Source organism: Trachypithecus francoisi, unplaced genomic scaffold, assembly GCF_009764315.1.
Source record: "Trachypithecus francoisi isolate TF-2019V2 unplaced genomic scaffold, Tfra_2.0 Lachesis_group2, whole genome shotgun sequence".
Lineage (NCBI taxonomy): Eukaryota > Metazoa > Chordata > Mammalia > Primates > Cercopithecidae > Trachypithecus > Trachypithecus francoisi.
In genome coordinates this window covers 51,721,959-52,875,391 of record NW_022681465.1, presented here as the reverse complement: position 1 = coordinate 52,875,391, position 1,153,433 = coordinate 51,721,959, and the positions used below count along the sequence as shown (strand labels likewise).

General features: G+C 36.6%; 4 protein-coding genes, 4 long non-coding RNA genes, 1 other non-coding gene and 3 pseudogenes across 14 annotated transcripts; 9 read left to right on the top strand and 3 right to left on the bottom strand.

Moving 5' to 3' along the window:
• The first annotated feature begins 54,943 nt into the window (after nt 1–54,943).
• VCAN (versican) lies at nt 54,944–167,463 on the top strand. Of its 3 annotated transcripts, XM_033179206.1 has the most exons (15): nt 54,944–55,502; nt 67,906–67,981; nt 74,370–74,744; nt 77,867–78,041; nt 78,126–78,253; nt 96,438–96,731; nt 104,075–107,035; nt 121,698–126,962; nt 130,239–130,352; nt 132,665–132,778; nt 138,099–138,257; nt 139,617–139,699; nt 157,580–157,724; nt 165,161–165,343; nt 165,489–167,463. In XM_033179206.1, exons 2-15 carry the CDS (start codon nt 67,912–67,914, stop codon nt 165,614–165,616), a joined length of 10,194 nt encoding a protein of 3,397 aa, XP_033035097.1. In that variant the 5' UTR covers nt 54,944–55,502; nt 67,906–67,911; the 3' UTR covers nt 165,617–167,463. The 3 variants fall into 3 exon arrangements, with proteins under 3 accessions (XP_033035097.1, XP_033035098.1, XP_033035099.1); XM_033179207.1 differs by lacking the exon at nt 104,075–107,035; XM_033179208.1 differs by lacking the exons at nt 104,075–107,035; nt 121,698–126,962.
• On the top strand, nt 126,977–130,232 carry LOC117064953 (annotated as a pseudogene). The gene has a single exon (XR_004429762.1). The product of XR_004429762.1 is annotated as an uncharacterized LOC117064953 (transcript).
• A 55,180-nt stretch (nt 167,464–222,643) lies between the features above and the next one.
• Nucleotides 222,644–307,995, bottom strand: HAPLN1 (hyaluronan and proteoglycan link protein 1). Its single transcript, XM_033179205.1, has 5 exons — nt 307,597–307,995; nt 260,651–260,776; nt 237,321–237,692; nt 228,878–229,180; nt 222,644–226,235 (listed from the first exon to the last, which is right to left on the bottom strand). The coding sequence occupies exons 2-5, from the start codon at nt 260,748–260,750 to the stop codon at nt 225,946–225,948; spliced, it is 1,065 nt and encodes a 354-aa protein (XP_033035096.1). The 5' UTR covers nt 260,751–260,776; nt 307,597–307,995; the 3' UTR covers nt 222,644–225,945.
• On the top strand, nt 289,829–289,924 carry LOC117066196 (annotated as a pseudogene).
• Nucleotides 296,882–297,939, top strand: LOC117064951. Its single transcript, XR_004429761.1, has 2 exons — nt 296,882–297,097; nt 297,882–297,939. It is a non-coding gene; the product is annotated as an uncharacterized LOC117064951 (long non-coding RNA).
• An 81,352-nt stretch (nt 307,996–389,347) lies between the features above and the next one.
• Nucleotides 389,348–389,479, top strand: LOC117066325 (annotated as a pseudogene).
• Nucleotides 389,480–429,839: 40,360 nt separating this feature from the next.
• LOC117064441 (methyltransferase-like protein 5) lies at nt 429,840–430,618 on the bottom strand. The gene has a single exon (XM_033178587.1). The coding sequence runs from the start codon at nt 430,537–430,539 to the stop codon at nt 429,910–429,912; it is 630 nt and encodes a 209-aa protein (XP_033034478.1). The 5' UTR covers nt 430,540–430,618; the 3' UTR covers nt 429,840–429,909.
• Nucleotides 430,619–538,317: 107,699 nt separating this feature from the next.
• Nucleotides 538,318–997,941, bottom strand: EDIL3 (EGF like repeats and discoidin domains 3). Of its 2 annotated transcripts, XM_033179202.1 has the most exons (11): nt 997,370–997,941; nt 854,994–855,122; nt 831,144–831,173; nt 784,733–784,861; nt 740,394–740,507; nt 703,856–704,037; nt 665,273–665,428; nt 663,486–663,630; nt 659,055–659,239; nt 561,413–561,568; nt 538,318–541,303 (listed from the first exon to the last, which is right to left on the bottom strand). In XM_033179202.1, exons 1-11 carry the CDS (start codon nt 997,434–997,436, stop codon nt 541,154–541,156), a joined length of 1,443 nt encoding a protein of 480 aa, XP_033035093.1. In that variant the 5' UTR covers nt 997,437–997,941; the 3' UTR covers nt 538,318–541,153. The 2 variants fall into 2 exon arrangements, with proteins under 2 accessions (XP_033035093.1, XP_033035095.1); XM_033179204.1 differs by lacking the exon at nt 831,144–831,173 and having other exon boundaries at nt 997,370–997,928.
• LOC117064947 lies at nt 765,045–786,177 on the top strand. Of its 2 annotated transcripts, XR_004429758.1 has the most exons (4): nt 765,045–765,139; nt 765,321–765,417; nt 780,124–780,220; nt 786,086–786,177. It is a non-coding gene; the product is annotated as an uncharacterized LOC117064947 (long non-coding RNA). The 2 variants fall into 2 exon arrangements; XR_004429757.1 differs by lacking the exon at nt 786,086–786,177 and having other exon boundaries at nt 780,124–780,315.
• On the top strand, nt 802,253–802,359 carry LOC117066219. Its single transcript, XR_004430204.1, has one exon. It is a non-coding gene; the product is annotated as a U6 spliceosomal RNA (small nuclear RNA).
• LOC117064948 lies at nt 997,576–1,010,870 on the top strand. The gene is made up of 3 exons (XR_004429759.1): nt 997,576–997,660; nt 1,001,830–1,001,883; nt 1,010,826–1,010,870. It is a non-coding gene; the product is annotated as an uncharacterized LOC117064948 (long non-coding RNA).
• A 96-nt stretch (nt 1,010,871–1,010,966) lies between these two features.
• On the top strand, nt 1,010,967–1,080,514 carry LOC117064949. Its single transcript, XR_004429760.1, has 3 exons — nt 1,010,967–1,011,099; nt 1,013,304–1,013,374; nt 1,080,189–1,080,514. It is a non-coding gene; the product is annotated as an uncharacterized LOC117064949 (long non-coding RNA).
• Nucleotides 1,080,515–1,153,433: the final 72,919 nt, after the last annotated feature.

The window sequence follows — 1,153,433 nt, the reverse complement described above, 5'->3', positions numbered from 1 at the left end:
CATGCACAAGGCTGAGCTGTCCCTGAAAGAATTCCATACCTGACAGGATGCTGGCCACACCTTTCTTGGCTCAGAAACAAAGCAAGGAAATTGTGGAAGGTAAGTAATTGAAGAAATCATTTTCTTCCTCTTCATGTATGTTTCTTTTCTTGGATCTGGGATTATTGGTGGGTGTATTTTTTGTCTCTTTCCATCTTTGACACTTTCTTTTTACTTAGGAGATGCCAAATGAGAGACACATAAATTATGAGGATTTTTTTTTAAACCCTGCAATTGACCATTCCGTTGGTGCATGCTTTGTCACTTGCAAGATTCACAAATAACACAATTTCTGGTGTTGGGGGGCACCCCAAAAAGGACAATTTCTTTTCAGAATAATAAATCACAGTATTTAAAGGGAAGAGACCTTGTGAAAAAGCTATGAGTCAAAGAGTCCAAGCCTGGCTTCCATCTGTGTTTGGGGAACAGTTAACAGCAATGTGTGGGAAGTCAAACAAAAATGGAGAGCTGAGATTTTCTTTGCTTTTTAAAACAAGGATGTTTGTTTAAGGAAAGTATGTGTGGGGGAAGGAAGGGGAAGCGCTGTGGCTCCTGTGAGAGAAAGGGGACGTGGGGAGACACATGCCAGCAGTTCAAAGAATTTTTGTGCATGCAGGATAGTAAATAAATTGAAGAGTCAATTTTTATAAAAAATATTTACCCAGCCAAAGAGGGAAGTCGCTGAAATTGTAAGGTTGCTGCTGAGTAGTTAAATCCTCAGGTAGGGCGTGGCTTGTCACCGTTACTCCTATCCATCTCAGTTGGCTTCTCTGGGCCTTTCCATCTTTTCTCTGAGAAGTTCCATGTTTCCTTTCAGCTTCTGGAATTGACCTGTATCACTGAGAAACGTGATTAAGCTGCTTTAAAAAGCCTCTAATTTCCATCTTGCAAAAGAAAAATATAAATGCAAAGATGGTGCCATAGCTACTAGCTCAGTTTCAAGGCATCTGGGTGTCAGACATCAGAATATAAATCAGGGAAGGCGTTTTACCAGATAGTGTGTATTGTGATGAAGAAAACACAGAGGAAATGGGGACTTCATAAAAATAAGAAGTACAAATATCCAGTCATGAAAGGTACGTATTTGTTAAAGATTATGTCTGTTGAAATGATGTGTTGGAAGAATCATTTTATATGACTTTACTGGCTCACGAACATAAACGACTTTATTGGCTCATGAATATAAACAATTTAAAATATGACAAATATATTCTTTAAAAGGAGTCAGCTATCTCTTTAGGTTTTCACTATCTTTCAAAGAGAAACAAATTTAAGAATCTTAGCTTTTCACCAACGAAATTACAGTCTATCTTATCCTCTATGAAGTTATGAAAAAGGTAAAGAAACTTTAAAAGATCTTATCTCCACATATGCAAACCTTTCTTATTTGTGCAAATTCAAGTTAATATATGGATGTAAAAGCATAGTTCATATTTGTAGTGAAATTGAACTTATTTCGAAGAAAATATCTCCACATATAGAGTATCAATCAATTTCAGAAAATAAAAAGTCTTCAAGCTTTACATATTGCAAGCTTGAGATATTGTGGGATCATATTTAATCACTGATGGGTTAATGTTCTAAGCAAACTGTAATTAAAAATAAATAGGTCTCTAAGCTACCTAATCCTCAAGTGTGCCAAATGAGGCAAACATTTCAATTCTGTAAAAACAAACTTCTAATTCTAATCTAAAGCATTAGTTGAGGCTCCCATCAAGGAATTTTGTGATGTTTGTTCATTTATCTAAGATACTTTTTTCAGACTTATGAATAGTTATGAACCACAGGGTTTAATCCAGTATTATAAGAAGTAAGAGGTAGTGTCTTCTAGACATAAAGGATGCTTATAATTCTACTGCGTCTCCAGATACTCACTGGCATCTTGTCACGCTTGAATGAGCCATTCAAAATAAAGCTGCCATCTAATCAAAGTACCTGAAGTGTAAAAATGTGAGAAGAATTTAATGAAGCATGAATTGTCATTTAGTTGAAGATACAGACCCCTTTACTGTAGCACAGTTAAATAAAACATAATGGAGGCTTCTATTCATCAATCCCAATCGCCTTCTGTTTTGCAGACAGGAAAACTACAAGATCAATTAATGTCTTTATTGTGGACTGTGGTGCATGACGAGTAAATGTATTCTCTCCCTCTCTCTTTTCCTCATCCCTCCCCCAACCAGGCACACATTTTGTGTGTGTTTATAATTAAGAATTTGTCGGCCGGGCGCGGTGGCTCAAGCCTGTAATCCCAGCACTTTGGGAGGCCGAGACGGGGGATCACGAGGTCAGGAGATCAAGACCATCCTGGCTAACACGGTGAAACCCCGTCTCTACTAAAAATACAAAAAAAACTAGCCAGGCGAGGTGGCAGGTGCCTGTAGTCCCAGCTACTCGGGAGGCTGAGGCAGGAGGGAGGCGGAGCTTGCAGTGAGCTGAGATCTGGCCACTGCACTCCAGTCCGGGCGACAGAGCGAGACTCCGCCTCAAAAAAAAAAAAAAAAAAAAAAAAAGAATTTGTCATGTATAAGACACTGTGTTCAATGCTAGTGGGAAATCTAAGATTAATCAAAATGGCCCCACTATCTACAGAAAGCAGTAGCCTTTATCAAATACCAACAGGCTTTTTTTTTTTTTTTTTTTTCCAGCAAAAACTTTACTATGCAGCTCTCTAGGCTAAGACTGTGAAAGGCCCAGGTGTTGAAATTTGGAGCAGATATAGTAGTTCAATGGAAAAAACAAAAAACAAAAAACATCAAGCTATTTTACGGATAATGAACTTTCTCCTGATTGTGAACTATGTTGAATTTCTCAGGCGTATGGGTGAGTCTATGGGGTAGCTATGGGCCTGAAAGTGAGTGGTTTAATAACTGAGGGTAGAGGAAGCAGAGGGCTGTGGGAAGATTAGCAAGAGTCAAGTATACCCACTCTCCACTTATAATTCTGCAGGAACCAAGAAGTTTAGGAAATGCGAATGACAACTGGCTGAGAGAACATCAAGGTCCAGGAATGGAAATGGCAGCTGGCTGAGAGATCAATCAGGTTCAGAAAATGAGATTAGCTACTAAGAGATCTAAAACTCTACCAATAGCACACTAAACTATTTACTCATGCATTCGTTATTTTAGAAAATATTTTTTGAGCACCTATGTATGTAAAGTGCTTTGCAGGCCAGTTGCTAGGTATATAACAGTGAACACAGTTTATACATTTTGTGCCTTTTTGTAGTTTATGATCTAGTGGTGAATGGTTGGATGTTTATGCCATGAGGCTATGTCACCTACCAGTTTTCCACATTGTACCCTACGGGATCCAATTCAGCATCACTCATTACATTTAGTTGTTATGTCTCTTTAGACTTATTTAATCTAGAACAGCTCTTCATTCTTCCTTTTATTTTCTTGACCTCAATTGACTCTTTGAAAAATATAGACCAGTTATTTCATAGAATATCTCTCGTTTTGGGTTTTTTTGATGTTTCCTTTTGATTAGAATCAAGTAATGCTTTTCAGAGGAGAAATATCATAGAAGTGAAGCTATGGCCTTCTCGGGGCATCATGACAGAGGGAGACTACATTGCATTTTGGATTAATAGAAGCCTGGCCATAGTTTGTTTTTATTTCTTCTTGTTACTCTATGCTTTTTTCCCCCAACTTCTTCTATCTCCATACTTTAGATATTTATCTTGCTAATATTTACCTAGTCTGAATGTTTGCTCTAAACTCCAGTCCTACAAATATAATTGCTTGCTTGACACTGCACTTAGATTGTGCAAAGGCACTTCCTACTCAAAATATCCAAAATCAAAGTCATGATCTTCCACTAAGGACTCATCCTGATAGAGTGTTTCCCATCTCAGCAAATGGCATCACTAATCAATTATGCAAGCTGAAATTCTAAAAGGAATTCTTGATGTTTCCTTCTTCCTCATGCCCTCTTAAATCAAATTTGTAATTAAGTTCTGTCAATTATACTTTTGAAATATTTCAAATGATAATTTCTCTCATTCTTCACTTACAACATTTTGGTACAAGACACTATTACCTGCGAACAAGCCTACCTGGAAAAATCTAGTTGGTCTTCCTGCATCCACTCTCACCCCTTCCAAACTTCTCCCATATTGCAAATAGGGTAGATTTTTTAGATGTTATTTTGATCAAGTCACCATGCAACCCCACCCCAAATTCACTCTATCAAATCCCATTGCTCTGAGAATGAAGATCAGAATCACTTAGCTCACATAAAGCTATACAGTCAGAATTTTTCAGGTCTCCACACCATCTCAAACCACTAGCCGGCTCCCTCTCCCTCTGCCTTCCAACTGCATTAGCCTTTTAAAGTTCCTAAAGCAACTCCTGGCCCATTCAGCCTTTGTATATGCTGTTCATGTCATCTGGACCAAACCTCTTCCACTAACTTAGTTAAACCCTGATATGGTTTCCCTGCATCCCCACCTAAATCTCATCTTGAACTGTGGCTCCTATAATTCCCACGTGGTGTGGGAGGGATCTAGTGGGAGATAATTGAATCATGAGGGCAATTTCCCCCATACTGTCCTTGTGGTAGTGAATAAGTCTTACGAGATCTGATGGTTTTACAAGGGGAAACCCCCTTCACTTGGTTCACATTCTCTCTTGTCTGCCACCATGTAAGATGTGCCTTTTGCTTTCTGCCATAATCGTGAGGCCTCCTCAGCCATGTGGAACTGTTAGTTCATTAAACATCTTTTTCTTTATAAATTACCCAGTCTCAGATATGTCTTTATCAGCAGCATGATAACAGACTAATACAAACCCCATTCATTTTTCAGATCTCAGATTCAGGGAACCCTTTCCTGACTACCTCAGAGTAGGTCAGGTTGTTCTGTTATATGCCTTTTTAAGCTGATATGGTTTAGATTTGTGTTGCTGACCAAATTTCATGTCAAATTGCAATCCCCAATGTTGGAGGAAGGTCCTGCTGGGAGGTGATTGGATCATGGGGGCGGATTTCCCCCTAGCTGTTCTTGTGATAATGAGTGAGTGTTCATGAGATCTGGTTTTTTAAAAGTGCATAACACCTTCCCCTTCACTTTCTTCCTCCTGTTTTAGCAATGTAGGATTCGCCTGCTTCTCCTTTGCCTTCCGCCATGATTGTAAGTTTCCTGAGGCCTCCACAGCCATGCTTCCTGAACAGCCTGCAAAACTGTAAGCCAATTAAACTTCTAGTCTTTAAAATTTACCCAGTCTCAGATAGTTTTTTTATAGCAATTCAGGAATAGACTAATACATAGGCAGAACACTTATCTCTATGTGTAATTTTAAATTATTTATTGTGATTATTAGAATAATATCTATTTTCCCCAGAAGAGTGTAACACCACAAGGGCAAGGACTGTTTGATTTTGCTCACTTGCCTGTCCCAGCAGTACAGCACCTAGCACAGCACCTAACATGTAGTAGGTAGTCTGTAAATATTTGTTGAATAATTGAGTAACATAGCTGTAAAGGTGTGCTGTACAGTTCAGTGGAATAAACACTGGAATGGACATGAGCTAAGACAATCCATTAGGGCTAAACTTCTGCCTTAAGAAAAGCAATGTGCCTTTAGAACTTTTGGGTCTCCAAACCTGAAATACTTATTAGGGCATCCCATCATAAACCAAAAACCATTGCTTTTAATCATGAGTATTGAGTGGTTTTAATCATTCTTGGAAATATTTCCTGAACTGTGCTGAGCATATTATTGATTTGAATTTCTCAGGTGGAAAAATCATTTTTTCTTGGTATTGACATAAATTTATAAACCCAATTTTTAAAAGATTAACAATGATGAATGAAGCAAGGATGATATTTCTATACCTATAATTTTTCTAAATAAGTCAATGGCTCTCTATTCCCTCAGTCTCAGTCCTGACCATCTCTGCATAAGCAAAACAGCCTGCTGACATTAACTTCCACAGATTCTCTCAACACAACATCCATCAAGCATATGACTAAATTCAATTACCAACTACTTTCAGCGAACCTATATTTTTTCTTTGATTTGTGCAGATCTTCAGTCAAAATGTAGCTAAGGTTATTTTGCTATAATAAAGCTTAGTTATCAAAAGATTAGGCTAGGATCAAGACATGCTGACAAGAGAGGAAAGTTATTGCAAGCTATTTAAAAATTTTCAGGACACTTGATTTTATTTGGAGACACTATTTATCCTAATAACATGTAGAAATGAATAACTTTAATGCACCTCAAGAAGCATATACAGAGGTGTTAAAATCTGTCTTGGTGAATCAGATTATTTTTTAAGTTTACAAACTGTGTTTGCTATTTTGAATAATACTACAGTAAACTTTTTTTTCGTTTTTTTTTTATTATACTTTAAGTTCTAGGGTACATGTGCACAACGTGCAGGTTTGTTACATATGTATACTTGTGCCATGTTGGTGTGCTGCACCCATCAACTCGTCAGCACCCATCAATTCATCATTTATATCAGGTATAACTCCCAATGCAATCCCTCCCCACTTCCCCCTCCACATGATAGGCCCCATGTGTGATGTTCCCCTTCCCGAGTCCAAGTGATTTCATTGTTCAATTCCCACCTATGAGTGAGAACATGCGGTGTTTGGTTTTCTGTTCTTGTGATAGTTTGCTAAGAATGATGGTTTCCAGCTGCATCCATGTCCCTACAAAGGATGCAAACTCATCGTTTTTTATGGCTGCATAGTATTCCATGGTGTATATGTGCCACATTTTCTTAATCCAGTCTGTCACAGATGGACATTTGGGTTGATTCCAACTCTTTGCTATTGTGAATAGTGCTGCAATAAACATACGTGTGCATGTGTCTTTATAGCAGCATGATTTATAATCCTTTGGGTATATACCCAGTAGTGGAATGGCTGGGTCATATGGTACATCTAGTTCTAGATCCTTGAGGAATTGCCATACTGTTTTCCATAATGGTTGAACTAGTTTACAATCCCACCAACAGTGTAAAAGTGTTCCTATTTCTCCACATCCTCTCCAACACCTGTTGTTTCCTGACTTTCTAGTGATTACCATTCTAACTGGTGTGAGATGGTATCTCATTGTGGTTTTGATTTGCATTTCTCTGATGGCCAGTGATGATGAGCATTTTTTCATGTGTCTGTTGGCTGCATAAATGTCTTCTTTTGAGAAGTGACTGTTCATATGCTTCGCCCACTTTTTGATGGGGTTGTTTGTTTTTTCCTCGGAAATTTGTTTGAGTTCTTTGTAGATTCTGGATATTAGCCCTTTGTCAGATGAGTAGATTGCAAACATTTTCTCTCATTCTGTAGGTTGCTTGTTCACTGTCATGGTAGTTTCTTTTGCTGTGCAGAAGCTCTTTAGTTTAATTACATCCCATTTGTCAATTTTGGCTTTTGCTGCTGTTGCTTTTGGTGTTTTAGACATGAAGTCCTTGCCTATGCCTATGTCCTGAATGGTATTACCTAGGTTTTCCTCTAGGGTTTTTATGGTATTAGGTCTAACATTTAAGTCTCTAATCCATCTTGAATTAATCTTCGTATAAGGAGTAAGGAAAGGATCCAGTTTCAGCTTTCTACTTATGGCTAGCCAATTTTCCCAGCACCATTTATTAAATAGGGAATCCTTTCCCCATTTCTTGTTTCTCCCAGGTTTGTCAAAGATCAGATGGCTGTAGATGTGTGGTATTATTTCTGAGGACTCTGTTCTGTTCCATTGGTCTATATCTCTGTTTTGGTACCAGTACCATGCTGTTTTGGTTACTGTAGCCTTGTAGTATAGTTTGAAGTTAGGTAGCATGACGCCTCCAGCTTTGTCCTTTTGACTTAGGATTGTCTTGGCAATGTGGGCTCTTTTTTGGTTCCATATGAACTTTAAAGCAGTTTTTTCCAATTCTGTGAAGAAACTCATTGGTAGCTTGATGGGGATGGCATTGAATCTATAAATAACTTTGGGCAGTATGACCATTTTCACGATATTGATTCTTCCTATCCATGAGCATGGTATGTTCTTCCATTTGTTTGTGTCCTCTTTTATTTCACTGAGAGCAGTGGTTTGTAGTTCTCCTTGAAGAGGTCCTTTACATCCCTTGTAAGTTGGATTCCTAGGTATTTCATTATCTTTGAAGCAATTGTGAATGGAAGTTCATTCATGATTTGGCTCTCTGTTTGTCTGTTACTGGTGTATAAGAATGCTTGTGATTTTTGCACATTGATTTTGTACCCTGAGACTTTGCTGAAGTTGTTTATCAGCTTAAGGAGATTTTGGGCTGAGACAATGGGGTTTTCTAAATATACAATCATGTCATCTGCAAACAGGGACAATTTGACTTCTTTTCCTAACTGAATACCCTTGATTTATTTCTCTTGCCTGATTGCCCTAGCCAGAACTTCCAAGACTATGTTGAATAGGAGTGGTGAGAGAGGGCATCCCTGTCTTGTGCCAGTTTTCAAAGGGAATGCTTCCAGTTTTTGCCCATTTAGTATGATATTGGCTGTGGGTTTGTCATAAATAGCTCTTATTATTTTGAGGTACGTTCCATCAATACCGAATTTATTGAGCGTTTTTAGCATGAAGGGCTGTTGAATTTTGTCAAAAGCTTTTTCTGCATCTATTGAGATAATCATGTGGTTCTTGTCTTTGGTTCTGTTTATATGCTGGATTACGTTTATTGATTTGCGAATGTTGAACCAGCCTTGCATCCCAGGGATGAAGCCCACTTGATCATGGTGGATAAGCTTTTTGATGTGCTGCTGAATCCGGTTTGCCAGTATTTTATTGAGGATTTTTGCATCGATGTTCATCAGGGATATTGGTCTAAAATTCTCTTTTTTTGTTGTGTCTCTGCCAGGCTTTGGTATCAGGATGATGTTGGCCTCATAAAAAGAGTTAGGGAGGATTCCCTCTTTTTCTATTGATTGGAATAGTTTCAGAAGGAATGGTACCAGCTCCTCCTTGTACCTCTGGTAGAATTCAGCTGTGAATCCATCTGGTCCTGGACTTTCTTTGGTTGGTAGGCTATTAATTATTGCCTCAATTTCAGAGCCTGCTATTGGTCTATTCAGGGATTCAACTTCTTCCTGGTTTAGTCTTGGAGAGTGTAAGTGTCCAGGAAATTATCCATTTCTTCTAGATTTTCTAGTTGATTTGCGTAGAGGTGTTTATAGTATTCTCTGATGGTAGTTTGTATTTCTGTGGGGTCCATGGTGATATCTCCTTTATAATTTTTTATTGCGTCTATTTGATTCCTCTCTCTTTTCTTCTTCATTAGTCTTGCTAGTGGTCTGTCAATTTTGTTGATCTTTTCAAAAAACCAACTCCTGGATTCATTGATTTTTTGGAGGATTTTTTGTGTCTCTATCTCCTTCATTTCTGCTCTGATCTTAGTTATTTCTTGCCTTCTGCTAGCTTTTGAATGTGTTTGCTCTTGCCTCTCTAGTTCTTTTAATTGTGATGTTAGAGTGTCCATTTTAGATCTTTCCTGCTTTCTCTTGTGGGCATTTAGTGCTATAAACTTCCCTCTACACACTGCTTTAAATATGTCCCAGAGATTCTGGTATGTTGTATCTTTGTTCTCATCAGTATCGAAGAACATCTTTATTTCTGCCTTCATTTCATTATGTACCCAGTAGTCATTCAGGAGCAGGTTGTTCAGTTTCCATGTAGTTGAGTGGTTTTGATTTTCTTAGTCCCGAGTTCTAGTTTGATTGCACTGTGGTCTGAGAGACAGTTTGTTATAATTTCTGTTCTTTTGCATTTGCTGAGGAGTGCTTTACTTCCAATTATGTGGTCAATTTTGGAATAAGTGTGATGTGGTACTGAGAAGAATGTATATTCTGTTGATTTGGGGTGGAGAGTTCTATAGATGTTTATTAGGCCCACTTGGTGCAGAGATGAGTTCAATTCCTGGATATCCTTGTTAACTTTCTGTCTCGTTGATCTGTCTAATGTTGACAGTGGAGTGTTGAAGTCTCCCATTATTATTGTATGGGAGTCTATCTCTTTGTAAGTCTCTAAGGACTTGCTTTATGAATTTGGGTGCTCCTGTATTGGGTGCATATATATTTAGGATAGTTAGCTCTTCCTGTTGAATTGATCCCTTTACCATTATGTAATGGCCTTCTTTGTCTCTTTTGATCTTTGATGGTTTAAAGTCTGTTTTATCAGAGACTAGGATTGCAACCCCTGCTTTTTTTTTGTTCTCCATTTGCTTGGTAGATCTTCCTCCATCCCTTTATTTTGAGCCTATGTATGTCTCCGCATGTGAGATGGGTCTCCTGAATACAGCAGACTGATGGGTCTTGCTTGACTCTTTATTCAGTTTGCCAGTCTGTGTCTTTTAATTGGACCATTTAGTCCATTTACATTTAAAGTTAATATTGTTATGTGTGACCTTGATCCAGCCATTACGATATTAACTGGTTATTTTGCTCGTTAGTTGATGCAGTTTCTTCCTAGCCTCGATGGTCTTTACATTTTTGCATGTTTTTGCGATGGCTGGTACCAGTTGTTCCTTTCCATGTGTAATGCTTCCTTCAGGGTCTCTTGTAAGGCAGGCCTGGTGGTGACAAAATCTCTAAGCATTTGCTTATCTGTAAAGGATTTTATTTCTCTTTCACTTATGAAAGTTAGTTTGGCTGGATATGAAATTCTGGGTTTAAAATTCCTTTCTTTAAGAATGTTGAATATTGGCCCCCACTCTCTTCTGGCTTGTAGAGTTTCTGCCGAGAGATCTGCTGTTAGTCTAATGGGCTTCCGTTTGTGGGTAACCCGACCTTTCTCTCTGGCTGCCCTTAAGATTCTTTCCTTCATTTCAACTTTGGTGAATCTGGCAATTATGTGTCTTGGAGTTGCTCTTCTCGAGGAGTATCTTTGTGGCATTCTCTGTATTTCCTGAATTTGAATGTTGGCCTGCCCTACTAGGTTGGGGAAGTTCTCCTGGATGATATCCTGAAGAGTGTTTTTCAACTTGGTTCCATTTTCCCCCTCACTTTCAGGCACCCCAATCAGACGTAGATTTGGTCTTTTTACATAATCCCATACTTCTTGAAGGCTTTGTTCATTTCTTGTTCTTCTTTTTTCTTTTGGTTTCTCTTCTCGCTTCATTTCATTCATTTGATCCTCAATTGCTGATACTCTTTCTTCCAGTTGATCGAGTCAGTTACTGAAGCTTGTGCTTTTGTCACGTATTTCTCGTGTCATGTTTTTCATCTCTGTCATTTTGTTTATGACCTTCTCTGCATTAATTATTCTAGCTGTCAATTCTTCCACTCTTTTTTCAAGATTTTTATTTCTTTGTGCTGGGTATGTAAATTCCTCCTTTAGCTCTGAGAAGTTTGATGGACTGAAGCCTTCTTCTCTCATCTCGTCAAAGTCATTCTCTCACCAGCTTCGATCCATTGCTGGCGATGGGCTGCGCTCCTTTGCAGGGGGAGATGCGCTCTTATTTTTTGAATTTCCAGCTTTTCTGCCCTGCTTTTCCCCCATCTTTGTGGTTTTATCTGCCTCTGGTCTTTGATGATGGTGACGTACTGATGGGGTGTTGGTATAGGTGTCCTTCCTGTTTGATAGTTTTCCTTCTGACAGTCAGGACCCTCAGCTGTAGGTCTGTTGGAGATTGCTTGAGGTCCACTCCAGACCCTGTTTGCCTGGGTATCAGCAGCAGAGCTTGCAGAAGATAGAATATTGCTGAACAGCGAGTGTACCTGTCTGATTCTTCCTTTGGAAGCTTCCTCTCAGGGGTGTACTCCACCCTGTGAGGTGTGGGGTGTTAGACTGCCCCTAGTGGGGGATGTCTCCCAGTTAGGCTACTCAGGGGTCAGGGACCCACTTGAGCAGGCAGTCTGTCTCTTCTCAGATCTCAACCTCCGTGTTGGGAGATCCACTGCTCTCTCTAAAGCTGTCAGACAGAGTCGTTTGCGTCTCCAAAGGTTTCTGCTGCTTTTGTTGTTGTTGTTATTAACTGTGCCCTGTCCCCAGAGGTGGAGTCTACAGAGACAGGCAGGTTTCCTTGAGCTGCTGTGAGCTCCACCCAGTTCGAGCTTCCCAGCAGCTTTGTTTACCCACTTAAGCCTTAGCAATGGCGGGTGCCCCTCCCCCAGCCTCCCTGCTGCCTTGCAGTTAGATCGCAGACTGCTGTGTTAGCAATGAGGGAGGCTCCGTGGGCGTGGGACCCTCCCGGCCAGGTGTGGGATATATTTTCCTGATGTGCCCATTTGCTTAAAGTGCAGTATTGGGGTGGGAGTTACCCGATTTTCCAGGTGTTGTGTGTCTCAGTTCCCGTGGCTAGGAAAAGGGATTCCCTTCCCTCTTGCGCTTCCCAGGTGAGGCGATGCGTAGCCCTGCTTCAGCTCTTGCTGGTCGGGCTGCAGCAACTGACCAGCACCGATTGTCCGGCACTCCCTAGTGAGATGACCCCAGTACCTCAGTTGAAAATGCATAAATCACCCATCTTCTGTGTCGCTCGCGCTGGGAGTTGGAGACTGGAGCTGTTCCTATTCGGTCATCTTACTCCGCCCCTCCTCTTTTTCTTTAATGTACAGTAAACTTTTACAAGTGATATGCCTGGAGGGTGGAGTTAGGAGGAACTTTCTGGCTGGTTGTGGTGGCTCATGCCTGTTATCTCAGCACTCTGGAAGGCCGAGGCAGGCAGATCACTTGAGGTCAAAAGTTCAAGAGCAGCCTGGGCAAAACCCCATCTCTCCAAAAAAAAAAAAAAAAAAGAAAAACTCTCAATATCTATGTATCTGAGATTTTTGTAATTTTGTTTAGTTTGATTTTTAATAATAAACATGTAATACTTTTGAATTTAGCAAAGAGTAATACAAATTTTTTAAAAGAACCCATTTGGTGAATTATTTCTCAAAACTCAAAGTTTAACTTCTGCTTCCACTTACAATTTTGTAAATCATGAGTTTGACCCTCCTAATGAACAATGAGAACAGTCCAGTTAAGCAACAAACTTTGGTATTAAAACTAATCAGAGTACCACAAGATATTAAAATAAAAGGAAGTAAAATTAAATCCAGAAAATGATTAGCCATTCCCAAGAAAGAAAATATTCGCAGCTACTTTCATCTCTGATGGAACAGTGAAAGGAGAAGTTGCCATAGAAGGGAGTGACATAAAACCAGCCAAACTCAAAAAACTGTAGCAGTTGCCTGTGAGCTTACATGATGGATTAAAATCCCAAGGAGTTCCAGACTCAGAAAAAGTCTCCACCTATCCACTAACTCTTTACCAAGGGGTTCACCTCTTGTTGGGGAATAGAATGCTGAAGGCTGTAGTCAGGGCGGGGGAATGGAGACAAGTCCTGAGGATCTCCAGGCCTTCTTTGAAAGAAGTGTAGCATCTGCTGAAGGCTGGGAATAGGGCAGGAGACTAAAATCTCTTCCAGGCTCTCAAGGCCCTCATTGAATGCATTATCTAAGACCTCCAAAGATGGGCCAGAAATTTGCTGGGATAAAAAGGTCAATAATTGCACTAGAAAGCAAAGAGGTTTTCCCAGAAATTAAAAAAGCTGGTAGTCACAGGCTGTAAAGGTGTCTCCCACATTCAGAAAGCTGGTCGCCTGGCTATAGAGCACAAAGAGATCTTTGTAGTTTTATGAATGCTCAGATCTCAAGTCCTGCTGGAGGAAAGGTCCTGATTCCAACATCAAATTACTTGAATCCAGTGGTGAACTAAATAACTAAAGCTTTAATGAAGCCCAGACACAGCTAATGTATAGATTAGATTGACTTAGGCCCTCATATTAGTGGCATGACAGAAGTAGGATGTGCCTTATTCTGGGGGTAAATATTACTTAGGCTTCACTATTGGCTTACACACAATGTTGAGTACACAATACAAAAATTTAAGTCATGCCAAGTGGTAAGAAAATTTGACTCACAGTCAAGAGGAAAACTGGTCAACAGAATTAGATACGGAGAGGGTCAAGAATAAAATATATCAGATCAGGACTTTAATAGTGCTGTGATAAACACACTAAAGAGTCTAGTGGAAAAGACAGAAAACAATGTTTTATTTAGTTTTGGCTATTTTTTCCTATTGTATCATATAAATAATGAGCAATACAAGACTCGCTACTTTTGCTTAATGTCATTGTTCTGTGATGTATTCACGTTGCTGCACACAACTATAATTTGTTTTTCAGTGATGTATAGCATACCATTGTATGACTACACCATAATTAATTTAACCATTCAATTGTCAGCATACATTTGGGTTTCTAAATTTTTACTCTTACAAAGACTTCATGATGCACAATCTTGTGTAAGTCTCCAGTATGCATACTCAAGTGTTTCTCTATACACTATACCTACAAGTGGAATTTTAGTAGATGGTACATTTTTTTCCCTATAGTAGTTGTATAAGCGGGGCATGAGTTCCTATGCCTTTATATCCTCACCAACACCAGATGTCAAACTTTTTTATTTTTGTCAAGTGATGGATATTAGTTGGGATCTCATAGTGGTTTTAAGCATCAGTTCTCTAATTTCTCATGACATTGAGAATCTTTTCATATACTCATGGTCTATTTGTGTTTTCTGCGAGAAACTTAACTTTTTTCTTATGAATTCATAGTAATTATTCATTTATTCTGCAAACAAATCATCTGTCAGTTATATATGTTGCAAATCTGTTCTATTTCTTCATATATTACCGAATCCACAATACATTGCTGTTATTTTACTATAAATATTTGTTTTTTTAAATGTTAAAAATGAGTAAATGTCTTGTATATTCACTGTTTCTGACAGTCCTCATTCCTTTATGTAGATCCAAATTTTAATTTAATACCATTTTCTTTCTGTCTGAAGAACTTCCTTTAACATATTTGATGGTGTATATTTACTGATAATAAATTGCCTGCCAACACTAATTTGTCTGAAAAAAGTCTTTTTCTAACCTTCCCTTTTGAAATTTATTTTCACTGGGTAAAAATTCTATGTTGATAGTTGTTGCCTTCACAAATTTAGTGTTATACCTGCATTGTTTACTGGCTTGCATAATTCCTGACATGAAATCTGCCGTTATTCTTATTTTGTACCTCTATTGGTAACGATTTCTTTTCCCCAGCACTTTAGAAATGTACCAGGATCTTCTTGATTCTGTGGCTTCTCGTGATAAATCTGTGGTCATTTGAATTATTTTTCCTCTGTATATAAAGTATCATTTAAGAATATTTTTCTATTCCCTCTTCTCTCTTCCTTCTGGGATTATAATTCCATGTAGATTAGACCTATGGATCCTGTCCTACAGCTCAGTAGACCCTATTATTTTTATTCTCTCCCCACCCCTGACAGTCTGTCCTATCTGGTATTTTGTATCATGAATTCTAACTTCCTAGGCTTCCTGAAACTCTGATCTCTACCTCCTCAACTCAGTGAAACTTACATGTTTTGTAAGTCTCCCCCCTCCCCAATGGCCTGTAAACTGCCTCCAGGAATAAGTTCACTCTTTTGTGAACTCTGTGATTATTTTGACCAATGTCTTGACATCATTGTTTTAGATATTTTGGGACATTTTCTAATTGTTTCGGATGAAAAAAGATGTATCTGGTTCTTGTTACTCCACCAGAGCCAGAATCAAAAGTCTACTATCATCTTCTTACAAGGAAAACTAAAGCATTGAACTTCTGGGGAGTGAGTAGTTGCTAAATGCAGAGAATGATTATAGTTTCTGGTCTTCAGCAGTGCTTGGATGGAACCTGGTGCTTGCTCCGAATCCGTCACTCAGTCCATGCCCCAACTTCACCACCAATTCTATGATCAAATCACCCCAAGGGCTCCATCATTCCAACACCATGCAGCAGCCACCTCTTCTCGGTTACCTGATATGGTGATCTTTTTGCAGGTGCCCCAAAACTACCATCAGGACTACAGGGACTACAGAACCAAAAAGGTGGCGGAACTTTCCACAGGATATTATCAAAGCTAATCCTCGTGGGGTGGGGGAGGGGGAGGGATAGCATTAGGAGATATACTGAATGTAAATGACGAGTTAATGGGTGCAGCACACCAACATGGCACATGTATACATATGCAACAAACCTGTGCGTTGTGCACATGTACCCTAGAACTTAAAATATAATAATAAATAAATAAATAAGCTGATCTTGATAGTGGGAGAGCAAGCTGATTGTAGTAATGGAATCTGTATAATACCTAGAAAATGTATAAATCTTGTTCTTATTGGACTGTAAAAACTAGCCACTGACAAAACTGACTCCCATAATTTTTACTTCCTTGAGACACATTACCTAAATAAGCAGGTAAAATACATTTTAAAAATAGATGCTCATGTAGTAAACTTGTGCAAGAGAGGGGTTCTATAATCTGGCATTGGAGTTTCTTTGACAAGCACACCTGGGAGACAGTGACAATGAGAGTGAAGCCTCAGGTTGGTTTCCCCATAGCCATGAGGATAGCTTCCCATGCTGAAGGATGACGTACTTTCATATCTGTGTGATCTTCATACTTTCCACAGGGGTGTACCAAAATATCCACCTCTGCTTTCTTCCTACATACGCACTGTTCCAATCAATGAATTAATTTGGTACCAAAAATAAAAGATACTAACTTATCTAGTAAAAATGTTAAACAGGCCAGGCATGGTGTCTCACGCCTATAATCCCAGTACTTTGGGAGGCTGAGGTGGGTGGATCACCTGAGGTCAGGAGTTGGAGACCAGCCTGACCAATATGGTGAAACCCCATCTCTACTAAAAATACAAAATTAGTCAGGTGTGGTGGCGCATGCCTGTAATCCCAGCTACCTGAAAGGCTGAGGCAGGAGAATTGCTTGAACTTGGAAGGCGGGGGTTGCAGTGAGCCGAGATCACGCCATTGCACTCCAGCTTGGGCAATGAAGTGAGACTCTGTCTCAAATAGATAAATAAATAAAGTTAAACAAATTAGTAGTGGAGGTTAGCAACTTTTACATAGTAGTTGGCTATTGAGAGAGGAATATTTGATCTATGTATTTTGACTTTCAGCCTGAGTTTTTTCTTTTAACTCAGTAAGAGTTTCATGACAGTAAAATACTTGAGATGTCAGTTTTAAGGCTAGGTTTTCTCTTTAGTATTTTAAATACATATAAAATTATTAGTTATGTGTTAATGTTTCAGACTTTCTAAAATACAATTTTTTTTTTTTTTTTTTTTTTTTTTTGAGGCAGAGTCTTGCCCTGTCACCCAGACTGGAGTACAATGGCACTATCTCGGCTCATTGCAACCTCTGCCTCCCAGGTTCAAACAATTCTCCTGCCTCAGCCTCCTGAGTAGCTGGGATTACAGGCACCTGCCACCACGCCCAGCTAATTTTTGTATTTTCAGTAGAGACAGGGGTTTCAACCATGTTGACCAGGCTGGTCTTGAACTCCTGACCTCGTGATCTGCCTGCCTTGGCCTCCCAAAATGCTGGGATTACAGGTGTGAGCCATTGTGCCTGGCCCAGTACAAATGATTTTTATTGAGTACAGCTTCTTTGCTTTTCTTATTTAATTTTTCCAGGCTTAAATTGGTTATCATGAATGTTTAATCTTCCAAATACACTTGCACAATGATAATCTTGCTTTCTAAGGATTATTAGATGAGCATAAAGCTTTTGAGCCAAATAATAGTTCATTTTTAGAAATAGGAAGCAAAACGTTGCCAAGATTAAAACAAGCCCAAGCACCGAGGTTCAAGGTCAGTTTGAAACAGAAACCACAAATTTTGATTGGATCTCAACTTGACAGCCTAAGACTCACATGAATTGTTTTTAGTATTGTATAGCAGAGATATGCATACACAGTCTAACAAAAGGAGACACGGAGACCAGTTCAAAATAGCAGAACGTTCAGAAAAGAATTGAACACTCAGGTCTGTTTTAGTGAACATGGGTCTGGAGCCCCTGAGTTTGTGTCCTGTCACTAACATACCTGGAGAAAGTTAGCAGGAGGACAAACGCTGTCAGAGAAGTCAACTAAATGTTCTGAGGTAAATGAACGGCACACACACATGTATGACAAGTACACATTCTTCCTCAGACAGATAGTCCAAAACTAAATTATGAAAGCTCGAAAGATAGAGTTTAAACATGAAAAGAAGTCAATTTTGAAATTCTCATTTTCTTACTTTATATGATGTCATTAACTAGGCCAAAATCCCCTTCCCTGAGTATCAGAAGTCTAGAAAAGGCAAAAAGATATTTATAAAATGCTTATAAGTCACTAAAAAGGCAGTGTTAACGTACGCTAAAACATTTTATTTTTATTTTATTTATTTATTTATTTTGAGACGGAGTCTTGCTCTATCGCCCAGGCTGGAGTGCAGTGGCGCGTTCTCTGCTCACTGCAAACTCCACCTCCGAGGTTCAGGCCATTCTCCTGCCTCAGCCTCCCAAATAGCTGGGACTACAGGTGCCTGCAACCACGCCTGGCTAATTTTTTGTATTTTTAGTAGAGACGGGGTTTCACCATGTTAGCCAGGACGGTCTCGATCTCCTGACCTCGTGATCCGCCCTCCTCGGCCTCCCAAAGTGCTGGGATTACAGGTGTGAGCCACTGTGCCTGGCCAACATTTTACTTTTAAAGTGCTACTATAAAATGTTACTATTCTATAGTTGAAAACTGGTTTCTCATTGTCAGTGGATCTCACGGAATACCACTATTGAGTTTGCTAGCACTTCACTGTGTTTCTTTTCTTTTCCTTTTTCTTTTCTTTTCTTTCTTGTTTTTGGAGACGGGGTCTCTGTCTGTCACTCACATGGAAGTGCAGTTGTGCAAACACTGCTCGCTACAGCCTCCACCTCACAGGCTCAAGTGATCCCCCCACTTCAGCCTCTTCAGTAGCTGGAACCACAGATGTGAGCCACCATGCCAGGCTAATTTTTGTAGCTTTTGTAGACAGGGTCCTACTATATTGCCCAGGCTAATCTCGAACTCCTGGGCTCAAGCAATCCTCCCACTTTGGCCTCACAAAGTGCTGGGATTACAGGTGTCAGACATCATGCCTAGCCTACTGTGTTTCTAGGAGAGCCTCGCAAATTCAAAAACACAGACCATAACATTTTTAAAACTCTTTAAAAGACTCTGAAACATAATACACATGAAAGAAGTATAAAACATGGACAGTAAATTATCATGAAACAAAATACCATGGAACGATAACATGGATGAAGAAATAGAATAATGTCAGCAACCCACAAACCCTTCCCAAGGTTCATGACATATTGAGTTGTTCATGAAAAATAGCTCATAATGGTTTTGAAGAATAAAAAGAACATTTTAAATCATATCTTCAAAAATTAGTATCCCATATAAGTAGCATATACCAGACTCATTGGAACAGTCTTGGTAAATTAAAACCCACAATAAGCCAAGATTTCTATTTCATTTGAGACAACATTTCCAGATATGAGCTAGAGATCATGAAAATCGTCAGCATCTGACTCAACGTGGCCCTAGTCATGCCTTGCTTCATGATGATATTACACTGCTACACTCTGAGACCTACCTAGGGGGCTTTGCTTTGTGGTCTGAAAAGCCAGTTCCCTGTCTGAGAAAACAGGCAAATATTCCGGTCTGGAAGCAAAATTTGTGAACTCATCTCCTCTCCCAAACATTCATTCGGCCTTGTTTCACCTTCCTCAGAGCCTGCCTCTCCCTCCTCACAGGATACATTCTGCCCTGGGCACCAGGAAGACATCATCACGGTCATTATTTAATGCACTATCTGTTTTGTTATTGCCTGTTAGCTTTTTTTTTTTCTCCAATTATACTTGGAGGGTTGATTCTAGACAGGTTCTATTTCTGCATTCCCAGTAAGCAGCTTTGTGCCTAGAACTCACTGTGCATATAATGCACATTTATGGATGAAAGCTTTTACCGTGGATCAGGATGGCTCAGGTGACATGGAGTCTGGTCTGCCTGTAGGAAATTGATCCTTGTTCTATCATCACCCAGTAAGTACTACAATCTTAGGCAAGTGATAAGTTATGCCTAGTTCTCAGTATTTTAATCTATGAAACAGGGATGACCGGTGAGGTGATCTCTAAGAGGACCATTCAGCTCCAAAATTCTTTTATACTGATAAATGCTCAGAATTCTTGAATATGAAATCTTCCAAAACGATGGCACCCAATTTTCACACTGAAAGGAAAATCTTGATTGTCCTCACCACTATTCAAAACTGTGATTTTCAGATAAAAACAATTTTAAAACAAATGTATTTACCTTTCTCAAGACCACCCAAAACGCTTAGCAGATTGGTTTTTGAACAACAGGACAAATTCTGTCCTGTCCTGGAGATGAAACGCCACCTAGTGGATACATTCCTAGGCAGTGCGTTCGCCACCGGAACAAGAGGGCGCTTTGTTCTCTGTGGCTGATGGCTTCTACTCAGTTTCTCCTTTCTCCACCTGACACGCCTATCTCAACTTTGTCATTGCTTTTGCTTTCTAAAAATTATGGGAATACTTATCTTGGTAAGAGAAAATGTGTGTATTTGAACCATGTTTGATTTAATTTTTACCTATTTGCTTTGCATTGCCAGCGTAGTTGGCGTTTTAAGAAAAAAGATAAAGTCCAGCATACTCAGCCTAAGTCTTTTTAGTCTCTTATCAATTTGGTTTGAAAACAATCCTTGAGCATTCGGAGACGCCTTGGCTAGACAGACAGAGAAAGGATGGTAGAGTTCACATGTCTCCTAAGCAGAACAGACTATAGCGCCCAAGCGTTTTTCCAGTTCCTCACCAAAGGATCTGCATTTTACAATTTTCCTTGTTTTAAAGAGAAACCATTATAGACGACTAATCTAGAACTTTGGAGGAGTAAAGTTACTACAGTGTGAAGTGGAATGTTTGCCTGGATAATGTTTTCACTGAGCTTAAGGAAATTTAAGCGACAGCTACTTAAAATGAACAGAAGGACAGGATTATACTAGTTATTTTTTTCTCTACCTAGCAGAAAAATATCCATAAGTTCTGCCTGTTGAGGTTCAAAGAAACTTAGAAAAAGGTGGTCTTGGTTAATTAATGAAACATCAAGAGGATTGCTACAAGCCTCTAGCCCAGCTTCTGATGCCTCTAAGGTACATTATCATTTTTGCAGCAGAAACTTACTCATTTAACCAGAGCTAATGATTCCTTCCAGCAGTCCCACGGCAGCCAGCTCTTCATATTGTAATTGCATCACTGAGGCTCTATATGTCTCCAGCCTTTCCTGAAAAACCTTTTTTTTTTCTTTTCATTAGTTTTTTTTTTTTTTTTTTTTTTTTTGCTAAGTACCTCCAGCCAGCTCAGGGTATTTTAATTTATATTTCCTACAACCATCAACCTAGTGTAAAATTTCTTCACTTCTCTACAGACATGTTGTTTCTCTTTTTCTCTGACATCTCTTACTGTATCTCAAAAAAATGTGGAAGTTTTCTGAACCTAGAAATAATTATTTTATTAATCCTAATATATATTCAAATTGAAGTTGTCTCCCTGGCCCCATCTTCCTTTCTTCTTTCTTTCCATAAATAAATAAACACTTTCAAAAACAGTTCTAAGGTATTAATACAATCTCCCTGAGTTCCAGTGACATATTTCCCGGTGGCAATTCTGTGAAGCCTCAGTCCTAATGAAACCACTCAAAAGATTATGTCAAGATTTCTAAGTAATAGTCTTGTCTTTCTGCTCATGAACAGGTTTTATAGACTTGCTCTTCTTGCTCATACCATCTAGAAGAGGGTATATAGCTCAATTCAAACAGCCAAAAAGAAAAAAACAGAGGAAACACGGAGAAATTACAACCCTATAGTTAGCTTTATTTATGCTTCTACCCACTCCCACTGAGGGAATATATACTGTCATTCAAAAGCCACTCCTGTTCCTCCAATACATTTCATACTCAGAGTTCCTACAGAGATCATAGGCAAACATGAATTTCAAAGTCAATGTGCCAATAAATAAGCATGCAATAAATGTCTATTCATATGTATTAGTTGTCTTAGGTGTTGAGTAGAAAATGGAAATAAAGATAAGGCACAATTCTTGGATTCTGAGAGATTACAATATAATTTGGCAAGATGAACATGTAAACATTCATGGGAAACAGATAAGTAGGCATATCATAAGTCAAATACAATTTTCCTATAGATATAATGGTAGAATTGAAGTTTGTTTTGTTGACCAGGGACTTGATGCTAAACCTTGTATAGAATTAATCATAAGTACAGTATAAATAGTATACCCACATTGTATAAATGTTTCTAACAGATATATCAAGAAGTTAAATAAAGAATCATGGTGTAGTTGGTTGGATGGTGCCCACCCTTCAAAAAAAAATATGCCCATGTGTTAATGCCCAGAACCTGGGAATATGACCTTCTTTGGAAAAAAAAAGTATCTTTGCAAATCTAATTGAGGATCTTAAGATGAGATCATCCTAGATTACCTAGGTGGACCCTAAATCCTATGATGTGTCCTTATAAGAGACAGAAAAGAAGACAAGGCACAGAGAAGGCCATGTGAAAACAGAAGCAGAGATTCGAATTACGCAGCCACAAACCAAAAAGCCCCTGGAGCCACCTGAAGCTGGAAGAGCTTCTCTTAGAGCTTTTGGAGGGGGAGCAGCCCTACCAACACCTTGATTTCAGGCCTCTAGTTCATATCCACGAGAGAATAAATTTTGTTGTTTAAACTACCAAGTTTGTAGTAGTTTGTTATGGCAGCCACAGGATACTAATATACATGGTATCTTAGTCTGTCCCTGCTGCTGTAACAAAATGCCACAGACTAAGTAATTAGGTAATTTTGAAAGCAAGAAATGTATTTCTCACAAATCTGGAGGCTGAAAGTCCAAGATGAAAGCACCTGTAGGTTCAGTGTTTGATCAGGGCTTGTTTCCGCTTCTAAGATGGCACCTCGTTGCTATATCCACCGGTGGGGACGAACAGTGTCTTCGCATGATGGAAAGGCAGAAGGACCTAACTAGTTCCCTTTAGCCCTTTTATAGGGTTGCTAATACTATTCATGAGGACAGAGCTCTCATGGCCTAATCACCTCCCAAGCACCCTACCTCTTAACCTTCAGGCTTAAGTTCCAACAAATAAATTTTAGAGGGACACATACATTCACATCAATTGGTAGCCAATTATATAAAACGCTGTTGATGGTCTTCTTTTATTTACTGTAATTCTTGCCTTACCTTTATCGTAATGAATCAGAAATTAGAAGCACAGCCATATGGGATTAATAAAATTCAGTAGAGTTCCTATGGGGATTGTAATAACATTTTTGAAGAGATGCCTAGGGATGATGATAAAATTTAGAGACACATTCCCATGTTTATCCTTAAGTTCTGGGTAACAAGTAAAGGCATTAAAGGGTAAACTTTGAGACTGGGCGTGGTGGCTCACACCTGTAATCCCAGCACTTTGGCAGGTGGAGGCAGGTGGAACACCTGAGGTCGGGAGTTCGAGACCAGCCTGACCAACATGGAGAAACCCCATCTCTACTAAAAATACAAAACTAGCTGGGCGTGGTGGTGCACGCCTGTCATCCCAGCAATTTGGAGTCTGAGGCAGGAGAATCGCTTGAACCCAGGAGGCGGAGGTTGCAATGAGCCAAAATCACGCCATTGCGCCCCAGCCTGGGCCACAAGAGTGAAACTCTGTTTCAAAAAAAAAAAAGAATAAACTTTGAGTCATCTGTTTCCTTCAAACCAAGGTCTGTCTGGCTTCTTAAGCAAAATATAATGTTAAAATTGTATTGTTTTTCTTATATGTAACACAATTGAGAAAACAAGACCTCAAATCTTTAAGATATCTAAATCAATTGTTTTGAGCACTTTGATCTACTACAATGTTACTTCATCATTTTGGAATTCTTAAAACTATGCTTGGATTTGATAACCACAGCCAAAGTCATACATTGTTAAATTTGATCCTGAATGAGCCTAATTAAAGGCATGTGTATTTTAGTCATAAGACTTACTCTTTATCAAATATCAATTGTTTGAAGTCATTATTTTTCCCTTTAATAGTCGTATTAGGGGAAAATTTGAGATGCAATTCTAAAATAATGAGATTAATTCCCAAACAATGCGAGGTGCAGAGTAGGCATGCAATATATAAAGATGTCTTCAATGAATTAATTTATTCATCTAAGAGTTTGACTTTTCCATTTTTTCAAATAGAGTTTCACTCTTGTTGCCCAGGCTGAAGTACAATGGTGCGATCTTGGCTCACTGCAGCCTCCGCCTCATGGGTTCAAGCAGTTCTCCTGCCTCAGCCTCCTGAGTAGCTGGGATTACAGGTGCCCGCCACCACACCCGACTAATTTTTTGTATTTTTAGTAGAGACAGGGTTTCACCGTGTTAGCCAGGATGGTCTCGATCTCCTGACCTCGTGATCCACCCACCTCGGCCTACCAAAGTGCTGAGATTACAGGCTTGAGCCACCACACTCAGCTGAGTTTGACTTTTAGGCAACCTGTGATTAAGATGTACATACTTAAAATTTACCTGCTAGAGTCAAAGATCTCTATAGAAAGTCAGAGATGGCTATAAAATAAAGCCCATCTTACTTCCTTATGCAGAAGAAACAGCTGCAAGTTCCTGAAGGGGCTGGAAGAGTGAAGCTAACCTGAAATTAATTAAGAGAGAGGGCTAGGACCGGGGTACACTAGAAGGCACACACTCTGTCTTAAGAGAGTGGCTACTGCTGAGCTGTAGCCAATGGGTGCCATGCCGAAATTTGAGCCTAATGTTGCCACTTTTCTCATATTTTCAAGAAAAGCCAGAAATATAGACGAGAACATTTGCCATTTTAAAAGTTGGCAATGAGTTCACTGAAAAAGAAAACACTCTGTGTTGGCCAAATAAAACACATCTGCTGGCCAGATAGGCCTAGAGCCCTCCAGTCTGGGTCTCTATTTCTTACCATCTTCCACTTCTCTTTACTTCCCTTGGATATCTTTCTATTTCCTCTTTCTTTCTCTCCTTCCTTTCAATTTCTTGAACCGTTAATTGATTAGAAACCAGAATCTGGAAAAGAAGTTGTACAGAGCAGCAGGACTAGAGCACTGGATGGGTTCTGAATGCCAGAACAACGCTTCCCTGGAACAAGGCGGAAAGCAGCCCTGGGAAGCAAGAAAAAGGGCTGTGGATATCATGAATGCTGAAGTTTTGTCCATCATTTAATGATTATATCTAATCACTGGAATGTTACTTAACCCCTTTGGTTCTTAGTTTCTCCATCTATAAAATGGGGATAATTGTGTCAATATCCCTTATACAGCTATTATAAAACCAAATGAAACAATAGTTTTAAATGAACCTTATCAATATAAAGGGCCGTATGATTAGTAATCAATATCAACATTATTAATAATGAAAGAATTATTTACATGCTGATGCTTGTTATTATTGTTTATAATTCATAAGAAATGTGCATAACCAGAAGCTAAATACTCATAAATTAAACATGCCGTGGTGGATTATACAAGGCAGTATATTTAGTGTAACTTATGTGATAGAGACTAAAAGTGCTATAAAATTTCATAGGAAAAGAAGATTAATGACAACTAGAATAATAAAGGAAAAAGTCTTAGAGTGAGACAGACTTGGAAGGCTACAGAGGATATTCTTAATTTTATTGGGTGGTTGAAGGTATCAAAAAAAAATTCACTTTGGAATTACATTTTCATGAATATATTCTATGTGGAGCACCAAATGTATTTAGTTGTGGGTTTCACAACCTTCATTCATTCACTCGTTCATTCATTGATTCATTCAACTGATATTTAGTGACCACTTATATGTGCCAGGTATTTTGATAGCTGCTATGTATACGCTGTCCATGCCCTCAAAGAGTTTACTATCAAGAAGTTAAGTCTGGACAATCCTAGTTTAAACAAAATAAAACATTCTTGGGTAGAATTATTGTATACATGTATGTGTGTTCAACTGAGAGACTCTCTGGTCTTTTAGTCTCCTTGAGTCTGGAAATATAAAGAAAATGGCATGTTATAGTTCTTTTAGATTAGTGATTGTACCCATTGTTTAAACTTAGAGATGTTGCACTGTTGTCTAGAGGTTGAAGAAAAACTATTGAGCATATCATTTGAAAACAGAAACATGAGACTGCTTAAAAATAAATATGTACACATAAAACCACTGTGACTAAATATAAATCCTTTTAAAATTGTTGAGTCATGTTGTTATTACATACTTTATTAATTGATAGAATGTCTATCATGAAGTTGTCCTTGATTTTTTTGATTATTATCAAAAGTTTCCATAAGATTGCTGGTAATGTGATACCAAGGATTCTCCTGTCTCATCCTCCTGAGGAACTGGGACTACAGGCGCCCACCACCATGCCCACCTAATTTTTGTAATTTTAGTAGAGACAGGGTTTCACCATGTTGGCCTGGCTGGTCTCGAACTCTTGACCTCAAGTGATCTGCCCTCATCAGCCTCCCAAAGTGCTGGGATTACAGGTGTGAGCCACCACACTCAGCCCTGAAGAAAAGATTTTAAATTGAAGGACAATAGAAAGTGTAAACAGAGTATTCTCTTTAAATTTCTTTGAGATACTATTATGTGTTTGAAAGCAGAGGGCACAAATACGGTCATTTTTGTCTTTGGTTCTTTCTTATAACTGTAAGTTCTTTACTCTAACTATCTCCGTATCAGTGATCCACATTTCTAGTAATGTAACTAGCAGGTTTCTATTCCCACTTAACAGATGCTGGTAGTAACAGTGATAATGGACAATACATGCATAAACACATAAAAACAGATCAACAAACCAAACCCAAACAATAACATGTAACAAATAAAGTTCTTTCCAGCTGAGCCTGACGAGAGTAGAAGACTAGTAATCAAAGAAATGCTTATTAAAAGGAGAACAAACATTTATCACTTGACTGATATAGACTAACAATTATACTCTGTGTAATATTTCAGAGGGCACAGTTAGGTGGTTGACCTAATCAGTAAACTTCTGCAGGGAAATGTAAAATATACATACTTTGCCAGCTTGCTATGGAGATGTTCCTCACAGCTTTGGTTTTGGTGGATCTCACTGGAACTACCTAAGCAATCAATAGCACAGGACTGGATAAGTAAGTCATCGTACATCCAAACTGAAGCTTAATAAAAATTTTTAAACGTTTTCTGTGAAACTTGTGCTTTACACACACACACACACACACACACATACACACAGATCTTTTCTAATTTTTCTAATTGAGTCTTTAAGATGCTAATGTATATTGAGTTTACAAAACATAATTCATATTTAATGTTTATTGGATCAGAAAATTCTTTGTCCGGCCGGGCGCGGTGGCTCAAGCCTGTAATCCCAGCACTTTGGGAGGCCGAGACGGGCGGATCACAAGGTCAGGAGATCGAGACCATCCTGGCGAACACAGTGAAACCCTGTCTCTACTAAAAATACAAAAAACTAGCTGGGCGAGGTGGCGGGCGCCTGTAGTCCCAGCTACTTGGGAGGCTGAGGCAGGAGAATGGCGGGAACCCGGGACGGGGAGCTTGCAGTGAGCTGAGATCCGGCCACTGCACTCCAGCCTGGGCGACAGAGCGAGACTCCGCCTCAAAAAAAAAAAAAAAAAAGAAAGAAAATTCTTTGTCCAAGACATAGTTGATAGAATTACTGCTGTAAAAACTACTTTGGATTCTCTGCTTTCTACTGTATTTATTCCCTTTTTAATTCTATGTACCTCTGTTATGACTTTTACAAAGCTATAGTACCTTTAAGCTAAAAATGGGTCACACAATATTATATATGATGTAGTTTTTTGTTATTTTATGCACTTTTATATGCATAAAGCATATAATTTATTTACATATTTTCATATATAAATTGATATTTATATTTACATATTTTCATATATGTATTACATATATACTTTTATATACACAGTATATATAAAAGTATATATGTAATACATATATGAAAATATGTAAATTTATATATACACAGTATATATAAAAGTATATATGTAATATACATATATATGAAAATATGTAAGTAACAATTTCTAGGAAGCCAGGCATCAAATAATTTGTCACTGAAGAGTGACATCATTGATAATGTGTCTTTTCATTATTATATTATTTTCTTTTTGAAAAGTGTATGTACTGAAATGAGCTTCTCATTTATACTGTTTTTTAAATGATAGTTTTCAAAAGATTAGACATATAAAGATTAGAAAGTTGGAAGGTATGGGATTCCACCTAGGATATAGAGCAGGGCATCAGAGGAGAGCTATGAAAAACAAGGCAGCATTTAGGCAATTGCGGGACAATAGGAAATCAAGCATTTTTAGATGAAGGTTTTGGACAGGGAAGCCATATCACCTGCAGAAAATTTATACGTGATTCAAGTGGTTCAGTTGTATTCACTGATGAGCTGGACTCAGCTTGTACTATCAGTATAGAGTAAATTGTGTACATCTCTTCCCAAATATGCATTCAGTGACATCACATTGGTAACTTGAAATTGGCCTGTTGGTAGTATTTAAACCACGGTAATTGGCAAACACTCAAAATAGTCCCCCTTTATTCTTAAGGGATACGTTCCAAGACTCCTGGTAGATGCCCGAAACTGTGGATAGTTCCTAACCCTATATGTAGCTTGTTTTTTTGCTCTGATAACTAAGATGGCTACTAAGTGACTAACAGGCAGGTAGTATATGCAGTGTGCGTATTCTGGGCAAAGGGATGATTCATGTCCCAGGTGGGCCAGCAAGAGATTTCATCATGCAACTCAGAATGACTGCAGCTTGAAACTTACAAATTGTTTCTTTCTGGCATTTCCCATTTAATACTTTCAGACTACAGCTGACCACAAGAAACTGAAACCACAGAAAGTGAAAATGTGGATAGTGGGGACTACAATAAATCAGGGATCCTTCACCTCCAATCTGGAGAGCAAATTGCTAAACAGTGTCATAGCACTGTTTATATCCAACTTGTTAATTCACCCCAAAGTATTTCTTAATGTTATCCACCACATGCTTATCCCTCATGGCAATTCACATCTGCTTACACTCTTTACGAACTTTAGGGGGAAAGCGATTAGGTTATTTTAATTTCAACTTGACAAAACAATCTTCAGAAGCAAAGTTTGGGGAAGCCCATCTGCTGTATGTAGAGGAGATACGTTTTCTCCATCTTGACTCCAGCCACCCAGCCAGCCAGCATTATAAATTGAGAAGAGTGAGAGATGGTAATCACCTTGCATTATTTCAACCTCAAGTGCCTAAGTGAGCTAGTAAGGTGTTTTCATTCACTTGGCTTTAGTTCCTGTTCTATGAATTGACTTTTATTTTAAGATGCAAGTTATTTCTGTGGCCAGAGATACTTTTGTGTTAAAATTGATTTTTCAATAATGTATGACATAGCACTGATCTTGTATTTTTAAAAGACTTTGGCCTTTAACACTTGGGCTTTCTCTTCTTTCTCTCTCTTCACTTTTTACTATTGCTTTTGTTTTGCCTCACTTTAGAGCCTTTGGCATTGAGAAAGTTATATTTAAAGCTTTTAAAAAGTGGGTGCATTTATTTATAGGCCTTTTATGCACAGTAAGGGTATTTCACTTCCTCAATCCCATCCCCAGTCTGAATCTGCATGAGAGGGATTTATTATAAATGAACACCTTGGACTGAAGGCCTCCTCTTTGCCTCCAGCCACTCACCACCTGGGACGGGCTCCCCCAGAGATTGCGCAACCTCTGGGAACCATTTCACTTCCCAAGAAGGTTGGCCACTTTCCATCCCCATACCTCAGATGTATGCATGTCAATTGCTTCACCCAAAGGCTATAATTTTCTCATTTGAATTGGCTTTTGTTTGAAGCAATATAAAGATGGAAGGATAACCCCAGGAAAATGGATACTAAAATGTACATTCATTTTTTATTATTTAAAAAAATTTTTTTAGAGGTATGGTCTCCCTCTGTCCCCTGGACTGGAGTGCTGTGGTGTGATCATGGTTCATTGCCACCTCGAACTTCTGAACTCAAGAGATCTTCCCACCTCAACCTCCCAAGTAGCTGAGACTGCAGGTGCATGCCAACATGCATAGCTAATTTTTAATTTTTTAAAGCTATTTGTCAAGACAGGGTCTCTCTTTGTTGCTCAGGCTCGTTTCAAACTCCTGGGATCAAGTGATATTCCCACCTCTGCCTCCCAAAGTACTATGATACAGGCATGAGTTGCTGTGCCAGACCAAATATACATTAATTATAACACTCATAGCCACAAGCCCATTAGCTCTCCTCTGACTTCCTAGAAAATGACAGCCAACGGCTCAGATCAGAGTGTCTCAGGAGATGACTTTTTTGAGGGAGTTTTTGGAGGGCTACACGAGCTTGCAGTAATTCCCAAAGCCAGGAAATACACTCTTAACCAGATAAAGTGCTCTGTTGACACCAGATAAGCTGCAAAGCATAACAGGGTATCTGTTAATGATCCACCAGGGTGCTTAGGGCAAGCAGGTCCTTTACAGACCCTTTTTAATGAGATAGTTTCTTGACAAACCATATGAGACACAAAGTAAAATAAAATGAAAATTCCTTACAAGAATCTCTTGCAGCTCAGCTGATATGTAACTGGGTTTCTAATAATGTACCTAAACTGAATCAACAACAACTTTCATGGATTATGTTCTTACAGTTTACTGAATTTAGCACTGAACAACTCTATATTCCACTGTCATTTCTGTTGCTAATGCAAATAATATAAAATCAACTAACTGGCCAGGGAAGAGTGATATATCCTCTTTCTTCTCTTTTACCCAAATTAGTAGATGAGAAATTGCATTTGCTTAAGTTCAACTTACTTCATAATAAAGATTCAATACCCAAATGCAACACAAAATAAATTGTAGACTATTTGGTGCCAACTGTAAACTGAAATATAAGGTCGCATGATGTATGACTGAAAAGATGATCACACCTTTCTTGGTGTGCATAAAAAATTAAACTATTCACACCATAAGAATGAGGACATAATTCTGATCAAGATGAAATAAAAGGGCTTGGATCTGTCTTCCTGCCAGAAACAACCAAAATATTGGACAAAATATGTTAAACAATGGCTTTCACATAACTGGATGTCAAGTAAGAAATGTCACTGGATGATAGTGAGAGGTAGGAAATAAACAAGGTGATCTTTATCATTGTCACAGTTTACTGCCTAGAGAGAGTTTACAGGCCATGGTGCCAACTGTCTAGGTTGTGGAGGAACCAACTTTCATGCTCTGCTGTTAGTTCTGTAAAGAGCACAATGACTTTGGAAAAGTTTACCAGTTTCTTAAACATATACCTACCATAAGACCTGGTTATTGCACTCCTACTTATTTACTCAAGAGAATGAAAGCATATGTCCATAGAAAGACATACACAAATGTTCATAGCATCTTTATTTACAATGGCCAAAAAAACTGGAAATAACCCAAATGTCCATGAATAAGTGAGTGGATAAACACACTGTGATATCATCTATGCAATGGAATACTACACCAATAAAAAGGAATGATCTGTTGATGCAATAGCAGGGATAGATCTTAGAGAAAGCAGCAAAACAGTACAGACTGATTGCATTTATATAAAATTCTAGAAAATGTACACTAATCTAAAGTGACAGAAGATCACTGGGTGCCTGAAGGTGGGGGTAGAGGTGCTGGGAGGGAGTGATTACAAAGGGACACAATGAATAGATAGATATGTTTATTATTTTTACTGTGGTTATGGTGTCATTAGTATATACGTATGTCAATAGTTGTCAAAAATATATACTTTTAATATGTGAAGTTTATTCTATGTCACTTAAAAATATTTTTTAGCTGGCAGTGGTGGCTCACACATGTAATCCCAGCAATTTGGGAGGCCGAGGTGGGTGGATCACCTGAGGTTGGGAGTTTGAGACCAGCCTGGCAACATGGCAAAACCTCATCTCTACTACAAATACAAAAATTACCCAGGCATGGTGGTGCATGCCTGTAATCCCAGCTACTCAGAGGTTGAGGCAAGAGAATTGCTTGAACCCAGAAGGCAGAAGTTGCAGTGAGCCAAGATCACACCACTGTGCTCCAGCCTGGGTGACAAAAGTGAAATTCTCTCTCAAAAATAAATAAATAAATAAAGAAAGAAATATTTAAATTGTGGTAAAATATACATATCATAAAATTACCATTTTAACCCTTTTTGAGGGTACAGTTGAGTGGCATTAAGTACACTCACATTGTTGTGCAACCATTACCACCATCAATCTCCAGAAAACTCTGAATCCCTATTTATCATGATTAAAAATTATAATATAGTAATCATAATTATTGATATATTAATACTTATATCTCAATAAAGCTTTTTTTTAAGCCACAGAGAATTTTTTTTTCTGTTTTTAAAAATGAAAACAGATCAGTAGACACTAACCTGATCATTGGTTATTTATGAGAGCAGTTAGTTACCCTGTGCTGGGCCTTGGGCAAAGGCCTGTGTCTATGTTATATCCATCAATTCTCACAACAACTCTATGACGTAAGTAGTGTTACAATCCCTATTCGACAAATGAGTAGACTGAGGACTTCTTTTTTGAGAAAAGGTGAAATTAAGTAGCTTTTCCAAGTGTATTCAGCTACTAAAATGGTAAAGCCATGTTTTGAACCTGGGCAGCCTTCTGCTATTTCAACTCTTATCCATCCAGGAATAATTTTTCAATGAGGAGAAGATAGGTGCACTAACAATTTTAACCTCATTTTCAGGGCTGAGAGGGAATCAAAGTATCTCTGAAATAGAAACCATATGTGTTCTTTCTCACTATTCATTTTTTCACCAAATTTTCAGGATATTTGTGTGTCAAGCACTGCTCCAGAAACTTGGGATACAAGTACTACAACAAAAGAAAACAAATTCCTCCTGGCCCTTGCTTTTGAAGTCTCGTGTATTCTGTAAATTTTAGCCTACTGGGATAAATGTAATAATGGAAGTACATACAAATTACAGTAACTAATTCTTCTGGAAGCCTTCAGAAAAATGTCATTGAGTAGTACAAACTTAATCCAAGGCTTGAAATTTTGGCCAGCTTTTTTTCTAGACAGACAAAGGTAGGAAGCAGAGAAAGAAGTTTTACAGGTCTTAGAAGCAACATACACAGATGGTCCCAAGAAGCAAAATGTTTTCAAAGACAGAGAGAAACCACTGAATATGTACTTTTTAGGCCAAAGTGTTATAAGAAGAATCATCAGTGATTGAGTTGGAAATTTCTGGAAAGTGAAAAGGGTTATATGGGAGTTCATTAGGCTATTACAATTTCCAGAAATATTTGAACATAAAATTCATTGTGCTTTGTGGCCATGAGATAACAAAAGTAGATGAACTTGAGAAGTTTAGCTGCAATACACACTCCAGGTCACAATGTGTGACCTAGGACTCTAAGTGCCTGGTATCTCTAAGTGATGTATTGGTACAATGAAAATAATTTGGATCTGGACTAAACTTTTGTGGCAAGCTAAATTTTACATGATAACAAGACCCCCTCAAAACTATTTTAATAAATGCTTATGAAACATGCTTTACACACTTCATACTTGTATGAAAATGTCATAAAGCTACTTTTCTATATCCCCTTCTCTTAAAGAAAATGGAGCATTTGAAATATGAAAACTTTTAATGCTCATTTTTTCCCATAAGGAATCCTATTCTTGTAAAAATCACTGTGTTACTTTTGTTGGTAAATGTTAGGTCTATACTTTTTAGTAACAAATAAACTGAGGTCTCTTAGTTATCTTCTTAGGCAATCCCTGGTTTTACTTTTATAGATTATTGACTCAATTTGTAAACATTGCATTAACTTTGTAGAAACCTCCAAAGATAGTTTTCTTTTTTGTAAAGGCTAGAATTTCCTGAAGATTTTGGAGTTTCAGTTCATGTTTATTATGACTACCTCAGGGACTGATAGGAGTCTGGAAACATGGGTGAAGTTATTACAAAAAGTTCTACTGAGCTTGTTTCAAGAACATTTCTATCTGTGAGGACTAATACCAAGGCTGAAGCTGTCGTGTTGTATTACTTTAAAGTGTGGTGGAGAAAAAGGAAAAAAAAAATGGTGAAAAGAAGCATTTAATTGAGGAAGAGCAATGGAACAAAAACATCAATTGATTTTTCCATGTTCTTGCGTAACACTGAATGATGTAGCAGCCAAATTATCAAAATCAAAATACTATGTCCCCAGAACAGTTTATCAGAATGTCCGGGATGGGAAGGACTTACAGAGCACTCAACTAAGTTTGAAGCCACTTAAATGTGATAAGTAATTTTGTCACACACTCCCCCTCCTCTTTTGAAAGAGGGGTGGGAGCAGAGCCTCTGTGTTCTGTTCAACTTCAGTTTAGCAAAGAAGAAAAAATAAATACGTGACACCCTATAGAAACAGTAACAATTCTCTGGGAAAGTTACAATATACTGGCTCTTTGGGAATTCAGTTGCAACTTTTTCACAGAGTAAGTAATACTTGAACCAGAGGGCATCTCAGGTCTGAGAAGAACAAAATATATCACAATAAATCCACATTATTATGCTTTCACAAGATATATATAAGCTGGCTTGTTATAATCTCACTCCTGCTCTCCCTGCTCCCCAACTTCTTTCTTTTATCTCCTCCAAAAATCATGGAAATGTATGACTATATGGATGTATATGGTATTTGCTACATGGGAATAGCAGGAATCAATCCTGTCTTAGCTGCTTGAGACAGTTTCCATCTTCTCTGAGCTTAAGTTTCTCTTCTATAAAGCTAAAATAATATCTATTTTTTTTCAATATTATGAAGATTGTGCTTGGCCTGTAATAGGTGCTCAACGATTGGTGGCCATTAGTATAATTATTTTTATTATTGTCATTATTGTTTTAATTACTATCATAATCATACTGGAGAGTGAATGGGAGACATTTAAACAGCTCATGTGAGAATTTAGCATCTTTTGTATCTTTTGATCAAACACTTCCCTGTAAATAAAGTATCTTGGTTTTGATAATAGGGAAATAATGTGACAATTAGATGTGTCACTAGAATAGAAGGCAGATATTAATGCCAACCTTGTGTATTTACACCACTAGAACATCTTTTTAAAAACCTAATGATAGTTACCTTATTTGAAATTTGAAAACTGCAACTAGAAACTTTTAAATGTAACCATACCCAGCATTTTTTGGTAAAAATCATTCTAAAATCATTATTTTAAGATGGCTAAAGGTACAACCCCATGCCAGCCACTAGCAGCCAAGTGAGCCTAGCCCCATATCGCCTTAGGGTACAAGTCTTCCTGCTTCCCTTCCAGCCCTAGGAATAACTAGAGACCATCTCAGCCTTCAAATACAAAGCTGATGTTCAAGCAATAGTAGTTGAAAACACCTCTACTAATCATGACATATGATATAGTAATACAGTAGGGTTCTGTTTGCAGTAATACAGCATTAAATATGGGTAAGAAAATTGAACCAATGAAGAATGCATGTTTTATAACTATTCTATTTCCTGTGGAACTTCGCTCACAAAGGGAAAAGAATTTGACTTTTCAAGGTAGGAAACAACTTCTGTAAATTAAACTATGAATCCCACTGTGCTTTTAGAAAAGTATTGCTTAGGTCTGCGGAGGCAAAATCTGATTTCACCATTGCTAGTATTATGTGCACGTGTTTTAGAGCAGCTGGCAGATAAATTCAGGACTTTGTTATAATTCTTTAAATATAAAATTTTGGTGCTATTTTTTTCTTAAGGCTGCAGGGTTCATATGATATATCCTACTGATAAAAACTATACTTTGTACTTGCGTATTTAAGCTACAAATTAATTATTTCAGTACTCAACTGCATCTCCCAATTAAAGTCTAATTTTAAGGGCAGAAAATAAAAATCGACCTTTCAAATAAATGGATCTCCAAATATCAAGTGATTTAAGTAAACTAAATTTGAATCCTTTAGTTAATCTTTCTTCATAAAAAAAGTCTTCAGTCATTTCTGTCAAAATTGGACCTCCCAAATGGAGTTACTATGTATCTATTTCCATCCTGAAACCACACATTTGGTTCACAAATCAAGTAATTAGGAGTACAAAGGGATCTTGGGAAGTGCAATCACTTTACTGGCACATGCAAGTAAAATATGGATGCTCAATTTCCATCTTAATGCATGCAAATGATAGACCCACACATAAGGGCCTTATAACCATCCCTGTGCACAGCCTTTTGCTTTGGCTATTAGGTTGAAGGCAATATCCTGTTACTCTGAGCATGTTGAACAATGTTTTGCATGAGAAGTGCCTCCAATTCTATTTTTGTTCAAATTTCTAACTTCATTTCTAATCAAGATTGATTGTCATACTTGAGGCATTCTTTTGCCTAAGAAGGCTGAGATGTTATTGTATTTCATTTTATAATGAAACCAGCGTATTTTTCTTTTTGGGTTCTATAATCCTTGTAGGACCTTGGATCCAGTGTTTACTACATGTGTGGTCTGATCTTCTTGGGACCTCCTGTCCTCATCTGAGAAATGAGACTGTATGCGGGGTTGCAATGTACAAAGCACAGAGGTTGTGTGCTCTGTGAAAACTGCACAGTGATAACTCTATGTTTAACTCTTTAAGGAATTTCTAGGTTGTTTTCCAAAGTGGCTCCATCATTTTATATTGCTACCAAAAGAGCGTCAAGATTCTGATTTCCCCACATTCTCACCAACACTTGTTATCACCTGACTTTTGAGTTTTAGCCATCCTAGTGGCTGTGAAGTTGTGCCTCATTATGGTTTTGAACTGCATTTCCCCGATAGCTAGTGATATTGGGCAACTTTTCATGTGCTTAGTAGTCATTTGTATATCTTTTTGGGAAAATGCCTCTTCAAATTTTTTGCCCATTTAAAAATGTGATAATTTGTCTTTTCATTATTCAATTGTAGATTTCCTTATATATTCTGGATACAAGTGTTTTATCGATAGGTAATTTTCAAAATTGTTCTTCCATTCTATGGATTGTCTTTCCACTTTCTTGAAGATGTCCTTTGAAGCACAAAAGTTTTTTATTTTGTCGAGGTTCAAATTATTTATTTTTTTATTTTGTTGCTTATGATTTAGTATCATAGTTACGAAATCCATGTCATGTGTTATGGTGGCACAATGACATATTTTGAGAAACGCTGGTCTAGTTGTCAGATGGTCCTTGAGTTGTGCAGTTCATTCTTTTGGAATCTGATCTGGATTTATTAGAAGCTACCATCTATAGAAAGATTAGCCTAAGCAAGATCCTGGCAATGAGACATTGTATTCCACGTATTCATCCATTGAGTGACTACTGGAGCACTGCAGGCATTATGGAAATTAGAAAGAGATGCCAACTGTGGCAGATAGTGTCCCTTGGGTGCAAGTTTTGGTGGGTTTGTGTAACAGGCGGGCCCATCCTCTGGTTCGCTGTAACCCTGTGCTGGGCCAATGACCTTAACTAGCAGAACTTGAGTGGGTTTTCAGGCTCATCTCCTTGGCCGGGCACATTTGTGTAGTACTCATACTACGCACACATATGTGCCCACACATGCTGGTCCTGGCCACTTTATTGGGTACTTTATTTTGTCATCTCATCTAATACTGACATTAACCCTGTGGTGTAGATACCATTTTGTCAATGAAGAAACTCAGTTCAATTGGTTTTCTTTAGTTGAAAATGAGTAAATCACAGAGCGGAGATTCATACCCTCTATGTCTTCAGTTCTAATATTCTTTCCATTATGCCTCTCTCTCACATTCTAAGGGCACTCAAGTTTTGACACCTTAAAGCCTATTAAATTCCTTCAACTGAAACCACATTAGGAACTGCCTGACATGTCAGGAACCTATTTACCATGCTGAAGTCTGCACTCAGTGTCCTACTCCCTTTGTGTTGCTTCCCTGTATCACACACCTGGCTTTTCCATTCATGACTACCAAGTATTAGGCAGTGTTTCTCTTCATCTATTGCCGAATTGTAGCAAGGTCTCTTTTACATCTGTGAAGTTGCCAAAATACTATGAGTTGTAGGAAATCCTGAATTTGTGTAGGGGATTGCCTTATCACCAGAATGCCTGGAAGTTTTTATTCAAATGTGAATGTGATGGTTAATGTTAGGTGTCATTGTGACTAGACTGAGGGATGTCTAGATGGCTGGTGAAGCATTGTTTCTGGGTGTGTCTGTGAGGGTGTTTACAGAGGAGATTGGCATGTGAGTCAGCAGACTGGGAGCAGGCACTATCCAATCGGGCCAGTGAGCTAGAACAAAGCAGGTAAAAGAAGGGGGATATTCAGCTTGCTTAGCTTCCTTTTCCACTATCTATTCCGGAGTGAGATGTCTTTTCTCCTCCTGCCTCTGGACATCAGACTCCAGGATCTTTGGCCTTTGGATTCTGGGACTTGCCCCAGTCACCTCCTGGGGGATCTCAGACTTTTGACCTCAGATTAGGGGCTGCACTGTCAGCTTCTCTGGTTTTGAGGCTTTCAAACTTGGACAGAGCTACACTATGTTTTTTTTTTTTTCCTCATCCCCCAGCTTGCAGACAGCCTATTGTGAGGCTTCATCATTATAATCAGGTGAGCCAGTTCTCCCTGATAAACTCAGACACACACACACACACACACACACACACACACCTCTCTCTTTCTCTCTGTCTCTCTCTCTGTATGTGTGTGTGTGTGTGTGTGTGTGTGTGTGTGTGTGTATGTGTGTATCTGAGTTTGGTTCTGTCCCTCTGGAGAGCCCTGATTAATACAGATTTGAAGCACAGGCACACAAATACACAAGGGCATAGATAGAAACTCAAGGGGCTATGGCAGAAGAGACTAGAGGAGAGGATTTTATAATTTCTTTCTTTGTAGGGAAATCTTTTTTTTTGCTAAAGAGACACATGTTGCTACATTTTGGAAAACATGCTTTTTTTTTCCTTGCCAATATATTTTGCACTGCCTTCTACCATATTTTATTCTTCTTTTGTGGAGGAGCCTGCCTCTTTTCTCTCTTTTCCTGATGGGAGAAGTGAAGAAGAGGCTCCAAGAGAGTATTTCATAGATGATAAAGATGTATGTAAGAAGTGGAGCTCAGCATATCTCCTCAGGAAATGAATTTGTCAATCGTCCTTGCACCTATCTGAAAAGAAGCAAAAGTATCTGAAGAGAAGTAACTGGAAGGACAGCATGGGTAGCCTGTGCTCCCCCTGTTTGGTCAGACAAGTATTAGGATTGGTGTTTTTCATTTTATGGGCTAAGTGACAGAGCCTGCTCATTCCCCTGGCCAGATACATTTGCGTAGTACTCGGACTGACAGAAACTAGACTAAAATGGCCTTGCTCTTGTCCCAAGGGTGGCCTATTAGAGGAGGGGACCACAGCAGCAGGGGATATGAAGCATGTCAGCTGGGGTAGAGTTAAGGAAGAAAAAGGAAGAAGAAGCATGGTTGCATTTCCTAGGGCAGAAAATTGTATAGCAGGGATATGTCTTATGTGTTTCAGGAAAGTGCACATATGTGTCCTCCAGGTGACCAATACTGGGACATCTGCCACACTAACAGCATTGGCTGTGAGCACTGTTATCCAGGGAAGAATCTATAATTCCAAAGTGGATTACAGCAGCTGCCAGGTAAGTAAGAGGGTCCTGTCCCTTTCATTTATCCCCACTTTGCTACTTCGTAACAGAGAAGTTGAAGCCTAGGAGACTGATATCAGCAAGATAGGAGAGAAGGAGATGCCAGCTTTTATCCCTCCACAGAAAAACAAGTAGACAACTATTCACAATCAAAAATATCCTTGAAAGGGATCCAGGTTTCAATTACAAACCAGCAGCAACACAGTGGAGCAAAAACTGGAGAATAACTGCACAGAAGGGATAGCTGGAGAGACTGGCATACTTGAGACATCTGGAGATGGCTAGGTTCAAAGAAGAAGAATGGGGGCTATCAGTATCAGTCATGTAATGGATGCTACCCTTGTCCCCTGTAACCTGCTTGTCAGAGGACACCAGTAGCTTTCACGATGAAAGTAACCTCCAGATAGGGAGATGCTGCTGAGCTTGCTACACTCCCCAAGAAGGAGTCACTGTTGTGCCTATATGCTGCCTTTCTCAATCCTGTGTGTACTAAAGATCCTTAAGCTGTGGCCACTCCATGCATATCCGCACTCCAGATCCTTGCTCTGTGGTCACACCACATGTTCCTTTGCCCCAGACACTGGAGCCACTACTGCTGCAAACTTGCCCATCCCTTGACCTCATAGCTGAGGCCACTCTGTGTGCATCTGTGCTCTGGACCCTGGTTCTGCCACCTGAGAGGGTCTATACCTCAGACATGGAAGCCACCACCCACACCTTGGATCCCATAGTCAATGTCACTCTGCACACAACTGTCCTAGACCCTGCTTCTGTGGCTGCTGCAAGAGTACTGGCACTCTAGATACCAGAGCCATCACTACAGCAGGTCTATCTGTGTCCTGATCCCTGGAGCAGCAGTAGACCTACACATGACCATGCTGCAAACCCCAATCTCCACTGTCACTCCACATGTACACAAGCTCCAGCCCCTGACACTGTGGCTACTCTATAAAAGTGCACATCAGACACCCGTGCCACCCTCAGCATGAGCATATGTGCAAGCCAGACTTGGTACCATGAAGGATCCCCTTGGCCATGAATTCCCCCGTGGGACAAATAGAGATCAAAAGAATCTCAGTAGCCTTTTTCATCAAAAATTCCAACTGCCCTCACCACCACTGTGGATATCCTCAGTTGTGATCACCAAGGACCCCCACAATTTCTGCTGATGCCAGCTCACCTGATGGAATCACATGAAGGCTATGCCTCTGCACCCTCACTGGAGCCAGAACTGTTGCACCCTATCCATCTAGCACCTTCACACCAACCTAGAGGTGAAGGTGTTTTCCCACTGAAACTAGCCCATAAAGTCTGAAAGAGGAGCAAACTCCATTAAATTCATAGATACCTATGTAAAGCAAGAATAACCATGAAAAACCAAGGAAATATGTAACTACCAAAGGAACAATAATTTTCTAGTAACCAACCCCAAAGAAATGCATACCTACAAATTGCCTGACAAACAATTCAAAAATATTTGTTTTACGGAAGCTTAGTGAGCTACAAGAAAACACTAATAGGCAACTTAATGACATTAGGAAAATAATACATGAACAGATGGGAATGATATTAGGAAAACAATACATAAACAGAAGGAGAAGTTCAATGGAGAGAAATACAGACTTGAATGTAATGTATGTGTGCATGAATGAATGAATGTGTAGTCTTAGTGATAGGGATACATTCTGAGAAATGTGTCATTAGATGATTTGGTCATTGTGCAAACATCATAGAATATACTTACACAAACCTAGGTAGTATAGCCCACTAAACACCTAGGTTATATGGTATAGCCTATTGCTACTAAGCTACTAAATACTGTAGTCATCTGTAACACAATGGTAAGAAATCATGTGTCTAAACATAGAAAAGATACAGTAAAAATATGATTTAAAATATTTAAAATGGTACACTAGTATAGGGCAACTCCATTATAATCTTATGAGGCCACCATTTTATTTTATTTTATTTTATTTTATTTTTTTGAGACGGAGTCTCGCTTTGTTGCCCAGGCTGGAGTGCGGTGGCGCGATCTCGGCTCACTGCAAGCTCCGCCTCCCAGGTTCACGCCATTCTTCTGCCTCAGCCTCCCAGTAGCTGGGACTACAGGCGCCTGCCACCACGCCAGGCTGATTTTTTGTATTTTTAGTAGAGATGGGGTTTCACCATGTTAGCCAGGATGGTCTTGATCTCCTGACCTCGTGATCCGCCTGCCTCGGCCTCCCAAAGTGCTGGGATTACAGGCGTGAGCCACCATGCCTGGCCAAGACCACCATTTTATAAACAATTCATCACTGAAATGTTGGTATGTGGCATATGACTGTAATAAAAAAGAACCAAACATAATTCTGAAGTTGAAAAATATGATGATTGAAATGAAAAATATAATAGAGAATATAAACAGAGGAAAGAATCTGTGAACTCAATGACAGGGCATTTAAAAATAGCCAGTCAGAAAAGAAAAAAAAGAATGAAAAGGAATAAAGAAATTCTTTACAGGACACCATAAAAAGTGCTAACATTCACAGTATAGAATTTTCAGAACTAGGAGAGGAGAGAAATGTACAGAAAGTTTATTTCAAGAAATAACGGCTGAAAACTTTTCAAATCTGAGGAAAGATATATATATGAAACTCACAAGTCTCCCATCAGGTTTAACCCAGAGAAGACTTCAGAAAGACATACTATAATCAAACTGTCAAAAATCAGAGACAGAGAATCTTGAAGGCAGCAAGAGAAGTTCTCACATGCAAGTGTACCATTATGAGGCTATCAGTGTACTTCTCAGCAAAACCCTTGCAGGCCAGGAGAGAGTGAGATATTATTTTCAATGCACTGAAAGAAAAAAAAAACTGCCAGCCAAGAATACTTTATGTGGCAAAATTTTCTTTATAAATAAAGGATAAAGACTTGCCCAGACAAACAAAAGCTCAGTGAGCTCATTATCCCTAGACCTTCCTTACAAGAAGTACTAAAGGGAGTCCCTCAAGCTGAAATGAAATGACGCAAATCATTAACATAAAACCATATGAAAGCACAAAACTCACTAATAAATGTAAGTATGTAGACAAATTCAGAATATTCTAATACTGTAATGGTGATGTATAAATCACTTACATTTGTAGTCTAAAGGTTAAAAGACAAAACTATTAAAATAACTATAACTACAATAATTTTAATAGATACACAGTGTGAAAAGATGTAAATTGTGACATCAAAAACAAAATGGAGGAGGGAATTAAAAGCATAATTTTTATAGGCTATCAAAATTAAGTTGTTATCAACTTAAAACAGACTGTTATAACTATCAGATGTCACATACACATCTCATAGTAATCACAAGGCAAAAACCGATAATAGATACACAAAAGGTAAAGAAATCAAAACACGTCACTACAAAAAATCATCAAATCACAAAGGAAGACAACCAAGAAAAGAACAAAGAAACAAAGAATCTGCAAAATAGTCAGAAAATAATTAACAAAATGGCAATAATAAGTCCTTCTAAATTAATAATGATCAGGAATGTAAATTGGTTAAATTCTCCAATCAAAAGACATAGAATGGCTGAATGAATAATGAAATTTTTTTTAAGAAGAAGAACACCCGCCTATATGCTGCCTAAAATAGGCTCATTTAGCTTTAAGGACACACACAGATTGAAAGTAAAAGGATGTAAAAAATATTCCATGCAAATGGAAACCCAAAAAGAGCAGGAGTAGCTAGACTCAGGCAAAATAGACTTTCATCAAAAACTGCAAAGAGAGACAAAGAAAGTCATATGTAATGATAAAAGAGTCAATTCATTAAAATAATATATAATTATAAACATATATGCACCCAACAATAGAGTGCCTAATATATAATGCAAATATTAATAGATATAAAGGGAGAACTTGACAGCAAAACAATGATAATAGAGGACTTTAGTACCTCACTTTCAGCAAGATTGATCACCCAGACCAAAATCAATATGAAAACATTGGACTTAAACTACACTTTCCTTATTGATTTATTCTATATAAATGCTGTAAATTCTAGCCAGAGCAGTTAGACAAGGCAAAACAATAAAATATACCCAAATTTGGCAGGAAGTAAAAAATTGTCTGTTTGTAGATGATATGTTCTTATACAAAGAAAACTGTAAAGACTACACCAAAGAAACTATTAGGACTAATAAGCAAATTCAGTTTCAGTATACAAAATCAACACACAAAAACCAGTTGGGGCTGGACGTAGTGGCTCACATCTGTAATCCCAGAACTTTGGGAGGCTGAGGTGGGTGGATAACCTGAGGTCAGGAGTTTGAGCCCAGCCTGACCAACATGGTGAAACTTTTCTCTACTAAAAATACAAAAATTAGCCAGGCATGGTGGTACACACCTGTAGTCCCAGCTACTTGGGAGGCTGGGAAAGGAGAACTGCTTGAACCTGGGTGGTGGAGGTTACAGCGAGTTGAGATTGCACCACTGCACTCCAGCCTAGGTGACAGAGTGAGATGCAATAAAAAAAAAAAAAAAAATCAGCTGAATTTCTATACATTAACAACAAACTATCCAAGAAAAAAAAAGGCCAACTTTATTTGTAATTGCATCAAAAAGGATAAAATACTCAGGGGTAAAATAAGACAAGGAGATAAAAGATCTGTATAATAAAAACACTAAGACATTGAAAAAAGAAACGGAAGAAGAGAAAAAACCATATAGAAAGATATCCTGTGTTTGTGGATTGAAAGAATCAATATTGTTAAGATCCTCATACCACCTAAGATGATTTATAGATTCAGTACAATTCCTATCAAAATTCCAGTGGTATTTTTCACATAAACAAAAAAAGCAATTCTAAAATTCATGTGGAACTACAAAAAACCCCTAATAGTAAAAGCATTTTGAGCAAAAAGAACAAAGCTGGGGCATCAAATTTCCTGATTTTAAGTTATATTTCAAAGCTATATTAAGCAAAACAGTATGGAACTGACATAAGAATGGACACATAGACAAATGAAACAGCATAGAAAGTCCAGAAATAAAATAACTAATTCAAATATGGAAACAATCTGTTTCCATTGAGAGATGAATGGATAAAGAAATTACGGTGTGTGTATATATAATATGTATATTATATATACACACACACACATACACACACACACATATGTGTGTGTGTAGTAGTAGCAGTAGTGGTAGAATATTATTCAGCCTTGAAAATGAAGGAAATCCTGCCAGTTGTGATAAGATGGAGGAACCTGGACAACATTATGCTAAGTTAAATAAGCCAGACACAGAAAGACAAATACTGAAGGATCTCACTTATATGTGGACTCTAAAACAGTTGAACTCATAGAAGCAGAGAATAGAAGGGTGGTTGCCAGGAGTCAGGGAGTGGGAAAATAGGGAGATGCTGATCACAGAGTACAAAATTACAGTTATAAGATGACTAGATTTTGGAGACCTAGGTACAGCATGGTGACTGTAATTATTATTTTTTCTTTTTTTAACTTGACCATAGTTATTAATATTGTACTGTATACTTGACATGTGCTAAGAGAGTAGATCTTAAGTATATCGATATGTTAATTAGCTGACTGCAGCAATCATTTCACAATATATATGTATAGCAAAACATCACATTGTACACCTTAAAATATATACAACTTTTACATGTCAATTATACCTAATTAAGCTGGAGACAAAAGAAAGAAGTAGAAGCCTAGAAAAAGCAAGAGCAGAGGTCCCAGAGCGGACTGCCAAGGCCCCAGTCCCACTCCAGTGTTGGGGAGGGAAAAAGCAGACTTCTCTGCCCAGTTCTTCTCCTCTGAGCCACAGGCATAGAAGCTTTGCTGGAGGGAAAGCCTTAATTAGTACACGAGATTAGCATTTTACACTGTAAAAACAGGCATTTATTAATTAAAAGTGTTCAGATAGTTATGGAATCTATCCAAGATTCAAGAACCTTAATCTCAACAGAGGAGATATTTGACATACCAGTTTAGGCAGTGATTAGAAAGAAAGGAAATTCCCAGGTTTTAATTATTAAAACTCCTTGAGTGGGATCTACAAAATAACCTGGTTTTCAGCAATCTAATTTTTTACTCAGCTCTGCTGTTTCCTACTCCTTCTCCCACGGCTTGCCAAATATCACCCATGCATCTGTTCCCAACATTGTCTTCTTCTCTGTTTTTCCATTTGCCATAGAAACTTTCAGTCTTGATTAGGTATCTCTGGGTTATCTGAGGAAACGATTTCCAGCTGTAATCAAATTTTTAGCTCATTCCTCAGGTTCGTACATTCTTGAAACCTCCTTCCTGACTTCTCTCCACCTCCTTCCAAAAACGCAACTGTCTATGCCACAGTGTATAGGTATTTTCTATTTCATTTACAGCCTAATGTGCCTATCCTTATGAACAGTGGTAAATTGATCTTTTAGACCTGAGAATACGTTGTCTCAAGATATCAAATCACGTGAAGTCTATTGGTTAAGAATGTGCATGAGGACTACAGAATTAACAGTATTATTTTATAAGACACTCTCAGGAAAATGTAACCACAGTTACCACTTGGGTTGCTAGAGCTTTACCTCCCTCAGCTGCAAGGGGAAAAGAGACTTTCTTGGTCCCTGGAACAGGGGCTGAAGAGGAGCCTGGGCTGCTGGTGGCACATGGTAAGTACCAAGAAAGGGAGCTAGGTAGGGCTAGGGTATCCTGCCTACCTTCTACACTTTGGTTTCAGCGTTCCTCGTTTCTTCAGAAATACTGGTGTATTGGTCCCTTTCTTCTTCCTTGAACTTTCTCCGTCATTGCTTTTTCCCCTTCTTCTTCTTCTTCTTTTTTTTTTTTCAGACGGTGTCTTGCACTGTTGCCCAGGCTGGAGTGCAGTGGCCAGATCTCAGCTCACTGCAAGCTCCACCTCCCAGGTTTACGCCATTCTCCTGCCTCAGCCTCCCGAGTAGCTGGGACTACAGGCGCCGCCACCTCGCCCGGCTAGTTTTTTTTTTTTGTATTTTTTAGTAGAGACGGGGTTTCACCGTGTTAGCCAGGATGGTCTCGATCTCCTGACCTCGTGATCCGCCCGTCTCGGCCTCCCAAAGTGCTGGGATTACAGGCTTGAGCCACCGCGCCCGGCCGCTTTTTCCCCTTCTTAAGCCACTGCAGAACACACTGCCTCTTAGGAATTCATAAGGGTGTGGCCGGGCGTGGTGGCTCAAGCCTGTAATCCCAGCCCTTTGGGAGGCCAAGACGGGCGGATCACGAGGTCAGGAGATCGAGACCATCCTGGCTAACAGGGTGAAACCCCGTCTCTACTAAAAATACAAAAAACTAGCCGGGCGAGGTGGCGGGCGCCTGTAGTCCCAGCTACTCCGGAGGCTGAGGCAGGAGAATGGCGTAAAACCCGGGAGGCGGAGCTTGCAGTGAGCTGAGATCCGGCCACTGCACTCCAGCCCGGGCGAAAGAGCAAGACTCCGTCTCAAAAAAAAAAAAAAAAAAAGGAATTCATAAGGGTGTTTACTGATAAGAAATGAAAAGAAGAAGAAGAAAAGGAGAGAGTGGATAAAGAGAACAAAATGAGTACCATTTCTGCTCCCTTCCTATCCTTCTTGCCTTTGATCATTTAAACTTTTAAACGTTACAATTGGCATCCCTTGGGTGGGAATCAGCCCAGAGACTAGTTTTGTCTGGCCTATTTAACATTTTAAAAGCTGGAAATACTGGACCAACAGCCCCACATTACAATTGGCTGGAACTAAGCAGTAATGAGTCTTTAGATGAAGAGACTCTTCTCTATTCTCTATTGCTTACTTCTCTACTTCACTCTTGTATGATATCCTCTTGGCCTCAGTAAGTTATTTGAGTTTGTAGTGTTTCTCAAAGCAGAGAGTATGTTGTATTCCTGTTTTCATCTCTACTCTCTAATGAAATTCTCAGGTGTAGAGTACTCTTAAATGATGTAGTCATTTTACATTTTATCTCTCTCTCTCTATACACACACACACACACACGCACACACACACACACACATATCTGAAGTAAGAAGACTTTGGACTAGGGTAATTTATAGCCCTTCTGGACCTTAACTATCATCAGTTGAAGGTTCATTTATGATTCCTGGGACAATAGTTTTCAGGCCTTATCTGGATAATTCTTCCCAGGAATTGAGATGAAAGGGAATCAAACTAGGTCTCTGGGAGGGAGAAGAAGCACTGAGACTCAGGCTGGGGATTTAGCTATGAGGCAGCCCTGGGTGTATGAAGGTAGCAGTAGGGATGATCCTGGTGGAGGAAAGGAGCTGAGAGAGGAAGGAGTTGATGGAAGAATTCACACTTATCTCCAATATCCTAAGACTTGTCACCTTATCCTGCTCCAACCAAGGTAGCAAAGCCTGTAACCCTAACCAGGCTTGGTAGTGATGAGAATATTGAGAGTTATAGCAGATGTAATTGGTACCCCACCCATAGTCCCTCACCTGTATCATTTCTGGGCATGCTAGCCCAAGTTCTAATTGCAGCCCCTACCTGCATCTTTTAGCTTATTGCTTTCAGTGGTCCTTTGTCCTTTGTGGAAATAAATCAGAGCTCAGTCTGCCTGTGCACAGGACAGAAATTGGACAGGATAAACACTCCCTGGAGAAGCCCTCCACAAGCAAGTGTATAAATACTTCAGCTCCCGGCCGGCGCAGTGGCTCAAGCCTGTAATCCCAGCACTTTGGGAGGCCGAGACGGCGGATCACGAGGTCAGGAGATCAAGACCATCCTGGCTAACATGGTGAAACCCCGTCTCTACTAAAAAATACAAAAAACTAGCCGGGCGAGGTGGCGGGCGCCTGTAGTCCCAGCTACTCGGGAGGCTGAGGCAGGAGAATGGCGTGAACCCGGGAGGCAGAGCTTGCAGTGAGCTGAGATCTGGCCACTGCACTCCAGCCTGGGCGACAGAGCGAGACTCCGTCTCAAAAAAAATAAATAAATAAAAAATAAAAAAAAATAAATACTTCAGCTCCCTCACCTCTTAGATGGGATGCTTCTGAGGTGCATGTCTGTTCTGTACTGTTCCTGAGCATTTCTAATGGGAATAAGCTCCACTTACCCAGAGTGCAACCTGCTGGAAATGCACCTTTTGCCATCCTCCTTCCCTTCTCTGCTTCATTTCCCACTTCCTTATAGATGGTTGTTGATCTCACCTCTCAAATAAACTATTTGCATTTGAATCCTTCTCACAGGGTTTGTTGCTGTGGGAATCCAAACTAAGTTAGTTACCTTGTGAGATGATATGGGAGGGAGGAGGCAAGAAAAGACAGCTGCCACAAGACCAAAGATGAAACAAAAAGTTACCAAATGAGTTGTAGAAATGGGGATAGGAAAGGTCATTACACATTCTCAAGCTTTTTTTGTGAGGGAAGCCTATAGACTGCATATTATATTTTAAGTCATATTATTTTAATTTTTTGATAGAAGGAGAATTTTCAGCACATTGTTCTTTTCTCTTGTTTTCTTTCTTTCTTTTTTTTTTTTTTGAGACGGAATCTCGCTCTGTCGCCCGGGCTGGAGTGCAGTGGCCTGATCTCAGCTCACTGCAAGCTCCGCCTCCCGGGTTCATGCCATTCTCCTGCCTCAGCCTCCCGAGTAGCTGGGACTACAGGCACCTGCCACCTCGCCCGGCTAGTTTTTTGTATTTTTTTTTTTTTTTTTAGTAGAGATGGGGTTTCACCATGTTAGCCAGGATGGTCTTGATCTCCTGACCTCGTGATCCGCCCGTCTCGGCCTCCCAAAGTGCTGGGATTACAGGCTTGAGCCACCGCGCCCTTTTCTCTTGTTTTCTAGTGACTACATTTGACACTGGTGCCCAGTAGTCAGAGACCCTAGTACCCTTAGAGTGTTCAATTTCCCTTAGCTTCTTTTCTTATTAGGATGACAATCAATGTTTTTCTTTATCGTTCTCCTTTTTTTCACATAGTACAAATGTTTGACTATGTGTAAAATGTTGTTGTTTTACTAACTATATTGCATACACCAATGTATATAGTTGTATATAGTTGGTAAATATATATACCAACAACATGTTAGTAAAATAACATGTTGTTATTTTACCAACTATATTATAAGAAAATAAGAAAGATGACTTTGTCCACGTGCAATGAAGTTAGTGTGTGGGATTCAGTGTTAATAGCATATGTGCATTAAAAAGATTTTCCAGTAAGGGAGATAGATTTGCTGAACTATCATCCTTCCTTCATCCATTTGTAGTCAGTGGGATGTTTTTTTAAATGATGTCTAGCTGAATCAGCCAGTGGAGACAAAAATATTTATGTATAATTTTCCTCTAAGTTCACTAGTCATTTTGTAGATCAGTTGTAACTTTGGCTACTCCAATGAGTTAATTTCTTTCTAGAGAGATTATAAACTCCTTAAGGATGGAAAATAATTGTTACTTTTTTGAATAATGTCTACTATCTAAAACAATGCACATAAAAGGTGCTCAATAAACTTTTGTTGAATTGAAAAGAGAAAATATAAAAAATTGAAAGCAGTCTGTTTGTAATAAGTATTTGCTGAGTCTTACAGATCTTCTCTTTTTGGGGGAGAATTATTACAACAAATATTTGACCTTTGATTTGTAGGGTTAAAATGTGATTTCTCATGTTTTAATGGGAGCAAGCATTAGTCCTGCAATTCTTTTTGTCAATAGAATAAAAATGGAATGTACGCTTGCTACTTCTTTTTTTTTTTTTTTTTTTTGAGACAGAGTCTTGCTCTGTTGCCCGGGCTGGAGTGCAGTGGCCGGATCTCAGCTCACTGCAAGCTCCGCCTCCCGGGTTTACGCCATTCTCCTGCCTCAGCCTCCCGAGTAGCTGGGACTACAGGCGCCTGCCAACTCGCCCGGCTAGTTTTTTGTATTTTTTAGTAGAGACGGGGTTTCACCGTGTTAGCCAGGATGGTCTTGATCTCCTGACCTCGTGATCCGCCGTCTCGGCCTCCCAAAGTGCTGGGATTACAGGCTGGAGCCACCGCGCCCGGCCCGCTTGCTACTTCTATGTGCTGGTTGATACCCATGCTGAACACTTCTCTCACAACATAGAGGTTTCCTTGTTTTCTGTCTTGCATTCTACCTTTGCTCACCACAGAGACATTAATGATGGCATGTGTCTTTTTGCACCATCAGTGCAGCAGCTTTCCTTATGCTCCTTGTCTTGGTCCCACTGTAGTCTAATTAAATACATGGAAACTGGTAGTCACTGAAAATAAACAGCAACTGCAAAAGTTTTGCCTCTTAAGAAACCTTCTGCATTGTATTCCACCCTGCCTCATCGATTCTAAGATCTCTACCGCTTCCTTGTGTTCAGAAACCCGACTCTTCAGTTTGTCTTGCTCCAGTCAGACAAATGCTTTATAAAAATGACCTATATTTTTCAGACTGTGGGGAGGGAAGAAAAAGACTTTGAGAAAGTGACTAAGGAGGGAGTAAGAGTAATACAATCTTTGATTCAATTTAGTTGGACTGCGTTCTTTATGCCTTCATCTTTTTCTTTATAAAAAAGATAGCGTTTTTGATGCTCTGCTCCAGGCAGCCTCCCAGGGTGAGTGCAGATGTGCTGAGCCATTTGGCTGCCTTGAGGACCGACTCAGAGAGCCTCTCTTCTCACTAATGAAGTCATCTCCTCTCGGCAGCCCGGCCTCTCCCATCACTCCATGTTGGAACTTGGCTTTGGCTTGCATAGTTCTGTCGTGATGTAGATGGTCTTTCAGTTAAGTTCTAGAGAAATCTGCTCAACCATGAAGAGGACATTTACAGCATAGGAGAAAAAAAATTTATTAAAACAAACATTTTACTGTAACATTTTGATTTGGGGGTTGGAGAGCAAAAATTCAATATCTGATTTCTGGGAAAAATCTAATGTTTTATGGCTTTCTGAGGAAATTTGTCTGTGTTTAATTTATCAGACCAATTTTATACTTCAGGTTAAAGCACAATGAGATTGCCACCTTCACCTTGCCTTTTGCAAGATTTCTTTTTTAAGAATAAAAAGAAGGCAACAAAGACCTTATATTTCTGTATTTCCTAGAAAGCCAAAGAGAATTCAAAGTGCTGGATAAAATGTCTGTCCCTAATCTGTAGTGTTTTATTTTATTTTATTTTTAAATTATGACACAATCTTAGAGGATGGACTTCCTGTTCTTAGGGTCTTTGAAAGTTAATAAAAGTACGTTTTTTAATCTGTAGCATTATTGCATCATCCAGAGAGGATAATTTGCTTCATCGTGCCTAGGACCAGTCAGATCAAGGAGTTGAAACTAAGCTCTTTGTTTTCTGAATTTGAATAGGACTGGAATCTTGTCATCCCTAGAGCAGCAATAGATGATGCCATGTCTAAGAGCAGTTCACCTGATCAATAAAAAAGGAGAAGTCTGAAATGTGATCCTAAAGAACCTCAGAAGGAGGTTTAGATGAAGATAATAAAATTCCCTGGAGACACATCAGCCATCTACACCTTTCCTCTCCAAGTCATTGGCTTGCTGCCCCTGAGCTCAGCCAAGATCCCAAAGACAAGATCAAAGCAAGGAAGCAAGGCATATAGCTTCTGGCTTATGGTTTCTTTTAGACACAAGCATTGTGAATGAAGATCTTGCTTTATTTATACCTGGGATCTTGGAGTTTTCGTAAAGAATATCCCCAGTACAAGGACATGATTTAAAGGGGGACTCACAGAATAAGATTTTAATTACTGTTTGATTCATACTTGAGTGTAATGGACAAATAAATACAATTTTAGTTATAAAACCTGAAAAAATATATTTTCCCATTCAAAAACTTCTGATAGTTTTGTCAGGCATTGGAGAATCAGAAATAAATACTCTCTCGTTTTCTTTCTCTTGATGAAAGAAAGTCATTAAAAACAGTTACATAGAAATAATAATACAATCATAGACTCTATTCTTAATATACCCGGTATGTTTTCCTTTTTCTTTTTTATCCATTCTCGATTTTAGACAGCTAGAGGGGAAAGTCTGCCCTAGAGACAGAAAGAAGATCTCCATGGGATATAATTTCATTTTAGTTATCTGATAACCTGAAGAAGTATTTAATTTTCTGAATAATAATGTTACAAGTCAAAGAAGAGAGAAGACAGGCAGTATAAAGCTTTTCAACATTGTGCATATTCTAATTCCTTAAGTCAGCTCTGAGAAAGTGCCTTTGTCCTGTAGAACTATTCGGTCAAGGGTTGTGATATCTCTTGGCATTAAAAGAAACTATAAATTTTGGAGGACTAGAGAATCAAATTTGGCAACATAAATGAAAACATCTCAGAATGTAAAAGGTATCTAACCTATCACTTTCAACCATGTTCCATTATGTACGGATGGCATTATTTATAGAGAATTTTAACTATTAACATTTCCCTAAAAGTGGGCATTAATCTGCTATTACTTGCTTGTTTCTGCTCTAGTTCTCCTTTGTTGAAAGGTTTTACTTAACTGTATCACAAAGGGACAAAAGGGTAATAGATAATAAGCTTTTCAGACTGGCAGATCTGTCACTTACAAAATGGCCTTGGGCAGGTTACTTGAACTCTTTGAAACTCAACTAGATTTACTCAAATTTAAGAAAGAGAATAAAAATCTGTATCTTGGAGTGTTTCACAGAAAGTTCTACCTTAATGTCTGCAGTATATATTTCCATGAAGATTCATTTTATTTTATTTCTCCCCCTTCCTGAATCAAGCAATCTTGAATCTAAAGTTGCTATGAGAAGCACTGAAAAGACCACTGGACTATTAATGGTGTGACCTTGGGACAGTCACTTTCTGCACCTTAGTTTGCTTACATGTTATACATGAAGGTTGAAGTCTGATTCTGCTCTGTGACTACCATTCTAAATATTTGATGAAATCACATTTCAATGTTTGCAATGGTAGTACAATAAATTTACTAAGAATAAATAATTCAATGCAAAAACAAATCGATTTCCAAATGATGTAACTGATAGTTATGTTACTCACTGCAGTGAGCTGATAAATAACAAAAGAAATGAAAGATGCACATTGTGAGACTTGAAATCATTCTGACAAGTCTTCTACCTGTTTTTCACTTAAAATAATGACCACGCTGAATGCCTACAAATTACAAAATATAAAAGAAATCTTATAAATGTGCATGCATAAGAGTCTAGGTTACTAAGAGTTTTAACGTGTAAGTTTAAACCAAACTAATCAAAGGAGTTGAGAGGAAAAATTGGCTTTCATCTTTAATCACTACTGTTCTGAGGTCCTATGTTTAATATAATTTTCTAAGTAGAGGCTTCAGAGAGAAGAGTTGTGAGGATACTTTCATATTTGTGTAGAAGGAAAAGTTTGCCACCCATTCTAGTATCCCTAGTATGTGCACCTTGGATTTATTTTGTTCCTATTGTATAAACTCATACTTGACTTCAAAGAAAAGGAAAATCCAAAGTCCCTCTTTTCTAAGGGGACAGAAATCCTTTGTGTCAACTGTTTGACCCTTTGCTCTATAAGGTCCTATTGGAAATCTTTTGTAACACAATGCACGGGACTCTTCCATGTGTTGATGCCGTTTACACAGTGGGATGGGCCTCACTGAAGAAAAAAATCGCATAAACGCATGAAAGATTATGGTCTTATTTCCTGACAGCATGAAAGGTGATTGATACTTCCAAGAAGTCCCTGTTACTCAGGAAAATTATCAAATATTGTACTCAGAGATACTTGGAAAGACTGAAGGAAAGGAATAACGAAGAAAGCAGAATCTAGACTTATGTGGGGAGAGATTTGTGGCAGAGGAAAAGTATTCTCTTTGAATTCGACAAGGGATTTGCCTGGGGGAATTTCCTGTCCAGTCCTTTATTACCAGGGTCTTTTGACGTCGGCCTCCCCATTGGGCAGTTCCCTGGGAGTGCAGTGGGGAATTCTTACACTTTCCCTCTAGGTCTCCGAAGGATCTCGTTTTCTTAGTGTCTCTTTCAGGTTGGCAGGAGTCTTGAGCCTGACACTTCCCTTTGATGGGACAGGCAAGCTCTGTGGGCGCGTAAACACGCTGTAACCAAGTTCTTTGCTGATTTTACAGTTTTGTATGCTCCCGAGAAGAAGTGATCGTACTCAATTGTCTATTGCTGGCCTGCCCGCTAAGAGCCTGGGGGCTCCTTTCCCCTAACCCAGAACTAGCTGCACAGGGGGCGGGGAAGTGGGGGTGGGGAAGGAGTGGGAGGGCAATGGTTTCCGCGAGCAGAGCGATGTTACTGAGTGAGTCCCTCAATGGGGAGTGCTGCTGTCCCCAAGCCGATTGGTACTTCTTGTCAGGAAGAAACGCCAAGAGGTGGGAGTGCCTGGGGAGGGAGGCAGGCGGTCCCTACCGCAGGCGCGGGGAGCTGCCTTTCCGCCCCTCCGCCTGCTTTCCAAGCCTGGGCTCTTAGGAGTGGCTGAAGCTGTGGAGCGCTTTTGGAGCCTGTGAATGAACCCTCCTCCTCTCCCTCCTCCTTCTTCTCTCTGAGTCTCCTCCTCGGCTCTGACGGTACAGTGATATAATGATGATGGGTGTCACAACCCGCATTTGAACTTGCAGGCGAGCTGCCCCGAGCCTTTCTGGGGAAGAACTCCAGGCGTGCGGACGCAACAACCGAGAACATTAGGTGTTGTGGACAGGAGCTGGGACCAAGATCTTCGGCCAGCCCCGCATCCTCCCGCATCTTTCAGCACCGTCCCGCACCCTCCGCACCCTTCCCTGGGCCACCACGCTTCCTATGTGACCCGCCTGGGCAACGCCGAACCCAGTCGCGCAGCGCTGCAGTGAATTTTCCCCCCAAACTGCAATAAGCCGCCTTCGAAGGTAATCACGTTTCTTTTGTTCCCCCCTTAAAAAACAAAAACAAAAAAACTTATAGAAAACCCCCCCCGATCTTAGAAAAAAGAAGTACATTGCAATTGGTAGAAGGCTTTAATTAAGGCAAGGAGCTGTAAGGCGAAGTTAAGAAAATGTAGGCACTTAAAAAATGCAGGTAACTTTCAAAAGGGCTTTTGGGGAGAGGGATACAGAGGGACCTTGGTGTTGAAAAAGATTCAGACAAAAGAAACGCAGGGTGGAGTGGGGGTAAAATGACTAACGGAATTGGGGGAAGGGAGGGAATAAATTGTAGAGAAATAATAAAAAGTGGTGGGTTCTTGAGCTGGAGAGAAGAGAGGGACCTTTGGCACTTTGATTTTTTTTGTTGTTGTTGTTCTTAACACGCTCGAGGCAAAAGTTTGAATGGGGACTACCAAGACTTGCCACAGACAAGTCCCCGAAGCCGCCTTGGTGCAGGCCACCTGGTTTCCCAGCCCCTGGTGTGTGGTCAGTGCCTGGTGTTCTTGGAAAGCCACTCCCGGGCAGCTCCTGACAGTGCGACCCGGCGCCCAAGCAGCCTGGGACCTGCGCGGACCTGACCCCTTCAGACCGCAAGCAGTCTGGGAGGAGGTCTGGCCGGGGGAGGTGCAGGATCCCCGCCGTGTCTCTTTGACGACTTGGGGACTGTCACGGTTCTCTCCCGGCGCCCCTGGGTTCTTTTGTCCTGCGCGCGGTGCGAAGGGGCCAGCAGGCAAGGAGCAGAGGATGGGGGGTGGGGTTGTTGGAGCCCCGCGGAGGTCTGGGAGGCCCCTGGGCGGGAAAAGCCTGTTCTGAACCGGCAGGGGTGTGCAGTAATTTTTCTCATCCTGAAGAGCGAAATGGGGTCTGTCGCTCCCATCTCAACAAGCAAACCGGCACCCAGAGCGCACTGCAGACAAAGGTGGCGCGGGGACCCGCATCGGGGCCTCTGGGTCCAGTACTCTCGCCCAGACTACAGGAGTCCTCCGTTTCCTTACATATCCGCCACCCCCTCCTAGTTCTCCGCTCTAGTTGAGCAACTTTACTGGCAGGTCTAGCGGCAGCGGCGCGCGCGTGTGCCGGGAGCCCCGGGGGACGTCCTTGGCTGGAGCGCCCCACTGTCCTGCAGAGGCGTGGGCGCTGTAGGGCGACATCCCTGGTGTGTGCGGACCGAGGGCATCCGGGTTGTCCTGGCTCGTGGTCTGTGTCACTGGGCGTGGAGCGGTCTGGGTGTTAGGCAACGGAGAGCGGGGTACAAAAATAGTGTCATAGCCTAAACTATTTGCTCTCCAATCCACTGCGTCTCGGCAAGTCCTGCATCTTCCTGGGAGATGCTGCCGGAAGGAGGAGAAATCTACACGGTGCCTGGAGAGTTGTCCTGCCGCGCGCACACCCGCGGCAGAGTCTCTCTCGGTCGCGTTTCTCATCTTTGTGTCTCCCTCTGTCTCCATCTTCTCTGCCTCCCTTCCCCTCTCCCAGCCTCTGTTCTGTCTCTCTAGCTTCTGCGTCCCCTCCCCCACAGCTGACAAATGAATGGCTAGTGTGAAATCCCTGCCTTCCCCGTCCTCCAAGGCAGCAGGGAGGGAGGAGCGAGGGAGGCGGTGCGCTCCTTCGGATCTGCCCCCAGTTCAGCGCACAGGACTTGCAGAACCTAGATGTCTAGGAATTGGGAGTTTTGCGGCGGGTGTGGGCGCCCCCTAATGGAGAAGTCCCGCACTGGTTGAGAAAAACGAGCCCCCCAGACCTAGCGAGCAGTTTTCACAACCTTGTGTTCAAGGATGGAAGGCCCTAGTTTCCTCTTAAGTCATTCATTTTGCACTCCACAATCTGCGGCGTACATCTAGGGGTTTGGAGGACCCTGAAAAAAGGTCTTGGTATGTGCAAAGTGCAGAGACGCCTTCTCGGGAGTCGGCTGGAACGCACGCGGCGCCCTGAGTCGAGTTCGCCGCTTAGTGGACTAACGCACATGGCCTGGGTGGGGCCAGGTTTCAGAGGTCTCGACGCGCCACCCTGTGCGTCTTTAAGAAAGATAATACAAATGCCGTGCTCTCAAAACCCATGACCACTTGAACCCAAGGCTAGGGCCCCGCCCCAGGATGTTGCAAAAGAAGTGCTTCTAATCCAAAACTTAAACTTCCTCAACTTAAGGGCGCGCGTCGGACGCGAAAGTTGAGAGAAGGCGGGCGGCGGGAGGAAAAAAGAAAGGGAAGGAAGGGAAGTGGAAGGAAAAAGGACCGTGGAGGGGAGGGAAACAAGAAAGGAACGGAGATGGGGCAGATGGCATTCAAACAGCCAGGAACGGACCGAAAGGGTTCGTTTCGGAGTTTGGGTCTGAATTTCGAGACTCGTTTTAGGATACTCTTTTTCCTTTCCCAGCGGCAACAAATGTGACTGCAGAGGCGTGCCTGGATGGAAGGGTGGGAAAGAACCAGACGAGCGGAGGTGGGCCAGTCCCGCCCAAAGGGGCTGGGTCTGGGAGCCGCCCCCACTCGCTAAGCCCGCGCCAAGGGAGGACCCGCAACGGGCGCTACCCGCAGCGGCTGGGTTCGCCAGCCGCCACGTGGGTTGAAGCTTCGGCTCCCAGCCCGAGACGGGTGTGACTTCCTGGGCTCGGAGACTGCAGTACAGCCGCACAGGCGGTCGGCGCAGCCGAGGCCAATGGGGGCGGGGCGGGGAAGGCGGGGCCCGGCTTAGCCGAGAGAGCCGAGTGGCCTTGCCCGGAGGGCTCCGGGCCGGCTGCGTCTGGAACTCACCTGAGTCGCATCCAGACCGCGCTAAACACTCTTATTAAAAGGCTATTTAAGGGTTTTTTTTTTTTAGTTTTTTTTTTTTTTAGTTTTTTTGCTTCCTTCTTGGGAGTGGTAGGAGGGGCATAGTGCTTTTGTTTTGAGGCAGGGGAGAGGTTAAAATTTACTCCAAGCAAACTTTTTATCAGAAAAATGAGACGACTTTATACTGTGTTCCATTTGTTGACTTTTTAAATACATTCAGGTCAGTCTAAAGATCATTTTTAGTCAATTAACAGATTAATTTCGTTCCAGACTATCATAAAGAATTCGCCTGGAATGGCAAATATTGCCATTCGACAAGACTAATAGAATTTCATGGGGACAAACATGGAAGGGCTGCGAGTGTCACTGAGGTTCCTGTACGTCAATGAGGCGCCTTAGCGGGGACCTGGCGGGGACTGGAAGCTCAGCATCTATTTAGGGAGTGGCTGAGCTGGAGACCTGGACAAGCTTGGCGCAGACGAGACGGTGCTACTTAGAGCTGCATTTTAAGTCCTCCCTTTTGCTGTATATTGAAAGAGCTGGGTTTTAAAGATCTCTTCTATCACCTCAGATTCTGTAGCTAACATCCACGTCTTTTTCTTTTTGTCTGCTGAAAGCTGTGATCTAATTGTTTTAAGTACTTCTTGACAATTTTGCCAAACCCATCCTGAAAATACATAAAGTCCTGAAATAGGATGTTGTGAGTGTGATATAAAAATAGGAAGGTACCAATGGAAGCAACAATTCGTGTTCTGAGATAGAAGCGGTTCCCAGTTTGTAACTTGGAAATGTTAAGAGCAAGTACATCAGGGAGAAGGTCTCCAAGAGTCTGACTTCTTGTTCTGAACTCTGAGTAGAGAAAGAAGTATGTTAGAATTGTATTGTCTGCCCGCACTCATATTGCAAAGGGTTCCAATGGATTCCAATGTGATTGAGCAATTACTTCCTCCAGCACCAAGTCCACAGTCCTTAATCTTCTTGTGAGAAGCTTAGGTAGGAAGCAGGATGAGATTCAAGACAATCATTTAGGATTTATGTCAGAACTCAAAGTTTTGTTTCTTTTGGTAGATAAAAACAGAGTTGGTTTTAAATTGTATTTCCTGCTTTCAAAAAAACGAGGTTTGAAAGGAAACCCCCTAGATTTACATAGGTTTACAGATGTAAGTTTCTTCTTTTTCCCTGTGTTTGCAAACTGGAGGGAGATGCCTTTGATATTCCAGAATACCTGTATCTATACACTTGTAAATTCTGGTTGGAAAGGACCGAAACAGCTAAACCAAAGGTGACTATGATTAATGTTAAAGATACTATCCATTGTTCTCTCTTTTGTTGCATTATTAGGCTTAAATACTTTGGAGTTAATGATTGGTCACTTAATTGAGTAACAGAACCTTTGAGAGCACAAAGATCAACTAACTCTGTCTCCCAAAGTCTGGCAACTTACCCCTCCTTTCCTGGTGAGATTTAAACACTTTTGTTGACGTCATTCATGGACAAACATCGGTAAACACTGTATTTAAAATGGGATATTGCCCTGTGATGGAGCAGAGCTTCTCAAGACACACGGTTCTTTTGAGGGAAAGAATTAATGACTGTATGTAGTAAGGTGTTTTTTCACCACCCACCTAGAGACACCAGTTAGGACTGACAAATACTCATTGTTGGGAGTTACTTGCTTTGGTCTGAGAAAATATACTGATTGTTACATAGGTCTGTATTTTACCAGAAAACACAAAGCATGTACTCTCCCTGATTTGGAATCAGAAAAAGGGGGATTAGAGATGAATGTCTTGGCCGAGCTCCATTTCAATTAGCGAATTTTTGCCAGTTTCCTCTTGTAGCCTAGACTTGGTAAATTACATATATATATATAAAGTCTCTCTCTCACTCTTTCTGTGTGTGTGTGTGTGTGTGTGTGTTTGTGCGCGCGCGTGTGTGTGTGTACAGGGTTTTTAAACACTGCTAAGTTCTTACCATTGAATGTGTTAGAGGTGGTTGTATTTCAGAGGTCAGTACAAAGAATCTTTGTTTAATGTGTCAGTTCTGTTTCCTGAAACACACCTCTGGGTAGATTTACCATCTATAAAAGGATACAAATGTATATACTTTCCACATATATATACATCCTACCTCATTCTTCTAAGGATTTTAAGAGGTGTTTATGTCTGTAAAATGAGATTACATATTTTGCAATAAACACATATATTGATATAATATTTTTATTATTAAATTATTGATTTGATATTACTTGAGGTATAGTGGAATGAGCACTGGACTTGGAATCAGAAAGTTTGAGTTGAACTCACTAGCTGAGAAAACAATGCAAAGACTACTTTTGGACATTTAATGTCATAATCTATTAAATGAATATGCAATTATAAAGATCACAAGAGTAAGTACTTTGAAAAACTATACAACAAAGGGATGATAATATATTATGTCTGTGGGATTCATATTGATCTAATTCTATAATTTTAATAATAACTGCGTTACCCAAGCCATGTAGTTTCTACTAAATCTATAAAATAAATCAGAGAGGGGCATATTGTTTTTAAAATTGTTCAGTTTCATTAATCAGAAGACAGATTCCAGAAATTGACTCAAATGAAGCTGGACATTCAGTATAAAAGAAGAATTATTCAATAAATGGTTTCAGGACAATTGATGGGTCCACGCAAAATAATCAGTCTGTATGCAAAATAAGAATCAGTCTCTACCTGATTTCTCATCGTAAAAGAAATATAAGATGAATCAAATATGAAATGTAGGGAATAACTTTTTTAAAATGATAAAAGAAAATCATGGGATTAAAAAAATAAGTTAGGAATAGAGAAACCTGTTCTAAGCAAAACATGAAACCCAGTGCCATTCTAGGAAATACTGATAGGTCTAAGTAAAAATTACACAAAAGCAAATAACACATTTGGAAAACATCTATGACATATGAGAGACAAAGAACTAATAACTCTCGATAGTCCATGGACTTTTATAAATAACTTTGAAAAGTTCACATCTATCAAAATATGAGCAAAAAATTATGTACAGGTAGTGGCAGAAAGAGACAGAGTTTTAAAATTATATAAAAAATCGCTCAGCCTCATCTGTAATTAAATAAATAGTAATTAAAACACCAATGATATGCTACACCATTTTTTCACCAGAGGAGTCACAAAAAAAATAATTTTTTTTCTTTTTTTTTTTGAGATGGAGTCTCGCTCTGTTACTCAGGCTGGAGTGCAGTGGCACGATCTCAGCTCACTGCAACCTCCACTTTCCAGGTTGAAGCCATTCTCCTGTGTCGGCCTCGCTAGTAGCTGGGATTACAGGCACCTACCACCATGCTTGCCTAATTTTCGTGTTTTTAGTAGAGTGGGGTTTCACCATGTTGGCCATGGCGATTGATCTCGAACTCCTGACCTCAAGTGATTCACCCACCTTGGCTTCCTAAAGTGCTGGGATTACAGGCGTGAGCCACTGTGCCTGGCAAAAAGAAAATAAAAAAGTTTGATGCAAGTTTGTGTTGGTCAGGTTGTGGAGAAACTGGGTCTCTCATATACTATTGTATAAATGTAAATAGGTTCCTCTACTTTAAAAAATAATTTGGCAATCACATGTTTTTGATTCTTTATCAAATTTTTTTAAAAGATGTAGATACTCTTTGATCCAGCAACTCCACTTCTCAACATTATTACATGGATGGATATTGGTACCAATGTCACCCAAGACAAATGGACAAGGATGTTCTTTGCAGCATTTATTCTAAGAGCAAATATCTGGGAAGAGTGTAAAGGCTCATCATAGGGAACTGTTTAAATAAAAGTTACTGTATTCCACCTAATGGAAAACTATGCAGCTGTCAAAAATAACATGGAAAAATTGTATTTGCTGATTTGGAACATTCTCCAAAATATAATGTATTTTAAGTGAAAAAAATGATAGACGAAACTGTGTATATAGTATACATCTAATTATGTAAAATGGGTGTATATTCATTCTTTTAACAAATATTTACTGAGTGTTCTAGGCATTGTGGATACAGGAGTGAACAAAACATCAAAGGCTGCCCTGTTGGAACTTTTATGATGGTAGGTAGAGAAAGGCAATTCCCAATCACATATGCAAAATGGTGGTATGTGCTAGGTTGAAAAGAGAGCATGGGAAAGGGAATAGAGTACAGTATGTCTTAGGTACAGTAATGAGAAAGGAGTTCACCAGACAGAGAACAGAGGAGTGCTAAGAGGCGACAATGTGAAAAAGCTTAGCCAAGTCCAGGTTCAGGAATCCAGTTTCAGTTTAGTAATAAATTCACATGATGCTATGACTTGTATGAAGTAAATTCAAGAAATTTCACACCTAAATCATGTGATTTCTCTCTGCATTACAATGATTCTTTCTGTGAGAAAGAACCGAGGAGCAATATGATACGTTGATACTCATTACATCCACTTTGTAGCTGAGGTATCCTAGAAAGTTGGTTGTCTGGGGTAACTAGTTAGCAGAATGGTGGACAAAACCACCGTGTCTGTGTCCTTAAGTCACCCCTTGCAGCTGAGCTTCCCCCAAATCAAGGGAGAATACTAAATATCTATTTAATAGAATCTTGGCTTTCTCTCTGAGGCTGCCCATCCCTGGTATGTCCCTTATCCTCCCTGCAGACATTTCTCATGGATAGGAGTTCTATTGACCTTGTCTTTTATGTCTCCCAGGCAATTAAACAGTCTCAGTACCCTGTACCTGGATTGTTCAATGACTTTCTTCCCTTCTCAATGACTTCACTGGAGTAGAAGACTAAATATAGGCATTCACTCTCATATCTCTCAGGTCTTTCCATGCAGACAGACTTGTTATCACTAGTAGACGGTGCTTATAAGAGAGACATGGAAAAGTGGAAGAATGGACATAGGGATTTGGAGTGGTGCTAAAAACAAAGAAAGAGGCTTCTGAAAGCTTTTCATTTAATAAGATCAAACATAGAAGACACAAGATGTAACTTAATGACCAAGGATAGGGGCATAGCCTTGAGAAAATTAGAGAAGTGGAATGAATGCCTTGGACTCCAAGGAAGAGGGAATGGAAATGTAGTTCTGAGGCAGCTAACATCAATAAAGCCCTCTGATATATTTACTATAGAAATAAATGATCATCTTTTAATGCAAGGGTTGCAAACTTAGGTGACTGCAGGGGTGAGGCATGGAGTGGAAATGGATAAGAGACTAAGTCGGGGGCAGTAATGGCCATGAGCACACAGACTCAAGGGGAGAGACTGCTGCTTGGTTAATGCTCATGATCAGCCAGCTGAAATATAGACTTAGTGTTGCTAGACCTTCTGATTTTTTGAAAGAAGTTAGAGATCTGATATTTAGTGTAAACAGTCTAATTTTTAAATTGAGTAACTCATTCAAACATATTTATGCAACTTATTTAAATGTATTTAGAGCATGTCTGATCTCTTCTTTGTATTCTTACCTAGTCTTAGGGGTAATCTTAGGGAAAGTGATGTGTATACTTGTTATACCTATATAGATGGAGGACCATTCTCCTCTCCCCAACAAAAGACACTTTTATAAGGATTGAGTGTGGCACAAAGAGTTTGTTTTTAGTATTTAAATTGAGTAGGAAACTCAAATGCAGAAGATCCTTTCCTGGGTCACACCTTTGGTTTTTTATTTTTTACTTTTATTTTTTATTTTTTTTTTTGAGACGGAGTCTCGCTCTGTCGCCCAGGCTGGAGTGCAGTGGCCGGATCTCAGCTCACTGCAAGCTCTGCCTCCCGGGTTTTACACCATTCTCCTGCCTCAGCCTCCCGAGCAGCTGGGACTACAGGCGCCTGCCACCTCGCCCGGCTAGTTTTTTTTTGTATTTTTTAGTAGAGACGGGGTTTCACCGTGTTAGCCAGGATGGTCTCGATCTCCTGACCTCGTGATCCGCCCGTCTCGGCCTCCCAAAGTGCTGGGATTACAGGCTTGAGCCACCGCGCCCGGTTTTTTAAATGAGATTTGACTCTCTAAATATTGACAAACATCATATTATTGGGTCATGGTAAATCTTCAAAGGGACTGATTCAAAAGCATTCAAAAGTATTTCAGGTGTTAAGGAATTGTTGGCACTGAGTTTCAAAGGTGTTTCTGCATAAGAAATAGAGGCACTGATCATGTATTTGATTTACAAACATTCCTCAAGGATCTACTCTGAACCTGACACTGAAGAAATATTGTGGGAATTATTAAGTTAAATGAAGTACTAGCTCTGCCTTCCAGAAGCCTACTGTTCTACAGAGGAGATTAGACATATTTACAGATAACAATTTGAAGTACATAGCGATAAGTTACAGGATGATTTATTCCAAGCATAAAGTGTATATTGCTACTATAGTGGTAACCTAGGTTATAATTTTCAAATGTAAAAGCCCCAAATACTATTCTTTTTACTCTTAGTGATATGAAACTATGTTAGAACATCTGGCCAGGCGCGGTGGCTCAAGCCTGTAATCCCAGCACTTTGGGAGGCCGAGATGGGTGGATCACAAGGTCAGGAGATCAAGACCATCCTGGCTAACATGGTGAAACCCCGTCTCTACTAAAAAATACAAAAACTAGCCGGGCGAGGTAGCGGGCGCCTGTAGTCCCAGCTACTCCGGGAGGCTGAGGCAGGAGAATGGCGTGAACCCGGGAGGCGGAGCTTGCAGTGAGCTGAGATCCGGCCACTGCACTCCAGCTTGGGCAACAGAGCGAGACTCCGTCTCAAAAAAAAAAAAAAAAAAAAAAAAGAACATCTGCAGAAAGTCTGAATTAGTAATTTTAATAATAAATATTGCATACTGATATATTGTATATCACTGAGATTTATTTTACATACATTATTACATCAACTGTGACCACTTCAATAAGTACTAATTTTCACAACTAAGTAGCTACAGAAAATGAGGTTTAGAAAGATATAGTATTTTACCTAAAGTCACACAATATAAGTGGAGAATGCAGAACTTGCATTCTGGGCTATTTGACAGTGGATCCCAAACTTTTAAAATTAGGCTTATAAAGATTTCCTGGAAAAAAAGAAAAATAAAAAATAGAGAACAAATTTTCCTGAAGGAAAGTAGGACATTATTATTTATAAGTATAATTTTTTTTTTTTTTTTTGAGACAGAGTCTTGCTCTGTCGCCCAGGCTGGAGTGCAGTGGCCGGATCTCAGCTCACTGCAAGCTCCGCCTCCTGGGTTCACGCCATTCTCCTGCCTCAGCCTCCCAAGTAGCTGGGACCACAGGTGCCCGCCACCACGCCCGGCTAATTTTTTTTGTATTTTTTAGTAGAGACGGGGTTTCACCGGGTTAGCCAGGATGGTCTCGATCTCCTGACCTCGTGATCCGCCCATCTCGGCCTCCCAAAATGCTGGGATTACAGGCTTGAGCCACCGCGCCCGGCCTATAAGTATAATTAAAGAAAGCGTTCTTATTTGGATTCAGCTAATACTCATGGAATGCATTTTCTTTACCACCTTTTTATGATAAAATACAATCTTTTACCTTGGCTGTGCAATTGATACCTTTATTTTTCCTTGAAATATTGTAATAGCATAGAGATGTGGTGTACACTTCCTGCTTGCTGTGCTGTCTTATAAGAAATCCAGAAACGTAGAAGCATTATGGCATTTCCCAGTTAGTGTTTAACAAAATCTATTAACAGATCCTAGTGATTATATGATAAATAACAAACGTAATTAGCAGGGTTAATTTAAGATTATCAACCATATGTTTTTCATTGTGAATTATCAGTTGGTCTATAGATGGAAAATATAGGATGTATAATGTATTAGCTTAAAAAAAGCTCTTCAGGAAATATCTAGAATTATATAAGTTTAAAATTTTGTTTTGAAAAGGTCTAATTTTCATTTCAAAATATATGAAGAAATCAAATGCAGAAAAATATTAAGAAAAAAGGTCTTAATTAATTAAATACTGTACAAATCCAAGCCCAATTTATGTTCAAGTGTTCAAGATCAGTTTTGTAATTTATGACTAATTCAGCATTTGCTTGTTTTCAATCTAGGTTTGCTAAATAATATAGAATTTATTTTCCAAGGAAGTTATTCAGGGTCCCAACTAAAAAAATATATATCAGTTAGGATGCTTTCAGCTGTAAGGAACAAAAAGTCATGATTTTATTGGGTTTAAACAATAATGACATTTATAATCTCATATAAAATGAAGTTCAAAGGCATGGTCCACTCTAGGTCTAATCCATAAGGACTTACGCCTCGCCTTTGCTGATTCTTTCTCAGCTTCATTTCCAGAGGTATCTCACTTACTTATGGATGCAAAATCCCTGCAACAGTTCCAGCAGAAATATTCCAGCATGATAATGTCCAGGGAAGAAAACTGACCACCTCTTCCTTTGTTCTCTTCTCAGGATGAATCTATCTTTCCCAGGGGCCCTTCCCTAGAGGAAGAGATCCCCTCACATCTCACTGGCCAAAACTGTATTATATACTGTTCCAAATCCAATCATTGGAAAAGGGAATGGGACCTCTGTAATTGACTTAGGATATCAGGATCATCCCTTGGGCTGGGGTTTGACCCAGGTCCTCCAAAGTATATAGCTGAGGGTAGACACTAGAATGGAACCAGAGTTGTGTTAGAAAGGAGAAACACATGGCTATTATAGAATAGTTCTAAATGCTACCAAGGAGGGCACAACTGTGGAGACCAAATAATCTTTTGCCATTCTTCTGAAGTTGGCACTTTGATTTCTAGATGGTTCCCCAACACTGGTACTTACCCTCTTTCATAATTACAGCTGCCTTGAAATTTGAGCTGGAAGGGAACACTCTGAGACCCAGATTGTTAAACGTCTTTTCCAAAGTCATGCAATAAATTAAATGGCAAAGCCAGGGCAGTTTCTTGACTCAGTACAGGGTATTTTCTTTCATTCTTTACTCTTGAGACTTTAGAACCGTTGGTACCGCTTTAAAATTCATGGCAAGAACTGGTCACTTTTGTAATTAACACCTCCTTATAGTACATTTATTTTGTTTGTTTAGCCAGCTAGAAACTACATGGAGTCTGTGCTTTAAAAAGTCTGTGCTGAAGTCCTTATTCTCTGTTTTGGTGTTATGTGCATGAACCACCAATTGTTTTCTTCTCACCTTATACTTGGTGAAGATGTCTTTCGTTCAACATCTCTCTCTATTGCTCCCCATCTTCTCTTGCTCCATTTATGATCAGCTTTCTGTTTCTAAATAGACTTTGTGATCACCCATTTCTTTTTGTGCCAGTTCCTAGCCACTAGTTACTTGAGCTGTGGTCTCTGTTGTTCTTCCTACAGCCTACCCACTTGTGGTTGTCACACACATCCACATTGTTATATGTTCCCAAACTGTATTCTGGAATGATTTTGGCAATGGCTGCATTGGATGAGATTCGTATTAATAAAGCATTGAGATAACTTCTGCTATTACAAGTTTCCTCCTGTTTTTATAGTCCAAGAGGAGCTACTTCTTCTACTCTTATTACTTAATACTTAATACTACCCTTATTACATACAATGCACAAAAAGTGTGTGATTTATGACCTGCTCTAAACCTGAATGCTTGTGATTTACTTTGTGTTTTTCTTAATTTCTAGGCCAAGATGTTGATAAATATAAACAGCATCTTATGGATGTATTCAACCTTAATAGCAACCCATGCGCTACATAAAGGTGAGTGTGCTAACAACTTCTTTGGTGTTAATTGAAATCAAAATGTAAGTGCTGGAGGATGAAATGGCAATGTGGAATCACTGGAATAAAAGATTGATTTTTAAAATCTATTAAGTGCTGAAAACTATTAGTTAAAATATTATTGGACTAAAAACATTAGTTTTAAATAAATAAGTCAAAACAAAATAATAAGTAGGATGCTAAAGATGCAAGTGAGCTTTTAGTAACTTCCCTGATTACTTTTAGGCTTTGCAAAAACCCTCATATATGGTATCGGGCATATTTTAAAATTCTAACACTATTTATCAAAAACTTTCCTATGCAAAAAAAGAAACACTATTAAACACCCAGTGGGCTAGAATTTGAAAAGAATTGAGAAGATAACGAGAAAGCTGACAGCCATGTTTTTGCCCTTACTTCCCTTTCTTTTCCTTTTTAAAAAAGCAGTTGGATATGCTTATGCCCTAGTTTTTTAATTTGAAATTTTATATTCTTCCAATGAGCGTTCTACAATTCCAAGTTTATTATTTAATATATTCAAGGTGATATATCAAGGAATTTGAAGAAAGATACTATCCAAGAGTTTCACTCATCTGCTTCTATCTGTCTAATGTACCTCTCCAGACTCAGATTCCATTTCCTCCTCACACTTATATTATGTGTCAGACTCACCTTTTATGGTTCTCCAGATGAATTCCTTTTGCAAAAGTTTAAGTATCACTCTATCTATCATCCATCTATTTATTTACCCATCCATCCATCCATCATCTATGTATTCATCCATCCATACCTCCAGCCATCCATTCATCTGTCCAAAGTCTTTCCATCTGTTCGCTTATCAACATCTATCCATCCATCCATCCATCCATCCATCCATCCATCCTTCCATTCATCCATCCATCCATTTCTCCCACTCACCCATTCATTTGTTCACCCATTGATGATATTTTTTGAATACCTTCTTTGTGCCAGATATTATTCTGGGCGTCCAGGAATATACCCATGGAGGACTCAAAATTGACCTATCTTTCATTAAACTTACTTCTCTAGTTATAGGAGACCAGCAATAAACTAGTAAACAAATAATCCAGGTACTTTCAAATTGATGAACATAAAACAGAGTGACATCATAGAGAGTGGCCTGAGTTGGAGGAAGTTGATAAGACCTCCTTGAGAAAGTGACATTTAAAGTGAGATGAGAATGATGACGAGGAACCAGCCTGTCAAGACCTGTCTGTAAATTAGGAAGAAACACAGTGTGTTTGAATAGCAGAAATGTCACTATAGTTGAAGAGCAGTGATCAAGGGGAAAGTAGGAGATATGAACAGAGAGATTAGCAGAAAACAGCTCATCTAAATAATAATAACACCCAACACTTGAATAGAACTCCCTATGATCCAGGAACTGTTTTAAGTGCTTAGCATTAACTCACTGAAACATCCACACCCATGTATTCTATTGAGGAAACTGTGGTACCAAGAGAGACTAAGCAGCTTGCTCGAAGGCCCATACCCAGTAAGAAGCAAATCTTGGAGATGAACCAGTTCATGGGAGTGTGTGCTCTTTACCACCATGTTATACTTCTTATCTATATGGAACATTGTAGACTTTAAAAAAGTCTAGATTTTCTACTCAGGAGGCTGAAGCAGGAGAATCGTTTGAACCCGGGAGGCAGAGGTTGTGGTGAGCCGAGATCGCATCATTTCTCTCTAGCCTGAGCAACAAGAGCTAAACTCCTTGTCAAAAAAAAAAAAAAAAAAAGTGTAGATTTTATTCCAAGTGCAGTAGGAAGCATTGAAGGGTTTCAGCAAAGAAAGACGTGAGATGATGAATGTTTTACAAATTTAATTTTTGATAATCTATGCAGATTTGATTGTAGGAGAGCAAGAGTAGCAGCAGAGATATCATTTAGGAGGTTATTGTGGTAGCCTGTACATGACATGGGGGGAGGGGGGTAGTTTAGATCATGTAGCAGTAGAGATGAAGAGAAGTGAATTGGATATGTGGAGATGGAGGAGTCAGACCCACTGATGGATTGGATGAGGAGTGTAGGGAGGGCATGAGAGGAGTCAAGGATAAATTGACTCCTGGGATGGCTCTCTTTCTCCTTTTCGCCTCCGGATTCCCCTTTCTAGCCAATTTAAAAGCTCCCCCTTGGCTGGGTGCAGTGGATCATGCCTATAATCCCAGCACTGTGGGAGGCCACAGTCGGAAGAAAGATTGAGCCCAGGAGTTCAAGAGCAGTCTGGGCAACATAGTGAGATCCCATCTCTACAAAAATTTAAAAAAATTAGCCGAGCGTGATGGCTTGGACCTGTAATTCCAGCTACTGGGAAGGCTGAGGCAGAAGAATTGTTGATCACAGGAGGTCGAGGCTCCTGTGAGCCCTGATCGCACCACTGCACTCCAGTCTGGGCGTCAAACCAAGACCCTATTTCAATAACTAGTAAATAAATAAATAAATAAATTCCTCCTCCATGTTCCCCTCGTCTCCTGTGCTGTTACAGATATAATAACATCTACCATGCTGTTGGGATAAGTAATTGCTTTTCTTCCCAAGTAGACTACCGTAAGCTGCAAAAAGGCCTTTCATCTTCTAACAGAGTGCCTGACACACTGACAGCACTTAGTCATTTTGTGTGTTGACAAAATGAGTGAATAAATAAATAAATGCCACAGTGGATCACCCGGATGGTGTTTAGAGTCTAGGCTCCACCAATTGGATCACGAAGACACACTAATCAGATGGTGAAGCCTAAGAGTTGTCTTCCTCAAAGTTTTTGGGAGGTGAAGGTGAAGGTCACAGAGAGGAAAGGACAACAGCAACCAGTGAAGATAGAGAAAAGGATATGAAAAGGAGAGTGGCATTTGGATGGGCAATATTGGAAGGGAATTTACAGGGAAAGTAGTAGGTGACCATCCCTCGTCTGAAATTTAGACTTTCCACTTAAAGAAAGAACTCACGCAACAAAAAACAACTTGGGGTGTAGCTCCTTTACAGTGTTTACAAAAATAATTTTGATAGCCAACAACATTGAGTAATTTCTGCATGTCTGTACCTATTCTTTGTAAATCCATGATCACTGTTATTAGATGTAATTAGTTTGGGACTAATTTCAGGAGAATTATTTTATATGAGAGGTGAAAGTTGCAAATATACGATCCATGTAAAACAGATATTCTGGATTTATAGTGGAAAACACAGTAGTAACTGGTTGTTGAGTCAAGACAAGTACTTTCATCTTAAGGTTTTTTCTGTTTATTCCCAGTCACTGACGAGGTCAATGACTAACATAAATGAACACCTTGTCTATTATGGGCTTTATTTTAACCCGGGAAGAACTATTTCCTTTAACAATACACATTATATTATCTTATAAACTGTCCTAATCGTTGATTATCTACCATTGGCCTAGTTATTTTGATGTTCCCCTTATAGTAGGAAACAGTCATGCACAGTCATGAATAAGTGAATGAATTAGATAGTGATATTTGTCACTTGAAAGGGTGATAAATTCCCATATTCTCAATCTGACATTTATTTGGCCAGGATCTGTGGGTGTGTGTTTGCTCAAACTGTGCAGATGGAATTTACATCATCTTTACTTTAAGGAATCTACTGACAGAGAATGAGGAGTAGTTGGTTATTCATTATTTAGTGATTTCTCCCTTACTGTACTCATTTGGACCACAAACCATCGGTAACAGCCAACGTTTTGTTAGGATTCATTTTTATTACTTGAATTGTCAGCGTTTCAGACAAATTCCTGCAGGTAGCAGATTTCTTTTAAACATGCATACTCTGTAAACGTTATACTCTGAACTACTGAATTTCTTTCTTAAAATATTTAGATTTAGTGAATTTCATTTTTGTGACCCAGTGCATTAAGACCGGAGATTTAATACACAAAAGATTTGACCACACAGCTTTTTGTTAATCTTGTTAAGATTGTATTCACATGAGTATATTATTTATATCCAACCAAAGCTTTTAATTTTCTTATGTATATAAACATCTAGAACAATAAACAGCCCTTGGGAAATTGCTTTTTAACACTATTTTGTTCCAACATACCTTTTCTTTACAGCACAGCTGTTTAGCAATGCTCTATGTTTCAGAAACCTCCCTATTGGATAGATTGGGTTGAATCTTATGTCTGCCCCTGTATACTTAAAATTGTGAAGATAAATATAATTTGGTAAGAAATATTGAAGAATTGGAAGACATTTATTTTAAACTAATTTTAAAGGACACGATAAAGAGTTTCAAAATTCATACCATAATTGAAGTTGATGATAAAGCTGTTTATTTTTCCATTTAAAAATAGTACTTTATTTGTGGCAAAGTTAGTCATGTAAATAATTCTTCAGGAAGGAATATGAGATTTTCTAGAACATATGGTGAATATAAATTTGGAGATTTTTAGATCACAAAATTCTCACCCTTTCTCTTCTCAGAACCATATCTTTGTGTTATCATCATCTCCCTAATTAGGTCCAAATTAAAGGAATATGAAATAGGTAGAAGGTACTTTCAGAGAGTCCTCTGTGAACCTTATGGATTTATTAAAAAGATCATGAAATTACTAAAAGATTTCAGTTCAGATAGTAATTAAATACTTATAGAAATAAGAAGCATCTGGACTTTGAAAAGGAACTGAAATGAACACTTCTTTTGCTTAATTTAGGGGCAGAGGAAGCACACCAGAGCTAAAAGATTCCTTAATTAGGTGTCAGGAGACATGTGTTCTGACTCAGGTCTCTCAGCAGCCATCTGGGAGCTTATCCTTCCTCTCAGTGGAGCATCCTTAGTAAGGAATTGGACCAGTTTTACTTTACAGTTGAGCTAAGTTAGAAAATTTACTTTGTAAGCCAAGGAGGCCATTAAAAGTGGAATTATTCCCTTGTAATTATAGTCCAAAATGCTAATAGTTTTAGCAATATTTCAAATGATAATTTACTACAGCTAATAGCACACTTCACTTTGTTTTTATTTAATTTCATTAAGTGCCTTAAGTCTGCTTTGGATAAGCTATATGTAGATTAATAAAATAATAAATACATGATAACAATGGTTATTATACATTTGAAATAAATTAATGATTTATATTGTAAGTACATTAAATATGATACTGTATTAATTATTTTGGATTCATTTGCATCACATGAAATATTTTATAGGCCAATCTTCTTTTAGGTTAAAATTTTAATCTTTAGCAACAGAATTTTTTTTTCTTAAAGGGTATAATATCTCCATAGTATCTTCTTGCAATTTTCAAAATGCTTTTCTCCAACTGTGTTTACATTGAGAATCCACAGTGTTTACATTGAGAGTGATATCATTTCCAATGCATGCCCATGTTGAGATGTGTGTTTCCGATATGTTTGACCACTAGCAGAGTGTTAGATATACATCATTTCGTTGGTTAAAAATAATTATTTCATTTCATCTAGAGGCTACTATTAACTTGTTGACCATATTTTCATGAAGTGAGCATTGTTTGTGCATTATCAACAACTTCCATTATTACTAACATATTGTCTAGCTTAATTAATAGAGGCTGGAAGATAGAGAGGAGAGTGGGAGAGAAAGGGATGGATTCTTCTAAGAGTGAAAGAACATTTATTTTGCATGTAATGGTGTTAAACTGTAGTCAATATATTCTTTATCATTAAAAGTTTAAGAGTTTAAGCAGAAGGACATTCTGCAGATAAATATTTTAGGAGGGTTAGGTGAACAGAAACCAACCTTTCCCCACTGTATAATTGAAGGTAATGTCTCACTGCAAAGTGATGGTAGCTGGATTTGTTATAATTATGAAAGCCTTTGGTTCCAACACAGGACCCAAGAGCATCCTTCAAATGTTAGACTTTCCCTGGTTCCAGTCCTATGAAGCATTTTTTATTTTGACTTCATCTTTGAATTTTGTTTTCATTTTCTCTAAGGTAATGTGGCAGTTATCATAACAAACATTTTTTGTCTTTTGACCTGTAGACATAATTTTCATCTTTCAGCTGCTCTTCTTAATGTTGGTCCAGTCCTTTAAACCTGCCCTACGGATTCTAGTCTGCCCTTCATTGCCCTTAATTGCTTGACCTCTTATGCTTGCCTTATTTTATCGCTTATTTTGTTCATGTTAAACACTAAGTTAAAAATATTTTAAAATGAATGATGCGACGTACATAGAAATGAGCATTATTAATCCCTGTTGTTGTAAGACATCATTGAAATTGTATGCTATTCTCTTTATATAAAGCCATTCTAATTATTTCACATGTTGAAGATGTAACCAAACTATTATAAGGGCTGCTTATTCATTCACATATTGAATAGATTCAGTTTGGGTTTTTTAAGATTGTTAATTTGGTATTTTCTCTTTCCTCTAGTCAAAATGGGAAAAAGCCCACCTGTGAGGGGCTCCCTCTCTGGAAAAGTCAGCCTACCTTGCCATTTTTCAACCCTGCCTACTTTGCCACCCAGTTACAACACCAGTGAATTTCTCCGCATCAAATGGTCTAAGATTGAAGTGGACAAAAATGGAAAAGATTTGAAAGAGACTACTGTCCTTGTGGCCCAAAATGGAAATATCAAGATTGGTCAGGACTACAAAGGGAGAGTGTCTGTGCCCACACATCCCGAGGCCGTGGGCGATGCCTCCCTCACCGTGGTCAAGCTGCTGGCAAGTGATGCGGGCCTCTACCGCTGTGACGTCATGTACGGGATTGATGACACGCAAGACACAGTGTCACTGGCTGTGGATGGTAAGGCTTTTAGTATCTGCAAGAAGGTAGTATAACATGACACCTGGTTCAGAAGCATTGTGAAATAGCACTCAGAAGTAACTGTTGTTTGGGGTTTGAACGAGTGGAAAAACACCCATCAATTCAATAGTCCATGTCTTTCACCAAAAATGAACTGGTATTCATTCAAAGGTCAAGGCAGGTCCATTTTTGGCAACCGCTTCATTGATTCCATGAAGGAAAGTATTGTTTACTGAAAATAACGAATACTTCAAGGCATGACACATAATTTAATAATCATTACTTCAGCGTTGAGTCTTATCAGTGATTCTTTTTCAAGACTCTAAAGGCAAATCTACATTTTAAAAATTATTACCTATGTGTGTATGCACATGTACATACATATACACATATACACATACGTACATATATGTACATACATATACATATATACATGAAAACCCTTTCCCCCTTTTTTCTCTCTTAATATGATTATTAAACTATTTGAGTTTGCTTTTAAGAAATTCTATCTTAACTTACATTGAAGAAATAAGGTATTTAATAAAAACCATGGTACATATCAGAGTCTTAAAAAGGCCAAGACTTACTAAATATTTGAATTTGATCAAACAGAAATTTAGTATATTTTTTAAGATTAATATCCTAGTTGTTATCCATTAAGTATTGCAGTGAGACATTTTAGTTTCACCCTCTTTTCAGGGGTGGTTTATATGTCATTTGAATTTAAGTTGGGAGACAAAGCAAAGAAAAATTGCTTTAATTGGGTACACACATAATGCTGTAGCTCTTGGAAGCGTAATATTTTGGCAAGTTATTAAGCAAAATTCTAATACCCAGACATGATGGAACAGATTTTCTTCCAATCCTCCATTTCCCTATAAAATATTTACCTTTCAGAAATATATACAAAGGGTTTTATTAAAAGTCTTTCTTGTGTAGCCAAAAGGAAATACTTTGAATTTCAGATGCAACACATTAACTTCCTGAATACTCTTTTATATTCAAATTCTATTGCTTCCTTCTATAAATCTATTTTTACGTTGTCTAGGCATCCACTAAGTATCCTGGGTTCTTCTAACCTTTTTATCATTTATTTCCATTAGCCTCACTACTGTGATTTCTCTCTCTCGCGCTCTTCTGTTTACATATCACTTTTTAAAATCCCCAAAGGAGTTTAACAACTTCTTACAATTTTTCATCATTAAAGAATTAGCAGTGGATTTGCCCCTTGCCCCTCTGAAACAATGAAAATCCTCCACTTAATCTCCTTAGCTCCATGGGGTCTTCAAATTATTCCAGCAACTGCAGATACTTATACAGATTGAAGTTCCCTGCCTTGGTCGAGGAGGCCTCTTTGTGCCCCTTTACTGCCAATCTTCAGTGCACATGGAAGATTTTTAATTACCAAGAAGACTATTTGAAGCTTTGATCAACATTAAACTAATCTAAATCTATTCAAATTCTTGCTTAAGCCTTAGAGATCATTTTAAGCTATCTCTTATATTCACCAGATAGCACCATATGTATTTCCTGGCAATTTTAGAGAGGTTCTATGAAGGTACAAATTGCCATTTGATTATTTATTTAATTATTTATTTATTTATTGGGAAAATCTCCTTTTTGAGTCATAAAATATCAGAAATGAGAAAATGAATGCTAGTTGTCATTGCATCTAGTTATTGCCTGTGCAGATCTTTTTGTGTTGGCACTGATCTGAGGTACTTATCTATGAGATGGGTAGTCTTTTCCCCTGTAGTTATATTACTGTAGTAATATAACTTGGAAGACAGAGACGATCTGATGACAGAAGGATGAACACGTGGGAGACAGTCTTATAGCTAGAAGTCAGGCTGCAGAAGATAAACTGTTGTCAATCCCAGGAAATTACTAGGGATAAGAAGAGTGGCATGTATCTTGGAAACCACAGTTTATTCCAAATAACAACAACAAAAAGTGTTCTTAAGTGGGATGACTCTTAATAAAATCTCATTCATAAGACCTGGTTGCCTCAGTTTCTATTTTTCAGTGACTTCTCTGGCACATTAGTTCAATCCACTTTGATGTCTTGCAGAAATGAGTCATCATATTTACTCCAGCTAAAAATGGAGAGACTCTTGTTGACATGGGAAGAGAGGATCCAGAGCTCCACCCCCTTGCTTGCTCTATCCTCATCCCTTTGAAAATTTCTTGAGCCCTGGAGCACAATTCAGAACCACTAGTTTATACAACCCCTAAAATACAACAAAGTGGAATTTGAGGCAAGTATCAGGAGCTTCTACTAGGAAGAATTTGATAATTTATTTCAGGCTTTCTTTGGATAAAAAATATATGTGTTATCTGTCATAGCAGAGACCCTACATTATGCTGGTCAGGTAAAGAATATGATAAACATTTGAATGATACATGGTGGTCTACTCAACATTTGAAAATCCTTTACCTAATTTGACCTTCACACCAATCAAGTAACATACATATTTTTAGTTCCATCTTATGGGACAGGAAATTAAAGCTCAGAGAAACTGACTTGTATAAAAGTAAGGAGCAAATTAGGGATTGGAACAAGTCTTCTCACTCATAAATAGTCCAGTGCCTTTCCCACTCTGGTACATCGTCTCTGAAGGTAAATATCTCAGTGTTTTATATTTGGAGGAAGTGGTGATAGTGAATATTTTTATGAGACAGGTGAGTGTTTCATGCATAAACATTGGGTTGACCCTGGATAAAGTCCTGAAGTAGAAGTTGATCTTGTGGTCCCCTTAGGTCTTTGTATCTTCTGCAGAATCTACTCCCTTTAGGTATCTGGTGTTCCCATGATAGACTGAATACTGCCTGCAATCAGGACAACTATTGGGATTCAGTGACTTAAATCTCTTTCTTGGATCTAGGAGATCTGCTAGGAAATGTTCTGATGCAGCAGAATGGGATGTCTAGATGAATGGCATTTTTGGAGTCCCTCAAATCAACATGATTTTGCATAATGCTGCATAAAGTAAAAGTAAATGATTATTATGATATTATTACTGTGTATCCAACTAAGTTGATACATTGCTCCAATGAGAAATTTTGCACAGTGCAGTGGGAGATTTGAACAGGCTGGCAATTGTTTGCTGTTGTCTTTGCAGGGGTTGTGTTTCACTACAGGGCGTCAACCAGCAGGTACACACTGAATTTTGAGGCTGCTCAGAAGGCTTGTTTGGATGTTGGGGCGGTCATAGCAACTCCAGAGCAGCTCTTTGCCGCCTATGAAGATGGATTTGAGCAGTGTGACGCAGGCTGGCTGGCTGATCAGACTGTCAGGTAAGACGTCTGGGGGCCACAGGCCTTCATTATTAACTTGAGAGTGAGAAGAAAGTGCCACTAACTAGTCATTTATTTCCCCAGATATCCCATCCGGGCTCCCCGAGTAGGCTGTTATGGAGATATGATGGGAAAGGCAGGAGTTAGGACCTATGGATTCCGTTCTCCCCAGGAAACTTACGATGTGTATTGCTATGTGGATCATCTGGATGGTAAGATGTTTGAGTTTCTGTATCTTTGTATGAACTGAGAAAACTGAGGGAAGACCAGAAGTGCATTGGAATAGAGCAATTCTTTGTGCTTGTTTGGATTCCAAACGGTGGCATTTTGTTTATACGACTGTATGATTTTGTGGTAAAATAAGCCGAAATTAAAGTGGAAAGGGAAGGAGGAGTATGTAAATGGTTATGCAGGTTAGAAATGTCTTCAGTTAATGGCAGGTTTTCTTACAGTCATGCTGCTCTTGGACTGTTTCCAATACACTTTTAGAGCATTGAGAATAGAAAGCTGTAAGGGTGGTACCTATTCTGGTGAGAGCATAAGATAAAAATCGTGTGAAGACAATCCACGGTGAATCCAAGTACTGATAAACACCCCAGAGCTAACTAAATAACTCTGTAAACTAGCCCAGCAGGAATTTTCAAGTTTCACTTCCTGTTTATTTTGTTACACTAATATTCAGAGCAATCCTTCCTTCATTCAACCAATCAATACATTAAACCAGTTAACACATAAAAAATCACTTACTGTGATTTTTATAGGTACTCTGCTAGTTGTTAGAGATATGGAGTCAGTTAAGATATAGCCCTTCCTTTTAAGTTGCTTACAGTCTGATTTTGGCACTGTCTTTTCTCCGTTGCCTGAGTTAGATTCTTAGAGACAAATTTGAGTTCAATAGTACTGACATTATCTAAAGAGCATGGTGCAGCTTTATGATAAAGGCGCAGGGCGGCGGGCATAGTGGCTCACGCCTGTAATCCCAGCACTTTGGGAGGGCTAGGTGGGAAGACAGCTTGAGTTCAGGAGTTTGAGACCAGCCTGGGTAACATGGTGAAACCATGTCTCTACAAAATACCAAAACTTAGCTAGGTGTGGTGGCATGTGCCTGTAGTCACAGTTACTCAGGGAGTGGAAGAAGTGGGTGGGGGACAGGAGGGCTGAGGTAGGAGGCTTACTCGAGCCAGGAGGTGGAGGCTGTAGAGAGCTGAGATTGTGCCACTGCACTCCAGCCTGGGTGACAGAGTGAGACCTTGTCTCAACAAATACGTAAATAAATAAAGGCACATGGAATAGAAGTTTCTACAACTTTTTATTTTCATTTGTATTTACAGCTATTATTAGAATCCTAAAGGTATAGATAATAGTGTTAAATTAAATTATACTTTTAATTTTGACTAGGTGCACATAAAAAGAATGATCTGAATTTTCTTATGTTTAAAATGAGGAGGCTGGACTAGATAATTTCTGTGGTCTCTTTCAACCTTAAATTTCTGTGATTCCCTGATTCTGTGAATTGAATAAGCAACCTGAGAGCCTGAAAGCTAGAATATAAGCAGCCGATATTTTCCTAATGTCTTGACTAAATTTGCATCAGAAGGCCTGCTTTCAAAAAGGGTGCTTAGGTATAGTTCTGTAGTATCTTAGCATTCTTATTTTCACTATCACTGAAGATTGCCAGATGTATTTTCTAAACCAAAAGTGCAGATGTGAGCAAATTTTATTTTTGTATATAAGAAAACATAACATCCAAGCTATGGTTGAAATATATAAAACTACAGCTTTTCTCTTGCCTTTATTTTAATTGACTTAAAAAATATAATAGAAGATAGTTGGTAGGAGAATCTGATTAAATAATCTAGGAAATAAATTGGGCTGCTGCTATTTTGGTAAGGTGGGAATTTGTACCACTATTGTCTTAACTTAGTGTAGTATCTGCAAGGGTGATAGTTATAAACAATATCTGAAATGCTAGTAATACTAGAAATGATCCAGAGGTAGATTTTGCAAAAGTATATGTAAGATCTAATTAGCCTAAAAGATCTTTACCAAATATTATTTAAATGGTGGGCTTTCATGGCCTGATTCCAATATGAATAAGCATCCCAAGCCAGATCCCTTGGTGGGAAGACAGGCTTATGTACCCATGAAGCCACCAGCCAGAGAGCTCTAGAGAACTCCCGTGTGTATGTTTTTCAGGTTACTCTGATAGAGGTACTATCGGCTCTTAGCTCTCTAAGGCTATAGACTGCCCCAATTCAAAATGATTTTTTCAAGCCCAGAGAGGGATTTTATAGAAGTCCCAGAAATTTCAGGGCCTCTGCAAGTACTGTTTGAAGAACTTTTGACAAGTCTTGATGGTGGGAGTCCTTCCAGGGATTTCCTAGTCACACTGTCTTCATTGAATGATGGCTCCCCACAATCTGCTCATAGTATCATAACCAGTGTTCAGGAACTGGACTCTGTCAGAAGAGGAGCTCTGAGGATGAATGTATATCTCCCATGACGAAGGACTTACTAGTCTTATAGACATCCTCTCCCAGTTCCATAAACACAGTCACTTCTAAGGAAGCCGGTTTATGTCCCAATGTAACCAAACTGTATTTTATAAAGTTATTTTGGATAAATCTACATATTTGGTAACTGAAAACTTATAATGTGGAATATAGCATAACTTTATTTAGGGTCTTATCAACAGAATTTTAATCTTTTTGTTTTAATATGTAAAAATTGGAAGAGAAATAGAAGAGAGTCAGTTCAAATATTAATTCAAGCACTGGCTGAAATTTGTGTCAGCAAAGTAACAAGGCATTTATTTGTTTCATAGAAGAAACTTGACAGATCTGGAGGATATTCAGCATGTTTACAATAACATTGTTCCTGACATTTTTTTCCTCCTTGTTTATTGACTCTTGGACTAAGTATCAAATCTTTGGACACTGCTCTTTTCTTTCTTGGCTTGAAAGTGAGCAGGAATGGGGGTAAAAGGTAACTTTTATGGCTGATGAGGTAAGAGGAAGATCACAAAATCGTTCTTGTAAGGCTTCTTTCATTTCTTAACTGAAGTATATGTCTTCCCTTTTGAAGTAAAGACCATTGGCTAATCTGTGAATTAATACAAAATTCTTGTGGAAAGTTGACGACATAAAATTACATTTGGTACTTCAATTACCATGTTGATAAAAGATTATTTGAAGGTGAGTCAAGATTCCTTGTAAGAGGCATTGCTAAATTCATGAGTCAAATAATTCCCACCTATATTTTATTGTATTTGCGGGAGCCAAGTGTGTGTGTATGAGAAATGGTGGGACAGTAAAAGATTTGATGTATTCAGAATGCATGTGATGGAACACACACACACAGGAGTTATGAACCAAGGTGCAATTAATTTAGATCAGAAGCCGTATATCCCAGATGGTCTGATGAAAAAGCCAATTAAGTATAAAATGAAACCTTGCTCAAAAAGGCAATTAATTTTCTGTTTTAATTTAATTATTTATGGTGAAAGATATATAGTTGACAGAATGTTGACCTGTTTTTTCTCTTTCTTGTTTTATAATGTCATATTTTCCTGACATATGTGTTTCTCTATAAAATTTAAATAATTGCACTAAATTAAATCCTGCCAGTTTTGGGAGAAAAATCTAGTAGAGTCCTTTTCCTAAGGTGGTGATTATAACAGTTATGCATATTCAATGAATACTTAATTCTGCTTTTCAAAATAACATATTACATGTTAAAGAGTAATTACATTAGCTATATTCACTAGTAAACATTTAAATATCAGCTTGTGTTCTTAGAAATGGTCTGGAAATTATGAAGGCTTATTAGACATGATTCAATCAGTAATAGAATGCTGTTACTAAGAAATTAATGGAATTAAAATTTTTAAATGGGAATCTAGAAATTAAGATCCACAAAATAATCCTTATTAGGAATTTTAATCTTTGTTTCCCAGTAAGACAGATTTGGAAAACATTGGGAGGGTTTTAAGGTAGAGTTGAGATGATTAAATGGCTCGGAATTATTTTAAAAAGGATCAGAATTATTTAAGAATGAAATTAATAGACTGACTATTTATTTGGTTTCCTGATGGTAGCAGGTACTTTAAAAAATAAGTTTCTTTTTTAGGCATTTAATTTACCCCGCAGATAAATTGGAGGATTGCAGATGAGGTCCTACTACCTTCTTTCATTGTTGACCCAATTAGTTTCCTTGCAAATGAGTCAATACTTCCAGTCTTGTCCCCAGACCTGACAAATGATTGGTTCAGGATCTTCTTTCCCTCATGACATAGGCCTATCCTCTTATGGCCTGCATTTTCTATATAGCCCTGCCTTTTGGTATTTACTTCGCCTGGGTTAACTACTACCCTACTATTCCAATTCCCTGGTTTTTTACACAAACTTCCCAGCACTTTGACAGGCCTATACTGTGGGCACTCTCTTTCATCTCATATTCCCTCCTGAAGACCTGGTTGATTCTTGTCATCTTTATCATCTCTGAACCTTGAATGTATGACTATAATTACCCTCTTGCAAATATTTGCTTATACTTCTTTCTCTCCTACTAAACTGTGGATTTGGGGAAAGAAGGAAACATACGAGTTCATTTTTGTATGCCCAATATTTCCTTAGCATATAGTAGGTGCTCCACAGGTAGAGCTGAATAAATGAGTGAATTAATGAATTAACTTCTAAACCATTAATGCCTCCCTACTCACCTTACTTTACAATTGCTTTCTGGATAGTTTCACACTTCTCCAGGCTCCATCAGTATCCTACCAGCTTCCTGATTTTTTTATTGCTTTAATTTTCTTATTAGTTTGTTTAATTTCATTTTTGTTCTCTTATGCATAAATTGTAAGCCAAAAGTCTTGTGGGACATATGGGGCATGAAAGAATACCAAAAGAACTAATAAGTGAACAATGAAGATGTTAATTTCTAGTTTTGCATGTTTAGCCACCGAATTCTCTTCTGAATTTCATACCCATATTTCTAGTTTGTGAATCACTTTTGAGTTTCATTTTTGGTTTTGGTTGTCACATATAGTCCCCATCACTTTAAGAGTACTTCGGGGGATCTGTTTTACTACCATCAAAACACTTAAACATCATTGCCATGTAATTCTCCTAGTTAACGTTGTGCGTTGGTTTTGTTGGCTTCATCCACAAGCATATACTCTGCCTGGTCTTCAAAGCCTAGACCTGCTCTACTGCAATCTATTCACCCTTGGTTCCCACACTCTTTAGTGTGATCCCACACATGTGCATCTTGCCCTTCACAGACTCTTTGCTTGCTCCTGCTTGCAAGTCTGCTCTGTTCCTCTCAGGGAACACACACCCGTCATCCCTTCAACATTGTGATTTCGCCTGTGCTTGAAGACTTCCTGCTTCCAGGATCCCCCTTTTGGCTATTGCAGCTCACACTGATTTCTTGACTCTGAACTTCTACTTTACTTAGAGTTAGTTCCATGTGATTTATTGCTTAATTGCTTTCTGGTTTCTTTGTGTTCATAAAATATAAAATGTTATATGTTTGTTTTATTTCAGCAAAATTATTGTAAGCTCTAGTAGAGATAAGACCGTAAACTTCTTTATCTTTCCCAACTGCAATCAAGAGCCTGTTCCAATCACAGACACATAATAGTTATCCAACAAATAGTTGGTGGATTGCAGTATTTTTCCAATCTTTGTCTCTTCTGGAAACTGCCTTCCACCACCACCTTGCCATTTATCTATAACACTTGAAAAAATGCTTTGCTTTATTTACCAAATTCAGAAAGATCTACTTTTTACCATTATTTAATCACCATGATACTATTTTTTCCTCTTCGTATTTCTCCTCTCACTCTTTTCTTTGATGTCTCTTAGAAATTACTCCTTCCCAGAGACACTCTTTTCTGGCCTCTCATGATAATTTATTTTCCTTGCCTTCCATTCCTTCCCAGCAAATTGTCCTCTCTGGGATTGCTTTTCTTGTATTAATACCTATTCATCAATTATAGGTTATTATTTTTACTGTTTCCTGATGTCAAAGTCCAGGATGGCTTTATCACCTCTGTGACTTACCTAATGCCTCCATATCATTCTTGTGACTCACCTAGAACCAAAAACAACTTTTGCATTTTCGTTACTTTATGAGCTCCTTTAGATATGAAAATCTAAGCATTTAGATAAACATCATCAAGTAGGTCTTAGAGCAGGGTTAGTTCTAGCTTTTTAGAGGTTTTGGATGAACCAAAATCAGATATCAAATCTGAAAATTGTGTAATTTCTTTCCTATAGATTCTCAGATTGCCTGTTAATTTTAATGAGATTTACAGTATGTAATCCACAGAATACTTCACTGATGGAGGTTATTTAAGAATTAGTGATTTGTGTCCTTACTGGGTTTATTCAGTTAAAAAGCCGCATATCAGCTTGAAGATCCTCTTGCACACTATGATTCAGCTGATGGTTAAAATAGTGATTCTTTATTTCAGAATCTCTTCACATTTGTTGCAGTTGGGCCTAGAAGATGCTGAAAACTTTTTATGCTCTGTAGCTTCCTATATAGACTTTGGAGATTAACACACCTTCCTTGGAGTTGCTTCTGTGTACAGTGTTTGAACAGTCTACCTAAGAGCCAAAGAGGAAAGCAATTAAGCACAGCATGGGGGGAGCACCTCTGGAAGATGATGTCCTTATTCAGTATAGTGACTTCAGTAAGATTGACTGTGAGGTAGCTTCATGAGTAGAATGAGGAAGGAAAACATCTACTGTATGGTTGGAGTATTCTTTAACTTAAATCTTATGAACTCTTTGTCAGGAACTTTTTAAAAGAAATCTCACCTTTGCCTGTAAGGAAACTGAGGCACAGACAGGTTAAGTGATTGGATATGCCTTTTTTTCTTCTTCTACTGCCATAAACTCACAGGACCACCAAAGATTCCCCAGTAGAGCAGCAGACAGTTTTGCAAGCCAAGAAGATAAAAAGTACCCTCAAAGCTCCCCCAAATCTCTGATATCTCATCAGAAAAAATCATAATTCTTATTTGAGCAATGATTGCATTACAGATAGGATTACAATGATTGGGATTGCTGGGTCAAATGGTAACTCTACTATTAACTTTTTGAGGAAATTCTAGGCTGTTTTTCAATGTGGCTGTACCGTTTTACATTCTCATCAGCAGTATATTAGGGTCCTGATTCCTCCACAGTCTTGTCAACACTTGCTATTATTTGACCTTTTGTGTAGCCATCCTAATGAGTGTAAAGTAGTATCTCTGTGGTTTTAAATTGTATTTCTCTGATGGCTAATGAGCTCCAACATCTTTTTATGTGCTTGCTAGTTATTTATCAATCTTCTTGGTAGAAATGTCTACTCTGAAACTTTGCCCACTTATAATTGTGTTTTTTTTTATTATTAAATTGTGAGTGCTCTTTGTATATTCTAGATTTGCATGTCTTCTCATGCACATGATTTACAAATAGTTTTTCTGATTCAGTGAGTTGTCTTTTTACTTTCTTCATAAGGCCCTTTGAAGCACAAAAGTGTTTAATTTAGATGAAAAGTCCAATTTGTCTATTTTGAAAATTTCTGTGCTTTTGGTGTCATATCTAAGAAAACATTCCCAAATCTCCAGTCATGAAGATTTATCTCTGTGTTTTATTCTAAGAGATTTATACGTTTTAACTCTTTTGCTTTTATTTTGATCCATTTGGAGTTAGCTTTTGTATATGGTGTGAGGTTGGAGTCCAAATTCATTCTTTTGGATGTGGTCGCAGCACCATTTGTTGAAAAGATAATTATTTCTCCATTTAATGACTTTGGCACCCGGTTGAAAATCAATTGACCATAGGTAGATGGATTTATTTCTAGATTTTCAATTATATTCCATTATCTATGTCTATCTTTATGCCAGTACCACAATGTCTTTATCACAATTGCTTTGTAGTAAATTTTGAAATTGGAAAGTGTGAGGCCTCCAACTGTGTTCTTCTTTTTCAAAATTGTTTTAGTATTCTGGATTTCTTGAGTTCCTACATGAATTTTAAAATTGGCTTGTCAATTTCTGCAAAGAAGCCAGCTAGGATTCTGATATAGATTGCAATGCATCTCTAGATCAACTTGGGGTATATTGCCCTCTTAGCAATATTATGGCTTCTGATCTGTGAACCTCAGATATCTTTCGCTTTTTTAAAGATAGTCTTTCATTTTATTCAACAATATTTTGTTCTTTGCAGAGTATAAGTTTTGCGGTTCTTTTGTTAAATTTACTTGTACATATTTTACTATTTTGATGCAAATGCAAATGTAATTTTCTTAATTTTGTTTTTTGATTGTTTATTACAAGTGTATAGAAATGCAATTGATTTTTATATATTGGTTTTGTATCTTGCAACCTTGCTGAACTTGCCTCTTAGTTCTAGTTGTTTTTTAGTGGATTCCTTAGGATTTTCTTTATACACTCTCTTTCATTTTATAATCTTACTTTACATAAGTAGAACGGTCTTAACATAAACTCCTGGAAGCATGTGACAGTCATTTGCTTTAAGGTTTTGATGTCAGGGTCTCCTGGAGTTCTGAATCAAAAGAACTTCTTTGGAAATACAGTCGCCATTTACCTCCCAGCTGTGAAAAGCCAAAAAAACCCAAACTAGGCTGATCCTCCTGTGTTGACCTGAGGTCATTCTGTGCCTGTCAAACCAAATAACACGTTCAATCTTTTGTATATTTTGAAGACTCAGAAACCCAGAAATTTTTAGAACCTCTTTCTCACTCTAATTAAAACCTACTGCTCTGTCAATGGGAAAGAATGAGCCCAGACATTCTGAAAACCGTACAAATGTGTTTACATTTTAGTGGGGGCTTCCTGCATCTTTAACTTCTTCAAATTGACATAGGTAAGATCTTGTGTAATAGCACATTTGCAAATATGCAGATTCATTTTCAAATGAATACAATCTGATTTAGAGAATATTAACTGACTATCATAGTAGACTATGGATAATACTCTAATAATTAATTACAGGTTAACATTTTTAAAACTCAAAGACTATGCTTTAAGCCACATTATGCTCTACTTTAGCCTAATACAAGGGAGAAATTTGGAGGGGGCCCTCCTACCTTTCTAGTCTCATTACTCCCAAATTAGAAACATTACCAGCCTAACACTAACTGTGGGGTCTAAAATGAAGTTATTTTGGCAGCCCTAGAGTTTTCTTGTCTCAGTTAACAGAAGATTGGCCTTTGTGCAGGTTAAATAATCAAATCTTAGAGGAAATTGACTTGCTTTTAAATGATCTACAAATGTTAGCCCTTAAAAGACTATATAGCAGTATATATTAGCTGTTAACCAATCCATGTGAAGCTGATGGACTTTGTGATTCAGTGGATAATAAGCATTAGTTTTTGCTGCTTTGATCTTATGTTTATCAATACAGACCAAAATACGACAGAGAGAGAGATAGACAGAGAGATAGAGAGAGAGAGACACAGAGAAGAAAAAGAAAGTGTTGAAAAAGCTTAAAAGTCCAACACTTCAAAGCTAATCATTTTGTTGAATTGTTCATATTACCTTGATACTTGATATATTCTGTTAGCGATTTTATCATATGGGTATTTAGAAGCTCATTTCATGTAACTACTTCCCGCTTACTCATCCCATTTACTTTTACATCCATTTATTACTTATATACCATTTTGACCCAGATAGCAAGGAAATGTGAAAACATTTACAAATCTTGAACTTTTATAGTAAAACAACAACAACAACAACAACAAACCAAAAAACCAGGGAGTTCTGGTCCCAAATTTCCAAAAGGAAATTATAAATTAGTCTATAAGAACTGATTTTCAGACCAAATAGTACAGTATAGTAGAGCTATAAGCACCAATGAACAGAAGAAACATAATCATGTATCACATCACTCAGCAAATATACTCTACTAGACAACTGGTGAGATCTCAGCTTTGACTACCACAGAGAGCAGCCCATCTGCTGCAGTCCAGTAAAGAACTGTGTAATTATCTGTGATTAAGTCCTCCTTTCACCTTGGTGATTGCAAGAATTGTCAGTGGGGGAGAAAGATCCTATCCCAGTTTTACTCTAGACTCTGACTCTTTAATCATATTGTCGAGTGACTCCTGAGTATAAACTAGCTTTTGAACACTTTGGGTCATTTTTAATGTTTTGATTTGTTTTCATCATTGCTTGCCATTTCAGTATGTGTCATGTTTGAGTCAGTCAAGAAGCAGCTTTTCCACTTAGCAAACAGAATTGTGAAAAAAATATACATGGTCCACTTTCTAGGAAGTCTTGTAGCAGCTATTGGTCAAATTAGAGTATTTTTTCTCTTAATTTCTGACGTTAATTCCCACAATTAAGATAACTTTAGTTTGTGGAATGTCATCAGATATTAAAGTCTTACAACATGTCTCCCAGTTTCTTCTAGGGCATCCCTGGAAAGTTGAAATAACAGGAATATGTCAAAGCTATATGTATTTAATTTGAAATTTTGGAAAACTATGGCTTAAGGTACTGCATATGCTTTCCATATGAATATGCAAATTATCCTATGCATGAAAGGCTCTGTTATATATCATATTTTATATGTACGCTAATCTGAATATATATGTATATACCTTGATGAATTTTTTTTTTTTTTTGAGATAGAGTCTCTATCTGTTGCCCAGGCTATAGTTCAGTGGCACAATCTCAGCTCACTGCAACCTCTGCCTCCTGGGTTCGAGCAATCTTCCTGCCTCAGCCCCCCAGTAGCTAGGATTACAGGCATGCACCACAATGCCTGGCTAATTTTTGTATTTTTAGTAGAGACAGGGTTTCACAGTGCTGGCCAGTCTGGCCTCGAACTCCTGACCTCAGATTATCCACCCACCTTGTCCTCCCAAAGTGCTAGGATTACAGGCATGAGCCACTGTGCTCGGCCTGATGAATTCTTATAACAATTTAACTTACTTTAAACCTGACATCTTAGGTAATGCATCACTTTGTTTATATAAAATATATTTGGTATATTTCCTGATGTATTAGTCCATTTTCATGCTGCTGATAAAGACATACCCAAGACTGGGAAGAAAAAGAGGTTTAATTGGACTTACAGTTCCACATGGCTGGGGAGGACTCAGAATCATGGTGGGAGGTGAAAGACACTTCTTACATGGTGGCAGCAAGAAAAAATAAGGAAGAAGTAAAAGCAGAAACCCCTGATAAACCCATTAGATCTCGTGAGACTTATTAACTATTACAAGAATAGCATGGGGAAGACTGACCCCCATGATTCCATAACCTCCCCTGGGTCCCTCCCACAACACGTGGGAATTCTGTGAGACACAATTCAAGTTGAGATTTGGGTGGGGATACAGCCAAACCATATCGTTCCACGCCTGGCCCCTCCAAATCTCATGTCCTCACATTTCAAAACCAATCATGCCTTCCCAGCAGTTCCCCAAAGTCTTAACTCATTTCAGCATTAACCCAAAAGTCCACAGTCCAAAGTTTCATTTGAGACAAGGCAAGCCCCTTCTGCCTATGAGTCTGTAAAATCAAAAGCAAACTAGTTATGTCCTAGATACAATGGGCGTACAGGTATTGGGTAAATACAACCATTTCAAATGGGAGAAATTGGCCAAAACAAAGCAGTTACAGGGCCCATGCAAGTCCAAAATCCAGTCTGGCAGTCACATTTTAAAACTCCAAAATGATCTCCTTTGACTGCAGGTCTCACATCCAGGTCACGCTGATGCAAGAGGTGAGTTCTTATGGTCTCAGGCAGCTCTGCCCCTGTGGCTTTGCAGGGTACAGCCTCCCTCCTGGCTACTTTCATGGGCTAGCATTGAGTGTCTGCGACTTTTCCAGGCACACAGTGGAAGCTGTCAGTGGGTCTGCCATTCTGGGTTCTGGAAGATGGTGGCCCTCTTCTCACAGTTCCACTAGGGAGTGCCCCTTTAGGGACTATATCTGGGGGCTCCAACCCCACATTTCCCCTCTGCACTGCCCTAGCAGAGGTTCTCCTTGGGGGCCCCACCCCTGCAGCAAACTTCTGCCCGGGTATCTAGGCATTTCCATACATCTTATGAAATCTAGGCGGAGGTTCCACAACCTCAATTCTTGACTTCTGTGCACCCACAGGCTCAACGCCATGTGGAAGCTGCCAAGGTTTGGGGCTTTCACCCTCTGAAGCCACAGCCTGAGCTGTACACTGGCCCCATTCAGCCATGGTTTGAGTGGCTAGGGCACAGGGCACCAATTCCCCAATCTGCATACAGTATGGGGACCCTGGGCCTGGCCCATGAAACCACTTTTTCCTCATGATGGGAGGGGCTGCTGTGAAGGTCTCTGACATGGCCTGAAGACATTTTATCCATGGTCTTGGGGATTAACGTTAGGCTCCTTGCTACTTATGCAAATTTCTGCAGCTGGCTTGAATTTCTCCCCAGAAAATGGGTTTTTCTTTTCTATCGCATAGTCAGGCTGCAATTTTTCAAAACTTTTTTGCTCTGCTTCCCTAATAAAACTGAATGCCTTTAACAGAACCCAAGTCACGTCGTGAGTGCTTTGGTGCTCAGAAATTTCTTCCGCCACATACCCTAAATCATCTTTTTCAAGTTCAAAGTTCCACAAATCTCTAGGGCAGGGGCAAAATGCTACCAGTCTCTTTGCTAAAACATAACAAGAGTTACCTTTCCTCTAGTCCCCAAGTCCCTCATCTTCATCTGAGACCAACTCAGCCTGGACCTTATTGTCAATATCACTATCAGCATTTTGGGCAAAGCCATTCAACAAGCCTCTAGGAAGTTCCAAACTCTCCCACATTTTTCTGTCTTCTTCTGAGCCCTTCAAACTGTTCTAATCTATGCCTGTTACCCAGTTCCAAAATTGCTTCCACATTTTCAGGTATCTTTTTAGCAACACCCCACTCTACTGGTACCAATTTACTGTATTAGTTCATTTTTACACTACTGATAAAGACATACCAGAAACTGAGAAGAAAAAGAGGTTTAATTAGACTTATAGTTCCACATGGCTGGGGAGGCCTCTGAATCTTGGCGGTAGGTGAAAGGCACTTCTTACATGGCAGTGGCAAGAGAAAATGAGGAAGAAGCAAAAGCAGAAACCCCCTGACATGAGGAAAAAGTGATTTCATGGGCCAGGCCCAGGGTCCCCATGCTGTATGCAGATTGGGGAATTGGTGCCCTGTGCCCTAGCCACTCAAACCATGGCTGAATGGGGCCAGTGTACATCAGATCTTTTGAGACTTATTAACTATCATGAGAATAGCACAGGAAAGACTGGCTTCCATTATTCAATTACCTTCCCCTGGGTCCCTTCTACAACATGTGGGAATTCTGGGAGATACAATTCAAGTTGAGATTTGGGTGGGGACACAGCCAAATCATATCACTTGACATTTTATTTACTGTTTTCAATTAGAGAAAAATAAAACATTCTCTCATAGACAGGCAACATTTAGAAACATGTTCCAAATCTGTGCTGTAATTACAACTTTGATAATTGTCCTATCAATTTAGTTGCTTTGATGAGGCTATCCCTGGAACTTATTAATAGGCTTCTTGTCAAACTACAAAAAAGATGCTTGTTTTCCAGGAGAGCAACTATCTGGTAAATCGAAAAGTACATTAAATTCTTCAGGTACAAGTATCCAGGAGCAGAGAGAGAACACAACCTAGTTCTATGCTAATAAAATAGGCATTTTCTCTCACTGAATGCTATGCATTCCCCGTCTGACTCTAAAGGTTGTACTGTGATTAAAAACTCAGGAAGAACTTTTATTATTCTCATCAGAGGTAAAAAGGTAGCTTTATGATACCCTCTGGGTAGGAGCTTACACAGCCGGGCCAATTAAATCATGTTGAGAAACAGCAACTAAGCAAACTTGCCTATTTGATTTGCCTGATTTCCCATGTTTGCTGTGATCAGTGGCTTTCTCTTTTGTCCATTCCTTGGGTTCCTGATTTGACTTTCCCTCTAGGCATTAGATTTTATCTTTGGAGGCATCCTTCTATGACCATTCATTTTTGGACCAAGCCTGGATTTACAATTCTGTTACTGGCCCAGACTTCATTTCTATCCAGTTTCATTCCACTGTGCTATAGTTTACAACATATAATTTGACTTATAAATAATTCCTGACTATGGATTTAAAGACTGAAAATAGATCAATAGAAACTTTGAAAATGTTAACATCTTCATTTCTTTTCTCAGTGTGGAAATAGACAATGTTTAGTTTAAAAATCTGCATTTTTTTTGTGAGATATGGGGTTGAAAGACTTATTCCTGGAATTTATTGTTGAGGAGAAAGCCTGTTGTTATCTGCCATACCTTGGTTTACTTTGTACAAAATGAGCTTCTTTTTAAGTAATGAGCTTTTTCTATGTTCAGCTTAAATTGCTGTCTTAGAGTCTTCATCAGAGTTCCCCGCTCTGCCTCATTCCCCTTTTTGCTCACGTGCAGTTTTTCACATAACCCTGGGAGGCAATTGGCATCATATATACTTTGCTTTGTTGTCTCCTGCTTCACTTCTGACTGGGTACCCAGTCTGCTCACTTTGCTTCTATCTTAAACAGGTTGAGACATACCAGAAACTTAGTATCAAGTTATGTATGTTGTAAGTTAATTGAGATTCCTCTTCTTGATTAAAATACATGTCTTTAGAGCAGTGTTTTCCAGAATATTCCATAAAACAGATTTGTGTACAGATGTCCCTGCTTAATAATAGAGGGTTGATACATGGAAAGGACAGAGTTTGGACATTTAACTTACCACATTTGGTATAGATTGGGTGTTAATTATAAGAGATTAAAGGCATACTCAATTCTATAGTGTAAATGCTTCGCTGTATCATTAGGTTTTTGAGGTGAGCAAGGTAATGTTTGCATTAAACAATTATTATTTAGGAAAGCTTAGATAGTTATTTTTTAGAACATAATTTAAGTATTTTTTTCCTTTTCTCATTCTGTAATAAAACAATAATTCTTGCTGAATAAAATAACTGACCACACATTATCTTAACAGATTAATTCTTTTAATCCTCACCTTAAAGTAACTCAATTGATTCTGGTTAAATCCTCCTTTTTTCATCGGAATTACAAAAATCCCAGTGGTAATGTTTCTTGCAATATGTTTTATAAAAATTTTATTTGGAAAGTTTGAAAAATTTCTACACATAATTGAAAAGATAAGTTGGGCACAGTGGTGCCTACCTGTAGTCCCAGCTACTCAGGAATCTGAGGCAAGAAGGATTGCCAGAGGCTAGGAAGTTGAGGACAGAGTGTGCTATGATCATGCCTGGGAAGAGCCACTGCACTCCTGCCTGGACAACTTAGCAAGACTCCATCTTTTTTGAAAAGAAAGAAAGAAGGAAAAAGAAATGGCATTGGGGATAACAATTTAATCAGAGTAGTAAAATGATCATTCTATGGGTATCAAACAAATAAATGAAAATCATATACTTCAAACAAGTGAATTAAATAATTGATATTCTGATATAAAGTCAGATTTAACAAGAGTTTCTACACGAAAAGTTCTGTAAGTAGGTCAGAACTGATTTACTACTAATAAGAGAATTCTCTTTGTAACAGGCCAGCACCTACTGAAGCCTTTCTTTCTTTTAATACCACAAACATGTTTGCTGTTTAAAACCAGGAAACCAGCTACCCATGAAATCATGCTGCCATTTTTTCCTCATTAGCCCGTTGGTCTGGTCTTTCTTGGAGAAGTTGATGTTCCCCAATAGATAGACTAACAGTGCAGTTGGAGAAGCAGAGTTTTACTCAATTAATTATATTTATTTGCCCTGCTGTGGTTGGCCAATCACACTTCTTACTTAAGAGGAATGGTAGTTTTGCCTCAAGGTAGGAGTATCTCAGGAAATGCAGGAAACTAAGGCAACACAACTAATATTCCGGCTGTAATAACAAGTCCAAGGGTTCTACCTCTCAGGGAAAACTATTGGCACACTGCCTTCTTTACACTTGCAGCCCTTTCAGGCCTCAGGCAAGTGTTATTCTGAGGTGAAGGAGGCTGTTCAGGGTGATGTAATTTCTCTGCCTTTCTCCATGTTGCTTTGAGCCAAGTCTACGGTGGGATAAAATGCCTGTTTCAGGCAGCAGCCATCTCTCCAAAGCTTTGTAGCAGAGTTAGCTTTATTTAATGTGCTGTTAGGAAGGATGGGGGATAAAAGAGACCTAGCTTCTTAATAAGAACTTGAAGTGCCATTCCTTTAACAAATCTTATTGAATACATACTATGTAACTGGCACTGTGACCCTTATGCTTTTAAAATTTATTTGGAAGGGAGACACTGTGAGAGCAGGGAGGGGGAAATTTTTCTTTGAGTGTATTGTTGTATTTGAGATTATTGTCCTTTGCCAGACTAGATAATTAAGAATAAAAAGCTATGTTCACCTCTACCACGTCTTTCAGTCAGGTGAAAGTAATTTCTCTCTCCCTTCTTCAAATAGCTCTCACTGAAATTTGGCCTAGTTTCCTCAATAGCAGTTTTAGATATATAGTGAGAAAAGCTGATATGTGTGCTTTGGCCATTTTCCCCATGACTAATTTTTCTTGTTTTATAGTGCTATCGCCCACTCAGAGAAAGTAATAGCACTATTCATTTTAAACAATTGCTTGTTACATCTGGATTTAGTCAGATGAAGATCCAAATCATGACAGCTCTTTGGATCCCAGTTGTCTAATATATCACAGAATCAGAGGTCAGCCTCAGTGAGATGGAAATAGGACTCTCAGCTATAATAGTGGGCTATCAACATTTTAACTTTCTATTTCAGTTTTCATTTCTCCTCCTGCCTGCAATATGGGCTTAGGTATTCTCTAATTCTGCCTCTGTCTTTGGTTACTTTTGCTCACATGTGAAGAACATAATTTAATTTGTGTTGAATTTATTTCAGCAAATTGTTATGTTAGTTAGCTAAGTAAAAGTCCAATTTAACAAACTCTAAAATTTCCAGAATCTTTCATTGTAACATGTTAAATGATAATGAATATACCCTCTGTTAATTAGACTTGATAATAAAAAAAAAGCAACTGTCTAGCCTTTTCTTGTTAATCAATCAGCAAATTAAAAAATCTGTTTAACCAATCTCACCACTTTGGGAGGCCGAGGCGGGTGAATCAGGAGTTCAGGGGTTCGAGACCAGCCTGGCCAACATGGCAAAACCCCGTCTCTACTAAAAATACAAAAATTAGATGGGCATGGTGGCAGGCGCTTGTAATCCCAGCCACTTGGGAGGCTGAGGCAGGATAATCTCTTAAACCCGGGAGGTGTAGGTTGCAATGAGCCCAGACCGTGCCACTGCACTCCAACCTGGGCGACAAGGTGAGACTCCATCTGGGGCCCGAGCAGGTGACGGAGCAGGGTAGTCTTTTCTCTCTCTCTCTCTCTTTTTTTTTTTTTTTTGATACGGAGTCGCGCTTTGTCGCCCAGGCTGCATGCAATGGTGCGATCTCAGCTCACTGCAGCCTCTGCCTCCCGGGTTCAAACGATTCTCCTAAAAAAAAAAAAAAAAGTATCTTGACCTAGTTGAAGCCCCTGCTAGCACTTGGGGTGTCTTTGTAAGAATTAGCAAAAAGTGCTCCCTCTGCACAGAGCAAGTGAAACAAAGGCTTTCTCCAAAGAGGCTGGAGTTTCTCTGGCTGGCTGAGAGGGAGGCGACCTAGGCCCTCCCTACACACTGGGCCCGGTGCTCCTGTGCAGGCCACAACCTTCCTGACCATCATGGCAGCCCTGTACCTGGTACCGGAAGGCAGCAAGTAGAATTCCGTACCGCTCTGAGCCCTTCACATCTTCACATTTCTGGAGGTTTTCTTATTTTTATTTATTTATTTGATTTAATGGCGTTAATTCTTTTTGTTGGTAGTTATAAATGAGAAGGAAAGCCGGATAATTACTATTTGATTTTAGGATAAACAAAGTGGAATAACCCTGGTGGCAGTTCAATGCAGGGTTTCCCCTCCAACATGCAATGTTAGGAAGCACATAGCAGGCTTTCTCCTTAAAAAACAAACAAACAAAAATTCCTGGATAGTCATCTAAAGAATCACTCAGAAGGATTTCTTTATTTTTAAGAATGTATTATAAAATGTTATTATCAAATGACTGATTCTATGGCCAATGTACACACACACACACGTACAGAATAAAACTTCTCTGGTATGTGTTATTTATGATTATATATTCATAATTATAACGAAGCTAAATCACCATTATGTTTTCTGCTTTAAAGTATCAGAAGCTGCTACCTTGCCATGAAAAAGTATTACATGCTCCTCCAATTGCTCCCCCACTATATTTATCCAACAGGAAAGGAATGAATAATAAAACTTTGGGCTTTTTTTCCCCTCTTCTTTTTCCAGGTGATGTGTTCCACCTTACTGCCCCTAGTAAATTCACCTTCGAGGAGGCTGCAAAAGAGTGTGAAAACCAGGACGCCAGGCTGGCAACAGTGGGGGAACTCCAGGCGGCGTGGAGGAACGGCTTTGACCAGTGCGATTACGGGTGGCTGTCGGATGCCAGCGTGCGCCACCCTGTGACTGTGGCCAGGGCCCAGTGTGGAGGTGGTCTACTTGGGGTGAGAACCCTGTATCGTTTTGAGAACCAGACAGGCTTCCCTCCCCCTGATAGCAGATTTGATGCCTACTGCTTTAAACGTAAGTGTTTGATACCTTTTAAAAAATTACAGATTTAAAAAAATGCTTCGAAGCATGCATTGATGTTCAACTAGCCGTTGGAATGGATTCCATGTCTTGCAGTTTGTGCACGGAATGGAAACAGTTCAGTGATTTTCAAAAGCAAGCAAACTGAACAGCAGTGAGATGGTTAAAACCACAGGAATTTTGACAAATGGATTTTTAGAGGGGTGAGGAAATATCAGGTTAAGCTTTAACTGTGCTCTGTTCTGTCCAGAGCCACAGAGCATATTTCTGAGTATTTTATATTAATTGCAGTCCCTAAATTTTGCAATTTGCTTATTGGTGCTACAGTCCTGAGGCCAAGTGAAGCTGAGTTAAATCCTTAAGATTGTTTATTTTGTCTTTGGTATTACTCTCTTTCTTTGAGATGGCAGAGAATTTAAATTTCAGTAACTACAGGTGAGTACTTGAAGCTGACATGGATACTCAAAAAGTCATAACTAAAAACGAACTATACTATCAATAAAAATCTCCATTTATTTCAAGTAATGGAAATTCATACCTTCTAATCATTCTGTAATATCATATTGAAGTACAGTATGTGTTCTTTGCAGCCTATAACAGAGTATGTTTAGTTAGGTTTACTAATTAACATTTTTTTTTTAAATAATGTTTCTTAACATTCATAATTATTTTAATTTTCCAGATGTCCTCAAATAATGATAGCAATAGTCACATGATAAAGTATCATAATTGTAGTATGCAAATTAGAGCAAGTAATCTAGCATCTCATTGGAATATTTACTGAACCATCTGTACTGTGCTAGCTAAACAAAGATCTCCCAGAATTTTGGTGACCTTGGGTATGTCCAAGACAAAGTCAGGTTATGTTGAAACAAATTTGTAAACAATTTTGACTAAATTTCCAATGTATCTTGTTATAGCAATATGTCACTAAAATGAGTACAAAATGTACTAGCTTATTATATAATTGATTTCTAGAGTGAAATACAAAGGCATTTTTAAGCAACCAAAAAGACACAGACTGTGATGTTGTTAAGTGGTCAGTAGAATGGATGTTCATGCAACCCAAAGGTTTGTTTTCACACTTTTATCGCCTAGCTAAGAAGCCTCTGCTTGGATCTCCTCCCTTAGACTCAACTTTCTGACTGTTAAAGCCATGTATTGTGTATTACCTTGATACAAGCTGGTCAATCCATAAAGGCTGTAGAAATGCTAGCTTTTGTTCTCAGGCCCTGAAACAACAGAATTCTTCCTTAATCATTTTCAGGAAAACAACAATAACATAAACCTTATCTCTAAAAGTAGACAGATGTACATTCCTTTAAGCCACATTGTCACAACAATGATTTTTCAAGTACTTCAGGCTCTAAAATCAATTTTACATTACGTGACTGACATAATTAAGGTGCAAAATCAGATTGGTATGCTGTGGGGAAGGTGTTGGAGAGGTTAAATTAGGGAAGGAGTAGAATTATCCAGCCTGACTTCCTTATTTGATATTTTCTTGTGCTTTATTAATAAAACTGGCACTGGAAAACTTTTAAACAACGTTTTTCGTCTCTCTGTGGGTAAAATTTAAATCAAAGCCTGTCTATAGTATCCTGATGTGTTTTAAATTATTTATTTAATTGAAAAATACACGTGAAATAACAAGGTACTTATGTTTAAATAGAGTAACCACCTACTAAAAATCTGCACAAAATTCAAAAAATGTTTAAAAGTTTATATTCATTTTTATCTCTCTAATTCATTTCATGTATATAACTTGTAAATATAATGGATTCATATTTTGCTTTTTTTCCCACCTAAGCATGTGGCTAGATTCTTATTTATTTCCTACTTAAGATGTTATTATATTCAGAATTCATTCAGCACATAGAAGGTTAAAAGAGTTTAGCCATATAGAAGCCTTTCTTTTTTTTTTTGAGACAGAATCTGGCTCTGTTGCCCAGGCTGGAATGCAGGCTCCGCCTCCCGGGTTCACGCCATTCTCCTGCCTCAGCCTCCCAAGTAGCTGGGACTACAGGCGCCCACCACCACACCCGGCTAATTTTTTTGTCTTTTTTAGTAGAGACAGGGTTTCACTGTGTTAGCCAGGATGGTCTCGATCTCCTGACCTCGTGATCCGCCCACTTCGGCCTCCCAAAGTGCTAGGATTACAGGCTTGAGCCATCACGCCCTTCCTAGAAGCCTTTCTTAAACCACACATAATGCCAATAGTTTTCCCAATTTTCTAATTTATTTTTCAAACTTTTTTTAGTGTGTGTGTATATATATATACACACACATATATACACACACATACACACATATGTGTATATATGTATATATGCACACACATACACATATACGTGTATGTGTGTGTATATATACGTATATATACACACATACACATATACACACATATGTGTGTATATGTATATATATACACACATATACACACATATGTGTATATATGTATATATACACACATATACACACATATGTGTGTGTGTATACATATATACACACACACACATTTTTTTTTTTGAGATGGAGTTTTGCTCTTGTTGCCTAGGCTGGAGTGCAATGGTGCGATCTCAGCTCACTGCAACCTCCACCTCCGGGGTTCAAGTGATTCTCCTGCCTCAGCTTCCCAAGTAGTTGGGATTACAGGCATGTAGCACCATGGCCGGCTAATTTTGTGTTTTTAGCAGAGATGGGGTTTCACCATGTTGATCAAGTTGGTCTCGAACTCCTGACCGCAGATGATCCACCCATTTCGGCCTCCCAAAATGCTGGGATCACAGGAGTGAGCCACTGCTCCTGGCCTAGTATATATTTTTAAATAATTTGAAAAATATTTTCGAAACGACTTAATTGATGTCCACCTTTCCCACATAGTCAAGTAGTGACTAAAGGGTAAAATTCGTAAGAGTCATGGCCTCAGCTACAGTTCCAAAAGTGATTTCAGAGATATACAGCTGGCTGGTTATGTAGAGGAATTTAGAAATATAACCATATTTTTCTTGTTTGCTTCCACCAAATGTAGAAAGTGTTTTTTAAGTCACTTGATGAATGAACAATGCCAAATCTTACTTTGCTTTAATTCCCTTTACCTCACAAAGTCACTGACTAAAACATTCACAACAACAGATAGAAAATACAAAATTAGGCTTTATTTTTTTCAAATAAATTTGAAAAGTAGGCAAAGTAATGTCTTTGTAAGATAAAGTTTTCCTGTATATCTTCTCCTAATGATTAAACAATTTAGCATATTTATTTTTTTGACTTCAGAATTTAGTAAGTTCTGTGAAAGTTGGAGAGTTATACAAGGCTTTGAAAGATCGTTTCATACATTCCCAAACTTAAGTGAATCAAAACCATTCAAGACTCATGATAATCTCTCACAGAATGTTATTATCTCCAGAGAGGGAGATGGAACATGTTTCCTAGAAAACTCATTCTGATATTCCATGACCTTCACTCTCAGATAATTTTTCTAGTTAAGTACTTTGCATTTGAATTTGAACCCATGTTTTCATTTTTGAGTTGGAGACCAAAATCTGAATAACAGCCCTTTCTATTGTTGATCACAATTGTTTATTTTTCACTCAGCATCTTCTCCAACTGAAACAATTTTCTTGTTTTACAGTTTCAATCTCCAAATTTCTAATCATTGATAGGTTCTTGCTTTGAAGTTTCATCATTGTTTTTCACATTCCTCTATTTATGATTAAGCTTGGAAATCAAAATGGTGGTCTAGAGAAGGCTACATTAATTGCCACCACTTTCTATCCTATCCTATATACTCATTCACTGTCAAAATTGGCCTGTCCTTCTAACCTGTGGTTAGTTCATTTTCTTTTTTGTGTGTGCCCTAGTTCATAATCTGACCACGTGTCAAAACTAACCTTTCCCCAATTGGTATATTACAAATGTTTCCTGTTTATTGAATTTGAATTTGTTAGCATTCCGTCTCTCATATAAATTTAAAAAGATAGTTTGAATTGTAATTCCACTGCTCCAATCTTTACAGTTTTCTAACCATGTTTACATTTAGTTGTGTATAACAAATTTAATATAGAAGAACCAAGTTAAAATTAGTCATTTCTCAATAATGTAGATAGCATGGGAATGAGTTAAATTGACTATCATGGTGCTAATAGGGGTTTTAAGTTTTATTAGGAAAATCTGTCTCATGTCTCACAGCAGAAGCAGAGAAGATGGCCCATAGGACAAAAATGCCATAAGTACAGTGATGTGAAACATCTGTGGGCAGACAGCTGCAAAGGTTGGAAAGGAACTTTTGTGGGAAAAGAATTGTGTTGATTTATGTTGGCTTCCTCAATAATAAAGTTGAAGGAATACTGGTAGTTTTCCAGAACCAAAACTTCTCCATGTGAATGCACCTATTGGAAGGACACTGTTAGAATAATCTGGAATTGTTTTTACCTTTACAATAGTCATCATGAATACAGTGGTATTTATTCTTAAAATATGTCTTTGTAGATTTGTGCTTTATAAAATTATTTCCTTTTCTGGAATGGCTGAAACAAATGGCACAGATCCTCAGATACACTGACTTGTGATCAAAATCAGCTGTTAAGTTGATGAAAAAACCACCCAAACTGAAAAGGAAGTCTGAGGTTTTCCATTCCAAGTAGTAGAATTAATTAACTTAATTAAAAGCAGACCTTTTCTTTTTTTAACTAGGGCTCTAAAATTATTGAAAACCCTTGTTTTTGAAAACAAAGTCACATAAATACTGGCTTTCTAGAACAGATTCTCTAGGACATATTGCTACCACTTTATTACACAGCAGGACTAGAGGAAGGAATGCAACAGCAGACTCCATAGTAATAATTGACAATGAAATCCAGTTATTTAGTTTTAAAAATATGAGTCAATTTTTAAAACACTATAAACATATTTTCATAGCATTGTAGAAAGTTGCTAGCAGAGAGCTTGGATTGGAACATAGGAAGCCTGGATTCATAGCCCCTTATGCAGTTGTACCTGTTTCTAAGTTAATTTCATCAGCCAAGGAACTACTCAGAGGGAAAAAGTAAATTTAGCTTTTTTTGTTGTTATTAATAATAGTATGATTAAATTTTCTCTAATATGCTGTTTGCTAAGTATTTATATTATGTTTCCATGGGAACTTTTTCTGTATGTATCTTTTTACTATTTCCCCAAAGAATGCAGTTATAAGACAAACATGAAATTTGGCAGTTAAATGAAGTAATGGTTATGGAATTTCAGAGGATAGAGAATTGAATTAAAATAGTCATCTACATTTTGGGTTTTTAAGTTGTTCATGTCAATCAAAATAGAACAACGCTTCTTCCAAGAAATGAATGTGGAAAAAGCTTTTCTTTGAAAAGGGGAAGGAAAGGTTATTTAATGTTTTTAAACTCCAATTCTTTTTTGGTTTAGTTTTGTTTTAATATTAGAAAGATAAATAATGGCAGACTTTAAAGAATATTTAAATGTCTCATAATGTAAATAACCATCAAATGTTCATGATAAAATCAATGAAGCTGAGCTTTAAAATGGTCTGGGGAATGACCACAACTAATAACAGCTTGTGCCAGACAAAAAATAAGGAACCTGTTACAGCCCTAGTCTGATTTACAATAAAATCATATCCTTTTATTATTAAGTTTTTACAGAGCAAATGGAGCTAAAAGGTAGCCTGTTTTGTTTTTTTGAGGGCTCCTGTTCTGGAATTATGAAGAGTCAAAAAGAAGATACTATAGATACTATGGCTATTACCCCTCTTTTCAGGGCAAACAAGCATTTACTCACAAAACTAGCTTTAAGTCCTATAGGATATAGCAAAACAATAACTGCAGGTTTCTTCAGAACAGTTCTTTCGAGTTCAGTGGCAACTATTAATAGGTTTTTATTTTTTAAAATACTGATTTTTTTTATTAAAAAATAAAACAATCATTATATACTAGGCTGCTGCCTTTTCCCTGTGTTGAGAAAGAATCTTGTTTACAAACTGTTGCTTTTATATACAATTTAAATTTCTTTAAACAGGCCAGGCCATTCTCTGTAAATCTGGAGACATTATAATGCAGCATTTTATGATGACATGTTACTTTATATTGCCTGAGCCTGTTCTTACTGATGCTCAGGGTTGTTCTCGGTGATTTGTAATTACAGACCTAAAATACATTATGTGGGTACTTTACTTCCTGTTCTACATTTGTGTTTCAGGCTAAAGTAAGCCTGGAAACAAGATCCTTAGGAGATACAAACAGAGTGTGTAGAACATAGAACAAAATGTAGAACTACAATAAATGCCAATAGCCTCTGCCAGGCACATTTTATAATTTATTAGAAGCAAATCTACACCATGAAGTTGAAAGAAAGATGAAGACACATGTCCAACACCTGGGATCAAGTGAAGAGTGGTATTAAAAAGTTTTAATATCCTGTTTTTATGAAAGTCTCCACATTATGGACAATGTAATGTTTTATATGTAACTTGGATACATTTGATGTGGCTTTTTTGTTGTTTTGCAATCTGAGACACACCCTCTCCCCTGAGATAATGCGCAGCAACTTGAAAAGAAGGGAGTATGTGGAGAAAGCTAGAGGCAGGGTTCAGAAGCCTCCAGAAGAATAGTACTCAATTCTCCTGTGAGGCTTCAAATTGACACTGTAGTTTCTGGTAAATAAACAATCTACTGTATCCAAAATCTGCATTTATATTTTTGGGAGCTTTTCCTTATCTTAAAACTATATAATAGGCCGGGCGCGGTGGCTCAAGCCTGTAATCCCAGCACTTTGGGAGGCCGAGGCGGGCGGATCACAAGGTCAGGAGATCGAGACCATCCTGGCTAACACGGTGAAACCCCGTCTCTATTAAAAAATACAAAAAACTAGCCGGGCGAGGTGGCGGGCGCCTATAGTCCCAGCTACTCGGGAGGCTGAGGCAGGAGAATGGCGTGAATCCAGGAGGCGGAGCTTGCAGTGAGCTGAGATCTGGCCAGTGCACTCCAGCTTGGGTGACAGAGCGAGACTCCGTCTCAAAAAAAAAAAAAAAACAAAAAAACTATATAATATTAATTTTCCTTAAGTGATAACAGTCATGCATACTTTTAGGTAAAAGCAGTGATAACCCTTATAACGTAAAACAACTGATCAATTTATGATATTAAGTGTTCAATTATCTGTCCCTGGGTCAATTCAAGTATAGTTTTAAGACTCCTCTCCATCACAGAACATTTCTGGGTCACCCCAAAATACTCCCTGCAAAATACTCAGGAGCACTTAACAAACACTGGGCATACAACTTTTTATTAGTGACTTATCTAATCAACTCTTTGAAATTATTTTTCTAGCTAAAGAGGCTACAACCATCGATTTGAGTATCCTCGCAGAAACTGCATCACCCAGTTTATCCAAAGAACCACAAATGGTTTCTGATAGAACTACACCAATCATCCCTTTAGTTGATGAATTACCTGTCATTCCAACAGAGTTCCCTCCTGTGGGAAATATTGTCGATTTTGAACAGAAAGCCACAGTCCAACCTCAGGCTGTCACAGATAGTTTAGCCACCAAATTACCCACACCTACTGGCAGTAGCAAGAAGCCTTGGGATATAGATGACTACTCACCTTCTGCTTCAGGACCTCTTGGAAAGCCAGACATATCAGAATTTAAGGACGAAGTACTCCAAAGTACAACTGTCGTCTCTCATTATGCCACTGATTCATGGGATGGTGTCGTGGAAGATACACAAACACAAGAATCGGTTACACAGATTGAACAAATAGAAGTGGGTCCTTTGGTAACATCTATGGAAATTTTAAAGCACATTCCTTCCAAGGAATTCCCTGTAACTGAAACACCATTGGTAACTGGAAGAATGACCCTGGAATCCAAAACTGAAAAGAAAACGGTAAGCACTGTTTCTGAATTGGTAACCATAGGTCACTATGGATTCACCTTGGGAGAAGAGGATGATGAAGACAGAACACTTACAGCTGGATCTGATGAGAGCACCTTGATCTTTGACCAAACACCTGAAGCCATTACAGTGTCAAAGACTTCAGAAGACACCACTGACACTCAGTTAGAGGACTTGGAGACAGTCTCAGCATCCACAACTGTTTCACCTTTAATTATGCCCGACAATAATGGATCATCCATGGATGACTGGGAAGAGAGACAAACTAATGGTAGGATAATGGAAGATTTTTTTGGTAAATATCTGTCTACCACACCTTTTCCATCACAGCATCATACAAAAATAGAATTGTTTCCTTATTCTGGTGATAAAATATTCGTAGAAGGAATTTCCACAGTTATTTATCCTTCTCCACAAACAGAAATGACACATAGGAGAGAAAGAACAGAAACATTAATACCAGAGATGAGAACAGATACTTATATAGATGAAATACAAGAAGAGATCACTAAAAGCCCATTTATGGGAAAAACAGAAGAAGAAGACTTCTCTGGGATGAAACTCTCTACATCTCCCTCAGAGCCAATTCATGTTACAGAGTCTTCTGTGGAAATGACCAAGTCTTTTGATTTCCCAACATTGACAACAAAGTTAGGTGCAGAGCCAACAGAAGTAAGAGATATGGAGGAAGAATTTACAGCAACTCCAGGTACTATAAAATATGATGGAAATACTACAATAGTACATTTGACCCATAGTACTTTAAGTGTTGAAGCAGCCACCATATCAAAATGGTCATGGGATGAAGATAATATAACATCTAAGCCTTTAGAATCTACAGAACCTTCAGCCTCTTCAAAATTGCCCCCTGCCTTACTCACAACTGTGGGGATGAATGGAAAGGATAAAGAAATCCCAAGTTTCACTGAAGATGGAGCAGATGAATTTACTCTTATTCCAGATAGTACTCAAAAGCAGTTAGAGGAGATTACTGATGAAGACATAGCAGTCCATGGAAAATTCACAATTAGATTTCAGCCAACTACATCAATTGGTATTGCAGAAAAGTCAACTTCGAGAGATTCTATAACTGAAGAAAAAGTTCCATCTATCACAAGCACTGAAGGCCGAGTTTATGCAACCACAGAAGGAAGTGCTTTGGGTGAAGTAGAAGATGTGGACCTCTCTAAGTCAGTATCTACTGTTCCCCAATTTGCACACACTTCAGAGGTGGAAGGATTAGCATTTGTTAGTTATAGTAGCACCCAAGAGCCTACTACTTATGTAGACTCTTCCCATACCATTCCTCTTTCTGTAATTCCCAAGACAGACTGGGGAGTGTTAGTACCTTCTGTTCCATCAGAAGATGAAGTTCTAGGCGAACCCTCTCAAGACATACGTGTCATTGATCAGATTCACCTTGAAGCGACTATTTCTCCGGAAACTATGAGAACAACAAAACTCACAGAGGGAACAACTCAGGAAGAATTCCCTTGGAAAGAACAGACTGCAGAGAAACCAGTTCCTGCTCTCAGTTCTACAGCTTGGACTCCCAAGGAGGCAGTAACACCACTGGATGAACAAGAGGGTGATGGATCAGCATATACAGTCTCTGAAGATGAATTGTTGACAGGTTCTGAGAGGGTCCCAGTTTTAGAAACAACTCCAGTTGGAAAAATTGATCACAGTGTGTCTTATCCACCAGGTGCTATAACTGAGCACAAAGTGAAAACGGTTGAAGTGGTAACACTAACACCAAGCATTGGGCCAAAAGTATCTTTAAGTCCAGGTCCTGAACAAAAATATGAAACAGAAGGTAGTAGTACAACAGGATTTACGTCATCTTTGAGTCCTTTTAGTACCCACGTTACCCAGCTTATGGAAGAAACCACTACTGAGAAAATATCCCTAGAGGATATTGATTTAGGCTCAGGATTATTTGAAAAGCCCAGAGCTACAGAACTCATAGAATTTTCAACAATCAAAGTCACAGTTCCAAGTGATATTACCACTGCCTTCAGTTCAGTAGACAGACTTCACACAACTTCAGCACTCAAGCCAACTTCCGCGATTACTAAGAAACCACCTCTCATCGACAGGGAACCTGGTGAAGAAACAACCAGTGACATGGTAATCATTGGAGAATCAACATCTCATATTCCTCCCACTACCCTTGAAGATATTGTAGCTAAAGAAACAGAAACCGATATTGATAGAGAGTATTTCACGACTTCAAGTCCTCCCGCTACACAGCCAACAAGACCACCCACTGTGGAAGACAAAGAGGCCTTTGGACCTCAGGCATTTTCTACACCACAGCCCCCAGCAAGGACAAAATTCCACCCTGACATTAATGTTTATATTATTGAGGTCAGAGAAAACAAGACAGGTAAGTCTTTGCTTTCTAGACTGCCATTGAAGGCAATCCACATTTTATCTTGAAAGTTACTTTTGGGAAAAAAAATCAACATACCAAATGCTGCCATTAGAAGATAACTGGAGTGTGAAAAATAAATGTTTTAGCTTCATATATTTGTACAAGAATTGGAAGAATATGTTAAGCAATATGGAAGAATGTTAGATACAATTTTATGTTAAAAGTCATAAGAAGCCCTGCTTTGTCATCTAATATAACCAAATCATCACTGTTACATCACTTCAGAACATGCAGAACAAAATGTTTTAATTTCAGTGTCTTTTCATACATTACTACTCAAGTGTAGCACTAGACTGTGTTAACATTCCATTGGTCTTTAACTATTAACCTTCAGTACTTACAACGTGGATGGCTAAAATGGTTTTGCATATCCCTAAGGTTAACAGAAAGATATTTAAAGATTTGCTTTGGTTTTTCTTTTCCAGGATTTTACAGGTTTATTATATGACTTGTGTGGTGGGTAATAGGTCTCTAATGTAAGTGTTATTTTAATGTAAATGCAACATATTCTTATGCTGTTGTTTTGGGGTATTATACTGTGGTTTTATCTATTTAGAGCAAATACAACCTAGCTTAGTTGTAGGGAGTATTATAGTTTATTGTATTAAATGTAATTTCAGAAGGTGGCTATGTATGCATTATCCTTGCTTCCTAAAAACCAGGCTGTAACGTTGTTTATTTTATGATTTAATTATTTTACCGCTAGGAATATTTGTGATGCCTTCTATTCCACTCAAGTATTTTAGCTCTCTGACAGAACCCTTAAAAGCTGTTTGTTTACATTGATTAATACTTGCAGTTGTCATGATCAAATATGATTTATTGCTGTCTAAAGGTGAGACCCCACCATCTTTTACATTTGATAAGCTGAGTTGAGAATATATAGCAAATGCAGTTCAATAAATCAATTCAGGTTTGTCTCTTTCTAATTTAGAAATTAAGATCATGGATTTTTGTTAATTTGCTGTATTCTCATTTTCGTATAGAATTAAATGAATAAATATTCATGTTTTTCTTGACCTGGCTCTGAGAAGACAGAATAGAAGTTTTTTTTTTTTTTTTTTTTTTAAGCAGGGTTTCTCTCTTACTGTTGGAATATTCCCTTTCAAGTATCATTTTTCTGAAGACTTATGCTATCCTCATTAGAGTGCTCAGGAGTGCACCTATTGGAAACAAACAAGTAGCGTTATTGTGAAGTGTGTTTGCATGTTGTGCTGTTGGTGGAAACTTCATGGCTTCTATAGGTTTCTACTCTCCAGAATTTTCTGTATGAAAACTTTCTTGTCAGTGAATAGTAGAGAAGAGAAGACACCCACAGAATGTTAAAATTAATCTCCACTTCCCAATATAGTTTAAAAAGGTTCGGATTTGATCATGATTTTCTTGCTAATGATATTGTTTCTTGGAAACCATAACATATTTCCTCTTTTCTACATCCTTTTCCATCTCTCGGAACCGGTGTAGGAAAGAGAAACTGAATTGCCAAGACATCGGAATAAGGATTGCGTTAGTAAGGCTGGAAAAGAGACAGGAATATAACTATGAAAGGAAAAAAAAAAAAAGTAAACAGAAGCAAAAAGTAAATGACTACTAACACTTAGTTTCATAATTCAAACAAATACTGGAATGGATATGCAGATTATTTTTCAATTGATATTATCCTGTTAGTGTAGATAATAAGTTGAGTTGAATAATATAAAATCCTGTAAAAATGTTCTGCATTTAAAAACTCTTCTAAGTGGGAAACTGCCAGTTAAAGTTAGGATAGTCAAATTACAAAATGGAAAAAGTGAAACTTGATCTCTCTGAAAGAATTGGCAGTCATCAGAAAAAAAGAACTAAGTTATAAATGGTTACTGGAAATGGAGGGTCTGAGTAAGCTAAACCTGAAACAATTTATTACAAAGGTGTATATTTATAAGCGAATTGTGGACTTGATTCAGCTAGACCTGGGAGACATATATAGGTGTTTCTTCTCCTTACTTCTGCTTCTAAAATGTGGGACTATAATCCACCTTCAAATTAATTTTGTTTTGTATAATAATAATGGGTCAGAAAACTGTGCAATACTTGGTTACTTCCGTCAGGCAGAATTCTAATGTGAGAGTGTGTGTCTATGTGTACAGGGGAGGGGATGTATCTGTGGAATAATTATGTATCTACCTACCTACCTACCTACCTACCTACCTACGTACCTACCTGTCATCATCTGTATTTTTATGTGTTCTGTATATGCTGTTCTTCTTAACTAAAAGCATTGTTTATTGTCTTCATAAGACAATGAAGTTTACTCACCTCTAACTGCTCACCTATACTAATATTATTTATTTTCTATGAGAAATTTTATCCTCCAACATTTTGAGCTTTGGCAAGGGAAAATCCTAAAGCAGATGTTCAATTAATGAGTTTCAAGGCAGGTGTATACCTTAATAAGGAAAAGTGCATATGTGCCTGGAGAACTAACCTTTTTATGTATCAAGGCACCGTTTTCCAGACTGGAAAGTCCTTGGTGCGTGTGTGAACTTGTATAAATCTATTCACAGGAATAGAATATACCTTTATATATACTATATATCCAAGTAAGCAAAAATACCACCCATGCTATTCTAAACCCAGGCATTCAATAATTTTTTGCTGCACTCAGCGAGTCATATAAATCTTTTTTTTTTTTTTTTTAACTACTATGAAACAAAACATGCTACTCAGGACACACTTATGTTATACTTGCTCAAATGGATCTTAATAGCAACTTACGGTGCTGTTGCTAGAGGGCAACTGTAGTTAGCAGTTAAAAAAATCTGAAGGAACTTTTCAGCTCATAAAAGTTTTATGAGCTGAAAAATGCTATGGGGTGTGTTTAACAGTGTTTCAGGGGATACTGAAAACTTTACTCCTGTCTATTTCAGAAGTAATTTGCACACCTGCATTTTGAAAAATTATTGAAAGGCTTTCTTTGTGAACATGCATGAAGGCCAGAATTTGAAGGTGTAGGAAGAGTTTCTTTAACTCTAGACTTTCTTTTTTAAAGAGCACTCCTCTAAATCATCTAAAATGTCACAAGGTAGTGGAACAGAACTGCGAATGTTTTTAAAAACTGACAAACAGGTATTTTTAAATCAAAGAATAATTTAGAAATGTATGGATATTAAATACCAACGTTATTATGCAAATGCTCATAGTTATAACCTTAAAATAGGCAGCTTATTACCTTTTTTAACAAACAAATTCATATATGCTACTTACTATGTGTCAGGCCAGGTTGATGCTGTCTTGTTAGGTGTTCTTTTTCCTACTGGTTTTATAACTTATATCTTCCTAAATGTATGTGTGCAGATGCAAAGCAATATTAAATTAAATGATGGAAAGATTAAGATGTTGGTAAAATTATTAGTGTAATGCTATTAAAGACTACTTAGATTTTGAGAAATATACAAAAAGCTAAAGACATTGTCTAAATATGGTGTTATGGAGAGGATAAAGAACAAGGAACATTGGCTCTGAGGGCAGGAGACATCTGGGCAGATACCAATATTTACATCATTGATTGCAGAGTCATCACTTTTTTTTTTTTTTTTTTTTGAGATGGAGTCTTGCTCTGTCACCCAGGCTGGAGTACAGTGGGGTGATCTTGGCTCACTGCAATCTCTGCCTCCTGGGTTCAAGCGATTCTCCTGCCTCAGCCTCCCAAGTAGCTGGGATTACAGGTGACCACCACCATGCCTGGTGAATTTTTGTATTTTTAGTAGAGACAGGGTTTCACCATCTTGGCCTGGCTGGTCTTGAACTCCTGACCTCGTGATCCACCTGCCTCAGCCTCCCAAAGTGTTGGGATTACAGGCGTGAGCCACTGCACCTAGCCAAGTCATCACTTTTTAAAAGGTAATGTTTATTTAAGATAGTCTCATATAATTTTTTTAAATCACGTATTTCCTATTTTTATAGAATTTTATGGAAAGTTTTAATTATAGACAAATTATTTTCTGATTTGTTATTATAAGATCCAGGTCCTTTCTTCAAACAAAATGTTATCGAGAGCCCCTGTATCTTGAACAGACAAAAGAGTAGCTGTGTTGGTTAATGTTTTAGGGGGACATCGGGAGCCTCACTTCCTTGGGACCTCCTCCTCATCTCCTGTGGTGGTTTCTAAAATAACATGTACCTCAGAACACAGCTAGAAAAAGAATGATATCTAGACAATTCAAAATAAAGCAAAAACAGTGACTCATTCCTGAGAGAATTAAGTTATTAAAAGTAAAAATGTTTCAAAAATTGGTCTGATTATCTATATCTTTATCTCATTATAATGATACACATTTAACATTTACCTTTGAATAGCACTATGCATGGTGCTGAATAAAACACACTAAACAAATATTGTTTCAAGCTTATTGATGCCTATATGTCATCAAGATAATATATAATGGTATGTCAGAGTCTCACATGTATGTGCAAAACTAAGTCATCGTCAAATTCACACTTCGGGTTTAATACTTTCAGACGACTTTTTCTGTATATTATCATGTCTAAACCTCAAAGATAATTTGTGAGACAACTAGGGAAAGCAGATAGGCAAACGAAGGTACACTGAGTCTGACATTCTTGGCATTGGGTCTAGCAGCCCTGGCCCTCTTTGGAGCATTGTTGCTATAAAGTGATTCTCTCCCCTGATGAGCTCTGAGAAAACAACCACCCCCTGCCCAATCGCTTAGGTACTGCCTTGTCTATCAATTCCTGAAAGAGCAAACTCTGGGAAGACTGGTTTCTCATTGGCATTCTAGTGGTTTGTTAAGAGTATATAATATAGATTTGGTTGCTGCTAATATGGGGCACTATGCATGCTATTCAGATACCTGACATAGCAAGGAAAGCGCGTGCTGAAATTGGTAGTATGTTATTCTGCAGTTCTGGGCAGCTTCTTTCCTGTAGAATTTTGGAGCACATCTCTGAAAGTGGATCGGTCTGGTGCCTGCACACTTCCATGGTTCCTTTTCCTGAGCTCCAACTGTGGCTTTCTGCCAGAGAAGCACATTTTTTCTGTAGAGAATTAGGAAGGTTTCCCCCATCTCTCACGGACTGTCCCTTGTCTAGAAAAGAATCGAGTTCCTCTTCTATTAGTCAAATAAAAGGGAAGAGAATGTTTGTCTTCCTTTCCTTTCTGTAGTGTTAAGAAAATAAAATGACCGTAATGATTCTAAATTATCAGTGAGCTTAACACTGTACTATAGACCAAAGAGTACCTTTTAAAAAAGTCCTTTGAGGTGAAATATTTTGTATATATAACAAATAGATGCACATATAAACACACACATATAGAATCTCAATATTTTAACACTTCTTTGAGTAGTTTTACTAACCCACTAACCTTGAGAAAAAAGTTAAGTAATTGAAAGCGTTTTCTTCAAAGGTTAAGGTTTAACAATAAAAGGTGTTACTTTGATAACCAAAAGGAACTTTATCTTCTTCCTAAAATGAAACAATGCCTATTCTGAAAGTGGCACTTACAGTTACAATTTGCCATTATCAAAGCTACCACTGAGGTAGGGACATTATCTAAAACAAATACCACTTAGCATTTATTGGCAGTTACCTTGAGAGAGACCCATGCACCATCTTCTAGCAGAGCACAGTCAATCAAATCACCTTCAGGTAAAGCTATAGCATGTCTAGTCCTTCGACAGATATTAAAGGTGGTCATAAAAGAAACATAAACCATAGACTGTGCTCCTAAGGCCTTTAAGTGCGTATTGGCCAGTTAACAGTAACACAGTCAAATACAATTGTCATACTAAAACATATAGTTACACAGTAGGTAGTATGGTATGACCGATTGTGAATGATAGGTGAGGTCAGAAAAGGAAGGAATCAATAATGGCAGGAAGTTACAGATTATTTCATGAGAAGGAGGAGACTTATGCCAGTCTCTGTTGGAGGGATAGATTACAATCCAATTATGAGAGGCCAGTTATTAGCCAATTGCTTCCCAACTTAGGCTCACCAGTGGGGTTAAGGAGCCCCAAGTATAAACAGCTGTTTTTCTAAATAGAGCTTCTAAACAGCTTCTGAAGGAGGCCATGTCATCCCAGCACTATTTGACATGGCCTGCTTCAAAAGCTGAGTACCTTCATAGGCTTCACGCAGAAACTAGTACAGTTTCTGGAAACCAGAGGTATTCTCCCAGCTTCTTGAGGAAGGAGTGTTCTCACACTTTTCTGAGCTTCAGTGATTCATACATTTTGATACGACAGCATGTTCTGTGGGTTAAGTACATTTACCTTTTCAGAATATATTCCCATGAAGTATCATGGTTCAGAATTACACACTTACAAAGTTAAATGGCATAAAACTACTTTGTAAAAAGTGCTTACACTCTCTAAAAGGTGATTTAAAGGTTTATAACATCTCAATTCAAGTGAATACTGAATCAGTAGGATTATAGAGCAGGTGCTCTAAGTTAGGGAATCTGGAGTCAGTCTCTCCTTTGCTTACGTGCAATGTGGACCCAGGGATTTCTCAGTTTTTCTGTCAGAATTTTTAACATGGTAAAACGGCTATTACTATATGGAATGATATTTCCTAAACTTTGACATATACTCTTTCTCCAAATCACAGGGTTTATGAAACAAAGACACACACACACACACACACACACACACACATACAGATAATATACAGATACATTTTTTCTAATTTATTTAACAGTCAAATAATGGCAATATACTAACTACAGTAAAACTGGATTTTTTTGAAGTAGATTCTAGTTAATATTCTGAACCAACATGGAGATGTAGTTAGTTTGTTTTGTAGGATACATGGAAGAGGCAGTTAATGTGGTAGAAAGAGCCTTTGGAAAGAGACCTGGGTTCACTGTCAACATTGGTACAGGAGCCACTCTGTATCCACAATTCTGCATCCTCTGATTTGACCAAACATGGATAGAGAATATTTGAAAAAAAAAAAAAAGCCACCACAATAACAAAGAACAATACAACAATAAAAAATAACACAAATCAAACCCCAACACACTATAATAACTATACAGCATTTACATTGTATTAGGTATTATAAGTAATTTAGAGACAATTTAAAGTGTATGTATATGAATGTATGTGTAGGATTCCTGCAAATACCGTGTCATTCTATAGAAAGGACTTGAATACCATAGATTTTGGTATCCTTGGGGGTCCTAGAACCAATCCCCCTTGGCTATTGAAAGATAACTCTATTTACAGTCTGTTTGGTCTTGTATAAATTACTTAACCTGCACAGGCCTCAGTGGTTACATAATTAAAAATTTATAATAATACTACAACCTCACCACATTGCTTAAAGAAGGGGATCTCAGAGTGATTGCCACATGCAAGTCGCTGTGACAGGTATTTCACACATTTAATACTCCTTCAGTGACTAGAAAGCACCAAGCACAATGCCTGATACATAGTAATGACTTAGTACAAATTAATCCCCTATGGGCTTTAAAAATTATTTCATTTCCAACTTCTAAGTACAGGAAAATATAGGCTGTTTTGTACTAAATAGATAAAAGCCAAATGATCTTAAAATTCAAGATCATTTATGCCACAAGGAGCCAAGTATAATTGTACTTTAGTGTCTGCTTGACTGAAATAACTTCTTAAAATTTGAACCCGACATAGGTTGTGTTTTTTTGAGTGGTGCCATTTTGGGTGCAAATCAGAAGCAGCTGCAGCCCTTATTTAAAATTTAAATGTAGTATTGGCTCTATAGGACCTAAGAGTAGAATTTAGTAGCTTTTTGCTTTTTTTCAGGTGTGAAAGTTGGGCTTATGATTTTGATAACTACCAATTTAACTTTTTTCTCATAAAAATCATTTTACAAATTCTCGATACATTTCCCCAGGTATTGGGCCTAGCTTCTTGCATATTTATAGAATGGATGGACATTCCCTGCTGTCTTTTTGTTGTTGTCAAGGAAACCCCCAGTTCTCTACACAGGGATTACATTCTTCTTTCTTAATAGCTCTTAGATCGTTCATTTGTGCAATGAATAAAAAATGTATTCACAGGTCCAGACAGTGTTCAGAACTTTTTTGGTGGGTGAGGGGCGTAGCTAAGGGGAGAGACGTGCCTGGTGAGAGGAGCAATAGGAATAAAAGAAAAGGAAAAAGAAATGCTTGCTGAGGTTCCATTTTAATGAGGTAAAGCTGAAAAATTTATGCTTTAAAAAAGACATTTCCTGTTTTTGTCAGTTTAGAAACTGTATAACATTACTTTTCATTGAGGCCAGTGTTTCATATACAAGAATGTTAGTTATTAAGTGGCTTCGTTAAGAGAATGGTTCCAAGAATGGGGCCTAGGTTGGTGGGAGTGGGATGGACGAGGGAGTAGTGATATGTTTTAGTAGAAACTATTTTCTCATTTCTATTGAAGTATTTTGAATTTTTTACAACCTAATTGAGGTGATATAAAATATGAAAATATTCCTTCATCCTGGGGCATCATGTGGACATCTGAGAAATCATTGATTACATTAAAAATGGTATTCCTTAGAGAGAGAGTGCCAGTATTTAGACCTTTTGAGTATGAATCAGGAGGGAAACACACATCCATTGACAAGAAGATGGATATAATTATTTTTTAAGAGTGATTTGATCCTTTGGAGGAAACTAAATTCTGGTGGACCTTCTAAGTAACTGCTAGAATGATTGGGTAATGTATCCAGCTTTTGATTCTCCATAAATAATGTAAGTCTTAACAAGGAGATTTTAAACTAGAAAAAAGGAATCTCTGGAGTGAGAGGAAAAGTTTGATTGTATTTCAGTATCTATGTCTATGAAATACACGGCGTCACTGTGTTATACCCAAACTTGCTTATACACATGTATAACCAGTACACAGTAAGTACCATGACTGGCTTTTAGTGATTTTATCTTTTTACCCTGTAGTACAGTCTCCCTGGTGTCTCACAAGGGTAGTTTACTAACTTTGGCCATGTGCTTCCTATAGTAGGTTTCTGGAGGTTTTGTTTTTTCGAAGATGGGAAAGGGAAAAGGTAATGTATTTTTCTGGAGAGTATATTGGAATATAGTATAATCATCATTTTCACTATGCTGCACTTCGGGATGGTTGTCTATTGTATTTTTTAAATAAGAAAACAACATCTTTTTGTTACACATTAAAATAAAATTCATTTTAATAAAGAAATGTGATCCTAATATATCTCTGCTGAGTAGATTGGTATACATTTACATTTAATTAAAAACTCTTAAACTTAAATTGTAAAATTCCCCAAAGAGAATGTGAACTTTAACCAGCTGCCTATGCATCTTAGCAACTATGTTTTGTGTCTGGTAACAGTATGACTGGAAGACTTGTGCTCTGTCTACAAAACTTTCTTATGAAGTACTTAAAAATACTTGGTGAATAATTTGAGGTCAGCTAGCAATAAAGCTTTGTGTGAAATGTCATTAAAAAAGCCTATTAACCATGGTACTGGTATATTCAAGTCAAGCTGTTAAAATACATTCATATAAACATAGAAAAGATTATGCATACACTCTGTAGAGTTCTGTGGTTTGACTCTTGAAATCCAAATAAAAGTTATATTGCTTTTTGAGTAAAATTCTAGAATAGAGCAGTCTTTTATAAGACTAAGAGCTTCATCTAAGAGCTTGGAATGTCAATTACACCATTGGCTTGCTCTGTTCCTGCAAAATAGAGCAGATCACCATTTCGGAATGAGATACCTTCTCTCACAATAGCACAGGTGTACCCTCCACCCCCTTACTATACACCACAAAGAAACGTTTCTGGTTTACAATAATCTCTGTTGAGATTCTCTAATAACGTGTGTGGTGGGTGGAGGTGGTGACAGGAAATGGGGATGAAGAGGTAATTTCAGAGGAAGAATAAACTAAGGGGGCAAGTAGGATTTGGTAAGATGCAAGGGGTTAGTGACAGACATTTGGGTGACAGGGCAGGGAAAAATTTATCTGCATATATTAATAGTAGATAGGTTCTATACCCCACCTCTCTCTGCTATGAGATGTTAAAAGTATGGGAAGAAATAAACTATACTGACAGAATAAAATTTAGATTGTATGTATAAGAAATGTCAGCAGAAAATTTTAACTTTAAAGCCCTAGGTAATTAACATTTCTCTCTCCTTCAAACTGATATTAAGAAATCCAGCCAGGTGCAGTGGTACACACCTGTAATCCCAGCACTTTGGGAGGCTGAGGCAGGAGGATTGCTCAAACACAAGAGTTTGAGGCTGTCTGTAATGGTACTCCTGCACTCCAGCCTGGGCGACAGATCAACACCGTGTCTAAAAGAAAAATTCAATAAAACCATTTGCAAGTTGTCACGACTTATTTAAAGAATAATAATAGTTGCTTAATTGTGAGACTATTACTTTCAGAAAAAGGAAAAAAAAAATTTCAACGCCCATTTTGCATATTTTTTGAAATTAAAGAATTCCCATTTAGTAGACAATTTTTTTTCTAGGGATCTAATATACGACATTAAGACTGTAGTTAATAAAATTGTATTGTATGAGGGATTTTGTTAAATAAGTAAATTTCAGTTGCTCTTCTCACAAAAAGATGGTATATATGTTAATCTGCTTCCTTTTATCATCTATATATCCCATAACATCATATTGTAAACCTCAAATACACAATAGAGTTTATTTTAGAAAAAGAAAATTTCTATCATACTTATTAAATGAGCATATTATTTATTTATATGTAGATTTTCTTCTTAATTACTTAATTTATTTTGATGTGCTGCCAGCTTCCTGATGAGAAACGTAAGATGAAACTGCATAATACATTTCTGTTTTCTACCATTTCGAAGGCAAATCAGACCAAATAGTTGCGAGGTGGGTGGAGAAAGGAATCCTAATCTAAATTCAATGATTGGTACATTTGCAATAAGTACATTCAGAAAGTTTCCCATTAAAATAGGGGAAAAGAGTGTAGTAAGGCCAGTTCTCTAACTTACTGGCGGGAACGTTTGTTTCAGAGAGAGAGAGAGAAGAAGGGGGCAAGGAGAGACTTGGAAAGTACACTTGGGTCTCTCTGAAGTTGACAAGAGAGAGTTTGCCCTAGGGTCTCATATATAACAGGCACTTAGTAGATTCTGAGAAATCAATTAGCACCTGAAGAGATATACATTCAGGTCATGCATGGTTGTGGTTGTAGTGAATTTCATTTTGTATGCAAAAACCAATATGAAGCAATGCTGTGTTTGTGCAATGTATGCAAAGATTCTGTCTCTGATATGCTTGTACTGCTGTGATTGAAACATTATCATATTTATTTAGATTGGAAAATGGGATTTACTACATCAGACAGTTGGGTTTTTGGCGCGAAATTCTGGTATGATAGTCTAAAATGGCAAGGAAGTCCTTATAGATCTATGAGCAATTGGAAGTGTTAGAGTTCTTGCTCTGAGTAGAATATGAACTGAAAGAATACTATACTTTGTTAATTGGAGCTAAAAATCAGAAACTGTAAAGTGAATGCCATAGTCTTTAGTAGAATTAAGTATTCTTAATATGAGTTGATGGTTAGCTAAATTATTGTATAGTTCTGATTTACAATTAGAGTTCTTCTTTATTTTCTTTCCTGGAAAAACAAAACAAACAAACAAATAAAACATTTCAGTGAGCATTATGACCATCCATCAGTTTCTTACCATACTGACATGTGACATGTTGGCATACTTTTGTGTCTTCTCTCTCTGCTTTTCTCCACCCCACTTTTTTTTAGAGCCACAAACATACTTGACAGAACTTCCATCTGTAATTACCCAATAAGAAGATCATGAGATATGTTTGTATCAGTCTTATTTTTTTAAAGTAAAGAATTTACTTAGAAACTCAAGTAAATCTATAATAGGAATGAGGGTTTTTACTCTATTCTTGGCCTAGGAGTTTGTAAATATACAATACTGATCAGATATTTCCTTATTTATCCTTGTGTTTGGCTGGAGAAACCTGGCTGAATGGCTCCTTTTAACTTCATTATTTACAAAAGGGTATAAAATATGATAGAGGTTCTTTATATGCTTGACACTGACCCATATTTCTTACTTAAAATCTTTTTTCTGTATTTAAATGAAAGTTTTGGTGTCACCAAACAGGGTAAGTAAGAATTTAGTGTATCTGTGTCTAATATTTCTTAATCATGAATTCTAGTTTTATTTAAGTCTAATGAAGCAAAATAAAAGGGTTGTTTGTATGTGAAATGATAGTATGAGCAGTTTAAGATATGCACATTTTTAAACTCCAGTTAAATCCCATGAAATCGTACTGAATAGTTTAACTGAGTCTGGCTTAATTCAACTATATTCAAATAGTTTTAGCAATGAGAGACTCCTGGCTTAGATAAAAATTATCGATGTGAATATTTCAAGAGATTCTTTAGTACAGAAGGCATTTTAAATACTGCCTCTCATATAGTTTAAACATTTTCTTCACATTCTTTTTTCATAGCATAAAGTTTACCTTCAATGCAAACTGTATTAAGAGGATGTTATCATCTCAATATTTTATGGTGTCCTATTTTAAAACATATACACCATGGATACTATATATAAGATCAGAGTAACAACTTTAGTGACCTAATATTGAAGAAACCTAGTCTTTTTAATTATATTTTTTTAAAATGACAAGGCATTTAATCATTTCCCTGCGCTTGGCAATTGCTAATAATTGCAACATCTGTGTCAGAAGTAATCTGTATTCATTTTATGTTTTTATAATATACTAGAGTTATATATTTATCTCACTTCTCTTTGTGGCAGAAATATTTTCTCATTCATTTGAATATCCATGTGCTGTAGCTTGTGTAGTTAAAAAGCTGAATGTATAGAATGGAATGGAATAGAGAGATAAGAAATGAACTGTAGTGTGTAAAAGTTCAATAGGAAGGGTGTTTAGTTAGGGTAGGAATAACCCAGTCCTACACAGAAGTATTTTAGTGAAATAATTTAGTGAAGATGTGGTGGGATACAAAAGAGAGTTTTCTTTCTTGTTTCTATTAGAATAAAAGGGATAAATGTATATGTCTTCTGATTACATAAAAGTCTTATTGTCTGGGTTTTTAATTTAAAAAAAAATTCACGGAACTTCTGTGGAATTTGTCTTAGTAGTTCCTACACTTCTATATTTGTCTTGATTCATAAAATAGATTAGCATATAAGCAACACTGATTCCTCTTCAGTAGGGTTTTCTTTTCTCTGATGGAACAGCAAATGCTAGATATTGTTGCTTCTATACATAGAAGGAAATAGCTTTTTGCAACAGGAGCAATTCAGGAGAAAACAGTTGTTTTCTCCCCTTTAGATGATAGGGTGGGAAGCAGGGTTGGCTCTGTCATAATGGATTCTCCTCAACACTTCTCAGGTTCAGCCTATGCATGTGTGTTATGGATTGGGGATAGTTTGAAAATGAATTCTGCAGTATTATTCCTGTGGGCAAGGTGGTGAGCAGTGTGGAATTCTTTGTCTTCTTTATGGATCAGTACATCCACAGGCACATTTTCATACTGCCTTGTCACTAAAAGTAAGGCAGCTGCAGTGACAGGACCCTGTCCTGGGACAGTTGAATGCCTCGATCATGAGGCCTCAGAATTTCCTCTTTCCTAATGCCCAAGACAAGGAGCTTTGCTGATGTATTTCTGATAGCAGAAAAGGCCATTGAGCTTAGTGGTTGGTACCATATGGCAATTTACAATCTAGGAAATATTCTGATGACATGTGCTTTTCGAAGAATGCTAGGTGGAATATTTAGATAGGAGTCCTGAACTTTCTTCAGAGAAGATGTTTAAAAAAAAGAACTAAAATTGACCTAATCTGGGTCACATCCCATGAAGGATAAAGGTCTACAGGTGTGGAAGGCTCTTTCTGGTCCTTTCAGTGAGCTATTTCCAACAGAGCCCTCCTGTTCAGAGCTTCCCACTCTTGTGCATGGGATGTGGTTAAGCTCTTGTCTCAGTGCCACAGTGGGTAGAGGATGCCATTGCAATATGAAAGGGCTATAAATAATGCTCTCTTGTTTTTCTATAAAACAATGTGCTCTAGAACAGATTATAAAGGGGCCAGAAGGAATCTCTTCTCATTTTCTTATTGAATAGAGAGTGTATAAATATTCCCTTACATAAAGGACAATTACTTTTTCTATATAGATCGTATATAGAAATAGATCTATAGAAAAAGTAATTACTTCTATATGATATGGCCTTGATTTTTAATTTTTAAATTGTTTTTATATGAAATAGTCTTAATTTTACTCTTTTTGCAGTTCACACAAAGATGAATTCCTGCACTTCAAGATTGCATTGTATATGTGATTCCTTGCTTCATTTTAAGGACTATGTCATTTTCTTAAATGTGTTGATGAGTCTTTATAACCTGTTTTAATAATGTTAAATTGAATTCATTTTTCTTATTGTTAATACAAAAACAGCAAATTTGAAGACTGAGAACCATATAAGAGGGTGATTGCACTTAATTATGAAAAGATTTGAATCCTTCTTTGTGTGTGTGAGTGTGACCAGCCTTGCTATCAATTTCTTCTGTCATATACTGCCAAATTTTCTATTTAAGTATTGTGAAAACTCTGTTTTTTTCAGGTCGAATGAGTGATTTGAGTGTAATTGGTCATCCAATAGATTCAGAATCTAAAGAAGATGAACCTTGTAGTGAAGAAACAGATCCAGTGCATGATCTAATGGCTGAAATTTTACCTGAATTCCCTGACATAATTGAAATAGACCTATACCACAGTGAAGAAAATGAAGAAGAAGAAGAAGAGTGTGCAAATGCTACTGATGTGACAACCACGCCATCTGTGCAGTACATAAATGGGAAGCATCTAGTTACCACTGTGCCCAAGGACCCAGAAGCTGCAGAAGCTAGGCGTGGCCAGTTTGAAAGTGTTGCACCTTCTCAAAATTTCTCGGACAGCTCTGAAAGTGATACTCGTCCATTTGTAATAGCCGAAACGGAATTGTCTACTGCTGTGCAACCTAATGGATCTACAGAAACAACTGAATCTCTTGAAATTACATGGAAGCCTGAGACTTACCCTGAAACATCAGAACATTTTTCAGGTGGTGAGCCTGATGTTTTCCCCACAGTCCCATTCCATGAGGAATTTGAAAGTGGAACAGCCATAAAGGGGACAGAATCAGTCACAGAGAGAGATACTGAAGTTGGTCATCAGGCACATGAACATATTGAACCCATATCTCTGTTTCCTGAAGAGTCTTCAGGAGAGATTGCCATTGACCAAGAATCTCAGAAAATAACCTTTGCAAGGCCTACAGAAGTAACATTTGGTGAAGAGGTAGAAAAAAGTAATTCTGTCACATACACTCCTACTGTAGTTCCAAGCTCTGTATCAGCATATGTTTCAGAGGAAAAAGCAGTTACCCTAATAGGAAATCCTTGGCCAGATGATCTGTTGTCTACCAAAGAAAGCTGGGTAGAAGCAACTCCTAGACAAGTTGTAGAGCTCTCAGGGAGTTCTTCAATTCCAATTACAGAAGGCTCTGGAGAAGCAGAAGAAGATGAAAATACAATGTTCACCATGGTAACTGATCTATCACAGAGAAATACTACTGATACACTCATTACTTTAGACACTAGCAGGATAATCACAGAAAGCTTTTTTGAAGTTCCTGCAACCACCATTTATTCAGTTTCTGAGCATCCTTCTGCAAAAGTGGTGCCTACCAAGTTTGTAAGTGAAACAGACGCTTCTGAGTGGATTTCTAGTACCTCTGTTGAGGAAGAGAAAAGGAAGGAGGAGGAGGGAACTACAGGTACGGCTTCCACAGTTGAGGTATATTCACCTACACAGAGATCGGATCAATTAATTTTACCCTCTGAATTAGAAAGTTCAAATATAGTTGCATCTAGTGATTCAAGTACCAGGAAAAGTTTTATGTCCTTGACAACACCAACACAGTCTGAAAGGGAAATGACAGATTCTACTCTTGTCTTTACAGAAACAAATACATTAGAAAATTTGGAGGCACAGACCACTGAGCACAGCAGTATCCATCAACCTGGCATTCAGGAAGGGGTGACCACTCTCCCAGGTAGTCCTGCCTCTTTCTTTATGGAGCAGGGCTCTGGAGAAGCTGCTGCTGACCCAGAAACCACCACTGTTTCTTCATTTTCATTAAATTTAGAGTATGAAATTCAAGCCAAAAAGGAAGCAGCTGGCACTTTGTCTCCGCATGTGGAAACTACATTCTCCACTGAGCCAACAGGACTGGTTATGAGTACAGTAATGGACAGAGAAGTTGCTGAAAATATAAGCCAAACATCCAGGGAAATATTGATTTCAGAGCGATTAGGAGAACCAAATCATGGGGCAGAAATAAGGGGCTTTTCTACAGGTTTTCCTTTGGAGGAGGATTTCAGTGGTGACTTTAAAGAATACTCAACAATGTCTCATCCCATAGCAAAAGAAGAAACAGTAATGATGGAAGGTTCTGGAGATGCAGCATTTAGGGATACCCAGATGTCACCATCTACAGTACCTACTTCAGTTCACATCAGTCACATATCTGACTCAGAAGGACCCAGTAGCACCATGGTCAGCACTTCAGCCTTCCCCTGGGAAGAGTTTACATCCTCAGCTGAGGGCTCAGGTGAGCAACTGGCCACAGTCAGCAGCTCTGTTGATCCAGTGCTTCCCAGTGCTGTGGGAAAGTTTTCTGGTACAGCTTCCTCCATTATTGACGAAGGATTGGGAGAAGTGGATACTGTCAATGAAATTGATAGAAGAACCACCATTTTACCAACAGCAGAAGTGGAAGGTACGAAAGCTCCAGTAGAAAAGGAGGAAGTAAAGGTCAGTGGCACAATTTCAACAAACTTTCCCCAAACTATGGAGCCAGCCAAATTATGGTCTAGGCAAGAAGCCAACCCTGAAAGACAAGAAATTGAAAGTGAAACAACATCAGAGGAACAAATTCAAGAAGAAAAGTCTTTTGAATCCCCCCAAAACTCTCCTGCAACAGAACAAACAATCTTTGATTCACAGACATTTACTGAAACTGAACTCAAAGCCACAGGTTATTCTGTACTAACAACAAAGAAAACTTACAGCGATGATAAAGAAATGGAGGAGGAAGGCACTTCTTTAGCTAACATGTCTACTCCAGATCCAGTTGCAAATGGCATGGAATCTTATACAACTCTCCCTGAAGCTACTGAAAAGTCACATTTTTTCTTAGTTACTGCCTTAGTGACTGAATCTATACCAGCTGAACATGTAGTCACAGATTCACCAATCAAAGAGGAAGAAAGTACAAAACATTTTCCCAAAGGCATGAGACCAACAATTCAAGAGTCAGATACTGAGCTCTTATTCTCTGGACTGGGATCAGGAGAAGAAGTTTTAACTACTCTACCAACAAAGTCAGTGAATTTTACTGAAGTGGAACAGATCAGGAACACATTCTATCCCCACAGTTCTCAAGTGGAAAGTACCTCAAGTGACAAAACTGAAGACTCTAACAGAATGGAAAATGTGGTAAAAGAAGTTGGACCACTCGTGTCTCAAACAGACACCTTTGAAGGTAATGAGTCAGTAACCAGCACAACCTTAATAGAAACTTTAAGTGACACTGGAGCAGAAGGACCCACGGTGGCACCTCTCCCTTTCTCCATGAACATCGGACATCCACAAAATCAGACTCTCAGATGGGCAGAAGAAATCCAGACTAGTAGACTGCAAACCATAACTGAACAAGACTCTAACAAGAATTCTTCAACAGCAGAAATTAACGAAACAACAACCTCATCCACTGATTTTCTGGCTAGAGCTTATGGGTTTGAAATGGCCAAAGAATTTGTTACATCAGCACCAAAACCATCTGATATGTTTTATGAACCTTCTGCAGAAGGATCTGGAGAAGTGGATATTGTTGATTCATTTCACACTTCTGCAACTACTCAGGCAACCAGACAAGAAAGCAGCACCACGTTTGTTTCTGATGGGTCCCTGGAAAAACATCCTGAGGTGCCAAGCACTAAAGCTGTTACTGCTGATGGATTCCCAACAGTTTCAGTGATGCTGCCTCTTCATTCAGAGCAGAACAAAAGCTCCCCTGATCCAACTAGCACACTGTCAAATACAGTGTCATATGAGAGGTCCACAGACGGTAGTTTCCAAGACCATTTCAGGGAATTCGAGGATTCCACCTTAAAACCTAACAGAAAAAAACCCACCGAAAATATTATTATAGACCTGGACAAAGAGGACAAGGATTTAATATTGACAATTACAGAGAGTACCATCCTTGAAATTCTACCTGAGCTGACATCAGATAAAAATACTATCATAGATATTGATCATACTAAACCTGTATATGAAGATATTCTTGGAATGCAAACAGATATAGATCCAGAGGTACCATCAGAACCACATGACAGTAATGATGAAAGTAATGATGACAGCACTCAAGTTCAAGAGACTTATGAGGCAGCTGTCAACCTTTCTTTAACGGAGGAAACATTTGAAGGCTCTGGTGATGTTCTTCTGGCTAGCTACACTCAGGCAACACATGATGAATCAATGACTTATGAAGATAGAAGCCAACTAGATCACATGGACTTTAACTTCACAACTGGGATCCCTGCTCCTAGCACAGAAACAGAACTAGACATTTTACTTCCCACGGCAACATCTCTGCAAATTCCTCGTAAGTCTGCCACAGTTATTCCAGAGACTGAAGAAATAAAAGCTGAAGCAAAAGCCCTGGATGACATGTTTGAATCAAGTACCTTGTCTGATGGTCAAGCTATTGCAGACCAAAGTGAAATAATACCAACATTGGGCCAATTTGAAAGGACCCAGGAGGAGTATGAAGATAAAAAACATGCAGGTCCTTCTTTTCAGCCAGAATTCTCTTCAGGAGTCGAGGAGGCATTAGTAGATCATACTCCCTATCTAAGTATTGCTACTACCCACCTTGTGGATGAGAGTTTAACAGAGGTGCCTCATGTGATGGAAGGATCCAATGCCCCATATTACACGGATACAACATTAGCAGTTTCAACATTTGCAAAGTTGTCTTCTCAGACACCTTCATCTCCACTCACTATCTACTCAGGCAGTGAAGCCTCTGGACACACAGAGATCCCCCAGCCCAGTGCTCTGCCAGGAATAGATGTCGGCTCGTCTGTAATGTCTCCAGAGGATTCTTTTAAGGAAATTCATGTAAATATTGAAGCGACTTTCAAACCATCAAGTGAGGAATACCTTCACATAACTGAGCCTCCCTCTTCATCTCCTGACACAAAATTAGAACCTTCAGAAGATCATGGTAAGCCTGAGTTATTAGAAGAAACGGAAGCTTCTCCCACAGAACTTATTGCTGTGGAAGGAACTGAGATTCTCCAAGATTTCCAAAACAAAACCGATGGTCAAGTTTCTGGAGAAGCAATCAAGATGTTTTCCACCATTAAAACACCCGAAGCTGGAACTGTTATTACAACTGCCAATGAAATTAAATTAGAAGGTGCTACACAGTGGCCACACTCTACTTCTGCTTCTGCCACTTATGGGGTCGAGGCAGGTGTGGTGCCTTGGCTGAGTCCACAGACTTCTGAGAGGCCCACGCTTTCTTCTTCTCCAGAAATAAATCCTGAAACTCAAGCAGCTTTAATCAGAGGACAGGATTCCACAGTAGCAGCATCAGAACAGCAAGTGGCAGCGAGAATTGTTGATTCCAATAATCAGGCAACTGTAAGCCCGGTGGAATTTAATACTGAGGTTGCAACACCACCATTTTCCCTTCTGGAAACTTCTAATGAAACAGATTTCCTGATTGGCATTAATGAAGAGTCAGTGGAAGGCACGGCAATCTATTTACCAGGTAAGATCACAACATTGATAAATCTGTTTCCAAACCTGGAAACAGTCCCTTGGTGCTAATATTTATATGTATATAATTTTTATTGTGATATTAAATCAATGGAGAGTTTCATATTATTCACATAACAGCAGGCCAGGCCACAGTATTGAGTTCATAATGAGATGAAATAACAGTAAGTATAGATTAGTTTTGGACGTTAAAGTAGACTTTGTATTTTACTGGATTTTAGAAATAATATACAATTACAACATGGAAAATATGAAATTATTAATGTTATAAAAACTCAATTTGTTTTTACTCACAACTAGAGCATTGCTTTGTCATATGTCTCATAGTTATACATCTTAGGTTTAAAAGTAGATAAAAAGTCCTATTTTTAAACCTCCCCCCATTGATGGATGCTATTGGTGCAGTATCAAAATCTGCCAGGCCTTTAACATTTGAGAGTAGTAAATAGCTCTAATAACTATTTCAGAGTTTGTGCAGTATCAATATCAGCTCATACTTGTATGCCATGTCCTTGTTTAAGACAGTTTACATAATGTATCAAACACAGTGCCTACCAGTAGTGAGTAGTCATTTATTATATAAACATATTGCCTATTGAGAGAAGTTTTCTGTTTATTTACTGAATGTATGGAAAGCATGAATTTGATACTGATTCATATAAACCGTCTCTTCTGATTGTCACAAAAAGGCTGCATAAGACCTATGTGAAAGGGTAAGAGGTGAAGATTCAGAGAGGTTCAGTAACTTGCCCAAGGTGGCACAGCCACCTTGTGGTAAAAGTAAGATTTGAACCCAGCTTAGCTCTACTCTAAAGTCCATAGTCCTTTCACTGCTCTTTGCTGGTTTCAGTATAGTATAAAAATAAACAATTGATATTAAATAATATATGAACCAGGAATCTTGGAATATTTACTTTGTAGAATTTATTTTCGTCTTAATCTAGCCTGAGAATGTTAAGAAATCAGTTCTATTGATGTTTTCCCAGAATGTTATTATTTAAATTAACAATGTCAGTGGAATCCACAAATAGACATCACCAGCTAGCTGCTCCCTGGAAAAAGAGAAAAGAAATCCGTACTTTAATGTCTGTCTTGGTTGAAAATATATGTTTTATTTTAATTAATATGTTTCATGCCATGACTATCATTAAAATTATTCTTCTGATCATATCAATGTTACCTTTTGTGCCACCAATGCTTTATTTTGATGTGCTTCAGAAAGAGTAAAATAGTCAGAAAGTACAATGTTTAATAAATGGCTTGAAATATTTTGAGGAAAATTGATCAAAGGTAGTTGACATTGGGTTTTTGTTATCACTGTGTTTAATCTGTAAATGATAATCTAGTAATTTGGCTAATACTTATCGTTTTTTAATTTAGGTCAATATACTTCAGTTTGTTAAAAATATGCTATAAAACTAACTGGTAATAATTAGGTACATACAGAGTTAAGTAGGTACATACAGAGTTAAGTTTGACGAATGAGAAATATGTACCAATTATCCAGTTTGCAATATTTACCAAGAATTATAGTTTGCGTCTTCATTGCAAAACAAATGGTCTCTTTAGCTTCATTCAGTAAACTCATATGGGATTACCTGGTCTATCTGTTGCAGATTCAGCTTTCAGAGGTTGATATGAACTGTTTAGAGGAGAATAACATTCATAAAAACAGAAGTTTCCTTTTAACTGGAACGACTTCCAGTTCACAGAAAGACTCATTGAGTCCTTGTCTCATAGTCTCAGCATGGTGTCTAGTGTCAGTGGTGGGAATGGTAATAGTACTTCTTCACATTTGTGTGGCACACCACAGTCTGATTAAAGCACTTTCACATAGTGTCATTTGGATTCAGCACAAAGGGCAGCATGTGGCTATGGCGTGTGTTCACTGCAGCCTTGTCGTCCTGGCAGCGTACTTGTACTTTCAGATCCAGAAAGCTAAAAGTGTTAGGGAGATTTCAAACAGTTTTGGAACTACAGGAAAAAGTGTCTTAGAAAATTCGGGGGAGTTTGTGGAGAAGTTGATGTACTCATCTGAATTAACCTAATTTTAATGTGAATCCCAAACATGGGAAAGAGTACCTATCCAGGTTTATATTCATCCAGAATTTACTTAACAGTCAGAATTTGAGTTTGACTTTCTGGTGTGGGGAAGCCTCAATTATCTTTTATAGCAGTACCTTGTTTATCCTAATATTCTTTAAGCTAATGTTTCATAAGAAGTTAGACATCTTTCTTCTTTTATGTGTAATTATTTCAGGGTTTCAGGACTTAAGATTCTTGAAAATATGGGTGTATTCCATAGATAATCTAGTTTATTTCAATTATTTTGTAAAACTTTCAACTCTCATTTGGATCTTTGAACATTTGGAAATGTAAGCAATTCTGAAACAATATACAAAGAATAAGTATAAACTCAATGAAAATACACTTACCCAAGCAATATTGCAGTGTAAAATATATGCTTCAAGTGGTATAAAAGTATTTACACTTAGAAAACATATTTAAACTGTTTGTCCTCATAAATTTATGTCTTCAACCTTCATATTTATCTCCCAGGAGTGTCAGTTTTATTTGTATTTTAATAAGAAAATTATAATAAAAACTTGGTGTTTCATTTTAGGTGAGGTTTTTGTATTTGGGTTTGTTTTTCTACAGTAGAGTTTAATCCATGTGTTGCTTTTCTTCAAGTATAGTTTAAAGGAGTACATTTGGAACGTGTTTTTGGAAAAAGCATATTAATGTAGCAGAAGAGACTTCAGTGCACACTTTCGAAGAAAAACAGTTTCTGAGCATTAAGTGGTAAAAGGCAATAATAATTCAAATGATGATAACAAGCCAACCTGCTAAAAAGAATGCATGTTCTGTGTATCCAGCCATTTCACATGAACTAACCCCATTTAAAAGAATACATTTTCCATTCACTGTGCACATATGTGTAATCATTTTTGACTAAAATCAATTGCCATTATCATGCCAACTAAATCTGCAGTAGAATATATTAGTTGCCAGATGCAATACAAAAAATATCATGTAAGAGTAATCATGATTGAATCCCAGAAATGAATAGATGCAATTTGTAACAATTAGTTATAATGCCAAGAAACACTCCAGAGAGTAAAGTTAATGTTAATTTTTATATGTAGTAACTCTAAATTGCTATGGTAAAGCCTATAATATGGTAGCAATATGGGGCATTTTATGCTAAAATACACTGAAACATTAGAGATGGGCCTAATTGCTTTTCTTACTTTCCTGAATACGGTAGGACCTGATCGTTGCAAAATGAACCCGTGCCTTAACGGAGGCACCTGTTATCCTACTGAAACTTCCTATGTATGCACCTGTGTGCCAGGATACAGTGGAGACCAGTGTGAACTTGGTAAGATGGTACTTGACTGAAAGGGTGCAGTTCTTTCACAGAAGATATATTGGGGGAGAATTTATGTTGTCGAATCAATCAGAGATTTCAGAGAAACCCATGTGTAGATTAATTATATGTTAAATTAAGTTAAAAATCTGAGGGTAATTAACTAGGGCTGGAAAATGGGTACAGATGTTCAGTGAATTCTGTTAACACACCCAAGACTCAGTGAGGCCTGCTGAGTCTTTTTGTGTTTTTTACAGGTAGAATTTACAAATATAAAGATGCATAAATATTAACAAAACTGTACATCTATCCTCCAAATCTGCATATAAATAAAAATCAATTTCAGTATAAAAATCTTTTTAGAAAGCTAGACTTAAAAATTAGGAAAATAATAAAAATTAGAGAGCTTAGTCCTTAGTTTTCGGATAACTTTTTCTTGTCATCTGGAATGGGAAAGACCCTTCCCTGACTCCCAGGAACCAGCCCAACATGCCTCTGCCTCAGGAAGCTGTGCAATTGCTGTTTCCTGCCTCTCTTTTGGTTCCAACGAATATAATTGACCCTTACATATTCTTATTTAGGCATCCTTCTCTTTAAAGAAAAAAAAAGGCACCAGTGTTGATTTGGCTACATATAGACCTCACTTCTGAGAAAAGAATGATGAAATATGTTGTCCAGATGTTCCTTTTAGAGATATCATGAAGGTTTGCTTGATTTGCTTACAATGGTTGAGTAAAGAAAGTTCACCAATAACACTTTAAATTATACATAAATATTGGGATACAATCCCAACATTCATATTAAAAGAGTACTTAAAAAAAAAAAAAGTCACCGAGGCCAGGGCGGTGGTTCAAGCCCATAACCCCAGCAGTTTGGGAGGGCGGGGTGGGCGAATCGCTTGATCCTAGAAGTTCGAGACCAGCCTGAGCAACATGGCAGAACACCACCTCTGAAAAAAAAAAAAAAATTAACCGTGCCTGTAGTCCCAGCTACTTGGGAGGCTGAGGTGGAAAGACAGATTGAGCCCAGAAGGTCGAGGCTGCAGTGAGCCGTGTTTATGCTACTGCACTCCAGGCTGGGTGACAAAGTGTCTGGCACTCAGCAAGCACCATAAACGTGTTTGGTATTATTAGTATATAATAGCATCATTACTAAGACCATTTCTTTGGTAAGAATACATTATATGACTGAAAAATTTAACTTGCTTTGTTTATTCATTTAAAAATATTCTTAAACATTAAACTTTTAGTGTAATTGCAAAATGCTATGGAAATAAAGTCACTCATTTCATCAGGGGAGATCATATGTAGAAAGATTAGAATCTGTGTAGAAAGATTTTATTTGACATAGATTTTAAAGTTGGGAAGATTTGACAGGTGGTGGAGGCAGATATGGACACAACAAACAAAAGCACAGAGGCCAAAAACTACAGAAAGCATTTGAATGACGGCCTGGATCCAGGTATGCCTACTTAGGGGTTTGGGAGAGAGAGACATATTGGGAGACAGTACCAGAAAGCAGGTTGGGTCTAGAAAGCCCTGACGGTCTAAGAAGGTCCTGAGTTCAGGATACCGAATAGTGTTACTTCACACTCTAGTCAAGTGATTCTGAGACCTTAGCATGCATCAGAGGGCTGGTACAACAGATTGTTGTCTCCACCTCAAAGTACATGATTCAGTAGATTTGGGGTAGAATTGGAAATGTGGATTTTTAACATTGTTAGGTAATGCTGATGCTGTGGTCCAGGGAGCTCACCTTGAAGACTGCTGCCCTGGGCAATTGGGATCCATGGAATGTTTGGAAGTAAAGGAATAAAATTATCATGACTGTGTTTAAAAAAGATGACATTTAGCAGAGTGATGGATATATTGGAGAGGAAAGGGCCCAGGGATGGTGAGGCCAGTTAGATATTTTGAGTATTCCATGTGCGAGGTAATCAGAGAATGAGCCATGATTGGAGGTGGGAAGGCTGGGGGTGTTGATTCTTCATTAGTTTTGGGGCTTATCTGATTCATTTAGTAGCAATGGAGACAGTGAGCCTACTCTGAATACCTTCGACATTTTCTTAGGGTTGCTAAATTTAGGAAATAAAAATTCAGGATGGCCACTTATATTTGAGTTTCAAGTAAAAAAGGAATAACTTGATAGTATAGGTTTGCCTTAAATATAGCATGGACATACTTATGCTAAAAAATTGTACTTTTTTAAAACCTGAAATTCAAATTTAACTGGCTGTCTTGTATGTTGTCTTGCAACCTCACACTAAATGGAATTCTTTGATACTTTTTGAAAGTATTTTGTGAGCTTTTACTATTTTGTTTCAGATTTTGATGAGTGTCACTCTAATCCCTGTCGGAATGGAGCCACTTGTGTTGATGGTTTTAACACATTCAGGTGCCTCTGCCTTCCAAGTTATGTTGGTGCACTTTGTGAACAAGGTAAGAGTTATTGCAACATTTGTGTGGTGAACATTATTGATGTGTTTTAGCAATTTTGGCCTCAATGCATATTCTTTCCTGCAGTGGAAATTCACATTTCCTTAGGTTTCCTTATTCATGGATAGCTCAAAACATCTGAGTCATAGTGTTGACTTGATTATGGTTGTTTAGCTGATAGACTGGAATTGCAGGCAGGCACACTGAGCTGAATTTAAAGACATCCAGCCAATAGAAGAAATATTGTCATATGTATTTTTCTTGGGGACAGGCTAAGCACTGACCTTACTGTGGCTCGTGCACGAAGGAGTACTGAATTCAATGCTAGCTGTTTTTATTTTCTCCTTCTAAGCACTTGAGACTCAATGGATTTATTTTTCATAGTCAATCATATCTGGAGAATGAGTTGATATAGTTGTTAGAATACATTTGCCTTGGCACATGCTAAGTAGAAGATATTGTGAATCTGCTCACCAGGAAATTTTCCTACTAAAGAAAGGTTGACTTTTTCTGAATGAAAGAAAGCCCTATGTTCATGATGGCTTGAATCTCAAGATCCCTGTAATTTGCATTTTATGGCCAATCTGAGAGTATATTTTGGGTGGTTAATGGGAGCATTTCTTGGTCCATCAATAAGAAACAGATTGCGTGCTAAGCACACTCAACTTTGGAATGTCGATTTCCTCTACTTAAACTCGTACAGTGGTTTGGCTTTGATAAAAGTGTTCACTGCCAAACTTCCATTCCACCAGACAAACTGAAAATGCATTAGACACTCAGGCACATTGGTCTGGTCCCACATTCTGCTTCATGGTGTTAATCTGGACGTCACTGCAATGAATGCAAATCCAAAAGGAGCATGTATTGAATTGCCATTCCAAGTGGATGGATGATGGCTATATTTTTAGGTGTTGGTTTTTTCTTTTTTTATTGCATAGGGTGAATCTGTTTGTTTTAGGTTTTGAATATAAAGATAGACCAAGCAAGATCCTCTTCTTAAAGTAAAAACATTAGAAAGATGCCATTTGTTGAAGAAAACAAAAGCCTGAGACAGTTGAGACATTGCAATATGTTAAACATGATTCTGGCTTCTGTTAGTTCCAAGTACAAAAAGCAATTCAAAAAATCATTTGTTCAACATGGCACCTACTGTCTTCCAGGCACCGTTCTGGGCATTGGAGATAGAAATACGAACAAAACAAAGTCCCTGATCCTGGTGACTTAGCATAACTCTTGGCAGAGAATAAAATGTAATACTTTACAGACTATCAAATGCATCCTGGAACATTTCATTTGGTTGGCGTGACATTTCTATGCATTAAATGGGCTAGAAATTAAGGCTCAGAGGAAAAAAAGTGATGTGTTTAATGTCACACAGCTAGTAAATCATACAGTGGGAAAAGTGAACCTAAATGGCTTAACTCTATAGCCCAAGTTTCTCTGAATATCTTCACACTTCTACAGTAACTCTCAAAGATAAACCCTTTATTTATATGTTTATCTGATGGATTGAGTAGTAACAGATTTTTGGAAGGGACTTTGGTGCTGTTGACCTTTTTTCTTTCTTTTCAAAAGAATATTGAAAGTAAAAAGTGTTGATTAATTTTGTTTCTGGTGCCACCTAACTTTCAGGTACTTTCTATTTTATTTTCAAGCAAGTTTGATTTTCATGCACATTCTTTGCTGAGAAACATCGATCCCAGTCTGTTTACGCAGTGCAGCTGTGCTCCTGTGATTTATTGCCAGGATACTGAAAGATTTTTTTCTCCTCTTTTCAGGTTGCCTAAGAACAAATGTTTTCTTCATTAACAGCAACTTTGTTGTCTAAACAATTTTCTATCCAAAGTTCAGTGATGACTGTGTCGGTGTTCCTTCAGCTGAGGTTTTCTGTTCTCTGCACTAGTAACTTCCCAAGTCACAGTTACTCTGAAATAGGGGACACATTTTAGTGCAATAATTACAGATACACAATCTAGAAAGGGCTATTGGAACAGTAGAGAGGCAGTTCTGGCTGCACAAACTGCCCTAGCCAAAGTCAGTGATACAGCTTGCCTAGTGAGAAGTATAGAGCATGGGCACTTTCTTAGGACTTGACAGCTATATATCAGAGATGTTGAAAACATTACCTGTACAGCATCGGAAGAATACATTTTTTGGTGAAATTGTCTGTGATACTTTCACCTTCTATGTTCCTGAACAGGAGCTGTGCACACTACAAATCTGGGTTTGTATTGTAATCTATCGAAACAACCTATTTTTTTGTAACCTCTTTAAAACTTATAGGAGTTTTAAAGCATAAGATGTCTTTCCATACATTGAATGATTTTTAGGAAAATGTCATCCACAAGTGTTGCCTTTTAATAAATAAAAAGTGTTTCACATAATTTTTAAGTAAGGTTGAGAAAACAAATAGACTATTTCTATGAATAATATCTCCTATCAGAATAGCATCCTGGGAGATGCAGCTTGACACATTATCCTTCATTACATATTTGTTGAATTCATGAATAATAAAATTTAAGTGGCCAGGCATGGTGGCTCACGTCTGTAATCCCAGCACTTCGGGAGGCCAAGGCGGGTGGATCACCTGAGGTCAGAAGTTCGAGACCAGCCTGGCCAACATGGCAAAACCCCATCTCTACTAAAAGTACAAAAATTAGCCGGGTGTGGTGGCGAGCACCTGTAATCTCAGCTAATCAGGAAGCAGAGGCAGGAGAATAGCTTGAACCTGGGAGGCAGAGGTTGCAGTGAGCAGAGGTCATGCCACCACACTCCAGCCTGGGTGACAAGAAGGAGACTCCATCTCAAAAAAAAAAAAAAAAAAAAAAGTAAGTGAATCAATGTGGATAGTTGGCTTTATTTTTTTTACACAAAAACCACTCTAAGTGGTTTTTGCAGATGTATTTATAATCATTGGGAAGCTATGATTTAGATAGTACAAATAAATACATTCTCCCAGTTTGGTTTTAACAGAAACTCTGCCTCTGTTTATTGGACCTGTGTTCTGATAGGAATGTATGCATCTGCTAACTGAGACTGGCATTGTTAGTAGTGATGTTGTCACTCATTACATTTTGTGATCATCTGGGTTTTCTTGTTTAGGAGGAAAAATACTTAATGATAAACTATTTAGAAGACAAAAAGGGCTGGGTGCAATAGCTCACACCTGTAATCCCAGCACTCTGGGAGGCCAAGGCAGGTGGATCACCTGAGGTCAGGTGTTCAAGACCAGCCTGGACAACATGGTGAAACCCCGTCTCCACCAAAAAATACAAAAATTAGCCAGGCATGGTGGTGCATTCCTATAGTCCCAGCTTCTAGGGAGGCTGAGGCAGGAGACTCGCTTGAACCCGGGAGGCGGAGGTTGCAGTGAGCCAAGATCATGCCACTGCACCCCAGTCTGGGTGACAAAGCGAGACTTCATCACACACACACACACACACACACAAGACAAAAAAGGGGAAACCAAACTAAAACCAATTGGGGTAATAGCAGGTAGGAAAGGGTATGTAGAAAAGTTTTTTCTGATGTATTATTCAAGAGGTTAAGATCCTCCAGAATTGTACATCGTGTATCTTAAGTTAAATGATAATGTCCACGGTTAAGGAAAGTTATATGCCATTACAAATCACATTATTTACTTTGGCATAAGAATGTTCTAAAAAAATGTTTGATTCTCCTCCTCTGTAAACTAATACGCTCATATAGGAAGAGCTGTGTTCTTCCTACCCCTCTCACCTTACCTCTAAATTCTTACAAATGAAATTCCCCAAAGTGGAAACACTACATCCAAGTAGTCAAAATTTGCCTCATTTTGAGGCGCTGAGTGCTACTTTTATATCAAACCATCTAGCTGTGTCTTGAGTCCTTTCCTATGAGACTTGGTGATCTCTAAACAACACTTTAATACACGCAAAACTTCCAGTGCACATTACTCAAAAGAAGTAGTCAGCTGGCTGCAACTAAACAACAGGCCTGATAGACTAAACTGAAATAAATACTGCGCTCAGATAAGCTGCATCTGTTGTGTGAGTATGGTTTTAATCAGTGAAGCCAGGAAAGAAATGAAATCTTTCAGAATTCATACTTTCCCACGGTTATAGAAAGAGGAGTAACAGGAATGAGAGTCAAGAGACAATCTGAGTTTCAATCTGGCCACCAAAACTAACATATAAAGCAAACATTTATTTAATTTAGTACGGTCGTGTTTTCTTCTATTAATCAGCATATTTGGGTGGGGGGAGATACTTATTAGGTCCCCTGGAAGGTTTTCTTAGTGCCTGAAATTCTATAAACTTTGCAGTTTTGTTAGTTTTTATATGCAACAACTTCAATATCATCGTGGGGTGTATTGTGTGAAAATCAAAATTATTTCTACTGATTATGATTTAGTATATAGTGTAACCCCACCTGTGGATGAGTGATTCTGTGGGAAGATTGGCAATGAAGAATACAGTGCTGTGAACAAGGCTACTTTCCTGTGGAATCATGTAAAAATTGGCAACCTAGAAAATGTAGCTGATACTGCCAGTGTAAAATTTAGATATATTTGAAAAATATTTTCGTCTCACTGGAATATCAGTTATAGTGTGCTTATTGTGAAACTACACACACACGCACACACATATGTATATGACCTGGTGGAATGGGGGGGTGAGTTAAATAATTTAGTTTATTTCATTTTTAATAAACTTAAAATCTTGATGCATTTTCATTGGGTGTTACCTATCTTACCTTTCTTTTTAGGAAGAAGGCATACAGCTCTAGTTATATCCCAAAAGGTACCTATTCATAAAGGATTTTTTTCTCTTTGTCAGTTTCATATGACAAGAGCCTGTGACTTCTCAGATATCTCTTTGGGAAGTGGGAGAGGACTACTTCCAGAACCTTTGAAGTTGTTATGCAAATAGGACATTCATAATCCTATTAGCCAGAATTCTTATCTATCACTTGAATGAGTCTCTTAGAAAAGTTGTGTTGGTTAAGGAATTAGCCCCAGTTACTTCACAAGTAAGTCAGCCAACACTATAGCCGCCCAAGAGATTTTGGCTGGCCCCTCTTCCAGTTTTCTCTGGCTTTAATCAAGGAAGTTGCTGTTAGATGCTGCCTTTGCAGTCCAAAGATGTACAGCCATCCATTTCACACGGATCAGTTGGGCTAACTTTATAATAATTTCTTTGTCATCATGACCAATTTTTATGAATCAGTTACTTCAGGGACATTGCACAGATACTGGCCTGGGTATCCTATTAACACTTGGATCAGGGTGCCAAGTTTGAATGATGTATGTGTGTTTAATAAGCTCCTGCCTGTTTCTTCTCAGACACCGAGACATGTGACTATGGCTGGCACAAATTCCAAGGGCAGTGCTACAAATACTTTGCCCATCGACGCACATGGGATGCAGCTGAACGGGAATGCCGTCTGCAGGGTGCCCATCTCACAAGCATCCTGTCTCACGAAGAACAAATGTTTGTTAATCGTATGTACCAAATAGACACGAGTTTCCGGAAACTTCACTCCTTCTCATCACTCTCTTAGTTTGGTCTGTGTGCAAGTGAAAAGAAGTAGCTTTTTCAATCATAATACAACTTATCAAATCCCTCATCTGTGGGTTACTTAAAATCATCTCGCCTATGTTAAGTCCCCCATTTTGGGAAACATTCAACTATAATATAGGTAGGCATTGGTTAGTCGGCCGGCAGTATTGGTTGAAACACTTGCTGTAGGTTGAATCATAAGAAATTGCTATTTGATCATTTTTAAATTTACAAAAACAACCAATTATTATAGCTCAATAGAATTCTTACTGTGGTTATACTTTCATAGTCTCTATTTTGAATATTTATATGCCTGTCTAAAATTACAGTTACTTTCAGTTATTTTTGTCCTGCTAATTAAAATTGAATTGTTAATAATAGTACCCTAATCTTACCTTTTGGGCATATTGATTCTCATTCAAGTTTCTAAAGATTTTAAACTGTGGAAAGTGAGCTACCGTCTAAGAACTTGAATAGGTGGAGATCGAAAGCTAATGAAACTTAATATCAGAGCTGTTTAATAACTCCTTCAACTGCAGCAAGAAGGAGGGCAACTGGTTTTCATGTAGCAATATGTAGACATTTGTTTTAGGAGACAGTGTCTCACGATGTTGTCCAGGCTTGTCTTGAACTACTGGCCTCAAGTAATCCTTCCACCTCTGCTTCCCAAAGTGCTGGGATTATAGGCGTAAGCCACCATTCCCAGCCTCATGAAGCATTGTTTGATGTTCTATTAAATATTTTCTCATGATGCCTACTATCTTTTAGAAGTTTGTTAATTTGTAATCTGGATAGAGGTTCATTTGACTTTACTGCGTGATATCCTTGCCAGTGACTCACCTCATGGTAAAAGTAAATATTTTTGAGGATAAATTTGTAGAACTGTCTAGGTGTTCACTAATTAAAATGCTTTGAAAAGAAACATGTGGCTTCCAAAATGAGGGTAGCATGGATAAGATCTGGCACATTTCACTGGGTCACTGAATTTTTGCCAATGGCGTCACTTCACAACAACAACAGAAAAATAGAACATTTCTATCATGAGTGAGGATGGAAAAAAATTAATTATAGTAAATTGCTAGGGAAATTATTGTCTATGTCATACTTTAATGCTTCACAGTGTTTGCACATTAACTTTTTCATTTAAAGCACATTGGGCAGAAGAACAAAAGATAGACTAGGAGAGATTTTTATGAGCAACTAAATAAACATGATTCATGCTGAAAATAATTATCTTTGATATATTTTTATCCATATATGGAAAAGTAGTACAAATATCTGTGTGGTTTCCTATCCCTTAGGTGTGGGCCATGATTATCAGTGGATAGGCCTCAATGACAAGATGTTTGAGCATGACTTCCGCTGGACTGATGGCAGCACACTGGTAAGATGTCCTTGAAAATGATGTCAAGTTCTACCTTCTGGAAATTTGGTACTGTGCACTGACTGCACATGACAGAGGTTGCATTAGACTGGAGACAAGTGACTCGCTCAAGGTCACTCAGTGAAACTGGGAAGGGTTAGAAGAGTTCCAGGCTAACTGATCCAACATCCAGTTCTCTCTTCAATGTTTGTGGTTCTCTTTAAAAGAGGAGTGTACTAGATTTCCATCAAACCAGAAAACCAGACGATTAGTAGAATTACCTTGGGTCTGTCTTTCAGATGGTTATCTTTGCTTTTTCTAGCTTCAGAGCAAGAAGAGAAGAATAAATGTAGGAGAAAAGTCCTTAAAAAAAATACCATTCCCTCTTAAAAATTGCACTGGAAATCTGCTATAAGGCATGGCACATTTCCAAGCAAAAATATGCATTTATTTTTATCTTAAAGAAGATTGTTGATATGATCTTATGAATCTCTGCTGACTAATTACGTATTTCAACTTGTTTTCTATATTTTGAAGAAAGAAGTGACTTGGAAATGCTGGCCACAACTTTGAGAAGGCTATAATAGGTTCTTAGAACAGGTGAAGCTGTTTTGAGTCACTCCTACTAAACTCAAATAAATCTAATTTTTTAGAAAGAGTTCAAATGTGATTGGCTCTACTAGTGGTACTCAGTGCTGGCTGTTCATTAGAATCAACTGGAATATGTAATTAAAAACTGGTGCTTAGGCCTTATCCCAGGTCCATTACAGCAAAACCTCTAGCCGCTGTATTTTCTCAGTGTTCCACAGGTGAATCTGAAATGCAAAGTTGGGATCCACTGGGCTAGATAGTAAGTGTAAATTAAATTCTAAATTAGAAACAAAGTGTAAAAAATTGAAGATAATTTTAAAGGCCTTTTTGTGTGTGAATTACTTAGGTACTTCAGTTTCATTCATTATCTGCCACTTGTCTGGATTTAATGAGTTTGGCAAAATATAAGGTTCATTCTAAAACAGATGCCAATGTAATCTTTGCTTTTGGAAGTTCTGCTATGTCTTAAGGGAAGCTGCTCCGTCATGGACACATTACTCACTTTATCTATGTGTTAGCCACTGTATTAAGCCCTTGCATATGTTTATTCCCCACAATAACTGTTACGACAGGCATTGGGTTTTCCTTCACCTGTTTGACAGGTGAAGAAAGGGAAGATCAGTTAGGCTGAGCTGTTTGCCTGGAATCACAATGCTGTTAACTGATGAAGCCAGAATTTGAACTTAGACTTGTCTCCAAAGCCACAGTTTCTTCTGACCAGTACCTTCTTGGCTTTAAATAGAGTGTATCCTTTATTAAATTTTTGCTTTGAGCTACCCAAAATAAGACCTGAGTTTCTGTCTCTGTCACCACTGTTTATGTTTAATCAGCACTGTTTCACTGTTTGTCATTGAAGTTCTTAAGTAGGTTCTTTGGCAAGATGTGAGAAAAATAGGGAAAAATAGGTTGTTCTTAAAATATGTTCCCAGTAAGCTATAGGAAACACAACCTTAGAATCAGTAGTCTCAGTTTCTTCTATTAATAATTGTCCTGGCTGGATGTATTGGATGTGTATCTGCAGTTGTTGCCTCTTTATGTTTTCATTTTGCTGTACTTAGGGGGATAACACTGGTCCATTCGATTAATAGCGATTGGTATGGCATGAATCTTTATATTACACTCATTTTAACTGAAGATAATTTTGTTCTTATTAATTTCTAAGTGAACATATGATTAAGAGTTTATATTATAAACTGTTTTTTATAATTTTATTAACATATATCATACAGTATATACATTTAATGAGTTTTCTTTGTTAAATGTGTACTTCATTCTCATGGAATAAATTGGGCTTTAGGGTGCCACTATTATGCCTACCTCCCACAAATTTCCCTTATTTATAGCCCAGTGAAAAGTGCAGGGTTTTGTGAGCCCCCATCATGTATACAGAAGCTGACTTGCCCAGGACTCAGCTGGCCATTTCTATCTAGTTACTGCTTACTTGTGCCTTGCAGATGCAGCCCATAACTTATCCCAAAGTGTACCTGTTGTCTGGGTTCCTGTTGATTCCAGCCCTGAGCCTAGAATAGCTGCATTTGACCAGGTGGAGTCTATGAAAAATCCCATTTTTCTACACATTGACCTGGCTGAACCAAGTCCCATCTATTTCTAATCTGTCATTGGTTACATAGATTTGATGTGTGTGTTTTTATTCTTAGCATGTATGTGTGTTACTAGATGTTTATTCTGGTTTCTTCCTTAGCAGTTCACGTCTTTCAAGAAGTAATTCTTTTCCCTGCTTTTTATTTTTCATGGTGTCTGAGATAAAGTGTTATCCTTTATTCCTGTGTGCTTGGTTAAAGAGACTTCATATTGGCCTATATCTGGCAGCCATGTGGGTTCTGTAGAATATCTTAGGAAATTTATCTTCCCTGCCAAGTGCCACACAGGTGAGCTTGATTCATCATATATCATTATTCCCCTACGCCAAAGCAAGGTGACTCACCTACTTTTTGTCTGTGGCCATTAATTTTTAACGTAGGTACACAAATACTCTGAAAAACATAACAGTTACCATTTCCATAGTCTAGAATGGTCCTAAACGTGGTAAATTGGTGAGCATTGCACCTTGCCAAAAAAGAAATATTGATTTTTCCTCTGAAATTTTCCTCTGAAACTTCCAGAGGAAGATAACATAAGCTAACATAGATAATTATACAACATAAACAAGAACCTTACTCTTAATTAGTTGGCACTTTCACTTGAAATGTAAGGATTATGGAGAATGCACCGAGGGCCTCAGTTTGAAGAAGACACGTGATGAAATGTATTAACAAGCAAAGTTTATCAAAGAAATGACACAAGTAAATCCAGAAAAAAACTCTGACAGACTCTTGGTTTCTTCTTAATTCACTCTTTGTGTAAAATAGAAATGTGTTAAGGAGTGTCCCTTAACTTTGAACATTCTGGAACAGAACAGACCATCTGTCCTAGAGCCTGTCTCCCTCGCATTTGACTGATCTCCTGCCCACTTTCTTGCTTTTGTAACCACCCTTTCCTCTATCCTTTTCCTCTCTGACACAGCCTAGGTGTCCCTTAAACTTCTTTGTAGTTTTTTCTACAGTCACCATCCCCTTAACGGGTTCCATATGTGTGCAGGCCTTTGAATAAAACCCTTCTGCTTTGTTTCGCTGTTTACTCCAAGGTTTTTGCTTTTAAAAATATTGCTAACAGTAAAGTCTTGGTCACAGGGAGCGGTATCTGCTTATACTTAGAATGGTGTTAACTTGACTGTGTGCAATTTTAAGGACTTTGTTTATGTTTTGGAGTGATTTCTCTCCTCTTCCACACCCTCTCTCCCTCCATTTTTTTCTTTGAAAGATTTATTAGAGCTTCTCCGTCTTGGGTGGTAGAACAGTATTAAAACAAAAAGAACCTTTCATATTTACCTGAAAGTATCTTTTGATATTTAGCCTTACAATCCAGTAAGAACAGACAAGTTTATATTAGGTCTCAATTTCAACGATCCTTTTAACTGAAATAATTAAACTTTGCTTTCAATACACTTTCAGTAAAAATGTATCATATTGGCCCAGCGTGGTGGCTCAAGCCTGTAATCCCAGCACTTTGGGAGGCCGAGACGGGCGGATCACGAGGTCAGGAGATCGAGACCATCCTGGCTAACACGGTGAAACCCCGTCTCTACTAAAAAATACAAAAAACTAGCCGGACGAGGTGGCGGGCGCCTGTAGTCCCAGCTACTCGGGAGGCTGAGGCAGGAGAATGGCGTGAACCCGGGAGGCGGAGCTTGCAGTGAGCTGAGATCCGGCCACTGCACTCCAGCCTGGGCGACAGAGCGAGACTCCGTCTCAAAAAAAAAAAAAAAAAAGTATCATATTTAATGTTATTATGCTATACAGCTAGACTAATTCAACTAATATACTAAATTAATGATGTTGTTTGGCTAAATGATCTAAATTGCCCTTATTCTTGAGATTCTGATGGATTCATTCCACATTACTGGCCACTATAGTAGAATGTTGTTATCATTGATAAAATGCCAAATTCTTATTTCTATTATATTTTAAAAATCTATTAATTTTTTTATTTGGGGTGTTTGCCCAATAAATTTCACAAAAGTGAATTCATGAAGAAAATTGTGTCTAGTCTTATCCTTGTGATTTATATTAAGATTATTTTCTTTTAATACATTTCAGTTTTTACTTTGTCACTTGGCTTTCTCCTAACCCAGTTACTCTTTAACTTGACTATTGTAAACTTGACGATTGCTCTCTATAGCAAAATGCGCCTACTGCTTTATTGGAAACCCTAACAAATAACTTCACTAATGAATTGCTTTGCTTGTCACCCAAGTAATATCTTCAAAGACACTCAGTTAAACCATCCAAGTTAAATATACATTAAAGCTGGCAAACTTAAACAAACTTTTCTTATCTAGCTTATATACTATTAGCTGACTTATAAGTTCTTTCTTAAACCAACTGTTAAATGAATGACTAGTCAGAGTGTTTTCCTTCAAATCTGTTTTCCAGTGCTAATGACCTTTCCCTTCCCTGGCTATGAACTCTTCTTGCTCCCTTAAACTTCTTCAGTGTCTGCTCATTGCCTTCAGTATCAACTTTTAATTATTAGTACGGCAGACAAAGCCAATCCATTCCACCTGCCACTTCCTAAGCGATAGCATCTCAAAAATACTCTCAGTTCCTGGAATAAGCCATGGGTTCTCACTCCTGGGGTGCTTTGCCTGTTCTGGCCCTAGCGTTCAGCATATTCTCACATCTTGTCCTAATTTCATCTCACAAACAGTCAAATACCCTGCATGGCCAGGGGTCTCCTTCCAGGAAGGCTTCCTTGCTGGGTATGACTCAGAGCTCCTCTTCTGTGCTCCCACATCTTTTCTGTCCTCTTCCCATCTTAACTCAGGCCTCTGTGAAATTGACTTGCTGACACTGAGCCTTCTGAGATAGGAATTAACTTTCATCTGTTTTTTCAGCACCTAGCAGAGTAGTTGACATAGAATAGATATTTAATAAATATTTGAATGAACAAATGATAATCAGCATACACACATTGCTCAGCCAACTCTACCTTTTGAATCCTGAAATGAACACATTATGTCTTTTGGCTGAATCTCTTTGTGACATTTTTGTTTACCTAAGTTAAAGATTTTATTTAAAGTTGTACCAGTATGAAAAACATCAAAACATAATAGATGGGTTTTATGGTGAAAAGACCAAAAAAAAAAAAAAAAAAGATATTCCTTAAAAATAGAAGTTATAGTTGAACATAGTGCATCTTATAAATGTATCAACCAAAGGAAAACAAGTGTTTTTACTAGAAATGATGACAATTTTGTCCATGGTTGTCCTAGAAACACCTTTGCAATAAACTTTGGGAATTAAAAATGGAAAGTAAACTTTCAAACTTTGCCACCCCTGCAGGTTTGAGTTATATCAGGGCAGGTTTTCCATGAAACTTTAAGAAACCAACAATTACTCAAAACTTTGGAGGAGGATTTTTTTTTCCAGATAGGCACAAATTCCGTAGGTATACTTTCTGAAGAAAAATGAGTTTTAGAAACCTTATTATTTATATCCAAAATGGGGTGAAACAAACAAAAGGAAATATCACTCCCAAATGTTATCAGCTCATTTTACTTTTTATAGATGCTTTGGCTAAGAATGGTTTGGTTGCATAAGATGGGATAGGGCTTCATCTGTAAATCCACTATCTGAGGCTGTTTATTCAAGTGCAGAGGAAGCCAGACAGGCAGGGAACGTTATGGAATCATTTATATTTGTCTGTCAGTATACCTCCTGGCAAAATGATTTCACAACACTGTTTTCAACTAAGGACTATAGTGTCTATGGGACAGCCCAATTAAAGAGCTATTAGAAACGCTTACATGCCTTCATCATACTGTTTTGTCTGATAAACTTCTCCAACAAGTGGTTTAAAATCAAATTGTGGAGCTCAGAGATTTAAAGCTGTCCTATTGCTTCCTTCTCTCTTGGACCGTCTGGAGTAAGATTCTCATGAGGGGATTCTCTGGGCTCCACATGGCTCCTTACTCGCCTTTCTTCAATGATTCCCCCCAGTGCCATCAAAGCTGACCCCTCCCCACTGGACACTGGTGTCTTCAGTGGATCAGATGCACTTACTTCAAAGGGAACCATCACTCTAGATGGCCATGTGTAGAGGCGAGGACTGACTGAAACTGACATTGCCATTCCATTTTTAGAATATTGAGGAGCTTTTGGAAGATTTAGTTTGTTCTGCGGAAAAAGCCCTGACTTTATTCCTAAACATTTTAAAAATCATTTTCTGCATCCCCTTCACTTTTTTTACTTCTGTCATCTCTGTGTTGTCAGGACTCAGATGTCACCCCCCATGAGGCTGCTGGCTTCCCTGCTTCCTGGGAAGTTGTCACAGCTTCCTTCTTCTCACTTTCCATTCTACAGTCGGGAGAAAACAGAGAGACTTTCTCTCTTCTTCATTTGTCCAAATCTGGTCAGGAAGTTCTAGAACAAATTACTAAATCACAGATTCATAAATATCTTATTTTCTAGTTCTACCCAACTCATCTTGCTATGACAGTTATGATATAAAGTAAAAAAAAGCCTAATTGATAGGATAATTAGTACAATTAATTGTACAATTAATCTTCATAACTTAAATTCTTCTTAAAAATATTTCTGGAAGATAACTCAATTTTGCATTTTGTTTTTCATTTTGGTAAGCATAGTTCAGCTTTGGCAACTTAACACCTACAATTTCCAACACCCGCTTGTCCCCCTTCACCAGTTGATTCGAGTTGATGCACAAGAATAGCTAGATGTGTGGATTTGACTCTAAATCCAGAGGCCCCTTCTTCTTCTTTCATAAATAAACACATCAGTCTGTCAAGCAAAGTATTGTGAGAAAAGCCAACTTTGAAAAAGGTGGAAACAATAAAGACATAGCCCTTAACCTAGGAAGAGACACTTAAAAGGGGCAGAAAGAAGGGAGTAACAAATCACAGACCATAAACCATTATTCTTTTCCTGCAGCAATGTATCATTATTACCCTTTCATAAACACAAACGTTCCTATTCCCCTTCCTCTCCCAGATGTCTTGGACATTGTAAAGAGAATACGGAGTATTAACTAATTCCGGTGCTTTCTAAGCTTGTTTGTAGGTTTCTGCTCGTTTGAAAGGATTTCACATGATTTGGCAGAAAAACAATGCAAAACAGAATCTCCACAACAAAAATTTAAGTTTTCCTTTTCCTACCTGAAAATCTTAGAAGACTTTCTATACAGTGTTTGTAGATGGATGTGTGTCAGCTGTGGTGTGACATTAGCTCTAAGTCAAATACCATTTCTCTGTGAACAAGTCACACTGCATATCAACATTAATTTAATTATGTTAAACTTCACAGGCTTTATTGTATTAAGCCAAAAGCCAAGGAAAACATATGCTCATTTCTCATCCTTTAACACATTACTCGTGCGTGGAAGAATTCTCAGATTCCTTTCTGCAAAAGACTACTGAGTTCTTAATGAAAATTTCCACTTGTGTTGTAGTTTAATTTAATTTGGAATCAAGAACTGATTCTTCTGATTCTAAAGATGAGATATTGTGAGTCATAGAGTAGTTCTAGAACACAACCCTACTCTCTGCCTTGTCTTTCAGTTCAGACAATGAGTGGTGGGTTGAACAGCTGGAAGAACCATATTTACTCACTACTGGAAAATCATTTTATAATTGACAAGATTATTATAAAGAATAAGAAAAGGAGATTTAGTGCAGTAGCATCTCATAGATGCTTTTCCAACAGTCTTCTATGCAACCTTAAAATCACGTGCAGATATTTAAATCTAATTGCTAATTAGTTTAAGGCAATGGATAACCATGGAAAAGGCCAAAAAAAAAAAATGTTGAATGAGTTTTGGCAGTCTCTCCTTACATTTGGATCGTTAGCCCTTCATGACTGGAGACCTGTGCAAACAAGCTTGGGGTAAAGGAGCCTACTGGCACCATTCATTCTATGGATTAAATGCAAGTTGCTCTGTGGGCCTCTGCCTGAGGCCCCCTCTCTGACAGTGGTCTCACAGTGCGAGTAACTCACATCCTTCTGAAAATGCGTTGATAATTACTGCTTTGTAGGGCAGTGAGCTCACACTATTACACAAGATTAGTGCTGTTCTCAAGAGCTGGCCAGATTGTCTTTCCCGCACAGAGGTTTGCCAGCTAGGAAAATAATGGGCATATTGCCACTTTAACAACTATCAGGAGACCCCAAGTTAGTTTTTCTTCCCTTCAGCATATTCATGTTTGTAGGATCCAACTCCAGGCTGCCAGCATAGGGTAGTGACACCAAAACAAACGGCTCTTTCTCCTTTAAAACAAAGCTGCTCTTTTCTTTTCAGTTGTCGGTCAGCGAATTACCCTGTTCAACTAAAAGACAGCAGCAAAACCATAACCTCCCTTAAAATATAAATAAATAAGGACCCAGACTAGACTAACCTTAAGCAAGTACAAGGATCAGAAGAAGGTTTATCTTTACCTTGCAGGGAAGTCATTTGCCCCTAACAAACAAGACAAAGTTAAATGCCCACTCCCCTTCCAGACTGCAAACAAATGTCTATTGTGTACACCAGCCATCTAGGGATAAAAAAGTCATTTTAAAGTTACCAAATGTTTTGATTTCTGTAATAAGTAGTCTTCAGAGCCTCTTTTCAGATAACCGTTTGACCTGTGTTCTGAAAGGCTGGTGCTAACCCCAAGTGGTTATTCTGTTTGTTATTTAATGAAAAGATGGTTTCTTATCTGCGTATGTTTAAAACAGGTACCTGTCCTCTTGGTAAAGTGTTTTCTCTTTGGAATTTGCTTTCCTACTTCGGCAGTTATCTGCTTGCCCTTGGCATCCAGTGTGTTTGGATTGAATTTTGTAGCTCTGGGAGTACAGCAGTGGCCCAGGTGATGAAAAGAGTTTGTACACAAAGAAGTCAGCTCTTACTGCAGGTGTCACGGTTTCATAGCTAATCTAGACAAATTGTTACTGAAAAACAAACTAACTGTGATTCACACTGCAGACATTGCATTTGTGTGCTTGGGTGTTTATCTATGATCTGACCTGTCCTAAGGATTTTAGGTGGATGTTACACATTTGGCTTTGGTTCTGATGCAATTTCACCATTGATGTAAATCACTTGATAATTTTAAAAGACAGAGTGGAAAAGAATCAACTGCTGTAGGTGAACATTTTAGTCAGAAAGAAAATCCAGATTATAGATAGAGTGGACTTCAACAGAATAGAATGTAGTCAGGTTGGTAAATACTGGTTCACTGAGGTCTGTCTTCTTGCAAAGTGTTCTCTTTGTGTTTTCACTCACAAAACTGAGAGAACATATCCCAGACAATCTTTTAATTTTTTTTTTTTGCTACATGGAGTACATAATCACGATTTGGGGGGACATATTCTAAGTTCTCTTTTGTTAAGTGGTGTAGCTGTTAATTCATAATATAAGAATAGATACATATCACCACCTAGTGGTCGTATTGTCTTTTGTGTTTGAAACCGCATTTGCAGAACTCCACCCAGATACACACAGGAATAATACTATCTGTAAATCAAGTTCCTGTAGCTTTGAGTAGTTTCTAAATTCTAGTATAAATTGCATGATACTGTGATCCTGAAAGTTAAATGTGAAATGAGAGGATTTTTCAAACGCAGCATGAAACTAACACATGTAGTGCTTAGTAAAATCCTAGCAACTAAGGCATATATTAGGACCTATCTGTCCTGTGTTTTCACTTTATACACAATAGTAGAACCCTCGAGAAAGTTTTCCTTGGCCAGTTTCCTTGGGAGGTGAACCGAGAGGGCTTTTGCGGGGTTTTTATAAATGATTTTTTTTTTTTACTGTGAACTAAATTAGCAATGTTTGGAGGAAAAGAGAGTAAGTGAAGAGCAGTGACTGAACCGTTCAAGAGAAAAACTTCCAAATCATAGTTTGAAGTTCAGTAAGTTCTCCCAACAATTAAAATAATATATTGTGAATGGCTTGACTAGACATATATCAAGAATGGTTTTTCCCAAAGGGGTGTGCTTGGCAAAATCCATAAAATCTCTTTAATTGGCCATTCAAGGTAATCTAAACTATGGCGAATTTTAAAAAACAAAAGGTGACTGCATCTAAGCTGAAAAATTGTAGATAATATATGGATAGATAGAGAGTTGGAAAGTAGGCCCTTGGCGGTTACAGATTCAAGATTTGCAGTTCCAGTTATACACGAGATCCTGAAGGTCTGCAGTATGAAACATTTGTACTTTTTGCTCAGGCACAAATTAGAACTGTACTCAATGACTGGCTAGTGTGTAAAAACTCTCGGTGAGCTCTCAAGTCTGTCTATTGGACAGCTCAGTTTTCCCCTTGCAAGAAGTAGGTTGCTGTCTACTCTCCTGACCATTTTGGTTGTTCTCTACTGTATTTATGGCAGGAAATTATCTGCTACACAGATGTGTGTGAATAGAAGCATTACCAAGTCTTAGGTCTTAGGCACTTCTTTAATGCCAAGAAGTACTGTATGTGTAGGTGTGTGTGTGTGTGTGTGAGAGAGAGAGAGAGAGAGAGTCTCAAATTTATGACTCACAGAAATAAGAACTTTAATTTTGTCTAGTGTCTATGAAAATTCTGTCTCTTTTTATTTATATTGTACGATTTACGAGCCAGTAGAGAGGAAAAGAAACAGAAAGATTCTAAACAAAGTCTCTGACTCTTCCAGAGAACCAGTGTTCATTGATTATTCTTTGTGGTTATTTGACCAAGTTAAGGAGTTGTGAAATCTCAGTGAAAAGAACTTGAAATGGGTTGAGTATTATAAAGAAGCGCTAGTTATTGATTAGGTTGTGATAAGAACAATTGCTCTTAAAACCTCTTAGTCTTTTGCTCATAGATGAATTTGCTTCTCTGTGTGATGTGCAAGGGCAAGCTAGGACTTGACTGTGACAGCAGTGACTGATACTGGATGGTCTGGTTTCCTTTCTTCAACTGAAAGTAGTGCTGAAGATGAACCCAAGAAAACTCATTTTTTAACACAAAGAAGGAGAAAAAAACTCCTGATTTATTTCTAAGTCTTATCTATTTCTGAAAAACTGCTTTTGTTTTGTTTTGTTTTGTTTTGAGATGGTGTCTCACTCTTGTTGCCCAGGCTGGACTGCAATGGTGTCATCTTTGCTCACCACCGCCTCCCGGGTTCAAGTGATTCTCCTTCCTCAGCCTCTCCAGTAGCTGGAATTACAGGTGCCCGCCCTGACGCCTGGCTAATTTTTTGTATTTTTAGTAAGACGGGGTTTCACCATGTTGGCCAGGCTAGTCTCGAACTCCTGACCTCAGGTGATCCACCTGCCTCAGCCTCCCATATCGCTGGGACTATAGTCGTGAGCCACTGCACCTGGCCCTGAAAAACTGATTTTTTAAACTTTGCAAAAAGGCAGTTATCCATCACTGCATAAGGAAAAGGTCTATTAGTGTACATTACATTTGTATCATCAGTTTGTTTTGTTCATGCTTGTGATGCTAGTTATCTGCTGAGATTTTAGGTCATCGATCATGGCCACCTGGTGTGTATTTTAAAAGATAAAAGATATCTCTGAATGACAATTGGGACTTCTTAGACACTATGTAATTAGAAATTCTCCTTGAACAGATATAAACCCCATCTGAATTTGGTAGATTGTTGGTAACTTTCAAAAGCAGAGACCTCTCCCCACCCACCATCATCTTTTTTTCCTCAGTATATTGATTGAATTAAGTTGGAGACTTGCAAAGAACTGGGAAGGAGAGAAATAACTCCAATCATTCTGAGTGAGAAAAATAGTCAAATCACTCTGAGACACGTGGAATTGAGGTCACTCTCTGAGGGTTAAGGATGCTGGCATGCACAGAAGTCATGTGCACTGCAGAAGACCTGCAGGATGAGTCTTCTCTTTTGTGTTATTGTGAGACAGAAATAAATTTTTGACAAGTACAGATTATTTGGAACAAAATAATCGAAACATTTAGCATTCAATAGACTTCGATGAATAGCTTCAGTCTCCTCTGAGTTTTCACCCTCTGTTAGGATTGGTTCACAATGAGTTCTCTAGTTTGTGGAGAGAATCATACTTATTAGCTGTTAGATTTTGTCCAGGGTTTTTTGAATCATTTTATTATTTTGGCAACTGATTTGCTTGAGTTCAATTGGGGGGAAAAGAAAGAAAAACAATAGCTGAAAAGTGACTGATTCCTGCTTAATTGAAATGGTTGCCCTTTTTGGCATGTTATTACAGATCTGGAGAACTAGTTAATTAATTGGACTCTAAAAATAAAGCAATTTTATCATATATTATCCAGCATTAAGCAGTTATATACTAGATATAAAATAATTATCTCTTAATAAAATGCAAGAAAAATGTACATCTGAGATGGCTTTCCTCTACATCAACTATTTGCTTTTTTTTTTTTGTTTGGAGATGGAGTCTTGCCTGATCCTCCAGGCTGGAGTGCAATGGTACGATCTTGGCTCACTGCAACCCCCGCCATCCAGGTTCAAGTGATTCTCCTGCCTCAGCCTCCCAAGTAGCTGGGATTACAGGCACCCGCCACCATGCCCAACTAATTTTTTGTATTTTTAGTAGAGATGGGGTTTCACTATGTTGGCCAGGCTAGTTTCAAACTCCTGACCTCGTGATCCACCCACCTCGGCCTCCCAAAGTGCTGGGATGACAGACATGAGAAGTGCTGGGATTACAGGCATGAGACACTGCACCCAGCAACTCTTTAATTTTTTTTTTTTTTTTTTTTTTTGAGACGGAGTCTCGCTCTGTCTCCCAGGCTGGAGTGCAGTGGCGCGATCTCGGCTCACGGCAAGCTCCGCCTCCCGGGTTTACGCCATTCTCCTGCCTCAGCCTCCCGAGTAGCTGGGACTACAGGTGCCCGCCACCTCGCCCGGCTAGTTTTTTGTATTTTTTTAGTAGAGACTGCACCCAGCAACTCTTTAATTTTTATGTCACAATTTCCTCTGCCATCAGAAGAGAGTGAAAATGCAAAGTAATTTTAGGGTTCTCTTACAGGTATAGTAATGATCTAATTCTTGTCCCTGGGTGGCAACAACAGTTTGAGGTATGTAGCTGAACTTGAGTCCCTGAGGCACAGACAAACATGCAAGGGAATGACCAGCATTTATTTTTACCTAAGGGGTTAAAATGAATATCCCTAACCCATGCTGGCTTCTGGGAATAATTCTTAGTTTGCACATTCAGCCCTAGAAGAGGGTTGATCCAGGATAGATCACTCAGGATGTTTGCTCATAATTCCAAGTGAAGAACAAAGAAATCCAGTTGGGAGGTACTGAGTTTTTCCCTGCTAATTCCAAGAATCTGTATTCCTGTATGTATGAGACACCATATTGTGCGAGAAGATCTGTTACATTCTTATAACCCATAATTGATTCCCTGAGAAGGGATTTCTTCTTAACATTTAACTTTAGTGAAAAGAAAAGTACATTATTGAAGCTAAAGTTGAATTTTTGTTTTATACTCTCTCCCTGTAAGTAATGTTAAATAAGGCTGTAAAGAATTCAGAAGGACACAAAGAAAGTTGTTAAGAAAACTGGAGTTTTCTTTGCTAAGTCAGTTTGGCAATAACATGAGGCAAAAATCAAAGCATCCTAGCCAAGATAAACCTGCACAATGGAATGATCAGATATGAGGTAATAGTGTGACATGCCTGTGGGTATCAGACATTCTTGTAAAAACCACAGAGCTAAAATTTAGTCCTGCACCATTAAAACACAGCTCTGCCAAGCAACAACAGGAACACTCGTTTTAAGTCATTGCTGCAAGCCAAATGTAATTCTCACCCAAAACAATTAAATATTTTACCAGAGGCCTGAATCTGGGCAGTTTGAGCCCTGAGAATCACTTTAGTGGCATAGAATCCGAATCTCATTTCAGTGTGAAAATGAGATAGTTATTGTTCAGATCAGGAGGAAGTGTCAGCTGCAAAATACAGGGCAGTCAAGTGGCTTTAGTAACTTGAAGTGATATTTGTTAAGACTAGATTTAAAAATGGTTAGCTAAGAAATTTGTATTTTTTGTGAGAAATGCACATATCATTTTATAAAGTTCATTTTTAGCAATTGGATAAATAATGCTCACTCTAGAGAACTTGGAAAATATAAAGAGTAAGAATATATAGAATAAAATATCTCAGTCTCATATCATTCAGACATAAACTCTGGAAGATTTTGCTGCATTTGCTTTTGGTCTTTTATACGCACACACACATGCAAACACAAACATGCACACATACATCCACCTATACACACAGCTGTATCTGAGAGCATGAGTAAAATTTGGATCATTATAATATAATAATTTAACACTTCTTTTACTATCCCCCATTTCTTCATTTATTCTTCAAAGAAAATGTTAAATGGTGATATAATATTCTATTTGGCTACATCAATTTATTGAACATATGTTTACTCTACAAATTGTTTTCCCTTTACTGCTAATAAACATAATATTTCATATAAAATGTCATTCACATCTCGGATTATTTTTTAGTACAGAATTTTAGAAGTGGAATTTTGGAGTCCAAAAGCAAAAACTTTTTGAGGCTCCTGATATGCATTGCCAACTGTTTTCCAGAAAGGTTATTTACTTCCACTGGCGATGTCTGTAATTGCCCGTCTCACCTATTTGCTTGCAGCAAGCAGGATCTTTGATTAGGGATTGGTGTGGATTGGGAAGAAAGAAACACCCTCTGTGGTTCATTATTTCTAAGTATCAAAACTATTTATTAAACAACATAAGTATGTGCCAAACATAGTTTCTGGCACTGAGGAGACAGTAATGAGCAAAAGAAACCAAAGCCCTGTCCTCGATGAGTTTACATTCTACTAGGGAGAGAAAAATGCAATCAGTGAGTAAATTATATAGGATGTTAGAATATGATAAATGTTATGAAGAAAAAGAAATTAAGAAAGGGAGATGGGACAGTGTAGGTAGGGACAAAGAATGAGGGAGTAATGCACAGTGTACACATAGTATTAGGATGTTGGAAAATTTTCCACCTTTGAGGACATTACTGGTTTCCTGTAAGAGACTAGTTGGAAAGTAAGCTAGAAAATATTGAGCTCCTAAATCCAAATTTAATATTCGGTGAACTCTGGAATCGTTGACCATAGAGAGTACTAAATATAGATTGTGTTAGTTTTAGTGGATTCCTATTCTTTGGTTTGAAATTTTTATCCTACTTTAACTCATTCATTACAAACAACTTAGTTCTGTATCAGCAACAGGCAGAACATGACATATCTCTGCTTTGTTGATTATCTACTAAAGGAGAGTATCAAAAATGTAAAAAGGAGGCTTGGTGAGTGGAGGCTGAGAGATGATTAGGGAAATGAGCAACAAAAAGGAAAATAGGGAAAGAATTAGAAAGCCAGTTCAGAGCCAATGTGAGTTCCTGGTTGCAGGGAGACCTACCAGTCAAGGAGTACTTCAGTGAGTATGGTCCCCTGAGCATCTTTTCCAGGCCATTTGGAGAGTAACACAGTGGGGCCATTTAGGCTACAAGTTGGATTTAAATTTGCTTCACTTCTGGATTAGGATTTCCCCTGAGAAATAAAACCACCCTTCATGCTGTATTTTGGCAAAAAAAAAAAAAAAAACTTCCTTAAGGGTCTCTTGTTTTTTTGCAAGTTTGTCACTCTTCAAAGACTCTTTTTTTTACATAGCAGTGATCTCTTGTCTCATGTCTTAATTCTGGCAGGATTGAGGAGGACACAATCTAAAAAGACAAAAAGCTAGAAGACTGAAAGAAAAGCAGGTTTTCAAACTTTAGGTCTTTTCACAAATTATTTTATCAAAGATCTAAGTTTTTTTTTTTTTTTTACCATATTTAAAAGTTTTGAAAACCACTTGTTCTAAGAATAAAGATTACAGACATCCTCTAGTATATTAATTATACTGTTTTTGTTTTTAAACTAGAGTGTATTGGTATACAAATCTCAATTTCATAGGTAGGAGGAAAAGATTTAAAACACAAAAGAAACATTTGGTATTGAAAACACTGCAGATAGCTAAGTATAGTACTTTGGTAAATACAGTAAAATGGATCAGACATATTATATATTTTAAAAGACATAAAAATAGTGATGGTGCTGTTAGGAGTAAGTAGGTAGTAAGAGTAGTTGGACCCTTCCTTTTTTTTCATTTTTGCATTCACTGATGCTCTGAATTGAGAACAGTTGCCTTAAATCTTATATACACTTTAATCTCTGACTTTCTCTTTGCCAAACAAAGTCACTTAACTTATTGTCTCAAACCATAAACTTACTTTAAACTTAATTCAAGGAAAGACTAACAGATCTGTAGGCCCAGAAAAGACAGTCATATTAGCCATTGTCACATAAATTTAACTCTGTATTTCTAGCATGTTTTGGAAGTTTGTCACCACTAATGTTGTCATGCTAGACATGATAAAGCATGAGAGTAGGCAAAGCATGGTGAGAAAGTGATGCTCAAATTGACCCAGAAAGGCGCCGAACAAACAAACTTGTCTCATACCACATTCTAGTTAAGAGGACCCAGGACTAGGAAACTGGTCTCTTATTTATAGGCCATTATTATTTTCATCTTATCAAAGTTTGTTATTTTTGAATAGGCACAGCGACTATGTTTTTTTATATAATTATTATTGCCGGGGAGGCAATCTTTTAAGTAACAAAGAAATGAACCTAAACCAGAGAGTCCTGGGTGCGTAACATCTCTAAGGTCCAAATAATTCCCTATTATGCTGGATTGTGGTAAGAGATAATGCATATCAAGTACCTAGAAAAGGGCTTCATCTATTATAGATGCTAAATGAATGACACATATGATGGAAGGCAAAAGATATTTCCAATTGTATATTATTGCTCAGAGTAGGATATATATATATATATACACACACACATATATATAAAGGTAACCAGCAGAGAAATGTCAAACCCATAAAATCCTTTTCAATGATCTCAACATACGTTTCACCAAAAAAAATCTATAGTAAGATCTACTTAAAAAAAAAATCTACTTTTGAAGGCGTATCTTTTTATATCAATATGCATAAATGTCATAAATGTTTCTACTAAAAACATTTCATATTAAATCATCAAGGACAACTCAACTGTATGGTGCAGATAAGAATCACATCTAAAACAAACTAGCTCTGAAAGGTTGTATATAAAATGATTAGCATAGGTATGTCAGATAAATACAAAAAATAAATATTGCAACTATCTCAACTTTTTTAACCAAATAGATGAATTTGGGTGAAAAGCAATTACAATAAATGAGACAAAGGTACTTTATAGTAGTAAAGATAAGAAAAGACAGGCTGAAAATTCGATTGAACTATCATCACAATTATATAAATTTGTATGTGCACATACGAGGTAGAAGAAAACAAAATTAGAATGATGAGATTATTTTTTCTCTAGTTCTACTTCCATTAATTTTATTGAATTAATAATATGATGAAATTTCCTAAATTGAGGGTTGATTATATATTTAGAAATCTAGAATAACTAGACCAAAATTTCTCAATGATATCTCATTGCCAAATTGTAGACATTTGTTGAATTAAAGACTTTGAGACACATATATTTTCTACTCACAGTTTAACAGTCTTTTTTTTACCACCAAAATAATTTCAGCTATATGAAACAACAGAAATTGTTGAGTCTATTCCAATTAGATTGCGATATAATACCGTCGTTGCTCTTATGTTACTATTTGACTAGCAAGTAGTTACCTTCTCCCTCCATTTTGACAGCAATACGAGAATTGGAGGCCCAACCAGCCAGACAGCTTCTTTTCTGCTGGAGAAGACTGTGTTGTAATCATTTGGCATGAGAATGGCCAGTGGAATGATGTTCCCTGCAATTACCATCTCACCTATACGTGCAAGAAAGGAACAGGTAATGATTACTCCGTTCATAATGTGTACTTAATCTTCATTTCAATTATAAAGATAATTCAGGAATTTGTGATTCAAATTCATTGTTTGAGACCCAAACTGGATATGTCCATGTATGTCATCTCTCGTTGCTCTGGAATATTTCACTCTTCCAAAACGATTGAAAAGTTTGTTTTCAGCAATGTTCTCACCTTAGATTTCAGGTCCTTAAAGATAACAATGTGGCATTAATGTAGGAATGCTGCCTGGTAACATCTTTAAGAAGAACAACTGCCAGTCCAAAGGACAATAAGCCTTTTAATTTTTATTTATTTATTATTATTATTCTTATTCTGTCTCTGTCATCAGGCTGGAGATCTTGGCTGGGTGGTGGGATCTTGGCTCACTGCAACCTCTGCCTCCCAGTTCAAGCAATTCTCCTGCTTCCGCCTCCCAAGTAGCTGAGACTATAGGCGTGCACCACCACACCCAGCTAATTTTTGTATTTTTAGTAGAGATAGGGTTTCAGCGTGTTAGCCAGGATGGTCTTGATCTCTTGACCTTGTAATCTGCCAGCCTCGGCCTCCCAAAGTGCTGGGATTACAGGTGTGAGCCACAGCTCCTGACAGACTTCTTTTTTTTATTTTGATGAGTAGAACATTACAAAATAAAATACTTGTCAACAGTTCAACATTAGGCTATATTTTTAAAATCTAGATTTCTAGCTTTTTTAAGAAATAAGAAGACCTGGTACCATGTGGCCCATATTCAAGTTTGTCAGTGGTTTCAAGTACTAGAGCTGAGAACCACTGCCCTCCCTTGGCTGGGGCTGCGATCTCCATTTATTGCAGTCCTCACTGAGTCCTTCCTTTGTTTTATGTGAGTCTGTGCCCCAATCCTGAAAGACACAATCCCAAATGCCATAATCCTAAATGCTGAAATCCCAAAGGATTAAAATCCTGAAAATAGAGTTCTGGAAAAAAACAAATTTCAAAGACATTTATTTTAAGGAGAAAAAAATTTTAAGACATTTATTTACATTTTAAAATGATGATTTATTAGAGAAACATATAAAAACATGACAGTGTGCTTCATAAGCCACTTTAGACAATAAAATAAATAGACAATAAAAACATACATATATTTTCAAGCATAAGCACTCAGGTATACTAATGGCAGTTGGGGAAAAACCAAAATGTATGAACGCATATCACTCTGGTTGTAATTATGTGCACCAGCTTTATAACGGTGGTCATGTGAAATACCATGATGAACAACATAAATCTTTTCACAAGATTGATAAAAAACTGAGATGGGTTACAACCGCATGTTCAGTTGCTCAAAGAGCCGAGATCTTGAGAAATCTTATCTTTCATAAATGGAGATGTACAAAAGAACATCTCTTCATTTATTGAGGAAGTTTCAACCTTTTTATGTTGAGAGCCAAGGAAGCTGAAGCCAGTAGTGTAACTCTCAGTCTGAGACCGAAAGCCTCAAGACCTAGGAGGCCTCTGGTGTGTAAGTCCTGGAATCCAAAGGCCAGTGAGCCTGGAATTCTGATGTCCATGGTGGCAGAAGTCTGTCCCAGCTCTCAGAGAAAGACCAGCTCGCCTTCTGTATCTGTTTTCTCTGGGCACTTGGTTGATTGGATGATGCCCATCAACAATTAGGGCAGATCTTCCCCACCTCATCCACTCACACTGACACATTAATCTTCTCCGGAAACACCCTGAGACATGCCCCAAATAATGCTCTCTTAGGTTTCTAGGTATTCCTTAATCCAGTCATGTTGACACCTAAAATTAAGTCCACAAGTCTACCCCTTGCAGCTTGGCACCCATATGCATCTTGTTAAACCATTATTTAAATTTCCAAATAAAGACAATGACAAGGTAATATAATGATTCCTCCTGACATGATATAACTATCCTGCATACAACCAAAAATGCACTAATCCCTTCCCTAGAATTTGGCTTTCAGGATTTCAACATATTTCAGAATTATGATTTTGGGGACTTTAGATGTTAGGGATTTTAACCTCTAGGGATTTTGGTCTTTAGGAATTTCAAAATTTGGGATTATGACTTTTGAGATTGTGTCTTTTGGGATTATAATTGGCACTGTTTTTGGCCAACTGCCTGGTCTCTGTAGGCATTTGAGTATTTTAATCATTCCCTTAGAAATTTATTTTATGCTTGTAAACACATGCCATCCTTATATCTGTAGTTGAATATTTATAAGATAAAATAAGAACATGTGTAATGTAAATTGTATGAGAATTGTTTAGTTAACATTAAACAGAAAATATTTTAAAAGCTAATTTTTTAAGAGGTGTGTTTATCATTGGCCAATTTCTAAAGCACGCTGTACAGACTTTTTCCCTAAACAAATAGAAATTCTGTAAACTATTTTAACATATTTGCAATTAATAATGGTGTTATCACATGAATATTTAGTCCCTAGACCCAGACTTTTACCCACCTCAAATAAGAGTACAAAGTACAAATGTAAAATATAAACCTATTTGATTTATTTGTCTTTGGATACAAAAATAATAAAACTAAAAATCACACTCTATAAATATTTTAGTAAAGATATAAACCCCAATAATTGAGAAATTCTATTAGAAGAAAGAGAACACTGACATACACAAAGCCCTAGTCTCATGAAGGTCAACTGTTAGCAATGAGTACGTTACTCTGCTATTTTCTCACCCAAGGTAGAACGTATTCTCAATACCTTTTCTACATGAGAAGCTTTCCTGATCATATCCCTTACTTTAACACCTCTCTGATGGGATTCGTAAAAATAGCAAATCAAGTATTTTCTGTTTTTCTTTTTCCAGCATAGAAAACTTTACTAAATTGTTCGTCTCTATCCAAATGTCATGTTTGCCATTTGTCTCCAAATGGTCCCTGGAGTCATACTTTTCATTTTATGATTTATACATTCTTACATTTCCTATTTTATTTTTTCCTATAGCAAGGTTTCTGAACAGCAGAGCTATTGACATTTTTGGTCAGATAATTATTTATTTTAAGAGGCTATCCTGTGCATTAAAGCATGTTTAGCATAATCCCTGCCCTTTGTATACTACACGTCAGTAGCACTTTTACATCCCCTCTGCCTTGTAAAAGGCAAACATGTTTCTAGACATTGCCATATGTCTCTAGAAGAGGTAAACTGCCCCACGTTGAGAACCACTACCCTATACCAAAAAAGATTCACAAAAACACCATGATTGTTTACATTTCCCAATGGAGAACAAATTTTATAAAATACTGATTCTACCTCATTAAAGAAGAAGAAGAAGAAGAAAAAAAACTATTTTTGTATTTTATCTCCCCTACTCACTGATTTTTATATTTGTGCAGTCAATCCTTTGCTAATCAGTACTTTGGGGAAGTTTGTAAATGTTTATAGGCTTTTTAAAAAGATACCCTTTTCTCCTTTTAGATATTTTAAACCTACAGACCTACGTAGTTCTCCTTTGAATTAACTATTAAATACTTGCAAAGAATTATAATATATATACAAAAATCATATTTTTTAAAAGAACACCTCAATGCATACTATCCATACATCTGTGGAGCATCCTGTGGGTTCCTCTCAATCCCATCCATTTACTTCTCAACTCCCACCGAGATAATGACTTATTCCCTTGCTTTTCCCTTTTCTATTATGATATACACTTGTTTCACTAAACAATAAATTATTTAGTTTTTTACATTTTTGAACTTTAAATAAGTGGAATCATACTGTATATATTCTGTGCTTTGCTCTTTTTTTGTTCAGCATTATGTCTGTGAGATTTATTCATGTTGATGCATGTAGTGGCATGTTCTTTGTTTTCGTTTCTGTATTGTATTGCTTGTATGACTATGCAACATTTTACTTATCAATTCTCCTATCAGTGGACACTTGAGTTATATTCAGTGTTTTTGCTTTTATAAACAATGTTTCTATGAGCATTCTTTAACTTGTTCTTGGTCAACTTTTGTGAGTTTCTGTAAGATATATTTCCAGGAGTGAAGTTGCTGAGTCATAAGATATATGTACCATAAAATCTACTTTGAAAAGCCAAATTTTTTTCCAAAGTGGTGGTACCAATTTTCACTCCCACCAACAATCTATGATAGATCCTGTTGCTCTACATCTTCTCCAGCATTTCGCACTATTGGACTTTGAAATTTTTGCCAATCTGGTGGGTATAAAATGTAATCTCTTGTGACTTAATTCACATTTTTTGATACGTCTCTCTGAATATCTTTTCATATATTTATCAATCACTTGAAGCTCTACTTTTGTAAAGTTTCTGTTCATATCTTTTGGTTATTTTTGAAAATTGTTTACTTATAATCTTATACATACTAATTTGTAGGAGTTCTTTTTATATTCTGGTTACTAATCCCTTGACAATTTTATATGTTGCAAATATGTTCTCCCAGTTTGTCACTTGAGTTCACCCTTACCTTATATTTTCTGATGGACAGAATTCTAATTTTATTGATTTTTTTTCCTTTATGATCTAATCTTTTTTGTATTTTAAGAAATCTTTACCTACTGATAACCTACAGGTCACATTGGCAGGCTTCCAAATTAATCCACCTGGGGGAGGTCTTATGATTCATGGCTTACATCCTGTCCCTGAGTAAACAGTTTTATCGTGAGTTCCTCAAATCTTATCATGAATTCCTTAAACTGTTGACATACTGATTAATATGTAGCCTACTGACACTGGAAAAACACTGATTTGTTTGTGAATCATGAAGTTTTACTGATTGTTTTGCACATAGAGCATTTTAGCTTGTATTTTGTAATCTGTAGCCAATGATTATAACCTCTGTATTGTACCCTCCAATGAAAATCACAACTCGGGTCTGAGGAGTTGGCCTCCCTTCTGAACTTCCCCATAAAAGCCTTCCAACCTGTAGCAGATTCTGGAATATGCCCAACTTTGTGGTGTGTCTTCCCAGGTAGATCCTTGCATTTGGCTTCCAATAAACCTTTATCAAATTATTTCTGCCACAACAGCCTTAATTTTGGTTGACACTATCCTGAAGTCATAAAGATATTCTATAGTTTCTAAATGTTTTATAGTTTTACCTTTTGTGTTTATATATTTCAACCATCTAGAATTTATTTTTAATGTATTCTCTGAAGTACAGAACCAAGTTTATTTTTTTCCGTATGAATACACAAGTGTTCAAATGAAAAGACTACTCTGCTCTGCCATGTTGCCTCTTTTAAATATCAAGCATATGTGTATAAATCTGTTTCTGGTCTATTTTCCTGTCCTTGACAATACCACACTCACTGAATTATTTTAGCTTTTTAATAAGTCTTCATATTTAGTTTTAGAAGAAATCTATACAATTATTTCTTCAAAATTATAAAAATGACTTCAAATTTGTTAGCACCAAATCAAGTATATTGAATTATTGAATTGATCATTTTTAACCTTCTCTATCACTTTGGTCTTCCATCTGATACTTGCTATTCCATCTGATACTTGCTATTATCTGGACCCTAGTATAGGCTTTTCATATTACAATAAAAGAAGTGTGCACCATGGAATACGATGCGGCCATAAAAAGGAATGAGATCATGTCCCTTTCAGGAACATGGATGGAGCTGGAGGTCATCATCCTTAGCAAACTAACACAAGAACAGAAAACCAAATGCTGCATGTTTTCACTTACACGTGAGAGCTAAACAATGAGAACATAGGGATGCAAAGAAGGGAAGGACAGACACTGGGGCCTACTTGAGGGTGGAGGGTGTGAGAAGGGAGAAGATTAGAAAAATAACTCTTGGGTATTAGGCTTAGTACCCGGGTGACAAAATAATCTGTAAAACAAACCCCTGTGACATGAGTTTAGCCATATAACAAGCCTGCACATTTACCCCTGAACTTAAAAGTTAAAAAAAAAAAAAAGTGTGCAGGTATCCAGATTGAGGTCAAGCAGAAGTAAATTAGAAGAACCAAACATTTAAATTAAACCAAAATTTGTCATTGCAAAAGAATATGGTTGTAAACAGTCTTCTGAATATGCAAATATATTTAATAACTGAAAACTTTTAATATTAGGATGTTGGCATTCAAATGTTTGGTACCAAGGTTTCTGATAATCATTTTCCCACTGAATATCTGCAATATTTCATGAGAGAATGTGGCATGTTTTTGTAGGCCTATGGTGTCAGAATTCTTAAACAATAGAAATTTCCACTTAGGGAAAATTATATTTAAGTTACATTCATATTGAAGATATATAGGAAAATACAATAATTTAATCAAAGTTGATTTTTAAAAAGTATATCGTTTAAAATAAGTGTGCTAATGTTGAATAAAACTATGTTAACACAAATTCAATTAAATCAATTTTCTAAGCTTTTGAACTTTAAAATGAAGATATTTCTTTTACTTCTACTTCTTTGTTACTTATATTATTGCTGTTTGTTGATATTTATAATTTCTCATTGTAAATTTAAAATGATGGTTAAGAATTCCAAGTTTTACCCTCATTTACCTGTCTCAAGGGTTTAAATTTATATTCATTATGGTATTTATGAAATTCAGGCATGAATATTACGGTCTCTTTTTCTTGTCCCAATACAGAAGACAAAAAACGGCAAATAAACATAAATGGAGCCAAAAGATATTTGTATTTAGGAGTCTTTGTCCATATTTCAAAACTATAATGTTATTGTAGATTGTAAGATTTTTGTTTGTTTGTTTTGCTTTGTTTTGTTTTGTTTTTTGAGATGGAGTCTCACTCTGTCTCCAGGCTGGAGTGCAGTGGCACAATCTCGGCTCAATGCAACCTCTGCCTCCTGGGTTCAAGTGATTCTCCTGCCTCAGCCTCCCAAGTAGCTGGGACTACAGGTGCCCACCACCACTCCTGGCTAATTTTTTGTATTTTTAGTAGAGATGGGGTTTCACCATGTTGGCCAGAATGGTCTTAATCTCTTGACCTTGTGATCCACCCCCCTTGGCCTCCCAAGGTGCTGGGATTACAGGCGTGAGCCACCATGACCGGCCTGTAGATTGTAAGTTTTTATAAGGAGGTAATAGTAATAGTTAAATTCATTATTGTCCCAGTGAAGGTAATTAACAAATAAAAACTTAGGGATGGTGATGAAGACAATATGCTTTTTAATTTGGAATTTTCGTCAGAAAAGTGGCCCTTCCAGAGGGGTAGATGAATGTATGACCATTTAGCCCTATGGTTGTTTAATAAAACAAATTTCAAGATGGCATAATCTGAGATTCAAAGTAGGCCCAGAGCCTCAACATTGAATTTTTTTCTTGAAAAATTTCATATTCTTAATTCTGAAAGATTGCCTTTGATGAAGTTGCTTACTTTGGTACCATAAAGACAGAGAGAAAAATAAGAGACTCAATATTAGCTGAAATACTTAGATTATTTGGAAGTAACCCAATTTGCTTTCCTTTAGTTGCTTGCGGCCAGCCCCCTGTTGTAGAAAATGCCAAGACCTTTGGAAAGATGAAACCTCGTTATGAAATCAACTCCCTGATAAGATACCACTGCAAAGATGGTTTCATTCAACGTCACCTTCCAACCATCCGGTGCCTAGGAAATGGAAGATGGGCTATACCTAAAATTACCTGCATGAACCGTAAGTGGTCCTTTAGAAAGAATGGACTACCGTGCTATAACAACTACTAGACACCTTCATTTTACGGCTGTGGTATCGGCAGTTTAGGGTATGGAGCAAGTAATATTGTTGTGTTTTCTTCTTTTCTTTCTTTCCTTCCATGTAGCATCTGCATACCAAAGGACTTACTCTATGAAATACTTTAAAAATTCCTCATCAGCAAAGGACAATTCAATAAATACATCCAAACATGATCATCGTTGGAGCCGGAGGTGGCAGGAGTCGAGGCGCTGATCCCTAAAATGGCGAACATGTGTTTTCATCATTTCAGCCAAAGTCCTAACTTCCTGTGCCTTTCCTATCACCTCGAGAAGTAATTATCAGTTGGTTTGGAGTTTTGGACCACCGTTCAGTCAAATTGGGTTGCCGTGCTCCCAAAACATTTTAAATGAAAGTATTGGCATTCAAAAAGACAGCAGACAAAATGAAAGAAAATGAGAGCAGAAAGTAACCATTTCCAGCCTATCTAATTTCTTTAGTTTTCTATTTGCCTCCAGTGCAGTCCATTTCTTAATGTAAACCAGCCTACTGTACTATTTAAAATGTTCAATTTCAGCACCGATGGCCATGTAAATAAGATGATTTAATGTTGATTTTAATCCTGTATATAAAATAAAAAGTCACAATGAGTTTGGGCATATTTAATGATGATTATGGAGCCTTAGTGGTCTTTAATCATTGGTTCGGCTGCTTTTATGTAGTTTGGGCTGGAAATGGTTTCACTTGCTCTTTGGCTGTCAGCAAGACTGAAGATGGCTTTTCCTGGACAGCTAGAAAACACAAAATCTTGTAGGTCATTGCACCCATCTCAGCCATAGGTGCAGTTTGCTTCTACATGATGCTAAAGCCTGCAAATGGGATCCTGATGGAACTAGGGACTCCAATGTGGAACTCTTCTTTGCTGCATTCCTTTTTCTTCACTTACAAGAAAGGCCTGAATGGAGGACTTTTCTGTAACCAGGAGCATTTTTTAGGGGTCAAAGTGCTAATAATTAACTCAACCAGGTCTACTTTTTAATGGCTTTCACAACACTAACTCGTAAGGTTACCGATCAACGCATTTCATATGGATATAGACCTAGGGCTCTGGAGGGTGGGGGATTGTTAAAACAACACACATGGAAAAAAAAAAAAAAAGAAATTTTGTATATATAACCATTTTAATCTTTTATAAAGTTTTGAATGTTCATGTATGAATGCTGCAGCTGTGAAGCATACATAAATAAATGAAGTAAGCCATACTGATTTAATTTATTGGATGTTATTTTCCCTAAGACCTGAAAATGAACATAGTATGCTAGTTATTTTTCAGTGTTAGCCTTTTACTTTCCTCACACAATTTGGAATCCTATAATATAGGTACTTTGTCCCTGATTAAATAATGTGATGGATAGAATGCATCAAGTGTTTATTATGAAAAGAGTGGAAAAGTATATAGCTTTTAGCAAATGGTGTTTGCCCATTCTAAGAAAGGAGCGAATATATAGAAATAGTGCGGGCATTTCTTCCTGTTAGGTGGAGTGTATGTGTTGACATTTCTCCCCATCTCTTCCCACTCTGTTTTCTCCCCATTATTTGAATAAAGTGACTGCTGAAGATGACTTTGAATCCTTATCCACTTAATTTAATGTTTAAAGAAAAACCTGTAATGGAAATTAAGACTCTTTCCCTAATTTCAGTTTAGAGCAACTTGAAGAAGAGTAGACAAAAAATAGAAAAAGAGAAAAAGGGCACCCAGGGATTGACCCAATATTGATTCTTTTTCATAAAACCTCTTTGGCTTAGAAGGAATGACGTCTAGCTACAATAATACACAGTATGTTTAAGCAGGTTCCCTTGGTTGTTGCATTAAATGTAATCCACCTTTAGGTATTTTAGAGCACAGAACAACACTGTGTTGATCTATTAGGTTTCTATTTTTCCTTTCTCATTACAATGCACATAATACTTTCCTGTATTTATATCATAACGTGTATAGTGTAAAATGTGAATGACTTTTTTTTGTGAATGAAAATCTAAAATCTTTGTAACTTTTTATATCTGCTTTTGTTTCACCAAAGAAACCTAAAATCCTTCTTTTACTACACTGTGACTGGTCTGGTTATTTACAACTTTAAATCCTAATGTGCACCAACATTTTTACATTCTGGTTCCATCATGGAGAGCAAGCTTCTAGCCTCGATGAAATCAAGCAAAGAAATGATTATATATATATCCGCAAAAGTTACGATAATAATTCTGATAATGTTTTTATCTGAATACTATGTATTAATTTCAAATATGAAAAATATGCGATGGAAAAAGTGATAGCTCACATCACAGAAATCTTCCTAGGAACCAAGGCAAGTGTTTTACATGTAATATATCACAACAAGCTTATGAAACAGGGGTCATCATTACTGATTATCAGGCACAGAGGGCTCATTATTTGTTCAAAGTCATGCAGTTAGTATGTAGCAGAAGCAGGTAATCCCTACAGCCTACACAGCATTTCCAAGAAAAATATAAAATATTATATCCCCGCATTTAAGTGGTTAATTTACTGGTGAGGAAATCATATGTAAATAATGATCAGAAACTGTCAAAAACATAAAGTTATCATCCATTCAGATATCCATCCATTCCTTCAGTTTTCATTCATTCATTATTTAAGTATTTAATGTGTGCCAGGCACTGTAATAGGCTCTGAAGATTCACCAGTGAATGAGGTAGACATGATTTTGCCTACATAAAGTTTTTATACTGGCTGCATCCCATGGAAATTATCATAGAACCATTCTATTCAATAGCTTTATTGATAATCTGGAAGAACCAATCAATACATTTTATGCTCTGAAGTTATAGCAAAGATATAAAGGTCAAAGCTGAGCTGAAAATTATTTTAAGGTTCTTTCTAGAAATGTAAAAAATATACAGGGAGTTTGGCATGAATAAGTGTGGAAGAGAAGAGATTATTTTCCTTTCTGAGCTTGTCCTTTTAGTGTGCACTCTGTCATATCTTTTACATAGAATTTAAATATGATCCAAGGGAATATATAAGAATTTATATTAATTGTGCATATATACCCTTCTTAGATTATTGGTGGATCTGGGTGCAAATAACAGAATCTGTGGGATGTTCAGAATAGTGGGACAGAGTGAGACATTAAGAAAGAGTTACACTAGTCAAAGTCAGGAAGAAGTGGTTCTTTGTCCATTTTTAAAGGTTAAGTGTCATATCAGAGGGAAGAATGTGCCCCTGCGTTGGAGGCTATTTAAGAAGAGGTGGTCTTCCAGGGTAGCTGTATTACTGAAGAGGTAAGAGAGACTGTATAAGGAGGGATGCATCATTTTAATGTGATAGTAAGTAGACCTTTGCTGATCTTAAGTAAAATTTCAATATAGTACCCAGAGTATGAACTGAATTAGCCTTAAGGTATTTGCCCGGAAATCATATATCATGTACAATAAACTCATGGAGTTTGCAAATAAAGAGAAAAAAAATAGAGTAGTTGTAAAAAGGTTCAGGGTTAATTTTGTGCATGACATGTTCATGACTATTTCCCATGAAAAGAATCTATGAGAGAAAATATATTCTAGATAAGGGCAAAAGATGTTATTATGAAGTGGCTAAAGACTCAGCAATGAATACAACATTTGTAAAGTGTTTTCCTTTATGTTTCCTAATATTAGAAATGCAGTGAAGTTGTTTCTGGAAAAAAAAAGGTCAGCAATGTATATTAGCACTGATATTGGTGCATCTTTCTTTTTACTGTATTGCAACTTGCATTTGCTCTAAACAAATCAGAATTCACCCCAATGATTCTTTTCTGAAACAAGTCTAAACAGAACATTTATAAAGGTCCTTGAGTGAGTCATTCAAGATTGTATAATCTTTTCCCATTATTACTCATTTCTGTATGTTTAGATCCCAGCTGGATGAGAAAGAGCAAATGCCAAAATAGAACAAGAATGGTTTTGTTGAGGTGTTTACAGAATAAGCAAAGCCTGGGTTTTAATTGGAATTTAATTCAGAGTTCTGTCTGAGTCTATCAAATGATCCCTGTTGAAGATTAAAAGTTTACTGCCTTAGGCAGTAAGTCTTAAATTATTTTTGATAGTATTTATTCTAAAATGTAAAAAGCTGTGTACCTCTCACATTTTAAGTTGTCAACAAAATTTTTTTTTCATCATAAAGTTAAACAACAATAGAGGATGTAATTTTTGACCTATTTTAAATATTGCCATTCTAAAACAAGCATATAACATCACTTTCAGATATATTCAGTGGAATCTAAATAATCTAAATATCATAGTGGTTTGACCCCCTACATCATTCTTTTAAAAATAGTCTTTATTAACAGTCAAAAATTTTTTATTTTTACTTTCTTAGGATTAATTTTAAAATTTAAGTTCCTCTTATAGAATGTTATCAAAAATTATATATTTATATGCTTAGAAGTCTTCTATTAAGCCATCAAACTTAAGTACATCAAAATTTGTAATTTAAAATTTAAATTTTTTTCCTTGTGAACATAATCCTATAAAAGTTAAAATTTTCCTGGACTGAGTTATTTTTGTAGCTTACTAATATATAATTGATCAAAACAATATAAAGCTATTATAACATTTGAAATACTATACAAATTGTAAAATTTTGTTGGAAATATATCTTAATGAGGTAATTAGGGCTGTTTTTCCCAATTCGCATTTCCGTAGGGAAATATTCCTTAAAACTAGAATGTGGCATAGCTTAGCGTATTTCGCTCTCATTTTGTTTGCTATATTTAAATACCGAGAAAATCTGTTTACGTAAGTGGATGAAAATGATAGTTTTATTGTGCACTGCTACTCATCTTCTAAAGCAATTTCTGAGCTATATGCCAAAAATCACGTGATCTATCAAAAGTTATTTTCAAATTACCTCTCAGCTGACATGTCAAGTCCTCCTTAATTTTTTTTTAATAAACACTTGGTTTGAAAAAGGATTTGTCACACTGGCATCAGAATTATTCAGTGTGAGTTGTCTTTTATTTGTTCTAATTCTTGCATTCCATGGCAATGTATCCTAAGACTCAGAATGGATAAGAGGTATGTTTCATGTAGTGGGTTTTTTATTTATTTATTTTTTATAACGTAGAAAAGGAACAATTGTCTAAAGTATTGGTCCTCAAAGTTTGTTCCCTGGAACGACAGCATTATTTTCATGCAGGAACTTGTGAAAAATGCAAATCCTCAGACCTTACCCTACTGAGTGAGAGATTATGGGAGTGGGGACAGCGGTATGGATTTTTGCAGACACTCCAGTGATTCTCATACATTCTAAAGTGTATGAGAACTGGCATAAAGGGGGATGCAAAAGCAGAAGCAGGAGCCTCCACCACAGACACCTGCCTAGGCAAATGAGTTTTAGAAAAGCATCCAGGTGGTAATTAAAGTTCTGGAAATGACTTCACTTTTATGTATCCCTTGGAAAGTCTTAGGGCACTCGCACAGTAGGAGTACTACCCTGGGAGTATACTAAGTTTTCCCCTGGTTTGGAGAAAGCTGCTTTAAGATACTGAGTCCTTAAAGTGCTTTCTGATTTTTAGTACGTCATCTGTCCATATTTATGACCATGTGTTCTACTAGTCTGGTGGTGATTACTTTCCAACATTTCAATGGGCCTCTGGTTTTAAAGAAAAATGTGAGAAAGGTTTTCTTTACAGGAAAAACTGAATAAAGCAGCATGATTAAAAATACTAATTTCTTAAAGACCTGATACAAAGTTTTAAATGTAGGAATTAAGAGAAATTTAAAAACAGAAATAGAAGCAAAGAAGATATATTGTAATTTCTCTTCAAGAGCCAACCAGGAAAAGGAACCTCAAATTCAATGATGAGCCTTAAAAGAGGCCTAGGTGGGAGAATCCTTTGGAGTGCACTGATCTCTGCATTGCTTCAGTTCCCAGATCACCTCATCCTCTCCTATGTTCATAAGCCAGATTGAACCCATTTTTCATATAATAATACATATTGAGCACTTACCAGGTTCCAGGCAGTACGTTAGGTGCTGGAGATACTGTCATAAACAAGACTAGCTGAGTTTCTGTTTTTAGGGAGCTTACAGTCTGATGAGAAAAATTAGTAATGGCATTAAAGTAGGAAGAGTCTGATTTCTCAAAATGCGAAAGCTCTGTTCTTGACCATCTTTTTTTTCCACGCTCCATCTTTGCCTGATTCCATTCATAACCGTGGCTTAAATCCCTACATAATTACTTCCGTGTCCAGTTGGTTGGATTCTATAGGCACGTGAAGATCTTTATCTTTCAAGTTGAACTATTATCTCTCTCTCTCCCCCAACCATTTTTTATAACTAGTAGTCATTCTGGCTCCTAATTTAATGCCCATATTTAATCAATTGCCAAATTCTATAATTCTACCTCCAAAGCCTTCTCATATCCATTCTCTTCTCTCTATCCCAACTGTCCTCAATATCTCATATAGCCTTACTATCTCTAGACACACTGCTTTCCAAATTACCTTTGAAACTACTCCAGAGTATTCTTTAAAATGTGCACATCAGAGCTTGGCATTCCCCAGCACAGAATTCTTCAGAACTTAATGCCTACAAAATAGAATCTAATTTCATATGCATAGAGTTTACCTACTTGTCCAATCTAATATTCTGCAAAATGCTGTGAACAAAACCCCAAACTATTTGATTTCATGTCTTGATTTAGAAATCGTAAGTGGAAAAACTATCAAATTTAAGTTCTAATGTTTTTATTTAATTGATCACTTTGGTTTCCTGTTCAATGTCTGATCAAATGTCAGACTCTTCTTATAGCAATTGTATGGGAGGCAGAAATGGAAGACTAAAACTGCCATTTGACTCAGTAGGATATAGGTGTGTCTTTCCAGGTACACTCTGCACCCTTCTCCTGCTCTGTGCTCTGAGATACTGACAGTATAGACTGCTCCTATTGGGTTCAGCCATGGAGAGCATTGCAGGAAATCAAAACCAGAGAGGATAACTCTATATCAGTGTGTAGCCCCTTGGCTCCCCCCAGTCCTGTGGGATTGCCATGGGCTGGTGGTACTCTATGATAAAGTTATTAGATCCTCCTGGGCAGCAGTCTCCACAGAGTCCTCTTTGCCTCCTGGTTCCACAGCTGCTCATAAGACCTTTCAGGACTGGCCTAGTAAGAGCTCTCTACTGTTTTTGGCCCCACGGATACTGTATTATGAAGTGTGATTTCCTTAAGCTTCTCACTTTTGTAAATAATCCTTTTATTAAACACTCTGACTAATTTTATTCGTGTCATCTATTTCCTGTTGGATTCCTGGCTGACAGTGTTATTTGATGCATTTCTTCAGGGGAAATGATGGAAGTAACCCCATTCATTTCATTCATAGGATAGGCATGCTGCATTGCAGTCTGGAAGCTTGTTCCCTTGGGTTACTTCTAAGGTGTCTTATTGTGTACTTATATGAGGTTATAGCTTTAATTCCTTTCTGGTAACCATTAAACACAAAGCATGTGACTGTTGTAACTGCCAGCCATTTTTCTGCCTCAGCTATGCATAAACATGGCCACACTGCAGACTTCTTGGTCTGAACGTTGTGTTTTCTGGCTTAAATTTCCAAAATAAAATGTATTATTCCTCAACTTGAGTTCACAATCAAGGTCAGTTTTCAATGCTTGTTTTATAATTAGGAGAAAAAAAGAGGAGGAGTGAAGTAGTAAAGGTGCAAAACAAGTTTCTCTGAGACTAAACTCCAATATTTTTGGAACTTTATGCTTTATGGTTACCCACAGAGAAAGTAGGATGAGAAGGGAGGAAGACATTGCTATTTTAAACCTGCCAACAGATATTGTTTCTTTGGATAGAAGTATGCCTTTATCCTTCAGAGATGAATTTTTCCCTCTAGTTTTAGGAGAAGTCATCCCAGGGGAGGTCTTCAAGTTACACAAATTTAAGATTCAAGTTCATACTTTGGGATGAATTGGTAAAAGGAGAAACTGAGCTGATCTGCATTAAAAAGTAGATGTTGTTCTCTTCTCATACAAAATGTTGTATCTTTTAGATTAAACTTTAATACATATTCTGTTCGTTTTCTCTGGGGTCTTGATTCCAGGGTATGATAAATTCTTGGCCAAGGATTTCTGTGTTGAAGAGGAAAGCTGATTCCAGCAACATGGTGGCAGATGTGCTGAAATCAAGAGAAACCTCTCCTAGAGATCTATGCAGAGGCCTATCAACTCTGGAAGTAGTCCAATAAAGTACACTGTTTTAAGTGTGGCTTGGTTGTGTTACACATGCGTGGTACGCGAAGGCTTGCTGGGGTCAGAGTGATGTGCAGGGCCATTTATGGAACAGGGCAGCGTTCCTTAACAAAATGTGCCAAGAATATTTTGTGAGAGGGGCCTCATAGGATTTTTAAATTTTTGGCAGGTAATGTGTATTTTTGGGAATGCTGTTTTAGCGAGAAAGGGAAGTGCAACTTCTTAAAACTAAATTTGGGAATATCTATATGATTCAGGCTTTCTTATAAGTAGTATCTTCATTGCTTAATATGTGGCAATATTTTGACTTTTAACTTTGAGTATCTTCTCCTTAATCATGAGGTAAATTAATAGATAATTTCATTTTGGATAAGGATATGTCATTCAAAAAAGTGATTAGGAAAATTGTTAATGAACATAATAAGCAAAGAAAATAAAAGTAACCCAGCAAAAGAAGTAGAAGAAAATTAGTTCCAATGGTGGAAAAAAAAAATAGAAAATTAGTAAAATAATTCCAGACGAATGAGAGTAAAACAACAATATCATTGTTTTGGAAAAAGATTGAGGAAAGAAAGAAGACTTTCAGGGATTTTAGAGGCTCTAATAATCTAGATTGAGCCAAAACATACCATTAAAAAGCAGTCTTTGGGATTCAGTGATGCTCTGATTATGAAAGGAGGAAAGATGAAAATGGTAAGTGCAACATTTAGCATACAGAGTTGAGGAAAATAGAAATACTATAAAGCATTCATGTCAACACAGTAGACAGTTTACATGGAACACCAAGAAATACTGGAAGCTCGCTACCAAAAGGACTAATGTTAGTGAAGGGCTTGGGAATTTCAGATTTTATAAGAATGAAACAAATTTAGAATTATTTTTTATTTAAATGAAGGTTTGAAAATACAAAAATAACAGCCCTGCTTATCCACAAAGAAGGAAGTTCAGGATAGAGATTAGAGCAAAGGACAAGAGATGCTGAAACAACTGAGAATGAATGGGCCACTGTGCTAAAGCTGGAAAATATGCATCTAGGCTGAAAATAGCATGGGCAATTAGTACTTATTGGATATTACCTAAATCATAACTCTCCATTGCACACCATGAAAACACTTCAGATATGTGCTAAATTATGTCCTTGCTCTTTTGTTGTTGTTATTGTTAATTTATTAGCTAAGTAACACCTGTTCATTGTAAACTTGTGGGAAAATACAGAAAAGCACAAATAGGAAAGTAAATATTCAAGAGACTGTTTGCTTCAGATCACTACTTTTAACCCACACCGATCCAAAGAGTGCTCAATAACTATGTAGAGGGAACTATTTATTGGGTGCCAGTCACTCTCCTAAGTGTATTGCCATCTGTTTCTTTTCAAAGAAAGTAAACTCCGTGAGCACAAGGCCTCCTCTGTCTTGTTCATCACCATGTTCCTAACACCTGCAGTAGGGCCTGGCATGCAGCAGGCACTCAATAAATATTTATTAAATGAAGGACTAAATCACCTCTTCCAGTGTTCCTATCGATTTTATTGTCATGCCTATTTGCTGATGAGGAAACAGAGGTACAGAGAGATTATGCTGACTTCCCAAAGCTGCTTAGTGATGGGAGGTAGAGCTAGGATGTACACCTAGAAAGTTTGACTCTGGAGCTCATTAACACATTTGGTTATTACTCCGTAGGTAGTGGGGAGTCGGTAGAAAATAAGGGGCCGGGCGCGGTGGCTCAAGCCTGTAATCCCAGCCCTTTGGGAGGCAGGCAGATGACGAGGTCAGGCGATCACGACCATCCTGGCTAACACGGTGAAACCCTGTCTCTATTAAAAATACAAAAAAATTAGCTTGGTGTGGTGTTATGCACCTGTAATCCCAGCTGCTCCGGAGGCTGAGGCAGGAGAATCACTTGAACCTGGGAGGCGGAGGTTGCAGCAAGCCGAGATGGCGCCACTGCACTCCAGCATGGTGATGAAGCGAGACTCTGTCGCAAAAAAATAAACAATAATAATAAAAAATAACATCACACTGAAACTAAAACAGAAACTCTTTACCTCCATAAGACAGGTACTATCAATAACCTATTACATTATTCATCGAGCAGTTTTGTCAACCAGCAGCATCAGAAGCTGAGGACAGAGAAAGAAAACTGTAAAGCCATTTGTCTCTCACTACTCTGCTCCAGAAATATGCCATCCATGGTTGTCTGGCACCTAAATTAGTGGCTGAATGATTTAGCAAATAAGAATCACACAGACTGTTGGGATTTCTAGAAGTTCACATAAATGAATGTTCAGAAAAAATATAGATACAATTTGTGTCTATTTAAGACTGCAGAGTCACAGTGAATGTCAGAGTCATTTCATTCTGAATTTCAGCACATTGTAACTTTTGTTGTTGCCTATTTTACCAAAATAAATATTTGCCACTTATTTGGGGATGCTGGGAACATGCCAGGGCATCAGTGGGAATGTCTAGAACAGAATCGGAAGTTGTTTTCCAGCGAGCTGTGGACAAATCTCCATGCAGCCATTTTGCATGATCCTGGAGATCAAGAAATGCTTGCATGAATTTTCAAATACAGTTTACATTTTAGCATTCATAGGAGTCACTGATATGCCTATGGCATACCCTAGTTCACATAAGCATACAAGTCTGTGAATTTCTGAAGTGAATGGAGATTAAATAAAACAATCCAACTTTTGCTTTCAAAGAAAATGTAGCAGAAAAAAATGACAATGTGTTCTAAGTTTTGACAACCCTTAGGAATGTACTTCAAATTAGGCTATAAATGTAAGAGCACACATTCATTCCTTTGTTCATTTAGTTTTTCATTCATTCACAATGCTTTTTAAGCACAAACTACATTTCAGATATTATTTTATTTCTGAGATTCATTTCAGACTTTATTACATTGTTACTACAATAGGACAAGACTCTTCTGGGTTTTAGTAATTGCTCCTCAAATATGAAACATTCAACCCTCCAGAAACGACCTGACAACATCCAACACTTATACTGGCACACTGAAAAGATATGTTATCTGTATCAGGATTAAAGACATCACAAGGTAAAGCAAGCTTTGTTGGAAACTAGAAATAGCCTGTGAGTTCAGGTTGGAAATAAATGTTTGGAGGCAGGAAGGAAGATTTGTATTCAAGCAACAAGTAGTTGTAATAATAAGTTCGTAATAATTCTGTGCCAAATAGGGACTCTCTATTTGAAACTATTGCCTCAAATATTTCATTCAATGTCATGTCTTATGGCGTCTTGTTAGTTGATTTAAGACGTACTGAGACAATGTCAAAAAAAAAACAATGTTTTAGCTGAATTTTCTTTTCTTGTGTCTTTCAGTTCCTTGTTTAGGAGTTGGAAACTGGTTACTTACACTCAGACAGGAAAGCCCCCTTGAGTATCCTGAATGCCACTGAAAGATCCCGAGTTGACCTGTGGAGGGTGACTGGGGCAAGGCAGGATTGTCAGACCAGAGCCAACAAAGGCAGAGCAGGTGTGGTAGAAAGCAGATGGACCTGAAATCAGAAAATGTAGGATCAGGCTGGCGCAGTGGCTCACACCTGTAATCCCAGCACTTTGGGAGGCCGAGGCAGGTAGATCACTTGAGGTCAGGAGTTCAAGGTCAGCCTGACCAATGTGATGAAACCCCGTCTCTACTAAAAATACAAAAATTAGCCGGGCATGGTGGCAGGCACCTGTAATTCCAGCTACTCGGGAGGCTGAGGCAGGAGAATTGCTTGAACCCAGGAGGCGGAGGTTGCAGTGAGCAGAGATTGCACCACTGCACTGCACCCTGGGCTACAGAATGAGGCCCTGTCTCAGAAAAGAAAATGTAGGATCAGACCCCAGTGTGTCCATCCACTAACTGAGGGACTTTTGACACCCAGCCCCTGAGATTTAGTTTCCTCAGATAATGTGGCTGACTCCCAATTGTACCTCAGCTGGTGGTTAGGATTTGGTGCTGTCTGACAAACTGTGAAGAGGTCATTCTTAGGTATCATTTTTATGAACACAGTTTTTGGGGGGGGTTTGGTTTGGCTGAAAACGAAAGGAAAAGATTTTTCCTTCTTGTTTCCTTGGTGGAAAAGTGAGAGGACAGAGGTCTATCCCATGTATATCTACCACTTAAGGCAGAAGAAGAAGGAACTACTTTTATTAGAGATTGAAACCAAGACTTACGCAGCGCTGTGCTTCACAAAATGAGGGGCAGAATGTGATCTGTAGTCATAGGGCAAGAGGCAAGGGAAATTGTGTGGCTCTGGTACACGAGGGCTTCAGGGAACATGCCAGGGCATCAGTGGGAATGTCTAGACACCCAGACAGAACCAGAGGCTGCTTTGGGAGCTGGGGATGCTGTTAGGTCCTCTGCATAGATGGAATCAAGAGTCAGATGATTAGTTATTTAAGTCATTATGATCCCTTCAAGGCTGTTCTAGTGAAAACGGGGTAAATGAGGCTAAAAGTGTTTCAGACATTTTTATTTAGTAGTAGTAGAGCCCTTTCTACTCACAATGAAAGCGTATTCTGAACATAGATACATAATACAGATAGAAGTAGAGCTCTCTGTGTTGAAATGGTAAGAACCTGGAGCTATCGACTTAGCTCAACCGGCCTCTCTGTTTCTGACAGCTCCCTAAGTGCTTCCAATTTGCAGCCAAGGTGGAGGACCACTGCCTTAGAGAAATGCTTCTCAAACATTAATGTACTTACTAGTCACCTGGGGATCTTGTTAAAATGCAGGTTTCTATTCAGGAGGTCTGGGATGGGGTCTGAGGCTCTGCAAGTCTAACAAGCTCCCAGGTGATTCTGATGTTGCTGGTAGGTAAAACACATTTTGAATAACAAAGTCTTGGAGCACTGGTTCTCTCACTTTTGTGGGCATAAAAATCTCATAGGGTGCTTATTAAAACAAAGATTATTGTGCTTGGCTCTCAGAATGTTGGATTCAGTAGGTCTATGGTAGGGCCTGGTAATTTGCATTTCTAATGTGTTCACAGGTGATCTAGCTCTGGGCATGAGCACATAGGGCAATATTTCCAAAACCTGGCAGAACTTGGCAACCTCATAATGTATACTCATGCTTGGCACCGCCACTCCTCCCCACTCCCCTTGGCCCTCCATCCCTGCCTCTTGCAGAATCTGCTTTAAAGGCTCCTTGGTGATTCCAATCAAACCATTGACATAAGGCCTTGTAGGTCACATGAGGACTTGAGATTCCATTCTAAATACATACTATACATTCATTGTCTCTGCTTTTCAAAATAATTCTTGACTGGATTAAAGATATTTTAAAACAGATCACTGATGAAATCCTAACACCTGAACTATACATTTTCATCTGGTTCCCTATGAATTATGTCATCTGAATATTATCTGATGAATATTATTTCAGCAGATTATTTCATCTGAATAATCCCCATGAGGTAGATACTGCCTCCATTGTCTCTTTTATTACAAGTGAGGGAGACTCAGAAATGTTGTTAGCCAGACAGTTCTTTAATTCCTGTAGAAAAATAGATTAAGAGGTTCAAAATTGGTTAATTTTGGAATCTACTCATGCCAAACTAGCTATATTGTTTTCCTCCCACTTTCTGTTAACTTGGGTCTGTTCCATTATGGGTTATGTGGCAGAAGCTAATTACTGGGAGCCTGTAATTTGAAGTGACAGGTAATTGAAACTTCAGTCTTCTATGAATATCTGTGTAATGCATAATACGTTATTAAGAACTAATTATTTAAAACACAAATGAAGCTGATTGAAGTCAGCTGCAGGAATTGGTGGTTAATATTAAAATTGAAACTACAGATAATTAACTTGGGTCCAAAAAAGCTCATTTCAAGCTAGCTAGCAAAAATTATTTTTTGTCATTTGGTATTAATTATGACATGCTAATAAGCCTAATTTTATTTGGTCCATGTACATTTGCCTCATGTACTCAGGGTAAAAAGCAGAATAGAAGTTCTAAATCCAAGAAAGGAAGAAAATAATCTATCCCACACTTGTATTAATATTTAACTTTTTGTTGAATTAATACTCTGAGGTTGCCAACACAAACCTCAGTGGAAATGGTGATTCTTTTAAAAGAATATTAAATTGGATTTTAGTTTCAAATGGGATGTTATTATTTTATAAAATTTTATCATCCAAATTTTTCTAAATGGAATATCTACTTAGAACAATAGGATGCATATCCCAATAGTTTATGTATATACACTGTAAAAATATATACTATATAAATAATATATGACATGATATATAATAATATATTATATAACATATGATATCTAATAATATATAACCTATTATATATGATACATATCACATATAATACATTATATATCATATTGAGATATAATATATTGTATATTATATAATACATTATATATCATATTATGATAAAATATATATTATATAATACATTATATATTATATCATATATAATATCATATCTAATTTCCTTCTTGGTTTTTGTTTCTGGAATTGTCCACCTGAGGCTTTGTATCCTGCAGCAGCATATGATGATGTATCTTGTATAAACACAGGAAACAAGTGAAGATTTTTTAAAGCATAGTTGAAGTAGTACCTATTGATAAACATATTTCTGTGATTTGTGGAAGAGATCCCAAAAGTGTACATTTCTCCAGTACAAATACGCCATAGTGCTATGAAGATAGCAGCTCTAACTTCCTGTGCCACCTATCTGTAACTTTGGGCATTGGGAGCAAAATTAAAATCCTTGCCCATTAAAATCCTTGTGGGGCTTTAGAGCTATAACCTCTAGTACTTAGTTTTCTTCAAGAGCAACAGTCTCCAAGGCTAGCTACCTTGAGGATTTATAAGTTTAGTATAGATAGAAATGACAGATTTTCCTGCCCCCAGGTCTTCTTGTTGATTATTGAAAAAATATAAATTATTTTCCTCATCAGATATTTAGGGGGAAAAAAGACTGATAAAGATAAGATTTCTTAAAGGTCCCCTGGCCAAGGTGGACACTTTGGCAGTGCTTTTTTGGTAGCATTTGACTCAGTTGATCTTTCACTTAAACTCCTCCTGTAAACATTTTCTTCATTTGACTTCCAGGAATCAAATTCTCCTGGATTTTATTCTATTTCTTAGGCATCTTCCTTGCTGGTTGCTCCACATGTTTTCTATTTATGTTTTCTCTCTTGTTGATATTATCCAGTCTTGTAGTTGTAAATGACATAAATGTGTTTATGACTTGACCTAGACCTCTATATTGAGCTCCAAATATAGCCTACCCTACATCTCCACCTGAATGTTAATAGGGATCTCAACTTAACACACCCAAATACAAACTCCTGATCTCCCTCCTACTTGCTCTGTCCATCACCTTCCCTGTTTCAGCACCACCACTGCTACCACCCTGGTCCAGGCCACCATTATCTCATGCTTGAGTTAAGCACTAATAGCCTACTAGACTATTGGGTCCATCCTTTCTCCACTTTGGTTTAATTTTATCAGGGCAGCTAGAGTGAGCCGATTCAAACTCAAATCAGACTATGTCACTTATTATTGAATGTCTCCAGTGGGTGCCCATCTATCTCAGAGTAAAAGACACAATTGACCCCACTCCTTCTGCTGCTGTTCTCCCTGTGCTCATTCTGCTAGGGCCTCACTGGTCTTCTTGCTGTTCCTGTGCATGCCAGGCCCACTCCCTTAGTGCTTTGCACTGCTTTTTGGTCTGCCTGGATCGGTTGTCTTTCAGATACCTGCTTGGCTTTTTCTTTCACCTCCTACAGAACTTTGCTTTAAAAAAAATGCCACTTTCTCAGAATAAGACTTACTTTTTTTTTTTTTTTTTTATGAGAAGAGTCTCACTCTGTTACCCTGGTTGGAGTACAGTGGCACGATTTCGGCTCATTGCAACCTCTGTCTTCCAGGTTCAAGTGATTCTCATGCCTCAGCCTTCCACGTAGCTGGGATTACAGGCGTGTGCCACTATGCCCAGCTATTTTTTTTTTTTTAATTTTTAGTAGAGACGGGGTTTCACCATGTTGGCCACATTGGTCTCGAACTCCTGACCTAAGTTGATCTGCCTGCCTCAGCCTCCCAAAGTGCTGGGATTTCAGGCATGGGCCACTGTGCCCAGCCAGTAAAACCTTTCTTGAACATCTATTTAAAATTCCAACCCCCTTGTTCAACATTCATCTTCACTGACAGCAAGAACACCTGGCCCTTTGTGGGCACTCAATATTTTTTGAATGAATACATGATTATCTCCCTATACATAATTCTTCTGAACATTTGAGCAATGGGTGACCCATGTTTACAGAACTGTATCTTACCATACTCTTTCTCCATATTTCTCATTGCTTGTTTGGTCTAAAAGCTAGATTTCCATTTTCTATTTGTTTCATTCAATACATAGTTATTGATTGATTTCTACGTGCTGGACCTGTGCTAGGTGCTGAATAGTACAGTAATGAAACAAACATTGTCCCTGTTATCAGAGAAAGACATCGAATAAATAACACAAAGACATGCAATATTATAAATTGTTGTAAGATGTTGTAAAGGCAGAAACAATGTACTGTGAGGAATAGTAACAGTGGAAGGAGGGTATTTACTTTGGTGGGATGGGAAGGCCACGCTAAGGAGGTGACATTGAAGCTGAGGTGAGTTGTGAAGAACCAGAAGAAACCAATAAAACAAAATGTGAAGACTGGGTTGGGTGAGGGAAGTACACATTTCAGGGAAAGAAAACAATGCTATAGGAAAGCTCTGAGAAAATAAAAAACATGGCATATTTGAAAAATCAAAAGGAAGCCAATGTAATTAAGGTGGGGGATTGGCAGTTCCTGTAAGTTCCACACCATTGTATAATGATTAAGGGCTTTGATCCCTAGAGGCTGACTCCCTGGGTCAAATTCAGGATTCACCTCTTAATAGCCTGTCATATTTGACAACTTATTTACTCCGCGCTTTAGTTTTCTCATCTGTAAAAGGAAGACATAGTGCTTATCCCATATGGTAATTGTGTTACCAAGTTAGTGATTGGATACTAAATACTTAGGACATCTTCTGCAATGTAGTGTCTTAGTCTATGTGAGCTGCTATAACATAATATCTTTAATTGGGTGGCTTATAAACAAGAGAAATGTATTTCTCACAGTTCTAGAGGCTGGAAAGGCCAAGGTCGAGGTGCAGGCAAGTTCAGTGTCTGGTGTGGACCTGTTTCCCAGTTGCCTTTTCCTGTGTCCTCACATGGTGGAAGATGTCTCTTTTATAAGGGCACTAATCCCATTCACAGGAGCTCCGCCCTCGTGACCTAATCACTTCCCAAAGACCTTGCATTTGTCACAATCCTCCCTTTCTTTCCTACCCAATGAATAACAAGGGTCTTCCAGAGATTTCTGGTAAATAAGATTTTCACAAGTCAAGTCTTCTAATTGACTCATTAACCAAAATACTTCAACAAAGCTTTTATTTCAAGTTAGCACCTAAAAGCTAAACACTGACATCAGGCCACTAGAGTGAACCCAGTAAAGTGAAACATAATTTTCAATATTCTATTTGCATCTAAAACTCGTTTTGCTAAAATAAAAAAAATTTACTAGTTGATATCACCAATTTGCATTAGCACTGGTTGTTCAGTCTAAATTAGTTTTCTTTTTTGCTTCCAGGGTATCATTATATTTTTCATGCCTTATTTCTATAAATATAAAAAATATATATTAAGAGTATCCATACACAACTTCTTGGCTGCAGACTAGGTCTGAATGCAGAATTGGCAACACATATTAGAACAATTATCAACAAAAAGTCTTTTTCAAAGTTCTTTATGTGTTTCCCTTTCATGACACAAAGGACTAAGCAACACATCATTTTCTATGCTATAATAAAATCATCCATTTTCAGCACTTTAACTGGTGGAGAAAATTATTTTGTTCTAAATGAAAATAGAAATTCTAAGTGCTAGTAGATGAATTCATATCTAATTATCTAACTTCTCTTATGGAAAGACAATACTGGGATATTTAAGTTGAAATATTCTGCCTAGAAATCAATGTACCAGAAGCCTGATTTTCTGTAGAGAATGTTTCTTATTGTTGTAAAACATATTCCAAATTTCCGTGTATAGATTTATTTAATAAATTTTTACATCAATCCAATTTTAGTATTTAAATATATTTTCAGAGGGAAGGGGAGGGCCCTCTCTTTGCAATAAAAACCTTGTGTTGACTCTTAGGATAGTTAAATTCTTGCAGACACTTACGTTGTATGTTCCCTTTTCTAACAGTTAGATTTGTAACAAGCTATCTGGTATAGTGACAAATAAGCAAGAATTGCCCAAATCACCATGGAGGATGAGGGCACATCTTGCACTTTGCGTCCCCCAGAAGCATCTACTCTGCAATCTGCTCTAGTTGTACCATTTTTCTTAAACCAACCAGATCTGAGATAACAAAGATGAGTCCTAGGGAAAGAACAAGGAAATTTTATGTAGATTATTCTAAATTTGCATTTTATATCTTCTATACTACCCATGGCATCCCAAAATAGTACGATACTGACTTAGGGTAATAAGGGCCTGGAATACAAATGGAGAAAAGACACAATACTCTACATGAACTGCCTGTATGTGAAATACTCCATTTGTAAGAAGTCCTTACAAAGAATAAACAACCATTTGTAGTTATAAAAATTATGTACAAGGACTTGGACAGTTCCCACCAGGATAGAATAATAGAGACCAGATTTATCCTTTTAAGCAAGAATTAGAAAAATAAAGTATATAAAATAATGGTTTTCAGATATTGAACATCATGCAGCACAGGACAGTGATCTCTGAAAGAAAAGAAAGCAATGTGGCAACTGAAAAGATGCCTTTCTATTTGCATAGATGAAAAGAATATCATCGAGAGAGAATATACCACTGGAGCAGGGGCCAGAGGGTGAGAAGGATGCGACATGGTAGAGGAGAAAGCAATCCTTAAACTCTGGCATCAGCAAGACCTGCCCTTCAAGCTCAGCTCTTCCATTTACTCAATACACACAGCAGGCATCCCAAAACAGGAGACAATGTTTATCAGATATCACATTTGAGGCAGAAATTATCACGGAGGGAAAGAATAATGAATTCAGAAATAAAGAGTAAAGGTTGTAGAATAGGCCATTTTTTTCCTTAAATATTGTTGCATCTGCCCTATTCTCTCATCCCTTTCCTTCCTATACTCCAATTAAACAGATTTATACCTTTTGATTATGCTTTGCACATCTCTTACTTTATGTTGTTTCTTCTATTTTTGTTTCTCTTTATGCTTCTTTTCTGCATATTATTTTTCTTCTGTTTTCTGGTTTACTGATCCTGTTTTATATTGGGTTCAGTCCATTGTAAAACCCATCCAATGATTTGTTAATTTCAAATACTGTATTTTTCCATTCTAAAGCATCCATTTGACTTTTTTTATATCCCAATTTTCAGCTTAATTCTTAATCTTTTCTACTATTTGACCAAATTTCCCTCTAATGCTTAAATCACTTCTCTCTCTCTCTCTCCCCCCATCTCTCTCTTAGTTTTTAGTAAACCTAATGTATCCTAGGTATTGGCATGCCTCATAGGTTTGGATATTGTGAGTAAAAACAAAGAACTGTAGAAGTTCTTATTGATTTCTCCCAAAGAGAGTTATTTTTAGTTCTGGTGGGCAGATCTTGTTAAGATGTGGTTTTATGCTCTGTTAGGGTTAGGCTATAAAGTTCTGCCTTATTTGATCTTACGTGTTGCACTTAGTTCTTGTGAGTTTTTTCCATTTCTAGTGTCTGCCTCATCTGAGTGTCTAATAAAGTTTTGTGATGTTTACTGATGCCTCTCTACTTTGGTGGAGCTTAACCTCTATAACCTCTGTTTTCTCAATGCTGTATGCTATGGAAATCTGTGATCAGTTTTTTAGCTTCCCAGCTGCTCTGGGTTTTGTAGAGTCTCACTAGACCATGTGCAGCTTATGTACTGACCAATAGCTTGTGGGGATTACATATATCATTATCTCAGCTTCTTTTCTGAGTTTGACTCAATCTCCAGAAATTTGCTCCACAAGCCTGGGCCCTGACCACCAATGTCTGTCTCCTCATCCCTGTAATATTTTCTGCTTGGACGCAATTTTCGCAGGGTTGAATGTGGGAAAAAATGATTTAGAGAAAAAGCGAGGGGAAATGTGGAGCTCACCTTGTATGTTTTGCTTCTCTCAAGGGTTACAGCACCTGTATTGCTTTCTCTCCAGTATCAAGCAGTTGTTTTGTATATGTTATCCAAAGCATATGTTTTGTATGTGTCTCATTAATCAAGGACAAGATTCTCTATCATGGCCAGAACTGACTCCCCTTTACTCTTCAACTTACTATAAATTCCATCCTATTATTCCATTTAAGCTGTTCTTGATAGGGTTGCCAATGACTTTCATGGTGCCAATCCAGTGTGTTCTTTTCAGTGCTTATCCTACTCTATCTCAGTAGCATTTGACACAGTTGACCACTTTCTGTCTTTTTTGGATTTCATGCCATATACCCTCAGATTTCCTTTTATTTCAGTGGCCATTTTTCTCAGTCTCCTGTCCTGACTTAGCACTCCTTTACCCAGCTTTAATGCTGGACTTCCACAGCCCTCTGTTAGGAGTCTTAGGTGCTCTTGTGTCCCACTTTACAATCCTTCCATAGGTGATCCCATTCAAATCCATGATATAAATTTATCTCTTCTCATGATTGCCACAATATGCTGAAACTTTCAAATTTATATTTCCAGCCCAGGCTCCACTTCTAAGCTTCACAACTTAGATCTCATGGTCTACTTGAGATCTCCACTTGGATAACTTACAAGGATTTCCAAACTTAACAGGTCTAAATCTGAACATTTTTGTGCTCTATACTGATCCCTTGCCACACTTGCTTGCCCAGTTCCCCATCTCAGCAAAGGACATCTTTCTTCCCCTTGTGACTCTTGCTCCACATGTGAAATTCACCCTTGATTCTTCTCTCTCATTTGAATGCACCAGATTTCAGTACCTTGTATTTTGGTCAGATTTTCAACTTCATGAGAGTCCCATAACTTTGCTGGCTGATGACCTGACTGTTGTTCTGCCCTGGACCAAGCCCACAGTTCTGGAGTCCTCAGAATCTTTTCTGTTAGGGTACTTGAGGGCATAGGGGCTGTGAACCCTGAAATCTCACTGTATCGTATCATAGCATAGCATAGATACGAAATTTGTAAGCAAGACCAAAGTAATAATAAATATTAATTCATGTCATCTATGCTGTGTTTTAGATGTTTAGAACATTTAGGATTAATTTTTAAATGATTTCTAAGAGTTTTAGAAATGTTGAGAGCTAGAAAGATGGGATAAAGATAGATTCTGTAAGGCTTGTCTTATGGAACATAGTAACCATTTCATGAAATAGCATTTGCAATTTCTGAAACTCTATTAACTGGATGGACCATCAATTTATGTTTTACAGGTTGAAATTTCAGGCTTTTATCACTCATAGATAACTAAAACTTTAGATTTAGCATGCCCTCTAGTCTAGTAAATGTCTTAAAAAATTAAAATGCTTATTAAAAAGAACAGTATATTTTAGCTAAAGAGTTCATAGAGAATGATCTGAATCGGGGGTGTCCAATCTTTTGGATTCCCTTGGCCACACTGGAGGAAGAATTGTCTTGAGTTACACATAAAATACACTAATACTAATGATAGCTGATGAGTTAAAAAAAAATCACAAAAATATCTCATCTTTTAAGAAAGTTTACAAATTTGTATTGGGCTGCATATGGCCTACAGGCCACAGGTTGAACAAGCTTGGTATAAAGAAATCGATATTTTTATTTTTATTTTGTTTTATTTTATTTTTTTGAGTCGGAGTGTCGCTCTGTCGCCCAGGCTGGAGTGCAGTGTCCGGATCTCAGCTCACTGCAAGCTCTGCCTCCCGGGTTCACGCCATTCTCCTGCCTCAACCTCCTGAGTAGCTGGGACTACAGGCGCCCGCCACCACGCCTGGCTAATTTTTTGCATTTTTAGTAGAGACGAGGTTTCACTGTGTTAGCCAGGATGGTCTCAATCTCCTGACCTCGTGATCCGCCTGCCTTGGCTTCCCAGAGTGCTGGGATTATAGGCGTGAGCCACCGTGCCCGGCAATATTTTTATTTTTTGTAAAATTGCTTTAGAACTCGTAGATACAGCTTAGGACCCACTGACCCTGGGTAACCTTGAGCAGGCCACTTACCTCCTCCATCTTCATTTTCCTCATTTATGAAATGGTGAGCGCGATGGCTCTTTATCTGCAACAATAAGTAGCAGTGGATACTTCCCCTGTGCCAGGCACTCTATGAAGTGACCTGCGTCTGATTTCATTCTTACAACTACTCCTCTAGATAGGAGGTAAAAAAAAAATCATCTTCATTTTACCTGAGGCTTGGAGAAGATAACTTGCCAGAAGTCACACAGCTAGTAAGTGTGGCATCCAGACAGTTTGTCTCCAGAGCGCAAAGTTTCTAACCACCACTCTGAGATGATCATGATTATTCTTTCCCAGTGGGAGCTTATGTCTTACTTACAGAGTGATGCTTAATTTTATGTGTCAACTTGACTGGGTTCTGGGATGCCCAGATGCCTGTTTCGTGTTGCTGTAACAGATTACCTGAGACTGCCTAATTTATAAAGAACAGAAATTTATTTCTCACAGTTCCGGAGGCTGAGAAGTCCAATATCAAAGAGCCAGCAGACTTTTGTGTCTGGTAAGGTCCTGGTTTCTATTTCCAAGATGGTGCTTTGAATGTTATGTACTCTGGAGGGGAAGAATAGTGTCCTTCACACAGCAAAACGACAGAAGAGAGAGAGCCCACTCCTGCAAACCCCCTTTATAGTGGTATTAATTTATGCCCTTTCAACCTTCCATTAAGGCCCACCTCCCAACACCATTTCATTAGGGATTAAGTTTCTAACACATGAGCTTTGAAGGGAACAGAAACATTCAAATCATGGTGCCAGATATCTGGTTAAACATTATTCCTGCATATATTTGAAAGAGTGGTTCTGAAAGACATTAACATTTGAATTGGTGAACTGAGTAATGCAGACAGCCTTCCCCTGTGCAGACAACCTTCCCCTGTGCACTCATTGGGTTGAACATCACCAACCCAATGCGTGCCTGAGTAGAAGAAAAAGGCAGAAATAAGTCAAATTCTCTCTCTCTGCCTGACTGCTTGAGCTGAGACTTTGCTCTTCTCCTGTCCTTGGGCTGAGACTTACACCACTGGTTCTCCTGGTTCTCAGGCCTTCCAACCAATATTTAAACCACTGGTTTCCCTGCATCTCCAGGTTGTAGATGGCAGACTGTGGGACTTAGCCTACTTCTCTATCAATGTATCTATCTAAAACTGGTTCTGTTACTCTGGATGACCTTGACTAATAAAGCTTTTGTTGTTGTTGTTGATGGAGTCTCATTCTGTCACCCAGGCTGGAGTGCTGTGGTGTGATCTTGGTTCACTGCAATCTCCACCTCCCAAGTTGAAGCAATTCTCCTGCCTTAGCCTCCTGAGTACCTGGGATTATAGGTGCCCGCCACCACGCGTGGCTAATTTTTGTATTTTTAGTAGAGATGGGGTTTCGTCATGTTGGCCAGGCTAGTCTCAAACTCCTGACCTCAAGCGATCTGCCCCTCTCAGCCTCCCAAAGTGCTGGGATTACAGGCATGAGCCGCTGCGCCTGGCCCTAACAGAGCTTTTAGGCATTGGAAAGCAGCCCAGATTTCAGTCAGGCCTCTGCATTTGAAAACTGTCTGCAGTTTTGTCTATAGTGGTCTTTGAGATTGTCTCCTTATTGGAGTGAGACATCTCTGTTAACTTCTAGCGCAGTTTGGGTCTAGCCTGATTCAGCAGCTCACTATTTGCTTCTAGAGATGAATAATGGGAGCTTAGACTGGCCTTGTTCCTTGATTTTTGGCTCATCTCTGTCATTTCTTTCTTTCTAGGATATATTTGCAATTATGACAAAGAAATCATGCAGACTCTAAGCATTATGTTACCTCTTTAGCATTTTCTCCACTGAATCATGTCCTAGCTTCCCTTGGCAACCGTACAGATTAACCTCTTACCAACCAGGTCTCCCATAGTTTTAGCATTTCATAACTGAATCCTGTTTGTCAATATAATTGCTTGTTATCCAGAATCCAGATTATTCTTGCAGTGGTCTTTAGGGGACAAGATATTTGTCCATTTATCATTTAATACCTTTTCAATCCTGATGGTGAGAAGAACAGACCAGGAAGAAGGGAAGGATGATAAGGTGTCAGGGTAGTGTGTTTTCAGACCAGCAGGCTTTTGTGATATCTATTTAATCACGGTGTTTGGTTGGGGTGGGTGGGGATTTGTCTACTCCTCCACACAGGGCCAGTAGAATCAGTAAATGTTAGTGTTAGAAAGGATCACCCAGCATTCCAGTCACAAAAGAGATGAGGACATAGAGGCGCCTAGGGGCTCATTGCCTTGCTCAAGGTCCAGCAGTCAATATACATTTGACTAGGACCAGCTTCCCTGGCACCAGTGCTCTCAACCGTGTGTGGTGTCACCTCTTCCACCCCCAAACCGCTACAAAACTGAATCTGTGGACTGGGATTCATACCTTTTGTGTTTCTGAAAAAGATACATTCAAGTCCTCACCCCTGGCACTGTGAGTATGACGTTATTTGGAAATAGGTTCTTTCCGATGCAATCCAGCTAAGGTCACATTAAATTAGGATGAACCCAAAATGTACGGACTGGAATGCTTACAAGAAGAGGAGAGGACACGAAGAAACTCACGCAGAAGTCCATATGAAGATGGAGGCAGAGATTGGAGTGATGCGCTCAAGCCAAGGAATGCTCAGGATTGCTGGCCACCACCAGAAGCTAGGAAGAGGCAGGGAGGGAGTCTCCCTGAGAGTCTTTGGAGACAGAAGGTTCTGCCACCACCTTATTTTAAACTTCTAGCTTTCAGTCTATGAGAGAATAAATTTCTGCTGTTTCACGCCACCCAGTTTATGGTTATTTGTCATGGCAGTCATAGGAAACACATACAACGTGGCTATTATGTATCATTTTATTTTTCTGTAATTCAACATGACATTTATTTTTGCCTGAGTTCTTCCAGGTTAAGTAGATACTTAAGCTCGGTCAATTTAGGTTCACTAGGCTGGGCATGGTGGCTCATGTGTGTAATCCCAGCACTTTGGGAGTTCAAGGTGGGTGGATCATGAGGTCAGGAGTTCAAGACCAGCCTGGCCAACATGGTGAAACCCCATCTCTACTAATAATACAAAAATTAGCTGGGCATGGTGGCACGCACCTGTAGTCCCAGCTACTTAGGAGGCTGAGGCAGGAGACTCGTTTGAACCTGGGAGGCAGAGGTTGCAGTGAGCCAAGATTGTGCTACTGCACTCCAGCTTGGGAGATGGAGTGAGACTCCATCTCAAAAACAAAACAAAACAAAAACAATTTAGGTTCACCTGCCCCTTTCTTCTTCCCAAGGTGGTGTCTAAGCTACAAACCTTTCACGCTTGTCCCACCCAGTTGTTGGGAGATACTCCTGTTTGTGTCCCCATGACCTCTACAGTCCGATGGCCCTAGTAGCTTCCAGCATATCACAGGGTACAAGAGTCTCAGACAGGCAGTTCACGCTCCTGTACACCTAGCTGTGGTGCTATAAACATTTTCTCAGTGAGAGTTTTCGTTGTCATGACAGCTCTGCCAGGGACGAAGGCTTTGGGTCTCCTTTCCCAAGACCATTATGTATTTCTCTCATCTTTACCCTACCTCTGCAATCATGAAAAATAATTAGATCCAGTTTTCCCCAACCCCATTTCTTAGCACTCTTCCTATACTCTTTATCTACGTTCTGAATTCTCTTTCTTAGACTTTTAGACCACAAAACCCCAATATTTGACTGCTTTTTCAGTGTTCTGTTTTGTCACATCCCTCCCCTGAGGAAATGACTGCAGAATATTTGCTACAAGGGAGAATAGGAAGGAAAGTGAAAAATACTGATGGAAAACCAAAAAATATTGGTTAATTAGTCAAAAATATTTTCTAAATAAATGTGATATGGGAGAAAAATACAGTCCTGACGCCAAAGAGACATGGAATCAGATACCGATGACGCTACTTTCTAGCTTACTAGGGCAAAGTACATTTTATCTCTGTAGCCTTTGCACTCCCATTTACTCATATGGGGAAATTAAAAGCCCCATCTTCTAGAGTTGTTGTGAGGATGAAATTTAGTGAGATAATACATGCAAAGTCAAAGTGTCTCCCAGGCCGGTGTGGTGGCTCACACTTGTAATCCCAACACTTTGGGAAGCCGAGGAGGTCGGATCACTTGAGCTCAGGAGTTCAAGACCAGCCTGGGCAACATAATGAAAACCCATTTCTACAAAAATACAAAAATTAGCCGTGCATGGTGGCATGTGTCTGTAGTTCCAGCTACTCAAGAGGCTGAAGTGGGAGAATCTCTTGAACTTGGGAGGTGGAGGTTGCAATTGAGCAGAGGTGACAGAGTGAGACACTGTCTCAAAAACAACAACAACAACAAAGTGTCTCCTTTCAGCAAAAGCATAAAAACAAAACAAAACAAAACACCTAGCCAATATTGTTGCAGAAATTATTTAAGACTGAGCTGATTTCCCAGTTCTTCCTAAGTGGTTCTTTAGGAAGACCCATAAAGCCTCCATAAAGACACCAGCTATTGAGTTTGAATATTCATGTTGAATGTGGTTTCCCACCGGTAAACAAGATGCTGCAATGGCAGATGTCTGGCTCTTTAATTTTCTTCCTTTTGTGAAAGGAGAAATAACCTGACGATGAGAGCTAGATTTTCAATTCATTATTATCTTCATTTTTGAGCTTTTGTGCACTTTGACCCTTGTGCTTTCCTGTATCGACAGGAATAAGCTACAGACAGAAAAAATTTTATGTTTTAATCTGCCTGGCTCTTCAATTATAATGCTACTGAACACTCCTCTAAGGAATTAGCTGTGCTCTAGAGCTTTTTCAGGAGCTGGCAAAACCCAGGCAGAGCTAGTGTTGACTTTGTCAGATTTTCCTTCTGTAAGAAGTTGTCATGCAGAGGCTGAGCCACTAGATGTCACAAATGGGGAAGTGTTCTGCCCTGCTCTCTGCGGTTTTCTCCTGCAAGGAGAGGGTGAGACCCTATACTCCTTCTTCAGCTGGAGTGATCACCAGCGTCTTACCAATGACAGGCTGGGAATGTCTGTGGTCCATCTTTGTAGCCAGGAAGACTATACATCTTCTCTATCCATATATATACACCCACACACCTATATATATATTTAATATATGTGCTTATATATTTAATATATGTGCATATATATATATATATATATATATCTCCAAGGTGGAGATAGTTTGAGAAGACTTGACTTGGAATACTGGCTATGCAGGATAAGAGGAAGATAAAATGATATAATTGAGGCAAAGACTACGGAATTACCACCCTAGGGATTTTTTGTATTGTCTTGATAAGTGGTTCCCACAGTGACCTATGACATGTGAGGGACTGTGCTAAGGCCTAGGAAAGAAATGGCAAACAAAACAGTGGGTTGGTGCAGAATGCAGAAAGGTGGACTATAGTGAAATCGGAAACACAAAGACATGTAGTGAGTTTTCCTGTAGCTAAAGATATTTACCTTGAAGAATTGGCCTTTCAAAATTATTTCTGTTTTATGTTAATGTTGAAATCCTTTTATTTTATGAAATGATAATATTAGTAGGAAGATGTTTTTATTTTAATATTCTTATTGGAAAAATTAAAACTTGGCAGCTTTATTATAGTTTTTGTTGTTGTTGTTGTTGTTTAATTCTCTGGTCTTTAAAGTCTTCAAGTCTGGGGGCCCTTGATATCTCTAAATGTCTATACTCAGAACTGAAGATGCCTCCCACTACAGATTACTATCCTCATCACACCTACTTCTCAGCCACTACCACTGGAGAAGCCAACAGAGAAAGTAGAAGGAAACACCCTCCAGATAAATTCAGATAAAGCTGAAAATAAATAGAATTATATATTGGGTAATGAATAGCATTAAAGCTTTCCCTAGGGAAGCAGTTTCACTAAAGTACAAGGTTTTGACAGAAGATTGTTGCTACATATTAAATTTGGATCTCTAAAATTGCTTTATAGAACATACTTTATTTTTTATAGGGTCCCCAGTGGAATTTAACCTATCCAGTATTTTTCTGGCAAACAGTTCCGTGGGGTGGGGTGGTATCAGATTGGATAACTCTCTACCTAAAATAACTGACCCTATCAAATGAACACAAGGTTCTCCTTCCCCGTCATAGTCCATTTGGCTCAGATCATTTAAGAATCTATAGACAAACCTGTTACAAAAAGATGTTTGGCTAATGCCCATGAGAATCAAAAAATGATCTACAAGCCAGGCCTGGTGGCTCATGCCTATAATCCCAGCACTTTGAGAGGACAAGGTGGGCGGATCACCTGAGGTCAGGAGTTCCAGACCAGCTGGCCAACATGGTGAAACCCTGTCTCTACTAAAAACACAAAAATTAGCCGGGCGTCGTGGTGCGTGCCTCTAGTCCCAGCTACTCAGGAGGCTGAGGCAGGAGAATTATTTGAACCTGGAAGGTGGAGGTTGCAATGAGCTGAGATCATGCCACTGCACTCTAACCTGGGCAACAGAGCATGACTCCATCTCAAAAAAAAAAAAAAAAAACAACTATGAATATCCTAAAACTACATGTGACTATATTAGTGTATGTATCAATAGCCCTCAAGTAGAGAACTTGCTTTTATACTGGGAACAAATGTTTAAGAAGTCAAGAATATGCATCAATGAGAGGAAATGGCTCTTTTCTCTAGAATGGTGGGCAGGACAAAAAGTGAAAAGAACTAAACTCTTCAGGACAGCTATGGTATACTCCAGGATAAACTACACTTCATGATAAGCATCTTCTTGGTGCCTACAAACATGAACAACGCTGGACGAAGAGCAGGGCTCTCCTTGACTGGCAAATTCTAAAGGAAGCAGAATTGGCATAGGCTGGCAAGGTGCTGGTGCACAGATTATTCGAGTACCAGGCACAGCACTGTGTACCTGGACAAATGTCCAAAAGAACAGAGTAATTTCCCCAAGACAAGGAAACATATGTGATTGACATGAAATGGCTCTTTAAGGAAGGCTTATTGGAAGTGTTCAGAAAATGGTCTTTAGCTGTCATCCCTTGAGGAAGTGACTGTGCTCCAGGTGTTCACATCTTGCCCAAAGACACATCCTTCCTAGGGCAGCCCACGTCCAAAGACTGACTGCTATATAAAGGCTCAGAGTCATTTCACCACAATGTGGGACTACTCTGAATGGTCATTTGAACTCCAGGACTCCTCAAGGAATCAATTGAAGCTGTGCTAGTCTGAATCTTTTTGTCCCTTCAAAATTTATATTTTGAAAATTAGCCGAGTGTGATGGTGGTCACCTGTAGTCTCAGCCTGTAACTGAGACTACAGGCTGAGGTAGGAGAGCTACAGGGTGAGACTACAGGCTGAGGTAGGAGAATGACATCAACCTGGGAGGCGGAGCTTTCAATGAGCCAAGATTGTGCCACGGCACTCCAGCCTGGGCAACAGATCGAGACTCTGTCTCAAAAAAAAAAAAATTTATATTTTGAAACTTGATTCCCAATGTAATAGTATTAAAAGGTGGAGTCTTTAGAAGGAGATTAGGTCACAAGGACTCCACCCTCATAAATGGAATTAATGCCCTTATAAAAGGGGCCTCAGAGAATTTGTTTGGCCTCTGTTATGTGAGGATACAGCAGGAAGTTGCTATCTATGCAGCAGAGAACCCTCATCAAACATTACATTTGCTGGTACCTTGATCTTTAAATTTCCAGCTTCCGGAACTGTGAGCAACACATTTTTATTGTTTATAAATTACCCAGTCTAAGGTATTTTGTTATAGCAGCCCATAAGGACTAAGAAGAAAAGGGGTAGCAAGAGTGGGGTGCTGATGCAACAAATGCCTAAAAATGTGGAAGCATCTTGGAAACAGGGTAATGGATAGAGGCTGGAAGAATTTGGAGCTGCATGCAACAAAAAACCTGCATTGTTATACATGTAACATTAAGGTGCATTCTGGTGAGGGCTCAGAAGAAGAGGGGAGATGTAAAGAAAGCCTCAATCTTTCTAGAGATTACCTAAAAGATGGCAGGCAGGATGTTGGTGGAATTATGGATGGTAAGAGCCATTTGGATGAGGTCTAAGATGGAAATGAGAAATATTTTATTGGAAACTGGAGGAAAGGTGATCCTTGTTATAAAGTGGCAAAGAAGTTAGCTGAATGGTGGGCATGTCCTAGTGCTTTGTAGAAGGTAGAACTAACTGATGAAAGAAGATATTTGGTGGAACAACTACCTAAGCAAATTGCTGAGGTACAACATGGCTTCTCTTGACTGCTTATTGTAAAATTTGAGAAGATTAAATTTATAGTAAAACATGAAGCAGAACTTATGCCTGGCCATGTTGTAAAGAACAAAAAACATGTTCAGGACAGAATACCAACGGTGTAGTTAACCTAGCCATTGACAGGGAGATTAGATGGAAGGAAGTCACATGCTACTTATCAAGATGATGGAAGAATAACCCTGAATGCATTTCAGAGATCACTGGGCTTGCCACTTTCATCACAGGCTCAGAGTGCCAAGGCCCTGAGGACAGAATTATGTCAAAAAAGGACACTTAGGTGCCCGTGGGGCTTTGTGGCTTACCCTGTGCTGCCTTAAGTCTCTGCTCCTCTCATTGTGGCACAGCACTCCTTAGCTGTACCATGTGGTTCAAGGTGATTTAAGTGTGGCTCAGGCCACCTCTCTAGAGGGCAGAGATGGTAAACCTTAGCTGCATATGTTCAATGCCATCTCCAAAAATGTGAAGAATGCACAAGCTGTGCAGCATTGCTACCTCCCTTTAGATTTCAAAGGATGCCCTGTTGAGTCTTGGGGCTCTGGTGGAGAACTGCACTCAGGAGTGGGGTCACCACAGAAAGCCCCCACTAGGGCAATGACTAGTGAAGCTGTAGAAGCAGGGGCGCTGCAGAGACTCCTTACTAGGGCAATACCTAGTGGAGCTGTGAAAGTGGACTCACCCTCAAGAACCCAGCTCAGTAGAGCTAGCTGGGTGCAACTCCACTCTGGGAGAGATGCAAGCACAAAACTCAACCCAAGAGAGTTGTGGCATTGGCCACACCCATCAAAGCCATGGGAGCAGGGCCACCTAGAGCCTTGAGGTTCCAACCCCTGCCCTTGTGTGTCCAAAAGACAGAATGCCAAGTCAAAGAACATTATTCTCCAGTCTTAAGATTTAATGTTTGCCCTATTGAGTTTTGGACTTGCTCGATACCCATTAACCTTTTCTCTTTTTCTCTAATTTATTCTTTTTGAAATGGGAATATCTATTCTATGCCTGTCCTACCATTGTACTTTGGAAGCACATAATTTGTTTGATTTCCCAGGCTTGCTGATGGAGGGAAATTTACCTCAGGGTTGAATTGTACCTTGAGTCTCACCTATATTTGATTTAGCTGATATTTAGGTGAAATTCTGAACATCAGACTTTTGAGTTCATGCTGGAATGAGTTAAGACTTTGGGGTTGTGGGAATGAATGTATTTTTCATGTGAGAAAGACATGAACTTGGGGGTGCAGGGGTAGAATATTAAGGTCTGAATATGTCCCCTCAAATTCATGTGCTAATATTTAATTCCCAATGTAATAACTAAGAGGTGGGTGTCTTTGAAAAGCACTTAGGTCATGAGGGCTCCACTCTTATAAATGGGATTACTGCCTTTATAAAAGAGGCCCAAGAGAGCTCGTTTGGCCTTATACCTTGTGAAGACACTGCAAGAATCTATGAACAGCATCTATGAAGCGGAGAGCCCTTACTAGATACCAAATCTGCTGGTGCCTTGATTTTGGGATTCTCAATCTACAGAACTGTAAGAGATAATTTTTTGTTGTTTATAAATTACTCAGTCTAAGGTATTTTGTTATAGCAGCCCAAACAGACAAAGACAGGCTGCTTACCAATCTTATATGACAGCTTGCCTTCCTCCTCTGCTGACTGTTTCCTTTTCCTCTCCTACACAGGCACTCCCTAATAAACATTCCACATGCTAACTCTCCCTCAAAGTCAGCTTCATGGAGAAACCAACCTGCACTGGAGTAACATTCAAGGCTTTTCTTGTCATCTTGAAGCAAAACTGGGACACCTTTTAGCTGATGTAGCTGGAGGAAATACTGGTTACAAGTATAAACAAACAGTGTTACTGTACATAAAACAGTAGATTCAAAAAAATGGTAGCAAATAATGTTTTACTATATTCTAATTCCAGATAACTTGGTGAACTCAGTTCTTTTCAAAATCCAGTTTAAATGTCCATGACCCTGTTATTTTCTCTGTAGCTTTCTCAGAAAAAAATCAATCTCTTCTTTTATTTTGCTCATAGATCACTTAATACCAGTGTCATACCAAGGGTATGGGAGATGGAAGGGGTTTGGAGAAGAGCAGTCAGTCCTGGGCAGGTAACAAAGGGGTACATTGTCTGTGGAGAATTTAAAAACTATAATAAAACTGACTAGAAGCCAGCCTGCTTTGTATTATCACTGTGTTTGTACAATTTTAAATGATGTCAGTAAAAAAATACTCCTTCCATCCACGGAAAGTGGTTCCCCCTTTCCACCCTCACAACAATTACACACATATACTCCCTTACACCTTGTTATACTATGACTCAGTGTATGGCATACATCAGCCACCTTGCATTATATTATTAACTCCCAGACTATGAGTTCTTCATGTCAAACTTAAGTACAGCTGATCTTTGCCCCCTCCTTTTCATCTCTGTATGATCCTTATTAAAGTAGCTGACCCGGAGTAGACACCAATAATTTTTAGTTGAACAAATAAAGGACTATAATTCAGTTCTTCATCCACGTGTGAGAGTAGCTAATTAGCACAGAAATAATAAAGTCTTCCATCCCCAAAGCTTAACCAATGTCCCAAATCAATGCCATTATGATTCCCTCAAATGTGTTTCTCTTAGTTTTCCACATAGTTATTAAGTCAAAACTTCACTCTTTCTGGTGATGGGGTTCAGGATACAGTAACCCAAAATATAACTGTAAGAGACCAGAATATTTTTACTAAAATGCCAGGGGTTTAGTTTTGGTCCCATTGCTTGTCCCACAGAAAGCCAATCACCAATGCAACAAGTATTGCCAGGGAAGAAGGCTTTTTATTTGGGGGACGTCAGCTGAAGAAGTGAGAGCCGAACCTCAAATTTGTCTCTTCCACTTGACTAAAATTTGGAGGTTATATGGTAGGGAAGGAATATAGTTATGTTCAGGGAAAACAGGAATCAAGGACAAGTAAGAAAGCAATCAAGATGGATGAGGGGCATGGCTTCTCATTGTCTGGATTTGAGGAGTTGCAGTTTTTGCCTGAGGGTTGGTTTCCTGAGGAAGGAACTAGAGCAAGAAAAATTTAAGTTTCAAGTTTTTAAAACCAGGGAGAGCCAATTTCTGTGTTTATTTAAAAAATCATAAACACTAGTTCCATGGAACAATTGAGCCAGTTTCAATATGCTACCCCAAATAAGTCTCTTTGGCATATGGATTATTTTGAGCTGGCTATTTTGAGAAACTGATGACTAAGGAGTAGTTCTTAAAGGTTATCCTTTGGTTAGAGAAATTTACATCTATACAGGAAATCTCCATGTAGAAGAGTGTCTCCCTTTCTGCACCAGGAAAAGGTAGGATGACTAAGTCACTAGAGATTCTTAATAGATGGAAAAGGCATCAACTTAAATCTGTCCAGAAATCCTTACCAAAGGCAGCTGGTGTAAGGGGGAAGTTGGCCTGAGTATCAGCATGTGCTCAGCCTATCAAGCAGTGTGTCTGGTGTCATAAGGTGATGTTCTATCTCAGGGTGATATATCTGTCTTCTCACAGATGTCCTGCAGGGTTGACTTTTTTGATTCACAATCAAGAGAATGGTGAGAAGTCTGAATGAGAGAAAAGAAGGGAAAGGCCTAGAGGAGCAGATGGCTAGGACTGAGAAAGGAGGCTTTTAGGAGAGTTAGGGTGAGAAAGGACTGAAGCAGCTCTAGGTTGGGAAGGAAAGCCTAGAGGAGAAATGGGATTTTAAGAAGCATTGCTCATATATAGAACCTGAGCTACTTTGAAATTTCTTTTGATTGCTAGGCTATGATTTCTTTGTTTGCCATAGTGTTAGCAAAATCACGTTACATTTCAGACTCTGTGTCTCAATTTAAGTAGTTAAACCATCAGTTAAAGTCTGTAACTGCCTTCCAGGTCAGTGTGTGTCTGGGACAATGAAGGAATCCATTCATCTTTGAATTCACCAACTATTTGACCTTGAGAAAGTCAACACTTTTTGAAACGTCTACTTTTATCATCTGCAAACTAAAGTAATAATGGCACCTCTCCTATGAAATGATTGTGAGAATTAAGCAAAATCATGTATGAACGAAGCCCTCCGCTCAGCCTTTGTCAAAGAAGGAGTGCTAAATAAATGATAATGTCCTGTTATTGTTTATGTTGTTAGAATAGTGAAAATCAAGCAGAATTCTTGGCAGTCTCAAAGAAAAATTATGTGTCCTAGCAAACTAGATGGGGCCAAGAAGAACCCCTGGGACTAACTGAATTACAGTGACTGGAATCAAAACATTCTACTCCTTGCAGTGGCTCCTGTCATCTGCAGATGCAACATATTTTTATTTCTAACTGCAAACATGTCATATTTTCCCTAAATAGTAGTTTCTTATGTTAAGCATTTCATATAATTTTAACATTATTCTGTATCTCATTAGCTTAAATTTTTTTCTTCCATATTCCATCTTGTGTGCTTGCTTCTACTCAATCTTCCTTCTATCAAAATAATACAAAGATTGTAAAACTCCTCCAAATTTGAATTCAGTGATGAAAATGAGCTTAACATCCCACCTCTTTTCTCTCACAGTCATTGCCCTTTCTGTCCTGCTCCTAAGCTTATTCCTTAGACATTTCACCTGAGAATGACTTGTTCCTCAAGATCTCAGCTTTTTCACCTTCAGAAGTAAAAGAGGGAGAGGCCTTTAATCAGTCGAATCTTCTTGTCTCATAAGGAAGCAATAGCAATAACAACAAAACCACACTGCCTTAACAGCTAGTTGTAATTAGAAGCCAGATACAACTTAAAATAAAATTCAAACAAATAAACAAAACACTGGGACAAAAGCTCTTTGAGCCATAGTGGTCCAAGGGGGATGCTATCCGTCCCTTTGTTTCCTTTCACTTTCTTCTACAGCTCACTCCTTGCTTGTTGTATTGCAGAGTTCTGTCCTCTCACACCATTTCCATATGTGCATTGTTCTTAATCAATGGTCTGAGGACAGTAGCACAATTTCTGCCTGGAGTCCATGAATTTCAAAACTTTTAACGATGTGTGTGTGTGTGTGTGTTCATGTGCACAGGCAGATATTTTCTGGGAAAAGGATCGTATCTATCAGCAAAATTCCAGATGCCCCTCCAAAGTAAGTCATACTTTGCAGGACTTAGATGGTTTATCCAACCCTCAATTCCATTTACTTCTGTTTTCTTCCTGCTTTTCTCATTGCACTTATACTATTTTTATACACTAATGGTTCTATGTAAACATTTTAGATTTCAAAGCAGATATATTTCTTGCTTTTTCACTACTGTCTGAGAGGATTTTCTTTTAGTTCAATGCCTATATAGTAGGCATTTCGAGTCAAATGCCATTTTCAAACAGTGCAGATGCCTGGTGATACAAGAGAGAATTAGGCATGACTCCTGCTGTCCAGGAGCTTATAATATAACAGGAAGGCAGATAATGTTAAAGAAAAACAACTACAGTAGCAACAATGAAGAATTAAACATGGAGAGCTATAAGAAGTATAGATGAGGAGGTTCTGAATCTGCCCAGGAAAGTTAGGATAAACCTGTTGAAATAGGTGACATTCAAATGTGTCTGGAAAGGCCTTGGTGAGTTTTATAGGGAAAACAGGTAGGAAAGAACATTCCTGGCAGAAATGGAAACAACAGTGACACAGTTTTGCTCTGTGTCCCCACCCAAATCTCTTCTTGAATTGTAATCCCCGTGTGTTGAGGGAGGGACCTAGCGGGAGGTGACTGGATCATGGGGGTGGTTACCCCGTGCTGTTCTTGTGATAGTGAGTCCTCACGAAATCTAATGGCTTAAAAGTGGCACTGTAAGTTTCCTGAGGCCTCCCCAGCCATATGGAACTGTGAGTCAAATAACCCCTTTCTCTTGTAAATTACCCAGTCTCAGGTATTTCTTTATAGCAGTGTAACAGTGGACTAATACAAGCAGTTAGTTTTGGTATCTCTGAGGCATGAGGTGAATGTAGGTGTGGTGGGACCTGGGACTGGAAGGGAACACTGGAGTCACATGAACGATCCCAGTTGAATGACCTGGGACATCAAGCCAAATCATATATGTGTATATATGGGTGTGTTTGTGTGTATGCATATGTGTGTGTGGTGTGTGTTGCATCCTTACCTATGTGCCTATGCAGAGAAAGTATACTTTAGGTAGAAGTCTGCTAAGTTGCCAAGCAGTTCCAAGGCTGTGGAAGACAGGAAGGCAGAGGTTGAGCAGATACAGACCATTCAGGAACTGAGGAATGCAGCATCTGAGGCCTAGAAATACAGGTCCAAGTTCAAGTTGGAGATAGAGACAATTCCCTGAGGCATGAGAAAGGACCTGAATCTGCCAGAGGGTCAAGAAGCTAAATTTGTTATATACATTATTCGATTATATGAACATTTAAAAAGGCATCATGAATATAGATCCTTAAACATTTCTGTTTGTTATTTAAACTGGGCTCTTTCAGCTTATTTTATCAGGAAGATTCCTGAGTTTTGTGAAGAGCATTGTGCAGAGTGCACATGGATCAGGTTATGCAATTATGTTCTCAATGAAACCCTATTATGCGCTGATAAAGGTCAAATGTGAAATGACTCTTTTTGTAAAGGTGACTTTCACATAATTCTGTTATACTTTAATAAGTATCATGGTAGTAGACACTTTATTCTGAGCACATCGTAAGTGCTTTCGCAAACAGGCCTACGTGTTATTTTCACTGATAAACACAGTACTGATGGCAAAGCCTACAGGCCAATTCTGAGACTAAACATTGTAGTTGTTTGTATGTTGCAGCACTCTGTGAAAGAAGCCTTTGCCCAGGGCTTTTTAGAGGTAGTTTGGCTGTCAAATAAAGTTACTAAATGGACTTTTAATTTACTGTATATATATATATCAGAACCTTAGGATAAGTTTGCAGGTATCTGAAAATTGGCTAATGGAACAAGATAAATGTGTCTGTTATCACTGCTCAAGGGGCTACATCTGAATCATTGTTTTAATTTGCAGAATTGAAGTATTTTTAAGGAGGTGATGATAAAATAAAATTGAATTAAGTTTAGTGGGCAGAGTAACTGTGGAAAGATTTCTGCTCCAAAAATGGGTTTTACCTAAGGCCCTTTTCATGATAAAGATAAAAAATTTTATAGGCTGAAGTTTTACTTGCCATTTAGTTTTTGTTTTTCTTTTTTTTTGCCAAGTAATATCTACTAGTTGTCTTTCATGATGACACATTCTTGTTTCTTCCATTGTTACTTGATGATTTTGTCTGAGCATGTGGCTGGTGCATGGGTTTAAATCAGGAAACCCCAGGGTCTTGCAGGAAGCAGGATGTGTGTTAATGTTTTATAGAATATCACAGAATGTAGGATTTACTAGAAATGTGGGGAGGTTTTCGAGGGAGCCACCATCTGGAAGTAACTTTTCCTACCAAAACCTACAATACACTGTAGAAATTGTGACCAGTAGAGGCACAGAGAGAAAAAGCCTTCCAGAAAGCCCCAGGAAATACATTTGCAGATGAGAATTACCAGAGAGTAAACGTCTTAGAGTCTGGCCTTTGCAGGGCTCTAGATGTATTGGATACAGACTTTTATCAGAAAAATTGAACCGTGTTAATAATGGCTGAAAGATATTTCTCCATCTTTGGTATATTAACCTTAACACAAATATGTAATACATTCAGTGCAGGCCAGTGTAGGACACAGAAGAGGGGAAGCAGACAGTCCAGTCTTTAAGGTCACGGCAGAAGAAAACCTGGGCAGAACCTTTCTCCAAACCTATCTCCTTGAAGGACAGGGATATCTTTAAAGTCCAAGTGTGGGGGACTTGACTAGGTTTAGGCAGATCTTTGTAGATTTTTGCTTGGGTAGTGGGTTGAAGAAATTATTGTAGCCACTGGCAGTGGAATTTCTGTTAAAGAGGAAGGTGTCAGTATTGAGGGAAATAATTTGTGAAATGGCTTGGGGTAAAAGACGAGAGCTTGGAGTCAGTCAACTAAAAAAAAAATGGCGTAGTAGTTGTGCATTAGGAATAAACAGGAGAAGAGATTCAAAATAGAAAAGTAGTGGCGTGGATGAATGACACATAGCAAAGACATTTCAGAATAGACATTCCTAAGGTTCACTTTCAAGTTTTGTTGCCATGCTAGAAAGACATTCAGTCTTTCTAGCTCACAAAGATGGTTAATGGAGTCTGTTGTGTACCCCCAAGCCATTGTGTAATTGCTAAGACGACACTTTATTTTGGTTATTGGAGGTGTATGCAAATGATAAAAGAATAAAAATATATGTAAGTGTTCTGACACTGATAAAGAATGCTTTATCTCTTTAAGTACAGTTTTATGATGTTAAAATGTTAATCAAAGTGTTTATCATATGCAGTCACATTTTAAAAACAGTTAAATAAAAAATTATATATGTAATATCTAGCCTTCATAGGATTAAAGAATTCTATTTAGAGGTTTTCTGCAACTGTGATTTTCTGGTTTTTATTTTCCTTTTTTGGTAATCCATTTGAAATCCTTTCTGGATTAAAAAAATAACTTTACATAGTGGTTCAATGTGTCTTTATCCTACTTTTTATAAAGCAAGTTATGATTGCTATTTAAAAAGCAATTTATTAGTTCAATGTTACACCTTGTCATAACCAATTAACTTTGGATGCTGGTGCTCTCCTTTGATTTCTAAAACTTTATGTATCCCTGACATTGTTAAGTTGTATCCCTTACTTTGTTAGCTAAAAACATTTTGTTCACAAACGTCACCAGTTAGCAGTTTAACTCTCTGCAAAGCTTTCTCTTGTTTAAATATGAAATCATAACTTATGCTTTTATCTAGGGACTACTTATGTAGAAATACAGTTGTTTTAAATTGTGGATAAACCTCATCACATAAAATTATAGGATATTATACATTTCAAAATATTACCATCCTCCCCTAACAAAATTTAGTTATAATCAAAACTACTGCCTTGTAGAAGAACCCTACTAGCTTATTTAGAAATGTTTTTCTCCTAAAGACAAAGACTAGGTCAGTGTTAGTTCAAAAAGATCAGTTAGACAGTTGGTGTGTGGCACTCAATGCTAAACACTTTTTACATAAAGATGGTATAAAGCTAGGCACTGTGGCTCATGCCTGTAATCCAAGCTACTTGGGAGACTGAGGTGGAAGAATCCTTTGAACCTAGGAATTTGAGTTCGAGGCTGCAGTGAGTTATGATTGAGCCACTGCATTTCATTACAGTCTGGGCAACAGAGCGAGACCCTGTCTCTAGAAAAGAGTTTTAAAGGTAAAATCTAATAAATAAAAATTATCCAAGTAGTCACATTTTTAAAAGCAATTAAATCAATGCATCTTGGCACATATCAGGTTTTTAAAAATTGTTTTCTCTTCTTTTTAGCCTAATCTTGAGTTGCTTGAGCAAATTTGTTTTGTATCTATTAGTGTTAACCTTAGAAGCTCATTGTTTTCAGCATTTCACACAGGAGCAGCAGTCCTATATTATCATGATGTTGTTGTCAATACTAAATGTTTATAATGTAATTTGTAATTTCAGGAAGTATTCCTGTTCTCAACACTTTAAAAAATGTATATACATGAAAAAAATTAAGTTTCTCATCAATGTTGATGGAGAAATTATTTACTTAAAACACTTGTTTCTTCAAGGTATTAATAGTTATTCCATGAAGCTGTTTGTGTAAATGCATAGTTTTATATCTTTGTTTGAAGAGAATGCATAAAAAAGAGCTGTTAAAATTTAAGGTATTTTACTATCATGGCTTATGTGTTTCAGAATCTAGAAAAACCAGTCATTTGACCTATAAAAGAAATTATGGGCCCGGCGCGGTGGCTCAAGCCTGTAATCCCAGCACTTTGGGAGGCAGAGACGGGTGGATCACGAGGTCAGGAGATCGAGACCCTCCTGGCTAACACCGTGAAACCCCGTCTCTACTAAAAAATACAAAAAACTAGCCGGGCGAGGTGGCGGGCGCCTGTAGTCCCAGCTACTCGGGAGGCTGAGGCAGGAGAATGGCGTAAACCCGGGAGGCAGAGCTTGCAGTGAGCTGAGATCCGGCCACTGCACTCTAGCTTGGGGGATAGAGCAAGACTCCGTCTCAAAAAAAAAAAAGAAATTATGAAGGTAAATTAACTCTGTAGAAATCACAAAAATCCTCATTCGGGCATTACATTTCTGAACAGTGATGGTGCAGATGTGCTCCTTTGATATTACTACAGTAATTGTATAGTATTCCTTATAACAGGAATGATGATACAGGGCTGGCTGCTTCTGATTATAAATTTATAAACCATAATTTTTAATGTTTGACTCAAGGCATGGTCAGAGGATCAGAATTATCTTAAAATATATTTTTTTATTGCTGATAACCACAGGGCTGTTGTACCTAAAATAAGACCTGGGAGTTGCTGATGATTGAAGAATTTGAATTTATAGATTTACTGGGTCTCTTCTGTGGCTGAGAAGAAGGAAAATGAGATTGGAAGGAAACATTTATATCAGCTTGGGTGATACTGAGTGTCACAAATCCAGTCCCCACAGCACCTCCTCTGCCAGCAGCAGCAGCATCTCCTTTCTTGATGCATGAAGCTGGTCCTGCTTGCCTGGTAATCTGAAACTGAAACAACCTTATCTGAAATGGTTATGCTGCAAAGGCGGTGCTGACTTTTCTCATGGCCTACCCTTGCTATCTCTCATTGCTTCCAAATGATGGGGAACAGGAAGCCCTACCCCTAAATATGGCATTTTGACATACTAAGAATTTTAAGCTGAAGGAAACTGAGAAAATGAAGAAGCAGAAAGGTTTCCCTAACCTTTTCCTACCTCTTCTCTCCTGACAGGTGCCCTGCCCTATACCTAGAGGATAGAAATGTTACATAGAAAGGCAAAGAAGAGTCTGACTAGGGTCTCCCAATTTCTTACCATTAGATCATATCCCCTTTTTGTCTAATCATACTTATACAAGAATGTCTGTTCTTTATCAGACTGACACATAAAAATAATTTTACCTGGGTCTTTGGGTCTTCATTTCTATAGGCTTTCTTGTCACATAAAATTTTGATTAAATAGATTTGTTATGCTATTCTCTTGTTAATCTGTCTTTTGTTATAGGAGTGTCAGCCATGAACCTTGCATTGGACAGGTGAGAAAAGATTCTACTTTTCTCCTCTACACAGCTCTATATCTAGAGTCAGGTTCCAGCAAGACCCAGGAAGACATACAAAATGTGACTTGAGAGGAGAATGATGACAAAAAGACCTGCAAGATTTTGACAATTCATGTAATCAACAAACCAAAAGGTAGATACCACCTCCCACTCATTAGGATGGTTACTATGAAAAAAAAAAAAAGAAAATATCAAGTGTTGATGAAGAAGTAGAGAAATTGGAACCCTTGTGCATGGTTGGTGGGAATGTAAAATGGTATAGCTGCCATGGAAAACAGTATGGCAGGTCCTCAAAAAATTAAAAAATGCAATTGCCTCCCAGCACTTTGGGAGACCAAGGCAGGTAGATCACCTGAGGTGAGGAGTTCAAGACCAGCCTGGCCAACATGGTGAAGCCCCGTCTCTACTAAAAATACAAAAATTAGCTGGGTGTGGTTCTGGGCACCTGTAATCCCAGCTCCTTGGGAGGCTGAGGCAGGAGAATCACTTAAACCCAGGAGGCAGAGGTTACAGTGAGCCAAGATCGCACCATTGCACTCCAGCCTGGGCAACAAGAGCAAAACTCTGTCTCAAAAAAAACAAAAAAAAGGAATTGCCATTCCATTTCAGCTGGATTATTCCAGCCATTCCTCTTCCGAGTATTTACCCAAAAGAATTAAATCAGGGTCTCAAAAAGATATGTGTACACTCATATTCATAGGAACATTAGTCACAATAGCTAAAATGTAGAAGCAAACCAAGTGTTCATCAACAGATGAATGAATAAGCAAAGTGTGGTAGCGCCACACAATAAAATACTATTCAGCCTTAAGAAGAAAGGAAAATCTGACATATACTTTAACAGGGATGAACCTTGAGGATATGCTAAGTGAAAGAAGCCAGTACTATGACTTGAATGTTCATCTCATCCATAACTACTGTGCTTGAAACTTAATCATCAATGCAATAGCATTGGGAGGTAGGGCCTAATAGGCAATGTTTAGGTCATGAGGACTCTGCCTTCATGAATGTATTAATGCCACAACAAAAAGACATTTAGGAGTGAGTTCACCTACTTCTGCTTTTCTGCCATGTGAGGAACAGTGTTCCTCCCCTTCCAAGGACACAATGTTCAAGGTGCCATTTTGGAAACAGAGACTGGGCTCTTACCAGACACCAAGCCTGGTGGTACCTTGACCTTTTTGTCATACTGGCACTGTTGACTTTCATTTGTGGTGAATTGGGATGGATTTTGGTAAAGGAAATGCACTGGTGGGTACAATTTCTAGGTGTTTCAGGTTCAGGGAGAAATTGTAATAATAAGGGCCATGAAAAGAGATGGCTGCTGCTGGGGGCCATTGATGAATTAGAGAAAGACAAACAAAAACTGAAGGTAATTAATCATCAGTCAAAAGTAAATTGTGAAATTCAGGAGATGTCCTCGGAAGCACATAAAGAAACTCTCACTTCTGTTACTGTAAGGCAGAAAAAGCTAAGGATCAGGCTCAGGACTTAATTAGAAGAGTAGCAAAGCTTCAGAGAAGGTATGTTGAAATTCTACCCCCAGCAAGTCTGTGTGTCAAGTCTGGGCCACCACAGGGTAAGTATGGGGTCTTGAGAGTGGAGTTTGATGAAATGATGTACTTTCATCAATTCTGCCTCTGCTAGTGGAAATTGGATCAATTGCTAGAGTTGAGTCACAACATAACCTGGCTAGGAAAGTGCTGAGTGTACTAGGGAAGGAAAGGTTCTGTACCTGGAAGAAGCTATAGGACTTAGCTGACATATACCAGTAGGAGTTGGGACCTGATTAATTGGGCAGGATTTTGAGCATGCTGTATCAGGAGAGTAGAGTGTGAAGTTGGGTAAGAGACAGTTTTTTCAATATGGAAACAGCCTCCTGTGATACAAGATTCAACACCTTGACAATGACCTGGGAGACACTGTCAGCAGTCTCTAACGACAGCTCTTACAAGTTTGGAAAAAATAATGGCCCACACTAAGTATAAGTGTCAGAACTGCTGAGGCAAGTAGTGGAAAAAGATGAGATCCAAGGCTTAAAGTGGGCATGCTCTGTAGATATATTAGGTAAGGACAGAAAACACACCAGCTGGAACTTTCCAGAGGAAACTTCAGGTATGACGGATTTAGGGATGGTGAGTCCTATCACATTACCATTTAACTCATCTGTTTAGCTCATTAAGCTCACAGGTGATTCTGTTAAGTAGCAGTGCATTATCGTAAGCTTAATAAAATAAGTGACTTCAGATGCAGCTGACGTTTCAACTTTCTTCACTGGAATAATCAATAGAACCCTGCACCTGATAAGCACTTATCAAGTAAGCAACATTTCCACTAATTTATTTTAACCTGAGCTTGCCAGAGCAGTTTTCTTTTTTTTTGACTAAGACTGTGCATCTTCATTGTTTTACATCAGGGCTACATCAAATAGTCTGGGTCTGTGTCATATTTCATTCCACAGAGACATTGATCACCTCTCCATAACACAAGGCATCTTCCTAGGACATTATTGACATTCATGGTAAGCCAGAGAGTAACAAACATCCTAGACCCCTTGGTAAGACATTTACATAGCAGAGAGTGAAATATAATCACATAAAACTTCAGATACCTGCCACTGAAATGGAGTTGCAGGATAGTCCAGTGGCCAGGGAATTAAAAGGTAGTCTCTCCAAAGTGAAACATGAGTTCTTATATCTTAGATTCCTTATTATTAAGAAAGGGACACAGCATATGGGAGCAACATATCCCACATTTGGGTGCATTGCTCCAATTCACTTAATGAGAAGTACTTAAAACTATAAAGTTTTGGCCGGGCGTGGTGGCTCAAGCCTATAATCCCAGCACTTTGGGAGGCCAAGACGAGCGGATCACGAGGTCAGGAGATTGAGACCATCTGGCTAACATGGTGAAATCCCTTCTCTACTAAAAATACAAAAGCAAATTAGCCAGGCGTGGTGGTGGGTGCCTGTGGTCCCAGCTACTCGGGAGGCTGAGGCAGGAGAATGGCATGAATCCGGGAGGTGGAGCTTGCAGTGAGCCGAGATTGCGCCACTGCACTCCAGCCTGGGCGACAGAGCAAGACTGTGTCTAAAAACAAAAACAAAAACAAAAAACAAAACAAAAAAACTATAAAGTTTAGAGTCCTGGTAGAGACTGAACTCATAACTAATAAATAGAAAGTATCTATGTTGCCTGAAATACTCTTCATGAACTGCATGTTTCTGATTCAGAAAATGATAGAATTGGATCAAACCATCATCAAATGAAAGGAGTATATAGGAAATTGGGCTTAGACAGGTCTTAAAGGCATGAAGAAGTTATGCAAGTAGATGGCTCAACCACCCAGTGCACCCATTTGTTTGGCATTACTACCCTTGCCTCAGACAACATTTGTGACACGTTTACTAAGGAAGAAAATATTTGTCTGTTTTATAGGTGATTGTACCAGAAATAGACAGAAGTGGACTGTCATGGTGTTATAGTCCCATTCAAGAGTGGCTCCCAAGCAGAGAAGGGAAAAGAAATCCTTTCAGTGGGCAAATGTTCATCCATGTATCTTTCTGGTATTCCTTTTTGCTGGAAGATAATATAAACAGACATATAAACATACACTGCTTTACGGGCAGTGGCTATGAATAGATCAAGATAGTCAGGGGCCAGATAGTCCCTGAATCTTGGAAATCAGTAAATGAATAAACCTCTCAGAAGTAGTTCATGGGAATCTCACCAAAGTAAACTCACTGCAAAGGAGGCTTTTAATAACCAGGTGGATAGGATGGGCCATTCTACTCAGATTATTTGGCTTCTCCCCACTACTATTCTGGTACCTGATCAATGACTTATCAACAAAGAGGTCACTGGTGGCAAGAAAGGAGATTATGCTGGGTTCAACAACCTGGACTTTCACCAATCCTACCCTGGCTATCATCACTGTGAATTTAAGTCTGTCAACAGTGGAGAGAAATACCGAGCGACTAATAAGAAACTATAAGCTGTTAGAACCAACCAGCAACCTGGTTTCATTATGGAGGGGGAAGCAACTCATCCTCACTGGAATAGGTAATTGGGTTGTATCCAGTTTTCATACTTCCTCAGATTTTCTTGGCCCCACTCATCCCACTTGTTTGCTCAATGGAATGCTCCAGTCTGGTCATCACTACCATTGTCTCATCTCAACTCCTGCATGCTTTCCCTTCCTTGAATGAGGGCAAAGGGGAAGCCTACTTTTCCCATCATATTCAAACTAAATTGAAGCAACCTGCTTTGGAGCATGATATCTGGTTCCCCAGTGACTGCCCAGAGGCACTAAGTAGCACAACTTGGAAGTGTGGGGGAGTTAAGGCCTCAAATGGTGAATTTTGACCAGTAAAAGATAGGGAAACAGAAAGAAGTGAGAGCATAATGAGTGCATATTTGTTTGCATGATATTGGTGGGAGCAAGTTGTTGATCCTATTTGTTGTTGTTTAGAAGTTCAAGTATACATAGAAGAGTATATATCTATGTTGAGTAGTCAAAAGGCTTTGGCTCTGGTGGTTTGGCAGTCAGTATTGATTTTAATCACCTGTGTTGCCTTCCTGTGTCTTGAAAACCAGAAAAAAAATTTTTAAAGGTACATTTCCAAGTCTTCCTTGCCATGATGTTTTGCTGTATAATTTAAGTTCCACTGAAAAGATGAAAATATGGAGAAAGTCATTTTTTCTGATTGTTTGACTTTCTGTTGGCAAGGACCATTTGGCAACATTGAGATTTTTATGCACTGCAACAGTTTCTAGTCACTAATTTTCATGAATATTGAGAGCCAGCTGCAATTTGCAGCAGTGGTTTTCTCCCTGTATCACAGCTGTAGCAGTGTCCTTAGCATTTGGCATATAGGAGAAACTCAAAAAGTGCTTACTGAATTGAACTGGATTTCATAGAACTTGTAAAGAAAAACAAAACCAAATTTATGCTGTAGTCCATAAGTGCCAGGGTGGATATCATTTGCATCCAATAACTGTATTCATCACATTTTGAGCCTCCCTTATTTGTGTATTTTGTTGTTTGTTTTTAACTACATATGTATACTGAGAAAGAGTAAAACAGGGGCTGTGTGCTGCCTCACAATTCAGAAGGGGCTTTCCTCCTCTCCTACAAGGCACACAAGTCTCCTCTATTCTGGATAGGTCAGGTAAGGGGCTGGGCAGAGTCTTTTGGTACAAACCATGGTGGATGGTTGATGAACAGGCAGTGGGCTGAATGCTGGCAGTTGGTGCTCCTGACAGGGCATCAAATCTGTGCTGATACAGCACGCAAACCACTCCCTAACACTGATAGGGACTACTTAGAGTCTTTCTATTTCTTTCTCATCCGCTCTTCTGTTCACACGGCAGCCCCCTGTTCTCTTCCCTCTCACTCAGTGCATCATTTTTCTAGTCCTGGAGAGCAGTAAATTCCCTCTGCAAGCATGCATCTAAATCTATTCACCTCCTGTTAGACTGGAAGGCTGCTGAAGAATTGAATATTTTAACTTTCCTTCATAGGCTCTGCATGGGTGACTTGTATCTGCCCTTAAAAACTTGGGAGAGGAAGCCCTCAAGGTGTAAGTGAACAAAATCGGTATTTGTTAGAAAAGACACAAACTGATAATTCAAAATATTATTCTACCACAATGTGAATTGCTGTATTGTTTGTTCTTTGTGAGTTAGCAGAAAATAATTTGAGAACTGCTAAAATATGTAACATCACTTAACTAGACCCATTAGGAAATATTTCTGTCAAAGCTGGTCTGAAGTATTGGTCTGTTTTAAAATCTGCGTGCTTTCGCATGTTCCACTAAAACAAGTTACACTCATTTCCACTTAGCAACCATTTATTTAGAATGCTAGAGACAAGTTGTGGTCCTGGAAATTTATCTTATGATCCCAATTTCTTTCCATATTTACCAAGGCTAACTCATATTAAATCACCCAATAAAACCTGAATAAGCATCAGTAATATTTTCTCCTTACGCAATTTGCTTCCTATTGAAGGCTACATGAAGAGGAGAAGCTCAATTATTTTAAGATAAAAATGTTAGATTAGGTGGAACATAAAAATGTTAGATTAGGCTGGCATATTTGCCAGCCATCTGGTTCAGTCACAAACTCCCCAGGAATCCTGAACATATTTGCAACCGAAAAGAATTTGAACTTGAATGACTGTTAAATCGGGAGGTAAAATGTGGTAATCCAAACTATGCACAGATACTGACAAAGGACCAATTAATAGATTTATTTTGAGCCTTATGCTCTGTGGTATTTTATTTTCTTCAGAGATAACTAAAAGGATGCAAATATTTGTTAGTAATTGAATTAAAAACTCTCCCATCTGTAAAATATATTATAAATTTATCCAAAGAGTTTTCTGCTCCAAGGTAGCCAGAAAGAAGCAAAAACAGAATCCAAAACAAGAATTGCATTGTGTGTAATCTTTCTCGTTTGCCAGTTTGCGGGGAAACAGTAGTTAAGTTCCTTATGCAAAGGAAACTCCTATAAAGGAAACACAAGGTGTTTCATGATTAGTCTGGAGACGACAAAGTAACAAACCTAATTTTTGTCTGTGGAATTATTTTCACTATTACATCAGACACACCTCTTCAGCTATCAAGCTGCAAACTTGAGGGAAGGTATACAGTGAGTAGTGTAAATGAGAGCACATGCTGCTGGAGCTATGAAGGAAATAGAAAACTGTGTACAATATTTCATCTCAAGAAACCTGTGATGTTTCTGTCAGAGGCGTTTGAACTAGAACAACTCCATCTTGAATAGGAGTTGGAGAAAATAAGCCTGAGACCTACTGGGCTGCATTCCCAGACAGTTAGGCATTCTCAGTCACAGGATGAGATAGGAGGTCGGCACAAGATACAGGTCATAAAGACTTGTATCCTTGCTGATAAAACAGGTTGCAGTAAAGAAGCTGGACAAAACCTACCAGAACCAAGATGGCAAAGAGACTGATCTCTGGTGGTCCTCAGGGCTACACTCCCACCAGCGCCATGATAGCATACAAGTGCCATGGCAACATCAGGAAGTTACCCTACATGGTCTAAAAAGGAGAGGCATGAATAATCCACCCCTTGTTTAGCATATCATCAAGAAAAAAACATAAAAATGGGCAACCAGCAGCCCTCAGGGCTGCTCCGCCATGCCTATGGAGTAGCCATTCTTTTATTCCTTTCTCTCTTTTATTCCTTTACTTGCTTTCACTTTACTCTATGGATTCGTCTTGAATTATTTCTTGTGAGAGATCCAAAAACCTTCTTTTGGGGTCTGGATAAGGACCCCTTTCCAGTAACATTTCTGTGCCAGAGATGTCATGTATCAAAATGCAAGTTCTATGCCAGAACACAGCTGACCTTCAGTTTATAGTAGTACGTCTGGCAAACACCAATTTTAGATCTTGTTAAAATCATTGGTAAGAACCTTCCCCCCAACTCATTAATTACCTAAACTGCATTTACCTTCGCTAAGGAACTGCAGACTATACCAACACAGGCCACATGCTGTGTTCCAGGATTATCATTTAAAGATAATTCAAACTTTTCAAGTATGTAATTGAGAGTGAATGATTTTGAGATATTGACTCTAATTTTGAATCCTAGAGGGAAGATCTTAAATCAATGAAAAAAAGCTTCACTTGCTACAAGAGGATTTGCTAAGGTAGGAAGAAAATATTTTCAGTTCAAATGTTACTGGTCTTGTATATTAAAAAACTTTAATCTAGCCAACACAGAAAATTTCCAAAGGAGTATGTGTACCTTGAAATTTACATTACATTTTGTTTTGCGACTCACTAAATGTTTGTGAACTTACCATGGCTCAAACTTTGGCTGTTGAGCAGGAACTATTTAAGTTTTAAGTTGATCACCTTATTGAGGAAGTAATAACTTGCTTTGTGCTGAGCATGATATACTTATTATAAGTTTCCAGGCTTGGGCAAAAATTGCTATGTGGTACACTGTATACAAAATTGCTATCTGATGTCCTGTGATGGCAAAGGCAATCACAAATAATGAAGGTGGTAATGATGAAGAAGAGGATGATGATAATAATTGATGATTGCTGATGAAAATAACATTATCAAACCCTTACTATGTGCCAAGTGCTCTTAGAAGCACTTACACACACTAATGAGTGTAATCAGCAAATAATCTTAACCAATGAGGTAAATGCTGAGATGAGCTAGTTTTTCTCTGAATCTCTGGCACTGGTAAAAGAGCTGCTAATAAATAAGAAATTAGGGTAGCAGAAATACCTAGGCACTTCCTGGAGAAGCTCAACCTTGATGGAGCCCATAGTGGGTGGTTGGCTTAGGAAGGAGCATGCTTATCTGACTCTGGTGACATTAAGGCTGGAGCTTGTTTGTGGCCACCTCATAGCAATGTAATAAAGCTCCACTGGGGTGCAGCATAGCTTCTTTAGTCCCCTTCTATCTGATCATTCACTTTATAACAAAAAACTCAGCCAGTTCTCTAGAACAGTACTATTTACTCTTGGGGATGTAGAGAAACGTGTGTCTTGTGTTTTGAATTGTCACAATGATTGGAATTTGGTTATTACTGGCAATGAGCTACTGGAGGAATGAGGGATGTTAAAGTGTCTTAAAAGCTAAGATAGTCTCAGATGGTAAAGAATCATTTTATCCAAAATGTCCATGGCTCTCCTTTGAGAAACAGTGATGATGGATGATTCAGGCCCTCCTCAAGTGACATCCAGACTGGCTTTTACAGTGGCAGAACTGGAATAGAAAATGGTGTGGAAAGGAAGAAATTACAGAGTCAAATCTGGAATATTTTCCCTCAATTAAAAAAAAAATGGTTAGGCTGCAATGAGAATGTACTAGTATTGCAGTACATTTATTTGTTCAATAATTGTTTTGGAATACATCTTTGCGGTGGAAACTTTAGAAGTAAGAGGGAAATATATTTGATGGATATGTTGAATGAATTTCCTTCCAGGCATATTATTATTATCATCATCACTATTATTATTATTATTTTGAGACAGAGTCTTGCTCTGTCATCCAGGCTGGAGTGCAGTGGCACAGTCTTGGTTCACTGCAACCTCCACCTTCTGGGTTCAAGCATTTCTCATGCCTCAGCCTCCTGAGTAGCTGGGATTATAGGCACACACAACCACACTCGGCTAACATTTTGTATTTTTAGTACAGATGGGGTTTTGCCATGTTGCCTAGGCTTGTCTTGAACTCCTGAGCTCAGGCAACCTGTCCACCTGGCCTCCTGAAGTGCTAGAATTACAGGTGTGAGCCACTGTGCCCGGCCTTCAGGCATATTAATCGATTGTGCATAGTAGACATCATACAGACAGCACGTATTTTATTTATTTGTTTACCTATTTATTTACTTATTTATTATACTTTAAGCTTTGGGATACATGTGCAGAACGTGCAGGATTTGTTACATAGGTATACACGTGTCATGGTGGTTTGCTGCACCCATCAATCCATCATCTACATTAGATATTTCTCCTAATAGTATCCCTCCCATAGCCCTCCACCCCCGACAGGCCCCAGTGTGTGATGTTCCCCTCCATGTGTCCATGTGTTCTCATTGTTCAACTCCCACTTATGAGTAAGAATATGCGGTGTTTGGTTTTCTTTTCTTGTGTTTGTTTGCTGAGAATGATGGTTTCCAGCATCATCCATGTCCCTGCAAAGGACATGAACTCATCCTTTTTATATGTTTCATAGTATTCCATGGGACAAAGCATATTTTAAAATTGCTATTTTGATTATTTGCATTAAAATGGAGTCTTTCAGAGCCTCACATCAACAGTGTATACTTGTAAATTCTGGACTTCTTTAAGACTTCTGTATGTAAAACACCATTAAGTATTTACCTCTCTTTAAATATTTAAAGGAATAAGCTTTAATTGTATTTCCAGTGTTCTATTTATCTTTGCATTATTCCAAACAAAATTGGAGGGCATTTATTTATATTACATGTCAAAACTGTCTTGTGAAGGGATGCTTTAGCTAATATTACAGAAAATGATAAGCCAAAGTATGACTCTTTGGTATGCTAAGTACTTTGAACTAAAGGAGATTAGAAGGCCTCAGAAACAGCCTCAGAAGCAAAGTCTCTCTCTGACCTCCTGCCCTCCTGTCTCCTGTCCCTCTTTCTCACTTGAAGTGAGTAATAGAAACTGGAATTCGTCTTCCTCTTCCCTAAAGCAAACCATAAAACCTCAAAAGGTCACTCTCTGCCTTCTCTTTCAACAGTCTCATTCCAACGGGGTCCTGCCCCATACCCAGAAGGAAGGAAAGCTTCACAGCCAGAAGAATCTGCACAGACAGGTCTTGTGGATTTCTAGCCTCGATCTATTACCATTAGATCGTACTCTCTGACCAATCACATTTCTATACGGTTATCCGTTTTTTATCAAACCTAAGCATATATTAAGTTTCCCTTGGGTCTTTGGGTCTTTATTTCTGAAAGCTCCCATGTCACATAAAACTTTGATGAAATACATTTATAACGTTATGCTAGTCCCTTGTTAACTTGCGTTTTGTTATAGGAGTGTCAGCCGTGATCCTTATGATGGGCAGAGAAGCTATTACACCTTTCTGCCCTTACATTAATACGATGTAGGCATTTCTGTAAACCAGCTGTCGTAGAGATAGCTTTTCTCCATGGACTTTCTACCCCATTAGGCTGCAGTCTCTAGTCACTGTTAGGCTGCTTATCTGCCCAAGAGTTTTCAAGTTTCCAGAGTACATCCTGAACAGTGTTCTCCCACCAAAACATCAAAATGCTGATGTCTGAAATTTATTCTCTGACCCTTAGAATGAAGTCAGCTCTGAATGAATTTGTCATACTTCATCAGTTTTCTATATTTTTTGGTAACAACTAAGTGTTATTATATTTTTAGTGCACCTCTCTAATTAATATTTATCCTTTTTAATTTGGTAAGATACTTGCTTATTACCCTTTTCTTTAGATTAGTCTTCCCAGTGGAAAAGATACAAAATAGGACTTTATTTCTTTTGCAAAGAAGTATGCTTGTCTGAAGCTTCTGTGTCTTTAGCTACATGTCTTTTCTTTGTGTACTCTAAAACTAGAGTAGGAAGAAGGCAGGCCCTAGTCCCCTGGCACAAATGCTGGGCCTTAACTTGTGTCTCTGTGCTCTGCAGGAGAGCCACAGAATTCAGGAATCTAGAGCATGGCTGAAGGAGTTATTAGGCTATCCCTCCTAGTAGGATCATCCAACATTTAAAGAAGTTTATTATTGAATTTTACTGTTCATATCTCTCACCTGTATCAGGGTGAGTTTATAGCAGACTCCAATAGCTATACCATCCCCACAGGTCAGTTTAAACACTCGCTAAATTAATTAATCAATCCCGAAAAATATGAAATGTATAAAACCATGTCTTTAAGAAAACTATAAGTGATATTCCTGAAACTCTGGGTATGATGATCTAATTTTGATTAAGAACTATAATTTATTCACATATATAATGATGAATATGATACTTTAAAACAAAATTTGTGTCATTTTGTCCCCTAGATATTTGGATTATGAATTATAATAAATTTTCATTTTCTTTTTGTGCTTATCTGATTTTTTCAATATTTTTTCTATAAATATGTATTCAGTTACAAGAAAGTACAAATTGTCAAACTACATTGACAGTACTATGCTAGCCCTTGCAGTGAGGTTGAAGGATTATTAAAATAACATTATGTAGTCTATGCTTTTAGAAACTTATAATTTGGTTTATTGACCAAGGATATATGCAAACAAAAATTGAAGTAAATATATATTAAAGATTTAAATAGTATTAAAAAATAAACATATTTTGAGGTAGTATGTAATGATAAGTGACAACAAAGTTTCTATCTTTAAATAATCTTATTTATTTATTAGAAAATAAACCTTATAACGTATTTTGATCCTCTTTGTTAGAATGAGAAAACTGAGGACTGTTTTTCGATCTGACTTGCAAACCTGTATATAGATTGTAACATAATAACAGCTAATATTTACAGAGTGCTTATTATGTGTCAGGAACCGTTCCATGTTTTCCCATGAGGTTAAGTATGATACAATGGTTAAGAGGGCATTTCCTTGAAACTTCTGCTTAAGTCTTCATTTTGCTATTAAGAGAAGCCATGTGAACTTGGGCAAATCATTTATCCTGACTGGGCCTTCATTTCTTCATTTTGAAAACTAAGGCAATAATATCTGTCTTACAGGGTATTAAGTAGATTAAATAAATGGCATACATAAAATAGCACAAATGTGATATTGTGTTAGCTATTACCACAATATATTAACTCATTCAAATTTTATAACAATATCAGGCAAGCATTAATGATATCATTAATATTAATATGTCTACTTTTAGATGGAGAAATCAAGGCCAAGAAATGTTAAATGATTTATCCAGAGATACTAGGTGGCAGGGCTAAATTTGAACTATGGTACTATCACTCTGGTGTGTATGCTTGGAACCACTCTATTGAACTGTGTCTTCCAATTATAAACAGTCCAATATCTTTAACATTATGAATAAGTTGCTAATAAGTAGTGAGTAATGCATGTCTTCATTATGCCATAAAATAAATATGCTTTTGATTATCTACGTAACACATGGTATCAGAGTTTTAATAAGTAAAGAGTTGTCTCTGGTATTTGGTAAGCTAATTTAATCAAATCACATATTCTTACTGAGGAAAAGGGTAGAATTCTCTCTCCTTTCTCCTCCTTCTACCCTCTCTCTCGGTCTTCCTCTCCATTCCACACTCCCACCCATTCTTCTACCTAGCTAGAATTGTGTTGCTTTTGTTTGCCTGAGGGTCAGTGTTGGTAATGGAAACCTCATAGTGAATTCACATCTTTTTCTCTGAGATGTAATTGAAATCTCAGAAGTCATTGACTTCAATGTGGAGTTCAAATTCTTATTCCAAAATATTTTACATGATTATTGCCATACCCTTAACATTTCAGTACTTTAGATGGGAAAGGGTTTGATAATATAAATGGTTTAAAATAGTTTGAATTGAAGGAGTAACAATAATAGGGTAGGCACATAATTTATTTGACACATATTTGCTAATGTAATTGGAATTGTCACTAGAAAAGAAGGCAAATCAAAGCAATTAAATACTTATGCTTGAAGAATATTCTAAGTTCAATAAAATTTAAACCAATTAGAAAGTTTTTAAATTATTTTAAATTGTGAGTCATAAATATCAACCTAATTATATATCTGTGGAATGGCTTTGTTTTGTGACCCTAAAATAGTTAAATCCAGTGGTTTTCACCCCTGGCTGCATGTTAGAATCACATTAGAATGGGGCATGGGGATTAAAAATCCTGATCTCCACTTTACACCATTGACCATAATCTGTGGGGCAGGGACTCAAAACTCATTTTTTGCAGATTCCCAAGTGATTCCAATATGCTGAGTACAATTGCTTTAACAGATTCCTGAATGTTCATGTACACTGAACTGAAAGTTTGGCTATTCAAAGGCGTTCTATTAGCATAGCAGAATTTGCTTCTCAGCCACTTGAAGTTTGGCTCTCATCATAGGAGAAAGCATCTTCCCATAGAGAAAGGATGTTCAATTTGGCAGAACTCTGAGCACAGGAAGAACCATGAAGGACATTATTTATCTTTTCCCTGGGCTTGCGGCAATCATTATACACGAACATGTTTATTTATTAGAATAATAAATGGTTTTGTTTTTAGATTCACATGCAAGAATCTCAGCATCTTCAAAGAAGGACCTTTCATAGTCTCCAAAATCTCAAACTCACTTGTATTTTACCTTTCTTTGCTCTCTGCATATATATGAATTTTGGCAGGCAGAATTTTCATCGATTAAAATCAAAGAAATATTTTTTTCAAATAATGCTTTAAAAGTCCCAGATATTTCCAACAGAAGAAAAGCTGGCAATTGGGTCCTTTGCTTTGAAAGAAAAATACAAGGATACAATATTCTTAGAAGTCTATTTCTTTCCAAGAATCTTACATTTGTTGTTAAAGCCAATAGCTTCATTGTCAGGTAACAGCAAATTGGAGCTTTCTCTCTACCCTGGGGGTACTCTCCTGAATAAATGGAGCTGAGGCTGCTGTCAGACACCAACTAAATTAAAGAGCCATCTTTTAACAGCTGAAGCATGAAGCTATTATCTTCCTGAATATACCACCTACTGAGAAGCACAGACTACAGAACCATCTTAAGACATGCCTCTAAATAATCCTAAATGGAGAGCCCAAGAAGTAAAGATAGGAAAGGAAATATCTTCTTCTTACACTTCTGGTGTCAGTTTCTTCTTAGTTCATTTTCTCCCTCATATTCTCCAATAATCTTGGCTTTTATGACTCCTCTTATACATCTACCATCATAGACAGGGTCCATTTTGCACAAGAGTAGTCTTATTATAATATTAACCTCTGTCACTCTGTAGGAAAGTAAGGACATCATAATAGTTTACTTGTTTTATTTAAACATTATGAAACTCTGTAAGATCCTTCAATATTAGTATCAAGCAAGTTTCATATAAGACCAGGCCATAATATACAAAAATTGCTGGCAAGGTGAAGATATCGTCCATCTGCGTAAGAACTGAAACACTGAAAGTAAATGATTTAATTTCATATTATTCTTGGACCTTTTTCTTCTCCAAGGCAATTAATGTATTGCAAGTAAGTATGGGAAAAATTTTAAGGTCCATTTTTATGTACCTTAAAATTGTCAGTGTCAATGACAAACTCATTTATGTGTGTTTCTGTTCAAGTCATTGCACCAGCAATAGATCCTTGCACTCAATAATTCATTTCTGTATATCAGAAAAATCCAGAAAGTATTTTTTATGTTGAAAATCCAGAGTAGGGATGGAAATATTGCAAAATATATTCCTTGTTATTGGAAGTGTAAAGTGCTAAAGAGAAGAACTTAAGTATGAAAAGAAAAACCTTTCTTTTAATTCAGCACTCATGATTAAGTTACAAAGCATTTAAAATATGTTAATCTAATCAACAACACCATAGATTTCTGGGATTGCTGAACTGGTGGGCAAAATAAATTATGCTTTGAGTCATACACAAAGAGAAAAAAGTCAGTATATTTTGGGATAATACTATAGTTGATTTAGTGACATCATATATATACTCTTTTTTTTTGACTTTGCAAGAGTACTAGGAAATGAAAACTGTACATATTCACAATTTGAAGTCAAGTGTATCAGAACAAGAATGAATTAAATGCCTTTTTTTTTGGAAATAATGTATTTACAGAGTTTGACACAAAGAGAAATAGCTAAGATTCTACAACTCAGAAGAATTAAAAGATACTTCAGTAACACAAAATTGACTTTTAATGTACCAGTTCATTGTATCTTACAGAAATGAAAACATTTTTGTTTTTTTTGGTAATACAGATTGATTCTTCTCCTCAAATTTATACTTGATATCTATGAAATGCCTTTAAATATTGGTTTTCTTTTAATCAGGTGGCTTAATGACTTTTGTATTTTTCATCTCTTTCGTTGTACATCCGTTGCCACTCTGGCAGTAGTGAGCTATGATACAGTTAACTTCTTAACAAAACGATGTCAGTTGTCCACTGATATTTCTTAATGCATTCTATGCTAAAACCTGATAAGTGATTCCCTTTTAATCCTCCCCTCCTTAGTGGTCAGCTACTCCATGAGACCACCATATTCTTTGGAGTACTAAAATCAAGAAACCCAGAATGGCTGCCAGCAACCAAATTGGAATCTCCTTTGAGTCTACTTCTAATTGCCAAAATATAAAGTGACTATATTATTGCATAAAATAACACTTTAACAGGTACCGGCCCCCTTTCCATGAGAGAAAGTTTAAATTTACAAATGCCATATTTGGCTTAAAGTTACTGTGATACAATATGGCAGTACTCATTTAAAGATGGCTTCCAGTGTTAATGTGACCAACTTATTTTCATTCTTACATTGTCTTTTTATTTGAATTGCTTCTTTTTGGTTGGGTTTTCCAATGCAGATGTCTCAGTGAAATGTGCAGATATACTTTGTTCCTTACATGGTCACCAGTGTTAATTATGGACAAATACATTAAAACAAGGGTTCCTAGCCCAACCTCCCATCTAATCTCTTTGATACTCTTGGAATCTAAGTCTGAGGAGTGATTTCTGAATTAGCCAGTGTTGTACCAAACTTTCTGTTAGAAATTGTATTAGAACAACCTTTCTTTTTCAGACATGCTCAGTGAGACATCTTGGGTAATGAAGTAGGAAAATAGACATTTGGTGGAAAAACAGCAAAATGAGAACATTAAAAAGACTAATTCAAGTAGGAGTATAAAGGGCATGGAAATTCTGATCCTTTGAGAAAAATGAGAAAACAAAAATTCTGCTCAGCAGTATTCATTGTGTTAAGATTTTTTGTTTTTCACATGAATGGAAAAATGATGTGTAATTGGTATAGATTTTAATCAGCTAACAGTCACTCCAGAGATTTTGATCAGCACCAATTCCTATACTAGTAAGTATTTAAAAGTTAAGAAATACTACTACATTTAACATTATAAAGGTAGAGTTCTGGACATAACTGAAAATTAGATGCTTGCTTCAATAGAAATTTGTTCCTACTTGTATTTCCAACAAAATTATCAGAACATACATAATAATAGTTTAAGTATGGACTTCTTCCAGTGAGCTAGCCCCCATATTTGAGGTGTTAAAGTTGTTATTTGGGAGTAAGTCCCCTCTTTAAATAATATATCATCTTATCCTAGACCATTTAGGTATCTTCTTTAATTTAGAAGTGTAAGTTCTATTTATACCACCAGTGTTTGAGTTTAAACCTTACAAAATCTTTGGATTTATAGTTTTGTACAGTTTGCATATCCAACCTAACTTAAAAATGTGCACGCATAACACTGTCATCTTTTAATATTAAAGCATCTGAAAATTTTCAGGTATGTTTTTGATGAAAGAAAGGACCTACTTTTATTACAGTATTTTGTCTGAATAATATATGATTATAGTTATGGTTTCATGGACTTCCAATTGTTCTATACCTTCCACACCCATAACTCTATCTTTATAGAGTAAATTTATTAGAATTATTACAGAGCCTTAAATGCAACCACAATCCATTCAGGAAACAGATTTATTTACTCATGTTCATGGGAGGAAAATCTACATAAAAACATTCATGAAAGCATACCAGCTATGTCATACTTGGATTATTATAGTAAATCCCATTTATTAGAATTCATTGTGAAACAATGGGAAACCATGAAATGTAATTTGAATACAAATATTGGTCCCTGTGGGGTCTCAGCAGTCATAAAAATATAGGAAAACAGAGCTTTATTTAAGATTGGAGCTGCTAATGTGGAAAATTGTGTTTTGAAGCTGGACTTAACCATTTATTCAAAACCCTGAAGATTTTAGTGTAAACTCTTTGATGACAGCTTCAGCATTTAATTTAAGCCTAATGATGACCAGCAAGGAAAGTGACATCATTAACCACATTTTCTATTTGGGATAAGGTTTAGAACTACACTGTTGACTTTCCCCCCCAAACACAGGCACTAGTTGGGTTTTCTAGTGTATATACAAATAGGAATAATAAGAATTTTGAAAGTTGGGTCTTTGTTTCTGCATTAGGGATTCCTTTTATAATGTAATTGATTTTCATATAATGTAAATATGGAATATTAAATAAGTTTAAAGTTATTTTATAGGACAATAACATTTCATAGGCTAACAGAAAATCAAGCTGCTAAATTTTACAATTTTTCTGTCCAGCAGTTTATCTATATAACTGCCCTGAGTAGATGCTAAATGCTGCTTAGCAAATGGCCCTTAGAATTTAAATACAACTCAGTAAAGCTACTCAAAAGATAAAACAATTCCTCTCAGACATGTGTAATTTTAATTATAAGAAGGTAGAAGTCTTTCATTGGTTAAATATTATCTGCTTATTTATGTGTCATACTTCATATAAATGGGATTATTAAGGAGTTTTAACTGTGCTTGTTACTATGGATTGGAGTTCATATGATTTTTTTTTTTTTTTTTTGGTCAAAAAGGCAAGATTTTAAAGAGTAAAATATTCTGTCTATTGGAGACTTGAAATATTAACTTTTAGAAAGGTACAGATTGTTCCCTTGTGAAATTGAGTTTTGTATAACCTCTCAGTTTATGTAAAGAAGCCTGTATTTCAAATTTGTTACTGTAATTTGTTTATTGTAGTGCATTTCAAAATTGTACAAATGTGTAAAGTTTGTGCTTGTGAAACCTGCTGCTCTGAGTAGCTTTACTTTCCTTAATTTAATCCTAGCAATTCTCAAGCTATTGCATGCCCCGTTCATGAAAGGATACTTTATTGGGATGATACAGCTTAAAGAGTTTGGCTCTAAGTCTCCTTACGTAGAGCTTCCCTTAAGTTTATATTAATTTATAATATATATTGAATGATAGCTTTACAAAAAACAAATCAATGAATTGATCTTTATGAAAATGACTCTTTACAGTAAGTAAAAAAGGGTTATCACAGTTTTGGTAACTTGCATGAGTTCATATTGAAAAAAAAAAAAACACCTTTCACATGTTCTTTATGACTTTAAAACTGATGTGCTCTAGGGGCACATTCAGTTGTATGCTCTGAAGCAGTAGACACCATACAGCTTATGCTTTTTATCTGGGAAACCCACGAAGCGCACTGCAGCCTCAGTAGGACTGCAGCGCCTTCTTGGCCTAGAGATAGGGTAGCGGACGCTGCCATCCGCCAACCAGCCCGCATCACAGCGGTCATATCCAAGAAGTTTCCAGGCAGCAAATATCTGGCCCACTTTTGCAATCTGAGCACCGTCATTGAGACAAGCTTGCACCGCTTCATCATAGGTCAGTTTGGTGGGGTGGATCAGATAGTAAAAACGGCCTGTAGAAAGAAGGAGACAGAGTAAATGGGCTGGTCTTCAGTTAAGCCACACAGAGATAGAAGGAGCCAAAGACGGAAGTGTTTCTCAATGAAGGGGAATATAGAGCAATGTTTGTAAAGTTTTGGGAACATAGAAATGTCAATTAAATGTAGTGTCCCTAGGTCACTTCCATTAAATTAGTTTTTCCCTTGCCCCTTAATATGTGTCCAGACATGCCCCTTTTATAGCTTTAAAAAGAAAAGGGAAATGGCAGATACAGTTTCTGTTAGCTAATTAGTGACTAAAAGAGCCCTTCTGTGGCACTAGAGAAGACAGAATTCCATGTTAAAAGCAAGGGCTATTTAAATTCTAGCTGTAGCAAGACTGAACCCCAGCACAAGTTTCTGGAGAGGCAAAATTTGAATGTGAAAGGATCAAAACACATTCCTGACATAAAAGTCCATTAAAAAAAAATCAAAAGCCCTCAAGTCCTTTTCATTACAGGTATCAATTAGACATTATTCTCATTCAAAGACTACGTATGAAAATGCATAAAATACAGGAAGTCACTTGCCACAGATAATACGTACTCAGAATGTAAACTTAGTCTGTGTTGGTTCACTAGCAAAGAAGACAAATTTGTTTAGTTTTTTCAACTTCCATTTGTTGAAACCCTGATACCTAACTATTTCTCGATTTCACTAGAAAGACAAATTAGTCTCGATCACTTATTGAATAGTGTTAATTACTGAGATTCCTTCAATATGTATTAAATATGTGTAAAATGTGTAAAATATGACTTCAACTGACTGAACGTGATAAATACATACGGACTGAAGATTTTCTTATGCATCTTAGTTTTTGGTTGAATCTAATCAGACTCTCTTACCTGATTAGACATTGTTATATGATGTTCCCCTGCCCCTCATTAGATATAGGTTACTGAAGTATAAATTAATGCCTGCCTATACTTATTATTATAATAAGTATAATAATACTTATTAATTAATACGTATAAATTAATTAATTAATTAATTTCTAGACTGAGATGATGTGATTTGGAGAAAGGGTAGTGGCCACTGGAACATTAACTAGAGGTTAAGTACAATCACCTATACCAGAGTTCAGCAAACTATAGCTCAGGGGTCAAAAACTGGCCTCCTACCTGGTTTTGTAAATGAAGTTTTATTGGAATACTGCCGTCTCCATCTGAGTTTAGTATTTTGATGGCTGTTTTTGTGCTATAACATACACACTTACAATGAGCCGTTGCAGCAGACACCATATGGCCAGCAAAGCCAAAAATATTTATGATACGGCCCTTTACAGAAAAAGATTGTTGGCTAGACACAGTGGCTCACGTCTGTAATCCTAGCACTTTAGGAGGCTGAGGCTGGCTGATCATGTGAGGTCAGGAGTTGGAGACCAGCCTGGCCAACATAGTGAAACCCCATGTCTCCAAACAAAACAAAACAAAACAAAAAAACAAACCACAAAACCAAAAAAACAAAAATTAGCTAGGCGTGGTGGCATACACCATAGTCCCAGCTACTCAGGAGGCTGAGGAGGGAGAGTCACTTGGGAACCAGGGAGGTGGAGGTTGCAGTGTGTCCAGGTCGTGCCACTGCACTCCAGCCTGCGTGACATACAGGGAAATACCTTGTCTTTAAAAAGAAAAAGAAAAAGATTGTTGACCCCTGACCTATAATCTCTTTCTATTTTTCCCAAAGCATATCACCAGGGACCTAAAATATAAATGATGGCTTCAGGGCTTGCTTCATAGGTGTGTGACCTGTGTCACCACACAGGGCGCCACATGGAGAAGGGCTCTGCATTTAGTTTAATGCTCTGCTGTCACCATCTTAAAATTTTTAACATTTTTGAACAAGGAGATCCACATTTTCTTTCCTTTTTTTTTTCTTTTTATTTATTTATTTTTTCTTTTAGAGATGGGGTCTCACTATGATGCCATGTCTGGTCTCAAACTGCTTGGGCAGTCCCCCTGCCTTGGCCTCCCAAAGTGCTGGGATTACAGGCGTGAGCCACTGCACCCAGCCCACATTTTCATTTTACACTGGGCCGCACACATTATGTGGCTGGTTCTGAACAGAGCAAGAGAAGGGTTGAGAGGAGTATGAATAAAATGAATCAGTCATCAACACTGCTGCAACCTTTCCTTCTACTTTCACCTTGAGAGTTAATTCTACTTTCTTTTTCTTGCTCACTCCCCACTTTGTCCTGAGTTCTGTTGATCATCTATGAATAAGTGTATATGTGATTGTGAGAGGGAGAGCATGGGTAATAATGAAGGCACACTTACTTTGATTGAGAGAACCATATCCTACAGAGGGCACACACCGGCAGCATCATCTTTGACAACAGGTAACACATCTCAAACCACATAACAGTTTCAACTATTTCATATAAAAATGGGATGAAATAAAATGTAGGAGTACTGAGAATATGTACTTGTGCTTGACTTATGTGGATATTTAAAAATTATGATACTCAAGAACTTTTTATATCTTTTAAAACTAGAACAAAACTTCAAAGCTTGTTTTTGTTTGTTTTTCTAAGAAGATAAGATTAAAAGCCAAGTGTAGTGTTATAGTATGGAATAGTCTCTGAGACAAGAAAGAAGGCAGTACAGTTATTATCTTACCATTGAAATTGGATGTAAAACAGAAAACATCATATCTGCTTTTATCTTTATCCCAAAATCCGTAGTTCCTGACTCCAGGCACCGTGTTCTGGCCCCCACAGGGCTCTCTGGGCTTTGTGATGGGATATTGCACAGAGCCGTCACTGAGCCAGCCGGCATTGCACCAGTCCAGCCCGCCCCGCCAGGCGTCGTACAGCTGGTCGAAGGAGGCGATCACAGCATCCTGGTCCAGACACGCCTGCTGAGCCTCGTGAAAATTCAGATTGTAGCGCCCCAGTCGTGGAAAGTAAGGGAATACCACACCTGTGCAAAAGAGAAAGCAAGGAGTCATTAGAAGCTCCAAAACTAACAACTCTGAGCAAATGCCACCCAGCTGGTGAAAAACACAACAGACCCGCCATCAGATGAGACAGTAGTTTTTCGTCAACTAGCAACTGTTTCTCATGATCCCTTTCCCCTTCAAGCAGCCTGTCAGTTCTGAGAATCTCATGATCAGCTTTTTTGTTTGATAACTTCAGTGATTTACTGCTTTGGCTATGAATTCAACTCAAACCTTAAAATTCTCCTTTCTGAAGACATCTGTCCGCAGATTACAGTTTCCAAATAGCCTTCCCTGAGAACTTACCGTTTACTGCCAGTTCCTAGCCCTATAATGGGTTACTACTGAGCTCCGTCACCCAGGGAAAAAGTCAGTATTGAATACTAAGAGTTGGTGGCAGATATAGAAATAGTCAGTGTTGAATACTAAGAGCGGAGGGGACGTAGTGCTCAAAGAGAAGGTATTTATCAAAATTCACAATGTTTTTCTTAGTAACTTTTCCTATATAATTAGTAATTAGTTTTATGTAGTCTTTTAAATGTATAAAGAAGCATATTAACAAATGATTCAAATGTAGATATATAACTCTTTTACATGGTCTTCTAATAACTTGCAGATAAGTAACCTTCACTTAGGGGGGATTCTTATTTGGAGAAACTCAAAAGCAAACTTGTTTAACCCATGGCCCACGAGCCACATGTGGCCCAGGACAGCGTTAAATGCAGCTCAACAAAAATTTATAAGCTCTCTTAAAACATTATGAGGTTTTTTGTGATTTTCTTTTCTTTTTTCTTTCTTTCTTTTTTTTTTTTTTTTTTTTAAGCTTATCAGCTATCATTAGTATTAGTATATTTTATGTGTGGCCCAAGACAGTTCATCTTCTTCCAATGTGGCTGGAAAGCCAAAATATTGGATACCCCTGCTAAAGTGGATTCCTTTGCATATCTAACAAGAACATAATTAAACAATCTTATTTCACATAAGACAGATCTGTACAGTGAGACACACCTCCATAGAAAACTCTTATATGTTTACTTTTAATGTAGCCCTTATTCCTATTTTTTTCTGCCCTTAAATAGCATGACTAAAATAAGGGCTTTAATTTAAAAGTATTTCCATTACTATTTTTCAACTTCCACATGTATATATTGCAAACTGAAAGTAAGGGGTTTGAAACATTTTTTTTTTTTTTGAGACGGAGTCTCGCTCTGTTGCCCAGGCTGGAGTGTAGTGGCCAGATCTCAGCTCACTGCAAGCTCCGTCTCCCGAGTTCACGCCATTCTCCTGCCTCAGCCTCCCGAGTAGCTGGGACTACAGGCGCCCGCCACCTCGCCCGGCTAGTTTTCTGTATTTTTTTTTTTTAGTAGAGACGGGGTTTCACCATGTTAGCCAGGATGGTCTCGATCTCCTGACCTCGTGATCCGCCCATAAACAGGAAAAAATAACTTCTCTAAGCTTGTCGTATAAAAGGTAGGTACAGAATAGACATCCATTGATTGACTAATGCCAAATAATTAAGTTAAATATTTTGAGGACAAAAGTTCCTTGGCAAATGTGAACAGTGTGACTTGGCATTTGATTTTGCCTGGGAAGACGTATAGCTTTCCACAACATTTCTTTTGGTCAAATAATTATGGGAGGTGACTGGGCTGTCTCACAACACTCTGCCCAATTTCTTTAAAGGCTGAGGATTACCAAATAAGGAAGGAAAGTTGCATCACTTGCTGAACTTTGAAAAGGACTACTGTGTCGAAGTATTTCTCCCATGGTTATTAAAAGATAACTAATTTAGAATCATTATTCAAGGGCTTGCCTTGAATTTTTGAATATAATGAGAAATAATTAGTATTTTAGCATGTGGAATGCAAACATTTGTCCCACTGACACAGTAATTTGGTGAGTTACAGCACATGTGCTATTTTACGAGACTGTAGATGCTATTCAAGATGAAGTACAAACTCACTAATAGCATAACCATACACAGGAAATATTTCTTTACTAAATTGTCCTAGAAGACACTACAAGAAGAAATTTCAATGGTCTTAAATCAAGTCACATCCACTGAAGGCCTCCGTAGGACATGTTTGTCCCTGTAGGGCAATCCAGCTGGCACCATCCATGAAAGGCAGAGATCCAAGAAGGCTTCCTGATCTCATTCTGCCTTCTCAGGTTCTTGGCTGAAGGATCTATAAGCTGAATCAGAGCCAAAAGGAAGGAGTAAAAGCCTCTCTTGGTTGCCACTAACTCCTGTGGTGATGGGGAGGGAAGGCCTGGACATGGTTCTATCTAAGGAGGGCTCTGTCCAGGCACTGAGCTGGGAACCCAGTGAGTGCTGGGAAAAAACTATTATGGTGCCCTGGTCCCTCATATCTTTTATCCTCTTTCCTCGGCAACCCTGGGAGTGCTGATGAAAAGGAAAATATTCAATTTATTCAGTAGACATTCCCTTTTTAGCTAGATCTTAAAGTGACAGAAAATCTCAAAGTGTCTGAGCCTGAAGAGAGAAAGAAACCAGTGGGGTTGACTTCCATTTCCAAAATGGCTGAAGATGGTAATATTGGAAAATGCAGAATATTTTAATTTATATTAATTTTAAAGACCTGGAAAATCTTTCAGGTTTAAATTCACTGTAGTGTGTTTTGGTAGACTCTCATAAACATCGGGAATTTTTTTTTTTGTTTGTTTTTGAGACGGAGTCTCGCTCTGTCGCCCAGGCTGGAGTGCAGTGGCCGGATTTCAGCTCACTGCAAGCTCCGCCTCCCGGGTTTACGCCATTCTCCTGCCTCAGCCTCCCGAGTAGCTGGGACTACAGGCGCCCGCCACCTCGCCGGGCAAGTTTTTTTTTTTTTTTTTTTTTGTATTTTTTAGTAGAGACGGGGTTTCACCGTGTTAGCCAGGATGGTCTCGATCTCCTGACCTTGTGATCCGCCGGTCTCGGCCTCCCTAAGTGCTGGGATTACAGGCTTGAGCCACCGCACCCGGCCGGGAAATTTTTTTCTCTAGTAATTTGTCCTTGATTAACCACTGAGCATTACTTAAATATGACTGATTTAGTTCCACATCCAGTGCTATATATTTTTATTTGAGTTGTTTTCAAATTTAACATAATTTCATACAATCATGTTTTAGAGTCAAAGTGAAACTTATGTTAAAATTTTAGTATTTTTCAATTGTAAGAATTGTCAACCAAGTGTTGTATCAGCTCAAAAGATTTACTTAACAAATTTGAATTACTGTTTGATATGCTGGAAATAACGTATTCCAAGTAAATCAAGGTAAAGCTCTATGCTTTACTCAAAGTTTTAAAACTTTCCCTATATTCTACAAATTTCACATACGCATTTCAACAGCAAGATGTCTCTTACCAGCAGCACCGTTTTTGGAACTTCATGATTGTTAATATTTTATTTGTTTACTTGTTGTACTTCTGGCTAGTTAAGATTTTAACATCCAATTGCGGCAACCTTCTTGGCTCTGTAGAAAAAATGTGCAATTCTTACAGCTGAATTATGGAGCGAATGGTTGCTTTTATCCAGTGTTGCAAAAAGAAGAAAAGTTAAACTTTTATGGATGGGAAAGAAGGTGGTATGATTATCCAAGGAATAACTGACTAATTTATCCTTCATACTTATATGTCAAAATATAATCAAAAGGGACATGTAAAAGTTAAAGTAAGTTTTAATAATTACATAAAGTAAATATTTCTAGTAATAAAAAGGCAGAGACCATATAGCATAAATAATATTACCTTCCTTAGTGCCTGTCATAGTGATTATCCGTGCTATGCACATAACTGAAATTGTGTTTCTATTTCTGATAGTTCTCAGACTATAATTTTGTATATTTAGCCCCATTTTCACCAATGGAAGATGAATACAATGGAAGTTTGGAAGCACAAGTGTTGTGTTTTTCATATCATTATTTGTGTATTTATTGTTTGCTGCGCTCAATTGAATTGCTGATTCTGTAGTCCAAGCTTCTCCCTGAATTCCTAGGGACACTCTTTTGTTATATCTGTATAAAGCTTGTTGCTTGTTGGGTGCTATTTCTAGGTAGGTAATTGGCAGCAATCGGAGGGCTCTGCCCTATCCAAGATTCTGTATGAAAATACTGTGTTTCCATATCTAATTCCAACTCACATGGAGGTCAGTCTTTGTTAAGGATTTACAATTTTTTTTTTTTTTTGTCAGTGTGATTATATGGCCAGTTCTTAAACAACAACTGACAGCAAGGCACTGTGCTTGGTACTCTAGGACATAGGTATGGGTGTGGCCTCTTCCTATATTTGACAGGATATATATCTATATATATATATGATTTGAATCCAAGACAGAATAAATACATGTAGTTTGGATATATATATGGTTTGAATCCAAGGCAGAAAAAAAGCTTGTAATACAAATAGGAGCTATATAATTTAGGCATCATGAAGAATAATTTTTTTTCTAATTGGTAAAATTCTTTAGTGTAAATAGCATTTAAGCTGGTATTAAAGGACCAACACAATTAAAGATAATGTGCAATTACAGTTGGAAAAGCAGCTCAATCAAGGCATTTAAAATGAGATGCTTCCCTGGTCCTTTGGTGCATGTTAGAAGACTGACAGGGAGCTTGAGTACCACTGCCTGACTGGTAGATAGTCACATGTAAGAATGTAATTGATCATGAAAAAGGTTAAAAATGAGAATGAGAGCTAATAAACGATAACCAGAAGGTATGCCTTTTGCCATATGTGGTTCAGCACAGATTTCAAACTCTTATGCATATAATCTGCTGCATCTTGAGCGTCTATCCCAGAATACGTGGAGATTGTCCTTAGCTTATGTTAAGTTTTCTCAAATTTTATTTTTATGGCTTTTATTTTATTGTGACTATCTTAATTTGTTATAATTTTACTTTGAAATATCAATCCTCATCTTACTCTGAAGTATATTTAGATAAAATAATATCCCATCTGAGTTTTTCTTGAAAATTATTCTGTGGTAGTGGGAGTAAGAAAGCAAACTAAAATAAGATTGGCTATATCATGATACTTTTTGAAGCTGGATGATGATATATGGATTCATTGTACTATTCCTTTTACTCTTCCAAATGTTTGAAATTAGCGACAATGAAAAGTTAAAAATTTTTATCCCACCCTGTCACCAATCTGAGACTTAATGCAGGCAAGCTGGAATGCTGTTGGTGGTATCTGTTGTTCACATATTTGCTTTGAGGAATTTCTCTCTCTTATGTATGGTGCCATCTCTCCTGCTTTTTCATGCTCTTTAGCTTTTGAAAGGCTTACCTTCATGGTCCAAATCAAGTATCTCTTTCTTTTTTTTTTGAGTCAGAATCTTGCTCTGTCACCCAGGCTGGAGTGCAATGGCGCGATCTCAACTCACTGTAACCTCTGCTTCCTGGATTCAAGTGATTCTCCTGCCTCAGCCTCCAGAGTAGTTGGGATTACAGGCATGCACCACCATGCCAGGCTAGTTTTTGTATTTTTAGTAGAGATGGGGTTTCACCATGTTGACCAGGCTGGTCACAGACTCCTGACTCCAAGAGATCCACCCACCTCAGCTTCCCAAAGTGCTGGGATTACAGGCATAAGCCACTGCGCCCAGCTAAGTGTCTCTTTCTTAAGAATGGTTTCCATGACTCCCACATTGCACGCACACTTTTTGTATTTGAAAGTACATTGCACGCACACTTTTTGTATTTGAAAGTTTAAACACTTTGTTTCAAACATTCTTTTACTTGTAAACTATTTACTGAGCATGAATTTTGTTCTTGGCTCTTGAATGTCCTCAAGTAGATCAAGTTTAACAGACAAATTTACAAATATTTACAAAACAAAATGTGATTAGAACTATAATGGAAGTCTACATAAGGTGCTATGAGAACATCATGGAGGAGGGAAATTTAACAGCTACCACGAGCACAGGACAGGTCCTAGCTTATCGCTCCAATAACTTTGGGTCTTTCAGAATTTTCTGAAGCCTGAAGCTGCCGAATGCTGCTGTTTTTTTTTTTAAAGCCTCTCCTCTACCAACAGAAAATTTCTCCTTCTTGCAAACCCTCAAATCACAGTGGAGGAGAGCATTAGGCTTCATCCAATGCCTTTGGTATCAAATTCCAGCTCTAGCTCTTACTAGAGCTAGCCATGTTATCTTAGAAAAAGCGTTGGTCTTAAGCGTCATCTATAAAGGAGGTTGACTGAACAAGAACAAAATAAGTAAAACATATGATTATAGAAATTTGTGCCCACTTATTTTACTGACTTCTGCCTTATTTCATTAAATTATTTGAGAATCTTTAATGGACTATACGTTTGTTGAATGAAAAGATCAAAGATTGGAATTCTGTCTCATGACACCAAAACAGCACTTGTAAAAATATGTAACAATTAAATTGGTTTCTTGGACCACATTTACTTAGCTCATATGCACGTACGCTATATGGCAGGGAATGTTCCCTAAGCATGGAGAATCTGGAGATTTGCAATGGTGCAGAGCCTAGGAGAAAACAAAATTGTTTGCTTCTTCCCCTTTCAGCATCCCTAATTGTGTCTTGGAGGAGACTTGATTTGACCCTATAATGCATTATGCTGTAAAACAGGCTGAAGCTTCTTTTAAACAATGACCTTATTTTTATTATATTTATTTTTATTATTTCCTTCTATTTCTGGTAAGTTATACTGGTTTCTTTTAACTTAGAGTTTAATTTTGTAAAATAAACACAGAGAGATAGCAAACATTGCATGTGAATTACTTAAGTTTAGGAAATATTTTGCTATATAAAGATAGGGTTTTAGAAGAAAAAGTAACAACAGATAATAGAATTCAAACTCTTTTGAGGATAAGTGACCTGCCCCAGTTACAAAACTGATACCGGCAGAGTTGAGGTGAACCTAAGCCTCTTAATATTACTAGCTCAAGGCTCTCTCCAACCTTTAATGCCCCTCTGATAAATAGTTTTAATTAATATTTGATGACCGATTGTCTTCTCTAAGTCAACTCCTTCCATCCTGAATAATGCCAATGTTCATGGATACTAATGTGAATCAATAAAAACTTAAAGCACAAGGTGGCATGTACTCAGGGCCAAGAACTATCTATGAGAGACAAGGAAAGGTCACAAAAATGTACTTTACAATGTTGTGCAATTTATTAGATGTATAAAGCAAATAAATCTCCATACATGTGATAGGATTGTATGGGATTCAAAAAGTCAAATAGTCAGTGATATGCTAGTGGACTAAACAGATATTTTTCCAAAAGCCACAAATCTGTCCTCGGGGGTAAAAGGAGCTTCTAGCAAGCATACACTTAAGAGTTTTATGTAAACAAGGAAGGAAGGCATTCTATCAATGCTGCCAAAATCCACCCTTCGGTGTAAAATAATGCTGAAATTTATGAAAAATAAGATGTCTTGTGATTCATGAGAAACTAAGGAGAGGAGTGTCTCTAGAGGGTGGACATTGGGCAGAGAGGAGGCAAGGATAGCAAGGACACTTTTTATTGTACGGCTTTGTACACATGTTGGTTATTAAACCTATTGGATGGCTTACAAATTTAAGCAATAGAATTCTCCCACAAAATGCCTTGACCAAATGGCTAAGAGACTCTGAACCCTTACAAAATCACTTCTTTAGAAGAATATTTAAAGCTAGAGGTTACTTTTTTGTTGAATTAAGGTTTTGCAGTCATTTTACAGAATATGATTACATATATTTTAGTTAGCAGATGTCCTTTACAAAACATGCCATTATTTTGAAACTGAGATAATTTTAGAAACATAATACAAAGAAGTACACAATCTGAATTTCTCAATAACAATATAACAGAATTTAAATTTTGAGTAGCATAAGGCAGTATCTGAAAACCGTTAATTCAGTTCCACTGCACGTTTCTCCTTGTTACAAACAGCTTCAATTTTGCACATAAACATTGTGTATACATTTCAAACATGAAAACTGAAATCAAAGGCAGATTATAGAATATAAAAAATAGAAAAAGATGCTGGGCAAGGACTTTTGGTTTTTCACTTTATTACTGTGGTAACCACTAGACATTACTCCTAATGAAAAAACGCAACTGTTAATGATAATTTCTACGTTGAATGTGACTTATAGATACTTACCTTGTAAATCCAGTGCTACCACAGCAGTATCGTCTTCTAATCCTTCAATCACCTCACACTTATATCTCCCATAATCTTCCAGAGTGAGGTCTGTGATGACCAGAGAAGCATCATTATCACTGCCTCCCTTCAGAAACACCCTACCCTGGTAGCCTCCATAGGTTTTTTTGTGGTATCCCATGGAAACAAAAACATCCACTTCCTTGAGGTAATCCGAAGTTAGCTTGGTCCACTTAATTCGGATTTTATGGATTCCTGAGCCAAATGCTGTAGGGTCTCGATAAAATTTACATGGCAGTGTAACATTGCCACCTCTGTGTGAGAACACCTTGGCTTGCTCTGCTTCCACAAGTAGACGGGGGCCATTTTCTGCTATAATTAAAAAGGAAAAAAAAAAAGAAAATAGCTATTAATATACTTTCAGACATTTTCATAAAATGAAATATGTTACATATACAGGATATCTGACAAAGGATAGCTTTGGGTAGTTAGCTTCTCTACATAATCTCTTTTGAACCATATAGAAAGTGACCTCTAATAACTAGAGGGTATCTCTAAAGTAGTCTTGTATTTTAAACCAAAGGGAAAGAAGTTACATTATCGTCAGTCAGAAATATTGGATATAAGACTCCACAGTCATTTGAAGGTCAATGATTTCATAATAAATTCTATTTATTATTGTTTCAATTTTTTTCTTCTACATTTAAATATCAAAAACATAGAAACAAGACCAAGAGAAGTGAGAGAGTTGCATGACGGGTTCATCAATATAAACCCAAACATTTCAAGGTAAGGTAAACCCAGCTGGGCTTTCTAATACAATAAGTTTGTATTGTACTTACAGGCAAAATATGAAGCAACATGATTCACTTTCATTGTACTGTTCTGGCCAAAGAACTTGGAATATCCTCACATTTATGACTTCTAGTCAAATATACACCTGTGTTAGGTTATTTTGAAACCTTTCAGGAAATATGTATTTCGTTTTCACAGAAAGATTAGACAAAGGTAATTTTAGTAAATGCTTTTGACAAATTCCAGAAGATTTTGAAATGTATTCCTCAAAATTTGAATGTTAAAAGTATATCCAAAGTTATACTTCTTTTCCAATTAACCAAATAATTATTTCCTTCTTTACCCCCTTAAATATCCTTCTATTCTCTCTCTTTGCTTCCTACTATGTCTTATTTTGCAGTTATCTTATTACTTCCACCTTTCCTTTCCTTGTCCTTTTGTTTTCCTCCAAGGACTTTATTGCCTTCCAAAGAGCACCACAATATCCTGAGTCTGCCAAGTCAGCAGGTCTGCCGTTTTCTACATACCAGCTGTTATTTTCAGATCTTGGCTTTCTCTGGGGTTTCCCCCTGGCTAGCACATTGTGCTTTTGACCTTGACAATGTCTCTTGAGGATGTGCAAGATTTGAAAATGAGAAAGTGATATAAGCGTTCCTGGATATGGATATCTTTGTGTCCATACACAGCTTTCAAAGCTACCAAAGCTGCCCTTCACATAACTCTGCAGACCTCCTGCCTTGGGCAGATAGGTGTTGAATAATCCTTCGCCATGAATCATTTAAGATGTCCAGGTCACTGGGAAGAGTAGCCATGTTGAGACACACAGTTATTGAATGGCAAATATAGGATTTGGATTTTAAAATAGAAAGTGTCCAAAAAATAGACATAGCATCTCTATTTTTATCATACAGCAATCAGAATTAATATTTTTAATGAGCACATCATTTCATTTATAAATGAGTGCCAAGCCTCAAAAAGCTGAAAAGTTTAGCAAAGCCATCAATGCTCCTCACTTTGAATAGATAACGAAATGCGAGGATGATGGCTTCATTTAGTATTTAGTTAAGAGGAATCACTAATCCAGCTCATTAAGCATTTCCTTTATATTCCATTCTTGAGCTCATTATTTAGGACCATAGAATCTCAAGATATAAAAGATAAATCTGTGTAATTATACCCTACATACAATTTTTCCCAGGCAATATCCACAATGCCTGCAGGCAAGTTCTACTGAAACATCTCTAGTGTCTTCTTTCTAGGAGGAGGAAAAAGTGCTGTCGACTAAGTTTTCTCAGTAATGCCTGAGGTCATAGGGAACATTTCCTCACCAGTATCTTGTGGGGGGTAAGGGTTGGGGGTGGGAACACCCCGGGAGCTGGGCCTTCCCATACTGGAACATAGTTTAGATAAGACACATAGCTACAAGAGGTCTCAGTTTCATTATCCTTTCAAGTTGTGCAACCCCTAAGCCCTAATTTCCTTATATGTGAATTACAGATACTATTACCTACAATATACAATTAACCTAATACATATAAACCCCTAGGACAATGGCTGACCAATACGAAGTTAAAAGTCAAAAATAATGCCCAAGTGCACTGGCATAGAGGATGTTATACAAGTTGCGAACAAGGGCTCTAATGTGACAGCGACCTTGGTCTAACTTCACTTCCTCAATTTACTAGCTCTGTAGCCTTGGGCAAGTTGTGCAACCCCTAAGCCCTAATTTCCTTATATGTGAATTACAGATACTATTACCTACAACATACAATTAACCTAATACATATAAACACTTAGGACAATGGCTGACCAATACGAAGTGTACACTAACTACTAAACTGTTCCTACTGCATAGATTTTACACAGTATTTTCCAACTAAGATACTGCCCAATATAGAGCATAGTTTTGTCATATATTAGTCTTTCATAATTTCACTTATTTAAAAAGTTTTGAATCATGTGGAGTAAAAAGTAAATACACAAAATGCCACCTGTGAGACTTGGAAATGGGAGACTTGGAAAATTGGGAGGTTTAGTGTAATCATAAACGGTTCCAGAATGAACACAAGTTCTAAATGTTTTATAAATTAAAGGGTTAAGGCAAAGATCAAAACTCTTGTATAAGGGACTCAGACTTCTAATTTTTTTCTGTGGTTAACTGTAAACCATCTTGCAGTATTTTAGAAGTGTAGGCTTCTGGTTTTGTTTGTGTTTTACTTCTACTCCAGCACTGTGACTAGAGGATGACTTGTGTGGTATAATGTTGAAAATTAAGCAGACACCAAACATCCACTGACCCTCACCCAAAATAGTTTTTTAACAAGTCTATCAAAATGTATAAAATTCTACCATTCTCATTTGTTTTGGGGTGTGTGTGTGTGTGTGTGTGTGTGTGTGTGTTGAGGTAATAGATGCCAGAAGTCTTTGACTGAAATTCAAAGAACCCTAGCAAAGGTATGTAATATATTTACTGACTAAGGCCATTAAGGTTCCTTAGGCTAAACCTCCAAAAATGGCCCTAAGAATAATGTTTTTGTTTGTTTGTTTGCTTTTAGAAGATCTACACTGCAAACTATATAGCACTGAGCATTGCTGGAGAAGTGGTCTGTTGCAGGCTCTCCCACACCTTAGCTGTTGGACTCTGATAAGTCTACCTCATGAGAATCTTGAGCTTGCAGTTTTTATCAGGTACTATGTCACAGGTTGTCATCACAGAGACCAACCAGGAAACACACTGAATTAGACAGGGAAAGGAAAGGGATGAAGACAGAGGAAAGGAAACCACAGGTGCTGATTATAAACTTTGCACACTCTTGCCTAGAAAGTCTTGAAACTGATAATTGGATTTAAACTCCTGGATCAGTTTGAAATTAATGTTTAAATCAAAACTGTTTGATTGGGGATGGGTGCAGTGGCTCACACCTGTAATCCCAGCACTTTGGGAGGCTGAGGCAGGCAGATCACTTGAGGCCAGGAGTTCGAGATCAGCCTGGTCAACATGGTGAAACCCCGTCTCAACTAAAAGTACAAAAATTAGACAGGCATGGTGGTGCATGCCTGTAGTCCCAGCTACTCAGTAGGCTGAAGCAGGAGAATTGCCTGAACCTGGGAGGCGGAGGTTGCAGTGAGCTGAGATTGCGTCACTGTACCTCAGCCTGGGCAACACAGCAAGACTACGTCTCAAAAAAAAAAAAAAAAAAAAAAGAACTGTTTGATTAGCACAGCAATTGAAATGCAAAAGATAAAAATAAACCTTGATAATTAGAATAAGTATTGCTTGTTTTTTTTTTTAATAAAACTATGTAGCATACAACTGTCCATTTCCCCTTTTCCTTTCAGTATGAAAAGGTGCACATAAACATTTGCATATTGTTGAAGAGCTTAATTTTGTCCATAAATGAGGCTAAATGTTGAAATTGGGGAAACTGCAGATGTCCAGTGGGGGACTGAAATTTTTTAAAGTGCAATTTACAAGTAAATAAATTCCCCATTTCCATTAGTGACAATGACTGGAAAGATCTGATGCCCTTCAAAGCTCAGAGTTGTCTCCGGGGAAACAACAGGGCCTGGTGAGAACACTAATGGGGACTCACTGAACCGCTGGAGCCTCGTTATTATCTTACAAATTCTGCTGTGAAATCCAGAGGACGTCATTTCGTTTCACCAAATAATAAAAGAAATGGCCTGAGCAAACAACTGATCTTTATACTTGCTATGAAATTTAGATGAAGACTTTTAAACAATAGGACAAACACAACTGGAGAAGAAAAACAATTTAAAACTATGACATTGAACCACTGCCTATTTTTCTTAGTTCTAATAAAAGCATAAAAATTTGCTTGGCAGTTCATACCCACAGAAATCTAGGTAACAGGAAAAAGGAAAGGGTGCTTTGGATCAAAGTTTATGTGTGTTTTTGGCTTTTGTTTTCTTTTGAGACAGAGTTTCACTCTTGTTGCCCAAGCTGGAGTGCAATGGCACCATCTTGGATCACTGCAACCTCTGCCTCCCGGATTCAAGCCATTCTCCTGCCTCAGCCTCCCAAGTAGCTGGGATTACAGGTGTGTAACACCATGCCCTGCTAATTTTTTGTACTTTTTAGTAGAGATAGGGTTTCACCATGTTAGCCAGGCTGGTCTAGAACTCCTGACCTCAGGTGATTCACCTGCCTCGGACTCCCAAAGTGTTGGGATTACAGGTGTGAGCCACAAAGTTTATGTTTTTAATCCATACAAAGTCACACCTTAAACTTAGGTCATATGTAGTTATATACTTTATGAATCATCATGGGAAACAATGACGGTACATGAAATTGGGAGCCATCCTGGAGAAGGACAGGGATGATCAGCTGTCAGGGGCTTCCTCACTCCTTTCCAGAAAGCCTTCCCCACTAGAAAGCCGCCTTTTTCATCCCTCCCTTCTCATGGTCCTTACACCACTCATTTTGAAAGTGAAGCCCTTGGGAACCTCCCTGATACAAATCAAAATTTCAATGTTAAAAAATAAGTTTGTCTTTTTAAAATGAATTGAGGATGGTGCAAGATAGCCAGTCTTGATGTTGGTTACTTTCTCCACCGGTGTATGGATGAAGTAGCCTCGAGACTTTTGGATTTCCTAGATCAATAATAATAATAATAATAATAATAATAATAAACCCAACTGGGGAATGTGTTTAAGATGGCTAAATAAGAACATTAAAAATAATCTCTCTGGCTGGGTATAGTGGCTCACGCCTGTAATCTCAGCACTTTGGGAGGCCGAGGAGGGCGGATCACGAGGTCAGGAGATCGAGACCATCCTGGCGAACATGGTGAAACCTCGTTTCTACTAAAAATACAAAAAATTAGCCGGGCATGGTGGCAGGCGCCTGTAGTCCCAGCTACTCGAGAGGCTGAAGCAGGAGAATGGTATGAACCCAGGAGGCGGAGGTTGCAGTGAGCTGAGATCACTCCACTGCACTGCAGCCTGGGCGGCAGAGTCAGACTTTGTCTCAAAAAAAAAAAAAGAAAAAAAATCTCTTCAAGAAAAAACTCTACCACCATCATTTAATTTTGTCTACTGTGGTAAAATATATATTTTAAAAATTGCTATTTTAACCATGTTTACATGTATAATTCAGTGCCATTAATTACTTTCACCTTGTGCAGCACTATCCCTTTCCAAAACTTTTCATCATCCCAAACAGAAAGTTAATTTCTTTCTGACTTTCCAAACTGATAGACATAGACTCAGTTGTCAGCTCCATAATGAGTTATTTGAAAAAAAAAAAATGCACAAGGGTTTAAAAATACTTTATTTTGTGACATTTGTTAACACTTTGGTGAATTTGGATGTGTAATACTAACACTTTGGAAGCTGTTATTTTCCTTAGTGTAGCCAAAGACTGCAGGAGAATGAGCAGCCAGGATGGATTTGTGTCTATCACTGTGCTTACCATAGTCTATTGCAAACAGTCACTCTGCCTTGTTTACGTTGTTTCTCCAGCATCAACATAGTGCCTAATGTAATAAGTGTCTGTGACTGAAATATACTAGTGCTGCATACAGGTTGGGCCTAGCTATGTCAGTAAACATGGATATCTGAGCTTGCTTTACACCATACTATCTCTCTGAAATGAAAACACTTTATAAAAATAGTTACGCACATTAAAGACACCATATTTAAGTAGAATATGCAATTTAAACATTTGTCTCTCATTGTACCTCACACGTTACATTTTTGTAGGACACATAATTTGGAAAATAAAGAGTGCCTTACTTATTAACCTTTAACTTTATAATTATTTTGTTTCCTTCAGACTGGAAGAAATCTAATTTTTCCTGAAACTGCTCACCTGGAGTCAGAAGAACCTATCTTTTGGTCATGATTCTGATGTGTCTAATCAGATCGCATCAGAAACCTTTCCAGGTGCCCACCCCCATCCATGCTGACCCCCTCCCTTCGCATCCAGCCTTTACTGTTCTTTCAAAGAGTTCATTACTTTTATCAGAGACCAAGTTTTAGCTTGCTTCCTAGCTATTCTTGAATGCAGAGGATCTTGAGCCTCTAGAAGGGAAGACAATAAGAAGGGTGGTAGAGGCCGGGCGCGGTGGCTCAAGCCTGTAATCCCAGCACTTTGGGAGGCCGAGACGGGTGGATCACGAGGTCAGGAGATCGAGACCATCCTGGCTAACACGGTGAAACCCCGTCTCTACTAAAAAAAATACAAAAAAATTAGCCGGGCGAGATGGCGGGCGCCTGTAGTCCCAGCTACTCGGGAGGCTGAGGCAGGAGAATGGCGTAAACCCGGGAGGCGGAGCTTGCAGTGAGCCGAGATCGCGCCACTGCACTCCAGCCTGGGTGACAGAGCGAGACTCCATCTCAAAAAAAAAAAAAAAAAAAAAAAAAAAAAGAAGGGTGGTAGAAAAATGATCTCATTCTTGCCTTGTGCCCTCACCTACTTGATTTGAATTTGAAACCTGGAGCTGGGTGCAGTGGCTCACACCTGTAATCCCAGCACTTCGGGAGGCCGAGGCAGGTGGATCACCTGAGGTCAGGTGTTCGAGACTAGCCTGGCCAATATGGTGAAACCCTGTCTCTACTAAAAATACAAAAATTAGCCAGGCGTGATGGTGTGTGCCTGTAATCTCAGACACTTGGGAGGCTGAGGCAGGAGAATCGCTTGAATCTGGGAGGCGGAGTTTGCAGTGAGCCAAGATTGCACCACTGCACTCCAGTCTTGGGTGACAGAGAGAGACTTTGTCTTAAAAAAAAAAAAATCTGGAATTTTTCTCTGGCACATCTTTGCTTTCACCTGGAAGTTTAAACTTTGACCTGAAGATACAGAGGAATATGCGTGCTTCTTACCATTTGTGAGAATTCAAAAGTTTGTGTAGTTTGGCATAAAGTATATCTGAAAGGATTCACATGAAGCTAACAGCCTTGGTAGATTATGAGAAGCTGTGGGGAAAAGTGGGTAGAGGAAGGCTTGGGACATTTTCACATGTACACTTCCATAGTAAAAAAATTTTGAACCATGTGGATGTACTGCCCATGTGCAAACTAAATAAAAATCTTATAAAAATAAGTGTAGAAGTTGAGGGAATTTAATTAACAAATAGACAAACAAAAACCCTTTATCTAGAGTCTCTGGAAATACACACAAGAAGCTGGTAGCCATAATTATATTATATTATTATAATTGAAGGATTATATTTTCTCAGTATACCTATTGCTGTGTTTACTAAAAATGTGATCTTTAAACATGTATTTAAAACATGAAATACATGTTTCATCGCATTTCCCTATTTTTTTAAAGATACTATTGCCAAAGATAGTAACTGTTGTCTAGTTTCGAACCATATAGGAAAAAAACCTAATGCTGAATATAGGATAAGTGGAGATCGCTCTTTGATATAAAGTGATTGGTGCTGTTTTTCATCATCTGTGACCCTGCCTTTTGGTCTCACAGGCTATGAGATCGTACTCCTCCCATCCAGCCCATTTCCCAACCCTGCCAGGGGCTACCTTTTCTGTACCCACTGTACAGTCTTCATGCTCTGCTCTTTCCTATCAATCTGCAGCTAAATTGTGTTTTTATAATTTCTCAAACAGCATGTTTTGCCTTCCTGTTGAGATATGCATTATCACATGTGATATGCTATGAAGCATTCTTGTAGGTATTGACCAAATCCATCATTTTCTCCTTCCTTAGAGCTAAATGGATTATGTGATGAGAAACTGCTCAATAGCAAAGGATATCTAAGACAAACCTTTTCCATGTGATCTTATAAATGTGAGCCTCTCTGCTTGAGATGGGCATCACAAGGCCCCAAGGAGCTCTAGGAGGTCAACTGAACATAGTTTAAAAATCACTGTTCTGAGATGTACACCAGAAACTCTGTTAATATTCTGATAAATATTCTGTTTCCTCTTAATTCTCTTTTCTGAATCTTTTTTTCTAGCAGGAAGAAGTAAAGTGTGAGGAGGAAGTTTAGCTCTGTTCTGTTGATAAAGTTCTTTGTGGCTTCTGCCTTTCCACATTCATTATTTCATTTCTTTTCTCAGCAGTTAGAGTATTAGTTAAGCATATGGACTATACCTTACATTGTGTCACTTAACTTTTCTGTACTTCAGTCTCCTCATCAGTAAATGGAAGTAAGTCATCTTCATCCCTGGGCTCTTATGAGGGTTAAAGGAAGTAATTCACATTGAGAACTTAACTTGGTGCCTGGCCTACAGTGAGTGCCCAGCTCAGGTTGACTCTTACTAGCAAACATTTACGTGTCCAAAGTGTGCCAGGTGTACAAAACAGCTTCTATCTTCTATACTGTCTTCTTTACTGTGCTCTTCCAGAAGGCAGTTCCTAGAAAGTACTAGTACCTGAAGAGTTCACATCTCATCAACTCTTGAGGATTGCCTAATCTAATGGTTCTTAGGAAGACAGGAGTGCATTTCAGGACTACTATTTTAGAAGCCTTTTTAAACAAACTTATCACTATCTTTCCACCTATGTCCATGTCTTTGTTATCTATATCTATGTCATCTATATCTATACCTGTGCCTGTATCTATCCATCTGTATCTACATTTATATCTACCTATATCAATAGCATTCAATTCCTATCTGCCCCTTCCTCTATTTCCTTGGAAGTTTCAGAGAGTTTGTCTTTGGGGTGGGTGTGGAATGTATGTATTTGCAGCTGCCATTCATTCTTTGCTCCTCTTACCCCTGTTAAGAATTACAATGGTGGCCTGTCAGAAAAGTTTCTCTAAAGCCCAAGACCAAACTTTCTTTTTCTTAGTGGTTTTATTTCTTCTGAAACATAGTTATATAAATTGAATGGAATAAAATGGGGACCATTTTTACCTATTGCGTCATGCAAAAGGTGCCATGAAAAGGCTTTGATGTTGCTGTATGTTCATGTATGGGTTTGGAGCACTGCCTGCATTTAATCTCATCCTCACCACCTAACAACCACGTGACCTGGGACAAGCTATATAACCTCTCTCAATGTCAGAGTTTAACCATCTTTTTTTTTTTTTTTTTTTTTTTCGAGACAGAGTTTCGCTGTTGTCGTCTAGGCTGGAGTGCAATGGCATGGTCTCAGCTCACTGCAACCTCTATCTCAGCTCACTGCAACCTCTGCCTCCCGGGTTTAAGCAATTCTCCTGCCTCAGCCTCCCAAGTAACTGGGATTATAGGCACCCACCACCATGTCTGGCTAATTTTTGTATTTTTAGTAAAGATGGGGTTTTTGCCATGTTGGCCAGGCTGGTCTTGAACTCCTGACCTCAGGTGATCTGCCTGCCTTGGCCTCCCAAAGTGCTGGGATTACAGGTGTGAACCACCATGCCCAGCTGGTTAACCATCTTTATACCATCTTGTGGTGAGAACTTAATGAGATGACCCGGGTAATGAACTTTTTATGAGAAATATACACAGTAAGTGATTTTAAATGTTAATATTAATTTATTACTATTGTTATCATTGTTAATTCTGATGGAATTTGTTATAAAAGTAAAAATAATCTTAGTATCTTTGTCAACTTAGAGTTGCCTGCTCTGGTTAATAATTTTCAGAATTTAAATGTATCTGTGTTATCAAAGATTTATGGATAAATAACTAGCATTTAATTTTTATGTTTTAGACCTAGAAAACACAAACCAGGTTATCATAATTATAGAACGATTAAAGAACACAAGAAAATGAAATAAAATTAGAATATTTCACTAATGTGTTGAGTGACATTCTTAATATAAGCATACTCTTCAGGATTTTAACTATATTAGAGGTTTGTTTCAAAGGATCTGGAGAAACCAAAACATTAGCATGAGTCATTCTTCTTCATTAGGCTGTAATTATCTACCACTCCTTAATTACTGGAAATGTGCCTTTATGTGGTAAAGGCGTAGAGCTCAACTCTACTTGTCTCCGCTCAGACCACTTCCACTTTGTGGTGAAGTGTAAGGTTAAGTAATTTGTAATTTGTAGAATGACACTGTTGGTTGTATACACTGATAAGGCTAATATCTTCACTTAGTGAAGAGGTCAAGATAATACCATTACAGGAGTCAATCCCAGAGGCAATAGAGGATAAAAAGGGAACTGTGATTTTTTTTTTTTTAACCTAATAAACATGAATCAGTAGCCTACAGTGGGTCAGGTAATAACTTCAGTGGGTCAGGTAATAAGTTTAGTGCTGAAACAAAACAAAAGGTAAGTCAAACACAAATGCCCAGGTGGGCAAGGCTGAGGGGAGTGAAGTGAGCACCTGGGCATGATGAGGATGATAAAGAGTGGAAAAGGTTGTACCTATTGTGGCAAGCACAGGCCCTGTTCTAAACAGGCAGCAGATACAGGTTCCCAGTGATGCTGTCCTATGAGGACGAAGGCTGAAAAATAGCAGGCCTTAGGATTTTTCAACCGAGGCTAGAAATGCATCTTTAATTTAAAAATCTCCTATATCCGAGTGCTTGCAACTAATTTAAATTTTTTAAAAATCGTATGAGAAAAGTAATTCCACACATCAGTGATCAAGGTTCAGACTCTGGGAAGTGAATATGTGACCTCTGCATTTTCCTTTATCCCACCTGTTGGTGTTGAGGGTCTTCAAAACTCATACCAGGTCTGTCTCCTTCCCTTTGTCTGCATATCTCCCCTCCCCAGGTGATCTCATCTGGTCCCATAGTTATAAATACCACTTATGTGCTGATGATTCCAAAACATTCTTGCATTATACTTCTTCCTTAGCATGAAACTAGTAAACTCATCTTCCTGTTGGTCCTATATTGAATGACAAATAACTAACTTGAGTCCCCTGTCCCTTGCCCAAATTTGTTCTCCCAGTCTTTCTCAATTTAGTTTATGCCTCCATCATCCATTCTTTGGTTCATGCCAAACTCTAGCAGCTGAGCTTGATGTGTCTGTTTCCTTTAATTCTTACATCCAATCTATCAGTAATTGCTGCCATTTCTTCCTTCACTTTTTTTTTTTTTTTCAAATTGGTTCATCTCCATACTTTTCCACTGCTACCATCCTGGTCCCTGCCACCATGATTTCTCACCTGAACTCTCAAGATCCTCCTAAAAGGTAGCCTAGCCTTTACTCTTGGCGCCCCGTAATCCATTATTCACATGGACTTTTATAAATGTAAATCATGTTATATCACCCCTTGCTCAAACCTTTTAAACATTTTCAAATGATTTTGGAATAAAGTCTGAACTCTGTACTCTGGACCACTTATAAAGCACTGTGGTCTGCCTCTTGTCTACTCTCTGAAAGCACAACTTCCACTCTGATGGGCTGCAGTCTCTTGGGCTTCTTTCGATTTGAAAGCCCAAGGCCTGATAGCCTATTCCAATCTCAGAGAATTTGCATTTTCTACTTTTTCTACCTGGAATGCTCTGCCTCTGGTTTTTGATATGACTCTCTCCCACTCATTATTCAAATCTCTGCCTGATGTCCTTGCTTAGAGAGCACCTCCCACACTAGTCCTCAATGGCGAATGAACGCCATTGAGCTCACTGCCCCCTCAGTACTCTTTTACAGTCTTTTTTCCTTTAAAAACACTTTCTTTTTTTTTTTGAGCCCAAGTCTCACTCTATCACCCAGCTGGAGTTCAGTGGCACAATACTGGCTCACTGCAATCTCTGCCTCCTGGGTTCAAGCGATTATCCTGCCTCAGCCTCCCAAGCAGCTGGGGCTACAGGCATGAGACACCAGGTCTGGCTAATTTTTGAATTTTTAGTAGAGACGGGGTTTCACCATGTTGGCCAGGCTGGTCTTGAACTCCTGACTCAAGTGATCTGCTATCCTTGGCCTCCCAAAGTGCTCAGATTATAGATGTGAGCCACTGTGCCTTGCCAAAAAGAACTTTTATATTTATTATTTATATGCACATTTGTTTTCATTTATTTATTCAATTATGTACGTTAGCCAAATAATGAGTTATAAGAAAAAAGGTCGAAGTTCAAGAAGCTTTAGTTTGGAACACACTTTGATTTTAATATATTGTGGGAAGTCTATAAGATGCTGTTACTATATGCATCTTTTAGAATAAGGTATTCTGTTTGTACAGAAACATTTAAATGAAGCATTAACTATCTAATCAGCTTTTCAGTACTTCGATACTTTAAGCTATTAAGACCCTTTGTTAACGACTGTGATAAAAGTCAAAGCAAAATGAGGATATAAAGATAATCATATGCAGATTTTCGCAGATTTAAAGCCTGACAGCATAATTGACAGCATTTTTCAAAATAAAGTAAGAACTAATTGTTCATAACCCATATAATACTGGAGAAGAAAATTTGAAAATTTAAAACTTTATAATTTACCTCTCTGTGCTGAAGAAACCAAAAAAGAAAAAAAAAAGAGAACGAAAAGCCTTGTATAAAAGTGTTCATTATTTTTTGCTAGCAATATTATTAGTTATAGATAATCATGAAATCATTCTGAACAAATATAGTCATCTACAAAGAAAATATATTTGTGTCATATCTTGTAATGTGTAAAGGCTACATTACACATATCTTTGACTTACATGTCTTTCCTTTCACCTGCTCTTTCTCTACCCTTCAGTAACTCTGAGCCAAAAAGACAAACGTAATCTCCAATGCTTTCCAGGAACAAGCTAAAGCAGGGAGGGAAGTAACATTTCAAATAGAATCAGCTAGAAGTGGAAATCTCCTCCCTTCAAGGGTATATTTTCAAAGCGTTTTTAATTTGAACTTTCAATCCCTCTTCAGAAATAAGATAGGACTCTTTGTTCCTACTTTTTTACTGAATCTCCATTCTTGACTGTAGTAAAATGCTTCTTGTTCTAACATACTTCATTCGTTTTATACATGATGGATTACGGCCTTTCTGGGTTTTCCAAATCCAAAATGTCTGTTTTTCTTTCGAGTCGACAGTGTTTGGAAAAGGTAGGCAGAATTCTTATTTAACTTATTTTGTTCAATACACTCCACAGCACAATCCCCAAGCATGTAAAAAATTACTCCACCCACCTTAGATGTGGTGACTAGTCACTGACTAACAGTGAAGTCAAGTAACCAACATGTTGAATTAAACCAAGATTAAAACGGTATCATTTGTACCGACTACTTGATAATCATTCTTGAAGGCAGACAAGTCTAGGGCTAGTGTACTGTGACAACACAAAATACACAAAATATTTTTGAAGTAATTTTATTTTGAATAATTTCCTATGTTTTTAATGTTTTCATTGGAAATAAGAATATTTCTTTTAAAAAGATTTCATTTCTCCCCTAGATACTATTAGTGTGATAACCTCTTGATTGAATATTTTAAATTGTTAGCATTTTGGTGTTTGTATTCGAAGACTCTTCTAAGATGGTAATTTTCCACTTTTCACTTAAAATAAAGAACATAATCAATAAAGAATCTAAAGCTATTATTTATTGATATTTGGTAAAATCAGAGCATCATCATGTTGAAATCACTGTAACACTAAGCCATGAAGCTATAGTTAGTCCTTTAGCTGAGTCAAGGTTCTTGCAGAGCTGCAACCAGAGAGAAAGGCTTCACTATTTAATGGAGTTTTCTTGGTATTTGGGAGAGTTTCCAAATAATCATTGGCTTCACACATACTATGCTGATTACAGCACAAAGGATGACACAGGGAAAGCAATGTCTGTTTAGTATGAATTTGTTGCTACCTGCAAAGATTATTCAATATAAGCTTTTATACCTAGAAATATTATAGAACTATATTGCTTTAATAGTTCACAGAATAACATAGAATTCAGCATTCTAGATTTTTCAATATCAAGTTTAGAAATATTCTTAAGATGTATTTTATGAGTTCAGCTCTATTAAGTGATTAAACATTTAATGGATATGGTTCAAAGTTCTAAATAGTAAGCTCTTTTAGTTTGGTAACTAATTACTCTTTTCTCTACATTTGCACCTTCATTTGACACTTATTTTATTTTTTCTTGCTTGCTTGTTGCCTTGATAATATTGTCAGTAAGCACACTGAAGAGATGGTTTATATTTCTATGGAGAATAACCCAGTGTTTTGCATGGAGATGGCCAATGTTCAGCAAACGGCTGAATTCTGTTTTCTCAAAAGGACACACAAATGCAAAGAAGACTAGGACATGGGCTAGCAATTATGCATACTGACAGAAGCAAAGTTGGTAAGAAAATATGTATTTCTGTTACCATGATTAATATCTCTTTATTCTTAGTAATGACTGTCTCTTTCACTAGACTATAAGCTGTTGAAGGCAGACACTGTATGTTTTGTCGTCATATTCCTAATGCTTCCACATAAGTGCCTAACACATTTGTTGAATAAATAAGTTATCTATGAGTGTATATGCATGGATGCAATATATGAGTATTTTTACATATGTATGTATATTCCTACATATATACTTTTGCTCTTTACTTTTAAGCTTATTTATTATATTAATATGGTGATATTCTAAGTTTGATCAAATGGCAAGCCTATGTTTAATGCAGTAGGTTCTTATTATCATTTTTGGTTTCATGCCCTCTGGTAATTGGTAAGAAATTTTAGATTTAGTTATCTAATATGGATGGTGTGCTAATTTTTATAATTCCATGATGGAATTCTCTGATGTTTTATAGCTATTAGTTTTTAGACAGAATTATTAACTCTCTCTCTCTCTCTCTATATATATATGTATTCACATATTTCCCCCGTGATTTATAAAATATTTGTAGATATTTTTCCTGGTATTTGTAGATTTTGCATTGGTGACTGCAAATAAGATATTCTGCCTCAAAAAGACAAAAATAAATTGAATTAACTTTTCCAAACAGACTCAGAGAGTTCAATAAGTTTTAGGTGGGAGAGAGAAAATTAAGACTAACTAACACGTATCCAGTTCTTCCATTAAACTTTGGCTCTGCAGATGGTTTGTGATCATACATTATTAAATTCACCTCCTCCTTGTGATACGTTCTGTACCACCAAATCCCAACTCTGCAGTTATTACATAAGGAACAGGATAGCACTGCAGTGACCAAACGTAAATCCAATACTCTTCAAAGCTGCATACATGCATGAGGAAGATTGCTGCAACCTGTCTTTGGTGGACTCTCATGGAGTATCAGATGCTGCATGTTATGTGGGAGCCATGCACAAGACCAAACAAAATTTGCTACCCAAATTCATAATTCTCATGTTCATCTGCTGCTTCTCATTCCATGAATTGAAAATATTTCCCTGGGATTTGGAAAGGCTGAACCAAAACTTGATTAGAAAAAATAACTGGATGGATTTTGGTCCTGGATTTATTTAGCAAACATGTATTGATCACCTACTATGTGCCAGTTATTGGGTATGTGACTGGGATACGTCAGACAAAGATTCCTGCCTTCGCGAAGCTGTTCAATATTCTTGTGGTAGAGACAGATGACAAACAATTACATAAAAATAAGTAGAGTATACAGCCATTGCTACAGAGAGAAAGAAAAGAAGGGTGAGAGAGATTAGGATACTAGCGGGGGACAGATTGCAGTAGTCAGGATGACTTCATTAAAAAGGTGAGAAATGAGCCCAGATTTGACGAAAAGGAAGGGGTTAGCCAGATAAATGGACTTTTATCAGCCAGGTAGCCTGGGACAAGCAATGCAAACCTCTGAGTCTTGATTTCTTCATTTGTGAATTGGAAGATTGGTCTAGACCATCTCTACCAAAGTCCTTTTAAGTTCTTAAACTGTGTGAACTATGATTTAGCTGATGCCAACATTACGGAGTGAAAGCAGTCATCTAGCTAATGTTCATTAAGTGAACACAATGTGTCACGTGCTGCTAAATGCCAGTGATGTCACAGCATTCAACAAATGCTTATTATCGTAGTGACAATTTAGAAGTATCTCATTACATTCTTCATTCGTGTGCTCACTCACTTAATCAACAAACATATATTAAGCACCCACTATGTGCCTGGCACTGCTCTATAGTTACAGTTAGTTACAAAGCTGAGAGACAATCTAATGAGGGAGGGAGGCATGTTAGCAGGAAGTCCATGTGAGGACTGAGCCAGATTTGAAGAAGGGAAGGTGGGTTCAGGACACACAGCAGGAGGAGGAACAATGTAAGCTGAGAGAGGAGTGTGCACTTCTGCCAGAGGTTCTGGATAGACATTATTTTTTTTTTTTACTTACAGACACAAACTTGTGGCAATTTCTTCTTTAAGCAAATCTACTTGTTTTATTTGTTGACAAAAGTGACCATTACTTTTACTTATTAAATAGAAGGACACGGTTTTCATTTCTGGGACTTCCTCTTGTTCTTCCTTACAAAAATTTAAAGTAGTGGATCTGTGCTCACATAGTAAGTACATTAAGGGAAAATATTATTTATGTTTGGAAAGCTTTAGTTTCTACCAGGAAAGTAAAAATGGTCAGATAATGTTTAATGTGACTGGGGAGCCTAGGCGCGGTGGCTCACGCCTATAATTCTAACACTTTGAGAGGCTGAAGTGGGCTGATCACCTGAGGTCAGGAGTTACCAGCCTGGTCAACATTGCAAAACCCCGTCACTATTGAAAATACAAAACTTAGCAGGGCTTGGTGGCAGGCAACTGTAATCCCAGCTACTTAGGAGGCTGAGGTATCAGAGTCGCTTGAACCTGCGAGGCGGAGGTTGCAGTGAGCCCAGATTGAGCCATTGTACTCCAGCCTGGGTGAGAGAGCAAGACTCCATCTCAAAAAATTAAAATTAAAATAGAAATAATATGAATGGGGAAATTTTAAATTGTGAAATTAAAGAAGGCAAAGAAAAGAACTTATAAAATGTTTACTTTATTAGAACTAAGGTGATGATATGGTTCTGTTAACAAATGTACTTTGAAAAGCATGAATTTTTTTGACCAGTATTTGTAGTCTGTTTTCTATTTAAAAATCAATTTTCCATAACAGGGAGGAAGAAATAAACGTAATGATAACAACCACCTGGATAAGTATTGGCTCTTGGGAACCAGGCACTGTACTAAACACTTTCCACGTATTTTCGCATTTAATTCTCACAAAGCTCTACAGAATAAGCAGGCATTAGGCCCAATTTTACAGATGGGGTAACTGGGATTTGGAGAGATTAAGTAAATTTTCCAAGGTCTAAGCTAGCTAGTGGCATTACAGGAAAGACTCAAACTTGTCATCAGAAGACATCTGCTTGAACACCAGATGCAGGAAGCACTGACTCTGACCTTGATGAAGTCAAGCAGTTACGTGTTCATCTATTTTGCTTTGTATATTGGTTAATGGGCAAATGGTCATAACATTTCTCTGTTATCTGTAAATGTCTTCTAAAAAGTTGTGTTTTCCCATCAAAAAGTGGGGAAAGGATATGAACAGACATTTCTCAAAAGAAGACATCCATACAGCCAACAGACACATGAAAAAATGCTCATCATCACTCGCCATCAGAGAAATGCAAATCAAAACCACAATGAGATACCATCTCACACCAGTTAGAATGGCAATCATTAAGAAGTCAGGAAACAACAGGTGTTGGAGAGGCTGTGGAGAAATAGGAACACTTTTACACTGTTGGTGGGATTGTAAACTAGTTCAACCATTATGGAAAACAGTATGGCGATTCCTCAAGGATCTAGAACTAAATGTACCATATGACCCAGCCATCCCACTACTGGGTATATACCCAAAGGATTATAAATTACTCTACTACAAAGACACATGCACACGTATGTTTATTGCGGCACTATTCACAATAGCAAAGACTTGGAATCAACCCAAATGTCCATCTGTGACAGACTGGATTAAGAAAATGTGGCACATATACACCATGGAATACTATGCAGCCATCAAAAAGGATGAGTTTGTGTCCTTTGTAGGGACATGGATGCAGCTGGAAACCATCATTCTTAGCAAACTATCACAAGAAGAGAAAACCAAACACCGCATGTTCTCACTCATAGGTGGGAACTGAACAATGAGATCACTTGGACTCGGGAAGGGGAACATCACACACTGGGGCCTATCATGGGGAGGGGGGAGGAGGGAGGGATTGCATTGGGGAGTTATACATGATATAAACGTCATGCACATGTACCCTAGAACTTAAAGTATAATAAAAAAAAAAAAGAAAGTAAAATAAGGAACATGAAGTTACTTAGAAAGTTAAGAGTATAGAATTTGAAGGATGGTGGCATAACATAAGTCTTAAGAAATAAACAAGAGCTAAATAATACAAAGCTAAAATATAAACAAGTAGGTAAACTAAGAGATTGAAACTAAAGTTTGGCAACAATAAAGGTATATTGATTTTACTTTTATATTTTTAAATCAGGAAATGTCATTTAACATTTGCATATTAAGACAATTATTCTTTCTGAATGTTCCTAGAAAGAATTATATGGAGATGGAGGTAGAAAGCTGTGGCAATAATTTTGATGACAGATAATGCTTAAAAATTAAACTTCAGAATTGGAAAGAAGTAAATATTTTGATTATGGATTTTGTATTGGGTAGTGAATGTGAGTGAGAGAAGGAGGAATAAAATATTACAAAGGCTTCAGTTTGGACCAGGGTACTTTTTAAAGGTCTCATCTGCAGGATATCTAAGAGGATATTCAGAGTAGGTGGCTACCATTTTGATTCTATCATATGTCAGAAGAGATGACTGAATGAAGAAGCAGAGAAGAAGCACTGCAACAGAAACCATTTAACTCCAACACCTACCTAGAAATTAATAGGCTAATTAGTCTCTGCTTGTCTTTTAAGTTTTCCTATTATGGCTGGTCTTTTCAGCCACCATTGATGTCTTATTGTTTTCCCTAACTATGTATGCAAGACCTTTGTAGTAATAACAATATCATATTCTAATAATTTCTCATTGTTTCAATTGTGTTTTTTCAGTTGTGATTGATTTTCCATGATTGTCAAAAGGACACATAGAGAAGTCCATCAGTCAACCACATAGTATTGCCAATCTCCAAATTGTGGTGATCTTTAACTTCTTTTCTAATGTCTTTATTTTATACTTAAAATGATTCTGCTTTTTGCAAACTTACTTATACATGTAAAAGGTTTATGAGAGACTAATGCTGGGCTATTTTCTCATTGCACTAACAAAAAATGTTTTCAGCCATGGATTAGATGAGCTGTGTTGCCTAGCAACACTCTTCCACATATACTCTGAGTTGCTTAGCAGCAAACTTTCAATAAAGTGCTATCTTGAATTGGTAAAAAAAAAAAAAAAAAAAAAAAAAAGTTGTGTTTTAAAGAGTGTATTCTTCATCTCTGAAATTTTACTGGTGGTTGAAAGACTACACAAAGTTTTTGGACCTGATACAAATATAAATATTATTCTTTCTGTGTGATTTGATACTCCATATAAAACTCTTCCTAATGGTCTCAAGTTTCAAAGGATTTAAAAGTAAAGTAGCCACATTGTGACATGAGGAACAAAATCCATTAGTTTAGAGTATAGAGAGGGTATTAACAGTGGCCCCTCTTCCTGTAGAAGTATTTGAGAAGATAACTATTGCCTACATTGAGGACAGTATGTTGTATACAAGCTAATATCTTGATTGCATAGTTTTAGTAGACTTTGTGGACAAATGAAGTTTGCTTTCCTGTATGACCAAATCATTTCAATGAAAAATGAAAGGAAATGGATTAGTGCATGTGAACTTTTTGTCTAAAGCTAAATCTTTTTCCATGGGAAGCTGGGAGAGATTTCTTTTTCATTACCAGAGAAATGTTTTTCACTAGAAACACTTTGCATAGGGATTTACACTTGCTATTTTCTTTCCTGGTCATCTGCCTTTTTTTCCCTTCTCTCTCTCTCTCTCTTTTTAATATCCAGATTAAACTTTTTTTGTGTGTCTATATCTCTATAAAACCTCTCCCAACAAAATTATGAGGAGGCCTTCAGAAAAATAATTAACTAACTCATACACATGGAACTTAAAAATGTATCATTAAAATGTTGAGCATCTGTATCAAGGCAGCCAAGAAGAGTTTGAGGATGATTTGCGCTATTTTCCCAATATTGTTCAAACCTTGGGAACTTGGTATCTATAAAATAGAAATTTAATAAAAAATGGGAGAGAGTTAGGCCGGGCGCGGTGGCTCAAGCCTGTAATCCCAGCACTTTGGGAGGCCGAGACGGGCGGATCACGAGGTCAGGAGATCGAGACCATCCTGGCTAATATGGTGAAACCCCGTCTCTACTAAAAAATACAAAAAACTAGCTGGGCGAGGTGGCGGGCACCTGTAGTCCCAGCTACTCGGGAGGCTGAGGCGGGAGAATGGCGTAAACCCGGGAGGCGGAGCTTGCAGTGAGCTGAGATCCGGCCACTGCACTCCAGCCTGGGCGACAGAGCCAGACTCCGTCTCAGAAAAAAAAAAAAAAAAAAAAAAAAAAAAAAAAAAAAAAAAAAAAGGGAGGGAGTAAAGATGTTTTTACACTAACGTGAATTTTCAACTATTTTCTGTCACTAACAGAAGCTCATACTGCTTATCAGTACCATTCAAGAATCTGAGATTGAGATAGCTAATTTAATCATCTGACTAAATTCTTCAAAAAATTTGTGAGGATTTCAGCTCCCTAAAATTCCTTCTGGGCTATGTTTGATAAATAGAAGTTTTAAATATAAGAAAATATGCAGTATTTCAAGTAAGCAACGAAGCAAGTAAGTAATCTGCTTTGTTGATTCTTGTGCTATCTGATTTATTTTTGCATTGTAAAAGACAACTGGAATTATGGAAGGTCACTTGGAAGCAGTTTCTCTGAAGAACTATGGGATTTGAAAATTCAATCTGAATGCTATCACAAAAAATTGTTGGGAAAAAAGTAATGAGAGCAGGTATTTGGTTTATGGGCATAATATCATAATCCTATGACTCAAATCACATTTCAGCATTAAATTTCCACAAGCCAAATAGAATTCTATTACTTGAAAGCTCTTTAGCAACTCTTCGAGGCAAGCCTGCACTTTCTAAGAATGTGAATTTACAATTAAAATGAAGTGGACTATCAAGTCTTTTTAAAAATGTGGACAGTGTATGCAAATAATCTGGATGATCCTGATATTCTGAGTCAGAAATCCCTTTGCACTAAATTTCAACAGAGGAGATGGGAATGGAAAGGCTGGAGTAATGGAAGTTTTCCTGCCTGAGATAACTTGAGTATGACTTATAGGAGTAATTTTTCAAATGTTAGTACATTAAAAAAATACTGGTCTCATACTCTGAGTGCAATTTTGATTAAATGGTTTGTACACAGTTTATAATACACCCTTGGTATCTGTCATCTAATAACATGAAACCTCGGCTTAAGTTTCTATTGCATTGTATATAAAACTGGTATTATTAATAATGACTAAGTATTACTATTTTGACTGAATTGAATTCGTCACTAGAAGGTAAAAGGGTATTATTCCTTATTAGAAATTTATACGTGTAAATATCATATGGTCTTTGGGAAACAGCTCTGATTCTACAGTATATCACAGAAACAACTGAGTCAGCAGCTTGCAGAGTAAAATTTATGATTACAATTTCTTTTCTCAGTTCAACAGAGAAAAAAATAAAGCTGTTGGACGCAAACACAACTAAAAGAGATGTGTCTAAAATAGCTGGACATAGACAAATTCAGAATTCTATTTTGGTAGTCATAATACGTACAGGAAAATACTTCTAGACAGATTTACAGTATTATTTGACCTTCACAAGTCATAATTTTCACAGTGAATGCAGTTTACTGAGGCTACGCTTTTGACCTTGAAGATATAACTTAGAGTTTTATGTCTTTTGGCAAACTTATCATGCCTCTGGTACCCCAATTGAATTTATCTAAAATTGTCATCATCTGCTTAAACTGTTAAGTTCTATAATTCCTTTTTTAATTATTCAGCATCCAAGGGCAAGGAGAGAACTGTTCCTCTTATTGCATAAGTCTCAGCTTTTTTAATGCAGGATGTCCCTCATCTGAAGCTGGGACCGAGGAAATAGCTGCATTGTACTGCAGCCTCAAATCTTGCTACAGCTCTCAGGCTTAGGATTCAGCTGAGCTGAACAGAAATGTGGAGGGGCAATGTATTGGTCTATAGGAGCTAAAGCTTTACTGAAGCAGATTATAAGAGGGTAAAGTACTTTTTCCTGGACAATAGCTTGTCTAATTTTCATTTTATTTATACTGTGTCTCTTAATGATTAAACAGTTACTGTAACAGAATGACCTTATATCTTTTTACTTCCTATTTACTCTCTCTGACTTGCATTTAAATGAACTTTATGCCCTCCATTTTACTTGAAGGTAGCAACTGCACTTGACAGCCTTGAACGATTACACCAACTCACTGCAGCTGGACATCCTTAAGCTACTCAACTTTAATTGTCCCCAATTCTTAACTCTACTGTAATGCAATAGTGCTCAAAAGCCAGGGAACACGTTTGCCAATTGGCAGAAAGGGAAAGAAAAAGCCAATGCAGCAGAACTAAAATTAAGAAACACTAGCCCAGCATCTCAACTCTAAGTAACTTGAAATTAATTAGGCTTTGATAAGAGAAGCTGTGTTTCCTTACCTTGGATGTGAATAACTCTGTCATGATCCAGAGTGTAGTTGTCTGAAAGATGATCAGCCCAGCAGATTGAAATCAGCACCAGAAGAAGTAGACTCTTCATCTTTATAGCCCAAAGAATCTTCTTCACTGCGAGAGCATCACATATAAAGAGGCTTGTGAGATTTGGAGCCTTTTGGAGTGTTGCACTGCACAACTTATTACCGCCTTATCATCATAGAAATGGTCTGTAAAAATATTTAACCCAATCTGTTCAGAAAGTTACTGTAGCTGCCTTTGAGAGCTGAAGACGACAGCTTTGAACAGTTCCAGCTACCATCATACAGCCAGAGTCCAAATAGTGTTTAACTCTATCTTTGCAGAACTGTAAATCTAGAAATTTAAAACACTGTAGTTTTGATACAGAGAATTACAGCAAGTAAGAAAGAGATGTGGCAGAAACATAAACAGACCCTTAAAAAAATTTAAGCCTCTGAATTTGCAACACAAGTTAATAAAACAGCAATGTGTTATGTCTCTATATGAGTATTTATCACTTGGTCTAATTAGAAATTGAATCTGAAGCCAGGGCAGATAATATTTGCATGAAACTTGACATCATCATTCATTTTACATGTGGCTTCCTAAGCAGGTTAGACTTGCTTGTTCCAAATAGAAAAGAGGACAAAAAAAAAGTGCCCGATTAAGCAGAAGCAGCACATTTGTTACAGATTCACTTACCATCTTAAATACTGCTTGGGTCTACGGTGAATAGTTGACAATTATGAACAAACTAGGTTAGAGTTGTGCATGCTACCACTGCAGTCATCCTGATTGATTTTTCATTCATTTCAACCCAAAATGCTGACGCACCAACTTAGAGTGTCAGGTAGGGTCTCTGCAGTCAGCGGAGCCACAGTTGCAGGGAATGTCCCTGCCAGCCTCCCAGGGCAATTAGGCAAATGAAAAGCTGAAACAGACAGGGAGGCACAGCTCTGGTCCTAAGTGAAAGAGGCAGAGCCATCACTCGCCTGTCCTTTATTGAAAGACTGATGTCTTAAAAGGGGACATAACCTCTTCCCTCCCAAAAGTTTGTCATTGGAAGGACCAAAAGTGATTCTAATTGATACGAACCTTATAACCTTTGCAGTATTTGGCCAGGCAAGAATTTCAGTGGAGCTTCTCTGTTTTAATGTGGAAGCCGACACGAAAATTAACAAAGACTTTCTTTTTCTCTCATGCACACAGCAGCCTTAATAATACTGGCTATTTTTAAAACTGAAATTGCACAGTACTGGCTTCTCACACTAATTTGTTTTTTCCAAGAAAGCCTGACTCCCTGGAATACTTATTAAAGAGCTCTGAGTCTGTTCCTGGAGGTCCTTGTAGGAGAGCCTCTACTCCAGAACCTAATTCACTTATTCACAGAAGTTCCCCAAGTCTCTTCTGAGACTGAAACACATCTCTGCATTTTCTCCTGTGAAGATTTGCACTACTGTGAAGCTGATGGCTTTAGTCTTTCACGCTTGCTTTAAATCCTTTCTTTTTCTTCATTATATCACAGAAAGAAGATGGTAGATAAGCAAACAAATTGCGAAATTTTTTTTGTCCAGGAGACCAAGAATGTTACCTTCAAAATTCTACCTGATTTACTAATCTTATTTTCAGAAGTTCACTTTCTTTTTCGTCTAAGAACTTTTTTGAAATGCTTATTTTTGTTGTTGTTGGTGGTGGTTTGTAGTCACTAACTTTTGTCCAAAAAATTACAGTTTAAAATATTACCTATTTTCAGCCCAGGATTGTGCTTTGGGTGAACCAAATATAAAGGTAGCCTTTTGGAATTTGGAATATAATTGAGATAACTGTGAACACAAATATGAAACAATAGACAGTACTAGAGGTGTGAGGTGCTGTCTGCTTGTTTATAGGAATCAGAGAAGGTGGCGCTGTGGAGGAGAGGGTATAAAGAAGGTGTATAATTTAACAATCAGACACAGGAGACATTCTAGATGAAGAGTCAAAATGAGCAAAAGTGGAGAGCTTGCTAAATTAATGTTCACATTAGTGTGGTCATGTATAGTGTAATTTATAGGAAGGTGCATATGATACACACACTAGGTTAGAGTTGTGCATCCTACCACTGCAGCCACCCTGAATTTCATTCATTTAAAAAAAATGACGGCCAGGCGCGGTGGCTCAAGCCTGTAATCCCAGCACTTTGGGAGGCCGAGACGGGTGGATCACGAGGTCAGGAGATCGAGACCATCCTGGCTAACACGGTGAAACCCCGTCTCTACTAAAAATACAAAAACTAGCTGGGCGAGGTGGCGGGCGCCTGTAGTCCCAGCTACTCGGGAGGCTGAGGCAGGAGAATGGCGTAAACCCGGGAGGCGGAGCTTGCAGTGAGCTGAGATCCGGCCACTGCACTCCAGTCCGGGAGACAGAGCGAGACTCCGCCTCAAAAAAAAAAAAAAAAAAAAAAAAAAAAAAAAAAAAAAGACACATCTGTCTGTATATCTCCTTTAATTCCATACCATAGTATTTAAAATTATACTACTAAGGGTTCATTCCAATGCGTTAAAGTACTGACTATCCAACAACCTAATTTAAAGTTACAAACATCTTGAGTGCTTGTGAGGGAGTATGGGGAATAAACAATGATAAAAACACTTTTCAGGCCGGGCGCGGTGGCTCAAGCCTGTAATCCCAGCACTTTGGGAGGCCGAGATGGGCGGATCACGAGGTCAGGAGATCGAGACCATCCTGGCAGACAAGGTGAAACCCCGTCTCTACTAAAAAATACAAAAAAACTAGCCGGGCGAGGTGGCAGGCGCCTGTAGCCCCAGCTACTCGGGAGGCTGAGGCAGGAGAATGGCATGAACCCTGGAGATGGAGCTTGCAGTGAGCCGAGATCGCGCCACTGCACTCCAGCCTGGGCAACAGAGTGAGACTCCATCTCAAAAAAAAAAAAAAAAAAAAAAAAAACACTTTTCATGGAATGTCTACTGCTCGCCAGCACTATGGGCAGCATTTTGTCTGCAATGGCTCATGGATTCCTTAAAACAATAATGTGAGACAAATATTTCCATTTCTTGGGATACAAGCAGTAATCTTGCTAGAAGGTACACATCTAGTAAGTGGCAAAGTCTGTATCTGCCTTCAGGCAAATTTAATTTATTATTTCTTTTGTTGCCTTTTTAAATTCAAGCTTTTAAGCTTACAACTACTATGATCTTAAAACTCTGACTTGTGCTATGTATGAACATAAACATTTTTCCAAGGCTTACATATTGAGAAGGCAGTCAGGTGGTATTTTTCTTAACATGATTTGCCCTGCCTCATTAATTATAACACTCTGGTACCGTGAAAAAGTCTTGGTGGTTCACATGTGTGCACACATATACAGAGATACACAGAAAGATAGATACATACCATCTTTGAAAAATTCAAGTACATTGGACATGTGCAGTAATTTGTGATTAGAGGCCTCTATCAGTGAATACTTTGGAATACCCTGTGCTGGCATCAATGCAATCCAGGGAGGTGAGAATGGAAATTATCTTTGATACCCTGGCAAGCACAACAACCATCTCACCAGTAGGCAGGAAACTAGAGAAGTATACTTTAGGGTCACAGTCTTCAGGTGTCTGAGCCATCAGATATACAAAACAAGGTTCTGCACACCAGACTGAGGTCATTGAGGTCAAGGGCTGTGCCAGAGGCCTGTGTGCTGGTCCCAGTAGAAAAGGACAGCTCAGGCATAGTAGGTGGTCATGTGAGTGAATAAATCCGAGTCCTACTTATTTGCATTTTGTAATCATGCCTCCTCTCAATGTCTAGGTATGTTAGGTAAAAATTTGCAAGTTTTGATATGAGCTAAAATTTAGACAATCTGGGAGACTTTTACACAACCAGCTATTATCAACTCCTGAATGAGTGCTCTAAGTTCACCTGCAATCCACATATTGAAGGTCTCCTTTCACAGCCTTACAAACCTTGATGCTCAAGCAGCCAGCTTCAAGATGAATCCAAACTGAAATGTCTGTGTTCATAGTCAAAGACAGATGATAGGAATGTAATTTTACAGTCCTGCTTTCTTGATAATCAAACCACGATTTGGAAGCAATATACCTTATCCAATGTGAAAGAGTAATAGTTTGATAGAAATGCAGACATACTAATATCAACAGTCTAATACCAAGATGGTCAACTGCTATTTCTTAAGTGTCTACTACATTATCATTATCATGATCATATTAGGTAATGTGGAGATAAAACCAAATGAAAGGCATGTGTGCTACTTCATGTGCCTTGAGAGCTAACACTACATATTTCCTGAACTGCTATTTCTCAGAAAAACTCAATTGAGGTAGGTATGTTGTTAGACACATTTTGCAGTTCTAGAAGTGGAGTCTTAGGGTGGTGAGGTACACAGCATGTACAGCAAGGAGCTGGTAATCTGGGCAGTGTGACCCCAGAGATGCATTCTCAACTACCATTATCATTGTCCCGGGTCCCTTGATGAGTGCTGTCGGCTCTCTCCTAGCCAGTCTTGCAACCCCTTTAATGCTTCTTGCAAGCTTGAATTTTCCTTGTCATATTGCATAGTTCTGTGACAGTTCAAGCTACCAAGTCAGCTTAAAAGCTTTTCTGATGCCATGGACTGGATGTCCAGCCAAGACCTTTTCATTGTGGTGAGCTTTCAGTCTGGACATGGGCAGCCTGTTGTTCCCTTACCCTGGGCACGATCCTTTGGCAACCTGACAAGCTGGGAAAAATCATAGACCAGAAGGAAGAAAAGTGAGCTCTATTCCAGGTCTCACAACCAGTACATCAGGTCTCAATTTCTTCACCTACAAAATAGAAATAATGACACCATCTCTCTGGTTTTAAAGTATTCTTTAACAAGTATACAAATCACAAATACTAAGGTATTGTTATTAAATTGGTAAGGACTGCCTCAAACTTGATTGATTGTTATGGATAAATGTAAGAAAAATAGCAAACAAGGACATCTCCATCTCAGAGACAGATGAAATCTTCCTGTAAATCTGCTATTTGGAGTGAGTTCAGGAGTCACTTCCCAGCAGCAGCAGCAGCACTTGGAAACTGCTAGAGAATGGAAATTCTTGGGCCCCTGATACACTGAATCAGAAACTCTGGGGGATGGTGCCCAGCCATCAGTATTTAGCAGTCTCCTTCCCCCTCAGTGATCCTGATGCATGGTCAAATTTGAGACCCACTGGTCTAAGTTTTTAAGATTACTGAGCGTTCTTCCTCTGGGTGTGGGTTTGAGCTTCTGAGACTTCCCAATTCTTGGAAATAACGCCATGCTTATGTTCATTTTTCCTCTCTCTACTTTTCCTCATTTTTCTTTTTATCTACAGTGTGTGTGTGTGTGTGTGTGTGTGTGTTTTGTAATTAAAAATGTTACTTTAAAACACTGGAAAAGAATGCATATAACATATTAGTCATTTTCTAAAAATAATAGGCAGGTGGCTGAGTGTTTTCCTTTTATTTTACAAACTCTTTATATTGTTGCTACATTTATAAGAATTAAGGTGAAAAATGTATAATCAGAACGATTCTCATCCACAAATGGTTAACAATTTAAACAATACATTTGTCATTATAAAATATTATTTGCCATGGTTTATTTCCTGTAAGGTTAGGATAATGTCATTTTACTGATGGTCTCGGAAATATCTAACACTGGCTGTGGACTTTGGATGACTTCAGCAGGACTGGCAGTGCAGGTCCCTCGAAGCATCACTCGGGGCCCACTGCTCTTCTCTAAAGCCAATACATTGCCCTTATGGACTCAATTATCAAAGGGTGGAAAGTGGGTAGAAATGGAATAGAAAAGCGGAAGAAGATAAAGGAGATTTTAAGAGAGGAGAATTAAGAGGAAGAAAAAGTCACTCAAAAATAAGAGGAAGGGCAATAAAAAAGTAGCAAATGAATAATAAATGGTGAATATTTGGCACACTGCCTCTAAGTTTGAAGAAATGAAATGTCACAACAAAATGAATACTGAACTACAATTCTCAGATCCAAGAACTTCTATGAACAATATTTGTTATGGAGTTTAATGTCAAGTTTTTCTTGCAAAGATTTGGCAGGGTATGGAGAAAAAGATTCAGTGGCAGAAACAGAAATGAGCAAATCAACCATAGACTTCCCAGTTTTTTATGGGAGCAATATATACCACCATATTTGAGTGATATAAGGGCATATATTTCAGTTTAATATTTATTAGGCTTGCCAATGCCTGCAGTTACTGCTAAAGGAATCTCCAAGTATACCTTAGCCACTTGCATAGAAACTGCTTAGATTTAGAGCAAATCACTTAAAATGACTGCTTTTTGGAGTATCACTTAGCTGTGGATGTTTCCACAATTTACTTGTGGTTTCTTTTCTAATTAAAGATCTCAGAAATCTCACTTAATCATGAATTTGTAGCATGCGTATAAAACATGGGAGGCTGAACCTAGGATCCTTATGACTCAGAAACCTGCATTCTTAAATTTACAAATAATTTATATTCCTTTTTCTCCTCCATGTTTTGAAATCAACCTATTTCTATCCTGTTTTTCCCCCAAATTTTCTATTCTCTTTCTAAGCTTTTTCTGTTTTACTTTCTTGCTTTTATTTATCCATTCATCACCTCCGAATCTTTCTCACCCACTCTTACATAATTTATTCTTTTCTCTTTTCCCTATATTTCATATTTATTACATTATTTGATATTTGATGTGGTCATAGGATTATTTATCATCGAACCAGGCACAGAGTAAGTAGGATAACTACTTACAACTACACTAGGAAAACAGTAACATGTAAATTGGAGCTATCCTGGGGAGTTGGGGAAACATGGCAATGGGTACAATGGAGGAAAGGTAAAATTTAGTTTCATTTCTTCATCTACCCCTTTTTAACTGTGTGACCCTTGAATAAGTGATGAAACTGCTTTAGGGTCAAGTATTTTTTATCTGTCAATTAAAAGAGTTGACGCCAAATGTTCAAGCTCCATGTTAGTTGTTATGATTATGATTTAATTTTTTCTTACTGGAGATATCAGATTGTATATTCTACTTATGTTGCATTTTAGGACTATCCTCATCAGCAAATAAATTCATGGATTTTTAAAGGGATAATATCAATAATGCTCGTTTAAGTAGCAATTCAATTTACTTCCTGTTTTTGGCTGTTGCTCTTTGCTAGCTCTCTCTCAGAGAATATTGACAGAGTTTGAGACAAACTCAGCACCCTTTCACCTAATCGAAGTGCATTTGCTCAGGCTGCTCACTGGCCCCTTAGAACCTGCTTTAGATAATCCTTGAGATGGAGTTAGACTTCTCCAAAACCAGCTTTGTAAGTGGATTCTGCAGTTGTTTTGTTTATTTATTGATTTTCTAAAACAAATATAAAAGTCCTATCTGAGCAAAAGCACATGTAGTATTTTGTGTTTATAATGTTCATGTCCACAGCTTTTAATCAAATATTTAGGATATATGGGGAAACTAGTACACATACATATTAATAAATGTAGGGACCACATATTTCTTGCCTCTGAGTAACTAAAAGTCTGGAATACCTATAGATAGTATTTAGCATGTTTCTGTGGGTATTCTCACTATCTACTAAAAAATTTTTCAGTTACATGAGATTTCATATAGGTTTTTATGGGCATGTGTTCCATAATTAATAGCCTGTTTCTGGACCAGATAGTAGAGGAAGTCAATAAATAAATATTAAGCAATACATTTTGATGATGATGGTAACATTAAAAGGAAATAAACCTCTTATCTTCCCCTGTGGTTATCTCTGGAAAACTGATCCTATTTTTTATGCCCTAAAATCATAATTTTGCCAAAGAACGCTAAAAACTAGACAACCAATATGAATATTACGTTGTGAGGCTATTAAAAATGCATCCTTCATAGGCTGCAGAAGAAAACATCTATGTTCTATCATTATACATAAAGATCATCAAAAATAAAATTACCTCATGAACAATTCTTAAAAGACAATTAAATCTGTCAGAATATAAATAAGCAATGTTGCCACTTCTCATGCTAACTCATAATTTCTTTGTGGTTTAATATGCTAAACACTACCATGGTATATTTGCTTTATAATAAATACTCTTTAATGGATATGCTTGTTAGACATATTCATATAGGAAAGATATCATTTTATAGATTCACTCATTCTCTATTCTGTGATCAAAAATCTGATCAATAACAAAGCATTGTATTAAATAATATAAAGTTTGACCTTGAAAATATTTTTCTTAATGTGTAAAATCGAATGACTCATTACTATGATCAGTAATAGTAAATGAATTTTGAACATTGACAAGGAATTGGGCACAAATTAAGAACTTTACAAAGGCATACATGACTTATTCCCTAGTGAATTTGAATTTAAATAGAATGAACCTAAACAGAGGCATTTTAAATTGATCAGAAGGCCCCTTGTAACCAATTATGTATAATTTTGACTAGAGCACTCTAAAGGAATGTTCTGGGAATTATCAACAGCTTAGATTGCTATCTCATTTTTTCTTATCAAGCACAAATAAAAAATGGACAAAAACAAAGCAACTCTCATTTAAAATTATTCTTTTACATCATTTTATTTTAATCAATTAATTAATTATTTGAGACAAGGTCTGTCTCTGTCACCAAGGCTGGAGTGCAATGGTGTGATCACAGCTCACTGCAACCTCGACCTCCTGGGCTCAAGTGATTCTTCCACCTCAGCTCTCCAAATAGCTGGGACCACAGTCACGTGCCACCGCACCAGGATAATTTTTTGACTTTTTGTAGAGAGGAGGTCTCGTTATTTGCCCATGCTATGCATCATTTGAAATATATAGAATAACTCTCCTCTTCATATTATAATGTACAAATAAAATTGAGAATTTTTAGGAAATTTAGAATTGGCCAGGCGCAGTGGAGGAAATTTAGAATTTAGAATTTTTAGGACTGCTTTTAAATGTAGGTTATATAAAAATGAGTTTAGACTCTTGTACTCATATGCACACAACTAAATGAATACAAACCTCCTAGTTACAGGTTTTATAATTTGAAACAAGAGTTTTTAAAATAAGGTTTCTAGCACTAGGGTTTATACAGGTAGGAAATTGATCATTACATCAGTTTCAACTAAATGCATTTGAAAGTGTTTCTAGTTGAGCCAACAAAACAATATTTTAAGACTCAATTTGATTACAATTTTTAATCTCTTTAAAAGTTCAAAATTTCAACAGCTGTCAGTTAAACATTACATTAACATTGGATCTAAAAATACAACTGCAACACATCTACATGACAGCTTTGGTGCCATCACAAATGTGGCAGTAACAAGTTCCCTACATATTGCAAAAACACTAAGCTGACCACTGCATCCCATGTGTCATTCTAAAGTAGTTAATGAACAACAAGAATCAGGCAACTCACAGATATTTTAAATGATGACCAGACTCTGAGAAGGCATAGAAAGATTTTAAAATATGGGTCAATTCTGATTTTTGACTACATACAATGAAAAGTTTTATGATCATTGATTTGCTGTGGTACCTAGTTATACTAATTCATAATAAAAATAAAAATAATATATTAATAGTTTTTAGCAGCAGAAACGTCTATTCTCTCCAATGTACTTCATGCAGTCAGTCCTCATCTCTGTTGGCTGCCTCTTTTCATGTATCTTCCAAAATTCTTAAGAAAGTTTACTATTTGTCCTCATCCTACGTCAAAACATGACCTCATCAGAATTCAGTTCATTGGTTTATAAGTAACAAAGTGTGTTCCAGCCAAAAGGGCTGTGTCTACACAGCTCAAGAAAGGGAAAAAACAATATCTTCCAATTAATTTAGCAAACATTGACAGCTAAGCTCATTAAATTGAGTTTCCAAATTGGTTTTGTGATGCAGGATATAGCTCAATAATTCATCCTAATAGGTTTTTAAATTATAGTGATCTTTGAAGGTGTTTTTTAAGCTTTTAAAACTAAATAATTCTCATTTACAGCTTCTTTGGCTGAGGAATTTGTTCATGCTGAAAACACATGAAATCATTTAACCAACTTTCTTCATAGGCATGGAATCTTAGCTAGAAACCACTACTCGAGACTTCAAAAATATCTACATACTTTGTAGCTTTCTTTTACGAAGAACAATGTCATTTAAAACTTTCATGTAAGTATAAAAGCTTGCCATTGACTCTGAGCTAAATAATCATAGATGAGGAAAATACGTAACAATATGGGCACTATTGTCCTAAGAATGAGGGAAGCTGGGTATAAAAAGTCTCAGGTTTTACATTATTCTAAATATTACAAAATTATCAGCTCCATACCTTTCTCACAGATCCTCCCTTCCAACCTGGGCTCCAAATTCCCATCATTACAGTTACCAATACAAAGTTCCCCAAGGTTGTTTCCATTTCAAACGTGATCATGGTTTTGTGAAGTATTATAGCAGTGCGGGCAGTGTAGAGGTGGCAGGGTTCCTGGGTGAGTACTAACAAAGTTAAGAGGAAATGAGCAGCTACAAAGAACTAAGCTTCTCTCTTCCATAATTTTCATAGAAAGCAATGGTAGTGCCATGAGCAATTACATAAAAGACTCAGATTCTCATCAGTGTTGGACAAATGACAGTTGAGGATAATGTGCCTGCAGTTGAAGATAATGTGACCTTTGAATAATCTCTTATACCTCATTAACTTTAGCAGATACACAGATACATTTAGATTTGGATGATGAAGTGTAATCCTAAAAATACAGAACCTGGAAAGCAAGGGAAGTGGTGACATTACGCACTTCAGAAAGGAACTGCTATTTAAAAATTGTAGATAAACCTCACATACACAGCTGCCAGTCATAACCCTCAGAGGTTAGTAATAACTGCACACCTCAAAATAAGTCTTAGTGAGCACAGTACTGCAAATACTGAGAGAATACTGACCATATAAATATCATGGGAAATATAACGTAGATCTGAGGTGGACTTCTAAAAGCGTGCTTTCTCAGCAGGCAATTGTTTAAAAAACAGGCCCCCCTACTGCCAAGAAGCAAACAGAAAAGAACAGGAACAAAACGAAGAGGGAGAAGCAGACTGCGGGGAGGAGGAGGGGGCAGAAGGAGGAGGAAGATAGCAACTGAAAAGAGGTCAAGGAGTAGAGTTCTTTAGTGGTAATGAACATCTGCGAAGAGACCAGCAGCATGGCCCCTGAGAATAGGAGCAATGACTTGAAGGATAGGCATTACAATAGGGAAAAAAAACCCACCAGATGTGCAAGTAAACGATCTGAGCATATCCAAAGAGAGAAATTCCACCCTTATATATCTCGGGGGTGCCTAAATTATGTGCTGTGCCATATGAAGCTGTCATTCAAACAATTATCCATTGAGAATCCACCTCATACCTGGCAAGTAGAAATAAGGCTCAGCTTCAGATCCCAAAGCAGTTACCCTCAAGAGAGGCTGGGAAGCAATATAAAAGAACAGGGTGGCAAGTACATAGAGGCATAGTCAGGATACTATTGGAAAAAGAGGAAGGGCTCTCCAGCATGCAGTCGGAATGGTGTCCACTAAAACTGTGCAGAGTGGCAGACTCAGCAGGCACCTAACCCAGCCTGGCTGGCAGGGTATATAAACTGTTTCAGAAAGGTGATCGTTCAACTGTACTGAAAGACAAAGAGGAGATAGAGAAGAGGGGAAGGGATATTGCTGCTTAATCAAATGAACTGTGAGGGAGCTTGGCCTGCTTGTGTGACTGCACAGAGTTCGTGTAATTGGAGAGTGGGGTGATCATAGTAGAGTGGCTGGAGGTGAGATTGGACAGGGGCAAGACACAAAAAACCTTGAACATAAAATTAATGAGAACTTTCCCTAGTGCAATCAGGCCTTCTAACCAGTGGGACACCACTGCAGGTTACTTACCTTACCTTTACATACCTCATAAGAAGATATAACTGTGTACAAAGTACACAGTACAAAGAGGGATCTTCTCAATCTGCCATGCATACTCTGTTTACTAGGGAAGATGCATGTGGAACACACTTTTAAAAGACTTCCCATTTTTTATAGAAATAAAACGTAAAGATTTCAAAATACAATGGGTTAGCCTTTAGCTACTAGATTCTCACTTATTTTTTAGTAAGGGCATACTAACATAGCTATTGTTATGAATTCAATGATCAGTGTTATCATTTATACATCTAATACCCATTTTCATAATGGGTTATATCAAAAGATTGTCAAGCCACATACTTTACAATGGTACTGGAAAAATGGTATGGGATTTGATAGCAGAAGCCAGCTCATTGTCTGCATGTATAACTACTAGAATGCAAGCTCCAAGAAGGTAGAAACTATGTTTACCGCTATGTCCTCTGACACACAGTAGAAACTCAGGAATGCTATGTATGCATCTGTGGCTTTGCACTGCACAGTGCAGGATAGATGGCAGTCCACAGAACTATACAGTATACAACCTGCACAACCATATGCTGCAGACTTCTAGATATTGTTCAGTGCACAACCTGTACAACCATATGCTGAAGACGTCTAGATATTAGACATCACACACACACACACACACACACACACACACAAAACTTATTGACTAAATCATCACATTTCATACAAATGTAAAAAAATCATTTGATTCTTAAACTATTAATGAAGCATCAAAAACAGTTTGACCCCATGCTAATGTTACAAAAGTGCAAACTTCCTGAGGACAAGGACCACATTTTATTAGTCTTTATACTCCTGGATTTATTAGTCCTAATCTTGAGTTTTCAGTGAGTGTTCAATGAGTGAATAAGGAGACTGGCATTTCTGTAGTTCTAAATATAGCTGTATATGAGCGTGAACTAGAGGTAACTGGAGTTATCTGAAGTATTTACTAAGGGAATTCAGTTACTCCATTATTGGAGTTGATTGGTGTGACCTTTTCTCTCTTGTCAGTGCCTCAATCTGAACTTGTTAAGGGCAAATCTTCCAAATATGTGCTGCTTATTTGAAGAGAATAATGTACTCCGATAGAAAAGGACGATTTTTGGCCAAGAGCATATGACTATCTATACTTTCTTGCAATTATTTCCACACAAGTTCTTGAAGTCTATTTGTAGGAGAATATAAAGCATATGGGCTTTTGATTTTCACCATCATTTCCTACTCCATTTCTCTACCCTGGCACACTGGAGATTATTTGAAATTGTATTATCACCAATGACAGAGCCAAAACAACAATTAGAGATATAAAATGTAGCAAAAAAAAAAAAAAAAAAGGAAAGGTCAAGACTTGAGGCCAAATTACCAATCTCATTTCCTCCTACGTGCTAATTTAAAATTTGCTCAAGGATTGTCCCCTTTGATCCACTCCTGGCATAATTAGCCTACCTGTCTTAAAAAGAGAAAATTATGACGGGTAAAACAACGAACAGCTGTTGCTAGAGGTGAAAAGGTAGAAGAGGGAACAAGACCAGCCTGTCAAATAGAATCAGTTCTAGTGAGGCTTTCTGAATTCTGCTTGTCCTTTCTTGCCAGCCTTATGGAAACTTCCTTTGTCTTGGCTGAGAGACAAAAATAGTGAAATCCACATATGTTCATTCTTATCTTAGTTGGCAATAGGAATAGCAACAATAAAGTAAGAAGGATCAATATTGCTAGTTTTCAGATAGTACGTTCTAGTGATGAACTAATTCAGAGACAACCATGCCACCTCTTCATTCTGCTAATGCTGACTAAAAATGTTATACATCAAATTCAATGCACACACACACACACACACACACACACACATGCCTCATCCCCTTCACTGTCCAGCCCCCAGCACCTGCCATCCACCTGCCATTTTGGATACAGCAAGTGAATTTAGGGAAGTGCTCTAAATCTGCACTGCTGGGCCAATGGGTGGGAGTAGACAGTACAGCAGGTGGGGTGCAAAGTGACAGAAAACAAAAGAAGATCACTTAAATTTCAGGGAGTTCAAGAGCAGGATGAGGTTTATTTCCTCCACATCTGGAAGGGTGTGTTGTTTTTTCATTCCTGAATTTCATGGGAAGAATTTTCATTCTGTAAAAATGCCATTGCTAAAAATAAACAACAATAACAGCAGTTAATAGGTGGAACTGACTGTTTGAAAGTGAAGGTGACAGGTATTTTGGAATATAGAACAAAATGAAATGACCTAAAAAATTACAAATATGTAAAACAAAACTGGTATAAGGAAGAGCAAGTGGTATTTATAAAGCAAACCCCTCCCCAAAACCCACAGGAAATAAGGAAAAGAAAATGATTCATTTAATTTCAGTGCTGGTGTAGTCAAAATCAATTTTTTAAAACTGCAAAACATGGCAAATTTTCTCTCAGCATGCAGTGAATGGCCTAAGGACACATCTGCCATTCCTCTCATGGAGGAGAGTAAAGTAGTCTTCAGTTAGGAACCTCTTGACCACAATTTGCATTTTCTAGTGATAGTTTAGGAAGGTCTTTTCAAAATCAGCAAGAGAATAAATTTCTGTTTAGGCGTACGCATAAACAATATAAATAGCTACTTGCTGGCATCATATTCAAAACATTCATTCGACAATGTTTTAGGAGCAAGTACATAAAATGCAATCTGTGTCCCCAAATATTTCTCACTATTATAGCATCTAAACAAGGAATACCACTTTAAATCTCAATCTCAGCATTTGGTGTCACACTAATGTGATTAGATACTCAACTTTGCTAATTAGAATGCAACTTACTTGATGAGAGCAATGTCCACATTGTATTATTAATCCTTGTATCTCCAATACATATGCTGAAAAAATTTCTTCATAACTATTTTGCAAGTTATATCTGTTAATTGTAATATTTTGACATATTCTATTCCTTCATTTATATATTGGGGGAAAATGAGAGTATCAGAAAGATGGAATATCCCTTTGATTTTTGCTCTTTGGTGTTAAAATATTTAAATACTAGAAATGCATTTATATAGAACGTTCTGAGTTATTGTTTGTGTACTGAAACATCAAAAGGCTGTTTTTACTCTCTTGGTTTTCTTAAGATACAAGCATTGGATAGACAAGAATTTCTATGACACAAAATAGGCCAACTGTGATGAGGTAAATTTGCTTTCACATCTGCCCATTGCTTCCTTTGTCTCAATCTCTGTCTTTTCTCTTTTTAGAAAACTCTGATATCGAGGACTTTCTAGCTACTCGTGCATACACTTCCAGGATTTCTTGTCAGACCGAAGTGTTAGCTCCTTCCTGACCATCTCCCATTGAAACCATCATTTTCTTTGCCTTTAGTCTTCTGATACTCTCTTGCTTCTCCACTAATACCTTTGACTTAAAGGTTTATTTTCTGTAGTGTACATTTTAGTCATAGGGGAACTATCTTGTCCAAGGAGACATCCCAGTTATCACCAAGACACCATCCACTTTGGCTACCTCTCATGAGGCACCAGGCTCCACATATCCCGATGTAGCAGCAGAGCTCCTGCCATTCTCTATTTAGTTCTCTTCACATGTTAAACTTTTCAATACCCACAATAGATCTGGCATGAGCTGACTGGCACAGTTCCCACTTTAAGAAGTCCTCATTCTCAATCGTAAAATGAAGTTGCTTCAAAACACTAGCGTAATTGCCAAATCAAATTCTTTCCAATAATTAAATGCACATGAAAAGCAAATGGATGTTGACCTCTTTTGTGGGCATTCACAATTTTGGAAAATTTCCTGTGCTAGTATTTGCCAAATGCAGCTTTTGATTCTTTTTTTTTTACTTAGGAGAATGGGTATTTGAGGAAAGCTTATTTAAATGGAAGACATTAATAGAGACTGAAGAGAGAAGACACAATAACTCTAGAAAACGATGCATTCAGGGCAACGGTGGACAGAAAAAGAACTCTTCTATCACCCTCTGCTATGTACAGTGAGAAAGAGCTACTAAAAATTCCTCTAATAAAGCCATAAACAAAGAAAACTAAACTGAAGACCATGTCAATATTCATTTGCCAACAATGCCCATTTGGTCCATATTTGATGAGGCTGAGCAGAACCATAGGAACTTAAATTCAATGCTCGGTGTTGAGTCTTAAGTACAATTTGTAGTACATGCATTGTATTTGCATAGGCAAAATTCCATTTAGAATGAACTTGCCTGGAGGATTCACAAAGCCGACAATAGGCACATGGTCTACCTTATTTAAATTTACTCAGTTCATTGGCCAATCAATCCCAAATATTAAGCTCCTGTTTGTAGGAAATTTCCATTTTTCATAAAATTATTTTGACTATTCTTCCTGTTCGGAATAGTAGGGCGAGGAGGGTTATGGATCAGTGGATTTAGCTAAGACCAAAGTTGAATATGCTGAGCACCTAAATAATGACTGTCCTCTTTGTCAAATGGCTACATACACATAGCTCTTATATTAATGAAAATCAAAGTTATGGGCATTTGCATAAGGAAGATTACTAATATTACTGGCTTGTCCTATGTTTCCCTGGACATATAGGTAGCTACCTAAATGAACATTTTCATTAATAAAAGTCCTTATAATTGAACTACAATTTTTTTTCACTCCCCAGACAAGAAGAATACAAGGGAAAAAGGAGTCTCTGGAAGGGAATTAGAGTGCCCACAAAATCGACTTCAACAACTTTATTGTTTTACCTAAGGCAGGCTGCAGTGGAGTGATAATATCAAGGGCACATGCGGGGTGATTTTAGACTTGAAAGTGAAATCAAATGTGCAGAATAGGTTAAATAATGGCCAACTTTCTCAGAAAGAGAGAGTTAGTTTTTTATTTATTACATATCCCCAGATATTTAAAATTTATTATACAGTTATTTTACTATAGAAGGTTGTGTGTGTGTGTGCATGTAACTATAAAAGTAAACAAATCAGATAGTTTACACACATGACCCAAATTACTGGCTAATTCTAAGCCCGAATATATAAACTTAATTTTTTCATTGGATTTATATAGAATTTTTCCTTCTGAAAGGTCAGAGATAGGAAACTGTATATGAACAAACAAAATATCTAATTGCTATTCATTCTTTCTTAGCTTCAAAGCTAAAGAACTAATGTTATTTTACATTTACAGTATTATTAGTGCACTGCTTTCTTCAAAGAGCTATTTTCTAGAAGACCACCCAGAAGTTACAACTAATTGAGGAGGCAATCTTCAGTTTACTTAAATAGGAAGGCTACGTGGGACACATTCCTGGCATCAGTACTCCTCTGTCATATCTATTTGTGCTGGATATAATGCAAAAGGCAATGTTAAATTCTGAAAACACCCTAGACTGTTTCCCCCCTTCAAACAACCAAAGCAAAAAATAGTTAATTTCAGATACCTTTTTCAGAAAGATTGTTTTATAATCTGGGCTTTGAAAATTCCAGGAAAAACGAGCCACCCAAGGCGATCATAAAAGCCAAAGTTACAGATGTGGAAACAGGTTTTTTAGTAGTGTAATGGACTTCTGAGACTGGGGAAAGTGTAAGACGTTATTTGAAGTGGAGCATTTAAACCACAGAATTAGCTGTTTGGTCATGGGAGAACCATCTGTAAATGGGAACTAAAAGGTTTTATGAACAATTCTTTGAGAAATATGTTGGAATCTAGAATAAGTAAGATTCGGGGTAATTTATATGTGGAGATATGTTAATGCTATTTTCACAGATTTCATTGTAACATGCTATGGTCTATTAAGTGGGTTTTATATATTTTAAAAGTCACATATTTTTCTTTTCAAATAAGGCCTTTCCATTTTTATCTGCTAATTTATGAATCCGCGCACCCCCGATGTTCTCTTCCTTAGGGAAAATAATATCTGATGTAATTTCATTATTGTTAATGACATTGAAAACTATTTATATAACTATTGTATATTCAGGCATATCATTATGATCAATTACCAAATCTAGTCCTTTAATACTATCCTGAGTATTTTATTAAAATAAGTCACATATTTTAATTATTAAGTTTTATATGTATGCATGTATTATTTTAGAGAAACCAGAAAAATGAAGAAAAGTAAAACTATGAAAATAAAACCACCCAGGACTTCTGTTTCTGATCCAGATGAAATAAGAGGCACAGTATTTACCCTTCTTTCTTAAACAACTAAAAAGATAATGGACAAAATACAGGGAAAAAAAAGACACTCAAGATATTAGACATCAGGCAAAGAACAGTAACTTCTGATTAATAATAAAACAAATGAGGTGAGTCATATAATTGTCCCAATTTATTGCCTAAAGAAAGTTTTCATACAGTACAGGAAGAAGGAACCTACCTAGAGCCTGTTCAAAAACTTGAGTTGAGGCGATGAGAGCCAAGAGTTCTGAAAACTGACGGTTCCTAGAGGTTACAAGCCACAATAATAGAGATGAGAGGAAAGGAGAGAGTGATGCAGACTTAACTTGGGATATTTAGAGTTTTCTCCTAGAATATTCAGTTGAGGACTGACCAGTGCATATGTGTGAGAAATCTATCCAAGTCTAAGGAAAAAATGATCCTAAAGGATTAGTCTTCACCCAGCACTGGCAATAGCACCTGTTTCCAACAGGCAGTCTAAAAAGCCCTGTAATTCTTGGAGACGGTTTAAAATCTTAAGAAGAATCTTTACTCAATAGTGGAGGGAAAAGTAATACTAAACTTATGACAGCTCTAGGGCCACCTAACAAAGTTTAAAAGAGTGACCTGAAAGAATCAAACTGTTTCTAAGTACCTTAACCATATCTCTGAACAATGTATAGTAGTATTTGTAGGGATAGGAAGTATCCAGCCTTAAACAAGTAAAATTTAAAACATACGTAATCCAACAGAAAGCTACTGGGCTTGCAAAGAAGCAGGGCATACCAATAATAATAATAATAATAATAATAATATGAAGAAGAAGAAGAAGAAGAAGAAAACTTAGTCAATGGACAGACCCAGAAATCATAAAAATGATAGCAGATACACACAATAGAAATAGTAGATAAGAACATTAAAATGCTATTATATTTATATTTCAAATGTTCAAGAAGCTAGAAGAATTATTGAATATGTTACATAGAGGCATGTAAAAGACATTTACAACCGGCCTATATAAAACATTTAGAGATGAAAATGACATTGTCTAAGATAAAAAAAAATTGAATGGGATTAATAGCAGGTTAAACAATTCAGAATAAAAGAGTGAAGTTGAAGATGTTGTAATAATCAAAACTGTCCAAAATGAAGCAGAGAGAGGAAAAATGACTGAAAAGTAAAAAGGAAAAGAGCATCTCTAAACTGTGGGACAACTTAAGTGGCCAAAATAATATGTAATTGGAGTCTCCAAAAGAGAGAAGGGGCAGAAAAAAATTTGAAGAAGTAATGACTGAAAAATTTTAAATTTGATAAAAACTATAAACTTATAGACCCAAGAAGCTCAGCAAATATTCTAGCACAAGAAACATGAAGAAAATTAAACCAAAACCCTCAATAATGAAATTGCTTAAAACCAGTGGTAAAGAGAAAATCTGAAAGAAAGGAAGAAAAAGACCCGTTACTCACAGAAGAAGAAAGGTAAAGATGAAAGCTGGTTTGCTATCTGAGACAAAGCAAGCAAGAAGACTGTGGAATAACATCTTTAAAGCACTGAAAGAAAATTGTCCACCTAGAATTCTTTATCCTGCAGAAATATCTCTCACAGACAAAGGCAAATAAAGACTTTGTTAGACATACAAATCTAAAATAATTCATCAATAGCCTACATAGCAATAAATATTTAAGAAACTTCTTCATGCAGAAGAAAAATGATAACAGTTGGTAATCTGGATTTATGCAAAGAATGAAGAGCACTGACTACACTAACTATAAGTAAGCATATTTTTCTCATTATGTAAATGTTTTTCAAAGATAATTGGCATGTTAAGGTAAAAATGATATGAATGTGTGGTGGGGTTTTATATTTAGAAGCAAAATGCATGACAAATGCATGACAATACTTGTGCAAAGACCATGTCTAGGGGATATAGAAATATATCATTGTAAGATTCTTATATTAATACTTTATATGAAGTATAGTTGTTCCCCTTATCTTCAAGGGATACATTCTAAGACACCCTGTAGATGTTTGAAACTGTGGATAGTACCAAATCTTACATATAGTATGTTTTTTCCTCTACATACATACCTATGATAAAATTTAATTTATAAATTAGGCACAGTAAGAAATTAACAATAATAAAATAGAGCAATTATAACAATATACTGTAATAAAAGATATATGAGTATGGCCTCTCTCTCTCAAAATATTTTGTTGTACCATACTCACCTCTTTTCTGACTGTCATTGACTGCTGGTAACTGAAGCCAAAGAAAGTAAAATTGCACATATGTGAGCAGGACTACTGCAGTAAAATATCACCTGAAAGTAGACTGTGAAAAGTTAAGGTATATACTATAAAACCTAAAGCAGTCAGTAAAAATTTAAACAATGACTCATAGCTAATAAGCCAACAAAGGAGACAGAATGGAATTTTTGGAAAATATTCAAATTATTTCAAAAGAAGATAGAAAAAAATGAAGGAAGATAATGAAGAACAGAAGAGGCGAATAGAAAAATTAGCAAGATAGTAGATTCAGAGCCAAGCATATCAATATTTTAATTAAGTGTAAACCATCCAAAAACCTCCATTGAAAGGCAGAGATTGTCAGATTGGATTTAAAAGAACCACTATATATTTTTTTAAGATACTCAATCTAAATAAAAAAGACAAGAATATACGACAAGTAAAAGGATGGGAAAATACATAATATGCTAACACTAACCAAAAGGGAGACAGAGACACTATATTAAAATCAGACAAAATAGATTTCAGAATAAGAAATATCAGCAGGGGAAAAGAGAGCAATTTCTTAATGATAAAGCGTCCAATCATCAGGAGAATATTACAACATGAAAAATACGTGCTTCTAATAACAAAGTTTCAAAATACCTGAAGCAAAATGAGATAGAATTGTGAAAGATGAGAACATCCCTTTATCAACAATTGATGAAATAAATAGACAGAAAAATCAGAAAATATATAGAAGACTTGAATACTGTAAACCAACCTCACCTAATTGATATTTGTAGAACATTCTACTCAACAAGAGCAAATACACATTCTTTTCAAATGTATACCAACCACTTACCAAGATAAACTATATTCTGGATCGTAAGACGATTTTCAATAAATGCAAAAGTATTTACATGAGGGAAAATACATTCTCTAAGTATAGAATTAAGGTAGAAATCAATAGCAAAAAGATATGTGGAATACTTCTATCTATTTGGAAACTAAAGCACAAAATTTTAAGTAACTCAAGGGTCAATGAAAAAATCAAAAGGGCTTTTAAAATTATTTTAAACTGAATAAAAATTAAAACATAGCATATCAAAATCTCTGGGATGCAGTGAAGCAGTACTTAGTTTAAAAAGTATCCCCTAAACACATATTAGAGAAGAAAAGTTTCAAATCAATGACTTCAGATTCCACATTAAGAAACTAGAAAAAGAAGAGGATATGAAACCCAGTGTAAACAGAAGAAAAAAATAATATCAGAGTAAAATAAGTGAAAAACAAAAGATGGTTCTTTGAAAAGATCAATATAATTAATAAACCTCTATACAAGCTAATCTGATAAAATAAAAGACATGAATTATCAATATAATGAATGAAAGAGGTAATATCTCTCTCAATTCTATAGAAATAAACAATAAGAAAATATTATGAAACTTAATTTTAATAAATTCAGTGAATTAAATGGAATAGTGAAATTCTTTGAAAGATAAAAATTGCCAACACTCACACAAGAAAAAAATAGCCAGAATGCCCTATATCTATTTTTAAAAAATCAAATTTTTAGTTTAAAAATTCCCATGAATAACAACAAAAATGAACAAACAAATAACCAAAACCAATTCCAGGCCTGAGTGACTTCACCAGGGAATTTCGCCCAACATTTAAAGAAGAAATAATATCAACTTTACACAAACTCTTAGATTAAATTGAAGAGGAGGGAATATTCCCCAATTTATTCTATGAGGTTAGCATTATTTCAATACCAAAATCAGACAAAAACATTTCAAGAAAAGTAAATTATGGATCAATTACCCTTCACAAACATAAAGGTAAAGAATTTTAACAAAATTTTAGCAAATCTAATCCAAAAAGATATAAAATAGATTAATACAAAATGAAATTTATCCCAGAAACTTAAGGTTTTCTTTACATTAGAAAATCAATGTAATTCATTATATATATATTTTTCAGATGGAAACATGAAAAAACTAATGTAATTTCTATGCCATAAAATGCACTCTTTAAGCATACAATGCAGTGGTTTTTAGTACATTCCTCAAGTTGTGCAACCATTACCACTACCTGTTTCCAGAACATTTCCATCACCCCTAAAATAAACTGTTTACCCATGAGCTGTTATTGCCTATTCCCTCCCCCAGCAGGACTCCTGGCAACCAATAGTCTACTTTCTGTCTCTATGGATGCCTATTCTAGATGATTCAATGAATTTAATGATTGAAACAAATTTAATGATTCAATGAATATTCTAGATGATTCAATGAATCTATTCTAGATGATCCAACAAATCATCTAGAATAGGCAAATTCATAGAGACAGATGTATTGATTGATGTAAATTGAATCATATAATTTGTGGTCCTTTTATACCTGGCTTCTTTCACTTAGCATAATGTTTTCAATGTTCATTCTGTAGCAAGTATCAGTACTTCATTCTTTTTATGAGTGAATACTCTTCCATTCCATCTATATAGGTACCACATTTTATTTATCCATTCATCAGTTGACAGACAATCGGGTTATTTCCATTTTTGGGCTTTAATGAATAATGCTGCTATTCATATCCATGCACAAGTTTTTGTATGAACACACTTTTAAATTCTGGGCATTATCTACCTAGCAATGGAATATGGTAACTATATGTTGAACTCTTTGAGAAACTGCCAAACTGTTTTCCAAAGCACTGCACTATTTTATGTTCCTGCAACCCTGCATGAGGGTTCCAACTTCTCCACTCGCCACATCCTCACTGACGCTTATTATTGTCTGCCTTTTTCATTACAGCCATCCCAGTGTGTATGAAGTGATATTTTATTTGAGGTATGATTAGTATTTCCCTAATGACTAATGATGGTGACTGTCTTTTGATGTGGTAATTGGCCATTTGTACATCTCTTTGGGAGAAATATCTATTCTGATCTTTTGTCCATTTTTCAATTGGGCTGTTTATTTTTTAATTGTTGAATTAGAATTTTTAATATATTCTGGGTACATATTAGCATGTGATTTGCAAATACTTTTCTCCCAATCTTTTGGGATGTCTTTTTATTTTCTTGATGTTGTCCTTTGAAGTACTAATGAAGCCTCATTTATTAATATAACTTTGGTTGCTTGGCTTTTGGCATCATATCTAGGAAATCACTGCTTAATCAAAGGTCATTAATATTTACACCTATGTTGTCTTCAAAAGTTTTATTGTTTTAGTTTTTATATTTAGTCTTCAATCTATTTCGAATGAATTTTTGTTTATGATGTGAGGTAGGGTCCAACTTCATTCTATGTCTGTGGCTACCTACTTATCCCAGCATCTCAGGTTTCCACTGAGAAGTCTGCTGCCAGACATACTGGAACTCCATTGTATGTTATTTGTTTCTTTTCTTTTTCTGCTTTGTAAGCAGTATACTTTCCTCACTGAATTTTCTTGGTACTCCTGTCAAAAATTTGCTATTGATTTTTAAAAACTCTTTGCATATTAAAGATACTGCTTCTATTTCTGTGGCATATGTTTAAAAAATTTCCCTTTATTTTGATTTATAGTTTTTATGTCTAGAATTAATGAACATTTATGGAACTAAATCTATCAGTTTTCTTTAATGAATTCTTCTGCCATTATTATTATGTGAAATCCACCTATAGTTCCCCTAGTAGTAGTTTATGAAAATAATTTAAGTAGCTACCCATTGTTCATTACTTTCTATGGTGCTTTACATCTATTATCTTGGTTTTACATATATAGTATCTTGACTACAAACACTATGAGGCAAATATTATCAAAAATTCTATTTTATAATGCATAATAAAACTCAAGGCTTAAGTAATTTGCACAAGGTACAGAACTGATACACAGTAAAAATCTTAGTTAGAATTTAAATTCAGGTCTACTTGACTCCACAGTACAATCTCTAAAATAAGTGAAATGAATTTGAACTTCATCAGCATGGATATAAAAGGTTTCTCCAAAATTTTTCTAATACAATATCTTATACATGATACTCAATTCTATTTAAAGAGCAGCATTTTTCAATTAAGTAGAAATATAATATTTTAAGCAGAGAATATACTATTTTAAATTTTTAAAAAACTTATTAAATATGTTTTAAATTCCCATTTAGTATATAAGATATGAAACATCAGATTCACTGTTGTGTATAAATTATTAACCATTGATGAAAAAAAGTGCTATGGCAGTAAAAAGTGAGCTTTGTCATTCAAAGAGTACATTAAATGAAGAGGCTTTGAGAATGGAAAGAGCCAATCATAAAATATTAAATGCAGTATACTTTGCCATCAAATAACTGTTGAAGGAGACGATTTTTCTCAAATCTGTCCAAAATGTTTGTTAAAACTATACAGTGACTCTACTTTATTAGGGCAATGTACGTAGTGGCTGCTTGCTCTGAATGATGCCTTCCAGCAAAGGTGTCCTTAAGAAAGAAGTGTACAGTTCAGATTGTAAATCACCAAGACCCAGGATGCCACTGTTTTACTTCTAGCAGAAATCCTGGGGGCTAGTTAGAAAACTGCTCTGCTACTGAGAGATCTTTAATCAAAAGGTGTAAATGTTCCCCAGAGCATGAATATAATTATGTTAAGATCTAAACTCCACAGTCAATATACTATAAAGCATTTTATGTATGCTTACATGTTTTTCCAATTGTGTGTCAGAGCCCAGATGATAAAAAATGTTTTACCACCCATTCAAATCTAGCTTTCCTGTCCTCTTCACCAATATGCCAAAAATTCAGATTTGTGATTCATGGGAACATTCTGCTACATAAATGAAATGTGTATACAAAGAAATACCTGATTTCTGATATATCGAATATTAAATCAATCCTGCTCCATAGTTTCTGATAATAAGCTTAACAACCAATTACACTATTGATAATAATAGGAGCATGAAGCAAGCTACACTTCTACTTTAACATTGAGAGCAGAGTACGGAAATGCTTCCTGCTGGTAAACTGAAACAATTGTTTTATTTAAAAACTACACCTTTACACCTGTAATCCCAGCACTGTGGGAGGCCGAGGTGGGCAGATTATGAGGTCAAGAGATCAAGACTATCCTGGCCAACATGGTGAAAACCCGTCTCTATTAAAAATACAAAAATTAACTGGGTATGGTGGCTCATGCCTGTAGTCCCAGCTACTCGGGAGGCTGAGGCAAGATAACTGCTTTAACCCGGGAGGTGGAGGTTGTAGTGAGTCAAGACTGTGCCACTGTACTCCAGCCTGGGTGACAGGGCGAAACTCGGTCTCGGAAAAAAAAAAAAAAAAAACACCTCCACCACAACAAAAATTACACGTATCTACTCTGATACTGCATACAAATAAAGACTTTTTTTTTTTTTAAGAGAAAAGCATGGAATTCCAATCATTGCCAATGTGTCATGCTTGAAGGACCCTTTTCCCACGCATCAGTTTGAGGTGACAATTACTGGTTTATAGCAATATCCATCACCATTCAAAATTTAGAATATTATTATGCAGGAGTCACATACTGTTCACCTCTCATCCTCACCATGGACACTGTCATCCTGGTGCAGGCAAGGAGGAATAGAGAAAGGAGAAAATTTTGCAAAGGAGGAGAAAAATTTGCCAAGAATACATAGTAATATAAATTAAGGTCACATTTTGCTTTATACCAATTACAATAAATTGGTATTTTCCTTTAAATGTTTATGTCTCAAACTCTCCCTTCAAACTATTTTGTTTTACTTTTGGGCAGCTAATGCATTACCATTCATAATGACTACCAGACTAAGCTAGGTTTCAATTTTTGCTGTGATATATCAGTTTAAGGATGCAGATAGTGAATGATGGCACAAAGCTCCTCTCATTTTGCTCTCTGAAAATTAATTTGAAATAGTAACCGTATGAAATGAAATTAGGACACAGTAAAATAGTGCAGGTGATTAATGCCTTCTATTTTCAAAATAAAGTTTTTGAACTCTGCATTAACATTTATTTTCCATTCCTCTCATGCACTAGCTATTAGTTTAATAAAAGGAGACCTTTCCAGTGACAAGGACATTATCTTATTAATTTCTCTAATTCTGTTACACTATCAGTCAAGAGGTTTACTTTCAAGAGATGTTAATATAAGCAAGAGTTTTCCTTTTAGTCTTATAGTTTCAAGGCTCAAAGCCTGTATATTGGTAGTAAAGCTAATGCTAGACTAATTGCAATGTGACTTGAGAGCTAGAATAGAACCATCTGCAAAATTTGGAATGATGTGACCAAAATAACAAAATTTTACAGAAAAATCATAATGCTTTGCATTTAGAAATAAATGGTCCAAATATGGAAAAGCTATTAAACTTACTTCGTGTAGCTTCACAAGGCAAAATTAGACCAAGGGGGTGGAAGTTAAAAAATCAAATTTTGCACAATGTCAGGAAGAATTTCCTAATAAGTCATCTAAAAGTGAAATGAATTGCCCTGTGAAATACACAGTGCTTTCTGCCACCGCAGGTGTTTAGGCAGATCAACAAACATCTGTCTATCGTATTACACAAGGGATTTGAGAGTAGGTAGTTTGGAACACATTTGGTCCTTTGATCTCTATAATTTCAAATCTGACCTTTCAGCTCAGAATTTTGAAGGATGTAAAGATGGATAAAGCAAACCATTAACAAAGACACTATAATAACTAAAAGAAAACTAATAACTAAAAGACATTTCAACAATTGATTATATTCAACACACAAAAAAGTATATGAGGCTGAGCACAGTGGCTCAAGTTTGTAATCCAGGAATTTGGGAGGCCGAGGTGGGAGGACCATCTGAGGTCAGGAGATCAAGACTAGCCTGACCAACATGGTGAAACCCTATCTCTACTAAAAATACAAAAATTAGCCAGATGTTGTGGTCCCAGCTGCTTGGGAGGCTGAGGCAGGAGAATTGCTTGAACCTAGAAGGCGGAGGTTATGGTAAGCCAAGATCACTCCATTGCACTACACCATGGGCGACAGAGCGAGACTTCAACTCAAAACAAACAAACAAACAAAAAACAACTATATGAAGTAAGGGAGGTACACATAAAATATTAAGAGAGAACTGAGAAAGAGGTGATTAATTGCAGCTAGTGGTACAATACAAGGTTTCCTGAAGGAAGTGTTACATGAATGATGACAGCATGAGCCATGTTTCAGGTGGGAGGGATGAAATGATAAGGGATTCCTGCTTGAGAGAAGTTTATGGGCTCAGAATTAGAGCAGTATAACTGCATAAATGTTTGGGAAGAGAAGTTAGATATCCTGAGAGATTTTAACGATATGAATCTTTGTGATAAATTTGGCATTTACTTTGGTTGCCAAGGCCTGCCAAAAATAGCTTAAAAAATAGATGTAACATTGTCAAATATCCTACATAAATTATAAACTTTTCAGTCATCATTTTTCGTTTTATAATTTAAAATAACACTAGATAGTGATAAAGATGGATATGAACATCTCAAACTGCTTCCAGAATTTTGTCTTGTTAGCAATAAGACTGTACAGCATCTGCAAGAAATTGCAGGAACTGAGTCCCCACTAAAATTTATCTCAGCGCAGCATCTTCAGGGAGCGAGGCACACTGATAATCCCTCTAGGCTTGAAGAGTTTGATCTTTCAGAGAAAGCAGGCCACGAAGATAAGGGTTACCAAGAACATAGTCAAGCCAGCCCACTGATTTTTGGCATTTCTTAAAGTGGAAAGAAAAGGAAATTTTCCAACTAGCTAATTTTCTTACTAGTTTGTCTAGTCTTTTGTTTCTGGAAGCTTTTCACATGCCCTCTTTTTTTTCCCCCAGCATTTTTCTTTTGTGTTGAGACAGTCTCACCCTGTCGCCCAGGCTGGAGCCCAGTGGAGTGATTTCAACTCACTGAAGCCTCCGCCTCAGCCTCCCAAATAGCTGGGACTACAGGCATGCGCCACCACACTTGGTTAATTTTTGCATTTTTAGTAGAGATGAAGTTTTCCCATGTTGGCCAGGCTGGTCTTGAACTCTTGACTTCAAGTGATACGCCTGCTTCAGCCTTTCAAAGTGCTGGGATTACAGGTGTGAGCCACCATACCTGGCCTCCAGCAATTTTCTTATGCCATGCCTGGGTGTGGGTGTTTTACGTTTTGGTGTTTACTCTTTTCTTTCTTTTCTTTTCTTTTCTTTTCTTTTTTTTTTTTTTTGAGACGGAGTCTCGCTCTGTCACCCAGGCTGGAGTGCAGTGGCGGGATCTCGGCTCACTGCAAGCTCCGCCTACCGGGTTTACACCATTCTCCTGCCTCAGCCTCCTGTGTAGCTGAGACTACAGGTGCCCGCCATGTTGTCTGACCTTTTTGTATTTTTAGTAGAGACAGGGTTTCACCCTGTTAGCCAGGATGGTCTCGATCTCCTGACCTTGTGATCCTCCCGCCTCGGCCTCCCAAAATGCTGGGATTACAGGCATGAGTCACCGCGCCCGGGCTTTGGTGTTTATTCTGTTGAGGCATTGTAGTGCTTCTTTAATCTGTGACTTGTTGGACAGCCACAGACCTTATTTCTAAAATAGCTTTTCTGCCCCATTTGCGTTTACTCCTTCTGAGGTGCCTATTTCTATATCTCACATGTCTTTTACTACCACTAGTCCCTGCTCCTGGAAGTTTCATTTTTCTCTCCGATTTTAGCCTGGTTATTTTTGTCAGACCTATTTTCCAGTTTACTAATCATCTCCTCGATGTTTCTAAACTTTCCTAAACTCATGTATTGAGTTTTTAATTTTAGTCATTACATTGTTTTTAGTTCTAGAATTTCCATTTGAATGATTTTTTTTTGTAGTTTCCAATTCTTTTTAAAAATTCTCTAGTTTAATATCTAATTTCTGTGCTTGCTTAAGTAGCACACACACACAAATTGGAATGATTAGCATGGCCCCTGCACAAGGATGACATACAAATTAGTAAAGTGATCTGTATTTTTCATAAGTATTATCACATAATAGACCAAGCTGAGGGAAGATTCTCAGAACTTGAACACTGGCTCTCTGAAATAAGACAGTCAGACTTACGAGGACTTACAAAGAAAAAAGAGTGAAGAAGAATGAACAAAACCTCCAAGAAATACGAGATTATGTAAAAAAAACTAAATCTACAAATCATTGGCATTCCTGAAAGGGACGGGAGAAAGCCAACAACTTGGAAAGCAGATTTCAGGATATCATCCTAGAATCTGGCAGGGGGTCTCTGTATTTCCTGAAGTTGACTGTTGGCCTCTCTGGTAAGTTTTGAGAAAGGCTCAGAGAGGCCACAGTTGACTTCAGGAAATACAGAGAACCCCTGCAAGTTTCTACACAAGAAGAACATCCTAAAGACACCTAATCATCAGATTTTCCAAGATTGAAATGAAAAAAAAGAATGTTAAAGGCAACTAGAAAGAAACGGCAGGTCACCTAGAAAAGGGAAGCCCATCATACTAACAGCAGACCTCTCAGCAGAAACCTTGCAAGCCAGAAGAGATTGGGGTGCCTATATTCAACAGTCTCTCAAAAAAAAAAAAAAAAAAAAACAAAAAACAAAAAACACTTCAACCAAGAATTTTATGTCCAGCCAAACTAAGCTTCCTAAGTGAAGAAGAAATAAGATCCTTTTTAGATATGCAAATGTTTAGGGAGTTCATTGCCACCAGATCTGTCTTACAAGAGATCTTGAAAGGAGCACTACATATGGCAAAGGAAGACTGCTACTAGCTAATACAACAGCACACTTAAATATACAGGCAAGTGACGCTATAAAGCAACCACACAAACAAGTCAGGGTAACAACCAGCTAACAACATGACAGGATCAAATCCACATAAATCAATACAAACCTTGAATGTAAATGGGATAAATTTCTCACTTAAAAGGCACAGAGTGGCAAACTAGATTAAAAAGCAAGATCCAATGGTATACTGCCTTCAAGAGAGATACCTCACACGTAAGGACACCCATAGGCTCAAAATAAAGGGATGGAAGAAAATCTACCAAGCAAATGGAAAACAGAAAAAAGCAGGAGTTGCAATCCTAATTTCGGACAAACAGACTTTAAACTAACAAAGATCAGAAACTAACAAAGAAGGGCATTACATAATATAAGGTATTCAATTCATCAAGAAGAGCTGACTATCCTAAATATATATGCACCCAACATAGGAGCACCTAGATTAATAAAGCAAATTCTTAGAGACCTGCAAAGAGACATAAGACTCCAACACAGGAATAGTGGGACAGTTCAACATTCTACTGACAGTATTAAGATAGATCGTCAAGGCAGAAAATTAACAAAGACTTAAGATCTGAACTCAACATTGGACCAAATGGATCTGATAGACCTCTACAGAACTGTCCATCCGAAAACAACAGAATATACATTTTTTTTCTCATCAGCGAATGGCACATTCTAAAACTCAGCCAATAATTAGACATAAAACAATGCTCAGCAAATGCAAAAGAACCAAAATCATACCAAACACACTCTCAGACCATACTGCAATAAATAAAGAAGTCAAAACTAAGAAAATTGCTTGGCCAGGCACAGTGGCTCATGTCTGTAATCCTGGCACTTTGGGAGGCAGAGGCAGGTGGATTACATGAGGTCAGGAGTTCGAGACCAGCCTGGCCAACATGATAAAACTCTGTCTCTACTAAAAATACAAAAATTAGCTGGGCATGGTGGCATGCACCTGTAATCCCAGCTACTCGGGAGGCTGAGGAAGGAGAATCACTTGAACCTGGGAGGCAAAGATTGCAGTGAGCCGAGATTGCACCATTACACTCCAGCCTGGGTGACAAGAGTGAAACTCTGCAAAAAAAAGAAAAAGAAAGAAAGAAAGAAAGTAAATTGCTCAAAACCCATGCAATTACATGGAAATTAAACAACATGCTCCGGAATGACTTTTGGGTAAATAATGCATAAAATCATGAAGTTATTTGAAACTAATGAGAACAAAGACATAACATACCAGAATTTCTGGGACATAGCTAAGGCAGTGTTAAGAGGGAAAGTCATAGTACTAATTGTTCACATCAAAAAGTTAGAAAGTTTTCAAATTAATGACTAACATCACAAATGAAAGAATTAGGGAAGCAAGAATAATTCAACCCCAAAGCTAGCAGAAGACAAAAGCAATCAAAATCAGAGCTAAACTGAAGGAAACTGAAACACAGAAAAACACTCAAAAGATCAACAAATCTAGGAGCTGATTTTTCGAAAAAAATTATACAATAGACTGCTAGCTAGCCTAATAAAAAAGAAAAGAGAGAATATCCAAATAAACATAATTAGAAATGACAAAGAGGATGTTACCACTGACTCCATAGAAATATTAATAAAAACAACCACCAGAAACTACTATGAACACCTCTATGCCCACAACCTAGAAAACTTAGAAAAGATGGGTACATTTCTGGAAACATGCACCCTCCTAGGACTAAACCTGGAAGAAACTGATTCCCTGAAAAGACCAAACACAGGCTCTGAAATTGAATCAGTAATAAACAGCCTACCAACCAAAAAAAAAAAAGCCCAGAGCCAGATGGATTCACAGCGAAATTCCACCAGATGTACAAGAAAGAGCTTGTACCATTCCAAAAAATTGATAAGGAGGGACTCCTCCCCAGTTCATTCTATGAGGCCAGCATCATCCTGATACCAAAACCTGACAGACACAACAACAATGTCAAAAAACTTCAGGCCAATATCCTTGGTGAACATTGATGCAAAAATCCCTAACAAAATACTTGAAAACGGAATCTAGCAGCACATGAAAAGCTAATCCATCATGTTCAAGTAGGCTTTATCCCCACGATTCAAGGTTGGTTCAACATATACAAATCAATAAATATGATTCATCACATAAACAGAACTAAAGACAAAACCCACATGATTATCTCAATGGATGCAGAAAAGCCTTTCAATAAATTTCCACATCACCTCATGTTAAAAACTCTCAATAAACTAGGTATTGAGGGAACATACCTCAAAATAGTAAGAACCATCTATGATAAACCTACAACCAACATTATACTGAATGGGCAAAAGCTGGAAGCATTCCCTTTGAAAACCAGCACAAAACAAGGATGCCCTCTCTCACCACTTTTATTTAACATAGTGTTGGAAGTCCTAGCCACAGCAATCAAGCAAGAGAAAGAAATAAAGGAAATTCAAATAGGAAGAGAGGAAGTCAAATTATTTATGTTTGCAGATGACATTCTATATCTAGAAAACCCTATAGTCCTGGCTCAAAAACTCCTTCAGCTGATAACTTCAGCAAAGTTTCAGCATACAAAATAAACACACAAAAATCACTAGCATTCCTATACACCACCAGAAGCCAAGCCAAGAGCCAAATCAGAAACACAATCCCATTCAAAATTGCCACAAAAAGAATAAAATACCTAGGAATATGGCTAACCAGGGAGGTTAAAGATTTCTACAGTAAGGATTGCAAGACACTGCTCAAAGAAATCAGAGAATACACAAACAAATAGAAAAATATCCCTCCCATGCTTATGGATAGGAATAATCAATATCATTAAAATGACCTAGTGCCCAAAGCAATTTACAGATTCAATGCTATTCCTATCAAACTACCGGTGACGTTCTTCACAGAACTAGAAAAAACTACTTTAAAATTCATATGGAACCAAAAAAGAGCCCAAATAGCCAAGGCAGTCCTAAAGAAAAACAAGAAAGCTGGAAGCATCACATCACCCACCTTCAAACTACACTACAGGGCTACAGTAACCAAAACAGCAAAGTATTGGTACAAAAACAGGCACATAGCCCAGTGGAACAGAATAGAAAATCCCCAAACAAGACCACCCACCTATGACCATCTGATCTTTGACAAAGCTGACAAAAACAAGCAATGGGGAAAAGACTCCCTATACAAGTGGTGCTGGGATAACTGGCTAGTGATATGCAGAAGATTGAAGCTGGATCTCTTCCTTAAGCCATACACAAAAATCAACTCAAGATTAATTAAAGACTTAAATGTAAAACTAAAAACTGTAAAAACCCTGAAAGATAATCAAGGCAATACCATCCTGGAAACAGAAACGGGCAAAGGTATCATGACAAAGACACCAAAAGCAATCACAACAAAAGCAAAATTTGACAAATGGGATCCACTTAAACTTAAGAGCTTCTGCACGGAAAAATAAACTGTCAACAGAGCAAACAATCTACAGAATGGGAGAAAATGTTTGCAAACTATACATCTGTAAGAACTTAAGCAAATTTACAAGAGAAAAACAAACAATCCCATTTAAAAGTGGACAAAGGATGTGAACAGACTTTTCCAAAGAAGGCATACATGTGGCCAACAAACATATGTTAAAAAGCTCAATATCACTGGTCGTTACAGAAATGCAAATCAAAACTACAATGAGATACCATCTCACACAGTCAGAATGGCTATTATTAAGAAGTCAGAAAGTAACACATGCTGATGTGGTTGTGGAGGAAAGGGAACACTTATACACTGCTGGCGGGAGTGTAAGTTAGTTCAAACATTGTGGAAAGCAGTATGATGACTCCTCAGAGAGCTAAAGCAGAACAACCATTCCACCCAGCAAACCCAGTACTGGGTATATACTCAGAGGAATATAAATCATTCTGCCATAAAGATACATGCACACGTATGTTCACTGCAGCTCTATTGACAATAGCAAAGACATGAAATCAACCTAAATGCCCATTAATGACAGATTAAATAAAGAAAATGGGATACGTATACACCATGGAATAAAGATCATGTCTTCTGTGGAAATATGGATGGAGCTGGAGGCCATTATCCTTAGCAAATTAACACAGGAAAAGAAAACCAAATACTATATGTTCTCACTTATAAGTAGGAGCTAAATGATGAGAACTCATGATCTATAAGAAGGAAACATTAGACAATGGGGTCTAGTTGAGGGTGGAGGTTGGGAAGAGGGAAAAGAGCAGAAAAAGTAACAATTAGGTACTAGGATTAATATCTGGATGATGAAATAATCTGTATAACTAACCCCCACGACACGAGTACCTATATCACAAACTTTTACATGTATCCCTGAACCTAAAATAAAAGTTAAAAAAAGTATTCTAAATTAGAATAAATATTCAACTAGTATCTACTAGTTACATAGTAGATATTCTTCCTTCTGTTACATTAAAAATATTTATACTTTGAAACAGCAAGAGGAGTGTGAAAACATTTCTATAAAATACCTAAAATTATCAGTTTCCTTCCTTCCTCCCTCCCTCCCTCCCTCCCTCCTCCCTCCCTCCTTTCTTTCTTTCTTTCTTTTCTTTCTTTCTTTCTTTCTTTCTTTCTTCTTTCTTTCTTTCTTTCTTTCTTTCTTTCTTTCTTTCTTTCTTCCCTTCCTTCTTTCTTTCTTCTTTCTTTCTTTCTTTCTTTTTTTTGACACAGTCTCTGTCACCCAAGCTGGAGTGCAGTGGCATGATCTCAGCTCACTGCAACCTTTGCCTCCCACGTTCAAGCTATTCTCCTGCCTCAGTCTCCCGAGTAGCTGGGACTACAGGCATGTGCCACCATGCCCTATAATTTTTATTTTGTATTTTCAGCAGAGACGGGTTTCATCATGGTGTTCAGGCTGGTCTTGAACCCCAGATCTCCCAAAGTGCTGGGATTACAGGCGTGAGCCACCATGCTCAGTCCAGTTTATCTTCCTAGCCATGTATTTCTCTAAACTCACAGAGATATCTGGAATTCAACTAATTAAATGTGTAAGTAGTGTGCTTGTATTTTTCTGTATTGCCTAACTTATTTTCGTATTGGGCAAATGTTCTTTTTACACAGTAAATAAAAGTCAAAATGATTTCCTAGAAATAATCTAATTTCTTAAACATATTAATCACATAAAACCTATGTCTGAAAAGTCTAATATTTACATCTCCTATTGGTCTATTTCTATTTTCTGTTTTGCTATCTTGGCTTTTTTTGGTCATTGAATCCTGTTAGCTAGTATATTGGGTAATTTTATTTAATTAATTTAATTATTTTACAAAATTTCCATTTTTATTTTAGATTCAGGGAGTGCATGTGCAGGTTTGTTGCAAGGGTATGCTGCATGATGCTGAGGTTTGGGCTTCTACTGATCCCATCGCCCAGACAGTGAACATACTGTATTGGGTAATTTTAGATGAGGCTGCTTTCCAGCTAAGAGCTCAAGCCAGGTCACTAAGAACCTTGCAAATCACTTAAAGTAATTTGGACCTAATTGTCACAGCAATGAAAAGACACTGAAGCACTTTAGGTGGGGAAATATTTTCATATTTACATTTTAGAACAGTGACTCTAGCTAAAGTGTGAGGGAATAAATTAGAAAGTAACAAGATGGGAGACATAGAGACTGATGGGTGAGGTTTGCAGCAATTCAGTAAGAAAGGATAATAATGAAGGGCAGGAGTTATGCTAGTGGAGAGAGATATTTATGAGACAGAATCCATAGGATGACTCCCATGTCCCTGTTTTTGAAAACTGAGTGCCGATAAATTGGTGCTATTTACTAAACTAGACAAAATTGGGGTGGTTCAAATTCAGGAGAAAGAAAAAGAGTTCCTTATGGACTTGTGGAATTTGACACGTTTGTGAGATGTGCTAGTGGAGGTGGTTTAGACACTCAGGAGAAAAGTCTGGATATATCAAAAGATGTGGATGTTGCCAGCACATAGTTGAGTGCAGTGTGATGCATCGGTATAGATGGAAGTGCACAGGGAGAATACGTGGGGTGGGGACAAGCATCTTGGGCAGAAGCCATTGGAATACAATCAGCCAAGAGGCCGGTAGACTTCTCTTTAGAAGCCTGAAATGGAGACTGAGATAGAGTAACCAAAGAAGCCTGAAATCTAGGAAAGAATGACGTCACAAAGCCCAGGGTAGAGATTGTTGTGAAGGGAACATGGTCACCAGTATTAAAATGCCACTAAGAAAGCGCTGAAAAAAGTCATTGTTGACCCCACTGAGGAGCATTTCAATGGAGTAGCTGTGGGAGAAAGCACATCACAGTAAGCTGAGGAGAGGATGGGGGTGAGGAGATAGACAGTGAACACAGGTACTTCAGGGAAAACAAGTGGCTCTCATGAAAAGGAGAAAGATTGATAGAAGGTATGTGACATTAGAAAAGGTTTATATTTTTAAGATAAAGAATATTTGACTATAATGAAATGCCAATAAGAAAAACAGGCTGAGCGTGGTGCCTCACGTCTGTAATCCCAGCGTTTTGGGAAGCAGAGGCGGGTGGATGACCCGAGGTCAGGATTTCGAGACCAGCCTGACCAACATGGCAAAACCCCGTCTCTACGAAAAATAGAGAAATTAGCTGGGTGTGGTGGCAGGCGTCTGTAGTCCCAGTTACTCTGGAGGGGGAGACAGGAAAACTGCTCGAGCCCAGGAGGCAGAGGTTTCAATGAGCCGAGATCACACCATAGCACTCCAGTCTGGGTGACAGAGTGAGATTCCATCTCAAAAAAGAAAAAAAGAAAAATTACCTGAGTGGGAGAGGTTGACAATACAAGAGAGAATAGATCTAATAAATAGAGATTTCTCTAAGAAAAATGGAGGAAATGAGATCCAGAGCTCGGGGGCAACATCCACATTGGGCTCTTTGAGGTAAAGGAGATTTAAAAAAAAATTATTCTAACAGGAAAAAAGAGATAATATTTTGGGGGTACGGATCAGAAGCTAATTTTAGGCAAGACAATGAGAGGGTGGCTTCTGTTTTCACTGTGAATTAGAGAGGTTTGGACATCTGCTACAGGGAGCTCAAGAAACAATGGACATTTAAGAAATATGGTAGAACTGCCATATAGCATGAAAGATCCGGCTGATATCAAATACCATAAAGTTCTAAAGTTGTCCCATTCTGCAGGGTGATATTTACTTTTCTTAGCAGTTCCCAGAAAATTGGAGCAAGTGTGGAGGAAGGGGGCAGTGAGATTCATTATGAAGAAAAGATTCTGTTTGTTGGATCCCTTTGCAAACAACGGAACGGGGACATGGAAAATGCTGGCAAGTATGATGGACAACAAAGAAAGACGTGAAGACGAAAGGGAATGAATAGATAGGAGGAATGAAGAAAATCTGAGATAAAGATTCCAGTTCACTGCCCTGGATCCGTAGTTGAGAACAACAAATTTTCTAGTTTGGGTGATTGCTATTATAAATATTTTAAAATTATACATAAGCGACCAGTTTGCTTGGAACAGTCTTTGCTTATGCCTTTTGTTATCATGATTAGTAAGCCATTCCCTTTGACTCTTAAAAGTGTTCTGGTTTGACTAATACATTTTATTTTCTTTATATATAAAGAGAGATGACACAAACTAGGCTTGGTCAAAGGAAAATAATGAGTTCAATTCTGGAAATGTTAAGTTCATGAAGCTATGGGAAATTCAGATTGAAACGTCAAGTAAACTGAACATACATACAGACACAACTAAATTTACCCATAAAACATAAATTCAGACAGTACTGAATAAATTATAATTTAGTGATTGACTCAAGAATGATATACTAATTTGCAGACAGACTCAGAAAACATTTGCATTACATACTTGAAATTATTTTCTCTGTATTAAATTATACAGCAATTTGGATAACGTGAAAATATTAATCATGTGAGGATGAGGAATCATATTAACATTGGCCAAATGGTCAAGCTGGACTTTTACATTGGGTAATACCTCAAAGTGTCACAAGGTGGCAGCACAACCACAACATAACATGTAATTAACAAGGGTCAATATCCTTTCAGGTATTCTGCAGTTAGAATTTATATCTGTTGTGCATTATATGTATATATTTTTGAGTGTGTAGTCCTTAATTTAAAAATGATTATTTTGTTTTATGGTTATTGTTGCCTTGAAAATGGAGCATATAAAAAGTTTAATTTTCTAATATGTACGTTATTTTAAAAAATTTTAGCTAGAATAAAAAACATGATCATGAATATACATTGATGGCATTCTCAGGATAATTACTAGCACATAGGGTATATAATGTCATAGTTATAAATGCTCTGTAAGTTTGCATCTTGATTAATATATTTTAGTTCAACAATTTTATTTAGATATTTTAAATATGTCTATCTCACTAGTAAAATAAAATCTGTAACTTTTTTCACTGACCTGTAGAAGGAGAGTGTTCAGAAATTTAATGAAAAAATTTTTGTTTGTCATATTCTAGTTATAGTAACTTCAAGTAGGGGATAGTGTTGCCAGGTTTAGTTAAAAAAATACAGAATATCCAGTTAAAATTGAACTTTAGAAAAACAAGAATTTTTTTGGTATAAGTATGTCCCATGAAATATTGGGGACATACTTAAACTAAAGTTATTCAATTATTGAATTATTTTTTGTATTTTATCTAGCATTCCTATTAAGGGGAGGGAGGAGAATTTGGGAAAAAAAAAAAAAAAAAAAGGAAGTTGCCAGGAAGTCCAGAGAAATCCAGGATTATGTACTACAAATTCGACCAACGATTTAGAAGTCTTCAGAATCAAGGAACTAGAAAAAGAATTATAAATAGACTTGAATTAGTCTGCATTCTGTGGTAAACTCATTTATATGGTAAACTAAACAACATGGGCTAAGGTTAATCAAGTACTCTGGTGACTTACCATCTACACCACACATTGATTACTGATTTTTAAACAACAAAATGCAACAACATATATTTAAAGTTAGTTCGGTATTGGACAAAATGCAATAAACAACTGTAATCTAGACATTTTGGGGTCTTACCCAGGGTTATCATTATGAAAATCTGTCATTAGAGCATCAAGGCACGGAAATACCATTTTAATTTCCTTTAATTCAACAAACATGTCTGGCACCTTCTATATGCAGAGGACTGACTAGGACTGTGAGATGTAAGGATTAATGAACATTGCTGTTATCCAACTCAGTGGACATTTATAGTTAATAAAATAAAAAGTTAAATTCATGCATAAATAATGTCAAAACTCATTCTTACTAATTTTTCCCTGGGTTTCAGTTCTTGGCTAACTGCTTCACCCTTAGTATATCCCTGGGATGATCGATCCCTCTTCTCCTCCAGATGATTTTCAACTACCATTTTACTGTCAGAGTCTTCCAAATCTCCATTTCCAGCCATGACTTCTCCCCCGTACTTAAGAAATGTACATTCAACTCCTAAGAGTTTTTGGCTGTCCTGTTGTCACTTATTCCTAAATCAGACTAATCATTTCTCCCAGAAACTTCTAATCTTCCTATATTCCTAATCTTAGTCAATTTCATCCCTCCTCATGTAATCATCCATCCTTAAAACTGTCCCACTATCTCAGACTTCTCATCCACATCCAGTCAATGCAACCTCATTCAATCATGCCTACACTGTTTCAGTGATCTCTAAACGGGTTTCCCACCTCTAGTCTTGCTTTCCTTAAATTTAGAGATTTACTGAAATTAACAATTAATTTTATTTACATGATTAATTTTATACTGTAGTGATTATCATTTACATCTTAAAAGAGTTCATAAATTTAACATTGATGGGTAAGAAAAGACATAAGGAAACAAAAACAGAGGTGGGGAATGGCTTGGGTTTGGAGGTATTCAGGCATCTGAAATACAGGCACTTGGGATAGAAAGTCAGGACACCCCTGAAGCCCCATGCTCAGCACTGTGCTGGACACCAACAGCGGCAACAGGATGTCAGGCATTTGTATCTCCAAGCCAGGTGAATAATGTAGGCTAATGACCCCTCTCCCCTAGGCTGCTGGAAAGACAGGGAAGGAAATCACCTGTGTAAATCAGGGTCATCAGTCCTAGAAATTTAATAAGCTGTAAGCACATCCTTACGTTGTAAGACCAGAACAATATCTTACAACAGCAGCAAACGATGGTAGCATAATCTAATGGGGTAAAAATAAAAAAAAAACTTACATGAATTAATGAAATACTTAATAAAATATGGCTATGAGTATGCTGTATGCTAATTAAATATAAACTTATGTTTATGAGGAGATATTTAAACAAATGACTCTGATTCATGTCACTTTTATAAAGCCAAAGCAGATTTTCACTGTTTTCTTTTTTTTGTAGTTAGTTTTGCAGAAGCTAAGATCAGCATCAATGCTGAAATGTCTCTGAAAACAATTTTACTGTACTTAGGTACCTGAGCAAATATTTTTAAAAGATGTTGGCTTTGACCCGTATTTTCAACATGATGACTGATTCCTTTGCTTCTCCTATGCATATTCCTTTTTCATCTCCACGACTTTGAGGAATTCTTGGACCAAGTATATGGATTCTCACTGCTCCCTCCCATGAAACCTGGATATGTGGGGTGGTATAAGGGCTCGAAACTGTAGAACTTAAGATGTTATGGATGCCCTACCTGTCCAGGGGTCACAGTTGAAGCACTGTCATGAAGGGCTGAGGGGATCTAGAGCAGAGGTTAAGGCAGAGTGAACAGGAATGTTAAAACAGGATGGATGTTGGAAGCCCCTTGGGGCAAAGGGAAGAGGGGAGGTGGAAGAACAGGTTGGTCAGGCTCAGCTAAAAGGAGCCAGTAGTTAACATGGTCCTTCAAATTTCTGGAAACAGGCCTTGAGGGAATCCGTCTGTTCTCACACAAGGAGTGGGAATAACTGAAAGGCTGAAGACCTTGGGAGATTGAATCAGGCTTAATTACATCCTTTGGTGTAAGGATAGAAAGGCTCCCAGATGTTTTAAATTCTTTTTATGGAAAACAAAACATTTACTTTAAAGAAATAAAGGACTTAAAATGTAAATGCATGAGTGAAACTCATTCACACTTAAGTGTAATGCATGAGTGAACTTCATTCACAATTAAGTGTAATCAAGAAATCAATAAACCAGAGAACTATCAGATCCTCTAGGATGCAGGGGTAGAGAGCAGGAGTCTCTTTATGAGACAGAGGGGTTAGAACGCCTGGGTAAACGCAAAGAAAGGGAGCCAGGAAATTAGGAAGGCAAATTTCACCTACTTGGCAAATTTTACTAGTGATTCATGATGTGTATCCATCTGTCTCCTCCACTGGTTTGTGAGCTCCTTGAGCCAATTACTATACAACACCTAGCATGGTGCCTGCCTGGTGCAAATGGTAAGCACTACATCATTCTTGCTTAATCTGAATTTTAGTTTCAAACTGGTGGACAACAATTCTGTGCAAATGCATTTTTGCGTTTCCTGTCCATCCAAGCAGACATATTATTGGAACCCTAGGCCTCCTGGGGTTCTGGAGTGTCAGAGCTGCCTTTCCAGGCCCATCTGTGTCCACACAACCAAGAAACAAAGCTCTTATCCACTCAGCTCAGCGTTCGCACACAAGGGAAAATAATTTTTAAAAATGCATGCTCAAAATTTTCTTAATACCAAAACTATGAGGCGAGAACTTTTTGGTTATTTTTGTTACTCAAAGTACACTTCAGGACCTTGTAACATTTCAGGTTTATGACATCAGTTTTGACTTTCTGATTATTTTAGAATGGACTTTCACAGTGTAAAGTGAGGGGGAGCAGATGGCACTAGCACAGTGCCTGGTAAACAGCCAGTGCTCAATACATTTTTGTTGAATAAACAAACGAACAAATGAATGATCAAATGAGACGATCCCCCAAATTCAAAATAACAGAGTAAAAATGAAAAAAAATTCACAGAGTATGAATGAAGACAAAACCAAGGATTATCCATAAGACTTGGTGAAAGGCTTAGGGAAATCCAGACTTACCATAAACATAATTTGAATAATATTTAATTTAATATTATAGTAATTGGAATTTAGTAAGCAATAGAGTAAATTGTGTTCTTTTTGGATGTTAGATTGGGCAGAAGGGAAAATTTCTGTTGTCTTGAACAGATGGAGAACCAGCCCTTTAACTTTAGTAAGTTTTCCAAGATATTTTCACTCTGAATTTTTCTTTTTGTTTTGTAAATAGTCTCCTGGCCTTATAGCAATACCCTGATCTCAGGTGTCACCCCTGTTAAGCTATAAAACAATCAATGGATTCTCAAAATAGTCAGCAACATTTGATACTTAAATTCTAGCTATCTCTGAGACGCATAGCTAAAAACTCTTAATACCAGCTATCCCCTTCCATGTCACTATCAATGGGAGGAATTATTATGTGGAGCAAGGGCAAAATAACTATAAGCATCAGACCATTTCAGAGAGCTTGGCTGGTTTTCTCTTGTAAAGTTTGTTCTTGTCTAGTATCCTTAAGTCATCCAAAATCATTAAAACTTCTTGTAACATGATAGAAGACTTTAGAAGAAGGCCGGGCATGATGGCTCATGCCTGTAATCCCAGTACTGTGGGAGGCTGAGGCTGGTAGATCACCTGAGGTCAGGAGTTCGAGACCAACCTGGCCAACATGGCGAAACCCTGTCCCTACTAAAAATACAAAAATTAGCCAGGCATGGTGACACATGTTTGTAGTCTCAGATACTCGAGAGGCTGAGAGGCAGGAGAACCGGGGGAGTGGTGGTTGCAGTGAGCCAAGATCACGCCATTGTACTCCCGCCTGGGTAACAGAGTGAGACTTCATCTCAAGGAAAAAAAAAAAAAAGAAAAAACCTAGAAAAGTCCTTGATTAAACTTCTAATTTAAGGACTTTGTTGTTGTTGTTGTTGTTGTTGTTGTTGTTGTTGTTGTTGAGACGGAGTCTCGCTCTGTCGCCCAGGCTGGAGCGCAGTGGCTGGATCTCAGCTCACTGCAAGCTCCGCCTCCCGGGTTCACGCCATTCCCCTGCCTCAGCCTCCTGAGTAGCTGGGACTACAGGCGCCCGCCACCTCGCCCGGCTAGTTTTTTGTATTTTTTAGTAGAGACGGGGTTTCACCATGTTAGCCAGGATGGTCTCCATCTCCTGACCTCGTGATCCGCCCGTCTCGGCCTTCCAAAGTGCTGGGATTACAGGCTTGAGCCACCGCGCCCGGCCTTTTAAGGACTTCTTTTAGGCAGTCTCTCGCTAACTCTCTCACTAGAATGAGTATGCAATTCATTCTAAATCACAAGGATGATCCAATGAAATTATTAACAGAAAGTGGTTTTTTTTTTTTTCCTGATAGATAATGATCTATTGGAAATAAAGCTTAAAATAATCTGCTTTATTTTATATGATTGATGGTGTTAATTCCAAACAGTACCTCCAATCAACACAGGTTATAATTTTGTGATATTAATGAAAAACAACTTAATGGGCAGGTCTCCTTCTTTCACTGTGTGGGTTTTCCTGCCATACAAAAACCAAACGCTTCTAAAGAGGAAACTTCCATTCCACAACAGCAGCCCTAAATTTATTTGTGGATTACACCTGAAAAACTCCCCAAGTAACAAATTCATCATTTTCCTCTACTGAGGCATTTTACCTTCCTATATGAATTTCACAACTTGTCTTAATTAATGCTGATTGTCCTGAGAACTGTTGCAATGGCCACATATCTTGCAAAGAGCTAATTGGAGTAATAATTCATATATCTTTTAAAGAAAAGAGTTTTAAAGCTCCCAGTGCAATACTCAAGTAGATGAATCTTCTATGGTATCCTAATACTTCCTTCAAGTGGTGGTTTTCCAAGTAATAGTTTTTGTCTAGGATTTTTTTTTCTATTAGATCAACTTAATGGAAGCCAGGTTCCTGCTTCAAAACTCCATGGGAACAACAAGTATAGATGAAGTTGTTTTACATGCTAAGTATTAGTGTTTGAGAGCAGTATTTTATAAAATAGACCTCATTACTCAAAAACAACTTGTATTACTATCCTTTTCAATTTAATGAAATAATCAAAGAATATGAAACACAATGTGCAGCTGTGTGGTAACCTTTTAAGTTAGTGGTTGTTTACCCAACTAAAGTCAGTAACACTAAACCTTACAGAAGGAACAGTGATTTAAGATGGTCAAACGCTTTCCATCATTCCTTGAACAATTCCATGATCTGTCTGTCTAAAACAAATCCGATATTAGAAGTGACTTGCAGTTATGAAGCTATATCCTTGTGGAGGCAGAAAGTTAGTGGTAAAGTATCCAATAAAGAGTAAAGTGATCTTAAATACAACCACTAGGGATTTCATAAACTGTTGAGTTGTACCTTAATTTTTAACTTATCTAAACATCACTTGCTTTATTTTCTACCCTGAGCACCTATCCCAATGTCTGGCATGTAGTTATTGTTCAACAAACGTCAACCAGAGGAGTCAAGAGTATTTTAAGAAGCCGGTGAGAAAGCCTTATTTGACTTATCCACTAGGTGGCACACAGGGACCATGCTTCACACAGTTAACCACCACAGACCCTCCCATTCATAGTGTAAATAAAGAGATGCGTTATTAATTTATACCACCTCATCCTCTCTACTCCTAATAATTGTTTAACCAGCTGTTTCCTCTAATCCTTCTTAAACACTATTGATTAAAATCCTAAGTATATTCAGGTTTCCATCCTTTCCTACTTCTCCCAACAGCATTTTGTTACCTTTAAATGACAGGCTGAGTACACTTAAATGACATAGCCTAAGTACTATGGCTACTAATCATGGCTGCAGGATGTCAGAAAATTAATCTGAAGCATTGTCAAAGTTATTTTCAAATTTGCCTTGTATTTTGTCAGAATTTTAACTGGTGAGATACCATTATCTTAAAAATGCACTCTGAAAAATAAAATGTGCATGGGGCAAAAAGAAGTGGAAAAGAAAACTAGTATTTTCTAAGGAAGGGAGTCATTTTCTGAATATAAGTCTTATTCATCTTTACAAAGATGAAGTGCATTGCTACCTTAAGATTCAAAAGACTTCTTCAACTGTTTGGAAAATACCAATATTCCACACCCAAGATGCTAAAAGGTAGGGTTGTTTAGTAGACCGTTTACTCATAAAGTATCTTTCTGCGTACTCTGAATGTATTTATCCTGGATGTGTTACTTGCTCCCAAAGGAAGGAAAAGGAAGTGAAACCACTAGGGATATAATGAATTGATTCTTCTCTGTGAAAGTCTCTTCAGTACTTCTAAATTACAGTGTCAGTCATTCCTCTGAGAGACAGGGCCTTGCTGAAAATAAATGGCTCATTTTATAAATAAGAACATAATGTTTCCCTACTTTCTTGTTTCTCATAGAAAACCCAGGCCCATCAGGCATTCCTGTTGAGAATACTGGCCTCTGGGTACATTCCTCCTGTAGACCCGTGGTCTGTAGAGGTTGTTGGTTATCTCTTGTTCATTTAATTAGCCTTAAGCAAAATTACTTCTTATCTAGTTCTGTTTTTAAGCTGTTTCCAATTTAGTGGAAGAGGTCATCAACAAAAATATAAATTCATTTCTTAGCTGAAACAATTAAATTTTTAAAATGAGCAGTATAAAAGTGACTAAAGACTAAAGCTAATCTCTGAAGAGTCCTTTGGTATACATTATATTTTACTGAATGGAAGGAAAACTTTCATTTTTGTAAGTAAATGGAATTTGGTAACTGATGTAAGAATTATGAATCATATTACATTAAAAATTCTCCAACAATAACTACTATGCTATACTTTTGATAGAACAATATTCCCATTCCATTAAAATACTGAAATGACTGAAATGTGTATAAAATCTCTGCAAATTTAGTACACAGAAATAATCACATAGAAACAGTTACCAGAAACTATATTTATAATGAATAAATATTACATTCATTTAGAAAATTCAGGGCCTTAATTTCTTAAGAACTATTAGCTTCCAAGAAGCCAGCCAGTATGTTTGATTTTATGACATCACACTGGAACATGTACAGGAACACTTTCCACCCTAAAAATTCCCAAATGTACTGACCACTGTGTGTATTTTTCCAGTGATAAATGAAAATAAAGCAACTTATTCTCAAATTAATAAGCCATCTTATTTTGAACACAATAGTCACATTCAGTGGAAGAAAACTACTTAATCGGAGCCCAAACAAGTTTAGGTTTGTTTTGGTGGTGAACAGTCTCAACATATAAATAATTTCTTTAAGCAACTTTTAAAAGTAATCTTAACTATGACTATAAATTCTCTTCAGTGCATTCAAATTATGCATCAACATCATTGTATATATTCTATGATGTTGATTTCATAATTAGCTGGAGAAGCCTGGGCCAAAAACGGCAACATTTCTAAGATTATTAATCTAACAGGTATTACCTATGCCTTAAAGTAACTTTCTTTTTCACATAACCCTATATATTCTCTAACACAAAATTCATAAGCCTGGCTGGACATTCCCATTCCTCACCTTTCCCTTCAGCCTATACTATCCTTTTTTTCAACTCAGGTGCTATAAAAATGGTTGTTAAAATACAGATAGAAAAGTCACCACTTGGACACCATGACCCTACCAGATTTGCAGTAGCACTAGCAGAAGCCAGGATACTAGAGTTAATTCTTTCTCCAATTCTAAACTGAGCCTGTTTATTGTAGTGAAATATTTTATCCGATAATATGAAACTTTTAAAAAAGTTGACGTGTCGTATTAAATTCAAATGAAAACTAAATTCAAAAGAAAAGAATAAAATTTGTATAATGTATATATACATTATGTGTGTATTGCCCTTTGAAATCTTAAAGGTGCAAAGGTATAACCAAAAGAGGGGGAAAAATTTTGCAAGTTTTACCTTGTCCTGAAATCCAGGAGTTCGGATGCTCTCAAGTTCTGCTTAAGTTGGAAGCTGGAGATCAAGTGAAGCTAGCGCTCTTTCTCCTCACCTTAAGTTTGTCTCTGGGCGAGTGTGAGTGTGTGTGTGTGAGAGTGTGTGTGTGCAGAATGTCTCTTTGTGGCGCTGGATGGCAGAGGTCCTGATCCTGGGAAGAAGGAGGCACTTTCTCACCAAGAGCAGAAGAAAAGCAAAGCGTCACCAGGAAAGTTCTCCTCCCAGATCCCCTAATTACAGCCTAACGTGCACTTCATGCAAACTTCAGGGAGGAAGGGAGGGGCAGCTCTGTGCCCAGACCTTGTAAAGCAGCAGCCTCTTAGATGACTTTCCCCTCTGCTCAGATCTCGAGTATCTCGCTCTGGGGTTCAGGAAAGCCGGCCACTACAACCACACAAGCCCCCACCACACCACACCTCCCAAACACTCACCCTCGCCACTCCTAGGTCTGTCCAGAGGGGGTGGGATATGGGGTCTGTGGAATGATCTGCGGGGCAGCGATGTGAGCACACTCCTCAGGACAGTCAGTTTGCGCTTTGTTTTATTAGCCTCTGCTTAAAAGAAAAATCCCAGGGTCGGAGAGGTCCTCACTTTCCCGCCTTCCCCTCCCCAAAGGAGATCAAAGATAACAGACAATGATGATAACGGCACATAAAACTTCCTAAACTGGAGATGGCCTTCCACCCAAATCAGCAGAAGCATATTTTCTGGTTTACTGGACTCAATATTGATGTTGAGTTTAAATTTCTCTTAACAAACAACTGCTATTGTATCCTTGGATGACAGAGCTCAAAGAACCTGGGTGTATTTATAGAATGAGGAATGCGAGGGAGAGACGGGATGGGTGGGGTTGGGTTGTGGATCCATACCCAGGATTAGAACCAGATGGGCACAGGGCGCCCGCGCGCGTGCGCGCGCGCGAACACACACACACACACACACACACACACACACACACACACACACACACACTCCTGAAATAACCACTGGGGAAGATGCTGGGACACGCGGGAAAACGCCTCCTGAACAAATAGACATTTATTTATAACTCCTGGGAGAGTATATAGGTCCATTGATTCCCGCCTTGAGTAACCAAGGGTTTTGGAGAGGAAATGGCTTCATATTTCAATAACAGAGCCACCTTTGATGGAGTCTAGGAAGGGGAAAAAAAGAAACACACCGCAGGAAGCAAACGGCTGTTGGAGCAGCCGGGAGGAGGGAGTGGGGCTGGCCCTGGGACTGAGGACAAGCAAACAAGCCCGAGGGGCCCGCGGCCAGGGTGGAGGCGAGACGCAGGCCATCCCCGAGTTGCAGCGAGCCGGGCCAGGTGGCGCGGGGCGCTGGGGACGTGCGGGGGATTCGCGTCAGTGCTCCCAGCTCCAACCGCCGGTTTGGGCGGCGCGGCGCGAGCGGAACTGCGGGCTTCTCAGGGCCGCAGCCGCCGCTCGGGCTGGGGCGCCGGTGGGGGAGAGGGTCCCGCGGGCCGTAGGGAATGGGGGAGTAGTGAGTGGATGAACTAGTGGGGCAGGAGGATGGGCGGGTCTGGGGCGTCCTGGAGGTGCAGGTGGGACGGGAGGGCCCGCGAGGCAGCCAAGATGCTGGGGAAGCCGCGGGAACAGGGGCTCTGTTCGGCAGTGCAGGTGGCCGGTGGGCAGATGAGCCAGCGCGCAGGGCGCGGCCGCAAGCCAGGATGCTGGATCCGAATCGCGCGGGTGGCGGCGAGCGGCGCTATTGTCTTAAAGATAAAGCCTAGACCTCGGGGACTGCCTCCTCCTGGACTCTGGAGAGAGGCAGGAGAGATTGCAGGGGAAAAAAGGGTTCTTCCCGCGTCTTCTGAGAGATTTCACCAGTTCTTGCCTCCGGGCTCCCCTTGCCACTCTGTCTTTGGTAAATCGACACGTGCCTCTTGGAAAGGTTTCATTTCAAAGACAAACCGAACACACACACACCCTCCCTAAATGAAGACAGTTATATTCAAAATTAATTCTTCATCAGGCAGTTCAACACCTTTCTTGGAATTCCAAAACCGGGGTGAGGGCGCTTCTCTTATTTTTCTGTTTCCCCTCCCGCACAGGCAACAGGCTAAGGGTTTTGCAGTTTTATGTCCCTAATCTAGTGGCGATTGAGGCAACTGTTACGTAGGCCTCTACATTAACTGCCAAAAAAAAATAAGATACATCTCGGCTTTTCAACTATGCAAAGAGTTTTTATGCTATTAATATTTCTTGTAAACTTTCAGGGTGATGTGTATTTTAAAGAACATAAACGAATTAGACTTAAAAACAAATATCCAATTTTTATATTAAAGCACCATAAAGGTGGTGAGGCTGGTGGTGTGTGGCTATGATATCATATAAAGACAGTTTAAATACCTATCTTGTTCCCTCAGCTTAACAACCTAATTTCTGGCGATTGCCTGGAGCGTAAATCAAATCAGCTGGTTCATGACTGGCAATTGTTCCCCTATTTTGTGGTCTGCTCTATACACTTATTCCGGCACAGCATTAAGAGAATTTAATGTATTCTGTTCTGAAATTGTTTATTAACCACGCAAGACAATCTCTGTTGCAACTTAGTCACACCACTGTGAGATACGCTAGCTGTTTTTTCAATTTCAGGTATAGCCCCAACCATTGAGATAGACTTCCAGAGATAATGACAGCTACTTACCTCTGAGTCATCCTGTCCCTACTGGTCCTCCCCTATTTCCAACCTTCCCTTCCCCATTGCCTCCTTACTAGTCCTTGTTAAAGATCCCCAGTCTTTTTAATCACAAGTATTTAACCTGTCAATAGTGTGTGTGTGAAGTGTTATTCAGGCTTTATTTAATTGACGTTATATACATTTTTCCATTCGTTTTGGGGTTCACATGGTTTTCTAGTTATTTAAAATTTACATTGGAATTAGCTTTAAGAGTCTTTAGAAAAGATTTTTATGTTCAGTTAATTAATGTTCAGCCAAATTGTGCTTTATGGAGGCATACACTACTTTGATTAGCCCTTATAATTTTTCATCAGGGCACAGGCATTATAATAAGCCACGGTAAAAAATCAAATCAAGTAAATACAGGAATAAATACAACCCTATTTTCATGACTAAATATTTTACAAAGACTTAAATTGTAAAAATAATTTTTGAAGACCAAAATATCTTCTCAAAGAAAACCATATCAAAAAAGTATTCTGTATTTGAAGATTTCCTGTATTTATTAACATTAGTAATTCATGTAGAAATCCATGTCTTTCATTTAATAAATCAAGTTTAGCCTAAAGTTGCCTCCTTACATATTTTAAGTTTGGCCTAAAGGTTTCTCTGTACATTGTGAACTATAACCTAAATGGAATTGTAAACAGACTGAAGCCTACTCCTGTGCCAACACTGAGTTTTGGCCAATCACGTGTGGTCAACTGTTCAAACCCTGTTCAAATAAGGCAAAGGCGGAGCTATAACCAGTCCGGGGGTTTCTGTACTTCATTTTCCTTTTTCTGCCCATAAACCTTCTACCACATGGCTGTGCTGGAGTTTCTGAGCCTACTCTGCCTCTGGAGACTGCCGGAATGGTTCTTTGCTTAATCAAACTCTTTTAAATTTAATTTTACTAAAGATTTTTTTTCTAATACATAGCATATTGAGGTTTATTTTGTTTTGTTTTGTTTTTTTTAATTTGGAGAAGGCAAAGAATCCATTTTTTTTTTAAGTTTCAAGAAAAGTCAAAGTTTTTTTGATTTTTCAATAATATATTTTGACCTATTTTTCATTCTTATAAAATACTCTTATGTTAAACAATATTTCAAAATATGTTGGCATGTGTATTATATATAATTATATATATCAAAATATTCTATATATAATATATACAGCCTATTTTGAAATGATGTTGTTTAACATAATACAAGAGTATTTTATAAGAATGAAAAACAGGTCAAAATGGTGTTATAAAATGTAACTGCATTCTTTTGCTAATTGTGAGACAATTTGAGTAATTAGATTGAACCAGATAAAATGGAATATTCAACCTTTTTTGACCTACCAAAAAGCAATTTCAGCTGGTTTTACCTTATACAAATTTGAATATGTAGCTAGCATATGTGTAGCAGGAACATTTTCAACACTTAAAAAATATTGATCTGCAATATCATGAATATTTAATATGTAATAAATTCCCAAGCAGAATAGTATCTCTGCTAGCATATTACACTCGTAACAAAACATACATTTATATTCAAAAGGAGATTATCTAAATTCATCTTCTCTTTAAACTCCAAAAGAGGCTGCTCTTATCCACTAAATTCCAGAGAATTGCTTCCCTCTGAGCTCTTGTTTCCTGGAATTTTTGCCTTAGGCTAATATTATACCTGGTTGAACATCTGCTAGGATAAAGGTGCAGCTTTGTGCACTTTGGAGGTACAGGGGGAGGAAAGCCATTTGATCTTTCCTGTCTGAGGGCTCAGAACTTCATTAAAGCACCTCCTGGGATTGTAGGCATCACCATGAGGACATCATTTGTAATTAAGTCCTTCCCACTGGCTATATTCCTGTTGAACTCGATGATTAAAATACAAATTCAATATTTTAAATGGTCACAAAGCATTTGATAAAAGGTTGTTTTGCTTTTAATGCAATGAGGGGGAGGGATGACTTTCCAAGGGCCCACTTTTTGTGCTCACTCTCAGAAAATGTCCAGCAGACAGACTCTTCAAAAGGGCACACTAAATAATTAGGCAATAAATTGTTCAAATGTTAAGAGCAGAGCTCTTCCAGAAGCTACTGAGGCCAAATGAGTATCATACCAAGTGATAAATATCCTTGGCTCCTAAGAAGTAAGCACCTGCTTGTCCCTATGTTTGTCTGTTGAATTGGTTTTGGGTTCACAGCATCATTATCTTTCTTGTAATTTATCGTTCTGTCAGTGTGTTTCTTTTGTCCAGAACAGCTGAACTCTTCATTTCTTCAATACGTTGATGAGTATTTCATTGTTGTCCTGATTTTACTAATTTTGCAATAGGACCCAGATTCAGTCCCATCTCCTTTGTCAACTTTTTGTTTCTGTTTGTACCTTAAATGAATTTTAAAACATAACTTTGTAATACTTTATTTCTTTCAAAATGTCTGACACAAGTATGACAAAATATTAACATTTTTCAAATCTGACGATTGAAAACATTGGTCTCATGGTTTTTTTTTCTATTTCCTGTTTGAGATACAACTAAAAAATATATAAATAAAAAAGATATAATAAAAAAGAAGAAAAAAATAAGTAAGGCTCACCAGAATGTCAGCTCCATAGGTCAGACATCTTTGGTTGGTTTGGTTTTACTGGCCTATAGCAAGCACAGAGAACAGTACCTGGCACTCAGTAGGTACTCCCAGAGATATGATTTGAAGGTTTATGGCACTCATGTCACTATTTAGAAGTTGAGATGCAAGGTCATATAAGTAGGGAGTGAAAAAGCTGGGATCAAACCTAAAGTCTGCAATACTTCCCCTGTCCTGTGCTGCCTAGAAAGGCTAGATCCTTCCGTGTTTGGTTTTTTTTTTTTTTTTTTTGAGACAGAGTCTTGTTGTGTCACCAGGCTGGAGTACAGTGGCATGATCTCGGCTTACCACAACCTCCGCCTCCCGGGTTCAAGCGATTCTCCTGCCTCAGCCTCCCGAGTAGCTGGGACTATTGGCGCGTGCCACCACGCCCAGGTAATTTTTGTATTTTTAGTAGAGACAGAGTTTCACCATATTGGCCAGGATGCTCTTGATGTCTTGACCTCGTGATCCTCCCGCCTCGACCTTCCAAAGTGCTGGGATTACAGGCGTGAGCTACCACGCCCGGCGATTCCTTTGGTGTTTTTAAAACACAGATATATCCATGTTTCTCTGCTCAGAAATGGTAGCGATTTGAAGGTAAAACTTCCTCTGTGTTTACGAACTTCTCAAGGGCCGAACTTTTAATACTTACCTCATTTCTTACTTTTTTTCGTTCTTTCTTCTAAAAATAAAAACAGGATACATGTGCAGAGTGTGCAGGTTTGTCACATAGGTATGCATGTGCCAAGGTGGTTTGCTGCACCTATTGATCCATCCCCTAAGTTCCCTCCCCTCACCCCATCCTCCACCCCAAAACAGGCCCTGGTGTGTGTTGTTCCCCTTTCTGTGTCCATGTGTTCTCAATATTCAACTCCCTACTTACCTCGTTTCTAGTGCCCAGCACAGTTCAGTGTGCAGAGTGAATTGTCCTCGTTTTTGTGACCATCTGTAGTAGAGTGTGTGATTTAGCAAATGATTAACCTTTCTCCTGTGTGCTTGCTGATAATCCAATTCTACTTAACTTAGAGTTTTTAAAGTAGTTCTAGGAACTTGAATCATCACTGGAGATGAATGTCTTTCTTTCACAACATCAAATATTGGTTCCCTTATTGATGACAATCAATCCAAGTAAGTGATCCTTATATGCAGTTCTGTCTGTTTGGGAGTGGATTGATAAGAAACCAAAAGCAATGGCAACAAAAGCCCAAATTGACATATGGGATCTAATTAAACTAAAGAGCTTCTGCACAGCAAAAGAAACTAACTTCAGAGTAAACAGGCAACCTACAGAATGGGAGACAATTTTTGCTGCCTATCTATCTGACAAAGGGCTAATATCCAGAATCGACAAAGAACTTAAACAAATTTACAAGAAAAAATCCCATCAAAATGTGGGTGAAGGGTATGAACAGACACTTCTCTAAAGAAGACATTAGTGGGTCAAGAAACATATGGAATAGAGCTCATCATCACTGGTTCATTAGAGAAATGCAAATCAAAACTGCAATGAGATACCATCTCATGCCAGTTAGAATGGTGATCATTAAAAAGTCAGGAAACAACAGATGCTGGCAAGGCTGTGGAGAAATAAGAATGCTTTTACACTGTTGGTGGGCATGTAAATTAGTTCAACCATTGTGGAAAACAGTATGGCTATTCCTCAAGGATCTAGAACCAGAAATATCATCTGACCCAGCAATCCCATTGCTGGGTATATACCCAAAGGATTATAAATCATTCTACTGTGAAGACACATGCACACTGTTCACAATCGCAAAGACTTGAAACCTACCCAAATGCCTATAAATAATAGATTGGATATAGAAAATGTGGTACATATACACCATGGAATACTATGCAGCCATATAAAAAGGATGAGCTAATGTCCTTTGCAGGGACATGGATGAAGCTGGAAACCATCATTCTCAGCAAACTAACACGGGAACAGAAAACCAAACACCACATGTTCTCACTCATAAGTGGAAGTTAAACAATGAGAACACATGGACACAGGGAGGGAAGCATCACACACCAGGGCCTGTAGGGGTGACGGTGTAGGGGAGGAATAACATTAGGAGAAATGCCTAACGTGGTTGACGGGTTGATGGGCACAGCAAACCACCATGGTATGTGTATACCTATGTAAAAGTCCTGCATGTTCTGCACATGTATCCCGGAACTTAAAGAAGAATAATAACAAAAAAGAAAGAAAGAAAAAAAGAAACCCTTAACAAAATTGGGACTATTATGGGAAGATTTGGGGCAAATGTCTACTCATTAGGGAGGGACTCCAAATTATTTTCAAAGACTTATTCCTGTTACTTTTGGTGTTTCATTCAATAAAATCTGGTGTATCTTATTGACACACCCATACAGATTAATGCATAGGAGCAGCCAGAACAAAAAAATAAGATATGCCAAAAAAGTGCTTAGGATAAACTGTAGTCACTGAATCTGAAGATCTTTCTCAGTGGTGACTGTTCAGACTGGCACGTTTTAAACTTCGATGAAATCTGAAATGTCTTAGGATCTAAATTTTAAAATTCATGCTGTCAATGGGGCAAATTATTTTTGTGCTAGGAAGAATCCTGAGAATTTGGCAACCTCTTTGGTTCTTGCATTTTGAGGATTCAGAATTAGAAATGGCCCACTTTTAGTAAATGTTGAGCATAACTGTCTTCCTTTGGACAGTGTCCTTGTTCTTAGTGATGCCACAGTAAGCTTCAACCTCTTGGTCCTGCTCAGTACTATTTCTATTTTAAGAAATATAAAATTTAACTAAAGGAATTTCTAAAATTTACATAAACATTTTTCCCTCATCACCATATGTATTCACTCCTAAAAACTCATGTAATTTTTTAAAAAAACACGTTTACTTATCTTTCCCCATTCCTGCCCAAGTCTTTATCTTATCTTGTCTTTTTTTTTTTTTTTGAGAAAGAATCTCACTATGGCACCTAGGCTGGAGTGCAGTGGCATAATCTCGGCTCACTGCAACCTCCGCCTCCCGGGTTCAAGCAATTCTCCTGCCTCACCCTCCTGAGTAGCTGGGATTACAGCTGTGCACCACCATGCCCAGCTAATTTTTGTGTTTTTAGTAGAGACAGTGTTTCACCATGTTAGTCAGGCTGGTCTTGAACTCCTGACCTCATGACCCTCCTCCCTTGGCCTCCCAAAGTGCTGGGATTACAGGCGTGAGCCACCATGCCCAGCCTGAGTCTATATCTTGACTCCTCCCTTTGTTGGATTGTGTCACAGAGTCAGTTACTGGCTGATTTAGAAGAGCTAATGGTGACTTTGGTCTATGCATTTTTGTGTTTTGTGAAACGTCTTTCTGTGATTTCTGAACTAATGTTTCGTAAGTTATTTTCCATTCAGCCATTGCTAGTTTGTTGCTCTTCCTGATTACTTTCACCACTATGACATTTGGATAGGAAAGAACCATTGTCTTTAAAAGGATTAAGCAGGTATAAGATTGCCATGAAACCCACTTCATGTTGCAGGAGATTCAAACTTTGAATAAGATTCAACCTTTGAATAAGATAGAATATTAAATATTTGAATCTATATTAATTGTGCATTGCTTTTTAAAGGTTTTTTATTTTAAACGTTGATTTTTTAGTGGATAGAAATTGTAATTATTTATAGTGTACAATATGATGTCTTCACATATGTCTACAATGTAGAAGGGCTAAATTGAGCCAATGAATACACAGGTTGTCTCACAGAAGCATCCTTTTTCTGTGGTGAGAACACTTAAAATCCACTTGCTTACATCATGCTGTCTTTGATTGTCCTAATATTAAGAAACTTCTTGGCTGGGCACGGTGGCTCAAGCCTGTAATCCCAGCACTTTGGGAGGCCAAGGCGGGTGGACCATAAGGTCAGGCATTTGAGAACAGTCTGCCAACACAGTGAAACCCCTTCTCTACTAGAAATAAAAATAAAAATAAATTAGCTGGGCATGGTGGCAGGTGCCTGTAACCCCAGCTACTTGGGAGGCTGAGGTAGGAGAATCGTTTGAACCTGGGAGATGGAGGTTGCAGTGAGCCGAGATCGTGCCACTGCACTCCAGTCCAGGCAATAGTGTGAGACTCTGTCTCAAAAAAAAAAAAAAAAAGAAACTTCTTTCTCCCTCACAATTTCACATTACTATCTAGAACACCATTTGCTACTTTTATACTACCTTGTATTTTTATTTGTATTTTCATGTATTTAGTGATTTTATCGGGTGCACCATAAGGTCTCTAAGGACAGATATTATATCTTTACATCTGCGGTTTGTAGCACGGAACCTTGTGGTTAAAAGCTGATCAAAAAATGTTTATTCCTATCTTTGAAGATGACAATGAGATTCTTTATATTCAGGAAAGAAAAGAAAAATAAATGAAGAAAGCTAGTTATTGAACAAACTAGTTCACAGTGTTTTGCATCTAACAGCCAAGGCATAAATAATAAATCATCAAAAGTTGATTAGTAATTTTATAATTATTATTGATCACATAGAATTAAAAGAAATATAATACATATTTTTCTTCCATGCCTAGCTGATAAATATGATTGTATAAATGTTAATCAACAAAAGTAAAATGTTTATTCTTTTAAAAAGCTAGGTTGAGGTTAGCAACAAAATTGGGTTATTGTCTTAGGATTACAATATCTGTCACTTGAATATTGATTTTTTTCACTTATATTTATAAAGTTCTTCTAAATTTAAACTAGTTCTAACTATCAGTAAATTTAGTCTTTATTGCATTTTCTTTTTGCTCTTTTTTCTTATAACCTTCGCAGAAACGTTTGTCAAGTCTAACTGGGCTACAGTGATTTATATATAGACCTTCTTAGGGTAAAATGGGTGAATTAGCTAATGCATCAAGTTGGCATAGGGCAAGACTGCTCAGAAAGCCTGAAGGGTAGGGCTTTGATTATTTGGAAGTAGTAGAAAATAGTCCAGAGTTGTTAGAAAGACGGAGAAAAAGACAGAAATATATGTATCAGAAGTCTGTGAAGAAGAATTTTGAAAGGGAGACATTAGTAAAGTTCCAAGTTTATGAGCTGTTCTATTAGAATAAAATATTAACATAAATATTAAAAGAACATACCTCTTCGTAAACTTTGGATTAAGTGGTTTGGAATAAATGTCTAGAAGGTTTTGACATTTCACATATAAGTCTGCGCTAAACTTTGTAGGTAATATCTAATTTTTCTGAATATCTCCGTAAATACACAATTCTCTCTTTATATGCAAGTTTTAGGCAGGGGCTAGGTAGTTTTTTTTAAAAAGAATAGCTAAGGTACATATCTACATCTCTATATACATGCATATACATATATCTTTCTTGCATTGAGGTCACCAGAGAGCTCACTTATGGTTTGTTTGTTTTTTTTTTTTTTTTGAGATGGAGTCTCGCTCTCTCGCCCAGGCTGGAGTGCAGTGGCCGGATCTCAGCTCACTGTAAGCTCTGCCTCCCGGGTTCACGTCATTCTCCTGCCTCAACCTCCTGAGTAGCTGGGACTACAGGCACCCGCCACCTCGCCCAGCTAGTTTTTTGCATTTTTTAGTAGAGACGGGGTTTCACCATGTTAGCCAGGATGGTCTCGATCTCCTGACCTCGTGATCCACCCGTCTCGGCTTCCCAAAGTGCTGGGATTACAGGCTTGAGCCACCGCACCCGGCCTTATGGTTTATTTTAAGTACTGACAAAGTAAAAAGACTTTGGAAGAAGCCTTTCAATAGTGGATGTAGAAATAGCCTTACACACATTTATCTTGAACACTTCCTTTCACAGACTTGTCCAGCCAATTGCTTATACTGTAAATTGGAAATCTGTGTGTTTTTCTTTTTCTTTTTTTTCTTTTCTTTTTTTTTTTTTAAGCACGATCTACTTGTTCCAACATATAGCTAAATTAAGGCATGCGGGCTGAACTGGAAGAAAGGCTCTAAGAGCAACAGAAGAAAAGAAGAGGAAGTATTTCTCCATTCGTGCCTAATTACTGCTACCCTCACTGCTGAATACATAGTAATTCTTCCCTAATACTGACCTAAATGTCAGCTAGAGAATGCTTGCTGGTACAAGTACCTGCTGAATCTCTTGTAAGTTTAAAGCAGGTAATTTTGGTACGTGGAAACTACTGAAATGATGCAAAGTTGGAGTAACTGTCTCAGCTCATTCAGGAAAACAGTTGTTGGTGACGTTAGAATCTGTGATCTCTATGAAGTTTTTCCCTGTTGATGTCCTCTACTCTAAGCTCTCCTTATCTCTCCTCATCTCCTTCCCAACAAATAAAAAGAAGGATAATTTTTTTAGAATTAAAAATAAGTTGCCAGACCCAGTGGCTCACGCCCGTAATCCCAGCAATTTGGGAGGCCAAGGTGGGCAGATCACTTCAGGTCAGAAGTTGGAGATCAGCCTGGCCAACATGGTGAAATCTCATCTCTACTAAAATACAAAAATTAGCTGGGTGTGGTGGCAGGAGCCTGTAATCCCAGCTACTTGGGAGGCTGAGGCAGGAGAATCGCTTGAATCTAGGAGGCGGAGGTTGCAGGGAGCTGAGAGTGCCACTGCACTCCAGCCTGGTGACAGAGTGAGACTCTGTCTCAAAAATAAATAAATGAATAAATGCAAATTTAAAAAAAAGTTAAAATGATCTAGGTAAATGCTTCAGTGTTTTGATAAATAGCTATTCTTATGGCAGTGAATAAGTCTCATGAGATCCGATGGTTTTATTTTTTATTTTTTCTTTATTTCTTCTAAAAATAAAAATAGGATACATGTGCAGAATGTGCAGATTTGCTACACAGATATACGTGTGCCATGGTAGTCTGCTGCCCCCACTGACCTGTCCTCTAAGTTCCCTCCCCTCACCCCCTACCCCCAACTGGCCCTGGTGCGTGTTGTTGCCCTCTCTGTGTCCATGTGTTCTCCATGTTCAGCTCCCACTTACGAGTGAGAACATGTGGTGTTTTGTTTTCTGTTCCTATGTCAGTTGGCTGAGGATGATGGCTCCCAGTTTCATCCATGACGCTGCAAAGGATGTGATCTCATTCCTTTTTAAGGGTGTATAGTATTCCACGGTATCTATGTACCACATTTTCTTCATCCAGTCTATCATTGATTGGCATTTGGGTTGGTTCCATGTCTTTGCTATTGTAAATAGTGCTGCAATGAACATATGTGTGCATGTGTCTGTATAGTAGAATGGTTTATATTCCTTTGGGTATATACCTAGTAATGGGATTGCTGGGTCAAATGGTATTTCTGGTTCTAGATGCTTGAGGAATTGCCACACTGTCTTCCACAATGGTTGAACTAATTTACATTCCCACCAACAAGGTAAAAGTGTTCTTATTTCTCCACAGCCTTGTTAGCATCTATTGTTCCCTGACTTTTTAATAACTGCCATTCTGACTGACCTCGCTCTGTGCCCGGAGATGTTACTCAGGGAGGCTGGAGAGCAGCAAAGATGGGTGTCTGCTCCTTCTTCTGGGACCTCTGACCTAGAGGGGCATCAACATGATGCCAGTAGGATTGCTCCTGTATAAGGTGTCTGACAACCCCAGTTGGAGGGTCTCACCCAGTTGGGTGGCACAGGGAGCAGGACCCGTTTAACAAAGCACTTTGTCCCTTGGTGGAGAAGGTGTATTTCACTGGGGGAAACCCACTCGTCCACGCTGCCCAGATTCCTCAGAACTACCAAGAGAGTCTAAGTCTGCTGATCCACAGAGACTGTGGCCACACCTCCCCCTAGGGGCTCAGGCCCAAGGAGATCTGAATTCTGTCCCTGAGCCTCTGCCTGGAGTTATTGGAGATCCTGCAGGGAAGCCCCACCCATTGAGAAAGGATGGGTCGGTGTTGGGCCTGAAGAGGCACTCTGGCCGTAGACTGCCCCAGCCGATGTGTTGGGCTGTGGGGACAAGACTTAGGACCAAGCCATTCAGTCTCCCTGGCTTCAGCAAGGCAAAAGCACAGCCTGGAGCTGTAGACATAGGCACCACCCTTCCCCCTGCCCAGGGAGCTTAGCATGTTAGGTAGCTGCGAGTCCCAGTGCTGGCTGGTGCCCCTCCCACAAGGAGCTCAAAGGGCTTAGACAGCAGCCATCTGCAGCCTGTGCTGGTCGCCCCTCCCCCTGAGAGTTCAGTAGGCTTAACTCTGAACTCTGAGAGGCTTCTGAGATTCCTTCTGAGAGGCTGTAAGTATCTGTGCGTTCTGGGGTTGGGACACTAGGCCCCAATGGTGTAGGTTCGCGAGTGGGATCTTCTGATCAGTGGGTCGCACAGTTCCGTGGAAAAAGCACACTTACCCTGGTTGGGTAGTGTGCTCACTCACCACCTCCCTTGGCTGGCGTAGGGGGTTCCCCTTCCCTGTGTGACTCTCAGGTGGGCCGTTACACGACACTGCTCTTCCTTCTCTCCGTGGATCATGCCAGCCTTCTAGTCAATTTTAATGAGAGAACCTGGATACCTTGGTTGCCAGTGAAGGATTCACATTCACATGCTTATTATGTTTTCTTTAATGGGAGCCTGCTATCACTGCAGCTTCTAGTCAGTCATCTTGACCCTTCCCCCAATCTGATGGGTGTATAAATGGGAGTTCCCCTGCACAAGCTCTCTTGCCTGCCACCATGTAAGATGTGACTTCCCTTCTTATTCTCCTTCTGCCATGATTGTGAGGCCTCTCCAGCCATATGGAACTGTGCGTCAATTAAACCTCTTTCCTTTATAAATTACCAAGTCTCGGGTATGTCTTTATTAGCAGCATGAGAACAGACTAATACAGTAAATTGGTGCCAGCAGAGAGGGACAGTGTTCTAAATATACCTGAAAATGTGGAAGCGACTTTGGAACTGGATAGCAGGCAGATGTTGAAAGAGTTTGGAGGGCTCAGAAGAAGGAAAATGTGGGAAAGTTTGGAACTTCCTAGGGACTTATTGAATGGCTTTGACCAAAATGCTGATAGTGATATGAATGATGAAGTCTAGGCTGAGGTGGTCTCACACAGAGATGAGGAACTTGTTGGAAACTGGAGTAAAGGTCACTCTTGCTATGTAAAGAAACTGGCAGCATTTTGCTCCAGTCTGTGGAACTGAGAGATCTGTGGAACTTTGAACTTGAGAGAGATAATTTAGGGTATCTAGCAGAAAATATTTCTAAGTGGCAAAGCATTGGAGAGGAAGCAGAACATAAAAGTTTGGGAAATTTGCAGCCTGGTGATGCAATAGAAAAGAAAAACCCATTTTCTGGGGAGAAATTCAAGCCCACTGAAGAAATTTGGATGAGTAACAAGGAGCCTAATGTTAATCTCCAAGACAATGGAGAAAATGTCTTCAGGGCATGTCAGAGACCCTCAAGGCAGCCCCTCCTATCACCGGCCTGGGAGGGAAAAAATAGTTTCTTGGGCCAGGTCTAGCCCCCACCTGCTGTGTGCAGCCTAGGGACTTGGTTCCCTGCTTTCCAGCAGCTCCAGCTGTGGCTAAAAGGAGCCAAGGTACAGCTCAGGCTGTGGCTTCAGAGGGTGCAAGCCCCAAGTGTTGGCAGCTACCATGTGGTATTGAGCCTACACGTGCACAGAAGTCAATAATTGAGGTTTGGAAACCTTCACCTAGATTTCAGAGAATGTATGGAAACACCTGGATGTCCAGGTAGAATTTTGCTGCAGGGGTGGGACCCTCATGGAGAACCTCTGCTAGGGCAGTGCAGAAGGGAATTGGAGCACCCCCATAGAGTCCCCACTGGTGCACTGCCTAGTGGAGCTGTGAGAAGATGACTTCTGACCTCCAGATCCCAGAATGGTAGATCTACTGATGGCTTTCACTGTGAACCTAGAAAACCTGCAGACATTCAACATTAGCCCATGAAAGCAGCCAGGACAGAGGCTATACCCTGCAAAGCCACAGGGACAGAGCTGCCCAAGGCCATGGGATCCCACTTCTTGCATCAGTGTGACCTGCATATGGGACTTGGAGTCAAAGGAGATCATTTCAGAGCTTTAAGATTTGGCTGCCCCTCTGGATTTCGGACTTGCATGGGGCCTGTAGCTCCTTCATTTTGGGCAATTTCTCCCATTTGGAATGGGTGTTTTTATGCAATGCCTGTATCCCCGTTGTATCTAGGAAGTAACTAACTTGCTTTTGATTTTACAGGCTCCTAGGTGGAAGGGATTTGCCATGTCTCAGATGAGACTTTGGACTGTGGACTTTTGAGTTAATGCTGAAATGAGTTAAGACTTTGGGGGGCTGTTGGGAAGGCATGATTAGTTTTGAAATGTGAGGACATGAGATTTGAAAGGGGCCAGGGGAGGAATGACATGATTTGGCTGTGTCCCTATCCAAATCTCACCTTGAATTGTAATAATTCCCATGTGTCAAGGGTGGGACAAGGTGGAGATAATTGAATCAAGGGAGTGGTTTCCCCCATACTGTTCTTGCAGTAGTGAATACTTCTCATGAGATCTGATGGTTTTATGAGTGGGAAGTCCCCTGCATATGCTCTCTTACCTGCCACAATGTAAGATGTAACTTTGCTTCTCATTCTCCTTCCACCATGATTGTAAGGCCTCCCCAGCCATGTGGAACTGTGAGTCAATCACAGTTTTTCTTTTATAAATTACCTAGTCTTGGGTATGTCTTTATTAGCAGCATGAGAAAGGATTAATAAAGTAACTGAGTCTAGTGAGATTAAAGAATTGTTCCAAAGTCACTCTGGTATCCTGATAGGTCTGTGAAGTTTCCCAGCCACCCATTTCTTCATGTCAGAAAACTTAAAATGCAGTTTCAGTTGATGTATGTCTTCTAGAATGTAGCTAGGAGTTAATTTTTTCTACCTCAGTGGTCATTATATCTATATTATGGAACTTAGTATAGTTCAATGGATTAGTTCAATTATTTATTGGTCTCTTTCATTATGCTAGGAGCATATTGCTTGTTTATATCTAATTCATTCTTAGATCTTCCAACACTGCTTCCCAACTCACCCCAAGCACAGTGCTTTATTCACGTAGGGGTAGAAACAAATTTGTTGAACTGAATCATGTTAAAACTGTAGAGTATATATGTTAGCATGAAGAAATTGGGAAGTGATTTCAAGTCAGATGTTCAGGTATATCTTCTATAAGAAATCACAATATGTTTTGATTTGGGACTCAACTTGACTCATTTTGTGGTCTTTGGTCCTTCCCTCTTTCCTCTTAATTTCTGCTTTCAGCATCTTCATGCTTCACCATGCAGATACTTACCTATCCTATTACTTAGAAATTGCCATGTCTGAATCCTGTCTCCAGAAGGATATCTGGAATGTTTCTCACACCTGTGTCTTTTTTTTTTTTTTTTTTTCATTTGAAATATCCTGTTATTACTTGAATCTCACTCTTTTGTAGTAGCATCCTGGTTGCCTTCCTTGTCCCTTCCTCCCCTTTGTGGGGGTCTACTTCCACATGCCCATAAGGCTATTTCATTCCATCTTAGGTCTGAATATAGCATTTCCTTTATCAAAAACTTTTTTGACAAGGCTTTCTGGAGAGTTGAGCTCAAAAAACTCGAGATGTGTATTTGATTTTGTGACCTAGATATTAAAACCTACACTGCTTTACTGTATTTGATCTGAGAATGACATTCTTTGCTCTTTGAATTAATTAAGTTGTTTGGAAGCAGGAGAAACTACCTTTAGATCAACTTGATTGAATACAGTTATTCCTCAGGCTCTGGCAACTCCTAAAATACATTTTTTTGATTACCTAAATCACTAGGCATAAAACTTTCTTAAGTAAATAGGCCTCTGCTGAATGGAATTTTGTACTCCAATTTCATAGACAGTCACTCTGCTTCATTCCTGTATATTTAAATTTATAAAATGATAGACAAACATTTGTGGAGTAAAAAATATAATTGAAACTTCTGTATTATGGTTTGATGACTGTGGATCTTCTTGCAGCTATTAGGTTTAGTATTATTTGAGTATTTTCTATCATTTGGATATTATTATCAGTGTGCAGATAATTTAGAAGCTCCTTCCCTCAACTGGTGTATCATATATATATATATATATAATATATATATAATATATATATATGAAACCTAAATATGTACATTGCCTTACTGAGTTTTCACTTTTAATGCCACCGGATAATTTAAGAAGCTAGTAGTAAGCTTCAGTGATACCTCATCCCAAACGAACATTCGTAGTCCTAACAATCACTAAGAAAACACAGAAAAGCACAAATTTTGAGCTTTTAATACATGCTGTTTCATTCAAAATATATTTTAATGTATTCCCTAGCTTCTATATAGCTCAGCAGAAAGAGAGGGTGTAAATACAAGTTTTGAAGTAAAATAATTCAGTGTATTAGGAGTATATTCCTGATCCTTTGATAGACTAAAGCTTTGTTTCTGTTTAATGTTTTGATGAGAAGACTATTTTGGGTAAGGGTTTTGTTGTTTTCATTCCAAAATGAAAGTTAATTTTACCTCAAACCATGAATTGGGTAGCCACCATTAATGGATCAATAAAATAAATAATAATCTCTTAATGTTTTAAGTCAACTTAGCTTATATTCCTGATCAAAATATTCATTAAAAATTATGGGCTTATTTGCTTTATTCATTCTCTGTCATACATTGGAGACAAAGTTAATAATTAAACTTGAAACGTGTGTGTGTGTGTGTGTGTGTGTGTGTGTATGTTTTCTTTTATATATTGGTAAAATCATTCACTATAGAAGTCTTTATATCTTCCTTTTCAATACAACACATGTCCTTTCAAGGAAAATTTTACATCCATGAATCATAGATGCTAGGGAAAGTTACAATGAGGCAGTAATTTTAGAATCCCAATTGCCTTGCCAGATAAATTTTTGTTGATTTTTCTCAGACATCAGTTGATTCCTCCTAAGAAGTGTTTACCAGTACACAGGCAAAAAGAACTGTAATCATTTCTGGTTTTATTTGCACTAAAGAACTAGCTACTCGGGAGGCTGAGGTGAGAGAATGGCGTAAACCCGGGAGGCGGAGCTTGCAGTGAGCTGAGATCCGGCCACTGCACTCCAGCCTGGGCGACAGAGCGAGACTCCGTCTCATCCACTTAACCTGTCAAGATAGTAAAAAACTTTTGCTTATGCTGTCTCTGAATTTCAGTCTCTACAAAATTATATTTTAAACTGAATTAAGCTATTATATTTGTAACATATAAGATCACTACCTACTTCATTCTAGTCATTTTTTTTTATAATTAGGAGTACAGTTAGGGATAAACAAGAACCAGAAAAGATCCTCAATTATCTTTTACTCCGTTATTTTCTTATGGTATCTTTCATATGAGGAATAATACACTGTAGAAACTGTAATAGATTTTGAGGTAATGATAACCAAATTTTTCTTCTTAAGAAATAGAGCTTCAGCTGGGCATGATGGCTCATACCTGTAATCCCAGCACTTTGGGAGGACGAGGTGGGTGGATCATGAGGTCAGGAGTTTGAGACCAGCCTGACCAATATGGTGAAACCTTGTCTCTACTAAAAATACAAAAATTAGCTGGGTGTGGTGGTGGGCACCTGTAGTCCCAGCTACTTGGGAGGCTGAGGCAGAAGAATCACTTGAACCTGGGAGGTGGAGGTTGCAGTGAGCCGAGATCGCACCACTGCACTCCAGCCTGGGCGACAGAGTGAGACTCTGTCTTGGAAAAAAAAAAAAAAAGGAATTAATACAAATACAATGTCAAGAAGTTCAAAATACATAGGGAGTATATGACAGAAAAATTGAAGCTATATTTCTTTCTTTTCTTTTTTGTGAGATGGAGTCTTGCTCTGTTACCCAGGCTGGAGTGCAGTGGCACAATCTTAACTCACTGCAACCTCCGCCTCCCGGGTTCAAGTGATTCTTGTGCCTCAGCTTCCCAGTAGCTGGGATTGCAGGAGTGCACCACTACACCTGGCTAATTTTTGTATTTTTAGTAGAGATGGGGTTTCGTCATGTTGGCAAAGATGGTATAGAACTCCTGGCCTCAAGTGATCTGCCCACCTCAGCTTCCCAAAGTGTTGGGATTACAGACGTGAGTCACTGTGCATGGCCTATTTTTATTGTTGTTTTGATATTTGTCTTCTCTGGTGGAGTTTAAGTTAGTAAATCCATTTTAATTCACTGCTTTGTGTTTGGTGCTTGTGGCATGATAAGTTGACAAATAGTCGGCAATTTTTTAAAAAATAAAGTTTTACTTTAAAAGTACAAAAATAACCTAAAAGGTAAAACCCCATCATTAAAATTGAATTTCTGTCCAGAATATCCTTAATTGAAACTTTGAATGGCTTGAAACTTGAGAAAGAAGAGTTTTCATTTTCTCCACACTTCTCCTCACAAATATTCTTCCAAATCTATTAATAAGAAATTGTATTGAATTAGTTTGCACTGGGATGATCCTACTTATAAACAGAAGAGGAGGCAACATTAGTGTATAATTTGAGGAACTGAGAGAGATCTGCCTATTCAAAAACAGCTCCCACATAGCTACCACAGTATTTTAAATGCCCATCACTGAAGCTGTTTTGTTGTTATTGTTAAATGTGACTTGGGGGTAGGGGAGCATTTTAAGATTACTTATTCTGATAGTTGTAAAAAGAAAATGACTTGCCCTTTATGGGGCTGTACTTGTAATTAGGGGTGACTATATGAAAGATAACCTTTTCATTAGTAAAATAGCATACAATGTGCTATTATTTTGTTGAATAGGCAGAGATTTTTTTTCTTTCTTTTTTTTTTTTTAAGACGGATTCTCATTCTGTGGCCCAGGCTGAAGTGCAGTGGTGCGATCTTGGCTCACTGCAACCTTTGCCTCTTGGGTTCAAGTGATTCTCTTGCCTCAGCCTCCTGAGTAGCTGGGATTACAGGCACCCGCCACCACTCCCGGCTAATTATTTTGTATTTTTAGTAGAGATGGGGTTTCACTGTGTTAGCCAGGATGGTCTATTTGAGAGAGAAAAAACTTATAAACCTGTAAAAAGATTTGTTTAGCTTCAGGTAAGGATTAGGAGGTACTTTTTTAAGGAGAATAGAGGGTAGGAGAATAAACAATATCAGTGATTAGAATATATGTACAACGTTTAAGAAAAAGAAAAAATGAAATATCCCTGAAATACAGAAGATCCCACGGAACATGGAAAATTAATATATTCTATGTTTTTTGATTATAGAATGAATATGATGACAGGGATAGAATTCAATGAGCAGTGATGTGTGGGACAGACGTGGGGTTGGGGAAGGAGAGTTGCTTAGCAACCCAAAGGCCACCAAAGCAATGAGACCTTGTAAGAAGAGATGCTTTGGCTTATGGGATCACCATCTGCTCATTTACCTAAGCCGGGAAGCAAAGGAAAATGGAGCTGGGAGTGGCACAGATTTCACTTGTTTCATAATTTTACTTAAGGCTGATTTTCTTATTTTGAATTCACCTTTTCCATTTTCCGTTTTCTCCTTGACAAAGGTGAAAATGTGTTCTGCAAGTGGCTAGAAGGCACAATCAGGAAAGAAGAAAACAAAATAATAGATTTGAGTTATTCCCATAATAAGTATTCAGGCTCTTGAGTCATTTAGAACTTGAGTCAATTTCTGTTATTTTTATTGATTTACCCCCTTAGCAAATTTTAAGTACTTACAATACAATATTGTTAGCTATAGGCAGTTTGCTCTATTGTAGATCTCCAGAACTGATTTATCCTGTATAACTGAAACTTTGTACCCTTTGACCATCACCATCTGTTTTCTTAACCAAACATTTCCTTCACTGAATGGATGAATGGTGTGCATGTGGAGGAGAATCCAGGGTGAAAAAACTGTGGTGTACAGATTGTGGCTATTTCTATCCAAATCTGGGCACTCCCCATCCCTAGCTGCATCCTCAGGCAGGTTATTGACCCTATCTAAATTGAAATGTAATCCGCTATAAAAATGAAGTCAATAATGGCTCCTGACTGCTAGGTTATATGAGAGTTAAATGAACTAATGCAAGAAGAGAGCATAACCCATACCATGTTGACAAACTGCTTAATAAATGTCAGCTGTTATTCATCAGGGGAACACCCCTTTCCTCCCCATAAGCTTGATCAAGCCAGAATGATCTTAGAGTTAATAATGACCCAGAAATTCTTAAGCTGTCTTTGGAGACACCAGTTTGACATCCTTCTAAGTGTTAAACTATGGGTAATTATACGAAAGCAAAATCCCTGAGGGCTCCCAATTGTAATAAGAGATATCTGTCTCTCTGGCACAAATATGTTATAAAAGGAAACCTTTGATCTATAACAAAAGTGACATTTTATTGAGCCTATTTCTCTCCTAGAAGATTTGAATCATAAGTAGTTTATGTTTCACATGAAGTTAACGTTAAGTTATTAGGGAAATTCTTTGAACTATAACTGTGGAGAATTTTAAGTACTACATGCCAGATAATTTACTTAACAGACAAGCTATTGCTGGGCAGAACTAATTAAATACCCACCGTTTGAACTTCCTTCTTGCACATTAAGACAGACCTCTTTCTTTTTATATGTTTTTTGGCCCAAACTCTGTCACTGTTCCCAGATAATGCTCTAGAATCTTACAGTAGCTTCTTTCATTCAGCAGTACCCTTTTAATGTTCAGCTGCTGCAGCCTGGCTGCTGCCTCATCCACTTTACTGTTCTCATTGGGGATATTAATGGCATCTATAGTGTCAGCTCTAAACCATAGGGTACTCTTCAGTCCATGTTTGTAGCTTTTGGTACCAAGGATCACATTATATATTTTTAAAATTATTTATTCTATTTGCTTTCATGAGGATATTCTCTCCTTGTTATAAATCTCTGACTGCTGTTTCTTTGTCTCTTTTGCAGGTTTTCCCTCTTCTGCCATCCCTTTAATGCTTTCTAAGGTTTGATCCTTGGTCTGTTTCTCTTTCCTTTTTCCATATTCTTTTTGGATGATCTCATGTATCTACCATCTATGTCAATCACTCCTAAAGCTGGATCTCCAGATTTTAGCCTTTTATTTTCAGACATCTATCTGACCGTATGTCCAAGGTCACCCCAAACCACACCCATCACAAATGTGCTCTTCTTTTTTTTCTGCTTTGGCTTATGAAATCACCATCTGCCCATTCACTTCAACCAGAAAGCCTAAGAATCTTTTTCAACTGCTGTTGCATCATCCCCATATCGAAATCCAGTCAAATTTATTTCCTAGTGTTTCTCAGTCTGTGCTGGGTGCCTCAGTCTCTACTGCTGTTGCCTTCATCATGTATTTATTATTTCAAAAGCTTTCTAAATGCTCTCAATTTTCCAGTCTTGCTCTTTCAATGATAATGATGATGACAGCAGACCCTTAAGTAGCATTTCTGTGTGGGCCTCTGTTCTAAGTGCTTTACCTATAAACTCATTTAATCCCCAAGACAACCTCGTAAAGTAGGTGAACTTATTATATGCCTTTTACAGATAAGACATTGTGGTGCAGAGAGGTTAAGTAACTTGTCCAAGATCACAGAGCTAGTAATGAACAGAGGAATGATGTAAACCCAGGCAGCCAGGCTTCAACATCCTTTTTTTTTTTTTTTTTTTTTTTGAGATGGAGTCTCGTTCTGTGGTCCAGACTGGAGTGCAGTGTTACGATCTTGGCTCACTGCAACCTTTGCCTCCCAGGTTCAAGCGATTCTCCTGCCTCAGCCTCCCAAGTAGCTGGGACTACAGGCATGTGCCACCACACCAAGCTAATTTTGTAGTTTTCGTACAGACAGAGTTTCACCATATTGGCCAGGCTGGTCTCAAACTCCTGACCTCATGATCCGTCCCCCTTGGCCTCCCAAAGTGCTGGGATTACAGGTGTGAGCCACTGTGCCTGGTCGATTCTTCTTATCAGAGTAATCTGTGTACAAGGCAATGATCTGTGTTGTTTCTCGGCTGCCCATTGCCAGCAGAATAAAGCTTACTCTCTTTAATAAGGCCTAAAAGTCTGGTCTTTACCTTCCTATGTTCCTTCACTTGTCTTCCACTTCACACTATATTGTAGCCACCTTTTAGAGTTTGTACCGTACTCTAACATTACACATCATGTACTGTACTATAGCAACGATCAGCTCTTCATCTTTGCATATCCATGATGCAGCTTGGCATTCATTTTCTCTGTTCTTGTACTGATAAATTTTTTGAACACACAGTTTACAAATGCTCTAACACTTTAGATAGTTTGTTGAAAGTGTAATGTGCCAGGAAGAATTTTAAGATCGTCACCTCCTCAGATTCCTGGTCCTTGATGTACACACACCTTCTCCTAGTTATTCAAGCAGCCATGAATCTAGGTACTGCCATACATTTCAGTTCCTGCAAATGTACTGGGGTTTGTCTCATGGCCCAAAATTCCTTCCATGCTGTGAAGGAATTTTGCAGATATTATTAACGTTCCAAATCAGTTGACCTTAAAATAGAGAAATTACCTTGTTAGGCCTGACCTAATCACCTGAGCCTTTTTTGAAGCAGAGGGTTTCTCCCAGCATGTTATGGAAGAGGGAAGTCAAGAAATTCAAAGCATGAAAAAGATTTGATGTGCTGTTGTTACCTTGAAAATGGAAGGGACCCCAAGGCAAGGAATGAGGGAGGCCTGTAGAAGGTAAAAACAGCCTCTGGATGAAATCCTGCAAGGAAACAGGAACCTCATTCTACAACTGCCAGGAACTATATTATGCCAACAATAAGAATGAGATTAGCAACTATTCTTTAAATACAAGATTATGCCATCTGCTAGTGGAGATAGTTATAGTTTTTCCTTTCCAATTTGAATGTGTCTTATTTCTTTTTCTTCCATAATTTCCCTGACTAGAACCTCTAGTATAATGTTGAGTAGAGGTGACAAGAGTGGACATACTTGTCTTCTTCCTGAACTTAGGGAGAAAATTCTTAGTCTTTCACCATTAATTCTGAGGTTAGCTTTGGGATATCTGTAGATGCTCTTTATGAGACTGAGAAAGTTCCCTTCTTATTCCTACTTTTTTGAGTGTTTCTTTTATCTTGTTGAGAGTTTCTTTTATATAAAAAGGGAATTGGAATTTGTCAAATGATTTGTTTGAATTGATTGAAGTGATCATATAGTTTCATTGTTTAATCTATTGATACGTTATATTACATTAATTGCTTTTTGGTGTTAAGGCTACCTTTCATTCCTAGGATAAATCCCACTTGGTCACAGTGCAAAATCCCTTTTATACGTTGTTGGATTCAGTTTGCTTGTATTATGTTGAGAATTTTTATGCCTATCTTTATAAGAGACATTTTCCTGTAGTTTCTTTTCTTATGATGCCTTTACGTGGTTTTAGTATGATAATAATGCAGGCCTCATAGAATGAATTGGAAAGTGTTTTCCCCTCTCCTATTTTTTGGAAGAGGATTTCATTTTTATTAATTCTTCTTCACACGTTAGGAGGAATTTGCCAGTGAGGCCATCCAGACTTATGATTTTCTTTGTGGAAAGTGTTAAAATTAGTCATTTAAATTCTTTACTTATAGATTGAGTCTGATCTCCTACTTCTTGAATAAGTTTCAGTACTTTTTGTCTTACCAGGAATTTCTCCACTTAAATTATCTAAGTTGTTGCCATATAATTCAATATTCTTTCAGAATTCCTTTTGTTTCTGTAAGGCTAGTAATTATATTCTCTCTTTCATACTGAATTTAGTCATTTGAATCTTCTTTCTTTTTACACTAGTCATTCTAGTTAAAAGTTTATCAGTTTTGTTGATCTTTTCAAATAATTAGCTTTTGATTATCTAGATTTTCTTTAATGTTTTCTCTCCTTTATTTCATTTATTTTTATCCACTATTATTTTATTTTGTTTAGTTTGGGTTTACAGTTCTTTTTGTAATTTCTTAAGGTGAAAGGCTGGTTATTGATTTTTTTTTTAACACGTGTTCACAGCATTGAATTTCTCTGTAAGCACTGCATTAGCTGAATCACATAAGCTGTGGTGTTTGTGTTTTCTATGCCTCTCCAGTGAAATTTTCCTTGTGATTTCATATGACCCATTGCTTATGTAGTACTACGTTGTTGAATTTTCACATTTTTGAATATCTAAAATTTCATTTTTATTGACTTCTAATTTAATTCTATATGAGCAAAAATATGATTTTAAAATTTTAATTCTAGCAAATTTTCTAGGGTTTGTTTTATGGTCCAGCATACGGTCTCTTCTGGAGAATGTGCACTTGAAAAGAATGTGTTGCATAGGGGAGGGTTTTGTAGATGTCTGTTAGCTTATATTATTGAAGTTTTCTATTTCCTTGTTGACCTTCTGCTAGATGTTCTATGCTTTAAAAGTAATATCCTGAAGTCTTCATCTGTTTTTTTTTTCTTGAATTGTCTTTCCCTTTCTAATTTTGTCAGTTTTGCTTCATTTATTTTGGGACACTGTTTTTAGATGCTTATAAATTTATAATTGTTATGTGTTTCTTATCAATTGACCTTTTGACATTATAAAATGTCCTTCCTGTTCTCTAGTAACAAATTCTGTTTTAAAATCTATTTTGTCTGATGTTGGCATAGCCACACCAGTTCTCTTTTAGTTACCATTTGCATGGTGTATATATATATATATATATATACACATATATATTTACATCCATTCACTTCAATCTATTTGTGTATTAAATATAAAGTGTGCTTCTGTAGATATTTCACATAGCTAGGCCATTTATCTATTCTTCTAATGTCTGCCTTTTGATTGGGGTGTTTAACCTATTTGTGTATAATACAATTACTGATAAAGTAGGATTTATGCTGGCCATTTTGTTGTTTACTTTCTATATGTCTTAGTTTTGTTTCTCTACCCCTTTATTTCTTCCTTCCTTCGTGTTAAATAGATGTTTTCTAGTGTACCATTTTCTTTTCTTGTTGAGTCTTTATGTCATTTTAGTTATTTCTTTAATGTTTGCCTAGAGATTTACAAATTAACACCTTTACTTGAGACAATCTAGTTTAGATTGATATAAATTAATTTGGATGGTATAAAAAAACTTTGCTCCAAGATACACTCACTCTCTCTCTAATCCTTTATGCTATTACTGTTATACGAATTGCATCTTTATGAATTATAAGCTTATCAACATAGCTTTATGATTATTGTTTTATTCAGTTTATCTTTTAACTCATATAGGCGGAAAGAGTTAAAAACAAAAATACATTGATATTATCTTTATATTTACTTATGTAGTTACCTTTACTTAATCTTTTTATTTTTTTATGTGGATTTGAATTTCCATCTGGTATCATGTCATTGTTACCTGAAGGACTCCTCTCCCTTTATTCTTTCTTTCTTTCTTTCTTTCTTTCTTTCTTTCTCTCTTTCTTTCTCTCTTTCTTTCTCTCTCTCTCTCTTTCTTTCTTTCTTTCTTTTTTTTGTTTTGCTACAGAGTCTCTCTCTTGTTGCTCAGTGCAGTGGCATGATTTTGGCTCACTGCAACTTCCACCGCTGCCTCAGCCTCCCAAGTAGCTGGGATTACAGGTGACTGCCACCATGCCCAGCTAATTTTTTTGTATTTTTAGTAGAGTTGGGGTTTCACAATGTTGGCCAGGCTGGTCTCAAACTCCTGACCTCAAGTGATCCACCCACCTCGGCCTCCCAAAGTTCTGGGATTACAGGTGTGAGCCACTGTGTCCAGCATATTATTTCTTAGAGGACATGAATGTTGGTGACAGTTCTCTCAGTTTTGGTTTGTCTAGGAACATCTTAATTTCCCTGTCAGTTTTAAGGGATATGGGATTGTTGGCTGACCGTTTTTTTTTCTACAGCCCTTTGACTATGTCATCTTACTTACTTCTCATCTCTATGGTTCTTGATGATAATTCAGTTGTTAAACTTATTTTAGATCCCTAGTAGGTGACAATTAACTTTCCTCTAGTTGCTCTAAATATTCTCTTATCTTTGGTTTTTTGATAGTTTGGCTATTATCATGGCCATTTTTTAGTTTATCCTATTAGAGTTTATTGAACTTCGTGGAAATTTTGATTAATATTTCTCATCGAATTTGTTTTACAATCTAACATATGACCATAAAATATTTGGCCATTATTTCTTCAAATATTCTTTCTGCCCCTTTCTCTCTCTCCTTTTTTCTTTTGAACTCCCATTCTTAAAAATGTTTATGGTAGATGATGTTTTACAGATATCTGATGCTCTACTCATTTTATTTTCATTTTTTTTTTTCTGTTCCTCTGACTAAATAATCTCAACTGATGTATCTTCAGTTCATAGATTCTTCCTTCTGCCAACTCAAATCTAATGCTAAGCCCCTTTAATGATTTTTTTTTTATTTTAGTTGTTGTATTACTCAACTCTCAAATTTATCTTTGGTTCTTTTTAATAATTACTATCTCTTATTGATATTCTCTGTTTGGTGATACATTGTTTGCAGTTCTTTTTTTTTTTTTTTCAATTCCTTAGATATGGCTTCCTTTAGATTTTATGCATTTTTGTAATAGCTGATTTAAAAGCTTTGTCTAATAAGTCTAACGTCTATGCTTTGTTATGGATAGTTTTTATTGACTGCTTTTTCTCTATTTATAGGCATACTTTCTTCTTTCTTTCTTTCTTTCTTTCTTTCTTTCTTTCTTTCCTTCCTTCCTTCCTTCCTTCCTTCCTTTCCTTCCTTCCTTCCTTCCTCCTTCCTTCCTTCCTTCCTTCCTTCCTTCCTTTCCTTCTTTCCTTCCTTCCTCTTTCTTTCTCTTCTCTCTTTCTCTCTTTCTTTCTTCTTTCTTCTTTCTTCTTTCTTTCTTTCTTCCTTCCTTCCTTCCTTCTTTCCTTCCTTCCTTCCTTCCTTCCTTTCTCTATCACTCTCTCTTTTCCTTCCTTCCTTCCTCCCTCCCTCCCTCCCTTCCTTCCTTCTTTTCTTGACAGGGTCTCACTTTGCCACCCAGGCCAGACTGCAGTGGCATGATCATGACTCTCTGCAGTCTTCAACTCCTATGTTCAAACAATCCTGCTGCTTCCCTCTCAAGTAGCTGAGACTACAGGAGTGTACCACCACACCCAAACTTTCCTGTTTCTTTGTGTGTCCTGTAATTTTTGTTGGAAAAATAAATATTTTAAATAATATACTTTGGTATCTTTGAAAACGAAATCACCAGACACCATTATTGTTGCTGTTGTTGGTCATTTGCTGGATAGTTGTTGCTGTTTCCTATCATTGTTGTTCTTATTTGTTTATTGAATGTCCTTCTTGGACTTACTCTCTATTCTCTATCATAAGCCACTGAAGTCATGGATAAGTTAGCTTAATGATCAGCTAATGATTATATAGTTATTTCCTTAATTATCTTTATCCAATAAGTTTCCACTGTGCTGAGGGGCTATCTGTGTGTTGGACTACATCTTCAGTGCCTTGGCAGTTTGTAACTCTGCCTTAGTCTTCATTTCCTTTTTGTTCAGGATCTCAAGTTCAGCCAGGGGTGAGAGATAAGGGCCTTTCTGTGTTTTTCCTCAATATGTATCAATCCCTGTACATAAACACGACCTTCTAGATTCCCAGGAATATGTTGGAGGTCTTCCAAGATGCTTATGGACATTTAATTACCCAGATACTCCTTTTACATTTTTTTAGTCTGCCGCTTCTTTTCTTCAACTGGTATCACTACTTAAGGCAGTTGCACTGCTAGCAATTGTGGCTAATTATTTTTGGGAAAGATTCTATGAATAGGGATTTTCCTACTGAAGGAATTTTGAGTCAAGTCAAATAGTGAAAAGCCCTGTGAATGGAGATTTTCCAGAGAGCTGGCAGACAGAGAAACTAGAAGCAATTCTCAAAGGATACTGCTTTTTAAGGAGCTCCAAACCTAGTCGACTTTCTCCAGTTGCTGCCAGGCTGATGGTTTGCACAGTTTCCATGGTTATAATGCTGCTGATTTTCATGACTCCTGTAGAATTGGGAAGTAAGGGATGGAAATAGGGCAAGCTAAAACACCACAGAAGCTTGCTGTCCTTACCAAAATTTAGGCATTTTCCTTGAGTAAGCACTCCTTAAATTCTTGCAAGCCTTTAGTTCATTTCCAGGGTTCTGACAGAGTTGATTTTGACAATTTTGTTAATGTTTTAATTACTTTTATGGAGAAGTGAATTTTTGGAGCTCCTTACGCTGTCATTCAAAAAGCCTGCCTTCTAAACAGTCCCTTAATAGTGTCTATTCTTCCCTATTTGGAGCAGGTATGTTATTTTTTAATAACATCTCTGAGCTCTAATTTCCTCATCTGTAAAATGAAAATTGTAATATATGCCTCATGGAGTTGTTATAAATATTAAATGAGAAATTACTGAACACTGTGCCTGGACTACAGTAGGCTGTTCGGAAAGGTTGTTTCTTCACTTACTCTTTTACACTGCTCATTTATTTTATATCATTTAAATCTTTTCAAAATCTAACTTAGAAATCAGCCATGATTATTCATATTTGTTAAAGTCTACTACTCTACTTAGCTTTCAGTTTCTTCCATAATAGACCCCCTGTCTTCCCTACAGATTTGCAGCCATGCTTCGCTTTAGCCAAGCTGTTTCATTCACTTTTCCTTGAATTGCAAGTGATACAGAGTTTTGTTTCTAAGCATTTATTATTTATTTCCTGAATTTGCCTTCCCTTTATTTCTGCTCTCTCACTGGTACTGTGCAAACTATTTTTTATCCTCTAGCCCAAACCAGGGGAGAATCAATGAATCAAGACATTTCTTACTTCGGTGAAATGCAGAAACATTTGGCTCCTGCTAGCAGAGTTATTTCTGGGTTCCTCTACCTATTAACTAAACAGTCTTCAAACTTCTCTGTCCTCAATCTATACACCTTTCAGGACTTCAAGTATCATCTCCTTGTTAAACTGTGCATTTATTCTAGTTTGAAACTCTACTTCTGTATGTAGTTACAGTCCATTTATTTATCTTTTATCTTTTGGTCTTTTTCATTGCTTTATGACCAATGCTTTAGCAGGGCTTGTATATCAGCATATCAGTACAATATTACCTTGAGTTGAATTACAAACATCAGAAGAAAACATGAATTTAAAAGATTTGAGTATAAAAGCAAGCAATATTTCAGAGAAGGATTAATAAAAAGAGTTTTTATGCAGTTTATTCCTGCAAATTTTGCCCAAAGCTCTTAAAATAAAAGTGAAATATTTTTAAAATAGTGCGAGTCAGAAAACTTTAACTCTGAAAAGTATCTATTAAATACTGCTGTAAAAGATTAGGAAGTCAGTGCACATATATTTTCCCACTTCCTATGAACCACCTTTGTACTATTGTTGTTAGTCATATTAATTTTTTTATATTTTTAAGGCTTATAATGTATAAACCTATTATGCATATAAGCACAAATATTTTCTTAACCTAGCCTTTAAAACTGAGCAGTAAATAATTACATCCCTTTAAGATGATAAATATATTTTATAGCATTTGTTTTATGGGTGCATAGTATATTTCATTATATGGTGGTACCATAGTTCATATAACTCATGTCCCATTATGGGACATGTATGATATTTTCCATTTTTCCTGTGTAAGCAATATCTGATGATCATCCTTAACTAAGTTTTTGTTCACATATTTTCATTTTTTTCCTCAGTTTACAAAGGAAAAAAAAAGACAAGCTTAAAAAAATTTAAGTTTGGATAATCATTGGCTCTCATGTTGACCAAGCACAAAGGAATTTCAATTAATGTACACTAAACCTACTGTAGTTCACCCATAAAATTAAAATGCAATGTCTTTTTCCCCAGGGTGTTTAAAGTTACATTTAGATAACATCTGAAAAAGACATGCTATCAAACAGTGCAGTATATTACTAATTTCATTGTTGAGGCAGTTTTATGAAACCACTGCCACCACAGCACAGCTTTTATGGTTTATTACCTTTTGTCGTAAATGACTACTTACAAAAACTGAAAACACTATGAAAATGTCAGAACAGTCCAAGGTTCTCACATTCCTGGCTTTATAGACTGTAGCAGATCTTAAGGTTTCAAAGGATTCTATCATTAGGAATTCTTAACACATATCCTTTTGGAACAATGAATGATAATAACTTTTTCAAAAATTTCTTTATTGACTATTGTATTCTAAATTACAAATATAAAATTTAATATACAAGATTATTGATACCATAATTGCAGTATTATCCCAGTGATTGTAGTGATGGTATTTTGTTTACTTAAGAATAAAATCATCAGAGTTCAGGCAAGATGGCCAAATAGGAACAGCTCTGGTCTGCAGCTCCCAGTGAGACCAATGCGGAGGGCAGATGATTTCTGCATTTCCAACTGAAGTAGCTGGTTCATCTCACTGGGAATGGTTAGACAGTGGGTACAGCCCACAGAGGATGAGGAGAAGCAGGGTGGTGTATTGCTTTACCTGGGAAGTGAAAGGGGTCAGGGAAATCCCTCCCCTAGCCAAGGGAAGCCATGATGGACTGTGCCATGAGGGACGGTGTTATCTGGCCCAGATACTACACTTTTCCCAGTCTTCACAACCTGCAGACCTGGAGATTCCCTTGGGTGCCTACACCCTCAGGGCCCTGGGTTTCGAGCACAAAACTGGGTGGCCATTTGGGCAGACACTGAGCTAGCTGCAGGAGTTTTTCTTTGTACCTCGGTGGCACCTGGAACCCCAGCAAGACAGAACCTCTCCCTCCCCCGGACAGGTAGCTGAAGCCAGGGAACCCAGTGGTCTTGCTCAGCAGATCCCACCCCCAGGGAGCCCAGCAAGCTAAGATCCACTGGCTTGAAATTCTCGCTGCCAGCACAGCGGTCTGAAGTCGACTTGGGACACTTGACCTTGGTCGGGGGAGGGGTGTCCACCATTACTGGAGCTTGAGTAGGTGGTTTTCCTCTCACAGTGTAAACAAAGCTGCTGGGAAGTTCCGATTGGGCAGAGCCCACCATAGTGCAGCAAAGCCACTGTAGCCAGACTGCCTCTCTAGATTCCTCCACTCTGGGCAGGGCATCCCTGAAAGAATGGCAGCAGCCCTAGTCAGGGACTTACAGATAAAACTACCAACTCCCTGGGACAGAGCACCTGGGGGAAGGGGCGGCTCTGGGTGCAGCTTCAGCAGACTTAAACGTTCCTACTTGCTGGCTCAGAAGAGAGCAGCAGATCTCCCAGCACAGTGTTTGAGCTCTGCTGAGGGTCAAACTGACTCCTCAAGTGGGTCCCTGACCCCCATGCATCCTGACAGGGAGACACCTCCCAGCAGGGGTCAGCAGACAGCTCAAACAGGAGAGCTCCAGCTGGCATCTGGCAGGTGCCCCTTTTGGGATGAAAATTCCAGAGGAAGGAGCAGGCAGCCATCTTGGCTGCTCTGCACTGTCCACTGGTGATACCCAAGCAAACAGGATCTGGAATGGACCTCCAGCAAACTCCAGCAGACCTGCAGAAGAGGAGCCTGACTGTTAGAAGGAAAACTAACAAACAGAAGACAATGGCATCAACATCAACAAAAAGGATGACCATGCAAAAACCTTATCCTAAGGTCACCAACATCAAAGACCAAAGGTAGGTAAATCCACAAAGATGAGGAAAAATCAGCACAAAAAGGCTGAAAAATTCCAAAAACCAGGATGCCTCTTCGCCTCCGAAGGATCACGATTCCTTGCCAGCAAGGGAACAAAATTGGACAGAGAATGAGTTTGATGAATTGACAGAAGGAGGATAATAACAAACTTCTCAAAGCTAAACAAGAATGTTCTAAGCCAGAGCAAGGAAGCTAAGAACCTGGATAAAAGGTTACAGGAACTGCTAATTAGAATAACCAGTTTAGAGAAGAACATAAATGACCTGATGGAGCTGAAAGCACAGCACGAGAACTTCATGAAGCAGATACAAGTATTAATAACAGAATTGATCAAGCAGAAGAAAGGATATCAGAGATTGAAGATCAACTTAATGAAATAAACTGTGAAGACAAGATTAGAGAAAAAAGAATAAAAAGGAATGAACAAAGCCTCCAAGAAATATGGGACTATGTGAAAAGACCAAACCTATGTTTGATTGGTGTACCTGAAAGTGACTGGAAGAATGGAACCAAGTTAGAAAACATACTTCAGGATATTATCCAGGAGACCTTCCCCAACTTAGCAAGATAGGCCAACATTCAAATTCAGGAAATACAGAGAACACCACAAAGGTACTCCTTGAGAAGAGCAACCCCAAGACACATAACTGTCAGATTCACCAAAGGAGAAATGAAGGAAAAAATGTTAAGGGAAGCCACAGAGAAAGATTGGGTTACCCACAAAGGGAAGCCCATCAGACAAAGAGCAGATCTCTTTGGAGAAACCTTATAAGCCAGAAGAGAGTGGGGGCTAATTTCAGCATTCCTAAAGAAAAGAATTTTCAAACCAGAATTTCATATCCAGGCAAACTAAGCTTCATAAGTGAAGAAAAAATAAAATCGTTTACAGACAAGCAAATGCTGAGGGATTTTGTCACAATGAGGCCTGCCTTACAAGAGCTCCTGAAGGAAGCACTAAGTATGGAAATGTAAAACTGGTATCAGCCACTGCAAACACATACCAAAATGTAAAGATCATCAACACTATGAAAAAACTGCATCAACTAATCAGCAAAATAGCCAGCTAGCACCATAATGACAGGAGCAAATTCGCACAAAACAATATTAACTTTAAATGTAAATAGGCAAAATGCCCCAATCAAAAGACACAGACTGGCAAATTGGATAAAGAGTCAAGACCCATTGATGTGCTGTATTCAAGAGACTCATCGCATGTGCAAAGACAAAAATAGGCTCAAAATAAAGGGATGGAGGAAGACTTACCAAACAAATGGAAATAAATAAATAAAAAAATAAAAAAGCAGGGGTTTCAATCCTAGTCTCTGACAAAACAGACTTTAAACCAAAAAGACCAAAAAAGACAAAGAAGAGCATTACATAATGGTAAAGGGATCAATGCAACAAGAAGAGTCAACTATCTAACTATCCTAAATATATACGCATCCAATACAGGAGCACCCAGATTCATACACCAACTTCTTAGAGACCTAGAAAGAGACTTAGACTCCCACACAATAATAGTGAGAGAATTTAACAGCCCACTGTCAATAGTAGACAAATCAATGAGACAGAACATTAACAAGGATGTTTAGGACTTGAACGCAGATCTGGGCCAAGTGGACCTAATAGACATCTACAGAACCCTCCACCCCAAATCAGCAGAATATACAGTCTTCTCAGCACCACATTGCACTTATTCTGAAATTGACCACATAATTGGAAGTAGAACACTCCTCAGCAAATGCAAAAGAATGGAAATCATAACAAACCATCTCTCAGACCACAGTGCAATCAAATTAGAACTCAGGATTAAGAAACTCACTGAAAACTGCACAATGACATGGAAACTGAACAACCTGCTCCTGAATGACTACTGGGTAAATAACGAAATTAAGGCAGAAATAAAGAAGTTATTTGAAACCAATGAGAACAAAGCCACAATGTACTAGAATCTTTGGGACACAGCCAAGGCAGTGTTTGGAGGGAAATTTGTAGCATTAGTGGCCACATGAGAAAGTGGGAAAGATCTAAAATCAACACCCTAACATCAATATTAAAAGAACTAAAGAAGCAAAAGCAAACAAATTCAAAAGCTAGCATAAGACAACAAATAACCTAGATTAGAGCAGAACTGAAGGAGATAGAGACATGAAAAACCCTTCAAAAAATCAATGAATCCAGGAAGTGATTTTTCAAAAAGATTAACAAAGTAGGTAGACCACTAGCCCAACTAATAAAGAAGAAAAGAGAGAAGAATCAAAATAGACACAACAAAAAATGATAAAGGGATATCACCACTGATCCCACAGAAATACAAACTACTCTCAGAGAATACTGTAAACACCTCTATGCAAATGAACTAGAAAATCTAGAAGAAATGCATAAATTCCTGAACACATACATCCTCCCAAGACTAAACCAGGAAGAAGTCAAATCCCTGAATAGACCAATAACAAGTTCTGAAATTGAGGCAGTAATTAATAGCCTACCAACCAAAAAAATCCCAAGACTAGATGGATTCAAAGCTGAATTCTACCAGAGGTACAAAAACAAGCTGGTACCATTCCTTCTAAAACTATTCCAAACAATAAAAAAGGAGGGACTCCTCCCTAACTCATTATCTGAGGCCAGCATCATCCTGCTGCCAAAACCTGGCAGAGACACAACAAAAAAAGAAAATTTCAGGCAATATCCCTGATGAACATTGATGTGAAAATCCTCAGTAAAATCCTGGCAAACCAAATCCAGCAGCATACTAAAAAGCTTATCCACCATGATCAAGTTGACTTCATCCCTGGGATGCAAGGCTGGTTCTTATGCAAACATATGCAAATCAATGAATGTAATCCATCACATAAACAGAACCAATGACAAAAACCACATGATTATCTCAATAGATGCAGAAAAGGCCTTCCATAAAATTCCACACTGCTTTCATGCAAAAAACACTACAAAATTCGGTATTGATAGAACGTATCTCAAAATAATAAGAGTTATTTATGTCAAGCCCACAGCAAATATCATATTGAATGTGCAAAGGCTGGAAGCATTCCTTTTGATAACTGGCACAAGACATGGATGCCCTCTCTCACTACTCCCATTCAACATAGTACTGAAGATTCTGGCCAAAGTAATCAGGTGAGAGAAAGAAATAAATGGTATTCAAATAGGAAGAGGAAGTTGGGTGGGGAGGCATGCCCAAGATGGCCGAATAGGAACAGCTCCAGCCTCCAGCTCCCAGCGTGAGTGACACAGAAGATGGGTGATTTCTGCATTTTCAACTGAGGTACCGGGTTCATCTCACTGGGCCGTGTCGGACAGTCAGTGCTGGTCAGTGGGTGCAGCCTAACCAGTGAGAGCTGAAGCAGGGCGAGGCATCGTCTCACCTGGGAAGTGCAAGAGGGAAGGGAATTCCTTTTCATAGCCAAGGGAAACTGAGATACATAATACCTGGAAAATCGGGTAACTTCGTGCTAATACTGCACTTTACCAAGGGTCTTAGCAAATGGCACACCAGGAGATTATGTCTCACACCTGGCCTGGAGGGTCCCACGCCCATGGAGCCTCCTTCATTGCTAGCACAGCAGTCTGAGATCTAACTGCAAGGCTGCAGTGAGGCTGGGGAGGGGCGCCCGCCATTGCTGAGACTTAAGTAGGTAAACAAAGCTGCTGGGAAGCTCGAACTGGGTGGAGCCCACCGCAGCTCAAGGAGGCCTGCCTGCCTCTGTAGACTCCACCTCTGGGGACAGGGCATAGCTAAACAAAAAGCAGCAGAAACCTCGGCAGATGTAAATGTCCCTGTCTGACAGCTTTGAAGAGAGCAGTGGTTCTCCCAGCATGGAGATTGAGATCTGAGAATGGACAGACTGCCTACTCAAGTGGGTCCCTGACCCCTGAGTAACCTAACTGGGAGACAGCCTCCACTAGGTGCAGACTGAGACCTCACACCTCACATAGTGGGGTACACCTCTAAGATGAAGCTTCCAGAGCAAGAATCAGACAGCAACACTCGTTGTTCAGCAATATTCTATCTGCTGCAGCCTCTGCTGCTGATACCCAGGCAAACAGGGTCTGTAGTGGACCTCAGGCAAACTCCAACAGACCTGCAGCTAAGGGTCCTGACTTTTAGAAGGAAAACTAACAAATAGAAAGGACACCCACAGCAAAACCCCATCAGTACGTCACCATCATCAAGACCAAAGGCAGATAAAACCACAAAGATGGGGAAAAAGTGGTGCAGAAAAGCTGGAAATTCAAAAAATCAGAGCGCGTCTCCCCCTGCAAAGGAATGCAGCTCATCGCCAGCAATGGAACAAAGCTGGATGGAGAATGACTTTGACGAGTTGAGAGAAGAAGGCTTCAGTCGATCAAACTTCTCAGAGCTAAAGGAAGAACTACGTACCCAGAGCAAAGAAACTAAAAACCTTGGAAAAAGAATGGAAGAATGGATAACTAGAATCATAAATGCAGAGAAGTCCATAAATGACTTGATAGAGATGAAAACCATGACACAAGAACTATGTGACAAATGCACAAGCTTCAGTAACCAACTCTATCAACTGGAAGAAAGAGTATTAGTGATTGAAGATCAAATAAATGAAATGAAGCAAGAAGAGGAAGTTTAGAGAAAAAAGAGTAAAAAGAAATGAACAAAGCCTCTAAGAAATATAGGATTATGTGAAAAGACCAAATCTACATCTGATTGGTGTTCCTGAAAGTGACAGGGAAAATGGAACCAAGTTGGAAAACACTCTGCAGGATATCATCCAGGAGAACTTCCCCAACCTAGCAAGGCAGGCCAACATTCAAATCCAGGAAATACAGAGAATGCCACAAAGATACTCTCTGAGAAGAGCAACTCCAAGACACATAACTGTTAGATTCACCAAAGTTGAAATGAAGGAAAAAATGCTAAGGACAGCCAGAGAGAAAAGTCAGGTTACCCGCAAAGGGAAGCCCATCAGACTAACAGAAGATTGCTCGGCAGAAACTCTACAAGCCAGAAGAGAGTGGGGGCCAATATTCAACATTCTTAAAGAAAAGAATTTTCAACCCAGAATTTCATGTCCAGCCAACTAAGTTTCATAAGTGAAGGAGAAATAAAATCCTTTACAGACAAGCAAATCCTGAGAGATTTTGTCACCACCAGGCCTGCCCTACAAGAGATCCTGAAGGAAACACTAAACATGGAAAGGAACAACTGGTACCAGCCATTGCAAAAACATACCAAAATGTAAAGATCATCGATGCCAGGAAGAAACTGCATCAACTAACAAGCAAAATAGCCAGCTAATATCATAATGACAGGATCAAGTTCACACATAACAATATTAACCTTAAATGTAAATGGACTAAACGGTCCAATTAAAAGACACAGACTGGCAAATTGGATAAAGAGTCAAGACCCATCAGTTTGCTATATTCAGGAGACCCATCTCACATGCCGAGTCACACTTAGGCTCAGAATAAAGGGATGGAAAAATATCTACTAGGCAAATGGAAAACAAAAAAAGGCAGGGGTTGCAATCCTAGTCTCTGATAAAACAGACTTTAAACCATCAAAGATCAAAAGACACAAAGAAGGCCATTACATAATGGTAAAGGGATCAATTCAACAGGAAGAGCTAACTCTCCTAAATATATATGCACCCAATACAGGAGCACCCAGATTCATAAAGCAAGTCCTTAGAGACTTACAAAGAGACTTAGACTCCCATACAATAATAATGGGAGACTTCAACACCCCACTGTCAACGTTAGACAGATCAATGAGACAGAAAGTTAACAAGGATATCCAGGAATTGAACTCAACTCTGCACCAAGTGGATCTAATAAACATCTACAGAACTCTCCACTCCAAATTAACAGAATATATCTTCTTCTTAGCACCACATCACACTTATTCCAAAATTGACCACATAGTTGGAAGTAAAGCACTCCTCAGCAAATGTAAAAGAACAGAAATTATAACAAACTGTCTCTCAGACCACAATGCAATCAAACTAGAAACTCCAAAAAAATCAACAAATCCAGTAGCTGGTTTTTTGAAAAGATCAACAAAATTGATAGACTGCTAGCAAGATTAATAAAGAAGAAAAGAGAGAAGAATCAAATAGACACAATAAAAAATGATAAAGGGGATATCACCACCGACCCCACAGAAATACAAGCTACCATCAGAGAATACTATAAACAACTCTACGCAAATAAACTAGAAAACCTGGAAGAAATGGATAATTTCCTGGACACTTACACTCTCCAAAGACTAAAGCAGGAAGAAGTTGAATCCTTGAATAGACCAATAGCAGCCTCTGAAATTGAGGCAATAATTAATAGCCTACCAACAAAAAGAAGTCCAGCACCAGACAGATTCACAGCCGAATTCTACCAGACGTACAAGGAGGAGTTGTTACCATTCCTTCTGAAACTATTTCAATCAATAGAAAAAGAGGGAATTCTCCCTAACTCATTTTATAAGGCCAACATCATCCTGAACCAAAGTCTGGCAGAGACACAACAAAAAAGAGAATTTTAGACCAATATCCCCGATGAACATCTATGCAAAAATCCTCAATAAAATAATGGCAAACCAAATCCAGCAGCACATCAAAAAGCTTATCCACCATGATCAAGTGGGCTTCATCCCTGGGATGCAAGCTGGTTCAACATACACAAATCAATAAACGTAATCCAGCATATAAACAGAACCAAAGACAAAAACCACATGATTATCTCAATAGATGCAGAAAAGGCCTTTGACAAAATTCAGCAGCCCTTCATGCTAAAAACTCTCAATAAATTCAGTATTAATGGAATGTATTTCAAAATAATAAGAGCTATTTATGACAAACCCACAGCCAATATCATACTGAATGGGCAAAAACTGGAATCATTCCCTTTGAAAACTGGCACAAAACAGGAATGCCCTCTGTCACCACTCCTATTCAACATAGTGTTGGAAATTCTGGCTAGGGCCATCAGGCAAGAGAAAGAAATAAAGGGTATTCAGTTAGGAAAAGAAAAAGTCAAATTGTCCCTGTTTGCAGATGACATGATTATATATTTAGAAAACCCCATCATCTCAGCCCAAACTCTCCTTAAGCTGATAAGCAACTTCAGCAAAGTCTCAGGATACAAAATCAATACAACTTCAGCCAAAATCACAAGCATTCTTATACACCAGTAACAGACAAATAGAGAGCCAAATCATGAATGAACTCCTATTCACAATAGCTACAAAGAGAATAAAATACCTAGGAATCCAACTTACAAGGGATGTGAAGGACCTCTTCAAGGAGAACTATAAACCACTACTCAGTGAAATAAAAGAGGACACAAACAAATGGAAGAATATTCAATGCTCATGGATAGAAAGAATCAATATCATGAAAATGGCCATACTGCCCGAGGAAATTTATAGATTCAATGCCATCCCATTAAGCTACCAATGACTTTCTTCACAGAATTGGACAAAACTGCTCTAAAGTTCATATGGAACCAAGAAAGACCCCGCATTGCCAAGACAATCCTAAGCCAAAAGAACAAAGCTGGAGGCATCACGCTACCTGACTTCAAACTATACTACAAGGCTACAGTAACCAAAACAGCATGGTACTTGTACCAAAACAGAGATATAGACCAATGGAACAGAACAGAGTCCTTAGAAATAATACCACACATCTACAGCCATCTGATCTTTGACAAACCTGACAAAAACAGGAAATGAGGAAAGGATTCCCTATTTAATAAATGGTACTGGGAAAACTGACTAGCCATAAGTAGAAAGCTGAAACTGGATCCTTTCCTTACTCCTTATATGAAAATTAATTCCAGATGGATTAGAGATTTAAGTGTTAGACCTGAAACCATAAAAACCCTAGAAGAAAACCTAGGTAATACCATTCAGGACATAGGCATGGGCAAGGACTTCATGTCTAAAACACCAAAAGCAATGGCAACAAAAGTCAAAATTGACAAATGGGATCTAGTTAAATGAAAGAACCTCTGTACAGCAAAAGAAACTACCACCAGAGTGAACAGGCAATCTACAGAATGGGAGAAAATTATTGCAATCTACTCATCTGGCAAAGGGCTAATATCCAGAACCTACAAAGAACTCAGACAAATTTACAAGAAAAAAACAAACAACCCCATCAAAAAGTGGGTAAAGGATATGAACAGACATGTCTCAAAAGAAGACATTCATACAGCCAACAGACACATGAAAAAATGCTCATCATCACTCGCCATCAGAGAAACGCAAATCAAAACCACAAAGATACCATCTCACACCAGTTGGAATGGCAATCATTAAAAAGTCAGGAAACAACAGATGCTGGAGAGGATGTGGAGAAACAGGAACACTTTTATACTGTTGGTGGGACTGTAAACTAGTTCAACCATTGTGGAAAATAGTGTGGCAATTCCTGAAGGAACTAGAACTAGAAATACCATTTGACCTAGCCATCCCATTCCTGGGTATATACCCAAAGGATTATAAATCATGCTGCTATAAGGACACATGCACATGTATGTTTATTGTGGCACTATTCACAATAGCAAAGACTTGGAATCAACCCAATGTCCATCCATCAGTGACAGACTGTATTAAGAAAATGTGGCACATATACACCATGGAATACTATGCAGCCATAAAAAAGGATGAGCTCGTGTCCTTTGAAGGGGCATGGATGCAGCCGGAATCCATCATTCTCAGCAAACTCTCGCAAGAAGAGAAAACCAAACACTGCATGTTCTCACTCATAGGTGGGAACTGAACAATGAGATAACTTGGACACAGAAAGTGGAACATCACACACCAGGGTCTATTGTGGGGAGGGGGTTGCGAGGAAGGAAAGCATTTGGAGATATACTTAATGTAAATGATGAGTTAATGGGTGCAGCACACCAACATGGCACAAGTATACATATGTAACAAACCTGCACGTTGTGCACATGTACCCTTGAACTTAAAGTATAGTAAAAAAAAAAAAGGAAGAGAGGAAACAAAATTATCTTTGTTTGCAGCTGACATGATTGTATATTTAGAAAACCCCATCATCTCAGTCCCAAAACTCCTTAAGCTGATAAGAAACTTCAGCAAAGTCTCAGGATACAAAATCAATGTGCAAAAATCACAAGCATTCCTATACACCAATAACGAACAAACAGAGATCCAAATCACAAGTGAACTTCCCATTCGCAATTGCTACTAAGAGAATAAAATACCTAGGAATACAACTTACAAGGGATCTGAAGGACCTCTTCAAGGAGAACTACAAACCACAACTCAAGGAAACCAGAGAGGACACAAATAAATGGAAAAACATTCCATGCTCATTGATAGGAAGAATCAATATCATGAAAATGGCCACACTGCTCAATGTAATTTAAAGGTTCAATGCTATTTCCATCAAGCTATCATTGACTTTCTTCACAGAATTGGGAAAACTACTTTAAATTTCATATGAAACCCAAAAAGAACCCGTATAGCCAAGACACTCCTAAGCAAAAAGAACAAAGCTGGAGGCATCACACTACCTGACTTCAAATTATACTACAGGGCTACAGTAACCAAAAAAGCATGGTACTGGTACCAAAACAGATACATAGACCAATGGAACAAAACAAAAGCCTCAGAAATAACACTGAACATCTACAACAATCTGATCTGTGACAAACCTGACAAAAGCGAGCAATGGAGAAAAGATTCCCTATTTAATAAATGGTGTTGGATAAACTGGCTAGCCATATGCAGAAAACTGAAACTGGACCCCTTCCTTACACCTTATACAAAAAGTAACTCAAGATAGATTAAAGATTTAAACCTATGACCTAAAACCATAAAATCCCTAGAAGAAAACCTAGGCAGTACCATTCAGGACATAGGCATGGGCAAAGACTTAATAACTAAAACACCAAAAGCAATTGCAACAAAAGCTGGAATTGACAATGGGATCTAATTAAACTAAAGAGCTTCTGCACAGCAAAAGAAACTATCATCAGAGTGCACAGGTAACCTACAGAATGGGAGAAAATGTTTGTAATCTATCCATCTGACAAAGGGCTAATATCCAGAACCCACAAGGAACTTAAACAAATTTACAAGGAAAAAACAAACAACCCCATTAAAAAGTGGGCAAAGGATTTGAACAGACACTTCTCAAAAGAAGACATTTATGTGGCCAACAAGCGTATAAGGAAAAGTCCATTATCGCTGGTCGTTAGAGAAAAGCAAATCAAAACCATTCTGAGATTCCATCTCATGCCAGTTAGAATGGTGATCATTAAAAAGTCAGGAAGAAACAGATGCTGGAGAGGATGTGTAGAAATAGGAACACTTTTACACTGTTGGTGGAAGCGTAAATTAATTCAACCATTGTGGAAGACAGTGTGGCAATTCCTCAACGATCTAGAACCAGAAATACCATTTGACCCAGCAATCCCATTGCTGGGTATATACCCAAAGGATTATAAATCATTTTACTATGAAGACACATGCACATGTATGTTTATTGCAGCACTGTTCACAATATCAAAGACTTGGAACCAACCCAAATGCCCATCAGTGATAGACTGTATAAAGAAAATGTGGGCCGGGCGCGGTGGCTCAAGCCTGTAATCCCAGCACTTTGGGAGGCCGAGACGGGCGGATCACGAGGTCAGGAGATCGAGACCATCCTGGTCTACACGGTGAAACCCCGTCTCTACTAAAAAAATACAAAAAACTAGCCGGGCGAGATGGCGGGCGCCTGTAGTCCCAGCTACTCGGGAGGCTGAGGCAGGAGAATGGCGTAAACTCGGGAGGCGGAGCTTGCAGTGAGCCGAGATTGCGCCATTGCACTCCAGCCTGGGCAATAGAGCGAGACTCCGTCTCAAAAAAAAAAAAAAAAAAAAAGAAAATGTGGCACATATACACCATGGAATACTATGCAGCCATAAAAAGGGATGAGTTCATGTCTTTTGTAGGGACATGGATGAAACTGGACATTCTCAGCAAACTAATACAGGAACAGAAAACCAAACACCTCATGTTCTCACTCATAAGTGTGAGTTGAACAATGAGAACACATGGACACATGGAGGGGAACATCACACACTGGGGCCTGTCAGGGGGTGGAGAGCTAGGAGAGGGACAGCATTAGGGGAAATACCTAATGTAGATGACGGGTTAATGGGTGTAGCAAACCACCATGGCACATGTATACCTATGTAACAAACCTGCACGTTCTGCACATGTATCCCAGAACTTAAAGTCTAATAAAAAAAAGAATAGAATTGTCAGAAACTCTGCATGCACATTGTAAATATAAATTTTAGCCAGTTATCTAGTACCTTTCATAATATTGCAAATTAATATGCTGAAACACACATCTTCATAAAATTGAGGTTTGAGGAATTTATATTTAAGAATCTACCTTCTGAATATGTGCTTAGGTTAAAGGAGAGGCAGTCTGCATTAATAATTCAAAATGCTCTGTTTGTCCTTGCCTAATTAAAAAAGGAATCTTCACTGAATCTGTTGAGTGGAATGGTGTGTCCATATGTCACTAAAATCTCTGCACCATTGGCTCTTCTCTTCTCTTTAGAAGTGTTTAATAGAGGAGCAAATGCCTTTGTAAATATGCCATGGCTTTACAAGGGGAGGACAGTTAATCCTACATGTATTAAGATACTACTACATAGCAGGCACTAAGCTAGGTGTTAGGGGCTCAAGATCAATGTGACATAATTTCTGTCTTTAATAAGCTTATACGTTGGAGAGACAAATAGATAAAGAGGTCATCTCAAGATCATAGTTTTACATTAGTATTAGGGCAGAAGCATTCAAGGGTTTTTTTTGGAAAAAAGAGTGCTGACCCAGACTGGTAAGTTAAGGTAATGCCTGAACTGAGTCTTCAAAGATAAAAGTTAGCCAAGCAGGGATAATTCAGGCAGTTAGAAAGACACGAACAATTTCAACCTGGTTCTAGTCCTGCTGTGGCTAGTATGCTGAGCACAGTTGTGCAGGCTGTGCTCTGAAGTCCAGCCCATGCTGCTTTCACTTCTACCTAAGTACCTTTTTGAAATTCATCTGCCCACCTTTCTACAATTTCTCTATTGAGAATTGAAATTTTTTTATATTTGTTTTCTCAGAAGGGGCACTTTTCTGTAGTTTATACAAAAGCACTGTAGTTTTAGTCTGGTGCTGTTGGTCAGAGGGTGAGGATTTATCTTCATATAAACTTTAACTCACAAGTTTTCTAAGCATCAATTAGTTGTTTAGCCCCTTATTCTCTCTTCTTGAAGCTTGTAAGTATCCTGATGTTTCTGCTTCTGGATTGTCAACAGGTTGCTATGAGCTACAGATTGAGAAATAGGTAAACAGAACTAGGTTTCACTCTGGATTGTCCCTCTGCTGTCTAGACCAGAGTCAATACAAACCAATGGTAACATGGACCACTAGCTAACCACTTAAAGGAGTGCTCCTCAAAAGGGAACAAGTGCACACTGAGTTTGCTTCCAGGAAAGTTAGCTTCCAAGGACTTGTGCATTCTCCAGAATCTTCTTTCCATGTAGTGTCTCTCTTTTTATTCCTTCCTCTCAACTGGTTGCCTCTATGTAGACTGTGCCAATTAAAATCTTCCTCTGCCATAAGCCTCCAAATCTCTTCCTCTCTCTCTTTCTCTCTCATGTTTCTGCAGTAGGTGATTCACATCTACATGTTTGTATGCAGATCTGGAAGAGGGAAAATATCCTCAGAGGCACAAATCAAAGAGTTCACTAAGTTCAGAGAAAGTATGTGTATGGGCAAAAACAGATGAAAATGTATAAGTATTATATTACCATATGAAATGGAAATCACTTGCAAAAAAACATTTTGGAAACACCTAGAATAATGATTGGGGCATACAATCACTTAGTTTAACTGGAAGGAGTCATATAAAACAAACTTTTGAAAAATATTGGTCTAGTACTGCTAATGGACAGTGTTCCATTAGGATATCAAACTCAAACAAGCAAGGTGATTACTTTGATTAACCACTGTCTTAGGAGATGTTAGGCAAATATTAACCCCATAGATAATAAAGGATTGAAGATAAGTAATTTAATTTTTTTCTACTCGTTTGGCAAACATGAGGAGGCCGCTAAGTAAATTCAGAAGGTTTTAAATTTCTAGTTTGGTATTTCTGAGGGCTCCAAGGAAAAGGTTGCCAACTGAGAATTATGACTCTGAACAGTTGTGCTTGGGGAAGTCCTAATCCAGCAAAGTTTTGCTTTTACTTAGCAGTCAGACCAAATCTTTGATCCCAGCCAAGAAAACTAGTAGTTTGTTAGCGGCTATCAATTGGCAAGTAAAATACACATTACAGAGAGGAAAGCGTGTTGGGATAGAGTTATCTGGACAAATTAGAGGATGAGTTCATTTGATCGGGGTTACTAGGAGCAGTGGATATTGTGATATGAGCATGACTTAAAGAGATTAAACAAATACTGTTACTTACAGTAGGCAGGAATGTAATTTTTGGCAAGATTTTCAAAAGCCTGCAGACATTCTACCACCACCCTGTACACCACCTTATGACAATGCTTCCAAGGTGTAGGCTGAGGACTGCATGCATCAAAATCACCTGCAGTACTCTAAAATATCAGATTCCTGTAGTCTACTCTGGGTTTACAGCATCAGTATCTTTTAGAGTGAGGCTTGAGAATCTGACTATTTTTAAAATCACTGAAGTATTCTTAGGTCCATTACCATTTGAGAATCATTGACATATAGAATACCATGTACTATATACAGCACTGATTTGCAAACATATAGCAGTTTATGCAAAGAAGCTATAGATATAGATTTCAAGATGTAGAAATTCCATGGTTTGCATATATCTCCTCATGGGAGGAATAGAGAAATATATTTCTACTTCAAAATAAACCTGTGCCTATTAAACCAATATACTTTTCTTTTTTTTTTTTTTTTTTTTTGAGGCAGAGTCTCGCTCTGTCGCCCAGACTGGAGTGCAGTGGCGCAATCTCGGCTCACTGCAAGCTCCGCCTCCCGGGTTCACGCCATTCTCCTGCCTCAGCCTCCCGAGTAGCTGGGACTACAGGCGCCCGCCACCTCGCCCGGCTAGTTTTTTGTATTTTTAGTAGAGACGGGGTTTCACCATGTTAGCCAGGATGGTCTCGATCTCCTGACCTCGTGATCCGCCCGTCTCGGCCTCCCAAAGTGCTGGGATTACAGGCTTGAGCCACCGCGCCCGGCCTCTTTTTTTTTTTGTATTTTTTTTTAGTAGAGAAGGGGTTTCACTGTATTAGCCAGGATGGTCTCGATCTCCTGACCTCGTGATCCGCCCGTCTCGGCCTCCCAAAGTGCTGGGATTACAGGCTTGAGCCACCGCGCCCGGCCTAAACCAATATACTTTTCATTTAGACTTTTCCTCCTATAAAAAATTTTAAAAAATAGTTCTATATAGATGAACTGGAATGAACTGAGACTGAATAGATGAGCAGGAAGTTGGGGGAAAGTCTGGTATTCACATAGCCTGTTTATAATTAAAGCCATAAATGTGGATAAGTAAGTTACATTGAATGGTGTGCTGGTGTTTAACAACTAGCACTTCAGGAAAGAGTCCCGATTTGTAGAATTTGCTGATTTTTATGGTGCGAAACACCTCTAAATTGGTTAATTTAAGCTACTGATATTTTAGCAAATGGCTAGCAGAGTTCCTAATTTTGATAAATCAGTTTAGGTGAGCCAATATCAGTCAGCTCCACTAATTTTATGTATGTACCATTATTTATGCCTAATTTCTCAAAGTTAACTTTGTAACTTATTTATTACATTGAGCAGTAAATAGTGTCCTCTCTCAGCTCCAGTCCACATTCATATGTCCATGTAATTTTTCCCATTTTGTTGTTCTTTTAAAATCATTGTAATTTTGATATGTTAAGACAGCTAGTGAACCGCTTTCTTAGAATTACACTTTCTTAATGTGCTTTGAAAAAGAACAAAGAGATCTTACACTAGTAGTAGAAACTAATGATAACCATAAGATGAAATAACTTAAAGTCATTTTTAGAAAGTATTTCTAAAACAAAACGGCATCAATATAATTAGATACCATTTAATGCATTAAAAAAACTATCTTCTGCAAAATAATTTGGTTCATAGATTTGAAGAATAAGGAGGTATCTGGCTCAATTGCTAAAAAAAAAAAAAACCTAAATAGCTGTACTTGATATTCACTGAAAAGTGGAAGCTGATTGCTCTGGCAGCCAATAGGTCTGACAGGGAAATAGTTGTATAATTTTCCTCTGGAAAGAAAGGAAAGGTATGGAAGAAATTTGAGGGATTTTTTAAATAGTGCCCAAAGATACCCACAAGCAACTTTTCTGAGTAGGAAAGTATCATGTGAGAAAGACACATATATTTTGGGAAAGCTCCCCATGATAATTCTGATTGAATTGTTATATACCATCTCTGGACTGCTTCCCTTGCCTCTGCCCTTATCACTATCCATTGCACTCTCCTTGAGAAACACTTCATTAGAGTATAGGCAGAATACTGGATTTGAGTTTTGATTGATTTGATTCTACTTGAAAATGTTATTTTTAGAGGAATTTAGGAATCAGGAATTTAATTTTTCATTGTGCCATTAAATTGTTCCTCTAGTGAGTAATTCAGCTAAACTAATACTGGCTACTTAGTAGGGAAGGATATTGTGGTGACACTGATTAAAAATGCCAAATAACTGGACTATATATTCTTGTGGACTAAACTGTCTTCCCCCAATTTTATATGTTGAAGCTCCAATATGAATATGTTTGCAGACATGGCATTTAAGGAAGTAATTTAGGTTAAATGTGGCTACAAGGTGTCTCTAAGAGAAGGAGAAGAGACACTACGATGTCTGTCTCTCTCTGCATGTGCACAGAGAAAAGGTCATGTGAGGACATAGTAAGACGGTAACCATTTGCAAACCGGGAAGAAAGCCCTTACCAGAATCCAATCATCTGGCACCTTGATTTTGGACTTCAAGCCTTCAGAACTATGAGAAAATTAATTTCTGTTGTTTAAACCATGCAATCTATGGTATTTTGTTATGACAGCTTGAGAGGACTAATACATATATGTTACAAAATTTTATTTTCATTATTTTCAAAAATATAATTAAAAACAGGCCACATATTCTTTCAATAACCACAGCCATAACAATAATAGCTTATATTGATTGAATTATTTTTATCAGGCATAGTCTCGATTTCTGTGCTAATATTGACCTGTTAAATCTTTCCGAGGCTATTAAGTTGGTACCATTATTGTTTTCCCTCCATGAGCAAATAAGGAAATGGAGATAGAAGACTTTAAGGAATTTGCTCAGTGCCACATACCACAGTAGTGGTGGCATTTGGATTTGAGTCCATAATTCTGACTTATGAGTTCAATAAGTTCTTCCTCACTGTGCTTTAGGAATAATACATGACTGATAAATAATTATTTTATACTTATATAAAGGTTTATTTTCTAAAAGCAAGTTCTTTATCTAAATTGCCTTTCGTCTTCTTCCATCAAGTTACCATTTGTCTCAGTTCATTTTGTGCTGCTATAACAAAATATCTGAGACTGGGTAATTTATGAAAAACAGAAAATTATTTCTCACAGTTCTGGAGGCTGGGAAGTCCAAGATCAAGGAATCAACAGGTTCAGCTCTCCATGAGGGCTTCTCTCTGCTCCCAGGATGTTGCCTTGATGCTGCATCCTCCGAAGGGAAGGAAAGCTGTATCTTCACATGGCAGAGGGCAGAAGGACAAAACAGATGCCAACATCCCTCTGTCAATCCCTTTCATAATGGCATTAATCTATTCATAAGGGTGAGGTCCCATGAATTTTAAGGAAATACATTTGGACCATAGCATTCTGTCCCAGCCCCCAAAATTCATGCCCATTTTCAAGCAAAATTGATTTGTTTCATCCCAATAGCTTCCAAACTCTTAACTGATTCTAACATCAACTCAAAATCTAGAGTCCAGAGTCTCATCTATATCAGATATGGATGAGAATCAAGACATGACTCATTCTGAGGCATATTTCCCTCCAGCTGTGAGTCTGTAAAATAAACAAGTTATTTGCTTCTAAAATAAAGTGATGGGACAGGCATAGAGAGAATAGACATTTTTATTTCAAAAGGGGGAAATAGGTAATAAAGAAGAAGTAACAGGTCCCAAATAAGGTCAAAATTCAACATGGCAAACAACATTAAATACAAAGACTGCAGAATCATCTTCTTTAACACCAAGCCCCACAGCCTGGACATATGGCGTATGGGGTTAGCCTCCAAGGCTCTAAGGGACCCTGTTGCCATCTCTCTCAAGAATTGGAGTCGGGTGCCTGCAGGTCTCTCAGGCTGGTACTGCACACTGGTAGCTCTACAGTTCTGAGGTCTCCTGCCCTCAAGGCTTCATTAAGCACTACCCCAATGGGGGCTGTCTATAGTAGCTATAAGATAGAAGTTTGGTAGGACTGGTTTCACAAGTTACAGGTCACAAACATCCCATTGATAAAACAGGATGCAGTAAAGAGTCTAGCCAAAACACACCAAACTCAAGACGGTGAAGAAAGTGCCCTTTGATTGTGCTCACTGCTCATTATATACTAATTACAATATATTATCATACTAAAGGAAACTCTCACTAATGCCATGACGATTTACAAATTTCATGGCAATGTCCAGAAGTTGCCCTATATGGTCTGAAAAGGGGAGGGACCCTCAGTTCTGTGAATTCCCAACCCCTTTCCTAGAAAACTTACAAATACTGTACCCCTTATTTAGCAAACGATCAAGAAATAACCACAAAAATAGCCTGTATGAAGCCAAGAATCCACGTGGCCTCCTTGGCTGAACCCCAGTTTTGGCATTCTCCCTGTGACGTCTTCTTTGGTGGCCCACAAAAGGACAATGGAGACCTCCTTGAGGAATCCAAATTAAGACTGATTGGTACCATCTGGACCTGATGGGAGGATGAGTCTCCTTTTGTCGAGATTCAACTAGCTACCTTTTTTCCCCCTCAAGTTTGGCTCCTCTGTCCTTTCTTATGTTCTTTTAACTTTGGACAGACTGAGAAGTAGATGTGTGACCCTGGCCATTTCCCATTGTCTGTGTATCCTGGACAGCAGCATGCCTGGTCAGCCACATCCTTTGTAACTCCCCTTATTACTCCATCTCTCGAAACTTTTCTCTTTAATTTCGAATGAATGGCCATTTTACTTTTTTCTTCTTAGCACTGAAATGAATGCTTATGCTCATTTCATTGTCACATTTGTAGTCTTTGCATTGGCTATTTGGGCAATTAAGGTAGGACACTTGGTTATGAGGCGTCCCCTGTTCTACTGACCTTGGGATGCCAGAGCAATGTTGTTCTATGGCCCCAATTGTGTTAGGTCTCACATATACATTTGGTGTTCACTGTTGGCCATCCTTTCAATGCTCTATGTTTTTTGGCATTTGGTGTGAGGAACCTCATTGGCTTTGGTACTGTTGACAAATCCTGGGATGCTCTGGGATTTTCAGCATTTGCATTCCCTCTAGGATTGTGGGCGAGATTCCCCCCCTAGGTGAATTTTGGTCTCACCTTTTCTTGTTTTCTACTCCAAAGTTATTTTCTGTAACAGCATTTTTTTTTTCTTATTTTGCTTTTATTTAATGCTTTGCTACAGGAGGTGGGAATTTGCAGGGGAAAATAATTGGGCATTCTCTAGAGTTAGAAAAGTGTGTCTAGTAAAGATACTTGTTAGACATGGGGACAATGGTGAGCCCTAAAGGACTCACTACTAGGGGACTGGAGCAAATTCAAATTAGCAAACAAAGTTTAGCCATGTGAAGAAATTCCGATTCTGTCTGATAAATAATTTGGATCCAGCTATCTTTTATAAAATAATGAGTTTATGTTCCTGTGTCGTGGCTAGAGTTCCAAGATAAAAGCCATTGGATTTTTGCTTATGTGTGTGTATACATGTCTAGATGTGTTTATGTGTATGTACATTTATTATGGTATGTATTGTGTCTGTGGAGTGCCAAATAGCTTATAAATACAAGAGCATGCATAAATTAAATAAATAAGTCCAAGCATTTTGCAAGTTCACATGACTTTTAAGTTCACTAAATTTATGGTTACTAAAAATTCATATATAATTCCGTATGTAAAATGTGCCAAAGAATATATGCTCTTATTGAAAAAAAATGTTGGCCCATTCAGATGTTATGTAAAGTGGAGTTTAAAACATGGATTTAGGAAAAAAATAGAAATAAGGTGGAAGTAAAACAAAAAACAGTAAGTAGTGGAGAGACATGTGAGGAAAATCATGGATATGAAGATGCATTTTTGGTAACGAAGGTTACAAAGAAAATAAATTTTATGTGACGATTTTACATGGCAAATTCTTGTCCTAAAGTAGAATGATTGATTATTTAGGAAAGAAGGAAATATAGGACAAGTCAGAAAGTCCAAGCATGTTATAGATGGTCTGTGTAAGTTGTAATAAGGTTCATAGAAGGGAATTTATTAAAAATTGTATAAATTTAAATTAGCCATAACTGAAAGGAAATTTATTTGTAATCGTTTATGTAAATTTTGATCTCCTATGTTAAAACAAGTTTGTTTTCTTTTTTTAATGTATTGGTTTGCTTTCAGTAAGATTGCAAGAAATACTGACTTTTGACTTTAAAATCTGTTTCCTTTTAAGGCTTCTCAGATGTATATCTGTTCCTTTTCCCTTGAAAAGGTATATCCATTGTAAGTTCAAAAATGGTTGCTCTAGACACCTCTGGGAAGACCAAATGATTCTCCCCTCATGCTGTAGCTCATCAGCTAAGGCTTTAGCTTTTTATGTTGGTGGCCTGGGTTCAATTCCTAACTTAGGGAATGTGTTCTTTCTGATTTGATACTTGTGGGACTTTTGTTATTTACTTGTTCTTTTTCCCACTATGTACAACTTCTGATTTCCTGACTTGAATTTTCTTTTCTCTGAGCTACTGTAGGGGTGATTCTAGATCTTGTAAAAACCACTTGCCATCTCTTTGGAGACACTTCGTGTGTCTGTGGTGAAGTTATAAGTTTAGCTAATGCTTATGGGTTTTACTTGGGAAAATACTTTTGAGAAAAAAAAAAGGCTTAAAAACCAGAGCTTCAGCAGTTTGTCCTGGCTACCATCCGATCCAGTATTAAGAGATTTAAATATATTTTTAAAAAAGAGCTCTATAGATAAAAACCAGCTTAATTAAAAAGGGACATCCAAGCTGCTATCTATCTATCTATCTATCTTACATAGATTTAAATATATATATTTAAAATATATTTATGCTTTATCTTTTCTTGGATCTTTTGTTTTTGATGTAAAGGAATTTTTTTCCTTCCCAGTTGACTGAATTATTTCTCCAGTCTGTCTTCTTGCCATCCCCAGTGTCCACATGAGAGAATCGAAGGTAATTTCTGGCAGTCTGGGACACCTTGGAAAACACAGTGGAAGTGCCACACACTCCATTTTGGGGAAAACCTCTGTTTTCTTCATGGAATCCCTGGGATTGTGAGTGGATAGATACTTCTCCACATCTAGGGCTTTTCTCTGTTTTGCATTGTGCTAGCTGAGCTTTTTGACTTTTGGGAGCATCAAAAATTACATTTTTTTTTTTTTTTTGAGACGGAGTCTCACTCTAACACCCAGGCTGGAGTGCAGTGGCTGGATCTCAGCTCACTGCAAACTCCGCCTCCCAGGTTTACGCCATTCTCCTGCCTCAGCCTCCCAAGTAGCTGGGACTACAGGTGCTCGCCACCACGCCCGGCTAATTTTTTGTATTTTTTAGTAGAGACGGGGTTTCACTGTGTTAGCCAGGATGGTCTCGATCTTCTGACCTCGTGATCCACCCGTCTCGGCCTCCCAAAGTGCTGGGATTACAGGCTTGAGCCACCGCGCCGGGCCTCAAAAATTACATTTTAAAAAGCTTTTAGCTTTGGTGTATAATAGACAGGAAATACACTTTTGGGGATGGCTAAGGGCAGTTACTGAGGAATGGAATACTTCAGTCTTTGATGTTGCATAAGAAAAGTATGCTTTTGACCTCCTGGAAGGTATGGAAGCATTTTCAACCCCCACTGAGAGGTAAGACTCCCATGGGGGATGGGCTAATTATAGATGGGCTAATTGGCTTTGGGTTACCCACCAGCCTGGGGGGAATGCCCTTGCAATAAAATGCACAGTGAAAGCATTTCACTGTGTTACCCATGGTGTTTGCTACTTTTTTAGGGACCAATAATTCAGTTTAAAAATGAGATTAATTATTTTTGGGAGATCTCCTTTGGCCTTCCAGCTGTGCTCACCAATGAGGCCCTAGAAACTGCATGCTTTCTTGGTCTTGTTCCTTAAAAGGCTCCACACAAAAGCCAATAATCCAATTAAGATTTTTACATGTTTAAGGAAATCTCCAGGTGTAAATGTGTCTACTTTTCTTAACTGTTTTGACTAAACTTTCAACCATGACATTTTCCACTTAAAAATTACCCCTTTAAAATGCAAATTTGGAACTACTTGGCTGACAATTGTTTAGGACAAGGGAACAGATAATCAGGAGACTGATGGTTTAAAATTAAAAAGAGAAACTTTACTACAAATAAAAAACCTTATGAACCTACCAGATCTGCCTCTGTCTGTGAAATTATGTGTGGTATGTGTAGTGTTTCACTAACAAAATATATGAAAGAGCTCTAATTAATTGGCTTTTAGAAAAGTCACTTAGGCCAGGTGCGGTGGCTCACGTATGTAATCCCAGCACTTTGGGAGGCCAAAGCGGGTGGATCACGAGGTCAGGAGATTGAGACTATCTGGGCTAACATGGTGAAATACCATCTCTACTTTAAAAAAAAAAAAAAAACTTAGCCAGGTGTGGTGTTGGGCGCCTGCAGTCCCTGCTACTAGGGAGGTTGCAGTGGGAGAATGGTGTGAACCCTAGAGGTGGAGCTTGCTTGCAGTCAGTGGAGACAGTGCCACTGCACTGCAGCCTGGGTGACAGAGCAAGCCTCAAAAACAAAACAAAACAAAACAAAACAAAAAAAAACACTGAAGTCACCTATTTTGTCAGAAAAATAAAAACTTTAATGCTTTTTAGTTCATGTGACTCTAAACTCTAACAGTATTTTAAAAACAAAGACAGTATAAAGATTACTGGTAAAATAAAATAAAAATGTCTTCAAATTTTAGATATTTGGTCTAAATCATGCTGGTCCTACATTAGATTTACTAAATGCTTTAAGGATATAAACCACTTTTATTACTTTTGATAATTTTTGACTTACCTACTCTAGAGCCATTAGATACTAGATAATGCCTGGGGATATATAGAATTAGCAATGCTTCCTAGCTATGCTGGAAGGAGTCAGATGTTATTTGGAGTTCTGTCTTGTACTCCAGGCTCTGCCCTGGTAATTAATTAAAATTGTTCACATTAAAAATAATACAAATATATGTTCTTTGTAAAAAAAAAAAAAGTATGAGAATGTGATTTTTTAAAAAGAGAGTACTTTTGTCTAATTTAGAGGGTTTGAGAATCATTTTAAGTTAAACTAAAGGTTTAAGTAAGTTGTGGAAAATTTATGAAAAAATTAGCCTTTTAAATAATTCTGTGTATGAGCAAGTTGACTAAAATTAAAAGAGTATTATTTAGTTTTTCCATAAATTGAATACTAAAATAAAAGCATACCAATATAGGTCTACTACTTGGGCCCATATGTCAGAATAAAAGTTTTGGGAAACAATTGATCTGCTCTTTAATTGAAAATTATAAAGGATTATAGAAGGTTTATGAAAATCTTACCTTATGGTAAAATGAATTAAACTTGGATAGATTTGTTTATAAGATTTTATTAAAAATTAGCTTTAGCATTAATGATACATTAATGCAAAGATGAAATTTAGTTTATCTTTTGAATAAGATTATTGTATAATACTGAGAAACAATAAAAGATTTTTGTTTGCCTTTTAAATAAACTACAGGAAAAAAGGGGGTTGGAAACGAAACAAGTTCAGTTGGGCTTGTGCTGTTTTTATTGGATCTTGTTGTTTGAAAACCTGTCTGCTCTCTACCAATCAGTAAATATTTTTGCCTTTTTGAAATCTTTGAGTTATCATTTTGGCTAAATAAATGACTTACAGTGACCTGGGATTCTATTGTGTAATATGAAGTGTTTTAAACCTTTGATATTTGGCAAACTTTCCAAAATCAAATTTTAAATTAAGGTTTTTTTTTTTTTTTACCTGTTTAAGACTTTTGATATTAGATTCCCTAATGTCCAAAAGAGAAATATTTGGCCTATTTGATATATTAAAATCATGCAAGGAGTATTGTCAAATATAAAATATAAATTGTTGTCCACCACAAAGATTACCAGATTTCCACGTTAATTGCATCTTAGGACTGTGGCTGTCATAAGGCTTTTGTTACCCATGGACAATTGTTTTCTTGTTCTAATTCTTTTCAAAAGGCAGTTTATACTTAGCTATTGGAGCCTCACTCTGTTGCCCAGGCTAGAGTGCAGTGGCATGATCTTGTCTCACTGCAACCTCCACCTCCCAGGTTCAAGTGATTCTCCTGTCTCAGTCTCCTGAGTAGCTGGGATTATAGTCACACACTACCACACCCGGCTAATTTTTTATGTTTTTGGTAGAGACGGGGTTCCACCATGTTGGCCAGGCTGGTCTTGAACTCCTGACTTAAAGTAATCTGCCCACCTCGGCCTCCCAAAGGACTGGGATTATAGACCTAAGGCACAGCACCTGGCTGATGGGTACTCTTAAATGCAGGTCTCTGTTAACTTTGAAAATTGTGCCATTCAAATAGAGAAAAAACTTCAAAACCCCAAAGAGCAAAATAAAGGAAAAAAAAACTTCCAAGACTCTTGTAGAAAGTTAATATATTCATAAGGATTGTAGACCCAATATTGGACAAAACAAGAATTGATAGCATGGACTAAATTAATAAAAGACTTAAATAATCTTTTTATGACTTTTTGCTGGAAATGTTGCTGATCCTTTCTGTTTTCTTTTTCAGAGTCAAGGTAATTTTTTTCTTTGAGCTATTTATAGCTTTCAGCAATTGAGCAAAGAATACTACCGTAAGAAAACTTTGGAGCATATGTCTTTCTATCTGCCTGATTTATCTAGAGTTTGGAAACCATTTCTGAGTATTCTTAACTTATGGCAATATAGTTATCTGCGTAAGTGCAATAAGAATCTGTTTTCTTTCATAACAGGATACAATTAGGGACGATGGTTATTTTACTAACACTTTGGAATGGCATGCTTTCAAATATAAACAGACTGCTTTACGATATCAAAGTTGACTTAAAGAGTCAATAAAAGCCCCTTGGGAAAACTGTCTTCATAGTTTGTCTATGCAGTCCCTGTACAGGGTTTCTGACCTGTGGTAAGCAAAGCCAATTTTATTTTATTTTATTTTATTTTTTTTGAGACGGAGTCTCGCTCTGTCGCCCAAGCTGGAGTGCAGTGGCCGGATCTCAGCTCACTGCAAGCTCCGCCTCCCGGGTTTATGCCATTCTCCTGCCTCAGCCTCCTGAGTAGCTGGGACTACAGGCGCCCGCCACCTCGCCCGGCTAGTTTTTTGTATTTTTTAGTAGAGAAGGGGTTTCACCGTGTTCGCCAGGATGGTCTCGATCTCCTGACCTCGTGATCTGCCCATCTCGGTCTCCCAAAGTGCTGGGATTACAGGCTTGAGCCACCGCGCCCGGCCCAAAGCCAATTTTAAAAGGGCTTATCTGCAAATAAATATTTTTGCTTCACTTTATGCAGATTAAACCAATAATAATAATTAACAAGAATAATGAAGAAACTTATTTTGCAAACAATTGAGTCCTACCGTGATTTGTCTTTGGTAAAAAGGAGAGACAGAAGAGAGAAGAATTATGTTTAAAAAAAATTATAGTATACCTGTTGTTAGATTCTACTCTTGCCTATTGTTGTTGAGTTTTTATTATGTTCTGCAATTTGGACTGACTCATAAATTCTGTCCAGGCTACAAGTCCACAAACTAGCATTTTCAAAGTTTTCTTCCATCTTTCTGACTAAACTGAATAGTATTACTAGTACCTTTTTCCTGAGGCCTTGCAAGCTACAGCTTATTCCTTGTGATACAAGCAAGGAAAACAAGAAACAGATTGCCACTGCCTTCCTTCTCTATAAGCTAAGGATGTTTTAAGTCTAACAATCTAACATCTGGATAAATTATGCCCAACATTAATCTTTGTTTGTCTTCTGTTTCCCTAAAAAATCCATTTATTATAAATCTGTTTTGCTTTGTATTTTAGACAACAGGAGAATGATTTTCTAGCCTATTCACTTAGGCTTCAAATGGCACCCTCTTTCTTTTTATAAGCATTGCTAATCTGGGCTTAAGCATTTTATGATCACTAGGTGCTATTTGAGTTTTTTAAAAATAATTGTTTGTTATTTTCAACAGGCTTTCTGACAGCTAAAGTTTATGTTTTGAAGGCTACAACAGTTCCAGACAAAAATGATAATTGGCCCAAGGGTTCCAGCCTTTGCTACTGCACAAAAGATAACATCCCTGTAAGTCATTAGATCCAGTAACAAGAAGTTTCTATGCCTACAGAGCAGGTAGGGACAAGGGCCCTCGTTCAGCATGAAGCAGTTACAGAGGACACACTCTCATCCTTCTATAGCCCCTTAAGATTAAGGAAGAATACGTAGTATGCAGTCTCTGAGATGGGGGAAGTGGAAGAGATAGTTGCTCAGCAGGACTGGTTTCACAGGATAAGGTCACAAAGACCTTGCTCATAAATCGGGATGCAGACAGAAGCCGGCCAAAATCTAAAACCAAGATGGCAATGAACGTGACCTCTGGTCATTTTCACTGCTTGTTATATGCTAATTATAATACATTACCTTGCTAACAGACACTCTCACCAACTCCATGACCATTTACAAATGCCATGGCAATGTCTAGAAGTTACTCTTTGTGGTCTGAAAGGGGGAAGAACCCTCATTTCTGGGAATTCCCTGCCTCTTTCCTGAAAAACTCATGAATAATCAACCTCTTGTTTAGTATAAAATCAAGAATAACCATAAAAATAGGCAAACAGCAGTCCTCAGGGTTGCCTTGCCTATGGAATAGTCACCCTTTTATTTCTTCACTTTCTTAATATACTTGATTTCACTTTACTCTCTTGGGTTGCTCTGGAATTCCTTCCTTTGTAAAGTCAAGAACCTACGAGGTCTCCTAGGCTGAATCCCAACTTTGGGGCTCACCCTATGACAGCTCCACCCCTGTGGCAGTTCTCTGCTTGGGACCAAGGCTGTCTGAGACTCTCAGGGGAGGTAATTATGCCTTCTCAGCTCTTGCACTCTATGCATCTGCAGAATTAGCACCCTGTGGATGCCACCAAGGCTCACTGCTTGCACCCTTTGGAGTGGTGACTCCAGCTGCACCTGGGCCCACTGAGTTATATAGCTTGGGTGGTGAAGGAGTCCTGTGCAGAATGCAGAGAGCAGAGACCCTCAGTGTCCTTGGGAAGTGAGCTCCAAGATCACACAGAGGGCCTGGGTCTCTTTCCAAAAAATGTTCTGCCCCACTGTGGGCCTGGAATGGATATGGCAGCTCATAAATTTTCTGAAGTACCTTCAGGGTCATTTTCCCATTTTCTTGAATGAAGATCACCTGGCTTCCTTCTCTACATACTAAAATGACCAGAGGTCATTTTCATTGCCATGTTGGTTTTGGCAGATTTTGGCTGGCTTCTTTATAGCATCCTGATCTATTGGCAGGGTCTTTGTGACCTGTATCTTGTGAAACCAGTCCTGCTGAATTGCTTCTTATCAAATGGTTGCCTGACCACACCCTTGGCTTTCTCTCCTAAACACACTTTTTTATTCTTTACATGATCAACCTGAGAATTTTCCAATTCTTTACATTCCGCTTCCCGTTTAATTATAAATTCCACCTTTAAATTATTTTGCTCTTCTTGCATTGTACTATAAACAATTAAAATAAGTGACATGGCATCTCGAATACTTAGCTGCTTAAAGATTTCTTCATCAAATATCCTACTTCATCCTTCTTAGTTCTGTCTTCCACAAAGTCCTGGGAACAGGGACATAATTCAGGCAAGTTCTCTGCCGCTTTGTAACAGAGTTGGACTCTCCTCCAGTTTCCAGTATCTCATTCCTCATTTCTGTCTAAGTCCTCATCAGGGTGACTATGGCCTTTACTGTCAATATTTCTACCAGTATTCTGGTCACAATCACTTAAGTAATCTCTAAGAAGAACGAAGTTAACCTATAGCTCTTCTCTTCTTCTGAGTCTTCACCAGAATTGTCCTTAATGCTCCATTCATGTAAATACAGGATTTTTCTAGCATTCACTTCAAAACTGTTCCAGCCTCTACTCATTACCCAGTTCCAAAGTTGTTTACACATGTTTTAGGTATTTATTACAGTGACACCCCATTCCTCTGGTGCTAATTTCTTTTCTAGTCTGTTTTGTGTTCCTATAACAAAATACCTAAGACTGGGTGATCTATAAAAAACAGAAACTTATTTCTCACAGTTCTGGAAGCTGGGAAGTCAAAGATCAAGGCATCTATCTTGATCAAATTCAGCTATCTGGTGAGGGCTTCTCTCTGCTTCCAAGATGGCACCTTGATGCTGTATCCTTTACAGGGGAGAAACACTGTTTCCTCACATGATGGAAGAATGGAAAAGTGAAGAAAAGGAATCTAATTATTCTTGTTAATCCCTTTTTAAATGGCATTAATCTATTCGTGAGGATGAAGCTCTCACGACTTAAGCACCTTCCAAAAGACTCCAAGTCCCAACCCAGATGTATTGGGAATTAAGTTTTCAACACATGAATTTTAGGGAACACATTCAGACCATAGCACCATATATATGCATCATTCTCACAAGAATGGGAGTAAAGCATAATATTAGACTTATACCTATGCTTCTTCAAAATCCATCTTTTCTGACCTCCATTTCAAGTTGAGACAGCAAGCCCCTATTAGTTACTAACAGGGATGTGTTACATATGACAAGAGTGCAGAGGAAGAAAATATTTGAGAGCCACTGGTTAATATCACTAGATTTTTTAAATTAGTCATGAGAGGCCTGAATGAAATTTCAGCCCAGAAGTTCTGCCTAGTTGATGACAAAGGCAGTATAATTCTTAGAAGCATCATTACTTGAACAAGTCAGTATTTTTTAATGTCCAGAATTATTAAGCAGTATGAGTTAATCAGAAAAAGCAAATCAAAATTTGTCTTCTTTGAGTTTCCATCATAGTGAGAAAATTCTAAGAAATCTTGGAGAACAAAAAAATTTCAAAGTAAAGAATTATACTTCAAGGTTGAGATGAAAATAATTTAAGGCAAGTATCTATTGCCCAATTATCTGTATTATTTGATAGTAAATATAAATTTTACTTTTCCATAAAATATTTAAGGTGGATTTTAAAACAAACATATATGTCACTATAAACACATACGTTTCATGTATATTCCTATTTGTGGCAGCATTACAAATAAAAAGTGAAGTCAGAAATGGCAAAGGGAAAGCAGTTGTTCTGCTCACCAGGGATAAGATGGTTTGTAGAAGTACATATTATACTGGTTCTGGGAGTCCTTGGTTTTCAAGGAATGAGTACTCATATAGGTTACATTGGTCTCCTTGTTCATATTATTTACTTTATTACTGTGGAGGAGATTTTATTGTCCAAACTCTGATTATCATTCTACTGTGGAACAAAAATAGTTGATTTCTAAAAAATGAATGATGATAGGTTTATAGGATTTCAGCAATTTACTTCTGTACAATCTTTTCTTGTGGCCTCTCACTTTCCTTACAAGCTATATGGATTGCAGTATCCCACACACTCTGGCTTAGTGAAAAGTAAGAAGTGCTGACTGCTGTGTTTTTTTTACTTATATTATCTAAATCTACATAGAATCAGTTTTATTCTCCCTCCCTCCCTTCCTCTCTTTTCCTCTCTCTCTTTCTCTTTCTTAAACACACACATACACAAACTCTCTCTCTCTCTCTTATGTTTCCTGGCTAAAACAAAGGGTGACCTCAGTAGTCATCAAGATCCTTCCTGTCTTTGCTATATTTGGCTTCTTCCTACTTTATTCCCCCTGGCTCCTCAGGTCCTTCTGACTCCCTGACTTGCCCATTTCCTTGAACTCTGAACGTCCTGTCCTATTATCCCTTTCTGTAGTAGTCGCAGTCTTGTCTCTGACAGTGAAAGGTCTTTGGTGTCTTTGAGGCTTCTACTTTTCTGTCCTTTTTCTTCTTCTTCTTCTTCTTCTTCTTCTTCTTCTTCTTCTTCCTTCTTCCTTCTTCCTTCTTCCTCTTCTTCTTCTCAAAGAAAAAAACTATCCAAAGATTTATTTTTTGCTTCAATAATTAGAATTTAATTAATTAAAGTTATAAGTTCAAAAACCTAGATCTTCCTTAAGAGTAAGTTCTAAATTTTGGCTTGCAAATCTTACTACTGGAATTTATAAGTCCAGCAACTTTTTAACCATCACATTTATTAAGTACTTTTGGAGTAATATTTGGTGCCATTTCACATTTAATTAGCAAAACCTTCACAGATATTTAGCTATATTTATAAATTAAATATATTCAATATAATTCTCAAGCATTCCCATTGTCCAAAAGGGAATTCCCGTTGTCCAAAAGGGAAAAGATACTCTTTTGAATTTCCCAGAGTAAATAATTCCAATTGATATGACAAATGTAAAAATATTTTTTATTTTCCTGCTATTTACATAAAATAGTATAACCTTAACTGAACTCTATCCTCTGACGCCTCATCCCAAGAGACTGTGGGTTTCTTCTTGGGTTGTAGTTGGCTGTCATTATGCTGTTGACTATTTTCCTGAGGGGAAGAAACCATATAAATATGATATTATCCCATGCATTTCTTTCATCAGTTTCTGCCTGTTTCTGTTCTCTCTTCATTGTTTTCAAATAGTTGTCTTTTAATAACATGTCCAAATTTTTCATTGTTTTCTGTGGAAGGGTTAGTCTGATACCAGTCACTTTGTCTTTACCTGAATTGGACCTCTTGAACCAGAGGCTCTTGATTTTTCACCTGTTCAATGATTATAAGGTGAAGGCCGGGAAAATAAAGATGTCCAGATAAATGCACAACAACAAATTATATCTTATTTTATAAGCAAGACTGGAAACTTTACATGTAACATTCATACTTGTGTGTCATATCAGTAATGTAAAATGTTTGAAATTCTGTTTTGTTACCTGCAAAGTTATTAGTCTACTAGTAAGGCAATCTTGGCACCAAGAGAGAAGCTGCTTTTTTTGACTGTGTGAGCAGCAGTTCTCTTGAGTTGGCAGTGGTACACAGTTGGATTTTTGAAACTGTGATCCAGAATAAACGTGAGTCATTCTTCCTCAAGTTGCCTAGATACCTGACAAATAGCAAAGTATTATCCTTTTAGTCTTCAAAAAATAATGGCTATGTCTTTAGTGTGTTGAGACACTTATGCAGACTTTAGTAACTGAATTTTATTGGTTTAAAATTATAGTAAAATTTGTTACTACTCAATTTGAAACTTACATTTTTAAAAAGTGTTTCCTTCGAAGTTGTGAAGTAAAAGTAGCAAGAAACTAGTACAGAGAAGGATTATGGAGGAGATCATTTTCAGTGAAACTTGACACATAAAATGCATCTGAGAATAGGGGAAAAAGGTAGGAAGATGGGATAATAAGCACTTTTGTGACCCAACCTAAGCCAATTTTGCTGGCCAACAACATTAGCCAGCTCAGGTGAATAGATACAGATGGGTTCTCCATGTTCCCTTTTCACCTTCATGCTACCAGTTGATATTTTCTTATAAAAGCAAGTCTTTGACCCAGATTCTGCCTAACGTACATCTACTAGCAGATAGGGGAAAATACAGTCATATGATCTTGCTAACTCTATCCATCTCTGTTCTCTGCTTCTCTGACAAGCATATCATGTGAAAGATTCACCCTGAGGTCAATGCAACAATACTTTGATGGCAGGGTCAGTCAACACTTAGTTGGGCCAATGACAGAGTTGTCCTTGAAGTGAAGAGGTCCAAGGTTTTGGACCTCTGAATCCCAAATGATTTATAATTTGATTTTGTTGAATTTTTCTACCTTCTTCTTTAATGCTCACATCCTTTTTTTCTAGCCAATCATATATCTCAGAAACTATTCATTCCAAAAATGAAAATTTATTGATAAGCTTTCTTACATGAAAAAACTTCTTGTAAAGATTTTGATAAAATGTTTGAAGTGCTTGAGCATACTTCCTGAGTGTGGATTCCTCTTTAATCTATTTCAAATGCTATTAAATGCCTCTGTTGTGAAGATTCAAGTCAAACTATACATGTTGTATTAATCCGTTTTCTGTTGCATAACAGCATACTACAGACTGCGTAATGACAGAACTTTATTTCGTTCATGGTTCTGGAGGCTAGGACGTTCAATAGCAAGGGGCTGGCGCCTGGTGAGTACCTTCAGCTGCGTCATTCCATGGTGGAAGGGCAGAGGGCAAAGGACAGGAGAGTGCATGGAAAAGAGAAAGGCACCAGAGGCCAGACTTGCTATGTAACAACCCGTTTCTGTGATAACTAACATACTTCCTCAATATTGACATTAATCTTTTCCTGAGGACTTTGCCCTCATGACTCAATCACCTCTTATTAAGCCCTACTTCTTAACCCTGTTTCATTGGGGATGAAGTTTCATTGGGGGACATATACAAACCACAACACTTGTATACATTACACTACTTACGATGTTTTTTGTTTTTCCTTTGAGATAGAGTCTTGCTTTGTCGCCCAGGCTGGAGTGCAGTGGTGCGATCTCGGCTCACTGCAACCTCCATCTCCTGGGTTCAAGCGATTCTCATGCTTCAGCCTCCTGAGTAGCTGGGATTGCAGGTGCCTGCCACCACACCCAACTAATTTTTGTATTTTTAGTAGAGACAGGATTTCACTGTGTGTGGTGCCTCATGCCTATAACCCCAGCATTTTAGAAGGCCAAGGCGGGCGGATTGCCTGAGGTCAGGAGTTTGAGACCAGCCTGGCCAACACAGTGAAACCCTGTCTCTACAACAGTTTTAAACAGCAATTTATTATACAGATAATACCCTCAATCACAATAAGATTTGTCTAGAATTTCTTAGCCCAAATGAGTAGATTTGAATTACCACTTGTGCACTAACGGTAGACATTGCAAATGAATAAGTAACTGCTCCTCTGAGTGGAGGAGGAAAAATATCAATTCTTCTAAGTTCTCAACTGAGGCCTCTGTAACAAAAGATCAATTAACAAGAGAAAAACATACACATTTATTTCATATACGTTTTACATGATGCAGGAGCCTTCATAAGAAAGTGAGGACCCAAAGAAGGGTTAAACCTGATTGTTACTATGAGAGGTTTGATGAAGAGTGGAGAGTTGTGAAGAAATAAGACAGGACAAAGGGGAAGTGAATGAGGGCAATTATAAAGTGGGGAGAACTTGAAGGCCTCTTTGTTTACATTCCTCCATGTGTCCCTTTGTCTTTGGCAGTAAGGATGCTCCTTTTCTCCAGGTAAAGGAAGGGTACCTCTCACATGAGGGTCTTATGATGTGTTTCTGGGAATGGTCAGAAAGTCCTTCCGGCACACGACATTTCTGAAATTCCTTTAACTTAAAGTATTCAACATGCTAAGGTGCAATATTTTGAGGTAGCATGTCCTGAACCCTGCCATCTGCTAGGATTAAATATAGATTCATGATCTTTAACAGCAAATGCAGCCACTACCAATCAGAATCTTCAGTTAAGATACAACATGTTATCCTTTCCTTAGTCCTTCCTCAGTTTAATATCAAACATTTATTTTATTTAAACATCTAGGTAATAAGCAACATTCTCCATTTTACATCTATGAAAACAGTTTCAGGGAATATACATTTGACTTTGCAGTCTTTAAAAATTTGTGGGATTTTGTTTTGTTTTGTTTTGTTTTTTTCCTAATGAAGATGAATAAAGTGGGAGGAAGTTCAGTCCTGAGTGTTACAGCTTTAAAAAATGTCAACATTTCAGATGACAGCTTAGAAGCTGTAGCAGCAAAGAGACCACCTATGAGGAAAATAGAGATAATTGCAAACAACAATCACAGCTGTTAACAGCAGCACTCATAACACATTCTCAGCATGAAAAGATTGTAACTAATGCATCAGTTGTTTAGTCATACTCAGTCACTGTGCTGGATCAAGCACAGACAATGTATAGACAAAGCCAACACTGAAAGCGTAAGAGGTCAGAATTATAGTCCATAATTTACATTGCATGAGAAGTTTTTAATCATTTCAGAATTAAGGCCCACAGGCTTAACTTATTTTGAATAAGAAATATATTATCCAAAGGTTACATATCAATCAACTCTGTAAAGTTTCTTACCATACTTTAACATTTCCTATAGATGGCACTTGAATCATTATGCTTATTTCTTCTCAACTGCATAAAGAACCACCCTTCACTGCAGAATATTGTGCTCTGCATTCTGTGGTTCCAAAGCCATTTAGGAAACACTTTATCACTCAAGGACATACAACTTTGAGTAGCCAAGGACTGAATTATGTTGGACTCTTCTCCAGAAAAATAATTATGATTTATTTAAGAATATTATTTTTTCCTGTAAAGTATATTTATTATTGGGATTGTTTTGTAAATGTCTGTTTCCCTCTAATTTCTTTTGCCTTAATTTTTTTTACCAAGCCCACAGGATAACCAGCGACCATGACAAATCAAGTAATATAAAATTAAGCCATTTATCAAAATAATAATTGCATAAGTCCAAGAGATTAATTCAAGTCCTGACAAAATCACATATAATTTAAACAAACATTCTTATGTAACATATAATAAATATTATAATTGATCTGAACACTAGTTCTGAAAGTAGAAAGATATTCTTATTACTAAGAAGACAGTAGCACTAACAACATCTCACATATACAGAGCATCTGATAATATGCAAAGTGTTTTCACATGATTTTCTCATTTCAATTTCAAACAAATTATTAGAGTATCAGGACTATTTGCAGTAGAATAAATATGATTAGTTAATATTCACAAAAGTTGCTCAAGGTCACTTATGACCAAAGAAGTATAAATTAAAATTATTAAAAAATTTTTTCACCTGTCAAATAATTGAGAGAATGATACATTCAATTTTGTCAAAGGCATGTGCGGGCAAAAAAAGGTACGGTTGTAGGCTGCTGGTAAAGTTATAATTTGTTATACTCTTTCTGGATGACATTTTGGCACTAGAAGTTTATTCTGAGGGGAAAACGGAGATATAAACAAAAGTGTACATGTAAATGAATTCATTACAGAGTTATTTATAATGTGGAATATTGGAAATAACATTTATTTGGGCAAATGTAATTTAAGGCTGTCATCTTGGAACACGCGGAGACCTTGGAAAGGGAGGCCCTATTAAAGAAACAAAAGATGGTAGAAGCCTAGGATCAGAGCTGCCTTAATTGTCTGTATTACACGCTCCTACCTTTTATATGAGAACAATAAAATGCTTGTGTAAGGCACTGCGCTATTCTTTTAGGACTCTGTTGCTACAGCAAGATCCATTTCTAACTGGCATATTTGTATTTGTTTGTTTATGTATATGTGAATGCATATATTTAATATTTTAAAAGTTGTGTTTTGGCAAACCTCTCAATGCTTTTATTATAAACATAGAAAGAGTGTTACTAGATAAATTACAGGAATGGGCCAAGGTCGGTGGCTCACACCCTTAATCTCAGCACTTTGGGAGGCTGAGGCGGACAGATCACAAAGTCAAGAGATCGAGAACATCCTGGCCAACACGGTGAAACCCCATCTCTATTAACGATACAAAAATTAGCTGGGCGTGGTGGCGTGCGCCTGTAGTCCCAGCTACTCCAGAGGCTGAGGCAGGAGAATCGCTTGAACCTGGGAGGAGGAGGTTGCAGTGAGCCAAGATTGTGCCACTGCCTTCCAGCCTGGCGAAAGAGTGAGACTCCATCTCAAAAACAAAAACAAAAACAATAAATAAATAAAAATAAAGATTGCAGGGATGAGCCCAAATGCTAACAAAATTACTTGGTAGCTCATTGCAAAGCCGACAGATATTAAAAACCTAAAGTTATATTTAAAAATATTGGAATGTATTTCTCTGATTAAACTAGTTTAGGTAACATTTTTTATTCTGAATCTAAGACTTGATGATCCTGAGATTTATTTTAGCTTTATGAATCTATGATTGATGTAGCAGCCACGTTTATTGTTTGAAGAAAGTGAGAAAGATGGTGTTAAATATTCCTCCGAGAGAAATTGAAGTTTTAATTATTATAGGACATAATATGAGGGAAAGAAACATTGAACAGTTCAATTCCAAGCCTAAGACATTTTCGCTGAATATTTTAAAATAGAATAGTGTGCTTAGTCAATTAGGATGCTCTTGGTGTTGGTTTTCACTGGGCAAAATTTTGGCCACCCAAGTTATTATAATGCTTCCAAATTAATAAAGAGAAAACTTTCTTTTAAATATTGAGTAATGCTCCCTTTTGGCTTCCACTTAAAACTGATGCTACAAAAACCATGTAACATTTTTCACTAGTCTACTATGAATGCATATTTTGTAGTATAAATTAAAGGCCATCCTCACAGTTACTGAAATCTGCAAAGTTAAATTCAACGTATTGGGCTATGGAAAATTCCCAGATTTCTTCTCTTTTTGCCTTATAACAGTGAAGATAGTTGACATTTTAACTATTAACACAGCTTTGCTTAAAGAATAGTGTTTGTCTTCTACTTCAGGTATCCTTTCTGTCTTCTCAGAAGACATTGTTTCTTTTACGATAATCCTCATACTACTTAATCTTCCTATAGCATCTTATATTATTTAATATTATCTCCTTTCTCCCTCCCTTTGTTCCTTCTTTCTTTTTTCTTTTTTTAGTTTTTGACATCAAAGTGTTGGTGCTACTACAGATAAAAACAATGGGAGATTGTGGCTTAATTTGAGCAGCCAATTGGGCATAAAATACTCCCAAGAATCCATTTATCTACCTGGACACTGGCAGAGATGAACCTGCAGGGCAGCCTGTTCCCGTTACGGTTACCACACTGTGGGGAGCAGAAATGGCCTCTTTACCTTAAGAGGACTTGGTGGATCCAAAGGAGAGCTCTTCTCTTCTGAAAACTCTCTCAGCCCTTGGTTTCTGTCTCTGAACATCTTGTCCATCTAGTTTCTTTTTTCATTGCTACCTCCTCTTTCTTTAGCTTGCTATCCTGAGACATGGGCATTCCTGAGGTTCGGTTTTCTTCTTTATACCCTCTCCCTTAGGGGTCATTTTCTTCATTTGCAGTTCACCTATTAACTCTATGAGGGCAGGCACCAGATATATTTCTCCAGCTCCAGATTCTGAGCTCCTCACTGGACATCAGTTCACAAAACTTGTTTTCAAAATTAAATGCATTCTTTTTTCTCTTATAAAAACATCTCTTTGATCTCCACTTTTTTTTTTCTACTGTATCACCACTGCTTTCCAGCCACCCAGACCCAGAAAGTCTGATATCCTCTACTTTAATCAGGCATTCCTTTGCCATGTCTCCTGAATCCATCCCTTCCTTTCCATTCCCATTGATAGATACTGCGCCAGCTCCATCCGCTGTGAGATCAGTCAATTGCACTGAATCTGAAATGGCCACACATAGATTAGCTTATACTCCCTGTGCTTTCAGTTTCTCCTTCTTCCAGTTTACCCTGCATCCATCAATCTTCTTTAAGGTTAATCTCCCTCACGTTAGAGGTTAAATCCCTTTCTTCTGCATTTGAGGGCTCACACAATTTACCTTTTATAAACCTTTTGAGCTAATCTCCTTTTCTCACACAAACCTTTTAATCCAATCCAACTTATCTAATCACTATTCCTTTAATGTTGTTTTCCTCCATGTCTTTGCTCACTTAGTTTTCCCTACCCAGGGGATCTTCAACACATTTCTCTATCAAAATCCTACTCCTTTGTGGCCCAAATTAAATTTTACCACTTTTTGTATGCTTCTCTCAACTTAAAATTCTAAATGTTTCCTTTTAAACCCAACAAAGAGTTTTTATAGCACTTTTTGTTAGTAATCAGTTTTATGTTTTATAGTATTTTTGCTTTTATATCTTTCAATGTCTTGTTTCTAGTTAGATTATAAGCTACTTGAGAAAAAGAGGTTTATTTATATCTTCTTCACCATATGGAATTATCAATGGTTAGCTAGAAATTTTCTTCTGTTATAAAATTTTTCACCTCTCACTTGAGGTCATCTTCTGTTTGGAAACTTTTCACCTTCCTCTGAGGCTATTTTCTATTACATAAATTTTCACATTCCTTTACTCCTTTGCTTCCTTTGCATGTGTGATGAATACTTCTAAATTTTATTATTCATTGTCAGTGCCTAAATAACGGGAATTGAATTTTTCTTGATGTTATATGTACTTAGGTTTTTCCCCACTAGGAGCGCCAATGCCTGTTTCAGTTCATTATTGCTTTTATTTTTCGTTATATTTTTTATTTTACTTTAAATTTTCATATAGTAATTATATGTATTTAAGGGTTACATAGTGATGTTTGGATATTTTTAAGGTATGATGACCAGACTAGGGTAATTAGCATGTCCATCATCTCAAACATTGATCATTTCTTTATGTTGGGAACCTTCAGTATGCTCCTTTTAGTTATTTGAAATTACATAATATATAATTACATATTATATGGTTAATAAGGTAACCATATAACATATAGGATATACTTATCCTATATATAATAAAATATATAGGACTATATAACTATATATAGTTATACCATATATAATATAACTATATCCTATATAATCAACTATAATATATAGTTATGCCTAACTATATATTATATATAGTTACATGTCTATATATCATATACAGTATATATAATATATAACTCTTTCTATATAATATGTAGTTAATTATATAGGATAAGTAACTGTAGGTATCCTATGTGCTATAGAACACTAGAACTTATTCTCTTATTTAACTGTAATTTTACATCCTTTAATAAATCTCTTTATATACCATCCTCCTATTCCACCCTTGAAGGACTCTTAGGCTCTTTAGGGTTCTAAGGCTCTATTTATCTTTGGTAAATAATATTATCATGAGTAAAAATAATCAACCCCAGAAAATCAGCAAAACAAATTTCTTCCTTGTTTAACCACATGCAAAATTCCCAGATTTAAACTATGTCTGCTCCATAAGAAGATTATTCTGTTACAATCTTTAAAACTTTAAAGAAGTTTCCAAGATTAAAAGTAGCACATTGCCAACCCAGGATCCAGCAAAACTAAGAGAAATATTTTTCCCAAAAAGATAGTGTGGTTATCTTGAGTCTGGGAAATGATCTCCACAATGCCCCCCATAAAGTGATGTGTGTGACAAGTAGGCTAATAGCAGATTCCCTTTCAGCTTTGCAAACAATGTTTGGAAGCTGGCAGTAAGAAAACCAGTATAGTAAAAACAGTTGCTTAATTACAGAAGCCACATTGCTTACATTTCAGCATGAAGTCAAAATTTGTTTGAATACATGGAATTCATGTTGTTCTAAAAAACAGCTCAAAAATAAATAAATAAATAAGCAGTTTACATAATTTGCAGTACTTACGCTATTCTTTTGCAAAAGGGCATAGGAGAGCATGACCAGCAAGTGATACAGTTGCCGACAGAGAAAGCCCTGTGTTCTCAAATGTGAAGTAATTTTGACTTTTATATATTGAAAGCAGCATTGAGTGGCAGCCAATTCAGAGTTGTAAAGATCTATAGAATTCTCTTTAAAATAATTTTTATTGATTCATCTGTAAGCAGAAGTATGAGAATCCAATTTTCCATAAACTGCTTTTACCAGATATTTGTGACAATATTCCATCAGAAATGCCTCTCTTCCCTATCTCTTCCCAGATGACTGCAGCATATAGACAATTCAAGCTTAAGTCAATTAAAATGTAACTAACCACACCTTTTCCAGTAGCAGACAAATGTGGATTCAATTCCACTCTTAAATTATAGCACAACCTTCTAGCACATACTCAGTTCTGGTTAATTGATAGACATCATCTCATAAACAGCAAAGAGGGACTCTCTGAAGTAGATGTATCTGAGTTAAAATACTGGATATATGAATCACCCTTACAATTGTGATGGTGACCTAGGAAAAATATCAGTTTCTAATTCTGGGAACTTAAGATATTTGCTTGAAGAGCAATTTTGACATCTAGATTTCATTTTCAGGACTCAACAAGACATTTTTATAATACATCAAATCCAAGTCTGAAATCATTTCTGCAGCTGTTTATGGCTGCTGTCTCAGCCAGTCCAAGTGGAGGTTAAAGGTGATACTTCCATGGAGCTTCCTATTCTGAAGTCAGGCAGTCTTCTGCTCTTTGGCAGTCTGTGATTTGTTAAGGACCTCAGTGTATTGCTTGCAATCTGTATCTTGATTGCTAAGGTTTTCAGACTTTGTTTTTTAAATAACTTTGGATTATTTTATTTGCAAGTACTAGTTTTAATTGATCATGTTCATCATATGTTTAGAAATTAAAGAGACAGTATCTGGTTAGATGCTTGAGATATTGCTGAGCAAAAGGCAAAAATCAAATGTTTAAGTAAATAGGTGAAATGTCTGGATCCTGTAAGCGAGCTTCTTAAACATAATGACTGAGAGGCATTGTGTTAGGTACTTTACTGAAGTTATTATCACATATCTGTCATGATGAGCATAAAATAGGGGTAAGTAGACCATGTCATGGACATCTGGTTCTTTTTGAATTGCCTTCATCTTTTTCTTCCTGAAACTACCCATCCAAATAATTCCAGTGGTATATTCTATAATTGTGTCTTCATCTCCTTTTGACATAAATCAAATTCACCAATCTATATCTAATTCCACCATCCAGAGTTATTGTCTCAAGGGTGAGCAGAACTCAAGAAAAGCCATCAGAGTCCATTTTGGAGATTCGTCTGACTTTTGAGGGAGAGACACAGGGCCTTTTTAACGGAATCGTCTAGTATCATGGGTACATATACCTGGAATGGCAAGGGCCCATCTTTGCTGCTCCATGGGGAGAATCCTTCTGTAAACAAAGCCAACCCAGAGGAGAGTAGAGCCAATAAATTATGTTAATCCACACATTCTTTCTTTTTTTTCGCTTAGAGCCAACTTTATTAGAGTTTCTGGGATTTACAATCAGAATAACTCTAACTAATATTTCTTTCTAATTGTATACACATGAGATCATCTGAGTTGCCCAAATACACACAGCAAGTAGGTGGTAGGCCTAGGATTTGAACACAGGCTTCTTTGATTCCAGAACATTGGTGATATAATGCCCCTGAGGGCAGCATGGGAAGTGTTGGAACTAGTCTGTTACTTAAACATCAGGATAACCTTGGACTATGATTTCAAATTGTGCGAACCATTTTCTTCCCAAGAAGTTTTTGTATGCCCCTGAAATGATAAGGGGAGGATATAGCCTAACAGATTCTAGCACATACCTTTTTTGTTGTTGTTAAGACAATCTTGAAGAATGCTTGCTTATCTTAAACCGAGGCAAGTGAGAATATTTCATGGAAATTATCTTTTTCCTTCTATCGGTGCTGGCTTGTATTTGTTATAAATTCTGATGTTTACAGTTGTACAAAGAGTCAATGTAATTTAATATCAGTTCATGAGAAATGCTGAGAAAATCCCTTGATTTTCATCAACAACCTTTCCTAAATTGGACCTTCCTGACATATACTTTCACAAGCCAAACAGGGACTGTTTTTCCTCTCTGGTCCCTGCTGTGTTTTGATGACCCAGATGGTAAGAGGTCGCTGCTTGGAAGGCACAGATAACTGTAACAAGGGAAAGCCGCTTCTTTGATGTCCCAGACATTTAGTGAGGTCTAATAGTGTGGTAAATATTCGTGGCCCACTACATATATCACCTTTGATAAGAATTCTTTTCAAACCAGGATATTCCAAAATTTGTTCTAATGTGTTGAAAAAGAAGTTACAATGTTGAAACAGAATGTACAGTTTTTAGTTATAAAGATGACCACCTTCATTTCGTACTCAAATTTAAATTTCTTAACAAACGTTTATGAGGATAGGTTTGCAGGTGTCTAATAATTGAAGTGTTTCAGATTTAATGGATACAATGAGAATTTGTGAACAGTAGATGGGTCTCACAGTTGTTCAAGTTTTTGTTTTATTTTTTGGATCTTTTGTTTACTTCAAAGCAGAAAGGAAATCATTACGATACTGATACCAAAAGTTAGGATTCAAATATTCAACACTTACTAGAGCAGGCATTTTATACTCAGTTTGCCTAAGTTCCAGTACAAAGGCTGAGTTTAAAATCCTATCAAAATTACTTTAAAGTGTGTTTGTATTGCCTGCTATCCAATTATATTTAGTTTTTAAATGAAAGACTCTATCTCTTAGAAAATCTAGTGTTTTGGGATTATGAAAAATTAGCAGATATCTCTAGTTTAGTATCATTTTTTAAAGGCTTTTTAGAAGCAATAGTATATTATAAAATGCAAATTGGAAACTTAAACATGGTGAGTTGCCTAGGTGTTAACCTCTGCTGCCTCCTGAAACTAAAATAAAATGACAGTAAAGGTACCTTTTAAGGTTATAAATAAGCAAGGACTAAGAGATTGGAAGAGGTGACATCAGCAATGAAATGCTGGAAACTGAAGAACAAATGGAAGAGTGGTAATTGACTTAGCAGATCCTAGAAAGCCAAGTCCTAATCAGACATGGGAAGCAAAACACTAGTTCTAAGCAAACTGATTTATACCAGGAGACCTCCAAAGGGCTTGAGAATTGCTGACACTAGACACTGCTGGAAGTGGAGATGAAGGTAAACTAAAAACAGAGTGTTTGGTTGAAGTCTTTCAAGAAAGTTAGTCCTCCAGGGCTCTTCTCTACTCTGTGCAGCCCAGCATTGCTCCTGCTCATTGCTGGTGGGTTGTTCCTGAGAAAAGAGAATGTCTCACTTCTAGAACAGAATGCCTCACTGTAGGCGGAATGAAAGTGAAGATTTGTGTGCTCTGTGTTGACTCTCCAATTCCTAGATGTTATGATGTTTTCAAGCAGGAAAGCAAAGAGCAAAGGAACCATCTCTGGAGAATCTCACTGGACCCTGAAGTAAAGATACTGAGTGTCCTTAATGGATTAATGTAGGCAAACAATAAAAGAATACTCATGCAACATCCATCTTCCTCCACCACATGTAAATCTTCTTATCAACAGTTTGTGGCGCACAAACACACACACACACACACTCGAACAGATAGTTAATAACGACCACTTATGGCATAGAATGATGAAGAGGTTATAAAATTACATTTCAATTATTTATGTATTCTTTGAAAAAAGTTTAAAGCTTATTATTACCTTTATTTTTGTTTTTAACTTGGTAACTTTTATGAAAGTTATACATGAACACGTTAGAATAAATAGCTCTTGTTTCAAAAAACAGCATGCCTCTGTCCTCCCATGTGTCATGCTTCCTGGTGTCCAGAAGCAACCTCTTTCAAATCCTTTAACAATCTTTTTATTAATTTCTATTAATTTGAGTAATTTGCTTCAATTGCTTCTTCTTGACCTTTGAGTTTAAAACACTATTGACTTTCACTGTGAGGAGGAGGTTACCATCACATCCATTCATACCTTCTATCTTTCATTTGCTCAGTATAACCAAATCATAGTTTTTATTACATCAACAGTCATTTCTCAGTTGTGGTATACTATGTTATATACTAACATAATTTTTCTTTTCTGCAAATTTGGTTGACACTGTTACCATAACCTTTTTTTTTTTTTCTTTTTTTTGACGGAATTGTCACTCTGTTGATGGGCTGGAGTGCAGTGGCATGATCTCGGCTCACTGCAACCTCTGCCTCCCAGGTTCAAGCCATTCTCCTGCCTCAACCTCCTGCGTACCTGGGACTATGGGCGCCCGCCACCATGCCTCCCAGCTAGTTTTTATATTTTTAGTAGAGATGGAGTTTCACCATGTTGGCCAAGATGGTCTTGATCTTGTGACCTCATGATCTGTCCCCCCTTGGACTCCTAAAGTGCCAACTAATAAACATTTTATTTCTATATTCCCCCGCCTGTTTCTTAAGTCTTCTCTAAATTAACTCAAACATGTCAGGTATTTCAATACATTTTGGCGAAAAAGTTTCTCAGAGAGTAAGGATGTGCTTTAATAAAAGTACTCTTTTGAACTTCTTTCTGGGGATTCTTGTCACTTCTGTCTTATGTTATACATCTTTTCCATTTTGTCAATATGTAAATATAGTAGTCAAAATAATAACTCAATGAACTATTGATTCTCTTTACTAATAAATGTTTATCTAACAGTGCAATCTTCAGATGCATGTTCTAGAGTGTTTTATTCTTCTTAATTTATTTAGAAATTCCAGTGAAAGTTTCAGATAAATCATTTTGGAAAAATTAGATTAAACCAGAATCTTTTTAACAGAGAAAAGAATGTGAATACAGGAAACACACATTGGGGGAAATCTTTACCATTTAACATAACAATAAAATTGTTCAGCACAACTTATACATTGATTCAAGCATTGTCATTGTACATGCTGTAACAGAGCAATGAGCTATAACAAGAGGTTTTAGAAAATCCATGTGTTTTAGATTATAAATAGAAATATCAACTCATCTGAGGAGTACTCACCTCTGTAAGAAATGGTTCATATTAATAACCATATTCAGATTTATTGGCATTTTGTGATTCAGTTTTCAGGCTAAAAATATATTTTCTTTTCTTTGTCAAAACATATGCCTGTGTATTTATACTTAGTCCTGAGCAGAAAAAAAAAAAATATATGGAAAATACCACAATTTAAATATTATAATCTTCTTAAAAGGAAGTTTTATTCTTTGGGAAAAGTTGCGTTTTTATGCATGATACAATGAATTAATCTTTAGCTCCTCTTACTTCTGCGTAAGTGGCTATCTGATTGCTTATATATTCAGAGTAGACATTCCTAATTTAAAATACAGAACCTAATCATTCTATTTTCCTTGCTTTGGAGGCCTTGCTTTACCAACTAACCATTCATCAGAGGACTTTAAATTGCTGTAGGCAAGCAGAAAAGGATTTCCTTCTTTACATTTTCTTAGTATATTTTCACAGAAAAGAAAATTAATAGATGTATAAAAATTCCCTGAGAACTTTTGCGGCCACTGCAATTTAGAGATGTTACTGAATTGGCTTAAAAAGTATGAAATAAGAGAAACAAAAATATTAGGTTAAGAAAGCTGCAGTTTGGTTTTTAAAAAATATTTCTGTGATAAGCAAGAAAAAACTAAAGTTTCGGCTGCCAACCATAAAGCTTCAAAGCATACAGCTAAGCAAAGACTGACATATTCACATATACCATCTCACAAACACAAATGTTAGATGATGGTGGAAAATGCAGCCACCAATCTCGTATTTGTTTTTGTTTTTGTTTTTGTTTCGAGACAGGATCTTGCTCTGTCAACCTGGCTGGAGCGCAGTGGTACAAACACGGCCCACTGCAGCCTCGACCTCCGGGCTCAGGCAATCTTCCCACCTCAGCCTCCTGAGAAGCTGGGACTATAGGCATGCACCACCATGCCTGACTAATACTTGGCTTTTTTTTTTTTTTTTTTTTTAGAGAGACAGGGTTTCACCATGTTGCCCAGACTGGTCTGAAATTCCTGGGCTTAAATTATCCTCCTGCCTCAGCCTCCCAAAGTGTTGGGACTGTAGGTGTGAGCAACTGCGTACTGTCATATCTCATTCTTAATAAAAGACAAGTAAGTTAAAATTGTAATGAAAAACTGTTTACAGTATCAGGCTGGCAAAGATAAAAAGGTTTGATAATATACTGAGAGCAAATGTATGGGAAAAACAGAATTCTCTACTTACACGCTATTGCTGGAAATGTAAATGGCGGAAACTCCATTGAAGGCAACTTGGCAATATTTGCCAAAATTAGAAGTGCTCACACTCTTGGCCTAGAACTATATTTTCAAAACTGTATCCTACAGAAAATATGCATCTAAATGTGCAAGGATATTCATTGTGACTTTTCCTTTTTTTGCAAATAAAATAATTAATAAACCAGGAATACATTAACTGTCTTATCAATAGACTGCTGGTGGAATACTCTGCTAGATAAGTAAACTACGGTAAATTTATAATAGGAAAAAAATTATACCATACACAACAGGTATTAATAAGGGCAGGAACGTGTGTAAAGATGGAGAACTGCCTTTTGAATTTCTTTTTCCCTTGAACTTTTTATTTTAAAGGGTTTACAGAATGCTTCAGAAAGACTATACAAACCTGGTTACACATTTTCTTCTTGGGAAGGGAGGCTTGAGGAGATCTAAGATAATCTGTTTCTATATACCTTTTAATATTGTGGGGAAAAAATGATCATGCCAAGTACAGCATTTTCTACCAGGTTAAAACTTAAAAGAATAAAACAGCAAGCACAGTTTAATGGGTTCACATTCCTACTGACAACTGCAGCTTTAACCTATCACCAATACCCCTAAATGTCCAATGACAGGCTCCATAGCTGAAGGAAAATTGGAAAACAATTGGAATGGAACAAAGATTGTGACATAAGTAATATTAAAAATAATGATATTACCTCATGTTTTGTGAACACTTGCGATGTATCAGGAGTTGGTATACGCATTTTACTTGTATTAACCTTCTTAATCTTCACAACTGTCCTAGAAATTATGTGTTGTCATCATCCTGATTTTATAGACAAGGTAGGCCTGAGAGACAGAGAGGTTGAGGAACCTCTCTAAGATCACAGTTATTCAGTGACTGCTCACAATTTCAATAACTACAAAAACAGCACTAGCAAAGCAGAGAGCTTCCTGTGGCCCCCACTAGCATGCTTCTGTCCTTTCTCACCAACTGTATTCCCCCCAGCACAATAAAATATATTTTTCTCTGTCTGTTCCGTCTCACAAAAGGGAGACCTGTTTGGCTCACTATTTTGATTTGTAGACCTTTTCAAAGACTGTGTGGGTGTTATTAAACCTGTTTACTTCTTCAGAAATTGAAAGGCTAAAAAAACAAAGAAATGAGTGGAAGATATATCAGACAAATGCCAACTGAAAGATACTGGCTTATCCATGTTAAGGTTAGAAAGCACAATACAAAAATGATAATATGAGAGGAAGATGTTTTAAAATGTTGACAAAGATTAAATTTCCACAGTGAAAATATCACAGTCATAACTGTTGAATCATTAAATAAAATCTATGAAATATATGCAACTAAAGATATTAAAAATTCAAGAAGAAATTGACAAAATTACAGTCATAGGAGCAGACTTTAGCACACGTCTGTGAAGCAGGCTCACTGTACACTGGTTACCAGCTTGTCTGAGTCTGGTGAGACAGAACGCCCACAAGTTACGTGATGCAGGTTTATTACTTACATATAGAAAACACGGGTGGTAGAAGCCCGGGATTCATTCTGAGTCTGTCCCCAAAGTCTCAAAAAAGCTGCCCAGGATAGAGGGATTCTCATCTGCATGTACCTCGCTTGCACTGCAGCTGAGGGACCCCAGAAATCAGTCTGACCTAGGGTTTTTTTTTTTTTTTCTTTTTTGAGACAGAGTTTCTTTCTTGTTCCCCAGTGCAATGGCGTGATCTCAGCTCACTGCAATTTCTGCCTCCTTGGTTCAAGCTATTCTCCTGCCTCAGCCTCCCAAGTAGCTGGGATTACAGGCATGTGCCACCATGCCGGGCTAATTTTTGTATTTTTAGTAGAGACAGGGTTTCACCGTGTTGGCCAGGCTGGTCTCAAACTCCTGACCTCAGGTCATTCACCTGCCTCAGCCTCCCAAAGTGCTGGGATTGCGTGAGCCAGCACACCCAGCCTGATGTAGGTTTTATAACCTGAGGGCTAATGACACACTGAATTAAATCAGTGAAGGATATCCTGTTTCTAGGGGTCCTTGGAACACAGCCTGGGCTATTCTGGTCAGTACCCCCCATTTCAGAGTTTTGCATTCTCAGCAAATTCGACATTTATTATTGAGAACTACAAGTGGGGAAGGGAGGACAACTGAGTAAGACCAAGGTCACCTGGAGAACTGTCCTGCAACATCTCCATCTGTCTCTGTTACATCAAATAAATCAATAATGATAACAACAATGACATCAATAATAATAAAGAAATAAAAATGTGTTGGTCTGATTTTTGTTTCTTATAACAGAATACTTAAAACTGCATTGTTTATAAGAAATATTTTTTTTTTTTCTGCTTTGAGTAGGGAATATTTCTGGATTTCTTGTTTGGTTACAATGGTCAAATGGGCAAACTGCTGGTTTTTCAGTGCTTGGCTGTTCACTATGCAGCATCTCACTGGAACAAATAAGATGGTACAGAAAAGTCAGAGCAGTGGAACCAAAGCTGGGGATTTCTTGAGAACCAGTGAAGATACTTAGAGTTTCAACTAAATAGACCTTGGCCATATGTAGGCCAACAACCATGTGTTAAATACATTTCAATTTTTCATGAAATCTCTCGAGTGTCTTTTTTCTTCTATTTTCAAAGACACAAAAAGAAAGAGGCAGTGTCATTAAGCATATATTATCTTAAGCATAAATTATCTCATCTCAGAGATGAGATGATGTAGGTCAAGGTCCAGCACCCTGGAAAGATGGAGTCTAGTGTAGCAATTTTCCTAACTTCCTCCATGTCTTCTAGCTCAGGTAAGCTACTTCCTTCTAGTTCTGATATGTGCTATAAATGTATAGCCTGTGTATATATTTGATAACCTATAGCAAACCTTGTTTTAGAATGGTAGGGAGAGAATACAGTGGGTAAATCTAACCATCCCTTTTTGCGCAAGACCCTCTGTCCATATCTTTACTTCAAGAATCCTTTTAGAGTTGGAAATCAATAGAGTGGAATTCTAGTACTGTCTCTTTTTCAAGAAAACAAAAAATCTTCATGACATCAGAGGCTTTGGAATGTATTTGTGGCCACAGAGGTAATCCTTTTCATGCAATGAATGAACTAGCTAATAATACCCAGCCTTGAGCATATTATCTCTGGCTGAATCCCTCTTTTTGTCTAGTTGTATATCATGGAGTATTCATTATTGAGAAATGCATTTGCTTGTCGAGTGATTCTCTCCTTGTGCAATTGTTTTGTTGTTTGGATTTTGAGGTCTAAGGTTTGGTCTGAAGGAGACTTGGGTTATTACTAAGCTCATTACCAAGATGTGGAGGAAAGATCTCAGTTCAAGTTAAATTGCATATGTTTGCCCACAAATTCACATTTGCATTAGCATCTTAGCCTGCCTTCTAAGAAATGAAATTTATTTCTCACAGTGAAGGCTGGAAACCCATTGTCATGGGGGCACAGTAAGAGCCTTCTTGCTGGTTGGAACTCTACAGAGTCCTTAGGTTGCATACCTCACATGGCAAGGAGAATGGGTATGCTAACATGCTAACTCAGATCCCTCTTCTTTTTATACAACTACCAGTCCCATTACCTGATAACCCACTAATCTGTGAATGGATTAATTCATTCATGATGGTAGAGCCCTCATGACCCAGTGCTTCTTAAATAGTCCACATCTCTCAACACTATCACATTGGGAATTACATTTCAACATGAATTTTGGAGGGAAGAAACATTTAAACCATACAAAATGGAAAAATAAATCAAAATAAAATAAACCTCCTTAGCTTTGCTCAGTGGCAGTATTATGACCAACAAGCTCCATCTGAGGCATGATTACTGATAACCGAAAACTTTTCCCAATACGACTATTGAAGTATAGTTTGGATTGGCATTTTTTGGCCAGTCTGTATGGAAACTAAACTTTGTTAGTAAGAAAATAAAATTAATGATAAATAAAAAACTGCTGACTTAAGTTGATTTATACTTCTGTACCTCATAAAATTGGAATATACATTTATTAAAATTTGTAGCAGGAATTTTGATGCTAAGGTAACAGGTTGGGTTTTCTTCCCTATACACCTTCTTGATGCTAGAATAGGGTAATTTATAAGGTAAGAATAAGATCTGAATATATAATAGAAATTGTTCTTAGATGCAAGCACCAGTAGCACTTTAAGTGAGGCAGATAAAATAGACTGCTAATAAAGTAACTGGAGTTGTGTCATAAGATACTGTCAATCTTAGAATTAGAAAGCTGTGCTTGTCTTATATCTCTTTCACCCTGGTGCTGGACCAGGAAGAGTAGAATTTCTTAAATGTCTTCCTCTTACAAGAAGGGCCTGAGGAAACCATCAAAGGGGACCAAATGACTGGCAGTCCAGGCCAGAGTCCATGCTAAAGCAGTGGTGACATGCAGAGGCAAAGAGGGCCATTGAGAGAAATATCTCATTTATGTATTTATTGATACTAGGGTTTCCTCTGTGAACTATCCAGTGGGATCCTTAGATGCATTTTAAAATTAGTTTTCTTATCTTTTGCCTATTGGCTTGCAAAAGCTCTTCATAAATTAACTATTTTAGGCATTCGAATATTTTTTTTTAATTTCAGGTGTAATGTTTTTTGTAAACAAAAAAGCCTACAATTTTGTTTGTTTGTTTTGAGATGGAGTCTTGCTCTGTTGCCCAGGCTGGAGTGCAGTGGTGTGATCTTGGCTCACTGCAACCTCCGCCTCACTGGTTCAAGCTATTCTTCTGCCTAAGCCTCCCAAAAGATGTTTTTATTTGGTACGGTGAAACATGTTTGTCTCCTTTATGGCTTTTGGGTTCCTGCTAAGCAAAATTTAACAATTTCTAAATGCAACATTTCCTTCAAAATTGGAAATTTAAACTTATATACTAGTAGCTCACCTTACTATTTTTTAGTTGTTTTAATTATTACGTTGATTTCTCTTTAATCTCTTGCGTCTATTTCTCACCTTGACTTTGGAGATAATCCTTCACCAAAAGCTCAGTTTTGGAAATACTCTCAGTGACTCCTCTCTTCTTTGGTACACTACTTGGGTGGTTCTTCATTACTTCCTATTTTCTCTTTAGCTCTCTATGTTTTGCTGCCTGTGACCTGCTCAACACTCATTTCCTAAAACCTGGCCCCAAGGAAGAAATAACCACAATTGCCTTGATCAATAACAAGACACAGAATGTTTTCATTTCTGTGTCAGATTTTGCTTTTCCCAATTACCATTTATAATTTCAAAATATTCACTATCTAAGCAACATAGGAGTAAATACACTTACATTTACATTTCCCTTTATTTCTCTCCTCCTCTGGGACCTTAACATGCCACTAGTCTTCACTGACTCACATCCCTCAGCTGATCTCTTTAAGTGGCACCTGTCACCCCAAGAGGGTAGTGAGGGCTGCCTCTGCTCTTTAGCTCATATTGTACCCCAATGCTCTTTGGAACTGTCTGGCAAGGACTCTGTTCTCTCTCACTTACCTACTAGGTGTGCATTTATTTGTTGGTGACCACTTTGAATCTTCTTGGTACCAGTGGTTTGAGGTGGTCTGGCAGAGTGGATGATAAAGTCTTTTTACCCTTTGTATTACACTCTTTCAATGGAGTTCAAAAGTTGAGTTATTTAGGCCCAATGAGACACTGAGTTCAGTTAGATTAGATTCCTCAAAAGTCAGACTCTGGGGCAAGAATGTGGGAGCAGCTGGTTTATTTGTGAAGTGTTTGCAGGAAGCAAAAGTAAAGGAGTGGAGAGAGAGAGAGGAGGAGGAAGCACCAACAAAGATGTATTAAACATTGTGTGTATGGAGGAACAGTCGTTCCATCCTACCAGGAACTCTCTGAAATATTGGTTAGAATATGACTCAGAACTGTCCTACTGGGTGTCTGGGAAGCTTGGGTATTTATCCACTGACTCTCATATCTCACTTGTTAAAGGATGTCCCTGGGGGTTAAATCTCCAGCATTTTGGGGCTATCCCATAGCACTGAACAAGCTCCCACAATTCTGCAGAAAGCCCCAAGACTGAAAAACAGACATGCAGGCTCTGAAAGGCTGTCGGTCATGAACAGGAATGTCCACAATGGGCTGTCAGCATGCATGGGAATGTCCACCATGGTTGTTGGTGAATGAAGCAGGACACTGACAGCGCCTACCATTGAGAAATTGAAATTTCATTTTGCAATTATAGCCCCCTTGCTGCATTTACGTGAATACATGTTCCATTGTGTTTTCTCTGAGCCAGTGTGAATGCTGGCTGTCTTTTGGGGAACACATTTGCTATCAGCCCACTCCCTACCCTCCTACTCTTCTCCTGGTGATACACTTCTGTCTGGCCTTTCAGTTTTCCAGAACTGTGTATGTCTGAACCTCAGCAATGTAGACAGATTCAGTTATTTCCTCAGGGTCCCATTAGGCTTCCATGCAAATAGATTTCCCAGTAGTTCCCAAGCTATGGCCATGACATATCTTAACTCTCACCAGTGGACACAGCTGTGCTCAAGCTAAGAATCATACTATACAATCTTAAAAATCTGATCTTTTATGTATTTTCTCTTTCCTGACCTCTCCCAACTGGTATTTGACATATTCTATATAAGGTAAAATAAAATGTACTTACAAACAGTTTTTTGCCAGGTTTCCCTAGATACACTTAGCAACCGGCTTCTTAAAACACAGCTTAAGTGCAGACTTAAAGTGACAGCATTTCTTTAAAAAGGACAGACAATTAATTAGTTCTGTCATGTGTAGAATGCCAAATAATTATCTTCTTTTCTTTGCTGCATGCAGTCTCCTCCAATTATTGCCTTACAAAGATTTTAGAAGAAATACCTCAAAGAAGTTTGACTTTGCGCAAGTGACATTCTGTCAGAACCATTCCAAGGACAGAAGAGGATGACTGGGACTCAGTGACTACTGAAGTCTACCCTCTTCCATTGATTGATGTTACAGCTCCAGGCAAAGGGACCAGTTTCTCTGTATTGCATTTCCTTCAGTTTTAATACAGAAATACTAGTATACTAAAGCACTCCAGGGAAGTAAACCCAGAGGGGCAAGAACTGCTCATGGCAGAATAGCAAGAGGAGCCATGTGGTCATGTTTGCAAACTCTTGTTTAAAATTGACATTAGTTGAGGTTAACTTGCATTGAGGATAACTTCCCAATTAGCAGCTCTTCTGAAATTGCCCTTATAGGGCTTAAGAATTTGTTGTTTGGGTTGTATGCATTCTCATATTGTTGCATATGGATTGCAGTCTGATTGATGTCTTTCTTTTCTTTTTTTTTTTTTTTTTTTTTTTGAGAAAGAGTCTCACTCCATTGCCCAGGCTGGAGTGCAGTGGTGTGATCTCGGCTCACTGCAACCTCTTCCTCCTGGGTTCAAGCAATTCTCCTGCCTCAACCTCCCAAGTAGCTGGGATTACTGGTGCATACCACCTCACCCTGCTAATTCTTGTAATTTTTTTTTAGTAAAATGGGGTTTCACCATGTTGGCCAGGCTGGTCTCGAACTCCTGACCTCAAATGACCCACAACCTTGGACTCCCAAAGTTCTGGGATTATAGGCATGAGCCACCATGGCCAGCCTGATTGATGCCTTTCTGGAGAACTTAGTTTAGTGCTTTATCCACGGTGTGCTTAATAAATGCCAAGTGATGTGTTGCATGACTCCTCAGACTCTTATTGATATTTTTCTCCATATTTAGGGAGGCATAGCATAAATTCAGAGAGAAATTCAGAATTTATCCTCTTCTATAACTACAGAATGAGGGAAGACTAAGCTATCAATATCTGTCTGCATCTCTCCGCAGTTCATATCTGTGGGTCTCTGTCTCTGTACCTCTATGTCTGTATCATTCTTTCTCTCTTTTCTACAACCACATACACTTTAGATTCCCTGTTCCCTCCAAAGAGCATTTCCTACAATTAAGATGAATCATGACCAGTCTTGCCTTTTCAAGACTCATGAAAGGGGAAACTAGGTGGAATGTAAAAAGCCTAGGTTCTGGGCTTTGTTGCCCAGAATTCACTGTTGTTGGGCACAGTGGCTCATGCCTATAATACCAACAGTTTAGGAGGTCAGCTGGGAAGATTACTTGAGATTGAGAGTTCAAGACCAGCCTGGGCAATATAGCAAGGCCTCATCTCTTAAAAAAATTAAAATTATTAGCCAGGCATAACAGTGTGTGTATGTAGTCCCAACTATTCAGGAGGCTGAGGCAGGAGGATCACTTGAGCTGGGAGTTCAAGGTTATGATGAACCACGATCACGCCACTGCACTGCAACATGGGTGGCTCTGTTCCATGACCTGCAAGTTACACCAACTTTTTAAAGTCTTAGTTCCATGAGGTTCAATATATTTGCAGGTCCTCATAGTGAGAGAATGACACATCCCTTCCCATACCTGCATGGCTCATGGTACATCTCTCTGAGGGAGGATTAGACATCCCTCCATTATAGTACATTTGGCCATGTAACATTTAGCCAACATAATGTGAACAGAAGCTCTAAGAGCCACCTTATGGCACTAATATTGGTCTTTTCCTTTATTAAAAGATCAGTACTGGTATGTCATAGGTAAGGGTTGTTCCTTCAGCTTTGGTCTCAGTAAACAGGAGAAGATGCTGAGCACAGAAACAGTTGATTCACAATGTAGACCTGTAATGTGAGCAGGAAATAAATATTTCTTGCTGTAAACTTCTAAGATCACATTGTACCTTAGCATAAAGTGATGTATGTATTTTCAGATCTATAAATTGGGAATATATCATTCATTTTTGCCAAGCTAATGTCAAGAAACAGTGAGATAATACACATAAAAGCTCAAAATATGGTAGTCAATGCGAGGCTTGGAAATAGCAGTTTAAAAGCTTTGGGGGCAGTTCAAAAGACATATTTTTGGAGTCCCTACTTCTTTATTATTATTATTACTTTTTTGAGAGAGAGTTTTGCTCTGTCACCAAGGCTGGAGTGCAATGGTGCGATCTCGGCTCACTCCAATCTTCACCTCCTGAGTTCAAGTGATTCTCCTACCTCAGTCTTCCAAGCAGCTGGGACTACAGGTGAGCACCACCACACCTGGCTAAATTTTTGTATTTTTAGTAGAAACGGAGTTTCACCATGTTGGCCAGGCTGGTCTCGAAATCCTGACCTTGTGATCCGCCTACCTCCTAAAGTGCTGAGATTACGGGCCTGAGCCACTTTGTCCAGCCAACTTCATTATTTTCAAGGTTACTTTTGGTCAAGGAAAGGCACTTCTTTCTGAAGTAAGCTTTTGCTTCCGTTTTTAGAAAATATCAACGTACAATTCAAGATACAGTTCTAATTTCACCTCCTCTCTACAACTTTATCAAATCCTCTGTCCCTAGCAAAATCAATTGCCTCTGTATAGCCATAACAACGTTGTGTTATAAATGTTACATGGTGACTTTCCCACTAGTCTATCCAGGCTTGCTGTGGTTTGAATGTATTATTAAAGATCCTGTGTTGAAAACTTAATCCCAAATGCAGTACTGTTGAGAAGTGTGACCTGTAAGAAGTGATAAGGTCTTGAGGGCTCCATCCTCAAAAATGGATTAATGTCATTATTTCAGGAGTGGGTTACTTACTGCGGTAATGGGTTTCTGATAGAAGGATGAGTTCAGCCTTGTTCTCTCACTCTCTCACCCATGTGATGCCTTCCACCGTGTTGTGACACAGTCAGTAGCCCACCACCAAATGTGGTCCCTTGATTTTGGACTTTCCAGCCTCTGGAACCATGAGCCAAATATGTTTGTTTCTAATAAATTACTCAGTCTGTAGTATTCTGTTAAGACAGCATAAAACAGGCAAAGACAAGACCGTTGAGGTGGAAGCTGATTTTTATATTCATCCAAATAGGCAGAAATTGCAGTGAAGCCTCATCATATAAACAATTTTAATATATGCCAACAAACAACAAAATTTTATGATTCTATTATCTTGTGCAATAACAAACACATCTAGTAACATGTATTCAAGTTATTAGTTTTATATTATAATGGAATTTTTTAAACCTTGCATGCCGGAAGAATGTTTCTGAATTCTTCACCCTATCCATCTCTTCATCATTGCGTTTATAAGCTCAGTGGTTTGAATGCCTCAGTATCTGGATGCACACTTTCCATTTGTCCTTTTGTAAATCTACTTTTTTGGTTTCCATAGTTTACTCTGCACAAGAATGTCTGTACTGCATACAAATATATGTATGTTTATTATATAGCATAGGGGCAAGTTAGTGAGTTTTCAAAGATAACTTAAACTTTATCGAAGTAAAATAGATATGCAACATAATGTATATAGTTAAAATATGCAATTTGAAAAGTTTTGATAGATGTATACACCTATGAAACCATCATCACAGTAAAAATAGTGAACATATATCTAACACCTGGATGTCTTCTTGTGCCCCTTGTCATTCTCCTTCATTAACCACTCCCCATTCCCAAACAGCCACTGATCTGCTTTCTGTACTGCAAATTAGTTGTATTTTCTAGGGTTTTATATAAATGGAATTATGTAGTGTGTACTTTTTTGTTTGGCTTCTTTCATTCAGCGTAATTACTTTGAGATGAATGTTTGTGTCATTCCTACTTGTGGGCTACTACAAATATAATGCTTTTTGGAACATTTCTTTACATGTCTTTGTGTGGGCATTTGTTTTTATTTATCTTGGTAAATATCTACGAGTGGAATGGCGAGATCATATTCTAAGTTTATGCTAACTTGTTAAGAAACTGTCAAGTGGTTTTCCAAAGTGGTTGACCATTATACATTCCCACTGGTGCTGGATGAGAATACCAGCTCTTCTACATCTTTGCCAACAGTTGGTTAGTCCTTTAAATTATAGTCATCCTATTAGGTATGCATCTCATTGTAGTTTTAATTTGCTCTTCTCTAACAATTAACACCGTTTAGAATCTTTTCATATATGTATCTGCTATTCACATATCTTCTTTGGAGAAGTGTCTGTTTACATTTATTTAATTTGTTTAATTGAACTATTTGTATTTTTTAAATTGCATTTTGCATGTTCTTTTTATATTTTCAATAAAAGTCTTTTATCAAAATTAGGCTTTGCAAATATTTTTTTTCCAGTCTATGACTTTCTTTTTATTCTTTAAGAATGTCATTTGGAGAGCAGAAGTTTTTAATTTTGCAAAGTCTGCTTTACCAATATCTTTTTCACTGATACATGATTGATATTTAAGAAATTATTGTCTAACTCAAGATCATATAGAGTTTTCCTCATCTTTCTTCTAAAAATTTTGTAGTTTTATGTATTACATTTAGGTCTATGATTTCTCTTGTATTAACTTCATTATGATATAAATTAGGTATCAAAGTTCATGCTTTTGCATATGGGTATTCAGTTGTTCCAGCCACCACTTATTGAAATGACAATCCATTCTCTATTTTTGCATCTTTGTTGAAAATCAGTTGTCTATAGGTGCAGTTCTATTTCTGCAATAACTACTCCATTCCATTGATCTATTTGTGTGCTAGTACCACACTGTATTTATTAACTCAGCTTTACAATAAATCTTGAAATTAGTTAATGTTAGCCCTCTCACTTTGCTCTGCTTCTCAAAGTTGTATTTGGTAATATTAAGTTGTTTGCATTTCCACATGAATTTTAAAGGCAGCCTGTTACTTTTTTTTTTTTTTTTTTTCTGAGACGCAGTCTCGTTCTGTCGCCCAGGCTGGAGTGCAGTGCCCAGGGGAGGGCACTGCACGCTCCGCCTCCCAGGTTCACGTCATTGTCTTGCCTCAGCCTCCAGAGTAGCTGGGACTACAAGCGCCCACCACCATACCCGGCTAATTTTTGTATTTTTAGTAGAGACAGGGGTTTCACCGTGTTAGCCAGGATGGTCTTGATCTCCTGACCTCGTGATCCACCCTCCTCGGCCTCCCAAAGTGCTGGGATTACAGGCGTGAGACACTGCACCTGGTCTGTATTATTATTTTAAAATTATAATATCCAATGCCTATTGCTAATATATAAAACTAAAATTGGTTTTAGCATATTAATCTTATATCTTCCACCTGACTAATCTGTACAATCTGTAGTGTTGTTGTCATTTTTCCAATTTCTGATACTGGTAATTTTGTCTTCTTTTTTCCCGATCTGCCTGACTACAGTTTTATCAGTTTTATTGATTCTCTCAAAGAATCAGCAGTAGTTGCATTTATTTTTGTCTGCAGTTTTTTTTTTTTTTGGTTTTTTATATTTGCTTATTTCCGATCTGATCTTTATTATTATTATTTTTCTTTTTGTTACTTTGGGTGCAGTGGTTAATTTGCCATTAATCTATTTGGTCTATATTTTATATCCCATATTGTAGGTTTTCTATTTGTGTGTTTTTATGTCTTTCATGTCTTTACTTACTTTTTTTACATATGGAATATGGTTATAATAATCATTTCAATGTACTTGTCTCATAATTCTAATATCTGGGTCAGATTCAATTAATTTTTATTTTATTTATGATTTGTATTTTTCTTGTTCCTTGCATGCCTGCTAATTTTTGATTAAGTAACAGGCATTGTGAATTTTGCCTTGTTGGCTCTGGCTAATTTTTTTTTTTTGACGGGGGCTCACTTTGTCACCCAGGCTGGAGTGCAGTGTTGCAAACATGGCTCACTGCAGCCTTGACCTCCCAGGCTCAAGTGATCCTCCCACTTCAGCCATCCAAGTAACTAGGACTACAGGTATGTGCCACCACACCCAGTTAACTTTTGTATTTTTTTTTTGTAGACATCGGGTTTTGCCATGTTGTCCAGGCTGGTCTTGAACTCCTGGGCTGAAGAGATCTGCCTGCCTCAGCCTCCCAAACTACTGGAATTACAGACATGAGCCACAGCACCTGGTCTTTTTTTTTTTTTTTTTTCCATCTTTTTTATTTTTTCAGACCAGAGGTATGTTTAATCTAGAACTAATTATTCCTCACTACTGAATCAAGACCATTCTGAGTGTTCTACCTGAATGTCTTTGCCAATTATGAGGCTCTCTAGTCTGGGTGGTGAGAACAGGACAATCCTCTGTCTTTTTGAGTTTCAAAAACTGTTCCCTGTTATTCTTACAGGTGGTTCTGTCCCATAGACTTGGGTAATTTCCTCACATTTTTGCATTGATATAAACTGCTGAATATTTCAGAGACACTTCTTCAGATATCCAGGGTTCTTTCCCTGTGCAGGTTTCTATTAAGTCCTCTGTCTTGATAAATATACGCTCTTGGTCTCTGTAGAGTCTCAGCTTCCTTATTTTCAACTCAGGGAACCTCAAGTTCCACCTTGCTTCCCCCTGCCCATAGCTTCGTCTGGAAACTCTTGAGACATAAGCTGGGCAATCCTAAGAATCACTTTCTTTAAATCCCATCCTCAGGGATCACTGTTTTTCTTTGCCTGATGTCCAGTGTCCTAAAATCCGTTGTACCAAATATATTGTCTAGATTTGGTTGTCTCTAGCAAGGGGTTAAATCTAGTTCCTGTTACTCCATGTTGGCCAGAAGCAAAAGTTCCTCAAAGCTAACTTTGATTATGTGATTTTTCACCTCATTAAATTAAATTGAGAATAACTAATTGATTTGAAGGATTACGCTGCTAGTAAATAAAGCCAAGTTTGGCAGAGTTAGAGCTAGATAGAACTTATAACCCAGTCTCTATTCCATGTGACAGTCAATCGCTAACAAATTGTAATTTATAAAATTTTGCATGTAGGCATATGTGTATTTCGGCATGTAAGTACAGCTATACCAGTTTTTTGGATGTCTGATAGCTCAGTTTCAATCATTCACACAAATACCAGCAAAAAATAGTAAGTGCAATGATACGGTGGTTTTCACAAAGAAGATATATTCCCAATCTGCATGCTTACTGTTACTGTAGTGTAAATTTACCATTATCTAGTGTGTTATAAAGCTAACAGATCTAATTTTACAGTTTTTCCAACACCAATCATACAAAGCTGTGAACTGACAGCTATATGTTTATTTTGCATCAAGCATATCCTGGAAGGTGAAAACTTATACCCGTATACCATGATTTTTATGCAGAGATAATGCTTAAATTAACACATGGAGAGATTTAATTTCATTTACATATTTTAACATTATGAGAAACTATATCTGCCAGATTTGTTGGTGAAAGATATGTTGTAGATTGATTATTCTAAAAGTAGAGTTGGCTTCTTTCTGTTCATTATTGGCAAATACATATTAATTGCTTCCATCTGGGAAAAATTCTCAGCACTGAATGAAATGTATCATAGAAGAGTTTCTGGCAAGTGAGATATATATATATGTGCATATGTTCAAAAAATTTATTTAATGAATGAATGAATATTTGCATGTTTCTTCAAGCTCCTAACCATAATTTTTATTGAGTCATTTATAAATTTATAAATATTCACGAAGTACCTAGTAAGTACCAGGCACTAAGAAGACACAAAGATGAATAAATTACAGTTGCTACATTTAAGGAGCTGATGGTCTACATATTGCATTAGCCACAGGTACCATCTATGGTTCAAGGTGGTGTTTGTGGGGTTAATGCCATAAAAGAGTACAAAGAAAACTCCACAGGAAGCGATCACTGCAATATCAAGGAGTGTTCACCTACACTTGGGAGGAATTGGGAAAATAGACAAGACATTAGAAATGGATTTAGAAATATAAATAATGTTTTGGTTGGTTAAAACAGGCAACAAAGAAATTCCCTAGCAGAAGAATATCAGGTATAAAACCATGCCTGCTCAGGCAATCGAAATGTTCTAGCAATCTGGTGAACAGGGAAACTGCAGACAGAGTTAAGCGATGAAGTTGGAGTGGTGCGAGGCCTGAAGTAGAGGTTACAGTGTTAGCACCTTTGAAAATGAGCAGGATGGGTTTCTATTTAATGTCATTAGGTAGCTAGAAGACATTCATGTATTTTAGTAGGGATTTTGCACATGACTGAAAGTGTGTGTATGAAGAACTGACACGTGAATGCAGGAAAGAAGTGGGCAGTATTCAGAGATGTGGAAGCCCAGTTGAAGGTGAAACAAAATAATTTTAGGAATTAATCATTGAAGTACAAGATGGGGTCTATCATAAAGATATTTCAGATGTAAAAATCTATGGAATTTGGCAATTGGTTGAATACAGGCTATCAAAGTGAAGGAGAGGGGATCTTGCTGTCAAGAAAGAATTTTACAAATATATAGGCATTCCTCATAGATATTGTGGATTCTAGCCAAGACCACCACAGTAAAGCAAATATCACAGTAAAATTAGTCATACATCTTTTGGTTTCCCAAAGTTATGTTTATACTGTATTGTACTTTATTACATGTGCAATAACATTATGAATAACAATGTGCAAAACTTAATTAAAAATAATTTATTGCTAAATGCTACTGACCATCTTAGCCCTCAGTGAGTCACAATCTTTTTGCTGGTGGAGGGTCTTTCCTCACTGTTGATGGGTGGTGGTTGCTGAAGGTTGGGGTGGCTGTGGCAATTTCTTAACATAAGACAACAATGAAGTTTGTCACATCGATGGACTCTTCAGGAAAGATTTTACCTACCTTTCAAAATTGTAGTCAATCCTTTCAAGCCCTGCTGCTGCGTTATCGGCTAAGTTTATAGAGCATTCTGAATCCTTTGTTGTCCTTTCAACCTTGTTCACAGAATCTTCAACAAGAGTACATTCCATTTCAACAAACCACTTTCTTTGCTCATCCCTAAGATGCAACTCCTCATTCTTTCAAATTATATCATGAGATTGGCAGCAACTCAGTCACGCCTTCAGGCTCCACTTCTAATCCTAGTTCTCTTGCTATTTCTACCACATCTGCTTGACTTCCTCCACTGAAGTTTTGAATCCCTCAAAGTTTGGAATAAACTTTTTCCCAACTCCTGTTAAGATTGAGATTTTGACCTCCTCCCGTGAATCAAGCATATCCTTAATGACATCTAGAGTGGTGAAGTTTCTTTAAAAGGTTTTCAATGGACCTTTTCCAGAAGATTTTCAATGGACCTTTTCCAGAAGGTTTTCAATGGATCCGAAGAGGAATCACTAGCAAAAGCAATTATAACCTTACAAAATGTATTTCTTAAACATTGAGAGTTGAAAGCTGAGATTACTTCTTGATCCATGGGCTACAGAATGGATGTTGTGTTAGTAGGCATTAAAAACATTAATTTTCTTGTACATTTCCATCAGAGCTTTTGAATGACTATGTGCATTGTCAATGGGCAGTAATATCTTGAAAGGAATTCTTTTTTTTTTTGGAGCAGTAGCTCTCAATAATTGGCTGAAAACATTTAGTAAACCATGCTGTAAAAAGATTTGCTGTTACAGAGGTTATGTGTGTGTGTTTTTTTTTAAATTTATAGAGGACAGGCATGATAGATTCAGCATGATTCTTAAGGATCCTAGGAGTTTGGAAATGGCAATGAGCATTGGTTTTAACTTGTAAGTCACCAGCTGCATTATTCTGTAACAAGAGTCAGCCTGTCTTTTGAAACTTTGAAGGACAGGTATTGACTTCTTCCCTGTAACTGTGAAAGTCCTAGATGGGATCTTCTTCTGATAGGAGACTGTTTTGTTTCCACTGAAAATCTGTTGTTTAGTGTAGCCACATTCATCAATGATCTTAGCTAGATCTTCAAGATAACTTGATGTAGCTTCTACATCAGTACTTGCAACTTCCCCTTGCACATAGTTGTGGAGATGGCTTCTTTCCTTAAATCCCATGAACCAACCTCTGCTAGTTTTCAACTTTTCTTCTGAAGCTTCCTCACCTCTTTCAGGCTTCATAGAGCTGGAGACAGTTAGAACCTTGTTCTGAATTTGGTTTTGGCTTAAGGGGATGTTTTGGCTGGTTTAGTCTTCTATCCAGACCATTTAAATTCCGGGTCTCAAGTGATTGCCCGTCCTTGGCCTTTAAAAGTGCTGGGATTACAAGAGTAAACTACCATGACTAGCTCTGAAGTAGCATTTTTAATTTTCTTCTAGAACGTACCCTTTCATTCACAACTTGCTCAACCGGAGCAAGAGGATTAGTTTTCCACCTAACCTGGTATTCGACATGCCTTCCTCACTAAGCTTAATCATTTGTAGCTTTTGATTTAATGTGAGAGATGTGCAAATCTTCTTTTCACTTGAACACTTAGAATCTACTGCAGGTTTGTTAATTGGCTTAATTTCAATATTGTTGTGTCTCAGAGAGTAAGGCAGTGCGAGGGGAAGGAGAAAGATGGGGAAATGGCCAGTTAGTGGAACTGTCAGAATATACACAATATTTATCAATTAAATTTGCCATCTTATATGGGCACTGTTTGTGGCACCCCAAAACAATTACAATAGTAACATCCAAGATCTCTGATCATCCTAACAGACATGATAATAATTAACAGGTTTGAAATATTGTGAGCATTACTAAAATGTGATGTAGAAACACAAAGCAAACACATGCTATTGGGAAAATGGCACAGATAGACTTGATGAATGCAGGGTTGCCACAAACCTTCAATTTGCAAAAAATGAAATCATCATGTGGAAGAGGTATCCACACTTCTGTGTTTAATTGCAGCACTAATCACAATAGCCAAGATATGGAATCAACCTGAGTGTACATCAATGGGGTAAGGACAATGTGATATACCTACATATACATATATATTTTTCATGTATATATATGAAAATAGTATTCAGTCATAAAATAGAATGGAATATTGTCATTTGCAGCAACACAAATAAGTCCAGAGGACATTGTGTTAAGTGAAATAAGCCAGACACAGAAAGACAAATACTGCATGTTTTCACTCATTTGTGGTAGTTAAAAAATGGATCCTATGGAGGTAGAGAGTATAATGGTGGTAGCTAGAGTCTGGGAAGGATAGGGAAGAGTGGGAGATGAAAAGAAGTTGGTTAATGGCCACAAAATTACAGTTAGATAGAAGGAATAAAATTCAGTGTTCAGTAGCACAGTAGGCTGACTATAGTTAACAATCATGTATTGTATATTTTAAAATAGCTAAAAGAGGTTAATTCAAATATTTCCAGTACAAATAAAAGGCAAATATTTAAGATGATGGATATCTCAGTTACTCTGATCGAATCATTACACTTTTTTTTTTTTTTTTTGAGACGGAGTCTCGCTCTATCGCCCAAGCTGGAGTGCAATGGACAGATCTCAGCTCACTGCAAGCTCTGCTTCCCAGGTTCATGCCATTCTCCTGCCTCAGCCTCCTGAGTAGCTGGGACTACAGGTGCCTGCCACCTCGCCCGGCTAGTTTTTTGTATTTTTTTTCAGTAGAGACGGGGTTTCACCGTGTTAGCCAGGGTGGTCTTGATCTCCTGACCTCGTGATCCGCCCGTCTCGGCCTCCCAAAGAATCATTACACATTTTATGCAGCTACCAAAATGTCCCATGTACCCAATACATAAAATAGTTATTATGTATCATTTAAAAAAATGTAATAGCTGCTAGATGTAATAAAGCCAAGCACAACAAGACATGTCTGCCTATACTGAGTTTGTTTTTGGCTAATATTTCCAAAGAAGAAACCACAGAATACTGAATATGATGATGAAGTGTGAGCGAGCACATGGTAATCTGAATATAAGCTGTGTCCTTAGATCTGTACACAGAAATTGAGGCCAGGCAAGTTAAGACAACATAGCAGGGTAAATAAAGCTTTCAAAACTACTCCCTTTAATAGCTGGTTTTTTTTTTTTTTGGTGAATGATTTGGACATTCCAATATTACATGGCTGGTGGAGGAGGCATACTATTTCTGCAAGTTCAAAGATCAAGCTAATAATTGATTACCATCAATCATATCTCTTCTACATCCCCTCCACCCCTAATGGATATTAGACCATCAAAGCAAAACAAAACAAAACAAAATAAGACAAAGAAACACGACATGATTTTCTTCTCCCAAACTAAAATTGTATTCAAGCTTCTAGGTCAAAAGACCCGAAAGGCAGTTGGAAATGTTTATAGCAAAACTAGTATAAAAAACCAGTTAGACATAATACCTTTTTCAAGTTGTTTGTGAATATTCTTTGATATTCTTTGTTTTATATAATTGTTCCTGATTGTAAATAACTCATTCCCTACCCCACCTTCACCATTTTTATGGCTATCAATTATTTTATTATCTTTACTTCTATTTTTAAGAAAATATATACCTCTTCTTGCCAGCACTTACAATATTCCCACTGAATTTTCATAAATCAGAAATGATAGGATGTATGTTGACAAAGCACGACAACAGCAAACACGTTGTAGCCTGGCAATTACCCTGAGAGAACAGATTGAAATGACTGAACACAACTGTAAAGCCCTGTTCTTTGTATGCAGAAAAGAAACAATTTTTGTTCTGCTTGTAAAAATCTGTAGGTTGAGAAGTTTATGAATACAGGAGATTTGTATATTCTGTGCCCTCAGGCCTTCTATTTCCTGAATGCAGATTGAAATGAGTCTTTCTTTTTCTACTGTTCATCCAGGAAGGGGTAAACAAGGACAGCCAGGCTTTTCCTTTTTCCGCTAAGGAAAGCAGCAGGCTCAGTGTGATGAATACTTCATTAATGTTTGGATGGTGCCTGAATTCCCGTATATAAGAAAATAATAAGAAACATTTATGAAAATATTCTTATTGGACTTCTCAGTGAGAAAATGCCTACAACCTACTGGCCTCTCCTGTGACACTATATTCTAAGAGCTCTCAAAGACTTGGGACTTTAGCCAGTCTCTGGTGGGTGCCATTGAGCAGTTGGAGTGGGAACTCTTCTTCTCTCACCAAGCCTGTGCTGGGACAAACGCCTGCTGTCACAACACATTTTCTACTCAGCAAAAGAAGTAGATATCTTAATATTCTCATTTTTATATATTTCTTTTTGTAAACTCCCTTTTCTCCCTGCTCCCCTGCCCCAACACTATGCTTTACTTTTCTTGAAATTGCACTAGTTCCTGATGTGCAAAGGAAGGGAGAGTTTAGAGGGAACTTCTGGGTCTTAGAAGACATTGGTTACAAGCGTAGAAATTAGATGACAACAGCAAAAACAGGCAAATTGTAAGGTTGGAAATTAAACTCAAAATATACAGGAGAAGAATTTGTATGCAGCATGGTGTACTTATCTTTTGTTCTAAGTAGGCAAAATTTTATAAGGTTACTTTTGTATAAAACAATGACAGTTGTATTTTCCAAGTTCAGTTTTATTGAATGAGACTGAAAATGTGATCACATTTCATTTGCCCCATAAATTAAGTAAAAAGTTGAGAAAATGTCTCTTTTATAAGAGCTCAGATCTCTTCATACAGAAAAAGTGGACAATACAGCTACGTAAAAATAAAAATCCATCCAGATAAATACGACTCTATTTACCAGATTATGTATTGCCTATTGACCAAGGATAACATTCTCAAGCTGAAGAGTTATGTGTGGTTGTAACATTGTTTTGTGTTATTATTTGTATTGCTCATACATTTTTACAGTTAAATGACTAGAGCCATATGTTGCAAGATTTATAGAATGCTTTTGATTTCAAACAAGGATTCTCAATAGGGGCTAATTTTGACCTCCATGACTCCCTGCAGGAACAATGTCTAGAGATATTTTTGGTTGTCACAATTGCAGTGTATATTAGTGCTATTGGCTTCTTGAGGGTAAAGGCTAGAGATGCTGCTAAATGTACTACAACGCACAAAACAGCTCCAAAAAAACAAAACAAAACAAAACAAAAAAACAAAACAAAAAACATTATCCATCCTCAAATGTCAGTAAATGCCCTGGTTGAAAAACTCTGATGTAACACATTTTGTTCATTGTTGTTTTGCAAGCTTGTCAGCTGATGCGTTCTGGCATTCCTAATTGGGAATTTAATAAGTGGTATTCAGTAATTTTATTCTACAGCAAGTGCCATTTATATCAGGTCTTGCAGTAAAAGTACTTTTTTTATCGTTTGCATGTAAAATTGGCACCTATTATACCACATAAATGTACTTTTTGCTTTATTTCAACTTTGCATTAACATTTCCATACAGTTTGTGCAGGCTTATTAGGGCAGTTACCCATCGATAACATACTCTAAATCGACAACAAAGTGCTTCTGCAAACATAGATTGGAATAACAAGTTAGTAATTTCATTACAAAGAAGTCTCAAAAATTTAAATAAAGAATTCCAAGCTCTAAAACGTGACTTTCTTTTAATGACATTGAATTTGCTGTGGTTTTCACAACCCTATGGAATAGGCACTAACATTCTTAAACTTGGACTAAAGGTGAACTTTTTTAGCCAGCGGTTGCAGAATGACTGAACATACTGTTCCTCCTTTCCAGCCTCTCCTGCTTCACAAAGGGGCCATTTTGGGTGTGCACATAGCTGGTGGTGGGACTGCAGCTGGACCTATGAGTGGGTGTGAATAATCTTTCTGTGGGTTGAGTTGCACCCAAGAACAAAGTAAGACCTGAGCCTCAGAATGCAGCCTCTGTACTCTCTTTTAGAGAGTTTTATTTATCTTTAGGTTAAATAACATTCTAGAATATGTAAGCAAAGTCCCTGATGTACATGGTATAGTGGTCAGAACAGATTGTACAAAAGCAAAGATTGTATTAGGTATGTTGTGTGCTTAGTGTTCTATGAAATGACCAGGATCTTATGCATTTTCAGAAAAATGTAGGTGTTCAATCTATAAGCCAGTCTGGGTAGGGCATAAATGTGATGAATCTGGAAGTATAAAGGTAAAATCACATCTAACATAGCTGGTGTGTCAAAAGGGCAACGAAATGATTCCTAAGCCCTATCTCCTTGACTTTATGATCAAAGCTCACTGTGCGTTGACATTTTAGAAATGAATGTGACAAAAATGTGTTTCTTTATCCTCTTGAGTTTCTATTCCACAGAGAAAACTAGTTGTCTAAGGTTGCTTTCTTCTGATTCATGATACAACATTTGCAGTACGGTTGTGTGTTCATTTTTTCCCACTTACTCAGTCAATAAGGAGGTTGAATTATATAACCTCAGAAATATCAGGTTCACTATAAAAATTGCTCAATCAAGGTTAAGCCACTTCTTTGTTATTTGTGGAGAAATAGAACCTCAGAAATATCAGGTTCACTGTAAAAATCGCTCAATCAGGGTTAAACCGTTTCATTATTTGTGGAGAAAGAAAGCATATACCACCAAATTTCAAAATACATGTACAAAATTGAAAATATAATGCAGATATTGATTTTCAGTCCTAGGTTATATCACTTTTGGAAACAGTTTAAAACATTTTAAGAGGTTTAACAAAACCAAGGCTGACTTATTTGCTTGAATGCTTCTCATATGTGAGAAACATTCTTATTGGCCTTCTTAAAAGCAGCAGTTTTAAAATCAGACTCATTGTCTTTGTAGGGCAAGAACTACGAGGAAGAAGAAGGTATTGAGGAGATAAGGGAATATGATAATAATGGAATTTCCAACCTTTCTATGGCATAGTATTTGTCCATTTCTTAATGTTGATTTTTACTTTCTTTCGTTTTTCAGCTTTCATTTTAGCAACGGGGGTTACTTGCAGGATTGTCACAGAGGTATACTGTGTGATGTTGAGGTTTGGGGTATAACCGAACCTGTCACCCTGGTACTGAGCATACCCAATAGGTAGTTTTTTTAGCTTTTGCCCCCATCCCTCTCTCTCCCTTCTAGGAGTCTTCAGTGTTCCCATCTTTATGTACATGTGTACTCAACATTTAGCTCCCACTTGTAAATGAAAACATGCAGTATTGGATTTCTGTTTCTGTGTTAGTTCACTTGGGAAAATGGCCTTTAGCTGCCTCCATGCTTCTGCAAAGGATATGATTTAGTTCTTTTTAATGGCTGCTTAATATTACATGGTGTATATGTATTACATTCTCTTTATCCAATTATCCCTTGATGGGCAACCGGGTTGATGTCATATTCTTGCCATTGTGAATAGTGCTGTGATGAGCATACAGGTGAATGTGTCCTTTAGGTAGAACAATTTATATTCCTTTGGATATACACCTAGTAATGGGACTGGCTGGGCCAAATGGTAGTTCAACTCTTAGTTCTTTGAAAAATCTCCAAATTACTCTCCACAGTGGCTGGATTAATGTACATTTCCACAAACAGTGTATAAAAGTGTCCCCTTTCTCCCATAGCCTCACCAATATCTTTTTTTTTTTTTTGACTTTTTAACAAAAGCCATTCTCACTGGCGTGAGATGGCATCTCATTGTGGTTTTGATTTGCACTTCCCTGATGATTACTAAGGGTAAGCACTTTTCCATATGTTTATTGGCTGCTTGTATGTCTTCTTTTGAGAAGTGTCTGTTCATGTCCTTTGCCTACTTTTTAATGGGGTTATTTGTTTTTTGCTCATTGATTTGATTAAGTTCTTTACAAATCTAGATATTAGACCTTGGTCAGATGCATAGTTTGTGAATATTTTCTCCTATTCTGTGGGCTGTCTGTTTACTTCCTTGATAGTTTCTGTTCCTGTGCAGAAGCTCTTTTGTTTAATTAGGTCCTACTTACCAATTTTTGTTTTGTTGCAATTGCTTTTGGGGACTTTGTCATAAATTCTTTGCCAAGACTCATATAGAGAAGGGCATTTATTTGGGTTTCTTCTAGGATTTTTGTACTTTGAGGTCTTACATTCCTTAATCAATCTTGAGTTAATTTTTGTATATTAGGGTCAAGTTTCAATCTTCCACCTATAGATAGCCAGTAATCCCAACACCATTTATTGAATAGAGTATTTGCCCCAATGCTTATTTTTTGTTGAATATTGGGAGGGTATAAATGTGCAGCTTTATTTCTCAGTTCTCTATTCTTTTCCATTGGCCTATGTGTTTTTGTACTGGTACCATGCCGTTTTGGTTACTGTAGCCTTGTATTATAGTTTGAAGTCAGGTAATATGATGCCTCTGGCTTTGTTCTTTTTGTTTAAGATTTCTTTGGCTATTTTGGACTATTTTGTCATTCCATCTGAATTTTAGCATTTTTTTTTTAAATTCTGTGGAGAATGTCATTGGTAGTTTGATAGAAATAGCATTGAATCTGTAAATTACTTTGGACAATATGGCCATTTTAACAATATGGATCCTTCCAATCCATGAGCATGGAATGTTTTTCCACTTATTTGTGTTGTCTCTGATTTCTTTCAGCAGGGTTTTATAGTTCTCCTTGTAGAGATCTTTCATCTCTTTGATTGGATGTATTCCTAGGTAGAATTAGGCTGTGAATCCACCCGGTACAGGACTTTTTTTGATTGATAGGGTTTTCTAAAATTACTGATTTATTAAAAAAAAAAAAAACTTGTTAGTATTTTCAGGTTTTTACTTTCTTCCTGGTTCAATCTTGGGAGGTTGTGTGTTTCTAGGAATTTATCCATTTCCTCTAGAGTTTCTAATTTGTGTGCATGGAGATTTTCACAATAGTATCTGAAGTCTCTGAGGATCTTTTGGATTTCTGTTGGATCAGTTGTAATGTCATCTTTGTCATTTAGGATTGTGTTTATTTGAATTTTCTCTTTTTTTCATTTTCAATATAGCTAGTAGTCTATCAATCTTGCTTATTGTTTCAAAGAACAACTTTTTGTGTCATTGATGTTTTGTATGAATTTTTTTCATCTCAATGTCATTCAATTCTTGTCTGATTTTAGTTATTTTTCTTCCATTAACTTTGAGGTTAATTTGTTCTTTTTTTCTTAGTTTCTGTGGATGCAATGTTACTTTTTTTTTTTTTTTTTGAGACAGAGTTTCACTCTTGTTGCCCAGGCTGGAGTGCAATGGCACAATATCTGCTCACTGCCACCTCTACCTCCCAGGTTCAAGCAATTCTTTTGCCTCAGCCTCCTGAGTAGCTGGGACTACAGGTGAGTGCCACCATGCCTGGCTAATTTTTGTATTTTCAGTAGAGATGAGCTTTCACCATGTTGGCCAGGTTGATCTTGATCTCTTGACCTTGTGATCTACTTATCTCAGCCTCCCAAAGTGCTGGGATTACAGACGTGAGCCCCCATGCCTGGCCAGATTCTTAATTTGAAATCCTCTATCCGTAAACTGTCCTCTTAACACTGCTTTAGCTGTATCCTAAAGTATCAATAGTTTTCATAAGAGCCTCTCCCTTTTTCTTTATTCCTCCTTTGGGTTTACAACTTTCAGGTTTGACTAATTCAAAAACCCATACCTAAAAGATTTCTATGTTTATTACCCTCCTCCTTCCTTGCATGTATTAAAATAGTCAGTGCAAGATACTCTGTTAAGGTCTTGTGGGGATAGAAGATTCTGTGATCCATGGTACTTCTTCCAGAGAGAGCTCAGCACTACTGTAAAATTGGTAGACTAGCAAATAGAGAGGTTCCAAAAAGACAAATCTCCCCTAAAGCTCACCTTCATCAGCACAGTGCCCTCATTTTCCAGCTTGAATTCAAATTTTCACATTGAAAATCACTATTATTTATGGTTGCAAATTTACCTAAGCCCATTTATCTGCTTAGCTAATGTTAGGAATTTTTTTTTTTTTTTTTTTTTTTAGCAAATTTTAGAGCTAGGTGCTGATGTTGTGCTACTATTCCTATGAACCAACAGCTAGATGGTTTGTTACAACAAAAGCACATCTGAGACCAAATTGTGCCAAAGGTGCAAACATTTATTAGTAAACTGTCAAAAGCAAGCACGGATGTGTACAAGTTCTGTTCTTGTAGCTTGGGTGAAACACCACATATACCCTTAAAGCTCCAGATACTAGTACTTGCAGGAACAGTTCAATGTGAACCAGATGCAAGCTTTTCTTTCTTACTTTTTATTGAGATATAATTGCATTACAATCATAAACATTAGTTTTTTGAGTTTTATTAATTTCATATACCCATGTAACCATGTTTAAAATAAGATATAGAATATTTCCTCTTTTTCAGAAAATAACCTGGTTCTCCTTCCCAATCATCTCCCACCCCCGCCACTTCCAACAAGTGTTTGGTTTCCATCATCATAAATTAGTTCATCTGTGTTTAAATTTCATACATGCAATGATGTTCTGAAGCAAGCTTGTAGTTGAATTCGGAGACTGAACCACTGTACACTGCCAGATCAGCTGTGTATTTTTACTCTTCCATTACACCAGAGAAGCGGGGCTGTGAAGACTTTCCAACCAGTTGCATATCTTAAATAGCACTCATTTCATGGATGAAGATTATTTTTATACCCATTATATGAATTAACAAACCCTCTATCATAGATTTCAGGAAGACTATGTGAAGTGGCTGTCTTGAGGAATATATTGAAGTGTTCACACTTTCATTGTATATTCAGAGACAGGGGATCCATAGAGGAAATTGTCTTCTGAAGGTCTTGCTATTGCCTATTCTTTCTCTCCTTTTGAATAAATCCCATTCACTTTTAACTATGTCATTTAAGAGCTGCTTCCCAACTGCCATAACAGAGTTTATTATTTGTTCTGCTCCCCAAGGCTCTTTGTTCAAATCTTGATTAGAGCATTATAAACAGTGAGTTTACCACAAAATACGCCCTTTCTTGGCATGTCAGTTTTTTTCTTCAGAGACTGTATCTTACATGTCTCTGTATTTTCCATGTCCATTGCTGTATCTTCCAGCACAGAATTCTAACTATGGTTACAATGATGAAGAGTTAAAATACACAGTACCCAGGCCTTCTCAAAAATTCGTTTTTCAAAAATTTATGTCATTGTTTAGTTGTTGAGAATGAAATATGTTTTCTTTTACGTTATCAAGCCTTATTAATAGCTCCTTTCTTTTCTTTGATCTTCAGGGTTCTCATCTATAAAGCAGGCTTAAAATGCATGTTATTTCTACAATTGAACAAATCAACAAAAAAGTACATGTATGCAGCCCTCAAAATACTCCCCGAAACCAAACCTTAAAGCAACTGAAAACCAACTGGAATGAAACCTGAAAACCGACTTAGAAAATTAGCTAGATGAAAGAACACCTTTCACTTGTCATTTAACATCATATAGAACTTAAAAAACCAATGTTTGACTGAAGTTCAATTTTTTTTCCCTTTGATGATAAACTGGTTGGTATATAGACACATATAAGCCTTGGCTCATGAAAACACTTGAGTTCCCTGTCGCCTCAAGTCTAACTGCTTTGTCTTTGGCCTTTAAGGTTCTCCATCAAAAGGCCCCACCCTCCCTCTCTACCTAACTTCTCACCATTTCCTGATATTCACCATTAACTTGAGTCAGGCTGGTGTTTTCTCTCTATGTCCTCCTCATGCCTTGCTTATTTGGGAATAGAGTATTTTCACTGGGGGAATTTTTAACCACAAATGCTCTGTGGATGAGTGGGCCAGAATGATGCTACCAGATCTGAAATGCACCTCCCCAAGGCTTTAAAAAAAGATAGATGATGATGCAGTCTACAAAAATAGTTTTCTTTTTCTCCCCTGTAATTATATCTAGGATTTTCATTACTTTCTTACCATGACAGGCTTCCTACTTTCCTCCCTTCATCTTCATATGAGGTGTATTACAAGAGGATATAAAAGGTTAATCCTGTCAATGAATCAGCTAGAATTCTTTGCAAGATTTGTAAGATTTCATCTCTACACTATTGAGATGACTGGCTTAGAATGAAAAGTTCCTAGAAAAGGATGTTTTGGATATCCATGACTACTTCTTAGCCATGACTTTCACCTTCTGGAGTGATAGATAAAGCCTTCCTCTCAGTAGAAGGGCTTATGTTTTGACATATCTTACCAGAAAAAAAACTTCGGTCTAAATTTTATTTGCTTCTTAATGTACCAGAAAACATTAAAATTCTCAATGACTGTTGCAAGTAATCAATTAATTGATTCTAAGTTGGTATAATCAAAATTAATTTTTTCTTAATTTCACATGAAGGACATGTGCACCTCTTTAACTAGAGAGGAAACTTTTTTATTGTCTAATAGATTCTTAGCACTAATTAGGCTTATACAATTATAGTTCAATGAATTAAAGAAGAATGCTACTGAGAAAATTAGCACACTAGTTAGGTTTTTAAATATGAAAAGGAGAATGCCTTTATCTAAAGAACTCTACTCTTTTGTCTCTCCTTCTAACTCAGGAAAACACTCCATTTCTATCTATGTACCCTTTTCCTACCTCACCTTTCAATCTCATGACTTCTTTCTTCTGCCAAGGTCTCCTTTGAGTTATTTCCAACACAGAAACCAAAGTGAATCTAATAAGCTGCAAATCAGATTATGTTACTTCTTTCCTGAGAGCCTTTTTGTGACTTCCCATCTCACTCAGCCCTACAGCCTATCATGATCACTACAACGATGGAGCGATATAGTTATATATAGTGATATAGTGATAGCCTATCACTGTCTTCCTAGGCTGTAAGCAACCCTGACCTTCCTCTGAACATGACACTGTATTTTCTGATGTTCTTCACTAGATAAGTATTTTTTTATTTTATTATTATTATTTTTTAATCTTTCTTTTTTATTATTACACTTTAAGTTCTAGAGTACATGTGCACAACGTGCAGGTTTGTTACATATGTATACATATGCCATGTTGGTGTGCTTCACCCTTTAACTTGTCATTTACATCAAGTATATCTCCTAATGGGATCACTCCCCTCTCCCCCACCCCACAACAGGCTCTGGTGTGTGATGTTCCCCTTCCTGTGTCCAAGTGTTCTCATTGTTCAATTGCCACATATGAGTGAAAACGTGCGATGTTTGGTTTTCTGTTCTTGTGATGGTTTATTGAGAATGATGGTTTCAAGCTGCATCCATGTCCCTACAAAGGACATGAACTCATCCTTTTTATGGCTGCATAGTATTCCATGGTGTATATGTGCCACATTTTCTTAATCCAGTCTGTCATTGATGGACATTTGGGTTGGTTCCAAGTCTTTGCTATTGCGAATAGTGCCACAATAAACATATGTGTGCATGTATCTTATAGCAGCATGATTTATAAACCTTTGGGTATATACCCAGTAATGGGATGGCTGGGTCAAATGGTATTTCTAGTTCTAGATCCTTGAGGAATCACCACACTGTCTTCCACAATGGTTGAACTAGTTTACAGTCCCACCAACAGTGTTGAAGTGTTCCTGTTTCTCCACATCCTCTCCAGCACCTGTTGTTTCCTGATTTTTTAATGATCGCCATTCTATCTGATGTGAGATGGTATCTCATTGTGGTTTTGATTTGCATTTCTCTGCTGGCGAATGATAATGAGCATTTTTTCATGTGTCTGTTGGCTGCATAAATGTCTTCTTTCGAGAAGTGTCTGTTCATATCCTTTGCCCACCTTTTCATGGGGTTGTTTGTTTTTTTCTTGTAAATTTGTTTGAGTTATTTGTAGATTCTGGATATTAGCCCTTTGTCAGATGAGTAGATTGCAATAATTTTTTCCCATTCTGTAGGTTGCCTGTCCACTCTGATGGTAGTTTCTTTCACTGTACAGAAGCTCTTTAGTTTAATTAGATCCCATTTGTCAATTTTGGCTTTTGTTGCCATTGCTTTTAGTGTTTTAGACATGAAGTCCTTGCCCATGCCTGTGTCCTGAATGGTATTGCCTAGGTTTTCTTCCAGGGATTTTATGATTTTAGGTCTAACATTTAAGTCTCTAATCCATCTTGAATTAATTTTCATATAAGGTGTAAGGAAGGGATCCAGTTTCAGCTTTCTACTTATGGTTAGCCAGTTTTCCCAGCACCATTTATTAAATAGGGAATGCTTTCCCTATTTCTTGTTTTTGTCAGGTTTGTCAAAGATCAGATGGTTGTAGATGTGTGGTATTATTTCTGAGGACTCTGTTCTGTTCCATTGATCTGTATCTCTGTTTTGGTACTAGTACCATGCTGTTTTGGTTACTGTAGCCTTGTAGTATAGTTTGAAGTCAGGTAGCGCAATGCCTCCAGCTTTGTTCTTTTGACTTAGGATTGTCTTTGCAATGCGGGCTCTTTTTTGGTTCCACATGAACTTTAAAGTAGTTTTTTCCAATTCTGTGAAGAAAGTCACTGGTAGCTTAATGGGGATGACATTGAATCTATAAATTACCTTGTGCAGCATGGCCATTTTCATAATACTGATTTTTCCTATCCATGAGCATAGAATGTTCTTCCATTTGTTTGTGTCCTCTTTTATTTCATTGAGCAGTGGTTTGTAGTTCTCCTTGAAGAGGTCCTTCACATCCCTTGTAGGTTAGATTCCTAGGTATTTTATTCTATTTGAAGCAATTGTGAATGGGAGCTCACTCATAGTTTGGCTCTCTGTCTGTTATTGGTGTATAAGAATTCTTGGGAGTTTTACACATTGATTTTGTATCCTGAGACTTTGGTGAAGTTGCTGATCAGCTTATGGAGATTTTGGGCTGAGACGATGGGGTTTTCTAGATACTCAGGCATGTCATCTGCAAACAGGGACAATTTAACTTCCTTGTTTCCTAATTGAATATCCTTTATTTCTTTCTCCTGCCTGATTGCCCTGGCCAGAACTTCCAACAGTATGTTGAATAGGAGTGGTGAGAGAGGGCATCCCTGTCTTGTGCCAGTTTTCAAAGTGAATGCTTCCAGTTTTCACCCATTCAGTATAATATTGGCTGTGGGTTTGTCATAAATAGCTCTTATTATTTTGAAATACATTCCATCAATACCGAATTTATTGAGAGTTTTTAGCATGAAGGACTGTTGAATTTTATCAAATGTCTTTTCTGCATCTATTGAGACGATCATGTGGTTTTTGTCTTTGGTTCTGTTTATATGCTGGATTACATTTATTGGTCTGTATATGTTGAACCAGCCTTGCATCCCAAGGATGAAGCCGACTTGATCATGGTGGATAAGCTTTTTGATGTGCTGCTGGATTCAGTCTGCCAGTATTTTATTGAGGATTTTTGCATCGATGTTCATCAGGGATATTGGTCTAAAATTATCTTGCTTTGTTGTGTCTCTGCCAGGCTTTGGTATCAGGATGATGTTGGGCTCATAAAATGAGTTAGGGAGGATTTCCCCTTTTTCTATTGATTGGAATAGTTTCAGAAGGAATGATACCAGCTCCTCCTTGAACCTTTGGTAGAATTCGGCTGTGAATCCGTCTGGTTCTGGACTTTTTTTGATTGGTAGGCTATTAATTATTGCCTCAATTTCAGAACCTGTTATTGATCTATTCAAGGATTCAAATTCTTCCTGGTTTAGTCTTGGGAGAGTGTATGTGTCCAGGAATTTATCCATTTCTTCTAGGTTTTCTAGTTTATTTGTATAGAGGTGTTTATGATATTCTCTGATGGTAGTTTGTATTTCTGTGGGGTCGGCCTTGATATCCCCTTTATCATTTTTTATTGTGTCTATTTGATTCTTCTCTCTTTTCTTCTTTATTAATCTTACTAGCGGTCTATCAATTTTGTTGATCTTTTCAAAAACCAGCTCCTGGATTCATTGAATTTTTGAAGGGTTTTTTGTGTCTCTATCTCCTTCAGTTCTGCTCTGATTTTAGTTATTTCTTTCCTTCTGCTAGCTTTTGAATGTGTTTACTCTTGCTTCTCTAGTTCTTTTAACTGTGATGTTAAGCTGTCAATTTTAGATCTTTCCTGCTTTCTCTTGCGGGCATTTAGTGCTGTAAATTTCCCTCTACACACTGCTTTAAATGTGTCCCAGTGATTCTGGTATGTTGTATCTTTGTTCTCATTGGTTTCAAAGAATATCTTTATTTCTGCCTTCATTTTATTATGTGCCCAGTAGTCAGTCATTCAGGAGCAGGTTGTAGTTGAGCGGTTTTGAGTGGAATCAGGAGCAGATTCCACGTAGTTGAGCGGTTTTGAGTGAGTTTCTTAATCCTGAGTTCTAGTTTGATTTCACTGTGGTCTGAGAGACAGTTTGTTACAATTTCTGTTCTTTTACGCTTGCTGAGGAGTGCTTAATTCCATCCAGAAATACTCTCACAGACACAGCCAGAACTAATGTTTAAGTATCTGGGCACCTCACAGCCCAGTCAAGTTGACACAAAGCTAACCCTCACACTTGCTATAGTCACACAAGTTTCCACAAATTATTCATGGAGACTGATAAGTAAATTATAGTGTTATCAGGATCCAGTGTGCTCAGACTGTTGTGTGCAGGGCCATCTTTACCCACAAAATTTTAGATAATCAATCATGGCAGACAGATGTTTGGTCCTCCTTAGTTTCTCATGTCTGTTGATGTTGATATTAACAAGGTCGCGCTAAAGCAACTGAGAATAATGAATTCAGAACTATAAGGGGACAAGGCAATTATCTTTAAAATATAGGAAGGATGCTATAAAGATTATCTCCAGATGTTTGATTGCCCATGGAGTTGACATGGTGATAGAAATAGTAGCACTGTACACTGAAAAACAAAATATCCTTGGTTCATTTTTATCAGATACCTAAAACATTTGAAAGTTTCTTAGGTAATGGGGCTCAAAACAGGAAAGGGCAGGTCAGAGTGAAACAAAGAAGATTGTCTCTGCAAAACTGGAGCACTGTGGAATGTATATCTAGCTGAATTAGGAAAATAATTGGAAAAAGGAAAGAAAATCACCGGTGTAGTTTATAACTGTGTGGGCTGAACTCAGTCGTCGCTCTCTCTCTATTCACTTTAAGAGATCAAAAAATCTGCTTTCTTTTTAACATCTTTTGTTTTTTTACATGAACAAATAAAAATTTTAAATCTCCAGTATCTGGATTATGGGACTGAATCTTTGTTATTTTCCTTGGACTTATAACTATGGAATATTGTGTCTAAGATTATTTTTTAAATAGTTCTTTTGAGAAAGGTGCAATTCACTATTTGATTTTTATTCATATCCAATAAAGTAGTGCCAAAAAATAAGTCAAAGGGAACAAATTATTTGACCTGTTTAATTTTTAAATAAAGTGTTTGACAGTTAAATTTACACCTTCATATGTACAATGTATTTTTAAAACAACCTCATAAAATGCAGTCATTATCTAGGTTTCTTCCAATAAAAAAAGTTTTCAAAATAGTTGTGTCATTGCTTTTTAGTTCTGAAAGAATCAGAACTTCATACGTTAGAAATTACCTAAGGTTATTATTTTTTTTAAATGGCTTGTATTCATTAAAATCTCACAAGACTTCAATTCATTTGAAGCTTTAACTTCCCTTTTGGTAACCTATTTATTATTTCCTGAGATTGGCCAATGTCCTAGGTAGAAATGACTAGATTTCTAGAAATGCCACCTCAGTGAGTCATTGTTTTGGTCTGAAAATCCCATTTCCAGCGGTACATCAGGGATAGTGGCACACCCATTATGAGACATATATTAACAGAAATGAAGCATTTATGCATTAAAAAAATTTTCCTAAGGTTTTTGGTTGAAAACTAAATAAGAAGTCACTCAGTGGGTATGGCCAAGGATTGGTTTGTGCAATGGGATTATGCAACTACATACTAGCAGTGTTTCAGGGAACAGTTCCAGAGAAACTATTGAGAAAAGATCTAGGGTAGGAGGTAAGAAGAGAGTTCAGTAGTTCAGTAGTTGCCAAGCCCAGTTACTAGGGGTCAGAACCAAAAAATCCCAAGGTCAGGTGGCACAGATAACAGAATTAAAATTGTGAATGGGCAACCACAATTGAGAACCAGTTGAAGCAAATACATCTCATAGGGACTAGGGAAATAAATAATAAGACATTCTGTTGAAACTGGCTAATACAGACTTCCTGGCTAGGCTTACTAAAAAAAAAAAAGCTTCATATGGTTCCCATAAAATTCAAATAAAACTTTGTGTTTATAAAATTAAAAATCAAGGAGAGAATTTACATCTTTGCAATTTTAAGCCTTTCCATTCATGAATATATCTCTATTTATTCAAGTCTGCTTCTAAGTGTTTTTAATAAAATATTATTCCTCTAAATTCTTAAGGTTTTCTTTTCTTAAGTTTATTCCCGACTGCATGATGATTTTGGAGTTGCTTTTGTTATCTATAAAGGACAAGAAGCTTTAAATTGTGTTTTCTAATTGGTTATTATTGGTGATCTTATTAATTTTTAGGCTGACCTTGCATCCTGCACACTCTGTGAAATCTACTAGTGAAAATTCTAAATAATCACATAGATAGCCAGTACCTATCATTTTATTTCTTCATTTCCATTATATTTCTAAATTCCAAAATATTTTCAATATATTGCATTGGTTAAGACTTAAAATTCAATAGTGAGATTAGCATCTGCATTTATTTTCTGAATGTTTTAAAAATTATAATTGTTTGAATTTTATGAAACATTGTTTTCTGCATTTACTGTTATGACCATGTGGTTTTCCCTCTCATCCATTCATTAGTGTAATACTTAATATCTTTTCTATTATTGAGCTCTTCTTGTATTTCCAAAATAAACAGAAATAGGTTATGATGTATTATTTTCCACACAAGTTTGCTCATCTAGATCATGTTTTATTTAGGATTTTGGCATATATATCAGATTGGTTTCCAAACTTAATTTGGTTTTAAATGTGCTGTATATCTGTAAGTGTGTCTTATTTCATTGCTAATTACATAAATGTTTTATTTTATTAATTAGTCTTATTGGGTGTTTTTCTATTTTATTTATTTTTTCACATATTAGATTTTTATTTCACTAATTCTTTTGTTTCTTTGTTTTCTATTTCACTAATACCTGTTCTTAACTTTATTATTTTCTTGCTTCAACTTTCTTATTTTTCCTAAGCTACTGTGTGGTAATTCATTTAGCTTTTTTAAAAAGTCATTTAGTTTTAAAGTATTTTCCTTTTCAAATAAATGAATTTAAGTTTACATATTTTCATTCTTGCAATTGTGAAAACTGAATCCCACCTTTTCCCGGTAGTATTTTCATTGTCATTTGTATCTAAATGTTTCATAATTTTTATCATAATTTCCTCTTTATCTCATGACCTACTTAGTAGAACATCTTAAAAGGTGAAAAATTGATCTCATCTGAAGAGAAATCAGAGTGTCATTTTAAGGTTCTAATTTGTGTGTATGTTTGTGTTTATATAAATTTCTAAATTCCAAAATATTTTTAATATATTGCATTGGTTAAGACTTAAAATTCAATAGTGAGATTAGCATCTGCATTTATTTTCTGAATGTTTTAAAATAAAACATTTATTTGTTTCATTTCAAATAAATGAATTCTGTGTTCTTTGGTTTCAGTGTCTGGTTTGCAGTTCTAAGATTACTTCCTTCTAAACTCATAGTACAGAACTAGGTCTCATAATTATGGTTTCAAGTTTCTTCCCTGCAGTGATATTGAAGGATACAAGCAATCTAGAGACTACAGGTCTCTTGATTTAAAATTTTATTCCACACTGTTTCTGTGTTCATTACCTTCTGAAGTCAGTTGCTCCATAGAAATAACCTTAGGAAATGGTTGGGAATAGTTTGTTGCTGTTATTGTTGTTGTTGTTAAGTGTCTTTTCAAGGGATGGAGTAGGTGGTAGGAAACTTCTTTCCTGTCTGAAGCTGGAAACAGTGGTTTCTGACTCACCTGAACAGTTTTGGTGTCTCTTGCTCATAGGAGCTGAACCCTTAACTGCTCTGCCTGCTTTTGGACACTTAGATGACCAATGGCTTTGGAACCCACTCAGTGTCTTCAATTTATTTTCTGTTTCTGATTCAAAAAAGTTTTATTTTGCTTTTGATCTTGTTATGCCCTTTTGCTTTTTCCTTTCTATATTTTATTCCTATGTGTTTGGAACAGAGAGAGTACCTTAAAGCATAAACTTCTTGCACTCTATTGACTTAAATGCTTTTATCCTTACAACATTTTGCATTATTTTTGTGTACAGCATGAAGTGAAAATCTAACTCTTGTTTTTTTTTTTTTCCTGTCTTCAAAATAGATTAAAAGTATGTCACTTATTAGATAACTCAGTCCATTCTGTGTGATTGAAAATATCACAAATGGTTGACTTCAGGTTGAAACTGCCTTGTAACTCACAGAAGTGCTCCTCCTCCTGCTCCTGCTCCTGCTCCTGCTACTGCTGCTGCTGCTTCTTTTATCTTTTAGAATTAAAGTAATTTCGAAAGGGACAATATTTACAGTTTGATATAGTCAACAACCTTCTCTATCATCTTACAACTGATGTCACTCATTCGCACAAATTGCCCAACACTTTAACACACATTCAAGTGTACATTTTAACTTTTATTTTAGGTTTTGAGGTACATGCGAAGGTTTGTTACATAGGTAAACACATGTCACAGGGGTTTGTTGTACATATTATTTCATCGCCCAGGTATGAAGCCCAGTACCCAACAGTTCTCTTTTCCGCTCCTCTCCCTCCTTCCACACTCCCCCATCAATTAGACCCCAGTGTCTGTTTCCTTATTTGTATTCATAAGCTCTCATCATTTAGCTGCCACTTATATGTGAGAACATGCTGTATTTGGTCTTCTATTCCTGTCTTGGTTTGCTAAGGATAGTAGCCTCTACTTCCACCCATGTTCCCACAAAAGACATGATCTTGTTCTTTTTTATGGCTGCATATTATTCCATGGTATATATGTACCAAATTTTCTTTATCTAATCTATGATTGATGGGCATTTAGGCTGATTCCATGTCTTTCCTATTGTGAATAGTGCTGCAGTGAACATTTGCATGAATGTGTCCTTGTGGTAGAATAACATATTTGTCTGGGTGGATACCCAGTAAAGGGATTGCTGGGTCAAAAGGTAGTTCTGCCTTTAGCTCTTAGAGGAATCACCATACTGCTTTTCACAAGGGTTGAACTAACTTACATTGCCACCAACAGTGTGTAAGTGTTTCCTTTTCTCTGCAACCTCCCCAGCATCTATTATTTTTCAAATGTGCAAATTCTTGGTTCAAGTGCAAGTCCTTTACATTTCAAGTTCATGCATGCTATTATTTTTTTGTTAATTAGTAGAAAGGTTTTTGACAATTTTACTTCACAAAATATTTTTTCTCCCAGTTTTGCTTGTATATATCACTATTCCCTTCAGACTGCAAATGAGATATCTCCAGAGGAAATGGTTAATGGATAGTCTAGAATTCTGCAGTAAATATTCAGAGCAATAAATTATCTTGTAAAGAACACTGAACCACACTTGGTCTTAAATTCCTCAATCAGTTAAAATGAGAGAAATGGATTTTCTGACCTTTGGGATTTGTATAGGAACATGGCTGTGCCTACAGCCAGAATCTGAATAGATAAGATAATACGAATAAATGGTACTTGGGATAATCTACCATATAGTTTGCAACTGAGTGTGATACTATGCTTAAACCTGTTAAATTAAAATTCTTAAAAATCCATTGGTGAGTTAAAAGACAGGGTGAAGAATATACTAATTATATGTGGGCAAATATTCTACAGAAAGAGATGTTACAAATACCAGGAAGAAGAGAAATGATAGATGTGGTTTATTACGTATGCATATTACATATGCATAGCCAAAAGAGAGCAAAGGACTTACTGACTAATACACACACATCATGTTTGTTATTCTAGCAAGTATTTTTCTTAACAAGCCAGATTCTCCTATTGTTTAAGTTGTTTCCTTAATTATTCCAGGCAATTGAAGTGCTATGCCCTGGAGTATCGAAACTGCCTTTAATGTTACCCTGATGTCCCAAATGATATACTTCCAAAACTGTAGTTTAGACAGTTGAGAAGATCTGGCTCAATTTAATGTTCAATTTTAAGTATCAGGGGCTTTTGCGTGATATCTTATTCTCTCCCTGGAGGATTATATTACTTGGAAAAGGAACACTGAAGTGGTAACAAGCTTAGCATTATTTATGTCTGCATTAGGGACACTAAGGACCTATTTAACTGATGGGAGAATCAGAAGCATTATTTTCAGTTCCTAAAGAAATCAAGTTTTATCCCTAATCCTTTGCATGTCTCACCAAGCCCCTCTCTTGCCTTAATGAGCTTTCACCTTCGCAAAGGAACACTAAGAATTAATAACAAATATGCATTATTGTCCAAAGGGACCAGCATTTTGTCTGCTTTTAGGCTTCCGAATTTTTCAGATTTGCTGACTGTATCATAAGTTTGGTTATTTATTCTTTCATATTTTTGTTGTTGCTGCTACTGTTGTTGAACATCAAGGCAATTTCATAATGTTGACTCGAATACTTTCTTCTGACGACCTAAGAATTTTATTTCAGTATATCTGCTCAGAGTTGCATAGATCAAGTTTAAAACAATCTCTCATATCTAACACAGTGAAACTGCATCTCTACTAAAAATCCAAAAAAAAAAAAAAAAAATTAACCAGGTGTGGTGATGGGCACCTGTAGTCCCAGCTACTTGGGAGGCTGAGGCAGGAGAATGGTGTGAACCTAGGAGGTGGAACTTGCAGCAAGCCAATATCGCACCACTGCACTCCAGCCTGAGTGACAAAGGGAGACTCCGTCTTAAAAAAAAAAAAAATCTCTCATATCTATCATAACGTAATACAATACATGTCCTTCAAATTTCTTTCTTTTTCCCAGATATTGTGTTTGTTTGTTTAAGTTTAACCTTAACTGGAGTCTCCTTTTAGAGTTTTTGGTCTTAAAAATGTATTCTTTATGTTTAAAGATTTTAGAGATACTATACAGAGGAACTGAAAGGAAATATCAACGATAACCTATTAAAATGCATTTAAACAGACTTCCACACATTTTTATCTGTACTCCTCCTTTCAAGAATAGAAAAGAGCAGATCATTTGCATTTCTTCTTCCTTACTTTCATCCTTGAGAGTGGCCATCACAAACTTGTATTTTCATACATTAAACCAACATTTATTTTATAAACCATTTATTCTCTTTCATCTCTTATTTTTTATATTATAAATTATTCATACTCATGTATGCATTGTACAAATTGCTGAATTACATGAATTCCTGAAAGTACACAAAAAGATGCAAAGAAAAAAACAATAAAATATCTCACTCATATTTTTATGTCTCCGAGGTACCTACTGTACCATTTTGCATATTGTTAGTGTCTTCTAAAAGTTTTTTGCATGTATATTACGTTCCCAAGACTTTTTATCAATTTGGTATTACCTTTGGAGAACAGTGACAATTGACCACCAAGACGTGTCTATTATTCTAACTTTTAAACATTTGAATGTTATTTAAAAAGCAAAGTGATCCATTGCATCATTATTTGCTGCAAAAGCTCAACTGAGGTCAGGGTCATCTCTGCATCAGGCTCCTGAGAACTCAAACCTGCAAGGGAGACATTGCTCCTAACCACTATTGCCTATAGGCAGGCAGTCACAAGGGATAACTGCTTGTAGACATCGAAATGATTCAGCTTTCTCCAGAAAAGAAAAACATTTAATATAGCTTGGATATTTGTCCCCACCCAAATCTCACACTGAATTGTAATCCCCAATGCTAGAGGTGGGGTCTGGTGGGAGGTGTTTGGATCATGGGAGCACATCCCTCGTGGCTTGGTACTCTCTTCATGATAGTCATTTCTCAGGAGACCTGATAATTTAAAAGTGTGGCACACCCCCTTAACCCCACCCTCCATTTCTCTTGTTCCTACTCTGGCCATGTGACATGCCTGCTCCTGCTTTACCTTCCATCATGAGTAAAAGCTTCCTGAGGCCTCCCCAGAAGCAGCTGCTGGCAGTATACTTCCTGTGTAACCTGCAGAACTGTGAGCCAATTAGACCTCTTTCCTTTTCAGCTACCCAGTCTCATTTCTTTATAGCAGGGCAAGAATGGCCTAGTACAGCAATTGAAAGGAAAATATCAACTTGACAATGAAAATTAATGAAATAGCATTTCATTTCTTTGGTTGCAAAAAAAATGCATTTAACTGACCATTGTGAACACATATATAATTTATAATTCTAAAGATGGTATAATGTAATCAATCAGTCTCCCTGGTAAAAGTAATCTTAGTTTGCCTAATTTTGTGATTTCTTTCCCAAATATTTCTGGACTTAGTTGCTAGCATCCTGTTAAGACCACAGTACATTTCACTGTACAAATGTCTGAGTTAAGTACAGAGTTTTGTGTTTTAATCATTTCATCTTCTACCAGAAATCACATCTCATATGACTAAAACTCTTAGTCTATCAAAAATGTCCAGTAGGATTCTCCTGTATGTACAGTACTGAATGAGATCAGAGGGCATCAAATGGAAAACCATGAACGAGACCTGCTCACAGTTATCTTCCTTTAGGTGTAAACTTTTAAAAACCATTTTAAAATCCTTTGCCAACATTTAAAAATTGGAACAATACACTTCATGTTGTGAAATGCTTTTCTTTTTTAAATTTTTTAAAAATTTATGTTTATTTATTTTTTTGAGATGGAGTCTCACTCTGTCACTCAGGCTGGAGTGCAATGGTGTGATCTTGGCCCACTGCAGCCTACGCCCCCCCGGGTTCAAGTGATTCTCCTGCCTCAGCTTCCTGAGTAGCTGGGATTACAGGCTTGTGCCATGCCTGGCTAATTTTTGTATTTTTAGTAAAGACAGGGTTTCACCATGTTGGCCAGGCTGGTATTGAAATCCTGACCTCAGATGATCTGTCCACCTCAGCCTCCCTAAGTGCTGGAATTACAGGCATGAGCCACCACACTCAGCCGTGAATTGCTTTTCTTTCTTCTTCTCCTTCTTCTTCTCCTCCTCTTCCTTCTCCTTCTCCTTCTCCTTCTCTTTCTCCTTCTCCTTCTCTTTCTCCTTCTCCTCCTTCTCCATCTCCTCCTCCTCCTTCTTCTTCTTCCTCTTCCTCTTCCTCTTCTTCTTTCTTTTTGTTTTTGTTTGAGACAGAGTCTTACTCTGTCACTCAGGCTGAAATGCAATAGTGCAATCGCAGCTCACTGCATCCTCCACCTCATCGGGCTCAAGTGATCCCCCCACTTCAGGTTCCTCAGTAGCTGGGAATGCAGGCATGTGCTACCATGCTTGACTAATTTTTGTACTTTTTGTAGGGACTGGGTTTCGCCATGTTGCCTAGGTTTGTCTTGAACTCCTGAATTCAAGCAATCTGCCCCACCTTGGCCTCCCAAAGTGCTAGGATTATAGGCATGAACCACTATGCCCAACCACCTTGCTTTCGTTTTTTTTTTTTTTTTAAATAAATCAAGAGATTAGGTAATCTTTGGGTTGCATTCAAGCAACCATTGGCTTGGACCCAGTAGTGCTACCCACTTAAATGTGGGGCATGCGCTCTCGCTCACCATCATTCCACCATTTCCAGGTCCTCTACACCTGGCTACTTTTGCTAGTTAACCTATGTCTGTATTCAGGTTTCTGACTTATTTTCTATGTGCTAACTATGATTTCCTCTCACCATTTAACCTCTTCTTAGGCTAATATTCTAGCTGCACCACTCAACCAATTATTTTGCTTAACTTAGATTTGTTCCTACATCTAAAATACCCTTTTTATGTTGTTGTATGTTTCAGTAGGTCCTTTCTCTGTCTATTGTTATAATTATCTCTTGTCATATTTCCACACTCCAGATACATTTAGAATTTTCTGGTTTCATGTGGTCTTACGCCTGGCAGAATTCCTTCAGCCTGTGATGTTTCTGCTTTTCAAAATACCCTTGCTCTTCTTATCCATTCTTGGATATCACTTACACATTCTCTAAGAATCACTACCAATGCTACCTTTTTTTTTTTTTTTTTTTTTTTTCTGACACAGCCTGTCTCCCCACCAGCTAAGTTAGGGGTTTCTTTTATTGTCTGCCAATGATACCTTGGATATAGTTCTACCAAAATATTTACCTCATTTATAGGTCGGGTGCAGTGGCTCACACCTGTAATCCCAGCACCTTGGGAGGCCGAGGCAGGTGGATCACTGGAGGTCAGGAGTTGAGAACAGCCTGATCAATACAGAGAAACCCCATCTCTACTAAAAAATTACAAACAAAAACAAAAACAAAATATTAGCCAGGCATGGTGGCACATAATTGTAATCAAGTGAAGCAGGAGAATCACTTGAACCTGGGAGCTGGAGGTTGCAGTGAGCTGAGATGGCGCCGCTACACTCCAGCCTGGTTAACAGAGTGAGATTCTGAATAAAAAAAAAAAAAAAAAAAAAAAAAAAAAAAAAAAAACCTCATTTATGACCCTAGAGTGCGTTTGTTGATTTGTTTACCTATAGCCCCTAAGTAAGTTTCTCTACTCCCAGACTTGTTCCTTGAGGTAAAGACTGCATCATGCAGGCTTAACGTGTCCACTCTCAACTACCTGCTCAGAGTAGGAGCTGAATAAACACGGGTCAAATAAATGAATGAGAAGTAAAAAATGTTCTTAAAGATATAGTCCATTTTATAATTCTCTAATTGTTTCATTAAGTTGTGGTTTATTTGACAACTTTCATTAAATTAATATTTCTTTTTTCTTTTTTTTTTTTTTTTTTGAGACGAAGTCTTGCTCTGTTGCCCAGGCTGGAGTGCCGTGGCGCGATCTCGGCTGACTGCAACCTCCGCCTCCCGGGTTCAAGCAATTCTCTGCCTCAGCCTCCCGCGTAGCTGGGATTATAGGCACCCACTACCATGCCTGGCTAATTTTTGTATTTTTAGTAGAGACAGGGTTTCACCGTCTTGGCCAGGCTGTTCTTGAACTCCTGACTTCGTGATCCATCTGCCTCAGCCTTCCAAAGTGGTGGGATTACAGGCGTGAGCCCCCGCGCCCAGCCTAAACTAATATTTCTAACCTGTGTGGGTACAAGTCTGCTCCCTACCGCTTTTCTTCCCTTTCTCCTCTTTTCCTTTCAGATCTCCTGCAGTCTGGAGCAACACACATACACTCAGACATAGACACTCACACACACACTACCAATACCACCACCTCTACAATTACATAGCAGAGTAATAATAATAAGTATCTACTAATTTGAAAGGTTTTGGTAGTACAGAAATACAGGTTTAGCATTTGCAATGTAAATAGCAGACTTGTTACCTGCCACACTGCCTTTTATAGTTTAGTAAATTTTATTTTAAAAGTTATTTTAAAGTAAACAATAAAAATGATAATTTCATCTAGAGCTAGAATTGAAAAGAAATTGTGAAGGCTCCAAAGACTGTTACCTAGTATGAATCATGTAGAAGGGGCTGTTTTCAGAAAATGGTTTAAAATTTTTTCAGTAAGCTGTGAAGGAAGGTAACTACAGAAAGCGCTCCATGATCAGCTTTGTGTCTAGTTGCAAAAGTGGGCCTTGAATACCCTCATTTGTGTGTGCTTAATGTGGAGTTGTCTGTCTTTATGGGATTTTACACAGCTGACAGCTAATGCAGGTGTTTAAATGCAAAATCTGACACTGACGTTTTCCCCTAAATGACACTTCAATTCATAAATTATATGAATATGAGTAGCACTATTCATTTATGAAATAATGCAGCTATCACTTAGTAATGCAATTCAAAACATCTTTCACTTTATTTAGCCATTTCCAACCCCATTACATGTGACTATGAAAAGAATAAAAATTGATTAGACAAGGAGTGAAAAGTGGGCAAAAGCATTTCCCAGCATGTTGCCCGTCTCATGGCAAAATGATGGAGCTGTAGTATTTTATTTCCTATTGAAGAGATGCTTCTTGCTTAGGTGGCCTGTTTCTGATTAAAAGTATCTTTGTAATATTGCATTCACTTCCATAAAAAGAATATGCTCTGTGCCAGGAAAGAGTCTGGTACTAACTGCAAAAAAAAAAGATGTTACTGCGGCAAGACAGGATATTCCTGATTCTGAAGCTTGTAGGAGGGGGGGTCTGGAAAATGCAGCACATCATTTCCCTGTAGCTTCTACTTTCTCTGTGTTGGGTCAATAATAAAAGTGGAAATGATACAACCATTACCAGCAGCTAAAACATCAATGATAGCTATAATTTTTTCAAGGTTTTCCAAATATTATTTTCTTCAAATATATTATTTATAATTGTCAAAACAACCTGGAAATGTGGAATTATTATCCTGTTTTACAGAAGTGGACTTTGCGGCTCAGCTACATTAAGTGACTTGCACAGCTAGGTAATGAATGCTAGACCCAGGTCTGTCGGGCGCAAGCCCATGCTCTTTCCACTTTCCCAGAGAGTGACTTTCTCCAGAATGTCAACTCTTCATCTCTCATTCTTGTAACTACATAATTTAGGGTTTACAGTGCCTGTGTGAGAAAAGGTAGAAAGCTCCCACTGACTTCTTCCCCAATGTGGTTCACAGGCCTGTATGACAGGGGAGCTCTTTGCTTGTTTTCACAATTTTTTGAGATTTCTAATGAAAGCATTTTGCTGTTTAGGGTTTTCTTTTCTTTTCTTTTTTTTTAGTAAACTAATTTTTTATTCATTTTAAATAGGTTTTAAACTTCTTTTGTTTGCAGGGGCTTTTAAAAGGAAAACTGAATTAGGTCCACTTCAATGTCCACTGATTTCTTTTTATGAAACTTGTATGATGCTGGCAGGTCATTTCGAAGCTCTGCTATAGTATCTATCTTGATTTTCCATTCCACAGCTTTCTTTTGAATACGTTCTCTAGTTGAGGATTTGTGTAAGGAATATACTGCTGTTCTTGCCATTTCCAAAGCAGTCTTTAGAAAAGCCATATCTGTCCCTTTATTATTTTTGGTCCCAAAGGGAGGATTCATAATCACTGTATCGAATGACTTGGACATTCTGTTAGATAATACGCACACATCACATTGAACCTTGTCAATATTTGTTAACTCAAACTCTTCCACATTCCTATTAAATATTTCCAATGCATCTTCATCTATGTCAAATCCAACACACAACCCTGCTCCTAACATTGCAGTTCCTATGCTAAGTACTCCACAACCACATCCTAGATCTGCAACGACTTTATTTTCAATGTCATCATACGTGTTATGGATTGTATAGAGCATACATGCTGCAATGTGCTGCCTGGTAGGATACTGTTCTAGAAGTAACTTGGGCTTTTCGAATCCATCCACTTGCTGCAGGCGACTCTCTAGTTCCTTAAGCCTTAATTTCTTCATTTTGTTTTAAAGTATGGACTCGTAGGGTTTGAAGGCACAGGATCTCTTGGGGCGACACGCACCTCAGCCGGGGCCAGAAGCCAGGGTTTTCTTTTTGAATTTTGGGAAACATCTAGATGCAGATCTATTCTATCGTTTTTGGGAAGAGAAGGGAGAACGCATGTCTGTCTCTCTGGTGGCACTTGGGGAATGTCATGCTGGCCAGTCATTCATCCTCCATGAGCTCCGGACTCAGACTGTGGTGTACTCATGCAGGGAAGCAATCGAGAAGCAACACAAATTAAAGTTCTGTGAAGAATAGCTTGTCAAAGGATAAGAGACATATTTTACATTTACTTTTGTGAAATGTGGTATTTGGGACAAGGATCTTGCATTTTGAGCAGAATGTTGCTAATTTCTCACATAGTCTTTATTAAGTACAAACTCAGCGGGCAGTGTACAGTGCGAGGAACATGTCCCAGGAAGGTTGTGAATTACACTGCCAGATGGCCTCAGCTCCCCACGGGCTGCTCCAAAGTCATACAGATTCTTTTTTCATTAATTTCAAAATTTCCCTAATATTTTCATAGGTATAAGACTTTTAAAGGGGGAAAATATCCATTTTAATAAAAAAAGAAAATAGTAAGTTTGGACATACACATTTTGCAGGTGAATACAATCCTATATTTATTAAAAAATGAACACCTGATATGATAATATCTATATTCAAAATACATTTACATTTGTAATGCATCACTTATTAGAAATAGGTTTTTTTTTTTTTTTGGACGGAGTCTCGCTCTGCCGCCCAGGCTGGAGTGCAGTGGCCGGATCTCAGCTCACTGCAAGCTCCGCCTCCTGGGTTTACGCCATTCTCCTGCCTCAGCCTCCCGAGTAGCTCGGACTACAGGCGCTTGCCACCTCCCCCGGCTAGTTTTTTGTATTTTTTAGTAGAGACGGGGTTTCACCATGTTAGCCAGGATGGTCTCGATCTCCTGACCTCGTGATCCACCCGTCTCGGCCTCCCAAAGTGCTGGGATTACAGGCTTGAGCCACCGCGCCCGGCCAGAAATAGGTAAGTTTTATCATTGCTTCCCTCTCAAGATTGTATGCTTATTAGTGGCAGACAGAGCTTTATAGACTAGCTGCTTCTGTGGTCTATTCTAAATATGACATGAAACTTATTACATAGAACTTCCCTCCTTTTTCTCTTTTATTTCTTTTCCAGAATCGTATGTAATCCTGATTCTGAATTTTCATCAGCTGGACTCTTTACCAGGTCTGTACAGGAAAAGGTATCAGATTGGATTCTCAGGCTAAAAATGCCATAGTTGGAATGAAAGGAAAGGATTTAAGTAAACGTAGCCAACACCGAAAAACTTTCAGTTAAATATAGACAAGAAGAATATAAAATAATGGGTAGAAAGAGAATGTGTTTCTTTGTTTTAAAACCCCACCCTCAGGCTTGTAACCATAGTATAATTTCTGAAGCAACTGTCGTGGATATATTCTGGAAGACCAAAGAAAAATTAATCCTATCCGTTTTACATTGATATAAATTCGTTAGGTCTGTATACTTTTTCCTTCTATTGTGCAGAATCAGAAAGTGGTATTCTTGAAATTATTAACACAGTACAGATGGCCTATTCTAATCAATCTGGTTTCTTCACAGTCCATGAACACATCATGTTTGCTCCACCTCAGATGGGTTGTTCTGTTTCTGTCTATTCACCTGTCTCCGTTCCTGCCTCCAAGATCCACATATGACACTTCAGTATCACAAAGTCTACTCTAGTGAGCTCAGCCTTCCCTTGCTTAGAAAAAGTGTAGCACTTAATTGTTCTTTAATACTCTTTGCTATGCTACTCTTTGGTATGAGTTTGTCTTCACAACTATATTGTGCCTTCACAACTATATTGTGGGCTCGCTAAAGCGAAGGAACCTGCCATATACGTCCCTCAGCACAAAGCAAAGCTTGGATTCTCAGGAAGAACTCATTGACTTAGAGCCTGCTTTCTGCGATGTTATTTTTTATTGTTTTATGGAGGGTGATTCTGCAGAGCATAAACTATGTCCTTGAAACCAAGCACTGTTGGGAACTATATTAATTTAGGAAACATGGGCCCTATTTATTTACTGTTTCAATATACTGAGTCGGATGTACTAGCAATCACACAATCTGGCAGTATTTTAAAAATACAGTACTTCTTCTGCATGTTTCAGCTTTGCTCCTTCCCTGATGACCTTTTGGAAGCAGTGGAGTGGCTCTAGGAGAAGAGAAGTACTTGTCATGCTCCGTCAACTTCTAGAACCTGAATTTAAAAACTGAAAGAGATAAAGAATTCCTTTTTTCATTTTCTTAAAGAAGAAATACCCTCTCCACCAGTACAGAAAAGCATCGTATAGGCATACCTTCTTTTACTGTGCTTAGCTTTACTGCACCTCACAGATAATTGCAATTTTACAAATCAAAGGTTTGTGGCAACCCTGAGCCAAGGAAGTCTATTGGTGCCATTTTTCCAACAGCACGCACTCACTTCATATTTCTTTGTCACATTTCAGTAATTCTAGCAATATTTTAAACTTTTAAATTATCATATCTGTTATAGTGATCTGTGATCAGTGATCTTTGATATTACTATTGTAGTTATTTTGAGGAACCACTAACCACACCCATATAAGATGTGAACTTAATCTAGAAATGTGTGTGTCCTGACTGCTTCAACAACCAGATGTTTCTTTGCCTCTCTCCCTCTTCTTGGTCATCCCTATTCCCTGAGATACAATATATTGAAACTAGGCCAATTAATAGCACTACAATAGCCCCTAAGTGTTCAAGTGAAAGGCCGCATTGCACGTCTGTCACTTTAAACCAAGAGCTAAAAATGATTGAGCTTAGATGTCAAAAGCCAAAACAGGCTGAAAGCTAGGCCTCTGTGCCAAGCAGTTAATCAAGTTGTGAATGCAAAGGAGAAGTTCCTGAAGAAAATTAAAAGTGCTACTCCAGTGAACACACAAATGACAAGAAAGCAAAAGAAACTTCTTGCCTATATGGAGAAAGTCTCAGTGGTCTGGATAGATAAAACCAGCCAGAACATTCCCTGAAGCCAAAGCCTAATCCAGAGCAAGGTCCTAACTCTCTTCAGTTCTTTGAAGACTGAGAGAGATGGGGACACCAAAGAAGAAGAGTTGGCAGCTAAAAGAGTTTGGTCATGAGGTTTAAAGAAACAAGCTATTCCATAACATACCAGTGCAAGGTGAAGCAGCAAGTGCTGATGGAGAAGACGCAGCAAGTGATCCAGAAGATACAGCTAATATCATTGATAAGGTAACTATACTAAACAACAGATTTTCAACGGAGATAAAACAGACTTCTATTGGAAGAAAATGCCATCTAGAATTTTCATGTCTACAGAGGTGAAGTCAACACTTGGCTTTAAAACTTCAAAGGACAAGATGAATCTTTTTTTTAGGTGCTCACACAGTTGGTGACTTACAAATGGAAGCCAGTGCTCATTTACCTTTCCAAAAATCCCATGTCCCTTGAGAATTACGCTAAATTTATTCTGCCTTTGCTCTATAAATGGAACAACAAAGCTTGGATGAGAGTATATCTGTTTATAGCATGGGTTACTGATTATATATATTTTTTTTTTCTTTTTTTGAGGCGGAGTCTCGCTCTGTCTCCCAGGCTGGAGTGCAGTGACCGGATCTCGGCTCACTGCAAGCTCTGCCTCCCGGGTTTACGCCATTCTTCTGCCTCAGCCTCCCTAGTAGCTGGTACTACCGGCGCCCGCCACCTCACCCAGCTCGTTTTTTGTATTTTTTTTTTTTTTTAGAGACGGGGTTTCACCGTGTTAGCCAGGATGGTCTTGATCTCCTGACCTCGTGATCTGCCCGTCTCGGCCTCCCAAAGTGCTGGGATTACAGGCTTGAGCCACCACGCCTGGCTGGGTTACTGATTATATTAAACCCACTGTTGAGAGCTACTGCTGAGAAAAAAAAAAACATTTCAAAATATTACTGCTCATTGACAGCACATCTGGTCACCCAAGAGCTCCAATGGAGATGTATGAGGACATTAATGTTTTCATACCTGCTAACACAACATCCATTCTATAACCTATGGATCAATAAACTATTTCACCTTTTAAGCCTTATTATTTAAGAAATACATTTTGTAGGGCTATAGCTGCCATAGATAGTGATTCCTCTGTGGATCTAGGCAAAGTCGATTGAAAATCTGGAAGGGATTCACCATTGTAGATGCTACTAAGGACATTTGTGATTCATGGGAAGAGGTCAAAATATCAACATTAACAGAAGTTGGGAAGAAATTGATTCCAGCCCTTATGGATGACTTTGAGGGATCCAAAACTTTAGTAGAGGAAGTCACTGCAGATGTGGTAGAAATAACAAGAAAACTAGAATTAGAAGAGGAGCTTTAAAATGTGATTGAATTGTTGCAATCTCTCAATAAAACTTGAATGGATGAGGAGTTGCTTCTTAGTGAATAGCAAATAAAGTAGTTTCTTGAGATGGAATCTACTCCTAGCGAAGCTGCTGTGAGCCTTGTTGAAATGGCAATAAAGGATTTAGAATATTCCACAAACTTAGTTGACAAAGCAGTGAGAGGGTTTAAAAGGATTAACTTCAATATTGAAAGAAATTTTACTGTGGGTAAAATACTATCAAACACATTGCATGCTACAGAGAAAGAATTCAAAAAAGGAAGAGTAAATCAATGTGGCAAACTTCATTGTGACCTTATTTTAAAAAATTGAGGCTGAGCATGGTGACTCATGCCCGTAATCCCAGCTCTTTGGGAGGCGAAGGCAGGGGAGAATCACTTGAGGCCAGGAGTTCAAGATTGACCTGGATGAAATAGTGAGACCCAGGTGCTGCAAAAAAAGTTAGCTAGGCATGGTGGTGTTTGTAGTGTAGCTACTTGGGATGCTGAGGCAGGAGGATTCCTTGAGCCCAGGAGTTTGACACTGTAGTGAGCTATAATCATGCCACTACAATCCAGCCTGGGCCACAGAGACAGACCATATCTCTTCAAATAAGAAAGAAAGAAATTGTTACAGCCACCTCAATCTTCACCAGTCACCACCCTGATAAGTCAGCTGCCATCAATAATGAGGCAAGACCCTCCAACAGCAAAAAGAATATCACTCATGAAGGTACTGATGATAGTCAGCATTTTTTTAGCACAAAGTATTTTAAATTAAGGTATGCATATTTTTTTTTTTTTGACATAATACCATTGCATACTTTTAATAGACTACAGTATATTATAAACACGACTTTTATATGCACTGGGACACCAAAAAAGTCGTATGACTCACTTTATTGTGATATTTGTTTTATTGCAGGGGTCTGGAATGGACCTGCAATAACTCCAAAGTGTGCTTGTAATTTTAGTCTCCCTTAGAATTACACTCATTGAATGAGAAGGTGAAATGCTACTTATAGTAGCATTTGTCAAGGTGGACCTATGACATATTCCTGTTTTTTTCTTTTCATTTAGAAGCCTTCTGATTTCAGTGTGTCTGAGATGTCATGGTGCATACGAGGCCTATATAGGACCAAGGACCCAGGCACTCTTAGTCAAGGTACATTTCAATAACGTATTGTAAATAGGGCTTCTCAGGCAATCAGGTTCTGTGGAAGCTTTGAGTTAGATAACGGATCTAGTAGAGAGTAGCTCAGAGTAGCAGGGGTTGGGACAGATTAAGTCTCAGGCAGAACTACTGCCTAAATCAATAACTCTGACACAAAAATTTTGTTTTTTTTTATTTTTTTGAGACAGAGTCTTGCTCTGTTGCCCAGGCTGGATGCAGTGGTGTGATCTTGGCTCACTGCAACCTCCGTCTCCTGGGTTCAAGCTATTCTCCTGCCTCAACCTCCTGAGTAGCTGGGATTACAGGCATGCACCACCATGCCTGGCTAATTTTTGTATTTTTAATAGAGACAGGGTTTCACCATGTTGGCCAGGTTGGTCTCGAACTCCTGACCTCAGGTGATTCATCCACTTTGGCCTCCCAAATTTAAAATGTATCCAGATTAGTGTTGAAACGTCCATTGTTTGAAGGATGTCTGAGCAGAGCAAAAAAAGGGCAAAGCTATCTTGCATAAGGGATACATAAAGCTGGAGCCAGCCCAACAAAAAGGTACTGCCAGAAACTCTATGAAGAAACTAAAATATAGGTCCTTTTGGCCTTAGCAGGGATTATGAATGAGAATGAGAGATTTAGGCTAAAGGCTTAACAGCTAGGTCAGACCCACATGTAGATGTGGGGTGGGGATGGGGTAATCTGAAGTCTGATGCTGTCACAAATATTCTGAAAACTAAATCCATCCTGAAAATGTTGGGGCACATGGGCAGATCTAGCCCTGACCTTCCTTACTGGGGTGTGATATCCTCTCAAACTGCTCCCTGATCTCATTCTCATTGCCTCAGGGTTCCACACTTAGCACATTACTGGCCTCACTCATGGCAGTATAGAGGTTATTGAGAACTCTCAGAAAGACTCCTGAGAAACCAGGTAGGTTTTGGCTTTGACTTGAAGACGGCATTAGGTGGCCCAAGACTGTTTAGCCAAAGTAGTTCTTGCCTCTGTCCTAGAGTGAACCCAAAGCCTCAGTTGCCAAATTACTCCCATGGGTCTCATGGGCTTTCCAAACCGCAAAGGCCCTCTCTGGGCAAGAGTTTGACTCCAGGATTAACCTCAAGCTCAATGTATTTCTTTGGAATCCTTCTGGCATGGAAACAGCCTTCCCCTGGTAGGCAGCCCGTGTGTGGTGCAGCGTTTCTCAACACAGCACATTCTCCTTAATGTATGACTTCAGAGGGAAGGTGGGGCTAAGGCTGGAGGGCTGAGGTTAGAGGTTTCTCAGAAATGCCTGTCTTACAAAGCAGTTATTTTTCTCAGTTGAATGACTTTGAGCCTATTGCTTTCATTTTCCTCAAATATCTATCAGTGCCTTGTACCTTATGAGCAAACAAACTGAAACAGAAAGTCATTTTTAAGTTAATTTTATATTTGGTACAGGATTAGAAACTGCGCTGTGTTCACCCACCAGCTATAGTCCGTAGCACAGAAGCCGTGCCTGCTCTTCCAACACATCCCAGTGATATTCAGTTAGAAGGGGATTAAGGATAAGGGGGAAAAAAAGGTCAGTATCTATTTGTAGGTAATTCTCAAAGTTTCCTTTCAGAATCTCAATTAGTTCTTCTTTCTTGTTTTTTTTTTTTTTTTTCCGTGTGTGTCATGGCCTTAGATTTTTTGGAAATACTAACATCCTACATTCTCATCAACAGCCATGGATCAAAATGCCAATTACATTTTATTGCAGTGTCCTGAGCTGCCCAGTCACCTCATGCTAAATTTAGGTTTAAATAAATAGAACATTTTAGTTCCAGTGGTACTAGAAAGCAGCTGGAATAAAGACGAGTTGGTGTATTATTTTTGTACTGCTGTAATATGAAGGATAATATTGAGAGTTATTTTTGGTTTTGTTGTTTTAAACTAAACAAATATATTTAAGATACTGATCTTTTTCATGAAAGATCCTGAATAAATTAAATATATAACCAGATCTAGTTTCCATTCTGAAAGTCCCAAGTAGAAACAGAATTGCCAGCCTCTTAGCCACTTTAGAACCTTTGACTATGTTCAATGGCACACTTCTGGTATTATTCTCTAGTTATTCTTGTGGGCGCATCTTCTCTCTCCAGCAGGTGCCTAAGAAGAAGGACTCGTGTTCTTCTTCCCTGGACTACCTCTGGGAGCACCCACCATGGACCTGGTATACAGCAAGAGAGTCAAGAAATACTTGCTGAAATAATTTGCCCTTAATATAAAATTAAAGTTATAATATCTAGACTTACTTTTAAAACACTATTTTGGCCAGGCGCGGTGGCTCACAGCTGTAATTCCAGCACTTTGGGAGGCTGAGGCAGGCAAATCATAGGGTCAGGAGTTCAAGACCAGCTTGGCCAACATGGTGAAACCCCATCTCTAGTAAAAATATAAAATATTAGCTGGGCATGGTGGTGGGTGCCTGTAATCCCAGCTACTCGGGAGGCTAAGGCAGGAGAATCGCTTGAACCCAAGAGGTGGAGGTTTCAATGAGCTGAGATCGTGCCACTGCACTCCAGCCCGGATGACAGTGCAAGATTCTGTCTCAAAAAAAAAAAAAAAAAACCCGAAAAACACACACACACACACCAAAAAAACACGATTTTTTGAACATATATACATGTATGCAGTACAAAATATAAACTTAGAAATAAAGCTTCTCTTACCCCTGTCTCCTAGTAACCCAGCTTTCCTCATGAGAGGCCACTAGAGACTTCCCGTGTAACTTTTCAAAAATACTACATTCGCTTTTACACATCCACTTAGAGAAATATATATGTATGTATCAAATGCCAGAAAAGTATATACATTATCCTGCACTTGATTTTTTTTTTTCACCTAATAATATATCCTGGAGAATGTACCATGAAGCTAGCACATTTGTTGTTTGCATTTTTTTAAGAGCTGCATAAGAATACAGTCTATGGATGTACATTTCCCTAAACTTATTACTATTATAATTATGTCATAGCAATAGTTTTGTACACATGCCATTTTATAAAGGTGTAGGGATAAATACCTAGAGATAAAATTGCTTTGTAAAGGCATTGACAAATTGCTGTCTACTAATTTTCTCTCCAACCAACTTATAATGCATGTGGTGAGTATTTCCTTGACATGCCCTGTGATACCCAAGTGAAGAATGTGACATTATTAATGGCAAACACTTACATGGTACTTAGTCTATGCCAGGCACTGGTCTATGTGCTTTACATACATTATTTCAAATAAGACTCACAGCAACCTTGCAAGGGAGGCCTTTTCATGATCTCTAATTTACAGTTGAGATAAAACATTTTTCCTTAGGTCATCCAGCTGGTAAATAGCAAATGACATCTGAGTCCAGCCTGTCTGGCTCCAGGAGTCAGCTCTTTTAACCATGGCCCTAAACTGTGCTAATTGTGACACTTTTTCGTAGTTATTCTGTATGAGATAAAAGAAGAATTTCTCAAGAAATAAATGTTCTACAGTTGAATAAGGAGGACTGTAACTCTCCTTGTTGCAGTCCTTTACACTGACCGAGTTCCTCCCCATCACTTCCGAAAGAATTGAGCTCCTCATTCACTAGCATGTTCTCTAACGTCAGTGTGGTCATAATTTAGGGGGATATAGATGTGCATGTAGATGAACCTCTTATTTCCTTGGCCTCTCAGTCTCAATGACCTTACCCTCTACTGTACCTCAGGTCTCTTTTCCTGTCATTATAAATGACATCTACATGTTGTCATCATCAGTAACTGCATATCTTTTATCACGTCCATTTTAAGCTTCCCATCCTCAGACCAATAGTTCCTATTTTTCTCAGCCACTCCCTCTAACATCCTTACTCTAGCAGACCTTTCACCCCAGTGAGCTCTTCATTCTTTTGATTCTATCATATTTTTCATTGTCTACCCCCACACTGATGCCCTCATTTTCCCCCTTATGCAGCAGCTTAGGTTTCACAGTCCATTGCTGCAATCATTCTTAACAAGCCTCTTAACATAGCCTCTTAACAAGTCTCTCTGCTCTCTTGCCCCCTTTCAATGTATTCTCAAAACAGCAGGTGACTCTATTAAAATGTAAGTGAGATTAAGTAACTTGTCAACTTAAATGCTCCAATATCCTCCCATTTTACTCAGAAAAAGGCAAAGTACTTTAAATGGCTTATGAGGTGCCACATAGCATCTCTCACTTTATTTCATATAATTCTCTCACTTCCTTACCCAGCTTAAGCCACACTGGCTTCCCTTTGGTTTCTCTGACTCTCCTGACTGGCTTCTGCCTTGAAGCCTTTGTATTTGTTTTGTGCCTTTGTCCAGTACCTCCTTCCTCCAGACAGCCACATGGCACCCTCTGTCACTTCCGCAATCACAAGCAAGGTAGCATTGCAAGTGTGATAATTTCAGTGGCAGAAGTCAGATGTGCAAATATTTACTTTATTAATTTTTGCTACTGAGTTTAACATCGTACATTTCCTTTCATGAACTGAACATTTAATCAAACTCAAATCACTTATTGTTAAAACATTTTGTTAAGTTAGGAAGCTTTCTAACTTAACAAAAAATCCTCTTTCTCATACTCTTTTCCTCGTAAGTAATATAAATTGAAGATAAGAGCTTACAGATCTAACATAGGAATGGGGATGGATTTGTTCCAGAGCGATAGGCTCTGTAGAGATTGATTTTTGCTTGAAATGTATACTTCCTATTTAGCTGTTTGCAATTTGTTTGTAACAACAAAGGACTGGAAATTGCTTTGATATCTATAAGTAGAAGATGATGCCTGGCATATTTACGTGATAAAAGACAATATAGCCATTAAAAAAATCAGTGAAAAATATCTGAAAATGTTGACAAGGAAAGATTGTCAAACGAAGTGAGAAAGAATTATAAATAAGAAAAAGATATAGAGCAGTGTATATGAAATGATTTCTATATATTTTATTTACATATAGCTAAATGATATTCTAGTTAGTATGACATAAATAAATAAATAATATTTATTTTAATTATACATGAGAAACCACGAAAAGTTTACTTTGGGAAAAGAGTGGTTAAGGAGACTTAGTTTTTATTTTTTATTCTATTTTTCTACACTTTTATTTTAAAATCATGCACATATTTTAAATTTTTGTTAAAATTTTAAGTTATACTAAAATATTAAACTGCATTATGTACTATGAACTTATTTGTTATTCAGTAGACAGCATATCACTTTCAGACTCTTACTGAGAATGTAGTACCATACCAGGTGCTGAGGCCATAAAATAAGAAGAATAATTGTCCTAAGGAAGTTTAAAATGTGATAGGTGACATGGACTGGCTGTATCCCCATCCAAATCTCATCTCGAATTTCAGTTCCCATAATCCCCACATGTCGTGGGAGGGACGTGGTGGGAGGTCACTGAATCATGGGGGTGGTTACCTTCATGCTGTTCTCATGATAGTGAGTTCTCACGAGATCTGATGGTTTTATAAGGGGCTTTCCCCTCTTTTGCTTGGCACTTCTCCTTCCTGCCACCATGTGAAGCAGGATGTGTTTGCTTCCCCTTCTGCCATGATTGTAAGTTTCCTGAGTCCTCCCCAGCCATGCTGAACTGTGAGCCAATTAAACCTCTTTCCTTTATAAATTACCCACTCTTGGGTATGCCTTTATTAGAAGTGTGGTACCAGACTAAGACAATAGGGAAAATTCGATTCATAGAAACAACAGGAGAAGAGCAAGAAATGCATATCATTCAAGCCAATGTCCATGCAGCAGATGATAGATAGCACATGAATTGAGACAAAGAGAACCTTGGCTGGCAGGTGCCATCAGGTAAAGATGATGTAACCTGAATTTGGTGTTAAAGAGATGTAGGAATTAGACTAGAATAAAGAAATTGAGAAGATAATCCAAGTAGAAGTAATATGGATCAGAAAGCTTTAATAAGGCCACAGGTAAGAAACCAGTAAGCTGAAATGTTGTAGAAAGGTGGATAGGCACCAGCATGAAGACTGATAGAAATGGATAGAGAGTGGGGAGGAAATAAGTTTGAAGACAGAGAGAGAAATGAAAGCCTGAGTATTTCAGTCTGAAGTGGAAGAAAATAATTTGCATATAGAGAAAAGGATGAATCCAAAATGTAATGAAAAAGAAAAAAAAAAAACCCTCTCATATAGAGCCTGATTAAACATTAGCACAGTAAAATGATTTTCAGAAAATAAATATTTCCAAAAAATTTTCCATTGCTCTTTGGGCACATATTGATATAGATAGATAGATAGATAGATAGGTAGGTAGAAAGAATACCATGTCTGTACAAGTAAGAGCTGAAGAATAGGAAAACAGTTTTATAAAGGCTTTGGCAATACAATTAGAGATAGAGGTGGATGCAAGTAACTATAAGTCTGTTAACAAAATTGAATATAAATTCCAATCTTATTTAAAAAAAGCAGGAAAACAAAATAAAACATACTAAGAATAAATGCTGGCAAAAATTTAGATATAACAAAAAATATTGATAACTTGGGCAGACAGAATGAGAAAAAAATACACTCTTAACTCATTGTTTCTATGAGGAAGGAAATGAATGGTTCTTTTGAACTCTTGATGTAATGCTTCAACCTTGACTCTAGACATGAGGAAATAAAGTGTTGTTTTCCTGGATACTTCCCCTGAATTGGCCCTGCCCTCCAGGATGATGTTAATAGAAGGGTGTAGAATCCAAGAGCTGGGCTGACAAGGGCAGGGAGTAGAATTCAAGGTCTAGAATGATTACATTGCCCTGAACTGTTACACAGAGTACCAGAAGACTGAACATCTGCCTTTGCTCAAAAAACATTTCCTAATATGTAGGGGTTCCTTGCTTTTACACTGTTGGTGGGAGTGTAAATTAGTTCAACCATTGTGGAAGACAGTCTGGCAATTCCTCAAGGATGTAGAAGTAGAAATACCATTTGACCTGGCGATCCCATTACTGGGTATATACCCAAAGGATTATAAATCATGCTACTATAAAGACACATGCACACATATGTTTATTCTGACACTATTCACAATAGCAAAGACTTGTAACTAACCCAAATGTCCATCAGTGATAGAGTGGATTAAGAAAATGTGGCACCTATACACCATGGAATACTATGCAGCCATAAAAAAGAATGAGTTCATATCCTTTGCAGGGACACGGATAAAGCTGGAAACCGTCATTCTGAGCAAACTATCACAAGGACAGAAAATCAAACACCGCATGTTCTCGCTCATAGCTGGGAGTTGAACAACGGGAAGACATGGACAAAGTGTGGGGAACATCACACACTGGGGCCTATCGTGGGCTGGGAGGCTGAGGGAGGGATAGCATTAGGATAAATACCTAATGTAAATGATGAGTTGATGGGTGCAGCAAACCAACATGGCACATGTGTACATATGTAACAAACCTGCACATTGTGCACATGTACACTAGAGCTTGAAGTATAATAAAAAATAAATAAAATAAAATAAAATAAATAGGGGTTCCATTAAGCAGCAGTGCCATAGTAACTAGATGAGACAACTTGGATGCAAAACTACAACTCCATGATTTATTACTTAGCATCTACATCAATCTAAGTCAGCAGGAGTAGCAATAAGTCTGTGATACCCAGAAAGTCTTTCTTGTGCTTCATCTTATGAGTGTCACATTCTTCTCCTTCATTGACACCTATCTTAATCTCCATTAAAAATCATTTCCAGACGTCTTCTAGACTCTCCTAATGTGGTACTCCAAGTACATATGGCTCCTTTAATTATTGTTTACTTCATTTGCATCTGGATTTCTTTTCTTTTCTTTTTTCTTTTCTTTTCTTTTTTTAGATGAAGTCTTGTTCTTGTCCTCGAGGCTGGAGTGTAATGGCGCAATCTCGGCTCACTGCAACTTTCGCCTCCCAGATTCAAGTGATTCTCCTGCCTCAGCCTCCTGAGTAGCTGGGATTACAGGTGCCTGCCACTATGCCCAGTTAATTTTTGTAATTTTAGTAGAGATGGGGTTTCACCATGTTGACCAGGCTGGTCTCAAACTCCTGACCTCAGGTGATCCACCTGCCTCGGCCTCCCAAAGTGCTGGGATTACAGGCGTGAGTCACTACGCCTGGCCTGCATCTGGTTTTTCTTATGAAAATTTATTTTAATACAATAAGGTTCTTTTGTTAAATCAATACAATAAGGTTTTGACTAGAACTTTTAATGCTGCCTGGTCTGGTTTCTAATATGCTCTGGCCTGCCCTTTTATGGTATCCTGAATAAGGGCTCTGAAAATGTCTACACTCTCATCTCTAGAATCCATACATTTATATTAGATGGAAAAGGTACTGTCCAGATGTGATTCAGGTGTAGACCTTGAGATGGAGAGATTATCTTGGAGTATCCATTTGAGCCTAATCTAGTCACATGAGCCTTTAAAAGAGGGGGTAACTTTCAGCCACAGTCAGTTACAGAGAAGTGCAGTGTGAGAACAAATCATCACTGATTTGAAGACAGAGGAAGAAGGCTATGAGCCAAGGAAAGGGGGTGAAATCCAGATGCTGAGAACAGCTCTTAGCTGACAGTTAGCAAGGAAACAGGACCTCAGTTGTACAATTACAGGAACTGAATTCTGTCAACAGCCTAATTTAGTAAGGAAGCAGATTCTTCCCCAGAACATGGCACTCCAAAATATGCCACTTTGGCATAAGGATGATTTTGAGTTGAAGGCTTTAAGATTTAACAGATGCAGAAAGAAGGCTTCCTTTATCTGACCAAAACAGAAGCTTTTGAGAAATGACGGCTGTTGTGAACTCTCTCTCCAGAGGAAGTTTTGTGTCCATGAAGAAAGAGGAAAGTTGGCACCAAGATGACCTTTACAGACAAGCCTCGCTCTATTTGTTTCCTGCTTCTATTTACCTTCTGACAGTTTGCCACCTTGGAAGCCTGAAGCCTTTTGTTTTGTCACTTCTCTACAAATATATTGTTCTTTGTTAAAATTGTTTATGTGAGCCCAAGTTCTAACCACTGCTTTGAGATGCCCACCTCTAAGTTTCTCCCAGGTGTATTCCGCGAGCATGTGTTAATAAATGAATTCTGCTTGCTTTTCTCTTGTTAATCTATTTTCTTGTCAATTTTATTCACACGACTTCTCACCTACAGAAACTGTGAGATTATAAATTTGTGCTGTATTAAGCCAATACATTTATGGCTATTTTTACAGCAACAGTAGAAAATGAATACACCTTCCTTGTGTGGTTAAGAGAATGCAGGTTATTCCCTGGGTTTTACTTTTCTCTGTTCTTATTTTATTTTTCTTTTCTGCTCAAGATAAAATGAATAGACACAATTCTTCATTTCATAATCTTTCAATTGCTTCTGGCCAATTCTGATGTTTATCTGTGTAGTATAAATAGATTATCTTTCTGATAAATGCATCTCACTCAACATAGAAGTTAAATAGTGTTTAAAGAATATAATTTAAAATAGGATAAATATGATATAAAACAATGGAAAATATAAAAACAACTGTTTCTATATTTGTTTGACTCTATCGGGGTCCATATTGCAGAAATTAGAAAATAAAACATCAATAAAGCATCATTAAAAACAAATAGAAATTATTTAGCAAGTAAACAGAATAAGATAAAATATTCATATTATAATAAGAGATGTAAATAGGAGAGATTAGTCAGTAAAACAAAATTCAATGACACACTTAAAGAAACACAAAAAGATTAAGCGTTAAAGCAATTACAAAAGCATATCTAATATATTCAAATTATAAGAAGGCACTGAATACAATCATATTGGAAAATGAATAAAAACAAAAAATGCAAAATAAGATAAAAGCATTCTTCTTATATTATTAAACTATATAATTTACACACAAAATTTAATGACAATAAGTCTTCTATTTAATAAAATTTTATCAAAGTGTATAAACTAAAACTGTTAAGGAGGAATTAAAAAACAAAAAGTTAAGGATTTAAAAATATCTTGCGGTATTTGACAAAAGAGTAAAATATAAGTAATGGTAGCTGTGCTCTGAGTTGAAGAATATGATTTACTTAAATATACTAAATATATTTAAGCATATGCCTTATAAAAAGATACGAGACCTTTGTCTTTTTCCAGTGCCCATTAATTAGCATGCTAATAAATTCCCGAAAAGAGACATTTTATAGGTCTTCTTTATAGGACCTTTTCTTAAGGTCATATTCCTTAAAAAACTGCTTTATTTAATATTACAAATTTGCAACAATAGATTAACCTTAAAAATATAATCATTTAGAAATATTAAAATACTTTACTTAGTATTTATTGCCTTAAGGTAGAAATCACCATTATAATACAGAATATTTACAAATCAATAAGCATAAGGAAGCCATATGGCATCTAGCCAAGGGAGCACTCAGAGGAAAATTTATAGGATTAAATAAAAAAATAGGAAACTACAGCACGGATAAGAGCCATCAAACAGGCAAATAAGACAGATGGTATACGCTTTTCTAGGGAAATGTAAATTTAACCAAAATTAGTTGAAAGATAGTATGACTAAATAAAAAAGATAAATGCAATTCTTGTTTAAAAATTACCCTTATGAAAGTTCTTCTGACCCCTCCACAAAACCACATTTGTTCTACTCTACCATAAGTCTAATGCCATTCTAAGAAAGGGACAGGAGAAATTTATATGTGGGTATAGTAGATGGTTGCCATCCGTGATTAGTTCTAGGCAGCAATGGGCAGACTTCTCTAATAGAAATGTGTACCCCAATAATACACAACATGCCACCCTAAGAAACACAGTTCTTTAAAAGTTCACCTGCCTCTTAAAGATATGAACTGTCAAGACTATTATACCTAGATGAGTTTATTGGGTTTCTTTACTCCACAATGAAAAGAGCAATGAGGCAAAATGGACCATTACTGTGGTTTTGGTTTGCAAACACTTCAAAGACCTTGTCCCCTCTTCTTTCTCCAGCATTGCTGCCGTAATCAGTTCTTCCCAAGCTTCTACCACATTTGCACAGGTGTAATCTGATGATACCTTGGTTTGGCTGGCTACACACACTTCTGGCCTCTGTTATAGATTTCTTTAATGTGGAGGTATGGGATGGCCACTGAAACTCACTTTTTACTTACACATTTGTATCCTAGAAGTGTGGGAACATTAGTGCGCAAGGATTATCCTCTACCAAAAAGGGAGGAGAACATATGGCTAATTGCTTCCCCTCTAATCCCAATATTGGAAGGCAATTCAGTAACAAGCTCTTGACCTGACTTTCACTCCTTCTGGGTTTCAGTTGCCCTGCTACTCATTCCTTCTACCCGGATCACTTCCTCCAATTAGTGGTTAGCTTTTTCTATGGATGTTAAAAATCACTGACTAGTAAAAATTAAAGGAATTAAATTCCTCATGAAGAATTCTACCTACTTCAGGGGTAGAGAGAATGGGTGAAAGAATGGAAAGAAGAGCATTTTTCAGTCATTTCACTTCATTTTGCTTTCACCTGTTTAGTATTAAGTAACAAGACTAATTTGACAATCCCTTCTCATGCCCATAAACTCTCACATCCAGGAGAGTTAGAAAATATTCCCCTTCAATTTTTAAGAATGAATCCTGTCTGATGCTACCAATGTACGTGAACTATATTAGTCTTTAAATATGTATCCCTTTTTCAAAGCCATAGGTTTAGAATAAAAGGTTAAAAAGACACATTTCAGGAAAGTCAGGGATGAAATGACAGAAGCTTTGCATGAAAGCCCTTTGGCATTCTTTCAGAAATTTTAAAACTTATTATTCAGCAAGAGAAAGACTGTGTTAATACTCTCTGTGATTTCAGAGAAATTAACACTTCAGCAGATGTCAACGATGCTTTTTTTCTTTAAGTGAAGGCCTTGCTCAAATTCAAGCTCTGGAGCAAATTTTCTACAGGCATACCCATAAAGCATTTATGGACTATAATGAAGGTCTATTGTAGGAAATGTCTGAATTATCCAGTTTGGGGAAAAAAGAAAAAGCAAACATTAAAAGCAATGGGGATGAAATATATGAAAGCCTGTGGTTTACATTTTTGTTCACTATTTTTTTCCACTCCTCAGATCAGAGGCTTTTTTTACAGTATGCCATAAATACATATTTCTGTTTTATAACGTATGTGTTATTGCACCATGGGTGACCAAACAGAAGGTTTTTGCTTTTGTTTTTGTTTTTCCTATTGACTGCTAGCTGTCTGTCTTGCCAGTAGTGTTAGAAATGAACAAAGCTGTAGACCTCAAACTTAGGTTATCAATCCTGGGGACAGTAATCTGCTCAGAATTTAGGGCTCTGAGATAGGTCTGGATCTGTCCAATTATAATGTCAATCCTGAGGGAGAAGAACCAGAACACAAGGAGGAAGAGTAAGCACCAAGCTGGAGACAGATTCAGGCAGTCAGAAACAGTGGTGCGCTCTGATCTTGAATGATATTTTAGATTACTGTTTCACTCTTCCTTTCCTTGAATGTGAAGAGACACTGTAATTGTGTAGCATAAATTTTCAAGTCTCCATTTTGGCTATAGGGAAAAGTGTAAGAATTCCAATTAGATTTTACGTTTATCTTTACCCTTTTTAGTTCCCCGCTGTGAGTCAAGGGAATTATATATGAGCAGTAGTTAATTGTCCAGGGGTTAGAGATATCTATTATTAAGCACCAATGAGTCCAGAAGTACAACCTATTTCAGAATCCACACTCTATTCTAATTTTCCTTTGGGTCGGGGAAGAGCAAAGCAATGGCATGAATTTAAATTCTTGTTCCACAAGAGAAAATAATGTCCAAGAACCAAATTGTTTTTCAAAAATAATCAGCTCTCCAGTTGGCTGGGTTCCATTATGGATTTACTCCTAATAGAGGAGCTGCAGAGGTAAAAAGTGTTCAACACATCTTAGAATAGAGGCCGCAGATTACTCTGTAGTCTATTGCAGCCACAAGAGAAGTGCATGCATATGCATCTCTTTATATTACTAGAGAGCACTCTATGGGAAGGATCTGGTGGCACTTCCTAAATTCCCTATAGTCTGCAATCTCTGAGATTTCCTTTTCTTACAGTTTTACGTTTATAGACGAAAAGATCTAAACAGCTTTGCAGTTTCCTAGTTAATCTGATCATTTGGGGCAGGCAGATTAAATAATTCAGGTCCTGGTTGAAATACGATTGACCTGGATGACCTGCTTTGCTGGTTTGCAATTATCTAGTTGACCCAGATATTGCCAAATCTCTACTTCATGGCAGTTTTACAACACTTGGAACCATGGCTTTAAGTATCTGTCTCCTGAGACCTAAGCTGGCTCCTGCTGCTAATGAGATTAGTTACACACATGTTGCCTACTCCTAACCTCCTTCACTGCCAAAAAATCCAGCTTTAGAAGGAGATAAAACACAATGAGATTGTTAGAGAATTAGGGTTCAATGCCATTTTGGAGGGTTAGTCAAGGTCATACCTTCATAGTGTAGGAGGAACAGGAATATCATAGGAATTAGGGAAAACTGATAATTTCCATTTTCACTTCAGCCTCACTGGGGGCTTCAGTTAGAGTAGCCACCACATTAATGGGGCTTCTACAACTACTGAGGGCAAGCTTTCTGTAGGGTGTCCTTGGTGACTGGGTCTACGTTTAATCAGGAAATCCTGTTAGAATTTTCACTGGCAGAGCTGTGGAAAGATGGCAAGGCTGCCTGAGAGCCCCACCTCCCTAGTATGTTCTCATTGGCAAGACTGCCAACCAGAGTGGCTTTGAGCCCAGACTGAGTGGCCAAAGCTGCCCCAATTTGGCTGTGGAGGCATGCACAGTGTGCATTTAGTAAAGCCCTGGTTGGCAGGCATTTGGGGTCATGTAGACTTAATTTTCATTTTCAAAAACATCCCTGAGGCAAGCAGTGGGTATCCCCAAGGAGGTTTGCTGCATATTTCGCCCCTCGTTCTATATTACCTCATGTAAATAAGAGGTAGTTTTCTCCATGGGTTTAGTTTCATGTAGAACACTAAACAGGGAATTACAGCTGTGGCACAAAATTGTAGTAAAAATCGAATCAGTGGGAGCAAGTCACAGAATGTGCTTTTACCTCAAGAATTTTCCTCATTTACACCCTTGTATTGCAAACTACCCAGTTACATATCACATAAAGAGGTGTGTTTATAAAGGTCAAATTTCTCACTCTAATTTATGCATCAAAAGTGAATATGCAGTCATAAGTAATTTTAGTCTCATAACCAAAAAGAAAAAACATACGTCTAGGTAGATTTATCTAAAATATAACAAAAGATGCTTATATATGAAAAATAGTGAAACAACAGAAAAAAAGAAATTATCTTAAATTTCAGTCAAATAAACTTGTATTAAGTAAACTTGTATCGTTACAAGTCAAATAAACTTGTATTGTTTTAAACACTGGTATTCCAGTATGTTCTATTAGAAGCTTTCTAATTCTAACTCTGGAATGTTTTATGAAGAGAAACGATACTATCTGGTTGTCAAAAGATTTTTTTAAGGCAAGATTTAATTAATTAATCAACAAATTTTCAGAATGACTTGTTATTTAGAAGCAGAGGTGAAACTAAATGATTTTTAGAAGCCCCTTGTGAACCTAGATTTCTGTATTCAATGTCTTGATGATAAATTTGCCTTGTGTACCTGGGAGGCATAAATACTAAAAGGCACACTAGACTCTCTCTACTCTACATTCACCCTTTCCTTTTAAGAAAGCCCTTCCTGGAATCATTCAAGAGGACTCAGTAAAAAGTAGTTAACTTCAAAGTGATACCAGGAATCGGCAGTTTCAGCTCACATTGTAGTGGCGTGCTAGGGTATATGGATCCTGGATTTCATTATAATTATCTGTTCTTTTTCTCCCCATCTCCCTTACCCCACCTATTTTTAGAGCAATTTCTCAACCCCCTGATAATTAGGGTGGTCAGTCTTGATGGGAGTTTGAATTTCAAAATCTTGAAAGGGTTCTTGGACTGTTAAACAAGACTAAGATGAATGTTATTTGCTGCAGGGGAGGAGGGAATCTTAGGCACTGGAAGGTGTCAGAAGTCCAAAGCATTTTTAGGATTCCCATTAGGAAAGCCCCTGGGAGTGGGAATTGTCTAGTAAACATCAATCAGGTGAGAGGCTTTCGGGGAGTTGACCTAGGCGGTCACAGACAATTTTTTTTTTTTTTTTTTTTTCCTAACTGGAATTTCTACCTTACCTCTCTGTTCCCAACCTTGTCCCTGATGTTGGGTTGCTGTCTCTCTCTGGAATGTCAATAACAACCTCATTTTTAACCTTTTTTTAACCTCTTTTTGTTTTCCTTAGGCCTCTGGAATTTGGGCCAAAATGACATCAATTGCATACTCTCACGGAGGCTCAGCAGTCTCCTGGACTTCGTTTTCGTCTTACTCTTTCTCAGTGATGATAGCAAAAAAGAAAGAAAATAAAAATGTATTGAAAACAAGGAAAATATGGGCCTAAAAGGTGTTAAAAAAGAAAGGGGACTAACATTAGATCAGAAGAAGACACTATTATTTAAGCTTCAGCTAGAAATATGCAAGAATATGCTAGAATACTCTGCAAAACACAGAAACTCATTTTCATTGGATTTCTTTTTATCAAAATCAGACAAATGAGACTGTCAGAAACACTGCATCCACCTAGTAATTGTATCTGCCATCCGTACTGTGATCCTTAGCAACCAATTGTTATTACAAGTATAAGGCTATATGAAATGCCCAGAGTGTCTCCAGATTCTACAGATATTTTAAAAAGATACAGTTTTCATTCTGGCTGCCAAATAAATAAGCAAACAGAATTATATCATAAAAGCATGGTCAAAATCAAGCAAAAATTGTTTCATTAACTTACTTGAACTGTCATTTCTCTCAGTGTTTTAAACACTGGTATTCCAATATGTTCTATTTACTCTTTTACAATCAGATGATCTCTGGTCTCATTTCCATAAGTATATGGGAATAGTGCCAATCCCCAGGAATGGCACCTGGGCCCAAGGAACATCCCTATACACGCATGCTCCTATAGGAATGGAGGTGTAGTGTTTGCTATCTACATTTGAAGTATATTTAACTGTCTTCTCCAGTTTGCTCTCCAGGGCCAGCTCCCAGCAAAGACATAAAGCAAGTGAAATGTGCTTTTGGTGCTCTAAGCTTTGCCATTTTTAGTCCCCATTCTTCAGCATTCACTACTCCCAGGTTTATTAACTTTGTCAAAATTTAGTCTCAAGAAAAGGTTTCCTTGAAATATTTTTAAGTCTTAGCATGAAATTTGAAATGTCACTCCTTCTAGGGTGATTTGTGTTTTTATTTTTAGTGCTAACTATAGAATAAAATTCTGTATCACTTTTAAGGAATTCCACACATTATTGGGTAGGTGAGAAAGAGGTTCTGGCGGGAGATCAAAGAAAACCCTCTCAGTACACTGAACACTCCTTGAGTTCAGACACACACACACACACCACACACACACACACACACACATACACTAAGGTGAAAGAATTAATGTATATCATCTTTCTGGCATGTTTTAGAAGGCACAGCAGTTATCATTGGTGTGTTTCTCACTAAATTCTATGCTGCAAGTAAGATTCAAGAGAGAGGTTAAATTATTTCATGATGGTCACACAACTGTTTAAAATTAAGTCCATAATAAAAACATCAGCCAACCCCTAGTCTCTTTTCTCTGTATATTCTAATCATTTTTGTTGATTTGAGTTTGTATGGAAAGCATTAATGGAGCATTTTCTGGGCTCAAATTCACATAAAATTATCAGAGAAACCAGATGAGAAAAATGCAAAATCCTCTCAGAAACCTCAGGGAGAAGCCAGACCAATTTTAATGTCTGAGGTCTTCATTCATTTTTTTTTTTTCCATTTCTGAACAGACACTTCATTTATCATCTTTGTGTCGTCATCCTTTCCTTTGGTTAACGGATGGTGTTACACTTATTCTTTGATTACTAACTGATCTTTTATAACTTCTATTTTGTGAGGCATGAAACATTTTGCACCACAAAACATGGCATTTTCACTATGGAGTAGCTACATATTTATTTCCCTGAAAATGTCCCTGAGATCTGGGTGCTTCATTTTCAGATTTTCCAACTTTTTCCCTTTTATTGATTTAATTGTACTATCAACTTCTTGTTGCAAAATTGTTTCCTTGAAAATCATAGGCAAAATTAATATAGCATTTGCTCATGAATGCTATGGTATTCTCTACTTCCTATGAGAACACATGTCCTAACATTAGGTGAACTTACAGGCATCGGAACAGGTAAGAAGTGCCTGATATTGAATCTTTTTAATGTTTGACCTTTCTTCATTTACTGCTGTTTAATTACCTATATGCATACCAAGAAGAAGAGGTCATAAACATCATTTCATTCTTTAACTATTACTGATTAAGTAAAGGCATATTAAAACAATAGTTGACTTCCATTAGCAAGGCAAGTCAAGCAGTTCATAAGTTACCTGTTTTCATTTATGCAATAAATATTACTAACTTCCTATCACATATGCCAGGCACTGTTCTTGAATTAGGGAAATAATGGGGAGCAAAAGATGTGTCTCTGCTCTCCTACACGTTAATTGGGGAGACAAGTAGTAGTCAAACAGAAATGCAAATGAATTTATGATTACAAATTAAGACATGTATTCTATAAGAAAAAAAAAAAACAAGGCAGAAAAGAAAGAAGGAACCAAAGAAAAAACAACTTTATATGTAAGTTTAAAGCAAGGGAACCTACCCTAAAATTAGAAATTGAGGAAGTTTTAAAGGGAAGCTTCAAGAAAAAGGGACCTCTGAATTGAGATTTGAAAGATGAGGAAGGTTAAATTAACAGAAAAGGATGAAAAAGCTTTTATAAACAGAGAGTATAATCAAATACATGGCATTCGGAAGGAGAATGGAGACTTTAGAGATAGACAGAAGGCAACTTGGCTGGAGCTCATAGATTGAGTGACAGAGTGATCACTGATATGGTTTGGCTGTGTCCCCACCCAAATCTCATCTTGAATTATAGTTCCCCCAATCCTCACATGTTGTGGGAGGAGCCCAGTGGGAGGTAATTGACTCATGGGGGTGGTTATCCCCATGCTGCTGTTCTCGTGCAGGTGAGTGAGTTCTCACCAGATCTGATTTTTGTTGTTGTTGTTGTTTTGTTTGTTTGTTTTTTGTGTTTTCGTGTTTTGAGACAGAATCTTGTACTGTCGCCTTGGCTGGAGTGCGATGGTGCGATCTCGGCTCCTGTGACCTCCGCCTCCCGGGTTCAAGCGATTCTCCTGCCTCAGCCTTCCAAGTAACTGGGATTACAGGCACCTACCACCACTCCCAGCTAATTTTTTGTATTTTTAGTGGAGATGGAGGTTTCACTATGTTGGCCAGCTTGGTCTCAAACTCCTGACCTTGTGATCCATCCATCTCGGCCTCTCTAAGTGTTGAGATTACCAGTATGAGCCACCGCATCCGACTAATCTGATGGTTTTATAAGGGGCTTTCACCCCTATTGCTCACACTTTTCCTTGTTGCCGCCATGTGAAGAAGGACATGTTTGCTTCCCCGTCTGCCATGATTGTAAGTTTCCTGAGGCCTCCTCAGCCCTGCAGAACTGGGCCAATTAAATCTCTTTCTTTTATAAATTACCCAGTCTCTGGTAGGTTCTTATAGCAGCATGAGAACGGATTAATACAATCATTAATAAGGCTAGGGTGATAAGCAAGTGCCAGACCAGGTGGATATTTTAGGCCCTGTTGAGGATGTTGCTGTTTACATTAAGAGCAATGGGAAGTAACTGCAATGTTTTCAGCATGGGGGTATCATAATTAAACAGCTTTGCTTTTTGAAAATATTTTTTATGCTCCTGACAGAGTTTAGGTTTGCTGAAGACAGAGAACTCAGTGACCAATTTTGTCCTTTAATGTCCAATTGTTATAAAGATTTGATGGGAGAGAAAAATGAGGGATACACTCTGTAATGCTAGGGAATTTCTTTCTTCCTTTCTCTCTCCTTCCTTCCTTTCTCCCTTCCTTTCTGTCTCTCTCTCTTTCTTGAATTGATAGTATCACATCCCATTTCTTCAAATAGAAAAAAAGCTACTTGAGAAAGGCATTCACTAAGCTTCACTTAGAAAGATGCGTGGAAAACTTTGAATTCTTATACACAGTGTGAAGAAACAGTAATAAATAATAACCAGTGGCCAAATGCAGATTTTCCATTGGATATAATGTGGCACAAGGGAAATATAATTCCATCTTTACAAAGATGCTCTAATCTCTTAAGTGGAATGCTATTGAAAAAAATGAATGTTTGATAAAATTATATATTAAAAGGAGCCTCTTTATCTAGACAGAAGTACACCAATAAATACTGAGCAGATGTTTATACTATTTCTTTTGGTGCTGAAAGACCTGAATATTTAATTAATTTATTAATTCATTCATTTACTAAATACATTTTTATGGATCTCAACCCTATGCCAGGCACTGGTTCTTAGGATATAGGAGAGAACTGAAGAGATAATGATTTTGTTTTTATGAGGATTATATTTTGAGTGGGGTAGACAATAAAGAGGTAAGCAAGGATGGTATATTAGATGGTGCATACAAAGGGAGGTGGGATTGCAAGGCTGTGACTGAGGGGCTTAAGATATATATATATATGTTTTAAACATTTATATCTATATATTTATATTTGTGTATATGAAAAATCACCATCAATGAGGTTTTCTCTTAATATGCCTATCTCACACATGTAATACTTATGAATGTAAGTACATAATACTTATGAATGTATTATGTATGTGTATGTATATCTATATGTGTGTGTATGTGTATATATATGAATGTATATACGTATATATATATTAAAAGAAAACCTCACTGATGATGTAGCATTTGAGCAGGTTAGAATGCTGACACCCTAAATCAAAGAAAGCCCTTTTACAATTTTTTATCAGCCCACTGGGTAAAGACACTTAACGAGTCACCTTAAATGTTATTTTTTTTTAACATCATGTTTAAATGTTGTTTTCTAGGTATTTGATATTAGAAGATCATGCCAGTGCTATCTCATCCACAATCTGCCATCCCCTCTTCTGCTTCATTTTTAATTGCTCTAGGCCAATCTACTTCTGGCTCTGCCTGAAGTGCCTGCTATTTGATGATTATGGATGCTATGAATAGCATGTTTGGGAAAAGATTCACTTCATTTGCAATACAGTTTAATTATAAAAGAACTTTTTAAACTAAAGCTTTCTTGCTGATTCCTTTCTCAAACTTGGTCTTTCTCTTTGTTTAGCAGATGTGTTTTCATTATACACCCATTTGGCAATTTTGAAACAAGTTCACAGCAGAGCCCATTTTCTAAACAAATCTGCACAAATATGCAAACTGTGAACTTGACATTCAGCTTTACAGCTGCAACAATCAAAGGATAAATAGTTTTGTCAAGAATGACCATTCTGAGGTTGGAGATTAAATCATTTTCATTAATGAAATTAATTTTCAGGGCAGTATCATCAAATACTATTACCTGTCTTCATATTCAGAAATAAAATATCATATTTACTTATAATAGCATTGATTTTAAAGTATTTAAGAATCTACTCCTTCAACTCAATAGTATGAAAATATGTCAAGCAGAATCTACACACATTTTAAAAATGGCATTTATGTAAATACTTAAATAGGTTGCCTGTCTGTTGTTGGCTTCAGTATTTCATAGAATTATTTTTAAGTGGATGAAATTATTCAATGTGCACATATGGCTTGTATTATAAGATATTATGGACTAAATGTTTATGTCCTCCCCCACTTCATATGTTGAATCCCTAAGCCTCAGTGTGATGCTATTTGGAGACGGGGATTTTGAGAGATACTTAGGGTTAGATGAGGTTATGGGAGTCGACTTTTGGTTTGATGAAATGAGTATCCTTGTAAAAGACACCAGAGAACTTGCTCTCTGCCTCTCCTCTCTCACACAAAGAGATCATGACTGCATACAAGTCAAGAGAAGAGGACTCAAAATGAAACCTACCTTGCTGTTATCTTGGTCTTGAACTTCCCAGTCTCTAGAACTGTGAGAAAATTAATTTGTCATTGAAGCTACCCAATCCATCATATTTTGATATGGCAGCCTGAGAAGACTAAGATTCAAGCTATATCTGTTCTGCTATTAAGTGAATTCATTGATAAATGCAATATGACAGAAATACTAATCTGATGTTTTTCTGTGTAGGACATTGGAATAATGGAGCAAAAATATTAAAAGGAAACTGGCAAAGCACATGCAGAACGGGCATTCAAGTCATCTTACTGAACACAAGTACTTAAGAAACACTGACATCATGGGGTCCTGATTCTCCTTACAAACCCTTAAAATTCAGAAGCATATGCAAATGAATAGTCCACCTTCAGGCCTGTCTAGTTTTCAGTAATGTTTGACCTATTAGGCAATACATTAAGGAAAATCAATAAAGTTGACATCTCACTATGGTAGTGATGTTTATCTTATGACGTTGAACTCTTTTACTTTTAAGGAGTATATGAAAATTTTAAGCTTTAGTTTTTGGACCAGCATAGAACTATTCAAGACATAACTCAAGAACTTATATAAAATTATTGCTAGCATTTAAGTATGTTTTTTATTTTGTGGAAATCTGAATAACATGACATAGAAAGTTATATTCAAAAACAATTGTTAAATATGGTATGAGAGAGATTTCATAACTAAAATTCCCTTGAGAATTTATGAAAGATGCTTAAAACCACATACGATTTCCTTTTTAAAAAAAAATCACCTCAGTCAAAGTGAAAGGTAAGGCCATAATGCAAATATTACTTTTACCTAGAGATTAAGGATATGAGAGGGAGGCATTGAATTTATTTTCTCAGTCATGTTTAAAATTAAGCCAGTTTACCTTCTCATTTATAGAGTCCTCAATAATGTTATAACTTGCCCTTAAATGTCTGGTGAGTAACAATTAATGATTAATTACTTGGTCTTTTCAAAATTTTTAAATGGTTTATTATAGGAGATAGTAAATACTAACTTAGCCTTGGTTATACTTTCTTTTCAAATTAAGTTACATTAAGGTTTAATTCTATCTGAGCTGAAATAAATCATGCAATTGGGTGTAATTTGTTGGGGGAAAAACTCTCAAAACAAAACATAAATCATATGCTCACAACATAAATTAAATATGATTCAGAAAAATCTAAAGCACTAAGAAATCAGGACACTCTTACAAGTTAACCTTTGTCAATATGTTCATAGAATTTTAAGTTATTTTGAATAGACAATAAAGCTACCCAACCAAACTGTGCTGTACATGTACACATTAAACCTCGACCAACATTAATTAGCAAGCAGGCACACAAGAGTTCATGCAGTGTCTTTTTTAAGCTCTCCATCCTCTGAGGAGCTACAATAATCAATTTATACAAATTATCACTCACAGCAGTACAAAGAATCTAGAGGCAAGATTCTCGTACTGTCTGGTTGCATCAGGCAACCAGAAATCATTTGAATTCAAATGCTTGAATTGGCAAGAATAGGGCTTATCTCATAAGTATCTTAACCAACTTATGTATATTGAATATCTTTAATTTAACCAATTAAAACTAATTTCTACCATTTGTGATGGTAATTGAAAAGTCACTATTTTCACCTATTAAAACCTACCTCTTACTTTTAAATGTAGTAATTAGCATATCCTTGACTGGTGATGGAGTAATAGATAACAAAATCACTTTGGCCTGTCTCTAGAATGGACTTCAGAAATAGAATGTCAGGGACTGATTTAGCGATTTAGCACCAAGATTGTAGCCTAGCCCAAAGAATACACATATAACATCATATTCACACTACATAAAGAATTTTAAACCTGATGAACTCATCTCTGCCCAACTTACCATTAGGCTATGTCTGACACCAATGATATATCCTGAGATCTAATTTAATGCAAAACAGATTAGTGCTAATTGTAATGTTATCTAAGAGTCATTTTAATTGCTTTCATCTTGACTTTTCTATTCATTTTGTGTCACATTTCCAGTATGCCACATATTGTATTAAACTACCCACATTGTTGAACTCAGGCTTTGTGATATGACTTCGTTTGACCAATAAAATATGAGTAGAAGTGGAGTGTAACACTTCTGAGAAGCTTTAGGAGGCAGAATATGGTCAACTGTGTTCTCTTTTCTCTCTACCACAAGGCTGACAATATTTCAAGTAGATAATTCTCACCAGTGTGGGTCAAGAATTAAAATATGGAGCAAAGCTGCACTCAACTCTTAAGAGTTATAGAGCGTAAGTGAGAAATAAATCATTGTTGTTTTTCAGCCACTGAGATATTGGAAACACTATAACATCAATTAAGATATCCTAACAGGGTGTAGCCACAGCAAACCACCCAGAATTACAAGTAGAGGCTTACTATGGTTTCATTCACAAACCTGGAGTGTGGAATTTGAAAGCTGCTAAGTCTGGGTTACATCCTGACTGCAGCTGTTACTAACTTTGTGACTTACTTGTCCACTCTTTATTTTCCATCTCATTAATATACAGCTATTAATAATAATTAAAATAGAACTAATAATATTCTTCAGAGACTCTAATGAAAGTTAATTGAGAAAATGTGTCTAAAATTCTTATGATAAGGCAATATATTATGTAAATCTTTTTGTTATCTTATTATTATAATGACTTAATTGATGTCCTAAAAAATACTCTACTGTGAATCCTTTCTGTGGATAAACCTTATAGGCATAGCACTTCTACTTACGAAAGGAGTTAGGAGTTTGTTTTTACACTTGTTCATGAAAAAGCTTATTTGCAATTTGATTTCCTAGCACAACTTTGGACATTTCCTTATACTTTTTACATCCAAGGGTGATTATTGGAAGAGCCTCATGACATTGGCAAACTGGAGATATATGCTGAAATAACCACATTTTAAACCAGCAGTTCTCAAAGTTTCTGTTCTTAAAAATTTCTTGGAAATCTCAAAAGTTATTGAGGACCCTAATGTGTTTTTGTTTATGTGGGTGATATGTAATGCCTTTATTATATTAAAAAAGAAGGCTGGGCGTGGTGGCTCACGCGTGTAATCCCAGCACTTTGGTAGGCCGAGGTGGGCAGATCACCAGGAGTTTGAGACCAGCCTGGCTAACATGGTGAAATCCCATCTCTACTAAACATACCAAAAATTAGCCAGTCATGGTGGTGGGCACCTGTAATCGTAACTACTCTGGAGGCTGAGGCATGAGAATTGCTTGAACCTGGGAGGCAGAGGTTGCAGTGAGCTGAGATTATGCCATTGCACTCCAGCCTGGGTGACATAGTGAGACTCTGTCCAAAAAAAAAAAAAAAATCACATTTATTAATATCCCTACCAATCCCATCAGAAATGTCTTAAGTTTTAGGATGCTCTCAGGTTCACAATGGCAGATACAATTTATCATTCTAATTTCCACGTGGAAGTCATATTTTATTACTTGCAACAAATATCATGAGTTGTTTTTCTGAGCTGACTGGTTCACAGCATTCATTTTCACAAAACACATGCCAAATGCACAAGTCTGTATTATTGTAATTAGTTTTCAGTCATTCCTTCAAATAAAAATTGGTTTCCACCAAAAAAGCAGCATAAGTGCCTTTCCTGGAGACTACTGTTGTACTCCTACATGTGGCAAGGGTGTCTTACGCCTGTTTCCTACTCAGTTACACAAACTACTCAAAAGACGTGAACTCAAATTGATCTCATAGAAGTAAAACGTAGAAAAGAAGATACTAAAGACTAGGAAGGGGAATGAGGGTTATAGGGAGAGAATTGCTAAAAGAAAAAATTACAGCTAGATAGGATTGTTAAGCTCTAGAGTTCGATAGCACAGTAGGATGACCATAGTTAACAATAATATATGATATATTTTCAAACAGCTAGAAGAGAGAATATTGAATATTCCCAAAACAAAGAAATGAGAAATGTTTAAAATGAGAGATATGCTAATTACCCTGATCTGATCACTATACATTGTATGTATTGAAACATCACTGTGTATCCCATAAATATGTACAATTATTATGTTTCAAGTAATAAGAATAAATGATTCGGCCGGGCGCGGTGGCTCAAGCCTGTAATCCCAGCACTTTGGGAGGCCGAGACGGGCGGATCACAAGGTCAGGAGATCGAGACCATCCTGGCTAACACGGTGAAACCCCGTCTCTACTAAAAAAAATACAAAAAACTAGCCGGGCCAGGTGGCGGGCGCCTGTAGTCCCAGCTACTCGGGAGGCTGAGGCAGGAGAATGGCGTAAACCCGGGAGGCGGAGCTTGCAGTGAGCTGAGATCCAGCCACTGCACTCCAGCCTGGGCGACAGAGCGAGACTCCGTCTCAAAAAAAAAAAAAAAAAAAAAAAAAAAATAAATGATTCAAAAATGTGAACTCAGGGTAGAACCTTAAAATAAAATTCATTTTATTCATCAAAGACTTTAAGTACAATGGTCTACTGTGCTCCCCCCACCCCCATCTTGTTTTTAAGGTTGGGAGTACATGAAGAAGAATACAACAAAGACTAGTGTGGTTTGATGCCATTGCCCTGATTGTGCTAAGATGGGAGTTTTATCTACAACTGCTTTTGCAGTATGAGTGCAAATGTCAACACAATGAATAAAAAACACAAATAATGTTATAGTTCCATTATAGAAATAGTTTTTACCTCTTAGATTCACTTAAATGGTCTTGGGATCTGGGGGCTCCAAAGATCACACTTTGAGAACTACTGTTTTAGATAAATGGTTTCTACCTTTGTTTTTGATTTGGGGATAATGGACTCATTCAAGAATTTGATGTGAAAACCATAGTGATAATAATAATAGCTGCCATCTATGCAGAGCATCTAATGTGTCAAATATGTACTAAGAATCTTGGACATATTATTTTATATAACCTAAACTAGAGAGCCATAAGAGATGTATTATTAGACTCATTGTATAATGAGAAAATTGATGGGCCTGAAAGATTAAGTAATGTTCCAGGATCTTCTAGCTTTTAATTTGTGGAGATGAGAATAGTATTTCAATTACAAAACCCTAGTCATTCTTAACTACTAGGTCAATTCATTTTTAATAAAAATACATAGAGTAGTCTCTACTTATTCATGGTTTTGCTTTCTACAATTTCAGTTACCTGTGGTCAATCTGCAAATAAGTGAGTACAGTATAATAAGATGTTTTGAGAGAGAGAGAGAACACATTCATCTAACTTTTATTATAGTATAGTATTATAATAGCCCTATTTTATTATTGTTGTTGTTAAGCCTTAATGTACCCATTTTTAAATTAATCAATTTATCAATTAATCAATTTTAAATTTATCATAGCATATATAGGATTTGATGCTATTTGTGGTTTCAGACACTCATTGGGGGTCTTGGAACATCTTCCGTGGATAAGGAGGGACTATTGCATTTGAACATAAATTGGAGATGATGCAGGAACCTGAAAAGTCAAGTTATATAAATAGTTATTTTTTGGAATCTATCTAGATCACTTATACATGTTCCAAGTAAGACTTTTTCTTGGATGGTTTGCCATGAAGCAGCACTATTTACACCTTTTCCTATGGAAAACCCTTGCTTTTGTTCTATCTTTTGATTCCTATTTCTACATTATTTTCCATTGTAAAAATTTAGTCTCCCATATCATGGAGAGTCATTTATAAAATTTTGTTAGAAAAGTTGACAACATCTTTTTTAAAGTCTAGATCTGTTTTTTGTTTTTTGTTTTTTTTTTAGATTGATGGAATTTCAGTGGTTCTATTTTATTCACATGCTCACTTGAGACCCTCATATCGCTCTAGATTAATCAGACACAGCTGCCTTTTCCAAAAGGGTGTTATTTTCTTTTAGATGCTAAATCTATGGGAAAAGGAACTTGTTTGATGTCTATGTTGTCTCCTGTGTGACTCCAGATAAGCAAGACATGGCAATGAGGGGGTGTCCCATATACTTTACCCTGCCAAGGACTGATAACCCAATGGAGTGTGTTCATTTCCTACTTGGATTGATTCTTCCCTCTCAGATGACAAGTTCGTGGAATTTGTGGGAACTCTGCTCTAAGAGTGATAACCAGGTGCCTTGCTAGTCACCACATCTAGGCTGAGAGAGAGTGGCTAGCCATCAGCATAGGACACGTAGCTGTGTGCATTCTGTGCTTTTCTCAGAAGGCAGAGGATGTGGTTGCTGGCTCTGCGTGGCTGTCATTCACACCCACTTCTGGACTTGAGCTGGCAAAACAGGAGTATCTATTGCTATTGAAAACTCATATAACCAAACACTCTTACTGAAGATAGGCTTCAACAAATAGTTCCTGGGCACGTACTGCAGGCACAGTGTTGGAAACACGGAAGCAACAGAAGCAAGACAGCAGGTTCCGGCTCTCAGAAAGTCTGTTGTTTATGGGTGAAGTCAGCTGTAAATATATAATTATACACCCAGTTATTGTCTACAAGCAAACACATCAGTGGAGTTCTTTGTACTTCTGCTTGGTTATAAGAAAAAAATTACTTTAGAAAAGGGAAACATCTTTCAAACCACCCACCTAGTCTCACCCCAGGCCTCCGCTGTGGGCTACTAAGCTGCAGCCACACAAAACACCTTCCCGAACATACCATTCATTCCTTTGTCCCCTTTCTCTTCCAGGAAAGTGACTCCTTCTTTAAGCCCCAGTTCAAATGTTACGTTATCTGTGAGCCCTTTCCAGTGAGAGCAAATTGGTCCTTCTGTTGTGTTTCCTGGAACTTGGAGAAAGCAAAAAGCATGAAGCTTCCTTCCTAGGAGTAGGAATTCAGAGCTCCCGAATTTGAAGTCCAGCTCTGCTACCTCTTGTGTGATAGTGGACTACTTGCTTAAAGTCACCAAGTCTCAATTTCCTCAACTAAGGTATGGAATAGGTTGACTGTGCCCCTTTGTGAAATAACACCGGGAGGCCTAGTATATAGTAAGCACTCAGGGTTTATGTCTAATAATATCCTAGTGACTGCAATTCATTTCTTAGTAGTGTAATTAGTTGTTGTATATCTGTCTTCTTCATGAATCTGAGAACGAATATTTAAAACCTAAGTTACAGCACCTTTCCCTCTGCCCAAACTCCTACAATGGCTCCCCTCTCACTCGAAGTAAAAATGAAAGGCCACAATGACCTACAGTGAGACTCTAGTTAATCTGGCTCTCACTCCACGCCAGCCACACGGCTTTCATGTTGTTCTTGTAAGCGAGCAGCCTCCTGCCTTTGAGACTTTGCTCTTGCTCTTCCCTGTCCCCGGAATGATCTTTCCTAAGATGTTCTCTGGGTTTACTCCTCTATCTCATTTGCTGGCTTCCCTGTCACCTTTCCCCAATCACCCACAATTGATGTATTCTTATTTTATTTATTTATTTATTTATTGAGACAGAGTCTCCCTCTGTTGCCCAGGCTGGAGTGCAGTGGTGCAATCTTGGCTCACTGCAACCTCCACCTCCCGAGTTCAAGCGATTCTCTTGCCTCAGCTTCCTGAGTAGCTGGGATTACAGAAGCTCACTACCATGACTGACTAATTTTTTGTGTGTTTTTAGTACAGATGGGGTTTCACCATGTTGGCCAGGCTGGTCTCGAACTCTTGACCTCAAGTGATCCACCTGCCTTGGCCTCCCAGAGTGCTGGGATTACAGGCGTGAGCTACCACGCGGGGCCTAATTGCTGTATTCTTCTCCCCACACTCTTTAGTTCATTTTCTTGCTTTATATGTCTTTACAGCATTTATCATTACTGTGTATCTAGTTTACTATCTATTCACTCTACTAGAATATAGAGTCTGTTAGGTAGAAGTAGAACATATATTGTGTCTCTTTCTTTCACCACCAAACTCCTGAGCACCTCGAGGAGTGCCTGGGGTCTAGTAGGTGCTCAATAGTTACTGTTGAAAGAGAAAAAGAGGGCTGGGTGTGGTGGCTCATGTCTGTAATCCCAGCACTCTGGGGGGCCAAGGCAGATGGATCACCTGAGGTCACCAGTTAGAGAACAGCCTGGCCAACATGGTGAAACCCTGTCTCTACTAAAAATAGCAAAAATTAGCTGGGCATGGTGGTGCAAGCCTGTAATCCCAGCTGCTCGGCAGGCTGAGGCAGGAGAATTGCTTGAACCCGGGAGGTGGAGGTTGCAGTGAGCCGAGATCGCACGTTTGCACTCCATCCCGGGCGACAGAGCGAGACTGTCTCAAAAACAAAGGAAGAAAGAGAATATAAATTGCCTCCCCCATTCCTTCGAGTCTGTAGATAGTTTAGTTTAGAGGAGATACTGAGTAAACACTAATTTAGCTTAAAAAAATTCCTTGTGGTAGATATTTGAATTTATGGATTATCTCATCAGTTTGTGTCTTTAAAAGACACTGGGAGACGGGCGCGATGGCTCACGCCTGTAATCCCAGCACTTTGGGAAGCCGAGGCGGGTGGATTACGAGGTCAGGAGACTGAGACCATCCTGGCTAACAAGGTGAAACCGCGTCTCTACTAAAAACACGAAAAATTAGCCTGGTGAGGTGGCGGGCGCCTGTAGTCCCAGCTACTGGGGAGGCTGAGGCAGGAGAATGGCGTGAACCCGCGAGGCGGAGTTTGCAGTGAGCCGAGATCGCGCCACAGCACTCCAGCCCGGGCGACAGAGCAAGACTCCGTCTCAGAAAAAAAAAAAAAAAATGCGGCCGGGCGCGGTGGCTCAAGCCTGTAATCCCAGCACTTTGGGAGGCCGAGGCGGGCGGATCACAAGGTCAGGAGATCGAGACCATCCTGGCTAACACGGTGAAACCCCGTCTCTACTAAAAAATACAAAAAACTAGCCGGGCGAGGTGGCGGGCGCCTGTAGTCCCAGCTACTCCGGAGGCTGAGGCAGGAGAATGGCGTGAACCCGGGAGGCGGAGCTTGCAGTGAGCTGAGATCTGGCCAGGGCCAGTGCACTCCAGCTTGGGTGACAGAGCGAGACTCCATCTCAAAAAAAAAAAAAAAAAAAGAGACTAGGAAGGATGATTTCTTGTGTGAACAAGTTTTTGTATTCCATTGAGCTGTGGATTTTCACTGCTCGAATCGGGGTCATTTTTAGAAACCCCTTCTGAAAGCGTTTATTATTTAGTGCTTTCCTCCCACAACACTCAGCTCACAGCTAGAAAGTGTAGAAAATGTTATTTATTTTGGCCGGGCGCGGTGGCTCAAGCCTGTAATCCCAGCACTTTGGGCGGATCACAAGGTCAGAAGATCAAGACCATCCTGGCTAACACAGTGAAACCCCGTCTCTACTAAAAAGTACAAAAAACTAGCCGGGCGAGGTGGCGGGCGCCTGTAGTCCCAGCTACTCGGGAGGCTGAGGCACGAGAATGGCGTGAACCCGGGAGGCGGAGCTTGCAGTGAGCTGAGATCCGGCCACTGCACTCCAGCTTGGGCGACAGAGCGAGACTCCGTCTCAAAAAAAAAAAAAGAAAATGTTATTTATTTTGCATTGAGAGGTGTGTGTGTGTGTGTGTGTGTGTGTGTGTGTGTGTGTATGTTTTCTCCTGTGTCTGGAAGCTTGAATGAAGGTAGAACTTATCTTTCCACTTGTGAAATTTTTATTTGGGCTTTTGAATCATAAAAATTTTTCATTAAGAGGTTTAGATCGTCTATAGCTAGTTTTTACTCTAGGAAGCAGTGTCATGTTTACAAAGGCTTAGAAGGAATAATTCTAGTGCAGGGTCAGATTGCAGCCAGCATTTATAGTAATTGGCTTTCCCATTATTCCATGGCTATTGCCATTTAATAATTAAGTCTACAGCCAAGTTGCAGGGTCACTCTTTCTCATTTGTTCAATATTTTAAAATATAAATTATGTGATGTTATCTGAAAAAAAAATTCAGCCTCCTAATTTTGTTCTTTTGGAATGTGTCTTTCAGTCTTTAAAATATCAGTGTTTATCCTAAATATATTAGTAAAAACCTTTTGTTCAGGTTACAGGTGACGTGTACGCATATGCACAAATACACTGCTAGAAAAGATAACTACATATGTGTATAAATATAACATTTCTTTGATAGCAGGGGAAGTGAATAAGCAGAGTATTAGTGATGCTCAGACATCAGTTACTCAGAGAATTACATGTTACAGATTTCTAATAATTAATTTTTTAAATGGCCACAGAGCCAACAATTTGTGAAATGACCAGATTAATTTTGTATTATATTTTGTTGCAATATGATTTTTTTGCTTGATCACTGAAAAAGAAAAAAATGTATCTCTTTTACTGATTCAATAGTGTAACACTAAATGTAAAATAAGCCACTAAACATAAGGTGTAAGTCTGTGGGTGGGAAATTGCAAAATTTGAATGGCTTTATTATCAAAGGAAAAGGCAAGAAGAATAGAAATGAGACTCTGTTCAGTTTGGTATGGGGTAATTGCATACATGAGTGTTCTGTGCTCCCTTGCAGGTCGTTGTGAGTTGTTTTTTGTTTGTTTGTTTGTTTTTTTCACTGTTTGTTTTTATTGGGAAACAGACACAGGGCATATCAAGGGGTGGGAAGCCAGTGGATGCCTTCAGGCAAGACCCACAAAAACTGCAGCCAGAATCGGGAACACCTCCACGGCCAGGCCTCAGCCCAACACCACAAGGATAAGGGCAGAAGAGGTCCACCTTTCCAGGAAAGGTCACGAGCCTTTTCCAGAAAAATCAGTGGCCCCGTAGTGAGGTGTGCTTTTTTGTCATGCGCCTGCAGTTGCTAGAAGCAGACTTGTGCCACTGTGGGGCAGCCTTCTGGAATGACCTAGAATGCTACAATCACCCTGTTAAGGTGATATTCACAGATGTCAGCATTGTCTTCTACTGCGACCAGCTACTGGAAAACTTGCTGAAGGAACAGGCTTTGTTTAGTTGATCTGGGGCTTGGTCAATCAGAGTGACCTTCAGATAACAGGTGATATATATTGTGTTTCTGGAGACATTAGCAAAGTGGAAGACATTCACTGTGAATGGGAGAGCCTAGTATAATGGGGCTTTGAAGGCGGAAGAGGCATCCAAGAGACCATCCACAAGACAGCTGTGGAAGTCAAGGATGGTGTGGAGAGGCACTTTCTCCCCTCTACTGACACTGTGGTGGTGAAAATGGCTCATGATTTTCTGAGAAGCAGGCTCTTTAGCCCAGGTCTGTCTGCTCAGCCTGAAAAGGAACCGTGAGTGTCATATATAAAAACTGGCTTTCTAACCAGGGCTGAGGCCATGTCTGTGTACTCAGAACCAATTTAGCATGTAAGGAAAGATGTGTGTGAGAGAGAGAGAGAAAGAGAGAATCTTTGTAAACCTTAAATGTATATTTTATTTTCTCTTAATAATTTTATCATCACTTAGTGACAAGAAAATATATCCCAGAGAAAATGATCATCCCTTTTCCTAGCCTGGGAACTATTTACTAACTGCCTTCTCTGGGTCTCAGTTTCTTTATTTGTAAAATGAAAAATGTTAAGGTGATTGTGAAGATTAAATGACTTCATAAATATAAAACACTTGTAACTATGTCTGGTTTATGGTATGTGCTTCAATGAGTATTAGCCATTTTATTGTCAGGATGGTTGTCATTTTCTACCCAATGAATTTGTTCTGCAATTCATTGTCATAAGTGGTGACATTAAGTTTGATGGCCAGGTGTAGTGACTCATGCCTGTAACCCCAGCACTTTGGGAGGCCTATGCAGGAGGGTTGCTTGAGTTCAGGAGTTCGAGACCAGCCTGGGCAATGTGGTGAAACCCTGTCTCTATAAAATATACAAAAATTAGCTGGGCGTGGTGTCATGCACCTGTAATCCCAACTACTTGGGATGCTGAGGCAGGAGAATTGCTTGAATTCCAGAGGCAGAGGTTGCAGTGATCCAAGATCACACCACTGCATTTCAGCCCAGGTGACAGAGTGAGACTCTGTCTCAGAAACAAACAAACAAACAAAAACAAAAACACAAAGAAAAGTTTGACCAAATCTCTCAAGGGAACCACTTTTTGGAGATAAGATAATGTATATGCTACTACTATACTCAAATCCAGTTCTGTAACAATTATATTTGGAGTCACTACTGTTGCATGCAGTAAGCACATATAAGATCGAGGAAACACTTAACTATTCACTGGACGAACTTCAGGTATTTCCTAAAAACAAATGGTTCTCAAATTTCACTGTGCAACATGGACAGCTGGAAGACTTATTTTTTTTTTATTTTTTTTATTTTTTTTGAGACGGAGTCTTGCTCTGCCACCCTGGCTAGAGTGCGGTGGCCGGATCTCAGCTCACTGCAAGCTCCGCCTCCCGGGTTTACGCCATTCTCCTGCCTCAGCCTCCCCTGTAGCTGGGACTACAGGCGCCCGCCTCGTCGCCCGGCTAGTTTTTTGTATTTTTTTTTAAGTAGAGACAGGGTTTCACCGTATTAGCCAGGATGGTCTCGATCTCCTGACCTCGTGATCCGCCTGTCTCGGCCTCCCAAAGTGCTGGGATTACAGGCTTGAGCCACCGCGCCCGGCCTTGGAAGACTTATTAAAACACTGATTATTGGACCATGTCCCCAGAGTTTCTGATTCATTTGTCAGTCTAGGTTTGGGCTCAAGAATTTGCCTTCCTAACAAGTTCTAGGGTGATGCTGATACTGCTGGTACATGGATCACACTTTGAGAAATAAAATGAAATGATGCATTTGTTTACCTGCCTTTTCACTCCCTTTGCATTTCCCCATCTGCGTTTTTGTCTTTAATAGTTTATTTCTAGAGCTTTTGGTTTTAGGATTCAGTTTGGAAAATGGTGAAGGCTAGATCCTTGGAAGCATCGAAAGAGAAGCAGGGACAAGTAGGAGATTGCAAAGGATGACAGTGATTTTGACTAAATGGCATTCTTTACACTTCCAATATTACATTTGAAAAACCATATTAAATTTACTTTCCATTTTATAGCTGCTTTGAAAATCTTACAGAGATTTCCTCTTGTACCCATCTTGTGAGTTGCATGGTCACCATTTCTAGCCTTGTGAAATAGTACAAAACATTAGTAATAAGAATGATTCACTTGGTGTGTTTCTTTATAAAAATGTTGAGGGATGTTTTGCTTTACTAATCTCCTTTCTCTTGCTCTCACAGAATTTGAGAATCGCACATTGACTAACAAGTCAGATTTAGAATGTGATGTGAGAGCATGTACAATACTCAGGATGTGAATGAAAATTATCTTTTTAATATTTATTTTATAAGCTGCTTTGGCATATAAGAACATTATTAAGAACAGCAGGATCTCAGTTCTAAAGCTACATTTTTCTTTATTTAATTTAGGATTCTGAATTCTGGATGAGTACTTTTCAGGGTTAATGGTTGCCATCTCAAGGTGGGTTGCAATGGTCTAATTTTTTGAAAATTAGAAAATCTTCCAACTACAGAAATTCAATAAACTTTGGAACACTTAAAATGAGCAATTGGTGAGTGGCAATAGGATCTATCCAACTAATTGTAGGCAATATCCACAGACTGTCTCTTCTTATTGGTAAGTTGTTATTTTGCATGTTTTAAAAAGTGGTCATTGATACAAGCTAGAAACGGTGGCCTTTCATATTCAAGCATGAATTTGCCCATTTAACATTATAGACCTTTCCAATAAAGGTATGTACAGTTTCTATCACATCTGTAACTAAATTTGACCTTGTTTTGTAAACATATCACCTTGTTGTATGTATGCATTTGAAAACACTCATTTTAATTTGAAATATATAATTTAGTATATTTAGCCAAACTTTAATACATAGTGACTCAAGAGATACTCTCCCATATACCTCAAGCAGGAGGCCATTTATAAGACATCCAAAGACAAGTGACCACAGGCATGAGGCCTGGGCAGAGGATTTTGAAATAGCAGCCAAAGTAAACTGTATCTTGTTAAATGAGCATGTTATTTAGAAACAAAGTTGCCCTATTGAGAAGTGTACTTTTGAAATGTTTCCAACTTTGGGGTGACATTAAGCGAAATAAGAGTTAAAATGGAGTCCTTCAACCTTGTACTCTGTTGATCTCGAAGTTAGGCATCAGGTTCCTTAGCGGAGGTACAATTTTAGGATTGGGATGGAGAAGCAGCTGAAGAGAAAGAAAAGCACTTTGGTAAGATAGGATATGCCTGTGTACTCTGTCTCCACAGCTGCATCCTCAAAGAGGATAAATGAGGGCATATTCACTCATTAATCAACCTAGAGAGATCACACACACAGAGAAAGGCTCCAATCAAGTTGCTTGGATGTTTTGGTCCGTAAGTGCAATCACTAATTGCCTGGATTTGTGCCTGCAAGTCTGAGAGTTGGCCCAGGGCCGCTTTCATTGGGAATCCAGTCAGACTTGCAAGATCCAGCTTCTCAAATCCTGTCGATAGCTAAAGCCTCAGATCTTGACACGCTCAGCTATCTCTTGCTAGATTTCCCGGAAAGGAAGTGGCAACCGGATTTTAAGCAGCTTAGAAACCTTAATGGCTGAGGAGATAGGGCTGGGAATGAAATGGTGGAATCCTACATCTTTCAGAGCAGCCTCACTTATTTACTTTGGTTTATCTCTGTATTTTTTTCTTTACATCATAGGTAGCTTTTACTTATAAAGAAAACATGTTGAAGACTACATTTAACGAATGTCAATGACACAGTGCATGTCCGCTTTAAGCTAAGTTCCTTATGAGCCTGAGAGAAAAGCTATTTCCAGTTTGGAATGAGTTATAAGGCGAAGCTGTGCAGTGGGATCTAGACAGCAATTCTTTACAGCAAGATTTTATTATTTAAAGACACACTGAGAGATGCTTTGATTTGTTCTGCTGTACGGGGCCCTGGATTCAGTCTCTGCTCTCACCCTTTATTTTCCCTTAGAGGAGACGGAGGCTGCAAAGGGTCAATAACTCGCAAAGATTACTCAGTGGTAGATCCCAGACTAGTTCCTTAGTGTTTTGGTTCTCACTACAGCGCTTCAGTTTGAAGTGAATTTCCAGATAATTCATATTTAAATGTAAGAACCAAAACACATTCTGAAGTAGAAGATAAATAATTTTTCTCACAGACTATTTTGCTTGCTTTATCTTTATTAGAATAGTCCATTCTTTTTTTTTTTTTGAGACGGAGTCTCGGTCTGCCGCCCAGGCTGGAGTGCAGTGGCCAGATCTCAGCTCACTGCAAGCTCCGCCTCCTGGGTTTATGACATTCTCCTGCCTCAGCCTCCCGAGTAGCTGGGACTACAGGCACCCGCCACCTCGCCCGGCTAGTTTTTGTATTTTTAGTAGAGACGGGGTTTCACCGTGTTAGCCAGGATGGTCTCGATCTCCTGACCTCGTGATCCGCCCGTCTCGGCCAGAATAGTCCATTCTTAATTATTTGCAATGCATATTTTAAAAGGCGAGTCCACATCTACCATGAAGTGATGGAAGTAATCTATAATGTATTAGCTATACTTCGAATTTTACGTCCCGTAGGCACATTGTAGGAACGTGGATTTGGTTGCAGATTGGAAAGAGACAAGACTGTTTTATTAAAGCTTTGCCTTTTTGCATGTATGTATTTCTCTTCAGCTCCCTAAACATGACAAAATTTGTTCTTATATCTTTCAGGTTATGTGGACAAGTGTTGTGAGGTGGGATTGGGCTGCCATCCCTTGGACAAACTGGGTAGCCTCCACATAGGCATAGTATGTTTTGCTGAGACTTTCAAAGATGCATCTTGAGAGAAGGTATGCCAAAAAGACTAAATTACAAGATGGTAACTGGTATGGTTTGGACCTGTATCCCCATGAAATCTCATGTTGTATTGTAATCCCCAGTGTTAGAATTGGGGCCTGGTGGGAGGTGATTGGATCATGGGGTTGGAGTTCTCACCAATGGATTAGCATCATTCCCTAGGTGCTGGTCTGGTGATAGTGAGTGAGCGAGTGAAATTTCACAATTTCTTCCTCCTAGTCCAGCCATATGAGGTGCTCACTCCCACTTTACCTTCCGCCATGATTGTAGGTTTTCTGAGGCCTTCCTAGAAGGTGAGCAGATGTCAGCTGCTATGCTTCCTGTGCAGCCTGCAGAACCCTGAGCCAATTAAACCCCTTTTCTTTATAAATTACCCAGCCTCTGGTATTTCTGTATGGCAATGCAAGAACGGACTACTGCAGTAACAGAGATGTTAAAAACATTTTAAAAAGAGGGACTGTATGCGGAACAGAAAACAAGGGAGAGACTCTGCCTTTGCAGGTTTGAATGCAGCAGCCAGGTTTTCCTCAACAGATTTTGACATCATGGAACAGTTTCAGTTTTTATACATCTTGTTTGCTTTGGAAGTTTCTGCAAATTTTACCTTCTTGAAAACTATAATTTTTCTTCAAGAGTATAATCTTCGTAATTTAAGAAATTATTGTATATTGAACCCAGTTTACATAGAGCCTCAAAAAAAAAAAAAAAAAAAAAAGACAACATGAGCCATACAGCAAATGGGAATCAGTCCCAATGCTCTTCTTGTCAATAGAAGTAAAAGGTCCAATGAATAATAGGACGAAAGGGTTGAATGGCTGTCATTGGCAATTTAATACAATTCCATTGCACCTCTTCTTTAGACCTCTCTCTCCTTTACTGTCAGCCATATCACTTTGCAAAGTTCGGCTTTTTAAGATTTTTAGGGCCGGGCGCGGTGGCTCAAGCCTGTAATCCCAGCACTTTGGGAGGCCGAGACGGGCGGATCACGAGGTCAGGAGATCGAGACCATCCTGGCTAACACGGTGAAACCCCGTCTCTACTAAAAATACAAAAAAAAAAAACTAGCTGGGCGAGGTGGCGGGCGCCTGTAGTCCCAGCTACTCGGGAGGCTGAGGCAGGAGAATGGCGTAAATCCGGGAGGCGGAGCTTGCAGTGAGCTGAGATCCGGCCACTGCACTCCAGCCTGGGTGACAGAGCGAGACTCCTTCTCAAAAAAAAAAAAAAAAAAAAGATTTTTAGGATGGCATTGCTGGTGGTAAATCCAAGCCACGTGTGCCATAAAAGCTATCGAAATAAAAAAATAAGAAAAAATATGTTAATTAAAAAAGGAAATAAGCATGTTAGGTAGTTCTGACAGGAAGCACAAAAATTTTGGGGTGGGGCTAGAGTAGGGCTGGGATGTACAATCAGAATGGGGCAGAGATGAACACTTCTAACTCACAGAAACTCAAGGAGAGAGAAGGTTGCCACTTACTCAGCAAGTGTGTTTTGCATGAAACTCTGGATTTAAAGGGGAAGAATATCTTTATGAATCCTCTTTGTGAATATGTGTGTCTCTATGATCAAAACTTTAGTCATAATAACTTTTGACTCTCTTAAAATTAGAATAGACATTTCTTGTGTTTAAAAATAAATGCACGTTCATTGTAAAAAAAGATTGAAAATACAGAAAAGTGAAAAAAAGATAACTCCTATAATTCCATATAAATAAATACTGTTAACATTTTAAAATCTTCCTTCTTGCCCATTAGTCACAGAAAAGAAATCTTTGTATGTTAAATGTACTGTTGCCTTCTGTTTGTTATATCCTTGAGAGACTTTTAGGAAGTTTATCATTTGCCTACAGATTCTACTGATTTTGCTTCTGAAACTTTGAGTTAAAAATAAATCTTTAAATTTAATGCTATTCTATCCTATCTTTAATAGTTTCCAAAAATCAGCAGTGTAATTACATTCCTTCACATCTTCTTCTAACATTTTCTTCTTTAAATTCAATGTTATACTTAATTGGGAATATATCTTCGAGTGTAAAATAGCGAATCTGTTAAGATACTTTATTGCATATCAGTCCATCCTCTCCTCTCTGATGTGAAATAACATTTTCATATGTATATATGCATAGTTGGGTTTTGATTTATATTCCATATATTCTATATTTATGACAGCACCATTATATTTTAAGAATTGTTCTTCTACATTTCTATATCAAGCACAGCATACTTCCCTCAGTAATATATGTATAAAATATTTTCTTGTATTTTGTCAATAATTTATTCTTCTACACATACCAGAAAATCAAACCAAAAAATCCAAAAAAGAATTCCTAAAATTTTTATTAGAATTACACCAGTTTCTAAATTTATTGTTATAATTTTGACATTAAATGATTTCTATTTAATTTAATGAAGTTTTTCCCATAAGTACTTTATAAATGCTTTAAAAATACAGTTTTTATAGAATTACCAAATCATTTTTCTATTTTTTAAAAAAGCTAGAGAGAGGTATTAGAGATATATTGGTCTTCCCTATAAATGGGTTTTGAAAATTTCTTGTATTTCTGACAGTTTAACTCCATTTATGTTGATATTTTATTATGGGGCACATAAAGGTCAATGAGTCTTGTATATTTATTGAAAACTCTACCTATTAGCAATAGAAAATAATGAATTTCTGATGTGATGTTTTTCTCTGGATTTGTTTCTTCTTGGGCTCATATTTACTATCACTGTTTTCTTTTATTTACATTTTTCTGATCAGTTTTTTTGCTCATTCTTTTATTTCAAATCTTTTACCTTATTTTATTTTAGATACTTCTTATACAAACAGCATTTTTGTAACAGAGGAAAATAGTATAATTTAAGATTTAAATTGATTTAAACAGCATCTGTCTTGAGGAACTAGGGGAGCTTTGGGAACAGGTGGTAGCATAATTTATATTCGTGAAAAAAGAAAATATCTAGCTCTCTTGCATTTACATCATTTTATAGAAGAGGGAAAGTGAATTGTGAAATTTCAAAGCCTACTCTTCTGGGCCTCTAAAAGATGAGACTCAGAGTAGAAGGGTTGTTTGAGTAGGGATATTATTGACTTTGGAAGAGCAAAGATAGGATGGAATCCTATTTGTGGCTCAAAAGCTAGATAAACTACTCTTCTTAAGAAAGGAGGGTTGTTGAGTTTTCTACAAGCACAATGGGTAAGGAGTTCTTGGAATTCTGAGAGGACTGGAGATTGGCAGGGAGTTTTGATGAAAGAAGGACATACAACAGGGTGACACAGCACTTTCCATGGCACCCAAGCTTCAGTGATGACTGCAACCCCTACCACTGCTTGTCTGTGAGGATGGGAATGGGGAAATTCAGGAAAAGAACAGGAGCAGAAGATGGAGAAGCTGGAGGTCAGATGAAAGTGAGATTCTGAGTTCAGAAATGAAAAGACTGTGAGCCCAGCAATAACTATACGTATATACCACCCCAGAGCATTGATCTTGTAAAATATGGGATAATACAAAGAGTGTTTGTTTTAATTTTATAGGAGAGTGTAATCTCACCTACATTTGAATTGCATAGATTTGGGATTTTGTTGTTTGTTTGTTTAATTTAGCCTGGCATTCTTTACGTTTTAATAGGAAGCATAATCTACTTATATTAATCACCATATCTGATATATTTGGGCTTCTTACTATCACATTGTTTTCTATGGTTACTTGTTATTTTACCCTACCCTTTTCACTTCCATGATTTGGAAGTTACATGTGCTATATATTTTTAATAGTGGTTACATTTGACATTTAAAAATATTTGGACTTACTGTTTCTGCTTAATATTCAATGTGAAGAGTGAAGCTGTAATTAGAAGTTAGGTTAGATGAAAATTAAGTCTTACTTTATTTTCCTTCTCGTCTGCCTTACCACTTCTTAGCGTCTTATTAACAATCACTTTTCATTCTTGCTCTGTTGTGATTCTTATTTATCCATATTTGTGAGTTAAAACAATATCTAATCATTTTCAGAAAGGGTACATGAGTGAATTTCTTTTTTGACCACTTAATGACTATAATGCCTTTCTATTGCTTTTTCACATGAACAGAATCAAAGATGGAAAAATAAATCTTGGGTTTAACTTTTATTTTTTTCTTCTCAAAATTCCATGGCTGTGGCTTGATTGTTCACTGGCATCAGCATTGGGAAGGAGATATCTAAATCAAACTTGAATTTTGTGTTCACTTGAAAGTAATCTGCTTTTCTATATGGTAATTGGATGCCTCCCAAACCCCTGTGAAATGTAAGGGTCATAACTAGGACATATGACAATATTATCACTTCTCATTATTAACATTTTATATTTGCCAAATCCCTTTGATAAAGATTTAGGTCTTCAGCTTAAACTTCTTAAAAAATTTTGTTTCAAATTAATTTTGTAATTTCTTAAAAATTGTTTTCCTTTTTCCTGGAATGCCTATTATAGGTTGAATTCTCTGAGTCTTCCACATCTAACATGTTTCACTGCATTGTTTTCATCTTTTAGTCTTGTTTGAGTTCTGAGTTGATTTCCTGAGTTTACATTCCACTGCAGTAAAATAACCTTATGCAGAATCCAATTTACTGTTCATTCTCTTTATCAGAGCTTAGAGTGCAGGTAATAAGGGGGTGCATTGTCTGAAGAGACTTTAAAAATAATAATAAACCCAACTAAAAGTCAGTTTGCTTTTTATTATCATCATGTGCTAACAATTGTAATAATGGTGACTTAAAGTGTAGCTTGAGTCTTCAATCCTCAATTTGAATAGTGATTGTAAAAATTAATCAGATCTGTAGTTATTTGTCAGTTTTCCTATGTGATCACCTGGAGCTTTTATTTGTGTTTAAAATTGAAAGGAATGAAACAGAGTGAGAATGGCAAGGTAATCATATTTTTCTAGTAAACACAGAATTTAGTTCATGCATGAAATATTTTCCTGCATTTACATTTTTTTTTTTTTTTTGAGATGGAGTCTCGCTCTGTCGCCCAGGCTGGGGTGCAGAGGCCAGATCTCAGCTCACTGCAAGCTCCACCTCCCCGGGTTCACGCCATTCTCCTGCCTCAGCCTCCTGAGTAGCTGGGACTACAGGCGCCCGCCACCTCACCCGGCTAGTTTTTTTGTGTGTGTTTTTTAGTAGAGATGGGGTTTCACCAGGTTAGCCAGGATGGTCTCGATCTCCTGACCTCGTGATCTGCCCGTCTCGGCCTCCCAAAGTGCTGGGATTATAGGCTTGAGCCACTGCGCCTGGCCCAAATATTTTTTAAAATAAAACTTTATTCCATTGAATGTTAACTGTTTTAAAACTAAAAAAATAAGTAAAATAATGATTATTACTGATTATTACATGATTGTTATTTTTGTCATATAGAGAAAAGTGGTTTAAAAATTATCTACTCTGGTTATCAAATGTGCTAGGTATGCCACTTCCAACTATGATGATAGCTTCTTGTAGCTGCTCACTCCGTGAAGAAGTTTTATCAATTAAGTTTTCTCTTTGGGATAGCAATCTGTTCTTCAAGAAAGTCCCTAGTTGCTGATATTTCTTTACCTGATTGCTGACTATGGAATAGAAACTCAATAAACTGAGATGCTGTTTGGTGTGGCCATCTAGTGTACCCCAACCTCCTTTCTCTCCCTGTACCCCCAACCCTGTGTGAATTGAACCATGTGGGATTTATTCAAATTCTCCTCCACTTATTTCCCAGGTAAATGCAATTTTTGCATGTCTCTAGGTCTCTCTTAGTCCAGTCCTGTCTAGACTCTATCTTGAAGAAATTCACCAAAGCTTCTGATTTTTGATGGCACCTTTTCTAATTTCAGGATGAGTAGAAGTTTTCCCCTATTTTTTATTTTTATTTCCAAAGACCTTCCATACCTTCAGAGGGTAGTGGGAAAACATCTTTGCTCATGTACTATTTTACCCCAAATTCTCTTCTCCTTATTGTTTTAAATTCCCCAAATTCTCCCATTAGATTCATTTCTGGAAGAGGTGTTCACAAACAAGGTACGTGTGTGTGTAAACGTGTATGTGTACATGCAGCATGTGTGAGTATTAATTTTAAAGACTGCAGCTGTTCAAAGGAAGCACTTGAGTAATCCTATAATTATAGTGTACTGAATAGTTTTAATGAATCCATGCAATTTAGTTTTTCTTTCTTTTAATAAAATTCATGTAGGAGTCTGAATAAGGGTACTGTTATGACAGATTATTGACTTAGAATTTTTTTCAGTCTAAACATGCTTGTATTCATCAAAGAGGACACCCAGGAAACAGCTTTAACCAATTCAGGAAATATAACTTTTATAATCCCAAAGAGAACACCCACAGTAGCTTGTAGAGGTAGCAGAACAGGTTAAGAATTATTGTTTTGAAGCTGAAAGTTCAGAATCTGATTAGGGAATTGTGGTATACCTAGGACTTTAAAACTCTTTATTTCTAGTCTGTATCTTTCAGAGTTGATGTTTTTCTACTTCTAGATTTATCCAATGCAATGTAACTTTGGTAAAATTGATTTTATACAATGTATGTGACCAACACAATGCGATTGAATTCCTGAATCCCTGGCCTTGAAGGCACTTAACAGCAAGCTGGTAATTCTGGCTGCACGTACAGCAAGCATGTCCAACTTCTGGGAAAGATCAGAGGGATTTGGATAGTTCAGTACTGAGATAAGAATCTAGGGTTAATAGGTAAAATCCTGTTACAGAGAGAGTATAATTTTCTAAAATTAATAATTAATTTATTTGAAAAATTAATATCTATGGTATTAAGGAGGTAAGCCCATAAAGAAGGGGGAAGGAAAGCTATTCAATAAATGCAAAAATTTTAAATAAAAATAGTATCTTACAGGACAAAAACAAATCATTTGTGCAGGTGGGGGCAAGGAGATATTTCAAATTCTAGCTTTCTCTGCATCTCTGGCTTACCTTCTGTGAGTATGTCTCTGAAATCCATTTCACCGTAGGATGTCTATGCATATCCTTTGCCCTATCTCCAATGAACTGTGGATCATTTCCTGAAAATAATTTTCATAGCATTCTTCATTTGTGTATATTAATCCTTCTCCTTGGAATGTCTTTTCCATTTTTAATTGCCTTGAAAATTTATACTTATGCATCAGGGCCCAGTCTGCATGTCCCTTATTCTACAAAATTTTCTTACCAACTATAAGTACACAGTGGAAGTTACTATGATCCCTATGCCCACAATATCCCATTATCTTCACCACATCCAGTATTTTGTTGCTACTAGCTTCTGCTATATTGTTTGTAATGTGTGCCTTTTTCATGCCCCTCTCCACTGGTTTGCAAGCTCCTTGAGAACTGTATTTCAGTATCTTAAACAGTGTCTGCTATTTAGTAGAAGCTCAAATAAGTTAACCATATGAAGTGAATAAAACAATTCTATAATATTAGATTCACCTTCATAACATAGACAAAATAAGTTGTCTAAGAAAGATGGATATATTAATATAACTGCATATATTTAACTCAGGATGAGAAATATTAAGAGTGCTGTAGTATCTTTGGAAGGTGAGCTTCCTAGAACACTGGAAAATTAGAGATACAGATATCATTTATGGGAAACAAGGCACTTGACAATGCTTTTTCCTTGTAGATGAGAAAACTCATTTATGTTAAATTTGTATCAGGAACAAGGATATTTGTTAATAGTCTCTTTAAAAGAAGTATATAGATCATGGGTGCAAGTTTTTCTGGATTGGTGATGAAAGACTGCATGTAAAAGAGTTCTGGTATAACAAATATTTTGCTTCTTTCTTAACACTGGCAGGATCCTAAAGGCAAAGAGTATCCTGAGAAACTGGGTAGAGGAAACAGAAAACTCACCCGAAATTTATGTCATTCCTGCAGTATATTCTATAACACCACCTACAAGTGATTCATTTGGTATTCTTGACTGAATAAATTAAGAATTTATAACAGGTGTACATGTATGAACTTTCTCTGCCATCTGTGATCCACCTGCAATGCTGAAAATTATTTATATAGGATTGCATTGATCATTTTCCTCAGCACTGCTCTTACCAAAGATTGTACAATCTGGAAGGTCTTCGATTTCAAAGTAAAGCTCTTCAGACCCCCAGTAAAGCATGAATAGAAATTAGGTTAATGTGCATTTAATGTGGATTTGCAAATGTGTCCACTTTTAGGGCATTCACAAACATGTGTGCGGCTTGCTTAAGATGATCTGATAGTTAACCTATGACCTAGTTGATCATATCTGCATCTGAACTCATCCTCTGTATGGTTTTGCCCTTTCTGCTTTGAATGCTAGTTCCTATTTCTAACATTGGTAGAAATGTAAATGGTGTATTTCAGAATCTGTCTCTGTCTTGGAAAACTGTGGCTCTAGTAGCTGATTACAGGAAGCTTATTAACTATTGTACTAAGGCACACTGTGTGCCTGAAATGGCATAGATGAGACATTGACCTTTTCATTCTTCTGAGTGGCCAGAAGCAAGCCCTAGCTAGGATGGTATCTCTGACTATAAGCAGCCTCATACTTTCATCTGAGTCTACAGATTAAATGCAATTCTTCTTTTATGTGTGCCATGATGTGAAAAGCTTGGAAAGCACTGAATTGTAGCATGTTGCTACTGAAACCCGTGAGATGTATCTGTAAGAGAATTACAGGGACATTGAGAGGATCATAGCACAGTGGCCAGGAGCTTGGACTTGATGACATGCTGCCTGAGTTTGAATCCCTGCTCTCTTCTTTATTAACTGGACAGCATTGGATGAATACTCAGCTTCTCTATGCCTGACTGTTCTTAACTGCAAAATGGAGATAATAACAGAAGCTAGCCTATAGGGTTGAGAAGACTGATTAAATTAATGCAGCTAGTCAGAGGACTTAGAACATATTTGACATACAGTAAAGGCTATGAAAGTGTTTACTATTATGATTGGTTTTCTTGGTAAAGAATATGTTTAACTAAATATCATAGAGTTGAAAAGAACATTTGTCTTTCACACTTAGATTGCCATCATAGAGATGTCTTTATCTGTAGGAACTATGAGCAAGCTCTCCATATTCTTAGTTATTTGGGTAAAATGTATAGTGCTAAGGACTTTTCAAATTCTCATTTTATTGATATCAATCTGTAAGCAGAAGCTTCAAATTCTAGATAAGTTTTATAAAAATTAATTTTTTTTTTATTGGGCCAAATCATCTGTGACTTAAATAGATTCATGATAGAAAAACAAAACAAAACAGGCCGGGCGTGGTGGCTCACTCCTGTAATCCCAGCATTTTGGGAGGCCAAGGCGGGCAGATCACAAGGTCAGGAGATCAAGATGATCCTGGCTAACATGGTGAAACCCCGTCTCTACTAAAAATACAAAAAATTAGCCGGGCGTGGTGGCGGGCACCTGTAGTGTCAGCTACTCAGGAGGCTGAGGCAGGAGAATGGCGTGAACCTGGGAGGCTGAGCTTGCAGTGAGCCGAGATTGCGCCACTGCACTCCAGCCTGGGTGACAGGGTGAGACTCCTTCTTGGAAAAAAAAAAAAAAGGGGTGAATTGTAATAGTTTGTAAGCAGATAATTCAGTTCACCATAATGTTTTACTAGAGCAAAAATGTGGAGAGCAAACAGATACTGACAGCTCCATCATTCCTATGAGGGTAGTCAGGTGATGGGCATCTGCTTAGGAAATAACATGGAAATGAGTTCCAGAACTTCAGTTGGTTTTATATGTGGGCTTGAGAGTGGACACCCCTGCTACTTAAAAGCTGAGGGCATGCCCCTGACAGGACATTTTCTCATTCAAACAGTCTCCTATACCAAGCAACATTTTAAATAAGATTTTAGGACTTATCTTTGATAGATTAATATGAAGTAGAGGTCCCAAATGGATTTAAAATTATGATTGAATTGACTCAAACTATAAAATTTCATACTTAAAACTGTGTGAAATGTGATGATTATGACTCTTTTTTGAACTATACGTGGCACGTGTGTCTCTTTTTGATTTGTAGTTAAAGCTGACAAGACTTTAATATTTCAATAGTATCTTTATTAGTGGTACCCAAAGAATTGTTATACAAATTGAAAACATTAGGGATCTTTCCTTTTACATATGCCATTATATTTAAAGGATACAAACAAATATTTTTTTCGTCTCATAGTGTTAATTCAATGCTTCAGCTCATTTCAGTCCAACACACATCAGATAAATGCTCCCTCCCTGAACATTCTCTACCCGTTAACTAATATTGTGATCAAGCCATAAATTAATCAGGCAGTTTATTCACCACACTGCTGCAGTCATTCTCCAGTAGCAACTTGGATGCTTCAGAGAGTAAGTTGACTATGGAAGTGCACAAAATGGCATCTTAATGACCTGAAAGAGCTAATATAGTTCTGTAAGTGCCTAGCTAAATATCACAGAGTGACTTGGACGCTGGGGAGAGCTTGGCTCATTATTCCACTCTGCTGAGCTAAATCATTTGGGTTCTCTCTATTTGCTGTTGGCATTTCTCTTTTCCTTTCTCTGCTCATGCATAAAGGATATTGATTTAAATAAAAGATACTGTAAACATGCACTCTGTTAGGGAAATCTGACTATGCAAGTATAATTTCAAAGGTCAGAGTTCTCCCCCTGCTTGATTTACATTAATTTGTGCTTGAAGAAAATGCCTACTTGAGTAAATAAATTTTTTAGAAGTTTGATTCACATATTGTTCTGTGCTCTTCTATCATGTTCTCCCAGAACTGATCAAAGAGGAAAATCATATTTACTGTAAAACCTCATACTTGGAATCAATTCCATGTAGTACAATAGATTAAACCTCCGGGAAAAATAAGGAGCCTGGAATTTAAGTTTGTCTGAAAGAATCTGGAACTCTTCCTAAAATGTTTGCCATAGTGAAGTAAATAGTTTTTATTTTTAAAGACTATTTTACAACTTGCTAGGACAACACACTTTTTTAGTTCCACAAAGAAATTTTAAAGGTGTATCTTTACTGACATGCAAAAACTGACAAAAATAAAAATAAAACGGTATAAATATGTGTATTGCAAAAATGCCAAATAATGTAATGCATTTTATGCCAACAAAAAAATTGCCTTTAAATACCATTGTTTTTGCACATAAATCACCTTTCAGGGTTGATTTGCTCATATTAAAATGTTCTGCCATCAATAAGATTAATAAACATTATCTTAGAGGTCTGTTCCTCCCATTTTCAATTGTTTATTTAGCATTTTATCACTTTAGTTACTCCTTAGAGCCAAAAGATAAATATGAATTAAATCTTTGTAAGCTAATGACCAAATATAGTTGACAACAGTGACGTAAGCACACAATTTATTAATTAGGCCATATCACATATACATATTTTTAATCTTGATTTTTTTTTTTTTTTGGTTTGTGTGTTTTTGCCAGACAAGTTTGTTTCCAATTTACAGCTTTATGCTTTATTAGATGAATTGTGAAATGGGGATAATCATTTCTACCTGAAAAATTGTTGGGAAAATTACTGATAATAATGGTGACCAGTTAGTGATCATCTTATTGTGCTCACTCTTCCTGCAGCACGCTAAGTACCACATTGTTTTATTTTAACCTTATGACAAAACTTGGAGGTAGATAGCAAGATTGTTATATTTACAGATGAAAAATTGAAGTCAAGTGATGTGATATTCAAGATCACATTGCTACGAAACTGCAGAACCAGGAAGGGAATTTTCCCAGTCGTACTCTCAAAAAAAAGAAAAAGAAGAAAGAGGTTAATCACTGAATTGACTTGTTGCTGACTCTGGCTGTGAGTAGTGTTTTTAAAGAACGTAGACTGTTGCCTGGACTCTGATCTGATAGGAGCTCAGTAATTAGTAGCTATAATTAAACATCATTATTGCTTTAATATTCAATAAAAGTCATCTTAATTATTGAGAATTTAAAATTACTGCTGGAATTCATGAGGTTTTACTTGTCTTGGTAGTTGTAATTCTAGACTTACCATCAGCTTACGTTGTTGCATTACAGTATTTCTGATAGCATGTGTTTTTCTGTGCTTCAATTCGAACCGTAAGCCCAATACTTGCTTTCACTCTCAAATCCTCTGGAATTATAAATACTTTTGACAGATTTATAGCATTAAGTTGTCAGATGTGAATACAGAATCAATTCTCTATCTGTTTTAGGCACATGTGGGTTATTTGTTTACCACTCCAATCCCGTAAGATTTCCTTAGGCTTCCACTGCTTAGTTCATAAAACCTTCTTTCATTCACTTGAATTATTCCCCATACCCCAATTTACATCCCTTCACCTCTGCTTCTTCTTTTTTATTGACTCCATACTCATTTTCCCCCATAAAACTGTTATAGTACAGAACATACATAGTCCAACTTTTATGTCACTCTACATATTACTTTACTATTTGCCTCTGTCTCTAGATGTTGCTAAAATCCTCAATAATGTTTCCCAGGAGGAGAATCCTAGGGGCCAGGTAGTTCATATAAAATGCTTTCTGCATATCCTTAGTTATTACTCAGACATTTGTAGTAGTTTTCTTTTAAGGTGAGCATAGCCCTTTGTTGTTTCATGGTATAGGTAATTTTTTCTTCATAAATGCCGAAAGTGTTGTGCTCGGGTACGGAATTATGACGAGGCTTTGTAAACTTGAGGTGTACCTAATATTTTCAAGTCAAGGAAAGCAATTCGGACCTAGAAATAGATCTGGCCATCTTTTTAAGAGTAAAATGAATAGTTGTTGCTAATTCTGCTGCTCTTTAAATTATCGTATCTTGAATTATACATTTTGGAATAGAGGGCTAGGAACAAAGATCAAAAGACATTTAATTTCTATGATGGCATTATTCTGTCATTATATGCTATAGACCAGAAAATGTTTATTCATGCCTAAGAAATGTAATAGGCTAAAATGTATATATGTATGTGTGTATATATATGTAGAGTTTTGTATATATTTGTATATATACACATGTATTATATATAATGTGTGTCTATATATACAGACACATAAAATCACATGAATTATAAAGTGATATATTTATACAAATAATATACTATATGTATTATATATGATAGAGTATATCATATATAATTCAGTCAAATAATTCCTTTTATTTACAAAAACTAGATATTTAACTATATTTTTATTTGGTTTCAATCATATGGCAAAAGCTCTAGTTTTCCACTTCCCTGTGTGTGTGTGTGTGTCTATTGTGCGCGTGCGTGCATGCGTCTATGTGTGTGCATCTATAGAGTTAACGTATTTAATGTAATGAAGAGTTTTGTTATTTTGTCTTTTCAATGGTATCATGTATTTTGAATGTTCATTATGGTGTCGAGTAATTTATCTCTCACTTTAAAAGAGAGTACCTGAAAAATGGATTTATTTCCATCAACATCACATTCGGGCTTAACTTTATCATTATTTCTTTTTTCTTTTCTTTTTTTTGTTGTTGAGATGGAGTCTCTCATTGTCGCCCAGCTGGAGTGCAATGGTGCGATCTCAGCTCACTGCAGCCTCTGCCTGCTGGTTCAAGCGATTCTCCTGCCTCAACCTCCCGAGTAGTTGGGATTACAGGCACCTGCCACCATGCCTGGCTATTTTTTTTTTTTTTTTTTTTGTATTTTTAGTAGAGACGGGATTTCACTATGTTGGCCAGGCTACTCTCCAACTCCTGACCTCGTGATCCACCTGCCTCAGCCTCCCAAAGTGCTGGGATTACAGGTGTGAGCCACTGCGCCCAGCCCATTATTTCTCTTTTTTAAGTTTAACAAAGTCAAGCAGGAAGTCAAATACTGCATGTCCTCTCTTCTAAGTAGGAGCTAAACAATGCATACACAAGCACATAGAGAGTGGAATTACAGACATTAGAGACAGAAGAAACGGGAGGGTGGGAGGAAGGGTGAGGCATGAGAAATTACCTAAAGGGTACAATGTACACTATTTTCGAGTGATGGTTACACTGTAATGCCCAGACTTCACCACAGCAGGATATATCCATGTAACAATACTACACTTGTACCCCCTAAATTTGTAAAAATAAAACTTAAGAAACCCCACAGAATCATATAACTTTAGAATTGCAGTGAATCAGAATAGGAATAGGTTATTAAGTCAGACTCTTCATTTTACATGATATTTAAAACTGAGGTGTGTGGGTATGTTTATGCTTTCATAAATTAATAATTAAAACAAAATGCTTGATACTGAAGTGCTGGGGTTTTTCAGCATCTTTTTAAACTCTTAGGATTTTCTGTTGACATTCTAACAAGGAAGGAAAAAATATCCATTACTGGGTTTTCAAGTTCCTTTTAAAAATTTTGTAACAGCATCACTTTCTGGGAAAGCATCTCCTAAAATGGCCTGAGGTAACCTCTATGGGATAATGGTTTATAAATACATTTTAGTTAGTTCAGTTGTAATTAGTGGCACATGTGTGAAGAAGCATATTTTAAGTTCATGGATACTGAGCTTAGTGAATGATGTTTTGCTTTATAAGAGTCTGTTGGGGGCCATTATGAATAATGATGAGGAAAGAACATATATTTGCATCTATAGTGCATGCCCCATGGCAGCAAGGCCTTGAGAAACCTCACTGTCCAGGTTCCATTGCCTGAGTGACATTGCAGACTACCCTACCCAACAGAGCAAAGCTGCAATCAGCGTGTTTCTACAAGGATCATTACCTTTTTGACACCACTTTTATTGCTTCTTTCATCCTAAATTTTTTTGAGGATGAGTTTTATTCAATCTATAACTACAATACATCTAGTTTTGACATCTTTTATCAGTAATTACAAAAGAATCAGTAGCATGGAATTTGGAGCAATTCAGATATTTTCTAACTCAACTGTGTCTCTTGCTTATGTAGAGCTTTTGATATGAAATGTGACAAGCAAACTTTCCTATTTTGTACAGTGAGGACCAGGAAGAGAGAATCTGCTCAAAATCTCCTAATTCGAGACAACCTTTGCACAATCTTTCTAAACCAACACCATCCTCATCTTTCTCTGTTTCTTTTTTTCTACTTTGTGTTCCTTCTAGCATGTATCACTCCTTGACATTATAATATTTAATTATTATTTCACTCTCTATATCCCCAATGGAATGTAAGTTTTATGAGAATAAGATTTTTGTCTATTTTCTTCACCATTGACTCTTTAGTACCAGAATGATTGGATTCTGAGTATGAGAACTTTGAAACTTTGAAGCTTATATACATTATATATGTATATAATGTATATAAGTTTATATGTAATATATAACTTATATAATATATTATATATAATATAATATATAATATATAATATAATGTAATATATTATATATTATATATAATGTATATAAGCTTATATACATTATATATATGTAATCACTTTATAGGTTGACAATTCCAGGGCAGTAGGCTACAGCATTCATCCCATACTAATTCTGACTATGTTCTAGGTTTTAGAATATGTGAAGATGAATAAGATAGAATCCCTCCACATATAGAACTTATCAACTCATAGAACATTATATTAATCTAATTTTCTGGGGCTGGGCTTAAAAATGGTAACAGTAGAAGAGCTTCTTTTACTTATAGAAAGTGTAAGATGCTGAATTAGAATGTCATGAAACATACCCACAGCAAATCCCAGAAGAGAGTTAGTCTAGGAGTTAAGCCATTGTTTATATCAGACGTGAATGAATGCAATATTAGCATATTAGCAAGGGGTGGTAACTTATTCACCCAATAGCACTTATGATAACAGTTTTTATTAAAACTATTGATTAACCTAATGTGTTCTTTGTATATCAATATATATTTATGTCTTCAAATTACCTAGAAGGGAGCACAGGAGAAGACCAGATTTGTGGGGGATTGGGGGTTGGGCCTGAGAGAAGTCTAAATGGAGTGCAGAGTTTCATTATGAATTTTAGCCTTACCAAGGAGGTGGATCTGGGGTCAGCAGCGAAGAGCGTGAGAGGCCAAAGCACCTAGTAGATGGCATTAAAGGCAAGAGAAAGTCAAATATGGAAGTGATGGTGTACCAAAGAATAATGTTTATGATTTAGGACTTTCCATAGAACTTTAAGTTCAATTCAGATATTAGAAATCATCTAGGTTAATCCTTCACTGTAGAGATGAAGAAAATGAGTCCGAGAGAAATGTCTGGTGACTTGCCTGTGGTTAGTTGCTAGAGCAGTGAATATTTGACAAGCTTGGTTTTATAATAATTCAACATTCATTTATTTCTTTTGGTAGCAATCTCTGTGTTTTGTTTGAGGATTGGCCCTTCTTTTATTTAAGGTTTTGTGGTATATCAGCCCTATTCCCTGACTCCAGAGGTGGAGTAGGAGACCTCAGCCTTACCCAATCAGAACACCCCATTTCCCTGGACACACTGCTGGTCTCAGTATGACTCACCTTACAAAACTTAAGTAACGCATTGCTACTCCCAATCTTTTGATCTGAGCCAGGGAAGAAGTATTCTCTATTTCTAGTTTGACTCAAACTTGAAAGAATGAGAAGCTAAAGCTCCTTCAACCGTCTTACTATCACCAGGTAGAGGCTGTTTGTGACTGGAGCCAATCAGAAGCAGAGGGAGCAGAGGGAGCAGGGGGATTCTGGAACCTGGTGTCAATGGAACCTCAGCATAAAGCAAAAGAGAAATATTATCACCTCTTCTGGAATTCTCAGTTACCTGAGCCATTCAGCTCCTTTTTTTATTGCTTATACATGCTTGGACTAAAGGTTGGATTTGTTTGGTTCTTTTGCAAAATAAATGTCCTAACCGAAACACTGTGGATTCCCAGTTCAGTTTTCACCTGTTTAGTGGTTGAACATGTTCCTTTGTACCCTGACATATGGGCGGACAGTCATATAGAGGAATGTGCCTATTTGGTAAGATGAGTTTTAGGCATAAGAGAAGGCTGTGCAAAAAATCGGTATTGTGTACAAGTTAATAGTACCAAGTCTGAAATAGAAAACCTGATTCAAATCCCACTTCTACAACCTTTGGTAATTTCCTTAAACTCTCTTCTTTTCAACTCTTTCAGATGCAAATGGAGATAATAATTGTACTTGCATCTTGAGATCATTGTGAGAATTAAATGAAATTATATGTCTATAGTACCCATCAAAGTCCAGAACATTGTAAACACTCAAAATTATGTTATGGTGATTAACATTGTATTCTGTTAACAATTGCTGAGCAGAGAAACTGGCATGGCATAATTACTGACTAAATGGCTGATGAAAAATCAGTAGTTTTGACTGGGCAAGGTGGCTCACGCTTGTAATCCCAACACTTTGGGCAGCCAAGGTCGATGGATCATTTGAGGTCAGGAGTTTGAGACTGGCCTGAACAACACAGTGAAACCTCATCTCTACTAAAAATACAAAATTAGCCAGGTGTGGTGGGGCATGCCTGAAATCCCAGCTACTTGGGAGACTGAAGCAGGAGAATCACTTGAACCTGGGAGGCAGAGGTTGTGGTGAGCCAAGATCATGACATTGTACTCCAGTCTAGGCGACAAGAGCAAAACTCCATCTCAAAAAAGGAAAAAAAAAAGTAAAATAAAAATCAGTAATTTTAGTATGGGATCAGAAGACTTTGACCTTATTGTCTCCTTCAAAGATTTTACTTTTTGAATTGCATTCTGACCCTTTTTCAGTTTTGTAACCTTTACTGAGGCAATGTGTTTTAGGCTCTCGTTTCTCTGTATTGTATCAAAAGACCATTTTGGGATTTTATTTCCATTACTTCTATATGGTTAGGTTATTTAATAGACAACCTGTCAGCTAATAAAATATGCTTAGAGAAATGGTCAATCCATTTATTTTTGTTTCTAATTTGTTCTTATATAATCTCTATAAATGCTTCTTAAAAGTTTTATTTTCAGAGATACCAATTATTTTTGACCCAATAAATATCACTGTATGCTTTGGAAATATGTATTAGAACAGACAGAAAAAAAAAGATCTTTCAGTGTGTTTGCACTGATTTTACCTTTTACACAAGGAAAAACCTCTTTTTGCATTAATAGAACAGTTCTATGTATTTCTTTTTTAAATTAAAGTTTATCCTTTTTTAAAAAAAAAATTACACTATTCAAAAGGTTGGATTTCTCTGATTATATGTTAACTGTCTCTCATCACCGTTAGCATGTACCAGAAGCACAGTTCTAAGTTAGAATGGACCACATGTTGAAGGAATGGGATAACCTAGACAGTGAGAATTTTAGTCGGTATGGTAACCTGGGACTCTCCTTGTAGTTTCCTTACTGGGTGATTAATGAGAATCTGGGTAGAAAGGGTAATTCTCAGGCAAGATTTTCCAAATACTTTTATTTCGTTCTATACAATAACTTTTGTTCATGTGTGATAGGTGCTTCTGTATGTTTGTCAGAGGTATGTAAACCAGAGCAACTCCATCCTGAATAGGGCTGGATAAAATGAGGCTGGCCTTCATTCTCATACGGTTAAGACATTCGAAGTCATAGGATGAGATAGGAGCTTGGCACAAGATACAGGTCTTAAAGATCTTGCTGATAAAATAGGTTGCAGTAAAGAAGCCAGCCAAAACCCACCAAAACCAACATGGCCATTAGAGTGACCTCTGGTTGTCCTCACTGCTACACTCCCACCAGCACCATAACAGATTACAAATGCCATGGCAATGTCACAAAGTTACCCTATATGGTCTAAAAAGGGGAAGCATGAATAATCCACTCCTGTTTAGCATATCATCAAGAAATAACCATAAAAATGGGCAACCAGCAGCCTTCAGGGCTGCTCTATCTCTGAAGTAGCCATTACTTTATTCCTTCACTTTCCTCAAAAACTTACTTTTACTTTACACTGTGGACTCACCTTGAATTCTTTCTTGAGCGAGATACAAGAACCTTCTCTTTGAGTCTGGATCAAGACCCCTTTCCTGTAACACATTCAGGCAAAATTCCAATAATATAGAATCATTTTGATTAAAATAATATTGTTTATAGTTCTCCAAATAGAATAGCTCCTAAAACCCTAAAAAGAAGTCGACAAGTGACCTAGAATACAAGAACAAATTTTTAGCACATGGGAAAAGCAATGGTTCTGGCAGCCCTTCTAACAACCAGTGTTCTGAGTGAACTACTTGGATAAAAATCTATTAAATGTTTTGTCGATGCTACATAAAAGTATGATTCTTTTATGGATAGAACATTTCTCTGAATCAATGTGACCTGGTAGCTTGAATAATAGATTTTCATGAACTTAGTACATCTAATTTGGAAATTAAAATAGTGACATTCACAGTTTTGTAAATTCATCCAGCTGTAAATTTCTAGGAAACATGAATAGGGTGTCTGAGAGACAGAAGTATACTTCAATAGACTGATTCCTTCTCACAGCATTGACTTGTTCCTCTCCCCTTGTTTCTAGGTCCTACTATAAAATGGAGAAAGAGAATACTAGTCAGGTTTTTAGCTGCAGAACATAAAATCCATTCTAGCTGGTTTTAATTCAAGGGTCTATTATGGCTTGCGTAATCATCGGCAAACCTGATAAAACAGACACTTTCTGGAATGATTTTTCTAACCGTGCAGCAGAGCTTGATTACAAAGGGAATAACAGATGATTGTTTCAAGAACCTGTTGAATCAAGAAACCACAGCCACAGCTGTCAACTCCAGCCTTATAAAACCCATGCCACTATTTGCACCAGAAAGATGCGTGTCATATGCTCTGCTCGTCTCCTTCTATGGAACTCAGCTTAGATTCAGTTTTCTGGGAGTATACCAATTGGCAGATCTAAATTATGTCTGGAATCCTAGCAGCTAAAGAGTATGGGAAATCTTGTATTTAGCCTTCAAGCCAATGCAGACAGGAAGGCAGACTAAAAGAGGTTTGGAATGATTGCTGAGTGAGCTGGCCACAGTATCTGCTACATGGGGTCTGGAGTTGCATGTTTTAATAATTTAAGAATCTGACTCATGACATCCTTAGAAACAGACAATTCAGATTCAAATATTGAAATATTTGGATTATAAATATTATTTGGCAGTGGGAATAAAAGGGAGGGAGACAGATGGGAGTAAACAGAAAGGTATTAACAGAATCTGGGACCCTAGGTTTTGACAGATTCATGTTCATGAGACCACTTTTAGATTAGTCAGTTTCTATATAACTCTCTGTACTCTGCTTTCTTCGTGGCCTGTCACTTGCGTAAAACATAATCTTGGCTTACCTCTTTATCTGGCTCATTCAACCTCTTAGTGGAGGATAGAAACCACTTGTCCCTTTGGATAGGACAGAAAGTTTTTTTCTGTAAGCAAGGAATAAACAGTTTTCTCTGTGGTTCTTTCATTTTTCCATATGACCAACATCAAATGCACCATCAAATACACCGCCATCCTCCCACCACCACCACTACCCAAGAAAAGAGTTAAAATTTCTCTTTACTAGAGGTGTGCACTTTGTAGATTTGGTGCTCCCTTTGCAGAGCTTGATGCTATTGCCAGCAATATCTTTTCAGGGAATGCTCAAAGACTGGTGGGGTTTGGCATCGGTATAAATGCAGGGATAGGGATCTGATGTATTAGCAAGTATATTATGGCCCCACATCAAACTCTCAATTTCCTAGCCTTGCTGAATCAGCTGCTTCTTTCCTTGACTCAAGTGGCAGCATGTGGGCAGAAACTTCAAGATGAGGAGCATCTGTTGCTACTCTTGAATTTTCGGTTTTCCCTAAAACTCAAACCTGAAACCTAGTGCACAGCTGAGTGAATAAGCAAGCTGTGTTTTTGAGTGGCAAATCACAGTGTGACTACCCCCTCCTGGAGCAGTTCTGTAGCCTTCCTCCTTGTCAGGAAGCACATAGGGTTTGTTGCCTGTGACTCCTTAAGGCTGTCTCTCTGCAGGCAGGGCTGCACTGTGAAAGAATTGAGTTGATTTTAGAATTCCCTTTTGATGCTCTTTTGATTCTAATTTTCTTTAAGAAGAACTGAGATATTGTAGCCAAAATTGGAAAAGTCATCTTCTTTTCGTTCTCCCAATATGTTCAATTATTGGGAGACGAAGAATTTTTGGCTTCATCAGAGTGTTTTCGAACAAGTATTTGCAAAGAATTACCTAGTGGCCCTTGGTAGAGGACTTCCTTGCATTTTTGTTTTCCTTAGGAAAAAAGGTATTCCAATTGTTATTTCAAAAATTCTGAATTCTGTGAATGTTTTATAAGATGTCAGACATTATCAAAGGTCTACAAAATAGGCTCTTTCTTTGCCTGCACAGATGCCCTTGTCCATTTAAACGATTCAGCACAGTTGACGGGGTAAGTCAATTCCATTAATGTCTGCTATTGGGTAGAAAATAAGTGGTCATTCGAGTCTAGTAAAGGACAATAGTTATCTTCTAACAGGGATTGGCAATATTAAATGTTGGATTTAATTGCTGGAAGTATAAAACTGTATGTCAACTGGATAAATGGTTTTCCAAGTGAAGAGAAAATTCAGATGGTTAGAAATGCTTTCATTTCCAAACTTATAGTCCTCAAGTTAATAAAATTTAAATTTAATAAATATATTTCCACATGAATGTAATGCTAAAATAATTTGTCTAACACCAGGATATGCTGTTGCTATCAGTTCTAATGGCATTTGTTACAAACATGCCTTACCTAAAATGTTTTACAACAATAATTTCTTTGTCTATTAGTATTAAGTGAGTTTCTTTTGAAATAGCCTATGTAGAGGAGGGTTGAGGGTTTTATTTGCTGTTGTGGGATACTATCAATACAGTATGAAACATCTACTTTTTGAAATTTTAAATCCTGTTCACTTGTTATTTAGGTGAATTGGGGCAAACATTCTGCATCTGTTTTCTCATAGGTAATCTGGCAATAATCTGAAATTAAAAATTGTCTGGACAATTAAATGTAGTCATTGATTTGCTGAATAACAATTTATGGGACACCTCCTCGGTACCAGGCACTAAGCTACTATTTTGAAATAAGATCCATTACTGCCGCCAAGAAACTATAATCTAGAATATGAAAAAACACTTTGGAAACACGGACAGTGCTAAACAAATACATGTAGTTACTATTTAAAAATGTAAAGGCAGAAGTAAAACTACTTTAAGACAAAATATTCAGTGGTATAGTCTTAGAAATACCTTAAAAGCAACTTTTCAATATTTGATGAGTTTAGACAGTGCATTGTCTTAAAGAGAATCCCTGCTTTTCAGAGACTTCATCACAAGTAACTATGATGATAATGTTTTTCTAATCCAAACTCTATCACATGACCCAAGCAAAACCTTCACTATCTCACCAATAACTCATTTACAACAAGGCCACGGACTGTTTTTTCTAATCACAGCCTCACTTGGGTTTTCTAGTGTTTGAAACATACAAATGTCGGGGCCATCTTTAAGAAAACAAATCTAATGCTAACAATACTTTAAAAAACATCAGATACCACAAACAATAGAAAATTCAAAAATAGTGCTGTAGTAATTAACTTTCTCTAGTGATGTTTTCCTGTAATGTTGTCTGCTTACTCCTTGATCACCTCTTCTACGAAAATCATTTTTAAAAATCACTTTCTGTAGACACAAGAGTTTACTCTCTTGTCAAACATAGCAAATTCTGATAAAAATTGATAATTTTCTTTTCTTTTCCTTTTTCTTTTTCTTTTCTTTTTTTTTTTTTTTGAGATGGAGTCTCACTTTGTCACCCAAGCTGGAGTGCAGTGGGGTGATCTTGGCTTACTGCAACCTCTGCCTCCTGGGTTCAAGCGATTTTCCTGCCTCAGCCTCCGAGTAGCTGGGATTATAGGCATGTGCCACCACACCCAGCTAACAACTTGTATGTTTAGTAGAGATGGAGTTTTGCCATATTGGCCAGGCTGGTCTCAAACTCCTGACCTCAAGCGATTCGCCTGCCTCGGCCTCCCAGAGTATTGGGATTACAAGCATGAGCCACCACTCCCAGCCTATTGATGGTAATTTGGAAATGCTTTTTCAGCTTCACAGTTCCTTATTGATAATGTTATGTACAGCTTTAGGGTTTCTGTCAAGTTTAGGAAGACTTCTACCAAGTGTCTTTGGAATGTGAGTTATACTATTTGGGAGAATTTTCCTTGGTCTCATTCATTTTTAACCTGCTTTCTCTTCTGCTACAATGTACTATCTGCCAGGCATTTGCGTACAAGTTTATATCCTGATTAGGTCTCTGTCCCTGCAAATATGTGTTGTGAAACTGGGTGAACTGGTGTAGCTAGGGGGTAGAAGTACTCCTGAAATTCATTTCTACACTGGGATGTCCATCAATAATTTAACCATACATGGAAATGATTGGAAGGAGCTGTGTAATATATCTCATTAAATCCAAGCTAACCATATCTTCAACTCAACTTCCCCTTAATAGGATCCCCCAAATCTCCACAACCTCTCTAATGCCACCCACATGCAGGGAGAGTAGAGACAGTGGAAGGAGGAATAGAAAGAGATAAGTAATTATGTGAAAACCACCTTAAAACTGTAAGAATAAAAAGTATGAATGACCATGCAAACACACTGTTAGAAACCCTTTCCACCTCCTGGAAGGGCTGTGAAAGGAGCCTGTGCAGTCAAAAAAGACCTAAAACTATGCTTCATTATCCAGTGGTAGATTTGCCTCCGTGCTTGGTGTAGGCATTTCTTTACAGAGCAGAATATTTATTGGATGGGTGTTATCTTTGAAATAGTGTTATATAATTGTAGCATTTTAATGTGACAGAGTCATAGGGTTCTATTTTCCGGAATAACACCTTTATTTCAAATATTATCTCGATCAGCTACTAGTTTGTTTTGAAGCATTTGTTCTTAATTTATTCACGTAGACATCACACACGCTGGATACTGTGCTAAGCTCTGCAAATGATCAGAGATATAGAAGAGTTATCCACTACCCTCTTGAAATTGTAGTTAGGTTTATAATAGAGAATGCAGAATTTCCAAACTCATATTATCATTCCTTGGAACTCCTAACTTTTATCTGAGATTTTATGAATAATGCAGAAAAATCACTGTTTTCTGAAATGTCTCTTAGTATTTTTCTCAAAAACCAGTGGCACACTTCTAATAGTCTCTAACATTCTTTATTTTCAAGTGAATTATGCCACATCTTACTACCAGTATGCAGATTTCCCAGGCTGTCTCTCTTTCCTCCATGTAGCTTTATAATTAAATGTTTATAGCTATGTCCCTTGGCAGAGACTGAGGAAGGACAAAAATCTTTGAACATCGCTGACAGTCTTAAAATGCTGTCTCATTACTAGATCCATGGGGCTGTCTAAGCACCTCATTTTCTTGCCATGCTTTTTTCAAGCATTTTCAATATGTTTAAGATATTTTCCTTTGTATTTATTTTATATATAATGGTAATCACCCAGGGTCCTCTCGCATGTAAGTTGGTGAAGTGTAAGAAAGGCTGAACTTGAAAGTATGTGTGAGGACTGTTGTGGTGAGATTGTATTCACACAGGGTAGAGAATATCAAAAGTTATCACTAAACAAGGGGAGAAATGCTGAAGTTTTACCCACTCTTTTTACACTGGCAGTTTTAAACAGTTCTTCACATTAGAAAATAGAACACTTAACCTCCGAGGGAAGTATGTTCCATTAGATTATATCTCCAAAGTATGGAACAATTCATTTCCAGGAAATAGGTACTTGAACAAGAGGCTTTATGAAAGTTATTTTTTCCAGACAAAGTCGTATTCCCACTTCCCATCCATTTACAGGAAGAAAAGTCGTAGTAGGGTTATAATGAATAGTTAATCTTTACTTCCATTTATTAACACTTAAGAAATATTCAGATCTAGCCTCAAAGTACTCAACCATGTAAGCAAGAACAACTAATGGTTTACAACATAAAGTTCAGAATCCATTAAAAATTGTAGTCTGGTCATTAGGTGATGAGTGACAAAAGACATTTAAAAAATGTTTTGAGGCATTTTAAATAACACTAGACTAGACGAGAATAGTTTGTATATAGAATAGTGATTCGCACCGTTTTTATATTGTAGATGCCTTGAGAATTTTATGCAAGTATAGATCCTCTTAGGAACATGCACACACAAAAAATTTAAGGGTTTCATTGAACCCTATAAGTTGAGTGTCTATTAGTGTTTGAATCTTTCTTTGCCCTGGACTTGCTTTCTAGTGCTTCTTTCCTTAGGAATCCACATGCAACATGACTGCGGAAAACCAAGAACACTTGAGAGTAATGGAATCACATAGCATACTTCTGAATTTCATGAAGCATTGGATTTTGGTATGAATGAAATCGACTCCTGTATTACCAGTGCCACTGTCTTTCTCATGACCTGGTAAAGGCTTGCTTTGGCCACCGGAATAGCCTCTTAACTGTTCAGTCTGTTACTTTTCTTGCATCTTCCACTTCCTGTCACACTGGCTGCCGAAGCCATCAATCCAAAATATTCATCTCACAATTGGAACCTTCACTGCCATCTCAACCTCATAAGCCCAAGCCCTGTACCATGACCTTTCATCTTGCCCCAGGGTATCACTCCAGCATCACATCCCACAGTTCCATTTTCCTCATACCCTCATTACATGCTCAATAATTACACTCCACCATTGCAGAAACTTTTACAGTTCCCTGAAACACAACATCATGATCTATAATCTTCATTCTTTGCCCATTTGCTCAGACTCGAGTTTCATCTCTTGCTCCCCTTGTGAACCATTCCTAATTCTTCAAAACTCAATGCAGAGTTCAGTTCCAGTGGGAAACCCTCCCAGACAGTGCTAATCACTTCCCCCTCTGATTCATGGTATCTTGAGCGGGGTTCTAGTGTTGCTCAATAGGAGTCAAATAGATATTTTTGAATGAGTGAATGAATGAATACAGAGAAGATGGGTTGCAAAGCACTTTTTTTCTTTCTTGGGGAACATTGGTTGTCTTGTGAGGTGAGAGCACAGGGTACATATTGGGATGCACTAGACAGCTTCTCACATGGCCCCATGCTACCACTTTTTGGTTTTCATGCCCTTGTACAATCCCCTTCTCTAGAGTGTGGGCAGGCCTCACTTCTAATGTATATGATGCAGCAAAAGTGATGAGATGAGGTTACCAAAGACCGACTTCATTATTGCTTGCATTCTCTCTCTGACTCTTCTTGCTTCTTGCTCTGTTGAAGCCAGATGCCAAGTTGTGAGCTGCTGTATGGAGAAACCCATGTGGAAAATAACTGAGAGTAGCCTCCAGTCAATAGCCAGGGAGGCTACTCTCATCATGATGTTGACATCCTGCCAACAATCGTGTGAGTGAGCTTGAAAGCAGATTCTTTTTCAGTTGAGCTTTGAGAGGAAAGCAGCCCCAGGTGACATTTTGAATACAGCCTTGAGAGAGATACTGAGCTGGAGAACCCAATTAAGCCATTCCTGGATTCCAAACCAACAGAAATGGCAAGATAATACTTGTTATTTTAAGTCACTAAACTTTGGGGTAACTTGTTGTGCAGCAATGTTACCAATACGTGTGTGGTGGGAGATAAGACCAGAAAGACAGTTTGAGTCTACATGGTGAAGGGCCTTGTATGGAGTGTGAAAGAGCAGTAGGCAGAAGAATGTCTTCTCACTACCCACTCTCAAGATGTTCACTTCCCAATTCCTGAAAACTGTGAATGTATTAGGTCACATGGCAAGGTGGAATTCCGGTTGCTCCTGGAATTAAGGTTGCTAATGAGTTGACTTTAGAATAGGAAGATTAGTTTATCTGGTAGTCTCAATGTAATCACAGGGGTCCTTATAATGTAATCACAGAGGGCCTCGAAGAGGAAGGCAAGAGAAACAGAGTCAGGGAAAGAGATGTGGTGTGATGATGAAAGCAGAGGCCAGAATATTACAATTTCTGGCTTTGAATTTGCAAAGGGGCCATGAGCCTCGGAAGAAACACAGTCAACCTCTTGAAGATAGAAAAGGCAGGGAATCAATCATTAATAAGTCAGGAAACAACAGGTGCTGGAGAGGATGTGGAGAAATAGGAACACTTTTACACTGTTGGTGGAATTGTAAACTAGTTCAACCATTATGGAAAACAGTATGGCGATTCCTCAAGGATCTAGAACTAGATGTACCATATGACCCAGCCATTCCACTACTGGGTATATACCCAAAGGATTATAAATCATGCTGCTATAAAGACACATGCACACGTATGTTTATTGCGGCACTATTCACAATAGCAAAGACTTGGAATCAACCCAAATGTCCATCTGTGACAGACTGGATTAAGAAAATGTGGCACATATATACCATGGAATATTATGCAGCCATAAAAAAGGATGAGTTTGTGTCCTTTGTAGGGACATGGATGCAGCTGGAAACCATCATTCTTAGCAAACTATCACAAGAACAGAAAACCAAACACCGCATGTTCTCACTCATAGGTGGGAACTGAACAATGACATCACTTGGACTCGGGAAGGGGAACATCACACATCGGGGCCTATCATGGGGAGGGGGGAAGGGGGAGGGATTGCATTGGGAGTTATACCTGATATAAATGATGAATTGATGGGTGCTGACGAGTTGATGGGTGCAGCACACCAACATGGCACAAGTATACATATGTAACAAACCTGCACATTATGCACATGTACCCTAGAACTTAAAGTATAATAATAAAAAAAAAAAAAAAGAAAAGAAAAGGCAGGGAAATGGATTCTCTCCCAGAGCCTGTAGAAGAAACACAACCCTTTTAACACCTTGATTTTAGTTCGGTGAGACCCATTTCAGACATGTGATCTGTAGAACTGTAAGATGATAAATGTGTCTTGTTTTAAGCTATAAAAAGAAAAATAATTCTAGTTCTGCTTTTATTGTACCATACTTCAATTTTTGCTGTTTACTTATTTGAATTGCCAACTAGATAGAGGGGGTTTCTTATGACTAGAAAGGTTTCTATCTTCAGAGCCCAGCACCACAACCAGTGCAGTGTAGGTGTAAGCTGCAAGGCCGTTGAATTGAGAAGTGCAAGCATTGTCTTTTGAAACTTTCAAAAAAGTCTGTCTTATGCTTAATAGTAACTTCTTTATGTGGAGAAAATGAATAGCAGCATTTTAATTAATTGTGTATTCAGGCATTAAATTAGTAAAATAGCAGTAGTTTTTGAAAATCGTCTGAAGCCAATGTTATAAAATGAATCCTTAGAAGGAAAGAGCATAGATTCAAGTAATATGACCAGAAAAGAAAAGATGAGGGGAAAAAGAGAAAGAAAAATTAAAAAAAAAAAAAGACATGTAGATGAGCATCTTTACGTAATAAATTGGCAAATATTTTAACATACTACCTCTGGGCTGGCCCCAAATTCCTGATGTCAATTTAAGGTGTAGGAAGTTGACAAATTAGTGGTGATTTTTATCTCAAAGAATGGTGTACTTGACCTACTGAAGCTTGCAGATATCACTTCAAAATAACATTTGAGACATTTTCTAATTCAACTGCTCTAATTACTTAGCATTAGAATTAGATAATCATTATTATTCTAATTTTAAAGGCTATCCTTTTTCTTTTAATATATCTTATTCAGTTATTTATCTCAGACCATTTATTTCAAGAGATGGTTGTTTTATCCATGAAATACAGCAGCTATTTTTAAAACTTTCTACTGATAAAAAAGGTCATTCTTGATATTTCTAGTAAGTATATATATTTATTCTGTTATAACTATAAGATAAATGCCATTTTATTTTGTAGTTAATTATCTCTTTATTTTGACTTTTTCATGTTTCCTGGAGATATTTTCCTTTATGCATTGTTACCTTAACGATGACAATATTCTAGTTTGTTGAAATAATTAAGTACAAATCACAAGAAAACAGGAGTAGAAGAAATGCTGCTGCACTGTTAGTAAGGCACTTGTTTCTGTTTTGTTTTCAACATCAATCTTACATTTTCTCAGTATATATGTTAATTATTTGATACAAAAACAATAAATCACATAACTGAATATAGAAATAGAAATGACATTCTAAAATTTTAGTTGGCTATAACTGGTGTTATTTTGGAAACAGGGTTAATAACAACAAGCAAAACGTGATAATCAAATACATTTAGAAAAGTGGAAGAATAATATTTGTGGAGTTTCCATGCACTGGGAGAGTAGATTAAGCTTTAGAATGGGACTTCAAAATAAGTAGTTGACTTTTTTTTCACATATGTGATTGCATAGATGATGTGTATATATAGGAATATGTATATATATGTATGCATCTATAAATGTGAATAAATATAATTACATATAAACAATAATAATATATGTTTTATATAACATACATAAATTATCTTTTTATATAATATATAACCTACATTAATATCAGTAAATTACATAATAGTATATGTGTGTATACATATATGTGTGTGTATATATATATCTCTAAGAAGAGAAACATCCATGAAGTAATTAACTTTAAGTGAATTGAAACTTTTTTTTTAACATTTCAGAAATCAAAGCCTGCAATTATGACATTAAGATAATATGTATGCCAATTACCATGACACTCGGTTTACCTATATAGCAAACCTACACATGTATCCTGGAAACTCAAAAAAAGTTTAAAAAATGTGCTGCAGTTACTTGATTTATCAGTTTTAAGTAATTTGTTCCTCTGAAATGTGAGCAAATCAGGGCACTAAAGCTTTCTCCCTTCTTCCCCTACTCCGTCTCCTGTTTCTTTGCTATTGATTCAAATTATTTCTCTATTGCAATATTCCTGTTGCTATGCTTTAATTTGTCCTTGCAAACAGTGGCCCAAATCAAAAGCTATTGTACTTTATATGAGGGTTTCTCTCATACTGTAAAATATTATTTTCTTCTGGAAATAGAGAAAAAGATCTATTGCTTATATGTGAAAACAAGTAAAATTCATGAAACAAAACTAAAATAATCACTACATAATTACAGGGCATAATTACATGGTAACAGCTTTGTCAGAAGCTGGGCTCTTAGAGGTCTCAGGAAACATCAGCGCCCCGACCTAGAAAGTATTTATTTACTCTGTGAATGGCAGCAGGTCCTTTCTCCTCTGAGGGTAGGTTGTCAACCGATATATCTTTGAATCGATACCATTTTGAAGGAGTCACCAAGTTAATTTATCCTTATAGTGTCTCCTGTATGTGGATTGACAGCTAGGCAGACAGCAAGAGTGTAAACCTGTGTTTCTTAAGATAAAATAGTTGGTGGGGAATTCTAGGCCACTCTAATTATTATCACTCTAACTTAAACATAATGGCAGGTTGCCTTTTGATTCAGACTCTGATGGTGTAAAGGAAATGAAACAAGCTTTCAATTTCCTGTTCACAGAGGATTGAATTGGCCTCACATACGCAAAGCAGGGACAAGCTTTCAGTAAAACTGATAGAAATAAACGTCTTAATTTCCATGTAGCCATAATTATGATTATCATGCTGATTAATCACAGGCCATGTCTTAAGTTTCTCAAGATTTAGGGACAGGTGAAATTGAAATAATACCCTTGATCAATTATTGGGTGTTCATGATTCTAAATGGAATTGGTCCTCTTGACCCTTCCCTTGTCACACAGGAAAAGGTTCCTGCTTTGTCCTCTTGAGCCTTGTTTTGTTGGAGCATCTGCTTCCATTGGCTCTGACAGGAGCTCTTTCCTTAGGGAGTCCCATTCTTGCCTTTTTCCTTCTAATTATTCAGACTGTTTCCCTCTTTTGTTTAGCTACGTGCATCAAGCAAAGCTGTATTCAGTGATTTCTCTTGAGATAATGCTCTGCTGGCAACTCACCATCGACAACACAAATGTGACAAGAAGTCATCTAACAACTTGAAACTGTAAAAAAGTAGAAAATATACCCATGAAGCCTAAGCAAAGAGGATATCCACGTAGTAGCCTTCTTGGTGTTTCAAAGATCTTCCAGAAAAGGGACTTTATTATCTTGCACATAGTGGGTGCTTAAAATATACTCTTTGATAATACCAATGATGACTGTTGTAGTTGTGCCTCTTTAAAAGGAAGTACAAGGTAATCATTGTGGCTTTCCAGCTGCTGAGTTGGGCAGCCTTTCAAATTTGTTTGCTGGTTATTCAATTTTCCTAAATATTAGCTGCACATGGAATAACCTGGGGAAGTTTAAAATATTGATGCCTGGATCTCATCCTCAGAGACTCTAACTTACTTTGGCTAGCATGTAGCCAGGACCTTGGGATTTTAAAAACCTCCTAAGCGATGTGTACATGCCGGCAAGGTTGAGAATCATTGTCTAAATTGCATTAGCTGGTATATGCTGGATGCTTTGGTGCCAGCCCTGTGCTAGGTGCATTACATATGGCATCTTGTTTGCTCAGCAAAACAATGCCATGTAGTTGCAATTATTACCTCCATTTTGCAGATAAGGGGAACCAAACTCAGACAGGCTCAATGAATTTTTCAAAGTTACATGGGGCTGGTGAACAGTCAAGAAAGGATTTCAACCAGCTCTGTCCACAGTTATATGCTGCTGACCCTCTTCATTGGCAGGTTTTTGACCAACGTAGAACACATGGCTCGTTACATGTTGCGCATGGTGTGAGGGAGATTCCTTTGTTACCAGGAGGTTAAGCTGGCTAGTGTTTTCCAACCTTTCCTAGTGATGAGAATTTTCTGGAGTTTCCAAGCTTCTTCCCTGGAAGCTGATTCAGCAGTTCTGGATTGGAGGTCCAATAATTTTGTTGTTGTTGTTTTTGTTAGCAAATGCTTTGGTTGATTCTTACTTTAGAGAAGCTGGGGAAGCTCTGGAAGAGATGACTGGTGAAGAATCCTGGGATTCTGTAATGCATTCTCCAAATCCTTCTAAGGGAAAGCTGGAAAACTCTGTGGTTCTGAATCCCAATGAACCAGCAGTGACCGGAATAACCTTTACACCATGTTCTTTTAAGTTGCAGGCTCTGCATATTACCTTGGCCTCATGTTTACGGTCTCCTCTTCCTATATCCATCCTAGCAGTGTTGGGACCAATGCTCTTTACATACTTTTGGGCCTGCTTCATCATTTAAGTTCTTTCTTCTCATCTGAAGAGCTGACTTTGCTCATCTATGCCCATCTTACCTCTATGCTCTGTGATGTCAAGTTGATAGCTTGAAATTGGCCATGATAAGAGGTTTTCATTTTACTTTTTAATTTAAATCTTACAATAGAATAGTTTTATAGGTACAGACAAGTTACAAAGATAGAAGAGAGATTTCTCTTATACTCATTGGTGGACGTTTTTACAACATAAATATCAGCAAATGCTAAAATTAGGACTCTGCCCCATTTCCCATACACCATCCTGAAGCCCATTTTTAAACATTTAAGGCACACCACTATTTAAGCTTTCAGCACCACCTACAGAGAGTGTTAGCATTGATGGCTGGAAAAGGAAAAGTTTCATTAGATATTTTCAGATGTTTTGTGTTTGTAAGATTCTCACTTAAAAAAAATACACAAATCTAGGAGAATGTATACTCAAAGGACAGGAGATGGAATGCGATGCTAATTCTACTTGATAAATATTAAACAGTAGTGAACATACTGGGAAAAAAGCAAATGATATCTGTATTTTATATTTTATATATCTGAAGAGAAGAACTGGTAAATTTGATCTGAAAAATTCTATAAGCATCTATTGGCTCAAACTAGGCCTCTAGGTATAAAGCACTTATTTTTTATGTAGTGTTTATATAATTAGAAGCTTCACTGCAACTCGTGATAAAATTTTGCTTCGTATTTACTTCATATAGTTTAATATTTTAAAATTTCTATCTAGGAGACCTATGGACTTATGTCTTATTCAAATATTTTAAGGATTTTATAAAGTGTTTTAATTTAGGAAACAAAAATCATTGCCAATTACAAAAGCCATATTACGTGTCACATCAATGTGAGCTTTGCTAAATCTAACTTCTCAGTCAAGAGCAAGGCCAGGTCTCACTTACTCCAGAAAGCATTTCCTGCCCACTCCAGCCAAGAATGCTCCTTCCTCTTTCTGATCTATTACTGCTTTTCCCCACAAATTGTTATTTGGTACTTAACATCAGAAGACCTGTTGCAAGGTTGTCTTTCAGCTGTCTTAAGATAGCTTCTGTTTTGTTACAGATCTTTAGCTTTGATATTTATCTTATCATGTGCATTTGTTTCATTTTTCTTGCACAGATTTCCTAGAATCTTAAATTTCCTTTTGTCTTTGGAAGAGATTTTAAAGGTCATCTTTCTGATACCTATTCAGTAATATCCCCTTACAAAATCTCCTCCTTGATACTATTTAGTCATTGAGCCAAGGTGGGCTTCAAGGGCATGTGACCTGTGCAGTTCCCCAGGACTCCTTGTTCAGAAGAACCCCACACTTGATTTAATGCTCTGCAATTGTGTCTGAAATTCTTAATAATTTTTGAACAATGGATCCTGAATTTTCACTTGGCACTGGGCCTGCGAATTATGTAAGCAGTCCTGCATCCAGCTGTTGATCACTTGAGGACATTAATTACATTTTTTCTTTATAAAAACCCCATTGCTTATCATGAAATTAGTGCTTATTAAATATTTTCTAATTGACTTGGCTTGGTGGCTCACACTTGTCATCCCAACACTTGGGGAGATTGAGGCAGGTGGATTGTTTGAGCCTAGGAGTTCAAGACTGGCATGGGCAACATAGTGAGACCCTATCTCTAAAAGACCTCTAAAAGAAAAAAAAATTTTTTTAATTAGCAAGGAGTGGTGGTGCACACCTGTGGCCCCAGCTCCTTAGGAAGCTGTGGTGGGAGGATTGGGCTTGAGCCCAGGTGGTAGAGGCTGAAATGAGATGTACTCATGCCACTACATTCCAACCTAGGTCATGGTGTGAGAGCTAATCTCAAAAAAAAAAAAAAAAATTCTGATGGTATGGAAAAGACTTCCTGCCAATCTTTGCTGACCCCACCAAAAAAAAAAAAAAAAGTCTAAGAATGTGTCCAATCTCTTTGGAGGTAAAATATTTCACAGGGGTAATGGGTTTTATTATGCAATTAAATGGTTGATGTTAGCTATAGAAAATGAGACTTTTTAGGTAAATAGACATGTTACATTATTTTACAAGGTAACTAACATTAAAAGCAACTTTATAGTACTAAAAATTAATGGTTTAGGCTTTGTGCATAATTTTAGTAACAATAATTTACATTAAAATATAATAACAATGTAGGAAAATCCAACTGAGATTTCTTGTCTCATTTTCACTTAAGCCTGAAGGTATAAAACCACCAGTTGGCAAATGTAGGTTTTGAATAATCAACTAGCAAAGCCTAAAACAGTCCTTAATGTTTGTGAAAGTAAAGAAAAAACAAAAGAAAGGAAAATAATTTTTACTAGAGATTCAAACTGAGCTTGTACTGCTCAGTGGGAAACGTTAATCAGTTCATTATTATGTTTGTTATTTTCCTTCATTGTGTAAGTGAGCAACATTGAAAAATAAAATAATAAGCAAGAAGGTGGTCTTGGGTCTGTATTTGGAAAACCAACAAAACATCCACTAGCTATTTGAAAGCTAAAAGATTCACAAAATTGGAGTTTTTGATCACTGTATTGTAATATTTATATGTAGAAGTGATAAGCATGTATGATATGAAATAAAAATACTCACTGGTATTTAAGGTGCTACCTAAAATACTGAGCTAAGCAGTTTTATTGATGCTGTATACATACTAATAAAACAGTCTCCTTTTTATAACTGAGACTTTCATAATTGAATGGGAGGAAATACTTAATCATATAACTATATTGTTGTAATGGTGTATTGACTTCTTAATGTGAGATATAATACTTTTCTATGTTTAGAAATGTAAGGAAACAAAACTCTTTGATCTCTATATATTTTGATACTGAGGCTATCTATACATAATAGTACACACTTTAGGAACAAATAAGGCATTCCATTGGCAGTAATTACTGTATATTGAGAACTTGCCCCTTCTGACTGAACAGGCAGTTTCTATTCAAAGGACCCTGTTTACCAAGTAGTGAGTCAAATTGTGTTATTTTTATCCACTCAAGTTCCATGCTGAGAAATATTTCAGAGTAAGTGTTCAACAGTGAAGAATATAAAGAGTTCTACATTGATGTGTACTTTATCTAAAAAGAAACTCTTTATCTGACTCTTGCAAGATTTGAGCTTTTCAAGAGTTAGATTTCATGTGCCATGTCTGTAGTTAACTGAATTGAAAGGGACAGCATTCTTAGTCAAAAGCTAAGGTAAAATTATAAACTAATTTTTGGTTTAAACATGAGAGATTAATAATATGAACACATGTAAAATTGATTGAAAAATGACAACTTTAGAAAGCAGTTAAAGTTTCTCAGATAAATCATTGCATTCTGTTTTAAATTATGATTCATATATACATCAATTTCTTTGTTAAACTGTAAGTTCTAGTGGGCAAGAGTAATATCTACACAGTTTTGCATATAGCATATTTGCTAAAATATATTTATAAGAGGAATTGTTGAATTATTATAAGTGTGGTAAAAACTAGAATAGCATGATTAAGTAGCTACACAGTTCAGTAAAGAGAAAAATCAAAACCATTGGCAACATGTGAAAAAGATGCCACCAGAAATGTCAAAATGTTCACTTGGGCTTTCTAGGGGTATATTATTATATGAAATCCATCAAGTCAAAGCTTTGCTCATTTCCCCAAGAAGTGTATATTCTTTAGAATTTGCAGAAAAACTCCCCCATGCTAGCAACCCCACACTAAGTATCTCAGGAAATTGAATCCTCTGGACCATACATAATCTACACGTCAAGCCTGTTTTTCCACTGTTATACATCTGCAATTTCTATCTTCTGAATATGTTTGCAAGCCCATAGAATATATTATTTCAAATTGTATCTATAATAGCTACTTAATTTCTAGAGGTTATGCACAAAGTTAGGCTCCAAAGTAGTAGGTTGGCTGCTCAGGTGCTAGTACTAGTGTTGGAATCTTGCTAATTTTCAAGGAAAGCTGATCCATGCTAAGGCAAAAGTGGAGGGCAGAGTCCAGGCCTAGGCAGGCATTAGGACAGAGATCTCTTTCTACCAGGCCCAGGGACACATTATTTCACCCAGTGGAGCAAGAAAAGATAAAGCCTGAAGGCCAGATTTCTGGAAATGCTATATGAAATTTGAAAACAGACTTCCTATGAAATGTAACATTTTCTCATTAAACTAATGACGGGAGAACAGCTGTTGACTTTAGTTCAGTGAGCTTTGGGGTTTTCTCTTATTGCATTTTTCATAATATACAAATGTTAGTGTTAGGATAAAATCCTGGGCTTGCAGTTAGGTGACCTGAATTCAATTCCCTTTGCAGCACTAATAGGCTGCGTGGTTTTCATCAAGCCTTTCCTCTGTCGTGCTTCATTGCCACTTATGAAATAGGGACAGTAATAAGGTGTCTTTTAGAGATTTTGTAATTTTTGTTTTAGCTGTTCTATTAACATGGAAACAGGTCTGCCACTTTTATTAGATGGTTTCTTGTCCTTTTCTAATTCACGCTCTCTCTGTCTCTAGACACTTGTGTGTTTGCACATATGCACACTCACATTTTTTGTGGCTTAATGGAAAATATTGTGGCTAACCTTCCATGCAAAGGTGCTCCAGTCTTTAAGATCATCTAAAATGTCTTTGTGTGAATCTTTATGTAACATTTTTTCAGTCACAGTGAGTTTATTTGATTTTGCCGTTCATGTTCCCTACTCTGTATTTATAGGTATACACTGCACACACCCTTTGGTCAAATCTCAGTTTGCAGATTGTTTTTGCTCACATCGGAGGGTCCATTAGTGTGCTTTGGTTCATAAAAGTCTGCATTGAGTTTGTAGGAAATGTTTACAGAATGTGACCTTTAAAACTAAATTTACCCTAGGAGAAAGGTAGTGTGTCAGTAAATCTGTGGTTACACAATAATTTTCTTTTTATGAAAAAATTAGACTAATGCAAGTGACTTATTTATTTTAAATGATGTAAATTGATGATTATAATTGCATACATTCTATTTCACAGTATGTAAAAGAAACTGAGTATTCTATGATTTTAAATTTATTTTATTTTTTAAACCCAATTTGCATTCAAAATGGTATGGTGAATTGGAGCAATTCCTTAAAATCCATATTTTTACAGATGGTAAAAATGGAGGATCTTTAAGCTGCCTGGTTATTAAATTTAAAGTCAAGTCTTCTGACTAGATTGCACTGTTTCTATTAAAAAAAAAAAAAAAAACTCAGTGAACTCTATTGTTCTAAACACTTGGTGTCTTCCTATTGTGATTAAACTGACCTAGTTCCATTTACTTGGGATTCAACAAAGCTTAATGAAGTGTTGAAGTGGTGAATTTATCAAACGACATCAACTGCAAATTTTTCAAAAATGGTAAAAATAGGACATAAACTACCACAAAAAATGGAAAATACGGTCAAAGACTGTGATGCGGGCAGCGGGCTGACGCTTATGGAACTTTTTGGTCTTACTACCTTTTCCAGTATCCCGAAGCAGCTGTCTTCGTAGAATGGTGGAATGGCCTTTTGAACAGTTACAGTGCCAGCTAGGTGCCCTTACCTTGCAGGGATGGAGAAAGGTTTTTCAGGAAACTGTGTAGGCTCTGAGTTGACATTCAATGCATGGTGCTGTTTCTCCCATAGCCAGGATTCATATGTCTAGAAATCAAGGGGTAGAAATGGGAGTGGCACCACTCACTACTACCTCTAGTGATCCACTAGCAAAATTTTTGCTTCCAGTTCCTGTAACCTTATGCTATGCTGACTAGAATTCTTAGTTCAAAGGGAGGAATGTTTCCACCAGGAGATGCAATGATTTCATCGAACTGGAAGTTACGACTGCCACCCAGCCACTTTGGGCTCCTTTTGTTTCTAAATCAACAGGCAAAAAAGGAAGTTACTTTGCTGGCTGGAGTTATTGATCCTAACTATCCAGGGAAAATAGGACTGCAACTCCACAACAGAGATAAGAAAGACTATGTCTGGAATACAGGAAATCCCTGTCATGTGATTAAAGTCAGTGGAAATTTACAACAACTCCATTCAGGCAAGACTACTAACGGACCAGATCCTTCAGAAGTCGACATTTGGATCACTGCAACAGGAAAAGAACCATGACCAGCTACCAGCTAAAGGCAAAGTAAATACAGGATAGATAGTGAAAGGATGTAGTTGTAAATCCGTCTATGACCACATGATCAGTTACAGAAATGAGGGCTCTGTGAAGTGTTTCTTCCTTATTTTGTTATGAATATATTTGTGTATGTGTATAGCAGATATCTTTGTTTTCTTCTCTTTCTTATCTCCTTAGTATATAACAAAAGATATATTGACTTTCTATCATAGTGTTTAAGTACCGTTAACTTTACATCATAATATGTAAGTTATAGAATATCCAAGAGAATAGTAAACATCACCATGAACTTTGCAACCCTTCTGAGGAAAGGGTTAATGCATTTTCTGCCACATACAGGTTAGTTGTATCATGTTGTGTAAAAGTATGACCTTGTTATCTTTATTTGGAGATTAACGTGGTTTAAGAAAATGTACATGGATGCCAAGTTGAAAAAGGATGGGTTTGTGATGGATTAATTTTTTTGTGCCAACTTGGTTAGGCCATGGTACCCAGATATTTGGTCAAACATTATTCTATATGTTTTTGTGAAGGTGTTTTTATTTGAGGAGATTCACGTTTAAATCAGTAGACACATAAAGCAGATCATCCATAGTGGGTTAGCTGTGTTCAACCAGTCAAAGCCTTAATAAAAAAGACTGACTTCTTTAGAAGAAGAAGGAATGCAGCCGGCAGATTGTCTTTGGACCTGAACTGCAACATCAATTCTTTCCTGTGTCTCCAGCCTGCTGGTCTACCCTGCAGATTTTGGACTTACTGTCTCCACAATTGTGTAAGGGAATTCTTTAAACCAAATTTATTTTTCTCTTACTTGTTCTCTTTCCCTCTCTGTCTCTATATATGCATATACACACACATCCTATTAGCTCTGTCTCTCTGGAGAGCCCTATCTAATACAGATGAGTTTCTGAAACAATGGAAATACCATTAATAGTGATAAGCTGTCATAAGTAACATAATGGGATTCCACTAAGATGTAAGCTCAATGATGGGAAGGTATCTATCTCTTGATTACTGCTCTCTACAGCACATACAATATTCCCCAGCAAAGAAAAGGCAGTCAAAAAATACTTGTTAAAGTTATGAATGAGAAGCCTGTGGAGAAGAGTCATCACTTGGTAAACGAAAAGCTATGCACGCAGCTTATGAAAGGGAATAGTCAAATCTGTTAAATACTTAAAAGCTAGATGTGATGATTATTTGGTCATTGATAATGTTAGAGGAGTGGAATACAGAAATAATTACTAATAACCTTTAAAAAGTTTGGTAATAAAAGTTCTCACTTGCTGTGCTTTATTCAATTTACTCATCTATAGGTGAGGAAATACGTGATCATAGTAAAACGATTATGATTTTATAACACTAGGTTTGGGGTGCATTGTTACTCAATAGTAACTGGAAATCAAAAGGTGGTTGCTAAAATGTCCAATGGGGGATTGCATGTTATCCTCACAACAAACTTAAAATGAATGTGGTATTATTATTATTCCTATTTATCATAGAATATAATTGAGGCACAGATATGAAGATATGATAAAGATTCTCTTCCCAGTGTCACAGAATTAACAAAGGTAGACAGTATTGAAATGCACTTTTTTTTTCACTTTACAATAGAAAAAAATGTAGAGAAAAGAGAAGATAGAGAGACAAGGAAGAACCCAGGTGGGGATAGTGTCTGTAGGTCTCCCAGAGAGGCTGGTTTTCAAGAATATTACTGCTTCTGAGAGTGAAGGAAAGCAAAACTGTAATGGTGGGGATCAAGTGGAGCTGGGAGCCCTCATCAACTCAAGTCCCTCTGCCCCGAGTAAGGGGCCCTTGTTGTGTCTGAGGGATGAAGGAAACCCATCCTAGGTTAGATTTAGAACACCAGTGTGGGGCATGAGAGGGGAGCTGGCTAAAACACAAGCAAACAAACAAAAAAGGCAAAAAGACCACTGAGCAACACTGAGCAAGGAGTCCATAAGGAATTGCAGATGAAGAATTTGTCACGGCAGCTTCTGCATAGCACTGTGACTTTCCTCTGAGGTGACATCAGTCCAGATACAGGCCTTGAAGAGGTAAGTCTTGGGACTGGTTTAAGGGTAGAGATTTGCAGGATCAGGGTGCTGGAAGCATGTAGTGAAATACAGGGAGAAGGCCATTTATTCAATCATAAGATAAATATTTTTATCTCCTACATTCCATGCTCTCAATAAATGTTTGCTTGAGGAGTCTAGGGTGCTGATGAGGTAGTTTCCGAGTTTGCTGGGATGAATTCCTTTCCTCTAGGGAATGAAGGTCTGAATGGGAGCGACAAGCAGTTATATCAGTGTAAGGATGGGTGGGATCCTGACTTACAGGAGAATGTGGTTAGAGAGTGAGGTATAAAGTTAAAATATCAAAGATGTAATATATCTTGATGGTGACAAGGTCTTGAAAAGGGTAGAGCTATCTTCAATGAGCGAATGATGTGGTAGACATGAAGAAGTCAAAGAACTGTAACAGCAGACATTATATTTGGCCAATTCTTCTGTTCCTTCAATTTGCTTGACACAAAGACTTTCAGGGTCAACTTTTAATCATGAGTAGCCTACTTCCAGATGAAAAAAGTGAGGAAGGGGATTCTACAGTCATAGAAAGCAGCTTCAATAGAGGATCAAAACAGAAAAACCCTTTGAGCCAAACTGTCTCAATTATTGCCTTAAAAATAGTGGAAACAGAAAGCAATTATCACAAGGCAGAGGAGAGGTTATGCTCTATCCTAGGTAGAAGTACTTTCTCGATGGCAGCTTCTCAATATATTCAGTAATGGTAGAATTTTGAATGAGGTCAATCTGTGTTTACAATCACAAAATAATTCATTCAACTATGAATTTGAGCACCTTGCTTATAAAATGTACACCCAGGCTTTGAATAGTTATGTGAAATGTGTCACACTTTTGATATAACTGTGCTCCACATTCTTCTTTTCATGCACACACAGAGGTGAAAAGAACTCTTGATTTGTAGCCAAATAGTATTAGCAGTGAACATGCATGTACATGCCTAATTTAGATCTTGGGAATCGTCAGACACCTGGACGAAGGTTATGCTTTTCCCTCTGTACATTAAAGAATATGAATAAATGGTTTTATGGCTTCATAATTCAGAATGCATTATATCAGTCAGTCTGAAAAATAAAAATGTTGGTAACAATTCGGCTACAGTTACTCTATAGAGTGAAGGGTCCCCAAGGCAGCAATGTATGAAGCTCCTGCTACTAATGACCACTTGTGTTCAACATGCTCATCACCCAGGCCTGAGCCCCGTGTGTCACTTTGGGCTCAGGAGGGCACTGTGATACTGAGCAAAAGGAAGCAGCCACCGAGTTCACAGTGACCAGAAGAGAGCGTGAGTTTATATTGTATCACAAAAGAGGACTGCCTGAAGTGGCTGTTCTGAGGCTGCAGCTGCTCAGTGGAGCAATTTAGTAAAGTAGGCAGAATCCATGCTTTTGGCAATACTTGCCTCTAGGCAGACATACCAGCTTCTGGACCTTTCTGATGTATGAACAACAACATGATCTTCCTCTTCTCTGTTGCCACCGTCCCTGCTTTAATGAGATCATCAGCACACATCCAGCCTGCTTGATATTCTTCTAATTAATCTCCTCCTTCTCTCCAGACACTCTATTCATTTTTAAAAAGTATGTATCTCAAAACACTGAACTTATTCTTTTGTAAGGCAGAGAATGCTAGATATTTCCTAATATCTATCTTCTCCTCCTTTGATGTAACAAACACTTAAGCTGAAGAATACATTTCCCTGCTTGCTTTGTAGCTAGGTGTGACCATGTGACTAAATTTTGTCCAAGGGGCTATACAGAGAATTGGTGGGTGCAAGTTCTGGCTCACAGACTTAAAAACAAAAGCACTATGTTGTCCTCTGCCCTGTTCTCCTTTAGTGCTGACTAGAATGCAGATGTGATGGTGGCAGCTGCATCAACCATCTGAGATACCTGCTAAAGGTGGCAGCGCAACAAGGCAGAAGGGGCCTGGGACTCCAGCAATGGGATGCTGCCCTAACAGCTCTGGATTGCTTATACTTGGATTGCTGTGAAGGAGAGGAAATAAATTTTCACATTGTTTAAGACACTTTTACTTTGGCCTTTATTTTAACAGTAAATAAAGGTAATATATTCTGAGGCACCTTGGTTAAAGGTTTTCATTGGCTCCCCATTGCTTAAAGATAAGTCCATAGCCCAAATGAGGGCATTTAAGTTTCTTCCAAATCCAGGTTCAGTTCACCTTTTCAGTACAATTCTCTGCCAATAGTCTAGACCTGATGGCACCACATCTGTGCTGCTTTCCTGGACTCCCTGTAATTTTTTCCTGGCAGATTGAATTTTTTCTTCCTCAGGGCTTCTAGAGCAGTGTGCATGTGTGTGTGTCTGTGTGTGATTTGCGTTTCCTTATAATTGCTTATAGTATAATTTGAGTTTATCTCCCTCTCTAGAGATTATTCCACTGTATCTTATTCACCAGAAATAGACCCCACCCCAGCGCTCTACCCCTAGTTTTGTCACAGGTGAAGTGAACAGTGGATAATCAAAATGGACAAAAAACTGAGGAATGTGTTTTTCTTAAGGAGTGGAACTCTGAATGAAATTGAGTAAAGAGGAATGGAATGAAGGTTTGAAGGCATGTTGCATCATTTTTAATTAAAATGTCTTTGGTGATGGGATGGTGGTGCAGAGGGAGGTCAGGAAATCAAACAGCATGGGGCAGATGCCTTTGGTTACTGGATTCAAGCTGGAAAAACAGTCCCTGACAGACTGCAGTCGTTATTGTGTGTTTCTAGAACTTTGAAAGATAAGGAGGAAATCTGCAGACAAGCTCCGTAGGGAGGAAAGGACTTGTGCTGGTGAAGTCCCTGAGAATAGGCATGTCTGGCTTCACTGCATGTGGAGATGGCCTCCAGTGTATCTCACATTGACAGATGCCCTTTGACATGCAGCTTCCTGCTGTCTCTGACTGGCGCAGGTCCACTTGATGCCCAGTGCAAGAACTCGCAGCCAATGTGTTTAGTTTAATCTGCTGTATACACTGCCCAGCACTTCACCTTAAACAAAAGATATCCTCAGTAGTCAACATTTGTGAATGAAGAATGACATGTCTTAGCATTTTAAGTTTCTATTGAAAAATTATCCTCTGCTTAGATGCATACTCCAAACATCTAAGCCTTATGAGAAAGGTCTCTGGAACAGTCTTATGAATTCTAGTTATATGAAAGCAGGAGATGAGGGGAAAACTGTACCCATCTAAAGTTACAAACTGATTTTGAAAATCAACTTTGACATGAAACCAATGATACAATTTTTGTTCTTGTCCTTTTCTTTTTAAACTTCTGAATAAGCTATAAGCTTAGCACAATACAGAAGGCAGACTTTTTCATGAATGAATTGAAGCTTGTCACATAAATGTAGTGACTGAGAACGTTGAGTTCCAGAACAGATTGTATGAACACAGGGCCTTGTTGCATTCTATTATAGCAGTATACTTAAACATGCTGCACTTCAATTTCCTCATATGCAACATGGAGACAATATTACTGTCTACCACATAGCCCTCTTGTCAGAATTAAGTGAGATAAAGATGTGAGGGCTTCCTTTAGTGTTGCACACAGAAAGTACAATAAATATTAAAGCTATCCATTTTATTTTATGTAACATTCGTCTATTAATACTCCTTTTCTTTGACTTCTTACACAGTCTGAGACAATGAACTGTTTCAAGGATCATATCATATCACAGGGACTGGTAACCTTATAAAAAGAGAATGTCAAGAATCCAATATCATCTTTTGTGGTTAGATAGTATGTGACTTGGGAAAATACAAGTGGGGTCTAAGTAATGACTCCAGATGTCGTTTAGAAAAAGAGTTTCTATTATGTTGGTTTTTGTGAAGGTGTGGACAGGACTGGCATATGGTGAAATTTTGTAGGTAGGTTTTTGTAGGTGGGTAGTGGATAAAATCATAAATGTGGTATGTGGGGGTAGGGGGAAGGAATCTTAAAATTAACCCAGATGGCATTTTTGGCACAAATCTTTATGTTGGCCACCCCTGAGACAGTGTAAGGGTTTGAAATGGACTTATGCCCAAATTCTTCATGGCATAATTTAAAAGATTTTAAGCAAAATATGCTGCCACAATGAACACACACTCTGCTTTATGAATGGCCTGTTTATTGCTGTGGTTCCGCGTAGCCAGAACAGACTGGTCTAAACCAGACAAATTCATGCAGAGTCATGAAGTTGTACTTTAAATCTATTCCTCACTTCCAAATCCACTTTCAACTACATTAATGTGTAGATATTGCAATGAAATATACTGGGTTGTGCACCTTTTAAACAACTCTATACGTGTCAGTATTTAATGTGGAGCATGAAAGAATCTCTGATTACCAGGCTTCAATGTGCTCTTCCAGCCTGCGTGGCTCTGACTGCAGGAAATAGCAGCTCAATCTTTGAAGCAAAGACTTTTCCTTTGCCTCTGAGAGTAAATAGCCTGAGAAAGAGAAAGCTTCCTCACTCCAAGGAAGTCTAGATAAATGTGTGATAGGGAGAGGGTTGTCTGTTGTGTCTGTCAGAATGACACCTGAAGGAAGGCAGCTGGCTCCTGTGGAGTGATAAGGCGAAGGTTACTGAGGCAAAGATAAAAAGCTCACTTGGTCAAAATACATTACAAACGGAAAGATCCCCAACAGGAATTTTTAGCGTTGCACCCCCAGTCTTTCTCTGAACAAAATGACAATCTGTTCTGATTTTTTGAGGGAATATAAGAAGCATACTCTGCTAAGTGGAACAAGGGCAGAAAACACACACACACACACACACACGCACGCACATACTCCTGAGAAGCTGCTTTCACTAGCTGTAGGTGGCCGACTCCTTCTCTAATGGAATGCTTTAAGAGAACAAGTCATTTCAAAGAAGCAGGATAGACAAGAGAGGATTTTATTGCTTGAAACTGGAACTTCATTGCTCCAGACACAAGCATTTTTGTTGTTGGTGATGGTGTTAAAAGTCGGGGAGCTAAAGGAAAAAAACAACTAGATGCATAGGACCATGGAAAATCTCACTAACTCAATTCTGTCGTTGGTGTTATTCAAAGATCTTAAAACCCTTACCTGCTTTTGACAAACAGGCACTTTTCCTTACTGTGAGGTATCTCCTATTCCTTCACAGTTACCCTCCAACTCCATCCCAATGTTGCTTCCACAGTGATTTTATGAGGTATTATTTTCCACGGTATATATTTCCTGAAAAATTAGTTTCCCCTACCTGCAAAATACAAGATCATATTATCACAGTGACCAGGTTCTTTTCATACTGTAGAATACTCCTTATGTCCACACATAAGGGATTACCTCTCTATCATTCCTCTGCCCCTCTGTGCATTTTCCCAACCTTTATTTATTTATTTAATTTTTAAGACTTACATGCTTCTTGATAGTTGCTTTTCCTAAAAGTTACCTGACAAAATATGTGTTGTAATAAGCAGGACTTAAAAGGAGACAATTATTACTTCCATTTGTCAAAGAATAAAAAAAAATCCCTTTTGGTAGCTTCTTTGAGATGCCATTTTAACCTCTATATTTTTTTCCATTCCTTCCAGCAACAATCCATAGCGCAGCAGGAATTCCTGAAGAGGCTACCATTAGACCATTGCCAATTCAGACCTGTCTTCATGAGCAAGACCACCAGGGGGAGCTCCTTGAGTGAGCTTCTGTGGGATCTTAGGAAAAAGGCAAGGCAAAACAAGAGGGTAGTGGATTTGCAATACTGACGTTCCCTGCATTCAGGGGCCACAAAGATCACCTTCCCTGCTGGGCAACTTACTGGGTAGGAAAAGAAACGCCCCACTAGAAAGAAGGAAATTGATAGTGTTTAAAAGGAGATGGAAGGAAGCAATGTTTGACTGTTGGATGGCCAAGGGTGGTGGTGGTAAGGAGTTGAGTACAGCATGGTGGGCATTCTGGTAATTTCTAGGCCTAGATTTTAGGAATCCATAGCTGAAAACATGGATGAGAGCAGATAGCTTTATGAGGAATGAGGTAGTGGATCAGCACCACGTGGTGGTCTATTGATGCAGTAAGTAACAGAAGTGAACGAGGGACAAGGGGTATTTCTGTTGGCACCAGTGGAGTTTGTTAGAGCAGAGTGTAGAAGCAGCTACAATGATGCCAATGTAAAAGGCTAGATCATTTGTCTTCTAAATGATGGAGGAAATGGCAAATGTCACAAGATGGAAGAAAAGGAAAAATGCATAGATGACCTTTTCCACAGACTTTTTTGAGCTAGAAAGAAGGAATTTGAAGAGACTAGAAGTTCCAGGAATTCTGCTCATAGTGCATGAGTCAGATTTATTGTTCTGATGCCATATTAAAATCCTATCATCTAGGATGACTTGGGAAAGACTATGCCAAATATTTTGTTTGCACATACCAATCAAACAATATCTATACTTCCTGTCACAAAGATGGGGTATTTAGACCTTCAAATATGATATGATAACTTTCTATTTCCAGCATGTCTAAATAATAATTCCCCCCCATATAAGTCATATTTTCTTTGGTAAAACAAAAATGAGAAAGAACCGGAGCAAATTACAAGGGCTAGTATTTTTCTCCCCCAGTTTGTGGGAGAGAATTCCATCTTCAATGCCACATATATCTGTAGCTCCACTGTAGTAACACTGGCCTGAAATCTCTCAGAAAGACAGTGAACCATTCCATCAGGCTAAGCAATAGTCTTCCACATAGTGGAGTGATGGGCAGACACATCAATGATGGCTCTAACTGAAAGTTATGGTTGGCACAGTTCTGGCACTGCAAACGTTAGGAAGATGCCACCACAATAAACCCTCCATGTCCCCATGAATGGCTCCTTGAAAGCTACAGTAGTCTGACCCTGGAACAGCTGGCTTAAAAGAATTCTGTGTGCAATAGTCTTTTCCAGACCTGCAGGCTGAAGTAAAAGCTGCATGCAGTTGAAAAAACATTTTAAATGGTGTGTTTGTATTTTGACACCCATGTTGGGGACACTGGGATAGTTGAGGCACATTAATAACTCCTTTCTACCATGCTTTCTGAACTAAAAAGGGAGTGAATTCAGAAACTTGTGGCTTTAGATGAGCTAAACCTTTATAAGTATGTTTAATTTTTCTTTCTTTCTTTCTTTCTTTCTTTCTTTTTTGCCTAACCAGCTATTTCTGAATTCATGAGTAAAAAGTTCAGGATCAAAAATGAGCTGAAGGAAGATGAGAATGAGAAAGGAGAGATAGAAAGACAAAAAGAAATAGATAACGAATGGGCAAAGAGAGAGACAGGGTAACCAAAGGAAAATTTATAGCTATGCTTTCCAATGTCAAACTATTTCTTACCTCTTTTAGTTTATTTAGCAATACCTATTACATTAAATTATAACTATACAAATGACAATCCTTTATTTGAGTATCTATGATTAGCTTTTCATATATTTTTTCCTGCAGAATACAATTACTAAGAATTCTCATATATTTATTTTGAACTATTTAATTTTTTAAATCCTTTTTATTTTTTAAATCTTTTTATTATTATTATACTTTAAGTTCTAGGGTACATGTGCATAACGTGCAGGTTTGTTACATATGTATACTTGTGCCATGTTGGTGTGCTGCACCCATCAACTCGTCAGCACCCATCAACTCGTCATTTATATCAGGTATAATTCCCAGTGCAATCCCTCCCCCCTCCCCCCTCCCCCCTCCCCATGATAGGCCCCAGTGTGTGATGTTCCCCTTCCCAAGTCCAAGTGATCTCATTGTTCAATTCCCACCTATGAGTGAGAACATACGGTGTTTGGTTTTCTGTTCTTGTGATAGTTTGCTGAGAATGATGGTTTCCAGTTGCATCCATGTCCCTACAAAGGACACAAACTCATCCTTTTTTATGGCTGCATAGTATTCCATGGTGTATATGTGCCACATTTTCTTCATCCAGTCTGTCACTGATGGACATTTGGGTTGATTCCAAGTCTTTGCTATTGTGAATAGTGCTGCAATAAACATACATGTGCATGTGTCTTTATAGCAGCATGATTTATAATCCTTTGGGTATATACCCAGTAATGGGATGGCTGGGTCATATGGTACTTCTAGCTCTAGAACCTTGAGGAATAGCCATACTGTTTTCCATAATGGTTGAACTAGTTTACAATCCCACCAACAGTGTAAAATGTTCCTATTTCTCCACATCCTCTCCAGCACCTGTTGTTTCCTGACTTTTGAATGATTGCCATTCTAACTGGTGTGAGATGGTATCTCATTGTGGTTATAATTTGCATTTCTCTGATGGCCAGTGATGATGAGCATTTTTTCATGTGTCTGTTGGCTATATGAATGTCTTCTTTTGAAAAATGTGTGTTCATATCCTTTGCCCACTTTTTGATGGGGTTGTTTGTTTTTTTCTTGTAAATTTGTTTGAGTTCTTTGTAGGTTCTGGATATTAGCCCTTTGTCAGATGAGTAGATTGCAAACATTTTCTCCCATTCTGTAGATTGCCTGTTTACTCTGATGGTAGTTTCTTTTGCTGTGCAGAAGCTCTTTAGTTTAATTAGATCCCATTTGTCAATTTTGGCTTTTGTTGCCATTGCTTTTGGTGTTTTAGACATGAAGTCCTTGCCCATGCCTATGTCCTGAATGGTATTCCCTAGGTTTTCTTCTAAGGTTTTTAATGGTATTAGGTCTAACATTTAAGTCTTTAATCCATCTTGAATTAATTTTCATATAAGGAGTAAGGAAAGGATCCAGTTTCAGCTTTCTACTTATGGCTAGCCAATTTTCCCTGCACCATTTATTAAATAGGGAATCCTTTCCCCATTTCTTGTTTCTCTCAGGTTTGTCAAAGATCAGATGGCTGTAGATGTGTGGTATTATTTCTGAGGACTCTGTTCTGTTCCACTAGTCTATATCTCTGTTTTGGTACCAGTACCATGCTGTTCTGGTTACTGTAGCCTTGTAGTATAGTTTGAAGTCAGGTCTCGTGATGCCTCCAGTTGTGTTCTTTTGACTTAGGATTGTCTTGGCAATGCGGGCTCCTTTTTGGTTCCATATGAACTTTAGAGCAGTTTTGTCCAATTCTGTGAAGAAAGTCATTGGTAGCTTGATGGGGATGGCATTGAATCTGTAAACAACCTTGGGCAGTATGGCCATTTTCATGATATTGATTCTTCCTATCCATGAGCATGATATGTTCTTCCATTTGTTTGTGTCCTCTTTGATTTCACTGAGCAGTGGTTTGTAGTTCTCCTTGAAGAGGTCCTTTACATCCCTTGTAAGCTGGATTCCTAGATATTTTATTCTCTTTGAAGCAATTGTGAATCGAAGTTCATTCCTGATTTGGCTCTCTGTTTGTCTGTTACTGGTGTATAAGAATGCTTGTGATTTTTGCACATTAATTTTGCATCCTGAGACTTTGCTGAAGTTGCTGATCAGCTTAAGGAGATTTTGGGCTGAGATAATGGGGTTTTCTAAATATACAATCATGTCATCTGCAAACAGGGACAATTTGAGTTCTTCTTTTCCTAACTGAATATCCTTGATTTCTTTCTCTTGCCTGATTGCCCTAGCCAGAACTTCCAAGACTATGTTGAATAGGAGTGGTGAGAGAGGGCATCCCTGTCTTGTGCCAGTTTTCCAAGGGAATTTTTCCAGTTTTTGCCCATTCAGTATGATATTGGCTGTGGGTTTGTCATAAATAGCTCTTATTATTTTGAGATACATTCCATCAATACCAAATTTATTGAGAGTTTTTAGCATGAAGGGCTGTTGAATTTTGTCAAAGGCCTTTTCTGCATCTATTGAGATAATCATGCGGTTTTTGTCTTTGGTTCTGTTTATATGCTGGATTTTGTTTATTGATTTGCATATGTTAAACCAGCCTTGCATCCCAGGGATGACGCCCACTTGATCATGGTGGATAAACTTTTTGATGTGCTGCTGGATCCGGTTTGCCAGTATTTTATTGAGGATTTTTGCATCGATGTTCATCAGGGATATTGGTCTAAAATTCTCTTTTTCTGTTATGTCTCTGCCAGGCTTGGTATCAGGATGATGTTGGCCTCATAAAATGAGCTAGGGAGGATTCTCTCTTCTTCTATTGATTGGAAGGGTTTCAGAAGGAATGGTACCAGCTCTTCCTTGTACCTCTGGTAGAATTCAGCTGTGAATCCATCTGGTCCTGGAGTTTTTTTAGTTGGTAGGCTATTAATTATTGCCTCAATTTCAGAGCCTGCTATTGGTCTATTCAGGGATTCAGCTTCTTACTGGTTTAGTCTTGGGAGAGTGTAAGTGTCCAGGAAATTATCCATTTCTTCTAGATTTTCTAGTTGATTTGCGTAGAGGTGTTTATAGTATTCTCTGATGGTTGTTTGTATTTCTGTGGGGTCAGTGGTGATATCCCCTTTATTATTTTTTATTGTGTCTATTTGATTCTTCTCTCTTTTCTTCTTTATTTGTCTTGCTAGTGGTCTGTCAATTTTGTTGATCTTTTCAAAAAACCAACTCCTGGATTCATTGATTTTTTGGAGGGTTTTTTGTGTCTCTATCTCCTTCAGTTCTGCTCTGATCTTAATTATTTCTTGCCTTCTGCTAGCTTTTGAATGTGTTTGCTCTTGCTTCTCTAATTCTTTTAATTTGTGATGTTAGAGTGTCAATTTTAGATCTTTCCTGCTTTCTCTTGTGGGCATTTAGTGCTATAAATTTCCCTCTACACACTGCTTTAAATATGTCCCAGAGATTCTGGTATGTTGTATCTTTGTTCTCATTGGTTTCAAAGAACATCTTTATTTCTGCATTCATTTCATTACGTATGAGTAGTCATTCAGGAGCAGGTTATTCAGTTTCCATGTAGTTGAGCGGTTTTGATTGAATTTCTTAGTCCTGAGTTCTAGTTTGATTGCACTGTGGTCTGAGAGACAGTTTGTTATAATCTCTGTTCTTTTACATTTGCTGAGGAGTGCTTTACTTCCAATTATGTGGTCAATTTTGGAATAAGTGCGATGTGGTGCTGAGAAGAATGTATATTCTGTTGATTTAGGGTGGAGAGTTCTATAGATGTCTATTAGGTCACTTGCTGCAGAGATGAGTTCAATTCCTGGATATCCTTGTTAACTTTCTGTCTCGTTGATCTGTCTAATGTTGACAGTGGGGTGTTGAAGTCTCCCATTATTATTGTATGGGAGTCTAAGTCCCTTTGTAAGTCTCGAAGGACTTGCTTTATGAATCTGGGTGCTCCTGTATTGGGTGCATATATGTTTAGGATAGTTAGGTCTTCCTGTTGAATTGATCCCTATACCATTATGTAATGGCCTTCTTCGTCTCTTTTGATCTTTGATGGTTAAAGTCTGTTTTATTAGAGACTAGGATTGCAACCCCTGCTTTTTTTTCGTTCTCCATTGGTTTGGTAGATCTTTCTCCTTCCCTTTATTTTGAGCCTATGTATGTCTCTGCATGTGAGACGGGTCTCCTGAATACAGCAAACTGATGGGTCTTGAATCTTTATCCAGTTTGCCAGTCTGTGTCTTTTAATTGGAGCATTTAGTCCATTTACATTTAAGGTTAATATTGTTATGTGTGAATTTGATCCTGCCATTATGATATTAACTGGTTATTTTGCTCGTTAGTTGATGCAGTTTCTTCCTAGCCTCGATGGTCTTTACATTTTGGCATGTTTTTGCAATGGCTGGTTCCGGTTGTTCCTTTCCATGTTTAGTGCTTCCTTTAGGGTCTTTTGTAAGACAGGCCTGGTGGTGATGAAATCTCTAAGCCTTTGCTTGTCTGTAAAGGATTTTATTTCTCCTTCACTTATGAAACTTAGTTTGGCTGGATATGAAATTCTGGGTTTAAAATTCTTTTCTTTAAGAATGTTGAATATTGGCCCCCACTCTCTTCTGGCTTGTAGAGTTTCTGCCGAGAGATCTGCTGTTAGTCTGATGGGCTTCCCTTTGTGGGTAACCCGACCTTTCTCTCTGGCTGCCCTTAAGATTTTTTCCTTTATTTCAACTTTGGTGAATCTGGCAATTATGTGTCTTGGAGTTGCTCTTCTCGAGGAGTATCTTTGTGGCATTCTGTGTATTTCCTGAATTTGAATGTTGGCCTGCATTCAACATTGGGGAAGTTCTCCTGGATGATATCCTGAAGAGTGTTTTCCAACTTGCTTCCATTTTCCCCCTCACTTTCAGGCACCCCAATCAGACGTAGATTTGGTCTTTTTACATAATCCCGTACTTCTTGTAGGCTTTGTTCATTTCTTTTCTTCTTTTTTCTTTAAATTTCTCTTCTCGCTTCATTTCATTCATTTGATCCTCAATCGCTGATACTCTTTCTTCCAGTTGATTGAGTCGGTTAATGAAGCTTGTGCATTTGTCACGTATTTCTCGTGTCATGGTTTTCATCTCTGTCAGTTCGTTTATGGCCTTCTCTGCATTAATTATTCTAGTTATCAATTCTTCCACTCTCTTTTCAAGATGTTTAGTTTCTTTGCCCTGGGTACGTAATTCCTCCTTTAGCTCTGAGAAGTTTGATGGACTGAAGCCTTCTTCTCTCATCTCGTCAAAGTCATTGTCCATCCAGCTTTGATCCGTTGCTGGCGATGAGCTGCGTTCCTTTGGAGAGGAAGATGCGCTCTTATTTTTTGAATTTCCAGCTTTTCTGCCCTGCTTTTTCCCCATCTTTGTGGTTTTATCTGCCTCTGGTTGTTGATGATGGTGACATACTGATGGGGTTTTGGTGTGGGTGTCCTTCCTGTTTGTTAGTTTTCCTTCTAAAAATGAGGACCCTCAGCTGTAGGTCAGTTGGTGATTGCTTGAGGTCCACTCCAGACCCTGTTTGCCTGGGTATCAGCAGCAGAGGCTGCAGAAGATAGAATATTGCTGAACAGCAAGTGTACCTGTCTAATTCTTGCTTTGGAAGCTTCCTCTCAGGGGTGTACTCCACCGTGTGAGGTGTGGGGTGTTGGTCTGCCCCTAGTAGGGGATGTCTCCCAGTTAGGCTACTCAGGGGTCAGGGACCCACTTGAGCAGGCAGTCTGTCCGTTCTCAGATCTCAGCCTCCGTGTTGGGAGATCCACTCCTCTCTTCAAAGCTGTCAGAGTTGTTTGCATCTGCAGAGGTTTCTGCTGCTTTTTTGTTGTTGTTGTTGCTGTTGTTGTTGTTGTTTAGCTGTGCCCTGTCCCCAGAGGTGGAGTCTACAGAGACAGGCAGGCCTCCTTGATCTGCTGTGATCTCCACCCAGTTCGAGCTTCCCAGCAGCTTTGTTTACCTACTTAAGTTTCAGCAATGGCGGGCGCCCCTCCCCCAGCCTTGCTGCTGCCTTGCAGTTAGATCGCAGACTGCTGTGCTAGCAATGAGGGAGGCTCCATGGGCGTGGGACCCTCCCAACCAGGTGTGGCATATAATCTCCTGGTTTGCCCGTTTGCTAAGACCCTTGGTAAAGCGCAGTATTGGGGTGGGAGTTACCCGATTTTCCAGGTGTTGTGTGTCTCAGTTTCCCTGGCTAGGAAAAGGGATTCCCTTTCCCCTTGTGCTTCCCAGGTGAGGCGATGCCTCGACCTGCTTCAGCTCTCGCTTGTCGGGCTGCAGTAGCTGACCAGCATGATTGTCTGGCACTCCCTAGTGAGATGAACCCAGTACCTCAGTTGAAAATGCACAAATCACCTGTCTTCTGTGTCGCTCGTGCTGGAAGCTGGAGACTGGAGCTGTTCCTATGAACTATTTAATTTTACATGCAGTTATACAATTACTCCCAATTTCATTTAAAACCTGCAAATAAAGAAACAACAATATATATTGTGTCACAATTCATTGTGCTTTAATGAATGATTGTGAGTGCTTTACCATTTGCATGTTACTCAGCTCCTTCATTTTATTGATAGGAAAATAAGCTGAGAGGGGGTTAAGTTTTGCTTATGAATTTGGCTCAGTTATATATTAATTATTGGCTAATGTGTTCATTCTCCACAGACCTTCATATCTCTCATTGCAGTCTTCTCCCAACTCTTTAATTTCAAGTTCAGACAGAAAAACTAGAGTCTGGGTGTCACACAGAAGTATTTTGGGGATAATCTCTGCTGAATGAGTTACATCTCCTATACTTGGCACTAGCCAAGATCATCTGAGCTTGGGAGGAAAGGTGTAGGGGTGGGGAAGAACATCTCTTTTGCATTGGTGTAGGGTGTACACTCACCAGTTTCTCCCTTTGGTGCTGTGGGGGACATCAATCAAGACAGGAAGCGACCTGTGGCCTGCTGTCAGTCCAGAATCATGGGAGTTGGTTGGTAGCCTTACAGATGTGCTTATCCCTTAGTGTCTTGGATTTCCTACAGTGAAAGTGGCTGAGGCAGGGTGCAGAGAGTGTCTGAGGATAGCTCCATATCTTCCTCCCTATGGATAATCTCATGATAAGCTGTATTAGTTTGTTTCTTCATTCATTCATTCATTCATTCATTCTACAAATATCTATAGAGAATAGATGTCTGAGTAGGACTAAGAATCAGCAGTGCATGAAAGCCCTCATGGACTCTACTCTAATGAATCTTCCCAGACACCCGAAGAAGGGCTCACTGCCAGGTAAAGTAGAGGCAGTGGTAAAGGATGGTAGCTTCTGATGGCATGATGGAACAGCAAGTTACCAGATGGAGAAAAAGCCTCCAACATGGATGGCAACAGAGAGGCCATTGACAGGATAGGTTGCTTCTGTATATCTCATCAGATGCCAGATAAGAGGAAGTGAGTGCCTCCTGTTCCACTAACTCACATGGCCTTCTATGTGTCCTAAAGCTTAGACTAACCCCAGGATGAAAGAATGGCAGGGGGCAATGAATGAATTTGAGGAAAAACTAGTAAATTTGTAAAATAACTTGGAAATTACTAAAGAAACTGAATTTCTTTTGGAAATGACTCAATTACTTTCGTGTGTATGTGTGTATGTGTGTGTGTGTGGAGTATTAGGTGAAATGTAAAGAAAATAACAAATTTGTGTGGTTTTGTTTTGGTGTGTTTTTTTTGTGAATATATTCCTGCCATAGTGACAATAATAAAAAAAATCAAAAAACCCTGAAATTTGGTGAGCACCTTTTATGAGTATCAGGGATAGGTATAGGTTTTATATATATGTATATATACTTTTCAGGTCTAGAATATCTATGTGTCAGGTCTAGTATGTATATATTTTCATAGGAATAACTTTCCAGAGGAAAAACTACTCATAAGTTGGAGAGAAGATTTGAACTCTGGAGGTCTGTCTGATTTCCAAACTTGAGATTTCTCTTTTGGAGGAGAAAGCAAAACAAAATCTAGTTTCATTAACTGATAATAGTAATGATACTAATTATTTGCACACATGGGCACTCTGGGTGTGTCAATTTAAAGAAAGCGTATCTGCAAAATGAAAGAATGTGCTTCTTGCCAACAGATGCTGCAGAATCTCGTAGGATGTCTAGTGTACTCTCTTGGGATAGACTGGGAGAGTTAGGTTTGCAAACAGAATTTACAATTTTAAAACACCTAATGTAGGTCTATGCTAATAATTTAAAGTTTCTGTATTTGTATTTTTTAAATAATGTCAGAATGTTTGAGCTTGTGAATAACTCTTTTGTTTTGTTTTGTTTTGTTTTGTTTTGTATTTGAGACAGAGTCTTGCTTTGTTGCTCAGGCTGGAGTGCCATGGTGCAATCTCAACTCACTCAACCTCCACCTCCCGGGTTCAAGCAATTCTCCTGTCTCAGCCTCCTGAGTAGCTGGGACTACAGGCACCCACTACCATGCCCCACTAATTTTTATACTTTTAGTAGAGGCAAGGTTTCACCATCTTGGCCAGGCTGGTCTCAAACTCCTGGCCACAGGTGATCCACTCACCTTGGCTTCCCAAAGTGTTGAGATTACAGGTGTGAGCCACCATGCCAGGCCTAACTTTTTCTTTAGAAACAAAATCTGTTGCACAGGCAAGACTATAACTCTCAAACGGATCGTTATTTTTGTTAAAAGTTAGCTCATAATACTGAAACCACTTCATTGGAATGAATGTCTTCTGATAAATGTTCTTGACACTACAGTAAATTCCAGCTGAGCCACAGTTACTGTTTTAGGGCTTGAAATGTGATAGAGGTCAATTACATTTTTATTTAGCCAGTGTTATATAAATTCTGAAAGATGAAAGGATATGCCAATGAAAAAAAATACAACTTGTATAGAGAAACTATTGCTCTTATTTCCATGTAGTGGTGAAAGTCAATATATATAAACCAGAATATAACTGGTTAAAATATATGTGCTTTTAATATGTTAATGTTTTTACTGTTTGTCTCTTGAAAATATACATCAATGACACTCATTTCCCATTAATTTGTAGAAATGTCCTAATGAGAATAGTGGAACCCTCTATCAATTCAAGTTTTCAGAAACACAACACTTTGCCTTTCAATCCATTTTCTTTTCAGTAATATGCTATTTAGACTATAAACTATGATACAAATATACAATTATTCAGTTTTACTTGCATTCTCCAATAAATTCTTTATATAAAGAATTACAAATAATGTACTTTGAATGAAAAAGTAACTCAAATATTTTGCAAATAGCATTACAAAGTAAATCTTGGCAGAGTCAATATTTTACCTCTTCAAAACATTTTCAAGAGCCTGTGCCATGCTTTCTCTAGCAGCCACCCTACCCACTGCTAGCTCCAAGGCTGTACACCAGAGTCCAGGCTCCAAGAGAGCAATGTGCTCAGAGCTCTGCCAGCACAAGAGCCAGCTCCAGGTACAGGAACCTATTGGATATGCACTGACTTGGTTGTTCTGCCTGGGGTGTTGGTTGAGGATTCCTGCTCCAAGATGGCCTACTAGATGCAGCCAGGAGGAACATCTCCCATATTATGTAAAGAGACCTAATCTATGACTCACTGGCATCTGTGAAAGAGATGTGGAGAATGGAAGCAACATGGAAAACATATTTCAGGATATCATCCATGAGAACGTCCCCAACTTAGCTAAAGAAGCCAACATTCAAATTTGGGAAATGCAGAGAACCCACACAAAATACTTCACAGGAATATCATCCCCAAGACAGATAATTATCAGATTCTCCAAAGTCAAAATGAAAGAAAATATGTTAAGAGAATCGATGGTATGCTGTCTTCAAGAGACCCATCTCACACGCAGTGACACCCCTAGGCTCAAAATAAAGGGCTAGAGAAAAATCTACCAAGCAAATGGAAAACAGAAAAAAAGCAGGGGTTGTAATTCTAATTTCAAGCAAAACAGACTTTAAACCAGAAAAGATAAAAAAAAGACAAGGAAGGGCATTACATAATGGCAAAGGGTTCAATACAACAAGAAGACCTAAATGTCTTAAATATATGTGCGTGGAACACAAGATCACCCAGATTTATTGATATGGTTTGCTGTGTCCCCACCCAAATTTCATCTTGAATTGTAGTTCTCATAATCCCCATGTGTTGTGGGAGGGACCCAGTGGGAGGTAATGGAATCAAGGTGTGGGTTTTTCCCATACTGTTGTGATGGTGAATAAGACTCATGAGATCTAATGGTTTTATAAAGGGCAGTTCCTCTGTACACAATCTCTTGCCTGCCGCCATGTAAGATGCGCCTTTGCTCCTCCTTTGCCTTCTGCCATGATCATGAGGCCTCCCCACCCATGTGGAACTGTGAGTCCATTAAACCTCCTTTTCTTTATAAATTACCCAGTCTTGGATATGTCCTTAGAGCAACATGAGAATGGACTAATACATTTGTAAAGCAAGTTCTTAGAGATTTTCAAAGAGACTTAGTCTCCCACACAATTATAGTGGGAGACTTCAACACTCCATGGACAGTATTAGATAGATTATTAAGGCGGAAAATTAACAGATATTCAGAACCTGAAGTTAACACTGGACCAAATGGACCTGATAGACATCTACAGAACTCTCCACCTTAAAACAACAGAATATAGGTTCTTCTCATTGCCACATGGCACATGCTCTAAAATCAACCACACAATTGGATATAAAACAATCCTCAGCAAACACAAGGTAACTGATTACTACCAAACCCACTCTGAGACCACAATGCAATTAAAATAGAATTCAAGACTAAGAAAATTACTCAAAACCATACAATTACCTGAAAATTAAACAACCTGCTCCTGAATGACTTTTGGGTAAATAATGAAATTAAGGCAGTTATATAAAGTCATTAATGCAATAAAAGAGCTTTTTCATCTGTTGTGGGGGGGCGGGGGTGCAGGGTGGTGAGGAACTGGCATCAGCTCCTGCCTAAAATTCTACTAGCATTATTAGCAATCTTTCTGAGTTTAGGTTGAATGTCAGCTTGGTTATCTGGATACCCAACTCCACATAAATTTATTGAATGAATGAAGAAGATCGTAGAATTTTTGTTTTCTTTTTTTCTGTCTAATATATGATTCAGCTGATACATTCTTACAATAACTAGTCTAGTCACTTTTGTAGGAATGAGAGTGAGAAAGAGAAGACTTTCATACTCATTTCAAATGCAATGTGTAATCCTTAGCCCAACCAGTGGAGGGGAGATGGGAGCAAAAGTTGGAAGTATCACTTCTATGCTTAAGGTTTAACTAAGATAGGAAATTTGCAAGCTATGTTAAATGCATTGCATGACTGTCAAATACCCATAGTCTCCCATGCTGGAAGATTGCCTTTAATAAAAACAGTAGACAGGTGTTGGAACTTATCAAGACTCCATCCTTAGCATGGAAGATTTTAATTAGAAAAAGGAGGCTCTTCTGCAAATATGATATACACAAAAGCACTGTCTGTAGAGAGACCTTTGTCAGGACTTTTAGCTTGCCATATCAAAAAATGTTGGATTTTGACTTATACTCATGCCCCTTGGTCTAGCTACTTTGTGTGTGGCACAACCAGTTCAGCCTTATACAGATGCCCTGGACAGAAATTTTATCCTTTATATTTGAATGAATACTTTTGTTTTGGCCATTAGTAGACACTCAGTAAATTTCTCAGTTGATAGAGTGCCTGCAGCACATGTTTCTAATCATTATTTACTGTTAAACGGCTTTAAAAAGAAATAAGTGTACATATATGACAATATACTTTTCCTTAAGAAGGAAAAGGATTTTGGCCAAAGGGAAAGGATGTTAGCCCAAACCAAGACCTAGAATAACTTAACGTATAGAAATCAAGTACTCATAGTAGACTACAGATTGAACATTCATGAGCCTTATAGGCGCTGCTGATAAGCCTACAAACAGTTAAGGATCTTAAATGACCTTTTCACCACATTCAACGTGCCTTATCCAGTTTCATGCCTTACATTTTTGGAAGATTATTGAACATTGGGTGAGTTCGAAAAAATAGACAAAAGAGCAAGGGTATATTCTTTTTTCAGAAAAGGACAAGAACAAAGTAATTGTAAAGAGACAATAACAACCAGTTTTCAGACTAGTGAAATAACATGGATTCAGCTTCACTAAAGATATAATTCAAATATTAGTAACAGTCATTGGCCATTAGAATTGGTAAAGACTTACTTAGGCTATGCTATCCTTTCTTAAATATTGGATGAATAAATGACCTAGGGAATTAAATATTTAAACAAATGTATCTCAGGGTTGGTGGTCTCTTAATTCCAGTTACCTAACATTTTTTTAGTTTCTTCTGGTTTACTGATGAATAATTAGCAGAGAATGGACTATTTAAATCAAGTTATATAAATTCAATTTACTCATTAGGTTATATATATAGGGTTATCTGTAACTGATTAAGGTCCTAATTCTGCTAAATTAAAAGTCACCAGATAATGAAAAAGACAATGCCCCATTGCTAAGAAGCTGGTTCCTTAAATTGTGCTGTTACCATACTTTATTTTCTAAGATATTATTTGCTATTCAGCTTCTCTTCTAGTTAAGAGTATAATTCTTCTTTTACTAAAACTTTTTAAATACATGATATTTATATACCCATTATTATTGGGTACATGTGATGTTTTGATACAAAAATAGAATATGTAGTGATCAAGTCAGGGATTTAGGGTATCTGCCACCTCAAACATTTATCATTTCTTTGTGTTGGGAACATTTCAAGTCCTCCCTTTTAGCTGTTTTGAAATATACATTATTGTTAACTATCAGCACCCTATTGTGCTATCAAACATCAGACTGTATCTCTTCTATTTGGCTGTGTGTTTGTGCCCATTAACCAACCTGTCTTCATCTCTTCTTTCAACTTCACACCATTCCCAGCCTCTAGTAACTATCATTATACTCTCCACTTCCATGACATTATGGTAACTCTTAAATATTGGGAACTGGAACTCATGACAGAGTGTTCTTGAATTTTCTTTGTATTCTTTGGAGTTTTTTGTTAATGGAAATACTTGTGGTTTTTCTTATCTATAAAGCACTGCTTTCAGATTTTTCTTAATATGTTTGATTACTGTATTAAAGATTTCATGCTCTTCATATGCAGATAGTCCATTTACTGTGCCTTGGAATAGCAGAAGCTTTGACATCTTGGGATTATTACTCACTTTTTAAAAAACCAATGCATCATATAATTTCATAGTAGTTCATTAGCTGTTCAGTCACTTGTGGATTTTTTAAAATATATTTATGTGATGGTCAACACTTCATCCACAAATTATTTAAAATATATGTTATCAGGTAATACCAGTGTGTTAAATTATTTTTACTAATAGGACAATATGACAAATTGTAGAATAAACAATTAGCAACTGGTTGGCTGGAGGCAGGTCCTTCCTGTTGTTCTTGTATTAGTATGTAATGAAACTCATTTTCAGTACAGCTTGACTTACAAGAAGAAAGAGTATTGAATAGGGCTGAAGGATGTCCTTAGATCTATGTACAAATTATAGCCCTGCAACCTGAGCAGATCTCTTCATTTCATTCGGCTTTTCTTTGTCCTCTTGCAAAATGGACATGTAAATCCATAGTTACCATGAGTAGTAAAGTGTATGTTAGGTGTTACAAAAATTTGATGGTTTTGGGAATATTTTAGATGTTACCCTTCCAGGATGCCTTCCCTGATCTGCCTAATTGATAGGTATAGGTGCCTCTACTCTATCTTCTCTTTGCACATGGGGCATATTTTTGTCATAACATCTATCATAATCATTTGCTTTCTTGTCTACCCCAGCTTCACCCTCTATACTGTGAGTTCCTGAAAATCACTGTATTTTCATCTCTGTATTTCCAGATCATCATATAGTGGCTGGTACAAAATAGATGCTTAGATTTTACTGAAAAAAAAAATGATTAACAACAAAAGAAGTTGGATAATCTCAATATTTTCTTAAGACAAATACAGTAGTTTCTCCAAGTGTATTATTTATGAAAGAAATTAGTTTTTCTTTATATCTCCAGTGAAAGTGAAAACATATTTTAAAATTTTACAGTACTTATATTACAGCCTAATGCTACAGTCTGGAAGTACAAGTATCTGTTATATTAGGCTTGGGTAAGAAAACACTCAAGAAAGGAATTAGTGTTATGACCTCCGGAAGTATGGAATTAGAAGGTTAGCATGAGGGTGTGGAGGGCATTTGATTATGAATTTTTAAACCAGAGGTAGCTTTAGAAAAATCTACTTAAAATGCATCATGGTTTATTAAAACAAACAAACAAACACCCAACATATGGATCTGCATTGTGATTAACCCAAAGTGGCAGGTCCCTCACAGGCAGCCTTGACTCATGGTGCAAGCCCACCTTCAGGCCATATTCAATACTTGGGTGAATCTTCTTTAGCTGAACAATGAAATATGATGGGAAGACACTAGTATTTTGTTAGAATATTTTATGGGGAGAAGGGCAAAGGGCTTTACCTACTATATAGGAAAAATTCATACGATTCTGTGTTACACACTTTGTCTCTTAAAAAGCCTCTCAGGCTTCTGTCAGCACACCTCTTCTCTCTTCCCACCAAGCCTCTAACAACCTTCTGTTTATAGGAGCCATACACATCTGGCTCTAAACTCATGCCGGCCACCCAGCATACCAACAACTGGCAGCTAGCAGACACCACCCATTTAGAAAGCAGTTAAGGAGACTGCGTTGCCGTGGTTTTCAACTTTTATGTCTGTCTCTGAGTTAGAAAAATAATTTACACTGCGATCACGAACACATATATACTCGGGAATATAATTGAAATAAAATGTTTGTAAAATAATTTTTACAAGGGACTCATATTTTTCTCTCCTATTCTAACTCCTTCCTTCTTGTCTCTCCTCTTGTCCTAAAGTATTTAATTTTTTAAAAAAGATACTACTAGTCTGGACCCAGCAGTTTCCCTATATTAGCAGTTTGAAAACATTGTTTTACTATTGTTTGCATGTGGTTCTCAGATTCTCCGTCCACGTCTCAAGCATCTTATCAAGGTGCTTATACCACTACAAACAGGGATTTTGAGCGAGGAGTGGGTAGGGAGGCTGCTTCTACTGTTAAAAAGTAGCATTTAAAAAATATTATTACCTAAGAAACTTGAGAACAGAGGAAATAAGGCTGCCTAATATTGAGTATTTAGTTCTTCCTTTGAGATATGCCATTTTTAACCTCTTTGCCCAATTCCTCTTTCCTGGGTCCAGGCAGGAAATGTCTTTAGCCTTGAAAAGCACTGTGCTTCTCATGTTCCCTAGGGCCACTGGCCTGCTAAGGTTTCTCTTCCTGAAAGGCAAAGCCTTTTTTATTATTAATGTTTCTTTAAATCCCAGCTATACAATCTCTAAAAAGTGGAAACATGATAAAAATATGTGTAAATTCATGTTTAATTTGTCACTTATTCATCACTGAAAACATTCCTCATCTCTTTGTCATATGCACAGTTGTCTTCCCTCAAATTCTGAGGAATGTTTTTGCCTAATGCTTATATAAGTTATCACAAGCTGTTTCCATATTGGCCATGGGGGATATATTGTTTGTTTGTTTGTTTTTAAACAGAGTATTGCTCTGTTACCCAGGCTGGAGTGCAGTGGCGCGATCTACCCTCACTGCAACCTCCACTTCCTGGGTTCAAGCGATTCTGCTGCCTAGTATCCCCAGTAGCTGGGATTATAGACACGTGCCACCACACCCATCTTGTTTTTGTATTTTAGTAGAGACTGGGTTTTACCATGTTGGCCAGGTTGGTCTCAAACTCCTGACCTCAAATGATCTGCCCACGTCGGCCTCCCAAAGTGTTGGGATTACAGGCATGAGCCACCATGCCTGGCCAGAGATATATTGTTTAAATGCACCATCAGTCTTACTGCCACCACTCCCTTTACAGGTGGCAGCTGGTTGAGCTTACATTGTAATTTATCAACATTATTAACATATATATGTGTGGATATATGAAGGGCACTATGGGGATTTTACATGAATATGGAGCAGTGTGGTTCATACCTTTAAGGACGTTAAAATAAAATTCAATCAGAAGCAGTCACCACATGCAATGCTTAATCATATAATATGGTGACCATTTGCTGATGGTTCGACACCATATTTCCAAAGCATTAATGCTTTCAAATGACTCAATCACCTTCTGCAAAGTTATTCAAAAACTGCTAAATGCAGAGCCTTTTATGTTTTCCTATTTTTGCTACCAAATTCATTTAATAGAAATAACTCTTTGAGTAAGTGCACTTGCCTACGGTGGAAAACACTTTATTTGGTGGCAATGTTGAAACAGCCAATATGAATTATAGGCATTTACTGAAATAGAATCAAGAAACCTATTTCCCCCTTCAAAATCAATAGAAAAATTGCTACTTACACTAGGTATTCTTTGTCTTTGTAAAGACAAATGACAGTGCATTCTGTTTCACGGTAGTTGAAACATTTCTCAGCTGGCAAAGTTGTTTGGTTCTCTATTTTACCTGTGCAGATAAAAGGATCCTTTTGCATCTCAAAGGCTAGAGGCAATGTTTTTCACAAATAAATAACATACTAAAGTGAATGTTAATTTTTTAAAAATTAGCCTTTTGAAAGAGATAGCACTGAATTTCTGACAGTAAAAATTAATGTTTCTTTATCAAAATCTTAATTAAAGTCTGAAATGGTAGATGTTTTAAAATTCAGGTTATATAGAGATGATATTTTCCATTCACGAAGTTATCATTAATACTTCATAAAAAACACAAATTTCAGCCTACGCAGACTTTTCTTCTTGGAATTTGAAATGCTTTTATGATTTTTGCATCTGGAATCAGTAATCTTAAAAATTTTATACTTAAAAATTTTCTGTTGGATAATTATTAAATATTTTGCTGTCACAATAAAATTTTACCATGTATAGATGTTGTCATGATTCCTTATTAGTGCTACTAAAAATATATATGTATAATTTCTCTTATTTAATAAAAGCACATTTATTATTTATGAGTATGTGCAAAAATTAGGCAAACAATGGAATCCCGTTGATCTGCTCATATTAAAATGCATTTAAATGGGAACATGTATGAGTACATAACAGTGACTAGTCAGTACTGGGAGCTATCAGAGATTCACTGAAGTTCAAATAAGTAGTAACCTTTCATATCTTAATTCTTCCCTAAATTGTTTGCATCCTAAGAAAATATAAAAAAAAAAAAAATAGCAAGTACACAGATTTAGTATTTCACCAGTGACTTCCAGAGAGCTAGAAACAGGATTTATGAAGAATCCACATGTTATGATTTTCATTATTCAATAGCTAATGTTACATGGATAAATACATTATAACTGTTGTATTATTGCTTACTACTGACTGGATTTCTTCATTATACTCCTGGGCATCATTAACTGAAAAAACTATAGAAATGATAGCAATATCATCTGATTAACAATGGGCAGATCAGTCCTGGTACACAATGCTTTATACATGAGGCCAAAAATGACTTTGGATTAAGAATATTTTAGTAAAACTTCTGCATCTAAAAGGAACAGGAAGAATGCACACATTTTAATCATCTTCAAAAGACCAGTTTAGCTAATGTCAATATATATTTAGAGGTTGTTGTAATTTCTGTTTTTTCTGTTATCTGTTCAATTGTCCTGTGCAAAGCAAAAATAAACCAAGTATGTGGTCAAGAGTAGTGGGCCTTCACATTCAGACAATTTGTGTATTCTTATAAATGTGTTTAATTACAACTGCTTCAAAAGAATCCCAGATTTTCAAAAGTTTATTTTAATTTTGGAGACTAGACAAGGTCATACTGGTTTTACATCCTACGTGATATAAGTATATATACAAAGAAAAAAACAACATTGGAATATTACACAGCTTGAAGGTTTGCAAAGGTTATTTGTGTCTTAGTTATTTCTGTACTTAATGACACATCTGACACATTGAGTATTATATTTCATAATTTGTTGACTAGCAAAGATACAATCATTAGTAACCCAAGTCTTCAAAACTCACATCAAACTTTATGAAGTCATTCAGAAAGAGAAAGTCAACTCTAAAATTAAAATTGACAACTATGATAAATACTTTCAAAAGGATGCAGATAAAATGGACATGTTTAAAAGTTTAGTTTCATTAATTGTAAAACTAGCACGTTATAGTTACTCAATATAGTGAAGAGTAGGTGATTCTTATGTGTATTCTACTTATGGTATTTTATTGTTTTAGTGTGAATTTAAATAGAATAAATTTACTTCACTTTGATGTCACTGACATGAATGACACAAAAGCTACTTCACAATACTACTTTACAATAATTTTCATCATTTCCATATGTTGGAATCCCTTTGCTGTCATCAATTTTGGGTGTCATGGGACAATAGGTATCCCGTTGGACATGATGTACTGTGAAGAGCATATAAAGCAGAGAGAAAACAAAAAAGCAGGAGAAACTCATTTCAATGTGTTTTCTAAAAGGAAACACATATAATTTTAATCAACTTCCTTGGAAAATATTTTTAAAATAGGTATCAATAGAAAAAATTATAAAACATCATATGAAACTAGAAGTAATTTTGGAAAAGTAATCATCATAAAGCGTAAGTAATAATCTTAAAAATATACTCTTAAGAATGCATGTAATTTGCAAAGGAAAATGGCTAGATATTTGATGGGACAGTAAACCTTGAAAGAAATTGGTTAAAGAGTAAGTGTGTATATATTTCTGAACCTAAGTAATTATCTGTCACATGACTTTAAAATTTAGCCAGTTACAAATATTTTAAAATCCTAACTTTAAAGTTATCTAAAAAAGGCAATATGGAGGAAATTGCAATTTTGTTTTTGAAAGATGTTGAAAACTGATCACCATTTCAGAGGCTTCAAATTCATAATTTCATAATAAGAACAAGAAATACAAAGCATATGGGCAAGGAATCAACATGTGACCAGCCAGTCCCCTTAGACCAACTAATTTCGCTCTTATTAAAAATGCCAGTATGATTGACTTTCTCTTTAAATTCTTCACTATTATTGAAGACCACTCCATATATACATCATTAAGAAATGCTGTTAACACATGGACAGACAAGACAGTAACAGTCTAGTGGCTTTTGTTATGCAGCACAAATATTAAAGGAAAAAATAGCAGTGTTGCGTAGGATCTTAACATTTCGTACACATACCATCCTTACTTTTCCAAGACACTTAATTTAAAACTCCAATAATTCTGTCTAAGCCTTATAAAATAAATGCTTGTAAAGCTTATAAATTAGATGTTGAAGACTTTTATGGAGGCAGTGTGAACTTCAATTTGAGAGACATGTCAATGAAACCTCCAGTATCAATAACAAATTGTTATGATAATTGCTTATTTTTTCAGGATCTTTGAAGCAAAATAAATAGAAATCAATTTTCATCTTGAAAATGGTTTACTACTTTGTCATTAGCAAACACTTTGTTTCTCACAAATAACTCCACCTGTGCCTTCCTGGGAAACTACCACCAGTTTCAAATCTCAGTAAGATGTTAGTTTCACAGGAAATGTGGAGATGAACAAAGAAATGATGAGTATGCTTGGCCAAGGTATGCAGCACTATATCAATATTTCTTTGCTAAATTTTTATAAAATAAACAAATAATGAGTCTATTTTTAAAAGTAAATATAAGGATATGTAATTACCATCTAAATGAAGATTTAAATTTAAAGAGACATAATATATATATATTTTTGTTCCTTTGTGCAAACTGAGAGTATGGGATTCTTTATGAAGGAAGTATTTGGAAATTAAATAGTTATGGCTTCCTTCAAAAATAAAACTGCAGATTTAATTAATGGATATTAAATACAGATCAATCTACTGATACGCAGTCATGTTATATATATATGAGTAAACATGACACTTCTTTTAGGGAACTAATAGGAAATTCAATTACGAAAAAAGCATCGAATTATTCAGGTAATATACAATATAAAGAAAATAGAATAGAACCAAAAGAAAAAGAAGTCACATAATGTCTTATTAGAAATAATGAAAGTAAAATGAGAATTATAACGTCAGTACTGCATGTTACATATTCTTCTTTAAAATTTTGTAATAAACATTGACAGTGTTTGGTAGGCACAGGGAAACAGGATAATATAGAGTCATTACAGAAGAAAAAAACTTATTGCTAACATTGCAGTATTCCTTTTATCAGAATTAGGTGAGTATTGATAGTAAAAGCTCTATCAACTGTTGCTCTTATTTGATAACTTTGAGTTTTTTTTTACTCTTGCTATAAAAAGAAGGCTACTTTCTTTCCCTAATATATTTCTACCAATGTAAATAATTCACGAAACAATGAGAAAAGTAATTCATACTTAATGTGATGTTGCTTAAGCGATTTGACCAATAAAAAAAATCAAATTAAATCATTGAAAAGGCAGGCTTAGACCCCCTTAAAAACACAGTTAGTTGCCTACCATAATTTGAGTACTTTTGCATGAAAAAAAAAAAAGAAAAACATTCAGTTTCCTACAGATTTTGCACAGTTCATTCCATGGAGATACTTTTAGGGAAACAGGGAAGAGGGTTGTGAAATGTAGCCTCTCCTCATTCCTCCTCTGTGCAGCCCAGCAGCTCTGACCGCAATGTGATCCTCCCATACCAGGACCAAGGAAGGATTCTTATGTGTCGTGCATAGATGGGAGGGTCGATGACGTTTTTTCTGTGAGTGTCATTGTCAAAATTGCCCTGGAAGACCTAACAAAGAAGAGCAGAAAATGTCAGTCATATAACCTTTTTTCTTTGAAATTATTTTTATGTTCCTGTTTGGAACATTTTCCCCAAACATGATATTTGGTAACTATTCATTTTCTTTTCTTCAAACTATATTGCAGCTGCTTTTTAATAATAATTATTTTAAACTAAATGATCAATTAATGTTTAAAGAGTTAAACCTTGATTGTTTAATGCAGGAATTCATAGATCTGTCATTTTCCTCTGCTTGTTTCTCTCAATTAAAAAAATGCAACAGGTATTCATTTTTGCTTATGTCACAGGCTGACATTAGTCATGTAGCTTGCTGAAGATGCTCTCTTCCAAGGAGTGACTCAGAGATCCAAGCAGCTTGCAAAGTACAGCTGTCATCTGGAGCATATGGCCTCCACATTCACAAGGGGCACGGGGAGGGGAGAGTTAGCAGACTGTGCAGGGTGTTTAAGAGAACAAATATGGAAGCAGCTTATATTACTTCTGTATTTATCTGTTTCACCCTACCTAATTATATGACTCCAGCCTAACAGCAAAGGAGGCTGGGCACTGGAAAGAAGCAGAAGGCTATCTGGTGAGCACTAACAGCCTCTATCACAGTGCCTTTTGCCCACTTCTTCTCACATACAGAATAAAATTAGCCCATCTCCAAATGAGACAACACAATCAATGCTGTTTTTGAACTTTTTTTTTCTTCTTTTTTGGCTTCATCTATTAATTCCTGGATCCATACAATACTATTGGGATAAATGTGAGTTATAATATCCTGACACTTTGCATAGAATATCTGTTCTTCTTTTGTAAAAATGCTTTTCTTTTTTGTTTTTTGGAGCTTTTCTATAGCCACATGCTCTTCCCTAAAAGACTTTCATAATAACTTGGACAAATGTCTGCTTCAGAAAACAAAACAAATTTAAAACACTGGGACCGCGATAGGAATGGCATTAAATTATAAATTATATTGGGGTAAACTGAGGTATTTATATGTTTTAGTCTTTATCTGAATAATTTTATCCTTATTTTTCTTATAGATTCTGAACATTTCTTATTAAAGTGATTTCTATTTTATATCTACATTTTTTAAAATTTAGATTTAGTTTAGATTTTTAAATTTAGTTTAACTTTTTAGAGTAAAAATCTCTTCAAGACTTTCTGTTTTCACTTTATGAATCATCTTATAATTAGAAGATAATTTTCTTTCTTGTTTGACATCAAATTTCTTTTCTTATTTGGCATCAAAATATAACTATGTGGCCAAAGAGACACCTGAAAATAAAATCCTCAAAGTAGAAAACAAAAAACAACCAAACTTCATCATCACATGACAGAATACTTAACCCACATCTTTCAGCATTCTGAAATTAAAGAAAATGTTTTAAAAGCCTTCTAGACTAGTCTTATCTGGTCACAAATGTTCTCCTGGAAAGAAACAATCATATTCTCCTCAAAAGCATTAGGCAGTATGGCACTGATTAACAGAAGCAATAGACAAGACTGAAAAGTCTCTCTGCTGGTTCTGCTGGCATATCTAAATTCAAGTTCATTTAGCAGGCATTTTATGCTTAGTAATGCCCTGTCTTGCAGGCAGGAATAGCTTATTCTGGACTGAAATGTGCTACTACTATGTAACAATGTCTCCGTTAGCAAAAGCTCACAGGTACAGGACATACCATAAACACTGGCCAAAAATCTTGAGAGGCTGTTGCTACTGCAACAGCAGAAAATAAACTCTGGTTTACTGACATCTTATCTGACATATGAGGTTGGATTCAAATGTTTCACTGAGACTGTAGTATTCCAATTTAATATGGAATCTAAAATCCAATTTTGTAGCCCTGCTAGTGAACTTAATGTATATCTTTTGGATAATAGAGTTTAAATTCATTAACTTTCATTGCAAGATTTATAACAGCCCAAAATATAGTTTTATACCACCTCTTGGAAAGGAAATACAGAAAGAAACAATTTTCTCTTAAGTGTCTGCTCTCCAGCACAGGTTTTGATAGGAATTATCAACCCAGAAAGTATTAGTTGAATTATTAATTATACTCATTTCTTTATAATGAAGAATACATACAGAGAAACTATATCATCTCTGAAACTGAAAACAACTATGAGATTTCTGATTTAGTATGTGAAAGTCACGGATATTTTTATGTTCACTTAAAAAAAAGCAAAGTTTCATGAAACAGGATGATTTATAAAACAATAACGTTCGTAGAAAAACAGCCGAAATCTATACTAGAATCACCCAATTTACAGCCTCAAAGTACTGAAAATATATTTCTGTTTTCAGAGGCCTCTCAGTAATGACACACTACAGAACACAAAGCACCCACTTGCTAATTCCAGGATGATATTTTGTACTTGTTGTGTAAACACATGGCACATGTACTGTTTTCTTATCTCCAGCACTAGGAAGCCCCTGCCTAAGAATGTTACCTAAATATTTCACCTTGCAAAGGAATGCAAATACTGTATTTTTAGTTAACTTCATAAAATCTCTAAGATTTCTAGAAAGTGCTTTCACAGGCACATTTTAGAGACATAAGCATCTGAACTAAAACTGAAGTCTGAAAAGAATGATGGAGAACATTAAATCTCTATATAGGAGTGAAAATATTTTACATGAGAAAGACACAGTTTGATTTGAATTTTTTAGAAAAACTATGCACAAGTTTCAGTTCAGGGAGGAGGCTAATTAGTTGATGACAAATTTGCTGATATATTCAAACATGATAATGCTTAGAGGTCTTTTTCTAACATATGCTTTTCCTAACATATGGGGCCTTGATAAAAAAAACACTAAAGGTACTATGCCGAAGCTTCCATAATTACAACCTAAGAGAAGATAAGAGAAAGAAAAATACAATTCCCTCAATGTAGGTATCTTGAATTTTTTTTTCTAAGGTTAACTGTCTTGTGATGCTGGTTGAAAATACAAATCAGGCCGGGCGCGGTGGCTCAAGCCTGTAATCCCAGCACTTTGGGAGGCCGAGACGGGCGGATCACAAGGTCAGGAGATCGAGACCATCCTGGCTAACATGGTGAAACCCCGTCTCTACTAAAAAATACAAAAAACTAGCCGGGCGAGGTGGTGGGCGCCTGTAGTCCCAGCTACTTGGGAGGCTGAGGCAGGAGAATGGCGTGAACCCGGGAGGCGGAGCTTGCAGTGAGCTGAGATCCGGCCACTGCACTCCAGCCTGGGCGGCAGAGCGAGACTCCGCCTCAAAAAAAAAAAAAAAAAAAAAAAAGAAAATACAAATCAGATTCTGGGAGGATTCAAATCTCAGCACGGAGAGAATATCAGATAAAATAAAACAATAAAATCTTGCTTCTAGCAGCATTAATATATTTTTTGTAAGACGAGCTACCATTCTTTGTTAGGGAGCACTATCTATTCAGGCCAGTATAGACATCAAAAATAGGAGGCCTCCAGGAATCAAGGAACAAAGCAACATTATTCTCCACGATGTAGTCAGAGAGGTGGGGCAAATTTCAGTTTCTTTTAGCAGTCATGGAATAGGACCCTAAATATCACAGAATCCCTTGGGGATTTCTTGCACATATGATTTCTTTAGAAAATCATCTAGTTTGTAAAAATGTGCTTCTTTTCAGTTATCCTAAACTGATGAAAAGTTTTAAAGAGATTCCTATTCTTCTAACTTTTGGAATTTTTGTTCACATCATTCAAATAGCGAGTGGTTCTAAGCACTTTTAGATAGATTTCCTATGGCTAAACATCAGTATTTTACATCAGTATTAAAGATCAGCATTTTAGTAAGATTTCAAGTGACCATCACTTCATCCCTCTGGGTTTTTGATGCCCCCTTATAGATTTCATTATTTTTCTTCTGCTATTTGGAGACTATAGTTGAACCACATCTGGGATTTCAGATATTGTGGAAATACAAAGGTTGAATGAGACTTTCTAAAGTTTTTTCTATTGATTGTATTTTCTTTGTTTATGGTATCAAGCACACCATTGACCTTACTGACTGTATCTGTACACTGACCTGCTGTTCTTAAGGGATAGAAGACAAAGATATCCATTTTCCTGGGGCAGCATGTATGTGTTTATGTGTGCAGAGGTGCTGGGCTGAAAGAAAGCTCAGAATTCTTTATTTAACGCATATAATTTCAATCCTTTGTGCTTTCATCCAGAGAGCTTATGGAGAAGTGAAATAAGACAGTCTTTGGTAGCTCTGATGCTCAGAAACCCTGTTTCTATCTAATTCTACCCATATAATGAAATAATCTGAGATTTGGAAGAGAACTCAGAGATCTGCTATCAATAACTCTTCCCTCTAATATTTCTAACATGGAACTTTCAGCCTATCCATGGAATGCCTCAATACAACAGGACGAGTATGTATTTAGACAGTCTGAAAGTCTATCTTTTTATAAGGCTAAAATGTATATATCTCACTTCAGTCCATTGAATCTACTGCTTAATTCTCAATGAAAATAGAACAAACTTAGCTTATCAAAAGAACTTTTGCCATACTTAACAATAATTGACACAAACCGCTCAAAAACTCAACTTCAGTGCTCTAGGCTAAACATTCATGGTTCCTTAAAAAGTTCTTCATGTTGCATGATTTTCAGACCTATAATCTTGATTGCATTCCATTGGATAACATTTGCTTGAACTATGGAAGCAATGAAAGTGAAATGAAATGAAAGTGTGGTATTTATTGGGACACAGAATATAGACATACTGTGAATAACTCAAAAGATAGAGTGCACCTTTGTTGTAGATATAGTATTTCTATCAATGCAGTGTAAAATGTAGAGTAATTATATTGCATTTTGTGTTATAGTTGATTGATTTATGGTCAAGTAAATTTTGGATATTTTAATAATTTCTCCTCAGTGAGGGTTTTCCAATTTTTTTACTTGTATCTATTTTATAAAGCAACCATTTATATATTATATAAGTATATAATTCTGATTTTTGTGGGTGACATAAGGGACAGATGCTTACTAATTTATAGTTCAGGATCATAAAATTTATTTTTATATACTTAGTGTCAACATTACTTGAATTTTTTTGATTGTCAAAAATTTCAGAGTTACAACTTGAATCAACACTTTAAGTGATATAAAGTCTTATGAACATTTTCACAGAATTAGTATGCATGAATCACATCAAACATAACATTTTTCCATTTGAATAGTTTGGGAAAAAGCCTTCATTGTTTCTAATTCTACGGCTAGATTGTCAGTAATATTTTAGGCTAATCTAAAATTTATGTTCTACTTTGCCCTATATGCAAGCATTTCAAAAATCAATTTTTTAATTAAAAAGTAAAAAATATTAAAAATGTAGAAAATTATTTTTAAACATTTCAGTTAGTGGTATAAATCTATATCTATATCATATTAAACAAATCTTATTAGAAGCTTTGCATTTATGAAACTTCTATGAGTGATTGGCTATAAAAAGTCTGAAACCGAAGTTTAATTCTTTTAGCCAAAATAGACTGCAGCTATCATTCAGTGAATTCAATTTTCTAGGAAAATTTACCAGCATCCTGAAACCATTTCATGATTGAACGGCTAGTATATTATTCTTGATGTTTTTCTCTGCAATCAATTCCACTAAACCAATGAAACTCTGTAACAAAATTAGCCTCAATATGAGTACATTCTTCTAGATGTAATAAGGAAACAAGAAATTCATTTCCAGGTAAATTTCAATATTCTAGAAAATGTTTCTTTGGAAAATAGTGATATTGAGAATTATATTCTAAGAGGGTCACCCAAAAAGTAGGGGTTTCTGTTGGAACCAATAGACTGTGTTAATGCGTGTCTCTATTGATCATCAGCCTGCAAAATGAACTGGGGGGTCGGCCTTCACTATAGGGCATCCCAACAACACTACAGCACAAATTATCATCAACAGAAAGGAATAAAGAGCTGCCACAGTGTCTTCCATCCCATAGCATCCTGAGTAGAACCATTACCCTCCAAAGCTGCAAATGAAATGAGGTCATAGCTAACCGAAACAATCTATCAGCAGGTGAAAGTCAAATGGAAAAAAATTCAACCGAAATGTGTACATAGGACCTTAAAGTAGAGCCAAAGACAAGGATAAGGTTACATGTCCCAATTTGTGAAAATATAATGTGTGTAATTTATAGATAAGAGATCGAATGTGAAGAAGACTTGTTTTCATATCAACCACTAACTATAACATATTAGATAATCACTTTATTTTTCTGTATCCAAAAGGAGTTGATCATCTTGTCTTCTTTGCAAGAAACACATATCCAGACATATCTTAATCTTGAGTTTGCTTGTGTGTACTATCTTGAAGTAACTTGCTGACCATCAAATTTTTTCTCTATTGAACAGTTCTTCTGCAGAGTTTAGGATGTGTCAAATCCAGTGTAGGCATAGCGTTTACAGACACATGTCATTCCAGTGATCAGTGTACAGTCTACAAAACTCGATGTAATAGGAGTGTGTATTAGATGTTAACTTTACCCAAGGAGGAGTCTGTTCTTTGCCCTCAGCTCCTTGAAGGTAATTTCTAAGCCCTTGGAATGGCCTGTCTGAGGAGACTGTTTTTGTTTCCCAGGGGGTCTTGGGCCACGCCAGATAGCCCATGCTAACATTGTGGTTACAGTGGGGTCTTCAGGTCAGCTTGACCACTGAAAGGGAGGAAACTAAGGTTAGCCATACAGATGGTCAACCATGTCTAAATGTCGGAGCTTCCATAAAAACTCTGAATACCAAGGCTAATGTGAGCTTCCTAGTTCGCAATACTCTGGGCCTATTGTCACATAACATGGCTAAGAGAACTTAGTACTCTCCAGAAGTCTCCAAGACAACTGAAAGCTTATGCCTGGACCCTCCTGGACTCTGCCCCACATGCCTCTTCCCTTTGATGATCTGTATCCATATCCTTTCATCGTGATAAACTATAACTGTGAGTATGATAATTTTAATTGTGTTTGTGAGTTTTTCTATTGAATTATCAAACCAGAGAATGATCTTGGGGAACTGAGAATGTGCAATTGATGTCAAAAGTGAGGGTGGGTTTGGGGAATCCTGAACTTCGCAATGAGAAATTGGTGTTGAAGGGCTACAGATTTCATTTAAGTTTTGTTGTCGGAAACATTGACAGTTGGAAAAGGAACCTTAATTGTCTGAAAGGGTTGTATCTACAACTTCCCCAACATCATGCGCCAGCCTGTGACAGGCATTCAGGCTTTAAAGTTAATTGTGAACTTACTTTCTATTCTGATTCTTTGACTAAATCCTGAAAGGATAATATTTTGACTCATGAGTATCCTTTCTAAACCTTCTATTGTTAGGTTCTACTCCCTCTATTTTACTTGCTCTTCTTATTTTCAGTTTCTGGATGATATTTATTCTCATGGGCATAAACCTAATAAGCATATCAAACAACTGGTGCTACTTGTCCTCTTGCATATTTCAGTAACAAAAAACTCAACTTCTTTGTTCTCCTGTATTTCTTTAATATCATTTCCATAAAAGCTTATAGGTCCTTTGAGAAATACTACTTTGTCCATCTACTTGGGATTCTTTTGAAATCCCTTAAGAAACTGCAGTCAGATTTTCTGAAAGCTATTGTGCATGGTCAGAGATATAATTCTGCACCATAATTCATATTGGATATTAATTTTTATCTATGTCCCTTTTAAAATGATGTTTTGTTCCATAAACCTTTTGAAAAATCTAGACCCTATTTGCTTCAGAGATTTCTTTGTTTCCCAAGATTTCTCCATGAAATTACCTGAGGCTTTCAAATTGCCTATTTAACTTCAAAAATCTAATTATAGAACATTTTTGTTTGATGAGAGAAGTGAAAAACAAAACATGGGGACAAGTTCCATAGTCTTTCTTTCAACAGGGCATGATTCATTTTAAACCATTAAAATGAATATATGAGTTCTCTAAAAAAATCATTTCCATTCCCATTGTTGCTCTCAAGAAATTTCTTGTGGCTTTGAAGTTTGCTTTCTATTGTAATTATGTAAAAAAGTAGATTTTTGGCTTCAAGAAATACTACATTTCACTGAACTAATCTGGCTTTGCTTCATGTTCCTAGTGTATATAAGTCTCTAATTATATCCCAAGAAATTCTTTACTACACCACAAATTTGATGTTCACTTACAATTCCTGTAGCATGATTTGCACTCTACTGCTCCTTCTGTTAGAGTTTTTTTTCCTGAAAATGCACCAATGAAAGATTCCAATAATAATTGGCCAAAAGATAGGCAAATGTGTTTTTTTCCCTACCCTGGCAATAAAAGTCCACATTTCTGGCCCTTCATTGCTTCTTAAATTGCCAGATTCTCTTTGGTTTCCATGTAGTTGACCTGAAAGCTGGTTGAGGAACATAAATCTTCATTGGGAAAGACAGCTGTGTAATAACTTTCTAAAATTCATTCTTTCTTAGATCCTCTGGAATTTGAGAGTATGGGAAAAGAGGAGAAAATAGCACATTTTAATAGTATTTTTTAGAACATTTAACTTCTGACTTTGCATAGAAGAGTTCAACTGTTCCTAAAAAGATGTGGGATTAGGGGATCTTATTCTCCCCAGTAATATCAACTTGTCTATTACTGGCAAGCTGGCGTAGGTAATATTTGTGATTCCCAAGTGCACTGTGACAGTGACAAGTTGAGCTAAGACTTGCCAACATCCCACTCAGCCAGATGAGAGACAAAAGGGACTGGGGGCAGAGTGGCCATCTTCATTCATTTTATGGACTGTTTTCTTACGTAATCTTGGCTTTAAGAAGCAGAGAGCTGGTAGCTCTTTAGAAAGAGCCCAAAGAGGCTCACTAAGAAGTTCATGTTACCTTTTGTTATTAGGTCTCGACCTTGAGAAAAAGACATAGTGAAAAATCAAAGCAAAAGAGTCCATCCTCCTTGACTGTTACCTTCCTTTCCCCAAGCTTCCTGGCATTTAGAATGCAGAATCTAAAAGCCAGTAGGTAGGATACACCACCCTATTTAACTTCTTTTATGATGAAAGTCTCCTTAAGTAATAAGAGTATCTTAGGAAATATATCACATAGGATGATTGCCTATAAAGATTTATGAAACATAAAATATGCCATTCTAAACTGTGGCTATATATTTAACCTATCTGCCTTCCACTACTCAGATTTTGACTGCCATAAGAAATATTCCTACAGAAAAAGTAGAATTGAGAAATCATCTGCTTTTCAAAGACATCTCCAGGAGATGTTACCAGGAATAGTCAGAAAGTAAGGGCATCTACTTTTTTCTTTTTAGTTGAACTTAAGAAATGTAGAAATGCCTTTCCTCTTTTCTATAAAAGTACAGAGCAACTCGCCTCTCTATTGAGCTCAAAGCTCATCTCTCAAACTCTCATCCTAAATCACAGTAGGTATTTTCCATCTCATCAGAACAATTTGAGACTTTACCCCTGACTCTACCCTTCATGGTAGGTATATAAATGATGTAGCCGTAGCGAAATTGGTGTATTTTGGTAATTATTGCCACATTAGGAGACTTTTCCTCACTTCAAGTCTCATTGAAGAGTTTCACCCTTTCACCCTATCCTTGTCAGAAATGACTTAATATCGAGCTCTATGTATGAACACAGAAGTGATTTAAGCACTCAGTCATGTGACTTCTAAGCCAGACTGGTGATGAGGAGAAAAGAGTATTAGGGAGTGAGAGAAGACGATCCTGGAGATGGATGCAGGGGTGGCAAAGTGGAATTGTACAGCTGAAGCAGGGTGCCTAGGTGTGGGTGTAAGTCTGTATTGCCTAGGCACAGAAAGTAGTCATTCTCCTTTATCCTCTCTCCTGAGTATCCTTAGTAGACCATCGTCCAGCTGCAAGACATAGAAGATCTTAACTGGAAACAAGGTTGCAAGATCAAATATTTGGAATATACTTACACTAAAGAATGTATCATTTATCTAAATTCAAATTTAACTAGGTGTCGGTATTTTTATTTGCCAAATCTGGCAACACTATATGAAGAACATGAGGAACGCCAGACCTAAGCTGAGCAGTCACTAACTCTTCTTTGGGATACGGTAAATTTTGGGTCTTTTCTTAAGGAGTTGAGGGTATATTATTATTAAAATATACTTGATCTCAGAAGGGAATATTTAACTTTGCTATTACTTATGGCTATTGAAGTATTACCAAAAGGAAGAAAAGAAATAAAAGTGTAATTTTGTTATATAAAAGTTATATTATTTTCACTCATATATGAGGAATGTCTTCCTTTAATTATTATTAAGTATGAGACATTTCATTTATCTGTTCAAAATTGATTTTGTTTCTAATTTTATTGGAAATAAGGAAATTAGTTCTTATGTTGTTTTCTGAGTTTGGTCCTCTGCTTACAGCTTCAGAAAAACTGAGAGGAATGCCTCTTCACACAGGTATAATTACTGAATCCGTCTTTTGTTAAAGTTATTTTTTAATCAGTTTTGTGTTTCAAATTACGCCAGAAGCTTTTTGATGATGAGAAATGGGTTGCCTCTTTAATAAGTGTCCCCAAAGTGCTTATTACAGGTGTGTTTGCTCCAAGAGTGCTCTATACATATTAACACAGTTTCTCTTTGAGATTCAACCAAAGGAACCACATAAAAATCACTGCCAAATGATTAACTTTATAAGGTGTGGCAGATTCAGAAATCTTTTTATAGTTTCCCATAAACATGGACATATGACAGGTATCATTTATTCTTTTTCAGATTTAAACTGTGAAAAAGTAGAAAAATACTGCCACATTAATTAAGTCATTGTGAAAGTGTTAAAGGGGAGACTTAATTGCTAAACATATTGCAGCTGATGGTGTGATGGTGGATAGTAAAAATGGCATATGTATCATGCAAAACTAATGTCCTTGAGCATTTTTTTAGCATATAATAAACAATCAAAATATTAGTTGTTTAGTGATTATTTAGAAACAAAATGGGTTCGGCCGGGCGCGGTGGCTCAAGCCTGTAATCCCAGCACTTTGGGAGGCCGAGACGGGCGGATCACGAGGTCAGGAGATCGAGACCATCCTGGCTAACACGGTGAAACTCCGTCTCTACTAAAAAATACAAAAAACTAGCCGGGCGAGGTGGCGGGCGCCTGTAGTCCCAGCTACTTGGGAGGCTGAGGCAGGAGAATGGCATGAACCCGAGAGGAGGAGCTTGCAGTGAGCTGAGATCCGGCCACTGCACTCCAGCCTGGGTGACAGAGCAAGACTCTGTCTCAAAAAAAAAATAAATAAATAAATAAATAAATAAATAAAAAATAAAAATAAAATGGGTTCAAATTTTTGCTGTATTCTAATTGATGTAGTTTGGATATTTGTCCCCTCCAAATCTCATGTCAAAATGTGATCCTCAATGTTGGAGGTGTAGCCTAGAGGGAGGTGTCTGGGTCATGGGGGCAGATCCCTTACATATGGCTTGGTGCCCTCCCTATTGTATTGAATGAATTCTTGCTCTATTAGTTCACAGGAGAGCTGTGGCATCTTCTCCTCTCTCTCTTGCTCCCTCTTCGACTTCCACCATGAGTAAAAAAAAGCTTCCAGATGCCTCACCAGAAACCATGCAGATTCTGTTGCCATTCTTGCACAGCCTGCAGAACCATGAGCCAAATAAACCTCCTTTCTTTGCAAATGACCCAGTCTTAGGCATTCCTTAATAGTAATACAAAACAGATTAACACCACTAGTCAATGGTTAATGCATACTTCAACGGTCAAAATAATGACATCGTTTCTATCATACTTAGATTGATCAAGTACTTGTTTCCCTAGTAGGAAAGAAAACTATCAGATTCACCTAAAATAACATCGTAGTTTTTTCTATTAAAAATACTAATTTTCTCTCAGCTAACATCTCCTGCTTTCATCAGGCTCATCATTACCTCTTAATGAATGACAACATCACTGAATTTTAAATGATTTATTAAAGTTTGATAGCCTTGATCATTCTACTGGGGAGCTAATCACTAATCAATATTTTTAATATGTTAGCATTTTTAGTCAATGCATAGAGTCACAGTTAGGCTAACACTTGATGATTTTTCACAGTAGTAGTATAAGAATGACCTAAATAAAAGCATGAGTAATATTTTTCATTGTGAAATATTGTCATTACACAATTAGGTCTATTAATAAATAAGTCATACATAAACATGAGATATTCAGAATTTTAAGTGTCCACAATTTTAGTGATTTCTGATGAGTGATGGAAAATTGAGAAGATAACAATAAGATTTTAACATTTTTGGCATTTGAGCACTGGGAAAAGTAAGGTAATAAAACATGTAACAACATTTTTATTATTTTTCATTTATGAATATTTTACTTTGATAGTACTGCTATGTAACATATTCCTTGTGTTTTTCACACTTTTTTTTTTTCATTTTGTAGGAACATGTGCTAACTAGAAAAACTATATTGTTTCAAATTTTAAGGGAGTTTATCAAACTCCCTGAAAATGTAACTCTGAGTTTTGGAGACAAAAGATGATTAGCAAGAAAAAACAATAAACATATATTTTCTCCTTATTATTGTATTATCCTGACTTGTTTTCTCCTTTCTCTGTAAATTTATTGAGAATGATGTTTCATAGCAGCTGTACTAGGTGGTTATCTATCATTAAATAACAATCATAGCACTAGGGATATTCTTCCTACTCCTTGCCCCCAACCCACCCTAATATTGGTGAATTTTATGAATTTTCTGCCTGATGTATATTTATTTCTACCACCTAATTGTTGTTAAACAGAATTCTGCTTTTGCTCTTTTATTTTTTAATGATGAAGGTTAAAACACCCACATGCCATCAAGAAAAGTAAATGCTTCACTGACCAAAATTAACTGCATATTTTACATTGACAGTATTTAATATTAGAAAATGTGAAATAATGTACAAAGGATTTTCTTTGAAACCTCACAATTAATCCTTAAAGAAGGACAACTGGCTTTCCATTGATATTTCCAAATAAACTGAATGACTTCTTAAAATCACTGAGTTCCTTCAGACAGAACGGTTTCTGGTTGTTCCTGCAGCTAACGAGTCACTCTGGTTTGTCTTTTATTTCCAGCATGTAGCTAGTTGTTGCCCCATCTCCTGTTCTCTCCTTCCTTTCCTGCTCTTAAATCTTTCTTTACCCTAGATCTGAGAATGAGTATCTTTGGGCAGGTAGGACACTTGGAGCTTATGTTAAACATGGAAATGGAAGGATAGTATTTTTTGTAGGAGACCCAGGGCTATTTGCTCGCGGACTTGCATCCATTTTTTCTGTCTTGTTTTTGACCCCAGGCCTCCACTTCACAACTGATTCTGATAAGTGGGTCCCTATTATGTTCTCTGTGTACCTTAACAACTGCTATCACACTACTCATTGATGACAATATGCTGCTTTCTGAATTCAATTTATTTAATAGATTGTCCTTTCCCAACGCAGCAGGCAGATCTAGGCCTGCAAACTGCTTTCACTTTGCTAAACCAATTATTCTGTACTTAGATATTTCCTGATATATTTCATTCTTGGTCAGAGGCCTTAGCAAAATTGACAAGCATCCCATTCTATTTTGGGCATACCAGCACATATCCTAGTCAGGTATCATAATATTAAATTACAAGGAGAAAAGCAGAGAAACTTCTGAATAGCAGTTGATACCAAGTAGTGCTTATTTAAATAATATCCATGATGTGCTTATTACACATTGCATGCCTGTATCAAAACTCCTCATGTACCCAATAAATATACATACCTACATACACACACAAATTAAAAATATGCAAATTAAAATAAATAAGTAACAATGTCCTTATTTTTAGACAATTCTGAAATAACATGATTGTCTTCTTAACTTTAGTTTCAATTAAGTCACTCAGCCATCAAATATTTAAGTAAGTAAAATAAAGTGACTACATGAATTTCTATCATGTAGGGGCACACTTCACTTGCTATTACTGAATCCTAGTGTTTTGTATAAAGCCATGTATATTTTGGAAACTGCTTTTTGAAAAGCAGCTTCCTTTCTTTCCTTCCCTGCCTTATTTGAAAAGAGTAACAGGACTCTGAATAGATGAAACTAATGGTCTCCAAGTAATATGGAGAGAAACTGTCCTTGATCCTGCTGCTCAGAAACATGCAGCTGTTCCCTCTTGAAAGACAATTCACTCCCTTTGCTTTCCCCTCCCCCGCTATCATCTTCCTCTGTGATTGCCACTGACGATTCCATTTTATTTACCTCCTAAGGGATTCTTCAGGTTCTGAGTTTCACACCCAGATCAAATTTCAAAAGAACAGCATGACTATTATTGACTACTCATCCGACCTCTGCCTTACCCATGAGCTGGACTTTCAAGGTATTAAACATTCAAATTTAATTTCAGCTCTCCAAAACTACTCACTTCAGCAGAAATGAGAGGATGCTCTGTGACATCTGTAATTACTGTTGAATTTGAATATATCCTTCAATACAGACCATGGCTGACAGCTTTATTAATGAGGACTGATGATGTTGCTGTTTCTATTTTTCACACCCATGTTGAGAAAGGGAAGGAGGTTGAAAAGGACCAGGGACTCTTTTCTTCTATTGGAGAGTGATGGACTTTAATGAAACTGACATAATCTATGTGCTACTCCTTCCCTAGAGTTGTTTTATCAAATAATATACCTAGTAGGTTATATTTTGACTTTCCAAAATAAACAGATTAAATCAAAGTTTTTCCACCTTTACTAAGCTTCTCATTAGACTGGGAGATTGTGTCATATTCAGATTTTTTTCTCACATGGAGTCTGCCAACTGAATACACAATTGAATGAATATAAATTTCACCTCCTTCTAGATGATCCCCCCATCTAATCTGCATCCTAAACTACTTAAATATATTATTTCAATTTAAAATTTGTTTAAAGTTAGTGTTTACTTTGTGATTTTCATGAGGGAATTGGCAAACTTATTAAAATTTAATCTTATTTTTAGAAACATTGATTCGTATTGACTTCCTCTGACCAATTAGAGGCCAAAGTCCTAAGGAATAATAATAAATTCCATTCTCACTAGAAAAACAGAAAACTACCCTTAGTTTCAAAACTTTAATTTTGTTTTTGGCATCAATTAGTCATTTTTCACACACTTGCTTATTATTTAAATTAGCTGGGGCCTCTGTAAACATTTAGATTTCCAGCTCATCTCCAGAGAGTCTGAAGCAGGGCCCAGAAATATGTATTTTTAAACAAGCTCTCCCCATGAGTGCTATAATCAGACAATTATGGTAACTACTGAATTAGAGAGTTCACCAAGATATTGCAGTTTATTTCTTGATGAATATATGTGTGATTCATCTTTAAGGACCAAGAAAGTCTTATTGGAAACAGGGGATTTTATTTTTTATTTTGGAAAATCCAGGTAAATTTTCAACTTTTCAACTTATGCTTTTACAAAACCCTGGATAATTTTAGGGAGGAAGATGAAATACAGTATTACCAGCTTCTTTATTCCTGAAAAAAGAAAGCTCCTATGGTGTGAATTCAGACTTATTTAAACACTATGATGTTATGACTAATATACTGGATGAGAAAACACATTTTTATTTCTAATTTTTCCATATAAGTACTCTTCCTGAAATTTATTATTGCTTTACTTTGGCTTATAACCTGAAAAATTAAATACTGAAAGTGTTTGTCAAGTTTTGCAGTTTTCCTGCTAAATGTAGTAAAAAACAGCTCCAAGTGTATAAAACAAATGTCACTTTCATAAGGGCAAAGGAACATTTGACTTTCAAATAAAAATGTACCTGAATTAATGCTGTAGAGAAATATAAAAGTTAGTTAAATGTTAGAAAATGCTGTAGACTAGTAAGGGGAAAATACAAATGTATGCACTGTAATGAGAATGTCATCATAGGCTCAATTACAAGAGATTTAATGTGGAATTTAGCTAAAAAACAATACTAAAGTAAACTGCAATTCTTGTGAATGCTATGGGAGGGTATTCAAAAACTGACATCTCAATAAGGAGAACAGAGTATTATTTTTCTTCAATGGACTTTTGGCCTGTGGGTGTATACACATATGTTTATTACATACATGTAAATACTCGTATGTGTGTATGTGTGTGTGTGTGTGTGTATGGCACTGCTTTTCTAAGGCTTAGTCATTCTGATTAATAAAAAATAAAAAGGCCATTGATACATTTTTTGAGTTTTATACCAATTACTGTAAACCTAGAAAATTACATTTATTTTCAGATTACTTTTCTGAAGTAATCTTGTGTCTGGATCTACATTAGACTTCCACACCCACATTCCCAAAATCTATTAAAGCAAGCAGTCAATAAAAACAAATGGCACAAAAGAAGACTTAGAAGCTTTTGTTTATACATATTTCTGTTTGAAAAGTGCATCTATAAAACATCTCACAGACACATGTTTTGCCCTGAAACATTCAATTCATCTATTATATTTGTCTGGATGAAAGCTTGTGGTTGAATTGGCACTTGTAAATATTGAAGACTTTTTTTTCCTCTTATGGAAAGTAACCATGGAAAACCAGACAAAAATAATGTTAAGAATCAATAGGAGATGGCTTACTCAGCCCCAGAAAAAATTAATTGCTAAGTAGTATTGAGCCCTTTTAAACAGAAGAGTGCATCTATAAAGGATATATGAAATGATATGCAAAATAGCTAGTAGAACCAGTAATAACAGTAAAGCAAAAGAGTTATTTTGATACTTATCAAAAACATATTTTATTGATATACATGTATATTTACATATAAAATGATGACATTTTCAAGTATTTAAATTTAGGCAATACTTTTTCTCATTTGTTTTATAAAATTCTTTTCTACATAAAAATGGAGAGATCTAACGCTCTGTAATTCCTTCGTCCCCATGAAATATTTCCTTATAATAATACTAATTACTGAATTTTTATCTACAGTTTATTGGTGTCAGTTGTCTTCTTCAATAGTAAATAGTAAACTCAGGCTTTTATCTTAGGCTTTTCTTCATTATGCCTAATTAGTTACAATATTAAAAACAAACTGGTCAGATTTCTTTTTAAAACTACCAGTTAAATTGGCTGAGTTTAGCCAATTATCATATATTTATAACATAAAATGTTTTCATTAAAAAATTTTACATTATACGAATAATGTAATTATAAATTACATAATAAATAATAATATAATTATAAACATTATACCATAATGTATGCTTTATGGTCTCACAGGAGAATTACAGCTCACAATAATTTTTGTAAATAGTATGCATCAATCTACTTTCACAATTTTCCAACATGCCTAGTAGAGTCTATTTTTTCTTAACAATAATTTTTTTTTGGTTAGATGTTTGAGGTGATGGATATCCCACTAACTCTGATGTGACCATTAGACACTGTATACGTGTATTAAAATATCATATGTAGCCCCCCAAATATGTACAAGTATGATACATCAATTTAAAAAAGAATTATTTTGGTCATGTCCAAATCGTATGTTATAATAATTATAGTTCCTAAATATGTGGATTGATAGCTATAATCTATTTTGCTTGTGTTTATGGAGGTAAGTTTCTGGGCTTTAACATTCATTTGAAGGTGGATTTCAAAAGTTTAAAATATGTATCACAAATCCTGAAGCAATCACAAAAACAGCAAAACGTTATGGCTGATAATTCAACAAACACGATTAAAATGGAATCACTGAAAATTTGATTAATCTAAAAGAGTGCAAAAATAGGAATAACAAGCAAAAATAGATGTGACAAATAGGAACTAAATAGTAAGATGATAAATTGAAATCCAATTACATTAATACTCTCATCAAGTATAAATTGTATAAATGTTCCACTTGAAAAGCAGGGACAGTCAGACTGGCCAAAAGAAGATCAAATTATATACTGCATAGAAGGAATACTTTTCAAATATAGAGTACAAATAGGTTAGCAGTAAAAGGATGAAAAAAATGCTAAAAAACTATATGCTAAGGTAGCATTCATAAAAAGAAAGCTGGAGTTAATATCTATTAATATCACACAAAGTAGATTTCAGAGCAAAAAATACCAGGGATACAGAAGTTCATTTTCTAATGAAAAAGGGTTGAGTTGATCAAAAGGACATTAAGAATCTGTTTATGTATATATTAACAGAGCTTCAAAATACATCAAGTAAACACTGATGTAATGGCAAGAAGAAAGAGACAAATCCATAACAGTTGAAAAGTTTCACGTTCCTTTCTCAGTAACTGACAGCACAAGTAGACAGAAAATCAGCAAAGAGGTAGAAAACCTGAGTAACACTATCACACAACTTGACACAAAAAGTTTATGTAAGTTTCAGATTGAGATAATGAAATAAAACACTTTAACAGGAAAATGTCTAGTCTATAAGAAAAATTACTCACATATTAAATCACTTTTTTTACATAAATGGAGACAAAAAAGCATTTTAACAGTTTAATGGTTTAACCATAATTTTCTTTACCTTCCCTAACCTATATAAAGATTTCACTATTATAGATATACTGTTTACTGAATCTTACACATGGATAAGTAAATACTCATCTGTCTTAAAATTAATTTCAAGCCTGTATAATTCATGAAGTTTAAGAAAATTCATCTTATGAAACACATTGCATCAGAATGCCTACTGTAAAAGGTGAAAGACAGGAACTGAAATAGTTATTTGCAATAAATCATGGCAAACACTTGTCTATAGCTCACAAAATAAGTTTGGAAATAATTTTACAAAATATCCAATGTTTATTCAGTTTAAGATGTCATTGATCATAAATCATGCCATTATTTTATGTTCATCTAGGAAAGAATAAGTGCTCTCAATTAAATTGTGATGTAAGATATACCAGTTTCCAAGATGTTAACATGTGAAATGTGTCTGTGTCCTGAGATGTTACATGGGTGTGTTCTGAGATGTAAAAACGTGACTAGATGTGGTTTTTTAAATCTAAAGCTAAAAACACATCTCCTCTAAAGTAAATGTTGTATGAACTAAATTTAGACTGTTGAATCACTTAAACAGCCATTCCAGCCCTAGTGTTTCTGGGGAAATTTATAAATTATCTGCCTTGAATATTTGAAGAAAGAAAGATATTTTCAACACCTCTGTCAGTTAATAATGCAATAACCATAAGGAAGTAAACAGATTACATATCATAAAAATAATTATTAACTCAAATATTTAACATGTATAAAGCAGTGTTACAGTCTCCCCCAAATCCTTGATCTGAGAGTTTTTGTTGATGTCTTCAGAGAGCTAGCATTCCTTGCACAGTTGCTTAATTCTAAGCAACGTGTTAACTTGATTTCACTAATCCAACTGAGGCCATATTTAAACATCTGATCCCAATTAGTCATTGATAAGGCATTGAGCACTTTCATTCTCCAGGGTCTCACAGATACTGAAACCAGTAGATACTATGAAAAGATGCTCAAAATGTTAAATATTAAAACAAAATAAAAATTGTATGGCATTGATTTATACAGTGTGTGTGTATAGAGGTGTGTACATATGAAATTCAAAGTAGATTATATGTTTAAAGGAAAAATAAACCTATGAATTAAAATACAATGAAGGAAATGGAGCCGAAAAACATCCGAGTTTTTTTTTGTTGAGCTGTGTAATCACAATTGTTCTTAAAATGTTTAAAATGTTTAAAAATGATTTCATTAACCTTTGAAATATTTTTCTCCAAAGAACATTTTATCTAACATCAGGAATTTATTTTAATAATGGAAATGACAGTGGCATATATTCTAGCAATAACTATTTACACATGTCTTATGATAAATTATTCAATATTCTATTACCTTTATAAACTATTAGGTGAATCTCAGATAGTCAGATGTTAGGCAATTAGTAATATGAAAATGTTATCAGTAAAGCATTTTTTTCCCCTAGGTTGCACCATTACATACCAGACTGCAAACTCCTTTACAGTACTATTCTTTAAAGCTTTTTATTTAACCTATATTTTCAGTATATGTAGATATTATTTTCAGTACAGATGTATAAGCAGTTCATTCATTCAAACTTGGGTGTAATGTAATCCTCCACTTCTGAACTTTACAAACTGATTTGGCTGACTTACCTTATCTTTTCTTTGCTTTTCATCCTGGTATACAGTCCAGTGTTCTCCATCATTGCTGTAAGCCAGTTTGTAGGAGCCAACGAACTGTACATGACCAAAATCTTTAGCTCCTTGTGTAATGATGCCAGTCACTTTGGTTGGAACAAGAAGATCCACCTAAAAAAAAAAAAAAAAAAAGAAAAGAAAAATACTTGCTTTAAATGCAACCACCAAGTTGTTAACTTGCAAATATTTTGATCTCAAGATAATAAAACTATATATATCCTAAAACTAAAAATTTGCCAATCTTGATATTGCCACTGGGTTAATGCAGTCTGAGACTCCTTGAACAACCATTTTGACCATTTTAAAGTCAAATGATGGTCACCTCAGTCCACCAATTAATTTTATATTAAGCTGATTCATCTATCTGTGCAGGATTTTTTTTTTCTTTCTTTTTTTTTTTTTGTAACTGAGATAGAACAGATGTGGTTGGGCTGACCTTCTTGAGATTGATCACTACCTGCCAGAACTTTACTTTATAGTTCAATTTTCTGATTTTATTGGTCATTTCAATGAAAATAAAAATAACATTGTAGCTGTGTCCACATCAGGAACAAAAATAGCATTAGATTTTCACAATGGAACATTAGTAAATCCTGTTTCCATAAATTTTAATCAATTCACTAATATATAATTGAGTAATAGTAATCATTGTCCAGTGAACACCTCCTTTTAGAAAACAACAATTCTAAAATGGTTGACGAGGAAGGCAAATATTCTTCAAAAATGAAGAAGGATTAAATACATGCATTCCTGAATTGTAGAGTCTATGCTCATAATGTGTTCTTTTCTGCAAAATACATACTTTAAAGGGCATGAGACTCATGGAAATTCAGTAAGCATTAAAAATCATCAAAATGTAATTGAAATGCAAAAGACAGGAAACATTTTCATCAAAGAATACACAATATAGAATAGTTCAATATTTTCCCTTTTTTTCTCTAATTCATTCCTGCATTTTTTTTTTTTTTACATCTTGTGTAATGCTAATTTTTAAAAAATCTAGAAAACTTTGTTTTCTATGTGGACAACTCTTGTAAGATCTTTACCTTTTATGTTTATGTTCCTTGATCTATGGCTTCCTCTCTCTTCCTGCAATAGCCACTTACTTCCACCTATTTCCTATGACTAAGTGCCTTGCTACATCCTTGATCTTATCATCTTTAACTGTCATGATCCCATGTGTGATCTTGGTGCTTTCAACTACTATGTCCTTTTGTTTCTATTTCAGGTCCTCTATCCTGTGAGATGTAAGGTAGCCACAAATAGATAGTCCTGGGTCAGATACAGGCCATGAATGAGAAGAGAGAGCTAGAGAGAATGCATAGCTTAAGGTCATATTTAGTGACACAGATGCCCATCAGCAAAGGTGTGAAACAGTTTCCAATGTGTCACAGCCTGTGAATATTCAATATTTTTGAATTTATGTGAGCTTTTTGTTAACTTTTTGGAACATGTGTTAAAGACTTTAGGCTCAAGTTGTGTGATGGATTAAGACAAAAGACCACCTTTAATGCTCTATTAAAACATTTTCAAAAATCAAACTTTCTGGCTATTTTTCTAAACATGTATTATATTATCTAAAATTTCTTGTGTGTCCAGCAGTAAAGCAGGATGGCAAAATTATGGTATCCTGGGAAGGAAATGGTTGATGTCTCACATTATGCTAAGTGTTTTCTTGTATGTTCTCATTAATCCTCCCAATAACCATGCAAGGTAGGATATTAATTCCACTTTACAGATGAAGAATTTAATATCGAGATGTAACGTAACATGGTGTGTGATCCACAAATAGACACTGAATAAAGGAATATCACAGATTCAAATCAAAGGTCCACCATACATAGAAATTCTTAGAAATCACTCATTGATTTTCTCAGTGATTGATTACTCATTGATCATTTATATTTTCACTCAATGATTTCTTTCCATTCTCTGTGACTCCTTCAGAAATTTCTAAAGCATCACCACACTCATCAAACTGACAGCAATTTAAGTCAAACAAAAACAATCCTGGATTTATATTATTAGTAAAGCCCTGTGTTTTATCATGAATTTCTTCTCTGTTCTTCAGCTGTCTGGGCTTTAAAATATAGATTGCTTTTGCTGTGCTAAATCCAAACCTAATTGAGTGCAGACAGCAGGGCAAAGCTGCTCTTCTTCAAAGTGTTCTTAATGTTGCTGGCACTCAATAAATGGAGAAAAAAAATCCTAAAGAACTGAGTCAGTGTTTTGCTATCACAGGCAGCAAACACACAGGAACTCAAACAGTGTCACCAAGAATATGATCACCTCCAGGCTGAATTTCCTCAGGTCCTAAACTTCTATAAGTCTGTAGCTAAGATGATGCATTGAGGAGTTTTCTAACATGCCCTTTTCTGCCGTACTTTTTAAAGTCAGCTGGGTTTCCTGCTGGGTGGAGATGTTTTCTCCCTAAGTTGTGTGTCTTGGCTCTTTCCAACAGGTATGTTTTTCTCCCACTCTAACTGCTCCCCTTCTGCAATTTTTTTTTCTATCTAGAAATGTTTTTCTTTTTTGTTCCAGTTAAGCCACTTTCTCCACTTAAATAGTCAGCAATCTGTTTAAAGCTGGATTTTGTCCTAAAATGTGCTACATTAAACTTAGAGTACTAGGCCTAAGCAAACCTTCTTTCAGTACAAAAATAATCAGCAACTCACACTGAACATGAGGTTGCTGACAGAGGGCATGTACAGAACTCACCCTGAGAGGCACTCAGACCGCATAACCCCAGAGTTCAGCATGCAGAATGATTCCAGCAAAGCCTGTTCCTTAGGACTTAATGGTTGCCCCTGGTCTAGGACCACTCTGCCCTCTTGAAGATTTTCAGGGTAAAAGTTGAGCTGCAAATATACTGGACAAAATACCTTCTGGTCTTTTAGATCCTCACCTGCCCAAAGTTTGGCTAAAATAGGGCAGACTAGGCAGACTATTTAGGGCACTGAGCTGGCTCATGGGTAGATATTTGGCTTCATGCACTTGACTGCATGCACTTCATGTCTGGATCTGCCTTAAATGTGTCTTACATGTAACAGGCACTCAACAAACGTTTTGCTGAATTGAGTTGGGACTCATTCTTATGTTCTATGGATAAGAACCAGTTCATGGCTATGAATATCATTATGTATCAGAGCAGAAGATTTTAGCTACATTTCTCTAGTTTTTCTATGAGGATTTTTCCTTGACACAGTGTCAAGGAAACACAGTGTCACTGTGATATCCATCAATTTTTACCGACGAAGGCAAGTAGCAAACAATCCTCTCCAGTCTTAAGGAATTTGATACTAAGCGTCAGCCTACTCTAATGGAACTGGGTGCTTTGGGGTCCCAAATTGGCTCAAGGATCTTGTACACACTACTTTATCTCTCTACCTCCCAACTTCCTGATCTGAAAAGCGAGGGTAACAATTCTCACAGGACTTTATAAGAACAAGATGAGGTAATATTTATCGTGTGTACAAAAGTAGGTATAGCAATATATAGACAATAGTAAGTATTGTGGAAGACTTTGGTAACATCATGAAATAAAGAAATCTGAGGGAAAAATTTAATATTTGTTTCTGAATATCTTGCTAGAAGGAAATGGAAACAGTGAAATGGGTGACTAGATTGTTCTAGAAACAAGTTCTGGATCATAAAATATTTTGTTTACCATCTCAGGATACATACAAAAATAGTTATTTTACCTTTACTTAAAGTAGATAAATTTTGAAAAACCTGAAATTCCCATTTATGAGTGAAATGGTTAACTCAAAATAATGTAACAGGCTGGGTATGGTGGCTCACGCCTGTAATCCCAGCACTTTGGGAGCCCAAGGGGCAGATGGTTTGAGCTCAGGAGTTTGAGATCAGCCTGGGCAACACGGTGAAACCCCACCTGTACAAAAACTACAAAAACTAGCTGGGCTTGGTGGCATGCACCTGTAGTCCCAGCTACTTGGGAGGTTGAGGTGGGAGGAGGACTTGAGCCTGGGAGGTGGAGGTTTTCAGTAAGATTGTGCCACTGTACTCCAGCCTGGGCAACAGAGCCAGACATTATCTCAAAATAAACAAACAAACAATAAAATAAAATAAAATAAAATAACAATGTTTATATATTATGCATCTCTATTTAAATACTGATTGTGATGCAATGGAGATATAGCTCTAAAGTAATATTAAAAGAGAAAATAGATTCCAAATCTTATTGAGTTACTTATTTCACTCGAAGAATGAAAACAAGAGGGGGGATACTTAAGGAGAGAGGATTAAATGATTCAACAGTAAACAAAAAAGTATGGCATGAGAGTTTTGTGGGAATATAAACTTTTTTGTTGTAAAACATCCTGTAATGTTTTGGCAAAGCATAAATATTTTTAGAGTGTGTCTAACTTAGACAAATGGCATAGAATTCAGTGAGCATTTGTTTGAGGAAGTTAAAGATAAACTTCATTTCAGACATCTGCACAGCATTCTGATCACAGTTCCCTGGAAGAAGTTGGGGCAGACTGGAAAATTAAGTTGATTTTCATGGAGACATTCTTGAAGGGGTGAGGACAATGAAAAGTGATACAGATAAATAAGTGTGTGAGAAATGTGAACACAGGCCAGTTTCATCACAGAATTTTGCCACTCAGCTGCATCTAAAATGCTCTTATTTGTGCCTTCATATCATGTATTCTGAATTGTGTATTTTATGACTTCATAGAGTTTGTAAAATTAACTCATTAAACAGAAAGGACTTTGAACCTAATATGGTTAACTAGCACAGTATTTGAAAACTGATTTATAGACAAAGTATTTAGATAACATTTAATTTCGATACAGAATGTTTTATCTTAACATTACACAAAACAATTGTAGTTAGTCCCAGTTACATTTAAGGCACATAATTAATGGTACCTGGTATTTGGACAATATTGCTGGTTATCAGATGTTGGCTACACTTGTAGTCCCAATTTGCAGGCCACCTAGTTAATGTGATTAACAATCTGAAATATTCAGCTCCTGTATCTGATCTGATCCAGTTCTGATCTAAAGTTAGGAATCCTTACAATATGATTGAGGCCTGATAACATAAGCATTTTAGGACTCATTACTGCATTCTCCCCTTTACTAAAAAAAAATTTAATTTCCAACAACATTTTAAATCTTTTAAAATAGCAACTGCTTTTTTTCATGTAATACATTAAAAATACAATAACTAAAACCAAAAACTCATACCATGAAATAATCTGTCAAAAGATGAAGCTTTCTGTTGTATTGGTGTGTTATGGTATTTTTTTCACATGTAAAACCATGCACAACACATGTATGGTACAATAAACAAATGTTCTGAGCTCAAGTGATCATTCAGTGAGTTTTGTAGGACACCTGGCATATTGTAGACATTCCAAATATACAGGAATCATCTTCCTGAATACAAAATTGAGGTAATTTTGTACTTAACAATTACCTGCAATTACAACAGAAACAGTGCCATATGTCAATCTGAACTACAACCTAGGATTGTGGTCAGCTTATAACTATTAATTTTTAAAAGAACTTATTTAGAATCATGCAAGCAGTTCAACTGCACATTTTTTACTGAGAATGGGAGGTAACATGATAATTATGAATATTTTATATTTAACATTTTAAATTTTAATTATCTTTTTCATTATGAATAAGATATATGCTCTGTAGAAAAATTTATTAATAGAAAGATTAAAAAACAAGCCTGTATTACCATAAGCTATAATCAATGCTTTCCTTCCCAATTCAAATATGTTTCCAGACAAATTTGTTGTTCTTGGTATTTGAAAAAAATATTATTTGTTACCAGACGTTGGTTATACTTTTCACCCATATTTGCAGGCAATTAGTTTACTCTTTATTTCTCAATATTTCAATAGTAATTATGTTATTAAAATATTTTTATATTTTCTATTTTTAATACATATGTATTTATTTATACCTAGTATGTCATTTTAAGGAGTTACTACAATCATTAACTTATTATAAAACATTTACTCCCTCCATCCTCAATTTTCCTATTAAAATTAACATTCTCATACAATCATAGTCCTCTCATCCTGGGCCACATATCTCTTCATTTCTACAGCATAAATTCAAATAATTAAGGTTACTTGGTCAAAGGAAATGATCTTAAAAATAAACAAAAAAAGGCCTTTCGAACATAAAAGTTATAAACACATATAGTGAAAGTTTTAGTTGGTGTAAAGAGATATAAGGAATGCATTTGAAATGAACTATAATTCTACTATACATAGTTAACTCCTGTCAACTTTTTTATATTCATATTTTTAGACATTTCCTATTACCATATATCTTCATAAAGTTAGCTCATATTAGAACGGGCGTGGTGGCTCACTCCTGTAATCTCAGCACTTTGGTAGGCTGAGGAGGGTGGATCACGTGAGGTCAGGAGTTTGAGACCAGCCTGGACAGCATGGAGAAACCCCATCTCTACTAAAAATACAAAAATTAGCCGGATGTGGTGGCAGGTGCCTATAATCCCAGCTACCAGGAGGCTGAGGCAGGAGAATCACTTGAACCTGGGAGGCAGAGGTTGCAGTGAGTCAAGATCACGCCACTGCACTCAAGCCTGGGTGACAGAGCTGGCCTCTGTCTCAAAAAAAAAAAAAAAACCTTAGCTCATATTATACATGCACTCTTACAATTGTATCTTTTCATTTACAATGGATATTTTTACATCTAAATAATAGTAATTTCTAATGACTATATAACATTCCTTATTGTATGTGCATGAATGAATATGAAAATTATTTAACCATATCTTATTGATATTCATTTAATTTGTTTCCAATTCTTTTACTATTGGAAGAAAAACAGCCTCAACTCTCATGTGTATTTGTTTGCCCACTGGTGCAACTGTTTCCTTATAGATACTAAGAACCTGGCATTTGAAATGTGATACACATTGTTTCATTTGTCTTCATAAAAATTACATTCTTCCATCTGCTATATAAAATAACCCTTTACACAACAATCCCATTTTTAAATAAAATTTTACACTTAAATACATTTTATTTTTTAAAAAATTGATACATAATAATTGTACATATTTATGAGGAATCTAGTGATGTTTTGATACTACAGTGTCTAATGATCAGATCAGGGTAATTAGCATATCTGTCAGTTCAAATATTTATTATTTACTTTTGTTGGGAACATTCAGAAACCTCCATGTAACTATTTGAAACCATATAATATATTATGGTCAACTATAGTCATCTGACAGTGGTATAGAAAACTAGAAATTATTTCTCCTATCTAGCTGTAATCTTATTTCCTTTATCAAATATCTCCCTAACCTTCTATTCCCTCTAACTTCCCAGTCTGTAGTATCCTCTGTTCTACTTTTTACTTCTATGAGATCAACTTATTTTAGCTTCTACATAAGTGAGAACATGTGTGCTTAACTTTCTGTGTATTTTTGACAAATTGAAAAGTGGTATTTTTACATTTAATTTACGTAAATGTCACCAAGTGGCATTTAATTTATATTTTCTTAATTGTTCAGTGTCACTAATTATATATACATATAGTCTCTTTCATGTTCTTTGTCCATTACCTATTGGATTAGAAATTTTCCTGTTGATTTTTAAGAATTATTTATATAGTATCATATATAGTTTGTTATATTTGTTGCATTTTTTTTCTAATTTGCTATGTCACTTAATTTTATTTTTAGCACAAGTTTTCAATTTTACTCTACTCAAATGTATCAATTACTGTTTTTGTGATTGCATATTCTTGTATGGCTTAAAAGATAATTTACTTGATTAGATCAGTTAAATCTACAGTTTTCTCTGAGTTTTCCTTTCAAGTTTTATTTTATTCTTTCTTGTTACTGAACCCTCTTGGTTTTATGTGTATACATAATGTGACATAGGATCACAGTATATATATATATATATATATATATATATATATATAGTTAAGAACACAATTTTTTTCAACACTATTTGTTGTTTTTTTATTTTATTTTTTTTGTTTTTAATTTTTTTTTTTGAGTTGGAGTCTCGCTCTGTCGCCCAGCTTGGAGTGCAGTGGCCGGATCTCGGCTCACTGCAAGCTCCGCCTCCCGGGTTTACGCCATTCTCCTGCCTCAGCCTCCCGAGTAGCTGGGACTACAGGCGCCCGCCACCTCGTCCGGCTAGGTTTTTTTTTTTTTGTATTTTTTAGTAGAGACGGGGTTTCACCGTGTTAGCCAGGATGGTCTCGATCTCCTGACCTCGTGATCCGCCCGTCTCGGCCTCCCAAAGTGCTGGGATTACAGGCTTGAGCCACCACGCCTGGCCCCCTACTATTTGTTTTATAATCTATTCCTTCTTTGCTTTATCCCCCACCTGAGTGATTGTTTCAAGGTTTGCTCTTTGTTCTAGAAATTAATAGTATTAATCATCATCCACCAGTATATATCTTGATAAAGGTTTCTTGTATTGCTTTGGACAGAACAAAGTTGGTGCATTCAAGTTGCAGACTGTTTTCTAGGAGAAGACATGCTCAAAAGGTTTTCTTGAGTTGTATTTTAAAATGTTCCTTCTGCTTTTTATGGTGCCTCGTTCTAGAAGGCCAGTTGTCCAAAAGCTGAGTTTTTATTTCTCAGGGTTTTTATTTTGTAACATTTTCCCACTCATCCTTTTCATTTATTTATTATTTTCCTCTGCATTCTCAGAGAGTTTCTCCATTCTGTCTTTAATATTATAGATTTATTTTTGATAATGTAATTTTAACATACATTTTAATCTATATATTGAAACATATTTCAGGGAAATTGGAAAAATACAGCAGTTCCCTCATTTTATCACCATTAATCTTACCTTCTCTATTACTCCATTATGTCATAAAGAAGAAATACCTTTTTTTTTTTTTTTTTTTTTTTTTAAAAAGACAGGGCCTTGTTCTGTCACCTAAGCTAGAGTGAAGTACATGATTATAGCTCATTGCAGCCTCAAACTCCTAGGCTCAAGCCATCCTCTTGCCTCAGCCTCCTGAGTAGTTAGGGGCTACAGGCATGCACCTAATGCCTGGTTAACTTTATTTTTTGTAGAAGGTGCCTTGTTGTGTTGTCCAGGTTGGTGTTGAACTCCTGACCTCAAGCAATCCTCCACCCTTAGCCTCCAAAAATATTTTTATATATGCTCTTGAAATTTGGTTGTTTTTTCCATAGAATATTTCCCACTTAAAAAAATTTTTTTCATACCTTTAGAAAAGTCCCTATCCTTTTCTTGATCTGCACACTTAAAAGATAGGACCTATATTATCTTATTTTCCCTTCTTTTACTTAACTTGAAATGAGAGAGCAGTCCTGATGTTTGTCACATACCAGTCATATAAGCTTCTCTTTGTTCCTTACCATCTATCAGGCAGTTGCAAGAATTTCTTGGACTTTTTACAAATGCCCAGCAGACATTTAGGCAGTATAGCTTATCTGGTCTAAAGCACAAGACTCTCCTACTTTTGCTGTTTTCCTCTGAATATAGAAAAGTTATTTTATTTTCTTAATAATCCAAAATCCAAAGCTTTCTGTTATTTTTTTCATTCAATGGAGATTTTGCTGAGATAACTGAACATCCATTGTTTATTTCTCTATTATATAATTTATGTATTATCACAATATTGTCAATCTTCTCTTGTCAAAATGTAAAATCACAGGGGCAGACAACTTGGTCCATGTTACTTGGCATATGCCTGGCCTACATGTTTCATGAAATATCTACTGAATGAATAGTTTCATATTTTTGGATTAAGTGAGCTAATGTATCCAATGTGTATTCTATTCATCTTTGTCACATTTGTATTACTGAAGGTTTATTCTGTCTGCAAATGGGAATGGTGGTGTGTTAGGAAGTCAAGAACTGACTAAAGCAAGATGTTTCTGGTTGTGGCAAAATGACCAGTGAGTTTCTAGCCTGCGGTGCAGGCTCTGGGTCTTGGCCACTGCTGCTCTGATTCAGATGTCACAGTTCACATACTGTAGTGACAAGGACACACTGCCCAGAGACTGGGAAGTTACCAACAGGCATCCCAATGCACATAAATTTGTGCCCATACTTTAGGATGATGGGAAGGGAATGAAAGTCTGCAGCAATCATGACTCATAAGTTGAACGAGTAAAATAATGTATGTGATTTACTTATAACCACAATATAGGAACATTAAAAATCAGGTACACTTTATCAGCTCCAGGGGAACTTTCCAAATATAGTTGTCAGCAGTGTTTGAGAAAACTCAACCAGGCTTCACTAAGACTCCATGTATACGAATGAAAGTTCATCTATCAAGATCTCATTAAATCTCAAGTAAGTTTAAAAGGTTAAAAAGAGCCAAAATTATAAACCTTATTAATAAACTCATTTAGCGTTAATAAAATGATGTTATAAAGATTAAATATAATGCTCTTGCATTGATTTAAGTCATGATATATTTTTAAAAGCTTGAATTTGTCTTTTTTAAAAAATGAACAGATCTTTATAATATCTTATATGCATTTTAGTTTGAAATTGTTTTGAAAAAATGATTCTAAAATAATTTTAGTTATAAATAACTAAAATTGGCATCAAATTAGGCTAATTCCCCAATTTCTTCAAGACCTATGTCAGAGAGAATAAAACATGTTTGAAGAAAAATATAAAACCCTGGAAACTTTTAGGGAAAAGAATCACACTTTTCTTATTGGATTACTGAAAGTGACTTTCTGCTGAGTTCATCAAAAACAAAATTACCCTGGGAGAGGAGAATTAACATATCTTCTTTATTTGCCTTTCAAGCCTGATTTTGATTAGTCTGGGGACTTTGACTTATTACATGAATAAAAAATTCAGGGTGGTGGTTAATTGAATCAGTCTATAATTGATAGGGTCATTATTAATTGGTTAATAGAGATTTAATACAAGTTTTTGATCAAAGAGCTTAGTGATATTCAATAAAGATTTTTCAGATACTTTAATTACAGCAGTGACAATGCACAAATGAAGTAGAAAACACAGACAATTATCAGTAAATAATTTGCATGTGATTTAGAAAACAATTACATACTTTTAAGTAGTACCTGAAAGGGTTTGTTATTTAGTGCTTTTTGATAGCACAGTGTGAATGCTGTATAGGTAGGCATTGTGTCAGCATCTTTTGGATAGCCAAACACTCAGTGAGCTGGTGATCAGACTTGCATGTGCTTCAAGTAGCTACAATTTAGTTGATTGATTACATGTGTAAAAACTATCTGAATATATCTTTGACAATTACTTTACTGAATATAATTTTATGCAAAGTGTTGTATTATGTATAACCATTATATAAAGACTGGTGTTCCCAAACATAAAACATCTATATACTAATTTGTGTGTCTATATGTAGAACTACATACATTTTATTCTGTAACAAATAAATAAAACTCATAAGAACTGAAAATATAGGTTGGTGCAAAAGTAATTGTGGTTTTGATCATTAAAAGTAATGAGAAAAATCACAATTACTTTTGGACCAACTTAGTAAAACATCCACAGAGTAAAGTATATTGTAACAGCAAATCACGCTGCATACACTTAATATTAGGAGGCCCTTGACAGTGAGGAAAATTGACAGAACACACAATGTATTTTTGTGCTTTGTGCTTGCTGGAGGAGCTATGCATTTTATGTTGATATAAAACTTAATCATTCTTACAATTTGTAAATCGTCCACAGAGTCCTTTACGTCATTTTGTTTCATCAGACCATGTGAGCCTTAATTCTAGATTTTTTAGTATTAGTTGGATATGTGCATGTTTTATGGTGATTGATTTTTAGGCTAAAACAAAAACAACATTCCAAAGAAACCCAGATGTAAATTATTTCCCTTTGACCTTATGAAAGGAAGTGGGAAGGGGCATGGCCTCTTAGAAATCAAGCAGGAGGTAAATGCTTCAAATTGCTTTGGGAAAATGTGCCATCAACGTCAGCAGTCGAAAAACAGCCCAGGTCAGCAGAGAGTTCTGAAAAGATTGGAGAGGAGAGGAGAGGGAGATGACTCAGCAGGAACAGAATTGCCTGAAGATTACAGGGTTAAGAGCCACTGACACAGAAAGTGGACTGCCCCAAAGGATGACAATTAAAAAAAATTTTTTTGTTCAAAGGTCAGAGTATACATATACTAGGAATAAAAGGGATACGAATTATTTCCATTCAAATGCATGGTCTGTAACACTGTCAGCATTGTATTTGTATAAGAAGAGCAACGAGGCTCCAGCAGATCTGGCAGGGCTATCTAGGTCCTCAGCACTTCAGTCATCATAAATTATACTTGTAGTCTTAAAGAGCCTCATTAAAAGTCATGATTATAGATTTTCTCATTGAATACCCATAAAATCAACATGTTTTATCTACTCATATTTATATTAATTTATTTATTGTGTGTGTGTATATATATATATCTTATCTATATTCTTCTTTTGTTATTGATGCTAATTTCCATTTGCTTTGTTCCCAGTGGAAATAAGGAGCAGCTGTTGCATTCTTAAAACTCCAATCTCATCCATCTTTTCCTTTAGGTCCTAATATCTCTTTCCTTAATATAGTACCAAGGTCTTTTGAGCTTAATAAATGGTAGAGTATGGAACCAGATGTTGACTGCTGATAAAATCTGAATATAATTTAATGAGTATATTTTAATTAGGTCCTACAGTGTATGATGTGGCCTGGGTATTTCTATGATGAAGCCAAAAAAACATATATGGCTATAGTTATAAAGTTTTGACTTGAATGTAGGGTATAAACTTTCATAAAATATTTTGTTCTTGACTGCATGGGAGCAATAAGATGCTTAGACTTTACTTCTTTTGAGAAATGGCCTATATTTAAGGGACTCATATATATGCCTGTCTCAGAAATTATACAAGGGCTAATTTCTTTCTGCACTCAGCACCAAATAATTTCATATTTTAAAAATCACCGTCTTTAGCTCTAAAACTATTCATGCGCTGTACTTTCTATTACTATAAAGTAGCTCATAAACCACAATCTTAAATTAGGTATGGAATTAATAAATCACTTGAAATAAACTCATTATATAAAACTTATTTTTTTGCATATGTATTCAATATTTTAAAAACTTCTCAAGTTATAGCTCACTTAACTGAGGACTCGTTTGTAGATTTAAATAAAGAATTTTATAAGACACCTCCATCTGTTGAACATCTTTTACATAACTGTCTTTGATATGTGATGGGAGGTTTCAGTCTCAAAGCTGCTGACATTTTAAACATAATTTGAAAAAAAATCAGATGTGACATCAACAGGAAATAGAAGTGTAATTCCTTTTTTATATGATATTATAAGAGTTTAAGAATCCTGAATTCCAAAGATTTTTTTTTTTTTTTTTGAGACGGAGTCTTGCTCTGTCACCCGGGCTGGAGTGCAGTGGCCGGATCTCAGCTCACTGCAAGCTCCGCCTCCCGGGTTTACGCCATTCTCCTGCCTCAGCCTCCCAAGTAGCTGGGACTACAGGCACCCGCCACCTCGCCCGGCTAGTTTTTTTTTGTATTTTTTAGTAGAGACGGGGTTTCACCGTGTTAGCCAGGATGGTCTCGAACTCCTGACCTCGTGATCCGCCCGTCTCGGCCTCCCAAAGTGTTGGGATTACAGGCTTGAGCCACCGTGCCCGGCCTCCAAAGATATTTTTAATGAAGTTCAAGTACTAACTTTAACACAAGAGGAATCTTGTAAAAATTATTAGAATAACACTAGAAGTATAATAGCAGAAAATTAATTAACAGTGGAACCAATCAACATGGAGGCATCAGAACAAAAAGAGAAATAAAAATCCATCCTCATAAACAACTCACCAGATACGTCTCAAGCTTCTGGCTTGTTGTATTAAAAGAGGTTATTTTGACATGACTTTCCAATTATGAATAAATCTGTTACATTTCAAGAAATGCTAAAATATCTATTAGTCTAGGAATTAGAATATAAGCTATGACATAAAATTTATGTTAAACAGAATCACTATAGGCCCAACACAAATGACTCCTGAAAGTCTCCCTAAGACACTCAGAACAGAGGTTACACACACATATATATATATATACTGCCAGATTAATATTCCATATTTTAAAAAACATGGCCTTGTGTTGGGATGCATTGCTTCCAACTCTTTTGTAGAGTAGCATTTTCTTTAAAAAGTAACAGACAATGACATAAATTGTCATGTTGACAATATGCTTCAGGAACCAGAAATATCCTTGTTGTTTGGGAGACTGAAAGGTAAACCGTCAAGACTAAATCTGAAATAACACTTTTTTTTCTGAAAAGCTTTCATGTCACAACAACTAATGTGCTGTATTTTCAAGAGGGAAAAAATAATAATAATCCAACAATAAAGCCCAGGTATTAATGAATATGTCAAACATTTGTACACTGAGAATGCTTTTTGTTAAAGACTTTTTAGCAGATACATTGTATTAAATTGAGAACTTTCCCTCTTCTATTTATTTGCAATGAAAATTTTAAATCATGAATAAATGTATTGGATTCTATGAAATTATCTCTCTCTTCATATTAAGATAATCATGCAGGTTTCTTTTTTAATTAATTAATACAAAACCAACACCCAACCAACCTGAGAACTGTGACATCAACAATACTTACGTTAACCCTGTTTAGCCTGTCCTTTACTTCTCCCCACCAAGGATACTCAATCCTAAATTGTTTGTTGTGCCCTTGCTTTTTAAAATATAATTTTATAATTATGAATGTACTCCTACATAATATTTAGTCTTGTCATAAAATTTATAAAGAATTTCATACAGGAATCTTCTGGAACTTGCTTTTAAAACTCAGTGTCATATTACTAAGATTCAACTAAATGTTTGTTTATAAAGTTACTTTATTTTTACTGCACCATAACATTCCATATATACATAAATGACAATATATTTATCTCTTCTCCTGTCACTAGTATTTGATTATTTCCAGTTTTTGGCTTTTACGATCAGTGTGAGGAACATTCTTATACTTATCTCTTGGTAAAGATACTCAAAATTTTTACTTGACAATATATCTAGGAGTAAGATGCTTTTGGTTGATAAGTGTATGAATGTTTAACTTTATAGATAAGAACAATTTTCAAATATGGTTTTGCCAATTTGTGCTACCACCATCAAGATAGCTACATCCTTCAGCTTTAATTTCCTAACTTGGTGATTACTGTTAGAAGATTTTTTAAAGCAAAAACATTTTATGCATTTCTGAAATAAATTTTCCTTTACTAGAAAACATATTTAAATTTTCATGTATTCTATTTACTAATATTCTATTAAAGACTTCTACATCATTGTTCACAAGGAAGATTCTCAATCAATTTTTTTTTCTTGTACCCTCTTTGTCCACTTTTGGTGCCAGGAAGTCGTGGTTTAACAAAAGAATTTGTGAAGCTTTACTCTCTGTCTCCTGTGGAGTAGTTTGTGTAACACAGAGAATATATATTTTCTGAAAGCTATAAAGTCTAATTCGATATCTTTAATTATATGTCTATTCAAAGTTTCTTTTCGTTTCGTTTTCCCTTGCTTTTTCTCTTGAACATATACATGGGTTTTCAACTTCTCCGAGTAAATTTTGGTAATGTTTCTTTTACTATAACAATTTTTACTACATTTTAAATGCATTGGCATAAAGATGTTTATATTATTTTTTTTCAACTTAGTCTATATTTCAGCCCAGTTTTTCACAGTGAATATTTTGTCTTTATTCTCTTGGATAATTTTGTCAACATTTTAACCATTTCATTAGTTTTCTTCAAAGAACCACCTTCTAAACCTAGAAATAAAAGGTGATTTCTTTTAGTGAGTAACAGATTTCCTATTCCCATTTACAGCAAAATTAAATGCAGGCTGAAATTCTGGAAGAATCTCCTTAAAATCAGATGGCAGGTATCATGTTCTAACCACCTCTTGTCTTAAACACTATACTGAAGACTTTATATAAAACAATAACAAGAGAAAAGAAATAAGCATACAAAATGAAATAGGAGATACAAAATTGCTGCTGTAAGCATATGATATAATAGAAAAGGAAAAGATTACAAACACACTTTTCATTGAATAAGATAGTTTAGCAAGGTTAGTTGCTACAAGATTGTCATTGGAAATCTGTAACAGTTCTATCCACTAGGCTCATCCAAATAGAAAATGTAAATTTTAGAAACCAATTCGCTATAACAACAAATGTTTTATGGTACTTACAGAATGGGCATCTACACAGAGATTGAAGTCCTTAATAAAAAACAATTTTAACACCTTTGAATAACTTAACGGAATACCTAAGTAAATGAAAAGATATAACCTACGTCATAAATGAGAAACCTCAACATAAAAAAGATATCAATTTACTCTAAAAGTCAGCATATTTAAAAACAAAATTCCTTCAGAATTTTGGAGATATGTGCTAAACTGATCTGAAAATCTATGTGAAAAAATCAAGGACCAAGAAAAACCTAGACAATTGGCTGCATGGCTGGTGGTGGCAATAGGGTGAGGGACTATGCCACTTAAGATTAATCCTTAAAATAAGTAAAACTATATGATCAAACAGTGATACTGTTATAAGGATAGACAAGCAGAAAATAATAACAAAACAAAGACAGAAACAGGGTCATCTGAAAGCTTGGTATGGATTGGAAATAACAGAACAACCCGATGGAAGTTGGACTCAATAAAAGATGCTGCAGAAATTGGCTGTTTATACAGAAAATGAATCCTTCTTTTCACCATCTCCCAAATTAAATCCCAATAGGCTAAATCTCTTAAATGTAAAAAGTGAAACCTCAAGTATTTCAGGAGAAAATATGAAAGCTAGCATTTGTGACGTGAAGTAGAAAGTAATTTTATAGCAAAACATAAAAATGACACATTTTACTATATTAAAATGAAAATTTCCATACAACTAAAGCATAGTAAACAAAATCAAAAGAAAACATAGAGCCTGAGAGAAGATATTCTTACAAAAGTCCTAAGAACTATGATAAATTGTTACAAAGGCAAACAAACCCATAGAAAAATTACAGATAAAAGAGACATAGGTAACTCAGACAGTCTGAAACTCTCTGTAGGATGAGATATAAAGGAAAAGATGACAAGTTTCACTAGTAATCAGGGAAATACAAATTACAACAGCACTTAGATTCCATTTCACATCCCAAACTTAAAAGTTCAACAATACTAAGTGTTAGGTGTTGGCGAGTAGATAGAGCAAGAATAACTCCCAGGCACTGCTGATGAAAATCCAAATTGGCTTAACAACTTTGTAGGACAAATTAGTAATATTTAGTGACATTTAAAATGTACACAGCCATTGATTCAGGAATTGCACTCCTAGACATATTTCTGAGATAAATTATCACAAGGGGACATATATAATAAACTTGTCTGTAGCATTACTGTTATAGCAAATATTTATGAAAAGTTATAAAGTCTCTGAACAGAATTGATAATGAAATGGGATTAAAATGAATACAATAGAATTATATGTATCAACTTGGAAAAATCTCAAAAATATTATTGAACAAATACGAAAACATTAATGTAAATGAGATAATAAGTTACAGATGAATATGAATGTTTATATTTTTTAACTTTAAGGTAGTATAGAAAGGTACCTATGGTAGCTGCATAGACATTGCTATCATCACCTTTTTCTTCTAACATTGCCACCAACTGTCCCAGGACCTCCTGGAATGAAGGCTATGGTGAGGTCTAGATTGGACATACAGGGGCTCTATTGCCTCAATTTGACTCTTCAGAGGTCAAGAATTCTCTTACTATTTATGATTCTAATGAATACATGAACCATAGGTTCCTATGCAGTAGCCCCAATGGGCCAGGTAACACAGCGCAGAAATTTGATGACATCCATGTCCTGTAGGGCAGACTCTGATCACTGAGAAAAGAAATTGGAAAAAACCTAATAGATAATATTCTGCTCCCTTCCCACCTCTCATTCTAACCAGTAACAACAATGCACAGTGAAACCCTTAAGACCCTCTGGAGACTCTGAACAACTCAGCACCTATGTTTTCTGGTGAAACTGTAGCTAGTTCAATTACTCACAAACCTTTTACCTATTTTCTTTTCTTTAGTTCTGCATTCTCGCTGACCTGGGATTGTACCATCTAAATGATACTTAACTTCAGGTGTTTGTGTGTTTTTTGTTTTTGTTTTTTATGGGCCCTTTGGCTAACACAACTATTTATAGAGTATTGTTTATTATTTACTATAAAACTGCAATGGAAGCTAAGGCAATTAGGTAAGAAAATTAAATAAAAGGTATCTGGATTGGAAAAAAGTAAATCTATCTTTATTCAGATGGCATGATCTTGTATATAGAAAATCCCTGTAATCCCAGCATTTTGGGAGGCTGAGGTGAGCGATTACAAGGCCAAGAGCTTGAGACCATCCTGGCCAACATTGTGAAACTCTGTCTCTAAAAATAAAAAAATTAGCTGGGCCTGGTGGTGCACATTGTAGTCCCAGCTACTCGGGAGGCTGAGGCAGGAGAATTGCTTGAACCTGGGAGGCAGAAGTTAAAGTGAGCCAAGATTGTGCCACTGCATTCCAGCCTGGTAACAGAGTGAGATTCTGTCTCGAAAATTTATAAATCATAATAATAATAAAAAAAACCCAAAACCTCAAAGAATCCACTAAGAAAAATATTAGAACTAATAAACAAATTCAATGAGTCTGTAGGACACAAGATCACTATATAAAAGTCAATTGGTTTTCTATATCCTAGTGATGAACGATCCAAAAATGAAATTAAGAAAACAATTATACCTACAGTACCACTAAAAAGAATAAATGTGAGGATAAATTCAACAAAGGTGTCAGTCTAAATTTTTCCAGTTAACACTGACACTATATATTTAGTTTTTGGGTATGACTTAAACACACTAAATCTGTGAACACAAAGTAACCAATGATTAGCCAACTTCTGAATATTTTTAAACAATTCTGCTAGCCCAGAGTATTGTAACTTTAGGCCAAGCAGAAACTAATATCAGGACTGTTTAAAATCAAATATCTTTATTTTTACTTTTTGTATTTCACATGACCTCTTTTTATTATCATTTTTATTATTACTACAGCCATAACTAACCTTAAGCCATTCATTTTAAAGAAGACTTTGCCATCTGCCAGCTTAATTCATTTTGTATTACTTGTTTTCAAATTTCTACATTTCTGCTGCATCTGGCACAAAATAAACACGGCAAAAAACATGAAATAACAATTTAAGCTACAATATTTCATAGTTACAAAAGTAGGTTTTCCAAAATGACAGATAGACCTGCTCTAGTATAGAAACTATATAGAATTATGTTATTTCCCATCAATGCTATCATATTCTTAAGTTTCACCAAAAAAAAAAAAATCTAACACATGTGATTTAAAGATTTCTTAAAACTATGAATAACAGTATCAAAATTTGATAAAACTAATTAAAAAATATTTATTGGCTTCCCAATATGTTCTTCTACTCCATCCCAGCTTTTCTTATATGGCATAATGCCTAGGACAGAGCTAGATCTTCAACAAATTTTATTTTGTTTTTATTTTTCCATTACTGAATGAGGCCAAAATTAATATATCAATTAATAACTTAAAATTAATATATTTATATTTGATATTAATTTGAAACTCAAATGTAAGGGCTCTAAGCATTTCATTAAATAGCCTCTTCCCATTTCCTCAATTATTCCATGGCAAATCCCTCCAATTTCTCCTCCCGGACTTTCCCGAATACTCCTGTCTTTGTTGAGAATTTTGGCTGTTGTTTGTAAATATTTCCTCCTTTTCCTGAAATTTCTAACTCGTATTTAAGGGCATAGCATGAGGATCACATATTTTTGTAACTCCTTCCCTGGCATCCTCTTTGTAGTAGAGTTGACTTCTTTTTATATCTCTAGAATAAGATTAATAGTAATTTTGTGTATAATAATAATTGGACTGAGTGTTTATTCATCACTAGGAAATGAGTAAGTATTCACATGATTCATCTACTCATCCTCTGAGTCAGTTTCTATTACTGTACAGTTTTACAACTCAGGGAGCCTCAGAGAAGCTATGTGGCTTTTTCAAGGTCACAGAGCTTATAGGTGACGGAATAAAGATTTTCCACCCAATCTATCTGATGTATGTTTGGCCACTGTGCTGAATTGTTCAGTTTGGACCCTACAAACAAGCTCCTGGTAGATGGGGCACAAGTGGAAGCCAAGCTTCAGTCTGTGTTCTGTTTCCCAAGTTGTACACTCTTGAGTGGCTGAAATAGCAGCCAGGAGGAAAGGGATCCATTTTTCTCATGGGTCTCCCCCAACGGAGGTACTTTCTGTAACTTATTTGCTCCAGTGAAAAGTCTTTTTATAATTGCTTCGAAGGAACCATATGAACTAGTATGGGTTTCAGGCAGGTTCTAGAACCTTTGCTCCCAACGACCAGTTTATAGTCTCTTTAGCATATCCTTCCACTATAGGATGTATCACATTGTATTTGCAGTAATCTGCTTACAAATGTTTGTCCTCTGCTAGATTTTGTGCTCCTTGAGTGCTACAATCATGTTTCTGTAATCTCTGTGTTTTTAAAACTTACTGTCAAGTCTGTACATATTAGGTATTGAGGAACATGCTTATTAATTCGATAGATCGACAGATGAAATGAAAGAGATTGGATCAGGAAAAGAAGTTGAAGTTTGTTTATAAATATAGCAAGATCAACTTTTCTTCATAAACAGCAAGGGAAAATTATGTGTAAACAGCCAAAGAAATGTTTGAGTGAAGAAAAAGATCTCCTGAGACCAAAGTTTTAAGGTGGAGTAGTAAGAACTTCATGTTATACTCCATGGCACTGTGAATTTGGCAGCATTGAGCAATAAAAACTTTGTCAGGAAAAGATTACACTTAACAAGAATGACTTTAATGTCTTTTCAGTAATGTACAATGAGGGAAAAGTCCCCAGATTCAAAGAGAAGTAATGAGAACCAAAAACTCAGGGACAATCTGACCAGTGGAAAGACAGGGGCTTTCTTTTTTTTTTTTTTTTTTCACTGTTCATTCAATCTGAGTTTAAATCAGGATAAAGAGCATGGATATGACAGCCAATGACAGCCTACAGGAATAGGAATGGGTCAACACAGACAGGTAAGAAATGGATAGATAGGCCGGGCGCGGTGGCTCAAGCCTGTAATCCCAGCACTTTGGGAGGCCGAGGCGGGTGGATCACGAGGTCAGGAGATCGAGACTATCCTGGCTAACATGGTGAAAACCTGTCTCTACTAAAAATACAAATAAACTAGCCGGGCATGGTGGCAAGCGCCTGTAGTCCCAGCTACTCAGAGGCTGAGGCGGGAGAATGGCATGAACCCAGGACTCGGAGCTTGCAGTGAGCCGAGATCGCACCACTGCACTCCAGCCTGGGCAACACAGTGAGACACTGTCTCAAAAAAAAAATAAAAATAAAAATAAAAATAAAAATAAATAAATAAATAAATAAATAAATGGATAGATAAGGATCTAGGGGCAAGTAGAAGAAATTAGTAGAATAAAAAGTCTGATGCCAATTTGCCAAGTAAGCGTCAGAATCAGGAGACTAAGAAGGGGTATGGTTTGGATTCTCTTGCTAGGGCTGGAAAGGTAGTCTATGCAAATCTGAACTCAGCATTGATTTCAGGCCAGAGGAACAATGGACACAGGGTAAGAAAGGGAGGCTAAGTCAGGGCAGTTGTTTGAGAGTGTCTTGGGAAATAGGATGTTAAGAATGACTGATTAAATTTCAGGGACCCAAGAGTGACAGAGTCAGAAGAGATGCTACAGAAAGTTGCAGAAATGAGAGAAGTCCAGCAAGGTATACTATATAGAGTATGTGTGAAATAGAATACAGTGTGTGTGAAAGAGAGGATGTGGGATGGGGAATATAAGGGGTTCTGGAAATATCTGGCATAAAACAACAGGTAAAGTTCTAAGTACACAGACACCCTATATCATAGAGCAGAGACATGGGCATAAGTGTATGTCTTGTCAGTGGTTGGATTCTTTTCTCAGCAAACACTGGTGAGGTTAAATTTGGGAAAGGATGGAGTATCATTCAGGGAATCAACTGGAAAACCAGGTAGGGTTGTGGTCCAAAGAAATAAATCAATAGTGCAGCAATTAAAAGCTACATATGGTGACAGAGAGAAACAGCAGTTCTAGTAATGCCTGGCTCAGGGTTTACATGGCAGGGCTTTAAATGTCCACTGTCTAGGACTCTGGGAGGTGAACCTGAAAGTATGCATGAAGTACCCTCAGTATCGGGGCTGGAAGTTTGCAGAGCAGGAAGCCAGGGAGATCATTATGTTGAATTCTATCTGTATGAACCAAGATCTGAGGGTCCTGAAAGATAGGCTGCTCTGGATGTCATCTGCTTCACCACTGTTCCTGGCACAAAATACAATCCATTCACACTCAGCTCTGCCTAGGACAGCTTACGTATTTTGGTGAAAGAGGGGAAAGCAGAGCTTACCTTCATGGACAATACACCAGAGCATTAAGCCAGGATAGCATATGCTACACGCACGCACACACGTATATGCAAACATACACCACACACACACACACATCCCATAAACATGCACGCTGAACAAGCGTGATACGATTTCTACAGTTTTTTAATTTCATTGATTCTCTTTTCAAACATTCCCTTGATTCCTTCTTTTTCCCAGTCCAGCCTAAATAAAAGGAAAAATATAGGAGAATGGAGAAGACTCTTTCCGCTTGTTGCCTCTAGATTCTTTTTCATGCCAATTGTATGCTATATTTCCTTGTCAATTGATTACACCAAAAGAAAATAATCAGAAATAAGTATAATTAAAACCACTTATGATCAATATGAGGCATTGCACTAGATCTCTGTTCTAGCGTAATGATTTCTCTAGTTTAGCAAGTCTTGGTAAGGCATAACTGCTGGAAAAGATATGTACATTTTTGTATAAAATTTTGTTTGGATAAAATATTTTTTAAAGACTCCAATTCTTTTCTTTGCTCTTGGTCATAAATATGAAGTGTTTACAGTTAATATTTTTTAGTGACAGAATTTAATTGAATTTAATTGTGGTGTCTGTATGTTGGTGCGGTGCCCGGAAAGCTTTGGGAAATGGGTGCTTTTTGTACACTAGAGTAATAAATAAGGCCAAACACCCTCTGTTCTAAAATTTCTTGCTTATCTCTGTTCCTGAAATCAAATTTGGGTACAAAGAAGAAACATTCACAACTTGTCTTTGTAAAATAAGTAAATTGGCCTTGATTTTATGTCTGTCTGAACTCTTGTTGATTGTTTTATTTATTTTGTCTAGCACCAGCTACGTTAGGTAAAATTATTTTTAAATTCACTATTTTTATTTACGCAACTTTAAATCTGCTTTTCATAGTTGTGTGAATAGTTTTGTGTTGTTATTTCATATATCAAGTTCCGACTTGCTTTGGGTCACTCTGACGTTGGAATTCATGCATTTTTTACTTTTAAAGTTTACAGTGAAACATAAAATTTCATATTACAAAGTATGGAGTTGCAATGTAGAACACACACACACACACACAAAGACAAGGTTACTTCTTACTGAGTAAAGTGAAGGAGAGGTTAAGTATCCTGGTTTAGAAATAAGCATGTAGACAAACCATTCAGCACCACTTCATTTAATCTAATAAATAAAAAGGGTATAATTAACAAACCACTTCAACAATAAAAGTTAAAGCAATAGCTAGTTTAAAAGAGCTCAGTCATCAAGCGATCCCCAATATTTGCAAAATTTCTTAAACTCTTGCATATTGATAAAATTCCAAATAACCAAGATGTAGTTTATATTACCAAATTTCTTTCATCATATGCTTTATGGTGTAGAACTAAAACTAGCACATATGGATTTAAACTTGAATTTCTTATGCATTAGCTGGGTGACCTTAAATTAACTAACTTTCCCGAACCTCAGTTCTAAAATGAGAGGCATTACTTAGAAGAGTTTTGAGGTGCCTTTCCATTTGAAAATCTCGGCACTTCATTATGCTGCATGTTAATTGGTAGCAACTATCTCTGTTTAATTTGTTTTTATACTGTATTTATCCAAGCATCAATCCAATATTTATTGAGGGTCTACTCTGTGATAGGCACTCAGGTTACTAAAATTCCCTTGTGGGGTCTGGGTATAGTGTGAGAAGCGGACTTGTCTATGTATATATTATAGCACAGAGGTGGGGCCCCCACAGGCATAAGAACAAAATATCTGTAGAAGGGACAGCCAGCAGAGTCCAGGTGAACCTGAACATTAAAGATCAGTAGGAGTTAGACAGTGGAGAAAAGAGGAGAGGGCGTTCCAGAACAGGAGAAGTGTACTTGCAAATGTGAAATATCTTGAAGGGGCTTTATGGTTTGGAGAAGAAGGAGAATTTCCATGTGGCTGGAGCACACAAGAGAATAACCAGTGGAAGAAGGAGGCTGGAATGGAAGGTTTGAGTGAATTTGGGAAGGGACTTTCTCAGTAATGAGCCACGATCAGGAAGCTGAGAAAGTTGCAGTCTAAGAAACAGAGATTTTAACTTAAATGTGCCATATTAAAAACAAAGGTCATTAGGTTTTCACCATGTACTCCACTTGAGCAAATCCTTCAACCTCTCGGGACTTTAGGCTCTTTGTAAAATGTGATCATTAGACTTTCCCAGGCCTTCCCTCTAGCACCATGTTTCTGTCTTTCAGTCGTCTTATGCTTATCTCTAAAACTGCAGATTCTAGTTATAAATGGCTATGCAAGCTACCCCATTTGCAAATAGCTTGCTTTCTCCTTGTTTCAGCCTCAAATAACATAAAAGTCTATTACCAGTACATAATTTGTGAGACTGAAAGAATGCATTCTGGTAACATTTTATACCTTTTTAAAAAGTGGCATGCCTTCATATGGTATAATGTGAATTTAAATATTTTGATTTAGCCAGACTACCAAATAGTGTTCTATCTTTAATTTCTGGTGACATTAGTATGCTGACTTTTTAATGTTTACTGTTTGGCAAAAGATGTAGCCAATTTTTCACCAGCAGGAGAAATCTCCTACATCACCTTTTAGGTGTGCTAGAAAATGCAGCTGCTAAAAATCAATTTTCAATTTCTGAAAAGTGCAGATCCTGTGTGTATCTGTGGCTTATATTTCAAACTGCATTTGCTGCTTACAGCTTAATCTTTTAAACGGTCACTGCAATTTTGCCTCATTATCCATATATATGTCCAGTATATGCAGACTCATCATTTGTGTCCAAACCTCTGTATCTTTGCTATAGTCTCTGAGGAGGAATAGTTACATATTCAACAGAGACTGAGAAAGATAATGTAGAAATTCTTTTTCATATTTCTTTGGGTTAAAAACTCATTTTGCAGCTGATAGGATATATATACACACATATATACATATATATATAGCTTAACAGTTTATTTTTAGAAGTCTCAAATAACATTAGTTATTATATCAATCAATGTCTACTAGAAAGCAAAATGGAACCTGAGCTGAGGCATCCAACAGGAGTACAGTTAATGTCTCTTAGATACGGAATCGTTTTCTGACTACACAGGATGTACTTGTCTGTACTTGCCTTTTAACATTGAAAATAACCTTCCATTTCAAATCCACACTAAGATTGATCATAAAGGTAGCTTTGTACGTTCTTTCTCATAACATAAAGCGAAAAGTAACTCGACAGCATTAAGGCAGCCAAAATCAACACATCTGTGTGCTGACATTTCAAGTGATTTATGTGCTTATCAGACTGCTCAATACAATAATGCATAATTACAAAATCTACTGACACATGAAAGAAAACTAATCATACTTTTCTGATTCGGGCAACTTCTTTTTCAAAGACAAATGCAAGTCAGTTTTATATTTATTAAATGTAAATACATTTTCATTTGAAATTTTAAAAATAATTAAAATTTTGCTTCCGTAAGTGCTAGAGGAAAACAGTCCTCCTTTCATGCTTTTTTCTAGATTTGGTGTTTGTCCCATTTTGCACAAAGCTCATCTGTTCTCGCCAGGAATGGAGTGGAAGAGCTCTCTCTGTAGAGCTGGCACAGGTAGATTCAATGGGTTCTTAGTCATTTATTGCCTGGGTATTCCTGGAAAATCCGGTGTCCTCTCTGAGCTGTTTCTTCTACTGTAAAGTAGCCTTCATAACAACTGCCCCTGACCTCCTTATACAACTATGCACAGGGTCAAATGAGAGAGGTATGAAAATATTTCTGTACAGGTGAAATGTTACACTAAAATATATTTTAAATTAATGTTCCTTTATATCTAGTTAAAACATGTTTGTTCCTAAAGCATAAACGAAGTCTCCTGGAAATAAAATGATACCATTATAAATATCAATATAAGGATGCAATAAAGAGTAATAAGAAGTTATATAATGGCCAATAAGGATAACATTTTTCAATCCCAGACCAAGAACAAGTACCACTACTTTTGAATTGCTCAACCTTTCAGTTCTTGAACACTCTGAAAAATAGTATTTTTACACCATTGAAAAATGATTTTAAGGAAAAACAAAATCAAATATTAAGTCTTTTGTTGGCGAAGCTGGCAAGATTATAAAGTAAACTTCTGATTGCTTACTTTAGCTTTCATGTAGTTCAGGATAATTGAATAAATCCCTAGAAGTGGAATCATGGTTCCTCAGAAATGTAAACTCTAGGAACTAAGCCAATGCAAAATATAATTCCTGCTTCATTTTAATAAATGCTGAACAAAGAGAAATAACAACTCCTCCCCATCTGCTCTTCCGCGTAAAAGAAAAGATTCATCCCATTAGATAAAGATCCGGAATCTCCCTGATGTCTTTATTGCCCCCTGCCCCCACCCCCATGAACAAAAGCTACTTCTCTTCCCAACCTCCAAATGTGAGGCTTTGCTATCAGTGCTACGCAACAGAGAAGGCTCCCAGATAGCAGAGATAGTTTGTCCAGAAGAATGTTGTGATTTTCGTTTTGCTTGTTCTGTCTCAAAATATGCATTGCTCCTTATCTCCTGGGAAGTGAGTGTAGAGTATCCCTGATGGTTCCTTTGGGTCTTTATAGACTGCATTATTTGAATGAAAAGGGACAAAGGACAGAGGAGAATACAGGATGGCTAAAGGGATAAATAAATATTGTAAGAGCTATTTGACTAAAGTATGGACTTTAGGTGTAGTGGACAGAGACTGAGGTGGCTCCCATGATCTCCACTTGCCTGGTATTCTCATATTTGTATATTTGCCTTTCCTGAAAGCAGGTGAGACCTGTGATTTGCTTCTAACTAACAGAGAATGGCAAAGATTAGAGACGTCATTCCCTTGATCATGTTATTAAGCCTCCATCTTAGCAGACTGGAGCTAGAGTTTCTCCTAGGTGGCTTGATACAGTCTGTGACCATGTTGAGAAGCCTACATGGCAAAGAACTGTGAGTGACCTCTAGGTCTCAGGGGGTAGCATCCAGCTGGCAGCCAGCAAGAGGACTGGGCTGCTCTCACACAGCAACAGAGAAATAAATTTTGCCAACAACTTGAATGTGCTTGGAAGCAGATTTTTCCCTGTGCGATCTTCCAGATGAGAATACTGCCCAGTCAACAACTTAACTGCAACCTTCTGAGGCCCTGAGCAGAGAACCCAATAAAGTCAGGTCTGGACTCCTGAGTCACAGAAACTGTGATACATAGGTATTCTTTTAATTTGTAATAGTTTGTTATGCATCATTAGAAAACCACCCAGGCGCAGTGGCTCACGCCCGTAATCCCAGCACTTTGGGAGGCCAAGGCAAGCAGGTCACGAAGTCAAAAGATCGAGACCATCCTGGCCAACCTGGTAAAACCCTATCTCTACTGAAAATACAAAAATTAGCCAGGCGTGGTGGCATGCGCCTGTAGTCCTAGCTACCCGGGAGGCTGAGGCAGGAGAATCACTTGAACCTGGGAGGTAGAGGTTTTAGTGAGCTGAAATACCGCCACTGCACTCCAGTCTGCCCACCAAGTGAAACTCCATCTGCCCCCTAACCGCCTCCCCCCCAAGAAAAGGAAAACTAACAAACTAGATTACAAGTGGAAGTCAGAAAGATGACTTGGTGAAATGATTAGTAAAGTAATAGAGAGGTAAGAAAATGGGTTGGCCGGGCGCAGTGGCTCAAGCCTGTAATCCTAGCACTTTGGGAGGCTGGGGTGGGTGGATTAATTGAGGTCAGGAGTTCGAGACCAGCCTGCCCAACATGGTGAAACCCCATCTCTGCTAAAAATACAAAAATTAGCTGGGCATGGTGGTGGGCACCTATAGTCTGAGCTACTCAGGAGGCTGAGACAGGAGAATCACTTGAACCCGGGAGGTGGAGGTTGCAGTGAGCCGAGCAGAGATTGTACCACTGCACTTCAGCCTGGGCAACAGAGCAAGACTCCGTCTCAAAAAAAAAAAAAAAAGAAAGAAAGAAAGAGTTAAGTGCAGAGCACAGGGCAACATGAGGAATGAATAGTGTAAGATTTTTTGCATCATTTACAAAGTGTAAAGGACTGTACTTGTGAATGAAAGGTGAAGCACACTGCTGCACAGCAATATCTTTAGGGTACAAAGTCATTTCAAGTTATGCTGTATTTTTTAGATTCTGAAACTTTTCTTCCTATTAAACATGTATATTCTTTGCTTCTTAACTGTTTATTCCTGTACTGCATGTTTCATTTGCACAGCTTTGTTTAGAATCCCTACATCAACTGCCCCGTTCCCACATCTTCTCCTCACCTGGTTGAACTGCAAGAAACTCTTTTTTTTCCCAACAACATAAATAGTAAGATCTGACATTGTAAAAGTCCTCCTTTATAAAGAGGAAGAGTATAATGAAGTAGTTAAATCTTTTTTAGTTAGAATAAGCTAGATGTATTTTATGGTAACCAATCATTCTATCTTACTGTATCTGCCTCATCGATTCACCATCTGCTTCCAAATTTCATCCAACAATGTGTTTTCCTTCTATGATCACACCTCTTACTTTCTCACTTTTATTCAATTACACATGAACTTTTGAAAGTTAACACGTTCATTTCCTCAACACTATATGCACAATCTTACTCTCTAGGTCATTCACTGCAAATTAGTCTTGGCCATGATTTAAGCAGCATAGAGAACATAGTAAGTATCATGGTGACTTGATACTGATGGCAGTGGGGAGCCAGGAGGAACATTGGGGTTGTATGTAATCACTCACCATTAGAAAGAGCATCTTTTAGGTTTTGGCAGGATGTTGACATATTCATGGACTACCTGCCAACCTTATCACAGGCCGACCGTGGATGTTCCTTCCTGCTCTCTTTCCTCCTGCTATCTTAGTGAGGGGTACCTGTCTCCCTAAAGCTCCCCTTGGCAGAATGTGAATATACTCAGATCCTCTGCCTTGATGAACATATTTGCCATCTACGTTTGGAAGATTTGTGGATTCAGATAATTTCAATGTTATGCCCTGGAATCAATCAGTTGGCCACTGGAGGTTTCAAAACCTCAGTATGTGCTGCACATACTGATGTGGTTAGATATTCTTCTTAAATTCTAAACCAGTGGTATTCAAGAATGCCTTAGTTAGGGCCCATTTTTGTAAACATACATCATCTTCCAATGATTCACATGAAAGAACAATGGTAGATATAAAAGCTGTTGTCACTGTGCTACATTTCTAGGTGGAATTCCCACAATGGACTATAAAAGCACTTAAAGGTAGACTGTGTAACTCTATTGTAGTTCATAATGGTGAAGAATTGAAAGAGCATAACAATTGGGTTCAGAAGTTTATTTTATGAACTTTTCAGATTAAAAATCTATGTTCAGTCCACAGACACCAATAAAGAAAATACTGATCCAGCAATTATCAGCTTGATTTAGACAATATACTTCATGGATCTTTGTAACTAAAACTAAATATTCCCTTAATTTTCAAAAGCAGCTACATAATACATGGCCTACTACAATAATGTCAATGAATGGTCAAAATAGTGCCGTATAGATACTGATTAACAAAGCAGCAAAGAAGAGAAGGAGGCAAGCAAATAAACAGCTGGAAACAAAATCCTTATAAGCACCAATCGTTTAAATTATGCTTATTGTCATATTATTAAAGTTATGTTCATAGTCAATTCCAGCTTTAAGTTACTGTATCATTGAAAACACTGAGATATTTACAGTGAGATATCTGCAATATTTCACTATTTATTTCAAACAAATCACAGCATGAAGTAATGAAAGATATTTCATGTGAATCTATTAATTTTAACGTTATAGAAATATCATTGTAAACTAGTATATTATTATAATGTATTATATTCTGAGAGTTATGGCCACAGAGTTATTTTTAAATACTCGATTTAAAAATATTAAAAATATTTTTAAATCTTTTTATTCATTAAAGACTATTTTTATCTTCTGGATTAGTAATATGAAACTATAATGTTTAAAATTTTTGGTTCAGATTTAGTGCCTATCCAATATACTGCTGGATACCACTGTATCAGATACTGCTGAAGTATCTGTGGAAGCACGAGTTGCTATTGTGGAAGATTCAAGTTAACTAAATAAGAGAAAATCTTAAAATAGTCAATACGAAACATTAGAATAAATAATTCCAGCAAGGAAGGAACAAAAGAGCCTAATTGGTAATACACTGCACTTTAAGCAAAACCTTAATTATTGTAAGACAATATTTCTTTATTTTATTTATGTATTGAGACAGGGTCTTGTTCTGTCATCCAGGATGGTGTAGTTTCCCAAACACAGCTCACTGCAGCCTCGACCTCCTCGGCTCAATTGATCACCCTACCTCAGCCTCCTGAGTAGCTGGGATTATAGACAAAAGCCTCTGTGCCTGGCCAAGGCAATATTTCTTGACTTTATAAAAGGCATGCTCCCTTTGTTGAATATAGAGATTGTACACCCTTCATATTATTTAAAAATTTAAATAAATCCTATGACTTAAAAAATCAAAGGAATTTGACAAAGTGATGTTTTATTTATAAACCACACATATTTTCTTCCATTCTTCATTAAAATAAGAGGCCCTTGGGGTGCACCATGTTTTCCTATCTGCATCCTCACCTTTGTTCTATAAATGACAGCCTTTAATCACGTCAAGGAAAGAATGAAGAGAATTTTAGAGAATAGCTACTGAATCTTATGATCTCCCTACCACAAGATACTCTTCTTAAATTCGAAATCAGTGGTATTCGAGAATGCTTTATTTATGGCCTGTTTTTGTAAACACAGATCACCTTCCAAGGAATTTAAGTGTGCAAAATGATGAGAGCTGACCACCCAGACTGACTGATAAGGGGGTGAGTCTGTTCCAAATTCATTTGTTGACTCTTCGTCTCTGCCTTCTCTAGCACCCACTCTGTACCCAGGTCTTCCAAGGCAATCCTAAGCCTCTGAGAAATATAAGAGGAAAATGACCAATTTAAAATATCTGTTACCAATTCTACTGTTGCTTATATTACACTCGCCTTCTTATTCTGCTTCATTTTTGGCCACTGTGGTCCCTAATGCTGTCCATAACTATGTGCAGTGCTCTTAAGGGGAATGTCTTCGTAGTATGTTCCAACATGGTTATGTTAAATGGTCACTGAAAACCTTGCAATTATTTATATTTCTCCATTATTTTTGTGTACATAGGCATTTTATGCTTCCTTTATGATGCAAACAGTTCTAAGATCCTCCTATAAAGCTAGGGTCATGAAACTTAATTTATAAGGTACTTTCAGATAACTATATTCTGTTTCAATAATTACATATATGTTATTCTTCTGTCTTCAGTAGACTAAGTTAAATAGAAGAGATTTTGATTACTTTATCAAGTTACTTTTTGGAAGAGGATTTACAACCAAACTTACAGAAAACCAATGGGAACAATTCCACAAGGCCTTTTTTTCCATTTCAATTATTCTACTAATTTAGGCTATTATGTAAAGGTTTTTATTTAGCAAAAAAAAAAAAAAAAAAATTACCTTTTCAAAAATCCATTTTTTTCTCTAAACTCAGGCAAAAAAACAAGTTGCATTAAAGTCACTCTTTTAATAAGCTGTTTTTCCTATAATAGCTGAACAAGAAAAAGATCTGAATAAAAGACTTAAGATACATAGTTTGGTAATTGTTATAGATTCTCTTTTTGGTTGGCATTTTATCAGAGAGAAACACTGTTTACCAACGCCGTATTGCTTAGTTCTTTCCAGATTACTTCTTGCCTGGAGAGAAAACATGGATGCACTAGATGTATTTCCAGCTAAATTATGAGCACAGAAAAACATTCTTCAGTTTGTTTTTTAAGGAAACTTGTTTCCCATTGGAATTGCTTGACGAAAATTAAGATAAATTAGAAAATACCAATATGTGCAAAGATTTTAATTCTGCAATTCCCAACTCCTTAGCTTACTGCCTTTATTTCTTTCTTCCTCATATATATTTCAATAGACAAAGAGTATATGAAAAATGCTCTATTCCACAATTATGTGGAATAGAGCAATTATGATTAAATATATATGTGTACAGTGTGTATAAATTTTGTGTATTTTCCCTTCCTTTGTAGCAGCAGTTTTACTTATAATATCTGTTTTTTGTAAAAGACTTAATGACAAATTAAGGTTTCAAGAATTCAGTGATACTTTAAAAAACATTTTTATTTAATTCCCTAAAGCAGTATACACACAAACACACACACACAAACACACACACACATTTTATTACAGAGACAACACTTCGTATGTTAGAAACCTATGATACTCCACAGACTATCCAGCCCTCTTCTCAGCTCCCCTAACACCAGGGGGTTCACAGGACCCTAGTTGAGATTCATCACATTTGTACATAAACACACATTTTGGAGGAAAAGGCTGAGGAACTAAGTGAAGGCATTTATTCTACGAGTGTCACTTCTGTAATGTCCCTACACGGTACTGGGCATTCAGCTGATGAGCTATTGAAGAAGTGATCTCTATCTTAGTCTATAGAGTAGAATTATCCAGCAATAATCATTAAAACTGCTGAGTTGTTGCATACTAAAAATGAATATTGAATCTAGGAAGTTGAAACTTTAATCCATTTTCATATACTCTTAAAATTTTTAATAAAATTCAAACTCGGTAAGACATATCACATAATTACTTTAGGGATTAAAAATATCATAATCTCTCCTGACAAGTCATTTTAATGGTCAGTGAAATTTGTATGCTATCTGTGATCTTACTTAGTGGATATGTCTCAATTTCTGCTTTATTACATTCCATTACCATGTTTTATTCATCTGCCTATTCCTCTCCTGCTTGAAATTTCCAAATGAGAAAAAAAAATGCTTTAACTTTCATGAAGGCTGATTCCCCCTCCTACCCAGTAAGCAAGGCTCTGAGTTTGATTATGTTCTTGACAGACATATATTTTTTATCTATAATGAGCTAAGACAATGTGCACTCTAAATTTACCTTGGCTTCTGTAATTGATCAATTAGGAAGCACAAAGTATAGCCACTATCTTCATATTTTTTCCTGACCTGTTTATGAGTAATCTTAAGCGTCTTTCATTTCAGTAGTCAAATTTAATGATCCCTGGTAAATCTGAAGACATTTTGAGATGAATAATCTAGGTGAAAAGGAGAGCACAGTGTTTCTGATTAACTTTGGTTGTTTCTATAAGCATGGCAGTCAATATGTTATGTAAGTGCTTTGAACAAATGCAAACCTTTATAATAATATTGGACACAAAGCAATTAAACAGTAAAGTCTCACTACAGTGTTGAGTAGAATTTTCATGGTGCCTATATTTCTGGACAATTATAGTTACGTTTTCCACTTTGGTATTCAAACAGAAAGAATCTGTTCTGACTAAAAAGATGTTAAAGTACCCCTCTCTTCATCCCAATATATGGAAGAACACTGAGCAACAGAAGGAACAAGGCTGCCAATGCAGCAGGAGACATTGATGGTGCCAAAAATTGCACTCACCCTACATTCTCAAATTAAGAGCCAGCATTGCAGGTGAAGACTTATTTGTTCTTTGAGCAAGAAGCAGACATAGCAGCAGTGACGGTATGGAGCAACGTTGGTTTACCACATACTGGAGAGGACCCAGCATGGGATACTGGGCCTTTGCTAGGTTCTGGGTACCATTTTGTGTGATGGTATCATCAGTCCATTAGTCAGAGGTAACATCCCAATAAACAGGAAGTAACAATGCAAGGTAATGAGTGCTATGAAGTGGGGGAATATTCCACAGGATGCAATAAAAGCAGCTATTCAACCTTGGGAGGTCAGACAAATCTTCCTAGAAAAGGTGATATGTAAAGTAAATTCTAGAACCATCCTACTGTGCTGACTAAAAGCATTAGCATTGTCTAGAAGCAACTGATAGAAACACAGAATATTGTGCCCAGCCTGGGCCCACGGGAATAAGTGTGTATTTTAACCAGATCTCTAGGTAATTCATACATACATTTAAGTTTGAGAAGCAGTGTTCTGGAAGACAACTGGTACACAGCCAAGCGAACAGGCACGAAGACAGTCTTCTAGGCAGAGGGAACAATACTGGCAAGGGGATAGAGGTAGAAAAAAGCTTGTCCTGTACTGAGAAATGTAGGCATATACTGGTTAGTATGGCAGAAGAACAAGATTAATGGGAAAGGTGGTTGGAAATGAGGTAGGGGAAATGTGCAGAAATTGGATAATAGTGAGTAGATAATTAGATAAGATAAGGTAATGATTAATAGAACCAGTTTTATATTTTAGTAAGATTACTCTAGCTGCTAAATGGAGATTTGATAGCAGGAAAGACACTCAGGAGCTTATTGCAGTAGTTAAAGAAATAAAAATGATGAACTAAACTAGATAGTGGCAATGAGGAGGGAAAGAAATGTACAAATTGAAGAAATAGTAACATTAAAAATTTGAGAAGACTTGGTGAGTAATTGAGTAGAGAGGGTTAAGAGGGTTTGGGAGCAAAAGGAGAAATTCAGGATACCTCCAGATTTCTGGTTTGGGCATGAGAGTGTTGGTGTAACAAATCTCTGAGAATAAAGATTGAATTTAGGTAGAAAAGGTAAGCCTTGTGGAACATGTTGAGTTTGAAATATTCGTAGAATGTCCAAATGATAATATCTAGTAACTGTTTGCTACATAAATCTAGAGCTATAAATTTGAAAGTCATTCACATTGAGTTGTTAACAAAGACTTAAGAGTGGATTATAGTTAGAGGTGGAGAAACATAGCCAAATAGAAACCTCTATTAATCATCCTCTCACAGGAACACCAAATTGAACAACTATCCATATAAGAAAGCACCCTCATAAAAACCAAAAATCAGGTGAGTGATCAGAGTAACTGGGGGAGGGACAGTGAAGTGACTGAGGGACTGTGCATTGGAACTCAGTATTGCCCTGTCACAGTGGAATGCAACACCAGGCAGAACTCAGCCTGTGCCCATGGAGGAAGCATTTAGACCAGCCCTAGCCAGAGGAAAATTGCCCATCCAGCAGTTGGAACTTGAGTTCCTGTTAGACCCAACACCGCAAGCTAAAGTACCCTGGGGTCCTAGAAAAACTTGAAAAGCAGTCTAGGCCACAAGGACTGCAATTTATGGAAAAGCTCAGGTGCTGCGCTAGGCTGGGAGCCAGTGGACATGGGGCACACATGGCCCAGTGAAACACTAGCTGGGGCAGCCAAGGGACAGCTTGTGTCACCCCTCCTCCAACTCCAGGCAGTGCAGCTCAAAGCTCCAGGAAAGTAAAGAGGACTTGGTCTTGCAACTTGGACACAGTAAAATAAATCATGGAGCAGAGTCCTCATGCTCTCATTTCAAGCCCTATCTCGGGTTTGAATATCTCGAGACCCAACCTGGAACAGAAGGGAACTCGCTATGTTGAAGGGAAAGAAGCAGTTCTGGCAGGATTTATCACCTGCTGACTAAAGAACCCTTAGGTCTAGAATAAATATCAGCAGGAGCCAGGCAGTAGTTGCCACGGGCCTTGGGTGAGACCTAGTACCATGATGGCTTTTGGTGTGATCCAGCACATTCCCAGTTGTGGTGGCTATAGAGAGAGACTCTTGCTTGAGGGAAAGAGAGAGAAGAGTGAAAAGTACTTTGTCTTGCAATGTGGATACCTGCTCAGGCACTGTAAAATAAAGCACCAAGGAGACTCCCAATTTCCCCAATACCAGGCCCTAGCTCCCAAATGGCATTTTTAAACCAGTCCTGGGCGAGAAGGGAACCTGCTGTCATGAAGGGAAAGACATGCATTTGGCAGGATTCACCATCTGCTGACTAAAGAGCCCTTGGTCCTTGAGTAAACCTCAGTGGTACCAGGCAATAGTTGCTAAAGGCCTTGGGCAAGACCTGGCACTGAGTACTGTGCCAGCTTCAGGTGTGACCCAGCACTATCCCAGTGGTGGTTACGGCAGTGCTTGCATAATCTTTTCCCCAATTCTAGGCAGCTCAGCACAGTGACTCCATTTGTTTGGGAGACAGTAAGGGAAGAGAATAAGAGATTGCTGGTAATCCATAGAATTCTCCTGGATCTCATCCAAGACCATCAAGGTGGTACCTCTACAAGCCTGCAAGAGTCATAGGGTTACTAGGCTTGAGATGTCCTCTAATGCACATGTGGCTGCAATGACCAAAGATGTAGGTCACAACACTTAATATTCTTTGAATAATTGGAAAACCTTCCTAAGAAGGATAGATACAAACAAGCGCAGACTGCAAAGTTTAGAATAACTACATAAGTCTTCAATGCCCAGACATTGATGAACATCCACCAGCATTAAGGCTATCTAGACAAACATGACGTCACCAACTGAAATAAATAAGGTACCACTGACCAAACGTGGAGTGACAGAGATAAGCAAAATTTCAGACAGATAATTCAAAATAGCTATTTTGGGGAAGCTCAGTGAAATTCAAGATAATATAAAGATGGAATTCAGAATCCTATCACATAAAGTTAATAAACAGAATGAAATAATTTTTAAATATCAAGCAGAAATTCTAGAGCTACAAAATTCATTGGAATGCATCAGAGTTTTTTAGTAGCAGAATTGATCAAGCAGAAGAAAAAATTAGTGAACATGAAGACAGACTTTATGAAGATGCACAGTCAAGGGAGACAAAAATAAATAGAATGAAAATAATGAAATATACTTAAAAGATCTAGAAAATAGCCTCAAAGGGGCCAATGTAAGAGTTACTTGCCTTAAAGAGAAAGTAAAGGAGATAGGAGTAGAAAGTTTATTCAAAGGGATAATAACAGAGAACTTTCCAAACCTAGAGAAAGACATCAATAACCAAGTACATGAAGGTTATAGAACACCTAACAGATTTAACCCAAAGAAGACTACCTCAAGACATTTACTAATCAAAATTCCAAAGGTCAGTGATAAAGAAAGCATCCTAAAGGCAGCAAGTGAAAATAAACAGCATACAGTGGAGCTCCAAAACATCTGGCAGCAGACTTTTCAGTGGAAACTTTATAGGCCAGGAGAGAGTAGCATGACATATTTCAAGTGCCAAAGGAAAAAAAAAATAACTTTTATTCTAGAATATTATATCCAGCAAGAATATCCTTCAAACATGAAGGAGAAATAAAGACTTACCCAGGCAAACAAAAGGTGAGGGATTTTATCAATACCAGATCTCTCCTGCAATAAATGTTAAAAGTAGTTCTTCAACCAGAAAAAAATGACATTAATGAGAAATAAGAAATCATCTGAAGGTACAAAACTCACTGGTAATAGTAAGTACACAGGCAACTACGGAATAGTATAACACCGTAATTGTAGTGTATTAACTACTCATATCTTGAGTAGGAAAACTAAAAAATAAACCTCTCAAAAATAATACCTACTACCACTTTTAAAGATGTAGACAGCATAATAAATATGAATAGAAACAAAAAGTTATAAAGCGGGGGATGAAGTTAAAGTGTAGAGCTTTTATTACTCTTCTCTTTACTTGTTTGTTAGATTGTTTGCTTTTGCAATCAAAGTTAAATTGTCTTCTGTTTAAAAATAATAGGTTATAAGATGTTACTTGCAAGCTGCATGGTAACCTCAAATCAAAACACCTACAAAAAAAAAAAGCAATAAATGAAAACATACCACCAAGAAAAAGATAATCACTCACAAAATGTGAAAGAGGAAGAAAGAAAGAAAAAAAGATAAATCCCCAAAATAACCAGAAAAATCCAAGGTGACAGTATTCCAGAATAGACCATATGTCAATCCACAAAACAAGTCTTAAAAAACCAAACAAATTGAAATCATTTCAAACATCTTCACTAAGCACAAAGGAATAAAACTAGATATTAATAATAAGGTGTACTTTGGAAATTGTACTAACACATGGAAATTAAACAATATGCTCCTCAATGACCAGTGGATCAATGAAGTAATTAAAAATAAAATTCAAAAATTTTTTGAAACAAATGAAAATGGAAACACAACATACCAAAACACAGGGGATACAGCAAAAGTGGTACTAAGAGGAAAGTTTATAGCAATAAGCACTTACATCAAAAAGCAGAAAAACTACATTTTTGTTTTTATTTATTTATTTTTGAGATGGAATCTCTGTTGCCAAGGCTGGAGTGCAGTGGCACCATCTCAGCTCACTGCAACCACTGCCTCCCAGGTTCAAGGAATTCTCCTGCTCAGCCTCCTAAGTAGCTGGGATTACAGGTGCCTGCCATCTTGCCTCGCTAATTTTTTTGTGTTTTTAGTAGAGATGGGGTTTCACCATGTTGGCCCAACTGATCTCAAACTTCAGACCTCAGGTGATCTGCCTGCCTTGGATTCCCAAAATGCTGGGATTACAGGTGTGAGCCACTGCATCCAGCAAAAACTTCAAATAAACAACCTAAAAATGCTTTCTAAAAACCTAGAAAACCAAGAGCAAACCAAACATAAAATTAGTAGAAGAAGATAAATAAAAATCACAGTAGAAATAAACCAAACTAAAAATAATAATAATAAATAATGATACAAAGAGTTAGTGTTTCAAAAGATAAACAAAACCTACAAACTTTTAGCCTGACCCCCACCCCTTGCAAAAAAAGAGACAAGACCCAAATAAATAAAATCAGAGATGGAAAAGAAGACATTACAACTGCCACTGCAGAAATTCAAAGGATTACTAGAGACTATTAATATCAACTATATGCAAGTAAATTGGAAAACCTAGAAGTGAATGAATTAAACATAGTAATGCTCAAAATTGAACCATGAAGAAATCCAAAACCTGAATAGACCAATAACAATTAATGAGATCGAAGTCATAATAAAAAAATCTCCCATCAAAGGCGACTTAATGGCTTCACTGCTGGATTCTACCAAACATTTAAAGAACTAATACTAATCCTACTCAAATCATTTTGAAAAATAGAGGAGGAAGGAATACTTCCTAACTCATTCTGTGAGGCCTGTATTACCCGGATACCAAAACCAAAGACACACACACACACACACACACACACACACACACACACACAGAGAGAGAGAGAGAAAGAAAGAAAGAAAGAAGAAAGAAAGAAAGAAAGAAAGAAAGAAAGAGAGAGAGAGGGAGAGAGGGAGGGAGGGAGGAAAAGAAAGAAAGAAAGAAAAGAAAGAAAGAGAAAGAAAGAAACAAAAGAAAAGAAAAGAAAAGAAAAGAAAGAAAGAAAACTACAAGTCAATATCTCTGGTGAACACTGATACAAAAATCTTCAAAAAATATTAGCAAAATGAATTCAAACACCTTAAAAAGATCATTCATAATGACCAAGTGAGATTTTTCCCAAGAATGCAAGGATGGTTTAACATACACAAATCAAACAATGTGATACATCATATCAACAGAATGAAGGATAAAAACCATATAATGCTAAAAAGGTATTTTATAAAATTTAATATCTCTTCATGATAAAAACCCTCAAAAAACTGAGGATAGAAGGAATATACCTCAACATATAATAATAAAAGCCATACATGACACACTCACAACAAGTATCATACTAAATGGCGAAAAAACTGAAAGTATTTTCTCTAAGACCTGGCAGAAGATAAGGATGCGCACTTTTATCACTGTTATTAAACCTAGTACTAGCAGTCCTAGCTAGAGCAGCCTGCCAAAATAAAGAAATAAAGAGCATCCAAATGGGAAAGGAAGATGTCAAATTATCCTTGTTTGCAAATGATATAATCTTATTATTTGGAAAACCCTAAAGACTCCACCAAAAAGCTATTAGAACTTATAAACCAATTCAGTAAAATCAACAAACAAAAATCAGCTGCATTTCTATATGCCAACAGTGAAATATCTGAAAAAGAAATCAAGAAAGTAAATCACATTTATGATAACTACAAAGAAAATAAAATCCTGGATGGAATTCCCAGAGATAACTAACAGGCGTTCTGCCATTGCCACTGCAGAGGTACTTGCCATTGCTGCCTTTGGTCAGTGAACAGAAGAAAGACCCTGATTGGTTTGTTTGCACATCCAGTAAGCTGAAGCTATTCTCTATGGGGAGAAGACCAGTTTCTTTTCCCTGTGAACCCTTGAACCCCTGCTCTTCACTAGGCAGGGCCCCTGGTTTGGGCCCACAGCACAGTCACTCTACCATTGGCTGAACATTTCCACTGGCAGAGGCTCTGTGTCTCTCTGGGATGGAGTTCCTGGAGGCAACTGACAGCGCCTCTGCCACTGCTGTTGTAGTGTTACTTACCTTTGCTGCCGCCAGGCTTGGGAAGAAACAAAAAGCCTAAATGTTTTATTTACACCTCTAGCACATCACAGCCACCTTATAGAAAGGAGGCCAGACTGTCTTCACTGTGAGTCCCCAAGGCCCCTGCTCTTCACCAGGCAGGGTCCTAGTTTGGGCCTTTAGTGTAGCCACTCCACACCTGGCTGATCATTTTGACTGGCAGTGGTTCTGTATTTCCATGGGGTATAACTGCAAGAGAGAAGTGGCAGGCCCTCTGCCATTGCCACTGCCAAGGACCCTGTCCCTGTTGCCACAAAGCGAAGAGGGAACAAAAAGCCTGAGCTTTCCCCAAGGCTATAGCATATAGCCCAGAAGTGCCAAGCTAAGGTCTATGGCCAACCCTCAAGTGGCAGAGGAGCTCACACTCTCAGAGCACTGAGAGGGTGCACAGCTACAAATGCGAGGAAATATAGAGAAGATGCAAATCCTTAAAGAAAACAAATTCTAAGCAAGAATTCCATATCTAGCCAAACTAAGCTTCATATGTGATGGAGAAATAAAATTCTTTTCAGATTTTATTCCCCTTAGCAAATGCTAAGGAAAATAATTACCACCAGACCTCTATTACAAGAAGTACTTAAGAGAGTACTAAATATTATAACAAAAAACTGTTATTGGCCATACAAAATATACTTAAGTACATAGACCATTGACACTATAAAGCAATCACATAATCAAGTCTACCTAACAACATGATGACAAGATTGAACCTGCATATATTAGTATTCCATAAATGTAAACAGGTTAAATGTCCCAAGTCAAAGGCACAGAATGGCAAGTTGGATAAAGGTGAGGACCTAAATGTACGCTGTCTTCAAGAGATCCATCTCACATGCAATGAGAGATACCATAAACTCAAGGTAAAAGAATGGAGAAAGATCTATCAAGCAACATTAAAAAAAAAAAAAAAAAAAAAAACAGAGGAGGGGTTGCTCTTCTTATTTCAGACAAAACAGACATTAAACCAACAACAATCAAAAAGGACAAAAAGTGCACTATATAATGATAAATGGTTCAATTCAACAAGAAGACATAACTATCCTAAATATATAGGCACATAACACTGGAGTATCCTGATTAGTAAAACAAGTTCTTAGAGACTTACAAAGAGACCTAAATAATCACACAATAATAGTGTGCGAATTTCAACAACTCACTGATGATATCAGATTATTGACGTAGAATACTATTAAAGATTCTTGGGGCCTAAACTTGAAACTTGATCAAATGGACCTAACAGACATCTGTAGAACACTCCACCCAAAAAGAACAGAACATACATTCTTCTCATTTCCACATGGCACATAGTCTAAAATAACCACACACTTGGCCATAAAGCAATTCTTAATAAATTTAAAAAAACCCAAATTATACCAAACATACTCTCAGATCAAAGTGCATAAAAATATAAATCAATACGAAGAATATCTCTTAAAACTATAAAATTACATGGAAATTAAACAATTGGCTGCTAAATGACAGGTAAACAATAAAATAAAGACAGAAATCAAGTAATTATTTGAAACTAATGAAAACAATAATAATACATACCAGAATCTCTGGGACACAGCTAAGGTAGTATTAAGAGGAAAGTTTATAGCAGTAATACCCACATCAAAAAGTTAGAATGTTCTCCAGTTAACAACCTAACATCACACCTAGAGGAACTAGAACAACAAGAGCAAACCAACCCCAAAGCTAGCAGAAGAAAAGAGATAACCAAAATCAGAGCTCAACTGAATGAAGAAGAGATGAGAAACCATACAAAAGACCAATAAATTCAAAAGTTTGTTGCTTAAAATAATAAATAAGATTGAAAAGGTGCTAGCTAAACTAATAAGGAAAAAAAAATGAGATAAGATCCAAATAAACACAATCAGAAATGACAATGATGACATTACAATTGATTCCACAGAAATACTAAGAACTCTCATATACTATTATGAACACTTCTATACACACAAACTAGAAAACCTAGAAGGAATTCAATCTCCCAAGATTAAACCCGGAAGAAACTTAAACTCTGAACAGATCAATAATGAGTTTCGCAATTGAATCAGTAATAAAATACCTACCAAACAAAAAGCCCAGGATCAGATGGATTCACAGCTGATTTCTTCCAGACATAAAAAGAAAAGTCGCTACCAATCCCACTGATATTATTCCAAAACATCAAGAAGGGCAGACTCCTATCTAATTCTATGAGGACAGTATCATTCTGATATCAAAACCAGGCAGAGACACAACAAAAAAAGAAAACTTCAGGCCAATATCCCTGATGAACATAGGTGTGAAAATCCTCAACAAAATATTAGCAAATTGAATCCAACAGCACATCTAAAAGCGAATTCTTCACAATCAAGTAGGTCTTATTCCTGGGATATAAGGTTGGTATGACATACACATACAATAAATGTGTTTCATCACATAAACAGACTAAAAGTGAAAATAATATGATCACCTCAATAGATGCACAAAAGGGTTTTGATAAAATTCAACATCCCTTCTTGTTAAAACCTGCAACAAATTAGGTATCAAAGGAACATACCTCAAAATAATAAGAACCATAAGTGACAAACCCATATCCAATGTCATACTGAATGGGCAAAAGCTGGAAGCATTACCCTTGAGAACTGGAATGAGACAACGATGCCCACTCTCACCTATTGTATTCAACATATTATTGGAAGTCCTAGCCAGAGCAATCAGGCAAGAGAAAGAAAAACAGCATCCAAATAAGAAGGCAGGAAGTTAAACTATCTCTCCTCACAGATGATATGATTTTATATCTAGAATACCCGCATAGTCTCTGCTTAATAGCTCCTAGATGTGATAAACAACTTTAGCAATGTTTCAGCATACAAAATCAACGTACAAAAATCAGCAGCGTTTCTATTTACCAGTAATGTCCAAGCTGAAAGCCAGATCAAAAATATAATCCCACTCACAATAACCATAATAATAATAATAATACTAGTAATAATAGTAATAAAATATCTAGGAATAAGGGAGGTGAAAGATCACTACAATGAGAATTACAAAACACTATTGAAGGAAATCAGACATTGTCACAAACCAATGAAAAAACATTCCATGCTCAAGAATAGGAAGAATAAATACTGTTTAAATGACCATACTCTACAAAGTAATTTAAAGATTCAGTGCTATTCCTATGAAACTTCCATGACATTCTTCACAGAATTAGAACACTATGCAGCCATAAAAAAATAAAACAGAATCATGTCCTTTGCAGCAACATGGTTGGGGCTGGAGGCCATTATGCCTCCATTATGCAAACTAACATAGGAATACACTGTGTTACAAACCAAATACTGTATGTTCCCACTTATAAGTGCAAGCTAAACATTGAGTACACATGGACACAAAAAAGGTAACAGTAGGCTGGGTACGGTGGCTCACGCCTGTAATCCCAGCACTTTGGGAGGCCGAGGAGGGCAGATCACAAGGTCAGGAGTTCGAGACCAGACTGGCCAATATGGCGAAACCCCATCTCTACTAAAAATACAAAAATTAGCTGGGCATGGTGGTGGATGCCTGTAGTCCCCACTACTCGGGCGGTTGTGGCAGGAGAATTGCTTGAATCCCGGAGGTGGAGGTTGTAGTGAGCCGAGATCAGACCACTACACTCCAGCCTGGGAGAGAGAGCAAGACTCTGTCTCAAAAAAAAAAAAAAAAAAAAAAAAAAAAAGGCGACAATAGATACCAGGGCCTACTTGATAGTAGAGGTTGGAAGGAAGGCAAGGATTTAAAAAAGTACTTATCAGGTACTATGCTTATTACCTGGGTGATGAAATAATCTGCGCACCAACCCCTGTGACACACAACTTATCTGTGGAACAAATCTAAACAGATAACACCTGAACCTAAATGAAAAGTTAAAAGGAAAATGTTTCTAGTTAGGTACTTGAATCCACAAAGTGAAGCACACATGGGAAATAAAATGTTTAACACTATAAAATTTTAAATATATAATTGTTCTCCTTTTTTTTGTAAGCTTATTTAAAACAAAGACACTTAAATAAACAAAAGAATTATACTACAGAACTACAGTAATCACAGCATTATAGTACTGGCAAAAAACAGACATATAGACCAATAGAATAGAATAGAGAACCAAGAAATAAATCCATACATCTACAGTGAACTCATTTTTGACAAGGCACCAAGAACCTACATTGGAGAAAAGACAGTGTTTTTAATAAACGATGCTTAGAAAACCAGATATCCATATGCAGAAGAATGAAACTAGACTACCATCTCCTGCCATCTACAAAAATAAAATCCAAAGATTAAAGATTTAAATCTAAGATCTAAAGCTATGAAACTACTAAAAGCAAACATTAGGAAAGCATTGATCTGGGCAAAGATTTCTTGAGTAATACAAACGTATATGTAACCAAAGCAAAAATGGACAAATGGGATCCTATTAAGTTAAAAAGCTTCTGTACAGCAAAGGAAACAGTCAATAAAGTGAAGAGACAGTCCACAGAGGGGAAAAAAAAAATAGCAAACTATCCATCTGACAAGGGATTAATAACCAGAAAACAAGGAATTCAAACGACTCAGTAGGAAAAAAAACCCTAATAATCTGATCAAAAAATAGGCAGAATTCTGAATAGACATTTCTCAAAAGAAGGCATACGAATGGCAAACAGGTATATACAAAGGTTCTCAATATCATTAATTGATCACTACAGAAATGCAAATAAAAACTACAATTAGATATCATGTCATTCCAGTTAAAATGGCTTTTATCTGAAAGATCAGCAGTAATAAATGCTGGCAAGGTTGTGGAGAAAAGGGAACCCTCATACACTATTGGTGGGAATGTAAATTAGTATAGCCACTTGGGAGAACAGTATGGAGATTCTTCAAAAAACTAAGAACTACCATATGATCCAGCAATCCTACTGCTTTTGGATATATACCAAAAATAAAGAATCTCAGTATATCAAAGAGATATTTCTATGCGCAGGATTATTGCAGTATTATTCACAATAGCCAAGATTTGGAATCAACCTAAATGTCCATCAGCAGATGAATGAATAAAGAAAATATGGTACATATACACAATGCAGTACCATTCAGCCATAAAAAACAAAATGATATATTGTCATTTGCAACAGCATGGATAAAATTGGAGGACATTGTGTTAACTGAAAAAAGCTAGGCACAGAAAGACAAACTTCACATATTTTCACTCATTCGTGGAAGCTAAAAACTAAAACAATTGAACTCCTGGAGACAGAGAATAGAATGACGGTTACCAGAGGCTAGGAAGGGTAGTGGGGGTTGCGGGAGTAAAGTGAGGATGGTTAATGGGTACAAAAATATGGTTAGAAAGAAGAAATAAGATGTACTATTTGATAGCACAACAGGGTGACTACAGTTAACAATAATTTATTGTACACTTAAAAATAACTAAAAGATAATCATTGGAATGTTGATAATACCAAGAAAGGATAAATGCTTGAGGTGAAGGTACCCCATTTACTCTGTGATTATTAAACATTGTATGCCTGTATCATATCAAAATACCTCACATATATCTCATATATACACCTACTGTGCACCCATAAAAATGAAAAAAAAAATTAGATGGTAAACAAAGAGTGGATTACACCATCCAGGGAGAGCATTCAATTTGAATGGAAAAGAAGATGGAGTATTGGGCAACATCCTCCTTTGATGGGCAGAGGAAAAATAGTGCTAAAAACATACCAGAAAGGATTAGCCAGAGGCTTAAGAGAAAAATGATGTATTATTTAAAAAGAAGGAACGCTTTAATAATGTAAAATGTAAAATCTTTATTGCTGATATGACCTTGCTAAAAGCAGTTTCACAGAAATGATGGGATAAAAAAGTGAGTAGGAGGTGAGAGGGAGGTTAAAAAAAAGTGAAGATAATAATCAGTTGACTGCTAATGAATGAGAGAGGGAGTATCTTAAGGAGTTTGTTTTTCCTTTTTTTTTTTTTTTTTGATGGGGGGAGACAGGGTCTCGCTCTGTCATCCAGGTTAGAGTGCAGTGATGGGATCTCCGCTCACTGCAACCTCCGCCTTCCAGGTTCAAGCAATTCTCCTGCCTCAGCCTCCCAAGTAGCTGGGATTACAGCTATGCACCACCACATCCAGCTAATTATGTATTTTTAGTAGAGACGGGGGTCTCACTATGTTGACCAGGCTAGTCTTAAACTCCTGGCCTCAAGTGATCTGCCTGTCTCGACCTCCCAAAGTGCTGGCATTACAGGCGTGAGCCACCACACAAGGCCACTTCAGGAATTTTTAAATATAGAAATCTAAACTTGGTGGGCTCGCCGAGGTTGTTTTGTTTCATTTTAAAGTATTTTCCCAAAATGATTAAAAAAAAAAAGCCACTTTCTTTATAAAATCCTGCTTAATGAGGCTTATTTCTGTTTGAGTTTGTAGCATGTTATGCAAACATCAGAACTGCGAAATTGTGGAAGTGATCATCATTAACCTGATGACCATTTTGCTATAGGGCCAAGAACAGATGGAGCCAGTGGGATCTCCCGACATTCTTTCCAAACTTGGAAAATCCAGTCTGCAATATGACAAAATGGTATTTTCACTCCCTAGGACTTAGTAAGCCTTTGTTTTGAATAACAAATATGTTTAACACATTAAAGTCACCATCTATCTATGATATAATTAACTATAGAAAAAAACCTACACATGCTAACATTATTGTCAGGCAATTAAGTAAAATTCCAGGTAGATTAATGCTTAATCTAATGAGCTAACATTTGAATTAAGATCTTGTGACATTAATGATATTGAGAGCTGTCAAGAGTGAAGAGCCCTGTCATGAGTCAACTGCTACACAAACATCACACTGAGCCTTTATAATGGGAAATTGGATGACTCGAGACGAGAAAGTCTCTAAGCATGACTGAAAACCATGGTCAAAACCTGACATTTGAAATATTGCTGGTTGTGGGAAGAAAGAACTTTCCACAGACCAGGCAGATGGTCACATCCATGCACAGTATGATCATCACATACCATGCACAGTTTTCTTTCCCTCCACCTTATATCCCTGACCCTGGCCCAGAGGGGAGACCACTACCACAAATTAAGGCAAGTTGCCTGCAAAAGTTCTTTATGTTTCATTGGTAATAACTCGATAGAGCAGGCATAACTCCCTCACTTCACAAAGGCTGAAACTGAGCAGAGTGAAGTCAAGCAACTTATGCAAGTCACACAACTAGCGAACTCAAAGCACAGTGTGGCAGATGCCAACGTTCGTGCCTACAACAGCAAAGTGCCATTTCCCAGGAACTTGTTACTGCTTACATTTCAGACTTGTGTTTGAGGTTGTGTTTGGAGTATAATGTTTCACATTGACACCTCCTGTTTCTTCATCTCTCTTATTCCTAGAGCTTATCTTTCTGAGCATTGTTTATATTAAGTAACCTTTTCTTACTATCACCTCACATAAAATTGTTACTTCATAGTTTGAGAACTTTATAACCATGATCCATTTTACTCATTTTATCTCTTTTTTTAAAAAAAGATCTGATTCTTTATAATATTTTGCTTGTGTACTTTCCTATCATACTGTGAAAGGCTGCTAATTTTCTCCAGTTTTGTTCTATTTATTGCACTCTGTTCTATTCTCTTTCAAAATTATTATTTTTCCAAATTATCTTTCCAGTACAGGTTCTATTTCCTCCAAATTTTTAATGTTTAGTTGTAGTTTTTACAAATGTAAGGTACAGTTTCTATTATGTTTCTGTCCAGTTTTACTGGTGTTATTTAATGTGCATAATACTGTATACTCTTTTGTGCTTCCCATTTTACAAAGCCTAGGTATTATCTCAACTAATTATCCTTTTTCATATACATAATAACCCTAATTGAATTACAAATTCTATCATGTTCTTTGTGAATTAAATAAATCTGGGATATACTAGCACTGGGTGTTTTGTAAATGGATGTCTAACAGGCAGTTCACACTTATGTTCAATCACATTCTCCCCTACAGGAGAGAATTTCAGACAGGCTTGAAACCTAGGACAACTGAGGAGTGCTTCTGGAAAACAGACCTAGACTTCACCCAGTCACAAAGTGAATTCACCCCAGGGATCAGGTAGAATATATCAAGAGCATCCTGAACAAAGTGGGGGATTGTATGTAAAATGGGATGAAACAAGTCCTTATAAAAATGGCTCCATGTCACATCTCAGCGTGGGAGGTAGCATCTATGCTCCACTGAGAACTTTTAAAGCCAAACCTCTGACTATAACATGCTGTGTTATCTATTGCTTTATATAACATCTCCTTCCATTTCCATATCCTTCTCTGTTAATGACATTTCACATTATCTGTGTCTTTACACATTTTTAGTAGCTACATCATTGTCCACTGCAAACCCACAGAATCCTAGACCTGCTCTTCCTCTAATCTTCTGTATCTTAGCAATCGGCCAAAAACACTTGAAATCATACTTGATTTATCCTGGCCCTCAAAGCCTACATTCTTTCTACGAAATCATGTAAATCATGTAAGTCCATCTTTAAAATTTATACTGACTGTGCATTTCTTCTTATCTCCATTACTATCACCCAAGTTCAAAATCCTTTCTTATTTTTCACCTGAGTATTGCAATATTTTCTTAGATGACCTTAACTGATCTTACTGGTTCTACTCTTGCTTTCCTATAGTCAATTCTCTTCATATCTGCCAACATTACCTTTTAAAAATACAAACAAGTTCAGGTTATTTCTTCCTTGCTCAAAGTCTCGAATAACTTAAATCACAGGTGGCCTTGAATGGTCTGGGTCCTGCATACCTCTCCAATGTCATCTACAGCATCTCTGACATTCTCACACTGCTCTGGACACAATGGTCTTCCTTTTCTCTAATACACTAGCTTATTCCTTCTTTAGGGTCTTGACTTTTGCCTTTCTCCCCAAAACTGACATTGTGTAGCTTGCTTTCTCACTTTATTCAATATTCAACAAGTCTTTAGAGAGGTGGCCCCTCTGACTACTCTATTTAAAATAGCGATCCCATTTACATACTCTCTCTATATATATATCAATTTTGCCTTATTTTGCATTTACTTTATGGCACTTTTCACTACCTGATATTATCATTAATTTCATTGATTTGTTGACTGGCACCTTCTCCACTAGATTATAAATTCCACAAGGGTAGGAATTTGGTCTGTTTTTGTCTTCTCTAATTCCAGTGCCTAGAATGATTCTTGTCATATGGAATGTGCTCAGTAAATGTTTGTTGAATAAACTATTACTATTTACATCCATTTTTACAGGAACATTTTGAAGGAGGACGGCCTAACAGGGAGGTGCCCTTAATAGCATGATAGATGGTGAAAAGAAGATGTGATACAGAGTTAGCCAGACTTCAACGTAGACTGGCTGAAATAGTAAGTTTGCCCTTAACTATTTAACCATTTGATTTGTGAAAAGTTACTTACCTCTCTAAATCTGTTTTCTGTTTGTTTGACTTATAAATAAGAATGATAATGCCTATTTTTTCAAAGCTTTTGTAATGACCAAAGATAACCCATATGGAAATATTAGCATTATGCATGTCACTGCAATTGATCAGTTCCTTCAGGGCTATCATCAGTAGGAACACAGTCCTAGGGTAAGGAAATTAACCTTAGTTTGAGTTCAAGTGACAAATACCAATTTAATAAAACAAACTCTTTTCATTTCAGGAAATGTTGATGTTCACATTAGAAAAAGGGTCCAGTAGCATTTGGAAAAAATGCCTGCTTAACATTACTCTATCAAAGCTTTGTTAAACTTTGTATTTGAGTAAATTACTCAGTAAATTTTGAGCATAGTGGAGCACTTCCTCATTGAATTAAAAACATTCCATTTTTAACTGTAAACAAAGGTTCTCAACTTACTACTCTCTATAGGTTAAGACATTTATTAATTATAATCTATATTAAACTATTGAAAGAGATGATAAAGGAATCAAAGAAATTCCAAATCCCTCCAGAAATGATTTAATCTTTTTTTTCTGACTCAAGAAGCCAAACTTATTACTCTACAAATAGCTTTCATTTTAGAAGACTCTAACTGAATGTATAAAATCTATTATGTACATTACCATTTATATGAAAATTTTATTGTGTTCAGATAAAATGTGCACTTCCAATCTTATTAGAGTTTCCTCCTAATTAAATAACATATCACTGGCAGATTCAAAGAATTAAAAATGTTTTGTTTCAGACATATGATTTTTAAATAATGAAAACTTCACAAGCTTTCAAAGAATGATTTTCTTTTTTTTTTTTTTTTTTTTTTTTTTTGAGACGGAGTCTTGCTCTGCTGCCCGGGCTGATTATTTTCAACCTATTACACTTATTTTATTTCTAGGAACAGAGGCTAAAAGAATGCATCTCCCATTTTTAAAAAATCACATACATATGTATGTGTGTGTATATATATATGATATATTGTATCCTGTATATATGTATAGGATACAGTAAGGTAACTCAAAAATTAATTTTCAATTCTTCAATCTAAAAACAATAAGAGGCATTGTTCTTTACAAAAGTGCTATTTTATTAGGCTAACTTGGTATATGTAATAAGTGTCATTTGTAGTTTAGAGCAAGAATGATTTAGAGCTAGAAAGATTTAGAATTTAGTTTTTTAAAATAGTTATCTTATTATGGAGACTGAAACTATTTGATATTTATCAAAAGGATTCAGGAATATTCTGCTGCCAAACACAGAGATTCTTCCTTTGTGAGTGATGTTTGTTAATATATTAAATGAAGACATGTTGGGGAATATGAGATAGGCACATCACTCATGTATTCATTCATTCTATTGTTTATTTACTACATATTTATTGAGTGACAGCTATGTGTTCACCATAGTTCTAAAGCATGGGATACAGGAATGAAGAAAGAAAATGGTGGTATGCATAAGTAGATGTTCCTATTCAAGTTTAAAGAACATGTCGAGCTCATATTGAATGGTGTATGGTATACAAATATACCTCTCAGAACACGAAACATTTTACATATCAAACCTGTCTTCCAGGGAATAACCCTTAAGCTAAATTAACAAAGTGCCAAAATACGGAGTCATTTAAATTAATTTGATTGAAAAGTTGGTCATCCAATTATATTATATCTTATAGATTGAATAGCAGATAAATTGAAAGCTAGTTTTTTCATTTTGTTTTTAATGGGACATGGTGCACCTTAGATTTAGTCATCAGCTACTTATATCATGTTTGACTTTCCAAGCTTCGAGTCTGGGACCCTAACAATTGGACCAGTTCTATAAACCTACTACTACGTAGGATGATATGAATGTTTTATTGAGTTTAAATAAATATTGACTCTCCTATGCTTAACCGGATTTTTCAATGTATTATATTTTGGAGCTGGCATTGTATAAATACGAAAATAGTCATACGCTGCTGACTCTGGTTGTTTGGTTAGCTTCAGTAATGAACTGATAGTCATCGAAATGTATATCATTGTCATTAACTTCAAGCACTTGTAAGCTACTCAACATCTGGTAGCATGGAAGTGTTATATCAGTTGTATAGCACTGTTAAGCCACTTGTAAAAAGTCTTTGATCTGCTGGTTGCAGTGGCTCAGGCCTGTAATCCCAGCATCTTGGGAGGCCAAGGCAGGCAGATTACAAAGTCAGGAGTTCGAGACCAGCCTGGCCAATGTGGTGAAAATCCGTGTCTACTAAAAATACAAAAATTAGCCAGGCGTGATGACACATGCCAGCAGTCCCAGCTACTTGGGAGGCTGAGGTAGAAGAATCTCTTGAACCCAGGAGGCAGAGGTTGCAGTGAGCCGAGATCACGCCACTGCACTCCAGCCTGGAGACAGAGCGAGACTCCATCTCAAAAAGAAAAGAAAAGAAAAAAAAGTCTTTGATCATATTTTTAACTAAAAATTAAAGACTCTAATGTGGTATAATATAAAATGAAATGAAATGTGAAAATACCACTTTAACAAATAATCCAGGATAAAAAGAAAATAAAAGAAAAAATAGCTAACTAAGAAAATTAATCCTTTGTGTCTTAAAGGGTAGTTGGCAGTGGGTCCTGGCTAACTGAAGAGCAGATACAGAATTCTGGAATACTGAACCATGCCACGAATTGATATAAACTGTAGTTTGGCTATAATAATATTAGGACCTAAAAGAAGGTTGGACAGAGTACACAGTGATCTCTCTACCATAGATCAATTTTGTAGGCTTGCTTCTCCTGTTGATGATAAAATAAACTGCTCTTCTTTTATGATGAATAAACCCATGAATACTCCAGGACACTTAGATGGGTTGAGGAGTAATTTAAGTATGTGGTACACTTGGGACATAACAGGGTGTAGCTAGCGACTGCTCTGTAAGCATGGCTGTCCAGGAAGTGGAAAACACTGTGATGCAATATGGGCTCCGAAGGACAGTATCTAAGTTAAGAAAAGGGTAGCTGTATCACAATAACACAATGGTACCTTAGAACTGATTACATAATAAAAGTCATCTAGTCCAAAGGAAGAATGAGAAAGGTTATTGCACAGTAGGTGGCAGAGTTAGAAATGAAATGCTACTCTGGTTCTCAGGCCAATATTTTAGGTCCAGACTCATAATTTCATTCTAGAATGCATTTGTAAGTTTATTTTCTAGACATTCCTTTATCATTTTTCAAATATTGCAAATAAAAGCTTAGTATCAATTAAATAAAAATATTTGATTCCTAAAATGGAAATTAAAAGAAAAGAAAGAGAGTTTTCCACAAAAGTGCGTATTTCCTCAACAAAACTCTCAGTATTATATTAAGAAAATCACTTAGCAGGGATGAAACATAAAAATGTATACTATCAATTTACACTAAGAGATACAAGAGTGTGTGGATAGGAATATAACTGTCTGTTATTTAAATAGAGTGAGAACAATAATGGTTTTCAACAGCTCTAAAACTCATGTACCTTCTATCTGAAAATAAACCACACTGAGAAGCCTTTAAGAAGTTAAATAACAGAAACTCTCTTTTATTATTATTATCATTATCATACTTTAAGTTATAGGGTACATGTGCATAACGTGCAGGTTTGTTACATATGTATACTTGTGCCATGTTGGTGTGCTGCACCCATCAACTCGTCAGCACCCATCAACTCGTCATTTACATCAGGTATAACTCCCAATGCAATCCCTCTCCCTCCCCATGATAGGCCCCGGTGTGTGATGTTCCCCTTCCCGAGTCCAAGTGATCTCATTGTTCAGTTCCCACCTATGAGTGAGAACATGCAGTGTTTGGTTTTCTGTTCTTGCGACAGTTTGCTGAGAATGATGGTTTCCAGCTGCATCCATGTCCCTACAAAGGACACAAACTCATCCTTTTTTATGGCTGCATAGTATTCCATGGTGTATATGTGCCACATTTTCTTCATCCAGTCTGTCACTGATGGACATTTGGGTTGATTCCAAGTCTTTGCTCTTGTGAATAGTGCTGCAATAAACATATGTGTGCATGTGTCTTTATAGCAGCATGATTTATAATCCTTTGGGAATATCCCCAGTAATGGGATGGCTGGGTCATATGGTACTTCTAGTTCTAGATCCTTGAGGAATCGCCATACTGTTTTCCATAATGATTGAACTAGTTTACAATCCCACCAACAGTGTAAAAGTGTTCCTATTTCTCCACATCCTCTCCAGCACCTGTTGTTTCCTGACTTTTTAATGATTGCCATTCTAACTGGTGTGAGGAGGCAAACCGGATCCAGCAGCACATCAAAAAGCTTATCCACCATGATCAAGTGGGCTTCATCCCTGGGATGCAAGGCTGGTTCAACATACGCAAATCAGTAAACCTAATCCAGCATATAAACAGAACCAAAGACAAAAACCACATGATTATCTCAATAGATGCAGAAAAGGCCTTTGACAAAATTCAACAGTCCTTCATGCTAAAAACACTCAATAAATTCGGTATTGATGGAATGTATCTCAAAATAACAAGAGCTATTTATGACAAACTCACAGCCAATATCATACTGAATGGGCAAAAACTGGAAAAATTCCCTTTGAAAACTGGCACAAGACAGGGATGCCCTCTCTCACCACTCCTATTCAACATAGTCTTGGAAGTTCTGGCTAGGGCAATCAGGCAAGAGAAAGAAATCAAGGGTATTCAGTTAGGAAGAGAAGAAGTCGAATTGTCCCTGTTTGCAGATGACATGATTGTATATTTAGAAAACCCCATTATCTCAGCCCAAAATCTCCTTAAGCTGATAAGAAACTTCAGCAAAGTCTCAGGATACAAAATTAGTGTGCAAAAATCACAAGCATTCTTATACACCAGTAACAGACAAACAGAGAGCCAAATCAGGAATGAACTTCCATTCACAATTGCTTCAAAGAGAATAAAATACCTAGGAATCCAACTTACAAGGGATGTAAAGGACCTCTTCAAGGAGAACTACAAACCACTGCTCAGTGAAATCAAAGAGGACACTAACAAATGGAAGAACATACCATGCTCATGGATAGGAAGAATCAGTATCATGAAAATGGCCATACTGCCCAAGGTAATTTATAGATTCAATGCCATCCCCATCAAGCTACCAATGAGTTTCTTCACAGAATTGGAAAAAACTGCTTTAAAGTTCATATGGAACCAAAAAGGAGCCCGCATTGCCAAGACAATCTTAAGTCAAAAGAACAAAGGTGGAGGCATCATGCTACCTGACTTCAAACTATACTACAAAGCTACAGTAACCAAAACAGCATGGTACTGGTACCAAAACAGAGATATAGACCAATGGAACAGAACAGAGTCCTCAGAAATAATACCACACATTTACAGCCATCTGATCTTTGACAAATCTGAGAGAAACAAGAAATGGGGAAAGGATTCCCTATTTAATAAATGGTGCTGGGAAAATTGGCTAGCCATAAGTAGAAAGCTGAAACTGGATCCTTTCCTTACTCCTTATACGAAAATTAATTCAAGATGGATTAGAGACTTAAATGTTAGACCTAATACCATAAAAACCCTAGAAGAAAACCTAGGTAATACCATTCAGGACATAGGCATGGGCAAGGACTTCATGTCTAAAACACCAAAAGCAATGGCAACAAAAGCCAAAATTGACAAATGGGATCTAGTTAAACTAAAGAGCTTCTGCACAGCAAAAGAAACTACCATCAGAGTGAACAGGCAACCTACAGAATGGGAGAAAATTTTTGCAACCTACTCATCTGACAAAGGGCTAATATCCAGAACTTACAAAGAACTCAATCAAATTTACAAGAAAAAAACAAACAACCCCATCAAAAAGTGGGCAAAGGATATGAACACACATTTCTCAAAACAAGACATTCATATAGCCAACAGACATATGAAAAAATGCTCATCATCACTGGCCATCAGAGAAATGCAAATCAGAAACTCTCTTGAGAAGTAAATGTTAAAATTATGGCAATATCCTTTAGAGATTTCACTTAGAATTAAGGCTTTTCTTTTCTTAATTTTAAAAACTTTTATTTCAGGTTCAGGGGTACATGTGAAGGTCTGTTACACAGATCAGCTTATGGCATGGGGCTCTATGGTACAGATTCTTTCATCACCCAGGTCTTCAGTCTAGTACCTAATAGCTACCTTTTCTGCTTCTCTCCCTCCTCCCACCATCCACTCTCAAGTAGACCCAAGGGTCTGCTGTTTCCTTCTTTGTGTTCATGAGTTCTCATCATCTAGCTTCCATTTATAAATGAGAACATGTGGTACTTGGTTTTCTAGGGAACTGTATTTCTTCTATAGCTTTGTCATTTTGTAAATCTGTTTTATTATATTGTGTGTTACAGTTCTTAGAGCAAATTTGCTCTAAATGCCGTGTGATGTGATTTCTTGCCAAAAGGGAATGTTTAAAGTAAAGTTGAGTAAATCTAGTTTATCTTCATTCATACCAAAACCCTGGCTAGCTCTGATAACAGTCATCTCACTTCTTTGTTTTCTTCCTCTAAAACGTCATTTTGATCCCAGTGTTGCAAAAATTAATATTCTAAATTCATATGTCCCTATTGTGTTTCATATATGCTGTAATTCATCCAGTTTTCAACAAAATACAGGTTGTGCATCCGTAATCTGATAATCCCAAATCCAAAATGCTCCAAAATAACAGCTTTTTGAGTGCTGATATGATATGGAAAATTCCACACCTGATCTCACATGATGGGTCCCAGTCAAAATGCAGTCAAAATTTGGTGTAATTCACAGAATTATTAAAAAAATTGTATAAATTATCTTCATGCTATGTTCATAACTGTATATGAAACAAATGCATGCCTGGTTACTCCTGGGCCTAATTCTCAAGATATTTCATTACATATATGTAAACATTCCAAAATCCAGAAAAATATAAAAAATATGAAACACTCCCGGTTTCAAGTGTTTTGGATAAGGGATACTTACTCTGCCTGGCTTAATCGAGTGTAAAGTCTTCGTATAAAGAGACATAAGAGATCACAGATAGCAGGCCCTGTGGGAGGACACTGGAAGTGCATTGATTGCTAGGGCTGGAAGCCTGAGACTAGACAGTTAAATTTTTTCCTATACTACTTGGTAGCTCTGTAACCTTAGAGCTCATCCTTTTTACCATCATGAGTCTCAGTCTCCTCATGTTCAAAGTGGTAAGAATAAGTGAGGAAGATATCTGTCCTACAACTTTTATAAAGTTTTTTTTATGAGGATCAATGCAGAAAGTGCTTAATACATCTTTCTGTTGATGTTCTCACTTTCATATTTCCCCCCACACTCAGCCTAGTTCTATTGTCAAGATTTACACTTCTTTTTGTAAAATCTAAATTACTGTAGAAATATAGGGTATTGTTATTCTATCTGGCAATGTGCCAGGCTGCTATGCAGGACTTTGCTACTGGTGAACCTTTACTTTTATTCAGTTTGGTACATAAAGAGGTTCCACAATGTCAATTATTATTATTGCTATTCATTTTAAAGACAGTTTTACTTGTGAAACATGTAATCAACACTCTGTAACTTCACTAGGATCACAATAACCTGAACTTTGTTTATTAATTTGAAAGTATCTTTCATGAGCAAATATATTTATTCTGGTGAAACCGTGTGAGGACCAAAGTCACTGAAAAGTTTATGACTTATTATAACTGCAGAAATAGAAACACAAATTTGGCACACCAGTGCAAATTTTCAGTTTTTAAAATCTATATTTTAAAAACAAATGTATAATAACTGTGGGGTCTGCACTTATTGGACGGGACATGTATAATGAAGCATGACTTGGGAAAAATTACAGCATGCACCCATTGGGCAATTACAATAAATTACAAATATTACAAAATGAATTCATTCTTTCGTTTTCTTTTTCAATGATTACTTATTCTGTCATCTGCTAATACTGATCATAAATTGTGTCACTTCCAGGAAAGGTTCTCTAATCACAAAGTGAATTCATTCTGTTGTTTTCTTTTCAATGATTACTTATTCTGTCATCTGTTAATATTGATCATAAATTGTGTCACTTCCAGGAAATGTTCTCTAATAAACCCAGAGGAACAAATAACACTTGCCCAAAGAGAGCTTGTTTTACTCCACAGTGAGTCATCATGGACGTCACCTTTCTTTCACCATCGTATGAAAAGATGTGCACATATTGACTCTACGCTTCCACATCCAGCTAAATCCCTCCTCAGGTCTGAAGTCTGGCTACACAAATCCATAACCAACTTCTTGTTCTGGGAACTCTTGTGGCATGACTGTCTAAAGCACATAGTTGGTCAAAAGCATATATTAACTTACATTGCTTTGCATCTTTCTAAATATAAATTCTGACTACATTACATCGAGGTGTGATTCCCTTACATCTGATACTTCTCTGTAACTTTTGTCTCAGCATGGTAACCGCCTAATTGGGCCAACATACAAATCCTTGAGGAAATTCATGAAAAACTGATGGTTAAGAAACCTTCCTGATAATTTAACTGTTGCTTCTCTGAGCAGATTCACTCCTTTCATGACAGGGAGGGTGTTTTGATTCCTGTAATTTCTTCAGTTTAACACACTGATAGACCAGAGGGACAGGAAGAAATTGCTTAATAAATCTCTCCATAGCTGTCCTCACTCTCACATTTGCCCTCACATTCAACCTCATTCTACTATCAAGAGTCACAAAGTGCCATGGCACCTGGCTCCTGCAACTCCTTGTGATGGCCTCTGTCTTCAGTTGGAGCAATCAATTAGGAAAGCTCATATATTTCCCTTTTCAAATAACTGATAAGATCTTAGGATCTTTCTCTACTAAGATCTGCCTTTCTCTACTCCTGTTAGCAAGTAATTTAACTCTGGAATTGCAAAACCCCAAATCCCCAAGGGGCAACAATAACAACAGAAACCCAAACCAAATGAAGAAAAACCAAAAGTCCCAAAGATCAACCTTTCAGCCTGAGGCTGCTCATAATACACATTGCAAAGACCTTCATTCCTCTCTTAAAAACATAGAAGAGGGAAATGACACAGGGTACCTAATATATTATTCTTGAGTTTTGATATAATTTTCTGGTGAAGAGTTGATAGGCAAGACCTGTTTTCTAATTAGGTAAATTTGAAAAATCCCAAAATGAGCTAATCTCGCTGGTTCTAGCTGAATCTTTGGTTTAGCTCCTGAGTTGCTGGAACTTGCATTCTAATTTAGTTCTAGCTTCCCAGTAAAACTGTCCTGAGAGGTCCTGGACTGTTGTCCCACAGTGCAGTGGTCCTGGGAAAGTGATAGGGCACCAAACAGCTTCAACACCTACCAAATCGGTTAGCAGAACATTGCAATTAATGGTCCTTTCCTAAAGATTAATAATGAATATCAGTGCATTAAGATGTAGATTTATCTTTTGTACAAAAAAAAAAAAAAGAAAAATCCACAACAAACAAAAACACTTTCCTTTTCTAATCTTATGCAATTCCTCCAGCATTCTAAAGGCATGCTGTATAAAGTATTGGGACACATATAGAAAACATTTCTTAGATGCTGTAAAAAATTCTCCCTTCATCTGAGTCTTAGAATTCATCTACTAATTACTTTAATAATTTAGGAGCTTTGGATGAATTGGAAATGGCTCAAACTTATATTCACCCAAAGGAAATATAGATTAAGAAGATTGCTTTCTTATGGGCCATTTCTCCAGAGATAGTTGCCTGAATTAAGGATGAAAATGTCAAGTCAAACTCATTTCTTATTACAATCTAGCAATCTAAATGGCAGTTGTTGAGATGAGTCCAGAGGGGTTACATTTAGATTTCTAATCAAGGGAACAGTTTTATTGACTACCTAATAATCGATTCTTCTTCACATCTCTTTAACTTTCAGGGGAATAATTTTTACTAGATTAAAGTGGTCACTCTCTTTTTAAAGAAACTTTGACCCTAGGTATAGCCACCCCTCCCCCCACCACACACACATACACATTTTGGTACTGATATCTATTTTAGTGATTTATCTATATAGCAAGCTGTTCCTCCCAAAAAAGAACAGTATACATAATGGAAAAGTTATAAATATATACATCAATCATTTTCCTCTTGAGAGCATAGTTATGCTTTTTAATTCTCCTTTACATTTCCTTACCTAAATGAAAAGGCTACAAAAGTAAGTCACTAAAGAATCTCACATACACATACATATAACAACAGTTCCTACTCTTTGGTGGAATAAAGAAAAAAAGTTACATGCAACTTTCAAAAGAAGTAAAAGTAAGTCAGAGAGTTTCTACTTTTAGTTAGAATCAAGAAAAAATTACATGTACTTTTAAAAAGAATTCAAAGTCAGTTAGAGAAAGAAAATGTCCAATTGAAAATAACTACTTCAAAGACAATTGTAATACCTCCTTTTTTATTTCTGATTTTATTTATTTGGATCTTCTTTCTTTCTTGGGTAGTCTAGTTAGTGATTTATCAATTTTGTTATCTTTTCAAAATAAATTCTTCATTCTGTTGATTTTTTTTTTTTTTTTTTTAGTTTCCATTTTGTTTAGTTCTGCTTTGTTGTTTATCATGTCTTTCTTTCTGCTAATTTGGGACTTGTTATTTCTTGATTTTCTAGTTATCTGTGGTAGAACATTAGATTGTTTATTTAAAACCTTTCTACTTTTTAAGGTAAACATTTATTGCTATAAAGTTCCTTCTTAGCATTGCTTTCACTGTGTCTCACGTTTCCATTTCCACTATTTCAAGAAATGTTTTGATTTCCGTCTTAATTTCTTCATTGACCTAATGATTGTTCAGGAACACACTGTTTAATTTCCATGGATATGTATAGTTTCCAAAGTTCCTCCTGGTATTGATTTCCAGTTTTATTCCACTGTGGTTTGAGAAGATACTTGATATAATTTCAACTCTTAAAAATTTGTTGAGACTTGTTTTGTGGGCTAATGTATGTTATATCATGAAGAATATTCTATGTGCTGATAAGAACGTTGTATAATTGGCAGTTGTTGGCTAAAATGTTCTGTAAATGTTTGTTAGGTTCATTTGGCCTAAGTCAGCTTAACAGAAATACAAAAGATCACCAGAGACTATTAGTAACAACTATATGCTAACAAACTCAAAGGCCTAAAGAAAATGGATACATTCCTAAAGACATACAACCTACCAAGATTGAATTAAGAAGAAATAGAAAACCTGCACAGACCAATAATGAATAGTGAGATTGAACCAGTAATAAAAAGTCTCCCAACAACAAAAAGCCCAGGATTAGATGAAATCATTGCCTAATTCTACCAAATGTATAAAGAAGAACTAATACCAATCCTCCCCAAGCTATTCCAAATAATTGAAGAAGAGGAAATTCTTCCTAACTAATTCCATGAGGCCAGTATTATCCTGATACCAAAACCAAACAAGGGCACAATAAAAAAAGAAAACTATAGGCCCAAATTCATGATGAATATACGTGCAATATCCTCAAGAAAATACTACCAAAACAAATTCAACAACACATCAAAAATACAATACACCATAACCAAGTGATATTTATACCAGGGATGCAAAGATTTATAACTAGGATGTGTAAATCAATCAATGTGATACATCACATAAACAGAATGATGGACAAAAATCACATGATAATCTCAATAGATAACAGAGAAAGTATTTGATAAAATTTCTTATCCTTTCATGATAAAATCTCTCAAGAAACTAGGCATTGAAAGATCATACCTTGAAATAGTAAAGGTCGTATATGACCAAGTCACAGCTACACAAATTTAATATTCAGGAAAACTAAAAGACTCTACCAAAAAATTATTAGAGCTGATAAACACTTTCAGTATGGTTGTAAGATATAAAAAACCAACATAAAAAATTAGTAGTTTTATATATATCAATAGGAAAGAGCTAAAAAAAATTTTTTTTTTTAAAAGTCACATTTGTAGTAGCTACAAAACACTTAAAAACTTAGGAATAAATTTAATCAAGAAGTGAAGTATCTCTACAAAGAAAACTATAAAACACTGATGAAATAAACTGAAGAGGGCTCAAACAAATGGAAAGTCATCTCATGCTCATGGATTAGAATAATTATTATCATTAAAATGCCCATACTTCCCAAAGCAATCTATCAAAATTCAATGTAATCTCTACCAAAATATCAATGTTATTCTCCACCTAAATTAGAAAAAAAGTCTAAAATTTTTATTGAACCAAAAAAGAGGCAGAGCATGTTGGCTCACACTTGTAATCTCAGCACTTTGGGATGCCTAGGGGAGCAGATCACTTGAGATCAGGAGTTCAAAACCAGCCTGGCCAATGTGGTAAAACCCCATCTCTACTGAAAATACAAAAATTAGCCAAGCATGGTGGCATGTGCCTGTAATTCCAGCTACTGGGAAAGCTGAGGCAGTAGTATCACTTGAACTCAGGAGGTAGAGGTTGCAGTGAGCCAAGATAGCACCACTGCACTCCAGCCTGGGTGACGGGGTCTGTGAGACTGTCTCAATGAAAAAAAAAAAAAAAAAAGTTAAAAAAGAGCCAGAATAGCCAAATCATTCTGAGCAAAAATAACAATGCTGCAGGTATCATATTACCTAATTTCAAAGTATATTACAAGGCTATAATAACCAAAACGGCATGGCAATAATATAAAAATATACATACAGACCAGTGGAACAGAATAGCAAACCCAGAAATAAATCTACATATTTACAGAAAATTGGTTTTCAACAAAGGCACATAAAATATCCTCTTCAATAAATGGTGCTAGAAAAATTGTATATCCATATGCACAGAATAAAACTGGACCCCTATGTCCTAACATACAAAAGTCAATTAAAGATAGATTACAGAATTACACATAAGATCCAAAACTATAAAACTACTAGAGGAAAACTTAGGGGAAACACTTGAGAATATTTTTTCTCAAAGTGAAAAGAAACATAGAAGAAATAATTTTATGAAAATAAAACAGAAAGATGGAAACAAATATTATCTGAAAAGGAAATTGATTAAATAATTAAATTGGCTCAGTGCAATTTGCTTTTCATTTTGAAATTTCATTTCAAAAACGAAAGCCATTTTTCATTATGGTAATGGATTATGATAATGATATAAAATATATGCATATATTGATTTATGACCAAGTGCTCAAAAGCACAGACAACTAAAACAAAAATAGAGAAATGGGACTATATTAAACTAAAGCCTTTTGCACAGCAAAGGAAAAAAATCAACAGAGTGAAGAGACAACCTGTTGAATGGGAGAAAATATTTGCAAACTATCCATCTTACAAGGAACTAATATAGAGAATATAGAAGAAAGTCAAGCAAATCAACAATAAAAATACTAATATTCCTATTAAAAAGTGAGTAAAAGACATTAATAGATATTTCCAAAAAGAAGACATACAAATGGGCAACAGGTATAGGAAAAATGCTCAACTTAACTAATCATCTGGAAAATGCAAATAAAAATCATAATGAGATATCATCTTACCCCAGTTAGAATGACCTATTAAAAATATAAAAAGAACTCAGCTGCTTGTAAAGATGTAGAGAAATGAGAACTCTCGTACACCGTTGGTGGGGATGTAAATTAGTACAGCCATTATTGAAAACAGTAGGGGGCTTTTTCAAAAACTAGAACTCCCAAATGGTCCAGTAATCTCACTACTGAATATCTATCCAAAGGAAAAAAAAAATCAATATATCAAAGGGATACTTGCAGTGACATGTTTATTTTCAGCATTATTCACAATAGCAAAGATATGAGATCAACATAAGTATCTATCAATGAATGAGTGAATAAAGAAAATGTTATATATATACACACACATACATATACACAATAGAATATTATTTGGCCATAAAAAGAATGAAATTATGTCATTTGTAGCAACATGGATAGAACTGGAGGTCATTATGTCAAGTGAAATAAGCCAGGCATAGACAGACAGACAAATTACCACATGTTCTTACTCATATATGGCATCTAAAATACTTGATCTCATCAACACACTATAGTAATAGAATAATAGATACTAGAGGCTGGGAAGGTGTGAGGCTAGGAGAAAGAAATGAAGAGAGATTGGGAAATGAGTACATACAGTCAGGTAGAAGAAATAAATCCTAAAGTTCAATAGCAGTGACTATAGTTAGCAACAACATACTATATATTTCAAAATAGCTAGAAGAGAGGATGTGAATTATTACCAACATATAGAAATGATAAACACTCAAGGTAATGGACACCTCAGAACTATGACTTCATTATTATTCATTCTATGCTTGTAACAAATACTCACAAGTACACCATAAATATGTAAAATATTATGTATCAATAAAAGAAAACAAACTAAAGACAAAAATCATAACTTATTTAAAAATAAGTGTAAAGAAGTGACTGACACAAGTTCTGGGAAGCTAGCGTACAACACGAGTGATGATGATGGATGTGTTACTAAACTGGATTATGATAATGATTACCAAATATATGCATATATTGAATCATCATGTGGTGCACCTTGAATAGATACAACCTTTACTTCTCAATTAAATATTTTAAAGTAAAAACAAAACAAAGCAAAAAAGAAAGAGGACTGACAAATGCATTTTTTATATTTGAAGATCTTAATTGTGAGAATTACTTATGATGTTTATATCATAAACAATGTACAGAGTAGTACACAAAGTACCTTTGGCACATCTTCAAATTAGTTTAACTTTATATATTTTAAAGAACAAATAGATACTGGATAGCACAAATTTAGTCGAAACCCTGGTAATGTATTATAGCAACTTGTCTTTTGCGAGAGTATAGCTATTAAGCAATATTTTGGCATATATGTTTCTACTAATTTAACAATTTCAAAACTGAACAAAAGTTTAAGTATAGGCTATCTGCTTGTGTATTGTCCCTCCCACACTGCAATAGCATGCTTAGTGTAAAGGCAAAAAAAAAAAAAAAAAAAAAAAAAAAAATGCATTTGGCTACTCAGATTGCATTCAAATTTGAAGCTTAAGAGATTTGTTCTTTTCAAGAAACAACTGGGTGTCAAGGTTCCCATTAATTTGTCTCATTAGACTTTTCCTCTGTATTGTATACCGTGGACCCAATTAGTAACTGACACGGGGTAAAATGACAAATTATCTCATTATTAATGAAAAAAACCATAAAATTATTTCCATATTTAAATCACTTGCAAGATTACAGTTCAAATGACACAATAGCACTGTTCAATTTAAACACACCTTTCTGTAAAGCTGAAAAGCAGATTAAATTTGAATAATTAATTTTAATGTTTTCATTTATATGTGGTGCATTAAAATTTTACTTACTCTAAGCCATTAACGATGGACTGTAACTCAATTTCTAGGATTTAGAGATTATTTCAGCACAGATTAGCTTTGATATTTATACCAGGCAAACCTTGTCAGAGGCAATGCAAAATTTGTAAGTATACTTCATTCTTAATTGGCCTGATGCAGCATGCTATGACTAAGCAGACCATTCTTGTAAATCACTCTCAAGTTATTATATTTATTTTCTGGAAAATATTCTTTGTTAATTAAATTTCAATCACTTTTTAAATACAACCTAGTACTTTGACATTACTGTTAATAGCCTATCTTAACATCAAACATCATTTAGCATAGCCAAGAAAAATGTTTTAATAAGCTTCTTTTATCATCAAGTGTCTGATTTGCTCTTTCCGTCTAGTAATACATCAAGTTTTCAATCATTTATTAATTCATTTAATTACTATTTGCTGAGCACCCATTATATATAGGGCCCTGTCCCAGGTTTGTTTCAGGGTATAAATGTGTAAGTGCAAAACCTGGTCCTGTTGCCATTTACCCCACAGTAAGGGTGACATGACATAAGGCAGGCAGCATGGTAAAAGCTGGAGTAGGGAGAAAGGGCCCTGACAGGGAATCAAAATCCAGGAGTCTCTATCATGAATCTGTGACTTGGGGGTCTAAGTAGAAGAAAACCTCAGCCCATAATAGTTCAAATATTTAGTGAAAATTAGTATTTCACACAACATGAAATCTTGAAATAGGGTGACTCTAGGGTTGCTGAATTCAGGGGCCCATTAGCATCCTTAAGAACACAAGTCCTTTCTGTTTTTTTAAACTCTATCACCTTTTGAGTATTGATTTTTATCTCTCTAAGCAGCTTCCTTCAATATTCCAAGATGACTGACAAAATTTGGGGCATTAAGAGCCAACAGGACAACACTCCACCTTCAGTATTCAACAAAATGACATTTACCTAAAGAAGAACTATCTCTTTTTTTTTGGAACTCCTACTATTAGCAAGGAAACTTTTCCCAGAAGCCCTCCAGTAGATATTTTTGTGTCCTGTTGGCAAGAAATGGATTATGTCCCCACCCTTAAATGTATCCCTTGAAGGACTTTACTTGCTACAGTGACCTTGGACAAGCAACTCAATCTCTCTTAACATCAGCTACTTTTTCTACAGCATTTTCCCTCTAGTCTAGGAGTCCCCAACTCCTGGGCCATGAACTGGTACTGGTCAGTGGCCTGTTAGGACTTGGTTGCAACAGCAGGATGTGAATGGCAGGCAAGGGAGCACCAAGCTTCATCTGTATTTACAGCCACTCCACATCACTCCCATTACCATCTGAGCTCCACCTCCTGTCAGATCAGCAGATCATCAGGCTGTCACTATCTCCCATCGCCCCCAGATAAAGCTGCCTAGTGGCAGGAAAACGAGCTCAGGGCTCCCACCTATTCTATATTATGGTGAGTTGTATAATTATTTCATTGTATATTACAATGTAATAATAATAAAAATATAGTGCAAAATAAATGTAATGCACTTGAATCATCCTGAAACTATTCCCAACCCAGTCTGTGGAAAAATTGTCTTCCACTAAATCTGTCCCAGGTGCCAAAAAGGTTGGGGTCCATTGCTCTGCTTCTAGTACTCCCTGTATGCACCCATGCTACTGATGTCATGTGCTTGCCAACAGAATCAAAGATAAATTATATGAAAGTAATTATGCCAGCATAATGTATTAGGCAAATATTTGGCATCATTATTATATGTAATATGATTATATGTAATAGGATATATTTTAGGAATACTCTAAAACCATGTACACACAAGAGTGGGACTTTGCCACAATGAGTTGAAAATGTGTTCCTTGCAGCCTTTGCCACATCACTAAAAACGGGCAAATCACATTTTCTTAAAGGAATTAATTGGGACTGAACAATGGCTCATTAGTTTGGGCTACTTGCCTGAAAAAAGATGACATAAATTTGGTTCCATAAAAAAAAAAATCCTATTACCTTGCTACTCAATGTGTGGTCTCTGGATGGGCAGCATTGGCATGACCTGGGGACTGGTCAGAAATTTCTTTCTTACTCCAAGAATATCCAAGATGATCTCACTGAAAGACATACTGACTCAGAGTCTGCATTTTAACATTTTAACAAGATGTCCAGGTGATTCATATGCACACTAAATTTTGTAAGGCACCACTCTTGTAGAATATACGATTTCTATTTTGATCCCACAGATATTTTAAATCTCAGTATTTCATTATAATTATGCTAACATTGATGCTTCATGAAAAGAGCATTTTCTGAAGCAAATTGCACTGAGCCAATTTAATTATTTAATCAATTTCCTTTTCAGAGAATATTTGTTTCCATCTTTCTGTTTTATCTTCATAAAATTATTTCTTCTATGTTTCAATTTTACAACAGAGATTCAGTTCAGTCATCATTTTTTTTTCTTCATGGAAAGTTTTACTATTTAACCTTCTGCCTCTTCATTTTTCTTGTGGGCATTTCTACCAAGTTCAATTTTCTTGGATTAAATTTATTAGGTCTAACTTTTGTCAAAATATTTCATTATTCCTTTAATATTTAGTCAATACAAAATTTTGCTATCTCTGGATTTAGTCAAAGCCAATTTTATTTTCACTTGATTTTGATTATTTCCAACAGTAATTTTTACTGTGAATTAAATAAAATCTGCTTCAAATCATTTAAATAGCTGCAACTATTTTGATATATCATCTACTGAGTTCTTAAATAGAAAAACCAGGCCTTGTCTTCATTAGGCTCAAAATGTCTCATGTGAGAATGTATCTTGTCCAACACTTTGGGAAGCCAAGGCAGGCTGATCCCTTGAGCCCAGGAGTTTGAGACAAGCTTGGCAACATGGTGAAACCCATCTTTACTTTAAAAAAAAATACAAAAAATTAGCCAGGTATGGTGACAGGTGCCTGTAGTCTGAGCTACTTGGGAGGCTGAGGTGGGAGGATCACCTGAGCCCAAGAGGCAGAGTCTACAGTAAGTTGTGATGGTGCCACTGCACTCCAGCCTGGGTGGTAGACTGAGACCCTGTCTCAATAAATATACAAATAAGTAAATAAAAAGGGATATATCTTGCTTTAGCGCTGGTGTCCTTTGAGCTCAAGCTAGATTACATTAGCTATGTTATATACAATATAAAGATATTACCATGGAGAAGAGTATGTGTTGCTTACTATAAGAGTGTCTACAAGTTAAAATTCTACTGAAATATAAGCCCTGAAAGGGTAGCCTATATCTCATATCCCTATAACTATAAGAATCTGTGGTGTACCACAAGCGTTCAAAACATTTGAGTTACAGAGGGAGATTACAAACACACGTCTTCAAACATATGCTATGCGAATTCAGAGAAGGGAAGCTTGGTCCTATCTGTGTTTCCAGATAGTTTTCATGTACTAGTTGGCATCCCTTCTGGAAGGTATAGCATAATCCAAAGATGGAGATGGAAACGTCTAGTGCTTTTTATGGGACACCGTCTATTTTTATTAAGTGTAAAATTGTTATGAGATAGCCTTGAAATGTAAATTTGGAAAAATAGGAAGACTTTGAAGGGGAATCTGAGCATGCTGATCAGTGAGATAATTGATCTGGTAGCCAAGCGCCTATGACACAGGATAGACAGCAGGGAGTGGGATGAGAGAGGGAAGTGGTAAAAAAACTGATAGTGAAATTAGTATCAATGATATTGCAGAGGCAATATAAGTCTGAACTCAAAAAAGAAAATCTGAAGTGAGAGGAAAAAGGGTAGATCCTGAAGACACTTTGTAATATTGGCACCCCTGGCCCTTAGGTGTCTTGTTTCCATGCTGAATGTTTTCTTTGAGGAATTTAACCTTTCCTGAGAGCATTTACCTACTCTTTCCTGAACTGTGGACAACATTGAATTCACTTAAGACTGACTCCTGGGCATTTCTACTACCATGTTTCATACGAACTCCAGTGTTCCAAGAATAATCCTCCTTGTTTTTTTTTTTTTTCCCAAATTAAGGTTTCTTTTTTTGGTGACTGCATTGTGAAATGTAATAATCGGCCTCATACACTACTATCCATGCAGGACTATCAATTTTATCACGCAATTCCCTCCCCCATTTTTTCCTGCCTATTCCTACTGTCCTTGCTTCACTCAGGGGCTTATTATTTCCCATCTGCCTTTATAGTATTTTCCTGACTGATCTTCCTGTCTAGTGTCTCCATCCTCCAAGTCCATTCTTCACATAGTAGCCAGATTAATCATTCTGGGTTGCAGATCTAACCCTGTCACCCTTTGACTTAAAATCTTTCGATGGTTCCTAAATCTTGCTTTCAGGAAACAGTGAGTTATGATTGAAAAGGCAATACAAAGAATGGCAATCATTAAAAAGTCAGGAAACAACAGGTGCTGGAGAGGATGCGGAGAAATAGGAACAGTTTTACACTGTTGGTGGGATTGTAAACTAGTTCAACCATTATGGAAAACAGTATGGCGATTCCTCAAGGATCTAGATCTAGATGTACCATTTGACCCAGCCATCCCACTACTGGGTATATACCCAAAGGATAATAAATCATGCTGCTATAAAGACACATGCACACGTATGTTTATTGCGGCACTATTCACAATAGCAAAGACTTGGAATCAACCCAAATGTCCATCTGTGACAGACTGGATTAAGAAAATGTGGCACATATACACCATGGAATATTATGCAGCCATAAAAAAGGATGAGGGTGTGTCCTTTGTAGGGACATGGATGCAGCTGGAAACCATCATTCTTAGCAAACTATCACAAGAACAGAAAACCAAACACTGCATGTTCTCACTCATAGGTGGGAAGTGAACAATGAGATCACTTGGACTCGGGAAGGGGAACACCACACACTGGGGCCTATCATGGGGAGGGGGGAGGGGGGAGGGATTGCATTGGGAGTTATACCTGATATAAATGACGAATTGATGGGTGCTGACGAGTTGATGGGTGCAGCACACCAACATGGCACAAGTATACATATGTAACAAACCTGCATGTTATACACATGTACCCTAGAACTTAAAGTATAATAAAAAAAAAAAAAAAAGAAAAGGCAATACAATGTAGAATCAGATATGTAAACTTAAATCTTGATTCTACCATACATTAGTCATGTGGCCTTGAGCAAACTCTTTATCTGACCCTCAGTTTCAAAAAATTTACTTTATCTAAGACTGTTCTGAAACTTAAGTGAAATTATACACACATACCCACAGACACACACACGTGACATAATCAATGGATACTTTATTAGGAAATGTTTAAACTTTACAAAAAGTCCAAAGTTTTCTGATAATCTATATTATCAGAAATATAGATACATACGCATATATGTATGTAAAAAATATAGTCACACATATATATATTCATGTAAACATGGAGTCTTAAATATATATATAGATATACTAGTATATACAATATTGCTTTGTACAATTTTAAACTTCAGTAAGATTCATGATATGGTTTGGCTGTGTCCCCACCCAAATTTCATCTTGAATTCCCACGTTGTGGGAGGGACCTGGTGGGAGGTAATTGAATCATGGAGGCAAGTCTTTCCCATGCTGTTCTCATTACAGTGAATAAATCTCACAAGATCTAATGGTTTTATAAGGAGGAGTTCTGGCTGGGCACAGTGGCTCACGCCTGTAATCCCAGCACTTTGGGAGGCCAAGGCAGGTGGATCACGAGGTCAGGAGATCAACACCATCCTGGCTAACATGGTGAAACCCCATCTCTACCAAAAATACAAAAAAATAGCCAGGGGTGATGGTGGGTGCATGTAGTCCCAGCTACTCCAGAGGCTGAAGCAGGAGAATAGCATGAACCCGGGAGGCGGAGCTTGCAGTGAGCCGATTGCACCACTGCACTCCAGCCTGGGGGACAGAGCGAGACTCCATCTCAAAACCAAACCAAACCAAACCAAACCAAAACAAAACAAAACAAAACAAAGAAAGAGGAGTTCCCTTGCACAAGTTCTCTCTCTTTGCCTGCTGCCATCCGTGTAAGACATGATTTGTTCCTCCTTGCCTTCCACCATGATTGTGAGGCCTCCCCAGCCATGTGGAACTCTAAGTCCATTAAACGACTTTCTTTTGTAAATTGCCCAGTCTTTATCAGCAGTGTGAAAAAGAACTAATACAAGCCATCTATATTGAAGTCCTAAACATAGATATATATATTTACCTTTCATGAAAAATAATAGAAACAAAAGTAAAAAAATGAAAATTTCCCTTAATGCTTTTATCAAAGGGAGTATTAAACTTTCATAAGGCTAAGTTATACATTCGCTTTGAGAAATTTAACCCTCAAAAGGGTTAAGATTAAGCTGATAGTACTGAAATAACAGCAAGGAAACCTTCCATTATGGCAGGCTGCATTAATTAAAGTCTGTGTCTACAAGTCAGAGGAAGGGACATCTTCACAGGGCACTCTACTCAAAATGATTAGAACATTTATGGAGCATTGTATTCAATTCTGGAGACAACACTTTAAAAGATTTATTTAAAAAATTGCACCCAGAGAAAGACAAATAAGTTTTAAGGATACCATATTCTATTTCAAACGCAAGTATAATAAAGTGGCAAGAAACTCAGAAAAACTTGATTGAAGGAAGATAAATCTAATAATTAGAATAATCCATCAATGAGTGGAATTATCTGATTGAAATTACTGGTACAAGTTAGATGATCATGTATCTATAAAGGTTATGCTTAAATGACTCCAAACATCAGGTCTTACTTGGATTTGAATGACCTAAAAGTCCCTTTCTAAAACAATGATGTAATTTTCAGCCAAAAGATAAACGCAGTGCACCACTAGTTATGGTGCAAAGATATTTTGTGTTTATTTGTGCGTTTTTATTTCAGAAGTGCTTTTTAAATCTCCTATGTAGCACACTTTATAATTACGCATATATTTGCGTATCTAAAACATAAGTAAGTTCTTTAAAAATTAATTGCATTTCTCAGATCAAAGCATTGATCTACATTTTTTCACATTCAACCTTGTAACCTCTACTTCACAAACATTAAACATGAGGTTAAATGGCGTTCCTGAAGGAATAAATGCATCAGGAGTTATTCTAAAAATATCTTGTCTACTAAGCAAAGCAATTTTCCAAGATACAGTTGGGATATGATAAATAGCACAAGAACATGTATACTGAATTTCTGTTTATTCCTAGGGCTGTATTTATACTGTCATAATATAGAAGAATATCAAACATACTAATTTAAATGTGTATCTTAAAGTAACTGACAGATTATGCTGCAATGCTATACATTTTCAGCCTCTGGGATTTCGTTTTCCCATAAACTAGGCAGCATTTTCTGTCCTCTCCAGGTTCTATTCATAAAGAAACACTAGGTTACCAATTCTGAATTCTATAATAGCAGAATCACAGGGGACCTAAGGGCTGGGAAGCAATCAGGGCCTAGTGACTGGTGTTAGCCTGCACCTTCTGACTGTGCCTTCCTCTCATCTTCTCACACAACCTCGACCGTTTTCAGATTCTAACCCAGGTTTCCTGGCTTCAGTACACTTCTGTATGCTTGACTACATTCAGTCATTATACTAGTGTGCTAGAGTTGCCATAACAAAGTGCCACCAACTCCTTGGCTTAAAAAAACATTTTTTTTTTTTTTTTTTTTCTCACAGTGCTGGATGGAGGCTAGTAGTCCAAGATCAAGGTGTTGCCAAGGTTGGTTTCTTCTCAGGCCTGTTACTGGCTTGTGAATGGCCATCTTCTCTCCATGTCTTCACATGGTCTTTCCTGTGTGGGTGTCTGTGTCCTAATCTCCTCTTCTTTTAAGGACACCAGTTATATTAGACTAGGGCTTGACCTTATGACATCATTTTACCCCAATTACCTCTTTAAAGATGCTATCTTCAAATATAATCACATTCTGAGATACTTGGGGTTAGGACTTAAACATATGAATTTTGTGGTGACACAATTCAGCCCATAACAGTAACAAATAGTAATACACTAAGTTGCTTTTACAAATATGAAATAAGTAATTGTTTGATACGTATTTTTCAAGCTTTGACTGCATGTTTAGGCATTAAGAAATTTTGCTAAATTCAAAAAATGGATAAGAATTTTTACTTTAGAAAACTATATTTTCAGACAAAAGTTTGGATACATTTTTGTTGCTGTGACTTAGTTGGTAAATCTACTCACACAACACTTATTACCAGATGTTAAGGACTAAATGCTTAGTTTTCTTTGGAAGGTAATTCGGCCATGAATGTGGAGCCTTCATGAATGGAACTGGTACACATGCAAGAAGAGACACAAGAGGTTCCTATTTGTCTGTTCTCTACCATGTGAGGACACATCAAGAAGACGGTCATCTAGGAACCACGAAGAGTATCCTCAACCAGAACCCTACGATGCTGGCACTCTGATCTCAGGTTTTCCAGGATCTAGAAGTGTGAGAAGTAGATTTATTTTGTTTAAGTCACCCAGTCTGTAGTATTTTTGTTATAGCAGCCCAACTTGACAAAGACACCAGACAAGCTCTAACTAAAGATGACACAAAAGCTTTTTTAATAATTTGAAATAATGGAGAGGGCTTTCAGTTGTAATTTCCAACATGCTCGATATGTTAGCTCAGAATCTCATTGAAGCCTCCGTGAACCATAATGAAAAGAAGCACAAAAGTAGTATTTGAAATGCGTACTTGTTCTTGAGATAGGGCAAAATCGGTGTTTTCATTTTCTTATGCAAGAGTTTCTCAGAAAAGAATTCAGGTAAGATTGCTAAATGCCTTTCCCTGTTTAATTAAAAATAAAGTTTTATCTGAAATGAATTAAACACAACTACCGTTTAATTAAACCCAAAACCTTTAAGAGGATCACTCCAATAAGATCAATTAACATTCTGTTCCATATTGAACATAATTAGAATGGCAATTCTTGTAATCCACTGGCATAACCTTTAAAATTTGCTTGGTCTTTAAAACATATATATGGCATTTACTTAAAAATCCAAACAGCTACATCATAAAACCACATACTAAGTTTAATGTTAGTGTTCATTTTAAAATTAAAACTATTCATAAAATAGAATTATTACATCTTATTTGACAACTGGTATTTCTGAGTTATTTGAGAGTTTTGCATGAAAAATAAGTTCTAATAGGTGAAATAGGAGAATTAGATCTTAAATTAGTGAACTGGCATACTGAGCAAATACAAGAGGAATTTGAATCATCACATTCTTTTTTTAAAAACACAAGTTTCCAGTCAGGGTTTTTAAATATTTGCCTTAATTTCTGAGTCACACAGCTTATGTAGACATAGCAAAATTTGTTAATGCCAATAATAGTTTGGAAAAAAAGCTTTCATTTTCAAGCACTGTTCTGTAACATCCAGGAAAATCTGAAGAAACAGAAAAAATAATATTAGCATGACCTTTGGCCACTGCTACTTTGTGATATGGTGATTACTAATGGGACTTTTTTATGTTTTTTGTTTTTTTTTTTGAGATGGAGTTTCGCTCTTGTTGCCCAGGCTGGAGTACAATGGCGGATCTTGGCTCATTGCAACCTCTGCCTCCCAGGTTCAAGAGATTCTCCTGCCTCAGCCTCCCAAGTAGCTGGGATTACAGGTGCATACCACCACGCCCAGCTAACTTTTGTATTTTTAGTAGAGATGGGGTTTCACTATGTTGGCCAGGCTAGTCTTGAACTCCTGACCTCAGGTGAGCCACCCACCTTGGCCTCCCAAGGTGCTGGGATTATAGGAGTGAGCCACTGTGCCCAGTCTAATGGGACTTTTTAAAGTATGCCTTACACTTTCAGAAATGTACATGATGCCATTTGCTACCAATATTTGGAAATATTTGCCGATATGCTGTTATGTTTCTCCCATCAAAAGTATAATATTTTTAAGTGTGCACTATAAGACTGGAGAGTAGTTGAAAAGATGTGCAAATGTAACATCCAGCAGTGCTTAGGGACTTCCAAGAAGTCTGGCCTTGGGCATGCTCACAAGGCATAGTAGAGCTTCAGAGTCCTCAGGTTTGAATGGCCCCTTTGTTGGTTTCAACGGCCATATTTTCAAGTCTTCTGGCTGTCAGCCCAGCAGGTATACCTATCAAGGAATTTCCAAGTTGTCCCTCAGACTCTCTCCTTTATATAATTTGCTTCTCTGATCCACTATTCCAGTGTAGGATGCTTCTCTGGAGATGATAACTCCTATGCTTTCTCTACTACCTGCATGTTGCATGGCTCTGCCCCTTGCTAGTTTGGTCATTGATTTCAACTTGATTATTTCCTGATCAAGAAAATAACTTTACATATGAGAAATCAAATCATTTGACCATTGAGGATTTGTAATTTATTTTCTTCCTCTTTCCCATACTTATTTTTTTCTCACATAACTTCAAAATTGTTCTAGACAATCTACAAGACACATAGAATTCAAAGACATTAAAATACTAGGCCAGGCATCGTGGCTCACGCCTGTAATCCCAGCATTTTGGGAGGTCAAGGAGGCAGAGTGCTTGAGCTCAAGAGTTCAAGACCAGCATGACAAAACCCCATCTCTGCCAAAAAGAAAAAAAACAAATTAGCTGGGTGTGGTGGCACATGACTATAGGCCCAGCTACTCCTGAGGCTGAGGTGGGAGGATGGTCTGGGCCCAGGAGGTGGAGGTTGCAGGGAGCCAAGATCCTGCCGTTGTACTCCAAACTAGGTGACAGAGCCAGACCTTGTCTCAAAAAAAAAAAAAAAAAAAGATTTGGAAAAGAAATTCAAAGAATCTGCTGTGTTTCTGGAGTTCCGGTACACTTCTCTGTGAGCTGCCAGCTATCAACTGATATTTATACTCTGTGGGATATATTAAATTAGTGATCTGGACTCTTTGAGTTGTATGTGACTTTACATTTTAATGTGAGAACAAACATCAGAAACTCTTCCGGGAGGGAACAGGGGGCACTAGCTGGCCTGTGGCTGTGATCAATCCAGCAGAAAGCAGGGCAAGATTCTGAGCCCACAGGAAAAACTCCAGAGTGAACTGGTGGACATAATATCTGTGTGTAGCTACTGCATGTAATTAGAAGACCAAAATTTTGGTAGATAAAAAGGCTTTGGCATTCAAATTTACTCAGTTTAAAAGAGTAATTTGTTATGTATTTCCTAAATAGTTGCATCAATTTTACTAAAATTAGAAGAGCCACACATTGCAGGTGCATAATTATACTTGCCATTAAACACAAACACAGATGCACACAACAAAATTAGATGCAATCATTTCATTGAGAAAAGAATGCCACTCCTTTCTCATTTTACATTTTTTATTTAAAAAATTAAGCTTTGATTTTTCTCAACGACTGAAGGATATGCTGTGTGTGATTTTTTATATTTTTTTCCACATTTTAGGTGGGAATTAGTGATCAGGTTATTCTGGAATAATGAAAACTTTATCCAACAGTAGGCTAGGCTGCCTTCAGTGTAGTCATAAAAATAATCACTATATCACAGTCAACTCTACATAGTAGACATTGCAAAAAACAAATCTGCCTTCAACCCATCTTAGAATGGCCCTTGCTATAATTTTACCTACTGTATCCAAGTAGGGAAAAAGACAAGGGAGGGTATTCATTCATTGGTTATGAGTCTGGCAGTATGGTCACACCTTTCATAGATGCCATCTTATTTCAGTTCTACAATAATCCCTTGATGTAATGTTGGCTCCATTTTTTAAGATGAGGAGTCCTGGGGTGGTGAATTCATAGATCCAGCTGATAAGGATAGCAAAAAGCAGAGCTAGAAATTTGAATTGCAGTAATTTGGATCTAGCTTGGTATTTTACCTCCTGACCCCTGGGAGATAAGTTTTCTCTAGTCTAAGCCAGGCTGGTCATGTCACTGATATCAAGTCCCACGGTATAAATCCTGTAGGCCTAAGTGAGTAAATTTCATCTAGTGTTTGGACTTTCGGAAGACAGATTTTATGATGATTTACCTTAAAAAAATTTTTCTGGGACATTGCTTTTTGTCATAGACTGTAAGACCATACTGATATTTTTATTTTTAAAAAAACGAGCTTAAAAACTTAGAATGTTTTTCAAGCTAATACAACTTTGGGAATGATTAAACTGAATCCCACATCAGAATTCTCACTAGTATTAGTCCTGGTAAAAATAATTCATTGGAGTATATACATGAATAAAACTTTTTATTCTAGACTTGATGCAACTTTAGAGGTACCAAGACCAAAGTTCATCCTTATGTCATTATAATGACTAAATCTTAGCAAAGATTATGCTGATTAATTCAGTTTTCTCATGGTAGGATCATAATTTCATTTCCCTTCTTTCCAATTCTTATTACACAAACTTTTCACGTTTAATATTGAATAATGTATTTTAAACTTTTTTAGCTAGAGGATTAAGAAATACAACCAGTTATATTTTTAAAAATAATGGTGATCCCTTAAAATTAGATTTATTTAATCCATTGTAAATAGTTACGTGAATATTTCTTGAAATGGGGTCACTCATTGGTATAACTATTATATTAATATTCTACCTTTCATTTTACTATTATGCTATCACTTTATTTAAAATGGTATGTGGAGTATGTGGGTTAATGTAACAGAAGTTTCTATCAAATTGTAAGAAATTGAACTTCTTTCAGTTTCTCAAACATGCTATACTTTCTTTTACTTCTTGGACTTCACATAAGTTCTTCCTGGAACTTTTTTTTTTAAACTCAGTCTTCCTATTCCTATTTGTAGACACAACTAAATCCTCATCATATTTTAGGTTTCTGCTCAGATATCCTTTCTCAGTATATTTTCCTGAATTCTCAGGCCAGATCTCTGCTATATGTTCTAAGTAAGTCTTCTAATTTATTAGTATATACATTTTTATTTTATTTCTTGTTTATATCTCTCTTTATTGGCTATAAACTTCTTAAGGGCAGGAAACCCTTCTTCTATCTTCATTTCTGGACACCAGAATCTAGTCCTAGAATTCATGTGATAAATATCTGTTGCATTAGTGGTAAGTGATACTGAGTTATATTACAAAAATGTTTAAGTTTGGTTAAAAATCTCATAGGATAGTGTAATAAAGTCATTGAAATGAGAACCAAATGACCACTATTTGTTCCATTCCCTCCTGAGTAACCTAAATGATGATGTATAATGATGCTGAACATCCAGCAGACCTGTCTCTCCAGGGATGGCAACAGGGAACATGGCATGTCTCGTTCTTGGGACAGGTATGGGCAGATTCAGTCCTTCTCACTATGGAGGATTATTCTGCACTGTATCTAGATTAGATCTTAATAAGATCTAAAGTCTTTTTTTTTTTTTTTTTTTTTTTTGAGACGGAGTCTCGCTCTGTCGCCCAGGCTGGAGTGCAGTGGCGCCATCTCGGCTCACTGCAAGCTCCGCCTCCCGGGTTTACGCCATTCTCCTGCCTCAGCCTCCCGAGTAGCTGGGACTACAGGCGCCCGCCATCTCACCCGGCTAGTTTTTTGTATTTTTTAGTAGAGACGGGGTTTCACCGTGTAGACCAGGATGGTCTCGATCTCCTGACCTCGTGATCCACCCGTCTCCGCCTCCCAAAGTGCTGGGATTACAGGCTTGAGCTACCGCGCCCGGCCAAGATCTAAAGTCTTAATGCACAACTGTAGACATCATACTTTCTTTCTCTGGATTCCCAGCAAGTATCAATAAGAATATAATAAGAATATTTGTTTCCATTTGCATGATATCCTTTTCACTTTGAAAATAAGAAAATTGTGCTCCAGAAAAGCCAGATCTCTTGCCCGAGGGCTAACAATAAGTTACTGGCAAAGTTGAACCTTTCTAAACACCAAAATCAAACCTTTCTAAACAGCATATTTTAAGACATTTTGTTGAAGCCCAGTAATACCTTGTTGCCTCTGCCTAAAAACCTTAAGCAGGTGGGAATTTTAACAAGTTCCGCTTCGAGCATTGATATAGAGGTGATTCAACAAGTCACTAAAGACTTGAGGGATTCTAGCACAATACAATTGGAAAATTGTAAAACCTTAGCTCTGTGAAAGAACTGTTCTCATTTAGAGCTCCTGAGTGTTAATAGTCACTGTATTTGTATTAAACTGCATGTTTCCCTGTCCTATGTTTAGTTTCTGCATGTCAAGTAAAAGATCAATGTTTTGGACAGAGAAGGTGACAGGGTTGGCCAAGAAGATTCTGCTTTCCTCAGTTCTGCTAAGGGAGCCCAAGAAACAGATCAAGCTAAACGTGAAGCAGGAGGCATTTATTGCGCTCCTCTTCCCAACTGCCAGGGCCTCACAGGAGGTAATTTCAGGGCTGCGCCGCAGGGCTGTATGGATTGTGTTTGCATAAGGGACCCAGCTGAGAGGATAAGAGTGACTGAAAAGCATCCTGGGCTGTGCTCATCAAGGTATGCCCCAGCATCACTGATACACCAGAGGAAAGAGCACCTTTGCACAAATGCAGCCTATGGGTATGAAGTGACCCACACTCACTCATTTTCTCGGGCTGGGACATTCCCTTCTTTCTCCCTACTGAGCTACTATGATTGGACCTGAAAGTTCCTAAATAAAGCTGTCTCCTAAAAAGCATTAATCAGTCGCTTTAATGCTATTGCTCATCTCCCCATTTTCTTTGTAGTTCTATGCACATTTTGTTTACCAGTAGAAAAACAGTAAGTTTGATTTACTTGTCTTTGGTTAGAAAATAACTTATCCATTGCTTCTACTTTATTTTGGAGATATAAAGAAGTAGGTAAACTGTTTTCAAATCATAAAGAAAATACTACAAAATAAAATAGATTTCTCAAATATGTTTTGCATTTATTTGACCCATTTTAAAAAAACACCTGGAAAGTGAATATATTTATACAATATATAAACAGATTTCAGTATATTAAAAAAAAGAATAAAACTTCCTAAAGAGATTTTATACTTTCCATATTTAAATCTTATTAGCATTTTAATTAATGACATTATTTATAAGCAAACACTCTTAAATGCTGCATTTTCCAGTTGCATTCTTTCCCCTAAGAGTGGAATAATGGGAAGAACACTGTAATTCTATGGTTATGTTTCCATAAAATTCCATGGCTGAACAAACCAAACAATTTCCAAATAGTGGATAGACTTTTCTAAAATATTGTCTTTCCCATGAACTAAAAAAAAATTATTTGTCATTCTCTGCCTCTTGTTGATTAGTATGATCTGACAGATGGATAAAAAGTTGTCCATTAATGTGAACAGCGAGCTTAGAAACAGCGAAGAGTGCTGGGATTCTCTTTTCTTTTCTTTCTTTCTTTTTTTTTTTTTTTTGTTTTTGAGACAGGGTTTCACTCTATCACTCAGGCTGGAGTGCAGTGGCATGATCTCGGCTCACTGCAACCTCTGCCTCGCGGGGTTCAAGCAATTCTCATGCTTCAGCCTCCTATGTCGCTAGATGTGTGCCACCATGACTAGCCATGGGATTCTCTTCTCCATTTCATGCTCCTGAGTGACTCTCCTTATGTGGTAGGTCAGGGCCAGTCTGCATCCAGCTTATCTCCCAATTTCACACCTGTGTGCCAAATGTAGACTCCAAGGAATAGGGGGCTGGGAGTTTTTGTATTTTTTTTCAGTAGAGATGGGGTTTCACTGTGTTAGCCAGGATGGTCTCGATCGCCTGACCTTGTGAAGTTTTCATCTTTTTTTTTTTTTAAATACACTGAAATCTGTTTATATATCGTATACATATACTTTCCAAGTGGTTTTGGTCCCTATTTCAATTTCCCTCAAAGTCTCTCTAAATAATCACTTTGTCATAAATTATGGTGTGCTTGCTCTACAAACACAGTTTAAAGGAATATCTCCTACCTCTGTCTCTACCTTCTCCAAGACAATTCCGACAAGATGTGCTTCTTAAATCCTTTTTACATGGGACTTCTGGACTCTTCACTGAAGGGCTCAGCTGTGGCCAGCAGATGCCTGACTATGTATTTGCATCCATTACAAATACGTTGTTAGACCAGGATAGCTCTCCCAAGGGAGTACCTTTCAAAAGAAGGAAAGCTGGGCTTTTAAAACAATGGATAATCTCATAAGGGGTGCTGTTAGTGGTGGTGGGATGTCCCAGCATTTTTCACTGATAGTTAAGTAGAGCTGCTGTGGAAAAATCCAGGAGTCTAGATGGCTTTTGGAATATACAAAATAATCAGATTCAAAGCTAGGGACACAAAGTGCCCTGTTTCCTCATTTCTCTTTGACTTCTGATTTAAAATAACAGAGCCACAAGATTTTGGATAAAACTGGGCTCTAATACTACTAATGTCTAGTTTCTATGTTAATACTAAGAAAGAGGCAGGGAAAAGAACTCACATGGGCACTTAACATCCTTCCAGACACATACAGGATAGTTTATAGGCCTGATTCCATTCAGTCTTCCAACAGCCCTCTGGAATGGGTGTTTGCCCAGGGGTAAAATGCCATTCCCAATTTCACATATGTAGTAGCTAAGAGGATTGAGATTTGTGTTCAAATCCTAAAGACTGTTTTTTTTTTTTTTAATTATATGAATCCACTGAGCTGAAAACAACTTTGAGGATTTTAAATGCCATACAGTGATAATTTCTACAAACTGTAGACAAATGTCATTTAGAGCCATTCAAGGGCATTCCTGCTAACTTTAACCCATTCCCAAAATAGAAAATACTATACTGAGTTCCTATATAATAAAGGATACTGAGTTGATCACCTGAATTTATCTGTGGATCCAAAGGGTTCATCTGATTCCCAACATTCCACTAAGCACAGGAAAGCCAGAATAGAAAATAACATCTTTCGCACCAGAACAAAATAGAGATTAAAACTTTTGATGTGGAAGTCAATTTAAGCATATTTGCTTGAAAGTTAATAAAGTATTAGACTTTTCAGTATCTATTCACTGGGAATAGAGGCACAATGCAAAACAATTACAGATGAGCAGTCTGCTAAAATCATTATCTATTGACCAAAAATCATCATTATATCAGCATCATAACTCAGATCAATTAGATGTACCAGGGAAATGAAAGCAAATGAAATGGAGTGAAAATAGGATTGCTGAATTTGGCAAAATAAAAGAAGAAATGTCCATCAACTTTGAATTTCAAATAAACTCCATTTTTTTAAAGTGTAAGTATATCCCATGTAATATTTAGTAAATGCTTATACTAAAACATATTCACCATTTATAAGAAATTTAAATTTAACTAAGTTTAACTGTATTTTTATCTGGTAGTCTTAAAGCAAATGCTATATACAGTTTTACAGGGAACCTAGTCATTCTAATCAATAAAACAATAGCTAATATTTTCATATCAATTATCCTTTAAGCACTTTATAAATGCTAATTTATTTACACAACCCTATAAAATAGGTACTATTATTCCTGTTTAGAAAATAAGAATATTGAGACAGTAACAGATGGATTTGCCCATTGTCATGCAACTAGTAGCAGAGGAGGGATTTGAACCCAGAAGTTGCTGTTACAGAGTTTAACACTCTAACCATGTATCAGTGAATTCAAAATCCTACAAACCGCACATAGATTGATAACTCTTGAAAATACTATTCAACACAATATTAACATGCATCATATACTTATTTTACCCAAGGCCTCTTTAAGAGACAGCAACCATAAACTTAACATTCCATCCTCACTGACCGTATTTTCTCTCTTCAAATGGTACTTCAGAAATTGGTAATACCTCATGGTCATTGTTTTTTGTTTTTTGTTGTTTTTTGTTTTTTTGAGATGGAGTCTTGCTCTATCGCCCAGACTGGAGTGCAGTAGCTCGATCTTGGCTCACTGCAAGCTCCACCTCCTGGGTTCACACCATTCTCCTGCCTCAGCCTCCCTAGTAGCTGGGACTACAGGCACCCACCACCACGCCCGGCAAATTTTTTGTATTTTTTTTTTTTTAGTAGAGATGGGGTTTCACCATGTTAGTCAGGATGGTCTCGATCTCCTGACCTCGTGATCAGCCCGCTTCGGCCTCCCAAAGTGCTGGGATTACAGGCGTGAGCCACTGCGCCCAGCCCTGCCTCATGGTCATTGTTAAGAATATCTGTTATTGTGTTACACATATCAAAGGGCAAAACGAAATAAATTGATTTAAATTTCATAGTTTAATTTTATATATATATATTTTAGCCAGAGAACACTTAAATTACAGATACTAAAACAGATCTTCTTTCTCATAAATTTTAGATTTGATTCTATATATGGATGTCTAATATACTTTATTTCCTACAGAGTTAAGAGAAATTAAGGATTTGTTGTTGGATTTATTCATTTAACAAAAGATCAATATAAGCTTGGATTTTTATCATTTGCATACTGGTACCATAGAATTTCTTTAACTTGGAGTGTCCTGATACTTTAATCTTAAATTGCAATAAGATTCATGCTCAAGTAATCTTCAAAAGTCAATATATCTAAGTAAGTCCCATTAGAATGGGACTTCAGGCCAGGCACAGTGGCTCACGCCTGTAATCCCAACACTTTGGGAGGTCAAAGTGGATGGATTGCTTGAGCTCAGGAGTTTGAGACCAGCCTGGGCAATATGGCAAAACCATGTCTATACAAAAATACAAAACTTAGCCAGCCTTGGTGGTGTGTGCCTGTAGTTCCAGCTACTTGGGAGTCTGAGGTGGGAGGATCTGAGTCCGGGAAGTGGGGTTTGCAGTGAGGTAGGATTGTGCCACTACACTCCAGTCTGGGAGACAGAGCAAAATGATGTCTCAAAAGAAAAAAAACAAAAAACAAAACAAACCAAGAGGCTACCTTTAAACGAACATGTTTCAAATAATAAATAACCAATTCCTTTTTTCTTGAACATCATCTTGCACAAGAACCCAAATATATTTGTCCATAAATACACATTTCTATATGCAACACAGACCTAATAACATCAGAATCTCTGGGGATAAAATTTAAGAATCTGCGTTTTCAGCCAGCCCATGCCACCAACTGATTCTGATGCAAGAGGTCTCCAAACCACGCTTTGAGAAAATGACTTTGACACCAACATGTAAGCACATATAGGAAGCTGGTGGTGTGCTTTTTCTCAGAGATCTTTAAAGCTGCTTTATTTTTAGAATTTTCCATATTTCTCATTACAGAGCTTTGAGACAGCTTGTAGAAAATGTGTGTGTGTTTGTGTGTATATATATATATATATACACTCACACACTTACATGCATATATACTTATATGTATATACTTATATACATAAGTGTATATACTTATATTTGTGTGTGTGTATGTATATATATGTGTGTGTGTGCGTGTGTGTGTATATATATATATATATATATATATATAAAATTAGTGTCACAGTCTAAAGTACTTTGGATCCATTACCTTGTATTCCAGATTTTCCCACATCATAAGGCATATGCCTAACAGAACAGATGGGTCCTGTGGTATTTAACAAAGGGCCATCAAATCCTACAGCTTTGGGGATTAAAACCGTACAGTGCTTTTTCATGTAATCAACAAAGACTGAAGCTTTCATAGGTGGTAGGATGTTAAGAATGGGGTGAAAAGTGACCCAGAGTTTAACTCAAACAATAGTTGTTCCATTACCCTTGTTGTTATTTTATTCAATTACCTTAAACCCTCTTAACCACATTTGGCTTTGCTAATTATGTTGCCTAGAGAATAGCAATAGCAGTCATACACACGCAATGCCATAAGGATAATACACCCTTGAATGCAGCTGCTATCGAATTTTGTTCCATACTTTACTTTAAAACTATAGGACAAGGTATCATAAAAACAGAAATTAATAATGTAATTAATCATCACTATAAATATCACTTTGCTTTTATTTTCTTATGGTGGATAACCTTGTACAAAAACCTTCTTATCAGTTTTCAATAGCATTAAAAAATAGTGCAAATGAAATTCTTTTTTTTTTTTTTTTTGAGACAGAGTCTCGTTTTGTCACCTAGGCTTGAGTGCAGTGACTTGATCTCAGCTCACTGCAATGTTCGCCCTCTGGGTTCAAGCGATTCTCCTGCCTCAGCCCCCCGAGTAGTTGGGATTACAAGTGCCCACCACCATGCCTGGCTAAATTTTGTATTTTTAGTAGACATGGGGTTTCACCACATTGGCCAGGCTGGTCTTGATCTCCTGACTTCAGGTGATCTGCTTGCCTTGACCTCCCAAAGTGTTCAGATTACAGGCATGAGCCACCGCTCCTGGCCTGATACTATTTTTTTTATTGAACCTATTCTAGTGAGTAAAAGTAAACAGGCACACCCCTGCCTCCTTTAAACTTTTCGATTTAAAGGACACCAAGCATGAGAGGAGAAAAATATTGGATACAGAAATCTTATTATTCAAAGAGCCTATAGTATGACTTGTTAAATCAGGAAAACCTGTAAGGCAAAAAATAATGATGCTTTCATAGCAGAGTTCCTGTTACTCAACAAGTGGGAAAGGCTACAAAATGTCTATTACTTATGTCTGGTGTCCCATTTTAAAATGGTGAATATCCTAATATGTATTCTACATTAAAGTTTAATGCTTTGTCAGAACCTTTCATTGGAACCAGGAGACAGAAATTTACTTATGAACATAGAGAAATGAACATAGAGAAGGCAAAACCAAAGCATGTGAATATTTACATAAGGACAAACTACAGTTTATATAAAGACAAGTGGTAGCGATGATCCTCTGTCATTTTAAGCAAGAGAAAACAGTTTTAAAGAAAGTTAAATGCAGTTTAAGAAACGGGACAGAAAATTTTTACAACTTGAGTGACAAATAAGTATTTGTGTACTGTTGTAAACTTCTCTTAGGAACTGTTTCTCAGAAAGTAAAAGTGTTCATTTGCTACTTTCCTTGCTTAGAGTGGTCCATGCATATGACTCATTTTATTCACGACAGGGGTTTACTATTCCTTAGATATATCTGGTCTAACTTTAGCTTATGTGCACCATCCTGAAGATGAAATGATAACAATGCTTTGAATTCATTTAGGTAATTTCAAATGCTTGGTCTACACAGATATGAACCAAGAATTGATGAAACTGTTTGTTATATGAAGTAGGAACAGAGGCATGCAGTGAACTGGAAAACCAAGTTTGTGGATACACATATTTTGCATATATTGTGCTGTACTGAAAAAATCATGTTGATGCAAAAAAAGGCTGTTAAGGTTAAACCACAGTCTACGTGATATCAGCCACAGGCAGCCATGAAAAAATGGAACTCAACAGAAAAGGGAGAAACTGGATTTTTGAGTCAAGTTCATTTGCAGGATTAAGTCATGTAATGTCTGCACATTGTATTTTTCATGTTTTGAGACAGGGTAATTTATACAAATAATATGTACACATATACGTGTATATACGTATGTACACATATTATTAGAAAGATACAGTAAAAAAAATAGAAACACCCTTTGAAAACAACAAAGTGTTGTAAAAATACAATTTAATTATTACATGATATTCCAAAGTGGTTCTTATGGGATATTAGGGTAGTTATTTTTATTTTTGTTTTATTTATTTTTATTTTTACTTTTTACTTTAAGTTCTGGTATACATGTGCAGAATTTGCAGGTTTGTAACATAGGTATACATGTGCCACGGTGATTTGCTGCACGTATCAACCCGTCATCTAGGTTTTAAGCCCCACATGTGTTACGTATTTATCCTAATGCTATCCCTCTCCTTGACCCCACCTCTCCTTGACCCCACCCCTCCTCGACAAGGCCCCTGTGTGTGAGGTCCCCCTCCCTGTGTCCATGTGTTCTCACTGTTTAACTCCCACTTATGAGTGAGCACATGCAGTGTTTGGTTTTCTGTTCCTGTGTTAGTCTGCTGATAATGATAGTTTCCAGCTTCATCTATGTTAAAAGCATTCCATGAAAAGTAAGTTAGAAAATCATTAACTAAAAAAAGAGTAAACAACTCTCTTTCCTACAGGAATCTTAAGAGTCTTTATTATGTTAATATGCATGTGAAAAATTACGAACATAACAGAGGATATAGAATTTACAAAATGTATTTCAGCCCAGAACCATTTTTTAGTGGGGGAGGATTTACTGCTTACCTTTTGGAAGTAGTGATTTTCAGGATACGTTTTGGAAAATGCTGATACGATTTATCATTCGGAGAGAAAGAGAATGTAATTTGTTTTAAAGGACTGCATTTTTAGGATGAAAGAGTGCCATATATATTTTCCTAATTTGATCAGTTTAAAATCAAACAAGGAAAAGAAGGCCATTTTGAAAATTGGGTCCGCCATCAGAAGAACCCAAATCTGGTAGTGGAACTATCTGAAGAAAGGGTCATCTGGGTAATGGAAATTTTGTGTTGGGATAGCAGTTTTGGATTCACAACAAGGACTAGGAACCAAGAGCTCTGATGGTGGTGGAAAGCCTAAGGTGGAAGTTAGCTATGGCAGCAAGCTAGACCCACGTGTACTGAGAAGCCAGAAGTCAAAGTGGTAGCAGGTGGCACCATAAGAGCCAGGGCAGTTCCTGAAACTTCAACAGAGATGAGGGTGGGCTGCTGAAAAACAACCAATTACCCTTCAGAGGGCAGGCTAGAGCTGCAGTGCAAAGCCAAAGAGTAGATGTATTAGCCCGTTTTCACACTGCTGATAAAGACATATCCAAAACTGGGTAATTTATAAAGAAAAAAAGGTTTAATGGATTCTCAGTTCCACATGGCTAAGGAGACCTCTCAATCACAGTGGAAGGCGAAAAGCACCTCTTAGATGGCCACAGGGAGAATGAGAGAAGGAGGGCCAAGAGAAAGAGGAAAACCCTTATAAAACCTTCAGATCTCGTGAGACTTATTCACTACCATGAGAGAAGTATGGGGGAAACTGCCCCCATGATTTAATTATCTCCCTCTGGGTTCCTCCCACAATGCACAGGAATTATGGGAGCTACAATTCAAGATGAGATTTGGGTGAGGACACAGCCAAAAACCTTATCAGTAGATAAAACAATCAACAGGCACCCAGCAAAGCTCAGGTGGAGAAGAAGTCATGGGAGGAGAGCAGTAAGACACATATCAGAAACTGCCAGAAGTAGAGGGCAGGTCAAAGGGCAAGAGCAGCATAAAGATTCATTGACTGGGCCTGGGCAAGGAACCTAAGAAATTAGTTCAGAAGTTAAACGTTGGTTGGCTTTAACACTAAGGTCACAATCTCTTCTAGTGAAAAAAAAAATGTATATCTATTTTTTAAAATATAAACTAATTCCAGAAAGTTATTACCCAGAAGCTGTAAGCAGATAAAGGTGTCCTTAGTCACATCTTAAATAATCTCAGTGAAGAATCTTACCAAAGATCTATACAGAAAAGCCTTTGTCTAGGTCCAGAAGACACACTATGCTAAAGAATTATAATAGCGGCATAAAACGAACAAAGACATTAGACATTTGAAAGTCACTTCACTGAGGCATGTTTTCCCCACACAAATGCTGATTGTACTAATTAGAAAGAATTGAATGCAAAATTTTCTATAAACAAATTTTATTTTGACATCAGCTAGCAAATCAATACTTCATAAATGAGAGATATTTACAATCATAAATGTAAACAAAAAGTGAACTACCTATTATTATAGCATCACTGGCTTTGAAGAAATATTACGAAAGTCTCGGATAAACCAAAGCAATTAAGCCAGGTGAGCTTAACTATGTGCAAGCTCGCTGGACAGAGCAGGGTTCTCTAAAACATAATGCATGAATAACAAATATATCGTTGGGTTGTGGGCAGAAAATATTACAATTTACATTCCTATTTCTTATTTGTTTTATTTTAAGCCAAAAATATAGGAAATTCATTTTCCAAATATTTCATACGTGTGGATGTGTATATTCAATGCTCAGTAACACTGGAAGGGATATACAATCGTTACAATGTGGCACCACAAATTTATTTGTTTTTTTGTTTTTTGGTTTTTTTTGAGATCGAGTCTCCCTCTGTTGCCCAGGCTGGAGTGCAGTGGCGCGATTTCGGCTCACTGCAAGCTCCGCCTCCCGGGTTCACGCCACTCTCCTGCCTCACCCTCCGGAGTAGCTGGGACTACAGGCGCCTGCCACCGCGCCTGGCTAATTTTTTGTATTTTTAGTAGAGACGGGGTTTCACCGTGTTAGCCAGCATGGTCTTGATCTCCTGACCTCGTGATCCGTCCGCCTTGGCCTCCCAAAGTGCTGGGATTACAGGCGAGCTGAATCCACAGAATCTGCAGAGCCTGGCAGGACCCACCAGGAGCTCTTATTCAAGACAAGGTAAGTGACTAGAGCTGTGCTTGTCAGGACTGGGCATTGGAGGGGCTTCCTAATCCATCAGATATCCCCTGAAAAAAATGAGTCACTTCCATCACTATAATAGTCTAGAAAATACTATGGTAAAAATCATCTCATAGGCTTCCTGACAAGTGCTGAATCCCCTTCAGACAACTGACTGGCTGTGCAATCTTTAACAAGCTTCTCTGATTCTTCATTATAAAACAAACATAACTTAGCTCACGGAGAGGGCTGCTTTAAAGACAAAATGAGATTACTGATTACAATTGATTGTAATTTTATTTAAAAGCCTTTACAAATGCTCATAATATTTGAAACAGTATTCCCAAGCTCTAAATTTTACTCACTGGCATATTTTCAGTTCACATTTTTAGAAGAGAATGGTTACCATTCTTACAGCTATGTTTTGTTACTAAAAAGATAACTTAATATGTCACAAATGAAAATTCATTTGCACACACAGGAATCAGAAATCATCTAATTTGCATTATCATAAAACAGGAGTGGGCCTGTTGTGCTCATGGAATGCTTTTAATTTCTATCATTGTTTTTCAATGGTTTCAATACCACTTCTAAGCAGAAGCATCCAACATCCTACATTTCTGTTTCTTGCTTTTGGAATTTTGAATTCATGACAGTTAGGGCATCAGTAATCATACATGCAGGCAGACATAATACTGAGTATGTCTTTCAGTTTCTTGCATATGGCATTGTGTTTTGTTATAACAGGTGCCTCAGATATACTTATTTTAATTCAAAAAGTATACAGTCATTTCAAATAACCTCCAAACTATAAAGCTTCTACGCATTTTTTAATGCACCACTGGAGCTTGTCTTTCTGAGATTGTAGCCCGTATCTGGGGCTAATCTATTTCCTTCTTGTTGGCACCAGAAACTATTACTTTGGGCCTTTTTCAAGATTTTCCATCTGTAAGTGCTTGTGTGTTAGTATTTAATAATTGCTTACTATATCTTACTTCCTTGTCTTATGGAAGTTTTTGTTGTCTAAGCTGTTTTTAGAGAGATGTAAGACTCTAAACGAAATAAATGACTCAAAATTTGAATGGATGGAAAGGTAGGGGCAATATTTTGAGTATTAAGTAGATATGTTATTCATTGTACAAAAGTTAACTTTTTATAGGTTTATTTGAAGTTTAGATTGCAATATTTGTATCATTAATTGTTATATGACCTTTTATTAGCTTCATACTTATGCTACATCACAAAGAAATCAGCTGGTAGTCTTGATAATTTTCTGATTTCTTTGGATTTGTCCAGTCATCAGTTAGACACTAGAATTTTGCTGGTGTGAGGGATTTTAAAAGGAGAACATAGGCTGGGACTGATCTTTTTGTGTAATGTCTCCATTTTACATAAAAAAGAAAGAACATTGAAGTCTCAGAGTACTGATATAATTGGTCAGCTCTCACATCTATATTTTGTGCCTTAAATTCTGCACTCCTTATACTACATTGATATTGGCTGCACTTTGCTTTGTACTCTAAGTATTTTCTGTACAAATGCCCTTTCAATTTTGTTTGTTTATTAAAAGTTCTTTTTTTCTAATTGGATAATGGGGATTCCCTTTGACATCATACAATTATAAAAGTCAAAAAGATTTCTTATTCATGGTATGTGGTTTAAAAAATGAAACAATACATAAGGATGACTTATAGTCCTAGCAAAGTCTGAGCATCCTTTGATTCACTTAGCACACCCCAACATGTATCAATACTACAGGAGAATGGAAGCTATCTCACAATCATACACAAGTTTCATTACTTGACCTCTGTTAGATATTCTTTTTAGGTGACCCCTTCATAAATGAGAAATATTGGAAAGCAGAATAATCCTTCATATAGACAAATGTTTCCAGTGGCCTGGTGGTCACTTAATTTTGAAAAGCTTTCCTTTAGTTCTCCTGTAAATAAATTGTTCAGAAGGCAAAAGAAGTTAATGGCTTTAATGAAGTTATAATTTTATGTCTAGAATACTCCCTTTTAAGAATCTGACATGATCTAAATTAAATAAGGCTTATTTAATTTGAAAGCTTAAATTCAATTGATTTCTTACACATTTCCACAAAATGAGTATTGAAATGAAAATCTGTAGAGTCAGATGTGATTTTGACAAAGGTCAACACTAAAATGTTCAGTCTAACAACTCTATTAATTCTACTAATTTGGTTACTATGCAGATTACCTTAAATTAGCAAATGTCTTATGAAATAGACCAAAAGGTCATTTCTTGGGTGGGATTGTGACATTTTCCTTCCTGTTAGTCCTTTATATTATGTTGCCCTTTATGAAATCTGAAAAACGTTTTAGTAGATTTAATTATGAATAGTAAATTATCCATTTTCTATAGTCACCACCAATATGGCAATGAATACATATGAAATGTATTCGTTACAACAAAATTTGTAGTATTTTACTTTAAAATAAGTTTTTAGTTAATCCAAGTTAATTCTCTGGGGCAGTTTTCTTAGTTCCGTGAACAAAACCAAAATGAATCAGTATATTTCCTCACAATTAATAGCATGATCATTAGCAATGTCCCTGCTCCTTATAGAATGTCTTTAAGCATCTTAACAATGTTTAATTTCAGTTTGTCTAATATGAGCATAAATAAAAAAGGAAATTAATAATTTTGTTGAAAGCCAGTGATAATAAACATAAAAATACATAACAGCTTTAGTAAAAATACAGTTTCAGTAGAGAAGATTGGCAAATGATAAATTACTGACTTTAAATTACTACTACTGGGTAAAGAAGCTGACCAATCTGATGTTACCTAGATAAAGACATTTCAAAGTTTTTATATGCCAATGCTAATATATGCAATTTATCAACACAACCTACAGTTGTGCAATCATCTAACAACGTATTATTTTACATTTCATTCTTTCATTGGAAATTCCATTTTGGAGGAAGTGAAGAATACATATGCAAATCTTCATTTTTGATTAAAATTGGTGGTGTCAAATTCCTTTCTCCTGAGGCACACAATCCACTAGAAAGGAAAAGAAGGGATCTATGCAATACTGGGTACCTACTGCATGCTTCCACTGTTCTGTTACTTGTTTTATTTAATCCACCTTAAGAGCCATCACAATTTCTGATTTCTTTGTTTGGAAACTAACTACAGAAGCTAATACTCTTAACCTAAAAACATCTCTGTGAGTTAAATGTTACTTTATTTTTATAACAAAGATTAATATCTAGCCTAACCATGAGTTAGGAATGTCCAACTAGGAGTATGGAATAATTGGCTCAGAATCTTTCGATTTCAATGTTGATAAGATTTTCTTGAAAGTTAAAAACTAAAATTTGACCTTTGGGAGGCTTTCAGAAAACACATTGGTAGGCTTTATTGCTCAAAGTATTAGTTGAATTTTAAAGTTTTACAAAACATCATACACAGAGGTCTGAAAATGCCTTTGTTTAGGGCTTCCTGAGGCCCTCACACATTTTTGCCATGTTCAGATAGAAATAGCATAATAATTTTATGAATAGTAGTAACTCAAGAAAGCTAACCAATTAGGTAGGACCACCTCTTAAAAAAAAATCACACAAGAACATTTGCTTGAGAAGTTCCAGACATTTTGATCTTATAGAAGTGACTAGATGAAACATTAGAGTAATACAAATAATAGAATGTTAAAATGAGATTTGAATACATACGAATTCCCAAAAGGACACATAAGAATTCCTTCAACTATATCACAATTAGGCATAAGGGCATTTTGGGGGGCTGAATTTACAATTGTATTGCCAGATATCTGATTAGGTTTTAGAAAAATCTATTAAATGGAAATAAAACTCTATTAGAGGGTCACATTTTAGTTGGTATGTAAAAGACATTTCTTAAAAAAATAGCAAGAGATTGATAATGAAGGAAGGGAATAAATGGTAGACATGGCTTTTCTTCAGAGGAGCTACTGCTCAGAACTGATGCATTTTAGTTAAAAATACACATAATTCAGAGGCTGATTTTATAAATAAATTCAGGATAAAAATTGACCTCTATGTTACCTCTACATAAACAACTTAAAAAGAAAATCACCCCATACATTGTTATCTATGAAAATGTTAATCTTATTTTCAACAAAAACACTAACAAGCATAACAATATACAGTTGAACAGATTATATTCTCTTGAGGGGAAAACAATAAAAAATAGTCACAATTCTGTGCCTTTTTCTTGGATGATGTCAGAAAATAAATAAGTAAAAGGAAAGATGTAAATTTACCTTGCCTTGGAGAGTCTGAGTATGTTTTGATACAACAAAAATTAGACATATATTAGAAGAACTAGTCCTTGAATTAACAGAAAGTCTATTATCAACAGAATGAATCAATTTTAGCATGTAAGTGACTTTAAGAAGATAGTTGAAAAATCATCTTGAACAAAGTGTTAGATGGAGGCTCACACTGAAGATTACACCCTGATTCATGTAAAAATATGTTTAATTTTTATCTTTCCAAAGAAGTGTGCCATTTGCAATCCCTTTATGTGGATGTTTCTAGAGTCTACCAACCTCCCGAGCTACTTATGGGGTGTAAAATAGTTTGCCTTATTCCACACGGCATTATGACTCACAAATAACATTAGCAATATGCAGCCAACCTGATACATGACTGGAATATTTACAGTCTTTAGAATGTATAGCAATGAAAAATTTTTAATTGATCATTGTCAAGTCTAACAAAAGGAAAGGAGATTTTCTTCCAAGTAAGAACCTGAAAACTTCATGACGGTTATATATTATAAAAATTTAGTTTCCTTATTTAAAAAAAAAAAGCCAGTTCTTCAACAAGAAATTTTAAATTTATCTTTTGAATACTGTTAAATTGAGAATATGTACCAGTTGGCCTCTTAAATTGGGGATCAAACTTACATGCTATGTTGGCTCAAACCAATAACTTGAAGTATTTTTTGAATGAATCATTCATTTATTCATTCAACAAATTTTTATGGAATGTCCACCATGTGGGTCAGTTAGATGCTGAACCACAAGTTAAGAAAGTCAGGACAGGCATAGTCTCAGCCTCTTGAAACAAACAGCTTAGCATAAAAACACAATTTCCAATACAGTAAGAAAATGGTATAGTGACAAAATTACAGAGGATGCAGTAGTATACATGAGAAAGATTTAAGTCAGACGTGGGCAGAATGGATTTGGCAGCAAAACCTTCCCAGAGAAAGGTACATCCGAACTGAAGCTGAAGGCTTTAAATACAACAGAAGGCAGATAATGCTGTGGGTAGAGGCTCTTTCCATTCATTTCTTATAACAAGAGGACATTTATAAAGGAATGGGAAGAAGAACATAGTACTTGGTTTGAGTACAAGCAAATTTAGAAGAGTAGGGTAAGAAACGAACTGGGGCCAAATCATGCAAAAACTCTTAGGCTATATTAAGGAACTTGCACCTTATTCTGAAACAGAGGGAGTAATTAAGGGTTTTAAACAAGAGAATAAGAGAATAATATTTACCTTTTAGGAAAATACACACACACACACACACGAGTTACAACTTAAGAAATGAATTTTTAGAGAGTAAAACCAGAAACGGAAAAGCTGGTTACGAGGCTTCTGTGAAACCCGGGTGAAAGAGGGTGGTAGCGCTGATGACAGAAGTAGCAGTGGCGATGGTGATACGAAGGGAAACAATTTTAAGATATTTGAGTCATTTTTCCACAGTTGAAATTACCAATACTTGCTAAATCAGTTCATGTGAGCGTGTGGAGCTGGTGAAAGAGATGTTAGCAGGAAGATAGTGGGGAGAAGAAGGGTGACTAAGAAAGGACACTGGGAAACATCTGCTATGAGGATGGAAGAAAATAGAAAATAGTGTAAGCTAAGCCAGATAAAAGGAATATTTTAAGCAAGGGGTAATATCTTAATGTCTTAAGAGCTTGAGTAGTGTGTTGCTCACTTATGTGTCACCACTACTTATCATGTTATATGATGCTTTCTAGATTCATCACAAACGTTTGTTAAATGAATAATTTAATTTAGTAAGCACTGCTACTTATAAGGCTGGGTTCTGGGATGATATATTAGAAAACATACTCCTTACCCTCCAAAAGTTAATAGAATGGTAATACGAGAAAGACTTACATAATTACCCATAATGTGTGCTAGTTAATGACAGCTGAATAAAGCTCTAGCTCAATAAAGAATGTTAACAGAAAGTAAGGAAAAAAGTGAGTATTTCTACTTGTGAGTATAAGAAAAAGCAAGGCCAACTGAAGAAAAAAACTGAAAAAAGAAGCCTGATGTGGTGGCTCATGCCTGTAATCCCAGCACTTTGGGAAGCTGAGGCAGGAGGACTGGCGGAGGCTAGGAATTCAAGATCAGCTTGAGCAACACAGTGAGACACCTGTCTGCACAAAAGAAAAAAATATAGCTAGGTATAATGATGTGCACCTGTAGTCCTAGCTATTTGGTAGGCTGAGGCAGGAGGATCACTGGAGCCCAGGAACTTAAGGCAGCAGTGAGCTATGATTTCACCACTGCTCTCTAGCCTGGGCAACAGAGTGAGCCCCGTCTCAAAAAAGGAGAGGAGCAGAGAGGAGAGGAGACGAGAGGAGAGGAGAGGAGGGGAGGGGAGGGGAGGGGAGGGGAGGGGAGGGGAGAGGAGAGGAGGGGAGGGGAGGGGAGGGGAGAGGAGAGGAGGGGAGGGGAGGGGAGGGGAGGGGAGAGGAGAGGAGGGGAGGGGAGGGAAGGGGAGGAACTATTGCAAATTTCAGGTAACCTGATAAGAACCGTTACAGATTTAGCCAATCTTGTTTGATAGGGGTGGAATTCGCTATTTTAAATTGTTTTCATGATTTCTGGGAATGCAATGAACTACTACAGTTTTTAAACTCATGAATACAGCATAAAAATCAACAAGAACAGAACTCCTATCTTTCACTATAAAGTGATCTCATTACGGAATTGAGTTGTCTTACTTTTTGCCACAGAAGCTACTAACAAACCTGTGCATGTTTAAACGTGCTCCACAAATAAGTGAGTTTCATGAAGATTGTTTTAAAAAGCACTGACTATAACCTTACTTCATTTGCAAATGATAAATAAACTCTGCAGTATCTATGGTTTCCTTCTATAAGCAAGACCTGTTTTGAGAATGTAATCAAATATCTTCATTGCTTAGCAACCACAGGAAAGGAGCTAATATGTCATGAGTCATGATTCTATGTGAACAGTTTGCAGGTCAGTGGCATGATTTCAATGCCCTGTGGATTCCTGCTGTCATGCTTTCAAAGCCAATATTAATACAAAGTATTAGAATGGATGAGAGTTAAGATGCAAATGCTCTCCTAATCAATCAATTGACATACACATAGTGTGATCTGGTACAGTCTTCTGCATCAAGCTGACACTAGCATCTATAAACCAATGCCAGTGTAAAAATAGCCCACAGACATGGCTTCATAAGGAATTTGTGTTTTATCAATTTAGTTAAGCCAAAGATGAAGGCACATTTAAATTAGCATGAAGGTAACGACTCTGACACTCATCTAATCAACAGGAAATCTTCTAAGAAAGAGGAATAGGGGGTAGTTAAACAGTTGTGGAAAATTTTACCTGTAACCATTGTGACTGGTCATTGTGGCCAGAGGTCCAGGCATTCACTTTGCCTTGCTTGTCCAGTCGAGCTTTCCTTGGTTCCCAAGTGAACATGTCCATGTTGAGCGTTCTGAAGACGCTGGAGGCAGTGATCTGATAGTCTTGTATATGTCCTGATTTCATACCTAGAGGCTCAGAACAACCTGAAAGAAAATGAGAAGAGTTCCATGAGAAAAATAATTTATCACCCTGGAACTTTTCTGCATTCATTTTAGATAGGCAAGAGAAGATTAAACATAATACTATTCATTCCCTCAAAGAGAAAGCATCTAAATCCAAAAAAAAGCTATAATCAGAAATAAATCTGAAACAAAATCGAAAAACAAGATAGTCAATTCAAGCTATTTTGCCTGAATATATTTTGAAAAAATTGAAAACAGGACAATTTAAACTACTTTTCTGTGATAGATGATTTTGCAAAATGAAAACAATGCTGAAATGCTCTCTCCTGCCTCATTACTGGAGGCCTCCTGACTGCTACCTAGTTTTCAACAGTTTCATTTTGTCTTTAAAAATGGGACATTTTCTCACAAAGTATATTTGTTTTTCTTTTATTTGTTTTCATGTTACTGCAAATGAAAATTCCCTCATTACAAAGTCATTTTCACAAGCTGCTCCACTGTTGTATTCTAAACTGGACAGCATTTTGTTTTTCAAGAAATATGTTAATCTTTATCACTGATTCTTACAGCACCAACATCATTTCTTCTGTAAGACAGGAATCTAGTATTTACTGAGGGTATGCCATGTGCCAGGCATTGTGCAAGCGTAATTTAAACTAATAGATAACAGAAGATAATAAGACAATTCTAGCTAAAACCACCACTGAACAAACCTTTTAATACATTATTTTATTTCAATCATATTCAATAACCTATAAAGTTTAGGTATTTTTGTAAGATTCTCAAATCTACAGCATATATTTTTGAGTTTAATATAGTAAAAATTTTGGCCTGCCTGTCCTTGAAAAATTATATGTATGTACATATATTTGTGTGTGTATACATATACACACAATTTCCCAATCTTGGATTGCAACTGTGACAAAATGCTCTTTACAATTTTTGTAATAGAGAGCATGATTCTATCATCATATGAGCCAGGGGCTGAGTCTTCTTTATGTGAAACTGTTAAATTTTGGTCGAGTAACTCACAAGGTAAGTTTGATCATCAAAGAAGCAAAGATGAGAAGAGGACACTCCTCCAACCCAATACTTTCTCCTCACACTCCACTGTCTCCCATTTCCCAGCTGTGTAGACTTGCCCTGTTATTTAACAACTTTCTACCTAAATTTTCTCATCTTTAAGATGGTGATAATAATAGAAACTACCTCAAGGAAGTGTTCTAAGAAATTACTTAATAAACATAAAGTACTTAGAAACAGTGCTGGCACACAGCATTCAGTCAGTTACCTATTTGTATGATTTCTGTAAAACTCATCCCAACAGATGGCAATGGTAAGTCCCCAAATATCAGCATATCAGCAAGTACTCAATAATATTTAATTACTGTGTGCAGTTTCTAAAACTAGACCTTTTTTGGAGTCTAAGCTATAAAAGAGGTGCTTTAGAACTCTTCATTGATCAATAATTCTTAGCTATAACTAATTGCTTTCTGTCCTGGTCAATCTAAATTACTTCTTCCTTCTTGAGGCTCCCCATATTTCCCTTCACCTCCACCATGTAGGAAATGCATATCCTATGAAAACATGGAAAATATGACAAGGAGGGCTATATGTCTTAACACAAGTGCATTTTGATATAGGAGCTATGTATCTGAAGCCTCATGTTAAAGATAACTGTAATGCCTACCTGTATATTCTGGGTGAAAAAAAAAGTCATAATTATCTAAGAGTCTAGAAAGTTCTAACAGGCTTAATGGCGAGCTATTTATCTTCAGGAAGTTAGTTTTATAGTAACATGCATTGTCTGCATTGAAAAATTCTGACTTGTTCTTTTATCCCCATCTTTGCCTCTACCTGCATACCACCCCCCAAGCCTTTGAAAACTTTGCTTAGTTTCCAGGAGATACAAAGAAAGAGGAAAGGTAGTTGTTTCTTTCCTTTTGTGATATAACATAGTATTGAAGTACTGGATAGAAAAAGAATGCCTTTACTTTGGCCATTTCTGCTTAGTCATAAAATTCACTTTATACCCATTCTGTTGTCTAGTATTATCTCAGAATTGCCAAATTATTGGTTCATAGAATGAATGGATGAGTATTCCTCCTCTAATTAGGGTCATAATCTATTTTATTCCAAACATTTTAAGTCATACTTCTTTCAGAGAATTTAGGAGATGATCTTCAAAAGTCTCTGGGAAGAGATTACGTGCTGATCTTCTAGGCAGGGTGAAAGATTTTAGTAACAATTTACTGAAGACAATAAGGCTTTACAGTGTTCCACTGGATTGTGGGGAGTAGTTTGGTACATTACATTAGTGTTTATTTCCAAGTGTTACAGCTAAGCTCTCTGCCAATGTGCCTCATGCCACATATTTTACTTCTTATCCATATGATTTCATGCATATAAATTAATTGACTCTTTCACCAGCGTGGCCAGCACTTGAACAAAATGAAGTATTAACAATGAAATTGGTATTTCTATAATGAAGTGCTCTAGTTTTTTAAAGCAACCATTGAGAGATATTACTCTCTGCATGCAAGTTCAAAATCAATTTGCTGTGCTGGGAGATGCAGCACTGCTTCTTTTTGAGAAAATACAACCTGTAAAGTGTCAGGTGTAATGTCTTGTCAAACTTGGAAGTAAAATATATTCACATCTTAGGGGTGTAACCGTGCCATGTGTGAAAGACTGACCCTCATGAATCAAAAGACTGAAAAATTGTTGAAGGCAATGTTAAGCAACTAAAAACCATGTGGCTTGCAGCAGACCTCATCATATTGTGGCTTTCTCTTGATTGCTTTATGATAAATGGCTTAGGGATGACACTGGTCTGTGGTGATATAGTGACACAGAATACAAACACTGTACAGCAATAAGTCTGCTAAGATTTACTGAATCTTAATAACTGGAGTAAACAAACTGGATTGAATTACCAAAATAAGGAAAAGATCTCTGTTAGGAAAATTAATGGTACTAAAGCAAAAGTTGATTGCTTCAAAAAATACACCAATATAGATATGAAAATGTGATTCTTAAAATAGGTTTGCTTGCCTGTACAAATTACTTTAATTCTTAAAATGTAATGGGCTTATTAAAAATTGGCTATTTAACAGTAAATTTTAGTTACTTGAAAATCATTCCTTTTTTAGGCAACACAAATAAATTTAGGAAGAGAAATAGATAAAAAGTATGCGCTTTAACCTATAGTCAACCTCTTGAAATGAATAAAAAGCTCACAGTTGTCTCTTTGCAGGGACTTGTTCTCCTATTTTTAATTAAGTGGTATTGTTTTAGATTTGGTAAAGATTTTTCCTCACTTCAAGGTTACACTAAAAAGTGGAGCACATATGCACTTTTAGTTTTCTTCACAGTTATTTGAACAAAATAATTTCAGGCCACTGTGGCAAAGATAGTTTGTAAATTGTGATGCCAGAAATATAAGAACAACTACCAAAAATATAACAAGTGAAATGCCTAGATACAATTTTCTATTTCATTCAGAATCTAGCTATATTGAAATGGGGCCACTGTAAGACCCACACATTAGGTCTTCATCTTTACATCTAATATTGATGCTCCTGGGGGATAAGAATTACTTAACTCTGAGTCCTTTGATAGGTTATCCTTGAGTTGGATAACCACTATTTGTACAATAAGCAGGTTGCTAGCTAAGAATGATCCAAGAATGAATTTATATTAGCAATCTTGGTATTGAAGTATTGTCCTCTTGGGAGGAATGAGACATTTACATGTTTTATAAAACCTAAAAAAAAAGTTCTTATGGTAGACAGACAAAGATAAAGTTCTTATGGTAGACAGACAAAGATAAAGTTCTTATGGTAGATGGACAAAGATAAACTTACTCTTCTGTGTTATATAGCCTAACTTTAACTGCAATTTATGAGATCGGGTAGATTCCAGTTCTTACTAAACTTCTGTCAGAAAACATAAATCAAAGTTATTATGCAAAACAATGAGACACATTTAAAAGTGACAAGTTTCCCATGAGAATTCCTTGTGCTTTCTTTGACCACTCAACAAAACACATTACTCTTTCTACATTAGTTCTACCCTGTGGCATGTTTTAGAACTTGTTTATTCTACACATAAACACACACTGGTTTTCCCTGAACCATGTTGTAGACAGTTTGCCCCAGAAATAATTTCTGTGGTTGTTGAATTTGCAGGTTAGTAACAGGCTACATACAAATATGCTTTTTGTTTTCTTTAAAGAGAATAGAGAAATAGTTAATTTGAGACTTACCCGACAGTTCACAGCCAAGAAGTTCCATTCGCAAAGTGCAATGTCTTCGACAAACTTGGGGATAGAGTCTTACATACTGAGCTTTTATGGGGGGTGTGAAAGAGTTAGCATATGGAGTGTTGTTATCAATGTTTCCACGAAACACCTGTGTAAAAACAATACAGGGTTTAAAATCATTCATTGCAACAGCTTCTTTACCTATTTTTACATATTGACCCTATCTACACCTTATCAAAAATAATTGTTCAAAGATCAGATTACATAATTTGGGAGCATGGAGCATTTGAGAAGTGTCTTGCCATGAGCACTGAATATAAAACCCACACATAAAATCCTAATTAAAGCCATAAACCACTGTGGCTCATGATTTGATCTATATTCCTCTGTGATGATCTTGTCAATTTTAAGGCCAGTCTTTCAGAACCAGGGGAGTGCTCTTCTCTTTTTTTGAGAAATGGACACCTTAAATCCTTCAATTTAATCTGGGACTGTCTGCCCATTTTGCTACTTAGTATTCGTACTTTCGGGGGTAGAATCCAGTCTTTGCTACTGCTTCCTGATCATCCAGTCTCTCTAATGCTATGATTAGATTTATGATGCTTTAAGGTTTGACTCATCAAGATTATATCTTCATCAACCAGCCCCAAGTAATTGGATAATAGAATTCCTTATTAAAATTTTCAGCCAAAAACTATGTTTGCCTCTAAAATTCAAGTACTATAATGTGTCATTGTAAGTTCATTAAGGTTTATTTTTATTTTACCTTTTATGTAAACCTGATAATCCAAAAACCTTATTTAAATTCATTTAAGAGGGTAATTTTTAAAATATTTTATATAATTTATTAGAGTCTAGTATAATGCTTGATTTTAAATGGGATGATCTCCAGTTCTGATATTTTTAAAATTAAAATTTTTGATGAAGAACTAACGAAAGAATTGGGACTATCATAAGAAAAGAAAAGGAGGTATTGAATATTATATCCAATACCTCTATATTTTATTTTGCTAAGTAACAAATCTTTCTTCCAATATGAAGCATATAAAGATATATATCTCTTCTATCATTTAGTGCTTTTCTTGCTTTTAAGATAATAGTTTTCATTAATATAATAGTTATTTCATTAAGAAGTGTGGAAATTGGCTGGGCGCAGTGGCTCACTCCTGTAATCCCAGAACTTTGGGAGGCCAAGGTGGGAGGATCATGAGGTCAGGAGACGGAGACCATCCTGGCTAACACGGTGAAACCCCATCTCTACTAAAACTACAAAAAGTTAGTCGGACGTGGTGGCAGGTGCCTGTAGTCCCAGCTATTTGGGAGGCTGAGGCAGGAGAGTGGGGTGAACCCAGGAGGCGGAGCTTGCAGTGAGCCGAGATCGCGCCACTGCACTCCAGCCTGGGCGATAGAGTGAGACTCAGTCTCAAAACACAAAACAAAACAAAACAAACAAACAAAAAAGTGCCTTAATCACGAAAACAATAAAAATGAAATAAAAATGTATCATTCAAATAAAGTTTAATTGTCATAGAAAAGACTATGTCCATCTGTGTCAAAGTATTTGGAGCACCACCAATTAAAATGTGTGAAAATCTTAAATGTCAGCCATTTTAAATTTATAAATTGGAGAAATTACTACTTCCTTCACCACACTAGACCAATTAAAAACAAGACGCATCAGTAATTTATTTTCATCAACATAAGTCTTCTCCTGAAGACCTTGTCATTTGATAGTCAATGATTATCAATGACATTTTACTTTTAAATTAAATAGGTTAAATTACTCTTACCATGTCTTCATTGGTGCCTTTCACTTTGTACATTGCCCAAGTCTTTCCATCATTACTGTAGGCAATTTTGTAGGATTTTATATACTCTGGGCTTCCAATCCTCTTGGCTCCTTGGGTAATCACACCAGTAACTCTCATTTTCCTTTGCAAATTTATCTGAAAAGACAAGCATAATCAACAATAATCTTATTGCTTTCAGGATAACAATATTGAAAATACGAATTTTAGAAATAAAACATTGTTAATGCAGATAAATAATAATATAAAAACTAATAATTTTCATGTAGTTTTTACAGGTAAATGTTTACAATAGCCATATATTAAGTTTAGCTTCAAAATTCCTTTCTATAATCGAATACTATTTTTAAGCAAACAATTATTTGTGAACAGGCTTTGAAAAGGGCAATATGCCCCGAAAACGTAAGTATAGAAAGCATCTGGTTTCTCACGACATGCAGATGTAACTTAATAAACTGAAAAATGGTAATATTCTCTTGTCAGAGTAATCTGTGTCATTAGTATAAAACTCTATTGTCAACACAACTGTTAATGTGTATAAACTGATTAAAGCAACAGTTTGCTTCAGGAGTAACATACATCAAATAAAATTGTTAATATTCTTCTCATATTTAATAGAGATATCTCTTTGACACTTAACATTTAATAACAATTAAATGCTACAATGTAGAAAAGTGCCTTATTCATATCTGGTAAACATTAAAATTTCATATATGGTAAACATTAAAATTAAAATGCCTTTATGATGTATATAAAATCTTTTAAATGTTGTTGATAAATTGCTATAAATCACCCTCTCTAAAAATATAAATCAGAAAAAATTAAATATGTCATACCAGAATATTAAGTTAATGACTCAGATATTATTTTCCAAAGAAAACCAGAAAATCTTCAGATTCATGTAAGTGATTAGAGTTTTCCACCGTAGGATGAGACTTTGAGAGTTAGCATTTGAAATGGTCCAGGGTGTGCATGATGAAAACAGCCACTCTATCACCATTGTTTCTGAGTCTCCCAAAGTCTCATCTTCCCCATTGAAACCCCATAAAATCGTTCCCTTAACTATTTCCCACAAGGTGATTCTCAGTCTTATTCATATATAAAGAAAACCTGGAGTTTTGATGAGTAAAATTTTTGTGTAAAAATTCTGGGCCGATGTTCCCTTTTTTCCTTGGACAATGCTAAGTGGATGGACTCAGACATCCAAGTTTGGTTTTCTCATTTCGATGTTCAGACATCACACAGCTATAATCATAATACATTTTAAGTCCCATTCCTCTTTGGAGGTTCAAAAAGACAGTATCCCTCATGAATGTAAATTTTGCTTACTACTCTTAATATTTATCTATATTTATATCCATTAGTCCTTTAAAGATTGATTTTGGAGTTTTAACTGTGCAACTTGAAACAGGGAATGTCTGAAAGACAGTTTATTTCAGTATGTTAGGTCAATTAGCACACTGCTATGAAAAAGTTATATTCTTTCATTATCTTATGCATGACATTTTCTCTTTTTTTTTAAATCTGAGACTCTTTGCAGTTTAAACATTCCCAATACATACAACATACACAGTGGACACTTTGAATCATGTTTTCTCACATTTTGGAAGCCAAGTTTCACATTTGATGTTGCTGAACATTCCTTTTTCAATTATCTTTTATCTCATTTCAATTATCTTGTTTATACCTGTTGTAGACAGCCAAATTATCTTTGCTAGAGTTTTGGCTCATAAGCTATAGAAACTAATTTGCTAAAGCTTTAATTGTAGATGCATAATGGGATCAAAAAATAAAAACCTGAATTTGTGTTTTTCTCTAAATCATTAAAAATCATGTAAAAATTCTATTTGCTCTAATATTTAGAAGCTCTGCATATGTATTTTAGGAAGATGGAATTGCAGTTAGTTAAGCATCACCCAGTTTGGGTTGTGTCTAACTTTTAGTAGATATTTGTAATTAAATTTTGGCACTACTTCCATTAAACACAAAATTAAAATTAAAACATTTATAAGAATACAGGCTCAGGCTCACTAAGTTTTAGTAATTACAGGTTTTAAACTTTTGACTTTTCATGTATCTAGCACTATTAAGCTTGAAAAATAATTCAGTATAAGGAAGATAAGTTGTCACCATCATAGTCATACTCAAATTTAGGCCGGGCGCGGTGGCTCAAGCCTGTAATCCCAGCACTTTGGGAGGCCGAGATGGGCGGATCACGAGGTCAGGAGATCGAGACCATCCTGGCTAACACGGTGAAACCCCGTCTCTACTAAAAAAATACAAAAAACTAGCCGGGCGACGTGGCGGCGCCTGTAGTCCCAGCTACTCGGGAGGCTGAGGCAGGAGAATGGCATGAACCCGGGAGGCGGAGCTTGCAGTGAGCTGAGATCCGGCCACTGCACTCCAGCCTGGGTGACAGAGCGAGACTCCGTCTCAAAAAAAAAAAAAAAAAAAAACAAATTTAATACCAGTAAACTATGTTGCTATAGGAAATTAAGTAAGCCTTGGAGAAAATATATGGCATGATTTTAGAAACACTTCCACTTACAAATATCTGCAAGTAATTTATTTCCATCCCATTCCAACATTATTTTGTGATATCTCTGTAAAATAACAATGGCTAAAAGGTGATCTTAATTTTATTCTCCCTGTATGAACTATCCCACATACTACGTAAAAGGTCTATTGAGGATTGCATCAGAAACGTCTAAATTATTTTCTATGAGCTTGGTGGATGCCTGAAAATAAAATAAACTATTTTCATTTATGTATCTGATTTCAGAGAAATTGCTGTTCCACTGGGTGGTAGGAACACTGTGTATCCTTAAAAAGCAGAAGTGCATTCTAAGGTATTTTTGAGCAAACGGTGGCCTCCTACATTAATATAAATAGAAAGAATGATAATCTGAATCTAGAATGCTTAGAACATATGCTAAGGGTATGCAGAAGGGAGGAGCGGACTGATGGGGGTTTCAGTCTTGTTTTCGTCACTTCTGACCTATATAATCTTGAACAATTTGTCTAAGCTTTTTGAAATTTAATTTCCTCCCTGTCAAGGAGGTTTTAATAAAATATGTGAAGATTATATGATATGTGCATGTAAAACATTAACAACATCTGCCACCTAGAAAGCACTTAGAACATTAAAAAAAAATTTTTTTTTTACATGAAAAGGAGCAAAAAACCATTTCCTTTACATCTTCTGCCTTTAACCACTCAATGCCAGAAAATTTGGATTTTGAGAAGTGTATTTATAAAAGCCGATAGTCGTAATGAAATGGGGTGGGGAAAGGGAAGTGCTGGGAGGAGAAGGGCAGGGACCCTGGCGAGGGTTCCACCCTTGGGCCTGTGCCCATGGATTTAGGTGAGGACAAACACTCCTGTTTTCATGTCCAAATGCTGCGTTTTCCAAGAGCACCTGGCCCACCATGCTCGCATCCTGTGCCTGTAAAAGCCCCCAGACCCTAGTGGGCACGCAGGCAAGCAGCTGGGCATTGAGAGGAACAGACCGGCAGAAGAGCACACAGGTGGCTGGATGTGGAGAGGAGCAGAGGAGCAGAAAAGCACCACCGACAGGCACCAGCAGACGCCAGCAGGCCATCGACGGGTGGAACGATGTAGATACCAAGGGGAATTTGGCCAGGGCAGTTGGAGGAGAGTCCTGCCGCTGAGCCACCAAACTCCATGGGAAGACCACCTTCCCACTCCATCCCCCTCCTGGCTTCCCATCCACCTCACTGAGAGCTGCTTCCACCACTCAATAAAACCTTGCACTCATTCTCCAAGCCAACATGTGATCAGATTTTTCTGGTACACCAAGGCAAGAACCCCAGGATAGAGAAAGCCCTCTGTCCTTGTGATAAGGCAGAATGTCTAATTGAGCTGATTAACATAAGCTGCCTACAGATGGCAAAACTAAAAGAACACACTGTAACATGCACAGTGGGGCTTCCGGAACTGTCAATGTTCACCCCTAGAAGCTGCTATGGGGTCGGAGCCCATGCTCCCAACGACGTGCCCATCTGCCTCTTCCCCCTAGGGGTTTTGCACATGGAGACACTGAAGAAGCAAGCTATACCCTATCACACACCCTGCAAGTGGGAAAAGGGAACTTATCCTGTTTCAATAACAACCATATAAAGATAATTTTGCAAACGACTTCCAAAGTTATATACTAATAAGACATTTAGGGCTGGCTACTATGGTTAGGGGTGTGTGTGTGTGTGTGTGTGTGTGTGTGTGTGTTTAAATCTAATCATGAGCCTTACCGTGGGGGACAGGATTAACAAGGTTCTTGTTAATTAACAGAGTTCTTGACAAGACAGCAACTAGCATGGGCTACTAGCCCTCTCTACTGAATCCAGCACTTAAGATGCCCTGGGACAGAACATTGCTGAGCAGGCTTTGAAGTTTATCATACTTGAACACAGAAACTATGGTAAAGCCTTAGTGTAAGTGGAAATTTGAGATCCCAGTGTATGTTTGTGTGTCTGGGGTTTATCGAGGGTAACTCCAAGGGCTCATAAAGGTTATCAGGCTTGGGAAGAACTTTCTACATGTTCTATTTCTCTTTCTCATTCTCACTTTACTTGTTGAACTCTTTCAGATCTACTCAGTTCCAACCCAGTACCAGTAAGAAGCAGTAGAAAAATGTGGGCCAGGCTTAGAGGGGAGTCTGTAGGCACTAACAGGCTTGAGTGTTGTACCCTCTGCCCTCCACATCCCAGTTTATGGACTAAGGAGGTAAATCAGAGTGATGAGGTCCTGGTAAGAGCAGTGTCTGAGGCAGATGAAGTCTTTTGCCGGAAAGGGGACTGTAGAGTCAGTACAGATTATAACTCTGTTATGAGGTATCCTCTCTACATCAACTCAATCCACCTGTAGTAGCTCAAGCTGGGACATGAATTTTACTCTTCCTTCTAGATACATCACTAGCCAAAGTATTAATAACAAATTCTCTAGGGAATGTAAGCACCATGATCAAAAGGAAAAAAACAACAAACTAATACTAGAATAAAAAGTAGTCTAATAGAGAACAGATTCAGACTTTAAAATTCAAAAGAAATCCCTGAAAAGACAAAGAAGATTTTCTGAAACGTAAGAAAGGAACAAGCATATAAATAAGAACCAACTGGTGATACTGGATAATTCGATATGAAAAGATAATTGTCTAAATAACATTTCCAATGGAGTGGTTTCAATAGCAAAGAAGCAAAGAGACAGAGCTGAAGAATAAACTAGTAAGCAGCAAGCCAGGGTTATGAAACCCTTTCCAGAAGAGAAGAGGATGGATTGCTGATATTTCTCATATTGGGAGATGATGCAACTAACAATTTACTTTGAAAATTCTAGAGAAGCAAGAAATAATATAAACTAATTTAAAAGTTCTGCAAGTTTGCTTAATATAAGATCAACATATAACTATTCTACATCAGCAATTATCGACTGAAAATATAATCAAAATAGTGTGATACTGGCATACATGGAGACATGTGAATAGAACAGAACAGAAAACCAATAGATTCCAATATGCAGGAAACTTTTGTATATGAAATAAATAATATTTAAATGAGAGAAAAAAAGACAGAGTATTAAATAATTGGGTTGGGACAATTTGACAGATTTCTCAAATAAATTTAGATCATTGTCTATCATCCTATCCCAGAATAAGTTCACAAAATAATCAGAGGAAAACACAGAATTAACAATAATCTCAGAGATAAAAATGGGTTTCTACTCATGACACTGGATTTTAAAATGTTATTAATCAAAGTAAAAACTTCTGCAAGATTAAAAGCAAAATAAAGTCAAAATACAAATGGCAAATGGGGATTAAACTTTTACAAATTGTATCATAGCAAATGACTGATCAGTCAAAGATATGATATCATATATAGATAGATAAAATACAACTAACCCAATAGAAATGAGCAAAGGATTTGATTAGCAGCCATTAAAAGGAATGCATATGGATTTTAAACATATGAAAAGATATTCCTATTCATAAAACAGTAAATTAAATCTACACCAAGTAATCATAATTCACCTATCAAAAACAAAAATCAAAATGTTGGACTACACAATATTAGCAATAATATACAGACCTAGGCATGTTTATACCTATGAGACTATAAATGACATCGTTTTCATGTGATAGTGTAACGACATTGTATTTATGAAAGACAATTTGGTTATATGAGACAAAGACAAACACACACCCTCTTTAACTCAGCAACTCTATTTTAAAAATGTATCCTACAAGTATGAGTAAACTGATGTTGGCAAAAAGTTATTCCTTACAGCACTGCATATAAGAAAACACAATTTCAAACAATTTAAAGCATCTATCAATAGGCATCTAAGTAATTTTACTAAGAAAAAGTACAGAAAAGAAGATGCTATTTACTTGTAAAACGTAAGAACAAGAATGAAGGAGGAAGGGAGAAAGGAAGAGGGGCGTGAGAAAAGAATGCAGGGATGGTGGAGGGAGAGAGAGAGATCTTAGCATAATGCTGTTGAAAGAGTAGTAAGACTTCAGCAACAGGACCATGTATTGCATACTTCCCCAAAATTTTAAAAAGTGAACATTCTTATTACAAGAACATCACAGGTAAAGTTCACAGGAAGGTGACAATCTGGGAGAAGATATCTGCAATGTCTAGATTTGACAGGGGCTTCTTCTTCTTCTTTCTTCTTCCTTCCTCTTCCTTCCTTCTTCCTTCTTTCTTCTTTCCCTCCTCCTCCTCCCTCTTCTTATTCTTCCTCCTCCTCCTTCTTCTTCTTCCTCCTCTTCCTCCTCCTCCTCCCTCAGCCTCCCTCCTCCTTCCTCCTCCTTCTTCTTTCTTCTTTCTTCTTCTTCTTCTTATTTTGAGATGGAGTCTTGCTATGTCACCCAGGCTGGAGTACAATGGTACGATCTTGGCTCACTGCAACCTCTGCCTCCCGGGTTCAAGCGATTCTCCTGCCTCAGCCTCTCGAGTAGCTGGGATTACAGGTGTGCACCACCACTCCTGGCCAATTTTGTATTTTTAGTAGAGACGGAGTTTCTCCATGTTGGCCAGGCTGATCTTAAACTCTCAACCTCAGGTGATCTGCCCGCCTCGGCCTCCCAGAGTGCTGGGATTACAGGTGTGAGCCACCGCGTCCAGCCCACAGGGACTTACTACTAAGTACACTAGTTCTCAAACATTTAGTCTCAGTACTTTTTTAAACTTTATAAAAACTATTAAAAGCCCCAAAGAACAAACACAGGCACAAGTGTGCACACACACACACACACACAGACACACACATGCCATTGTGGGTTATATATATATATGTAAATATTTATCATATTAGAAATTAATACTGACAAATTAAAAATATATTAATTCACCGAAAATGACAATAATGGACACAAGTTAAACATTACCATAAACATTACATTTTTGTGAAAATAACTATATTGCTCAAAAACAAACAAAAATTTACTGAGAAGAAAGAGTTATTTTATATTTTATCAAATCTCTTTGAAATCTAGCTTAAGAGAAGACAGGTTCTCATATTTGTTTCTATATTCAATCTATTGCAGTATGTTGTTTTGGTTGCAGTATAGGAAGAAAAACTAGCTTCACACAAATATCCAGCCAGAAAAGAAAAGATGACTTAGCAACTTTTCCATATAACTGTGGATATTCTTTGACACCATACCCAAACTTGAAAAGTTTGCTTTTTAAATTTTAACAAAAGTAGTTTGTTAAATTTTAGTTGCTCTGTGGAATCTGAAATCTACCAATGAAGTTTTCATATTCCTTGTGTTAAAATCTATTGGTCTATTTTGCACTTTGAATGGATTTTTCACCCATGCATGGTTTTGTAACATTGTACATTGGTCATTTGCAACATACTGGCTCACGGAGCTATGTAGATTTTCTAAATGATGACACATTTCACTATATAATACAAAAAACTTGCACTGATTAATATCACTACCAATTTCATCAGAAAAGTTTTTAATTATTGGAAGATATGAAACTCACATTGACAGTTACAAGTTTTCCAAAATTTTTTTTTTTTTTTTTTTTTGAGACGGAGTCTCGCTCTGTCGCCCAGGCTGGAGTGCAGTGGCCGGATCTCAGCTCACTGCAAGCTCCGCCTCCCGGGTTTAAGCCATTCTCCTGCCTCAGCCTCCGGAGTAGCTGGGACTATAGGCGCCCGCCACCTCGCCCGGCTAATTTTTTGTATTTTTTTTAGTAGAGACGGGGTTTCACTGTGTTAGCCAGGATCTTGAAATTTCCAATTTTATAACTGGCAACAAAGACTATCAGCTGTTTTCATTGATGTGGCAGGATTGCTTTATTCATTTTCAAGAAAATAGCTGCCTGATATCCAGGTATGAATAACTATAGCTGGTCTATCAGTTGTTATTTGAAGTAAACATGATACAAAAACGTAGGGGAAGGGAGTTGTTTATCTTGAAACTCACACAATCTTGCAAAGGCTTTTCCTGTAGACAGTGGTCACATTTCAGTACTCAGCAAAAGTGCTTTATGCATAACCCCCTTTTCATCACACAGAATATTATAGACTTAACAAGGATTGACATTTAATAAAATAATAACATTAGTTATCATTACTGCTTCATCAAGGATGTTCTTAAATGAATTGGATACTCTCTTTTTTCACTCCTGTGTGTGTAAAACAGAGATACATACAATGATGCCTAGTATAGTCTGATGCTATTGTCATTACCTCTGCCAAGGCACTAACAGTTTTACTCACTACTATGTGTGGCATCAGTACAAATGTCAACAGAGTAAAAATGACAAAGATCAATTTATAAATATTGTGAAAGTTGTGTTGATTTGTGAATCTCCTGAATGAGTCTTTGGGATCCTCTGCTTCTTCAAGGAATATGTGAACTGCATTTTCAGGTGAGAATAACTGATCTAAAATATACAAGAGTGTATGAGTCCATTTTCATACTGCTATGAAGAAATACCTGAGACTGAGTAATTACAAAGAAAAAGAGGTTTAATGGACTCACAGTTCCACATGGCTGGGGAGGGCTGACATGGCAGAAGGAGAAAGAGGGGCAAAGTCATATCTTACACGGTAGCAGACAAGAGAATGTACGCAGGGGTCTGCCCTTTATACAACCATCAGATCTCGTAACAGTTATCCACTGTCATGAGAACGAACAGCATGGGAAAATCTGTCCTCATGATTCAATTACCTCCCACCGGGACCCTTCCTTGACACATGGGGATTATGGGAGCTACAATTCAAGATGAGATTTGGGTGGGGACCTAGCCAAACCATATCAAAGGTTTTTTCTTCTTTTCTCTTTTCTTCTTTCTTCCTCTTCCTCCCCCTCCTCCTCCTCTTTCTTTTCTCTTCTTCTTCTTCTTTTCTTCTTCTTTTTTTTTTTTTTGCAAATCACATAGACACACATTTACACAATGCAAAGAGATGAGGAAATCAATAGAAAATGGAGCAAATGATATTAAAGGTAATTTAGAGCAAACCTTCACTATTAAAGAAATGCAATTTTGTTAAAAAAAAAGATATAACAATTTACAGCCAACAGCATGGCAAAACAAAACTATCAAATAATATCAAGTATCGGTGAAGTATTCTGATGCTGATGATGGGAATGTAAACTAGCATAGTCATTTTTATCTGTTAGTTGTTAGTAAAATTAAGCAACCCTATTTCTGTGTATTTTTGCCTGAAAAACATTTGCATAAGTGCTCAAGAAGAAATCCATATACATATCTATTGTAATAACTTTTATGCTAGCAAAGGAGAGCAGCTTAGGTGAGTATTCCAAGAGGAATCGAATATTAAAACATAAAATGTACCTGTGTGTATGTGTGTGTGTGAGCTCTCACACAATAAATACACTTTCTAAGAATCAGAAATGATGAACTAGACTTTTATATGGCTATCTAAAAAAACATAAGAGTATGTGAAAAAGAAACAAGATAATTAAATGCACACAGTACCATGTATGTAAATTTAAAAACACACCTTATGATATAACATCATGTGCTCCCCAACCATGGACTTCAAATCAACACAAAGAAGGTAGAATGAAAGGTTACACATCAGCTACTAGGTTGGGCTCACATAGCAGAAGAAGAATAGGAATATGGGAAGAGAGTAACAATTTAATATTAAATGGGAAGATACCTTATCCAGACTGATGATAATAATGTGCCTTGAAATAGGGAGGTGTAGTCTTACATCAGTGCTGGCAGGTGAGATCTGAAGTGGGGGAAAAATCATTGATTTCTCTTTCTCTATTCTCAAGGAAAATGACTTAAATATGGCCATATTATGCAATAGTACAGTTACCTACACAAGGGATAGGAATGTTGAATACAGAAGTCCTAAATCCCTTGGAATTTCTTTGGTGACAGAAACCTCTTTTGTTCTAATGTGGTGACGCGTGGTAGGCTCTTGAATAGCCTTGGGATGAGAGTGGTTGCCAAGAGAACCAATCATGTGATTGGAGGGTTGGAACTTCAGCCCCACCCCATGTCCTCTAGGAAGAGAGGGACTGAAGTTTGAGTTCACCATTACTGGCCAATGATTTCATCAATCAGGCCTAAATAATGAAACTTCTATAAAACCTCCAAAGAACAGGCAGGCTTCAGACAGCTTTTGGGTTGCTGAATACCCAGAGGATCCTGGAGGGTGTCACATCAGAGAGGGCAAGGAAGTTCCCCATCTCTTCCCCCATATCTCACCCTATGCTTCTCATCTGCTTGTTCATCTGCATCCTTTGTAATATCCTCTATAATAAACAAGTAAATGTGTTTCCCTGAGTTCTGTGAGGCATCCTGGCGAATTATTTGAACCCAGGGAGGGGAGAGTGTAGTGGGAACCCCAATTCAGATGCAATTAGCATTTGAAGTCTTGTGGAACTGTCTTGAGGAAGTCTTGTGGCACTCAGTCTTTAACCTGTGGAGTGTACAGTAACTAGGGTAGTGTAAGAGTTTGCAGTAACTGTGGAATACCCAGTCAGTGTCCACTGAATAACTGGTTGTTGGTGGGGAGAATCACTTTTTTGTGACCACAAGTAAAGTGTTAAGTGAAACAGTAGGAAAAAAATTTTTTTTTCTATCTCAAAAAAGTATGTTTTCAACTGGTCACAGTGAAAACAATTCTCCTACAAGGGCTTTTCCTTGGGAGCTGGCAATACAAATGTGTCTCAGGCAAAAAGAACAGGTAACCATCTGTTTTGGGTGATAGACCTCCAATGATTTGGATGGCAAGTATGTCACTTAAGGGATAAAAAAATAGAGAGACAAGCATGATCATCAAAAGTTTTGAGTTAAAATGCACAGTTAAAAAGTTACAGGGGTTTGCAACTCCCCTGTTCTTTCACATTATCTTATTAATATATTTTATCAAATGCATCATTAACACATTCTGTGAAGGCTTGGGTGGTGAGAAGCATCACAAACACACCTAAGGAGGAAGGCTTTGGAGGTGTTTAAGGCTAAAAAGAGTAACTCTGGCTCACACCTGTGATCCCAGCACTTTTGGAGGCTGAGGTGGGCAGATCACGAGGTCAGGAGATCGAGACCATCCTGGCTAACACGGTGTAACCTCGTCTCTACTGAAAATACAGAAAAAAAGTAACCGGGCATGGTGGTGGGTGCCTGTAATCCCAGCTACTCGGGAGGCTGAAGCAGGAGAATGGCATGAACCTGGAAGGTGGAGCTTGTAGTGAGCCGAGATCGCGCCACTGCACTCCAGCCTGGGCGACACAGCAAGACTCCATCTCAAAGGAAAAAAAAAAAAAAAAAAGAGTAATTCAAATATAACTAGTCCTAGTGGCTACAACAGAATCTCTCTCTTAAACCACCTCCATATTAGCAACAACCTGAGCACTGCCACTCTTCACTGCCACTGTGAAACATAATTGCTGCTCTACACATCTGGCACTTTGGGCTATTCTCTGCTAAGCCAGATCTCTTCTGTTCTTGCAGATGAATTGCACACCATGAAGGATCACTTGTGTTTGTTCCCCAATCTGTTTTCTTTTCAAGTTGTGATTGTTATTCTACTTATGTAATTTAATTAAACATAATTGATAAAATGTGACTGAAAAAGAAAAGTTTTTTTTTTTTTTTTCCTCTGAAAACATGAACAAGCTTTCTGAAAAACCTCAAAAAGGCATAGTACTAAAGAGTCTATAATATTGGGATAAGTAATTGATATCTAGGATTCTATACTTGAATAACTTCACCCATATGTTTAAACAATGAAATAAAAACAAGTATCAATTAGAGATTTCTTGATGTAGTTTGTATGGAATTTAAATGCTTTTTTATTTTAATCAAGGTTTTCGGTAACTAACCAAACACTAATTCTGATGCTCCAGATAAGAGGACCTTTAAACTATCCTCCACTGTTCTGAATGCTGGTTAGCCTTTGACATGTGTTCAATTAACTTAACTGTCCTCTTTGAATAACCATGGGAAAAGAACACACATGCATAAACATAAAACTATAACCTCTTTATGATTCTCTGCACCTGGTAAAACTTCCAACTAAAGTGAAACACCCCATTCACTCCACAGCATGTAACAGGAGCAATACACCACCAGGGGGGAAAGCTGTTGGCATTTCCAGGAATCTGGGCCAGGTATAACCATTTCGTCTGAATTTCCACCTGTTTCTGAATGGCTTCCACTATATTGCACTCATCTCCCCTCTCTAGGTACTAGCTGTTAGAGTTGCTTCACATCCTCCATCACTCACAGCTACATATTCAGGAGTGAACTAAACTGTGGCTACGTGGTTTTGAAGACTTCAGCTTATATATCACGTTTGATGAAATTATAAATATTAAGGTAGTCTTGAACTCTTGTAAATAAAGATAAAGTTGAAGGAGAAACAAGAGGAATAAAAAGAGTAAACGATGTCAGCACATAAGCAGAAATGCTAACCCCAATAAAAAGCACATTAGAAACAATGAATTAAGGTCACTTTGCTAATGAATATTTTTGAAAGAAAAGAAAGTTACCAAAAAGAAATAAAAAGTCCTTAATGCACAATCTCAGGGGCAGTAAGTGTGCTATGAAGGGGAGAGGGAAGAGAAATGCTGTGTGTGAGGCTTGACTTTCTTACATTTCTATAGGTGGCTCATGCCAACAAGCATTGGCTCTTTCGTTGTTGTGAAATGGGCTATACAAAAGCAAACAGCAAAATAATCACCACAAACCTGTTCAACCAAAAGGAAAAAAAAAAAAAAAAAACAGAAAAATAATTGCTGTTGAAACATTTAAAGGAGTTTATTAATTAAAAATTTTTAAAGAGAGAGATGGGGAGGTGCATTACTTCTAAGAGCTGACCCAGGCATGAGGGACAAGAATCTCACCACAGGGCCCATATGAATGCACTCCTCGGCATTTGCCATCACACTGAGTGGATTTCAAACTGAGTGCAGTGCTGAGTGAATAAGAAAGAAAAATAAAAATCGAATATCCAATTACTTTAAGTATGGTCCTAACCTAAAAGAATTCTCGGATAATCATATATCCATCAAGGATGGTAAAGGGTTAGCAGGCAGACGAGAATGGATTGCCAGCTGTGGTCCCTGGGTTTTCTTAATCCAGTGTATTATTTGCAGCATGCAAATAACAATGCCATCAGAACAGTTTCCAAGTTTTGATATGATAATACTCTACACCTTTCCTTGTCTGAAAATATTATTGGTAGTGGTAGCATGTGTCCTGGTATTTTAAATTCTGACTTGGGATCAATTAAACATCAAGACAAAAACAAACATCACAAATAAAAAGTTAAAAGGTACTTCTGGGAAAGAGAAAACTGTGATGTTCTTTATTTTTATGCACTGATGATAAAAGAAGTCTACAAAGCAAACATATACTCTAGTGCAAAGGGCGGCATGTTTTCTAGCATATTAATTTCTAGCATGGTAGAATATGAATGAATTAACCAAAAAAAGAAACGAGAGAGCTAAACAGAAGGAGTGGGTGCCTTTGAAACACATATGCAACAGATACTATCAAGGGACAACTTAGCATTCTACATTCTTTGTGTTTTTCTGGCATTATTGTAATCCAAATATATACAATCTTACATTTGCATTTCAAAAATAAAATAAAATAAATACATTTTAGGAATTAAATCTCATCGTCACTTTGAAATATATTAACATATGTTCTGAAAAATAACAAAAGGGATTGTCTGGTTTTCTTAAGAATTTAAGTTTATGATTCAAAAAATGTGTATGAATAAACTAAATATTACTTAGTTGTTTCTCTTACTGAGTTGTTACTATAGACCTAAAGGTAGCTGCTAGGAATGTTTTATGCTGAACTAACCAGATTATTGAATATTAGGCATATTAGGAGTACATTTTTAATATGTTGTCCAAAATCATACCTACCCTATCAATATTCCATAATCTCTTAACATGTCTCCTGATACAAAAGATTCACTGCAGTCTGTAATGAAGTTTACCTGGAAGAGGTCATATCTTTTAATCCTTCCAGCTGCTTATACATTTCTATAGCAGGGATTAATTTTTAATTTGCATTGTATTTTCATGGGCATATGGGTACTACACTTAAATATTTAATTATTTTAAAAATAAAATAGGAAAGATAAAACAGCTTAAAGTGTATTGATGTTCTGAATAACTTTATGAGTGAATAGGTCCTGAAATTTGAAGTCAGTGTTTTGCACAATAAATCAACAATTGGGACTGGACTTACTTGGTTGGGGACCTCTCCTTATTATGTGTTAGGGATAACGGTGGTGCTATGAGAATCCTGGAAAGATGAGAAGCAGAAGTCTGGAATTGGGAATCCTGTACTGTCTTTGGGGTGTACAAAGAAGCTCCTTCTTTCTAGGTGTTGATCAGTACAATATGACCACTGGGGGCAAAATTTCCTGTCTTGACCCCAGGATGTTAAAAGAAAGAACAGTAAAAGTTTTGTTTCTTCCAAAGCGAGTTTTGTGATCTAACAGTTGATGACTCTAGCCAAGAGCAAGACGTTTGTCTTCTGAAAACCAGGCTTGTAACCCACCCGTGCTAGGGTACTAGCTAATATAACCTTTGGCATTTTTTATTTTTTAATTTTTTTACTTTTTTATTTTTTGAGACAGAGCCTCGCTCTGTCGCCCAGGCTGGATTGCAGTGGCCGGATCTCAGCTCACTGCAAGCTCCGCCTCCCGGGTTTACGCCATTCTCCTGCCTCAGCCTCCCGAGTAGCTGGGACTACAGGCGCCCGCCACCTCGCCCAGCTAGTTTTTTTGTATTTTTTAGTAGAGACTGGGTTTCACCGTGTTAGCCAGGATGGTCTCGATCTCCTGACCTCGTGATCCGCCCGTCTCGGCCTCCCAAAGTGCTGGGATTACAGGCTTGAGCCACCGCGCCCGGCCTTTTTAAACATTTTAAGCCAAAATTTCTTCATCTAAACAACGGTGGTAAAATGCTATCCAACTCACAGGGTTATCTGAGTCTTACAGTTGTCCATTAGTTACCCTGCATCTTTAAGTCTTCAATGGTTGTTTGTTATCATTACCATTCTTGCTCAGAAAAGAGGGAAATTAAGTTTATCATTTACAGATATAGAAGAAAGATGAGTAACAAAGAACTAAATGATTTTTTCAATTCACACTGATCAAGTCCTTTTGACTTTTTAAAAATTAACTTTATTCAAAATGCTTTTATGTACATGATACAGTATTTCATTTGTTCTTTATATTAACCCTAAAAAATAAACTGAATGATTCTGGTCTACAGTTTGGTACAAAGAGGGGAAGAAAATGTGGAATTGTGGTCATCTCTGCTTCCTTGGAAGTAAACAACAGAATACACAGAGAAAAACCAAACTCACAACTTCTTAATAAAGTAGGAATATATTCTACATGTTTTCAAAAAATAAAGCTTCAGACACTTTTATATAGCAAGAAATAAATTATTTGAAATTCAGGAGGAAAAATATAGAGTATATCTCATCAGTTAAAAATAATAATTTTGCTGAACAGATGTTGGCAGTTAGGAAATCTTCTAAAAACTCACATATTCTATATTTTATAAAGTTTTATTTCTACTTCCTCTCAATAGCATAATATAATCTGATCTAACATTTACCAATGTTGGAGAATAAATTATTTTAATATGAGAGAACATCATTCTTTTTTTTTTAATTTCATTACTCTGACCTAAATTTAGAAAGCAAATTAGTTTTAATGATCAAAAGGTACCTCATTCTCATCACTGACTAGACTCATTCATATAAGAATTGCATGTGTAACACAAGTTGTACAGTTAATTTTATGAAGAGTGAATAGAGCAATATATATTTTCTGGCATTCACAAATTCCCTCAAGGTCATTACAACTTATTTTTCCAGCTGTATCTCTGATTATTATTACACGTGAATTTTGCTTTTAAATAACAACTAAAAGTATTTGATTCATCAATTTTTTTTGCCTGTCTACAGAGTCCAAACACTATGGTAGATGCATGGAAATCTATAGACAGGAGAGATCTTTGCACTTGTCACATGTATTCTAGAAAAGAAAAGACACATAAACAACAAATTGAAATACAAGAACATTATAAATGATAGAGGAACAAATGCTTTGCCAAAGTAAAAAATGTACGTGTTTTATTTTGGTAAGAGGTGGAAACCACTGAAGTTTTGAAAACAGACAATAATCTAAGAATGGAGAAAATCTACAGTTCAATTTTTTTAAAAAAGCTACAGTTCAATTTAAAAAAATTACCTTGTGTTGTAATTTACCTTGCATTATTTTGAATGTCCTAATAACATAACTATGGTATTTCGTTAGCAGAAATTTTACATGATTTTAAAAAGCATATGAGTCTTAGGATTTGGGGTTTATAATTTTTAAATGTAAATATGTGAAACATATAAACATGTGGGTTAGAACACGCTCCTTTAGCTCAGAGGAGTTTGTTACCACCCCACCTTCTGAAGCCTACTTCTGTCAATTCGTTAATCTCATTCTCTGTCCAGTTTTGCACCCTTGCTGGAGAGGTATTGGGATCATTTAGAGAAGAGGCATTCTGGCTTTTGGAATTTTCAGCGTTTATGCACTGATTTTTCCTAATCTTCATGGATTTATCTACTTTTGATCTTTGAGGATGACGACCTTTGGATGGAATTTTTGTGTGGGGGTCTTTTTTGTTGATGTTGTTATTGTTGTTTTCTGTTTGTTCGTTTCTCTTCTGCCAGGCCCTTCTTCTGCAGGTCAGCAGCAGTTTGCTGAAGGTCCATTTGCCTGGGTGTCACCACTGGAGGCTGCAGAACAGCAAAGACTGCTGCCTGCTTCTTCCTCCAGAAGCTTTGTCCCAGAGGGGCACCAGCCTGATGACAGCCAGAGCTCTCCTGTATGATGTGCCCGTCGACCCCTGTTGGGAGGTCTTTCCCAGTCAGAAGGCATGGGGGTCAGGACCCACTTGAGAAGGCAGTCTGTCTCTCAGCAGAGTTGGTGTGCTGTTCTGGGAAAATCCCCCTTGTCAGGATCAGCTGCTCTCTTCAGAGCCAGCAGGCAGGAAAGATTAAGTCCACTGAAGCTGCGCCTGCAGCTGCCCCTCCCTCCATGTGCTCTGTCCCAGGGAGATGAGGGTTTTATCTGTAAGCCCCTCACTGGGGCTGCTGCATTTCCTTCAGAGGTGCCCTGCCCAGTGAGGAGGAATCTAGAAAAGCAGTGTGGCCACAGCTGCTTTGCCAGCGCTATGGTGAATTCCACCCAGTCCAAACTTCCGGACCTCCTTGGCACTGTCAGGGGAAAACCGCCTACTAAAGCCTCAGTAAAGGCGGATACTCCTCCCTTGACCAAGCTCGATCAACCCAGGTGAACTTCAGACTGCTGTGCTGGCAGTGAGAATTTCAAGCCAGTGGTTCTCAGCTTGCTGGACTGCGTGGGAGTAGGACCCACTAAGTGAGACCACCTGGCTCTCTGGCTTCAGCCCCCTTTCCAGAGAGTGGCCGGTTCTCCTGTCTCACTGGGGTTCCAGGCACCACTAGTGTACAAAAAAAATCCTCCCGCAGCTAGCTCAGTGTCTGCCCAAACAGCCATTCAGTTTTGTGCTTGAAACCATGGGCCCTGGTGGTATAGGCTCATGAGGGAATCTCCTGATCTGTGGATTACAATAAATCCGTAGGAAAAGCGTCGTACCCAGGGTGGGTGGCACAGTCCTTCACAGCTTCCCTTGTCTACCGGGAGGGGAGGTCCCCCTGCTCCTTGCACTTTCTGGGTGAAGTGACGTCCCACCCTGCTTCTGCTCGCTGTCTGTGAGTTGCACCCACTGCCTAACCAATCCAATGAGATGAACTGGGTACCTCAGTTGGAAATGCAGAAATCAACTACCTTCTGTGTTGGTCTCGCTAGGAGCTGCAGACCAGAGTTGCTTCTATTCGTCCATCTTGGCCCCTCCAAAAAGGGCTTCCTTTTTAACACTTAAGAAATTGTTAAGGGACTATCATATTCTGCCTTGAATCTAGTTGTGAACATGGTATTTTGCGGACTCATATTAGGTATGAGGCAGTTCAGTTGTGAGCGATAGAAAACCCAAACTAACTATGTCTTAAATAGAAAGAGGCTTCTCATTTGAGTAAATGTACGCAGAAGGGGCTGATAAATCAGGGCCCCAGGTATCCTCTGTCTTGTTATCCAGTGTATATACCTGATCTCATGGTCCAAGATGGCAGCCCCTGAGTTCCTGGAAGGATGGAGGCAGGGATGAAGAGGGGAGAAGAGGATGTGTGGGTACTCTCTGTTAAAAAAAACCTAGGAACCACCACATGACACTTTTGCTTAAATGCCTGTGGCCATTTGAGAGCCACATCAACAATAGTTGGCCACATCTATTGTTGGGAATGAGAAGTTGGGAAATATATGTAGCTAATAATCTCTTTACTATGAAAACAGATGGAAAGGATGTTGGGTAACAGTTAAAAGTCCTGACTATAACTCTTAATAAATATCCATTGAATTATTAAGAACATGCATTTATTAATCACTGGCTTTGTGGCCAATACATGAATAAACATCCTTTGTATAATCTTCACAACAATTTTAAGAGGTCATCTATTTTGCTGACACTTTGTATATAAAGAAGACATACCTTAGAGTGCCCAGTAACTTTGTTTAAGGTGACAGTCAATGGTCAGTAGAATCCAGGATCACTGATCTTGAACATCCTCTTCCTTCACCATGTAATACAACTGCTTATGTAATGTACTTCACTTGCATTAAACATCCAGAGAACAAGTAATGTGGTTTATTTATCCTCATGTTATTTATTAATTCATTCAAATATATTTACTGAGCAAATAAAAAATATTCTCAGTCTTGGGGATATGAAAAGGATTATGACAGCACATCTCTTTCACTTTTTTATGAAAGGTTAGTCACTAGTCACCAATCATTGAGATTGGTGAGAATACAAAGTGAGCCAACAAATAGTATTCTTGCCCTCATGCAGCTTACCTAATAAACAATGTCTTACATAGTCTAATTACTAGCTGTGGCAAGGGCTGTGCTAGAAAAGAACGAGAAGCTGTGAGAACATATATTAGAATGGAATCCAGTTGAGGAGAGGGATAGGGTTAGGGAAAGCTTCCCTGAGGAATTGGCATCTAGACAGCAATTAGCGCATGGGAAATAATAAATATATTGAATGAATGAATAAATTCATTAATTTAAATGAAGTTGAGGGTCTCTTGGGAATATGTTTTTTCTAAGCCTGGAAAAAAAGAATGAAGTACCCTTCAAGAAGTCCCATATGGCTGCAACTTGCGAGTAAATTCCTCACATTTCCCAGAGCATAATTGTTTGTTGAATGAAATCAAATAGTTTTTCTCTCTGAAAAGTTCACAGAATGAAGTAGAAAACTTCCATATCAGATAATTTGAAATGTTTTCTCCACTCCAGTAAGCCCGCATGGGGAGAGAAAACTTACATATTGCCCAAATAACTCTTTACAAATAGTAGCTGCTCAATGATTATTCATTCATTTACTGTAGATTTGAGACTCAGAAAAAATTCCAAAAAGTATCAGACAATGCATTGATGTTTCAAAATTTATAGATATCTTTCCAGATCCAGGTTAGTGCATGCTCTTAAAAAAAAGAAGCTAAGATACATTGGCAATTATATTTAAATGTCTGGGTTTTTTTTTTTTTTTTTGGTTTGTTTTTTGTTTTGTTTTGTTCTGTGAGATAATCACATTTTGGTTTAAGAGCTCCTGGAAAGCTGACATTATGTAAAAATACTGGCTTAGGTTGGGCTCCTGCTAAGAAAAGTAAGATAAAAATATTCACATATGACTGGGCGCGGTGGCTCACGCCTGTAATCCCAGCACTTTGGGAGGCTGAAGTGGGTGGATCATGAGGTCAGGAGTTCGAGACCATCCTGGCTAACATGGTGAAAACCTGTCTCTACCAAAAATATAAAAAAAATTAGCCAGGCACAGTGACAGACGTCTGTAGTCCCAGCTACATGGGAGGCTGAGGCAGGAGAATGGCGTAACCCGGGAGGCAGAGCTTACAGTAAGCCGAGATTGCACCACTGCACTCTAATCTGGGTGACAGAGTGAAACTCTGTCTCAAAAAAAAAAAAAAAATTACATGTACTTCTAAATTTCAGTACTTTATTTCTTAACAACACTAACGATAGTAATAAACTAAGGAGACCTGCATTGAACATAGTTTTTCTTTTTTTATCTGAGAAATGAAAATACAGCCCATGTATTATGAATTATACAATAGAAGCAAGAAAATGTGAGAGCCTATTTGTAGGGGGAAAAAGCAGAGCTTTATTATTTTCTTCAAGAGCCAAAGTCGTAACAAAATAAAGTGATCTATACTACGTACACTAGCGTTAGGATGAAATAGCTACTACTTTAATTAAATATATTAGTTTTGGGGAAAACAGCAGCAGTGGCAGCAAAAACATTAAAAACAAATACATGGAGAAAATGTAACCAACATATGATATAAGAAAGAAATGTTCTGAAAAAGGCATTAAAGGAGAATAAATACACTTATTTAGAACCTCAAAGTTCAGTGTATCTCTTCTCTAGAGTCCAGCAAAATGATACTTTCAGGCAAGCTACAGTCTCGGAAACTGTTTTGATGAAAATGGAAATAGGAAAAAATGAAACTTTATTTAGGAGTTCCCAAATGTTCCCTAAATATCTCTTTCACCTCTAAGTGGATGTCACTCAACCTCCCACTCCACTAGATGGGGTCATGGGACTCATAAATGGCCAACAGCTTAGAAGTAGAAGTGTCACATGGCAGTGGTGTCCATTTAATCCATTTCCACTCTCTATCCAGAGCAGCAAGTAGTTTCCAACTTAATGCTATACACCCTTATCAGGATTTTCTCCAAGTTAATAAAAAAGCCAATGAAGTCCTTTTCTTGAATTTGATAGATATCTTAGTAGTTAATGATGCATCCTCAAGCTCTCTTACCATTTCATCTTTTATTTTTATTTCAACAGCTGCCAGTCTAGTTTAGGCCCTCCTTATATCTGCCTCTCGGCAGTTAGCTGTAAAAGCCTCCTGGCTGGTATCCTTGCGTATAGGCTCCCCTATCTCTAAAGCACAATTCAACAATTATTCCATTAAATTTTACTGAAAGCTTTGTCAGCGTTAGGCATTGTGTTAGGTACTCAGAACACTGACCACTTACATGTCATCTTCCTAAACTCTAGTTAGGACAGTATCAATACCGTTCCATAATCAAGTGCCACCTTAGTCTAAATGTGACGTATTTTCTCATTTTGGCATCTCCTTACCTTTTCAATCTTTTATTCTCCTATTACCCCTACAGATATCCAACTCTTCAGTATAATAAGATTTGACTCCGATGCCCGTTGAGCTTTCTCCATCCGCATTGCAACTTTGTTCATTCTATTCTCTTTGTCTGGAGTAATTTCCTTAATGTCATCCTCAAAGATGCTAAATCATCTTCAATAATTAAAATGTAAATGGATTTCCGATGTTTTCATTATATTCCAGTTCCGCAGAAAACAAGTATTTCTTCTTTAAGAACTCCTAAGACCCACTTGAAAATTTAACAATAAAACATTTAAAGCCTGGTCTTATGAGGTTGTGGGTATTTTCACAACCCTTTTAATATTTAGTTATAACTTAATTATTGAAGGCCTTATGTTGTAGGCAAAAATTCAATCCCTTGGAAACAAGCATTACCATTTTCAGTTCATGGAGGAATGTGGATTCCACCTAAGAATGTCACTAATATAGGTAGGTTAATAATAAAATATCATTGAGGCAGCATAGATTGTTGTGTTTTGGATTTGTAATGTCTTGATGCCATCCATTGCTTTAAAATGTTTCACACTGATGTATCATTTTGAAGAGCAATATGCCTTTCTCCAACATTTTAACTTATTTAATGAAGTTGTTTCTTATAATAAAAGGACACATCTTAGGTGAAGTTTGTTTCTCTCGCTAGACTATGAGTTCCATCAGGGTAGTGATTTCTACATTTTCTTGGGATAACCAATATCAAAATTCACTGGGGGTATCTGCCCGCTATGTGTTCCCCTGGGTTCCAACTCTCACCTCCTAATGAGGGAACCATGTTTAAAAAGCTCTTCAGATAATTTTTATGTGGTTGAAGTTTGAGAACCATTGCCCCAGGCTAGAGATGAACTAACTGCTTGTTTATGGAAAGTTCAAATTTTTGCTAGGCGTGGTGGTTCATGCCTGTTATCCCAGCACTTTGGGAGGCCAAGGTGGGTGGATCACGAGCTCGAGAGTCCGAGACCATCCTGGTCAACATGATGAAACCCTGTCTCTACTGAAAATACAAAAATTAGCTGGGCATGGTGGCACACACCTATAGTTCCAGCTACTCGGGAGGCTGTGGCAGGAGAATCACTTGAACCTGGGAGGCAGAGGTTGCAGGGAGCCGAGATCGCACCACTGCACTCCAGGTTGTCGACAGAGTGAGATTTCCTCTCAAAAAAACAATAAAAAAGAAAAAAGAAAATTCAAATTTTATGGGATGTAATAGTTACTTAGTATAGCCTTAAGAAAATCCAAGACTGCCTCACAGTCACTACCCGTGTCCACTGTGCCCCCCCAAAATAAAAGGGAACTACCAAGAGTTGTCAAAGAGGATAGTGCAGAGGTCACAAATACTTTAGGGCTGCCCCTCACACCAGCTGCCCCGGGTTTGACTCCCAACTTTTCAACTTACTAAGTTAAGTAAACTTAGACAACTTACTTAGCTTTCTGTGTCTAGATTTCCCCACCTGAATAATGGGGATAAGAACAATACCAGTTAGATGGAATTGCAGTCAATACATGTAGAGCAGTTGAAACTGCAGCGCGTCGTGCTGAAGTGCTGTTAGACCTTAAAACTAATACGTAATACTATGGACAATGAAACTAATTTCTAACCTAAATATGGTCAATATATAATTTTTTCTACAATTAAGTCTAACAACATTCAGTTAGTTTTAAGCAACAACAACAAACTCCCCTAAATAGAAATGTTTTTAAATTAATAGCCGCTTCAAAAAAGCAAACCTTTCAGAAACAGACGAGGTGGCTTAGTACTGTCACATTTTCAACATAAGGAGGTTTTCAGTGAGACACTGGGGCAGAACAAATTTGCACAGTGTCTGCTGTGGACATAAGGGATTCCTTCAGCCCTATGCAAATAGTAATCCCACTAGTTCCCAGAAGATAAACATGAAGAGACAATGAAACCTTTAGCTCAGATGCTCACTTACCTCTGCTTCTCTGAATTTCTCACCTTTGGGGACTTGAGAACAGGCTGCCAGTAAACTTTCTATGCTCTTGCAAGAAGCCCTGATGCAGTTCTATTAGAACTAATTGTTACATTAAAGGCAATATGAGAATCTAATTCACAAATGGCATTTCCCATAGGCATGTCTCATAAGCAGTTTTAATACCTTGGGTTGAGATAGTTTCAGATTCACAAGGGAATACTGGAGACTGCAGTTACCAATATAGGAGAAGAGTTACAATAAGAAACTCTCAAAAACGAAAGGAACTCAGGGCGCTAACTCCTTTAGTCCTAAGTGCCAGAAGTTGTGATACAGAGTCCAGGAGCAATCTAGCTCGTCGTGTGAAGAGATATGAAGACGGAACCAGAATCAATTTGCCATGAATGTGACTGAGGTAGATTGTAAAACCAGAGGTTCTCAATTTTGAATTTTTTTCGTGATAAAAGCAAGTTGCTATCTTCAATCAATTCAGATTTTCTCCATTTCACTCTACCATTTCATAAACTAAAAAAAAGAAGGTATTTTGGTAATATTCATGAAACAATGGAAACAAACTGAACTAGAAGGCATTTAAAATCTCCAACTTTATAAATATAATAACAAAATTGGGAATGTTTTCCTCATGGTCAAAATGTACAGCAAGTATATTTAAAAAGTCTTTTACATAAGGTTGGTTAAACTGAATTGTCTACTGAGAGTCTGCTAAACTCGTGCTAGTAGATGCTAAAAACTGTGTTAAAGTAATTCTCTCTAACGCTCTCTGTTCTGTATTTTATGAGAAACGGTAATACAAATAGTTTGTATATTTGACAATTTTGCAAGGGTAAATATTGCAAATTTCATAAGCTATAAATATGCTAGTATTTTAAAGTTTTTTTTTCTAAAATAAGTTAATCTTGGAGAAGATAAGTTTACATTAATACATCTAAAGTTTCTAAACTCTTATGGTGTGATTATAACACATTTATAAAAATGTGCAAGAAACTAAATCAAACATTCTTTTAACATTTGAGAAACAAAAACAAAAACAAACAAACAAAAAACAGAAGTGGGATAGGAGAAGGCAGAAGTTTTACAAGGTTTAACTAGTAGACTTCCTGGCAAACGTCCTACAAATATTGCCCAAGCCCATCTAGCCTTGCCTAAAAAAGTGGTTTGCAGTGATTACGGAGTAAAGTATGGTTATTAGGATTTACAGGAAGGATGATTCCTCTGCTCTCTGGATTGGTGAGGCACTCCCCGTATAAATATAAATGCACCACATGTGGTACCAATGGATCATGCTTAGCCAATTAAAATGTGAATATATAATAGCTGAACATAGTAAACTGAGTTGCCAGGGTATTCTCAGCATCACACAGTGCAGAATAATTACCATGTGAAAACAAATACTATCTTCCTCCTTTTTTTTTTGTTCAGTATTCCCTATTCTTCTGTTAGTCAATTATTGATATTTATTTAACATAGTTTTAATTCAAGGTGCCATGAGAATAGACTTAAACCAACTGTAATTCCTACTTTCAAGTTGCTTATGGTATAGGAGGAGAAGGAAGAGCAAACAATGACTATAAAAGTATTTTAGTTACTATGATTTTAACATATAGTTGACTGAGTGGGATAAAAGGATTGTAGTCACTTCTACGTTGAAAGTAAAAGGCAGGGCTTTCAGGAATTACTCTATAGAGAAGGGAATGATGGGGCTGAATCTAAAGAAGACTAGAAGCTAGTCAATAGATGAACCATGCAGTGTATGTACCGAAGCACAGAGACAGAATAAGCTGGATTAATTTGAAGAACAGCAAGAAATTCAGTTTAGTGAGGCACTGGGTACTCAAAGTGGTAGAGGAAGCAGAAGAGATTTCACACGCAGCTTTTTTTTCCTCTTTTAGTTCCAGACGGGGTCTCACTCCGTGGCCCAGGCTGGAGTGCAGTGGCGCAGTCTTGGCTCACTGCAACCTCTGTATCCCAGACTCAAGTGATTCTCCTGCCTCAGCCTCCTGCCTCTACCTGGGACTAGAGGTGCCTGCCACCACACCCGGCTAATTTTTGTATTTTTAGTAGAGACAGGTTTCACTATATTGTCCAGGCTGGTCTTAAACTCCCGACTTCATGATCCGCCTGCCTCGGCCTCCCAAAGTGCTAGGATTACGGGTTTCAGCCACCATGCCCAGTCCCAGACGCAGCTTTTTAAAAATGCAGAGCAACTGCTATATGGTTCATCATGTATTCCAAAGAATCTGGAGTTAAGAGCTAAAACACAGCTTGTTAGGGAAAAAAGGCAAGCAATACAATATGCACTACTATTACCATAACTGTGGTAAATGACCAAGTAATTTGAGACAAAATATATTATTTTCCAGGACAGAAGCATTAAGACATTTTAACTTAATGCATAGTGCTTTTTTTAACTAAAAAAGAAACATGTTTTAAAAGCACACAACTATGTATGAAAAACTCATTTCTAATTAACAACTTCAATAGAAATCATAATTTTCCATGTGGGATCATAGTTTAAAACAAATCATTAGAAAAAGCAATATACTAATGTCCAGATATAATTAGCTTTGAAGAGGTGTTTAGTAAGAAAGGGAATATAGTTTAGTATATATGGGCATATAGTAATTTTCTTCAAGAGAAAAGGATAAAATATTTTCCACTTGATTAAGGCAGTATTAAAAATGAATTAGATTGTATGTAATTCATGTTCTGTAACTAGAAAAAAAGCTGAAAATGAAAAAAAAATCTACTTCTTTAATCCTGATCTTTTGAAAATGATTTTTGTATCTGAAAAAACTGCAGGTGTCTATACATATCAAAAAAGTTTTTATACACATTACTTACAGGCATATGAAATGAAACAGATGATTAGTCGGTTTTTTTTCTTTCTTTTTTTAATTTTTTTGTAGCATTCTCAATCCCACTGTTAACAAACTTGTTAAAAAAATCCATGTGTGAAATTTGTACCACAGAAATTTATAACAATTTGTGCTCACTTAACTCCCTTTTGGGCCGATATATTCTACATTAACTATAATTTTCTTCAAAATGCAGAAGGTAGATGGCTTTGTGTTTGAATATGTTAAGTTTTATAACAAAGAAAAATCAAATAGCCATTTAGAAACATTAACTGTTTCATGACTGATGGATAATGCTTACTTGTGAGTTGCTACCAAGGCTGCCTGCCTGAAGTTCAGAGAATTTTCATGGGTTACTTATTTCTCATTATGTTTCCTCATTTTCTTCACTGTTCTTTCCTCTCCCTCCAGCTTAGGCGGTCATCACTACTTGCAGTTCCAACAACAAGGTTCCCACATCATCAAGCAAAAGTGTTTTTTATTTTATTTATTTATATTTTTACTGCAACTCGGGCAGTATAAACCCAAGTTTTATAAAGAGACAAGACGTATTTTCACTGTGCAGTCTGAGCATGACCTGCAGTAGGCCTGTGGACCAATTTAGATGTTTCTGTTTTTACCAAGTATAAATTGGTACCAGTTGAGTAGGGTGCTGCTGAAAAGATACCTGAAAATGTGGAAGCAACTCTGGAATGGGGTAACAGGTAGAGGTTGGAACAGTTTGGAGGGCTCAGAAGAAAACAGAAAAACATGGGTTAAGTTTGGAACTCCCTAGAGACTTGTTGAATGGCTTTGACCAAAATGCTGATAATGATATGGACAATGAAATCCAGGCTGAGGTGGTCTCAGATGGAGATGAGGAACTTGCTGGGAACTGGAGCAAGGTGACTCTTGTTACGTTTTAGTAAAAAGACTGGCCGTATTTTGCTCCTGCCCTAGAAATTTGTGGAACTTTGAACTTGAGAGAGATGATTTAGGGTATCTGGCAGAAGAAATTTCTAAGCAGTAAAGCATTCAAGAAGTGTATTGGGTGCTGTTAAAAGCATTCATCTTTATAAGGGAAGCAGAACATAAAAGTTTGGAAAATTTGCAGCCTGACAATGCAATAGAAAAGAAGATCCCTTTTTCTGAGGAGAAATTCAAGACAGCTGCAGAAATTGGCATAAGAAATGAGGAACTGAATGTTAATCCCCACAACAATGGGGAAAATGTCTCCAGGGCAAGTTAGAGGCTTCATGGCAGCCCCTCCCATCATGGGCCTGAAGGCCTAGGAGGAAACAGTGGTTTTGTGGGCTGGGCCCAGGGTCCCCTTGCTATGTGCAGCCTAGGGACTTGCTAACAAATTGTTACACATTTCTGTAGTACAAATTTCACATATGGATTTTTTTAAGAAGTCAAGAATTGGGGTTTTGGAAACACTGCCTAGATTTCACAAGATGTATGGAAATGCCTGGATGCCCAAGCAGAAGTTTGCTGCAAGGGTGGGGCCCTCATGGAAAACCTCTGCTAGAGCAGTGCAGAAGGGAAATGTGGGGTCAGAGCCCCCACACACAGAGTCCCCACTGGGACACCACCTAGTGGAGCTGTGAGAAGCGGGCCATCATCCCAGAGACCCTAGAATGGTAGATCCACCGTCACCTTGCACCACTGACACTCAAAGCCAACCTGTGAAAGCAGCCAGGAGGGAGGCTGTACCCTGTAAAGTCACAGGGGCAAAGATGTCCAAGACCATGGGAACCTACCTGTTTCATCAGTGTGACATGGATGTGAGACATGCAGTCAAAGGAAACCATTTTGGAGCTTTAAGATTTCACTGCCACACTGGATTTTGGACTTGCCTGGGGTCAGTAGCCCCTTTGTTTGGGCCAATTTCTCCCATTTGGAATGACTGTATTTAACTAATGCCTGTACCACCACTGTATCTAGGAAGTAACTAAGTTGCTTTTGATTTTATAGGCTCATAGGCTGAAGGGACTTGCTTTTTTCTCAGATGAGACTTCGGACTGTGAACTTCTGAGTTAATGCTGAAATGAGATAAGACTTTGGGGGACTGTTGGGAAGGCATGCTTGGTTTTGAAATGTGAAGACATGGGATTTGGGACAGTCCACAGGCAGAATGACATGGTCTGGCTCTGTGTCCCCATCCAAATCTCATCTCGTAGCTCCCATAATTTCCACATGTGTGGAAGGGACCCAGTGAAAGATAACTGAATCATGGGGATGGGTCTTTCCCATGCTATTCTCATGATAGTGAATAAGTTATAAGATCTGATGGTTTTTCAAAACAGGAGTTTCCCTGCACAGGCTCTCTCTCTTTTTGCCTGCCGCTATCCACATAAATGTGACTTGCTCCTTCTTGCCTTCCACCATGATTGTGAGGCCTCCCCAACCATGTGGAACTGTAAGTCCATTAAACCTTTCTTTTGTAAATTGTCCAGCATTGGGTATGTCTTTATCAGCAGCATAAAAACAGACTAATACACCAAGTGACCCATGGTTTCTATGCACACTGAAGTTTGAGAAATAACTATCTTTCCTCTCACAAATTCTATGGCACATAGAAAAGGAACATATTAAGATCATAGCCACATTTCTAAAAAGGTAAGAGAGTTCAAAACCGAATTTTCTCAGTGATAAAATAATAGAACTGAAAAAACAACAGGTGGATTAACTTTCAAAAGAGAAATTATGACATTGCCGTAGTATTATACTATATCACACGCATCAAATATATCAGCACCCAATAGTAATACATAGTATAATGGAAATTTCTTTCCTTGTATTATATAAATATTATGCTAGTGTAGTTTTTACTTTAATAAAAGCCCTAATAAAAATAGGCTGTTTGGATAGACTATAATTCAAATGGAGTAGTTAGCAAACCACGTAAGGCCAGGCCACATATATTTTGTTGTTATGTTTACTCAGCTTACTTTTATCTTTTCTGGATTCAGAGCATCCTGAAAGTAGGTGTTATCTTTTTTCTACTTCCTAGTAGGGGATAGAGTGTGGAGTACACATTCATGAAGTAAATGTTTGTGGAATACATGAATAAATTAATAGCTGGAAATTCAATGTATATGTATTCTAGAAAAACACATACATTTATATAAATAAAAATGCAGAAATTTAAAAAATAAAATTAATATTTTACTACAAATAGCTCTAAAAGAAAAGAAAAACACAGAGAAGTTGAAAATGAATATCTTGAAAATAAGTAAGAAATAGTTATCCTGGCTGAACCTCAGTTAGTTAGCAAAGCACCCAGAATTTAAAATATGCTTGTTATAATCCAAGACATATTTATATCATTGTGCAAAGTTGCTATTTCTAACATGTTAATCAGAAAGAAAAACTGATATTCTAGGATTCTGATGAGCTGATGTTTAATATAGTGGTTAATTATCAGTTGGAAAAAATCTAGATAAAGAAATAAAACTCCAAAAAACTCGAAAGTTGAAAAAAAAAAACTTGTTTAACTGCATTTATCAACTCTTTAAATCCAGAACCAATTATGAGCATTGTGGTACCCTTAAAAATTGCATGCTGCATATATAAACATAAAATGGCAATTTCAATTTTCGTTTCATCAAGACAATGAAGAAAATGAAATTGAATGCTAATTAGTGCATGTTTGTCATGCACCGAAAAGATTAGGGGTTACTGTGCTCATTATAAGTGAGTTTAAGCAAAGTACTCAAAGGGTTCATTTGAAGGACTGAATATAAATAGTAGAATTAGGTGACAAGGGAAATTAACAATGAACGATCAAACACAGAAAATCTGGTATATCATTTGATTTCACAGAATGTCTTATACATGATTTTATCTTACAAAATTGATAAAGTTTTTCCTTCTAAAAAATAACTTAGAAAATATATTATTAAAGAATGCATTAACAAAATATATATATTGAACATAATGCATAAGTAATTACTGAATAACAATGTTGAGACTAAGAAAATTACTCAAAACTATATGATCACATAGAAATTAAATAACCTGCTCCTGAATGACTTTTGGGTAAATAATGAAAGTAAGGCAGAAATCAAGAAGTTATTTGAAACTAATGAGAACAAAACTACAATATACCAGAATCTCTTGGACACAGTTAATGCAGTGTTAAGAGGGAAATTTATAGCACTAAATGCCCACATCAAAAAGTTAGAAAGATCTCCATTTAATAATCTAACATCACAACTAAAAGAACTAGAGAACCAAGAGCAAACCAATCCCAAAGCTAGCAGAACACAAAAAGTAACTAAACTCAGAGCTGAACTGAAGACTGAAAGATAAAAAGCCATTCAAAAGATCAACAATTGTGAATGGGAGTTCACTCATGATTTGGCTCTCTGTTTGTCTATTATTGGTGTATAGGAAATGCCTGGGGATATAACTTACAAGGGACATGAAGGACCCTTTCAAGGTAAACTACACATCACTCCTCAAGGAAATAACAGAGGACACAAACAAATGGAAAAGCATTCCATACTCATGGATAGGAAGAATCAATATTGTAAAAATGGCCATACTTTCCAAAGTAATTCATAGATTCAATGCCATCCCCATCAAGCTACCACTGACTTTCTTCATAGAATTAGGACAAACAACTTTAAATTTCATATGGAACCAAAAAAGAGCCCGTATAGCCAAGACAATCCTAAGCAGAAAGAACAAAGCTGGAGGTACCATGCTACCTGACTTCAAACTATAGTATGAGGCTACAGTAACCAAAACAGCATGGTACTGTTACCAAAACAGATATATAGACCAATGGAACAGGACAGAGGCCTCAGAAATAATGCCACACATCTATAACTCTCTGATCTTTGACAAACCTGACCAAAACAAGCAATGAGGAAAGGATTCCCTATTTAATAAATGGTGTTGGGAAAACAGGCTAGTCATATGCAGAAAACTGAAACTGGATCCCTTCCTTACACCTTATAAAAAAATTAACTCGAGATAGACCTAAAACCATAAAAATTCTAGAAGAAAACGTAGGCAATACCATTCAGGACATAGGCATGGGCAAAGACTTCATGACTAAAACACCAAAAAGCAAAGGCAACAAAAGCCAAAATTGACAAATGGCATCTAATTAAATTAAAGAGGTTCTGTACAGCAAAAGAAACTATCATCCGAGTGAAGAAGTAACCTATAGAATGGGAGAAAAATTTTGCAATCTATCCATGTGACAAAGGGCTAATATCCAGAATCTGTAAAGAACTTAAACAGATTTACAAGGAAAAAAAAAAAAAAAAAAGTGGGTGAAGGAATAGAACAGACACTTCTCAAAAGAAGACATTTATGCAGCCAAAAATCATATGAAAAGAAAGCTCATCATCACTGGTCATTAGAAAAGTACAAATCAAAACCACAGTGAGATACCATCTCACACCAGTTAGAATGGCAATAATTAAAAAGTCAGGAAACAACAGATGCTGGAGAGGATGTGGAGAAATAGGAACACTTTTATACTGTTGGTGGGAATGTCAATTAGTTCAACCATTGTAGAAGACAGTGTGGTGATTCCTCAAGGATCTAGAACTAGAAATATCATTTGACCCAGCCATCCCATTACTGGGTATATACCCAGAGAATTATAAATCATTCTACCATAAAGACACATGCACACGTATGTTTATTGCATCATTATTCACAATAGCAAAGATTTGGAACCAACCCAAAATGTGGCATATATACACCATGGAATACTATGCAGCCATAAAGAAGGATGAGTTAATGTCCTTTGCAGGGACATGGATGAAGCTGGAAACCATCATTCTCAGCAAACTAACACAGGAACAGAAAACCAAACAGTGCATGTTTGCAGTCATAAGTGGGAGTTGAACAATGATACCACATGGAGACAGGGAGGGGAACATCACACACTGGGGCCTGTTGAACAGGGCAGCAAGGGGAGGGATAGCATTAGGAGAAATACCTAATATAGATGATGGGTTGATGGGTGCAGCAAACCATCATGGCATGTGTATACATAGTACGTTTTGCACATGTACCCCAGAACTTAAAGTATAATAAATTATAAAATATCTGATAATATTTCTTAGCGATACCTACATTTCTTTGAGAAATTGTGTTTGTTTTTCAATAAATATACCAATTTTTATTTCAATCTGAAAATTCAGCTCAATTTACTCTGAAAGTTTGGAAATAGTCCTGCTATGCTATTCCATTTAAATTGTTAAAGATATTATTATTACTATTAGAAAGTTATAGAACACAAAAACTTAAGGCCTTTTTTCTTTCACCCCAAAAAATTAAAAAAAAAAAATAGTGGAAACCAACCCATCTCACTTTCAGCTTGAATTGAAAACAAACCTGCAATACTAATAGTTTTATTTTTAACTTGTATAATCCTCTGAGAATTATTAATATTCAATCTAAGTTCAGTACATTGTTGACTGGACACCACAACATATCCTCCAATGACAATTTAATGAAAGTTACTAGTCCAACCTGTGTTGCAATAAACATACTACATTTTTGTATTTGAGAGCTTAAAAATACTGGTCATAAAGAAATTGTAAGAGCTTTGAATTAGGCTAATTATATATTTTGTGTAAGCTTTATAGCTCTGGCAACTTGGATTAGACAATTAACCTGTTCGATTCAAGCTGTCTAAGTTTATAAAATGATGATAATTATACCTACTATATGAAATTGTTCTGAGAATTAAATTTAAAAATCACCAAAAGAAGATCAGCAAATTCATGAGGTGGTTACTGAAAAAATTAATAAAATAGATAGACTACTAGCTAGACTAATAAAGGAGAAAAGGGAGAAAATCCAAATAAACACAATTAGAAATGACAAAATAGATACTACAAATAACCATCAGCAACTGCTATGAACACTTCTGTGCACAAAAACTAGAAAGTTTAGAAGAAAAGGATAAATCCCTGGAAATATACACCCTCCCAAAACTGTGACAGGATGAAATTCAAATGAGTAGACAGATAATAATCTCTGAAATTGAATCAGTAATAGATAGCCTCCCAACCAAAAACAGCCCAGGCCCAGATGGATTCACAGCTAAATTCTACCAGATATACAAAGAACTGGTACCATTTCTACTAACACTATTTCAAACAATTGAGGAAGAGGTACTCCTCCCTAACTCATTCTATGAGGCTAACATCATCCTGATACCAAAACCAGGCAGAGACAAAACACAAACAGAAAACTTCAGGCCAATATCTTGATGAATATCAATTCAAAATTCTTCCAAATTGAATCCAACAGCACAACTAAAAGCTTATCCACTACAATCAAGTAGGCTTTATCCCCAGGATGCAAGGTAGGTTCAACATATGTAAATCAATAAAAGCGATTAATCACATAAACAGAACTGAAGACAAAAACCACATGATCATCTCAATAGATGCAGAAAAGACTTTCAATAAAATTTAACACCTCTTCATATTAAAAACTCTCAATAAACTAGGTACAGAAATAACATACCTTAAAATTATGAATCATCTATGATAAACCCACAACCAACATCATACTAAATGAGCAAAACATGGAAGTATTCCTCTTGAAAACCGAAACGAGACAAGGATGCCCTTTCTCATCACTCCTATTTAACATAGTATTGGAAGTCCTGGCCAGGGCAATCAAGCAAGAGAAAAAAGTAAAAGGCATCCAAATAGACAGAGAGGAAGCCAAAGTACGCCTGTTTGCAGAGGACATGATTCCATATCTAGAAAACCCCACAGTCTAGGCCCGAAAGATCCTTAAGCTGATAAAATCCTTCAGTAAAGTCTCAGGGTAAAAAGTCAACATACAAAAATTACTGGCATTCCTGTACACCAACAATGGTCAAGCCAAGCACCAAATCAGAAATCCAATCCCACCACAATTGCTAAAAAACAGAAACAGAAAAAACACACCTAGGAATACAGCTTATTAGGGAGGTAAACAATCTCTACAATGGGAACTACAAAACACTGGTCCAAGAAATCAGGGATAACACAAACAAATGGAAAAACATTCTATGCTCATGGATAGGAAGAATCAAAATCATTAAAATGGCCATACTGCCCAAAGCAATTTATAGATTTCAGTGCTAATCCTATCAAACTCCCAAATGACATTATTCACAGAATTAGAAAATAATATCTTAAAATAGCCAAGACAATCCTAAACAATAACAACAAAAATAAAACCCCCACAAAGCTAGAGGTATCACATTACCTGACTTCAAACTATACTATAGGGCTACAGTAACCAAAAGTACTGTTTTGATACTGATATGAAAACAGACATATATTCCAATGGAACAGAATTGAGAGACCAGAAATAAGGTTGCATACCTACAACCATGTGATCCTCCACAAAGCTGACAAAAACAAGCAATGGGGAAAGGACTCCCTAATGAATAAATGGTGCTGGGATAGTGGTTAGCCACGCGCAGAAGATTGAAACTGGACCCTTTCCTTACATCATATACACAAATCAACTCAAGACAGATTAAAGACTGAAATGTAAAACCCAAAGCTATAAAAACCCTGAAAGACAACCTAGGCAATACCATTCTGGACAGAGGAACAGGCAAAGATTTCATGACAAAGACACCAAAAACAATTGCAACAAAAGCAAAAAATGACAAATGGGATCTAATTAAACTAAAGAGCTTCTGCACAGAAAAAGGAACTATCAACACAGTGAACAGACAAACTACAGAATGGAAGAAAACTTTTTCAAACTATGCATCTGACAAAGGTCTAATATCCAGCACCTATAACAAACTTAAATTTGCAAGAAAAAACAAACAACTTCATTAAACAGTGGGCAAAGTACATAAACATAATTTTCAAAAGAAGACATACATGCAGCCAACAATCACAGGAAAAAAAACCCCTCAAAATCAGTTATCATGAGAGAAATGCAAATGAAAACCACAATTAGATACTATCTTACAACAGTCAGAATGGCTATTACTAAAAAGTAAAAAAAAATAACAGATGCTGGCAAGGTTGTGGAGAAAAGGGAATGGTTATTCACTGTTGGTGGGAGTGTAAATTAGTTTAGTGATTGTGGAAAGCAGTGTGAAGATTCCTCAAAGAACTAAAAACAGAACTAATATTCGACCCAGTCACAGCATAACCGGGTATATACCCAAAGGAATATAAATTGTTCTATGATAAAGGCACATGCCTTTATGTTCACTGCAGCACCATTCACAATAACAAAGACATGGAATCAACCTGAATGCCAATCAATTGTAGACTGGGTAAAGAAAATGTGATACATAGACACAATGGAATACTATGCAGCTTCAAAAGAGTGAGATCATGTCTTTTGCAGGAAGATGAATGAAGTTGGAGCAAACTAATTATCCTTAGCAAACTAATGCAGGAACAGGAAACCAAATACCACATGTTTTCCCTTAGCACCACTTATAGTGGGTGCTATATGATGAGAGCACATGGACATATAGAATGAAATAACAGATACTGGGACTTCACCTGAGGGTGAAGGATGGGAGGAGGGAAAGGACCAGGAAATATAACTAATGCATACTAGGCTTCATACCAAGGTGATAAAATAATCTGTACAACAAAACCCCATGACATGAAGTATACCTATATAACAAACCTGCACATGTACCCCTGAACCTAAAATAAAAGTTTCAAAAAAAAAGAAAATTAGTAGTTTTGTAAAAAATAGCATTAAAAATATATTATCAAAGGACACAATTATAAAATGAATACATTGAATATAATTCTTAAATATTCATTGAATAACAATTTTTTTAGTTTTTCACCCATTATATTTGAGGTTCTTACTCTAATATAAAACCTTTCATATTTACTTTAACTGTTTTTCTCTGAGTGCATTATCATCTTCAGACCAAAAGCAAATTATCATCATCCCACTGACCTTAAAAATAAAATAAGATTTAACTATTGTTCTTAAGAGAATAAATCTAAATTTCTCTCAGTGTTGACCACTGTCCTGTTCGATTAAGGTTATTTCTGCCTATAGCCACTGAGATAAAGGGAATTTAAACATCATGCAATACTTTGAAAGGAAGAATGATGCATAGTGTTAAGTAGGCAATACGGGGACAAAGTAAAGTGAACAATTGGATATGAAACAGTAATAAGATGTTTCTCAGAGTAAACATTGCAAAAGCGTGCTACTTATGGTTTAGAGAAAGACGGCAATCATTGAGGCTCACAAACGTAATTTGTCAAACAGAAACCCTGATGTAAACTGGCGATATCATCTCTCAACAGTTCTGAATTTCAGCTATGAATATTAATGTCTAAAGTTTTATCATGACCACAGTCCTACAAATGCATTTCAACTAGAGTGATTAAAAATGTCTCTGGAATGATCATTCATTAGTAAATATGATATAATTATTTTCTATTATTCTATGCATATTTTAAACCTTAACTGATCCTTCACGAGTGCGATCAAAACTGTATAGATGTGCCATTTTCACTATCTGGAGTTCATTTTGCATACGTGTCTATAGACTGAAAAAGTCAAGTATAATTTAAGAAGCAATTTTAACAAATACATGTAAATATAAATTCATAAAACAAAAACAACAACTTCAGGTAACCTTATAGAGCTCTATAGATAAAAGAAATGTTTATGAGACATATAAGAACGCCTAAGAAACATGAACAAAGCAAGTATCTGAAGGAGATTTTGGCCCAGTTTTTCATGTATGGAAGTCTTGCCTCTTAGCCATAAATCAATTTTCCTTTATACCAAATGCCTATAAACTAGTCCTTGTGTAGTACACCTAATTATGTCACATCAGGGATTTCCATCTTTCTTTGACTTAAAATATGTAGTAAACAGAACAGATCAATCACCTAAACTAATCAAAATTCTGCAATATCTCCCTACTCCACTGAAATAAGGCTAATACCTTTTAGTATGACTCCTGAAGCACAGCAAACTCATACACTACATTTGAACATATCCCTCCAGCAACCTTTACTCAAGTCATGATTTTCTGCATAATATTCCCCAGATTGTCACATAGCACCTTTGATCAGGCTATTCCCTGGATGTTTAGTCTCTACTGAAAGCCATCCTTCTCAGGTCTAGCTCAAAAGCTATCTGCCCCAGGTGAGTTTCTCAAGATAATTAATGGATTCTTCCTCTGACCACAGTATACTGAACTCTTCCTTCCTTTAGTACACATCAACGATTTGTTAGATAGTTACTAATGTGCTTCCCCCAACAGAGGCTTACTGTTTCACAGGCACCAGTTTTGATCATCTTTCTGTACTCCTAGTACATAGTTCATCTAAATGCTCAAAAAGCATTGAAATGCACAGAAATATAAGCTGTAGGCCTTGCTACCCGCTCTGGGAAATCACTTAATATTTCAGTATATTGTTGTTTTCTCCCGTTTGAAAAAATACCTGGTTGATGAGAATGAATAACACTATGAAATGAAACACCCTCAGCTTGAAAGAAGGTGCATTTGAGGTATTGTTACTATGATTCATGGTATATTTTATACTTGCATTTGTGGACCCACTTCTTAGAGACAGAAAAAAATAGATGTAATTTTTATGTTCTTGAAGTATCATAAATTGCTGCTAAATGTTAACACAGTGGTAACGAACACATGGAATACAGAAAGTCTCCTTCTTTGATATGCACCTTAAAATAGTGGTATTTACACCTGAATATTTTTAATGTTTTTGATCTTTTTAACCAGCTTCTTAATGGAATGTGCATGTTTTTTACTTATCAGAATTGTGAGCTAATTTGAACTCTTCACTAAATTACCCTTTCCTCTGACCCTATAAGGAAGAGTCACACTGAGTTCTCACTTGTCTGCTTTTTAAAATGACCAGAATCCTTTAAAAATGACTTGTAACATTAACCTTATCCCATCCCATCTGTTACCTGAATCCATGGCCATCTGTCATTTTCTGCAGCTGTCCACGCATTTATAAGCCCCTTCTTATTAAGACGTGCATAGTAGGGATACCATTTTTGGAGTCCAAAAAGAGCTCGGTGAGTAGAGGAAGCCGTGATTTGCTGGTTTGATATAATTCCACCTTCAATTCCCAATGGGCCTGAGCACTCTGAGAACAAAAACAGGAAAAAATATGAATGTATTCGAAATAATGCATGTACATGTGTCTGTTAGATTTGATAGGATTTTTTTTTAATGATTTGAATTTGTACTACCATGCCATTTACTCCTCATTCCCTTTACAGATCTGTTATTGATCTCTACATTAAGGAAACAATTCTTGCTTCTCATGACACTATCTTCTTTCTTACCTTTGAAAGTAGTCACTTAATAGACACTTCCCTTCTGCATTATGATTCTGGTGTCTGTACTGATAGTTTTTGGTTGTTGATCACGTCAACAAAAGCATAATGCTCCTGAAAGGCTTATCTCATATTTTATTTTCCTGGAGATTAGCATGCCTCAGAAATTATAAGCTCTCAACAAATATCTTTCCATCCATTATTTCTTGATTATCATAAAGCTGAGTTTTTGTCAAAATCATTTTTGTATTGATTTAGCATTTCTCACGTCTATAAACTTTATAACTTAAAATTTTGTAGCCACCATCAGTTATGCTTCCACAACAAAAGAGAAATGGGTAAATCTGTTAACATTTAAAAATATTATTATAATAACCCATGATATGTTATAAATTATAAAATATATGTAGACAAATTATTTTTATAAAGAGAGCAGGTAAACTCTCTGACAACATTATACGTGACAATGTGTACAACTCAGTAAATCAAGATATTAAAATACTTATTAGCACTTTAGTTCCAAATTCACAATTCTACATATTGGGATTCTGCATGTATATCTTTAAATTTGCAACTGAGAAACTTAAGAAAATTTTCCAATGAAATTTTAAAATACTAAGATTAAAGCACATAATGCTCAAACGGTATGTTCTCAGATACCAAATGTGTTTAGTTTTTCAAATTAGATATGGAGGTAAATCCATCTTTAAAAATTACATATATATTTGTATTATATATAAAATTATATATAAATTCTTAATTGCTTTATAAAATTTCAGCAGAAGGTACATTTCTTTTAAATTCAGATTTGAAAATTTAGAATAAGTAGGGATATGATATAATGAAAAGATTTTCTTAATTTCATTAACATTTCATATACTATACTGAATATTTTGCCAACTTAAATTTGTATGACATATATGATAATTGTATTATAAGAATATACTACAATAATTTATCCAAATTTCTGAAAATAAGAAAAAAGTTCATTGCCACTATTAAATATCAGTATATGCACGTCAACTTGATTGGTGATTATGACCAAGTACATTTTAGATTTTAATTATTATCAAAATCCAGTAGTTGTCAGTAATTAAATGTTCACACTTAGATTGAGGTTGAAAATATGAAAAAAATTAGCAGCTGAATTATAACATTTTTGAAAGTTAGGAAGATATTTCTCATTGTTAACCATGTTTTTAATTGTCATAAACATGCTTCTTTTTCTATTCCATGCTCAGATAGTAAGTAGCTCTGACGACTTTCAAATTTTCAAATTTTTTTATAAAGAAGATAAAAATATATGGATGAGTAATTATCTTCATCAGACTGTATTAGTAAAGACAATATCAATACAGTATAAACTGCATCTTTGCCATTGACAAAAAATTACTTGGTATGATAAATTTAGATAATAAGATCTTTCTTTAACATGTAATTAAGACTGTTCAGCACTTTATGAAGGTATACTATATCACTTTAGAATCATTAAATTAAGAAGCCATTCATTAGTAGAATTGAAGTCTTAAGAGCTGCAGATAATAATCTGGTTTTCATATTCCCAAAAACTTAACATTAAAAGTTCAGATATTAAATCTTTGGACCCTTATTTTGCTTTCCATTTTAAACTTCAAGATCTTTACAGACTTCATAAACGTACTAAGAAACTTTCATGATGACACTGTGATTTTAATAATGGCAGGAGCCTAGCTTTTTAATAATATTGTCATCAAAGGGGTCTCAAGCATCTTGTCCTTGGTTTGTAAAATGTTTGGATGGAAAAATGAAGCAGGCAGGGAGATCTTTTATTGCAGGCCATTTATTGTAGGCCAGTAAGTAGACTAGCAGAGCTAGAGAGCCAGAATTGATTAATGAGCTGTAGGACAGACTTAAAAATAACTCTGTGCCATTTAGTCGCATACCTCTTAAGACCTTATGCTGAATTAGATATCTTCACAGAATTTGTAACTATTTTAAAACAGAGAGTACATCTCAAATCACAATATCCTATAATTCTACTTTGTTGGTTAATCTATCAACCTCCCTTTAGTAGCTAACATATCAGGAAACTCATTGGCTCTGAACTGTTGTATTATCATATAAGCCAAATACCAATGAGAGATTTTGAAAATATATATGCGCAATTCACTCTGCCATAAGGCTCCCAGTCTTTGCTATGGTCTTTAGTCCTGCATATTAATTCTTTCAAAAAAACATAATTCAGGCTGGGCACAGTGGCTTATGTCTGTAATCCCAGCACTTTGGCAGACTGAGGCAGGCGGATCACCTGAGATCAGGAGTTTGAGACCAGACTGACCAACATGGTGAAACCCTGTCTCTACTGAAAATACAAAAATTACCTGGGCGTGGCAGCATGTGCCTGTAGTCCCAGCTACCCGGGAGGCTGGGGCAGGAGAATCACTGGAAGCCAGGAGGCGGAGGTTGCAGTGAGCTGAGATGGCACCACTGCACTCTGGTCTGGGTAACAGAGTGAGACTTAATCTCAAAAAACAAAACAAAACAGAAAAAGCAAAACAAAAAAAAACCCCACAATTCAAACAATATATATTGACATGATATATTTATTTAGGGCTATATCTTATACAAAGTATTTTTGCATGAGCTATCTCATTGCCATGATGTCAAATGTACAAATATTGCCAGTCCTTAATTCTATATTGTTGCTTTAAACAAACAAACAAACAGAAATATCCCCCCAAAACCCAATTTCCAACATTTGCATACCATACTCTGTCACTTACATATATTCAAAAAAGGCCACCAAAGGAAGAATGACTGTGATGGGGGTTCTTGAGTGAAGTGTGAGTCTGTGAGTTGTCAAGGTACTGCTTTGAGTTTCTGATTCTGCATTTTCCTACTTTTTAAAATTGGTGTTATGATGACACTTAATTTATCAGTGGTGAAGAAGATAATAAAAGCTTTGCTTTTGGAACTATAAATTGCTGAAAAAATAATGAGCTTGGTTCTGTAAGGTCATTTGCATGCTTCTCTTTAGAGGACCTCATTTGAGGTAATCCTGGCTTTTTAGCCCCTTTCTAGTAGGAGCCAAGTATGTCTCACTGTTACATTCTTAGATGCTCATGGTGGCTTGTACACAGGAAAAGCCCAATAAATATGCACTGAACGTTATTATTGGGGGCTTTTTTTCTCCTAAACAGTAAAGTAATAAGCAAATCCAAGCCTTAGATTTATTTCACTCTGCAAAGTTATCACAACAGCAGATTTTCTTCACTAATCATGTGGACCACAATCAAATGGATGTCATCACAATAAAAGGTTCAAAATCCAATTTCCTTTTGCCTGTGCTATCCACTTCCCCAAGATTCTATTAAATTCAACAGTTATAAAAACCAGTGAAGGAATTACAATTCAGAATGCAAATGATTATACACCTAAGATTAAGTGACCTGAAATAATTAATAACAGGATACTTCAAAAGAAAGATAATATGAAAATATACATTGCTTTTACTATCAACAAATGAGAGAAGATATACGAAATGATATTTGATGAAGTAATTAATGTCAGATGAGAACGCTGAAGTTTGAAAAGTGTACCTACATGTGTTTTCTCATATAATCTTTGAAATTCTTTGAAATAATACTTCAAGAAAAAAATGTTATCAGGCTTATTTGATGAATTAGAAAAATTGTGAGGAGGGAAGTTAAGCCTGCAAAAGATGACTCTGTAATTTAATGTGTAGAGTTCAGTAATTCTTCAAAATTTGACTCAGATCTTTTCCTTCTGCTATATTATGTGAGGCATACATACTTCCACATCCTAGGGGAGGCAACAGGAACATTAACATAGAATGAACATACAAGATATCACTAGTAACATTCAGGATGTAACAGAGCTTTCACAAGTTGGGATCCACTATAACAGTACATGACAACGTATGGCACTGATATGGCATGTCTCTGTGTCCCCAGCTAACTTTCATGTTGAATTGTAATCCATAGTCTTGGGGGAGGGACCTGGTGGGAGGTGACTGGATCATGGGGAAGGGATTCCTCTTTGATGTTCTCATAATGGTGAGTGAGTTCTCATGAAATCTGGTGGTTTAAAAGTGTGGGGCACATCTCTTTTCACACTCTCTCCTGCTGCCATGGGAAGACATGCTTGCTTCCCCTTTGCCCTTCCCCCATGATTGTAAGTTTCCTGAGGCCTTCAAGTCATGCTTCCTATACAGCTTGCAGAATGGTGAGTCAGTTAAACTACTTTCTTCATAAATGACCCAGTCTCAGGTAGTTCTTTATAACAATGTGTGAATGAACCAATACAGGCATTCAGTCACAGAATTAAATACCTAGAGTTTATAGTGGTGTGTGTCTCGTACAAATAAAATACAATAAATACAAATAAAATGCTACCGTATTACCTGCCATTTGTATTGTTTATTTACCTTTCATATTTATTTTTTAGAAGTAATTCCCTCCACAAATATTTATTAAATGTTCACTAAAATTGAAGCTTGCTGCTAGATACTGTGAGGAATATAATCTTTACCTACAAAGGGGTTCTCTATCTTGTGGGAAAACAGACGGGCACTCATAAACATGTGGATGAGTTGTGGACCAGGGAAGTACTGGACGTGGTTTGAGCATAGAAGCAGATTTTCACATCTCAACCTAAAATTAGCCTGATACCATCACTGGCCTATATTCTGCTTATCTAATATGGATAGGCTAATTCCATTTTTATTAATTTATTGACCTCTAAGTATATGCTCATCCATCCATCACTCCATCTGTTCATTTAATTCAGTTTTGAAAATATGTGTTTTTTGAAGCCCTTCTACATATTAGGCACTTTTCTAGGTAGTGGTGACAAAGGGATAGATAAGGCAGAAAAGGTCTCTGCTCTTAAAAGATTCATACTCCAGTGGAGAGACAAATAATAAACAAACACTTAAACAAGAAAATACCATGAAGTGCTATGTGCTATGAAGGAAAAGAGTGAATCAAGTGTGAGTATCAGGTGATCAGAGATGGTCTTTCTGAGAGGCTACACCAAGTCTGATCTCTGAATGGGAAGAAGGAGCTGGCTATGTTTACAGTACTGGTTTCCTGAAGGGGCTTCAGTGTAATGGGGAGACACATAGAAATAAGAACACTTTTATATAATATGGCAGATGTTGTGATGGTGAATGCAGAAGATTCAGTGGGAGAAGAAAAAAGGGAATAATAATCTAGCGTGGGACTCTGGAAATGATTCCTGGAAAAGAATAGGAGCTTACACAGTGGAGAGAGGAGACAGGAGAGACACAGGCAGGAAACAGGCTGCTCTGATGAGGGAATTAGAGGCAGTTCAGTATCACGAGATCAAGATGGGTTGGTGGGGGAATGGTTAAGAGATGAAGTGCAGAAGTAGAGAAATATTAGATTATTTTGCGGAAGACTGTGATGATAGAATTTGGTTCTGTTAGTGATGGGGAGGTTTTGAAGGACTCTATGACCACATTTTCATTTAATTTAGATCATTCCCACTGTGCCATAAACAGTAGATTTAAGAGGGGACAAAACTATGTCCAAAGAGTGAGCTACTACAGTTGGATGTGAAAAATAATGCAGACCTGAAAGAGGTGTGGAGAAGAGGAAGAGTTTAGAAATATTTAAGAGGTAGGCAGAACTGGCAATGATTAGATGCAAGGTAGAGGAGAGAAATGGAGTGTATGAGTTTCAAAGGCTCCAGAGAGCAAACATAGGTGTTTCCTTTCATTGAGATTGGCCATGTTTCACAAATAACACCACTGGACCAAATTCCTCTCTTAAAATTTATCAAAAATCATTCTTGCTGTTGGATTGAACATGGGAGGATTTGCTTGTCTTGCCTTCCTTCTCTTGCTATACTGATTTTGGTGGGCTACTCTCAACATCTCTCATATCAACCAGGCTGCAGGGACAGGATTGAGATGTGAAAATCTGCTTCTATGCACAAACCACATCCAGTACTTCCCTGGTCCACAACTCGTCCATATGTCTATGTGTGCCCATCTGTTTTCCCACAAGATAGAGAACCCGTTTGTAGGTAAAGATTATACTCCTCACAGTATCTAGCAGCAAGCTTCAATTTTAGTGAACATTTAATAAATATTTGTGGAGGGAATTACTTCTAAAAAATAAATATGAAAGGTAAATAAACAATACAAATGGCAGGTAATATGGTAGCATTTTATTTGTACACTTCATTTTTAATTAAAAATCATTTACACTTACATGCTCTCAAAGGTACACAGATATAGAGGCCTTCTTTAGAAATTGTTTATATGCTGAGTAAAGAAGAGCACTTGTTTATTACTTTAAAAAAAATGTAACTGGTAGTGGTCTGAGTCTCTTCTCTTTCAAATCACTGCCACACAGCATTACCAGGTATTTCTGAAATTCCCCATTGTTACCTCTAGAGAGGGCATAGTGGCAATTCGATCAATGCTGAATACAAAAATAGAATATGGTAGTAGAATATGGTAGTCTGCATTTCCTGGCTGGAAGATCTGTGTTCATGCATCCTTGGTATTGTGCTTGCTTTTGTCAGGTACAACAATAATCCTAAATTAATGAGTCCATTCAACATTGGCTACCAGAGGATTTCAGGCATCTTTTACATAGTCATTTAAAATAACTACATTGCCTGAATTGTCTGAGTAGACTGGAAATGCCTTCTGACATGACACCCTGCTGTTCAGACTAATACTGAGCAAGTGAGTCACCTGGCAGGTTTAGCAGGAGCAGCTGGGCTAGCTGGGGCCAAACTTCAAGTGCCTCCCCAGAGCTACTTTTCTGCTTTGGCCAAGTGGGATGTGAATAAAATAGCTTCAAAGTGGAGTCCTTCTCATTCTGCAAACTCATTCTCTGGAGTGTGGCAAAGAATGGCTTCTGCATTTTATTGATCTTGCAGCTGACAAGTAAGCAGTGCCTCAAGATGTCTCACATCTTGTTCCTGAGTGTGCTGATTAAGCCTTTCAAATAAGTGAGATGCACAGCTGAATCCATAACAGGAATGTACTGCTTTCATTTGTTCTATCTCAATATCCAGACATCTTCAGAATGAAAGGATTTCAAATTAAAGCCATGTAAGAAACAAATCTCCTTTAAACATCTCCAGTCCTCCCTTTCTCCAAGCATCTCATCTTACACGAGTGAGTCCTCTGCTGTGCTTAGTATAGTGTGATAATTGTGCTGAATGCAAGCACTGGTGAATGGATTAGTGATGACCTCCAGTACTGCAGAAATTAATGCTGATTCAAATATAAGCTTTCCTCTGTGCCACTTGGACCACAGCCTTTCTTTTATTCCTAGCATTTGTTTTATTTTAGAGTTGTCTTGAGACCAGGCTTTAACTGGTGAGGAAGGGATCAAGGTCACTCTTTCTCATGCTGTGAACTGAGGGTTAATTGGAACCCTAAAGCTTTTTTTGTTTGTTTGTTTTTGTTTTTTAATGAATCTTGTCAGCTAAGCCCCCCATGCATTTGATTTGATTTCTTTCAAGGCTATCATTTTTTTCTGGTGTATTAGGAAGTTGTATCAGAAGAAAGAGGACAATGGATGGAGTGAAGATGGAAAGCTTAAGAAAGGGTGATTCAGGAACAGGGCCTGAATATTCCAGTTCAGGTGTAGGAGATGCAGAAATGGCCAAAAAGTTTCCCGGATACAGAGTGAGAATGTGAAGGTGAACATGCACCATACAGCCTTAGCTTCACTTACTCATTCCCAGATTCCTGCAGAGCACCCCCTGGGTGTCAGCCTCTGGTCATGACACTGAGAATAATCATCGTCAAAGAAAAGAAAATGAAAATTCCACTTGGTGATGTTAGTATCTCTCCACACTGAGCGACTGCATCTTTGTATCAGGGTATAAACATTACATACAGTCACAGTAACCTTCCTTAGGAAAACCAGTAATTAAGAAATACTCAATATTGTTTTCAAAAATTAGTTAAACTTACTTGGATTCCATATAAAATGCATGTGTACTTTAAAGAAAAGGCTGTTTCTTCCTATCAGATGGGCAGCATAGCTTAGATAAATGCTAATTTTCCTCACAATTGTGAATACTGTGATTCTGTGATATTTTGCTGGGAAAACATTCTCTCAATTTTATTAGGACCTGTATTCTATTATTTTCCATATTGAAAGCTCAGAAGGTGTCCAGGTTAAATGAAGAGGAACAGCAATTTGTGCTTTTTTTTTTTTACCCTGAGATAATACGCTTCTTACAGGTAGAGACGATGCCTTTTGTATTATTTAGGTTTTCAAAGCACTTAGCACAGTGCTTACAAATGAGCAGTTCTCAATATTAAGGGTTAAAGTAAACTAAAAAAAATTATTGCTTTTTGGAATTACTTTTCTTTCTTTTTTGAAGGTGGATTAGTCCTCTGAATGTGGATATTATCACTATAAGGGTTCAACATACTGGGAGGGTATTAAAATCAGAAATGCTTTCTTCACTGGCAGGCTTAAAAATATATAAGCATCAGCTCTTGGAGGTAGGGAAAATACTATGTTTGGAATGAAAACCACATTTATAAAGTCACAAATGCAATTAACAGCCATCTAGCTATTTCCTTCAAAATGTGGCTATGTTTTCTTCACACTGTGTGTTATCTCAAGCCAATTATGATATATTACCAGTTTAAATTAATTGTTTTCAATTCAGGAAAAATGAAGCCCATGAATAAACTAAACTATAATAAAAATTTTTCTATTAATATTTCTCAAACTGATTTGTGAGCATATTGATGCAGAATAATGGCTATTATTTAACTAGTAGAGCCTATGAACTCTAGCATTCGAAGGCCAAAATTCTTGAGATAATTCACAAAAGTTGACAAAATCTAAGATGATTATCCTCTTATCACAGTAAACAGTTCTGCTATAGGACAACAGAAAAGTTCACGGTAGTTTGCTTAAGATGCATTCTTTTAAAATGGAAGAGTATTTGGATTTTTCAAGTGGTAAAAACTATGTGGATTGATGAGACATTTGTCTGTAAACTTGAAAGCCTGAAATTCAAAAACCTATAGCTGTACACCTGTTCTTGCTTTCTGACAAAACATATATCTACATAGGAAAGAACTAAGAAGGGTATAATGTTAAGATTAAAATGCTAAAAGAGGGACTGGGCCGGGCGCGGTGGCTCAAGCCTGTAATCCCAGCACTTTGGGAGGCCGAGACGGGCGGATCACGAGGTCAGGAGATCGAGACCATCCTGGCTAACATGGTGAAACCCCGTCTCTACTAAAAAATACAAAAAACTAGCCGGGCGAGGTGGCGGGCGCCTGTAGTCCCAGCTACTAGGGAGGCTGAGGCAGGAGAATGGCGTGAACCCGGGAGGCGGAGCTTGCAGTGAGCTGAGATCCGGCCACTGCACTCCAGCCTGGGCGATAGAGCGAGACTCCGTCTCAAAAAAAAAAAAAAAAAAAAAAAAAAAAAAAAAAAAAAGGGACTGAGTTGCTTGAAGAAACATGAGTCGAATACAAAATGTAAATATTCAAACAGTGTTGTGTAGAAGACAGATTCCCATGCTTTTAAGTTATTTGTATGTGTTAAGATTTTTTGGCAAATGCACACCAAGCTAAGTGCCCTAAGGCCTTTGATGTTTGGTTATAAAACAATATTACTGCCATGTCAGGCACTGATTTTTATTTGAGAGATAAATCATAGTTCCAAACCCAGTTACCAGCTATATCTAGTTATTTCGTTTTCTGTAAAATGTAGTTATCTTTTCTTCACACTGGATGTTAATTTAGGTCAAGTATGAAATCTTAGTGTTCCAGAGGTAAAAAAAAAAAAAAATCTAAGAGATGAAACAGGAGGCCATTGCAGGTGCCAAAGAAAGACATACTGAGCTTTCTCTAATACCAGTACACTTTGAAAAGTTGTGGAAGAAATTACAGAGAGCAAAATGGAGCCTAGGAAAGTATAGTAGATTATTTGTTCATTTGAATTCTACAGACATCTATATTATGCATTTACTTTTAAAAATGTAAGAACATATTTTTCATTTAGAAGATAATAGGTCATACCTGCATAACCAGAGAAGTAATAGGATTGGGTCAGGGACCTAAACATTCCTGCAATTAATTTCCAAGCGTGCTCTCAAAGTCACAACCTCAGCTGTGCTGTGTTTCGTCTTTCCAAATTAAAAAAATAAATTGTCAGCATTTCCAATATAAAATTGAAATAGAGGAAGAATTCTTGGTAATATGCATTTACTAATTGAACCTTCCTACAAATAAAATTGACACAAGTGTTTTAAATATTGTATTTACAGTGGCTTTGGTAATCCTGAAAGGAATAATTCAACATAGAACTTTAAACATAATAAATGTAAAGCTACTAAAACAAAGGATGCTTTACCAGTCTTAGAATATCTAGAAGGATTTAATCGAGTAACAATTTTATTATAAACCTGTTGAAGCTAAGCCGGCTTTTCATACATTATCTCTTATTCAATAGAGATTCATACTGGATGTGTTTTATCATGTAATGAATATGGATCAGCCTATTGAAATAGGAAAGTTGACTTCTGTTTCTTTGCAAATTTATTGTATGTAACAACAAAGTATATGCTGACATTATGTAGTATCCGGGTTAAATGCTTATTTTTGTTGAACAATATTTGTAGTAAAAACAATATACAGAATTTGCTAATACTACCCAATAATGCATACATACATACATTTTAGACAAGTAAAACTATTTAAAAATATTAAATCTAGATTTAAATCTTTAGCTGCTGAAATGGGTATGGAATATTAGCAGTGTTCAACAAAATATCAATAATGGGATAAATTAGTATTTTCTAAAATGTTGCAGTAGAATACGTTATTGCTATAGAGTTTGGCCTAGTGATTAAGTAAATAAATATACTTCTTATAAACATATTAAAAAGTATGACAAATACAAAGTTTTAAATAATCCTTTGCTTGTCCATTATGAAGCAGTAAATTTTGAAAAAAAATAGCCAAAAATAGAATTACCTGCTTCCCTTAAGCTTTTAAAGAAAAGAGGACTTTATATATATATTCCATTTTGGCTTTATAAAAAAGACTAATTTCTCTAGAAATTTTCATTCTACAAATGTTGGCTAGGTCACCACTCTAGTATGTTAATTAATGGGATGAACCAGGAACTAGGTAGAGACTATAAAGTCACAAACATAAAATGATGCATATTCATTATCACAAAATGAAAATAACAGAATTAATTTCATATCTAAAAAATTCTGTACAAATGAGAACATTGACTGGATTTTCTTAGAAATCATTCTTTTTAGTCCAGTGCTTCAAAAACCAGTAAATGGATATTTTTTAACTTAATAGTCTTATGGATACAGCAGGATATAGTTATTCTTTTAATATAAAGGGAAGATCAATTGCATAAAAATACACAAAGCAAACCAGAAATGTAAATTTTACCTTACATTAGTAAGAAAGTATCTCATTAGTTTAACATATTTCTTTAATTACTAAAATCCTCTTAAACTACAAAAAAAAAAAAAGGAAAAATTGTGTGAGTGAGCTAAAAATTGCTAAGGCAAGGGGTTATGATAATATATCCTTAGTGCTTTCATATTTTGAAAAGTTATCAGCTCAGCTAACTAAAGCTGCATAGATAAAAAGATAAAAAGAAAACAGAATCACTCAGTTTATATTTATAGATTAATTAGATTAATTTATAGGTGTACAACTTCATCAGATCATACAATTTACAAATGCAGGTGATTTAATTGGGAAATAACAATGGTAACAAGTATAGTGTAGTGGTAATTTATAATATACACAAAGCACCTTACTGAGTCTTCACAAACTTTCTATTATATCAGTTTATCAAAACTCTCCCTCATTGCAATTTTGGTTAAGGACATGAAGGCAAATACAGGTACAAAAATCTCTATTCTGAACAGAACCCTAAAGAAAAAGTGTGTCCTACTTCATGGAAGCATTTGAGTTGTGACGCCAGAAAGTTTTGAGTTGGAATTTCTACCCCACCACTTAACAGCTATGTGGCTTTGGGGAAATTGTTTAATCTTTCAGTAGCTCCAGGTTAATCCAGTGGTGTACACATTTTGATGCACATTAGGATTACATAGGAAGCTTTTAAAAATTCCAATGCCAGGTCACATCTCATACAGTACCAATTAAATTAGAATGCCTTGGGGTACGAGTCAGACATACATATTTTTAAAGTTCACAGTGATACCAATATACAGCAAAGTATGGGAACTGTGCTGGTTAACCATGTGTATTCCAGGGAGAGTAACACCCATCTTACGGGTTTGTTTCATAAGTTTGAAATAATACATGGTTAGCACATAGTAAACTATATGGCAACAAATATGCCTTCAGTAAATGGTAGCTTTTACATTGTTGTTGTTTTACTGTAATAAAACAAAAATAAGAGATTAAAAAGTCATAGTTGGAGGAGACTGACCTCTTTTACTACCTGGAGACACATGTTTTAAACATATGCTACCAGTTCAGCCATGTTTTACATGCATTCGTTTTTTTTTCGCAGAAATAAAAATGGAGTAGAACATCTACTCCCATTTTCCATGCAAAATTTTATTCAATAATTGAATACAAACATAAGCACAATTATTAATCATGCGCTGTTACTGAAAATGATTCAAGCTATCATGCCACTTGGCATCTCCTTAATACCATATTTATCATCAGATATTTCTGTCACCAAAGCATTCACATTGTCAGATAAAAATCTTTTCCTGGGGGAAATATAAACTATGGCTTCTTGTAATGAATGGAAATGAAATGATTCCCCACAGTATATTGCCAGACTCACTGGAAATAAAAATAACTAATTAAATCATCTTAGTTTAAAATAGGTCTGGCTCTGTCAAGCACTTTTCTTCATTGTGGTGCAAAATGAGGATGTCCTATGGAACACTTTCATATTAACACTTTGATAAATCAGATTACAACTCTGAGAAGCACTTTTATAATCGAGTTTTTTCCCCCAATTTAATATCTGAGTAATCTTATCTTTAGGATAAACGGAGATAAAGTTTTACCTGCTGGCAGTTTTGCTGGAGCAATCAAAGAAATCTGATTTCCTGAAGTCCACAAATGAGAGTAAAGTAACAAACCATTTCCCCCAAAATTGAATAATACCTGATTTCTGTATCTTCGGCATATCCTTTTTTTGTTTGTTTGTTTCATCATGACTTATATTTTCAATCAATTTGAGAAGAATGTTAATATTAATTATTTCCAATTTCTAAGGACATAAAGGGGATGTCTTGGGAAAAAAATTCACAAAATGCCCCGTGGTACCCAGCCAACTCTTTTCATAATCTGTTTTTGAGATTAAAAAAAAAAAAAGACTATGCATAACTATTGGTTTCTTATGAAGTAACATACTTTTTTCAGAAAAAAAGTGTGGTAAATTCAGGGATTGCACACCTTTGCACAAGAGTTGTCAAAAGCACATGATAAAAAATTTCAGGTGGTCCAATAAAATATTCTGGCTTTTTTTGTTTTATTTATAGGAGTGTGGCTTATATTTTGATATAGAAGTCAAGTGGGTGGCAATATCCACTTAAAATCTAAAGAACTGAGTGATTATTCTTACTATATTTGCATCTTCCTTCTCCAGTCATCAACCTCAGCATTGCCTAGCACTTGGCTGACTAGTGGTTGAAGAGGAGATAGATGGAAGCAAGCTTGATAAAATACTTCTTTAAATATTTTATCATTTTTATAAAGATTGTTAATGTAACACCTGGAGTTTAGGACTCTGTTTCCTTACTCCTTCAGATGACACAGATGCCATGGCACGAAAATCATCTAAAAAGAGCAATTTTTCCATTGTCATTATTAATTACTTGTCCATGACTAAAAATTCCATTTTATAAATAAAATTGGAAACTCCTAACCTTCCTTTCTATTAGTTTTGTTCTTAGGTATATCCAAATGTCATCCTGACTGGAAGACAGCATTTTGAAAGTGTACCAGTAGCATTAGAAAACAAAGATAGTTTAATCACATGAAACCAAAGGAAAATGTCCTTATACAGGTCTCTTTTTCATAAAGACATGGGTCGAGTATGATCTTTTTAAGGTTTGACTGCACACTGTGAAGCCTGTTAGGGGTTAGAAATATTAAGCACTAAGTTAAAAATTAAGAAAAGGAATAACGATAATACTAAACATCTGTATTCCTAAAAGATCTGTAATTTCAGCAGAAAGATTGCCACTGAGTCCTCATTCATATATAGCAATTGGTAACAGTGACAGTAGGGAGGGGACTACTACAAAATGAAAAGTAAATCAGGCTCTTTTAATGATTTAGAATTATATTGTGCTATTGTCTATAGTATACAGTATATGTTATCTGTACAATTAGTTCATTAAGGAGGTGGATCTTCTCTAGTGATTATACTCTGGTGTACATACGCTGAGCAATCCTTGCGAATCTGGGTCTAACCCCTCCAACTTCGTTTCATTACTATCTACATAGTTGCTGAAAGTGAGAAATCAAAATACTGATAACTAATTCAGAAGTTTCTATCTGGAAAAGATTTTAAAACAACAAAAATTAATATTTTAAGTGAAGTTGTGAATAAATAGTATTAGTTATATCAGCTATTAAATTACGTGCTAATTTGACTGCTTAACTCATTCTCCTATTTGTCCTCTTTTTTCTCATCTAGCCAATTCTGTTGTAGCCCAGAATCTCACTGCCTGTACTACTGTCTCCTTCTTCTTAATGGAGTCCCCTTTATTGATCCTATACACTGCACTCAGAATAAACTTTCCAATTATCTGACCAGTTCACTATCTTAGAAGATACACACACACACACACACACACACACACACACACACATATATATATATATTCAATAGGTTCCCATTGGTCAGAAAAAAAGGGTCATCTTCTTGGCTGCTTGAAATTTACCTTCTAGCAATATCAAACTGCAAACCTTAGACTGAATTTTACTTAGATGACAGTGTAGGAAATATTTTTGCAGCTCATGCCTCTGTCCTTATCTTCCCTGTACCAGCGTTCCCCCAAACTGAGTTAATTGTGCCAATCCTGGGGTACAAAAAGACTCTAAGCATATGTGTATCATAGCATTTGGCATTTAAGTATACATTTAATGGGCATTTATGTATTTATAAATTTGTCTTCCACATTATAAATTCTTCCATACAACGGTTATATCTGGGTCCTGTCTGATAAACGAGCCCATCCCTTGCATGTTCTAAAGTGCCTGGAAGTAACAGCTGCTCAAAAACATCATTGATCAATTTAATTGAGGTGAACACAGCAGACAATATCTCCCTCTAGGGTGGTTCCCTACCTTGCAATGCAAATTCTTGTAGCATTTTACCCATTCTCACCTCAAGTGCACTTCCCTCTGGTATATCTCCTCGTCCAATATCTTTCTCTTCTGAAACTAAGATAAGTAATCTCCAAACGTGCTGATTCCCTTATTTAGGTGAACCATCCATACCTCTTTCCCGCTCCCCTTCCAAAGGTATGGATTTATCTTTTCTCTCACAGGCCTTCATAAAATATACAAATGAAGCCTGCACATACTTACTGCAGAGAAAAATATGTCAGGCATTTTGGCCTTAAAACAACCCCATGAAGAGTATCTTTATTTCCAATTGTAATTGAGGCAATTGAGACTCAGAGAGGTTAAGTAACTCCCCTGAAGTCTTAGAGCCAGGATTTGAACCCAGGTACATCTATTACCAACCAGTCATGATAAACATTGTAACATGATGCGGTGGGGGTGTTCTGTTTGCTGCATATGCCTTAAGGAGTGCGGAGAAACTATAAAAAATGATGAGCAGGGCACTTAGATGTCATGTTTATAAAGATGTAGAACAGTGATCTAACTCACTTTGTGTTCTCTATCACCGTTGTTCTGCTGTGGCTTTTGGACTAAAGGTTCAACATGGACTGTTATTCATTCAACATTTAACTGATATTTATTGAGCCTCTTCTTTGTGCAAAGCAGAGGTATAACATTTAATACTTTAGTTTTCTAAGACTGAAAGTGATTTTACAGCTGAAGCAGTTTATTAAAAACTAAAGTCAGAATAATTTTATAATGAGACATCCGTAGACAAGGAACATGGTGAACTGCCTACCTCAAGAACTTCTATGGCCGTATTTTTCCTTTCTCTCACTGTGTATTTTCTCTCTACAATATTAACTATTTTCACATTTCCTCTTTTAAGAAAGCCTCTTATGGTATAGTGCATTCTTCTCTGTTTAAGAAAATGCCTCAGGATAAATTGTGGAGGCAATCATTTTCAATGCTAACATCTTCAAACATGAAACTAGCATCTGGGCAATTATGACATTTGTCTGATTTAGCATTAAAAGGTAAAAGTTTATGTATAAATTTCAAAATTTTTATCATTACTTTATCAAGAACTTTGTGTCCCAACCACAGATTGTTTTTGTTGTTGCGGTTAAATTTGTTTCTAATAGTCCTGTGTTTTATGTATGTACACAACAATCCTTAGAACGAATAAGCAAAATATCAATTAAACATTCATGTATGCATAAACTTGGATTTTCACTGTATATTTCTCTTTTCTATCATATTCATTTTAATGTAGAGCCAACATTCATTATCTCTGCCAACAGATTAGAAAGTAAATTGAGTAAATTAAATCAACTGATTATGTTTACTCCACACATTTTGCAATCATTTGAAAAGTTAGTTTTAACTCCCATTTCTCAAAAGCATGACTAATTAATTACATGAATTATTAACTGAAATATGGTTTTTATAGGTTTTTACTTCTCTCTTGTACTTTATTGTTAAGGTAGAATACTAAAAAAAAAAAAAAAAAAAAATTCAGCAAGTAATAAAAGCAGCCTTGTAGACAATTTACTTGTCTATCCAGCTCCTGAAATTTCAAAAACTGTATGTACTGTCATATTCTTGGAAGTAGTGGAGGTGTGACTAGAGTGAAAAACAATAGTTCATTTTTACGTACATGTTGTTAAAAAGTATAAGACCAGTACTATGCAATTTTCTGCTATTTTTTCTTTTATAAAATTCAGTTTAAACTTGGATTAAATGTATCCAGTTGCCTGTTCACTATGTTTAAACAAGTGATCATCTACTTCCCAATTTTACACCAACCAAAATAGATAACTTAGGTAACTTTCTCCCTAGCAAATTCTTACTAAACTCAGAGAAATCTTAGACACTCAACTGCCTGAAATTATCAAACGCCCAACTTATCCAGGTATGCATAAAATACTCATGCAGGTATTTTAGGTGTTACTGAGGAGAAAAGTAAGTACACTGAAGAAATAATGTCTGTTTCATTGACAAACTTTAGATCTGAAAAGGGATTTGGCCAACCAGACACAAGGGAAGACACACTGTAGAAAGAACCAAGTAACAATATGTAAACATTATATGCATAGCCTCTGATGGTATGTTACGTGTGTCGATTAAATGAACTCGATTTTAGAATGAAATAAAACTAAATAATTTTGTGGTTCCCAAGTATTCCTGTTCAGATATGGAATACTTTTATAATCAGAAAACATATGTTTAAGAAAATATTAATAGACCGTTCAAAACAAGTGAAATGTCAACAGTTTTCCAAGTGAAAACTCTATCAGAGATGTTATTGCCCCCTGCTAAGTGGCACAGAGATGTCCACTAGAAATTACTTGGTAGATAATTGTGCATTAGAAAAAATACTTTATTCTTATCATATTGGTTTATCAACTTCATTGGACAGAATTTTATGTATTACTTTGCAATATTGTTAGGTTAATAATACTGCTACCCAAGGAACATAAAAAAAAATAGTTTTACTTTTTGTGATTAGACCAAATACCAGAAGGACACAGTTAATAGCTTTGTGGGAATTTTGTAGTGTTTTGCATAATGAATGAATTCACCAAAGCTCCTATGATAAAATCTTCCTGACTACTCAAAAGGTTAAATGTGTATAAATAGATGATATTTTCCTATACTATGAAGAACATTTGAATAATACTAAATGAATTGTTTTCCTTCTCAGGAACACTTATAAACTGACTGCTTTTTTGGTGTTAACCTTTTCATGCACAATCCTTTGAACTACTTATTATTAATTAAGATGAGGAATATTATTAAATTTAAATTCATCACTCATGCAGACAAGGAAGCAGAGTAAAAACAGAGAGAAGCAAAAATTCTAAAAGACTGTGGGATCTACAAATAGGAATAATGAGAATGAGAAAGCGAGGCAGAAACCCAAGTAGTATGCAAGCCTTCATCATAATGTGGTTAATATACAAACTTAAAAATAGTCCTTATGTTAGAGGTAAACTGAGTGGGTCTGTTTTCTTGGAATCAAAAATACTAGACAAATGTATGTCAGAGCAATATTTCAAGTGACTCAATATCAGGGATCATGTGTCAGTTATTTTGATGTTTGTCTCATCACTTGCATGATGTTATTGCCACAGCCATTTTGCAAATTATCTAAGTTTTTAGATAAGTCATTTCCATTGTTTTAAAGTTCCAGTTTGACAGCCAGAAGTCTGTGAAAGCTTAACTTCCTTAAAGAAAGAAGGTCAAGTAGATGATAGTGTCATATATGTCCGTGAAACATACACTTCCTTAAATAATCTAGGTGTGAGTGCACTCTGATACGAGAAAGGAACTAAATTTTAAAACATAATTAAGTATGTGTTTAGTGACAGTACCTTGATGCTTTGAAACTGATGTTCACATTAACTAGAAATTTCACTAAGTTAACAGGCAGACATTCTCCCTCCCCCTGCCCCAAGTACTGAGTGATCCCCATTACTTTATACATAATCCTATGATTCTGAACAACTGGCGTGTTTTGGTGAACTCTTATACCAGCTGCATTATTCTAAAGTGATGGTGTATAAGGTATTGGAAAACCAAATAACTAAATTGATTATGAAATTTTACATCGATACTAATCAGTTTTAAGGAGACTGAAAAGGTTCAGTTGAATATGCTCAATTTCAGATAGCAGCCCCTGAGCAGCAGGTGATGGGGAAGAGGATGTGGGGGTAAAGAGGTGGTGGTTGCTCTTTAGTTTACCTCTTTTCCTTTGTCTTTTAAATGTGGGTTAGTGTCCACAGGTTAGGTAATTTAGAATACATCATCTCTCTACAGGTTACTAAGTGTCTAAATCTGCACCGTTAAGGAGAAGCAGGAATGAATTCAATAAAAGTTCAACCCTGCTAGTAAGACCTCTGTGAATACAATGACAAAAACATTGCTTACAATTTCATCATCTGCTGTTTGACTTACATGTTTTTATCATGGAGCTAGAGAACAAAATTCAGCAGAAAGGCCAGGACTGGACATTCAATGAAAATGACTCATTGACAGCTTTTATCTCCAAAAGCTTCACCCACATTATTTTGGGAGAAAATGTCTTTTGAAACAGATAAACCATTAACTCAGGTTTCTAAACCTTTTTTATAGTATGGACCTTTTTGTCAGTCTGGTGAAGCCTAAAGACCCTTCGCAGAATAATGCCTTCAAACACATAAAATGAAATACAAAGAAATTGAAGGCAATCATCAAAATATTTAAAAATATGTGGCTTATCAGTATATATGCTGATCTATTAATACATTAAATAAGTAGTAGCAGATCTATAGTTCCATATTAGTGAAAAAGGTCAGTGATATTTTACATTTGTGACATGTATTATGTGAAATGAAAATATCTGTGATTTCTATTAGTGACAAAATCATAGGTACTGCTAACACTATGATTGGTTGTTGCTTATATTTGTAATTGACGAAAATTTTAAATTTCAGTCATCCATTTATACAAATAAACAGATGATTTTTGTTTTCTCATCAAAGGACACTTCTGTCTACCTATCCTTTGTGGTCCTTACCTAGGGTTAAAAACCTTGTAAGCACTTACCGAGTGGGACTGAGAATGCCCTTATATTAATCCTTGTAGGAAAGTGCTAATGTTCTGAAAACTATTAACAGTGGTAGAATCCAGAAATAATTCTATTGGAAAAGGAAATAGCATTATTAAGTTACTGCTAAATGAGTATGAGGCGACATTTATATACCAAATTGTCATTTCAGGGATGTTTACAAACTTTTGTGTCTGCCGAAGTGTACCAGAGAAAATATAAAGCGGATTTTCTTTTCACCAAATCACCACAAATATCTCTGGATTTTTCAGAGCTAAGAGCTGTGGTTTCAATTTTCAGTGTTTCGTAGTTAGATAATAGTGCTGAGTATTTATAGGCTTCCTTATATAACTATAGTTCTATCCATTTTTCTTGTCAGAATAGTTTATTTTCTGTCCCTGCTCCTGTTTTCCTTGAATTTTAGTATTGGATTTACTGACTTTGCTCTGGCTCTCCTTCTTTTTATAGAACCATTTTCCTCAAGTTCAATTTATTTTTAAGTTGGATACTTTATGTTTCCATTCCCTTTGGAGCTCTAAAAAGAATGTGTGTTATTGACCAGATAAAGCTCTTAAGGTAACTATTATGAAATTTATTTTTAGGTCTTTAGTCACCTTAATGGTTCTTTGGGGTTTAAGATATGCTCAAAGTAGAGTGCACCATAACCTGGGAGGAGCAGCCTGTGGCTATTATTTTCTACTCAGCACCTGCTCATTCTGGAACACTTGCAATCTGGCATTCTTCTGTACACCCACACAATTATGTAAGGGCCATTAATGGTTTTAGCCTCCACATTAAAAGTATCTTTTCTTACGCTTGTATTTTCTTGACCAGTTCCTATTCTGGAAACACTCTTTTCCTTTCTTTAAGTCTGTATTCCTCTTCTGTTTCTTGGATTATCTTTTTATTTATTTATTTATTTTTTGTACCTTTGCAAATAGAACTTCTTTTACCTGATTTAAATTTTATCCTTAGCCATTTACACTTTTTACTCTCTTACTTTCTCTCTTTGCAATGCTATCTAATCTTATCACTTCATCATTCTCATCCGACCCATAAATCTGAATCTTTGTTACCAATGCTTCCCTTAACTATGATCTGCATTTTTAATAACTAGCTGTACTATCTTACCAGGATGTCCTGATTGCACCTAAAATTCCCTATGCCTAAGCAGTGCAAAAGGTTGCTGTGCCCTCATTCTTCAGTTGAAGAATATTGCTTTGAAGATGGGAACTCAAAACATGTATTTGGCTTTATGTCTTACATGCTGCTGGAAACCATCACTTCCAAGTGTGCTGATTCAGTTGAAAACTGCGGCTAGGACCACACTAGCTGTTGCTGTCACTGCCAAACTCACTCCATAGTTGCCAGTCAAGTTTTATTGCAACCATTTGAAACCCTTGAGAGCTCAGGAAATCACGCCATCATTTGAAAAATTGTGCACATTTGGTGAAAGATCAGGAACTATCTTTATTCTTTCTTCTCTTCTGAGAAAGTTTATCTCTGCTGTTTAGCAGTGTGATAAAAGTAGAAATCCTGGTGGTTTGTGCTATAATTTCCCCATTGTGAAATAACCAATTGAGCCTCACTCTGACAGTCAGGCTCCAAATTTCACCTAAGTACCCAAGAATGCCACATTAACATGTAGAAGATATTGTCTGGCCCACAAATTACATTTTAGCAATGTTCCAACTTTCTAGTCCCAGGATGACTTCTTTCCTGGTAGTTTCCTAACAGAGAGGTTTTTTGTTTTGTATATATTTTATTTGGGTTCTCCCTCTGCTCTTTTTGTAAGGGTGAGGGTTGGAGTGATAGCTGAAAAGAGTGATAGTTTCAGTTTGAGAAAAATGCAATATGTTTCAATCATCCACTACAGTTCTAAATTTTATGAGAACTAAATCAAGTTATGCTGTTCTTGAACTCTCTTGATGTCTGAGTACTTCATCTTTCTTTGTCTTTGAACTGGAAAATATAAGAGCAAGTTTTAGCCTGGAGAATAAATACAAAACTAAATTATAATCCCTGGACATATACAGTTTAGTACATAAGGGGAAGGTTGAAATAATCTGAAAACAAAAAGGTCTTACTGAATGTGTCAGTAATTATTTGCAATTAAATACAAAACTGCCAGGTAATGAGAATATGATTCAATTTGTTGGAAGTATTTAACAAGTCCTACACGGTCTATTTGAGGATTTTGCAGATACTTGTTTGTGTTTTCTTTACTACATTATCGCTTTAAGGTACAGTAGGTGAACCTTCAAAGTGTGATAATTCTGTACAAAACTGTTGTGTAACATTCGGAAAATATACCCAGAGGCATCTGATTGAAGATAGAACTTCCATGTCAGACACAAAAAATCCAATTTGCTTTCGTTATTGAGTCAATTTTTTTGTGTTTATTGTTTCAAAAACTTCATCCTGCAATAACATTGAAATCATTTCTTTCTTTACTGATATACTTGCAGTGTTCTGGATTTTCTTTTTAACCCACAAAAACATGTTTTAAAAGAAGTGAGAAATTAAGTTAAAATAATTATATGTATTCAAGTATATATGGTTACAGTTATTTGTAAATGTATCGCATATGTTTATAGGTAGATTTTAAATGTTATGCCCTTCAGATTTACCCACAGTCAACTCCTTTATTTATTTATTTTTAATGTTCACAAAAGGTACCAGCCTGAGGCAAATGTCCTTCTCCTGTCTCACTGGAGTTTTGGATTAATTTTTATTTTATGTATTTCAAGCAAAGTAGAACAATCTTAAGTTAAATTAGCCAATGCTTTCAAAGACAAAAATCATTACCAAAGTACCCTGTTCAAATTTCTAAAACAGAGCAGATATTTGTTATATGAAATACTATAAGATTAAAATTAAATATTTATTTTTCTTAGTTTCTCTTTGATTTCTTGTTACATTTACAATTTAAAATATATTCTGATGTTTCAAAAATCCCTCATGGTTGCAGAAAAACATATTTATAAGATGAATTTTCAGTATATAAACATGGTTTGGTATGGATAGATCACAACCCCAAATGAAATTTCATGACTCTATTGTTAAGGCCTAAAAGGTAAGATATACTAAAGGTGCTATCACATGTTGGTAAAATAACACTCTTAACTCATCCACTAAATATTAAGATTCTTAAAGACAAAGGATCTGTTTATTCTTGAGGATAAACAAAGGATCTGTTTATTCCTGAGGATTCTCAAAGGATCTGTTTATTCATCATTCTCTTTATAAAATTCTCATCTCCACCACCCCCTCCTCTTTCTGTTTGAGTACATACTATACATTCTTAAGGTCTTAGCTTAAATATCACTTTCCTAAATCCCCCAAACAGAAAAGGCTTTCCTGTCATAGGCTCCCTCTTTTTTGTCCTCATGGCACTTACCATGTCTTATCATTAAATAATACATAATTCTTTTTTCCTCTGTCATTATTCTGTACATTCTGTGAGAGTAGAAAACAAATTCATTTCAATTACCATTGTTATCCTGGCTTTAGAGGGTGATACAATTTGTTGAATGAATGAGTTTATTCATGTATGTTCTTGTAACCTTATACACAGTTATGCTAAGAAAAGCTCAGTAAATATTTGTGGCTAGTTTATTTGATCATATAATTGAATACATTCACTATATTGTAACATCAGACTTAGGCAGTTTTCTCATAAAACTTATGTGTGCTTTCATTCTAATTTTCACTTCCTTATAGACCCTTTTAAAAAAATAATTTACTTCAGAATTTCTCTATGTTTTCCTTTTGTCTTGTCACAGCTGGATAGAAAAGAGTAGGATTTTAGTGTTATATAATATAAAACTATAATCTCTGACCACTTTTTTAGAAAATACTGGAATTATTCCTTCTCCTCTTGTCATTTACTAAAATCACCACAAACATTCATTTGCTTGTCATTCACTAAGATACCTGATCAAATAACAGTGACACCTTACAACAATTGCAAACATACAAAGAGATAAATCAAATTGGGTGTTTGTGGTTCATATGTTATGATGACCTTTTATAAAAAAACACAGCAACTATCTCCTCTAATGATTTTGGGTAAAGAACATGTATTTGAACTTATATTAATGCCACAGGAATTCTTAAATTTATGTATCTGTAAAACATGGTATGCAGGCAGTATACCTAACATCTACACTGCTTGTTCTCAAGGACATACACTAATTTACTAAAGAAGGACAAGTTGTTTGCATAGATAATAAAACTTAAAATCACACAACATTATGACAAAAGAAAAGGTGAGATACACAGGTATTTTTTTTTCAAATAACTACAAAAATCCTATGTGTATACATTTATGCAATTATTTCCTTATTTATAACATTTATTGACCTAGGTGTTTTATTAGGTATTTTACATATGCTATGAATTTTAATCTGCCCATCAATATATACACATCAAAAGATAGTATCAATTCCATTTGCAGATAAAAAATCTGAGGTTCAGAAGGGGCAATGTACTTGTCAGGACATATAGTTACAAATCGAAAATGTTTAAACTTCCAGTTCTATTTGAATGCAAAGCCTGCACTCTTTCCTCTTACCCTGTTGTTACTTGCCAAGGCCACTCATCAAGTGTAAGTGTTTTTAATGTATAGCGTTTAATAACAGCATCCCTTTACCCTACAAGAGACAGGATCATATCATGCTTAGGGCTGCAGGCTCTGCAACTGCAATGCCTGGGATTAAGGCCAGGTTCTGAAGTTTACTAGCCAGGTCAACTTATGGAAATTATTTACTTACTAAATAGCTCAGTCTGCTCTGTAAAATGGAATCAGTAATAAAGAGTACCTACTACAAAAAGTGCTGAGAGGATTAAAAAATCAATATTTAAAATACTTAGGAAGGTGATTGACACATAGTAAAGTCAACATATATGAATCAACATATATGAATTGGTGAAAAGATACAGTTTAGTAAACAAAAAAGATTTGCCTGTTATTATTTAAAAATTTGTCTTTTAAAAAGCAATAATTAAATACTGAGCTTAAAAATACAAATGTCATCATGTATTTATCTATACAATGTGTTAGAAATTTTCAGTGAATAAGTCTGTACTTAAACAAATATACTTGGTGGTACATATTGATATCAAAATAAAGAATATAGGGGCCGGGCACCGTGGCTCACACCTGTAATCCCAGCACTTTGGGAAGTTAAGGAGGGCAGATCTCCTGAGGTCAGGAGTTTGAGACCAACCTGGCCAATGTGGTAGAACCCTATCTCTACCAAAAATACAAAAAAAGTTAGCCGGGCATGGTGGCAGGCACCTGTAATCCCAGCTACTTGGGAGGCTGAGGCAGGAGAATTGCTTGAACCTGGGAGGTGGAGGTTGCAGAGAGCTGAGATTGCGCCACTGCACTCTAGCCACCTGGGAGACAGAGCGAGACTCTGTCTTAAAACAAAAAGAAAAAACAATACATATAATTTTATATATATATATATAAACTATATTTTTATTTATATATATTATATATATATACACACACAGTATATATTGTCTATGTTTATGTGCTTGGAAACACTAGTTAATTAATAATGATGGCTAAAAGAGTTAAAGCTGCTCAAATAATGAAGCTAAGAAAATATTAATTTACCACTTTCAAAATATATTCATAGGTATTATTTTAATATCCTTATAATATCACAGAATTATCCAATGACTATATAATTATCTAGATTATTTTATTAAATTTGCAAAAACTGGGTAATTATGATATTTGGAAACATCACTTAGTCCTTACTAGAAGATTTTAGTTTTAATTTTTAGTAAAAACCTCTGAGATCACCCAAGTCTTTGTTTGTTTGTTTCTTTGTCATAATTGTTTGCGGATGTTGCATTATAAGAGCTCCGTTGAAAACTATCTTACTTTCCCAAAGTAGTGCCAGTGACAAAAATGAATTTGAGTGCCATTCCTGAAATTTAATAATGTCATATTTAAACACCCAGGAGGGAAATGTATACAGGTATTGTGGGCCACATAGTCTAATAAATGAGAACAATCCTAGCTATTTTTAGATTAGTAACTAAAGTGTTACTAATTTTCATTTCACTTAATCTAGTTTAAACATCATGTTCAGTTAAACTTATATGACAAAATTTATCTGTTCTTATGAGAATAGTTTTCTCATTCCAATTCATCATCATTTTCTTTTCAAGTTGTTTATGGAAGTAACTGTCAGAACACTTGAGCTTATAACATTTAAAGGGAACGAGGGGCCGCGCACGGTGGCTCATGTCTATAATTCCAGTAATTTGGGAGGCCGAGGTGAGTGAATCATTTGAGGTCAGGAGTTTGAGACCAGACCAAAGTGGTGAAACCCTATCTCTATTAAAAATACAAAAAAAATAGTCAGGCGTGGCAGCGCGTGCCTATAGTGCCAGCTACTCGGGAGGCTGAGGCAGGAGAATCGCTTGAACTCGGGAGTCAGTGAACTGAGATCGTGCCACTACACTCCAGCCTAGGCAACAGAGAGACACTCCATCTCAAAATAAATAAATAAATAAATAAATAATAAATAAATAAATAAATAAAATGAACAAGGGAATTAAATTAAGACTTTAATTAGAATTGCTGTAATGCTGTGATAGATACTACAGAGCATCTAAATGATTTTCACATATCAAACATAATTTCATGTAAAATATAAAAATAATAAAACTTAACCAAACCTGGTAATAAATAAATAATAAAACTAAAAAAGAAGTGAGATCTTCCAAAGTAAATAAGTTGTATGAATCACACTAGAAGTCTAAACTGAAATTACTTAAATCAGAAATATGTATTATTGCCTTAACTCCACTATAATCACTTGAAAAGTACAGGAAACTTTTTTTGCCTAGTATTAAAAGGTTCATTATTTTTTTTTTTTAATTTTTTTTTTATTATACTTTAAGTTCTAGGGTACATGTGCATGACGTTTATATCATGTATAACTCCCCAATGCAATCCCTCCCTCCTCCCCCCTCCCCATGATAGGCCCCAGTGTGTGATGTTCCCCTTCCCGAGTCCAAGTGATCTCATTGTTCAGTTCCCACCTATGAGTGAGAACATGCGGTGTTTGGTTTCTCTTCTTGTGATAGTTTGCTAAGAATGATGGTTTCCAGCTGCATCCATGTCCCTACAAAGGATGCAAACTCATCCTTTTTGATGGCTGCATAGTATTCCATGGTGTATATGTGCCACATTTTCTTAATCCAGTCTGTCACAGATGGACATTTGGGTTGATTCCAAGTCTTTGCTATTGTGAATAGTGCCGCAATAACATACGTGTGCATGTGTCTTTGTAGTAGAGTAATTTATAATCCTTTGGGTATATACCCAGTAGTGGGATGGCTGGGTCATATGGTACATCTAGTTCTAGATCCTTGAGGAATCGCCATACTGTTTTCCATAATGGTTGAACTAGTTTACAATCCCACCAACAGTGTAAAAGTGTTCCTATTTCTCCACATCCTCTCCAACACCTGTTGTTTCCTGACTTCTTAATGATTGCCATTCTAACTGGTGTGAGATGGTATCTCATTGTGGTTTTGATTTGCATTTCTCTGATGGCGAGTGATGATGAGCATTTTTTCATGTGTCTGTTGGCTGTATGGATGTCTTCTTTTGAGAAATGTCTGTTCATATCCTTTGCCCACTTTTTGATGGGGTTGTTTGTTTTTTCTTGTATATTTGTTTGAGTTCTTTGTAGATTCTGGATATTAGCCCTTTGTCAGATGAGTAGGTTGCAAAAATTTTTTCCCATTCTGTAGGTTGCCTGTTCACTCTGATGGTAGTTTCTTTAGCTGTGCAAAAGCTCTTTAGTTTAATTAGATCCCATGTGTCAATTTTTGCTTTTGCTGCTGTTGCTTTTGGTGTTTTAGACATGAAGTCCTTGCCCATGCCTATGTCCTGAATGGTACTACCTAGATTTTCTTCTAGGGTTTTTATGGTATTAGGTCTAACATTTAAGTCTCTAATCCATCTTGAATTAATTTTCGTATAAGGGGTAAGGAAAGGATCCAGTTTCAGCTTTCTACTTATGGCTAGCCAATTTTCCCAGCACCATTTATTAAATAGGGAATCCTTTCCCCATTTCTTGTTTCTCTCAGGTTTGTCAAAGATCAGATGGCTGTAGATGTGTGGTATTATTTCTGAGGACTCTGTTCTGTTCCATTGGTCTATATCTCTGTTGTGGTACCAGTACCATGCTGTTTTGGTTACTGTAGCCTTGTAGTATAGTTTGAAGTCAGGTAGCGTGACGCCTCCAGCTTTGTCCTTTTGACTTAGGATTGTCTTGGCAATGCGGGCTCTTTTTTGGTTCCATATGAACTTTAAAGCAGTTTTTTCCAATTCTGTGAAGAAAGTCATTGGTAGCTTGATGGGGATGGCATTGAATCTATAAATCACCTTGGGCAGTATGGCCATTTTCACGATATTGATTCTTCCTATCCATGAGCATGGTATGTTCTTCCATTTGTTTGTGTCCTCTTTGATTTCACTGAGCAGTGGTTTGTAGTTCTCCTTGAAGAGGTCCTTTACATCCCTTGTAAGCTGGATTCCTAGATATTTTATCTCTTTGAAGCAATTGTGAATGGAAGTTCATTCTGATTTGGCTCTCTGCTTCTCTGTTACTGGTGTATAAGAATGCTTGTGATTTTTGCACATTAATTTTGTATCCTGAGACTTTGCTGAAGTTGCTTATCAGCTTAAGGAGATTTTGGGCTGAGATGATGGGGTTTTCTAAATATACAATCATGTCATCTGCAAACAGGGACAATTTGACCTCTTCTTTTCCTAACTGGATACCCTTGATTTCTTTCTCTTGCCTGATTGCCCTAGCCAGAACTTCCAACACTATGTTGAATAGGAGTGGTGAGAGAGGGCATCCCTGTCTTGTGCCAGTTTTCAAAGGGAATTTTTCCAGTTTTTGCCCATTCAGTATGATATTAGCTGTGGGTTTGTCATAAATAGCTCTTATTATTTTGAGGTACGTTCCATCAATACCAAATTTATTGAGCGTTTTTAGCATAAAGGGCTGTTGAATTTTGTCAAAAGCCTTTTCTGCATCTATTGAGATAATTATGTGGTTCTTGTCTTTGGTTCTGTTTATATGCTGGATTACGTTTATTGATTTGCGAATGTTGAACCAGCCTTGCATCCCAGGGATGAAGCCCACTTGATCATGGTGGATAAGCTTTTTGATGTGCTGCTGAATCCGGTTTGCCAGTATTTTATTGAGGATTTTTGCATCGATGTTCATCAGGGATATTGGTCTAAAATTCTCTTTTTTTGTTGTGTCTCTGCCAGGCTTTGGTATCAGGATGATGTTGGCCTCATAAAAAGAGTTAGGGAGGATTCCCTCTTTTTCTATTGATTGAAATAGTTTCAGAAGGAATGGTACCAGCTCCTCCTTGTACCTCTGGTAGAATTCAGCTGTGAATCCATCTGGTCCTGGACTTTTTTTGGTGGGTAGGCTATTAATTGTTGCCTCAATTTCAGAGCCGCTATTGGTCTATTCAGGGATTCAACTTCTTCCTGGTTTAGTCTTGGGAGAGTGTAAGTGTCCAGGAAATTATCCATTTCTTCTAGATTTTCTAGTTGATTTGCATAGAGGCATTTATAGTATTCTCTGATGGTTGTTTGTATTTCTGTGGGGTCGGTGGTGATATCCCCTTATCATTTTTTATTGCGTCTATTTGATTCTTCTCTCTTTTCTTCTTTATTAGTCTAGCTAGCGGTCTGTCAATTTTGTTATCTTTTCAAAAAACCAACTCCTGGATTCATTGATTTTTTGGAGGGTTTTTTGTGTCTCTATCTCCTTCAGTTCTGCTCTGATCTTAGTTATTTCTTGCCTTCTGCTAGCTTTTGAATGTGTTTGCTCTTGCCTCTCTAGTTCTTTTAATTGTGATGTTAGAGTGTCATTTTAGATCTCTCCTGCTTCTCTTGTGGGCATTTAGTGCTATAAATTTCCCTCTACACACTGCTTTAAATGTGTCCCAGAGATTCTGGTATGTGTATCTTTGTTCTCATTGGTTTCAAAGAACATCTTTATTTCTGCTTTCATTTCGTTATGTACCCAGTAGTCATTCAGGAGCAGGTTGTTCAGTTTCCATGTAGTTGAGCGGTTTTGATTGAGTTTCTTAGTCCTGAGTTCTAGTTTGATTGCACTGTGGTCTGAGAGACAGTTTGTTATAATTTCAGTTCTTGTACATTTGCTGAGGAGTGCTTTACTTCCAATTATGTGGTCAATTTTGGAATAAGTGCGATGTGGTGCTGAGAAGAATGTATATTCTGTTGATTTGGGGTGGAGAGTTCTATAGATGTCTATTAGGTCCGCTTGGTGCAGAGATGAGTTCAATTCCTGGATATCCTTGTTAACTTTCTGTCTCGTTGATCTGTCTAATGTTGACAGTGGAGTGTTGAAGTCTCCCATTATTATTGTATGGGAGTCTAAGTCTCTTTGTAGGTCTCTAAGGACTTGCTTTATGAATCTGGGTGCTCCTGTATTGGGTGCATAGATATTTAGGAGAGTTAGCTCTTCCTGTTGAATTGATCCCTTACCATTATGTAATGGCCTTCTTTGTCTCTTTTGATCTTTGATGGTTTAAAGTCTGTTTTATCAGAGACTAGGATTGCAACCCCTGCTTTTTTTTGTTCTCCATTTGCTTGGTAGATCTTCCTCCATCCCTTTATTTTGAGCCTATGTATGTCTCTGCATGTGAGATGGGTCTCCTGAATACAGCAGACTGATGGGTCTTGACTCTTGATCCAGTTTGCCAGTCTGTGTCTTTTAATTGGAGCATTTAGTCCATTGACATTTAAGGTTAATATTGTTATGTGTGAACTTGATCCTGTCATTATGATATTAACTGGTTATTTTGCTCGTTAGTTGATGCAGTTTCTTCCTAGCCTCGATGGTCTTTACATTTTGGCATGTTTTTGCAATGGCTGGTACCGGTTGTTCCTTTCCATGTTTAGGGCTTCCTTCAGGGTCTCTTGTAAGGCAGGCCTGGTGGTGACAAAATCTCTAAGCATTTGCTTATCTGTAAAGGATTTTATTTCTCCTTCACTGATGAAGCTTAGTTTGGCTGGATATGAAATTCTGGGTTGAAAATTATTTCTTTAAGAACGTTGAATATTGGCCCCCACTCTCTTCTGGCTTGTAGAGTTTCTGCCGAGAGGTCTGCTGTTATTCTGATGGGCTTCCCTTTGTGGGTAACCCGACCTTTCTCTCTGGCTGCCCTTAAGATTTTTTCTTTCATTTCAACTTTGGTGAATCTGGCAATTATGTGTCTTGGAGTTGCTCTTCTGGAGGAGTATCTTCGTGGCGTTCTCTGTATTTCCTGAATTTGAATGTTGGCCTGCCCTACTAGGTTGGGGAAGTTCTCCTGGATGATATCCTGAAGAGTGTTTTCCAACTTGGTTCCATTTTCCCCCTCACTTTCAGGCACCCCAATCAGACGTAGATTTGGTCTTTTTACATAATCCCATACTTCTTGCAGGCTTTGTTCATTTCTTTTTCTTCTTTTTTCTTTTGGTTTCTCTTCTCGCTTCATTTCATTCATTTGATCCTCAATCGCTGATACTCTTTCTTCCAGTTGATCGAGTCGGTTACGAAGCTTGTGCATTTGTCACGTATTTCTCGTGTCATGGTTTTCATCTCTGTCATTTCGTTTATGATCTTCTCTGCATTAATTAGTCTAGCTGTCAATTCTTCCACTTTTTTTCAAGATTTTTAGTTTCTTTGCGCTGGGTACGTAATTCCTCCTTTAGCTCTGAGAGGTTTGATGGACTGAAGCCTTCTTCTCTCATCTCGTCAAAGTCATTCTCTGACCAGCTTTGATCCGTTGCTGGCGATGGGCTGCGCTCCTTTGCAGGGGGAGATGCGCTCTTATTTTTTGAATTTCCAGCTTTTCTGCCCTGCTTCTTCCCCATCTTTGTGGTTTTATCTGTCTCTGGACTTTGATGATGGTGACGTACTGATGGGGTTTTGGTATAGGTGTCCTTCCTGTTTGATAGTTTTCCGTCTGACAGTCAGAAGGAGTGTCTGTTGGTCTGTTAGAGATTGCTTGAGGTCCACTCCAGACCCTGTTTGCCTGGGTATCAGCAGCAGAGGTTGCCGAAGATAGAATATTGCTGAACAGCGAGTGTACCTGTCTGATTCTTTCTTTGGAAGTTTCCTCTCAGGGGTGATGCCACCCTGTGAGGTGTGGGGTATCAGACTGCCCCTAGTGGGGGATGTCTCCCAGCTAGGCTACTCAGGGGTCAGGGACCCACCTGAGCAGGCAGTCTGTCCGTTCTCAGATCTCAACCTCCGCGTTAGGAGATCCACGGCTCTCCCCAAAGCTGTCAGACAGAGTCGTTCGGGTCTGCAGCGGCCCCGCTCTTTCCCCTAATGGACTGCAGCTGTGCGCTGTCCGCAGAGGTAGAGTCTACAGAGACAGGCAGGCTTCCTTGAGCTGCTGTGAGCTCCACCCAGTTCGAGCTTCCCAGCGGCTTTGTTTACCTACTTAAGCCTCAGCAATGGCGGGCGCCCCTCCCCCAGCCTCGCTGCTGCCTTGCGGATAGATCGCCGCAGAGGGCTGTGTTAGCAGTGAGGGAGGCTCCGTGGGCGTGGGACCCTCCCGGCCAGGTGTGGGATATATTCTCCTGGTGTGCCTGTTTCCTTAAAGCGCAGTATTGGGGTGGGAGTTACCCGATTTTCCAGGTGTTGTGTGTCTCAGTTCCCCTGGCTAGGAAAAGGGATTTCCTTCCCCCTTGCGCTTCCAGGTGAGGCGATGCCTCGCCCTGCTTCAGCTCACGCTGGTCAGGCTGCAGCAGCTGACCCGCACCGATTGTCCGGCACTCCCTAGAGAGATGACCCCAGTACCTCAGTTGAAAATGCAGAAATCACCGGTCTTCTGTGTCGCTCGCGCTGGGAGTTGGAGACTGGAGTTGTTCCTATTCGGCCATCTTGCTCCGCCCCCCCAAAAGGTTCATTATTAACGTGAAATAATTTCATTGTTACTGAAAATGTTCAATAGGTATTTAATTTGCATAATAATTTTACCACATAATTTTGCAACAGGTCATAATGGAGTTAGATATAAATTTGTTCCTTACAAAGTAAAAGTGCTTAATAGCTAAATTAATTAAAGACATACATTATAGTAAATAATTCACAGTTATTTTTGTAATATTTATTAAGGTAATATCTCAACAAAAACATCTTGCTTTTAATTGCTTAACTTAAAATAAATATATTTGAGTTTTCAAAATGTGGTATAACACTAGTTTTGAAAATATTTCATTTAATTGTATTGCCAAAGGCAGCCTTAATATACAGTTTAAAATTGAAGGTCTGGTAAAAAATGAGGGAAAGGCCACCCTCTGGGACATGTAAGATACAAAGTCCAGAAGAAAGTTATCAATCATATTCCAGGGTAGACGCCAGCACAGGAGTTATCGTCTATGTATTGTCAACAACTTCCAAGATCTTACCTTCAAGCAGCTTAGAGCTGGTACCACCTGTAACCTGTATGTGATTCTATATACCCCATAGTAAGTGAATTCTCTAAGTTCTCAATGTGCATAAATCATCAGTGTGTCAGAATGTCCTTTCTTACTCTAAATTTTCTAAAAATCTAAGAGACTACAGAAAAAAGTAGAGCCATATCCTAAGAAACCTAGACAATAGGCAGAATAGAGAACCTTAATTTGGTATATGTCTTTAAAATTTAATAAAATAAAAGCAAACACCTCAATAGGAAAATATTTTAGGGAACTCCCTAAGTGACTCTTTCTGATCTCCTTGTCAGGGCACAGAGAATAGAGGAAATGCTAGAATGCCAGATCATATGACAGTTGAAGGGAGGCATTGCACTATCACACGCATCTTCAAAGAGATGCCTGAATTTAAATATAAATATTATATAGATATAAAGCTAATTCACAGAAAAGCAAAGGTTTTCATTAAACACAACATGAAAAACTGGTTGGAAGACACGAGGCACAAACTAATGATAGGGCAGGGGCATTTCTCCCTCTTTCATAGCCTTACTGTCTGTCTCACAAACCCCTCATCCCCAGCCTATCCACTAGACCTGTTTCCCAATTCCTCCATGCCCTAGAGTTCCACATTCTAGGTCTCCTCTTCTAGGATATCTACACCCTCAGGTGTCACTTCTTAGGCTTGTTCCTCACTGCAGAGTGAAACTCATCTCTAGGCAAGGTTCTTATGATATGTCTCCCATTCAATTCTCCTTTAGGAAAATGGGAAGGTTTCTCCCCCACAATTGTTCCCCTAATCAGGCCTCCTATGGGTCAGAGGTGGCCTTACCCTTCCTAGAAATGCTCTAATCCAGGTATTGTTTTAAACTATGCCAAAGTTCCTTCCTGGAAGGCTCTCTATTCAGGTACCAATTCTCTATTTTCACTGAATGAAGGTGAAATAGTCAGTGACATCAGTTTTTTTTGTTCATCATGATATTAATAAGATGTTCACTGACAGACATCTTGGAGGTGCTCTTTAGCACAACTTCTAGTGATGGCTGAGCAATCATCTTCAAGTTCCATGAAACAAAAATGGATGCAAGTGCTGTGCCTGGGACAGGCCAAAGAGAAGCTGAACCTGAGCTTGAGTTAACTTAGTGGGTGGTTAGTTAAATGCTTTATAAGGTTTCTAGGTTAGTTGGTTGGATGACTATTGGTCTATTTGGTTGCATGGTCAACCTACTTACTCAGCCTTTCCTTTCCATCCTTCTGTGCCCTGTACCTTTCTTCATCAACTCAGGCTCAATGTCCTTCCTCAATTACTTTAAGTTTAGCAAGTTTTTTTTTTTTTTTTTCCAATTCAAGATTTCTCTATGATAGTCAGAGTTTAATTATTTTTGTGCAGTTTGTCAGGACTACAGTAATGAGCATCCCATTTTATATCATTATTTTATTTATATATCAAATTATTCAACAGTATTTCCTATTTTATTTTATAAAGACCATGGCTGAAGAGAAAGAAAGAAAAAGAAAATGGGAAATAAATTTCTTACTATGGCTGAAGAGAAAGAACTATGTGGTATGTGTGTGTGTCTGTGATAAAGAATGGACGTGTCATGTATTCACGTTTACATTATACCTCTCTATTTAAAGAGGTATCTCAATCTTGAGGAAAATATACTGAGTGGGGATGGGGAATCAGAAATCTGTAGCATTGCTTCTGTCACTAAATATCTGTGAAAGCTTAGGCAAATAACATCACATGAGTCTCAGTTTCTTTATCTGAAGTCTCATCTGCATCTACATTCTGAATGTGCGTAATGACGTTGTGGTGCTCAGATCATACAATATACACCAAAGCAGTAGCAGTATGAACTTTCCTGTAATTGTCCAATAATTATAAGGCTATATCATTAGTATTCTTATGAACATGTGTTTGGGCCCACTTAGGCCCTATCCAATTGACTTTAGTCCCGTTACTACTTTTTCCCAGCCTTTTTTTTTTTTTAGGCGAGTGGTGCTTTCTGCCTCTTTGTAAACACTTAAGGCAAATAACCGCTCTGTCATTTGATGCATCATTTCAAGTCCCTACTTTCTTCAGCTTCCAATAAGACAAATAAATAGTGTGCAACATTTTTGCTAGTGTGTGGGACAGCCCAAATGCATCCTCCTTTATTTTTACCTTTTATTTATAATAGAGGCTAACTGACTTATTTTATTTTTATTTTGTTTTTTTAGAGATGGGGTCTCACTGTGTTGCCCAGCATGGTCTTGAGCTCCTGGGCTCCTACCGCTGAGGCCTCTAAAAGTGCTGGGATTACAGGCATGAGCCAGCGTGCCCTGTATATCTGGTTTCAACACCCTGAATTTACTGTCAGAACCAAAGTGTCACTCTGGGGGTAGAAATTTCGGTTGTATACATAATCATAAACCAAAATGGGATCCATGGAACTTGAGTATCTGAGGCAATGTTGTCATTCTTTTCAGGTCACAAGACACCACTTCTATGCATATTGCACTAAGTGAGACATCCTAGAGAATATGTATGCATTAATAACATACCACAAATATGAAAAGTACCATTTCAATGGATTATGCACTCTGAAAGCAAATAATATTGATTTTGGCCCACATTTCAAAATAAATGTAGATGATGTACATAAAAATGTATATGCATACATATATGTGTGTGTATACACACACACACACACACATACACACACATGCGAATACTTACTGTATTGACAATTTCTTCCCATAAATTCGCCTGGGCACTCGCAGGAATAGTTGGCAACAAGATCTGTACATATTCCGCCATTTTTGCAAGGCTCAACTTCGCATTCATTTATGTCTAAGGAAAACAGAAAGGACAGAGGAAGAGAATTGGTAAAAAAAAGATTAGATACTGGAAAGTTTTAGACATTTGAAATACAAATATCTTAGTAATGCTATTCCTTTGTGTGTGTGCAGGCATGTGTGTGTGTGTTTAGTCAGTAACACAAATGCTGCTTAAAACCAACAATTTATTAACCATTAAATTTAATAAATTTCAAATAAAATTCAGAATCCAGATGAAAGGCCAACAGAACTAAACCACTCTCCCATTCTGAAAATAAATATGAGTAGTTTGGGGAACTATTCAGTGTATCCTTAGAATTAAATCAAACAAATTAACCCTGATGGAAAGATGAATTGGTTTCACTTACAAGATCGAGAAACCTCCCCTGCAGCAACAACTGCCAATTAACACTGTCTCATTTCATCTTAATTCATTAAAATTATAACTGACAGAGATGTTTTAGTTTCTAAATAGTTTGTCTTTGATGAATACGATGAGAAGCAAATTAGAGTTAATAGCTAAAGCTCATTAAATGCAAAGTATAATAAATGTAAATGGTGATCACTTCCTAATCTCATTCAAGGATTTCTAAAGTTAGGAAGACTAATGGGACTTACCTTTGATATGCTACTATTATATCTGATGCAAAATCACATGAAACATAAAACATTGAGCAAATTATACTACTTCCCTTGCTAATTTTGGACAACAGAGAAAATAAACATGATTTTGAACACAAAAGAAACAACGACTAATTCAATCAAATATCAATCACAGATAATCACAAATCATTCCCTTTTAGCACAGAACCATGCTGGATTCTGTGGGAGCTAGTACAGTAGCTGGAGAGCATACACCACTCCCCATCTCTTCCTCATCCTATGAGCTTTTCCAGTTGAGCTCCCTATCTGCTTTCATTTCCATAACTGTTTGTTGTTGTTGTTTTTAACTGTATTACAGACTTGGAAATTGTCTGTTTATGTGCCTTTAGCCCCTTTCACCTTGTCAGAAAGTGAGCTCCACAAACAAAGTTCCTATCCTGCCCTGTTCCTTGCATTCCTGAAAATACCACACTCAATCTGGACAACTACTGGGGTCCAATAAATGTTTACTGACAAACTTTCTACCAAAACAATAGAAATAGTCCTGTGCACAACCTTAAAAAATTTTATTCCAGATTTGTAATGTGCCTTCTGATACCCTATAACGTATCAAATGGTAGTTCTGAAATCTTGGGTTATTACAGTTGCTTAAAGCAAGATGATCATTAAATTACTTCTAAAAGGAAACAAGGAAAAAAGTATTTGAAAATCTCAATTTTGCCCTTTCTTTTGACATTTTGTCTTCTAATTAGTATCCCCTCCAGAAAGCAGAGTTGTTCACCCTCTCATTCTAAGTTCACTGTAGAAGGTCTGGTCTAAATTTCCTTAGGTGATAACTTGCTCTCAAAAAGTAGCCCTTTTGGTTTCTGGTTGACAATCACAGCTTAAGAATAGAGATAATTCATGACTGTGTTCAGAAAAAAATAAAAATAATTTGAGTACCTCATAACTTCAAATAATAGGATAAAATCAGAATCTGCTAATCTCTAAAGAGATGGATCTATATGCCGTAAAGTGTGAGAGACTCGGCCGGGAGCGGTGGCTCACACCTGTCATTCCAGCACTTTGGAAGGCCAAGGCGGGCTGATCACAAGGCCAGTAATTCGAGACCAGCCTGGCCAACATGGTGAAACCCTGTCTCTGCTAAAAATACAAAAATTATCTGGGTGTGGTGGTGTGTGCCTGTAATCCCAGCTACTTAGGAGGCTGAGGCAAGATAATTGCCTGAACCCAGGAGGCTGAGGTTGCAGTGAGCCGAGACTGAGCCACTGCACTCCAGCCTGAGCGACAGAGCTAGACTCTGTCTCGGGGGAAAAAAAGTATGACAGACTCTTAAATATTTGATATTGAAACTGTACAAAAATGAAGGATGGATGAGGGGGAGGGAGGGAGGGAGGCGGAGGGGGAGGGAGGGAGGGAGGCGGAGGGGGAGGGAGGGAGGGGGGCAGCGAGGGAGGGAAGGAGAGAGGGAGGGGAAAGAAAAGAAGGTGAGTATAAGTCATTTCTTTCCTTTTTAAAAATATAATAAAATGCTCAGGTCTATTTGCTCTACCAAAATTTCACTTAGTCTTAATATTAAACTATATTAAATTTTGTAAGCCACATGAAAATCTCCATGCTACTTATTGCTGCCAACTCAGTGTATGACAATAACAATGTATGGCTACCTTGGAACATGCCAATATGTCTTTATCTGTATCTTCTCTACTACAATTTGTTTTAGATGAGAACATGTCACTGGCTAATGTCTTCATATCTTAGAGGAAACATTGCCATAATTTGTAAAGTTAGATGAGAAAATTTATTCTCATATATACTTAGAGAGAGGAAACTGAGTGGTCATGTCCGAAGGACCCACGTAAGCAAAAGGTAATTTGATCTTAGACAAGAAGAAAAAGTTTCATTAAGATTAATAAGGATGTGATATAGATGTTGGTCAGTTTCCAAGCTGGGAGCCAGAACGAATCACATCTTTGAAGAAGAATGTTAATGATATGATGGTGTGTTTAGGTATAGGAGTAAAGTATTTTGGAGCAGAGAAGATGAAGGAGAGTGCTAGAATCCCATGTCAGAGAATGTAGATAGGGACCACATTATGATGCATCCTTAGTACAGGCTGAGGGAACCGGGTTTCAATTTTTGGCAATGAACATTTGGAGCAGGATGAGAAGGATGAGAGGGTATTTCCTTCACCCTTCTACTTTAGAAGAACCTAGTGAAGCCATATATGAGATGGACTTGAGAAACGAATAAAGGAAGATGGGACAGAAACCCACACAAGATTTGATATTAATAGGTACAACATATATTTTAAGTCTCCTGTAAGAGGCTCTATGCATTTTCTCATTTTAAGATTGAAATATATCATGAGTAAAATCAAACCCAGCTCTTGCTGATTTGTAATGTTAGTAGAAGGAAGTTCTCATAGCCAATGTGAGAACAATCAAGAATTATTATACATTCTATTAATGATAGAAAGACCCTGCTGTTTTTTGCCTCCTTAAATCTTCCAAGTCTTTACACAATAAGTAGTAATTAAAATATGTGAGTGTAAATCTTATTGAGACAAATCAACCTTTAAACCTCCCACTTGTAGGCTCATCAGGCCCTATCTATAAATTGTCAGCAAAGCAAGTTATAATTAAGGACATCCAATTCTGAAAAATCAACAGTTAACACCTTTACCCAGAGGTTAACATGAAGTGGAATGAATTGCAATGGCATTTGCTGAAGTGGAAATGCTTTGTAGACACACTCAATTTGTGATAGAATGACCTTTTCATTGTTTAAATGTGCATTTTTCAATGTTTTTAAAACTCAAAATCTACTTAAATCTAAATTCATAAATATACACATTATCTTGAGATATGCATATTTTTTGATATAGTAGCTAAGTTAGTAAAACATTTCCGCATATGTACATGCCCAGTAACACACAAGCTTAGAGAACAGTTGCAAATTACGCAGAAGCATTTACGTATTTGTATAATGCGGGAGTTCTTTCAGCAGCGAAGGCTATTGGCACTGTCATTAACATTGCAAACAATGTAGATGGAAACCAACCTCAATTTGTATAAATCATGTTTAATTAAAGACTAGATAAAAATGTTCACAGAGTATAATGCAATGAAATGAAACTTAAATATATTTGCAATAAATTACATACATTTATCTTCGTCACAGATCAAGACACTATCATTCCCAGAAAAAGTCCACATCCATTCCAAATATACTGCTGGGATATGCCAGTTTATTAATGAAGAAAAAACTGATAAAGTAGTCCCTATATGAAATAGAAATTTCCATATTTGGTCAGATTTATACTTTACTTATAATATCATTTATAAGGCCTTGCTTCATAAAACAACTTCAAAATATGACTTTATAATCAAGACAGTCAACTGAGTCCTGAAAACATAAAACTTTGCTGCCAAACTTGTGTCACCGAGGCACAGTGATGAGAGCTGCATATGAGTTTCCAGATGTAAACTCATGACTCACCCTTATTTCCTGAAATGTTATATATATACACACAAATATATATAACGTTATAATATATATTATATATAAAATATGTTATATATATATTACATTTTGTTTTGATTTTTTGGTGGAAGAAGAAAGTAGAAGAAAGAAGGAGAAGAAGGAAGAGGGAGGACAGAAAATAATAAAAGATAAATAGTTGAATTTCTCTGAAAGGAAACACAAATTACTTTGAACCAAAAAAGTACTTTACAAGTATTTCCAGTTCCTTGCCTCTTTTATAACTACACAGATTCATTGATTTTATACATATAACTCAGACTCTTTATCGGTGTGTCACACATAACCCACATTACAGATTTGTAAATGTGTTTGATCGTCTACCGGCTTTGGCTTGGGTTTTTCCTAACAGAAATGCACACTCTGGAGATTTCACTGTGGGAAGCCTTCTCGAGCAATTGACAAACTACCCGTATATATATATATACATATTAAGATCACGTTGAGGACTCCTCCCTTAGGCAATTCACCTTATGCACATCCACATCCTGAGAAATGTTCAGTTACACCTGGTCTTCTGTGTCCTGGATCTTTGTCAGAACCATTCTTGCACAGATTATAGCCAAAAGCTCATGAAATTGAATTTGGAGTGGTAGGCTGTCAAAGAGTTTTTAAGATGGAAATTATATTGTTAATTACTTATTGGTGCCTTCAAAACAAAGCATTGTCTGGGCATGATTTCTTGTCACAGAAATGGTGTGGCTTCTTCTCAGAGAATTATATTTAAAAATTCAGTAATCTCATTGTTCTTTATAGATTCTGCTAGTTGGCCAGAGATGAGATAGAGAATTCTTGAGTCTAATTCCCAGGAACCACCTCCTCTGGAGACTTTTAAAACTAATTAATAACTAATTAATTAGTTTGTTTTCAAGTGGCTCACCTTTGCAATCTGCAGAGTAGGAATGGTAGCAGTTTTCACTTCTGGGACATCATTATCGTAGCTCATCCTTGAGTTCTCTCAGAACTCCTCAGGAAAATGTCATTTGTCCCCAGTAGTTTAACCACATTTATTTTGCCAACATGGCTTAGATATTTTGAATACTGACCACCATTTGGACCAGGACATCTAATCCTTCTGGGAATAGATATCTATCTAACCTCCTCCTAGTGAAGACAAAGACAATCTATTTCAACTATAAATCTCTCTCCTCTTCATAAGTAAGTACATTCAGGCCCCCACAAACATCAAGAAGGAACATGGTTCTTGGGCTGAACATACTTTTTGGATATATTAAAAGGAGACAATGATAGACAGCGCCCCCCAACTTTTTTTCTTTGCGAAGACAAAACTTCTCAACTTCTTTACGTCTTTCCCTTGCACTATCTTTCCTCCAGCAATATTGCTATTGACTGCTAATTAGTCGGCAAGACCTTATTTTCCAGAGCCTGCTATTTTTTGATCCTTAACAACACATCTTCCCTGGGCTCCCCATTAGCTATTAAATATTCTACAGACCTCCCATGAGTGATTGCCTTTTAAAGTTCGACCTTTTATATTTTTCCTTATTTAAAGCCTATGGTCTTTCAATTTCTCTTTAAAGATTGAATTTCTCTTTAAGATGAATTTCTAAGAATTTGGTTCTCCCACTCTGATGCTGAACTTAATTATGTCACAATCAGAATTATCTAGATAATTTATTTCTCAGTCATTTCTGTGACCAGTTTGCTATATATTTAAATCTTCTGTTCTTGAACCCCCTTTTGATCTGGCTTTCTGCTATATTACTAGTAATTCATTTTAAAGTAGCTAATTAAAATCAGCATTATTCAGTCAGAACATATCACACACAAACCTTTTATAATAATTTATTGATAATCTTCACTTACCAACAACAGTAGTATAACAAAAGCCCCAAATCCAAGAGATATTTATCCATTGCCTCTTTCTAACAAAGATCATATTCTCTGTCCATCTCTATCCTGACATTCTAGCATTTATTTTAAGATCTTTACTTAGATGCAAATACTTTTGATACTAGTACCCAGGCAATACTCTTCCCAATTATTTGGGTTGTTTATATTAATTATTCCAATAAAGTTTTATTTGCATTTATACAGATATTTGGCCAATAAGACAAGACAGCTATTCTAACAGATATAAAAGCCAAGGGGGAGGCAGAGGAGAAGTCAAGGAAGAGGTAATCAAGAGGGTGTTATGTCTCTATAACTCAAATATTTGATGACTTTATATATATATAAATATATATATGTATGCAGAAGCCAATAAGAACAGATGCCTCTTTCAGTAAACATTTTCACAAAAAAGCAAACCATAACACGGGATGTTACCTCAGTGGCATGTAGCATAGTTGCTTGCCCTGCACTAAATATTTGTTAATTGGTAAGAAAGAACCAGGAATATTAGTAACCTTGGGATCATCATGTATGTACTGTAACAGTGAGTCCCTTGCTTGGGTATAGTGCTCCAGCCTATTTCTAATGGGATTCTATTAAGGAAAAATGAAATTAGAGCAAGGTTTCTTTTAAAAGTTGGAGCTCTTAAAGCATATCAATGCACAAGTCTTACACTTAGAGATTCTGACTTAAACGGTCTTGGGAGAGACAAAGGGAGCAATACATTTTTTAAAGGCATTCCAGTGACTCTGAAGGGTAGCCAGTGTTTATAAACACTGAACAGAACCTCTGCTTATGAAGCACATCCATCCATTCACCCTTCCTTCTTTCCTTGCCTCCCTTCCTCCCTCCCATCCTCCCTCCTTTCCTTCCTTCCCTTCCTCCCTCTTTCCCTCCCTCCCTCCCTCCCTCCCTCCCTCCCTCCCTCCCTTCCTTCCTTCCTTCCTCCTTCCTTCCTTCCTTCCTTTTCCATGCATCCATCCATCCTTAGTTCTATACTAGGTACTAAGAATGCAACAATTACTATGTCACAATCTGTAGCGTTTCTGAAGCTCTTATAGTACAGTAGATAGACAAGGAATTAATCAGTTACAGTGTAAGGTAACAAGGGCTATAACAGGAAAATGCACAGTCTCTCAAAGGAACTCCAAATATCAAAACCAAATTGATTTGGCAGACTAGGGGATGTAGAGTTTTAGAGAAGGAGTCTAGCTGACTAGGGAAAAGTGGTTTTGAATTAGATGGAATTATAAATAATTGACTCTATAAAGTTATTTTTCTAAATTAGTATGTATTTCATTTTTCCTGATATCAGTAGTCTGCAGATCTAAGAGTGACTACTCATTGTCCCATAGTTCTTTTCTCCAAGTGTGCAGGGTATTTATTTCCTGGTTTCCTTTTTTTTTTTTTTTTTTTTTTTTTTTTTTTGAGACAGAGTCTCCTTCTGTCGCCCAGGCTGGAGTGCAGTGGCACGATCTCAGCTCACTGCAAGCTCCGCCTCCCGGGTTCACGCCATTCTCCTGCCTCAGCCTCCCGAGTAGCTGGTACTACAGGCGCCCGCCACCTCGCCCTGGTAGATTTTTGTATTTTCAGTAGAGACGGGGTTTTACCATGTTAGCCAGGATAGTCTCGATCTCCTGACTTCGTGATCCACCTGGCTCGGCCTCCCAAAGTACTAGGATCACAGGCGCGAGCCACCTTATTTTTATTATTATTTATACAATTGCATATTTTGACGCTTTATCTAAAATTAACTACTCTATTCTTTCAGCTGCATGTCAAATTAGTTCTCTCTGGTTTTAGCAGTCAATTTTAATGATCGACCATTTTGAAGTTTTTCCTATAGTGAGTTATCAGAAACCCCAAACTGGCTAGGTGAGATAGGATTTGTACTAGAAACACAGCTACGATTCACATAGCTTACCTTTAACCATTTGTTCACTAATTCATTCATTAGAATTCTGAGGAGCATTTTCCATGAATCAGGCATTAAAATACATAACTGGATATATCAGTAAATAGAAACAGCTCCTGTTCTAAGAGATCGCTCATTTTCTATTCTTCTATACAGGAGACAGACAATTATAACATAATATGGTGAAATATGTGCTTTAGAGCATTATCTACAAAATATACTAAGATTATAGAAAAAGTAGTAGTTTTGCCTAAAGGAGATATGGAAGATTGCTTGCAGGAGGTAATATATTGGTGCTTAGAGAATGAGCAGGAATTTTTATAGCTGTATTAAATTAGGACGAAACACAAAAGAACATGTTTTCAGAGACAGCTAAGCACTTTGAATTTCTGAAGCATGCACAGGGACTGTGTGGGGGGAAACTCTGCATAATGGCAACTATGTAGTCTGGGACCAGATTTTTATGGCCATATCAATCAAGTTAAGGAGTTTGAACTTTAGTCCTGGGACACTGGAGAGTTAATAGAGAACACAAGAAGGGTGGAAGGGGACATGGGATTGATACATCTGTGTTTTAGAAGCTCATTCACATTCTCTAAAATTTCATTATTGGTATCATTTTGGAAAAATAATTCAAAAAGTGAGAAGGGAAATTTATGTTGAGTCCATATTACTCAGACTAGGTAGTAGGATGGCTATAACCATGTTTGGTATGTTTAAACACTTAGCTTGGTTCGAAATATATATAGGCTTCCTAATATTTATGGTTGCCAGATTTGGCAAAGAAAAACACAAAGTGTCCATGCAAATATCTGAGACATATTTGTAAGAAAATCTTTTTTTATCTGAAACTCAAATTTACCTGTGCACCTTTTATCTAGAAACCCTACTCGAATTGTCAATTAGATGTGATTTCTCCATATTTTGTCTTCCCTTTTCTATGAGCATTTTAATTTTCAGCATATGGTCATGCTTTACATTTTGTATATTCAGCAGATCCCAACAAAAACTACCTACAGTGGAAAATCATAATGGACAAAGAATCTTCCTTAGGCTTTTGCTGAAATTAAAATTTGTTGCTTGCATTCTGTTTATAAATTTACAGTTTACCTCTACATAAGGTTTAATAATACAAGTATAGCCAAACAGCACTTCAGGATGGCAGTTAATGGATAACAATTAGCACATCCTTCCACTTGTAGATTACTTATTATGTACAAAACACTGTTCTAAGCCTTTTATATGTGTGAACACACTCTACAAGCTATTATTATTATTATTTTGCCTGTTTTACAGATGAGGAAATTAATAGATTGAAAGTGTAAATAAGTTGCCCAGAGTCACACAGGTGGCCAAAGTGAGATTAAAGCCCAGATAATTTAATCTATCTCCAGAATCTATGCTATTCACCCGTATGTGTCACCATCACTAGGGAATATTAGTACTCCCACTTCACCACCACTTCTTACCAGCCTTCAAGGTATCATTTTATGTGCTAAGAAGGACAGATATAGGATAATACAAAGTCTTTGTTCTCAAAATGTTGATAATAACCTAATATTGGCATTTCTCCTCTAGATTAAAGACTCCAGTCCTAAAATGTTAGTTTGGAATACACTTTTCCCCAATCCCTTTATTCATCTTAGTAATTTCCTCAAACTCCTAAGTGGCTTGGGTTTAATGGGTATTTGTTCCCTCTTTATTCCTGAAATCCAGAACCACTTGCTTATGTAAAAATGAATTTCCTTGCCTCTTACAGTCTTTTATACATATCTTTTAACTTTACACTCAGGTGAAAGGAGTTACATTTGTTACACAATTTCCTTTTTAGAGCGTATTGATATATTTCATACCCGTAGAATTAAAATTTCGTCATTTTTGTTTTCTGGGTCACAATTCACCTTATGTAAAAATATTTGAAAAATAGCATATATACTGAAAAGGACACAAAACAGTAAAGTTACAAGAATTATAGTAAAGAGACAACCCACATAACAACCACCAATGTCAAACACCAGAATCCTGCCAGCAGTCCAAAGCCTTCATGTGCCACTTTTATTAAAAACCTCTCCTCCACCCAACACAAAGGTGACAGATCTCCTGCTTGTAATGAGAGTCGCAGGCTTGCTCTTTGTATAGTTTATAATTTCGTCACCTAAATATGTATTCCCAAACACTTTATTTTTGCCTATATTTAAACCTTATTGTAAAAAAAAAAAAATTCCGTATGTGATCTTCTGTTTGTGGCATCTTTCAAAATGTTGCAGGTGGCTGCAGTGAGTTCATTTTCACTACAGAGTAGAGAAACTGCTGTAGAGTATTTTACCATAAAATGTACCATATGTTTTTTTCTTTCTATGGTTAATGGCATTTGTGGTGGTGGCGGAAATAAAAGCACCAGGGAACATGCATGTACATATCTCTTGATAAACAAGTATATTGAATGTTTTTTCTGTGTACACTTACGAGTGAAATGGTGGAGTCATAATAATGCATATATTTAACTTTAATAGATAATGCCCAACTGATTTTAAGGTGGTTACAGTTACACCAATGTGCACTCTTATCACCAATTAATACCACTTTTGAAGATACAAACTATGTGAAACTTGCAGGTAACCACTTATTTCACTTTATGTGGAAGTGGAGGGTGCAAAGGCTTAACACCAATAAATCTTTTTAAGATACGTTTTTACCAAGTGGGGCTTTTAAAGGAATGCAATAAAACCTTCAGTTCACCAAGTTCAATTACATTTTTTTCTTCAATTTACCTTAACTTCAATAAATAAAAAAACCCAAAACTCACACTAAAAATATCTAACCACTTCAGCTTATAAGTAATATTACATTTCAATAACAGGCACTGATACACAGTTAAATTTTCTTATACAGAAAGATAATTTTGCCTAACCCTTGAATTAATTTCTTAAAAAGAACCTAATAAATCAACTATCATACACAGATACATGTAGACTCCGATAATAAAATTAAGAATACTTCCTGCTTCTATATTCTGATATCTTTGAAATTTTATATTATGGGCATAATTAAACAAAAATGATGTCCCAAATGATACTTCTAAAATATCTTATACATCTAAAGCTACTGTAAGGATTATATTATACTTCTAAAGCTACTGTAAGGATTCAATGAGGTAAATTATGAGAAAATATCTTGTAAACTTTAAAGACTGCAAATATAACTGTCCATATTATTATATGAGTTAAACCATATTCCTATTGTTCGATAGAGTGTTTCTTGGTTATGGCCCTGGAGGAAAATATAGGTGAATTTCTGATGAGGCTTTCTGTACGCACATACTTCTACGTTTGGGTTTATCATCAGAGTAAATAAATGGTAGAATTTGTATAAATATTCTACAGAAGAGTAGCCCTGTCTTGGAGAGGAATGAAAGGCAGCATTTATCCAAAAAATTGCAAAGCATGTGGAAACTTTAATACACTGAATGGGATAATTCAACAAATATTTTTAATATACTTCTTTCCAAAATAGTGACATTTACTATTTTTAAACTTAATACACCAACTCTTATCAATTTTGGCTGATAGATCACTGACATCTGTAGCTTAAGGACTTAAATTGTGGTTGGTAAATACAGAAAAGATTCCTTTTTTAAATACTTAGGAGTTTCAGTCCTCATCGAGGTGAAAGAGCTGGGTGGCTAGATTTCCCTCATTCCAGAATCTCATCTACATAATTATAGGATATTTTGTGGGTTCCTGGCAGAGCTAGAGGCAACAAAACATCTGTTACACTCAAGGCCACCATGGAAGAATCAGCTTCAAGCAACAAACTCACTACCTAGTGCCAACAATGCTGTCTCCAAGCCATTACTTTTTATATATTTTTATCCCATATTTATTGGCAAGTATGCCAAATCAGCATATTTTCTTCATTAAAAGTGATAATTTTGGGATTCATGAGAACTCTGCTTCTGGCCTAGACATAGTAAAAGGGACCAGATTTTTCAGGCAGACCCTCTAGTTTAAAACAACAACAACAACGACAAAAAAATAAAAAATAATAAAAAAATAAAAAAACTGAGACAAAATATGTGAGACAACAGTGTTGAATATACTGAACATTAAGATAAAAAGGACTGTCCTTCTTGGGCCATGGCATAGGGAGGGAGAGTCCAGGCAGAGCCTGGTGAACTCTAGTGAAAGAGAGCGAGCTGGGAGTCTGGAGAGTCCACGGAGGCTAGTGTTTGTAGAACAGAATACCCAAGAGGAGAGAACTACACAGAGAAAGTCCACCACAGAGATCTGCAGTCCTGAACACTGCCATGCTCCCTAAGGTACTCAGCAGAGGGTAGATTAGCATTCACAGGGGAGTAAACTCCTGGAGAAAGAGTCATCTGAATAGACCAGAGGGAGCAATACTTGGAGCCCACACTAGGCCAAGAGAACTGTCAATTCCCACCACTAAGACTGGAAAGCAAACTGTTTCATGGGGCACTGGGCAGAGGACTCAGAATGGTTGTGTCTTAGTAGTGGGGGATAATTAAACCTGGATTAAATAAATGATTGGTCCCACCTAACGAATCTTATAAGCAAGACCTAGAAGGATCAAACTGTTTCCAAATAACCTAACTATATAAGAAAACTAAGCTCAAGAGAATATATAGGACTACAAAGAACTGAGCACTCAGCAAGATGAAATTCATGTCTGGATTCATTCATGAATCCAATCAAGATTAACACTCAAGAAACAAAAAAGATATAGTTGAAAAGACAGTATATATTAAAATTAGCAGACAAGTAATTAAAACAGTTATTAAAACTGTATTCCATATATTGAAAATACTAAGTAGAGATGTGAAAAAAAAAGAGCCTGATTGAACTTCTGGACATGAAAATTACAATGTGTGAGATGAAAAATATGACAGAAAGAAATAATACCAAATTAGACATTGCAAAAAAAAAAAAAAGAATTTTTAACACGTTTTAAGACATACCAATTGAAAATATACAGAATAAAATACACAGAGAAAAAATTCTGGGCATCAGTGACCAGCGGAACACATACAGTTAGTCTAAAATAGATGCGATTGGAGTCCTTGAAAATGGAAAGTAGAAAATATTTGAATAGATTATAGCCCAAATTTTCCAAATATGATGAAAACTATACCCACAGATCTAAGCAGCTCAATAAATCCCAAGAGTAAGAAACACCAAGAAAGCTACAAAAAGGCACATCATTATTACAAAAGACATAAAAATTACTCTATAGATAAATGTAGTCTTTTCAAAAAATGATGTTGAAATAATTGAATATATGCAAAATACACTTAGAACCACATACAAAAAATCACTCAAAATAGATTGTAGATTACAAAGTGAAACCTAAAACTATTTTTTCTATATCAAAACCATAAACTCTTGCTCCCCAAAGTCCATTTTAAGAGATTTAAAAGACAAACCACAGATTAGGAGAACATATTTGCAAATCAAAAATATGATAAAGGACTTGTATGTACAACATACAAATAATTCTCATAACTCAATAAGAAATCAAATAACTCAATAAAAAGTGGGCAAAATATTTTAACTGATAGTTCACAAAAGAATATACATAAGAGTGGTAAATAAACATATACAAAGATGTTCAACATCATTTGTCATTATAGTATACAAATTAAAACTAGAATAAGGTGTCATTACCCAACCATTACAACAGCTAAAATTAAAAAGATGGTGTTGGTGAGGATGCAGAGGAATTGAACTCTCATACACTGCTGGTCTGATATAAAATAATGTAATCCATTTTGAAAACAATGTGACAGTTTTTCAAATACTTAAACACATATCTACCATATGATTCAGCCATTCTATTCCTACATATTTATCCAAGACAAATGAGAGTATATGTCCACATAAAGACTTGTATGGATGTTCATAGCAGCTTTATTACTATAGTAATAACCCCAAACCTGAGACAACTTGATCTCAAAATAGTTATGCTGAGTGAAATAAATCAGATAAAAAGAATACAATGTCTATTTTATTTATATAAATTTCTAGAAATGCAACTAATCTATCATTACAGAAAGTAAATTAGTGATTGGGATGAACTTGAAGGGGCAGGAAGGTGGGGTTACAGTGGGGCAGAAACTTCTGAGGGTGATGTGATGCAAATGTTTACTATCTTGAATAAGATGATGGTTTCACAGGTTCATGCATATGTCAAAACATATCACATTATACATTTTAAATTCGTTTATTTTATTCTGTGTTAATTATACTCCAACAAAACCTTCAAACAGTGATACTAAAGTTATTTTTATAACCCACATATTTATTGTCTGTAAACTGAAAACTGCATACACACACACACTGACACTCCATGACAAGAAAAGGCCCATGGAATTAACGAGGAACATTAGCCTTCTCAATTTCACAAAAGAAAGGTTTTTGTACAATATACTTTTATTTCAATGTGAGAACCATGCAGCCCATGAAAAGAGGCAGGTCTTATGGGAGAGACTGAGTAGTTTAATAAAACATATTAATAAGAGGAGTTACATTCATAAAGATGACAAAAATACTGATTTTTTAAGGTAGTTTACTTCCTACTTTGCAGGTTGTTTCCACCACTCAAGAAAGTCTTTGCAAGAAGCCTTAAATAAAGATGAATGGGGAAAAATTAATGTAACTGGAAAAAATTAATATCATTGCATGATTTTCTATTGCTCTTATATTTTTAGTTTCAGATTGAATTCATTTTTGTTATCATTGACTATCAGAAATCCGAAGCATATAAAACTGTAACGGGGGTTACCCATACCTTCCCTAATTGTTCTTCTTTTCCAGAAAAATTTTCTGATGGAAGTTCATGAATTACATTGATACGTAAGTTTTCTGTACTCCTGTGATCTATTCAAGATATTGTAATTTCCATACAGGAACAATGAAACAATTTTCCAGTTTTTTTTTTTTTTTTTTTTTTTTTTTTTTGAGACAGAGCCTCAGCCTCTGGAGTAGCTGGGATTACAGGTACGTGCCACCATGCCCAGCTAAGTTTTGTATTGTTAGTAGAGATGGGGTTTCACCATGTTGGCCAGGCTGGTCTTAAACTCCTGACCTCGTGATCCGCCCGCCTCAGCCTCCCAAAGTGCTGGGATTATAGGCGTCAGCCAGCATGCCCGGCCCCCTCTTTGCTTCTGTGAAGGATATAACTCTAAAAACTTATAAAAATATATGTTTAAAGGAGATTTTCATTATTAATTCCTTTTAATATATACACTAAGATGGAAATCTCAATTCCATTAATTACTTACTGCATAATTTTACATTGAAAAAGGAAGCCTTCAAGACAACAATTTCCATCGTATCCAATGAACCTGATTAAAATGATGGGCTACTTTCATAACAAGTGCTTAGGATAAATGGTCCTATTCTGTCAGAGAGGAACGGGTCTTATTAGAAACTGCATTGCTGTGTTATGCTATTATAAAATTAATGCAGAAAAAATGTTTAGTTCTTTTTAATAAAATCCAATGACTTGTGAATTGGACTAAATATCAGTAAATAGTGAGCATAAGTGTAACATAATCTACTTAATTTGGCCCTTAGTATAAAGATTTGAGTTTATGCAGCGTTTTACTTCCCTATACTCATTAAATCTCCTTCTGCTATGTTTCAGAGAATAAAGAAGAGCTTATGTAGTTTTGATTAAATAAGCTACAGAGTTATCTTTAGAGGTGATATTAACAACTTCCCAAACTATAATCCATCCTTGAGGTACTGCAATATTTAAAATATTTTTGTTAAGACATGCAGAGGTAGAAAAAATACTAAGATATATTGATGAATTTATTTTACTGAATATAAAAATATATACATTTGAAATCTTTAGAACATTCTATAGATACTACTAATATACTATACTAAATTCATATGTTATGAAAATACAGAGGTTACTATAATTTTGTACAAATAAGCTCAACTGGAACCTTATTATCCATCAGCTATATATTTCTGTGAGTGTACTATTATTTAGTCCATGGCTTTTATTTTATTCTGTTCATTACCAATAGCTAACATTTCTCATTATACAAATGGGAAAATAACCTCCCAAAAGTGCCTCTTACTTTATACTCACCATAGAATTTTGTTAAATAATATATTTAAACCTACTGCTTGTTCATCAGCTTTAGCCATTAAGGCTGCTACAACACGCTTCACATCTCTTTTTGGCTTTAAAGTCCTATTGTTGTTATTGTTATTATTACTATTATATTTTTTTGAGACGGAGTCTCGTGCTATCACCCAGGCTGGAGTGCAGTAGCATGACCTCGGCTCACTGCAACCTCTGCCTCCCAGGTTCAAGCAATTCTCTTGTCTCAGCCTCCTGAGTAGCTGGGACTACAGGCACCCACCATCACGCCTGGCTAATTTTTGTATTTTTAGTAGAGACGGGGTTTCACCATATTGGTCAGGCTGGTATCGAACTCCTGACTTCAGGTGATCCACCCACTCCCAAAGTGCTAGGATTACAGGCATGAGACACCACACCTGGCCTTGTTATTATTTTTAACATCAGAATTTTATTTACATTTTACAACACATTCTGTTCTACAGTCATGTTCCAGTCAACTAAAGCTACAGTTAATTGATATAACAATCACAAAACCTCCATGGCTTACAATATTCATGTATTTATTTCTCAGACATCCAAGTGTTGCTGGTGAGTGTTGTCAAGAGATCCAGAGTGGGCTACACTAAGCTCTACTTTGAGATAAAGGTCTGCTGGGCTTGATTCCTTGCTGAGGTTTGGGCTGAAGTCAGCTCCCTGTGTGATCATTTGGAGATCCAAGCTGAGGGTACAATAGTTATCTTTTGCTCCTTTGCTGTGATGATGGCAGAAGTTCTGAGAAGAAAACGAAATCTACAAGGCCAAGGCTCATAAGAAACTTATTGTAATTTCACGTCAATGGCCAAACCAAGCCATATCTCCAAACCCAAAGTTAAGAGGTGAGAAAAATATATTTCTCCTTATAGTAGGATTTAAAAGTCATAAAACAAAGGGTAAAAATATAGGGAGGCGCAAAGAATTGGGGCAATAATGTCCATTTTACATTAATTCCTGAATATCTTGTCTATAACTGGTTGTAAAAATTGGAAGAATGAGAACATTTACCATACAATAATTGTATGTTATTTACTGTAGAATGAAGTAAAAAATAGTCACTGCACTTCACTAAAAATGTGCCACTTTATGGAGGCTGTTCTAGCATTACGGTCAAATGGACTTCCTTCTGATGTATTCTACCAGTTGTTGAAAATAGTGACACACTTAATGCTTCATATTTATAGAGTTTCTTATTTTTTTCTGGAATATTTAATTATTTTTTGTTTGTTAGGTGAAGTATAAACTTATTTACCATGTCCATATTTTTATTGGAATGTATTTTTATGCTTCTTGAAGAGGCCGCCTGGGGTCCTCTGCTGCTTCTACTTCTTTTTTTTTTTTTTTAAGACAGAGTCTTCCTCTGTTGTCCAGGCTGGAGTGCTGTGGCAGGATCTCGGCTCACCGCATCCTCTGCCTCCCAGGTTCAAGCTATTCTCCTGCCTCAGCTTCCCAAGTAGCTGGGATTACAAGCTCCCACCACTACGCCCAGCTAATCTTTGTACTTTTAGAAGAGATGGTGTTTCACCATGTTGGCCAGGCTGGTCTTGAACTCCTGACTTCAGGCAATCCTCCCGCCTGGGCGTCCCAAAGTGCTGAGATTACAGGCATGAGCCACCGTGCCTAGCCTCCGCTTATTCTAAGTTTAGCTGATTCCTTTCTAGGTCTGCTGCAAGCTACATCCTGGGATATCTTCTCCTTGCTTACATGGGCTTATTCTACCCTTTCTTGGATCCTACCTTTCTATTTTTTATGTCCGCTTTTCATTTGCAATAAAACATCTTTAGGTAATTTTCATGAAAAGAGTAAGTGTAACATTATTTTGAGCCTTAAAATTGTCCCAACACTTGAATAACATTTGGCTAGTCATAGAAGTCTAAGTTCAAATTCATGTATCCCCAGAAAGTTAAAGGTACATTAATTTTTTCATTGTCTTTTAATATATGGTTGCTGCCGGAGGCATTTGAAGCCAATGTAATTTTTGCTACTTTTGAGTTAACCTGTTACATCTCTTAGGGGATTTGGGAATCTTTCTATATAGAGATCTTATAAGACTGTCTAGAAATGGTTGTCATTCATTGTGTTGGTATGCATTAATTTTTTCAACATGAAGGCTCATTCGTTATTGCCTCCATTCCTGTGTTTTCTCTGGAATTAGTCCTGTGTTGAATATCTTAAATCCATTCTCCATGTTCATTAAGCATATATCTTCTATTTTTTATTTTATCTAAGTTTGGGAAGATTTCTGTGACTTTAACCTCTCACTACATTTTTTTTTAAATAGTTCACCAATCATATCTTTTATAACCATGAACTCTTTTTCAAAATGACATACAGTATTCTTGTTCTATGAAAATCATATTGTCCTTATGATCCTAATTAAGATGTTTAAAAAGTTCTCTCTGTTCCATGAATCATACTTTCTTCCTCTTGCATCAGTTATTTATGTGTTCATTTTGGATCTTCTGTTTCATGCAGTTTACTTCAAATATCTGGTGAACCTTGATTGCCTACTTATATGAATGAAAGACTAGATTGATTCGTATACTGAACTGGTGTAGTTTATTCAGTACTTTAATTGTTTTATTCTTCAGCAAGCTTCTGTCCTGTATGGAGGACTGACTGCAACTTCTGTGGGGGGCGGGGGGGTGGGGAAGCTGGGAGAAGGTAGCAAGGCTATCCCCATCTTGCAAAATAAGGTTTTATTCAGTGTTGTTAACTTCTGCCTTAGGAACCCAAGTTTTCCCCTAGTAAACTCTGAAATTTTGGAGACAGTAGTCTTCCAGGTTTAGCCCTGGAAATCATGCAAGAGGAATAGGGAAGGGAAGAGGAGGGCAACCAGAGCAACTGTTCCAGAGTTCTTAATTAATTTACCTGCTTTCTGTCTACTCTTTTTTCTGTAGCAGCTCACCCCTAGCCTGGACCCTTTCCACTAGGCAGAGAACAGCATCTACTTCCATTTCAGACTTTTCCAGGTCAGGGATGTAGGCTCAAGGACTCCTTCTTCATCAACACAATTCCCTCCTGTATTCTGTCATCTAGAAATGTCAAAATTCACTGGGGTGCTAGTAGTGCCTCTCGCTACTTTTAGTCTGTTACAAACTTATTCTTGAATTTTAAAAATTCATTTAATCTTCACTGTCACTTCAATGTGGTTTGAGAATAAGGGGATACTAAATATGTATGCTCAGTTTGCTATCTTAAAAGTCTAAGTTTAAATGTTGCTAATGAAGAGGCTTTTTTAGCACTTGGAAAACAACCTCCTATCACTATCTCTTGACTTAGATACAGCTCTCTAGGGAGAGTGGCAGCCCCCAAAATAAAGGCATTTCTTCTGACTGCTCAGTAAAATTACAGAAGAGTACATTCCCTATGAGAGCAATAATCTTGGTCCCAGAGTTTGTTCAAGAAAGCCTCAGGAGAAGTAATTCTTTTTTAAAATTTAGCCTCCACCAGAAAAAAAATCTTTCTTCAACATATATTCATTTGAGACACTAGACAAGAGTACTATCAGCACATCATAGACACCAAAAGAGAAAAAGGGAAGTTAAACACAGTTGAGTTTCTTCCTTCTCTAGTAATGTCTTTATCCATTTTTTCATGCCCGAAATTAACCATGATCCATAATATCTTTCAAAAGGTCTTAGAAAAAAAATAGCAAATTAATAGTAAAGCTCTATGGATGTTTCTTTTACCATTTTTGTTCTATTAAAAAGGTCAAGAGTAATTGATAAGAATCTCTATATAACTTTTTCGTTTTCTCTTTAAAAAGAAGTAGATCTTCCTTAGGGATCAGGAGAAGTAACTAATGGGTACGAGGCTTAATACATAGGTGATGAAATAATCTGTACAACAAACCCCTATGACACACGTTTACCTATATAACAAACCTGCACATGTACCCCTGACCTTAAAATTAAAAACAAAATAAATGGGGGATTTACTCACATCATTGACTCTGAAACAGTTTTGTACATATTCTAGATGTGAAGTGAGGAATCCAGTAAACGATATTTAAACTAGCATAAATAATCAGTATAAAGAGGTTAGAGGCCATGGTGAACAGAAGGCTTATTTTTTTCAATTAAAAATATGTATGTATGTATGTATTTTCCTATGGATGTAATGTCTACATAGTTTGTGACATTATTGTCTCATTCTGCATAGTCAACATAACTTCTAAAATGATAAACTCTGGTTCTATGTTTTCTCAAAATCAATTTCTTGGACCATTTCCATTTGCCCACATAAAATAACTCTGTTCCTAACAGTGTTAAAGCTACCATTCTGTATCATCTTTGTATGTAAGAAGCCTGTAGAAAGAATAATACAAAAGAAGAAGAAGAGTATTTTTAATCCTTCTAAATTCTTGCTGGTAAATTTGCTTTTCCCTTTTAATTACTTCTTGTAGAGATGTAGTAAGAATTAAAAAGTAGCATAAAGCTAAATGTAGAATTTACTAAATGCATAAATATTTGGAAGAAAGAAAATAAAACAGAACTTCAGCATTAGAATACTGCCTATTTGGGTGCCAATCGAAGGAGATTTTTCTGAAATTTTTAGACAAGGATAACCAGAATCTATTACAGAACAAAGAAGTGTTGCTATAACAAAGCAGCGTGCTGCATGTAATTAAAGCATTAGAATAGCATACAGACAAAACTGTTAGGCACAACAAGTTTTGTTACATATCAGGAAAGATTCTTTAAAAACTGTAAAACCAGATGTGCCAAATGCTTGAAAGTAAAAATAACTTGAAATCTGACTGGTTTATAAATCCATCAATTATATTGGATAGAGTCAAGTAATATTTTGGCATTTTCATTTCGTTACCTTTATTCAGCAATTCACAAAAATGCATAACCTCAAGGGTCTTACCAATTTACCTCTTAACTCTGAAAGTGAATACTGCTCGGATATTTTAAAGAATGGTATCTGCAGTGAAGGAAATTAAAGTGAATACTGAGAAAATAATTTATCCAATTCCCACTAGCAATACACACACAAATTCAGCTGCATTCATACATATCTAAATATGTCAGCTTTTTCTCAGAGACATGCCCTGAATTATCCTACAAAATAGAATACCTCAAAGATGAAAGAGCATTCAGGACCTCAGCACAGAAATACATCGATTACTAAAACATAATTTTAAAGTGCTTCCAGCATATACAAGATACATTTATATTCCTCAGTTGTGTAGTGCCTAGTACTACCTTATTATAAAGTAAGCTTTGCATCTATTTACTATTATCCCTCAATTACATGGTAAAATTGGATAGTTAAAAATAGAAGAACACATAAATATAGAAATCGTTGGCTTTATGTCTGGAAACCTTTATCCTAAGATGTTTAGAAATACACTTAAAAAAAAAAAAAAAAAACCAAAACTGTATTTGTGATAAGTTGTCTTAATTTTGGTAATGGGGTGTTTAATTTTTAAAACCTGAGGTCAATAAATTAAATTCTGTCATTTCATGTTTTGGTGTTGCAGTTCCATTCTCAGTATAAGGGATATTGATCTAATAATCATACTCTACTCCTCCAAATATCTAGTCATTTTATGTCCCCACAAACTCATTCATTATAAAACCCATAAAATTATTCCCTGTGGTGCCTTTAACAAAGGAACAAACTGAACAATAAAAAGGAGCAATGTACATTTTTATTACGTTTTAATGATATCCCCATTGCCAGTGCATGCACAACCAAGTGGAAACATTTTAGCCACTGGCATTTCCAGAGATCCACTCTCTGCCACTCTGCAATACAAATTAACGGGTAAAAACGTCCATTAACAGAAAAGTTAAAAGGCAATATCTATCTATTATAAATAAACAGTATGTTTATGAGTTAATTCTTCTGAGGTCACTACATGAAAGCCAGGCAGAGTCATTGTTACAGGTATTTCTCTTCCTGCTGCACAAAATTCTGATTGAAATTTTATAGGGTTTCAAAAATCATAAGTAGACTAAGTGTATAGGCAGAAAATTGTGTCTCTAAATTAGCTAGAATCAGAAAATATGATTAATATAAATGTAATAAAACTCATTTATTGGTTACTCTTATAAGTATAAGCTTACCTGACCCCATATATTGTTAAGTATATTTTTTTTATTCAACAAATATACGTTCTAGTCCTTTCTAGCCATGGTTTCAAAACACTTGATCATATATCCCTATAGTAAAATTTTAACTGTGGCACACACTTTGAATAAATATATACTTAAGAATTTATAAATTATATACAAGTATTAATAAATGAATAATTACGTTCATTATAAAATGTATATGGGAAATATAAATTTTAAAATAATAAGATATGTTTACAATAAACATTTTTAAAGTATGCTCCCAATTGCAACGGCTTCATGTTATCATTAACTAATATCTCAAAGCATAAAACAGTATTCCCTCTGGGTGAGTTTATCAATAACAATGGTGAATGTAAACACATATTATAGATCATGTTGATAATTTCAACTTTGGGATCCAATCTCCTGTTAGATATAATTACTTTGGCACTGCTTTATCTCATAATATTTTATATTTAGTTCATAATAGGAGAATAAATGTTAGCTATTTTCTCACTGCTTGTATTATTGGCATTTTCTTCATTCTGACATTTCTCTGCAGATTCTTTTCAGGCCAATTATGTATTTGGTTAGAATTAATTTAATAGATAACATAATAGTCACATTGTGATAAAAAGGTTCTGCTTTGTAGAACTACTACTCTTTCTTCAGAACATTTGTACTGGTGTTTTTTTTACATACAACTCCAGTGAGGTGCCTCTGTCAATGCATGAGGTAAACTGTAATACACTTAATACATGTACTTGTTAACAATACATAAACACACAATTAAGTTATCTTATTTTCTTTCCACTACTTGGGGGACTATCTCTTGCACTTTTCTGGGGTGTATACACCCCAACATGGAAACAACTACTCTGTAAGTAGTGTCTAGGAAGATGAATCTGGGGATTTAAAATATCTCCTATTTGTTTTTAAGCATAAAACCATGTTCAACTATTTATAACTTCTAGAGAATAATGAATGCTTGATAGAATTTGATTTTTCTTATTTTAATATTTTATTTTATTTTATTGCTGGAATATTAACCACATTAAAACATAAATTTTGTGTTTTATTTGTTGCTATATTCCCTCTTCCAGAACAGTGCCTGACACAGAGCAGCTGCACATGAAATAGTTTTTAAATGAATCAAAAGTTATTCAACTGCAGGTGATGCTTCTTTGATTGTTCCCAGTTATTCTCAGTTTACCCAGCACTTTCCAACATCCTCTCCACAGCCCTGAGAGGTGTCATTTTCATTTTCTTCTTTTCTTTTCTTCTTTTCTTTTATTTCAATAGTTTTGGGGAAAACAGTGGGTTTTAGTTACATGGATAAGTTGTTTAGTGATGATTTCTGAGAGTTGGTGCACCCATCACTGTATGGTATACAGTACCCATTGTGTAGTCTTTTGTCCCTCACTCCCCACCCTTCCCCACAAGCCCCCAGAGTCCATTATATCATTCTTAAGCTGTTGTGTCCTCACAGCTTAGCTCCCACTTATAAATGAGAATATACAATAGTTGGTTTTCCATTCCTGAGTTTATACACTTAGAATAATGGTATCTAACGTCATCCAGGCTGTTGTGAATGCCATGATTTTGTTCCTTTATATGGCTGAGTAGTATTTCACAGTGTATATATACCACACTTTCTTTTTCTAGTCATTGATTGATAGGCATTAAATAGGTAAACTATTCCCAACATAAAGAAGGAAAAAAATATATTCCTTTGACTAGCTTCAAGACGAATGCCTTTTCAAAACCTGGGTTTGTTATGACTAATGCTTAACTTGGGTCTAGCTAACTGGACAAATAGTAAGATTACAGGACAACTGTAAGATAAGGATTCACCCAAACCAAAGAATGAGCACTGCGGTTTCTCATTAACAAAAGAGCTTCACAGTCTACAATATCTCAAACAAAGCAAAAGCATCCTTTACCTAATACTAGATATTTATTTCTACATGACCCTGAATCAAATCTTGAAGAAGCTGCCACTGTTTTTCTGACTATTTCTAGGTAATAAAAATAAAAATGCCCTAAGCTTATTTTTAGCTACTAGACAATCACCTGCACCTTCCATACTAAAATAAGTCTAGTTTTGTAGCATCTAAAAATCCATAATGATATCCAAGTTGGAACTTCTCATTCCCAGCTTAGACCTACCTGGGAAAACTGCAGTGGAGAAGTGGGCCTTCTCCTAAAATTTACAGTCTGGGTTACCATGGAAACTGTCTTATGGTTCTAAATCATTATAAGTTATCATAAGGCTAATAAATTATTTAAAACATTTGTCTCCTATCTTTCTAACAATGTGGAAGACTAGGTTGGAATTTAGAACTCTAAATTTAGAACTAGGTTGGAATTTAGAATTTAGAATTCAGGAACATAAGAGAAATAGCTTTCAACCCACTCTTCTCTACAGATACCCAAGCCCAAGCACCTGAGCACTGTCTTTCCCATGCAGTAATCAGATATTCCACGGCATGTCACTGAGCCCAGGTGTGTGCCCACTAGTGACACAGTGACACATGGGAGGACAGATATGGAGAAGGGCCTGGAAGTATTCTGCCATTTGGGCAGACTATTCTGGGGTCTGGATTATCTTGAGCATGGTCTAGAAAGGGGAGTAAGTCTCCAGGTGGGCATGTTCCCTTGTGCCCACGGACATCTTGCTCCATAGAGAGGAGTGGTTCCAGAAGAAAGCCAGAGCAAGATCTCCGATGTGAGATCTAGAACAAGAGGTCCCTCCTGGCAGTGTCTAAGGAAGGAACTGGGAGGTGAGTTAAGGTGATATTCTCCTCTCTCATTCCACCTCATCCTCCATTCTCTAGTTTGTTTTGACATCTCCAGTACCAAAGTGGATGAGATGAAATCCTTGATGGTCAGGTTGAAACATAGCTTTGGTGATCTGGATTTGGCAGATGTGCTTTGTGGGCTCCTTTTCTCCTGGGACAATGGAAGGTTCTGTGATGACATTTAATCAGTAGGAATTCCTTACTTCTAGCTGCCTTCTCTTATGGGCCTCTATGCTCTGTGTCCCGGATTCCCTTGGAGCACCACGTTGATTGCTCAGGGACCTTCTCTGGATTTTCCTCTTGGGCTCCATCCCTCCCAAGATAACACATCTTCTCGGTTTTGAGAAGTCCACATCTGACCCACAGGAAATCCACACACATTCTTTCCCTGTCATATTCTAGAACTGTACTCCATTCCCCATATTTTTCTCTGTCCTTGATCTGTATCCATTGAGTACGGCTTAGGCCATAGCCTCTTGTCTTTGGGCCTCCCAAGAAAGGCACTGAAGCAGCAATCCATACGTAACTGAATATATAACATCATAATAATAAAAGGAAAAGTTTAGTGTTTTCTTTCTTTCTGACCTTCCCACAGTGCTTTTCTTCCTTTATCAGTAATAACATACTTAATATCAATCACATTGTTAAAAGTAAATATTTAGGGAAAACAGACAGTTTGCTTTTAAATCCACCAAGGCTTTTGAGCTTTGTATTTGAGAAAGCTTTAAAAATAAAAGTTGGGCAAGAAATTTGAACCTCAAAGAGTGACACTACTTTTAGGTGACAAACCAAATCATGTTTAAAGTCCCTGAGAAACAGAAAATGACCAGGAAGTTCATTTTAAATATATTATCTAAACCATTTGAGAATTGTAGGCCATAAATTATGGCAGAAAGATAGCTGGCAATAAATATTTTTCTTCAATTCAGTTGCTCTAAAGAGGAAAGAGAAAGACTGTGTTCTCAGATAAAAATGTCATTTACATTCTTATAAGACTATACCTTAAAGATAAATTGAAATAAGTTATATTCCTATGAGTTCAAAATATCAATTAAAAAATAAAGCTCACTGAGTTAAGTTACTTCAAGGAAATAAGGTAATTTCATGTTTGCTTACTTTTTAACATATTAAAACCATAAATGCAAAAATATACTAAATATCTCGGATGACTTTATAAATAAAAAAGTCATAGATAGTCCAGAAATTTATCTAATAAAACTTTTTTTTTTTTTTTTGTATTTTTTAGTAGAGACGGGGTTTTGCCGTGTTAGCCAGGATGGTCTCGATCTCCTGACCTTGTGATCCGCCCATCTCGGCCTCCCAAAGTGCTGGGATTACAGGCTTGAGCCACCGCGCCCGGCCTAATAAAACTTAAAAGGCTAATCAGTGTAACTGAAGATCAAAATCAGCCGTCTTAGGTCAATCTATCTACGTAAGTTAGAATAATGTTAGTAGTAAGGTATTAACACGGACATTGTGACATCTTTTATACGTAGAAAAATGAATAAGGAAAGTTTTAGCAAAAAACAAAAGTAAACAAAACATACGTATAAACTTGCAGTTTAATTAACTTCATCTTAAATGAAGACACTGAGAATGATTATCCATACTAGAAAATGCTATCCATTTTCACCAAAATACTATTCTGTCATCAAAAGTACGATGTCATCAAACTTTACCTTATAAACTTCTAAATGGATTCCATTGCTTTACTGTATTTAAATATGGTGAATCATTTATACTAATACATAGCTCTTTAGAAGCTTGTAATAAATGACTGCTTTTAAGAAGGCCAACTTGGACCTCTGAAGCTGGCCATAAGGGACTACTGCTATACATGCTGTGCTGTGATTTTCTCATCATATATGCAGATCCAACTGGGAGGAATCTGAAAATATATTTATTTTTAATATATGCCCTGCTTTTTTCCACAAGTCAGTTAAAACAGGTTGCAGTAAAATCCCTACATATTAAGAGAGTAAATATAAAAATAAAAATAGATATCCTAAATGATTGGGGGGAATAGGAACCTAGACTAGGATACTTACTGGATTTGAACATTAAGTTTGTCTATATAGATAAAATAGCTTGTATAGTTCTCATTACTTGATGACGTTGGTATCTTCATACTTCAGAAATTATAAATATGTGCTTCCTTGAATTTAAGTAAAATAAATTTAAAAATGCACTGTTAAAATATCCTAGCACTGAATCATTCAATAAATATTTATAGTACAGCTACCATGTGACAGGCACCCTTGGAAGATATAAGAGAAAAATCCGTACGTAAAATAGTCACATAACCCTGGCCAAGTAGTGGCAAATAATCCCAACTGGTCGAGTTCAAAAGACAAGACAATTGCAATGATCTCCGTTGCAATTCACCATGGTGTTCTCTAGGGCTCTGCTTGGGTAGTCAAACCATAAACATGTGTTTACTGTGCTCTTGTTACTCACTCATTCATAAATTCATTTACCCAATATATTTTGAGTACCTACTATGTGCAAATCACAGTTCTAGGTTTTGATCAGGAATCCTAGATGACTCAGGCAGAAATTATCTTTAAGCTGCCTGGAGTGATGAGAAATATATAAATAAACACAAAAGAAGGGAGAAAGAATGAAGAAGTAAGTGTCTTACAAGGTTGAAAGCAAGAGGACTTTCCTGCCTGAGGAAGGAGTAGGAATCCTAGGAGAGTTTTTGGAGGACCTGGGCCTGGCATTACAGATGAGCGATAAGGGCAAGGGCTTTCCAGGCACAGAAAGCAAATCAGCAAGGGCAGGACAATGGGAAATTAAGGACCTTGAAGGATGGATGGCAAGTGGCTAACTTTAGAGAACCATTCGTATATAAAGGGGGATATGAAAATAAATTCAGGAAGTGAGATTAGGGTCAGATTTTGGGCAAGAGATAGGTTCCGATGGTGCAACTGGTGTTCCTAACTGTGCTTCTTGCTATTGATATGTAAATAAAGCATACAGCTAGACTCCGGTCCTCAGGAACTTTCTAATCTCATATGTACACGGCCGGACAAATACAAGATCCTTGCACTGAATTGTTCCCATATTCCCCTTTTTTTTTTTTTTTAACCAGATGATATTTAGAGTTCTATAAGAAAAGCAACTACACACCTGACACATATTTACAGCCATCTGATCTATGACAAAACCATCTTCTACGTTGTTTTACCTTTCACTTGTGACTACCATTTCTCAAGGCATCATTTCCCACAAGGGCAACTCTTGTGCTGCATTCCTCTTCTAAGTGCTGCTAGCTCCTGCCTTCCAATATTGCTCTTGAAGGATTCACTGCCTAGGCTGTGAGAATGGAGTATTAAGGCATACACGACTGGGAGATAGTAGCTGACAATGGACTAAAGGTATGAGAAGCAAAGCGACTCCAACAAAAACAGTGTCCTCACTGTAAACAACAAATAATGACACAAGCTCCAGCAGCAAGAGAGGCAAATGACTCTCTCGATAATCTTGATGGAAAGCACTGTTCATCTTTTAGACAAAGGATGGCACCACATGCAAGGCAACATTAACATAATCACTATTTCTGGGGACAATTCTAAGTGCTGAATAAGTGCTTATAGACAGTTTATGCATGGGTGGCTGTTCCTCCTACTGTGTATTTGTTATTAAAACATGTGTGTGTGCAAATGCAACAGAACCCTGCATTAACCCTCAGTTCCACCCACCCTTGCCTCCTACATATTTATCAATCATTTAACAATAACTCTCTCATCTTTTCTTGCTTCTGCCTCACTTTGTTTCCATCTGCCATCTCTCCTTTGCATAATAATTAAACTCTCCATTTTGAAATTTCCATGCCACTGTCACTCCTGTCTCTTCCAAGTAATTGATTTAAACAATCTTAAAAATTTTTTTAAATTATCTAACAATTATTTGTTTAGCAATCTTTATAAACTACATGGCTCCTCATATTCACCAAAAATCTAATAAACACTGACAATCTCACGATCTCCAAAAGGCGGAGATAATGTACAGTGCTCCTCAACTTATTTGGCCATGGGCCTCTTGTTAGAGGAAGTATTATTTTTCTTCACATTAATTTTGTAAGCTCTTAAAGACACATACTATTTAAGAGTTTTTGTTTGTTTGTTTGTTTGTTTGATGTTTTTCAAAGCCCAGTATCATGGGAGATAGATGGCTGTTAGATAACACATTAAATGATTTATTGGTTAACACACTGAAGCTCATTCATTCATTTGTTTACTTAACAAATATTTATCAAGCACCTATGATGAGCTAGGTACTTTTTAGGCACAGCAAATTTCAGCAGAATGTAAACAAATCAAGTCCCTGCTCTAGAAAAGATGCTTACTTTCTAAAGAGAAGAAAAATATTAAAAAATAAATATAAAATGTGGCAGACGGTGATGACTGCTAAGAAAATAAAGATGAGTAAAAGAGAAGGACAGTAAAGAGATGGTGGAGGAAGATGTTACAGAATGCTGTTGTGGAGGAGGCCACTCTGGAAAATTCTTATTTGAGCTAAGATCTAAGAAGAAAAGGAAAGGGAGCAAGAATCATGGTTATCTAACAAAGAGGAGGCCAGGTAAAGGATCACAATGCAAAGGCCCCAGATTGGAAGCTAGACTGGCACATCTGAGGCCATCAGAGAACTGTGTGACCAAAGTAGAATCAGCAAGGTAGAGTATAGTTGGATATAAGATCAAGAGAGATGAACAGGAATGGGGCATGTCAGGTTATTTTTGGTCACTATAAAGACTTTTGATTCTGCTTGAAGTGCACTACAAAACCATGGGAGGTTTTAAACACAGAAATGACTTAATATTACATATATTTGAAGGTATCAGTCTGGATTTGTTTTGAGAATAAATTAGGAGCAAGTGTAAAGTCAGCAAAATCATTAGGAGCACGTCATAGTGCATAATGCTGCCTTAGGGAAGAAGTGAAGGTGGTAAGAGGTGATCAAAATCTGGATGTGTACTTAAACTAATCACAGAGCATGCAGGAGACATTGAGTATAGGTAACTCTTCTAAGGAGTTTGATTGGAAAGTGTAGAACCAGAACAATAGCATTCATGAGTTTGCTCCTTCCTTTCCCCAGACTCCCACACCCCTCCTCTCTCTCCCCTTCTCTCTTTTCCTCCTTCTCTCCCTGACTCTCACCTCAGACACTGAGAAGGTGTACACTCTCAATTATAAGATGTTACTTTTTAAATTGGGTACCTGGTGTTTCCATCCTCTGCACTGCCTAATTTAGCTCAGATAAAATCAGTATCTATTTCTGTTTTATTTTAGTACAGATTTCTTTTACTATGATGAAAGAATACGTATTTTGAAAACCAATAATACCAAGAATGATAGTTTATCAGCATACAGAACATTTAATTGTACAAAACACTATCACATATATTAAATTGACAGGGCATCATATCAAGTGGGACCTGAGAGTAGGCAAGTGGCCCAGTTATATCTACCAATGATAATAACCAAGACCTGTTATTATCATTACTTAAAGTTGATATGATTTGTTAAGAGTATAGAAGGAATGGAAGTTTAAGTCTTTTCTACATTTAAATTCTCAGCTCTTTAAACAACCATGCTGTCATTATCCAAATAAACTGCACTCACTTTATTTAGAAAAAGTTAGAAACAATTCCTTTACTTACCAACCAAAAAGCACTTTCAGATGGTCAAGGAGAGAATAATTCTCATTTGGAAATATTTCAATTTAAGATATATCATATAAAATCATTAAAAGCTCCTGAATATTCTATTTATTTCCAAATGATACACTGCCTTAAATTTATCTAAACTTTTAGGCTATGGCATAATTGTAAAATAAATTAGAATGTTGAGAGCAAAATCAATCATTCTAAAGGCTGACATTAGTAAATATTACATTCTGAAGGCCGACATTAGTAAATGTTCACTCTATGCAATTCTGATTTCCAGATTTACTATTCAAATGTAAATGATGCTCTGTTTTTCAAAATCTTTGTTGTAGTTTAGCATGTAATTACTCTTGATTTACATACTTCTGTAATAATGTTGTCTTTAAAATATACTGCATTACACTCTCATGACTTAGCCGATGTGAAAGATAAAGTAACACACAATATATCTAAAGACAACCAATTTTATGGGTCTTTTAAAGATATCAAAAATTAAAAATTCAACATCTTAAATAGCATCGTACATATTTAAGACATTCCTTATATCTGTACATACCTATATATGTGTGAACATATGTATTATTTCTCTTTAAATATCTAGATTCTATCTCAATGATGCTGTTGAAAGATAGAAAAAGTGGCAATTACAATGCACACTTGAAATTATAAGAACAGTATATGGCCGGGCGCGGTGGCTCAAGCCTGTAATCCCAGCACTTTGGGAGGCGGAGGCGGGCGGATCACAAGGTCAGGAGATCGAGACCATCCTGGCTAACACAGTGAAACCCCGTCTCTACTAAAAAATACAAAAAACTAGCCGGGCGAGGTGGCGGGCGCCTGTAGTCCCAGCTACTCGGGAGGCTGAGGCAGGAGAATGGCGTGAACCCGGGAGGCGGAGCTTGCAGTGAGCTGAGATCTGGCCAGTGCACTCCAGCTTGGGTGACAGAGCGAGACTCCATCTCAAAAAAAAAAAAAAAAAAAAAAAAGAACAGTATATTACACTGCCCACATCTATGGTAAAAAGAAATAATTATAATGCTACTGAAATTCATTAACAAAAATATCCCATAAATATTTATGATGCTGGTCATAATTGACTTCAAACTATTTTTCAAATATGAACATTGTTCAGCTCCTCCCAAGTGTTCATTACTACCTTGGTCCAAGCCACCATCACCTCCCAGGTGGTTGCAAGGTTCCACTCTTCCACCTGAACCTATTCTTTACTATCAGCCAGAATCATTCTCCAAATAGAAATTAGTTCATTTACTCCCTTGCTGTCCACCTTCCAAAAGTGTGCTTCCACAATTACAATTCCACAACTACAATAAAACTAAAAGTTCTCTCTAGGCCTTATAAGACCTTGACTATTGCTCAGGTCCTCTTTCTGCCCACCCTCTTAATCATTTACAATGCTCCAGACACATACCCATCTTAGGATTCAATACTTGCTAATCCTTGCGATTCACATGCTTGACCCCCTGACTTCATTCACATCTCTGCTTGTTACTTGGTAGGAGCAAGTTTCTTTGGCCAAGCTCTAAAACAGCACTCACATCCCTTTGTTCCATAATCTCCATTCTTACAAAACATAACAAAACTTGTTATTATGCACTGCGGTGCTGTTATTTCTAATTGAAATTTTAATTGGAATAATTATAGATTCATATCCATTTGAAAAACTATAATACAAAGAAATACCATGTATACTTTAATCAGTTATCCTCGATGGTTAACATTTGACAAACTACAGTATAAAAACAGAACCAAAATATTCACATTACTATGAGAGTACAGTCTTATTCAGTTTTCTCTTGGTTTACTTATATTGATATGTGTATGTAATTAGGCTCTATAAGATTGTATCACATATGTAGGTTTTTGTATGTGTCATCACAGTCAACATACTAAATGGTTCCAACACAAGGAACCTCATGTTGCCCTTTTATAACTACACTCACCTCCCTCTGTCCCTAACATCTAGAAACCACTAATCTAGCCTCCATTTCTAAAACTTCATCATTTCAAAAATGTAATTAAATGGATCATCTAGTATGTATTCTCTTGGGATTGACTTTTCTTTTCACTCAGCTTAATTTCCTGGAGATTTATCTAAGTTGTTGTATGTATCAATAGGTCCTTCATTGCATTGCTGAGTAGCAATTCCATGGTATGTATGTACCACAGTTTTTTTAACCATTCACCTGTTGAAGGGCATCTGTGCAATTCTGTATTTTGGCTATTACAAATAAAGCTGCTTTGAGTATCCAGGTACAGGTATGTGTGTGAACTTTAACTTTTTACTTATCTGGGACGAATGCCCAAGAGTGTAATTGCTGGGCCGTATGGTAATGCCTGTGTCACATTTTCATTATCCTTTTCTCCATTAATCAAGTTCTATGACAGCAGAGATTTGGTTATTTTGGTTCAGTGCTATATTCCACTATCCAGATTAGTGCTTGGCACTGAGTAGGGAGTTAATAGCATATTTGTTGTACAAGTGAGCTTCAGATCCTCATGAAGATTTATTCTCTTGTTTGTCGCTGCCCTTCCAGGAGAAATGAGACTGAAAAATAATTTCCTGGGAAAGACAGTAGAGATGAGAATAAGAGAGGTGTGGCCATAGTATCTGTTCCCAAACAGCCTGAGATATCTGAACCCCAAATGAAAGAGCAGTTAAGGAAGAAAGACTGAGCAACTGTGTTCACAAAAAGATTTAGGAGGTTCTGGGAAAAGACACATGTCTTTCCAAATCCCAAGAACATAGGAAGACCCAATGCCATTAAAACGGCTAGGCTTGACTTTGACCTTAGACCATGTACAATTTCAGTTGGCTAGATGGCCACTAGCAGAGAGCAGAGTAGTCTTCCCTTATCACCATGTTCAAGGTCAGAACAACAGCAGTGGCACCCTGACAAAACAGTAAGTAAGCTCTCATTAAATATTTATCAAATGGATAAATAAGTAAGTTATTTCCTGACATGGTTGGGGAAGACTTGAGGGCAGAATGAAGTCCTATCTAAGCAACTTACTTGGAAGATGATAACTAAGAGCAACAGTAATTTAGAAATCAGTACCACCTTTGGCTGGAAGGCCTAGGAAATTTGAATCACATGCAATTTTTTTAAAAACTACATTTATAATACTATTTCTGTTTCAATATAAAATTATGAATCGGTTCTATTTTATTTTATTTTAATTAATTAATTAATTAATTTAGAGACGGAGTCTCATTTTGTTGCCCAGTCTGGAGTGCAGTGGTGCGATCTCAGCTCACCGCAACCTCTACCTCCTGGGTTCAAGCGATTCTCCTGCCTCAGCCTCCAGAGTAGCTGGGATTACAGGCGCCCACCACCATGGCTGGTTAATTTTTGTATTTTGAGCAGAGACGGAGTTTCATCATGTTGGCCAGTTTGGTCTTGAACTCCTGACCTCAGGTGATCCACCTGCCTCAGCCTCCCAAAGTGCAGGGATTGCAGCTGTGAGTCACCACGCCTGGCTGAATCAGTTCTAGAAGTTCAGGCCTATTAATACAAATACACCAGCTTCATGAGTATAATCTTCTGACGAAATGTGTCTAACATATTTTTGTTCGGAGATTATTGTTTTTCTGGCAATCATATTAAAAATAAATAACAGAAGACAGAAAATGTTTTACTGCTAATCTAAAGTAGCAATTTTCAAATATTTTGGATTTTATGCATATCTGAGTATCATAAAAATCACAAGCTTTGTGTCTATACTGGACTAGTGCATTTGTGCAAATAGCTATTATATATGTCTGCCATGACGATGTTCTTTGTTGGTTTCCAGCCAAAGGAGAAAAACAAGAAAATAAAAATGCCTTGGAACCCTGGCTATTACAGATAGGTTACGGGCTAAAAGTTGTTGCAGAGGGTGGATCTGATTAAGTGAGGGTCAGATTTTAAAAGTAGTAAGCTAATATATTTTTCTGCCCTGATTCTTTTAATCATTTTGGGGTTTTTGCTATAAGACAATTTCCATTATCTTAAATAAAGGTTGAATTCAATGAAGTTGTGAGATCACACATTCAGTGTGGGATTATAATAACCTATCCCAAGCTTGATTTCTCTTTGACTATTTCTGCACTTAGTTTCTTTAAGGCACTGTAACCCTTCACATATGGTTCTAGAACACTGATTTTCAGTCTTAGTTGTACATTAGAATTTTCTGGGCAGGTTTTTAAACTCCTAATGCCTATACCATAGTCCAGATAAGTCAGAATCTCTGGGGTGAGAGCCAGGCATTGGTATTTTTTATAATGCTCCAGGTGACTCTAATGTGTAGCCAAGGTTGAAAACCAGAGTTCTAGATCCATTTGCATCACTTTCATTAGGGTCCTTATTAAATAGTCAGACCTGGCTCCAAAACTATTAAGTTGGAATCGCTACAGATTGGCAAGAAGAATCTGTATACTTATCTAGACCCCCACATGATTCATATGCACAGCAAGTTTGAGAGCCTTTGCTTTACAGAGTTAAAGTGTCTCACACTGACCAGCAAAACCATTGGAAAGCAGGAAAATTTCTCAATTCCAGTCTGAAAATCTTCTAGGGTTGGAGACAAGTCTATTTTGGAAGTCTTTTTGGAGGTCTTTATTTCACCAATATTGTTATATAGTTTGCAAGTGTCAGTGATAACTTCAGGTAAAAATTTACAGTTTTTGAAGTGAATTCTTGGCCTGGCATGGTCATTCATACCTGTAATCCCAGCACGTTGGGAGGCCAAGGTGGGGGGATTGTTTGAGCCCAGGAGCTCAAGACCAGCCTGAGAAACATGATGAAATCCTGACTATATAAAAAATACAAAAATTAGCTCAGCGTGATGGCACGCCTATGGTCCCAGCTACTTGGGAGGCTGAGGTGGGAAGATCATTTGAGCCCAGGAAATGGAGGTTGCAGTGAGCAAGGATTGCACACCACTGCACTCCAGCCTGGGTGATAGAAACTTTGTCTTAAAAAAACAAAACACACACACACACACACACACATGAAAGAAAAAGAGGAAAGAATGAGATTAATTCTTTATTAGGGAATATTGGTTTTCTAGTGGAAAAGTATACTGTACAACCACCAGCGTACCGTAGATACACCTGATAGCAATAACTTAAGCATATCCTAAGAATGACCCTGCATGGCATATGCACCCAACAACAATGACAAGCTAGGTAGAGGTTGCCAGTTGGAGGGCATTAAGTGTAAAATACTATATTAACTGCATGCTTTCTGCAGGCAGTGGTGGCTCTCCTGTCCAGCCTACTGCCACTGAGCAGCACCCTATGTAATTTCCCCTTGATACACCCTGTCTCCTTTGCTGCCTTTGGGTTTGCTCTTCAGCCTCTCAAACCCAGTGCCATCCCTACTAAAGTAAACGGAGGTCCAGCATGACAACAGGAGGTAAGAAAACTCCATGAGTGCCCAGAAGATAGGATCTGAGAAGCAGAAATCTGAGATAAATCCTAGACTGGCCATGTATGTCTATGTGGGGCCTGGTAGCTGCTATACTTGATGGATGGGGCCCAGCGCTTGAGTATGGAGGTGTCTTGAAAACGCTGAACGGTCTGGAAGAGTTGTTGCAGAGTGTGGATCTGACTGAGTGAGGGTCAGATGCCTGAGCTGTGGAAGTTACAGTTGGCTGGCGCCTTCTGATGCTGCTCCAAGCAGACATAGAGGCTGAGCTCATGGTGCAGATGAGGGTCTGCCAGTTGCAGGATGAGCTGTGACTACAAAGAGGTGCCAGACAAAATGGAGACCCTAGCTTGTCAGGTAGCTTATATGAAGAGTCACCAACTCCCCTGCACCCACTGGAAGCAGAGTCGCACGACTGCCACCACCCCTGCCCCTCCCCCACCCCCCGGAAGACAGCAGCACAATGTGGGACGACCCCACTGTAGAACTGGTGGACATAAAAAATAGGTTCAGGCAGAAGGGTAGAGAGTCAATGATGGGGTGGCTTTTGCATCTGTAGAACATGGCGGCAGAGGCTATTATACTCTCCAGACCTGAGATGAGTAAAATGGCAAAATGGCGTCCATCACAAACCACCCGACCTTGACGCAGCACCTCTGTGGTGCCAGTAATGGAGATGGGGCCATCCCCCTCCTAAGCTGGGTGAGTGTTGCTGCAAGGTAGCCAGGGCAAGTGAAGGAGACGTCCCCACGTGGCCTTTGTGACGACAGACTATGGAGGAATTGCAGGGCGCTCCTCCAGGAATTAGGAGTGAAGCATGCTATCTATGCTCAGCATTGCCAAGGTCCCAGCAATGAACTTTTCTTGCTGGCATGAAAGGCACCATCTAAGAGTCCCTGCCAAACCAAAGGTATGGTGCACTCGTCTGTGGGTGTGGTTGTTGGCGGGGGGGTGGTGGGGGGGTGGTGGTGCACTGCTGGGATGAAAGACAAAGGAGCCGAGGGAAAGGACACAGTTGAGGGGCCCATCAGGGTGGCCTGTTGAAGATATGGCATGGCATGCTAGCAGGAATGCCTACTGTGAGGGTGGAGACAGCCTGATGCTGTCTTGGTCAGACTATGGCAGAAGCTCAAGCTAGAACAGAGGTTCTCTAAAGAGCCTCAGGCTCAGTCCACCCCTCTCCTGCAGAGGGATGGCAGGAGTAGGCACCTTTAGACTTGGATGAAGGCCAAGGCTTCAAATTTCTGATGGGAGCAATGGTGGCTAGGGTGTCTGAGGACCAGAGGCCATATGTAGAACTAACTATACATTGGACACCTAAGAATAGGCTGTGCTTGCCCTAGTGGATACTAGAGTAGAATGCACTCTCATGTATGGTAACATTCATCATTTCCAAGGGTCTATAACAGCAATAGATGGTTATAGAATGGAGGAGGTACCTATTTTCCATTGCACTGATGATATGCTGGTTTCTAAGTTTTTTTCCAGCCTGTCGGCTGCAGCCCCCACTTTGTTGTCCCATTAGGCAAATGGAGGATGGATGGTTGATTCAGAAAGGGTCCAAAGTTCAGGCTTTTTGGTCAGGTGCTTGGGTGTCATCTGGTTAGATGGTAGGCAGCTAACCTCTTCACTGACTGGGCACAGGCTGTGGCCCCTCTCTCGAACAAGACAGACTGTTAGGCCTATGGAGAGCTGCCACTCTCCACCATGGGCCTGCCATGGCATGTCCAGGATCAACTCCCAAGTGCTTGGAAGAACTATCTTTGCAGTGTGATTGTTATTTGTTTTTTGTTGTAGTTTGTATTGCTGCTGCCACATCTGGCCGCAATGGTTCTCTGCATACCTGGTGCCGGGGAAATCACAGAAGAATGATATGATAAAAATGTGAGGGCCATTCAAGGAGATGCTGAGCTGAGGTGTATGGTAAATGCACCTGATAGCAATAACATCTTAAGCTAGGTTGAGATTGCCAGGTGGAGGGTGTTAAGTGAAAATGCTATTTACACTGTATGCTTTCTGTAGATGGTGGCAGCTCTGTCCAGCCCGCTGCTACAGGACCACACTGTATGTAACCTCCATGTCTCAATAAACCCCATGTCTCATTGCCTCATTCTGGGTCTCTTCTCTGGCCTCTCAAAGTGGTGCCATCCCCACTGACATTAATGGCAATCCAACACAACAAAAAGCTAAAAGAAGCCACCAAGTTAAAATTATAAAGAGTAACTTAAAGTAAGAATTAATAATAAGAGGAATTCTAGAAAAGCATGGAGGTACATAGTGTGCCTGAGCCTCCCCTGCCTTACAACACAAAACGTTTCCTAAAAAAATTGTTTTTAAAGGAAGGGAAAAAGTAAAGACCAGTAGAAATCCCCATTATATTTTAAAGTATTAGTCCATTAGGCATACCTAACTTTTTTTTTTTTTTTTTTTTTTTGAGGCGGAGTCTCGCTCTGTCTCCCGGACTGGAGTGCAGTGGCCGGATCTCAGCTCACTGCAAGCTCCGCCTCCCGGCTTTACGCCATTCTCCTGCCTCAGCCTCCCGAGTAGCTGGGACTACAGGCGCCCGCCACCTCGCCCAGCTAGTTTTTGTATTTTTAGTAGAGACGGGGTTTCACCGTGTTAGCCAGGATGGTCTCGATCTCCTGACCTCGTGATCCACCCGTCTCGGCCTCCCAAAGTGCTGGGATTACAGGCTTGAGCCACCGCGCCCGGCCAGGCATACCTAACTTTTAAAAGCTTGTAAAGTATGTTCGGAAATGCCTCATCTGATCTTAACAAACATCTGTTTAGGGAAGCAGGACAAAGGATTGTTAATGGCAGTTTTTAAAGAACTGTTATTTCCACACTCAATGGTGTGAAGTTCTCAGTCAGTGCTTGTTGAAGTGAACTGATTTACTAGATGAAAAACCTTAGGCACAGATCCATTAAATGCCAACTGATGCTTCATCAGCTCACCAAGATAGAGCAGCATCAGAAACTCAGGTCTGACCAGAATTCCTCCCCTCACAGCATGGTTCCTCCAGTATCCTTTGGAGATTGAAGATAGGGGTCATTCCTTAAGTCAGTAATCCTCAAGTTTGGTGTACTGAAGGATCATATGGATGCTTTTAACTAAATTCAGGGTACCAACCAAAAATTCTCATTCAATAGAGCTGAAGTGGGGCCAGTAATCTACATGTTTAACAAGTGTAACATAGAAGACAAAGCATGTAATTGCCAAATATGTGATTAATGCAATTAAGAATGATCATGAAAACAGCAAATATCATTGACAAACTCTGAGAAAAGTAAAATATGGACGTTACAAAAGGGACTCATGACCCCAATAAATATTGGTTAAATGTGTGACTGCATTAATCACTAATATAAAATTAAGACCAAACTGACTTAAAGTAGTTAGAATATACAAAAAGAGGGGAGTTTTTGATTGTTTTTTTCTGGCCAACTTTATCGATGGTAAATATACACATATATATATATGTGTATGTGTGTGTGTGTGTGTGTATATATATATATATGGAAGCTTTCTATCTTGAGCTAATGTGATAACATGGGCCAATTCTCTTGAACTGTCCTGTTTCTTTCCAGGCTCAGTGGGCTCCCAGATCAGCCTTCCTTTCTTGAAAAGTAGGAACGAAGAAAATGTGTTCTTAAAATGAATCAAAGTCTGTGGAGCTGTGCAAAGGTAAAGAAGAACATATAGCATGCCTTCTGTGGGAAGATGGGAAAGAGTTCTGGGAGTGAAGAAACAGCCTTTCCCTATGGCATTACATTTGTTACCAGGCAATAAATAAAAAATAATCACTCTAGCCAGTCCCAAATGCAGCCGCCAGTACAAAACTGCTTGCTTAAAAATGCTTTTCAAAAGTTTGACCTGTAGACAATTTTGGTGCTCAATTCATTCTATAGTTTACACACACAGAGATGTGTATGTATATATGTGTGTGTGTGTGTGTATATATATATATAAATGTAGTAATTCTATACCAAATCCAATACTAATCATTATTCTTATAAAGTTATAGCCTCATGCTACTTTCATTACCATAAAAAGGACATCTAATAGCTTAAATCCAAAACACAATGAGTGCTGGTAAGGATGTAAAACACAGGGACTCTCATGCGTTGCTGGTGAGGATACAAAACTACCACGTGGGAGACCATTTGAAGGTTCTTTTACAAAATTGAATGTACTTTTACCATAAGATCTAGAAATTGCACTACTAGGTATTTACCCAAATGAGTTGAAAACTTATGTCCACACAAAAACCTGCCATGAATGTCTACAGCAGCTTTATTTATAATTGCCCAAAACTAGAAGTAACCAAGATATTCTTCAAATGCCGAATTTATAAACAAACTATGGTACACCCATAAAATGGATTAATACTCAGAGGTAAAAGTAAATAAACTATTAAGTCCTAAAAACACACAGAGGAACCTTAATATCAGTCTTAAAAGGCTACATTCTATGTGATTTCAATTACATGACATTCCAGAAAAGGAAAAACTACAGAGACAGTAAAACGATCCGTGGTTGCAAAGGTTGAGATAAGTAGGAAATGATACATAGGTGTACAGGGGATTTTTAGTTTAGCAAATCTGCGCTGTATGATACTGTGATGGTAGATACATGATATTATACAAATATCAAATCTGATAGAACTATACAATACAAAGAGTGAACCCTAAACTATGGCCTTTAGTAATAAGGTATCAGTACTGGTCCATCAGTGATAGCAAATGTACCACAGCAATGAGAGATGTTAATAAGCGAAATTATGTTGGAGGAGGGATATATGGGACTGTGCACTTTCTGCTCGATTTTTTGGTAAACTTAAAATGCTCTAAAAATTAAGTCTATTAATGATAAAATCCCAAAAACATTTTAAAAAGCATATGTAGGTAATAATGCTGATGCTGGAAATATTTTTTTTCTAATTTGTCACATATTGATAAAAAAGTTGTTAAAATAGACCTATTAACTATATATTTGTCACTCCTGTATCATGAAATTTAAAGTCCTTTGAATGTCTAGCTATTTTCCAAAAGACATTTAGTTAACATTCTGTCATAAAGGACAAAATTTAAAAGTCCCCTCAACATAGCTGTCTGAAGAATTGTTTAAATTTCTTTTTACAAATGAAATGTTCACGCTATATTTGTACAACTTTCATTTTTATTGATTTTCAGTATAGTTTTGCTTTTTACAAACCTTAAATATTTTGCCTATATTTATTGTTATGTAACTGAACATGACAGTTGCTCAGCTATGAAACTATCATTTTTGGCTATTCAAAGCCTTATGCAGCATTTCTCAAATTTCAATGTGTATGAGAGTTAACCGGGAATTATTTTGAAATACAGATTCTGATTCAGTTGATTTCAGGTGATGCCTGTTTATCTGCATTTCTAATAAACTTCCTGAAGATCCTGATGCACGAGTACATTTTGAGTAGCAAGGTTCTAAATATCTAGGTCCTGAAACTATTACCACCATGAAAAACAAACCCAGATACCTAGCAATCCTTATAAGAGTTTAAAGAGCTGTTTTTCTGTTTTTCCTAGCTGAGGAAGCTTCCAGGGCCCCTAGCACTTCTATAGCTGCTTTCTCAATATATCATCCCTTTCAATTTCATCTATAAAGAGGAAGGCTTGCTAACCTTTGTACAGTGAGTAAGCTATCCATTTATTCATAATACTCATGGTTTATATGAACCAAAGACCATCTATTTCCAGTTCAATTCCCCAATTTGTATGTCTGAAATCACAGAAAGATCAAATGACCGGCTCAGGGTCACTTATTTAATAACTGTAAAGGTAAGGTCTCAAATCTAGGTTTCTGCTTCCAAATCCAGTCCTTTTTCCTCTGTTTTCTGTTGCTTCTAATAATGCAATGAAGAAAATAGGGACTAGGTGGTTTAGACAACAAAATCCAAGTTCTGAATTGAATCTCTCAGCCTTGGGCTTCCCACTGCAATTCCTAACATGGGTTTAAAATATTGTTGTGGGGGTGGTTAGATGTATTAAGGGGAAAGATTTCTTTGTGCTTTGAAGTAACTCCTGAAATTCAACAAAATTATATGTATTTATAAGCTTGTTTGAATATAGTATGAAGCTATGAGATAAAAGACTTGGATTTTCCACCATGGAGAATGGGGAAAAAAATTATTTATTTATTCTGTTTTCCCAAACCTGATAGTCCTCTAGAAAGAATTCATGGCCAACTATGTGTAGGAGTCAGACGCAGGTGGACACATACTTGCTAACACCCTTCTGGAGCAGCCTCACTTATATAACCAAAAAAAAAAAAAAGACAAATGATGACTCGATGTCTTCAATGGGACTTCCAGGCCATTAAAGATAACTAAAACTAACCTGACCTTCCCAACATGAAGAAAACAAGGTCTAGAAATGTGAAAACAATTTTGTACCACTGTATAGATATTTTTAATTAGAACTAACATTTAAAGTTTCTCAACTCTTGGTTTAAGGGCAGGCCTCAACTTCACTCTGACTTCAACAGTAAGTCATGGTGGGAGAGTTAATAAATGTGAACTACTTAAGTGACATCAGGGTTCTATACATGTCTTCCACATATTGTCCTTCCAAATAGGGATGTATTCTAACAGTAAGCCTTTAAGTATACTTGTACTTTAAGTATAAAGCCTTTACATACTCTCACCTACTGCCTCCTGGATCCCATACAAAAACAGGAAGTTAGGATAATATGACCTTAGGTATAAGACTTGCTTCTGAACACTGGACAGCAGCCCATCATGAAAATCCGATTCTTCCAGAGGCATCCTCTGTAAGTGTGTGTGCTATATACAAGAAGCTCAGAATTAAGGGGCTCCATTGGGGTGGCCAGTCTGTTTCCTTCTGGGCACTGCTTCTGATACCACATCACAAGGTAAGTAAGGGTAAGTAATATTGTCTTCGTGGGATTAAGTGAACGTCAAGGCTCCTGAGATTCTGGGCTTCTATGTCTATCTTTCCAGGGCTGTTTTGAAGTGTCCATGTGTGAAGGCTGAGCAGTAATGCTACCATTAGGGAGACCTAGCCTTGGCACCTCTGGGCCCAACCTGAGAAACATCCACAGCCTTTCATTTCTTTGTTGGTGATCTGAGCTTTTAGGGACAATTACAAGCAGTTTAGATGGCAGTTGTACAAAGCACACATGCCCATGCACTACAATAGGTTTCTATGGAAATTCTACAAACTTTTGGCCATGGCATGTCTCCAGAAAAGTACAAGATACTCCCAAAAATCACAGAGCCAGAAGGCGCTCTGTTTTTTCTGATGCTTGGATATCCAGCTCTAGCTGACAAATCCAGCTTTGCCTTATTGTTCTTAATACCATTGTCTTACCCATCCATACAGAAATCATGGCTTGCCTATTCCTTCCTCACTCTTCCTACTATGTGTCATTCTCCTGTCTCTGATCAACATTCTGTCCCTCCTTCAAGACTCAGCTCGCATGTGGCAACCTCTGTGAGAAATCTCCCTGACAGCTTAGAGTTGGCTGTGGCCCCTCTGCTTGCTGAACACCTATAGCACTAAGGCACCACACTATTTATTTGGCATTTATGTTCATCCCTCCTTCTAAGAAGAAATCATCACTAGTGGGATCTATTTTCTTTAACCTTCCAAGATAAATAAGAATTGGGATTAAACAAAGAAGTGCAGGTAGTATATTTGTTGAGCATTCAAAGATTTTCACACTAAAAATGCCAACATGTAAGAAGGAGAAAACTGGCTTAAGGGCAGGGTGGCAGGGTTTTTTTTGTTTGTTTGTTTGTTTGTTTTTTCTTTTTTCTGGGTATCATCTCTGAACCTAATCACCAGAATAATTTTTGGAAAACTTAAAGGATGTGACTTTAGGACAAACATGAAAGAGACGACAGATATCAGTTTAATGTCAAGTGCAACTTTTGGCAAGGATGGTGGGGCATTAATAAAAAGGGCTGACCAGAAGACTACAAAGCCTCCCATGCCACTGGGAGGATTGAAATACAGTCTAGGAATCCTCCGCTGTGGCCATGGTATAATCCATGGGAGAGAAGCAGCATTAGCCAAATGCCAGGGCTCTCTTCTACTTCTAAGATTCTATGATTCTACTACAAACAAGAACGACTATGGCTTGTATACTTTGTAATCAATAATAATAAAAGCACAATGACTATGAATAACTTACTGTGCTGACAGTGAATCCCATTAAATCCTTGGGGACATTTACAAACATAGCCTATGAATGTGTCACCTCGATATGCTTCACTTATTTCACAGGTTCCTCCATTATGGCATGGATTAGGAATGCAGGGACCTGAAAGACAGAAAAAAATATTTCTGCTTGATGCATATTCTTAAAAGTCGGCATTAAGTCAACATTTTACAATTAATAATTGTACTGAAAGAAGTGTTCTGGATATTAGTAGCATAGGAAATGTACTGGTTGTATGAGCTCTGGAGACTAATGGCCTGGGTTTGGATCTTGGTTTTACCACTTCACAGTCATGCAGTCTTGAGATATATACATACCTTCTCTGTGCCTGTTTCCTTTTCTGTTAAATGTCAATACTAAAACATTTGCCTTAAGAGGTTATAATACAGATGAAAAGAGTTCATACATATAAAATACCCGGAACAGTGTCTGTCACTTGTAAAGCACTCAAAAAATTATTAGTAGTAAATTAGATATTAAAATTTCTGAATTGTAGAATACTCCTGTGTGTTTCAAAAGTAATACTGTGTGTTTAAAAAGTAAGTATAATAATAATATAAAAATAAAAATAAAAAAATTAAAACGTAATACTGAATAGCAATTTCTGGAGTTGCATTCACAACTCCACAATTTTTTGTCCCCCTGCTGGTGCAAGTAGCATATGGCTGTAACCACACAAACCAAGTGAATTGGATAGCTGGTTGCAAAGCTTTTATAAACTATGAGTTTATGGTGGAACATACCTCTGGGGAAGCATATTTTCTGCCAATCTAAAAGGAGCAGTTCATCAAAAGTTGCATACTTAGAGAAGAGGGGCTGATGGCCATTTTTAAACTTTGAGAAAGTAACAGCAGATTATTTAGTAACTGTGGCTGCTAATGAAAGTGTAGTGCTGCTCAGAGCTCTCTTGGAGAAAACCAGCTGCCAGGAGTGTGGTTAGCTGACAACATCCAACTACTGAACCACAGGATCTGCTGTGGCAGCATTTATTTCAAGGCCAGGCTCCCCAGCCAAAAACTAAATACCAAAGGGGCATAGAGTTAGCTGGGCCAGTCATGCCTGACCTGGGATTTCTCTAATGAACATTCTGTACTCTGAGGTGCCCCACTGGTGTGGCTGAGATTTTTCTTAAAACCATAGCAGTTTGAGACTTTTTCTAATGCAATGTTCTCTCCTTCCTTTTCTCCCTTCAAAATGACAGGCTGTGTCACAGTCTGTAGGCTCATCCTATCTACTCTTGCTCTCTCTCCCCTTTGTCCATCACAGACATTCCCCCCTAAAAATCTTTAACACTTTTAATTCCATCTTTTTGTCTTCTTCCTGCAGGATGTTAACTGACTCAGGACAGAATCCAGACTTGAGATCGTGAAGAAGGGAAGAGTCAAGTTGAAGGAAGGAAAAGTTCTCCCTGGGAGATGAAAAAAGACAAATACAAAAAACTATAGTTTTCTCTAATTTAGTCTGTACTTATTTTAATTGGACAGAGTAGAACATATTTATAAGGAAAAGAAAAGCCAATGAAGAGGAAGTTAAGATGTACATATTAGGAAAGGAAAGCAAGAGTAATTAACCTAAGTGTCTGACTATGTATGAAGAGATGATTTTGAAAGCCCTAGAAGATTAGATCAGAAAAGGAGTGTGTTCAGCCAAAACAAGAAGCAAGGTAGAAGAGCTGGACAAATGAATAATAATAACTTGAGGCAACTGGGTTGCGGCAAGGGTACTGAATAGAGAGTGCTATAGAGAATGACTCCTCCTGCATGGGTCAAAAGCACTAAAAAAACAAGGGCTGGATGAAGTGGTGCACACCTGTAATCTCAGCACTTTGGGAGGCTGAGGCAGGCAGACTGCTTGAGCCCGGGAGTTCGAGACAAGCCTGGGCAACATGGCAAAACACTGCTTCTACAAAAAATACAAAAGAAAAAAAAATCCAGGCATGGTGCTATGCACCTGTAGTCCCAGCTACTTAGGAGGCTGAGGTGAAAGAATTGCTTGAGCCTGGGAGGTTGAGGCTGCTGTGAATTAAGATTACACCACTGCACACCAGCCTGTGGGACAGAATGAGACCCTGTCTCAAAAAAGTAAAAGTTAAAAAAAAAAGAAAGTATGAGGAGGAAAAAAAAAATCACCATCATCACTTCAAGCACTGCAATCGGATCTCAACCATGGGTGAGGACTTAGAAGGCAGGCAAATTTGTCCTGCACTGGGGCAAGATTTTATGAATCTATTTCTTCTTCTGAGAGGTGTATTTGACCCTCCATTTCCTTTTGTTTAAAATGTTATGAAATTCAATGGTTGTAGAGTCTAATAAATATACACATGGAACAGGAAACAATGCGGCAACTGTTCAGTGCCCGAACCTTGACTTCCTGATAGGGCTGATTTTCACAAAGTAAAAAAGATTCAGGGGATCTGTGATTTTTTTTTTTTTTTTTGTCAGCGCCACACCAATTAAAAACAATATATTTATTTAAGTAGACAGTTTTGTGCTGTGAAGCACATATCAATTAAATTATCTAACACCTGCCTTTGAGGTGGTACATTGCCAATATCTGAGACAGGAAAAAAGGTAAATGACCAATGACTAGTTATAGAACAATTTGAACCATTTTCTTTCATTGCTAAAAAATGAAAATCATGCTACAGGACCTATCTCTCCTTCTCCTCTTTCTCAGTTTCCACTTCTTCCCTCCTCACAAATTAATTAACATTTGAGAGTGCCTTACAATTTATAAACTCTTTTCACATAAATCATCTCATTTGTCCTTTACTATAACTTAGGCATTTGTCATTCTTATCCTCTTTTACAGATTGTTTAAAATACTGAAGGTCAGAAATACTATATAATATTTCTCAATCAATATCTATCAGTGACAGACTGAGGCCTCAGACTAAAAATCTGGGATTCTAAAATCTGTACTTCTCAGAGCATCAACTAACTGGGGAGGGGAGAATGAAATCATAGTGATGTTAGAGTTTTGACTCATCAATTCACTTCAAATGAGAGTAAAAATGACAGATTGTAAAATTAATTGATAACTGATAGCAAAGTATATAACAGCTAAAGAAAATAACATATAAATAACTATAGTCAAAAATGATATAATTTTAAGCAAATAAGAATCCTTGGAGATCACTTAATCTGACTTTTCAATTTTGTAGGTGAGGAAAAAAACTCAATATGAATTCAGAAATGTTCCCTACAAACCACTTAATATGAGAAAAATTAGGTTTAAGGACTTGTTCCTAGGAGAAAAAGTAGTTATTTAAACCAAAACTGGTAAGAAATTACTGAAGAGAATGGAGTAATTTACATCACAGAGAAAATAAGTCTCTCTTCCATGCTCCTTCACACTTACAGGGTTGGACGAGGGAGGAACAGAAAATGACGGAAACAGTAAGCCCTCTGCGAGTTCTTGACAGCAGTTAAAACAGTGATTCCGGGCCAGGTGCCATGGCTCACACCTGTTATCCCAGCATTTCGGGAGGCAGAGGTGGGCAGATCACCTGAGGTCAAGGAGTTCAAGACAATCCTGACCAACATGGTGAAACCCTGTCTCTACAAAAAATACAAAATTAGCCTGGTGTAGTGGTGCATGTCTGTAATCGCAGCTACTTTGGAGGCTGAGGTAGGAGAATTGCTTTAACCCGGGAGATGCTGGTTGCAGTGAGCCAAGATGGTGCCATTGCACTCCAGCCTGGGCTAAAAGAGTGAAACTCCATCACAACAACAACAACAACAACAACAACAACAACATAAAACAACAGTGATTCCAAGGAAGGAGGTCAATGGAAGTCTATCTAACAAAAATGGGGCAAATAGGAACCTGGAATCCATGATGCTATTTACTCAGGCCTCCTGTGTCTTTGTAAAAGTGAAACTTGGCTAGAAGGTGAGAAGAGCAAGATGACCTAAATGGATCTGCAAAATAAAGGGAAGAACTGGGGAATGGATGCAGAAGACTGAGAAGCAGAAATTATAAAAGGAAAGGCAGAAATAAAGTCTTCAAGGAGACAGAGAAGTCAAGCAATGTGCTGGGAGGCTGTAATATGTGATGGAAAGTAGCTAGTAAGAAATTGTGATGTCCAAAATTCAGGTTTAAGTTGTTTGCACAGATGCTATGTGAATTGCTTCTGCTGGAGCATTGAGCTCTACAATAACAGCTGCTAAACACATATGCCTGTGAGTGGTACTTGGGGAAATCAAGGGGAAAGGGCTTTACTATTGATGCGGCTTATCCTGGCAAAAGGGGAAAAGTATTGCTGCATGTGATGCCCAAGAGATTCAAGAATCCAATGGGTTCACGAAGCTGAAGATAGAGCGAACAGTGGTTTCTTAAGTCCCAAATATTCTGGACACTTCCTGAGGGCACAGGTGAAGCCTGTCCAGCAATCTTGGGGCAGCCTCTGGGATTTCCAGATGATGTGAATTGGTACATTGGAGCTCCTTTTATTTACACACCAAAAGACATCATGACCTTGGCTGACATCTGGATTTTAGAAAAAGATTACTTGTTTCAGAGGTTATGGCTGCTGTTATTTTTCATACTCCAAGAAATTCAGCAATTTTCATTTAATGGATGAGGATGGAGTAAAGCAAAAAGGCCAAAGATTAAACCTTTCTGGAATCCCTTGCATGCATACTAGACAATATGAGTATACATATTATTTTTGTAATGCTTTGTAAGACTATAATCTTGTTTTAGAGGCAATAAAATGGGCTCAGGGAGGATAAGTAACATATCTATCTGAAAAAGTATAGATTTTAACACACTCTGCCTAACTATAAAGTCTATGCCCTTTCCATTAAGCCACATTTCCTACCATGTTGAAAATCTGTGTATTCATATGTTAGTCTTCACAGATGTAAACAGAATCAGCATGAATTCACTAAGCACGTTGCTACAAATAATACAGGACTCCAAATCCTCCGCAATGGAAACATTCAGAGTATTTTCAGGAAATGGGTCACGGTGTATTAGATATTATGAAAAGAGATAGACTCTGTAATTATAATGTGAGACCGATGTTATGTTCCTTATACACACTTTTTTTTCAAGTACTCATGACAAAGTGTTGAAATGAATGGTTTCCTACTGCTTTTCCCTACTAGACCATAAATTCTGTGTGGGAAGACTTATGTTGGCACACAGTAGGTGTTTGATACATTTTGAATAAACAAGGATATGGAAATAATGAGTGATAAAAATTATATTTGCTGCCTACACTGTATTCTAATTTTAGGTTTATGACATCATTTTCTTTTGGATTTTTTTTTTTTTTTTTTTGACAGTCTCTCTCTGTCACCCAGGCTGGAGTGCAGTGGCTCCTTCTCAGCTCACTCCCAGGTTCTTCAGCCTCTCGAGTAGCTGGGACTACAGGTGCCTGTCACCATGCCTGGCTAATTTTTTGTATTTTTAGTAGAGACGGGGTTTCATTGTTTTAGCCAGGATGGTCTTGATCTCCTGACCTCGTAATCTGCCCGCCTCGGCCTCCCCAAATCCTGGGATTACAGGCGTGAGCCACTGCGCCTGGCCTTCTTTTGGATTTTTACTCAATAATTAAGTTAGATATTTTCTGGAACCTTTCTACACCTTTCAAGCTTCAAGTCCTTTAATTTATAATTAGATTCCAATGTGTTTTGTCTCTAATACGGTTTAAGCTTCAAACGTATTACACTGAATTGTAAATAATAGACCATTAGAATGTGTACTTTTGCATAATGATTACATGTATCTTAATTCTTTGGCAAATACATAATGAAGAAAAATGTAACTTGTATAATCTCATTAACAGTGTTTTAGTCACCTAATTCAACTATTTCTATATAAATAGAAACATTCACTTTATGCATGAGCAAAATAAAATGATCAGAATACAAGTTAGTATATACAGATAACATAATAAATGTAGTCCAAGGTCTCAACTTACAAAATTTGCTTCCTAGCCAAAAGTTATGTTTGAGGTTCAATAGCAACAGTTTCCAGTTTTATTGCCCCAAGTGATAATAAGCAGGCTATTCATATGAGAATTAGGGATCCTGGAAAACTTTTGTCTTTGGGGTTACCCCCATTCCATAATCTTCTCTATTTTGATACTGAAAAAAACATATTACTTTAAGGTCTTGTAACACTATAAGTAACAATAATCACGTATAGCATATAGTGTTGCTTGTACGGGGAGGACAAGAAAGAAATGGACACTGCCTAGTATGCTACAGAAGGTGTTTCCCTTGCTAATTTCAGGTTAAATAACATTTATTCATTAGGTACTCATTATGTGCTGGACTCTGCTAGTAATTTGGGATAAGCACTTTGTACGGTATTAAAATTGTCAGCAGCTGAAAGACAAATCTCACATCAGAAAAATATCCTTAGTTATCTATGTATAACTAGATATCTCATTTTTTAAGGCAATTTCAATGGCTATCCTTTACTGTGAATACTATGCTTGGTATTAATACATTTCTTTGTTCACATAATGGTTCCTGGAAATTTAATTCTAGGATTTCCTAGTGGCATCATATTAAAACATGAAAATTAAGAATTGGCCATATTCTTAATTTTAGCAGCCAAAACTTTAGTATATTTGAGGCATCTCATATATTTTCTATAACATACCAGAACACACACACACATAAGCACACATGTATATCACTCTCACACCACTTTGAAACAGTTTAATAGCAGATCAAAGTTTGAGAACAAATGCGTATTACTCAACCACTCAGAGCCTGTAAAACAAAAAGAAGACAAGGGCAATCTCAATTGCTTTCACTTCAATAGTCTTGTAAAGAAGTTTGTCTTTCTATGCATTAGGGCATAAAGAAGAAGTATACAGAGTGGTGACTATAAGCTTGTGTTCTGGTTAGTATTCATAAAATTCCAGATTATCTGATTAGACAACAATTGTAATATCACTCTTAACCATGAAAGCATAAATGGACTTTCAAGATACGAGAGGCTTTAGGGAGTTTTAAAATCAATAATGCTGTAATACTTTTGCAGGTAATCTTTAAGCAGCTCCTAACACAATGGGGACCGCGTATGATCAATATTAATGAACAACTGAATTCAACAGCATGCTTTCCAGGCATTTTTTAATGCAAGCTCATATAAGTATGTCAACGAGATTAATTGCTCACAAAAGTAGTAGATCTATATGGCTTGCTACTTTTCTGCATCTATCTCCTCACAATTCCAACAGTAGAGTTAGAGTTAGTTCCATATGTGTAATATGATTAGCTTCTCATACATTTAGAGACTATGCCCCAAATCATGAATAACTTACAATACATAAGCAGATTACTAGAAAGTAAACAGGTTAACATTCTCCAGTGATAATATGTACTAGACTTTGGTCAATTTTTTAAAAATATGCCCCCAAAACATTGCCAGTTACATATCAGAATAAATGTACACTTTATGTAGTAAGGAAATGTCACTAAGGCAATGGCAATAGCATAGTTTTTACCAGTTGTTTACAAAGAGAATAAAATAGGAATAGCTATGACCCCAAATTTCACCACAAATTCTCATGTTAAAAACACATCAAAGTTATCTTACGGTGTTGCTGTTACATGTAACTTTCTTTTTTTTTTTTTTTTAAACATTTTGGCAGTTGCCATTTTGAGCCACTGTCACTCTATTTTAAAAGCAGTTGTAAAGAAAGAAATTACTCCGGGAACGCTCACATGATTGACATTTGCAAACTATTTTTTAAACACTAGTTGTTGCTTCTCGTCCTGCTCTTTTTCCTTCTCCTTTGTACTCTTCCTCCTTTGTAAATGTAAATGTGCAAAATTCAGCCATTTGAGGATAAAAATAGTTTATGAGTATTTTGAATATGAAGAAAGATCTAAACTATGATACAATCTCAAACATTCCATCATAGTGGAGAATCAGCAAATTTAATATATTTTTCATTAAACAAAAAAGCATTTGGATAGATTATAAAAATTGAAATCTGAAGATAGACTTTTCCCCCCTCAAAACCTGTTGATAAATTTTCTCCTCAAGAATTAATACTGGACTATCTTTATATACATCTGTCTATAAGAAGGCACTGAGATGACTAGTGGAGATGCTTTAGAGGTCCTTGTCCTTGTTTACATTCCTAGGTTAATGTAAAAATCTGCCACAAATGTGGTAGCTTAAAACAGTAGAATTTTATTCTTTCAGAGTTCTAGAGGCTAGAGGTCTGAAATCAAGGTATCAACAGAGTCTGTGAAGGCTCTAGGAAAATATCCTTCCTTGCCTATTCCAGATTCTGGTGACTCCTGGCATTCCTTGGTTTATAGCAGCATAACATGAATCCCTGCCTGTCTTCACAGGCTTTCTTCTGTCTCTCTCCTTTTCTTATAAGAACCCACCATAAATCATATATGTCTTCATCTTTAGATCCTTAACAATTTTTACCCACAAAGGCCCTATGATGGGCTAAACTGTATCCTCCCCAGAACTTCTATGTTGAAGCCCTAATCTGCAGGACCTCGGAATGTGACTATATTTGGATATAGGACTTTTTCAAAGAGATAATTAAGGTTAAATGAGGTCATATAGGTGGGCCTTAATTCAATCGGACTGATGTCCTTATAGGAATAGGGCATTTGAACACACACAAGAGATACCAGTGATTCTGCCACACAGAGGAAAAGCCAAGTGAAGACACAGCAAGCAGGCAGCTATTTGAAAGCCAGGGAGAAAGGCCTCAAAAGAAACCAAATCTCCAGAACCTCCAGAACTCTGAGAAAACAAATTTCTGTTGTTTGATCCATGCAGTCTGTGGTATTTTGTAATGGAAGCCTTAGCAAACTAATACCCTGTTTACAAATAAGGTTGTATTCAGGGTTCCTGGTATACACGAATTGGGGTTAGGGAGCACTATTTAACCCACCTTATGGTTCCTGTGTAGTTGTTTTGTTATAGCATTGGAGTTGATTAAGTAAACCAGAGTTTTATGTATTAGAATTGTCTGGCAAAGCACTCATATTATCAATATGTAAAATCATAGCTAGAATTAATTTTGCTTGATTCTCATCACAGAGTAGTGAGGGATAAGCTTTGATGGTGCTGGAGATCAGGAGAGCAGTCTAAAGAGCAGTTTTGGGCAGTAACTAGATAGAATCCAGAATTGGGTACCCAGGGGACATCAAGGAGAGCCTGGCACTGCATGACAGGAGGAAGCATTAAGAGAGGAGGATTTCCTGGGGTTAATTTTCATTCACTTAAACTATTATTTAGATTTGGGCTTGCTAATGGCAGTATTTTTTTCAGGCACTCAGCAACTTTCTGAGAAAGTCTTTATATATTAATTCCACAAACATATGTAATCATTGTGGCACAGTAGTTGATATTTCCTTTTCTCCAATAAATAAATATCTTATTAAACATGAATATGACTTTAAAGAAAATTAATAACCAATCATAGTAGAAGATCTATCATTATGCAAAGTGATAACTATTGCTACAGCTACACTTTGTTAAGAGGCAGTCTCGCATTCTTTCCCCTGTCCATTCATCCTGCACACTGCTGTGAAAACAACCTCCCTAAACCACTACCTGCATAATAGCAATTCTCAGCTCAGAATGTTTTATCACTCAAACAGAACTCTATATCAATACTCTGTAGTCACTCTGCATATACATTTTTTATCCTTCAAAACACGCTGTCTAATTTTGGGCATCTTTGAGTTGGCCAATATTATTTGCTGACTGTGTGATGTTATTGCTTACATAAAAATTAGTAATGAAATTATGACAAAAACAATGTTGCTGCTTGGTTTTCTTTCAAAGACTAAGAAAACTAAAGCTGACATAATATACTTAATAATAAAGCTAGTATACAGAAGCCTTTTGTGAGTTAGTGAATACCATATGAAATTGTTATCATTTTTGAATTTAGTAATATAAGGTCCAGGTGCATTTTGAAATCTTTGGCCAATGGGATAAACATGAACACTCCTATAATCTAAGAGAAACATAGATGGCAAAACTATGGGCTATGCTGATAATCAGTATATTTTTATTTTTCCTGATGACCTTCAGAATAACAGTCATGATTTCCATGAAATATTTATTGTAAAAACTTTGGAAAAAATAAATGTAATCCAACATAACTCATAAAGCACACATCAAATAATTTTCCTCAAGCTAAGAAAATTCCTTAAAAAGTCTTTCTTTTTAGATCAGGGAGCTATTTCCAGAGAAAATCCTGCAAATCACTTTTTTAAGAGGTATATCTGTCAGAACTCACAAGCCATTCATTATACAATACAATTAAAGTTTGAGAATACACATCATCTTGCAGTGCAAAGTGCTAAGATATCACTCAAGTTTACCATTAGTTACCCAAGTTTGTTTCATTTTCCACATATCAATTAGACAAGGCATAAGTTAAAGACAGACCAGAGACAAGTATTTCTACATATATATATATATATATATATATATATATATGTATTTAAATTTATGGACTTTGGAATACCAGGCTGTAGGAGCTATCAGAAGCTTTTTGATTAGGTTTGCATGGTGTGTAGCTATGGAGGATGTGTAAGAGAGGGAGATCAATTAGGACACTATCCTAATAATACAGTTTATTGGATGCATCATTAAGCATCCACTCCAGGAGTAAAAAACTTATGATTTTGCAATTATTAAGTGTTTATGAAGGAAAAGCTGCTTTCTTAGAATGAAATACTTCAATTAATCTTTTTAAAAACAACAGCACAAAAAGCATTTTGACTAATGAGTAACTACTTGGTGTTGTTCTGGGAAACTATTTGGAGAAGCCTGAAGTTAATGGCTATAAATTTAGTTCAGTGTGATAAAGCCCCTCACATATATACATATATATATATGTGTGTATATATATATAAAAAACAAATATTTCAGCCCAAGTTTTAGGGGCATCAAGCAATCTCACTATTTCACATAGTGTCTCTAAGCAACTACAAAAATGGCATGTTCTTCATCAATCTTTCTCTGACAGCGCTTCACCTTTTTCAGGCTCCTACTCAACTTGCTGCCTATACTGCATGATTAGCATCTCACTTTTCATTGCTTCATCCTCTAATTATTCCATGGATCTCTTTTGTCTCCCTCACTCAATTCCAAATTAGTTTTGCACAGGAATCTTTACTCCTTATATTTTTGTACCCTCATAGTCCCTAATGAAGAGCTAAATACTTTGATACTGCTTCATAAATACGTGATGATTGACTTAAAATTATTACTAATTTTAGAAATATCAGCATATAACCCAAGCTGCAAATCATAATCTATAACAGAAACCAAAAAATTCGAGATTGGATATAAATATCCGCAGCCCTTTTTCATTTACACTAGCAGATTTCAACAATTCAATGTTAAGCTGCAGCCAAGCCTAATTTTCTTTTTTTTTTTTTTTTTTTTTTTTTTTTTTTTTTTTGAGACGGAGTCTCGCTCTGTCGCCCAGGCTGGAGTACAGTGGCCGGATCTCAGCTCACTGCAAGCTCCGCCTCCCGGGCTTACGCCATTCTCCTGCCTCAGCCTCCCAAGTAGCTGGGACTACAGGCGCCTGCCACCTCGCCCGGTTAGTTTTTTGTATTTTTTTAGTAGAGACAGGGTTTCACCGTGTTAGCCAGGATGGTCTCGATCTCCTGACGTCGTGATCCGCCCGTCTCGGCCTCCCAAAGTGCTGGGATTACAGGCTTGAGCCACCGCGCCCGGCCGCCTAATTTTCTTTGTTGAATGTTGTAGCAATCTATAAAATATCAGATTTTGGATAATTTTATAATTATAAACAATGTGTGTTAAAAATAAGTATACTACTTCCACAAAGCTACAGTTCTTTCTCCTATAATATAGCAGAGTGATTTTTGATCTTGAAGGCAGTGGCAGGAGGTGGAGGAAAGGATTTCTATTTTTACTTTTGGAATCTGTCCTCTGTGACTGTCATCTTAATCATGAAGCAGAGAGATTCCTGCAGGAGATGTTCCTGCTGCACTCATATGGGAATGGCACCTACCTAGACTTCACAGCTGAGAACATTGGAAGCACAGCTGGACAGGCGAGTTACTGTTTAGATTGCCTCCTCAGGTCTCACATGTGGCTTCCTTGTGGCAGATTTGAGGAGGCATAAAACAAAGCAGGCATGGATTCTGGCCAGCTGGCCATCTGTTCCTTTACCCACTGTGATAATTTGGTCTTGTAGAATTCTATTAAGTGAGCATTAAGTAATGATCATGTCAAACAGTACATAATGCCTGCTATTATAATCACTGGGTGAAAGCTTAAGGGATGCTTGCCCAAATACAGAAAAGGTCACCAAAGGAAACCAATATTTTTTTTTTTTAAAAAAAAGGAACAGCAAAATTGATGAAAAAAAAAACAGTTAACTTTGTTTTCATTTTTACTTTTTATCATAGTGAATCTATGTCAAATCACAGAGGATGAATGTGGTACAAAGGAGCTAAGTAAATACACTGAAGTTTCCACTATCCCATTATGGATATATCAGTTTACACAGACAAACTAAATAAGAATTTTAAAAGTAAGAAACTATGTGAGGGGCTTTATCACACTGAACTAAATTTATAGCCATTAACTTCAGGCTTCTCCAAATAGTTTCCCAGAACACCACCAAGTAGTTACTCATTAGTCAAAATGCTTTTTGTACTGTTGTTTTTAAAAAGATTAATTGAAGTATTTCATTCTAAGAAAGCAGTTTTTCCTTCATAAACACTTAATAATTGCAAAATCATAAGTTTTTTACTCCTGGAGTGGATGCTTAATGATGCATCCAATAAACTGTATTATTAGGATAGTGTCCTAATTGATCTCCCTCTCTTACACATCCTCCATAGCTACACACCATGCAAACCTAATCAAAAAGCTTCTGATAGCTCCTACAGCCTGGTATTCCAAAGTCCATAAATTTAAACTAATCTTATGTCCTCAGTGTTACCTCCACTGTTCATGATAATGAACCAATATGCTTCACTTGGTTAATTTACCATTCTACCATCTAAAGACCACTTGTATTCCTAGAACTTTGCTCAAGTGACTCTGCAGCTTTAAATGCCAAATGCCTTTCTTCATCTCCTCTTTTCCTGATTTCCTTTTCCTTCCTAGATAGCCCAAAGTTTCATACCAACTCTCCTCTATTGTTTGTTTTTATTCCCTTCACAAGTTTTTCTATTACCCTGTTACATACTATTTCCATCCATTGGTTCATTTGTTCATTTATTGATATAGTTATTCAGTTTATATTTAGAGCTTCTATTGTGTTCCACAGTGCTAAGTACTATACCTAGCTAAGTACTAAGTGCTAGGGTTATAAAGGTGAACAAAACAGGTGCACCTTCTAATCTTGTGAAACATCAGTAAATGAGAGGACTGACTCCAATCAAATAATCTCATAAAGAAATGAAATTGTAAAGAAATGTGATAATAAAATAATCAAATAAGAAAATGTAAATGTCATGAAGGAAAGGTCTCCTATGTCCCAATAACCTATTAATAAGAAGTTCCCTGAAGAAGTGAAGCATAGACTAGAAGCTGGAAACCAAGTAAGAGCTAAGGTAAGAAAGAAATAAGTATTTCTTTTGTAGGTATGTGGACGGAGAAGCAGGGCAAGAAAAAGGGCCTCTGGTAAGACTAATTGTAGCTAGAACAGACACAGCAAGGATAAAGAAACAGGGACCAAACTCAGCAGCTTTCAAAGACCACGTATTTAAGAAAAACAAAACAGCTTTATGGATACATGAATATATTTAGACTAAATTTCAATTTTAAAGATAATTAGTTTGCCATATGGAGAATGCTTTGAAAGGATCTATTTTCAAAGATGAAAATAGAGCAGTTAAGAATCATCGTACTTGCCCAGGCAAAATGTGATAGGACACCTGGATTAGAGTGGTGGGCTGGGAGGTATGGATGGAAGTGGACAGATTGGACAGAGAAGGGTCGAAGAAGACTATTCTGTTTCTAGATTTCATGTGTCAGTGGATGAATATTGGTGCCATTCACTGAAACAGCAATCCTGGAAGAGGGTCTAGATTGAAAGAGAAGATCATGAGTAAGCTTTATGGATATATTATTCAAAAGGAGGTAAGAAGTAGGCAGAGGAGAATGTGGCCTGGAGATATTTAATGTTAGCGTTCCTGGATATAGATGGAGATTAGTAGGTAAGGATGTAGTTGCCCATTGGGAGTTTAGAGGTAATATAAGGAAAAGAACAAAGAATCCAGGATCAAGACCCAATTTAATAGCTACATATAGTCTAGGAAAGGCAACATCCAGAGAGGCAGGAAAACCATTAGCAGGGATGTGGTATCATTCTGGCACATTACTGCTTTGTGGTATTAATGAACAATTTAATATGTACACATCGCGTCATTTGGAATAGATGCTATATTCCTGGAAATGTGAGATTTTCATTTTATATTTCTTTTGTAACCCTTCTCTGTTTTCTTGCAGAACCCAACAAATACTTGCTGAACGAAAATGTTCGTAACTTCATGAACCAAATATACTGGCAAAGTGTTTTAGGAAAAACATATTTTAGGAGAAAATGTTCTCCTCTAAGTGGTGTTATTTTATACCAAATAATATTCTGGTTGATCTTTTTGCTTATACAGGCAACCACTTTCACATTTTTTTTTTAAAGTAAAAAGTCAAATTGGAGAAACTGCCAAAACGTATTGCTTCCAAAAGAAGGCTTATTTGGCTTAGAGAAATAAAAGTAAAAACATGGAGAATGAAATGCTTGATATTTGGCCAAAATGAAAGAAAGACAGTAAAAGAATACACTGAGAAATTATACATGTTTTCATATTTATCTAGCGTCTTTTTGTTCATCTTGTTTTGTTTTTCATGATCTGTCTTGCTAGTGGTGCTATCAGTGTTGTGCTCTCATTTTTGCCATCCTTAGAAGTCCATTTGTTTGATTATACATCTAAAACTGATTCCTGTAAGATCAATCTGACTAGAGAAGCCAGTTTAAACTGCTTTACTCTTAGGATGAGAAAATTTCTACAAAGGTTTGCCCACAGGGATAAGCAATGTGTGGAAGAAAAAAACCAAAAAGTCATTTAGAAATAAAATTACTCCTTGTGTAAAAAATTTCTCTGTATGCTTCCTAGTAGACATGAAAATGTAGACTCAAATATTTGAGAAGTCTGAAAATCCACTTAAAAATGTGTATAACAATTTATCATTGCAAACCCAATTAAAAATGTTGAGCTATTGAACACAATTCATTTTATAATCCATGAATATATTAACTGTATGTAGCACAGATTTGTGTTACTATAAAAATCTTTATTTCTACTTTTCCAGCATTATGCATTTAAATTTGTAAATTCCATGTTACATTAATCACATGAATATAGATGGGCAATTTCACTACATTTCCTATAAAAGAAATCATGCCTACTGACAATTTTGTAGGAAATTTTGTTAAAGATTGACTGTAGCTCATAAAACATTAAGGCTTCCTTCACGAAAGTTATTAGACATTTTAGATCCCCTCAGTTTGATTGAAATGATAAAAAAAGTACACTTTAATATCACTGTCTTTGGACACTGACACTGTATTTAATACTACACAGAATATGGTCACAGAGTCATTAAAAGAAGTGGCAATCATCTAGGTTTGACTACACTGTGATGTAATATTTATAGTGTTTTCATGATACAAGTAAAATATGCTGATTAAAATGATCACAATGTCACTATCTGGATGGACAAAAAAGCTGAGGTTCACATCTTCAGTACAAGATGACTTCAGTTATTTCTTTCCACTCTCTTTTCTTATTACCAATATGATTTCTATTATATGAAAGGCCATTAGAGTACAGAGAAAAAATATGCAGTAGAGAAGTCTTTTGTCAATAAATATCTTAAATAATTAGAGAAGTTATTATAAATGTTAATTAGAGAAGTTATTATGCTACTTAAATATAGTAGGTCTGAACTGTCCCTCTTTAAGATCAGTGTTATAAAGTGTAAAAGATTTTCAGATGAACAAATAATTTACTAGAAGTGTTTGAATGTTTATCTTCTACCTGATCTGTAAAGTTTTTCATGTGATTTTTTGTGTGTGACCTAACTGAAGTAGGTCACAAACAATGAAGTAAAGGGATTTAGGATTGTCTATTCAGTCTAAAAAAATCCGTTATAAACGTGTACACTTGGTAATTTCCAAAGAAGCAGCTAAATAATATCTTTTCCTGATTGTACAAGACATTCTGATAGTTTCTACAGATGTGCTGAATTCTAATAGGAGATTGGCGAGCAGCAAAGAATGACTGTAATTTGGGCTTAGAAGGATAACCATATTGTTGAAGATTAAATATCTTCTGCATGAAGAATGAGGCTTGCCCTGATGACCACAGTAGGAATTCTATTACACTTGATGTAATATTTTTTTAGATAAAATAATTTTGAAGAAGCTTTATGTCATAGAATTTGAAGGTTCCAAATTCTCTTTGATCTACATGCTAGAGGGAAACCTGGGAAATTTCAAGGAGAAATTTAGCTCTTCTCACAGGAGCTACCTAAGCCCACCTCTGGGCTAAAAAGTACAGTCTTTGATTCAAACACCTGTGCTTGTTTTTATTCGAGCATGACTGTGCCTATGCTGTCCCTTGGAGCATAAGGGTCTGTATGCATTCACCCTGCATCTAACTCATTAAGAAATGTTGTTGCCTCTACCCTCAAAATGCTGTATGGCCATAAACTCCGGAAACACAGATGAATATACACAATAAATGATTTATTGATATTACTTTGCAAAAAAATAGAAATGATTTGGGTCTCCACAGCCCTTGTTGCTATGATGAACATGTCAATCAGGCTTCTGCACTAGAAACTCTGATTACAGAGAACTGGCTGTTTCCTCTCCCTGAGATGCTCTTCCTCTAACTCTCACCTCTACTAAACCTTTGCTCAAAATCATTTTCAAAACAATGGTTACCCAGAAAAGTCCTACTTAAAATTGGCAACCATAGTCCAATCCCAATATTTCTATTTCTCTCTTATTGTGATCTTGTTTTCTCAATGGCTTTAATGCCTTCTAACATAGCATGTAATTTATTTGTCATGTTTTGTGTTGTGTGTTGTTGTTTGTTGTGTTTCTCCCCTGTGTTGTGTTGTTGTTTATTGTCTGTCTCCCATGGTAAAATGTAATCGATGTGAGGACATAGAACTTTGTTTTGTTCACTGATATATCTCAAGTGCTTGGTAATGATGCATTCAACACATCTTTGTTAATTAAATATATCTCTGCTAGGAATAAAACTTTAAACTTATTCAATATTGATCAAACTCTGGAATTAGTCCTACATTATTCCAGATCAGCAGTTAGCCACGTCACAGGATCATTTTGACACATAAGAAAATGCTTTTATAGCACTATATTTTTGTAAATTTGTAGAACTGAAAGAAATGCAATATTGACCTACAAAATAAGACTAGGAAAAATGCCATGCTTTTTTACTGAGGAATTAAGTGCTTGCTTTGGATGTACATATACTAAGATTGGAATGATACAGAGAATATCAGTATGGTTCCTACACAAGGAAGTAAGGAATTATATTAACCGGGACCTAAGGATCGGGATCTCTAAATTTCAGGACAAGAATAGTTTTGTTTCTCATGAGCAACCAGTCCCACATATTCTCTTAGACATTATGGTCTTATAACATCATTTGAACATCAGCACACCATTAAGTACATGCCATATGTGAGACACTGAGTATAATAAGCAATATCAACATATTTAGTCAATGGCCTCTAGAATCTTATGTGCCAAGGGAGATTACAGACAAATAAATAAGCAACTTCAATACTACGAAATGAGTGTCAATGTACAGTGAATACAGAGAGTTCTTGGAGGACATAAGAGGAATGCCTAATCCAATATTGGAAACTTGGGTTTGACATCCTAGAATAATTAGCATCCAAAGTTGAGGTTTACAGAGCAAATAGAAGTTGGCTATTTAGGAAGATGAGTTAGGGTTTTTCAGACAGAAGAGGGAAATAACATGTGTGAAGACTCAAAGTTAAGTAAAGCAGTCAGGAGATCGAGACCATCCTGGCCAACACAGTAAAACCCGGTCTCTACTAAAAATACAAAAATTAGACGTGCATGGTGGCATGTGCCTGTATTCCCAGCTACTCGGGGAGGCTTAGGCAGGAGAATCGCTTGAACCTGGGAGGCAGAGGTTGCAGTGAGCTGAGATCGTGCCACTGCACTCCAGCCTGGCAACAGAGCAAAAATCCATCTCAAAAAAAAATAATAATAACCATAGCTTAATTTGTAGAACTGAAAGAAATGCAATATAACTGCACCATGAAGCGCAAGAGGGTAAGTGGCAGGCGAGAAAGCCAGAAAGATTTGCATAGCTTGATTATAACAAGCCTCACTAGGCAGATTAAGGAGTTACACTTTATGATGAAGGTAAGGGGAGGTCATTTAAGACATTTAAGCAAGATAGGGCTGATTGAATACATATAAACTAGAAGTGTAGGATTAGCTACTTGATGGAATTACTGGGGATAGATTCTATTTCCTCTAAAGAGTATATGTCTGTCTCAACAGTGCAAAGAATAGTAGGAGCTAGTGTAATAGGAAAGGAAGTAGAAACATTTTAAATACAACTATGGGGCATGACATCTGAGTAGGCAATCAGAGGACTTGTAGGTAGTATTAATATTTAGATAGCATTGAAGACTAGGACACTCTAATGGTACCAATCTCTGCATAGTGTGGCATTTCTTCCACTGTGATTAGCAGAGAAAGAGGATGATACCATTAATGCAAAGTTAGATGTTTTCTAGTTGTATGTGGGTCAAGGCAAAATAAAAGGAAAACATAACGAAACATGCAAATGTGTGCAAGAGAGTGCTATTAATGATAGAATTCTTGGTCTTGGCTAGTAAGGGAAGAAAGGTCAGCCTTTAAGGGACTGAAAGAGTAGGATTTGGAAGTCTGAGATCCAAGACAGATGTATTTTAAGAAACATAATTAAATCTAGATCTGAAACAAGCAGTGCTGTAGTGAAGCCATATACATGCCTATATACATTAAATATTCTGTGTATATATTTATAACAAGTTTAAAGAGTCTTAAGGATTAACGTACTCAGCTATTGTTCTTGATGTGATCAGAATGAGTAAAGAAGAATTAGCAATGAAGTAAAATTCTCACTATGTCATCCAAGGTTATTGATGCCTTGTTTGTCTACCAGCTAAAGTTGTCTCATGACAACCAGCTATTAGCATGTATTTTTGGAAATACTGTGTTAAGAAAAGGAAGATTCCTAATAATATGTGCAGCATGTCATGGAATTTGTATATTATGAACTGGGTTCTTACATGTCATAAAAAATGTAAGCAGCAGACATTTGGATCTGGCCAGAGCAAGAAGAGCTGTATGAGAATGGGAATTAGTGAAGAAGATCCCTAGCCAAATCTCTTTCGGTTTTATTGGTCACCAAAGATATTAAGGTTTCTAAGATGGAATGAGATTGCCTGGGTTATAAGATTTCCAGAATAATCAATGCCTAGCTTGCTTGATAGGAGATTAAGACCTCTGTATAAAGAACAAATTGCAACTTTAATAGATTTTGCTTCTGAAGGAGCCTTTGTTCTAGTGGGTAGGTAATGAAGTTTCCTAGTTTCTTAGGATCTTCTATATTTTGAAAACAGTAGGAGCCCTTAAGAAAGAAATGTAGAGCCAAATCCTGGTTCATCTTTATCAGAAGAGCCTATGCTAGGACTGTGCAAATCTTTTATACTGAGACTTCACCCTAATTTCATCTTAGTTTGTTGACTTACATTTGTTTTTGCTTTTGTCCTATTTTCCTTTACAGTGACATATAATCATCCTCTCCTTTACTAACTACTTATGGACACAGGATGGAAAATATTTATACTATTTTTGCATATTTTGAAGGTTTAAACATAGCAAAGTGAAAACAACTGACCTCAAAACGTGATCTAACCCAAAGTGAGTACATTCTGGGAGATGGTTTTCTTTCTGACAATACTTTGTAACGAACTTCGTCTCTTATACTGAGGTAGATGTCACTATTAACCAAAAGCAGGAGCTCTGTAATGGAAGGATTGAATTAAAGTGCAGATTTCTAAGCAAAGAAGAGAAACAGAGAGACTAGGATAGAGGCACAGGACTTTGATGGAGCTCACCAACAAAGAGAAAATAATGTGAGGGGTTTAACTTTCTGTTTCTTTTACCCTGCATTTGAAAAACGGTCATATTAAGGATCATGTATTTGTTGTGTCATTCTTATTTCTTCCAGGCAGTCTCAAATCTCCCGTAAACATTTTTGCAACACAAAGTTTCCACGTCGTGGGATTGAAGGGACTTTAGTGATGGGCAGTAAAAGGAAAAACAGGCTTCCGTGTATCACAACTCAGTTGAGTTTAAAGCTCCATTAGCAGTGGCATATGGAGGAAAGCAGGAGCCTTGCAAATTTATTCTGTAACCAACTGCAGAGTTAGCAAGGGCTTATAGCCAAAATGAGAGCAACTAAAGCAAATAGTATCTAATGACTGAGGAAAAGAAGCCCTTCCCATGTCTATGAGTTTTTAAAAAGTTCTAATAATGTATTGGTACAAGTCCCCCAGAAGGCTGAAAGATTAAAGAAACCCAAGTGATTGCAATCAGAGCTACGTTCTGGAATTTATTTTCATAAGGGAATTTATTTAGGATATGAGTTATAGATACTGTATGATTTATATATGAATTTAAAGATACCTCTGTAAAATCTTTCCTAAAAAGCAGAGTATTAATTTATTAATCTATCTAATGAGTTTAAATTTTTTAAGGGGTCATTCATCACTAAACGTAAAGAGTTTAAGCAACGAAGCATATTTGTTTCAATAAACCAAATGACATAAAAATAATATTAATTATTAATTGAATAAATACAGCATGCTTTATCCCCAGACCTAAAGTAACACCATAAGGTTTGAAATAAGAATCAAAACATACCAAAAAATTACCATATCTTCTTAAATTATTATATACCTTAAGTGATAATATTTGATGGGGTTTCAAATTTTGCAGGGGAACATTATTTTATATAACACATCCAAACTATTAAACTTGTTGCACAATTTTGTGATATATTACATTTGTCTTAACAAAACTAATGTAATTAGTCATATAATTATTCTAATAGCACTGAAACTCATTTTTAAAGAGACAAATTTACATTAAGTCCAAATTTTGCCAGTGTTAGCAACAGACAGACATGACTACTATGTAGACATTGATAGTAAGTAAACACTTCCTTTGGAAAGCACTGCCATAATGGGAAAGAAAAAGAAAGAAATGTCTTCCTGGAGAAGGAGTGAGAACTCTGTAAGTCTATATGATTTACAGTGAAATTTATCCTCACAGGAAAGCCGAAGAAAATTATTTATCAAGTAATTCCATACAGATAAGCATACTTATTTTCATAGTAATGTAACTAACCTAAGGTCACTCAGGCATACAGCAGGGTAAAGTCAGATGTTTTATAATATTTTAACAGGCCTTTTTAAAAATAATGATACAATTTAATTTCTTGTATCTTAAATCTCAACTAAATAATCGTGAACATAAATACTAATTCACAAATACATACCACTTGAGTCTTTAGGAGAAAGCAGTTAAACAACTGGCTTATAATCCATTTCTGTTATTAGGGGTATGATCCAAGGGAAAGAAAGAAAGGTAGGGGTATCAATTCCTTGTAAACAAGCTGACAACTAAACCTGCTACCAAATAGATGCTAGGAGGAGAATCCTTACCTATGAATATTTTCAGTAGGATGTCTCTAGTTTAGGACTGTTTCTGGTAAATGAATGTATTTACAAGCTATGGATTTATAAGGTATAGCTCCATGGAAAATGTTATGTAAGCTACACAGCTATATGAAGACAGTTTATTACCTCAATATTCCCTTGCATACTTAGTAACTTAAGTACCATACTTAGAGGCTTTATCTGTCTTTCTGTGTCAGAAAGCATGTGTCTAATGCAAAGAAGGACTGGGCAGTTGTCATCAATGTCCCTAAACTCCCTAAACTGCTTTGTCTGTGCTTCTAGAAATTATTAGTAGACTTTGATATTGGGTAATTTCTCTTATTTGCGTAAGGCTGATCTGCCAGTATAATCTTTTGAATTAGTGCAACTCTTTATAGTCCTTTCTATAAATGTTGTATAAACTAAGAGTAAAAAGCTTGAAATGATCCAAATGCCCAGAAGTTAAAGAATGGTTAAGTCATCTATAACATAACTGTGAAATAGAATAGTATATTGCCAACTATATTTTTAAAAAATGAAATAATTAGTTACATGCCAAAATCTACATGAAATCCTATTCATTGCAAAAAGAGAGAGTACACTTCATGTTATGATTAAGTAACATGGTGTGTAGAAAATGACAGGCATTAGAAGAAGTACATAGATTTTTAAAATAAGATTAAAATAAAAAATTGTGTTGTAAAGGGTTTTAGGAAAGGGAAGGTCAACAAAAACAGTGTGCTGATCTTTGTAATCACCAGATTATAGTCATTAAGACTTCACAAATATTCCAGCTCTTAAATACACATGGTAGGACTGCACTTCTCCATCCCTTTTCAAGTTATGAGTGTCTATGTGAATTTCTCTGGCCAATAATGCAAGAAGTAATGTGTGCCATTTCTTACATACATTTTTAAGAGCCAGTTTGTAATTTACTATGTTTTCTTCCCACTGCTTTAGTGACTGTAGGAGAAACTGCTGAGATGTAGCCTTGTCAGCCTGAGTCCCTGGGTATCTACAATGAGCAGAGAGCCCCTACTGACTCACCCTGGATATGTACACCAAGAACTTCTGGATGAGCTTGCTCCTGAGCCATAAACAAGTTCATCTTGACTGACTCAGTACGAAAAGGTTAATAGGAGTGTGATGTATTCATTTCATAATATCTTTTTAAACTATAGAGAGCTAAGCAAAGTTTTTGTAAACACAAAATTTTAGTACTATGGGATATCAGTGAGAAGTACATAGCGGGGAGTGGACCTGATAATATCATAGACAAGAACCAAATGGGTGTAGAAGGTAATGCTAAAGAAAAGAGTGGAAATAAAGGTGGCTTGGATGTTTTATGCCTGGCAGATAAATGGTAATGCCATTTATTTAGAGAATACTTGAAAGCAGAGGGAACAAGTTAAGAATATTTATTTTTTGCCCTGAGGCCATTAGCTGTATCTAGCTGATGTCTGAAAATGAAAGTCTGAAATTCAAGAGGGAGGTCAGGGATATAGAGAGTAGAAAGCAGCCTCACATGTGCTATGAAATGGTAACACTTCTAAGTCTTTTACATATAATATCTCCTATAATGATTATAATTTTACCATTCCACTGGAAGAAATGAGGCACTCTAAGAGATTAAGCTACCCAGATTTGGCAGTACTATCCATAAAAGAACAAATAAAGCCTGAGAGATATTATAGAGGAAACAGACGAGGAGACAGGAAAGACTATATTCAGGGGCAGGCAAAAGAAACAGGACACTAAACAGGAACAGACATTTTTACAACCAAGTGACAGAGAATAGGTGCCACTGAGGCCAATGGGGAAAATATCAAGAAGTAATGGATTGTTGTTCATGTTGAATGCTCCAGAGAAAACTAACTAGATTAATCATCTTCAAACTATTGAATTTTGCTTCCAAATGGATAACTTCTGAGAGGCAAAAGCTGAAAATTACTTCATTTCTGATATATTGATATTCTGTAGGCTGTTAAATTGAACAAATCTCAAAGATGAGGCATTTTATGAGAACTACACCTCATGTTTGCCTAAATTAGAATCCAAAGAATTAAGTATCATTAGGAATACGTTTTAAATTTCTTCAGATAGAAAAAATCTCCAGCAAAGATGACCCAACAGATGTTGAATGAACCCCTTAACAGGACTAAGTCATACAGGTAAATTAATTCCACAGATTGCTCTCAAAAGCAATCTGAATCTCAGGGCTGATGTTGGTGTGCCAGCAACACACGTTCCTGGTGGGTCATAATGTTTAATGAGATGCATGGGAACCTCTGAACGGGATGAATATTCAAGTGATCTTCAGGGAAATCCTGAATTAGAATGAGCTCCAATAATTTAATTGAAAGGTCACATAGGTGAGTGACTATTATAAAATCTGTAATATAATGGAAGTATTGTACTCACACAAGTGGCAGTTAAGAACTTTAGGTCAAGGGCTTATCTCATTTTTAGACTCATAATAAGATAATACTCTTTACTTTTAGAAAATGTCAACATTTCTGTAAGGAAAAATTACTATATTACTTAAGAGAAAATATTTGCATTTTTTCTATTAACTATATCCAAAGAGAGGCAACATTTTAAGTAAGGAAGGTATATATCACATCTGTAGAAACATTTTTTTAAAAAAATTTGGAATACTATATGCTTTTGCCAATCCTTAGAAGCGATCAACGATTCTCACGGGTACTGATTCTATTATTAGAAAACAGCTTTTGATTTATCTATTTGTCCCACAGGGGTCTCCACTTTTGTTGTTTTGTACTTGTATTACTTTTATTCTTAAAAAGCTAGTGAAAGCAAAACTTCAAATACAACTTCACCTAAGTGAAGAATGTTTACAACATTTATTGGTCATTTAGTGAACAAACTTAACCAACATAATAAGAATTAATTTAATTTTTTCATTAGAAAGTTGTTGTCAGTTTCCAAGCAAAAACTATGCATTTATAGTTAGTCAAATTTACTTTCATATACTTTAGGGAATAATGTCCACTGTATATCCCTCAAAACTAAAAACATAGGACACAGCCAATTTTAAAATTAAAATATTTTGAGCATTGTCTACTCTGATTATAATTAGCACAGATATTATTTACTTTTCTTCTCATCAAATGTAGATTAAAAATAAAACTGAATTTCTGCCATCAAGATAATTAACATTTTAATAATATAGTTCCATGGCATTGATATCCAGCCTTTTCTTTATTTAAATAAAAATTTATTTCACTTTTTAAAAATTATAAAGTTTTCATGCCTATCAAATGCCCATTCTTAGGCACTATCCAATTATTTTCCATATCTAGGTATACGTACAACTTGTCCATCCCTTCTCTGCTTGAGTTCCAATTAACTCGGATATTCAGCAGGCTCCTTATGACTGTGATGTCAGTATCCTTCGAAGTCTTCCGCTCTATCCACTTTGAAGTAATGTATTAGTGATCTCAAAATAGTTCTTAAAATTTTCTTTCAATTATGCCCACTTATAAGCATAAGTTAATTGGCCCAAGGCCAATATTTAAAAAAAAAAAAAGCCCACATGACCTAAAAACGAAATGCTGCTTTTGTATAATTTTTAAATATAATGTTTCCTGTAAGCAGCCTTGATAACTAAAATAGTAACTTTTTTTTTTTTTTTCTTTTTGAGATAGAGTCTTGCTCTGTTGCCCAGACTGGAGTGCTCTGTTGCCCAGAGCTGTGATGCAATCACAGCTCACCACAGCTTTGATCTCCCAGGCACAAGCAATCCTCCAGCTTCAGCCTCCCAAGTAGCTAGGACTGCAGGCACATGCCACCATGCCCCGCAGAATTATTATTTTTCTTTTTTTTTTTTGTAGAGATAGGGTCTCACCTTGTTGCCCAGGCTAGTCTCAAAATCCTGGGCCCAAGTGATCCTTCTACCTAGGCCTCCAAAAGTGTTGGGATTACAGCTGTTAGCTACCATGCCAGGCTAAAATAAATAGTAACTTTCTAATTATATATATATATATATGCTTGTACCTATATATGTTCCACTTTTCTGTGTGGGTTTTAGACACCCCCAAAATACATTAAATAAACTAGAAACATTTAAATAACAAATAAAAATAATGATGGACAGTCATGTGATAAGAAGCCAGAAAAACCAGAAAAACAATGAAGCCAGATGTGTCATTGTGAAAGACTCTGTATCTCTATGACAGAAGTGATACGAAATGTGCAATAGCCAAAATATTTAAAATCATGTAAATAACCTGTGTCCACTTGAAAATCTTGACTCTTTCATGACAGACGGTGAACAGAAAGGCTATTCTCAACTCATATCAATAATGAGGTAGAAAAGTTGGCAGTGCAGTAGAAATACATGAATTTATTGAGTATCCAGTTCACTGGTAAATAAAATGAAATAAATTCTGTAAAAATGTTTTCTTGACATATCTTTCACAGCAATCTACTGGCATTTTCTGTTCCATCCATTAAGTTACTAAACATGATGATTTCCCAGGGGTCATTTCTATACCACACTGAGACACTTGGCTCTTGTTACCTGAATCTGGAAAGAGCTTAGACTTGTTTCAAAGCACATTCTAATTCACCCTTTATCATTATCCTCTTTAAAGAAAATTTTCAAAGTATAAAAAGTATATTCACTTAACAACAAGTTTTACAGGTTAAAATTAGCATTAAAACAAAAATTTAAATAGTAATAGTTTAAAAGTTCATGTGTTCAAAATAACAAAATTAAAATTTGGCTTCCAAATTGCCAAAATGAATTTGGACAAATCATTGTTTTTATCGACTACAGTAAATATTTGCTGTTCATTCAAAACAGATAATCCATAATGAGTTGATTTTATCTGCTAATAACTGATAATACTGAAATGAAAATAAAGTAAGGTTTAATTTTATGTTTTATGTTTTATTTATTTATTTATTTATTTGAGAGGGAGTCTCGCTCTGTCGCCCGGGCTGGAGTGCAGTGGCCGGATCTCAGCTCACTGCAAGCTCCGCCTCCCGGGTTTACGCCATTCTCCTGCCTCAGCCTCCCCAGTAGCTGGGACTACAGGCGCCCGTCACCTCACCCGGCTAGCTTTTTTTTTGTATTTTTTAGTAGAGACGGGGTTTCACCGTGTTAGCCAGGATGGTCTCGAACTCCTGACCTCGTGATCCGCCCGTCTCGGCCTCCCAAAGGGCTGGGATTACAGGCTTGAGCCACCGCACCCGGCTAATTTTATGTTTTAGAATGCTATGTTACTCTAACTAAACTGACTGGATTAAATAAGTGCATTTTAGTTTTTTTGTAATCTCATGCTTTGTATATTTTATTGCTTTTATAAATAAATAAATCTAGAATTAAAGTTGGACAAACTGTATAACATCAAGTAATTATAAAACTATGTTAAAATATTTAAGAATAAATTTGTGAATATAACTTTTGCTTCTTTAAAATAAAAAGGAATGACCTTATAATGTGCTTAAAATATTGCTTATCTGTTTTTCCTCTCTCCAGAATTAAAAAAAAAAAAATACATATAAACATATATAAGTTTAAAGTAATATAAATTATAGTTGCTGCCTAAATTTTTACCCATAACTCACTTCTGAAATCGAAGTTAGCTCCATCCTTACCGAACTGTATTGGCTGAGGTTTTGAAAATATCTGTAGGCTTTATGTATGGTATCTATCCTTTTTCATTGAATAGACTGATTTCATCATTATATTTTATAATCACTTTTTAATCCAGAAATGCAAAATATGAGGGCTGCAAAAGTAAATATTCCACCACCCTTGTGAATATTTCATTACACAATATGTTTATTTACTTAAAAATATTTTGGCAGAGCCAACCTAATTTATTGCACATTTATTTAGTACATCTACTGTTGCTATTATAGTAAGTTGAATGGTGCTCCGCCCTCTCCCCCACCACCAAAATATATTCATGTCCAAATCCCTGGAACATGTGAATATTACATTACCTGAAAAAGTCTCATTACAGATGTACTTATTTTAAGGACTTCTATGGTTTAGATATGGTTTGTTTGGCCATGCCAAGTCTCATGTTAAAATTTATTTCCAGTGTTGAGGTGGGACCTGGTGGAAGGTGTCTGGGATGTGGAAGCAGATCCATCATAAATGGCTTGGTGTGCAGGAGTGAGTCCTCACTATTCATATCTGGGATAACTGCTTGTTGAAAAGAGACTAGCACCTCCTCCTGTCTCTCTTCTCCTTTCTCTCCCTGTAATGTCTGCTCCCCTCTGCCTGTCACCATAAATGGAAGCAGTCTGAGGCTCTTACCAAATGCAGATGCCAGCACTATGCTTCTTGTACAACCTTCAGAACTATGAGCCAAATAAACCTCTTAATGAATTACCCAGCCTTAGGTATTTCTTTACAGCAACACAAATGAACTAAGGAAAGGATCTTGAGATGTGATCATCCTAGATTACCCAGATGGGCCCTAAATCCAATAACAAGTGTCCTTCTAAGAAACAGGAGAAAAGACACAGACAAAAGTGGAGAAGGTGATGTGAAGACGGAGGCAGAAATTGCAGTGAAGAGGTCACAAGTCAATGAAGTCAAGGGATGCCCACAGCCAACACAAACTAAAAGAGACAAGGAAAAATTCTCGTCTAGAACCCTCAGAGAGAGCATGGCCTGGATTATGCCTTGACTTCAGAGTTCTAGCCTCCAGAACTGTGAGAATTAAATGAGTGTTGTTTTAAGCCACAGAGGTTGTAGAAATTTGTTAGCGCAGTCTCAGGAAACTAATACAGCTGTAGACAGTCAAAGTGACTAGAAGATGATATAAATCAGAAAATGTGACTGACATGACTGTAATTTGCACAGATCCAAAAGGGTATGGTGTCTACATAAGGATCCTACAACATAGTTTCCATATTTTGTGTAATTGAAACTACTGTGCTCTTTTGATTACGCTCTCTCTCTCTCTTCCTCTCTCTCTCTCTCCACCCCCACTTTGCTCTCTCTCTCTCTGTTGCTGTATGATCCCAAAGAGCAAGATGTTATTTTTATGGGTATTTATCTATTGATACTGCACAGGTATTGATCCCTGATTCTGTCTTCAGCATTGCTGGAAATGCAATGGAAGGAAGAGCCCAGTTGAGAATGAGTTCCTATTACAGGTGAGGAAACCATTCCAATCGCATCCAGTACATAATGAAGGAATTCAAATTCCTGTAGGGATAGAAATGACTGCTTCTCCAACCTCTGTTCTATTCCTTCTTTCATACTCACAGAAGTATGATTTACTTGGGAGAAATTAGTGGAGATTCTGGGATCTCACAGAGAACGGACTCCTTCCCAGTCATTTCTCAGTTACCTACCACAGAAAAACATTCCTAACAGATACACAAGTGAGAACTGCAAAGTGAGAAATCAACGTGGGTTACAGGAAACAGAAGATCTAAGACAAGAGGTGTGTAAAAGGCTGGATACGTTGCAGAGATCTGAAAGGGAAAGGAAAGCGCACTCTAGATAGACAAGCCTCGATCAAAGCTTTGGGGTGAGAATAAGCACAACATGTGTGACCTGGAATAGAGGAGACTGTCCTGCCTCCTAGAGAGAAGAAGCATGGATGTGATAGGATATTAAAACCAGGCACAGGTTTCATGGAGGGGAAGGAAAGAATGCCTTAAGGGACTAGTTTTTATTGGTTCTGTCATTTCCAGAATAAGAATACAACTAAGTGTGAATTAATAGTTTTAACTCTTAACCTACCGCTACCCTCCAAAGTGTCCGAGAACACTAGAGTCATTTGGTGAAACAAATAAAGAAGACAAAAAAAAAAAAAATCACAGTTTGAAAATTCAAGTTACTTAAAAATATGCTAATCTTCCTCTTCTAACAGCTCTATAAATTCTCAGAAATTTTAAAAGTACTACAACTTGCTTGAGCATTCTGGCTACAGAATATCAGGCTGGTGATTATCATTCTGTAGGAACTTAACATTGATCAGTGTTTTCAGTGTTTTTTTGACGATCTTATAAATAAGACTTAGTATAACTAACTCATTGTGTTAAGATAGACAAAGATGCAGAATACTAAAATGTTTCTGGAAAAAATAAATCCCTAACCATTCTGTTTATAATTTGTCTTATTTTAGTTTTGTTTTACTTAGTAGCTGAGTACTTGCACAATTCCTCCCAACACATTTAAACACTAAATTATGAAATGCAATAGTTTCAAAGGTCCTCAGTCTTAAGTATTCCTTTAAAGAACATCTCAAGCTTTGGTAAAAACCATTGACTAATCTGTATAGTGGTTTTAATTCTTTGTTTTTATTATTGAGAAATGTACAGCTCATTCTTTTTCAAGAGTTTCTAGCAAAGCTTTAAAAGCAACCAATAATGTTGTAACATTTTAAAAACTGGATTAAAACCCTAGATATTTTTATTTAGATTTACGTCTAGAGAAAGAAAAAACAGGCAAGTAGATATGAATCATACTTAAATCTTGTTGAATTCTAGCAGTTGAAGATCTGCTTCAAATAAATATATTTTCTCAAAAAAAGGTATCTCACAAGAACACTATACCCAGGTATGTTTTATTTTATTTTTAAATATGTTACTTAAAGGTTTAAAAAATTCTCTCTATGTAATCTTGAAAATAAATTACTTGAAGATGTCTGTGAGCTTAATGAGACATGAATAACAATGCAATAATGAGGTAGTTATTGTATAAAGAAATTGCAGGTCCTTTCCTAATTCCTTGTGGACCTCAAACTTAGGAAGCCAAGTGGATGTGCAGGCTTGCCCCTTCCCCCTGCATAACCAGTGCTGTCCTCTTATCCACCACCTCCCTTAACCTCTCTGACTCTTTTACCCATACCCAGCATTAGATGATGGTGGTTATCATATTTGAGATGTCTTAAAATCACTGCTGTGGTTTCCTGCCAGTGATTACTAACAATGGCTAAATCGTTGCCATTGTTACAACACCACACTGAAAGAATTACTAAGCAAAAGTAATTTTCTTCTACTGCAGCAAAAGCAGAAAAACAAAGATCAATGTAATGGATTTTTTCTGCCAAGGAATTTAAATAATACAATTGTCCCTCAGTATTTGTGGGGGATGGATTCCAGGAACCCTCAGGGAGATAAAAATCCTCAGATGTTCAAGTATCTTATATAAAATGGCATAACATTTGCATATAACCTATGTATATCTCCCCCCACACTTTACATCATCTCTAGGTTACTTCTAACACCTAATATAATGTAAATAGTTGTTTACATTTTTTATTGCTTCCTATTTATATTTTTTCCTATTTATATTTTGTATTATTATTGTTTCCTATTTATATTTTGTATTATTTTATTGTCTTTTGTGTTCAAATATTTTCAATATATGGTTGCTTGAATCCCTAGATGGGAAACCCACGGACAAGGAGAGCTGCCTGTAATTTACAGCATCTTTAATATTCTTATCAAATTATTGGGATTCTCCTTTTATTTATTTCATCTATGTGCAAATATATCTATCATCATCCCTCTCTTTGTATCATCCTATAAGGAAAAACTAAGTGTGATTTTTTTTTTTTTTTAGAGATGGAGTCTTGCTATGTCACCTAAGCTGGAGTACAGTGGTGCAATCTCAGCTCACTGCAACCTTCACCTCCCAGGTTCAAGCAATTCTCCTGCCTCAGCCTCTGGAGTAACTGGAACTACAGACACATGCTGCCACACCTGGCCATTTTTTTGTGTTTTAGTAGAGACGGGGTTTCCCTGTGTTGCCCAGGCTGGTCACGAACTCCTTGAGCTCACGTAATCCGCCCACCCTGGGCTCCCAAAGTGCTAGGATTATAGGCATGAGCCACCACACCTGGCCCTATCTGTGTTCTTGAGTTAATAATGCAATAAAGTCAGCATAAAATCTGTATGGCTTAATTTATTCATTAATTTGATCACACAACAAATATTTATGAAGCATCTACTATGTATCAAACACTTGTTCTAGAAGGAGGGGATTCAGTTGTGAACAAATATAGACAAAAAATATGCCAGCCCTTAGGAGTTTATATTTAGCCTGGACAGAAATAAATAAGTTACATAAGTAAGATGGGCAGATACTTTAAAAACAACATTAATAATATTAAAAATATGCAGGCAAAAGACTGACAAAGTGGAGAAGTGTGAACTTTTTAGAGATAAAGGAAGGCCTCTCTAAGAACGCACCTTCATGTGAAGACATGAAGGATGTGACTGAGTAGTCATGCAGACACAGGCAAGAGAAGTCCTTCAGGTAACCCACCTGTGAGTGCCAAGCCCTGCCTATAAGAACAATGTGTCCAGGGTTTATGTCTCATCAGGGCCAGATGAGAGGTACTAGAGGACCTGGGCCAAAGAGTGATGGGTGCTCACAGCCTTGTAAAAGAATCAAGCTGCCAGCTCCTTTGAGAAGAGACTGAAGAGGGGCCTAGAGTACCAGCAAATCCATGAGTGAGAAGATTCTGCCTTGGACTGTCTGATTAGAGTTTGGATATATTTTTAAAATGAAGCTAAAAAGACCTCGTGGACTAAATGTAGAGAGGGTGTCATCAAAATAGACCTTAACGATTTTGGCTTAAGCCATTGACACGAAAATGAAGCCTGTAAGAGGAGCCAGATTAAGGCAGAATATGTATTTTTAACGCAAGTATGTAAAATGGATGAAGGCAGTCAGGGAGATTTTCATTTCCTATTTTATTCTTTTCCACAATGTTTATGTGATTCATAAACTGCTGTAGTGATCAGAGAGGCATTTAAAATAAATAAAGTTTTGCACATATTATAATGTATATTTTTATAATATATGCATAACAAAAAGTTGAATAACTCTATATAACTTTTACAATTACAAGAAATACATGACATTTAAAACTCTTTATAAATGAATAAAAAGGCTGTTTGCTGCTGTAAGATAAGCACCAGTTTTTCCAGAGAAGCTTAACTTGAATCCTGATTCTGTTACTTGCTTATTATATAACTTTGTACATATTTCTTCATACACTTTAACATTTAGTGTTCTCCTCTTTAAATTATATATATGCAGTATTTGTTAATTGCGAAAATTAAGCAAAATACATAGAGGCGTCTGCATATTGACTAAATTAAAAAATCATAATCAAAATTACAATATTAATATGGCAAACAGCAAAGAGAATAATGAAAGTAAAAACAGTAGCTTAGATTTCCTGTGCAGTCCCTATTACAGGATGAGCAACATTGTGATGAGCTCTTTACATGTATTGTTGAGTGCGATCTTTACAGCAAACCTCTAAGGTGGGTGCCCTTATTGTCCCATTTTACAGAGGAGGAAAAGTTAACTTGTAGAAAGAAAATACTTCATAGACAGTAGACAGCTATGTGTCAGAAGGCAAAAGCCCCTGAAGGTGCAGACCTGAAGGCCCATGGCGTTTTATCCTATCCATCCTATCCAGAAAGTTGAATGTCTTCCCTGAGCCAGGAAATCTCCATAATAGTAAGTAAACACCTCTTCATACTCTTATAAGATTTAACATTGGAGTAAATCCAAGGACAGCCAAAAAAAATTATTCAGGCAAATGGAGATGCTCTTAAAGATGAATCCAGCTAATGCAGGGAGGACTAGAAATTAAAGAAACCTCTAAGTCTAAGTCTGCACAGATAGAGGCCAACATTAATTATGATTAAACATTGGAAATAATGTTCAATCTATTTTCTCTGACACACATTCTTTGGTAAATAAAATAGTTTGTGTTTATATTTTTTCTGGTTCTCTGTGATAGTTACATTTTACATGTCAATTTGACTAGGATATGGTGCCCAACTTCTTGGTCCAATACTAATATAGATATTGCTGTGAACATATTTTGTCAATGTGATTAACATCTACAATCGGTTGACTTTAAGTAAAAAAGATGACCCTTGCTAATAGAGTTGGGTCTCATCCAGTGAGCTGAAAGCTTTAAGAGCAAAAACTGATTTCCCTGAGAAGAGGAGCCTCAAGAGTCTAACACAGAAATCCTCCCTGAATTTCCAGCTTCTTTGCCCTACACATGTTAGACTTGCCAGCACTCACAACTACATAAGCCAATTCCTTAAAATAAATCTACTTACCCATGTATCTATTACACACACACACGCGCGCACACACACACACACATGCACACACACACACACACACACATACACACACATCCTTTTGGTCCTGTTTCTCTGGAGAACTGTATAACCCTGAGAGATAAACTCTCTTTTCCTTTTTAAATCATTTTCCATTTATATAATTTTATTCCCGTTAATAATGGTATCTTTATTACTTTTTTAACTTTGATGCTTTTCCAGTGCTTGGTGTTACTTTGGGTTTAATTTCTGGCTTGTCTTCTAGCATTCTAAAGGTCAACAGCACAAAATCTAAGTATTAATAATTCAAAATGAAAAGAAAATTATGAAATTTCAAAAGACATTTAATCAAAATTTAATTTACACCTCTAGGACTATCTTTCAACATCATAATACAAGTTTTAAAAAGTTGAATTTTTAATGCTGCAGCAACATATAAACAAATATTAAGTCACTTTTTTCTCAAGTTTAAAAATTTGACTAAATTTGAATGGTTATTCTCTATTTTAAAGATAAAATTATTGTGTTTTGGCTGTATGTCATTTTTATATCGAATAAGATAATATCAACCTAACATAACTAATGACAGTATTTAATACTCTTAGGAATGTTCTAGACAATGCAGTTTAACAATTTTGTCAGTTTTTAAAATGTGAGAGAGAAGGATTATATTAAGCAGTTCCTCAGAAATAAGGCTGAGTAAATTTAGTTGTTCCTATAGAAACCAATCATTAAAGTTTAAAAAGAAAAGATTGGGGGTGGAGGCGGAGTGAGGTTGCTGAATAGAAGCTTCCACCAATTGTCCTCCCTGCAAGAACACCAAATCAACTATCCACACAACAAAGCAAACATCATAAGAACCAAAAATCAGCTTAGGTAGCAGCTCAGCCACAGTTGGGCAGAGCACCAAGCAGGCTCCTGAGAGCCCGATTCCAGGCCGTGGCTCTTGGACAGTGTTTCTTGACCTGTAATGGACCAGAGGGGAGACTGGTGCCCTGAAGGGAGAGTCCTAGGCCTGACAGCACTCACCACAAGTTGACGACTGAAGGGCCCTGGGGCCTCGAATGAACATTGGCTATAGCCAGGCAGTACTCACTGTGAGCCTGGGGCAGTGGTGGCCATGGGGAGAGAGTCCGCTGGTTGTGGAAAGGGGAGGAAAGAGTGGGAAGGACTTTGTCTTGTGCCTTCTGTGCCAGCTCAGCCACAGCAGAAGAGAGTACCTCAGGACCAGGAGGGAATTTGCCACCCTGAAGCAAAGGACACAAGCCTGGCTGGCTTTGTCACCTGCTGATTGTAGAGCCCTAAGGCCTTTAGCAAACACAGGAGGTAGCCAGACAGTATGGTTACTGTGGGCCTTGGGTGAGATCCAGTGCTGTGCTGGCTTCAGGTCTGACTCAGTGCTATCCCAGTGTTGGTGGCCACAGAGGTGCTTGCGTCACCCCTACTCCAGCTCCAGGCATCTCAGAACAGAGAGAGAGACTCCTTTTGTTTGGGAGAAAGTAGGGGAAGAGATCCTGAGAATTCTTCTGCATAGTATCCAAGACCATACGAGTGATTAATGAGGGAAATTTTGGAAACTACACAAATACATGAAAATTAAACAAAATGCTCCTGAATGACTAGTGAATCAATGAAGAAATTTAGAAGGAAATTTAAAAAATTCTTGAGACAAATGATAATGGCAAGTAGGTCTATGAAAAGGTGCTCAGTAGCGTTGATCATCAGAGAAATGCAAATCAAAATTACAATATATAGGCAATATTATTATAAATGACAGTGAGGATGTGGAGGAAAGGCAACCCTTGTATTATACACTGTTGGTGGGAATGTATATTAGTACAAGCACTATGGAAAACAATTTGGAGTTTCCTCAAAAAACTAAAACAGAACTACTAGATGATCCACAAATCCCACTACTACGTATACACCCAAAAGAAAGGAAATCAGTGTATCGAAGAGACAGCTGTATTCCCATGTTTACTGCAGCACAATTCACAATAGCCAAGATTTGTAAGCAAACTAAGTGTCCATCTACAGATGAATGGATTTTTAAAGTGTGGTACATATGGACAATGGAGTACTATTCAGTCATAAAAAAAGAATGAGATCCTGTCATTTGCAATAACATGGATGGAACTGGAGATCATTACGTTAAATGAGATAAGCCAGGTACAGAAAGATAAACTTTGCATATTCTCACTTATTTACAGGAGCACTTATTTACAGAGATAAGAGAGTAGAATGATGGTTACCAGAGGCTAAAAAGGGTAGTACAGGGGGCAGGGGGTTGGGGAGTGCGGATGGTTTATGAGTATAAAAATATAGGTAGATAGAATGAATAAGATCTAGAGTTGAATAGCACAACAGGGTAACTGCAGTCAACAATAATTTACTGCACATTTAAAAATAACTAAAAGAGTATAATTGGGTCATTTCTAACACATAGGGAAAATGCTTGAGAAGATGGATATCTCACTTTCTGTGATGGGATTATTACTAATTGTATGCCTGCATAAAAATATCTCATATTTCCTATGAACATATACATCTACTATGAACCCATGAAAATTAAAACTTAAAAGAATTAAAAGATCAGTTCAGTACAGATCAGTTCAGTACAGATAGTGCACATCCAGTTTTGGCACACTTGAAAATGTTTATATAGAACAAGATAAAATAAAGGCTATGGTGAAGCTGGGATTTTAAAAGTTACAATGCCTGACAATGCACATATGAATATATATTTTAGTATTATTGAGATATACATCAAATTTAGTTCTCAATAACCAGATTTTCAGGGTCTCATAGTTTTTATAAAATAGGACGAAAAACATAGCAATGTATAGAAAAATAACCACGAAGGTAGTTAAAGTGACAAAAGAGATGTTATAACCATCATTTCCTATTGGCTTCGTTGATTGGTGACCTAGTGTGCATTTCTCTGATTCTGTTCTTAAGGAGTACTCTCATTTTTGTTCATGTACCCACATCTTAGTCACATAGCTCACAATCTTCAAAGAAAGCTAAAATAAATCTCATACTCCATGGGACAACCTTGATTGGCTGACTTTTTCAAGATAAACAGAAGGGATCTAAGTCTGTCCAGTCAGAGTGATCTCAGGACTCCTGCCTTGAAAGCATTTTTATGCCCTCTCTGGTCGTGTATAAGGATGCATATGGCCACAGTAGCTGTTGGCAGACATATTACAGCCATGGAGAAACCAGTGTTACTACTAAGATAAATTTTCTGCCACAGAAGATAGAACAGAAATATTGGAAAAGAAGAGCAGAAACCAGACTTTTAGTAATATCATTGAGCCAACTGTTCTCAACTCTGTGTGAGTTATCATTTAATCTAGATTTAATCTATATTAAACTGACTTTTCTGTTACCTAGAACGAAGGAATCAGTTCACAATACATAATAACTGTTTTTGAATATATGTATTGCTAGATATTAACATATGTAACTGAAAATATAACGGTTTTAAGGCGGTACCATGAGAGATTTAAATTTTACATAACAATAAGATTTTATTATTTTAAGTGTTTATGCTAACTCTGATTTTACAGTTTGGGGGAAAGATGATGGATTATACAACTACATTCATAGATATGTATGTCAAGATGTAAAGATACTATTTTTCACTCCTGTGATAGTTTAATTCTTCAACTTGTCCAAAGAGAAAGATGTGTATACAATTTTCCAAAGTCCCTACTGGCACCATGATCCTGTTCTACAACAAAGTTTATTTTAGTAAAAATATGAAAAAACACATCCATATAACAGGAACTTAAATTACAATTCTTTGTCTCACAGGTAAACATCACTATCACACACCTATCAAGAAGGAAGTTTAATTTTGTTTTAAAAAAGGAAATGTAAGCACTATTTGTTCTTTCCACTAATGTCTTAGTAAACCGACCAAAGTCACATCTTTAGAAGCAGTGATTTTTTCCCCCTGTTCCTCTAAGAATCTACAAATATTTACTTCTATCTGATTTTAAATATTGTAGCATTTTTTTGGTTTTTATATATTAGGTTTTAATATTTGAGCCTGATTAGAGTATATTTATGAACAAGAATATACTCAATAAAACAATTAGTAAAGTTGCTCCAGGCACTAGAGGGAAAATATGCATTTATTTATAAAACAGGAGATAAATTTGTAGCAAATGTAAGGCAAACAAAAATGAGAATGTGAAGTTCTATTTCAGTCCACAAGGAAATAAAATACTAAAATCAGAATGCACAAGCAACTCTTGTTCATTAGAAAATAATGTGATAAAATATTATTTATTTTCAAAATGCATGAGTTATAGAATAAATTGAGCATAGTCAGCCATGCCAAATTAAACTTCACAAGAAAACGAGAAAGAAATCTAAAAGATATCCGTAGCACAGTTAAGAAAATAAAAACTTCACCATAAACAGAAATGATGTTTTTGTGGAACTAAAATTAAATATTTCAAAAGTTAGAGAAAATATCTAATCACTCTGTATCCTGTGTGTATATACGAAATACATATTTGTTTTATGAATGACTTTTAACTTGCTAATATAAAACCACAGCTTCAACTCTTTACTACTGCTAGCCCATATTCTATTATTAACCTTTGTATATGAAAAGAGTATTGTTCTTAGGTGTACTTCTTCAATGTCAAAGCTAGTAATTTAAATGATTAAAATGTTAAAAATTCAAAGGAACTGGTGAAGGTATGAATGCATTGGTATGCCAAATCACCATTTTCTTCATCTCTGTGAACATCACAGAGTTCATAACAAATATTTTATCAGCTATTATGTCCAGTGATCTCTATCATCACTACCAGTTGGAATGAACTGATAAGACGTCATATACACAGCTTTACATTGAAGTAAATTACAATAATTTTAACTTCATAAATATATGAAGAACACTATGGCTTTTGTATTTTTATGTTTTAATATGATTGTCAAAAGGATTATCTTTTTGATATCCTACCGTGTGAGGTGCCATCTCATTATGGTTTTCACTGGACTTTCACTCAGTGATGTTGAGCACCTTATCAAACCTCTATTGCCATTCTCATGTCTTCTTTGGAGAAATGTCTATTCAGATTCTTTGCCCATTTTTTAACTGGTTTATTTTTCTATTTGCAATGGACTCATATGAGTTCTCTATATATTTTGGATATTAATCCCTTACCAGATATATGGCAAATATCTTCTCACAATCTGCAGGCTGTCATTTTATTATCTTGATTGTGTCCTTTGTTGTGCAGAAAATTTTTAGACTGATGTGGTCCCACTTGTTTATTTTTGCTTTTGCTACCTGAGCTTTTGCTGTGACATCCAAAAAATCATAGTCAAGGGGCTATTCCTCTATATTTTTTTCTTCTAGGAATTTTATGGTTTCAGAGCTTATATTTAAGTTTTCAATCTGTTTTGAGTTCATTTTTATAAGTTATATAAGACAAGGGTCCAGGAAATCTTTGAACACTCTTTGTGAGAATGTAATCTGGTGCAGCCATTATGGAAAATAGTATGGAAGTTCCTCAAAAAAATTAAAAATCTAATTACTATATGACCTAGCAATCCCTCTTCTGGGTATACACCCAGATGAAATAATATCATACAGATATCTGCACTCCCATGTTCACAGATATCTGCACTCCCACGTTCACTGCAGCATTATTTATAGGAACCAACTTTTAAACAATCTGAGTGTCCATTGATTAATAAATAGATAAGGAACTTATATAATAGAATATTATTAAGCCTTATAAAAGAAGGTGATTCTGCCATTTGTGACAATGTGGATGAATCTGGAGGAATTATGCCAAGTTTAAAAAGCCAGACACAAAAAGAAGAATGCTGAATGATCTCACTTATATATGAAATCTAAAAAAAATAAAATTTGAATACATAGAAATAGAGTAGAATAGTGGTTACTGGGGATGGGGATAAAGAATGGGGGAAATGTAAGTCAAACGGTACAAAGTTGTTATGTAGGATGAATGAGCCTAGAGATCTAATACACAATATGAGTACAATGACAATAATATTGTATTACATAATAGAAATTTGCTGAGAGAGTAGATTGTCAGTGCTCTAACCACACGCACGAAGGTAACAACATGAGGTGATGGATATGTAAATTTTTCTGACTATAGTAATCATTTTACTATATATGTATTTAACACATCACATTTTATATCTTAAATTTATACAAAAAAAGAACAAAATATTTTTACCATTTACATATATCTGAAAATTCCCTTTTTAATGTTTTCATTATTATATGAGTTAATCTAATATTAACAGCTACTTTTATAGAAATCCAAACTCAGTTCCACTTGTAGTATTAAAAAACTGCCAAAGTAATTAAAAAACTCCCCTTAGGCAAGAGAAGAGGGAAAAAATAAAATGCAAGCTTTTTATTTGAGGTGATATGAACAAAACAATAAGTTATGGTTTTAATTCGTTTTAACCACAGACTTACTGTGTAGCTACAAGATCTCTACTGTGTCATTTTCTAAGTGATTTTGGTCCCACCCACTAATTTTCAATTCCCAGCCCTGTTTTAAATGATTTCCTTGAGGAATGGATGAATGATTTCCTTGTGATAAATGAATGATATTTCTAAATATCTAAAATTATAGCTAGTAAGACCAAATAAATTAAAAGCAATGAGGAAATTGTGAGAATAAACTTGATTTGCTACACTTTATAGTTAAATTATATTTTATATAGTTTATTTTTAGCAGCCAATATTCAAATTTGTATGTCTTATTTTTTTCCAAAGGAGATAGAAAAAAGTATTGTTATAGTCAGTTTACGAAGTGTCTATTGAAAAACTTAAATAAAAGCTGGCCGGGCGCGGTGGCTCAAGCCTGTAATCCCAGCACTTTGGGAGGCCGAGACGGGTGGATCATGAGGTCAGGAGATCGAGACCATGCTGGCTAACACAGTGAAACCCCGTCTCTACTAAAAAATACAAAAAACTAGCCGGGCGAGGTGGCGGGCGCCTGTAATCCCAGCTACTCAGGAGGCTGAGGCAGGAGAATGGCATGAACCTGGGAGGCGGAGTTTGCAGTGAGCTGAGATTCGGCCACTGCGCTCCAGCCTGGGCGACAGAGCCAGACTCCGTCTCAAAAAATAAAAATAAAAATAAAAAAAAATAAAAGCTAAATGAAAATTGGATTTGTGCAACATAAGGAAAGCAATCACTGACAACTTTGTTTCAAGGTATTATTTGATTTTACCTTTCAAAAATACATGTCATATGTTCAGGTGAATGTTGTTAATTTCAAAGTTGTAATTTTATCTGTATTTCATACCCCCTCACATTCTTAATATTTGCAAATCTTTGTTTTTAAAGGCATATATATTAGACCAAAGGCAGATAAATATAGCAGCACAGTTCAGAGACTATAAAATAATAGTTGATGTTGCAATCCCATAAGCAGATTCAGAAGGAAGTTTCAAGAAAGTAGTTTCCAAAAATTATTTGTGCAATAGCAATATAATTAGATTAAATATATCACTTCTAAAAGTGATGCATTTTGGGGTGCAGTTTCTGCTTTAACAATGTGACTCCCATTAATTTGTAATTATATCTTAAAATATAACTCAGATTGAAGAAATTTCTCTATAGTTCATTGATGTGTTTTTATACTCAATAAAACAAGATGCTTAAATATCTGAATGTAAGATTCAAGTAGGATAAATAAAAAGAAGCTTCTGGTAGCTAAAGAAGCAGGTATTAAGTGAATCTGCCCTCATAACTCAGATGTTACAAAATATGGTCTTTTAGGCTAATATATTCCACCAGAACATTCAGAACTGAAAGTGATTAACAAGCCAATGCTTCACAATCAATAAGGGGATGCATGCCTACTATTACAAATGCAGATATTATGTATTCTGCATCCCCTCTACGAGTCAACATTTTAAAACATTGATTAAGCACTTGCTATTTGCAAGGCAATTTAGAAGTTCAAATAAAAGAATGTGAGTACATATGAAGAAGTAACCAAAGACAGAATGTGATTGTCTAAAGTATAAGAATATTTTCATTCTGAAATTTATTTTATTAAATATAATCTGAGTTACATGGAAACAAAGTGGAGGGATCAATTATCTGTTTTAATGAGGCAGTCTTTCAATAATTCAAAATATAAGGCAAATCAATTGTATTCCATTGTAAAGAATCCATATTATTTTTTAGCATTATAACACAAATAAAACAATAATGTCTCCCTAATTTTCCCGTTTATTTTTTGTCTTCCTGATGTTTTTCATTCTATATGTTATTGAAGATAAATATCTATTATTTACTTTTAAAATAGTTATAAACAATGAGAATATATCATAACTATTGAATTATAATTAACCCAACTCTGTGTGCCTATGTGATTAAAACAACCTAGATTTGTCATATAATATCAATACACTAAAAATGTTTACTAAATAGTATGAGTGGTAATATCCACTAGGAACTTACATTTTTAGATAAGTCATGTATAGATTTGTTCAAAAAATTATCATTTTAAAATTCAAAATTCATACATTAACAACTATTAATCAGGATGCTGTGACTTTTTGGCAGGAAAAAAACCCTTTTTATTTTATTATTTATTCTATTACTTTGAGAAGTGGCTTATCTCCAATTAGAAAAATAAATATTTAATTTATAAAATTAACATATATATTTGAAGGAGACACTGTCCAACCTGGAAGAGTATGAACCTGGTAACGATATTATATGGGGACATGTGAAAGCTGAATTAACATACATTTTTTCTGGCAAACAAAAGATTTCATTTCACTGATAACTGAAACAAAATGGAGAAATAATGGGAAAGAGAGATAAGTTAAAAGAGGACAATAAAAATAAATCTGAGCTTGGAAAATATCATTCTGCATCAATTCTGTTGGTGAAAGGAGATGAGAGTGAAAACAGAATATTAATGTTGTAATAAATATATTATGAATAAGCCATAAATTAAAGATACATATTTGTTATATATGATTACTGAAAAATATAAGTGAACAGGATAATAACTATTCCTTTAAAAAAATAAGTGTTGAAAAATTCAGGTCAAGAGATACTAAAATGAACTCAAAAATTTCAATCCAATTTTCATAATTATTCATATTCCTTATGAAATCAATTATTTGCAAATCTGATAATACTTTGCCAAATGTTTTAATATACTCTTTTTATTATACAGCTTGATAAAATTAAAAGGAAAACATTTGTTTCCCATTGTCTGGTTTTTATACAAAAGGAGTGTCTGCTTTACTAAATGACATATTTTCTCAATGTTAGTATAATCCATATGTGAAATTATGTAGCTAAATATTCCTTAAGAGCACATTTGTTCTATTTTAAAAGTCTATGCTAAAATCACAACAAAAACATCTGTTCATATCTAGAAATGAAAGTATTTTTAAAACATAATTTAAATTCTATGATGTGCATATCACTCTGGAGGAAGATGAGTATTTTGAAGAAAAAATGTTCAGTTGCATTTCACAAAAAGATCTTAGTCAGCAGAGAAGTTATGAAAATAGATTTAGAATAAGAAAAGTACACAAATAGCTATATTATACTTAAATATAGCTTACACTGGGTTACAATTCATTTTCTTTATACAAAATAATAATTTTACAATAGCATCAACACTGCTTGGCAAGCGACTTAGTAAGGTGTGGGTAGCAGACAGGAGAAATGAAAACGAATTGGGCTAGAAAATGATGGCTGCTGTCAAAGATTGACACCCAAAGAGAAAGTCCAATTAAAGTTAAGAAATACGGACAGAGGAAGTCCTAGCCAGAGAAGTCTAACATCTAGAATCTAAAAGGAACTTAAACCAACAAGCAAAAACAACCCCAGTAAAACATGGGCAAAGGACACGGACAGACACTTTTGAAAAGAAGACATACAAGAAACCAACAAGCATATGAAAAAAATGCTCATCACTTAACAGAGAAATGCATTTCTAGAAACCACAGCGAGATAACATCTCACACCAGTCAGATATTATTAAAAAATCAAAAAACAACAGATGCTGGCAAAGCTGTGGAGAAAAGAGAACACTTACTTACTGTTGGTAGGAACATAAACTAGTTCAGCCACTATAGAAGGTAGTTCGGAGATTTCCCAAAGAACTTAAAGCAGAGCTACCATAAGATCCAGCAATCCCATTACTGGGTATGTACTCAAAGGAAGACAGATCATTATACCAAAAAGACACATGCACTAAAGTTCATTGCTGCACTATTCACAATAGCAAAAACATGGAATCAAATTAGGTGCTAATGGTGGATTGGATAAAGAAAATGTAATACATATAAATTACAGAATACTATACAGTCATGTAAAAGTATGAAACTATGTTCTTCTCAGCAACATGGATGGAGCTGGAGGCCATGATTAAAAAATTAATACAGTATCAGAAATCTAAATACCACATATTCTCACTTATGAGTGGGAGCTAAACATTGAGCACACAAGGATATAAACCTGGGAACAATAGACTCTGCAGACTACTAGAGAGTGGAGGAGAGGAAGGGGGTGTAGGTTGAAAAACTACCTATTGGATACTATCCTCCCTACCCGGAAGCAATATACCCATGTAACCAACCTGCACATGTGCCTCCTGTAACTAAAGTGATAATAATAATAACAACAACAACAACAACAATAAAGAAATCCAGTGTGTATTTTATACTTACATTAAATTTCAATTTGGAATAGTGGAGTGTTCAATAGCTCATGTAGCTAGTGACTACCCTATTGGACAACACAGACCTGGAGTTTTTCTGGAAGAGGACTCAAGAAACAGTTAACAGGGGTTGCCTCTCAGGAAGAAAACTAAGAGACTAGGGGTATAAAGAGAGAGCAACGTTACTCTTAACCACAAACACTTCTGTCTTGCTTGAATTATGTGTCAAGTATATGGATTGTCTATATAGAAAATATACGCCACAATAGACAGATACACAGACAGAGTCTTTGGGCAACACTAACAACAGCAAAGCTTCAAAGTCAGGGCAAACAAAGCAGAAACTAGGCGGAGGAAACTCAAAAACAGATGAGTTTGCTATTGAGTCATGTGATTAGGTTGGTCCTAAAACAGGCTACAGAATACTGCCTAGAGTGGGAGAAATACGATAGGAGTTCCTATCCAAATCAGGTTATAGACTATCTAACAATATTATGAAAATGAAACATCAATTGAGAGTTTGTCTGAATCTCTGATTCCATTTCAAAGGCAGTTATAGTTATAATGAATATCATGCAACATGACATTTATATATATCCTTGGAATTTATCCAAGAAATGTAAGATATTTATTTTGTTTTCTTCCACTGAAACTTTGATCTTTTGCATTTACTCCTACAGGTAAAATCCTTGTACAGTTTTGCACGGAGATAGAAGTCATGAAGCCATGCTAGTTGAAATAAGTCAGGTCTATGAATTGAACTGACCCTATCTTGTATCTGAGTTCCAGTAACTGGGCTACTTTCCCCCCTTCCATATAAGAAAGCACCATTCTGACCATTAATTTCAGGAGCCCCTTCCTGCTTTTGTCTCTCAGGCCTAACTCCTTTTCTCAGTTACTAAAAGGAATCCATCTAATGTTGAGGTCTTCTCTCTTCAGTACAACCACTAACTAACTGCCTGCATCTCAGAGACTGACTCTATTTTTTTCCGATGTTGTTGGTATGTTAGTCTGGTCTTTTATTAATTAATCAAGTGAGCTTTTTCTTCCCATTTTATTCTTATAATTGTGTCTGGTTTTTAGTCTCTCTGGCATTTCTCTGACCTGTCTCACTGTCCTGGAACCATGTTGAAAGTACCATGCCATCTCTACCATTTGCATTCTTCATTGCACATGGTTCAGGCCACAGCCTGTGTTTGATAAATACTAATTAGCTAGATAAGGAACTAAGTCATGATGTCAAGTTGCAGGATTATTAAACTATAATTGTATAAATTACATTTTTAAAATAAAATGAATGAGGCAGACATAGTTTCTACCCTTAAACCTAGTGAATAGGATGTCTGATGCCAGTTATATATGTGACAGTGCTGTATTCTCTCATGAAAGGTATTTCTCAAAGTTTATTTTACCATTTTCCTCCTTTTTAATTTTATCATTCTACTCATTGTATTATTTTCCTGTATTTTTCTCAGTGTTCTCATTTTCTAATTTTCCTTATTGTTTAATGTCAATCTGCTATTGTGTATTGTATTTTCCTCTGTATTAGTGTATTTCAAGACTTTTCTCCTTTTATTCAAAACTCTTAACCAACATCATTTAGTCTGGCACAGCATAGTGAGCTCAGCAAATATAAAAGTAAATAAATAAACAAACAAACCTGTGCCAGTTTTCTGGTTGAAATCTGAGAAAATATTATTCAAAAGGTTGACTCTCTATTATTAAAGACATGACATTAAATAAGAAACATCTTTATAACATAGGAACTTTACCTGCTGAAGTTGGTTCTTCTTCATCTGATGCTGTAAAAGGAAAAGGTGAAATGAGGATGGGGTAGAAGTGAAGGGAGGGAGAAGTGGGGAGAGAGAAAGAGAAAAAGAGATATTGAGATTGAACATAAATATATTTCACATTTCCAAACACTAACTACAAGTCCCTGACTTGTACTTTTGTGTATACATTAGAAAATTGTCATTATTTGATAACAGATTAATGAGTATTCACATTAAATCAAAATATATATACTCCTATACTTTAAAATATCTATTAATATTTATTAGAAAAAAAAATTGAATTGTCTGAATTTGATTTTCCTTTGCAAACAAGATTAACCTTAGTTAATTTGAGTGTAAATTATTATAAATATTATTGCTGAAAAATATGAATTGTATATAACATAGAGCTAGCCCACCATCAATTTTCTATTTGGCAAAGAGAAATTAAAAGTCATGGTTGACAGTCAAAAATCGTGTTCCATGAGATAGAAGTTATAAGAAAGGAAGAATTAAACTTCAGAGTGACTCAAAATCACTTTGGACTTTTCTTAAACATGAAGATTCCAGTTCTCTCTCTCGCTCTGTGTGTGTGTGTGTGTTGTGTGTGTGTGTGTGTGTCATATACCACACACTTCAAAATGTAGTAGTGATGATTCTGTGGTAAGAACACAGGAACCTGCATTTTAAACAGTGATCCCAGGTGGTTCTGACTTATGTTCTGCAGCCCACACATGGATACACACAGACATTATAAAACAGAAGGCCACAATATGAAAATACAATTTTATCCTTGGGTGGTGGTTACCAACCCTGTAAGTATATTAGAATCCCAAATTCTGGGCTCCACATAGAACCAATTAAGTTAGAATCTTTACATGGTATTAACTTGTAGCCAGGATTGTGGTATTACTAGCCAATATCAATATAAGGTAACATTAACTGTAACTCATAAACGTGTGAATCATGTTGATTCCTGCTTTAAGAAGTAGGAAGGTTTGAGAGCAGCAAGACTCCAAGGGCAATAACCTACTGCCCTGTGTATGTGGAGGATGGAGCATAGCAAGTACAAGAGTGAAAAAAAAGTTTGTCTGAAGCAGCTTCACAATTTTGCCTAGAATCCATCTATTCACTTTTATACTTCAACACACACTCTGTGAGGAAGTATTTCTGCTCTGTGCAGAAGTACAGTTTACCCAGAATATTACCGTTGAATTATATGACACAAGCCAGTACTATTTCACTTGATTCATGAAGTTTTAAAATAAAAATTTACTCAGCTGAATTGCTTATAAAGGAACTTTGTTCTTCCCAGTGGATTCGTTAATCAAGGTATCACTGTGGAGCCAGGGAGTGGTCTCCACTCTTTTCCGTTAAGGTTACATTTGCGCAGAGTACACATTAGACAAGCTGACTTTGTGTCCTGACAGTATTTTCCTCTCACACTGTTTGGCTCGCCTCCTTGGCACATAAAGAAATGGAGAGAGCAAACACAGTTGGCATGCATGGCGCGGAGAACATAAATATTTTAAAAGCTGTTTGCCACTTTATCATGTCCAAAATATATCATAACATGCTCAAAGAGGGGAAAAAATGGTAGCTTCCAGGAATTCCCTTTTAGGAAAATACCACAGGGGCTTGTAGAAGTGCTGACTTAGATGAGTTATTGTTAACAAAAATCTAGAGATGCAAAAGAAAAAAATAATCCTTACACTTATGGCTGGTCACTGTATCTGTGTGAACTCATTTAATGGACAAAACAACCAATGAGATTAAAATATTTCTCATTTGATAAAGGAAAGTACAGAGGTTCAGAGTGACTGAACAATCTGTGTGAGTTCAATTTGAATTTGAGCTCATGTCAGTGTGACTTTAAAACTGAACTCCTTCTGCTATGCCTTATTGTCTCACAAAGTGCTGATTCCGTTTCTACTTAAAGATAAAAACCAGATGACAGACAGCGTATTGAAATTCACTAGGTATTATTTAAAGTGTTGGATCATGGGAGGGTTATGCTCCTAATAATGTTATCTGGACTTAAGCATAAAACTGGGGGAGAAAATAAAGAAAAATTGATACAGAGGCTGAGGAGAGAAATCCTTTCAAGAAATGGAGTTCTTCTTTGGAAGCTTCTCCATTTCCCTTATAATCCAGGGACAGACCGGCAGCTGAGATCCTGACTGGTTATACAAAGCACCCTAAAGAAGTGATGTCTAAGGAAGGAAGATTAGAAGTTGCTAAGATTTTACTCTTCCATTTTGTAACAATAAGGAGGAAATGTTAGGAATGAACTAGCAAGTACAGAAATGAAGACAATTCCAAATTTAGTAAGAGTCATAGTAATCAGAACCTTTGAAAAGCAAATCCCACAGGGCAAACTGTGTACCAGTCTACACTTGAATTTGCAATACCTGAAAGTATCTCTGTTACAAATTAACACAATTACAGCCAGCAAATACACAACTTTGCAAAGATTTCTCTTTCTATGAAACTTCTACATAGCAGTGCTTCCTTGATATGGGTAGATGTCATTAACCAATATACTATTCACACTCATAAAGGCATATACACAAGGGTTAGTATTGGTAATAATTCAGCTTTAGTTATATCTGTAACAAAGACAGCATTGTAGGCTAACTGCTTTACTGAACAAAACATCATGAACTATTAACAGGTGGCAACTAGAGCCCCAGAGTAAAAATAAACCTCGTAGTGGGCATTAGTTGTCTTTTTAATGACATTTCTGTGAAACAAGTATCACAGAAGGTACTATCATGCTATCCAAATGATTATTCTCTCTTCCTCTTAGAAGTCATAAAATCAGCAATTAAAATAAAAATCAGAGTCTATGGCACATGTAGTCACTTCTAATTCTGGGAATTTAAACACATACACCAAGAAAACCAAAAATAAGCAACCCAACAAATAAGTGTATTGTTCCACTTGGTCAGCGTGTAGAAGAATGTACTGAAACTATAATCATGGTACGAAAACAGAGAGTAAAAATATATCAGACATATAGAATTTAAGTAAGTGTAATCCTCCTGTCACCCATAACAGAATCTTCCTGGGTGTCTGTTAAAATGTCCCACACCTACTGAATTTGAATATTGGGTTTTAGCCCAGGATTCTGCATTTTTAATAAGCTCTGTAGATAATCGCTATGAACACTAAATATTGAGAATTCTGACTCTAACCCATCAAAGTTTATTTCGCTTGGAAACAGCCATGGGTACCATTGTTGGAACTACAGCAGTAAATTAATAGGCTTACACAAAACCTTTTGCAATTTATATTCTGGTTGTTTCACGAGCTTTCAACACTGTTTTCTTGTATCATCTTCAGATTTCATTGGGTACCTATATCAATGCTTTTGGGAAAGATGGCAGCCCCTTTGGATTTAGTAAACGGTCTGTATCTGAGAACTAACTGAATCTGTTCCCTTTTCTTGGCCACAGTTATTGACCTAGGTATAGGTCCCCATTTAGGGACAATTATACGTAAGGAGATAGATATTTGTGTGTATTTAGGTGAGGAGAGGCTTTTGGGGAAAAAAAGGCCTCTGCACTCTTCTGAGAAAGTGTCTGGAAATAACCCCTTCTCGCTCTCCTTTAGAGGTAGACACAGAGGCTTGTGGCCCCAGAAGTCATTGGCATGCACCTTGCAACCACAATGGGAGACAGATTTAGAAGAAAGCTGATCCTGCTCAAAGGCAGAATGCAGAAACAAAGATATTAGATTCTTGATGATATTGTTGAGCCACTGAATCATATCAACCATGAATCCTGACCTACCTTTGGACTTCTAGTTCTAGGGAAAAAACATACTTTGTATTATTTGAGTTGAGTTTTTTGTTATTTACATCTAAGTGGCATTCTGCTACAACCCTAATCAGTTTTGTTGTTTCTTTTAAAAATATATTAGAATGCATAAGAAATTAATTATCTAAGGCAGTTGAGACCAGAAGTCCACACAGCCCTCAGGCTATGCATTCAGTGGGCAGCTGAGATTTCAGTGCTTTATTTTTCCAGGGAGCTCACCACCACGCTTTGATACAATAAACCCATTTCTTGATTTTTAAGTTAGTAGCTCTTTTGCAGGACATTCCACCAGTGTACATGTTCCTGAGGTGTGGTGGTGCTTGGGAGAACAGGAAGGCATCATACAGACTCTCCTTGCCTTTCTTCATTTATTCCTCACTCTCACAACTTCCTTCATTTCTTCCTCACAACTGTGAATTGTACCTCACAGTATCAACTGGGAAGCACAACTACCAAAACCCAGCGGGCCATATGTTACCCTGATACAACACGATACTACAACATGTAAGTTTCTTCATTAGACAGATTCCAGTCTCTTTGTGTGGTTTCAACAATTCTTACATATTCTGTTTTTGTCTGTTTCATTTTTGAGTGTTTTAAGTAAACTGTTATAACTTGGAAATTATACCCATTCAAAACAATTTTACACCCAGTGTGGCTTACCACCAAATAGGAAAATCTCATTATGAAATATAAAAACTACATTTCTTAGTATATTATAACATATTTTACATGTGAATGTTAATTCAGAGTGACTTATTAATCCTTTTGTTGGCTATATCATAAATTTGGCTAAGCATGTATCAAGTATGTTTTGCAACCATATAATTATCTAGTCATTAATTATTTCCATAACCAATGTAACAATAACTATGTATTATTGTATTCTGACAATATTTTAGAATGTTTTATTTAACTGCAGTGATGCAAAAATAGCAATTATGATATTTATGCTTGATTATTTATGCCCACCCAGATGTTAAGTGCTCTTAACGTATGTGTATGTTTATGTGCTGGGGGGAGCAGGGACATTACTAAAATTAGAGTAAACTATTATTTCAAATGTGTGAACTCAGTCATTAAAGAAGAATATGGAGTTGCCTCCGGAAGTATCCACAGAAGCATTGAGAGAGAGGTTTGGGTTAATTTGATCTTTATTTTATTATTTGTTTATCTGTTGTTCTTGGCCAATGGCCCAATTGGGATGTGACTTCAGCCTTAAAGGTTGCTATTACTAACTTCTTCCCTGAGAAAAGTATAACAAAGATTAGTTTCCCCTGGCCAAATGTTTCAGACAGCGTACGATGTGGTCAACTCTACAATCTCAGAACTGCAGAGTATTTGGGTCACTGTGAGGCACAGTATTGCATTTGCATAGAAAATGCTTGAATAATCAAAATGTTTCCATTCTATCAACATTTTACAAGCATTTTGATTCCTGTGCAAAATTTGGAGAATGGCATCCGTTGAAGTATTTATAATATATAATACATAAAACATAATCTTGTACATATGTGGTTAGCATGTAAACATATATTATATTTTCATTAGTCTCTCCCATTAGACTAGGAGTTTCATGATGGCAGGGCTGTAGCATTTTTTTTGCTCACCATTACATCTGTAGTTTTTAAGCCAGTGGAATGCTGGAGGAACTGAATAAATATTTGTGAAAGAAAAGATGCACAAATGTTTAATACAGTCATTTGTATTAAATAAAACTCAGCTGCTTCATTTTGTAATATCATTAAATTCATCAAAGAAAGCCTTATATCTTTCAATATGTTTCATCATACAAATATATGCATAAACATATATAGTTTCTATAACTATATGTAGTTATATAAATCAGATTTTCCTTCTTGGGGTAAGAAGGAAACAATATAATTGTTATAAAGACAATGGTTGCTCTAAAGACCATTAGATTGTCTCATGAAAAATTAAATCTGGGATTTTTAAGCTAACTCAGAAAACATGAAACTATGATTTATTAATTAAGTAGATTCATTTAAATAGAACCACAAAATGTACTTTTAATATTTAGTAGTGATATAGTTTACACGGGTTTTACAATGTATTTATACAGTGAATCATTTTAACAGCTATTAGTGGTGCATTTGTGAGTCTCTCATTTTAGAAAGAGGTATACATGAGAAAAATAACAAAAAAAGAATGGAAGCTTTGGGTTCATTTTTTGCCACTGAGTAAGAAAACTAAAACTAAACCGAACAAAAACACATATTTTATAAAAGTAAGCCAGAGTACTGGGAAGCTGGAAAGTAATATGACTCGAGTAGCCTACATTCATATCCCAGCTGTTATTAAAGAGTCTTTGAGAACATAATCAGGACAAATTCTCTTACTTAAAGGAAGTAGTAAGTATCTTTAAGTTAGGTGATTTTATATCACAAGGGGACTTACAATTGAATATTTTTGTGTATCTATTCAATTGTCCTTAAATATCCTTTGTTTATTAAGTGTGCCCTTCCTCCCTATCCAAACCCATACCATCCTTGTTGACTGAATTCAAGTTTCACCACCTTCAACTCCTTAGTATTTATTTCAGTCTCCAGATATTCCCTTCTACCCTCACTACCTTTTAAACTATAACCTAAAGCCAGTTCTAAACAGAACGGTACATAATATTTTCCAGCCTTGTTTCCCAAGCCGGACATTATTCTTCCTTGGAGGACAAATGTTTTAATTTTGCACAGTGTATATAATTGGTCCTGAGTAAATATTTTTGGAAAGCTGTCCAATTTTAAATTGAGAAAATTTAAAATTTAAAGTCCGTAAGTAAATTTAATGACTGTTTTCACCCTTTTTCTTTTTAGCTTTGTAAAATGAGGATTGAAAATTAAACCTAAGAAAATTCATGGGCAAATAAAAAGAAGAAACTTGTAAGGGATAAAGCAGATCAAAAGTTAATATAAATGATTTCTCAGATTTATCTATTTTCAATAAAATTAATACATTCATAATCTTTTTGAAAATTTAATATAGGAAAGGGGGAATCATTAATTCTACAATGAGAATGCTGTTTAATGTCACTAGAGAAGCCACGAAGCCGAGGTTACCAGCTCACTAGATATGAATTTCAGATGGTCACAGCATCCATGTTATTTTGTTTCACAGCACCTGACAGCAGGAAGCTGATACTCTCAGGCTCCTTTATGTTCTATGGATTTCTGCTTTATTTGTGTGTGGGAGACTACTCACTTCAACCTCAATTCATTTCCATAAGTCTGGACAAATGAGCTAATCTAACAAGCAAATCTGTTAAAACCAAAAGAACAAAAAACTAAAAAGTAATGAATAGATCAGCAATACTGGCACAAATCTCAGTGACAGTATCCACTTAAGAAAACCACAGAATCATTGCACATAAAATGTTAATGCTGGACAAGACCTAATGATTAAGAGTGCTGGCAAAAAAATCTATTGGTACAATGGGTTAAGGTTTGCATTAGAAAATAGAAGTATATTTATTAAATCACCAAAATTACCAACTAAAAACTCACCACAAGCAGAATTTTGAAGTAAATTCATTTAACATCAGAATACATACACACATGTATAAAATAATTAAATATGTACTTATGATATAGTAAATGAAAAGAGGATTATATAATATATACTAAATAATATTTTATTTAATGGATATGGCATAATTTGTTTAACTAAATCTTTAGTGAATAATACTAGGATGAATTCCAGGATTTCTGTCTTATAAAGGAGGATTCAGTGAATAATCAGATATCATTTGAATCATGGTAGAAACAAAGAAAATAAATTACCGGCCGGGCGCGGTGGCTCAAGCCTGTAATCCCAGCACTTTGGGAGGCCGAGACGGGCGGATCACGAGGTCAGCAGATCGGGACCATCCTGGCTAACATGGTGAAACCCCGTCTCTACTAAAAAATACAAAAAACTAGCCGGGCGAGGTGGCGGGCGCCTGTAGTCCCAGCTACTCGGGAGGCTGAGGCAGGAGAATGGCATAAACCCGGGAGGCGGAGCTTGCAGTGAGCTGAGATCCGGCCACTGCACTCCAGCCCGGGCGACAGAGCGAGACTCCATCTCAAAAAAAAATAAATAAATAAAAATAAAAAATAAATAAATTACCTAATACTTTTATTAAATAAAGTCCATAATCCTAAACACAATGTATAACACTTGCTTTCTGTAAGCAAGATTTTTAAAAGATCCTCTTTGATGCCATCAGCCTATTTTTTTAAAAAGGACTATGCTTCTTAAATATATTGATATTATATTTCTTCCATTTTCCTGTGAATGTTACTCTCTTGCTTTAAGAAAGTTACCATTAACAGAGATAAAGTAAAACTTCCAATGTCCAATGTCCAAGTAGCACAAAACACAGAGACAAACAAATGACTGATCCATGTGCCTGGCAGATGCAGCCTTAGACCAATTACTGGTTTCCCTGCCCATCATCCCACCTCAGCAGAGATGACTAGGGTTGAACACTGAATATTCTGTATCTTCTGAGATATAAATAATATGAAATTTCAATGCTTTTAAAAAATAAATGGTGATGAATTTAAAGACAGAAAATTACTTCATGGTAGAATCTTGGCAAACAGTGTGTGTGTGTGTGTGTGTGTGTATGTGTGTGTGCCACAATCAAGTATTTCATATGGTTACAGTTATTTCAAACATGACTTTTTACCATTTTAATATCTGTGAGGTCTGTTAGTAAAATGTCATTCCCTTTTCATTCCTTATATTCCAAAATACTTCAGAAATTTTACAATGACTTTGAAATGATATGTTCCCAAAATACAGATTCACACATTTGGCTTAATTAAAATATATTTTGAAATTCAAAAGATGAAGGGAGAAGAAAAAAAAAACAGTGGGCAGGTCTAACTTGAAGAAAGATGAGATATTTCTGTGAAATTCTTACGTGTCTTTTCGGTCAGGGGGAATTATCTTTTTCATGTAGTTTTAACATCGCAAGGACACTGACAATAAAAGATAAAACACAATTTCTGTTTGCTTACGCAAACTATTAATTTCTAATTTCTACCCTTCTAACAGGCCCAATCTGCCTACCAAAAAATCCATATATCTTTCAAAACTTCTAGAGGCAGAGAACTCAAAATCTCACCAAGGAACATGTCACATCTCTCTCAGAGCTGCCTCTAGAAAACAATGGATTAATGAAGCCCATTATTTGAGACGCCAGTCATTCAAATATTTTAAAGCTATTGTAATTATTTTCTTAACTGAGATAAATATCCCTGCTTAATTTTACAAATCATGGTATATATACCCTGGTCATCATTTTTGTTGGCCTACTCTTGATAAACTCAAATTTGATGACACATTTTAAAATATAGTAAAAAGAATGGAAACAGTACTCCAGATGTGATCTAACTAGCACAAAATACAATGGTGTTATTATCTGTCTTGTTTAAGCTGCTTTATAACAACCAGCAATCCAACACTGTAAAGAATTAATTTCCTTTCCTTCCCTCCTTCAGCTATATCTTAAGGACCAATTCCTAGAGCACTGGGAACTGGTAATCTTATCTTCGTCCTGCCTAAAGGCAAGATTAGTCAGAGGAGGTCATGCTTGGGGTTGAGTCAAGGGAGAATATAACTGGCATGCAAACAATGTCAAATGTATCTTTGCAATGGGAAAGAATTGCAAAATTTTGAAACAAAGAAAAGCCTTAAAGATATACTTTCAATCTTTCACTTTCTCTCTAGCAAAGAATCTATTTTGCATATATTTCACATGTAGTTGATTAAAGTCTACAGACAGGAAAACCAAACATTTGTTCTAATGGAAACAATTTCCTTAGTGTCCAAGACGAAGTGTCCATCCAGCAGAATCTAAATATTTTGTAGCTTCTCATGAAATTTTCCATGTCAACTGACATTTCTAGTTGTAGATGTTTCTACCGGAAACCAGCTTTAAAACTTTACAGTTGTTTCTTCCAATAACTAATTTCTGGTTAGAAATTCTAGATTAAAAGTTAGCATCAATTTCGGTCAATGAGCCACATTCAGCCCTTTCCAAATCAACTACCTATTAGACCAAGTCCTGTCGAAAATAAAATAATTAATAAGTCGAAAAATAAATTCATCTTGGAAGCAGAATAAAAACATAATAGAAAAATTTAAACAACTTATTCCTCAAAAGTCTGAGGTAGTACTTAAATGTTGTTCAGATAAGAGCTTTGTGTTTTTATAATGATTACACGCTTCAATAATAAATTTTCAAGACAAGTTATAGAGTCTTATTTCCGGGATAATTTTGGAAATAACACTGAAGACTGTACTTTGGTTCAAGGAGATGAATAGAGGCTCTATATCGAGGGTCTCCAACTCCCCTGGGGCATGAACAGGTGCCGGTCCGCGGCCTGTTAGAAATCTGGCTGCACAACAGGAAACGAGCCTGAGCCTCGCCTCTTGCCAGATCAGCAGCAGTATTAGATTCTCATAGGAGCAGGAATCCTACTGTGAACTGCATATGCGGGTTATCTAGGGTGTGGCCTCCTTAATCTAATGCCTGATGATCTGAGGTGGAACACTTTCATCCTGAAACTACTCCTCCACCGCCGCTTGGTGGAAAAAATTGTTTTCCACGAAACTGGTTCCTGGTGCCCAAAAGGTGGGGGACCACTGCTCTATAGAATACAGATCCACATTACCGTCCTGGTCTTGCTCCCAATCCTCCCCATAAACACCTTATAACCTGAGCAACCACTAATGCTAATTCTTCTAGAAAGTTTCCCCATGTCTATTTTTTTTTTTTTTTTTTTTTGCTTTCTATCATTCTATATTGGCTTAAAATGTTCCAATAAAGTCATTTCTACAGATTAAATAAATTTCCATCTCAGCTCATCTCAAAAGCCACCACAAATATAAAATCTGATTCCTAGGACAGGAAGTGATCTTTCCTCACTTGATACCCATAGCACTTTGTTCCCCTCTTATGATAATTATTTTCTGCATTGTATAATGATTACTGATGTGCCTGTCTTACCCTTTCTTAAACTTAAGTATTTAGAAGGCTGAGCCTTTATCGTCAGGTCATAGAGAAAGGGTAGATCACAAGCTCTCCATGAAGTCTCAATACACATTTGTTAAATGGAGGATCCTAATGTTCTTTCTTCCCTGTGATTCTATCTTAATGCAAAGTCACAAAGAGCTTATTGCTGATCTATCATATCCAAGAAACTAATATTAATGTACTGTCATAAATTCCAGCTTGGTATTTATTATACCTTTACAGGATTCCTATTTTGCAATCTTATAAAGAAAAAAATCAATTCATAACTTATTTGCTCTAAGCATAAGGAAAGCTATATTCCTAAAGGACTGATTCCTAATTATGCAAGCATTACTTATAAATTTCATATAATAAAACATAGGGTTCTCTTTTTCCCATATGAAATGAGGTGATTTGTCAAATTATGTTGAAGGAAAGAAAGTTTTGGAAAATTAAAAGCTGACAGCTAAATTGCCCCCAGTTTGTGTATTCATGCACAAACAGAAAAAAAAAAAAAAAAAAAAAAAACCTGACATAAAAATAGTAAGTCAGTACTTATTGGACATTTCAATAATTTTGTTAATAACTAAAATGATGAAAGAATAGTCTGAGGCTTAGATGTTTGATTTCTGCATGTAGCTTTAAAATAGTATATAAGGTTTAATTATTTATATCACTTAATTAGTAACTCCTGGGTGGCACTTATGAGCCAGACACTGTTTAAAGATCCTTACACCTATTGAATCATTTAATTTACACAAAGGCCCTTTGACATTGGTACTCTTACCCCAATTTTACAGATGAGGAAACTAAGGTGGAGAGAGATTAAGTAACTTGCTCAAAGTCACAGACTTAGCAAATAGAAGTACCAAGATTTCAACTCAGCCTGGCTAGCTTCTTAACCACACCCCCATGATGCAGTCCTTTAAAGAATGTGTTCCTTCAGATGTTTACACACTACAGAATTCCAGTAGAGCATGCTCAGCATGTAACAAACACTGGAATTAGAAGTATTATTTTTGGCTGGGTGGGGTGGCTCATGCCTGTAATCTCAACATTTGGGGAGGCTGAGGTGGGTGGATTGCTTGAGCCTAGAAGTTCAAGACCAGCCTGGGCGACATGGCAAAACCCTGTCTCTACACAAAGTACAAAAATTAACCAGGCTTGGTGGAGTGTACCTGTAGTCCCAGCTACTTGGGAGGCTGAGGTGGGAGGATCACTTGAGCCTGGGACATTGAGGCTGCAGTGAGCCATGATTGCATCATTGCACTCCAGCATGGGTGACAGAGACCCCATCTCCAAAAACAACAACAACAAACTTCCAAACCAACAAAAAGAAATATTATTATTTCTTTGGGTTTGAAAGTATTACTCCCCATATGTGTAACAGGCACAGCTTAATTTGAACATAAGCACTGCAATGTGCAAAAAGCATGGAACAAAATTGTAAGTTTAACGCCTGTTCTTCCACTGAGCAGGAATCAATGACCTTGGTCTATTCGTTACATTTATCATAGAATCCCCTTCCTGTTTAACACTGACATTGACATTAGCTCACTTGTTTATTTACAGGTTATTTTACGTGTGTGTGTGTGTGTGTGTGTGTGTGTAAATGAATGGTGCATTCTGAAAATACAGGCAAAATTAAACAGAAAAGGATAAGGAAAAAAGTCTTTGTCTTTGGCATGACAGTGACTGATAAACTCCATAAAAAGACTATCTGCCCACACACTTCAATGTTTATCACCTGATGTGCTAATAACCATCAGGGCTCATTGAGAAGGGAACTTTACTACAGTAGTTCTGGGACAGGAAAGCATTGTGGAAAGTAACACAGCTGGACCTCCATATTTAAGAAGTAATGAAATCTAACCTTGCAAGCCACAGGCTGTTCTGTGATGCACTCCAATTTATCTATTGTCTGAAGAGCCAAAGTCATTGGTTAAAAGACCGCTAAGCTGACACACAGAGAATATGTCTTGTTCTTGAAAATGTTTGAGCTCCTTGTGTAGATGAGTCACAATAACGAGTTCTGTATCCAATGGCTCCCTGTGATTTGGATGAAGCATTCTGGTTTCATTTCACAACGAAACCTTAGCAGATAAAGACATTGTGGGGTTATATGAATACATTGTATTAAAAAGGTGTTAATTCTTTTTTGAAATTTGCTATATTTTCCAAGGATTAGTACTTAAGAAAACAAATATCCTTACTGGGTTCTATCTTCAGCTGAGAGACTGAAATTTTGCCCTTCCTATTTTTCTTTCCAGGCCTTGATTAAAATAAAAAGAAGATAACAATGAATATTGATTGTTGTCTATTTTAAATCATAGCTTGATTAATTTTATACTTTCAAATGCCAAAATTAAATATAATCTGGAAATGATTCAGCCCAATTCTACTCTCATTATATGACTCATTTAGAAATTGTTAACCCTGTACTTTAAGCAATATGGATTATGGGATTTTCTTCACATAAATACTTTGATATATGTTAAACAATCAGTTGTCTTATAGTACAAAGTCACCTTGAGGTGTCACCTAGTTTTCCTATGGCTCCAGGGAATATGGCCAAACAAAACTCCACAAACAATGACATCTATTTTAAGCTCTTTGACAAAGAATTCATGCCTCTATTTCATCTCAGTAACACTTATGCTTTATTCTAGTAATTCCTCATATCAAATGGCATGATTCTAGCACACAGGAGGTACCAATAAGATTTGTATTAGATGTTACAGGAGTCTGTAATATTTTCAAGAAATTACGCCAACCTATCAAAACACTTATGTATTTATTTACTTATTTAGTTAGTTTGAAGCAGTCTCTCCCTGTTGTCAGAATGAAGTGCAGTGGCATGATCCCAGCTCACTGCAACCTCCGCCTTCCAGGTTCAAGCGATACTCATTTCAGCCCCCTGCTTAGCTGGGATTACAGATGTGCACCACCACGCCTGGCTAATTTTTTATTTTTTTTTTATTTTTTATTTTTAGTAGAGAAAAGGTTTTATCATGTTGGCCAGGCTGGTCTTAAACCCCTGAACTCAAGTGACCCACCCACCTTGGTCTCCCAAAGTGCTGGGATTACAGGCATGCGTCACCGCTCCAGGCCAAAACACTTATTTTCAATGAATTCTTAAAGTGTCCTATCTTTTTCTTCATTCCATCTTCTGTGTTAATAGTACTATGCGGAGAGATGAGAGCAAAGGCTGTGTTATTCATCCATTAGCCCTTTACTTTCCATCAGAGTAGTATTAGTCATTTTTCCATTTCCTAGCTTTATTTAACCTTCTTAAGCTTTCTTTTTCCACTCACCCTAAGCCTGTTCCATACTTTAGATCAGGGATCCTACCAGTCCGTGGCCTGTTAGGAACCAGGCCACACAGCAGGAGATGGGCAGCAGGTGAACAAGTATTACTGCATGAGCTCCGCCTCCTTTCAGATCAGCAGCAGCATTACATTCTCCTAAGAACACAACTCTGTTGTGAACTGCATATGCAAGGGATGTAGGTTGCATGCTCCTTATGATAATCTAATGCCAACCCATCTTCTGTGGAAAAATTATCTTCCATGATACCCAGTCCTTGGTACCAAAGAGGTTGGGGACTGCTGCTGCAGATGGTCTAAAATATTATTTAAGCTTTATATGATTAAATGCCTACTCCTTCTCTTACTGGGCTTGATTTTAGAGAATGTCTCTTTCTTTATAGTTTTTATTAACTAAACTCTTCTTTATATATGCCTACTTTGGGTTTACCCTTTTTAAATGTTTTATGGCCTACTACAGTAATCAAATGTTTGAATGAAAATTAAAGGAGATATAATCACATTATTTTTAAAATACATTGGATAGGATAACAATCTCTTCTTTTTCTCTTCATGTGTATTTTTCTTCTTCTGTTATACAAATCAAATAACTCCAAATCTATATTACTATGAATAAGTGAGCATAAGTACATTAAGCTTCCTCTTCATTATAAATCTATCATGATAAACTGTTTAGCCTTTTCTATACAATCCTTAGAATATTAAAAGTTTTCAAAAAACTCTTATCCCAACTATTTACCTTTAAGAATTTAGTCTAAAGACGCAATGGCAAATATACACAAAATTTAGTTATAAAGCACTCTATCAAATTCTTCATAATAGAGGAAATTAGCATACTACTTAAATGTTCACAAGTAGGGGCTCATTAAATAAGTGATAATAAATGATGGAATGTTTTCCTGCTATTTAAAATATTTCAGGAAACAATTTTTAATTAAATGGAAAGATAATTTTATATCCTTATGTGAAAAAACTAAAAGTGACTATCAAGAGATATGAGCTGTGTAGTGTAAGTTCTATGCACACATATGTATACACATAAACACAAACATGTACATAATTTTATGTAAAAAATCAAATGGCTATCATTCTTTATATGACTGTATATAGCTTTAGGTAGGTACAAAAAAAAACAGATACAGATAAGTGATTAAAAAAAAGAATGAAAGTGTATATAACCTAATACTATGACACATTTTGTTTGCTTCTTTAATTTTGTATGTTCTAAAGTTTACATATATATATATATGTAACTTTTGTAAAGAAAAAATTCAATAAATGCTGTGTAAAATATAAACTAAAGGACAGTGGTTTAAATGATATACATCAATATCTTAATGGGTCATTGTCTTTTCTTACAAATAAAAGTTTTACCACAAACTGGCTTTTGTCCTTTGACTGGACTAGAATGGCTTTCGGTACTCAATAATATCTAAGGTTCTTTGATGTTATACATTTTTTTTCTCTCTGAAAGTTAATATATAATTGTTACAGCTTGGAACTGCAAACTAACAAATTCTATTCATTGTCATTATTAATAAAGCAGAAATATGTTTACATCAATAAGCTAATGAATTTATATAGTATGTTACAGAATTTTTACACATATAAAACATAATTACTTTTCTATAATATATCCAAAATTAATACAAAAACTTTCCCTTAATTATCTGTCATCTTAACTTACAATTATGTTTGTTTGTATGAACTTATATTTAACCTTTCTTATTATTAGAAAAGTAAGGAAACATAACTGTGAAAATAAATCCCTTTGACCCTAGTGGACTGGAAAATTTCTTAGCAATCATCTATTGGCTAGCAGCTTTAGAGAAAGTATTTTAGTCCATGAAACATAGCTCTCATTATGATAATTTCTAGAAAAATAGATTCAATCATGAGTCTAAGAAGTAATCTTAAGAAGAGGGGAAAATGAACCACCCTGACAACTACTCACAGTTTCATCTACTATGTGAAAAATTTAACTGAAATTTACCAAACCCCTCATTTGGTAACCAAAGTCTCGAAATCTAAAATAACCCTATACCACCCAAGAGAGCTACTTAAGGCTCGCTAACTTTCTGATATTTCATGAACACTAACAAGAAGTCTTTCAGACAGCGTCAGACTCTATTATACTACTTGATATTCTGACGCTGATTGCCTTCTGAAAGATAAACATGAATATGGCTGTTCATAGAGTGAAATGTACAGCCAACGTCTAGTTTTTTAAAAAATGTTTATGACAGTCTCTATTTTCTGGGGTAAATATATTCAATTTTTCATAATAAAATGAAAGCTGAGGAACAGACCATTAGTGACAATATAGGGGGGTAACAAATTTAATAGAATCTGAATTTGTGTTAGAAAAGGGATATCATTACCAAAGGGAAATAAGTTTCTATGGAATATGATAGGTAGGAGAGGATAGAAGATAAAACAGAATAAAATGAAATAATTTTTCCTGAATATATATATATATATATTATATATTTTTACATGATATGCCACATATATATATATATATATATACACACATACACACACACACACACACATGGAAATGAGAAGCCTGGCCAGAAGTCGATATAATTACAGAGAAGATAAAAGGAAATTATAAATAAAATGATATACAGTACTATTATCCTGTACTGACCTACTCTCAATAATACACATACATTTAATTTTTTCCAAGTGATGATGAATGTTATATTACTACCACATTCCAATGTTTATATTCTTTGTTTTGTCTGATCATTTTAACAATATTTTACACATATTTATGACAAAGACTGTTTTTTAACTGCTATATCCTCAGTGACAGGAAGAGTGGCACATAGCTGAGATTCAAATATTTGACAGATGAATGAGTAAGCAAATAAATAGACAAATGTTTGTTTTAGCCATTTAATTTTTTTTCTACAAATTCTTCTATGTGCCACAGTCAAGTTCTTTCTCCACAATGCCAGCAAAACTGATCTTCCGTAAAGCAACAAGATCACCCATAAATCACATGGAATTAAAGTAAATGCTTATCTTGCTTAACTGCTCCACATTACTTGACATTGCTGATTATCCACTCCTTGAGACATTGTTAATCCTGAATTTACTGTACACCACACTTTCCTGGTTTTCCTTCTACCTGACTACTCTCTCTCTGGCTGCTTTACAGATTTCACTTTCTCTACCTATCACTTAAATATTGACGGCCCTCTTACCGGTTTGCATTTCAAAGTCCTCTATTCTTTTCCATGTCTAGCTCTTCTATTCTTTGCTATTACCCTGTTTCTAGGCAGACTCATCCATTCCCTAAGCTTCAATAACCATCGATATAATTACGACTTCTACATCGATGCTTGACTTCTTAGATAATGTCTATCAAATTTGTCAAATTCAATATGTGAAATACTGCACTCTCTTTCTGCCTCCCAATCCTGTGTATTGTCATTTACAATATCTCAGTAAATGATACCCAGGTGCTCAGGCCAGAAACTGGGGATGCCTTTCTTTACTCTTAGTTTCTCCCAAACTCTTCTTCTTCATACCCCACAAATAACCAATACTTGTTTAGGGTATCTTCAAAATACTCAGTGACTCTCTCCTCTTCACCCCGTTAGTTATCACACCGACCCAAGCTAAGATCATGTCTAGCCTCATCTGCTGCAATTGCCTTCAAATTGTCCCCCTGCTGTGTTTTGCTGTACTTTGTTTTCATGTTGCACCAACAGAAATACAAATTTTCTCTGTTGTTCTTAGTAAAAAGTCAATTTTTCTTAAAACACTGTACCAAACTCTAGCGTATCTGCCACTTGTCACCATCCTCAGAGTCAGTGCTGGCCACCATGTCCCTTCTCTCTAAGTTCTAGACACATTTAACTTCTTTCAGTTCATGACATTACATATACTTTTAATCTCCTGGTTATTCTACACACTATTTTCTCTGTCTGGAATAGGTTTTGTTGTTTGTTGTTGTTGTTTTCAGTCTGCAACAGATTGAAATTATTTTTTAGATTTATGTCTAGATGTTACTTTTACAGGTTGGCATGCATTCCTTTATACTTAGCTTAAGGCAGGGTATCTGCTTTATATTTTTATGGCTCCATATATTTGTATCACAACACGTCACAACATATCTATATATCTATCTATCATCTATTTTTCTATTTTCTATTTATCTATCTATCTATCTATCTATCTATCTATCTATCTATCTATATCTTCCTGTCTGTATGTCTGTCTGTCTGTGCATCTCATCATCTAAACAGCAATTTGTTTATCATTGCCCCTCCACCATTCAGGTAACAACTACTTAGCAAACATTCAATAAATATTTATTTAAAAATAAATAAAAACTAAGATTTAATTTTTTTAAAAAAGGTCACTTATTTTTTCCCTTTGATTACATTAATATACTATGCATTTGAGTTGTAAAAGTTTATACTTGTTACTAATGGATTATTCTGATAACGCACACAGGAGAATTATGCCACAGAACTTGTACAATTTAAAAATTCTCAAGATTTCCATTTATGAACTGTGTAACATATACTGATAGGCCAGGCAAGGTGGCTCACGCCTGTAATCCCAGCACTTTGGGAGCCAAGGTGGTTGGATCACCTGAGGTCAGAAGGTCAGGAGTTCGAGACCAGTCTGGCCAACATGGTGAAACCCTGTCTCTACTAAAAAAAAATACAAAAATTATCTGGGCATGGTGGCACATGCCTGTAATCCCATCTACTTGGGAGGCTAAGGCAGGAGAATCCCTTGAACCCAGAAGGTGGAGGATGCAGTGAGCCAAGATCACAGCATTGCTCTCCAGGCTGGGTGACAGAGCGAGATTCCATCTCTCTCTCTCTCTCTCTCTCTCTCTCTCTATATATATATATATATACACACACACACACACACACACACATATATATATATATATGTCATGTCCTGGGTTCAAGTGATTCTCCTGCCTCACCATCCCTAGTAGCTGGAACTACAGGCACCTGCCATCACGCCCGGCTAATTTTTGTATATTTGGTAAAGACAGGGTTTTACTATGTTGACCAGGCTGGTCTCTCTCTCTCTCTCTGTGTATATAATATATATTATATATGTTATTTTATATAAATATGTAAAATATATATTTTATACATATAAAATATATAATATATATATTTTGTGTGTGTGTGTGTGTATATATAGAGAGAGAGAGAGAGCGAGAGAGATAATACAAAATTTCTGCATGAAATGCATGTGTCATAATACAGCTCCCAATTACACAGTGCCATCCAGGAATGTGAGTAAGTGGGAAGCAATTTGGGGCTTAGCCACATGGTGATCTGTCCACAAATCCTCTGGAGAGGGAGGCAGCATTCAGTGCACATCTGTGCAAACACTGGTTAATCTGGCTAATGTCTTCAAATTTAAGAATTTAAAACAAGGGCTTTTTCTTCTCTTTGTTTGAAGAGAAGTTTTCCTACTGCCATTTTCAGATATCAGAAGTGAATCTTAATAACTCTAAGAGGCTGAGCACATTGAGTTGTGTAGGTGTGTATGCGTGATAGCTGTGTGTGGGGATACAGAGAGGTAAAGAGAGAGCGAGAATGTAGTATACAGAAATATCAAAAAAATGTCCAAAGAAAAGCAATGGTGTCTAGTAAATGAAATTCACAAATCTGACAAAGTCAATTTTGCCAAACTATCCCACATAACACAGGAATGCAAGTGATTGTGTGTATTGATTGCAAATGTTGTTAAGTGTTTTGTACTTATCTGATATTATATGTTTTGTGAGGGAAGAATAAAACTACAAAATTGGATGAGGATCGCTTGAAATAAGTATCAATAACCTGAAACAAAGCTACCGCAAAGTAGTAAGGTTTGAGGTAAAATCATGAAATGTTTTCCTCTAAGCATGTATTTGAAATTCTCCTTTCCAGATGAACTGCAATGAAGAGTATATGTCTGACTGAAGAACAAACTAGGTAAAAATAATTTTAAAAACTGGGATCAAAAAACACTTTTTCTAAGCAAATATAAATGAGAGTATTTTCTTTCCTTTGGAAATTAAAAATAAAAAGACTTAGAATTTCATAATATGTATGGCTCAAAATTCATACGGTCCGAAATGGATAAAAGAAACCTTAGAAACATCTCTATCTTTGTGGTAACTAATATGTAAGGAAAAATACAGACTAGTGACAGCTCAAATATTTTTTGCCTTTTAAGATATTACCTCAAAATACCCACATGCGTTTTTTTGTTTCTTTGCTTTTTAAATTCTAATACACTCTTTCCTGCATTGGTGCTAGATAACAACAGCAGAACAATAACAAAAAAGCCTTGGACAAGCCGTTTATTTTTATTTTTATTTATTTATTTATTTGAGATGGAGTCTCTCTCTGTTGCTTAGGCTGGAATGCAGTGGCGCAATTTCAGCTCACTGCAACCTCCCCCTCCTGGGTTCAAGTGATTCTCCTGCCTCAGCCTCTCTAGTAGCTAGGATTACAGAACCTGTCATCACACCCAGTTAATTTTTGTATATTTGGTAGAGACAGGGTTTCACTATGTTGGTCAGGCTGGTCTCAAACTCCTGAGCTCGTGATCCACCCGCCTGGGCCTTCCAAAGTGCTGGGATTACCAGCGTGAGCCAACGCACCCAGCCTTTTATTTTTTTTTTTCTAAACAAAAATGCAGGATGGTCTTTAGTAATCTAATGCTTGAACTACTTGATCCCAATAATTAGTTTTAAAACTATGAAAAGCCCCAAGGTAAGCTAGATATTAAAGGCATTATTACAAAGTATTACTATTCAATCAATGTTTAGTGCACCTTTCATATGCGAGAAAGTATGAAGGTGAGAAAAAGCAGTAGAAAGGCAAGTAGGGTAATGTTTGTGTCATAAATAGGTATCTAACTTGAAAATTGTGCTTGATTTCTCACTATTTTCTGATCTTTTATAAAAATTATTTCATAATATAGGAAAGTTGTACTTCAGAAACTGTGAACACTTAAAGTGTTCAACTTTAGGAAAGTTGTTTCCTAGTATTTTAATGTTAGAATACCAGTACATGAAAATAGAATTGGTGTAACTAATATCCTATACTAAATGATCAAGCAAATACAAACTAAATATACTTCTTCCAAGACCTCCTAAATACAGCTCAGAGAATAATATGTGAGAAACATATGTGAGAATAATATGTGAGAAAATTATATGTGAGAAATATATAATTTAAAAATATAGCTTAAAATAATACAGTATAACTATCCAATTTCTGAATATCAGAGATGTATACTAATACATAGTAATGAATCTGAGTTTTAATTTAATTCTATAAGCATTTGGTTTCCCAAAGTCACACTGAACTAGGTGGAATATGGCAGCGTGCTTAGTTTTTAAAGTGTTGCTGCCCATAGTATCAGTCTTCGGACAAAATGGTGAATGTTCAATTAATAACTAAAAGTATAGCCCAAAAGTATACAAGTGTTTACTTTAAAATTCTGCTGGCCAGGCATGGTGGTTCACGCCTGTAACCCCAGCACTTTGGGAGGCTAAGGCAGGCAGATCACGAGGTCAGGAAATCAAGATCATCCTGGCTAATGTGGTGAAACCCCGTCTGGTGGCCGGGCGCGGTGGCTCAAGCCTGTAATCCCAGCACTTTGGGAGGCCGAGACGGGCGGATCACGAGGTCAGCAGATTGAGACCATCCTGGCTAACACGGTGAAACCCCGTCTCTACTAAAAACTACAAAAAACTAGCCGGGCGAGGTGGCGGCGCCTGTAGTCCCAGCTACTCGGGAGGCTGAGGCAGGAGAATGGCGTAAACCCGGGAGGCAGAGCTTGCAGTGAGATGAGATCCGGCCACAGCACTCCAGCTTGGGTGACAGAGCGAGACTCCGTCTCAAAAAAAAGAAACCCCGTCTGTACAAAAAATACAAAAAGAAATTAGCCACGTGTGGTGGTGGGCACCTATAGCCCCAGGTACTCGGGAGGCTGAGGCAGGAGAATGGCTTGAACTCAGGGGACCGAGCTTGCAGTGAGCTGAGATTGCGCCACTGCACTCCAGCCTGGGCGACAGCGCGAGACTCCATCTCAACAACAACAACAACAACAACAACAAAAATCTTCTAAGATACTGATTTCTTAATCATTTACCTACATTTGTTTCTCTGATTCCAGATTTGGATCTTTCTAATGGTGCCAAAAATATTACATACTATTATACAAATCGAAGGCACCGCCAATTTGGAGTTGTTGGGCTTAAAATACAACACTAAAATTTTATTCTATTCATATATTTCTACTAGGGGTATTTATGACTCTAATTTTCTTCAGATATACAGACTTTCCTGAGGATGTGATTCTCACATTAAACTCTGAAACTCAAATGTACATATTTGAAGCCTGGGTCAAAGTGGTTAAAACAGTTTTATTTCGATGGCACTGTGTCAAAACTCCTAAAATATCAGTGAGTTAATAAAAGCCTTAAAAGAGAATTATCTTTGAAGATGAATTAAATGAACAAACTACTTTTCAGCAATAATATAATTAACTTCTTTGGATAACATATATTCATAATGCAAATAAAATTAAGAAAAATTCATTTAAAAAATAAAACACACTACAATCCAGTAACTAATGGCCAAAGATGGTAAATTAATGGCTTTATGTAATTATTCTTTCTTTCATGCAACCAATAGTTGCTGGATTTTTACTATGCATAAGGTATTAAGTTAGGTGCACTGGGTACAATGATGGGTAATTCAAGCTGATCCCTGGATGCTATTACTTTTCTTTTTCAAAACTATTTCCCCAAAGCCATTGAAGTGTCCTGTTTCTCTAAGGTTTATGCTGGTTGACAAATATTTGATCCAAAACATGTTTGGTTTCCTATGATGAACAGATATATTCCATCTTGTACTCTTCTTGGTACTAATGTGAAAAATATATACTTTTTTCAAACTTACTTGTGGTATTAACTTTGAAAATCATTTCTCTCTTTAGTCAGAGAGAAAATCTCTGCACAAGTTTACATGATGTTAAATTATTGTAAAGTATAGCTATTTCCTTAAAGGGGACTATCTGGAATTACAGAAATTACTCTAAATCCATAAGTATACATATTTTGCAGACTTTTTAAAAAAACTATTTTAATATAACCATGACACATTAATTTTTGCAGAGCAAATTTTTGAGAAAACTTTGAAGAGCACTGCATCTGGAATATCCTCTTCTTTATATGCTTAGAAATATCAAATACATTTATCACCTAAGAACAGGAATGATTAGAACAGCTACAAAATGCTGATGGATGTTAGAAGTCCCTAAAAACATCCTGTTTTATTTACAGTGATAATTTAACTTGAATAAATTGACTTTGGAGTTATGTATTTTATTTGAGAATAAAATGTTAAATTTATATTAATATTAGAAATATGAGAAATGTTATATTTATGTATTATTTGTAGTGTCTTTAAATTTAGTGTTAATTACTAAAAATATTTTAAAACTTAAAGAACACAATATAATTTCAATATAAACTGGAAATGATAAAACAAGAATCCTATACAAAAGTAAACTAATTAGAAACATACAGCAATTTTACACCTAATCTCCATAATGCACCACAGCCAAACTGCCAGTTATTTATGGAAACAAAAAGATAACTACTGAAATGCTTAAATTTTGCACTTACCAACCTCCACAACACTAGAACAGTTGGGGTCTGTGAAGCCATCTGCACACTCACAGGAAAAGGAACCATCAGCCAATCCTGGCAAACAGATACCTCCATTTTCACATGGATTGGGATCACAAATATCACCTAAGGCATTAAAAAAAAAAAAAAGAAATTGACATTTTTTTTTCTTCTTAGGCATTGAAACATACTAGTTTACTTTGCTATGGATGTTCCCTTGGCAAAGTCAAAACTCAAGGTAATATTAAGATTCACACATAAGATTTGCAAGACTCATTTCAAACCATGTACTCAAAAAAAAAAAACAAATACTGTGTAACATGGTAAAAATTGAACTGCATAATTCAAACACTGCCTCTGAAAGCTATTGGTTCAGTTTGGAGTTCCTTCATAATATGTAAAGAGAATATTGTCTAATTGGTTAATAAATACTAACCTAAATATCTGTAATAGACTGGTGTCATTAATTACTCTGATAAATACCTTCTTTAGTTTCACACAGTTTATTCTTTAACTCTTTAAAGGACAGGATTTATTTCTGGATCCCTAGAATCTGGGCCTGTCCATGTGATTTGCTTTGGCCAGTAGGTCATTAACAGACTTGAAGACAACAGAGATTTGAAAAGCACTTGAAGATATCTACTTCCTCTCTTGGAGTGCTATGATTGCCATGTGAATGAATTCAGGCTAGCTTGCTTGAGGTGGGTCAAAGAAATGTGGAAGGATAAGAGAGAAACTGCTACAGGGAAGTAAGTTATGACATACATAATGGAAACCCCACAATGCGTGGCTTTGGCTATGGCAATGGGTGGCAGACAGTATCAGGAAAAGCAGTCATGGCCACGAAAAGCTACAAAAATGGCTACCCATTTTATGTAGCGAGTAACAATTGATAAAGCTGTCATCTGAGGTAACTGGGGAAGTAGAATATGTATGCGATTAACTTTTCATATGAGTAAGGAGATTTCCAGGCAGACTGTTAAAGCATCAGTTGGCTCTTACTGCCTGCATATGATAAGGTGCTACAATAAAGAGATGAGCTAAATAAAGGACCAGTCCTTTTGAAAAGTAAAGGGAAGTAGTATACAACGACCAGGACTTGTGTTAGAAAACACAATTGTTTCTAAACTCCCGCTTCTTAAAGTAGTAAATTATCGAATGCCAGAAAGACATGGCCCAACATAAATATCAAATCAAGGATGTGGCTATAAACCTCTGTGTGAAAACATTTCAAATAATTCAGACGGAGCCTGAAAGATCTTCTCAGCTAAATAAAAGGGCTTCCAGAGACCTTAAGGATTGTCCCTAAGAAGACTGACATACTCAAAGTAGCACTGATTAAGTCTGGAGTAAAAAAGCAGACTTCAGACAGAATCATGGGTGTGGCTCTATTGCCCAGAGGATTTGAATCAGATGCACAAAAACGCGTAGTTTTACAGGGAGTTTGTAGGTGAAAGTGCCACCTCCTGGACTCAATGAGTATGGGATTTTTCAAAATAAAAAAGCATCTGGGCATCAACTTCCTACTAGATTGTATTTCTTAGTTACGTTATTCTCTGTAAGGTTTTTCACATGAGAATTATTTAATCTCTTCTCCAGATGAAGCACTTTAAAAATATTTGAAAAATGAAAATTCAGGTTATGATTTCTGTCAAATATAAATCAAGTCATTAGCCACACTAAGATGATAGACTAAAACAGTACATAAGCACTGGAGCAGATCTTAGAAAAGAGAGTCATAAAATGAATGAATGAATGTTTGGGGAATACCAAAGAATTTAGCGTGGCTGGACCATGGAGTATTTAATCTGGAATGGCTAAGAAAGTATAAATATGTTAGATCAGGGAGGATTAAAAAGTGACATTGTAATTTTTAAGATAAGGAATCAATGAGAGTGTTTAACATTTTTAACATGTATTTTGAAGTTTGGACATGGTCAGATATAAATTAAGAAGACAATCCTGGCAGCATTTTGAATGGGGTGGTTGATAACTGATAAAGATACTTCAGTAGACTTGCTATCATTTATATACCTATCACCTATCTATCTATCTATCTATCTATCTATCTATCTATCCATCCATCCACACATATAGCTAGCTAGCTATCCTTCCATTTGTCTATCAATTTGTCTATCTGTCCTTCTATTCCTTGAGTACCTACTGCATAGTAGACACTGAGGTAAGTGTGGTATATACCAAACTGAATAACAGACTATGGAGCTTAGTGGGAGAGAGAAAAATGCAGGAACAATTACAATTATATTACACAGTAGTAACACCTGCAATTGGCATACATGATCCAAACTGTGGGACCAGTGGAGATTTTTAAGGAGATTCAGTGCTATCAGGTGATGGAGAGGAGACAGCATACGCTTAATATTACAGGCAAAGGGAATAACACACTTAAAGGTAAAAGATGTCTCATTCCAGGAAGTTCAGGTAGATCACTGTAGCTAGAATATAAATATGTATGAGAAATACAAAAATGATGAGGTCCAAAAGGTAGGAAGGTTATATGAATCAAGGTCTTTTATGCTGTGCCAACAATTTTGGAGTTTATCTTTAAGCACTGGAAAATTATAAAAGAAATTGAAATACGGGAAAGTGTATCACCACATTTGCGCTTTGGAACAATCACTAAGGCAGCAATGTGTTGAATCAGATGGAGGAGGCTGGGCTGAGGGAAAAAGGGAAATGCATTTATTGTTTGAAGTAGTCTCAAAAAAAAAAAAAATGATGAAGATTCTCTTGACCCTTCATAGAAGTGGCTACAGACAGGGAAATCAAAGTAGGCATCATTTAATATCAAATCTAGTTAATAAATACTAGGTAATGAAACAAGAATAAAAGTTCCCCCAAATTAAGACCCATGCATCCACCTATGTGAAGTAATCAATGTAAGCACACAGTCTCATATTTACATATTTACCTAAAAATAAGAACCCTTCTTTCAGATCCCACTCTGTCCTATAACCAAGTTCTTGCATCAGGTAGTAACTGAGATAGGCCTACAGTCCTGATATACCCAGGGCCAAAGGAGGTCCCTTTGATTATCCCATCATTATGTAGAGTGCCTTAAGAATCCTTTCTGGTGCCTTAAAAAATCTTTCATGGCACTTGTGCTGCCCTCTCTAGATGATAATCTTAAATCGAGTCAATTTTCTACCAGGCATATGTGGGCCAGTCATATCATGCTTCTGCGGTCAAAATGAGAGAGGACTATTTGTTCAAGTCTCATTATATCTTAGAGATGCCAACTGTTGTTTAGCTGACATGTTTTTCTCTCTTATCCTTATAATTTTTGTTCTTTTTTGCTTATGGAAACACATTTCTAATACACTATAAAATTTTCATCTTATTTTCTTCATTAACATACTATCTTTTGAAAGGGAGAAAAGAGGTAATAGATTGGAGAAACATGTACAAGGTAGAATCAAGATGACAATTTGACCAAATTGATCCAGGGGTTGATCAAGAAATTTCGGTTGATTTCCAGAGCTCTTGCCGTATGATTCAGTATCCATCCTTTATAAGGAAATATAATGGATTTAGTTTTAGAGGTATTATTGTATTTGAAAAGTCTGCAGAAGATCTAAAATGAAAACATCCTATTAAGCTATTATATAAGTAGATGTAGAATTAAAGAGTCTCTGCTTAAACATAGGTTGCTAAGTATGAACGTTAATACTACATTTCACTGAGTGTATTAAGGGAGTGCAGGGGAATGGCGTGGACGGTATGAGAACAGAGAGAAATGAAGACAGGAGAGGTCCTTAGGTACACCAACAAGTAAGTGAGGAAAAGATATAAGATTCTTCATTTAAAGAAAGAAGTTAATGCTTGGCCCATTGTACCCCGGTATAAATGCTCAGTTTATTAAACTGGGGTCTACCATGTCAAAGTATTCCTGAAATTAATAAGGGTCCCACATGTAACTGTGCTGGGTGGACAGTGGCAACCAAAATCAAAGTTTTGATCTTGGACAAAGTAGAGGATAAACAACAAACATAATTAGGGTTACTATAGATTTTGTTTAAAATCTGTTTCTCTTTACATAATCATTAGTGGCATGCTTTTATCAGATGGCATCTGATCAAGGAGATGCTAAGATGAAGATAAAAGTGTAACAAGTTTATTGAGAAGTAATGTCTGCTAATGACAAAATGAGGAGGAAGCAGAAACGAGCAGGAAAAGCTTCAACTTGCGACATAAGTATGACACCAATAAAGATAAATGGAAGACATGAGGGTGCGGATGGTCGGGGCAGGATTGACCACGGAGAGCCTCAGTCTATAATGCAGATTTGAGAAAGTCTTAGCCAATTACACAGTGAGCTCCAGAGCAAAGATTATTGTTGGAAGGATTTCCCTTAGGTCAGGAATGACAGGCACTAGGGCAATCCAGGTAGATTGAGGGTCTAAGGCTCAAGTAGGTCCTGAAAGTTCTGCAGGGGACTGCCAGCTAACTACATACTTGCAGTTGGACAGCACATTCTTTCTTAAAGAAGGATTGGAGTCCTACACCTCCATGGGTACCCACAATCCCCTCTCACCTCAAATATGTCCTGATTTGAATGAGTTATATGGTTACTTAGGTCAAAACTATCATATCTCAGGCTATTTCCTCTATACAGCCATAATCCCAGTGGTTAGTACAGATGTGGGTTGATAACTTAAGTGAAAACAAACTCTCTCTTGGCTAGAATTTCACATATAATTAAAATACACAGTATGGACTTCTGATCCTCTGTAATGTCAGTTTATCCAAGGTAGTAGCACCTCAGGTAAGAAATTCTGACTAAAATGCAATAGGTTCTCAGCCTTTAAATCAACTATTTTTTTCTGTTTGTTTCCCAGTGGATATGTTGGTAGATGTTGTTTGTTTTCTTTCTTTCTTTTTTTTTTTTTTTTTTGAGATGGAGTCTCGCTCTGTGCAGCGGTGCCATCTTGGTTCACTGCAAGTTCCGCCTCCCGGGTTCAAGCCATTCTCCTGCCTCAGCCTCCTGAGTAGCTGGGACTACAGGCACCCGCCACCACACCCGGCTAATTTTTTGTATTTTTAGTAGAGATGGGGTTTTTAGCCAGGATGGTCTTGATCTCCTGACCTTGTGATCCACCCACCTCAGCCTCCCAAAGTGCTGAGATTACAGGCGTGAGTCACTGCGCCCGGCCTGGTAAAGTCTTTTAAAACTGCAATGACAACCAGTAAAAGAGGTTAGCCTAAGGAAAGGAAAACAGGGCAATATAAGATTTCATAGTTCTTTATCCTACTGTCAGCAGGCTCCTAAAATATACTTCTGCATATTCTAATGTGTGCAGCATTATACCTTGATGTTTCTTGGCCGGCTGGCCTCACCTGCTTTAGATTAGGACAGATGTGTTTAGTTCCATTCTAACCATGTTTTATGGTTCCATCTGCAGTTTATGGCAGATTCAGGCAAATTAAGCTGATGCCGATTTGCCTTTTGGCAACAGAATAAAGCAATTATTTTTCCCAGGGGCAAGAAATCATTGCAGGCTAAATTTAACTTACTGTTTGCTTGCTCTTTCCACCCACTCTCCAGAGTTCTGATAGGACTGCATGATTTTGCATGAAATCAACGTTGGCTTTATTCTTCTCACTGACCTCCTACCTGTTGCCTGTCACCTCATGTTCAAGGTGATTTAGGGACTATCTTATTTTACTTCATTACCTATTGCAATCCATGACCTTTTAACCTCAACAGCAAAGTGTGTTAGCACCTATAAAATACTATTTGGTACTGCAGAAGACAATGGTTAAAAAAACCTAAAAGCCTAAAATAGGTACCTTTATGATTGTGCTTGTGCATTTTCTGTGAGCTTAGTGTATAATTATACAACTTCTCTTGCCATGCAAAGAAGAAAATTCTATATTGGTACTACTGAGAATCAGGTAGAGAGGACAGCTGATTTTGTTCACGGATAGTTAAACTCTTGGATAGTTTATGTGTTCAGGATTCTTTATATGTTAGTGTTCGTCTCCAGTTGACATATCAGATAATTACTGAATCATTTATCACATATTCATATGCCACAAATAAATAAGGTAGCACTCACTGTAATAAAAGCCATGAGAGGAGGGAGAAACAGGCTGATGAGAAAAACCACAAATAAAACTGGTTATTTATGACAGTGACGCAAGGCCTTCACATGAGCTGCAAATTCAAGGATAAACTAGAGTCAGTGATGTTAAAGTCTAAGGAGGAGCATTCTAGGCATAGGGAACAGCAAGTGGTCAGCCCTCATGACAGGTAAGACAGATATTATTTCAGGAACAGAAAGGAAGACAGGGGAAAAACTCTCAATAAATGTTTATTGCCATCCACACATTTTTAATAGAAACTGATTGATAATTTAAAGCCCAACATTTGATCCTCTGTGTTCCTGGTAATCAAGGGCAATTCTACTAAGCTTATTCTTTATATGCAGTAAACATCTACTGAACATATGCTATTGTATTAATATTTACTGGCTAATATACTTATGAATTTATATGTTGAAATATTTCTTACATATTAATGTATTTACATAGTACTGTTAATGTATTTATGTATTGACAGTTATATAAATATCCTAATAATTTATTAAGATGAATGCATGCTTCTCCATTATTTTCTGCTCTTTTCAAAGGGCTGGCAGCCACCTAGAATATGTCTGCACCATCATCCCTGCCCTCTCTCCATTTCTGTAAACAAATTTGTGTACAGATATAGAAGCAAAAGCAAAAAAGTAGTAATATATCACTATAGAATGTTACCTCACTAACACAAGACATTATTTAATTTCTTCAGTATCTCAACAAACTAAATGTGAAGGACATTGCAATACATACTTACATGTGAAAAGGTAAAATGCAGACACCATTTAAATTCATGTTTTGCATCTGTGTCAGTGCAGCTCTGTGCATTACAACCTCATCTTCAATCTATTGCTTTCCCATTGAACTGTACTATCATTTCACTTAAAAACTGAAAGAAAATAAAGGTTTCGCCTCCTATTGTAGAAGTCAGAGTTTTCAACCAATCTATAAACAGAATATTTGACAAAATGAGCCAACTCTAGTACACAAGTGAGTAATAATTCTAGTTAAAATTAGATAAAGTTCATGAGCATTTGCATACTCAAATTGGTAAAACTCACAGAAAATGTTAGCACCCTTATGACTTGCTGCCTATGAAATTGTGTGGAACTAAATAAATGCCATTTTTAAAAATCAACAATAGCCTCACAATTTACTTTTGTGCCTCTTTAGAGACAATTTGTGTTAAATATTGATATTTCACTTGTTGAATATTCTAATGAGTTTGATGCATAGGTTTTGATTTAAAGCCTTCTCTCACAATTAAAGCTTATGAGTGTGGCCAATTTTAATTTCAAATAAATGTGTTAAGAAGGTGCGGCCGGGCGCGGTGGCTCAAGCCTGTAATCCCAGCACTTTGGGAGGCCGAGACGGGCGGATCACGAGGTCAGGAGATCGAGACCATCCTGGCTAACACGGTGAAACCCCATCTCTACTAAAAATACAAAAACTAGCCGGGCGAGGTGGCGGGCGCCTGTAGTCCCAGCTACTCGGGAGGCTGAGGCAGGAGAATGGCGTAAACCCGGGAGGCGGAGCTTGCAGTGAGCTGAGATCCGGCCACTGCACTCCAGCCTGGGCGACAGAGCGAGACTCCGCCTCAAAAAAAAAAGAAGGTGCAATCTGATTCTTACCTTCATATGTACTTTTAAAATAAATTCTAGTTATTATTGCAGACCACCTTGCAATTTGGAAGTGTAGAGAAGGAAATAAGATACAAATGTCAACAGGAATAATTGTATCTTCATTGATAGAATCTGCCACTTTACTGATAAATCATTAGGCATCCTTGCAATAAAAGACCATCCATCTCCACCTCAGTGTCCACAGAGTCCAAAAATAACCACGGAGGACACAAATCAAGTAAATGAACAAAGAAACCTCTTAGACTTAGACTGACTCAAAACCACATTAATGCTAATTTAAAGCAGGACATCTCTTAGATGTTATTCAGTGGTTTGCCTCACTATTTTCAGTGGTTTGCCTCACTATTTTTAAGACATTTTTCTTTTTAGTTAGGTTTTCAAATGCTAAGGGCATATTGGACTGAACAAAATAAGGAGAAAATCTTCTGTTCAGTGTTGACTATTTGAATTTCACAGCTGATGATATAAGGCTTCAATCAAGGTCTATACTGGATATAAAGACAAAAATGTTTTGGGCTCTAACATTTTGAAAAACAAAATCTTTTCGCATATTTTTTAGTTTAAAACACTGGAGAGTCCCTTAAAATACAGTTTCTAGAATTGAAAGGGACATTCGAAATGATCTAATACAGTGATTCTCAGACTTTACTGCATATTAAAATCACAGGGTAGGGAGAGGTTTTTCAAATATCTTATGCCCAGTCCAATGAAATCAGAATCTCTGGGGGTGGTTCCCAGCCCTCCACGTTTCCTTAAAGTTAATCCAAATATCTCAATTTATTCAAGAAAAAGGACAAAGTAATAGGAGAAACCAAGGAAGAAACGAAAGGAGGGAAAGAGAAAGTTTGGAAGTTAGTTTGTATTTTCCTGCCTTTAATCGGGAGAAAGGCAAATGAGGAAGGTATTTATGTGACCACGTTTCTTTGTTAATTCACTGAGTTAAGAAAAAAATCATTTGCAGGAAGCTACAATCGGCAAATCATAAATAAGGGCACTCACTATGTTAGGGAGAACAGAATAGCTACTATTTAATATTAACATACATTCCCTACTAATGTGTATTCCTTACAAAATAAGTAGCGAAAATTTTGTAAATAACCAGGAAATTCAACTATAAACTACATTTCTCAAGGTTGGTTGTTTTTTGGGATTTTTTTTTTTTGAGATGAAGTCTCACTCTATCACCCAAGCTAGAGTGCAGTAGCATGATCTTGGCTCACTGCAACCTCCACCTCCCAAGTCAGGCCATTCTCATGCCTCAGCCTCCTGACTAGCTGGGTTTTCAGGCATGTGCCTTTATACCCAGCTAATCTTTTGTAGTTTAGTAGATATGGGGTTTCACTGTGTTGTACAGCCTGGTCTTGAACCCCTGAGCTCAAACAATCTGCCCGTCTTGGCCTCCTAAAGTGCTAGGATTACAGGCGTGAGCCACTGCACCCCTGGTCCCAAGCATTATTGACTATATGATTTCTACCTATGAAGAATATCCATCCAGTCATTAGTTAATGTTTACTGAATATTAACTGAAGCCCATCTATATGTCACTAAAAGTCATAACTGTTGCACATATTATAGGGCCCGTGATAGACAAATTCGTGTTCTCAAAGACTCTCACAAAAAGACACGAATAAGTTGATAAGTAGTTATCACTGCTTGTTAAGTCCAAGAAAGCATTAGAGAGGGACACCAAACCCGGAACTGTGAGTCAAGAAGCCTTCTGAGAGCAAGTGACCTTCAATTAGAGACCAGAGTGAGCACCAGCGTTGCATAGTTCTGTGGGTTCAGTTTAGCTAAGGGCTAAGAAGTATTGTCTTGCCTTAGAAAAGGTGATGTTCCTTGATGACCTAGATGAGGGCACATCCACAGGAGTGGTAGGCATCAGTGCCAGCCTGCATTAGGTTAAAGAATCAAAGGGGTAGGGGTATTCGAAGTAATGATGCAATTCTTTCAAGAGTTAGATGAAAGCATGGCAGTGTATTATGTGGGGTATACCACTGTGATTTAAGAAAATCAGGGGGGGCAGAGTTAGCATCCTACTCTGCTACTCTCTAATTATTCTGTGTTTCTAAATCATTGTTTGCTTTTTCGAAAAATGGTAATTGGTAAAGATTAAATGTTATAATGCAGGTTACAAGTTTAGTGAAGTTCCTGCCATAGAAAGCGCGCAATAAATGTTAGTCAAATACCTATAGAAATCCAGTGAGACACATTTTGGAAACATATTTAAAACATCAGAAACCTGATGATGCAGGTGCTGATAGAAGCAACTACTAGAAAGAAGAGGTTAAAGATAACAGTAGAGAAGGAATAATCAGACGGGTGAGGACATGTGTAAAAATAAGATGAATGAGCCTCGGAGTACATGTGGAAGGGTTCAGCTTTGACTCGAGGAGGAAGATGTACCAGGAAGTTTGAGCCTGGATGACACGAACTGAAGGAGTTCTGGCCAGGAATGGTGGCTCATGCCTGTAATCCTAGCACGTTGGGAAGGTGAGGTGGGCAGATCATTTGAAACCAGGGGTTCGAGACCAGCCTTGGCAACATGCTGAAACCTTGTTGGGTTAGAGGCATACTAAGAATGCAAAAATTAGCCAGGCGTGGTGCTGTGCACCCGTAGTCCCAGCTACTCGGGAGGCTGAGGCATGAGAATCCCTTGAATCCAAGAGGTGGAGGTTGCAGTGAGCCGAGATTGTGCATCTGCACTCCAGCCAGGGCAGTAGAGCCAGACTGTGTCTCCAAACAAACAAACAAATTGAAGGAGTTCCTATTTGAAGTTTTCTGTGTAGCAGGCTGCTAAGAATGTGATAGGATCACAAGTTTGAGAAGGATAGAAGGTAAAATGTGCCTGCAGTAAATAGAAGGCTGTTGTTTGGGAAAACATAGAAAAATGATGGAGGAAAAGTACTGAGGGACCAAACAAGAATTGATAATGTCAACATGTACCCCATTGTGTATCAGGTCAGAGCACAACAGCTGAGGTAGTGCAGGCACACAGCAGATGATGGATCAAGGGTTGTGGTTTTTACCAGATAGGTGTAGTGAGGGTCGACAGCAAAGGAGTGACACCTGACCACTTTATTATGTTTGTTGAAAAATGCACAATATAGCTTACTGAACCTTATGCTTTTAGAATATATATTTTTATAATTATGCAACAATTACAAACCCAGAAAATTGTTCTTTCAGAAAAGATTTCAGTGCTTCAGTTGACAGCAGAGGACAAACTAAAAGATTGAATTTGGCTGCCATATATAAATAATGCAGCACATCATGATGGCAACAGTTAGTCCATCAATCTCTGTCAAGAACATAAACTCACACCGACTTTATAAAAACAATCAAGTGTTACAAAAAAGATGAAATTCAGTGCCTTGTCCAGCTGTAGACGTTACATAGAATCTTCTTATTTAGATCTTAGATTGTGAATTCCTACTTTTCTAAGCGTAAATCTGGTCAGTCACATATAAAAATAACCTCCAAGAAAAACAAGTCAAACACAAATTGGTTAAGTTGATCACTTAATAAGCAAAGTCACCTAAAAGAAGAACAGAACATTTTGCTAATCACTAAACTGTTATATCAATTTTTCAGGCAGAAAGGTATGTAATGTTAAAATTAGAGAAAAAAAATTGCAAAGCGGAATTTCATGCTTTAATTATATCTTGTTTAAAAAGTAATAATTTAACACAGCAGTAGAATGTCTTAGTTTCAAATTACAGCATGTAAAAGCCAAATGAGTATCTTTTCCTGTTGAGAAAAATTTACCTTATACTGTAGCCCCAACTATTTATTGCCAGGATGTTTTAAGTTCCCTGATTGCATAACATTATAAACCATGTCACCAAACTTGACTATATATGCTTATCTATTTGGTGGTTGGCAAATACAGAGACATCACCAAAATTAAAAGTGGTAATCTTTCAACTGAAAATAGTCAATAAACAGCTAGTTAAATTTAGAATAGAAGTCATATTTTAAAAGTCAGGTTTAGTTACTGTAGCCTTGTAGTATAGTTTGAAGTCAGGTAGCGTGATGCCTCCAGCTTTGTTCTTTTGGCTTAGGATTTTCTTGGCAACGCGGGCTCTTTTTTGGTTCCATGTGAATTTTAAAGTAGTTTTTTTCCAATTCTGTGAAGAAAGTCATTGGTAGCTTGATGGGGATGGCACTGAATCTATAAATTACCTTGAGCAGTATGGCCATTTTCAAGATATTGATTCTTCCTATCCATGAGCATGGAATGTTCTTCCATTTGTTTGTGTCCTTTTTTATTTTGTTGAGCAGTGATTTGTAGTTCTTCTTGAAGAGGTCCTTCACATCCTTTGTGAGTTGGATTCCTAGGTATTTTATTCTCTTTGAAGCAATTGTAAATGGGATTTCACTCATGATTTGGCTCTCTGTTTGTCTGTTATTGGTATATTAGAATGCTTGTGATTTTTGCACATTGATTTTGCATCCTGAGACTTTGCTGAAGTTGCTTATCAGCTGAAGGAGATTTTGGGCTGAGACGATGGGGTTTTCTAAATATACAGTCATGTCATCTGCAAACAGGGACAATTTGACTTCCCTTTTCCTAACTGAATACACTTTATTTCTTTCTCTTGCCTGATTGTCCTCCCCAGAACTTCCAACACTATGTTGAGTAGGAGTGGTGAGAGAGGGCATTCGTGTCTTGTGCCAGTTTTCAAAGAGAATGCTTCCAGTTTTTGCCCATTCAGTATGATATTGGCTGTGGGTTTGTCATAAATAGCTCTTATTATTTTGAGATATGTTCCATCAACACTGAATTTATTGAGAGTTTTTAGCATGAAATGTTGTTGAATTTTGTCAAAGGCCTTTTCTGCATCTATTGAGATAATCATGTGGTTCTTGTCTTTGGTTCTGTTTATATGCTGGATTATGTTTATTGATTTGCGAATGTTGAACCAGCCTTGCATCCCAGGGATGAAGCCCACTTGATCATGGTGGATAAGCTTTTTGATGTGCTGCTGGATTCGGTTTGCCAGTATTTTATTGAGGATTTTTGCATCGATGTTCATCAGGGATATTAGTCTAAAATTCTCTTTTTTTGTTGTGTCTCTGCCAGGGTTTGGTATCAGGATGATGCTGGCCTCATAAAATGAGTTAGGGAGGATTCTCTCTTTTTCTATTGATTGGAATAGTTTCAGAAGGAATGGTACCAGCTCCTCCTTGTGCCTCTGGTAGAATTCAGCTGTGAATCCATCTGGTCCTGGACTTTTTTTCGTTGATAGGCTAATAATTATTACCTCAATTTCAGAGCCTGTTATTGGTCTATTCAGGGATTCAACTTCTTCCTGGTTTAGTCTTGGGAGGGTGTATGTGTCCAGGAAATCATCCATTTCTTCTAGATTTTCTAGTTTATTTGTGTAGAGGTGGTTACAGTATTCTTTGATGGTAGTTTGTATTTCTGTGGGATCAGTGATGATAGCCCCTTTATCATTTTTTATTGTGTCTATTTGATACTTCTCTCTTTTCTTCTTTATTAGTCTTGCTAGCCGTCTATCAATTTTGTTGATCTTTTCAAAAACAAACAGCTCCTGGATTCATTGATTTTTTTGAAGGGTTTTTTGTGTCTCTATCTCCTTCAGTTCTGCTCTGATCTTAGTTATTTCTTGTCTTCTGCTAGCTTTTGAAAGTGTTTGCTCTTGCTTCTCTAGTTCTTTTAATTGTATTGTTAAGGTCTCAATTTTAGATCTTTCCTGCTTTCTCTTGTGGGCAGTTAGTGCTATAAATTTCCCTCTACATACTGCTTTAAATGTGTCCCAGAGACTCTGATACATTGTGTCTTTGTTCTCATTGGTTTCAAAGAACATCTTTATTTCTGCCTTCATTTCGTTATGTACCCAGTAGTCATTCAGGAGCAGGTTGTTCAGTTTCCATGTAGTTGAGTGGATTTGAGTGAGTTTCTTAATCCTGAGTTCTAGTTTGATTGCACTGTGGTCTGAGAGACAGTTTATTATAATTTCTGTTCTTTTACATTGGCTGAGGAGTGCTTTGGAACCGGTAACAAAACAGAGGTATAGACCAATGGAACAGAACAGAGCCCTCAGAAATAATACTACACATCTACAACCATGTGATATTTGACAAACCTGACAAAAACAAGAAATGGAGAAAGGATTCCCTATTTCATAAATGGTGCTGGGAAAACTGGCTATCCATATGTAGAAAGCTGAAACTGGATCCCTTCCTTACACCTTATACAAAAATTAATTCAAGATGGATTAAAGACTTAAATGTTAGACATAAAACCATAAAAACCCTAGAAGAAAACCTAGGCAAGACCACTCAGGACATATGCATGGGCAAGGATTTCATGTCTAAAACACCAAAAGCAATGGCAAAAAAAGACAAAAATGACAAATGGGATCTAATTAAAATAAAGAGCTTCTGTACAGCAAAAGAAACTACCTACAGAGTGAACAGGCAACCTACAGATTGGGAGAAAATTTTTGCAATCTACTCATCTGACAAAGGGCTAATATCCAGAATCTACAAATAACTCAAACAAATTTACAAGAAAAAAACAAACAACCCCATCAAAAAGTGGGCAAACAATATGAACAGACACTTCTCAAAAGAAGACATTTATGCAGCCAAACATGAATGTCTGTTTCATGTGTCAACAGACACATGAAAAAATGCTCATCATCACTGCCATCAGAGAAATGCAAATCAAAACCACAATGAGATTTCATCTCACACCAGTTAGAATGGCAATAATTGAAATGTCAGGAAACAACAGGTGCTGGAGAGGATGTGGAGAAACAGGAACACTTTTACACTGTTGGTGGGACTGTAAACTAGTTCAACCATTGTGGAAGACAGTGTGGTGATTCCTCAAGGATCTAGAATTAGAAATACCATTTGGCCCAGTCATCCCATTCCTGGGTATATACCCAAAGGATTATAAATCATGCTGCTATAAAGAAACATGCACACATATGTTTATTGTGGCACTATTCACAATAGCAAAGACTTGGAACCAACCCAAATGTCCATCAATGACAGACTGGATTAAGAAAATGTGGCACATATACACCGTGGAATACTATGCAGCCATAAAAAAGGATGAGTTCATGTCCTTCGTAGGGACATGGATGCAGCTGGAAACCATCATTCTCAGCAAACCATCACAAGGACAAAAAAATCAAACACCGCATGTTCTCACTCATAGGTGAGAATTGAACAATGAGAACACTTGGACACAGGAAGGGGAACATCACACACCAGGGCCTATCATGGGGTGAGGGGAGGGGTGAGGGATAGCCTTAGGAGAAATACCTCATGTAAATGATGAGTTAATGGGTGCAGCACACCAACATGGCACATGTATACATATGTAACAAACCTGCACATTGTGCACATGTACCCTAGAACTTAAAATAAAATAAAATAAATAAATAAATAACTTCAGGTTTAGATCTTGATGAAATTTTGTAAAAAGTGAATGATTTCATACACACCTTTTACAACAAAGTTTTCACATGAAGACAATGGTTTATAAAAGAGTTGATGTATGTTCTAATTCCAAATAATCTCTAAAGTTCCATGAAGTAAATCTTTTTATTCACAGCCACAACAGTCTTAGGGAGGGAAAACATAAATCACTTTGATAAGGCACCCCTCTGTAGACAAGTTTACTGATAAACATGAAAACAAATGAGCTCTTTAATTCTTTTAACAAACATGGAATCTGTTATTCAGATTTAATGGCTATAAGGCCAATGAATTTCCTTAATGTATGGGAGTTCTTGACAGGGAAAGACAACTGAGCAATTAACTCAGTGGAAGTCAGAAATTATGGGTGTTTTGCAACCTTGTTGGTTTTCAACAGGTGTCAGGTTATTGCTGTTAACACTCCAATTTGCATCTTTATAGGGAACAACCTAATTGGAAGGAGAAACTCAAAGTGCCCTTTCTTCAGGAGTTACAGATGCCTTAATGGAATTCCATTTAGAATACAGGCTTTTACACTAAGTAGATCAGATAAATATTTAGGAAGAGAGGTTTTGTTACCTCTTGGGGCTACCAAGTAAAATGTGACTTGCTGAAAAGAAGACATTAAGCACAGAAAGGGACAGCTCTTTAAGAACTTTAATACATTAAAAAAACCCATTGCCTCTATTCTATCAATAGTCTCATTGCATTGGGTCACACAACATGACAACTTAGTGGTATTTAGTCTCTGTATCCCTCCTGTCCTCATTTTTGTGATGATTTGGTCCCATCAGACCCTTTCCAAACCCTGACCCAGCCCCAACATGAAAGAGGAGGCCTTTATGCAACTCTAACCCAAAGCTCAGAACCTAGCACTGGTTTAATCTCTGCTATTGAAGAGGCTCTGGCCTTATCTGTCTATCTCTTTTCTCATTGGTTGAATTCTTTATGCAATTTTGTTAGTGACTCTCAAGGGGTGGTATGCATGCAGTTCAGTATCATCTTGGGTACAGGGCTTCAAGTTATGTAAACCCTTGGGGAACTCCTATCCCAAGACCCATGTAGCTCTGTTTTGACATGACTGTCTTGGCAAGGAACTAATGGGGATACCTCTGATGCTCTCAGAGTTTAGGAGGATAAAAAAGATATTGAACCACTGTATATAAATCCTCTTTTCCACCTTCCTCTCTCTACATTCCTTTTACTTGTAACTAGCCTTACGCTTAAAATCACACAAACTCTTCCTGACAAATTGTTCTGGCACAAATCACCTGCTTGCACAAATCCCCAAATTTCATATACCCTTGGATTCTTCTATTCCATTTAGTAGCCTATTAGTGTATTTTATTATGTTATAGTAACAGTAGTTATTTTTTTTGTGTGCCTTCACTATGTACCAAAAATTATACTAAGTGTTTTATGGGTATTATCATATTTAAACTTCATAATATCCCTGTGGGAAAATTCTCTGATGCGATAAATCTCATTTTACTTATGGAAAAAATAAAATTTCCCGAATTGGTGTAATTTATCCAAAGACATAATGGTAAAGTAGCATTCACATACAAACAACATGGCTTCAGAAATGAAATCTGTGTGTTGGAATGGTTTCTCTTGCCTTTATTCTTTTTCACTTTTCTCCCTTCACCTCTTCAAGTTCTTCACCTCGTTCAAGGTTTCTTCATTCTCTACCCTGTGGCCAATTATTTAATATTGTTGTGTATGTATTGCCCACCCTTCTTATCTTGTGGAAAGCTTTGGACTCTTGCATTAATCTTCTCATCACTTGCATATGTGATCTTCCATTTGTGAAAATTGGAATAATTCTGGGTTTCAGTTTGCGGTTATTAACATGGCTATGTCCCTTAGTATGATAATTTATCCTCCTAAAGTGGGTAATACTTAATGTTTCTAAAAAGAAATGGCAGGCACAGGACAGTAGGGCAGATACCAGAATAGACTAGGTTCCAAAGATGCTAGAAAGATATATTGGTTCCATACTGAGTTTTATTTGAGTATTGTAAAAGGAACCTATCTATGACTTCCAATCTTCCTTGGAAAATTTTTTGAATGGCCACAGCATACGAATCATGATTTGAGTTGAGAGTGACAAGTCTTGGACAGTATTTATTTCAAAGCAGGTTCAATATGTAACTGAGAAAGGGATTTCATACATATATTTGAATGTATTTATGTATATGCTCTCTCACAAAAGAAAGACAATGATGACATTAAACAGTCACATGGAAATGACAAAATATATGAAATGACAAAATGATAGTAACGGAGAGTTTGGAAGTCTGAGGTTGCACATCTCAGTAATAATTTGGCCACTTTGGGAGGCCGAGGCGGGCAGATTACCTGAGCTCAGAAGTTTGGGACCAGCCTGGGCACATGGTGAAACCCCATCTCTACTAAAATACAAAAAATTAGCTGGGCATGGCTGTGTGTGCCTGTAGTCCCTGCTACTCGGGAGGCTGAGGCAGGAGAATTGCTTGAACCCGGGAGGCAGAGGTTGCAGTGAGCCAAGATCATGCCGCTGCACTCTAATAAATAAATATTTATCTCTAATAAATAAATAAATAAATAAATAAATATAATTTGACCAAAAAAAGTTAACTGTCCTTTGATAATGATACTATCTCGTGGCAGGTGCACATAAGTGAATCATTAAAATAGAGCTATTAGCAGAATAATGAGCAACTTCTGGACTACACGGCTTAAGACAGCTTTTTTCCCCATTGTGAATACTTTAAGCAACAAAGTCAACTATGCATTCTCTCTGCAAATACCAATCTTTTCTGAATCCATGTTATGCTTAGAAAAACAAGATTACAGCCAGTTTACACATGAGAGCAAAATGGTTAATCACTGAAAATTTAAGAGCATGCATATTTAAAATGATACAGTAAGGATTTCAGACATAGATATCAATGTATTTCTAATAATATGATCTACTTCCTTCAGCTAACCTTTATTTGACATTGATATTAGTTTTTAATTAATGTTGCACATGAAGTCGTTCTGTACATAAAGTTTTTCCCTTAGGTTTTTAGATAAAAATAACATGTCTGCTTCACTTAGCATCTCTGATGATTTAAGCACTTTTATTGTTAGAAAAAAAAATAAAATCACCCACCTATATTCACAAGATTTAAACCACGGCAGTATAATTCAAAAGCATATATTATCAATCACCACTTCGTACTGTCCCCTTTTAAAATGCAATACATTTTTCTAATTCTAAAAATAGTGTATGCTCACTGTAAACAGTTCAGATAATGCAGTAACAGGGAAAGCAGAAAGCACAAATTCTCTATTATCCCATATCCCATTACTAATTTGAATTATATTCCACAAATCTTTTTCTGTTTAGCTCTATTCATTCTAATTATTTTCATTTATTTCAATAAAAATAAAGACATATCTATCTGAAAAAGTTTAAAAAGTTATTACATGAACTTTAAACATCCTCTTATTTTTATTCCCTCATCATATATGTAGACACTGTTAGCTCTTTCTTATGTATCCTTTCTGAAGATTTATTTGTGATCTCTTTTATGTTTCTTTCACAGGAATGGACAGAAATGGCACATTTCTGTTCCATTCCAAGTTACTTTTGCTTTGCAATATGTCTCAGAGATTGTCAGCACAAAGCCATTTAACTTTTTTTCAGCAAATATATGATATTCAAAAATATGAATATGTCAAAATGTATATGTAGTTCTGTACTACTGGACATTCAGGAGGCTTTGATTTTCTTCCTGTTACAAACTATTTATGAATCAATCACCATTGTACAAATATCTCTGTGAACTTTTACTTGTACAGGAAATATAACCTTAGACATAGACATATCATTCAAAATTTTTATGAATTCTGCCTAGTATCCTTTCAGAAATATTATCTTAATGTAGAATACTACTAATAGTATATCACTTTTTGTTATGGTTGGTGGCATTGTAGCTGGGACTGCCTCTAAATTAATTTATATTAGTGTAAGTAGTATGTACATATGATTTCTGTTTCTCCACAATAGTAATTTTGCAAGGTTGGCTCTAACAAGATGAGCTCTGAGTTCTTATGATCTAGGAATAAGCAATACAATCAGATCTACTTTATTGCATAACTAATCCAAAAGATACAGAAATCTGGGGCCCTTAGAGCTTTATTCTGGACATTATCCCCGAAGTTAATGTGACTGTGGCAATTTTCCCAGACCTAGGGTTAGAAACTTCAGTAGACACTAAAGTTTCCAAATTACCTGGCCTGCCATCTTCTTCTCTAATCTCCCCAACGTTCTCCACTTTGAGTTTGGGATAACACTTTACAGCAAATGCTGAGAATTTGTAAAGCTGGGGTCACTAAACAAATGCTGTTGGATCTTGTCAAATCCTTTGTTAAATGAAAAAGCAGTGCATGCTCTATGATCTCTCTCTAGAGTTGGAGTGAACGAGAGAAAAATCTAGAACAATATGTGCAAAAATGTCAACATTAGTTATCTCTAGATAGTGAGGTCACAGGGGTATTTATTATTCATTGTGTTTATCTTTATTTTGTAATGTTTTCTACAATTATATGCACTGATATTTTGCAATAAGAAAAAATTTAATTTAAAAACTCACAACATATAAAACCCCAATTAGCAGCAAAGTAGAAGCAGAAATGACAACTACTAAGGTTGAATGGAAATAAACAAAGGTTAGTATCATGATGGGTCATGAATGTTTAATGTTTCCTTAATGTAGCGAATATTAAATGTGGGATCTTCAGGAGCCCAGCACATTCTCATCATACATATATTGCAGATGTGAAATATTTAGGTTTATCATAGCTGTTTAACTCATTAGCCTAAGGATAAATACACATCTGTCAGTAAATTTATTGATATTATTTGCTTACCTTACCATGGGATGTCAACTTATAACACTTCTTTGACAAAATTAATGCATAAATTAATTCTAGAACAATTCTTATTTTCATTAATATGTATGCTGAAATTTGTATTTGCTTTAATGAACACCAACAACATACTAATCCCTGAGAACTAATCATGTGGCAAGCACCGTTCTAAGCACTTTATAAAATATTATCTCTCGTGAACTTCACAATAATCATGACATGAATGCTACTATTATCACCATTTTGTAATAAAAAATTGTTAATAAAAAGTAACTTACAACTTTAATTTCTTATTCTCTGACCTAGAGCCTGACAGAAAGAATGAAGTGATATCCACGGAGAAGGCAAACATGAAAATATCATAGAAACATAAATAACAGTCTAGATTACTTATATAGCCAAAACTGAAAAAAATCCCTAGTCATTCATCCATCCCTTCATTCACTCAAAGAACATTTATTGTGCTCCTACTGGATTCAAGGCACAGGGTTAATTCGTGTGAGTTATACCACAAATTTGTGACACAGTCCTGGTCTACCCAATTTATTCTTTAAATTTTATCTAAATATTTTAAAATTCATTTTTTCTGAGACTTTCTAAAAGAAGAGAAATAGACCTAATTGATGCAATTTGAAAATACCACATTATTAATAAGTATTGTAATATGAAATTAGATGTGAAATTAGAATGCCCCTTTAACTATCACTTAAAATAAAGGAGAGACCTAGCTAACACGGTGAAACCCTGTCTCTACTAAAAATACAAAAAATTAGCCAGGTGTGGTGGCGGGCGCCAGTAACCCCAGCTACTCGGGAGGCTGAGGCAGGAGAATGGCGTGAACCCAGGAGGCGGAGCTTGCAGTGAGCCGAGATGGAGCCACTGCACTTCAGTCTGGGCAACAGAGTGAGAATCCTCTACAAATAAATAAATAAATAAATAAAATAAAGAGAGACTTAATCTATTGCAGAAGGAAAATTAATGCTGATGTTCAGAGGATCCCTTGTAAATGATTTATGTGCCTTGAGTTGTCCCCATGAAGCCCCCGGTCACTGATATGTTATAAGCTTGTAAGCTACCGAAATTTACTTTACCTCTGGAAAAGAAAATCTATTTTATGTTCACTTAAAACCCCTTATCAAGTTTTTCACTTTGATTAATGAAATTATGTTTCATGCTTTTTCAAGTAATTACTTAATTACTAAATCAGCTACAATCCAATACCATTAGGAATAAAATGCAATTTTAGTAATTTTATTGGCACGATAAAATCTAAAAGCATTTCCAGGGTCAATATAGAAACTCAGGATGGCATACATCGATAGCAGTCAAAGGAATTACAGACCACATCCTCAACTGTGGAATGATTCCGTTTTGGATACTTAGTTACTTCTATTTTCTCAGAAGATTTTCTCAGAGCTTCTCTTCTTCTTAACTTTAAAAAGTTTTGTTTTGTTCTTTTACAAGAAGAAAATCTGGAACTACTGACAATGTCTTGATTTAAAAATGTGGAGTTAAAAGCTCAAGAGACATGAGTATATGCAATAACAATGCTCACACTTAGGTTAGCCTTCACCAGCTTTCTTGTAACTTCTTTATTTGTTAATGTGAAGAAGGAAATATAATTATTTATATTTTTGAATCTAAACATAGTGTTTTTCTATAAGGGCTTAAAAATCTGGAAACTGATGAGATCAACTGAAATTTTAAAATCTTCTAGTTACTACCTAGGGAAATTTTCCAAATCCACATAATTTCTTTAACTTCATTGTCCTAATGTATAACATAAAAATAATTATAATTATAAATACCTCACCAACCTCCACATAATTGTCATAAAGATACAAAATATATGCTGAAGTCCTTTTTCAAGTCTAAGAAGGTTTTAACTTATTTTTCAAAGATTTGTTGATATTAATAAGCAATTGAATATTTCCTATGTACTAGGAAGCATATCTAGTAACTACACATATATATGTGTAGGTATATATATGCACATATATAATTCATTTAATATGCAAAATAAACATGAGGTTGGCCTTAATATCAGCATTTCACAAGTGAGAAAGTAGTTCAAGAGATTTAGAATTTTGCCTAATAAATACAACTCATAAATGGTATAATTCAACACCAGGCTTACCGAGCTATCTGATATTCTATGCTAGGGTGCCAGTTGCTTTGAAACCCAAAAGACCCTGAATTTAGACAGCTGGAGAGAAGTTGTAATTGTTATCTGAACACATTTTTAAAACAGCACTATAAAAATCCTAATTCTTTTTGCAAACATAAAATGGAAGTATGAATTAATATTTTTTTCCTGGAAGCTGCCACGATGGATGTCTTGATTAATATTTCCTAAAGAAAATGGAATGTACGGTTACCACATTGTGTCAATGTTGTTGTATTATTTCAGAAATGTATTGACTTGTGAGTGGCCAGTGTCTCAACCTCTGTTTTTCCACAGTTTTCTCGGTTTTGCTTGTCTCCAGTATCTAGTCAGGATCAGAGGCATTTTTCATACAAGGCTAAAAAGACAAAAGCAGTAATTACAGATTCATGTCCAAACCCCATGATATCCAGAAGTCAGAGAGTAATAAGCATCCTTTGGTAAGAGCAACAAAATTTCTTTTCCAAAAGAATTGGAAATTTTTCCCTCACTACATTTTGGCCCTCAATGTACACTGCCAGATTCCTGATCCAATTCCTATCTTCGGGGCGCTAATGGCCCTAAGCCTGAATTCTTGAATCAATCACTCTGCCAAAGAGAAAGGGATTTTCTTTAGAACAATTGCTCTGCTCTCCTTAGGCACAGCAACATGAATCTACTAATAACGAACTCTGTCAGACTCCTGGGTTCAAAACTAGCTTTCCCACATATTTAAGTCATTTAATCTTTTCATGTTTTGCTCCCACATGTAAAAAGTGAGGATAATAACAGCGTCTGCCTGATAAGGTGGTGGTGGGCATTAAAGAAGTTAATATTCATAAAAATGTTTTAAAATGTCTCCCACATAAAATAAGTGTTACTTATGTCTTAAATAAACCCATGAAATCTACTTGAATAGTGAGAAACACAGCATTGCCACAGTGGCCTAAAACTTCTCAACCACACAACTTTTGTTTTAGAGTCTATATGTAAATGTCCCTTTTTATGTCTATTTTCACTTCATCAATGTTTCTACCACACTTGTCACACACATGGTGAAATCAGCACCATGATTTTTCTACTTCCCATGGTGCTGGATTCTTTCACGCCTCTAAACAGTTCTACGTATCTATCTCTTTGTATTTCTATACCTTTATAATATGAGGAGTTAGGCCACCCTGTTTTACACCTGCACAATTCTTTATTATAACCCCAGTACTTGTTAATATTCTTCCCAGTGTGTACATCTATGCCTTGCTGTCAACATTTTGCCAAGATTTTGACAACAGGTGGGGATGATCTAACCTATTTTTCCACTGTTTTGACCATCTGCTTTTTCTCCACTTGTTATAGTTCTGATTTGAAAAGTGCTATTTGAATTTGAGCATCCTAAAATATTTTATTTATTTATTTTTTATTTCTTTTAGAGAGAGAGTCTTGCTCTGTCACCCAGACTGGAGTGCAGTGGTGCAATCATGGCTCACTGCAGGGTTGAACTTTCAGACTCAAGTGATTCTCCTTAACCTCCCAAGTAGCTAGCACTACAGGCATGCCCGCCACGCCCAGATAATTTTTTAAATTTTTTGTAAAGACAGAGTCTCACTATGTTGCTCAGGCTGGTTTTAAACTTCTGGACTCAGGGAATCCTCCCACCTTGGCCTCCAACAGTGCTGGGATTACAGGTTTAATATCAGACCAGGCCCTAATATATTTTAATATCATTTTTACTTCTCAACATTTAACCTCTCTATGATCACTATTTCCCAGTAACATTCTAAAACAATTTTCACAAATACTGAGATGATTTTAAGTAGCTGAAAAAATGCTGTATGTATTTATTTCACTATTCATCGGAAAAAAATAAAACCAGAATATGAAATGTATTTTAAGGATATTATTGCTAATTTTATTTTAGTAAAATGTGGAACAATTTTTTAATGTTAATTTTTACTTAAAATGGTGGTAAATGGACATAGAAAAAATTCTGGCTATCAGAACAAATGACTGATTTTTGGAAACATCAAAAATGGTGATAACTACACACACACACACACACGTGCACACACATAGAGATAAAGACCTTCAGAGCACAGTAGTCATCAGAGAGGTAATAACAAATAATTCATTGCATTTTATACCAATGTAATTCTTTTAGTGTATGCTCACAAATGTATATTTTACTGTCAGTCTCGCAAAATAACCATTTGGTTTAGTATAAGACATACTCATAAAATTTCAGGGACAAAAAGGACCCCAGAGACTGTATTCTTCATCTTCTTTGCTCTTTAAATGTTTAAAAAAGAGGCCTAGAAATGTAGTGACAAGGCACACAGCCAGGTGGCGGCACATTTTTGGATTGGAGTCTTAATCTCCAGATCCCCAAATCAGTGTTTGTTAGTGTGTTGGTGTTTTCACTGTACCAAACCACCTACTCCATAGTTAATCTTCTTTTAAGCATGGAAAAATCTGTGGCTCTAGTGCTAAGTAGAGAATAGAAACCAGTTTCAATGAGTGAAGTACCATACTATTTCTCCTATCTGCTAAGCCACAAATATGAGAATGTGACAAAATCAATTTTCCAGTTTGCATACAGAACATGTTTATTGTCCAATGTGCAAAATAATTATCACAAAATCATGTTCCAGTTTTTGATTTCTTACCTAAACCATTCTTACTTAAAATAGTTTGTTCTTTTAGCAGCACACAAGAAGGAAATTAGAGGTACCCATATAAAATATATTAACATTCTCTTAGCAATCAATCTCAATTATGTATAAGTTATAATTTGTTGGTCTCATTTACAAACTGAATTTCCACTGGCTATTTTTCTCTTATTTTCAACTGAATTGGTTTTAGTGTATCTGTGCTAGATCTTAAAGGAATTCTCTGGGAGTTATTTAGCTTTATTCTTAAGGCAAGCTAAAGAGGTGATAATCTAGAATACTTGTATCTCAAATAAGTGATTAAAGAAGCATCATTATTCACAGACGTTGGATATGAAAGGATTGCAACAACTAGACAACCATATTAACTGAGTCCCTAGAGGAAGGAAGTAGATGATTTTGACAAATGCATGTTCCAAAACAAAGACCTGATAGGTAAAATGCAAAAGTAAATTTTCAGCATCAACATTTTTCTTGTCACATAGATCTATTAACACTAGTTCAGGGTCTCATTATGGAAAGACTGAATTGCTTTTTATTCACTGGATTTATACATTTGCTGCTGGGAGATTTTCCAGTTTACATTTTTCAATGCATGACTATTCAGTAAATATTCTGCTTGTGTTGCTGGGATCTCATTTTCTTACTGTCCTGAGTCTTGCAAAGCTACCCTGGAGTCATCTACTGTTTTCCTTCCTACACACCTTTCTGGGCCTTTATGGGATGCTCTTTGCCATCTCATCCTATCTTATCTCATTCTTTTGTTAGCTGCTTATTCACATACATTTGTATGTAAAACTTTCAGTTTGCTTAAACTTACACAGAAAAATCCCCAAATGAGAAATACGGAGCTCTTGTTGCAATCCAGGTTTAGAAGACTGGTGTGAGAGTATGCCTAAATTTATAGTCAGATGAATTTTTAAAAATATTTACATTTTGTAGATGATTGTAAATTTTGAACACAAATTCAAGATGTGCTTTCAGAATTGTCAGCTCTGGTTGTTAACTCTCCCCATATACAGTACTTAATCTCTAACCATTCTTTAATTGCTTTTCTGTAACTTTTAATCATTGCCTTCACAATCTGTCAATACTCAAGTATTTGCTTTTTGATCTATGTAGATTAACAATGTCTTCATTTTCTCTTTGCCATTGCCTTGATTATACACTTTTTTTAAAAATTGAGATGGAGTCTTGCTCTGTCACCCAAGCTGGAGTTCAGTGGCGTGATCTTGAATCACTGCAACCTCTCCCTCCCAGGTTTAAGCAATTCTCCTGCCTCAGCCTCTGGAGTAGCTGGAATTACAGGTGCACGCCACCACGCCTGGCTATTTTTTTTTTTTTTTTTTTGTATTTTTAGTAGAGATGGGGTTTCACCATGTTGGCCAAGCTGGTCTCGAACTCTTGACCTCGCCATCCACCTGCCTAGGCCTCCCAAAGTGCTGGGATTACAGGCTTGAGCCACCGTGCCTGGCCGATGATATACTTATTGACTTTATATTCATGTCAAGTATTTTTAGTTATATATAGCATACTCAAAGAATAAATAAACTACATCAGGCATCTTTTTAACCATTTAAACTTTTCAAACATTATTACCCATAAAAATCACTACATGGTTATTCTGTAGTCTTAGCCCCTTAACACCAGTAGTCTATAAAATGCTACTTATTACATGAAGTAAACCATTTTAAAAGTTAAAAAGCTATGTCACTTTTTGCTTAAACATTTTAATTATTGGATGCAATGAATGGAATGTTTACATCCCCCTAAGATTCATTCATATGTTGAAATTTTAATCCCCAAGGCAACGGTATTAAGAGGTGGGGCTTTTAGGCCGTGATTAGTGTCCTTATAACAGAGACCCCAGAAACTTCCTTGCCCTCTCTGCTACGTGAGGTTATACCGAGAAGAGAGCCAATCTCTGAGGAAGCAGAGCCTCACAGACACGAAATCTGCAGACACCTTGATCTTGGACTTCCAGCCTCTAGTACTGTGAAAAATAAATTTCTGTTTTCTAATAAGCCACTCAGTCTATATTATTTTATTACAGCAGCCCAGATAGGATACTGATTATTTGCTATTTTATGTTATATGAAGAACTGTATTTATTTGTAAAAACATTGCCATTTGCCTACACTTGTGTAGCTACGCAAATGTGTAGCTACACCAGTTAAGATCAGTATTTGAAATATGTTGTTTACTGCCTAACATTTGTAAGACATAATTCAGTATGAGTGCCATAACTTTTCATTGATTCATTCACTCAACATATATTTTGCCTCACATAGTGAAACAGCAACTTATCATAGATATATATTATAAATTTCTATCATTTACACAGGGGCTTTGTAAAATATTTTTTCTAAAAAAATTGGGCTAATAAAAATCAAATTAAAATTGATTCTTTTAATGTAGAAATCCTTTTCAATACAGGAAATAAACCCCTTTTTCAAAAGTTAATTCACATGATAATGTAATTATTGGAAATTATGAAGGCCCTTTTACTGTAGTATACCCCAACATACGATCCCTGAAGAATCAACCTTTTAATTTCTCCATCTGTGTCACTGGAATTTTAATAAAACCTGTTTGTGTGTACCATATTTCCCCCAAATAACTCAAAGTGGTTATGTAAATATCTTTTTTTAAGTCACAGCTCATATCAATCACGTAGTCTAGTCTGTTGTTTCTATTTTATAAATGGAAAGTTATATGCAAACAGACAAAAAGGCAAATGTCTAAGAAAGATTTTAAGGATGAGTAACAGTTTATGAACCAACAGTAGATGGAAGGGTAGAGCATTTCAAACAACATATGGAAAAGAATGAAAGCATAACATTACAGACTGTATATTCCTCTCTTGTGTTTCACTGTATATTTCATTCATTCCTCCAAATCATGGCATCTGTTACTAAAGTTAGTAAATGAACTCAAACATACATAGAGAGAATATTTGTTTTCGTTTTTCTAGCATCAAACCTGGCATGAAGTAGAGACTCAAAAATTATTTGGACTTCTACAGAATCAGATGAGTAAATACTTCCTCAAAGTTCCACACTATGCGGTAATAGCTAAAAACTCTGATCTTCTCATTTTCATTCTTGCAACATAAATCAACATGTCGAGGACCTACCATGTGTCCAATATTATATCAGGTATAGAAAAAATGTCTGACATGCCCCCATATTGAAGAAAGGAAATAATAACATATTTCGTGTGGGTCCACTGTTACTTCTTAGATTCTAAGCTAATTTTGAGAAGAACAAACTTTCCTCCATGTAATGAAAAGGAATAGTGCAGATTAACATGGCATAACACATTTGCCCTGCTGAATTGCCCTTGCTTAGGTAAATGTGGATGTGCTGACTCCTCTCCCAGAGGACCAAGGATTCCCCATCCTGTCTCTTCCTGTTCTCTTTAATATTTCTGACATGGAGTGGCTAAAGATTATACCTACTTGTGTTTCCTGCTGTTCTTGAGACCACACAAAGGAGGGTGTGGTATAATTTAAGTGATACAGGCTTTAGGAGCCATATCAATCTTTTTACACCCCCCCTAGATTTACTACTTTTAGCCTTGTTACCTTGGGAAAATCCCTCTATACCTCAATTTCCTTTCCATTCTTGAATTACTAGACTTAAATAGGATACTAAGATAATGCATACAAAGTAACTGGTACAATTCCTGGTGCATAATAGGTACCAATGGTTATAAATTTCCTACCTCCCTTATCCTTTTTCATGAAAGAAAATTTATTCAAAGGCTGCCATATTATAAAGGTCATTAAGTCTAACTCTCTCCAGGAAGCAGGAATAATTCAAATATATGTGGGTAATCACATCAAAGTAGTGTCTTAACTATTGGTAAGCCCCATCAATAAAAATAAATCTTGTAGTCTCCTAGAGAAGTTTTCTCAACATCCCAGTGACATGTTAAAAACTGTTTACTTATATTTACTTATGGGAGTCCTGCCATCTCGATTAGCATAAATACTGTAATCTGTATTCTACATATACATTTTTGGTTTGTACACAATAGTACTTACCAAGATTATAATCACTGTATTTGCTAAACCCAAAATAGCTGAAGCTTTATGAACAGATTATGCTATGATGCACATATCTTAAAACTGTTTCATTTTAATTTGTAGACAAAGCTATTATTTACTTTGAATAATAATACTTTGCTGTTTGTTATCTTGCCTCTTAGGTTCTAATTTGGATGGATGCCTTGGTCCAAAAAAGAGCTTTCCCCTTTGCTATCACTCTTCCTTGTCCTCTTCTTCTTACTACCATGACCCACTTCGCAGAGTGAAATCATAGGGCAGAAGCTTCGATATATTTCTGCCCTCTCCGCTGACGCTTTCTCTTTCCCAGCTTCCGCTCCAACATTGTTTGAACATTTTTTTTTTTTTTTTTTTTTTGAGACGGAGTCTTGCTCTGCCACCCAGGCTGGAGTGCAGTGGCCGGATCTCAGCTCACTGCAAGCTCCGCCTCCCGGGTTTACGCCATTCTCCTGTCTCAGCCTCCGGAGTAGCTGGGACTACAGGCGCCCGCCACCTCGCCCGGCTAGTTTTTTGTATTTTTAGTAGAGACGGGGTTTCACCGTGTTAGCCAGGATGGTCTCGATCTCCTGACCTCGTGATCCGCCCGTCTCGGCCTCCCAAAGTGCTGGGATTACAGGCTTGAGCCACCACGCCCGGCCTCATTGTTTGAACATTTAAGTGCTGCACATTCTCTCCAGACACCCAGGAACTCTGTACTAAAATAAGCATTCCTTTATTGCCAATGGACTGATACACCCCAGTACTTAATCCCTTGGGGTCTCTTTGCCGTTATTTAATGTACCACTGCTCGTGAATTGATGCTGTCCAGTTTTCACAGGAGACTGAAAACTGAACATTTCCTTTGCTTTATGGTGCTTGACACTTTGGCCACATTTGCTTTTCACTCTTCCCACGTGACTTGTATCACTGAAGGGCAATGGCTGAGCAAGAGAGAGGCAAAATGTAATGTTTCTATATCTTTGCTTTCTACAAAATGCCTAGCAAATAATTGTTTCATTGTGATGCCCCAGGAATCACATCCCTCTTTGCCCTTCTCTTCCCTTTAACTTTACTAAGTAGAAATGAGCGTCATTTAGAATAGGGGTCCCCATCCCCCGGGCCATGACTGGTACTGCGTTCAGTTTCATCTCCTTGAAATTGATATAATTAAATCAGATAATGATCTCTAGCAGCATTGATTCAATAGTGACTATTTTACTAGTATATTCTAATGATCCAGCATGTTTACAGTGTTCTCTGTACAGTTACTCTAGCTGTATGAGTGTTTTTCTTATCAGACAGTATTCTTATGGTCATTAATTGTGATGTTGCCTTTACTTCTTTCTTGTGAGCCACTATCTGTGAATATATTTTTTAAAATTATGTTTTCATACCACGACTGCCAGCACTGCACTGTGTTTAAGAATGTGAGCCCTGGATTTCTGTCCTTATCATAGACTAGTTTTGTAAGTTTGGAAAAATCACTGAAGATCTATACTTTGGTGATCACTTCTGTAAAGGAGAAAAACCTAGGACAGGCGTGGTGATTCATGCTTGAAATCCCAACACTTTGGGAAACTGATGCGGGAGGATGGCTTGAGCCCAGGAGTTCTGGGCAACATGGTGAGACTCTTTCTCCACAAAAAATTTTAAAAATATCCAGGCGTGGTGGTGCACACCCATAGTCCCAGCTACTCAGGAGGATGAGGGCATAGGTAGGAGGATTGCTTAAGCCTGTGAGTTTGAGGCTACAGTGAATGAAGGTCACCCCCTGCACTCCAGCCTGGGCAACAGAGCAAGGCTCTGTCTCAAAATAAAATAAAATAAAATAAAATAAAAGGAAAGGAAAGGAAAGAAAAATCTTGGCATCTAACTCATAGGATCATTGTGAAAATTAAATAAGTTAATGTTTGCAAAGCCCTGAGGACAGTGGTTGGCACATATTAAGTGTTCAATAAACGACCATCACTATTATCAACTCCATGACCTATTTAAGGAATCGTATAAGTTTTCTGAAGTCTAATGCATTCTCTTTTTCTTACCAGTTTGTTCTCTTTCAATTCAGACTATTTTTTACCTTTATTATGATCAACAGAATTCAAAACATGACTTTCATAATTTCTGACATTTTATTCCTAGTCTACTTTCCAAATCATTTAAATTAGAAAAATAATTTGACTATAAATGGAGAAATGTGGGTTCTATCCTGTTTGACATCACTTCAAGCCCAGACACATTATTCATTTACCTTTTGAATGCCTTTTGCAACCCACATTCCCTTTCAGTAATGGGCACTCCACTATAGTGCATTTTAGATCTCGCTTAAATATGACTCATGTTTCCATCTTATCCTAATGCCATAATCCACATGAAACACTCAGCAAAGTATCTAATCAGTGCTTAAAAATGTTAGCTGTTAATATGGTTTGTGGGTGACATCTGTGATCACAGTGTGGAAATGGCAAGGACACATTTTGTCTTTTTCTGCATGGGCAGTTGTGTGTGTACTCTTGACTCCAGCTTGTTCTCTTCTGATTATGATGACCAGATGCTCTCTAATCTAATCCTGGCTCTGCACATAATAAACTATAACCCCAAGCAATCCAAATACTTATTTTAAATTATGAGATATTTGAAAAGGACAAAGGAGTATGAAGAATAGTGTAATGAAGAATAGTGTAATGAACAACCATGTATCTACCACCTAACTGACAAATTTCAGCATATTCAACTTTTATTTCGCTTTTTTTTTGAGATGGAGTCTCACCCTGTCACCTTGGCTGGAGAGCAGTGGCATAATCTCAGCTCGCTGCAACCTCTGCCTCCCAGGTTCAAGTGATTCTCCTGTCTCAGCCTCCCAAGTAGCTGGGATTACAGGTGTCTGTCACTATACCCAGCTTTTTTTTTTTTTTTTTTTTTTTTTTTGTATTTTTAGCAGAGATGGGGTTTCACCATGTTGGCCAGGCTGGTCTCGAACTCCTGACCTCGTGATTTGCCCGCCTCGGCCTCCCTTCTGGGATTACAGGCATGAGCCACCACGCCTGGCCTCACATTTTTTAAAGAACCAAAACATTAAAGACATAGTAAGTCTGTGTGTGCCCCTCTTTTATTCCATTCCTTTCTCTTGCACCTTCTTCAGAAGCCACTAATACAATTTTTTATATTTATAATATTAATGCATGAATTGTACTTTTATCACATAAATATGTATCCATACAAATCTAGAGGTCTACTTTACTCTCTAAATTTTACATATTTTATCAACTTTCCTTCTACATGTTACTTTTTTTCCTGAAACAGTGTTTTTGAAATTTATCCGTGTTTACCAGAAAACTTCAATTCATACACTTTAGTTGCTTTACAGCATTTTATTGTATAAATGGACCATAATTTATTTCTTCATTCTCCTGTTTATGGATATTTGAGATTGAAATTTTTCCTGTTTTCAGCAATTACATTTTAATATATTTTTCCTTGCACCCTGTGCAAAAATTTATTTTGGATATGTACCCACAGATAAAGTAGCTGCATCAAACGATGTGTATTTACTAAACGATTCTCAAACTGTTTTTCAAGCAGTGGTATCTACTTATATTCCCACCACCAGTGGGTTAAAGTCTCTACTGCTCATATCCTAGCTTTTTATTATCTGTGAATCAATTAATATAGTATCATATCAATGCATTGTTTTAGTTTGCATGTCTCTGATTTCTGTTCAGGCTTTTTTTTTTTTTTTTTTTTTACTTTAAAGAAGTTGAAATATGTAGTTAAGTATATAATAATAATATTCAGTAACTGTTATTTCTTTTTCAGTCTGTTTCACACACTTTTTGAAAAACTAGTAAAGAGAGATCATATTTTATCATTGAATTTGTTGTTGAAATTACTTGGTCAAATGTTATGTAGGAAAGATAAAAGGGTATAAACAAAATGGATCTATTTCTTTATTTTTTTTAACCAACGTTACTGTGAAAGAAGGTAAGCTGGTAAAGTTTATACTGGGCTGGTGTGTTCAGTAATCATATAAAAGAGCAGATACAGAGCATAAGAAACATAAAAGAGCTGACTATAAATGTCCGCTAAGCAAGGCTACAATTTATTCCCAATTGTGCCATCCCATATTGATATTTAATAGATGGCTGCTGATAATACAATAATCATAACATCATGGTTATAATCACTCTAATAATTATATTATCAGTTAACTATTCATGTTTATGAGTTAGGTTCAGAAACTGCTGTGATTATGGTTGACTGTTCTGTTTTAAAAAGCACAATTTTCTTCACCCTAACTTCACTTTTATTCCATAAGAACAAAAGTAAGATGACTCTGGATTTGCTGAGGTATCTTTAAAGGCTTCTATTTTTAAAGAAAAGTGTGACTCTAGGTTTTCCTTCAAAGGCCCATTTAAATGAAACCCGTCTACAGCTTAAAAACCTTCAGTGGTGCAACGCTGAGTTTACAACAATCATCTCAATTATTTGGAACAGCACACAAATCCCTGTCCACATTTCTAACCATATTGAACACTACTACTTACAATTCACAAATCTTCCTCAATCTCTCATCATCACTGGGCATTACAGTGCATTATCTCTTTTGGAAAAAAGTAATCTTTTACATGTATTCCTTGTGTCATAGCATATATTCCTAGTTTTCTTTCGACTCCTCTAAGTTTTTCCTTTGTTTAGTTTGCCCATTAGGTATCTCAAGTCATATGTTTCTATGACACCACACATTTATTATGTTCAAAATTGAATATAAGCTCCCTCAAACCACCCCCCAAAACTTTTCAGTGAAAAGCACACCATTCATCCAGTTGTACAGGATCAGGTAGAGGAGCCCCTTCCTCTCATCCCCAGAGTGCAGTCTATCACCAAATCCTTTTCACATTCTACCTCCTAAAACATCCTGGTACCTATTCACTTCCTTCCACCTCCACTCTCAACACCATCATCGCAGCTCACATCTCTACTTCAGATGCTCCCTTTGCCAAGAATCCCCACCCTCATTACTATTCATTTTTCTCCCCAGGTCTTTTTAATGTGCATGTCTGTGATTTGTCACATTCATGGGCCATTTGGGTTGTTTAATTTGCCTATTTTTAAAACAAAATGCATCGTTAATATTTGTAAATATTCTCTCTATATATATGTTTATTCTACTTTTAGCTCCTTTTAGTCTTTCTCTCTTCACTGTGAACTGACCTTTCTAAGTCCCAGTTATCTTCTTTGGCACTCGTGAGTGGTGCAGTAATGCCTCCCAGAAGCCCCATGACATTTCTCCTACGGCATGGCTACTATACCCGTGAATTTGTCCTATCTACTGGTCTCCTGTGCCTCCAGACCATGAAATCTTTAAGGACAAAGGCCCATTCTTCCTCACTTTATCACCAGAACCTAGCATGCTACACAGGCTATCATCACTGTCCAAAAAATATTGGCTGCAATAATTGGTTATAATCGATGTCATGATATTTATATTTCCAAGGAAAGTAGTGGTAGGGTTACATGATCACTTTTCTGTTTTTGTTGCTTTTGACTAAGTAATGTTTCTGCTTGAAATAATGATAATGTTAATTTCCAAAAATCTTTAAATACTTTTGTTCTAACCTCATAATTAAAAGTGATACAGTAAAAACAAAAGATTGGAGGAATTCAAAGACCAAAGATCATACTTGGAGACAGACACTGCAGCAAACTGCTGGAAAGCTATCTTTGTTTTCAGTATGAAAAAGAAAATTCTATCCCATTACTTCTTAAAAGGCATTTTTTTTATTTGTAGTTAAGTAACATTTAGCACCCAGAAAACAATGGGGAAAATCTATAAAAACTAACGCCACTGCACTCCAGCCTGGGCGACAGAGCGAGATTCCATCTCAAAAAAATAAAAATAAGAATAAAAATAAAATAAATAAATAAATAAAATAAAAACTATCATTTTCAGTGACATTCTATGTACCAAAGAATGCTCTGTGATGGGTTGAAGTTTAGTTTAACAAAACAAACATCTGTCACAAGAAGTCAATACCTATAAGTGTTTCTAAAGGCATGTGTAAGTTATTCTGTGTTAAATAGCACTATGATTAGAGTATATTGAACCATATACATAAATATGCATAACAGTAAATTTGAATGTTCTTGAATAAGTGGGCCCCTTTTAAGTGTTAAAAAATCACGAACGCTCACATAACCTGAATTGCACTTTTAATGTTCATTGATTCTAAGGAAAAGCTTACTGATGAAATGCTATCATTGATTAAGTAAACTAAATTTAAATTTTCTAATTCCAACAGAAATAGGTGTGTATGCAAATCCACATTACACATGTTTGTGTGAATGATATTTATCTAGCCTTCAAATGCTACTTTGCCTACATATAGACTTGCTAATCTGAAACCAGTTGGGAGCTACAGTATCTCATATTTAAGAAGCATTACTGGTTAGAAATCAGGAAGCGTATCTTAGAGGGTTTTGCATTGCTCATGCCTAGCATGGTGTCTGGCACGTATAATAGCAATAGATATGCAATAAGTGGCCAGTTGAGTGAACCAAACCACTTTGTCTTTAGGATATTATAAAATTGATGTTGTTCATACTTACCTGAGACACAATATATTCATGAAAGGAAACTATAATGAAAAGATTATCTTATGTCAGACTTGGGCTTCTAGGTTCCTGAAAATAAATTCGCATGTAGTTACTAAGATGTTTGGTCCCATTTGGTATGCATTGGTGCACTTTCAGTGATAGTGGCTGCTTTCACCATGGATTTAATGAAGGGAAGTGATAGGCTGTGGAAGGCCTCAGAAAGTCTTTGCAGAGAAAGTGTCAGGGTGACTATTCTGTCAGTGGCATGAGGGATCCAGTGGCACTGATTAATTTCAGTGCCAGTGCTTTATATGGAAATGGGAAACGTGCAGAGCACAGAATTGAAATTATATTATACATGTAGCTCCTTTTGCCTGTTTGAACATTATTGCTGGCGGCCAGAATCTCAACCTATATAATTCCATGGGAATTTTTTTCATGGATTCACCTAAGATGAAACTCTTGTCCTGTATCTTTAAATTTTTGCTTTAGCTCTAGGCTTACAGTGTACTCTATAGTCAGGCTGCATAAATATTCCTGAGCTTTGGCTTTGTGCACCAAACTCTCCTGAGAATAGCATAGACATTAGATTGCAGTTAAGGATTTTATAAATGTTTCAATTTTGTGATAACATGTATTTTCACAAAAACCAATGTGTGCTTTAGCTTGCTACACTTTCCCCATTCTATACATTTAGAGGGAAGAGAGTAGGGAGTCACAGAGCCTGTCATTATTTTAAAAGAAAAAGACATAGATGTCCACGTGAAAGAGCAGAAGATTTATTAATGGAAAATGAAATAAATAAAACACTCTCTAAAGTATAAAAAGACTATTCAGCAATAAATCTTGCAGTACAGGCTGATATGCAGTGCTTAAGGTCTTATCAAGCCTATACTGAAGGAATTCAGTAAACAGTTACACTATGAATCAAGACAATACATTTAGCATATACTCTGCGTGTGCTTGCTTTTTTATTTTGTTAAACTTTTGCCAGGCTTTGACCACATTGTATATTTAGTTGGAGTCTTTATATAAGGGAGCCATGATTTTACTTTTTGTATACTTTATAACTTATTAGGTAAAATGGGGAAATAGAACCAATGGAATAATGCAGGATTTATTTGTTCTTTCTGAAGGTTTCGGATACAATTCTTTCTCCTCTCATGGCTTTTCTTTTGCCCTCATAAAACAAGGCTCTGCACCTCAGGTTGGAATCAATTAGGCTGATCCTCAGCTGTTCGGCATTCAAGGTTCCCAGAGCGCAGCCTGTATGTACCTACTCTCCCCACTGAGGTTTTAAGCTGAACTTCGGGAATTCTGGCCCGCCTTTGGCCAGACACAGTATCTCAGCAATGCTAGTGCAGAAGGCTAGTAGGTAAAAACCTCTTTCATGGTTTACATAAAAATCTATTGGTGCTCTTCTAAAAACAATCCCCTACCTGAAATGCTTGTGACCAGAAAATAACTCTTGCAATTAGAGAAGAAGACAGCCACATAATGGGAGATGTAGAGACTTTGGGTTGGTGAATATTTATATAATAATATTGTTGCATGGTATAATAGATGCATACATTCTATTGAGCTAAGGCTGTATTTATCCACTTGCCTTATTTTCATAAATATAATCTAATTTCTAAAGGAAAATGTGCTATGTGGATTCTTTATACAAGAATGAGACCTTTTTTTTGACGTAATAAGAAATGTGAAATTATTTTAAAAGGAGAACTTATTATTAAGAAAGTAAGATGTGGGTATTTCTCTTCCAAAGGTGTTGGTCTTCTCTGCGGCATATCTCCAGACCATAGTCAGCAGGACTGAGTTGAACGAAAATGAAAAAAAAACAATAGAATTGCTTTTCAGATTCTAAATAATTTACAATATTAAATTTGTAGATCAAATCAGCATTTAAATGTTTGTCAAAATGATGCTAATACAATTTGGAATTCAGGATGAATTTTGAAATTAACAAAACTACACAAGCTTAATGAACGTAATTAGGGATTAAAATGCAAGAATCTCTGTACTATAGAAGGCCAGATGCACAGGCCTGTTTTTTACATGATCACAGGGGAAAATGAAGTGAATTCTTGAAATCAAAACTGCTGCTAAATACAAATGTCAAATCTTAGTCATCCTCTTACTTGACCAATGAGCAGCATTAGACAGAGTTGAATGCTGTCTACTCTGTGAAACATTTTCTTTACTTGGTTTCCGATACACATTTTCTTTGATTTCCCTCCTCTTCTGTAGCCATTCCTTCTTGGGGGCTCTTCCTCTTCCTCTCTAACTCTTAATTTTAGAGTGCTCCAGGGCTCAGTTCCTGGACTTCTTTTCTTTTCTATCTATACTCATTCCCTTTGTGAGTTCAAATAGTCTCCTGGCTTTAAATACCACCCATAGACTGAGGACTCTTGAACATTTTTGCTATATCCCCTAAAACCCCAAATTTATACTTATGCATTCACTTGGACGACTAATCTGCATCTCAAATTTAACATGTCCACACTCCTGATAATTCCCCCAGACCTACTTTTCCCATTATCTTTCTCATCTCACTTAACATCAACTTCATTCTTCCAGTGACTTGGGCCAAAACCCTTACAGGCATTTATGACTCATCACTTTCTCTCATACCTACAACCTCTCTGTGGGTAGTTTATGTTGCCTTTACCTTTAAAATAAATGCAGAATGTGACCATTTCTCATCCCTACATTTCTAACACCCGAGTTCAATCCATAATCCTCTTTTGCCTGGGTGACTGCAATAGCCTCATAACTGATTTCTTTGCTTTTATTTTTGATGCTTTCACTATCTTCTCAATATGCTGCAAGAGTGATTTTGTTAAAATATGTCAACTTATGCTTCCATTTTGGTTAAAATTCTCATTGTGATGATGAAATTCTAAAATTTAGTAGGGAGTATAACACAGGCCCTGACCAATTGAAATTCATGCCAACATCTACCTACTAAGATTGGACCAATACCTACCAAGTAAATATCAACTGTACTCAGAGGGCTTCACACCGTCCCGTCATCTCGTTTCACATCATCCTGTTACCTCAGGATCTTTCCATCTAAACACTTTCCTCTGTTTGGAATGCTTTTGCTCCAAGCAAGAGTCTCATCTTTCTTAGGTCTTTACTAAGAAATTATCTTCTCAGAAAGTCTTCCCCTGACTACTCAACTTAAAATTGTAGGTCTTCTTGACTCCAAATCCTGGGCTTCCTTAAGAACACTGATCACCAAATGCCATACTACACATTTTACATAAATACCTTGTTTATTGTCTCTCTTCCCCACTATAATGAATCCCCACAAGAATACACTTTTTAAAAAAAATTCCTATACCTATTACTTAGAAGAAGATCTATATAAAATAAGTGCTCTAGAATATTTGTTGAATTAAAGTGGAATAAACAAATGAATAAAGGAAAGCAATATATAGTGTAGAGCTCAGAAATCCAGCTCAAAGCTTGGGTATTGTGACTATACCTGTCTTATCCTAGAATGGCACATTCAAAAAATGTTTTTGTTTTTGTTATTTCTAGGTGAACTCCTAACTTCAGTAGTTTCTATCTAGACTTCTAAATGGAGCTGGGAATATATAAACAAACAATTAAATAAGTAGAGTAAGTCCACAATGTGAGGTTGGCTTTTTAGTGTTAATGTTACACATTTAACATTCTGAGACATTATCTAAATAAACTTACTTAAAGTCCCCCATTAACAATAAGAGTGTTTGTTTAACTTTTTCTTCCCTTAAATTAGCAAAAGAGTTTAATCAGGGAAACAAAGAGCTGCTTAAGTTTCATACACTGTGCCTTCTTCCCAGAACTTATTCTTTCTCAGCTCCTCAATGAGGAGAGATTTTACCTCTGAGTTCCTATTATTTCCATTTTCTCTTAACAAGCTCTTTCTGGTCAGCATTGATAAATGTTCAAATCATCACAAACACTTCTTCCTTTATGACTCATTCAGTCACTTCACTGCTTGAATGCTGTAGTCTGTCCCCATTTCCTCACCTAAAAAGGAACCCAGAGCCACTTGGTTGTGAATCTACTGTGTATTCCTTGGTCTTTATCCTACCTGACTTTCCATCAGCAACTGAGATGACTGACATCTGATTCTTAGGACACTTTCCTTATTGATAGCATTCATTCATTTCTCTCCTTCCATTCCTTTGACTAACCTCTCTGGGTATTCTTTCTGAAAGTATTTGTTTATCAGAAATGAATAGCCTTACTGAAGTTTTTTTCTAATAAGTTCATATACTTCCAACTTTTAAGTTAAGAAACTGTTTAAGCACTAAAATATGTTAACAAAATGAAAACCTTAGATATATTCTGACTGTAAATCTTAATATCATTTTAATATCACACTGCCTAATGAAAAGAATTAAACACATATGCTTTCTGACTTCTAAGTAACAGATTGTAGAGGATGCTTTAGTAGGACCCTCAGATCCCCCATCAGGAGTATGACACAGGCCCATCAGGAACAAAACATTAATTTCCCCAGTCAGGAGTGTTGGACCCTGAAAGCTCACAAGTTAGTTCCTCCCTACTCATTCCCCTGGCCAAGAAAGTTACCTCATCTGCATGTCTTTTCTGAGGACAGCCATATCCAAGGACTGCTTGATACAGGGGTAAAAAAGCACAACCTCCTTGTCTCAATGCCAGACAATGTGGAAGAGCCACGCTAGCTTCAGAGCTCCGCATGATACCATCTGAGAGCTCTTTTACAACCACCACTCAGTGAGCTTCCCTATCTTCCCAGTGCTGCTGCTCTTACTCCCTCTAAGAGCTCTTCTTGCACATAAATCTCCATTTCAGACTCTGGTGCCTGGGAAATTCCATCTAGACATACGTCATCTCTAATACTTGAGATACTGAGTGTCTATGCTACCGAATGTTGGCAGAATATGTCACCTCAAAATTAGCCACTTTGGCATAAGGCATTTCAAAAATAGCAGGAAAAAAGAGTCTGACCTTCTTTTTCCTCCCCGTACAAGGAAGAAAGAAATATTTTTCTTACCAGAGATGATGAGTCAAGGCTGAAAAGTAACTGCACAAACAGCTCTTATAAAAATAATTTTTATCTTCCTTAGCAGTCCCATACATTTTAGTTACTTAGCCACTTTCACCAGACTTTGTTCAACCTACTGTATAAGCATCTGGGTTTTGCCACTTCTTTGGGTCTTCATTTTCTTGTGGGGATTTCTAGGAGGATGTAAAATAAACTCTACAACTTTCTCCTATTAATCTGCCTTATTTTAATTTAGTCTCAAACCTAGCCAAATATCCTAAGAGTGCAGAAGTAGAGCTTTGCCTTCCCTACTTTATTTCAAGTGGCTCAGTTTCAACCCTTGAACAGAATGTCACTGAACATTTGTGATTTCAGCTTTAGTCTCACTGCAACATTTAAACTAAAAATATTCTCTACTAAGCCAGAGAAGTTGCTCACATTATAACCTTATTGATAACCTTCTTTAAAATTTCAATATATAGTACCAGAAAAAAATGCAAGGTAATGCCCTCCCAACAGTAAGGTTAGTTGACAGAATCGGGCAAGTTACTCAGTAGCTGCTTGTCAAATTGAATCAAACTAAAGGGAGGAAAGAGCTGATAGGTTTAGAGTCAGGTAAATCAATTAAGGCTTACCATTTCTCCTTACTAAATTGATTTTCATGATCTGCACAAGACTGTCAACCAAATGATATTAGGACATTTAATTTTATTTTAACTGTATTCACATACACACATGAACACACAACTGGCTTGCCTGAATATAAAGAATATTTGAATCAGGGAACAATCATACTTTTTAAGACAGAGGTTATCAGATTGAATTTTTGAAAATCTGGTATATATCCTTTTAAAAAGGTAAACTAAAAGCAAACAACTCTGAAAGATGGGAAATACGATGACAGTGTATGTGCCAAAACATTTAACTTAAAGAAAAGCAATGTAAATAACAAGCCAAATGAATTTCAGACAAAAAATTGATACAAAGATTATAAGAGATAGGTGACTATCGACCAGGAAGTGAGAATATTCATTATCATGTATATACATAACTACAGGCTGTGGACATATAGAAAGTAATAACTTTAACCAAAGTATAGCAGACAGTATACAGAGCATCAAATTATATTTTTGTAGCTTCAACTCCAACATATAAAAGCACATATGCCATTGATAAACCCAGATACAGTTAAAAAAAAAAAAAAAAAAAACCAGTGCTACATCTCTACTGCCCAATACAGTAGCACTAGCCACAAGTGGCTATATAAATTTAAAATTAAATAAAATTGCAATTACAAATTCAGTGAAGGTAAATTTTGGGGGTTTCTTTTTTTTGTTTGTTTGTTTGTTTGCTTTTTGGCACCCAGTCTGTGGTACTTTGTCACTGCAGCTCCAGCCAACTAACACATCAGGTTTGATATATTTTTACACCATACTCTCTCTGATAGCTACCTACTAACAATAATTGGAAATATCAATAACACTGATATTTTTTAATCACAAAATTATGGCATTCATAATTTAGAGCTTGTTTTCTGAATAAGATATTACAAGCCATCTCATGCTGAATGAGACATAGTGTCCCAGAGCCAGGAAAACATTTACTTTTTACAAATGCACTTTTGTTTAGTTCTCTCAGCTGTGTGCAGAAGAAACAGGACAGAGAATTGCACAGACTTGTGCAGTATATTATCCAACCAACAGCAATGATACAACCCTCAATGGCAGAAGAGATGCTATGAGTGTTTATTGTTAATGGTTGAAAATAAAAAGTGGTAATCCTATAATTATATCCTTTTTTTTAAGATTTGAATATATCCTACCATTGAAATATTTGGTTCTCATGCTATATACTTTTCTTTATTTCACAGACTGAGGAATTTATCAGATACCAGAAATTCCTGGGTATATTGAATAAGCCCAGAGTTATTGTTAATGTGAGAAACCCACTCACCCACCCAAACTCAAAGAATGGGCTTAGAAGCACGAAGAACAGCAAAAGTGAGACTTTTAATAACAGCCTTGCAAAATCGACTGTCTGGTAGGCAGGCACATCTAGGGCAGTCACAACAGGTAATTTACCTCCTAGCACGCAAGTCCCTCCCCTAGTTCCTCACTGGTTGAGTACTATGGGGTTACAATCTTTCCAGACTTTGCCTAAGTTTCATTATCCCCCTTACAAGGTTATACCCCATCCCCTTCCCTGCTTAAGTTTTGATTTCCCAATAATGAAACTTTCTTGCCTTTTATGGGCTGACCCCTCCTCTACATTCTGTTCGCTTATTGTGACCTTCTAGGTGCAAGAGCCCTGTGGTTTGTTACATTTGCAGCCTGGCTGCCAGTACTTAGATTGATCATGCCTTGAAAATGGACCATTTAAAATGTTTTCTCACATTAACAACACAATCAAAGCTGTTGATATATTTATTTAACAAACACAAGCAATTTACAAAGTTAATTAATTTAATGTTCCTAAAAACCTTATGAATAAACACTACTGTTACCCCAATTTTAAAGTTAGGTAATGTAAGATGGAAGAGAGGTTGAATAAATTCCTCAAGGACGCCAGGGCACAGCCTCAGTTTGAACCCAAGCTTCCTGCCTTTAGAGTCTGTGCTCTTAACCCTTGCAGATTACAGCTTAACTTTTAAGTAGCTCTGCTAATGCTTGTTTTCAAGCATAGACTTACCCATATATAGGCAAACATAGGGAAAAATGAATTGTGTCCATTTCCATCCACATGTGTCCCAGTTAAATGTCTACATTAAGGTAAATTAAGGCTGGCAAATCTACAGTATTTAGGGATACATTTTCAGGTTGTAATGTGGTAAAACAAGCAAGAAAGTGATTAGTATCAAAATAAATACAGTATTTTGCTTTGCCAGCGGTGGGAGGCTGGGGGAGAGGGGGATTGTGGCTAGAAAAGAGTACTACACAGAATGTATCTGGATTAAAACTGTTTTTGTGGTTTTCTTGACCAAATGATGTTATATGAGTTTTCTCTTGAAAACAATTCAATATGATGTATGTTTGTTTAATTCACTTTTCTGTTTGTATGTAATTTCTTGCAACAAAGTCTTAATACATTTATACAGACATACAAATATGTATTTTAGGTTTGTTGGAAACAGAACAATATTATATATCCCATTTGCAAATGTTTATATAAAATACATGAAGTATGGCAGCATCCAAAAAAGTAAGTCAAACTTACATACGGTAAAATTGCAGATTCCCTTTCATTATTGCATATACCATAATGACCATAAATTAAGTCATAATCCAGATGGAAATGCTGTGAAAAGTTTCAACTAGCCAGATATACTACACAAATATTCGTAAGAAATAAAACATTTTGAACACATTAACAAATTTTAGTTTTTTGGCAGATATATTCATATATACATACATACACACATACATATATACACATACATGTATATCATACTCAAGTATTATACCAATTAAAGGGATTCTTTATATTTAAAAAATAATAATTATAAACCAAAATTGATTCATATTGTTTGAAAGCATGACAAGAGTTATGTAGACTGTGCAGTCAGGAAATAAATTGGCCAACATTTCTTGGTTAATCTTTATTAAGAACTTACTGAATGTCAGGTGCTGTGGTAACAAATTACATGCATTACGTTTGTAAATCCCAACAACGAATTAAGCATCCTTACGATTCTCATCTTACAGAATCCGGAGGTAAGTAACTTGTCCAAGTTACACTGCTGGTAAGAAGTCCCACTTCATCAACAACAGCTACACTTGAAACAATAGCAAAATTGAAGTGCGACAGTAAACGGAATGCAATATACATTACAGTATAACTTATTACTTACACATTTCAGTAAAGTGCAAGTTTTCTGGAGTATTTATCTTGTTCCCATAGATGTTGTACAGGGAACTCAATAATAAAAATAGTAGCCAGAAAAGAAAAAGGCAGAAAACTTAACAGTTATAAGAAAATGAAAAATTTTAGTACTTTTTTTCTATTCCCATGCTATATATCATAACACAGAGGAAATTAAAGAAAATAGGTTTGATTACATAACTTTTAAAAATAATAATTCTGTAGGTGTGAATATGTATGTGTTAACCTGTATGAGTGATTAATGTCATTAGAAGAAAGGATGTTACCCACCCCAAAATAATGTTAGATGACACTTATGCACTAAGAGTGTGAACCTCAAAACAAATTTAAGATAATTCAGACAACAGTACTTACACTTAAAAATAAATTTATCAATATTACCAAAGCAACAGGAAAGTCTATCATCATAACAGTGGAGTATTAAAATAATACCCATCATAAAAATTAACTAAATTAAATTATATTTAGATTTTTTTGAATATTCAACAAGAATTAATTTGTAAAGTGAGTAAAAGACAAACTGACTTTTCCTAAATATAATGACTAATTTCTGAGAGCTAATCAGAGTTCATTGCTTCATTTCAAAAACAGCAGTAATAATAAATATTAATTTAAATATATTACTCTTAAAAAACATAACTACAAGATTTTCCTAAACAACTGGCAACATAATAATGCACACTGACATTAATTGCGATTGTTTATACACAAAAACTTGGGTTGAATTATCTCTCTGCGTTGCTTAACTGTTACACACACACCATTTGCTATCTTTTAATATAAGCATTTTGAGTACCCAAAGACATTTTTTTAACTGATGAACAGTGACTCAGGTTGTCAGCAATCATATAGGAAGGAAATTATAGGTTGTTATAGGCATGTGACAGAAGTTACTACTTTTTTCCTTCAGAGTTTGGTTCTAACACTTTGTATTTTGGCCAAATTTATAGTTACTTTACCTTTTCTAGCCTTGATTCCCGCATTGGCAAAATGGGGATAATTAGAGTTACTATCTCTATTTGTTATAAGGATAATAGTATACTACACAAAAGCAACAAACTCTGTATCTGACATGTAGTAGGTGATTTGTACACATCAGTTACTCCTTTTTTCCAACTCTAAGAAGCTTTAGGTTGTTACAGAAAAGTTACTAAAGTTTTTCCCTCTTTCCTCTCCCCAGGGAACCTCTCTTTCTTTCCTGTTCTATGTAGTACTTGGAGCTCCAGGCAGAGAAGTTCAACTTGCTAAGTAGGTGCCTTATTACTGTTGTATCAACATTCAATTTTAGATAGATATTTTAGTGATTTTGTAAGTAAAAGTTATATTCTAGAATTAAATCAGTTCTATTCTGCATTTCCCACAGGATCTAGTAGAGTGGCACATACTCAGCAAACATTAAATATGTATTTTGAAATTAAAATGAAACTAAATCTTGCATCTAAAATGCACAAGATATTTATTACTCATTTTGAGAAAATGTGTTTTTAAGCCGATCAAATTAGTATATAAGTTATTTTTTATGTTACCTAAATTTGAAACAGAAGAGAGGTTTAGGTTGATGTTTTACACCAAGGTAAACTTGTGTAGAACTAAAGGAAACTTGTGCAGAAGCTCTTTAGTTTAATTAGATCCCATTTGTCAATTTTTGCTTTTATTGCAATTGCTTTTGGCAACTTCATCACAAAATCTTTGCCATGTCTATGTCCTAAATGGTATTGCCTAGAGCAAAAGAAGCCATCATCATCAGAATGTTCAAACAACCTACAGAATGGGAGAAAATCTTTACAATCTATCCATCTGACAAAGGTCTAATATTCAGAATCTACAAGGAACTTAAGCAAATTTTTAAGAAAAACACTAACAGGCTGATCTCGCTGGCTCAAACCTGTAATCCCAGCACTTTGAGAAGCTGAGACGGGCAGATCAAGAGGTCAGGAGATCGAGACTATCCTGGCTAACATGGTGAAACCCTGTCTCTACTAAAAATACAAAAAGTTAGCCGGGTGTGGTGGCAGGCACCTGTAGTCCCAGCTACCTGGGAGGCTGAGGCAGGAGAATGGTGTGAACTCGAGAGGCGCAGCTTGCAGTGAGCCGTGTTTGCGCCACTGCACTCCAACCTGGGCGACAGAGCAAGACTCCGTTTCAAAAAACAAAACAAAAAACAAACAAACAAAAAAACATTAAAAAGTGGTAAGGACATAAACAGACACTTCTCAAAAGAGGACATACATGCGACCAACACACATGAAAGAAAGCTTAACATCACTGATCATCAGAGAAATGCAAATCAAAACCCCAATGAGATATCACTCATGCCTGTCAGAATGACAATTATAAAAAAAAATTCAAGAAACAACAGATGCTGATGAGGTTTCAGAGAAATAGGAATACTTTTACATTGTTGGTGGGAATTAGTTCAACCATTATGGAAGACAGTGCGGCAATTCTTCTAAGATTTAGAACCAGAAATACCATTTGTTGGGGTGAACAGACCCAACATTAGGTCATGGGGTTGATGAAGTCCGGCGGAGCCAAAGGAATGAGAAAAAGTTTGAGAGAGAAAAGTGGGCCCAGGGGGGCCATCACCAGTGTATGGAGTCTGAGAAGGCCCCGAGCTCTGGGAGCCCATGCTATTTATTGGTAAACCAACAAAGAAACAGGTGGTGAGAATGTGGGGGTCGAAAGAGCGTGTTGCATTAAGCACATAATTTACAGCTGTGATGTTTAGCAGCTGCTCTGCTACTTGAGATTATGGAGATCAGGTTCTTTTAATTCAAGATACAATTGATCCTCGGAGAGCAAGGAGCAAGGAGCCAGCAAGTCTAGACACATTCCAGAGCCACAAGCCCTGGATTGTATCCAAGTCACAAGGGATTTTATGCCCTGGGCTTAGATTATGGTGCATCAGGGTAGCCTCCCACCCTTTAGCACAGAGCTTGGTGTTTCCAAAGGCCACAGCAGGTTTTAGACCCTGGACCCCAGACATGTTCCAAGACTCTTTTACATTATGTCAGACATGCAAGCCCTGCCTCAGCTTCTCCCAACACTTAGCTTTTCCCAACACCATTTGACCCAGCAATCCCATTACTGAGTATATACCCAAATGAGCAGAAATCTTTCTATTATAAAGATACATGCACGTGTATGTTCCTTGTAGCACTATTCACAATAGCAAAGACATGGAATCAACCCAAATGCCCATGCATGATTGACTGGATAAAGAAAATGTAACATATACATATACATATACACCATGGAGCACTACACAGTCATAAAAAGGAATGAGATAATGTCTTTTGCAGGGACATTGATGAAGCTGGAAGTCATCCTCAGCAAACCACCGTAGGAACAGAAAACCAAACACCGTATGTTCTCACTTATGAGTGGGGCCTGACAATGAGAAGACATGGACACAGGGAGGGGAACAACACACATTGGGGCCTGTCAGGTGCTTGGCAGAGGATCAGGAAAAATAGTTAATGTATACTGGGCTTAATACCAAGGTGATGGGTTGATAGGTGCAGTAAACCACCATGGCACATGTTTACCTATGTAACAAACCTGCACATCCTGCACGTGTACCCTGAAACTTAAGAAAATAAAATTAAATAAAAAAGAAACTTCTCACCAGTCTCCTTTCACACCCACTTAAATGTGGCAACTGACTAGATTACTCCAGGGAAACTGCTCTTGCCAAAATGATATATAATCTCCACATTGTGAAAGCAATGTCACACCTTTGTTCTCCTCTCAAATTGAACAAAATTGACTTCTCCATTCTTGAAACCACTCTGTTCCCTTGAGTTCCACCATCCACAGGGTTACTCTCTTGTCTGATTAAATGCTGATTCTGTCTTTTGTGGTGGGGCGCAACAGAGATCAGCCCTGTGGCTGCTTCTTCATCCTCTACTACATCCTCTCTAGGCCACCTCACGTAGCCTCATTGCAAGCTGCTTACTGACATCTTAATCTCCAGCAAAGAAGGGAGCCATAACCCGCAGCTAAAACTGAAGAGCTGGTGCTGAGAAATGAAATGCTGAGAAATGAAATACTGTGAAGGACAACTTGATACACAATATTCTGTAAATAGGTTGCAGTGTAGGTAAGAGAGGACTACCTCTGTAACACACTACGAGGACAGGTATACTTCTCGTTATACATAACAGGAATCCAATGACTAAAGTTGTTGAGCTAAGAGATAGTGGTACACATACATTTTTTAAAAAATGATATACACTAATATTAGAAGGAGGAGCATGGAATTGGAAGTACCTAAGGAGCAGAATGGGAGTATTCCCTCTTTTAATACATTCGGCATTATTTTTTATATTTTCTTTAAGCAACATGCATTATTACTTGAAGATATATGTAACCAATTAATGCAAGTATAAAACTCTGACATTGCTATCCTTCCTGAGATCCCCACTCCTTATATATCCCTACAAACATTTATACTGTCATTAAAGCTTCCCCAGCAGTTCTACCTCCTTAAATGATCTTTTTTCCCCTATAATGAAAAAATCTTTTCTCTTTTAAATTTATCCCCCACTGTCCCAACATAAATATACATTTATATTTAATTGTTTCATTTTTGTGACTATAATTATTGTTTTGTCCTGTTCTAAGTAGTCTCAATTTAGTCTAGTTTTCATATGTACAAAGTTTCATTTTTCTTATAGTAATTGCCTTTGTTTTAATATACCTAATGACCTTTGCATGTATGTATATATGTATGTACAACCTCTATTTCAGTTAGATCTTAGAACGGATAGGAGGTGAATATATCTAATCAGTTAGCCACCTAATAAGTACCAATATTTTTGTTTGCCTGTAAAGCAATCATTATTAGCTCATAAATGTGGAACATTCTGAATATCATAATATATACGAACCTCGTGTTACCACATATGTATATTTCTAAAATCCACCATGTCTAGTCTGAATTTACTAACATTCCCAAGTATTAGTTTTCTAATGCTATCATATCAAATTATCATGAGCTTACAGGCTAATAACAAACATTTATTATATTACAGTTCTATAGGCTTCAGGTTTGGCACAGTACTCACTGGATTAAAATCAAAGTGTCAGCAGGGCTGCATTCCCTTCTGGAGGCGAGAGGGAAGAATGTGTTTTAATGCCATTCCATCTTCTAGAGGCTGCCTGCATTGCTTGGCTTTTGGCCCTCTTGCATCAGCAGCCTTGCATCTCTTTGACTACTCTCCCATAATCACATCCCCTCTCTTCTGAATTGAATTCGGGTGGGAAAGGTTCTCTGCTTTTTAAATACCCAGGTGATTAGGTTGGTTCCACCTGGATACTATAGGATAGTCTTCTTATCTCAAGGCCCTTTAGCCTAACGACACCTGCAAAGTGTCTTTTGACAAAGGAAATAACTATTTGCAGTTCCCCTGCATTAGGAAAGATGTGTACATCTTTAAAAGGCCATTATTCTGCCTACCACATCTACTATCATGTTGCAATCTTATCCATAAAAATATTTAACAACACTGGATATGTTATATTCTCCGAAAAATTATTTTATTTCCTAAGTCAAACATCTGTAATATGTAATCAACTATGATGATATAGAAAGTGAAATGCATATTCTAACAAATAGCACAGAAATTCATCCTTAAGAAATATTTGTTAGTTGAGAATGACTGTAAATAATAACTCATTTATATAAGTGCTTCCATTTATAATTGCCTCAAAACTACACTCTTTAAGTTAAACTGTATCTTCATACATAAACAAGGAAATAGACAAGGTTATGTAACATGATTAGAATCACAGAATTCTTAGATTGCAATATTTATATACCATCATGAAGTGGTAGAAGCCAAACTAGATGTAGAATTTAGGTATGCTGACTCCAAGCCAATTATACACGCTAACACACACACACACACACACACACACACACACGTCTCATAAAATATTTAAGAAATTATATACAATCAGCTGGGTACAGTCTCTCACGCCTGTAATCCCAGCACTTTGGGTGGCTGAGGCGGGTGGATCACCTAGGTCAAGACTTCGACACCAGCCTGACCAACAAGGAGAAACCCCATCTCTACTAAAAATACAAAATTAGCCGGCAGAGTGGCTCATGCCTATCATCCCAGCTACTCAGGAAACTGAGGCAGGAGAATCGCTTGAACCCTGGAGACGGAGGTTGCAGTGAGCCAAGAGCATGCCATTGCACTCCAGCCTGGGCAAGAAGAGTGAAACTCTGTCCCCCCCAAAAAAAGAAAGAAAGAAAAAAGAAAGAAAGAAATGTATAGAATCATATGGAATCAAAAGTTTTAAAAAAAGTCAAATGCAAACTCCTGAAGCAAAATGAATTCAACAGCATGAACTATAAAAGATAGTTATTATGACAGGACAAATTTTAGACTTGTCAATCTCAAAATAATCCTGTTAAATAAAGTCATATGTAATAGAGTATATTCTTATTCTTTTAAGCCTTAGTATCTACTTGCTTGCTATTATGGATGAAATACAGAAATGGAATGGTCAGATCCTTCTTGCCAAAGTATGTCACCCTCCATCTTATTATATAAATCACAATTATCTTTATTTTGTCAAAAGCCTGTCATTCTTTTAGTAAAGAATGAAACTATGGCTGCACAGTATCATGCTGCAGGCCACTGTGACTCATGACTTTGAAAAGCAATCATTAATCAAATAAATTTTAAAAACAACGAGATTCAAGCACTTCTGTTTGTGATGAGTTTTGCTTCTTCCTTTAGGGAATATCTCAGTAATTCCTTAGAACTGACTGGTCCAAAGTAAATAGAGAAGAGGAAGATGAAAAAGAAACAGGAATTCTAAGTATTTCTTCACCTAGATTCAGATGTTTATATTTTTGTGTGATTTTTTTTCCTGACTAGAACTTCCAGAGTTTTCATCATATTATCAAAGTCCTCTGTGACACAGGAACTTAAAATCTATCTTGTGATGACTTTCAATTGTTGCAGAAGCCAACATTAAAGGCCGGGCGCGGTGGCTCAAGCCTGTAATCCCAGCACTTTGGGAGGCCGAGACGGGCGGATCACGAGGTCAGGAGATCGAGACCATCCTGGCTAACACGGTGAAACCCCGTCTCTACTAAAAAAAATACAAAAACTAGCCGGGCGAGGTGGCGGGCGCCTGTAGTCCCAGCTCCTCGGGAGGCTGAGGCAGGAGAATGGCGTAAACCCGGAAGGCGGAGCTTGCAGTGAGCTGAGATCCGGCCACTGCACTCCAGTCCAGGCGACAGAGCGAGACTCCGCCTCAAAAAAAAAAAAAAAAAAAAAAAGAAGCCAACATTAAAATAATGTTAAAAACTGATAAAAATATTTTTCTCTATAAAGAGTATTGACTACCTATATACATAGAAAATATATCTTATACATATCTGTCTCAAAAATCAGTCATTTAATGCAATGATAAACCTTACTGGTAATGCCTTAAGAAAATTAGTATTAATCATGGAGTTTTCAATTTATTATTTTATCAGTTCCACTTTAATATTTTACTGCTTTTTTTTCTGCAGCTTACATTAGCACATTCATAACTAGATATGCTTTTTTAAAAAATTCACAATCTCAATTATTTTATTTTATTATTATTTTTTGAGACAGAGTCTCACTCTGTCACCCTGGCTGGAGTGCAGTGACACAATCTCGGCTCACTGTAATCTCCGCCTCCTGGGTTCACACCATTCTCCTGCCTCAGCCTCCCAAGTAGCTGGGACTACAGGCGCCCGCCACCTCGCCCGGCTAATTTTTTGTATTTTTAGTAGAGACGGGGTTTCACCGTGTTAGCCAGGATGGTCTCGATCTCCTGACCTCGTGATCCGCCCGCCTCGGCCTCCCAAAGGGCTGGGATTACAGGTGTGAGCTACCGTGCCCAGCCCCAATTATTTTATTTTAAATGGAACCCTTATAGCCTGTACAAGGTTTGGCATGGTTTTATTGTGTTCATTTCTCAAAAATGTCCATGAAATGTTATTTCCCAAAGTACTTCCTGTATTATCTATCTCTATTAAATGTTTTCTTTCCAGATAGTATCATCAACTCCCTTGCCGGTGATTTGGGGCCCATGGAAACAATAGTAAAAACTAAAGTATTCAATCAAAGTAGAATGTGGAAAATCCTCAAATTTTATAGAGAAGACTGAGATCATCTAGCAGTAAAAAATCTCATTCATTTCTTTCTATGTGATTTGCATTGTCTTCATGATGCTTACAATTTAGTTCAGAAGTTCCTAATTGAGTCAAAATCAGAGAGATAGGTAGCTTCTGTTCTAAAGAAAATCATTCCACCTTACTTGGGACCTCATTCCTTGCTACATCTAGAACATATCTTTGAGCCATTGGTTCTATCCTTTGTGTATTATCAGAGTGGATCTGTACATTTGTCCTTTGTCCAAGTTGTCGTTTTCCATTTTGTTTCAGTTATCTATTCTCTGCTTTCTTTCTTAGCTGTTTGGCCAGAATGTCCTCCACTCTGACTTCTTTTTACTATGTGTGATAGCAAAGAAATAGCTGTAGTATATTTGGAATATTCTTTCTGTCACTTATATTCTGGCTTCACAGTCATGACATCCCACTTGCCTATAAAACACTAATAGAACTAGAGAACCGAGAGCTATCACCATACCTGCAAAGCTGATTGCACTGCTCATCCTCCCCTTGCTTTCCTAACCTGCATTCTAGCCATGCATAAACATGATAACAACTTTTGAAGTACAGTACTGAAGACTTTTTTGTTTTTTCCATTTTCCAAATTGCTAATCTGCCAACATGCTGAATTACATTCATGGATTAGTCATTTACATGGATTAGTCATTCTGATTTCATGCGTGCTAGTCTGCATTGCCCAATGGATTTACACATTAAAAGCAATGTGGGCACATAGAAAACAGTCATTATCTTATTTTACATTGGTATTGAATAATTTTTAATTTCAAAAGTTAATAGTTAAAAATTATAGTTAATTTTCTAACAGTACAGAACAGTATATACAACATTTTTTATTCACTTTTATTCTTCCAGCTCTTTAATTCCACTTCCCAGAGGCATCAACTTGAACAGTATGTGTGTGTGTGTGTTTGCACACGTGTCTATGAGTATTTGGGTTAAAGCGGATGATGTCATATACACCGTTTTACAGCTAACTTTTCCATTCTACAATATATTGTGAGAATCTTTCCATATCAATCCATATAAATTTCTAATATTATTTTTAATGAGTACACAGTAATATATCCATTGGTGTGCACAAGCCACAATTTATTTAAACAATTTGTGACTTTAAATAGTTTTTGAGAAAGCTACTTACTATAATAATAAATACATGAAGATACATAGAAGTACATGGTATAGTAAACAATATAGCTCATCCTATATCCTATCATCACCATGAGTAACAGGGCTGTTTTCTAGGTAAAACCTGAACTGGTAACAAAATATCTGGTTTTAACATAATGCAACATGCCTGATCAAATTTTTGGTATATGTCAATAGACTGACAAGAATGTCAAGCTTAGGGTTTTCAACTCAGAGTCACCTAGGGTGAACCAAAATTGTGTGAGTTGGAGTATGGAGCTTTCTCAATGTGTTACAGAACATCTCGGGCATTTCTGTCATTTAGCTGACATGCATGACAGACCACAAAATGGTGAATGTCAGCTTGCATTTTGTAGTTTTGAACAGGCAGCCTCTATTCCACTTCTCTTGCTTTAATGAAGTTGACACAAGAATTCCAGAGAAAAATGTTCTAGTTCTATGCATCCTGAATGACTATTTGAAGGTCAATTTTAGAACATATTATTACAAAGATCAATTAAGTATATGAGGTGAAATTATGTTTTGAATGTCATATAAAGGATCTGATTAATGATACATATTATCTTGGGATAAGCCTAATCAAAATCCATTAACTGATTTTACATATTTATGACTAAACCTTTGAAAAAGTTACTTAAAGGTATGCAAATCTAAGCAGACACATACAACAACTAGATGCAAGCCAGGAAATATTGAGTAAGATGAAAACTTTTACTTTTTAAAATATCAAACTAAAGTCCTCACTTTATATGTGATGGCAAACTTTAGAAATATACAAAAAGCAAGGATCTCCCTCAATAAAAACAAGTAAGTAGAATCTGCATCAATATAATCTGAGAGACAGGAAGATAGTTATTTTAATGTAATTTATTTAGCTAAAAGTAAATGTGAGGCTCTTGAGAGGGCAAACCACTGCATTAGCTAGTGATTTGGAGCATTTTTTGTAAACTAACAGAATAAAACCAACTTCAGTATAAGAAGGTAAATAAAATCTAGCAGCGAAAGATAAAAATAAATCTAGAATTAACAAATCCAGGGCTTAAGCAACAATTAAATAATCCAGATTTTACCCTTTTATGATAGAAGAGGTACATTTAAAAGCTATTAACATTTTAAAAAAAATTCTAGTGATTTCTCCATGGATACATATGTGAACAAATGTATTAACCATCTCCTTCCTCTCAAATGGTAAAACTGTTTCTTTGGTCCACTGTGCAACTAGTTTCTGGGCCTACCATGTGTATCATTTGTTCCACAAAATTTAATTCTTACCAGGTTTTGTGTAATCACTCCCAAAGGCTCATATTAGTTCTATTGCCATTGGTCCCAGGAGCCTTTTTAGATATAGGCTGTAATCCACTAGCTAAATGAAGCAAGGTTTCTCTAAGGTTCTCAGCACAGTTTGATTTGGTGCTGTGTTGCACAATTGCAAGCTGTGAGTTCTCCTGCTTATCAGTTAAAAATTAACCTTAAGATACAGGCCGGGTACAGTGACTCACGCCTGTAATCCCAGCATTTTGGGAGGCCAAGGTGGGAGGATCACAAGATCAGGAGACGGAGACCATCCTGGCCAACACGGTGAAACCTCGTCTCTACTAAATATACAAAAAATTAGCCAGACGTGGTGGCATGTGCCTGTAATCCCAGCTACTCGGGAGGCTGAGACAGGAGAATCACTTGAACCCAGGAGGCGGAGGTTGCAGTGAGCCGAAATCATGCCATTGCACTCCAACCTGGGCGACAGAGCAAGACTCAGTCTCAAAAAAGAATAAAATAAATAAATACATACATACATACATATATACACTGTGTGTGCCTTGTCCTTACTTTTGTCTCATGTCCCACCAGATTGTCTGATCTATGAATGAACAAGTTCCTCTTCAGTTTTCAGGGGAAAAAAAAGTCTCTCCTTTAAGGATGAGGGTCCTCTTCTGCCTAGGTTTCTAATTTTTTATGCAAAAACATCAAAGCATACTCAAGAAATTATCCTAGGAACAGTCACGAATGAGGCCTTCTAGCTATATTTTTTTCACTGTTGGTGGAGAAGTATTAGATACAACTGCCAGGTAAGAAGGTCATTGGCTTAAGCTAAACACTGGCTTGAAATAGAGGAGACCAATCGCAATTGCAACCAGCCTGAAAATGCATTCGGTATGTATTCCTTTAAAGTCATAACATTTGGTTAATTTTAGAAACAGGAACAAATTGAGGTTTAATGTTCATAATATATTTCTAAAATTAGGACACACTTTATTAGTAATACCCACTAGTAAATATTATTGTTATACATAATGATGATTTTTTTTCCCACCTTCTATGAACTACATAGAATTTTCCTTATAATTCTATAAAATTCCTACATAGAGATCTGGGATTATGGCAAGTGGATGAATTATATTCTACAGGCAAATCACCTACCACTATTTCTTGACCAATACTGTTCAGATAGAATCAGTAAATTTTAGAGCTTACCAGGTTTGTACTAAATCATGAGTCAAGTTTCAAACACAAATCAATTTCTAGTGAAAGCAATTCTGTCCCAGTGCCTCTGTTTTATTATTTTGAGATATGAAGATTGATAGCAAAACTTTTAGAGTTGTAAAGCATGTTCCCTGAATAAGTCATTTCCTAAGATGATTTAATCAGCAGCTGTATCTTATGGAAAGCCACACTTTCCAAACTAAGCTGGTGATTATGCTTGTGCACAGGCTTTCAACCTCACCTTCACTACTCACCAGCTATGTGACCTTAAACAAGCCATTTTGGCTCACTGGGCCTTATATAAAAGTGATTCATGTAAAATACTTCACACAGTACTTGATACACAGTGAGTACTCAATAAAACTTAACTATTATTCATATATTATTCCAGTATAATCAACTAACTACCAAGTGTCCATTTCTTGTGTACAAGGTGCTAGAGACACAAAAGACATAAATGATACTATCACAAAAGATATATGATCTAGTTAGGAAGATACAATTGAAGAAGGAACAGAAATGCAAGTACACATCTGAAAATAAAAGATAAGTCATTCCAAAGTGAGCGGTAGGAGAGAAGTAGGGTTAGTCAAAGAAGTATTCGTGGAATAAGTGAATCCAATCTGCATCTTGAATTAAATGAAGACTGCAGGCTAATGAAAATTGGGGAAGAATGTTCTTGTCAAAGACAAATAAAAAAGTCACAGTGAAGAAAATTAACAACATGGGATGGGGAAGTGTGGTGCTAAGGTAATGTAAATAAGAGAAAATAAAGATGCTCCACAAAAATAGAAGAAAACAAAGAGGCCCAACAAAAACAGAGAGGTCATTTGCAGGAATGTTATATAAGTTGCAGTAATTAGGAAAAAGAAACTAGATGATTGCTACAAAAATGAACAATAAAAATCACTATAGGTTCTGGGAAAAGAAAAATAACTTGTCAAAAATTACATTTGAAAGATTCTGCCAGCAAGTGCAGGCTGCATACATCGGGTCAAGGAAATACCAGAAGCACAGACATGGCAGGTGAAACTCTTCCGGCAAATGAACTCTCTCTGAGGGAGTTATTAGAGGAAATAAAAGCAGAGAGCAAGGCCAAACTTGATGAAAGTCCACAATTAGCCGCAGCCTGTACAAGAGAGAGATAAAAAATACAGGAGGAGAAATGAGAAGAAGGTGCATAAGAAAGTACAGAAGAAAGTTTGGTCTCTAACACACAGAGCAGTGAAGAATTAGAGAAGAATATGAATTAGATGGAGGGGGAGGCAAATTTGGGTTTGAAAATAGCCATTAGGGTAAAAACTGAAATTAGAAGGGTAGCTTGATGCCAGATCATGTAGAACTAAATCAATGTAGGATTCCTGCATTGTCCTTTTACTCAATAAAAAATCTGAAGCAGTCATGATTGGATCTATATTTTAGAGATATAATTCTGCCCGACAGTATAAAGAAGATAATGAGGACAAAGCAAGTTGAAGGCAGGGAGATATTTAAGGGATCACCTACAAAACTCAGTGTGAGAGAAGTGGACATAGGAAACAAGAGAAGAGGAATTAAAAAAAAAAATCTGAGATGTAGAATCAATATGATCTAGTGGCTACCGGGTCTTCTTAATTGCTGGCCTTTATTACAAGTAAATTATCCAGTTTGGGCATAAAGAGGAAAGATTACAAGGCATTTGTTTTGAAAATGCTGAGTGTGAATGGCCTGGAGGATATGCAAATAGGCAGATACTAACTGGTATCTAGAATCTGGAAGAGAGAAGCAGTGATTGTTTGTAGGAAAGACTGTAAACCTTAGGGTGACAGGTGCATATGAATATTCCTAATGAGTCTAGTTACCCAAATAAAGTATTTTCCTAGTCTGCTGTACAGCAGTTTAAAATAGTGACCATCTTAACTGTAATTGGCTTTCATATGATGGGTACATGCTGTCTATTGTATTTCAAGTTAATTCAATTTCATTTGGAAGAATTATTATTTCTTTGGCCATGCACAAAATTAAATTTAGTACTCTTTTTCAGGCAGTAATTTTTAGAAATATTAAAATAAGGCAGACAGTAACTTATTAATTTACAATTCAATTTTATAAAACAGAAATCTATCTGAACAAGATGAGTCATAATGTTATGTGTAAAACTAAAAATATTTTAAAAATAATATCATTTGTATAGAACGATCTATTGGCTAATACATATTTGATTGTAATTTTTTAAATTTTAATTGGTTTCTTTTTACAGCAGTATATTTTTCAGGATATATTAAAGGATACTGTCAAATTTCTTTTCAAAGTTTATATAAAGATACAGAACTTAATAAAGTATAATGTACTTTTCCTCTCATGAGCTGTGAGTCTGGAGCTGCATACTGAGGACACAATTTTTAACTTTAAAGCTCAAACTCCTATGGCATAATTATGTTGAAGATTAGTATCTCCTAACAGAATTTCCCCATTTATCCTCTCTTCTTCACAAAAATAAAGCTTTTCTTTTTTAAATTAATTGTCAGGGGTTTTGTTTGTTTCTCAAGTCAATAATGCTATCTTTCTTTGTTAGTGGTAAATGTTTTTCCTCTTTCTCTTAAACCTACAGTTTCACTCCATGTTATCACTGCTTCCCCTCGATTCCAGAGATGCCTTACAAATACCAAATAGAAAACCTCAGGTAAGAGAGAAGAATTTTCATGAAAAATTAATAACAATTCTGACAAAGCTACCACACATTTTTAAATGATACTCTAAAGTCATTCTCTTGACAAGGAAAATAACTGAACCTTGAAATCTATACATTCTTTTATAAAATGCTTTTTAGCTGACAGTAACATTTAATAAATAGTTACTGTTGCATAAAATGCTAATGATGACAATGAGGTCAGATTAGAAATCTTCAGATTAATGAAGGTAATTTATCCAAAGTGTGAGAGAAAATAAAAATATTTTTACATGTGGGGGAGGTTACCTTAGGGCAATGTTAAGTTTGGAGCCCTTCTGTCATTATGTTAAAACCATGTATTCTAAGAACAGTATGTTCCTTTTCTTTTTGTTAAGACTGCAATTTTTAAGTCATTTAAATAATTCACAGAAAAAAATAGTAATCTTAAAAATTAATTCTAGTATGCCCTAGATGACAGGCAAGTGTTGAAAAAATAACTTTCTCATATAAGCACTATAATGAGTGACATGGCCATCTGGAGTGCTAATTCTAAATCTTCTGAGGTCACAATTAATTTTTCTTTATCCTTATGCAAATATTTGCAGTGTCCTAAGTTCTTGGTCACCCAGAGCCTCTGTCCTTGTAGATCACTTTTTTAAAATAGACATATACACACCCCAAACTCACTTTGGTTGAGTTATAACTTGCATATAGTAAAGTGCACAAGTCACGCATATGGAGCTCCGTGTGTACATATCTATGTACCCCTAGAGCCTCCCAGATTAAAACATAAGTCATTTCTCACACTCCACAATGCTCTCCAGTGCTCTTACCCAGGCAAAAATCAACCCTCGAAAGTAACCACTCTCTTGGCTACCATCATCACAGATCACTTGTGTCTGCTCCTGGATTTCACATAAATTGAATGTATTCTATCATCTCTGTTTTTTTGTTTTTTGTTTTTTTTTTACCCAACATTATGTCCATGACATTCATCAATATCATTGCATAAAGCAGTTTTTCTTCATTTCTGTATTTTCTTGATGAATATGCCAATTTATTAACTCTTCTTGTGGCCGATGGACATTTGGTTGTTTCAGTTTTTTAATATAAATAATGCCACTAGAGACATTTTTGTAAGCAATTTATTTTTAATTGCTTAATTTTAGGTTACATGTATGTTAGTGTGTTAACTTATATTAGCTTCAGAAGATAATAACACACAGTTGTGTGTGATAATAACACACAACTGGTGATACCAATGTACCCTCCCACTATTCAATGCATTTTCTATTTAGCATTTTAACACTCTCAGTAGAATGGATCCTTTTTGTACACTTTTTGTCAGCTGTACATAAAGTAATCCATCAAAGTGTTCTTCTTTTAATCTAGGGTGCCACTTTCTTCAACAAATAAATGACTTAAATACAAACAGAAATTTTAGCATATAAGATGAAGAGTAGGAAATCCATAATTCAACATAATTATCAAATGTATTATTGGAATATATGGAATAAACATATTTTTAAATGTAATTTTAACAGAGCTCAGAAAAGTGTTTTGAGTGGCATTCTGGTCCTGCCATAAAATTACATAAGTTACTAATAGAAATGGTCTGGGTTTTGTGACAGGGCCCACAATATTGAAAATACATTCAAATATTTAAATGCATAGTTAAAATTAAATAAGGGCAGATTCAAATTTCTTGTCACTATATAAAATATAGAAAATAACAAACAAAGATCTTCGCACTGCTGGTCAGGTTAAAAGACAGAACATGCCAATTTAAATTCAAATGGACCACTGCAACTCCGCATTACATTAAGGGGAAAAGTAACCTAAGTTATCTTGCTATTATAAATGCAGAAAATTTTATACATAGGTAAATGTTTCTTTAAGTTTATACGAAGATTACTGTTTTAACAAAAGCTTGATACAGCAAGAAAAGAGACTATGGCTTTGCTGAGAATCTGGGTCACAGAACATGAAACTCAGCCTGCCTCTAAAGTAAAGGAAAAGAGCAAATGTGCAATAATGTAGAATATGGATAGAATCCTGTAGCTACCACGTACTAGTGGTATTAAGCTAGTCATTAAGTCTTCTTGATATTCCACTTATTTTCGTCTACAAAGGAATATAATATCTACCTAAAAAAGTATTGTGAGCATTAAGTAAGGCGGTAATTCCAAAGACCCAGTAGACTACCTGGTAGATTTCAGTGGGCTTCAATTACACATCAGTCACCTGGAAAGCTTTTAAAAATCCCAATACCCAGGCCACATCTCTGACCATTAAATCAGAATCTCTGTGGGTAGGACCACAGGCACCAGTATTTTTTTTTTTTTATATATACTTTAAGTTCTAGGGTACATGTGCATAATGTGCAGGTTTGTTACATATGTATACCTGTGCCATGTTGGTGTGCTGCACCCATCAACTCGTCAGCACCCATCAATTCGTCATTTATATCAGGTATAACTCCCAATGCAATCCCTCCCCTCTCCTGCCTCCCCATGATAGGCCCCGATGTGTGATGTTCCCCTTCCTGAGTCCAAATGATGTCATTGTTCAGTTCCCACCCATGAGTGAGAACATGTGGTGTTTGGTTTTCTGCTCTTGTGATAGTTTGCTAAGAATGATGGTTTCCAGCTGCATCCATGTCCCTACAAAGGATGGAAACTCATCCTTTTTTATGGCTGCATAATATTCCATGGTATATATGTGCCACATTTTCTTAATCCAGTCTGTCACAGATGGACATTTGGGTTGATTCCAAGTCTTTGCTATTGTGAATAGTGCCGCAATAAACATACGTGTGCATGTGTCTTTATAGCAGCATGATTTATAATCCTTTGGGTATATACCCAGTAGTGGGATGTCTGGGTCATATGGTACTTCTAGTTCTAGGTCCTTGAGGAATCACCATACTGTTTTCCATAATGGTTGAACTAGTTTACAATCCCACCAACAGTGTAAAAGTGTTGCTATTTCTCCACATCCTCTCCAGCACCTGTTGTTTCCTGACTTTTGAATGATTGCCATTCTAACTGGTGTGAGATGGTATCTCATTGTGGTTTTGATTTGCATTTCTCTGATGGCCAGTGATGATGAGCATTTTTTAAAGCTCCCAGGTAATTCTGAATTTGCAGTCAAATTGTACATACTTAGAAGAGATCTACATACTAAAGGTATAAAAAGAGAAGACAGGGCAGATACCATTTAGTGGGGTGCAGTAGTGGAGAAAGAAATGCAAAACCAGCTGGGTATGGTGGCTCACGCCTGTAATCCCAGCACTTTGAGAGGCCAAGATGAGCGGATCACCTGAGATCAGGAGTTTGAGACCAGCCTGGCCAATATGGCAAAACCCCGTCCCTACTAAAAATATAAAAATTAACCAAGTGTGGTGGCATGTGCCTGTAATCCCAGCTATACCAGAGGCTGAGGCAGGAGAATTGCTTGAAGCAGGGAGGCAGAGGTTGCAGTGAGCCGAGGTTGTGCCATTGAAATCCAGCCTGGGTGACAACAGTGAGACTCAAAAGAAAGAAAGACAAGAAAGAAAGAAAAAGAAAGAGAGAGAGAGAGGAAGAAAGAAGAAAGAAGAAAGAAGAAAGAAAAAAGAAGAAAGAAAGAAAGAAAGAAAGAAAGAAAGAAAGAAAGAAAGAAAGAAAGAAAGAAAGAAAGAAAAAACCACAAAACCATGTGGGAATCAAGAGGCAGTCCTTAGTAGGACTTGGCTCAGATCATGGAGAAGCAGGTAGGAACAGCATGCGGTAACTCCAATGACAAATCTCTCCCATCCTGACTTTGACTCACTCTGCTAGGTCTTTACAGTGTCAGAAATATCTGCTTTATCTTCAGGCCCAATTTGCTTTATTCCTTTTCCTTTCTAATTTAGCATTTGACTTTCATAAAATGAATGCAGGCAAAGGAAAGTCTATTTTAGGCTATGGAAAATCTTTTATTAATATAGATGTACAGAAATATAAGTTAAAAGGTTTCCTAGATTTCATAAATTTCACCATGCTAAAATTATTAGGCCAATTTACCTTTTCAGGAAAGAACATCAATCTTCCTTCCAAAACGCTTTGAAGATAAATTGTCATAATTTAATCCTTTCCATTATAGCTCCCCTGTTCTATTATGTGAAATATTTAAAATATAATTTTTCTAAACTATCCCAAATGGAACATTACAGCCTATAAATTTTTACAAAGTCTTCAAGACAACAAATGTTAAATTCCATGCCTAAGTTAATAAATACATATGCTTATTCAAATTTTTAATGAATAAATCCCAGGAATCAAAGAAATCTTGAGAAAATTATTATGCTAACCCTATTAAGTAGTCCAAATAACTATTTAAAGTATAAATATTTTTTGAATTTTATTCTTTTTATGGTAGTTGTAGGAATAGGGTAATAGGAAGCGTAATGTGTGTTACTAAGTGTTCACAATACATGAATGCTTTTCTTTTGCAATTTTTTATTTTATTTTCCTTCTAGTTTAACAGAACTTACAGTGATGACTGCAAAAATAAAAGACAAACTGATCTATTTCCAGTGAATTTTATGAACTAAGTCACGTAATACCCATGATTCAATTGAAAATACTCATTATGTTCTCAATGATTGAGATAATTGCTTGGACTCAACATCTGTACTTTGTTGCTAAGCTTATGTATAAACGATTTGAAATGTCATCTATAAGCTACCTCAAAACTCCTATAATTATGAAAGTTTTATAATAATATCAGTTTAGAGCTAGAGCAATCCAGAGAAATCATGTAACTCATTCAACTATTAATTCCTCAGATGAAGAAACAGATTTAGATAACCTAAATTTTCAATCATAACCAATTAGAGGTAGAGGAGATTAGCACCCAGGTCTCAGGCTTACAAATCCAGTGTTTGTTTCTTATTATAGCATGATACCTTCAGTCATGCTAAAATTTGTCTAAAAAGATTTAACACCTCATTGATTATAGTGTATCTGTGAAATTAAACAGATACATTGCTAATTAAAGGAACTTAACACAATTAATATTTTTTAAAAAGTTGCTGGCAAGACTATACTTTCAGGGATCATTTCTTTTTTTCTTTTTTTAAATTATACTTTAAGTTCTAGGGTACGGCCGGGCGCGGTGGCTCAAGCCTGTAATCCCAGCACTTTGGGAGGCCGAGACGGGCGGATCACGAGGTCAGGAGATCGAGACCATCCTGGCGAACATGGTGAAACCTCGTCTCTACTAAAAAATACAAAAAACCAGCCGGGCGAGGTGGCGGGCGCCTGTAGTCCCAGCTACTCGGGAGGCTGAGGCGGGAGAATGGCATAAACCCGGGAGGCGGAGCTTGCAGTGAGCTGAGATCTGGCCACTGCACTCCAGCCTGGGCTACAGAGCGAGACTCCGTCTCAAAAAAAAAAAAAAAAAAAAGTTCTAGGGTACATGTGCATAACGTGCAGGTTTGTTACATATGTATACTTGTGCCATGTTGGTGTGTTGCACCCATCAACTCATCAGCACCCATCAACTCGTCATTTACATCAGGTATAACACCCAGTGCAGTCCCTCCCCCCTCCCCCCTCCCCGTGATAAGCCCCGGTGTGTGATGTTCCCCTTCCCGAGTCCAAGTGATCTCACTGTTCAGTTTCCACCTATGAGTGAGAACATGCGGGGTTTGGTTTTCTGTTCTTGAGATAGTTTGCTGAGAATGATGGTTTCCAGCTGCATCCATGTCCCTACAAAGGACACAAACTCATCCTTTTCTATGGCTACATAGTATTCCATGGTGTGTATGTGCCACATTTTCTTAATCCAATCTGTCACTGATGGATATTTGGGTTGATTCCAAGTCTTTGCTATTGTGAATAGTGCTGCAATAAACATACGTGTGCATGTGTCTTTATAGCAGCATGATTGTGTGCATGTGTCTTTATAGCAATAAACATACGTGTGCATGTGTCTTTATAGCAGCAGTAATGGGATGGCTGGGTCATATGGTACTTCTAGTTCTAGGTCCTTGAGGAATCACCATACTGTTTTCCATAATGGTTGAACTAGTTTACAATCCCACCAACAGTGTAAAAGTGTTGCTATTTCTCCACATCCTCTCCAGCACCTGTTGTTTCCTGACTTTTGAATGATTGCCATTCTAACTGGTGTGAGATGGTATCTCATTGTGGTTTTGATTTGCATTTCTCTGATGGCCAGTGATAGTTCATTACTAGAGAAGTACGCCTGAACGTGTAGAGCACCGAAAACACTCTTCAGGATATTATCCAGGAGAATGTCCCCAACCCCTAGCAAGGCAGGCCAACATTCAAATTCAGGAAATACAGAGAACACCACAAAGATATTCCTTGAGAAGAGCAACCCCAAGAAGCATAATCATTAAATTCAACAAGGTTGAAATGAAGGAAAAAATGTTAAGGGCAGCCAGAGAGAAAGGTCAGGTTACCCACAAAGGGAAGCCCATCAGACTAACAGCAGATCTTTCAGCAGAAACATTACAAGCAAGAAGAGAATGGGGGCCAATATTCAACATTCTTAAAGAAAAGAATTTTCAACCCAGAATTTCATACAGAGCCAAACTAAACTTCATAAGTGAAGGAGAAATAAAAGTCTTTACACACAAGAAAATGCTGAGAGACTTTGTCACCACCAGGCCTGCCTTACAAGAGTTCCTGAAGGAAGCAATAAACATGAAAAGGCACAACCAGTAATGGTCACTGCAAAAACATGCCAAATTGTAAAGACAATCGACACTATGAAGAAACTGCATCAACTAATGGGCAAAATAGCCAGCTAGCATCATAATGACAGGATCCAATTCACACATAACAATAAAAGTAACTTAAATGTAAATGGGCTAAATGCCCCAATGAAAAGATACAGACTGGCAAATTTGGATAGAGTCAAGACCCATCAGTGTGCTGTATTAAGGAGACCCATCTCACGTACAAAGACACACATAGGCTCAAAATTAAGGGATGGAGGAAGATCTACAAAGCAAATGAAAAGCAAAAAAAAAGCAGGGGTTACAAGCCTAGTCTCTGATAAAACTGACTTTAAACTAACAAAGATCAAAAAAGACAAAGAAGGCCATTCCAGAATGGTAAAGGGATTAATGCAACAAGAAGAGCTAACTATCCTAAATATGCACCCAATACAAGAGCCTCCAGATTCATAAAGCAAGTTCTTAGAGACCTACAAAAGACTTAGACTCCCACACAATAATAGTGGGAAACTTTAAGACCCCACTGTCAATATTAAACAGATCAACGAGACAGAAAATTAACAAGGATATCCAGAACTTGAACTCAGCTCTGGACCAAGTGGAACTACTAGACATCCACTGAACTCTCCACCCTAAATCAACAGAATAGACATTCTTCTCAGCACCACATCACACTTATTCCAAAATTGACCACATAGTTGGAAGTGAAACACTCCTCATCAAATGTAAAAGAGCAGAAATCACAACAAACTGTCTCTCAGACCACAGTGCAATCAAATTAGAACTCAGGATTAAGAAACTCACTCAAAATCGCACAACTACAAGGAAACTGAACAACCTGCTCCCGAATGACTACTGGGTACATAATGAAATGCAGGCAGAAATAAAGATGTTCTTTGAAACCAATGAGAACAAAGACACAATACACCAGAATCTCTGGGACACATTTAAAACAGTGTACAGAGGGAAATTTATAGCATTAAATGCCCACAAGAGAAAGCAGGAAAAATCTAAAATTGACACCCTAAAATCACAATTAAAAGAACAAGAGAAGCAAGAGCAAACACTTTCAAAAGCTAGCAGAAAACAAGAAATAACTTAGATCAGAGCAGAACTGAAGGAGATAGAGACACAAAAAACCCTTCAAAAAAATCAATGAATCCAGGAACTGGTTTTTTGAAAAGATCAACAAAATAGATAGACCTCTAGCAAGATTAATAAAGAAGAAAAGAGAGAAGAATCAAAAGGATGCAATAAAAAATGATAAAGGGGATACTACCACTGATCCCACAGAAATACAAACTACCATCAGAGCATACTATAAAAACCTCTATGCAAATAAACTAGAAAATCTAGAAGAAACGGATAAATTTCTGGACACATACACTCTCACTCTCCCAAGACTAAACCAGGAAGAAGTCGAATCTCTGAATAGACCAATAACAGGTTGCAAAATTGAGGCAATAATTAATAGCCTACCAACCAAAAAAAGTCCAGGACCAGATGGATTCACAGCCAAATTCCACCAGAGGTACAAAGAGGAGTTGGTACCCTTCTTTCTGAAACTATTCTAATCAATAGAAAAAGAGGGAATCCTCCCTAACTCGCTTTATGAGGCCAGCATCATCCCTCTACCAAAGCCTGGCAGAGACACAACAACAGCAAAAATTTTAGGCCAATATCCCTGATGAACATCAATGCGAAAATCCTCAACAAAAATACTGGCAAACCAAATCCAGCAGCACATCAAAAAGCTTATCCACCATGATCAAGTGGGCTTCATCCCTGCGATCCAAGACTGGTCAAATATACACAAATCAATAAACGTAATCCATCACATAAACAGAGCCAATGACAAAAATCACATGATTTTCTCAATAGATGCAGAAAAGGCCTTTGACAAAACTCAACAGCCCGCCATGCTAAAAACTCTCAATACTAGGTATTGATAGAATGTATCTCAAAATAAAAAAAGCTCTTTATGACAAACCCAAAGCCAATATCACACAGAATGGGCAAAAACTGGAAGCATTCCCTTTGACAACTGGCACAAGACGAGGATGCCCTCTCTCACCACTCCTATTCAACATAGCATTGGAAGTTCTGCTCAGGATAATCAGGCAAGAGAAAGAAATAAAAATATTCAATTAGGAAAAGAGGAAGTAAGATTGTCTCTGTTTGCAGATGACATAATTGTATATTTAGAAAACCCCATCATCCCAGCCCAAAATCTCCTTAAGCTAACAAGCAACCTCAGCAAAGTCTCAGGATAAAAAACCAATGTGCAAAAACCACAAACATTCCTATACAGCAATAACAGACAGAGAGTCAAACCAAGAGTGAACTCCCATTCAAAACTAAGAGAATAAAATACCTAGAAATACAACTTATAAGGTATGTGAAGGACCTCTTCAAGGAGAACTACAAATGACTGTTCAAGGAAATAAAAGAGGACACAAACAAATGAAAGAATATTCCATGCTCATGGATAGGAAGAATCAATATCGTAAAAATGGCCATACTGCCCAAATTAATTTATAGGTTCAATGCTACCCCACCAAGCTACCATGACTTTCTTCACAGAATTGGAAAAAAACTACTTTGAATTTCATATGGAACCAAAAAAAAAAAAAAAAAAAAACCCACTGCCAAGACAATCCTAAGCAAAAAGAACACAGCTGGAGGCATCACACTACCTGACTTCAAAGTATACTACAAGACTATAGTAACCAAAACAGCATGGTACTGGTACCAAAACAGATATATATAGACCAATGGAACAGAACAGAGGCTTCAGAAAAAATACCATACATCTACAACTGTCTGATCTTTGACAAACCTGACAAAAACAAGCAATGGGGAAAGGATTCCCTATTTAATAAATGATGTTGGGAAAACAGGCTAGCCATATGCAGAAAACTGAAACTGGACCCCTTCCTTACACCTTATACAAAAATTAACTCAAAATGGATTAAGATTTAAATTTAAGACCTAAAACCATAAAAACCCTAGAAGAAAACCTAGGCAGTACCATTCAGGACATAGGCATGGTCAAGGACTTCATGACTAAAACACCAAAAAGCAATGGCAACAAAAGCCAAAATTGACAAATGGGATCTAATTAAACTAAAGAGCTTCTGCACAGCAAAAGAAACTATCAGCAGAATGAACAGACAACCTACAGACTGGGAGAAAATTTTTGTAATGTATCCATCTGACAAAGGCTAATATCCAGAATCTACAAAGAACTTAAACAAATTTACAAGAAGAAAACAAACAACCCCACCAAAAAATGGGCAAATGATATGAACAGACACTTCTCAAAAGAAGACATTTATGCAGCCAACAGATATATGAAGAAATGCTCATTATCACTGGTCTTTAGAGAAATGCAAATCAAAACCACAATGAGATACCATCTCACACCAGTTAGAATGGCAATCATTAAAAAGTCAGGAAACAACAGATGCTGGAGAGGATGTGGAGAAATAGGAACACTTTTACACTGTTGGTGGGAGTGTAAACTAGTTCAACCAGTGTGGAAGACAGTGTGGTGATTCCTAAAGGATCTAGAAGTAGAAATACCATTTGACCCAGCAATCTCATTATTTAGTATATACCCAAAGGATTATAAATCATTCTATTATAAAGACACATGCACACATATGTTTATTGCAGCACTGTTCACAATAGCAAAGTCTTGGAACCCACCCAAATGCCCATCAGTGATAGACTTGGTACATATATGCCACGGACTACTATGCAGCCATAAAAAAGGATGAGTTCATGTCCCTTGTAGGGACATGGATGAAACTGGAAACCATCATTCTCAGCAAAGTAACACGAAAAGAGAAAACCAAACACCGCATGTTCTCACTCATAAGTGGGAGTTGAACAATGAGAACACATGGACACAGGGAGGGGAACATCACACACCAGGACCTGTTGGGGGATGGGAGCCTGGGGGAGGGATAGCATTAGGAGAAATACCTAATGTAAATGACAAGTTGATGGGTGCAGCAAACCAACACGGCACATGTATACCTATGTAACAAACTTGCACGTTGTGCACATGTACCCCAGAACTTAAAGTATAATGATAAAAAAAAGAATACTGCAAACCCCTCTCCCCCAAAAAAAGTTGCCGGCAAGTCATTTTCTTGTAGGTTGAATCTCTTTTAAGTTCAATAAAGTATACTGATTGAGAGAAGTACTCTAAAGATGCTTTAGAAAAATATGTTGTTATTACTCAAATATATTTGATCCAGCAGCATTGACATCAATAAAAGATTGTTAGAAAAGCTGAAAGTCAGGCTGCACCTTAAATCCAATAAAACAATATCTGCATTTTAACAGCTTCCCAGGACTCCTGAGAAGCTGTATATTCACTCAAATTTGAGAAGTATGGCAGCCAGCTCCAGCCCATCCAAGGAAAGCAACATTAAATACAATCTGGTCAGTAGGCCTCATTGATCAGACATGTCAGTTTGAGACCCACACTCTTAATGAAGATATCATAGCTAATCTGAGGCTAAGTTAGAATTTAGGCATTCCAACTCTCTACTATACCGTGTTAGAGCATTATGTGATACTCACTGCCTCTGAGCAAATCCGCTCCTCCATACAGGGAGTAGAAGAAGGGAAAGCAATCTACACCTCAGACTGCTACAACTGTTCTGGTTCCAAGCCATCTTATACTAAATATAGGACTAAAACAAACACACAAAGGGCCAAGCTTTCTTCCACATAGGGATGCTAAAAGGAAGAAAAGTTAAGGCAGTTTATATATGCAACTGCAACATTTTTTGTGAGTGTAAGGTTTGCTGAAGATTTTGGTAGAGAATATCAATTTAAGAAAGAATTCCCTTTGATTTTACTCTGTGCTGAGAATTTTGGTTATAAATAATTACTTAATGCTATTAAATGATTTTTTGCAATTATTTTAGGTATGTTTTTTCTTTCTAACATGTTAATATGATGAACTGGTTTTCAAAGTTTGAGCTATATTGTGTTCATGAAATGAAATCATAGTGATATTTTCCTACATGTTTACCTTTTTATTTGTTCACTATTCCTTTGTGCAGAATTTCCTAACAGTATTATCTTTTTTCTTCTGGAAATAAATAATTTAGGAGTTCCTCTGGTGTATATATGTTGGTGTTGAATTATCTCAGCTTCTGTTATATTGAAAATATCTTTCATTTGCCTTTATTTGTGAGGGGCAATTTTCCTGGATATAATTCCAGGGTATAAGTACTCTAAGCTCTTGAAAAACATGAGTTAGTGTTTTCCATCTTCAATTGTTGCCATTAAAATGTTAGATGTAGAGCAGGATTCAGGGGAGATAGTGGAGTAGGAAACATGAAGAAACTGTCTCTGTACCTAAACAACAAATGCACTGTCAGAATCTGTTTGATGGAACTATTTTGGAACTACTGAGTCTATTAAAGCCTTGCAAATTCTGGTAACGCATCAACGGTAAATTTCAGCTCTTAGCACAATAGCAGCTCCTCATTCTCAACCCTCATCCTTCTGATGGAAAAATGTGCAGGGATTAGAAGAGCAGCCTACACAGAGCTTGTGGAAACCAGCGTACCCTCAAAGCACTCTGTCCTCCAAATATTAGAAATCTGTGCTCCTGTCAGTGATTGCTGCTTCTGACCATAGAGGTGCAAAAAAAAAGATGGGTAGCCATTTTGTTACACTTCTCCCAGTTGTTGCCAACAAATCCCCCTTGAGCTGAAGTGACTTTCTGAATATTTAAAGGATCACAACATCATCCATCCATTCCTCATTTCTCATTTTTCTATTTTTTTCCCATTTTAGCAGCAAGACATAGAAGGACAGGACATTGAAAATCAATTTCATACCTGGAGAAAATTAGAAAGTGATCATGTATGATGAGGAAAAGGCACAGATTCAGAAAAGACCTGGGAAGACCTTAAGTTTACACTTCAAAGTAATTCTTATGATTAAAAACAGCAAGAAAATTAAATAATAATATAATAATAATAATATGCAAAACTCCCTGAAAAGGGGGGAAATGTGATTTCCAAATTTACTACATAATTAAATTCAAATGTCCAGTTTCAACAAACTTCACAAAATATTCAAGGAAGCAGAAAAGTATGACCCACTGAAAAAAAAAAAAGAAAAGAAAAAAGCAACAGTAATTGTCCCTGAAAAGGACCTAATGACAGATACACCAGACAAAGACTTTAAGACAATTGCCTCAGAGATCCTAAATGGCATCTTTAAGATATGGAGTCAAGAAAATAATTTATTTAAAAAATGGAAATATCAACGAGGATATGGGAAGTCTAAAATGAACCAAAAATAAATTCTAGAGATGAAAAGTACAATAACGGAAAAGAAAAACTCAGTAGAAGTATCCAATGGCAGAGTTAAGTAGGCAGATAAAAGAATCAGCAAAGTTGAGGAAAAGACGATGTAAATAAGTGAGTCTGAATAAAATTTTTAAAAAGCTTAAGAAAAGTGAATAGAACCTATTAAACACAGTCAAGTATATTCACTTACATATCTTGGAAATCTTAGACGTAAAAGAGAGCTAGATGAAGGCAGAAATACTATTTCAAGAAATAATGGCTGAAAATTCCCCAAACTTGATAACAGACATGAATGTAAACATCCAAAAGGTAAATGAACTTCAATTACAGTGAATTCAAACAGAACAACTTCAATACATATTATAATAAAACTTTGAAAAGAAAAAGGCAAATAGAAAATTTTTCAGGCAGCAAACAGCATCTCATCACGTACAAGGGATTCTCAATAAGATTGTCAACAGATTTCTCATCAGAAACTATACAGAACAGAAGGCACTGGGGGATATATTCAAAATGCTAAAAGAAAAAAAAAGTCAATCAAGAATCCTGTATCCAGCAACACCGTCTTTCAAAACTAAAGGAAAAAATGACACATACCCAGATCAACAAAAACTAAGGGACCTCACTGGGACTAGACCTGTCCTGCAAGATTTTTTGCCCAAAACAGTCTGCAGGGTAAAATGAAATAAAGCTAGCTGGTAACTTGAAGCCATATGAAGAAATAAATATCTCAATAAAGGTAAATACAGAGGCAATTATAAAATTTATTTCAGCAATGGTTTGTAACTTTAATCTGTTTCCCCATAATTTAAGAGATTAATACATTTTTTAAAACTATTAATGTAAAAGCTAGTATTATTGTAACTTTGGTTTGTAACTCAGCAGTTTGTTTTACACATAATTTAAGAGAGTAATGCATTTAAAGAATTATTAGTGTATGTTTTGGGACGCACAATATATTAAGATGTAATTTTGTGATATAAACAACTAAAGTGGTGATGACTACACTGTAAATAAGCAGCTTTTGTTGATTGAAGTTAAGCTAGTATAACAAATTAGAGCACTATAAAGTTTAGGACATTAACATGCAGTCCCCACAGTAACCAAAGATAATAGCTGTTGAATATACATATAAGGAAATGAGAAAGGAATTAAATGTGTCAATATAAAAAATCAACTGAACAAAGAAGAAAATATTAATGCAGGACATATGGGACAAAAGGTATAAGGTATAAAGGAAACAAACAGAAAAGTGACAGAAATATATCCCTCTTTATCAGTAACCACTTTAAATGCAAATGGATTAAATCCTTTACTCAAAAAGCAGAGATTTGAAGAATGGGTTTTAACAAAATGTTCCAATTAAATGACATCTTATAAGACACTCACTTTAGTCTAAAGACACAAACAGATTGTAAGAAAAAGCATGAAATAAGATAGTCCATGCACATTGTAACCAAAAGACAGCAAGGGTGGATATATAAATATCAGATAAAATATACTTTAAAAAGGTTATAAGAGCCAAAAGTATATTAGATATTAATAAGTTTTCATAGAGGAAGAAAGTATAATAATAATAAACATTTGCAAATCAAATAACAGACCATCAAAATATATAAAGAAAAAACGACAGATTTGAAGGGAAAAATTAACAATTCTACAATAATAGAGACTTCGGTACCCCATACTGAATAATAGATAGCACAACTGGACAGAATATAAGTAGAAAAACAGAGGACTTAATCAATAGAATACACCAAAAAGATCTAACAGACATATACAGAACTTTCTACCCAACAGCAACAGCATGTACATTCTCCTCACATCCACATGGAACATTTTCAGGATAGACCATATGCTAAGACAAAAATCAAGTCTCAATAGATTAATAAAGACAGAGGTAATACAACACATCTTCTCCAGCCACAATGGAATGAAGTTAAAAATGAATAACAAGAAGGAAAACTGACATTCTCAAAAAATTGTAAAAATTAAACAACATACTTTTAAACAACCAATGGATAAAATAAGAAACCACAACGGAAATTTAAAAATACTTAGATATGAACAAAAATGAAAACACACACCAAAATTTGGGGAGCACAGTAACTATAGTTCTAAAGGCCAAATGTACACTTTCAAATGCTTATATTAAAAATAAGAAGATCTCCAATCAGCAACCTGACTTTAAAACTTAAGGAACAAGAAAATGAAGATCAAACTAAACCCAAAGCCGGAAGAAAGCAGGAAACAGTAAAGGTTATAGCAGAAATAAGCAAAATAGAGAACAGAAAAACACTACAGAAAATGAATAAAACAAAAGTTGATTCCATGAAAAAATCAAGAAATTTAATGAACTTTTAACTAGATACACTAAGAAAAAAAGAAAAATCAAATTATTGAAATCAGAAATCAAAGTGGGGACATTACTACAAATTCTACAGAAATAATAAAACTTATGAGACTATAGTTAAGAATTCTATGCCTACATATTAGATATCTTAGAGAAAATGGATGAATTTTTGAAACACAAGTACTGTCATCACAAAATGACAAAGAAATAAGAAATCTGAATAGACCTATAATTAGTAAGAAGATTTAATCAGTAGTCAAAATTCTCCTGATTAAAAAAAAATCCCTGGTGTCTTCACTGGTGACTTCCACCAAATGTTTAAAGACAAACTAATACAAATACTTTTCGTATTTGAAGAGGAATGAACACTTCTTAATTCATTCTGTGGGCCCAGCATTAACCCTGATAGCAAAACCCAAGGAACTAGAAGAAAAAAACATAAAAGAACAATATCCTTTGTGAACACTGTGAAAATCCTAAATACTAGCAAACTGAATTCAGCAGCATATAAAATTAATTATACACTGTGACCAGGTAGAATTTATTCCTGGAATGTAAGGATATTTCAACAAACAACAATCAATAAATGTAATGTACCACATTAACAGAATGAAAGGAAAAAAAGAATGTATGATCATCTCAGTTGATATAGAAAAGCACTGACAAAATTTAACAACCTTTGATGATGAAAACATCAAATCTAAAACCATACAACTCTTAGTAGAAAAGCTTCACAACATTGGGTTTGGCAGTGGTTTCTTGGATATGACATGAAAAGACATAAACATCAAAAGAAAAAACAGACAAAATGAACTACATGAATTTTTTAAAATAGTACATCAAAAGATTCTATCAGCAGAGAATTTTATCCACAGAATTGGAGTCTATATTTGTAAATCATATATCTAAAAGGAATTAATTTCCAGAATGTATAGTGAATTCTTAAATCTTAATAGCAACAACAGCAAAAACCTAATAATCTGATTTTCAAAATGAGCAAATGATCTGAATAGACATTTCTTCAAAGAAGATATCCAAATGGCCAATAAACACATGAAACAATGCTCAACAATACTACTCCATGGGAAAATGTGAATAAAAACTTCAATGAGATATCACCTCACAACTATTAGGATGGTTATAATAAAAAACAGAAAATAAAATATATGTTGGTGAGGATGTAGAGTAACTCCAACCCTTGTGTACTGTTCATGGGAATATAAAATAGTATTGCCACTGTGGAAAATAGTATTGTGGCTCTTCAAAAAAATTAAAGTAGATTTATCATATGATCTGTTAATTCCACTTTTGAGGACGTACCCAAAATATTGATGGCAGCATCTCAAAGACATATGGGTACACTCATGTTCATAGCAGCATTATTCACAACGGCTAAAACTGGTAAGCATCACAACAGTCCATTACTGGATGAATGAGTATCAAAATGTGGTCTATAAATACAATGGAATATTATTCAGCCTTAAAAAGGAAGGAAATTTTAACGTATGCTAAAATGTAGATAAACTTTGAGAACACTTTGCTGAGTGAAATAAGCTAATCATAAAAAATAGGTTACTGTATGATTCCACTTAGATGATGCTATGGTTTGAATGTGTCCCACAAAGTTCATGTGAGACATTAATTGCATTAATCCCCAATGCAGCAGTTTTCAGAAGTGGAAGCTTTAAGTGGCTGATTAGGTGACCAGGTCACCAGGGCTCTGTCTGCATGAAATTCTTAATTTCATTATCATGGAAGTGAGTTACTGTAGGTGTAAATTTGTTATAAAACCCAGTTTGGCCCTCTCTTGATCTCTCTTCCGCTTCCACCTTCCACCATGGAATGATCCATCAAGAGGGTCCTCACCAAATGAAGGCCTCTCAACCTTGGGCTTCCCAGCTTCCAAAACTGTAAGAAATGCATTTTTTTCTTTATAAATTACCTACACTGTGGTATTTTGCCATAGCAGTCTAAAATGGTCTAAGACATGAGGTACTTAAGAGTAGTCAAAAATGAGAGACGGAAAGTAGAATGACAGTTACAAGGAGCTGATGGGGGGAAGGGAAAATTACTGTTTAATAAAGATAGAGTTCTCATCATACAAGAAGAAAATAATTCTTTTTTTTTCTTTTTATTAAACAATTTAATAGGCCTATGAGATTTCAAAAAAAGTTGATTTCTTTACCCATCCTCAATCAATATTGAGATAGGCTGGAAGATTTTGAACAGGGCATAGAAAAAAGGAAACAAATTTAGTAAACTATCCCCAGACTTCATCTGATTAAAACCAGACATCTAGATATTTAAAAACACCATATTATTGATGAATATCCATTAAATATGGATATTTGATATCATACATATTACTAATAACTAAAACATGATATTAATAGGTTTCATTTATGAAATCTTTGTGAAAGTGTGTCTATCATTATAGTTAAAAATCAAGAAGTTATTTAAATCTACTGTCTAAATAATTTTGATCAAAATATTTTACATTTTATTCAGTGCCAGCATTCATGTTGTATGGCAGAGTACCCATTTCTTTATTTTATTTTGCCATATGATAAAATAAGCCTGAATTTGTGCAGGCATTTTTCAAGAAACCAGTCTCAAGAAGAAAATAATTCTATAGATGGATTGTGGTCATGGTTGTACAAATAGTATGAAATTATTTAATAACACTGAACCCTACACTTAAAAATGGTTAGGATGGGCCGGGCACGGTGACTCACGTCTGTAATCCCAGCACTTTGGGAAGTCGAGTCGGGCAGATCACGAGGTCAGGAGATCGAGACCATCCTGGTTAACGCAGTGAAACCCTGTCTCTACTAAAAATACAAAAAATTAGCCGGGCGTGGTTGTGGGCGCCTGTAGTCCCAGCTACTCAGGAGGGTGAGGCAGGAGAATGGCGTGAACCTGGGAGGCGGAGCTTGCAGTGAACCGAGATCGCGCCACTGCACTCCAGCCTGGGCGACAGAGCAAGACTACATCTCAAAAAAAAAAAAAAAGGTTAGGATGGTAAATTTTATGTTATGTATATTTTATCACAATAAAAAGTTTGGAAAAAAAAGTTAGATGTAAATCTCATCTTTATTCCATTGTTAATCATCTGTATTTTCTCTCTAGCTGTCTGTGAGATATCTTTGTCTCTAGCATTCTGTATTTTCACTATGCTATACCCAAATGTAGATTCTTATTTTTCTTGCTTCTGTTTCCAATGTATCCCAAATCTTTCATCATTTCTAGAAACTATTTCAGCCATGTTTATCTTGAATATTGTTTTTTTCCTTACCACCTTCTATAGTCTCTCTTTGAGAAAATACAGTTAGATATAGGTTGAATTGTTTTTATCATTGATTCTTTTTAACTTTTTAAAAAGTTTTTCATCTCATCTTCTCTCTGTGCTGCAATCTAGATAATTTTTAGATGTATCCTCCTCTACTGCAAAAGTCTTTTTCCCCAGCTCTTTGAGAACTAATTAACAAGCAAAAATGTTAAATATTTAAGGTGTGCATTGTGATACTTTCATATATGTATACATGGTGAAATGATTACCACACTCAAGCTAATTAACATATCCATCATCTCATATAGTTACTATTATTTTGTAGTGAGGCCTCATAAGATCTAGCCTGCTAGCAAATTTCTAGTATATAATACATTATTATTAATTGTAGCCAAAATTATGTACATTAGATCCCCGGGCTTTATTCATCCTGACTAACCAAAACTTTGTAACCATTGACTCACATCTCACCATGCCTTTTTAATTGTTCCTAGTGTTCAGTTTTTTAGCTTAATGAATCCATTCTTTAAAAAAAGTTTTCTTATGATTTTCCCTTCCAGAAATTCAATTTTCTTCTCTTTCAAATATAACTGGCCAATTTTTATAGTCATTTACACCTTTTTCATGTTTTTAACTCCATTCTTTTTGGTTTGTTCAAAGAGATTAATGTAATTATTTTATAATCTATATATAGTGATTTTATTATGTAGTCTTTGAAAATTTAATCTGCATTTTAAATCTTTTTATAATGCCTTATTTCTACCCATGTAGTATTAATTTGGTTGTTAAAATTAATGTTCTTTGGAGTTTGTTTTTTCTGTGAGAACAATTAAAATTGTGTATTTTATTTTTTTCCCCATAGAGAAGTCTGGCACTGACATCAGTTACACACTTAGGACACCAACTTCCCAAGACCACTTTTCATTAAAGTTACATTTGGAGCCACACACATTAGTTAGTTAGAGGATCCCAATGCCATAGGAAAGATGACTCATGATTAGGAATTCCCAGGGAGACACTTTCTTTTTATTAATTTACCTCTTGCCATTGACTGGCGAGACTAAGAAAGCCACATTTCTTCCTCCTTCTCCCCTTGAGAGAATAGTCCTAATTCATCTCAGTTTTATACGAGGACAGGGCATGGAAGTCTTGCCAGCATACAGGAGGTAGTCTGTATCATTTTGTTAAATGAATAAATAAGTGTTTCTCAAAGAGAAGTTATTTCCAATATTAAATTTACCACTTCGGTAGCGCTTATCAGTAGTCTTTAGAAGTAACATTTTCTTTTGCTTCATTAGAGTGAGAAAGAAGCCAACGATATTTTTAGAAAAAGTTGAATAACATAAAAATTTTCTGAAACATAACTAATAAGCATGCTGTATGCAGTTAAACATGTGAGCCTTTTTCCACAATCCTATTCTATATAACTAAAAGTTCTATACGTAGAAACTGTTTCTTAAAGTTGTACCGTAAGATGGAATCAATTCATGTGCATTATATTTTGGGAACATTTAGGCCATGAAGATGTTGGTTATACCCAAAATGCTTCCCGTCACCACCACCTGCCTTCCTTGAATCTCTGTGTTGCAACTTTCTCTAGAAAGATGTAACTATTACCATAAGAGAATGAGCAATCTGAATAAACCTTTGCATGTCCACACTGAGTGATATAATTCATCTAACAAAAATGCTTTAGGTTACTTTTGATTGCTAAAGCTTGAATCAAGTATTTCTGAAATGGATAGAAGGGTCCTATGCCTAGGGTCTCCTCATATATATTATAAATGGCTCTACAGAAATACAAAGTTCACTGTGCTATCTCCTTACCATGCCTCTGCTTCAATGCAGAAAATGGCAAATGTCTTCAGTTCAAAGAACACCAGAATTTAGCTTAAGTAAAATGCCTAGTATCATTCCATCAGTAAAAGAAGTGCAGTTCCCTAACAGAGGTAAAATTCAAATAACTGTCAGTGGTTCATATTATCTCTCACTGCATCTGTAAGATTATTTCAATTGGGAAAAGAAGTAGCAGAAGATACTTGTAAAGCTTCTTACAAACGCTTGCAATTTTCCTCTGGGAACTTTCTACTCTTCTGTCTGTTTGACCCTTCAGAGAAAGTTCATCTTCTGAAAGAACCACAATTCATTTTTTTGCCACAGAACCATCAGTCTTACCAAGGCTGAAAAGGAGCCCTGAATCTCTCCCGCCACTTACACTTCATTATCTGCATACTAAATGATTTTATGCAAAGTATCCCCATTTTATAAATTTATTATAATAAATGTGCAAGTGCATATCTGCTTTGAGAACAAAAAGATTGTTTTTTTTTGTTTATCCTCATTTTGAGGGAGAAAAGCATGAAAAAGAAAATGACCATTATTTTTTATCTTCTATTGCAATTGTGTGGTTTGAAAAGCTTAATGCCAAATCTAATGGCTGAATGTTATTAATATCCCATACTAAAAGGAAGACAGGAAAAGTAAAGTAAAAGTTTGACAATTTCCATTAAATGTGTGCTGATATTTTTCTGTAATACTGAGATTTTTTTCAAGTTAAACAATTTAACTGTATTTCCTAATTTTATATATGCAGGATATATGCTCCTTAGATGCCTTGCTATGAAGAATAAATGTGTTCCTGTTACACAGTGCTTGTTATGAAAGACGCTCACAGTTGTATAGCTCATTTGACTACATCATATGACACTGTGACACATCATTAATTTATGCAATTTTCTTGGGCATTAGCCTGTTGAATATACCAGCTGTTGTGTATACTGCTTGTCTCTGTTATTGTATTTGATATTTTGTTGCTATGTCAAAATTAATAACTATTGGTATTATTTTGCTTCTTCATTCTACTATATAAATTATTTAGCAATTTCTTTAAGTAAATGCCACTTACTACTTTTATTACAATAATGATAAAGATAATTCTTATAATAAAAATGAATAAAATGATAAACATAATAATTAGCATTTTCCAAAGCATTTTCACATATTGTATTCACAACAATACTGTCAAATAAGAAGAAAGGTCTATTATCTTTTTTGCACAAAAGAAAAAATAGATTAAGAATTATCAGGCAACCTGTCCAATAGTATATAATTTGTAATTTTTATACAGGATACTCAGATTTGCAGGAGAAATTCCACTTCAGAAGCACCAAATTACCATCACATTGATTTCCAAATGTCTAATTTAAATATCTAGGTATCTAAATATCTGAAGTCATTTTTCAGAAAATGAGCATGCAATTTTCCAGAGACATATATTATAGATAGTGATTAAGTTCTAATATTAACCTTCAAATTACCAATTCATCTCAAATAAATGTGAAATATAAATAAGACAAACAGAGACTAACATTGTTTTTTTTAGAAAAACTACCAGTTTCTCCTGAAGTAACTGGTTGCTTTCTCCTTTCAATGTAAAGAGAAAAGGTTTAGCTCTAAAACTGTTCTGTAATGGTTGGGATTCAGAAATGTGCAAGAGTACATCCTGCTTTCATTTAGGTGACAAAAAAACAGAAATGAAATTAAGTTAGTTCACGCAATTATTATGGAAGAATTAGTATAATTATAGATCTCAAATGTATACTCAACATCTTTTTAAAAAATAAATTCAGAATATGCATATAGTTGGTAATGTCCATTCCTAGCAGGAATAACTGAAAAGGACAAACATTTGAAATGTCATCCTTACTAATTGATGGTTTCTCACACTCAGCTTGAGCAGCGTCAATAAAAACATTACCTTGATGAAGGTACAAACTTATAAGAAAATGTAGTCAATATTTACAGTAGGGAGATAAATGATCAATAAAATCCCTATTTGTTTTTGTTTTATTTATAATCCAGCCTGCAGTTCTACTTATCTTGTAAGTATTTAGGGTCACTAAGGAGGCTCCTGCAGGGTACAAGGATGCCTGCAGTCAAACTCACCACCCTGGAAAGCAAGCAGTGCTACCTTCAGCTAAATACAATAGAGAACACTGTCAGTTCTATGCTCCTAGAATATTGTGAGGCACAGAAAATCAAATTAGGAAGGGGTTGGCACTCCAGTCCTGAAAGCAACTTCTCTGTTGTTTACTCCTTTTTATTTCTGTACTGAGTGCCTAAGGCCATGAGACCTCACCTCTTGCATCAATGTGACCTGGATGTGAGACGTGGAGTCAAAGAAGACCATTTTGGAACTTTAAGGTTTAATGACTGCCCTATTGGATGTTGGACTTGCATGGGGCCTGTAGCCCCTATGTTTTGGCCAATTTCTCTTATTTGAAATGGGTGTATTTACCCAATGCCTATGCCCCCATTGTATCTAGGAAATAATTAACTTGCTTTTGATTTTACAGGTTCATAGGTGAAAGGGACTTGCCTTATCTCAGATGAGATTTCGAACATGGACTTTTGAGTTAATGCTGGAATGAGTTAAGACTTTGGGAGATTGTTGGGAAGGCATGATTGTGTTTTGAAATGTGAGGACATGATATTTGAGAGGGGCCAGGGATGGACTGATATCTTTTGCCTGTGTTCCACCCAAATTTCATTTTGAACTGTAGTTCCCATAATCCCCATATGCTGTGGGAGGGACCTGGTGGGAGGTAATTGAATCATGGGGGACATTACCCTCATGCTCTTCTCATGACAGTGAGTTCTCACAAGGTCCGATGGTTTTATAAGGGGCTTTGCCCTGCTTTTGCTCTGCATTTCTCATTCCTGCTGCCATGTGTAAAACGACGTGTTTGCTTCCCATTCCGTCATGATGGTAATTTTCCTGAGGCCTCCCCAGCCCTGTGGATTCAATTAAACTTCTTTCCTTTATAATTTACCTAGTCTCAGGTATTTCTTCACAGCAGCATGAGAACAAACTAATACACTGAGATTTACCTTCAAAATATCTTTTATATGAATATTTAAATGTTTTTCTGTATACTATTTTACAGTTAACACTGGGATCAACTTTGGTACAGAGCCTACTCATTTATGTTCTTTTTAACACCTCAGGTACATATTCAGAACAAAAACAACATAATCTCAATCAATGTTTCATGAAAAAAGAAGTAAATGCATTATACGGTCCCAAGGAACTACTCAATTATTCATGCCTAGAGTTAGGGGCAAATTGGTAATTATGTTGTGAGGCAGGATCCATACATCCTATTAGAAAACACACTGAAAGCTTCTCCAGCCAATCTATGAAAGGATATTTTCTGACTGATGGAAGATCACTCTGAAATCTAACATTAGACTCATTCTAGGAAAATAAAGTGGGCAAGGCATGTTGGCTCATGCCTATAATCCCAACGCTTTGAGAGTCCAAGGTGGGAGGATCACTTGAGCCTAGAACTTTGAGAACAGCCTGAGCAATATAGTATTGGGAGAACCTGCCCCCAATGTTTCAACGTAGGTTCTTTCTATTTTCCATAAGTGTCGGTCAGCTGAGAAATAAAGGGAGACAGTACAAAGCAAGGAATTTTACAGCTGGGCCATGAGGGGTGACATCACATATCCGTAGGACCGTGATGTCCTACCTAACACCAGGCCCACCGAACCTTGAGGTAAAGGGTCAGTGACCCCCATGGGGACAATTAAAGGCAAATAATTAGGTAGTAAATTGAGAGAAATGGAACTACAGAGATCGACCTCACCACCCCCTACTGTGGAGGTGGACAATCATTGTACTGAGACAGAAGAAGAGGCTGGGACCCATCCAGGTTGGCTGTAGGTAAATTTGTTTGTGCTGGGGGCTGCGTTGGGACTGCTTGAAGCAGAAACATGACATGTTTCTGACTCATGTCTGAGTCTGAGGTGTCTCATTTGATATTGGGGCCTGGGACCGGCCCCGCTTCCTGTTTCCTTGATTCTGTGGCAAGAGATTTCCATCTATATCAGACTTAGAGCAGCAAGTACTGGCCCAATGTTTACCTTTACAACAATGAGGGAAAACAGTAGCAGGAGCATTTGGCCATGTTTGCTGAGGTGGCTTGGCCACTTTTAAGTTTTTAACAGTGCAATTTTTTTGAGTATGACCAAGTTGATCACAATTATAGCAGGCTCCAAGAAAAGAATCAGTCGAGCCAGTTTGATTGCCATCCTTCATGGCCCATGCCTGCAGAATAGCTTTGTGGGTCTCCGATCCAATGCCTTCACAAGCTTTAATACATGCCGGCAACACCTCATGATAAGGTAAATTTTGTCACTGGATGAAACGCATGGCCATTTTACACTCATGGTTTGCATTCTCAAAAGCTAATGTACGAAGGAGAATACCTTGAACGTGCTCATCAGAGACAGATTTTCAACAGCATCCCATAATTTAGCCAAAAAATCAGGATATAATTCATTATGACCCTGTTTAACAGTAGTAAAAGAAACAGGAGCTTGGCCCAGGGTGCATAATTTATCTCAAGCTCTTATACACACCTTTGTTACTTGTTCCGTGGTGGGAGCATCAAAGCCTAATTGGGTGGTAGTGTCAGAGTAATTATCGGAGCCTGTGAGTTGAGCCTGAGTAATTGGAATGCCATCAGCCCGATTTAGCTGAGCCTGCAGACAGGCCTCTGCTGACTACCAGGTATGGAATTGTAAATGCTGAGATGGAATTACAACAGTTTTTGCCAAAAGGTCCCAGTCTAAAGGAAGCAAAATGACTTCACTACAAAGAGTCTGTAATACCATTTTATCATATGGAGAAGTAGGACCATACTGAGTACAAGCATCCTTGAATTCTTTTAAAAGGTAAGATTGAGTGGTGCATATCGACGCACTTGTACCCCTTGAGCACTGGGAGGGTCCAGCGTGTCCAGATAAGCTCATGCCTCTAATCTACTTGTTTCTTTGTTCTGGTATAATAAGTGTTGCACGGAAGTTTCAAGAACAGGCACATGAGACAGAGTCAGCATAGAAGTGACAGGAAAAGTATGTATAGTTAAGGGAAACTAAGGTTGGGAAGGTCAGACTGGTATGAGAGCATGAGAAAGGGGCATTGGAGGAGCAGAAGAAGCAGAACCATACTGGTGATTATTTTTCCAACCCTGTGCAACCAGAGTAGCAGAGGCGTCCATATGTGAAGAAGGCTACAGAGAAGCAGGTTGAGCGGATGGCAAAGTGACCAGTTGAGGGACCAAAATGACAGGAGGGTGAGGGGCTCTGGTGGACGGGGGAGGGCCTGCAGAATTAAAGGCAAATTGTAGTTTGGTCCCAGAGCCATTAGATGACTCCGGAGGCAAAGGCTACAAAGATTTGAAGAGGGAGGAGTTAGCATAGATATGGTCCCAGGCTGTCTGAGTCGGGGTCATGGGAGCTACAAGTACCTGCTCCTCATAAAAAGAAATAAGATCATCAGGGGGTGACCTTAAGCCAAAATCACCAGAGTTAGATATTTAATCCTCAACATCCTCAGGTCGGGGAGGAGCAGGCGAAGAGAGAGGCTGAGCAGATAATGAAGGCTGAGCGGGAGAGGGAAGCTGAGGAAGAGGTAGAGGGTTGCCAGATTCAGAAAACTGTGGTAACCACAGAGGGTCACAGGATTCGTATGTCATTAGGATGGCATGTACCAAGGCCCAATCACCCCAAACAGTGATGGGAAGATAATTTCCTGTCAGGATCAGTTCCTGGAATTTTGTACCAACATGATCCCATAGTTCCACATCTAACGTTGCCTTTTCAGGAAACCAAGGACAGTGTTCTTCCACTGCCCTGAATAGGGTGACCATATTTTCCATGGGCACCCAATCTCACCTCTGTTTTGACAGGAGTTTAATATAGCAGAGATAAGCATAATGTTTAGACTCCATGTGACCCATAGTTACCCCAGACAATACACAGAAAACTCACCAATCATCAGGCAGCCAAATAAGCGTTTCTGTGAATCAGATGGATGAACATTTCTACACAACTACTAAAGGGAATCGGGTTCCCATATGCACTTAGGAGAAAAAAAAACCACGTTGGCCCACCAGGTATTGGCAGAACCCACACCCGATATTTCAACGTAGGTTCTTTCTATTTTCCATAAGTGTTGGCCGGCTGAGAAATAAAGACAGACAGCACAAAGAGAGGAATTTTATAGCTGGGCTGCCAGGGATGATATCACATATTGGTAGGACCGTGATGCCCGCCTGAGTCTCAGACCAGCAAGTTTTTTCCCAGCAAGGGGAGAGGGTGTAAGAACAGAGAGTAGGTACAAAGATCACATGCTTCAAAGGGCAAAAAGTAGAACCACTGGTAAGGGTCTAACAAAGATCACAGGGCAAAGAGCAAAAGCAGAACCACTGATAAGGGTCTATCTTCAGTAGTGCAAGTATTGGCTTAATAAACGTCATAAACAACAGAAAACAAGGTTCAAGAGCAGAGAACTGGTCTGACCACGAATTTACCAGAGCTGAGTTTTCCCAACCCTAGTAAGCCTGAGGGTTCTGCAGGAGACCAGGTCTTATCTCAGTCCTTATCTCAACTGCACAAGACAGACATTCCCAGAGCGGCTGTTCATAGACCTCCCCCCAGGGACACATTCTTTTCCTAGGGTATTAGTATTAATATTCCTTGCTAGGAAAAGAATTTAGCAATATGTTTCCTACTTGCACGTCCATGTATAGGCCCTACGCAAGAAGAAAAATATGGCTCTTTTTGCCCGATGCCGCAAGCAGTCAGACCTTATAGTTGTCTTCCCTTGTTCCATCAAAATCGCTATTACTCTGTTCTTTTTCAAGGTGCACTGATTTCATATCGTTAAAACACACGTTTTACAATCAATTTGTATGGTTAACACAACTGTCACAGTGGTCCTGAGGTGAGGTACATCCTCAGCTTACAAAGATAACAGGATTAAGAGATTAAAGACAGGCATAAGAAATTATAAAAATATTATTTGAGAACTGATAAATGTCCATATTAAGATTAAACCTTCACAATTTATGTTTCTCTGCCATGGCTCCAGTTGGTCCCTCCGTTCGGGGTCCCTGACTCCTGTAACATCTGGATACCAGTAACTTTACCTAGACCTTGAGAATCTTCCCCCTCAGTACATTTACTTAATGAAGTGTTACAATGAATTCTCAAAAGATTGAAGAGATTTGTTTTCACTTTAATCACTGTGATCATGGGCCTAATTACAGTCACTGCACTGGCCACCACTGCTGGAGTGGCATTACACCAATCTATTCAAATGGCTCATTTTGGTAGTGATTGGCAAGCCAATTCCACCCAAATGTGGAATTCTCAACAGGGCATTGATCAAAAATTAGCTAATCAAATTAATGATTTAAGACAGTCTGTTATTTGGCTTTGAGATCAGCTAATGAGTCTCAAACATCACATGCAAATGCAGCATGATTGGAATACTTCTGATTTCTGTATCATACCATATTCCTACAATGAGACTGATCATTCATGGGAAATGGTCAAAGAACATCTTCTGGGTAGGGAAGATAATTTATCGTTGGACATAACTAAATTAAAGAAACAAATTTGTAAAGCCTCTCAAGCTCATGTATCCATTGTGCCTACAGCTGGGACATTAGGTTAGGTGGCAGAAACTCTTTCTGGACTAAACCCCACAACTTGGATTAAGTCTACTGGGGGCTCCACTGTATTAAATTTTGGAATCATGTTTCTCTGTCTAATTGGCTTGTTTTTAGTGTGCCAGACCAGTCAAAGAATCCTGTGCGAAAACCAAGAGAATGAACAAGACTTCATTGCCATGACACAATTATATAAAAAGAAAGGGAGAGATGTTATGGGAAGTCAGGGACCCCAAATGGAGGGACTGACTGGAGCCACGGCAGAGGAACATAAATTTTGAAGATTTCATCTTAATATGCTCATTTATCAGTTCTCAAATAATACTTTTATAATTTCTTATGCCTGTCTTTAATCTCTTAATCCTGTTGTCTTCATAAGCTGAGGATGTATGTCACCTCAGGACTACTGTGATAATTGTGTTAACTGTACAAATTGATTGTAAAACATGTGTGCTTGAACAGTATGAAATCAGTGCACCTTGAAAAAGAACAGAATACTAGTGATTTTTATGGAACAAGGGAAGACAACCATAAGGTCTGAATGCCTGCAGGACTGGGTAAAAAAAGCCATATTTTTCTTCTTGCAGAGGGCGTATAAATGGATGTGCAAGTATGAAACATATCGCTACATTCTTTTCCTAGCAAGAAATATTAATATTAATACCCTGGGAAAAGAATGTGTCCCTGTGGGGAGGTCTATGAATGGCCGCTCTGGGAATGTCTGTCTTGTGCAGTTGAGATAAGGACTGAGATAAGACCTGGTCTCCTGCAGAACCCTCAGGCTTACTAGGGTTAGGAAAACTCAGCCCTGGTAAATTTGTGGTCAAACCAGTCTGTGCCCTTGAACCCTGTTTTCTGTTGTTTAAGATGTTTATCAAGATAATACGTGCACCACTGAAGATAGACCCTTATCAGTGGTTCTGCTTTTGCTCTCTGCCCTGTGATCTTTGTTAGACCCTTATCAGTGGTTCTGCTTTTGCCCTTTGCCCTGTAATCTTTGTTGGACCCTTACCAGTGGTTCTGCTTTTTGCCCTTTTCCCTGTTCCCTCAGAAGCATGTGATCTTTGTTAGACCCTTATCAGTCATTCTGCTTTTTGCCCTTTGAAGCATGTGATCTTTGTACTTACTCTCTGTTCTTACACCTGCTCCCCTTTTGAAACCCTTAATAAAAACATACTGGTCTGAGACTCAGGTGGGCATCACAGTCCTACCGATACATGATGTCACCCCTGGCACCCCAGCTGTAAAATTCCTCTCTTTGTATTGTCTCTCTTTATTTCTCAGCTGGCCGACACTTATGGAAAATAGAAAGAACCTGTGTGGACATATTGGGGGCTAGTTCTCCCAACAATATAGTTAGATCCCTCTACAAAAAAATAAAATAAAAAATTAGCCAGGCACGGTGGCACATGCTTGTAGTCACATCTACTCAGGTGGCTGAGGCAGAAGGATAACTTGAGCCCTGGGGTTGGAAGCCACAGTGAGGTATGATTGTGTCACTGCACTCCAGCCTGGGCAACAGAGTGACACTCTGTCTCAGAGAAAAGTTGAGGGAGTGGATAAATTGGAACTGAATACTGTGATGGTTGATTTTCCTAACTCAGTTGAAAATCATTTCAGAGCTTTCAAGATAAATTTCTAATTATAGGATTGTTTTCAGTGCAAGATTTCATGAACCCAAGTAGCTGTTTTCTTTAAGGAACTTAAAAGTATCCCTCTTCTTCTCAGGTATGCAGAATACATATCAGGATTTTAACTAGTAGAGACATATGGTCCTGTGAAAGGAGGGCCCAGGGCAAGTGTGTTTGTATTAGCATTATTGGTGTTTGTCATTATGCTGGCAGCCAAACTCCTACTGACATTATGATTGTGTGGTTTGGTACTTCTTACTTCTGGTCGTGAATTAGTAAATCAGTGTCTTACATTTAAGGTGCAAATCATATGACTAATCACAAAGAGCTTGAACTATAATAATAATAAAAAAACTTAACAGCAACAAATTTATTTCATTTGTTTAATATCATAATATGTCCCCACTTGAAAATTCAAATAATTCACCTTCTGAAATTGAGATTGAGAGACATTAGTAGTTTTTGACAGGGGAAAAAATTAAGAATAAAAACTGATTTAAATGAAAAACTAATCATGATCTCAAATAACAAAAATATGTACTAACACATTCTATTTATTTAATTTCAAGTAGATAAGCTAATAACACAGCTAGATAGAATAAGAGAAAACTTGTGCAAAACTCTTAAATGCCCACCCTTTCATAAAGAACTAAAAGACAAATATAATTTTTAGAGTCTGACTACTAAATACTGTTTCTATAGAGACATTTGAAGATTAATAATTACATACATTTATAAACCACAAAAATTGAATAGTGAAGTAATTATAAACATTAGAATTTCACTAAGTAAAACAGTATTTGCATAAGAACATTGAACTTTATATATAACAAATGAGATAACAATAAATTAACTAATACAAATAAGAAACAGAGCTTCCTAGGGAGTAACAAAAGAAAGGTTCTGAACATTTCACTGAAAAGTATTACTAAAAAATAGTTCTGGGAAACTGAAGTATTCAAAATGATAAAGTCATTAGTCCTGGTTTTCTGAACAAACAAAACATTAACAAGAATAAAAGCACAAACATAATGCAAGAGTTACTTGGAAGTGAAAGATAAATTTCTATGTCAAAAATAATAAATAATAGGAGACTAGGTATAATTTTAGGGCACAGAATTATCTCATGCTAAAGTTTGTTTTTTATTTTTTAAATTTTGGAAGCATATACTTTTCATTAATTAGACTAAAAGGACAAAGTAAATTAATTATCAAGTAGAATAAATAATATCCATAAATACTATATAAGTATGTTCTATTTCTTACTACAGCATACTTAATAGGCAAAACAATTGAGTCAAACTTTCCCCAAAAGCATATAATCAACAAAAATAAGTAATTTATTATATTCAAAGCTCACATTTGGAAGAATTTTAGTGCTGTCTGACAGAATAGAGAAAAACCAAAGATATCAAGGATGTAACATTTTAGGTGCTTAGGGAAGTAGAGCAAGGACCATGATTTAAAATTGCAATGATTGTATGAAATATGTCTTCCTGTCCAGAAGGTCAAAAGTAGGTACCAGTAGCCAATGAATTTCATTGATCTGGAATCTTTGTATGTAAGAATGATGCCCTTGCACAGGGGCCATGTGGAATAAATGAATTTTTTTTTTTTTTTCTGAGATGGAGTTTCACTCTTGTTACTCAGGAGGGAGTGCAGTGGTGCTATCTTGGCTCACTGCAACCTCCACCTCCCAGGTTCAAGTGATTCTACTGCCTTAGCCTCCCAAGTAGCTGGGATTACAGGTGCCCACCACCACACCAGGCTAATTTTTTTTGTATTTTTAGTACAAACGGGGGGTTTCACCATGTTGGGCAGGCTGGTCTCGAGCTCCTGACCTCAGGTGGTCCACCCGCCTCTGCCCCCCAAAGTGCTAGGATAACAGGCGTGAGCCACCACGCCCAGCCAGAAGAGATGAAATATTTTATTCTTCAAATACTGCAACTGAAAAAAGGAAAAGTTTTTCTTAAAATTCAAGAAGCCAAATTATTTCTCATTTTAAATTCAATCAAATCATCCCCATATAGAATTCTTTTTCAGTTTGCCTTGATTCATTGTGACTTTTCAGTGTTTGGCTTTCAATTTCTTATCCTGCCTTACAGAGATACATACCTATTGATGAATTTGTTAGATATTTATTGAAAGTATTTTATGTGCTGGGCAAAAATAATAAAAACAAACCTGGTTTCTGCATTCATCTGAGCTTAAAGTATCATCATCAAAAGATACCATTAACTTTTAATGATGCCCTCAAAGTCACATTTTTTTCTTCATTTTTTGCCTCAAATATTATTTTCTTGTATCTTCCTAAAATCATATCTTCTTTTAAATCCTCTTTCAGTAAATACTATTTTTAAAAAATCTTTTTAAATAAACACTGATGAGCATTTAGTTCATGTGCTGTTTTGTGCTATAAAATTTTAAACTAAATTTGGGTCAGAGGTCTCTTAAATCCTTTACTATTTTCTTATTCCATTTTGTTAGTAATTATGCAATTGTAATTAGCAGACAGATATCATTTTTAAAAAAGAATTCTATTTTCCTTATAATTCCAAATTGCCTGTAGTGATAACATATTTCACTAAACCTTTTACATATGTTTTCTTTTCTTTTTTTTTTTTTTTTTTTTTTTGAGAGGGAGTCTGGCTCTGTCGCCCAGGCTGGAGTGCAGTGGCCGGATCTCAGCTCACTGCAAGCTCCGCCTCCCGGGTTTAGGCCATTCTCCTGGCTCAGCCTCCCGAGTAGCTGGGACTACAGGTGCCCACCACCTCGCCCGGCTAGTTTTTTGTATTTTTTCGTAGAGACGGGGTTTCACCGTATTAGCCAGGATCTCCTGACCTCGTGATCCGCCTGTCTCGGCCTCCCAAAGTGCTGGGATTACAGGCTTGAGCCACCGCACCCGGCCTACATATGTTTTCATTACTGGTCTTAGTTTACACAGTGATGACTTCTCATTACTTATTCCTGAAGTCACTTTTAATCTTATGTCTTTGGTTTGTGATTTAGCTTATACCTTCCCCTGTTTTAATCACCATATGTTCAAGAGGTTTAGTCTGAAATTTCTTCTCCATTTAATATTTCTTTGTCTGCCTTAACAATTTTTCAAATTGTTACGAGTTTTCCCCTTCATCTTCCCAGACAAGGGCTTTACAGCCATGCTGTCCCTTTAATTTGTCCCTGCTTTCCAGACCTATTTCTCTTCCTGCTCTCTTATCACTGGAATCTCCTTTCTTCTGTTCATTCTCCTTTTACCAGTATTATCATATCCTCCATTTTTACCCCCAGGGTTATACTCCTTTTATTTTGTTATATATTTGTACTGGCAGGCAAGCCCTAACCTAGGCACTGAATGTGTTGGGTAGTACTATTCATTCAAAACTTTTGTGAAACAACTACTTTAAGTCACGCCTCAAGGAAGAATCTGAAGATCTAAAGAAAAGTATGTCCCAATTCTCTAACTCAAAGTATGAAGAAGGAAATGGAGAACACAGCTTGTGAAATAAATACTTAAAATACAAGTGGCATTAATTTTTATAAACAATAAAAGTATATCCTTGGAAAGGAAGTGAAAAAAAGGAAGAGGGGTCATGGAAGATATCTTAGAGAAAGATATCTTAGAGGAAGATATCTTAGAGAAAGATATCTTAGAGGAAGATATCTTAGTCTGTTTATGCTGCTATAATTAACATCTAAGACTGGGTAGTTTATAAAGAACAGAAATTTATTTGTTACAGTTCTGGGGACTGGGAAGTCCAAGATCAATATGTCAGCAAATTCAGTGTCTTGTGAAGGCTTGCTATCTTCTGCAAAAATAGCACTACTTACTGTTTCCTCAGATGGAAGAAGGTGGAAAAGCAAAAGTGATAAACAGTTCCCTCACACCTCTTTCACATGATCTTTAAATCCATTTATGAGGGCTTTGCCATCATGACTAAGTCACTTCCTATATGTCCCACCTCTTAATACTATCACATTGGTGATTAAGTTTCAATGCATGAATTTTAGGAGGACACATTCAGAGCATAGCAGAGGGCATATCTGAACTGGCTCTTGATATACAGATAAAAACAATGAATGGGTAAGAGAACATAAAAGGTGAGTGCTGCATTCATGACAGTGGAACTAGCATGTTCAATGACAAGTCTAAAAGAGCTGCATGTATTCAAGTCTACATGTATTTGAAGAACAGGAGAGTGGAAGGTGAGACTGCAAAGGTAAATATGGATCAAGTCATGAGAAGCCTCAAAAGACACTTATGACTTAGGCTACTTCTTGTGAGTTATGGTCTGTAACTGAAAGATTTCAAGTTGAGGGGATATCTGCAGTGTAAAGATAATTATTGAGAGTATAGAGAATGGATTAGAGGAGGCTAAAATATGAGTCAGAATTAGTGGGAAGTAATTAAAATAATTCAGAGAAGAAATCATACGAATCTGGACCAAGACAGTGAGAGTGTTGATGGAAAAGCAGTAAAATACTATATATTGTTTAGGAAGGGGCATGAGTATTTAGTAACTATGACTGGGAGGAGAAAGAGGGTGAAGAAGGTGATCCATAATGAATTCAAGCTTTGTCCACAAGATGAATGGTGGTGTCTTTAACTAAGATATATTTAATCTACAGTAATAATTGAGAGAATGCTAAATATCTCTATAAAATAACAATTTCTGGTAAGTTTATTTGTCTTAGATAATGAAATATAGTTTCAAAATGGGATGCCAAGGATATATCTCCTCAGTTCTTCCTTAAAGTGAGATGTTATCTCACAACTCTGAGATAAATTTTTTAAAAAGCAAAAATCTTTGAAAGTTAAAAGAACTTGCTTAAAGTCACTTATCTAGTAGGTAGTAAAAATGAAAATCTAATCTAATTCTTGCCTAGTCTGGCAGTTCTTTTAACCATATGGATGTCATGGAGTTGCACAAGTTCGATGCACAAGGGTACCAGGCCAAGCAACTGAGTGGGGATCAAATTCCAGCTTGTGCTCCACCAACACATCCTGAACACTGTTCTGAGTCTGTGTATAAAACTTTGAAGAGGCCGGGCGCGGTGGCTCAAGCCTGTAATCCCAGCACTTTGGGAGGCCGAGGCGGGCGGATCACGAGGTCAGGAGATCGAGACCATCCTGGCTAACACGGTGAAACCCCGTCTCTACTAAAAAATACAAAAAACTAGCCGGGCGCAGTGGTGGGCGCCTGTAGTCCCAGCTACTCGGAGGCTGAGGCGGGAGAATGGCGGGAACCCGGGAGGCCGAGCTTGCAGTGAGCCGAGATCGCGCCACTGCACTCCAGCCTGGGCGACACAGCGAGACTCCGTCTCAAAAAAAAAAAAAAAACTTTGGTTAGGTGCCTTTTCCTAATCCATTGACAAGTCCTCTGATGGCCAAGCACTGCACTCTCAGAAGTTTGTCTTCTTAAAGGAAGTGAATTGTTAGAATTTGTAGAAAGGTACAAAGACAGATCTTGAGGTGTCCATCTTTATCTGTTGTATCTTAAGAACTTGCTCTATCTAGGTACACGTTGATCTGATTTTGGTAAAAAGCTAATGAAAACTGTCCCAAAATGGAAAACCTGAAGAGAGGGAGTGGGGAGACTACTGAGCTAGAAATTTCCTGCACTTTGTTACAAATTGTAGTCACATCCTCAAATTAGAGAATATAGGTAACTAATAATAAAAATTGTAGTCATCCTAGTGTGACTAAAATTAATTACTATATACATATATATCTTCAGGGGACTTGTTCTCAAACTAGATTAAAAAAAAATCATACCCAGATGGCTCTAGAGCACATATACATAGAATATGATCCAGCTATAACAAAGAATAAAAAACCCTTTTCTGGTATCATATAGGGTTTATTTTATATTACCTACAAATTTATGACTAAATGACTATATTAGACTGACCTTCAATATTTCTTGTAACTTTTTCATCATAATAAATGATGAATCATAATGAGAAAAGTGATTTCTTCCATAATGGTGTGAATATTTCATTTTTACTGAAGAAATATAATCTTCAATTTCATGTTGAATAAGAAATCATAATCATATGCAACACTATGCAAAAGCTATGAGGTTGTCCTTTATTGTACCATAATAAAATCTGAGGTTATCAGTCATGCAACTATACAAGAATGTGCATTTTCTTTTCTATTTAAGACATGCTTCTGTGTTTCCCTGAAGTTTCATGACTATTTTTAAATACTGACCTATACACACGGATATATATCATAGTGATCAAATAATTGGACATAAAAATACATCTAAAATGTTAACTTCAGATTTATGCTACTTTAAATTATTATTCTCTTTACTAATAATACTAATTAGGCCAGAATCTCCATAACCAACCACCACTGGAAATTATACTAATCCTTGGGAATATGAGGACTAAGGAGACCATTCTTTAGGAAGCACACTCCTAACTAAATTTGGCTGTCCCTCTAACTTACTTTGGCCAATAGAATGCAAACAGGTGTGATATGAACAGGGATCTTAAAATGTGCTTGTACAGTTTGGTGAGCTTCCTGAACTTCTGCCATTTAGTATGAGAGGACCATTCCATGTAAGACAAAAATGCATGAAGTAGTTATAAACTCAAGTTGTAGCCTGAGGTCAAGCCCAAACAATCTATAGCAGAAAGAGAAGCTGCCTCAATCTCTGTCTCCCTCCCTTCCTTCCTTTTGCTATCAGAGCATGCTTTTCTAATGGTGGACCAAAGGGTGGAAGTTGAAGCTAGTACTGCCTTGGGACTTTAACTAGGAACTAACACACTGTCACTTACATCCTTTGGTTAAATAAGCCTCCTAACAAAACTCAACATCACTGGGATGGGGAAATAGAAACTCTCACTTTCATACATTGTAAAGTCACATGATAGGAGGGAGTAAATAACTGAGAACCATCCTACAATCCAACGAAATCTTTTTCTAGGAAAAGAAATTACTGTGCCTCTTTTTCAAGGCTAAGTCAGTTCCCCAGGTCCAGATATATGGGCATATGACCTGTGAAGTCATGCAGGGTCCCCCATAATTTCAAGGGCCTTGCACTTGGTTTAATGCTCTACTGTCACCATTTTTAAAGTCTTAATATTTTTTAACAAGGAACTTAAATGTATCATTTTGGACTGAGTCATACAAATAATGTAGATAGATCTGTAGCTCACTATTCATCCCTCCCCTTCCTTCTGTTGACCCTTGCTCTTTTATGTACTGGGCTCTGTGGTTGGTGCTGGGGAGATGGTAAAAATGATTGACAAGGACTTCATTTTTCTATACGTACCAGATGCCATTTATCATCATAGATAAAAGTAAGGACTGTCGAGCCATGCTGTCTGGGATTAAATTTCATTCTGTCACTCTTCACCTGTGTGACATTGGGAAATTTACTTAATTTCTCTGTGCTCTAGAACACTGTTAATATAACAGGGATAATGTAATTATAGCCTCTACTTCATAGGGCAGTAGTAAGGGTTGGATGCATTAATAAATATAATACAGAGCTTGACACACAGTGTGCACAATATAAATAATGGCAGCATTATCAGCACTATTGTTACTATTTTGTTTTCAAAAAATATACTGACTTTTATCTCCTTTAACCTCTTCTCAGGCACCCTATCCATTATCCTTTTTATATTTGGTTTCTCCCTCTTTACTGGCTGTTCTCCCACTGCCTACACATTGGCTTAACTCTTAAGGAAGTTTGTGTAAGGATATGTTCCTAATTACCTATATAGTTGAGTGACTTATTCCGTGAGGTATACTGTGTTTTAAAATACTGTAAGTGATGTTTTAATTTTTGAAACATTGTATAGACTGCTTGTAACAACTACCTTTAGAAAAATCCTACAGGGTACTGTCTGATATACATGGTAATTAATCTTAATTCTAAAATAGACCTATTCATTCTCTAAAAGACACGCTTTAATACACCTATGAGTAGAGGGACTTATAACTCTGATACTAGAAGATAAGTCTAAGAATTTAGAAAAGACAAGAAATGAGGGGCAGGCTATCCTAGAGACATTTTCTTCAGTAGCCTTAATCTGCTTCAATATTGCTAATTACTGAATTGCATTCTTGTTCTAATTGTTTTAAATAATTACAATGTCTGTAAGTACAGAAGAGAACAGAAAGCACAGCATTAAAAATAAAAACATATTTTAGCATAGAAGAAACTATTCTTCAACAGTAATTTTTTACATAGAAAAATATTCAATTTTATAACATTATAGACTATTAGGGGATTTTTTGTTGTTGTTGTTTTCTTTTATTTCCTTGTTCAAATATCATGGTGTAGGTACTATTATTGCCTCTGAATAAAAGAACATCTACTTCTGATTCTAAAGTAAAGTATGAACAACAAATCTTGCTAAATTTATAATATAGTCTTCATAAATGCAAATAACTTTTACATTAACAAGAAAAAAAAATCAGCGTCTCAGAGCACTGACTCTGGAATTGGGGAGCTCTGCCAGTTATAAGTTCTGCTACCTTGAAAAGTTATTTAACCCTGCAGTACCTCAGTTATCTCTAAAATGGGGATGATAATAATCCCTTTCTTATTTGGAGGACGTGAGGCATAAATCAGTTGACACATGTAAATAATTAGAATAGAGCCTGAGAATTTTAATTAGTAGCTATTATTATTACTCATGGAATTTCACAAAGGGAAGACTACTATATATATAGTATGTTAGTCTACATATATGTATACATATATATGTTAGTCTACATATATATGTATGTGTATATATAAAAAATAGACCTATTACCAAATAATGCATGTCTCTAGTTTTTAGATTCATCAAGAATGCCTACACTATTTCCACTTTAATAGCATGCCCATTGCATTGCTCCCTCACACCTGCACATACCTTAAAGGTATTACATAAACATAAAATCTCTCCAGTCTTTCCATTGCCAGTGCGATGAAGATCAAATGATTTGGCCCCTGCATTAGCCTCCATCAAATTTCAACGCTCTCCTCACTGCTTAGGTCTGTTCTCCAGCTTCACAAATTTTCATTCAGTTTCTCAAAGGCACTGTATTTCCTCCTGCCACAAGGCTTTGTTGTATACATGCCTCAACTCCCATTCCAACTCCTCCCCTGCCACCTCCACATCATCCCTGTTAAGTGAACTCTCTTACCCTTCATGGCTTGGTTCAAAAGTCAGCTCAGGGAAGACTTAGCAGAAAGTTGTCCTCATCCCTTCTCCAACATAGGTCTATGCTCTCAAATCATCCAACTACATTTCCTTTCCAGCTTGTATTGATTGCCTGAATAATGTTTATCTTGCCTGATGGATCCATCAGGCTTTGTACCAAAACACAACTTTTGGATAAAATAGACTCTCACAAATATTTATGGAGTGATACACACTGACCTTTTATTTTCCACATCCTCAATATTTTGCACATGATAGCATGCATTCAACATGTTTCAGAAAACACTGAATGAGCTCCTACTGTGTGCAATGTTTTAGACTAGGAATACAGCAGTCAACAAGACAGAAAAGTCCTTGCTCTGTGAACTACATTCTAGTTGAATGAAGAGTTTATACTCAGACAACTATGCCTGACTATAAGTGAAAGAATTTACAAGAATCAAAATAGAGCTCAGCCCCATAGAAACAAAAGTAAAGACAATTTTTTTCGGATTAACACAAAAAGACATGTTCCTAATATTTCTATAAGATTTTGTTAAATATTTCTGTGTAATGTTGTTAAATTTTTGAACTGCTTGCATTGCCCAAGTTAGTATTTCATAGGTCAGGATTTTAACACAATTATCTCAAATCCTTTTGAGATTAGACCCTAAAAAATGCTGACGAACAGAGCAAATTAATCTAACCTAAAATAGGTTAAACCTGAAAATCTGTCCCATTTCAACTATTTTTTTAAACCCTTTAACTCATAGTGGAGGAGTTTTGAAAACGTCCCTTGTGCCACTGGTACAGTCAAATTTCATATCCAACTGAGTATCTAAATACAATATCTCTTCTATATACCCAAATGTCCCTATGTTTTAACTAGGAGTATAATCCAAGTATTATAGCTTATTTTAATATAGATTCTTTCTTCCCAGAAACTCAATACACATTAAATAACTTATCAGATGAGATTAGGCACACTGTGCTATGGCCATAGACCTACCATTTGATCCAACAAACCCTCTCCCAGGTATCTATGCAGAGAAAAATAAACTGTTATATTAAAAAAGACACCTGCATTTGTATGTTTATCACACTATTCACGATAGCAAAGATATGGAATCAATGTAAGTATCCATCAATGGATAACTGGATAAAGAAAATATGGTATATATACACAACAGAATACTTTTCAGCCATGGAAAAGAATAAAATCTTGTGTTCTGCAGAAACGTGAGTGGAATTGGAAGCCATTATTTTAAATAAAATGAGTCAGACACAGAAAGACAAATACTGCATGTTCTCACAAGTGGGAGTTAAATAATGTGTACACATGGACATACTAGGTTGGTGTAAAAGTAATTGCAGTTTTTGTAATAACAAATACGTTTGCACCAACCTAATAGAATTTAGAATGACAAACAATGGAGACTCAGAAAGGTGGGGGAAATGGGAAGGAGTGAATGATGGGAAATTCCTAAATGGGTATAATGTACATTATTCCACTGATGGATACTCTGAAAGCCCTGACTTCACCACTACACAATATATCCATGTAATAAAATCACAGTTGTACCACCATAGATTTATATAAATTAAAGAAAAATCTTAATGTATGCTTTTTTCCTTATACCATCCTTGAGTATTTAAAAATAGCCTTTCTCTTCATTATTAAATGAGGATGATTTACAATCACTATGTGTCTTGTTTTGGCCATGAGAGGTGAATTGATTACTTTTCTTGGAAAGAAATTTTATCCATAAAACTTACGGTTTTCTAGAACTGAATAAGTGTTTGTTTCATCTATTTTTTGAGCACAGAACAGTAAGTCAATCTTTATTTGATGGATTCTTTATCCTTCATGATTGCACACTATTACACTTCAGTTTCAAGTTAGATGCTGACTTAAAATCAAGCTGTTTGCCAGAACTTTATTACTCATTTTTCATTGTTTCCACCTTGTTTCAGAGACTTTCTAACTTTCAGAGCAGAAAGTAAACTTATAAATTATCTATCCACTCACTTGTAATCAAGTTTTCTTTCAATTTTTGATAGTACTTTTTAGCAAGACTAGGACACATAATATAATTTTCAGTGGGTAAAAGTCAAAGGACAATAATATATTTGTGCCTACAATATATATCTTCTTTACAGAGAAACTGAAAATGGTATTGAGAAGTCATTTAACCTTGGACCCTCTAAGATTTAAAATGTGCACCTTCTTTGGCTGCTAATACCTTTTTTTAAGTAGGAAACTTTCATTTGCTGCAATTCTGCAACTCAAAATTATTTGTTTCTCTTTTATTTAATACTCACTGAGTTCAGTACATTTACAACTTTTTTTTTTTTTTTTTTTAATGTGCTTGGCATAACTTCTATTCTTGGCTAGGTCACCAAACTTCTGTAACAATGGATCAGGTCTTTAAGTCCTTTTAAACTGAAGTAAAAATAGTTTATTGATATTCATGCTTTGTCACCAATGAATTGCTTTTTATTTTAGGGGAGAAATAAATTTTCTAGTTGATCTATTGTAAGATGGGCCAGCTCATCCATATTTGGGCAGGAAGTATACTTGAACTTCATTTTAAAAAACTGAGAATTAAAGAGTGATATCATATCTCCATGAGAACTTCTTACACTGGTACATGAGAAAGTCAATCTAACCAAACAAATATTAAGGTATACCTCATATATACTGGATGATGGCTATACATGTATTTATTCTGATGTGTCTACAGGAGATGTCAAATAGAGATTGCTCTCTGTGGACTCTGGTTTCACTCTAACTCATAGCCTCTAGCAAAGCCTACCCCCTCGCTTGGAATAGAACCTGGGAAAGAAGTAGGCACTTCTCTGCTACAGAAGAAGTTGTAAAGTTGATCATGAATGTTCAGAAATTCCTGTCTCCATTACCAAAGAGAAATGGAGTTTTAGGTAAAAACTCCAAGGCTCAGGTAGTTTCAGATTGAGGTCCCATCAGAATTTTGACATGAAACTGTTGTATTTTTATTATCTGGTGAAGGAGAACACCACTTTTCTGAGAAATGTTCCCTCAACAGAAGAAATCTACTTTTACAAAATGTAGCCCACCTATCTCTGAACACACACAGTTAGTGGTAGCAGAGGTTCTGTAGCTGTGGAAGAGAAGCTAGTGCTTAGAAGAAAGGCACCTAGTATAGATACAAAGTTTGCAAAAATCCAAAATGCCCACAAAACACGTGCCAGTCAATTTTTAGTGTGAAGAATTAGATTTATATAATTTATTATAATTGGCACAATTTACCAATTCCTTTTCATGTATTTTATTATAAGCAAATAACTCACAAGCATTTGAAAATTTTGACCTGTATGATTATTAATGTCCTCCACCTGCACAGTCCAATGCTCACCACTAGTCATATGTGGCTGAGCATGTATATCGTGGCAAGTGTGAATGAAGGACTAAAATTGTATTTTTAAATTTTTAATTAATTAAATATAAATATAATATTTCATTTAGCTATTGGAAGAATTTTAAACATGTTAGCAACAATTTGTGTATGTGGTCTCCTTTTTCAAATGTAAATTTTATGAAATTTAAATATAAGCAAAGTATTTCTGATGACAATTTAGCATGTAGATTTAAATGTTTATTAATGTAAAATACATACCAGTTTATAAATATTTAGAATAAAACAAAAATGTAGTAAATATTATTAATGTTTTTATACTGTTAAACATTTAAATGAGAATACTTTTGACATTGGATTAAATAAAATATACTATTAAAATTAATCCAAACAATTTCTTTTTATGTTTTTTAGTGTAGCTACTAGAAATTTTAAAATTAAACATGTGGTTTACATTACATTTCTAATAAACAGAGCAGCCTTAGACAATAATAAATCATGTACTGTGTCAAATGGTAGAGTTCCAGATTTAAACATTTTATGTTGGTTCAAAATTATAATATCACTTTCAACCAGTCAGTTAGATCACTTATACCAAAGCAAACTGGTGGTTCAATTTTTAAAATTATTGTAATTGCTTATGAAGCATTTTAGGAAGCTTATGTATTTTCAAATAAACATTTGGGGGACATAGTTACGCTCTCATCTTTTCCCATGGCTCATTTTGTTGGCTTACACAGATGTAATTCTACGAGCTCTACAGCACAAATCTATTTTGTAACATCTCCCATTTCACCATGGAAGACATACTTAACCACTGAAATCCTTCTGTAATTATATTATCAGGTAACCTATGTCATTAGTTCCTTTGCCTATAGAAAGATAGAAACCTCCTGATTTGAGACATCCTAAGGATATTCTGCCAAGGAAATGTCATATGAACATACTATTTTCCACAAAGAAAGATGGAAAGTTGCTCAAATGTTATTTTCAAACTACTCATTACCCTTAAATTAGTTTATAGTGGGTAAAAATAAATAGCAATAATTTTAAAAATAAGATACTCTTCCCATATTAAAGCTATGACTTAGGTTGAGTTTAAGAATTGAATTAAAGCATAGCAATAGCTCCAAATACAATGTTGCCAGATGCTGACTTTGAGAAATGGTCTAACAAAATATCTGAGCTCTCCTCCAGATGATTTAGTAGGATCCACTTAAAAAAAGTTCATGTCCTAATTAATTGCTCCTTAGTTGGGCAAGACACAAGGTGGTGCAGAAAGAGATGATGTATTGCTTATGCTCCACTTTTAATGTATATGAATAGATGAACAGATGCCAGGAAAAAGTATATTTATGCATCATGATAATTTGTTTTTTTAAAAGGTCTAGAAAATTAATCAAGCATTTTTGCAAAATTTTCAAAAAAGAAAACTTAGTCAAAGGCAAGTACAAAAAGAAATTGATATATTTCAAGCAAGTAAAAACTAATTCAAAATTTATAAGAATAGGTACAGATTGAACAACATAAAACATATGAGAGACTCTCACTCAGTAGATCCCTATGAAACCACACCAATGTTTTCTAAACTACTTAAGTAGGTGATTCAAGAAAACTGCTTACTGGCACAGATTTTAAAAGAACAATATTTGTTTTGCTGTTGTTTTAAAAACTGATGCTTATACAAATTTCATTTACTCTTCTAGTCATTCATTTATTTCTACTCCTTTCCCTTAAATCTCTATATTGGGAGTCACCAAACTTTTTTTTTTTTTTTTTTTGAGACAGTGTCTTGCCCTGTCACCCAGGCTGGAGGGCAGTGGCGCAATCCCGGCTCACTGCAACCTCTGCCTCCCAGGTTCAAGTGATTCCCCTGCCTCAGCCTTCCTCAAGCTTTTTAAAATAATAAACATTTTAGGTTTGAGGTTCTTATTGTCTCTGTTAATATTACTCCTCTGCCATCATAGCACAAATGCAACCAGTGATAATACATGAAAGAATGGGCTTGGCTGTGTCCCAATAAAACTTTATTTACAAAATGGACTATGAGAGATGTTCAGACCCTAGAGCCATAGTTGGCTCACCCCAATCTATATTTTGAACAACTGATCTTGTCAATTTAATTTTTATTATAATATTTTCTTGAATATTCTCCTGAGGTAGATGAGTACAGTGTACATTTTTAGTTTTGCCTGCTTGACTTCCGTTCCTTTTCTTCTGTTAATAGATGTACCTTGGGGAATCCTGCTTTCAACTTTTATCCATTTTAAATAGCTATTGGAGTTAACTCAGGGATGACAAGATGACAAGCAACCAGGACTTCAGAACCAGTAATGCTAACTGTAGGATTTTTGTGAAACTCTTCGGAGAAAAAGTTCATCCTCTTTCTACTAGGAACTAATAAGATGTATGTCTGGAGCCACCAATAATCATCATATTTCTGTATCAGGACAGCCTGTATGAGAATGAATCCAACACAGAACCAAGGGATGGAGTGAGACTCAGTCCTGATGGCATATTACTTAAGCTCCTGGATCCACCTGTGTTTGAAGTCAGAATGATTTCAATTGCATAAAAGAATGCAGTCCCTTTTTGTTTGAATTAGTTTAAGTCTTTTTCTGCCTCTTGCATGCAGCAAGTACTAAAAAAAATTGAGAAATTATCATAGTACCTTAAGCCTTCTAAGTCCTAGCTGTGGGATTCAAACTTCCCAGGTAAGCCTTGACTTCTTCATCTATATATTTAGGAGGCCAGAGATAGTAACATAGTATCCTTTTGCCCACATGTTCTGTCCCAGGCAGAGTTAATTATATGAATAAAAGGAAAACAGTAAAACTGTAAAGCTATTCGCATCTCAACAAATACCATGCTCTGTTTGTATGTGTTTTTCCATTGGAAAAGTTACTCATCTCACACTGCTCTAAATAATTTCAAACCTTGTATCATGAAACAGAAGACAAAAACTGAATATGTATAAGTGGGAAGAAACACTATGTTCCATTTGAGAATATCTAATTGACATTTCCAGTAAAATTTGCTTTTAATTTTATTATAATGCTTTGTGCCCACATCATTATAGTAACAAAACTCAGCTAACTTTGCTATTGATCTTCTTAACATAAATATACATAACTATATTTTCCCTTTTCCCTGATAATCTCAGATACAGACTATTAGTTTCTAAAGACAGGTCAGGATGAAGACTAATTCCGGAGAAAAATTCTAATCATATTAAAGTCTGAAATCTAATAGGAGTAATTCTTGCATTCGATTTCATATATTATGCCAGTCTATCTTATAACAACCATTATATTCATCTTCTTTCCCAACATTAAGCTGTATTTTCCTTGAACGTAGAGAGGTATATCACTAGTTTTTGCCCTTGCAGGAACTATCACAGTTTCTATCATGTAGAAAGGAGACAGCATCTGTTTAATTGAAATATTTTTATGAGATTCATTAATTTTTTGTTGTTGTTGTTGTTGTTTTTTTTTTTTTTTTTTTTTTTGCTTGCATCCATATTATAAAGACTTGGAAGGCAGGCACTAACCGTTTTAAATGAATGAGACAAACTCCTTCCTTATCTCCTGCCAGTATGCTGCTGTTTCATTCAGTTTCCCCAGTAATAGACCAGAGATGGTCTAGATTCAATTCCGGGTACTGAAGCAATGGTGAAGCAGAGGAAAATGTAAAAAAAGCAATGGTGAGGGAGAAAAGTGGTCCATGAAAGGAAACATAGCCAGTAGAGAATAATTATTAAGCTAATGCAGAGGGTGACTTGAGCTTAATTCCACTGAGCCAAACTTTGGAAAAGGTGGTAAATACATTTCAGAGAATTTTATCACCTGGAGCATGGAAGCTAGAGTATTTATACACCAAATCCCTGCAGTCATTGCTTGAGGGCTGATCCATAGGGAGGTAATTCCCTCTTATTTCCACTCTCCTTGTTCCAGGAAAAGGCTTTAAGTATATAAACGGTATGGAAGCTGGGCATCAGCCTGGGCACCCCAAAATCTTGGGCCTGGGGGATACAGGTGGTGCACTAACAGAGCCTGCTGTACCCATCTTACCTCTCTTTTTTCCACCTGTGCTGTACAATATTCTAAAAAATAATTATTAAAAAATCTTACTAAGCTTCCTTATTCAAAAACCTTCAATGAGTCTCACTTTGGTTTTATGAAATCTAAAATCTTCCCTTGATTATCATTTTTTGTCTTCTATCCTTCTCTGTGGCAAAAAAACAAACAATACACCTATTCAAAAATAAATAACTGAATTTCAGGTGCATGTTTATTTGGATTAAAGATGCATACTCTGAAACATATTAATGACTTTCCAATGTGTTACGTTTCTCTCTTTGGCCATGGTACCCAGAGAATTAACCAATACACAGAAGGTCTTCAATTTCTACTGAAGGCAAAATATATATTTAAAGTACCCTCAAAACTTGTACAAGATTCATACATCTAATATTTGTTTAGCAATGTTACACTTGAAACCTCTTTCATGCTTTGTTAAATAAAAATCACATTTAATTACCTCTTAGATTATGGACATAAAGAAGTTTATTCAATCATTGTTTTAATAAACATAATTCCTACTTAAGATACCAAACAGCTCTAGTCCATAATCCTAACGAACCTTGCTAATAATAGCCTGACATTTTAACTATATTATAGCCCCCTTTTCTCTTCTCTTTACTATATAATGTAACATTCTTTTTAAGAGCTGAATAATATTCTTAACTTCTACTGCCAAATTTAAAAACATGTCTTGCTACAAGTATTTATCAAGAATAACAGCTTTCTTCCCCAAGCACGTTTCTTGAGGCAACAGTACATCAGATTTTTCTGCAGGTTTGTATTGTAGAAACTTCATGGTCTAGAGGAGTCTAATTGACAACAGCCCTTCCATGTGTGTTCTCTGGCCCTGCTTGACCTGCAGCAGCTTGTTTCTCCTTCCAAGAGTTAAAGGTTATGGTGGATTGTAATGAATTGAACTCGTATTAATAGATCAACCAGTTATCCCTCCAATATAACAGTAGTAATCCACTTAACCATCTGCTGACTCAAGAAGGACACGATTCATTACTGAAGAAAATAACTAATGTGCTGTGAGTTACATTTTAAAATACATTTTTGATGACAAACATAATTGAGAGTCATTTTGAAAAATGAAAACAAACATTTCTTTAAATATGAATTCCATTTTAAATGGAATTATGTTCACATATTTCCAGTCATCTTTCTATGACTATACATAAATACAATAATATTACACACCATGTTGTTATATGATCTAATTTTTTCTCTTCATACACCAGCAACACTCTTCCATGTCAGTAAATACAGCTCACATCATTTCAATGACTGCATATTATTTCATAGTATAGGTACACCTTATTCATTTAAATGTTCACTTTTGATTTTTATATTACATGCAATATTATAGATTTGCAAAGGTACAAATATCTAGCAAATATTTTGATTGACTTAAAAATAGATAGGTAATTTACTATGGGCCAGGAACTGTTCCAAAAACCTTATCAATATTAATTTGCTTAATCCTTATAACAGCTCTATGAGGTAGATACTATTCTTTATTTATTTCTACAAATGAAGAAACTGAGTTACAGAGAGGCTAGGTAAGTAATTCAAAGTCACACATGTAGTATATGAAAGATCTTGTTGTCTAACCCAGGCATCCTTACCCCGAGATTTGTGTTCTTACCCACTGTAGTAAGTTAGCTTAATGTATTTATGTCTCAATGTTATGTTTTACACTTAGTTATTACATTAAATTCCTCAAATTCTTATGCCTGCTATCAACCATTCCATCAGAACATTTGAACCAATTTACAATGTCTCCAGCAATCCATGCCCAGAATAATGTTAATTTTCATTATGAAACTTTTATTTCTTGACTTACTGACTGGTGGCAGAGGCTACTTCATACAATTTTAATTTCTACTTATTTCCTTCCTAGTGAGGTTGAGTTGTCTTTGATATATCTAGTAGTCACTTTAGATGGGTATGCTGTTGACGTAAATGAGCACCTGTAGTATGGTTTTATATTCACTTAAAAGATTTAGTACCAATCATGCATATAACTGTACTTAAACTTCTAAATCTTGCATATAGCTAAACTATAGGAAAATCATTTATTTGATAATCCACAGAGATGAATAAAGTTTAGTCCTAAAATAACATAAAGAATACTATTAAATTACAGCATGCTATTACCTAGCTGTTTAAAACACAGTGATCCTTATATTATGCATATTTTAAATCTGCAAACAAAAATATTCCATGGACATATGTTTTCTTTCTTTCTTTTTTTTTTTTTTTTTTGTAGACAGAGTCTCGCTCTATCATCCAGGCTGGAGTGCAATGGTGTGATCTCGGCTCACTGTAACCTCCGCCTCCTGGCTTCAAGTGATTCTCCTGCCTCGGCCTCCTGAGTAGCTGGGATTACAGGCACGCGCTACCAGTCCCGGCTAATTTTTGTATTTTTAGTAGAGACGGGGTTTCACCAAGTTGGTCAGGCTGGTCTCGAACTCCTGACCTCGTGATTCACCCGCCTCGGCCTCTCAAAGTGCTGGGATTACAGGCATGAGCCACCGCGCCTGGCCTTGTTTTCTACTTCTAATTCGAGTATTCACCCTGTTCCCTCATACTCTAGCCCAGCACTGTTCAATATAAATATAAAGTGAGGACGGGCTCAGTGGCTCACTCCTGTAATCCCAGCACTTTGGGAGGCTGAGGCAGGTGGATCACAAGGTCAGCAGATTGAGACAATCCCGGCTAACACAGTGAAACCCGGTGTCTATTAAAAATACAAAAAAAAATTAGCTGGGCGTGGTGGTGGATGCCTGTAGTCCCAGCTACTTGAGAGGCTGAGTCAGGAGAATGGTGTGAACCCGGGAGGTGGAGCTTGCAGTGAGCAGAGATCGCGCCACTGCTCTCCAGTCTGGGTGACAGAGCAGAGCGAGACTCTGTCTCAAAAAAAAAAAAAAAAAAAGAAATATAAAGTGAACTGTGTAGGCAATTTTAAATTTTCTAGTAGCCACATTGAAAACAGGAAAAGTGACATGTAAAGTTAGTTTTAATAAAATAATTTACTTATCATTTAAACATATAATCAATATAATTAAGTTATTTAAAGAAACATTTAACATACAACCAATATGCAAATTAATGATATAGTTTTATTCTTTGGTACTGAGTCTTTGGGATCCAGTGTGTATTTTACACTCACGACACATATTTATTTGGACTAGCCACATTTTAAGTAATTAATAGCCATGTATGGTCAATCACTATTGCATAGGACAGCACTGCTCTAGTCCTTCTCAGCACCAGCATCCATCCCCCATTATTTTCCTTTAAACTAGTTTTTTAGGGTATTAAAAAGATGTCTATTTGTCAGCACGGAGAGATGTTTCCAGGAAACTGTATGCTCTTATTAGTGCTGTTTGCACATTTTTATCTAATTTGACTCTTAGCAGGATTTTGAGATAATAAATTTATAGCATCATTCTTCTTGCAGTATTATCTGCTCCGAAATCTATCTACAAGCTTAGGCATTCTTTTAAGACCTCTCACTGACAAACACTAAGTAATGGCCCTGGGTACGTCACTAACCAGCTGTGTATACTTGAGCAACCCAAGCTGTCTGTTTTCATCTATGTAGGAAATACATAGTTTAAGCAAAATAATGAATTGGGCTTTAGTTCCTAAGATCCTTTCAGGGATCATTGCTGATGATAAGCTAGGTGGCCCTGAGAAAGTCACTAAAGTTCTCATTTTCCTCATCTATCGGAAGGAGATGATACTAACCTATCAGAGGTGATGTTAGAACAAAAGTATATATGTTTACTTACTATTGAACACTCGGTTGCATTTATCATTTATCAATTATTGCATGCAAATTTCTTCATCTGCAAAGTGAGTATTGGATCTGAAATAGAATGTTCTCTAAGATTCTTTCCAATTAAAACATTAAATAATTTAGTAAAATTTATAGCAACAATAGCATGTGGATGATAGAAGTGAATCTAAAAAAAAAAAAAAACTGAAAAGCTTCTGCATAGCAAAAGAAATAATCAACCCAGTAAACAACAACCTACAGAATGAGAGAAAATATTTGCAATCTATGTATCTAAAAGAAGGCTGCCATCCAGAATTATAAGGAATGCAAACAGAGCTCAACAAGAAAAAGAAAAGCCCTTAAAAAGTGGGCAAAGGACATGAACAGACATATCTAAAAAGAAAACATACAAGCAGGTGACAAATACATGAAAAAAATGCTCAATATCACTAATCATCAGAGAAATTCAAATTAAAACCATAATGAGATAACATCTTACACCAATCAGAATGACTTCTATTAAAAAATAAAAAAATAAAAAAAAAAAACAGATGTTGGCGAGATTGCAGAGAAAGGGGAATTCTTATACATTGGTGAAATGTAAATTAGTACAACCTTTATGGAAGACACTGGAGATTTCTTAAAAAGTCAAAGATAGAACTACCACTTGATCCAGCAATCTCATTACTGGGTATCTACTCAAAGGAAAATAAATCATTTTACCAGAAAAACATCTGCCCTGTTATGTTCATCACAACACTGTTCACAACAGCAAAATCATGGAATCAACCTAAGTGTCTGTCAAAGGATGGTTAGATTCAGAATGTGGTGTGCATAGGTTACTTACACACACACACACACACAACCCCATGGGATTCTATGCAGCCATACAAAATGAAATCATGTCTTTGCAGCAACATGGATGGAGCCTGGAGCTATTATCTTTAGTGAAATGACTCACAAACCAAAAATCAAAACCACATGTTCTCACTTGGGAGCTAAACATGGGTACACGTGGACATACAGGGTAGAATAATAGATATTAGAGATTCCAGATGATGGGAGGGTAGAATGAGAGTGATAGAAGAAATACCATCCATTGGGTGCAATGAACATTATTCAAGTGATGGGTACACTAAAAGCCCAGATTTCACCACTACACTGTATATCCATGTAACACAACTGCACTTATAACCCTAAATCCATAAACATTAAAAATGTGATTTCAAAAAAAGAAATACAATGTGTTACAATGGCCCACAAAAAATAATAACAATGAAATAAATAAAATTTTAACAATTCCTCTCTCACTTCTCACTATAGAAGATGGCATGTTAGTTTTGTTTCCTTGATGGGTTGCCCAAACCCTTGATGCTGTTCACCAAACAGCATACGCTTTGGGGCAGGAAAAGTAAGTTTTTGTATCAGGCAGACTTTGAGTAGGGTACTTCTTAGAGGTAATAGTCAGGGATGATAGTCAACATATTTAACAACTTTTAAATTACAGGCATCAATCAATGTGAATAGCTGCTACACCCAACCAAAATTATAAGCACCTACTAATGTGAATTATGTTAAATTATGGGCACCAACCAACATGAATCATGTTAAATTATGGGCACCAACAAATGTGAATAGCTGCTGCGACCAATCAAAAGGGAAGGAAGTTCCATGTGAACCAGTTCCATGTGACACACTTTTGTGTCACCATGAGTATCAGCACTGGCAGAAAGGCAGGTAGTAGGGCAAAGCTTGAGCTCTGAAGATTTATTTCATGAGTAACATCAAGTCCATAACTTAAACTCACAAACTTGTGACATTCTCATCTGTAAATGGGGTATGTTTGCAAGAGAGATATTATCCAAAGATAACTAATTCTAAGATAAAGAAATTTTAAACAATAAATCTACCAAAGATATCTATGGTAAAAATAAGTTTGATTGGAACTTCTCTTGAACGAAAAACTGAAAGCAAGTTTATTTCAGCTAATACTTATGAAAATTAAAATTACCTTAGTATTCAGAACAAGGAATAAAAATTTTATTGCTTGAAGTGGAAGAAATTTGGGTTATTTTGCCTGCCAAAAATGTACAATAACATATTTTCCACATCAGTGATGAGTCTGACAGCACATACCTACAGGTCATTTTGAAAAACCATATTGCAGATTTTCATCAGTTATCCCAAGGACTGCTCTTAATTCCTTGCCATTTTTATCATTGTCATTTGAATTCCTATTGTTGTGGGTTAACATTATATTTATTTTGTATTTTTCAAAATTTACTATATCTGACCATTGGTTAGAAAAATCAACAATACACAGGTTCAAGCTACTGTGTTAAACAGAGAGTGCTGTTTAAATGAAAACTAACTTTATTAGTCCTCTCTTCACTAGTTACCATTTCAATCCTTTTAAAAGGTTTTGCCTCCATGAGAAACTTCATAACTCTAGGCATGTGGAAAACAAATACTTATGTAATAAGAACCTTGTAGATAAATCACTTGTGAACCTAGTGAGGACCAAATAAAATAATATTGATTAGAATTAGAACACAGTATGAGTGTAATAAAAGCCACATGCTGGTAATCTTTCATTTGATTTCACTGGGTAGATACCAGTTTTTGAATACCAAGAGTGCACAGTAACACTAGGAAGAAAGTCATGTGAGTGCCTCTTCTCTTGCCTTCTCTATGGTGACAATGTCTCTAACTGCCAGTGATTCAGCTAAAAATAATTTTTAATACCTCACCATTTGACCATAGTTAAATAGCTATCATATGCAAAGGCATTTTACGGCCAGGCACAGTGGCTCACGCCTATAATCCCAGCACTTTGGGAAGCCGAGGCAGGCAGATCACTTGAAGTCAGGAGTTCAAGACCAGACTGGCCAAGATAGCAAAACTCCATCTCTACTAAAAATACAAAAATTAGCTGGGTATGATGGTGCATGCCTATAATCTCAGCTACTCGGGAGGCTGAGGCAGGAGAATTGCTTGAACCTGGGAGGCAGAGGTTGCACTGAGCTGAGATCATGCTAGTGCACTACAACCTGAGCAACAGAGTGAGACTCCATCTCAAAAAAAAAAAAAAGGCATTAAAAAAATTAACTTTATAATTGTTTGTAGCTTACACGTGTTACAATTCCTCAAATACGTTTAACTGACATATATTCAAGATCTATGTAGTATAAAATTCCATTTGACATCTTACACAATTTCTATACCTTAACAATTTTCATTTCCTTATAAGCATTTCCTTATAAGAACTACTTTACTACCTCCAGTTTATGTTTGCTTCATATTTTTTAAGCATCTCATTAAAAATCACCTATCATTTTTTCCTTCATTTCACCCTTGGTGAATCTGACGATTATGTGTCTTGGGGTTGCTCTTCTCGAGGAGTATCTTTGTGGTATTCTCTGTATTTCCTGAATTTGAATGTTGGCCTCTCTTGCTAGGCTGGGGAAGAGCTCCTGGATAATATCCTGAAAAGTGTTTTCCAACTTGATTCCATTCTCCCTGTCATTTTCAGGTACATCAATTAAACTTGGTTTGGTCTTTTCATATAGTCCCATATTTCTTTGAGGCTTTGTTTGTTCCTTTTCATTCCTTTTTCTCTAATCTTGTCTTCATGTTTTATTTCATTAAGTTGATCTTCAATCTCTGATATCCTTTCTTCCACTTGATCGATTTGGTTATTGAAACGTACGTATGCTTCACGAACTTCTCGTGCTGTGTTTTTTAGCTCCATCAGGTCATTTATGTTCTTCTCTAAACTGGTTATTCTAGTTAGCAATTCCTCTAACCTTTATTCAAGGTTCTTAGCTTCCTTGCATTGGGTTACAATATGCTCCTTTAGCTTGGAGGAGTTTGTTATTACCCACCTTCTGAAGCCTACTTCTGACAATTTGTCAAACTAATTCTCCATCCAGATTGTTGGTTTTCCTTCTAACAATCAGGCCCCTCTGCTGCAGGTCTGCTGGAGTTTGTTGGAGGTCCACTCCAAACCCTGTTTGCCTAGGTATCACCAGCAGAGGCTGCAGAACAGTAAATATTGCTGTCTGTTCCTTTCTCTGGAAGCTTTGTCCCAGAGGGGCACCTGCCAGATGCCAGCCGGAGCTCTCCTGTATGAGGTGTCTGTCAACCCCTGCCAGGAGGTGTTTCCCAGTCAGGAGGCACAGGGGTCAGGGACCCACTTGAGGAGGCAGTCTGTTTCTTAGCAGAGCTGGAGCACTGGGCTGGGAGATCTGCTGCTCTCTTCAGAGTCAGCAGGCAGGAACGTTTAAGTCTGCTAAAGCTGTGCCCGCAGCCGCCCCTTCCCCTGGGTGCTCTGTCCCAGGGAGATGGAAGTTTTCTCTATAAGCCCCTGACTTGGACTGTTGCCTTTCATTCTATTAAAGTGAATACTATGAATATATGGATCTCTATTTTTAAAAACCTTCCAAGTCAGAGCAGATGGCCCATCTATCTCTAGCAATATTAAACATAATGGTATTTTAGTACTATGAAATTATATGGGCACCTTTTAAGTTTCATTTTTAACAAAGTTGCAAGAGTGTTGGGAAGTGTAGCTTCACATTAAAAAACAGCAAAAGAAACAAACCTTTGAGAGGAAATCATGATTCAGTTCACCATCACTATTATGTCTTTTAAATGAACTGATAAACATATGCTTAAATACATTGCTGTCTAATTTAGTTGCTCTTTCAGACAAATTCACTCTATGAATGTTTTAAAAATCTTAACCAACCACATTAAAAGAATGGCCACGATTATGTAAGTGGGGAATGTGCTTTTCCATCAGTGTCTTAGTGTCCTAGTCCAGAACTTCATTTCTTTCTGGACACTCTGGGATAGAATCTGTTACCTTGCCTTCAGGAGCTGCTAGAAGCTGCCCACAAAGCCAGTGGTGACCAGCTGAATATTCTGCATAATGATCACTCTGACTCTTCTTCCATCACATTTCCTTCTTCAAATCTCCTGCCTACCTCTTTCACTTACAAGCATCCTTGTAATTACATTGAGCCCAGCAGATAATCCAGGATAATCTCCCCATTTCAAGATTTGTAACGTAATCACATCTACACAGTCCCTTCTATTCAGGGAAGAACAGGTTCAGGGAAGGACATGGACATCTTTGCAGGACCATTTTTCTGCTTACCACAATCAGATAAATGCAGTGCTCTTATTTCTTCTTTCATGTAATCTTAGATCTAACAAACTATACTCATTTTCTTCTAATCATTAAATTGATGATTCAGAGTTTAATTCTTGAAATACTATTTATTTGGCTTTCAGGAACTTGAGAAAACCATTTTTCTTTCTTTCTTTCTTTTTCTGTCTCTCTCTTTTTTTTTTTAAACAGAGTCTCCTTGCCCAGGCTGAAGTGCAGTGGCACGATCTCGGCTCACTGCAACCTCTGCCTCCCGGGTTCAAGTTGTTCTCCTGCCTCAGCCTCCTGAGCAGCTAGGATTACAGGCACCCACTACCACACCAAGCTAACTTTTGTATTTTTGGTAGAGATGAGGTTTCACCATGTTAGCCAGGCTGATCTTGAATGCCTGACCTCAAGTGATCTGCCTGCTTCGACTTCCCAAAGTGCTGGGATTATAGGCGTGAGCCACCGCACCCGGCAGAGAAAAGATTCTTTCTAATGTCTGCACCACATTAGTTCTAATTTGTACAATTTCCATTTCCTTATAGTAATTTGTATACCATTGTGCTACCTGTGATCCATGTTTGCTTCATATTTTTTAAGTACCTCATTAAAAATCATCTCCTAAATTCTGTTAAAGTGAATACTATGAATATATGGATCTGCATATGAAAGAAAATGCTTCCAAATCAAAGCAGATGGCCCATTTATCTCCAGCAGTATTAAATATAATGATATTTTGTACTGTGAAATTATACAGACACCCTTTAAGGTTCTATATACTTTTAACCCTGCACCCTCTTTCCACACCTCTGTCCCAGAACTTCCATTAGGTTCTTACCTTTCTGTGAATCAAATGCAAGTGCAGGCTGGGTGCAGTGGCTCACGACTGTAATCTCAGCATGTTGGGAGGCCGAGGCAGGTGGATCACTTGAGGTCAGGACTTTAAGACCAGCCTGGATGGCCTGGTGAAACACCATCTCTACTGAAAATACAAAATTAACCAGGCTTGGTAGCATGTGCCTGTAATTCCAGCTATTTGGGAAGCTGAAGCAAGAGAATCACTTGAACCCAGGAGGCGGAAATTGCAGTAACCTGAGATTGTACCACTACACTCCAGCCTGGGTGATGGAGTGAGACTCAGTCTCAGATAAAAAAAAAAAAAAAAAAAAAAAAAAAAAACTACTGCAAAGTGCAGAAGTGCTGGGAATCCTGGTAAAATACTCCAACCATTTCTTTCTCTCCCAGGCTGCTGGAGAGAATTAGTGGTAGTAGCCACAAGAAATGAAGGTTTACACAGAAATCTCACACACAGAAAACTCAGACCAATTACAAGAATCCTTCATACAGCCAACGAGTCTTCTGCACATGCAAAAAATGGCTCTGGTATACATGGGAACCCCAGAATTTGTACGTTTAGAGGGCCAGCTCCAGTGAATGCAACACAAATGGAGACAGTGAATTCTGAAATTACCCCTGGTTTTCTCTAACTAATGCATCTTCTCCTTTCCTTAGACTCCAGATGCAGCAGTTTTTGCTACTGATATGTAATCTATAAGGCCGGAGAACAGTTCTGTTCATAATTGTAAATAACTAAATCCAGGTCATCTGCATCACATCAGGTGACGCAGTCTACACAGAAGTTGACTTGAAAGCAAGAAATTCCTTTTTGCTATTGCTTTCATTTACTGTGCCACCATATATTGAAGAACCTAAATGGTGGCAGATTTTGGTTATTTGAGGTGACGTATGATTTTTGGAAGGAGTGAAACATCTCTCAGTGTCATATCTAGTCAACTAAAGATAAAGCTAAGCAAACAGTTTTGGGATAGAAGATGCCTACAGCATAAGACAGTATTCATTTTTATCCTGTGGTTTTAAAGGCAGTTCCAAAAAGAGTTTGCAACACCATTTCAACAATTGTGATACATTTGAGAGGAAGAAAGGAACAAGCCTCCCTGGGCAAGTACTGTTAAGCATAGCTCTCATGTAGCTACGGGAAATTTGGTTTTGTTTATTAAAAACCAATACATTAATGTTATTGCTGCTCCATCCTGCCCACAAATCAAGATAAACATTTTACAGTCTGTGTTTTCAGTCTAAGATAGTTTAAATATGTGGAGTATAATGTTTTAAATGAACCATTTATTTGATTAAAATATTACCACACGTATCTGCCTGTATGTCATAAATTGTGCAAAACAGGTATATTCAATATAGCAAGAATTTTGGATAAATGTCATCTCTAGTGCCCAAATTTGCCCCAAATTTGGTCAGATAAGCATCTAATTAGATAAATGATTTATTACAACATATTACTGATATTACATGTATGAGCACAAATAGTATTTTTAAAATATGCAATTTTATTCTGAAATAAATAACAAACACAAGACTTAAATTTTAACATTTTGGCCCTCTAATGGCTTACACAGTTCAGGTATGATTGCAATTTTAAATGTGTTGAGAATTCCGGTAACCTGTAAATTGAAAAAGAAATTTACCCTCTGATGGCTAAATTGTAAAATCTCAGGACTGAAAAGACTGACTTTTAGACTAGCTAGAATTGACTTGAAACTAAGGGAATCTATTACTATATCTAAAGAAAGAATATGCCAAATGAAAATGTTTTGGTGGATGAACAGGATGAGGAAATGGGGTTATTCAGCCATTAAAGCACCAAATTCTGAAAAGTAGAAAGACGAACCATGGCACTGCCCAAACAAAGCACTATCTGAGAGAACAGGAACTGCAGCACAGTCTGTGGGGCAGGTGTAGCCAACTGCGGTCAGGCCATTTTAGCTTCCTACCGTTCAACATTCAACTTATGCAACTAAACTCCTCTTTTCCGAGTGTATGAATGAATTCACTAGAATTCTCATATCTCTTTTTGTATCCTTAAAGATTTTAATTACCATTATGTAATTAAAAATCTATATTCTGATATCATATTTTTTGAATTATGTATCCCTGGGAGTTCATACCTAGGATATGAACCTGTTCTCAGTACACTGACCAAACCATGTTTCTATGACTTAAAGATTAAACTACTACTACCACGCTCGAACTACTACCGAGTGGGAGCAGCTCAAAACCAGTGGATTAGGAGAGTTGAAGATTTGAAGGAGAGTGGTTAAAGAAAGGGGAAAAATCATGTTTGCTGAATAGAGGGGTAGAAGAAGGTGGGAGGAAAGTTAACAGGAGAGAAAAGGAGAGATTTTATGAGGTCAAAGAACAGGTATTGCAACGGTCACTGAGTAATTCAGAATCTAATTGCTTTCCAACAGTTTGGACCTTACAGAAATATGTGAAAAAATATAGGAACAACCTTTTTGTACAGCCTTCCCTGAGTTCAATTAATTCAGTTAGAATGTAGATCATTTACTTAAATAGTGAATTTTGACAAATTAAAGGCCAAGGTGTTTGAATCCTGGGAATACATTCATTGTCCCCTAAAACATCTCTTAATAAAAAGTGAGTAGATAAATTGAATGCCCTTTTCAATCATTTCCTATTAGATTAGTAAATAAGGAATAAGTACTGCCATCAATTGTGAAGGTTATGACCTCTAGTATGGTAATTACCGAAATGAAAACCAGAGAAAACATGGAAAGGAAAACAGACCTGGGAAAATATCAAAGTAGAACCTGATATAGATCCAAGAAATCTTATCACAGATTGGCATGGCAAAATGTGGTCCTTTAGGAAATTTTGATTTCATTTCACTCTAATCATATGTGATATATCCGAACTGTTTGAGAAGACAGTGGGCATAAATATATTGCTAGTATTGTCATCTCAAGCAGAAAGAATGCAAATATCATTTCCAATAATCCAAGCAAGTATTTAATTATCTTACAAAATGACCAAAAATAATGTTTTCAAAGAATGCCTTATAATTATATAGAAAAATTCTTCTGGGGATATTTTTTCTTAAAATGTTCTAGGCACCAAATTAACATATTAAATATTTTTCCATGTGATAAAAAGGTGCCAGCAATGAGTAGCTCAGAAGCATATATCTTGTCTGTTCCCTAAGTCACTTATCCACTTGCCTAAGTTGACTCTGCAAGTGAGGGTTAATAAAAAAAAAAAAGACAGAAAAGCGATGCTTGTGATGATTCTTGCTTTACCTATCTAAAAGAAAGTATCATTAATTTGGATTTGCTTCAAGTGTGAACAAAAATCGAATCAGTCTGAAAAAAAAGATTCTGATGATACCACCATTCTAGGTTAAGGCCATCACAACACACACACACAGACACACACACACACACCCTCAAATTTCTAAAGCAAGATGAATGTCTTGCTATACAATGTTCTCTTGCCCTGTGAACCTGACTATTCAATAAAAATCTGAGAATAACTATAACTATCAATATTTTCATAAATAGAAGAGGCATTTATTTATGCAAAATGATTAAAGTGCAGCCTTTACTTCAAAAAGAATATCATCATCATAGGTACTCTAATTTTTTTGGATTCCATTAACTATTGCCCATTCTTTAAAAACTTCTATTATTTTAGCTTTTAACAGATTAGATTGCTATAAATCTGTTTATTTTTCTGGAAACTTGCATATTCTTACTATATTTATTTTAGTTTATAGATATCATTATTTGAAATGTTGACATTTTTCTTATACTATCATCTAGTGTGTTATAAAAATATTAATAAAAGTTTTCTGGGAATTCAATTGGTCTATCAAGTATACCCTATAAATAAAGTACTTTTGTAAGCACTGTGAGGCATACCAAAGTGGTGAACAATCTATACCCTTTATAACTTACTTTGTGTTTTAAAACAAGGTAATGTATGAGTAAAAGGACAACCAATGTGGTAATGCTTTATATTTTATAAAAGAACCAACAGATCATCTAAACGTTAGTAGTCTAATAACCCAAAATGCAAGTCGCAAATACTCTTTGACTACACGTGGGTTTTCTGCATGTGGCTTCATAGATGCAGTCTGAGTAACAATAATAAGTTTATGTAGGTACATAATAAAATGAACTTAATGTAGAATACATATAAGCCAACTTCCCAAAAGAGCAGTAATGCCAAAGAAACCCAATTTTAATTATAAACATATATTAACAGGTTTCCTAAAGTGGTTTCCACTTTAATTTCTGGAATAGCAAATTTAAAAGATGCAGCAATATCTTTTGCTTTATTACACATCTTTGTTATTACTCCAACAAAAGAAAGAACAGTGTGTAAATTCCTGGAGTACAACCAAATGAGTCATCTATTCAATTTGCTTTAATTTTCTTTTGTAGGAGAGTCAGGGAACTATTAAACTATGTGAATAAGGCTTACATTTTAAAATTGTATCTTCCTCATTGTCAGTATCTTTCTAAGATTTTCTGAATCAAATAAAATGGCTGATTCATGCTACATTGCATAAATATGAAGTTCTCCTATTAACCAGTACGGACTGATGGCTTATATTCCTAATATTTCCAAATGACCTCAACATCATCTTTGTAATACAATTACATATTAAAATGCATATTCTCACATTGATAATGCCAACATAAACAAACCTGAGAAGTCTCTGTTAAAGTTGGTATGTTCCAATTGCCTGGGCTTATATTCGCGGCGTTGGGCATAGTAATGGACTGCAGAAACAATACATCCTGGAAGAGTTCTTCAAGCCTTTTATTATCCCCAAATCAATTGACATAATTTATAACATATTCTCAATTAAAGTTAAATCAGAAACCTGAAACCTCCAACCCTAGATTGGTTTACTATGTAGCTGTTACCAGTAGTAACATTTTAAATACTTCAAAAGATACTCTTGAATTATGGGAAATACAAAACACACAAAATAAATAACTTGCTTAGAAATTAAAAAAAAATTAGTTTAAGGTGATCTATGTCACTTCCCAAAGAACAGACAGAAATTATTATAGCAGCAATTTTATGTTTTTGTTTTTCTGCTTTATAAATTTGACTTCCAAATGCATTTATTTTTTCATAGCAGTGAGTATGTAACCTATATTACTAAATGAAGAGGTAATTTAATGTATTTATTCTAATTTATTTAAGTATATTCCTTTATAATAAAATATTAATAACTTTTGTATAAATATATATTTACAATTCCCAGAGGGAATATCTGAATAATGTCACTGCATTTTGGGTTGGAATCTTAGTTAATTCTTGCATTGAGAGGTATAACCAAAGTATTGCTAATTCAGGCTGAGGCAGGTGGATCGGTAGGTCAAGAGATCGAGACCATCATGGCCAACATGGTGAAACCCCATCTCTACTAAAAATACAAAAATTAGCTGGGGCGGGCACCTGTAGTCCCAGTTACTCAGGAGGCTGAGGCAGGAGAATCACTTGAACTCATGAGGTGGAGGCTGCAGTGAGCCGAGATCGCGCCACTGTACTCCAGCCTGGTGACTGAGCAAGACTCTGTCTTAAAAAAAAAAAAAAAAAAAAAAAAAAAAAAAAAAAAAAACTATTTCAAAAATAGGTTATAGTCCATATATGATTTTGAAACTAAGCTTTTTAGAAACAAAATCAACCATGATTTTCTAGAAACAATTCCATAATATTGGCTAAAATATTTTAAATAGTGTAACTGATACTGTATTAAGGGAAATTTAAGTTAATCTAATTTTTGTAAACTGGCATTGGAACCAGAAAAAGTTGAAATTTTGGGTCACAGAAACATAGCAAGAGAGAAGATGCCTTATTCTTTTAGAGGTGACAATTTTTTCATGATGGTGAGTGACTAACTTCTTAACTGTCTAAATTTGTATGGACAAAAAATAATTTTCTAAGCCAACAACTTCTAGATATCAACTGGAGGTGAAAACAATGGGGGAAATCAGGGAAATATGGGGACATCGGATATAAATATACTCATTTTAATATACAGGACTGTTCATATTTTGATCATCACTTTGGTTCTCACACATCACTGACTATTTATCAGATTTGTCATCAATTTTTAGTGTGTTTCTGTTCACTTTCAAAATAATTGTCATCAAGAGTTTTCATGACATCTTAATATGTACAGTCAAATATACAAATACAACCAACGGAAGATTATAGAAAAAGTGAAATTGTCACTACTTCCAATTTCGTCTGATTCTATAAAGGTATAAAAGACAAATTAAGATTTTGAAGCTACAACCAAAACAGACAATATAAGGCAGTTTTCAGGTTCTGAACTCATTTCCTGTATATTGCTTCATTTTTATTTTGATCGTTACATATGCCAAAAAGACAAGTCGTGTAGAAGCTACGGTCTCTATTTTTGCCGAATAAGGGAATTGAGGCTTGGAATTCAGAATTTGCTCAGTCACAAGGCAGGTACTTGTTACGGCCAGAACTGTCTTTTGATACCTAAACTGATTCATATTGCTTTGGAAATTGTTGTATAGATATATACTACAGATGCAGAGTTATACAAACCTATACCTACATGAGATTGTGTATATAAACAATTGCAGTAGGTAGCATTCAGATCTCCATGATCTTCATCCCTTACATGGCAAAAGGGATTTAGCAGATACAGTTAAGACTTCTAATCAGCTGACCTTAAAATGAGAAGATAATCCTAAATCTGCACATTACAATTGTTCTTTTATGGAGCCATTTATATAGTACCCCAAAGAATGTGTTAAATTATGACTTTATTTAAAAATAATTAATATACTATATATACATGATAAACCTCGCACTATGTAAATTTCATATGAAATCCTGCAACAGGTTAATTTTAGTGATAAATGTTGTTACTTTGGAAGTAGATACAAATTGATATAAATTGGCCTAGTAATTTTCTACCCCGAACCTTTAATATCTATTTTTTAATTCATCCAAACCACTTAATTAATCTCATATATATTTTCGGTCTGTTCTTTGGGAAACTACAGAGTGTTATACCATTCCTTAAAACATGTTTGTATATTTATGTTTTATATTTAACTTAAATAGCTTCCCTTAATGGAAAGTATTGGGTTTGGGGGGTTGTTGTTTGATTGTTTTGAGAGGAGGAGGTGGCAAAAATAAATTATTTAAAATGCCAACAATTATTGTATATTAAAACCTTAAGTGCAATATGCACTTATTTCTTATTCATTTTTTAGGTATATATGATATTTAAATAAATTTGAACTGCTAAAAGATAGGAAGTAGTAAGGAGTTTTCTGAATACTAAGTACTGACCACAGAAACAACCAGTCACGAACTAGTAGATTATAAAAAACTGTCATCCTCATGGCCACCTTTATTTTAAAATCTAGTCCTGTTGCATAGAAACTTAGCATATTAAAATCTAGTCCTGTTGCATAGCATTTTAAAATCTAGTCCTGTTGCATAGAAATACAAGAACGTATTTCAATTATTTTTCATTTTAACATCCTGAGTCCCACCTTTAAAAAATCTTCCTTTTATATCATATTTACAATTAAGACCTCTAAAGCAAAATGTAAAATAAAAACAACCTAAGATATTTTAGTAGCTTCTGTTATAAGTTATAAATCAAGACACAACTTATAGTCTATCTTCAGAATGAAAAGTAAGCACATCTAGGTGGAAAGAGTAAAAAGAAAGCAAAGAGCACTTGGTGACTTAGGGGACATTAATATTTTATTACAGTTAAGTACTCCCAAAATGCAATAATTTAAAGTCAGAAACATAATAAAAATATATATCACATCAATTCTAGATTGCTAACCTTTGTGGATCAGCGAATTTTTCAGAACATTCCAGGTTCCTATACCTTGCCTATACCATTCTTTTTGGATTGTGTCTCAGAATAACTGTCCCCTTTTAACAGCTAGACCACAATTAAGAAAATAATAATACCTGACATGTATCGAGGACCTGTATTGTGCCAGCATTTGTAAGCACATTACATGGGTTATATCTTTTAATGTCTACAACAGCTCTATTAGATTACTATTGCTTTATCCACACTCGAGGAATGAGGAAACAGGCTATGTATATAGCCTCTAAAAGGTATCAGGGCAAGTAAATGTTTCATCCAGGATCCAATTCCTTGTCTATCTGATTAGAAAAATCTTTCTCTTAACCAACACAAATACACCAATATATCTGAAAGTTATAGCTCAAAGACTGAAGTGTTTTTGATAAGTATTATGCCAAAAAGTAAAAAAATATATATATAAAATAAAATAAAGAAAAACAACAGCTTATTCACCAATAATTTTTCTAAAATCAGAATGTGTACCAAGCAGTGTGCTACAGCACTGGAGATACTATACTGTCGTCACCATCACCACCACCACCACCGTCACTGTCATCATCATCATCATGATCATCATCATATCCATCATGGGCCACAGATATGGTTCTACACACTTAGCCTCTATTAAACCCTCATAATAACCTTACAAGTCAGGCCCTATTGTTATCCCCATTTTACACATGAGAAAACCAAAGTTAGTAATCTGTTGAAGCAGAAAATCCTGACTCTTGAAACCTAGGAGCTTTACTTTGTCTAATGCTTACTTCTTTACTTCATAATTACCATCCTCTATATAGATTTCCTTTTTTTTTTTTTTTTTGAGACGGAGTCTCACTCTGTCGCCCGGGCTGGAGTGCAGTGGCGCATCTCGGCTGGAGTGCAGTGACCGGATCTCAGCTCACTGCAAGCTCCGCCTCCCGGGTTTACGCCATTCTCCTGCTTCAGCCTCCCGAGTAGCTGGGACTACAGGCGCCCGCCACCTCGCCCGGCTAGGTTTTTTTGTATTTTTCAGTAGAGACGGGGTTTCACCGTATTAGCCAGGATGGTCTCGATCTCCTGACCTCGTGATCCGCCCGTCTGGGCCTCCCAAAGTGCTGGGATTAAAGGCTTGAGCCACTGCGCCCGGCCCTCTATATAGATTTCTATGATCTGCTTTGTACATTTTTCTTTCACATTATTCTACAAATATGTAACTCTCTGTGAACATTGTAATGCTACATATAATAGTGCTAATAAATTAGAAAACATTGTTAAAATGTTCTATTGTATCAGAAATGATAAATTATCAAAAACAGAAACGCGGTAACAAGAAAGTATTCTACTAATTATGAAAGACTAGAAACAGTATTCACAAAAGTACCCACCAAACAGATCAGACGGCTAGTAGATGAGTTATTTCAAAACTTAAGAAACAGAAAACTCATGCAGTATTTAAAGTGTTTCAGGGAAGAAAACCTCCCCAAGTAATTCTATCCATCTGGCATTTTTTCCAATACCAAGCTTAATAAAGTTAGCATAACATGTCATTTTTGAAAATAGATGCAAATGTCCCAACAAAAATATTAGCAAATTATATTCAGATATATTTTAAATAATTATCCATAATGGCACAAACATATAACTGCCAGGCCTCTGAGTCCAAGCCAAGCCATCGCATCCCCTGTGACTTGCACGTATATGCCCAGATGGCCTGAAGTAACTGAAGAATCACAAAAGAAGTGCAAATGCCCTGCCTCGCCTTAACTGATGACATTCCACCGCAAAAGAAGTGAAAATGGCCGGTCCTTGCCTTAAGCGATGACATTATCTTGTGAAATTCCTTTTCCTGGTTCATCCTGGCTCAGAAAGCTCCCCCACTGAGCACCTTGTGACCCCCACTCCTGCCCGCCAGAGAACAACCCCCCTTTGACTGTAATTTTCCTTTACCTACCCAAATCCTATAAAACAGCCCCACCCTTATCTGCCTTCGCTGACTCTCTTTTTGGACTCAGCCCGCCTGCACCCAGGTGATTAAAAAGCTTTATTTCTCACACAAGCCTGTTTGGTGGTCTCTTCACAGGGACGCGCATGACAATAACAAAATACAATAGTTAAAACCAAGTACTACTGACACACTAATAGAGAAGTAGCTTACTAAATAAGTCCCTGAAAATATGCAAATTATATCATAGCACTTAGTGTATAATACGTTTCTTTTTCTAACAGTTGTTTTAAGTCATGTGGGGAAGCACAGATAACCATTTGGTAGGAAAAACAAATAGCATTTCTTATACACTTAAATATAATGCCAACAGCAGAAATCATATGGGGAAACACAGGCATATTTTATAAATAAGTCTGTTTTAAATTTAATGACTTTTTTTTTTTTGAGACAGGGTCTCGCTCTGTCACCTCCCAAGCTGATTCAGTGGTGTGATCACAGCTCATTGCAGCCAAGTTTAGCAACTTTTAACAAACATAATAAGTGCAATATAAAGGCAAATAAAATGTGAGAAAACATATTTGTAATACCTCACTTCCTTAATATTTTTGAGCAATGAGACTGAATCTCAGCACTCAATATAAAAAGGGAATCTGAGCCAGGCGTGGTGTCTCATGCCTCTAATCCCAGCACTTTGGGAGGCTGAAGTGGGCAGATCACTTATGGTCAGGAATACAAGACTAGCCTGGCCAACATGGTGAAACTCTGTTTCTACCAAGAATACAAAAAATTTGCTGGGCATGGTGGCCCATGCCTGTAATCTCAGCTGCTTGGGAGGCTGAGGCATGAGAATCGCTTCAATCCAGGAGGTGGAAGTTTCAGTGAGCCGAGATGGTGCCAGCGCACTCCAGCTCTAGATGACTGAGTGAGACTCTGTCTAAAAATTCCTACCCCATCCTTTCAACCAACCAGATAATTTACTTATTTTCTGATTTCTCTCCATTACAATATAAACTCTATGTGAGAAAATATTTTCAGCTTTTTGATCATTGTAATTTTAGCACTCAAAACACTTCTTACATCTGTCTATCTGAACTGAATACAATGTTGTTGAATATGTACAACTATAAGGTAAAAGGATTCCTGGAAGATTCTGAAGTAGAAAGCACCAAGAATCTGCCTCCTTACCTAGGCAACAATTGCACTGGCAGAATTTGTCTGATGTAACTGTTTTGAAACTCTGGAATCTATTGAGGGCTTGAAACTTTCGAGGATGTTTTTTTACAAAAAATAAAAAAGACCATCCTAAGACCATATGAAATATTGAAAAAGAAGAACCAATCTGGAGGACTCACACTTCTTTATTTTAAAACTTATTGCAATGCTACAGTAATCAAAACAGTGTGGTCTGACATTAAGAGAGACACAGAAACAAATGGAATAGAATAGAGAACTCAGAATAAAACTTTCACATATATGGTGAGAGGTGAGATAGAAAGCCCCTAAGGGAAAAATCCTAAACATACATGCTTGTGACCACCCCCCAGGCTTACACAAACAACTTATCTAGAAAACCCCTAGCCGTTTGAGGTTGCAACATACATGCATGTGACCACCCCCCGGGCTTACACAAACAACTTATCTGGAAAACCCCCAGCCGTTTGAGGTTGCGAAAAAGGCGGGAACCAGCCAGAAACTGCCGAATGTTCAACTTTAAATGTTAACCAATAATAAGCTTGTAACTACTGTTTCTCTGTGACTTGTTTGTACCTCGCTATAAAAGAAACCCTAAAACAGCAGCCGGGGCCTCTCTCTTTACCTGCCATTGTATAAAGCGGAGAAGTCCGGGTTCGAACTCGTAATAAAGCGACCCCGGCTATTTGGCTTTGACTCTGGACTCTAGTGGTCACTTACTGGGGTCTCACGACTTCGGGCACAACAGTATACAAAAATTAACTCAAAACAGATCAAATCTCATTCTAAGACCTAAAACTTCAAAACTCATAGGGTAAAATTTTCACAACATTAGATTTGGCAATGATTTATATGATATGACACCAAAGGCACAGGCAACAAAAGAAAAAATAAGCAAATTGGATTTATAAATGTTAAAAAATTTTGTATATCAAAATACACTACCATAGAATAAAAAGGCAGCCCACAGAATGAGAAAAAAAAAATTTGCAAAGCATATCTAATAAGGAATTAATATCCAGGATATATAGAGAACTTTAAAACTCAACACAACAAAAACAACTTGATTCAAAAATGGGCAAAGGAATTGAACAGATGTTTTCCCATAGAAGATATACAAATGGCCAATAAACACATGAAAAGATGCTCAACATCACTAATAGTTGGGAAAATGCAAGTCAAAACTAAAATGAGATACCATTTTACACCCATTAAGATGACTACTAAAAAAAAAAAATAAAAACCGAAAAAGCATAAAATGAGTTGTAGAGTATGTGCCCTCTTAGTGCGGATGTAGAATGCTCTAGCTGCTGTGAAAAACAGTATGAAAGTTCCTCCAAATATTAAAAATAGAATTGCCATAGAATACAACAACTACATTTCTGAGTATATAACAAAAAAATTGAAAACAGACTCTGAAAGGGATACTTGTAAAGCCATGCTCATAGCAGCATTATTCACAATAGCAAAAACTTAGAATATATACATATACATTATAAATAAACATATATAAACACATACATACACATATACACACATATAAACATACACGCACAACATATGCATACATATATACATACCTACACAAAGGAATACTATATGTTTGTGCCTTAAAAAGGAAGGACAACACAACATACATGTACATACATATATACACAAAGGATTTATATTTTGTCTTAAAAGGGAAGAACATTCTAACATATGCTACGAAACAAATGAACCTTGAAGATATTATGCTAAGTGAAATAAGCCAGTCTCACAAATATGGTATGATTCCACTTACATGAGGTACTTAGAGACTTAGAGTAGTCAAAATCATAGAAATGGAAAGTACGATGGTGGTTGTCAGGGGCTGGGAAGAGGGAGAAATGGGGAATTATTGTTTAATGACTATGGATGGAGTTTCTCCATTACAAGATAAAAAGAGTTATGGAGATGGATGGTCATAATGGTTGCACAACATTATAAATGTATTTAATATCACTCAACTGTACACCTAAAAACATGATTGACATGGTAAATTTCATGTTATGTGCATTTTACCGTAATAATTACATTGAAAATTAAATCCCCAAACCCTGTATGATATGATCCATTTTATGGTTAAACATATACTTAAAGACACTTGTTTATCTAAACAAGTCTCAAAATACAGACACCAATATGTCACCATTATACCTTTTCATCAATGAGTGTATACCTGCTTATAGTTTACAAAATAATTGAAATTTTAAAACAAAGACTAGAAATTAACTGCCTTCCTCGAAACCAAACAACAATAATTGCCAAAAGCGTTTTCTTATCACATAAACTGGAGCAAAGTATTCGATTTTACAGTTTTTATTTTACACACCTTTTTCCACTCTATACCTTTTTAGAAAGATATGTCTATTTGAGACTTTTCAGACTAGAAGTGGAAATCACACAATTACCAGGGTAACAAACATATAAATTGTTTTAGAACTACTGAGGCATTTAAGAAAGGTAGAAATACAGTTGCCTAAAGGGGAATAAACAGCAGTTTGCAGTGACATACAGACTGTCATTACACAAACAACTCTAAACAGATCTGTTTAGAAGGTTCTCAGCTCCTAGGCAGACACAGTTCCCAGGTGTTGTCTCTTCCTCTCTGCCAAGTACTTCTGATTTGAGCAGGTGTGACTGCATGGTGGGAGGAGGGAAAGAAGTTATGCTTGGAGGAAAGTTACTGCTGGTGAGCTGATGGGAGTAACTATCAGGGCACTGGGGCAATTAGTAGATCAGAGGGCTACCTGCAGCTCCTTCATATGATAGTTTAAAACACCACTAAGTACTTTGTTTTGTTGCACATACTTTTCCTGTCAAACCTGGCTAATAAAATAAATAAATAAAAGTTTACCGTCTAGCTCCCATATAGTATTAAAACTATTTTATTGTAATTTAGTAACCACAGATAAAACCTGAATCTTTGTTTTAAACTATTTATAAATCAGACAGCTATGTAAACAGTAGGTCATTTATTTATTCAGCTCCTAGAGTCTGTCACTACTAAAGTATTTACTGTTTTATAATAATGTATCATTTGTACCATGATTCACAAATCAATGCATCAGTGCATCAAGTAGATAACACTTTATTAAATAACTTAATGAGTCTATCAAAGTAACACATTTTAACCATAAAAAGATTTACATACCAGCACAGTTGTTTTTTCATGCATGCATACATAAAGTCAGAAAATAAATATTAATTGAGTGCCTACTAAATGTAAGGTACCATGTTTGGAGCTGGATACACACTAAGGAACAGAGATATTCTTCCTGCCTTCATTAAGCTTACAGTCTATTGGAAATAAGATAAAAAATAAATGAGCAAATAAATGATTATATAACTATAATTTTTGAAAAGTGCTATAATATATTTAATTATGATACAGTGATAGAATAGTAACAAGGAAATATGATGTGTATGTATGTGTGCATTTGAGCATGAGTTACTTGGATAAGATGACCAGAGAGAGATTCTCCAGGCTGTGCAGTTTAAGCTGAGGGATGAGTTAGAAACAGAAAATCTGCAACATATAGAAGGCGATACATATAGATAAGAAGTGTATATATATATATTATATATATAAATAAAGAGAGAGAGAGAGAAATGATAATTTCAAGATCATGAATACTTAAAGACCCCCCACCAATATGAAATAAAAAAGCTAAGGACAGAAATTTGTGTGTTGCATTATTATTTAGCACATATGTACATAATACAAAATAACAATAAATAGCATAATAACATTATGTGTAAGAAATGAAATTAGGTTACTCCATATCTATGAGGGGAAAGCATACCTCATATAATAGTAATAACAATTATACTGAATGCAGAGTGAAAAAAAAAAAGTTAATTCCAGTGAAGGGAAAAGCAGCACACAATTATGAAAAATGATATACATTCTACTTACATATCATTTGAAAATGTGTGGCCTGACAGAAAAAACTAACTAGCAAAAAAATAAATTAAACAATAAACCATCACTTCCTGTCTTCTTATTCATTCCCTTTAGAACCCCAGTTCATCCTTTCAGTCCAACCACAATCTATGGATCCCATCACTTTTTGATAGTACTCATTTTATTAGTGCCAGCGATGCGAAAAGAACTTCAGTAACTATCTCAGTTTGAGATTTAATGTTAATTTAAAGATTAAAAATTCAGAATGTAGCTTCAAAAATTAAAAAATACAAACTAATGTATGTGGCAGTATTTTAGGGAAGCACACCCTTGGAATTCTCTGTTGAGTTTTTGGCAAGCCTGTTGAATAAATATGTAGGCTACTTGGATGGATTCCAAATGAAACAACTAAAATGATGAAAGGAGTGGTTTACAAGGACAGATTAAAGGAAAAAATATGTACGACTTCAGCGTGTCAGAGAGTAAAAAAAGGAACATTATGGTTTACAAATATTTGAAACATGTAGATTTGAGGGAAAAAAAGAACTTTGTGTACAAGGTACACAATTATGAGTATATTAAAAGGAGAAACGAAACTATTCCCCTGGAAATGTTAATTGTTTTACAGTAAGAACATTTGGACAAATGACCCAAGGATGGGCAAGAATTAAAACCGCCAAGCAGACATATTAGACATTCCTAGTAACCTAAACTATGCAGACCTCAAAATACGTAGAGAGCCATCTGAACAAGATAAAGTAGGTCAGGGAACAACTGCAGATATCTTCCTGTCCCCCAGCTGTGTTTTAAATTTAGAAGGAATTCTTCCGTGGATTTGGGGCTTTTCTCTGTAAGTGTGCTACAGTGAAAAGTTTCCTCGATTTGGATCTACAAGACCTAGTTTTGAGTGCTGATTACTTACTCTGTTCTCAGTCCATATCCTCATTTGTCAACAAGGATAATAATAACCCCTTAGGTTGTTGTGGGTTTTAAAAGAGCTATTTCTATGAACACATATTATATGTACTTAAAAGCATTGCTCTTAGTGAGACCTATCAATTATGATTAAGAGTGTAATGTGTCAAAAGCTATAGGATGAAGACTGTCAAAGAGAATAATGCCTGAGACTAGGCGATTATATATCTGTCATCTGCTTAGAGTAAATCGGCTCTCCTCCAGGACACTGCTTACCTTGCAGCCCTCTTAACTGGACACTGTTTCTCCTCATATCACTTCTGGGTCTGAACATGTAGTACCAGTTCCTTTGCTGTCCAGGCCACGTCCAGAACATATTCCCTCCTCTCTCTCTAAAAACACCCAGTTTTAATTTCATGTCATCTTTGCTACTCTACCATTTCTTAGTATAAGTACTCCAGATCTCTGAACTACACCCCCTTATTCCTTAAAGATTTCTGGTTTTAGTTTGCTGTCATCCTCCTCAACATTTCTTGGGGCACAAGATTTTGTGATTTTAATAACCACAGAGATGATTTTTTCCAACACCTGGCCATTCAGTGCCAATTTTCTTCCAATCATCATGTCTTCTACCCTCCCTGAAACATAACTTCTATAGCCATACTCTCATGCTTATAATTATCAAAATTTTAATTACATTGGAATTATTACGATACCTCCAAAATCTTTTTCCTCCAACTGTCACTTCCTGTCTTCTTATTCATTCCCTTTAAAACCCCAGTTCAACCTTTCAGCCCTACCAGGATCTATAGATGCCATCACGTTTTGATAGTACTCATTTTCTTAGTGCCAGAGATGGAAAAAAGACTTTAGAAATTATCTTAGTTCAAGATTTCATAAAGCAAAAATGTTGAAATCATCCAGGTAAAGCAAAAATGGGTGTAACCAACAGAGAAATTTGTAAGTGGTTAAATACTTCTGGAAATGCATAACCACAGAGACCAGGTTGGGAAAAAGACATAAGAAGGATTAGAAATTAGAGTAGTGACCAAGAGTAGGGTCAGTAGGAATGAAGGGTGAGGAAAAGTAAAAGGCAGAAAATTCTGGTAAGAGACAGAAACTCTGAGAAATTTAAAGTACTGGTAGCCGAGTAATTTCATGTGATGCGAAAATCTAATAAATAGCATTGCCAGTAGGTACTGAAAAATAGAGATGGGAATCATTAATGTTGGGATCTTCCAGGAAGTTTAATATCAGAATGTTAAAAGGGCTACAAGCTCATATGTGAAAGTTTTTAAGGGGACCAATGATGGAGAAGAAACAAGGTTCTGAAGCCACTGAGGAAGTAAAACATGTTATGAAGGTTAGTAATGGGCTCCAAAGGGAAAAGAAAGTGTTACATGCTAATGGAAAGAAAGAAAGTGTTAATGTTGAGAAGCAATTTGAAATAGTTTTTGAAAAAGCAAGCAGTATGCCAACCTCTCCTTTTCATCTCTTGAGTCCAAAAACTGGAAAAAAAAAAAAAAAAAAAAAGCACAACTATAATTACCTCAAGTAAAGTAGTACAGGAGAAAGGAGTAAAAAATAAGTTGGAATCGGAACATATAGATTCAAATTGAAACTACTCCTTCAATTCCAGGTCAAATGACTTTTTTGAATCTCAAGTCCTTATCTGTTAAATTAGATTAAGAATATCTTCTGTGCTTACGTTCCCTAAAGTAGAAATGTTTCCTAAAGTGGAAAATATTTATGTTTCCTAAAGTGGAAAATGCTTATGTGCTTATGAAATGTTAACCACTGTTTTATTATTTTGGAGGAATAAATATAATAATGCATGTGGAGGTACATTTCAACTGTTAAACAATTTACAGATATGCCAAGGAAGAAAGTGATGAGGATGAGCTCATATTAGACGGCATATGATATGGTTTGGCTCTGTGCCCCCACCCAAGTATCATCCCGAATTGCAATCTCCATGTGTTGAGGGAGGGACCTGTAATCCCCAAGTGTCCAGGGAGGGAGGTGACTGAATCATGGGGGGGTTTCTCCCATGCTATCCTTGAATAGTGAGTAAGTTCTCAGGAGATTGGATGGTTTTATAAGTGTTTGGAAGTTCCTCCTTCACTATTCTCTCTCTCGCTGCCATGTGAAGAAGGTTCTTGTTTCCCCTTCGTCTTCCACCATGATTGTAAATTCCTGAGGCCTCTCCAGCCATGTGGAACTGTGAGTCCATTAAACCTCTTTCCTTTATAAATAACCCAGTCTTGGGTATTTGTTGGGTATTTGGTTTTTTGGTTTTTTTTTTTTTTTTTTGAGACTCTGTCACCAGGCTGGAATGCAGTGGCATGATCTCGGTCACTGCAACCTCTGCCTCCCAGGTTCAAGCAATTCTCCTGCCTCAGCCTCCTAAGTAGCTGGGACTACGGGCGCACACCACAACGCCCAGCTAATTTTTGTATTTTTAGCAGAAAAAGATTTCATCATGTTGGCCAGGATGGTCTCGATCTCTTGACCTCATGATCCGCCCGCTTCAATCTCCCAAAGTGCTGGGATTACAGGTGTGTACCACTGTGCCCGGCCTTCGGGTATTTCTTTATAGCAGTGTGAGAATGAAATAATACAGCATAATTCTCATTATTTTGTAAAATACTTAAAAGTAATCCAGTCTGAGGTTTTATTTTTTAAATAAACCATATTTTGGTTGAATAATTCTTCACATAAACCAGAAAAAAATGTTCTAATTGATGTGGTTTGAAACTATTTGGTGCTTTTGTTTGGCTAAAACTTCTTAATGGGGTTATGTGGAAATAAAATTAAATGAGCATGAGAAGTAAGGCAAATTAAATATCTTCATTACACTAGGAGAAATAAAAACCTTGTTAACCTCTAAAGTCACTTTGTACTATATGATGTATCTGAAAATTACAGAGAAAGCACGCTCCTACACATCACATTGAATAGCAATGAAACAATGTAGAGGAGAAATGAAATCCTAGAAAATTAAAATAAATCAAAAAATCACGCTGAAATCAAACTGAATGGCAAGATTTAAAGAAAATATATTTCAAACCACTTCCCAAGTGCTCATCTTCTTTCCGTCTTCACTATTCTTACCAATGATGCATTCTAACATATTAACACTTTCTGACCAAAGGAATGAGCATACTCCTTTATTTCTGAATGTGAATAAAAGAACTTTATACTTCACCAACCTAAACTTGAAAATTTTAAATTATTGTCCCAAGAGAATAAGTATAATTTAATCCTTCTAAAATAACTGCTAGTTAAATAATGGTTAGGCAAAATGTGTGTGTTTTACAAATAATAAAATCATTTAACAAAATATCTCCATGATATACAAGATGTATCACTCATTGATACAGAGCATCCTCTAATAGTGAAGAAGACAAGCTATAGATCCTAATTTTAACATGCTACTTAGTAGTTCTATGATCTTGGGAAGTTATTTAACCACTCCATATCTCCATTTTCTCAGTTATATTTCAATAATAATGGCACCTGCCTCAACAGTTTTGAGAATTAAAGATGATAATTAGAACAGTGGAGCACATCGTATGCAGTCAATGCATGTTAGACTTGAAAGATATTAGAATGAATGCACCTTGTTAACTTATCTAAGACTCTTAATGCTGACATGGTGGTGGTCCTTAAGCGATTAAAAGAAAGCCAAAAAAAAAAAAAAAGAAAGAAAGAACACAGAATGATGCCTGAAAAATAACTGTTTCTAGGCCAAAATTAAACTTAGAAGTGTCAGAACCTTGCACTTCTGCAAGGGACAATCACTTGGAAGCAGCTTTTCTTTTAATTGAAGATTCATAACAAACACAGTTAAGTACTTTATATCCTGCCTGCACTTGAATATTATATCATCAACAATGCTCTTGCAGGAGTGTTGAGAAATATTTTCAAAGTAGGCTCATTCTACAACACACATTATAAGGAATAGTTATGTAAGAAAGTGAGAAACAACGCCTTTAAAGTTCCTGAAACTACTTTGACCTATTTTTATGTATAAGAGACATACTGCTATTTAAAATGTGCAAGTACTTTTACAGGCAAACTGATGGGGGAGGGTAGCTACATTCAATTCAATTTATATTAAGTGTCTGGGTTTTCTTGTTTGTTTTGCCTGGTACTATTCTAAGCCCTAGCTCTGCAGAAAGCACAAAACATGAAACAAGAACTTGGCATATAAACACTAAAGCACTGTGAATGGTAACTTGGTTTTTGTTTGTCTGTAAACAACATTCCAAAAAAGTTAGGGTTTATGATACAGAAGTTAAACTGTAGAAAGATAAATAAACAGAAAAAATAGCATAGTTAAAATGAGAGTTCATATAGCATTTGGAAAGAAAATGTGATAAAAAAAAGAGTGTAGCAGATTTGTGAGCACAGACCTAAGGCTCAGGCCTGGGGTGGGGTGACTACTCTACATTATAGAGAGGGATTTATCCATTTATTTCAAATAAAATATATTCTCCAATGTTTCCACTCAATTGTTTTGGACTTTTCTGCTTGTGTCATGAGCCCATTTCATCCTGGCTGACCTCATATAATCCCCAGTATCAGTAAAATCGAAATGGTTCCCCTGACCTAAAGTACAAGAGGGGATTTAAAGGATTATTTTGCATTCCCAAAATATACCGCTTTGTCAAATACCAAGCACAAATCTTAAGGAATGCATGGTGGCCTAACCCCATTTAGAGATTATCATCTTCAAATCAAGCATATATTCTCTAACAGGAGATTAAAACCTTGGTCTTCCCATTTATAAAATACTATATCATATTAACTTATTTTAAGAGATCAATCATTTTGATACAAGCCTGTTTTAGAAAAGGGAAAAGGCAAAGCTAAGTCAATCTTCTTTCTCCATAGTAACAATCACATTCAAAAGTGCTTTAGTGCTTAAAAAGCCTTCACCTAAATTCTTGTACTTAAATCCTCCATTCTAAATCACGCACTATAAATCCGAACAATTCCTACACAGTTACTGTCACTATAATAACACATATTTTAAAACAAAATAACAGCACATTTTCTAAAATATAACCACATAATTGCAGGACATTTTATCTACATTGTAAGGTCTGCTTCTTTTCTACAAAATTGAGTTTTGTGTCTTGTAAAACTTTATTACCTTAGAATACAATAATTTTAAAATACCAACATTTTATCTGACACAAAGGGAAAAGTCCTAAATAACTACATTGTTCAGATATCTAGCTATTTCATCATTAAGCAGGTTTTTGAGCTTAAACATTTTTGACCAAACCATATTTTTTAATAATGTGTACATTTAACTGCATTTGCACCCCCAACATGTTGACTATCTTGCAGTGAGACTTTCTCTAGGTTGCAAAACCAACATTAGCACCAGTTGCATTCTCTTATATGGTGACACCCTTACCACCCCCCATCCTCTACCCCCCAACTGCAGGTACCCAGTTTTGGGTACTGCAAAGTATCACTGCTTTTACGTATACTATTCAAGTCTCCTCTTTGTCTAAAAGTTGGCATGTTTCACTGCTCTGATTAAGCCTGACCTATTACTGCATATGCTTTTCACTTTCTGGATTCAGTTTATAGAGTGCTCAGAAACTTGAAAGCCAAGAGAAATAAGCTTTTCTATGATACATGACCTAAGACCTAAATAAGACATCTATTTTTGTGGTCAGAAGTCTCTGATTCTCCTAGATTCTCAGCGATGTTATATGTGGACGAAGCTTCTAGGCAAGTGGCTTCTCCACAAGTGGAGTGGATATAAATTACTGTATACTTGATAGCTTTAGGCAGGACAGTGTGATCAAATCAAGGTGTAAAATCCTGAGTTGCTCCATAATTTAGATCCCAATTTATTTTCACTTATGTTTTAAACTTCAGATTTGGTAGGCAGAGGCTTGACATTATCATCTTCCTTGTCTTTCCTCACAAAAAGGTAAGTTACAGGTTTCACAATGTTTCAAAGATTTTCGATCTTTTAATGATGACAAAATATCATTACCAATTTTACAGTAGATGTTGTGTCCTATTTGCCATATACCAAGGAAATGAGGGAGGAGGGGAGAGGAGGAGAAAGAGATGGAATGAAGGAGAGAGAAATTTTTATCTTAGGAGAACACTGACACAGAAAGAATGCCACTGGAAACCGACTGTTTGGCACAATGTCAGTGACTGTATAAAAAACTCCTGAAAAGGGTGTAATGGTGAATCTGTAACATAGTTTTGAGGACCACATCAGCAGATGCTAGAACTAAAAGTTATCAGTGAAAAGTCAATTGAAATCAAAATAAATTAGTTCAAGTCCCTGACAGCAGTTAATACAGATGAGGCACATACATAAAAATTAATAACTGGCTGAAATGGGGTATAACAAAGCTTCACTTATCATTACATTTGTCTCTTTTGGCCACATGACTTGTTTTATGTAGAATCTTGCAAGATCTAAAAAACATACACTTTACCATAATGACAAAAAAAGTAAATAAAAGCACTCATCTCTTTCCAGTGCAATAGATGCACAGGAATAAACAGTTGAGCATATATGTCTGTGTAAATCAATATAACAGAATTTCTCTTTAAGAAACTTACATTTCATATGAAGAATAAGCTTAGAAAGGATGGTATAAATTACTTTAATACCTGTTTTACTACAAACACCTCATAGCTCTCCGTATTTTTCCTTGGAAGGTACTCAGAAGACTCCCTCAAAAGTAGTAGTTCAACCTAAGTGTGCACTTGAACGTCTGTGTTTCCAAGTTAAAATGTTATGGTAGAAGGATTCTATCTTACAACGCCCTCTTTTTTTCTTTTTCAGAGAAGCGCTGAAAACTAACTAATAACATTAGTTTCATAGAGAGTAGAAAGTTACTTTACGTGGATCTGCAGAATCACATTTATGACTTTACTTCTTTTATTTTTCCTTTTTATTTATTTATTTATTTTTTTCTTTAAAAGATCTTCGTTGATTATCCTGACACCTGCTGGTGAGGGCACAGTTGATTCTAGTCTACTTTTCCCTTCAACAACTTGCTCAAAACAAAGATTTTTAGGGGTATTTTCAGTGACAAGTGGTAATACATTCAGTTTAAGAATTTGTAGTACTTAAATTATTGCTGTATTACATAGGAAACCATGAGAAACATTTTAATAATCACTTCACATTGGCAGCCATTTGACTCTGTCTAGAAATGCATGTTTGCTTTGATTAAGCAAACAACATTACAAAAATGAAGAAATCATTTTAGAGGAATATTTATATAGTCTATAACTATAGAACATCAAAGGAAGATGCTACACATCTTCCTTAAAAATAATAATAGGAATGGCTTAGCTTTGGTTTTCTGCTTTTTAAAATAATAATGTTAATTTTCAACCTACTTAGCAAATAAAGAGTAAATGATTAACTATGATAGAAGCCATAACACTAAACACATATTTGCAGAATTTGCTATTTTTTACTCAGTATCTAAATGTTATGGTTTACTTCTGACTTGAACTGAGTTCTGAGGCCTGCACTGTTTCTTTGACAGAGATACAATGACCCTATTACATCATAATCTTACTCAAGTGTGTGCAGTAAACAACAAATATCAGAATTACTTTTTTAGGCTTCAAGAAACTCTCAAAGGGGGCAACATTTAAAAAATTGTAGACAAATGACAACATATACAGTTCATCCCATTGTGCAAAATCTTTCAAAAATGAAGTTTTACCTAATTAAAACTTTATCTTAAAATTAATAAAATTAATAGCTGGTACTACTAATTTAACTCTAAAAACTGTCAAGCTTATATTTTGTAATGGTATTGAGTAACCACGCTACTTTATTTTAGTCATGCATATCTTATTCCTTCCCTTTACATTGCTATAATTTTATGAGAAGAAAAAAAGCACATGTATCTAGAGAGAAAAGAAAACTTTATTAAATATTTATTTAAAATACCCCTGATTTTGAATACATGATTTATATGAACATTGATGTCAATATATTTGAGAAATTTACAACATAGTTTTAATTTAGAAAAGTGTTCAGAAGTACAATACATTTGCCTAGTTTTGAAGATCTTTGCAACTTCAAGATCAAAGAAGGAAAAATAGACCATCTCAATTTTTTCCTGATTTTTTAAATTATTGTAAGTCTTTTCCCAAAACCATATACGTTTAAAACAAATACATTTTAATTCTAAGGAAACATTTCAGGAAAAATCAGAAAAACTTTTTCAGAACCAGAGGAAAAAATTGTGTGTTGTATCACCACAGTGGCCAAAATTTTGCATTATTGCAAACTTTCACATGGGAATACTTTATTTTCACTTAATTCTTATTTAATTTGATGTTTCAGAATTATTTTAATATGTTTTGCCTTGATTCTGAAGTTAGCATTTATTTTTAAAGTATAAAATTTAATAGTCAGGTAAATTAGGCAATGAAGACATCAATATGTAATAATAATATTATAACAACATAAAAGAAACTCCTTATTTCTGTATAAATATAACTATCCTAATCACAAAAGGTTAGTGTTATTATCTGCAGTGAGACTATTCGGGTATTAATTTATTCTCATGTAGAATTAACTAAAAGTCGCCATTGATTAAAAAAAGAAAATGCAAATGCCAATGATTCATAGTATTTAGGATATGTCTAGACATTTTTAGACGGTGCCATTTGCTTAAAGACTTCAGGCACAAACTGCAGGCACAGGGACAGATTGCATAAGATGTCACGTGCTTGCTGCAACTGTATGCATGTTATTGAATTTTTTAGAGCAACCCATACCATGAATAATTTAATAGTTAATAAAATATTCAATCTGACTGATCCATTGGTTTAATTTTAAAATAAAGACGACTCATAAAAGGAGTTACATATCCTTATCAAATCCCAGGCATTAATGCAAGTAAATTGCAACTTATACGTAGGGAAAACACCAATTTCTAACAGACATGAGATTAATGATTGGGGGCGGCAAGGAGTGCAAGGAAAATTCTGTGTTAGCACTGGCTTCAATAAGTTTGTCCGAAGTTTAATTGTTTGGAGCTGTCACGGAAGCTGTACTCTGCCTTCTGCAGAGGTGAGGGAGAAAAAAATTAGAGAGGTGCAAGTTTTAATAGAAAGGGCTAATGCAAGATGGTCTATTTCTTTTTCCTAAAGCCCTTCCCCTGTCCTCACAGGCTAGCTGGGGGGAAAAGGGAGAAATCTCCTGAAGAATATGGAGTATCCAGCTTCCCGAGCATCGTCTAAGAGAACCAGGATGGAGAGTCCAGGCAACATCTCCATGGTTGGCTTGTCTGGCGAAGTAAGCTGCGCCCTCGGCGCGGGTATCTTCAGGAGACAGGGCTACTGGCTGCAGCCAGTCGGGACTCGCCGCGCCCCAGGGCTCCGGCAATCAGACCCAGGCAGGCAAGCGCGGCCACATAGGCTAGACGCACTATCTTCTCCTCCATCCCGCGCCGCCCTCCACCTAGGAGCTGGGACGTACGGTGGTGGCGGTGACACAATGCGTGTGAGTGGATGAGTGTATTTTCGTGTTTGGGGTGGAAACGTAGGCGGGGAAGAGAAGGAGGAGAGGGGAGTGCCTGCAGTCCTTCCCCCTTCCCTTCCTGCTAAGAGATCAAAGTGCAGAGGAAATCCAGACGGGAAATGAGAGAAAGGAAAAACAGCAGCCGTGGAAGCACTCTCTTTTTCATATCGCTGGATACTCGGTCGAGCAACTACTGGAACCATTACCATTTCTTAACCTTTAGTGGAGTGGCTGCCTCTGCCTGATAACTGGAAGGGCACTTTGTAAACGCAGGCGATGCACACACCTACACACACGCTTACACTCCGGGGGAAAATAACCACATTCTGGGGGACGGAGGGAGGCCCAGGCAAGTCGCGGCCATGGATCTCTACTGCCAGAGCTGCGAGGGCATCTGGCCGGCAACACCCGGCTTCTTGGGCGAACTGTCGCCCAAGAGTCCACAATTGTCTTGTGAGTCAAACAGATGGATAGGTGCATGGATGGATGGTGCAGAATATTCATACTCTATCTAATCTCAAGTGGATTGGAGTCGACGCATTTTTAAATCCATCTACCTTTTTTATAGGCACAGCATTTTAAAACCCTGTAGTTCACTCAGCTCTCCACTTGAAGCTGCCTGCAGAGGATTCTATTACCCGCGGATCCCTCAAAAGGGGCCGCCCGCATCTGTGAGCGCAGGAGTGGCACAGCTCCCCCACGCACAGCTCCCACTCGCCTCCCCACACAACCTGCCTTCCCCGCTGCCCTTTTCCGGCGACAACTTCAGCCCCGGCTGGCGGCGAGACCCGGGTCAGGACAAGGGTTTGTATGGACAAGCTGCACCTCGCAGGGGACCCGGAAGTCGCCTAAACTACTCAGCAGAACACTCGTCGAAGTCCTACGTTTTGTTTTAAATGCTTTTTTCTTTTTAATTTTATTTTATTTTTATTTTTCTGTTTTTATTTTTTCGTGCAATTCACAGAAGGCATCAATCACTCTACAAGCTCTTACAACTTTTCCACTCCTGGGCGGGGACGCGAGGGTGGCTTGCCCCGCACTATTCCCCACTACCAAGAGTTAACACTGGTACCCGGATGGGGTGCGCAGCTAAGCTCCAGGCACCTGGGGTCAGACTAGGAGAGGCGGGTTCCTGGGGTTTGCTGTAATCGATGCTGCGCGTCTGGGATGGGGAGACAGGAGAAAGCCGAAGTGACCTGTCAGACTCCTCTCCACCTCACCCGCGGCCAAAACGCCCAGCGCCCGGTCTGGGTTTGCGAACCGCTCAGCCCGGGCCCTGCGCCAGAGCACCGCACCCGGGGGCGAACGGCCCTGCAGCTCCCCAGCCTTTTCCCGCATCAAGTAGCTGACGCCCGGGCGCACTGGCTTCCCCCACTCCCGCCCCCACGAAAGCCCTGCACGGCGTCTGCAGTCAACATCGCCCGCACTGCCTAGGGAGGGTTTGCGCCGTGATCCAGTGGCCGAGTGAGCCACGGAGTAGCTGGTTCCTGCGGACGTTGTACTCTACCGCTCCCCACCGTCCTCCTCTTTCCTGTGTCTCACCCGGTACCCCGCACCCTTCTCCCCGCTCGGCCCCGCGCACTCTGCTCAGACTTTGCAAGCACTTTCTCGGGGCACCCAGGACTCGACGCCTCCTCCGCGCCGCCAGCGGCGCTCGCCACCCTTGGCACGCCCGAGGGACCGCCTCCGGCCCCCAGCGCGGCGTTTCCCCGGGGACTCCCAGCCCATCCCTCACCCAGCGGCCCGGGTCCCGACGCCTCACCTTTGCCGAACTGGGGGACACAGAGGCTGACCCCGACCAAGAGCCAGACGGCTACCAAGCACTTCATATTCCGTCTCCCGGACTTGACCCCGGCTGGTCAGAGGTCGTCGCGGAGGGCAGTGTAGCCGAAGTGGCACCGCAGGGCAGCAGCAGACTCCGCCCCTATTAAAGAATGCCAGAAGACGTTCTCTTTCCGCAGCGCTTTCTTAAACAAATTCTTGGAGAGGTTGAGAGTGGTGACTGAAGAGAGGAACCTTTCCTCCCCTTTTGCCTGCGCTCTGGCGCGCGGAGGTGGGTGAGCTCCGGGGAGCTGCCGGCGGGCTCAGTCCTCTGCTGCGGGTGGGTCCCGGTAGAGGCGCTGCGGGCGGGGCGCGGGCTCCCGCGGCCGCCCCGGGTCTCCTGCTGGGGCAGGCAGACCCACAGGCAGACGGGCGGACGGGGCGCTCGGCTCTCGCTGTTCTCCGCGCCGCGGCTGCGGGGCTTCTGACTTGGAGAACAATGAAGCGTGAGCTGGAGGGGAGCGAGCGGGCCGCCGGGAGCTCACTGTGTACAAACAGAGGCGGCGTGCGTGTGAGTCTGAGCCTGGCAGGCGCGCTCCCCACTCCCCCGGCGTCCGCCCGCCCTCCGCCCGCCCTCTTATTCACTGCCCGGGTCTCCCCCTCCTCTCTCTCTCTTTTGCTCTCTCTCCCTCTTTTCTCCCTCCTCCCCTCCTCTTTCAGCTCCTTATGCTGTAAGAGAGAAGGGAGACAACTGCAGCCACACCCTAGCACCTAGCACCTGCCACCACCTCTGAAGTTCCTGCATTGCCTGTACCTTCTCCACACGTGCTGGAGACTGTGGGGTTAAAAGCTTCACCCTTGCTGCCTGAGAGTCCCTTGGATGATTCCAGCATTGACTTTATAATTAACCACGTTAAGGATTCCCCTGAACTTCCTTTCTCAGTATAACCAGGAAAAGAAGTTAAGAGATTTTGAAAAGTGGCTCTTGGGGCACAAAACTGCATGAGGGACAGAACCCTACAAAGTGAATTGCCCCGTATTTCTCAGGAAATGCGACATAGTCATCAACCAGACTAATCAGCTAAGACAGGGCTGCTCTGCTGTTCTGTCTACATTTTAGTTAGCTCCAGGGCTGGGAAGGGAGGGTTGTGGGCTCATCTGTTCACGGGGGCAAAAGGGTGGAAGTGAGTAGGAGACGTGCATCTCGTTAAGCAGGACATCTGTTTCAGAGAAGAAGTGGGGCGAGTTTGGGAACTGTGCAAGAACATAAAATGCAGGGACAGACTCTTGAAGCATCAATAAGGTGGATCAAATTTTCTTTCTATCCGCCAAAATAAATGGACTGGTTTTTGCAATGAAAGTGATTGAACCAAAAATACAGCTCATGGCTTACAATTGTGCTTTCTTCTCTGTTTTTCGGTTAGAAAGATTGCTTACTGTACATGGATCCAATTCCAGCAGTTACAGGTACCAAAATGAAACAGGACTTTTTTTTTTTTTTTTTTTTTTTTTTTTTTTTGTCTCCTAGAGAGGGAGGTAGGGAGAGAGACAGAAACACAGAGCTAGAGAAATTGAAAGAGAAACATTCTGGAAGGCAAAGAGTCGAAAGGTGAATCTACTAAGAAAAGAGTAACAGAGTGCAATTAGCCATGGAACTATATCTCCATCTCCTTCTTTGAGTCCTTTAAACTTCGATTCCTACCTTCCTTTTAAAATTTTAAGTGAAATGAAGAATGCAAGGTGAATGGAACCGTAATGCTGAATACTGCTAGGGAGGGTTTAAGGTATTGTATCACTGGCAAACAAACAACAACGGAAAAGGAAGGAAGGAAGGGAGGGAAGGAGGAAGGAAGGAAGGGAGGGAGGGAGGGAGGGAGGGAGGCAGGGAAGGAAAGAAAAAGAAAACACCTTTCAGAACAGGGTTTGTTCAGATCTCATGATTGTTGGGAGGGTTAAAACACAGTTTAAAAAGAAACTCAACTTGCTAAGAAAATGAAAGAGATTCATTTATTTACTGTCTATGTATATGCCTAAAGCCACAGATGTTAGAATAAGACAGTATTGTCCAGAGTTGTAGCAAAATCGATTCAAGGAATCAAATTCTAATTTTCTGGTGCATCATAATTACTTCCTTTTCAAAGTATGTTTTCAGTCACCCTGTGGCATGTTCATCCTAAAGTACACTTTAACTTTTGAAATGAGATGTCTGATATTAGTTTTAGGTATTATTTGTAAAGGATAGTACTAAATCCTAAAAATGTAAAGTTGGAAACTAGTCTTTCTGTAATGAGATATTTAAGGAAAAAAAGGAGTGGGTTAAGAATTTTGTATAGTTTTCTATTTTATTCCCTGTTTATTTCCACTTTTTAAATAGTATTTGACCTTAATGAGCTTTTTAAGAAGTTAAATTATTTTTGCCAACAGTGTGTGTTTCTAAACATGTATCTTTGTTTTAATCTAAAGAAGGGTTTTTAAAAACTCTAGTGGGCATAAAAGTACATTACAATGCACATTCTATGCTCAAATACTTGGTGCAGGGACAGTAAATGACATTCTGTATTACCCGATAGACAACTTATGAAAGATGTTGCCAGTTTTATATCTCTACTCAATCAAAAATTGATACATAGTCTTAAATCCATAGCTCCATTTCATAATCATCCCCTCTTTTTTTAATCACTTATTGATAATGATCATCTACCAATAAGCCTTTCATTTTGAAGATTCTAGGCACTTTACCTAATTTACCTTGATAGGATTCATTTCATTCTTACTGCGCTCACACATAGCCTGTTCAGAAGTGGAATATAAGAGATGTTAAAAGACAGCAGAAAATGAATTACTTAAAATAAAATAAAATTTAAAAAGTAAAAGGATGAAACTCTATTGTGAATCTTTTACCTCACATAAAGTGCTAAGGGACCTTTGCTAATCACTGTGATCCAGCCTACAGTTTTATAGCTTCTCTTAATAGAAGCCTAAAGTGCCGAAAATGAATCTGTACATCCCTCAAAGACAGTGCTTCCCAAGTTATTTTCTGCAGGCCTCCTTTTCCCTAAGATGTTAATAAGTTTGTGGGGGGAAAAAAAGCCATGGTAAAATAATTTGGGGAGACATTGCATATCAAAGCAGACTCTTAGAGATTCATGGTGAATGTTAGTATATTACTTTGAAAGGTCCTCTGGTTAAGAATTTTTTTCAAAAATATTTAATCCAGCATCTTACAGACTTTCCTTTTTGTACTATGACAAACTTTTTCTTAGAACACCTGTTAGCATACTAAATATTAAGTGCTGCAATGGAAATAACTTGAAAATGATGCTTTAAAACAAAGCAGAATAAAGTAGCAGCAAAACAAAAAAGAAACTATAAAAAAGTTCACTGGGTTTTGTTATGGGCTGAATGTTCCTGCTCAACTTCCTCCCCTGCCCCCAAATTCATTTGTTGAAGCCTAAGAATCTACTGTGATATGTTTAGATGTAGAGCCTTTGGGAGGCTATTGGGCCATAAGAAGAGCCCTCATGAATGGGATTGGTTCCCTCATAAGATGAGACACCAAAGAGGTGATCTTTCTCTGCCCTCTGCTACGTGAAGACACAGTAAGAAGACAGTTTACCAGACACCAAATCTGCTGGTACATTGATCTTGGACTTCTCAGGCTCCAGAACTGTGAGAAATAAATGTTTATTGTTGAAGACACCCAGTCTACAGTAATTTGTTATAGCAGCTGAAATTGACTAAGACAATTTAAAAAACTTAATCTCATTGACTATCAATTTGGATTCTGGAGCATACCTGGATTCAGGTATACATTGGATTCAGGGCATATCTGAACTGGAATATAGTCTCTATCATTCTAACTCCTTTAACTAAATTAAAGTCTATTAAACGCCAAACCTCAGTATTCTCATCTGTAAAATGAAGGTAATAATAGTATCAAACTCATAGTGGTAGGTTGTGGTGGTACACAAAAGGGCCTAGTCCAACACTGGACACACAGTAGTTATGATGAAAGATAATAATATTGATAAATAAGAAGACAATAGTAATATACATAACTCCAAAAGAATTTTTCTTAATACCTGATCCTCTTCACTCCCCATCTCCCATCCCCATTAAATTACCTAGAGTTTTTTAGTCCGTCTTTCAGTTTGTCAAGCAATGAATAACACTAAATGTAGTCTTTTTTATTATCTTGTAATTACGGAATTGTTTATTATTTTGCATTTTAAAACTTTGTTTTGAATTTCCAAAACTTTTTATTTAATATCTAAAATGTCCTTCTACTAAAATTTTGCTCTCAGCCTCTGAGACTCAAAGCAGAAAATCCAGCCAAGACCACCTCAACTTCTGACCTATGAAACTGGGAGTTAATAATTGGTGGTGTTTTAAACTGCTAAGTTTGTGGTAGTTTGTTATGAAGACTAATATAGTTGGTTACTGTTGTTATTCCAATTTCAGGGAGAAGGAATAAGTCATGGAGCAGTTAGCTTAATTGTCCATCCTCTCAAGTTGGTAAGTATTGGAGTCAATAAGTGAATCTAAACAGCATAAATCAAAAGCCCACTGCATTCCTCTGCCAACAATTATAAAGGGTTAACTGTATGCTAAGCTCTAAGGCATTTTTACATATATTGCTTTACTAAATAAGTTACCTCAACAACCTTTATAAGACAAATATTATTATTTTCATTTGACTGTTGAGGAAACCAAGAAGCAAAACCTTTAAGTATATTTTCATAGCCATTGTGTTAAAATACCTGTTTAGACAGTGGTCTAACTTACTTTATTTATTGACATTTTCAACTTCAGTGGTTACAATTATAATTGTCATTTTTTAGTAGTTTGCATTTCTCCCTGATCTTCTTGATGCATCATTTTAGAATATACATTGCTGAAATGTAGAATTTCAAGCACATTTTAAATTCTCTACAATATTTGCATAACTCATAACACTTTTCTTCATTGCTCCCACAAGCACCAAGATAATTCTTTCCTCCAACCCTCTGCTCATGCTGTTATCCCCACCTGAAATACCCTCTTACAAATCCTACTAGCTGAATTCCTGTTTCCATTTAAGACCTCCCCGAATTATTCTAGCACCAGAGAACCATCATTTCTTAGAATTAATCATGATTTTTATTTTTTTCTAGTGGTTTCATTTGTGTTAATCATATCTTTCCAAAGAATTATATGGTTCTTACCATTTAGATAACTGCATGTCTTAGACATAGCTGAGTGTTATGTTTTAAATTTCTTCAGTCTCTGCACTATAAACATTAAGGACAATTAATTTTTAATACTACAGATTTGATAACAAATCCCTACTTCCTAATATTTCCCTGCATGATTCCCTAATGGATGCTCTTTCCAGAAAATGTGCAGAGTCATTAAGCAAGAGTGTACCTTTGCTTTCAGAATTTGACCCTGATAGGAGAAATTTCTGGTGCTTCTAATTCTTTCCCTCCAGTTTCCCACTCAGACTCATTTCAGTGACTTGGTTTTTAGCTTCCTGAAATATGCTTGAATAATTAATATATACACACAATAAAAGTTCAAAGGTACAAAAGAGTGTGCGGGAAAATAAAATTTTTCCTCCTAATGACATTCCTTTCTTACACAAGGTTATTCCCTCAGGGCCTACTGCTGGTATCTAGTAGCTAGGCTTGTGCATCCTTCTAAAGATACACACATACACACACCCATATATGTGTGTTTATATATGCATATACTTGTGCATATATGTGTGTATATAGAGTGTGTATATGTGTACCCACATACTTTTTACAAAAGTTACTAAATTATTCAAACATGGATCTTGCTTTTCTTCACAAACGTTTTGTGTTTTGAAATTGTTTCAAGGACTGCATAGTATCTGTATATGTAAATCCTTTTTGATAGACATTTAAGTTGCTTCCAATCTTTTGCTATTGCAAGCAATATTACAATGAATACACATTTTGCACATGTGTGCAAGATAAACATATTAGCATAGATTTCTTGAAGTGGCATTGTTGGTGGGGGGAATGTTCATATAAAATTGTGATAGATATTACCAAATTGCCATTCATAAGGTATCTATGAGTTCATCCTTCCACCTGTACTGTATCAGACAGCTTGTCTCTCTTTAGTGTTGCTGATATGATTCTTAGGAATCTTTGAAAGACAAAAAAATGGTATCTTATGGTTTTGAATACCAATTATTTTTACTGAGTTTGAGCAACTTTTCACATATTTAAAAATAATTATTTTCTTTATGTGAACTGGCATTTTATGTATTTTGCTTTTATTTCTACTGATTTACTAATCTTTTTATTGATTGGTAGGAAATCTGTATAAAGAAATTAGTCTATTTGGGGTCTAAAAAATTTAATGTCAAAAAATTTATCCAGCTGGTTCTTGTCCTTTAACCTAGTTTACACCTGTTTGTTTGATTTTATTGTGCTAAAATAGCTAAAATATTTTATATTTGGGTGATGAAATTTATCCACCTTTGCTTTGTGATTTCTAGGTTTTGATATTTGCTAAGATAGGCTTTCAGTATTCTGAATTTATAAACATATCTTACAATTTCTTATAGTAGTTTTATGAATATTTCATGTGTGTTTTTACAACTCTTACCAAATTAAAATTTGAGAGATAACATTTGTTACTATCTTACTTGTTTTTTTAAAAACTACCAGTAATAACAAAACCATATATTGAATAAATTCATATATTTTAAATTGATATGACATGCCAGCTCACTCACTTAGTCACTATGTATTTGGCTCTACTGCTTGCTTTTATAGACTGTTTCCATTGGGTTATCTATTCATGTGCCAGTACCACGTGCTTAATTGTTGTTTTAAAATGTTTTTTAATGACTACTAGAGTAAACATCATCTACTTCTTTTAAAAAATACTCCCTGACTGATGTACGTTTTTTTTCCTATATGAACTTTAGAGTGAGCTTGTTTAGTTGAAAAATTGTAATAAATATATTTATGATATTAGTATACCTAAGTATATATCCACATTTTCTTTTATGTTTCTCTTGTTAAGTTTCTACTTAGATATTTTATATCTTTATGTGCCTACCTAAATGCAAATTTATGCATTATATTTTGTAAGTGACTCTTCTACATTTATAGGAAGGCTACCTGTGTGTGTGTCTGTGTGTGTGTGTGTGTCTACATGTGTGCACTAATGTTAAACCCAGTTATTTTATAAATTGAAAATTTTCTTTTATAATTTACATTAGCTTTTTATTTTATTATTTTGGGTTTTCTAGACATAAAATCATTACATCTGAAAAGAACATTAGTTTTACCTCCTTACATTCTCTTCAAATTTTCATGCTTATTTTTTTCCATCAAATTGTTATAACTGGTATTACATAATAGATTTTAAACAAATGGACACACTTGGACTATTCTTCACTCTAATCGGGCCACTCTAATGACCTCCAAGGTGCAGCACAAGGACTCTTGTCTCCCATTTCCAGTGCATGCACTACAGCCATTTTCTCTATACCAGCATGTGCTCAGAAAAAAAAAAAAAAAAAAAGAGTAAGACATTAACGTCAGTGTAGGAAGGAAATAGGTGTTCATGAATGTGTAGGATAGGATAAAGGAGGGAAATTATCTTTTCTCTACAGTAAATAAAAGAGACTTATCAAGAATCGGTAGAATTTGATGTCTTAAGCTTTGAGGTTGGATTTGACAGAAATTGGAACTCATTGTCATTTGATTTAAAAGAAAGGGATCGGCCGGGTGCGGTGGATCAAGCCTGTAATCCCAGCACTTTGGGAGGCCGAGACGGGCGGATCACGAGGTCAGGAGATCGAGACCATCCTGGCTAACACGGTGAAACCCCGTCTCTACTAAAAAATACAAAAAACTAGCCGGGCGAAGTGGTGGGCGCCTGTAGCCCCAGCTACTCGGGAGGCTGAGGCAGGAGAATGGCGTAAACCCATGAGGCGGAGCTTGCAGTGAGCTGAGATCCGGCCACTGTACTCCAGCCTGGGCAACAGAGCGAGACTCCGTCTCAAAAAAAAAAAAAAAAAAATGAAAGAAAGGGATCATAAAATCTTCCACATCGTCATAGCAGGAGTTATGTGGTTATCTAGGGAAAAACGTATTATGATAGTCCAAAGGACCGTCTTGGACTATTTCCCCTTTTATCTAGTTTTCATTGCCATATTCTTCTCTTTTCCTCCATTTATCACATTGCTGAAAATTGAGTCAGAGATTTATTTATTTAAGATATAACAGATGTCTGATACATCAAGCCTAGTAATTGGACCAAATATGAAACTAAAGAAAAGCTAAAGAAATAATGTGTATGCTATCTATAAATAAATGTCAAAGATTATGAATAGATAAGATCCTCTTGGGTTTTCTCTGTTCCAACATGGGCTACAACTGAAAGAAAAAAAATCTGTCAATAAAAAAATTATTTGTTATCACAATCACTGTTTTATTTAAAAAATAAAATGGAAATGGAATATATTTTAATATATGGTATTTTGAGCAACTGCAATTTAAAATATAGCTTGTTTCTCAGCCATTGGGAGAATAACATTTAATTTTATGTGTTTTACATTGATGCGGATTCTGTTCTTTCTGTATGTAGATAAAATGGGCCTAGTAGTGCATTTTTCCTGAAATATATAGTAATTAATACATTCCATTAAAATAAGATAAAATATTCATGCATGTCCCATAGCACAATTGTAATTTGTCTTAAATTATCACTATATATAATATAAAATAATGTATTAGAGATTTTAATTATATAAAAACCATAATGCTTATATTAAAATTAGAAAAATTAAGAACATATCATGATCTCAATACGAAGCTAAGTTCCCAGAAACATTAAATAAATTAAGAAAGGCATGATGTCATTATGTTTTCAAAATATTGTATAGAAAGAATCACTAGGTTTGAATTTTTAGTTTTATTTTGGTCGCTATCAAAAACCTACATTTATGGATGATGATAATATTATTAAAAAAGAAAATTATAACAACTTAATCTTTTGCTTTTGAGATGGTTCAAACAAAAGTAAGAATTCAAACCAAGTGATTCTGTATAACATTTTGAAAACACAAGGACATCATGCCTTTCTTGATTTATTTAATGATCCTAGGACTTTAATTCTAGTAAACTTCCAGTTTCAAAAACAAAATTATAAGGCATATGTAAAAGAGACAATGATGCAAAATTGCACAATTACCTGTCTTAATTTTTAAAACTCAGAAATTTTAGTTTGATTCACATAATCATTTTTTCTCAAGAACATTTATATGAATGAGACTTGATTTGAAAAGTAATTTGTGACCTGAGATATATAAAACTGTATGTTTTGATGTGACAAGTTTTAAACTGTATAGTAAAAGCCAACTGAGAGCCTTCACTCATCCAGTGATCAACAAATAAAATTGAAAACAAATTTCTTTAACTGAATTATTATTTAACTTTTTATTATGGGAAATGCATTATTTAATGTTTTCCAAAATATAATGAGACATCAAATTGAAAGTACATACTACAAGTCAATCTAAAATCATGACATTTAATTGGTAAATGTGGCCAATCCCTTCAACATTCATAGTGGAGATGAATAAATTAAAATAAATTAAAAAGGCATCAAAATGGAAGATAACAAAAATTAATTGCATTTGTCTACTTTTAAAAATAAATTTTACATTGAATTTCATATGTGAACTATTTTCTAGTACTTTTTTTTTTTTTTTTTTTGTAGAGATGGGGTCTCAAACTCAAGCGTTCCTCCTGTCTCAGCCTCCAAAAAGTGCTACAACACTTGGCTTCTAGTCTTTCTATTTATGAGTTGGAGATATAATAGCATTTAGGGTAAGTGGTGGAAACTTTTGCAGTTTTTCCTGTAACTATATGACTCAGCATCAGCTGAAAACACCCTTGTATTATTTTAACATTTTCCTTTCCCCTACTAAATAATGTGTCACTCTGGCTATGCCCTGAGCTGCTGACTCAGTTCTGTCTAAGATGATGCCTAGGGATCTTAAGCAATGATTGAAAATGCAGGAAGTTTTCCCTTAGAAAAGCCATGGTTGGCCGGTTGCGGTGGCTCACACCTGTTACCACAGCACTTTGGAAGGCCGAGGCCCACAGATCATGAGCTCAGGAGATCGACACTATCCTAACACGGTGAAACCCTGTCTCTCCTAAAAATACAAAAAATTAGCCGGGGGCCGGGCGCGGTGGCTCAAGCCTGTAATCCCAGCACTTTGGGAGGCCGAGACGGGCGGATCACGAGGTCAGGAGATCGAGACCATCCTGGCTAACACAGTGAAACCCCGTCTCTACTAAAAATACAAAAACTAGCCGGGCGAGGTGGCGGGCGCCTGTAGTCCCAGCTACTTGGGAGGCTGAGGCAGGAGAATGGCGTGAACCCGGGAGGCGCAGCTTGCAGTGAGCAGAGATCCGGCCACTGCACTCCAGTCCGGGCGACAGAGCGAGACTCCGCCTCAAAAAAAAAAAAAAAAAAAAAAAATTAGCCGGGCACCGTGGCAGGCACCTGTAATCTCAGCTACTCGGAAGGCTGAGGCAGGAGAATTGCTTGAACCTAGAAGGCGGAGGTTGCAGTGAGCCAAGATCGCACCACTGCACTCCAGCCTGGTTGACAGAGTGAGGCTCCATGGCAAAATAAAAAAGCAAAAGCAAAAGAAAAGCCTGGGTTTTGGTAACTAAATGCACAGACTATTGATCCACAACTTTTAGCCAGTTTACTTTAAATAAAGGGAGCTTCTAGGCCTTTTACCTTTTGTATTTTTTAGCCACAGCAAAGTATTTTATTGTTTTATCTGTTTTACGTTCTACTGAACTTACTTTTAATTATTATATTTCTTTTAGCTCTTTAATACTTAATTTCAGTTTTTTCAAATGCAGAAAAATACTCGTATGAATTCCCTGAGTAACTTGCATTTTTAATGAGGAAGACAGACAGACTTTTGCTTCTAATTAGTTCTGTAAAATCCTTTTAATGCTTTGAAACACATACCCTTTTGGGGTCTCAAATGACACCTTTGCCCTAAAACACAGTCTTATGGAGGAAATGGATGGCATAGACCTTAAATCACTGCTTCTGGCAGTCACTGAGACTTTTGGCTAAGGATTTCTTCCCACAGGAGCAATAAGCACCAACTCATAGACAGCTTAGGATAAAGACTAGATTATTGTTGGTTTCTAATTTCTAAGCCCATTCAGTTCTTGGTAAATGAGTTCACAAATTTAAGATAATTTTCTGACAGTGGCAAAGCCTTCCATTTAGCCCATAGCATGGGGTAAAAATAAAGTCAGAAGTCACCATAATTCCTTTGTAGATATATATCTAAAAATAACCACTCCATAAAATGTCTTATAAGCTACAAATATTCCAATGTAATTTCTATTTTATTTTGAATTTTTTATTATTAATTATTTTTCTTATATTTTTTCTTTCTTCAAGCCATACCAAATTAATTTTTTCCTGGCCAAATATTTAATAAATCTACTGACTTAAAATGTCACCTTTTTCAAATATTACTTTTCATACAAACATGATACCTTGTATACTGTTTCATTTTCACTTTTGTGTTTTCTAGTATCAAGGCCAGAAATTTTTGACTTTTATGAATTTCTAATATATATTCTACTTGATAAACTTAGATGCCTTTTTTTTTAAGTGAAATATATCCCATTGAAACTTGGGTTTGCTTCAATTATGTAGGTCAATTTGAAAATAGCTTCTATCTTTATAGAATTATTTTATTTGTTCTGAAATATGTGTCTCTGCCTATTAGCTTCTTGAATGTCCTTTAGTGAAATTTTTGCAAATGTCTCTTTCTTAGTCTGTCTGTCTCAAATGCTTCTCATTATGTTTGTTCAAAATATTATGTTCTTTTGTTTCTGTTATGAATTATATCATTTTTTGCCATTATATTTCTAAAAGACTCTTTGTTGTATTAAAGAATTTGCTACTTACTCTGTTTTCTATTGCTTACAACAAAATACCTGAAACCAAGTAATTCATGAAGAAAAAGAATTTCTTTTTTACAGTTTTAGAGGCTGAGTACTCCAAAGTTAAGGGGCCACACCTGATGAGAGCCTTCTTTCTGGTGGGGAATTTCAACAGAGTTCGGAAGCTGCCTATAGAGTATCACATGATGAGGGGGCTGTTTGTTAGCTCAAGTCTCTCTGCCTCTTCTTATAAAGTCAGCAGTCCCATTCTCATGATAACCCATTAATCCATGAGTGGATTAATCCATTCATGAGAGCAGAGCCATCAGGACCCAATCACTTCTTAAAGGCTCCACCTTTCAATACTGACACATTGGGGATTAAGTTTCAAAATGAGTTTTGGAGTGGACAAACATTCAAATCATAGCATCACCCCCATTCAAAGTTCTTTAGTTCTACCAATTTTTCTGAGTCCTTGCTTTTTTTTTCTTGCAAATAATTATATATGCAAATAAAGTGGGCTCTTTTGCTTTTCCCTTATCTATAATTTATTTTGTTAGTTGTATAATGTGGCAACTACTTTTACAATTAGTTGCATAGTGTTGCAACTAATAAAGTATTTTATTCCTTGCACTTCTGAAACAAATCTAAGCAAGTCGCAGTGGTGTGGACTTCTACCATGTAGTTTCCAGGCTACAATTCAGAATTGTGCAAATTTGAGCAACCTATGGAAACACATCATGTGCAGGCTTGTGTCTGCCTCCAGCAGGACTCTCCTAAGTACTGAGCTGCAAAGAAATATATACTATATTGTATCTTTTTGTATTTTTTTAAAAGAATACTGAACCATTTAAAGAATTTTGTGATTAAAAAGGTCTAACAAAAAGATTAGTTTCCTGGCTGATTTTTGTCTCTTTAAAAATAGGCAAAGTAGAAAAGAAAGGTAGAGGGTATAAAATGCAGCAATGTCTTCCCAGGAAAGAGAGCAAGAAGTGTTTCTCACTTAGGCTAAGGATATGCAGATGGATAACTGCTAACTGGAGCTCAGAGTACACACTCAGAATAGAAGAGGTTGGAAAGCTGGGAAGAATGAATGACATGGTCCTAGTGTAAGACATCAAACATATATCTCAGTCCTGGGCCCAGTACAAACACATTCCTCCATATATCTCAGTCCTGAGCCCAGTACAAACATTCCTCCATTTGTCTCAACTTCCTGGGCCCAGTGCAAACATTCCTCCATTTGTCTCAACTTCCTGGGCCCAGTGCAAACATTCCTCCATTTGTCTCAACTTTAAAAAAACACCACCTGGAGAGTCCCCGATAAGGTCACAACCGTTTGTGGAGTGGTTTTACTGAAAGCACGGGAACCAATAAAAAAACTGCTAAATGTATAACTTAAAATGTTAACCAATTGTAATGCTGTAACCCAAAGAATTCCCTTGTTTCTCTGTAACCTTACATATCCTGTTTACATCGGGCTATAAAAAGCGAGCACATGCTTCGTTCTGGGCCCTCTTGTATGCTGTGGAGCAGAGGGACCAAGTTCGAACTTGCAGTAAAGATCCTTGCCGCTTGGCTTTGACTCTGGACTCTGGTGGTCTTCTTCGGGGAATAAACGGTCTGGGCATAACACTAGAAAGGGGTGGAAGTGGAACACAACAGCCACCAGGAAGCCAAACACCTGGATAAAGTATTACAAGTAGAGACCTCAGTCACCCTGACACTTCTACAACCAGGAAATAACTTTAAAAAATGGGAAGTTGTGAGTATTGTCTGATTTTTACTTGCCTTCTGAAAATGTAAGATTTTATTTATTATTCTGTGTTATTATTAAACAACACTGCAAGCAGGAGTGTTGGCTGTCTAGTACAATTTGGTTTACTGAACTTTATTGTCAATGTGTCAAGTAAAGTTTAATTCTTTCATTTAAAAAAAGATAGACAAGATGATGAGTAAGGAGCTGTTTTCACTTTGACTTGAGCTACCTCACAATATTAGAACGACACTTTACATAAGCGTCTAAATATTATATCCTATTTTTCTACTGGGAACATCACCTGATAACATTTTTATCAGTTAAATCTCCTGATCAGTGTGTCTCTTTGGTCAGTTTGACAGTGAATTTTGTCTTACCTGTGAAGTTAAACCCATGATAAGCACCGCCAGCTCCTCTGTCATCTTATACTGTTTTCCTCTTTGTATATTCAGCTCTATGTAAGTTTTCTCAGGCAGTTTGATCCTTACTCTCAGTTGATCTCCAACTCACTAGTAATAAAACCTTATCATGAGACATTCAATCATTCACCTACTCTTATGCGTTACAAAAATATCCATTTACCATATACTATGTCTCAGGCATTGTACAAAGTAGTTTGTTTTAAGCCACTAAATTCAAGATCTGCAAAATGCTAAGATTATATTTTTATTTAGTGGTATTATTGTGCAGCCCAAGCATTTCAGTGATTTCCTAGTCTTGACTAAATTCACCTGCATACAACTTATACTCCATATGTACACCAAAAATCCCAGTCTGTCAGGACTGCATATCCACTGAAATTAAAACAATATGGGAATCTATTCAGCTTTACACAACAGGGACAACAGAGTGTCATAAGGAAACCAGACCCCAGATCAATCCTGTTAAGCCTTCTCTGTGAACGTCTGTATTATCTATTATTTAAAATGAAAATGCTCACTAACTGCCTACTGTGCTCAGGCAAGCCTCATATAGCAGAGAAGTGGACCTAGTAGAATATAATAATGGATGGCGGCAAATTGGAAAATGCACACCCACTTTAAAGGGAACAGCAAGCTACCTAACCACAAATTGTTGTCTTGCAAGATTATGGAGCCAGCGTGGTCAGATTTGTTTTTTGAAACCCAAAATTTAACTTCTAATGTCTCAATTTTTAAGGTGCAGGTATAATTCAATACATTTACAAATCAAATAAAGTATATATACTTATAATAATTATATTTTTTACATAAAAAGAACTTTCATTTCAATAGCTGACTAAACTAAATTAAAAATTGATCGACAAGCCTATTATCTTTACTATCAAATAACACAAAATAGAAAAACTTATGTCAATATTTTAAGCTAATTTGGATAAGTAAGAACATTTTAAAAACAATAAGATAAGTTAATGACTAATTTTTCTGTCTACATAAAATGAACACAGAACTTCTATATATCAGAAAATCATAAAAGAATTAAAAGGTAAACTTCAAAGCAGAAATAATATTTCCCAGTAATATCTGACTCTCATACACCATCAATGAGACTATTGATTGCCTCCACCTTTCTAAGAAACAATTTGACAATATATATGAAGAAGGATAAAAATAATATAAGCTTTGACCTAGTGAATCAACTTCTAAAAATGTATACTAAGGAGATTGTTTGAAATAGTTTCATGTATGATTAAAATTTTATTTACATGGGTGATTATTCTAGAATATTGATCACATCACATAAACTATTTCTCATGTTATTTATTACATCAAATATTGGAAATAGGCTAATGTCCAGCATTAAAAAGGATAAATAATCATAACCAATTCAATAGAAATTATTTTATCCTCTTCACAACATGATGGTTTTAAATAATTTTTAAGATATAAGGAAAATACTGATATTTGACTTAGCTTTTTAAAATATCATGTAAAATCACCTATATTCTACCACTGGTTTTTAATGACTGCTTGCAGATTAGAATATACCTTTTGGAAATGTTCCTGAATGCCTCTGACAATAGCGCATGAATATGTGTATCTTACCATTTTCTTTTACCCTCCCTTCTCACCTTCATCCTCTTCTCTCTTTCTCATTATGCACTAAGCAATGTATCATAGATATATTCATGGTTCATTACATTTTTTGTGTAATTTTAGATGAGTATGCAACATTCCTTTGTATAACAAGTACAAACATAAGCATCTACTCCCTTATTTATTGTTTTTTAGGTCATCTGCAGTTTTTTGTTGTTATTGATGATGATCTTCCTGTCATAGACAATGCTGTAATGAACAGACTAGTAAGTATAACTGTATAAACTCCAGCAACTTTTTTCTGTAATGTTTCCTAGTTGAGAGTTTACTGGGCAAAAAGCAGACACATATAAAATTCTAATCGATATTCTTAGATTTTCTGTAAAGTTAGTACCAAGTTAAATTTCTACAAGTACTGTACCACAGTATATGTTTTTCCCAGTACTAAATATGAGCAAAGTTTTTTGAATTACACAAACCTGATAGTCAAAAAAATCTCATTATTGTAACTGTGTTATCTTGACTACTAGTGAGGTTAAACACCTTCTTTTTTTTATTTTGCTTTTTGACAATAACTTTCATCTTAATGAATTATCTTTCGTTTGTTTGTTTGTTTGTTTGTTTGTTTTTCTTAGACAGGGTTTCACTCTGTCTCCCAGGCTGGAGTGCAGCAGTGCCATCATGGCTCACTGCAGCCTCAACCTCCTAGACTCCAGTGATTTTCCCACCTCAGCGTCCCGAGTAGCTGGGAGTACTGGCATGCACCACCATGCCTGGCTAATGTTCGTGTTTTTCTTTTTATAGAGAAGAGGTTTCACCATGTTTCCCAGGCTCATTGTGAACTCCTGGGCTCAAGCTCTCTGCCCACCCTGGCCTCCCAAAGTGCGGGGATTACAGGCATGAACCATTGTGTCCAAGCTGAATTATCTATTTATATTCTATGCCCATTTTTATTATAATATTTGTTTTTTACATAATTTCACAGAAAGTTTTAGTCAAAATTAGGAAAGATTATTATGAAAGATTATTTCTAAGGAATATCATAATGAGTATTTTAACATTGAATTTTAAATTTTTTTCATTTAAAATTTTATACATGTATCATTTTTATGCTATAAAATTATATAACCATTTTACTTAAAAGGCAATAAAGGATATGATGATCAGCATGTAAGTCATAAAACAATATAAAGGTTTCATATGATAGAAACCCATTTTTATTCATATAAACCTCCTGTAATTCAAGGCTCATTTATTTTTTTTTTACCAGTTATTTGACTCCAGCATCACTCATACAGCATTTCTGTATGTCTTGATAAGTCCACAGGTTTTCTACATTTTTTGAGCTAAATCGTGATGAAGCAGATGATAATCTGAGGCATGCCTGCTATATTGTGAAAATCCGTCTGTGCTTATAATAAAGGCTTCATCTCCACAACACCTAAAGTATGTGTCAAGGGTGGATAAATGAAACTCTTTTTTTAAATGGAAAATACCATATTACACGAATTATTTGTATGAATTACTCATTTCTTTATTTTAATATAAAGTATACATTAAGGCTTCTAGAAAAAGACTTTTGTTTGTTTTCAAAAGTAAAGAAAAGCAATACACTTTTGAAATTAATAGACAAGAGAAAAAAATAACATATCTCAAATAGAATTGGGCTAGTATAGTGCTGATTATCTCTCTCTGTTGTATGGTTTACATTATGTGTGTTTGTTTAGAAACACCATTTTACTAATCTTTGGGATATTGTAGCCAACGTAGTCTGCAGAGTTTTGGTGTTCAATTTATCTTATCTTTAATATGGATTTGTGGGCTCTTAGGGCCGTCAGCTATACTATGAAAAGGTCCTCTTTTGTTGCTCCTTTGTCATTTGCTTCTTGTTTCCAATCCATCAGCACATTTTTTATTAAGTTCTTATTTTGTTAAAGGCAAGACTCTAAGCAAAAGGCAACGAATTATAGAAATTACAACCTGCCCTTTAAAAGCTCATAGTCTGTGCGGGAGTGGAAGGACTATAATATTTAAAGAGAATTAAGATAATTTAATAAGAATTATTTCAACAATAAACACTGAAGATTTTGTTTTCATTTTGTTAGTTGTTTACATGTTTTTACCTGGAATAAAATATAAATGTTTTAGTGCCCATAGATAAGAGAGGCAATAGGGCAGTGAATAACAATGTGTGGCTATAATATGGTTGTAGGTATAGACTGTATATAAAAAAATAAGAAAAAAACAAATTCTGAAAGACTCAGAAATAAATCTATTACTGAAACTATTTGGTGAAGACTAAGCTATTGAAATGTCAATAATTGATTTAACATACATTATTTAGCATTGGTCTCTTTAATTGCAGGTAGCCAAAAACTCAATTGGGAAATTGTTGTTCCCAAAAACTAAATGGGAAATTATTGTTTGTGTGATTGAACACGGAGATCTTTCGTGACTCAGCGATGGCTGGATTCAGAGGACCAAAGATTGATACAAGCAGTGACTTTTCTCCATCTCTTGGTTCTGTCTGCCTCTGTTTTGGCTCTGGTCAGACAAGCATGCCCCATTGGTGCAAAAAAGGCTATGGAAGTTTCAGCCTCTTATCGTTCTGGGTTTTAGTATATATAGATGATAGTTTTTTTGTTTTGTTTTGTTCTTTTCTTTTTTTTTTTGAGTCAGAGTCTCGCTCTGTCGCCCAGGCTGTAATGCAGTGACGTGATCTCGGCTCACTGCAAGCTCCGCCTCCCGGGTTGACGCCATTCTCCTGTCTCAGCCTCCCCAGTAGCTGGGACTACAGGCGCCCGCCACCACGTCCGGCTAATTTTTTGTTTGTTTGTTTTTTAGTAGAGACGGGGTTTCACCATGTTAACCAGGATGGTCTTGATCTCCTGACCTTGTGATCCGCCCGCCTCGGCCTCCCAAAATGCTGTGATTACAGGCGTGAGCCACCGTGCCCGGTCGATAATATTTTTAAAGTCAAGTTGAAAAAAGCCCCAATTCAATGCTTCAAATCAAGGAGCATGCCTATCTCTGAGCCAACCTCTGTTGATGGGAAGACAGAATGCACTAAATGGCTAAAGCCTGAGTCGAATATATACCCCTGAAATAGGGAATTTAACCAGCTCCACCAAAACAAGCAAACTGAAAGTGGGGTTTGCCACTCCTGAAAGGAAAATAAAAAACCAAAATGTCAATTAGACAATGTCAAGAAAATATCAATTAGGTGATTGTGTGGATTCATCTTTAACACTTAGAGTTCACATACTTGTATGTTTTGTATGAACATATGAATATAATGTTAACAAGGTAGCCAACATATCTAAACGTTGTTTAAAGAAGAGAATTTCAATGTTAGGTGGAGTGTTGGGGAATAAGCACACAGGTAAAATGTTAAAAAAAAAAAATCAGTAGGCAAATTTAACAATAAATATCAACACTTTTATAACTGCTTCACCATTTTACCCAGTCACATCTTGAAATTCATCATAATGGAAAAATTGGTCAAGCAAAAATGAATATATATGTTTATTGCAGATGCTTAATATCAACATGGGAAAACCACTAAGTGATGAATAATAAATAATTAATTGAATAACCCATATAGTGAAATACTTTGGAAGCATTGAATATCATAATTAGATTTTTGTTTGTTTGTTTTGAGACAGAGTCTTGCTCTGTCACTTGGGCTCAAGTGGAGTGGCTCACTGCAACCTCTGCCTCCCAGGTTCAAACGATTCTCCTGCCTCAGTCTCCAAAGTAGCTGGAATTACAGGCATGCACCACCATGCCTGGGTTATTTTTGTATTTTTTTAGTAGAAATGGGGTTTCAACATGTTGGCCACGCTGGTCTTGAACTCCTGTCCTCAGGAGATCTGACCACCCAGCACCCAAAGTGCTGGGATTACAGGTGAATATTATAATGAGTTTTATAAAATAAACTATTGCACAAAAAAGTTTAAAAAGATAGTGTGTGTAATATGATCATATTTACATATATGAATTCTTAGAGAAGGTTTGGAAGGTTGTTTACTAAGATATTTTAAAATTGATTATGTCTATATTGTGGGGCTAGAGGCAATTTTTGTTTTTGCTTAGTTGCGTGTTCTATTTTGTGAAATAAAAAATGTAATTTTAAAATTTATAATAATGGAGGGAAAGGAAAATTTCTTGATTTTCCATTTCAAAGTAAAAGACAATTTCAGTGACATTAAAAATAAATGAGTGTTAGCATAGTTTGAGTATTTTAGCTTTATTTCTTTAAAATATATGCAGAATATGGCACATCAGTTAGCAAAAGAAAAAAAAGTGACCTGTGTCTGTAGGCTTATGTATGTATGTGAATACACATATATTTACACATACATTGTACAACTCTCACCTCACTTTTATTTTTTTCTAGATTTTACATTATAGTTAGTTTTAACTAAAAGCCAGCTTTTTTCCCTATTACCAAGCCACTGAATTACATAAAATGTATAAAATGGAGCATTGCTATTGTGCTTCTGGAATATACATGAGTCAAAGAACCATGCAATTCCGAGTAAGAAGAGAATTACAGTTTTAACCTCAAAAGACCCTTGATCACACATCATTCATTTTGAAATATAACACCTGAAGAAAGCGAAATAAGACTTTGAAAGTTTTATTGGAAGATATTGCCAATATCTTGCAGAATAAAATCTACTATGTTTCCAAATATTTAGCTACTCGGGAGGCTGAGGCAGGAGAATGGCGTAAACCTGGGAGGCGGAGCTTGCAGTGAGCTGAGATCCGGCCACTGCACTCCAGCCTGGGCGGCAGAACAAGACTCCGTCTCAGAAAAAATAAATAAATAAATAAATAAATAAATAAAATAAAATAAATACAACTATCTAAATCCAAATAACTTTTGATTTAAAAGGAAAATATAACTTAAAGAGGTGCATGAGGGAATCACAGAATGTCAAATCTGGAATGTCTTAGAGATCATCTAGTTTTAATCTTATATTTTATAAATACGACCAGCTGGAAACCATGATGCAAAATGACTCACCTGAAGTCCTGCAGCTCAGTGAGGGAAAATTCAAGACCAGATTGCCTGACTCACAGTCCTTTGCTTTTGTTGTTAAGCTACACTGCTAAAGCAACCACAAATGAGCTCAGTACTCCTTGGATTTTCCTCCCTGTGGGTCTGGAGAAACAATGATTTGGCTTGTGCTGTTATATATCAAATAATATATATAGCCTTTGAGTCAAGTAAACTACTTATCTCACAGTTTATTTACTGTGTAACTTTGGACACATTAGTTAAGCTCTCTGAGCCTCACTTTTCTCATGTTTTAAATGTTTAAATACTATCTTCATAAAAGTATTGTGAAACCTTTATATTTTGGAGATTACATGTATGAAGAACCTAGTATATACCAGGTTTTAAGTAGATTGGCCTATTTCCAGTGTTCCCAGACTATCTTGCACAGGACTAAAACTGATCAACCTGTCAACTTCTTAAGAATACTGATAAGGTAATTACCTTCAGTATTCTTTTTCAGATGGCCCTTAATTTTTGCCTAGGATACAAGATACTGATTCTTAATTCTCCATTTACTGTATTTAGTCATCTCTTTTATTTAAGAAAATCTGACTTTTTATTACAATGGAAAGGGAGATTTCACATTGGTCAATTTGAAAATGAGATAACATAGACATTCTGTCAACCACATTTTGTCTAAATTTCCAGAGTGTGGATTTCATCTTTTTTATTCTAGAAGATAATGTATGTGAGCATTTCTTTTATTAGGCTTCATAATCTCTCTCTTTTTTTTTTTTTTTTTTTTTGAGACAGAAACTTGTTCTGTCACCCAGGCTAGAGTGTGGTGGTGCAATCTCGGCTCTCCACGGCCTCTGCCTCCCCGGTTCAAGTGATTCTGTTGCCTCAAACTCCAAAGTAACTGAGACTACAGGCACTCATCACCATGCCTGGTTAATTTTTGCATTTTTAGTAGAGATAAGGTTTCATCATGTGGGTCAGACTAGTCTCGAACTCCTGACCTCAAGTAATCTGCCCACCTCAGCCTTCCAAAGTGCTGGGATTACAGGTGTGAGCCACCATGCCTGCCCAGGTTTCCTAATCACTTAAATAAGCTTAATTTCTATTTGCTTCAAGATGGGTTACCTACAATGTATGTTTCACTGTCTTTATTTAAAAATACACATCTTTATTAAAACTACACATAGTTAAAACTACACTTATAGAGGTGATTAATCATTACTAATATCTGGGGAGACTTATTGATACTATTTCTTTACATTAAGCTATTTTAAGATCTCATTTTGAGCAGTAAAAGTTTAATATATAACTGAGGTAGTATCTCTCAGGCTCTAACCAACACTTCAGGGATGTATATCCCATTAGAATCAAGGAAATGGAATACAACCTCAGAGAGACCTTAAAAGTATCATGCTGAAAGCAAAAGGCATTTTCAACAGTCCAAGAAATCATAATGAGGTTCCATCATCAGGGTTTGCAAAAACCACCAGAATAACCCCTTAGCACCGAGAGTACCCTTTTGGCATAGAAAGGAAAGTACTTAATGGGATGAAAAAAGCTGTGGGTTCCATTGTGAATAGATCATTCTAGGAAGTGCTTAGATGGGAAATACTGAGTAGAAGTTACCAGGAAACAGATTTCAGCCTGTAAAATGAAGTACACTTAAATATTCAGAACTTTCTAAAGCTGCCAAGGAAATGGTGAATTTTTTGGCACACATCTCTTCATGAAAAGATTGGTATATTTAAACGTGCTCCATCATTTCCCTAAAATATGAAAAATTATCTTATTCAATTTATTTTAAGGAAAAATAACAAAATACAGTATTAAAAGTGATTCTTAGATTACAATAACTTTGAAATCTTCTTTACTATGATATTAAAAGTAATTTGCAATGTTAAAATATAATACTGTTTAACATCTATTTTAGAAAATCAGCTATTGGTTTAGTACTTGAAAATAGCTTTGAGTTTGACTGTGCAATGATCTTTAAAACCATGATTTTTATAGACATTAACCTGATATTGTGTTAAAATTAAAATAACCATTATATTTTAAAATTAAATCAAAGCAATTATAATATTTTAACTAATTTCTTAGGTTTGTTAATTTCTCAGTTTTAGCTAATTAGATTAGCTTTAACTAATTTCTTAAATTAGTGGCAAACCCAATAAATCCAATGCAAGTCTTTATGTTTATCTTTTTGTGTTGAGCACATATATGCATGCACTTGTATTTTGCAGTTGGATATTGAATAAATATAAGAAATTCTCCATAGATCTGACTGGATTTAGAGAAGGAAAATGTAGTAAAACAGAATTGTGATGCATACTTATTTAATTAACTGTATTATTTCCAAAAAATTCTGTCAATTAAAATAATGATTTAAAAATAGTAAAATATTAAAAACAATAATAATTAAATGATACTTATTTGTTAAAATCTTTGCATATATTACTTATAAAACGTATTTCTTATTTCTTATTATTACATGAAGAGGTGCGAAGTCAGGAGTGGATTTTGAAAGGAAATTCAGGACACATAACTTCCCTGTAACATAACATACTGAGAGCTTAGATCAAGTTGTAGTTCTTGAAATATTTAAACCTGGATGATTAATATAAGTTCTCTGGGGTTCAGTGTCCTCATTTTTAAAACAAGTATGTTCAACCTTCAAATGGTATTATAAGCTAACAACAAACATAAAAACAAACCAAAGCAAAACAACTGAATATCTTACAATAAACAAAAAAGTCTATTATGTTTATTATATCAAATCAATATATACTATATGTGTCACAACAAAACAACAAAAAAGCCTCCTATATTTATTATGTCAATTCAATTCATCCTGTGTGTCTGGTGTCTTGGTGCTGAGGATACAGTGATTTTAAAAAGATAACAAAAATGAATGACAACAAAACAGCCAGCTTCCTGACCTCATACAGCTTTCCTTCATTGGGTTCCCTGACTTAACTTTGTAGTGACTTTTTCCAAAAGATAAATAACTGGATACCAATGTTTTAACTAATACATGCAATCTCTGTCCTTGAGAAACATTTTAGTTTGAAATGTGTGCATTAAATCAATTGTTTAACTTGACCTAAATATGTATTCAAATCATATGAATTCATGGCCTTTATGCTCAGAATAGATATTTTCACACCTGGTAATATATAGTTATATATTGTAGTAAAAATTTTTAATAATGTTCAACAATGAATAAGACCTTCTTGGGTTCATGACTCTGTGATGTGACCTTGCTGATACAGTCATAATGGAGTGAATTCTATTTCTTCACCTTCTTGTACCCGGGATGATCTTGATTTCTTCATTTAGTGAATAGAATGTGACAGAAGTGATGTTGTGTGAGTTCTGGAGTTTTGCACAAGAAGCCTTGAAGCTTCTCGTCTCTACATCTTCGAACCTTGGGGCTACCATGTTGGAATGAAGTTCAATCAAGCCTATGTGAGGTTGACAGAAAAATAAAAATTCCCCAGCCGAAAAGTTGTACTAATTTCTAGGCACGTGGGTCATCCAGCCCAGGCCCCAAGCACTTTCAGCTGAGTGCAGTCCCATGGTGAGCCCAGGCAAAACCAAAAGAGGAGTTACTCAAGCAACCCACAGATTTGGTTGAAATAGTAAATTATCATTGACTAAGGCACCAAAACGTTGAGTAGTGAGTTCTATCGCATTAGATGACTGATTTTCCTTATGTTACTAGATCATTTCCTTATTTTACTAGATCATATAATAGGGCACAAGAAGTTGCAGTTGTAGAAAATCAATCCAGGATTTATTGATTTTTAGAATGACACCATAAACGTGTAACTCTACTGAGATGTACAATAGCAAAAGTGAAAAAGAGGCTATCCATCAGCAAAATGGAACGTGAACAGTTTTATGACTTGTTGAAAGTATATATTTATACTTGAATGAATAAAACATATAATGAAGTATTCCATTCTTAAACAATTATGCAGGATGTCTACAAAAAAAGTAAATTTGAAGAGTGAAGGCAATTATCCTTTTAAAACAGATAGTTCAAAACCTCCTTAACTAAGGAAAGAGAAGAGGCTTAGAATGAGTCAAGATTTCAGTCACAGCATATCGGATTAATGCTCTAATTCTTTGACAACTGGACGGTAATGACTTAGGTTAAAGCAGAGGACTCCATACTAATACAATTTATAACCTCCCTTTTAGAAGATTTTAGGTCCTTAGATGATTAAATACAAGAAATGCGAATTCCTACTTATTGTTTTCCATGCATTATAGAAAACTGTTAATATTTAATCAATGTTTTACAGGTACATTGACTCCTACAATTTACTTCTTTCTAAAGCAAGTGTTCTCTTCTCATGGATATTAACAGAACATGATAGAATGACTTTCACTTTCAATTTTCTAAACATTTTGAAGGCTGCTCTATGGAAGCATCCATTAAACTCTGAATATTTCTAAGGTCCAGATGCAATCTCATTTGTCACTGTGTTCCTTGGGGCCAACATTTTGCAGTTCTACAGAAGAAGGTAGTTTTTCAATAAATGTTGTCCTGTTGAATGAATAATTATAAGACAGTAGTAAATCTGAATCTTTATAATTCAGATTCTTAGTAGCTATATGATTCTGGACTAACATGATCTGTCCTCTCCTATGTCTTTTCCATAGCATAACAAGAAAAATGTTGACATCCACAGTTTGCCTAGGCAAAGTTGAATGTATTACATAATTGCCTTTATACAAAAATCATTGAAGAAAAAATTATTTTCAAAGTACATGTGCTCATTATGTTGATCAAAATTCTGACATACAATTATATTATTAAAGGAGAATCAGTAGAAAAATGGTAGAAAATTGTGTCTAAAGTATAAACACTTACATTGCAGTGGAAAAATCTTTGCAAAAAGTCTGAAATGGATTAAAGGGAAGCCAGATATTTTTCCACTACTGTGGCAGTTTCCATGGCCATGCTCACTGTCTCAGGATTACTGAGCTGTTATTGCTCCTTTGCATGGTCCATGTACCTAACTCCTTTGTCTTCAGCATGAGAGAACAGAGTGGTGTACTGAACAGAGAGAAAGAAAAGTACCCATTAACTTCCACTGTTCTTTGACTTTGAAATGATTTCTCCAATGGATAAGTTTTAAAATTTTTTTTTCAGAGTGTATTGATTTTCAAAGTTACTTTGTGGTTTCCTCGTAGAAAATTCACTTAGTACTAATAGCATGCTTAAACTGTGCCTCTGATACTATAGAAATAGACCATTTTTTCCAGAAATAAAGACAGAAATATTTTTGTTTTAGAATAGGCTCTCTTTCTTTCCCATGTGTTTATTTTTGGCTAGAGGCCTACCACCTTTTACATTTTATTATTTAAAATAAAGTAGCCTGTAAGATGAAAAACTAAGAATAAATAAACAAAAAGAATAACAGTAGTGAAAATGAAAATTACTAAGTATAATTGATAATTGTAATGAAATATATAAAAATTATCTTCAAATATGTAGACATAGGATAGGTGAAATATACATTCAAAATGTCTTCAAGGCTGGGCGTGGTGGCTCATGCCTGTAATCCCAGCACTTTCGGAGGCCAAGGAGGACAGATCACCTGAGGTCAGGAGTTCGAAAACAGCCTGACCAACATGGTGAAAACTCATCTTTACTAAAAATACAAAAATATTAGCCAGGTGTGGCGGCATGTGCCTGTAATCCCAGCTACTCAGGAGACTGAGGCAGGAGAATCGCTTGAACCCGGGAGGCGAAGGTTGCAGTGAGCTGAGATCACACCATTGCAGTCCAGCCTGGGCAATGAAGAGCAAAACTCCGTCTCAAAAAGAAAAAAAAAAAAGCCTTCAATTATTGTATAGACTTTATTAGTTTATATTATTGCCAAATATCTAAAATATTTACCTTATTAAATATTTTAGTAAAATAAAAATATATAGGAGTCAAATGGTAGATATAATTGAGTCTGCTGTTATGTGATTAATTTTGGTTTTTGTTAGATACAGCATTTTTACATAGGAAATCTCAGCATTGGGTAATGAAATACATAAGGCAAAGCATTTCATATATATGTGAAATATATATCCTCACAAGGCATTTTGAATTGCCATTTTCTGGTGTAATGCTTTCTAAGATTCCTTAGTATCATGCTATACCTGATCACACAGCATTAATCAACCTGACTGTGGAAGAAATACAGAAGTATAATTACGGTTGTTCCTTCTACTTCTTTTCCTGGGTAATTCCTTCTTACAGTAATTAGATGGACTGTGCAAGGTATGTTTACTTGTGGAGGGGGAGCTTGATAGGGGGAACCAAAGCTCAATCCAGGTAATAAAACTGTCTGTACTGGGGACAACATTCTTACACTGAAATCTTCCAGAAAAAGAAAAAGTTCCTTGTACTGTACTTGCAACTCTTCTATAAGTTTGAGATTGTTTCAAAATGAAGAAATAATCTTGCAAAGAAATTTATGCTTTCTTAATAAGAGTAAAATAAAAACCAATCAAATTTTAAAATTTCAAGTTATTACCTAGATTGTAGATTGAATACGCCCAATAAAACTTCTCATCAAAGTGATTTTTTTCAAAGTCTGTTATAAATTCTTATTTAGATACTGTGAAGATGACAGAAATCATTATTGATTGTGGATTTTTCTATATCCTTGTGTAGTAAGATTGGTACACAGTTCAAATAAATACTGACCTACTGAACACCATAAACTAGTAACTTTCAATATGTAAAGCACAACTCAGAAGTCTAGTTAGGGCACAATCTTTTGGGGAAAAGTTCTAATTATAACCTTTGGCTTAGACGTTTATTTCTTTTAGATAGTCTTATTTTTTCTAACAGTCACTTTGTGTTTTGTACGCAGAAATGAAACTGTTAGAATGATTAAAGACTTAAGAGATGGTTTAAAGTAGATCATTGTACTATGAAATGATGGTCTTCAGTGAAATGAATTACAAAAATGAGCATGTAGCATGGATAATCTTCTCTTGACTTTGAAGTATTATAGGAACAAAAGCATCATACTTGTATATCATTATTTACTTGAGAAGATGTCATCCTCACAAGTAAACTCGACTCTATAATCTTTCTAAAAATGAGGCAGTGTCATAGGAGTCTGACCACTTACTTATACTTTTATTATGAACACACTTATGGATTTTATATTTTTTCAGAGTTAAAATGGTTTTATGTGTGTAGTAATTGGTAGGGAGCTTAATAACTCATTTTTCAAAAGTGCTTTTAGCTTTATTATTTGCTCAAAGAAATTAACCTGAGAGTAAAAATAGATGAATTACAAAATTTGTGCTAAAACATGTAATTGACACTATGGATTTGAATAGCATTCATATATGTAAGTGAAGTGAATGGGAAGTTTTAAGGTATTTGTTTCCATTTTCTGTAATTCCTTGCTTAGTAAGGTAAGTTAGTGTTTTGTTTGTTTGTTTTAGCAAATATTCAAAATGTGGAGCCTGTTCTCCACATTTACATGGGAGAGTATATTTTTCTATCCCAATGATGCTGGGGTTGGCTATACCCTCCCTCCCTCCCTGCCTCCCTTCCTTCCTTCCTTCATTTCTGTTAGGAAACTGGGGTCTTGCCTTATCACTCAGGCTGCAGTGCAGTGGCGCCATCACAACTCACTGCAGCCTAGATCTTCCAGACTCAAGTGATCCTCCCTCCTCAGCCTCCCAAGTAGCCACAACTATAGGCATGAACAACCATGCCTGGATAATTTTTTTGTATTTGTAGAGATGAGCTCTCACTATGTTGCCCAGGGGGGCCTAGAACTCCCTGGGCTCAAGGAGTCTTCCCATGTTGACCTCCTAAAATTTGGGATTACAGGCTTGAGCCACTGTTCCCGTCCACGACTTTCTTTTGTTAGTAGGATGTTAGTGGATGTGATGCAAGTAATGGTTTGAAAAATGTTTGTAAGATTGGGCTTGCTCTCTTGCGCTTCTACCTTCTGCCATAAGAACATGCCTCAGACAGCTTATAGCCCAAGGAAGGTGAGAAGCTTGTAAAGCATGTCTCAACCTGACCTGAAACTTAGACCTAAGATCAACCAACCCAGCCTACATTAGCTGAACCCCAGCCAGTTAGCATATGTGGGAGCTAGAAATAAATGTGTGTTGTTTTAAACCAGTGAGATTTTGCAATTGCTTATGACACAGTGTGGTAAGCAGCATATGGCCCACCAAAGAGGTTCATTTCCAAATCCCTGGAACCTGTGAATGTTACATTATATAGCAAATGGGAATTAAGGCTTGTAGATGGAATTAACATTACTAATCATTTAACCTTAAAATAGGGAGATTAATCTGGATTTTCTAGTTGGGCCCAATATAATCACAAGGGCACTTAAAAAAAAAAAAAAAGGTTTGATTATCAAGAACCAGTGAGATGGCAGCTTGAGAAAGAGTCAGCCTGCTGTTACTGGATTTTAATATGTAGAAAGGCAGTCATGAGCCAAGGAGGGTGGGCAGTCTCTGGGAGAAGGAAACAGATTACCCTCAGGAGCTTCTAGAATGAATTGAGCCCTAGTAACACCTTGATTTTAGCCCAGTGATACCCATTTTAAACTTCTGACCTTTAGAGTTACAAGACAATAAATTTGTGTTGTTTTAAGACATTAAGTGAGCAGTCATTTGTTATAGTAAAAATATGAAATGTTATAAAATGCACAGAAATAGCTAGTACCACAAAATTAGCACTGATGTGATACCACAAAACTATGTGGGGATGGATCGTCAATGAGAAAATAGTTACAGGAGGCTGAAAAATGTTTAAGGAAATTGTTATAGGTGCTGGAAAGATGATAAACTGTATGTAATGGTGTACATTCCATAGCTTTTGTGATTGAAAGACAGAAATTATACCTAATGAATTTTATAGCAATGTGAAGATATTTCAAGTCAAAATGTTGGAAGTATGAGCTGGTTATTGTTAATTATGGTACGACAAAAAAGAGACAACATCAGAAAAAGAAGGATCACTTTGCAAACAAAATTAAGAAGGAATGGCTGGGCGTGGTGGCTGACGCCTGTAATCCCAGCACTTTAGAAGGCCAAGGAAGGCAGATCACGAGGTCAAGAGATCGAGACCATCCTGGCTAACATGGTGAAACCCTGTCTCTACTAAAACAATACAAACATTAGCTGGGCATGGTGGTGCACACCTGTAGTCCCAGGTACTTGGTAGGCTGAGGCAGGAGAAACGCTTCAGCCCGGGAGGAGGAGGTTGCAGTGAGCAGAGATTGCACCACTGCACTTCAGCCTAGAAACAGAGCAAGACTCTACCAAAAAAAAAAAAAAAAAAAGAAGGAATATAGACAGTCCCCCAAATTTCCAACTTGCATGATTAGAACATATGAGCTATTTCTTACAAAATCAAGGGGGGACTGCACTACACCCATTAGAACAGAGTCCTAGAAAAAATAGACCAAGTCCAAGATGCTACCATTAAGGCCTTAGGGTAAATACCAAATCAAGGCTGTGGTTGTAGCAGATTTGCTAAGATTGCTAAAAATATTAAGATCATATCTAGTTAATTTTTAAGCTAGGCAAAATGGCTAAAATGGTTAAGGTTATGGCCCCAGAGTAGGCCGATGTGGTCAAAGTGCCTGTGAATAGGTCAAAAGAGGTAGGTATATATAAAGATTAATTTTATGTGTCAACTTGGGTGAACCATGGGATCAAAATATTTAGTGAAATATCATTCTGAATATTTCTGTGAGGGTTTTTCTTTTTTTTAAATGAGGGTAACATTTAAACCTGTGGACTTCGAGTAAAGCAAATTACACTCCATAACATGAGTGGGTCTCATCAAATCATTTGAGGGCATCATAGAACAAAGATTGACCTCCTCTGGGCAAGAAAGAATTCTGCTGGCCGACTGCCTGTGGACTGGAATTGCACCTCTTTCTTGGATCTCCAGCTTGCTGTACTACTCTGCAGACTTTGGGCTTACCCAGCCTCCACAATCATGTGAACCAGTTTCTTAAAATAATTTTTCTCCCTGCCCCACTACGTTGATTCTGTTTCTCTGGAAAAGTCTAATACACTACGTCTAGCAAAAGCTATGGATGTGGCTTTTGGCAAGCAGATTTGACTAAATCAAATAAATAAACCACAGAACTTGTGGGAGAACTACAAATGCCTATACTATAACCACTTACTTACAAGTCAAAAAGTTTTCCTTTGGAGAGAATAAATATAAAGATTCTGCTTGGAAGGACATCACATATAGTTAGTAGTAAACATACCATGTCAAAAACATGGTGAAAGTTCATGTGAGACCTCTTAGACTTAGTCTATCAGCTTCCCAAGCCCTGGCATTTAGAATTATAGGCTTTCAAAAACAATATTGGAAAAGTGTTTTTTGGGGAATCTGACCAGAGTAAAATAAAGTATCTAAATTCAAAACATGGTTCCCCCAAATTAAATAGAAGTCAGGCCATTCTAAAGTGAAGCTTATAGTGCTAAACCACACACAAAGGACCTACATTTTTAAATCAGTTTTATACTGGAATACTCTTGAATATCTCATAAGGGCCATTCATCCAATGATTGGAATTTGAGAGAAAAGCTTTTCTCATGAGAGGTAGAAACCAAGATAGCAAACAGAGAAAAGACAATTTAAGAAACAAAGAACATACAGAGAATATAACACTTCTTAAAGAACTATAATTATTATTTGAAAAGACAAAGTAACTTATTCTAGCCATAAATGAAGAATAAGATATATAAAATAAAGCTATATAAAATAAAGAAAAAGAAGTGAAAAAAATTGAACTGCGAAAAAAATGCAATAGTGAAAAGAAGAAAATTGAAACAGAAAATTTCATTATCTTGGAACATAGAACATAAGACCCAAGAATAAAAAACAAAAAACACTGGAGAGAAAGGGCAAGACAATGAAAGGACTAGCTCAGTGCTCCAGTTTCTAATTTAAAAAATTGTTGGTACATGATACATGTATATATTTATTGATTGCATGAAATGTTTTGATATAGGCATGCATTGCATAATAATCACGTCAGGGTAAATGGAGTATCCATCACCTCAAGCATTTATTCTTTGTGTTTAAAACAATTCAAGTATACTCTTTTAGTTACTTTAAAATAATTATTTTTACTAGAATCCTCCCATTGTGCTATCAAATAGTAGGTCTTATTTATTCTTTCTGACTGTTGTTTGTACCCATTAACCATTTCTACTCCCCCCTCCCAGACTTCACCCACTGATTACCCTTCCAGAGGCTGAACTCTCTGTTACTAAGAGTTTCAACCATTTTAATTTTTAGCTCCCACAAATTAGTGAGAACATGTGATGTTTATCTTTCTGTGCTTGGCTTTTTTCACTTAACATAATGACCTCCGGTTCCATCCATTTGGTTGTAAATGACAGGATCTCATTCTTTTTATGGCCGAATAGTACTCCATTGTGTGTAAGTACCATATTTTCTTTAGCCATTCATCCTTTGATGGACACTTAGGTTGCTTCCAAATTTTGGCTATTGTGTACAATGGTGCAACAAACACAGTAGTGTAGATATCTCTTTGATATACTGACTTCCTTTATTTTGGGTATATATCCAGCAGTGCAATTGCTGGATCTTAGGGTATCTCTACTTTTAGTTTCTTGAGGAACCCCCGAAGTGTTCTCCATAGTGGTTGCACTGACTTTTATTCCCACCAACAATATATGAGGGTTCCTTTTTCTCCATATTCTTGCTGGCATTTCTTATTGCCTGTCTTTTGGATATAAGCCATTTTAGCTGGGGTGAGATGGTATCTCATTGTAGTTTTGTCTTGCCTTTCTCTGATTATCAATGACTTTGAGCAACTTTTCATATACCTGTTTGACATCTGCATGCCATCCATTGAGAAATGTTTATTTAAATATTTTGTCCATTTTTAAATCACATTATTAGATTTTTTTCTATAGAATTTTTGAGCTACATATATATGCTGGTTATTAATCCCTTGTCAGATGGATAGTTTGAAAATATTTTCTCCCATTCTGTGGTTATTTCTTCACTTTGCTGATTGTTTCCTTAATTGTGAAAAAGCTTTTTAACTTGATGTGATCTCATTTGTTTATTTTTGCTTTGGTTGCCTGTGTCTCTTGAGTATTACTCAAGAAATCTGCCCGGTCCAATGTCCTAGAAGATTTTCTCTAAGTTTTCTTTTAGTAGTTTTATAGTTTGAGGTCTTAGATTTAAGTCTTTAATCCATTTTGATTTGATTTCTGTATATGATAAGAGATAGATGTCAAGTTTCATTCTTTCACATATGAATATCCAGTTTTCCCAGTACGGTTTATTAAAGAGGCTGTCCTTTCCCAATCTATGTTCATAGAACTTTTGTCAAAAATGAGTTCACCGTAGATGTAAGGATTTATTTCTGGGTTCTTTATTCTGTTCCACTGTTGTGTGTGTTTGATTTTGTGTCAGTACCATGTTGCTTTGGTTCCTATAATTCTACAGTATAATTTGAAGTCAGGTAACATGATCCTTCCAGTTTTGTTCTTTTTCCTTAGAACAGTTTTGGCTATTCTGGGTCTTTTGTGGTTTCATGTAAATTTTAGGATTGTTTTTTCTATTTCTGTGAAGAATGTCATTGCTATTTTGATAAAGATTGCATTCAATCTTTAGATTCCTTTGGGAGGTATTGACATTTTAACAATATTATTTTTTGAAACCATGAATATGGGTTATCTTTTCATTTTTTGTGTGTGTCCTCATCAGTTTCTTGCATCAATGTTGTATAGTTTTCATTGCAGGAAAATTTTACTTCTTTGGTTAAGTCCTAGATATTTTATTTTATTTGTAGCTATTGTTGATGGGATTATTTTCTTGATTTTTTTTTTTCAGAATGTTCACTGTTGACGTATAGAAGTGCTACTGATTGGCCAGACATGGTGGCTCATGCCTGGAATCCTAGCACTTTGGGAGGCCAAGGTAGGTGGATCACTTGAGCCCAGAAGTTTGAGACCAGCCTAGGCAACATGACAAAACCCCATCTCTACAAAAAAATACAAAAATTAGCTGGGTGTGGTGGCATGTGCCAGTAGTCCCAGCTACATGGGAGTCTGAGGTGGGAGGATGGCTTGAGCCCAGGAGGTGGAGGTTACAGTGAGCTGAGATCATGCCACTGCACTCCAGCCTGGGTGACAGAGTGGGACTCTGTCCAAAAAAAAAAAAAATTATATTATCTGTAAACAGAAATAGAAATAATTTAACTTCTTCCTTTCCGATTTTGATTCCCTTTATTTCTTTCTCCTGTATGATTGCTGTAGCTAGAACTTCCAGTAATATGTTGAATAACAGTGGTGACCAGTGGGCATCCTCGTTGTGTTCTAGATCTTAGAGAAAAGGCTTTCAGTTTTTTTCCCATTTAATATACTAGCTGTGGATCTGTATATATATGGCTTTTATTATGTTGAGGTATGTTCCCTCTATACCTAGTTTTCTTAGGGTTATTTTTTTAACATGTGGGGATGTTGAATCAACTGAAATGATCATATGGTTTTTGTCCTTCATTCCATTGATATGATTTATCACATTGACTGATTTGTATATGTTTAACCATTCTTGCATCCCTGAGATAAATCTCACTTCATCATGATGAATCAAACTTTTAATATGTTGTTGAATTTGTTTGCTAGCATTTTGTTGAGAATTTTTGCATCCATATTCATCAGTGATATTGGCCTGTAGTTTCCCTTTTTTGATATATTTTGTATGGTTTTGGTACCAGGGTGATACAGGCCTCATAGAAGAATGAACTTGAGAGTATGCCATCCTCCTCTATTTTTTGGGATAGTTTGCATAGGATTAGGATTAATTCTTCTTTAAATATTTGGTAGAACTTAGCAGTGAAGCCATGTAATACACAGCTTTCCTCAACTGGAAGACATTTTCTTACAACTTCAATCTTGTTACTTGTTATTGGTCTGGTCAGACTTTGGATTTCTTCATGGTTCCATGTTGGTAGGTTGTATGCGTCCAAGAGTTTGTTCATTTCTTCTAGATTTTCTAATTCATTGGCATATATAATTGCTCATAGTATCCGCTAATGATCTTCTGAGTTTCTACAGTATCAGTTGTAGACTCCTTTTTCATATCTGATTTTATTTATTTGGGTCTTCTTTTTTTGTTGCTGGTTAGGCAGGTTCTTTTTTATTGTTAGTTAGGTTTCTCAATTTTGTTTAACTTTTCAAAAAAAAAAACTTTTTGTGTTATTGACCCTGAATAACCAGCAGTGATACCCAGGTAGGTATCACAGGTTTTGGGTGAGACTCTGAAACTTGTTGGCTTCAGGTGAAACTCAGTACATTCCTAGTGGTGGTGGCAATGGAGACAGACTCCTTCTACTTGAGAAAAGCAGAGGGAAAAGAATAGGGAACTTTGTCTTGCATCATAGCTATCAGCTGTGCCACACGGGGATATATTGAGCACTAAGTGGGTGCTTTACCCTACCATGGCTGAGCTAGTATCCAAGATGCAAGACGAAGTCCTCTCCACTCTTCACTCTCCTACCAAGTGGGGGGAAAAAAGGTGTCTCCTTTGGAGCTGCAACATATGCAGCCTGGATTAATGGAGGGGTGGCACCAGCATTTCCTCAGCCATCCTGGTTGGTGTCTGAGTAGGTCATATGCCCCCCACAATCCACTGGCTGTAAGCCCAGCTTAGCCCTAGGACTTGCCTAGGAGATGCAGTCGTTGTGGCCTAAACTGCCTTTCCGTTTATTCAGCACTTCATAACACTCCAGCTCAAAGCGGTGAGGCTTGTCAGAATGCACATTCTGACTACTGGGATGGATGATTCCTTTCTTGCTAGAGCTGGCTTAAATGGTCTCTCCGTGGGCAGACATCAGCTGAGTTTGTTCCAGTTTTGCTTTCTTCTGTAACAAGGCAGCACTAACTACGAAATTCAATGCACTATCTGACAAGTATGGTACTCTCCCTTTCCCAAGTGCACAGATTATCTCTCTGTGCCACATGATCACTGTTGGGGGATGAAAGAGGGTTGGCATTGGCGATTCAAAACTGTTTGTCCTACTTTTTCAGTTCCTCTTTCAACGATATGAACTTATAACTGAGTACTATGCATTATGCATGCTCACTTGATTTTTGGTTCTAGGTGCGGTTTTTTGTTTTTTTTGTTTTTTGTTTTTTGTTTTTGTAGATAGTTGTTATATTGGTGTTCTTGTAGAAGAGACAATTGGTGAAATCTCCTATTCCACCATCTTGCTTTGTTACTCTCCCCATATGTAAATTTTTAAAATTCCAACAGGTTAAGAGAAGAGAGAGGAGAAAATTATTTTAAAATTTTAAGAAAATTTCCAAATCTTCAGGTCAGCGATTTTCAAATTATTATTACTCACCAGAGTCTAGGAGAATGAAAGAAGTGGACTCACCACAACACATCACTGTGGCATTTTATATTATTGGGGACAATAAGAACATTCTGTAAACTAACAAGAAGAAACAATGTAACAGAATTTCATACAAATGAACTGAGAGTTAGGAGACTACTAGACTTCTTAACAGAAATAACTTAAACTTGAAAAGAACAGAAAAGTGCCCTCAAAAATCTGAGGAAAAATGATTTTCTGCTTACAATTGTATGCCCAGCTAAATTATGAATACATGTGAATCTAGAATAATTTCTGAACATTCTTGGTTTCAAAGATGTATCTCCCATGAATCTTTTTAAAGAAAATTATAAGAAAATATACTTCACTAAAATAAGGGAATAATGTAAGAAAAGGGAGTATTCTGATATTCAAGAAATAATGGCTTTAATCTAAGAAAGGTAATGGGAATCTCCAAAATGATAGTGAAGAAGTAATGTCAAATAATGCCTGTGAAATAAACCTAGAGATCAATTTATTTAAATTGGGTCAAATAAAAGTGGGTAGGAGATATTTCTTCAAAAAGATAAAAAAAAATAATCTATCGAAATATTGGATGGAGATTTATACAACTGGGGGAGGGTTGCAGATTGAATTAGTGATTAAAACAAAGACAAAATAAGGCAATTATTAATCTAAAAAAACAAAAATTATGTAGGAAAATGATTGTGGATTGTTATAGGCTTTTTTTAATGAAAACAATTTAAATAATATTAATAATATACATATTGATTATATTATTAACCAAATGTTTTATATAACTATATTAGGATGATAGAAAAGTAGAAAGTGTTTATATAAATGCTGTGTGAGAAGAGAAGGGGGTCCTTAAAGAAAGTGAAATTCTTATCTTTTCTAGTGGAAATAGATAACCCCTAAACTGATAAATGAAGAAAATAATAATATAATAATATTATTTTCCATAGAGAGATGGAATAATACACAAATAGATTGGTAAAAGGTTTCACTATGCTGACCAATGGGAAATGTGGGTGAGAAAGAGTGAATGGTAGCATGTATGAGATTCCTGTCTTTCATTAAGAATGCGACATAAATATTTTATTTCTCATACTATGTATACAAACAACATTGTGAAAAATAAAATTAAGTTATATAAAATAAAATGCTCTCTCTTACATGCTATAAGAGAGTAATATTTGCCTCAAGACAGACCTAATGAGAAGTTTATTGTGAATTCATCTTTATTTTGTAAATTTTAATTTTGGAATTTATCCTTTCAAGACATATTTATTGACTGCCTAAAGTTGCAAGGCATGAGACTTCTATTTTCAGACAAATTTATTTCTGTCTTGATTCATATTCACTCTTATTAAAACCAGCAGTGGCCATAAGCTAATCATAAATTGTTGGACTTTCCCCTAAGGATGTTTACAATCCTTGGTTTTAAGTGCTATATTCAGTAATCTAACACAGCTTAATAGTCATAATAAGAAAAATAAATGTATTTTCATTTCTTCTAGGCAATAAACAGTATTATTCTGAATTTTAGGCAAGATGGGCTGGAGGTAATAACTAATGATGGTGAAAACACAAATTTTAATATAAGAAGTCATTTTTTGGGTAAAGCTACAAGTTAACTATAGTTCTAAATAGTTTTATTTTGTATTTTATGCAAGACAAAGGATAAAGAGGTGCGAAAAAGGATTTTTTTTCTTTAGACATAGTGATAACATTAAAATAGACTGTTTCATCAAGTAAATACAATGGTATATAATGATCACGGGAAAAAGAAAAATATATCCACAATGGCAGAAAGCAAAGGTGCATTTAAGAAGTGAAGGTCATAGATAAATATGAAGTTGTCTTTGAGTATATCCATCAATACACCAGTAAAATATATTTCTAAAAGTTGAGCCTTTCTGTGGAATAGTAAGGATTTGATAAAAGCATGATGAAGATAGTCATTGGGTGAACTGAAGGCTTGATGTACCTGGATAGATTCATAAGTGCTGATTAAAAAGTGGGGAATGTGTAGATTATAGAATAGTGTTCCTTAACAGGATGCTGACAATAGACTTTACAACTTTATACATTTTATACATTATAATAAATGTAAAAATCTCATTAACATTTTAATTTTATTTCTGTTTTAAACTTTTACACAAGTCTACTTTACTTTGTGAAAGTTAAATTTATTTTTAAGAACTCAATAGGCAAAAATCTAGGCTTTAAATTCTTAAGTATGTTGCACTGAAACCCCACTACTCCCTTCTGTTGCTCAGATGTCACCTATAACGCTGATTTATCTCTGAGTATCTCTCACTGAAATGAGTATTTTTAATTTATTGTTAGGTATGTCCAGCAAATTATCCCAATATTTTCAATTTGCTTACTTTTTCTAGTCCAGTGGTTCTCAGACTTGAGAAAGAATTAGAATCATTTGAGAGCTTGTTAAAACAGATATTGCTGCTCTGCAATCTCAGTTTCTCATTCAGTAGGTCTGTGTTGAGGCTTGAAAACTTACATTTCTAATATGTTCTCAGAAGATTCTGATAATGCCAACAGGAGCAACACACATTGAGAACACTGCTACTGATTATATATAAAGTTTTGATAATTCAAAAATTTAACCAACCAGAATCTGTTCACTAAGCATCTCTTAGGTATTATGTTAGGGACAGAGATTACAGTGTTATTCTGAATTCGGTAGGTCTGTGTTAAGGCTTGAAAATTTACATTTCAAAAATGCTCTCAGATGATTCTGATGATGCCAATAGGAGCAACACACATTGAGAATACTGCTATTGACTACATATAATTCGAGGTAAGTATGCTTGTAAACATACTTCCCACTAAGGGGAAAGTCCAACAACTTATAATTTGCTTACGGCCACTGCCAGTTTTAACAAAGGTGGATGTGAATCAAAAAAGACAAAAATTTGTCCGGAAGTAGAAGTGAGGATATAGCCCTCATCTCTGGGCAGCATCAGAGATTACAGGGATTAAAAAGACAAAATCTATGTGCTTAGGGACTATCAAATCTAGACAAAGCTTTTAACCTAATTTTCCATCGTGAGGATAAAATCTTTGACCTTCTAGAGAAGTACTATCCAAAAGAAATAGGATATGAGCCAAAAATACAATTTTAAATATTCTAATAGCCATATTAAAAAGAATAAATAAGTAAAATCAATTTTAATAATATATCTTATTTATCCAAACATAGCTAAAATATCATTTTAACATGTAATCAGTATAAGCATTATTAACGAGTTTTTTTACATTCTTTGTTTTCATACTAAGGTATAAATTAGTGTGTAATTTATACCTGCCATCCATCTCAATTTGGACTGGTCATATTTCAGTTGCCCAAAAGCCACACGTGGTTCGTGGCTACCGTATTGTAGAGCAGAGTTATAGAGAAGAAAGAAACTATCAAGAACCAATCCATGTTGTCCCGGATTTTAGCTGTGACTTCTAGGAAGACGAGCTCCACATCCGTATTTTCATGACTGACCTCTCTCATTAGGGATTCTCTTCTGCATTTCTTGCTGATTATGGCTCTTCTTAGATTTATTTCCATGATCAGATTTGAAACTTCTAAAGTACTTTTTCCCAAGCTAGCTAATTTTTTGGCATTCCTGTTTCTTTCAGTGCTTTTTTAGGTTAAAAAATCAATGTCATTTTTGAGTCATTATTTTTCTGATACTTTGTCCTGAGACTCTAAATATTACTCTGGTTTTGGACTGGGCCATTTCAACCAATATTTAGTTTATTCAACTGGCTCCCATCTCTTTCCTGCACTTCATTCAATATTTCTTAAAACATATTGCATTCTTGGCACTATACTGTGCTATAGAGATAAAAAGATAAGTAAGATTCAGCATCTGCCCTCAAGAAATCTGCATTCTCTCTTCCTTTACTAACTCATCTTGTTCTGACAGTAAGGCTGTCATCCTGTGCCTTTCCTGCTCAGAATGCCCAGTGTTCAAATATTCCATTGGCTGCAAGATACAACTCCAATATGATTCCATTTCCATACATTATCTTTACAGCCCTATATATAACTGTTCTGTAGCGCACAACCTCTGCTCAAGTTGGTTTCTTCACTGTTCCTGCAATCTAATCTCTATAATTTTGTGCGTGTAGTTTCACATAGCTGATTCTGTGTGTTTTTAACTTATATTTATTATTTTAACTTTTAAAATCTCTGACATATTTTCTCTTTAGAAAATGGCTATTATTTCCAAGATGAAGATTGCTTATATTTGAGTGGGTTCAAAATACAAAGATGTTTACTTGAGATATTGACAAAGCTGAAAACATTAGAAAGATTTCTTGTTCAAAAAAGTAAGTCAACAATAGCAATTATGACAACAACAAAACACACTTGGAACAAGTATCCAGTCTTTATGAAAATTCTTTACCAAAGAATACTGCTTAGTTCATGAAAGAAGAAACCACTTGAAGGAAAACAAAATACTTATTCCCAAAATATTGAGGATTGTTAAGACGTGAACACACAAGGGAACACTCTGCCTCAGCCTCTATTTGCCTTATGATAGCACATAAATCCTTTCTTCCTAGAGGCAGAACTTGCTTATCAGCACAGAGAAGGCACCAGCCGGCACTGGAGAAAACTGGGAACAGATTTACTATTTTCCCACATTTTCCTGCCACTTAAAAGACTGAAACAGCTCTCTCTTTTGTCTTGTCACATAGAATGCATGGCTATTTGTTAAAACACTATTTAAACAAGGCCCCTAAGCCACTGCCTTGAGAGAGAAATACTTTTGTACTGAAGCCTCTCCCTTGTGATGGGTATAGCACATGTTAATAAACTTCTGCTGGTTTTTCTTTTGTTAATTTGACTTTTGTTGTCAGGAGGGTATCTCAACTTAGAACCTGAAAAGAGAGAGAGAGAGAGAAAAAGGAAAAACTATTCTCCCTCCACCACTACTTAATCCTAAATGACTAATTCTGCCTGGAGTTAATTGATTAGACAAAACATAGCAAGGAATTGTCCCACCAAGATGTTTCCAAATAAAATACTCTTTCACTGAATAATATACATTAAAAGGTACTCCTATTTTGGTACTTAAACTTCACCTTTTTCCTAAAGATAGAACTCTCAGGTCTCCTAACACCTGTTAACTTTGTAAGAGATAGTATTATTTACTAATTAACACAGAACCTAATGAGGCATTAAAAGTGTAGAGAAATGCATGATCTCTTCAAACTAAAGATATATAAAGAGAATCTAATATTTAAAATTCTTAGACTGGGCACAGTGGCTCACACCTGTAATCCCAGCATTTTGGCAAGTCAAGGCAGGTGGATCACCAGAGTTCGGGAGTTCAAGATCAGGCTGGCCAACAGGACGAAACCCATGTCTACTGAAAATACAAAAATTAGCTGGGCATGGTGGCATGTACCTGTAATTCCAGCTACTCAGGAGTCTGAGGCAGGAGAATCACTTGAACCAGGGAAACGGAGGTTTCAGTGAGCTGAGATAGTTTTACTGCACTCCAGCCTGAGTGACAGAGACTCTGTCTTAAATAAATAAATAAATAAACAAACAAATAAATAAATAAATAAAATTCTTTTATATCAGTAATGATCTATATTGGATCTCAGGAAACAGACTTTTTGCCAAAATATGTACTTTCAAATAAAGTTGACATTGGAAAACAAACACAAGTTATGATTTTTTTAAATTAAAATATAGTCAATTGAAAATAACATAGAAGAATGTGACTTAAATGGGTTACTTGTGGCTCTCTTGTATAGGAAAATATGTAATTTTTCCTACATATTAATTAGAGGACATCCTTTGGTCTTGTTTCGAAATAATAAAACCATGATAGCATAATAGTATGATACGTAGTGTCACAGTATCTTATACCATGATTCTATTTTTAGGTTCTTTATTGAGATAGTCTCCTGAAAACAAAAGTCAAATTAACAAGAGAAAAACAAGCAGTTTATTAACATGTGCTAATATTGTGATACATAGTATCATAGTATTATGATACACATGTATCTATGATATACATGATATATAATACCTTGATAAATCAAAATCACTATAGCATAACTGAACTTTGGAGTCAATAGAGATTCATTATATATGCATTTCTCATTGAAAAGATGGAAAAAATAAGAGAAAAGAAATCAGATCAAGTCTTTAGAATTTCAGTAGGTTGCATTATAGGAGAGGAACCCTCAGCTTAGGGAATATGCAGGTTTGTTACATTAGTGTATTGAATGATGCTGAGGTTTGGGGTATGAGTGATCCTGTCACTCAGGTAGTGAGCATAGTACACATACTAATGTCATCAAATAAGCAGTTTTATTCCAAGCAGATACAAAAAAAAATCATTGCCACATCATCGAATATAACAGAATATTATATATTTTAATGCATTATAACATCAAAGTATAAAAAGCTATGTTACAAATTAATAACCTTCATATCTTTATCTAAAAGTTCTAGTGTGTATTGACCTTTTAAGACCTATAAAGCTCTTTTTAGAATTTCTCACAGCATTGGTACAGTATTGACACATTCCCTCATCAATTACTTATCTGAGAAAAATTTGTATCTCCTTCATTTATAAAATGCAGTTTTGCTGAATATAAAATACTTAGCTGACAGTTATTCTGTTTAAAGAAACTGAAGACAGGACCTCAATCCCTTCTGGCTTGTAGGTTTTTGCTGAGAAATCTGCTTTTAGACTCAGGGTTTCCTTTATATGTTATCTGATACTTTTGTCTCACTGCTCTTAGAACTTTTTCCATCATGTTGACAATTGCCTGATGACTACATGCCTTGGTGCTGTCCTTTTTCTCAATGGATCTCCCAGGAGTTCTTTTATCTTCTTGCGTTGAATGTCTAAATCTCTAGCAATGCCAATGAAGACTTTGCCAATTATTTCTCAAATAGGTTCCACAAACATTTTGCTTTTCCTTCTCCCCTGAGAACACATATAATTCTTATGTTTGTCCATTTTACATAATCCCGTATTTCTTGGAGACTTTGTTTCTTTTGTTTCTTTATTTTGTCTGATCAGTATAATGTCTTTGACCTCTGAAATTCTTTCTTCTACTTGGTCAGTCTATTAAAACTTTCCATGAAATTTTATAGTTCCCTAAATGTGTTTTATTGTTTCCAGAAATTCTGATTGGTTTCTCTTTAAAGTATCTATCTCCTATCTCCTTAGAAAATTTTTCATGCATATCCTGAATTGTTTTTTAATTTCTTTGTTTTCACCTTTCTCTTGTATCTCCTTGAGTAACTTAATAACCAACTCTTTGAATTCTTTATCTGATACTTCAAAGATTTCGTCTTGGTTTGGATCCACTACTGGAGATTTAATGTGATCTTTGGGAGTGTTATAGAAACTTGTTTTTTCATATTGCAAGTATTATTTTTTTGGTTCCCTCTCATTTGATTGGACTATTCTAATTATTTTGTTTTTTTATTATACTTAAAGTTCTAGATTACATGTGCACAATGTGCAGGTTTGTTACATAGGTATACATGTGCCATGTTGGTTTGCTGCACCCATCAACTCATCATTTACATTAGGTATTTCTCCTAATGCTATCCCTCCCCCAGCCTCCCAGCCCCCGACAGGCCCCGGTGTGTGATGTTTCCCTCCCCATGTCCATGTGTTCTCATTGCTCAACTCCCACTTAGGAGTGAGAACATGCGGTGTTTGATTTTCTGTCCTTGTGATAGTTTGCTGAGAAGGATGGTTTCCAGATTCATCCATGTCCCAACAAAGGACATGAACTCATCCTTTTTTTAATGGCTGCATAGTATTCCATGGTGTATGTGTGCCACATTTTCTTAATCCAGTTTATCATTGATGGACATTTGGGTTGTTTCCAAGTCTTTGCTATTGTGAATAGTGCCATAATAAACATACGTGTCCATGTGTCTTTTTGGTAGCCTGATTTATAATCCTTTGGGTAGATACTCAGTAATGGGATCACTGGGTCAAATGGTATTTCTAGTTCTAGATCCTTGAGGAATCACCACACTGTCTTCCACAATGGTTGAACTAATTTACATTCCCACCAACAGTGTAAAAGTGTTCCTATTTCTCCACATCCTCTCTAGCATCTGCTGTTTCCGGACTTTTTAATGATTACCATTCTAAGTGGCATGAGATAGTATCTCATTGTGGTTTTGATTTGCATTTCTCTGATGACCAGTGATGATGAGCATTTTTTTCTTATGTCTGTTGGCTGCATAAATGTCTTCTTTTGAGAAGTGTCTCTTCATATCCTTTGCCCACTTTTTGATGGGGTTGTTTTTTCACTTGTAAATTTGTTTAAGTTCTTTGTAGATTCTGTATATTAGCCCTTTGTCAGATAGGTAGATTGCAAAAATTTTCTCCCATTCTGTAGGTTGCCTGTTCACTCTGCTGATAGTTTATTTTGCTGTGCAGAAACTCTTTAGTTTAATTAGATCCCATTTGTCTATTTTGGCTTTTGTTGCCATTGCTTTTGGGGTTTTAGTCATGAAGTCTTTACCCATACCTATGTCCCAAATGGTTTTGCCTAGGTTTTCTTCTAGGGTTCATATGGTTTTAGGTCTTACATTTAAGTCTTTAATCCATCTTGAGTTAATTTTTGTATAAGGTGTAAGAAAGGGATCCAGTTTCAGCTTTCTACATATGGCTAGCCAGTTTTCCCAGCACCCTTTATTAATTATTTTTAATTCAATTATTTACTTGAGATTTTTTAAACATGTCTTTCTTTCCCCTTGAGGATATGACTTTAATGTTTATAGTTTATTGTTATCTAGCTTTGGCTCTTGGTGCTTTCAGTGGTGAAGACTTTGTATAAGTTCTTTGGTTCTAGGGAATCTTTGTGTGATGGCTTTCTCAGATGCTGATTATAGTAGCAGGGTCACTTTCTCTTGTGGGGCTGGAATGACAGAGGTCTTATGAAGCTTATCTCATTCCCCAGTGGTGTTCACTTTACATTTATTTCCCAGCATTTTATTCACTGGGTGAACGGCTCAGGCCTCAGGCCAGTAGGAGATACCCATGGGCAAAAACTGGCTGTTGCTAAAGCAGGTGGGTAAATGCAGTACCCCAATTGTGGGCAGAGGTCCCAGCCTTGACAGAGGCAGCTGCAGAAGCTGTCAGTGAAATGTGCTGAGGTCTTTTCAGGGGAAAGAGAGGCAATTACCACAGGTCCCCTTTCATGCCAGCAGGAAAGCAATCTGCTTCCCATTCACTCTCCTGACCTGGTGTGCCAGCTCTTCAGACCAGACAGGCATCTTTTTTTATCTGCAGGAATGCTAATGTTCCAAGGAGAGAGGGATTTTAACTCTACCTCTCATGCAAGCCTAAACCTGCAGGGCACTCCTCCTATGGGGATGCATTCACCATGAAGTGTTCCAGAGAGGCTGCCTACAGATGTACCCATGCAGACACCCATTGGAGAAGCCCTAGTTGTATCTGCAATAGTGGTTGAGAAGAAGTCTCCTTCTCCAAGACCCTTCGTAAGCACTTGGACTGCCTGACTGTTGGGGTAGAGCTGCAGACTTTCCCCATTGAGCCTAGTACTGCACGTGTGTCTCTACTGAAATAAAATTTCTACAAGTGAAAAGTTCAGGAACTCACGGCCTGCAGTCTGTGCTATTTTTGGTTTTATTTTGCTTTTGTCTATGAGGCATTTCCTCCATATGGTATACTCCCCTTTTCCCTAAGTGTAGCTATCCCTGAGGGATGTTGTAAATACTGCTACTTCTCTGGGTCTAGCCACTAAGTAGGGATGCCACACTCCTGGCTGGTGTTGGGGAATGTCTCTAAGGGATCAAGTTGTGTGATCTGTCCTCTAGTCTCCAAGCAGTGGGTGCCAGCACTAGTTCTGGTGGGAGTGGAAGGACAGAAATGTAAAATCTGAGATTTCCTTGGTTATAAATAGCCTTAATGTGTTGACTTTCTCAAATGCTAGCTGTAGTAGTAACGTACTAGTCACATGGACAAAATCAAGACCCCATGGATAGCCAGGGTGATGCAGGAAATGGTGATAGGTGAGGTTGTGCAAAAGTTTTCTCCTTCCTGAGCATTGTATTATTCTACTTGCAGATGTCTTAATGAGTTATGCCAATTGGCCTCCAACCAGGAGGTGGCTTTGCAAAAGAACACCAGCTGCGATGGTAGCAATAGTGTTTGTGCTTGCGTTATGTTACCCAGGGGAGGCACTCTAGTGTCTCAGGCAATGGATGGGGCCATGGATCTTTCAGAAGTCCTTGTCCATTGTGTAATGCTACCAGGGTGGATGGAGGGGCAAAGCCCAGTGAGATCTGGGTCAGGCAAGTCTGCACTTGGCTCCCCACATGCAGGTGCAAGCAGTGGCCCCAATAGGGATCTCAGGGCAGTTCCTTGGCCACTAGAATAATGCTGCAGGAAGGGGCACAACTGTATCTGCTGCACAAAAGACTCTGCATGGGAAAAGGAGGTAGCAGGTGGCAGTAAACCCCACTCAGTTCCCATGTACTTGGCAAGGCCGGTCTTACACCCACAGTGTTCTGCTAGCAGCTAGCTGTAATCTAGGCAGCCTGTGCTCAGATCTCAAAACTACCTTAGGCCATAAGCCTTCCCAACCAAAACACAAACCACAGCTCTCAGGCCAAGGCCCTCCTGGTCCGCCTGCAAAGCGTGAGCATCCAGCTTCTGTGCCTATGGCTGCAACACACTTCCTGCTCACCTCTTGGTTCTGGCCAAGGGAGCTATTCCCACTCAAGATTATACTGCAAACCTCAGGCACTTCTCTCAAGCTGTGACCACTGTCTGAGTTCCCTGGTTGACTTCCACCAGGTTACCTGTGGGGTAGAATCAGCAATGGCATCCCTCCATCCCCACAAAGAACATCCTGATGCTGCTCCTTCTCATATATTCTTCACCACTCACTAAATCAGCCTCAGAACTAGGTAGGGTTGGGCATTTCCCCATGGCCTAGATTGCCGGGCTGCCCAGTGGGAGTTTATGTCACAGAAGCAGTCTCTCTCCCTCTCATGCTCTGGAAACTCACAGTTTTCTTCCTGGTTCCTGGTGTAGACTGTTTCCCGCTGCTTCCTTCAAAGAGTCTGTGGTTTCTTTAAGCTTTTCTGTTAAGTTCTTGTGTTGCTTCTTGGTAAAAAAAAGTTCACAGTGTGAATCTCTACACACTATTTTGTCTTTCCAAGCGTTAGAGGCATGCTAATAATGCCTCTAATCCACCATCTTAGGGGAAAAAAAGGGATTCTATAAGTTTTGACAGATTTTATTTTCATCTTAACTTAGTTCAAAGGACTTAGAGGCTAAAAATACTTAATGTTTTTAGAGACAGGGTCTCACTATGCCCGGGCTGGACTCAAACTCCTAGGCTCAAGTGATTCTCCCACCCCAGCCTCTTGAGTAGCAGAAACTACAGACATGCACCACTGTGCCTGGCCAGATCTAAAATATTAATATTTAAATATCTCTCTTGTGGATTTTCAACCCAAGATATTTAGTATTTAGGTGAGTAAGGTTGTTCTGATTCCTTGTTAAAAAACCAGACATAAATTATCTTCCTCATCAGATTAGTTCTCTAACATATTTTTCTTTGTGTAAGAATTGCTTGATTCTCCAGATCAGAAGTACTTTGGCTACAATAAATCCTCAGTCCCCTGCTGTCCCTTACATCAAATGGCACAGTGCCTTTGTGGAGACTACTATATGCCAGCTGCTTGCCATGCTGGTAAACTCATTCTGTACCTAACATTTCTGGGTGGCTGTACCCTAAATGATTATCCCTACATAATTCACAGTATTTTCTTTCTGATGGTTGTATCAGGTTGATAATTCAATTTAATTATTTGAGTTCATCCTCTAAGTTTTCTTTACATGTAGAAAGGTTATCTTCAAACTGACCTCTTAAAGAAAGACTGATCCTCTTGGTAATCTGTAGCATAGGAAGGGTTGCCGAGAATATATGAACAATTAATATCTGAAAACTTACTAATGGACTACTAAGAAAAGATATTTTTGACCACTTTTAGTTTTAGACGGTTGGTATTTTGTTAAATAAAAAAGCTATTCAAGCTTTCAAAATACTCTTTTAGGAAAAGGATATATTCACTTCTCAAAATAGGAAGCCATTTATCTATTAAAAAGGATGATGTGGGCGTATATTGTATTTTTCTTTCTATTGTTGGCAGATAATGTCAGAGGCTTGATTTATAATGTGTGCTTTAGCAGAATAATTTTTTCTAGTATGTTTTATAAAACTTTCCTTCTTTTCACATCACATACATCTTTTTTCTTTTGTCTCTACATTTGTGCATCTTTTCTACATCCATTCATTTATGTTCAAATGTACTATCAATACTTATTTATCAATAAAGTAAATATTTTAATGTCTATGCAAATGACATTTATTTTCCTATAACTTAAAAATTTGAAAGAAAATAATGAAGGTTTTTTTTGACCATTTGTATCTGTTCAAGGTTAAGTGAAGGCAACAAAAGACTCTTAGATATTTAAAACAGAAAATTAAAAAATTAGGATCTTATGAAATGCTGCTGAAATGTAGAATCATTCCCAGAATAATGAAAAACTGTCCAATCATGAGAACTACTACTTGAAATCCTACCACTAGAGTTATGCTGGAATAAGAACCTGCTTTAGTTTTTGCTGTCTTTGCCCCTGACCTCCCTGTAGATTTCAGAAAGAAACACCATAATTATGAGTAAGGAATTAGGAAGTCATAGGAGTTACTGATGCTATTGCTGATGCCACAGCTAATCTAGGAAGCTGGACAGTGGACCCTGGATCTTATTGCAGGGAGACCTCACATATCTACAACTAGGCTTGCCAGCACCACTATTCATAAGTTATGCAATGGCTATAATCCTCCATCCATGAAGTTCAACTCTAGTTAGAAGACTAGAAAATATTGTAATTAGTTATGTTTAAGGTCAAATTATGGGTAAATTCTTAAAATTAACTTGGAAATAATTGGATTTTAAGCTACTTAAATGCAAATAAATGATTTAAAAATAATGAGTTTTAAAAATTACATTACTACGATTTCTCATAAATATTATTTGGATGCAGTAAAATGTTCACTTTAAAGTAGTTTCATTTTTCTCTAACATCAAAAATATACTTACATGGAAATCTTCCATTTTTTGATGCTTGGTATCATCATAAATTTCTTGTGCCTTTTCCATGAAGTAAAAAAAAAAAGTGGTCAGTTTTTACTTTCCAGGTTTCTACTTACCTCTGTCCAATAGTGAATCATCAAATTCTAAGAAATTCCAGAAATGATTATTTTCAAACTCTCTGATTGCACCTAGGATTTCTGCTTCTTCATATGCTTTGGACATGCTTTGTTAGTTGGCATTGAAACTAACGGTAGGGGGGGAAATGTGTCTCATTTCTTGTCTACCATAATGTGGGTTGATATTAAAAACTCCTAACTCTCAACACCTGACTTTTAACTTTGCTACCATGTGTGTTTATTGGATAGAGAAAATATTTCAAAGGGAAAGGGGAAATATTCCTAAATTACTCATTTCTCCCTGTACTCGTTCCTCTTATCCAAAAATCGTTTTGTTGTTGTTAGGTTTCAGTCACTTGTTTATAATGTAAGCTTTATGTAATCAAGGATTTTGTCTGTCTTGGTCTTTTTTGTCTAGCACCAAGAACTAGTACTGAAACTGAATATACTGTACAGAAGAAGGAGGGAAAACATTCTTACAGGACTAATACTCATTGGGTACACAATATTTTCTATAAATAATTTTAAGCCAACACAAACTCAATGAGTTTTACCTTATAAAGAAATGTATTAGGGTTCAAAATTATCAGTCAGGATTTATGAAGCATCAATAACAATTCAATGGTTAGATATAGAAACTGGAAGTCTACTTTATGTTATATTATTGGAGCCAGCTTCTCTTATGAGGCAACATTTATGTGAAGGCCTAAACAGTATAATGGTAACAGGATGCACGAAGAATCAGAAAGAGGGTTTTCCCCATTCTGCTCCTTTTCCACCAGTGCTGTCATATCAGATGCAGTGGCTTCTTTCTCATTGGCTCCTGTGATCAGTTCAAAAGAGGAAGCATCAATACTACAGCCTGAACTATTTGGAGATATAAAGCCAATAATGTCAATAAAGCCATATACCACATATTTTAATGGCGATAACTTGATTACTGTTATATTCTGAATGTTTTTGTTCCCCCAAATTGATATGTTGAAATCTTTTTTTTTTTTTTTTTTTGAGACGGAGTCTTGCTCTGCCGCCCAGGCTGGAGTGCAGTGGCCGGATCTCAGCTCACTGCAAGCTCCGCCTCCTGGGTTCATGCCATTCTCCTGCCTCAGCCTCCCGAGTAGCTGGGACTACAGGCGCCTGCCTCGTCGCCCGGCTAGTTTTTTGTATTTTTTAGTAGAGACGGGGTTTCACTGTATTAGCCAGGATGGTCTCGATCTCCTGACCTTGTGATCCACCCGTCTCAGCCTCCCAAAGTGCTGGGATTACAGGCTTGAGCCACCGATATGTTGAAATCTAATCATCAATGTGATGGTATTAGGAGATGGGATTGTTGAGAAGTAGTTAGGCCAAGAGGGCAGACCCCTAATGAATGGAATTATTGGCCTTATAAAAGAGGTCCTAGAGAGCTGCTGTGTGTTTTCTATCAAGTGAGCATGCAGTGAGAAGATGGTTATTTACAAACCAAGAAGTGGGCCTTCATCAGACACCAAATCTGCTGGCACCTTAATCTTGGACTTCCTAGCCTCCAGAACTGTTGCGGGAAGTCAGGGACCCCAAACAGAGGGACCGGCTGGAGCCGAGGCAGAAGAACATAAATTGTGAAGATTTCACGGACATTTATCAGTTCCCAAAATTAATACTTTTATAATTTCTTATGCCTGTCTTTACTGCAATCCCTGAATATAAATTATGAAGATTTCATGGACATTTATCACTTCCCCAATTAATATTCTTATAATTTCTTATGCCTGTCTTTACTTTAATCTATTAATTCTGTTATCTTCATACACTAGAATGTATGGAGATCACCTCAGGACCAGTATTGTATTATTGTACAAATGGATTGTAAACCGTATGTGTTTGAACAATATGAAATCAGTGCAGCCTGAAAAAGAACAGAATAACAGCAATTTTCAGGGAACAAGGGAAGATAATCATAAGGTCTGACTGCCTGAAGGGTTGGGCAGAATAGAGCCATATTTTTCTTCACAGAGAAAGCCTATAGATGGATGTGCAAGTAGGAGAAATATCGCTGAATTCTTTTCCCAGCAAGGAATAACCCTGGGGAAGGAAAGCATTTCGGGGGTAGGTCTACAGATGGCCACTCTGGGAGTGTCTGTCTTATACGGTTGAGATAAGGACTGAAATATGCCCTGGTCTCCTGCAGTTCCCTCAGGCTTACAAGGATTGGGAAATTCCAGCCTGGAAAATTCTAGTCAGACTGGTTGTCTGCTCTGAACCCTGTTTCCTGTTAAGATGTTTACCAAGACAATGCATGCACAGTGGGACACAGACCCTCATCAGTAATTCTAATTTTACCTTCACCTTGTAATCTCTCTTGCCCTTTGAAGCATGTGATCCTTGTGACCTAATCTCTGTTCCCTCCCCCTTTAAAATCCCTAATAAAATCTTTCTGGTTTTGCGACTCGGAGTCGGCATCATGGTCCTACCAATATGTGATGTCACCCCTGGAGGCCCAGCTGTAAAATTTCTCTCTTTGTACTCTTTCACTTTATTTCTCAGATAGGCTGACACTTAGGGAAAATAGAAAAGAACCTACATTGAAATATTAGGGGCTGGTTCCCTCGATACAGAAAAGTGCCAAATACATTTCTGTTGTTTATATGCTACTCAGTTTATAGTATTTTGTTACAGAAGCTATAATGGGCTAAGACAGTGGCCTATATAAATTTATCTTTAAATTAAATAACCAAAATAACACTTTCTATACTATTACATCTTCCCAAGAGAGATTAATATAAAATATATTTATTTAAGAAATTATCCATACATGAACTGACTCCTGTTATTTCAGATGTTATTCATTGTTGAGAATTTAGAAGTCAAAAAATAATACTTCTTTTTTATTTTCTGAGTCTGGAATCAATTAAGAGAATTACAAAATAGTTCATAAAAATGGCATTTAAAGTATAATATATAGAATATGATGGCTTCAGTAGGAAGTGAGTGGAAAGTACCCTTATTCTTTCACGATTGTTCTTGCCACTTTGCTTATTTAATATATTTAATCAATTCAATTATGCTCTATTTTAATTTTCTCCCTGGAAAATGAAAAGAAAATTGTTTTTGCATGATCTAAGATTTCAAGATTCAATGTTTATGGCTAAAAACTTATGCTTAGTGTATGAGTGAGACACTGATGATAAAGTCCCTTTTCCTGTACCTCCAAAGGCTTATAAGGCTACAGATGAGTCAGACATGCAAACAACTGTAATGAAAGGGAAGGAACCTGTGAGCCAGGACTATGTAAAAAGATCCAGACAGGGTAAGTGACATGAAGACAAAAATAAAAATACTTCATTTCAAGGACTTCTTAGTTATTTTATACAGAAATCAGAAAATTATTTCACTGCAAAATGTCCTTGGCTACTGAAGAGACCACAAACTTTAATATAAAAGTTATTAACTGTTCCAAAACTGAGTAAAAACCTATCTTTTAACAGGCTAAAACTGTTTACAAAAACATTTAGGTTTCACTGGTAAACATTTAAAGACCTAAAAAGTGGAAGAAATATACATTTTGAGAAACACTAAAAATTTTTCCAATGTTTTTTAAAAACAAAAAAACATATTTTTGGTTTAAAAATGAGCATGAACTAGACAAATTTTTCTGCATATATTTATAGTTCTTCTTTAAATACTGGCATGCACATAATTTTTAATACTTTCAAATATATTTTAAAGACTTCAGATTTTTTGAAACACTTCAGTTTCAGCAAAGTTTGGAGATTATCATTCCTATCCTCAAAAGAAAAAAAAACAGTTGTACAGACTGAAAACCAACAATTTTTCTTAGGTTCATTAGAAAACTGAGGTCACAGGGCAAATGACCATACCAAAATCTGAAGAGAGAGTTAAATACAGAGAGACACAGCCCAGGTCAACTGATTTGAATCATAAACTGTTAGAGCCAGTAACTAACTGCAAGCATGACTCAGAGATATGGTGGGTTTGATTCCAGACCACCCACAATAAAGTGAATATCATAATAAGGTGACTCATATGAATATTTTGCTTTCTCTACACATATAAAAGTTATGTTCACACTATAATGTAGTCTATTAAGTGTACAACAGCATTATGGTAAAAAAAATGAACATATCTTAATTTAGAAATACTTGCTTAGAAATGCTTACCATCACCTGAACCCTCAGTGAGCCTTAATCCTTTTGCTGCTGGAGGGTCTTGCCTCAATATTGATGGCTGTTGACTGATCAGAATGGTGTATGGTGAAGATTGAGGTGGTTGTGGTGCTTTTTAAAAATAAGACAACAATGAAATTTGCCACATTGATTGACTAATGCTTTCATGCAAGATTTCTCTGTGGCATGCAATGCTATTTGAGAGCATTTTACTTATAATGTAACTTCTTTCAAAATTGAAGTCAGTGTTCTCAAACCCTTCTGCTGCTTTACCAACTTTTATGTAATATTCTAATATTATGTAGTATCCTGAGGTTACATAATATTATGTAATATTCTCTTTGTTGTCATTTCAACAATGCTCACAGCATCTTTACCAGGAGTGGATTCCACATCGAGAAACCACTATCTTTGTTAATCTCCAAGAAGCAACTCCTCACCCATTCAAATTTTATAATCAGATGGCAGCAATTAAGTCACATCAGTAGGCTCCACCTCTAATTCTTTTTCTCTTGCTATTTTCATCACATCTGCAGTTATGTCCTCCACCGAAGGTCTTGAACTCCTCAAAGTTATTCATGAGGGTTGGCATCAACTTCTTTCAAACTCCTGATAATGTTGATATTTTAACCTCCCATCATGACTCCAGAATGATCTTAGTGGTATCTAGAATGGTGAATCCTTTCCTGAAGGTTTTCAATTTCCTTTGCCCTGTTCCATCAGATAAATCACTATCTAAGGCAGCTGTAGCCGTATTTCTTTTTTTTTTTGAGATGGAGTCTCGCTCTGTGGCCCAGGCTGGAGTGCAGTGGCCGGATCTCAGTCCACTGCAAGCTCCGCCTCCCGGGTTCACGCCATTCTCCTGCCTCAGCCTCCCGAGTAGCTGGGACTACAGGCGCCCGCCGTATTTCTTAAATAATAAGACTCCCATTTGAAATGGTTCCTTGATCCATGGGCAACAGAGTGGATGTTGGATGTTGTGTTAGCAGGTATGAAAACATTCATGTCCTCATACATCTCCATTGGAGCTCTTGGGTGACCAGTGAAAGTCCTAGATGACATCTTCTTCCAATATAAGGCTGTTGTGTCTACATTGAAATATCTGTTGTTTACTGTAGCCACCTTTATCAATGATCTTAGATCTTCTGTACAACTTCCTGCAGCTTATATAATAGCACTTACTGTTTCACTTTGTGTTTTTAGTTATGGATATGGCTTCTTTTCTTAAACCTCATGGATCAACCTCTGCTAGCTTCAAACTTTTCCTCTGCAGTTTCATTACCTCTCTCAGCCTTCATATAATTGAAGAGAGTTAGATCATTGTTCTGAATTAGGCTTTGGTTTAAGGATATATTGTGACTGGTTTGATCTATCCAGATGGCTAACACTTTCTCCATATCAGTAATAAGGCTGTTTCACTCTTTTACCATTCCTTTGTTTACTGAAGTAGCATTTTTAATTTCCTCCAGGAACTTCTTTATTAGTATTATGTCTGTCATGATGCTCTGTGATCAATGCTCTTTGATGTTACTAATGTAATTGTATTGGGGCACCACGACTCACACCCATAAGAAGGCATATCTAATGGGTAAGTGCTGTGTGTGTTCTGACTTGCTCAACTGAACAGCTCTTCACTCATTTCTCTCCTTCTCAGCTCTCCCTATCCCCTGAGACACAACTAAACAGGCATATCTTAGAAATATTGTGAGTTTGGTTCCATATCACCTTAAGAAAACAAATATCATAATAAAGTGATTCACAAAAATTGGTTGTTTCCCAGTGCATATAAAAGTTATGTTCAGATTATGTGGTCTAAAGAGGGAAATAATCATTTCAAAAAAGCTCAGGTGAAAAGTGACTATATTGAAATAAACTTGGACTGTTCTCTGTAACAAAGGCCCATCCTTCAAGGAAAACTACTTTACCAGAGCCTTGAGAAATCTGAGGAAGGGACAAGTACCCAACTCCAGTATCCTCTAGCCTTCTTGTCTTTCATAAGGTAAAGAGCAAAAAAGTCTAAGAAGCACTGCTGAAGGTCACAGAAGGGGGATTTTGGCCACTAAAAGACAGATTTAATCATAAGTTTATAGAATGCTTCTCCTCCTCAATATCTTACTAGCACATTAATACAACTCTAGTATAATAACAGTGAATTACAACTGAGAGAACCTGAAGGCAGATTCTATTAAAGAAGTCATTCTTAGGAAACCCAAAGATAGGAGGATGGAAAAAAACTAAAGTAAACAAAATGAGGAAACTTGAGAAAATGAGGTCTCTTGGACCTACAACTGCTGCAAACATCACATGCAGTCCAGCTCCTAGAAGAATTAACATAAAACCTCACATTAAAATCCTAATTCTATGAGTTTGTATTATCCAGTAATAGTTGAGTTTCTTTCAACAACAACAACAACAACAACAAATTGCTAGGCACACTAAAAGCAAAAATATAACAAAAAAAAACAGTGTCTACAAAAACAAGGCACACATTAGAACCAAACTCAGAATTGACACAGATTCGAAAATTATTAAATAGAGAATTTAAGATAACTATTTTTAATACATTAAGAGCCCTAGTGGAAATTTAGATAATAAGAAAAAAACAGGCAGCTAATATAATCAGATAATTTGAAACTCTAAGAATCAATTTAAAAATTTCTAGAAATAAAAACACTGTGACAATGTTAACTGTTCAGTGTAATACTGAAAAATGACTTTCATGATCTCAACAGTAGAATGGACATTGCCAAGGAAATAATAATTGAGCTCCAAATATAAATGCAAACACAGAGAGAGAACAAAAAAAGAATAGACATCAATAACTATGGAACAATTATAAAAAACATAATATATAAGTAATGGAAATAGCAGAAGAAATAAGAAATAAATGAAAGGAATAAATAGTTGAATCAATAATATCTGATAATTTCCCAAAATTAATGACAGACACCAAAGTACAGATCAAGAAAACTTAGAGAACACTAGAGTATAAATAATTATATATATATGTATATAAAGTGTACCTAGACACATCAGATTCATACTCAAATTGCAGTTAATCAAAGACAAAGAGAAAATCTTAAAAGAATCTAGAGAATGGAAAACTTACATACAGAGAAACAAGGGTTACTTCAAATGTCTATTCAGAGACATTACAAGCAAGAAGAGAGTGCAGTTAAATATTTAAAGTGTTGAGAGAAAGAAACCACCAACCTAAAAATCTGTCTCCAGTGAAATTACCCTTCATAAGTGACACAGAAATAAAGACTTTCTGAGACAAAGAAAATGAGATAACTTGTCACAAGTAGACATACTTTGGAAAAAATTTTAAAAGAATTTATTTAAAGAGAAGAAAAATGATATGTGTCAGAAACTGAGATCTACATTAAGGAAGAGCATCAGAGAAGAAATGTATGAAGGTAAAATAAAATAATGTATTTTTATGATTCACAATTAACCAAATAGATAATGTTTGTTCAAAGTAATTATAGCAATAATATACAGAGTGATTACAGTATGTGGATGAGTGAAATTAAGAAACAGGAAGAAGGAATTGAAAATACTCTGCTATATGGTGTCTGCACTACTCAGGAATTGGTATAGTGTTATTTGAAAGTAGATTTAGATTAATTATAAATGTATGTTGTAAACCTTAGGATCAACACTAAAACAAATTAAAAATGTATGATGGAAATGCTGAGAGGAGATAAGATGGAATCATATAAACTGCCCAATTAAAACCAAAGAAGGCAGAAAAAGGAGTAGTAAAAAATTCAAGAAAAATGACAAAGAATAAAAAATTGTTGCAAACACGATAAATATTAATTCAACTATATACACTAGTAATCACTATAAACATAAGTGGTCTGAATACACCAATTAAAAAATAAAGACTGTCAGAGTGAATGTTTAAAAAAAAGACCAAAGAAGAAGTCTCAAGGGAAATTTTAAAATACTGTCGATTAAAAAAAATTAAAATGCCACTTATTAAAATTTGTAGACTTAGTAAAAGCAGTGTTAAGCAGGAAATTAATAGCATTGAATTAATATATTAGAAATGAAGATCTAAGCCTCATTAATCTAAGCCTCCACCTTAAACCTGTAATATGAGAAACATAATTCTAAAGGAAGCAGAATAAAAGAAACAGAAAATAGTGTATAACTTGACATTGAAGACAAAAAATCCATAAAGAAAATCAATAAAACAAAAAGCTGATTCATTGAAAAAATAAATACGATTGATAAAACTCTTGCCAGAATAACCAAGACAAAATAAAAAAGAAGATACAATTTACTACTATCAGAAATGAAAGAGGGATCATCATTATAATCCTTTTAAGGTCCTTGGGGTTGATGTTATGAAAAACTCTATGTCCACAAATTGTACAAACTAGATGAAATGGGTTAATTCATTGAATGACATAAACTACCAAAACTCACATAAGGAGAAAGAGAATAAGAATTAGACCTACATCTAAGAAGGAATTAAAAAATAATTAATAATCTTACAAAAAAATCTCAAACCACCACGCCCAGATGGTTCACTGATAAATTGTGTAAACATTTAAGGAGAAAATGATAGCAATTTTTATATGATCACTTCCAGAAAGTAGAAGCAGAGAACACCTTCTAAAATCATTCAATGAGGCCAGCATTAACTTAATACCAAAATCCAACAAAATATTACAAGAAAGGGAAACTACAGACCGATATTCTCATCAATAGAGTTTTTAATAACCTTAACCAAATATTTGCAAATCAAGTTCAATAATGTACACAAAGTATTGTATACTATGACAAAGTGGGATTTATTCCAGGCATGCAAGGCTGATTCAACATTTTTAAAAAATCATTAAGATATTCCATCACAATAACAAGCCAAGGAATAAAAATTATATGACCACTTCAATAGATACATAAAAACATTTGACAAACCCCAACACTCATTTGTGATTAAAAACAGCACACTAGGAGTTCAAGGGAATATTTACACTTTGATGAAGAACATATGCAAAAATCTTACAAGTTTACTTCACTAATTGTGAGAAACTAGATGCTTTCCCTTAAAACTGGAACAGGAAAGATGTCCTGTTTTCCCATTCTTATTAAATATTGTACTGGAAGTAGGGCTAACTAATTCAATAAGACAAGGAGAGAAAATAAAACTATATAAATTGGAAAGAAAGAAAAAAACTGTGTATATTCATAACTTGATTGTCTTTTTTTAATATTTTGAAAATTTATTGAAGTTTAAAAAAAATTATTGTATTGCCTTTTATCATAGGGGACACATAACTTCTTTTTTTAAATTTTTTTTTATTATACTTTAAGTTCTAGGGTACATGTGCCCAATGTGTAGGTTTGTTACATATGCATACTTGTGCCATGTTGGTGTGCTGCACCCATCAACTCATCAGCACCCATCAACTCATCATTTACATCAGGTATAACTCCCAAAGCCATACCTTCCCCCTCCCCACTCCCCATAATAGGCCCTGGTGTGTGATGTTCCCCTTCCAGAGTCCAGGTGATCTCATTGTTCAATTCCCACCTATAAGTGAGAACATACAGTATTTGGTTTCTGTTCTTGCAATAGTTTGCTGAGAATGATGGTTTCCAAGGACATGAACTCATCCTTTTTTATGGCTGCATAGTATTCCATGGTGTATATGTGCCAATTTTCTTAATCCAGTCTGTCACTGATGGGCATTTGGGTTGATTCCAAGTCTTTGCTATTGTGAATAGTGCTGCAATAAATATATGTGTGCATGTGTCTTTATAGTAGCAAGACTTATAATCCTTTGGGTATATACCCAGTAATGGGATGGCTGGGTCATATGGTATTTCTAGTTCTAGATCCTTGAGGAATCGCCATACTGTTTTCCACAATGGTTGAACCAGTTTACAATCCCACCAACAGTGTAAGAGTGTTCCTATTTCTCCACATCCTCTCCAGCACCTATTGTTTCCTGACTTTTTAATGATGGACATTCTAACTGGTGTGAGATGGTATCTCATTGTGGTTTTGATTTGCATTTCTCTGATGACCAGTGATGACGAGAATTTTTTCATGTGCCTGTTGGCTGTATGCATGTCTTCTTTTGAGAACTGTCTATTCATATCCTTTGCCCACTTTTTGATGGGGTTGTTTGTTTTTTTCTTGTAAATTTGTTTGAGTTCTTTGTAGGTTCTGGATATTAGCCCTTTGTTAGATAAGTGGATTGCAAAAATTTTCTCCCATTCTGTAGGTTGCCTGTTCACTCTGATGGTAGTTTCTTTTGCTGTGCAGAAGCTCTTTAGTTTAATTAGATCCCATTTGTCAATTTTGGCTTTTGTTGCCAAAATTGTGTTTTAGACATGAAGTCCTTGCCCATGCCTATGTCCTGAAAGGTATTACCTAGGTTTTCTTCTAGGGTTTTTATGGTATTAGGTCTAACATTTAAGTCTCTAATCCATCTTGAATTAATCTTCGTATAAGGGGTAAGGAAAGGATCCAGTTTCAGCTTTCTACTTATGGTTAACCAATTTTCCCAGCACCATTTATTAAACAAGGAGTCCTTTCCCCATTTCTTATTTTTCTCAGGTTTGTCAAAGATCAGATGGTTATAGATGTGTGGTATTATTTCTGAGGACTCTGTTCTGTTCCATTGGTCTATATCTCTGTTTTGGTACCAGTACCATGCTGTTTTGGTTACTGTAGCCTTGTAGTACAGTTTGAAGTCATGTAGTGTGATGCCTCCAGCTTTGTTCTTTTGACTTAGGATTGTCTTGGCAATAATGTGGTATGTAGAAAATGCCAACCATTCCACAAAAGATATCCAGGAACTAAGAAGTATTTATGACAAGATTGCAGATACAACGTTAAAACAAAAGTCGGTTGCTTTCCTATATGGTAGTAATAAATTAATGAAATTTGAAATTAAAAACACAATACCACTTATATTAGCACCATAGAAATGAAATACTTATATATAAATCTAATAAAATACATATAGAATCAATATGAGGAAAACTACTAAACTCTTATGAAGAAAATCAAAGATGATCCAAATAAATGGAAAGATAATTCATGTTCTTTTATAACAATACTCAATATAATTACAATGTCAAGCATTCCCATCTTTATAGATTCAACTCAATCCCAATAAAAATCAAGGCAAGTTATTTTGTGGATATTGATGAACTACTTCTAAAGTTTGTATGAAAATTCTAAAGACCCAGAACAGAGAGCACAATACTGAATAAGAAAATTTCATGGACTGTCACTACACAACTTTAAGATTTACTATGAAACTGTAGTGTCAAGATATTGTAATATTGATGAAAGAAAAGACAAATAGATCAATGAAACAGAATAGAGAGCCCAGAAATAGATTCAGAAATATAGTGATCTTTGATAAAAGAATAAAGGCAATTCAGTGGAGAAATGATAATCTTTTCAACAAATGTCCTGGAAAATTGGACATTTCTATGCAAAAATATAACTCCAGACACAGACCTTTTGCAAAAATTGAGAGGGGTCATAGATCTAAAGGTAAAATGCAAAGTTGTAAAACTCCTAGGTGCTAACATAAGGAGAAAATGTAGGTAACCGTAGGTTAGGCCATGAGTTTTCAGATTGAACACCAAAAGTACGATTCGTGAAAGAAAAAAAAAAAGGTAAGTTTGACTTTATCAAAATTTAAAAGTTCTGCTCTTTGGAAAACACTGTTAATGAAATAAAAAGGCAAGCCATAGACTAGGAGAAAATATTTGCAAAACACATTTCTGATAAAGGAGGTGTGTCTAAACTATACAAGGAATCCTTACAACTCAATAATGAGAAAACAATAAAAACTGGGATAAGGATGTGAACAGGTATTTCACCAAAGAAGATACACAAATGGCAAATAAGCCTATGAAAAGATGCTCAACATTGTACGTCATAAGGTAGTTTCATATTAAAATACTATAATACCAGACACCTATTAAAACGGCTAAAATCCAAAAAATAAACTGAGTATATCAAATGCTGACTAGGGTGTAGAACAACAGAAACTCTCATCCATTGCTGATAACAATTTTAAAAAATGATACAGTCACTTTGGAATACAGCTTGGTAATTTCTTACAAAGCTAAACATGTTTTTACAATATGATCCAGCAGTCATGTTCCTAAGTATTTATGCAGTTGGGTTGAAACTTATAGCTGCATAAAAACCTGCAAACATCTTGATAGCGCATGTATTCATAATTTCACAAAACTGGAAGTAACCAAGATATCCATCAATAAGTGAATGGATAAATTGTGGTATATCCATAAAATGTAATAATGTTCTGCAGTAAAAAGAAAGGCGCTATCAAGCCAAATAAATGACAGGAAGGAGCTTTAAATGCATATGGCATTTAAGTGAAAAAAGGCAGTCTGAAAATAATACATTCTGTATGATTCCGACTATTTGGCAGTCTGGATAAGATAAAGAGTAGAGACAGTAAAAGTCAGTTGTTGCTGGGGGTTGTGGTGGTGGTGGGAGATATGATAATAGGTGAAGCATACAGAGTTTTTAGGGCAGTAAAACTGTTTTGTGTAATAGTCTACTAGCAGATATATGACATTATATATTTGTCAAACCCCACAGAACTGTACAAATAGTGTACAAAGGAACAAAGAGTGAATCTCCATTTAAGTCATGGACTTCAGTTAATGAGATGTCAATATTAGTTCATTAATTGTAACAAATGTGCTATACTAAAACAAGATGTTAAAATAAGGAAAATTGTATGTGTATCGGGGTCAGGAATCTGAGATCCCTGTACTATCTGCCCAATTTTATGTACACCTAAACTCTTCTAAAGAATCAAGTCGGCCGGGCACGGTGGCTCACGCCTGTAATCCCAGCAGTTTGGGAGGCTGAGGCCGGCGGATCACGAGATCAGGAGATGGAGACCATCCTGGCGAACATGGTGAAACCCCGTCTCTACTAAAAATACAAAAAAATTAGCCGGGCTTGGTGGCGGCGCCTGTAGTCCCAGCTTCTCGGGAGGCTGAGGCAGGAGAATGGCGTGAACCTGGGAGGCGATGGAGCTTGCAGTGAGCGGAGATCACGCCACTGCACTCCAGCCTGAGAGACAGAGCGAGACTCCGTCTCAAAAATAAAAAAAAATAAAAAAAATAAAAAGAATCAAGTCGGCTGGGGTGGTGGCTCACGCTTGTAATCCAAGCACTTTGGGAGGCCAAGGCAGGTGGATCACTTGAGGACAGGGGTTTGAAGCTAGCCTGGCCAACCTAGTGAAACCCTGTCTCTACTAAAAATACAAAAATTGGCCGGGCGTGGTGGCGGGTGCCTGTAATCCCAGCTACTCAGGAGGCTGAGGCAGGAAGATCGCTTGAACCTGGGAGGTAGACGTTGCCATGAGTCAACATCACAGCATTGCACTTCAGCCTGGGCAACAAGAGCAAAACTCTGTCAAAAAACAAAAAAAAAAAAGAAGAAGAAGAACGAAAGAAGAAAATAATAAAGTTTCTATAGGTAAAAAAATGTATATAAAGTTGAACTAAATGAGTATCGCTGTTATAGATGATGAAAGTTTAATTCTGGCAGCATCTTTTATTTTAAAATATGAAAACAATGGATACACTGATAATGCGCTTTCAAAAGAAATCTAACAAATGTGAGTGTGCAACCCATCAGAAGAAGCATTAATATATCACTATGAGAAAGGCAGAGCAAAAACTTTTTCTTTTTTTTTTTTTTTTTGAGACGGAGTCTCGCTCTGTCGCCCAGGCTGGGGTGCAGTGGCCGGATCTCGGCTCACTGTAAGCTCCGCCTCCCGGATTTACGCCATTCTCCTGCCTCAGCCTCCCGAGTAGCTGGGACTACAGGCGCCTGCCACCTCGCCCGGCTAGTTTTTTGTAGAGACGGGGTTTCACCGTGTTTGCCACGATGGTCTCAATCTTCTGACCTCGTGATCCACCTATCTCGGCCTTCCAAAGTGCTGGGATTACAAGTTTGAGCCACCGCGCCTGGCCTATTTTTTTTTTTTTTTTTTTTTTGAGACAGGGTCTTACATCTGTCATGCAGACTGGAGTGCAGTGGCGTGATCTCGGCTCACTTCAACCTCCACTTCCCAGGTTCAAGTGATTCTCCTGCCTCAGCCTCCTGAGTAGCTGAGACTTCAGGCGCACACCACTATGCCCTGTTAATTTTTATATTTTTAGTAGTGACGGGCTTTCACCATGTTGGTCAGGCTGGTCTAGAACTCCTGACCTCATGATCTGCCCGCCTTAGCCTCCCAAAGTGCTAGGTTTACAGGCGTGAGCCACCGCGCCTGGCAAAAACTTTTTCATTTGTCTTTTGTTAATCTCTTAACCTGAACAGAGTTTCTTTGTAGCCTAGGTTATGATAGCATAGGGAAATGGAGAGAAAGCAAGGGATCATGAAATCTACTGATAACCTGTGATCCAAATTAAGACATTAATTCCAGGTCTGTTTTGTGTCAGATCAAATGACACATTACTATTTATTTAGTATACATTAGAAATTCTATAAAATTCCTTGTTTTATGAATTTATTAACATGAAGGCAGTCTAAAATAATTTCTCTATTTTATTTCATATGTATACTTACCAAGCTAAGTCAAATTGATTAGTACCTGGATGAGAATTTGGCAGATGAAGTAAACGATGCATATTGCCTTGAATTCTAGGAAATTCCAAGCATATAATTATTATTTGGTTTTTTAAGGATCTAATCTCGGAATTCTACTCTCAAAGAGAGAGAGAGAGATAGATGAGAGAGAGAGAGAGATGAGAGAGAGAGAGAGACAGAGACAGAGAAAGTATGTGTGTGTGTTAATGGCAGTGGGGTGAGGAGGCAACTAATGATTATGAATAGTATGTTGTAATTGTTTTCCTTAAAAATCAGCTTGCATATGACACTTCTTATAAATCTTATGAGCAAGGAACTTACGAATAAAGTTATTCTAAACTTCAGTGTCTGAATTTCAATGACACTCATCTACTTATAATGCCAGTAGTTCATGAACCCAGGATTTCATAGTGATTCACAAATCTCTTTATCCTTTATTACCACACTTTTACAACTGAGTAGGGTAACTAGGGTATAAGGATACTTCAATAGTAGCTATTCACATTTCCACATACCTTCACATCCTGGCAATTCTTTTAGGAATAGTGACAGTCGATAGAAATTATTGAACATTGGACATTTTCAGCTTACTTCACATTCTCCAGTGAAATCATTCAGTTATCTTTCTTGATGTAACTTCCTATTTGAAGACATTCTCAGCACCCCCTATTTCTTACCATCTTTACTGAATTTCCAAACATTATTCCAGCCATGCCACTTGTGAAAACAAAACAACAAACCAAACCAAACAAAAACTTCCTTTTTATCCTTTAAGCAATTGACCTATTTTATTTTAAAATTTTCCACAAAACACATTCCACAAGTTACCCATTTTTTTTTTTTTTTAGATGGAGTCTGACTCTGTTGCCCAGTGTGGAGTGCAGTGGCACGATCTCAGTTCACTGCAACCTCCACCTCCTAGGTTCAGGTGATTCTCCTGCCTCAGCCTCCTGAGTAGCTGATATTACAGGAGTGTGCCACCATGCCCAGCTAATTTTTGTATTTTTAGTACAGATGGGTTTCACCATATTGGACAGGCTAGTCTTGAACTCCTGACCTCGTGATCCACCCGCCTTGGCCTCCCAAAGTGCTGGGATTACAAAGACTTTTTGTATTCAATTTTTCAAAACAATAAATGAAAATTCAAAATAGAAGTTATAGAACTTGAGCTTAAATTATAATAAGTGGAAAAGTTGATCAAGCTCATTTTCATAGTCCATCTGAACAATTAGTTCATTAAAAATATATATTGATATCAACTATTTTCTAAGCACTCAAGAGAAAAAAAGATGAATAATAACATTGTTACTGCCCAAACTTATTATCTAGATAGTATAAACAACTAATACCAAGACATATGAACAGTTGTAAACTATTAAAGATATGAAAGTAAAAGGGATATGATGAAACCAGAAATTTATGGGTCTTGAGAAATTTGATAGTCAAAATTTTTACATCAATTATGCAGAACTGCTGCTAAAATTATCATTCTATATTAGCCAAATAGATGACTTCAGTTTTCTTTTTGGGCTCTCTTCTCAGGACTACATAGCCATAATCCTTTTTTCAGCTTTCAGGAGGAAATTAACACATCCGTTAAAGTTTTAGTCCATGAGCTTGTTTTCCCAGTTTCTAAAAATATAAAACATTAAGTCCATGTTTTTATAGAAATCAGAAATTATCTTTGAGCAGCTGCAATTTTTATTCTGCATCTTTCAAATTTGTTTTAAGGTGCTATAAAATTAACAGATGCTCTTATTTCTCAGCATCCCAGTGAAGGAAAGGAGATTAAGTGGAATTTTTGTAGTAGCCATTTCTCCTGACTGTACCTATTATAAGACCACTCACTTATATTAAAAGAACCATCTAAAACTATCTTAATTTCAGAATTTGTCATATCCTTTGTTCATATATATTGACTTCTTTTTAGTTTTAAAAGGATGAATAAAATCTTTTTTCCATAGAAAATGAAAGAGTGTCAGAAAAGAAAGGTCTGCAGTTGATTTCTTTTCATTAGAAGTAGGTGGGACAAAAGTACATGAATTTATATGGGCAGGAGTGGATTGATGGGTAAGTAACAATTCTTAGTTATCTATCATATTCTGGACATTATTGTAGACATGTCTTTCATTTAATCTACACTGTGATCCTTTTAAACAGTGTTTATAAGTGACTAATTTTTAGCTAATACTCCCATCCTGACACAGCAGGTAGCAGCTTATTCATGCAAGAACCTGATATACTTTTATTACCACACTTTGGGAACTCTTATTTCTCATTCACTGTAAAGGTCTTCAATTTACAAGTTACTGAAGAGAGATTGTTCTTATATTGTTTCTTAGTAGATCCAGCTCTTGTAGTTGACTAAAATTTGGGTCAAATTTTTCTTTTCCTATTATGCTAATATTTGCCCTCAGACTATACCTTATGGTGATATCAATGTCAACACCAATGCTAGTACATCAGTACCAATATGAACACTCACACAACTAACTTTGATTTATCGTTACAAACATGAATACCAATATTTAAATCAATGACGATATCAATACCAATGACAGCACAATACAATTAAAGTATCAATATCTGTATTTTATGTCAAAGATAAAGATAACTTATTTTATCTGCATTAAATTATCACAATAAATATATATTGCCATCACTATCAGCATCTATTATAAGATGAACAAACTGATGCTCAAAGACACCAACTAACTCATTCAATGTCTCATAGTGAAGTGGCAGAATCAGAACTGGTTTTCAAATCTGTCTGATTGCAACAAATATAATGCACTGCAGTCTTTTTGATACTACTTCTGAATATTTCAAGAACAGTGTAGTCTCTGCTCTTTTGCCTATGTAGGCTTTCTTCTTAAAATTAAACAGATGTAAGCCTCCTTTCAGGTCCCAGAAAGAGATTAAGATATTCATTAAATTTAATTTGAATTTTCCACTCAAATTGCAGAAATATTCATTGCTGATTGATTTTTTAACAATATGTATATTTACTCATCGAGTACCTCATTAGGCTTTCAGTGGGCCATGGTTCTTCATCCATGGTTGAAAAATGTATTAAAATATTTTTGAAGCGACACATATTTATATTCTTGGCACTTGAACTTTGGGTCATAGGTGCCTTTTTGCTAATCTGGTAACACCTAGCTATTAGTATGAGGACCCTCCCATTAGAGTCATGACCTTAATCACCACAGTGATTCAAGCATTGCACTTTTTCCTTCTAGACAAATTTGTGTTCACATCATTTAGTATAGTCAAAGGAGTCAGTTCTGTCTCCCAGTTATCTCATACATTCTAGGCTTTTCAGTGTTCAAATCACCACTTTGAGAAAAATATTCATGTCCATGTAGCTCCTCTTTACCTTTACTTGAAGCCAGCAAACCTGAGTAGTGGTACATAGACTCATTTCCTTCATTTATCTTTTGTAACCTCTTATAGCATAACAAAGGAGGAAAACAACTACAATTTTCAGGTGTATAGACAGATGTTGATAAGATCAAATCAAGATGGGGTCCTCAAACTTTGTTTATCTCCAAGAAATCTCAAATAGTCATTTACTCAAATGTGATTAGCTCCCATTATGGTCTCAAAGCCCATTGTCAACTGCTAAAAACAATTTCCTCTCTCTGTTTCCAATTGACAGTGGGGTATACACTCTGTTCTTTCAGTTGTTTCACAGCTTGCCAAACAACTACTAGATTTGTTCTGGGTTTGCTTTATTTTTTCCTAACTAGTATCTTATTCTTTCTGTCTTTACAACTCTTCAAGAGAGCTGTTTGTTCTGTCTTCAAATTTTTAAAAAAATAACTGTCCTTCAGTGCTCAAATTTCTCAAAAAATCACATGCTTTCTCTTTTCGAGAAAACCATTACTTATATTCTACTTTACTTGTTTTTTCTTTTCCATAGTACTTCTCATTTGGAACCTACTAGATGATACAATCATTTCCATATTTCTTGTTTAATATCTGTCTCCTCCCATTAGATGTAAGTTTACACAAGCAAAGATGTTGGTTTCCACAGATATTTTAAACCCCAGTCTCTACAATAGTGACTGAACACAAACTAGTACTCCATCAATACTTGATGAGTGAATGGATGACTCAGTATCTCATCTATTTTCTTCTATTTATGAAAACTTTAAAACTCATGTTTGATGATATGTAAACAATTTAATCTACTTTTCTCTACTTTCCCAAACATTTGAATGAATTTAAAGACAAATTTTAAAATGTATATGGTGATGATTAAAAGTAAAATATTGAGTCTAGGATGAAAAGTTTGTGTAGAGTGTGACAGTTAATAAAAGTTCTCCTATTATGATGATAGCTGTATTTGGCAAGAGTAAAAGTAAGATTCGATGAATAGGCTCTAGATGGGGAAAATAACAAAAGTAAATATGGAGAACTGGAGACTTGTGGAGAAATAGAAAGTAGTATGGCATTGAGGAAGGCATCGAGAAGACAGGATTGAAGGACAGAGTAGAGACAAAATTAGTTAGCCAGGGAGGAGCCAGAATGAATGGCTGAGGGCTCTGGCCAAAATCTTTGATCTTAGAATAGAAAGAAATAAACAAATAAGCTCTTGATTAGAGAAACAGAATGATAGAGATGTTAAAGAAAGATTAAGTTCTTATCATCACTTGCTACTTATAGTTTGATATATATGGTGTACTAACAGAAAATTGAGTTAATAATTTTTAGTAATCACTTCATGCCAGTCTGTGTCCTGCATGCATTAAATATTTAACTTAACTAAAAAGTAATCGTGCAATAAAACGACTTTTTCTTTGCAAAGTACATTAGCCTCCCACTCTTACAGGCAAAATTAGAACTCATTTCATAACCTATTCCTTTTGTAGATACGGTCTGTTGAGTTCTACAATATATTTCAATGTTTTATGAAATTGTACCAGCTACACTGATAATATTAATTTACACCTGCTTTTTTCTTTAAACCAAGCGTATTTCCTAATAGTGGGTTCCATATTTGAGTATGTTTTGAGGGCATTTAATATACGTTTTCTGAGTAAATCAATGGGTTTATGTTATTGCATTGTATATATTTATATGTATGGATGTGTGCATATAAACATAATAAAATGATATATCTATTCTGTATATTCACATTTAAAAGTTGTCAAGAGTATAGAGTTACATTGAATTAGTATAGATCTGCCAATTTTCTAAGGTAATAGTCCATATGTGCATTTTAGGCAGTTAATAGATGCTTAATTAGATAATGTTAGTATGTTACAGCACTTTCTGCATAAGGAGAATTTAATAATGAAAGTCATTGAAGACAGTAGAATTATACTGTGATCAGTTCATCATCAAGGTGATTGGTTCTCCTCTTCCAATCGTTTCCTATGCTCTTTAAGGTATTTGGGGGGAATTCTTAGGCATATCACCTGAATGTCCTACCATAATTTTTGGCTCTTTTTCTAAGAAAGTTAATATAACTTTGGCCTCTGTTTGAATTTTTATTCAGAGAATAGGTATATATTTTTCTCTATGTCCTCTAAGAGCAGTACAAGGAATGTGAGTTAGATATAATGAAAATGTTCTTGACAGTGTTAGCTGTTAAACATTGGAATAAGTTATAACAAGGGAAGGTTAGAGGGCTTTAAAAATGAGATGAATCATCATCTTAATAACATAACATAAAAGCAACATAGGGAATGTCATTCAAGATCAGAACAGTGGTCTATTCAGCTGCTACTTTTTCTGTAACATAAATATCTAGAATGTAGCAGTTTCCTTCCCCAACAGTCGCCTTACAATAATGTAACTCAAGTATTCTTAGTTTCACTTTAATATGTTCCTGAGAAGTGAATTTAATCTACCTTAAACCTGTTCATCTTTTTATACAGTACAGCCTTTTTTTTGGATATCAAAGAATAATTTTCTTTATGTTTTTTATACCTAAGCCATTCAGACTTTTTGGGAAAATCCACCATTAATGAATTAATACATTCATTCATACACCTGATAAATATGATTTGAAATATCAGAATATACAATATTGAAGAAATTGACTTAGGCATTATATGAACATAACATAAATGATATATTTTAATCTGACCTCTATAGGTATAAGTTAAGAATTGCACTCAGAGCAAGATGGCAGAATAGGAGTTGTTAGGCTTCACTCTTCTCCCACAGTGGAAATTAAACTAGCAACTATCCACAGGCAAAAATACTACCATGAATATCCCGGAACTTGGGAATGAGGCTGAGACACCTCTTTGGACCACATAACTGAAAAAAGCTATAATTTAATGGTAATAACAGTTTTTTGACCATGCTGCCCCTCCTCAAGCTGGCACAGCACCACACATGGAGAATGCCCCTAGATTTATGATTTCTATGGTGGAAAAATTGATTTGGAGGTAGACATCCAGCTTCCCTACCATTCTGGGACTCTACAGGAGGCTAACCTCCATCTTGTCCCATGGGAAACTCTGGTAGTACTGGCAGGGCTAGATTACCTGAGGTCAGTTACAAACAAAGAATGAGGCTGGGGCTCACATCAACTAGCATGTGGATCTTGGTAATTGCTCTGCATTCTGGCCAATGGAAGTACCACACCAGAGAGACTAACCAACAGTGCCATGCTGCAGGAAACACAGCCCATGGAACTTCCAAGCCCAAATCTCTAGCGAGCTTCCTCGCACATCCTGGATGTTTTCGTTGGTTTCCCCAGTTAAGAAGCAACTGTGGCCGGGCGCGGTGGCTCATGCCTGTACTCCCAGTACTTTGGGAGGCTGAGGCCATTGAATCACGTGGTCAGCAGATCTAGACCATCCTTGCTAACACGGTGAAACCCCGTCTCTACCAAAAATACAAAAAGAAATTAGCTGGGCATGGTGGCTGGTGCCTGCATTCCCAGCTACTTGGGAGGCTGAGGCAGCAGAATGGCGTGAACCCGGGAGGCGGAACTTGCAATGAGCCGAGATCTGGCCATTGCACTCCAGCCTGGGCGACAGAGCCAGACTCAAATATTACCTGTGGATAGAGCATCTGGCCCTGACCAACCACTGCAAGCAAGAAGTGATCCAACTAAGCCCTGGTTTTCTTGTTAAATATTCTCCATGCTTGAAGGCAATTGCAGGTCAGTGATTACCAAGGGAGAGAGTGTCTTGTCCTGCCCAACCTCCGTTGCTGAGTGATGACTTCACCAAACTTCGGTGCTCTGCTTAAGCATATGCCAGGCTGGGAAACAAACTCAAGTTCATGCATATCTGTGCCACATAGCCTCTTCCCTGCCCATGCTTTGTGGCTGAGCAGCAACCCAAGATACTTCACTCAGCCTTGGAGTTTAGTACATGGCCTTGCCCAACTACAGGTTCGAAACAACAACATCTCCACCATTCCAAGAGTGGTAATCTGCCACTTTGCCCAACCAGAGATTATTTTCAGAGCCCAGGCAGCAGTCAAATCTGACGGCAGAGTCCATTCAGTGGTCTTACTAGACCACAGAGCTCAGCCATCATTACCATTCAACCTCAGAGCACAGGAAGTGACCCAGCCCAGTGGAAGAACCTGACACTAAAGTCTGCCTGTCTATAGCTACTACTAGCTGGATTACCTGCAATCATAGGCTACACAAAATAATAAAGGTCTATCACCACCAAAAAATACCTGCAAAGATTGGAAAAGGTACCTGTCTTATCAAGTGCACAGGTATCAATGTAAGTACACGGGATTATTAAAATTCAGGGAAATGTAACACCACCAAAGGAAGTTAATTGAGCTCCAATAATGGAACCAGAATCAATGGGGTTCTAGGAAATGACTAACAATTAATTCCGAATAACTCTCTTAAAGAGTTTTAGAGAAAGTCAAGAAAATGCAGAGAGAAAATTATATAAAATTTGTTAAACAATTTTTGAACAAAGTGAAAAGTTTGACAAAAAAAGAATAAGAATTTATAATGATAAAGACTGTAATAACTGATTTGAAAAATTCAATAGAATGCTTCAACAGAAGACATGATTAAACAGAACGAATGAGCTTGAAATTAGAAAATTTTAAATTATCTAATTAAATGAGCAAAAATAAAACAAAATAAAAAAGAAAGAAGTCCTACAGAAATTATGAGGTACCATGAAGTGAACTAATTTTTGCATAACAGGAATTTCTGAAAGAGAAGAGAGAGAAAAAGCATTAGCATATACATTTAAGGGAATAATGGCTGAAAATTTTTCTAAATCTGAGGAAAGATGACAATATCCAGATACAGAGAGCTCAGAGGTTGCCAATCCAGCCCCAAAAAGGGTTCATCAAGGTGCAGCATAATCAAATAATCAAAAATCACAGGCAAAAAAAAAAGAATACTAACAGCAACAAGAAATTTGAGGCCGGGCGCGGTGGCTCAAGCCTGTAATCCCAGCACTTTGGGAGGCCGAGACGGGCGGATCACGAGGTCAGGAGATCGAGACCATCCTGGCTAACACTGTGAAACCCCGTCTCTACTAAAAAATACAAAATACTAGCCGGGCGAGGTGGCGGGCGCCTGTAGTCCCAGCTACTCGGGAGGCTGAGGCAGGAGAATGGCGTAAACCCAGGAGGCGGAGCTTGCAGTGAGCTGAGATCCGGCCACTGCCCTCCAGCCTGGGCAACAGAGCGAGACTCTGTCTCAAAAAAATAAATAAATAAAATAAAATAAAATAAAAACAAAAGACTGCTAATTAATAACAACAACAACAAAAGAAAGTAAAAAAACTTTTTTTTATGTTTGGTGTAAGTAATACACAGTCATAGGATTATCAAATATGTATGACTGTTATACATCAATTTTATGCATACTAGGAAGATTAAAAGACAAAACTATTAAAAATAAATATATTTACAATACACTGTAAGGGATACAAGTTCAAAAGAAAAGCAAATGTAAAATTTGACAGGGAAAATTATAAAAGATGGGGGATAGAGAATGAAAGTGCAGAGGTTTTGTACGTGATTAAAGGTAAGCTGTTATCAGACTAAGGAGCCTAAGAATAAGATATTTTATGTAAGCCTCAAAATAACCAAAGCAAAAATATATAGTCGTTGCACAAAACATAAAAAGGATGGAGTCAAAGCATTCCACCACATAAACCCATCAGACTACAAAGCAAAACAGCAAGAAAAGCAGAAAGGACCTACAAAACAATGAAAAAGTAAATTACAACATAGCAGTAGCAAATCCTTACCTATCAATAATTACCTGGTGTAAATGATTATATGCTCCAACAAAAAGACATAGAGTATTTGAATGGATGATAAAACATCCACCATATGTGGTATACAAGAAACTCATTTTACTAGCAAGGACACACATAGACTGAAAATGGAAGCATAGTAAAAGATATTCCATGCAAACAGAAACTGAAAGAAAACAGGAAAAGCTATGTATATCTCAGACAAAATATAATGCATGTGTCAGTCTTTAAGCTACAAATTACGAAAAAGGACAAAGAAGCTCATTACATATTCACAAAACGGTTAATTCACCAAAAAGATAATACTTGTAAATATGAGGGGACTTTAACAAGTTCATGGAAAAATGGGAATTAAAGATAAAAATATAATGTATAAACTTTATTTCTCAACATAAACTTTATCAATTTCAAAATACTTTTGCAAGCAATGATACCAGCCATTTAATTCATCCCTAAAGAACTGAGGGTCCTGGAAATTTAACCTAGTTAATGCAGTCTTTTGTTATTATTAACTGAAGAAAAACGGGTGTCCTTTAAATATTATCTGAGGTTAGGGAACAAACATAATTCAGAAGTTGTGAAATCAGGACTGTGGAAAAAACGTCTGATTTCTTCCCCCCGAAACTCTTGTAAAATTTTTCTTGTGTAAAGAGAAAAATGAGCAGGAGCACTGTCATGTTGGAGAAGGACTCTGTTGAGGCTTTCTTGGGCATTATTTGTTTTTCTTATTGTTTTCCTTTTAAATATATTTTAAATTTTAGAAGAGTTTTAGATTTACAGAAAATTTGAGAATATAGTACACAGAATTCTCATATACCCCACATTCAGTGTTTTCTATTACTAACATCTTCCATTAGAATGGAACATTTTTCACGGTTAATGAGCCAATAATAATGCATTATTATTAACTGAAGTCCATAGTTTGTTCAAATTTTCCTAGTTTTCACTTAATGTCCTTTTTCTCTTCCAGGATCCTATCCAGGGTACCATATTACCTTTAATCATCATATCTCCCTAGGCTCCTCTAGACTTTGGCAATTTCTCAGACTTTGCTTATTTTTAATGACCTTGACAGTTTGTTTTCAATATTACAAAAATGTATAAATTACAAAAAAATTTTCGCTTCAGGGAGTACATGTGCATGTTTGTTTCATGGACATATTGCATTGTGCTGAGGTTTGGACTTCGACTGAACCTGTCACTAAAATAGTGAACATAGTACCCAATGGGTAGATTTTCAGCCCTTGCCCCCCCTCCTTTCCTCCCACCTTTTAGAGTTCCCTGTGTCTATTGTTCCCATCTTTATGCCCATGTACACCCAATGTTTACTTCCCACCTATAAGTGAGAACATGCAGTTCTTGTTTTTCTGTTTCTTTGATAATTTTCTTAGGACAAGAGCCCCCAGCTGCATTCATGTTCTCACAAAGATCATTATTTCATTTCATTCTTATACCATGGTTGTATAAGAGTCCATGGTGTATATGCACTGCATTGTCTTTAATCCACCATTGATGGGGACCAAGGTTGATTCCAGGTCTTTGCTGTTTTGAAGAGTGCTGTGATAAATGTGCAAATGCAGGTGTCATTTCAGGAGAATGATTTCTTTTCCTTTGGGTATATACTCAGAAAAGAGATTGCTGGATCAAATGGTAATTCTACTTTTAGTTATCTGATAAATCTCCAATATACTTTCCACAGGGGATACCCTAATTTACAAGCCCATCAACCATGTGTGATCACTCTCTTTTCTCCACAACCTCGCCAGCATCTGTTATTTTTTGACTTTCTAATAGCAGCCATTCTAACTGGTGTGAGATGGTACCTCATGGTGGTTTTGGTTTGCGTTTCTCTGATGATCAGTGACACTGAGCATTTTTTCATGCTTGTTGGCTGCCTGTATGTCTTCTTTTGAAAAGTATCTGTTCAACTTTTGTCTTTGTTTTCATTGCTTTTGCTTTTGAGGACTTAGTTGCAAATTCTTTGCCTAGGCCCATGTCCAGAACGTGGCAATTTTTCTGCTAAAGCTTTGGCTAGCATTCTCAAAACTCTCATAATAAGCAAATGTAATCATTCTTTGACCCTCCAGAAAGTCAACAAGCAAAATGTCTTGATCATCTCAAAAACTTTTGCTGTTACTTTTGCTTTTGACTAATTCACTTTGGTTTTGACTAAATAACTTACACCTTTTGTCCTTTGTTTTGGATTGTGCTTTGTCTTCATGATTATCCTGGTAAGGCCATGTTTCCTCTCCTGTTACAATTCTTTGAATAAATGCTTCAGGACCTTGATCCCACTTGTTTAAGATTTCCATTTAAAGCTCTGCTCTTTTCTGCAGCTGATCTGAGTGCAATGGTTTTGGCACCTATCAAGTGGAAAGTTTGCTCAACTTTATTTTTTCTGTCAGAATGTGTAAGCTGAACCAATTGAGATGTCTGTGATGTTGGCTGTTAATAGTTGATTCTCTTCAGTTGAGGCACAAACAAAATGAATTTTTATATTGTGAATTGATGTGGATGCTCTAGTGCTGTCAACTATTTTTTTCAATATTGCCTCATCCCTTCTTAAAACAAGTTATCCATGTATAGACTGCTGTTTCTTTGGGGGAATTGTCCCCATAAAGTTTTCTTAAAGCATCAATAATTTTATGATTTTTCTACCCAGCCTTCCCCATAAATTTTGTTTGTTCTTGCTTCAGTTTTAGCAGAATTTATATTGCTCTGATAGGGTGGTCTTTTCAAACTGAAGGCTTATCCTTCTTAGTGTCTCAAACTACATCCTGTTCAGACATGTTATAACAAATTAGTATGAGTTTACTTTGGTGTAAAAAAAGCTTAGAAACATCTTTGTGGAGTGTAGGAAAAAATAAATAAAAATGAGAAAAAAACACTTTGAAACTCATGCACAATTTTTTCATAATATACATTTTCCATGAAATTTTTAAATACCCTCATATATGCACCCAAAACTGGAGCACCTAAATAAATAAAGCAATTATTAATCATCTGAATGGAGGGATAGATTGCAATACCATAGTAGCAGGGGACTTCAGTCTCCACTTTCAACAATAAACAGATCATCTAGAGAGAAAACCAGTAAGAAAGTATTAGACTTGAACTTCGCTTTAGATCAAATTGACCTAACAGACATATACAAGACATTCCATACAATAGCAGCAGAATACACATTCTTTTCAAGGGCATAGGGAACTTTTTTTAGGGTAGACTATATGTTTGGTTACAAAACTATGGTTAACAAATTTACAAGAATTGAAATTATATTAGGTATCATTTTGGATAATAATGACATGAAACTAAAAATCAATAGAAGGAGAAACCTAGGAAAATACGAAAATATCTGGAAATTAAACCACATATTCCTAAATAACTAATGGGCCACAGAATAAATAAAAAAGGAGTAAAAATTATACTGAGACAAATGAAAATGGAAACACAACGTACCAAAAATGATAGTATGTGCAAAAACATTCTTGAGAGAAATTTATAATAATAAATGCCTAGATCCAAAGAAAAGATCACAAATAAACAATCTAATCTTACACTTCAAATAAGTAGAAAAGAACAAACTGAACCCAAAGTTGGCAGAAGAAAGAAAATAACAGAGGACAGAAACAAATAAAATGGAGAATAGGAAAGCAATAGAAGAAAATCAATAAAACTAAGAGTTAGATTTTAGAAAGGTAAACAGAACTCACGAAGCCTTAGCTAGACAAAGTAGGAAAAAAGAGAAACTACTCAAATAAATTATATCAGAAATGAACAAGGAGACACTACAACTGATACCTCTGAAATCTAAAATTCTAAGAAGTGACCATGAAAAAGTATGCAACAAAAATTGTATTATCCAGAAGAAATGGTTGAATATCTAGACACATATAATTTACCAGGATTGAATTATGAATACATAGACTATCTGAAAAGACCAATAACAAGTAAGGTGATTGATTAAATAATTTAAAATGTCTTCCATCACAGAAAAACCTAGAACCCAGACTTCAGTGCTGAATTATACCAAATATTTAAAGAAAAACTAATATTAATTCTTCGTAAACTCTTTCAAAAAAATGGATGTGTAGGGAATATTTCCAAATGCATATTATGAAGCTAGCATTACCCTAATACCAATTCCAGGCAAATCTACAAGCAAAATAATGTATAGGCCAATATCTCTGTTGAACATAGATGCAAAATTCCTCAAAATAACATTAGCAAAACAAATTTATGAACACATTAACAGGATCACTCAGCATGATTAAGTGAAATTTGTCCCTGGATGCAAGAACGGCTCAACATAGGCAAATCAATAAATGTGATGTAATACATTTAAAAAATAAAAGATAAAAACCATATGATTATCTCAATAGATCGAGAAAAGGCATTTGACAAAATTTAGTACCGTTTCATAACAAAAACTCAATAGATTAGGTATAAAGGGAATGTACCTGAACCCAATAAAGGAGATATATCACGAACCTGTAGCTAACACTCTTAATGGTGAAAAGTTGAAAGTTTTTATTTCAAGGCCAAGAACAAAAGAAAGATGCTTAATCTCACCACTGTTTTCAATATAGTACTGAAAATTCTATCTAGAGCAATTAGATAAGAAAGAAATAAGAGGCATCCTAATAAAAAGAAGTAAGATCATCTTTATTTGCTGATGGCATGATCACATATGTAAAAAATTCTTAAGACTCCACCAGAAAACTGTTAGAGCTGACAGAATAATTCAGTAGAGCACAAAATCAACATACAAAAATTAGTACTTCTACATGCCGACAAGTTATCTGGAAAGGAAATTTTTAAAATATCCCATTTACAATAGCAACAAAAAATTAAATACTTTGGTATAAATGTAATCATCGAGGTAAAAAATTTGTATACCGAACAATGAGAACACATGGACACAGGCAGGGGAACATCACACACCAGTCAGGGTCCTATTGGGGGATGGTGGGCTGGGGGAGGGATAGCACTAGGAAAAATACTTACTGTAAATGACGAGTTGATGGGTGCAGCAAACCAATATGGCACATGTATACGTAAGTAACAAACTTACACGGTGTTCACATGTACCCCAGAACTTAAAGTATAATAAAAAAAGAAAAATTGCAAACTGATTTATCATAACAGAAAAAATAAACTTGTATACTGAAAATTAAAAAACATTGATGAAAGACACTGAAGAAAACACAAATAAACAGAAAGATATTCCATGTTCATGGGTTGAAAACATTAATATTTTGAAAATGTGTAAAAAAAATCCAAAACAATATACAGATTCAATGAAATTCCTATCAAAATGCCAATATCATTATTCACAGAAATAGAAAAAGCAATCTTTACATTTGTATGAAATTATAAAAGACTCCAAATAATAAAGAGTCATGAGATAAAAGAATAAAACTGGATATCACACTCACTCATTTAAAAACATATTATAAAGTAATTGCAATCAAAACAGCACAAATGATAGTGGCATAATAACCAATATATTGATCAATAGAACAGGATAGAGACACCATAAATAAACCCATAAAATTCTAGTAAATTGATTTTTGATGAAGGTGTTTTTGATACCCTTGGAGAAAGGACAGTCTCTTCAATAAATGCCATTGGGAAAACTGGATATCCACAAGCGGAAGAATGTAACTGAACCCTTACCTCTCACCATATATTATAATCAACTCAAAATGAATTAAAGAGTCAAATGTAAATCCTGAAACTGTATAACTACTAGAAGAAAACATAGGGGAAATTCTCTACAACATTGGCCTGGGCAAAGATTTTTTTGTTATAATCCCAAAAGCATAGTCAACAAAAGCAAAAACAAACAAATGGAATTACATCAAACTAAAAAGCTTCCTCATAGCAAAGGAAACAATTAATAGAATGAAGAGATAATTCATGGATTGGGAGAAAATATTAGAAATAATACATCTGATAAGAACCTAATATCCAAAATATATAAGGAATTTAAAGCAACTGAACAGCAAGAAAACAAATAACTTGATCAACTAATGAAAAATGTACCTAAATAGACACCTCTCAAAATAAGACATACAAATAGCCAACAATTATATTTAGAAAAATGATCATCATTGATCATCATGGAAATGTACATTAAAACCACAAAGAGATAGTTCCTCACATTTGTTAAAATAGCTATTGTATCCCCCTCTTGCTGCAGCATACAGGATGGCAGGCAGTGACCTTGTCACTGTACTTGCATCAGAGACAAAGGAGGACCAGCTTTGGCCCTGCTGCGGGAAACGGGGGAGGGCCCAGGGCCAGCGCATTGTGCACTGGTTTACTTTAAAATGTACAGATTCTTCTCGTTAAATTCATGATAGATTTTTTATTATTATTAAAAGTCAGTTTATAATACAAAAAAATAGCTATTGTAAAAGTGATGAAAGATAGCAAGTGTTGGCAAGGGTGTGGAGAAAAGGGTACACTGTGCATTGTTAGTGGGAATGTAAATTAGTATAGTTATTATGAAAAACTGTATAGAGGTTCCTGAAAAAACTAAAAATAGAACTACCATATGATCTAGTAATCTCACTTCTAGGTATATATAACAAATAACTGAAACCAGATAATTGAAGGGATAACTGAAGTCCCTTGTTTATTGTAGTCTTATTCACAATGTCCAAGATATACTATCAATTCAAGCGTGTATCAGTGGATGAATGGATAGAGAAAATGTGGTATATATGTACAATAAAATGCTATTTTGCTTTTAAAAATGAGGAAATCCTGAACATGGATGAATATGGGAGAAACTGCAAAGTGAAATAAGACAGGCACAGAAAGACAAATACTTTATGATCTCACTTATATGTGAAATGTAATAAAGATGAACTCATAGAGGTAGAGAGTACAATGATGGTTACCACAGACAGGAGAGATTGGTTTTAATATTTATCTCACAGCAGGGTGGCTATAGTCAACAGTAATATATATTTCAAAATAACTAAGAGTATTTTGAAATGTCTTATCATAAAAAAGGATAGGTAAGTGAGGGGATAGATATGTTAATTAGCTTGATTTAACAATTCCACATTGTATACATGTATCAAAACATCATATTATACCCTCTAAATGTATATAATTATGATTTGTCATTTAAAATTATATGAATAATACATTTTAAAAATTAACTAATCAGAGCTATAACAGGATTTTAATTCTGCCACTTTGTTGTGGTAACAATTTCAGATTTTTTTTTTTTTTTTGAGACAAGGTCTAAGTCTGACATCCAGGCTGGAGTGCAGTGGCAAGATCTCAGCTCACTGCAACCTCTGCCTCCTGGGCTCAAGTGATCCTTTCACCTCAGCCTCCCGAATAGCTGGGACTACAGGTGTGCACCACCATGCACAGCTAATTTTTCTTTATTTTTAGAAGAGATGGGGTTTTGCCATGTTACCCAGGCTGGTCTTGACCTCTTGGACTCAAGAGCTCCACCTGCTTTGGCCTCTTAAAGTGCTGGGATTACAGTCATGAGCCACTGTGACTGGCCTGAGATTCTTTTTAAATAAAAAATTGTTATGACATTAAGAAAAATATATTGTAGTTAGCTCTGAGAACAAAGTCCCACAACATTAGCTTAACAAGACAGAATAGTTTTTCAAAAGAATGTATGAAAGCATGCTGTGAAATCTGGGAATAGGCTCTCCATCAGTGGTACAGCATGTCCATTGTATCATCAGGATTCAGGATCCTTCTATTCTTACACTTAGCCTTTTTAAGGATATACTTATTGCCTCTTAGTTATAAGAGAGCAGCTGAACCTACACTCTTCACAACTATATTTAAGGGAGGAGGAAGGTAAATGGCAAAGGACAAAAATTGCCTGCCAGATGTCAGCCTCTTTTTAAAGAACTTTTGCCTAGAGCCTACTCAATAAATTTGGCCAGAACATAATCACATGGTGTCTTAATCTGTTTGTGTTGCTATAAATGAATACCTGAGGCTGGGTGATTTATAAAGAAAAAAGGTTTATTTGGCTCATAGTTTTGCAGATTGTACAAGAATCATGACAGCAGCAGCTGGTGAGGGCCTGAAGCTTCTTCCACTTGTGGTAGAAAGAGAAGAGGAGCTGGTATGTGCAGAGATCACATGGATAGAGAGGAGAAGGCAAGAGAGAGAGAAAGGGGAGTGAGGTGCGGGCTCTTTTTAACAATCAGTTCTCATGGGAACTAATAGAGCAAGAACTCACTCTTTACCTCGAGGACAGCATCAAGCCATTCATGAAGGATCTGCTGCCATGACACAAACCTCCTATTAGGCCTCAACCCCAATATTGTGGATCAAATTTCAACATGAGATTTGGAGGGGCCAAATATTTAAACTGTATCACATAACCATCCTTACTTCAAGGTGGCTAAGATATATTGTTTTTTAACTTGGGAGCATTTCCACTATAAATAAAATTGGAATCCAGTTAATAAGGAAGCGAGCAAGAACAGATATTAGCTAAGCAATGAAAGGTCCATACCATATCCTCTACATATGTACTCCATGCTCACTGCACTGGACTTTCTCACCATTTGTACGCTGTTATGTCCATATTTCACTGCCTTTGCTTCTTTTTTGCTCTTTCTTGTGACTAAAATGTGCCTGTCCTGTTCACTACCAGTTGAAATTATAACTGTTTTTGAAGGTACATCTCTGCACCTTCTCTATAAAACATTTTTCATCTTCTTCCTCAAAATTCTTTACTTTCTTTTCTGTTCTCCTAAAGATTTTCTTCTTATTGTACAGTGCTTATCCAGAGTACTGGAAATTACATGAGTTTCACATATTGTCTTTCTCCAGGATGTTTTTAACTATCAGAGATCAGGAACTTATTCTATTTATTTTTATGTCACATATCAGTGCCTGGTATATAATGTTATTTAATATATTTTTATAATTAAATATATAAGTTACACTGTAAAGAAATTTAATGTTTGATGGGGGAGACAACCTGCTTTTATAAATAACATAATAAAAGAATGAATTTGGGAACTGCCAGGCAGGGTCCACAGGAAGTACAGTGGGAGTTATCTCTGAATTTTGTCAAGAGCTGACATGAAGTATGTATATTCCCTATTCCCTTGGTCATTTCGGTGTTACATTTGTCATTGATATGGCAGCCCTGACTCTAGATCTTTGTTTTCTCAGGTATTCCTTCTCCACATATTCTTTAATCTCTGTCAATTTCTGACTTCTTTGTTCTTAAGTATGTACTCAGCTCTCTTACAGTATAAAAAAAATTTTTATTTTGATATTATTTTGCTTTTCAGTTTCATGTGTTTTTTAAGATCTTACATTCATCAACTGTTCTGCTTATTTTCTGTTTCCTTTTCAGATCAAGTCTTCAATCTTCTCCACTATGAATGGATTACACCAACGGGTTTGCAAGGCTTCAGGTGTCACTTAGGTTTGGCCAAAAGGAGATTAGAAGGAAAACAGAAATTGGAGTGGAATATTCATTAACTCAAATCTTGAGAAGTCAATTTAGGTTACTGTGTCTTTTGACTTTTTCACGGCATCTTTCAAGACAACCTGGATTTTCTGATACTCATCCATGCTTCTTTACTGTTATCTCAGCCTTTAGCCTTTTGGAGTGGTAAGAGTTTAGTCATGGCTCCCCCAAACCTGCTCCTGCAGTTGTAATTATTCTTTCTGTAAATAAACCCTTTTAAATCTTGATGGGATACTACTGTGCATATTTTCACAACATGAATTTCTTTCTTAACTCTATATGATCTGGATTGCCTTCTTTTCTATTTAGTAAGGTAATTTATTGCTAAATAACAATGATGACAGATAGAACTCTGAAAATCTATTCCAACCCAAATACTCTTCTTTAAGAAAAATGATGCTTGTTAGGAGGACATCTGTCAGTTGGTGAATGAAAGCTTTAGACTAGAAACAGGCCATAAGCCTATGGCACAATATCAGTGAATGATTAAGCCTGTTTTTTATTTGTCAGAGGAAAGTGATGCAAAAATGGTCAAGTAATTTGAAACAATATAAGGCTTCTATACTACAGATTTTAATTGGATGCCAAGCATTTCTCTATATTCTAAGAGCATATTCCTTAAACATCAACACTTGCTGTACCATAGCTTATCAATGAAGAAATTAGTTACTTTACTAAAATATGTATCATTTAACCTCATTAATTATGACATAATTTCTACCCTAGAAACATGACAAGATATAAAATTATAGGTAAATTTTATATACCACTTGAAAAATGTAAAATAGTTAAAAATCATAAATAAGATTGCATAAATGAATTTCACTAGTTTTAATTCTATTATATATAATTCTATTAAATTTTCTTACCTAAACAAAATAAAAAACTAATTATAAAAATGAAAAGAATAAAATACCAACTCATAATTAATATTATTTGATGATATTGATATTACTAAATTAACTAGATAACTTACATTTTAAACATTTAGTTAAATTAGCTAAATTATTCTATATCTCTAATTGGATTTTTTAGAATAATTGTAGAATAATATAAAAGTAAATTAGAATCTTTTGCTGCTTGTTTTTACTATTATATATGATCAATGGAAAATTGGTAAGAGACAAGATAAAATAAAGATTAAATTTTTAAGATCCTGCTTCTATAGTGCTACCTAGACAATAGTTCTAGACTAATTGACCACAGTTCTCCTTTAGCTACCTTGACCTGGTAGCATTTCTCTTGTTCTCTCCATTGAGAACACATGTGTAGTATTCCTTGGGAACAACATCTGTAAAGATATACACTGAATTTTAATGGTAGTTACCCTTGGGTGGTAGAATTTTAGATGATTCTATTATTTCCCTTTTGGTTCATTTGCATTTCTGACTTTTATCTGCAATGTATATGTTTCTTGTAAAATTAAAAAGACATAGTCAAAAATCTCAGAATGTTCATTTTAAGAATTTCTTATGATAATAATATATATGCAAACAAGTCAGAATTACACCTGAGCTGCCTCTTCCTATTAAAGTTAACATTTAAATTTCATTGATTTTAGAATTTACTTGAACTTAACTTGCTTCAACTTGAACACCCTAGTGAGCATCTATTATGTGTCCTAGGTACCATGCTAGGCCCTCAATAAAGATGGAGAGATGCAGTTTCTATCCTGGAGGCAGCAATAGAGATATGACAAATTTTAACAAAAGTGAAAGAGAGAGTTGGACTAGAATGAATCCTACTCTAGAGGTGTACAATTAAACTACAGATAGACCATCACTACTTTTTATTTTTCTTTTGGGAAGTGCCTTTTAAGGATTTTTAACAAAATAGCAATATTAACCTGAATATTTAAGGATGAATAAAATCTTAGCATATAAAAGGATAGAGCAGCATAGAAAGGATACACGGATTTTTAATGTGGGGAAAAAATACTCAGATGACACCATATTTTAGTGCCCTTCAAATAAGTACCTGACTATAATATAGAAGAGGAAATCGATATGCTATGTTGCTGTAGTCAGCAGGACTAGGGCGTATCTCTCTTTTTAAAATCACCTGTTGTTGATTATGTCTGTGATTGATTCCAATGCTTTGGTAAGATACAAAACTTTCAAACACTGTATTGCTATTGGAGAAATGAGCCATTTTATGAATACCACTTTTTGACACGCTTTTTAGCAATTATTTGCCATCAAAATACAGGTTGCTTTTACATATACATGTACATATACATATAAATTAAATCAAGCCCACCTCAGTTTAATATGTCTTAAAAATGTGCATCTTTGATCTTAGTTTTATGTGCAAAGTAACATGATGCCAACGGTCTGTACGATTACAGACTGAACGGATGAGGAAAACTAGAAAATTGGAATTTGTTATTGAGTAAAATCTGTTGAATAATTTATGTTGATAAATGTAAAGAGTCTTAGAGATTGTTCTCTTTCTGCTATTTTCACCAATGAACTTAATACAGAATACAATCAGAGTCAGAAACTTTCAGCTATAGAAATGAGAAAGTTTACTACAACAAGAAATCAACAACAAAACTTTAATCTGTGCTGTGATGTTCACAAACAGATAAAGGTTTACACACTATCTTTAAGGCTTGAGTTATGAATTCAAGTTTGAATTCAGGAATTTGGATGAGTGTTTTGAGCCTCCATTTGTGATTCTTCAGAATCTGAAAAAATAGAGTTTGCATTAAAATAAGAGGGACCCATAATGAGGAAGCAAACCCTTTAGGAACATATGCAGGTTTAAATGGAATTTATTCAGTATGCTTTGTGTTTGTCTATTGTTACAAATACTTCAAAGTCTACAGTATAAGAAATGAGAAATGAAATAATATAGCTTTGGAAAAAAGAGTGCTTTCCTATAAATACCAATTATAAGCAAACATGTAATTTTTAAACCTGAATATGTTAGAATTCTAAGAGAAAGCTGTGGTTTGAGTTTTCTGATTAATTGAAGATAGACTTAATGTTTTGCAAATTTCCTAAGCTATGATTAGAAAATACCTTAATAAGATGGGCAAAGCATAATTACATTTGTCTGTAGTTGATTTTATTGAAGTAACTCAGATTAAATATCCTTAGTTTGAAACATGCTTATATTCTATAAATTTAGGGACGAAGCACTATGTGCTTGTACTGCTCTAGGCATTAAAAAAACCAAGATAAAGAACAAACTATTAGATAACGAAGGCCAGTGCCATAGTAGTAGAAGACATATGGTAGAAGGAATCAGAAGCTGGACTGAATTCATTCCACAATTATGTTTGAGCTCCTATTTGCTCGTTATTCTGGGTGCTAGGAGCATAGCAGGAAACGATATAAAAAGGCAAAACAGAACAAACAACCTTGACAAAACCTATTGTTGAGGGAAGAATCAGAGGGCATTACATGAGAAGGACTTAATTTGACAGTGAGAAGATAAAGGATGTCTCCTGTAGTCACTTATATTTTATCAGAGAAATAGTAATTAAGATAATCAGAAGAGGATGTGGTAGAAGAAGATTGCTGGTGGTGTGAAGAGAGAGAGAAGTATAAAATACTAGTGTAGGAGAGAGGGTTGTAGGATTGACTGACAGCACTAAAGACCTATTAAAGCTCTGTCACCAAAAATTGACTTTGAGCATGCTTGTATTTATTTTTATTTATTTTTTTGAGACAGAGTCTCACTCTGTTGCCCAGGTTGGAGTGCAGGGGTGCTATCTTAGCTTACTGCAACCTCCGCCTTCTGGGTTCACGCCATTCTCCTGCCTCAGCCTCCTGAGTAGCTGGGATTGCAGGCGCCCACTACCCCTGGCTACTTTTTGTATTTTTAGTAGAGACGTAGTGTCGCCATGTTGACCAGGCTGGTCTTAAAATCCTGACCTCGGCTGATCCACCCGCCTCGGTCTCCGGAAGTGCTGGGATTACAAGCATGAGCCACCACGCCAGGCTGCTTGTATGTATTTCTTAAAGCAGATGTGAAATACAAAGTTAGTTGGAATTTTCCTCAGCAAATTTAATGGAGCAGATAAAGGAAAGGTGGGAGGATCTATGCAGAAATAATTATAATTGTTCTCATGGAATCTAAGCCAGATAAGGAGGGGACTGAGGCAAAGATGGAGTTGCAGGAGAGTGAGAATATGGTAGGATCAATGAATTGAAGGTTTTTGTGGAGTCAAGGAAATATTGAATTAGGACACTAGAGACAGTGAGCTGAAAAGACACCAAGTTATAAATGGAGAGTTGGATGCTTAAAATTGTAAGTATAGACAGGGTACAATTATTAGGAATAACAAGCTCTAAAGGCTGATTATGATAATTGGTTGACTGTGAAATGAGACTAAGATCATTAGAAATGAGGAGAATCGGAAAGCAAAACCCAGAATTTTGCGAAGGTCAGTTACAGAGAAATTGAATTAATCAGAAGATATTTGCACTGGTCCAAGGCCAAAGTCTGAGAGAATATTCAAATAATCTTGCTTTTTATTATTTTTCCTTAAAATTAAAGCGCTTAAAACCATTCTAAAGTTGAATACTAGGTATTCAAATGTATTAATATATTGGCATATGTTTAGGTATGAATTCATGATAATACTAGATGGTCTTTTTCTTATGCCATGTCCAATGTCAGCATGGTGACACATGCAAAGAAAAACAACTCTGACTCTGAAAACACTGAAGATTGCAGAAACTTTTAAATCCAAGTTTTCTTGAAGAATATTATATCAAAGGAAGTACAGCACACAACCTTCATCAAAACTTTTAAAAAGTTCTCTTAAATTACATTTTTGTTCATTCATTTTTTTTTTCCCTTAACTGCCTTTCCCATCTATGCTAGTTCACTTCTCTTTCGTATTGCTTAATATCTTTTGCTCTTTGGTCACCCTGACAAAGCTGTAAGGCAGTTGGGGGCTCCGGTACTTCTGCCATTTGTATCTTCACCCATAATGCAGTGTAGAACAAAAAAATTTTTTAAAAGGCATGAGAGGGGAAAAAAAGTCATAAACACTTACACTTACATGTATTTAGTCCCTGTGACATGTGTTTATGTATATATAATGTGCATAGCTATTTGTGTGTGTCAGAGTTTATTGAAGGACATGAGATATAGTGATTTACCTCAATTGTCGAGAATCAGAAATGTGAGGGAAGTAAAGCTTTATTAAATGACAGATATTCAAGTAACATTGAGATTACTGTAAATAAATAAATGAGAAATTGAGTCTGACATTTGCATGATGAAATATGAATTTTTCAATAATTTCAGTGATCCCTTAAATATCACTCAGAAATGTTAGCTGACCTAAATTTCCATTTGGCTAATGACTTTCCTTGCAGAGCATATGACAAACTGTCACTGCCACAACACTAGTAATACATCGATAAATTCCACCTTTTTTGAGTTTTTGTATATTTATACCCAAAACAATGAAAAAATCTCGGGGTACAATAGAAATGGACACAATCTCTTACAGAACCAAGAGAGAATATTGATGTTTAAAGCATTCATGTATTTGAATATAATGGAAAACACAGGGCTGTATACTCTCATTCATCGTTTTTGGGTATAAACAAAATAACCTTCAGAAGTCTATACAAATTTTTTTTTTAAGTAAAAGGTACTTGTAAAGCCCAGAGGATTTTAGTAGGCCCTATGTTGCTTTTTACTTTTTCCTAAATAGGGTTAAATCCATAATAAATAATACTGGTATGTTTTTCCCTTACCTTCTTAGGTTTCTCAATAGGAAATAATAAATAGTAAATAGGCAGAGAGGAGACAAAAACCTTGAAGCACATATGTCAATTTTTAATTCAAATGCTGTGAACTTACATTTTTTTGGCTTATATACTTGAATAGCCTTTAGTTTATAATTAGGTACTCTCTTCATTGAATGATATAAGATCTTTTTAAATGGAGCTGTTAGAAATGATTTGGTATTTTCATGAAAAAAATAGTACTGTATTGGTGAAGATCTATTACTGTAGGCAGAAATTATGTGATTTCAAATAAAAGAAGCAACATAAGTTAGCTCCTGAAATAGGGAAGATACTTGGCAGGTGCATACCATATTACTCAGAAGTAAAAGCAGCCTAGTCTCCCTAAGACCCAGAGTTAGACAGTTCCCATTCATTGCCATTCATTCATATTCTCTCTCTCTCTTTCTCTCCCACCCCCCTCCTCTGGGGCACACCTGACTCTGCAACCCTATCTTGGGCTAAATACTGTCTTATTTCTGGTTAGCACTGCATATCTGCTTCTTTTACTTTCCCTTTCTAAATAAACTCATTTAAATTTACTCACCAACGTCCCAAATATAGCTGTCTTGGTGAAGTCTTTTACACAGCCTCTAATTTAAGGACCCAGCAATGCCAAAGTAGAAACTGAGTTGCAAATTCAGCCACTTTCATTAGCTGAGCACCCCAGCACTAATAAATTATGACAGTGAAAGGTGTACACGGACTTAGGTAAAGTGGTAGATCATCCTGGGAGCATACTTTCTTGGACCAGTGATACAGATGGTTAAAATTCCCATTTAAGACCAGTGATACAGATGGTTAAAATTCCCATTTATTTGCTATTTTAGAAAGGTCAGGAACGTTCCTTATTCCATGCACCCTTGTACAGTTGCCTGTAGAACTCCCTAGAATTTCCTGTTCAGAAATCCATTTCTTCTTGGGGAAAACACAATTTCAAAAACCTTAGAGGAAGGTAACGCCTGATAAAACAAACTGTGAAAAAATACATGCTTGTTTGAATGGACTCATTTATCTGTTTATAATAATTTATAATTACAAAGACGCTTAGACATAATCTAATCTCACTCTGTTTTGTAGGGAACAAAGTACTTTGCAGAGGTTGAAAGCCTTGCTCAAGTTCATTTGTTTGGTTATTTTGTAAAAGTCAAGACTAAAATCAGGGTTTTTTGACTTCAAGACAAATACTATTTCCACTATACCAAAGTGTTTCCTTTTTAACTCAGTTTGATCAATGTACCAAAGAAATTGGGATTTTGTTGCATTGGAAGTATCTGTATTATTTTTCTATTGTTCCTATGATAAATTGCAACAAATTTGTTATCTTACAGTTCTGAAAGTCAGATGTCTAATGCAGATCTCATTGGGCTAAAATCAAGGTGTTGGCAGGTGGTGTTTCTTTCTAGAGGCATTAGGGGAAAATTCAATTACTTGACTCTTCAGCTTGTAAAGGCTGCCCAATAACTTTGCTTTAAAGCCACCTTTAGTCTCCAATCTCTGCTTCCATCCTCATATCTCCTTCTCATTTTCTTCCACTTTTAAAGACTGTTATGATTACATTGAACCCACCTGGGTAATCCAGAATTTCCCTATTTTAAGATCAGCTGATTAGTAGCCTTAATTCCATGTGAAACATTAAGTCTCCTTTCCTCTACAACCTAAAGTATTCACAGGTTCTTAGGATTACGATATGCAATCTTTGAAGTCTGCGCTTATCCTTATCCTGTCTTCTGTGATTTGAACTGGTAATCACTCCCTTTGGAAGCTAATTATTAGGTGAGTATACTCCTTGACTCAACTCATTTCTAGCTTTCTCTTGGAGATCCTTCATGTTCTCTGCTGATATTTCAGCCCATTTTGTAACTGAGTGTGTGTGAAATATAAATAGTGACAGCAAAGGAAGAAAGAGGAAATTATGAAACACATGACCACAAGGCATGAAACAGATTTGGGTGCCATTCTGGCATGGGGACTGTGGTCAATTAGAAGGGCGATTTCAGTAAGATTAACGTTTAAATTAGTAAACCCTGGGGAGAGCAGACTGCCTTTCATCATGTGGGTGGGTCTTATCCAATCAGCTGAAGACCTGAATAGAACAAAAAGACTAACTTCTTCAAGCCAGATGAAATTTTTTCATCAGACTACTTTGAGACTTAATCTGTACCATCAATTCTCCTAGGTCTCCAGGCTGCCAGTCGTTAGGACTGGAACTACATATTTGCTCCCCTGCATCTCCAGCATACTGGCACATCAGCAGATTTTGAACTGGTCAGCCTCCATAATTGCATGAGCCAATTCTTTATAATAAATCTCTCTCCTCTCTCTCTCTTCACACACATACACCTATTGATTCTATTTCACACACACACACACAAACACACATAAACCTATTGATTCTATTTCTCTAAAGAACCGTATTACAGGTGGTCTTTAGCATCCACAACATAACCTGGTGGTGTTTATTCTTACTTTATATCAGTCTTCAAAAAGCATTACCTCACTTTGAATTTTGCTAGCCAGCATTGTTTTGCTTTCAAGATTTTATATTCTCTCTCTCCAGCCATGGTTTTCTTATCTTTCTATTCTATCACTCCTAACTGTGACCCTACTCTTTATCTTCCCAGAGCATCCTTTAATGACACTTTTCACCCAACTTTACAGAGACCACTAACCCTCTTCTGTTTGTTCTTGAGCCATATCCAGCCAGCTCTCCTTGACTGTAAATTTCTATATTATAACCTCTAATCTCTTGAAAAAAAAAAAAAAAACTGATTTTAACCACTGCGATATTCAACTGTGAATTATCCCCTGAAACTGTATTTGGTTTAGTTCTTATCCTTATTATCTGAATGTGATTGTAGAAAATCAGATAATCTACCCCGTGCCCACTATCCATACTACCTATTTTATCTTACTGATTTCTAGCATACTTCCCTGGTTGGAAGTTCCAAACTTCTCCAATCCATTCATTTCTCCCATCACAATGAATGCATGAATCTTCCCATGTAATTTTCCTCATGTTCTAACTATTCTTCTAAGAAAATTCAGGCCAGCCCTTATGACCTCATAGCCTAATATGTACATTAGGCATGAAAATAAATATGGCAATAGAATGAAATTCGTGCTTTACTAGACACATGCTAGACATATGCAAAAGTAGCATGTTGGCTTAAAAGAGGGGATTGATCACCTCTATAAAAGCGGAGCAGTGGTGGCTGCAGGGAGATTCAAAGGAGGTTCCTCAAAGAGGATTATTCTTGAATGGGGTCTGGGAGAGGAAAAGAAGCTCATAAGGGAGAGGCTGGGTTGCTTAGAAGACCGTTTCCTTGGTATCTACCACACTTGGAATTCTGTTTTTCTCTTTCGGCCTTCTAAATTTTCTCTATCATTTAAGCTAGGCTCATATCTTTCTACTATACCTCCTCTAAATATAGGCATTTCTCAAGACTCAATTTCAAGCCACCTATTCAGTTACATCTTTCAGAAAATTTACCTACTGTCAGAAGATAATTCTTCACCTCATCCAGTGAGTCATCAAATCTTATTCTCAATACTTCTCACTACTAACAATTTCCTTTTTCAACCTAAGGTATGAGGCTGGTATAATTGCATTCTGGGAAAACTGATAAGAATGTCAGTTGAGCTACTTGCCTTCATTCTCTACATTTGCTAGTTTATTCAAGATGAATCATTCTCACGTACAATTTTTCAAAATATGCTCTGTGATTTCCACAAGGAAAAGTCCAAACCTTTTAATTTGCTGTGCAAGAGTCTCCATAATCTAGAACCAAACCACCTTCACAGATGTGTGTCCACTACTCCCTAAAATAATTATTTTAGCATGGCATACACCAGCCTTATTAACTGGTGGCCCAATCAACTCCTTCAGACTTATAGCTTTGACTCTTTCCCAGTCCCAATTAGCTTTATGCTGTAGTCATGTTGAACTCATCTTGGTTTCTTGAAAATGTCTCCTTTCTGTCTTAGTGTGTGCTCCTTTGCATGTGTCTCTTTTCAAACTTGTAAACTCATTGGGATGGGATATATGCTTCATTCAGATTTACATTCTCCCATCTTGACCCCTAGAAGCAACAGTTATTACATATGCTGATCAAATGAAATATTGTTTATAACTCCTTTAAAATCCTGCACTTCAGTGGGATAGCCTTTATCTTCTTAAAAAAGACATGTAATAAAGATACATTTAAAATCTGATTCTCTCCAGTTATTTGTGGGAAAAGTAGCCTCTATTTGTACCTGTGGAAACACAGAGAGATAATTGCTTTAGTGACTTCCCCTAACCCAAAGCAACAAGAGAGTGACATAGCTGAGAATAGAGTTTAGTTCTTTGACTTCCAATTCATATTTCCTACAAAGCATAACTTAACAATAAGGAAAGAAATTCCATATGAATTAAACATCTTTCTTTGAATTGAAATAAGTTTCTTTTCAACATCAACACCTTCACCACAGGGTATTCTGTGAACTGAAAAGAAAGGCTCAGTGCTGAAGCTGTGTCTCGCTAACACTTCAGGTGACATATTAACTTCTTGTTGAAAAGCTATTTAATTTGAATAGAATAGAATACAGCAGTTACAGTGGTAGGAAGATTTTATTTAACCCTCATTTTTCTATTGATGAAAGCTCCACTACCTTTAAGATCTAAAAAGGTAAGACATCTGCCATTAAAAAAAAAAAAATCACCATTATCTGGAAGATATATTCACAGGGAGTTAACAAATATTGCATTAGGCTTTACACATTACCAGTCCACAGGAAAGGTGAAGAGGTAAAATCAGAGAATTGATGGACTGTATATGTTAAAAATAATATTGACTATTAATTAAATGTATAATGAAACTTCAATATATAAATATTTTTCTCTTAAATGTTAAAACTCATCTTGGAAAGAGTTTAAATTTCAATAAAGAATATAAGAATGAAAGCAAATGGCCAATACTTTAGCTACAATTCACTGAATATAATTTTCTTGCTTATAAATATGATGAAAGCTGCAGCACTTTTTAAAACATGAGAATCATGTATAGAGGCATGTTTATTGAGTTTAAAAAGAATCTAGCAATGTACCATTTGACCACTGAGAGGGGTGAGGGTCTTTGCTTTTATCCCTGAAAGGATCCACAGTTTTTAAGGATTGTGTTTTGGTGCACAGAAGAGCATGCTCTCATGCGTAAGTAAATAAATTGGCATCACATTCTTGGAATATATTTCCTTTATCCATCCTAGAGTAAACACATTTTGAATTGCTTTACGTAAGTTATGATAATATCCTGGGATCTACTTTGGCATGTCAACAGATGACTCAGGGAAAATCTGGTTGAATTGTGAAGATTAGGCTGAGTTATTGATATTGTCTGTTAAAATGGATAAACATTTTAAAATTGCTATACTCATTTGAACTCTACAATTTATTCATAACAATGTATAGAGTATCTTTATTCTAGTTGCTGTGCTAGAGTCCAGAGAGCTAAAGATAGATAAGATGCAGTGGGAAAGAAAACACATATACAAGTCATTATTAAGTAATGGAAAAGGATGATCTTAAACACAAAGGGAAAACCACATAGGACTTTTCAAGGTGAAGGGTGTGAGTAAAGGCATTCCCATCACAGGGAACTTCAGCTGAAGAGCCAGGAAGACAGAAAACAACATAGTGTGGGTGGAGAGCTGTATTTAGTCTGTTCTCACCTGTTCTCACACTGCTATAAAAACTGCCCAAGACTGGGTAATTTATAAAGGAGAGAGGTTTAATTGACTCACAGTTCTGCATGGCTGGGGAGATCTCAGGAAACTTACAATCAGGGCATAAGGGAAAACAAACATATCCTTCTTCACATGGTAGCAGGAGAGAGAGGTGCTGAGCAAAGAAAAGCCCCTTATAAAACCATGAGATCTCATGAGAACTCACAATCATAAGAACAACATGGGGGTAACTGCTCTCATGATTCAATTACCTACCACTGGGTACCTCCCATGACATGTAGGGATTATGGGCACTACATTTCAAGACGAGATCTGGGTGGAGAGACAGCCAAGCCTATAAAAAACTATAAGCAAATCAATGTTGTTAGATTATGAAGTTCAGACAGAGAAGAGGAATTATATACCTGTAGCGACAGAAAGGGTCCTGGTCAAGTTATATTTCTTGTGTCATACAGGGCAGTTTGAGCTTCAACCTACAGAAAAGACCCATTGAAGAGTTTGAAGAGATGCTTTGTGTTTTAAACAGAATACCTTGGCAGTGGTGTGTAGAACAGATTTGAGAGGATAAAATTATGAGACTGAAGATCAGGTAGTTAAGAGATTATTGAAGTAGTCTAAGAGAGAGGTGTTTTGAATCTAAATGAAAACACTGATAGTAATGATGAATGTATGGGAAAAGATTTTTTAAAATATTTAGAAGATAAATTTACCAAAACTGTCTTTTGGGGAGAAAGACATTGAGGAATTAAGAATAATTATTCTTGGGTTTTTCATTTGAGTGATGATATATTTTGTGACATTAACTTGGTTAGAGAATAAGGAGGATGACATGGAAGAGAAAGAAGAGGAAGGTGAAGGGAGGGAGGCAATTTTAACTGACTGTTGCATATTTAGGCAAACTGGATTCTTTTATATTAGTTGGCTGCTCAATGATAAATGTAATGACATAAGAAGGTGTTCATTATCCTTGAAAAGTTTTAATACAACATGCATATTCTCAACTGAATTAGCTTAATTGTTATTTTGACCTTTACTTTGAAATACTATAGCATTTTTTGAGAATACTTCTGTTTTTCAAATATTCTTTATATAAGTATATGAAAAGAAATATCTGAAAATCATCCATTTATAGAAAAAAGCAATAGTAGATCAGACTGATTTTTGAGGTATCCCATCAGTCTGTTCCAGGGATAATATTTAAGAAAGAACTTTAAAAGTTTAGGGATATCCATCAAACCTCTGTAGATTCATTAATGAGGTAAGGACTTACCTGTCTTAATTACTTTAATGCAGGAAATTATGGCTGAAATAAATAGATAGCTCAAGCTATTCATCTGATTTACATTTATTGAGATTAATGTTTTTGTTTCTTAGATTTGGTCATTATTTCATTACTAAGATGCAGTTGGTAAAACTCAAACCAAATAAAAAAGTCAACTAACAAAAAATATTATTTCATAATCTAATGACTTCCCTTTCATCTCTAAGTAGCAATAACTTAATGTTTTCTTTGACTATGAAAAGGATTTCAAAGCCAACCCACATGGAAAAAGGAAGAGCTGTATTCCAGCAGCTGATCCTGGAACTATACATAGTTTATGCACTTTTTGTTAAAATAAATTTTAGAACACTAGAAATATTTTATCATATAATGAAATATCTGATGACACAAAATTTCCAATGACACTAAAATAAATAAGATACCTCTAGATTTCACACATTTCTATGCCTTCAAACACTAAACATTTCTTTACATACATTTGCAACAGGTTTCTCTAGTAAAATTATACTTGCAATGATGATGTTAGGAAGTAATTTATACCATGATTTGTTATACATGTGATGCCAGTCATTTATCTTCATTATGATATAGTTTATTGTAACTAAAAGGAATTATCTATAGGGCCGATAAAAAGACAGCCCATAGGAACAAAGGCCTTTTTAACTTCCAGGTTATGACTTTGAAATATTTCTAAATCATTACTGCTACAGTGCATTAAACGACACCCAAGTGACCTAGAAGAGTTTATGTGCTTCCCTAAGCACATGAAAGAGTATTAGATTATGACACTGGGGAAAATCTAGCATTTTATGTTTAATCAACTAGAACAAAGGGTATTCTACATATTTGTTTCTTATTTTACCAACTATTCTTAGAATAATACTTAGCTCTCAAAGGAATGGGTGCAATCCAATGGAAATCATTACAGTATTAATCTAAAACAACTTCAATACCCAGTGGGTAATCAGAGGCATAGTCAATCTATATATGCCTTTAAGACAGTTCAGTGAAAGGCAAGACTGGTTTCTGCTAACTTCTTGGTGTTCTCTATGTTAGTAACAGGTTGATATTTGAAATTTGGTCTAGAGACAGTTATGATTATTTCCAGTTTTCTTTTCAAAGCAGGTCACAGTTACTTTTTTGTCCGATGTTTTTGTTGCAATTGTCCTCAACATTAATTTCGGAATGAGTTTTAACATGTTACTCCATAAATGTTTGAGAGCAATTGAACTAAGACATTTTCCCCAGGAAATGAGAAATGATCATTTTAATACTACCATGAGAAGAAATAACTATTCCAGGGCATCAGGCGGTAAGCTCAGCAGCCCTATAAACCTACCACAAGAGTCAAGTTCATCTGAATGACTATCTTATGGGAAAATCTGGCAGAATCACTTTGAAGCATTTTTAACATAAGAAAAAACATGTACCTGTTAATCTCCTCATCACCAAAGGGCCACATTAAAAAGATTTGCTATAGTTGAGGGATTGTTCAAGGTTATGGTATCACCTGTCAAACATCAAAACATGAGGTGCATAAGACTCAGAAAAGAAATTCAGAAACTTTCAGTTTCACATTTGGTAATGGGTCCCTGGGAGTAACTGGGTGTCCTTGACACTGTAATATGGTTAGTTTCTGCTGCTCTAGGCATTTTTCTGAATACTGTTTTCATACCTTTATGGGCATGCAGTCATAAACAATACCAAGAAATGGCAAAATAAGTATATGAACTTATTTGGTCTTGTTTACAGTACAAATTCAGAAAATGTGGAACTCTTAGGATTGAATGAATGCTTATTGCTTTTTATGTTTTGAAATAATTGAGTGTGCTTTTTAAAAAAATTAGAGTGGAATAAATTTGGACCAAAAAAATTTTTTAGTCTGTGGCGAATGTTTAATTTTACTTGAAACTAAGTCATTAGGTTTGAAGTATAGTGAGTGGTGGAATTCCAGCTTATTTCTTCATAGCGATATATCTCCATCTTAATAAGAAAATCAATACAATTGAGTCTTGGAATTTTAACAACGTTAAAGCCAAAAATATATTATGATTCATAATCTAGGGTTTCATACATAAATCTGTAGTAATTGCTTAGTACATACAAATATGTAGAGAAAGGACAACTTTCTTGTGATAGAATTATACTATGCTATGATTCATTATTGGTAGCATAAAATATAAAAACATATATATATATAATATAACATTTATATATAACATTACATATAAAATACAAAAACATTATATTCTATGCTGTCTACCAAGAATGAATCAGGTTGTTTCAGGTATATACAAATTGAAATAAATGTCTTAAATAGGATCGTTAATGCCTTAAAAGACAATGTCATTTGATTAACTTTGTGTCCCTGTGTCAGATACCAGGAGCTCTATAAATGCTTCCCACATGAATGGATGAATTTGTATACAAGTGGCCTGAGGAATTTACAATTCATAAATATAGTGCACATTATCTCATTAGATGTACAAAGTGTTTTGGCACAGTAATGTTACATCATTCATTTGATGTAAAACCAGAATTTTGAAAGCTCTTTTGATTAATAAATTCGGTGACTTTTTAAATTTATAATTTAGATAACAAATAATTGTACAAGGCATAATGACATGCGTATCCCTGCCACATACAGCTCACCAGAGGTTTTGATAACCATGCTATATTCCCACATAAATATGAGTAGGTCTTAAGTTATGTTTATGACTCATTTTCCCTAAGATGGGCATTATTCCCTGCTACCCATAATAATTCCTGTATAGGCTATTCACTACCAGGTAATGCAGAAATGAAAAAAATATACTCTTAGATGAGTTTAGAGTTTCTAAACTCGCATCTCTGACCATGAGAAATTCTTTTTTTTTTTTTTTTGAGACGGAGTTTGGCTCTGTCGCCCAGGATGGAGTGCAGTGGCCGGATCTCAGCTCACTACAAGCTCTGCCTCCCGGGTTCACGCCATTCTCCTGCCTCAGCCTCCCAAGTAGCTGGGACTACAGGTGCCCGCCACCTCGCCCGGCTGGTTTTTTGTATTTTTTAGTAGAGACAGGGTTTCACCATGTTAGCCAGGATGGTCTCGATCTCCTGACCTCGTGATCCGCCCGTCTCGGCCTCCCAAAGTGCTGAGATTACAGGCTTGAGCCTAAAAGAATTAAAAAGCATACATGATATAAACTGAAATGCTATCATTCTTAACTTGTATTTATTCATAGTTTGGTAACACAGTACATTACATCTATTATTTCGACAATTTAATTACTATTAAATTCCTCATGGGGTTTTGTTTCTCATAAAATATGGTCATTGTAACTCCAACATACCTAAATGCAGCCCCTCAAGGTGAGGATGATAGATTGCACATTTTTTAACATAACTGTAAATAACATTAACATGAAATTTAGAAAGAAAACTAAGAGAGTGTCAACTTTCAACTTTGCCTCTGTCAACATCTGATAGCCTTCATGGTCTCAGTTTCATTTCTTGCCGACGAAGAGTCTTAGAAGAGAGACTTCTAATGTCTATTTATATTTTAAATGTCTCTTTCATATAATACATTTATTATCATCATCATTACCATTTATTTCCATTATCATCATTATTAGCTTTGACTAATAGCTTTAAGAATTTAAAAGCCCCAGGGATTGCTCCATCAAAAGACATAGCTTTATCACTCCTCTTCTGGTCTGATGGTTGTCTCATCTTCTAGAAAAAAAAAATCCAATGACTATAGATGATGATTTTTTTGAATATAATCATTTTTTGATGACTGGGTTATAACATAGCAAAAAAGGTACAGTGAATGAAAAGTATATGAGAATGTATTTCTCACTACAGCACAATATTTGTACTACATATTATACTGTTTCTCTACAAATTTAAACATTAGTTTCTTACATTTTAACCTAGCGTCTTCGTAAACATGATCTAACTTATAATTACATTGCAAAGATTTGAAAACTATGACAAAATGCAAGTAAGTTACTCCAGGTGATTTAATGAGGTAGTTGCAAAGCCCTGACTGTTACGAGAAATCTGAGATGGTCTGATGCCTACGGAGAATATGCTTTATCCTTTATTTCATCTTCTTCCGGGGTTTTTCCTAAAATATTTTCAGCAAATTAAAGTTTAAGTGCTTTCCATTAACACTAAATCTAACTACATCATGTTTTTCTATACACAATTGAGAGGTGTGCCTCACATTTAAATAAAGAAAAAAGTGTGTTTCCATATCCAGTAATTTTGTCTGTTAATCTAGCACTTTATTACTTTGTCATACAATCAATATCACTATTTAATTTTAGATCAGCACTTTAGGATGCTCTAAAGAATTGATGTTTGGGCCGGGCGGAGTGACTCATGCCTGTAATTCCAGCACTTTGGGAGGCTGAGGCCGGTGGATCACGAAGTCAGGAGATCAAGACCATCCTGGCTAACATGGTGAAACCCCGTTTCTACAAAAAATACAAAAATTAACCAGGTGTGGTGGCGGGCCCCTGTAGTCCCAGCTACTCCGGAGGCTGAGGCAGGAGAATGGCATGAACCTGGGAGGTGGAGCTTGCAGTGGGCCCGGATCTTGCCACTGCACTCCAGCCTGAGCAACAGAGCAAGATTCTGTCTTAAAAAAAAAAAAAGAAGAAGAAGAATTGATGTTGCAAGATATTTTAGTATAAGAAAGCTTGAAGCATCTGTACTTCAAGATTTTATTTTGGAAAATCTCAATTTGACACATTTATGTCTTAATAACATAACCAGCAATCTTTAATTTTCTATGGTGATGCTAGGAAATATATATTTCATTCCCCATAAGAGTTGGTATCTGGTGGTATGTTCTATATACCAAAAACGTGTCATGTTACCAAAAAAAAAAAAAATGTTGTTAGAACATAAAGGGTGGGTGAATCATTACTTCCAATTATTTCCCTAAAAATTGTGTTTTTAAAATACTTTGCATACCCTTGAAGCAACATAGAATGAAAGTTGTGTTAGAGCTTCCATAATGAGAGATCCAGTGGTCCTCAAACATTTTGTCATCAGTTTTTAATTAAAAAATTAATACAACTTATAAATTAGGGGTGGAATGTAGTTTTAATAGCATTCTCTTTTATGTCGTGCGTGTGTGTGTGTGTGTGTGTGTGTGTGTGTGTATTTGAGTAAAGGCCACACCAATCGCTAACTGCAAGACTTAGTAATTCAGTTCCCCAGACTAGAGATTCTTCATTTGTAAAATGGCGCAAATAATAGCTTACCTCATGGAGTAACTGTGAAGATTAAGTAAGACAATGCTTGTGCAGGCTGAAACAGAGCTTTTACCACTAAGAAAACAATAGCAATATTTACAAATGAATCGGATGAGAAGCTCCGGTGAAGTGCACAGGTTGGAACAACTTAAGTCTCACATTCTTAGCTTTACCCTTCCAGGCATTGTTAATCGTTCAGAGGGTGAATTTCAAACACTTTCTCCTCTTCATTCCCCCACTAAATTGAGGTTTTATCTATAATCCAGAGAAGAATACTTTAGATAAATGATGTGTTTGCCTTATTATATCCTGGATTCTTCCCTACTGTTTTATTAAGATAAGGAATCATAGTCATTTCCCCCGATTACAGGGACCCACACATAAAAGCAGCTTTAGAGTTACAGTACAATGAAGAACCAGCACTCAGAATGGCTTTCACCTCTCACACAGTGGCTGATATTGGTAGGGAGTAATAAATATCAAAAGAGGTGACATTAGCTATTCATTGAGCTTCATGGAGTTCAGAAAGTCTGGGATTGTCTGTCAGAAAGTTCAGGATTGTCTGCCATTTTCCAGTCTTAGAGGCTAACCCTATGAGAACAGGAAACAACAACAACAGCAAACAAGAAACAATGACAACAACAACAATAGCAACAACAAAACACTGATTTGGGATCACTGATCCTTGTTCTTTATTGACTGAAAATATTCCTCCCTGTTATCTCATAAGACTGACGATCAGATTGACTTCCAGGGTTAAGGAGCCCACGTATTAAAACACAGGGGAGGTTTTACATGCCAACCAGGGCATTGTGATAGGTTAATACAAAAATATTTTGCCTAACACACTGGATAAAAGTTATAGGTTAGTAATTTTAGATGTAGTCTGCTGGTAAGTTCTTCTGAATTCAGCTTGACTTCCTCATGCACTTGTGGTCTACAGGTCAGCCAGGAGGTTCTCCAGGGTGACAAGAGCAACAGAGTCATGTGTTTCTCATCTTCTGGAACGCTAACTGAACTTAATTACATAACTCCAAAGGCAATATATGGTACATCCATCCCAGGATCTTGCAAAATGTCATCCAATCATGGCACCAGGCTGAAAGCCATGAAATTGAGAATCTGTATCAACCCTAGATGCAGCTCTTTGGATACACTCCCTTTGCTCCAGAGACCTGTGAAAAACCTAGGAAAGAAAAGTTATCTTTCTTCTGTACCCCAACAGATAATTGTGAGACAGAACCAGAAAAACTACAGAAAGACTCTCATCTTGAGGGGAAAACAGAGGAACATTTTTGTAATCACTGCTTTATGACAATTCTGAAATCCAGTGAGGCAAATGTCACCAGGTCTACTTATTCTAGGAACAGAGAATTTTCTTGATCGGGGTTTGGTTCTGCTGCCTAGAAATCAGTCCATGGTTCATTGCATTTCTTGCCTTTCATCTCCATCCTCTTGGATGTCCTTTTATTTCCACTCTTTTGGCCACTTCTGAAAATGTTATTGGAAAATATACCTTTTGAGGACATTTCTTCCAATTCCTGTTGAAAGAAACATAGGGACCCATAGATCTTTTTTTTAAATTTTGAAGTACTCTTTTCATCCTTGCAAGCAGTGCCTTTGTTAGTCTAATTCACCTTAAAATTTTGTAGCTTTCAATACATTTGATTATATCAGTTTCATTCATCAAAAGTCATACCCACAATACTATCTACTTTGCTTAGGTATGCCAGGCTGCTGTGGGGTACCCTTACAACTTTTAGAAACCCATTTGTCTAGTTGAGAGGGTCTAATACGTACTCTCTGAATTCTCTCTGATGTTTTAAGAAGGCATCTTACAGCCATACCCTTGGTTTTGACATTGCCTCAGACCATGTTTAAGAATATTTTATACATTGTGGAAACTAGATATTAAAACCAGTTTTATTTTCCATCACAGTGTTAGGCAAGTTAGGTGGCTCCACCTCTGGGGTTTGGTGAATAGCTGTCTGGCATAAGGGGTGGGGAACAACTGGCCACATATGTCTCATGCTCCACGAGACCAGCTCTTGTCTTAATTCACATGGCATGGTATAGTTCTGAAAAGGAACAGAAAGGAGGAAGGCCTGAGACCTGATATATGGTTACTTCCATAGCAATCTATTGGCCAACTCAGATTGAAGCATTAGGAAAACAGACTTTGCCTCTATGGGACAGTGAAGATTGGTGGGCATTTTTGCAATCTGCCATAGTACTATTAATAATAACATGAACTATTGGTTGAATTTCATGTAACATCAGACAATCTGGAATTGATTGCTGCCTTTTGTGTTCTCTTTGAGCATCCCACATGATATGAGAAATAGAAATGAACAGTGATTGGGGACCAAGGAGAGTTTTCTGCTTCTACCGTCTGTTAAGATTTCTCTCTGGTGTCTCATTTAGTCTAAGAACCAGGATCACTGGGGCAAGGAACATGGGCAGAATTTATGTACCAATCTGGGTATTAGAAATGGCAAATGCAAAATATCATGTATACCAAAACAGTTAAAAATAGACCCTCACAAGACAAAAAGTACTGTGACTTTTAGATTACTGGAGTCAAAGAAATGTTCTCCAAGATGAAAAATAAACAGCTCTCCAACAAAAGGATCAAAATCAGAATGACTCTGAATTTTTCAATAGCCACAGCAGAAGCAAGAAGATAAAGGGGCAATGCCATTTAAGTTTTGAAGGAAAATATTTGCAACCTAGAGTTCTATACTCACACAAACTACCAACCACATGAGACATTAAGAATTTTTAAAAATCTGCTTCTTTCATGCACTTTCTTAGGAAGTTATTCAAGGGTATGATCCACCACTAAGGGAGTAAGACAAAAAGAAGAAAGAGGGAAAGAGAAAAAAAAAAAGAGAGAGGGAGAAAGGAAGGGGAGGGAGAGAGGGGGGAGAGAGAGAGAGAGAGAGAGAGAGAGAGAGAGAGAGGAGAGAGAGAGAGAGACATTATATACCAGAAGCAGATCTCATGCTGAAGATAGGAGAAGAAAATTTCTGGATGATGGTATGATTGAAAGTAAGTCCTGGGATCATTTCTGTGTCCAGGTATAAAGGTAAACTTGCTTAGTTTAGAGTAAGTTCAAGAACTTGTAGACAAGGAGTGGGAAGAAATCATTATTTGTCGACCTAATATAAGTCAGTGGAATTATTATTATATAGATTATGTATATCTGAAATTGAATCACAGAATAGTAAATACGCACGTTTCTAACCTGTTGGTTACACTAAAACCTAGTGTCTTTCTGCTAATCAATATGTCTGCAAGAGACGTCTGTTTACTTTAGGCTACAATAGAAAAGAAAACAAAATTTCAGAATAAAAAGGAATTACCCTACATGTTGATATATGCTTATAAGTTCACAGAAGTATTCCTGGAAAGACATTTGACAAGCAGGGAAGACTGGTTGCCTCTGGATAGGGAAAATGCCAGGTGGGATATTAGATTGACAATTTTCACTGTTTACCAGTCCCACTAAGATAGAAGAGGAACATTTTTCAAATGTAAACCTTTTCATAATTTTATTTTTGAAACATAGATTTTTAATAAAATAAAAAAGAAAAAGCTTTCACTTTAAATGATAAAATTATATAAAATTTTAACTGTCCTGGAAAACTGTGGTTGTTTCCAGATTACTGGTCTTCGCTTGCTCTGCAATTTGTTCCACAGCATACCTTTAGTCCAATGATGTAAGCACGTTATTAAACTCAATTTTCTCATCTAAGATTCAATAATATTGAACATAATAACATTCAAAATTCATATTTATTGTAATTTATATTAAAACATGATGACTGCATAACGTTCTGTTCTATGTAACACAACTTTTTGTTTTGTTTTGCTAAATAAACCAGTTAGCCCCAGAACAGTGTCTGATATTGAGTGAACACCAAATAGAGGTTTGTAAAGTGAATGATTGAATATAAATCATCTCAATTATTATTAAACAATCTGCTGAAAGTCTGACATTTTAAGCAGAGATTGATGTTAGTTAAGCTGTTAATATGCAATTGTGCCCTTTTAGGGGCTGCAGCATATATCAAAGTGCTTAGAGTTGAACAATCTGGAAAGTAAGGTTTTGTTCAGACAGGAGCTATTGTTTGTTCCTATCTTCTCTCTCCCCTCTCAGTGTCTGCAATGATACACATTTAGTCCCAAACTTATTTGTGATTAGATGCTGGATATCATTATTCCAATTAGCATGAAGGTCTCCAGAGAATGAGAAACAAGTTGCCTCAAATTATTATAACTTACAACCTGAAAAAATACAAATTCTGTAGAGAAAACCTATACTAACTTGTCAAATGAAAATCTGATTTGTTGGAGTTGGAAACCTTTTTTTATATATTTATAATAGATGTCTGTTTCTGATTCAATCTAAAAAAAAAAAATTCCCCACAATTTGACTGTGTGAAGGTGTGAGTAGCATTAAGAAGCTATTTTTAAATGATTAATGAATAAAAAATATGTTGCAAGAAATATATCAAAAACCTAATTAATGTTCATCAGCTCTGTGACTGCTTTCCTGTGGGTGACATTTGTGAAAATAATTAATTTTTCATTTCATAGAACACATGACTTTGCAAAAAGTTTTGAAGGCTACATTAAAAAGTTATGGTTTGAGGGGAAAATATTCTAAAACTGAATAATATCGCTAATTCTATGGGTAAAGACATTCTGTATGTTTAATATGAAATAATCTCATGTTTCTATATATTTATAGTAGAAAAGATACATATATTATAACTTTTCCCAAGACAACATTAAAAGAGAGAAAATAAAAATGTATATGCACATTAATTCAATTATTCAACAGCTACTTATTAAGTGTCAGTGAAGTATAGGCACTGTATTTTGTGTTTGGGAGGTATAAATATGGATTATATGTTAATAGTACTTTTTTGACTCCCAGTGACTTCATAGATGTGTACCTAAAGAAATATAAGCAACAATTTTTTTTTCTTTAAGAAAATGCAAATCTAAACTGCATACCCAAGATATGCAAGATATGGGTTAGTGGTACTTCCATTTCTAAGAGTTCTAGCAAATTTTGCTCAGGTGTAAAGCTCTTGAGTTACATTCTAATGCATTACTGATAAAATCCTAGATCGATAAAATCCTCATGCATCCTCTAATCTGCTTATTTTGTAACAGCCCATTCATTAATTACTTCATTCCATAAATGTTTCTTGAGTTCCTACTATGTGCTCAGCACTACTTTAGGTATTAGAGATACACAGTGAACAAAACAGACACAAGTCTCCACTTTCATAAAACCTAGTCTGTAATGGAGCTCCAAATCGCAGAATTAAAAAGGAATTAACTGGAATGGGTAGAGCCTCCCTGGCTGGGTCAGCTAGCACATTGCCAAACATGAAAGGGAAAATGAATGTATGGTCAATATATTTTGCCAGTATGGGCTATCTGTTAACTGGAGGTTACGACTAAGCCTTTGCTACAATTATTCAACCAAAACTCTTCTCACTTCAAAACCTTGACTTCATCAGTCATTCTCCAACTCTCTAAATGACCAACATTTTTTGAATTACTATATCCAACATACTGTCCATGCCCTCCACTCATCTTCTGCCTTACCTCAGCAAGATCCCTTTTAATCCCAAGGCTTTGGTTTTTTCTCTCCTAGTACTTTTCACACTCTACTTACCTTACTTGCTTTGAGTTCCTGGTTTACTGTCCATCTCCTCTACTAGAAGGTGTGCTTTGTGAGGGCAAAATCCATATCCATCTTTTTACTGTTACTAAGCACAGTGTCTGACATATAAAAGAATCTCTGTAACTAATGAATAAAGCAAGCTATGAAACATTTAAGAGATACATGGAAGGATGAAGAAGACTGTAGGTAGTGAGTGGAGAATTCCGTGGACATACAAAGAAAATGTGACCCAGGTTAAAGCTAGTGCATAAGAGAGCATATACTTTCCTGTTCTTAACAAAAAAAACTCTTAACAAAAATACCCAGAATACTATTTCTGCCTGAGACTCAAACTGATTACCCATTTTGTACTTAATTTCTGTGAGATTCTGCCTCCATTCTTGCTCCATATAAATTTCTATAGTAATCTTTCCCTCTTCAGCTAACCTGGAGGAGACTCGGTCAAATAACATAACCTATTTACTTGAAATACCTTATTTAACTTATGAATTCCTCCCTTAGAGACTTGTGTCACAATATCTGTGATACAGGATAACTTAAAAGAAACTTTCTCCTCAGAGAACTGGCATATTTTTCTTCGCAGTATTAAACCAGTAAGAAATGAAATTTTTCTAGTGATGTGAAAAGACTTACCCTAGTCCAGTTGTTTAAAATCAGTTCAGACTGCGTTGATTATCTTCCGTGCAATCTGGAAACATCAGAATATTTCCTGGTGGTAATTTATATCATAATCGCAAAACCACAACACACAAGTTAGGTCTCAGTCATCAGCAAGAGGAAACAATTTAATGAAATATAAAAGCTTTTTGGCTACCCTAGATATTCAGCTCAATTGAGTTATTCTCAACTGACAACTGGTTATAGTTATGAGGCTTAAACTCTATGGAATTTGGAGGTTTATTATCTCAGAGATTACCTCTCCTCTCAATGACCACACAGTGGCTGAAGATTGCTCCATTTTAGAGATAATAGGTTCTCATTTTTATATTTAGGTACTAGAAATAGAATATTTTATCAAGTACTCTACACACTAATGGAAAATCTTAGCGTTGACTGCACTGAGGGCTAAACATTCCACTCATAAGCTAATGAAGGCATTCTGAGATTTATATAAACTCTAAAAATTTGCCATGAGTTTATTTCTTATGGATATTTGGATGATTTGTGAGACTTGTGATTTGCATATTATTCCAGAGGTTAATTTATATAAGCAAGTAGTATAGGTAAATAAGATCGGTTAGTCCTTTCATTTCCAAGACTTAAAGGTCTTTCCTACACAATTGGAAAAAAAAATTTTGATTTTTATAGTTTTATCTTTGAAGACCTAGTGAGATAAGAGAAAATGGTTGGCAAGTTGTTGGCTGTGTTCATTCCAGTTAGGGGCAGATGTGGTAGTTGCAACTGGGTGAAATGAGACTTCTTTCTCAGACATAGGCTTGGCAGGATGCCTTCTCCTTCTCCTTCTCCTTCTGGCAGGAAAAGAAGCAATGTTCCCATCATCTCCCACATCAGCACACACAACTACTGGCATTGGTATTTTCTGATGTCACTACAAATGAGTCTTATCTATCTCAGACCAATTTTTTTCTCTTGGGTTCTGGATCCTGTTTCCGCTTTCCTTTTTAAAAATTCTGCTTTACTGCTTTTTCAATAATCCTCACTTCCATGGATTTTTCCTCTCAAAGATCTTATCCTCAGAGAATTAACTTAAGTTGTATCTTAACATAAATACACTGTTAGAAATAAAATTATTCCAGTGATGTGAAAAGTCTTATTCTACAAGTATCGTCATATAAATAAACAGTATTTTTTAATCCTAAAAACAAACAAACAAAACCTCCCCAGGCTCAATGGTATGGTTTGCTAGCAAATGTTAACTAACCAGTTTTCCAGGGGTTTGAAGGGAAGGAGGTTGGTTTATAGTATTTTCCAATGTCCATGTTATAATTATCTAATGATGACTGTTTCAAGTTACCAGTGTACTATCTTCGAATACAGAGCTGGGAAGAAATGTGCAATAGCACACCATTATATCTTCCCACCACACAGAAACGATAGATGTAGATGACCTCAAGGGCAAATGTGATGGACTGGATGTTTGTGTACCTCCAAATTCATATATTGAAGCCATACCCCTTAATGTGATATTATTTGGAGATAGGTTTAGATGAAGACATGAGGGTAGGGCCCTCTCAATGGAATATTCTTGTTCTTATAAGCAGAGGAAGAGAGACCAGTGTGCTTGCGCGCTCTCTCTCTGAGATGTGAGGACACAGCAAGAAGGTGACACCTTAATCTTGAACTTCCCAACTTTGAAAATGGTAGGAAAGAAATGTTTATTGTTTAAGCCATCCCATTTAGGGTGATCTGTTTTAGGAACCTGAGAAGAATAATACAGCATTAATAATAGTAAAGTGTTGTAAATTATTAGAAAATGATAAATTTTGAGCTTATTACCATTGTTTTCCCTTTTTCTTCTTATTTTTAAATAATAGATTCATTGAAATATTTAAACATTCTGTATAGGTGATCCACCTCAGGTCCACAGTTTAAACACCATCAACAGAGTAAGGATTTAAAAATCTGTGTCTCTAGCCTTAAGCTCCAAACTAAAAAAACAAAACAAAACAAAACAAACTTTCAACATCCCACAATCATCTATGTAATTGCCTTCTTGGCTTGAACATTTAAGAGGCGTTGAAACTTAATATATTCAAAACAGAACTCTTCCTAGAAAAGGTGTGTGCCTTCAAGAGCCCTATATCTTATCCTTATTAGTTCACAATATTACAAAGTCTTGTGTTACTCAAACTGAAAAGCTATACATCTTCCTTCATTTCTCTTCCCCTTACCTCCCAGATCCAAGTAGAGTAGATTCTACTTTCAAAATGTTTCTCAAATCCATTTACTTCTCAGATGACCACCTTTAACCAATCTCTTGACTGGTACTTCCGCATCCCTCTTTTCTCCCTGCCTTACCTTTTGCCCTCTTAAAATCTATTTTCCAAACTTTCCAAAATGCAATAATATCGAATGCTTTTTTAGTACTTATTAAGGTCCAAACTGTTCCAGCGTACTTTTAATTTTAAACTCATTGAATTCTCCCAGCAAATCTATGAATTAGGGTGTTATTATTATCCACATCAACTTGATGAGAAAACTAAGGTGTAGACGCTTGAGAGACATCGTCCTCTGTCACATAGGCGATAGCTATTATGAGAGAATCCAGGATTCAGCCCAAAGGTGTAGTGTACCTGACCATAATCTGATAAACAATACTGATTTGCCTCCATGAAAATCAGACCATCTTATTCCTCTAACACTAAGCCCCTCATTCTCCACCCACCCACAAACCCCCAAGTTGTTCCTTGATGTAGATAAAATTTCAAAGTTCTTTTACTTGCTTTCAATGTTCCAAATGATCAGCCCTCTGCTTATCTCTCAGTATTAGTTTTGTAAAGCTGCCACAATAAATTACCCCAAACTAAGTGGCTTAAAATAACAAACTTTTATCAAGCAGTTCTGGAGGCCAGAACTCTGAAATTATCCTGACGGCAGGTTCTCACTCCCTCTGACTCTGGGGGAGAAATCTTAGTTGTTTCACTTTCCTTGGCCTCCTTGGCTTATGGCTACCTCTTCTCAATCTCTGCCTCTGTTTTCCTATTATCTTCTCCTTTTCTGTCTGTGTTTTCTCTTTTCTTGTTTGTGTCTTCTCCTCTTCTGCCTTTTATAAAGATACTTGTCATTAGATTTAGAATCTACCTGAGTAATCCAGGGTGATCTCATCTCGCAATTCATTCTTTGTATCTGCAAACGTCCTTTTTTCAAATACAGTAATATTCTCAGATTTCAAGGCATTAGACATGGACATATTGTTTATGGGGGAGAACCATAGGACTCCTCACATGCGCCAAACTTATACTGCATGTTTTCCTGTCTCCACCATTAGGTTTTGGGCACACTGGCTTTCTTTTTCTTCCCAGGAGATAATAAGTTCACTTTACCTCAGGATCTTTGCAACAGCTCTACCCTGTGCTTGGATTGATCTGCCACAGAAACTTAAAAGTCCAACTGATTCTCATTCTTCAGATTCCAGGTAAAATATCACTCCCTCAGAAAGGTTTCCCTCCCCACCCAATCAGAATTCACAGCCCTGTCACATAACGGTTTACATTCTCTGTAACTCACTTACCCTCATCTGATATGTTTATTTTCTAGTTCTTTTTATTTATTCATTCATTCATTTATTTAAAAAAATTATTGGTTGTCACTTTCTTTTTTTTTTTTTGAGGCGGAGTCTCGCTCTGTGGCCCGGACTGGAGTGCAGTGGCCGGATCTCAGCTCACTGCAAGCTCCGCCTCCCGGGTTTACGCCATTCTCCTGCCTCAGCCTCCCAAGTAGCTGGGACTACAGGCGCCCGCCACCTCGCCCGGCTAGTTTTTTTGTATTTTTTTAGTAGAGACGGGGTTTCACCGTGTTAGCCAGGATGGTCTCGATCTCCTGACCTCGTGATCCGCCCGTCTCAAAGTTGAATACAAATTGTGACCTTGCCTCTTTAGTTCAGATTGTTACTTCAGGGCACTCAAATATAATTCTGGCGTAAATTAGTAAATCCATGAATAAGTTACTGAATATGTTTTTGTTTCATGTGGAAGGGCAGAATTGTGTTCCCATCAGGAGTAAAGTAACAACATAATATCTGTAGAGTGTCTTATCATAGGTGGAAATCCAGTGATTTCTTTCTGCATCACTGATAAGAGTGGTTTGAAGAAAGTTTTTTCTTTGTGACAGTGCAGGTAACTGAGAGAATGATTACCTCTCTGCATCAAAGCATGTCCTGATGAAAAAAAATGAACGCAAAGCAGAGTTCTAGAGATTGTTTGCTTCTTCCATTGTTCATCTTTCCTAGATGGACAGGGGAAAGTCAGAGCTAATAAAATAGAATTTAGTCACGACGGTGTTGAGGGAATATTCATGATCCAGATAAGTCATTATATACAGTGCCTACTGCCATGCCGTGTACAGAATAAACGATCCAAAACAATGTGCACGTTGTTTTCAAATAGCTTAAAAAGGAAGTAATGCTAAGTGTATACATTAACCTAAAAGATCCCTCAGTTTCTTGGAAATCAGCACCCTCATCTGACCAAAAGAGGTCGCAACCAGGGATGAACCAGTGTTAGGGTTAGTCATGGGGTAAAGAGGGTTGACAAACAGCTGACACTTATAACCACTAAAAATATCCAAATAGGTATTAAGGTTATATTTAATAAAATATGGTTGATCATTTTCCTGAGGAGATAGGAAAAAACTCATTAATTGCAACTTTCACAGCTGTGGGTGCGTGACTGTGGATACATGCATAAGCTCATCAAGATTTTTATGGAAACACTGACAAGTGAAGAAGAATTAATAAGATGAATACGATATGATAGCCTTGGCAACCAAACTAAGTTCTTGCGGAAATCTCAAAAAGAGAAAATACAAGACAGACAAAAGAATCACTATAGAATTCTGAGAAATTTAAGTCACAGTGTCAAGAAGTTCATAAACTATAATTACCTAGAGATTGCTGTATCATTTTGGAATTGTTTATGTCTTGAGAAAAGGAAGAAGGCTTGATCCTTCTAAGGAAAAGAATAAAATTCAAAATTCCAGAGATGTTTGCAAGAATATCGGTAAATAAGTTGCTCAAATATAAATGTTGCTATTCAAGGGTGAGTGCTGAGTCCTAAGTGTTAAGTGGTTGCAAGGGACCCCAGAATCATGCTGGAGGTGAAACAGTGACAGAATGGGCACTTCCAGTAAGACACTGAAGACTGGCTCCACATCAACGCACTCAGGGACTGGAGGTAGAGCTTTTGGAAATAGGTAAGTTACTAAATGTGAAATTCAAGTGATGAAAAGGTTTTGACACCAAAGCAACTAACTTCATGCACATTTTGGCATGCTTTGTCTCAGAGAGAATTAGCATTTAGAAGCTGCAGCCTCAGAGAACTGTGAGAAGGATTTCAGGCACTGAGAGGAAGGAGCTCCTAGCAGATCAGCCCAACACGGAGTTGTAAGCAAGTACTACAAAACAGAGTAAGAAAAGCCACAATAAGATAAATACTGATCATCTTTATTTTCTAGGCAGATTTTATTTTCTATATTGTCGATTTTGCTACTATTCTAGTTTAAATGAACTTATCTCAATTCATAGTTCAGTTAATTTTGATTTATTGTAGAAATTCTTAAAATGTTATCCCCTTTTCATACAATAGCTAAATTTTGTACTATAATTTTTAACCCTATAACACATCAAATAAGTAGAGTATAAAAAGTAATATTTCAATATAATGCATTTAGGCAAATATAAAGTGTACTAATTAAGTGTATACTACTTTTTAAAATCAGAAAATATCCTGTGAACAAAACTTAGATTATACATCATATTTGATGAACCCCAAAGAAGGACAGGCCTGGGTATGGTTTATAGGGTGTAAATGCTGCTTATTACAGGATATTTTATTCTAACTACTATCTCAGAAGAAAAAAGTGGAATAAAAATCAGTGTTATGGAAAATAACTGAATATTTTAGTTTTGGTGCTAGAGAGAATCTAGTTTTCATTTTTATTTAAGTAGACTCTGTGACTACATGTAGAAATGATAGCAATTGTATCATCTGGGTCTTATAGAAACCTGTGACCTTCTGGGGAGGGTGTGTCCATTCACTGCTGTTAGGAAAGTAACCAGTATTACCTCAGGGCAGACTGACTTGGAATAATGCCAAACCAAACCAGGATATCACAATGTAATCTAAGAGCTTATGTAGAAGAAGCTAAAATGCAACATTTCAAAAATTAGCTGTAATCAATAGTCACTGGAGAAAATGGGTACATGGGTCTAAATTGTGAACTTTTGAAATAGTTGTACAAAAGAGAAAGACCTTCGAGTCTTTATGTTTTAGAAATTTGAACACAGAGTGCTTCAGCAAAGAAGAATCCCCTCTCTAACTCCTTTGCTGCTTGTGAAATATTTATGCAGGTGAAAATGAAAGACATTTTTCCATATGAGGAAGTTAGTAATGGAGCTTATCATTCTCTTTTTGTAGTCATATATGGACTGTATGTCATTCAGTTTCCTTGGCTCCTAGAGAATGGCCACACCACAGAATGATTAGGAGCAGAAATAGTCTCCAAATAGTCCAGATTTGATATTTCAATGTCTTAAATATACATGTCAATTATAGAAATAATATTATAAACATGGCCAGTCAGAATCTGAAGCATTACAACATCAGAGCAGTCACATTTTACTGTAATAAAATGAATGTGGGCTTTGGGGCACACTTACCTATATTCAAACTCAGGTGCTTCCACTTTCAGTGAGTCTTCAGACAAATATTTGTGGGTTTTTTTTCATTTTTATTGTTTATGAGTACATAGTATTTTATATATATATATTTATATATATATATACACACACACACTTATGGGGTACAGCAGACTTTTTAACACAGGCATACAATACTGGACAAAAATTTTTAATTTCACTTTATTAATAATTAGTAGTAGTAGCACAGTCAAAACAGTAACAATAACATTTATTGAGCATTTACTGTGTTCCAGGCATTATTCTAAGTTCTTCTCTGTATTCCTTTAATTCTCACAAAATCCAGTGAGATAAGTATTATTAACATTCTCATTTTACAGAAAAAAAGTCACAATTTTTGAATAATACTCCCCAAGAACTATTTGTATATTAGAATTTCTTGAATATGTTTTTAATTACACACTATGTAAATATGTAAAATGTATATAATGGATATCTTGAAGAGGTAAATCTGTTAGTAGGTATTTATTAAAAGGTAGGTATAATTTTATTACTGTAGAGAAACCAATTGTTCTTTAAATTCATAATAATAGCCCACTTTCTTTCCTTCCTTCCTTCCTTCCTCCCTTCCTTCCTTCCTTCCTTCTTTCCTCCCTCCCTCCCTCCCCTTTCTTCCTTCCTCCCCTTTCTTTCTTCCTCCCTTTCTTCCTTCCTCCCCTTTCTTCCTTCCTACCCTTTCTTCCCTTCCTTCCTATCATCTTTCCTCCCTCTTGCTTCCTTGCCTTCCTGCCTGCTGTGCCCTCCAGCCTTTCTTCCTTATTCTGAAGTCTTTGCCTCCTTTGCTCCATTTGTATCTTCTTCTCTTCCTTCATTACCTTTCTCCTTCCTTTGGTCAGATAGTCATCCCAGTAAATATTTCTGTGGGACTACATACCAGTGAAAATCATGTGGTGAGTAAGACAGATACAGTTTTTACCTAGTGGAGCTCGTGGGCTTGTTGTGGGGAATTGAGGAACTGTATTAGTCTGTTCTCACACTGCTATAAAGATATTATTGGAGACTGGGTAATTTATAAAGAAAAGAGGTTTAATTGAATCACAGTTCTGCATAGCTGGGAAACTCAGGAAACTCACAATCATGGAGGAAGGTGAAGGAGAAGCAAGCACCATCTTCAGAAGGCAGCAGGAGAGAGAGCAAGAGCAAGGAAGTGCCACACTTTAAAAATGTGAGCTCTCATGAGAACTCACTCACTAGCACAAGAATAGCATGCGGGAAGCAGCCCCCATGATCCAATCACTTCCCACCAGTTTCCTCCCCTCAACATGCAGAGATTACAATTTGAGATGAGATTTGGGTGGGGACACAGAGGAAAACCATATCAGGAGGTAATCATTAAAGTCATTAAAATACAATTAACCAATTGTTAAAATAGAAGAAGATGCTTGAGAACTTGTAACAGAGGGCCTGACCTAGGCTAGGGACTTTTTCTCAGGTTAAATAATTTAACATACAGAGATATAATTACACTTACCCAAATTAATTTTGTTGATTCTGTCAGAGATTTAATTTTAATGTCAGATAATTTAATATGACTTTGAAATGATGATTTACATATTACATTCATCTTACCTAACATGATTTTAAAGATGTGTTGCAGGAAACCAGGGACCCCTAACAGAGGAACTGGCTGGAGCCATGGCAGAGGATTATAAATTGTAAAGATTTCATTTTAATATGGACATTTATCAGTTCCCAAATAATACTTTTATAATTTCTTATGCCTGTCTTACTTTAATCTCTTAATCCTATTATCTTTGTAAACTGAGGATGCACGTCACCTCAGGACTGATGTGATAATTGTGTTAACTGTACAAACTGATTATAAAACATGTGTGTTTGAACAATATGAAATCAGTGCACCTTGAAAAAGAACAGAATAACAGCGATTTTTTAGGGAACAAGGGAAGACAACCATGAGGTCTGGCTGCCTACAGGGTCGGGCAAAAAGAGCCATATTTTTCTTCTTGCAGAAAACTTATAAAAGGATGTGCAAGTAGGGAAGATATTACTAAATTATTTTCCTAGCAAGGAATAGTAATATTAATACCCTGGGAAAAGAATGCATTCCTGGGGGGAGGTTTATAAACGGCCACTCTGGGAATGTCTGTCTTATGCAGTTCAGATAAGGACTGAGATACACCCTGGTCTCCTGCAGTCCCCTCAGGCTTACTAGGGTGGGGAAAACCTCCACCCAGGTAAATTTGTGGTCAGACCGGTTCTCTGCTCTCAAACCCTGTTTTCTGTTGTTTAAGATATTATCAAGACAATACATGCACCACTGAACATAGACCCTTATCAGTGTTTCTGCTTTTGCCCTTTGCCCTGTGATCTTTGTTAGACCTTTATTAGTAGTTCCGCTTTTTGCCCTTTGAGCATGTGATCTTTGTATTTACTCCCTGTTCTTACACTCCCTCCCCTTTTGAAACCCTTAATAAAAAACTTGCTGGTTTGAGGCTCAGGTGGGCATCACAGTCCTACCGATATGTGATGCCACCCCTGGTGGCCCAGCTGTAAAATTTGTCTCTTTATACTGTTTCTCTTTATTTCTCAGCCAGCAGACACTTATGGAAAATATAAGGAACCTACATTGAAATATTGGGGGAGGGTTCCTCCAATAAAGATGAATTCAAATTTTTGATTTATATTAAAATTAAGACATAGTTTTTTAAAAAAAGTATCTAAACTTTTCAGAGTATATGATTATTTTATAGCCATTTTTCCCTTTGGAAATGCACTTCTAGAAAAGCAATGAAGAAATAATATTTGATTTATAAAATTCATCATTACAAAATAAATCCTTTCAGAAATACATCCTGTTGCATAATTTAAAACTACTTTGGAAGTAGCCTTGGAACATCAAAATCATCATAAATAAAATAGTCCTCATTATGTTGTTAAGTCACAGATACTATGATTGAAAAACCTGAAAGGACAAGAGAATTTTCTCAGGACAGCAAATAAGTCATATTTTCATCATATACTTTGCTTATCATCTCTATATAATCAATACCATGGGACATTTAAATTGGTTGGTCCAGTTGAAATGGGATTGTTGAAAATGAATGCATTTCTGGATATTATATTTCATAGTTTAAAAAATTTGGAAATGAAATGAAACTCAAATTCAATTTCTTAGAAGAAAATTGGACTGTGACTTGAATCTACAGGATAGAGAACTCAGATGTGTTATTTATTTACAACCACCAAATTTGTGGTTATTTATTTATTTATTTATTTTCTGTGCTGCTTGAGGCCTTGATTGGAAGTTAACAAATTTTGCTGCTTGAACTGAGAAGGAATAAGTAGTATTGATGGGTGAAAAAGGTAGCCATTTAATAGCAATAGAGGAAGTATGAATGCTTATCTGTACTTACTTTCTCCCTGCTATAATGCAATCAACATAGCAATAATTCTTAATGGTTTAAGACCAGAAAAAAAAAAAATAGTAGTTAGCTCTACTCATTTTTTAATGCTGTGTAACAAATGATCCCAAACTTATTGGTTAAAGTCAGTATAAATTTATTATCCCACAGTTTCCGTGAATTGGAAATCTATTCCTAGGCTAACTAGGTCCTCTGCTCAGGATTTTCACTAGGCTGAAATCAAGTTGTCAGCCAGGTTTGCAATCTCAACCAATGCTTGAGATTCTCTTCCAAGCTCACTGGCTGTTGGCAGAATTCAGTTCCTTGGAGCTGTAGGACTGAGGTCCTCAACTCCTAGAGGTTTCCCATGGTTCCCTGTCTAGCGGCCCACTCTACAAGTAACTACAAGTTACACTACAAGTTACACTCTAGAAGTAAACTTGGGAGTTTACTTCTTCAAGACCAATAGGAAAGCAACTCTGCCATTTTGAATCTATTTTTCTGTCCCTGATCTCTAGACTCTCTTTTAGTGGGCTCACCTGATCAGGTAAGGATAATCCCTCTTTTGATTAACTTAAAGCCATCTGTCTAAGCACCTTATTTACATCTTCAAAATCTCTTTATCTTTGTCATATAAACTAATCACGGGCATGATATCACATCATTTTCACTGGGCCCACCCACACTCAAGGGAAAGGGAGAATTCTGCCTAACATGGAAGGTTTCCCCAGGATTATTGGCACCTGGATCATTTTCAAATACTAATAGATAAAGAGAATATCATCAGGAGAGAATTATACAGTAATTGATATTTCTCCAATAAATTAGTTGATATTAAAAACAAACTTTTAGTAAACTTTATAACTTCAGAAATATAAAACTAAGTCAATTGACTTTTAATTAGAAAAAAGTATGAAAATACATTGCAACATTATGCAGTTTATATTTTTGGTATAAAAATTAAAATGTGACAATATTTTTGAAAAGGTATTTATGTGTTATATCCTATTTGCATACGTATTTTAAATTAGCAAAATACTGGTGAATTGAATTTTTCGGCACAGCAGTAAGACTATTCTTTTATTTTTTTTGAGACAGAATCTCACTCTGTCTCCCAGGCTGGAGTGCAGTGGCATGATCTCGGCTCACTGCAACCTCCACCTCCCTGGTTCAAGTGCTCCTTAGCCTCCAGAGTAACTGGAACTACAAGCAAATGCCACCATGCCTGGCTAATTTTTGTGTTTTTTATAGAGACAGGGTTTTGCCATGCTACCCAGGCTGGTCTCAGATTCCTGGGCTCAAACAAACTGTCCACCTCAGCCTCCCAAAGTAGACTATTCTTATATTTTCCTTTCATTGTGGAGTAAAACAAAAATTGTTTCATATGAAGACATTTTCACAATAGGAAGGAACCCAGTTAACTGAAATTTACAATGGCCAGGAATTAAGCCACTCCTAAAGTCATTAATTATTTCACCTTTGTCTGCTTACCTTCCATTTACTGAAAATCAGAAGAAAGGCTGGGTGTGGTGGCTCATGCCTGTAATCCTAGTGCTTTGAGAGGCCGAGGCAGGCAGATCATGAGGTCAGGAGTTCAAGACCAACCTGGCCAACATGATGAAACCGCATCTCTATTAAAATAAAATACAAAAATTTGCCCGGCCTGGTGACAGATGCCTGTAATCCCAGCTACTCGGGAGGCTGAGGCAGGAGAATCACTTGAACTCAGAGGTGGAGGTTGCAGTGAGCCGAGATTGCACCACTGCACTCCAGCCTGGGCAACAGAGTGAGACTCCCTCTCAAAAAAAAAAAAAAACGGCCGGGCGCGGTGGCTCAAGCCTGTAATCCCAGCACTTTGGGAGGCCGAGACGGGCGGATCACGAGGTCAGGAGATCGAGACCATCCTGGCTAACATGGTGAAACCCCGTCTCTACTAAAAAATACAAAAAACTAGCCGGGCGACATGGCGGGTGCCTGTAGTCCCAGCTGCTTGGGAGGCTGAGGCAGGAGAATGGCGTAAACCCAGGAGGCGGAGCTTGCAGTGAGCTGAGACCCGGCCACTGCACTCCAGCCTGGGCGGCAGAGCGAGACTCCGTCTCAAAAAAAAAAAAAAACACGAAAATCAGAGGATGCAAAGTTGCATGCTCTATTTGAAATATTCTGACTTCTGTATTTTTGATTTAAATACAGTTTTAGAACCATAAGACTTTACATTTAAAATACTTAGGGCCTTGGATAAAAAATATATATAATTTTATAAAATAAATACAAAATATACAATAATAAAATTCACAAATGTTGAAATGACAAAAAGACATATACATAACACAGATTAACAATAATAATTAAGTAAATTATATATATAAAATTTTGATATTTAGAATTGTTCCCTTGCATCCATACACAAATAGAGCATCAGGGGTTTCTGTTCATAAATTTTATGTAACATTTAACTTCCAGTTTGCTTATTTATTTAAGAACTCTTAACAAACAGTTAATAAATAACAAGATTAATCTTTTTTTTTTTTGACGGAGTCTCGCTGTGTTGCCCAGGCTGGAGTGCAGTGGCGTGAACTCGGCTCACTGCAAGCTCCACCTCCTGAGTTCACGCCATTCTCCTGCCTCAGCCAGCCGAGTAGCTGCAACTACAGGTGCCTGCCACCATGCCCGGCTAATTTTTTGTTGTTGTTGTTCTTTTTTAGCAGAGACGGGGTTTCATCGTGTCAGCCAGGATGGTCTTGATCTCTTGACCTCGTGATCTGCCCGCCTCGGCCTCCCAAAGTGCTGGGATTACAGGAAGATTAATCTTTTCTTAAATCCATCTAAAGTAACTTTAGAAGAAAGATATTTCTAGCACCTTTTATATTTATTTACTTTTACAACTTTTCATGTTTTAGGAATGACTTTTTACATTTCTACTGAATCAAATGTATAAAAGAGTTTGGAAAGGCTGTCTGTAAGAAATTATTTTCATGCTGTACCAGATTAACAAGCACTGTTTAGAAAAGTCTTCCCCAGATACATAACTCTTTTGCAGTAGTGTTTATTGAAATGAATATGAATTTGTAGAAGGCCACATAATACAGTCTGAGCACAGACTTTGGAGTCAGACAGAACTTAAAGGCACAGGCACTTGCCACTCGTGTGACCTTGGCTTGTTATTTACTCTTTTGGAAGGTCAGTTTATCTCTCAAGTAATATAATATAGAAATGATGTATGGAACATTATTAGCATGCTATCAGACACAAATCATGTTCTGAGCAAGCAGTGGTTAATATTGTTGTTACTAAAATATGAGCATCCTATATTTTCTGATAATATCAAAATGAAATTTTTGACTCTAATTTTACTCTCATGAAGCATTGGAAGAGACTGTGACAACGGTGTAAACAAAATAACACAAGAGTTCATGTTTTGGCATCATATGCTCTTGGTTAAACAGATGAAAGGTCTGTGTTACTTAACTATCTGCATGTCAACCCCATATTGATAATATTCTACATTGTTTCTGTGATTTGGAAAGCCTAAGCATCATTTCAAAGCTTCATGTTGAGAGCTCGAAGGAAAATTACATTATGTCAACATGACCTACTCCTGATTCGTGAACCTTTAATTTGAGAAGTACTTGTGTTTTTCTTATAAGCTTAAGGAACAACAACAACAACAAAGTACATGTAATTGAGGTTTTGAGACCGTTTACAATTCATCCCTTAAAAAAAAAAAAAAAAAAAAATCCCTGTATCCAAGATAGAGATCACCTGTAATTTCTAGATATTTAACTCTGGGAGATGTTGACATTCTACCTGCCACATGTTATCAAAACATGGTCATCTTTAGCAAAGACAAATGCCTACTGATCTCCTGAGCTAAGTGCTGATCTCACTTCGCCTATCTTTTGCCAACCACTTGATGTTCACATGGGAAGTCAATGATCACTATGCCAAAATTTCCTTTATAAAAAAAAAATACCTTCACCTAGAAATCCACATACTGTCCTGAGTTCCAAAACCAATACACTGGGACCTTGAGTTGTCTTTTGACTCCAACATACCGAATTCTGAGTAGTTATTATATATTTACTCAATGATATAATGAAAAAAAAAATACTGTCTCTTTATGACTTGAGTGAGACTGCTTATGTCTCACCTAAAGAAACAAATATATTATTGAGATGTGCTTAGGAGACTAGGCTGATAAGCTCATTGATTCAGTCAATATGTTGTTATTGAGAACATTACAATAACATTCTTTTTACGTAAGTTCTAAAGAAAACGGGAACAGAATAAATGGTCCTTGTCTTTGAAAAACTTAAAATTTTGTTCATAAATTTATAAACAAGGGTCTATAGAAAACATAATTTTAAATTCATGCCCATCATCCAAATTATCCTAATTTTTCTTTGATTGCATGCCTGTTCCTTCACTCTTCAGGCTTCATTCTTTGTACTTTCCAGTTATGTGACCTTAGTCAATTCATTAAGCCATCCAAGCTTCAGTTTTCTCATTTGTAAAGCAGAAATAATAATAGTACTTAATAATTTTCCTGAGGAAGAAACGAGATGATTGCAAAACACTACTGTCTGGTGGTGAGAAAAAGCTAAATAAGCACTAGCAATCAAAATAATAATTACAGTTGTCTGAATAATAGTAATCACAATAATAATAAAATTACAATAACAGTTTTTATGTTGTTTGTTCATGATTGAACGTCACTATATTGCTGACATTTTAGAGCAAAGATAAAATGTATTTATAGCCATAGAACAACAGAATATTGCTGTTAGATTAAGCACAAAAATCAAGTTACTGCAATACCAATTTTACACAGATACTGATATTGAGAAAGGCTATGCTACCTACTCATTGAAGACAGGAAACTTAGCTCTTTTCTACATCACTCTGCATTATAATAATACCTAGAATTGATTGTGCACTTACTAGGTCTAAGTAATGGAATAAAAAACAGTAATTTAATTTTAATTTAATTTAATGTACATTCACAGCAATCCTATGATGGGTGTATAGATCACTGCTACTATCTCTATTACTACATGGGAGGAAACTGAGCTTCCTCTGCTCTGAGTGGCAGAGCCCGGATATGAACATGGGTAATCTGACTACAGAACCCAAATACATTACCACTCTACCTAAGATGTATAAATTTGTACATATATTTCTCTGTGTATGTGTTTTGTGTTTAATTATATAAATACAATATATAAGTTAAATACATATGTGGTAATTTTTACAGGATTTCATTGTCCTTATTTTACCTCTCTTCCTTAGGCTCTACAGAGCATACATTCTAACATTCTTTAAACTTTTAAAATATTTACTTACAATGGTGGCTAAGAATTTGAGAAATTAGTGACTTAGGGAAGGAATTTCTCATTTTAGTTTTATCATTTGTAAATTGAAATAATCTGGGTTCAGATGACCTTAAAGTTTTGTTTTATTGTTTGTTTGTTTTTTTGTTTTGTTTTGTTTTGTTTTTTTGAGAGGAAGTCTCGCTCTGTCGCCCAGGTTGGAGTGCAGTGGCATGATCTCGGCTCACTGCAAGCTCCGCCTCCCGGGTTCACGCCGTTCTCCTGCCTCAGCCTCCCGAGTAGCTGGGACTACAGTCGCCCGCCACCACGCCCAGCTAATTTTGTGTCTGTGTGTGTGTGTGTGTTTTAGTAGAGACGGGGTGTCACCGTGTCAGCCAGAATGGTCTGATCTCCTGACCTTGTGATCCACCCACCTTGGCCTCCCAAAGTGCTGGGATTACAGGCGTGAGCCACTGCACCCAGCCCCAGATGACCTTAAAGTTAACACTTTTAAAACAAGAAGCAAAATAAAACGGATCTAAATAAATAAATCTGGGATATTATTTAGCAGGAGGAAGTTTATGTTCTTTAATAACAAGAGGAAGAAAAAAGGTGTCTAAATGATACAGACACGGAATTGGTAAACACTGGTTCCTTCCATATAGCAAGATAAATATTAAAAGAAATATAGTATTTTAACAAAAGTTGAATATGGTATGATAATTATTTTTTCTTTTTTCTTTTTTTTTTTTTTAAGTCAGAGTCTCGCTCTGTCTCCCAGTCTGGAGCTCAGTGGCGCAATCTCACACACTGCAACCTCCGCCTCCTGGGTTCAAGAAATTCTCCTGCCTCAGCCTCCCAAGTGGCTGGCAGGCTAGCATTACAGGCAAGCACCAGCATGCCTAGCTAATTTTTGTACTTTTAGTAGAGACCGGGTTTCACTGTGTTGGCCAGGCTGATCTTGAACTCCTGATCTCCTTGATCCACCTGCCTCGGCCTCCCAAAATGCTGGGATTACAGGTGTGAACCAGTACACCCAGCCAACATTTTAAAAAGGTTGTAATATATAAGAGTTCAATGTCAAACAGTCCCATATATATTCATTAAATATATTATGAACTATATATATATATGTGTCAATTATTAATACCAAAGATTAGTAGACAATTCTCCATGGGGCTCATGCGCTTCTGGATGTCTTACAAGAAGGGCTGAATTCCTTTGTTCCAGAATTTCTTTTCAGGGCTATTTTTGTAGCAAAATGTCTTGGAAGACAAAGATAAATGGTACCTCTCTCTGGGACAAAGGGCAAGCAGGGCTTACTATCCAGTATAAAATATTCAGGTGCCTTAAGTGCAGAGTTCCTCTCCAATAACGCCATCCACTGCATGTGCAGGTGTCACGTGTCTCTTTCTCTATCACCTTAAGATTTAGACTCAGGCCGGGCGCGGTGGCTCAAGCCTGTAATCCTAGCACTTTGGGAGGCCGAGGCGGGTGGATCACGAGATCAGGAGATCGAGACCCTCCTGACTAATACGGTGAAACCCCGTCTCTACTAAAAATACAAAAAACTAGCCGGGCCAGGTGGCGGGCGCCTGTAGTCCCAGCTACTCGGAGGCTGAGGCGGGAGAATGGCAGGAACCCGGGAGGCGGAGCTTGCAGTGAGCCGAGATCGCGCCACTGCACTCCATCCTGGGCGACACAGCGAAACTCCGTCTCAAAAAAAAAAAAAAAGATTTAGACTCAAAGAATAGGTGCCACATATGCTGATACTTACACTGCTTACTGTGTTGAGAGAAATACACATTTGCCCATGACTCAGGAACCTGTCTTTTGCCAGTGTATAGTTAGGTTTCTCCAGAGAAACAGAGCCAGTAGGTTATCTATAGATATATAGAAAGAGATGCATTATGAGGGACTGGCTCACATGATTATGGAGGCCGAGAAGTTTGCAAACTGAAGGCCTAGGAAAGCCAGTGTGTAGTTCTAATATAAGCCCACATGCCTGAGAACTAGGGGAGCCAATGTTGTAAGATCCAGTCTGAGTCCAAAGGCCCAAGAACCAGGAGCACCAATGTCCAAGAGGAGAGAAGACGGATATCCTAGCTGAAGAAGAAAGACTAAATTTATCCAAAGGTGAGGTGTAGAGATCTCTTACCACTAGGGAATGTATCCAAGTCATGCAGCAAAGTATGTTAGTGGTGGGAGTCATCTGAGTCACACGGCACCAAAATATGTTAGTGGTGGTGAATCCATGCGGGTCTGCAGCAACCTCAATTCTTGCCTCCTCAGATGAAATGATTTGACTGAGGGGCAGAAGGCAGAAGTACAGACTGAGGCAAGTTTTAGAGCAGGAGTGATAGTAAGAACAAAAGGAAGGAATGTATACTCGGAAGTGGCCAAGCAGGTGACTAGAAAGATAAGTGCACAGTTTGACCTTCAGACTTGGGATTTTATATGCTGGCATACTTCTGGGGTCTTGCATCTCTTCTCCTCTGATTTTTTCCTTGGGGTGAGCTGTCCAAATGCACAGTGGCCTGCCAGCCCTTGGGAGGTGAGCATCCACAGTGTGTTTACTGGAGTTGTATGCATGCTCACTTGAGGCCTTCCCCACTTACCAGCTGAATGTCCCTAAGAAGTCATGTGCCAGTAAACTCCGCTAGTTTGCCTCTTAGTACACATGCTCAAGTCTACTCACGCAACTCCTGAGATCTCATTAGGAAGCTGCTGATCACACCAGTTTCAGTGTTTTACTGTCTGTAGAAAGACCGCCTTTTCCTGGCTTTACCTGCAACCAATTTTTGTTTTAGAGAGACAGTTAACAACCACCTGACCATCACCTGATGGTCACCTGACATTCCTAGTTGGTGGGGGTCGGGGCCTCTTCTACTCTGCTCATGTCTGCCTGATTACCTACAGGAACAAATAGACTGAATGATGCCTGCCACATTGATGAGGGTGATAGTCTTTACTGAGTTTACTGATTCAAATACGAATCTCTTCCAAAACACCCTCACAGACACACCCCAAAATCTTGTTTTACCAGTAATTTGGGCATCCCTTAGCTCAGTCAAGTTGACATGAAATTAATGATCACAGACAGTATTTATTAAATTGAGAGTTTTTAGCTTGCAAGTAGCCTAAAATGTCAGACCTTTCACCATTCTTGACATTGAGCTTCTCAAATTACATTAAATAACTGATGTGTAGGGCCAGTTGGCACTGCTTAACTTTACTAGATACTTGCTTTTTTCCCCACAAAACAGGATTGGGAGTGGGAGGCTGGTTTCTCAATTTTCCTGGGATACTTGATACTGTTTTTTATTTTTATTTTTTTGGGTGTGGAGTCATTATTTAAATATATTTTTAAAGTTTCTTGCTTGCATCTCGTCTTCCACTCTGTCACTTCACTTTTATCTCTTAACCTACATTTGACCTTTTAAACAAACTCAGATACCTATTTATGCTGCAGAGGAGAAGCTAATTGGTTTGGGTATGGATTCCTTCATGCTGTTTTCATATGTAAGCACTCGAAAGCTACACTGCAATACAATAATCTTCACTTTATCATGGCAATGAAAAAAGAGGGTTTTTTTTTTTTTAGTTCCTAGATATAGACAAAAACATAAAATAAAGTAATGTATTCATACTCATTCAGAAAACTGGAAAGGAAAGAAAATTAAACTTTATCCCAAAGCCAGCTACCTATTAGTTTAGATCAGTTGCTACTAGATTTGGAAAATATATCTGGTATGCATGAAAGGCAGGAAGGGACTAAACTATTCCATTTTCACTTTGTCTGGTCACTGCATTTAAGCATCTATTTGTCTTTTTGTGATGATGAAGATGCTGAATTATTTTCTCTAGCAACTTTACACTCTGTATTGATGCTGAAACTTATTTAGCAGTTAAATTTGCATTTGGAATTGAAAGCTATTAATCACAAGTGGCGAAAATAAAAAGAAAATATATGATTGGCTAAAATGTCATCAGTAAACTTTTTTGAAAATCTACTGCAACATGCTCTATGCTAAGAACTAGGTCATAAGTTAAAATAATAATCATGCCAACATGTTTCTCCGTTAACTGTAAGACAAAAACAAGGGTTAGTCAACTTAGTCATAGAACTTTTTGGTATTAAAAATACTTAGCCCTGAGTGATTTTATATCATTCTACTCTAGGAGTATTTGTGTTCACAAGATTAAATAAAATCTGTATTTTTTTTTTCTTTGAGTATCTCAGATACTCAAAGACACATCTGTATCTTTTCAATATTTCTACATTCTATCTTAGTATGTGTATTTTTCAATGTTTCTACATTCTATAGTATGTGTACTGGTGATTCAAATAAGTCACCACAACAATATTTCATAATTTAGGGAAGCTGTGCTTATTTAGACTTCAGGTACCTATTCTGGATAGTTTTACAAAGTTTGCCTTTGTAAAATCTATTAAGAAACTTTTCTAGGCAAATTGATAAAACAGAGATAGAAGTTATTTATTTTAGAAATTAAGTTCAAAATGCATTTTAAAAGTGTTTTAACAGTGCATATGTATAAGATAATTAAAGCATTTAGTTTTGCCTATATGTGGTCTAGAAATACAATTTTGGAAAGACTTTACATCCACATGTAACAGTTAATGATAGTATATATCAAGATTCTCAAAATATATCATTAAATTCACTATAATTATTTCATAAAATATATGTTTATTATATTATAAATATTGGTTAAATTTACCCTTAATGTTTTTAATTAGAGAGACTTTTTGACAACATTCAATCATGACAATTATTACCTTTTGTGAAATCCATTTTTGAAGCTAAAACTGTTATTTACTGAGTAACTTCTCTGTTCCAGGGAGTGTACTAGGCATTGGAATTACAAAGATGACTAAAACAATTATCGTTTTTTGCATATAACACAACTCTAAGATAAATCTGCTAAATATGATATCTCATTATAATTTTATAAAAACTACAGCAGGATGGAAAACTGGTATAAAAGTATATCTAAGAGAATGAGTCATTTCCTATGGATAAGTGTATGAAGATGGAAATAGTGTAGAATCCTAGAGAAGTATGTATATTTTTGAAGGTTGTTTAGGAAATCAAGCCAAGAAGTTTGATAGGTTTAAGGTTGAGAGAGGCTTTATGACATAACAAAGAAAAAAGCACAGGCTTAAAATCATAAAAGTGGTAAGAATATCTCATGGATGGTGAAGTCTCTGGCATAGCAAGACTGTGGAGTTTTTGCATATAAATTTAGAAAATAAGGGGTAAAGATTAATTGGGGACATATTTTGAAGGGTATTGTACTTCAAGTGCCGAGGTGTTTGGATAGTTTTCTGCAATAATTGAAGCCACTGGAGATATTTGGATAGAGAGTGATGTGTATTGATTTTCATGTTTTGGAAAAAATTTATAAAGCTACATGAACTTTGGATCAGAAGGAGTAAAGATGGGAGATATAAACTTATTGCAATTTTTCATATATTTCATTTTAAAGTGCTCTTGGCAATTTACTTTTATGTTTAAGATGCTTTTCTTTAAAATCTTTAATAAAGCAGTTATTAAAGACTATTTTATAACATGATAATAAAAATAAAAATCTATCCTAGCCTACAACTTGTATCTTCCAAAATGTGTAATTAGACCAAGACAAGTGTTTTCATTATCACCATTATTGATTTAAAACTGTTCTGGAAGTAGTATCCAATATAATCAGACAAGAAAAAAATGTGTAACAATTATTTATAAAAGGAAAATTACTACAAGTATTTGCAGATGGTATGGTAGGATACATAGAAATCCCTAAAATAATTAACTGAAGAAAAACACTAAAACATATTAAGGGACTTAGAGAATTCAAACAATTACAAAGGAATATGATATTTTTAACATTATCATCTCCAAGTTAAGTTCAAAAGGTAACATGAGTTCAATAAATATAATATCACAATATTTTTATTTTGAACAAGTTCATTCTAAAATTTACTTTAAGAAATAAAGTAAATTAAGAGCACAATTAGCCAGGTAAATGAGGACAATAAAAAAAGGTATAATGAAAAGGGACTAACTCTACAAATACTAAAATAAATTATAAATTATCAATAACTAAAATCATGATTTAATTTGCTAAATCAGAACAGGTGTCTAGAAATAGACACTAATGTATCCAAGAACCAAATATGGAAAAATGATTTTTCAGTCACTAATTTGTATAATTGCGTAGCCATCTGGAAAAAAAGTTGAATACAAATCTATCTGGCTTATGAATACACATAATTTGAATATGAATATACATATTCCATAATATATATTAAAGTGAGTTTGGATTCCCCAATCTAAATTTACAAATACATAAAAAATAGACACACTACTCAATAAAATTGAGCAGAAGATATGAACACACAATTCACTGGCAAAGGAATATCAGTAGCTATAAAGCACTGTTACAGAAACTCAACTTCACTCAAGAAAAATGCACATTCAAACTGCATTTATGATCCATTTTTCACCTATCTTATTTGCAAATGTCAAAAATTTGGTAATATACTGCTTTGGCTAAGTTGTGGGGAAAACTAATTTTCTTATATTGCTGGTAGAAATTTAAATGGGTATAGCCTCCAGTGAGAGGAATTTGACAATATCTATCAAAATTATTAACACACATGTCCCAAATGTAGTAATTCTGATATAGTAGTGTATGCGTGAAATAAGGTGTTTACAAACTTATTTTTTTTGGCATTATTTCTAATAGTAATAAGTTGGGATAAAGGAACCCAAAACATCTAAATGCTCATCAGTAAGTGACTATTTAATTAAATCATAGTACATCCACTAGATGGAATAAGAATGAAGAAGCTCTTAGCAAAACTTGTATGGTGCCTGACTGGTACAAGTGTCTCAACAGTGTGGAAAGAGCATTTCCATTGGAGTAAGAAAAAGTGACTTATTTGTATACACACAGAATATCCCTTGGAAGATGCAGAAGGTATTAGTAATGTCAGCTGCCTGTAAGGAAGAGAATAGGGTACCTGGAGGCAAAGACAGGAGCAAGGCTTCTAATTAATTATTTCTTACAATTTTTTCCAAATTTTAACTGTTAATGCATTTCCTATTCAAATTAATTTCTAACTATAGTTATAAACAATAAACATGAGATAGACATTCCCATTTTTAAAATGATGATATTTCTTTTCATCTTTGGAAATCTGAATTACCTATTCAGACGTGTATATGTTGGCATCATTTGTGGGGTGGTTGTGGTGTGAAGGTATGAAAACATATGTGGCAATCTCCTTCTCAGGGTTGGTCATTGGAGTTAAAGTTTCTGTTATCATCATTTTTGAGCCCCTGTAACATTAGTATCAAGTTTGCAATATGCATGGCACTCAACATCATACATTGAATAACTACAGAGGAAGCAAATTTAATTACTAGTATACAGTAAAGAACCATTGTGCTCACAAAGGTGACTTGCTGAAGAATCCGGGGTGTCATTAAATCTCCCACTAGGAATTATGAAGAATGGTTTGCTTATAAATTGTAGACTTAGTGGTAGCAAATGGATTACAGCCCACAAGTTCAAATTTCAGTATCCTTGAAAAGTTCTAATCACCTGGAAAAGACCTTGGGTTCAACTATACAAAGTGCAAGGGTGAGTAGCATGCTGGATAATATCTGAGATATAGATGACAAGAAACAATTGCAGGGGAAAATGAAAATAAAATAATAAAGCATAAATAGAATCTTCTAAAATGTGACAATAAACTTTCACCCATTAAAAATGTTATAGGGCCGAATAGGAACAGCTCCAGTCTCCAACTCCCAGCGCGAGCAACACAGAAGACCGATGATTTCTGCATTTTCAACTGAGGTACTGGGGTCATCTCAATAGGGAGTGCCGGACAATTGGTGCTGGTCAGTTGCTGCAGCCCGACCAGCCAGAGATGAAGCAGGGTGAGGCATCGCCTCACCTGGGAAGCTCAAGGGGGAAGGGAATCCCTTTTCCTAGCCAGGGGAACTGAGACACACAACACCTGGAAAATCAGGTAACTCCCACTCCAATACTACGCTTTACGCAAATGGGCACACCAGGAGAATATATCCCACACCTGGCCGGGAGGGTCCCAAGCCCACCGAGCCTCCCTCATTGCTAACACAGCAGTCTGTGATCTAACCGCAAGGCAGCAGCGAGGCTGGGGGAGGGGCGCCCACCGTTGCTGAGGCTTAAGTAGGTAAACAAAGCCTCTGGGAAGCTCGAACTGGGTGGAGCTCACAGCAGCTTAAGGAAACCTGCCTGTCTCTGTAGACTCCACTTCTGGGGACAGGGCACAGTTAACAACAACAACAACAAAAGCAGCAGAAACCTTTGCAGATGCAAATGACTCTGTCTGACAGCTTTGAAGAGAACAGTGGATCTCCCAACACGGAGGTTGAGATCTGAGAAGGGACAGACTGCCTGCTCAAGTGGGTCCCTGACCCCTGAGTAGCCTAACTGGGAGACATCCCCTACTAGGGGCAGTCTGACACCCCACACCTCACAGGGTGGAGTACACCCCTGAGAGGAAGCTTCCAAAGTAAGAATCAGACAGGTACACTTGCTGTTCAGCAATATTCTATCTTCTGCAACCTCTGCTGCTGATACCCAGGCAAACAGGGTCTGGAGTGGACCTCAAGCAATCTCCAACAGACCTACAGCTGAGGGTCCTGACTATTAGAAGGAAAACTATCAAACAGGAAGGACACCTATACCAAAACCCCATCAATGCGTCACCATCATCAAAGACCAGAGTCAGATAAAACCACAAAGATGTGGAAAAAGCAGGGCAGAAAAGCTGGAAATTCAAAAAATAAGAGCGCATCTCCGCCTGCAAAGGAGCGCAGCCCATTGCCAGCAATGGATCAAAGCTGGTCAGAGAATAACTTTGACGAGATGAGAGAAGAAGGCTTCAGTCCATCAAACTTCTCAGAGCTAAAGGAGGAATTACGTACCCAGCACAAAGAAACTAAAAATCTTGAAAAAAGAGTGGAAGAATTGACAGCTAGACTAATTAATGCAGAGAAGGTCATAAACGAAATGACAGAGATGAAAACCATGACACGAGAAATACGTGACAAATGCACAAGCTTCAGTAACCGACTCGATCAACTGGAAGAAAGAGTATCAGCGATTGAGGATCAAATGAATGAAATGAAGCGAGAAGAGAACCAAAAGAAAAAAGAAGAAAAAAAGAAATGAACAAAGCCTGCAAGAAGTATGGGATTATGTAAAAAGACCAAATCTACGTCTGATTGGGGTGCCTGAAAGTGAGGGGGAAAATGGAACCAAGTTGGAAAACACTCTTCAGGATATCATCCAGGAGAACTTCCCCAACCTAGTAGGGCAGGCCAACATTCAAATTCAGGAAATACACAGAATGCCACAAAGATACTCCTCCAGAAGAGCAACTCCAAGACACATAATTGCCAGATTCACCAAAGTTGAAATGAAGGAAAGAATCTAAGGGCAGCCAGAGAGAAAGTCGGGTTACCCACAAAGGGAAGCCCATCAGACTAACAGCAGATCTCTCGGCAGAAACTCTACAAGCCAGAAGAGAGTGGGGGACAATATTCAAATTCTTAAAGAAAAGAATTTTCAACCCAGAATTTCACATCCAGCCAAACTAAGTTTCATAAGTGAAGGAGAAATAAAATCCTTTACAGATAAGCAAATGCTTAGAGATTTTGTCACCACCAGGCCTGCCTTACAAGAGACCCTGAAGGAAGCCCTAAACATGGAAAGGAACAACCGGTACCAGCCATTGCAAAAACATGCCAAAATGTAAAGACGATCAAGGCTGGGAAGAAACTGCATCAACTAACGAGCAAAATAACCAGTTAATATCATAATGGCTGGATCAAGGTCACACATAACAATATTAACCTTAAATGTTAATGGACTAAATGCTCCAATTAAAAGACACAGAATGGCAAACTGGATAAAGAGTCAAGATCCATCAGTCTGCTGTATTCAGGAGACCCATCTCACATGCAGAGACATACATAGGCTCAAAATAAAGGGATGGAGGAAGATCTACCAAGCAAATGGAGAACAAAAAAAGCAGGGGTTGCAATCCTAGTCTCTGATAAAACAGACTTTAAACCATCAAAGATCAAAAGAGACAAAGAAGGCCATTATATATTGGTAAAGGGATCAATTCAACAGGAAGAGCTAACTATCCTAAATATATATGCACCCAATACAGGAGCACCCAGATTCATAAAGCAAGTCCTTAGAGACTTACAAAGAGACTTAGACTCCCATACAATAATAATGGGAGACTTCAACACTCCACTGTCAACATTAGACAGATCAACGAGACAGAAAGTTAACAAGGAAATCCAGGAATTGAACTCATCTCTGCACCAAGTGGACCTAATAGACATCTATAGAACTCTCCACCCCAAATCAACAGAATATACATTCTTCTCAGCACTACATCACACTTATTCCAAAATTGACCACATAATTGGAAGTAAAGCACTCCTCAGCAAATGCAAAAGAACTGAAATTATAACAAACTGTCTCTCAGACCACAGTGCAATCAAACTAAAACTCGGGACTAAGAAACTCAATCAAAACCACTCAACTACATGGAAACTGAACAACCTGCTCCTGAATGACTACTGGGTACATAACGAAATGAAGGCAGAAATAAAGATGTTCTTTGAAACCAATGAGAACAAAGATACAACATACCAGAATCTCTGGGACACATTTAAAGCAGTGTGTAGAGGGAAATTTATAGCACTAAATGTCTACAAGAGAAAGCAGGAAAGATCTAAAATTGACACTCTAACATCACAATTAAAAGAACTAGAGAGGCAAGAGCAAACACATTCAAAAGCTAGCAGAAGGCAAGAAATAACTAAGATCGGTGCAGAACTGAAGGAGATAGAGACACAAAAAACCCTCCAAAAAATCAATGAATCCAGGAGTTGGTTTTTTGAAAAGATCACCAAAATTGACAGACCATAGCAAGACTAATAAAGAAGAAAGAGAGAGGAATAAAATAGATGCAATAAAATATGATAAAGGGGATATCACCACCGACCCCACAGAAATACAAACTACCATCAGAGAATACTATAAACACCTCTATGCAAATCAACTAGAAAATCTAGAAGAAATGGATAATTTCCTGGACACTTACACTCTCCAAGACTAAACCAGGAAGAAGTGGAATCTCTGAATAGACCAATAGCAGGCTCTGAAATTGAGGCAATAATTAATAGCCTACCAATCAAAAAAAGTCCAGGACCAGATGGATTCACAGCTGAATTCTACCAGAAGTACAAGGAGGAGCTGGTACCATTCCTTCTGAAACTATTCCAATCAATAGAAAAAGAAAGAATCCTCCCTAAGTCATTTTATGAGGCCAACATCATCCTGATACCAAAGCCTGGCAGAGACACAACAAAAAAAGAGAATTTTAGACCGCGATCCCTGATGAACATCGATGCAAAAATCCTCAATAAAATACTGGCAAACCGGATTCAGCAGCACATCAGAAAGCTTATCCACCATGATCAAGTGAGCTTCATCCCTGGGATGCAAGGCTGGTTCAACATTCGCAAATCAATAAACGTAATCCAGCATATAAACAGAACCAAAGACAAGAACCACATTATTATCTCAATAGATGCAGAAAAGGCTTTTGACAAAATTCAACAGCACTTCATGCTAAAAATTCTCAATAAATTCGGTATTGATCGAATGTACCTTAAAATAATAAGAGCTATTTATGACAAACCCACAGCTAATATCATAGTGAATGGGCAAAAACTGGAAAAATTCCCTTTGAAAACTGGCACAAGACAGGGATGCCCTCTCTCACCACTCCTATTCAACATGGTGTTGGAAGTTCTGGCTAGGGCAATCAGGCAAGAGAAAGAAATCAAGGGTATTCAGTTAGGAAAAGAAGAAGTCAAATTGTCCCTGTTTGCAGATGACATGATTGTATATTTAGAAAACCCCATCGTCTCAGCCCAAAATCTCCTTAAGCTGATAGCAACTTCAGCAAAGTCTCAGGATACAAAATTAATGTGCAAAAATCACAAGCATTCTTATACACCAGTAACAGACAAACAGAGAGCCAAATCAGGAATGAACTTCCATTCACAATTGCTTCAAAGAGAATAAAATACCTAGGAATCCAACTTACAAGGGATGTAAAGGACCTCTTCAAGGGGAACTACAAACCACTGCTCAGTGAAATCAAAGAGGATACAAGCAAATGGAAGAACATACTATGCTCATGGATAGGAAGAATCAATATCATGAAAATGGCCATACTGCCCAAGGTTATTTATAGATTCAATGCCATCCCCATCAAGCTACCAATGAGTTTCTTCACAGAATTGGAAAAAACTGCTTTAAACTTCATATGGAACCAAAAAAGAGCCCGCATTGCCAAGACAATCCTAAGTCAAAAGGACAAAGCTGGAGGCATCATGCTACCTGACTTCAAACTATACTACAAGGCTACAGTAACCAAAACAGCATGGTACTGTTACCAAAACAGAGATATAGACCAATGGAACAGAACAGAGTCCTCAGAAATAATATCACACATCTACAGCCATCTGATCTTTGACAAACCTGAGAGAAACAAGAAATGGGGAAAGGATTCCCTATTTAATAAGTGGTGCTGGGAAAATTGGCTAGCCATAAGTAGAAAGCTGAAACTGGATCCTTTCCTTACTCCTTATATGAAGATTAATTCAAGATGGATTAGAGACTTCAATGTTAGACCTAATACCATAAAAACTCTAGAAGAAAACCTAGGTAATACCATTCAGGACATAGGCATGGGCAAGGACCTCATGTCTAAAACACCAAAAGCAATGGCAGCGAAAGCCAAAATTGACAAATGGGATCTAACTAAACTAAAGAGCTTCTGCACAGCAAAAGAAACTACCATCAGAGTGAACAGGCAACCTACAGAATGGGAGAAAATTTTTGCAATCTACTCATCCGACAAAGGGCTAATATCCAGAATCTACAAAGAACTCAAACAAATATGCAAGAAAAAAACAATCAACCCCATCAAAAAGTGGGGAAAGCATATGAACAGACATTTCTCAAAAGAAGACATTCATACAGCCAACAGACACATGAAAAAATGCTCATCATCACTCGCCATCAGAGAAATGCAAATCAAAACCACAATGAGATACCATCTCACACCACTTAGAATGGCAATCATTAAGAAGTCAGGAAACAACAGGTGCTGGAGAGGATGTGGAGAAATAGGAACACTTTTACACTGTTGATGGGATTGTAAACTAGTTCAACCATTATGGAAAACAGTATGGCGATTCCTCAAGGATCTAGAACTAGATGTACCATATGACCCAGCCATCCCACTACTGGGTATATACCCAAAGGATTATAAATCATGCTGCTATAAAGACACATGCACACGTATGTTTATTGCGGCACTATTCACAAAAGCAAAGACTTGGAATCAACCCAAATGTCCGTCTGTGACAGACTGGATTAAGAAAATGTGGCACATATACACCATGGAATACTTTGCAGACATAAAAAAGGATGAGTTTGCGTCCTTTGTAGGGACATGGATGCAGCTGGAAGCCATCATTCTTAGCAAACTATCACAAGAACAGAAAACTAAACACCGCATGTTCTCACTCATAGGTGGGAACTGAACAATGAGATCACCTGGACTTGGGAAGGGGAACATCACACACTGGGGCCTATCATGGGGAGGGGGGAGGGGGGAGGGATTGCATTGGGAGTTATACATGATATAAATGATGAATTGATGGGTGCTGATGAGTTGATGGGTGCAGCACACCAACATGGCACAAGTATACATATGTAACAAACCTGTACGTTATGCACATGTACCCTAGAACTTAAAGTATAATAAAAAAAAAAAAGAGGAAGAAACAAAAAAAAAAAAGAAAAAAAATGTTATAATGGGACCTATTAATCTTTATCTGAGAAATCATTTATTCCCTAATGATATAAAGGTGTTAAAGATTTGAGTTCCTGCCTCTACAGAATATAAAAGATCTCCCTAAAGTAGAGATCACATCTTGTGGATAAAGTCTTTATCTTTTTCAAGATGGCAGAAAGTGTCTTTCATATTATATGCTTTTTAAATATTGCAAATTGGATTTTTTTAATGTTGCAGGCTTACTTTGCATATTTTAGGATTCTATACCCTTTAACAATGTAAGCCATTTTTTCTAATTTTTGTAGTTCTTGACAATTTGATTCACTGTTCTGTTAATGTCAATAACACCTCTTCAGATCAAAGAAGTTCTCTTGTAGAGAATATATATGACTGAGTAGATTTTAAACTTAGGATTTGGAAATTTAAACTTACCAGAAGGTTGCTTTTCAGAAACTTGCAAAAATGTATAGCCTTTAAAATATTTTCTTAAAGTTTTGTGGAAACTATCTGGACCATATTACTTTGCTTTCAAATAGTGGTATCTTAAACCCTGAATAGTCTGGTTTTCCATGGCTTGTGATTTAATAACAGGCTTAATATAGGTATAGCAAAATAGATGTAGAAATGTCCCACCCTGTCTGGAAGACAGCTTTCCTGGAAGCCTTGGACCAACCCAGTTGTCCCCTTTTCTTGCTTGTAATTCTTAAGAGTACTGTAGAATGTACTGAGAATATGATATTCTGAGACAGGGAGGAACTCCCTGAAACAGCGCATGCCTTATTTCTGTCCCTCCTAGGAAATATAACATGTTGGGGGAACAGCCTTGTCTTTGTTCCTCTCTCTCGTAGAAGCAGGATCTTCTTCAAAGCTGTGCCCAGTGTGTCACATGGCCCCTGAAATACATAATCTGGGGTGGGCTGCCTTTTGGGATCCTTCAGCTGTGGTGCAAAGTGGAGCTTGTGCAATTAGGACATCATCCATCTTGGGCAGTAATGGGCATAGTGATGGTGGTTGGCATGGTGATGGTCTTTACTATTTTCCACACCGTAGGAGCCATCTTTTGGGACTGATGGTTAGCAAACCTGCTTTATATTCTCCTACTAAATGTATAGAGAATGATGGAATGCCAAGTCCAGGAAATTTTTGATGTTTGTCACATAGCTGCTTTTTTAGGAAAGGGGCTTCAAAATCTATTCTACCATCTAATCTCCTACCGCTGCTGCCATTTTTCTTAAAATTCCTCTTGTAGTGTTCCCTTTAAAGAGGTACAGACCACTTCTTCCTTAGTTCGGGGTAAGTCAGCTAGAACGTGACACATTTGCTGAAAATGACCTGAATTCTTTCCAAGCAAGGACCTTATTTAGCATCAAGCCAAAGAAATCAAAACATATTTCTTAGAGGTGACTCCTCTAAGGTTGCCGTCTTGAGGATGGCTGTGGAAAAATTCTAGTTGCTTTAAATAAGCCATTTTTTTTCACTGCAGAGTTAGGAGAAAACTTCATGGTTCTGCATTGCTATTATGAGCGTCATTGCCATGTCATTTCCTTGTGCCTCTTGCTTGTGATCCTAGGGAATTTGTCCCTCTGGATTGATAGGAAGTGATACACTGTTATATGTTGAAGGACAGATGGCATAAGTTACAATTTTACCACAGTTAAATTACGGTATTCAGAATCCAACCTTGCCATGTGGAACTGTGAAGTAAAACAGAATATATGGATTTATATTACTGGATTTATATCACTTCAAAAACTGACCTGCCCTTTCTTTTTGTGTTTTAAAATATTGAGGGGAATATCCTTCATCTCCCTCAACGTGAAAACCCATAGTTCATTTTAGATTTTACTCTCAACTATATCTTAGTATACAAACATTACACATACCCCACATATTTATCTATGTACATGCATATATATGAGTATATATGCATATGCAATGAGGAGGAACTTTCAGAAAATATATAAAACAAATGCAATGTATGTATTCACTGATTTTAAAACATAAATCAAACACAAAACAAATCTAAATCCAAACTTCAGATCAAGTCAAGATACTCCCCAAAATAGAAAAAAAAAATAGCATTTCTCTTTTTCTACTAACCCCCAAAGAATTAAAGAACAACTGCTGTGTTCAGAGTACTTTTCTATTTTTTATAAAAAGCTGTATAAAAAGCCAAGGCCCATACATGAAAATTGTTTGATTCTATTTGAATGATTGTCCTGTAGGGAGCAAAGTCCTCTTCACACCCAGAGATCCAGAAATCTGTCAACTTCAGAAAACTCCTAAGGGTTGACTCCAGAGATGCAAAACCTCTGAAGGCTGCCAGAGTCCAGCACTCCTTGAAGTACAAAAAATAATTATTCTCGGCCGGGCGCGGTGGCTCAAGCCTGTAATCCCAGCACTTTGGGAGGCCGAGACGGGCGGATCACGAGGTCAGGAGATCGAGACCATCTTGGCTAACACAGTGAAACCCCGTCTCTACTAAAAAATACAAAAAACTAGCCGGGCGAGGTGGCAGGCGCCTGTAGTCCCAGCTATTCGGGAGGCTGAGGCAGGAGAATGGCGTGAACCCGGGAGGCGGAGCTTGCAGTGAGCTGAGATCCGGCCACTGCACTCCAGCCTGGGCGACAGAGCCAGACTCTGTCTCAAAAAAAAAAAAAAAAAAAAAAAAAAAAAAAAAAAAAAAAAAAAAAAAAAAAAATTATTCTCTGCATCACTTTCTTAAAGTCTTTCCAATATTTTTCCTTCAACTTTCATAATTTTGTTGCCCTTAGCTACTTTAAGAATGTATGTGCTCATGTGGAAACCACTGTGGTCTATCCCTCATAGGGAATGGTAGGATTAAAATATTTTGAGACATGAAAATCTTTCTCCATAATAGTGCTTAGAAACTTAGTAGTGCTTAGAAATTTATTTATATTAAAACATATATATTCAGTCATGTGTCACTTAATGACAGGGATATATTCAGAGAAACGTGTCATTAGGCAATTTCATCATTGTGTAAACACAGGGTGTACTTATACTAACTAGAAGGTATAGACTACAAGACATCTATGATATATAGGGTATCCTATTGCTCCTAGGCTATAAACCTGTATAGCATGTTACTGTACTGAATTCTGTAGGCAATTGTAACACATGGTAAGTATTTGTGTATCCAAACATACCTAAATATAGAAAAAGTACAGTAAAATTAAGTATTAAAACCTTATGGGACCACCGTTATACATGCAATTCATTGTTGACTGAAATTTCCTTTTGTGGAGAATATACATATATATGTAAACTGCTGTCACTTCAGATTCTCTGGGAACCATACTACTTATTGGAACAGCTACCAGAAGTCTACTCTAAAATGGTTAGATTAAAAATAGAACAGCTCTGAGAAAATAGAGATTAAAGAATTATAGTCCAGAAAAAAAGAAAACAGAACTAAAATGTCATGATGTGATCCTTCTAAAAGAACTAATAATAATAAAATGGTCATATTTCTTAAATGTTTAACAAACAAGGTATCACAAAATTAGAATGTGAAAGAAAATACTACCTGTGTATTTGCTAGCACTTTCCTCTTTAGTAATTCTGACAACAGCTGTGATTCTCCTTCCTTCTATTCATTTTAGACTTGCTGTGTTTGACAGAAGATAAATATAAAACAAATAAACTTATCAGAGTCTCAGAAATTAGATCTATCTATCTATCTGTCTATCTATCAATCACAATCTCTTTTTAAAAAATATCTTCTCTACGTATCTTCCTGTAATTGCACAAATTTATATAAAATATGTATTTGTTGAATGAAGCATTATATCTTTTAAAAAGAAACATATCACAATTTCTAGTTGTAAAAGTTACATTTAACATTAAGACATAGTTTTGATTTCTATGCAGATATTGAAGAGTCCCCAGGAGAATAAATATAGCAAAATTCATGCCCTAACTCTCTGATCACTAGCTCGCACAATTCCCTTCTCCTAGTTAATCTTATCTTTTTAACCAAGAAGTCTGAATTCTTTCTCTTTTAGTTACTTAGTGCCAAGTATATGAACTACCTCAGATTCTTACTTAGTACACTTAGATATTTTTTTTTGAGACATCAGAGTCAGTATCTGGGTTTAAATCATATCTCCACTATTAAGAACTAGGTATGAATCAAACTAGTAACAGAATGGCATACTCATGAGGAAATTCATGAGAAAGCAGGAAAATACAGAAATAAGAAGTAGATATTTTTGGAAAACAATTTTCAATGGGTTTCTCTCTGTACCTCCTGCAAGCAGAACACCAACTCCCTTATATTTTTAATGATGTTGGTATAGTGGTCAGTCTTGAGTTATAGAGTGTCTTCCTCTGAAGTAGGATAAAAAATAATATAGTAAAATAAAGTCAGTAAAATAAAAAAGAGTCTCTTTCCAGAGCAAAAGTTAAGCAGGTTGTCTTAATTATCTATCACAAAGCATAAAGTTTCATAGGTTTGGATTTCCTCAATAGTGACACAGACTCACTATTTAAACAGCACCCAACTAGGTTCTTCCATGTTGCCCATGTGGGACTTGGAGGCAAAGGGACTGACACAAAGATGAAACTTATGATGTTTGCTGTGCAATAAATAATAAAGTAATTGATCTCTGACCCAGAAGTATTGTACCTTCTTCCAGCATCCATGAAAATATGGTATAGAATCGTGTTAGCTTGCAAGAGAGGAAAATTCTCAGAACCTTCAGAGTTATTGACAGGTATCTCACAAAACTTACTTTTTTAATCTTTTTTTTAAGTTTAGGGGAACATGTGGAGGTTTGCTATATAGGTAAACTCATGTTATGGGGGTTTGTTATACAGATTATGTCATAACTCAGGTATTAATCCCAGTCTGCATTAGTTACTTTTCCTGATCCTCTCTCTCCTCCAAACCACTACCCTCTGGTAAGCTCCAGTATCTGTTGTTCCACTCTATGTGTCCTTGTGTTCTCATCATTTACCTTTGACTTATAAGTGAGAACATCCAGTACTTAGTTTTATGTTCCTCCATTAGTTTGCTAAGAATAATGGCTTCTAGATCCATCCATGTTCCTGCAAAAGACATGGGCTCATTCTTTTTTATGGCTGCATAGTATTCCATGGTGTATATGAACCACATTTTCTTTATCCAATCTACCATTAATGGGCATTTGGGTTGATTCCATGTCTTTGCTATTGTGAGTTGCACTATGATGAACGCACATGAGCATGTGTCTTTATGACAGAACAATTTATATTCCTTTGGATATATACATAGTAATGGGGTTGCTAGGTTGAATGGTCATCCTGCTTTTAGCTCTTTGAGAAAGACACATTGCTTTCTACAATGGCTGAACTAATCTACACTCCCACCAACAATGTATAAGTGTTCCATTTTCTCTGCAACCTCACCAGCAACTTGTTTTTTTTTTTTTTTTTTTGACTTTTTAGTGATAGCCATTCTGACAGGTATGAAATGGTATCTCATTGTGGTTTTGATTTGCATTTCTCTAATGATCAGTAATGCTGTGCTTTTTTTCAAGTTTGTTTGCCATAGGTATGTCTTCTTTTGAGAAGTGTCTGTTCATGTTCTCTGCCCCCTTTTTAATGGGGTTATTATTTTATTGTAAATTTATTTAAGCTCCTTACAGACGCTGGATATTAGACCTTTGTCAGATGTACAGCTTGCAAAAAATTTATCCTGTTCTGTAAGTTGTCTATGTACTCTGTTGATAGTTTATTTTGCTGTGCAGACGATCTTTAGTTTAATTAGATCCCATATGTGAATTTTTGCTCTTGTCACAGTTGCTTTTGGCATCTTTATCATGAAATCTTTGCCTATTCCTATGTCCAGAATAATGTTTCTTAGGTTGTCTTCCAGGGTTTTTATAATTTTGGGTCTTACATGTAAGACTTGACTTCATCTCGAGTTGAATTTTGCATATGTTATAAGGAAAGGGTCCAGTTTTAATCTTCTGCATATGGCTAGCCAGCTATCCCAGCACCATGTATTGAGTAGGGAATCCTTCCCCCATTGCTTGTTTCTGCCAGGTTTTTCAAAGATAAGATAGTTGTAGGTGTGAAACCTTATTTCTGGATTCTCTATTCTGTTCCATTAGTCTGTGTCTGTTTTAATGCCAGCACCATGCTATTTTTGGTTACTGTAGCCCAGTAGTATAGTTTGAACTCAGGTAGCGTGATGCCTCCAGCTTTGTTCTTTCTGCTTAGAATTGCCTGGACTATTTGTTCTCTTTTGGTTCCATATTAACTTAAAAATAGTATTTTTCTAGTACTGTGAAGAATGTCATTGGTGGTATAATAGTAATTGCATTTTATCTATAAATTGCTTTGAGTAGTATGACCATTTAAACAATATTGATTCTTCCTATCCATGAGCTTGGAATGTTTTTCAATTTGTTTGTGTCATCTCTGATTTTTTTGAGCAGTGTTTTGTAGTTCCCTTGTAGATATCTTTTACCTCCCTAACTAGCTGTATTTCCAGTTTTTTTTCTTTTTTGTGACAATTGTGAATGGGATTGCATTCCTGATTTGGTTCTCAGATTGACTGTTGTTGGTGTATAGGAATGTTAGTGAGTTTTAACGTTGATTTTTTTGTATCCTGAGACTTTATTAAAGTTGTTTATCGGCTTAAGGAGGTTTTGGGCTAAGATAATGGGTTTCTCTAGATATAGAATTATGTTGTCTGAAACAGGGATAGGATGACTTCCTCTCTTCCTTTTTGGATACGCTTTATTTCTTTCTCTTGCCTGATTGTCCTGACCAGGACTTCCAATAATGTGTTGAATAGGAGTTGTGAGAGAGGCCATCTTTGTCTTGTGCTAGTTTTCAAGGGGGAATGCTTCCAGCTTTTGCCTATTCATTATGATGTTGGATGTGGGTTTGTCATAGAGGGTTCTTATTTTGAGGTATCTTCCTTCGATATCTATTTTATTGAGAGATTTTAACGTGAAGGATTGTTGAATTTTATAGAAAGCCCTTTTTGAATCTATTGAGATAATCATGTGGTTTTTGTCTTTAGTTCTGTTGATATGATGAATCACATTTATTGATTTGCATATGTTGACCAACTTGCATCTAAGGGATAAAGCCTACTTGATCATAGTGGATTAGCTTTTGAATGTGCTGCTGGATTCAGTTAGCAAGTATTTTGTTGAGGATTTTTGTGTCAGTGTTCATCAGGGATATTAGTCTGAAGTTATCTTTTTTTTGTTGTGTCTCTGCCAAGTTGTGAAGGGAGGAGTCCCTCCTTAATTTTTTTGGAATAGTTTCGGTAAGAATGGTACCAGCTCTTCTTTGCTCTTCTGGTAGAATTTGACCATGAATCTGTCTGGTCCTGGGATTTTTTGGTTGCTTGACTATTACCGACTCAATTTTGGAGCTCATTATTGCTTCGTATGGGGATTCACTTTCTTCTGGTTCAGTCTTGGAAGAGTGTTTGTATCCAGGAATTGATCTATTTATTCCAGATTTTCTTGATTTTTGCATAAAGATGTTCATAATATTCTCTGGTAGTAATTTATGTTTCTGTGGGGTCGGTGGTAATAACCCCTTGTTTCTAATTGTATCTATTTGGATCTTCTCTCCTTTCTTCTTATTAGTCTAGCTTCCTGCCTACCTACTTTATTAATTTTTTTTTTTTTTTTAAAAACAACTTCAGGGATTGTTGATATTTTGAATAGTTTTTTGTTTCTCAATCTCCTTTCCATTCAGCTCTGATTCTGGTTATTGCTTGTCTTCTGCTAACTTTGCGGTTTTGCTTTTTGCTCTCTGCTTCTTTTAGTTGTGACATTAGGTTGTTAAATTAAGATTTGTCTAACTTTTTGATGTGGGTGTTGGGTGTGTTGTGCTATAAACTTTCCTCCTAACACTCTCTTAGCTGTGTCCCAGAGATTCTAATATGTTCTATTTTAATTCTCATTAATTTCAAAGAATTTCTTGATTTCTACCTTAATTTTATTATTTACCCAAAAGTCATACAGGAATAAGTTATTTAATTTCAATGTAATTATTTGGTTTTGAATGATTTTGTTCAGTCTTGATTTCTGATTGTATTTCACTGTGGTCTGATAGAGTGGTTATTATGATTTCAATTCTTTTGCATTTGCTGAGAATTGTTTCCTGCTTGATTATGTGGTCAGTTTTAGAGTATGTGCCATGTGGCCATGAGAGCAATCTATATTCTGCTGGTTTTGGTTGGAGAGTTCTGCAGATGTCTACCAAGTCCGTTTGATCCAGTGTTGAGGTCAGGTCTGAATATCTTTGTTAATTTTCTGCCTCAGCGATGTGTCTAATACTGTCAGTGGGGTGTTGAAGTCTCCCACTGTTATTGTGTGGGAGTCTAAGTCTCTTTGAAGGTCTGTAAGAACTTGCTTTATTTATCTGGGTGCTCCTGTGTAGAGTGCATATATATTTAGGACAGTTAGATGTTCTTGTTGAATTGAACCCTTTGCCAATATGTAATGCCCTTCTTTGTCTTTTTTGATCGTTCTTGTTGTAAAGTCTGTTTGCCTGAAGTTAGAATTGCAACCCCTGCTTTTTTCTGTTTCCCATTTGCTTGGTAGATTTTTCAGCATCCCTTTATTTTGAGCCCATGGGTGTCATAACATGTGTGATGTTTCTCTTGAAGACAATATACAATTGGATCTTTTTCTTTATCCAGCTTGCCACTCTGTGCCTTTTAATTGGGGCATTTAGACCATTTACATGCAAGGTTAGTATTGATATGTGTGGGTTTTATCCTGTCATCAAGATGTTGGCTAGCCATTATGCAGACTTGTTTGTGTGACTGCTTTATTGTGTCACTCGTCTGTGTACTTAAGTGTGTTTTTTGTAGTGGCCAGTAATGGTCTTTCCTATTTATGTTTAGTGCTTCTTTCAGGAACTCTTGTAAGGCAGGTCTAGTGGTAACAATTCCCTCAGCATTTGCTTGTCTGAAAAAGATCTTATTTCTTCTTTGCTTTATGAAGCTTTGTTTGGCCAGACATGAAAATTTGGGTTGGATTTTCTTTTCTGTAAGAATATTGAGGCCAGGCACGGTGGCTCATGCCTGTAATTCCAACACTTTGGGAGGCCAAGGCGGGTGGATCATGAGGTCAAGAGATTGAGACTATCCTGGCCAACATGGTGAAACTCATCTCTACTACACATACAAAAATTATCTGAGCCTGGTGGTGCACGCCTGTAGTCCCGGCTACTGGGGAGGCTGAGGCAGGAGAATCACTTGAACCTGGGAGGCTGGGGTTGCAGTGAGCTGAGATCACACCACTACACTCCAGCCTGGTGATAGAGAGAGTCTCCATCTCTAAAATAAAAAATAAAAATAAAAATAAAATAAAATAAAAATAAAGAATGTTGAATATTGACCCCTAATTTCTACTGGCTTATAGGGTTTCTTCCGAGAGGTTTACTATTAGGTTGATGGGCTTCCCTTTGTAGGTGACCTGACCTTTCTTTCTAGCTGCATTTAACATTTTTTCTTTGATTTTGACCTTGGAGAATCTGATGATTATCTGTCTTGGGAATGATCATCTTGTGAACTATCTTACTGGCATTCTCTCCATTTCCTGAAGTTGAATGTTGGCCTCTCTACCTGAGTTGCAGAAGTTCTTGTGGATGATATCCTGAAATATGATTTCCAAGTTGCTTCCATTATCCCCATATCTTTCAGGGACACCAATGAGTCATGGATTTGGTCTCTTTACATAATCATATATTGCTTGGAGGTTTTGTTAATTCTTTATTATTCATTTTTCTATATTTTTACCTGTCTTATTTCAGAAAGCCAGTCTTAAAGCTCTGAGATTCTTTTTTCTGTTTGATTTATTCTGTGATTAATACTTGTGATAGCATCATGAAATTCTCATAGTGTGTTTTTTAGCTCTTTGAGTTCTTTTCTATACTGACTATATTGTCTGTCGGCTCCTGCATTGTTTTATTGTGATTCTTAGCTTCCTTGGATTGGGTTTTAATGTACTCCTGCATCTCAATGATCTTCATGCCTATCCATATTCTGAATTTTATTTCTGTCATTTCAGCCATTTCAGAATGATTCAGAACGCTTGCTGGCGAGATGGTGCAGTTACTTGGAGATAAGAAGGCAATGTGACTTTTTGAGTTGTCAGGGTTCTTGTGTCGGTACTTTCTCATCTTTCTGGGCAGATGTTCCTCTAATCTTTGAAGTGTTGACTTTTGGATGGGTTGTTTTTTCTTTTATCCTATTTGATGACCTAGAGGGTTTGATCGTGGTAAAAGGTGGGTTCAGCCGACTGGTTTTGTTTCTGGAAGATATTTGGGAGCCAGCACACGCTGCCAACTCCTGGACTGCATGCTCTAACTCTGGGTGACTCATATTGGGCACCAACTTTGTTATCTGGCTACTTGTGGTTAGTGATCCACCGTGCTAGGGGGTCAGTGTGCTCCCGATAGGCTGGTCACTACACTCCAATAGGTGTTGTCAGTAAAAGCATTTTGTAGTGCGGTGACAGCGGCACCCATCCTTGTTGGCACGTGCCAGCAGTGGCAGCAGCCATAGCAGCAGTGTGTCATGGTGTATGCTCATTGGCTGTGCCAGGGTGCCTGCCTCCCTGCAGGTGTTAACAGCAGTGGCAGAGGCAGTATGGCTCAGTGGGGTGGAGGTTCCCACTGGCAACTGTGCATGTGGTCATGCTGGTAGGTTGTGTTATAAGAGGGGCAGGGTGCTGGTGGGCACGGGTCTGTGCATGCCCTATGTATGCATTTGCACAGATGGGGGTGGCCGCTTAGGGTGAGGGAGGGCCCAGATGGCCTGATGTGTGACTGCAGGGGTAGGTCTGTTGAAGCTGTCTGCTGGTCAAGCATGGTTTGCCAGTGTGGGAGCTGTGATGTGGGCCAACAGGGTATCCAAGTCTGCACTGCAAACAGGTATGGCTCAGTTGGGATACTGGAGAGGCCAGTAGACCAAAGAGTGTTCAGGTCAGACCACCTCCATCTGATGGCCAAGACTGTGCTGCAGAATTCAGGTTGGACAGGTCTTCTTGAGCTAAAGTCTCCTATGGGAGCAAGTGGAGCCTAGCAGGATGGACATCCCTTGCTATGCCTCACTACAGATGCTCCCACTGGGCTCTGCACTGGCTGGTAGGCTGCCCCTAGCACTTCTCCTTGCCAATGCAAGTGTTCATGGTGGTAGAGGAATTTCCTCTTGCCAGGATTCCAGAGGCCCATGGCAAGAGCAGATTGCTCCTTGCCTGTTCAACTCATCTTTTCCTCCAAAGATTTTAGGGGCCAGGAATGAGTCCTGGTATGCAGTAGCCCCATGCAGGGTTCCCAGCTTCCTCCCACTTCAGCCCAGCTTCTGCATCTTCCCTTTGTCCCCTCTCAGTGCCTTCCCTCTGAAGTTCTGTTAGGAGTGTGCCAGTCATCCTGGTCCCTTGGCGGTAGCTTTTCCACCTGGCTGTGTCTAGCCAGCCATCTTGCCTGGCTACTAAAATTATTAAATTATTAGTCACCATCAAAATTATTAAATCACTCTATTCTTTAATGTCTTACTATATAAAATAAAAGATTGTAAAAATAGTTTTATATTAGTATCCTTGAGAGGATTAAACAACATGATAAATCCAAATTACTTAATCTGGTGCCTACCATATAGTAAAAGTAGATAAAGATTAGATAGTATTACCTTACACTTACATATCATAAGCCAACAGTGCTTTAATATAATTTAAGGCCATATATTTCACAACAATCTCATCCTATCAAAGCAAAAATGAAAACTTCCTTCTCTCCCTATAATTTTTGTTGTTGTAAAACTCCGCTAAGTTTCCTAAATTCCTTCTTGGGTAAGTTTCCCGTGTTGTCCCAGATTTTCCTATGTATTTCACCTCAGATTAATAAACATTTATTGAGCAGCATCGGGAATACTCAGTTATATAGTTTATAACACTGAGTGGATCAGAGAGGGAACAGTTCGTACTCATATGACTTCCCCTAAATCAATTTTTAATAATTATATTTTTAAAGTCAAGACAAAACAAAACATTTATTCACCCTTGAAAAGTGCAGGGGCCAAGTACACCTTGAACTGCACATACATATTCAATAATTGATTTGAAGCCAAATGTCTTTATACCTCCCGAGCCTGTAGGTCCAACCAGGTCACACTAATATAAATTCTCAAATATTGCTGGCTTGTTTTTTGCATAATTTGAGGAAATCGATGTCTACTTCAAACTCTCTCCCAGTTGTTTCTGGTAGGCCCTAGAAATTTTCTGAAGTGAATCACAAAAATAGCTGCTCTGGTCTGATTTCTTTGCAGAGCTGCTCTGCCCGGCAGGCCAATGGCTGGTGTTGGTCACTGCTGTTCCTCCAGTGGCAATATCTCTCCTCCTATGGTAGGTACCATAATCCCTGAGCTACTAAATTTGAGCAGATGCCTGAAGTAGAGAGTGGGGGCAAGGGGCCACTTTCTATATCTGAATCGTACGTCAGCACATGGGCCCTGATTCAGCATTGCTTGTGTCAAAACTTCCAAGTGTCCCTTATGAAGGAGATTGTCTTCTGTCCTTATTTCTTTCCCTGTGGCGGGCCAAGCTCAGTCACCGGGGACTGGATGAGGGAAGGCATTCTGTTTGTTATCATTTTCCTCCTTCTATGACACATCATCAACATCACAAACCTTTGAAAGCTTTATTCCCAACATTCATGTCATCTCAAGAAAATAGAGAAATTAGAACATAATCGTTTCTCAGACGAAATTCCAATGTTTATTAATTGGTTGTCAAATTTGAGGCAGAGAGGATCATCGCCTCCTTTTGATTTTCTTAATTCATTGCTTAAGACTCATCAACTTTTTTCAGAACCCCGTGAATTGTTCAAGTATCCTAATTTCTTAAACAATTCAAAACTGATCATTCCGATTCCTACAGATAAACAGAGAAAGTGTTAAAGTCTGATTAGTCCACCCCTGGTATTGTTTTGAAGCCCAACTATGTTGCTATTGAGTTTGTGGTCCAGTATAAGTAGACAGGCCTTTGAACATCACGCTATCATCCTTTGGTCAAGGGACCTCCTCCATCTCAACCAAAGTTGTAGTTCTTTTTTTTTTTTTTTTTTTTTGAGACGGAATCTCACTCTGTCCACCAGGCTGGAGTGCAGTGGACGGATCTCAGCTCACTGCAAGCTCTGCCTCCCGGGTTTACGCCATTCTCCTGCCTCAGCCTCCCCAGTAGCTGGGACTACAGGCACCCGCCACCGCGCCCGGCTAATTTTTTGTATTTTTAGTGGAGACGGGGTTTCACCGTGTTAGCGAGGATGGTCTCGATCTCCTGACCTCGTGATCTGCCCGACTCGGCTTCCCAAAGTGCTGGGATCACAGGCGTGAGCCACCGCGCCCGGCCCAAAGTTGTAGTTCTTAACTACTCATACCTTTTTAGTTCCTGTGAACAATGATATATACATGGGTATAAGTTGGCTCCAGAAGCATCCCCCACAAAAGGCTCCAGAACATAAATGTACTTCCTATAGTTTTCACCTCCTTATCCCCCTTCACCTGTATCATCTAGTGCTTTTAAAGGTTTTTATGGTGAACCCTCAAAAGTCAAAGGGTTTACTCATGTCCTTTGCTTCCCAAACTCTCTAAAAGAGCTAATTCTTAATGGTTTCAAGATAGTTGCCTGACAATTCTCTCCCTAGAAAAGAAGAAATAAAGACAATTTTATTATCAAATGGGGTACCTGCTATCATTTGAATGTTGGTTGTTTGTCCCCATCTAATCTCATGTGAAAATTTGATCTTCATTGTTGGAGGTGGGGCCTAATGGGAGGTGTTTGAGTCATGGAGGCATATCTCTCATGAGTAGATTAATGCCCTCCATCTATGGTGACTGAGTTCTCACTCTATTAATTCCCATGAGAGCTAAATGTCAAAAGGAGCCCAGCACCTTCCCTCTTTCTTTCTTGTCATGTGATTTCTGCACATACTGACTCCCCTTCACCTTCCCCCAGGAGTGGAAGCAGCCTGAGGCCCTCACCAGGTGCAGATGCCCTATCTTGATCTTTCCAGCCATCAGAATTGTACAGCGAACAGACCTCTTCTTTTTCATACCTAACTTAGCATTGGGCACTCATTTACAGCAACATGAAATGATTGAACACAGTACCCATCTGCTAGAGTACCCATTACACAAGTAATCTCTGAATACTAGTTGAGGCTTAGTTTCAACTCTAATTAAATATTTATTATTGTTATCAACATGGCTTTAGAGTTTTACCACAGGGTCAGAGAAAGTCACAGGATAAATTTCGACCCATTGGGAGGTCATCTTAACATGCAAAAGCTGTTAACTTGCAAGACAGGGAAAAAATACAGAAAATTATATAATGTGCTTGCCAGCTAAATGAGACAAATGAGTTCAAAATGATATAAAAGAGTGATACATGCATGTGAATTTTACAATGGTAAGGAGTCTTTAAATGGAGAGAAGATATCAGCATGTCTTCAAAGTCAAATAAATAAATCATTTAGACATCTAAAAATTAGTAAAACTGATAGCTAAAATCTGGGGATGGGATTGAAAATTAAAATGAAAATAAGATAATATACAAACTAACACTCATGTTTTGAAAGCTCAATCCTTTAGTATCATATTGAAGCCTTGTTATAATAAAAATAAACAGGACTTTACCAGAGATGGGGGGAGGAGACAGCAAATACCAAATTCTTGCCGAGAACCTTTTTAGCTGTGTATACTGAAAAAGATGTAAATGAACTTCCAGTTCATTTACAATGGACTGTGGTAGATTGATTGCAAAAATGGCCCCAATTTTCCACTCCTTCCAAAATTCTCATCTCTGCAATGTGATTTTGTAACTTCTCTGATCAAGTGATGGAATTTCCCCATACACAAATTCAAGCTGACTCGGACTTGTTTTTTCTGATACAATGCAATGATGGTAATACACAGTTTTGAAACTAGGCTTCAAGAGACCTTGCATGTATCTGTCCTTTTTCTTCAACTGCTGTCACCACCATGAAACCATATGGGTTAGCCTCATGGAGTGCTGGATCATAACAGCTGAGACCATTTTAAGCTAGTCAGACCCTAGCCAACCAACTAGCTATTCACCAACAAGAGGTGAGGCATGCCTGGCCCATATCCAAAGAATTTCTTAATGAACCCACAGACTTAGGAGAAGTAGAAAAAGGTCATTGTTTAAGCCAGTAAGTTTGGGGACATGTGTTATGCTGCATTCACTAATATAAATATCATATCTAAACATTTAAAACCATTAATCTAGCTTAACTGTTAAAGAAAATGCTTTAACTTCTTATCATTGTTATAATAATTTCATAACAACACAGAAGGCCAGGTTTAAGTTTAGAATTCGCAAACTTTTGTTCCAGACCATAACTTAGAGGAGAGAGAAGAGCCTGCCTCCTGGCCTTACCCCAAACCAGTGGCCTGCTCCCACTTTTTCTTGCTACTTTCAGCTCCTTTCTTCATGAGAAATCCAATGCACAAATATGGATACATCATCGCACAAAGGTGAACTCTGCTGACAACTTCCCACTCTTACATATAGCTAGGGCCACTGCTTTGTAGAAGTATACATGCCCAGTTATGGTCAGTCTTTGGAAGGAGAAACCCAATGAAGAGATCTTACAGGCTCTGCAAAGAGGCTTGGAGCTATTGGGGCAGGGATTTATAATGATTCAGGTACACTCAGCATGAGAATATGGGAGAGGCACAAGGTCCAGACAGGTACGTGCCTTGCCCTTGCAGATCTTTATCTCATAAGAAGGAAACAGCTAGAAAAGAGCCGGTTCAGATGTTTTCTAAATTGTGGAGCCCAGGAAGACAGTCTCTCTTGACCAGGTCTAAGGAGGCTACTGACTACAAGGCCAAGAGAACTATATTAAAAACACAAATTTTGATGCAGTAGAAAATAGAAAGAGTAACTTTTATTTATTTTCTACTGTCTGCTCCTTATTCACAAAAACAAAATTTTAACACTTAGACAACTGGACAATCACACTACAATTAAATGGATAGAAACTTATGTACAAATATGTGTAAATAATAGCATCTTTCTTAATTGTGCGGTGCAAATATTCTCCATTTTTGCTGATTTATTTTTCTTTTTCCGTGTGACAGAGATTTTGCTAAAATTTTCCACTACAATTATAAATTTGTCTAGTTTTCCTTTTATTAATGTCAGTTTTTGTTTTATATAGTTTCAGTCTAAGTATTGATTGTTAACACACTTAGAATTAGTATACTATCTTCCCAGGGACTAAGCATTTTATCATTACAAATATCATTCTTTAACTGTAGTAACATTTTTTATTTTAAAGTCTATTTTGTCTGATTTTTGTCTATCTATACCTGTTTTCTTTTTGTTTTTGCTTTCTTAGTCAAACATTGTCCATTCTTTAACTTTCATGTTTTCGGGATTCTTTTATTTAAGGTATGTCTATTCTATACTACATACACGTGTACTCTTTATTTTATTTTATTTTATTTTATTTTATTTTATTTTATTTTATTTTTGAGATGGAGTCTGGCTGTGTCGCCCAGGCTGGAGTGCAGTGGGCGATCTTGGCTCACTGCAAGCTCCGCCTCCCGGGTTCATGCCATTCTCCCGCCTCAGCCTCCGAGTAGCTGGGACTACAGGCGCCCACCACCACGCCGGGCTAATTTTTTGTATTTTTAGTAGAGACGGGGTTTCACCGTGTTAGCCAAGATGGTCTCGATCTCCTGACCTCGTGATCCGCCCGCCTCGGCCTCCCAAAGTGCTGGGATTATAGGCTTGAGCCACTGCGCCCTGTACTCTTTTATTATCCTAACGATCTATAAAATATGTGATTTTTAGAAATGTTTTCTACTTATCTTCAATTCAATTAATAATACATTTCTGTTTGAATTCACTTTTGTACTGTCTTTCTTTCTATTTGTCCCATATACAGTTCAGTATATTTTTTTCCTTTATTTTCTTATTTTTTCTGGATTATTTATGGAGTTTTCTTACTTCCTTATTCGTTTATAAGTTACTTGTTCTATTACTCATCTTTTAGTCATTATCATGGAAATTATAATGTGCATCTACAAATTGTTGGTTTTCTACTTCCAAATATTGCAAATGTCTTATTCCTTTACCTTTTGAGATATATTTATATGTTTATATTAAATGTAAATATATTTAAATTTGACATGTATTTTAAACACTACATGCTGTCATTGTTTTTGTTTAATATTTGTGTAGATTTATCCTAATATCAACCATTTCCTTTGCTCTTTATTCTTTTATTTAATTGTTTGCATCAAGGACCCTTTCATTCTGCTTGAAAAAATTTCTTTATCTCAGTTTTTGTTTTTATGTAAATACATTTATTATGATTTCATTATTGAAGGATATATTTGCTGAGTTTTGAATTCTCGATTGAAGTTTTATCTTTTAAAACTCTGAAGATACCATTCCAGAGTGTTCTGATATCTTCATTTTTACTGAGAAATCTATAGTTAATCTTATTGTTATTGCTTTTAAGGTAATTTTTTGAAGTAATTCCTTGACTGCTTTTATAATGCTTTCTTTGTCTTCAACTTTCACTAGGTTTGGATTTGTTTTGGAAAAAAAAACATCTACTTGTAGAGATTCAGTTGCTCACCATATCTTTGGCAGCTTTGTAAACATTTTCATCATTATCTCTTCAAATATTATTTCTACCTATTTTCTCTCTTTTCTTTCTAACATATTAGACTTTGTCAGTGTGCCTCTTATAACTCTTACTCTATTTTTCATTATACTTCTTCTCCTGGTTTTGATCTGGATATATTCTGCTAACTTATCCTTACTAACCTCTTTTACTTCATCAAAATTGCTGTTACATGTATTTATCTAGTACTTAATATCAATTATTGTAGGTTACTGTTTTAGAATTGCCATTAGATAATTTAAAAAATCTAAATACGAATTCCATACTAAAATTCTCTATCTTGTTCCCTATTGTTTAAAATATATTATCGTAGTTATTTAAAATTCATGTCTGATATCTTCAATGGGTTTGTTTCTATTGTCTACTTTTTTCCTCTTGGTTTTCTGTCTTGTTATCTCATCTGTAGTATATCTGGTAAGTTTTGCTTGCATGCAGAATATTGTGTCTGAAAAATTATGGATATAATTTTTGGTTTTGGTTGATGCTTATTATATCCACAGAGAAATTATTTTGTTTTGTACAGACAATTACACTGATAGAAGATGATCTTAATTCAATCAGTGTTTGAACTAATTTAATAACAAAAACAAAACCAGGGTTATAGTCTTTGTGAAGATGATTCTATAATTTAGTTTTTCTTATTCCTGGATCTTATTCCTATGGGAGAGGTAACAGTTTTTGTGGAGGCTGATAGATTTCTATATTCTGTTACTTCTAGGAGATAGCCCATCTAATTTAAAACTTAATTTAAAACTTAATTTCCTAATATAAAACTTGAAGAATTTTCCAAAGTTTTCTTTTCTGCCAGGTCTTGAATTCTAATTTTTCTTTCACAACCTCATTCACCTCTTAATGTTTCTGCTCAACTCCTTAACCTCTTTTCCACAGGTATCAAAAATTAGCAAATGTGTCAAGGCCACAGAGGAAGTGAGAAAAAAGTACACAAAATATTGGGTTTATGTTATTGTAGTATTCTTTTCTCTTGGACCTTGATTCCTCAAATGTGGCTGCAACTACCTCTCTAATGTTCACAAATTAATGTTTCTTACATGTTTTAAAGCTCTATTTTTTTTTTTTTTTTTTTGCAGAAGAATTAGGCCGATTTAAGTAAAGTCACCATATTTCCCCTTTTGTATTTGCCCTTTTATATGTTTTGGCAAATATTGTTGATTACATATAATTTGAAGAGTTATCATCATGCGTAAAATCTTCATGAAAATTAAAATATGATACATTTGCACCTTCTGTTAATGTAGTATTTTGGTATATAGAAAAGGATTTAATTTGCTTTACATTTACAATAATTAGTTAATCTAGCAATTCTAATCTGTGAATCCTATTTACCCACTAAATATATATTCATTATTATCATATTGGATGCTAATTGTAAATAGAATATACATTTTAATATATGGTCATATTTTCCTCCAATTTCATTCATGGCCTCAACTTTCTTTTTTTAATTATCATCTTAAACTTTAGGATTAATAGGTAATAGCCATTCATTGTTCAGTCATTATAATTATTTTTTTCCAATTATATATTCCAGTGCTAGTCTCAATGTATTTTTCAAGCTGTATGTGAGAGCACAATTTCTGTGTTTTCCTATGAATTGATGTAACCTAATTTGTTGTCTGATAGATGGTCCTTTGCTATTCTTTATCTATATTCTAAATTTTAAGTTCC

What these genes read in the sequence shown, in the direction of transcription:
- HAPLN1 (XM_033179205.1), bottom strand. Translation starts at nt 260,750, where the DNA reads ATGAAGAGTCTACTTCTTCTGGTGCTGATTTCAATCTGCTGGGCTGAT. An exon ending in GGTAGCACTGGATTTACAAG is followed by an intron (nt 229,181 to 237,320) that starts GTAAGTATCTAT and finishes TCTTTTGCACAG; the next exon opens with GTGTGGTATTCCCTTACTTT. An exon ending in TTTTACATCCAATTTCAATG is followed by an intron (nt 226,236 to 228,877) that starts GTAAGATAATAA and finishes TTCTTTCTACAG; the next exon opens with GCCGTTTTTACTATCTGATC.
- EDIL3 (XM_033179202.1), bottom strand. Translation starts at nt 997,436, where the DNA reads ATGAAGTGCTTGGTAGCCGTCTGGCTCTTGGTCGGGGTCAGCCTCTGT. An exon ending in ACAGATGGCCATGGATTCAG is followed by an intron (nt 665,429 to 703,855) that starts GTAACAGATGGG and finishes TTGTCTTTTCAG; the next exon opens with ATAAATTTGCAAAGGAAAAT. An exon ending in TCTTGGCTGTGAACTGTCGG is followed by an intron (nt 659,240 to 663,485) that starts GTAAGTCTCAAA and finishes ATTTTCTTTCAG; the next exon opens with GTTGTTCTGAGCCTCTAGGT.
- VCAN (XM_033179206.1), top strand. Translation starts at nt 67,912, where the DNA reads ATGTTGATAAATATAAACAGCATCTTATGGATGTATTCAACCTTAATA. An exon ending in CACGGCAATCTATTTACCAG is followed by an intron (nt 126,963 to 130,238) that starts GTAAGATCACAA and finishes TGAATACGGTAG; the next exon opens with GACCTGATCGTTGCAAAATG. An exon ending in TAAAATTACCTGCATGAACC is followed by an intron (nt 165,344 to 165,488) that starts GTAAGTGGTCCT and finishes CCTTCCATGTAG; the next exon opens with CATCTGCATACCAAAGGACT.
- LOC117064441 (XM_033178587.1), bottom strand. Translation starts at nt 430,539, where the DNA reads ATGAAGAAATTAAGGCTTAAGGAACTAGAGAGTCGCCTGCAGCAAGTG.